A 1,153,433-nucleotide genomic window follows, 5' to 3' on the forward strand; every position below is an offset into this window, starting at 1 on the left:
CATCAGCCAGGCTATCTTGAATCCAGTGGCCAAGTAAACAAGGGACTCACGTCTGAGCATACCCTGCCACACTTAGGGCGAACAAAGCGATACAAAAGGGGATGATGGACGGAGCGTTTGAACAAATCAAACACTCACCCCCAGTCAACTGATCTGGGTTTAATCCATCACCATTCTTTAGTTCACTCAGCCACCCCAGTTCAGACAAAGCTATATGCAAATCAGTCTGACCCTGTGCCTCATGGGAACATTCCAGCCCGAACTGCCAAGCCATGTCTTCCCTGGACCGGAAACAAGCATCCTGGGACCGGTTTCGGATTCATAATCCTCATCAGCCAGGCTATCTTGAATCCAGTGGCCAAGTGAACAAGGGACTCACGTCTGAGCATACCCTGCCACACTTAGGGCGAACAAAGCGATACAAAAGGGGATGATGGACGGAGCGTTTGAACAAATCAAACACTCACCCCCAGTCAACTGATCTGGGTTTAATCCATCACCATTCTTTAGTTCACTCCGACACCCCAGTTCAGACATGGCTATATGCAAATCAGTCTGACCCTGTGCCTCATGGGAACAGTCCAGCCCGAACTGCCAAGCCATGTCTTCCCTGGACCGGAAACAAGCATCCTGGGACCGGTTTTGGATTCATAATCCTCATCAGCCAGGCTATCTTGAATCCAGTGGCCAAGTGAACAAGGGACTCACGTCTGAGCATACCCTGCCACACTTAGGGCGAACAAAGCGATACAAAAGGGGATGATGGACGGAGCGTTTGAACAAATCAAACAATCACCCCCAGTCAACTGATCTGGGTTTAATCCATCACCATTCTTTAGTTCACTCAGCCACCCCAGTTCAAACAAAGCTATATGCAAATCAGTCTGACCCTGTGCCTCATGGGAACATTCCAGCCCGAACTGCCAAGCCATGTCTTCCCTGGACCGGAAACAAGCATCCTGGGACCGGTTTCGGATTCATAATCCTCATCAGCCAGGCTATCTTGAATCCAGTGGCCAAGTGAACAAGGGACTTACGTCTGAGCATACCCTGCCACACTTAGGGCGAACAAAGCGATACAAAAGGGGATGATGGACGGAGCGTTTGAACAAATCAAACACTCACCCCCAGTCAACTGATCTGGGTTTAATCCATCACCATTCTTTAGTTCACTCCGCCACCCCAGTTCAGACATGGCTATTTGCATATCAGTCTGACCCTGTGCCTCATGGGAACAGTCCAGCCCGAACTGCCAAGCCATGTCTTCCCTGGACTGGAAACAAGCATCCTGGGACCGGTTTTGGATTCATAATCCTCATCAGCCAGGCTATCTTGAATCCAGTGGCCAAGTGAACAAGGGACTCACGTCTGAACATACCCTGCCACACTTAGGGCGAACAAAGCGATACAAAAGGGGATGATGGACGGAGCGTTTGAACAAATCAAACACTCACCCCCAGTCAACTGATCTGGGTTTAATCCATCACCATTCTTTAGTTCACTCAGCCACCCCAGTTCAGACATGGCTATATGCAAATCAGTCTGACCCTGTGCCTCATGGGAACAGTCCAGCCCGAACTGCCAAGCCATGTCTTCCCTGGACCGGAAACAAGCATCCTGGGACCGGTTTCAGATTCATAATCCTCATCAGCCAGGCTATCTTGAATCCAGTGGCCAAGTGAACAAGGGATTCACGTCTGAGCATACCCTGCCACACTTAGGGCGAACAAAGCGAAATGGTGACACTGCTTCTGACTATATGATCTGTGCAGTGTACCACGCATTCCTTGTCACATTGCCCTAGCCGCTTACAGTGGTCATAGCATGTGAGGGTTCCAAAGTCAGTAAACATTTTTCATCCACAAGAAGGGGCTGACTGACGCCTTACACTGTGGGGTGAGTCCCTATTGCCAACTTCACTGAGGCAGACATTGTGGTTCAATTAGTGGCAGGTAGACATGTGCCCTTACGTAGTTTCATCAATGTATATATGGTGTGCACCATCTTGGGATGTGAAAGGCAATGTGCACCTTCACAACAGACTTTACCCTGTAGAGTGTGAGTAGAAATGCCAAGAGATATTCTTTTTGAAATTGTAAAGGGGGACACTACTTGTGGCCTGCAAGAGACGTTTGCCTTTTCACACACATTCCTATTTCCTTCATGGATTTGGGGCTAAGTTGGGATATTGCTAGATAGGTGTATTGGAGCAATGGGGGCACAGCTGGTCCACACATACCCGGTCCTCTCACTGCCTATCTGGATCACAGTAAAACATGTGCATATGTATTATTTCCCTGGGTGTACATTTTGGTGGATTTTATGCACCTACGTTTTGACAGACTGCTATACTGGATTGGTCATGGACAACAGTCATCTGTGTGATTTAAAAATGTATTCACATGTCTGTTGACACAGTTGGAGACTGGACCAGTCCTTGGCCATGCAATCCCCACATTACATTGATGCCCAGTGGAGGGACAGACAGAGTCCTTTAGGGTTGATACGTCCAAAGGATGAGGAAGAGTTCAGTCAGCAGTCTGTTGCTGTGTCATTGGTAACCAGACAAAACATAGCAGTCCATGTCGAGGTCCAAGGTGAGTGTCACAGAGTGTATCGGGGGACAGTGGAAGGTGATATTCCGGGCCATGATGCTGAGCCCAGAACCAAATAGAAACTGGCCATTTAGGATAGATGAATGCCACCGCTGCCTTCTTTGAAAAAAGTCACAATCATCGACATCTTCGTCCTCTGATGTGTCATGTGCCTCACATGTGGGAGGTGGTAGATTGGATGCAGCTCTGTGAGGCACTGATACACGGGGGCGGAGATGTGGCTGTTGAAGCAGCAGCATTCATCTGCACCAGACCTTGCTGCAGCAATGCAGTGATGATGATCTGCAGGGCATGGAAGATTCCAGCAACATCTTGCTGGTGTGCAGCCGTGCCAGTCATTTGTTCTACCTACATCCGCTCCATGTCTTCCATTATCCTCCGAATGCGGCCCAACTCCTGGCTGCCATCTCTGGAGCCACTCTGACTGGACAGTTGTTCCTGTCTCTAAGTCATGAATCCAGTGATGTCAGCCATGGAGTGTTGGAGAGCATTCAGCGGACTGTGGGTGTCCGTGATGTTGTATAGGTGGTCCCGGATGGCAAGAACAACAGTTGATGGACAGAATGCAGAACAATGTCATACATTCACCCCAGTACAGAGATCTGGGCCTAAATCCATAGTTTTTTTGTACTCCCCACCACCCCAGGTCAGACATGGCCATATACAAATCAGCCTCATGGGAACAGTCCAGCCCGAACTGCCAAGCTATGTCTTTCCTTGACCGGAATCAAGCATCCTAGGACCGGTGTCTGGCTATCAGCCGTCTTCAGCCAGGATAGCTTGACTCCAGTGGTGTGGAGAGCATAGGACTCACGTCTGAGCATACCCATCCCACTTGGGGTGACAAAGGCAAAAACAACAGCTGATGGACAGAATGCAGAACAATGTCATACATTCACCCCAGTACAGAGATCTCAGCCTAAATCCATTGTTTTTTTGCACTCCACACCACCCCAGTTCAGACATGGCCATATACAAATCAGCCTTGACCCTGTGCCGCATGGGAACAGTCCAGCCCGAACTGCCAAGCCATGTCTTTCCTGGACCGGAATCAAGCATCCTAGTACCGGTTTCTGGCTATCAGCTGTCTTCAGCCAGGATAGCTTGACTCCAGTGGTGTGGAGAGCATGGGACTCACGTCTGAGCATACCCATCCCACTTGGGGTGACAAAGTCAAAAACAACAGTTGATGGACAGAATGCAGAACAATGTTATACATTCACCCCAGTACAGAGATCTGGGCCTAAATCCATCGTTTTTTTGCACTCGACACCACCCCAGTTCAGACATGGCCATATACAAATCAGCCTTGATCCTGTGCCTCATGGGAACAGTCCAGCCCGAACTGCAAAGCCATGTCTTTCCTGGACCGGAATCAAGCGTCCTAGGACCAGTTTCTGGCTATCAGCCACCCCCTTTTGTAGCAATTTATTCGCCATAAGTTGGCAGGGTATGCTCAGACGTGAGTCCCTTGCTCACTTTGCCACTGGATTCAAGCAAGCCGGGCTGAAGACGGCTGAAATGCCAGAAACCGGTCCTCGGAAGCTTGTTTCCGGTCCAGGGAAGGCATGGCTTGGCAGTTCAGGCTGGACTGTTCCCATGAGGCACAGGGTCAGACTGATTTGCATATGGCCATGTCTGAACTGAGGTGGCAGAGTGGGCTGAAGAACGGTGATGGATTAAACCTAGATCTGCTGACTGGGTGTGAGTGTTTGATTGGTTCAGATGCTCCGTCCATCACCACCCCCTTTTGTACCACTTTGTTCGCCATTAGTTGGCAGGGTATGCTCAGACGTGAGTCCCTTGCTCACTTTGCCACTGGATTCAAGCAAGCCGGGCTGAAGATGGCTGAAATGCCAGAAACCGGTCCTCAGAAGCTTGTTTCCGGTCCAGGGAAGGCAAGGCTTGGCAGTTCGGGCTGGACTGTTCCCATGAGGCACATGGTCAGACTGATTTGCATATGGCCATGTCTGAACTGGGGTGGCAGAGTGGGCTAAAGAACGGTGATGGATTAAACCTAGATCTGTTGACTGGGTGTGAGTGTTTGATTAGTTCAGATGATCTGTCCATCACCACACCCTTTTGTACCACTTTGTTCGCCATAAGTTGGCAGGGTATGCTCAGACGTGAGTCCCTTGCTCACTTTGCCACTGGATTCAAGCAAGCCAGGCTGAAGACGGCTGAAATGCCAGTAACCGGTCCTCGGAAGCTTGTTTCCGGTCCAGGGAAGGCATGGCTTGGCAGTTCGGGCTGAACTGTTCCCATGAGGCACAGGGTCAGACTGATTTGCATATGGCCATGTCTGAACTGGGGTGGCAGAGTGGACTAAAGAACGGTGATGGATTAAACCTAGATCTGTTGACTGGGTGTGAGTGTTTGATTGGTTCAGATGCTCCGTCCATCACCACCCCCTTTTGTACCACTTTGTTCGCCAGAAGTTGGCAGGGTATGCTCAGACGTGAGTCCCTGGCTCACTTTGCCACTGGATTCAAGCAAGCCCGGCTGAAGACGGCTGAAATGCCAGAAACCGGTCCAGGGAAGCTTGTTTCCGGTCCAGGGAAGGCATGGCTTGGCAGTTCGGGCTGGACTGTTCCCATGAGGCACAGGGTCAGACTGATTTGCATATGGCCATGTCTGAACTGGGGTGGCAGAGTGGGCTAAAGAACGGTGATGGATTAAACCTAGATCTTTTGACTGGGTGTGAGTGTTTGATTGGTTCAGATGCTCTGTCCATCACTACCCCCTTTTTGTACCACTTTGTTCGCCATAAGTTGGCAGGGTATGCTCAGACGTGAGTCCCTTGCTCACTTTGCCACTGGATTCAAGCAAGCTGGTCTGAAGACGGCTGAAATGCCAGAAACCGGTCCTCGGAAGCTTGTTTCCAGTCCAGGGAAGGCATGGCTTGGCAGTTCGGGCTGGACTGTTCCCATGAGGCACAGGGTCAGACTGATTTGCATATGGCTCTGTCTGAACTGGGGTTGCAGAGTGGGCCAAAGAACGGTGATGGATTAAACCTAGATCTGTTGACTGGGTGTGAGTGTTTGATTAGTTCAGATGATCTGTCCATCACCACACCCTTTTGTACCACTTTGTTCGCCATAAGTTGGCAGGGTATGCTCAGACGTGAGTCCCTTGCTCACTTTGCCACTGGATTCAAGCAAGCCAGGCTGAAGACGGCTGAAATGCCAGTAACCGGTCCTCGGAAGCTTGTTTCCGGTCCAGGGAAGGCATGGCTTGGCAGTTCGGGCTGAACTGTTCCCATGAGGCACAGGGTCAGACTGATTTGCATATGGCCATGTCTGAACTGGGGTGGCAGAGTGGACTAAAGAACGGTGATGGATTAAACCTAGATCTGTTGACTGGGTGTGAGTGTTTGATTGGTTCAGATGCTCCGTCCATCACCACCCCCTTTTGTACCACTTTGTTCGCCAGAAGTTGGCAGGGTATGCTCAGACGTGAGTCCCTGGCTCACTTTGCCACTGGATTTAAGCAAGCCCGGCTGAAGACGGCTGAAATGCCAGAAACCGGTCCAGGGAAGCTTGTTTCCGGTCCAGGGAAGGCATGGCTTGGCAGTTCGGGCTGGACTGTTCCCATGAGGCACAGGGTCAGACTGATTTGCATATGGCCATGTCTGAACTGGGGTGGCAGAGTGGGCTAAAGAACGGTGATGGATTAAACCTAGATCTTTTGACTGGGTGTGAGTGTTTGATTGGTTCAGATGCTCTGTCCATCACTACCCCCTTTTTGTACCACTTTGTTCGCCATAAGTTGGCAGGGTATGCTCAAACGTGAGTCCCTTGCTCACTTTGCCACTGGATTCAAGCAAGCTGGTCTGAAGACGGCTGAAATGCCAGAAACCGGTACTCGGAAGCTTGTTTCCGGTCCAGGGAAGGCATGGCTTGGCAGTTCGGGCTGGACTGTTCCCATGAGGCACAGGGTCAGACTGATTTGCATATGGCCCTGTCTGAACTGGGGTTGCAGAGTGGGCCAAAGAACGGTGATGGATTAAACCTAGATCTGTTGACTGGGTGTGAGTGTTTGATTGGTTCAGATGCTCCGTCCATCACCACCCCCTTTTGTACCACTTTGTTTGCCATAAGTTGGCAGGGTATGCTCAGACGTGAGTCCCTTGCTCACTTTGCCACTGGATTCAAGCAAGCCGGGCTGAAGACGGCTGAAATGCCAGAAACCGGTCCTCGGAAGCTTGTTTCCGGTCCAAGGAAGGCATGGCTTGGCAGTTGGGCTGGACTGTTCCCATGAGGCACAGGGTCAGACTTATTTGCATATGGCCATGTCTGAACTGGGGTGGCAGAGTGGGCTAAAGAACGGTGATGGATTAAACCTAGATCTGTTGACTGGGTGTGAGTGTTTGATTAGTTCAGATGCTCCGTCCATCACCACCCCCTTTTGTACCACAAGGTGGTCCCGGATGGAACTCAGACACCCATATGCAAAATCAAGTTTTGCCCCCAGACTGTCAAACCCCACCCGCACCTGATAAGCCATCTTCTGCTGGACCTCTAACACATGGCGTTGGAATGCCAGATGTGGGTCCGGGTGGTCCTGGGAGACAGCCGTGGTGGTAGGTGCTTGCTGCTGTGAGTTTTGTGCAAGGAGTGGGGTTTGCATGATGCAGCTGGGTTGCCCTGCTCCTGGAAGTGGTGTGCTGATGGAGTCTAGAAGCTGTTGGAGGGTGTCAGTGTTGAAGGTGGCGAATTCATCCTCTTCATCAGTGATGAGTGGGATAGGCTGCTGTTCTGGAGGTAATGTTTTTCCCAATGCAATTTAAAGCGGAGATGCAGTTTAACTGTGTGTTTCATGTATGATCATGCATTGGATGCGTTTACAAGCAGACTGCATGACCATGTACATTGTGACTGTTTGGGAGGGGCTGCCTATTTGTTGCGGTATGTTGACTTTTTATACTACATCACGGATATGAGGTTGTACTTGTACATTGTCATCTCACAGTTTGTAGCTATGACTAATGTGATTGGCCAGTTTATACACACAAGTGGCACCAGTTGTGTCCTCTGTTCAGTTGTGAAGGTGATGCCGTTTTTCCCACATTGTAGTCAATGTTGATGAGCTCCTATTTTTAGGTGTGCGCTGCATTGTGGGATACTCACCCAAGCAGCTTTGGTTTTACTGCCCCTTATCCCTTTCAGGCAGTGAGCCTTCACTTCTGTGCATTTACAAGGCTGAGATGTTGCAAGCTGGAGTAAATATGTGACTTGGTCAGAGTTGGAACACTTGTGCATTGCTTTCATGCAGATGTCTTTGTTACGTCACTGGTTGTATGTACACAAGTATGTGTCCGAGTGTGACTTGCTCCTTTAAGGATATGGTCCACGTTCAGCCACCTCAGTGATATGGCCTGCACCATGTTGAGAGGTTCGGGGTGCAGGCATGCTATTCATCATGCACTGTTACTTGCCATGTCAGTGTGGCTCACAGACCCGTACCTTTGCTGTGTACTGCACATGTGCATGTGTTTGTTGCAAGATTAGTTATGTGTGAGGAGGGCCCCCTTTGGGCCCATTGGCTACTAAGGCCTGCTTGCTGTTTCAAGGTGTACTGCCCTATGCTGTACATATGTGCATCCAGGTAGCTTTCTCTATTGTGATTTGTCTTGTGTGCATGTCGTCAATCATGATTTGTCTTGCATGCATTGCTTACTGCCCTCCAGTTGGCTTACCTGTTATGAGTGTGGTGCTGCGTGAGTTTCTATAGTTGTTGCTGGCTGGACAGACAGTGTCAACATCATTACCCTCAATGTTGACCCCACGTGTGGTGTGTAAGGGGCCCTGGATTTGTTGGATGTGGATTTCCTAATGCATAATTGTGGTGCTCAGACCTTGTCACCGCCACCCTCCCAAGAGAGGCAAATTGTAGGGTGATGTGTGTTTGTGTATGTGCCATGCAGCTGGTCACATGGATGATACATACTGTCCTGGTTACAAATGTTCAATGCATGGCTTTGCGTGTGGGTGATAACAACCGTGACTGCATATTTGTTCACTGACACAGTTGACTTAGGTTAGCGATAGTTTTTACCCATTGTTGAGAATATCCCCCCAGGTCTTTAGATATGTGAACTCTCCTTTCCTCATGAGGCACTGTGATTTTGATACCACCATTGTTGCTGGACCCTGTGCTTTGTTTGGTCTTCTTCATGCAGGGCCAGTTTCTTTTCTTCTCGGGCCCTGTTGACTTGAGCCTTCTCCCTTGTCAAGGCTGTCTCTCCTTTAGCCTTCTCCTTTGTTAAGTCTCTTTCTGCCTCAGCCTTTCTTTCATCCGCCTTTCTCTTATCATGTCTAGCTGCAGTCTGAGCTCCCTCTCTGCCCTCCTGTCCTACAGCTCCTCCTGGGACAGATTGCAGTCAGAGATGCTACTGCCTGCTCCGGATATGACAGGGAAGCCTGCTCCTGTGGGCCCTCTTTTCTCCTGTGGAACCAAAAGCAGGGGGTTGTCATCCTCCCCTTCTATTCCCTCCTCCTGCTAGTCCTTAACGTCCACCTCCTCATCCTTCTCCTGTGCTGTAGCCTGTGACTGGTGGGCCTCCCACCAGACCCTGAGGGCCTCTGGAACTCCTACTTCTTGGAACTCCTGTTTGCTGGAGGCCCTTCTCTCCAATACGATTACCTTGAGCTCAGGAGAGTGCAGCTCTCCAGGTAGTTAAGCTCAAACTACATGCTTGCAGCAGGCAGAGTCACAGGTGCACAAAGTCCGGTGGAATAGAAGTGAGCTTGGAAAAACAAAAGAGGCTAATCAAGGAGAATTTGAAAATGAGGTTGAAACTGGTGTCAAAATATTTATATGTGATTTTTAGCGATACACAAAATCACTGAATGGCACTGCACAAACAGAAGTACTGAATACCACCATTGAGCACCAATATGAGAAAACTGGCTACTGGCTAAGAGGGGTGAAACCCTACTCAAGCATCAATCACAATCCCCATCAGGGTGAACCACAAAGAGTCACTAAATTAACTTGTGCCTAACCGTCTGATAGCGTTGCACAAAAGCAGTCAGCTGTAACTTAGAGGTAATGTGTAAAGTATGTATACAGTACAGAAAAATGTAATAAAATGAAAAGACAACACAAGAAAAATCCCACACTAATTTAGAAAGAAGAGTAACATTTAATAAATTATTTGACACATAAAAATTACAGCAATCCAACTAGTAGAACTGGAGATATGCACTTTCAAAGATTTAGGTAAGTACAAAGCACCACTTGTGGTTATGTGTTCTTTTGAGATCAGATAAAAGTCACAAGTTCAGGTTGACTGCAATGGAGGCTGATTGGATATAGGGACCATGTCAGTCCTGCTGAAAAGATACCTTCTCAAAGTCTGGTGCGAGGAGTCCAGTTTGTAATGTAAAAGGAGGAGGCAGAGCATCGTTGAGTTGATGGGCATTGCTGTAGCACAAAGACCAGCCTGGGCATTGAAGATGGCATTCAATATAGAGTGAAGATCCTGTTGGGTATCGTGTATGGTTGCTACTTGAGCTTCATGTTTTGCAGTCACTGTGGGCTGTCAATGCTGTAGAGTGATGTGTAGATCTTGCATTGCAGATTATTTCTGGCAGTCGCTGTAGCGTGAGTAGTCGGGTTCACCAGAGCTTTACATTGGCTGTCAGTGTAGACAGCAAGATCGTGGCACAAAAGGGCCCTGTTCACGGTTGCGAAGAGCCCAAAACGTAAGGATTTCTTCCAGGAGGGGCTTAACGGATGCTACACCAAGGGTCAAGGTCCTCTGAGGCACCTCTTTGGGAGTTAGGAACTCACTCCAGCAGAGGCCAGCAGGGATCAGGCAGGTCCTGCTGTAGGCCCAGGCAGATCCAGTGCAGCAGGTGCAGAGAGGCTTCTGGAGCTTGTTGTGTCTATGTAGTTCAGAACAGAAGAGCAGCTAACTGGCCCTAGGATTCACTCAGGTAGCCTGGGAGGGATGAAGCAGGCCCAGTCTTCCTTCTCAGACAGCAGGACAGGCCTCAAACAACAGGACAATCCTCTGGCAGCAGGGCAGTCCTTGTACTGTAGTGTCCACAGGTACAGGAGTGTATGGAGGAGTTGGTCAGAGGGTCCAATATATATACCTGGTGCCAGCTTTGAAGTGGGTGAAACTTCTAGACTTCCCCCCTTATCTGGTTTGGGAATTTCCATTCCTCTCCTGCCCTAGCTCCAAGGGGTATGGGCTGACAATAGACTAGTGTGAAGTCCTTTGTGAATGGGCTGAGACAGTCCCTTGGAAGTGCAAGTGTGGTAGGTAATAGCTCTGCCCCTCACACCTTGACTAGATGGCTTATCCTAGCAACACCTAGTCCCCCTTGGTATCACTGTCTTGGAAGCATACACAAAGAATAAATACAAACTACACCTAATAATGTGACCCAGGATACAAGCTGCAGGCACTAAACGGTTAGGGCAAGAAAATGGCAACTTTCTAAAAGATGTTAGGAATGTAAATTCAAAAATTCAACTTTACCATTAAAGAGGGCTATACATTACAATGCATTTGAGAACAAACTTGCCATTCCTACCTCCTCCCAATCAAAGCTTATCACATATTAAATATAATAAGGTATAACAAGGTAACCCAGTGTCATCCTATGGGAGATATAGGCCTTACAATATTGAAAAATAAATGTACGTTCTTAACTACAAGGACATGTAAAACTTGAAAGTACACGTACAGTTTTTTTTAAAACACTGCACCCTGTTGTGAGGTTGAGGACTGGTGAAAGGGTTACTTTACCTTGTTGAAAGAGAAGTTTAAAACTGCAAACGGGCTACAATGGTTGGCCTGAGACATGTTTAAGAAGGCTATTTAAGTAGTGCACATGCAGTGCTGCAGGCCCACTAGTAACATTTAAATTACTGGCCCTTTGTACATGTAGTACCCCTTTACTAGGTTCTTACAAGTACTTTAAACATGCCAATCAGGCGTAAGCCAATTGTACCATACTTTAGGGAGAGTGCACAAGCTCATTAGCACTGGTTAGTAGTGGTAAAGTGCCCAGACTCCTAAAGCCAACAAAAACAAATTCCGTAAAACAAAGGGGTGAAGGCTAACGGTTTGTAGGTGATCCTGCATAGAGGGCCAGTTCCAACACCAGCCATTCCCTACCCCCAACAGGCTCACATCTTTGCACAATTAGCCTTGGGGACCTGCACTTATGTTTTTACAATTAAGTATCAGACTAATTATTTATTAGGTTCTCTGAGGAGAGACAGAGAAGGAGTTCATGGTGCGCACTTGGTGCAAATAGCTAGGGTAAGTGCCCTCCAGAGTCAATCTGAAGTGTCCTGGAGGAAACAGTATAGTGAGTATCTGGTGCTGCCAGGACTAATAGTGCTGGCGGTAGGGAAGAGAGTGGATCTGCTAATTGAAGAATAACCATGGTAATTGTTCATACTTTTATAAACTAATGCTGTATATCTGTGATATATCGTGGGTAATACGTGCATATATTTAAGCAAAAAGCAATTGTTCAGTATCTCTTTTCTTTGTACCTCAAAAGTCTGTTTTCATTTTTAATTTCAAAGAATTGAAGTCCGTGAAATACATCTTATTCTGTTTTATAGAAGATAAGTTTGAAATGCAGTTAACAATGGAACTAAATACGTTTGGCAAAAGGAAAATGGAAAATCATGATAAAACTATATATCAGCAGATTGGCCGAAAAGTTCTTAAATTTACAATAATTCTATCCATCAAATAAATAAAACAATGCACGGGGCTTTCAAGGCAATAAGAGTAGTGTTGCTTTCCAAAGGACCATGTCATATTACATTGTGCACAAAAGCCATTGTCAATAACTGTAAAAAGAAATTACTTTCTAAAGTGTGAATTTGCCACACTTTGAAACTCAGTAGATTAGAATTGTTCCACGGTATTGTGAGGTCTAAGACCACCGGCAGTGAGTCCCAAAAAACTGATTATTTACAAAGTAAACTGAAATGTATTTGTGCCATAGATCTGGGACCCGACGAACAACTGGCATCGACTCGCTGAAACACTATGCTGATCTGCTTGTAGTCTGCTGGGAGATATACGAGTCCAAATCCCCAGCTTTTCCAGGGTTACAACTGGGCGCAATGATTCATTGGGAAACTATGCTGAAATATTGCTGATCTGCAGACCAAACAAATGTTTATCTTTGCAAAGATCATTTCAAAAGTTGACTTTTTCTATATGTGGTACACAAAGCTGCAATTTCCACAGCTATAATCACAAAATCAGATACACGATCTGGAAGGATAAACTTTAATACAGCAAACTACAAATATTTTCACAACTGTTGCTTATAATGACATAACATTAAATAAATAGTGGCTCAGGGACATGCTTTCTAAGCATAACATTTTAGGGAATAGCGTAAGGCCTGGAAAATAAAACATTGAATTACAAATAGCTTCTCCACACTTTGAGCAAGGTTAAACTGTGCTTTGTTGCTTTTGTTTAAATTTGGCTTTGGTTTTTTTGGTGATAGTTTGGTACTTAATGTGGTTTGTATTGGCACAGTGCAGAGTTGCCAAGGAACCTTGGGGCATATTTACAATGCCCCTGTGTCACTTTTGCGCCAGTAGAATGTCACTTATGTGACGCTCTGGAGGCTCAGTGTGCCAGTCCATATTTACAAGGCTATGTAAAGTCACCCTGCATGGCTTTTCATGGCCTTGTAAATATGGAGTAAGACAACGCTTTACTCTTCATGGAAGGGGCGTTCCGTGGGTGTTGCTCTGGGTGTTCTCACACAACATCCATGGTTTTTGACACTGCCTCAGATTACCAACATAATTTTAAATCACAGGCAGCGTCAAAACTAACGCCTTCCCAAAGCAGGAGAAATGAGGAGACATGTTTACATTTCTACTCCTTTTTTCTCTTTCCACACGTGCTGCATTCTGCAGCACACAAATAATGAGGAAAACACCTCCTTTGATTGTTTTTGTGCAGAAAGATGTCCCTTCATGCACAAAAACAATCATGCCAAAAACATAATCACCCTTGCTTCATGGTGCCAGGGGGGAACACCCATCACAACGCATGCGTTACATCGCATGTGTTTACATCACAAGCGTTACAACGCAAGCGACCATCCGTCGCGGGCCATTACTACGCGGCCCCTTACACCGGACAGGCTTTTACAACGCATGCTTTTAAAATGTATGTGCTGTAATTGTTCGGGTCGGGGGTTGTTAGAAGAGCCCATCACAACGCATGTGTTTACATCACCAGCGTTACAACGCAAGCGACCTTCCATCGCTGGCCATTACTACGCGGCCCCTTACACCGGACAGGCTTTTACAACGCATGCTTTTAAAATGTATGTGCTGTAATTGTTCGGGTCGGGGGTTATTAGAAGAGACTGCATGTGCTGTAATTATTTCAATCTGCATAGCTCCTTTCTTTTCTGTATCAACGAAATATATAACAAGAACATTTCCTACACATGTGCATTGAAAGTGGAAATGGGTACTCGGAAACATTTTAGGGGGGGGGGGGCTGCATGTAAAGGTGTCATGAGGGCCGCAGGAAAAACTATGGAAAAATGCACAGATTTCCAAATGTGACCAAATAATGCAACCAAAAAACAAACACGTAAAGGGAAAAGACAGCAAAACACGGAGAAAGAAAAATGGAAATGCAAAAACGACAACAACATTGAAGTTGCCGTGTGAAGTTATACTTATTTTATAATTTACAGGAAACTTCCAATCTACATAGCTCCTTTCTTTTCTGTATCAACGAAATATATAGCAAGAACATCTCCTACACATGTGCATTGAAAGTGGAAATGGGTACTCGGAAACATTTTACCTGGGGGGGGGGGGCGGCTGCATGTAAAGGTGTCATGAGGGTCGCAGGCGCCCCCCCCCCTGCCATACTTTGAGGAACATCTCTTCTGACAGAACTATGGAAAAACGGAAATGCAAAAACGACAACAACATTGAACTTGCTCGTGTGAAGTTGTACTTATTTTATAATTTACAGGAAACTTCCTGCCCAGCTCTGTTAAGTGCGACACAGGTAGATTCATGGCTGACCATCTCTGCCGGGCACCGCTTGGGCAGAATCAAAGGACACTAAGCTTGAATCGTAGTTGACCAGTTTTCCATTGGATTTTAGACACACCTCCCATTCCCAGCCCCACAACTACATACTGTTCATCTGCCCAGAGGTAGCTCTGCAGATGTTGGATAATGTATAGCTACACAAGGCAGATACTTTGTTGGCAGACGAGCTCAGCTACATAGGGGTCTTGTATGCATCCGAGTAAACCTTACCTGAGACAACGAGGAGCGCAGCAGCCATGACAGCGCCCAAGACACACCTCATCTCTGCAAATGACGGGTCACAGAATGGAAGGACATGTCCTTTTTGTACGATGTACTTGTGTGAAGTCCGAGTGCGGTGCCAGTGTGTGTAAGTGTGTAACACCTGTGTTGAATGAAAGATGTGTGTAGCGTCGCGATGTGAAATCTGTCAGTCGTCGGTGTGTGGTGTCTGTGTCCTGTAGGGGTGTGAGGTCTGTGTGTGTTGTGTTGTCTGCAGGCTCGTGTGGTGGCCGCTTGCTGCCGGGGCGGGGGCAGGAGTGTGTATGCTGGACTTTGTGTGAACTCTGTGTTACAGTGCTGAGGGAAAATGTATAGCTGTATCAGACGGATGGGTTTTACGTCAGCGACATTCCTGTGCTCCGAACGGGTTGTTACTCTTTGGTGGGGAGCGGGGGGTCGTTTGGGAAAAAGCAACAAAGGTGATTGGTTTCAAATGTAATTTCAATTTACCTCTGATGACATTTCAACCGCCCCCTGTTCATTGCTTGTTTTCTTGGAGCGTGGGGTGCACAACACGAACAGTTTTATACATTTTAATTGTTAAATGCTGGAGACAGTAAAACGCGAATAGGTTCATACTCAAAATAAGCGCGTGTTTTCGGGTTAAGGGTATGGTCAGGGGGCCGTAGTGTAAGGTACTAATTATGGATTGAGGAGTTTAGGTTTAGAGGGACGGGGGTATGTGTGGAACATGCTGGGGGTAGTGTGTGTTATTTCGGGGGGAAAAATGCAACGTTAAAGCATGCGCGGTGTTTGTGTGATTGTGTTTTGTATGCATTTCAAGGGTGGAGCGAAGTAATGGGTTGTGGTGTGACAGCGTGCGTTGTGAATGTGTGTGCGATGTAAAGACGGTGATGTGAATGCTTGCGGTGAAAATGTTTGCGATGTAGCATCATATATCCAGTGCAAGGGTGCCTACATTGGCGCTCGCCGGCAGGAGATGTGCCACGCGGTGTGTATGCTGTAGACGAGCGGGTCACGTGCCATGTATTTGCAGGTCAGGACATTTGCCTTGTATATTCATTATGTACAGAATCAGGGCTCGTGTCACGGCTGTCCAGCTCTGATACGTCACGTGCGCCGTGTATAAAGGACAGGGGCTTGAGATGTGTGTAAAGTACTGTGATGGGCCCTAGGCCCACATGCTGGCAGGCACACACATGCTGACACAGGACACACTGGAGGTCTGGTGCAACTGGCCCTGAGCACGTGCGCTCGGCCTCTTTTATTGATGCTGTGTCACATGACCTGTGACATCAGTGGTGGGTGGGTGTTAAGTGTGAATACAGGCTTCAGCACTAGACTGCTAACTTATGCTGGGCATTACATCCCTTTCCAAATTGGTTAAAAATTAAACCAAACAGAAAAAGTCCAAAACCTGTGGGGGAAGAACAAACACAGAAAATAACACTGGACTTGCGTTTTCAAAAGAAGTCTCTTTGGCTGCTTGCAAACCGCAGGCAGTATCGCTCTCGTATTCTGGACTTGCAGTTCTCGGAGGCACGGTCCGCAGTTGTTCGGCGGGTTCTTTCCTTGGCTGTGCTGTCTGGCTGCTGTTCTCAGCCCTGCCTTTGCTTTGCTCCGTTGGCAATGAGAGATAACTAGATGATACAGGTGTTGACAGTTTTCTAGTTTTGTTCTTCTCTTCTGGCTTCGTTATATTCGTCCGGGCAGGCTTTCGTGTTGACTCTTGGCAGATGAATAGAGTAGGTGCACACATCCCTCTCACTAGGATGCCCCTCTCGCCGGTATTCCTCTCTCACCAGATGTCCGGGAGGACCTCTTTGCCAGGCGTCCACTGGACTGGTGTCTTCGGTCGTGGTGCTCCACCATAGCCTTCGGGCCGTGAGCAGGGCGCTCCACGAGCTTCACCGTCGTGTCCTAGTTCCACCTGAAGGTTGGGTTGTAGACTCTTCTCATCGCTCGCGAGGCTTTCATCCCCTTGGGTCTTGCAGACGTGCATCGGTAGACCTGTCTCCCGTGCGGGACTTGCTGCCACCAGAGTCCCTCGAGGCCTCCGATTCTGGTTTGTCACGGGCTGGTGCGATGTAGGTCAGGTCCTCAACCTCCAGAGGCCTGAGTAGTCTCGTCATCCAACTCTTCCGCTCAAACCACAGAGGTTGATGTCGCCAACCGTCTAGCTTGCTCTCTTCTGCGATCGCCATGTGGATGGATGGCTCGTAGGTGGTTGTCTTTGGTCTGCACTGCCGGTGCTCTTGCCAGGCTGGTCTTCCTTTGCACTCAGGTGTTCCAGTGCTTGTCACTTTGCTTCTTTCCGCAGGGGCGACCTCTTCTTGCAGTGGCAGCTTGCCATTCCGATTTCTCCTTTCTTCCTTTCTTGGGTGGCGGTGTGCCACTACGATCATTCTTCTTCTCTTCTCCTTTTCTCACGACGTACCCTGGTCCCTTTTCCTTCATCTTCTCTGGCCAGGCTTCCCCATGCAGTGCGCGCACTCTGCACGTGTCATCCTGGTCTTGTCCTAGTCCTAGGACACTGTCTTTTTGTCACTCACTTCCAGGGTTAGCGTCGCGACCTTTTCTACTGTTCCTTCATCCTTTTCTTTATGGCATCACGCCCTTCTTCTCCTTGTTCCTTCTTGCGACGTGATTTGGTCACTGTACTGCCTTGGCCTTCCCCGCCAGTCTTCTCCAGGTAGCGTGCACTCCACCTGTGTCTCTCTGTTCTGGGCATGGCTCTCAGACATTGGTCTTTTCTTCTAGTGACTGGACCGGTTGTCGCCATCTTCTCGGTTGATTCGTTTCTTTCCTTGGCGACCATCCTGGGTGTTCGGCTTTCATCTTCGGCATGAGTAGTCATGCTGTGCTATCTTTCCCTGGTCGCTATTCACCGTCCCGGTGTCCTTGGCACTTGCGCCTGATTCTTGGTTCTCCTGGCACGTTCCGGCGCAGTGCTGCGCGGTCCTGTCGTGCGGGGTGTGGAATTCTTGCATTCCTGTCGCGTTCTTGCGCGGTCTCCTGGCGTCTTCCTCACGCTTTCTGGATAATACCTGTGCGGTCTCCTGGCGTCGCAGTGCTGACCTTCGTTCCTCGCTCTCCTCTTTGAGCACTTTGGGCACTCCTGGTGCCTTCTTGCACTTGACCACGGTCACTGCTCTTTCACTTACGCAGCTCCTGGCCGTGTCGCACTTTAGATCCTCCTCTTACTCCTTGCGGCACTACTGTTGCTTTTCTTGCACTTGACCACGGTCACTGCTCTTTCACTTACGCAGCTCCTGGCCGTGTCGCACTTTAGATCCTCCTCTTACTCCTTGCGGCACTACTGTTGCTTTCTTGCACTTGACCACGGTCACTGCTCTTTCACTTACGCAGCTCCTGGCCGTGTCGCACTTTAGATCCTCCTCTTACTCCTTGCGGCACTACTGTTGCTTTCTTGCATTTGACCACGGTCACTGCTCTTTCACTTACGCAGCTCCTGGTCGTGTCGCACTCTCAATCCTCCCCTTGCTTCTTTGGTGCGGTGGGGCGTCGCTGCGCCAATTGTCCGTTGCTGCGTGGCGTTGCTGTGCCAGTCCTGTTCTTACTCCTTTAGTGCCGTGGGGCGTCGCTGCGCCAGTTCTGTCTTGCTGCGTGGCTATGTGGGCGCTACGCTGTCTGTCTCGCCTCAATTGTTGTGCTGCCCTAATGTCCTTGTCAACTTTCTCTGTCCTGCAGCTAAGTTAAAATCCAGTGGCAGGTGCCTTTTTCCCTTTTGGCCACTAGATGGCACTGCTGGGTTTGCTCATGAAAACTGTGGCCATTTCTCCTATGCACTTGGACCCTCGCTCGGTTCTGTGGTGCTCTTTTACGTTTTCCTGCTCACTCCTCCAGTGCGCTTGGTTCAGACTTTGCGGTTTCCTCTTCATTCACTCATTCACTCACTGCACTTAATCGCGGCTCTGCCTTGATATCCTTGTATGTCAATGTTTTTATAATGAAAAATCCTGCGTGGTGACCTGGCACCTGCCGTCGCTTGTTACTGCCTATCTTCTGGCTGAGGGATGTTCAAAACATGTGGAAATGCACTTTTTACTTCCTGTCACTTTTCCTGTGGTGGTGCACTGTTGCCGACTGACCACTAGATGGCAGTTCTCTCCTCGACGGGCCATGTTTTTTTTTTTTTTTTCTCACTTGGAGGGCTCGCTTCCCTCGGGCTTGCTCAGGGGCTGGAGTTATCAGCTGGTCTTTGCCTCCCGGTGAGTGCTTTCATGTGGTTTTCCTGCTTGTGAGTCTGACCCCGATGCAGGGACAGCCCGGTCTGGCTGAGTGGTGTCTTTTCAATTTCCGCCCCTCCTCCTTTTACTTATCTTCGCTCCCTGCCCGCGTCAGCCTCATTCCTTCTCCGGGCGGGGCAGCGTGTCCAGCGGGTGAGCTCCGCTCAGTCAGTCTCTCGCCCGGCAGCGCACTGCACGCTGCGGGCGCACCAGTTCCTTCACCCTGCAGCTGCAGCCTTTACACGCTGCACAGTTGGCGTCTGGAGCTCCTCTTCACCGGCCGCAGCCGGGTACAGACGTTACTGCTTCCCCTCCCCCACCGCTGCAGCCACACTTTACACGCGGCGCGGGGAGAGATTAGCGCTCCACTGCGGGTGGGCTCCGCTTACAGTTCAGTCCTTTTCCCTGTGCGCCCTTGCGATCGCGGGTGGGCTCCGCTTGACTTTCTTTCACTTTCACCCCTCCGCCCGCGGCAGCACTTCACCTCGCTCGCCGCGCTGGGCGGGGGCTGGGAACACTTCGGGCAGGCCGCGGGTAGGCTCCGCTGGTCCTGCTGTCACCCACTGTTCTTCCTTCGCCGCCGCACCTCATCCACGCGGCTGGGGACGCTACAGGCAGGCCGCGGGTGGGCTCCGCTGGCACTGCTTTCATTAATTATTATTCACCCTCGCCGCGGCCGCCTCTCCTCACACGCGGCGCGGCGGGGGACAGCATACGCAGCAGGCAGGCCGCGGGTGGGCTCCGTGAGCCTTGCTTAATCAAAGGGGGCACATTAAATGTTTATTGCCCATAGCGGGTGGGCTCCGCTTATACTGCCGGTTACGGCCAGGGCTCACCTTCGGCCGACGGGCCTGTTCAGCCACGCGGTTGAGCTCCGCGCTGGTCTCTTTCTTCGCCCCAGGCAGGGGGCACACACGCTGGGCACAGGAGGTGCGGGGTGAGCTCCCAGTCACCTCCCTCTTTTCCTCCAGGCCCGAGGCTCTTCACACGCCTCGTGGGCCTCGCGGCGGCCGGCTCACGTCTTCCTAGGGGTGTGCCTTGTTTGCTGCAGGCAGCTCCCCTTTTCTTTTTCCTTCACGATGTTCTCACAGCTGTCACGCGTGGCATCGCGTTACCGCCTCGTCGCCATTGTAAAGTACTGTGATGGGCCCTAGGCCCACATGCTGGCAGGCACACACATGCTGACACAGGACACACTGGAGGTCTGGTGCAACTGGCTCTGAGCACGTGCGCTCGGCCTCTTTTATTGATGCTGTGTCACATGACCTGTGACATCAGTGGTGGGTGGGTGTTAAGTGTGAATACAGGCTTCAGCACTAGACTGCTAACTTATGCTGGGCATTACAATGTGCACGTATGTGCAGTACAGAGCAGAACGTGTCACGTTTGTGCAGTATACCGGATAGATGTCTTGAACAAACCCGACTCCGACTCTCCCCGGCTAGCAATGGTTCATTGGCAGCGCCGTTGTTGTTTTACTAATACTACTAGTTTCGTTTCACTTGCCCAGAGTCAGCCAGCAGTTTGGGTCCCTGGGCCGTCAATCTTAGCACTACCAATGACGTGACGGCCCTGGGACAGCCCCCGCGCGCTGTGCGCAGTACGCAACTGCACCTGCTGCTAAGCCGCGCTGTGACGCGTCACGACGGTGGTGGTCACGCGCTCCCAGCGCCAGAGAGTGCGTGCGTCACTCGTCATCTCATCGTGAGAATAAAGGACGATATTATAGTAACCAACGCGCCACCGACGATCTCACAGAGAACACCTCTGTCCAGTCCGGCGGCATCTCGAGACTCGACTCTTCCCGTTTCCCGACCCTATTTGGAACGGTGAGAGAGTCTCAGCGAGCGGACAGCGGACTGACTTGCAGGTATAGACACAACATATAGATTAATTTCAATGATCATTCTGTGAATATTAGGCACTGTGTTGTGCAAAACCCCTCCTCCTCCTAAATTGTATCGTTCTGAGACAAATTCAGAAGGGTAGGAGCAGCCGCAGGTACTGGTCAATCATCTAACGACTTTTCTGGACGTATTATTAAAACACCTTCCTGAGCTCCGCCCCGTCCAGACCCCCCTCTTCCGGGGCCCCCACCTACGCTCCCTGCACAGGGCCACCATGAGCCTAGAGCCGGCCCTGCGCTCGGATGTGGTTGTGCGCCAGCAAAAGGACAGGACTGGGCCCTATCTTGTAGATGCAGTACATTTCTGTCCTTTTCTTTTGAGACAGGGCAGTACAGCTAGAAGGCTTGCGGTGCTGCCCTATGCCAAAATATTGTAAATATGCCCCCTTGTCTTATTTCCTCTCTGCCTTAGTCTAACAGGGTTTTGCGTCACTTACACCTTTATTGGTGTTGGGTGCAGATGGTAGTGCTGACAAATAGACCCTATCTTGTGCCTTCTTTGTCCTACTCTAACAGAGCAATGTGGCACATGCACCTTTCTGTTACTGAGGATTTTATGGTTGTGATTTAACTCCCTTGCTAATTAACGATTGAATGAATAGCTAGGTGTGGCAAACCTGCTGCTGCTTACACATAATGGTGCTGGGGCCTAATTATATTGATATCCTCTTCAGTGACCAATGTTGAGCTCCCTAAAGATTTGGATTTTTCTCCTTGCTTACAGCTGCAGACAGCAGTACAGTTCAGTTCATATTTGGCCATTCCAACACACAACATGCTCAGAAAACATTTCGCTGGATCCCCTCCGATACAAGGAAAACAGTCACCCACGCTCTAGTCACGAGCCGACTGGACTACGGAAACACCCTCTACGCAGGTACCACCGCTAAACTCCAGAAGAAACTACAACGAATCCAAAACGCCTCAGCCAGGATCATATTAGACATCCCACGCAACGAACACATCTCTGGTCACCTTAAAGACCTCCACTGGCTACCCGTCAATAAGAGGATTACTTTCCGACTGCTTACCCACGCACACAAATCACTCTACGACATCGGACCAGATTGCCTCAACTCTCGACTGTCCTTTTACACCCCCTCCCGACAACTTCGCTCTTCCAGCCAAGCCTTCGCCACTGTACCTCGCATCAACAAGACCACCATGGGAGGCAGATCCTTCTCATACCTGGCTGCCAAAACATGGAACTCACTCCCCGCTTACCTTCGCCTCACCCAGAATCACCTAGCGTTCAGAAAGCAGCTTAAAACGTGGATATTTGACAAATAATCCTCCTCCCCTTCCTAAGCACCTTGAAACCCTCTGGGTATGTAGTGCGCTATATAAATGTTATGACTTGACTTGACTTGACAACAAAATGTGAAATGCAGTGTCTGTTTAACCCTAATTTTAGCATATTAGCACCAATTAACAACTCATTTTTTTGCATATCTCGACCTGGGATTTAGCACTAACCTGCATAGTAGCAGCTTATACCCTGGTCTAATAATATTGGAACATAAAGGGCATCAGGCTTAAACACTCATAATGCTACCAGTTTAGTCAGTGAGGTCCAGGAAAACCTCAACCAGAGTCTCACACTGATAAAATCTTTATATTTCTTTTGTTGCAATAGGGCAAAGAGCAACCCAAAATGTATCTGCTGGACAGAAACTGTTCACATTCAGTCTGGGAAACATATACCCATTGTATTTAAAACTTTACGGCTCACACAGCGCTTAGATACCCCTGGGTGATATAGCGCTATATAAGCTCATAACATAACATAATACACACTTTGGTGGAGTAATGTCCCTACTCTCCTGCACCACAAACATGAGTACATGCTCCATATGAGGCGGTGAATACCCAAAAGTGTCCCACTCTTGTTTGGTAGAAGAAAAAACTGTGAGGTTAAAATAAGAATGTACAAGCTAGTATGAAGTTCCATCCTTTATGCTCCTTCGAGGTTCACCTAATACACTGACTATGTCAGGAATCCTGCCTTGAAAGCATTAAGTTGCTCTACGGCTGAGGGCTAAAGTTTACATGTAGGGCTTACCTATTAGGGAGATGTAATAGGATGTCAATTTATGTTCTAAACTTACCTACATAGGAGGGTAGCTGTAAAGTGGTGATTCACAGCCACTTGCTGCCTACTCTTATATTCATCAGGTCCAGCTATTCTTCCCAAGCCTCCATGTGTTGCTGCATCTCTCAAGCACAGGCTGGTGCCACACGAAGCTTCAGGGTATCTCTCTGCTGGTCGCTAAGTCCAGCTCATGATAGTACATTCATTCCTCTGGCACCGCTCATTTCTCTAGAAGGGAGCCCAACTTCATTTAGAGAACTCCTGTAAAGGTGATGTTGCTTCTTTACCTGCTATGCCTGTGCCTGGCAGAGCAACAGTGCCACAAGACTCTTCTGTGGGTAGTGTCCACTGGTTCATACTCCTGCCTTCTCAATGACCAGTTCAAATGTGGCTGTCTCGCCAATTGATCTGAAGCTAAATTGCTTACCTCAGCCTTTAATCCTGATGAAAATACAATACTAAGTTTCTTCAAGGGCCGCAAAACTTGAGAATTATTGTAAATAACCTCTTCAAACAACTGGAAATTCAGTGTCAGTCACATACTTGCTGGGAAGGATAACCCACACAGTCAATAGTCAATGCTCTCTTCATGGTGATAGGCACAGAACCTGCTCTATCCCAAATCCTATCTATACTGACATGCGCATTGAAATGATATAGATTCTTCTGTTAACACATTTACATTTTTATGAAGTACACTATTTGCTACCTCTAACTAATGCAAAAAGAAAGTGGTAAAAGACCAAATGATGTACCGAATGCTAAACAATGTCAAACACTCACTTCCAGTACAGAGATCTAGGCCTCAACAGTGAGAAAAACAACAATGGATTGAAGCCCAGATCTCTATACTGGGTGAGTGTTTTTTATCACAAAAAGGAAGAAGGATCAAAATAATTCATAAAAAGTTTCAAAGAGTGAGTGAAGGAAAAAGCATATTGCTTTTAAAACTGCCCTCACACACAGCAAGCTGTGTCGTGCTTCATCATAGGGCTGCTAACACACCTCCGTGTTTACCCAACACTGGAGGTGGAGCAATAGGGAGGGGAACTCTCTGTTCTAATTCCTTCCATTGCACCCCTGTCATGTTCTTCTGTTTGCCCCTGCCCTCCTTCGGCCCCTCCCTAAAAAAGGATTAGGAATTGGGGGATATTGTGTCATTGGGCCTCTTGGCATAGGGCCTCCTGGCATACCTTGAAATTGAGGTTTGTTCAAGGGGGGGCATCCAAAGTTGTTATTTGGAAAGTTAGGGTATGGGGTATTGAAATGGGGACGGGGACCTCCGAAGAAACCCCTGCCTCTCCCCCTTCTACGGGGCTTCCTCTCATAGTCACTGTCCACACTACTAGAGATGGTTCTATCTGATGTTATCGGGTCTCTATTAGTGCCATTCTTCATGCCCTTCATGATCTAGGGGTAAACCTTGTCCCTGGAAAATTTCTTTAAGTCCTTCTGTAGTTTATACACTTTAGATCTTAATAGATAGTCCTTATGTTCGGCTATGTCATTATTTATCTCCTCCAGTTTCTTTTTGAATATGTTTTTTCAGATTGATGTGTGTTAGTGGTTACGTTGCATATGAATATGGGCAAGGGTCACCGACATTGTCATGTGTCTGATAACAGGTGAGTAAATCGGAATTCGTAGTTCGGCTGATTTTAGAGGAATTTTTTAAAGTTACAAAACTCCACACTTAAAAAAATACCCAAGTGAAACCAGTCAATGTTAGCCTATGGAAGGAAATTCAAGTTACTGTAACTATGATTAGAATTACTTTTCAGGATCAGTGGTGGGCTGAAAGATGCCGCACTGAGGTCTCTACTGATAACAGGTGAGTAAATCGGAATTCGTAGTTCGGCTGATTTTAGAGGAATTTTTTTAAGTTCCAAAACTCCACACTTAGAAAACTTTCCAAGTGAAATCAATCAATGTTAGCCTACGGAAGGAAATTCAAGTTACTGTAACTATGATTAGAATTCCTTTTCAGGATCAGTAGTTGACTGAAAGATGCAGCACTGAGGTCTCTCCTGATAACAGGTGAGTAAATCGAAATTCGTAGTTCAGTTGATTTTAGAGGAATTTTTTAAAGTTCCAAAACTCCACACTTAGAAAAATATCCAAGTGAAACCAGTTAGCCTATGGAATGAAGTTCAAGTTACTGTAAGTATGGTTAGAATTACTTTTCAGGATCTGTAGTGCGCTCAAAGATGCAGCACTGACGTCTCTTGTTATAACAGGTGAGTAAATAGGAATTCGTAGTTCGGCTGATTTTACAGGAATATTTTTTCTCAATATTAAAGGAAGGGGGCGGGGCCTGAGGTAACATGTGTGCTAACACGCCGTGTGGCACGTTTTAGATTGGGGAATGAATTCCTCTTCAATCCTGAGGTCCCCGGTGAGCCAACTAGCCCACCAAGTACCTCCAGTATGCTCCAGGGAGCTGTGTTGCCGAGAGGTGCTCAGAGGGCACGCCCCTTTTTTACAACATTCTGCAACACAGCTCCGTAACAAAGCTCTGTGGCGCCTACTGGAGATACCTGTTGGACTAGTTGCCCCCTAGGGGACCTCTGGATTGCAGAGGAATTAATTCCCCAACTTAAAACGTGCCACAGGGCATGTTTGCACTCACATCACCTCAAGCCCTGCCCCCTACCTTCACCACTGTGCAAACGCACACTGTAGCGTGTTCTAAGTTGGGGGATTAAGTCCCCTTGCATACTGGGGGTCCATGGGAGCCAACTAGCCCACTAGGAACCTCCAGTATGCACCAGGGGGCTGTGTTGCAGAGAGCTGTAATGAGGCCACGCCTGTTTTTACACCTCTCTGCAACGCAGCCCCCTGGCACGTTTGCAGAGGGGGAAGTAATTCCCCTTGCATACTGGGGGTCCCTGGGGGCCAACTAGCCCACCAGGAACCTCCAGCATGCTCCAGGGGGCTGCGTTGCAGAGAGGTGTAATGAGGCCACGCCCCTTTTTACACCTCTCTGCAATGGAAAAAAGCTAAGACAAGCAGAGTCACACTTCATCATCAGATTAAAAACCAAGGTGCCGAGAGGAATGAACAATGACGAGGAGCTTTATGTACATCTCGAGTAATAAATGAACAGCAATACCATTGACGCATATATCTGTTGATGATACAATAGGGTACTATACCCAAAAAAATAAAAAAAAATAAAAAAAATTGGAGTGGGAGGAATAAGCTAAAGGAAAGCTCATCAAGCAGATTGTCGATCAAATTACAGAAACAATAGCACAAAAAAGAATAAACAAATGAGTACATTTGAAAAAATGCATTGATTGTGGAAAAGTGCAGCATAACATCCAGTGAATAATCACAAGGAAGATAATTATTACCAAGACTGCAGATCACATAATGAAATGGGTACTATATCCTATGAACAGTACAAATGTAAACTGTTAAGAAGAAACATGCATGCGAAAAAACCCAATGTCTGTCTGAATTGTAAATAAAATGTAAATATGTAACCAGACTACATATCCCAGAATGCCCCCTAAAGGCACATGGGATATAAAGTAAACATAGATGATTACTCACTTACCGTGAACAAAGCCGAGGTTCGGCTGAAACGCGTTGGTTTGAGTTGTTGCTGAATAAACCAAGCTGAACATAACCCAAGTCTGCGTTCCGCATCTTTGGAGTAAAATTGTTGTTTGGGTCATGATCCGACCCCTATGCAGAGCACCAGTAGGAGAGCGGAAAACAAGGTCTGAAGGGTCACATTGCATGCGCTATATATATATAAATATATATATATATAGATAGATATATATATATATATATATATATATATATATATATATATCACTCAAAAAACTATAAGTTTTAGGGGTGTTATAGTTAGCTGGACATTTCACTCATACAAAACCATTGAAATTGCTCCTATATAGTTAGTTGTACTAACTATATTTCGCGCACCCACAATCCACTGCTGATGATGTCACATATTAGATCATTCATGACATGGTCAGTGACATCACTGATGACATCTCAAATGACATCACTGATGACATCGCAGCACTCAGCATACTCCCACAATCAGTCTGTCACACCTGGTGTGACAGACTGATTGTGGGAGTTTGCTAAATAAATCAGTTATCCACGATTCCTGAGTGCTGCGATTTAATTTTTGCGATAAAAGATTACTGGATCTGTGGTGGATCTCTCGTATGCACCCGCTGCTGAGCGCTCCAGCTGTAACCACCATTGCGTCAAACAAAATATATATATATATAACGCAAATACAAAACAATATTGCAGGAAAAGAAATCATAGTGCTGACCGACTAGGACCTGTTCCTCCCATAGCCCAACGTGTAAACACGCGTAGCTAGGTGAGAAACAGGCCCCCATCGCCACACCCCTGACCTGGTGGTAGATTGCGCCATTGAAAATGAAAAAGTTCTGTTCCAGGCACATTTTGGTCATATCAACCAGCATTTTGTTGTGTGCCGTGGGGAGTGGTAAGTCCTTATTCAAATAGTGATCCAGGGCCCTGAGTCCGTCTTCATGTCTGATTGAGGTATAGAGGGATGAAACATCCAAAGTCATGAGTACCATGTTATCCTCCCAGATGAAGTTTTCAATTTTAGCAAGGAAATCAAAAGAATCCTTAACATAGGAAGGAAGATTTTTAACATGGCTTTGCAAAAAAAAGTCAATGTACTTAGACACATGTTCAAGAGAACTATCTATGGCCGAGATAATTGGACGGCCTGGTGGTACTTGAGTGTCCTTATGAATCTTTGGGAGTAAATACCAAGATGGAATGACAGGATAATCCTTTTTAAGGTATTTGAATTCCTCATGTGTGAGTAACCCCGCACTTCTCCACACTTGTAATTTTTGATGTTGAGTAATCCACGCATTCTTGACAATCTGTAAATTGCTTTTTCGATAACAGGAAATATCATTCAGTTGTAGATCCGCCTGTTGCAAATACATGTCCCTGGGCCACAGGACCACATTACCGCCTTTGTCGGCCTGTTTGAAAATGACATTGTTGTTCTTTTGAAGTTTCACAATTAGTTGTTTGTAGCATTGGTTTTGTTTGGAAATGTGAAACTTTTTCTTATTCGTGGCGGTATAGAGCTGTTTAATGTCGCGGACCACACTTTCCTGAAATGTATCAAGATTGTCATGAACCATAATTGGTAAAAAGGTGGATTTCGGCTTGAAGGGGGTGACTCGCTGTTCAAGTGGTTCCAGAGGAACATCCCTCAGATTACTCAAAGACGACTGATTTTGTAAATCCCAGATTATGTCAAAGTTTGCTTGGCTTTGGCTGCTGGAAAATGTGGGACTTAATGGAATTGCAGGTTCAGTAGTCTTTTTCGGATGTAATGCAAAGAATTTCTTCAATTTTAATTTTCTTGTGAACCTGTAAATATCCATGCGGGTGTCAGCATAGTTCATATTGCAAGGAGGGCAATAAGAAAGTCCCAAATTAAGAACCGCAGTCTCGGCCAAAGTGAGTTTGACATTCGAGAGGTTGACTACTGATTTTGTTTCTGCTTCCGCGTCTTCCGTTTGTTGCGGTTCCAGCGTCCCGTTTTGCCCTGATCGCTGTCGTTTGAACTTCCGGGCACGACATTTCCGGCGCTGCCAGCGTTTGTTGTTTACCCGCTGTTTTTTTGATGTTGTTGTGCACGAGGTTTGTGAGATCTTAGGGTTTCGCGTCGATCCTGGCACAAACAATCGACCTCTTGTGCCAGGGTGAGCTTGGTAAACCCCAAAGCTGATGCACGATTTGAATCCGGTTCCGGATCGCTTTCCACAGCTGAGCTTAAGCTGGAGAAAGAGGTGGCAGGTAGCAAAGTATCTTCATTTTGTTGACGTGATGTCATATTAGAACGTGCTTTTGCCTTCACTGCATCATACCTCTTCGTGAAGGTGAAAACTTGTCCATTAAGATAGTCAATTCGATCTCTCTCGAATTTAAAAGCTTTTCTTTTTTTTATTGTCTCTTCTTCTTTGGCTAATCTGGTCATCATGTCTGTTCTCATCTTGTTAATTGTGTCCGTGACTTCAATCTTGGAAATTTCATCCTCCAAGGCATCAATTTGAATCTGCAATTTGAGTCGGTCACTCTCAGCATATTTGACTAATATGCGCAAGTAAACGCTAGAGCAATTCAGGTTCGCATCCGCCCATTCAGCTAACATAGCCGGATCCGGATTCTCATAACCGGGGGCAATAGTGCTTCTGAGCCCCCTGGGCACTCGCCCTACTTCCAAGTAACGGGTGAGAGACCGATGCTCCCACCACTTGGATTGCTCTGCTCTCATTGCACGCTCTAATTTCTTAAATAAATCCCGTGTGGTATTTGCTCCAGTTTCCTGTGTGGTAGATGTAACATTCAAGGATCCCCCGGCCGGGGAATCCAAAAACATGGAATCAGCTGCCTGGGCTCGATTTCGCAGTCTGTCGGCGGCCATAGTTGTAAGCGCTATAGTTATGGCTATTATTAAAAAGCTCGCAAACGACCCACTGGTAATTGGAATAAATGTCCTACCAGAGGTCGCGCACACTTCTCTCTGCCGTTTCCAAGGCGTTCTCCGGGGTTCAAGCTCAGATCCAGTCTCCGTGGGAATGAAGACAACGGAACTCCGGCTGCTGTCCCACCGGAACACATCAACGGTAAGGCAGGGGCGTTGCGGCGTTCTCCTCGCCGGAGACAAAAAATGATTCCTGGAAAACCCGGAAACAGCTTCCTGCCTCGTTGCCCTTTTTGAGAAGGGGTCCTGCTTGTACCTGGAAAGCGTAGGTACCATATGTGGCGAATCTTGTCACACCAAACAACGAAGTTCGAATAACTGCAACAAAGAGCCGACCCAAGAAGTGCTGGTGAACAGTGTTTAATTCGTAGAAGCCAGCGCTGCCGCCATGACGCGTTTCGCCTCCAAGGAGGCTTGATCACATGACCGATTGCAAGCAAAAAGCAAGACTATTTAAAGTGACAGTGCGTTACATGGTGTCATAGAAATGAAGAAAATACTTCATATCGTAAATCTCTGCAAATAATATAACGGAACAGCGGATAAGAGCCCAAGTGGGCTACCATTGATTCAAGATTATGCAATATACATATTTACAACCAATAATATATATATATAAAAGAAGCAATACTGGCGCAAAAAGAAATAGATGATAATGTTATTATTAATTTATCTTCAATCACCCTTACCGAGGCAGAAAAACAACTGCTGAGCCTCGGTTTAAACATTTGCCCGGTTTCTGACTTTAACTACTCTAAAACCCGAGTGGATGTCTACTGTTACATCAGAAATCTCAAACTTAAAACATTCTTTAGTATTAAGGAAGGTTTGAATGTTAAGGAACCAACTGAAAATACTACTGTTGCTTACAAATCATTGACATTACCAGCTAAAGATACCAAAACGTTTCTTATGATGCATCAGTTAGCCACTAATGATACATCGGATGTGGACCTGGCTACAACCCAAGATGAATTAAGGGCAGCATCAATGGAACAAGTAGGGGCTAACATCAGCCCTTTCAAACCAACCCAAATCTAAGTTTATTCCTACTATGCCCAGAGACTCAATCAATATTTTCCAGGATGTAGTGGTTGAGGTCTTAAAACAATTACATCACAAAATAAAACATAAGAAAAGATATAAGAGCGGGAAAGAACTGGAATATCTTTCACTGACTAAAAGACTAGGCAAAGGCTATAAAATCATTGTCACTATTGCGGATAAGGGGGGCAACATTGAGGAGGCCACTAAGCAACTTAATGACTCATCTTGCTATTCTCGAACTAGCATGAGACAATACAATGATGCTAGAGAAATTTAAAAAAAACTGCTACACAAGTGGAAAAGAGAAGGCATGATTTCCAAACAGGAATTTGAATTTTTACATGTTGAGTGTCCAGTGTTGCCCAAATTATACCTTCTGCCAAAGGTCCACAAACAAGTTGTCCCAGTCCCCGGCCGACCCATCATCTCGGCAATTGCAGGGGTGGCGGAACATGTCACAGAATACATCGACTACTTCCTGCAGGACTTGGCAAAGGATCTGCCCACCTATATTAGAGACACCGGGGACTTTATCAGGAAAATTCAAGGTATTCCATGGAGTGATGACATGCTATTTATGACCCTCGATATCGAATCGCTCTATACGAGCATTGTACATACCTCAGGACTAAAAGCTTTAGAATTTTTCCTAGGAAAAAGACCCATTAATTGTTACAACACATAACAAAATGTTAGTAGAACTTACAACATGGTGTCTATATAACAATTTCTTTCTATTTGGCAGTGATATATATGTTCAAAAACGCGGTGTTGCGATGGGGGCCTGCTTCTCCCCCAGCTATGCGTGTTTACACGTAGGCTGGTGGAAGGAGCAGGTCTTCAGAGGCACGCTTGGGACTCTTTTTAACAGTCATGTTGCACTATGAGTGCGATATATAGATGATGTTTTTGTTTTGTGGAAGGGCGACTCTGATAGCGCCAACAGTTTTATCAGGTCTATCAATGACAATCAGATTAACCTCAATTTTACCTCTGTCATTAGCAAATGTGAGGTTGAATTCCTTGATGTCAAAGTATTCATTCATGAGGGTCACTTGGCTACCAAACTTCACAGGAAGGACACTGCTGGCAACAACATCTTACATGCCAGCAGTGCACATCCAAAACATGTGATAGATAATATTCCGTTTGGGGAGTTACTTAGACTCAAGAGAATCTGCAGCACAGATGCGGACCTCACTAACTGCACGAATGAAGCTCTGGACAGATTTAGACGTAGGGGCTACAGGGAATCCGTTTTAAAACTAGCGGTACAGAAAATGAAAGCTAGAAGTCGCGAGTCATTACTGGCCCGACTGCCATTTCCCCTCCTTATGATGAACCTGTAGTAATTGAACAGGCCCCTAGACTGATAACATCCTACAGTAAACAGTCCAGGCAAATCAGGTCCATAGTCAAACAAAGGTGGCCAATTCTCACAACAGATTTGGTTTTGGCACCCAGGCTGCCTGACGGTCCCACCATAACATACCGCAAGGGACCCTCTCTCAGGACCCATATTTTCAATGAATTTCAGAACTTGGAAAAAAGGAAGATTGGTTGAAATCCCGGTCGGGATTCAAACGCTGCTCCACTTGCAGAGCATGTAAATTTGGAATAAATACCACCCAATATTCAACACCCTTTAGTCCAACTAAGACTAATATAGTAGGCTCATTTAACTGTAAGACAGAATTTGCTGTCTATGTCCTGACATGCACCTGTGGTCTTAGATATGTTGGTAGTACCAGACTACAGGTGCATGTCAGGATTCTCCAGCATTTACGTGCCATCGTCAACAATGATGGTACGTATCCAGTGGCCAGACACTTCAAGGCCATACACAATAATAATTTACAATGCCTGTCCTACTATGTTATCGCCTCAGTTCCCAAACCCCGCAGGGGTGGTGACAGAGACACGATTCTCAGGAGGCTGGAATCACATTTTATTTTAGAGCTGGACAGTAAATTCCCTAATGGGTTGAATACTACTGATGATTTACATGTGTTCCTTTAATATCATGACAATCACCTTCTGACTATATAGGTTTAAAGGAGTGCTATGCCTCTCTATTTTGTACAATCTTTGAATCTCTTTTTTAAAAATTTGCACCTTTGTTATTTTATTTAGTTTCATTGTTGTAGGTTTTTTCTTTTGCATCCCATTTTTTATTTAGTGGGAAGCACTTCCTTTTACACTTTGATATGAGGACATAGACATAACAGTGTATACATTTGGTTTACTCCCAACATTTGATACTTTTCCCTCACCTATGCTAACTAGCTATCTTAACTCTGAATGATAAACATTACATATGACCATTACTGCATTCATGCAGATACTTTGAATCATACTGTGGTTATAGTCTAATTTGATTAATAGGAAATTAGTTATGTATATATTTATATATGTATTCCTAAGTCCATACAATTTTGCGTATTTTTCACGATAGGATTTTTACTCTGCTTTAGTATTTTTACTGAAACGTAGAGACTTTTCAGATGTGATTATTGTTTACATACTGCAATTTTGCACCTTACTCACCTTGCATTTTGCACAAGACTTTGTAGCACTTTAATGCGGAACTTTGCACATTCAAGTTCATTGCATTTTTTGCACATTCGGTCTTTATAAGTCATTTGCACTAACAACAACCAGTATGGACTAACACAGTATTTTAAACACCAACTCTTTGGTCATTGCATTTATGCTTTTACATATTTAAAATATACATTGCTTTATTTATTTCGGATGTATATATATCGCTCAGATCAATTTCAGTATGGATTTAACTGCTATTTGTTTTTATCCATTTTACATTTAGCATTAACTTGTGAAATTTTAGAAATGTTTGGAAAACATACTTTATATGTTTTATACTGAGTAGTATGTCCTCACTTTTCATTATCACGTGGTTAAAGAAAAAAATGTGTTTGAAAAAAAACTATGGAACAGCTATTATTTAAATGGTGAACATTTCATTTACTGACCATCTGTGAGCAAGGGCGGATGCCCGAAACGCGTCAGATTTTGGTAACTCGACCTTAAATAAATACCTGTGCCTAAAAGCAACGGTGGATTTGAGTGGTCTCTCTGTCGTTTCGTCGGCGTGTTGGGAGACTGCTGCTGCTGTATATATATATATATATTTAGTATACAATGTATACATGTAAAAATGTGTCGGCACACCTGTTAGGATTGGTGGCACATACAAAAGGGTGGAAATGACGTCAGCATGCCGACGATGTTCTCTTATGGCTCCGATGACGTCATACGGTGTCGCAAGCGGAGCTGTGCTATTATGACGTCAATGTAGGAGAGCTAGGAAAGAATTTCCATGGAATGCTGGTGCAGGGGATATTCACCTAAGTGTTCAGGCTAGTCCTTTGGGAGCAACTGTTTATGTTGCCACTCCAGAAATTAAAACCAGTGATCCGAGGGCAGAAGCCACGCAACCTGCACATGAGGTGGGGAGCACAGTGGTGTGCACTGGTGGGGCAGTGAAGTGACAAGTACCACTACCCACAAAAAAGGTAACAAGGGCATTGAATAACACAGGATCTTCTCTTTGTATCTGGCAGGAACAGCGAGGTTAAAATGCCCTAGTTCCAAAATGTAGAATTAGTGCTACAACGGTCTTCAAGAGGATCTGCGATGGATGCTGCTTCTGCCTCCCGTACCCTGGAGGCGGCACATGGGTCCCTTGGCACGGTCATACTGCGGTGGGACGCACCCTTGTTGACCTCTCATGGCACTGCTCCACACTTCGAGGGGAACGCTTTCCATTAGCTGTGTTTTCTGATGACGTGTTGCGCCGGCCCTAACCAACAACAGAACTCCTTTAGGTCAAAACAGATTCTTACACTCTCTCACTGGAAGTGAAACCAGGCCACGCGGACATTTGCACAGCCGGGAATGCCCTTTTCGGTAAAAAAAAACACATTCCTTCCTCCTAATTTATCAAATAAATGACTCACTGAAGAACAGGGGCCAACTTCGATCAGTAAACAGCCGTTAAAACAAATGTTTTACTTTGTGATACAATTGCAAAGCATGCATTACCACGGACGCGTTGTACATCGTGAAGTCATTATTATGCATTGTTTTAGAGCGCATGGCCATTTACCACGCATGCCTTTACAACAAATTTCATTGTAAAGTTATGTATGGTAAATGACCATGCATTCTAAAAAAATGTAGATGATCCACATTGGAAGGAAACAGAGTCTGTTCTGTTTCCTCACAATGACGTGCACCGCCCCTCAGAAACGACATGAAGCAGGAACCACGAGGAAAGAGGAACCATGAGGTGTGAAAGGTAAGGGGGATTGGGCATGGGGTGGGGGTTACTTTTCTAGGTGTAGGGTAGTGCAGTGGTGTTTGGGTAGTGTAGGGGTCGTGCTGGGGTGGTGTTTTAGGGTTTAGGGTAGTGCAGTAATGTTTGTGTAGTGTAGGGGGTCGTGCTGGGGTAGTGTTTTAGGGCTTAGGGTAGTGCAGTGCTGTTGGGCCTAGTGTAGGGGGTCGTGCTGGGGGTAGATTTAGGGATTAGGGTAGTGCAGTGGTGTTTTGCATAGTGTAGGGGTTGTGCTAGGTGTAGATTTAGGGTAGTGCAGTGGTGTTTTTGTAGTGTAGGGGGTTGTGCTGGGGGTAGTCGTTTAGGGTTTAGGGTAGTGCAGTGGTGTTTGTGTAGTGTAGGGGGTCATGCTGGGCGTAATGTTTTAGGGTAGTGCAGTGATGTTTGTGTAGTGTAGGGGGTCGTGCTGAGGGTAGTGTTTTAGGGATTAGGGTAGTGCAGTGGTGTTTTTGGGTAGTGTAGGGAGTTGTGCTAGGGGTAGTGCAGTATTGTTTGTGTAGTGTAGGGGTCATGCTGTAGGTAGTGGTTTAGGGTAGTGCAGTGGTATTTGGGTAGTGTCGGGGGTCATGCTAGGTGCAGTGTTTTAGGGTTTAGGATGGTGCAGTGGTGTTTGGGTAGTGTAGGGGGTTATGCTGGGGTGGTATTTTAGGGTGTAGGGTAGTGCAGTGGTTTTTGGGTAGTGTAAGGGGTCGTGCTGTGGTAGTGTTTTAGGGTAGTGCAGTGGTGTTTGGGTAGTGTAGGGGGTCGTGCTGGGGGTAGTCTTTTACGGTAGTGCAGTTGTGTTTGGGAAGTGTAGGGGTCGTGCTGGGGTAGTTTTCTTCTTCGTCGTGCTGGGGTAGTTTTCTTCTTCGGAAGAAAAATCGGCAACAATAGATCTCGCCAAGCGAGCAGAGCATGCGCTGAATCACTAGGCGAGACCTAAAAAGCATTGCACAAGGATGGCTGCCAACACTTCCTGGATTGAAGTGTTGGCAGCCAATTAGAGCCAAGCTTGTGCTTGTGTAGTTAGGTCCCACCCAGATATATAAAGATGTTTTCCTTTAGTATCTCAAAAACTACTGAACAGATTTACACAATTTAAAGAAAGGGCCTTTTTCTGAACTAAGGGCTAACTTTTTGCCAAATTTGGGTTATTTCCGTTCAGTAGTTCGGGCTGTAACAGTGTCTAAAGTTTCCTACAGAAGATAACATGAGAAAAAACACATTTTGGGACCCCCCTCCCACCAGTCGAATCACCTCGAAAATTCAAGACACAAGCTGACCGGAGCGGCCCACTAGTTTTAAAAATTTCATGAAGATTCGTCATCCGGCGACAAAGTTATTGGGAAAACAAAAAACGCTTTTCCTTTGGGCACTAGGTCCTAACTATAACTACATACTGGCGATCGCCACTAGGTATTATATATAATATATAGGCCAGCCCCAGCAAAATACATGTGTGTTTGGGCATAAAGGCCCCCAAGCCCTGTGGACCGCTACCCCAAGAGGCTTTAAAAAAAATGGGTGGAGGGCTCAAAGGCTCCCCTAAGCCCCAGGGAGCACAACCCCTGGGGCTTTCTGTATTGTGGGAGGGGGTCCACATGGCCTTCCTTCTAGAGCCACTGAGGGCCCTGGGGTCTGCCACCCCCAGGGCCAGGTTCTGCAGTGTCTCGGGGTGCCCACCCCGGTACACTCCTGTTTGCTATGGCAATCAAGGCTCCCGCCCTGTCACAGCAAACTTGGTTTGATTTTGAAAGAGAGAGCAGGGAAACCTGCTCTCTCTTTCAAAATGCAAACCATATTGCTTTTCCACACGGGGAGCTGCTAACATGCAGCTCCGCATGTGGAAAAGCAATGCCGGCTCGGGGAGCCGGCTGAGACCGTGGGGGCATTGGGGCTCCCCCCACAGTCCCCAACATTCTATATAGACCCCAGTGGATGGGGTCCCCGGGGAAAATAGAAAAAAGTGATAGGTGCCAATTTCTTTTTACAGTCAAATTAGGAGTTGCGCGCCTAGCGCGGCGCTCAGTGTGCCCCCCTGGTGTGCACAAGATGGGTGCGTGACTCCAGCGCATTGGGTGCATGACTCCTAACGTGTTGTGTACACGACTCCTAACGCATTGGGTGCGCGACTCCAAGCAGAAGAAAAGTAATATTTTTCAGATATACATCAAGCTTATGTATTTAGATCCTGGGTGGCTTTAAAAAGAGCTGTTGTGTTTATTGGGAGAATTTGGTACCTGTAAGTAAGTACCTATGCTGAGTCTAAAGTTGATTAGGAAGACTCTGTTATCCTCATCTGTAAAATCAACACCATCTCTCCTACAGATGCCATCCATATTGAAACGCAGATTGTTGTGGCAAATGGACCCCATCCTATAATCTTGGAGATAAGCAGAAACAGATTTATTGACATGTTTCCTAGCTTTCTCAATCTGTGGACACAATTGATTGGACCAGGTCCATTTCTGTCTTTGACATATGTTAGAAAAGGCAGTTTGGGGGCTAAGTGACATCAATTCTCCAAAGGTGTCCTTCATAAGCATTTCCAGACCTAACCCAGTCAAAGTGCCTACGTCATTGCCACCACAGGGCACAATTATGAGGTCAGGGTGTTGGAGATGCAAAAAGGATTTAATCAATGGTATCAATTGGTGCCACTTTTATCCTCTCCGTCCAATCTATTTAATGTCTACATTTGGCAAAGCTAGGTCTTTGTCAATGCCTTTGTTTTCTGCATACCTTTGGCTCTAGAAAATATAGCTGTGTCCCACCATCCACACTCTATGCATCTTGAAGGGAGGTCTAGATGCACTCAGAAGGTGTCTGTATGTGAAATGGCTGTTTGAGAACTAATATTTTTTTAAATGGTGGATAAGATGCAGTTGAAAAAAGAAATGAGTGGCTGTTTGAGAACAGTCTAGACTGAAAAGTAGGGTGCATGTTTCTGTTTTTAATAGCAAGTTTCTTATTGGTTAAGTACCAGGTCTACAAATCACTGAGTGGGTTTTTAGAAACTTGTATTGGTTTGTCAATGGTTTAAACATGGTACTCTATATTTTATAGTGAGTGATGAAAGGTTATACTAGTGTATGATGAGGTTTATTAGATTGTCACATGGATGATGTCATCAGTGATGTCATCAGTGATGTCACTGACAATGTCATGAATGATGTAATATGTGGCATCATCAGCAGTGGATTGCAGGCGCGCAAGTTATAGTTAGTTCAACCCACTATAACAGAGGAATTTCAATGGTTTTGTACGAGTGAAATGTCCAGCTAAATATAACACCCCTAAAATCTATGTTTTTTTCAAATAATTTCTAAGGTTTTTTTAAATGCTAATTCCTAACTATAACATGCCTGAAACCTATTGCTTTTTTCAGTGATATATACATATATATGATATATACATATATATATATATATATATATATTACCTACTGGCTGTCGCCAGTAGGTATATATAGTTAGGATTTTTTCTCTATGGGTTTTTTGAAAATTCTATGTCTAATAACTTTGGCGTTTGTGGACGGAATTGGCTGAAATTTTCAGGAAAATGGCACATTTTGTTTCTGAGCAGCCCTTGAAAATTTGGGGGGGGTCCGTCCAGTGGGGGCCGAGAAAAAAGGGGGGTCCCAAAACGTGTTTTTAACATTGAGTTTTCCATAGGGCAGTTGGCCTCACTTTTAGCCCGAACGGCTGAATGGATTTGCACGAAACTTGGCAAAATTGTAGGGACTGGTAGCCCGATGTGCCTTTTGTAGGTCTCAATATATGTGCTCCAGTGGATTTTGAGAAATTAACGTTTAAAAAAAGATATATATCTGTAACAGCGGACCGGGCAGCGCACTGGTTCGCGGACTTTTCGCGCAACGGAGCTTTGTGAAGCGAAGCTGATTGGTTCTCCGGCGTCTGTCAACATTCCAAACAGTCCGTAGCGGCCGCCATCTTGTCTCTCGGTAGGATCGAGAGACAAGAGGAGGTCAAAACAAAGGGGGAAATAACTATAAGGGGGCATAGTAGATCCTCGCTGACCCCCTAGCTTTGATGTGGAGGTTTTAAAAGGGCCCCGCGGGGCAAAAAAAAATAATAATAATAATAATTGAACGGCTGAATGGATTTGCACGAAACTTTGCAAAATATTAGGGACTGGTAGCCCGATGTGCCTTTGCTAGGTCTCAATATATGTGCTCCAGTGGATTTTGAGAAATTAACGTTCAAAAAAAGATATATATCTGTAACAGCGCTCCGCTTCGCGTAACGGAGGTTTGCGAAGCTGATTGGTCATTCTGTCACTGGGCTATAGTTGGGCTACATCTGGCTGATATTTGGGCTACATTTGTTTTTTTGTGTGTCTGGCGGCCATCTTTGGGCTACATTGGGCTACATTGGGCTTCATTGGGCTACATTCGGCTAATTAGCAAATAGCTCATCGCAAACTAGGAATGGTAAAGAATCGCTATTTATTCCTTAAAGTTCGCTATTTAGGAAATGCAAATAACTTTGATGATACATATGGCGGTTCATCTATAACAAGATAAGAAGCATAGGGATACATTTATGATGACTGGCGCATCACCAGGGATGTGTTAGTCATTTTGTGCCGCTGTTCCGTCACCTATGGTGTGCTGCATTTACAATGCGGCGCATCATGGGGCAAAAACAGCACAGATGCGTGATGTATCTGTGCCGTAAAGGTGGCGCATTGCTGGAGTTGTATCGCAAGTGTGATGAAGCTCCAGCAAGGGTCGGGGGTGCCCCTGTCGCAGGGTTTCTGTTCTCACACAGAACTGTGGACAGAGGATTGGAACCTCGGCGAATGCATTGCTGGAGTTGTATCGCAAGTGTGATGAAGCTCCAGCAAGGGTCGGGGGTGCCCCTGTCGCAGGGTTTCTGTTCTCACACAGAACTGTGGACAGAGGATTGGAACCTCGGCGAATTAGGGTGTCCCAAAACTCACGTTAGTAATCAAAAACTCCTTAGCAAGCTAGGTACAGTGTCACATTGGATATAACAAACTCTCAATGTTTAGACAATCCAGAATATGAACTTATAGTACCTCAGGATACGTGGAACTCATGAACAGTCGGTCGTTATAGATTTCTTAGAAACCAGAACATGGAGTTAAGAAGAACAGATGTGTATTTGAAATGTTTATTTACTAATGCCGTCTTCTCAGGCGTAGTACCTTAGATAATAAAAGTACACATATTATCAGTAGCAAAATTACCAGCATAGTTACTAGTACATAAAAAGTGAATGGTGATAGTATGTTAACATGCTGTAAATGAATAAGAGTTAGCAACACTTATAAGCAGCCGCGGGCCGTGGAGGGAGTTACGGTGAGGCAGGGAGGCGGGGAGGGGGAGAAGCAGGGTGGAGAATACAAGTACACATATTATCAGTAGCAAAATTACCAGCATAGTTACTAGTACATAAAAAGCGAATGGTGACAGTATGTTAACATGCTGTAAATGAATAAGAGTTAGCAACACTTATAAGCAGCCGCGGGCCGTGGAGGGAGTTACGGTGGGGCAGGGAGGCGGGGAGGGGGAGGGGCAAGGTAGAGAGGGCTCCACCCTGCTTCTCCCCCTCCCCGCCTCCCTGCCCCATCGTAACTCCCTCCACGGCCCGCGGCTGCTTATATCTCACCCTCCCTAATACACATATTATATTATTTGCTAAGAAGGTCTCTTTGTGTTGGTTTAGGGCGTGCCCATACTTTAGTGTCTTAGATTTGAAGGAATCACATCAGCATACACCAGCTCTCTCTTCATGTGAACCGCATCAACTGTTGTGTATGTGTGTTCGGCAAAGCAATATAAAACCCGCCTCATGCCCAGAATTGGCAGAAGTTGCACTTATGTTATGAGTATGAAGTCGTGGAGATCAGACCTCATAACAATTCTGTATCGTGTTGTTCTTGAAACTTTAGCACTCGCTGTACAGATATAGTTTAACAAGTAAAGTAGATAGTAGACCAATAACATATTATTCTCATGTAAACCACGATGAACTACTAGGTGGAAAGCTAAAGCAACAACTAAGTGTCGTGTGCAGAAGTTGCAAAAAAGGAAAAATGGCGTTTAAACCGGTAATGAGCCCATGCTAACTTAACACGGTGTAAAGATATCCAGGACCTAGATGACACCTCCTCATGATCCGGAAACGAACTGAATAAGATAATAGAAGTGCCATCTCATGAGAGCAGATTGCAAGTTTATATGTGGACGGTCCGCAAGGTAAAGCATTAAAAACTAGGAAAATTTAATGCTAAAGAAAAATAAAACAGCCAAGTACTTTATCGAGTCTTAAGCCAATAGGCAAGGTAAATAATAAAAACTTGACAAATAAGTCAATGAATTGTCAATGAAATGCTAGTACTCAGCATATCAAACATGAAAAAGGTCTATGACATAACTGTGTATGCAAAATAAGCTGCAACAGCCTCCAATAGGAAGTCACCGTCTTCATCCGAAAACAGTTCAGCCATCCAATTTAAAAGCGGAAAAGAACATACGTGCTCTCCCAGCACCGGATCCTCTATCACCATCAGAGGACAGCTCGGTGGGTTTTCAAGAAAGCTCTGTTCCAAGAAAGACTGTGCTGCCGCCAGTAAATTCCAGGGACCAAGTAGTCCATGCATCAATGCCACAGCCATAATCCTTTCGCCAGGACAAACCAACTCGTGAGTAATGATAGGAGTCATCAGCTGATTAAAGTCGACGTCAGGAGAAACCGGTCCGCAGAGACACAAATCAATGGCCCAATCGAAATCACAGGTCAGGCAGTGAAATACAGGCTGGACACAGGTGAAGTAGGAGAACCGAAAAGATAATCCATATGCCGTGCTTAATATCGCCAACGGCATTGTGCCATAATATTCTAGCATGCGATTGCGGAACAGTGTCAGCAGCTGCAGGGTCGGAGGTTGCATAGGAGGGACATCCATATTTAAAAATGTAAAAAAGCACAAGAGCGTCCGCTGGTAATGCAAGTAAAAATGCCAATCTACGAACCAGAGTGCAGAAAATACAATGAAAGGAAGCAGGGATGACTCCAAAGATTTTCTCAAATGAAGTCACGAGACCACTGGTAACAACTTTAAAAAAGTGTGCCAGGGACTTTGTGGAGGATGCGTTAAAGATAGTCGGAAACATGTTGCTGAAATTGAAAGGCAAATCTTAATTGAAAAGGGTGTGCACCTCTGTATGGGTGTTCGCTATGTGAAGTACGAAAGTTTCACGGGCCGAACTCAAGGCCACCTCTCTCTGAGACAAAAGAGCTCTTATTCTTGCCATGCCGTTGAAACGTGTCCCAAGGTTGGTATTTGTGGCCAGATTGAAAACTCCCTATGTTCATGTGTGGGAGGAAATAGAACATTTCTGCAGCAAATAACCCGTTCACTTACTGTTACGATAAAAGGAATACTTTTAATTAACTCAGAACAATCTTCATTATTGAGCATCAAATAACTACCATTTTCCAACAACTTGAACGTGGGGATGATAGCAGGAACTGGCGTGCCTTGCAACACGCAAGCCATATTTGGTCGGTGTTTGTTGCATGAACCGTGTAACTGTATGTGCCTACACATTAGTGAATGATCTGGCGTCTCAGTGCATTCCTCTCCATTCAGATAAACTTCTTGATCATCTTTGAAACACCAATTTTTTAATAACGGGGAGGTAGTTCTGAAAAGAACTTTTTTTTTTATTTTTCTGAACATTTTTTTACTGTTTTTGAATTTTTCGGAACAGTTTTATATTTTTTTGGGTTTTTCTTGGAGGGGGCAATGAAAACGATTCATTGTAAAGGGCTCAACAGGAGCAACAAAACAAAAAAAAGAAGTATTTATTATTTTGGGCGTTTCGGACAAACTTGCATATGATAGTCAATAGCTCTGTTGATCAGAGTGATGCTTTTTTCTCCGTAGGAAATGAATCCATCGCAAAATGCGCAGATGTGTTTTACATCACCAAATCTCATTTGTATATTTGGCACCATCTCCCTGCCCTCTGGTCCCGTTACTTCCGGTACAACAGATCTTCTGGCCATAATAGGGAGATTATCTAGGTCGTTCCGAAACTGTGCAGCACTGTAGTTGTTAGGATGCCACCTAGTCATATGGCGATGCATTGTGTAGTTTCCGAAACTGTATTTTTTGTCGGTCCCTCTGGACAGTCTATCTTGACATATAAGGCAAGTTACGTATCTTGCATTTACTTTTTTCTGACCTTTGGGAATTTTAAAAAATTGCCAAATGAAGTTTTCTTTCCGGTGAGACGTCCTGGGCTGCTCAGGCAAAAACTGCCTCTCTTCGTGCTCGTCCTCCTGTTCCTCTTCTTCTTCTTCTTGTTGAATTAGAACTTGAGCAGGTGGTCCACTCTTCCTTGGATGTGGTGGAGGTGGTGGGGAAGCACCAGCTGAAGCTACTAAAGAAGCCATTGCTCAGTGATCACAAAGGGTCTTTCTCTCACAATGATGAAAGTCAGAGTGAGGAAAGAAGGAGGGATTTTCATCATTTGGGAAAAACAAGAGTTCTCAACCAATCAAAAGTGTTCATTTTAGATTATATGACCTAGTCTTACATCATTAGGAAACCAAAAGTGAAATGAACCAATGAAAAGTGTTATTACCAAGTCACATGACTTGCTGTGTTTACGTTAAGCGCTTTGCAGGGCCTCCCGGTTTGCTTCCAGAAACCTGCGCTTTGCGACTCGCTTCGCGTACCAGTTCGCTAACGTAGCACGTCATATGACGTATCACGCGACAACGTGAAACGTCATGCGGACGGGAGGCGTCACGATGTTGTTTTCTAACGCGGCACTTGCGGTAAAGAAACGTTTACCGGCTCGCGGTCTATTTCGCGGCATCAAGGTCAGCTAACGGGAAGCTTCCCGATTCGCGAAGCGGGAACGAAGAAAAAAAAATATTAAAAAAAAAAATTATTCATAAACATATAAAATATCTTTTTGGATTTAAAGAAGAATACATTTTACAGCTACAGATATTAGCTGTTAAAAAACCAATGAAATTCACAGAAAAAAACATAGGTTATAGACCATATATAGTTAGGAATTAGCATTTACAAAACCTTGAAAATTCACTGAAAAAACCATAGGTTATAGACCATATATAGTTAGGAATTAGCATTTAGAAAACCTTATTTTACTCACACAAAACCATTGAAATTCCATATATAGTTAGTTGCACTAACTATATATCGCGCACCCGCAATCCACTGCTGATGATGTCACATATTACATCATTCATGACATGGTCAGTGACATCACTGATGACATCACTGATGACATCTCAAATGACATCACTGATGACATCACTGATGACGTCTCATTTGGCATCATTCTTGTGCTAATACGATAAACTTCTTCAGACTCTAATATAACCTTAGATACACTCAGTGTATACAGACACTCACACACTGCCACTCATCCATGGAGTTACTCACACACCCAGTCAGTCATGCAAAGAAACAATCTCACCTCCATTTCTTCAACTATACAGTTATACACACCTTACTTATTGAAACATATACTAACACATATTTACTCTCTTATACAATCCCTGATACAAGTTCACAATGATCGATACAACCACTCACTCAGTGGCTCTCATGCACAGTTATTTATATATGCCAACTCTCACATGTACTGTGTTTTACATATGTACTTACTATGACATGTAGCATTGAGATATCCATTCACTCATCAATACACTCATGCACACAGTCAACTGCCCATGTAGCTGTTTCCACATGCACTCTTGAACTCATACACCTAGTGAATAAACTGCTCACACATCTATGCACAGAGTCACACACCTTCCAGCCACCCCCACACAAACTCAATCTCCCATAGAAATACTTGGGCAACCAATTAATAACACATATAGCCTCTCGTATAGCTAATGATCAACACATGCAGCAGTTTACATCACAACAGACATAATGATGCACAAATTAAGACAGTTTAGTCACTAACCCGTGCATTCAGTAAGACGCATTTAATCACTCACTCATACAGTCAATCACGCACCTACTAAAACCTTCATTCAGACACTTATACATCCACTCATTCTTCAATATGTAAAACATATTTAAACTTTACAGAAACACATAATCACTGGATGTTGTCATCAGTGATGTCATCAGTGATGTCACTGACCATGTCATGAATGATGTAATATGTGACATCATCAGCAGTGGATTGCGGGTGCGCGATATATAGTTAGTGCAACTAACTATATATGGAATTTCAATGGTTTTGTGTGAGTAAAATAAGGTTTTCTAAATGCTAATTCCTAACTATATATGGTCTATAACCTATGGTTTTTTCAGTGAATATATATATATATATATATTCACTGAAAAAACCATAGGTTTCACACCAGTTATAGTTACCTGGAAATTTTACTGACATAAAACCATTGAAATTCCCACGTTATAGTTAGTTGGACTCACTATAGCTTGCGCGCCCGCAATGCACTGCTGATGATATCACATATTACATCATTCATGACATGGTTAGTGACATCACTGATGACATCACTGATGACATCTCAAATGACATCACTGATGACATCACTGGCTCCCTGCAGGCCAAAAACAGGACACCTACATATAAGCAAGACATAACATTAATTTCTCATTACATGTAACATCCTGGTCATGTGCCTAAGATCACACTGTGAGTGAAGATTGATTCACCCATCAGTGTGATCTTAGGCACATGACCAGGATGTTACATGTAATCTACCATGTCTTTAAAAAACATGTACTTTCATATTTTTAAAGACATCAACTGAGCATGTTATTCACCCAGATCCATTAAAAATCAAGCTTGACTCACAGTGTGATCTGAGGCACATGACCAGCAAGTTACATATAATCTACCATGTCTGTCTTTGCAAGCAGTATGTGTGTCTCTGCTCATATTATTTCATGGTCTCTGCAGGCCAAAAACAGGCCACCTACATATAAGCAAGACATAACATTAATTAGTCAATCGTTTTTGATACAAAGCAAAGCACATGTAATGTAAATCAGCCTTTTGTTGTATACTGGTGTTTATATCGTTTACTTATTGAAATTGCTATGTAATATCTTTGTAGTGGTCTATAATATGTTATTTTTTCTTTACCACAGATTATAATCATCTATACAAAGAAAAAACAAATATGCCGTCCAAACAAAGACGTGAAAAGCACTTTAAAAAAGAATTAAGGTCTAAGGAAAAGAAAATACAAGAGTCAACCAAAACAAAATCTTCAGAGAAAAAAAATAATGCTCCTGGTAAGCAAACTAAAAAATTTCTCAGGAACTTATTGAAATGTCAAAAAATAAAACGTGTGATTTCAAAGAACAATAAGACACCTGAAATTAAAAAGAAGAAAGTGTGTCCCTCCAAAAATGTTAGACTTGCAGAAGGAGATGATATTGTCTATAGCAATAGAAGGAGAAATCAATTCATTGAAATTCGTAGACGAATGTTTTATAACAGAATTATATCCAATTTATTAAAAAATGTAAAGAGGTATCAAAAAAAGACCGCTTTTTACAAGAAAAAAAAACATAGTTAAGATTGTGGATGAAGCATTTAAAGTGAAAATAAATTGTTTAGTTTAGTAATGAATAGAATTCGTACACTCGATAAGGTAATCAATGTGTTCAAATCAAAATGTAAGTGGAGGAGAGTAATTAATCGGACTAATTTTTGTGATGTTTTTTCTGGAGAATGGAAGCATAGTTCAAGTTGTGAGCCATTTTTTAATGAAGAAAGTTACTTTCAGGATAATGATTTGGTGCATGCAGTTGACACCAGTGGTCGAGCATATGAGGTGAAGGACGGTTGTCCGGTTGAAAAAGAAAAGATTGTGCCTAGAAATACAGAAGAGGTGTTAGCTGATTAAGCTTTAGGGAGATGTCCTAAGGCTCCAGTGTATACTTGGAATTGTAGTAGTATTTGTAGTGTGCGACAGGATTCAATTGATTTGTTTCGCAGTTTCTTACGGACCTATAGTAAGAAAAGTGTGAACAAAAAATGAACATTTTACAAGAGTTAGATCCTTGTAGAGTGAGAGAAAAAACAGGTTTGCAAGGGCATTCACTGGCTTGTCTTTCAAGAAAAGTATGTCAGAGTGTTTTTCACCATTTTAGGATGTTAGCAGTGCATCATAATAAAGTGAGGAAATTAGTGAGAAGGTTGTATTATGCAAAAAGTCCAGCACTTAAACTAAAACAGTTAAACAGTGCTCTTTTGCATGGAACTGAATTAGATGTGAAAAACATTTGTGAAGAAATTGAGTTTTGTTACTTTGGTGAAAAAGAGGACAGTGCAGAAATTGATACAGTAATAGAAGGTAATGAAGAAGAGAATGTAGAGATTTCAAGTACAGAAAAATTTGAACATGAAATTACAAAGTTTAAGGTCAATTCAAGTGAAAGGCCTAATTTTACTTGTGTGTGTTGTCGACAAACTCATTGTAAGCATCAGACTAGATTAGTTCATTTATATGTAAAAAGCAAAAAGATAAATAATAATGAGTGGAAGGATTTTGCAACTTATTTGTTGGTAGAAAATTGTTTTGATCTGGGTTCTGATCAACGTATTTGTAAGTATTGTTATAATACATTAAATGAAAACAGAATGCCTGCTAGAGCTGTTCATAATAATCTGGAGTTGGTAGACATTCCTTCTGAATTGATGGATTTAAATACATGAGTCTATTCTGATTCAATGTGTGCATCCTTTTCAGGCTATTGCTCGCATGGAGCCTAAGACAGGGAAATTGCCTCCTTCAGATTTACAGAGAGGATTAGAGGGAAGAGTTATTTATTTGCCTCTAGATTTTAAGAAAAATATTGATACAATTGGTGTCGAAAAAGTAGAAGAGGAACCTCTGGTTATTCTAGTTAATGGTGTTCCGACAAAGAGTAAGAAAATCTGGCAAGAATTAGTGGATGTTAAGAAAGTCAAAAAGGCAACGTTGTATCTGGTAAAAAATAATCAGTACTATAAAAATGTGTATGTGGGAGAAGAGGAAACAACTGTACAAGACGACACTGATTTCTCAGCTGGGCAAATTGAAAAAGTTGATATCTCTAGAAGTGAAGAAATTTATGAACATTATAGTGTTCATCCATTGCATTCCAAAGAAGTAATGGGGAATGCTATTGACTTGTTTCAAATGAAACAAGCCAAAGGAAGTCCCATTAGTGTATGGGAAGAAAGTTTGGAAGCTCGTTGTTTTCCACAGTTATTTCCAACAGGTGAAGGTGGACGTTATGACGACCGACCTGTTCAAATTCCTGCATCTGAATACCGGACTTCGAGATTATATGCAGAAGATCCAAGGTTTTGTCAATGCATTCCATATTTGTTCCATCTACTGTTTGAGAGTGACTTGTCTGGACTTTCTTATGCTGTAAACCATATACTGAAAAGTGGAACACATCTACAAAATGTTTCGGCCAGGGATTTTATGGATAAAGTGAAACTGCAAGACAGTGTTTTGGAATCTCAGCTAATTAACCTCATGGCATGTCAGCGTGGTACTAACGAGTATTGGTACCATCGTCATGGGGAATTGAAATGTATGCTAAGAAACTTAGGAACTCCTACATGGTTCCTCACTCTTAGCTGTGCTGAGTATGCTTGGAAAGACTTACTTGAATTTCTACAAGAGGCAAATAAAAACATTGAAAATATTGAATACAAGACACCTGGAGAACTGTGCTCTTTGGATCCAGTTAATGTATGCAGATATTTCAATCATAGGTTTGAAGCTATGATGTCTTTTATTACAAACAAAAAAAATCCTCCGCTTGGAGAGGTGTTGGATTTCTTTTGGAGAAAGGAGTATCAAGCAAGAGGCGCTCCTCACAAACATATGCTGCTATGGATTAAAGATGCACCAAAATTTGGAACAGATTCAGATGAGAAAGTGATGATTTTCATTGAGAAGTATTCTACATGTGCTGTTCCGAAAAGTACAGAAGAAAACAATTTAAGACATCAAGTTTTACGCTTTCAAACCCATCGTTGTGGGAAATACTGTCGTCGAAAATACAAATACAAGGACAAGTTCCACACGAAATGTCATTTTACATTTCCACGTCCAGTAACATCGAAAGGAAGAGTCAACAATTTAATGTTTTCTCTGCGACATACTGTGACAAGAAAATCACCCAAAAATACATACAACCTAAGAAGAAATGAGGAGTCCAAATTCATAAATGACTACAACCCAGTCATTTTGTCCATGTGGAATGCTAACATGGATATTCAATATGTGGCTGATAACTCTATTGCTGTGGCTCGATAGGTGACGTCTTACATCACAAAATCTGAAAAGACGGAACTGAAGGAAATGTGGGAGGAAATTTAACATGAAAAGAGTCTAAGCAAGAAATTATACAGTTACAGTCTGAAGATGTTGTCGCATCGAGAAATTGGAGCATATGAATCTTCTGATCGGTTATCATCAGCAAGTCTATATGCCAAATCTAGAACCATCATTTGGGTGAGTCTAGGTCTTGCTGCAACACGAAACCGCGTTTTGAAATCTGTACAAGAAATAGAGTATTTGGCGGAGAAAGAACCAGACAGTACAGATATTTTGAAGACAAACATGTTGGATACATAATATCCCAATAGAAGTACTCATCTTGAGAACGTTTGTCTCTTTGAAGTTCTGCAAACCTTTACTTTTAAAAAGAACGTCACAGAAGACATCAATAAAGGTGTATATGCTGTAATTGGTTGTGAAGGCTGTTTAGTGAAACAAAGAAAAGGCCATTTGATTAATCATCGAAAATTGAGTTGTGAATCTCCAGACAAAAGAGAATTTTATTACTTAGCTGCTTTTGCAACTCTTTAAGCCTTGGCGTACAGAAGAGGAACTACTTGGAGATTTTCTTACTTATGAAGATTCATTCAATGCAACCAAGGATACCATAGAATGTCCTGTTTTTTCAAATTATCTGCAAATGTTGAATGAGGAAATACAGCAAGAAGCTACAATTGCAGCGGAGATTGCTAGAGACAGTTCTCAGGATAGTCAGAGTTCTGTTTCGTTGAGTCAGGATCCACTAGGAGGACCAATTATACAAAATGAAGCTGCCACTGTCATGGATGAAGTTGAAAGAGCCATGGAACAAGCTCAGGAGGATGGAGTTAACTTAGAAGATTTAGAAAAAGAACTAAACGTTGAGCAGAGACAAATATATAACGAAGTCACAGAACACATTGAGCATGGTTTATCTCATGAGAAAAAAGAGTGCTCATGTACATCATTTATACCTGTCCGACTGTACGTGAGTGGAGAAGCAGGAACTGGAAAACATTTCCTGATTAAAGCGATTGCAACATATCTGCAGAAAACAACTGAGTAATCGCTCTCTTGTGTTGTTACTGCTCCAACTGGCTTAGCAGCACACAACATTAAAGGGATTACTTAACATCGCTTATTGATGCTGCCAGTAGAGCATGATAACAAATTACAATACCACATGCTATCTGGAGAAGCTTGTTGTGAAGTTTCAAGAGTCCTAAAGAAAATGAAACTTCTTATCATTGATGAAGTAAGCATGGTATTAAATGTAATGCTTGCTTTTGTGCATTTAAGAATGCAAGAAATTCTTAAAACATACTATGATGTGTTATTTGGAGGCAAACACATCATTGTTTTTGGAGATATACTGCAACTAACTCCAGTGGAAGGACAGCCAGTGTTTAAAATGCTTACACATGAAGATACCAGGAAGTGCTTAGAAAGCATTGGAAATGTTAACATGTGGTTAAATTTCAAATATGCAGAACTGCTTCAAAATATGCGACAGGCTAAGGATGAAGATTATAAAAATATTCTACAAGATGTAAGAATTGGAAAACTAACTGAGCATGGCAAAGAAGCTTTATATGGACGATTAATTTCAAATTTGTTTCCAAATGAAAATATTCTCCCAGAGAATATTTTTATGAAAATTCCTGAAAACAAATCTGTTATATGCTTGATGCCAACTCTGAAAGAATGTTCAATCTTCAACAACAAAATATTAAAGTTGGAAAATCAATAGATTCTGAAACTGGAAGCTATTGATAAACTAGAACATGAAGGAGCAACTATTATTTTGTCTGAAAAGTTGAAATCAAAATTGTATTCTTTACAGGAGACAATATCTAAAACTGCTGGTTTGGAAAAGACTCTATATGCATCTTTAAATTGTCGTATCATTTTACGACGTAATTTACATGTGGAAAGAGGTTTAGTAAATGGAGCAATGGGTCATGTTGTGGATTTTGTGAATTACCGAAATAGAGATGGAATTGAATTTATAAAAATTAAATTTGATGGTATTGAAGAAGTACAACAAATCAGTTGTTGTTCTGCACGATTTTTGCTTGTGAAAGATTTATATGTCCGCCAAAAACAGTTTCCTGTTTCTTTGGCATATGCAGTGACTAATTGTGAGACTGTGGGCTGGGCGGACCGGAATAACAGGCTGGGAGGCCGAATGTAATGAGCTATGTTCAAGGATTTATTCGTTTGATAGGGTACACAAAGTCTGGATCCAAAGAGTATCCGGGGAAGAAGCACCGCCGAGAAGCACCCAGCCGGGAGGGTGTGGATGTCGTGGGGATCTCCGGGCTGTGGTCCTCAGCGGGGCTGATGTCATCAGGGTACGGCCGGTTGCTGGGTCTCCTCGGAGATAAGTAAGAGAGTACAGGGGTTAGTCCCGTCCAGTAAGGACTGCTGAGTACTTCCACCGTCACCGGGAAGTGAGGGGCCAGGTCAAGAAAGTGGGGAAGGTGGGGAGGGTAGGTAGGTAGGGACAAGACCAATCCGCAAGCAGGAGGGTAGTGCGAGGGGAGGTGTCCGGGATAAGTGCGAGGGAGGTAATTACAGTGCTCGTGATAAGATTCTTAAAGGCTAAGGCGAGTGCAGGGTGCTCGTGAGGCTCTATATACAGTATGGTACAAGCAAGAACAATATTTACACTAAGGGACACGGAGAAGGATAGAGTGTACTCACGTGCCCCGCCGTAACTCTCATCCGAGTTACGGCCGCTCTCCAGCCACCTCCGGAGGTCGCCACCAATCCTCCGTCCACAGGTCTTCTTCCTCGTCCTCTTCTCCGATCTCCGCCTCCTCTCCGCTCTCCTCCTTCCTTCTGCTCTCCGTCGGGGGTTCCGCGCCGTTCGCTGTCTCCTGCCACGAGTCCGCTGGGCTGAACGAGGTTTCCCCGTTCCTGCTGTCTTTTCTGTGTTCCCGGCGGACCGCAGTGGACGTGCTTCCGGTTATGGATGGGTCGGGTTCGTCAGCAGGAGTTCCGCTTCCGGTTTCCTGATGTCCGGTTTCCGGGTCCTTGGGGGTTAGCGGATCCTGTGGGCGAAGAGAGGATGTCCGGTGACCAAGGGACGTTGTTTCTCCTGGTGTGGGGGTGTGGCCCCCCCGACTGCAATGGTCTTCCGACAAGGTAGGGACCCCCGATCTTCCACATCCCCTTTCCCTAGCTGTCATACTAGTAGGGCTGGCCGTAACTGGAAAACGGGAAAGGTAATCTGCTTTGCCCTGGTCTAGTCCCTTCCGGTGTAAGGTCCTGAATCGAAAAGGCTGTAGAGACAGGAACCACCTAAGTACCCGGTCGTTGTGGCCCCGGTTACGGGCCATCCATTCCAGCGGGGCGTGATCCGTGTACAAGAGGAACTCCCTGCCCTCCAGATAATACCGGAGACTATCCACGGCCCATTTGATCGCTAGAGCCTCCTTTTCCACGACCGCATAGTTCTGCTCTCGTGGGAAGAGCTTTCGGCTGAGATACAGTATCGGTTTTTCGACCCCTTTGTCATCTTGCTGGGACAGGACGGCCCCCAGACCCTGATCGGAGGCGTCTGTCTGCAGGACGAAAGGACGGGAGTAGTCAGGACTGATTAACACGGGTTCTGACAACAGGGACTGCTTGAGGAGGTCGAATGCTTGAAGCAGCTGGGGAGTGGGTTGCTGTAACTTCTCTTCGGTTCGGGAGGTTTTTCTCAACAGGTCGGTCAAGGGAGCGGCTATATGGGAAAAGTTGGGTATGAACCTCCTGTAATACCCCAGCAACCCGAGAAAGGCTCGCAGTTCTCTCTTGGTATGAGGGAAGGGTATGGAGTGAATAGCCTGAATCTTATTGTTTTGAGGGCGAATGACCCCTTCTCCCAACAGATAACCCAGATACTTTACGCTTTGGGCCGCCAAGGTGGTTTTGGCAGGGTTGATGGTAAAACCGTGTTTACCAAGGGAGTGTACTACGGTCTGCAAATGGTGTAGGTGTTGTTCCCAGCTGTCACTATAAATGACAATGTCGTCTAGGTATGCCCCGGCATAGCTGGCATGGGGTCGTAAGACCAGGTTCATGGCCCTTTGGAAAGTTGCCGGGGCCCCATGGAGCCCGAATGGCATCACTCTGAACTGGAATAAACCGTCAGGGGTTGAAAACGCTGTTTTCGGTCGGTCTTCGGGTTGTAACGGGATCTGCCAGTACCCTTTACACAAGTCAAGGGTGCTGATATATTTGGCCTTACCTATGCGCTCTACCATCTCGTCGACTCGAGGAAGGGGATAGGAATCAAAGGCAGAGATCTTATTCACCTCCCTGAAGTCGATGCAGAAACGAGTTGAGCCATCGGGTTTGGGTACTAGAACGATTGGGGAATTCCAACTGCTGCTGGACGGTTCGATTATACCCATCCTCAGCATCTGGGTCGTCTCTTCTTGTATGACCGCCCTTCGCGCTTCAGGGATCCGGTAGGGTCTCTGTCGCACTGTTTTCCCTGCTTCGGTGTGAATGGCGTGCTCCACTATGGTGGAGTGTCCGGGCATGGAGGAAAATACTGCTTGCACAGAGGACAGGACTTGTCTAAGGTCCTGTTTGTTCCTTTCCGGGAGGTCCGGATCAATACAGCCCTCAAAGGGGAGAGAGGGCGTGGTTGTTAGGACAGGGACGGGTCCTACCCACTGCTTCAATAGATTAACATGGTATATTTGGGTGACCCCTCGGGTGGTATCGATATCGAGTTCGTATGTGACGGGAGTCACCTGTCTTAGGATAGGGAAGGGGCCCTGCCATTGTCCCAACAGCTTATGGTCGGAGGAGGGCAGAAGCAACAATACCAGGTCTCCAGGGTTAAAGGAACGGGCCTTGGTTCCTTTGTTGTACTGTTGTTTCTGGGAGACCTAAGCGGCTACCATGTTTTGTCTCACTATTTCTCTGATTTGGGTTAAGTGGGTTCGGAGATTGTCGACGTATTCAGGGAGAGGACGGGTTCGATCAGGCTCGGCTTCCCATGCCTCGCGGGCCATGTCTAACAGAGTCCTGGGGGCTCGGCCATATAACAACTCGTATGGGGAATACCCGGTGCTGCTCTGTACCTTACACCGAATCGCGAAGAGGGCAAGAGGAAGCATCTCTTCCCACCTTTTACTCTCAAGGCCTAGCAACTTTTTGAGGGTGGTCTTTAGGGTGGCGTTATAGCGCTCTACCAACCCATCTGTCTGGGGGTGATACGCCGAGGTCCTGATCTGTTTAATACCCAGATGTGCACAGACCTGCCGCATGAGGGAGGACACAAAAGGCGTACCCTGATCTGTTAAGATCTCCCGAGGGAACCCTACCCTACTGAAGATGGAGATAAGGGCCTTGGCGATGTTTTGGGTAGTGGGCTGTTTCAAGGGGACGGCTTCCGGGAACCTGGTGGCATAATCCACCAACACCAGGGCGTATCTACACCCCGTCCTAGAGGGCAACAGGGGTCCTATCAGGTCCATCCCTACTCGGGAGAACGGCACATCAATAAGAGGAAGGGGCTGGAGCGGGACCCGGGGGGGGCCGATACCGGCTGTTTTTCTGGCAGACCGGGCACTCCCTGCAGTATTGCTTTATTTGACCATGTACGCCCGGCCAGTAGAATTTTGCAAGGATAGTTTGCCCCGTTTTTTCATCACTGAAATGCCCACCCAGCAGGTGACTGTGGGCCAGATATAGGACTTTATCCCGAAACAATCCCGGGATGACCAACTGGGTTGGGAGCTGAGGCCCCCCTTTTCTGTAGAGAAGACCGTTCTTACGAAAGAAGTAAGGACCTACATGCAGGGGATCCTCATTGTCCAGTGCGTGATCCCAGGCTTCTTGCAGCACGGGGTCCTCTTGCTGGGTAGCGCGGAACTCGCGGTCCGTTTCCCAGGGGTGAACATCAACCTGAGCAGGATAAGCCCCAGTGAAGATCCTTTTCTCTCTTTTCTTTTGCTTCTTGGTTTTTCCAGGCTTTGAAGGGGAGTCTGCTGATGGAGTACCCTGGGGAAACGGGGCCTCCGCCCACCACCTCTTTAAGGAGTCCGTAGTGTCTTTCAGGAGGCGGGGAAGACCACTGTAGTCGCTGCCTAATATGATTTGTTCCGGCAGGTTAGGAACCAAACCGACGGTTAACATTCTACCTTCCTCGGCCTGTTGTTGTACCCGTACTTGTGCCGTCGGATAACTCCGGGTGTCTCCATGGACACACTTGATAGCGACCGTTCCGGTTGGTGGTCCGACAAGATGGGGTAGTTCCTGGGGTCGGAGGACGCTATGCCTACATCCCGTGTCGGCCAATGCCATCAGCCGGTGTCCCTCAATTCTCACTGGGCAGCGGAACGGCGGAGGGCTGACTTCGTCGGTAAGACACACATAATTCCGGGCCATCCCGATGTCCATGGGCTCCTCTCTTTGGGGACACACGCGGGCTATGTGGCCATACCCTCCGCAGTGATAGCACTGAGGACCGGGTGGGTTAGGTCGAGGTATGACTGGGTAGGGCATCAGGGGAGGAGGATCAGGTCTTCTGGCCGGGGGAGGAAGTCTTTGTGGACGGGCGTGGCTGCCGTGGGGAATCCGTGGATGTGGTTCCTCTTTGACCCGTTGTAGCTCTTGTGCTCTGCTATAGGCACTGGCTATCTCCACCGCACTGTCTAGGGTTAGGCGGGCGTGTTGTCTCACCCATTTTTGGGTGGCCGGATGGAGAGACGCCAGGTATTGCTCCAGATATATTTTGGAGAGGATGTCCTCTTTAGTAGCTGTGGCAGGTTTCAGCCATCTGTTTGCCAGGTCTTGTATCCGGAACGAGAGAGCCCGGGGCGTTTCTTGGGGTCCCTCTTTGGCCTGTCGCAGACGGACCCTATACGTTTCGTCATCGATTCCCAGTCTCTCTAGAATACAGGTCTTTATGTCTTGGTATGGAGTCAGGCCCTGGACATTGGCCTGTTGAAACGCTGCCTGCAGTTCCCCAGTCAATAGAGGCCCCAGATAGTGGCCCCAGCGATCCGCAGGCCAAGCTGCTGCCTGAGCCAGGCGCTCGAAATTTGTAAAGAAATAATCTGGGTCTTCACCCGGGACATATTTCTGGAGGACGACTGACGGGAGGGAGGTAGTGGGCCTTTGTTGTCCCATGACTGTGGTCAGTTTTTCTAGGGCTTGATCCTGAGCGGTCCCTTGTCCCTTAAGGACGTCATGGAGTTGACCCCGATCGTCTTCCGCGGTTTTCAGGAAGCGTTCCATCATCTTGCCAAGCTGCTCTTGACTCTCGGCTAGGTGTTTGACAGCGGCCTCCATGCTTCCGGCGGATCCCACTTCTGACACCACCTGTGAGACTGTGGGCTGGGCGGACCGGAATAACAGGCTGGGAGGCCGAATGTAATGAGCTATGTTCAAGGATTTATTAGTTTGATAGGGTACACAAAGTCTGGATCCAAAGAGTATCCGGGGAAGAAGCACCGCCGAGAAGCACCCAGCCGGGAGGGTGTGGATGTCGTGGGGATCTCCGGGCTGTGGTCCTCAGCGGGGCTGATGTCATCAGGGTACGGCCGGTTGCTGGGTCTCCTCGGAGATAAGTAAGAGAGTACAGGGGTTAGTCCCGTCCAGTAAGGACTGCTGAGTACTTCCACCGTCACCGGGAAGTGAGGGGCCAGGTCAAGAAAGTGGGGAAGGTGGGGAGGGTAGGTAGGTAGGGACAAGACCAATCCGCAAGCAGGAGGGTAGTGCGAGGGGAGGTGTCCGGGATAAGTGCGAGGGAGGTAATTACAGTGCTCGTGATAAGATTCTTAAAGGCTAAGGCGAGTGCAGGGTGCTCGTGAGGCTCTATATACAGTATGGTACAAGCAAGAACAATATTTACACTAAGGGACACGGAGAAGGATAGAGTGTACTCACGTGCCCCGCCGTAACTCTCATCCGAGTTACGGCCGCTCTCCAGCCACCTCCGGAGGTCGCCACCAATCCTCCGTCCACAGGTCTTCTTCCTCGTCCTCTTCTCCGATCTCCGCCTCCTCTCCGCTCTCCTCCTTCCTTCTGCTCTCCGTTGGGGGTTCCGCGCCGTTCGCTGTCTCCTGCCACGAGTCCGCTGGGCTGAACGAGGTTTCCCCGTTCCTGCTGTCTTTTCTGTGTTCCCGGCGGACCGCAGTGGACGTGCTTCCGGTTCCGGATGGGTCGGGTACGTCAGCAGGAGTTCCGCTTCCGGTTTCCTGATGTCCGGTTTCCGGGTCCTTGGGGGTTAGCGGATCCTGTGGGCGAAGAGAGGATGTCCGGTGACCAAGGGACGTTGTTTCTCCTGGTGTGGGGGTGTGGCCCCCCCGACTGCAACGGTCTTCCGACAAGGTAGGGACCCCCGATCTTCCACACTAATATAACAAATATGTGTGTGAAGGGTCCAGGGGAATATTTAACGACCTGTCTGCTCGTTCCCCTACTGTCAAGATACAAAACACGTAACGGAGCAGACCAGGTCTAGGAGTGGTGTGTAACTATGCAAGTGACTGCGAAACAGTTGGATGCATGTGTGAGAAAATGTTGTTGAGGAACATAAGCTAGAACCAATCCCATCAGCCCACCCTTTTGGTGGAGTTTTACGTCATGTGGGGGTTTGCTGGTCATTCTACACCCCATCCGACCTTGTGGTGTTGGTGCGGGAATGAATGCCAGTACTCTAGCCATGGTGTTCATCGTGAAGTGGTGTTACTAAAGTGCAGTGCCAAAGTGATAGTGATACATAAAATTGACTACTTAGACTCAACAAGAATGTTCAAATAGAAGTCTATGTGTCAGGAGTTAAAAGCACGCCAAGTAGGGAAACTACCTAATGGCTCTGTGCAGAACGGTCGACATGTTTCAGCCTATTGGGGAGTTACCCCGGCTTTCTTCAGGACCATAGACATGGAACAACTACTGCAACTACAAAGTGTAATGAGTGAAAAATTAAAAAGAAGTACTAAGGAAAAGTTACATATCTGCCAGGAACTTTAACGATTAAATGTCCACTGGAGGGAGAGAAGCATGTCTTCTTCCTATCAAGAAACAAAAGATTTCTTTCAGCAACACTAAAACCCACATGCAACCGCATGTATATACAAAAAACTGCATAGATAGACACACCTGCATGAATAATTTACATTCTGCATTATAAAAGAAGCATAATAGCTTAATCACACAGAGGCATTTCCTCATAGTGATACTCACCCAGCTTTGTGTGGGTGAAGACCTCACCTCACCTGGCAACCGCTCGGGAGTATGAGGCCCCGCTCTATAGTGTAGAAAAAAGGACACAATAAGCACACAGATCTACTGTGCCCAGCCAAATAGCTCTACACATGTAACCCAACAAACGTGTGATAGCAACCCATCTGACAGACCTAGGACTAACCCACATCAAGTTTCTCATAGGACACTTAGAGAGCGCACATGTTGCAATATCTCTCACAACTCTTGAATGTCAAGGAATGTGAAATAGACATAATCCCGAATGGAATCTATGGGATTGAAGGGCGCTCTAGGCTCCTTCTTGTCATCTCCCCTAAATGAGAACTAAATAAAATAAAAACAGAAAGCCTGACAGGCGACTCACCTATCCGTCGGTACCCCCGATTCTGAACCGAGCGGAAGGGGAGAAACTCGTAATCCCGCCCTTCGCCCTTTTGTACTGGCCGGTACTAGGAACATGAGCCAACCGGGGCGTTAGTGAGCAAAATGCGGAAGTGGGCGCGGTGAAGACCACTGCTCCTTCACGCATGTGCAGTGAAACTAAAAGCCACAAGATAGTAGCATCTAGTCTCTACAGATGGAGCCCCCGCTATTTGAAAAAAGGGGGCTCACAGAAATCTGCCATATTAGATCGAGGGAACGGTATGAAGAAACCTTGCTAAAGAAAGGAAAGTCCAACTAATTGAAGGTGCGCTCGTAAACAAATCCTGTGTTGCTCGATCTAACATCCACCTTGCAATCGCACGCATGACCAAACGGGAAACACTAATCCTTTGGCGTGCGTACAAATAACATCACTTTAAACCGGGCTGTACAGTTAGTGAAAGGCTCAATGCTCTTGCATATCAACAGCGCGCTTCTCCGGACTGGACAGTTTGTAAAAGGCTCCATGCCCTTGGATAAGCGCGCTTATCCAGATTATGAAATCACCAATGTACCATAAAGTTGATGGTTTTGTACAACATTTACATGAGTGTAGGGGAAGCGTCTTATGATCTTATTATAGAAACGTGAAGTCCATCCTAACCGTTCATTAGAATATTATATGCCTCCAAACAGTGACTTTTGCTGTTGTCAGCGTGTTCCAATTTTAGTTCCATCTCAGGGCATAGCCATAGTTACACCTCCGGTTGTCCTCCGTATAAACAGTTGATATGGAGGTATTTTAGGATTAATGTCCCATGGCAAAGTGTTTCTGAAATTCGAAATGTTTTAGACATATGTTCTGGTCTAAATCAATTTTCACAGAATATTCAGCAAGATTGTCAGGAATTTCTAATGTATATGCTTGTTGTTTTGCAAGATGAAAGTGTAGATGTAGAAAATCTTTTTGGCCTTTCGTACAAATGGCAACATGACTGCGACAATTGCTCCTTTTCAAGTAGTACTACAATAGACACTGAAAGATTTATATATTTGACTTCACCAGACTGCAAATCAGTGTCATTTAATAACCTAGTTAGACAAGCAAATCAAAGCATGGTTTGTACTCAATGTAAATCAGCAATGCTATCAGCATTATTTATACAAAGATATGGACAGTATGTAATTTTAATGTTCCAACGATGTAGACCTGATGGAACTAAATTGACAACATTAATTAAAAATGTTGTGGCTTCTCAATTATCAATTTCAGGAAGAACCTTTACAACTGCAGCAATTATTTACCATGATGGTCCTTCAACAACATCAGGACATTACACAGCTTATTTAAAATGTCATAAAGGATGGAAACACTGTAATGATACTCAATTGACTTTCAAACAACGTTTGCCTTCTGACTTACAAAATTCTTACCTAGTGTTCTTACAACCGAAATTTTAGAGAAGGTCATTGGCTTATGAAGATTGCAGCACTTAATATAGCTTAGTTTGCTGTTCAAAATTACTTTCCGAGTAAGAGTAATGAAGATAATTAAAAACATGTCGTTCTCATAGAGATAGTATATGTATATCACATAGTGAGTATTATAGAAATATTTATAAAAAGTAAGCTAGAGGTGGAAATAAAACTATTGTTTCATAATGTAAAAGATGTTGGAGCTTTTCTTTCAGAAACTCGGGTAAATGAGAAATTAAGAATACTCTTGACTAATTTCCAAAGAAAAGGACTTTCCATATACTATTTGGCCTTGTGGAAAAGTAGATGGATCAAAAGTGAGTTTAGATATGTTTTTTCTAAATTTTACATTATTTAATAAAACATTGTATGGGTTTTTTAAACACAATCATTTTGATTGTGTTTTTTTGCCCGCTGTTATATGATGAGTAGTATTGAAGTCACTGTTTTAAGTGAAATTCAATATATTCTGAGAACAGCAAAAAATAAACCATATAACATGTTGTACAAATTAACTTGTATTTTCTATTCTTAAATATATATTATTCTCCCCTTCTCTTATGCTCACTCACCTATTTCCACCCTCTATCACTCCTCTTAACTCACCCTCACTGGCCTTTTTTCACTCTCCCTCACCTCCCTTCCTTTATTCCACTTTCCTCACTTATCCTCATTCTCCACTCCTTCACGCCCCTTTCCCTCTCTCCCATCCACCACTTTCCAGCTGTCAGTCACTCTACTTCACTCCCCTTCGCCTTGTTTCCTTTCTTTGTTCCCTCAATAATTCCCCTTCTCTCACTTACCTTATTACACTTCACTCACTCCTTCTCTCACTTCCGCTGTCCTCTCACATTCTCACTCCCCTTCCCTCACTCCCTCTCTCTTAGCCTCACTCTCTCAATCCTCTCACTCTCTCACTCCTCTTCCATCACGCTTACTCCCTAAAACTCACCCACACTCCCTTACTTACCTTTCTTTGCTCTCTCACTCAGTCCCTTTCTGCCACTCTTTCCTTCACTACCTCTATGTTCTTACTCCTTCACTTCCCTTGTCTCAAGCTCACTTGCTTTTATCCTCTCTTTATTTTCCCTTTTTCATCAACCTCACTGCCCTTCACTCACCTTCCCTCACCCTTGTTCCCTTACTCCAGTTCCTTCAGTTATCCTCATTCATCATCTTTAACTACCCTTCCTCTTTCTCTCCTCACACACTCACCTTTTCCTAGTCCCTTTTTTCACTTTTCTTCCCTTTCTTCCCTTCCTTTGCTCCCTCAGTCATTCTCCTTCCTTTACTCACCTTACTGTCCTTTAATCTCTCTTTCTCTCACTCCCTCTGTTCTCTCATATTCTCACTTGTCTTCCTTCACTCCCTCTCTCTTACCTTCACTCCCATTGTCTACTCACTGTCTTACAACCCTACATTCACCCTCACTCACCTTCCATGCCTCATTGTCATTACTCCACTGTTATTCACTCCTGCTTCTCTGTCACTCACTTCCCTTTCTTTACTCCCCTTTCTTCCTTTAGTTTTCCTAATGCACATTCCTTTAGTATCTTACTCACCTTCAGTTCATTTATCTCTCCTGCTCTTGTTCACTGTCACTGAATGTATCCATGCAATTATCCTTTTAGTAATTTGCTCTCTCTCTATTTCTTTTTAACTCTCTCTGACCTTCACCATTCCTTTGTTTTTCTTTCTGAGTCCTTCACTTCTACTTTATCTCTTACTAACCTTTTATGACTTTTAATCTCCTACTTTGTCTCTTGTATTGTAAAATATATATTATAAATATTCTAACTTATTTTGTTTTCTCTTTCACAGATATTAATTTTAATGAAAATATGTAATTAAGTTTACATTACTTATAAGGTAAGTTTGATGTACAAAATGTACCTTCCCTATACTCTTTTCCTTAACCTCACTACTCTTCTCTGATGCTCCCACACCTCTGTTCCCTTATTGCGCTTGCCTCACTTATTCTGATTCCCCACGTTTACTCCCCTTTTCCTCACTCCTCTCTCACACTCATCTTCTTTCAGACCTTCTCCTTTACTTTCCTTCCTCTCTCTACCCTTACTTCATTCCTTTACTCTTTTCCCTTCCCTTACTCTCCTTACTCCACTTCACTAACTCCTTCTCTTACTCCCTCTGTCCTCTTACTTCTACACTCCCCTTCCCTCATTCTCTCTCTGTTAGCCTCATTCTCTCCGTCCTCTTAGTCTCTCACTCCTCTTCTGTCACGCTCACTCCCTATAACTCAGCCATACTCCCACACTCACCTTCTTTCAGACCTTCTCCTTTACTTTCCTTCCTCTCTCTTCCCTTACTTCATTCCTTTACTCTTTTCCCTTCCCTTACTCTCCTTACTCCACCTCACTAACTCCTTTTCTTACTCCCTCTGTCCTCTTACTTCTACATTCCTCTTCCCTCATTCTCTCTCTGTTAGCCTTTTTCTCTCCGTCCCCTTAGTCTCTCACTCCTGTGCTGTCACGCTCACTCCCTATAACTCAGCTATACTCCCACACTCACCTTCTTTGAGACGTTCTCCTTTACTTTCCTTCCTGTCTCTTCCCTTCTTTCGCTCCTTCACACTTTTCCCTTCCCTTACTCTCCTTACTCCACTTCACTAACTCCTTCTCTTACTCCCTCTATCCTGTTAGTTCTACACTTTCCTTCCCTCATTCTCTCTCTGTTAGCCTCATTCTCTCCGTACCTTTAGTCTCTCACTCCTCTTCTGTCACACTCACTCCCTATAACTCAGCCATACTCCCACACTCACCTTCTTTCAGACCTTCTCCTTTACTTTCCTACCTCTCTCTTCCCTTCTTTCGCTCGTTCACTCTTTTCCCTTCCCCTACTCTCCTTACTCCACTTCACTAACTCCTTCTCTTGCTCCCTCTGTCCTCTTAGTTCTACACTCCCCTTACCTCATTCTCTCTCTGTTAGCCTTATCCTCTCCATCCCCTTAGTCTCTCGCTCCTCTTTTGTCACGCTCACACTCTATAACTCAGCCATACTCCCACACTCACCTTCTTTGAGACGTTCTCCTTTACTTTCCTTCCTGTCTCTTCCCTTATTTCGCTCTTTCACTCTTTTCCCTTCCCTTACTCTCCTTACTCCACTTCACTAACTCCTTCTCTTACTCCCTCTGTCCTCTTACTTCTATACTCCCCTTCCCTCATTCTCCCGCTGTTAGCCTCATTCTCTCCATCTCTTAGTCTCTCACTCCTCTTCTGTCACGCTCACACCCTATAACTCAGCCATACTCCCTCACTCTCCTTATTTTAAACCTTCTCCTTTACTTTCCTTCCTCTCTCTTCCCTTCTTTCGCTCCTTCACTCTTTTCCCTTCCCCTACTCTCCTTACTCCAGTTCACTAACTCCTTCTCTTACTCCCTCTGTCCTCTTAGTTCTACACTCCCCTTCCCTCATTCTCTCTCTGTTAGCCTTATTCTCTCCGTCCCCTTAGTCTCTCACTCCGCTTTTGTCACGCTCACACTCTATAACTCTGCCATACTCCCACACTCACCTTCTTTCAGACCTTCTCCTTAACCTTCCTTCTTCTCTCTTCCCTTACTTCATTCCTTTGCTCTTTTCCCTTCCCTTACTCTCCTTACTCCACTTCACTAACTCCTTCTCTTACTCCCTCTGTCCTCTTACTTCTACACTCCCCTTCCCTCATTCTCTCTCTGTTAGCCTTTTTCTCTCCGTCCCCTTAGTCTCTCACTCCGCTTTTGTCATGCTCACACTCTATACCTCTGCCATACTCCCACACTCACCTTCTTTCAGACCTTCTCCTTAACTTTCCTTCTTCTCTCTTCCCTTACTTCATTCCTTTGCTCTTTTCCCTTCCCTTACTCTCCTTACTCCACTTCACTAACTCCTTCTCTTACTCCCTCTGTCCTCTTACTTCTACACTCCCCTTCGCTCATTCTCTCTCTGTTAGCCTCATTCTCTCTGTCCCCTTAGTCTCTCACATCTCTTCTGTCACGCTCACTCCCTATAACACAGCTATACTCCCACACTCACCTTCTTTCAAACCTTTTCCTTTAATTTCCTTCCTGTCTCTTCCCTTCTTTCGCTCCTTGACACTTTTCCCTTCCCTTACTCTCCTTACTCCACTTCACTAACTCCTGCTCTTACTCCCTCTGTCCTCTTACTTCTACACTCCCCTTCCCTCATTCTCTCCCTGTTAGCCTCATTCTCTCCGTCCCTTTAGTCGCTCACTCCTCTTCTATCACGCTCACTCCCTTTAACTCAGCCATACTCCCACACTCACCGTCTTTCAAACCTTCTCCTTTACTTTCCTTCCTGTTTCTTCCCTTCTTTCGCTCCTTCACTCTTTTCCCTTCCCTTACTCTCCTTACTCCACTTCACTAACTCCTTCTCTTACTCCCTCTGTCCTCTTATTTCTACACTCCCCTTCCCTTATTCTCTCTCTGTTAGCCTCATTCTCTCCGTCCCCTTAGTCTCTCACACCTCTTCTGTCACGCTCACTCCGTATAACTCAGCCATACTCCCACACTCACCTTTTTTCAAACCTTCTCCTTAACTTTTCTTCCTGTCTCTTCCCTTCTTTCGCTCCTTCACTCTTTTCCCTTCCCCTACTCTCCTTACTCCACTTCACTAACTCCTTCTCTTACTACCTCTGTCCTCTTACTTCTACACTCCTCTTCCCACATTCTCTCTCTGTTAGCCTCATTCTCTCCATTACCTTAGTCTCTCACTCCTCTTCTATCACGCTCACTCCCTATAACTCAGCCATACTCCCACACTCACCTTTTTTCAAACCCTCTCCTTTACTTTCCTTCTTCTCTTCCCTTCTTTCGCTCCTTCACTCTTTTCCCTTCCCTTACTCTCCTTACTCCACTTCACTAACTCCTTCTCTTGCTCCCTCTGTCTTCTTACTTCTACACTCCCTTTCCCTCATTCTCTCTCTGTTAGCCTCATTCTCTCCGTCTCCTTAGTCTCTCACACCTCTTCTGTCATGCTCACTCCATATAACTCAGCCATACTCCCACACTCAGCTTCTTTCAAACCTTCTTCTTTACTTTCCTTCCTCTCTCTTCCCTTCTTTCGCTCATTCACTCTTTTCCCTTCCGTTACTCTCCTTAATCCTCTTCACTAACTCCTTCTCTTACTCCCTCTGTCCTCTTCTACACTCCCCTTCCCTTATTCTCTCTCTGTTAGCCTCATTCTCTCCGTCCCCTTAGTCTCTCACTCTTCTTCTGTCATGCTCACTCCCTATAACTCAGCCTTACTCCCACATTCACCTTCTTTCAGACCTTCTCCTTTACTTTCTTTCCTCTCTCTTCCCATTCTTCGCTCCTTCACTCTTTTCTCTACCCTTACTTTTCTTACTCCACTTCAGTAACTCCTTCTCTCAATCCCTCTGTCCTCTAACTTACTCAATCCCCTTCCCTCACTCTCTCTCTGTTACCCCTATTCTCTCCGTCCTCTTAGTCTCTCACTCCTCTTCTGTTACACTCACTCCCTTTAACTCAGCCATACTCCTTCACTTATCTTCCTTTCCTCCCTCAGTCAGTCCTCTACTCTCACTTTTTCCTTCACTTTCTCTGTCTCCTCACTCCCTTACTCCCCTTGTCTTACGCTCACTTGCCTTTATCCAGTCTCTATCACCACTCTTTCCTCAACATCACTGCTCTTGTCTTACTCTTCTGCACCCCCGTTCCTTTACTCCATTTTCTTTACTTATCTTCATTCCCCTTGTTCACTCCCCTTCTCCTCACTCACTTCCCACACTCACCTTCTTTCAGTCCCCCTACTTCACTTCCCTTCCCCTCTCGTCCCTGTCTTTGTGTCTTCACTCATTTTCCTTTCCTTTCTCACTGCACTCCACTTCACTCACTCCTTTTGAATTTGTGAATTGGAGGTAGTTCTAAAAAGAACTGATTTTTTCTTCTTTTTTTGGCTTTTTTCTGAACAAAAACAAAAACAGGGAATGCAAAACTGCTCAAAAGGAGCAAAAAAAGGGGGGAAATTAGGGCTGGCTGTATAAGTGAGGGATTAAATGTGTCTTACTGAATGCATTGGTTAGTGACTGATACAGACATTCACACAGTTTAGTTTGTTAGTTGGTGTGTAAGCGGTTGCATGGGTTGGTGAGTAGCTGAATGAGGGTCTATATGGGTTATTGATTGGTTGTCTGAGTATCTATTTGGGTGCCTGAGTGTCTGTGTGGGTGGGTGTGTTGTGACTATGTGCATAGATTTATGAGTGAGTGATTACCTGGGTGTGTGTATTCAAGAGTACATCTGTGAAGGGCTATATGGGTAGGTGAGTGTGTGTATGGGTGTGTTGATGAGTGAATGGAGTGAATGGATGCCTCAGTGGTACATGTGTGAGTAAATGAATATGTGAAAGGCAATATATGTGAGTGTTGGAGTATATAACTGACTATATGTGAGAGTGGGTAATTGTGAGAGCTGCTGTATGGATGAGTGTTTGCTTGTATTATTTATTGTATAAGAGTGTAAGTATGTGTTAGTATATGTTTAACCGCATGCGCGCTGCGGCTATTTTTGCGCTACGCAGCTTTTTTCAAAAAACCGCGTTACATGACGAGCTCAGCTCGTCATCAGCGTGCGAGCGGCGCAACTGATGACGAGCTGAGCTCGTCATCAGCGCCGAAGGGGTTAAATAAGTGAAGTGGTGTGTGTATATCTGTATAGGTGAGTGAATGGGACTGTGATTGATTATTTGCATGACTGACTAGGTGTGTGAGTAGCTCTATGGATGAGTGGTGGTGTGTGAGTGTCTATATAGATATATGAGTGCATATGATAGTGCTGTATTGATGGTTTTATGTATGACTGACTGTATAGGTGAATGAGTGGATGTGTGACCTAGGAATTAGTGAGTAGGTATGTACTAACTGGTGTGTCTATGATTTCGAAAATGGTAGTCTGTATTTTAGAGTGGGTGTATCAAAGTTATATTAGGGTATGAGGAGGTGCATCAGATTATCCTGTGGCTGATGTCATCACTGATGTCATCAGTGATATCATTTGAGATGTCATCAGTGATGTCACTGACCATTTCATGAATGATGTACTATGTGACATCATCAGCAGTGCATTGCGGGGCGCAAGTTATAGTTATCTGAACTAACTATAGCAGGCAAATTACTCTGGTTTTGTAGAAGTGAAATGTCCAACTAACTATAACGTCCCTGAAACCTGTGTTTTTTCAGTGAATTTCTAAGGTTTTTTAATTGTTAATTTCTAACTATAATATTCTTGAAACCTGTTATTTTTTTCAGTGAATTTCAAAGCTTTTTTAAATGCTAATTTTTCTAACTATGCCTACGAAGGTAGAACATGTGAAGAAAGAGGAAGAAAGGTGCAGAAAGAAGCAAGAGAAATGCAGAAAGAGGCACCAGAAGTTCAGAAAGACAAAGAAAGGTGCATAAAGAAGCAAGAGATGTGCACAAAGAACCAACAGAGGGGAGGGAAGAGGCCTTATTGAAAAGTCATCCTGTGCCCCCACATTTTTGCTGACGGGTACTGGTGGTAACGGACTCTGACTAACCAGGCCTTCAGCCAGTGCTATGCTGAAAGACACTTAGAATACAGTGAAAACACCTACACACACTAGGGTACACAATGTGTTCAGATACCCCGGTGATTAGCATGACCTCCCCTGTATGGCACTAGTACATAATAGTGCAGGGAGATTAAAACTACCTCTAACTAAGAGGTGCAGAAGGAGGCAAGAGTAGTGCAGAAAGAAGCAACACAGGTGCTGAAAGAGGCAAGAAAAGTGCAGAAAAAAGCAAGTGAAGTACAGAAAGAGACAAGTGAGCTCCAGAACGAAGCAAGAGCAGTGCAGAAAGAACCAACAAATGTGTAAAAAGAGACAAAATGGGTGCAGCAAGAGGTAGGAGAGGTACACAAATATGCAAGAGAACTACAGGAAGAGGCAGGAGGGGTACAGAAAAAAGGAAGAGAAGTACAGAAAGAGGCAAGAGAATTGCTGAAAGAAGGAACAGAGGTGTAGAAAGAAGCAAGAAAAGTACAGAAAAGGCAAGTAAGGTGCAGATGGAAGCAAGAGCAATGCAGAGAGAACCAACAGAGGTGCAGAAAGAGGGAAGAGGGATAGAGAGAGAGGCAAGAGGGCTGCAGAAAAAGGTAGGATGGGTGCACAAAGAGGCTGGAGAGGTACAGAAGGAGGCAGGAGGGGTGCATAAAGAAGCAAGACATGTGCGGAAAGAAGCATGGAAAGTGCATAATGAAGCAACAGGGGTGCAGAAAGAGGCAAGAGAAATACAGAAACAGGGAAGAGAAATGCAGGAAAAGGCAAGAAAAGTGCAGAAAGAGGCAAACGAGGTACATAAAGAGTACACAAGGGTACAGAAAGAAGCAGGAAAGGTGCAGAACGAAGCATGGAAAGTGCATAATGAAGCAACAGGGGTGCAGAAAGAGGCAAGAGAAGTGTAGAAAGGAGCAAGTGAGGTGCAGAAAGAGCCAGCAGAGGTGCAAAAAGAGTCAAGAGAGGGGCTGAAACCAGCATGAGAAGTGCACAAAGACACAAGAGAAATGCTGAAAGAAGCAACCGAGGTATGGAAAGAAGAAAGAAAAGTGTAGAAAGAGGCACGTAAGATGCAAAAACGGGCAGGAAAGGTACTGCAAGAGGGAAGATGAGTGCAGAAAGAGACAACAGAGGTGCAGAAAGAAGCGAATGAGGTGCAGATAGAGGCAACATACATGCAGAAAGAAGGAAGAGAGGTGCAGAAAAAGGCAAGAAAAGTGCAGAAAGAGGAAAAAGAGGTACATAAAGAGACAACAGGGCTGCAGAAAGAAGAAAGACAGGTGCAGAAAGAAGCATGGGAAGTGCAGAATGAAGCATCAGAGTTGCAGAAAGAGGCAAGAGAATTGTAGAAAGGAGCAAGTGAGGTGCAGAAAGAGCCAATAGAGGTGAAAAAGAGGCAAGAGAGGGGCTGAAACCAGCAAGAGAAATGCACAAAGAGGCAAGAGAATGGCTAAAAGAAGCAACAGAGGTATGAAAGAAGCAGGAAAGTGCAGAAAGAGGCAAGTGAGATGCAAAAACAGGCAGGAAAGGTACAGAAAGAGGGAAGACGAGTGCAGAAAGAGACAACAGGAGTGCAGAAAGAAGCAAATGAGGTGCAGAAAGAGGCAACAGATGTGTAGAAAGAAAGAATAGAGGTGCCAAAAAAGGCAAGAAAAGTGCAGAAAAAGGCAAAAAGGGACAGAAAGAGACAACAGGGGTACAGAAAGAAGCAAGACAGGTGACGAACGAAGCATGGAAACAGCAAAATGAAGTAATAGGGGTACAGAAAGAGGCAAGAGAAGTGTAGGAAGGAGCAAGTGAGGTACAGAAAGAGCCAACAGAGGTGCAAAAAGAGGCAAGAGAGGGGCTGAAACCTGCAAGAGAAGTGAACAAAGAGGCAAGAGAATTGCTGAAAAAAGCAGCAGTGGTGTAGAAAGAAGCTACAAAGTGCAGAAAGAGGCAAATGAGATGTAAATACAGGCAGGAAAGGTACAGAAAGAGGGAAGGCGAGTGCAGAAGGAGACAACAGGGATGCAGAAAGAAGCAAATGATGTACAGAAATAGGCAACAGACATGCAGAAAGAGGGAGGAGAGGTGCTAAAAAAAGGCAAGAAAAGTACTGAAAGAGGAAAAAGAGGTACATAAAGAGACAACAGGGGTGCATAAAGAAGCATAGAAAGTGCAGAATGAAGCAACAGGGGTGCAGAAAGAGGCAAGAGAAGTGCTGAAACAGGCAAGAGAAGTGCAGAAAGAGGCAAGAGAATTGCTGAAAAAAGCAACAGAGGTATAGAAAGAAGCAAGAAAAGTGCAGAAAGATGCAAGTAAGTTGCAAAACACAGGCAGGAAAGGTATAGAAAGAAGGAAGACGAGTGCAGAAAGAGACAACAGGGGTGCAGGAAAAAGCAAATGAGGTGCAGAAAGAAGCAAAAGACATGTAGAAAGAGGGAAGAGAGGTGCCAAAAAGTCAAGAAAGGTGCAGAAAGAGGAAAAAGAGGTACATAAAGAGACAACAGGGGTACAGAAAGAAGCAAGACAGGTGCAGAAAGAAGCATGGGAAGTGCAGAATGAAGCACCAGGGTTGCAGAAAGAGGCAAGAGAAGTGTAGAAATGAGCAAGTGAAGTGCAGAAAGAGCCAACAGAGGTGTAAAAAGAGGGAAGACGCGTGCAGAGAGAGACAACAGGGATGCAGAAAGAAGCAAATGAGGTGCAGAAATAGGCAACAGACGTGCAGAAAAAGAAAAGAGAGGTGCAGAAAAAGCAAGAAAAGCACAGACAAGAGGCAAAAGAGGTACATCAAGAGACAACGGGGGTGCAGAAAGAAGCAAGACAGGTGCAGAAAGAAGCATGGGAAGTGCAGCATGAAGCACCAGGGTTGCAGAAAGAGGCAAGAGAATTGTAGAAAGGAGCAAGTGAGGTGCAGAAAGAGCCAACAGAGGTGCAAAAAGAGGCAAGAGAGGGGCTGAAACCTGCAAGAGAAATGCACAAAGAGGCAAGAGAATTGCTGAAAGAAGCAACGGAGGTATGAAAGAAGCAAGAAAGTGCAGAAAGAGGCAAGTGAGATGCAAAAACAGGGAGGTAAGGTACAGAAAGAGGGAAGACGAATGCAGAAAGAGACAACAGGGGTGCAGGAAAAATCAAATGAGGTGCAGAAAGAGGCAACAGATGTGTAGAAAGAGAGAAAAGAGGTGCCAAAAAAGGCAAGAAATGTGCAGGAAGAGGCAAAAGAGGTACATAAAGAGAAAACGGGTACAGTATGGAAAGTGCAGAATGAAGGATCAGGGGTGCAGAAAGAGGCAAATGATGTGCAGAAATAGGCAACAGACATGCAGAAAGAGGGAGGAGAGGTGCTAAAAAGGCAAGAAAAGAACAGAAAGAGGCAAAAGAGGTACATAAAGAGACAACAGGGGTGCATAAAGAAGAAAGATAGGTGTAGAAAGAAGCATGGAAAGTGCTGAATGAAGCAACAGTGGTGCAGAACGAGGCAAGAGAAGTGCTGAAACAGGCAAGAGAAGTGCAGAAAGAGGCAAGAGAATTGCTGAAAAAAGCAACAGAGGTATAGAAAGAAGCAAGAAAAGTGCAGAAAGAGGCAAGTAAGATGCAAAAAACAGGCAGGAAAGGTATAGAAAGAGGGAAGACGAGTGCAGAAAGAGACAACAGGGGTGCAGGAAAAATCAAACGAGTTGCAGAAAGAAGCAAAAGACATGTAGAAAGAGGGAAGAGAGGTACCAAAAAATGCAAGAAACGTGCAGGAAGAGGCAAAAGAGGTACATAAAGAGAAAACGGGTACAGTATGGAAAGGAAGGATCAGGGGTGCAGAAAGAAGCAAGGGAAGTGAAGAAAGGAGCAAGTGAGGTGTAGAAAGAACCAACAGAGGTGCAAAAAGAGGCAAGAGAGGTGCTGAAACAGGCAATAAAAGTGCACAAATGGCAAGAGAATTGCTGAAAGAAGCAACCAAGGTGTAGAAAGAACCAAGAAAATTGCAGAAAGAGGCAAGTGAGATGCAAAACAGGCCAAAAAGGCATAGAAAGTGGAAAGACGAGTGCAGAAAGAGACAACAGAAGTGCAGAAATAAGAAAATCAGATACAGCAAGAGGCAACAAATGTGTAGGAAGAAGGAAGAGAGGTGCAGAAAAAGGCAAGAAAAGTACAGAAATCGGCTAAAGAGGTACATAAAAAGACAACAGGGGCGAAGCATGGAAAGTGCAGAATGTAGCAACAGGGAAACAGAAAGAAGCAAGACAGGTGCAGAAAGAAGCATAGAAAGTGCAGAATGAAGCAACAGTGGTGCAGAACGATGCAAGAGAAGTGTAGAAAGGAGCAAGTGAGGTGCAGAAAGAGCCAACAGAGGTGTAACAAGAGGGAAGATGCGTGCAGAAAGAGACAACAGGGATGCAGAAAGAAGCAAATGAGATTCAGAAATAGGCAACAGATGTTCAAAAAGGGGGAAGAGAGTTGCTGAAAAAGGTAAGAAAAGAGCAGAAAGAGACAAAAGAGGTACATAAAGAGACAACAGGGGTGCAGAAAGAAGCAAGATAGGTGTAGAAAGAAGCATGGAAGGTGCAGAATGAAGCAACAGGGGTGCAGAAAGAGGCAAGAGAAATGTCGAAACAGACAGAAGTGCACAAAGAGGCAAGAGAATTGCTGAAAGAAGCAACCGAGGTGTAGAAAGAAGCAAGAAAAGTGCATATAGAGGCAAGATGCAAAAACAGGCAGGAAAGGTACAGAAAGAAGGAAGACAAGTGCAGAAAGAGACAACAGAGGTACAGAAAGAAGCTAATGAGGTGCAGAGAGAGGCAACATATGTGCAGAAAGAGGGAAGAGAGGTGCAGAAAAAGGCAAGAAAAGTGCAGAAAGAGGCATAAGAGGCACATCAAGAGACAGCGGGGATGCAGAAAGAAGCAAGACAGGTGTAGAAAGAAGCATGGAAAGTGCAAAATGAAGCAACAGGGGTACAGATAGGGGCATGAGAAGTGTAGAAAGGAGCACGGGAGGTGCAGAAAGAACCAATAGCAGTGTAAAAAGAGGCAATAGAGGTGCTGAAACAGGCAAGAGAAGAGCACAAAGAGCCAAGAGAATTGCTGGAAAAAGGAACAGAGGTATAGAAAGAAGCAAGAAGCAAGAAAATTGCAGAAAGAGGCAAGTGAGATGCAAAAACAGGCAGGAAAGGTATAGAAAGAGGGAAGACGAGTGCAGAAAGAGACAACAGGGGTATAGAAAAAAGTAAATGAGGTGCATAAAGAGACAACAGACATGCAGAAAGAGGGAAGAGAGGTGTAGAAAAAGGCAAGAAAAGTGCAGAAAGAGGCAAAAGTGGTAGATAAGGAGAAAACAGGGGTACAAAAAGAAGCAAGACCAGTGCAGAAAAAAGCATGGAAAGTGCAGAATGAAGCAACAGGGGGGCAGAAAGAGGCATGGGAAGTGAAGAAAGGAGCAAGTGAGGTGCAAAAAGAACCAACAGAGGTGCAAAAAGAGGCAAAAGAGGTGTTGAAGCAGGCAAGAGAAGTGCACAGAGGCAAGAGAATTGCTGAAAGAAGCAACCAAGGTGTAGAAGGAACCAAGGAAAGTGCAGAAAGAGGCAAGTGAGATGCAAAATAGGGTGAAAAGGTATATGAAGAGGAAATACGAGTGCAGAAAGAGACAACAATAGTGCAGAAAGAAGAAAATCAGATGCAGAAAGTGGCAACAGATGTGTAGAAAGAGGGAAGAGAGGTGCAGAAAAAGGCAAGAAAAGTACAGAAAGAGGCAAAAGAGGTACATAAAGAGACAACAGGGGCGAAGCATGGAAAGTGCAGAATGAAGCAACACGGATGCAGAAAAAATTAAGACAGGTGCAGAAAGAAGCATAGAAAGTGCAGAATGAAGCAACAGGTGTGCAGATAGAGGCAAGAGAAGTGTAGAAAGGAGCAAGTGAGGTGCAGAAAGAGCCAATAGCGGTGTAAAAAGAGGCAATAGAGGTGCTGAAACAGGCAAGAGAAGTGCACAAAAAGGCAAGAGAATGGCTGAAAAAAGCAACAGCGGTATAGAAAGAAGCAAGAAAATTGCAGAAAGAGGTAAGTGAGTTGCAAAAACAGGCAGGAAAGGTATAGAACGAGCAAAGACGAGTGCAGAAAGAGACAACAGGGTGCAGAACAAAGCAAATGAGGTGCAGAAAGAAGCAACAGACATGTAGAAAGAGAGAATAGAGACAACAGGGGTGCTGAAAGAAGCAAGAGAGGTGCAGAACGAAGCATGGAAAGTGCAGAATGAAGCAACGGGTGCAGAAAGAGGCAAGAGAAGTGCTGAAACAGGCAAGAGAAGTGCACAAAGAGGCAAGAGAATTACTGAAAGAAGCAACAGAGGTGTAGAAAGAAGCACAAAAAGTGCAGATAGAGGCAAGTGAGATGCAAAAACAGGCAGGAAAGGTACAGAAAGAGGGAAGACGGGTGCAGGAAGAGACAACAGGGATGCAGAAAGAACCAAATGAGGTGTAGAAAGAGGCAACAGACATGTAGAAAGAGGGTAGAGAGGTGCAGAAAAAGGCAAGACAAGTGCAGAAAGAGGCAAAAGAGGTACAGAAAGAGACAAAAGGGGTACAGAAAGAAGCAAGATGGGGGCAGAAAGAAGCATGGAAAGTGCAGAATGAAGCAACAGAGGTGCAGAAAGAGGCAAGAGAAGTGCAGAAAGGAGCAAGTGAGGTGCAGAAAGAGCCAACAGAGGTGCAAAGAGATGCAAGAGAGGTGCTGAAACAGGCAAAGGAAGTGCACAAAGAAGCAAGAGAATTGCTGAAAGAAGCAACAGAGGTGTAGAAAGAATCAGGAGAAGTGCAGAAAGGCAAGTGAGATGCAAAAACAGGCAGAAAAGTTACAAAAAGAGGGAAGACTAATGCAGAAAGAGACAACAGTGGTGCAGAAAGAGGCAACAGATGTGCAGAAAGAGGGAAGAGAGGTGCAGAAAATATCAGATATTTGCAGACTGAGGTCAAGAGAAGTGCAGAAAAAGAAAGAAACGTGCAGAAAAAAGCAACAGAAATGCAGAATGAGACAAGAGAGGCACAGAGGGTAGCAAGAGTGGCTTGCACACCATTAGTACCAATTTAACACCCACGTTTAGCAATAAGTAACAGGTGACCATTCTACGTCTGAAAGGGGCTTCCCACCACGCTGTAACACTTGTCGCTTCAATTTTTGTAACGTTTCACCCTTTTCAGCTAGAAACAAGGTTTTATTTGTTCAAATCTGCAGATTAGGGTGCAGATGATGAATTATGTGGCTAATGCAGATAATGTATAATTGTGGGAAAGTCAGTGCAGCCAAACAGTCACATAATTCCTGTGGCCCTCCTCATACCACTAACTAGGTCCACAAGTGCTCCTCAGTGATCCCAACTTTTTTTGTCTCACTGAGTTCGTAGTTGAGCTTCTATGGAAATGAGGAAGACTAAACCTGAGGTTACAACTCCACGACACAGACTACCATACCACATAATTACTCTCCATAACTCATTATCCCACTCTACATGTGCCAGGAGGCGCATTTGCAGAATGGTGGAGAAAGGGGGGCATGGCCTCTGAAGACATCTTAGTAATCCCACTGTGCGGGACTTACTAGAGGTAACAAGAGGGGTAGTTGGCCCCCGAGGACATCCTTGGGGGCCAAATACCCCTCCTATCACGTCCAATAAGTCCCACACAGCAACATTGCTTAGTTCAAAGAGCAGGCCACGCCCCTTCTTCCCACCACTCTACAAACGTGCTCCGTGGTGTGCTCTTGCTTAGGGATTGATGTCCCCTTCGCTCCTGGGGGTCCTTTAGATGCCAACTAGCCTACCTCTTTCCTCCAGTAAGCCCCACACAGTGGGATTGCTGAGAGGTGGACAAAAGCCATACCCCCTTTCACCACCAGGCTGCAAACACACCCTCTGACGCGTTCTAAGTTGGGGGATTAAGTCCCCTTGAATACTGAGGGTCCCTGGAGGGCCAGCAAGCCCACGAGGTACTTCCAGTAAGCACCACACAGCTGAATTGCAGAGAGGTGGAACATCATCCTGTTAACCAAGTCAAATTTATTGTGTAGAATGGATGTTGAATCCTTGTATACAAATATTCCCCAAAGAATGGCTATGCTAGTAATTCAGGAGATACTAGACTCAAGGCCCCGCCCACATGCTGTACCGACATTATTTATTCTACGGATCCTGGAACTATGCCTTACAAGAAACTTTTTTGCCTTTGATAATCAATTCTATCAACATGTCAAGGGTACGTCAATGGGGCTGTTTTTGCCCCCAATCTGGCGATACTATTCATGGACCATCTTGAAATGAGAACCATTATCTCACCCTCAAATCCATTCTTCACAGGGGTAACACTTTGGCGCAGATATATCGACAACATATTCCTAATATGGCATGACAACACTGACATTCTTAACCAATTTCTCCATTGGCTAAACAACAATTGCGCAGGTCTCACATTCACCATCACTACTGATAAATCCGCTATTGCTTTTCTAGACCTCACTATTTACCACTGTGAAGGGACACTATTGACCAAACTATATCAAAAATCAACTGAACGCAATACATTGCTTAGTTACAGCAGTAACCACCCTAGAGCACTTAGGGACTCCCTCCCGTATTCACAATTCTTGCAAATTAGGCATGATTGTTATGCCAAGGAGGATTTTTCCGAGAGGCCCACACTTTGTCTACCAAATTGAAAGATCAAGGTTATCCAAAGAGGCTAATATGCAATGCACAAAAAAGAGTGTGGTACTGCCCTAGGAAGGTCCTACTAAGCTCCAAACCGAAAGACCACACTAATAGAATTGCTTGAGTCACGACTTTCTCCCCAATATCCAAACCTGTCCGTAAATTAATATTAAAACACTGGCCACTACTAAATGCAGGGGCTCTGAATATCGAACGACCAAAATTTGCATTCCGTCAAAGCCACAATCTAAAGGACCAGTTGGTAAGAGCAGCACTTCCCAACCCTACAGCAAACTCTACCCTTAATGCCCATTGGGGGTTGGCACTGCTGGTTGGTCATTCAAAATGTGGAACATGTAATGTCTGTCATTACACTATGGAAGGCAAATCCTTCACATTTAATAATGTCACTGTGAAATGTCGTAACTTTTCAAATTGCAATACATGTAATGTCATCTACTTGATCCAGTGCCCTTGTCAAAAAGTTTAGATTGGTCAAACTACACAAAAAATCAAGCCCAGGATTGGCCAACATCGGAGCAGAGTGAAGTGCAAAACCCCAAACGCACCACTTGTAAAGCAATTCTTGCAGGCTGGACATAATGAAGACAATATCAAATGGACAGTCCTGAACAAGGAGGAAATGAAAATGATAATCCGCATGGACAGCATTAGAAATGGATTGAATAGAATCGAGGATTGGACCTCCTTACTCCGACACATTGGATAAGAACATCAGGTTTTTGGCTTTTTAATCCCATCCTGCAATTCCTAAAAGATTTTACTCTGCTACTGAATTGGCCCTTTGGCAATACATTGACTGTTATATTGTGCTCAATGTATTTATCTGTTTTTCCGTCCCCTTGCGACGTGTACACTGCTACCCTTATGCAAACCATAGATCAATAGGTTGTTTACAGTAACCTCCCTATTTTCAATTGTTCCTCTTCCTTCAAATTATCGTTTTATCTTTTTCAAAATACCCCATTCACGCATATGCAAATTTATGTTTCTTGTCACGAATTATGACTACAGTGTTTTATGGGAATTGAGTGCATTCTGACCTAAATATGCAGCATTAACTCTCTAACTCTCACTTGACATCCTTTCTTATGTCATTATTTCATAATCTTTTCCTATCATTTCCGATACTGTATAGTTCCCTATGCTCCCTCACTTTATTCCCTCACCCAATATGGCCGCCGTTTATTGCACTTTTCTCCGGAACCAGATATATGTAGTAGCTGGCCCCGCATGCCAGTCAGATCGTTGCCACAGCCCACCTAGGAACATGTACTCGGCCATCGACGCCGGCACCCGAGGTAGCACTAATTCACCCCGTATTGACACCAAAGAGACCCGAGTGACACTCTGGTTTTTGATTGCGGCTTCATGATCTCTTTTCAGGTATTATCCACGGATATCTCAATACCGCCCTCATTCAAGATATTCTGCGGCACCATGAACTGTGGCCTTGACCAGGCGTTGTGTATACCATATGTGTGGGCTGTCTGTGAGCCAAGGTAACATGCAGTATTTTACGTAAACTCCACCACCACTTCCTTTATTACCGAGATTTAATATACACTGCTCCTCTTCCACAGGGCCCGATCGTGCCTCGATTGTTCACGCTAATTGTGGAAACCGATTTTGAAATAGATTGTAATACCTTAATTAAGGTTAGTTTCTCTTGAATGTGTCGGGATTCTTCACTCGGTTTATCAACCACAGCATGTGCTGCTGCATCCACTGAAGCACCTTCTCGCAGTCAATTCCAGTAGCCAAAATCACCACACAACGTTATTTACACCCCATCAATTTATTGATTGCCGCAAGTTTAACCTTCCCATCACTCTATTCATGGCATTCTGCATTATACTCCCTGAAAGCCTTGATTTTTTTGTAGGTCTCACTTCCTCCATGTTCACTATATGGAACTCCATTGCCTCCAACCACTCCTTTCAGTGCATAGTATGGTTCTACTTCTGAGTTTTAAACAAGCCTGATTACCTTCTTTTTTTTTTGTTGTAACTTTTTATTACATAAAACAAAGAAACACACCAACAAACAGTCAAGGCAATATGACAATAGTACATCCATTAGGTCTGTGCTCAAGGAGGACGGGAGACTCATGACAACAGGAGAGAAAATCTTCGAATACAGAGAAGGGGGTGGGGGGTCAAAGGCAAAGTCGCATATAAACAGCGCAGTGTACCACAGCTTAGAAGGAATGTAGGTCAGGGCGATTGGGAAGGGCTAGGAAGTTCTGCGAGTGGGGGCGTACAGATATCTCCCCGATATGAGTTCCACTAGTTCCAAATCTTGCCCCATTTTCTGGGTCTGCCTCTTGCTATATACACCGTCTTCTCTCTGAACATGCACCAGTCCACACTCTCTTTCCAAACCGTCACTGTTGGCGGCCTCGGGGACCCCCACAATAGTGCAATATCGCGTCCTGATTACCTTCCTACTATGTTCCTTCTGCCTTTTTTCCCCTTACTTCTTTTTACAGGCAGCACCTTAAAATTCAGGCATGTTAATCAATCCATCCTGATGATGATCCCATTATTCTTTTAAAAGGGATCAAAACGTCGTCGACCTACGGAATAGTTTCACACAGACAACCATTGTGTTATATTGGTGTGATAACTATTATGGACAGCTTGTTTTGTATTTTCATTTACTCAAAGCTTCATTTTCCTTTGTTTTTTGCCTGAAAATCTTAGGGTCTTTTTGTATGTTTGTTTTGTACTGATGTAGTAGATGCAGGATTATATCCCACTTTATTGTTGGTTGCTTGCTAAACTGTTGAAACATTCAATTGATTAAACTATTTGTCCAGCTAGACACCGTGAAGTATAGCACTTATTATGGTCTATATCTATCCTTTTTGCTCTAAATAATTTTTTAAGGACCATTGTTCATAATTTAATATTGACAACCAGGGTCCTTAACTACCTTTGTGGGTTCCCTTGTTCTCCTTAAACACTATCATGGCTTTTGGCAGGGAATATCTGGGATAACAAAATGGCAGCGGGCGTGTTTGATTTTACAATAAAATTGATGTAACCTTTAGCGGCCTTGGATGAAATAGTCAGCAGGATTCTGATCCCATCCTGGACGATGCACAATGTTATAATTGTACTCTTGTAATCGTGATCTCCATCGTTCAATGCAAAGAGGCCTTTTGGCCTTTGGATTCCCAAATACAGTTAGTAAAGCTTGATGATCAATTACCAGTATAAAAGGCTTTCTATACAGGAATACATGGAAATGTTCACAAACCCATACTATGGCTGAACTTTCTTTTTCAGGTTGTGAATAAGCAAGTTCTGTTTGGGACAAACTCCGACTTGCATATGCCACAATATGCCTTTCTGTATTCAGGTGTCCACTGTGCTGGGTAAAGATAGCACCTAACCCAACTGGGATAGCATTGACAACAAGCTCTGTATGAAGCTTTGGATTGAAATACGCCATTTCAGTAGCTTTTTTGATTTTCTTAAAACTTTTTTCACATTTACGTGATCAATTAAATGAAACGTTCTTCTTTGTCAACTTTCTGAATGGAGCAATTACAGTGGTAATGTCTCATATATATATGTAACAATAGCTGGCCATGCCAAGAAATGAATGCACCATGGGAACTGTTAGAACTGGGGGTCTCTAGTTGGCAGGGGTAGGTACCACTGTCCAAATAGGGACCCTTGCTTCTAGTCAGGGTAATGAGGAAACCCTCTGAGATAACCCCTGTTCACCCTCTAGGTAGCTTGGCACGAGCAGTCTAGGCTAACCAGAGGCAATGTGTAAAGTATTTGTACCAACACGCACAGTAACACAGTGAAAACACAACAAACTGACTCCACAACAGTTTAGAAAAATAAAGGTATTTAATCTAAACTACACAAGACCAAAACGACAAAAATCCAACATACACAGTTCAAGAATATGGTTTCAAAACAGTTCTTAAGGTTGTGTTAAAATTCTTTAGGTTGCGATAGAATAATCCACAGATGCGTGAAAAGTTCACAGTTGCGTCACGTTTACTCACAGTACCTTTTAGTTGCAACAAAGTTCCAAAAGCAGAAGCTGGTGCGTTGGAAAACAAGCGATGCGTTGCTCCTGAGACCCTGGGAAGGCGATGCGACAACCCCGCTGCAGCAGCGGGCGTGTTGCGACGAATCCGGCCTGTATGGGGAGGAATGCCACTTGTATGGATTCCTGTGCGTAGGTTCCATAGGACGTTTGTTCTCGCAAAGGCACGATGCGACGATCTCGTAGGGGCTGTGACGATCTCTGGGGCGACGATGCGCGGTCCAGCGATGATCCTCTCTCTCGCAGCTCCTCGATGCGATGGCTCTGCGACGATGCTCGCAGCGACGTGATGCGGTCCGCAAGCAAGCGTTGGGGCGATCTCACCCAGCGACGACAGGCTCTGCGACGACACTCGCATCGATGTTCGACTTTCCCGTACCGGTCTGGAGTGTCCCGCAAACGAAGGATGGGACGGCTCTGGCAGCGGCGACAGGCGCTGCGATGATCTTGGTCTTCGTATCGGCGGGAAACTTCTCGCACTGTCGGGGATGCGCTCCTCAAGCGAGCGATGCAACACTTTTCAATTGCAAAAGTCTCTCAAGCTTAGTTTCAAGCTTCCCAGCACAGGTACAATTTCCAGAGGCCCCACAACTGGATCAAGCACTCTAAGAAGGACAGAACTCTCTCAGCAGAATTCAGGGATGCTGGGGGTGAAGTCCTTTTGTTCCTGGGACTTCAGAACAGGGAGCCAGCTCTTCTCAGGCCCTTGGAGATTCTTTCAAGACAGGGGACACAGCACACTAGCAAAGTCCTTCCCCTCTCCTTGGCAGCAAAGCAACAGCAGGTCAGTCCAGCAGAGCAACAGCAGGACAGTCTTCCTTCTTCAGTTTCAGCTTTCTCCTTGGCAGAGGTTCCTTCTTGATTCCAGGATGATCTAATTTTCTGTTGTCACGGGTCCTGTACTTATACCCCTAAAAGTCTTTGTTCTCTTTGTGCATGTGGGCCCTGAGCCCGGTCTGAACCAGTTCTGGGTGTCTCCTGAGGACTTTGTTTTGCTGGCTTCTCCTTTCCTTTCAGAGTGAGAGGCAGGGTCGTCAGCCGCCCAGCAGGAGGTGGAGCCAGCATTGTGGAAGGCAGGGACAGCCCTATTCAGGCCCAGGTGCTAACTCCTCCCACCACTCAAGTTGCAAATGCAGTCATTTAGCCTAGGGCTGACTCAGCCAGCCTCCTGGGGAATCCCCAGCCCCTGTCACTCTCAAACCAGACAGTCAATCCACAAACAAGCAAAGGCACACAGAAAGGTCAAACAAGAGAACAGAAACTTTCTAAAAGTGCTGTTCTCAAACACAGGATTTAAAAACAACCTTTCCTAAAAGATGTGTTATTAAATTCTGAGTTCAGGGATACTATATACTTATGTCCTATCTTGTTCCTATGAGAAGAAATGCTGTTAACCACTGTAGCCAGTATCCCCCATGTTAATCCATGGAGCAAGATAGCCTTACAATAGTGAAAACGAAAATGGCTGTCATTGACTATCATAGCATGTTACCTTCACTAGTACATGCTCTACCTTTTACATACACTGCACCCTGCCCAGGGGGGTACCTTGGGCCTTCCATAGGGGTGACTGATGTGCACAAAAAGGGAAGGGTTAGGCCTGGTCAGTGGGGACACTGACCAGGAGGACATGGCAGTTTCTAAACTGCACACAGACACTGCAGTGTCAGGCCTGAGACATCATTTTAGGGCTACTCCTGTGGGTGGCACAATCAGTGCTGCAGGCCCACTAGTAGCATTTGTCATCACCAGCCCTGGCACACCCAGTGCACTTTACTAGGGACTTCATGGTGATACAAATATGCCAAACATGTATATCCAATCAGAATAACACTTTACATAGGGAGCACTTACACTCTGGCACTGATCAGCAGTGGCAGAGTATCCAAAGCATCTAAACCAGCAAAAACGAAATCCAGCACAGCATCAAAAATACAGGAGGTAGAGGCAAAAAGCTAGGGGAAAACCACGCCAAAAATGCCAGGTCTAACACGTGTCCCCTCCAGCTGAAAGTGGGGAGAACTACCCACCCTCTTGGGTGTTCTCTTTACTAAGGCGGAAAAACCTGGACAGGCCATCAGCGTTGGCGCGTTCTGTGCCAGGGCGGTGTTCCACCGTAAAGTCCATTCCCTGTAGGGAGATGGACCACCTCAACAATTTTGGGTTCTCACCCCTCATTTGCATTAACCATCTGAGGGGCCTGTGGTCGGTCTGAACACAGAAGTGAGTCCCAAACAGGTAGGGCCTCAACTTCTTCAGAGCCCAGACCACAGCAAATGCTTCTCTCTCAATCGCACTCCACCTCTGTTCCCTGGGGAGTAGTCTGATACTAATGAAGGCTACCGGCTGGTCTCCTCCCTCCTCAGTGATTTGTGAGAGTACTGCTCCCACACCATGCTCTGAAGCGTCTGTCTGTACTATGAATTCACTGGAAAAGTCAGGTGCCTTGAACACCGGTGCTGTGCACATGGCAGTTTTCAGGGTGTCAAAAGCAGCCTGGCAGGCTTCAGTCCAGTCCACTCTTTTGGGCAACTTCTTAGAAGTGAGTTCTGTCAAGGGGGCGAGAATGGTGCCATATCCCTTGACAAACCGTCTGTAATACCCGGTGAGTCCTAAGAAGGCTCTCACTTCTGTCTGGGTCTTGGGGGGCTCCCATGCCAGAATGGTATCAATCTTTGCCTGTAGGGGCGCCACCTGGCCGCTCCCCACCTGGTGTCCCAAATACACCACAGATCCCTGCCCTATCTGGCACTTGCTGGCCTTGATAGTGAGGCCTGCTCTTTGCAGAGCCTTCAACACTTCACAAAGGTGTTGCAAGTGTTCCTCCCACGTGGAGCTGAACACAGCAATGTTATCCAGGTATGCGGCGCTGAATTCCTCCAGCCCGGACAGTACCTGGTTAACCCGTCTCTGGAAGGTGCCAGGGGCATTCTTCAGCCCAAAGGGCATGACTCGGTACTGGAAGTGCCCCTCTGGCGTTGAAAATGCTGACCTCTCTTTGGCCCCCTCAGTTAAGGCAATCTGCCAGTACCCAGAAGTCAAATCAAATGTACTGAGGTACTGGGCAGCTCCCAACCGATCCACAAGCTCATCAGCTCTGGGGATGGGGTGTGCGTCAGTCTTCGTGACCGCATTGAGCCCACGGTAGTCCACGCAAAACCGGAGTTCTGGAGGGCCACCGGGCGTAACAGCTTTCTTGGGCACTAAGACCACTGGGCTAGCCCAGGGGCTGCTGGAGGGCTCAATCACCCCTAGCGCCAACATCTTGGAACCTTCTTCCTTGATGCAGGCCCTGACTTTGTCAGCTACCCTGTAAAATTTGTGTTTCACAGGCATACTGTCTCCAGTGTCCACATCATGGACGTACCAGTTGGTGACAGGGAGGAGAACTGAACCAACACTTGGCGACAGTCCCTCTGCTGCTCTGGGGTCAGGGTGGGCGAGAGGATCACACCATCCACTGACCCATCTTGCTCCTTAACTGCCAGGAGGTCAGGGAGAGGATCACTATCCTCTTCCATTCCTGCATGTGTAGCCATGAGCATAGTCACTTCAGACCTCTCAAAGTGTGGTTTGAGGCGGTTCACATGCAAAACTCTCAGGGGCTGCCTGGGAGTCTTCAGGCTAACCAGGTAGGTTACTTCACCTTTCCTTTCCACCACCTCATATGGCCCAGTCCACTTGTCTTGGAGCGCGCAAGGCTCCACTGGCGCCATCACCCACACTTTCTGCCCAGGTTGAAATTCGACCAGAGTTGTATTCTGGTCGTACCATCTTTTCCTTTCTTCCTGGCTGGCTTCCAGGTTCATCTGAGCGAGCTTCCTGAAGCGTTGTGTCTGGTTGTAGATGGCCAGCACATAGCTGAACACATCCTGGTGGGTTTTCCCATGGGACTTTTCCCAACCCTCCTTCACCAGTGAGAGAGGCACTCTAACAGGGTGGCCATACAGGAGTTCAAAGGGACTGAACCCTAAGGACTTCTCGGGCACCTCCCTGTAGGCAAACAACAGGCATGGTAACAAGACGTCCCACTTCCGTCTCATGGGCTCTGCTAGGCCCATAATCATACCTTTTAGGGTACGGTTGAATCTCTCAACCAACCCATTTCCTTGAGGGTGGTAAGGAGTGGTGAACTTATAAGTTACCCCACATTCCTCCCACAGAGACTTCATGTACTTAGAGATGAAGTTGGTACCCCGGTCGGAGACCACCTCTCTGGGGAACCCCACATGGGAAAAGATCCCCATCAAAGCACGGCCCACCACGGGTGCTGTGATTGTCCTGAGAGGGACTGCTTCCGGGTACCGGGTGGCATGGTCCACCAAGACCAGGATGAACCTGTTGCCTAAGGCTGTCTTGGGGTCCAGGGGCCCTACTATGTCTATGCCCACCCGCTCAAAAGGTGTGCTCACTACTGGGAAGGGTTGAAGGGGTGCCTTCAACTTCATTCCAGTCTTGCCACTGGCTTGACAGGTTTGGCAAGATCTGCAAAAAGAACCAACGTGCTTTCTCATCTGGGGCCAGTGGAAGTGGGTGACAAGCCGGTTCAGGGTCTTGTCTTTCCCCAGAGGCACGTCATGAGCCAGACCCATTAGGAAGTTTCTGAAGCGCTCGGGTACCACCAGCACACGGGCTGCACCGGGCTCAGCAAACTTAGGCTCGCTATATAGTAGGTCATCTTCCCAGTAGACAAAGTGATCTCTGGCTGCTCCACCTGCTGCCTGATCTACAGCCTGTTGCCGCAGACCATCGAGGGAAGGGCATTCCTTCTGCGCCTGGCAGAACTCCTCCCTGGAGGGACCACCTTCTTGCTGCCAATGGGTCAGCTCAGGTAGGTCTCCCAGTTCGGCCACCTGTTCCCCTGTAGGTTCCAGGGCATCCCCCTCAGGTTCTGCTCCTTCCTGGACCGTGGGAGCTGCTGGAGCGGGTTTCCCACGCCCCTTGCCTCTTCCTCTCCTGGCAGGTCTCTGGGCCACTGTTTCAGGCTCCAGTTCTGCTGAGTTACCCTTACTGGCTGCCATAGCACACGTGGTCACACAGATCCACGCAGGCAAACCCAACATCTCCAAATGAGTGCTGTGTTCTACATCCTTCCATGGAGAACTCTCCAGGTCGTTACCTAACAGACAGTCTACAGGCAAGGCATCACTGACAACTACTTCCAAAAGACCAGAGACTCCCCCCATTCAAAGGGAACACGTGCCAGCTTGCAGAGGCGCACTGAGCTGTCAGCTGCCACTACAGGGCGGAGTACATCAGGGATGATTTGCTCTTCAGACACCCACTGACACCTCACGGATGTCACGCTGGCTCCTGTGTCTCTCAGAGCCTCAACCTCCCTCCCATTGATGGTCAGCTTATGCCAATACTTCTTAGTGTTAGAGGGCAGTAAGGTTTCCTGGACCATCTCTTGGTTTCCTAGAGAGACAAGGGTCATAACTGCTAGCTCCCCCCAGTCACTAGAAACCAAATTCCCTCCGAAGCTACACTAGCTAATGCTGGGGCGGGAGCACCAGTGGGTGCTGGCTTCTTCTTGGGACATATTGGAGCAATGTGGCCCACCTCATTGCAGTGATAGCAGGTAGGGGGACCTTGGTTATCTCTTCTGTCTCTATTGTCCTGCCTGCCCTTAGAGGGCCATGGCTGTTTAGGTTTGGGGGGTTGGGATTCCTTTCCCTGGGAGCTATTTTGGGGCCCTTGTGAGAACTCCTTTTGGTTACCCTTTCCCCCCACTCTTCTGCTGGGGACCCTGCCCAACTTTGGCTGTGGTACCCACAATTCCTCTGTGTACCCTGGTACTGGTCCAGCGGTCCGCTTCCTTAGCAAGCTCAATGGGGTCTGTCAGCTTGCTGTCTAAAAGATGCTGGTGCAGCTCTGGAACACAAAGACTACTCAAGTGCTCCCAACTGTTTAAATGCAACAACCCCTTAAAATCAGTTACTTTACTGCCCTTCATCCAACCTTCCAGTGCACGCGAGTACTGATTCACACATTCCATCCAAGTCTCAGACTCTCTGTTCTTGGAGTTTCTAAACTGCAGCCTATACTGCTCTGGAGTAAGGCCATACCTGAGGCATAAGGCCTCCTTCATATTGGGGTAGGTCATGGCACCTGCCATCTCTAAGGGCTCTAGAGCACTCCTCCCAGAAGCCTCAAAATGTTTCCACAGGCCCACCCCCCAATGCTGATCAGGCACACCATTCATCTTCAATGCAATTTCATATGAAGTGAACCAGGCATAAATATCCTCACTCCTATGGTAATTCTGTACCAGGTCTTTGGGAATATATACTTTACCCCCCTATACTGGCTGTGCGCTGCCACCATTTGAACTGGAATATACCTCCTTAGCTTTAAGATCCAGTTCTCTCATGCTCAACTCATGAGCCAAAAGCAATTTCTTCTCTTCTAAGGCACAAACATTTTTGCTCTCCTCTGCCGCCTTTTCTACTTCTAATTGCTTCATTTTCATGACTTCCAAGTCATATTCTCTCACTCTCTTATTTTATTGTAACTCTTCTGGGGTGAGGCCCCTGCTGGAATGGTTGCTGCCAGCTCCTGCACCTACTCTGCCCACTGGCAGATCTGACTTGAAAAGCATTCCCTGCATCCACATCATCATTTCCCTCTTGTGCCTCCCAATGGGCCTTCAAGATTCTTGGCAGGTCATCCTTCCTGTAGCCGCTCTTTATGGGGCACTCAAACTGGTTGCAGAATTCGTGAAGCTGTGTAACTTTGTAAGAATACAGATCCTCAATGCGAAACTCTAATTCTGCTTCCTTACTAGGTGCCTTCCCATTCAAAGACATGATGTTTTAGAAGAGTTTCTCAAAAATCGAATTAAAAATCAAAAACCAGTAGTATGTGGTGGCGTAGTGGTCTGCACTACTAGTTATGTACACCAATTACTGTGGGTCTAGTACAAATACAAGTTCAATCCCACCGCTGACCACCAATGTTAGAACTCTAGTTGGCAGGGGTAGGTACCACTGTCCAAATAGGGACCCTTGCTTCAAGTCAGGGTAAGGAGGAAACCCTCTGCGATAACCCCTGCTCACCCTCTAGGTAGCTTGGCACGAGCAGTCTAGGCTAACCAGAGGCAATGTGTAAAGTATTTGTACCAACACGCACAGTAACACAGTGAAAACACAACAAACTGACTCCACAACAGTTTAGAAAAATAAAGGTATTTAATCTAAACTACACAAGACCAAAACGACAAAAATCCAACATACACAGTTCATGAATATGGTTTCAAAAGAGTTCTTAAGGTTGCGTTAAAATTCTTTAGGTTGCGATAGAATAATCCACAGATGCGTGAAAAGTTCACAGTTGCGTCACGTTTACTCATAGTACCTTTTAGTTGCAACAAAAATCCAAAAGCAGAAGCTGGTGCGGTGGAAAACAAGCGATGCGTTGCTCCTGAGACCCTGGGAAGGCGATGAGACAACCCCGCTGCAGCAGCGGACGTGTTGCGTCGAATCCGGTCTGTATGGGGAGGAATGCCACTTGTATGGATTCCGGTGCGTAGGTTCCGTAGGAAGTTTGTTCTCGCAAAGGCATGATGCAACGATCTCGTAGGGGCTGCGACGATCTCTTGGGCGACGATGCGCGGTCCAGCGATGATCCTCTCTCTCGCAGCTCCTCGATGCGATGGCTCTGCGACGATGCTCGCAGCGACGTGTTGCGGTCCGCAAGCAAGCGGTGGGGCGATCTCACCCAGCGACGACAGGCTATGCGACGACACTCGCATCGATGTTCGACTTTCCCGCACCGGTCTAGTGCGTCCCACAAACGAAGGATGCGACGGACGATCTCGGCTTTCGTAGCGGCGGGAAACTTCTCGCACTGTCGGGGATGTGCTCCGCGAGCGATGCAACACTTTTCAATTGCAAAAGTCTCTCAAGCTTAGTTTCAAGCTTCCCAGCAGAGGTACAACTTCCAGAGGCCCCACAACTGGATCAAGCACTCTAGGAAGGACAGAACTCTCTCAGCAGAGTTCAGAGAAGCTGGGGGTGAAGTCCTTTTGTTCCTGGGACTTCAGAACAGGGAGCCAGCTCTTCTCAGGCCCTTGGAGATTCATTCAAGACAGGGGACACAGTACACTAGCAAAGTCCTTCCCCTCTCCTTGGCAGCAAAGCAACAGCAGGTCAGTCCAGCAGAGCAACAGCAGGACAGTCTTCCTTCTTCAGTTTCAGCTTTCTCCTTGGCAGAGGTTCCTTCTTGATTCCAGGATGATCTAATTTTCTGTTGTCAGGGGTCCTGTACTTATACCCCTAAAAGTCTTTGTTCTTTTTGTGCATGTGGGCCCTGAGCCCGGTCTGAACCAATTCTGGGTGTCTCCTGAGTACTTTGTTTTGCTGGCTTCTCCTTTCCTTTCAGAGTGAGGGGCAGGGTCGTCAGCCGCCCAGCAGGAGAAGGAGCCAGCATTGTGGAAGGCAGGCACAGCCCTATTCAGGCCCAGGTGCTAACTCCTCCCACCACTCAAGTTGCAAATGCAGTCATTCAGCCTAGGGCTGACTCAGCCAGCCTCCTGGGGGATCCCCAGGCCCTGTCACTCTCAAACCAGACAGTCAATCCACAAACAGGCCAAGGCACACAGAAAGGTCAGACAAGAGAACAGAAACTTTCTAAAAGTGCTGTTCTCAAACACAGGATTTAAAAACAACCTTTCCTAAAAGGTGTGTCATTAAATTCTGAGTTCAGGGATACTAGATACTTATGTCCTATCTTGTTCCTATGAGAAGAAATGCTGTTAACCACTGTAGCCAGAATCCCCCATGTTAATCTATGGAGCAAGATAGCCTTACAATAGTGAAAATGAAAATGGCCACCATTCACTATCAGAGCATGTTACCTGCACTAATACTGCTCTACCTTTTACATACACTGCTCCCTGCCCAGGGGGGTACCTTGGGCCTTCCATAGGGGTGACTGATGTGCACAAAAAGGGAAGGGTTATGCCTAGTCAGTGGGGACACTGACCAGGAGGACATGGCAGTTTCTAAACTGCACACAGGCACTGCAGTGTCAGGCCTGAGACATCATTTTAGGGCTACTCCTGTGGGTGGCACAATCAGTGCTGCAGGCCCACTAGTAGCATTTGTCATCACCAGCCCTGGCACACCCAGTGCACTTTACTAGGGACTTCATGGTGATACAAATATGCCAAACATGTATATCCAATCAGAATAACACTTTACATAGGGAGCACTTACACTCTGGCACTGATCAGCAGTTGCAGAGAGTCCAACGCATCTAAACCAGCAAAAACGAAATCCAGCACAGCATCAAAAATACAGGAGGTAGAGGCAAAAAGATAGGGGAAAACCACGCCAAAGATGACAGGTCTAACAGGAACATCTTGTGGAAGATCAGCATTTGACAATCTGGTGTAATACATCCATATAGAAAAGATATGGCCAAAGAGTTTTATCTTTGTCTTGTGGAACTCACAATTATCTGCATTTAAAGTCAATCCTTCATCATCTAGTAAACAACATACTTTTATGAGAGCCTTATCGTGTTCTTTTTGTGTAGCTCTAAAAACCAATATGTCATTGCTGTAATTGAACACATGATACGGTGATTGACATCAAGAAAAAGTTCTGCAGCAGATGACGCACTAAAACATTTGTATAGAAATGTATCTACATGTGTAGAAAAGATTGGAATGTACCTGCAATTTTCTTTGAGTTTCAACTGATGATAACCTTTATTCAAATCAACGTGAGAGAAGACCATTGCACTATTTAATTGTGTTATCATGCCAGCAATGTGTGGACCTGGATGTCGATCTTCTTCAATTGCCTTGTTTGCCTGATGCATGTCAACGCATATGCATACAGACAGCTCCTTCACTGTCCTTTTTGGGCACTACCACTATTGGAGAAACCAAAGACATGGGACCAGTAGAACGTTCAATGATATCATACTTAAATAACAATTCAAGTTCCTTTTCAACAACATTGTGTATATAAAAAACAATTTGTTTATGTCGTTGAGCAACAGGACGGACGTCGTCAATAATATGCAGCTTTACCTTCATAGTCTTAAGCTTCCCTAAACCATGAAACAATGTAGGGAATTGACTTACTATTTCCTGGTGAGCATTCATGTTGTAGTTTATGGAAATCAGTCCATATCAGTAGCTGTGCTGAAACTGAGTAGGCAGGCACTTGATGCTGTACCCTGAAGCACATGAATTGGTGCTTGCACCTTTGTTTTCTTGAGTTTCATCGTCGTTAAAAATAAACCATGACTTTTCAAGGGAGTTGATGTAGCCCAAGCATTCCATTTGGTTTTTGATTGCGTAAGTTGCAGTAATAGAGACAATTCATTATATTTCTCCTTCAGGTATAATGTTTATTGAAGCACCATTGTCAATGTATTGAACAAACATTTACTTTCAGTGTAACGTTCGGACAATGTTTAAATGACTTTGGTGCTTTAGCATGCTGACTTTTCTTTGACTGACATTTTTCTTCACATGCGGCCAGTCCAACATGCACACTCTTTTCTGAAGTAAACATCGATATGACACAGCCATCTTCTTCATTTTCACTTGATACTCCTATAGATGTTTGACGCTGATTTAGATGACAATTTATTTTGTTCAGTATCGATTTGTCTTAATTGATGTCAATACTTCGCCTTGTGGGTGTGTGTCGAACGTTGCTTCTGGAATGTTCCGGCAGCCATTTTGTCTTCACTCTGTGGCACGTTTTCTTTTTCTTTCAGTTTGCAAACCGTCACAAAATGGTTCCCACAGCCTTTACATGTCTGTCCAATGGCGGGACATTTACCTTCATGTGAAAACAAAATTCTACATCTAAAACAAAACTCTTTTTTTGTGTAGACATCACCTAGTGAATTTCAGTCTTTTGCTTTGGTTTATTTTTCACACTAACAACCAATTAATTCAGGGCACATTCAGCCTCCATGTTAGCAACTTGTCTATTGGCACACTCTTCAGCTCTGGCAGCCATTAATACTTGCTCCAGACTCCAAGTGTCTCAGAGCATTCCTCGTCTGAATGAAGCTAACAGACAACCATCAATAACTCTAAGACGTATGGCTTCTTTATCATTAAAATAATTGTACTTACAGTCTTTGATAAGTCTGTCAAGTCTCTCCATGAATTCATCAATGGTTTCACCAACTTTCTGTCATTATTGACTTAAAATGTATCCTTTGTAATCCACACTGGACATTGGATTACATTTGAGATTCAAAGTTTCTTTAACCTGAAAGTACGTGATTTTTTCGTCAGTCCACAGCATCTTCCTTATAACTTCTTTTACTCCATCATCAGCAAGATTTTTGAGATATTTGATAATATTTTGATCAGTCTCCTCAAGTGCATCAATGAAATCTTCAAAATTCCCTATCCAAACAATCGATCTAGGGCCAATATTTTGCTTCTTGGTGGTATTGAACGGTGGTGGTAGTTTAAAAAATACAGCAGCACTGTAGACCAATGTAAAACTTAATGAGACAGATTGTGGATCACTGTGACCTGGCTTATGCAAGTCATCTGTGAGTCCTTGTGACGTGACGTGCTGGCCTCTGGAGCATATTTATTGATAGCTGGAAACGTAACTTTCTCCACTGCCATCTGAAAACTTTCACTATCCTGAGAGTCGCTCTTGGCTCTTTATTCTTCGGAAACCTCTGAAGTTGTTCTGAGCCCCACTCAGCAGTTTTTTGTGGCTGGCCACTTCGGATATGGATGGCTTGGTAATCACGACTTTCGGCACATCTCCTTGCACAATCTCACCAAGTACAGTAGTACGATAACTCTCTTTAATGATTTCAGTACGTTAATTTTTTCTTTTTTTCTAAACGTCAATTTGCACTCTCTGACACCTGGATTGCCTTCACCTTACATCGCTTCTGTATTGCAGCATTAACACTCTGTACAGCGTGCATGTCAGCGCGCTACCTTTATGTATGGTTTGACCAGCAGGTTCCAAGCCAACAATGTGTAGATTCTCTGCAATGTTTCCATTCTCTTCACCTGCTTCAAAGCGGCTCTTTGACTCCTCTTGCATTGAGCATCGATTTTGCACTTCGATGACGACACACTTGGATCAACGCAAAATCTCATATACAACACTGTTGATCTTTGGGTTACTTATCCCCTATGTCATTGCCAATTGTAGCACCCTCCCCACCCTGTGTACCCACCAATGACTACACCACACATGGATCTGAGTATTACATGTCTTTATTCTTCTACGTTTAACTGCGAACCCAACGTTCTAAATCAGCCATAATTGCATTCCACTATCACACTTATGTCCCAACTCTATGGAGTCATCAGAAGCCAAAAGCGTCCCGTCACTGCTACCTTACAATACACTACAGGTACTATTTGTAGTTAATTTGCTTGCTGTAGCCAGTCAGCCTACTACGTTTAGTGTTGTTTCATGAATTGTTAGGTCTCATTTGTTGTTTTGCTTTGCCAGTTTTTGTACTACTGAGTAACTCAGTTCCATGTTGAGTAAACTAATGGTACACTATGTCATTTACGTTCCTTTACTGCAGTCTTCAGGTTCTTTAACACATTCTGGCAAGTACGCTGAAGGAGAAAAGACACCCTTACACAACACATCCAAGCATAAAGTATTCATATTTGCTGAAATCTGCAGTTTTCAATGAAAGATTCATTAGAATCACAACAATCCTAGAGACCAAACTCTAAAGCAAAAATGTATAAACAGAAAGCATGCTGCCTTGAGCGCCTTAAGTGGATCCATATTTATAACCCTAATTATGCCAGACATTACATTACTCAAACAGTCATTCTAGATTCCAAAATACAAATCCTTAGTCTCTTGTCATACCTTCTTCAAGACTTCATTTGGAGCACATGTAACATTTTTACCGCCTTAACTACTGGGGCTTTTTCCACTGATGCTGAGCCCTTTTTTGGCTATTTGTGGAAGTTTGTCCTTAGGGCTTGTTGCAAAGTCATCCCTGTGCCCTGGGCACAGCCCATTTGTTTTGCTAACAGGTACTGATGGTAACTGACTTTGACTTTCTATGCCTAACCCCCCAGTGGTGAAGGGTCAGGTATTTATAAGGAGGCCCCTTGTAAAATGAGTTTTATATAACCTAGGTTTAGCAAATTTGCACATTTCACTCCCCACATTGTGGTAAAGTGCTTGCCAAAATCGACTTCTGGGCTAGGAGCCCTGTGGAGTGAGGATCTGCAATATGTGTACATATTGAGAATCCCTAAGTCTCCCTTAGGTGTTCCAGGGATGGTGGGTCCTGTAGATATAGGCAGTGTCCTTAGAAAGGATGTTTTATAGGCTCTGGTGGTGGGAAATTGCCAGGTTCAATTTCTCTATTGCAGATCCCCAGCCGCATACGTTAACATGGCAAGGGGCTAGTGATTAAGAACTAAAGAAAGGGGTTTCATAAAAATATAATTCAAGGACTCAGTAGATTGGTATTGATAAATCCAACAGCATGCTATTGTTGAATTTATTCTAAAATGTATTGGAAAAAAGCTATAAGACTTTCTTGTCTGTAAGCCAAAATTCGGCCTTCTAGCTGGATAAGCCAGGCTTCTTTGAAGAGGTGATAAAGGGCCCCTAGGGTTAGGGAGCCCTTCTTGGAGGAGAAGGTGCTGGGCATAGGAATACCAGAGCCTGGGGAAGGGGTGGTAAATAATGTTCTTCAATGGAAGGAGGTAACAGGCTGGAGAACTCCATTTCATTTACACCTCTACCCTCTGCCCCCAGCCAGATGGCAGGCTTAGAGAGGAATTGGTAAATGCAAAAGGGAGGCAAATTATATAAATGAGCCCTCCTGTAGGCTGGTTCGGTTAGCTCTTCTTCCTTTGCTGGAAAACCAGTCATATTGAATTTTGGAGAAATGGTGCTCTTAGGGAGACTATAGTGCCACACTTTGCAGGATGTGGTCATATCCTGGGGTGTTTGTCTGTACCTCATTGGACAGAAGAGCTCTCCTCCTTGCCCCAGAGAACTTGGAAAAAGTATCTGAGAGGGGCAGAGCCTCTCAGATCTGCTGCTTGAAACTTAAGGGAGAAGAAGGGTTCATGCTTGAAGTTTGATTAGCACCAACCAGGCCCTGTACTCTGAATGACTGCACATGCTGCACAATCTGGAACCACAATCCTGTGGATCAAACCTTCTTCAAAAGGACTAAAGAGTGGACTCCCTACAAGCTACAGGTTAACAGAGCTTACCTGGACCACCACTAGCTAAGACACCCCGGCCTGGAGTTCTACCAGTGGACATGTAAGGGTTTTGTCCAAGTGGCTTGTCGGATTTGCAGTCCCAAACTTTCACGGACCATCTTGGAGCTACCAGACACTTGTAGTAAGTTTTGGACAATTTGGGACCCTCAAAGGAATTTAAGGAAGATGTTCCAGAAGTATGAAGAAGTTTGGAGCAACTCTGAAAGAATGTTTCATAAGTGGACTGACTCAACCTGGCTAGTCAAGCTGGAGATCCTTAACCACAACGCTGCGGCGGCTATTCCGCCGCAGCGCTAAGGGGGCGGTGGGCCACGCGGCGGGCGCATGCTGGTGACGGAACCGCTCCGTCACCAGCCGCGGTTGAGCTGTGCTCATGACGGAGCGGTTCTGTCATGGCCCCGCCCGCATCATAGAACGCGCCGCACAGGCGCGAAATCAGCGCCGCGCAGGCACGTCGGGCGGGCCATGACGGACCCGCTCCGTCATCAGCACAGCGCCACCACGGCTGATGACGGAGCGGTTCCGTCATCAGCATGGAACCGGTTAACAGCAAGCCAGCCTGCCATCTAGGTCCGTCCCGTCAAAGTCTCAAGAGGTAAAACTTCCAGAGTTTAACCGGGAGTTGGCTGAAACCCAAGCCTGCAAATCCTCACCCAATCCAACTTGGTGAAGAGCATCGAAGACCCCGCAAGAAAAAGCGATGTGAAAGTTTCTAAGTCAGAATGTAGAAAATGGTGATCGGGAACAACACCAAGAGTCAAATCGCCCACCTTCAACTACGAGCTGGCCTGGATCTATAATTCATCCCAGTGGAAATCTCTGGAGGACGGACTTATAGGAGTTTGACTGGGAGCTCGTCGCAAGGCAAATCGGCGAATCCTCACTGAATCCAGACTGACTGAGAGCTTCGAGGGACCCCGAGAAGAAAAGCTCCATAAAAGTCAGAAGGTAAAAACTTTCACAAAGACCTACAGTGAGAGGTAGCTACGCAGGGCTCCATCACAGTCGGCTTGAAACTTTGACTTTGTTCCGGTCTAGCGCAACAAGATGTCCCAATAGGGGCTATAGGTTTCAATATGCTATGTAGTACTAAAGTGAAGAAAATTCATATCTCTGGTTACATTGGAATGTTTTCATGTAATTTTAAAGATAAAAATATTCCCTATTTTTTTTAATTGATTTTGGATTGTTATTGTCTGCTGTGTCTTAATTATTTACTGAATTAAAAAAAAAAATACTTTACTGACTTGTCTTTGAAGTTAAGCCTGTCTGCTCGCAGCCAAACTACCAATGGTTGAGCGTGGGAATAATTTTCTAAGACTTATACTGGTAGATATACATTTACCACTACTAATAACCGACTTTCCAACAGGGCTCGATAACTTTTTTTCCACATAAGATGTCCGCTCCAAATTGGGGTCCTTTTTTTCCAACATCAAGGAGATTCTAAAGGTACCCAGGGTTTGTGTGTTACCTGGTAGGGCATTGATAAAATGCCCAAAATATAGCTAAAGTTTGTTATTTTGCTAAAAGTAGGGAAAAAGTGCTCCACAAAAAATGTCTGTTTTTTTCCTAAATATGGCACCAGCAAAAGGTTTGCCGTGCTAAAGTCACCATCTTCCCAGTTTTCAGGAACATTCAGATTGGAAACAAAAAATAGAGGGACATATTTACAAGCCCCTTGCTCCATCAGTGCAGCACATTTGTTGATTCAGCACAGCTTGGTGCTCCATATTTACAATGTTGTGTAGTTCCTATATTAAATATACAGGATCTGTGCATTTAGACAACATACACTGTAGGATTGGTGTCAGACGAACTCTCATCACCCCCACCGGGTATGCTGGCCCTTTTGAACCAACTAGCTCACAATGCCACTAGAATCTCCTGTTACCAAGGAAGGAATAGTTCTTGGCAACCATCAAACATGAAAACCCTGATCCCTCAGGACCGTGGAAACAATGTACTACCTTTCGTTCAGTCACTCGCGCTTACTTAATTGGTCTCAGAGAGATACACCGAATGAAACAGGCTGGGCGTTTTCAATAATCATTTATTGAGCAGTTGTTATTCTGGTGTAAAATAGATGTGCTGCAACAACTGTTAGACAGTATACGATATAAATGATCAACAGTACTATCAAGGTAAAAGGATGGTATAGTTCTACCATCTTACTAAAATCGTAAATACATTCAAGTATATAACACACATGATAAATGATGCATACTCCTACAATGCCTCACTGTCTAGATGTACCTAAGTGTACCTAGCATGGGTGTAGGTGTTAAGCCAAGAATTCTTCTAGGATCTAGTCAACACCAACACCTTAAGTGAGACTGTGGGACCCCATCCTTGTCTCAAGCTGGACACCCCATGAGGGATGTTAGACCACTGCGAGCTGGAGCATCTGCATGCAGGAACCACAGCGTCTCTGGTCAGTGTGTCTGCCAGGAAGTCTCAATCTCCTCTAACTATCTTAGCAAGATGTGATGTATATATACCCATAGGTCTCCCTAGGGGTCCTACTTCGCTGTATTACTGTGTTGGCCTAAGGATGACATCTGGCATGAAATTTGTACATAGATTTTTTACAGGAGATGGCAGTCCTGCTGTGCTTCCAAAAACCCTGATGCATAATGTATGAGATTTCGAACTAGGGAAAACCCGTGTTCTGAATGCAGTGTAATATCTAGGTAAAAGTTCTGTCCCTGTAAACCGTGACAAGTGTAATGTAGAGAGAGAATATAGGTGAAGGGTAACAAGTTTACTGAGGCCTATATTATAGTATTTATATGGAATATAACACCCACTCTTCTTCCGAATGGAAGATATCGTTTTAAATTCTACACATACTACTAGGTGTTCTAAATATGTGTACGCAAATATATAAAACATTAGTTTGTCATCATGTTAAAAACCATTAGTTTAAAAATGTTTACCTAAAAAACAAATTACATAAAAAAGTATTAGAAATTGACAGATAGGCTACTTCTCTAATATGTCCGTAGGTATAGTCCGAATTACTAAAAGCATTTTGAAATCCATACAAGAGTGAAAGGAATGTAAATTTTGATATAGAGTTTTAATTTTCGGGTTTGTTTTTCAAAAGCCGAATTTCTTCCCAGTACACGCCGGGCCAAATGAGTCAAATGTTTGTGTCCTGGCTGGTAGACGCAACATTCTCGTTGCTTGCTTCCGCAGTTGGCGGTCCCTGTAACACCTCGCAGATTATGTCTATTGAGCACAGATGATTTTCCGTGAAGTCCACAGCCAGTGCTGGGACAGCCTGTGCACCATCCTAGGCCTAGGTGTCAGACGAGGAGCCGGTGTCTGTACCAATAGGCGCTGATGTTACCTGTGGTGGCTCTAAGACTGCCAACATCAACAAGGGAATAGCTGGGGACACTGCAAAACATGTGCCATTATCGGGTCCAGTAAAGAGTCAACGTCCGGTCATGCACATGATGGGAGTGTCAGACAGAGATCTAACACGAATTCATCTCTGCAAGGCATCGAAGGACAGGTAAGATACAGTCTTTCCAGACTGGTCTAAACAACAAGAACCAAGAAGCACTTAGTTCCCTTAGGCGAGGTGGGCCTAGAAGTTGTACCATGCGATCATGGTATTTTCTCTCCAGGATTACTGCTTCCATCTCCATCTCCAGTCAATGGACTAGGATGTCCATTGCATAGCAGAAACACAACAATCAGGATACCTGCTATTAGAAACAGGATCAGCGGCTGTCCTTCAAAAATGCTTCAAAATATGGAGTGTATAAAGTTTAGTATAACTCCGAGGACCATCTGAAAGGTGCTTAATAGTCCAGAACCTATGTTCTTAAATAGGTGGACAATGCCTGTCATATCAGACATGTTAAAGATACGATCTACCATTTCTACAAAATGGTAAGGGCTGTTTCTACATATAAGTGCCTCTATCTCTGCTGAAGGCCTTGCTACTTAGAAATCAAAAGTCTCTTGAGCTAGGTTAAGGGCACGGATTTCAGTGTAAGCATGGTTATCATTCTGCTCAAAGTATCAAACCGTATTAGTGAAATATTTAATGAAGGCCATACCGGCGCCTCCCTGACTGTATGTGTTGGGGGAAACAATACTTGCATGTAGCAAGTAACCCTGGAGTTTACAGTTATCCGATATGTGATGCCCGGAAGCATTCTACAACAACCTTGATCATTTAGCATCAAGTAACTCCCATTCGAAAGAAGTTTGAATACTGGAGTGATCACGGCATCTGGGGCACCCTCTAAATGACAGGATACATTTGCTACTGAACCATAAAAGACCCCATGAAGCATGATATCCTGGCATATAAGTGATCCGCTTAAGGTATTCTCATAGTTAGTACCTCTTAGAAACACTTCTTTTCCCCCACTCCGGCATTAAAATCTGTACGGCAATTTCCAAGATTCCTTGATGAATTCCTTACCCACTTCTTCATATCTGTCTGCCTGCATTTGTTCTAGGCAATACTGCAATTTAAAGGTTGTGACCAGGAGAGTTATGTGGCCATGGATTAATAACCATTCTGTGGATGGTGATTCTGCCACTGTGAAGGCTAGTCTGTCCAGTTTTTCAATGTGCAGCATCATATACTTCTCTCCCCTCTGTGCCATTTCTATCTGTTTATCTGTCAGATTGTATGAGGAAAACAGAGACGTGCTGTTTATAAAACGCCATGGCACATAGCGTGCGCACAAAGATTGCTGCATCCAGCTTAACGACAGAACGCAATTGTGATTGTTCGAGTTGTAATTTGGATAAATCCTGTTCTAGTACATCGATAGCAGAAGATACAAGGTTACCCAGTCAATATATCCTGCATGTTAATGTTGATGTTAACCCATTATCTACCACTGCTAGTGCTTTCTCCAGATTAATACGATCTATTTCTCTTAATCTTTCAGCGACCTCCTGTTACGAAAACTTCCAAATCTCATTGTAGACAGCATAGTAGAAATGTTTGTGACATGGTTTCCTAGAACCTAATAAATAATCCTGTAGGTCCACATCTCCTGAAAGTAAGGATAAGTGTTGTTTCACCTGTGTGAGTGTTGAGGTTTTTAGCCAATTGAGGCATAACTTCTCAACACGGTACGATGTCTCTACCCCTGAGGTGTTGTCTTTGTACATAACGTGGATCTGGCCTATTAATACTAAATCCTTTATTTATTTTTTTTATTTATTTTTTTTTTTTAAAATTTTTTTTTTTATCCTCATATTGCGGTTGAAGAGAAAGAATGACAGGTATTTGGGAGACCAGCATCCAACGAGCCAAGTGTTTAACTTGGGCTGCCCCTGATCGTCTAACGGGAGGTACAAGGGGTAGGCCTCGTTCTTGGTCTGATCCGTTCTCCACTGCATACCTCCATCTTATTCAATAATTCCATCGTTTCGATAGATCTTTGACCCATTAGATAATTGGCAGACTTCAAGTCATGCCAGGAATTATTGTCCGCTTAATCATTGGAATCATAAAGAAAAAAGAAAAAGAAAAAGAAAAAGAAACAAAGAAAAAACACAGCAAAGGGGCCTCTGGTAAAGAGAAATGAGTTATTGTCTAGATTCGATATACTTTTCCAAGATCTCCCAGTATTTCATATTTTTGTTTTGTTTCCTTTTTCTATCTAGGTTACTAATTCTTATTGCAGTGTTTAACCAGCTTTCATGTGTTGGGGGAGATGGTTTTATCCAATTAATACATATCTCTCTACGTGCTAAGAGAATCATAACAAATAATAAATTTTCTTGATGTTTATCTAGCTTTGTCTGGTTAAATTGAGTATTGCAATGTATCCCAAAAATAATTAAAATAATACTCACAGTTATTGGAGTTGCCAGCATTGCAGTTAGAGTCTTACCAATTTCTTCCCAATATGGTATAAGCGAAGGGCACCCACCGAACATATGTATATCATCCGCTTTTTCCTCTCCACATTTACTGCATGATTTTACTGTAGCTCCTCTGAATTTTGACAGCTTTTTAGGAGTCCAGTACGCTCTATGTATGGAGAAAAGGTGGTTTCTTTTTAAAGGAGCGGCCTTTACACATGACCAACATTTTTCTACTGATTTGTTCCAAAGTTGGCAAAGATCTGAAACTTCGTTTTGCAAGTCTTTCTTCCATGTCTTTTCAACAGTTGTTTGGTCTTCTTTTTCTGTTTCAATTAGTGCCCAATACCATTTTGATACTTCTTTCTTTATTGCCGTTTCGCTAATCATTTCTGATTCTAAATTCTCCGGGTCTAAATCTCCTTTTGGAATGGTGCTTGCCCAACTGCTCAATTGGTAATATTTAAACCTCAAAATTTTATGATCTGCGATTATTTGCAAATGGTCCCATGATAACAAGGAATTCCCAGATAGAAGTTGTCCCCATTTTTCAATTCCAGCTTGCCTAATTGGTTTTGATAGGGAATCTTTTAAACAGTCAGGAGTGCCTGGGGAGTCCCATATTGGAGCCAAGTTACTATAGTATGGAATCTGTGTGATTGATCTTATTTGTATTTGATTCCAGATCTTAACAGCATTGTTCAGAACCTTTAGTTTGACTTTTTTGAAAAATTTTGGATGGCCGAATTTGAAGAGGAAATGATCCTCCCCCTTTGTCAAATAAGACAAATGTGTTGGATATGCTTGATGTGCTTTCAGTAAGACTCTGATGTTTTTGAATTGAAAGGATCTGTAATATTCATGTATATCCGGACTTGCAATGCCCCCTTGTTCCTTCTTTCTCCTAAGTTTATTCCATGAGATTCTTGTGCTCTTGGATGCCCAAATAAAGCTAGCTATTTCTCCTTGTATCTTTTTTAGGGCTTCCTTTTTAAATTCTAATGGAATATTGTTAAAAAGATATGTGAATTTTGGAATGATTGACATTTTGATTATATTGGATTTACCTAGGAAGCTTAATGGTAGACCTGACCAGATTTTCAAAAGTTTTCTCGTTTCATTCATAACACGTGTAAGGTTTGTTTCTACTAGTTTTCCAAGATCTTGTGTTATGATGATTCCTAAATATTTTATTTTATCCTTCAAGAGTGGTGAAATTAATTGTGAGTTCCAGCTCATTATTTCCGTTTTATCAATATTAACCAGATATCCAGATACTTTACCAAATTTATTCAACTCTTCCTCAATTACCAGATTAGAATTATTATAGTTATCTGTGAACACCATTAAGTCATCTGCGTAGAGCGCTACTTTTCTTGTCCATTGTGAGTATCTAAAAGGTGTGATGTTAGTATTATTTCTGATAGAACATGCCAAGGGTTCAATATATAAATTAAAAAGAAGCGGAGATAGAGGACATCCCTGACGTGTACCTCTTTGAATCTCAATATTTTCCGTGAGATTGCCATTAACAGCTACGTTTGCTCTTGGGCTTGAGTATATTTCACTTACCATATGATTAAAATTAATCCCGAAATTACTTTTCTCTATGCTTTTGGTTAGAAAAGCCCAATTAACCCGGTCGAAAGCTTTAGCAGCATCATAAGTAAAGAGTGTAAGGGGCAGATTTTCCTGTACAGCTATATCAATTGTTGCTATAAGCTCATGTGTAATTTCTTGTTTCTGTCTTCCCTTAATAAAACCTTTTTGGTCCATATCAATTAATTTAGCCATAACCTTAGATACTCTTTTCGCTATTATATTCATGAAGATCTTGTAATCACAATTTAGGAGCGATATTGGTCTATAAGAAGCGCAGTTCTTCGGGTTTTTTCCCGGTTTTAATAATATGCTTATCGTAGCGTCGTTCCATGAGTCTGGGAGCCTTTCATGTTCTATATATGTTTTATTAATTGTTTCAGTTAAAGGTTCGATTAATGTTTCTTCCAATGCGATATAAAATTCATTGGGCAAAGCATCTGGGCCTGCAGCTTTTCCCTTCTTTAGATGACTTATGGCGCTCCTTACTTCTTCTACTGTTATTTCGGAATTCACCGATTCCGCTTCTTCCTCTGTCAGACACGGGAGTTGAATCTTCTCAAGATAATTTTTGATTTCTTCCTCCGTAGGATTTGTGTCTTCCTTGTATATTGAGGTGAAGAAATTAAAGAATTCCGTTCTAATTGCACCATCATCTGAGAGAGTGGATGATTGATCTTGGTTATATATACTTAATATATTGTTTCTGGATTGATCTGTTTTCATTTTCCAAGCTAGGAGTTTTCCGCATCCTTCACCATACTCATGATTCGCTAATTTACTGCTCTCCCATTTCTCTTTGACTATATTCTCAAAATAAACTGTCAGATTTTCTTTTGAGTTACGAAGTTCTTCTTCCAAATTTTCCTTTTGTATTTGTGGAACATCACATTCCAAGTGTAATTCATCTTCTTTGATTTCTGTTTCCAATTTTTTGATTTCCTGTTTTTTTTGTTTGTATTTATGAGCGCCTAGACTGAGCAATTTTCCTCTGATTACCGCTTTATAAGCATCCCATACCATTCTTTTTGCTGTGCTGTTTGCATTATCTTGGAAGTATTGTTGAGTAGTTAATATAAGTTCCTCCACGCATCGGTCGTCTCTTAAGATTGTGCGGTCAACTGTCCACCTGCTAGGCATTTGTAGTTGCGGTAATGTTATATTTAATTGAACGGCAGAATGGTCCGATAAATGAGCGGGTAAATGTTCGATACTTTTAACTTTATCTCTCAAATTTTTGTTTAATAGAAAGAAATCTATTCTTGATTTATGCCCTAATTTTTTATTGTGGAAAGTGTATGGGTAGTTTTTTATTCCTTTTGATTCCCACATGTCTTCAAGCAATAAGTCTTTTTTGTAGAACCCTAACCACTCCCTCATCTTCGGTAGGTTCCATTGTTTTGTTGGTGGGGATCTATCAGTTTTAGGATCTCCTATAAGATTAAAATCCCCTCCCATTATAATTGGAGCTGGGTACGTTAAAAGCTCAGAATAAAGTTTTTGGAGTGGCTCCGCGTCGTCCCTATTGGGTCCATAATATCCCACAATAGTCAAAGTATGATCTTCAATTCTGACTTTGGCGATTGCCCATCTGCCTTTGCTGTCCACCTTGTCCTCCTCTATTTTGGCTTTGAGAGATTTCTTTATAATAATTACTACCCCTTTTATATTGCACTCTTGCGTGGTATGTATACTTGCTCCAATCCAGTTTAGATCTTTTGCTAATTGAGACCATTCCTCATTTGTTAAGTGGGTTTCTTGTAAGATAATGATTTCACTCTCTGTTTCTTTGAGGTATTCCATAATTCTTCTTCTTCGTGATGGTGTTCTGAGCCCGTTAACGTTCCATGTTAGGATTTTTATAGATTTCTCTTTTGCCATTTTAAATTGATTTTGCATTTGAGGCATCTTTTATCTCCCTTGCCAATCTTTTCATATTCCAATTTTGAGGATTTTTTTTTTGTTTTTTTCCCTACTTTGCTCCCCACCCGTGTGTATTTACAGTTCTGCATTTTGTGATTCCTTTTCAGTTTCCCTCCCCGGAGAAGCCTCCTTTTTTCTTCCAGGTGTTATTCCACCCGGTTTTCGTGCTCCGTTTTCTCCAGGTAATTTCTTCTTTGAGTTTAAATTAGTGGTTGCTTCACCCCATATACTTTCTATTTGTCTTTTCTTTTCTACGTCTTTATGGACTTTGGTTCATTCTTATTTTTAATATATCGAATATATCGAGTGTGTCTGAGTCAGCCCTTGATTTGGTGATTTATTCATTGTTTAGTTGTCAATTTCAATTTGACCTTTTATTAATTGAATAAGGTTCTCTACCTCCTTTGGGTCCCTTAGGTTATGCATTTTGTTTCGCCACATTATTCTGAGCGAGGCAGGGAATTTTAGTTGTACGCTTGCTCCAAGTGTTTTTAGCTCCTGCATATACTGCCCCAATTCCCATTGCCGATCTTGTGTAATTTTGCAGATATCTGATCTGATGCGAAATGACCGGCTCATTTTGTTGAAACTTCCAATTTTTAAACCCTCGCTCAGTATTTTTTCTTTCAAGGTGTATGTTCTGAAGTTTACCAAGATTTTTCTCGGGGTTTTCCTCTCTTTGCTTTTCCTAAAGGGGTCTCTATGTACTCTCTGGATATCTTCCGCTAAGTTGTAGTCTGTTGTCCACGGAAGAAATTCTTCTAGTAGAGATATTACGTAGGTCTTAATGTCCGTTCCCTCTAAGTTCTCAGGGACGTTCAAAATGCGAATATTATTTCTCCTTCCTTGATTTTCCAGAGATTCAAGTTTCTCTTTGACTATTTTATCGTTGTCCTTCAAGTGTCTTATCTCTCTTTGGGTGTTGTCTACTCTCTTATTTAGTGAGCTTAACTCGCTCTCTACTGCGGCGACTCTGACCCCTAAGTCATTTATTTTTTGATCTAGGCTTTCTACTGCTTCTTGTATTTTGTTCTGATTCGTCTCAGAAATTGCGAATTTTTCTCGCATTTCCCCCATTATTTTATCCATCATTTTACCCAAACACAGTTCTAAGAGGTTTCCTGTCGCACCTCTGTCTCTGTCTCTGTTTTCTTGCTCGTCTTCGTGAGTCTCTTGGAAATCTTGGGACTCTTTGTCATTTTCGATTTCAATTTGTGGTGAGGTACTTGTACTTGATTGAGTTAAAGAGATTAGCTGTGCTGGTTGAGTTGTTAATAATGGTTGTTCCATTGAAGAGGTCATATTTGTGAAAGGATCAGGCGGAGATACCGACTGCATATTTCCTCCTATCAAAACTTCCTTACCTACAAGCTCTCCAACTTCTTTTCCCAACTTGTGGTTAGTATTCAAGGCGCCTGCTGTAATACTTGAAAACTGTACAGGCAATGTTTCTAATGTGCTTTTTATATTTGTTGTATCGGTCGTGTTATTAGCCTGATCTTGGTTACCACCTCTCACTTCTACCACTTGTTGTACTTTAAAATATGATCTCAACGATGGAGTAATCTTTATTCTCTTCTCCTTAAGTTTTTTTGATCCTCTACTTTTTATACTCTCCGTTAACTCCTCTAATCGCGAGGGGGAAAAAACAGCCTTTTTGGTGTTCTTAGGGGTCATGCACTTCTTCTTTGTTGGCAATAATAGACTCTGTTTACTTAGACTTTGATTCCTGAGACAGTATGCTGATTTTTTTCCCTCTTTCAATCCTTCTTGTCCCGAAAAAAGAGGCCCTTGAAGATTTCCTATTCCCTTCTTTGCTCTAGATCTAGTAAAATAATTGATGTTTGGAGGGGTTTCCTCTTTTTTGTTACTTTCACTGATCCCTGGTGTTGAGGTAGTGTGGTAATTGTGAATATTATCAATGTTTTTAATTTGTGGGGCTTTATTTTCTTGAATTTCTGGATCTGGTTCCGGTTCTGGTTCTTGTGTAACTGGTTCTGCTTCGCCTGCTTCACCTGTGCGACTGTATGCTCCTCTCTCTTCCACTAGAAAGGGCCAGAGACTTTCGTTGATTCTTTCACTCATCCAACAAACATATATTGATTTTCCTGTTTTTACTTTATTTTCTCCCCAGCAATACCCTTTGTTGTAGAGTATGTTGTGAAGAGTGTCAGATATAGTCCTATGGTTAACAGCATACGCGTGAAGCCGCCGGTGAAAGCAGAAGGAAAACCCTCACAGCACGATTCTTCTTCCGGGGCAAGAGTGGAAGAGGCGGCGGTGGTGGTAGCTGTGGCGAGCAGGGTCGCGCTGCATCAGTTTCAGTGTCTGTGGCGATCGGTTGCAATATAACAGAGGGGAGAAGGGCTGGTGAAAAGTTTACTGAGGCAGCTCCACGAATACTAAATCCTTTAGTTTTACCCAAGAATCTTTCTTGACAGTTATTGGTGTCTGTTGGTCAAATCTACCATTCCTTCCAATCAAGGTCTAATCTGTTGTATTGCATGATGTTATCAAGTGTAACTTCTTTTTGTGATGTTATTTTACCCTCAGTGTGTGATGTTTTAGGCAACTGAGGTGTATTCAAATCCTTACTCCTGGCCAATCCAAGACAGCACTGTGTGAGAGGTTGGCCTGGCATATGATGTCCACTGTTCTAGTGGGCACCTTGCACCAGTCCAAACAACCCTTATTCACGGTAAGTTTAAAGGCAACCTTTATAGAAAGCTATCCTAGTAGTATCTGTGGGGAGCAGCCTTCAGGCTAAGACTTAGAGGCGAGTTAAGCTAGTTGTTCTACCAATTATAATCTCCTGAGTGATCAAATGAAAGCACACCACACAAGGTATATATCAAATATATATGTATTTATTCTAAACACAACCCCTCTGTACTCTTTATGAGGTCAGAGGTAAAAGTACAATACAAGGAACATAATTAGCAGACGATAAGTTGCATAGTATACGTTATGCCCTAGGGGCCTCACAAACCATATACTAAAATAGTGGTATAAGAACCACGTGAAAGTTTGAAAGCAGGCCTAGAGCCTGTAGAACTGCTGGGGCTACCAGGAACCACCCAAGGTTAGAATGCAGGGGGCCCACAGGGGACGCGTGCAGTGTCTAATTATAGCCCCGAATCACCATTGACTTTCTATGGAGAACAAACAAGTTACAATTTTAAAGATTAAGGGCACTTAGAGGTGAACTACGATGGAACCCTTTTAGACTAGGACACTTCAAGAGTCAAGACCCACAGGAGCACCGGAGTACTCGTGTTACCTCACCCAGGGAAGCCGGGTGCATAGGTGTCTTTTGGTGTCGGGTTTTGTCATCAATTCCTATGGAGAGCTGTGAAGAAATGTTGCAAGTGACCAGAGGAAAAGTGTCCGGGTGGATCCAAGGGTGGATCGGAGCTGTGAAGAACCTGAAAGCAGAGGGGACAGAGTCTGGGTCACTAGCCAGTGACCAGGATGGCGAGGAGAAGATGCCAGCTGATGTCGTGTGTTTTCAGGTGAAAGAGGTGAAGCTTGACTCTTCAGCCTCGAGAACCAGGAGGCGTCAACGACAACCAGGAGCTGGGTTAAAGATGTCCCACAAAGGTTCTAGCTGACTGAGGTGTCAGAATCCAGACTGGACCCAACAAGCCTTGGCAACAGCAACCCACGCAAGATGACAATATTGGTTTCGGTGTAGACCAGCAAGGTCCGAGGGACTCCTTCTTTGGAGAAGAGTGGCAGCACATCTGGAGCAACCAAGAAAGCTCAAGAAACAAAGGATTGGCCGTCGTGGTGGTTCACTAGCCAACGGACTAGGAACCACGAAGGCACGTCAAGCTGCGTTGAAGAAAGGGGACTCACGGGTCACTCGTGGAGTGCTGGCCTCTGTACTTCAGTGCAAAAGGAGCTCGGGGCAGGGGCTCCAAATACCCAAATGCACAGCTTTGGGATACTTCGGGAAGTCGGTGCAGGTGCAAAAAATGCAGGATGCCCAGGAGTTCCGGTCTCTCATCTCTTGTGTCAGCTACGGGTCTCAGCTTTGCTGGGAGCTCGGGTCAGCTTCAGAGATGTCTGGAAGTCTGTGTCCTGTGTCACAGATTCTTTGGGATCCGGTGGGAGCCTCGAAAATGCAGACTGGCAAAGATTCTGTTGTTGCCTGTTTGAACAGGGTGGTCACTCCTTGACCACAAGGGAGATTTCTTCCATCTTCCAGTCGATATGAAATGTCGAAGGTCCAAGATATATGTTGCAGAGTTTCGTCCAGGGTAATATAAAGTCCTAGGGACTGGGGTTCTATACTTATAGCAAGTTAAGGAGTTGGACTAACTCTAAGGTGTCTCCTATGGGTGGACCTGGGGAGGGGGTGGTTATACCCCTTCCCCTTTGTCCAATTGTTTGCACCAGAGCTGGGGCTGAGTGCCAAAGCAACCGGTTTGAACTGGGAAATGCATGGAGCACCTTGTGGGCCCCAGGCAGTGTCTGAAAAGCATTCACTGAATGCAACCCACCCTGCCCCAATACACTAAAGCCTGTCTGGGGAGGTGCTATCACCTCCCTGGACAGGAAACCTATTGTTCAGGCCTCCCCTGCCGGAGTTTCATCCAGCAGTAGGAGGGCAGACTCATGTCGGTGGCAGCAGCATCCATTTTGTGATGCTGGGGCTCTGTCTAACTTTAACTGGGTTTACCAGTGTGTACATGTCTTCTCCCTCTAGAAGGGTGGAATGCTACCCCCAACACCAGAACTGGTGGGGGTATTATTCCAAAGTGTTTGACACCTTACATGACATGTTTTGATAAAGCCAAACCAAAGTTAGCATTAACCACAAGGATTATAATGCACTTAAGAGTATATGTTATGGCTATATCACAGAACAGCTATAAGGAGATGGTTCCGAAAGCTGCAGAGGGGCTCAGCTCATGTTAGGGCACCCTCTCACACAAAACCAAACACTCTGCCTTCAGGATTGTCAAGGCCTGCCATAGGAGTGACTTATAGGTTACTATGTGTCTATATGTAAAGGTAGATATAAGTATACTATATCTAAGTAAGGGGTGCTTACACCACCTTACCCAGGCTGCAAGTGCAGACCTGTGGTGTCAGTTGGAGGGCTAACCAGGGGTGGCACAATACATGCTTCAGCCCCTGGTAGGCCTCTGGGGTACCTATGCCCTGGATACCTAAGGTACCATATAAAGGGGCTCATAAGGGTGTCCCAGTAACCAATCTGGTATGTACCTAAAGTATATAATATCAATTTAGAGAGAGAACAGCTAGGCGGTGGGCATGATTAGCAGGGCCACAGCCGTACTAAAGTCGAAAAACCAGTGAAACACAGCAAAAAGTGGGGGTAACCATAGGAAGCTGACCCTACCCCAGACGTTGCTCCCGTGCTCTCCATGCCACTGGAATCAAGCTATTACTGGCTGAAGAGGGGTGAAACCCCGAAACCGGTCCTAGGATGCTTGTTTCAGTCCAGGGAGAACCTGGCTTGGCAGTTCGGGCTGGACTGTTCCCATGAGGCACGGGGTCAAGACTAATTTGCATATGGCCATGTCTGAACTGGGGTGGTGTGGAGAGCAAAATAACGATGGATTAAACCCAGATCTGTGACTTGGAGTGAATGTTTTGCCATTGTGCAACATTCCGTCCTTCAATTGTTGTTTTTGCACTGGGTATTGGATGGGCATCAGTCTTAGTGACTGCATTGAGACTAGAAACTTTCTGACTGGGCATACCTGCTATCCTTAGGGCCTGGCTTTGCTCCGCTCTCACCCTTTGGCCGGGCTTGGCTCCGCCGAGCCCCTTCATCGTTGCTGCACCTGTGGGCCGGGCATCGCTCCGCCTTCCATCTTGGCCGGGCTTGGCTCCGCCGAGCCCCTTCCATCGGACTTCAATTCCCAGCCGCCTCCATCATTGCGTCGCGCCAGGAGGCGCTTATAGGGCTGACCGGAACCTCGTCCCGCGGGACGCGCGCGGGCGCACGCCAGGAGAAGCCCAGGACAAGGGCGGGACCGTCTGTGGCCGTCCGGGGCTGCAGGAGGCTGGGCTGGGCTAGCCCTCTAACATCTTGTCCATGACTTTACGTTGCCCTATGACTCCGCACCAGTAAGCTGTTTTGGCGATTGTTTCACTCTATTTATTCCAATCTGTAACATTGACTATTTGGGGGTTCTTTGCCAACTTACATCAGGTTTGATTATTGTTTGTTTATAATTGATTGGGAATATAGACACAATGATGTCTATATGTGTGGAGAACTCTCTGCCCCCTATTGTAGGGGTTTCCATACTTGGACCCCTAGATAAGTACTTTGCCAGGGCAAATAAGGAAATAGATAGGGAGATTGCGCTGGCCGAGAAACGTGCCGAGCGCCGCTTCTCTATCGAACTCCTCAAAAATAAACCCCAAATTTTGCTCCAGAAGAAGGCACCAACTTTAGAGTTACAAAACAACACTTCCATAGGTACGGATACAGATCCAGAGTTATTTAATACCGAAAATATCCCTTTAATCTTTCAAGCTAGATCTCCCCCTCCATATATCACTGAAATAAATGAGGATATTACCATCAATAGGCCACCCTCTGTATAGAACTTTCTAATTGATTTAAATTCACCAACACCATTAGATATAGCCTCTCAGCCCAATTTGAAAGCTACACCTCCCGTATTTAATTCATCTGTGGAGGTGGTGACGCTAATGGAAACACAATTGTCAACAGCAGATAGCATATCTAAGGAAAAGATACAAAAGAAGAGATACAAGGGTGTACATTGTTCCCTGCCTAGAAAAAGAAGGAGAAAGGGAGGGGCTAGAAAAAGGGCCAAATCCTCAAACACATCTTTATCACCTGTGATCACAACAACCTTGACATCGAAGGAGGTAGAGAGGGACGCACTAAGAGGGCTCAAAACAAAAACAACTTTGGTGCCCGAAGCCCTGTCGATAAAAGGGATGATGGAGGATATTGAAAGCCTCCTAAAATCCTTCTATTTGCCACTTTTAGAGAGAGTCAAAAGGTTAGGGGATAATATGGATCGCATCGTAGCAGCCCTAAGCTCACAAGAAACCCCAAAGGAAACTAACTCAAGGGAAACCCTCACAGCAACTAAACATCCAATACAGAAAACATCTTTGCCACAAGTGGTTAACCCCCCTAGACCATTGGCCATGCAAGCTTCACAAAAAGAGAAGGCTAAATCAGGTCCCCTGAAAACTCCTGTCACCAGAAATCCTACCTTAACGAAGGCACCACAAGTTAACCAAGTAAATTTAAATTACAGAAATAACGTAGATTTACCACCAGAATCATCGAACTACGTTATTATTCTGACAGGAGTTCCTGTCATGTCTGTAGGAAACATAGAAACCAACATCAGCCTTAAAAATAAAGTTATCCATTGGTTGCGAAATAATAGACCCCTTCCATCATATCTGAACGGAGACATAATATCCGTAAGACGGTGTAGTTGGGTGGGTGTGCGACTTAAAAGACATCGAGGGGGATGTGGTGATAGTAAATTTCAGGGACCATAGAGTAGCCACGCATATTAGTGACTGGTTTCCAGGAAGAAAGGAGGGTAGTGTATCAACTCGCAACTTGAGTTATTTTTACCCTGAAACTCTGATGATGCTCCCGACCTATCCATCAACATTGGGCCGCCCAGATCCTTTCCAATGTTGCTACCATAAACAGTATCTCCCTACCCCAAGACAGTATAAAAACAATCACCCGCATTTTCCCCCACCTCAACGCCCAAATAGGTTTCTTTTTCCTTTTGGAAATGATCATCGCCCTACAAATCCAAATGACTACTGGAACATCCCATTACACAATTTATTTGAACCCCTCTCAGGCTTAGATACAAATGAATGACTTATTCCATCTCCTTTCCTAATACGAAGGGCACGTGAGTGCTTGAATAACTATAAAATGAGAGAGGATCTCTCTTTTTCTTCTCCTATTTCCAAGAGCATAGTATTCGAGCCTTTATTAGATACGGGGGGTTAACTGTCTACCTAAATTGGACTTGAATGTGAGTCTAAAGATTGGTACAGAGCCTTTGAATTCTACGATATCACGAGACACGATGTATTGTATATCTGATGTTGAAAAAGACAAAAATCTACCTAAACGAAAAGGCACCAGAACATCAGGTTGTCAAGTAAGTGTAGTATCCTGGAACGTGTGTGGGCTAGTGAACAAAGTACAAGAAACAGCGTGGGGAGAATTTGTTAATAACATTGATATTCTTTGTGTTCAGGAGACCTGGGTTTTAACAGAAATACATCTAGATGGATTTAGAACCTTCCATGTTCCAGCGGTACGTTCTAGCCATGGCAGGCATAAGGGGGGTTTATGTGTTTATGGTTCCAACCTTTTGAACGCGAGCATTACCCCGGGAAGAATAAGCTCACATTATTTCCAATTTGTTACCATCTCATTAAATTCTTCTGATGTTCTGGTTGTGGTTAATTTTTATAACAACATTAAGAACTCTGACTTCACGGAAGTATTAACAAATCTGACACGTGAATTAAGGGGCATAAAAAGCGTGAAAGGGAAAGACTTAATAAGGCCCTGGGTAGGCGATTTTAACTTAAGCCTATGTGAGAGTGAAACATGTGGGTTTGAGGAATATGGGGTGGGTGAGATTGCGGGCAGGAGTCATTTTCAGCATAATGAGAAAGGGGAAATATTAAATAACATCATGCCAATTTCGACCTTGGCTTCGCAAATAGGTTGTGCTCCCCTAAAATTGAGTTTGCCTCTACCTTTCTAGCAAGGGGGTCTCAGTCAGTCATCGACTATATCATCATGCCAAATAGGTTTGCCGGTCGGGTGGTTAAGTATGAGATTTCTACCATCGGACTGAGTGACCATTTGCCCCTGAGAATGTTTGTCAGTGTCCCAGGAAACAAAAGCACCTCCACCATTGAGACTTTGGTATGGTCGCAAGACCTAGTAGTTGCACGACAAAATGGTCTCGCTCTGAAATGGAGCTCGGTAGACCAATTAAAAACTTTCTAGAAAATAGGGGTTAATGCCTTGGATTCTATTTTTGCATGTTTAGAGGTGAAGTCCTCAAATGAGGAAATCCTGGAGGCTTTTAGTAATATCACTTCTACTATCCAGAGTGTTCTAACTAGGTCCCGTACCAATAAAAACAATAAAATTAAGGGCTGGTTCGATTCTCAATGTACAAAGGCGCACACAGCCCTTAAGTTAGTATTAAGGAAAAAACCTAGGGACCATGAGGAAATAGTGGCACATAGGAAGGCTTATAACCACGCTAGGCGTCAACGAAAGAAGACAATTAAAGATAAAGCATGGCAGGATTTATTGAAGGTCGCTGAGAGTAAAGATGCGAAATTATTCTGGCAGGTAGTTAACATACCCTTCCTCAATAACAAAGAAAAGGCTAGGATGGAAATAGCCATTGGTGAAAAATCCTGGATAGAATTGTTTTCCAATGTCTATAGTAGCTGCCAGGGGGAAACGCAAACACCGAGTAATTTTATCCCCATCCCACTGGAGTTTACCCTTGAGGAGGTGCAAATGGCCATAAGCTCAACACAGAATAATAAAGCCCCGGGACCAGACGGGATCCCTAGTGAACTCTACAAGATGAATATTGATCGATGGGCCCCACTTTGCACGCGGGTTTTATGTGCATGTTGTGCCAAAGGCTTTATCAAAACATGGGCAGATTCAGTGATAATTCCCATCTATAAAAAGGGTGATAGGGAAAACCCATCAAATTATAGACCCATACCTCTCCTGGACTCATTAATGAAAATTGCAGGGAGAGTGCTCCTGACTAAAATACAGACGTGGGCCGAGGAACACGATATTTTAACCCCTGTACAATATGGGTTCCAGTCAGGGATGGGTACGGTTGAGCAGGTCTTACATTTTGTACTGCTACAAGGGAAGTATACCAGGGCCAAGGATGGATACTTGTATGCTATTTTTGTTGACCTCTCCTCTGCCTTCGATTGTGTAGTGCACACAAAGCTTTGGGAAATACTAGAGGAGATGAATGCGGATTCAGCTATTGTTCTCTTTCTGAGACAATTATACGCAAGTGCAACGGCCAAAGTAAGGTATGGATTGGGGGGGTAATGTACGGAGTCCTTCCGCATACAGAAGGGGGTGAGACAAGGCTGCCTGCTGGCCCCACTACTTTTCTCATTGTATACGAATAGTTTAGAAAGGGAATTGGTAGCCAGCAACATAGACTCACCAAGGTATGGTAATAAGCAGATAGTTTCCCTCCTGTATGCGGACGACGCCGTGCTGATGGCTAGGACCAAGGTGGGAGCACAAAAGGCCCTAACTAAGGGGCCGATTAGGATGGCGGACGGACTTGCGTCCGTCCGCCACCCCTGAGTTGGAGGGACCGTCCGCATGGGCAGCGGCAGTCCCTCCATAGCAATTAGGATGTGACCGCCACCCTGGCGGTCACATCCTGTATGTTTTACATTGCGGCGGATGCTGCTTGAAGCAGCATCCGTCGCAATGCAAAAAACGAAAGGTGTGCATTTGCATGCACAAAGCGGCAGGCACCGCGCGGTGCCTGCCGCTTCGTGCACGCAAGGGCAGGGGGGTACCATAGGTACCCCCCATGTGCACCCCCCATGCAACCTTCACCCAGGGGGCCCGCAACGGGCCCCCAAAGTGACTGTCCGTATGCTTTTTCACGGCGGAAAAGCCGTCGCGGAAAAGCATGACTCACCCTGCATCCTAATATGGCTGGCGGTGTCTGATAGACACCGCCAGCCATGTTATTGCTTTTCCGCCGTGGTCGCCTTCCGACCGCGGCGGAAAAACGGCGGACGGATTGGGAGACCCACCAGCCATCCTGATTTGGCGGTGGGTCTTTCAGGCCTCCTCGGCGGATTTCCCGCATACTCCGGGCCGGCGGTGGCTTCCGCCGGCCCGGAGTATGCGGGAAATCCGCCATCCTAATGACCCCCTAAGTATGTAGATTTCATGGAGGAGAGAGGCCTTAGAGTTAATGCCAAGAAGTATTTTGTGATGTGCTGTGGTAAAGGCGTGGTAGGTGCAAACAACTTAAAGTGGCAGGTCTCCAAGTAGATCATACCAAAACATTTCCATATTTGGGAGTTGTAATTGAAAGATCGGGAGCCTGGGGCCCGGAAGTGAAAAATAGAACTTTAGCTTTTAAACGATCGATAGCAGCTGTCATAAATTTCGCAAGTAAACTGGGTAAGAAACAGCCTGGAATTATGCTCAGTATTTATGTGGCAAAATGCAGAAGCATAGCTCTTTATGGTGCAGGGATTTGGGGGTACCAGGATGTAACATCACTGCAAATTGCTGAAAACAACTTTTTTAGATATCTGCTGGCCCTTCCAAAGGGAACATCGGTTTATAATTGCCACGCAGAATTAGGCATGGACCATTTAACTGACTTGGTCAGAATCCAACCAATCCTGCTGTGGCGCAGAGTCTGGGCGACACAAGAACTCAGTCTGAACCAGGGAATAATTAGAGATGTGATGGCCCTTGAAAATGTAAGGCGCATCAAATGGCTTGAGTATGTCAGGAGGGTGCTAAACAATATACAAAGGCCAGAATGGTACAGTAACCCTAAATTAATAGGTGAAATTCCACAGAAAGTTCTACAACACCTATGCATGGAGCATTTTAATATAATAAGACTTGGAGGGGAGGTCATTAAGAAAACTGTGCTCGAGCATCAAGTGCTGCTGACCACCCATAGAATACAACCTTATTTAAACCTCGTGACTTTGGGGTTTGAAGGTTTCATTCTGACCAGATTCAGATTTAATCTATTCCATCGCCTAGTGACGTTCTCAACTAAAAATGATTGGCATAGAACCCTGGCCGCATGCCCATGTGATAACATGTCATCTCAATCCACTTTCCATCTGGTCATGTTCTGTAAATTATACAAAAAAGAACGTTGTAGATGGATTAAGCAATATTTGAGAGGTTGTGCATGGCGGCAATGTAGGCCAGCGTATCTGAATTTGCAGCAATTAGGGAACACTGCATGTATAATGTATATGACAATGTTTTTAAAAAATGTTTTAAGATTACGGAACTTACTATGAACTGCTAATTATTCGATTGACTCACTCTATGGATTTAATCATTTTTTAATCGAGATGATATTTATTGGTGTTGGATTGTATGGATCTATTTTTGTTTGTACTTGCTTTTATGATTTTTAATACTGTGAAAATCGAATAAAGCTTATTGAATTGACTGCATTGAGACCTCTGTAGTCAACACAAAACCTCATCTCTCTCTTACCACCATGGGTGTGAGGTTTTGCACTAGGACTACTGGACTAGCCCAAGGGCTATCTGAAGGTTCAATCACTCCCAATTCCAACATTTTCTGGACTTCAGTCCTGATACAGTCCCTGACATGATCAGGTTACATGTAAATCTTATTTTTAACAGGCAGGCTGTCCCCAGTCTCCACATCATGAGTGCACCAGGTAGTCTGAATTGGAGACAGTGAAAACATGTGTTTATACTGCTGTAGAACTTGTCTGCAGTCAGTCTGCTGCTGATCAGTGAGGCTGCCTGGCAAGGCTACTCCATCAACTGATCCATCATCCGGGATCTGAGAGAGCAGGTCTGGGAGATGGTCACTCTCTTCCTCCTGTCCTTCATCAGTAGCCATGAGCAAACCCATGTCTGCCCTGTCAACATATGGTTTCAGTCTGTTGACATGAAGCACCCTATGGGGGCTCCTGGGAGTTCCAAGATCTACCAAATATGTAACCTCTCCCTTTTGTTCAACAATAGTGTGGGGTCCACTCCATATGTCTTGGAGAGCTGCTGGGGCCACAGGCTCCAACACCCACACTTTCTGTCCTGGCTGGTAAACAGTCAGTACAGCCTTTTGGTCATGCCAGACTTTCTGTAATTCCTGGCTAACCTCAAGGTTTTTGGTTTCCTTTTTCATGTACTCTGCCATCCAGGAGCAGAGACCAAGTACATAGTCCACAATATCCTGTTGGGGGGTTTGAGAGGTAACTCCCATCCCTCCTTCACCAGACAAAGTAGCCCTCTCACATGATGGCCAAACAAAAGTTCAAATGGTCTGTAGTCAACCCCCCTTCTGTGGGACCTCCCTGGATGCAAACAAAAGGCAGGGTAGCAGGGTATCCCATCTCCGCCCTTAGCTTTTATGAGAGACCTTTGCTCAGACCCTTTAAGGTCTTGTTAAATCTTTCAACTAGACCATTGCACTGTGGATGATAGGGTGTGGTGAACTTGTAGTCCACTCTACACTCCTTCCACATTGCAGTTAAGTAACTTGATATAAAGTTTGCACCTCTGTCAGAAACTACCTCCTTAGGTAAACACACTCCTGAGAAAACTCCCAAGAGGGCTCTTGCCACAACAGGTGTTGTAGTGGTTCTATGGGGAATTTCTTCTGGGTACCTGGTGGCATGATCCATTATCACCAGGATAAACCTGTGCCCAGATGCAGTTTGGGGATCCATTGGTCCAACAATGTCAATCCCTACACATTCAAAGGGACCCCCCCCACAGGAAGTGGTATAAGGGGGGCCTTTGTAGTGCCACCTGATATGCCACTGACTTGGCAGGTGACACAGGAACGACAAAACTCCTTTATGTCCTCAGACATTTGGGGCCAGTGAAAGTGAGGGACAATTCTGTCCCAAGTCTTGTTCTGGCCCAGGTGTCCTGCTAGGGGAATATCATTGGCTAGTGACAAAAGGAAGCCCCTGAATGCCAAAGGTATGACCACCCTCCTGGAAGCACCTGGCTTGGGGTCTATGCTCTCTGAATTCAGGAGCCCTTCATCCCAATAGATGCTATAGGTGCCTCGAGCATTCCCAGCAGCCTCAGCAGCAGCTTGCTGTCTGATGGGTTCAGGAGAAGGGCCGTCCAACTGCGCCTGACTAAGCTCTGCCCTAGAAGGGCCCCCTGTCCCTAAGAACTCAACCTGATCAGGTTCAAGCTCCTCTGGGACAGTTCCTTCTTCAGGCTCACAATCAGCTTCCTCAGAAGGCTGATCCTCACTCTGTGTCAGGGGGGAAGGCTCTGCCTTAACCCTACTGCTCCTTTTCCTGGTAGGCAACTGGTCCATTATTTCAGAATCCAGTGCATGTTCAGTGTTACACTTTTTGACCTGTGACCTAGTCACTGCAAGGACGTGTGCTGAGATTCCTAACATTTCTGCATGTGTCCTAAACTCCACTTCGGACCAGGCTGAAATCTCTAGGTCATTGCCAAGCAAACATCCTACAGGGAGGTCTGAACTTATCACAACCTTCTTAAAGACAGTTACCCCTCCCCAGGAGAAATTAACAACTGCCATACTATGTGTGGTAGTGACATTGCTAGCATTGGTCACTTGGTACATCTCATTAAGTATCACTTGTCCAGGGTCCACAACGTCAGGCATCACCATTGTGACACTGGCACCTGTGATCCTATAGGCCTGAGCCTTTTTCTCATTGATTAAAGGAGTTTGTCTGTACTTGCCCAGATTACTGGGACTCACAGAGGGGGTCACATCCATGCCCCCATCACAGATCAAAACAGCCTGAGTTGACCCTCTGACTAGGCCAGCGTCCATCTCAGTTCCCAGGGTTAACTCTACTACACCCTTTTGTTGAGAACCACAATTTGGAGCTAACCTATGGGGAACAGCTGCCTTAGGGGCAATGGTGGCTGGAGCTGTCTCCTTCTTGGTACACTCACTAGTCCAGTGAATATTATTTTTACAAACTTTGCACCATGGTTTTCTAGGACCTTCTTTTTGGATTGGAGACCTCCACCATTAGAAGCATTTGGGGGATATTGTGAAGACTTCTGTTCTTTAGCTTTCTCCCCACCCTTTTGGTCTTGCTACTTCTGGTCACCACCTTGGTTCTGTACCTTCTGCTTCACCCTGGTTCTGACCCATTTGTCTGCCTTCTTTCCCAATTTTTGGGGAGAGGTCAGATCAGAGTCAACCAAGTGCTGATGTAACAACTGGTTCTGAATGTCATTAAGAATCTGTTCTCTCATGATTAGATTATACAATCCTGTATAGTCACACACTTTACTGCCCAGCAACCTGCCTTCCAGAGCCTTAGTAGCACAATCTACAAAGTCAGTCCAGTCCTGAGTCTGTGTCTTCTGGGTATCTCTGAACTGCAACCTCTACTTTTCAGTAGTTAGGCCAAACGCATCTGTTAGAGCACTCTTCAGGACTTTGCAATCATCAGCATCCTCTTCTCTGACAGTGAGGAGCTTATCTTTACCTTTGTCTGCAAAGGAGAGCCACAATATGGCTGCCCACTGCTCCTGGCATACCTTCTGTACTTTGCAGGCCCTTTCTAGTGCAGTGATCCATTTGTGGATGACACGAGACATTTACTAAAGCTGAATCGGGAAAGGAAGGAGGCGCTGCTAAGCCTCAGAGAAACCTTTTTAAAATTGCACTGAAATACTTTATTTGCACAATTTGTATTTTAATAGCTGAGAGCATTTTATGATCGACGACAGCGTCACAACGGAAACCGCTTGGGAAATTTGTTATTTGCACATAGCATTGGGGGCATAACATTGTTACCAGCTAAATTGTATTTTGCTCGCCTGCACACTTCCGGCTACTACCGGTTAGCGGTCTAGCTTGATTGGCGCGAGGTCCCGCCCACCACACTTCAAAAGTGAGTGCGCAGAGCGGACCCGCCGAGACATTTACTAAAGCTGAATCGGGAAAGGAAGGAGGCGCTGCTAAGCCTCAGAGAAACCTTTTTAAAATTGCACTGAAATACTTTATTTGCACAATTTGTATTTTAATATCTGAGAGCATTTTATGATCGACGACAGCGTCGCAACGGAAACCGCTTGGGAAATTTGTTATTTGCACATAGCATTGGGGGCATAACATTGTTACCAGCTAAATTGTGTTTTGCTCGCCTGCACACTTCAGGCTACTACTGGTTAGCGGTCTAGCTTGATTGGCGCGAGGTCCCGCCCACCACACTTCAAAAGTGAGTGCGCAGAGCGGACCCGCCGAGACATTTACTAAAGCTGAATCGGGAAAGGAAGGAGGCGCTGCTAAGCCTCAGAGAAACCTTTTTAAAATTGCACTGAAATACTTTATTTGCACAATTTGTATTTTAATAGCTGAGAGCATTTTATGATCGACAACAGCGTCGCAACGGAAACTGGTTGGGAAATTTGTTATTTGCACATAGCATTGGGGGCATAACATTGTTACCAGCTAAATTGTGTTTTGCTCGCCTGCACACTTCCGGCTACTACCGGTTAGCGGTCTAGCTTGATTGGCGCAAGGTCCCGCCCACCACACTTCAAAAGTGAGTGCGCAGAGCGGACCCGCCGAGACATTTACTAAAGCTGAATCGGGAAAGGAAGGAGGCGCTGCTAAGCCTCACAGAAACCTTTTTAAAATTGCACTGAAATACTTTATTTGCACAATTTGTATTTTAATAGCTGAGAGCATTTTATGATCGACGACAGCGTCGCAACGGAAACCGCTTGGGAAATTTGTTATTTGCACATAGCATTGGGGGCATAACATTGTTACCAGCTAAATTGTGTTTTGCTCGCCTGCACACTTCCGGCTACTACCGGTTAGCGGTCTAGCTTGATTGGCGCGAGGTCCCGCCCACCACACTTCAAAAGTGAGTGCGCAGAGCGGACCCGCGCAGCGGTGCGCGTGCGGCGCGTCTAAGTAGCGTCAAAGTCAAGGCCTGTCCTTGCCTGTCACCGCCTGAGAACCGACGCACGACGCCACGTTCGTCTGGCTTCCAGGTACCACAGCCAATACTTCAAAATTATAACCTATTCGAGGGATCAGCTACTAGCTCTAAACACCAGCCCCTCGAATCCTCCCCAAACAATCACACCCCTTGTTCTAACCTGCATTTATGGCAACGTGCGCTCCCTCCCAAAGCACGCCATACAAATCTGGGCAGTGCTTGATCAAGAAGCTCCTGACCTGTTTTTTATGACAGAGACATGGATTCAAGATCACTCCACCCCAGATATAGCCACAGCCTTACCTGAGGGTTATAAGATCATTAGGCTGGACAGAAAATCTAAAAGAGGCGGAGGAACCGCCATCATATTTAAAGAGCACATAAAAATCATTACCATAGAGACTCATCTGGCGCCCTGGGGTGAATTCTTACTTTTCTCCCTGCTACTCAATAACACTGAATCTTGGAAGGGTGCTTTGGTCTACAGACCTCCCACTACTAAAGTGAACTTTGCCACCCAAATGCTAGACATTCTTGCACCCCACGTCCTTGCATGTAAAAATTTCTTGCTATTAGGGGACATAAATCACCATCTAGAATGTCAAACCGATCACCATACCGTTGAGTTGATCAACAGCATACATGCATTAGACCTGAAAATACTAGAGACAGGCCCGACGCACATTGCGGGACACTGCCTCGACATCATCTGTTCCAATTCGCAACAATTATCCATTAATGACCTTACTCCTGTACTATGGACTGATCACTCACTCATAAACTTTTCTATCAAACTCAACTCACAGCATCCCAGATCCCCCAAACAATTGAATTTAACCAGATCATGGACAAAAATACAGATAGACACATTTCAGAGGCATTTCATTCCTCCCCCTGCCACCCAATCGGCGAATCAGATGGCAGTGGACTTAGACAAAGCCATTGTAAAGGCCCTTGACATAATAGCCCCTAAGCGCCCAACTAAATGCCCTACAAAAAGCAGCCCCTGGTTCACCCCGGAACTTAAGAGATTAAAAGTAGCTACTAGGGCTCTAGAAAGGCGTTGGAGAAAAACCAAAAACTTAGACGACAAAGCCAAATACAAAACCTCACACCACGAATATATGGCGAATATAGCAACAGCAAAAAAAACTATCTTGCTGATAAAATAAATCAAGCAGGGAGCTGCCAAAAAACACTATATAAAATAGTGAAAGACTTCACGAATCCCCTACCCTGCCAAGCTACTACACCTGAATCCCAGGAATGGGCAAACCAACTATCCGTATATTTTAAGGACAAAATAAATAATATATATATGACCTTTCCTAATTCGACCCCCAATACAGATGCTTCACATCCTCTGTCCCCTTCACATATGGAGAACCTGTCACTCACCACGCAGCTACTAGAATTCAATCCCTTCACTATAGACATGGTAATAAGTAATCTAGGAAAGATCAAATCAGGATCCCCAAATGACTCAGCATCATCACAAATTCTAGCCAAAATTGGACCAGCTATAGCGACTGAACTCACCACAATTTTTAACATCTCCCTTGCACAAAGTACATTCCCAAGCAGCTGGAAGGAAGCAACGATTAGGCCCATTATCAAAAAAATCAATGCTGACCACACAGTTCCTTCAAATTATCGCCCAATAGCCCTCCTCCCTCTGTTTGGTAAAATGATGGAGGCAACTATAAACTCCCAACTAATGAAACATCTAGAAGACAATAAGATACTGGACGCCACCCAATCAGGCTTTAGAGCCCACCATAGTACGGAAACAGCTCTACTCGAAATAGTAGATAATATCCGCCTTGCCATTGATTCGAAGAAATCAGCAATCCTGATTCTATTGGATCTTTCTGCAGCTTTCGACACCATCTCCCACACAGTACTAATAGAGCGGCTGGTGGGGGTTGGTGTCGGGGGCAAGGCGCTGGGCTGGCTACAAAGCTACCTGGCAGACAGGAAATCCAGAGTAAAAACTGGTCCTTTCCTGTCCGGTACTACAGATAACAACATTGGCGTCCCCCAGGGCTCAATCCTGAGCCCAACGTTATTCAACGTTTATATGTCCCCCCTAGCCAAGATACTCAGGGATCATGGCTTCCAAACTGTCTCATACGCTGACGATACACAGATCCTGGTCACCATGGGCCCCGACCCAGGCGATACTAAAATCAGATTTCGGTCCTGCATGGTGGCCATCAAAAAATGGATGACTGAGAACTTTCTAATGCTTAATGCAGAAAAGTCCGAAATAATGCTGTTCGGAAAGGCACACCAATTATGGGAACAGGACTGGTGGCCCATTGAACTTGGTCAATGCCCCCCCCCTAAAGGTACAGTCCGAAACCTAGGAATCACAATGGATGACCAAGTCACAATGCAACCACACATTAATAAAGTGGTACACACCTGTATAGGCCTAATGAGAAGCCTCAGAAAAATATTCAAATGGCTTCCTTTAACTAGCAGAAGACCACTAATCCAAGGCTTAATAACTAGCCGGCTGGATTATGGCAATGCATTGTTTGCTGATATAAATGCTTCTAACATAGCCAAACTACAGACCATTCAGAACAGCGCGGCCAGGCTCGCACTGGACCTTCCACCAAGAACCCCGTCTGCCCCCTGTTTGAATCAACTACACTGGTTACCAGTTAACAGACGCATAAAGTTCAAGGTCTGCTGCCTAGTCCACAAATCTTTAAACGGACAAGGACCAGCATATATCAGAGATAAACTGCACCGATACAGCCCAACGAGAAATCTTCGCTCCTCCAACCAGCTACTGTTAAAGACGCCTAGAGTCCGCACAGTGAGGAACGGTGATAGATGCTTTTCAAAAATTGGTCCTTCCATCTGGAATTTACTTCCCCTAGATCTGAGAGCAGAACCCAATTTGACTATCTTCCGTAAGAACCTAAAAACTCTGCTCTTCAAACCTTAGTCTACCACCTTCCATACCTACCGGTTCTGTTTTATCCATCTGTCAGTGCTATGAGACCTAATGGGTGAGCTATGCGCGATACAAAAACAAATACAAATACAAATCCCCAGTCTGATAGGGAGGGACAATCTTGTTTGGGTTTCTATCATCATAAGACCTATCCCTACCACTAGGGATATTGCTGCCACCATGGGGCTCTAGCCCCATTTTTTTCCTCTCTCTCTCAAGAGCTAGGGTCTCTTTTTCTAAGGCAATTTCTTGCCTTCTTATCCTAAGCTTGACTTCTTTCATTCTAGCTTCATGTTCCCTCTTCTCAGGAGAAGTTCTCCTTCTATGAGCAGAGGCAGAGGAACCTATAGATGTACCAGAATGGTCAGATTCCACTGAAGGTGATCTTTCCCTTCTAGGCACACCTACAGGTCTATGTGAGGGGATGGAGGGAGGCCCATTTTGGCCCACATCATCTCCTGGTAGCCCTGTGTTTCCCAGGTTGAGTCTACTGACATCATCCTGGTCTGCATCATCCTCATCATCATCAGAGGTCTGGTGAGGCACGCCACCATTATCCTCTTCTGCTGATGGATGTACCCCACTCCCATTACCTAGTCTATCTGGATCTGATGCTTTTTCTAAGTCATCTGCCACTAAGATATCTATCAGGTGTTGGGTGGTGGGACTTTGTCCTTGCTTTAATTTTCTTATGGCACACAGACCCCTTAACTCCTGGAAGGAGAATGTGTCATATTTAGATATCTGCACTTGGCTGACTTCTGGCAGAGATACTGCCCTTAAAGCCATGACTAGTGAGGTGTGGTGTGTGCACCTACCTAGACTACTTGGTTTCCTACTAAACCTCTCTAGTAGTCAGGGTGTGCTAAGCCCTTAACACCAACAACTGCTAAGTTCAGTAGAACCTATGTATTGTAAGCTTGATTCATATGTACCTACTGGTACCTTAATATGAGTTTTCAAATGATATTCTCAAGATTATTTGGTAAAACAATAAAAGCTCTAATCCCACAAGCTGCACACCAATGTGAGAAGTTGGCCTGGCATATGATATCCACTATTCTAGTGGGCACCTTGCACCAGTCAAACGACCCTTATTGATGGTAGGTTTAAAGTCAACCTTTATAGAAAGCTATCGTAGTGGTAGCTGTGGAGAGCAGCCTTCAGGCTAAGACTTAGAGGTGAGTTAAGCTAGTTGTTTTACCAATTATAATCTCTTGAATGATCAAATGAAAGCACACCACACAAGGTATATATCAAATATATATGTATTTATTCTAAACACAACCCTCTTCTCTTGGATCCAATGAAAACATGTTAAAGTCAATGAAATAGCCAGATGCCGTTCGATTCATTTTCGGTAGTTCTGCAGGTGTTGGGTAAAATGTAGTTTGCTCTTGTTGGGGCATGTTGACCTAGATATCGTGTTTGGTCAAATTGAAATTTGTCTTTCAGTTGAGTTCTCATTTTGAACTTCAGTATCAAGAGGAACGAGTTCCATTGCATTGCGGCTTAGTCCTTCATTCTGAGCAGGTGACCTGTCAAACATGATGAGTCTTTCTGTTTGAACTTCTTGTATAGTTGTGAAAGGAGGGTGTCTGTTACTTCAGAGTCCACGTGGCCTACTACTCAGTATCGGTCACATAGCGTGGTTTGATTAGGTCAATTGAGCTGAATCTTTTCTTCTTTTTACCGGCAAGTGGTAGCAGAAGTACTGTTCTTGTTCACTCAACTGCCAGAACAAGTACAGGCTTTCTGTATGATAGCCCAAATTATTTTTTGTCCGCTATTCAGACAGGTCTTGCTGTGACACTTTTCACTTCCCCAGTGGCGTTCTTCTTTATTTTGATATTGCTCAGTTGTGCCCTGGTTTCGTTCGGGTCCTGTAAAACAGCCAAGAGTTTATGGATGACAAAAGGATTTTTATCCGCCACTGTGCCTTCACAATCAAGATCTGGTACCCACATTCTCATCCCAAATAGGACCTCTTAAGGAGTGACACCCCCCCTTGAGAGCTTCTTGGCTGATTATGTAATGCCCTTTGTACTCCATACAGATGTTTTACCCAATTTCCACCGAGCCTAATACACTAGCTGTTAAAGATTGTGTTAATCCCGGTTGTTCCTTTCCACAACCAAATTTCCCTCTGGATGGTACAGAGAGGAGTACCGCAATGCTAGAACCAGACCTCCCATAGCTTCCTTGTAAGCCCTATAGCTTGGCGCAGGGCCACGGTCAGAATGAAGAGTGCCGATTGTGTTTGTCCACATAAAGACTCACAAATCTTTTATAACAGATCGAGCATCAGCGGAGCGCTGGCGCCACACCCATAGGAACTTAGAGCAGGAATCCACTGCAACCATGATATACTTGTAAGCCCCATCAGATTGTAAAGGGCCACAGTGGTTCAAATAAACACACACTAGTGGTTTGTCTGATATTAATAATGGTGTCTGCACTGGACGTGTTACGGTGGAGCCTTTCATCTGTTGACAGATGTCGCATTTTAAGACATAGGGCCAGATGTAGGTAGGGAAAATTTACCGATTCTTATTTACCGAATTTTACCGATTCGGTAAATAAGAATCGGTAAATAAGAAGGGGGAGATGTAGGAACATCCAGATGTTCCTTTTACCGAATCAGTAAAAATCGGTATTTACCGATTCGGTAAATACCGACCGGTAATGCCCATTCATTCCTATGGGCTTTGAAGCCCATAGGAATGAATGGGCATTACCGGTCGGTATTTACCGAATCGGTAAATACCGATTTTGACAAGGGTGCAGGGGGTGTCACTTTGACACCCTCTAGCACCCCCAAAAAAGGTTCGGGGGCCATGTGGCAAGCATACCTGCCCTAAGGGCAGGTCTGTCTGTCATATGGCACAGGTGTGCATGCACACATGTGCATGCACACCTGAATCGGTATTTTACCATCAAATTGAATTTGATGGTAAAATACCGAATTTGTAGGGCTTGTGGGACTCAGAAGAGTCCCACCTACATCTCAATTTTACCGATTCTGTAAAAATACCGGTCGGTAAATTTACCGACCGGTATATTTACCGATTCGGTAAAATTACCGAATTGGCCTGTTTCCTTCCCCCTACATGTCAAAAGCCAAATACCGGTCGATAACGGCCGAAATCGGCCGTTACCGACCGGTATTTGGCTACCTACATCTGGCCCATAGTCTTTAGTCTGTCTTCTTAGCCCAGGCCACCAGTAGCGTTGTTTCAATAGAGAAACTGTAGCAGAAACCCCTTTGTGTGCAGAATCTATATCCTCATGTGCTGTTAGAATTAAACCTAACCTACGATCCATATTTCGTATTACTCTATCCCCCACTCTAGGAATTTGAGCAAATGGAACATTGTTTGCATCTAACTTGTAAGAGTACTGGAGTGGAAATATTGTTGGTACTACTGAGTTATTGCATGTAGCAATTATTGTAACCATTATTTCACCTCCTAGCCGTGATTGCAGCTACGGGAAGCCGTGCGTACAGCCCCCTTCAATGTGAATGCCATCACGTTGATGACTCAGTGTGTGTATCACATGAGCCCTTGGTAGTTCTTTTTTTAACTCCACTACCTGTTCCCAAAGCGTGTAGTGCTTAATTGTGTCCTCTCTTGCATCTTTAAACCCATTCTGTCCCCAGTGATGTGAATACTCATTGTATGTCAGTACACAGTGAGAAGAATTGCACATGATTAGTGTGGGGAGTTCTCGATCCATATTTACCCGTGTCAGTATTAGTGTTTTCAGTTCTGCCAGCTGTACCATGCAGTCACCAAAAGACTGTGTTTTTGCGCAATTCGGATGAAACGTTCCATCCTGCATCCGTCCTTTAACAATAGCACACGTGGTGCGGTATTGTTGTTTACTCCCTATCACCGGTTGAGCAGAACCTTCAGTGTAAATAATGTATACATACCGATCTAGAGGCATTATTTCATTTGATAAAGGATATTCTTGTTCATATTGCAGAAATGCTTGTGTTTTTAAATTTGGGCCGAACTTGTATTCTACATCTGTTGCAGTGAGAGAATTAGCCCATTGTATACATCTTGGATATAAGGCTTTGGCGTTGGGAACACTAGCCTTTGTTGCAGCCTCTAAGGCTGGAACCAGGGTCACGACTAGTATACGTTTCCCTTGAGCCATGGCTCTTTCTCTGACTCCACTAGTCTGTACTACTCGTAGAATTATTTCTGTAGATGCGAAACGCATCTCAGTATTTGTGTACAAGTGAGATTTATATGCTATTGGTACTGTTTCACCTTCATTATATGTTAGATAGGTGTACCCTGATTGACCCGCAACTATTCTGATCACTAGGTTGCGTACGTTTACGCGTGTCTGTAAGTGTTTTGAAGCTATCATGTCAGCTTGTAAGGAATGAAGAGAATCTGTGTGTCACTGTGTCCATTGTCTAACTAAAAACTCAGGTTTTATTAAATCGTAGAAAGTGTTTTACTCTTTCTGCGTAATCCACATTGTATGTTCTGCCAAAATTAAGGAATCAAATGTACTGATTGTAAGTTTTTTAATGATTTCGGAGGTTGAAGTAGCATACACTTTTCAAAAAAGTTAGCTGTCAGGCTTTTCCCTTCACTTGAAAGCTCATATCCTAGAAAAGGAACGCTAAGGTGGACTATTTTTAATTTTTTAACGTTGAATTTATAAACCCTCAGAGGCGAATCCCAAAATGATGGTATTCACTCTGTTCAAGTGTTCCTCCAGGTCATCGTCCGTTAGATAAATATCATCCACATAGGACAATGCCTCTTCATCCATGTTTTTGAAGTAATTCAGTACTCTGGCTGAAAACAACCCCTGGCTGTTCTTATACCCCTGGGGGAGTCGACAAAATTGCGGTTAAGACCCTAGTGCTGAGAATGCTGTCAAGTAACTGCTATCAGGCACTATATTTTGGCAAAATAATCCATTTGAGATATCTATTGTTGTTTTGTATTTTTTTCGCACAATTTTATTAATTAATGCTGCACTATTTTGAACTGCAAACGTCTTAGTGTAAGTGTTCAAATGTCTGTAATCTAAAACTAAATTATATGAATTGTCTGGTTTTGATAATGGAAACAAAGGGTTATCATTTGAGAGGTGCAAGTTTCAATCACCCCTTGAGATCTCCCTGACCTGTTTTTAGTTTGTTGCTTTATAGGATACTGCCTTTGTGCAGGTGGAGTGTTTTTAGTGAAATATTGTAGTGGGTTGAATCCTCATCCCATCCAACATGGTTTTTGTATAATGCTGGAGCTTCGGCTACCTCCCACTCCTGCACATATGTATATTTATATGTTTGGGATCATGGTTGGAAAATGCTGGTAAAATTACTGTTTCTCCCCTTGGGCAATCCACGACGAATGCTAGCGGCCAATCTTGTTCAGCTAACAAAATGTCATAGCCAAACATCACGTTCTCCGAAAAGAGACCTCAAACTGTCCTATATTTGTCTCCCTCCATCTGGGGGGTTATTTCATATAATATATGTGAGACACTTACCCTAATATCAGGTGTTTCCACCCTGATATAATCATTCAAGTCTGCTGTCACCAGAACTACCATCAGGTTCTGACAAGCTATTGTTTCTTCTGCCACACTGTCTAGCATCGTCAGAGCCCAATCCCCATTCAGTAGTCAAGTCCTCAGAATTCTGGGCATGTCTGATCTTTAGACCTGCAATTTTCTTCTTTTTGAACTGTGGTTTTGGTTTGGCTTCATCTCCTTTTTTGGAAGTATAGTCTTGAGCGTTCTTCTTGTCTCTGGACTTTGTACACTCTTCTTGTCTGTCTGAACATCCTTCCCTCTCCGAGTTTTTTGATGAACCCTGAAAGGAACAAGAGGAACGTGAATCAGTATCCAGATACCAGTCAAGTTTCCTAATGTTATCCCTATTCCTAAGGTTATACCTCCTTTTGGAGCTCTCCTGTGGAGGAGATCTACCTCTGGATTGAGATCTATTTTCTTTATTATTTAGTTTTTTTGTTATTGTCCCACTTCTTTTTAGAAGAAGTAGGTGTCTGCTTGAAAGTCTCCTTCTCAGAACTACCCATTAGCTATGGTTTTAATGCTTTTCCACCCAAACTGTCCCTGCCTAACTCTGCATATGCAGTTTCTATTATTTTGGGTAGTTCCTGCTGTAAAGGACTGAACTTCCGTAGGCGGTGGCGGATGGCCACTGATGCTGCTTCCACTTTAACATTTGCCAGTAATATAGCTGATACTTGGCTATAGTTACCTAGGGGCTTATTTATGAGCCCTTGCGTCACTTTTGTGCTGCCGGTGCATCACTGTTGCGCATTTTTTACAAAGTGACACATCAAGCTAGACGTGTCACTTTGTAAACCCCTGTGCCACATTATACCTGCGCCAGGTATAATGTATGGAAGGGGCGTATTGATGCAAGAAAGGGTCATAGAAGTGACGCAGTAAAATCTAGAAGATTTCACTGTGCCATTTCTTGGATGCTAATGCATCAATATCTTATGCCTGCCTCATGGCAGGCGTAAGACTGACACAGGCACTATCAACATGGGACTTGCCCATGTGTAATGACCCATTGCTGAAGTTGCGTCACTCTTGTGACACACTCCAGCAATGCGTGATTTTGGCACCTACAGATACGTCAGGAATACTGACGTATCTGTAACTCCTTGCGACATGATGCGTCGTCCAGTAAAGATGACACATCATTGGTGTCGCAGGGAGGGCGCAGTGAAAAGTGACGCATCGCTGTTTTCATGCAGCGATGGGTCACTTTTCATAAATGAGGCCCCCAGTAACTTCATCCCTAAGTTTAGAGCATGCTATGCTCCATACACATTTTGTATTTGTCTTCATACGTCTGGTACTACTGCTAATGATGGGATACCATGAGTTCTGGTATATATGGCAGTGAAAACTGTACCCTGCAAGGTACAGTCCTCTAGTTGTGGTGTGATCCCCATGGGCAGGCAGGTTTGTTAGCATTCTGTGTTTTTCATAAGGGCTTGTTAGATCTGGGGGTCTCTAGTTGGCTATGGTTATCACCTTTGTCCAAATAGGGACCCTTACTTCTAAGTCAGGATAAGGTGATTACACTCCTTCATAACCCCTGCTCACCCCTTGGTAGCTTTGCACGAGCAGGCAGGCTTATCTCAGAGGCAGTGTGTTAAGTATTTGTGAATATACACAGTAATACAGTGATAACACTACAGATGGACACAACACAGGTTTTTATAAAAATAAGTATTCTTTATATAGACTTAAACACAAGACCACAAATGACAAAAATCTACAATACTACACTTAAGATTATTTAAAAGATGATTAAAGTCTCTTAGTTCGAGTTGTTGGTAAATGCGACAAAGTTCTCAACAAAGTACCTGGTTGAGTAACGCAAAGTGAACAAAAGGCTCGCAAAAGGGGAGATGCGTCGATTCCGTGACCTGGGGGAAAGGTTGCGTCCTTCCTCAATGCTTGCACAGAGTAGGGGACTCGTCGTGAGCCTTACCGGTGCGGAGGTGATGCGTAGATTCTCGGCCTGCGGACCAGTTGCGATGCGCAGGTTGGCGCCTTGATGCGATGCGATGATCCAGTTGCGATGCTAGTAGATGGCGTCCTTGATGCAGTGATGCGATGACGATGACGCCCTAGCAGCCTTGAGACGACTCTGTACTTTGGAGCCGCGACAGGCCCTGCAACACGCTTCTCTGGTGATGCGATGGCGACTCTCTCAATGGCATCACGCTTCTCCGGTGATGCGACAGCAGGCAGCTTCGATGAACACTCACTTCCAGGGAGATGCGGTGAAGGATCGCTTCTCCGGCGTTGCGATGATTTCAGCCGCGGCGGCGACACGCTTCATCTCGAAGTGTCGCGCTTCCGGCTCCCAGCGGCACGCAAGTGTCTGGAGTCAGAATTCCCAGCAAGGAAATTCAGGAGGGAGCTGCAGGTGAAGTCTTTTGTCCCTGAGACTTCAGCAGGAGGCAAGCACAGTTCAAGCCCTTGGAGAATATTCTGCAGATGAAAGTCCTAACAAAGTTCCTTCTCCTTTCCCTTGGCAATGAAGCAACCACTGTAGGCCAACCCAGCAAACAGCACACTGGCAGAGGGGCAGTCCAAACTCCTGAAGATTCCTTGGTTCTTCTCCTTGGCAGAAAGGTTTCTTGTTCCAGAAGTGATCTAATTTCTTGGGATCAGGGTCCCAATATTTATACCCCAAAATCCTTTGTTCTCTGAAGGCAGAGAGGCCTCTGCCTAGTTCAAACCAGTTCCTGAGCACTTTGTTTACATTACTCTCTTCTTCCATTCACTGTGCAGGGCAGAGACATCAGCCGCCCCGCAGGAGGTGGAGCCAGCACAGGGGAGGGAAGATACAGCCTGGAGCACTCTGCTGACATGATTCCTCCTCTCATTTCACAGCACAGGGCAGAGCCATCAGACAAGCCACAGGGGGTGGGGCCAGCATTGTAGAGGGAAGGCCCATCCCTATTCAGGTCCCAGGTGAAACTCCTCCCTCCCATCTAGATGCAGATCTCTCTATTCACCACTGGGCTGCACCAGCCTGTCTCATGGGATTCCCCAGCCCTGTCACGCACAAACCCAGACAAGGAATACACAACCCAACAGAGGCAGGCTCAAATGGTTAGGCAAGCAAATACCTGTTTTCTAAAAGTGGTATTTGCAAACACAGAATTTTAAAATAAACTTTACTAAAAGATGTATTTTATTATTCTGCGTTCAGGCATTCTAAATTCGAATTTCTACCGTGTTCCCTGAATCAGTTAGGATTATAAGAATGTAATAATCTAACTGCCCATTCTAACCTATTGAGAACAGGTAGCCTTCAATAGTGAAAAACGAAAATGGCTGTAATTCACTATTAGAAGCACACAGCAGAGCATGTCCTACCTTATACTTACAATGGACCCTGCCCTTGGACCTACCATAAGGGTGTCTAATATGAAGCAAAGGGAAGGTTTAGGGACTAGCAAGTGGGTGCACTTGGCCAAGTCAACACGGCAGTGCAAGACTGCACACAGGCCTTGCAATGGCAGGCCTGAGACACACTTTACAAGCTGCTTCTGTGGGTGGCACAACCAGTGCTGCAAGCCCACCAGCAGCAGTTTATTTACAAGCCCTGGGGACACATGGTGCACTGTAGTAGGGGCTGACAGATAAATCAAATAACCCAATCATGGAATCCAATTAATACATCAATTTAACATAGGGAGCACTTGCACTGTGGCACTGATTAGCAGTGGCACAATGCCCAAAGAATAAATCCAGCACAAAACATCAAAACAGAGGATGCAATCCAACAAAAATGGAAGGGAGACTCACGCCAATGATGTCAGGTCTAACAGGGCTAGTATTTGGGAATACTACTACTAGCTGCGTTATTTTCTGAGCTATCCAGAATGTCATTTGTTCACGTTTTGCAGGCATTTTACTCATCACTGTGTAACAATATTGTAGTTGTTGTATTTTGACCTTGTATTAGTTGTTACCATTGCTAGCTGGACTGTGAATGTACTCATGACTTATTGCGTCATGTTTCTGTACATTTTTATTTATTCTTTGTGAAGTTTGAGTAAGTCTGGTCCTGGTATTGTTTCAATGTCAGGATGTGGTGTGTAGGCTGCTAATATTGGCCATGTCGCTCCTTCTCTTCCGAGAGGACCGAGTCTTACTCTTCTTCGTATATGTGGTAGGGCCCCTTTAAACCAGTATGAGTGTTCCTGGTATGTAAGTGGAACCTCAATGTCCTCAAACGGACAGTATTCCGCTGGTGCATCACCTTCTGTGTAGGTGTGAAATGCTTTTGTTCTTGCATTTGCTGCTGGGAATATAACCCATGAATATAATACCTCAGTTCTGTATGATTCGTGTGCCCCAATAAATAAAGCGACTATGCCACCCGAGGTGTTAGACCATGCGCAAGCAGTTTCAGGGTGACTGCATTTCTAAAATTCTCTGCAATTGGATTTGCATTTGCACCTTCCTCATCTTCTGTGAGGTGCAGGTTTTGCACAATTCCTCCAAAGTTATCCACGTCTTCAGTCATTGTTTTTAGAGACAAAGAACTATTCCAGGAAATTAAAGATAAGGTTTTTTGCACAATTTTAGGAACTTTGTGTCCTTCATGCTTGATTAACCAACAGCCAATAAATAGGATGTTTGCCTACTCAGCTGTGGCGAAATTTAGCCCACCCACTCTAGACGTCTCTGTTTTTTTTGTGAATAGGAATTTCTGAGAATCGCTTAACTGAACTACTCAGATTCTGTAGGATTGGTGTCAGAAGAACTCTGATCACCCGCACCGGTTATGCTGGTTCCTTCGTACCAACCTGCTCACAGTGCCACTAGAATCTCCTCTTACCAAGGAGGGAATAGTTCTTGGCAACCATCGAACATGACAACCCTGATCCCTCAGGACCATGGAAACAATGTACTATCTGTTATTCAGTCTCTCATGCTTACTTTGTTTGTCTCAGAGAGATACACCAAATGAAACAGGCTTGGCCGTTTTCAATATCATTTATTGATCCAGGTGTTATTCTGGTGTAAAATAGATGTGCTGCAACACCAGTTAGACAGTATAAGATATACATGATCAACAGTCCTATGAAGGTAAAAGGATGGTATAGTTCTACCATAATACTAAAATCATAAATACATTCAAGTATATAAAACACATGATAAATGATGCGTACTCCTACGATGTCTCTCTTTCTAGAGTGTACTTACCATGGGTGCAGGTGTTTAGCCAAGAATTCCTCTAGGATCTAGTCAACCCTATTACCTTAAGTCAGACTGTGGGACCCCATCCTGGTCTTGAGCTGGACACTAACCCTGGGCGAAGTACTACACTACGCTTGCGTAGTTTGCGAAGTTTGCGCTACTTTGCACTATGCGAATTGCACGTAGCACAGTGCAAACATGCGTAGCAGTCATTTTTTGCTTGCTCGCGGTCCTCAACGTCAAGTTGGCGACCGCGAGCGAGCAAAATGACATCCTAGTGAGACTTTTTCCTCATTCGCGATCAGCAAAATCAAGCTGCTGATCGTGACCATGGAAAATAAACCTCCCAGAGAGATTCTCAACGCGGGGAAGTCAGGGTTCTCATTGCGAGTGGTCACTTATGCTCGGGACCGCTCGCAATGACAAACTACCAGTCTGCGTTGAGAAAGCTGCCACTCGAGTACAAATCTACTCGAGCAGCAGAAAACCACAGCTTGCACTGTGCAAGATGCAGGTTGCACTGATTGCACAGTGCGAACATCATTTTTCACAGTGCACTACGCAGTTCGTTAGTGCTACTACGCAAACTGTGCCCAGGGTTACTGGACACCCCGCGAGGGATGTTAGACCACTGTGAGCTGGAGAGTCTGTATGCACGAACCTCAGCATGTCTGGTCAGTGTGTCAGCCGGGAAGTCTCGATCTCCTCCAACTATCTTAGCAAGATGTGATGCATATATACCCATAGGTCTCCCCAGGGGTCCTAACTTGCTATATTACTGTGTCGGCCTAAGGATGACGTCGGGCATGAACTTTGTACAAAGATTTTATACAGGAGATGGCAGTCCTGCTGGGCTTCCAAGAACCCTCATGCATAATGTATGAGATTTCGAACTACGGAAAACCCGCATTCTGAATGCATTGTAATATCTAGGTAAAAGGTCAGTCCATGTAAACTGTTACAAGTGTAATGCAGGGAAAGAATATAGGTGAAGAGTAACAAGTTTACCAAGGCCTATATTATAGTTCCCATATTTACAACATTTCATAAATCTGAGAATGCGTCAGATTCCTACACCTCCCCACTTAAAATTCTCCTGTTTTTTTCCTCTTTCTATGTGTGCAGCATTCTGCAGCACACATAAAAAGAGAAATACACCTCACATGACTGTTATTGTGCACAAAGGTACACCTTCCTGCACAAAAACAATCTCCACTAAAATGCAGATACCCTTGCACCATGGTGCAGGGGGGCCTGCTTTTGCACATGCAGCCAATTGTATGCCAGCGCTGGAGAAAGCACTGGGATGCAACATATTGTTCTAAATATGACGCGTCCATTTGCTTTGAAAGTGATGCTTTCAGTGCCATGCTGCATCACTCTTGGTAAATAAGACCCCTACATTTTTACCACCGGTTTGACATTTTTCACTGCTTATGACCTCACATATTACATCACTCATGTCAAATGAGATGTCATCAGTGATATCACTAACCATGTTATGAGGTGATGTAATATGTGAGATCATAAGCAGTGCATTACGGGGCATACGTTATAGTTAGCTCAGATATCTAAAACTGCTGAATTTCACTGGGTTTGTATGGGTGAAATCTTAGCCTAACTATAGCATCCCTGTAGCATTTGTTTTTTTCAGTGAATGTCGGTGAATATCTATTTCCTAACTTTTACATACTTGTAACCGTTGTGTTTTTAAGTGAACTTTCAAGTTTTTTTAATTGTATTTTCTACCTATGATATCCCTGCAACCTTTTTAAGAAAATTTCTATGTTTTTTTAACTAGCACCCGTCCAAGGTGCTCAGCATTTAAAGGTGGGACCTTTGAGCAAAGAATTTACTGTGAGACTGCTAGAATTGCCATTGGCACTATTGCCCCGCCGATCAAGAAAGGTCATGAGCTATTCAAGATTAAGGGCGCCAAGCCATTTGACCGACGCCTGCCCCTGCATCATTGTTTTCCATCCAACGGCTGGCGAGTGGTTAATCTGGTACAGTATGAACTGGTCACCTCTATTGAGGGTCTAGGAGGGACTGTAAAAACAACGTGACCAGCAACATGTTGAAGGAATCCATACTGGTATCTGAGTCAGCCCATCAGGGATTATCTTGATTTCTCCTTTGGACATTATATGTGACTTATGTGATCGCAGTGACAGTGACGATGACGAGAAACATTACAGCGGTGAAATATCAGTAAAAGTACTGTGGCCCTTCTATCAGCCAGGATTCCACCAATGAGTATGGAGGATATAGAATTTAAACCAATAAGATACTAGACACCATGTAACAGCAGTTCTAACATTGATAAATGCATCACACCAAAATGGGTCTGGAAGAATTGCTTTTAATAAATCTATTAACCCCGCGAGTGCTCCGTATCTTTTTGGATGAAGCGGTTATATTTATATACATATATATATTTATATATATATATATATATATGTGTGTGTGTGTGTGTGTATATATGTATATATATTACCTACTGGTGGTCGCCAGTACGTAGTTATAGTTAGGACCTAGTTTCCATAGGAAATCCACAACATTCTATTTGGAATAACTTAGATGCCGGTCGACAAATCTTCGCGAATTTCTTAAAGAAAATGGCCTGCTCCGCTCCGTTCCTTCCCTGAAAGTTTGAGGGTGATTCATCAAGTGGGGGCCGAGATAAAGGGGGTCCCACAACGTGTTCTCCCCATGCAATTTTCCATAGGGACATTTAGCCAGGGCTACAGCCCGAACGGCTGAACAGAATTACACCAAATTTGGCAGAGAGGTAGAGTTTGGTTCGCAGATTATGCTTTTTGTAAAATGGTGTAAATCCATTCAGTATTTCCTGAGAAAATCAAAAGTAAAATCATAGTGATATCTAGAGACGCGTACGGAAATCCGTACAATTACGAGCACAAGCTGCATGTTGATTGGATGTCAACTGTCTGTCAACACTCCAAACCAGGAAGTGTTGGCAGCCATCTTGTGCCTCGTTAGAACCGAGTCACAAGAAAACAGTAAAACAAAGTTGAAAAATAAGGAAAGGGGGCAGGGTAGAAACATCTTGACCCTCTAGGTCTGCTCCGGGGGTCCCATATGGATCTTTAGGCCCAAAAATGTTTTTTTTTAAATCGCGTGGTACGCGTATGGTACGCGTTTTGGGGAAAAAAAGGCCTCTTTATTGTTAAGTAGCCCCCGGGGGGCAAATATCGGGGGCAATTTTTTTTTCATAGTGGGGGCCCAGAGGGGTCCATTTGCCCCAGGGATCGCCATCACCTGGGGCTTTAACTATATGTATGCGGGGGGGACTCATGGCCCCCTTGGAGCCCTGGGGACCGCCAGTCCCTGGGACCTCTTTTTATTTTAAAAAACTGTGTTGGGGGGTGTCAAGCCTCCCCACACACGCGCCAGGGACCGACACCTCCCCGGGGCTCTAATATAGAAAATAGGGGTGGGGACCACCCAGCCCCGGGGACTACCACCCCTCAGGGCTTTTGAATGTTGGGAGGGGGGCCAAGCAGTCCCCTTCCTGGAGCCTTTGATGGCCTTGGGGACCACCACCTTTCAGGACCGGCTTCTGCAGTGTCCCGGGGTGCCTACAGTGCCGCCTTCTGCAGTGCCCGGGGTGACGAAAAGCAATGCCGGCTCCCGAAGGATGCGGGGAGGCAGCTGGGACCGTGGGGGATTTGTGGCTCAGAAAAAAACTGTTCTTTTCAAAACAAACTTTACTGGTCAAAGAAAGAGCTATATTTCTATGATAGTATGTAAAACTTTCCTATTTTTTTTCTGCACCAGTTGTACTCTCTACGCATGCGCAGCCTCGTTTCCAAGCCCACGCTTCTTTGTTTTTCTTTAAGTTCGCCAAGCATACCTCTCCTCATTTCAGGTATTACATTTTCCGCTTTCTTCTGCCGGGTCGTGTGCCTCATCCGCTGCTATACTTATGTAATATATTAATAATCATATTCTATCTATATTTATTTGAAACGCATTGCCGAGGCGCCAAACGTTAATTATATACTGCGTCCTCCACCATTTTAGTAGTTTTCCTCCATTATTTTTATTATACCTGCTACTTTCAATTTACCCCCCGCCTATCTTCTCTGTGATCCATTCGATTTCCTGCCACAGACACCACAGTGTTTGTCGTTGGCCTCCGATCTTATCAGACTTGTTCACACGCATCCATAAAAACTAATTTGAAGCAGGTAAGGCACAACTATTACAATGCGTGACCGTCACTACAAAGCCATTACCGCGCTTATGCCTTTATGATGCGTGGTAAATGTATAGTAGTTGTAAAAGCATGCGTGGTAAAGCCATATGCGTGCTAATGACTTTGTGGTGACGGTCACGCGTGGTTTTGACTGCGTTGTAATGGCTGGTTTCCCCCAGGACACTGCAGGAATTGGATCTGGGTGTGGCGGACTCCAGGGCATCTGGCGGTGAGCCACGCAGCCTCCCTCAATACAGAAATCTCCAGGGGGTGGTCGTTTTCATGGTTTGAGGGGCATCATTGAGGCCTACACAGTTAATTTTGTAGGGGGTAGGTTTGCACGCGAAAATGTCACAAGAGGTTTGTAAATGTGGTACATATTGTTTTGTTTTACTTTGATTTCCCTTCTATGTTGTGGTCCATCCAGAGAAAATATAACTTATTGTACAGCCAGTACTTTTCAACCCTACTGTCAAACATCTTACTATAGTACTTCAAATTATAAATATTATTTTTGTTGTGGACAGTCCCCCCACCCAAAAAAAACAAGTATATCGTTTTTTTAATTAACTTTTATTAAAACAACAATAACTGTAAACGTAACTTAAAGATAATATAATAAACAACTAGAAAAATAACTTTAATAAAACAGTATTATAAACAAATTGTGATGTGGACTCCAAAAGACGTTGAGTAGGTAATCTGCAAAAAAGAAAAAAAGAGTCTAAAGTTATGTAGATGTGACTAAATAAGGTGAAGCATTACAAGTGAAGGTAACACAGCGACTTTACATGTGCAGTGTGCCTAGTACATTTCACTTCTGTTATAGTCCCGCGTTCAAGTGGTGTCTATATGGAAGTGCCTACTGCGTTACTGACACAAAAGTGGCACAACGGGATTGTAAATACGCCGATTTATTTCTAATGCATTGCAATGTAGGCATTGTATATCTAGGCCGCTGTGCTTACCTTGTATAAACACTGCGGCCACAAGATCTCACAACTTCAATTCAACTCTGCTTCTACACGTCAATGTAGACAGCAGTGTCTATAACTTTAAAAGAGAAAGAGAAATTATGTCACAGAGAGTGAGAGAGAGAAAGAGAGAGAAAACATTATTAAAACTGTCTCGCAGAGTCTGGAGTTGAGATTTTTTCTTGAAAAGTCAGACGCAGATTTACAAGCTCCTTGCACCACTTTTCCCATGTTAAAAGTGACACAAAAGTGGCGCAATAAGCTTGTAGATGTGTTTCTCAGGCTGTTGTAACCTGTTGTCACTGCTCGGAGGTATTTATACATTTCTACATAGTCAAGCTGCTGCACACTACCCACTTTCTCCTTTCACAAATAATTTGTTATTTTATCGGAAACCAAATTCTTTGCTCACCTAGTGCCATTGGCGTGATTGAAAGAGGGTGCTCTATGTGTCGAAGAAGCCTTCACTGTAACCAAGAAAGTTCACCACTTCAATTCAGATAAGGTTGTATACAGCAGACTGGGGATAGCAGTGTCCAAAACTTGAAAAAAGAAAGGGAAACGATGTGAGAGAGTAAGAAAGAGAAAGAGAGAAAAAAGGACATTAAAACGTGGGAGAGACACACACGACAGGGGGGTGCCTGAAGCCAGAGGCGCAACCACAGTAAAAAATACCGGGGGGGCTAGAATTGTTTTTCGGATGGGCTTAACTTTAAGCAAAAAGAAGAGTGGAGCTGCAGGGGCTGTAAGCGGGGGGACATCAAAGCTTCATTAACAAGCAAAATATATTTAAAAGACCTGTGAAGTACTCGGGTGTGACTGTGTGTGGGCCCAGGAAGCTATCTCATCCTAGCTGAAGCCCAGTTAGCCCAATGTGTGTTTTGCGCGCCTGCTACATACTACACATTCTCTCCTTTCACAGATAACTTGTTGTTCTTTCAGAAACAAGCTTCTTTGCTCACCTTGTGCCATTTCCGTCGTCCTTGTTACATAATCCATCCTGAAGCTCTACATCTAAAGGATATTAAAAGAAAGATGTTATGATTGGTAATTGTTACTATATTAATTTGAAGTTAGATAACATAGTGCTTTTATACACGTTCCTTCTCATATTTCTGCGAACTGTTTGTATTGGTAATATTCCGGACATTTCAGCGATTATAAAAACGTTCCTGCTATTGGGAAAAAAATGTATACATGTAAATTAATACACTATATAGGAGTGTGTTCGTCTAAAATACTAAGTCGCGTTTTTGTGTCTAGTCTGCTACAACTCTGACTCCCTCCGATGCGTACTCAAGCCTCACTGCTCACCTTTTCGTGGATAAGACACCTTCTGCATGATGTAGCCCCGATCTCCAACAAAGAAGTCTCATATATGGTGCCGAGTCTTGATATATCTATGGCTAACAACATACTCCTGCTCCCATGATCATCATCGCAGGTTTTTCACCTGCTCAGTGCTTTGGGCACCACTAACTCAGTAACCAAAGAGGCCACGCATGTAGTAGTGGGTCCATTGTTCGGTACTTTGGGAACAACTCTAAAATGGTGTACAACACGTGCGCTCCGTCTTTTTTATACATAGAGTCACGTGTGTAGTGACGAATGTGCTGGATGGGTGTGGTGTGGGTGTATACCAGCCATGAGGGAATGTGTGTGTCGATCTGACAACTGGACCTGCAACTAAGAAATCAATACAATGGAAATCTGGGCTTTGTACTGTTGTTGTGTTTTCCTGGTAGCGTAAGCACAGTAGGCTGTACTAACGTATTCAGTCTCGATTAATTTACCACCTCCCCCAGGGGCTTTTAAATGTTAGGAGAGGGGTCAATAATTGTGCTGTGCTGACTTTTCTCCTTTAGCGTGTAGTACCATATTGTTTTATAAAATGTATAACTCTTCAAACCATCTTTGCTCTTACGACGTACGGCCGATATTTCTGTAATTGCTTTTAAAAGTAATGTACGCTTATTTAAAGTTTTATAAAACTATTTTCATGATTGTCCCAGATAATGTCTTCCCTTAATATGTGCATTAAATACATAAATATATGTTTTTGAACAATTAGAATCTTTTGCGCCGTACGCGTACGGGGCGCCGTACATGACGTGACGCGGGAATTATTTATTTTTTTTTTTAAACGCGGGGTACGCGTTTTGGTTGAAAAAGAAAAAAAACACAAAGCCCGCTTTATTGTTAATTAGCCTCCGGGGGGGGCAAATCCTGTGGGCAATTTTTTTTTATAATGGGGGCCCAGAGGGTCCCCCCTGCGCGGGGATCGCTACCCCCGGGTCTTTAACTATATGTATGCGGGGGGGCTCATGGCCCCCCAGAGTTCCGGGGACCGCCTCCCCCCCCGAACCCCGGGGCCTCTTTTTATTTAAAAAAACTGTGCAAGGGCATTGTAAATGTGATATTTTGCTTTCCTTTCTGTGTTGTAGAGGATCCAGGGTAAATATAACGTTTTTTTGTACAGCCAGTACCTTTCTGCCTGTTACCATAATAACAGTTCATGGATCACTTGCGTTAGTACAGAGGTTAGAAGTTCACCACAATATGTTGCTAATTTAAATAGTTACTGTGCTGGAGATTTATATATTTTTTTTTTATAGGAACCGTTAGTCGTATAAAAAGTCAGTGGAAAAGTTTTGTATGCAATGTTCGGGGAGTATTAGGTTAACGTGCTCCAAGCGGGACTTTATGAAGCTTAATGTTCATTGGCTGTGAAGTATTAAAAGTAGAAGTTTTGGCAGTCATTCCCTGCTCGTCTGTGGAACAATATGGACATTTTATTGTGTAAAGTGTTCTGAGCACAAGTTTGCTCCTTATTGGGTGGGACCAGTTAACTGTTGTCAGTGATATTGTGATGCATTTTCCAAAGGAGTATGGGGAAAGAAAGTAGTAGAGGGCAGATTAGGAACACTATTAACTCTGTACAGTCTCCATAAGGTGGTGGAGAGGGATTATGAGGGAAATAATTTTTTTTATATGTTTCAAGGGCCATTTATATAATTGCCGTGCGGTGTATAAATCACGGCGGAAAAATAACAGTGTCTTGCGCTGTTTTTTTTATCAAGTTTGTAGGTGACACACTTCTTAGGAGTACTATTTACTTATAATGTGGTGTTTACTTTCCTGATGGGGAGGTGTGGTTTGGCAGCAAAAAAATCAGTCTAGGTTTGAAACAGTTTTTATTAATTAAATACAAATAACCTTTCTTCAGAAACTGTCGCTGTATATTTGAAAGGGGTGACAATTAAAAATGGGATTTCATAAAATATCAGCTAAGCATGGCTATATTCTTCTTTTTTGTGCTACAGTTTGTAAAAATGTTGCCCCACATTCTTGATGATGTAAGGGGCATCAGTTACTTTTAGATAAAGTAGAATAGAAGTGCTATACAAACACTCCCGCACTACATTATCTCAGATCAAAAGAACAAGTAAAAAACAGTTAAATACAAATGATTTCATATTACATAGAAATTTATGCATTATTATTTTTCAAATTTGTATTATGTACAATTCAGGAACGTGCTGTCGCAGTGCTTAGAGGTTGCAGACTGTTCTGCTAATAAATCACATACTCACTAAAGAATATATAGGATGGTACTCTTATAATATAAAGTACAGGTCCTATATATTCTTTAGGGAGAAGGTGAATAGGAACTGCAAATAAGAATAGAAATTAAAAAATAACATTCAGAAATGTAGGCTTTATTAAATATTTAAAGTAACAAAGTATGCATGATAGCTATATGTTTTTGTTCTGCTGTTTCGTAAAATATGTTTCTTGAAAAAAATATCTGATCAAGTACTTTTTAATATTTGAAAGTTATATTATCTTCTGTATTAATAGGACAATCTATTATAATATAACAATTGATACCATTGTTACAGTAAAAAGAAAAGAAAAATAAAGTTATGTATTTAACAGAACATCCATAATGAAATACTTTAGAGCAGTAATTATTTACTGAACTTCTTTTCTCCGGGAGGTGAAAAAGTTTGATCCTTGTGGTGACGGGTCATAAACTCCTCAGAGATCATGACGGTGAGAATAATATGATGTATATATTCTCACAGCACATTATCACAAGGGGAAAATAGACTGAAAACCGCAAGCCGGTATCGTTGCCTACTTATCGTTACTCTTTGTGACGACGGATCGTGAATTCCACTAAGATCACCAAGACTGTTAATGTTATAATATACATATTAACAGTATGTGATCTCTAGGGGAAAACACAAAAGCAAGTGGAAGATGGTGACGTTGATTGTAAATGTTTAGGGTTTGCATCGACGGGTTACCAACACCTCTCAAGCTAAGTACAGTGTCAATATTATAATTATAAAAGTCACTATATATAAGGTAAAAGGAGCCAGAAAAGGAAGAATGTTTGTTATAATCTATCTGTTTCTAAAAACAAGCTGCTAACGTTACAGAGAAAAAGCGAAAAACATGCAATAACATTTTTTTCTACATATAAATGTTTAAATATTGATAAATAGCTACACATTATAACTAAGTGCTATGCCTATGCCATATTGAAACAACTTACAACTCCAGAATATGTTTGTTGTTCCAAAAAGAGAATCCGATGCTAGAAAACGGAACCTGCAACATAGATTGTTGACTCAGAAATACCTCGCGAAAATGAAACTAATTGCACAGTAGGTGTGGTTTATATAGTTTTTGGTTGTTTAGTAGTCTACGGAAAGAAGCTGTGGGTGTGCCTATTTAGATGGCACGTTTTGCAGTTTACACGTGCTCACGTTTTAACTGTTTTTCTTCTGCACGTGTTCCGAAAAGTTACAAACTGTGAAGCTGTAAAGGTTTCGATTTCGATCGTAACACGTATAAGGTATTATTATCTACATACGTTGGAGATTTTAAAAAGTGTTACTCGGTAAAATGTGTTCTTTGCATTTTCATGATTAAAAACATAAAAATAGAAAATATAAAAAAAATATCGTTATCATTAGAAGAAAAAAAAGGATTAATATTTGTCATGATTATGCTTCTTAATTTAAAAAATGCTAGCATTTGTAAATCGTAAACCTACCCTCGGAAAGATGTGCTGGCGCTTCGGGCGTTGGGAAGATTAATAAATAATAAATGACTTTTTCTATGCACCTGCAAACTTGGCTTTTAAACTTTCAATTGCCCAGTCTGTATCTTTACACTTCCACCAAATATTCTGCTACTGCTATTTTAGTATTGTAGTGAGCCATACAACTGTATGTGTTTATCTATACACTGTTTTAAAAGTGAAGCAGTTATACATTCAGCTCAACACTCTCCTTGGACAACTGTAATCATCCAGTAAGTATCTAAGTAGTCATGGAGCAAAGTAGGCCTTAAGCCATGGACTGTTTTAAACTCTTATAGACTATGCTTGCAGTTTTCTATGCACCCGCAAACTTGCCTTTTATATGTTCAATTCCCCAGTCTCTATCCTTACACTTCCAGCAAACACTCTGTCACTCCTGTTATAGTTTTGTAGTGACTCATTGATCAGTGTGTACTAATCCATTCACTATATTAAAACACTAATGGGTAGATGTACAATAACTGTCATATCCCCAGGGATATGCCAGTTATTGTGCACTGTGACATCATCACTATGGATGTGCCGTATTTAGAATGTGGTGCACTATGGGGCAAAAACGGTACAGATATGTGATGTATCTGTGCCGTATAGGTGGTGCATTGTTTGAGTTATGTTGCAAGTGCAACGCATCTCCAGCAATGCTCTGGGGACCCTATGCTCAGAATGCTGTCTCAATCCTTACACCTGCTTCAAGCTAGTGCAGGGTTTTGACACAGCATGAGCCCAAAAGTGACAAAGTGAAATCATCACTCATGACATCACTGATGACATCTCAAATGACATCACTGATGACATCACTGATGACATCATCCTTGTGAAATGAGGAGTGGCAGACCTCCTCTCAGCGTAATATAACCCTTGATACACACATTCAAAAATAGAAACTAAAATTTTCAAAAAAATGGAGATACCAATACCAGTTAGAACAACCTATTCAGTCATTCCAAAATCTACATACACATCCACTCATTCACCAACAGTTCAATATAGTTACTCATACATGTACTCACTCATCATATGTACTCCTATATATCCCGTTACAAGGCGATACTCATCCATAGAGTTACTTACACACATACTCATACATGCAAATAAACTATCAAACATCCATTTACTTGCATATACAGATATACACACACCACTACACTTATTTCTACAGAAACGTACACTTACTTACTGTCTTAAACAATCAGTTATAGAAACACATACTTATTTATACAGGAACTCTTCCAATCTGTCACTGTCATATATCCTTACTTATATACATCAATACTAACATATACTAGTTTAAAACATATGTACTTACTCATAAAGACACTATTGAGGCAGTCATGCACTCAGTAACACACCCATACACACACTCATCCACCCATACAGTCCTGCACGCATGCTGTCTTCAAAACATATACAGTGAGTCAGTCATTTATCCATCTGTGCGCTAAGTAATACCCCCCATCAAACCATACAGACACTCATTCTGATACTCATAAAAACAACTAATAACCCATATAGATACTCATGTAGCTACTCACTAACCCATGCAGCCACTTATACACAAAGTGAGACACTGATACAGATATTTACATATTTAAACATTACTCTCTAATACATGTATTCACTAAGATATACTCAATAAGTCAGTTATACAATCAATTTTACAAAAAAACAGTTAGACACTTATTTACCCATTTATTCTTCCATCAACCTTTAGATATACATATATAAAAAATGTATTTTTCAGAAAGACACACATTCACTGGATGATGTCATCAGTGATGTCATTTGAGATGTCATGAGTGATGTCATGAGTGATGTGACTGACCATGTCATGAGTGATGTAATATGTGACCTCATCAGCAGTACATTGCGAGCGCTCGAGTTATAGTTAGCTGAACTAACTATAATGGGGGAATTTCAATAGTTTTGTATAAGTGAAATGCCCAGCTAACTATAACATGTGTGAAACCTATGGTTTTTTCAGTGATTTTATATATATATATTTAGATATGATGACATGTATATATTTTAATATAATAATATATTCATGTTTTTTTCGCAAACCCCTTTATTAGATATATGGTAACTGATACAGTCTGTTTTCTATACCCATGAATGTGGAGGGGAGGAGCATATTATGTTGTGGAATGGTATTTAAGCACTTTGGGGTCATGACATGTCATGTGATCAAGTGTGTGTGTATATATGTGTGTATATATATATATATTACCTACTGACGGTTGCCAGTAGGTAGTTATAGTTAGGACCTAGTTTCCATAGGAAATCCGCAACTTTCTATTGGGAATAACTTTGGCGCCGGTTAATGAATGTTCGTGAATTTCTTAAAGAAGATGGCCCGCTCTGCTCTGCTCCTTCCCTGAAACTTTTGGGGGGATTTGTCAAATGGGGGCTGAGAAAAAAGGGGGGTCCCAAAACGTGTTTTCCCCATGTTATTTTCCATAGGACGATTAGACACGGCTACAGCCTGAACTGCTGAACAGAATTAAAAGAAATTTGGCAAAATGGTAGAGACTGATTTGCAGATCACGCTTTTGCTTAAATGGTGTAAATCCCTCCAGTAGTTCCTGAGAAAATCAAAAGAAAAAAATATATATATATCTAGGAGCGCGCACCGTGCGCGCACCGTGCGCGCACCGTGCGCGTATCGGGTGTGCGCGAGCGGAATTCTGATTTGCTGTTAGATGTCTGTCAACATTCCAATCGGTCGAAACCAGGAAGTGTTGGCCACCATTTTGTATCTCCGAGGCAGAAGAGAGCCAAAAACAAAAGTAGAGAACGTGAATAGAGGGCAGGGTAGAGACTCCCTGACCCCCTTGGCCTTCTCAGGGGGTCCCTGAAGGACCCCGAAGGCCAAAATAAACATTATTTTTTTTAAATCACGGGGTGTGCGCCCACGGTGCACGCACCCGTACGCGCACGGTGCGCGTACATTGGCAAAAAAAGACAAATAAAATACAGTTAAATAACAAGTTTGAGTGTTTAGATGTTGGTTGGATCTAAAAAGAGCTGTTGTGTTCATTGAGTGTTTTTTGTACCTACAAGTAAGTACCGATGCAGAGTCTAAAGTTCAAGAGGAAGACTCTGTTCCCCTCATCTGTGAAATGTACACCGTCTCCGCTATAAATGCCTTGCATGTTGTAAGGCACGTTGTTGTGGTATATAGAACCCATACCATAGTCTCTGAGGAAAGCAGAACCAGACTTATTCACATGTTTCCTTGCTTTCTCAATCTGCAGACAATAGTGGTTTGACCAGTTCCATTTTTGCCTTTGGCATATATTAGAATATACAAAGGCAGTTTGTAGAAAAAGGGACATCAATTGCCCAAAGGTGTCCTTTAAAAGCATTTCCAGACCTAGCCCAGTCAAAGTGCTAAGGTCATTGCCACCACAGTGCACAATTATGAGGTCAGGGTGTGAGAGATGCAAAAAGGATTTTACCAATGGCATCAATTGGTGACATCTCAATCCTCTCTGGCCAATCCACATATTATCCATATTTGGTAAATCAAGGTTGAGAAAGCACTATTTGCTGTATAACTTTCACTCCAGAAAATATAGCTGTGTCCTACAATCCACAGTCTAAGCATCTTGAAGGGAGATCTGGTTGTACTCAGATGGGCTCTGGAAATGAAATGGCAGTTTGAAAAGTAGGAGTTTAGAAAAAAATGTGGATGAGATTCAGTGCACTTGAAAAAAAAGAAATGATTGGTGGTTTCTGAAAATTCAACATTGAAAACTAGGGTGCATGCTACTGTTTTTTAAAAGGAGTAATGCTAATGGTTGAGAAAAAGTCATTGAAAGGAACACGATAAGCTGGTATATTGAGAACTCAAACACCCTTATAGGTCGGTTTGCAGATGAACTTTTCACCTGTGTGTTCAGTTAGGTGTTCTATAGAGTGTTACCATGGTAACAGGCAGAGAGAGCAGTGGGGGAAGGTTGAATATTACGTGAGATTGAAAGTGTTGCAATGTAGAACCAATTAAAATGTTAGTTTGGTTTTGAATTTGTGTGGGAAGAAATTTCATTGGTTATCTACATGAATATGTGTGGAAAATGAGAGGGAAGCAATGTCATTCTATGGTTCCAGTGACTGGTGCACAATTCAGAGATTCTGCTTAATAAAATCTGGTGTGTGATTGACACTGTTTTAAATCTGCAAAAGCAATTCAAAGGTGAGTTGATAATTTGTAAGGGGATCTATGTTGTGCACTTTAAGTTAATACGAAAAATGTGTTCTAATGTGGAAGCAGGAGTTTATTTGTATGGAGTCTGATTCTGAATTTGTCTGCTTTGGGAAAACATTGTGATAGGAGCATTTGGTATGTTAATGTGTTTGAGGAGATATTTCCTTTGCAGTACAGTGCTGTTGTTAAAAATGAGTAGTGTGTACATGAAGTGGTCTAACCACTTACACACTTGTATATCAGGGATAAAATTCTCAGATAGTCTCCTTGCAGTCTAGTAAACATTACGGGTGTGCTGCACAAATGCCAAAGAAAATCTTTCAGTAGCAGATAGTAATCATTTTACTGAATGGCAAGGGATACTGTAATTTGTCTAAAATCACAGTGTGAGTCAGTATTCATTTCAGAAAATTGTGGCAGAATAATTTGCTTAGTTGATGTGTTTAAAAATATGGGAATACATGTACTCATGAAGTGAGTCAGGCTTTAGGACATGTAGTGCTAGAAAGTGCCATGCAGTATGTGTGTCAGGCCTCTTAATTCTCAAATAGTCTCCATGCTGTGTAGTAAAGATCCTGGGTGTGCTGTATAAATGCCATAGCAACTCTCTCTGTAGCATGTAGTAATCATTTCAGTGATTTGCAAGGCATATTTCTATTTGTCTAGAATCACAATGCGAGTCAGTGTGTTTTTGGGAATATTGTGACAGAATCACTTGCTTGGTCCATGTGTTTGCAGACATGGGAATACATGTACTCATGGAGTGAGTTAGGCTTTAGGACATGCAGTGCTTTATACTCCTAGCCCTTGCATGATACCATACACTGCTCAGACACATCTATATTGCTCTAAAATCAGAAATATCAATCCCACCATGACCCCCTACACTGCCTGAACACCACTGCACTCTCCTAAACCCTGAAACACCATCCCTAGCAAAACCTGCTAAACTCTTTCAACACTACTGCACTGCTCTAAACCCTGAAACACCATTCTCAGCGAATGCTCCTATAATGTTGAAACACTACTGCACTGCTCTAAACCCTGAAACACCATTCTCAGCGAATGCCACTATAATGTTGAAACACCACTGCACTGCCCTAAGACCTGAAACAGCTCTCCCTGCATGATCTCCTATACAGCCCGAACACTGCTGCTGTGCCTTAAACTCTGTTAAAACACCCCTGCTATACCCCCTACACTGGGTGAATACTACTGTAGTTTTCTAAACCCTGAAGCAGCACTCCCAGCAAGACCCACTTTCACTGTAGTAATCATTTTACTGAATTGCAAGGGATATTTCTACTTGTCTAGAATCACAATGCGAGTCAGTGTGTTTTTGGGAATATTGTGATAGAATCACTTGCTCGGTGCATGTGTTTGCAGACATGGGAATACATGTACTCATGGAGTGAGTTGGACTTTAGGACATGCAGTGCTTTATTCTCTAAGCTCTTGCATGATACAATACACTGCTCAAACACAACTGTATCGCTCTAAACTCAGAAATATCAATCCCACCATGACCCTCTACACTGCCTGAACACCACTGCACTGTCCTAAAACCTGAAACACCATCCCTAGCAAAACCTGCTAAACTCTTCCAACACTACTGCACTGCTCTAAACCCTGAACCACCATTCTCGGCAAATGCCCCTATAATGTTGAAACACCGCTGCACTACCCTAAGCCTTGAAACAGCTCTCCCTACATGATCTCCTACACTGCCCGAACACTGCTGCTGTGCCTTAAACTCTGAAAAAACACCCCCTGCTATACCCCCTACACTGGGTGGATACTACTGTAGTTTTCTAAACCCTGAAACAGCACTCCCAGCAAGACCCACTTTCACTGTAGTAATCATTTTACTGAATTGCAAGGGATACTGTCATTTGTCTAAAATCACAGTGTGAGTCAGTATTAATTTCAGAAAATTGTGGCAGAATAATTTGCTTAGTTGATGTGTTTAAAAATATGGGAATACATGTATTCATGAAGTTGGTCAGGCGTTAGGACATGTAGTGCAAGAAAGTGCTATGCAGTTTGTGTGCCAGGCCTCTTAATTCCTAAATAGTCTCCATGCTGTGTAGTAAAGATCCTGGGTGTGCTGTAGAAATGCCATAGCAACTCTCCCTGTAGCATGTAGTAATCACTTCAGTGAGTTGCAAGGCATATTTCTATTTGTCTAGAATCACAATGCGAGTCAGTGTGTTTTGGGGAATATTGTGACAGAATCACTTGCTCGGTGCATGTGTTTCGCAGACATGGGAATACATGTACTCATGGAGTGAGTTAGGCTTTAGGACATGCAGTGCTTTATACTCCTAGCCCTTTCATGATCCACACACTGCCCAAACACAACTGTATTGCTCTAAACTCAGAAATATCAATCCCACCATGACCCCCTACACTGCCTGAACACAACTGCACTGTCCTAAACCATGAAACACCCTCCCTAGCAAAACCTGCCAAACTCTTTCAACACTACTGCACTGCTCTAAACCCTGAAACACCATTCTCAGCGAATGCCCCTATAATGTTGAAACACCACTGCACTGTCCTAAGCCCTGAAACAGCTCTCCCTGCATGATCTCCTACACTGCCTGAACACTGCTGCTGTCCCTTAAACTTACTTATGGAGTGAACCAGACTTTACAATATATAGTGCTACTAATTTCTATGTAGTATGCTATAAGTGGTCTATAAATGTAAAAAGAAAATTTTAACATGTTTTTTTTCTTCACAACAGATTTTAATTATCTACAGAAAGAAAAACCATTATGCCTTCAAAGAGTGAGAAAAGAAAAACATATAAACAGGCTTACTTTTCCAAGAAAAAACAAAAAGTACAAGATTTATCTAAACAACAATGTGTGGAGAAAAAGAAGAAAGCTCCTGGTAAGACAACAAAGGATTTTATACGGAAAATAACACAAACTATAGAAAGTGTGGAGAATCTGAAAAAAAATAAAAAATTATCTGTAACTACAAAGAAAAACCAGACAAAAAAGAAAAATGATGGAAAACTATGTGGTAAAGAAATTGTGTGTAGTAAAAGACGAAAAAATCAGTTCATTGAAATTCGCAAGCAAATGTTTTGTAACAGAGTTGTTTAAATGTATTAAAAAATATAAAGAATTGAAAAAGAAAAACAGCTTTTTATAAGAAAAAGAAACATATTGAAAGTATTGTAGAGAAGGCTTTTGAATTAAAAAAGAAGTTGTTTATTTTAGTAATCAATAGAATTCGAACACTAGATAAGCCAATCAATGTTATAAAGGCCAAAAGTAAGTGGAAAAGACTAATTAATAGAACTCATTTTTGTAATGTTTTTTCTGGAGAATGGAAACATAGTTTAAGTTGTGAGCCGTTTTTTAATGAAGAGAGTTACCTTCAGAGTAATGATTTGTTGCATGCAGTTGACACCAGTGGTCGAGCTTATGAGGTTAAGAATGGTTGTCCTATTGAAAAAGAGAAAATTATCCCTAGAAATGCAAAAGACGTGTTAGCTGATGATGTTTTAGGGAGACGTTCTAAGGCTTCAGTGTACACTTGGAATTGTAGTAGTATTTGTAGTGTACAACAGGATTCAATTGATTTTTTTCGCAATTTCTTACGTAAGTATACTAAGAAAAGTGTTAAACAAAAGATTAAGATGTTGCAAGAATTAGACCCTTGCAGTGCATCATACTCAAGTGAGGAAATTAGTGAGAAGGTTGTATTATGCAAAAAGTCCAGCACTTAAGCTAAAACAGTTAAACAGTGCTCTTTTGCATGGATCTGTATTAGATGTAATCAACATTTGTGAAGAAATTGAGCTTAGTTACTTTGGTCCTGAAGAAGAAAGTGCAGGAACTGATACATTTATAGAAGGAAATGTGGAAGAAAATGTACAGAATTTTAGTACAGAAAATTTTGAGCAAGAATTTACAAGGTTTAAGGTAATTTCAGGTGAAAGGCCAAACTTTTCTTGTATTTGTTGTAGACGAATTCATTATAAAAATCAGACCAGGTTAGTTGATCTATATTTAAAAAGTGAAAAGGAGAATAATAATCCGTGGAAGGAATTTGCAACTTATTTGTTGGTAGAGAACTGTTTTGATTTGGGTTCTGATCAACGTATTTGTAAATATTGTTATAATAAATTAAAGGAAAACAAAATACCTGCTAGAGCTGTACATAATAATCTTGAGTTGGTAAATATTCCTTCTGAACTTATGGATTTAAATACTTATGAGTCTATTCTTATTCAATGTGTGCATCCATTTCAGGCTATTGTTCGTATGGAGCCTAAGACAGGGAAATTGCCTCCTTCAGATTTACAGAGAGGATTAAAGGGAATAGTTGTATATTTGCCTATAGATTTAAAGAAAAATATTGAAACAATTGGTGTAGAAAATGTGGAGAGGAACCTCTAGTTATTCTAGTTAATGGCGTTCCTACGAAGAAAATCTGGCAAGAATTAGTGGATATTAGGAAAGTGAAAAAGGCAACGTTATATTTGGTAAATAATAATCAATACTATAAAAATGTATATGTAGGAGAAGAGATAACTACTGTAGAAGAGGACAGTGATTTGTCAACTGGACAAATTGAAAAAGGGGATGTGTGAAGAACTGAAGAAATTTATGAACATTATAGTGTGCATCCACTTCACTCTAAAGAAGTGAAGGGGAATACTATAGAGTTATTCCAAATGAAAGAAGCGAAAGGAAGTCCCATTAGTGTATGGGAAGAAAGCTTGGAAGCTCGTTGTTTCCCTCAGTTATTTCCAACAGAGAAAGGTGGACGATATGATGACCGACCTGTGCAGATTCCTGCATCTGAATACCGGACATCAAGATTATATGCAGAAGATCCAAGGTTTCACCAATGTATTCCATATTTGTTTCACCTTCTGTTTGAGAATGACTTGTCTGGACTTTCTTATGCAGTGAACCATATGCTAAAAAGTGGAGTACATCTGCAAAATGTTTCGACAAAGGACTTTATGGATAAAGTCCAACAGAAAGATACTGTTTTGGAATCTCAGCTAATTAATCTCTTGGCATGTCAGCATGGTACTAATGAGTATTGGTACCATCGTCATGGGGAATTGAAATGTATGCTAAGAAACGTAGGAACTCCTACATGGTTCCTTACTTTAAGCTGTGCTGAGTATGCTTGGGAAGATTTACTTCAATTTCTTCGAGAGGCAAATGCAAACATAGAAAATATAGCATATAAGACACCTGGAGAACTGTGCTCTTTTGATCCAGTTAATGTTTGCAGGTATTTCAATCATAGATTTGAAGCTATGATGTCTTTTATCACAAACAAAAAAAATCCTTCTCTTGGAGAGGTTCTGGATTTCTTTTGGAGAAAGGAGTATCAAGCAAGAGGTGCTCCTCACATACATATGCTGCTATGGATCAAAGATGCCCCAAAATTTGGAACAGATTCAGATGATACAGTGATGATTTTTATTGAACAATATTCTACATGTGCTGTACCAAAAAGTACAGAACAAAAGAATTTAAGACATCAAGTTTTACGGTTTGAAACCCATCGTTGTGGAAAATAATGTCGTCGAAAGTACACATCTAAGGATACGTTCTACACAAAATGTCGTTTTGGATTTCCACGTCCAGTAATATCAAAAGGAAGAGTGAACAATTTTATGTCATCTTTGCGACATACTGTCACAAGAAAATCACCGAAAAATACCTACAACGTAAGAAGAAATGAAGAGTCAAAATACATAAATGACTATAACCCAGTCATTTTGTCCATGTGGAATGCGAACATGGATATTCAATATGTTGCAGACAACTCCATTGCTGTGGCTCGATATGTAATGTTTTACATTACTAAATCTGAAAAGACGGAACTAAAGGAAATGTGGGAAGGAATTTCTCATGGAAAGAGCCTAAGTAAGAAATTGTACAGCTACAGTTTGAAGATGTTGTCTCATCGAGAAATCGGAGCATATGAATGTTCAGATCGCTTATCATCTGCAAGTCTATTTTTTTTTTTTTTTTTTAAACCTTTATTAGTTGCGGTCAACAGAGATACATGACAGTTACAGCAATAACACTTCAAGAAAGCATGATAGTTATGGTACATTCATCAGAACAGCAGTACTTGTATACGGATCGGTACACTACATTTAGGCTTGCCGTTAATACATTCCCCAGTGATCTGCAGTGGGAGGAGACCCGAATCAGCACACACCTCTTACATAGTCACGGACATAATGAATATGGAGCCTTCAGTATCCTCACATACAGGCGTAGGATCAATCAAGGAGGGAAGGTGCCACTGATCCCCCCCGCCTCATGGCTATCTCATCCCTCACCAGTAAGCCAGTGACGTCACTGTGAAGAGCAGTGAGCCATAAGTGTGTCAAGGAAAGGTAGTCTCTCCCGTCCCCCCAGCAAGCGTTCAGTGTATAGGCAACAGGAGTGCAATGCGTCATAAAGGGGGTGCGCAGTGCTCAAATGCGCAAATACCATCCCTACCGATGTGCAGTCTCAGGATCCAATGTGTATGCCTACCCCCTGTCGGACTACTGTAGCTGGGCATCAGTAGGGCCATGAAGGTGTGTTCCGTACGTAGCAGCACATGACATGCAAGTGTCCCAGAGCACCCAGTGTCACTCCAGCATCAAGCCTACCTCAACTGTATAAGCAGGGGGGGCCGGGGTCCCACCCTCCATGTGATATGTAGCATGGTGAGTGTGTTACGCAACATCCACTCGCTCACGGGCCAGGTAACAGACCTTCATCCCCAGAGGAGTCACTGTGAGCCGCCTGGGACATCCAGTACACCTGCAAAGGGGACCAAAAATCCCTGGGTCTACAGCGGGCGGGTAGCAATTCCGCATAGATGCCATGTTGATCTTGGCAGTACGTGAGGTCGTCCAGCCATTCCTTAAACTTCGGCGCCCTGCCTCTCCCCCACCTGCAAGCGATTCTCCTCTTAGCCAGCAGCAGCGCGATATCAACAAACCTTCGGTCCGCCTTGGGTACATCCTTGGTATACCCCAGCAACATCACCACCGGGTCCAGAGAAAGAGGGCCAGCAATCATGACCTGGAGCGCAGCATGTACCTGCGCCCAGTATGCCTGTATCGCCCCACACTCCCAGGCCAAATGAAGGAAACCCGCGCCTTCCGCACGGCAGCGTGCGCACCTGTCATCCTCTGAGAGGTGAAAACGTAGCTTCCTGACTGGAGTGTAATAATACCTCTGTACAAACTTGTAATGAATGATTTTCAATCGACAGCTGGAGGATATGTTAGCCGTGACCGAGCAGCAATACTTCCACTGCTCGTCCGTGAGCTCGACAGTTAATTCAGAGTTCCAGTCAACCCGCGCTCTAGACAGAGCCGGTGGACGCTGCCCACGGATGGCAGCATACAGTTTGGACACCAAGTGCCTGCCGTCCGACACCAGCATCAAATGCAATGGCAGTACTGTCTCCGGCTCCTCTGGGAAGCTTGGGAGTATGTCCCGCATACCCTGTCGAAGACGAATATAATAAAACACCTCCATCGGTGTCTGGGGTCCAATCCGAAATATCTGATCTTTGGTACGGAACAACCCATCTTGGAACAAGTCACCCCATGTAGTAAGGTGAACGCGTTTGCACATGGACCGAAACCCATTCTCCAGCAATAGCGATAGCTTCGGGTGATATGCTAGGGGCATCGCTGGTGAATAAAGCATGGGCGCTCCAAGTAGTTTAGTCACTCTCCTCCAAGAGTCAATAGTACAAGTAACAGTGGTAGCAGGCGTCTCGACATCACTAGTCAGTCCCATAATCATGCCCTTGAGCGGGAGTGGATGTACTATCCAATCTTCGGCAGCAGCCTGTGGCATAAAGGGGGCGGGGCAAACCCAGTGATAGGCGTGCTGCGCCTGAGCACTGAGGTAATACACTTCCAGATCAGGCACATCGAACCCGCCCCTGTCATACGGCTGTGTCAGAACAGTCCAGCTAAGGCGCGGCTGCTTGCCACCCCAGAAGAGGCGAAGCAGCTCAGTCCGAAGCCTCTTAAAAAAATAGGTGCCCGGGTAGTAGGGAATGTTCTGGAAAAGGTATAGGAAACGCGGAAGGATGACCATTTGTATCAAGGAGGCTCTGCCTGCCATGGAAAGCGGGAGGGCCAACCAGCGGGTTACATTGTCAGTCAATCGAGAGATAGCCACTCCATAATTTAGCCGAATCGTGTCCTCTTTATTGAGCGATATCTCAATGCCTAAGTATCGCAGGTCAGAACTACACCACTCTAAGGGGTAGTCTAATGGAAATTGGGCAACTGAGGCCGTGAGGGGGAAGAACTGCGATTTCTGCCAATTAATGTGCACTCCGGATATGCCGCCAAACACTATGAATTCTCTCAAAAGCGGGTTAAGGTGTTGTTGTGGGTGTCGCACATACAATGTAACATCATCTGCGTAAAGGGAAATCCCAATCTGCCGTTGGTTACAGTTAAAGGCGCTGGCCTTATGCAATTGCCGCATTCTGCATGCCAGTGGTTCAATTGCCAAGGCAAAAAGCAGGGGCGACAGGGGGCAGCCCTGCCTGGTCCCTCTCGTAATCGGCATTTGGGCAGAGAGCACCCCATTAATGATGACCCTGGCGACTGGAGAGGTGTAGAGTAGTTTCACCCAAGCAATGAATATCCGAGGGAACCCCATTCTGCCTAAGATAGCCATGAGATAGCCCCACTCCACTGAATCGAACGCTTTTGTGGCGTCCAGAAACACAGCAGCGACCGGTAGCTCAGGCGCTATGGTGGGTATAAGGGAAAACAGGGTACGGAGGTTATGCGATGTGGCTCGACCTGGGACAAACCCTGATTGGTCCGGCAGCACCAGTGTATGCATTAGCAGGGACAGCCTGGTCGCCAACACTTTAGCAAGTATTTTTACGTCGCAATTTAACAGCGAGAGGGGTCTATAGGCGTCGGTATCAACCGGATTCTTTCCCGGTTTCAGAAGGGAGGTTATCGCTACCTCCCTCATTGAGCCCGGCAGTATCCCCACCTCGAGCGATTCTTCAAAGACCTCCTTCAGCACTGGTGCCATGGTGTCTATGTAGCACTTGTAGAATTCGGCAGGAAGGCCGTCCAGCCCCGCAGCCTTGCCATTGCTGAGGGACATGATCGCTTCCCTGATCTCATCCAGTTCGAAAGGACATCCCAGGAATGCCCTGTCGCCGTCACTCAGCCAGCATAGCGCTATGTCCTCCAGGAAGTTCCCGAACTCCACATCACCTTCCTGCTGTGTGGAATATAACCGGCTGTAGTGCTGCAGGAAGGTGTCCTGAATGCTCTTAGTATCTTGATAGGACCTACCCTCGCTATCAGTAATTTCTAATATGTGAGTGGCATGGCGCTGGTGTCTCGTGAGCGCCGCAAGTACCTTACCCGGCCGATCCCCCTCACAGTAGCGCCTAGCCGTCCAGTACTTGCCACAAAACTTCACCTCTCTGGCAGCTTCCTCCTCATAGGACGAGAGTTTGGCCCTGAACTCCTCCGCCAAGTCAGGTCGAGGATTTCTGACCATCTCAGCCTCCAGCGCTTTAAGCTCCAATTCAAGTTTAGTCAACGTGCGCACTATGTCCCTAAGTACACCACAGCTCTTAGAAATCGTGACGCCCCTGACAGTCACTTTAAAGGCTTCCCAGATTGTTTCCACCTTCTCAACTGACCCCTTATTTCTAGGGAAGAAAGCTTCTATCTCCTCACCAAGTTCACATTTAAAGACAGGGTCAAGCAGGGCAGAGGGGAAGAGCCGCCACGGCGGGTGCACTCTGGCATAACCAGGCATCTCCAATACAGCCAGTACAGGGCAGTGATCTGAATAAGTACGAGGCAGATGTTTCACTTGAGCAACACCCCCAGCCAGACCTCGCGAGATAAAGCAGTAGTCAATCCTCGCCCATGAGCGTGCATGTGTCGTGAAATGCGTGCCCTCCCTGGCCGCCGGGTGTGTGTGCCTCCAGCTATCTAATAAGCCTGCCTCTGTCAGTATACCTTGAAGAGTGTCTCGCGCTTTCGTGTTGTACTGTCCACTACCATCCGACCTATCTACCCCAGGATTCAGTGATAGGTTGAAGTCCCCACCCCAGATTATGTGTGTAGCCTCGATCCCCAACACATGACCCCACAACGTTAGGAAGAACCTGGGTGTGTCAATATTGGGTGCATAACAATTAACAAGCATGATCACATCAGTGCCCAACCTGCCCCAAAGCATCACATACCGCCCCTCAGTGTCCACCCTCGCACCCAACTTTTGGAAATGCAACGCTTTATTGACCAGAATAACAGTACCCCTCGAGTAAGTGGAATATGAGGAAAACTCCCTCACAGTTGCCCATCTACTTGCAAACTTAGGGGCACTGCGTGGGTTCAAGTGGGTTTCCTGAAGCATCGCTATCTGCACATGATGCCTATCCAAATATGCAAGTACATTTCTGCATTTCCTGGGGTCATTAAGGCCTCGAACATTCCAGGACATTATCGAAACATTACCCAAGGCGACATCACCTATGCTCATCATCGTATTCCTGAAAAAAGCCCACTGCCAGTGCTCCAGCCTCCGTACGGAACGCACCATACACAAATCTTCCTGCTGTTCTGACCATCCGCCCCATCCATCCACTAATGCTTACACACACTCTATCAATGTACTCTGCATACATGCCATGAACATCTCCCGCAAATCTGCCGCCAGGCTCAACAACGCATACCCCAACAGTCAAACACCCCCCCACCCCCCACATGCAGCACCCCAACCCCCACGCACCAAGTCCTCCCCCCTCCCACTGAAGCAACCCAAACTTGCCAGTACCGTAGTCCCCCCCCAACCCGAACCCCACATGCAAGAAACATAGAAGAACTGTGTGGGGAATCCCCTTCTGGGGGCATCAGAGGTACACACCAATACACCCCTACATTCCCCTGCCGCCCCGCACAAGTCATACGGGAAAGTCAGAGAAGGGGGGGTGGTGCCTGGTATACATTACCCCTGCGGGCCAATGCCTGTCCACCATATCAACGTCTCTCCCGGCAGCCTCCCCAAATGGAGAAGATGCCAGCCAAGGCAAGTGAGCCGTCCATGCTCCTGTCTCTGCTCACACCACCGCAAATATCACCACTATCCCGGACAGGCAAATACCAATCACAACCCTGGTGTATAGTGTACGACCAGTCCGCCATTCCACAGCCAGTCCACACAATGATGACATCGCAATGCAGTTCCTCAGCCCAGAACAGGACAACCAGGGCTAAAACATGTCATAGGATCCAAACCGAATGTTAGTACAACAACAGCAGGTCAGCCAACTAGCAACAAAGAGGCAATCTCAGTCTTCAGCTCGCTCCTCCGGGTCTCTGTCCGCATCTCCATTTTCTGCGTTTCGTCTGTCTCTCCTAGCAGCCCGGAGTTTCTTGATGTAGTCCTCCACCTGCTGCGGATTGGTGAAAAAATATTGCTTGCCCTGATGGGTCACCCTCAGTCGCGCCGGGTACAGGAGTGAGTAATCCACCTGCATGTCTCTTAACTTTTTCTTTACGTCCAAAAACTTCTTCCGCTGTTCCTGCACCAGAGGCGTAAAGTCCGGATACACTGAAAAGGGCACACCGTCGCAAGACAAGTTTTGATTCATCCGAGCTGCTAGCAGTGCCGCGTCGCGGTCGCGGTAGTTAAGCAAGCGGGCGATGATAGGCCGCGGCTGCGCCCCTGGTTTGGGCACAGGACCCAGAGATCGGTGCGCTCTCTCGACTATAAATTGACCAGACAAGGCCTCCCTGCCCACTGCAGCAACTAGGATTTTCTCTACATATTCCTCCATGCGACCAGTGTTGGTGGACTCCGGCACACCCGTAACGCGAATGTTATTGCGTCTACTCCTCGCCTCCAACTCCTCATTCTTCGCCGCTATCACCCGCAGGATATTATCCATTCTGGAGAGGCGCGCGTCGTGAGATGCCGAGGAATCCTCCGAGGCAGAAATACGCCTCTCTGCTTCCGTCAGGCGTTCTTCATGGACCTCCAGCTTCTGTACGACCCCATCCATCCTGGAGGATAGGCGGTCCACCTTGTCCACTATGGTGGCGAAGCCCTGCCTCATCTCTTCCAGCATTACTCGCATCTCAGGGGCCATGGACGTGGAGGGGAGCTCAGTGCCCGACGGTTCGTGGGCCCCGGCAGCGCCATTTGTGCCACGCAGCTGTTTCTTGGGGGGGGCAGGTTCAAAAGAGAGCTTAGGTTGTTTATTGTCGTTCTTCCCCATAGTGCTACGCCTGTAGGGGCCTGAGGCGCCCAGCGAGAGGCGATCAATGTGGCGCTCACTGCCCCTCGCCAATCCTTTGTGCATTCGCGCCTCCCTGCGCAGTGTCCGCGCCGATGGCAATGCCTTCTACGGGAGGAGCAGGTCAGCAGCGACAGAGCGTCTCCCTCTCCTTAATGTGTCCCAACTTCAGTAGTCAGAGCCAGCCTATATCACCCACGAGGGGGACTGAGGCCCCAGCTGGCCACGTCGTGTGGGTAGCGGGCAGCAATGTGCCGGAGAGGAGCGGGCAAGGTCCGCACTCGAGGAGCCCTGGGTGGCGGTGGGGAGGGGTAGGGGGAAGGAAGGTCCAGCGCGTCTCCACCGGACAGCAGCTCTCGTAATCCGACCACAGCCTGTGGCCCCCAGCGATCTTCAGATGCTCCCCTGGTCCTCAGTCCTCAGAAGCAGTGAGCCCCCAGAAGGAGCAGGGGCACCGCCGGCAAACCGCTGTAAGAGGCCGGGGTCCCAGACAAGCACCTCTCAGCTCAGGCGGCAGTTCTCGGCACCATCCGCAATCCCTGCAGGGCTCAGCACCACCACACGCAGTCGCGGCCAGGGGAGGGGGAAGACTCACCGCCACCGCCGTTCCCCGATCTCCGGTGGGTCCCGCACCTCCAGGGCAAGCCTCTCCGCTCCCGAGGCCTACCTGCCTCGTGGACAGCCCCGGCCTCGCGTGGCTCGGCGCGCAGGTTCTCGCACCGCCCCTCCTCCGCAGTATGTCCCGGTCAGAGTCCCTGGTCGGCTAAGTTCGGCGCCGAGCGTCGGATCGTCCCCAAATTTGGACTGGAGCCACAGGATAGGCAGGCTCACACTCGCTGTGATTTTCAGGCGACAACCCGCAGGCAATCAGGAGAAAAGCAGGATAGAACTGACCAGGCGGCCAGAGCCTCACTAGAGTGCGGCCATTAGCTCGTGCGCCCCCTAGCGCCCCCATCATCTGCAAGTCTATACTCCAAATCTAGAACAATCATTTGGGTGAGGTTAGGTCTTGCAAGAACACGAAACCGAGTTTTGAAATTTGTACAAGAAATTGAGTATTTAGCAGAGAGAGAACCAGACAGTACAGATATTTTGAAGACAAATATGTTGGATACATACTATCCAAATAGAAGTAATCATCTTGAGAACGTTTGTCTCTATGAAATACTGCACAGCTATACTTTTAAGAGGAATATTACAGAAAATATCAATAAAGGAGTATATGTGATTGGATCTGAAGGATGTTTAGTGAAACAAAGAAAAGGACATTTGATTAATCATCGAAAATTGAGTTGCGAAACTCCTGACAAAAGGGAATTTTACTATTTAGCTCTTTTGCAACTCTTTAAGCCATGGCGTACAGAAGTGGAACTACTTGGAGATATTCACATTTATGAAGATTCATTCAACGCAACTATAAATACTATAGAATGTCCTGTTTTTACTAATTATCTGAAAATGTTGAAGGACGAAATACAGCAAGAAGCTACAATTGCAGCAGAGATTGCTAGAGACAGTTTTCAAGACAGTCAAAGTTCTGCTTTGTTGAGTCAGGATCCACTAGGAGAACCAATTATCCAAAATGAAGCAGTAACTGCCATGGATGAGGTGGAAAGAGCAATGCAACACGCTCAAGAGGATGTAATAAACTTAGAAGAATTGGAAAAAGAACTAAATGTTGAGCAAAAACAAATATATGATCAAGTGACAGAGCAGATTGAGCATGGTTTATATCATGAGAAAAAAGAGTGCTCATGTACGTCATTTAAACCTGTCCGACTGTATGTGAGTGGAGAAGCAGGAACTGGAAAAAGTTTTCTAATTAAAGGAATTGCAATTTATCTACAGAGTCGAAACTCTCTTGTGTTGTCACTGCTCCAACTGGGTTGGCAGCACATAACATTAAAGGGATTACTTTACATCGTTTGTTGATGCTGCCAGTAGAGCATGAAAATAAATTAGAATACCACAAGCTATCTGGAGAAGCTTGTTGTGAAGTTTCTAGAGTCTTGAAAAAAATGAAACTTCTCATTATTGATGAGGTAAGCATGGTATCAAACTTAATGCTTGCCTTTGTGCATTTAAGAATGCTACAAATCCTTAAAACAGAGTATGATGTTTGGAGGCAAACATGTCATCGTTTTTGGAGATCTACTACAACTAACTCCTGTGAAAGGACAACCAGTATTTAAAACAGTTACACATGAAGACACCAGAAAGTGCCTGGGAAACATTGGAAATGCTAATATTTGGTCATATTTCGAATATAGAGAACTCGTTACAAATATGCGAGAGGCAAAGGATGCTGATTATAAAAGTATTCTTGAAGATATAAGAATTGGAAAAGTGAGTGAACATGGCAAAGAAGCTTTACAGGCACGATTACTTTCACATCTGATATAAGTGAAAATATTGTTCCAGAGAAAATATATAGGAAAATTGCAGAAAAGAAATCAGTGATATGCTTGATGCCAACTCTGCAAGAATGTTCAATTTTCAATAAAAACATGTTAAAGTTAGAAAATCAAGAAATTATAAAACTGGAAACTATTGATAGAATAGAGCATGAAGGAGCTACTATTATTTTGTCAGAAAAGTTGAAGTCAAAATTGGATTCTTTAGAGAAATCAATATCTAAAACTGCTGGTTCAGAAAATAATCTATATGCATGTATAAATTGTCGGATAATTTTACGACGTATTTTACATGTGGAAAGAGGTTTAGTAAATGGAGCAATGGGTAATGTTGTTGATTTGGTGAATTACCCAAATAGAGATGACATTGAATTTTTGAAAATCAAATTTGATGATATTGAATAAGTACAACAATTGAGTCGTTTTTCAGCTCGATTTTGCTAGTAAAAGATTTATATGTCCGCCAAAAACAGTTTCCTGTTTGTTTAACATATGCGGTGACTATTCATATATCTCAAGGTTTAAGTGTAGATAGCGCTTTGGTGAATATTGGAAGTACTGTGTTTAAAGAGGGTATGGCATATGTTGCTTTATCTCGAGTCAGAACTTTATCTGGATTATTCTTGATTGATTTTGATGAGACAAAGATTAGTGCAGATGTAAATTGTGTAAAAGAGTATAAAAGGCTAAAAGGAGAACCAATTTACCTCAATATCCTTTATTTGAAAAGCATGTGGTTGGTCGAAAAAGAACATATGAGAAAAATTGTAGCGAGGTTGCAGAGAAAAGAAAAAAACTAGTTGAACCAGTGATAGTAAGCAAAAAGAAAAAGGATAATATTGAAGAGGTTGTTGGTTTTCAGTTTGAAAACAGTTTTGGTGTCAACTGCTATGCTAATGTAGTGGTTAATGTTGGTTTCTTTCTTGAAACTTTACAACAACAAATTGTTGAAAATCGGGACAAAAGATTTTGTTGTTTGTTGAATTCTGTTTTTGAGAAATGTAGTAGTGATAAAACTAAAATAGAAAGTGTTTCTGATATTCAAAATGTTTTAGACATATGTTCTGCTTTAAATCAATTTTCAGAGAATAATCAGCAAGATTGTCAGGAATTTCTAATGTATATGCTTGTTGTATTGATAGATAAAGGTATAGATATTGAAAATCTTTTTGGCCTTTCTTATAAATGGCAACATGACTGTGACAATTGTTCATTTTCAAGTAGTACTAAAATAGACACTGAAAGATTTATATATTTGACTTTACCAGACAGCAAATCAGTGTCTTTTAATAATCTAGTTAGAGAAGCAAATCAAAACATGGTCTGTGCCCAATGTAACTCACAAATGTTATCAACATTATTTATACAAAGATATGAACAGTATGTAATTTTAATGCTGCAACGATGCAGACCTGATGGAAGAAAACTGACAACTTTAATAAAAAATGTGTGGCTTCTCAACTAGCAATATCAGGAAGAACTTTTGTAACTGTAGCAATTATTTTCCATGATGGTCCTTCAACAACATCAGGACATTACACAGCTTATTTAAAATGTACAAAAGGCTGGACACATTGTAATGATACTCAATAGATTTTTAAACAACGTTTGCCTTATGACTTACCAAATTCTTACCTAGTGTTTTTACAACCCAAATTTTAGGGAAAATAATTGGCTTGGGAAAATTACTGCGGTTAAGAAAGGGTAGTCTGGTGTTGAAAAGTACTTTGTGAGTGAGGCTGATCAAGTTAAAAAAATTCTTGTAGTTGACGTAGAGGTAGTGTAAGTGTATCAGATATTGGGTGATCTGGCTATCACAGAAGATGTTGATCATCAGTGAGGCAGAGGTGTTTTAGATTTGTTGTATTTGTTGTAGATGTTGGTGACATTTTTTATTCCCTTGTAGATGTTTCTTTTAATGGTATACAGCTCCTTGCTAAGATAAAGGATGAGCAGAGTGTCATCGGCATAGCAGATGATGTTGAGATTCTGATAGCATGCTAGTTGTTTAAGGTTCTATGTACATGAAAAATAGCATCGGGTGGAGGTATAACCATTGTTAGATGGTACAAAAGATGTTGGTGCTTTTGATTCAGAAGGTTGGGAAAAGGAAACTTAAGAGTACTATTAAGTATCTTCCAAACTAAGGATTTCACACATACTATTTGGCCATGAGGAAAAGTATATGAAACAAAAAATGACTATTTCGGGAAATGTTATTAGCGTATGTTTGTACATAACTTTATTTAGAGTGTATAAAAAAGAAGTAATAATGTTTTGTTACTTTGTGATTGTTGGAGATGTCCCATATTTACGTAAGAAATTGCTGTTGAAAAAAACATTTAAGATATGTTTTTTTCTAATTTTTTCATTATTAATGAAAATGTTGAATGTTTTTTTAAAAGACAATCGTATTGATTGTCTTTTTTTTTGCCCGCGGTTATATGATGAGTACTATTGAACTCACTGTTTTCAGTGAAATTCAATATATTCTGAGAACAGCAAAATAAGATACATAATATATTGTACAAATTATTTTGTATTGTGAAATATATATTATAACTCAATTTTTTCTTCTCTTCCATAGATACTATATTTATAAAAAATGCATTACTAACTTGTCATTACTTATAAGGCAAGTATGAAAAACAAAAAATACTTTTTCATCACACTCTTACTTCTCTTTCCCTCTTTCCCTTTCTTCACTCTCTCCCTTACTCCCCTTCCTTAACTCATCTTACTCCCCTTACCTCACTCTCCTTACTCCCCTTCATTCACCTTTACACTCCTTCTCTCACCATCAGTACCCTTCCCTCCCCCTCACTCACCTTCTCCTTCTCCCTCTTTCCCTCTGTGTCCCTCACCTCTCTTTCCTTTCTTCCTCCATCACTACCCTTGTCTTGCTCTATCCCTCACTCTCTTCTCACTCCCCCCTCACTCTCTTTCCTTCACACCATCCCTCACTCACTTTCACTCACTCCCCTTCTCTCACTCCCTCATTCCCTTTTGCTCACTCCCTTTCCCTTATTCCCTCCCTCACTCCCCATCCATCTCTAAGTCTCTTCCTCTGTCTCAGTCACTATAACTGCCTCACTCCCCCACAGTCCCACTCTCCCTCTCTTTCTCTCTCTCACTGTCTCCCTCTCTTTCCACCACTCTTCCTTTTCTTTACTCTCTCTTTCCATAAATCTTTCTCTCTCACTCACTCCTTTTTATTCTCTCTTAATATGCTTCTTTTTCCCTTGCTCCCCTTCCCTCACCCTCATATCCCTTCCCTCACTGTCACTGCCCTTCACTCAATCTCACTCCTCTTCCCCCACTTCATGTTCTCCTCTCTGTGCCTCACTTCCATTCCCTTTCTCCTGTCCCCATTCCCTCACTTCTCCTCACTCTCTTTCCCTCACTCCATCTGTCAGTCCCCTTCCCTTACTCCCCTTTCCTCACTCCCTTTTGCTTACTCCCCTTCCTTTACTCCCTCACTCCCCTTCACTCTATTTCTCTCTCCCTCTCTCCCTCTGTCTCACTCAGTCTAACCGCCTCACTCCCTCTTAGTCACTTGCTCTCCCTCTCTCCCTTTCTTTCTCTCTCACTCTCTCCCTCTCTCTCCCTCACCCTTCCTCTCTTCACCTTTCTGTTTCCTTCACTCCTACTTTATCCCTCAGTCCCTTTTCCTCTTTTCCTCTCTCCTAATCTCCTTCCTTCTCTCGCATTTCCCTTTCGTCACCCTCATACCCCTTCTCTTACTGTTACTGCCTTTCACTCACCCTCACTACTTTTCCCATACTCCCCTTCACTCACTCCTCTTCCTTCACTCCTCTTTCCTCACTCCCTTACTCCATCTCACTTACTCCCCTTCGTTCACTCCCTCCCTTACTTTTTTTCCCTCCATGTTTCTCACCCTGTCTCCCTCTGTCTCACTCACTCTAACTGCCTCACTCCCTCTCAGTCCCTTGCTCTCCCTCTCTCTCACTCTTTCCTTCTCTCTCCCTTACCCTTAATCGTCTTTCCTCTGTCTTTCTACCACTCCTCCTCTCTCCCTCACTCACTTTCCCTCTCTCTTAATTTTCTTCCTTCTCCCTCATTCCCCTTCCCTCACCCTTATACCCCTTCCCTAACTGTCACTGCCCTTCACTCACCATCACTCCCCTTCCTCCACTGCACTTCCTCCTGTCTGTATCTCACACCCCTTCCCTTTCCTGCTCCCTTTCCCTTACTCCCCCTCACTCTCCTTCCCTCACTGCATTCCTTATTCTCCTGCCCTCACTCCTCTTCCCTAACTCCCTCCATCCCCTCACTCCCCTTCTCTCTCCCTCACTCCCCATCTCTCACTTTAGCTTACCCCCCCTTTCTCATCCTAATACCCCTTCCCTCACCGTCACTCCACTTCCCTTACCTTCACTCCCCTTACCCTGCTCTACTTCCCCCTCTCTGTCTCTTACTCCCCTTCCCTGTCTCCGTCCCCCGCTCCCCTTCTCTCAATCCCCCTCCCTCACTTTCCTTTCCTTACTGCCCTTCCCTTACTCTTTCACTCCCCTTACCTCACTCCCCTACCCTTAGTCCCCTTCTTTCAGTCACTCTTTGACTCCCCTTTCCTCACTCACCATACTCCCCTTTCCTCACTCATTCCCTCAGTCCCTTCCTCCCCTTCACTCAGTCATTTCAGTCATTCATTTATACACTACACATTCATTTAAAAAAAAGTATGACACAGTATATAAGAAATATAGCTCTTCTTAGAGAAGTGAAGTTAGTTCTTAGTAGAACTGTTTTTTTTGTCTTTTTTTGTTTTAATTTTTTTGTGTGTTTTTTTAACAATTTTATATTTTTGGGGGATTTTCTGTAACACAAAAATAAACAGGTAACCAAAACTGCTCAACAGGAACAAAAATAATAAAAGAAAAAAATTAATCGCGGGAGCATCTGTGCTGCCTCTTCTTTTGCACAATCAAATCAATGCTTTGCTCTCCATAACATAAAAGTTTGTTGCAATAGTTGCATATATATATATATATATATATATATATATATATATATATACATACATATATATATATTACCTACTGGCGGTCGTCAGTAGGTAGTTATAGTTAGGATCGATTTCCATAGGGAAATCGCAACATTCTATTTGGAATAACTTTGGCGCCGGTTGAGGAATCAGCCTGAATTTTTCAGCAACTTTGCCTCGCGGCGCTCCGCTCCTTCCCTGAAAGTTTGGGGGGCATTCGTCAAGCAGGGGCCGAGATAAAAGGGGGTCCTAAAACGTGTTTTCCCCATGTTAATTTCCATAGGGCGGTCTGTAGCACTTTTAGCTCGAACGGCTGAATGGATTTTCACCAAACTTGGCAAAATTGTAGGGACTGGTAGCCCGATGTGCCTTTGCTATGTCTCAAGATATGTGCTCCAGAGGATTTTGAGTAATTTAGGTTCAAAACAATTTATATATCTAGAGCCGTGCCCCGGTACGCGTACCGGGGAGCACTCCGGGCGTGCCACGCGACTTCCGCACGGCAAGCTGATTGGTTCTCGGTAGGATTGAGACACAAGAGGTGGCAAAAATCAAAGGGGGAAATGAGCAAAAGGGGGCAGGGTACACCCCCCCTGATCCCCTAGGTTTGATGTGGGGGCCATAAAAGGGTCCCGCGGGTAAAAAAATAAAAAAAAAAAAGATCGATTTTCGCGCGGGGGGGGGGGGGGTGGGGAGCGCCCGGTACGCGCACTGGGCAGTGTACCGGGGAGCGTACCATGGAGATAAAAAATGACAGATTTAAAAAAAAAATATATAGAATTTTTTTATAAATTGGAGGTAGTTCTGAAAAGAACTTTTTTTTGTTTTTGTTGTTTTATATTTTTTTAGACTTTTTAAAACGATTTTATATTTTTTTTGGATTTTTTTCAGGGGAAAAACAAAAACAGGGATTCCAAAACTGCTCAACAGGAGCAAAAAAATTTGAAAATTTAGGGACTGGCAGGGCAGCGGTGTTCCTGTTTCTTTATGGCAATGAGTTCAACACTCTGCTCCCCATAGAAGAGCAGTTCGTCATACTGCGTGCACAGAAATTTGATGCCTGCAAACACCGGCTGTATGTTAGGGACCATTCTTCTACGGGGTGGTCCCGAAGGTGTTGCTCCACCAGTGGAGGTGCTGCCGCCATCTGGGGTAAATTCAGTGCCAGCTCCCTGACACTCTCCAACAAAAAAACAAAGGTTTTTGGGTGTCTTCTTTTGACATGCCTGATTAAATTGGCATTTCCGAAGCTATATTTTTTTAGAGGATTGCCTCTGGATAAAGTACTGCCACATATTTTGCAGGTTACTTTTGGAGCATTGACTTTTTTTTGTCCTTCAGGGATGTGATAGAATTTCCAGATGCAATTGTCCTTTTTCTTCTGGTGAGGAGGGTCCTCATCCAAAAAATCGTCGGAATCACTGCTGGATGACTCCCTTGCAGCCATTGCTGTAGATAAGGAAAGTAGGAGATGAAGACAGTACACAGAACAGCTCTTGCTCTCTCCAAGTACAAAGCAATAGTGAGAGAAATGGGTGGGTTTCACACAATTTGGAAAAAAAAAAGTTCTGAACCAATGAAAAGTGTTATTTTGAAGTCACATGGCTTGATGCGCTTACGCTACGCGCCCTGGGGCGCGTCCCGGGGCGCATAGCGTAAGCGCATCGGGGGCGCTTACGTTGCGCGATCGTATGCGATCGCGTGCTTCCAGGTGAGTTTACGCAGTGCGTCATATGACACGGCTACGCGATACGTCACGATGTTGTTTTAGTTAGCGGGAATAGCGCTAACGGGACGCTCACCGGTACGCGCCCCGGGTCGCACCGTAACATTGCGCTTACCCGTGCGTTCACCGGTACGCGCCCCGGGAGCGCTCCGGGTAAAAAATATTTTTTAAAAAATTACATATTTATAGAATATAAAATTCATTATAAAAACCTATAGAGATTTGCTATTAAAAAACCTATGAAATTCACTGAAAAAACCATAGATTTCACACCAGTTATAGTTAGGAATTAGCATTTAAAAAACCTATTAAATTCACTGAAAAAAACATAGGTTTTACACCAGTTATAGTTAGCTGGGAATTTTACTCGCATAAAACCATTGAAATTCCCACGTTATAGTTAGTTGGACTCACTAACTTGCGTGTGCAATGCACTGCTGATGACGTCACATATTACATCACTCATGACATGGTCAGTGACATCACTCATGACATCACTGATGACACCATCCAGTGAATGTGTGTCTTTCTGAAAAATAAATAATAGTGAGTAATGTTTAAATATTTAAATATATGTATTAATGTAACACTTTGTGCATAAGTGGCTGCATGGGTTGGTGTGTAGTTACATGTGTAGGTATATGGGTTATTAGATGTTTTTCTTAGTATCAGTGTAAGTGTTTGTATGGTTTGGTGGGAGTATTACTTAGCACAGATGCATGAATGACTGACTCTCTGTTTGTATGTGTTTTCAATACAGCACATGTGCAGGACTGTATGGGTGGATGAGTGTGTATATGTGTATGTTAGTGAGTGAATGACTGTCTCACTAGTGACTTTATCAGTAACTACATATGTTTTAATGAAGTATATGTGAATATTGATGTATATACGTGAGTATATGTGAGAGTGAGGGATTGTAAGAGTTCCTTTTTAAATTAGTATGTGTTTCTATAAGTGATTGTTTAAGAGAGTAAGTATGTGTAAGTTTCCTTAAAAGTAAAGTGGTAGTGTGTGTATAACTGTATATGCAAATAAATTGATGTTTAGTAGTTTATTTGCATGTGTGAGTATGTGTGACAGTATCTTTTGGATGACTGTCGGTGTGTAACAGGATGTATAGGTGTATCACTACATATGATGAGTGAGTATATGTATGACTGACTACATAGAACTGTTGGTGAATGAGTGGATGTGTATATAGATGGTGGAATTACTGAATTGGTTGTTGTAACTGGTATGGGTATCTCCATTTTTTAGAAAATTTTAGTTTCTATTTTTGAATATGTGTTTCGAGGGTTACATTACAGTGAACGGAGGTCTGTCACTCTATCACAAAGATGGTGTCATCAGTGATGTCATGAGTGATGTCACTGACCATGTCATGAGTGATGTAATACGTGACGTCATCAGCAGTGCATTGCACGAGCAAGTTATAGTGAGTCCAACTAACTATAACGTGGGAATTTCAATGGTTTTATGCGAGTAAAATTCCCAGCTAACTATAACTGGTGTAAAACCTATGCTTTTTTCAGTGAATTTAATAGGTTTTTTAAATGCTAATTCCTAACAATAACTGGTGTGAAACCTATGGTTTTTTCAGTGAATATATATATATATATATATATTACCTACTGGCGGTCGCCAGTAGGTATATATAGTTAGGATTTTTTCCCTATGGGATTTTTGAAAATTCTATGTCTAATAACCTTGGCGTTTGTGGACGGAATTGGCTGACATTTTCTGGAAAATGGAACATTTTGTTTCTGAGCAGCCCCTGGAAATTTGGGGGGGTTTCGTCAAGGGGGGGCCGAGAAAAAAGGGGGGTCCCAAAACGTGTTTTTAACATTGAGTTTTCCATAGGGCGGTTGGCCTCACTTTTAGCCCGAACGGCTGAATGGATTTGCATGAAACTTGGCAAAATTGTAGGGACTGGTAGCCCGATGTGCCTTTTCTAGGTCTCAATATATGTGCTCCAGTGGATTTTGAGAAATTAACGTTTAAAAAAAGATATATATCTGTAAGCGCGCTCCGGGCAGCGCTCCGGTCCGCGGACCTTAAGCGTACCGGAACTTCGCGTAGCTAAGCTGATTGGCTCTCCGGTGTCTGTCAACATTCTAAACAGTCCGGAGCGGCCGCCATCTTGTCTCTCGGTAGGATTGAGAGACAAGAGGAGGCCAAAACAAAGGGGGAAATAACCATAAGGGGGCATACTAGATCCTCCCTGACTCCCTAGGTTTAATGTGGAGGTTTTAAAAGGGCCCCGCGGGGCAAAAAAACCAAAAACATTTTTTTGTTTTTTTTGCGTGGGGAGCGCCCGGTCCGCGAACCGGGAAGCGTTCTGGGCAGCGTACTGCAATGAAAAATGAATGATAGACTTTTCAAATGCTGTATGTTAATTGATTGTTGGTTTTGTTGATTATTTTTTATTTTCTTTATTTTTTAAGCATTTTTTTTATTGTGATTGTGTTTCATAATTTATTAAACTTTCTAACATTTCATTGTCAGAAATTTCATAATTATCATTGAATATACATTGTAGTCTCTGAGGGTGTAAAATGTCCTCATTTTCAAGGAGGTTATCTACTGCTTGTACACATTGCAGTAGTTCTTTGTCTAAAGTTTCATCGAAAAATTCAATATCATTTTCATCATTGATTTCTTGGCTGCTCTCTTGCAGGACAATTTGAAATTCAACTTTCTGTTCGCCTTCCATTTTGCCTGAAATTTAGATTAAAAAAATATATATTAGTAGAGATAGGGCACTGTTGGGATTAATTTTGGGCAGTGTATAGTATCAGAGTGGAAGTAGGAATATAAAAAAGTGTATGTGATTTAACGTAAGTAAATTCATAATTATACAAGAGAAGCCTAACTCCATCCATAACTATAACAGAGAAGTCTATCTAAATCTATAACTACTACAGAGGGATAGTATATAACTATCAGAAAAAGTTTACCATATTAATTTATAGTGCACAATATACTTCAGTTTTAAAAATAAAAACTTACCTTTAGATAGAAGTTGAAGGAATTAGTGAAAATCCTATTGAAATGTACAGCAAGAAGTAGTAGTCAAAATGGCTGTGTTTTCTTCTCTTCCTTTATATATATTCAGGTATATAACCAATCAAATGTCAGATAAAAAAAGTAGAAAATGAAAGTAACATTTTAATTGGTTGTCAATTCCAACACTTCAGATGTGTTTTGTGAAGTAATTTACCTCACGGTATTTAGAGAGGTCTACAGGCTAAATGGCTAAATGGAATTCCAATCAAATTTGTGAAAATGGTAGGGATTGGTATGTAGTATGAGCTAGTCTATATTTGGTGAAATTGTCTCCAGTGGCTTTTCTGTGAACTACTTTCCCACCTTTTTTGATGGTGCGCTTCCCAGGGAGCGACCCGGTACGCGAACCGTTGAGCGCCCCGGTTCGCGAACCTTAAGCGTAATGGGAGTCCACCATTTTGTGTTTCGGTCGAATTAAGATACAAGATGGAGGGCAAATAATGTTCAGAATGGGTAGAAGGGGGCACGGTAGACTTATCTTGACCCCCTAGGTTTTGTGAGGGTGGCTGAGGAGGCCCATATGTGCAAAAAAAAACATTTGTTTTTAAAATTTCGCGAGGTTAGCTCCCGGTTCGCGTACCGGGTAGCGCCCCAGGGAGCGTACTTTGTTGAAAATTAGTGAAAAATGTTAGAGTAAAATAATAATTGTGAGTGATCAGATGTAGGGTAGCTCTGAGAAGAGCTTTTGGGTTTATGGTACATTTAGGTACTTATAAGTAGGTACCAATGCACATTCTTAAATTCAGAGTGAAAATTCTGTTGCCCTCATCTGAGAAGTGAACTCCATCTCATCTGTAGATATCTTGCATGTAGTAACGCAAGTTATTGTTGTACAGGGAGCCCATTCCATGGTCTCTCATGTAAGCTGAAACAGATTTGTTTACATGCTTCCTCGACTTCTCAATTTGTGGACAAAATTGGTTTGACCACCTCCATTTCTGTCTTTGGCATATATTTGAATATACCAAGGCAGTCTGAGGAAAAAGTGCCATCAATTGCTCAAAGGTGTCCTTTAAAAGCATTTCCAGACCTACACCAGTCAAAGTGCCCAAGTCATTACCTCCACAGTGCACAATTAACAGGTCAGGTTTGGGCAAATGCATAAAGGTTTTCACCAATGGTATCAATTGGTGACATTTTAATCCTCTGTGGCCAAACCACTTAATTTCCACATCTTGTAAATTGAGGTTAGGTAAATTCCTGTTTTCAGTGTACCTTTGAGCCCAGTGAATATAACTATGTCCAACAATCCAGACAGAAAACATGGTGAGAGAAGGTTCTCCTGCAGTCAGATGAAGTGTGGCAATGAAATGGCAGTTGAAAAAATGAGAGTTTAAAATGAAAAAACTGTGGAGTTTCTGTGTTCATGAAGCAGTAACAGTGATTGGTGGATTTTGATTGCTGAAAACAGAAAGTTAGGGTGCACGGATGAGTTATTTGAAAGATGTATTTTGAATGGTCAATAAAAAATCATTAAATGAAAGAATGCACTGGATATGCAGGTGCACTGAGAGTTCAGAGTTCAATTGCAACATTGTTGTGTGAACTTGCAAACACCAGAAGTCTTCCAAGAGGTGGTTGCCATGCAGAAAAGGCAGAAAGGGTAGAGGGGGGAAGGGTTTTCATTTGAAAAAAAGTGAGGGAAGAGTTTTGATTGGGTGACATGAGAGATATGTGTGAAGAATTACAGCATTTCTGTGCTTTTGATAGCTGTAGACTCTGGAGTGCATACCTTTTGCTCTGCTGAAGACAAATTGGTGTGTTTCTGAGACTGTTTTCAAACTCAAAGTATTTGCTAAGGTGAGAAAATATTTCTTTAATTTAGATAGAGAATAGTGTGCTTTAAGGAGAAAATTATGAATTATGTGGCGCAAATTGCTTGTAAATATGCTCCCACCTGTGCAAGGAAAATTTAGATTTTTAATGTTTGTGTTACATAGCCATGTTAAAAGTGATACAAACATGCTGCAAAGGCAATTAAAAACGCTTTTATGTGTCTTAAGGACATTTTAAGTAATTTTCCCATGTGCAGTGTTTTGAAATTATGATTTGAAAATCGTTTTTGGGGAAAAGGAATTGTTTTTAAATTTATGACAAGGACATAATGGTGTATGCTTCTTTATAAGGCAATTGACTGTCCCTGATGTTATTTTTCCCATTTTAATGTAAGACCTTTCTCTGTGGCGCAAATTGCTTGTAAATATGCTCCCACCTGTGCATGGCAAATTTAGATTTTAAATGTTTGTGTTACATAGCCATGTTAAAAGTGACCCAACCATGCTGGAAAGGCAATAAAAAAACACTTTCATGTGTCTTAAGGACATTTTAAGTAATTTCCCTGTGGGCAGTGTTTTCAAATTATGAATTGAAAATCGTTTTTGAGGTAAAGGAATGTTGTTAAAATTTATGTGCGCCATATGCCCCCAAATTTCTTTTTCAGGGGTGCAGCAGGGTGTTATTGAGACACCCCTACACCTTTGGAAAAATTCCTAATTTGCGATGAGCTAATTGCTAATTGCAAATTGCACCTTCTTTCATATGGGCATCCTGGCGCATGGAAATGAATGGGTAATTTGCAATTAGCAATTTGCTCATTGCAAATTTGGAATGGTAAAGAATCGCTATTTATTCCTTAAAATTCGCTATTTTGGAAATGCAAAATAGTTATATGATACATATGGCGGTTGATGTCTAACAAGATAAGAAGCTTAGGGATAGATTTATGATGACTGGCGCAATGAAGTGGACATCACTTACTTCATTGGTAGAGCTTTACATGTATTATGTCCTCTGTATTCTTCATCAAGCGTAACTTTAATCTGCAATCCTGAGTAGGCCTCACCTTAAACAAACCTCTGGATAGGCCACATCTTATCGTCATCCTGAATTAATCATTTAAAATGCTAGGGACAGATTTATGATAGGTGTATGCCTCTTTTGCGCCACTTACAAAACACTGTCCATGGGGAAATGACTTAAAATGTCCTTAAGACACATGAATGTGTTTTTTTAAAGCGTTTGCAATTTTTTTGGGTCACTTTTAACATGGCTATGTGACTCAAACAGTCAAAATCTAAATTCACCATGCACAGGTGGGAGCATATTTACAAGGAATGTGCTCCATGGGGAAAGGTCTTATAATGTAATATGGGAAAAATGACATCAGAGACACTGAAATGCCTTATAGAGAAGCATACACCATTATGTCCTTGTCATAAATTTGCAAACCATTATTTTTCCCCAAAAACGATTTTCAAATCATAATTTGAAAACACTGCACATGTGGAAATGACTTAAAATGTCCTTAATTCAAAATTTGCTATTCCTTATTTTGCGATTGCACTGAAGGATTTGCAAATTTTGCGATTCCTTAAATGCAATGTATCAAACAAAAAATATGTAAAAAATGACATTAAGGATTTGGAAACTACCACCAACTTCTAGTTGGTGGTAATTTGCGAATTCTTTTCAAAAAGCATTTTTTTCCAAAAAACAAAAGGTGCCATATGACGCCCATACATGCCATTAGGGCATGTATGTGCGCCATATGCCCCCAAATTTCTTTTTCAGGGGTGCAGCAGGGTGTTCTTGAGATACCCCTGCACCCTTGAAAAAATTCCTATTTTGTGATGAGCTAATTGCTAATCGCAAATTGCACCTTCATTCCTATGAGCCTCCTAGCCCATGGAAATGAATGGGTAATTTGCAATTAGCAAATTGCTCATTGCAAATTAGGAATGGTAAAGAATTGCTATTTATTCCTTAAAATTCGCTATTTAGGAAATGCAAAATAGTTTGATGGTACATATGGTGGTTCTTCTGTAACAAGATAAGAAGCTTAGGGATACATTTATGATGACTGGCGAAATAAAGTGCAAATCACTTACTTGATTGGTAGGCCTTTACATGTATTATCTCTTCTGTATTCTTCATCAAGCGTAACTTTAATCTGCAATCCTGAGTAGGCCTCACCTTAAACAAACCTCTGGATAGGCCACACCTTATCGTCATCCTGGATTAATCATTTAAAATGCTAGGGACAGATTTATGATAGGTGTATGCCTCTTTTGCGCCACTGTGCGTCACTTTTATGATGCAGCGGCGGTGCAAAAGATTTGCTATGAGGCGACAAAATTACAAATTGATGCTTTTAGGCAGACATGTCATGGTGTAAAAAAAACGTACCACATGAAACCGATGCAGCAGTGATTCAAAAGATGCACCATGTTGCAAGACAGGCCTCACTTGGGGCCATATGTATCAAGCTAATTAGCATTCGCAAAGATCAAAATTCTGCGATTTTCGGCCTTTGCGAATGCTAATTAGACAAATGGTATGTATCAAACAAGTTTGATGCAAAATAAGGAATAGCACAATTTGCTATTCCTTATTTTGCGATTGCACTGAAGGATTTGCAAATTTTGCGATTACTTAAATGCAATGTATCAAACAAAAAATATGTAAAAAATGACATTAAGGATTTGGAAACTATTGTGGTAAATTGGTGGTAATTTGTGAATTCTTTTCAAAAAGCTTTTTTTCAAAAAAACAAAAGGTCCCATATGACGCCAACACATGCCCTGTGTGCCATATGCCCCCAAATTTCTTTTTCAGGGGTGCAGCAGGGTTTCTTGAGACACCCCTGCACCCTTGAAAAAATTCCTAATTTGTGATGAGCAAATTGCTAATCGCAAATTGCACCTTCATTCCTATGAGGCTCCTAGCCCATGGAAATGAATGGGTAACTTGCAATTAGCAATTTGCTCATTGCAAATTAGGAATGGTAAAGAATTGCTATTTATTCCTTAAAATTCGCTATTTAGGAAATGCAAAATAGTTTGATGGTACATATGGCGGTTCATCTGTAACAAGATAAGAAGATTAGGGATAGATTTATGATGACTGGTGCATCACCAGGGATGTGTCAGTCATCCTGTGCCGCTGTTCCGCCACCCATGGTGTGCTGCATTTACAATGCGGGGCATCATGGGTCAAAAATGGCACAGATGCGTGATGTATCTGTGATGTAAAGGTAGTGATTGCTGGAGTTGTATCGCAAGTGCGATGCAGCTCAAGCAAGGCTCAGGGGTGCCCCATCTCCACAATGTTGCGTCAAGACCTATGCCTGCTTAAAGCAGGCGCAGGGTTTTGACGCAGTTTTCTCCTATCTGATTGTAAATACGGCACACCATGGGTGGCAGAGCAGCGGTGCACGTTAACTGGTGCATGCCTGGGGATGTGCCATTTAACATAAATCTGCCCCTTTACATTTAAGTATGTGCAGGACACACAGAGTCGGTGAGGCTTATCCAAGGTTAAGAAGAGATGAGTCCTGTTCACTGAAAAATTAGACATAGTCTTCACCTGATCAGCATTGCTGGACATGGCTAAATAATAGCTGCAAAATATTACTCTTGTTAAACAATTTTACTATTATAATCTCTGAGATTTGTCTCTTACTCTGCAACATCTCATTGTTGTTATCTTTCTTTAAAGATAAAGACAACATCAACATGAGTGACAATCTGCAATCAGTTGATTTTGACCTCATCATTGAACTTGTAATTGAAACATCAGTGGATGTTGATCCATTGGATGATTTAAATCCTGAGGATGAAGAAGAGCGTGATGAGGATGCAGATTTGTCCGAATTATATGATATAGGATGGGAAGCTGACCTGCTTGAGCCTCTGGAAATATAAACATTTATTTTTAAAATGTATAATTAATAAAAAGTAAAAATGTAAACCGTTTAATTTAAAAATAAAGACACCTTCAAAAACAGGTTATGTGTAGTGTCTTCAATAAAATATTAAAATATGCTCATAAAATTAGATCAGATTCACATATAAAATAGCACAGGTAACATAAATATAAATGTCATTTCTTTTCTGCTATTTCTGTATTGTAAATTTGCCAAGGACTAAAAAATCTTCTATTTAAAATGTCAAGTAGTGTGTTAAGTTTTTGATCATTGTTATTGATTTACTGTTTGGTAATAATGGTTAATAACATTTTTTATTATATTTTACCACAGATTCAACTGCAGATCATTTCAAGATTTCACCATGCCAACAATAGAAAGACAGAGAAAGGCTGCAAAACGTCAAAGACAGCAGGTGAAACAAAATAAGCAGCAGTCCTCTAACAAAAAGATTTGTCAAGTCACGAAGAAAGCACCGGGTAAGAGCACAAAATATTTCATAAGAAATATGTGTAGTAAAAAAAATATTACTACAGAAAATGTTTCAGTCCATAAAAAGATAAGCAAATCAAATGGAAAGGAAAGGCCAATCAAAAATGTTACTGCTAGAGCAAGAGATAACTCTGTGCATGATAGTAGAAGGAAACAACAGTTTAGGGACATTCGTAAACGAATGTTCCGCAACAGGATAATTGGCAATTTGTTAAAAAATATTAAGAAAGGTCAACAGAAACTGGTTTTTTATAAGAGAAAAAAAAAGTTGAGAAAGTTATTGATCAGGCATTTGAAATTAAACGTAAGTTATTTATTTTGATAATCAATAGAATTAGGAAGCTAAACAAGGCAATTTATGATTTCAAAAGAAATAGTAGATGGAAGAGAATAGTTAATCGTAGTAATTTTTGTGAAGTTTTTTCTGGAGAATGGATGCATAGTTCAAGCTGTGAGGCATTTTTTAATGAGGAGAGTTATTTCCAGGATAATGATTTGGTGCATGCAGTTGACACCAGTGGTCGTGCTTATGAAGTGAAAGATGGTTGTCCAGTTGAAAAGAAAAACTTGTGACAACAGAGGCAGAAGAGGTGTTAGGTAATGAGGTTTTAGGAAGACGTGCTAAGGGTCCTGTGTACACCTGGAAGTGTAGTAGTATTTGCAGTGTGCAACAGGATTCCATCAATTTGCTTTGTGATTTTGTACGGTCATTTAATAAGAAAAGTTTGAAGCAGAAAATGAAGTTGTTGCAAGAATTAGATCCTTGCAGAGTGAGAGAAGTGACAGGTTTGCATGGTCATTCACTGGCTTGTCTTTCCAGGAGAGTATGCCAGAGTGTTTTTCATCATTTCAGGATGCTAGCAGTGCATCATAATAAAGTGAGGAAATTAGTTAGAATGTTGTATTATGCTAAGAGTCCAGCAATTATGCTTAAACAATTATGCGCTGCTCTTTTGCATGGTTCTGAAATAGATGTGAAGAACATATGTGAAGAAATTGAGTTTTGTTACTTTGGAAGTAAAGAGGAGAATGTTGAAATTGACCCAGAAGAAGAGGGTAATGTGGAAGATAGTGTACAGGTTTCCAGTACAGATAATTTCCAGAGGTAAATTGCGACGTTTCAGGTGAAATCAAGTGAGAGGCCTAATTTCACTTGTGTGTGTTGTCGACGCACTTATTATAAGAATCAGACTAAGTTAGTGGATTTATATGCAAAAAGTGAAAGGGAAAATAATAGTGAATGGAAGGATTTTGCAACATACTTGATGGTGGAAAATTGTTTTGATTTGGGATTCGATCAACGTGTGTGTACTTATTGTTGTTGCAAATTAAATCAAAACCAGATGCCTGCTAGAGCAGTTCATAATAATCTGGAATTGGTTGAGATTCCTTCTGAATTGAAGGATTTAAATACTTATGAATCTATTTTGATTCAAAGTATCCATCCCTTTCAGGCTATTGTAAGAATGGAGCCAAAGACAGGGAAATTGCCTCCATCAGATTTACAGAGAGGATTAAAGGGAAGAGTTGTTTATTTGCCTCTAGATTTGAAGAAAAACATTAACACAATCGAAGTAGAAAAAGTGGACGAGGAACCTCTGGTTATCTTAGTTAATGGGGTTCCGACAAAGAATAAGAAAATATGGCAAGATTTAGTAGATGTTAGGAAAGTTAAAAAGGCAACATTGTATTTGAAAAAAAATAATAAATACTATAAGAATGTATATGTTGCAGAAGAGGAAGTAAGTGAGGAAGAGGATAGCGATTTGTGTGCTGGTCAAATTGAGAAAGTAGAACCCTCTACTAGTGAAGAAATATATGAACATTATAGTGTTCATCCTTTGCATTCCAAGGAAGTCATGGGGAATGCTATTGAGTTGTTTCAAATGAAACAAGCCAAAGGGAGTCCCATTAGTGTTTGGGAGGAAAGTTTGGAAGCTCGGTGTTTCCCACAGCTTTTTCCAACAGGTCAGGGAGGAAGATATGATGAGCGACCTCATCAAATTCCTGCTTCTGAATACCGGACTTTGCGATTGTATGCAGGAGATGCTAGGTTTCGACAATGCATTCCCTATTTGTTTCATCTCCTGTTTGAAAGCGATCTGTCTGGACTGTCATATGCAGTGAACCACATCTTGAAAAGTGGTATACACATGCAAAACATCTCGGCAAGTGACTTTATGGATAAAGTCAATGTCCAAGACAGTATTTTGGGTTCTCACCTGATTAATCTCATGGCGTGTCAGCGTGGTACTAATGAGTACTGGTACCGTCGTCATGGTGATTTAAAATGTATGCTGAGGAACTTAGGAACTCCCACATGGTTCCTCACTCTGAGCTGTGCCGAGTATGGCTGGGAAGACTTACTTAAATTTCTACGAGAGGCAAATGCTAACGTAGAAAACATCGAATTCAAGACACCCGGAGAACTGTGCTCTTTGGATCCAGTCAATGTATGTAGGTACTTCAATCATAGATTTGAAGCTATGATGTCTTTCATCATAAATAAGAAGAATCCACCTCTTGGAGAGGTGTTGGATTTCTTCTGGAGAAAGGAGTACCAAGCAAGAGGTGCTCCTCATATACATATGTTGCTGTGGATCAAGGATGCACCTAAATTTGGAACGGATCCAGAAGACTCAGTGATGAGTTTCATCCAACAGTATTCTACGTGTGCTGTTCCAAACGCAAAGGAGAAGAAAAGCCTAAGAGAAAAAGTTCTGCGTTTCCAAAGCCATCGATGTGGAAAGTACTGCCGTCGTAAATTCCGAAACAAGGACAAGTTCTACACCAAATGTCGTTTCGGCTTTCCACGACCGGTGATTTCTAAAGGAAGAGTAAACAGTTTGATGTCTTCACTGCGACATAATGTCATGAAGAAATCACCTAAAAACACATACAATTTGAAGAGGAACGAAGAGTCCAAGTACATCAACGACTACAACCCGGTGATTTTGTCCATGTGGAATGCTAACATGGATATACAGTTTGTGGCTGATAACTGTATGGCTGTGGCTCGGTATGTGACGTCTTACATCACCAAAAAAGAGAAGACAGAATTGAAGGATATGTGGGAGGACATTTCCCATGAAAAGAGCCTCAGCAAGAAGTTGTACAGTTTCAGTCTGAAGATGTTGTCGCATCGAGAAATTGGAGCTTACGAATGCTCTGACCGGTTGTCTTCAGCAAGTCTCTATGCCAAGTCCAGGAGTATCGTTTGGGCGAGTCTTGGTCTTGCTGCAACGCGTAATCGAGTTCTGAAACCTGTGCGGGAAATTGAGTATTTGGCGGAAAAGGAGCCAAACAGTACCGACATTTTGAAGACCAACATGTTGGATACATATTATCCAAATAGAAGCAGTCACCTCGACAATGTTTGTCTGTATGAGGTTCTTCAAAATTACATATTCAAGAGGAACATCAAAGAAGATACTGAGAAAGGAGTGTATGCTGTAATAGGAAGTGAGGGATGTCTGGTCAAGCAAAGAAAATGCCACTTGGTAAACCATCGAAAATTGAGTGGCGAATCTCCTGAAAAAAAGGAGTTTTTCTATTTAGCACTTTTGCAACTTTTCAAGCCTTGGCGTGCAGAAGAGGAACTGCTTGGAGATTTCCTCTGTTACGAAGACTCTTTCAATGCCGCCAAGGAGACCATAGAATGTCCTGCTTTTCCCAAATATGTAGAAATGTTGAATGCGGAAATTGAGCAGGAAGCAACGATTGCAGCCGAGATTGCCAGAGACAGTTCTCAGGACAGTCAGAGTTCTGCTTCATTGAGTCAGGATCCACTAGGAGGACCTGTTATCGAAAATGAAGCTGCCACTGCCATGAATGAAGTGGAAAGAGCCATGGCACATGCTCAGGAGGATGCGGTTAACTTAGAAGAGTTGGAAAGACAACTCAACGTTGAGCAGAGGAAAACATATGACGAAGTTACCATGCAAATTGATCATGGATTAAGTCATGACAAGAAAGAGTGCTCATGTAGGTCGTTGAAGCCTGTCCGACTGTACGTGAGTGGAGAAGCAGGAACTGGAAAAAGTTTCCTCATTAAAGCAATTTCATGCTATTTGCAGGAAAGGACAGAGTCATCGCTGTCTTGTGTTGTCACCGCTCCAACTGGACTGGCAGCACATAACATTAAAGGGATTACTTTACATCGTTTACTGATGCTGCCAGTGGAGCATGACAACAAATTACAATATCACAAGCTATCTGGAGATGCTTGTTTTGAAGTTTCAAGAATCTTGAGGAAAATTAAACTTCTTATCATTGACGAAGTAAGCATGGTTTCCAATGTCATGCTTGCCTTTGTGCATTTGAGAATGCAAGAAGTTCTCAAAACAGAGTATGATGTGTTATTTGGTGGCAAACACATCATTGTTTTCGGAGATCTTCTGCAGCTGACACCAGTGAAAGGGCAACCTGTGTTCAAAATGCTCACGCATGAAGATACCAGGAAGTGCCTAGGCAGCATTGGCAACGTCAATATATGGTTAAACTTCAATTATGCTGAACTGCATGAAAATATGCGTCAGGCGAAGGATGAAGTTTACAAGACTATTCTACAAGATGTTAGAATTGGAAAAGTGACCGAGCATGGGAAAGAAGCTTTACATGCACGATTACTGTCAAATTTATATCCAGAACAAGATGTTGTGCCTGAGAATATTTTTCAGGAAATTACTGAGAAGAAATCTGGAATATGTTTGATGCCAACTCTTGCAGAATGTGCCAAATTCAACAACAAAATGTTGCATTCAGAAAAGCAAGAGATTGTGAAACTGGAAGCTATTGACAGAGTAGAGCATATGGGATCAACAATTATTTTGTCTGAGAATCTGAAAACAAAATTGGATTCATTAGAGAAGAGTATATCTAAAACTGCAGGTTTTGAAAAGACTCTGAATGTGTGCTTGAACTGCCGTATAATTTTAAGAAGGAATTTACATGTTGAAAGAGATCTGGTAAATGGATCAATGGGTAATGTTGTTGATTTTGTAAAATTCAGAAATAGAGATGGAATTGAATTTTAAAAAATTAAATTTGATGGCATTGAGGAAGTACAGCTAATTGGTCGTTGCTCTGCTAGATTTTTGCTTGTAAAAGACTTATATGTTCGCCGTAAGCAGTTTCCTGTTTGCTTGGCATATGCGGTGACAATCCATAAATCGCAAGGTTTAAGTGTAGACTGTGCATTGGTGAATATTGGCAGTTCTGTGTTCAAGGAGGGTATGGCATATGTGGCATTGTCACGAGTTAGAACTTTATCGGGATTGTACTTGATTGAGTGTGATGTCACAAACATTTGTGCGGATCTAGATTGTGTTAAGGAATACAATAGGTTAAGAAGAGAGTATGCGTCACATTTGCCTCAGTATCCTTTGTTTGAGAAACGTGTGGTAGGCCGGAAACGAAGAAATGTGACCAATACGGGGAGGTTGTAGCAAAAAGACGAAAAGTCGATGAACCTAAAATTACAAGCAGAAACAAAAAGGATTCTGTTGAAGATGTTGTTGGTTTTCAATTTGAAAACAGTTCTGGTGTCAACTGCTATGCTAATGTAGTGGTTAATGTTTTGTTTTCTCTAGAAAATGTAAAAGAAGAGATTGTGGTCAATTCTGATCAAAGATTTTGCAGTTTGTTAAATTCTGTGTTAGAGAAATGTAGCACTGATAGAAGAAACATAGAAAGTGTGTCTGAAATTCGAAATCTGTTAGACAGATGTTCAGGCCAAACACAATTCTCTCAAAATATTCAGCAAGATTGTCAGGAGTTTTTAATGTATATGCTTGATGTATTGCATGCTGAAGGTGTAGATGTAGATCAGCTGTTTGGGCTTTCTTATCAATGGCAGCATGACTGCGAGAACTGTATGGTATCAAGTACTACTAGTGTAGACTCAGAAAGATTTATATATTTAACTTTGCCAGACAGTAAATCAGTCTCCTTTAATAAGCTAGTAAAAGCAGCTGATCACAACATGGAGTGTAGCCAATGTAAATCTGAAATGATGTCCACATTATTTATACGAACATATGGCCAGTATGTCATTTTAATGTTCCAACGATGTAGGCCTGATGGAACAAAATTGACAACTTTAATTAAAAATTTTGTAGCTTCGCAGTTGTCAATATCAGGAAGGACTTTTGTAACTGCAGCAATTATATATCATGACGGCCCTTCAATAACATCAGGACATTACACAGCTTATTTAAAGTCTAGAAATGGCTGGTCATTCTGCAACGATTCTGTTTTAATTTTCAAAAAAAAATTGCCGTATGACCTTAAAAACTCTTACCTGGTGTTTTTAAAACCAAAATTTTAGGGAAATAATCTCGGGATGTGCTCTGTGGAATTTCAAGAAGTTCTAATGGCTCCTACACAATTTGGCCTTGAGGATAAGTGTAGTTCAGAGACATAACTTCTAACCATAGGACTGGACGTCATGGAGAAATACGTGCACTTTGAATGAGTTCAGAAAAACTGTTTCTTTTTATAAGCTAATTGAAGCAGCCAATCAAAACATGGAGTAGAGGGAATGTAAGTCTGCAACGCTGTCTACTGTTTTACATTGCTTTGTGATTGAAAGTGATGTAGAGAATTAAATAATTGTAGTAGTCATAGAGGTAGTGTAAGTCTGCTTCATAGTAAGCAGTATCAGTGTCATAGGAAATGTAGAACATGACTGAGCAAGAAGGGGAAGATATTACTATTCCAGGACTGTGAAAATGATCTTCAACATTTTAATTCTGAAAGTTGCGGAAATGCCAAATGACGGGATTGGCTTACAAGAAATCCAAGAGTTATAAATGGCTCTGACCAGATTTGGCCTTGTGGAAACTTGTGGTAGAGAGCAAGAAGTCATTTATTGCATGTAACGTGTTTTTAAAAGCGATGGAGATTTTCTTTCAGAAAGTGGCGGGCTGAAAGTAATAACAGCACAAAAGAGTGTAAGCTGTTCATAGGACATCCTTGGACGTCATGGAAAGTAAGTTAACTTTAAGGAGTTCTGAATTTTGATTTCTTATGTTGTATGGGTTTTTTAAACACAATCATTTTGATTGTGTTTTTTTTTCCCCGCTGTTATATGATGAATACCTTCAAGTCACTGTTTTTAGTGAATTTTGATACATTCTGAGAACAGCAAAAATAAACCATTTAACATGTATAATTAATTCTGTACTGTTTGCATTTATGATGTATATGTAGAACTGTGAAGGAGGCATGGAGAAGGTGAGGCTTCTGTAAGTGTCAAAGTTGTTGCATGCAGTGCTGCACTTCTGCGTATTCTTTCATATGCTAGACTACATCTGCACAATGAGATACCTAAGCAAAGGAAACACAAGTGATGTGATTGTGAAATGAGCAAAATAAATTGCACGTATTTCAATTACATCACCTGTGTTTCCTATCATTACGAATCACATTGTGCAGATCAAGTTTAGGTCTGTCCAGGGAAACATAGGAGGTTTGGACTTTGTTGAAGAGTGCAGTGGACATGACTCACTTCATTGGTAGACCTTCACATGTATTATCTCCTCTGTCCTCTTCAACAAGTGTAAATCTCATCTGCAACCCTGAGTAGGCCTCACCTCAAACAAACCTCTGGATAGTAGACATCTTATTGGCATCCTGAAGCAATTATTTAAAATTTTAGTGTCTTGCGACACTTTTCTGAAACAACAGCAATGCAAAAGATGCACCATGTTTTAAGATAGGCCTCACTTCATCTGCATCAAGATACTGTTAGTTTAAAATGTATATCTTTAGGACTGTGTAGGGGGCCTGGAGAAGCAGAAGCTTCTGTAAGTGTCAAAGTTGTTGAAAAACTGTTTGTCCTTCAATCTTTTCCCTTGTCTTTTCTAATTTTTAAATACATGTTTTAATATTTTTCAAATGTTTGTTCTCTCTTTCACAGATTGAAAGTATAAAAACAAAAAGTGAGTAATTTAACGACAATTATAAGGTAAATATTTTGTACTCTCTTCGTTACATTTCTATCACATTTAACTACTATTAGTTCCACTGCTTCATTTCTTTAACCCTCAGTTTCCTGCCTTTGCTACTTCCCTCATTCCTTTCTCTATTACCTACTTACTCAACTCCTTCCACTCTTTTTCTCAGTCCCTCTCTTCTCATAGTTCCTCACTCTTGTTCACTCACTCCGTCTCTATTACTCTTAGTGTCTTTGACTGATCACTCTATCACTACTTGTTCATAATGCTTTCTCTGTGTAGTTGAAGCACACTAAGGGGAATATTATGAACACAGCCAATAAAATTATTGCTCTTTTTATTGGCAGAAAACTGGTGCAAAAGTGGTTTTAGCGGCAGTTTTCTGCCACAAAAGCAGCTTTAGCGACACATTTCTGCCAATAAAAGCTGCAAAACTTTTATTGCCTATGTTGATGATATGGCTCTATGTTACTTACATTTCTTTGCTGTTTCAATTAATCTTTTTCTGTTATTTTTTGTTTTCTGTTTTCTATTTTTTCTCTCTGTTATTCCTCATGTTTTAATCTTATTTTGAACATTCACTCACATTCTCCAAGAAACTCTTCTTTGTTAATGTTATACTCTCTTTTTTTTTTTTCACTTCGTTATCTATTTTGTTTTTCACAATTATACCCTCTTCTGTCTTTTCTTCGGTAAATAGATCTATTAAACAGTATCTCTTCTTTACTCCCTATAGCTGTCTTTCTTTTAACATCACTCTCTGTTTACTTTCCTTATACTTACCCTTTTTTTTTTTTTTTGGTTAGCTCCCGGTTCGCGTACCGGGAAGCTAACCCGGGAGCGAACCAAAAGAAATAGAGCTTGCCAGAGTGCTAAACATTCTAGCAATTTTTTTTGAAAGGGAAGGTAGTTCTGAAAAGAACTTTTTTTTTAATATTTTTGTTGTTTTATATTTTTTTTTTATTTTTTGAACATTTTTTGTTTTTTTTGTATTTTTTGAACGATTTTATATTTTTTTTGGTTTTTTTTGGGGGGGGGAAACAACAAAAAACAGGCGTTGAAAAGGGCTCAACAGGAGCAAAAAAAAATTACTGGGGGCGGTTAGGGCAATCATGGTGTTCATACGCCAGGTTGAGTGCATTGATGCTCATGTTGCCACAAGCTAATAATGCACGACAGTGCATACATAAGTGAATCATGTGCCCAAAATGTTCTTGAATATTTGGCACAGTTTCCCGTGCCTCTTCTGGTGTTAGAGAAATCGGTATTGTTGGTCTGGCCACAGGAGTTGGTCTTGGATTGTCCTGCATATCCCTTATTTCCGCCCGGCTGTAATTTAGTGGATGCTTCCTTGTCATGTGCCTGTGCATTGTGTGATTTCCATAGCTATATTTTTTGTCCGTCCCTCTGGACAATTGTTCTTTGCATATGCGGCAGGTGACATACCTCGCATTGACTTTTTTTTGGCCACGAGGGATCGAATAAAACTGCCAGATGAAACTGGCTTTCTTTCTGGAAACCCGGGGCACCTCTTCTAAGAACTGTGGTTCTTCTCCCTCCTAATCCATTTCTTCCTCTTCCTCCTCAGTGTTGGTCAGGACCTGGGGAGGTGGTCCTCTCTTCCCATGAGGAGGTGGTGGTGGTGGTGGGGGTCCACCAGCTGAAGCTACCAATGAAGCCATTTTCCAACAAGCAAAATAGGTCTTCCTCTCACAATGATGAAAGTCAGAGTGAGGAAAGAAGGAGGGGTTTTCATCATTTGGGAAAAACAATAATTCTCAACCAATGAAAAGTGTTATTTTTAGGTCACCTGACCTAGCCTTACATCATTATGAAACCAAAAGTGAAATGAACCAATGAAAAGTTTTATTAACAAGTCACATGACCTCTCACGCTCATGTTACGTGCTGCGGAACGCGCCCCGGTTAGCTTCCGGGTCGCTGAGCTTCGCGCCTCGGTCCGCGCCCCGGGACACTTCCGGGTGCGCTAACGCGGTACGTCACAAGACGCATTACGCGGCAACGCGATACGTCGCGCTTTCGCGACGCGCCCCGGTTAGCTTCCGGGTCGCTGAGCTTCGCGCCTCGGTCCGCGCCCCGGGGCACTTCCGGGTGCGCTAACGCAGTACGTCATAAGACGCATTACGCGGCAACGCGATACCGTCACTAAGTTGATTTTTTACCGGTTCGCGGACCGGGTCGCGGCATCAAATTGAGCTAACGGGAAGCTTCCCGATTCGCGGACCGGGAGCGAAACAAAAAAAATATTTTTAAAAAATTATTAATAAACATATAAAATATATTTTTGGATTTAAATAAGAATACATTTTACAGCTATAGATATTTGCTATTAAAAAACCATTGAAATTCACTGAAAAAACCATAGGTTATAAACCATATATAGTTAGGAATTAGCATTTACAAAACCTTGAAAATTCACTGAAAAAACCATAGGTTATAGACCATATATAGTTAGGAATTAGCATTTAAAAAACCTTATTTTACTCACACAAAACCAATGAAATTCCATATATAGTTAGTTGTACTAACTATATATCACGCACCCGCAATCCACTGCTGATCATGTCACATATTACATCATTCATGACATGGTCAGTGACATCACTGATGACATCACTGATGACATCTCAAATGACATCACTGATGACATCACTGATGACATCTCAAATGACATCACTGATGACATCACTGATGACATCTCCAATGACATCACTGATGACATCACTGATGACATCTCAAATGACATCACTGATGACATCACTGATGACATCTCATTTGACATTACTGATCACATCACTGATGACATCATTCATGTGATAATACGATGAACCTCTTCAGACTCTAATATAACCTTAGATACACTCAGTGTAAACAGACACTCACAGACTGTCACTCATCCATGGAGTTACTTACACACCTAGTCAGTCATGCAAAGAATCAATCACACCTCCATTTTCACAACTATACAGTTATACACATCTTACTTATTCAAACATATACTAAAACATATTTACTCACTTATACAATCCTGGATACAAGAGCACAATGATCCATACAGCCACTCACACATTCACTGGCTCTTATGCACAGTTATTTATATATGTCAACTCTCACATGTACTGTATTTTACATATGTACTTACTTTGACATGTAGCACTGAGATATCCATTCACTCACCAATACAGTCATGCACACAGTCAACCGCCCATACAGCTGTTTCCACATGCACTTTTGAACCCATACATCTATGCACAGAGTCATACACCTCCCAGCCACCCACACACACACTCAGTCTCCCATACAAATGCTTGGGCAACCAATCAATAACCCATATAGTTACTCATATAGCTACTGATCAACACATGCAGCAGTTTACAGAACAACAGACATAATGATGCACAAATTAAGACACTTTAGTCACTAACCCATGCACTCAGTGAGACACATTTAACCACTCACTCATACAGTCAGTCATGCACCTACTAAATTCTTCATCCAGACACTTATACATCCACTCATTCTTAAATATGTAAGACATATTTTAACTTTACAGAAAAATACAGTCACTGTATGATGTCATCAACGATGTCATCAGTGATGTCATTTGAGATGTCATCAGTGATGTCATCAGTGATGTCATTTGAGATGTCATCAGTGATGTCATCAGTGATGTCACTGACCATGTCATGAATGATGTAATATGTGACATGATCAGCAGTGGATTGCGGGTGCGTGATATATAGTTAGTACAACTAACTATATATGGAATTTCATTGGTTTTGTGTGAGTAAAATAAGGTTTTTTAAATGCTAATTCCTAACTATATATGGTCTATAACCTATGGTTTTTTCAGTGAATTTTCAAGGTTTTGTAAATGCTAATTCCTAACTATATATGGTTTATAACCTATGGTTTTTTCAGTGAATATATATATATATATATATATTCACAGAAAAAACCATAGGTTATAGACCATATATAGTTAGGAATTAGCATTTACAAAACCTTGAAAATTCACTGAAAAAACCATAGGTTATAGACCATATATAGTTAGGAAATAGCATTTAGAAAACCTTATTTTACTCACACAAAACCATTGAAATTCCATATATAGTTAGTTGCACTAACTATATATCGCGCACCTGCAATCCACTGCTGATGATGTCACATATTACATCATTCATGACATGGTCAGTGACATCACTGATGACATCACTGATGACATCTCAAATGACATCACTGATGACATCACTGATGACATCTCATTTGACATTACTGATCACATCACTGATGACATCATTCATGTGATGATACAATGAACCTCTTCAGACTCTAATATAACCTTAGATACACTCAGTGTAAACAGACACTCACAGACTGTCACTCATCCATGGAGTTACTCACACACCTAGTCAGTCTTGCAAAGAATCAATCACACCTCGATTTCCTCAACTATATAGTTATACACACCTTACTTATTGGAACATATAATAACACATATTTACTCTGTTATACAATCCCTGATACAAGTTCACAATAATCCATACAGCCACTCACACATTCACTGGCTCTTATGCACAGTTATTTATATATGTCAACTATCACATGTACTGTGTTTTACATATGTACTTACTTTGACATGTAGCACTGAGATATCCATTCACTCACCAATACACTCATGCACACAGTCAACCGCCCATACAGATGTTTCCACATGCACTTTTGAACCCATACATCTAGTGAATCAACTGCTCACACATCTATGCACAGAGTCATACACCTCCCAGACACCCACACACACACTCAGTCTCCCATACAAATACTTGGGCAACTAATCAATAACCCATATAGTTAGTCATATAGCTAATGATCAACACATGCATCAGATTACAAAACAACAGACACAATGATGCACAATTTAAAACAGTTTAGTCACTAACCCATGCACTCAGTGAGACACATTTAATCACTCACTTATACAGTCAGTCATGCACCTACTAAATCCTTCATCCAGACACTTATACATCCACTCATTCTTCAATATGTAAGACATATTTTAACTTTACAGAAGCATACAGTCACTGGATGTTGTCATCAGTGATGTCATCAGTGATGTCATTTGAGATGTCATCAGTGATGTCATCAGTGATGTCACTGACCATGTCATGAATGATGTAATATGTGACATCATCAGCAGTGGATTGCAGGTGCGCGATATATAGTTAGTGCAACTAACTATATATGGAATTTCAATGGTTTTGTGTGAGTAAAATAAGGTTTTCTAAATGCTATTTCCTAACTATATATGGTCTATAACCTATGGTTTTTTCAGTGAATTTTCAAGGTTTTGTAAATGCTAATTCCTAACTATATATGGTCTATAACCTATGGTTTTTTCTGTGAATTTCATTGGTTTTTTAACAGCTAATATCTGTAGCTGTAAAATGTATTCTTCTTTAAATCCAAAAATATATTTTATATGTTTATGAATAATTTTTTTTTAAAATATTTTTTTTTCTTCGTTCCCGCTTCGCGAATCGGGAAGCTTCCCGTTAGCTGACCTTGATGCCGCGAAATAGACCGCGAGCCGGTAAACGTTTCTTTACCGCAAGTGCCGCGTTAGAAAACAACATCGTGACGCCTCCCGTCCGCATGACGTTCCACGTTGTCGCTTGATACGTCATATGACGTGCTACGTTAGCGAACTGGTACGCGAAGCGAGTGCCAAAGCGCAGGTTTCTGGAAGCAAACCGGGAGGCCCTGCAAAGCGCTTAACGTAAACACAGCAAGTCATGTGACTTGGTAATAACACTTTTCATTGGTTCATTTCACTTTTGGTTTCCTAATGATGTAAGACTAGGTCATATAATCTAAAATGAACACTTTTGATTGGTTGAGAACTCTTGTTTTTCCCAAATGATGAAAATCCCTCCTTCTTTCCTCACTCTGACTTTCATCATTGTGAGAGAAAGACCCTTTGTGATCACTGAGCAATGGCTTCTTTAGTAGCTTCAGCTGGTGCTTCCCCACCACCTCCACCACATCCAAGGAAGAGTGGACCACCTGCTCAAGTTGTAATTCAACAAGAAGAAGAAGAAGAGGAACAGGAGGACGAGCACGAAGAGAGGCAGTTTTTGCCTGAGCAGCCCAAGACGTCTCACCGGAAAGAAAACTTCATTTGGCAATTTTTAAAATTCCCAAAGGTCAGAAAAAAGTAAATGCAAGATACGTAACTTGCCTTATATGTCAAGATAGACTGTCCAGAGGGACCGACAAAAAATACAGTTTCGGAAACTACACAATGCATCGCCATATGACTAGGTGGCATCCTAACAACTACAGTGCTGCACAGTTTCGGAACGACCTAGATAATCTCCCTATTATGGCCAGAAGATCTGTTGTACCGGAAGTAACGGGACCAGAGGGCAGGGAGATGGTGCCAAATATACAAATGAGATTTGGTGAAGTAAAACACACCTGCGTATTTTGCGATGGATTCATTTCCTACGGAGAAAGAAGCATCACTCTGATCAACAGAGCTATTGACTATCATATGCAAGTTTGTCCGAAACGCCCAAAATAATAAATACTTCTTTTTTTTGTTTTGTTGCTCCTGTTGAGCCCTTTACAATGAATCGTTTTCATTGCCCCCTCCAAGAAAAACCCAAAAAAATATAAAACTGTTCCGAAAAATTCAAAAACAGTAAAAAAATGTTCAGAAAAAAAAAAAAAAAGTTCTTTTCAGAACTACCTCCCCGTTATTAAAAAATTGGTACAATATTTGGAACTGTGCCAACCTCTATTTCTCTTAGTTCGCTTCCTAGTTCGCTCGCTGGTACGCGAACTGGAAGCGAACCAAAAACAGTAAGTATAAGGGAAGGAAACACACACTTATGTTAAAAGAAAGACAGCTATAGGGGAGTAAACTAGAGATACTATTACCCATAATCCACTACTGATGATGTCACATATTACATCATTCATGACATGCTCAGTGACATCATCAGCAGAGGATTGCGGGTTTTTTGGCAACATGCCTTATCCACGGTTTAATAACGCTGCCTTTTGCTTTATATAAGTTTTCAAATTGTATGAAATATATACCAATAGGTCTTTATGAACCTTTAGGTAGTGCTTTTGTTCATGAGGTCTGGTCGCTTCCATACACATACAGATGTTTCAAAGATGATCAAGAAGTTTATCTGAATGGAGAGGAATGCACTGAGACGCCAGATCATTCACTAATGTGTAGGCACATACAGTTACACGATTCATGCAACAAACACCGACCAAATATGGCTTGCGTGTTGCAAGGCACGCCAGTTCCTGCTATCATCCCCACGTTCAAGTTGTTGGAAAATGGTAGTTATTTGATGCTCAATAATGAAGATTGTTCTGAGTTAATTAAAAAGTATTCCTTTTATCGTAACAGTAAGTGAACGGGTTATTTGCTGCAGAAATGTTCTATTTCCTCCCACACATGAACATAGGGAGTTTTCAATCTGGCCACAAATACCAACCTTGGGACACGTTTCAACGGCATGACAAGAATAAGAGCTCTTTTGTCTCAGAGAGAGGTGGCCTTGAGTTCGGCCCGTGAAACTTTCGTACTTCACATAGCGAACACCCGTACACAGGTTTGCCTTTCAATTTCAGCAACATGTTTCCGACTATCTTTAACGCATCCTCCACAAAATCCCTGGCACACTTTTTTAAAGTTGTTACCAGTGGTCTCGTGACTTCATTTGAGAAAATCTTTGGAGTCATCCCTGCTCCCTTTCATTCCATTTTCTCCACTCTGCTTCGTGGATTGCATTTTTACTTGCATTACCAGCGGACGCTCTTGTGCTTTTTTACATTTTTAAATATGGATGTCCCTCCTATGCAACCTCCGACCCTGCAGCTGCTGACACTGTTCCGCAATCGCATGCTAGAATATTATGGCACAATGCCGTTGGCGATATTAAGCACGGCATATGGATTATCTTTTCGGTTCTCCTACTTCACCTGTGTCCAGCCTGTATTTCACTGCCTGACCTGTGATTTCGATTGGGCCATTGATTTGTGTCTCTGCGGACCGGTTTCTCCTGACGTCGACTTTAATCAGCTGATGACTCCTATCATTACTCACGAGTTGATTTGTCCTGGCGAAAGGATTATGGCTGTGGCATTGATGCATGGACTACTTGGTCCCTGGAATTTACTGGCGGCAGCACAGTCTTTCTTGGAACACAGCTTTCTTGAAAACCCACCGAGCTGTCCTCTGATGGTGATAGAGGATCCGGTGCTGGGAGAGCACGTATGTTCTTTTCCGCTTTTAAATTGGATGGCTGAACTGTTTTCGGATGAAGACGGTGACTTCCTATTGGAGGCTGTTGCAGCTTATTTTGCATACACAGTTATGTCATAGACCTTTTTCATGTTTCATATGCTGAGTACTAGCATTTCATTGACAATTCATTGACTTATTTGTCAAGTTTGTATTATTTACCTTGCCTATTGGCTTAAGACTCGATAAAGTACTTGGCTGTTTTATTTTTCTTTAGCATTGAATTTTCCTAGTTTTTAATGCTTTACCTTGCGGACCGTCCACATATAAACTTGCAATCTGCTCTCATGAGATGGCACTTCTATTATCTTATTCAGTTCGTTTCCGGATCATGAGGAGGTGTCATCTAGGTCCTGGATATCTTTACACCGTGTTAAGTTAGCATGGGCTCATTACCGGTTTAAACGCCATTTTTCCTTTTTTGCAACTTCTGCACACGACACTTAGTTGTTGCTTTAGCTTTCCACCTAGTAGTTCATCGTGGTTTACATGAGAATAATATGTTATTGGTCTACTATCTGCTTTACTTGTTAAACTATATCTGTACAGCGAGTGCTAAAGTTTCAAGAACAACACGATACAGAATTGTTATGAGGTCTGATCTCCACGACTTCATACTCATAACATAAGTGCAACTTCTGCCAATTCTGGGCATGAGGCGGGTTTTATATTGCTTTGCCGAACACACATACACAACAGTTGATGCGGTTCACATGAAGAGAGAGCTGGTGTATGCTGATGTGATTCCTTCAAATGTAAGACACTAAAGTATGGACACGCCCTAAACCAACACAAAGAGACCTTCTTAGCAAATAATATAATATGTGTATTAGGGAGGGTGAGATATAAGCAGCCGCGGGCCGTGGAGGGAGTTACGATGGGGCAGGGAGGCGGGGAGGGGGAGAAGCAGGGTGGAGCCCTCTCTACCTTGCCCCTCCCCCTCCCCGCCTCCCTGCCCCACCGTAACTCCCTCCACGGCCCGCGGCTGCTTATAAGTGTTGCTAACTCTTATTCATTTACAGCATGTTAACATACTGTCACCATTCGCTTTTTATGTACTAGTAACTATGCTGGTAATTTTGCTACTGATAATATGTGTACTTGTATTCTCCACCCTGCTTCTCCCCCTCCCCGCCTCCCTGCCTCACCGTAACTCCCTCCACGGCCCGCGGCTGCTTATAAGTGTTGCTAACTCTTATTCATTTACAGCATGTTAACATACTATCACCATTCACTTTTTATGTACTAGTAACTATGCTGGTAATTTTGCTACTGATAATATGTGTACTTTTATTATCTAAGGTACTACGCCTGAGAAGACGGCATTAGTAAATAAACATTTCAAATACACATGTGTTCTTCTTAACTCCATGTTCTGGTTTCTAAGAAATATATAACGACCGACTGTTCATGAGTTCCACGTATCCTGAGGTACTATAAGTTCATATTCTGGATTGTCTAAACATTGAGAGTTTGTTATATCCAATGTGACACTGTACCTATCTTGCTAAATAGTTTTTGATTACTAACGTGAGTTTTGGGACACCCTAATTCGCCGAGGTTCCAATCCTCTGTCCACAGTTCTGTGTGAGAACAGAAACCCTGCGACAAGGGCACCCCCGACCCTTGCTGGAGCTTCATCACACTTGCGATACAACTCCAGCAATGCGCCACCTTTACGGCACAGATACATCACGCATCTGTGCTGTTTTTGCCCCATGATGCGCCGCATTGTAAATGCAGCACACCATAGGTGAGGGAACAGCGGCACAGAATGACTAACACATCCCTGGTGATGCGCCAGTCATCATAAATCTATCCCTATGCTTCTTATCTTGTTAGAGATGAACCGCCATATGTATCATAAAAGTTATTTGCATTTCCTAAATAGCGAACTTTAAGGAATAAATAGCGATTCTTTACCATTCCTAGTTTGCGATGAGCTATTTGCTAATTAGCCGAATGTAGCCCAATGAAGCCCAATGTAGCCCAATGTAGCCCAAAGATGGCCGCCAGACACACAAAAAAACAAATGTAGCCCAAATATCAGCCAGATGTAGCCCAACTATAGCCCAGTGACAGAATGACCAATCAGCTTCGCAAACCTCCGTTACGCGAAGCGGAGCGCTGTTACAGATATATATCTTTTTTTGAACGTTAATTTCTCAAAATCCACTGGAGCACATATATTGAGACCTAGCAAAGGCACATCGGGCTACCAGTCCCTAATATTTTGCCAAGTTTCGTGCAAATCCATTCAGCCGTTCAATTATTATTTTTATTATTTTTTTTTGCCCCGCGGGGCCCTTTTAAAACCTCCACATCAAACCTAGGGGGTCAGCGAGGATCTACTATGCCCCCTTATAGTTATTTCCCCCTTTGTTTTGACCTCCTCTTGTCTCTCGATCCTACCGAGAGACAAGATGGCGGCCGCTACGGACTGTTTGGAATGTTGACAGACGCCGGAGAACCAATCAGCTTCGCTTCACAAAGCTCCGTTGCGCGAAAAGTCCGCGAACCAGAGCGCTAACCGGTCCGCTGTTACAGATATATATCTTTTTTTAAACGTTAATTTCTCAAAATCCACTGGAGCACATATATTGAGACCTACAAAAGGCACATCGGGCTACCAGTCCCTACAATTTTGCCAAGTTTCGTGCAAATCCATTCAGCCGTTCGGGCTAAAAGTGAGGCCAACCGCCCTATGGAAAACTCAATGTTAAAAACACGTTTTGGGACCCCCCTTTTTTCTCGGCCCCCACTGGACGAACCCCCCCCAAATTTTCAAGGGCTGCTCAGAAACAAAATGTGCCATTTTCCTGAAAATTTCAGCCGATTCCGTCCACAAACGCCAAAGTTATTAGACATAGAATTTTCAAAAAACCCATAGAGAAAAAATCCTAACTATATATACCTACTGGCGACCGCCAGTAGGTAATATATATATATATATATATATATATATATATATATATATATATGTATGTGTGTGTGTGTGTATGTGTGTGTGTGTATGCATATATATATATATTTTACCTACTGGCGGTCGCCAGTAGGTATATATAGTTAGGATTTTTTCTCTATGGGATTTTTGAAAATTCTATGTCTAATAACTTTGGCGTTTGTGGACGGAATTGGCTGAAATTTTCAGGAAAATGGCACATTTTGTTTCTGAACAGCCCTTGAAAATTTGGGGGGGGGTCGTCAAGGGGGGGCCGAGAAAAAAGGGGGGCCCCAAAACGTGTTTTTAACATTGAGTTTTCCATAGGGCGGTTGGCCTCACTTTTAGCCCGAACGGCTGAATGGATTTGCACGAAACTTGGCAAAATTGTAGGGACTGGTAGCCCGATGTGCCTTTTGTAGGTCTCAATATATGTGCTCCAGTGGATTTTGAGAAATTAACGTTTAAAAAAAGATATATATCTGTAACAGCGGACCGGGCAGCGCTCCAATACGCGTACTTTTCGCGCAACGGAGCTTTGTGAAGCGAAGCTGATTGGTTCTCCGGCGTCTGTAAACATTCCAAACAGTCCGTAGCGGCCGCCATCTTGTCTCTCGGTAGGATCGAGAGACAAGAGGAGGCCAAAGCGAAGGGGCAAATGACCATAAGGGGGAATAGTAGATCCTCGCTGACCCCCTACGTTTGATGTGGAGGTTTTAAAAAAAAAAAATAATAATAATAATCGAACGGCTGAATGGATTTGCACGAAACTTGGCAAAATATTAGGGACTGGTAGCCCGATGTGCCTTTGCTAGGTCTCAATATATGTGCTCCAGTGGATTTTGAGAAATTAACGTTCCAAAAAAGATATATATCTGTAACAGCGCTCCGCTTCGCGTACTTTTCGCGTTACGGAGCTTTGCGAAGCTGATTGGTTCTCCGGCGTCTGTCAACATTCCAAACAGTCCATAGCGGCCGCCATCTTGTCTCTCGGTAGGATTGAGAGACAAGAGGAGGCCAAAGCGAAGGGGGAAATGACCATAAGGGGGCATAGTAGATCCTTCCTGACCTCTTAGGTTTGATGTACCATTTTGCCAAGTTTGGTGTAATTCCGTTCAGCCATTCAGGCTGTAGACGTATGTAAATGTCCTATGGAAAATTGCATGGGGAAAACACATTTGAAAGTGTTGAAATTTAGAACCAATTAAAATGTTAGTTTGGTTTTGTATTTGTGTGTGATGAAAGTTAATTGGTTATGTATATATCTAAAATGAGAGGAAACCACAGCCAGTTTGTGATACTACTGTCTGAGGTACATTTGTGAGGAATTTTTGGTGGTGAATTTCTGGTGTTTGATTTACACAGTACTAACACTTCTCCTACTTTTAAAAAGGTGAGTTGTTAATTTGTAAGGGGAACTATGTTGTACACTTGAAGATAATTTGAAAAATGTTTTCTGTTATTTATTTGCAGTCCTTCTGTTATACTAAATACTTGATAAAGTTAGTTTTATATTATGTATTACTAAAAACGATAAATGAAAGTGATTATTTTTTTCTGCAATTTACAGCAAGCAATTTCAAAATAAAATGGCTCACAATGAAGAGACCGTGGCAATTTCTTTTGAATTGTCCACTACATTGATTGAAATTGAGAGCACCAATAATGAAATATTGTCACAAGGAGGAGATGACTTGTATGATTCCATTAGATTGATTGAAATGGACAGCACCAATAATGAAATATTGTCACAAGGAGATGACTTGAAAGATTCCACTACATTGATTGAAATTGAGAGCACCAATAATGAAATATTGTCACAAGGAGGAGATGACTTGTATGATTCCATTAGATTGATTGAAATGGACAGCACCAATAATGAAATATTGTCACAAGGAGGAGATGACTTGAATGATTCCACTACATTGATTAAAATTGAGAGCACCAATAATGAAATATTGTCACGAGGAGATGAATTGAATGATTCCACTACATTGATTGAAATTGACAGCACCAATAATGAAATATTGTCACAAGGAGGAGATGACTTGAATGATTTTTTTGATCAATCTGTTGATGGCGAATTTATCGAATGTTTGGAGACCATAGAGTTAGAAGAATCATCATTGCAGACTTTTCATGACGAAATTGCTGATGAGGACATGTTACTAGTTCTTTCAAATTTAGAAAATTCTGAAGAATAAATTTATATTTAGAAATCAAAAATTGTTTGAGACATTATTCATTTTTATTTTTAATTTATGAGGTTGTAGCGAAGTGATTGTAGTATAAAATGAGACTTATAGTATAGAGTGCAACATTTTTCTGTTACATGGTAAGTTTACTCATATTTACTTCCCTTCTGCCACTATATTATCTCCAATGTGTATTTGACATCTCTTCTTCATCTCCGGCCTCCTTTCTCTCACTGTGTGTCTCCGATGCATCTTATCGCTGCTATTTTGTGTAATTACAGAAGAGAGTAAAATAAAATAGTTCGGAACGTGAAAAGGGGGCAAAGTAGAGTACTCCTCACCCCCTAGGCCTTTTTAGGCGGTCCCAAAAGGATCAGTTTCTGCTTTCCTGAGAGATTATGGTATGAGTTACATATACCACAATAACTTGCATTACAACATGCAAGATATCTATCTCCTATTACCAACTTTTGGAGATATTCGCGCTAAGCGCGAATATCTCCAAAAAGTAACACCTGCCCTGAGCAGTTCTTAGCCATGTTATCCAATGGGAGGTGGATAACATGGCTAAGAGCATTAGCTCGGTAATGCATGAATATCGCTGAGTTTTTAGCGATATTCATGCATTGCGGCCGTTTATTATCGCATTTGCGATAAACCTTGATAATAGCAAGGTTTATCTTCGATAATTTCTGACGATGCTTAGCGGTAAAAAAATTCGTTGGTAAGCATCGTTAGCGATAAATATCGCTTAACTTTGGTAATATGCCCCAACGTCTGTTAACGTTCGATTCGAAGGAAATGAGGAAGTGTTGAAAAACATTGTCTGCGCCATCTTGCCTTTTTTGAAATGCCACACTTTTGTCGTGCACGGCAGCCATTTTAGATGCCTTGACCAGACCCACTCTCTGCACGCTGTCGATTCGTAGCATGGCTCCTCACCCTCGCAAGCATCTTCCCCAGGCACTGGTCACCCCCGCTCTCTGTCTTATGCATGGGCAATAAACCTCCCCCCATCTGCGCTGCTCTTCCCTGAGAATCACACTCTGTGCCCGTCCGACACCTCCCTTTCGCCCTATTCACTACCGCACCCTCTGACACTCCTCTTCCTCTGTGTCCGATTGTCCAGGCTATCACCTAGCCCTGCAGATGTAGTTTATGGCCCCAGCTGTAAAGAATCACCCCTCTTCAAAGGAGTTATAGTAGATCAAGGCCCACACCCGATGAGATCCGTCACACCACACGTGTTCCTACTATCTGAAAACCATCCTGTATTGTGATTGGGGAGGGGACCGAGCCTGAAGCGGAAGATTCCAGGGATGACTCTTTGTACATCAAAGTTTTTACAATTATGTGTCACATTAAAAATATATAGCACTCCAACAAAGTAGTAGGAATATAAAACTTTAATAACATATAAATATATACAACAAAACAAAAACAGTAAAAACATTTAAACAACGAAGAGACCGTGGCAATTTCTTTTGAATTATCCAATAGATTTATTGAAATTGACAGCACCAATAATGAAATATTCTTGTCAGTAGCGGTCTGTTGTGCGAATAGTTCCAAGGCAGCAGAACGCGCTGAAATCTAGATGGCACGAAAGTGATGTCTAGTAAGTTGCCGCCCAGCAAATAACGGCGTGGGGCGCCGTGGGGGTGAGTGAGTCCAGTAGGCACCACAGCTATTCTTACCGGCATTGCAGAATTACTGCTGGGGACAATGCCTGTGCTGTAGCAGGGTCACAGCAGAAACAAAAAGGATTCTGTTGAAGATGTTGTTGGTTTTAAATTTGAAAACAGTTCTGGTGTCAACTGCTATGCTAATGTAGTGGTTAATGTTTTGTTTTCTCTAGAAAATGTAAAAGAGGGGGAGGCAGTCCAAAGTTCCGTTAAAAGGGCAAAGGAAAGGATCGGTGGTTTGAACTATCAGTCAAAAAGGGGAGGGGGTGCAACAATTTTTCCTACCGGGTCACACTGTGCTTTCACCGGAACTGAGGTCTGCAGGATTCTAGTAATTCAAAGTGAGGCTGGCGCCAGCATGGGAGCGCCGACGTCCCGCGGATACAGTTTCGTCACTCCACGGGCGATCATGGCAGTCATTCCCCATCGGGGGTCGGAGACTCCCGCGGCTCCTCTAGAATCTTCAAGGTCGTGGAGGACTACGGTGGTGGAGTCAACCAGTGACCGGGCCATTTCTTTATGCTGGGCCCGCTCTTGCCAGGTCGACCGCCATTTTGAGAGTTCGGTAGCTACTGGCGATCGCGGGGTCAAATGAGCGGACGGGCTCCACCCTGCCGGGCGAGACGTTGCAGCATGGCCACAGTGGAAGAACCCTTTTCCGGGCGCCTGGAGCGCTGAGGGTGCAGCTGGGAAGCCTCCACCTGGGGAGGCGGGAGAGGCCTGTTCGCACCGTGTCTCCCTCCCAGTGCACCCCACGGCGTCTCGCTTGAGATTTGTTATGGCCGGACCAGGCGATGAGGACGAGGGGGGGGGGTCGGAGGCATGTGCAAGACATCCCCCCCCAGTGTTGTCGCAGCCATTATTCATGAAAGAAGAAGTGTCCCGTCCGTCTTCGGGACGGGCTTCCGGTAGATGTCGGCCGGACGCCCCTGGCTCTGGCCCCATGAACGGGTTTCTTGGTTTATCGGCTGCAGCCGGATCCCGTCGGCCTCGGCCCCCCGACCGTTGGTGGCCGGACCGGAAGAGCATGTGGCGGGAGTACCTGCAACTCTCAAGGGCCACCGCGGCCGGACTGGGAGAGAGAGGGGAGGGTCGAGGAGACATTCCCCCCCCCTGCAACTGTTCAGTGTTGTAAAGGCAATCCCCTGGCCGGGTCCCGCTGGCCTCGGCCTCTCCTCCGGCTACACCCTACGTTAGGATCTCCTGGCCAAGGCGTGGCAGCAGGACCTGCCTTATATGGGCTGCTCCCGGCTGGGCGTAGCCGCAACCCTGCCCCACCTTGGAAGTTTCCAGAGTGGGGGCGGATGTTCTACTGACTTGCATTTTCCCTAGTCTATCGATTTTTTTGGCGTGGCAGGCGGTGGGACAGCGAGGGGTGATTTGGTTTCTCTTACTGTTTTTCTGGTCTCTCACCACTGGCATATTTTAACGTTTTCTTGTTTCTAGGACATTAATAGGTTTTATCATTACGTTATGTTATCGTTTCTTTGTTCGTTGTTTAATAAAAGTTCATGTTCATCAGTGACCTACTGATTTTCGTTTTCCTATTCTTTTCTTTCCAGGTTGTTTCATGCTAAAGTTTCTGTTAACAGGATACAGTGATCACTTCGTTATTATTGCATATGTCCTTTTCACTAGGGGTGCTCTCTGGTCGGGCCAGATGACGTATCTCTAGTAAATGGTCCGGGTGAAACAGGTGCATCAATCAGTGGGGAGTAGATAGGCATGACAGATTACAACGGGGGAGAAAGGTCCGCATTACGTACCCTTTCACTACTTGCAAAGATTTTCCTACGTTTATTTGCAAACAGGGAATACCTCCAAAAAGAACTAATTCCCAAACAGTCAATGTTCGGACAATCAATCAATCAATGAGGAATGAAATAGGTACGACGTGTTAAAGGCTTGCGTTACCTACCCTTCACTATCTGCAAAGAGAGAGAGAATATTCCTATTCTTCCTCGTTTGCAGGCAGAGAAGATCCTTAAGAGAACCAACTTCGAACAATTCAATGCTCGATTCAAACAATCAACAAGGGGTACTGTGAACACGAATGAACGCCGCTTATGTACATACGCATTGCTATTTTCAACAGGTTGTTCCTAATGTTTCTATTTTAGCGAGGTCAAAAAGAGATCCCATTAGTGGCCTACTGATTTTGCTCGATTCCTTTTGTTTTTTTACACGATTTTTCGCTATCTGCAAAGACTAAACAGAGTATTGCGACTCTGTGCTTGTTTGTAAATAGAGAATGAACCAAAGAGAACAATCAATCAAATGGAGAGAGAAGCAGGCACGACGGATTACAAAGGGGGCGAAGGGCTGCGTTAACTACCCTTCACTATCTGCAAAGAGAGAGTACTCCTAATAGAAATGAGGGGTGGGGGGCAGCATTCAAAGCAGATCAGTGTGCATAAACACGAAAATGTTTTTACTTACCACGTACTTGACATTCGACAGCTTATGATATTTGCTATTAAAAAACCATTGAAATTCACTGAAAAAACCATAGGTTATAGACCATATATAGTTAGGAATTAGCATTTACAAAACCTTGAAAATTCACTGAAAAAACCATAGGTTATAGACCATATATAGTTAGGAATTAGCATTTACAAAACCTTGAAAATTCACTGCAAAAACCATAGGTTAGAGACCATATATAGTTAGCTGGACATTTTATTGACATAAAACCAATGAAATTCCATATATAGTTAGTTGCATTAACTATATATCGCGCACCCGCAATCCACTGCTGATGATGTCACATATTACATCATTCATGACATGGTCAGTGACATCACTGATGACATCACTGATGACATCTCAAATGACATCACTGATGACATCACTGATGACATCTCATTTGACATCAATGACCACATCACTGATGATATCATTCATGTGACAATACAATGCATCTCCTCACATTTTAATATAACCTCTGTTTCACCCAGTGTTAAAAAGAGAGAATAATTTTTGAAACCATTGACACACCAATACTAGTTACTACATACGCACTCACTGATTGCTACGTCTACACACACCTTCACTCATTCACCCATACAATCATTCATACATACAATCACTCATCTTTACAACACTATCATATGCACTCATACACCTATACAGACACTCACAGTCTGCCACTCATCCATGGAGTTACTCACACACCTAGTCAGTCCTGTAAAGAATCAATGACACTGCCATGTTCTTGTCTATACAGTTAAACATAGAGCACCTTACATTTTCAAACATATACTAACACATACTTACCTTCTTATACAATCATTGATACAAGTACAGATTGATCTGCACAGAGTCACACACCTCCCAGCTAGCCACACACACACTCAGTCTCCCATACAAATACTTGGGCAATCAATCAATAACCCATATAGTTACTCATATAGCTACTGTTCAACACATGCAGCAGTTTACAGAACAACAGACATAATGATGCACAAATTAAGACAGTTTAGTCACTAACCCATGCACTCAGTGAGACACATTTAATCACTCAGTCATACAGTCAGTCATGCACCTACTAAATCCTTCGTCCAGACACTTACACATCCACTCATTCTTCAATATGTAAGACATATTTAAACTTTACAGAAACAAAAAATCACTGGATGTTGTTATCAGTCAAGTCATCAGTGATGTCATTTGAGATGTCATCAGTGATGTCATCAGTGATGTCACTGACCATGTCATGAATGATGTAATATGTGACATCATCAGCAGTGGATTGCGGGTGCGCGATATATAGTTAGTGCAACTAACTATATATGGAATTTCATTGGTTTTATGTCAATAAAATGTCCAGCTAACTATATATGGTCTCTAACCTATGGTTTTTGCAGTGAATTTTCAAGGTTTTGTAAATGCTAATTCCTAACTATATATGGTCTATAACCTATGGTTTTTTCAGTGAATATATATATATATATATATGTATATATATATATATATATATATAACAACTTCATCCACAAAAGTACTGTCATGGTTCTGGGATGCGGCTCTAGGGGCACAATTCCCTGTTGACGGAAGACGTTTGGCAAGATGCATAGCGCCAAACCAATAGCCCGGTATTGGTGGCAATATTATAAACTTGCACGATAACTAAAGTCTGGTATCATTTACTTGCAGCCTTGTATTATTACAGATACACGTGTGTTTTGTTTTGTTTTGTTTTCATACCTTGTATTTTCACCCAAACCATGCTGAAAGATCTCTGTGGATCACGCATCATGCACGCACAGCCTTAGTAATTACATGCTGTGTCCATCTCTTCATGGTCGCATTTCCTTTGCTATCTATCGTTTAGTGCCTGCATTATTTCACTGAAATGTGCATCTAAAAAGCGCATTAGTTTAAAAACATGCACATGCATTGTTTATTCAAGATGTTCCATGCGGTCTTGTTACCGCTACCCTGAAAACGTCACTCATGTTCAGCGTGTCCTCGTTTCCTTTGGTGTGGCATTAGTATAAAAGGAAACCACACCCAAGGCAACGCACTCAGTATTCTTCGCTCCTCGGATGAATCAGCATCAGAATTTTCTATATATTACAGCTTCACATTGGTCTTCCCACTTGAAATTCACATATTTTTCAGAAAATAAATAAAGAAATCATGTTTTCCAAATACACCAAGTTTCCAAAAAGTCCAATAAGATAGAGCGGTAAGGGCCCTCAACAAAGTATCGGCATCTCGTAGTACATGCGGTCGTCTGGTCGTCTGAAAAATATGTGAATTTCAAGTGGGAAGACCAATGTGAAGCTGTAATATATAGAACATTCTGAATAAAGCCCTGAAGAAGTCCGGTCACGGACGAAACGCGTTGGGTATTGGTTTTAATCATCAGTTGTGAATAAAAGAATCTGTTTACAGAAGAAATCTGACTTTGGAATTCTTGGGAGAACAATTGGAGAGTCTATGTGACCACAAATATAAAGTCATTACATTGTACTATTTACTGTTGAAGTGTGCGGGGTCACCGTGTGTAATACAACTGAAGTTGTCCATTCAACATGTTATCATTCATATTGTTTATTCTGTATTCACAACATTCAATAGAGTTCATCTTCATTATTTTCAATCATCAAGGCTTAAAATACACTAACAGTTGAATGTGTTATAGGTTCCTGATTATATAACATCACTTCCAATGATCAATTTTCCTTTCTGTGTGTTTCACATAATTTTTACAGGATGTAGCCACCCTCTAGTAATGAATCGCAATCATACCAAAAAGGTGCAGAGCACTCGCGGGATTAAAAGATACATATATACTTCTAAACGCACATGTTACGTAGCGTAATCATGTGATCAAAGCCACTGGACGTGGCCGAAACGCGTCATGGGCAACACGATTTAATCAATAAAGAAATAACTCTGCACTGCATATCCAACAAAGTCCGTGCCCGTTTGTGTACACAGCTGCACTGAAGGTATTATTTTGAGTTCTATTAACGGAAGCCGGCTGCTTCCGCATTATAGACCCCCTCCCTGGATGTTGGCGGGCATATTACAGTCAACACTTGAACCTTTCGCTCGCAGGAGTTTTTAACATTCCAGCTCCCTGTTGGTCTGTTTACACTCTTTTTGTGCAGTGCAGTAGATGTCAACGGGTGTCAGAGGACTTGTAGGACCTCTCGGCGCACGCAGTAAGTCTGTGACATATAACACGTGAGAAGGTCATTGGGGTGAATACCGGACACTGACTGACTATCTTGTTGTCAGCAAAGATAGCGTATAGGCATTTATTGCAATGTCTGGAGACGCGCTGTGAGAGAGAGAACAAGCGATGGAGGAGCTGTTTTTTAATTTACCGACCTTTATTGACAACGGCAAGAACAAAGGATCTGGCAATCAAGCGGCCAGTACTGATTTTAAAGGTCTATCGAAGGCATTAGAAAAGATTATGAGAAGTGAGTTGACTAAATGATGGGAGAAGAAATCCCTACAGAAATATCATGAGGCTGGCAGAATCCCGAGAGTTTTGTTCATTATGTTAGCGCCAAGTTTTGAGAACCCGAACCCACTCAAGGTGAAGGAGTGGGTTGAAAGAAATTTAGATTCCTCCATGAGACTCGTGTGTCTGCACATTAAGGGGCAGATTTATGATGACTGGCGCATCCCCAGGGATGCGCCAGTCATCCTGCGCTGCTGCTCCGCCACCCATGGTGCGCCGCATTTACAATGCGGCGCACCATGGGGCAAAAACGGCACAGATGCGTGACGCATCTGTGCCGAAAAGGTGGCGCATTGCTGGAGCTGCGTCGCAAGCGCGACGCAGCTCCAGCAAGGCTCGGGGGTGCCCCATCTCCACAATGCTGCGTCAAGACCTACGCCTGCTTCAAGCAGGCGCAGGCTTTTGACGCAGCATTGTCCTGAAAGTGACTGAGTGAAATCTTATAGATTTCACTCAGCCACTTTTGCGAGGCGCACCTGCCCCGGAACGCCCACCCTGCGCCGGAACGCCTCCTGATGGCGCAGGGCTTTACAACGTGACGCATCTCCTAGATGCGTCACGTTGTAAATAGGGCGCATTGTTTGCGCCGCCGTTGCGTCAAATAAAGTGACGCACCGGCGGCGCAAGGCCTTCATAAATCTGCCCCTAAGTATTCTGAAATCGATCGAGGTGTCATTGTAATAGAAATCGAACGTATTAATAAAGAATTGGAAAACTCTGAACACCAACAACAAAAAGACCTCATTGATTAGAGCCAAAGTGAAATCAAAGAACGGCTCGTAAAAGCAAGAAGAATTGATTAAAACCAGAAAAGCATACAAATTTGCTTGGGATAGAAATTATCACGAGCCTGGACAAATCTTTGCCTTTGCTCATAAATTTGATTCCATTCGTCAGCTAAGGGGTGCAAAAAAAGGGATGGATAATCAGAATGCTAAACCAGCGATTAGTACAGTAGACACTACATTGGCTTCTGATGTGAGCACCCTACCCAGTGAAACTGATTCTGATGACGGGGAACAGCATTGAATGTTCAAAGGGAAGATCTGGGTAACCTCACTTTGGCCGAAGAGTTGAATTCTTTTATAGAAAGAAAGATACCAAAGAATGCAAACTCCTTTCAAAACAAAGAAGGAATTACAGATGGCGCTAAATGAAAGAATGAAACAAACACAAAAAGCAAGAGGCTGCAGAATTACAGGTGGAAAAAACGCTAAAATATAATGCTAAGACTGTCATTAACCTCACGGATATTCAACTTAATCAGGCTTAAACACAACTACTGGCGCTCAGACTCACCTATTGCTCAGAAAGCAATTTTAACTATTGTAAAACAAGGATGGGTGTTTTCAAGTTCATAAGAAAACTCAAATTAACAAAATAAATACTATAAGATCATACAATTTACAACTCATCAACTGGAATCTTAAAAGCTCAACACTGGATCTATTAGACTTCAAGGGGCTGATGTCCCACTACTACGAACTTTACATGAACTTTCAAAGATGAGCATGGAACCATAAATCTGCCAGTTTCCACACAAACACTCATACTTGAAGAAGGCATAAATCCTATGGCACCTTTCAAAAGTCCTGTCAAACCACCCTCTACGTTTGTAGTCATGATTCCACAGATGCAGTGGATATTTTCCACAATCGTGTAATCGAAGAAGTCAAAAAACCTCACCACTGCATGAAATCTCAACCTAAGAAATGCCAATACCCTGACAAGCAATATTCTAACCTGATGATAAAACAAAGAACTAATGCGACAGTTGTCATCAACAAGTCTGATAAGGGGGAAATGTAGTCATGTGGAGTAAGGATGAATGTAAACTGCAGGCAAATACACATCTAAATGATACTGTGTGTTATAGAAAATCCAATATGTCGCATGTCAAGAACATGACTAAGGCATTCAAGCAAGAATTGGTGGGCTGGAAAAGAAATGGTCTAATATCAAGGGATGGATTTGCATTTTTACATAATGATTTGCCAGTCATGTAGACCAAATATTAAATTCCTAAAATTCATAAGAGCGTGTCAACAGTTCCAGGCTGGCCCATCATTTCAGCCAGAAAGAGCCTCTTCGAAAACACATCTCGTTACATGGACTGCAATTTACAAGAATTTATTGTTGGCCTTCCCTCATGCATTCACAACACTAATGACTTTTTGAAAAAGCTTTCCAATCTATCTTGGTCCAATGAATACATGTTAATGACTATGGATATCACTATGCTTTATACTAGCACTGAGCATAGTGATAGTTTGAGGGCACTTGAGCACTACCTAAATAATAGATCTATGGAATTGTTTAGTCATAACAAAATGCTTCTGAAGATGATCCATTGGTGTTTGCAGAACAATTACTTTATATTTGATAATGCTATTTTTCAGCAGCTCCGGGGTGTAGCCATGGGGGTTTGCTTTTTCCCCAGTTATGCATTTTTACGTGCGGGATGGTGGGAGGAACACAATTGTGATTGGGTCAACAATGTGGTTAAATGGTGGAGCTACATATACAATGTGTTTGTCATCTGGAGGGGGTGCAAACACAAGCAGAGGAATTTGTTGCCAAAATTAATTTGAACATGTTAAATCTTGAGTTCACTGCGCATATTGACAAAGTTGCCACCAATTTCCTAGATGTGTATACTTATGTTGACCAAAGTAAAATTGAGCCTTGTCTTTTTCACAAACCTTCAGCTGGTAATTCAATTTTTCATGTGTCTAGCTTTCACCCGAGACACCTTATTAATAGTATTCCTTACGGGGAATTTCTAAGGATCCGTAGAGTATGCAGTTCTGACAGAGATCTCAGTGTGTACCAGCAGGTAGTCAAACAAAGATTCCTTCTCAGAGTGTATAACAACAGTATCTTAGAACAGGCCATAATTAAAGCTAATTGTAAGCAAAGAAAATAATTGCTTAACCCACATGACAGTGTGGCTTTTTTAAATGTAGTACTTGCCATGTTTGCAAATTTAGGATACATAATTCCTCTTATCACACAGCTTACTGCACTGAACCTAAAGAACTGAAAGGTTAATATACTTGTAGAACTGACTATGTGGTATATGTTCTTCAATGCACTTGTAGCCTGCATTATGTAGGGAGCACTAAACTTCAGGTGCATGTCAGAATATTACAACATCTGAGAGAAATCATCAATTCTGATTCTTCGTATCCACACACAACAATAATCTAACCCTGGGCGTAGTTCGCGTAGTAGTGCTACACGAAGCTACGCGAAGTGCACTTCGTACTACGCGAACTTCACGTAGCACTACGCGAGCTGCGTAGTAGCATGTTCGCACTGTGCAAGATGCGTTTTCAATGATTGCACAGTGTAGACAAGCATCCGGCACTGTGCAAGCATTGAAAACGGCATCTTGCACAGAGCTGTAGTTTTCTGCTGCTCGAATAGAATATTACTCGAGCGGCAGCCTTCTCAACGCGAACAGGTAGTTTCTCATTGAGAGCAGTCGCGAGCATGCGCAACCACTCACAATGAGAAACCTGACCTCCTCGTGTTGAGAATCTCGCCGGGATGTCATTTTGCTTGCCCGCGGTCGCGAACAAGACGTTCAGGACCGCGAACAAGCAAAAAATGACCGCTGCTCTACGCTACGCTGCACTACGCATGTTCGCACTGTGCTACGTGCAGCTCGCGTAGTGCGAAGTTGCGAAAACTTCGCAAACTCCGCGAGGGTAGCGTAGTGCTTCGCCCAGGGTTACAATAATCACAGTTGAATTCAGTATTTTGTTATAGAGGCAGTACATGCACACAGAAGAGGTGGCAATCGAGAAAAAACCTTACGTCAATTGGATTCCAAATACATTTTGGAACTCAATACTAAAACACCTATGGGTTTGAATACTAGTGATGACTTACATAATTTTCTGTGATCACTATGTTATGTTATGTTATTTGCATTTTGAAAGCGCAGCGGTTACCCAAAGGTGTCCTGGTGCTAGCTACTATCCTCTGAGCACTGAACGTTAGAGAGCCAGATTTTTTATCCATTCCTGAATGCCAGGTGGTCAGTGGTATTTCTCAGATGGAAAGGAAGGTCATTCCAGGCCTTTGTAGTACAGACTATTAAGCCTACAACCCGCCAAGATGGTGTGGTTTTCAGTCTCCAAGGGCCATTAGATAGATTTATCAATGTTTAAAAATATATAAACAAAAACACTTTTTTATAAAAATATTAAATTTTCAAAATAAAATACATATAAATGCAAATGTTGTTCTATGTGCAGTAGAATCTTTTTTGGTGTGCCCCGTATGTGAGCTTTTCTAAGCCACATGTAAAAGAAATGTAGGTCTAAAGGATTTCTATCTTAGGATAGTTTTTTATTGCTGAGGCCACTGCATTACCTTATCACCAAAGTTGAACTTGTCATCACCTATGACTCCCAAGTTTTTTACTTTCCTGGTAGGTGCAGAAAGAGTGCCCAGTGTTTCTTGCCACCAATTTGGGGTTCAGAAGTTGGCATCATTTCCAAACAGGATGACCTCAGTCTTGCCTGATTTGAGCTACAGGCAATTCTGTGACATTCACCTCCCGACTGCTTGCATACAATCATGAAACCGTTTACATTTTCCTGATTGCTGTCCTGGCAGTAGAGATATAACAATTTGTGTGTCATCTGCGTAAGAGGTAAGTAAGGTAAAAGCCAAAGGAGCTGATTATGGCGGCTAAACATGACAAATACACAATAAAACGTGTGGGGCTAAGATAGCCCTGCAGTACTCCACAAGGCAGGGAAAAAGTTCGGAGTGGAATTCGCCCAACAACACGATTTGTGATCTATAAGTTGGAAGGATTTTAGTAGCATCCATGCTACACCCTGGGCCTCGCATGACAACAAATGATCCATCAACAAATCATGATGGACTATATCAAAGGGCGCAGACAGATCCAGCATAATTAAGACGGCCTTACCTCCCCGATCCAGGGCTTCCCTAATCACTTCTGTGGATTTTATAAGGGCAGACTGTGCTGTACCTTTCTCTGAAACCATATTGAGTAGGGTCCAGAGCTAGAGTTTCACTTAGAAAGGCACTGAGTTGCAAATTCATTGTTTTCCCAAACAATTTTGCTGGTAGCGGGAGGCGGGAAATTGGACGGAAATTATTAGGATCCTTGGGGTCTAAACTGTGCTTCTTTAGCAGTGACAATATCGAAGCTAACTTCTAGGGTTAAGGGAAGTGCCCTGCTTCAAACATAGCTTTAAACAATGAGGCAAGTGAAAGTTTAACTCCACCCCGTGGCAAGTTTGATCACAGAGATTGGGCAGGGATCATAGAGGGAGCCTGATCTTGCTGAAGTAACAAGCATTTTGATGTCAATTATAGATAACGGCGCAAATTTGTCAAAGATAGGGGGGAGGCTTTAGGCTGGCTTACTTCCCTCCATTAAGGCTACAGTCCATACTGAACTTGGAGGGTTGAAAGCCGAGAAGTTGACCTCCAGCTTATTCAACAAGAACATGGCGATGTCTCGCATAGTTCCTGGCTCACCTGAATTTTAGCTGAACAGGGGGAAGCCAAGCTGGATACAGTTTTAAAAAGCTCTTTAGCAGAGTTTTTTGCTAAGTTAATTCGATTTGCAAAAAACATTTTTTTTGCATTGAATGAAAGGTGTTTACAGATCACAAGGCTCTGTTTGTATATCATTTTCTCTGCTTCCTTATATTGGTTACTCCAATTCCGCTCAAAACGTTTGTAGATAAGTTTTTGTTTGCTAAGTTCCTCTATGTACCAGAGGGCCATTGGTTGTGATCTTTTAGGAAACAGAATTTTTACTGGGGCTAGTTTTTTACAAGCTGTCTCCACCCAGTTAGTGTACCGGGTGGTGGCCTCCTCCACTTCCATAGGCAAGCAGTTGCAGTGAGCACATCTTCTAATTCTGTGCCCTTAATTTTGTTCCAGGCCCTAATTTCAATCTGACTCTTAGGGCCCCCCCAACTGTCCGGGTATCTGGAAGGGCCAACTCAAATTGTACAGCTGCATGGTCAGTCCAGACGGGAGGCAACAAACCCGTGTAGAAGAGTTTTGGGTGGTTGGAAAAGACTCCATCCATAGTATGCCTTGCCACATGGGTAGGGCCTATCATGTGATGTCTTAGTCATTGTGATGTCTTAGTTCTGTGAGTGCTTCCAGATAGTAGTTAAAAACTACCATAATAGTAAAGAAGTCGGTGCAGAGCCCCTCTTCAAGCAAATTTCCAAGTGAAGTTATAAAGGTGCTCCTAGGTCCCGGTGGTCTATATAGTAAAATGCCCTTAAAAGTGTGATGATGGGAAAAGTTGAAGCTGAAGGAGAGTGCTTCGCAGGCTGGGTTTGAGGCTGTGTTAAAGACAGCCTTAAGTGAATTAAGACAGATTACTGCTAACCCAGACCCTCCTAGCTAGTCTGTTTAGAGTGTGACATAAGAACCCAGGTGGGGTAGCTTTGACTACATCTGGGCCTGAGGCTTCGTCTGTCCATGCTTCTGTGATAAACACCAGTTTTATATCCCCTCCCTCAATAAGTGTTGCACCCTCTTTACTGTGCTTCACCAGAGATCTGGCATTAACCAATATGCACTTTAACACGATTTTCTCATGCTCCACGGTTTTTGCATTTTTGTTATTAATGGGCTTGACGGTCTGGTATAACCATCCTGCCCCATTCTGTGTTGTTCCTGTCAAGCATTGAATCAATACACTGACCTATCCTTTATTAACCCAACTCCTTAGCTGCTTTTCCCTCTATTTTAATCACTTTCTTTTTTCAACACTTAGCATGTAGCACTTTATAATAAGGCGCTTTTTGACACCTAAACACTTTACTCTGTATATCACTACAGCACTTTATTGAACATTTTAGTGCTTTGACAGCCTTGATAGTATGGATCTCTAAGTACTGTATACGTACTGCTGTATGAGGAGCTGGGCTGTGTAGAAGTGCTGTGTGGTGGCTAGCACTCCGCAGCTGGAAGAGGCTGCTTTTGTGTTCCTAAGCGCTACCGTGCCAGATTCTGCCGCCTCTCAGCCTTGTAAATATGGCAGGAGCCTACCCCACCTCTGCAGTGTCTGCGTCTGTCTGGTGAGGCCTCGAGGCACATTGTCGGTGCCTGCCTCCCACCCTACTGCCCAGGAAGCCCGGAGCGAGGAGCAGAAGCGTAGAGACATTGTCAAGAGCCTGGTGAGTGTAGGGCTCAAACAGACTGTGTTGGGGGGTGTATCGTGGCATACTGTCGGTGCCCAACCCCCGGTGCCAGCATTCCATGGTGAACTGCCACACCCGGGACTTGTACTTTGCTTCAACGGAGGCCGCCCTGCCCCTGCTGAGAACTGCTGTTGGGCCCTGTTAGCCCCTTTTAAGCCGAGGAGGACCTGGCCCAGGGGAGGTAGTGACTGAGGATCCCCCTGAACTGGTCCAGTGCCCAAAGTAAGTGCTGGTTGGCTGTCGTAGGAGACAAGGTTGACCCCTGGCTAGTGAGGGTTTTAAGCCAATAGTGGTCCCTGTTACCTTTTCATGCCTGGAGTGCAAGTCAGGCTATGAAATTTATTCGCAGGTGTTCCTGCCTCATGATGCCTGCCTAGGCTTGATATCAAAGTTGTTGCCTATGCAAATGCTATGCTAAAGTGATACTCTTGCGCCTAATGTTTATGGTATGCTGAATATCTTGCTAAAGGTTTCATGCCCCATGTTTTAGGCCTGCTCCGCCCTATGCCAGGTGTTGATGTTAGGTGCGTGAGGTTCTTTTTGCAGGAGGTGCTAACGCAAGTCTGGTTGTGTTCCTGCCTAATGTCTGATTTCACCCTTGCAGCTTGCTTCTAGGTGATGCCAAGAATGAAGGCCTGAGTTTGTCCTGCAATATTGATCCTATGTTTTATGCATTTCCTGACATCACTTCTATTTTAGCTGTACACTAATGGCCTTCCTTAACCCTTTTTCTTACTTCTCCCATTTTTCCTTGTAAATAAACCCCTTTGCATTCATTGCTCTGGCGCCAGTTGGCGCCCCCTTATGATTACTGCTATTGTTGTGTTTTACCTTTGCAGGTCAGAGATAATACAACACTTACGGCCACATGCATCATTGTAGGATTTTGAGATTCCTAAATTGCGAAAATTAAGGAATCGCAATTTAAGAATTGCAAAATCCTATGCATCAAGAAATTTTAAAGGTTTTTGGGATTTCTTAATTTTCACTATTTGCGATTCCTTAATTGCGAATCGCAATTAAGGAATGGCATTACATTGATTCCTATGGGCCTAGAGGCCCATAGGAATCAATGGAAAGGCATTAGCTTTTTGCGATTTTTATTTTGTGAATCACACTTTGTTGATGCATTGCAAGGGTGCTGAGGGGGGTCCAAAGGACCCCTCCTGCACCTGTGAAATGTTTTTTTAAGTGCAAGTTTCACACACACATGTCCATAGGACATGTGTGTGTGTAACAAGACACTTTCAAAAATGCTTTTTTGTGCTTTTTTGAAAGATTTTGCAAATTAACACGAGGGTCAACCTCGTGTTAATTTGCTCCTCCTATTTGCAAATTCGCATTTTTTTAAACATTCATGCATTGCCTTTAAGGAATCGCACAAATGCGATTCCTTAAATGCAATCGCATTTTTAGGAATTGCAAAAAATTGCGGTTTTAGAAAAAAAAATTCATGCATACCAAAAAGTGATTTTGGAATCGCAAACGGCCGAATTTTCTGATTCGCACCGTTTGCGACTCCAAAATCGTTTGATGCATGTGGCTGTTATTCTTTTTCCAACCAGAAGCAGTGTTGTGTCTCTTTTGTGCTGTGCCTGGTGTGTCGTCTGTGGGTACTGCGTGGACGCTTTACACATGTCCTCTGAAGTTTGGCCAGCCCGCTCTGCTCCATGCTACCCCCTGTAAATTGGTAACCCCATTTCTAACAGGGAGAATTATGGGATCATCCTCAGGACAGTCATGATAAACATGCCTGTGTGCAAACATTGTTATTCATGTTTGTCTAATACGAAAATTGGAAGAGTTCAATTGCTACACGATGGTAGGCTGAGCCTTCCTGGCACGGGTTGGTATCCCGAGTGCCTGACTGGTTGGCAGGTAAACCGGAGCCTGCAATGAATATTATTCAATGGTGGAAGTAGTCCCTTCGTGATAAGAACAGGACGTTTAGAGTTTGGCAGCCGTCGTCTGTCTAGATCATTGTCGGCGAACCGAGTAATATCTCGAATGGAGTTCCAATATCTGTCATTTGGTTCGCCGACAATGATCTAGACAGACAACGGCTGCCAAACTACTTCCACCATTGAATAATATTCATTGCAGGCTCTGGTTTACTTGCCATCCAGTCAGGCACTCGGGATACCAACGCGCAATTAATTGAAGGAATGCCTGCCCGCCAGTGCACGATCTTTCCCAACAGCATTTGATAAAGGGAAACCTGTAACGCGTCAGGCTTAGGGCAAGCTGTATACTGTTCCCGCTATGGTGTATGCCCGTATCCACGATTAAAGGCTGGTAACCTTCCACCGTTTCGTGTGCAACTCATTTGGGATACCACTCTGTTTGAATCTAGGAGACGGGCGCCCATCCGTCAAGTCTGCATGACGCCATGATGCTGAGGGGGCCACGCGGATGGATCTACAACTCTCAAAGTGGAGCTGTGGCATGGAATTAGAACGGCGGCTTGCTGTTTTGGCATTCTACGGGGACTACGTCCGGTGCTTAAGTTTTTTGATGCCGCCACTCGGCAACTCGTGATCCAAGCCACTGTTATCTCTAGGCTGGATTACGCGAGTTCCCTATTCGCTGGCTTAAACCAAGCAGAAATTGGTCGCTTGCAGCGGATTCAGAATGCCGCTGCGAGAGCGGTGGTAGGACTACCTAGATCATGTCCTACCTCCAGTACCCTGCGATCGCTGCATTGGCTCCCGGTGGCTCAGCGGATTCAGTTTAAGGTCCTCTGTGTCGCTTATAAAATACTCAAGGGGTCTCCAGCCATGATTCTGTTCAAACTTCTGGCTCACTACACTCCTGCACGAGCACTAAGATCTGCTGACCTAGAACTAGCTGTTGTCCCTCGCTTCAAGCGCAGCAGAGCTGGTGGACGTTCCTTTCAAGTCCACGCAGCTATGCTGTGGAACTCCCTTCCCCCGGCGATTCGCGCCCTTAGGGACCTGCTTTCATTCCGCCGAGCGGTGAAAACTTTCCTGTTCCCTTAGCCTCTCTCTACTGTGTTTTTATCTTGTTGTGTTGTGCTGCTACCTTGTCGCGGCGCCAGGACGCTCCTTCGCTGGAGCAGCTGTGCGCCTAATAAAAGTGCATAACATAACATAACATAACACTTGAACGGGGGCTCACTTTGGGCAACATTTTACTACAGGGATAAATGCGCGATAATGACTGAGGTATAATTGGGCACTACAATTCCCACAATTTTAGGGATTCGCCGATTGGAGGCGTTTACCATAAATAAATTGAAGGAATGCCTGCCCGCCATCGCATGGTGTATGCCCGTATCCACGATTAAAGGCTGGCAACCTTCCACAGTTTCATGTGCAACTCATTTGGGATACCACTTTGTTTGAATATATATATATATATATATATATTACCTACTGGCGGTCGCCAGTAGGTATATATAGTTAGTATTTTTTCCCTATGGGATTTTTGAAAATTCTATGTCTAATAACTTTGGCGTTTGTGGACGGAATTGGCTGACATTTTCTGGAAAATGGAACATTTTGTTTCTGAGCAGCCCCTGAAAATTTGGGGGGGGTTCGTCCAGGGGGGGCCGAGAAAAAAGGGGGGTCCCAAAACGTGTTTTTAACATTGAGTTTTCCATAGGGCGGTTAGCCTCACTTTTAGCCCGAACGGCTGAATGGATTTGCACGAAACTTGGCTAAATTGTAGGGACTGGTAGCCCGATGTGCCTTTTGTAGGTCTCAATATATGTGCTGCAGTGGATTTTGAGAAATTAACGTAAAAAAAAAGATATATATCTGTAAGCACGGACCAGGCAGCGCCCCGGTTCGCGGACCTTAAGCGTACCAAAACTTCGCGTAGCGAAGCTGATTGGCTCTCCGGTGTCTGTCAACATTCTAAACAGTCCGGAGCGGCCGCCATCTTGTCTCTCGGTAGGATCGAGAGACAAGAGGAGGCCAAAACAAAGGGGGAAATAACCATAAGGGGGCATAGTAGATCCTCGCTGACCCCCTAGGTTTAATGTGGAGGTTTTAAAAGGGCCCCGCGGGGCAAAAAAAAAAAATGTTTTTTTTTGTTTTTTTGCGTGGGTAGCGCCCGGTACGCGAACCGGGAAGCGTTCTGGGGAGCGTACTACAATGAAAAATGAATGATAGACTTTTCAAATGCTGTATGTTAATTGATTGTTGGATTTGTTGATTATTTTTTATTTTCTTTATCTTCTCAGGGAGCGACCCGGTACGCGAACCGTTGAGCGCCTCGGTTCGCGGACCTTAAGCGTTCCGGGAGTCCACCATTTTGTGTTTCAGTCGAATTAAGATACAAGATGGAGGGCAAATAATGTTCAGAATGGGTAGAAGGGGGCACGGTAGAGTTATCTTGACCCCCTAGGTTTTCTGAGGGTGGCTGAGGAGGCTTATATGTGCGAAAAAAAAACATTTTTTTAAAAAAAATTCGCGAGGTTAGCTCCCGGTACGCGTACCGGGTAGCGCCCCAGGGAGCGTACTTTGTTGAAAATTAGTGAAAAAAGTTAGAGTAAAATAATAATTGTGAGTGATTAGATGTAGGGTAGCTCTGAGAAGAGCTTTTGGGTTTATGGTACATTTAGGTACTTATAAGTAGGTACCAATGCACATTCTTAAATTCAGAGTGAAAACTCTGTTGCCCTCATCTGAGAAGTGAACTCCATCTCCTCTGTAGATATCTTGCATGTAGTAACGCAAGTTATTGTTGTACAGGGAGCCCATTCCATGGTCTCTCATGTAAGCTGAAACAGATTTGTTTACATGCTTCCTCGACTTCTCAATTTGTGGACAAAATTGGTTTGACCACCTCCATTTCTGTCTTTGGCATATATTTGAATATACCAAGGCAGTCTGAGGAAAAAGTGCCATTAATTGCTCAAAGGTGTCCTTTAAAAGCATTTCCAGACCTACACCAGTCAAAGTGCCCAAATCATTACCTCCACAGTGCACAATTAACAGGTCAGGTTTTGGCAAATGCATAAAGGTTTTCACCAATGGTATCAATTGGTGACATTTTAATCCTCTGTGGCCAAACCACTTAATTTCCACATCTTGTAAATTGAGGTTAGGTAAATTCCTGCTTTCAACGTACCTTTGAGCCCAGTGAATATAACTATGACCAACAATCCAGACAGAAAACATGGTGAGAGAAGGTTCTCCTGCAGTCAGATGAAGTGTGGCAATGAAATGGCAGTTGAAAAAATGAGAGTGTAAAATGAAAAAAAAACTGTGGAGTTTCTGTGTTCATGAAGCAGTAACAGTGATTGGTGGATTTTGATTGATGAAAACAGAAAGTTAGGGTGCACAGATGTGTTCTTTGAAAGATGTATTTTGAGTGGTCAATAAAAAATAATTAAATGAAAGAATGCACTGGATATGCAGGTGCACTGAGAGTTCAGAGTTCAATTGCAACATTGTTGTGTGAACTTGCAAACGCCAGAGGTATTCCAGGAGGTGGTTGCTATGGAAAATAGGCAGAAAGGGCAGAGGGGGAAGGGTTTTCATTTGAAAAAAAGTGAGGGAAGAGTTTTGATTGGGTGACATGAGAAATATGTGTGAAGAATTACAGCATTTCTGTGCTTTTGATAGCTGCAGACTCTGGAGTGCATACCTTTTGCTCTGCTGAAGACAAATTGGTGTGTTTCTGAGACTGTTTTCAAACTCAAAGTATTTGCTAAGGTGAGAAAATATTTCTTTAATTTAGATAGAGAATAGTGTGCTTTAAGGAGAAAATTATGATTTATGTGGCGCAAATTGCTTGTAAATATGCTCTCACATGTGTATGGAAAATTTTGATTTTGAATGTTTGTGTTACATAGCCATGTTAAAAGTGACCCAACCATGCTGGAAAGGCAATCAAAAAATGCTTTCATGTGTTTTAATGACATTTTAAGTCATTTTCCCATGTGCAGTGTTTAGAAATTATGATTTGAAAATCGTTTTTGGGGAAAAGGAATTGTTTTTAAATTCATGACAAGGACATAATGGTGTATGCTTCTTTATAAGGCAATTGACTGTCCCTGATGTTATTTTTCTCATTTTAGTGTAAGACCTTTCTCTGTGGCGCAAATTGCTTGAAAATATGCTTCCACATGTGCATGGAAAATTTAGATTTTGAATGTTTGTGTTACATAGCCATGTTAAAAGTGACCCAACCATGCTCGAAAGGCAATCAAAAAACGCTTTCATGTGTTTTAATGACATTTTAAGTCATTTTCTCATGTGCAGTGTTTTGAAATTATGATTTGAAAATCGTTTTTGGGGAAAAGGAATTGTTTTTAAATTCATGACAAGGACATAATGGTGTACGGTTCTTTATAAGGCAATTGACTGTCTCTGATGTTATTTTTCTCATTTTAGTGTAAGACATTTCTCTGTGGCGCAAATTGCTTGTAAATATGCTCCCACATGTGCATGGAAAATTTAGATTTTGAATGTTTGTGTTACATAGCCATGTTAAGAGTGACCCTACCATGCAGGAAAGCCAATCAAAAAACGCTTTTATGTGTCTTAAGGACAATTTAAGTAATTTTCCCATGTGTAGTGTTTTGAAGTTATGATTTGAAAATCGTTGTTGAGGTAAAGGAATGTTGTTAAAATTTATGTGCGCCATATGCCCCCAAATTTCTTTTTTAGGGGTGCAGCAGGGTGTTCTTGAGACACCCCTGCACCCTTGGAAAAATTCCTAATTTGTGATGAGCAAATTGCTAATCGCAAATTAAACCTTCATTCCTATGAGCCTCCTAGCCCATGGAAATGAATGGGTAACTTGCAATTAGCAATTTGCTCATCGCAAATTAGGAATGGTAAAGAATCGCTATTTATTCCTTAAAATTCGCTATTTAGAAAATGTAAAATATTTTGATGATACATATGGCAGTTCATCTGTAACAAGATAAGAAGCTTAGGGATAGATTTATGATGACTGGCGCATCACCAGGGATGTGACAGTCATCCTGCGCCGCTGTTCCGCCACCCATGGTGTGCTGCATTTACAATGCGGCGCAGCATGGGGCAAAAACGGCACAGATGCGTGGCGCATCTGTGCCGTAAAGGTGGCGCATTGCTGGAGTTGTATCGCAAGTGCGATGCAGCTCCAGCAAGGCTCAGGGGTGCCCCATCTCCACAATGCTGCGTCAAGACCTATGCCAGCTTCAAGCAGGCGCAGGGTTTTGACGCAGCTTTCTCCTATCTGATTGTAAATGCGGCACACCATGGGTGGCAGAGCAGTGGTGCACGTTAACTGGTGCATGCCTGGGGATGTGCCATTTAATATAAATCTGCCCCTTTACATTTAAGTATGTGCAGGGGACACAGAGTCGGTGAGGCTTATCCAAGGTTAAGAAGAGATGAGTCCTGTTCAGTGAAAAATTAGACATAGGCTTCACCTGCTCAGCATTGCTGGACATGGCTAAATAATAGCTGCTAAATGTTAATCTTGTTAAACAATTTTACTATTATAATCTCTGAGATTTGTCTCTTACTCTGCAACATCTCATTGTTGTTATCTTTCTTTAAAGATAAAGACAACCTCAACATGAGCGACAATCTGCAATCAGTTGATTTTGACCTCATCATTGAACTTGTAATTGAAACATCAGTGGATGTTGATCCTTTGGATGATTTAAATCCTGAGGATGAAGAAGAGCGTGATGAGGATGCAGATTTGTCCGAATTATATGATATAGGATGGGAAGCTGACCTGCTTGAGCCTTTGGAAATATAAACATTTATTTTTAAAATTTATAATTAATAAAAAGTAAAAAGGTAAACCGTTTAATTTAAAAATAAAGACACCTTCAAAAACAGGTTATGTGTAGTGTCTTCAATAAAATATTAAAATATGCTCATAAAATTAGATCAGATTCACATATAAAATAGCATAGGTAACATAAATATAAATGTCATTTCTTTTCTGGTATTTCTGTATTGTAAAATTGCCAATGACTAAAAAATCTTCAAATTAAAATGTCAAGTAGTGTGTTAAGTTTTTGATCACTGTTACTGATTTACTGTTTGGTAATAATGTTTAATAACATTTTTTATTATATTTTTCCACAGATTCAACTGCAGATCATTTCAAGATTTCACCATGCCTACAATACAAAGACAGATAAAGGCTGCAAAACGTCAAAGACAGCAGGTGAAAAAAAAAACGCAGCAGTCCTCTAACAAAAAGATTTCTCAAGCCACGAAGAAAGCACCGGGTAAGAGCTCTAAATATTTCATAAGAAATATTTGTATTAAAAAAAATATTACTACAGAAAATGTTTCAGTCCATAAAACGAGAAGGAAATCAAATGGAAAGAAAAGGACAATGAAAAATGTTACTGCTAGAGCAAGAGATAAATCTGTGCATGATAGTAGAAGGAAACAACAGTTTAGGGAGATTCGTAAACGAATGTTCCGCAACAGGATAATTGGCAATTTGTTAAAAAATATTAAGAAAGGTCAACAGAAACTAGTTTTTTATAAGAGAAAAAAAAAAGTTGAGAAAGTTATTGATCAGGCATTTGAAATTAAACGTAAGTTATTTATTTTGATAATCAATAGAATTAGGAAGCTAAACAAGGCAATTTTTGATTTCAAAAGAAATAGTAGATGGAAGAGAATAGTTAATCGTAGTAATTTTTGTGAAGTTTTTTCTGGAGAATGGATGCATAGTTCAAGCTGTGAGGCATTTTTTAATGAGGAGAGTTATTTCCAGGATAATGATTTGGTGCATGCAGTTGACACCAGTGGTCGTGCTTATGAAGTGAAAGATGGTTGTCCAGTTGAAAAAGAAAAACTTGTGACAACAGAGGCAGAAGAGGTGTTAGGTAATGAGGTTTTATGAAGACGTGCTAAGGGTCCTGTGTACACCTGGAAGTGTAGTAGTATTTGCAGTGTGCGACAGGATTCCATCAATTTGCTTTCTGATTTTGTACGGTCATTTAACAAAAAAAGTTTGAAGCAGAAAATGATGTTGTTGCAAGAATTAGATCCTTGCAGAGTAAGAGAAGTGACAGGTTTGCATGGTCATTCACTGGCTTGTCTTTCCAGGAGAGTATGCCAGAGTGTTTTTCATCATTTCAGGATGCTAGCAGTGCATCATAATAAAGTGAGGAAATTAGTTAGAATGTTGTATTATGCTAAGAGTCCAGCAATTATGCTGAAACAATTATGCGCTGCTCTTTTGCATGGTTCTGAAATAGATGTGAAGAATATATGTGAAGAAATTGAGTTTTGTTACTTTGGAAGTAAAGAGGAGAATGTTGAAATTGAGCAAGAAGTAGAGGGTCATGTGGAAGATAGTGTACAGGTTTCCAGTACAGATAATTTCCAGAGGGAAATTGCGACGTTTGAGGTGAAATCAAGTGAGAGGCCTAATTTCACTTGTGTGTGTTGTCGACGCACTTATTATAAGAATCAGACTAAGTTAGTGGATTTATATGCAAAAAGTGAAAGGGAAAATAATAGTGAATGGAAGGATTTTGCAACATACTTGATGGTAGAAAATTGTTTTGATTTGGGATTGGATCAACGTGTGTGTACTTATTGTTGTAACAAATTAAAACAAAACCAGATGCCTGCTAGAGCAGTTCATAATAATCTGGAATTGGTTGAGATTCCTTCTGAATTGAAGGACTTAAATACTTATGAATCTATTTTGATTCAAAGTATCCATCCCTTTCAGGCTATTGTAAGAATGGAGCCAAAGACAGGGAAATTGCCTCCATCAGATTTACAGAGAGGATTAAAGGGAAGAGTTGTTTATTTGCCTCTAGATTTCAAGAAAAACATTAACACAATTGGAGTAGAAAAAGTGGAAGAGGAACCTCTGGTTATCTTAGTTAATGGGGTTCCGACAAAGAATAAGAAAATATGGCAAGATTTAGTAGATGTTAGGAAAGTCAAAAAGGCAACATTGTATTTGAAAAAAATAATAAATACTATAAGAATGTATATGTTGCAGAAGAGGAAGTAAGTGAGGAAGAGGATAGCGATTTGTGTGCTGGTCAAATTGAGAAAGTAGAACCCTCTACTAGTGAAGAAATATATGAACATTATAGTGTTCATCCTTTGCATTCCAAGGAAGTCATGGGGAATGCTATTGAGTTGTTTCAAAGGGAGTCCCATTAGTGTTTGGGAGGAAAGTTTGGAAGCTCGGTGTTTCCCACAGCTTTTTCCAACAGGTCAGGGAGGAAGATATGATGAGCGACCTCATCAAATTCCTGCTTCTGAATACCGGACTTTGCGATTGTATGCAGGAGATGCTAGGTTTCGACAATGCATTCCTTATTTGTTTCATCTCCTGTTTGAAAGCGATCTGTCTGGACTGTCATATGCAGTGAACCACATCTTGAAAAGTGGTATACACATGCAAAACATCTCGGCAAGTGACTTTATGGATAAAGTCAATGTCCAAGATAGTATTTTGGATTCTCACCTGATTAATCTCATGGCGTGTTAGCGTGGTACTAATGAGTACTGGTACCGTCGTCATGGTGATTTAAAATGTATGCTGAGGAACTTAGGTACTCCCACATGGTTCCTCACTCTGAGCTGTGCCGAGTATGGCTGGGAAGACTTACTTGAATTTCTACGAGAGGCAAATGCTAACGTAGATAACATCGAATTCAAGACACCCGGAGAACTGTGCTCTTTGGATCCAGTCAATGTATGTAGGTACTTCAATCATAGATTTGAAGCTATGATGTCTTTCATCATGAATAAGAAGAATCCACCTCTTGGAGAGGTGTTGGATTTCTTCTGGAGAAAGGAGTACCAAGCAAGAGGTGCTCCTCATATACATATGTTGCTGTGGATCAAGGATGCACCTAAATTTGGAACGGATCCAGAAGACTCAGTGATGAGTTTCATCCAACAGTATTCTACGTGTGCTGTTCCAAACGCAAAGGAGAAGAAAAGCCTAAGAGAAAAAGTTCTGCGTTTCCAAAGCCATCGATGTGGAAAGTACTGCCGTCGTAAATTCCGAAACAAAGACAAGTTCTACACTAAATGTCGTTTCGGCTTTCCACGACCGGTGATTTCTAAAGGAAGAGTAAACAGTTTGATGTCTTCGTTGCGACACAATGTCATGAAGAAATCACCTAAAAACACTTACAATTTGAAGAGGAACGAAGAGTCCAAGTACATCGACTACAACCCGGTGATTTTGTCCATGTGGAATGCTAACATGGATATACAGTTTGTGGCTGATAACTGTATGGCTGTGGCTCGGTATGTGACGTCTTACATCACCAAAAAAGAGAAGACAGAATTGAAGGATATGTGGGAGGACATTTCCCATGAAAAGAGCCTCAGCAAGAAGTTGTACAGTTTCAGTCTGAAGATGTTGTCGCATCGAGAAATCGGAGCGTACGAATGTTCTGACCGGTTGTCTTCAGCAAGTCTCTATGCCAAGTCCAGGAGTATCGTTTGGGCGAGTCTTGGTCTTGCTGCAACGCGTAATCGAGTTCTCAAACCTGTGCGGGAAATTGAGTATTTGGCGGAAAAGGAGCCAAACAGTACCGACATTTTGAAGACAAACATGTTGGATACATATTATCCAAATCGAAGCAGTCACCTCGAGAATGTTTGTCTGTATGAGGTTCTGCAAAATTACATATTCAAGAGGAACATCAAAGAAGATACTGAGAAAGGAGTGTATGCTGTAATAGGAAGTGAGGGATGTCTGGTCAAGCAAAGAAAATGCCACTTGGTAAACCATCGAAAATTGAGTGGCGAATCTCCTGAAAAAAAGGAGTTTTTCTATTTAGCACTTTTGCAACTTTTCAAGCCTTGGCGTGCAGAAGAGGAACTGCTTGGAGATTTTCTCTGTTACGAAGACTCTTTCAATGCCGCCAAGGAGACCATAGAATGTCCTGCTTTTCCCAAATATGTAGAAATGTTGAATGCGGAAATTGAGCAGGAAGCAACAATTGCAGCCGAGATTGCCAGAGACAGTTCTCAGGACAGTCAGAGTTCTGCTTCATTGAGTCAGGATCCACTAGGAGGACCTGTTATCGAAAATGAAGCTGCCACTGCTATGAATGAAGTGGAAAGAGCCATGGCACATGCTCAAGAGGATGCGGTTAACTTAGAAGAGTTGGAAAGGCAACTCAACGTTGAGCAGAGGAAAATATATGACGAAGTTACCATGCAAATTGATCATGGATTAAGTCATGATAAGAAAGAGTGCTCATGTACGTCGTTGAAGCCTGTCCGACTGTACGTGAGTGGAGAAGCGGGAACTGGAAAGAGTTTCCTCATTAAAGCAATTTCATGCTATTTGCAGGAAAAGACAGAGTCATCGCTGTCTTGTGTTGTCACTGCTCCAACTGGACTGGCAGCACATAATATTAAAGGGATTACTTTACATCGTTTACTGATGCTGCCTGTGGAGCACGACAACAAATTAGAATATCACAAGCTATCTGGAGATGCTTGTTTTGAAGTTTCAAGAATCTTGAGGAAAATGAAACTTCTTATCATTGACGAAGTAAGCATGGTTTCCAATGTCATGCTTGCCTTTGTGCATTTGAGGATGCAAGAAGTTCTCAAAACAGAGTATGATGTGTTATTTGGTGGCAAACACATCATTGTTTTCGGAGATCTTCTGCAGCTGACACCAGTGAAAGGGCAACCTGTGTTCAAAATGCTCACGCATGAAGATACCAGGAAGTGCCTAGGCAGCATTGGCAACGTCAATATATGGTTAAACTTCAATGATGCTGAACTGCATGAAAATATGCGTCAGGCGAAGGATGAAGTTTACAAGACTATTCTACAAGATGTTAGAATTGGAAAAGTGACCGAGCATGGGAAAGAAGCTTTACATGCACGATTACTGTCAAATTTATATCCAGAACAAGATGTTGTGCCTGAGAATATTTTTCAGAAAATTACTGAGAAGAAATCTGGAATATGTTTGATGCCAACTCTTGCAGAATGTGCCAAATTTAACAACAAAATGTTGCATTTAGAAAAGCAAGAGATTGTGAAACTGGAAGGTATTGATAGAGTAGAGCATATGGGATCAACAATTATTTTGTCTGAGAATCTGAAAACAAAATTGGATTCATTAGAGAAGAGTATATCTAAAACTGCAGGTTTTGAAAAGACTCTGAATGTGTGCTTGAACTGCCGTATAATTTTAAGAAGGAATTTACATGTTGAAAGAGGTCTGGTAAATGGATCAATGGGTAATGTTGTTGATTTTGTAAAATACAGAAATAGAGATGGAATTGAATTTTTAAAAATTAAATTTGATGGCATTGAGGAAGTACAGCTAATTGCTCGTTGTTCTGCTAGATTTTTGCTTGTAAAAGACTTATATGTTCGCCGTAAGCAGTTTCCTGTTTGCTTGGCATATGCGGTGACAATCCATAAATCGCAAGGTTTAAGTGTAGACAGTGCATTGGTGAATATTGGCAGTTCTGTGTTCAAGGAGGGTATGGCATATGTGGCATTGTCACGAGTTAGAACTTTATCGGGATTGTACTTGATTGAGTGTGATGTCACAAACATTTGTGCGGATCTAGATTGTGTTAAGGAATACAATAGGTTAAGAAGAGAGTATGCGCCACATTTGCCTCAGTTTCCTTTGTTTGAGAAACGTGTGGTAGGCCGGAAACGAAGAAATGAGAACAATACTGGGGAGGTTGTAGCAAAAAGACAAAAAGTCAATGAACCTAAAATTACAAGCAGAAACAAAAAGGATTCTGTTGAAGATGTTGTTGGTTTTCAGTTTGAAAACAGTTCTGGTGTCAACTGCTATGCTAATGTAGTAATTAATGTTTTGTTTTCTCTAAAAAATGTAAAAGAAGAGATTGTGGTCAATTCTGATCAAAGATTTTGCAGTTTGTTAAATTCTGTGTTAGAGAAATGTACCACTGATAGAAGAAACATAGAAAGTGTGTCTGAAATTCGAAATCTGTTAGACAGATGTTCAGGCCAAACACAATTCTCTCAAAATATTCAGCAAGATTGTCAGGAGTTTTTAATGTATATGCTTGATGTATTACATGCTGAAGGTGTAGATGTAGATCAGCTGTTTGGGCTTTCTTATCAATGGCAGCATGACTGCGAGAACTGTATGGTATCAAGTACTACTAGTGTAGACTCAGAACGATTTATATATTTAACTTTGCCAGACAGTAAATCAGTCTCCTTTAATAAGCTAGTAAAAGCTGCTAATCACAACATGGAGTGTAGCCAATGTAAATCTGAAATGACGTCCACATTATTTATACGAACATATGGCCAGTACGTCATTTTAATGTTCCAACGGTGTAGGCCTGATGGAACAAAATTGACAACTTTAATAAAAAAATTTGTAGCTTCGCAGTTGTCAATATCAGGAAGGACTTTTGTAACTACAGCAATTATATATCATGACGGCCCTTCAATAACATCAGGACATTACACAGCTTATTTAAAGTCTAGAAATGGCTGGTCATTCTGCAATGATTCTGTTTTAATTTTCAAAAAAAAATTGCCGTATGACCTTAAAAACTCTTACCTGGTGTTTTTAAAACCAAAATTTTAGGGAGATAATTTCGGGATGTGTTCTGTGGAATTTCAAGAAGTTCTAATGGCTTCTACACTATTTGGCCTTGAGGATAAGTGTAGTTCAGAGACATAACTTCTAACCACAAGACTGGACATCATGGAGAAATAAGTGCACTTTGAATGAGTTCAGAAAAACTGTTTCTTTTTATAAGCTAATTGAAGCAGCCAATCAAAACATGGAGTAGAGGGAATGTAAGTCTGCAATGCTGTCTACTGTTTTACATTGCTTTGTGATTAAAAGTGATGTAGAGAATTAAATAATTGTAGTAGTCATAGAGGTAGTGTAAGTCTGCTTGTAGCAGTGTCATAGGAAAAGTAGAACATGACTGAGCAAGAAGGGGAAGATATTACTATTCCAGGATTGTGAAAATGATCTTCAACATTTTAATTCTGAAAGTTGCGGAAATGTGAAAAGACGGGATTGGCTAACAAGAAATCCAAGAGTTATACATGGCTCTGACAAGATTTGGCCTTGTGGAATCTTGTGGTAGAGAGCAAGAAGTCATTTATTGTATGTAACATGTTTTTAAAAACGATGGAGATTTTCTTTCAGAAAGTGGCGGGCTGAAAGTAATAACAGCACAAAAGAGTGTAAGCTGTTCATAGGACATCCTTGGACGTCATGGAAAGTAAGTTAACTTTAAGGAGTTCTGATTTTTGATTTCTGATGTTGTATGGGTTTTTTAAACACAATCATTTTGATTGTGTTTTTTTTTCCCCGCTGTTACATGATGAATACCTTCAAGTCACTGTTTTTAGTGAATTTTGATACATTCTGAGAACAGCAAAAATAAACCATTTAACATGTATAATTAATTCTGTACTGTTTGCATTTATGATGTATATGTAGAACTGTGTAGGAGGCATGGAGAAGGTGAGGCTTCTGTAAGTGTCAAAGTTGTTGCATGCAGTGCTGCACTTCTGCGTATTCTTTCATATGCTAGACTACATCTGCACAATGAGATACCTAAGCAAAGGAAACACAAGTGATGTGATTGTGAAATGAGCAAAATAAATTGCATGTATTTCAATTACATCACCTGTGTTTCCTATCATTACGAATCACATTGTGCAGATCAAGTTTAGGTCTGTCCAGGGAAACATAGGAGGTTTGGACTTTGTTGAAGATTGCAGTGGACATGACTCACTTCATTGGTAGACCTTCACATGTATTATGTCCTCTATTCTCTTCAACAACTCGAAATTTCATCTGCAACCCTGAGTAGGCCTCACCTGAAACAAAACTCTGGATAGTAGACATCTTATTGGCATCCTGAAGCAATTATTTAAAATTTTAGTGTCTTGCAACACTTTTCTGAAACAACAGCAATGCAAAATATGCACCATGTTTTAAGATAGGCCTCACTTCATCTGCATCAAGATAGTGTTAGTTTAAAATGTATATCTTTAGGACTGTGTAGCTTCTGTAAGTGTCAAAGTTGTTGAAAAACTGTTTGTCCTTCAATCTTTGCCCTTGTCTTTTGTAATTTTTTAATACATGTTTTTATATTTTTCTAATGTTTGTTCTCTCTTTCACAGATTGAAAGTATAAAAACAAAAAGTGAGTAATTTAACGACAATTATAAGGTAAATATTTTGTACTCTTTTCGTTACATTTCTATCACATTGAACTACTATTAGTTCCACTGCTTCATTTCTTTAATCCTCAGTTTCCTGCCTTTGCTACTTCCCTCATTCCTTTCTCTATTACCTACTTACTCAACTCCTTCCACTCTTTTTCTCAGTCCCTCTCTTCTCAAAAGTTCCTCACTCTGGTTCACTCACTCCATCTCTATTACTCTTAGTGTCTTTGACTGATCACTGTATCACTATTTGTTCATAATGCTTTCTCTGTGTAGTTGAAGCACACTAAGTGGCATATTATGAATACAGCCAATAAAATTATTGCTCTTTTTATTGGCTGAAAACTGGTGCAAAAGCGGCTTTAGCGGCAGTTTTCTGCCGCAAAAGCAGCTTTAGCGACACATTTCTGCCGATAAAAGCTGCAAAATTTTTATTGCCTATGTTGATAATATGCCCCTATGTTATTTACATTAGGGCTATATTGTCCAGTATAACAATCAAAATTGCTCTCCAAAGACACCAGGCAAAGCAGACGCTCCCTCAAACAGATCACCAAGCGCAATTTACCCTACTTACAGCCTAGCCTGTTCTCTGTCGAGACTTTAGCAATCTTTAGAGCACAAGATAAGATCTTTTCACATGGAAGAGTCAGACGTATTGCAATTCTACTTAAGAAACAAGCATTGGCATAGACAATAGGTCTCACCTTTGGGACCTTATACGTGTTTAGCCATGCAACAGTTGATGTTGCTGCACCAAGGATATTATGCTGCATAACTAAATACTTAGAAGGTCCCAAAGGCGAGACCTATTGGCTATGCCAATGCTTGTTTTTCTTTCACTTCGTTATCTATTTTGTTTTTCACAATTATACCCTCTTCTGTCTTTTCTTCGGTAAATAGATCTATTAAACAGTATCTCTTCTTTACTCCCTATAGCTGTCTTTCTTTTAACATCACTCTCTGTTTACTTTCCTTATACTTACACTTTTTTTTTTTTTTTTTGGTTAGCTCCCGGTCCGCGTACCGGGAAGCTAACCCGGGAGCGAACCAAAAGAAATAGAGCTTGCCAGAGTGCTAAAGATTGTATCAATTTTTTTTGAAAGGGAAGGTAGTTCTGAAAAGAACTTTTTTTTTTATATTTTTGTTTTATATTTTTTTTGTATTTTTTGAACATTTTTTGTTTTTTTTGTATTTTTTGAACGATTTTATATTTTTTTTGGTTTTTTTGGGGGGGGGAAACAACAAAAAACAGGCGTTGAAAAGGGCTCAACAGGAGCAAAAAAAAATTACTGGGGGCGGTTAGGGCAATCATGGTGTTCATATGCAAGGTTGAGTGCATTGATGCTCATGTTGCCACAAGCTAATAATGCACGACAGCGCATACATAAATGTATCATATGCCCAAAATTTGGTTGGATATTTGGCACAGTTTCCCGTGCCTCCTCTGGTGTTAAAGAAACCGATGTTGTTGGTCTCGCCACAGGAGTTGGTCTAGGATTGTCCATCATATCCCTTAATTCCGCCCGGCTGTAATTTAGGGGATGTTTCCTCGTCATGTGCCTATGCATGGTGTGATTACCATAACTGTATTTTTTGTCCGTCCCTCTGGACAATTGTTCCTTGCATATGAGGCATGTTGCGTACCTGGCATTGACCTTTTTTTGGCCAGGAGGGATGGAAAAAAACTGCCAGATGAAACTGGCTTTCTTTCTTGAAACCCGGGGCAACTCTTCCAGGAATTGTGGTTGTTCTCCCTCCTCATCCATTTCTTCATCTTCCTCCTCAGTGTTGGTAACCACCTGGGGAGGTGGTCCTCTCTTCCCATGAGGAGGTGGAGGTGGTGGTGGGGGTGCACCAGCTGCAGCAATCAATGAAGCCATTTTCACACAACCAAAATAGGTCTTCCAAGAAGCAAAATAGGTCTTCCTCTCACAATAATGAAAGTCAGAGTGAGGAAAGAAGGAGGGGTTTTCATCATTTGGAAAAAACAATACTTCTCAACCAATGAAAAGTGTTATTTTTAGGTCACCTGACCTAGCCTTCCATAATTATGAAACTAAAAGTGAAATGAACCAATGAAAAGTTTTATTAACAAGTCACATGACCTCTAACGCTCATGTTACGCGCTGCGGAACGCTCCCCGGTTAGCTTCCGGTTCGCTGCGCTTCGCGCCTCGGTCCGCGCCCCGGGACACTTCCAGGTGCGCTAACGCGATACGTCACAAGACGCATTTCGCGGCAACGCGATACGTCGCGCTTTCGCGCCGCGGATCGCTTCCGGGGAGTTGCGTTTCGCGCCTCGGTCCGCGCCCCGGGGCACTTCCGGGTGCGCTAACGCAGTACGTCATAAGACGCATTACGCGGCAACGCGATACCGTCACTATGTTGATTTCTTACCGGTTCGCGGACCGGATCGCGGAATCAAATTGAGCTAACGGGAAGCTTCCCGGTTCGCGGACCGGGAGCGAAACAAAAAAAATATTACAAAAAATTATTAATAAACATATAAAATATATTTTTGGATTTAAAGAAGAATAAATTTTACAGCTATAGATATTAGCTTTTAAAAAACCAATGAAATTCATTGAAAAAACCATAGGTTATAGACCATATATAGTTAGGAATTAGCATTTACAAAACCTTGAAAATTCACTGAAAAAACCATAGGTTATAGACCATATATAGTTAGGAATTAGCATTTAAAAAACCTTATTTTACTCACACAAAACCATAGAAATTCCATATATAGTTAGTTGTACTAACTATATATCGCGCACCCGCAATCCACTGCTGATCATGTCACATATTACATCATTCATGACATGGTCAGTGACATCACTGATGACATCACTGATGACATCTCAAATGACATCACTGATGACATCACTGATGACATCTCAAATGACATCACTGATGACATCACTGATGACATCTCATTTGACATTACTGATCACATCACTGATGACATCATTCATGTGATAATACGATGAACCTCTTCAGACTCTAATATAACCTTAGATACACTCAGTGTAAACAGACACTCACAGACTGTCACTCATCCATGGAGTTACTTACACACCTAGTCAGTCATGCAAAGAATCAATCACACCTCCATTTTCACAACTATACAGTTATACACACCTTACTTATTCAAACATATTTACTCACTTATACAATCCTGGATACAAGTGCACAATGATCCATACAGCCACTCACACATTCACTGGCTCTTATGCACAGTTATTTATATATGTCAACTCTCACATGTACTGTATTTTACATATGTACTTACTTTGACATGTAGCACTGAGATATCTATTCACTCACCAATACAGTCATGCACACAGTCAACCGCCCATACAGCTGTTTCCACATGCACTTTTGAACCCATACATCTATGCACAGAGTCATACACCTTCCAGCCACCCACATACACACTCAGTCTCCCATACAAATGCTTGGGCAACCAATCAATAACCCATATAGTTACTCATATAGCTACTGATCAACACATGCAGCAGTTTACAGAACAACAGACATAATTATGCACAAATTAAGACAGTTTAGTCACTAACCCATGCACTCAGTGAGACACATTTAACCACTCACTCATACAGTCAGTCATGCACCTACTAAATCCTTCATCCAGACACTTATACATCCACTCATTCTTAAATATGTAAGACATATTTTAACTTTACAGAAAAATACAGTCACTGGATGTTGTCATCAGTGATGTCATCAGTGATGTCATTTGAGATGTCATCAGTGATGTCATCAGTGATGTCATTTGAGATGTCATCAGTGATGTCATCAGTGATGTCACTGACCATGTCATGAATGATGTAATATGTGACATGATCAGCAGTGGATTGCGGGTGCGCGATATATAGTTAGTACAACTAACTATATATGGAATTTCAATGGTTTTGTGTGAGTAAAATAAGGTTTTTTAAATGCTAATTCCTAACTATATATGGTCTATAACCTATGGTTTTTTCAGTGAATATATATATATATATATATATATTCACTGAAAAAACCATAGGTTATAGACCATATATAGTTAGGAATTAGCATTTACAAAACCTTGAAAATTCACTGAAAAAACCATAGGTTATAGACCATATATAGTTAGGAATTAGCATTTAAAAAACCTTATTTTACTCACACAAAACCATTGAAATTCCATATATAGTTAGTTGTACTAACTATATATCGCGCACCCGCAATCCACTGCTGATCATGTCACATATTACATCATTCATGACATGGTCAGTGACATCACTGATGACATCACTGATGACATCTCAAATGACATCACTGATGACATCTCAAATGACATCACTGATGACATCACTGATGACATCACTGATGACATTAATGATGACATCACTGATGACTTCTCAAATGACATCACTGATGACATCACTGATGACATCTCATTTGACATTACTGATCACATCACTGATGACATCATTCATGTGATAATACAATGAACCTCTTCAGACTCTAATATAACCTTAGATACACTCAGTGTAAACAGACACTCACAGACTGTCACTCATCCATGGAGTTACTCACACACCTAGTCAGTCATGCAAAGAATCAATCACACCTCCATTTCCTCAACTATACAGTTATACACACCTTACTTATTCAAACATATACTAACACATATTTACTCTCTTATACAATCCCTGATACAAGTTCACAATGATTCATACAGCCACTCACACATTCACTGGCTCTTATGCACAGTTATTTATATATGTCAACTCTCACATGTACTGTGTTTTACATATGTACTTACTTTAACATGTAGCACTGAGATATCCATTCACTCACCAATGCACTCATGCACACAGTCAACCGCCCATACAGATGTTTCCACATGCACTTTTGAACCCATACACCTAGTGAATCAACTGCTCACACATCTATGCAGAGAGTCATACACCTCCCAGCCACCCATACACACTCTCAGTCTCCCATACAAATACTTGGGCAACCAATCAATAACCCATATAGTTAATCATATAGCTACTGATCAACACATGCAGCAGTTTACAGAACAACAGACATAATGATGCACAAATTAAGACAGTTTAGTCACTAACCCATGCACTCACGGGTGGAAAAGCGTCGGGACACTCCTTTCGAGTAGCCGTACGCTATACAAAAACAACGTAACATAACATAACATAACTCAGTGAGACACATTTAATCACTCACTCATACAGTCAGTCATGCACCTACTAAATCCTTTGTCCAGACACTTATACATCCACTCATTCTTCAATATGTAAGACATATTTTAACTTTACAGAAACATACAGTCACTGGATGTTGTCATCAGTGATGTCATCAGTGATGTCATTTGAGATGTCATCAGTGATGTCATCAGTGATGTCATTTGAGATGTCATCAGTGATGTCATCAGTGATGTCACTGACCATGTCATGAATGATGTAATATGTGACATGATCAGCAGTGGATTGCGGGTGCGCGATATATAGTTAGTACAACTAACTATATATGGAATTTCAATGGTTTTGTGTGAGTAAAATAAGGTTTTTTAAATGCTAATTCCTAACTATATATGGTCTATAACCTATGGTTTTTTCAGTGAATATATATATATATATATATATATATGAACCAAACGATCTTCAAATAACCACACTCCTGTCGTGGAAAAAACGAAGACACGGACCCAATGGCTGTAGTCAAGGAAATCTTTTAATCAATCCCTCGCTGGTTACGCGTTTCGAGCACCGAGTGCCCTTGGTCACACACCGCGCACCAGGTCAGCTACAAATTTATACATTTTTTTAACCAGTGATGCTCCACCCATTTTCGTGGGTCTCAAAGTATAGACATAGAAGAAACACGCGTTCACTTGACAACTACGTGCTCATCTCTATATACAATTGAAACAAAAACCTGTGTTAAATATATATATTTTTTTTAATTATTTTTTTTTTTGAAACGGTGAACGAAACGGTGTATCAAGCTAATATGGCCGCCGGCCCCGAGGCAGTGTGAACCTTTCATGGAGAACGGAGGATCTACATGTAACTCCGAAGCAAGAAGAATTCGTATCTATTGCCCCGCCCGGGATCACTAAACGGGAGTACAGGTAGCGTCGGTCGGCGCCTCTGGAGAACCGGAAGAGATCTCGGGAGTGAAGCGGCAATTTTGAAAAGAATTATTTTTGGTTCAGCCTCTGTCCCGCAAATGGTCCCGTAAAAATATTACAACCCCTGCAGGTGTGATAATTCACCGCCCTACATAAAGACTTATATATTGTGAACTTTGAACATACGGTTGTAGCAGGATGTCGGACGCTGCGGAATTGAGAGAGGAAAGGGAGGCAGCAGCGAGTCTAATGTTTAAATCAGCCACAGAAAGCCCTGCAAGTACGAGCATTGCTGTTACATCTGTCACACCGGCAAGCAATCTGAAAATACTTTACCAAAGGCTTGAAAAACTAATGGAGAGAGAAGTGAGAAAATGGTGGGAAGCCACTTCTCTCCAACGTTATGTGGAATGTAATAGGATCCCACGAGGATTACGAATCTTCACCGTCCCCTCGTATGAAAAACTGAATCCTGCTCTACTAAAGGAATGGGCAGAGTACACAGCAGAATCAGCCAAGGGAATGGTATGCATGTTAATTAAATATGCCTGGATAGACCGGGACGACTGCCTGAAAGAAATAAAAGATTTGGAGAATCTAATCAAACAAGAAAAAGATACAAAGACAAGTGAAGATCTGAGAAAAGTGATGACAAAAAGATTGAAGGAGTACGAGTTGGGAATTAGAAAAAGGAAGCAAACCAAATTTCAATGCGATGAGCAGGATTACGCGACGGGGAGAATTTTAACATTTGCCCGGAAATTCGACGCGACAAGAAAGCGACTCGCACAAGGCACAGCAGGACATGGCAATGTGGAAACCTCCGAATCAGAAGTTTCAGATGAGGAATCAACAGGAGCACGGGCAAATAAAGAACAAGAAAAGGAAATTCCTCCTTTTTTCAACGAATACCAAGTCATCAAGGAGACAAGACAAAGGCCACAACAACGGAACCACCCCCCCCACAAAACCAAAGAGGAAAATGAGGAGGGGCAAGAGGGGGAAATATAGTAGCCGCTTCACCAAGAATCACGAGGAGTGTATCGAAAAACAAGAAATGGTGAAAGGAATGGAGGAGAAGAACATCATTAACCTCTCAAATCGCATACTAACGAAAGAGTAAACCAATATTTTAAAGAAAGGACTGACCTTTTGTCCAGCAGCAGACCTCGACCTGGTAAACACCAGAATTGACTTGTTCAAATTCATTCGAAAACTTAAATTTCAAAAAATCTTTGCCCAGCAAGGCAAAAATCGAAGTACCAATGAAACGGATGTTACTGAGGATAATCTTGAAACAACGAATGAATTCCTGAACACACCCCCGAGCAGTAGTATGCTCTTACGCGGTAACATGCAGGATTTTGTCTGTGAGTCACAAATGGACAATAGGACCACTGTACAAATACGTGACCCAAGCAACATGAGAAACAAATCGAAAAAACTACCGATGGCCCCAAATGACTCAATTGATGTGTTTAATGATGCCATTCAAAAAGACTTGGAAAAACTAGCAACAGAAAAGATGGACATGAGACATTCAAACATCTCTAGAAAAGAGTGGGAGGCAATAAAATCCTTAAAGAACGACACCTCCATAGAGATAAAACCCTCCGATAAAGGAGGAAATATTGTAATTCTCTCCAAGGAAAACTACAAACAAGAAGCATTAAGGCAATTGGAAGATCCGAACTGTTACATCATCATCAACAGGCAAGAATATGTACGAAGTACAATGGATTTCCAGGAAATGCTAGAGAAATGGAGAGATGAAGGGATGCTTAATATGGACAAATTTCTATATTCACAATGTGAGGCACCTGTACTACCAACATTTTACCATCTGCCCAAAGTCCATAAGAATCCTAAAAGACCACCAGGGCGTCCGATAGTATCATCGATCGGAAGTTTGCTAGAGAACACGTCACGATTCATAGACAATTTCCTGGCACCAATAGTAATAGATCTACCCTCTTACGTGAAGGATACTCAGGACTTCCTTCGACAAATAGACAGCATTGTATGGGAACCCGACATGCTCTTAATCACTCTGGACGTTGTCAACTTATACACGTGTATTGCCCATGAAGATGGCTTACTAGCAGTGAAATGGTTCCTAGACAATAAATCTGAGAAGTTTAGGCAACATAACTCTATGCTACTTTCTATGATTAGATTTTGTTTGTATCATAACATCTTCCTTTTTTCTAATAAACTCTACAAACAGACAAGGGTCTGCTCAATGGGCTCGTGCTTCTCCCCCAGCTACGCGAATTTATTCGTGGGCTGGTGGGAGAAGCACGAGGCATGGGGTGAAACGAATGAGCAATGGACTGATCAAATTCTTTTATGGACAAGGTACATAGATGACCTCTTTGTCATATGGCGCGGAAACAGGTCCTCGGCTGAGGACTACATTGCCGCGCTGAATGACAATGAATTTAATCTAAAATTCACGAGCACTATCAGCGAGAGTACTGTATGCTATCTAGACCTGGAAATCTACATACAAAATGAAGAAATCCATACAAAACTATACAGAAAGCCCACAGCGGGGAATTCAGTGCTACACTCAACTAGTCATCATCCAAGAAGTTTGATCCAAAGCATTCCCTATGGCGAATTCTTACGCCTAAAACGCAATTGTACATCTTCAACAGAATTTACAGCAGCAAAAAGTGAGGCTATTAAGAGATTTCAGGCCAGAGGATATAGTAATCAAACATTAAAACTAGCATCAGAAAAAGTTTCTAAAAAACAGAGGAGGGACCTTCTGGTGGCTAAACCAACCTAGAAAGTGGAGGAGCCAACTAGAATGATTACTAACTATAACACACAGGCAGGCAAGTTAGTGCAAATATTTAAGAAAAACTGGCACATCCTGACCACTGATCATGTGCTCAAAACAATTCTCCCGGAAAGACCTCTAATAACATACCGGCGGAGCCAATCACTGGCGGATCACCTTGTCCACAGTCATTTCTCCCCAAAAACCCAATCGCCTAAATTGTCCAATACAAAAGGTTTTTTCCCCTGCTTACGGTGTAAAGCCTGTAAAGGTAGCAAAAAAGTATCTAACTACCCAGGCAGAACAAATGCAAATGCACCGAATAAAGAGATCAAAAAACTTTTAAACTGTAACTCTGAGTACACAATATACTGCCTAATCTGTCCCTGCGAAAAGCGATACATAGGGAGTACGATCAACCCTACAAAGCTAAGAATTTTAGAGCACATGCGTGCTATAACTAAAAATGACAGGACATATCCAGTGGCACGCCACTTTGCAGAATTACATCAAAGCAACAGGGATCTGTTGAAATTTTACTGCATTGATCAAGTCGAGCGCTCAGAGAGAGGGGGAGACAGAATAAAAGCACTACGTACTCTAGAGTCAAAATACATAATCGACCTCAAAACGATGACACCTTGGGGGCTCAACAACGATGAAGAGATGTGGGTCCATTTATAGTGTTCTTAAAGATCTGAGATCGACATGAATTAATTTACAGGGAATGTAACTTAGAAAAAACATTTAAAGACACAAACTAAGAACAGGAAGATGTAAAACTCCACAATGCAAAAGACATCCACACAACCATATAAATAGCAAAGATAGGCCCATTCAGGGCGGAAAAAAGAGTGCGATAGCCCATTCAGGGCAAAAACCGAACATTGATGGAATAATGGCACTTTGCTTATTGATGTAGGTTCAAAGTGAATAATAATCATGAAGAACTATCAGTTTGCTTTTACAAGTTTTTAAAAAGGGTTTACACTTAAGCACTTTTATTTAAGAAACGCCATAGACAAAATGATATAACAAAATGTATGTAAAGAAACATATTGTAAGATGGCCACCATATGAAATGTAAAATGTATCGTACCGTCTTCTATGTTGATGAACAACAGTGTAAAAAAAATGTCTTTAAATGGCACGAGTTTAAACACGCAAACTGACACTGACGAAGCTTCTTGTAAGCGAAACGCGTCTGTTAAGGGTGAAGGGGTTGTAATTAAAATACTGAAATCGGAGATCTGTGTGCTGGCCTGTTTTCAGCCTAAATCGGAGTGAAAGTGTTCGAATATATATATATATATAGATATATATATATATATTTGTGGTTTTTTTTGAGGGGAGGAATTATGGATACATATATAGCGGTACAAGATAAATTGCCCCTAGAAATAATGTAAGGCTAAAAAACATGTGCTCCTTGCCCATTTGGGTTTTATAACAACAATCAAGGAGGGTCTCATCCAAATCAACAGATATGTACCCCAATGAATTATACAAAAAAACCTTTTAAAATGATGTTCATAAAATCATGTTTGCCCATTCAGGGTTTGATATAAAAATGTGGAGTAAAATATGTTTAATTCCGCATAAATGAATTAATTTGTATTTAGAATGTAATATAATTGGGGATTCCATTGTTAAAATGATAAAATGGTTATAATAAGTATGGATATTTTGAATGTTGGACCTTGCATTCCATAATGTGGCTAGATATTGATGAAACATTATCCATTCAACGATGGTTGACACAAGAATACACTTTTGTGAGATTCTTTCCCCTTTGTTAATTTTAATGACCAATGTAGTTGTCGCCCTTTTTCTGTTTCGTTTAGTTTAAATGACAGAGTATAATTGAGCCACATCGACATTGAGAAAAGCGTACATGCCGAAACGCCTCTGTTCGGTGTTTTTAATGTTTTGACATAATAAAAAGTAATAAAGATATTCCTGCTGTGCGTTTCATTGCTCGCGGTCACAACAGGACCACCTTTTATATATATACACACACACACACACATCAGGGTCTGTACAGGTTTTTTGGCTGGTAATGATAATTTTAGTGTTTAGAGTTGCTATGGGTTTTGGGCTGGCAAGTGCACTTTTAGGGTTTAGGGTGGGGATGGGTTTTTGGGTAGCAAGGGTAATTTTAGACATTAAAAAAGTGGAGGTAAACAAAGACTCTCCAAAGGTATGCAAAACCTAGAAAATAATTGCGGGAACATTCTTTAGGTCTTGCATAGAAATGCAGAGAAGAGACTGGGGTTTGAGGTCTTATGATTTAATGAACATTTGTTAGTAAGTGATAGTGCATGTTCTATTTTCGTTTTTATTTTCTCAATTCAAAATGCACAACTGGGGCAAATGTGTTTCACGAATCATGGTGTATCATCTTTATCCAAGGTCCTAATGTTAACATTATCTATGCTCTATGAGCAAGATGGAATTAATTCAGTATTTAGTGCTTATCTAAAAGAATGGAGCACAACATTTCAAACTAGTAAGATGTCGGGTCACAAGAAATGTTGAGGCACAAGAGAAAGCAGACATGGTGGCACACAGAACTATAGAAAGTACACCATTTGGCATGTACAACTACATTTCCAAGAGACATTTGTATCCCAGCCACTAGTAGACCTAAACACTTAAGACATATTTCCAGGTCAATAGTGAAGAGGTATTTAGGCCTGACTAATTTTGAGCTCTCTCGCTCTTGCTATCTCTTTCTCTCTAAATCTATCTATCTCTCTCTCTCTATCTCTCTCTCTCTCGGGCGCTGTCGCTCCCTCCTTCTCCTCATCCCAAGGTTCCCTGGGTATTCAGCACCATCCTTGACCTCATTCAAGTGGGTAAGTCAACTTCTGACAGCAGAGGGAGGGGTTAGCATTGACATATAGTCATGGCCTTGATACTCAATAAAGACCCACTGGAGTGTAGGTTATATCATCAATAGTCATTTGCTTTTCTGTTTAAAAAATATATATTTATCTATAGAAGAAACTGACACAGGAAAGGGTGACTATTTCAATATCGTGCTTTTATCATCGTCAAAAGATTTACTCAATATCTTTAGTAGGTGACTACAGTTCAAGGCAGAATATTGTGGGTCATGTCTGTGACGTACTACATACGTTTGAGAATCACTCGATAGGTGAAATGTGGACAGATACACTAGTAATCTTTTTTTTTCTTTAGTTGTCTTTATAAATGGTCCGCGCTCTCTTAATTGTAATCATTGTATCATGGACCATAGCTGTAGCACAATCTATGGAAAGTCTTTCAAACTGTTTCCAGAACTGGGCAATAGACTGTTGAGCTGTCAGGAGAATGTTACAAGTTTTCTTGTTGTGGTGTCAATGGATTAATGTCAAATAAAAGCACCACAGGGTCAGATCTCACAGGGACATCCATTTCTAGTTTTTATAATTCGCAATATTGTTCCTTAGTATTGTTGGACTGTTGGACATTACCACCTCTTATTGGCCATGGAACTTCTTTAGCCACATCCTCTTCATCACAATTCAGAGGTAGCAAACACAGCATGCAGTGGTGTGAATGCTATTAATTTTGAATACAGATACAAAATCATTATAGATGGTTTTACTGACCTGGTTGCTAACAATAATAACTGAACTAGTGTATAGTGACATGTGTGGGTTTTTGCCTTAACTATCATATGGTCCAGTATCAAAAATGGGACCTCAAGGCAGCCACAGAGCGGGCCTCTTTAGTTACAGAAATGAAAAAGGTATTTGACACTATGTCACTGCATTAGTTATTCTAAGAGTTTAGGAATATAAATTTCGGGAGTGCAGGGTTAGCGTTGCAGCTATAAGGTGCTTTCAGCAGTGAGCTCCCACCAAATAGGCCCCATGAATACCACTTATATGGCTGGGGTTAAGCTGTCTCAACATACAACGCCCATGAAAGGTGTGATTCATCATTATTGGCACCCCTCATGGGTAACACCAGAGGCGCTGGAAGAAGGGTTAGGGGGCAGAGAAGGTGCTTCAGCAACACCAAAATAACCACACTGAACTTCTGAAGGTGAATGTGTATTAAATATAGCTTGTCTATTTTCTGGTCACATTTTAGAGACCAAGGTTAAATGCCAGATTAGTCTTCAGACCAATGGCTGCTTAGGGTATTATTACGAGTCTGGCAGACTCGAAAAGGCGTGACAGTGGCATTATTCCAACTGTCCTTTAATGACAAGGGCTCCTAAGGCCGTGAAATGCTTGGCAGGGCTGCTGTGGACCTGCCAAGCATATTACGAGTTTCCCCACTGCCACACTTTTCATGGCGGTGCGACCGCCATGGAAAATGTGACAGTGGGGAAACAACCCTGTGCCTCTGTCCCATGGGGTGCATGCAGGAGGACATATGTTGTGCCCCCTGAGTACATGCACCCCAGTACCTGCACATCCATGCCATGCAGGCACTGATTTTGATGTTCCTATTGAAGTGCCTATTTATTAGGCATCACTGTGGAAATGCCAAAGAACAGACCACCAGACAGGAGAAAACCACTAATCTGGCGGGGGGTTCAAACATGGGTTTGGTGGGACAGGAGCAGGGCAGTCCCCCTCTTGCACTGCCAAACTCATAAGGCTCTTATTCTCTTTACATGGAGATTGGTGTTTCTTTTTCTTTCTCTGATTTCAGGGAGAAACTTTGTAAACTAAACTGTGACAATCTTAGAAAGGAAAGCACAAGCCACACAGATGATGGACGAAATGCAGAGCAAATCAAACATTCAACTCCAGTCAATAGATCTTGGTTAAATCCATTGTTCTTTTGCTCACCATGCCACCACAGTTTAGCCCCAGCCATATGCAAATCAGTCTTGACCCTGTGCCTCATTGGAGCAGTCCAGCCCAAACTACCAAGCCAGGTCCTCCCTGGACCAGAAACAAACATCCTGGGACCGGTTTCGGGGCTTCACCCATCATCAGCCAGGCTAGCTTGTATCCAGAGGCGAGTGAATCTGGGATCCATGTCTGGGGATACCAGGCGCACTTAAGGCGAGAAAGCAAAAGACACACAAATAGAAAGGAAAGGCTGTATGATGTCAACACTTTTTAAATGCCTATTAAACAACTGTATAAATATCTCTAAATGAAAAAGCAAATGAAGCTCTTTTTTGTAATTCTGAAGTGTGATGGAAATAAAGATTTAACTTGGATCAAAAGATATCAAGACATTTTATCTGGTGATGTGCAAGTGACACATATTTGTTGAAGCCCAATTTCCACACATTATAATTTCTTTATACAATATATTTTTTTATCAGTAAAACAGTCTGTGCAAGTGTAGTGGTCATTTCAATGGAAATGTGCTGTCTGTAAATGATAATGTGTTTTCCAGCTATGGTTTAGTAAAATATATGTGGAGGTGTGCTACATACTGTACCCTTAAAACACTAGCTCAATGGCCATGACTCATTTGTAACACTTGTTCTTCGTGTGATGCTTATTTATTTTTGTTTAATCCTCATGACATCAGTGATGTAACATTGATGGCAGCCCCCCACTCTGAAAATTGTTCCATCATCACTGGTTAGCCCTGGAAGCCATTTTGTGTTCTTGCCGCTGCCTGCCTAAAGAACAATGCTTCAGTGGTGGGATCGATGAGAAGACACCGAGTCAATGGTCAGGAGACCTTTAGTGCAGCATCCCTCTCCTCTGCTTCATCTGGCATTGCAAGGGCCTGCACAAGTACAAGGACCAGGACAAAGTGAAGCAGCCACACCTATCAGAAATGCCAGACATATACAGCTGGTGCCTGTAGGTTGATGTAGCCTGAAAAGTGGCCTTCTGATTTGTGCCAGAGGAGAGTCTGAAATGCAGGTGGCTTCAAGTAGGCAGGACCCCCCAAACAGACATATATCATTTTAATATGACATTCCTTTTGTAAAAATGGCCATCTGTAGTGTCTGGTTTGTTTAGTGCACCTTAATCCTTTTGAAATCCTATTCTTACTCAGGGAAACACATAAGAGAGTTCAGGTTTGCAACGGTCATGTCAGGTATTGAAGGTAAATTCATATTTGCAGAATTTTGTGAACATTCTTAAAAACAGGCCTTTGACAGCGGTACACTCCTATATGATAAATATTGAAGGGAAAGGTATGCTCCACAAAACCAGGACTTATCATACTTAATGGCGAAAACTGTCAATGACATTTTGATGGTCTGTAGTTTTTTTTTAGCTTAAACGATTTGATTAAATGCAATTCATATTTCCCAGGGAAAATCTGTCTTACAGCATTGGCAGTAAGGGACTCATGTGAAATGTTATTTATATTCATGTACGTTGTGTAGTTTATGACATTTGTGAAATTTCATAAAACATAAATTATGCAAATTTTCCAAATGTATGCAGGAGCAAAACTTCACATGCTTATTTTTGCCATGGGGGTTTCATCCGAGCAGTAATTGCCTTGCAGGAGACGGGGCCAAGCTAAATATGTCTAGCCAGTTCCATAGTCGGTATGTTGAGTGCTATAACCTTGTGCTCAATTTTCACTCAATATGTCCGAAGCACATTTTGTGTAAGTTATTCATAATTTCCTCAAATTTCTCTACAAAAAGTATATATTTGGCGCATATCTGGTCCCGTGATTCAAAACAAGAGTGCTTGTACAATACTGTGAAAACCTGCCAAGGTACAGTAGGAGCAATGACATTTGTCTTTTATCATTTAAAAACATCAGCTCACTGTGCAACATTCTGGTAGGTAGGTATCGTGTTGTCTGGAAAAACAGCTGTCAAGTCACAGGGATGGGGCACTGGTCACAAAAAAAAAACAGGAGACTGTCTACTCCATTTTTAAAGACAGTCAGCAGCCAAGACAGACAAACACACAATACACAGCACAGCAATGGCACCAAACAGGAGCCACAGTTTTAAAAAGTAAAATACAAATATTGACAGACTAAAAACCTGTTTTCTTGCCTGACTACTGTGGCATGTTTCAGATTTATTTTTTTTAAATCGTTAAGGTTATTAAAGCTGTACTTATTAATACAAAGTGATGCCGCAAAGGACGATATGGAACCTTTTCACAAAGGTAAATATACATTGTAAATTTACTCTTGTGTAAACCTACTACTGCAGCTAGTACTAACTTTACATTTACTAATCGGTGCAAACTTACATGTCTCCACCCCCTCAAAACAGGGTATGGAGCAAGCAAGAACTGGATTTACAAGTGCAAAATTACTTCTGGTAAGTTTTCACATATAGATGGAGGCCTCAAACATCAAGGTAGAAGTCTCCCTGTGGTAAAGTATAGGGAAATATTTAATAAAATTGTTATAATTAATTAATTCAATAGCTGAGATGAAGATTAAGGATGAAGGTTTATTGTTCTTAGTTCTTAAGATGGTCTTGTAGTAGATCTGTATGCAGCCCTATCAGGAACAGCCTCCCTACTGCACAGCCCATACTCCAAATGACAATCCACATCACAGGCATCCGCACATTCCTTTACATCACCATGCACAGCAACACTCCACACATCATATTCACACTGGCAGAGCAGCAAGGGCAGAGAAACAGGAAAGCTGCATTATATCATAAACCAGATACAACACATCTTCCCCTTTACAATAACACGTATAAAATAGTGAATACAAGAAGGAAGCATAGTAAACATAAACAAACTTGCATGTGAAAAGGCTGCAATCGCATGTTTATGTTTAGGTGAGTTGTATTGCGCGCAAATACCCAGGGGTGTCTCGGCGCATGAGGACTGTAGATCCAGACAGGAAAGTGCTGGAGGAGACTTATTGATCAAAGAGCCAAGTCTTCAGTTGTTTCCTAAAGATTGTGCGGGTGGGACTGTTTTTAATGGAGAGGGGGAGAGTATTCCAGAGTCTGGCGGTGGCAACCAGAAAGCGTCTGTCTCCCCAGGAGGAAGTTTTTGTGCGCGGGACTGGTAGGTAAAGGGCAGTGGAAGAACGAAGAGTTCTGGTAGGGGCATTAATAAGAAAGGCGTTCTTGAGGAACTGAGGTCCTGAGTTGTGGATGGCCTTGTAGGCAATACAAAGCACCTTGAATTTAATGCGGCTTCTGTCACACAGCCAGTAGAGGTGCCGAATTGCCGTGGTGATGGAGTTGTTTTTAGGGATGCCAAGCAGGACCCTGGCCGCCGCATTTTGAACGGATTGTAGCTTGTTCAAGACCTTCTCTTGGGCATTGAGGAGGAGGGCGTTACAGTAATCAATCTTAGAAAAGATCAGGGTGGTAACAAGGGTTTTTCCTGCTGAAGCTGGGAGGTATGGCATTAGCTTCTTGATTTTCCTTAGGGTGTAGAAGGATGATGATACCACATTGTTTACGTGATGATGGAATAACAGTTTGTCATCAAACATTACTCCGAGGTTTCTGACCTTGGCGACAGGGTGTGGTGGGGGGCCCATTTCTTTGGGCCACCAGGTGGCAGACCAAGCAGGGGATAGGTTGCCGAAGGTCATGACCTCAGCCTTTTCTGAGTTCAGTTTTAAACAATTTTTTGTCATCCAGGAGCTTATGGCTAGCATATCCTCCTGGAATCTGGACGCGACGGCAGCCCCATCTTTGTGCACAGCTAGCACCAGCTGGGTGTCGTCGGCATAGGTGGTTAGACTCAGGCCGTGTGATTTAATTATCCTCGCCAAGTCCGAGACGTATATATTAAATAACGTAGGGCTTAGCGAGGATCCCTGAGGCACCCCACATGGAAGAGTAAAGATGGGGGAGTAGAAGGTGCCCAATTTTATGGTTTGAGTGCGATTGGAAAGGAATGAGGCAAGGAGGTCCTTTGCCAAATGGTTGATCCCTAGGGTTGTGACACGGTTGATCAGGATGGAATGATCGACCGTGTCGAAGGCTGCAGATAGGTCTAATAGTATGAGAACCGCCGTCCCCCCTTGGTCGAGAATTGCCCTGAGTTCATCCGTAGCTTTTAGCAGTGCGGTTTCGGTCCCGTGACCTTGCCCGAACCTGAATTGGGTGTCGTCTAATAGGTGGTTATGATTGATGTACTCAGACAGCTGTCTATTCATAAGATTTTCTAAGGTCTTAGCAGGGAACCGGAGACATGCATCATGAAAATATTGCATATGATGGAACACAACACAATTCATGAGATGATAAGCATACAAATACATAAGATAAATTTCAAAGAAAACATTGCAAAATGTAAGATGTAAACATTGCATTAACATACCAAAGGTGACACACATCTCCCCCCTTTGCAGAGCAATTGAAAATACCAACAAGAAGTGTAAGATGGCAACGATGCTCTAATTTGAAGGTAAAACTTGCATACTAAAGTGCTGAATATGGAACAAAACAGTCCAAAAGTAACATCCAAAAAAGGAAGGAAACATAAGTGAAAATACATATTTCCCTTCACAAGCGTATCAATTCTAACACATACACCAAGCAGACGTATACGAACAAACATGACGCTCCGAGTTACCAGCACAACACACCAGCTAGCCAGGCTAGCATGGAAATGAAAAATAAAACAGAACACCAACCATAAAAGTAAAAGGCACAACCACAAAGATGAAAAAATGTACTCCCAAAATAATACGCCACACAGGACTCTCCAACTCACACACGCAAACAACAACCACTAAACCTGACAAGAAAGCAATGGGTGAATTGCACCCATCACAACATCCCTGCGGATAGGGAAACTACTGAAAATCAATGAGTGGGTGAAATACACCCTAATGTAACAGGAAGCAGAAAAGCAAAAACAGTGGACTACACCCACACTAGTGTATCGACATGGGGCATGACAATAAATAAGTGCAGACTCCAGGCACTAGAACCTTGTGCAAAGGTGGAAAAGCACACTGTCACGAAAATCCAATAAAACAGCAGAAGAAAAAGAATACTCTACCCAAAGGTACACTAAGAAGACAATGTGAAAATAGATCACACAAGCAAGTTGTAGAGTATAGAACACCAACGTGAAAATAACAAGGGCAAACTTCACGCACAAGGACCTTGGCAGAGGTGAAAAAGCACACTGTCACTGATACATTTTAACACAAAAGCAGAATCACCGAAAAATTCCCACACAAAGGAAAATTAGCATACCAAATACTGAAAACTAAACTACAGTGAAAGAAAAAAATACATAGGTGAACAAGTCCATGCACAAGAATTTGCGCTATGGGTGGAACATCACACTATCATTGGAAGACCTATAAGTTAGCAGAAAACACAAACACGTTCTCACACACCAAAACAAAAACAAACTCATATGAAGGTAATAAAAGTTATAATTTCACACAAAAGACTCCTGCACACAAGTAGAAATACACACTGCTGCAATGAACCTTTAAAGATAGCAAGTTCACAATAATAACACACACACAGGAAACGTGCTTACCAGAAACGGACTGAACATCATGACTGAAAAATAGTAAGGAAATTATATAATTACCAACTGCGAATAAAGGAATTGAAGAATTGCACCAGTAACTACACAATACTTGAAAGCTAGCAATAACGCCTAAAAATGATAAGATCCCTTGAGAATGGTGAAAAAATTAAAAACACACTGCAGCAAAATAAAAGCTAAACAAATGCATGGCACTGAAAGCAACTGCCATTCAATAGCGTGTGACATCCAAACACCTTCATGGTACACAGTACTTTACGCAGGTGTGCCTGTCCTTGAGGAATGCAGCAATAAGCCATGACAGGTGGGAGAGTAAATTATCAGGGTTGCAATGTACAGTTAAGACTTTAGACCCAGACAGTCAAAGTAGTAGAGAACCGCGTTTCACCTGAGCAGTCCCCAGCACAACTTAACACTCGTTCCCGCTACACAAACATCCTGCCAAGCAACTCCTCGGAAAAGAAATTGCATCACTTCCCTCCATACCAGACGGTTGAGCTTGGGAGAAATCGAAGCTGGTACTAGACAGCTTGCTCCAAATTCAAGATGGCGGCACGCAGGGTTGGCGCACGCCGGAAGGCTCCAGGCGTGTTGGTGTTGAAAAGTGTCCCCGAGCAGCTAGAATTCCAGAGGTCCTGACTTGCAGCAGAAAGACATAAAGAACATCCAGCAGCACCCTCGCGTGACCGGGTGCGCGCTCTGTAAATATGAACTTCTCGCGGATCTTTAGAATGGTGCACGTTGGTAACGGTAATGGAAGCTTACTATTCAAACATCATGCCGTGCAAAAATACCAATAATCCCAAATGTGCAAACTCAAAATAGGATCCTGGCATCCAATATTGAACAGTCTTTCCTCAAAAAGGGCCTCACAAATTTGGTTTCTCACAAATCCTGAGATTTTTAAGGGAATACCTTAAATCTTAGTTGTCCATTCAAGTGCACCACTTCACAGATGGCCAATGTCCCCATCTTCAGAATGAGTATTGTTAAATCTGATGGTTATCGTCCTCATTTGTAGATACAAGTACACAACAGTGCCAATAACTTGAAATTCTGCTGCTGTAACATTGCCAGGCAAATACAATTAAAACAGCAGAGAAGAGTAATTTCACGCTGCTGCTCTCTTCAGCATACCTGAAATAAAAACTGTCCCTTGAGAAGTACTGAATGAAAACACTTGGATGTTTGCCCTGCCACTAGGCTGTCCGATGAGACTAGACACTGGTGGGACTGCAGGGTGTTAAAATCCTTTAATAAGGTTCTTGACTAAATTCTCAACTTATTTCTTCAGTTAAGTTTCCCTTATAGTAGCTTAGAGTAGATCCTCATGCCTAGTTTCTGTAAATTATTCTCCAAATTGTCACCAAAATGTTGTAATTAATTAATTCAGTAGCCGAGATGTAGATTTAGGATGAAGGTTTATTGTTCTTAGTTCTTAAGATGATCTGTATCTAGCCCCACCAGGAGTAGCTCACTGCTGCTCATCCCATATTCCAACTGACACTCCACATCACAGGCATCGTCACATTCCATTATATCACCATGCACACCAAAATGCCACACAGCACATTCACATTGGCTGAGCAGCAAAGGCAGAGAAATAGGAAAGATGCATTATACCATAAACCAGATACAACAAAAATGCTCTACTTCTTTAGGAAAAAACAATAACAAATGTTGAATGTAAAATAAAAATGTTAATCATATAAAAATAATTATTAACCTTAAACTAAAAATGTTGCACAACATTAACTTATCAAATTAAATATTTAATAAATACATGTATTAATTACATTTATATTTATTGAAAATAATTTTAAATTCCTCACTCACTTTCATTCCAATATTAATTTCATATAAATGTAATTATTCATTAGTTAATTTTATTAAAACTTATTTGCTGAGTTACATTATTTTAAAAACAAATTTAAGTATTAATTTTTCAATCAAAATAATTTTACATTCAATATAATTTTTAACACATATATATTTACAATATATGTAATTTAAAACTCAAAATGATTTATTTTATTTAACATTGTTTTCGCTGGCGTATTATTCTAAGTCCCTGCCTCCATTATTTTCTATGAGAGTGTGTTGAAGAGGAGAGAGGTTGGCCTAACGGCTAAGGCACTCGGACCTGGGGATCTGGGTTCGAGTCTCGGTAACGACGCCAAAAACTTCCTGTGATTCTGGGCAAATCACTTAATCTCCCCGTGCCTAAAAAATGAAAGTATGTCCTCATGTAACGTAACTGGTGCTATGTAAAGCGCTCTGATACCTGATTCGGTTCGGGTCTAGCTCGCGCTATATAAAACTCTGCAAAAAAAAAAAAGAGAAAGAAAGCTGGAAGTTAAGTACTGAGCGGGTAAAAAAGGGAGACAGAATCCAATAAAGGTAAATATATTTACTGAATGTGAGGAGTCAGCTGAATGCTGTTTAGCTATGATGTCCTAACAGCAGTCTAGTGCTAAAGATGTCATCTCAATGTCTTCAACATGTGGAACAACATTTTTGAGCATTTCGAAGAAAATAGAACTTAATAGAGAGGGGGCCAATAGATATATGGGATCAGTTTTCGTTTGAAGTGTTTAATGCATGAGAAATCATGCTCATGCATGGATTTTCTACTAAACATTATAGAGTCCTGCATTTTTTCTTATTTGTTTCTTTTGTCTATACCTTAAAATACATTCATTTTGATTTTTACCACCCCTTGAAAAACAATTTTTTTTTTTTTGTTAGATCTTGCATGCATCCGCAGCACAGCAGAAAAATGCAATGAATCACTTTTCCATCTGTATTGATATTCATTACCCATCGTATAATCTAGCCTATCTATGTTTGGGCATTCTTGCATTCACCTTGTGACAGTTCTAATGGTATGTTTTGTCCGGGGTTTGAAATGATCAAGTGATTATTGAATTGAAGTGTTTGCAGGCGATATATGTTATAGCTTGATGTCATTTTCTATAAGTATCAGTTTCCTTCACTATCCTACTGATGATCAACTACATTGAACCACAACAAAGAAAGAGACAGTACAGGTCCCTCTGGCATGCAATCATTGCCTACTGGAATGTACTGCTTTATTTAGGTGGGTGTGGTACCAAAATATTGAATTTCAAATATTGACGCGCAAAAATGTTGTTACAAGAATATCGGCCAACATGATATCCTGAAGCTAAGTGTATATATAGATTAGTATAGGTATGGTACTTTACAATACATATATTCTCAGGACGGATGTACGTTGTTACAACGCATGCTTTTATCACGCAAGCTGTTACAACACAAGTTTTACCACGCAAGCCATTACAACGCATTGCTTTGGGGGGTGCTGAATAGTGAATAGTTTAATTTACTATTCCAACTCCAGTCCCCATGCATAGTAGGTAAGGTGTTGGATAGTAAATTAAACTATTACTTATCCTAGAGCGCCACCCAGTGCAATGCGTTGTAATGGTTTTCGTGGTAAAGCCTGCGTTGTAAAAGCACTGTGTGGTAAAAGTTGCGTTGAAAAGGATGTTCCCCTCTCAGGACACGTAGATGTGGAGTTTAGAATAGTTAAATCTATACATACCAATATACCACATTGTGGTTTTCAATATTGTGGCCATGATATGCTAGCATGGTGATATTTTGTATTTGATTTTCTGATACAGAAGCCAATACCTTAACTTTCAGTAGAGGATGTATCACTGTCTCCTAAAAGCAGACGATTTTCTATTACCAACCAACCACTGCACTACCACTGCCAAGGTGGTCCTTGTCCAAAGAATTCTCAAATGCAGTCAGCAGCACCTCCTCTCTGGAGCAGGAATGCCTTCATTTACTGTCCAAAAAGACTGCATGCAGATATTCTCCTTTGCCACACATTTCTGAATATTCTGTTCCAGCATTCTTCACTCTATTCTTGAAGGCAAGAAATGTCAGTTTGGTTTTTATATAGGACATTTCAGAAAAAACAATGCTACTCAATGAACAGTAGGTTGTATAGCATTCACAAATCTGAACATAAGTGCCCAAACTGCCTGGGAGCAGAGTGCATGAAATTCTGCCTCTGTCGGCAACTTAAGCATTTGTACATTATTCCAATTTTGTAGAGAAAAACACATTTGAAGACCTTTGTTAGCTGCAAACAGAAAGGAAGAGTATTAAATTGTAACAGATGAGGAATTCCAGGGCCAGAACCGTGTGACCAAGAATGTTGTGATTCTAATAATGAAATTGAAATTACAGAGCCTCAGATGCCACATACCAATAAAACTAAACTGTCTTGTTAGGGGTATACTCTGTATCACATTGTATTTAACTAATTTAAAATAACGGTGAATTGAATGTGTTTAATTTAGCATAACTAGGCTGTAGACAGAGACAAGGCCACAGCCAGGTTGTATTGACATTCATTTAGAAAAAGTGCGAACTTTTATTCTACAATGAATAAGCTTTGCCACACTCATTTTTGTGTGTGGATTTTTGCATTTTAGAAGATATGTAAAATATAAGTTCTTTACAAGATGTCTACTTGTTGATTGAAAAAATGTGTTTTAATTTACCTCCTCACAAAGAAGCTGTGATGGGTATTATTTAAATGCTGCAACATTTAAGGCCTTTTGTCTAAGGTCGAATGAGAGAGAGGTATTCATTATGGTTTAATAGGTACGCCTTATCATAATTATGATGAAAGTAAGTGTTCCTAAAGGTTTTTTATTTGATGTATCACATTCATGTTTCTATGGGCTTATATGCTGGTTACTTTATTAGTAAAGTTCTATGGGCCAAATGTACGACCATTGAATTTTGCGACTTGCAAATTGTGAAAAATTTCAAAATTCAATGTACACCAGTGTCTCAGACACTGTTTGCGATTCCCAATGGGGTAGCAAATTGCATGCCTCGGGAATATTAATGAGGCCGTCGCAATTTCCGACCCTATTAGGAATGGCTCGCACTCACAGGGTTGGTGGCCTGCTGGGGTCAGCAGACCACCATGTATGTGATTGCTTTTTAAATAAAGCAGTCTACAAAAAATGCATCCTGTTTTCCTTAAAGGAAAACGGGATGCATTTAAAAAAGAAAAATGAAACGTTGCAGTTTCATTTATTAAGGGCAGGCAGTGGTCCCTGCTCTTAAAAAACATTTGTGTGCCCATTCACAAAGGGAAAGGGGTCCCCTGGGGATCCCTTCCCGTTTGCGAGTGGGGTACCAGCCTTCAGAGAAGAGTGGTAAACTGCGAGCCCTTGGCACACCCCTTCCTAATAGCGAGTCCCTAACCACATTTTGCAAGACGCTAATTGGTTAGACTCGCAAAATAGGGTTAATACATTGGCCAGACTTTTTTTGCAGTCGCAAAGGGGCCAAATACTCCTTAGAACTGCAAAACATGGCTGTACATCTGCCGCTATAATAGATACCAGATATCATCTTGTTGAGAGTGTGTTTTTCTCTGTTGGAAAGCTATAAAATATGCCCTTTTTGGGACGTGTACCTGACTTTTTGCTTACTTTCTTGAAGGCAGACTCTATGTTGATCTGTCTGCAGATTTATACTATGCAGACTCTGCTCTAGTCTGCCTAGTGATTTATACTTAGACTTTCCTTGATTTGTAACCTAAGAAGAATTCTGCCAGCCCTTTTTCTGAACTATACTTTAGCTCTGGCTATTGACTTGCTTTGGAGGTTTTCCTTATATTGTTCCATTTTTACCTCTCACAATTGTCATTACTTGATGCATGATTGATGTTGATTTGTATCTAACAAACAAATTACTTTTTGCCTTGTGTAAAGACTCTCAAACATGCATAAACCTTTTATGGTTTTGAATTTGAATAATGTCTTGTGATGGTTATCTTGTTAAGTGTATTTGATTAGTATAATTGCAAGATTATTAAATTAGCCACATCCAGTATGTAACCCTAAAATGCACTATCACTCCTTTTGTGCTTAGGCAACAAGAATGTCCATGATGTTTAAATGATTTTTAGAAAAAAAAGTAACTTAAATCAAATATAATATATTGATTACACAACGCAATCATTAGTTAGGCCCTTGTCAACCAGCTAAAACGTTTTTTATTAAGCTCAAATATGTAAGTGATATTGAAGCAGAAGTTGTATCTCAAAGTCTGTATTCATGCATTATATCCTATACAATTAAAAAAGGAGTATCGTGTGCTTGAATATACATAGAAAAACAGCAGCATTGCAGATAAAGCTGTTTGGGCTATCATAGGCCATAAGGTGCAAGTTATATAGAAATGTTCAAATACAGCATTTACTATTAACTGGTTAACTGCAATATTTTCTGGTCAATCAGTTAAACGCCCCCCTACTCCAAGAATCCTGTCACCACCCCACCAGCGCAGTTAAGAATGTCCATGCTGTAATTCATGTTCACACACATCGTCCATTTTCTGATTCTTCTTCAATAACCTCTTCTGTTGCATCAGAATGAGGAAGCATAACGAAACAGGCAGAGGATGCTGGATTGTATTCAACACTTGGGACCGTTTCAGCATCCCCAACTAGGGAGTACAGAAGAAAACAGAATAATATTTGCAAAACATTATTAGTAAAGCATTAAATAACATTTTCACACTAGCATTTCCCTGAAACAGAAGAACCTAACATCTAATCTTGGTCAATATTGCATAAGAAACAATATTAGATTGTGATTCAGGGCTCATTAGCAGTGTGAGTCATTGAGAACAACTACCTTCATATATGTACATTTTGTACGCAGTCTCAGCTGTTTGTTCTGTCGTTTTTATAGAGTGTCTTCCCAGAGGGAGTGAAGATCAATCCAAATATTAATGTTAACATGCAGTGTTCACGAGGAATCTCAAATAAACTCTGGAACATATCGCAAACAGAGTAGACTGCTCAAACGTCAATATATTGTTTAGCAGGTATGGGGAAATGCATGTACCAAACAGGGAAGTAGGACTGGGGTGATACTCATGAAATTCACACGAACAAAAGTGTGCAATAATAAATGCCTAATGCTCCATACTGAACTCAAATCTACAACTGTGAAGGATCAACCATTCCTTTGGAATCTCATATTTATATTGTAAGAGAATTAACAATACTCAATTCATTGTAATTTCTAATAGCATGATCTTTCATTATTCTTGTTGAACAGTCTCTTTATAAATATGCATTTGTTATTGTTTCATAACAAAACAAAAAAACATTCCTGCAGAATTCAAACATATTTACTACGTAAATAACGGTGTGACTTTTTTTTTTTGCTTAGTCTGTTTGGCATTACATTTATATAGTGATATATTTGGTACGAAATTAGGCAAGAGCACAAGTGGCAGGAGTGTGTGCAAACATGAGCACCTATTTGGTTATCAGTGCAGATTGTAATTGATCTGTGGCTCTATGTCACAGCAGGCTAATAGCTAGTAACAACGATGTGAGTAAACTAATCAAACGTTGGAATAAAATCGTTTGGATCTTTTATACTTTGATTTGGGGCTCTATTACAATGTCATTCGGAGTTGCCTCCGACCAACACCGTCATGGTCTCAGGACCGACTGACCTCTGGTCAGCAGTCTCAACACCACAATTACATGGTGTGGTTGCATAATCCCATTTCTCTATGTGAGCTTGTGCTTCAGCTGTAAACCGCCGTAGCACAAGCTCCCATAGAGAAATGGGAGATTGTGTTAATCCCTGCACCGCGTGGGATGCACCTAAAGGTGCCTGCTACATGGCGCAGGGATTAACTGGGGGGCACCCCGGGTGCCCCCTATCATCCCAACCAGAGGCTGCAAGGAGAAGGGGGCCCTGCTAGGGGCCCCAAACCTACATTTACAACTCACAAAGGGTCCAGTGGGTTATTGCATCACCATGCTACAAACATGGCCCATCTACTGGAATATGTTGTTGTTGTAGATGGATGTCTGATCACTACAATGGCATTCAGTATTTTGGGGGACAATTTGTATGTAGATAGGTCTTGAAAATGTAGAACTTGAGTTCGGAATGGAATTGGCCTTAGTATCAGGAATGCCCGGCCAATTCGGCGGCCATCAGTTCATGTGTCACAACAAGAAAGGGATTGGAAGGTACCCATAATACATATTGCAGGTCAATCCTATTGTGAGTGTGTCCAACACTGAGCTCCTTGACTGAAACCTCAGTGAATAAAAATAGGGGTATTTCCTTTTGACACAATCTATGGCTGATTTACCCCAAGCTTAGCTTGAAAAATATGTCTGTTTGTAAGATGTGCTGATGAGCGGTTGAAAGACCATTCCCTTGCCTATGGCATAATCCATAACGCTTATCGCATCATTGGATAAAGGCCTGGAGCTTGCGCCCCCTAGCTTGTTTTGCTAAAACTTGTTTGAGATGTGGCCTTTCACAGTCTGGACATGGGTCCCTTGGAGATGTAAAAGGAAGACTAATAAGGGTAGTCAGATTGCATTTCATTGTAGAAGACTGATGTCCAATGGGAATTCCATAGGAGACTATTCGGCACTGAATGTTTCCCAATTGCTCCCCCATCTTTGCATGTGTAACAAGAATTATAGATATTACATTTTTACTCTGGGCAGTGATTATCACATCTATGGTGAATTCTAGGTGGCACTATGCCCATTTATTATATATAGATATCAGCAAACAACATCTCTGTGGGGGGGCGTGGCTAGCAGCCGAAGATGGCGGCAGCTTAGAGGGCGAGCTCCGAGGTTGAAGCGGCCCCTTCTTAAATCCGACTATTGATCCGTTCACTGCAGCTGTCCTGCGGGAAGGTACCAAAGCCCGGGACCGGGCGGCACACCCGGCAGCAACAGAAACGAAAATCCGTTCAAGAGAAGCGGAGTTGGACGCGCTACTCGCCTGGGCCACAGGGGGAACTGAGGCCGGGAGGTGGAGTGCATCCAGGACCTGACAGGAAGTGCAGCGAGTCGGGAACTGCGGCGCCGGAAGCAACCGCTGGTGGTGCGGCTCCAGGGACGAGAGATACACGCAGACCGGAGCGGAGGTCGGAACCCGGGCGCCTGTGGCCCGGAGGCCGTCTGTCGCCCGCGGAGACTAGCTGTGACCCGGGAAACACCCAGCACCCTACATAAAGACAACCGGACCGGCCACGTCCGAGTGCGGCTCCGCCATCTTGGAACCGGCCGGAGGCAGAAGACGGCGAGTGTGCAGCCGTCCTCAGTGGGGTGCCCTGTGATACCGTGGAGACCGGTAGGGAGTCCTTGCCCGAGCCCCGAGAAGCCTGGCGGGGGGATCCTCCGAGGCGCCACTCCGACCCCTTCGCCACAACAGGTGAGAGAAGTCCCGACGGGGGCCCCATCATCCAGGGCTCGTCACCGCTCGCACTGCCTTATCTGCTGCCGCGAAAGTGCGGTGCCATCACCCCTCTATATCGCCCGACTGGGGAGTGGAATATGTCGCTGGGGTGGCCGCAGCGGAGTGTGGCGACATAGAGACATTGGCAGCGGCGGCCGGTGGGAACGCACCTACGGCGGACAGAGAGCTCCCGACTGGGGCCGCATTGATTGCCGGTGTGAGAGGGGCACGGTGAGGACGACGCCGGTGGGCGAGTTTGACCCAGGCCGTCTGCTTGAACACGACCTGCACTGACTCGTTTCCCTGGCGTGCCGCACGACGTGCCTGCCTGACCCGTATGACCCACCTACAAAGAGGCCTGCGGGGAGGGGAGAGTGACGAGGACGACTGAGGGTGCATCCACCGGTTGGGCCCGCACGTATCCATAACCCTCTGGGAAACTGCGAACCATCACCGGGCGCTCCCTACGCGCACTGCTCCTAATACCTGCTCCTTGGAGGTCTACCGCAGCGGGAACAGCCGAAATGGCGGGTAAAGGGGCAAAGGGTGGAAACACACAGTCAAGACTCGAAAAGTACGCCTTTGAAAAAACGTTACCCTCCCCGACGGACGCGAAACTACCGGCGGGCAGGACGGCCGACACAGCGGGAGGGAAGAAGGCGACGCTGGAGGACGTGATGCGGGCTCTGACGGTGGTCCAAGCGACAGTGGGGTCGATCTCAACTGAGATAACACTAATAAGAGCTGACTTCCACAAAATGTCGGAAAAAGTGAAGACGATGGAGGTGGTAACTAAGTCACTAGTGGAAGACGTCTCAGAACTGCAAGTCAGTGTGGAACGGATCTCGAAAGAAAATAGAGAACTGCGTGACAAGCTGGACGAGCAGGAAGGGCGCTCAAGGCGGAACAACATCCGCATAATAGGGGTTCCAGAATCGGAAGACACTAGAGCCATGGACCTGTATGTGGAAAACTTGATCCAACAAGAACTTAAGCCCAAGGGTCTTTCCGCATTTTTTCCGTGGAAAGAGCACACCGAGTCCCTGGGGGTCGACCGAAAACAGGAGCTTCCCCAAGACCAATCATCGCCCGACTCTTCACTTTCAGAGACAGGGATGCGATTTTACAAGCGGCAAGAAACTCACCCCCAATTAAAGTCCAAAACTCCACACTGGCGTTCTTTCCAGACTACACGGCCGAGGTTGCACGCAGGAGGAGGACCTTCTTTGAAGTTAAAAAGGAACTGAGAGCGAGAGAAATCCCATATGCAATGCTCTTCCCGGCCAAACTACGAATAGTGGCGGAGAATAAAACCTGGTTCTTTGACACCCCAGAAGCGGTTCACGACTGGCTGGAGGGCTGGAGAACAACGGGCCTGCCTCGCCGCTCCAATAGACCGAACAAACACCGACATCATGACGCACGGCCAAGCTCCCAGGTATCCGGTGAAGATGCGGGACGGCGTTCACCACGGAGCGAGGTTCCAGAACGTGAAGACAATGAGGAACAATGACTTCCTGTGATTACAATGCTAAACCAACTGTAATTCTGGCTGGGTGGGCCGCCGAGGATACTGGGCGGAGGTACTCCGTGGACTGGATGAGGGGCCGCTGACTCCGGAGAGTCCTTCACCCCAGCGAGCAAGTACTGTGTTTTGGGTTTGGGTTAGGCACTCTGCTGAGTTGGGGGGGCGGGCAGTTCCAAGTCCGTTTAGCAGGGAGGCAGGGAGGGGGGGAGTTGTGGGGTGGGGGACCACAGGTAGTTTTGGGGTTCTTGTTCGGGACCAGTTGGTCCTCAAGGTTCAATGTTTGACTCATACTCACACTATGTACCATGACATTATACATACACAATGCCACGAGACTAGCATACAGGCCCACGAAAGTGGGCATGCTGGCGCTCAGCCTGCTTTGCTCCTTTCAAAACATACTGCCACTTACATGATGTACTGGGCCAACCCCCACATCGATACTTCCCATGAGAGGCGGAAGGGAATAAATCCAGAGACATTACATGTGCCACATGACAAATCACTGCTATGGCCAGGGTAGATAGCCTCGCCCCGATAACTCCGTTGCATATCGTATCATGGAATGTAAGGGGACTGGGCAATAAGATCAAAAGAGGCCTGGTTATGCAGGGAATCAAGAGGTTGAGTCCTGCCCTGGTCCTGATACAGGAGACACACTTAGTGGGTACGGCCACACGGGCGATGGATAGACGGGGCTATCGCATGATTGCACACGCGGAGTTCACCTCGGGATCCCGCGGTACTGGCATAATGCTACGAACATCCTCCCAATACATTGTGAAGTCCACCACGACTGATGACCAGGGCCGCTTTGCGGCGGTTCATGGCCAGTGGGAGGGCAGGCCGTTGAATGTGGTGTCGGTCTACATCCCGCCGGCGCTGCACGCAGTAGCGCTGCCAGACCTTGGCAAGTTCCTCTTGAATCTCCCTGCCGGAGACTTAATCATTGGGGGAGACTTTAACACGATACTGCAGAACACTCTTGACAGATTCCCAACTCGGTCACACACGGGGGGTCCCAGTAAGTTTCATAGTTTTTTGGAAGCGCACGGGTTGACGGATATCTGGCGCCTGTTACATCCAGACCAACTGCAATACACCTATTACTCGGCCACACACAATAGCCTCTCACGGATAGATTACTTCCTCACGTTAGGGAGCGGTCTTATTACCATAGACAAAGCGCAGATACAACCGAGGGGTATATCGGACCATTCACCGATTACTTTGACTATATCTAACTCAGGGAAAATACGCAAGAGGGTCTATCCAATCTTTCCAGGGTATCTTAAGATTCCATCTATTCGTACGGCCTTAAGGAAAGCTACCCGATATTATTTTGAAGAAAATCGGTCATCGGTACAATCGCCTTCGATATTATGGGAGGCTTATAAAACAGTTTTCAGGGGACAAGCCATAGCAGCAATCACGCACCATAAGAGAGCGCAAGGAAGGGAGGCCTCAGAACTGGACCTAAATCTAGAAAGGGCCAACACTGCCCATATGGCAGATCCATCAGATGACACACTACACTCACTGCAATTGCATCAGCGGCGCCTCGACGACCACCTGAGGCGCTTAACCTTGGCAGATATTACAGCCACCAAACACAGGGTGTACGAAATCGGAGATAAGGCTAGCAGACTCCTGGCATGGCTCGATAAAAAACAGGGGGTACCAGGAACATTTTGCAAATCAAAGACTCACATGGGATAGTGCATACCAGGCCGGACGACATTGTCACTGTCTTGGCCGATTACTTTTCTGAGGTATATACCCCCACGGTACTCGTGACTGCGGATGAGGCCCGAGAGGCCCTGACCCGTATCTCCGTGCCCACACTAACGGAGGAGGCGGCAAAAGACCTTGATGCCGCTCTCACAACAGATGAAGTTCAGTTGGCCATAAAAACACTCCACTCGGGCAGGGCTTTAGGCCCAAATGGGATACCCATTGAATGGTTTAAAACGATGTCGGAGTCCCTGAGTGCCCCCCTTCTTCAAATGTTCGAGGAGAGTAGAAGGGAGGGAACATTGCCCCCAGACCAGCGGATGGCGACCATAGTGGCCATTCCGAAACCGGGTAAACCACCCAACGAATTTACGTCATATAGGCCTATCTCACTCCTAAATCCTGAAGCGAAAATTCTAGCGAAACTGTTAGAAAATAGACTCATGCCGTGCTTGACCCAGCTGATCCATCCGGACCAGTCTGGATTTATGCCGCACAGGAGCACGGCATTGAATCTTCGTAGAGTGCAGGGAATATTGGCCAGAACCCCACTGTTGCAGGAACCGGCGGCAATACTGTCCTTAGATGCCAAAATGGCATTCGATATGGTGGAATGGAACTACCTGTTCGCAGTACTCACCCGCATGGGCTTTGGACCCACCTTTATCGCATGGATCAAACTATTGTATAAAGACCCAGTGGCGCGGGTGGTGGCTAATGGACACATATCGCGTGAGATTCGTTTGGCGCGAGGGACGAGGCAGGGCTGCCCGCTCTCGCCCCTCCTTTTCGCGTTGGTCCTAGAACCGCTGGCAGTTGCTATTCGAGCGACACCACTATTGAAAGGGATTAAATGGGAGGATAGTTGGGAAGACAGGGTGTCCTTGTACGCGGACGACATGTTAATTTACCTCACTGACCTGGAAAATAGCCTTCCGAACCTCCTCACGTTGTGCAACTCACATGGGCGGCTGTCTGGTTACACTATCAATTGGTCGAAATCGACACTCTATGAGCTTAGGGGACTGCTCCCAGCCCTCCCGGAGACTTGCCCTCTGGCAATGGCGGGCGCTTCCTTTAAATATCTAGGAATACATGTCACCCGAGAGACCACAGACTTCATTACTCTTAATCTACAACCCCCTCTCGTGCGGCTGCGCAACGACGTACAACACTGGAAGGAGCTACCATTAACATTGCTCGGCAGAGCAGCATTATTTAAAATGATGGCGCTGCCTCGTTTTTATACATACTTGAAAATACTCCAATGCTCGTGCCCACCAGCTTCTTTCAGAAGGTGACGGCGCTGATATCGACTCTGTTGTGGGGGAATCGCCCAGCGCGAATAGCTCACGTAAAGCTCAACAGGAGCTGGTTCGATGGCGGGATAGCACTGCCTAACGTACAAATGTATTACTGGGCGGCCCAACTAAAGGTTATTAATCAGTGGATGCACGCCCCACAAAACGATCCGGCGTTTAAGGCGGACAGGACACAATTGGGCACCCACACCCTACTGGCACCACTGTATCACAAAGGGGTGGCAATGAAATTGATAGGGCCCACTAAACATACCGTGCAGATATGGTACAAGGCACACACAAAACTACGTTGGGAAGGGATCATTACGAAACTTACGCCACTGTGGGACTCCAAAGCACTGGGGCACCTGAGGAACACGAAGGGGTTTACTCAATGGGACAACATCGGGATTTCTACGGTGGGAGACATGTGGTCCAGAGAGGGGGTAATTTCATTTGCGTCCCTTCAGGACCAATATGAATTGGGGGACAATGAACTCTTCCGATACATTCAAATTAGGCATGCCCTCCAAGCAGTGATCCCTCAAGACTCTACACCACCAGAATCTTCACCGCTCGAAGACCGCCTGCTTACAGACTTTATGCAAGAGAAAGCGACAACATTGACTTACCGGAAGCTACTTAATAACATGTCTGACCCCTTGGGGAAACTAAAGGAGAAATGGGTGGAGGACGTCGGCGATTTCGACGACTCTGATTGGAACGCTGCTATTGCCTCCCCACGGGGGGCTGGAATATCAGCTAGATTCCGCCTGATACAATTGAAAATCCTACATAGGATATATTACACGAGAATCACTCTACATAAGTTGATGAGGGCGGACCACCCATATTGTTTGAGGGGATGCGGTGAGGAAGGTACTTTTATCCACACAATCTGGAGCTGCACCAGCATCGTAGGTTATTGGCAGCGAGTGCTCCGCACCATCGCACAAACACTTAACACCTCACTAACACTAGACTCTCGGGTGTGCCTGCTCAATGTGTGGGGACCTACTGATTTAACTTTTTACGGGAAGTTGTGGGTCACGATAGGCTTCATGACTGCCAAACGGGATATCGCACAGAAATGGGGGACGGCTGAGCTCCCCACCCTGGCACAATGGAGTAGAAATATGGACATGCTCATGCTAACGGAGAGGGCGGTATACCAATCAAGAGCTAGTCCGCGTAAATGGAATGGTGTCTGGCAACCCTGGAACACATACAGAGGGGACATTTGTGATCCTCTGCCGGAGGACGATACTGATAGTTCAGAGGGGGAGGAAGACCTTGAGTGATAATCAGAGGTTGTAAATGAGGCCATGCACACTGGGTACAGACCTTATCCGATGCCACGAGAGCGGCAGGGGAGGGAGGGTGGAAGGAGGGTATGGCTTTTGTTGACTGGTGGGAGGGATCTACTCTAGAGTAGCATCTAGAGTGCACTGAAGGATGTGAGTTTTGTGAGATACAACTGAGTCACGTTTTAAGTTGTTTATAAGTTGTACGTAAAATACAAAATGCAAGATTTCAGCACACACTCGACTACTGCATTCGTAAGGTTCACACGAAATACCTGATCATTACTTTACTGAATGCCTGAGTGGGGCAGTATATATACTGGACGATTGTACGTGCGATACCTTAGTTATGCCGGCCTCAGGGTTGTAGGCACAAATACAAGTAATTGTTGGTATTGTCAATATATGCTCTTGCGACAATAAAAAATTAAAAAAAAAAAAACAACATCTCTGTGGTTTGCAGAAAGTCCAAAATGCTGGCATTTATCTAGCAACTGAGCAAGACACACACTCTTTTGGATACAGGTAAAATTACACTGACGTTCCTTTGCCTGATTTGAAGTTCACTGTGCAACAATAAGATAATGTGTACTTCATAATTACATTGCTATGGCTCAAAAACAAAAAACAGTGTCTACATATATAGTCTTATTTTTTATAGAATGCTGCAGAATGGTTGTATGTATATGGTATGGTCTATGAGGTATCCCGACAGCTTTATTAGCCCATTCAAAAATCTTCTGTTTTAACCCTTGCTATGGCAAATGTAATTCCTTTTTAGGTTACCACTGGGGTCCGAGGGCAGCAATGTTTCTACTGTACGATTTAAACGGCCTGGGGCCACATGTAGCGGTCGCAAAAATGGAATTTGCCTGTTTGCGACAGCTACGGGCTTTTGCCATATATTAACACTATTTTACAAGTCAGTAACCTATTATGCTGTCCCCAGCAGGCCACATCCGTGCGTTTTTTGCAATTCCTAATGAGTCACAAATTGAGTCCTAACTAATAAATATCAATGAGGTAGGTCAATTGCAACTCAATTAGGGATCACTAAATGTGTCTGAGACACATTTGTACATCTCGTTTTGTGAGTTCCTAATTGTGAGTCCAAAAAAATCTCAATTTGGGACTTGCAACATGAATTGTTCCTACTATTAGCTCTTGACTCTCTCAGGATAATCAAAGCAAATATTCCAGTACGCGGATGACCTGATCAACTCAGAATGCAGTGCAACATGTTTAGATAGCAGTTAATAACTTGAATGACCAGTCTGTGCTTTAAAAAATGTAACAACTTAAATAAACATAAAAAATAGATGTACACTTACAATCAACAAAGAAATCCAGAAGATCCTGGCATAGAGCACTTTCTCATTAAGCGCTAGAAAACTATTTAACATAGAGGCATATATCAAATTGGGGAGAGGAGTTGGCCTAACGGCTAGGGCGCTCGACCTCGGACCTGGGGATCTGGGTTTGAGTCTCGGTAATGACGCCAAAACCTCCTGTGATTCTAGGCAAATCACTTAATCTCCCCGTGCCTAAAATGAAAGTGTAAATTCAAACACAACAGTGATGGACAGAATGTGGATCAATGTCACACATTCACCCCAGTCCAAAGATCTGGGCCCAAATCCATCATTTTTCCACTCCACACCACCACCACCCTGGGTTAGACAATGACGATATGCGAATCAGCGCCCTGTGCCCCATGGGAACAGTCCAGTCCGAACTACAAAAGCCATGTCCTTCCCAGAACGGAAACAAGCATCCGAGGACCGGCCCGGTTTCGAGGTAACACCTCTCATCAGCCCGGCTAGCTTGATTCCAGTGGTGTGGAGTGCCTGGGACTCACGTCTGAGCATCCCCAGTACACTTAGAGCGGTAATTGCAAACACAACAGTGATGGACAGAATGTGGATCAATGTCACACATTCACCCCAGTCCAAAGATCTGGGCCCAAATCCATCGTTTTTCCACTCCACACCACCCTGGGTTAGACAATGACGATATGCAAATCAGCGCTGACCCTGTGCCCCATGGGAACAGTCCAGTCCGAACTACAAAAGCCATGTCCTTCCCAGAACGGAAACAAGCATCCGAGGACCGGCCCGGTTTCGAGGTAACACCTCTCATCAGCCCGGCTAGCTTGATTCCAGTGGTGTGGAGTGCCTGGGACTCACGTCTGAGCATCCCCAGTACACTTAGAGCGGTAATTGCAAACACAACAGTGATGGACAGAATGTGGATCAATGTCACACATTCACCCCAGTCCAAAGATCTGGGCCCAAATCCATCGTTTTTCCACTCCACACCACCCTGGGTTAGACAATGACGATATGCAAATCAGCGCTGACCCTGTGCCCCAGGGGAACAGTCCAGTCCGAACTACAAAAGCCATGTCCTTCCCAGAACGGAAACAAGCATCCGAGGACCGGCCCGGTTTCGAGGTAACACCTCTCATCAGCCCGGCTAGCTTGATTCCAGTGGTGTGGAGTGCCTGGGACTCACGTCTGAGCATCCCCAGTACACTTAGAGCGGTAATTGCAAACACAACAGTGATGGACAGAATGTGGATCAATGTCACACATTCACCCCAGTCCAAAGATCTGGGCCCAAATCCATCGTTTTTCCACTCCACACCACCCTGGGTTAGACAATGACGATATGCAAATCAGCGCTGACCCTGTGCCCCATGGGAACAGTCCAGTCCGAACTACAAAAGCCATGTCCTTCCCAGAACGGAAACAAGCATCCGAGGACCGGCCCGGTTTCGAGGTAACACCTCTCATCAGCCCGGCTAGCTTGATTCCAGTGGTGTGGAGTGCCTGGGACTCACGTCTGAGCATCCCCAGTACACTTAGAGCGGTAATTGCAAACACAACAGTGATGGACAGAATGTGGATCAATGTCACACATTCACCCCAGTCCAAAGATCTGGGCCCAAATCCATCGTTTTTCCACTCCACACCACCCTGGGTTAGACAATGACGATATGCAAATCAGCGCTGACCCTGTGCCCCATGGGAACAGTCCAGTCCGAACTACAAAAGCCATGTCCTTCCCAGAACGGAAACAAGCATCCGAGGACCGGCCCGGTTTCGAGGTAACACCTCTCATCAGCCCGGCTAGCTTGATTCCAGTGGTGTGGAGTGCCTGGGACTCACGTCTGAGCATCCCCAGTACACTTAGAGCGGTAATTGCAAACACAACAGTGTGCGCTGGGGATGCCCAGACGTGGGTCCCAGGCACTCCACACCACTTGGAGTCAAGCTAGCCGGGCTGAAGAGAGGTGTTACCTCGAAACCGGTCCGGTCCTCGGATGCTTGATTCCGGTCTGGGAAAGATATGGCTGTTGTAGTTCGGACTGGACTGTTCCCATGGGGCAACAGGGTCAGAGCTGATTTGCATAAAGCCATTATCTGACCCAGGGTGGTGTGGAGTGCAAAAAAACGATGGATTTGGGCCCAGATCTTTTGACTGGGGGAGTGTGTGACATTGATCCACATTCAGTCCATCACTTGTTGTTTTTTTTTTTAAATGAAAGTGTGTCCTCATGTAACGTAACTGGAAAATATGCAAAAAGATCTGATACCTGATTCGGTTCGGGTCTAGTTCGCGCTATATAAAACTCTACAAAAAAAAAAAATGTTATTCCATGGGAGATGTTTCAGATCAGTTGGTGGGGAAAAAAGCATAGATACAAGAACCTTTGTTATATTTTGATTTAGACACATGTGATCCCGAAGGATGCTCCTACATAAAAGGAAGTGCCATTAAAATACTAGGGAAAGCACATAGGGTTGTGCAGAAAATGAATAAGAGCTCGCCATCTCAAAGCCATAAGAAGGACTTTTGGCCTAACAGCACTCTAGAGAACTGTGCCTAGAGACGACTTGTGTCAAAGTGTTGCTCTATGAAAATCTGCTCACATTAACTTTTGCATTTACATTGATCTTCCAGTTTGCAACGTTCTGGACATAAGTATAGGAACGATTTTAACCTTTCAAAATGAGTTGCCTCCTATTTTGAATAATAGTAGGCTTTTTAACTTTCTCTTGGGTCCTTGATTTATTTTATTTATTGGCTGTGTGATTTCTCTACAGAATATTTTAGAAGCATATACCAGAGCATGTATGATTGAAACCAAATCACCTACATCACTAAGGGCCCAATTATAATTTTGGTGGTGCAGCGTCGCGTACGCCCTGTCGCCTCACTGCCAAACCCGTGGTGAGGCTGCCCACCAGATTAGGAGTTTCCTCCTGTCTGGCTGGATTTTTTGGGGCGTTCTGATGGCGGTGTATGTAAACACGTGCACTTCAATGGGAATGGCAAAAACAGTTTCTGCACGGCATGGACTGAAAAGTCCATGTCATGCAGGTACTAGTGTGCATACACACAGGGGGGCACATGTTGTGCATGCATCCATAGCGCGCAGAGGCCCCAGGGTTTCATATCTGTCAAGCTTTACATGGAGGAGGAACCGCCATGAAAACCCTGGTGGAGAGGAAACTCCTAATATGCTTGATGGGACTGAACCACTGTACCCTGATAGTGTTGCAGCAGGTCGAGAGCAGTCCCACTGCAAAATCTCGTAATGGGGTGGTGGTGGGACTGCCACCACGGCGACACCTTGAGTCTGGCGGTCTGTCCACCACCAGACTTGTAATCAGCCTCAAGTGCAGGGAAGGAGGGAGAGTGCAGCAATACAAGAGGCAGCGGGAGGGGGCAGGAGGACAAGCAACACAAGGGTGGGGCAGGAGACGGAATGTAGACATGCACTCTTAAAGAATACATGTCAAAAAGTAAAATAAAAATTGCCTTCAGGAGCATGTGGCCAGTGAAAGGACACTGGCCACAGAGAAACCTGTACTAGGTCCATGCTCTGCATCAGGGACCAACACTGGAGGTGCCTGTAGAAAGCAAGAAGCAGCAGGTGGCTCCGACCAATTATAAGCAAGGAAACAAATGACTTGAAAGCCTATTTTTAGGCTTTGTTTTTTTATTAACAATATATTTACCTGACGCACATACCTGAAACCTAAAAACAATGCAAACTTGCAAGTTGACCATAGCACCGCATCAGAACCATCTGAGTTATTAAAAACCGACCTGTAGGATTTGACGCAAAGTCAGAAGAACTATAACGGCCTGGCTCAGTGGTGAAAGAGTATGTTAAGAGGAGCTAGGCATAAACGAGGTTCACAGTGGTATTTTGCATGTAGAACCTATGTGTGATATTTGTGAAGTAAGTTCAGTCACACATCTGCCATTATTAGCTTGGCCTGTAGTTTATTTCCTGTATGAATTGGTACTGGAGGGTGTTCCTCTTGTACACAACCTATGCTAACTTCTGCTGGGCTGCTCTTGGCACCTTGCAGCTTTTTCGAATATCAGTGCTGGTGATGACATCAACATTCAACAACACTCTGTAAATCCCAAACTGCACATTTTACTAGACTTCATACAATGCAGCACTCCATCCTTTTCAGCTGCACTCTCTTATATGAAGGATATTCAATTTAGGTCTTAGTTTATTGTTGATTAACCAATCCCAAAACAATAGCTGAGTTAGTTTTTTCACATCCAATCTTGCAATTGTCAGTCAGTGGTGATAGAGAGTTATTACCAATTTCAATCAAGCTTACTGGTCTGTGGCAGAAGTGTTTTGTGATAGCAGTTGCTTGACTAATTAGAATCATCATTCTTCTGTATCATGATTCTGGGGAGATTGTTCCACATGCACGTTTTTCAAAGCAAGTCCTAAACGTTCTGGAGCCTTATAATGTTCCAGGTGATCTACAGCTTTTCCATAGTCCGAAGTTAAACATCATTTTGGAAGTTCTTCTGTTTCAGTGACATCATATAACGTTTTAGGGTTGGCTTGACCGCTTTAGCTGTCTCCAACCTATTGTGTACAATATATATAGAGTGGTTATTGGGTCAGCACGTTTCAGCCCTTGGCTTGTTTCGTTCTGCCTCCTGCAGCCAAAGCTTTAACACTTTAACCTTAGCAGTCCCATCTCTGATCAAGACCAAGGAATGCTTCTACCTCAAGTCAAGTTAGTGGATGCAATGATGTATGATTCCACCTCCGAGGGAGCACTTTCACTGCAATGCATAGAGAGCATTGTTTTCTGAACGTGGCAGGATGCTTTAAATGCAAATTATAGTTTTAATCTCCCTGATCGACTAGACATCTGCTATTATGCATAAACTGATTCTCTCAACTCATATCGGAGTACCACTTGGAAGTCCAAAATGGCTGCCTTATTTAACCTTATGGTGGGTGTCTCTATTCAGACAGTCCTTCATACATTAATGTGCTGCTGCCCTCGTTCAAGGTCCTAGTATATTTTTTTTATAATATTGAAGCTGCGTCGCTGATCTCCCTCCTTTCACAGCATCTTTATTATTTCCTGTGGTACATGCCAGTTACAGGGGGTATCTGCAGCTCCATGAAGTCCTCAGCTCCACCACATCACTAGTTTGAATCCTTCCCCCATTCTCTGTTGCAGTTGGTTATAGCCACTTCATTGCAAATTCTCGCACTTTTAGGCAACTTCAACAAACTAGAAGAACTGACAAATGTACTATTTTCACTCCGATCCAACTTTATTTGAGCAGGGGTTACTGGGACATTAGATACTAAATGAGCCGGATCAGACTCTGTATCACTTATTTAGAGTTCAATAACCCAGGGCTCCCTGCATTTTCAACCTCTGCCAGCAGCATTTACCACCACCAGCAGCTGGTAGACCGGAGTGCCCACATTTGGTGCGACATTATGATCATGCACAGATGCAGAGGAGAGTGCAGCGCAGAGCAGAGAATCGATTGGCGAGAAGCCTGGCAGGAAGTTGAGGTTGAAGAGTCGGCACTAGCAATCCAGCACTCTGCTAGTCCCCCTGCAGAGGCCCTGTTGGACCCAAAGTTCTCATCTTGTGGCGCAGTAATCAGGAATACAGCGGCGAGCCACAAATCATGAGTTAACCGCAGGCTGTGCATCGGCATCCTGCACCCTGCTTCTTGCAGTGGGATAAAGCAGGAAAAAAGAAAAGATGCTGCGGCTGCTCTGCAGAGCCAATGGGGCCAATAGGTGAGCAGGTGCCGGCTTGAGCTGAGAGCCTCTTATCACGGCGTAAGGTGAGGTGAACAGCGCTTCCTACTCCACGGCATTCTCCAGAGCATTTTACAGTGCAGTGCCCTCCCATCCTTCCACTAACACACCAGCCTGCTGGCCTGGCCCAGGGAAGCTCGTGCACTGACAGCCCACTGCATTCCTGGCACAGGAAGCTGTGGCAGGATGAGATAATTGATCCAAGTCCATCAACTAGTCAAAAACCATCAGCATTGCGGGCATGGTGGCCTGTTGAGTATGCATCTCTCCCCCACTATTGATAGCCAGCAAATGCAGCCCCAGACTTGTCCCTGACCTGCCAGTCTACAATTTGCAAGTAGAGAGGGCTTGCATAAGAGAGAAAACAATCAGGCAACTGGGTCAAAGGAGCGAGTCCACCGCCATATGTAAGTTGACGTATGATCGGACAAAGGTGGTGCAAAAGCAGCCAGCCTTGTGGTAAGTGTGGCTTGCACCCCAATTGCCCGAGCTCCATATTTACCTGCAAGCCCCTCAAGGAGGGTGTAGCCTAATTCACCTGAATTCCCTAGCAATACCATGATATCACCCCCTAGGAGGGCAAGGTCCAAGGGGAACAAAAAACAAGGAAGGATTATGGAAGCCTGGAAAGTATGTAAAGAAGTGGTAGTTAGACATGATCATACCCTCTCAACCCTGACCAGGTGAATTTCTATCCAGGCCACACAGGGTCGCCCAGTGTACATTGTGGTGTACATCCATAGGTTGAGAGAAGGTGGTGGCAGGTTCCACACCAGGGAACACCAAACAGCACAGTATCAAGACAAGACCGTAATTCACAAATCTTAACGCATTCCAGGAGAAAGGTTCAAAAGAGGAGAATAGAGTCAAGATAAACCCAGCAACCTTTGCCTCATAAAACCTGAAAATGCCCAAATCAGAAGGAATCAACTTTGGGTAACAAAACTCGAAGAATAAAATAACCAAATCCTCCAAGGCAGGAGTCTCCTCAGGGCACATTCTCCTAACTTCACAAACAGTGACATTCTTTGTGAAAGCCAAACCAAATCACAAATTTGCATTTCCTCAAGACCCCATGAAAGTGAAAAAGTTCCTCTTGAAATGATTAGCTGCCACTTGTTGCCTGGTTTTGTTGTAGTTTTTTAATGTATTGTACATATCCACCCTGTAAATCCTTGGTAAATGGTACCCTGGGTACCTAGAGCCTGGGAGCTAAAAAGGGTCCCCTGAGAACAACCTCATGAGGACCATGCCACAGCTCTTGTAGCTTTCATTCCTGTGAGGTGAAAAACGACAGTGTGCATGGCATCCTGCCTGGGTGCCATGCCAGCAAGCACTGCCTGAAGGTATAGGTAAATCGTCACTCTAGCAAGCCTTACAGCCCTAAGGCAGAGTGCACTATATCCCAGGTGAGGGCATGCCCCTACAAAACTTAAGTAAATTCTTAAATATTGTAAGTGCCAGGGAAGCCATGAAGAGTACATGGGCTGGTGTGGTTCTGAAGATTCTGGATTCATGTAATCGTTCTGGACTCGAGAATTAAAACTTCGTCGAAACATGACGAATTTGGTATCAAAAGACCGAGAATGACGAGCACACCATGTACATATATTTTCAGCATATTCAAGTGACGATTTCACCTCGAAATCGTCACTTACGTTCTGAACCCTTGGCTTCCATTATGTGTTGCCCTTTACATAGGCCTTAATCCAGCTGAATTCAATTCCACAAGGACACATACTCCTTAATCGACTTCCCTATGACCTGTGCAAGTTGGAACCATTGCCCCAGGCGGAACTCGTTAGGTCAGTTCCCCTCCCAGTGGCCGAACAAGATAGCATCAAGGCTCAACAAGCCATAAAACCATTTCAGCGCGCACACCTGCCGTATCTTGCTCCCATCTGTCTCTACTCTTTCTGCTTCACTTACTTTATGGTGGGGAGGTGCCTGTTTTATTGGGGGTCCACCGATATCTGATGAAATGTTGGGCCTCGCCAGGTGATTTGTTGTGGGCAGCACGACGTGAAATATGTACATGTCATCATGACTCTGCTTTTTCTTTGTAACCAAGACCTGTAAATGATATATTGCAAATTCGAAGAATGTTTGCCTGAAGCTGAATATTCTGTATAAAGAGAGAAGCCTGACTTTGTAAATTCGAGCAGTCTCCTGAGAATATACTTCCCCGTGTGTTGTACTTCTAGGACACTTGTTACCTTGGTTGCAGCCAATAAATCGATCTTTGACTTCACCTAGAAGACTCTGATTTTCTGTGGTCTGGATTAGGGAAGAACCCGAGGTCTCTGGGTGTACCCTGACACCGCTGGGTTGCCGGTTCTGTGCCGGTTCCTAAAAACCCAGTACCTCAGCTGGCGCCCAACGTTTGGGGCGATTCCAGTGGTACCAGTCAGCCAGAGGTTCGTGAGGAGCTTCGTGTGAAAATTCCGGAGGACGGCCAACCACTTCATCGACCCCTGCATGTCGACGTGGTCCGAAGATCTTTGCTGCGAAGTTCCCCGCTTCCCGACGGCTACAAGGACTGCTGCCCTGGCTATCGCCCTAATTTGGACCCTTGAAGTTTGGTAGAGCAGAACACTAAGACGAGTCTTCTGGTGACGTCATCGATATCTCAGTTATGTATAAGTGGAGCGTCTCCCAGTCCTTAGTTGGTCTTAATCTTGGGTATCCTTTGGGATAATTGTTGGTACTTGCAAGCACCAAAACCGAAGGACTCGTGTATTCATGAGAAATATCGTAATCGATAATCCTTTGAAGTTTGGAACTAGACTAGAGAGCAAAGATGCCTAGTCTTAGACTTGGAAATTTGTTTTGTCTTGGTTGTAATAATAGGGACTCCCGATTGGAGGACTCATGTCCGGTTCCTCCAGTTGGAACTCCAACTTACGAGTTATATGTGAAACATGGTGTAGGCCCCATCACATACAACGAAGTGTGGATCAAATACACAAGAAAAGATGGTGTTTTAAAATGGCCCCAATATGGTAGCTTTGATCCCGAAATTTTAGATAACCTTGAAGTTAAACTGTTCAAAAAGAAAGCCCGGCCAGCAATGTTTGACTCTTTTCGCCTATGGCGTAAGGAGGCCAAACAGAAGGAAATCAAATTAGCTAAGAAAAATAAGAGAGAAGGAGGAATTTCAGTAATGCAAGCTGCTATGCAGTTTAAAGACAATAAAGAAGAGCAGATGAGTGAGCAGTTGCACAGGCAACGTAAAATGGCAATAGATAAATGTTATCCAGTTTTGCCGTCTCTTCAGCAAGAGGCAGCAAAAGAGCGTGAAAAAGATCCATTAATGTCGCATTTATTAAGTTCCCCACCCCCCTATGCACAAAATGCCACGGCACCTCCACAACCCATAGTTGCACAACCTGTGGTTGTTATGCCTCCTGCTCCTCCACAGCAACCACCAGCTACTCTTCAGCTGGCTCCTACTCCTTTGGTGCAGCCTCCTCAAGGCCCACCGATCACACCTGTTTCTACGATTTTGCCTACTGTACTCTCTACTTCTCCTAATGCTCCCTCTACGATTTTGCCTAGTGCTCCTTCTATTTCTCCTGAATGATGCCTCCTCTGCTATTGTCTCTGCTCCTGCCTTATCTCACCCCGTTTTTCCACCCGTTCTTCCTTCAGTTTCACCTTCAATTCGCCAGAAAATGGCGAGCACTGTCACTAACCTTTTCTCACCTCTTTTCAGGTCGCCTACTACGACCCCTAAAATGGAACAAAGACAGTTGCGAAGTCGACTGCCTGACTATCAAGAGAGAGACTCACTGAATCGTTTGGCACGGAAATGGGTGATGGACACTGTAAAGTATGATGTAGAGTCTGTCATGGAAGTCTTCCATCAATGGGAAGCACCGACGCAGAGATATGTTTTTGAACAGATGTGTGTTTTCCTTTGCGAGGATTTGGAAGACAATGATCTGGAATACAACCCGCAAGAGTTGTGTCGTGTACGGTTTAAGTTTGGAGAGGGCATGATTGTAGGTCCCGATGTAGAGAAAGCGGTTGAAATATTGTTATCATATCGGAGTAAGGGGAGCAGTTCTGGGTCACAATCTGAACCTAGCGCATCCAGTAGGAAAAAGGCGCGACAATACCCGATGAGAGAAGTTCCCCCACAATGGAGAGAGGGCGACACAACTGTTAACCCACCTATTTTACCACACTTTCAGCGTGTATGGGTACATGTCCCATGGAAGCGAGCTGAAGTTTTAGCACTTAAACAGACATTACCTGATCCGCGTAAAAATCCTGCAGGGTATTACAAAGAGTTGTCACAAACCGCTGGGTCATGTATAATGAATTTAGCCAATATCGATATGTTATTTGGGAATGTTGTTCCACAGCCTTTATGGGGTAACATTCGTCATACAGATCATGATCAAGAGTTAGGTGACTCATGGGCTAATATTGCCGCTGCAGATGCCCGACAAGTTGGTGGTGCTAAGCCTGAGCCTTTGATAGCAGAACTCCCTGGTAGAATAGTTGATTACATGAAAACGATAATGCCTGCAATACGTGTAAATTGGGATAAGTTGTCTGCATGCAAGCAGAAGAAAGAAGAAACAGTCTCAGATTTCTTCACCAGGTTTGAAGAGACATTTGTCGACCACAGCGGTCAAGATATGACCACAGAAGGTGGTCAGAGATTGTTTGTCGATAAATTCGTGCACAATCTGCTTCCGGAATTGTGTAAAAAGTTAAAGGATTCAGAAAGTTCTTGGGCAGTCTCATCTTCGGCGCAGATATTAGCTACTGCACAATATTACGAAAATAGAGACAAGGACGAAAAGGATAGAGTAGAAAAGAAAACTAAAGAATTAAAAACGAAGGTTTTGCTACAGCAAGCATATCCGCCACGTGGTGGTGGTAATCAAAATAATAATGGTCAGAATCACTACCAGAATAATTTTCAGCAGCGTCAACAGTATCAGAGGAACTCGCAAAGAGCCGAGTACACTCAACACCGTGTCCCTGTAGGCCCCAACCAGTGTTCGTATTGCAAGGAAGAAGGTCATTTCAAGTATAGTTGTCCTATTCTGTTACAACGTGCAAATGGTGTTTCCGGTATAAGAGGTCGTGGTGTTCAGCAAGCGCCTAGAGGTAGAGGACGTGGAAACGTCCCTCAGAATGCACGTCCCCTTCCACCACAAAATTCTATGAATAGGTTTGATCAGCAGAACAACGCATCTGACAGGACAGCTCAATACTATGTTGATGATTATTATACAGAAGATGAGTATTTGGAGGGTAATGATTGCTAGGACAGCCACAGACAAAGAGAGGGAGTTGTTTCAGTTCCAGTAGATCAGAGTGGACCTTACGTTGAGGTGATTACATCAGGTGTGTCAGAGCCTTTTCTGTTGGATACTGGTGCTACAAAGAGTTCTATTATGCACTCCAAACTCCCTGGCGCACCTTTGTCTGGCGAAATGAACGTTTCTGTAGGTTTTTCTGGCGCCCCAGTTAGAAATCCGATTTCTGACCCTTTGTCTCTTTCTGTTTGTCCTTTGGAATTCGAAGCACCCCTCATTCTGACAACAGGTTGTGGTGAAAACTTGCTAGGATTGGATTTGTTAAAGAGATTGTATGCGACTTTGTACTGTTCTCCTTCAGGAGTACAACTTACTTTAGGTAAGAAAGTGGTTTCTCCCATGTATTTGTCAAGGGACAAACTTCCAGCAGAATTGTCGTTTCTTCCAGATATTCTTTGGGCCGCTGGTCCTAATGATGTAGGCCTTTTAGAAATTCCACCATATGTTGTAACATTGAAAGCCAACGTTAAAATGCCACGAATTCCCCAATACAAAATCTCGAGTGAAGGTGAAAAAGCTTTGCTAGCGATCGTTTACGAATTGATTGAAAAGGATGTGATTGAAGAAACACGAGGCAACATTCGCAATAGTCCTGTTCTGCCTGTTTTAAAACGAACTGACCCTTCCCAGCCACCTGTGTACAGATTCGTGATTGATCTTAGAGAGGTGAATAACATAGTTGTGCCCCAATTCCCAGTTGTCCCCGACATTACCACATTATTGACTTTGATTCCAGCATCCGCCTCTTGGTTTTCGGTGATTGACCTGAAGAATGCCTTCTTCAGCATCCCGATTGCTGAGGAAAGCAGGGATATTTTTTCCTTCAGTTTAGGAGGTCGCAGCTTCCGCTTTAAACGCGCTCCTCAGGGCTACTGTGAAAGTCCATCAATATACAGTCAAGCTCTAAAAACACAGCTTGATACGATTGTTTTACCTGAAGGTGCTACTCTTGTACAGTATGTGGATGATTTGCTCATTGCTGCAGACACTGAGGAAATTTGTAAAAAGGCCACGCTGTCATTATTGCGTCATCTGTGTGATCTTCATCACAAGGTGTCACTTTCCAAACTGCAGTATTGCCGACAAGAAGTGACCTACTTAGGTCACCTCTTATCGAAGGAGGGAAGGAAACTGACCCCAGAAAGAATTCAGGCAATAGCGAAATTGAGTGTGCCAAGAACACAGAGAGAAGTGCGTGCTTTCTTGGGCATTACATCGTACTGTAGACAATGGATTCCAAATTTTTCGTTATTAGCCAAACCCTTGGTGGCATTAACGTGTAAGAATACACCCAATCCCATTCCTTGGTCTGAAGAGTGTCAGCAAAGTTTTCTCGAATTACGCACAGCATTATGTTCGGCTCCTGTGTTAGGTACCCCCAACTACAGTAAGCCTTTCACATTGTATGTCCACGAGAAAGAGGGCTGTGCATTGTCAGTGTTGACTCAGTTGTTTGGAGGTAGGCAGTGTCCATGTGCCTATTTTTCATCGACCTTGGATCTGGTAGCACAAGCATTGCCGAGTTGTTTAAGAGCCACAGCAGCAGCAGCTGTCTCTATTCGACAGTCTGCTGGTCTAGTAATGAATAATACACTAGTTGTGATGGTCCCACATGCAGTAGACACTTTGTTAAATAGAACCAAGACACAGCACTTAACTAGTGCTCGACTGTCCAGTTACGAATTGACATTACTAGCGAGTCATGTGCACATAAAAAGGTGCAGTACCTTAAACCTAGCTACGCTGTTGCCAATTGCAGAGGAATCAGATGTTTCAGAACAGCACGATTGCTTTCTCAGAACAGAGGAAGAGACGAAAGGGAGAGTAGATCTATCCGATACTCCTCTTGCTGAATGTGATGGTACACTATGGGTGGATGGTTCATGCTTCAAGCTCCCGAGTGGTGATACGACTGCAGCATATGCTGTTACGACTTTGCATACAATTGTTGAAGCTGCACGTGTGCCACATAATTCAGCTCAAGCGGCAGAATTGATTGCACTCACAAGAGCATGTGTGTTGTCTAAGGGAATGAAAGTGACTATCTACACTGATAGTCAGTATGCATTTGGAGTGGCTCACAGTTTTGGGCGATTGTGGAGAGAACGTGGGTTCCTGACTTCGCATGGAGCTAAGATTCAGCATGGTCAGTTGGTGAATGAGCTTCTTGAATCACTGACCTTGCCTTTGCAAATGGCGATTGTGAAATGTAGTGCTCACAAGAAGGTGACTGATGATGTTGGTCGTGGAAATGCATTTGCTGATGAGATCGCGAAAGAAACGGCAAAGAATGTAATGAGCCGAATGTATGTTGCAGGCCCTGCAAGATGGACTGGCGATGTTGGAATGTGTGAAGACACAATAGAGAGTGTGAAGTCCATCCAAGCTGAGGCCACAGAGGAAGAGTTGAGCATGTGGAGAGAAAGTACGGGTAGAATGGATGCAAATGGTTGCTGGATTGAATTAACAGAGCATCAGAGATGGTTGTTAGTCGATGCATATGTGCTTGCAGTGGTTGCAATGGCTCATGGAATGGCTCATATCAGCGTGAAAGGGATTTGCGAGTTGTTGGCCCCAGTATGGAAGAATTCAGGGATTCCCAAATGTGCAGAGAATGTTGTCAAGAATTGCATGGTATGTTTGAAACACAATCCTGGTAGGGGAACCCCAACTCCAGCTGGTCATTTTGCACCTCCTACGTACCCGTTCGAGGTTTTGCAGCTAGATTTCATTCACATGGAGAGGTGCAACAATTTAAAATACGTACTCGTTGTTGTTTGTGCCTTCTCAAGATGGGTAGAAGCCTATCTCCTAAAGGACAATACTGCCTTGTCCACAGCAAAAGCCCTTGTGAAAGAGTACTTCCCCAGGTTTGGAATGCCTAGAATGGTCTGGTCTGATAATGGAAGTGAATTTGTGGGTCGTGTGATGAAGAGAGTGTGTGAAGGGCTAGGTATCCGGCAGAAGTTCCACGCTGCAAATCACCCCCAATCAGCTGGATTAGTAGAATGTTACAATGGCACTTTAAAACTTAAACTGGCCAAAATCCAAGCGAGCACAGGTCTTAAATGGCCTGACGCTCTACCCTTAGCACTCCTGTCCACTAGAATGACCGTGCATTCACGAGTGAAACTTAGTCCATATGAGATAGTTTTTGGCCGGCCAGCCAACATATGGGGAGTGCCTAGACCCACTAAGTTCAGCGAGCTTGAACACCCTATTTTGCTTAATTATCTGTATGAATTGATGGCTAAATTGCGTGTTTTGCACCAACAGGTCCACAACACCCTGCCTCCGGTCTCTGAGACTCCGGGTCACGCCATTGACCCCGGTTCCTGGATTCTTGTCAGGAACTTCCAAAGAACGAAGAACGACCTGCCCAGGTGGACCGGGCCTCATCTCGTCCTTCTTTCTACAAGATCAGCCGTTCGGGTGGAGGGGAAGGCCAACTGGGTCCACCCGATCCATTGTAAGAAAATCCCTTTCCCTCTGCCCTATGACCAGTGGGTCCAGAAGGGTGTCGCTGACCCAGAACCTGATACCGTGTCACATGCCGTCCCTTTTAATGATTTGCATGTAAAAAGAACTGACTCTGAACGAGAAAATGAAAACATTTTGCACAAGGCTGTGCCGCCATCCAATCGGTTGAACACTACAGAGCCCGACCTCTTGTTCCAGGATCAGACAATACCTGGAAAACAACGATATAATTTGAGACCGAGGAAAACGAACTAATAAAACACTTTCTTTTTGCAATTTGAGACCAAGATCCATGGACTAATAAAACAGATATTTCCCTTTTTCCTCCCAAGTACTATTTTTGAAAGTGCAGCTCTCCCATCTAAGAAACTTGCTTATTTTTGTTTTTCGAACCGCCATCAGGGTTCTGCTGCTAGGGCCGCGGTTGATTAAAGTCTTTGGGGTGCAGCTGACGACGTTAGGTCGGTAGTTCTGGTTGGTCCAAGGGAGTTGCCCTAGACTGACAGAAGCATCCCTTAGCAGAGGCAACCTACCACCGCGGGCAGCACTTTAGAGAGGATGGAGTTTCCCGATGCGGAGAGACCTGCCAAACGAACGAACTTAAAGCACAAATTGTGCAACGTGATGACAAGGAAAAGCTTTATAATATTGTGTATTTCCATGCTATTCAGTGTAATGATATTTTTGATAAGTTATGTCTTATTTTCTTTTCGTGTAACATTTGCACCCACTGCATCACCCATACCTCCTCCCACTGTTTCCTCTCATTCTTTCCACCCTCTGCCTGACCACGAATCAAATAGGAGATTGGAGTTCATTAATAACTCCTTTGTTCAGTTGTTACACCAACACCAACTTGTAATGAACACAACTAACTGTTGGGTGTGCGGTCTTATGCCTCACACAACGGATAAAGGTATCCCTTATTTGGTCCTGCCATTTAGTCACAATGGTTCTGTATGGGCATATAGGACAATGTTCATATATGCACACAAAATCTACCCCCTGCGTTCTGTAACAGACAATCCTAGAAAAAGTGCTCAAGTCAAGGGTATAGTAGACATGATTAAGGAAGGTATTTCTTATGAGACTATCCCTAGAGATGAGACACTATTATACATAGGATGGAACATGACTGGATATGGAGCTACTCTGAGTGAGACACAGCAAGCTAAGAGATCGTCCCCGATTTGGATTGTACCCCATCAGGGTCATCTGTGTCTGCAAGGTAATGGCACGAATCCCAGGGCTCAGTTAGGGAAGAGTGTCTGTACTGAAACGTATGTTTTTGGATCTCAGACTTCCCCTGCGTTTTTAGCAGCTAAGGGTACTTATTTCATCTGCCACGATAGAGCCTATACATGGTTGCCCCCTGACTTTTCGGGCTCATGTTTTGTTTCCTTCCTGTTGCCTCCCACCTACACAGCAGCGGCAGACTACCACAGGACAAGGATAGTTAGAGGTGTTTTGAGTGAAGAAGACACTGCAGGTCAAGAATTTGGAGACTTTGCAAAGGGTTTTCTGCCGTTCTGGGGATCCATGGCTAACAGCAGGAACATTAGGCAATTGACAAGGGTAGTTGAGTCCACCGTGATTGAAACTACTGGTGCCCTTAGTAACTTGACTGCTGAGCTCCAGTCGGATCGACTTATGACCCTTCAGAACAGGGTCGCTTTAGATGTCATACTTGCAGACCGAGGTGGGGTATGCATATTGATCCAATCTAGTTGCTGTATCTTCATCCCTGATAAAGCTCCAACAGTGTACCAGGCCATCTCCAAACTACATAAGATTTCCGATATTCATGTGGATAAAGGAGATTGGTCGTTAATGGGATGGTTCTGGGAACTGATATCTGCCTGGGGATGGAAAATTCTGATGGTCATTGGGATGGTCTTAGCCATTCTTTTTCTGTTCTGTCTGTGCATACAGTGTGCTCCTGCAATATGTGGCCTCTGTGTTACATCATGTGTAATTAAGCCTGTATCAAGAGATGAACTGAGTACTAAAATGATGTTACAGCAACATCTCAATGACTTTAGGAATATAGATCTGGACTCAGATTAGCATGAGGATAGATTAATTGCCTATGTAAGGGCAAAAGGAGGGTTTGTGGTTCTAAAGATTCTGGATTCATGTAATCGTTCTGGACTCGAGAATTAAAACTTCGTCGAAACATGACGAATTTGGTATCAAAAGACCGAGAATGACGAGCACACCATGTACATATATTTTCAGCATATTCAAGTGACGATTTCACCTCGAAATCGTCACTTAGGTTCTGAACCCTTGGTTTCCATTTATGTGTTGCCCTTTACATAGGCCTTAATCCAGCTGAATTCAATTCCACAAGGACACATACTCCTTAATCGACTTCCCTATGACCTGTGCAAGTTGGAACCATTGCCCCAGGCCGAACTCGTTAGGTCAGTTCCCCTCCCAGTGGCCGAACAAGATAGCATCAAGGCTCAACAAGCCATAAAACCATTTCAGCGCGCACACCTGCCGTATCTTGCTCCCATCTGTCTCTACTCTTTCTGCTTCACTTACTTTATGGTGGGGAGGTGCCTGTTTTATTGGGGGTCCACCGATATCTGATGAAATGTTGGGCCTCGCCGGGTGATTTGTTGTGGGCAGCACGACGTGAAATATGTACATGTCATCATGACTCTGCTTTTTCTTTGTAACCAAGACCTGTAAATGATATATTGCAAATTCGAAGAATGTTTGCCTGAAGCTGAATATTCTGTATAAAGAGAGAAGCCTGACTTTGTAAATTCGAGCAGTCTCCTGAGAATATACTTCCCCGTGTATTGTACTTCTAGGACACTTCTTACCTTGGTTGCAGCCAATAAATCGATCTTTGACTTCACCTAGAAGACTCTGAGTTTCTGTGGTCTGGATCAGGGAAGAACCCGAGGTCTCTGGGTGTACCCTGACACCGCTGGGTTGCCGGTTCTGTGCCGGTTCTTAAAAACCCAGTACCTCACTGGAAACTCTACAACTCAAGTTCCCCAGTACCATAATAGCTACACTGAAACCAGGAGTGTTTGGTCCCAAACAACTCCATGTAATAAATCCCCACTGATGCCAGTGTGAGATTTATTACAATAATGTACTCAGAGGACACCTCAGAGGTGCCCCCTGAAAACCTACCAGCTCTGGTTTGGTCACTGACTGGCTTTAGGCAGCCTGCCAAACACAGACATGTTTTTTGACTCCTGGGTGGAGAGCCTCTGCTCTCTGGGACCGGTAACAATGCACATCCTGGGCAGAGATATCACACCTTCTTCCCCAGCATGGGCCCAGTTCTCGAAGGGGAAGCTTCAAAGGCCTGCCACCTTTGTAATGCAATGCCTAGCCTCTGCTGCTAGCAGCAGATGGAGGCCCCAAGTTTACACCACCACTTTGGGTGGGAAAATCAGAGGGGAAAATTTAGAAAGACTCAGAGATGTGCCCACCTTTGCCAACTCCACTCCTCAGGTGGGGGAGGCGAAGTTAAGCATACTTTTCAGTTTCCTCCATCTTGAAAATGAGTGGACTCCTTCGATCAGGGCTAGGACTATGCCCCCCTCCCACAGGAGGTTGGCATAATAGAGGGTGTAGTCACCCCAGGGAAGGTGCCCATTGGCCCTACCTATTACTTCCTTAAAACACCCCCTAAATCTAGTATTTAGGAGACTCCATCAGACCTTGAAACTAGATCTGCGATGACCTAAGAAGAAAGAAGACATCCCTGTAGAGAAGCCTGAAGACGACGACTGCCTTGGCCCAAGCCCTACCAGCCTGTCTCCACTTTGACGATCCTGCGACCTGTCTTGCAGTCAGGGATGTCTGAAAACCCTGGAGGACTACTGCTTTTGAAAAAGACTTGAATCTCCTATGGACAGCGGACAGGTCCCAAAGAACCTAAACTCCTATTACTCCCGGATCCCACTCTGCACCTGACGCCCATGGCCTTAGTGGCTCACCTGTCCAGTGAAATCTCCCCAGCAATCCTGACCTCAAATCCAGCATTGGCTGACCTCTCCTAGGCTCAGTGTTGGCACCTGCAGCCTGATTCCAGAGACTTCCCCTGATGGCGACCAGCTGTGGTAAGAAGACTCCGACGTCGAAATGTACCCCTGCACCTCAAGCCCCTTCCAGGCAGAATGTCCTTGGTTCCAGTAGATTTCTGATATGGTGGTGTCAGGGGTCCAGGACTTATACCCAAATGTGCCTTTTGAATTTGGGGTGACATCAAAGAGGCCTTTGAAGACCACAAGGCCCATGCCTTTCCTGCCCTGGCTCACTACAGGGGGTATGCAGCTCTTTGTGTGTGGATCGGCACATCCCTATTCAGGTCCAAGTGACAGCTCTTGCCTGCCAATCTACCTCAGAAAGGCCCATCAGCCTGCTGATGGGCCGTCAGTATGCACGTGTCAGCCTCCTTCTCCCTTTGTGTGACTGTCTAAATGGAATACACAAAGACCAGCTGCCATCCTACCCAGAGGTGTAGTCAGAGACAGGCAGATGCACTGAATGATTAAAGTAAGAAAATGCCAAGTTCTAAAAGTATCATTTTCAGACTTACAATTTAAAATCCGACTTCACCATGAGTTGTGATTTGAAATTGGGAGTCCAGAGACACCAAACTCCAAATTTCTATCTGCTCCCAATTGGAAATTGCACTTAAAAAGTGTTTAAGGCAATCCCAATGCTAACCAGGTGAGACAGGCCTTGCAGTAGTGAAAAACGAATTTAAGAGTATTTCACTACCAGGACAAGTAAAACATAAAAGATTATGTGGTACTTTTTAAAGACACTGTGCCCTGCCATGGGCAGGTCTGAGCAATGTTTAAAGGTCTATTGAGTGGGTGGCAAAATCTGTCCTGCAGGTCCACTAGTAGCATTTAATTTACTGGGCCTGTGCACATATAGTTCACTCTACCAGGGACTTATAAGTGAATTAAATATGCCAATGGTGTATAAGCTAATGTTACCATGTTTTGAGTAAAGAGCATATGCACTTTGCTTGGAGAAGATGTAGCCTTACGGCTAGAGCAATCGACCTCGAAGCTGGGGAACCGGGCTCAAGTTTCGGCAATGATGATCAACATCCTGTGATTCTGGGCAAATCACTTAATCTCCCTGTGCCTAACAAAAATGAATGTGTCCATCTATAACGAAACTGGTGCACATGTAAAGCTCTTCGATACTTGATATCTTTGGCTCTAGTTCGTGCAACATAAAACTCTTTAAAAAAAAAAACTTTCGCACTGGTTAAAAGTGGTAAAGCGCCCAGAATCCGAAAGCCAGTAAAAATGATGTCAGCAAAACAGAGGGTGAGGAGGCATAAAGTCAGGGGAAAGGATGGCAGGTCTAACAAAACTCAAACAACAGGTCAGCTCCTAGCAATTCTCAGGGAGCAGGACACTTATTTTCAACAAACCAGGGCATACAATTGGACAAAATTCCAGATTGGTGGTCAACACTCTTAACAACGTTGCAATCTTCAATAGATGCCCTTAACTTTCAGTCAGGCAAACTTGACGTCCAAATAGACTCCATGAACCTAATTGCATCACACATTTCTGGAAACAACACCAAACTGGAAACGCTGACTGAACTAATAACCAGAGGTTAGGCTATATACTCCCCTTCCCGGAGAAAGTGTTCTTGTGTTCCAGTACTAGATAAACTGTCAACTCTTCCGGAAATCCTTCTAAGTCTTCTGGAAATATGGGAACCAACTCATCCAAGTAAGCAAACCATAGGCGCCCGTTTGAGAGTCTTAAATGGGCAAGAACAAGACTGGAAAAGATGCCTCGAAACCACACAGATAAACAGCTTACAAGAAGACGGTATATATACTATCAAAAAAAAGGAACGTGAAGAAGTACAGTCTCAAACCTCCCTCTCCAATATACCTTCCCCATTGAGAGAGGCAGGGAATTCCCCTCCTAAACTCACCAAAATACAGCACAAACATGCCAGAAAGGCAAGGATTAAGGAACAGAAATCCAAGGAGGCCGAACCAAAGGGTATCTACCCAATATCTAGGCCAAAACAAAATGATAGTTAAGGGCCCCCTACAAGCAATACACCAAACTCTCTTATCGACACAATGTCAATTACAGACTTTTGACATAATAGACACTTTTCCATTGATGAAAAAAGCAATAAAAGGTCCAGAGAGTCAAAGGGATTGTTACACACTAACAGAAACCGACAATCATAGTAAAAAAGAATGGAAAAAGAAGCATTCCCCATCACCACCCTAGTGGCATTCCAACTAATAGTCTGTGAAAGCGCAGTGAGCTTGAACCACATCGTCAGACCTGACCCGGTCATCGACTCTCATGAAACTTGTGCCACACCTGAGCAGGGCCTTGGTCCAAGTAAGACTCTCTCTGCTACGGACATCGCAAGGCAGGGGCCATCCCAAACAAGAGGGCATATGAATCTCCAATTAACAGATGATGAGGAGCCACAAATCATGATTATGAGCGATAAAGGACACGATTGGAGAATCATGTTGTTGGACCAAACGGTTAAAAAGCACTTCAACCACTCCAACTAAACAGCGGCATGCAAAGCACTCATCATTTTCTGTAAAGCCTTCAAACTCATCAATAGAACACCACGAATCAACCTCCTCTAAACTCTCTTACAATATAAACGCTTGCTCACATCATGAGACTTGCAGTAACTAACTTTCACTTGAACCTGAATATACTTTTTAAGGGACAAGGGAAACCCAATATGCGATTGGTCAGCGACCTTGGCTACGTACATGATTACTAAAGACAGTGGCCCCTAGACATCTTCTGGATATACTCGATAGTAAATATAGACTAGAAAGGTTCTATATTCTTTGTCCAACCGGACAGAATTTTAATATTCAATAAATATATATAGAGAAAAACATTCATGCACAATTGAAGTGGGACACCACCTGGGTCCTACTACCATATTAAGACAAACAACAAAATAAGGGAAAACGGTTCAGGCAACAGGAAAAAGTCTGTGAACATAAAATTATAGAAGAATTAGATAGCATGGAGACACCATTGCCGGTAGAGCTATACAGTATATTAACATGCATATGGTGTACAAATCGTCGACGGCGTTTCGATCCCTATGTCAGAATAAAGGGATCATCTTCAGGACATTAGAATATTCATGCCTGTATACTTTCTGCCCAAGACAGTACAATTCGGTTCTTAGTACATTCAGTCGCAGGTTTACTACATTTGGCGCAAACCCTATGATGGGAAGGAAGAGGGAAAAATAACCAATAGGTTATCTAGGAGCTAGTGAGCCCTGTATACACGTAGAAAATAGCGTTTGTGACGTGTGAAGTGGCAAAACAAAATTAGAACTAACGGTCGCGTGGAGAGACAAGCAAAACTTAATAGAATAGAGGATCACTAAAATGAGGGAGTTTGGCCGAGCGGGTGAAGAACTAGTTTAAAAAGAATTTTCTAGTCAAGGAGGGCAAGGGTCCTTACTGGTTGGCGACTTATAAGTTCACAGGGCAGGTAGGTTAAGTGATGTAATAACCGGAGAAACTTCGAGGGGTTTTAGGAAAGGCTTAGGTACAACCATAACTATCCTAGCAACCTCCTTTATAATTGAACAAAGTAGAAGACTAAAGTAGAAGTTACATCTCGGATTTGTAGATATTGAAGCAGCTTTTGACTGTGTCAGTGGGGGGTACTTATGCTAACACCAACCCCCAAGAGATAAACACTACAAAGACAAAAGTAATGTCTATCTTTAACCAACCAGGGCAGGCACCCATTATATTCCTAAATAATACCCCCTCTTAAAAAGTTTTGCAACTTCAAATATCTGGGACTGTATTTGACCTCAATGGGTAGTTTCTCTGTCCAGAAACAATACATAGCGAAGAAAGGGCATGCCCTAATCCACGTTTTCAGCATGTTAGCGAAAAAACTGGACTGCCACTCCTTTTAGCCACTATTAGCAGTCATCTCTGCCAAGTTACTCCAACAATAATATAAGCAAGCGCCACTATGAGAGCGTTAGATGCAGTCTTACTAGATAAAGTGGAGACCAACGCCTACAGGTGAGCATTCTCCCTGCCTCAAACATCATCTCCAGCACAAATCTGGCTTGAGTTTGGACTGGCAAAGCAAGACTTGGATAAAAGATCAACTACAATAAAATGCATGTTCAAGATATATCAAACACAATCTAACCTACTAAATATCGCAGTATGGGCAACCCTACAAAATGACCCGCAGTCGGCCTACCACAAATATTTAGAAAATTCCATCAAACAATTGTATTTAACTGAATTGTGTGGCACAACATCACACGACGCATTTAAAAGAGCAATATAAACAAAGCTGTAAAATTGCAATGGAGCCTGGCAGACAAACATAAATTCAGCTCCCGATCTCACTCCTGTATGGTGATCAAAAGTTATGACGTCTAGAAATCAGGGGCGAAGCTGGGCATCCCCTTTTCAGCACGCATTAAACATAGACTAATGACCCTGCGTTTTGGAAGAATACCAGCATTGGCTAGTTGGCCACTTTAGGACTGTAGTGGACCCACGGAATGTACACTTTTTAAAGCAAAAAAGAGAACTTTATCCACCTAGTCTGAACTTGTCCAAAACTGCACAATCTCCGATCAATTTTATTTTAAAAACTTTTAATGACAGAGCCATTTTATCATGTAGAGATGTCATATAAGCGAGCCTCAAGCCAGACGACCCGTAATTAATTGCAAACGGTGAAAATCCTGACAATGGCCTCCATCTGATATATAATTAAGTAATTTTCATGCTGTAAATAAAACAGCCTGGCTGGTAAATGGACCAATACCAGTAATCAGGATGATTGCCCGGGGTAGTAATTATTTTAAGTCAATGTGTATCTGGATTTAGCATTGCAGAGTCACGCTTTTACCTTTGTTCTAATTTAACTCTCTATATAGACAGAATTGTAATAAGAAATATTGCTATACTTTTAATAAGCTGAAACAATAAAACTATGGTTTGATTCATTTACCTAAGTGCAATAAAGTGTTATTATGACTAGCCCCAGCCTCCGGGTACCTGCCTAAACAAAGTATCCTAACGAAGTGCTTGTACTATTGGAGATTTGTATCAGTTTTAAGAACAAATGAGCCTGGTGATCATTTCTGGTAAACAATGCACCTTGGTGTTAGGGAGAAAATAATATTGCAATCTCTAGAATGATGTATAGAAGGCTAGAAGTGATGTTGATGAATCCAGTTTCCCTGAATGGCCACTGAAACATTTTACGTGACGCCCAACAATGTGGACAATTGCTATAAATGTGCTCTGGACCCAGAATCTTCCTACAGATAATGTATTTTATGAACCTGCCCGACTATTGATTTCAATAGCAGTATCAAACCGTGACAACACCAGATGTGGGTCCTGGTTATGTGTTGCTCTACCATGCTAAGCATCCAAGAGAAGAGCATATTTGTGATAACAATTCAAACTGCTGTTTTTTAAACAGAAGTATGAAGAATCGCGGCATAATTAACTGAAACTTCAATGCCACATAGGCAATAGTCAGATACTGCACCTGATCAAGGTTGAAACACTATCTTATTTTATTTGAAAAGGCACGTGATTACTTCCAACAGGATGAGTTAACCAGCAATGTTTCTCACTCCTGGAAAGAAATGTTAAATCAGATGTTGTCCTTCTTGTAGCCCACGCTGCTTCCTGGACTACAAACTCAGAAATGCAACACAAAACACATCAGGTTATTCATCTATGTACGAACTGCAAGAACCCTGGCTGAGTTCACAATAGAATCTAAAGCAGCTAGTGTCAGTAAATCAGCACTAGGCTTGGCCTTTCAAGGTGCTCACACTGCAGATTTATGCTGCCCGTTGTCAGGACACCAGAAATGGGCAATGGTCTTGATTTCATTTGCTAAAGCACGCCAATGGCAGTTATGCATGCCTCTGGCTGCATTGTTTATAACATGTTAAAGCCCAACATACTAGGTTTGCCAATGCTTGTTTTGTTAAGCCTTGGTTTATGTTTTGTCAAGGTGCTAAATCTTCGTATATCTACATTTTAAATAGTATTTGTTACTTTGAATTTGAAGCCAAATCCTGGGTTTTAGAATATTTTTGTTCAACTGTCTTGGCTGGAAATATTAGTCCACAATCTTTGCAGCTTTGTTGGCTGTTCAATTTATGTGGTTGCCTTGGCCTCTGACATCAATATTGCCTTAAGGTTCTTCTCCAATGGTAAACAAATTCCACAATTAGCATTCTTCGGTCTTTTCATTTGGGACTTTATGCTTTTTGTTTGTTTGACTGCAATAAGTTTGAGTGCCTGAATGAGTGCTGAATCTTGGACATTAACTTGCTTCTCCATTACATGACCCATGATGCGGTTGCTTCGTGTTCTATTTCTTCTCCTTATCATCCTCCTGCTTGGCAACGTTTCCCAGAAAATGTGTTGTTAAAGTTCTGTTTATATTTATACAAAGTGACATATCAACAGAATCGCAAAAGACCTAATAAAGTTATGTTATGCAGCAACCAGGTTTTGGTAGCCTTTAATATCTCAACGGGTTTTGTTGGCTTTAAAGTTATAATCGGGCACACTGACCAGTGCAATGTCCACTGCTTTACAGTGCTTTAGAATTATTTGACAAGAACTCAAAGGTTTATAAAACTCGGGGACTGTGTAGTTGCCTACCTTTCATTCAAGTTATATTCTATACTTACCAGTTAAGGAACGGTATAATTTCGGCCTTTTTCCAGATTCAGAAAGTTGTGAGTAAGCACCTTCCCTCTATGAATTCAAAAACAAAACAAGATAGTTTGTAGAAACATTGAAATAAAGGGTCACATACTAAGTCTAAACAAACAGCAATTCCTAACCCTGAAATACCAATATTTCATTCTTTACAGAAATTTAAATTTGAAAACTGCAGGATGCTACTTAAATATTTAAAATTGAAATGAAAGGTTTCCAGTAATAAGAACATAGTGATAATTGTATAGGTATTAAAAAGTTTATGATATATGCTGTCTTCTAAGGAAATGAAACTGCTTCACAGCCTTAAGTCTGTGTCTAAACATAAATAGTGTTTTCAAATGAAGCTGCTCATTTCTCTCACGGGTACGATATTGTCATTCCATTAAAACCAGTAATGCCAGAAGCAACAAGATTACAGAAGAATGCACAACCTCGAATCCCTAAATACCACTTGTAAACTTCCCTAAACATTGTTAAATAAATCAGTGAGAGCATTGTTAACAGGTATGGGTTCAGGCACTTTGCAAATTTCAGATGTTCAAATGTATCCGCCCACCTCAGTCACTCAGAAGGCATTCTAGAACAAGTGAAATGGATCCATTAGTATGTGCATCAGTTACTGGTTGTATGAAAGAATGGCTGTGATGTCAATATCACCACATGCATATTAAAGGCATATACTTTTTGCCTAAACAATGTTAAAGAAACAGACCATTTTTAAAGATGCGTAATTGCAGAATATCCTCTGATGGCCTGCAATATGATTTAGCAGATGAATAAAATTGTAAGAGAAGATAATTGTTTGAAGTGTTGAATTGGAAAGAGCAAATTTTGGACAACCTCTGAATCACTGTTACCCTCCCCTCTATATTCTTCATCACATCTGCATCAAATCTTAGTCAAAGATTAAGTGGCCCACAACACATTGATTAGACATTTTGGTTGTATATTCAACATTGGGTAAGGCTACAAGCTGCAGATTACAGCCTTCAATCAATCAATCATGCCATTTGTATAGCGCACTACTCACCTGGGAGGGTCTAAAGGCGCTTGGGGGTAGGGGTATGCTACTGCTCGAACAGCCAGGTCTTGAGTTGTTTCCTGAAGGCGAGATGGTCCTGGGTCAGCCGAAGGTGGATGGGGAGGGAGTTCCAAGTCTCGGCAGCCAGGTAAGAGAAGGATCTACCTCCGGCGGTGGCTCTTCGGAAGCGTGGTACGGCTGCGAGGGCGAGGCTGGTGGACCGTAGCTGGCGGGTGGGCGTGTAGAAGGTCAGGCGGTTGTTGAGGTACTTGGGGCCCAGGTCGTGGAGAGACTTGTGTGCATGGGTGAGGAGCCGAAACGTGATCCTCTTGTCAACGGGGAGCCAGTGCAGGTTCCTCAGGTGGCTGGAGATGTGGCTGCGTCGGGGGACATCCAGGATGAGTCGGGCGGAGGCGTTCTGGATGCGCTGGAGTCTTTTCTGTAGCTTGGCTGTGGTTCCGGCGTAGAGGGCGTTTCCGTAGTCCAGTCGGCTGGTGACGAGTGCCTGGGTGACAGTCTTCCTGGTCTCGGTCAGGATCCAGCGGAAGATCTTGCGAAAGATACGCAGGGTGTTGAAGCACGATGAGGAGACGGCGTTGACTTGTCTGGTCATCGAGAGGGAGGGGTCCAGGATGAAGCCCAGGTTGCGTGCGTGGTCAGTTGGCTTGGGTGCGGTGCCCAGGGCTGGGGGCCACCAGGAGTCGTCCCAGGCGGAGGGCGAAGATCCCAGGATGAGGACTTCCGTCTTGTCCGAGTTCAGTTTCAGGCGGCTGTCCTTCATCCACTCGGCGACGTCTTTCATCCCTTCGTGTAGGCAGGTTCTGGCGGTGTCGGGGTCTCTGGTGTGGGAGAGGATCAGCTGGGTGTCGTCGGCGTAAGAGATGATGTTGAGGTTGTGCTGGCGTGCGATGGCTGCGAGAGGTTTCATGTAGATGTTGAAGAGGGTGGGGCTGAGTGAAGATCCTTGCGGGACGCCGCAGATGACTTCGGTGGCCTCGGAGCGAAACGGGGGGAGGCGGACTCTTTGTGTTCTTCCGGCGAGGAACGAGATGATCCACTCCAGTGCCTTCTCTTGGATACCGATGTTGCTGAGGCGCTGGACTAGGGTGCGGTGGCAGACCGTGTCGAACGCAGCGGAGAGGTCCAGGAGGATGAGGGCCACTGTTTCCCCCTTGTCGAGCAGGGTCCGGATGTCGTCGGTGGCTGCGATGAGGGCGGTCTCGGTGCTGTGGTTGGCTCTGAAGCCGGACTGCGAGGGGTCGAGGGATCCGTTCGTCTCGAGGAAGGCGGTCAGCTGTCTGTTGATGATCTTCTCGATGACTTTAGCAGGAAAAGGGAGGAGCGAGATGGGGCGGAAGTTTTTGAGATCGGTGGGGTCCGCTGTAGGTTTCTTCAGGAGGGCGCTGATCTCGGCGTGCTTCCAGCTCTCCGGGAAGGTGGCGGTGTTGAAGGAGGCGTTGATGATGTTCCGGAGTTGGGGTGCGATGGTGGAGTCGGCCTTGTTGAAGACGTGGTGTGGGCAGGGGTCGGTCGGTGATCCGGAGTGGATGGTGTTCATCGTGCGGGCTGTGTCTTCGGTGGTCACCGTGGTCCAGGCGCGAAGGGTGGCCTTGGATATTTAATCTTCACTATCCTTGTAGTAACAACTAATTAGATTCAGGAAGCTATCAATGGCAAGATGTAGAGTATAACTATACTAGTACAATTATAAATGAAGATGGAAAATTACTTTGACCATAAACAAGAAAGAGTGCGAGGAAACGCTAGGTTCATCATCCATGTTAAATTTTGCTTCACAAAAAAGGTACCTAGCTGTTAATTTATGGAGATAAAACTCTCCACTTTTATCTCCACAGCTAAAAAGTTTTAGTTGTTGTGGTGAGGGGGTCTCAAGGGTACAGGTCTTCACTTACCTGGGTGTGATCTTTGAGGAGAAGGGCTCATGGAAACCGCAGGTGTGCGCTAAGTCACTTGCCGTAACCCGCTCAACCTCAGCCGTGCTAAGCTTTGCAAAGCGACTAGGCTCACGTCCAATGGAGGCATTACTGAAAGTGTACAAAACAAAATGCCTTTCCATAGCCACCTATGGCGCAGCGCTGTGGGGTTACTATTCAACCGGTGATTTGCAGATTGTGGGAAATCAGTTTCTAAGATCACTACTAAGTGTTCCACAATCCACCCCAGTTTTTTCCCTACACACAGAGTTAGGCCTGGGCTTTATTACTGATCAGCTTCTCTTGGAACCATTGGTATGTTGGGCTAAAATCTGGCTGAATAATGTAATTAGGCTTAACCACATTATTCTTAGGGATTGTATGGTGTTGGAAAATGCTTTAAAGATCCCGTGGTTAGCTTATGTGAAGGGCGCCCTGGAAAGTCTTGGTAGGCCCAACCTTTTTAGCCACCCTAATACAATCTGCAAGGGGGACGTGAAATGGATTAAGGAAAATTTCCTGAGGAGGGCAGCGTTAAAGCGGGAAAGTGAGGAGTTGATTAAACCCAGAGCAAGAGCAAATTTTCTCCTCCTGACCACACCGTCGATTGAACCTTATCTAACAATTGTAAGCCGTCCATACCATCGACACCTTCTTGTTAGATTTAGGTTCAACATCATCCAGTATTCCCTGGGAGTCTTCCCTGTATGGGGGGTGCCAGATGAGTCAATACCCTGTAGCTGCGATAATTTTTCAGAGCAGTCCCTTTTACACTTTGTAATGTTTTGTGAGCATTTCAAGAAGAGTAGAAAACTATACCTGGTCCCTATTTTAAGGGAAAAAGGCTTTACTCAGGTGCGCCCAGCGTTTCTTCATCTGCAGTTACTAGGGAGTACCAAGATAATCTTCGGGGTTGCTAGCTTTCTGGTCGCAGCTATGCGCACAAAAACCAGGAAGCTATCCCCGAAGGACATGGAAGGGCGCCCTCATTACATTGCAGATCTAGCTAATATTTCTTAAATTAACTACTCTTCTTATGATTACATTGCAAATGTACTGTTTCTGTTTTAACATCTAAACTATTGACTGGATTTATATAGCACTTTGACTGATTTTTAAACAGTTTTAACCATATGAATTATACGATATGTAAAATAACTTTTTAACAACTGTTTTTATAAATTGTACTGTATTGTTGCTTTTATGATTTTAACTAATCGAATAAAGCTGGCTTTTGACTTTGAAAAAATCTCCACAGATTAACTGAATAACTGGTGATCAGGTGAATCACCTACAAGGTGGTAATTACATATACTTCACTAACCATTCAAGTGTATGTGCATAAAGTACAAAGCGCATGAGTGGGCCCGGGGAATTAGTTACCCTAGGTCCTGATGAAAAGCCAATAAGGGTACAACTAGAAACATGTTGACCTTGTAGGAAAGCAGACCCATCATTTCTCCTTTTCCCCTCCTTCCTTGTTAAACAAACCATCGAGGGGTTATATTAAATTGGTCACACCCACTAGTCAGGTATTTTTAAACTTCGCCCTACACTTAAACCCCTCCACATCGTTTTTATCATTCTACAGAAGTGGAAGGCGTATGTCCAAACATGGGTATCGTGCTCACTCCGCCACTGGACTCAAGCTAGCATGGCTGATGAAGGCTGATGCCCTGAAACCGGTCCCAGGATGCTTGTTTCTGATCAAGGGAGAACCTGGCTTGGTAGTTCGGGCAGGACTGTTCCCCTGAGGAAGACGGTCAAGACTGATTTGCATATGGCTGGTTCCAAACTGGGGTGGCGTAGTGAGAAAACAAACAATGGATTAAACCCAGATCTTTGTGACTGGGGGCGAATGTTTGCATTGTTCAGCAGTCCATCCATCATTTGTTCCTTTTGCTTTTGTCACCCTAAGTGGGAAGTGTATGCCCAGAGGGCCCGTGCTCACTACGCCACTGGACAAAATCTAGCCTGGCTGATAACGGGTGATGCCCCAAAACTGGTCCAGGATGCTTGGTTCCGGTCCAGGGAGGACCTGGCTTGGCAGTTCAGGCTGGACTGTACCCACGTGGAACAGGGTCAAGACTGATTTGCATACAGCTGGGTCAAAACTGGGGTGGCATGGTGAGAAAAATAACAATAGATTAAACCCAGATCTTTGTGACTGGGGATGAATGTTTGCATTGTTCAGCATTCCATCCATCTTTTGTTCCTTTTGCTTGTGTCGCCTTAAGTGGGAAGGGTATGCCCAGAAGTGGGTCCCATGCTCACTGCACCATTGAATTCAAGCTAGCCAGGCAGATGAGGGGTGATGCCCCAAAACAGGTACCAGGGTGCTTGTTTCTGGTCCAAGGAGGACCTGGCTTGGCAGTTCAGGCTGGACTGTTCCCATGAGGAACAGGGTCAAGACTGATTTGCATATGGCTGGGTCCAAACTGGGGTGGCATGGTGAACAAAACAACATTAAAAAAACAGAACCCAGACTTTTGTGACTGGGGGTGAATGTTTGCATTGTGCAGCATTTCATCCATAATGTGTTCCTTTTGCATGCCCAGTCGAGGCATTTGATTTACAGACCCTGAGCACGCATCTGGCTGGGTTCAAACAGGAGTGGCATGGTAAGAAAAAGAATATTAGATTAAACCCAGATCTTTGTGACTGGGGTCAATGTTTTTATTGTGCAGCAGTCCGTCCCTCATTTTTTCTTTTGCTCTTGTCACCTTAAGTGGGAAAGGTATTCCCAGATGTGGGTCCCTTGCTCACTGCACCATTGAATTCATGCTAGCCTGGCAGATAAGGGGTGATGTCCCGAAACGCGTCCCAGGGTGCTTGTTTCCGGCCAAAGAGGACTAGGCTTGGCAGTTCAGCCTAGACTGTTCCCATGAGGAACAGGGTCAAGACTGATTTGCATATGGCTGGGTCCAAACTGGGGTGGCATGGTGAACAAAACAACATTAAAAAAAACAGAACCCAGACTTTTGTGACTGGGGGGGAATGTTTGCATTGTCCAGCATTTCATCCATAATGTGTTCCTTTTGCATGCCCAGTAGAGGCATTTAATTTACTGACCCTGAGCACGCATCGCACCATGGGGACTTACAAGTAAATTAAATGTGCCACTCAAAGTGATGCCAAATGCACCATGTTCTATTGTGAGAGCAAACGCACTTTACTACTGGGTAAAAGGCAAAATGTGCATAGAGTCCAAATGCCAACAAAAACAGGTTCAGCTACTGAGGCAAAAATCTGGGTGTGAGCCTGCAAAAAGGGCCAGGTCCAACAGATTGTAAGAAATTGGGTTATTAGTTCAGGGGATGACTATCCACCTTAAGTAACACATGCAATCCTTCTCAGTGTGAACAGTGAAAGTCACTAAATGTAATCTGAGCTCAACCCCTAGAAACTATGGCACAGCGCCTATAGGCTTAACTTAGGGCACTGTGTAAAGAATTTATGCAGTACTAAAACAGTGATAAAGTTAAAAAACAAAACAACAAAAACCCCAAACCAATTTAGAAAAATAGAGAATATTTTAATTAATAAAATGACACCAAAACAACAACAACAAAAATAACGCAAACTGGAGAAATTAATGTTTACATTTTCAACTAAAAAAGTTCCCAAAAGTGAAAATCCTAAAGTGCTAGCCTCTGTCAACTGGTTGCTCAGACTGGTACCTAGGCGTGATTTCAGACTAACCGCGATGGAGCACAGGACACATACAGATATCAGGTTTGACCTGGTCTGGAGTTCTGCCTTGGGACTTAGCTGAAGATGGCTCCACTATGTCAGGTAGCCATTCTACTGTGTCCAGGAGAAGCCGTTAGTTTTTGGTACGAAAGCTCTCAGCAGGAGAAATTTGAATTTCAAGCTCAGAGAAAGTCCATCTATGGCAGGATACTTTTAGTACCTTTGCTCTGTCAAGATTTCTTTGTTCTCACTTAGTCAATCTTTTAGAGCTCTGATTCCTCCAGCAGGACAAGGCTGCAGGGTATGGCAGAAGAGGGCTCCACGAAGGCAGATATAGTCTCTGTGAGGTCCTACTACAGAGGATTTGCCATTGTGAAAATGCTCCTGTGGGGGCTAACAATGAGTCTGAGGCCATTGACCAGGCACCTTGATCAGATCAGCTTGCCAGGGTGGTACGCATTCTCCTGAGGTATTTGGACCCAAACATTTTCTAAATTCCAGGTTTTTCAAGGGAGATATGAGAAATCCAGCCACACTCAACCAAGAGTTTCAGGACCAGCTCTTGACAGTCGGGACCTACTCCAGCAGAGTCTACCAGCAGGGTCTTTGGCAAGTTCAATTGGAATTGGTCACCTAGTAAATTGCATAAAATACCTCTTGTAGCTTATTGTGTCCCTTTAGTGCCCTGCCTATTGTACGCTGATGATTTGGTGATATTAGATCAGACTGAATTTGGCCTCCAAAGAAAGTTGAATTCCTTTAGACAATACAGTGTAAGGACATTTTAAACAGTAAATCTGGAAAAGAGGAAAATTTTATGTTTTGGAAAAAAAGACAGTAAGTTTAATTTGTTTTTAGGCGACTTGAAAGTGGAATCTGTCAATGAATATCGCTACCTAGGGATGTGGTTTCATAAATCCCTACAGCGGAATACGCATCTTGAGGCCCAAAAAGTTAAAGCCCACACATCGATCGCTGGCCTGAAAATCTTTAACCCCAATTACGGTGACATGTCTCACCGACCGCTGTTAAAGGCATTCAGCGCAATGATACCCCCAGAGGTACTCTATGGTGCAGAAGTCCTTTATTTGAGCGGTAAAGGTGTCTGGGACCTGGAGGAAGGAAAGTGTCTGAAATACCTGTTGTCCTTGCCACGATCATCAATGATCCAAGCAATAAGATCTGAGCTAGGAATAACAGCGTTGAGGGTCCAATCCCAAATAGCTTTGCTTAGATTTTGGAAAAGGCTGGATAAAGAGAAAGGCCAGAAAGTATCTCAATGGTGCAGAAGTGAGATCCAATTCAGTAATCTAAGGTGGGCAAAAGCGAATAGGAAGAAAATTGAGCAGGCATGTGAGAGTATAAAGGTTGCGATTTGCTAAGAATCACTACAAGTAGAATGCACTAAAAGTGATTTGAAGTATCATGGGCAAGAAGTGTCAAGAAGAACAGATATAGAATACTTGGCCAAGAAAAAATCTGTACAGTTCATGATGGAATCCGGGTCTAATGACAATTGGTTCCCCTACATGGATATTTTACCGAACCATTGGTATAGGCAGGAGATTTTAAGATTGCGAATCGGTATAAACCCGTGGTTGGTAAACGAAGAACTAAAAACAAAAATGTTGGACCATAAAGGGTGTTGTAGGTGCAGGCTGGGTACAAAGGGTGATATGATGCATATCCTATTAGACTGCACTTTAATTCTTGAGCAGCGTAAACTATGTCTTCGCCCTATATTTTTAAAACATGATACAAGGACGCGAAAACAGGCGATCAACTTACTTACAGAAATGCCACCATTGAAATTGCAATTGCACTAGAGAATTATATTAAGGTAATACAAAGATTTTTTGTTAACTTTTGAGCAATAATTTTTAGAAATATTTGATATATAGATGAACTATAAAGTTTTATGAATGACAATGTTTGTTTTTAAGTGTATACAATTTTAAAGGATAGGTCCGCCCAAAGAAACTCTGCTGCTATCGCTACCTACTTGAAGCAATGTTTTTAACTCGTGAATTTTACATAAATGGTTTTAGTACTGTTTAAAGACTAAGGTCTAAATAAACATAATCTTGACTGACTGACTGTGTCCCTTTAGCTAGAAATAGGGGGTCTGCCTACTGACTCTTTGAGTCACTTGGTTGGACTGGGTGCAATAGCAAGTAGCTCCAGTCCTTCAGAGCTCTCCTCAGGACCAGAAAGTGTTCTGTGGAGAGTACATGGAATGCCATATTTATGCCTGGCACAAGCTAGTGAATGCGATTGATTAATGGTTCCTATCTAACAAATGGGTTAAAGTTCCCACCCGTACCCCTATTTACTTTTGTAGCAGTTCTTGTGCCCTCTTGCAAACAATACTGCAGATACCCGCTCTGACTGAATTCAATATGGTAAAACCCATCTCCCCTTGTGCAGAGTCTATGGGCTATTCAGAGGTGTGGCCAGGGTAATGAGTAACCCCTACTATGTGGTCACTTCAAGCCAATTCTGTGGGCAGCTCCCCTCCTAGTGCGATTGGTGCCTGACTTTCTGGGCTGGGAAAAAAGAAGGTGCCTGTCCAGGCATTATCTGACATTGGCCTGTGACAGGGGAGGAGCCTTTGGAATAGATAAAGTTCCTGGGCATAGCTCAAATGTCCATCCTTCCAGAGGAACAAAAACAGCTCCCCACACCCAGGGACCTGTCTCTACTCTCAGAGCAGTATTCACACTGCATCAGGGCTTGAGTACTCAGAGGGTCTCAGCTGAGGTGAATGCAAATTAGCCTCCAGAAGCTTTAGACAAGGAAAAGGTAACGTTATAAAAGTACCTTTTCCTTAATATGTATTAAAAATCTGACTTCTCCATTGAATTGGGCTTTTAATATCTATTTAAAATGCATGAACAAGGCATGCAGTACGAAACAAAGTTTGTAACAGGCCACAGATGGTCATTTGTAATACCTAAACAGTTTCATCATTTCTTGTGATTAATTCGCAGTAAGCAGCATTTCAGTAGTTAGAGTTGAACATCCAAATTTCTAAAAGAATAGACGTTTTTTATAATAAAGGTGCATTAATCTCCATCTGATTGTGACATTGAACTTTTGAAAATTAGTATACAAATTGTTTACAGCTTACAAGCTAGCGTCCGTATCTTACAAGACTAGTTTAGGAATCATCAGTATGATCTCAAATGGCAAATACAAGTACACATTCCTAATAGTTTCCAAATGAAACAACACAATCCTTCTTCTTTTGGTCAGTAGGATCTCATTTCCTGTTGCCCGGGCTCCCTAAATACTGAATTGTTGGACATTAGGGGGTATAGGGCAGTAGGCAATAGGCTACTTACCCTGGGAGACTCAGCCCTCTATATAACACTTCCTGGGGGAAGTGGGTATAACCCAGTCCCAGAGATCCAAAATTTGCCATCACCAAGATGGCCACTTATGAAAAGTTGCATCCGCTTCAGGTAGCCCAGTTCAGGCCTGAGTGTGGACGCTCATTTCTTGCCAAGCTCTCCAGGTGCCAAAGGGCTCTGGGCAAAGAGATCGGTTTCCTCTCCTATGAGAGAATCCAGATCCGCAGACCAAACACAGTGAGCCTCTTTGAAGCTCGCCGGCCCTGGAATGCTAAGCACTCCTTGCTTGAGCAGGCTTGGTTTATGGCCCCGAGAGCAAAGACCCTCACCCTTGCGGGTCAGTAACTCGTATCTGCTGGCAGACTGTGTTATTGGAGGGTAAAGAAACAGAAAGAGTTAACACCAATGCCACCCAGAAACCAAACTTCAGGCATTTGACCATTTTTATACTGATTTAGCACATCCCATGTGTACAGATGAAGAAAGAATTTCCAGGTGAAGTTGACACACCAAATTGGAGACTTTACATGTGGCAGGTTATTCATTGTGATGTAGCGCAAAATGAATTCCTTTCATCTGTAGGGGTGCATCATAGTCTCGAGTAGTTCGCACCCGCATGTATTCCTTTGTTGCATTAACCAGAGACAGTAGAACATGGACTGTAATAATGTGAACTGGGGTGTATTAGGGACATTTTATTGTAAACCTAAAGAAATCAACATTGAAACTAGATCCCTTTAGTTGAAAACATTAACATGTAGGATTTGTGTATGCTGCGGACAATTATTCACATACTTGATGTGCTATGTAACATGTTAATTTAGAAGTGCTCAGTAAAAGGTGTTTATTTTATATGTAATTTCATAATGCTTGCATGCTATTTCCTTATGTTGGCTGAATTCTGTAGGCCTGAAATGTTTTACCCTGGAAGCTCTTGCATTAGATTTAATAGTTGAATTTCATGTGCCTTTTGGTTTTGTTCTTCTTCACGTTTCTTCAGGTGGAAAAATCTTCTTCTCATCCGAGCAATCCTGGGAATCAAAGTCATATCACAAAAGCTTGGGAGCATCGCTGCCTAATGGAAAGTTACCTATGCGGAGTTGGCCTGACTGGATGGCGTGATTTGCAAAGCACCCTGGGATACTACCTGTGTTATTGATGTATCATAACTAGGGAATGTGTCCTGGACTTCTCCCTTACCTGAGAGAGAGGGAACATCTTACAACGAACTCAGTGGTTTTATGCTACTTGACCCAACTGATGTGAAGAGACTTCTTAGGAAGGCTTCACACACCGCCACCATAACTGATCCTGCCTTGGGAAATACTATGTAGTGATGTCATGTTAGTGCTAGAGTAGGGACAGCTAATGCTTTATACTCATGAAGTTCCGATGAAGGGGAATTTGGATGTCTGCTCAATAATCTTTTGTAGCCTGATTCTCAAACTAATCATCTTGTGTATGTTGCACTGCCTTAACTTCATCCATAGATTTGGCTTTGTGTTAGTTCCAATGTATTTCCACGCCCTCACATTGAGGTGCTTGTACGTCCAGTTATTTCTTAAGAGTCAGAGTAAATTGGAACTGAAATGAATGATCTGCTAACAATCCCCCCACACATAAAAAAAACATTTAAAAAAGAACCATCGACCCGAGGTTCCAGAGCAGATCTAGAACATGGAATCGGGCTCCTTCAATAGTTTGGAAGACACATAAACATAACATTTTGAAACTACTAGGGTTGGACTTCCATCAGCAGAGAGTGCAGAAGGATCTAATATTTGCAGTGTTCTGGTGGGTGAATGTGGAGCTTCTGCATGTATTAGGAGTAGGAACAGAGACATTCAGGGAGATGGTAGATAGCTGGGAAGCCCCAGGCTAACTGTGACCAGCGGAACACAATTATAGGAGGCCATTGGGCTTTGACGTAGGATTGCTTACTTATGCCTACTGCCCTTCCTGGGTGGTAGGCCATCAACCAGGACTCCAGTAAATTTCCAACTACCTTTGGCAGGGGCCCCTATGAGGTTTCACATACACCCTGGGCAACTCCATAACATGAGCATGTGTAAGTAACAGATATGTATGTTAGAATTGCCAGGCTACATTGGTTGAACCTGCCTAGCTTGGGCTAACAGTTCTCTATTAGGGAAAATATCACTCACCTACTGCACTATGTCTGTCCATGACTCTGTCTAAATATTCTCTGTCTTATCCTTCCCTGCTTGGTTTCTAGTTCATTCGTCCTCACATGTTTTTGTGCTGGATGGGATGGAATGCTCATTGAGATGCAGCATGTTCTTCCACAGCCATTGACATTTCCTTATGGAAATAGATACACATTGCTATCAACTGTATGTATTTGTTTTTAATTGATTTTGGATAAATTGACTCAAATGTCCCAAATACAATCATGAACTTATCATGAAAAATACATAATTTTATACTGAAATTCTTGATTTTTCTTTTTTCTCTTAAATGTAAGTTTGATCTGTAACTATCACACATGGACAAATTCTGCCTTATGTGCCTATCCATCACCACTGCATGGTAGTAATATTTATTACATGTTGAATATTTCCATCATCATCAGGTCAATGTTGGGTACCAACCTATAAATATTATGATAAAAATTACCACCACCTGTAGGTAGGACCATAGGTAACCCCAGATTTGCTTCTGCCTGTTTCTGCCTCTTCAGTGAAGTATAGCTTAGTTCCTACAATGCAGTAAGCATGGAATCACAAACAGACAGACATGCTAGGTTTTTTTTTTTGGTTCCTACGTGTCATTCCACTTTCTGGCTTGACCGTCTCTCCCACGGCCTCCCCCCTGCAGTCTCCTTCCACGCTCTTTGTGTTTTTAAACTTCTGCTTACAAACACTTTATGAAGTGTAATGCTCAATAAAACCGACCTGCTAACATGAAGCTATTTCCACTTGCGCCACCCTGCTCTTGTAGTGTCACTGACAGTGACCTGGCTGCCGTGGGCATCCTTGTGATCACTGGTTTTCCTTGGTGCCTGACGCCTCTCAGGGCAGTCCTGATGGACACTGGACAGACTGCTGATATTATGATGCCAGTCTGCACTCAGCACTAGTTGTTGCAGCGGGGTGTTTTTAATTTTCCAGCCAGTCCAGGCCCCCACGCACTGCTGCTGTAAATTATATGGCAGTGTCCGCCCTGACTTCGCTCGTGTTGTTGCCCTGTTCTGTGTAGGAGGCGGTAAGTGTGTCCAGTCATGGTGAGAGCAGAGCCACACAGCACAGGTAGCCACCAAACCAATAACTCTGTTTTGTGAACACTACAAGGCCAGGGCTTCACAGATGATCTTTGCCCTGCCTGCTTCCGAGTCGAGTCTGGGTAGCTCTCAGCAGCCCACTGGCCTGTCTAAGCAAGCAGTGCTTTTGTTGGCCAGATCATGATGCAATAAGCATAATGCGCCTTGCATGTTTTGCGCGAACGCATCCCCCACTAGTGAACAGTTGCGCACACAGACAGCACATTTCCCGCTGGCAAACTCAATTGTTGCGCCCTCCATGAGCAGACAAGTGATCTTCCTACACAGTGCTCACCCTACTGTGGCCATGTTGACCCCTCACAGTGCTCTCCCTACTATGGGGCAGAGTCATGCTGGCAGGAATACTGATGACACAAAACAACAATGGGAGAGGTAGGGAGATTCAAGGACACTCTCTCAGTCCCCGTTTAAATCCACATAAACAGAAAAAGAGAGGTCAAATCAAACTCAAATATGCCACAGAGACGGAGTAAGGTAAGAATCACACACCCACTTTGGGTGGAAAGGAAAGCCCTCACACATCGACCTAGTCAGTGTCATGCTTCATCATCGGGCCCCACCAAAGAGGCTGAGTGCCTCTTCGGTGTGCTACGACGCCAGAAAGACTGCGGAGCTGGTTGTGTGAGGAGGGCGTATTGTGAGGAAAAATTAAATTAAATTAAGAGTGCCAAAAAAGGGTATCGATACAAAAAGTTTAATGTGTGATCCCTAAGGCACATGTGGGAAGTATTATGTGTCTGAATTTAGATGCCAAGGTTTTAGGATTGGTTAAATTCAGAAATACTTATATCAGTCAACATGTTTCTGCCATACTAGTGGTTCAAGTTTACCAAGGCATTCATCAGGACTAAACCCCGGCGGTATGGACTCTCTAATCGTCCACCCTACCCTGGGACGTGAAAGTGAAAATATAAAAAAGGTGAAAAAGTGCTAAAAATAGAAGAGCGAATTGCTCATTCTAAAAAATGCTCCAAAATGAGGAGTATCTCAGCACCTGTGAAGTGAATTAAACAAACAAACACACACGGACATACACATAATTAATATAAGCCATTGCGTTTGATCATGGTGCTCCATAGTTTGTGGCATACATCGTGTTCCCAAAGTAAACACTAGTTTTAACACCATCCAAGTAACCCTGTAGGGATGATATCGTTAACTCTGGGAAGTGATGTGCTAGGGGTGTATTTAAAACTTAAGTAAATAAGAAATGGGGTTAAAAACACGGAATGTGTACTCCTTATGAAGGGATCAATGGACCATGGGTCTCGGGAGGGGGATTGCAGCGTGCCTGGCACATCCTGTAAAAAAGAGAGGTCTCAATGCAACCTACGTGAAAGGTTAAAGACTTAGCTTATTTTTCTAGAATGACAGCGGTCCAGGCGCCGAAATGCACTCACGCCTACAACGCTCGCAATCCGCTGTAAACCTGCAGATCGCCTCAATACCGGACCCCGACGATGTGGAGCGGGGCCGGTGACTGGGTATAAGACTGCTTGTGCTGCACGCCGCACTCTTCCGGGTGGGCGCGTCCAGACCAAACAGAGGCTTGGAACGCACCCGCCCCGTGTGGAGAGGTGCGGCCATAACTTGCAAGCGAGGCTTGGAATGAGAAGCCAATCGGGAGACTGACCGGCGTGAAAGCCGGTATCAAACTATAGAGTTAATTTTCAAGCTTAGTTCCTGCAGTATGCCTCGTTCTTAGAAAGCGGTTTCAGCGTGGAATGGTGGTTTGATATTGGAGGTGCAAAGTAATAAGCACAAAAGCAAAAAGAGTTCAGAATGGTTAACTTCTTTGCCTTGTTCATTGCTATTTCTGAGAAGTGGAGCACCTAGAATGGAAGGGCACCAATAGGGGAGAGGCACACAGGTGACCAACGGTACATAGATAGGTAATCAAGGGATCTAATCCACAGGATGGTAATGTTGGAATGACCATTCAGTGAAAAATGTGTGGATAGGTCAACCAGATTGCTGTGCATGTAGATAATTATAGAACACACAGCAATAACCTACAAAAAAGGACATAGCCATAACCTAGAAAAATAATAAATAAATAGGTTATTCCAGTGTGGGTCAGGAGGTATACAGTTCAGGATAGCACAGTGTTCCACGGGATGTCATTGTTAAGGCCGTTGGTATTTGTGCCCAAGCGATACACCCAGCGCTGTTCTTTTTCAAAAAGTCTGCTCGTTATATTAGTTGTGCCTTTGACTACCTCAATTATAGTCCACCTCATGTCGTTTGGTGTATGGTTACTATCCAGATAGTGACGGCTCAGTTTGGTCGTCACTTTTTTACACCTGACATTGCTCCGGTGCTCACAAATACGCTGTTTGACCTTGCGTGTGGTCATGCCTACGTAGCGGAGCTGACACGGACAGGTGATCAGATAGACCACATTCATTGTGTTATAGTTTGTGTGTTCTCTCTGTGTCCATATTCTTCCTGCCTCCAGTGACAGTGTTTTCGTAGCTTCTGTTAGATGACAGACGCTGCAGTCGGAGCAAGGGTAATGTCCGGTGATACTTGGCATGCCCCATGCTGCAGTAACTGTGGGCATAACGTGGGGTGGTTTTTCTTTTGGCCGGGTGTGGACCAAGGCATCTTTCAGGCTCCGTCCCTTTTTAAAGGAGAATAGGGGTTTCTCCCAATTCTCTTTGCAGGATGTTAAAATGTTCCAATGCTTATTGATAGTTTTTTTCATCAGATTGGACAGGCTGTTGTATGTGGTTACACATGTAAGAGGTATTGATTCAGGGTTCCTGATCTTTTCTTCCAAAAGCGCTTCTCTGGGTTGGTTCCTTGCTCTCTTGAATCCTTTTGTCAGGATTGGTGCCGGGTAGCCTCTATCTATGAGTTTATCTGTAAGACCAGAGGACTGTTCTTTAAAATCTGATAGAGTGCTACAGTTTCTCCTTAATCTAAGGTATTGTCCGTAAGGAAGATTCTCTTTGAGAGGGCGAGGGTGGAAGCTGCTGAACTCCAGAAGGTTATTTTTAGCTGTGGGCTTATGATGAGTTTTGGTTGTAAGTCCAGTTCCATTCACCGAGATCACCACGTCGAGGAAGATAATGTCTGTTTTACTTTTGGTGTTGGTGAACCTCAGGTTTTGATCTAGGGTGTTAATCCATACCAGAAAGGTTTCAAGGTCACTATCACTCCCTGATCAAAGGAGCAGGATGTCGTCTATGTAGCGCTTCCATAGAAGCATTGACGACGAAAAAACTGCGGCTGGTGGCAGAATGTATTTGGCCTCGAAATCTGCTACATAGAGCCCAGCTACACTTGGAGCAAAAATACTGCCCATCGATGTTCCTGAGCATTGGAGAAATAATTTGTCTTTGAAAGAGAAGAAGTTCTTTAACTATGGTAGCACACTCAATGATGAAAGCTTTGGGTGTCTGGTAATCCCATTCGATGGAATCCAGAGATTCTTCCAGGACTTTGATGGTATCGTCCTGGGGGATACTAGTGTAGAGGCTTTCTACATCAAGAGTTACTAGGGTAACCGAGTTCTCTGTGAACGTTACCTCTGATAGTAGTCGTAAGAGGCTCTTAGTATCTTTTAGGTAAGTATTAGTTGATTGTACTAGGGGTTTTAAGAAAAAGTCACAGAACTGTGACAGAGGTTCCAGTACAGATCCAATGCCTGACACAATGGGACGTCCGGGAGGTGGCAAACGGTTCTTATGCATCTTTGGCAATGTATAGAAGTATGGTATGACATTGCTGGTGTTATTTAGAAAGGCTGCTTCGTTTTTTGACAGGTGCCCTTGTTCCTCTGCTTGTTGAACAAGGGTCGTGATCTTACTGGTAAGGTCTGCAGTGGGGTCTGTTGTCAGTGGGGTGTAGTTTCTAACGTCCCCAAGCAAATCATTACAAGTTTTCTCGTAGTCTGTGGTGTCTTGAATGACAATGCCTCTGCAGTTGTTGTAGCGCTTGGTATTCAGCGGTGCTGAAATTACCAAATGTCTTAGGGTTCTGGGAGGCTTCCAGATCTTTAAATACAGCCTGCTCAAAGGCGGTGATAGCCGCAGGCACGGTGTGAGGGGGAGGGGTGAAAGTAGAATTAGGTCTAAATCCTGTGTCACCCTTCCTGGTTGCTTCTGTTGAGTCTGCTTTACCTTCAAAGAAAGCTTTTAATTTTAATTTCCTAAAGAAACCGGCAAGTTCGCAGTGTAACTTGAACTTGTCAGGTCTCGTTGTCGGAACAAAGCCTAGGCCTTTTTCGAGTATTTGAGTTTCAGTAGGAGTTAGTACCCTTGCAGATAGGTTAGTAACTAGGCTCATACCCCGCTCGTTCCTGGCTGTTGGTTGCTGCGAGTGTGATTCGCTACCGAGTCGTCCTCTTCCCAGGATACTCTGTTGTTGCCTCTCCTCTTGCCTCTGCCCCTCCGGCCGCTCTCTAAAAAAGGCTGTCTATACTGATTTTGAAAATTTGCAGGGGGCATAAAGCCCGGATTCCAACCCATGAAGGGGTATTGTGGCGGTTGAAAAGGATAGGGGGGAGGGCCCATCATCATTTGTGGTTGGTGCCATTGTTGATGCTGGCCCTGATTGCCTTGCCTTCCCCTGTTATTCCTGTTGCCACGGTTCCCTCTTCCCTTTGTTTGTTTGAATGAGCTATTACTTGACCCACTGCTGTTAGAGGAGTCATCGTCTGAATAATCAGATTTACTTGTATTGCGTTCTGGTGGAGCGAAGGTTGCTGCAGAGTAAGGATACACCTTTTCAAAGACAAATTTCTTTTGATCTTTTTGGAGTTTGGTTGCTTTTGACTGCGTCAGGTTGTCTTTGTACTCATTAAGTTCTTTATTGAGTTCATCCAACCGTTTCTTATATCCAGTAATGGTGGTCTTAAAATGGGACTCGGTCTCTCTAATTTCCACCATTAGTGCCTCAGAGAGTCTGAGTGCTGTTTTTATTATTAAGACCAACCAGTCGCGCGTGCAATGCCACGCGATCATGGCCCAGTCTTTTCTAAAAGTAGCATCGTTAAGAAAGATGCGGGGGGCATTTGTAACCAGTAAGCCTTTGGGCGCAGTATTGGATATAAGGTATTGCTTAAGGATAGTACCGTGGAGAATAGTACGAATGTGCTCTCTCTTTTTCTCAGTTAGGTTCTCCCATTCAGTGGTGTTGGCTATTGCTTGCGATATGTGAGGATCTGCAAAAAGTGCAGAGTCCAATATTAATTCCTCTATTTCGGATTCGGAATATGTCAGGCCCATGTTCGCCATGGTGAGGTGTCAATGTAAGGAGATAGGAGTACGTGGTTAAAATAGGCAATGATAAATAAGGTATTTATCCTGCTTGGGGTAAAAAGCTCTCACAGCTGTGCGCTGCTAGGATACAAAACAACAATGGGAGAGGTAGGGAGATTAAAGGACACTCTCTCAGTCCCCGGTTAAATCCACATAAACAGAAAAAGAGAGGTCAAATCTTCTATTTTTAGCACTTTTTCACCTTTTTTATATTTTCACTTTCACGTCCCAGGGTAGGGTGGACGATTAGAGAGTCCATACCGCCGGGGTTTAGTCCTGATGAATGCCTTGGTAAACTTGAACCACTAGTATGGCAGAAACATGTTGACTGATATAAGTATTTCTGAATTTAACCAATCCTAAAACCTTGGCATCTAAATTCAGACACATAATACTTCCCACATGTGCCTTAGGGATCACACATTAAACTTTTTGTATCAATACCCTTTTTTGGCACTCTTAATTTAATTTAATTTTTCCTCACAATACGCCCTCCTCACAAAACCAGCTCCGCAGTCTTTCTGGCGTCCTAGCACACTGAAGAGGCACTCGGCCTCTTTGGTGGGGCCCGATGATGAAGCATGACACTGACTAGGTCGGTGTGTGAGGGCTTTCCTTTCCACCCAAAGTGGGTGTGTGATTCTTACCTTACTCCGTCTCTGTGGCATATTTGAGTTTGATTTGACCTCTCTTTTTCTGTTTATGAGGAATACTGATGAGTCAGCTCATTCTCCAGCCTGGGCAGACATCATTGGGGCCCACCATAGACTGTGGACAATCCTACAATCGTACACTGCATTGAGCATTTGCTAAACTTGGAAAAAGCCCCTCTCTTACTGCATTGAAAAAGCTTGCAACAGTAATTCAGAAGTGACTATTCGCAAGATGGCCAGCGCTCAGGGCAGAGTGTAGAGTATAGTTCTCTGGGCACGGATAGTGATCAGTTCCCATCCCTAGCCTTGTAACTATACACCTAAGGACAGACTTTGGAAAGCAGAGCAAGTCTATGATAAGTGAGTTGTAACCTCCACTCATTGCTGCAATTATGCAATAGGATTTTGTATGATGACTCGCCTGAACCGACAGACTTTGATTCAAGTTAAACACGCCTCAGGGATCTTGTCTTCAGAGAAAGGAGTTGGGGAGTAAGTTTGGGAACTCACCCTCTGTGCCCCTCCCTGTGAGCAGGAGAGGCACTTCTAACTTCATTTACAAAGTGCCTCAAAGCCATCCCTGGGTATTTCGGTGCTACAGTGCATAGAGCAAAACACTTCACATTCCCAATGAAATAGGAGGTCCAAGATATGATGCAGTTTATGGACTATCAAAGGTAAAATACTTAAAAATATTTCAAAGTTAAGAGTGGATAGATTGAGAAGGTTTGTACCAGGCTTTAAACCTTTTATCTGAAGACAAAATTCCATTTATTACCTAAGATATGCAAGCTGTTGTACCAAAGATGGCCCATGATAGATTGTGGGTCGCAAGAGGGGGGTTCACCCATTAGCGTCACTGGGATCTGGGTAAGTAAGGCACTGAGAGAGAGGGGTCCCAGTAAACACACACAAAGTTATTAGTAAACCACAACTGGTGGTCCAAATATATAAACAAAAGAGTCAATCTGCTAACATTGTTTTAATTGCAATGAAGCTAAGCCAAAACATTTTTGGTGTAACAATTAATATTGCAGAGATAAAAACTTATTGATTTCTGTGCCCTGGGAAGGGGAAGGGGAATGTACAGTGAGTATAGGGAGGGGTAAGTGACATAGACAAAAGGGCCAGAAGGCCACACAATAATAGATAAACAGATACTCCAACTTAGATATAAATGACCATAGGTTCAATTATAACCTAAAAAACAACAGGCTTCATGGGTGTAATGAATAACACAAATATTGGAATGAAGCTGGAAACACAGGAAACTAGTCGACGTTTCGACCCCTTTATAGAAGCAGGCTTGAATTGATCCCTTGCAGTGGGGTCTTCATCAGGACAGAAGACAAGGACACAGACCAAGGATGCTCATTTTCAGAAGGCGGAGAAAGAACTACCCCTCTGTAGGTCTGGACAACTGGACCAACCTCTGGTCTCAGAATGATTGCAATACATAGATAGGTCAATAGCATCGAGGAAGAGCGTCATTAATCTACGTCATGGTGCACTTCCAGGTAGGATCACAGACGATATAAGGACAACCGCATGTTCACGGAGAAATCACAGCACATCAAAGTGTGGATGGATGCTAGAAAATCAGGTAACTGTGGGTCTCGGTGAACCGGAGAAGTCAGGAGCCGAGGTGTTCGTTAAACACACTGTCAATTCTTGTTATTCGAACCAGCATCTGATGCATAGTTTCATGTCGGAGAATAAAGCCGAAACGCTGTTTATGAAGACCTCTCTTACCATGCCTGCTGTCATAAACACACCAACTGTCTGACCTTCAAACACACCGTTTTCTGTGTAAATGTCAAAAATGTGTCCGCTTTGTACCTCCACGCATTTTGACATTTATTTATTTATTTATTTATTTATTTGTAGGTTTGTATAGCGCTTGAATCACTCCGGCAGGAGTATCTCCGCGCTTTTTGACCGGAAAATCAGCAGCAAGATGTGGAGATGAAATTAAACTTCATTTTTGAAAAGAATGGTTTTTAAAAGTTTACGGAATGTTAGGTGCTCTGTGCATTGTCTTAAAGCCAGAGGTAATTTGTTCCACAGCTTAGGACCAGTGGTAGACAAAGCTCTACCTCCGTGTCTGACCTTTTTGACATGAGGGACCACGAGGAGGAGATTGTTACTTGATCTAAGAGATCTTGTTGGAACATAAGGAACAAATTTCCGCTCTAGATAGATCGGTCCCTGTCCATCCAAGCACTTATGGATCAGGCAGCATATTTTAAACTTTGCCCTTTGTCGGATTGGAAGCCAATGTAGTTGTTTTAGGAGAGGCTTGGAAGCAGTTCTGGGAGGGGCATTCAGAACAAGGCGAGCTGCCGTGTTCTGGATGACTTGTAGCTTATCCAGCACTCCTTCATTGGCCGATAGTAACAAACCGTTACAGTAATCAATCCGACTAAGGATCAGTGCTTGAACAAGGGTTTTCCTTACTGAGTCAGGTAGAAGTGGAAAGACCTTGCGAAGGAGACCAATAGTGTGGAAGCATATCCCTGAAATATAGCCGGTATGTTGTTTTAAAGACAGGTCGTGATCAAACCGGATTCCCAAATTCTTCACAACCTGTTTCTGTTCAGGGACTGCTCCAAGTTCTGACGGCCACCATTCTGGAGTCCATAGTATTTTAGCTTCCCCAAATAACATGATCTCCGTTTTAGTGACATTACATTGGAGATAGTTGGTAGCCATCCATTTTGCCACTTCTTTCATGCCTGACGAGAAAGAGGTTCTAACCTCCGTGGAAAGAGTTTTAAAGGGGAACAGGAGCTGCGTATCATCTGCGTATGATACGGGGGTAAAACCGTATCTACGCAGTACTCCTGCCAGGGGTGCCACATAGATATTAAAAAGAGTGGGGCTCAAACATGAGCCCTGTGGCACCCCCTTAGAAATCTCTATTTCCACAGAGCGATATGCACCCATGGTGACTCTCTGGGTGCGATCAGCTAGGAAACTCTTTAGCCAGTCAAGGGCTTTGTTCTTAATGCCAGCGTTCGACAACCGTTGCGTCAAGATGGTATGAGACACGGTGTCGAACGCTGCCGATAGATCTAATAGAACCAAGATGACTGAGAAGCCCTTGTCCTGGTAGGCGTGGAGATCATCAGTAACAGATAATAAGGTGGATTCTGTACTGTATTTGGGGCGGAATCCTGATTGGGATTCATCCAAGGCCTTTACTAGTTCAATGTGTCCAGATAGGTGGCAATTAACATGCTTTTCTATAACTTTCCCCAAGAATGGTAGCAGGGAAATAGGCCTTAGATTCGTCAGGTCAGACCACGGTAAGGCGGTGTTTTTCCTTATGGGTCTGACAAGAGCTTGTTTCCATTCCTTGGGGACAGAGCCTGAGATAAGTGAGAGATTTACTAATTCAGTGATCATAGGGCATAGTTGTTCGACCAGTGTGGGCATTAATCTAGCAGGAATTACATCCTCTGGACTCCCGCTTTTAATCTGTTTTAAAAGGTTAGACGTTTCTTGAAACGAAATGGCAGGGAAAATGTCCAGTGAGTGTGCGTCAGATATACATCTTGTGAGATCAAGGGAAGGTGCTATATTAGTCAGTGAGGCCTGATTTGTCCCTATTATTGTATCATAAATTTTGTCAATTTTATTAGTAAAAAAGCAAGAAATTTCATCACATAATTGTTGAGATGACATGTCAGGGGCTTCACATGCTAGGGGTTTGGCAAATGTTTGTAATATTTGGAAAAGAACTCTAGGGGAGTTTCCAGCCTCTTGTATTTGAGATGTAATGTGTGCTTTCCGTGCACAGCGTATTTCTTTATGATAAAAAGATAATGCACTCCAGTATTTCTTCTTGTCCTCTAAAATATGAGAGGTTCTCCATCTTTTTTCTAATTTCCTAGCTCCTTGTTTAAGAGTTCTTAAATGATCGGAGAACCAAACTTCTTGTTTTTTAGCTGGCCTAGATTTAAAAAGCTTTAGTGGGGCAATTTTGTCTATAACTTTCCTAGTTTCGCCCTCGAATTTTTTGAGAGCAGTTTCAATATCATCCGAGGGTCGTAGGACAGGAGGATTAAAATTATCTCTAAAAGTAGAATGAGTGACTTTATGCCACTGTCTACGGATGCAAGGTAGGGTGCTGGGGTGAGAGAGGTTGGGTGCCTGAAAGGGGGTAATAAATTCCACAATGAAATGGTCAGTCCAGCTCACCTGAGTGGCAGGCGGGCATAGTACAGGCTGGATATTAGAGAAGATTAGATCTAAAGTATGACCTGCCTGATGGGTAGGTCCACTATTTCTCAATATCAAACCTAAAGATGATAGGTCTGTTATTAAAGAGTGTGCCTCGTTACAATCTGGTTTCTCAATGTGGACATTAAAATCTCCAACTAATGTAAACTCACTGCCATTATTAATATATGGAGCTAGCAGTTCAAGTAGGTTGTTAGTAAAATTCCTGTAAGGACCAGGTGGCCTATAAACTAAAGCGCCTCTATAGTGATCTTTCAGAGATGTCTGTATTTTAAAGACCATGATTTCAATGTCTGGGGAGCTAAGTTCCTCTAAAATCGTGACTCTCAGTTCTTCCTTATAGACAACCGCAATTCCACCACCAGTTTTCAGAGGGCGGTCTAATCTCAGTATTTTATAATTGCAAGGAATAGCAAGAGTTATAGCCGGAGTGCAGTGCGGTTTGAGCCACGTTTCTGTGATATAACACACCTCAGGTTGTTTGGAAGAGATAATCTCCCAGACCTCCGTGGTGTGTTTCGAGGGGGATCTAACATTACATAAGATGTTTTTCCTCCCCAGTGGGGGGGTATCAATGACTTGAATAGGCGTGAATACCATAAAATGGGAGCTGTATATATGATGAGTCGTTGTCAGCTTAGTGGAGAATTGAGTGTGACAACGGCGACATGAGAAGGGGCCCTCAACCTCTAGCTGATCAGTACAGGTGGCGCCTAATGGCAGTGGATTGTTTAAACTGCGCAATACCTTAGAAGAGTATGTTATATTTCCTGGAATAGGGTCGTGCGATGGAATAGCAGGATCCGCCATAGCCCCTAGCCCATTCTGGCGCGGACGGGCGCAGACGGGCAGGTCTTTGGCTTGTCTTCGGCGCGTCTGGTGGCGCACCTCTGCGCGCAACCGCTGCGCGCTTTTTCCGACGAGTGGCTAAATAGCCCCTATTACCTAAAGGCTAGAGCGCTAACCGCTCGAGTCTACAGCAGGGAGCAGGAAGTGTGTCTCTCAGGCTCGTACCTGTCCCGCCCTCCGCTCAACGGTATTGGATACCGAGTCGGACCGGGGCGGGCAGGCTGTATCACAGAGCACTGAGTGTTTTTAGAGTCTTAAAGCCCCTGGCAGGCACCGTGGAAGAGCGTATTAAGCACAATAAATGTATGTATTACAATTCGTATTCAATTATAATACAATTTAAAATAATTTCAAATAATTTCAATTTGCAAATCAATGTAAAATCAGTTCTAAAATTGTTGTCAATTTGGCTTAATCATATCCACATCACCAGCAGAATAGAGAATGCCGTGTGCAATATTTTTAACTGGCATCAAAAGCGGGGTCGGCAGACACTGCCACTGTCAGCCTTTCCATAATATTGGTAATTAGCATTGGAAAATAAATGACCATTGCTCTGAACGCTATGCTTTGAGGTTTAAGAATTGGATGGGCACATAGTGTCAACACCTCTAAGATGCAGTGACAGGCACTGTGAGAAACTCTTTACCTGCCTCCAGACGCAGCTCCAGAGCTCTGTCATGACTGTGCACACAATACTTAAACTCACCCATCCCTAAAGGTCAGTTTACAGTATGCGCTGGAAAAGTCATACTTAAAAATAAAAAAGGCGATAGAATGACCTTAAGAGCTAGAGCAATGAAAAGGTCAAACAACTTAGATGCAGATGAGGTGATATCAATATCAGAGGAAATCCCGTTTTGCTGTATTTCCTAATATATTGTGATGCCTGATAGTATCCCCTTATTTTCGTTCATATGTTTCCATTTTATGGCATGTACTCTGTATTACTTGCAAAAATTTTCAATAAAAATTTATTAAAAAATAAAAATAAAAAAAAAAGGCAGCAATACGAAGCCTGGTAAAAGTAAAGAGTTTTAGGCAATGCAAGAAAACACGGGCTGCTTTACTCACGTGTTAAAATGCGTTAATTTCTCCATGCTAAAATCAGTACACAAATGTATGCACAAATGTTTGTTACATGAGGGCCAAACCTATTGGCATTGTCAATTCTGGTTTTACACGCAGCTAAATCAGCTCCGACTTCGCTACTTCTGCCATTCAGAAATGTATTCCTCTCTTCCCTCTGCCCCCTTCATTATTTTTCCCACATCCTGCTTTATTTTAAATTTGATACGGGGCTGCTCCTTCGTTCAAAAAGGAAAATAATGTTTAGTGGCACGCTCTTTATAGTTTTTGTTTTAATTTAGCTCTCCAAGATGGATGTCTAACCATCTTAAAATGATAAATGAAAACAAAACGGAAACCATGTCATAGTGCATTTGCACGTATATATACTGAAACATGAACCCCTATGTGTCTGTCACCGCGCAGTTGCTAGACACTTTCCTCAAGTTCACAGGTGTCCCTTTCTATGTGTGTACGCTTTTTTTAATATGCATTTTTATTAAATAAAAGGTAGTCCCAGTCACCAGCTATATATTCCATCTTGCATTGTATGATCCTTTTTGCGTATTTTTATTCATCCATTTACACCCCGTTGGGTTAACATAGCCATAACTTTACTGTACAGTTGTTATAAACGCTTGTAGTATGGTATAGGGTGCACTTTTTTCTTTACATTATCACTCCACTTAAAAAAAAATGCCATTTACAATGCCAATAGCTCCACATCGAGACCTATTGTATTGCGAATGCTTGCTTATTGTGCTGGCGATACAGCTAAAGCTAAAAGTTGCTCAAAGTTCGTGTATTCTGTTTTGATAAAATAGTATGCAGCATGAACTCATGATAGTAACTGTCGATATATAACTTATAACACAAGCTTACCTGTTTGTCATTCAAGTCAGAGTTATGTCTTCTGTGGTTTACGCGAAAGCTCTGACGTCTCCGTATTAGGATTTCCTTGGCCTGTTTTACACCAGTTTCTGTTGGCAGCGTGTGCCTGTTGTATGCCGGTGTCTGATCTCCAAACATGAAAAACACAATCGTTAACAGGACTACCTACAACGTTTGAATATGCTGGCAGATGCAATGATGTATCTTACTTTGGAATTCAATTCTCTAACATAAATTACCCTCCACAGCTTTCCCCCTTCTTTCTCCCTAGGGCATGTATCAGGCTCTCAAATTACCTTGTATATATATGCACATCAATTTGTCTCAATTCGTGTTTTATATCATGTTATCTTCATTATGCATACACACCATAAGTATCTGTCTGTTTCATTGTTTGCATTCACATAGGTATCTTTTCATGTTCTTTTTATATTCAGATTCAGTGCTTATTTTATGCAAACTCTGTCATGTAAACTGCTGACACACTTCCAGTCTGTATATCACATAATAAAATAACTAAAACCACAAAATACATGTCATTGACTCACAACGTTATTCGTTGTTAAAACTCACACCAAACATTAAAAGGGCAAATTCAAACAACCATGCATTCATGCATTTCAGTAGTATTTGTAAATGTAAACTTGTCACAATGGACATCTGCTGTTTGTGAAATACTTTCAGCTCTGACGAATAAGACAACCGAGGAACAGGAAGGTGTTTCGCCCAGGACCACACAATTCGGGCAACTGAGAAGATCAGATTAGAAGACTGATCTCACGTTTTACAGATCACTGTCACCGTGTTCCTATCTTCTCAACAGCATAGATGTTAAGATGCAGGGCCGGCTTTAGGGGTGTGCGACCAATGCAGCGGCACTGGGCGCTGACCTGGATGTTGGGAAACTTACTTCAGGGGGGCGCTGTGTTTAGCAATAATTTACAATTTAAAATCACCTGCTGCAGAGTTCCTTCAGCGTCCAGCTTTCAGGCAGCAATAAAAATGTCAAGGTAACTCTTGTGATCAATGTTCCTGCTAGAGAGTGAGAGACTAGAGTTTTGTTAATGGCAGTTTTGACTCCCATAAAGTAGAGCAGATGGTTATTAGGCCTGCTGCAAAGAACGAATCTGTATTGTATGTGGATAGCTGGGTGGATTAGTATAGACAGCCTTTCCCAGTGCTTGAAAACAAATTAAATGTATGTGAGAGAGGGTATCTGGAGAGATGAGATGAACTTTTAAATGGCGGAAGTGAGGGAATCCGAGGAGGAGGTGCCCAAACAGACTGCTGCAGCAGGCACTACCAGCGCTAAAGCTGACCCAGTTAAGACGTGCATTGTTTTCCAGCGACTTTCCACTTTGGTATTCTTGAGAGACATGGCATTTTGCTGCCCATGGCAGCCATCACCCGCAGATTAAGGACTTCAGCCAGTGAGAAAAGAGAGGCGTGCGAAGACAGAGGACAGTTAGTTAAGAACACAGGGGCATTTTTCTGAGTGGCTTGCATCACGTTTGCACCATGCACAGTGGTACATGCATGACGCAAGCCTCTAAGTCAGATTTATGTAGCAAAGCAAAGCTACACTGCATGGCTTTGAATGGCTTCATAAATATGGAAGAAGGCAACATAGCACAAACGACTGCGCTGCCCTACTCTGTGCAAGGGAGGCGTTCCATGGGTGTTGCGGTGGGTGTTCCCATGCACATCCCATGGCTTTTGACTCATTCCCAGATTTAACAAACCTGGGAATGAATCAAAAAGATATGCCTCCCCACGTGAGGCGTAATGAGGAGAAATATCTTTATCTTCTGCAGCACACATAGAAAGATAAAAACACGGGGCGTGGCTTGGATGGCAAAGAGGACGGGCGCCTAGGTCCGTTACCTCTGCACCCCCGAGGGACAAAACGGCAAAAAAGACAGCAAAACTAACATCTCCCAGAGCGGGAAGCAGCCGCAAAAGCGTCGGAACCAAGGGGGAACATACTGATGGAGAAGAGCCCATCGTCAGCCTAACCTCCGGTGAGCCTTGGCCAATACTCCGACCGGAGGAAAGATGAGAGAGAGGTCCCCCAAAATGGCACCTACACAACAAGAGAAGAACGGAGTCTCGGGACACGGACACTGACGCTCAACTACGTACCTACAGAAGAGTCAACGCAGAGGCAGCCCAACTTCCATAAGGCACGAGCAAACGCACAAGTAAGTGCACAGAAGTTAACCGCGCGAATGAAGCGGTACGGGATCGCGGCAAAAAGGAAATGGGGAAACTCCCGAAACTGAAAGCGCCTACGGGGGCCGCCATCACTGTTTGGTTCTGCCTCGCTAGTAGCGAAGAAACTATCTCGGGGTCAACCCAAGCTTTGTCCACCACTGTCCACTCGGTTTGGGGCGGAGGATAGAGAGGGGTAGACCGGAGGAGAGGAACCAGAAGAGCAGGACCCCCAAGCTCCTGGTGCAACGGTGGCCAAAGTATGAAACTGAAACTGAAAGTTACCCAGTGGGAGCCGCCATCTTGCCCCGCCCTAAGACCGAGAGTACAGAAAGGAAAATCGAACCAAGCCTTACCGAACCTCACCGCTGGACCGCCACCGGCCGACTCCAGCGGTGAGATCGGTACGACGTCAGAGCCGCTTCAACGCTCAGCGCTCCTGTGACCAAGCTCCACTCTGCATAGCGTGACGAACAGCCAGCCCAAGCGGCACCATTTATGCCCGAGTCCGACCAAGGCCAATCTAACTAGGGTAAAAGGGGGGACAAGCGACGATTGGAGGCTGTTTCTGTTTCTGGATGAACGGCAGGGAAGCAAACAATAAGGGGAAATAGTACTGCAGGCTCCTCGGGCACACCCATCACCTGGCCAGAACAACACTTGTAGCAGCGGACCGAAAAACTCAGCGGGAGACGCACAACCTACATAAACCGCACCACAAGTGCCCCGCCCAGCAAGAAGGCACCATGACAACCCCCGAAACCCACCCCCCAATTGCCGGAGAAGCCTGACCAACACCACCAGGGAAGGCTGAACATCGTCCCAGACACAGCCACAAACCAACAACCAAACAGGTGCGGATACAAGACTGCGCACAAGGCTACCTCCTCACCGCACGGAGCAACAAACGAGTCCCAGAGAAAACAGAGATTGTCCAAACCCAAGGAAGTAACAGCCACACCAGGGCCCGTGTAGCTCTAGACCGAGAACACCCATGTCGCCCAGCCAGCAACAGAGGAGCGCAACAGTGGGCCCCAAACAGTCTCCGCAGACATAGTAGTCTCAACCAGCCCACCAACCTAGAAGGCGTGGTGGCGGACAACTCCAACGGGCGTCAGACACAAGTGCGGAACTGGCAGGAGCAAAGACCAGGACAAGGGCCATACGGGAACCAAGCAGGTTCAGGCTAGACTGCCAAGATAAAAAGAGGGATCAACCAGAGACAAGGGAAGACCCCCCAAGGTCGGTCTCCGTGCAACAGAAAAGCGTCAGACTGGTCAGCTACCTAACCAGAAGAGGTTTCGCAACTATGGCAGGCGCTGAGGGCAAACCATCCAGCGAGGCAAAAAAATACAGGAAGGACCTAATAGAATCACCGCAAAAACAAAAGAACGAAATAACTTTGGACATGATCTTCAAAAAAATCAATGAAGGCAACGACCTGGCCAAATCCACAAAGCAAACAATAGACAGCATGCAACTGGAGCTGGCAGCCATAAGGGCAGATCAACATAAGGCGAACAACAGGATAGACGCAGCAGAGAAGCGCATCAGCGACATAGAGGATGAAAATACCAAGTCAAACAAATCCCTGCAGTCCGTCACCAAGGCCTTTAATTTCATCAAAAAACAGCTGGCAGACCAGGACCACCACAGCAGAAGGGGTAACATAAGACTGCTGGGAGTTCCCGAGGGAGAAGAAGAGAAACCTGGGTCCTGCGCGGCCCTCATGAAGGAACTGTTACCAAAACTAACAGGTTTAAACTTTGAAAGACAGTTCGAAGTAGACAAGGCCTACAGAGTGCCGGCCGCTAAACCACCGCAGGGTCGCAGCCCAAGACCAATCATCTGCAGGCCCTTGCGCACCAAGCAGACTGAAGCGATATTTGCAGTAGCAAGGAAAAACCCGAACCTATAATGGAACGGTAATAAAATAATCATCACACAAGACCTTTCAAGGCAAACAGTGGAGACCAGAAAAGTATTCCTAGCCTTAAGGGAAAGAATGCGGAATAACAACGTCACTTTCAGCTTTGCGGGACCGGCTAGGCTTAAAATCACGGACAAATGGCGAACAATAGTTTTCGACGACCCCAACGAGCTGAGAAGGTACCTTCAAGGTCCTGCCCCAGAAGACATGGAAGCACAAAGTCCGGACACGACGAAAAGAAGAGCCTCAACTGACAACACGGAGACAGGGGGAGCCACGGGAGGACCTACTTACAACTAGCGCTCCTGCGTTTCCCAACAGGGAAACGTCTGACTCTGGAAATACACCACGCCAGGAAACAAAAGTGGGTAAAGAACACAACAGACAATGCGATACCTGACACCTACTGAACTAACCGAACTACCTCAAGTCACTACAACTACCTCAACCGAGAGACTCTGCTGCGAAGCAGCAAGAACTACTATATATCCTTTGATATCGATCTGTGTAAACCGGCACTAGGACAGGAGGGCTAGGGGGAGATACGGGGAACTCTTGTATAACGGCCACAACAGAATCGACAGGCTGTCACTTGCTGAGGAAGCCCTGTTCTTAAATCACTACATAACCTCGGGGGGAGGGGAGGGAGGGAACTTTGCTGGCGCACGCCCGAAATGCAAGTTGTTGGGGGTGGGGGGAGTGGTGGGGGGGACGGCCAGGGGGGAGGGGGGTCCCCGTGTACTCTTTTCTTTGCTTTCCATGCTTTTCTTCTTTCTTTCCCTTTCCCCTTTCCTCCCCTTTCACCATCTTCATTTCCCTTTTACGGACAGAGGCAAACCACAACTAGGCCAGTCAACACTAACAAGCACACCGGACAGGGAGACTACAAAAAAGGGCAAGATAAGACCATACGCAAGGCAGCTAGACACACACAGGACCCTCTTACGTAAGAGCGATACACAAGACAAGATATGAACAGAAGATACATAACCAGCAACTTTCCGATTTAAAAGTAGTATCTTTCAATGTTAAAGGGTTTAATCATCCGGTCAAGAGGAGGAAAGTATTAGAGTACTTAAACAAGCTAAAGTGCGATGTGTGCGTGCTCCAAGAAACTAAACTGTCAGCAGAGGACGCTCAGCGACTCAAGGCGAAATGGATAGGGGAGACCCTGTGCTCACCAGCGGTACACAAAAAAAGAGGGTGTATCACACTGATAAATAAAAGAGCCAAACTAGATGTACAGGAGAGCCACGCTGACAATGATGGAAGAATCCTAATAACGACCCTCAAACAGGGAGAGGAGACGATTGCCAACATCTACGGGCACAATAGTGAGGACAAGTCTTTCTGGGGGGACATCGAAACCAGACTAAGTAAGATCCCCCAAGAGGATCTACTGATAATAGCAGGGGACCTCAACCAGGTACTAGACCAGGCCATTGACAGACATCCACAAAGGAACGGCCACTGCGTGCAAGGGCAGAATACCCTGAAGAATTTATGCGCCAAGTTCCAACTCAGGGACCCCTGGCGACTTCAACACCCAGACACCAGGGACTACACTTTCTACTCACACCCACATAACTCATACAGCAGGATCGATTACATCCTCATCTCAGCCTCACAAACACATCTCATAGATCACACAGAAATCGCCCCAAGAACAATCTCAGACCATTCACACATCAGACTAACGCTTAGTGGGTGTCACAACGAGCACGCAAGCCGCAGATGGAGATTCAACAACAACATCCTCAAAAACCCGCCAAACGTATCAGAAATAGAAGGAACCATAAAATAATTTCTAGAGTTTAATGACACCCATGACACAGAGAGGGACACCCTTTGGGACACCATGAAGGCTACAGTCAGGGGTAAAGTACTTAGCATTAAAGCTAGAATGAACAGGGAAAGGAATAAAAAAAGAACGTGAGCTCGAATTTCAGATTAAAGACCTAGAAACAATTGGTGTGTATTTAACAAGGACCCCCTGAATACGTAGATACTAAAGTTCCTAGGTCAGGGAAAAGAGAACAATTGACAGAAAACAACCTAGGCAACTGATGAATTGAGCAAAACACAATATGAAGGAACAATAGACTAACAAATTACTAAAAAATTGGTATTTTTATTAATGGTTAAAAATCAAAACAATCAATAACATATTACAGTTTTCAATCCACATAAATTGAAATACCGACGGAAATAACAAAAATTAAAATCATGCGTAGTATATTCCCCATAAAAAATACATTACAAAATTCTACATAAACATCAAGTAAAAGAATTTTTTCAAAATAGGTGGCACAATAATTCTCTACGTGCGTTTCGGCGACCAGCGCCTTCTTCTGGAGCAGCCACGTGATTTCTACAGAAATAAAATTCATACAAGAAAATTATATAATTACAAACTAATAATATAACATAATATCACAAGTTTCAGTTTAGTAGTCACTTAGGGCCCGATGTAGGTAATTCTTATTTACCACTTCTTAAATACCGAATTTTACAGATTCGGTATTTAAGAAGTGGTAAATATGAAGGGGGGAGATGTAGGTATTTCAGAATCTGTAAATACCGAATCGTTAAGATTCGGTATTTACCGATTCTGTAAATACCGAATCGGTATTGCCCATTGATTCCTATGGGCTTTGAAGCCCATAGGAATCAATGGGAAATACCGATTCTGTAATTACAGAATCGGTAAATTCCGATTTTAGCAAGGGTGCAGGGGGTGTCACTTTGACACCCTCTAGCACCCCAAAGACGGGCATGTGAGCCATGTGGCACACTGACATGCCCTAAAGGCATGTCTGTCTGTCACATGGCTAGGTGTGCATGCACACATGTGCATGCACACCTGGATTCGGTATTTTACCACCCAATTGGATTGGGTGGTAAAATACCGAATCTGAAAGGCTGCGGCACTCAAAGATGTGCTACCTACATGTGCTTTGACAGAATCGGTATTTTTACCGAGTCTGTATTTACCGATTCGGTAATTTTACCGAATCTGTAAATACAGATTCGGTAAAATACCGATTCTGTAAAGCATGCTCCTACATTAGAAAACGCTAATACCAGTCGGAAACGGCCGAAATCGGCCGTTTCCGACTGGTATTAGGGCTCCTACATCTGGCCCTTAGTTCCTTAAAAAGACATGGTGATCACAAAAGAGTTGTTCGACTTATTTATCATTTTCATTTCCTTGCGATATCTGTCTCCTCCGTTAGAGGCAGAGGGTCAATGGGTCAGGAGGGGCTTAAACTAAAGAGTGAGATCAGTGGTAGACAAAAGACATGGAAAGGATAAAGTAGGGCAGTATATTCAACTTTAATTCTTCTTTGTTTATTGCTAGACTCAGGTTTCTGTGTACTTTAGCCAGTATGTGTGGAGAAGCGTGGCTCAGTGGTTAGAGGCGGCAGACCCGGAAGCTGAGATCAGCTGTGGACCAGGGTTCGATTCCCCGCCTCGGCGGGTCTCGGGCTCAAAAATTCCACGGACTCGACAATTCTTGCTCCAGGTGCCTACTCGACTCACGGGGTCACACTCTGCGACTCTGGGCAATAGCTTGCTTAATCTCCACTACGGCCCCTCGCGGCGGGATGCCTGGCTTTCACCTTGTGAATACCCTGCCGGGGTATCTCACAGGGGAATACCAGGACGGGTTCCCTAAGCAAGCGCCTTGAGACCCCTGGGTGATTAGTGCGCTATATAAATCGAAATACATTTACAAATACATTTACATATCTTATAAAAATTACTTCCTTTCAGTCGAGATATAGTGATAGTAATATTTGACTTCTTGGTGGAATCTGTTCTTTTATTCTAAATCATGTAGACTAGATACAGATAACTAACAGTACTTACAGGTAACGGTGAAAATACAAACACTGTAGTGTAGTGTTTATTTCTTGCTTCTGATAGGCGAATGTAATGTAAGCTTTAAGAAAATGGACAAAATACATTATTTATCTCATGTTACAGATGTTCGTTTATGAGATTTTCTAACTTTTCTCTCTAAAGTATGGAGATGAAAAATCTATTTATACATTTTTTACCTGGTTGAAAGAACTTTTATGGTTTTTATTTCCCGCAAACCAGAACCATTGAAATAGAGTGTGGTCGATTATGTAGGCTGTGGTCGATTATGTAGACTTGACTGATGCAGTCTTCAGATGTCAACTTGCCCCTTATTTTGAAGGTCTTGTATCGTAGGTTATCTGTTTAAATTTAATGGGTAAGTTTTAAATGTTATTCCTACACTTAATTGACAAGTCCTCCATAAATTAAATCGACTTGGCCAAACATGGTTTTTCATTGAAAGCTTCCCATGTTGTATCTCAAGGACTAAAAACGTTTTTTAGTGCTCCTGCTCATACTATTGGGGTGAACTTCGAACTGCTCCTCTCCTCCATAAATTTAATCGACTTGGCTAAACATGGTTTTTCATTAAAGGCTCCCCATGTTATATCTCAAGGAAAAAACGTTTTTTAGTGCTCATGCTAATGGGGTGAACTTCGAACTGTTAATTATTTTCTATACTTGAACTAAAACAGCTTCAATGTTATTATTTCTTTCTGTTTCTCGATCTTACCTAATAGCCTTTAGAAAGGGAGGCACAGCGCATATATTCTTGGACTTGCTGAATAAAGATGTAGACGCAGTGTCTTTTCTTAGTGCAAGGATACAGTTACAAAGCAGCTCCCTGTCTGTTGGTAAAAATGTATCGGATCAAATATCTGTGTTTGTTTCAATCTATTAAGAGCAGGCAAACAATTCCGATGCTCTCCAACGGTTATAGTGCAAGGGTCTACTCAAGGGTTAGGTTACCTCGATTTATGATTTCACTGTACGATATATTTACAACTTTACAATAGCTTCCTGTCTGTTGGTAGAGTGTGAGAGGGGTCAAATATGTATATTTTTCTTCCCCCTCCCTTGCATACAATTCTTTAGGTAAGGGCGGACAGAATTGTCAAAAATTCTTACCCGAGGCTAAGAAGTCTTGCTTCAAAATGCTTAGATTTGTCAGGATTCATAGATTTTTGACATGAAGTGATTAAAAGATCTCCCTGCCTGTAAGATATCAAAAACCGATATTTCATGTTTCAATAAGTTACCATCTAGCTGTAAAGTGATTAGAGGAAGCAAATAGCTTCTTTTCTATTCTCACCCGAAGATGTTCGGCAAGGCTTCGTATTTCCGGCGGCGGGATCTCAGGGATGGCGATTCAGACGCAATTTCCATTGAGTAACTGTGTGTTTGTCTAGTCGCGCTTTTATACAGTCACTACCCGGTTAAGTTGTTCACACCTGGTAGGTTTCTTTCTTATTACTAATAATAAAAGTAGGACTACCATTATTGTTTAAATGAGTAGAAAACGGACTTCAATATGGATGTTTGAAGAGGCCGTAGTTCCCTTACTAAGGTGGTTGTGAGAGAAAAAGGACTCTCATGTTGTAGTTTCATATTACTAATAATAGAAGTAGGACTACTGTTATTGTTTCGATGTTAACGAGTCAAAAACGGACTTCAATATGGGTGTTTGAAGAGGCTGTAGTCCCCTCACTGAGGTAGTTATAAGAGAGAAAGGACTCTCATGTAACTAACTTAGCAGACAAGAACACCCTCACAGACGTCACCAGGAAGAAATACGAGCTTAACAAGATTCTAAGCGAAAGGGCGGGCACGTGGATAAATAGATATAAAGCCATAAACCTATGCTCAGCAAATAAAGCAGGGAAAGCGCTAGCGGCATACCTGAAGTGCAAGCAGAGGCAACATACAATTGCTGCAATAACAGACACTAACAAGAAGCCCCAGATGTCAAATAAGGGAATCCTCAAAGTCTTTAAAGAATTCTATGAGAGCCTCTTTAGAGAGGACAAAAACCTCAAAGGGGACGGTGGAGCCAGCCTCCTAGACAAACTTAACTTGCCCAAGCTGTCAGAAACACAAAGATCGTCTATAGAACAAGACATAAGAGATTGAGAAAGCGGTTGCAGCACTCAAGGACAACAAAGCCCCTGGACCAGACGGCTACACAGCAGTATTCTACAAGCACTTTCTCCGAATAATCAAACCCACAATGGTGGAAGTCTTCACACACTGCATTAGAAAAGGTAAAATGACTAGCTCAATGGCAGAGGCCAACATAATAGTCATCCCAAAAGAGGGCAAGGACCCACAACACCCTCAAAACTACTGCCCCATCTCACTAATCAACGTAGATTACAAGATATACACAAATATCTTGGCCGCAAGACTAAATGCACTGCTCCCAAATCTTATCCACAACTCTCAGGTGGGCTTCATCAAGAATAGAATGTCCCAAGACAACACGAGACTCCTATGCCACTTAATAAACCACGCCTTCGCAAACGAGGAGCCAGCAGTAATGATTGCACTTGATGCAGAGAAAGCGTTTGACAGAGTATCTTGGCCCTTCCTTGAGTAATGCATGATAAAGTTCGGGCTAGGAGATAGATATAGAAGAATGGTGATGGCACTTTATAACGAACCCAAAGCCTGCGTGGTTGTAAATGGAGGAACCTCTGAACTGCTATCCCTAGGCAGAGGGACCAGACAAGGCTGCCCACTCTCCCCGGCACTTTTCCTACTTTGCCTAGAACCGCTCCTATCCATGATCAGAGACAATAGGGAAATAAAAGGAATCCCAATCAAGGGGAAAACCATTAAACTAGCGCATACGCAGACGACATATTAATAACAACACAGAACCCCGGCCCCTCTATAGCGGCCCTTATGTCTACCATCGAAGAGTACGCGCAAGTGTCAGGCTACAAACTCAATAGGGACAAGTTAGAATGCAACCCCCTAAATGTACACACAACTAGGGCAGTACTGGGGGTCTCAGGTTTGACGTGGCAGTAAAACTTCCTAAAGTACTTGGGCCTACACTTCGGCAGGGACCTCAAATCAACACTGGACTACAACGAAAACTCCATTCTAAACAAAGTAAAAGAGAAACTAGAGACATGGTCACGAACATTTATCAGCTGGTGGGGAAGGGTGGAATCAATTAAAATGATGATAACACCCATGGTCAACTACCTACTCAGCACGCTCCTGCTCGTAACCACAGAGGACTTCCACAAAAAGCTAGACAACCTGATCAATAAATTCCTCTGGCGAGACAAAAAACCCAGGATCAGCATGCAGAAATTAAGACTAAACAAATCACGGGGGGGGGGGCTTAACCTCACCAACTTTAAAATCTTCCAGATTGCATTGCTAGCGAAACAGGAAATATGCTGGATCTCACCTAACCAGGCGTACACACCGGTATGGCTGGAACTAGAGAGAGCAGCCCTAGGAGGTCTCGACCCCTTGGCCCTACTTACAGCCAATAAACACCCCGAAGCCAGTAATATTATATTCAAATACACCAAGAACGCCCTCCTTAAGGTTGACAAAAAGATGGAACGGAGCATTAAAAACACGAGTAGAGAATCTATTTGGCACAACGCCAAAATAAAATACAAGGACAAGGTACTAGATATCAAAGCTTGGTACGAACGGGGTATTTCTACTATCAACCAATTAGAAAACCTCCATGACCCACTCACCTTCCACACACTAAAACACTTGCACAACATACCAGATATTGAATTTTATAACTTCCTAAAAATAAAGGTGGCAATCACAAGAGCAGGTATCAACAGGGAGGTGCCATCAATCCTGCTTTTTCACGGCTAACTTAAATAAGATTGGCCACCAAACATCACACCTATACAAACTCCTCTGCCCTGCAACAACAACACTAAACGCCAAAGCACTAGAATTCTGGGAAACACAGCACCACAGACAATTCAGCGAGAAAGAAAAGGCCCGCCTCTGGTCCTCAGCATCCCAAAATAAGGTGACATCAACACTGGCTCAAACCAAGTACTGGCTCCTCCACAAAACATATTGGACCCCGGTACGACTAACAGCGGTAGGGCTCCGGGACAACGACACATGCTGGAACTGCCACAAACATAAAGGAGACCTTGCGCACCAAGGCCTAGATGAAGGTAAATGTGAATTACTGATTCATAAATACAGAATTTTACCGATTCGGTATTCATGGATCGGTAATTCAAATGTAGGTAGAAATTCGGTAACAAATACCGAATCGGTATGATTCGGTATTTACCGATTCTGTAATTACAGAATCGGTATCTGCCATTGATTCCTATGGGCCTTAAAGGCCATAGGATTCAATGGCAGATACCGATTCGGTATTTACAGAATCGGTAAATACTGAATCCTGGCAGGGGGAACGGGGTGTCACTTTGACACCCTGTAGCACCCCAATTGCAGGCTTGTGTGCCATGTGGCACACAGACATGCCCTATGTGGCACACAGACATGCCCTAAGGGCATGTCTGTGTGCCACATGGCATAGGTGTACATGCACAGATGTGCATGTACACTGGAATTCGGTATTTTACCACCCAATAGGATTGGGTGGTAAATACCGACTCCTAAAGGGCCTGTGGCACACTTTGAAGTGCCAGCTACATCTTGATTTACAGAATCGGTATATTTACCGATTCGGTATTTTACCGATTCTGGATATTTACCGAATCGGTAAATATACCGATTCCGTAAATAAAATGCCCCCTACATGCCAAATCCCAAATACCGGTCGGTAACGGGCGAAATCGGCTGTTACCGACCGGTAATTGGCGAGCTACATCTGGCCCCTTATCCTTTACTGCCCCAAAGTCAAGACTTTCTGGGGTATGTGGTAAATAAATAATTAATTACCGGTACTATTTTTGAATACAATGAATAAAACAGATAGCTCAATAAATAAGAGACAGGATTCGAGGTATCTTGAGTCTACAGGCTTTAATCAGGCATAAGGGACAGGAACAGGACAGCCTGCACGGGAATAGAATGAAAACATGAAGACAGCTGCCTTCGGGGGAATCGGAATCGGGGATTGGCATGGGAATGGGGGTAGGGTATCTTTTTGTAACAGTGCACAGTATATATATTAAAACAGTTGCATTACATTCAATACAGTAGGCGTAACAGTAGGCGTAACTCGTAGCAGTCGCGAAAGATAAGGGCAAAATGATGTAACAAGAAGGCGTGTACAGGGCGTGTACATAGACATGTGATGTAAACGTAACAGAAGTGTCATAAATGGGGCGGAAACATGGAGGGGGCTACCTGAGCAGCTGGGACCTTTAACCAAGTGGTGCGCGCAAACGGGCAATGACGTGTTACCAGGGGAACTGGGGGCTATGACTTCTGCACTAGAAGAGGAGATTAAAGTCTGTAGTGTCAGAGCGACATGTACCTAAGGCATATCTGGTATCTAATGTTTGGAGTACATATTGATAGAATCCAAAAGTTATCAGGGCAAAGGCTACTAGACATTAAGACTGGTGTATGCATAATTCTACATGTATTGCGTGTGCTAGGAGTATTCTATGAATATTAATACAGTATTTCTCTTGCATGGAGACATAAAGGCTAGACCATGACGGAAACTATTGATGCGATTCAGTAGCTTAGGAATGCAGAGAAGGAGGGCTGGACTGATAACTAGAAACATAACATACTCTTGGCAGACTGGGAGGCAGAGCCAGGCCGGGCCGGGCACTGCGAGGCAGAAAGTAAGCGAAGGGTCAGGGATGCAGGTGGGGCTGTATCGCTCCTCGGAGAGGGTTCAGGAGACAAGAGCTGAATCTGAGTCCGGGCCTTTTTGAGGCCTAAAAACGGGGACAATTCAATGAATTAACGTGCACACTGTAAAATGTGGCAACATAGGTTTACATAGGCCTAATACTCATTGCTTTCACGAGAACTGGAAACTGGCATACTAGAGCTGGACACAACTATAATTGCGTTTTTAATCGATCACAGGGGGATACATGCATATCGATCATGCACATATAGCATAATATGGGGAACACGTAGGCACATACAACATGGCAAAATTTACTTTTCCACATTCCCTCCTTGTGCCCTACGTTTCCATCAGGAAACATCAATATTCATGATACCATCTATCATTTCATATAGTATCATTTGCTCGTCTCGAATTGTCTTGGAACGGGATTTAGGACTAGGAATACAAGAGGTAGCACACATGCCGCAAATCGCAGGGCCACATTGTATACAGAGGCAGCAACTGAATATGATCATTACTGCAATACCCAGGAATGACAATACTTTCCATCCCCAGGCAGATATGATACTCCAGAGCCAACCGGACCATGTCCAGGTGCCTGGATTCTGGTGTAACTGATGGGCAATTTTATGGAGTCTGGTTATAGCTGAATAAACAGACGGCGCGTTATTAGGAATGAAAATGCAGCAACTAGATCCGATGACTCTACATGCTCCTCCTCTATCGGCCAGTATGACGTCAAGGACGAGACGATTTTGGAGCACGACAAAACGCATAGCAGATTGCTCTTCAGTTAAATTACCTAGAGCAGAAGTAGTCTCATTCACTACTGCTTCAAGGGTTCTGGTTAACCTACGTATTAACTTACTATTCTGGATAGGTCCTATAAAGAAGAAGAAACCTTTATTGAAGTCTTGATACTGTTCTAGAGTAGTTTCAGTTTGATCGACAATCGGGGACTCGATCTCCCTTTTATGTCTGACGTGTACTAGATGTGTGTTTCTGTGATAATCAGATGGGGCTAGAAATACTGGTGGCAGTAGGAAGGCAATATAACATGTTCCATCCCAATCGAGGGGCAGACGTACATATGCGGTCTGACCACAAACAAAATAAGAATGACGTGAGGCTTTGAAAATAAATTTCCCACTGTCACTATACTCGACAGTAGTAGTACAATCACTATGTCCTACATGTGCGGAACCATTCTTTCTGACACATAATTCGCCTTTGACTGGTAGTACTGAAATAGCAGGCAAATCTGGAGTAGTGTCAGACTGAACATTCAGGACCATGAAATTCGAAGAATAATTACCTAAATCATATACTTCATTTTCTAGATCTAACCCTGTTCAATGGGAAAGACCTTGCTTGTCTGGAAAACATATTCGATTCAGAAGGGACATATCATTCGAGGATGACGTTAACGTGGACCATGCTCCACACGAACCATTATGTGAAAATGGATAAGGAAAAAGTGGCAGAACTCCCTTCGGTGTCTGGAAGGGGGGGAGTCGACCACACACCCAACAATTAGTGGCATTGCTGGTCTGGTGTGAATAGTGTAACATTCGGATGAATGTGTTATTGCGCATAGCAAGACGATAGGATAGCTCATGAGGAGGCAGATCACTAAATGTGTGCTCTACTGTAGCATTAGAAAACATATGTACATGTGAAATTGGAAAACATAAATGTAAAGCATAACTTGTGCAGGTAACCATAAGACTCAAAAATAACAAGAAAAATAGAACGATAATACATCTTTTAGAGTTTTGACTAACTCTCTCACTATGTGGGTCTATCTCATACATGTCAGGAACCTGTCTAACCGTTTCACCCGAGAGGGACTTAGACAATTAAACTGGCTGACTTATTTTACTAGACCTTAGCTTATCTTTATACTCCTGCTGCGGAGTTTTCTCTAACAGGGGAGGCTTGAGTTCAGAGTCTGTTTTTAGGCAGTCTTTAGGAATAAGGCAGTCCTTAACAAAAGTCTTGTCTCGTAATCCATGGAACTTCTTTATATGGCTGAGGTGGACCCACCCCTTCCTGCCTTCAAGTTTCACGGCGGTCCTTGTTGTTAACAACACCATTCGAGGCTCTTTCCATCGGGGTTCCAGCGGACTTGAACGATCAAAATTGCGGACCAAGACATGTTCACCAGGAACAACTTCATGCGGTTTCACCTCGGTGTTGTCGGGAAATGCGGCGGCAACCTGTGAACGACAAGAGTGTAGGGCAGACATCAAGGAAGCTAGGTAATCTGTCAGCATATTACTGGAAACATCTGTAATACTGCGGGGTCTAGGTGTACCCCACATATTTGGAGGGCGGCCGAATACGACCTCATAAGGAGACAGACCTGATCTGGAATGTGCAACCATCCTCATATAGAACAGAGCAACTGGCAGGGCAACTAACCAGTCTACACCTTTTTCTCTACATACTTTAGCAATGCGGATTTTCAAAGTCTGATTATGTCTCTCTACGAGACCGGCTGCTTCAGGATGGCGCACACAATGGAACTTTCACTGGTACCCTAACAGAAGGGAAACATGTTTCATGAGCTCGGATGAGAATGGCTGGCCATTATCTGAATACACGACCCTAGGGAGTCCATAGCGGGGAAAGAACTCACGAACCAACTGCCTGGCAGTGGTCGCAGCTGTGTAATCTGGAACTGGATATGCTTCTGTCCACCTGGACAAAGCGCATACAACTACGAGGACATACTTGAAACCTCGACATCGCTCCATCTGAATATAATCCATCTGGAGGACCTCAAAAGGGTGGTCAGGAGGTTGGAATCCACCTTGTTCCACCGGAACACTTTTACCTGGATTGAACTGACAACATATCATACAGGTACGGACTTTCTGCTTGGCTGCAGCTCGTAAATGCTTGTTGAACCAAAGGTTCTGAATACTGTCTAACATAGCTTTCTCTCCTAGATGTACTGGACTATGTGCGGTATTAATAATGACTTGAACCATTGAGTCGGGGAGAAACCATGTGGCTTTTCCCTTCGTTAACCATCCCTGATCTGTCTGGACCCCTCCTTGTTCGGACCATTTCTTGATTTCATCAGAGGTAGCATGTGACTGGATATCTAGTACATCTTGTGTAGGGTCCTTAACTGTCATACAAGTAGTCTGATCTTGAGTGAGTGTCTGTGTCGTATTAACTGGAATATCTGGAGTCTGAGCTGTATGTTTGGCTGTTCGATCTGCCAGATCGTTACCTTGGGAAATGATATCAATGACTTTCGTATGTGCCTTGCACTTCATGATAGCAATAGCTGTCGGCAAATGTATTGCATCTAACAGAGCTTGAATGAGGAGGCCATGTTGAATCTTGGTTCCATGAGAAGTCATGAAACCTCTCTCCTGCCAGAGCACTCCAAAGTCGTGTACGACTCCGAATGCATAACGTGAATCTGTGTATATGTTTACTTTCTGATTCTTGGCACGTATGCAGGCTTGGGTCAGAGCAACTAGCTCTGCTGCTTGAGCAGACAGGGTGTCAATACGATGTGTTTCTATAACTTCGGTGTCAGTAGTCACTGCATACGCGGCTACTAGTTCTCCTGTACTTGTTCTCATACATGAACCATCCACATAAAGTGTCAGGTCGGGATCAGGTAATGCAATATCTGTCAGATCTTGTCTTGGCTTTGTCATAGTGTTAACAACTTCCACACAGTCATGTGTGGCAGGATTGGAAGTAACTGACGGTAACAGTGTAGCAGGATTTAAAATGTTGCAGCGTCTGATTTCTATGTGTGGCTGGAACAGTGTCAGTTCATAACCTGTTAAACGTGCAACTGTCAAGTGCTGAGTCTGTGTTCGGTTTAAAAGAACTTCCACGGAGTGTGGAACTTGTACTGTCAGGGAGTGTCCTAACACTATGGAATCACTTTGTCTGATAGCTAGAGCTGTGGCTGCAACTGACTTGAGGCACACAGGCAGAGCCTGGGCCACTGGATCTAGTGTGCTCGAAAAATAAGCACAGGGCTTGTACTGTCCTGCTTGATCTTGTGTGAGAACAGATAATGCAGTACCATCACGTTCTGTGACAAAAAGCGTAAAAGGCTTACTGTAGTTCGGTGTTGCTAGAACAGGTGCTTGGCATAAGGCTTTCTTTAACTCATTAAAAACAAGTGTATGTTCCTGGGTCCAAGGGAGGACAGTCGATACGGCTGCCTCCTGTGTCGTTAACTGTATCAGTGGCTTGGCTAGAAATGCATACTGAGGAATCCATTGTCTGCAGTAAGAAGTGAGGCCAATAAAAGCTCGTACCTCCTTCTGTGTCTTGGGCTGTGGAAGACTCGCTATTAACTGAATACGGTCAGGTGTCAACTGCCTACCCCTCTTGGACAGTAAGTGTCCCAGGTAGACCACTTGCTGGACACAGAATTGTAATTTGGAAGGGGACACCTTGTGCCCCATCTCGGCCAGAAAATACAGAACTGTAAGTGACGCACGCTCGCAGTCACGTTCAGAACGGGCTGTGATCAGTAGATCATCGACATACTGGAGCAGGGCAGTGTCAGTTGGCATGCGAATATTGTCTAGTTGTCTCTTAAGTGCTTGACTGTAAATACTAGGACTTTCTGTGAAACCTTGAGGTGCTCGTGTGAATTTATAGCTTCTTCCATTTAAACAGAAACCGAAAAGGTACTGGCTGTCTGGATGAATGGGGACACTGAAAAATGCGTTCTTGAGATCGATAACTGTAAAGAACGTGGCTTCAGAATCAATGGCTGTCAATAGGGAAGAAATGTCTGGAACTACTGGGTACTGGGATATGATACATTTATTAAGTTCTCGAAGGTCAATCACTAATCGATAAACTGGAGGTGCATTTGGATCAGTACGTTTCAGGATCGGAATGATAGGAGAATTACATACATTGGAGTCAGTTTCTACAACCACTCCTTGAACAATAAGTTCGTCAATAATTTTGGATAAGGCTGCTACAGCCTCAGGTGGCAATTTGTACTGTCTGATTCGTGGCAAAACTACACCTTGCTTTAGAGTCACACGATGGGGTGTGATATGCATACAACCTACATCAGTTGGACCTTGCGCCCATAAATGCTGTGGTACATTCAATAATCTTGGATCAAAATCACGTAATACATAATGACCTTTAAAGTCACGTAAAAACAGACGGACCCCTTCTGGGGAGCAGCATATGACTGCTCCTAGTTCTTTCAGTGTTTTAATGCCTAACAAATTTTCTGGACAAGACTTCGTAAGTAATAAATCTGTAGTTCGGGACAATGGACCAACTTCTAGAGTAACTGGTTTCGATATTTCATTAACAATAGGCTTTCCTGAAAATCCAAGGGAAACATTTCTAGAGCCTGAGAGTGGAGCCCCTGGAACCTCGTCATGACTGATGGTAGTCCTACTTGCCCCTGTATCAATCAGAAACTTTCTGTCTTTCCCCAATACTTGACTATGTACATAGGGACCCTCTTGATCTACAGGAATCTCGATGAGAGGCAAGCCTACCTCCCTCTCTAGGCTGTTTCATGAATATGGCTGATAATCTGGATACTCCGACTGTGCATACTGGTACATCTGCTGTGTAACGTGCTGTGTTGCAGCTATAGGCTGCGGTGCTGTAACTGTCTGTTGTGCGTTCTGCGGTGGCGGAGAAGTCTGTGAAACTTGTTCTTGTGTAGCCGGACGCGGTCTCTCTTTAGTCTTACCAGTAGCTATGTTATGTTTCAGAACTGCACATTCGTTTATAAAATGACCTTGTTGTTTACAGTAATTGCAGGTCCCTTTAACGGGAGCTGCAGGATGACTGGCTTGATTCGGACCCCTCTTCTGACTGTCTTGTGAAACAGATTGGGCAACTAATACTTTCATTTTCGTGTCTTTCATACGTCTTCTTTCGTGTTCTTGCTCTTCCCTGATTCTGTTCTGGTGATACTGGAGCATCTGGAGCATCTGTGACGGAGTATTAGCTTGCCAGGTACTTTCGACTTTCAGGACTCGATTTTTAACTTGTGACTTGAATTCTCGGCTAGTTTGGTAACAAAGAGATGAGGGTACGACTCACTACTTGTTTTCAGACCACTAGTAATAATAAAACATTTTTCAAATCTAGAATAAAAATCACTAGTGTCTTCATCTTGTTTCTGTTTACAAGCTGAGATTGCATCCCAATCTTCCTTTTTCGTGGCTAGTAATCTTGGCAGAACTTGTATCAATAACTCGGGCAAGTCTTTACATTTCTCCCCAAGACCGGTACCTGGTACTCGTAAACCATCTTCAGTTTCTAGAGCTGTCCAATCTATCTTTTTCTCTCCCACCTCCCATTCTTTTTCCTTGAGTTTTTCATATATGCCCGCAGGCAACAGGACCTTTAGCATTTTAATGATATCAGGATACGTGTATTCTCCCATACGGAGCATGTCCTTTAATTCACGGTGGAACCCTGCTGGATCTTTGTCGTGACAGGGAATTAACTTTTTCATCTCTAAGAGTTCCATCTTCGTGATGGGGGTGTAAACAAATACTCGTTCTAGACCACCACCCGTTGTCCTAACTGGGTGTACTTCTCGTAACGGATTCTGTCTATCTATGTAGAATGACGTCCTTACTGGGGGTGGAACGGGAACAAAATGCGGAGTCAGGAACGTACTGTATTTGTGGCGCTGTTCTAGAATGACACTAATTAAATCGGTACCTAGACCTTTCCATCTGTACTGGAGTAACTCGTTCAATACATCGTGTAGAGGACCAGGATCAGAATGCTGATCCTCATACAGTGTAATGAGGTGCTGGATCATATACATACCCACCAGTCGTTGCTCGGCTGGGGGCAGTTTCAGAAACATTTGTGCCACTATTTCGTCTGGAAAAGTGGTAGAATCAGTAGTCCACCGGACTGCTGATCGGGCTAGTTCTTGTTCATGCATTGTACTAAGCTCACTATAGCCTATTCGTGATCTCAGAATGTGATCGGTAGCTTGGAATACTTGCTCAAGAGAACCCTGTTCTGGTGCTGGAGGAGGGAAAACTTTCTTGTGATCTAGGCGTGAATGTCGGTCGGGAAGTCTAGTTCTACCTACATACGCTATTCTGGAGGGATTCTCGTCGTCTACCTCTTCCGTAGGAGAGTCGTCTTCTTTCTCGGTTACTTGTGCTGCTTCTCGTTTCTCGTGTAACTTTATTATTTCCCTACGGATTTTCTTGTACATACTCTCTATACAGTTCTGTGTCTTGTGTCTTCCCTCGGCTATATGGTCACTCCACCTAGTCAGGACTTTCATTTCCTCTGGATCTTTATCCGGATAATCTTGTTCTCTTATTAAACAATTAATTAAAAACTTTAGAAGCATGAGCTGAATCTCGACTTTTCTTTGAATCATGGCGTCGCGAACACTTTCTGGATCCACTCCTGTACGGATAAAACGATATATTCTGTCTAGATATTCTTTCATATTGGGCAGGGTGTCCAAATATTCGGTCACCCGTCTTACACGCAATGAATATATGACCATATTACCATCGCCTGAAACTGGATCATAACGACATTCGGTAAGTGCTCGCTTGATATCTGCAAATGTCTGGATTTTTGGCGAACGCTGTAACGCTCGTTCATGTAGCTCAAGTATCGTCATACGTCTGTGTTGAGGCGGGGTTCCAGGAGGACTTCCCCCCGCTGCTCCTAAACTAGAATCGTCGGTGTGTACTGTACGTGCTGGTAGAGTGACTGATGTAGCGGGTACATGTACTGTAGGCTGGACCGGGGGTGCCGTAACAGATGCTGCAACGGGTGCCCCGGTGGCTGGAGGAACAAGAATTACATTATTTACGGGAGCAGGCGGAACAGGATTTGCATATTCGGGGACTGTGTTGTCCAAATAGGACGAGAGAAAAATATCAGCTGCGGTCGGTTTGTGACGTAGCTTAATCGGAACTAATGGCGGCGGAAAATTACATGGTGCTTCCGGGGTTGCTTTTGGCAAGCCCTCGGCAAGAAGAGGATACATACCCTTAATAAGGGCATTTTTCTGTCTGTCTGACTGTTCTGCTTTAACTCGTTCACCTACTTCGATTAATTCCCTTTCTTGGGCTCTTTCTGAGGATTCTCTACTTAATTCTGTTTTTCTGATTTCTTTTTCGGTTCTTTTGTGAGATTCTTTGCGCCATAACTCGATGGCATCTTTCTGGGACTGTCTGGATTTCTTTTTCCATAATGCTTCTTCTACTCGCATGATGCACTCGGCATCCCACGTACCTGATACGGGCCATCTATATTTCTCTTCTAACTCCTTGGTGTAATCCACCCATAAGTCTAGATACAATATGGCACTTAAGCCATGCTTATGATACATAAAATGACCTGGACTGTCCCTAGGCGGGACAGGAACTGCTTCCTCGAGTAACCCTTTTCTGGTTTTAAACTGACGTAACTTGGAGAATAGAGGCATTCTAAAGGCTGGAATCTAAACACAATACAATACACGATTAACACAATAATGACTGGAAAAACAAATCACTCATACCACGACATTGAAAACACATTAAACGACATTTAGAATAACAGTTCGGACAGAATATTACCTGGTATACTGAGAACGGAACACATGAATTTCTCAAGAATGAAACTTACTAGAATTACTAGATGCACTGCTAAAACAGTACGAAACTTACCGGTCCCATAAAGAGACACGTCAGGACCCGCGTCCACCTAGGTGAACACTTCGTGTTGGATCTGTGTACCCAAACCCACGGACCAGAGACAAATTAATTGACCCTGTCTAGATACTACCCCAGCAACGGTACTCACCGGGCAGCAAGAACGGAAGGCCTCGGACTGGACTGGACTGCTACGACGACGGACTACGAACTTCGGACTTCAGTTACAGGTGGGCCTCCGGATACCTCGGACCTTGGACTCTCAGCTTGGGCTCTGGTCGGGACTCGCCGCGTTCCTCACCGCCTCGTCTGGATGCTGGACCGCAACCTCCGTCTCCTCCGTGGGCCTGAGGGATACTTGAAGCAGAAATATCTGCCGGTGCGCAGTAGAGTTCCGTCACGGCTGTAGAGGGTCAGGGGGCCTGCGTGGCTTCGCCGGCGCGTGGGGAAAGGGCAAGTCCCTGTTCGGGCGCCATTATGTGGTAAATAAATAATTAATTACCGGTACTATTTTTGAATACAATGAATAAAACAGATAGCTCAATAAATAAGAGACAGGATTCGAGGTATCTTGAGTCTACAGGCTTTAATCAGGCATAAGGGACAGGAACAGGACAGCCTGCACGGGAATAGAATGAAAACATGAAGACAGCTGCCTTCGGGGGAATCGGAATCGGGGATTGGCATGGGAATGGGGGTAGGGTATCTTTTTGTAACAGTGCACAGTATATATATTAAAACAGTTGCATTACATTCAATACAGTAGGCGTAACAGTAGGCGTAACTCGTAGCAGTCGCGAAAGATAAGGGCAAAATGATGTAACAAGAAGGCGTGTACAGGGCGTGTACATAGACATGTGATGTAAGCGTAACAGAAGTGTCATAAATGGGGCGGAAACATGGAGGGGGCTACCTGAGCAGCTGGGACCTTTAACCTAGTGGTGCGCGCAAACGGGCAATGACGTGTTACCAGAGGAACTGGGGGCTATGACTTCTGCACTAGAAGAGGAGACTAAAGTCTGTAGTGTCAGAGCGACATGTACCTAAGGCATATCTGGTATCTAATGTTTGGAGTACATATTGATAGAATCCAAAAGTTATCAGGGCAAAGGCTACTAGACATTAAGACTGGTGTATGCATAATTCTACATGTATTGCGTGTGCTAGGAGTATTCTATGAATATTAATACAGTATTTCTCTTGCATGGAGACATAAAGGCTAGACCATGACAGAAACTATTGATGCGATTCAGTAGCTTAGGAATGCAGAGAAGGAGGGCTGGACTGATAACTAGAAACATAACATACTCTTGGCAGACTGGGAGGCAGAGCCAGGCCGGGCCGGGCACTGCGAGGCAGAAAGTAAGCGAAGGGTCAGGGATGCAGGTGGGGCTGTATCGCTCCTCGGAGAGGGTTCAGGAGACAAGAGCTGAATCTGAGTCCGGGCCCTTTTGAGGCCTAAAAACGGGGACAATTCAATGAATTAACGTGCACACTGTAAAATGTGGCAACATAGGTTTACATAGGCCTAATACTCGTTGCTTTCACAAGAACTGGAAACTGGCATACTAGAGCTGGACACAACTATAATTGCGTTTTTAATCGATCACAGGGGGATACATGCATATCGATCATGCACATATAGCATAATATGGGGAACACGTAGGCACATACAACATGGCAAAATTTACTTTTCCACAGGTAAAGTAAGAGACTTCATAAACAACACATTAGGCCACTCAATTCAGCCGGACTTCATAGGGCTAGTAGCCACCTTCATGGCCCCCGGAATCGAATCCAAAAGTGATAGCGACCTACTCGACCTCCTGCTCACAACTGCAGTCAAAACTATCCTGGCAAACTGGAAGAATACTGGGAGGGCAACCTTCAAAAGTTGGCTAAATTGGATCATATTCCTAAGGGGGGCGGATAACATAACGGCGAAATTCACACCCCAATCCACCACAAAGGGCGAGATGTGGCTCCCCCTAGACAACTACTTGGGCTTGCACAAACCACCCTAGATTGGACACGCCCTCACTCCCTAGAGTACACGCAATTGTTGTATGGCAAAAACGACAGCGTCACTCTTCCTGTCCGCTTCCCCCTTCTTCTCTTCTCCCCACCTTTCTTTTGTTTTTTCTCTATATATATTCCTCTTGCGAGGGTAATACACAAGACTACCTAATTTCCCAACGTACTCTTGTAACAAGCTACGCCCAGCCAATGTAACCTTCTCCTACTCATGTCAAACGATCTGACTACTGTAACCCTCGCGGCGTATAAGACACCAGTATTGCCTTCACTGTATATGTACTGAAAAATGTACTCTAATAAAAATTTCTGAAATCCCCCCCCCCAAAAAAAAAAGATGAAACAACCTCTATGGATTGTTTTTGTGCCGGAAGGTACCCCTTCCTGCACAAAAGTAATACTGCCTTTCACATGCACCCTTGCACCCTTGGTGTCTGCGTTGGCACTAGGCTGCTGAAACGGTGCCAGTGCAGGGGGAAAGGACAGGAAAGCACTGTATTGCTTAAATATGGTACATTCCTGCCCTTTTCCAGTGATGCAGTGCTTGAACTTTTAAATGGCGGAAGTGAGGGAATCCGAGGAGGAGGTGCCCAAACAGACTGCTGTAGCAGGCACTACCAGCGCTAAAGCTGACCCAGTTAAGACGTGCATTGTTTTCCAGCGACTTTCCACTTTGGTATTCTTGAGAGACATGGCATTTTGCTGCCCATGGCAGCCATCACCTGCAGATTAAGGACTTCAGCCAGTGAGAAAAGAGAGGCGTGCGAAGACAGAGGACAGTTAGTTAAGAACACAGGGGCATTTTTCTGAGTGGCTTGCATGACGTTTGCACCATGCAAAGTGGTACATGCATGACGCAAGCCTCTAAGTCAAATTTATGTAGCAAAGCAAAGCTACACTGTATGGCTTTGAATGGCTTCATAAATATGGAAGAAGGCAACATAGCACAAACGACTGCGCTGCCCTACTCTGTGCAAGGGAGGCGTTCCATGGGTGTTGCGGTGGGTGTTCCCATGCACATCCCATGGCTTTTGACTCATTCCCAGATTTAACAAACCTGGGAATAAATCAAAGAGATATGCCTCCCCACGTGAGGCGTAATGAGGAGAAATATCTTTATCTTCTGCAGCACACATAGAAAGATAAAAACACGGGGCGTGGCTTGGATGGCAAAGAGGACGGGCGCCTAGGTCCGTTACCTCTGCACCCCCGAGGGACAAAACGGCAAAAAAGACAGCGAAACTAACATCTCCCAGAGCGGGAAGCAGCCGCAAAAGCGTCGGAACCAAGGGGGAACATACTGATGGAGAAGAGCCCATCGTCAGCCTAACCTCCGGTGAGCCTTGGCCAATACTCCGACCGGAGGAAAGATGAGAGAGAGGTCCCCCAAAATGGCACCTACACAACAAGAGAAGAACGGAGTCTCGGGACACGGACACTGACGCTCAACTACGTACCTACAGAAGAGTCAACGCAGAGGCAGCCCAACTTCCATAAGGCACGAGCAAACGCACAAGTAAGTGCACAGAAGTTAACCGCGCGAATGAAGCGGTACGGGATCGCGGCAAAAAGGAAATGGGGAAACTCCCGAAACTGAAAGCGCCTACGGGGGCCGCCATCACTGTTTGGTTCTGCCTCGCTAGTAGCGAAGAAACTATCTCGGGGTCAACCCAAGCTTTGTCCACCACTGTCCACTCGGTTTGGGGCGGAGGATAGAGAGGGGTAGACCCGAGGAGAGGAACCAGAAGAGCAGGACCCCCAAGCTCCTGGTGCAACGGTGGCCAAAGTATGAAACTGAAACTGAAAGTTACCCAGTGGGAGCCGCCATCTTGCCCCGCCCTAAGACCGAGAGTATGGAAAGGAAAATCGAACCAAGCCTTACCGAACCTCACCGCTGGCCCGCCACTAGCCGACTCCAGCGGTGAGATCGGTACGACGTCAGAGCCGCTTCAACGCTCAGCGCTCCTGTGACCAAGCTCCACTCTGCATAGCGTGACGAACAGCCAGCCCAAGCGGCACCATTTATGCCCGAGTCCGACCAAGGCCAATCTAACTAGGGTAAAAGGGGGGACAAGCAACGATTGGAGGCTGTTTCTGTTTCTGGATGAACGGCAGGGAAGCAAACAATAAGGGGAAATAGTACTGCAGGCTCCTCGGGCACACCCATCACCTGGCCAGAACAACACTTGTAGCAGCGGACCGAAAAACTCAGCGGGAGACGCACAACCTACATAAACCGCACCACAAGTGCCCCGCCCAGCAAGAAGGCACCATAACAACCCCCGAAACCCACCCCCCAATTGCCGGAGAAGCCTGACCAACACCACCAGGGAAGGCTGAACATCGTCCCAGACACAGCCACAATCCAACAACCAAACAGGTGCAGATACAAGACTGCGCACAAGGCTACCTCCTCACCGCACGGAGCAACAAACGAGTCCCCGAGAAAACAGAGATTGTCCAAACCCAAGGAAGTAACAGCCACACCAGGGCCCGTGTAGCTCTAGACCGAGAACACCCATGTCGCCCAGCCAGCAACAGAGGAGCGCAACAGTGGGCCCCAAACAGTCTCCGCAGACATAGTAGTCTCAACCAGCCCACCAACCTAGAAGGCGTGGGGGCGGACAACTCCAACGGGCGTCAGACACAAGTGCGGAACTGGCAGGAGCAAAGACCAGGACAAGGACCATACGGGAACCAAGCAGGTTCAGGCTAGACCGCCAAGATAAAAAGAGGGATCAACCAGAGACAAGGGAAGACCCCCCAAGGTCGGTCTCCGCGCAACAGAAAAGCGTCAGACTGGTCAGCTACCTAACCAGAAGAGGTTTCGCAACTATGGCAGGCGCTGAGGGCAAACCATCCAGCGAGGCAAAAAAATACAGGAAGGACCTAATAGAATCACCGCAAAAACAAAAGAACGAAATAACTTTGGACATGATCTTCAAAAAAATCAATGAAGGCAACGACCTGGCCAAATCCACAAAGCAAACAATAGACAGCATGCAACTGGAGCTGGCAGCCATAGGGGCAGATCAACATAAGGCGAACAACAGGATAGACGCAGCAGAGAAGCGCATCAGCGACATAGAGGATGAAAATACCAAGTCAAACAAATCCCTGCAGTCCGTCACCAAGGCCTTTAATTTCATCAAAAAACAGCTGGCAGACCAGGACGACCACAGCAGAAGGGGTATCATAAGACTGCTGGGAGTTCCCGAGGGAGAAAAAGAGAAACCTGGGTCCTGCGCGGCCCTCATGGAGGAACTGTTACCAAAACTAACAGGTTTAAACTTTGAAAGACAGTTCGAAGTAGACAAGGCCTACAGAGTGCCGGCCGCTAAACCACCGCAGGGTCGCAGCCCAAGACCAATCATCTGCAGGCCCTTGCGCACCAAGCAGACTGAAGCGATATTTGCAGTAGCAAGGAAAAACCCGAACCTAAAATGGAACGGTAATAAAATAATCATCACACAAGACCTTTCAAGGCAAACAGTGGAGACCAGAAAAGTATTCCTAGCCTTAAGGGAAAGAATGCGGAATAACAACGTCACTTTCAGCTTTGCGGGACCGGCTAGGCTTAAAATCATGGACAAATGGCGAACAATAGTTTTCGACGACCCCAGCGAGCTGAGAAGGTACCTTCAAGGTCCTGCCCCAGAAGACATGGAAGCACAAAGTCCGGACACGACGAAAAGAAGAGCCTCAACTGACAACACGGAGACAGGGGGAGCCACGGGAGGACCTACTTACAACTAGCGCTCCTGCGTTTCCCAACAGGGAAACGTCTGACTCTGGAAATACACCACGCCAGGAAACAAAAGTGGGTAAAGAACACAACAGACAATGCGATACCTGACACCTACTGAACTAACCGAACTACCTCAAGTCACTACAACTACCTCAACCGAGAGACTCTGCTGCGAAGCAGCAAGAACTACTATATATCCTTTGATATCGATCTGTGTAAACCGGCACTAGGCCAGGAGGACTAGGGGGAGATACGGGGAACTCTTGTATAACGGCCACAACAGAATCGACAGGCTGTCACTTGCTGAGGAAGCCCTGTTCTTAAATCACTACATAACCTCGGGGGGAGGGGAGGGAGGGAACTTTGCTGGCGCACGCCCGAAATGCAAGTTGTTGGGGGTGGGGGGAGTGGTGGGGGGGACGGCCAGGGGGGAGGGGGGTCCCCGTGTACTCTTTTCTTTGCTTTCCATGCTTTTCTTCTTTCTTTCCCTTTCCCCTTTCCTCCCCTTTCACCATCTTCATTTCCCTTTTACGGACAGAGGCAAACCATAACTAGGCCAGTCAACACTAACAAGCACACCGGACAGGGAGACTACAAAAAAGGGCAAGATAAGACCATACGCAAGGCAGCTAGACTCACACAGGACCCTCTTACGTAAGAGCGATACACAAGACAAGATATGAACAGAAGATACATAACCAGCAACTTTCCGATTTAAAAGTAGTATCTTTCAATGTTAAAGGGTTTAATCATCCGGTCAAGAGGAGGAAAGTATTAGAGTACTTAAACAAGCTAAAGTGCGATGTGTGCGTGCTCCAAGAAACTAAACTGTCAGCAGAGGACGCTCAGCGACTCAAGGCGAAATGGATAGGGGAGACCCTGTGCTCACCAGCGGTACACAAAAAAAGAGGGTTAATCACACTGATAAATAAAAGAGCCAAACTAGATGTACAGGAGAGCCACGCTGACAATGATGGAAGAATCCTAATAACGACCCTCAAACAGGGAGAGGAGACGATTGCCAACATCTACGGGCACAATAGTGAGGACAAGTCTTTCTGGGGGGACATCGAAACCAGACTAAGTAAGATCCCCCAAGAGGATCTACTGATAATAGCAGGGGACCTCAACCAGGTACTAGACCAGGCCATTGACAGACATCCACAAAGGAACGGCCACTGCGTGCAAGGGCAGAATACCCTGAAGAATTTATGCGCCAAGTTCCAACTCAGGGACCCCTGGCGACTTCAACACCCAGACACCAGGGACTACACTTTCTACTCACACCCACATAACTCATACAGCAGGATCGATTACATCCTCATCTCAGCCTCACACACACATCTCATAGATCACACAGAAATCGCCCCAAGAACAATCTCAGACCATTCACACATTAGACTAACGCTTAGTGGGTGTCACAACGAGCACGCAAGCCGCAGATGGAGATTCAACAACAACATCCTCAAAAACCCGCCAAACGTATCAGAAATAGAAGGAACCATAAAATAATTTCTAGAGTTTAATGACACCCATGACACAGAGAGGGACACCCTTTGGGACACCATGAAGGCTACAGTCAGGGGTAAAGTACTTAGCATTAAAGCTAGAATGAACAGGGAAAGGAATAAAAAAAGAACGTGAGCTCGTATTTCAGATTAAAGACCTAGAAACAATTGGTGTGTATTTAACAAGGACCCCCTGAATACGTAGATACTAAAGTTCCTAGGTCAGGGAAAAGAGAACAATTGACAGAAAACAACCTAGGCAACTGATGAATTGAGCAAAACACAATATGAAGGAACAATAGACTAACAAATTACTAAAAAATTGGTATTTTTATTAATGGTTAAAAATCAAAACAATCAATAACATATTACAGTTTTCAATCCACATAAATTGAAATACCGACGGAAATAACAAAAATTAAAATCATGCGTAGTATATTTCCCATAAAAAATACATTACAAAATTCTACATAAACATCAAGTAAAAGAATTTTTTCAAAATAGGTGGCACAATAATTTTCTACGCGCGTTTCGGCGACCAGCGCCTTCTTCTGGAGCAGCCACGTGATTTCTACAGAAATAAAATTCATACAAGAAAATTATATAATTACAAACTAATAATATAACATAATATCACAAGTCTCAGTTTAGTAGTCACTTAGTTCCTTATAAAGACATGGTGATCACAAAAGAGTTGTTCGACTTATTTATCATTTTCATTTCCTTGCGATATCTGTCTCCTCCGTTAGAGGCAGAGGGTCAATGGGTCAGGAGGGGCTTAAACTAAAGAGTGAGATCAGTGGTAGACAAAAGACATGGAAAGGATAAAGTAGGGCAGTATATTCAACTTTAATTCTTCTTTGTTTATTGCTAGACTCAGGTTTCTGTGTACTTTAGCCAGTATATCTTATAAAAATTACTTCCTTTCAGTCGAGATATAGTGATAGTAATATTTGACTTCTTGGTGGAATCTGTTCTTTTATTCTAAATCATGTAGACTAGATACAGATAACTAACAGTACTTACAGGTAACGGTGAAAATACAAACACTGTAGTGTAGTGTTTATTTCTTGCTTCTGATAGGCGAATGTAATGTAAGCTTTAAGAAAATGGACAAAATACATTATTTATCTCGTGTTACAGATGTTCGTTTATGAGATTTTCTAACTTTTCTCTCTAAAGTATGGAGATGAATAATCTATTTATACATTTTTTACCTGGTTGAAAGAACTTTTATGGTTTTTATTTCCCGCCAACCGGAACCATTGAGATAGAGTGTGGTCGATTATGTAGGCTGTGGTCGATTATGTAGACTTGACTGATGCAGTCTTCAGATGTCAACTTGCCCCTTATTTTGAAGGTCTTGTATCGTAGGTTATCTGTTTAAATTTAATGGGTAAGTTTTAAATGTTATTCCTACACTTAATTGACAAGTCCTCCATAAATTAAATCGACTTGGCCAAACATGGTTTTTCATTGAAAGCTTCCCATGTTGTATCTCAAGGACTAAAAACGTTTTTTAGTGCTCCTGCTCATACTATTGGGGTGAACTTCGAACTGCTCCTCTCCTCCATAAATTTAATCGACTTGGCTAAACATGGTTTTTCATTAAAGGCTCCCCATGTTATATCTCAAGGAAAAAACGTTTTTTAGTGCTCATGCTAATGGGGTGAACTTCGAACTGTTAATTACTTTCTATACTTGAACTAAAACAGCTTCAATGTTATTATTTCTTTCTGTTTCTCGATCTTACCTAATAGCCTTTAGAAAGGGAGGCACAGCGCATATATTCTTGGACTTGCTGAATAAAGATGTAGACGCAGTGTCTTTTCTTAGTGCAAAGATACAGTTACAAAGCAGCTCCCTGTCTGTTGGTAAAAATGTATCGGATCAGATATCTGTGTTTGTTTCAATCTATTAAGAGCAGGCAAACAATTCTGATGCTCTCCAACGGTTATAGTGCAAGGGTCTACTCAAGGGTTAGGTTACCTCGATTTATGATTTCACTGTACGATATATTTACAACTTTACAATAGCTTCCTGTCTGTTGGTAGAGTGTGAGAGGGGTCAAATATGTATATTTTTCTTCCCCCTCCCTTGCATACAATTCTTTAGGTAAGGGCGGACAGAATTGTCAAAAATTCTTACCCGAGGCTAAGAAGTCTTGCTTCAAAATGCTTAGATTTGTCAGGATTCATAGATTTTTTACATGAAGTGATTAAAAGATCTCCCTGCCTGTAAGATATCAAAAACCGATATTTCATGTTGCAATAAGTTACCATCTAGCTGTAAAGTGATTAGAGGAAGCAAATAGTTTCTTTTCTATTCTCACCCGAAGATGTTCGGCAAGGCTCCGTATTTCCGGCGGCGGGATCTCAGGGATGGCGATTCAGACGCAATTTCCGTTGAGTAATTGTGTGTTTGTCTAGTCGCGCTTTTATACAGTCACTACCCGGTTAAGTTGTTCACACCTGGTAGGTTTCTTTCTTATTACTAATAATAAAAGTAGGACTACCATTATTGTTTCAATGAGTAGAAAACGGACTTCAATATGGATGTTTGAAGAGGCCGTAGTTCCCTTACTAAGGTAGTTGTGAGAGAAAAAGGACTCTCATGTTGTAGTTTCATATTACTAATAATAGAAGTAGGACTACTGTTATTGTTTCGATGTTAACGAGTCAAAAACGGACTTCAATATGGGTGTTTGAAGAGGCCGTAGTCCCCTCACTGAGGTAGTTATAAGAGAGAAAGGACTCTCATGTAACTAACTTAGCAGACAAGAACACCCTCACAGACGTCACCAGGAAGAAATACGAGCTTAACAAGATTCTAAGCGAAAGGGCGGGCACGCGGATAAATAGATATAAAGCTATAAACCTATGCTCAGCAAATAAAGCAGGGAAAGCGCTAGCGGCATACCTGAAGTGCAAGCAGAGGCAACATACAATTGCTGCAATAACAGACACTAACAAGAAGCCCCAGATGTCAAATAAGGGAATCCTCAAAGTCTTTAAAGAATTCTATGAGAGCCTCTTTAGAGAGGACAAAAACCTCAAAGGGGACGGTGGAGCCAGCCTCCTAGACAAACTTAACTTGCCCAAGCTGTCAGAAACACAAAGATCGTCTATAGAACAAGACATAAGAGATTGAGAAAGCAGTTGCATCACTCAAGGACAACAAAGCCCCTGGACCAGACGGCTACACAGCAGTATTCTACAAGCACTTTCTCCGAATAATCAAACCCACAATGGTGGAAGTCTTCACACACTGCATTAGAAAAGGTAAAATGACTAGCTCAATGGCAGAGGCCAACATAATAGTCATCCCAAAAGAGGGCAAGGACCCACAACACCCTCAAAACTACCGCCCCATCTCACTAATCAACGTAGATTACAAGATATACACAAATATCTTGGCCGGAAGACTAAATGCACTGCTCCCAAATCTTATCCACAACTCTCAGGTGGGCTTCATCAAGAATAGAATGTCCCAAGACAACACGAGACTCCTATGCCACTTAATAAACCACGCCTTCGCAAACGAGGAGCCAGCAGTAATGATTGCACTTGATGCAGAGAAAGCGTTTGACAGAGTATCTTGGCCCTTCCTTGAGTAATGCATGATAAAGTTCGGGCTAGGAGATAGATATAGAAGAATGGTGATGGCACTTTATAACGAACCCAAAGCCTGCGTGGTTGTAAATGGAGGAACCTCTGAACTGCTATCCCTAGGCAGAGGGACCAGACAAGGCTGCCCACTCTCCCCGGCACTTTTCCTACTTTGCCTAGAACCGCTCCTATCCATGATCAGAGACAATAGGGAAATAAAAGGAATCCCAATCAAGGGGAAAACCATTAAACTAGCGCATACGCAGACGACATATTAATAACAACACAGAACCCCGGCCCCTCTATAGCGGCCCTTATGTCTACCATCGAAGAGTACGCGCAAGTGTCAGGCTACAAACTCAATAGGGACAAGTTAGAATGCAACCCCCTAAATGTACACACAACTAGGGCAGTACTCGGGGTCTCAGGTTTGACGTGGCAGTAAAACTTCCTAAAGTACTTGGGCCTACACTTCGGCAGGGACCTCAAATCAACACTGGACTACAACGAAAACTCCATTCTAAACAAAGTAAAAGAGAAACTAGAGACATGGTCACGAACATTTATCAGCTGGTGGGGAAGGGTGGAATCAATTAAAATGATGATAACACCCATGGTCAACTACCTACTCAGCACGCTCCTGCTCGTAACCACAGAGGACTTCCACAAAAAGCTAGACAACCTGATCAATAAATTCCTCTGGCGAGACAAAAAACCCAGGATCAGCATGCAGAAATTAAGACTAAACAAATCACGGGGGGGGCTTAACCTCACCAACTTTAAAATCTTCCAGATTGCATGCCTAGCGAAACAGGGAATATGCTGGATCTCACCTAACCAGGCGTACACACCGGTATGGCTGGAACTAGAGAGAGCAGCCCTAGGAGGTCTCGACTCCTTGGCCCTACTTACGGCCAATAAACACCCCGAAGCCAGTAATATTATATTCAAATACACCAAGAACGCCCTCCTTAAGGTTGACAAAAAGATGGAACGGAGCATTAAAAACACGAGTAGAGAATCTATTTGGCACAACACCAAAATAAAATACAAGGACAAGGTACTAGATATCAAAGCTTGGTACGAACGGGGTATTTCTACTATCAACCAATTAGAAAACCTCAATGACCCACTCACCTTCCACACACTAAAACACTTGCACAACCTACCAGATATTGAATTTTATAACTTCCTAAAAATAAAGGTGGCAATCACAAGAGCAGGTATCAACAGGGAGGTTCCATCAATCCTGCTTTTTCACGGCTAACTTAAATAAGATTGTCCACCAAACATCACACCTATACAAACTCCTCTGCCCTGCAACAACAACACTAAACGCCAAAGCACTAGAATTCTGGGAAACACAGCACCACAGACAATTCAGCGAGAAAGAAAAGGCCCGCCTCTGGTCCTCAGCATCCCAAAATAAGGTGACATCAACACTAGCTCAAACCAAGTACTGGCTCCTCCACAAAACATATTGGACCCCGGTACGACTAACAGCGGTAGGGCTCCGGGACAACGACACATGCTGGAACTGCCACAAACATAAAGGAGACCTTGCGCACCAAGGCCTAGATGAAGGTAAATGTGAATTACCGATTCATAAATACCGAATTTTACCGATTCGGTATTCATGGATCGGTAATTCAAATGTAGGTAGAAATTCGGTAACAAATACCGAATCGGTATTATTCGGTATTTACCGATTCTGTAATTACAGAATCGGTATCTGCCATTGATTCCTATGGGCCTTGAAGGCCATAGGATTCAATGGCAGATACCGATTCGGTATTTACAGAATCGGTAAATACCGAATCCTGGCAGGGGGAACGGGGTGTCACTTTGACACCCTGTAGCACCCCAATTGCAGGCTTGTGTGCCATGTGGCACACAGACATGCCCTATGTGGCACACAGACATGCCCTAAGGGCATGTCTGTGTGCCACATGGCATAGGTGTACATGTACAGATGTGCATGTACACTGGAATTCGGTATTTTACCACCCAATAGGATTGGGTGGTAAATACCGACTCCTAAAGGGCCTGTGGCACACTTTGAAGTGCCAGCTACATCTTGATTTACAGAATCGGTATATTTACCGATTCGGTATTTTACCGATTCTGGATATTTACCGAATCGGTAAATATACCGATTCCGTAAATAAAATGCCCCCTACATGCCAAATCCCAAATACCGGTCGGTAACGGGCAAAATCGGCTGTTACCGACCGGTAATTGGCGAGCTACATCTGGCCCCTTATCCTTTACTGCCCCAAAGTCAAGACTTTCTGGGGTAAAGTAAGAGACTTCATAAACAACACATTAGGCCACTCAATTCAGCCGGACTTCATAGGGCTAGTAGCCACCTTCATGGCCCCCGGAATCGAATCCAAAAGTGATAGCGACCTACTCGACCTCCTGCTCACAACTGCAGTCAAAACTATCCTGGCAAACTGGAAGAATACTGGGAGGGCAACCTTCAAAAGTTGGCTAAATTGGATCAAATTCCTAAGGGGGGCGGATAACATAACGGCGAAATTCACACCCCAATCCACCACAAAGGGCGAGATGTGGCTCCCCCTAGACAACTACTTGGGCTTGCACAAACCACCCTAGATTGGACACGCCCTCACTCCCTAGAGTACACGCAATTGTTGTATGGCAAAAACGACAGCGTCACTCTTCCTGTCCGCTTCCCCCTTCTTCTCTTCTCCCCACCTTTCTTTTGTTTTTTCTCTATATATATTCCTCTTGCGAGGGTAATACACAAGACTACCTAATTTCCCAACGTACTCTTGTAACAAGCTACGCCCAGCCAATGTAACCTTCTCCTACTCATGTCAAACGATCTGACTACTGTAACCCTCGCGGCGTATAAGACACCAGTATTGCCTTCACTGTATATGTACTGAAAAATGTACTCTAATAAAAATTTCTGAAATCCCCCCCCCAAAAAAAAAAAGATGAAACAACCTCTATGGATTGTTTTTGTGCCGGAAGGTACCCCTTCCTGCACAAAAGTAATACTGCCTTTCACATGCACCCTTGCACCCTTGGTGTCTGCATTGGCACTAGGCTGCTGAAACGGTGCCAGTGCAGGGGGAAAGGACAGGAAAGCACTGTATTGCTTAAATATGGTACATTCCTGCCCTTTTCCAGTGATGCAGTGCAGCAAGGTGACTTGCTGCGCTGCCCAGTGCCACTATTTTCATAAATATGCCCCATAGTCTGACAGCTTCTGAAGGGTATGCTCCCACACCTCCACAGTAGTATGAGAGGTGACTGAGCTCAGCTTCACTGGAATGCAGTTCTGTGCTCTGGCCCACACGTTATTGCTCTCAGAGAACAGTGGTTAGAAATAAGTCCACACACTTGGCAGCACCCTAGTGTGTCTGATTCAAAGAAGAATCTCCTCCACTATACAGAGTGAGCGGGAAACAAAAGGGTCATATAAGAGAGTGACATCGGTAGAATGGCCTGCCCTATACTGCTGCTTGCCCTTAGGCAAGGTTAGCTAAGCATGTATTCTATTATCTGAGAATTTAGGAGTCAAGACAGAGGTGTAGAAGCCTTCCAGGATAACAAGAAAACATACAGTTATAGGTGAGCTCCATTAAATAAGTGGGGATTAAGGTAGTGAACACCAGCCATTTTATACACAAGGGCATTAGAGAGATGGTAGGTGGAAAGATGGAATGAAACAAGAAGTAAAATATGGTATAGTATCCAGTGCTTAATTTGTGAAAGAATGAGTGCTGTTTCCCAAACCTCTGCTCAGATGCTGCTGATCAGTGCAATACAATGTTGATATGCAGAATACCAGGGCTGGTAGTCAATTGTAACTTTATTCAGTGCTTTTCAGTATCATAAAAGTGCAATACAAAAACAATTTAAAAAGCGTTAAAATGTTAAAAGAGTGACTCTTCATATGAACAATTCAGTTAAAAGTAAGGGGAGGAGTGACTGGTTAAGAGAAGAACCAATTTCATCCATTTATGTAACTCATTTAAAGTGCAACGATTAACCTGTTGTGTGCGTTAATTGTGGGAAGTCCCAGTGCAGACCATTCCTTGTTTTCAATAGCTGCTATAGGTAAGAGGGCAGAACACAGCACACATAGGGGGTATTTACTTATTGTAAAAATAAAAGTGCTGCTTTGCACTGCCTAAAATTAAGTGTTTTGAGTGTAGGTAAAATATATCTCTTCCCATACAATTTTCAATAAAATACTATGTGCAAATTGGTTATGAGTGTCGCAGTTTCGCACGGGCATAAGGCTGTGTCTGACAGGGAGTGACAGTTAATTGGGATCCCTAACATCAGCAAGAGCATATTTACCCTAAATCGGGTCAGGATAAACCTTTGTTTGTCATTACATACCAGGGTCAAATATAGTTTCACGCCCTCCTTTGGGGCTAGCCTGTTGTAAATGACTACGGACTTACTCCCTTGCCCTCCCTTCTCTTTTTCCATGACATTATTCTGGGCACGTTGTTTCAGCTTATCCTTATCAAGTGATTTACAGGTTTTAGAGTTCACAAAATGTTTCGGTAGGCCGATCCTCTCGCAATTAGATTTGACATATCTCAGCAAGGGAATTTCTAGCAAGTGGCCTAATTTCATTGCATCACTGAGAATTGAATTATTTAGCCCAGTTTCTTCTCACAACTAGATCATGTGCCAGAGCAATATAGGGGCCATCTTTAGTCCGTCAGAGACATACGGGCTTCCTAGTTCAGCGTGAGATATGTAGTTCGAGCAACTAAAGGGGAGGGAGAGAGTACGTTTAAAAAATGATTCCTGAATCCCGTGGATGCTTTGTGTGTTAACCATTCCCCAGGCCCGTACACCATATGAGGCCATGAGGTTCTGTGATTCTCGAACCAGACTCCATTTTGTTTGAGTTGTTCGTGACGCCATTTGGTGTTGCCCTCACGTAGGCCTATGGAGGTAACCAAGCGAACAAAGTTGCATGGGCTTCGTTGTTCATGTACGTATTAACTAGGCCTTTTCTGACTTGTGAGTGAACTGCAGGACGCTGACCCCGTCACCTAAAACTGACCCTTTGCAAAGCCAATTTCCCTGGCTGATCGTTGTCTGAGATTGCCAATCAATGTTCAGGATATTGTTAACTTTAGTGTTCTTGTACATATCTTATCTTATTCAGCATCTGAATTGTTTCTTTTCTTATGTCTTTTCATTACATGGGTAGTGCTTTCAATTATGGGTTTGTCCGGCTTGTGGAAATTGAATTTGGGACATTCCTAATAATTAACTTGTGGGTTGGTACAATGCAAAGTGAGCTTTTTATGATGTGATAATGTGTGGGAAAATGTATTTCATTCGTCAGTATTTGTCGCAGTGTGTGTGCATTTGTAATGAGAAAATTGTAGATAAAAAGTGATGTCTTGCTCTACGAAAGTTGAGCAGATTCCTGAGTTGTACACCGTGTTGTATTGCTGGGATTACTGTTACTAGCTGCAGCTAATAAATTTAATCTCTGACGCCACCCAGAAGTATTCCGTGTCTCTGTATACCAAGACAGGAGAACCCGAAGACTTTGGGCATGTCCCTGGTGCCGCTGGGTTCTAAAAACCCGGTTCTTCAGTTGGCGCCCAACGGTGGGGTGACTTCAGCGGGACCGGTCCAAACCCGAGAATCGTGAGGAGCCCCGTGAGGAAATTCTGGAGGAAGGCCAACCACTTCACCGAAGACCGAAAGTCTTTACTGCGAGGCCTCCCGCTTTCCGACGGCTATGAAGGACTGCTGCCCTGACTGTCGCCCTGTCTTGGACCCTCGATTGATGCTTTGTAGACCGAGACGATAGACGGTCTTCTGGTGGCGTGACAGATATTTTGTTTAAGTATGAGTGGGTCGCTCCCACGACTTTGTTTTGTTTCTTGGTTTTGATTCGGTTATTGCAATAGTCACAGCCGAGGGGCTCGTATATTTACGAGTGTATCGATAGTTGATAACCCATTGAAGTTTGAAGCTAGACTAGTGAGCTATAAGATGCCTGGTCTTAGCAAATTTGGGAAATGGTTTAGTTGTGGTTGCAACAGGGATTCCCGATTGGAGGATTCGTGTCCGATACCTCCAGTTGGAACTCCAACTTATGAGCTCTATTCAAAACACGGAGTGGGTCCTATTACTTATAATGAAGTATGGGTTTGCTATACGAAGAAAGATGGTGTTTTACGATGGCCCCAACATGGTAGTTTCAAATTAAATATTTTAGATAATTTGGAAGTTGCGTTATTTAAGAAGAAAGCCCGGCCGGCAATGTTTGACTCTTTCCGCCTCTGGCGTAAGGAAGCCAAACAGCGAGAAATTAAGCAAGCAAAGAGAGATAGGAAAGATAAGAATATGTCAGTACTACAAGCTGCTAGGCAGTTTAAAGTAGATGAAGAAGATCGAGTGAGTGAAGTCTCAGATAGACAACGTTGCATGGCCATTGATAAATGTTATCCGGCCTTGCCGCCTTCCCTTTCCAAAGTGACTGAAGACTCTGAAAAAGATCCTTTGATGTCTCATTTACTGAGATTACCACCCCCTTATGTGCAAGGTGCTACTGCACCTCCATTACCCCCAGTTGTTCCACCCTTTGTTGTTCAGCCCCCTGCTGTTGTTCAGCCACCCATTCCACAGATAGTTCTCCCTCCTACGGTGCAGCCCCCTCCAGGGTCGCCAGCTTTGCTATCAGCTTTGCCTCAAGCTCTTGTACCTCACATTCCTGTACCTCCGATCCCTGCTGCTTCTGTCCCTATGCTTTCGTCACCTCAAAACACTCTTTCTCCTGTCCTTATGGTAACTTCTTCTCCTTCTGTTCGACAAAGAATGACTGAGACTGTCTTTTGTCTCCACTCTTTGTGTCACTGAATATGACCCCTGTTTTGGAACGTAAGCAGAGTCGTAGTCAGTTTCCTGGTCCCGAAGAGCGGGCAGTGTTGGATCTTTTGGCTCGTAGATGGATTTTAAATGCTTCCAGGTATAATTTACAAGCGGTTATGGATGTTTTCTTACAGTGGGAGCCGCCTAAGCAAAGGTATGTTTTTGATGTAATGTGTACGTTTCTCCGTCAGGAATGGGAAGATAATGAGTTGGGTCCGATTCCGCAGGAAGTGCTTGATGTTCAGTCTGAATTTGCTAAAGGGACAATAGTGGAGTCTGATGTTGAGGAAGCCGTAGAGACGATACTTGTTTTTAGGTCTAGATTACCGCCTCAGACATGGTACGAACCTGATTCTTCTGTTAGGAGGAAAGTGAAGCAGTATCCTATGAGAGAGGTTCCCCCTGTATGGAGAGAGGCAGTTGTTGCTAATGTTAATCAGGATATTCAGGCTGAGCCGGCACATTTTCAGCGAGTGTGGGTACATGTTCCTTGGAAGAGAGCAGAGGTCTTGGCTCTTAAGCAGACCTTGCCTGACCCTCGTAAGAATCCTGCTGGTTATTACAAAGAGTTGTCCCAGACAGTTGATGCGTGTGTTATGAATTTAGCTGACATAGATATGTTGATGGCTAATGTAGTTCCTCAACCTTCTTGGGCGAAGATTCGTCATGAGAATCATGCGCAAGAATTAGGAGATACGTGGCCTAATATTGTTGCTGCAGATGGTCGGCAAGTAGGAGGTGCCAAACCTGAGCCCTTGGTTGCAGAATTACCTGGTAGGATTATTAATTTGATGAAAACTATGATGCCTCCTTTGCGAGTGAATTGGGACAAGTTAGCAGCATGCAAAAAAAAGAAAGACGAGAGTGTGTCTGATTTCTTCACTAGGTTTGAAGAAACGTTTATCGATCATAGTGGTCAGGACATGAGCACTGAAGGTGGTCAAAGATTGTTCGTGGACAAATTTGTCTTTAATTTGCTTCCTGAACTTTCTAATAAGTTAAAGGATTCTGAGAGTTCATGGGCTGTTTCTTCGTCAGCCCAGATATTGGCTACTGCACAATATTATGAGAATAGGGATAAAGATGAGAAGGATAAAGTAGAGAAGAAGACTAAAGAATTAAAGACAAAAGTCTTTTGCAGCAAGCTTATCAGCCTCGTTCAAATCAACCTCAGTTTCAACAACCCCCACAGTTTCAGAGATTGTTACAGAAACCTGAGTCTTTCACTCCATGATTGCCGCTAGGCCCAAATCAGTGTGCTTATTGCTGAGAAGAAGGTCACTTCAAGAGTAGTTGTCCGATTTTGTTACAGCGTGCGAATGGTGTATCTGGTCAGAGAGGTCGTGGTGGTTTCCAACAAGCTCCTAGGGGTAGGGGACGTGGTGTGTTTCCCTGGAATGAGCGTTCCTTTCCCCCTCAGAATTCTACGAATTGTTTTGATGGACAGAATGTTCCGACTGTTCAGTCTGCACAGTACTACGTTGATGATTATTATGTCGAGAGTCAGAGTGCTGGTTATAATGATAGTTAGGACAGCCATGGGCAAAGAGAGGGAGTAGTGTTAGTTCCAGTAGACCAGAGTGGACCTTATGTTGAAGTGATTACATTAGGTGTGGCAGAACCTTTTCTTTTGGATACTGGTGCAACAAAGAGTTCTATCATGCACTCTAAACTTCCTGGCGCACCTTTGTCTGGCTTGACCAACGATTCAGTAGGATTTTCTGGCGCCCCAGTTTGTAATCCGGTTTCTAATCCTTTGCCCCTTTCTATTGGTCCTTGTGAATTGGAAGCTCCTCTTATTCTAACGACTGGTTGTGGTGAGAATCTGTTGGGTCTGGACTTGCTGAAAAGACTGCATGCGACATTACATTGTTCTCCTTCGGGAGTACATCTTACGATGGGTAAGAAAGTGATTTCCCCGATGTATTTGTCTAAAGATTGTCTTCCACTGGAATTGCGTTCTCTTCCTGATACACTTTGGGCTACAGGTCCCAATGATGTTGGTCTCTTGCAGATTCCACCCTATGTTGTTACCCTTAAGTCGAATACCTGGCTACCTCGTATTCCGCAATATAAAATCTCTAGTGATGGCGAGAGAGCTCTTTTGGCGATTATCTATGATTTGGTTGAGAAGGGTGTAGTTGAAGAAACGAGAGGTAATGTGTGTAACAGTCCTGTTTTGCTTGTCCTTAAGCGTACTACTGATGCTTCTCAGCCACCTGTGTATCGGTTTGTGATCGATCTTCGAGAAGTGAATAAGATTGTGGTGCCACAGTTTCCTGTTGTCCCGGATATCACTGCTTTGTTGAAACAATCGCAATGGACCGCACACCGCTAGCCCCTCCTCCGGATCGCCCCTAGGGACTCTGGTACATGGAGTTCTTGAGTGGTTCACCCCAGTGGGTGCAAGTAGGTACTTGTTGAACTGATGATCTCTAGACCCGATACATGTCCCGGGTTTTTGGATGTCGCCCGAGACATGGCTCGGGTTTCGGGATAACTTCCCTCATCACTAAAGAAAATAGTTAGGGGTGGAAGAGAAGGCCGCCAAGCAACTGTCAATGGCCTCGATGCCCGAACCGGCACGCAGGTGCGTCGTCCAGGAGCCCGTCGACTCAAAGCTCAAGGGAGCCAATTTGTAGAAACAATCGCAATGGACCGCACACCGCTAGCCCCTCCTCCGGATCGCCCCTAGGGACTCGGGTACATGGAGTTCTTGAGTGGTTCACCCCAGTGGGTGCAAGTAGGTACTTGTTGAACTGATGATCTCTAGACCCAATACATGTCCCGAGTTTTTGGATGTCGCCCGAGACATGGCTCGGGTTTCGGGATAACTTCCCTCATCAGTAGAGAAAATAGTTAGGGGTGGAAGAGAAGGCCGCCAAGCAACCGTCAATGGCCTCGATGCCCGAACCAGCACGCAGGTACGTCGTCCAGGAGCCCGTCGACTCAAAGCTCAAGGGAGCCAATTTGTAGAAACAATCGCAATGGACCGCACACCGCTAGCCCCTCCTCCGGATCGCCCCTAGGGACTCTGGTACATGGAGTTCTTGAGTGGTTCACCCCAGTGGGTGCAAGTAGGTACTTGTTGAACTGATGATCTCTAGACCCGATACATGTCCCGGGTTTTTGGATGTCGCCCGAAACATGGGTCGGGTTACGGGATAACTTCCCTCATCAGTAGAGAAAATAGTTAGGGGTGGAAGAGAAGGCCGCCAAGCACCCGTCAATGGCCTCGATGCCCGAACCAGCACGCAGGTGCGTCGTCCAGGAGCCCGTCGACTCAAAGCTCAAGGGAGCCAATTTGTAGAAACAATCACAATGGACCACATACCGCTAGCCCCTCCTCCGGATCGCCCCTAGGGACTCTGGTACATGGAGTTCTTGAGTGGTTCACCCCAGTGGGTGCCTAATCCCTGCTGAAGAGCGGTAATAACCGTGAAACACGTGTCCAGGGATGGCAAGCACACCAGTGAACAGCCTCAAGACTCGGGTAGAAGCGCACCCGCTGATACCTACTACATCAACCATCATGCTCCGGGGTCACACGCTGATGGGACGAGCAGTGTGCGACCTCATTTGGGAATCACTGCTTCGTTGACTCTGATTCCTGCTTCAGCTGCTTGGTTTTCAGTTATCGATCTGAAGAATGCTTTCTTTAGCATTCCGATCGCTGAGGAAAGTAGAGATATTTTTGGCTTCTCTTTAGGAGGCTGCAGCTTCCGGTTTAAGAGAGCTCCTCAAGGTTATTGTGAAAACCCCTCCATCTATAGTCAGGCGTTGAAAACTCAGCTTGATACTTTTGTGTTGCCTTCTGGTGCTACTCTTATCCAGTATGTTGATGATCTGCTGGTCGCTGCTGATGGTGAAGAGATTTGTAAAGAAGCTACTCTTTCCTTGTTACGACATTTGTCTGACCTTCATCATAAAGTGTCACCTTCAAAGTTACAGTATTGCCGACAAGAAGTAACCTATTTAGGTCATCTCTTGTCGAAGGAGGGAAGACGATTGACCCCAGAACGAATACAAGCGATTGCCCAAATGACTGCACCATCCACACAGAGAGAAGTGCGTGCTTTCTTAGGTATCACTTCGTATTGTAGACCCAATTTTTCCTTGCTAGCAAAACCTCTGTTGGCATTGACTCTTAAAGATACTCCGCATCCTCTCCCCTGGTCTGACGAATGTCAGAAAAGTTTTTCTGAATTACCTGATGCATTGTCTTCTGCTCCGGTATTGGGTACCTCGGACTACAGTAGACCTTTCACACTGTATGTACACGAGAGAGAAGGTTGTGCATTGTCAGTGTTGACACAACAATTTGAAGACAAGCAACGCCCATGTGCGTATTTTTCAGCGATGTTAGATCCGGTAGCTAGAGCGTTGCCGAGTTGCCTGAGAGCTACAGCGGCAGCGGCTGTTTCTATCCGACAGTCTGCTGGTTTGGTATTGGATAATACGTTGATTGTGATGGTCCCACATGCAGTGGATACTCTACTGAATAGGACTAAGACTCAGCACCTTACTAGTGCACATCTGTCAGGATATGAGTTGACGCTTTTGGCTAGCCATGTGCACATCAAAAGGTGCAATGTGTTGAATCCAGCTACATTGTTACCGATTTCTGTAGAGACAGATGTTCAGGAACAGCATGATTGTGTTCTCCGGACAGAGGAGGAAACAAAGGCTAGAGTTGATTTACAAGATACTCCTCTTTCGAATGTTGATGGTACCCTATGGGTAGATGGTTCATTTTTTAAGCTTTCGAATGGAGAGACGACTGCAGCATATGCTGTCACAACTTTACATACAGTTGTTGAAACAGCACGTACATCACAGAACTCAGCACAAGCAGCAGAGTTAATAGCATTGACTAGAGCGTGTGTATTGTCAGAAGGAAAGCGAGTGAATGTTTATACTGATAGCCAGTATGCGTTTGGTGTGGCCCATAGTTTCGGACGTTTGTGGAGAGAGAGAGGATTTCTTACTTCTCATGGTACGAAAATTCAGCATGGACAATTGGTGAATGAACTTCTTGAATCACTGACTCTACCAAAGCAGATTGCAATTGTGAAGTGTAGTGCGCATAAAAAGGTTACAGATGATGTGGGTCGAGGTAATGCGTTTGCAGATGAAGTTGCGAAAGAAACAGCGAAGGATGTGATGAGTCGAATGTATGTTGCGGGCCCTGCTAATTGGGTTATGGCTGGTGGAATGTGTGAAGACACAATAGAAAGTGTGAAGTTGATAGAAGTTGATAGAAAGTGTGAAGTTGATTCAGGCTGAAGCTACGGAAAAAGAAGTGAGTGTGTGGAGAGAAACTACGGGTATGTTGGATTCGACAGGTTGTTGGGTTGAGTTGTCAGAGCACCAGCGATGGTTGTTGCCTGATGCGTATGTGCTCCCAGTGGGTACTATGGCTCATGGAATGGCTCACATTAGTTCAAAAGGGATATGAAAGTTGTTGGCTCCAGTATGGCAGAATGCTGGAATTCCTAAATGTGGTGAGAATTTGGTGAAGCATTGTATGATTTGCTTGATGCATAATCCTGGTAAGGCAACCCCAACTCCAGCTGGTCATTTTTCACCCCCAACGTATCCGTTTGAAGTGATACAGCTAGATTACATTCACATGGAGAGATGCAATAATTTAAAGTATGTCCTTGCGGTTGTTTGTGCCTTTTCCAGATGGATAGAGGCTTACCCCCTAAAGGATAATACTGCCTTGTCTACAGCCAAGGTTTTGCTCAAAGAGTATTTCCCTAGGTATGGTTTGCCGAGAATTGTATGGAGCGACAATGGGAGTGAATTCGTGGGCCAGATCATGAAGAAAGTGTGTGTGGGTTTGAGTATTAATCAGAAATTCCATGCTGCGAATCACCCCCAGTCAGCATGCCTGGTCGAGTGCTATAACGGCATGTTGAAGCTGAAATTGGCTAAGATACAAGCGAGCACTGGTCTTACATGGCCAGATGCCTTGCCATTGGCCCTTTTGTCAACAAGGACGACAGTACATTCTCGTGTGGGACTTAGCCCACATGAAATTGTGTTTGGTCGTCCGGCCAATGTTTGGGGTGTCCCAAGGCCTAAGAAGTATAGCGACATCGAGTACCCTATGTTGGTGGATTATTTACATGACTTGACTGCTAAATTACGTGTTCTCCACCAACAGGTCTATGACAGTTTACCGACAGCAAATGGACAATAATAATTTGAATTTTTGTTGTGAGTTACACCTTTTTCAGACAAGAGACTATTTTTCTTTTTCTTTTTCGAGTCACCATCCGGACTCAGCTGCAGGGTCGCGGTACAGCCTTAAGGGGTGAGCCGCGAATTGACGAAAGGTCCGTGGTTCTTGGTCGTTAGTACGATCTTGACGCACACTTAAGTGAAGAAGGTAATAGCCGTGAGCAGCACGTTAGAGGATGGAGTCTTTTGTGTCTGAGACAAGTGTTGAGAGAATTGATTTTTAAAATGAAAATGTGTACATTGGTCCGTAGCAAATGTTTTTTGATATTGTGTTTCTTGATGCTTTTGAATATTATATTGGCTTGTGTGGGTTGGATTGTCTATATTACACAACAGAAACTTGTACCTACGTCCCAACCTACTCTTTCTTTTCCTACTGTTCCTTCGTATGAGTTTCACACTTTGCCTGAACATGAGCAGACACGAAGATCAGAATTTGTTAACAATTGATTTATACAGTTGTTGCATCAGCATCAGCTAGTAGTAAATACCACGAATTGCTGGGTATGTGGTCTTATGCCGCATACGACAGATAAGGGAATGCCATATTTGGTTTTGCCTTTTTCGCCTAATGGGTCAGTATGGGCACTCCAAGCAATGTTTATTTATGCGAATGAAGCATGCCCTGTACGATCCGTCAAAGATAATGCGAGTAATAATGCCGTGATACAGGGAATAATAGATATGATCAGAGATATCGATACGTATAATGCTATCCCTAAGGATGAAGTACGAGCATATACTGGTTGGAACAAGACTGGATATAGCATTAGTCTGACAGAGAAGGAGAGACGAAAAAGGTCTCCGCATATTTGAATTGTACCCCACCGAGGTCACCTTTGTCTGCAAGGTAATGGTCAGAATCCGAGAGCTCAGCTTGGTAAGAGTGCGTGTGTTCACACCTATGTCTATGCATCCCAGAGTTCTCCACCGTTTGTGCCAGCTAAAGGCACATATTTTGTTTGTCACGATAGAGCCTATACATGGTTGCCACCTCATTTTTCAGGTACATGTTATGTGGCGTTCTTGCTTCCCCCTACATACACTGCTGTTTTCAATTACCATAAGACAAGATATGGTAGAGGTGTCATCAATGCGAAAGATACTGTCGCACAAGAAGCTGGAGACTTCTTCAAGGGTTTTGTGCCCTTTTGGGGTCCTATGGCCAATAGTAGGAATATTCGACAGCTTACAAGAGTGGTTGAGGCCACTATAAATGAAACTGCAGGTGCTCTTAGCAATATTACAGCTGAGCTTCAGGCGGATCGTCTTATGACACTACAAAACCATATGGTTTTAGATATTATATTAGCAGATAGAGGTGGGGTATGTAAATTGATCGGGTCTAGTTGCTGTGTTTTCATACCAGATAATGCCCCGACAGTGTACCAATCCATCATGAAGTTACATAAGTCCGCTGAGTCTATACATGTAGACGAAGGGAACTGGTCATTGACTGGATGGATTTGGGGACTGTTGTCTAAATGGGGATGGAAGATTCTGATGTTCCTTGGTATGGCTTTAGCTATCCTTTTCTTGTGTTGTTTATGCATCCAGTGTGGTCCCGCCATTTGTAGTGTTTGTGCTACGATCTGTGTGAGAAGACCTGTCCCGAGAGAAGTGAAGGATAATAAGATGATGCTACAGCAACACCTTGATGACCTGATGAGAATAGACATAGACCTGGATTCAGATTGGCATGAGTTTAGGTTATTGCCTACGTAATGGCAAAAGGAGGTCTGAGGTTCTGTGATTCTCGAACCGGACTCCATTTTGTTTGAGTTGTTTGTGACGCCATTTTGTGTTGCCCTCACGTAGGCCTATGGAGGTAACCGAACGAACAAAGTTGCATGGGCTTCGTTGTTCATGTACGTATTAACTAGGCCTTTTCTGACTTGTGAGTGAACTGCAGGACGCTGACCCCGTCACCTTAAACTGACCCTTTGCGAAGCCAAATTCCCTGGCGGATCGTTGTCTGAGATTGCCAATCAATGTTCAGGATATCGTTAACTTTAGTGTTCTTGTACATATCTTATCTTATTCAGCATCTGAATTGTTTCTTTTCTTATGTCTTTTCATTACATGGGTAGTGCTTTCAATTATGGGTTTGTCCGGCTTGTGGAAATTGAATTTGGGACATTCCTAATAATTAACTTGTGGGTTGGTACAATGCAAAGTGAGCTTTTTATGATGTGATAATGTGTGGGAAAATGTATTTCATTCATCAGTATTTGTCGCAGTGGGTGTGCATTTGTAATGAGCAAATTGTAGATAAAAAGTGATGTCTTGCTCTACGAAAGTTGAGCAGTTTCCTGAGTTGTACACCGTGTTGTATTGCTGGGATTACTGTTACTAGCTGCAGCTAATAAATTTGATCTCAGACACCACCCAGAAGTATTCCGTGTCTCTGTATACCAAGACAGGAGAACCCGAAGACTTTGGGCGTGTCCCTGGTGCCGCAGGGGACAAGAGCCTTGCCTGGCTGTGTCCCTGGTGGAGGATTTTAGGGCTGAATCTGCCCTGCTCGTGTGGAGTGAGAATAGGAAGGGGGCTAACACACAGCCCTGCCTGACCCCTCTTTTGATGTTGAAACTTACTGAGCATTCATCCTCCCTTCCAAAGCGTATGCACGCACTTGCATCCGTATACAGTTGCCTTATATAGTTGGTAATTCCTGCCTCAATCCCCATGTCCTCCATGACCTTCCACAGCCTCGAATGAGAAACGCAAACAAAAACTGCGGACAAGTCCATAAATGAGAGGTATAGCATTTCCCTTTTTGCCATGGGAATACTTTCCTATGATTATATTTAGATTCAGGCATTGATGTACTGTACTCATGCCCTTTTTGAAGCCACATTGAGATTCACAATAATGGTGTTTGCTACTGCCCATTCTTCCAGTCTGTTAAGGAGGATAAGTCCCATAACCTTTGCGATGGCATCCAACAGTGATATTGGCCGATAGTTTTGAGATATGGATTTGTCACCCTTTTTATGGATGGAATAATAATTGAAGTTTTCCATGAGTTGGGGCCAGCACTGATGGTAGCGCTATAAACATTTGGGAACAGGGGATCCCATAGTCCTTGCCGATCCCTATGCATATCTGAAGGGGTTCCATCTGGGCCTGGGGCCATTCCTCTGCTGCTCTCGTGTAAGGCTCTTGTGACCTCAGCCAGTGTCACGGGCTGGAGGGTGGTTAGTGACATAGCTCTAACATATGTCTCAGGGTTTCTGGGGTTATTGTGTGCCACATGGTCTACTCCTATCAGTGGAGGCTCTTTATATATGGCTGAAAAGTGATTGACCCAGACCTCCTCAGCAACGTGGACCTCCGTTGACGGCTCATGGGGTCCCCTGAAGTAATTATTATTTATAACCTTTCAAAAGGATTTACTGTTCTTTGGGGCGCGTGCCTGTACCAGCTCATCCCCATGCTGTTTTAGTAATGTTTTTATTTCTATAAGCAACGGTCCGTTGAAAGTGGGCACAAGCCAGCCTAATTGATTGTCGTTTATTCAGTTTCTGCTTTAGTGCCATATGTAGCTGCTTTTTTGCAAATGTGCACTCAGCGTCTCTCTCAAGCGCTTGCGTTGGTTGCATCCTATGTGTCAACGCATGTTTGATGCAACGTGAAATTGTGACAAACGACGTGATAGTGTGTACTGGCTCTACCTTGGGATCTAGACATCGAGCAATGGATGGGAGAGTGGCTGCCTGGTCAACTTTCTCCCTTTTAATGGAGACCCCATTTTTCAATGCCAAAATTAGATCACAACTCACTTTTGTTATATATTTCGTTTGCGTGGGAGGGGCCATCCTTATCTCTAACATGGTGTGATCACTATATCCTGCGAAGGTGGCATCAAATCTTTGAAATATAGGCCTAGGGATTCAGAGGTCATTAGGACGTTAGGTACTAAGCTATTACTCTCACTTAACACACTATTTTAGATCCTCAGGTGTACTTTCACAATGATACTATTGAGCTTTAGACCACATGTATCATTTTTAAAATGGGGACCACACCCTGTGTATCAGTGATGCCGCATATTGATTTGGCTACATATGGGTAGTAGTGTATGTTAAAATTACCTACCCATATAATGTTTACAGGGTTGGGATGTGAGTCAGAGACTCACTGAATACCACATTCAGGTCTCTTATAACTTGGGTTCTTGTGCTATCAAAGCAGTTATTATAGAAATTAATTAAAATGCTATCACCTCCCTCACCTGCTTCGCATAATAGTAAGTGAAATAAAGGAGATTCGTTAAAAAATTCCTGGATTCTCCATGATGTAGTATTCAGGATATAGGTTGCAAATCCTCCCTTCGCCCTTCCCCTTTCAGAGGGTTCAGCCGGGGTAAAGAAGCCTAGATATTTATCAATATGATGGTCCGACTTCGCCTATGTTTCTTGCAGGCAAAGAATATGGGTGTTTGATATCAATCTATTGGAGTCAGATATACCAATCTTGTTTTTTAGCCCTGAGACATTCCATGAAATAAGCTTCACCCATGGACTATAGGTGCATGTGCAATGTTATTTTCACCTATGATGTCCTTCGCCCATTGGCGGACAGCTCTCTTAGGGTTACTTTTCGCAAACCTCAAATGGTCCTGCTCAGGCACTGGCTCTGGGGTTCCTCTGCCCTGCAATGAGAACATTTCAGTGGGTATAACCAGGTCCAGTCTGAGTCAATCCTATACATTCAGCCCAGAGAGAGACTCAAATCTATTACCCACTCTCCAGGACTGTCTTGGGATTCTAGGGGTCTCTGACTGTAGTCTCAGGTGGGTTTCTCACTACTTTAGGATGGCTTAAAGCTGGTAGTCTTAAATCGATGCCTCTTAAATCAACTATCACACACGCTTGAGGGGGGTGGAAACCCTACTGAAGTAACAAACACCATCCATGTCAGGGTAAACCACAAAAGTCATTAAATTAACCTGTGCCTAACCTTCTGGTAGCTTAACTTAAAGGCACTTTCTAAAGTATTTACGCAGCAGACACTCAGTTTTAAAGTTAAAACACAACAAAATTCTTTACAAACACACCTGTTTAAAAGAACAGAGCACATTATATTAAATAAAATGATACCAAAACAACAGAAATGCAATCAGTAGAACCGGAGATACTCAATTTTAATTTGTTTTGTTGATATAGCACCTAAAAGCACAAAGTGCCACTCATGGTCATTTGGTCATACTAGACTGGTGGAAGTCACATGCTCAGCCGGACAATGATTGGGCATGGTCCAGATACAAGGAAGAAGTTAGACCTGCTGAAAATGTTACTGTTAGACCTGTCATCCCTATTGTGGTCTTCCCCCAACTTTTTGCCTGCTTACCTCCGTTTTTTGCTGTATCTTTGTGTTGGTATTAGATCTCAGAGCACTTTACCACTGCTGACCAGTGATAAAGTGCATGCACTTCTCCCCTAAAACATGGTGAGATTAGTATATACCTGATTAGCTTATTTCATTTATCTGTAAGTCCCTTGTAAAGTGTTATACCATATAACCAGGCCCTATAATCTAAATGCTACTAGTAGACCTGCAAAAACAGCAGTTGATGGACAGAATGCAAAACAATGTCTTACATTCACCCCAGTACAGAGATTTAGGCCTAAATCCATTGTTTTTTTTGCTCACCACACCACCCCAGTTCAGACATGGCGATATGCAAATCAGCCTTGACCCTGTGCCTCATGGGAACAGTCCAGCCCGAACTGCCAAGCCATGTCTTCCCTGGACCGGAATCAAGCATACTAGGATCGGTTTCTGGCTATCAGCTGTCTTCAGCCAGGATAGCTTGACTCCAGTGGTGTGGAGAGCACGGGACTCACGTCTGAGCATACCCGTCCCACTCGGGGTGACAAATGCAATAAAAACAGTTGATGGACAGAATGCAGAACAATGTCAGACTTTCACCGAGGGCTGGACTGGGAACAACAACCGGCCCTGGCAAAGTGCTTGGCTGCCCTCCCCTCCCAACTCGGGGGGATTGGAGGTGCTGCCGAGCTCCTTTCCGGGGCCGGTTTTCGGCCGATTTTGGTACAGGGCCGACAGAGCCAATTTTGCAGCTATGCTGCAAAAAAGACCCTTTAACAAAAACAGCCCCCAGGGGCCCAAAACCGACCCCACCTGTGGGGCGCACCGGGGGATTGCCCGGTGCCCGCTAGGGCCAGTCCGGCCCTGCATTCACCCCAGTACAGAGATCTGGGAAACCGGTCCAAGGATGCTTGTTTCCGGTCCAGGGAAGACATGGCTTGGCAGTTTGGGCTGGACTGTTTCCCATGAGGCACAGGGTCAGTCTGATGTGCATATGGCCATGTCTGAACTGGGGTGGTGGAGTGAGCTAAAGAATGGTGATGGATTAAACCCAGATCAGTTGACTGGGGGTGAGTGTTTGATTTGCTCAAACGCTCCGTCCATCATCCCCTTTGGTATCACACAAGTAGGCTTTTAAACCCATCTCATGTCTGCCATTGCAAGGTTTGAGTGTGCAGTTTACTTTTATTTGCCATTTAAGACCACTTGCATGTCCCAAACGCCTATTTTTGTTACACATAGGTCACCCCTAAGGTAGAACCTAGGTAGCTTTATGGACAGGGTGCTATGTAACTAAAAGGCAGGACAGGTACTTTTAAGTTTGACATGTCCTGGTAGTGACATACAGCTAAATTAATTTGTCAGTACTGTGAGGCCTACACCTCTTATAGGCTAGCACTGGGAATTCCTTGAAACACTTTTAAGCTGTAATTCCTGATTAGAAAGGAGTTGCTAAGTCATTTTTCCTATCTTTGTAATGGTAATGATAAATCCTCTTTAATGGTAAAGTTGGATTTGACATTACTAGTTTAGTATGCCACTTTTTGAAACTGCACATGTCTCTGCTCTAAACGTTGCTCTGTGAATGCAGCCGGTCTCCAAAACATGTCTTGGCTGAGTGACAGTTACACTTTGAACATTCCCTCTAGACAGCCACACACACAGGAAGATGAGTCTCCTCTGCATTCTGAGCACTCATCTGCATTCATCTGCAATCTTATGGATCTTCCTGGGCAGGGAGGAATGAGAGTGGCTGACACCTACACTTCAATCGGTAATGGCCTGTCTCCACACAAAGGATTAATTCCCTCCCCTCCCCCCACAGTTAGACTGGCAGACAGGCCTGGGTTGAAAGAGATCTTTGTGCACTTCAGAGAGCTCCTTTGAAGTCAGCCCTACATCAGTGGCACTTTTGGGTATAAGTGCTGGAGCTCTGATCCTACCATATCACTACACTACTGGACCTAGGAATAACTCTGCTAGAGTAATAGTTGCTATGTTGTAAAGTTTACCACTCTGCCTTGGCTGACTATTCTGAGGATATGCTTCTCTGCTTTGCTGAGCTGCCCTGCTGCCTGCTGATCTCTGCCCTGCTGAAGGCAAGGACTGGACCCACCTCACTTGAACCTGGAGTGTCTTCAAGGGCATGCTGGCTTGCCTCTTCTTTTCTAAAGTCTCAGAGACACAAAAGGCTTCCTGCAATCCTGGTGGAGCTGCTGGACTCTGCCATCTGTGAGTCATAACCTTGCCTGAGGTGCCCCCTCCAGTCCTGGGCCTCAGAAGTGGGTTCTGTAGCACCTGGCTACAAACTGTAAACTGTATTCAGAGGGTCCAAAAGGTTGCTACTGTTTTATCAAGTGTCTAAATCCAGAAGTCACTTTATCCCCAATTATACAAAAAGTTCTCAAGCTCCTACCCAGAGCCTGTTTCTAACTCAAGGTCCTCGTCAGAGCAACTGGTGCGTTGGTTGAAAAGCCATAGGCACCAAGAAGAACACATTGGGAGCTAAACAACCCCTACATGCATGTGATCTGCCATTAATTTCACTGTGGTCCACTGATCACACCACTTAGAAATTCAAAAAAGCTTCACCTTTTCCAAGACCCCCAATATTCATATATGCCCCCACTCTCTCCAAGTCTGCATACCAGATGATGTTGAGTGCTTCCACCCCAGCAGACACACAAACTACAGTTATACGTGAGATCATCCTCGCAGTACCTGCAACCAATGATGTGTTCTGCTCCACCTCATATCCCTTGTACCGTTGAATTATTTAACTTCATGTGACGGAAGGTTTACAATAACACACAATCAACTAAATAAATAAATTGTACAAATAAATAAACTAAATAGGTGAAACACACCATAGTAAACAGTTTTTTTTTTCTGAAATGTTCTCTGTGTCCATCATCACTATCAAACACTTGCAAAACTGAGCTGCTAAACTAGCTTTACAGCTAAAACTATATGCAGAAATCTTGACATCGCCCACTCGGCCAAGGTTGCTTTCACCATAGTTCTGCTACCTACCAGGCTATGCTATGATGGCTATGAATGAAAACAAAATGAAAATACATCTTTGCTGCTAATGTAATAAGCAACGGTCAAACGTGATGCATCTGGCAACACACGTTTTTACTTAATATGTTTCCACTGCCTGTCCAGTTCAAATAGAGCCTAGTAGTCAATTGATGTAAATAGACAAGATGCTTGAGAGAGGCATATCTGGGAGTTCAGCATCCAAATGAAAAGCTGCAAAAACACTACTGCTTGGATTTCATCCTCAGGGAGATATTTTCGTTTACCAGAAAGCCCAGCTCAAATGTCAAGCAAGCTCTCTCTCTGGCCTTCAATCTACTATGTGGCTTCTTTAGACATATGCTGTTGCAATCAGTGATTTGCGAGTTTCAGAGACAAATAATGCAAACTGTCTATATATTCTCCCAAACGCCATTCCACCACAGGAATGACTCTTGAAAAATGAGCTAGCATTATGGCAATAAGGTGAGCTGAGGACAGGTTTGCCTCATTAAAAAGAGAAGACATTTCCTGCCTCCAGCAAAACGATTGACCAACCAGCCTAAGAGATCAGATATGTCCACAAATAACTGGTCTGACTGAAAGCTAGACTTAAAAAGACACCTCTATGTTCAATGATTGTTACTCCGCAGAGCAGAAAAGATGAACTGCCTCACTCACACTACAGTGCATTACAAAACATTAAAGCCCTTTCTGCTGTGCAGTGTCAATTTCTCTTAACCAAGATGATGCACATAGGCCCTTGAGGTATAATGGCATGCTGTTTATTCTATTCTGGGAGAAAATTAAAGAAGGCTTTTCAGTCAAATGCATTATTAGCATTGAGATCTGATTACAAATGGCATTATTTTAAAACAAGCAAATGTTATCTATTAAAATGTGTTCTGGGATCTTGCAGATAGGAAGAGATACTCTAATATTCAGGTTTGTCAAAAAATGAGTCATGCTGAAGAAAGTGCAACTCTGCAGAAATAGAGCAGTATGAAAAGTTATTTGGAAATGAAGCACCATTGCCTACAATAAAAAAATAAACGTACACCTAAATCTGTTTTTGGCCACTTTTTCTTTTCATTCTTTTATTCACCTTGAATGATACAACTCGAAGGACGATTACGATGCGGTCGTAAAAGTTTCCGACCTTTGTGTGGAGCCTTTACGACGGTATACAACGGTTAGCACGCATTTTTTACAACGCGGTGCTGTTACCACGCTACTTTTACCGGGGGCGCTCCAGGATAGTAAATATTTTAATTTACTATCCAACTCCTTCCCTAGAGTCCACGGGGACTGGAGTTGGAATAGTAAATTAAAAAATTTTCTATCCAGCGTTGTAACGGTACGCGTTGTAAAAGTACGCGTGGTACCGTCATACATCCGTTTACGACACCATCGTACTATGACGGTCAGATTCCTTTACGACCGCCTCATTACAATGGAGGCAGTTATTCTGGCTGTCTTCCGACAGGCTCAGAGAGCCCGTCAGCCATTCGGAATGCAGGCTCTAATCCCAAGGACACCTCTTTCCCCCCTTGTGATGATTACGATGTCGGGTCTCGGCAGACTTTCTGTGCCTGCCTTTCCGACTCAGAAAGGCTGTCGGAACTTGTATTTTGGGGTCCCCAGCAGGCCCCTTTGGGTGCAAGGCCTCCGGTAAGAGGCTGAGTACCCCTTGTTGATCTCTACACCCCATGGCAGGCACCACAGCGTGCAGGAATGAACTTCACCTCCCATTATTTTACAATGGGAGCATGCATTCTGGACGGTTTACGACCAAAATGCATGCTCAGATTGTAAAATGTAGGAATGCGACCCAACAGTGTTCAGTCGCATCCTAATGGGCCGGTGGAGACCGCCGACCTGGTGTCTTTCGATCCCATGACCAATAAGATGTTGGGTTGAGGCAACTCCACCCAACCTCGTAATCAGCCCCTAAATGTAATATTCGAAATGAGAAAAACCAAAGTCGGGTATAAATCTGAAATAAATAATGGACATAAAAACAATTCAAGCTAATTTTATGAGTCTCGTATCTGAGGTGAGGTTCTTACCGTTTTTCTTATTTGATAAAGATTTCTTGATAAGATTTTCTGTATATTGTCAATCTGCTCTGGCGAGACTAGTCCTTTTGTACTTGAAATTTGGTTGTGGGTGCTGAAAAATAAAACATTTTATTGGAGCATCATAGTTTCATACAATTGCAAATGATCTATGGTACATTTTATTTGTCTGTCTTTCTATCTACCTCTCTGTCAGTCTGGCTCTCTGTTTAGCTATCATGATGACAGATAGCCTACAGAATCCCCCATCAAAGCTTAAAGTGGAAACAGGTAAACATGAATATATGATTAGAATTCCGAAAGTTGGATTTACCATTATTCCTCAAACACACTGTTAAAATAGAAAGAGGCCAGAACCCTTGCATAAACAATTAGGGGAATATTATCAAGACAGACAGGCGATAAAATTATCGCCGCTTTAGCGGCAGAAAACTGCCGCTAAAACGTCAATAATAGGCTTGATAATATGCTCTATGGTATTCCAATTGAAGCTCAGGTTAGATGTCCTTCACATCTAACATGGGCTTCAATTGGAATTTCATGGAGCATATTATCAAGTCCATTATCGTTGTTTTAGCTGCAGTTTTCTGCCGCTAAAGCGGCAATAATTTTATCGCCTGTCTTGATAATATGCCCCTTAATTCTTTAACAAGGGATCATTACCCTGCTGGATTCAAAGGAAAGTAAGACCCTAACTAACTGATAGAATCTGATTGACCAATGCGGTCACCGAGGGAACTACACACTGACTGGGGAGGCCTTAGCTAGGGAATGTGATTAAAAATGAGTGTTATTAAATTAATTCATACCTTTCCAATAAGAATAAAAAACATTTGCAAAGCCATGAGGCCTAGGAGAAAATTAGGCAATGGTTATTTGGTTTATTTTTTGTTTGCAGTATATGTATGCCACAAATAAGGAAAAAACAAAGGTATGAAGTTGCCTAATCATGGCAACTACATGGCTGCAATAAAAATGTTAAATAAAAAATAATAATTTTTATAGAACAATACTGGTGTATCCAAGCGAGCATGTGTGCTTAAAGATGTTTAGAAACCATTTCTAGTTCAAATGCACATCATAGAAAAATAAACATTTTATTGGCACAAAGAAAGGTAATGCTGGCTTTGTAGTACTTTAATAGAAAGACAGAGGGCCTGATATAGAGTTTCGCACAAGAATATGCAAAATAAGTGCTGAGTGGAATGCTTGAATTTTATATCAGCCACTGGTAATTAATCAGGCCAGTATGCAGACATAATATCGATGTTTCAATATCGATATACCATTATATCGATGTTTAAATATCTATATGGCAGAATATCAACCACCAAGAATATCGACGACCTAATTTTTGAAAATTTGAAAATATTTTTAAAATTTCCAATTGGCTGGTTAACTTTGGATTTAAAAATAAAACGATATCATCGGCTTAAAGTTTTATATTAGTCATTCCAGATACTGGTACCGTATGAGCTCTTTTCCCCCTAATTGCAATAGCCAACAGTACAATAAATAAGGCAAATAAAATTGGAGAAAGGGGGCAGCCTTGCCGAGTGCCTCTGTTTATATGGCATGTCACTACGCTTACTGAGTTAATTACGATCTGCGGCTGAGAGTGCCAATAAAGTTGTTTCAATAAAAATATAAATTAATTCGGAAAATTAAAACTCTCCAAGATCGCAAAGAGGCAGTTCCATGAGACAAGATCAAAAACCTTTTCGGCGTCTAAATAACAAATCTGTGCTTTTACCTTGTTAACGTTAAAACAAATCCAAAGCCTCCAGTAAAAAGTTTGTATTAGTGTGGAGCTGTCTCCCTGCTATGAAACCGCACCGGTCTGCTTCAATAAGTGATCCTATCATTTTATTCAATCGATTAGCAAGCAGTTTGGTAAAAATTTTGTAGTCTGTATTTAATAGGCTTATTGGCCTATATGAGTTTACATTTTCTTTATCTTTTTCTTTCTTTAAAATACTGACTACAACTGCAGTGCGAAAGGATTCTGGCGGTAACCCTCTTTGCAACAAATAATTAGCAAGTTTCAAAAACTCGGTGTTCAGAGTTCCAGAAAAAACTTTGAAAAATTCCCCTGGGATACCATCCTCCCCGGTGGCTTCACCGCTAGGTAGGGAACTTATTACCACATCTAGCTCTTCTTTTGTAAACTCAGCGATGAGCAGCTTTTTGTACTCATTTCCTATTTTTGGAATTTGTAATTCCTCTAAAAAATCATAAATTGTTTCCCTCGTAGCCTGTTCAGTGGTGTGGTAAATCCCCTTATAATGATTGAAGAACATCTCACCTATAGACGATGTGGTCTTCACATGGGTTTTGGTTACTGGATCATTTAAACAGTCAATTCTATTACGAACCCGGTTTTCTTTGGCTTGCCAAGCTAGCAGTCTCCCTGTGTACTCACTCTCTTCGTAAAGCGTCTGAAAGTATAGACTGCTAGCTGCATTCCCTAGTTCATAAAAGAATTCCCTCATTTTCTTTTTTGATTTCAAAACATTTTGTTTAGTCGCTAGGTTCCTAATTCTATAATGCTCTTGATTTGCGTGTGACAGACTTGTCTGTAGAGCAACTTTCTCCTCCCTTTTAGCCTTCTGTTTCGGTATTTCTTTGGAGGTGATTATGCATCTTAATGTAGCCTTAAAGACGTCCCATACTACATTGATTGGGGCCGAGCCTCTGTTCAAATTAAAAAAAGCCTGTATCTCCTCCTCGATTTCTGTGCACCATTGTGGTTCTGCAAGATTCAGTTTATTAAAATACCATCTTTTAGATCCCTCCTTTTCCAAATTGCCTAATTTCCAGACCATGTGAGATTAAATAAAAATCCAGCCTAGATGCTGAGTTATATTTTGCAGAGTGGCAAGAATATTCACGTTTAGATGTATTTTGAAAATGCCAGCAATCAAAAATGTCCAGATCTGTTTTGCAACTTTGCAGGGCAATAGCCACTTGCGGCTTATTTTGGCGCCGGCCTTTTTTAGTCGAATCGATTGTAGGATTCTGTAAAAAGTTAAAATCACCCCCCCATATTTTTTGATCTGGTATGCCCGTCAATGCTTGTTTTAATTGCAAAATAGGCAATCGGTTGTCTATAACTGGTGCATATATTTTGGCAAGTATAATATTTACCTGATTTATTTTCACGTAGACAAACATCCAACAATTAGGTGGTTATAAAATAAATAAGACCAAAACGGAAATTATCTTATGTAATTGCACTGTAGACACCTTATTAACTGAGTTTAGGCAGACATATAATACCCGCCCTAAGAGGTATTTAGGAATTTATATAACAGAAAAAATTGAAGATCTTTATCTACTAAATTATATGCCACTACTAAAGAGGGTGGGCTCTCAGTTAGCTCGGTGGAACCAACTCCCATTGTCAATAATGGGACGTGCTGCCCTAATCCGAATGTCTGTTCTTCCACTTTTTAACTTCCTCTTTAGGGCGGCTCCTTGTGCAATACAGGTTTCTTTTTTTAAGCAAATAGATGGTATGTTTTCTTCCTTTTTATGGGTAAATAAGATACCGAGGTTGGTAATTAGCACTTTAAATTGTTCGATCACAGAGGGAGGATTGTCTCTTCCAAATATTAGAGACTACTACTATGTGACATTTGCACATCACAGTTTTAGTTTTTTTTTTCTAGATGACCAAGAGGCAGACAATTTTTTTATGACAAAGATCTCAATAGAACTCAATATTATTGACCCAGTAAGAGTGACCAAGGGGCATATTACCAAGCATGGCGATAGGCAATTATCGCCGCCAACGGCTGCTAAGCGGCGATAATTCTATCGCTCTATTAGCAAGCTGTCACTAACAGCAGTTAGCGACAGCTTTAGGCGATAGCAAGTGGTTTGGGTCCCGCTTTGCATGTCAGCGATATTTATCGCTAATGACATGCAAAGTGGGGGTACCCAACCTGTTAGCGACTGAAAGCAGTCGCTAACGTCGCTATCGCCTATTAGCAAGGCAGGGGTAGCGATGGAAATATTCCTGCTATCGCCAAAAACTAACACCAGCTCTCACCAGTTCTTCGCCATGTTATCCAATGGGAGGTGGAATACATTACTAAGAGCATTATGTCGCTAATGCGTGAATATCGCTGTATTCTCAGCGATATTCACGCTATCGCCAGAAAATGTATCGCTTTGGAGAAAAACGTTGCTAATAGCACGTTATCTCAGCAATGCTTAGCGATAAACAATTTGTTGCCAAGCCTAGTTAGCGATAAATATCGCTAATCGTTGGTAATATGCCTCTAAGTACCCTAAAAAAGTACGATATAAGACCATACAATGGCTATTCAAACAAAGAGCCCAGCTCCTGAAATATTATGATATATTAAGAATAAATAGCTCAACTAGACTAATGAATTTACACACAGGAGAGATAGGCACTTTAGATAAAAACACACTGAGACTTTGGAAAGAAAACGGATATGATAAAATCCAGGATTTCATTGCGGGGAATAGTTGGAAAACCTGGGAAGAAATTGAAATGGGGCTTCAACATTCTAGCACAATTTTAAAATGGTCTTTTGTTAGACTTTATGTTATATTGTCCGAATTAGATATGGGTAATGTATTTTACAAAACCTATATAAGCGAAGCCCTAAACAGTCCCATACAGTGGAAGATCAGTACTTGCATAAAAATCTTTAACGAGGACAAATCACTCCCTCTGTATGAAAACATCAGGGACAGATGGAGGAAAAGAGAAAACATGGAGATTAATAGATCAACCTGGGATAAATTAAATAAATATAACAACTCTATATTCCGAGGTGCTAATTTTAAACGGATGTAATTTTTCTCAAAAAGGTTGATTTATAGAACACCTTCGTTTCTCCACAACATATATCCTCAAGTAGAGGATAAGTGCTTCCGATGTGAGGAAAAAGGCAACTGGAAACACATTATATGGGAATGCTCAAAAATACAGAATCTATGGAAGGATATTGAAAAATATCTCAGAAATACAATAGATGCCCAGATCTCATTTAACAAATCTATTGTGGTTTTCGGTTGCTCCTCTGTTCCCTCTGCCCATGATGAATCCTTATTTATAGCAGCCCTTGTAGCAAGAGCGCTTATCCTGCAACTGTGGAAAACAGACAAAGTACCGACTCTTAATGCATGGAAATTTAAAATATCAAAGATACAAGGGATGGAAAAGAAATATGCATTAAGATCAGGGGCAGTGAAAAAATATGAGAAATATTGGAATGTGTTTGACTGCTAGCTCTTTTAGCATTATTTTACATTTTTCACTTTTTTAAGATTAGATCTGGGTTTTAATCTGCTTGTCAGACCGCTTGGGGTCTCTTTTAAGGTCTTATACAAATAATATCTGGTATATTGCGCATTGCACTTTAAAGGAATCTTTTTTTTTAATGATCAGAAACTGAGTTTTTGAAATCTGCCACGTATGTACTTTGAATATTGGGAATTTCATGTGAGATTTATATGTATTGTATATCCTGTATCTGTGTCTATGAACTCTCAATAAAATAAAAAAAATGTAAAAAAAGAATATCGTAGACCAGAATATCGAAATGCAGGTAAGAAATATCTAATTAATTAATATCGATGTTAGTAATATCGTTAGTCAAAATATCGTTGTTAATAATATATACTTTTTGGTGTTTTTATATTAGTGTTAGAAATGGGATCTCTGGTTGGCTAAGGCTTGCGCCAAAGCCAGGCAGAGGCCACCACTCTAGTCAGAGAAAGGAAGTTACATGGCAAAGATAACCCCTGCTCAGCCCCTTGGTAGCTTGGCACAAGCAGTCAGGCTTATCCTGGAGGCAATGTGTAAAGCATTTGTGCACGCACACAGCAACAACATCCCAGGCACACTACAAAAGGAACTCCACACAAGGTTATATAAAAATAGCCTTTGTATTCTCATGACACATTAAAATAGTAAACACATAACATACACTGTGCCAACTGGCACTCGGCAATACTTACAAGGGATTATGTACACCTGACAGGGCCACATGGACCACTGTCAGAACCATCACAAAGTGAACTTGGTAAAAGTAAATCAGATCATAAACGTACAACCAATAACTACTGGTAATCACTGTACTCCACCTCAACCTGTAACATAAACTACATTATGTACAGTCACATCAGCCGCGGATTACATTCTGCACAACCTGACCAGCATAAACACATAATGCAATCTCCTCACTAGTCTAAACACATTAGACCCTACCTCCTAAGTATAACTCACATTAGGGGTGTACCTCACACTGTGAAACATAATCTCACTAGCATAACCACATGAAATGCAAAGTAACCTCATAATCATAAAACATATGCAGAGGTATCAAAACAGGTTGCGTAAAACATACTAAATGCATTACATTTCCTAGCACCACATCGCATGAGCACATCAATCACATTAGGGCCTTGCGCCTTATACATCTACTAGTCCCCCATGCCAACTGGCCATCTCCAAAGGGGGCTCCAATGCCCTGTGTCCAGAATGTCAGGGCGCGCTGCCTAAGCAGCGACAGTCAGGGGTGCGTCATCTGCACAAATCTAAACGTTGCAGCTGGCACTAAGTGCTGCGCAGCTGTGTCAGGGGCAAAGGAGCGCAACTCACTCCTACTCAGACATGCCCCCGAAGTCAAATATTGCGGCCTAAACGGTGCAGCTGCCCACTACTTGCTGGGCAGTTGTAAATACTCCAATGAGGCCTGGTACCACTGTGCCGCTTCTGTCCCTCTCAGGGACTCTCTCAATACTGCAGAAACATGGGCACCACTGTGCCACACCACGGGGGAAAACATGGCCCCTCTGGGCCCTCAAGGAAGTAACTGCGCCCATCGTTGAAGCCACACAGGCTCTAAAAATAAGGTTGCCAGGGGCACACGGGTACCTGAAATAATTGTACGCCACATAAACAGAATTAACTTGCCCCTAAAACATTGCAGCAGCCCGCAACTGTGGCGCCGCTGTGAAGCAATTAAAAGGAACGGGCACCACCGTGCCTGGGGACCCCCACTGGAACCCTTAAACAATTATGGCCAGGCTAGAGATACACACGGCTTTTTCAGAAGAGACTGTCCATTCGGGATAGAGCGGCCCTCTGCCATTCGGGACCGCTCGGGGAATGAGGCTGCCATGCCCGGTCCCAGCCCTCACTTACCGGGCTCCGGCACAGGGGGACTTCTCCTTGTGCCGGTACTTGGCTTCCAGCGGGGCTCCCTCCCGATCACGGGAGCCCTGCTCACCACGCTGCCTTCCTTGTCGGGTGCAATGATTCACCCGGTCCCCCATCTCGGGACTGGCACTTCAAGGGAGGAGCTAGCGAGGCTCCATGCTGCTGCCTCCTTACTCCTCTCGTATGCGGTGGGGGCAGGCACTGGCAATGTGCCTCGGGCCCCCTCCGCCGCCATCCCCATACCTGCGGGGCTCTCCCAGGCTCACGGGAGCCCCGCACTCACTTCCGGCCACACTTCGCTTCCTCTGGACTTCCTTCAGGCCTCACGAGGCCACACCTATGTCCCCATGAGGTTGCCTGACTTCCAGGTCGCATTTGCAGCGGCCGAGCAACGTTTTTAACAGCGACTTGGGCTGCGGTGGTGAAACGCGGGGTGGGCACCCACAATTTACATAAAAATAAGCGGGGTGGGCACCCGCAATCGGGACCACATAAAAAACGGCAATGAGGAGTAGGCTCCCTCCGAATCGTCAAGCAGCCCCGGGGCAGCGAAGCACCAGTGCCCCGGGGAATTCGGGCAGAGTGCTCCAGTGCGCAGAGAGAGCCCCAGGGGCACTTCAAAATCAATGACAGCACTCACAAGGTGCTGGGGCAACCCCAAAGTCCCATGGTTACAAGCATTCCAACAAAAAGGTTCCAGGGCATAGTTGGGCCCAGGGAGGCAGCCTCCTGGCAAGTCCTCCTGGGCCCCAGCAGCAGCACGCCCTGCGGGCTCGGCACCCACAAGCAGAACAGAAACATGGGGGCACAGCCCCTCTTTATACACCTAATCCTTTGTCTAAAAGGTGCAGGCAATGGGAGAACCAGCTACAACTGGTTCAGGGGAGCTCCTCATCACTTCGTGTTGCTCAGCCCCTCTCTCCCTTTCACTGGACATGCTAGGGACATCAGACGCACCACAGGGGGTAGAGCCAGCATTGTGGAAGGAAGGCACAGCCCAATTCAGGTCCCAGGTGCAGCTCCTCCCTCCCATCTGCATGCAGATCTCCCTATTCACCACTGGGCAGACGCATCATGGCTCCTGGAGCCAAGCAGACCAGCCAGCACCTGTCACTCACAAGCCAGACAGGCAATTCACATCACACTGCACACAGAAATGCAAACTTCTAAAAGTGGCACTTCTCCACTAGCCACAATCAATCTGCGCACACCATTGCCCAGCATTTATTCTCACGAGTTTGCACATACAAAACTCGCCCCTGCTCTCCTCTCACATCAGGAATTACCATGGACACACATATCCCCCATGCATTCCTAAGGGCGGGCAGGCCAGTCTCACCACACATACACAGAGAGCGCACGCACTTTACACATGACCACAGTGAAAAAGTGCGCAGAGGCCTAAAATCTCCACATCAGGTTACAGAAACAGGTTAGGAGGAGGCAAAAAGTTTCGGGGTGAACCTGCCAAAAGGGCCAAGTCCAACAGTTAGTATATGTGTTAAAAATATAGCTGATTTTTGTAATTTTTTACAAGTAATAGTAATTAATTTTATGTTAAGTAATTTTTGCGTATTTTAGTCTGTAGCGGGTTGTGAGTTTATAAGGGAATAGGGTGGGAAGTAATTTAATTATAATATATTTAATAATAATTTTTTTTAAGTTATTAGTTTTTTTTAAATATAAATATTGTATTTTACTTCTGTAGCGGGTTGGGGGTTTATAAGGGAATAGAGTGGGAAGTAAATTAATTCTTATTAATTAATTAATAATATTAATACTTTTTTGTATTCATTAATTGATATTGTTAATTGTGTTAATTAATTTGTTATTACTTAATTAATAATTGGTTATTCATAATTAATAAGTAATTGGTAAATATGTTAATTGTGTAATTATTTGAGGAGCGGTTGTGGTTTTATAGGGGAGTAGGTTGGGAAGTAATTTAATTATAATTAATAATTGTATTCATTAATATTTTTCTATTTAACTATTGATATTGTTAATTGCGTTAATTAGTTATTAATTACTTAATAATTGGATATTAATTATTAACTAATTAATTGTTAGATATGTTAATTGTGCCATTTTGTATACGTTTGTTGTGGTTGATAGGGGAGTAGTGTGGGAAGTAATTTAATTTTAATAACATTTTTATTATTTTTGTATATACAATATTTATTTAAAGTAATTTTATAGTGTTCATTGTATGAACTAATTTATTTTTAATAGTTTTTAAAGTGCTTGTTGTTATTAGTTAATTAATTAATTGTTAAATAATTATGTCAATTGTGTAATATTTTACAATATTGGTGGTGACATTCATAGGAGAATATAGTGGGAGATAAATTATTTAAAAAAAATTAATTATTTGTTCATTAATGTTAATTATTTTGAAGGAGTGGGAATACTAAATTATTACCCTCTGCTATCCAACACTTTCCCCACTGTTACACTTGGTGGAGTGGGAATATTAAATTATTCCCACCCGCTATCCAACACTTTCCCTACTGTTGCACTCGCTAGAGTGGAAATAGTAATTTTTACCCACCCGCTATCCAACACTTTCCTTACTGTTGCACTCACTGGAGTGGGAATAGTAATTTTCATATACCCGCTATCCAACACTTTCCCTAATGTTGCACTCTCTGGAATGGGAATAGTAATTTTTACCCACCCGCTATCCAACACTTTCCCTACTCTTACACTCACTGGCGTGGGAATAGTAATTTTTAGCCACCCGCTATCCAACACTTTCCTACTGTTGCACTTGTTTGAGTGGGAATAGTAATTTTTACCCACCCACTATCCAACACTTTCCCTACTGTTGCACTCAATGGAGTGGGAATAGTAAATTATTCCCCTCCACTATCCAACACCAGCCGCGGTTGGTAGGGGAGTACCTGCATGGGTGGTGACGTGGGGAGGGGAAGGGGCAGGGAGGGGGGTAGTAATGTATGGATAATGGATGTTTGCAGGTAAGTAAACATATAAATAAAACAAACAAATGTCGTTGCGTGCACTGCATTGCATTTAGGGATGCAGTGCACGCAACGAAATTGCTTTTTATATTTATTTTACAGGTTTATGTCTATATATGTATTTATAACTCTTCTTATGTTTCTAACATTTTATAATTAAATAAAATAATCATTAAATTAAATATTTAGGTTTATTTTTGTATATTACATTTATCACTTATTAATTTTTAACATTTTTAAATAAGTCTATGTTTTTTTTTTAATTGAATTTATTATTTAATCATTTTTATATTTTTTTAAGACATTTAAACAAAACGATATTTTAAAAAACAATATTTTGGTTTCAATATTTTTGTACTTACCATTGTAGAGATAGGCTGTCGATATTCTGTCCATCAACATTTTAGACTCGATATTGCTGTTGTTCGATATTCTTAACGTTGATATTCTGTCAGTGATCCAGTCGGGTCCCATCCTAATCCATTGTTATTTTCCACACCTGGAGGCCCATTAGGATGGCGGGCGGATCGCCCCCGCAGGACCGGCAGTAGCCACCACTGGCCCGGAGGGGGCGATCCGCCTGCCATCCACGCATGAATGACCCACCGCCATATTATGATGGCTGGGGGTCCGCGGCAGATGTGAGAACCGTCCGCCGCTTTTCCGCCCTTCGACGAGTCGACCAGGCGGAAAAGGGGTTTAAGATGGTGGCGATGTCTGCAAGACACCGCCATCCATATTAGTATGCAGGCGGAGATGTGCTTTTCCATTGCCACCATGGAAAGGTATGCTGTTTTTGCCTTTGGGGCCCGTAGTGGGCCCCCGGGAAGTTGAAGGGGTGGGGGGTGCACACGGGGGGTACTTATGGTACCCCCCTGCATTGGCATGGACAAAGTGGCAGGCACAGCCCGCCCGCTACAATGCTGGGAATAGGGGATGCCACACCCACGGTGGTGGTGGCATCCTAATTGTGGGACCGCCGCACACCTTGCAAACGGGCCCACATTTCATTACGGTGGCAGGCAGAGTTTGTCTGCCCGCCATCGTAATGGACCCCCATGTGTCAGAACTCCTTTCAGTAGGCCATGGGCCAAGCAGGAGGTACCTGGCCCACCTGTAGTCACTGAGGCCTTTAATTCCCGGTGTACCAGGCCCGTCCTGCTATGGATCCTGCTCAACTGGGCCAAGCACTCCTTCTGCATCTGGCTCTCAGTTAGACAGCGTCGGATGAAGAGTCAAGGCTCATTTGGGGAGATAGTACAGATACAGATCAGTTAACACGACTCATACCTCAACATGCTAGCAGCGTGAACAATAAATCAATATGAAATTAAATACTTGTTTTTATATAAATAGAAGCATTTTAAATCTAATTCTACTCATGCAAAAGTAAATGGCATTCAAAAGCAGTAACACAATCATCCTTTAAAAAGGGGCTCTAGTAGTTGTTGTAGGCCATACTCAAGAGTTCTCCCCCCTGACTCCTTTCGGAAGTTCAGTCACAAGAGTCTATGGGGTCGCAGGACCGATTGAAGTATGTTCATCGAGGACCCCAAGGCCCAGATCATGCCTTCCTTGCTTGAGCTTTATGGGACCCCTCATTTGCGCAGCTAGATTGGCAAAGTCATGTTGTGCGTAGTCACAAGTGGCAGCACCCAGCAGTTCTAGCAAATCTGGGCTGTTTCCACTCCAGTGATCCACGATAAGTTGCACTTCCCTCCTTGCTCTAATGGGAATCCAGTGATGTCTTTGATCCTCTGGCTTCTTTGGCTAGACCCAACATGGTCACAGGAGCAATTTCTCAGTCCCGGTTGACGGCCCGAACCCTTGGCCTCAGCTTCTCCGACTGCCCCATCTGGCATACAGGTCCCTAGCCATGCTACTCACAAGTCCGGTCATGCTGACGGCTAAACAGCGCCCTGCACCTAGCCACACCTGTGTCCTGCCACTTTGGGTGCTAACTCGGATCCCCCTTTGCCCTGAGCCTAACACCTGGAGCTTTGCTCCCACAACCCTGTGGCCAGCTCATGAGCAGCCACTAATTGGAGGCCCCCTATACCCCATTGGATAACATTGGGGCTCAGAACTCTGCAACCGGCGACCCTAGTGCCGCTTAGGGTGTTTTAAGAGTGCATCATTGACCCTGGGGGAACCCTGGTTCTAACCCCAGAATACCAACTCCCACAAACAAGTGCATACCTGCAGACCGTTAACTTAATTTTTCTCCGTAGGAACACATTGACTGTTTTTCCTTGAAAATTTTTCTAAGTGTAGAGTTGGTTTTGTATGAGAACATGAAAAACTGCAAATAACTAAAAACTGATTTACTTACGTTTTCTCTAAGAAATGTCCCAGTCAGATATTTTCTCTGTACTGCCTTCCTAAAGAGAAGACTTGTTACTCCAGTGAGGGCTTGGAGTAATCATCATGCATTGAGCAAACCGTTTACATCCAGTAAAGTTTTGTGGTAAAACCGCTTTTCAAGTGCAGGCTTACAGCCTCAGAGATGACGGTTAAAAAAAACATGCTGTAAAACAAAAATAAACAACAAATTGTTTCAAGCCAACAAAGGTAATGGCTGGTGCTCATGGGATGGCATACATGTAAAGGCTGGAAGGCACCTGGTTCTTGTGCAGCTGTAAGTACTCATTTTTAGAGCAGAACGTGCGCATTAAAACACATCTGTAACGCCAAGGCTGCTAGAGGGGTTCACCTTCTAGTCCTGCGCTCTACCGAGAATGAGTACTAGAGTGGCAGTGTTAGTTCCCCAATAATTCTTATGGCAAACCTCAGCCGTGAGTCATACTTGGGGTTGCCTCCCTACACTGCTGGTGCTTGCAACCTGACAGTGTTTTACAGGGTCCCTCGATGCACCCCTTAGAGATGTTTCATGCACGTGAACGAGCAGTCATATGGTTAAAGATTGTGCATGAGTCCATGTTTTCCCCTGACAAGCTGAATGATCCTCGCATACAACCACTGCACACCCACAATTGTACAGTTTAAGGCCCTCTAAGCCCTTTTTACGATCTACCATGTTAACGTGTTCTTGCCGGGGCAGAGCGATTCACTGCTCTGATGGTTTCCATAGACATGTAATGTAATGTAGTGTAAAAATTACTTATAGAGCGCAGCTAACACCTAACGGTTTCTTGGCGCTTGAGCAGCGGGGAAAGAACAGTTCACAACATATAGGCATTAGCAAAAAGCATTACGGAACAGATGGGTTTTGAGGAGGGACCTAAGGCGTACATATGAACAAGCAAGTCTGATGCTCAGAGGGAGTGAATTCCAGAAGGAAGGGGCGAGGAATGAGAATCTTGAACCTCCATGTTTCTTGCGCTTAAAGATAGGGACCTTGAGTAGCGCAAGGTGGGAAGAGCGGAGGTCACGAGCAGGAACATAAGGGTGCAGTAATGAAGAGATAAAAAAGGGACTCAGACCAGCAAGGGACCTAAAAATAATACAGCCTAGCTTGAATTTGCACCGCTCAGACACAGGGAGCCAATGGAGGGACTTTAACAAAGGGCTAACGTGGGAATACCTGGGTTGATGAGGGATGAGGCGTGCAGCCTGGTTCTGGATAAGCTGCAGCCTCTTCAGCAAGTAGGATGGAATACCTACATAAAGCGAATTGGCATAGTCAATTCTCGAGATGACTAAAGCCAGCAGGACTAAGGTGAGGGCTTCAATGGTCAGGAAGCGGGCTATCTTCCGGATTTTCCGGAGCTGAAAGAAGCAAGAGGAGACTACAGCATTAACCTGGGGCTTCATCGTGAGGTCATTGCTGATGATGACTCCCAGACTTTTTGCTGAGTCGACTGGGCTGGGGGGAGAGCCCAGGCTCACCGGCCAGAAGGTGGATTTCCATGGGTTGGCGGCACCCCCGACAAGAACCAGTTCGGTCTTGTCGGGGTTGAGCTTCAAGTGATTAGCCCCCATCCAGTCGCTAATGTGACAGAGGGTAGACTGGAAAGTGAGGATGGACTCCGCCGAGCCATCGATATTAAAAATCAATTGAAAGTCATCCGCGTAATTAAACGCGGTGACATGATTGCCACGTAGAGACCGGATAAGAGGGGTCATGTATAAATTAAAAAGGAGAGGGGATAAGGAGGAACCCTGCGGGACGCCACAAGTTAGACCTACTCTATCAGCAGTGAACTGGGAGAGCCGGACCGCCTGATGGCGGTTGGACAACAAGGAGCGGACCCAGTCCAGAGCGGTGCCCCGGATGCCAGCCTCCCTGACACGGTCGACCAAAATATTATGGTCGACTGTGTCAAAGGCGGCCGACAAATCCAGGAGCACTAGAACCTGGCTGATGTTAGAGTCCGCTCCTCTCCGCAGTTCCTCCATAACTGAAAGAATAACTGATTCAGTGGAATGGGCGGGTCTAAAACCGGCCTGTTGAGAATCAAGGTATTGAGAGTGCTCAATGAAGGAGCTCAATATGTTGGTAACATGAGACTCGAGCACTTTGCTGAGGTAGGGGAGGAGGGATTTGGGGCGGAAGTTGCTCATGATCGTCGGGTCTGCCGTGGGTTTCTTAAAGATGGGCACAACCTCGGCCACCTTGAAGGAACTAGGTACCAGACCAGAGGACAGAGACGAATTCAAGAGTCTCAAAGGGGGGAGCGGGCAGGCGGTAAAAGGCTCGAGGAGGATCAGGGGAGGGCAGCAATCAGATGGGGAACCTGAAGTAAACTTCCTCAAAAGGTTAGGAAGTCCTCCTCCGAAATGGGGGGGATCTGAGTAAGTTGCTGCGAGTTCGGAGAGGGCAGAAGGGAAGCAGGCCCAGGGAGGAGAGGGAGGCCGGCAGGAGAAATGCTCTTTTTAATGTTGACAATCTTGTCTACAAAAAACTGGTTGAGGGAATCGCAAAGCGCTTGGGAAGGGAGGGGTTTGATGGTGACCCTGTCAGGAAGTGATAGCTCCTCCACTATGGAGAAGATCTCTTTCATTTTAGTCGCTGAATTGACAATTTTTTGTGAGAAATAAGAGGGATTGGCAGCTAAAATTGCTGTTTTGTACTCTTTATGTAGGGACCTATACCGCAACTTTGTGTCCGCGGCATAGCCTCGCCGCCATTGACGCTCAGCCTGCCTAAGCTCGAACTTTAAGGCTTTAAGGTCTTCAGTAAACCACTTTTGTGCGTCATGTGCGCGCCTAAGCTTAATTCGTTTAAGCGGGGCAACGGCATTACTAGCTGTTACAAGCCAATTCGTAAGAGCTGAGGCTTGGATGTCAATAGAGTTAGTAAGGTTGACTGCCGGGGGGGAGGTTTTAAATGCACTCTGTTTTCTATGGGTGAAGCCAACCATGAGAAATGTACCTTTTTACCTCGAATGAAAGGCATCTTCTCTGAAATGGATTCTTTGGGAACTCTTGCTGCAGGAACGGCAATGGGAACCCCCCTTACCACCAGCCCTTCTCTGACAGGCTTTACTAGGGTGCAGAAATAATGCATTTCCTGCGCTCATACCATGCCCATACTCTAGTTTGGAGGCCCTTCTCAGGAAACTTTGTCAAAGGTGATGCTAGATGAAATCGTGTTTTAATGCTTTTTATTTGTCTTTCCTTCACTCTTAACTTTGCCTGGTCCTCATCTGCTGTTACTCTCAATTTGTGCATTTGTTTTTGGCTGACTTTCTCTACTCTCTGCTGTGTATGGACCATATTTATACTCTGCTACAGTACATGAGTATTTTTGTACGTTAAACATTAAGGTACAGTACTGTAACCATCTCCAGGGTTTAACATGGCTACAGCAATAACTATAAAAAAAGCATTTGCAATGTAACAGGTCTCGCATTTACGCAAGTTTTAGCTATTGGCATTCTAAATGACAATGCCTTTTATTTATGTTTTGGTTTTTGAAACATAAATAAAAAGCATTGTCATTTAAAATGCCAACAGCTTAAACATGTGTAAATGCGAGACCTGTTGCATTGCAAATGCTTGTTTTTTAATTACATTCTCGTGAGGGTTCCTGGATGAATCAGTTACTGGTTTGGCCTGGAGGCATTGACTGAGAGAGAAGTTGTGTGCCATCTGTGCTATTAAATTTAAAGAGTTATCATCCATTCTTTTGACTGCTTGACCTCCTGCCTGCCAGAACAAAACAGACACACGCATGATTGAGGATCATGGACACATACAAAAAGCTATAATGGAACAGGAAGACACACATTTGGACACTAGAGTGATAAAACACAGACACATAGGCACTTGGTCACAGAGAACAGGCACAGGGACAGACTCTAGGACAGGGAGACATTGCGTCAGGAATTTTAAAAGAGGCATACTCAGTGACGCAGAAACATGCACTGATGTTGGGAAATGGATACCGGGATTATAACGCTTGAGCAGTGAAATATGTATGAGAAAAACAAAAAAGACAGAGAGGGTAGCAAGGGACTAATAATTGGACAGACAAACACAGACTTGGACACCAGGTGAGAACAAGACATACATGGGCACTGGAACAAGTCCCAAACACTGACGCTGGGTTATCAATACCCAAACACAGATGCTGAAACTTACGTACACGAGAGCCGAGGGGCACACTCGGAGACTATGAGGCAAGAAGATGCTCAATGGGGTTGGTAAACAAAGGCAAGGGAGCAGGAAAAACTCAGGCACTTTGAAAGTGAGTCATGATCTCCCTGTGAAAAATCTGGGTTCAAACAGTAGTTGGTAAACAGGAATTATATGTTGTTGCATATCAAGCACAGAGATAAAACAGGAATTCGAGTTAAAGTTATTAGTAGCCTTGTAGAGACTGAAAAACGTGGGGCTGAGGTCAGGGCCCTCTAGGAGCACATAAGCAACTGGACAAAGATGGATCCAAAAGATGTTATATCTCTGGCTTTTTTCTATCAATAACGAAAGGCAATTCATTGCAGTGCGTCCTGGTCACCCTTGCCTGCCTGAAACAAGCAAGGATGACGAGGTGAAAGGTACTGTGCAATGCCACCAAGAAATGAGCGAAAAACCAAGAAGGACTTACACGGTTTGTCCCCCCTGAATAACTACAGTGATATTACTGGAATTACATACAGTAGCAGAATTGTTGTACACCGCCATAGGTTTCTCCCAGAAATATACCCGCCCACCATAAGTTCAAGGTCCTTATTGATTGGGTCGTTCTTGAATTGACCACAGACTTTCTCTGCAGTTTGTGTAAAAGGCACACTTACTTTAAAGACATGGTGGAGGGTGCATGAGACAGATGCCCGGATTCTGCCAGTTCGATTGCATGTTTCTTCTCCAGTTTCTGATACAGCAGCACGATGCTGGAGCTCGGCTGGCTGTGGTCATTGAGTAGAATCCTCTGCAGGTATTTGGTGTTGAAATACTCAAATCTGCAAGGAGACAAGGTGAACAGAGACTCGAAGTTATCCCTTTTAATCAAGTGTAATTGAGAGGATCTGGGATTTAGAACAAGTTGTGTAATCGTACAAGGCCTAACTCACTGAAGAGAATAAGAGGGCGCAGCCATGGTTACAACAAGTGATGCTAAGGTTGGCGCTGAAACAGGAAAAGGCTCATACCTTCCTCATAGTATTTTTACAAAGCTATTTTTTTCGACAGAGAACCACATTTTTACATAAATGTACTTAAAAGTCAGAGTTCAACAAACAATAAGTTATTCCTATGTAGGAAAGCCATTCCCAATTACGAACTGCAACGTTATGAAGAGCTGCACAGAACATTCACAATGTGGTAGAGAAGAAGGCTTTGGATAGAATATTATCTACAGCTTTTATTGCCGGAGTCAATGAGATCTACCAAATTACTTGACTTTCATAACCCCCCACAAAATGTACCATTGCGTCCTGGTAAAATGCATATTTCAATGTAATTTGGGCAAAGGGTTTTCGTTTCAGAAGCACGTTTGCTCCTAAATCTTTTTAGCATCACCTTTTCTGCACTGTAAACGTCTTGCAAATGTATAAATATGCAAAAAATTAATTTACTGCTTTGAATGGTGATATTGTTATTATTGGCATTAATGTAATTGTTGTTGCTTAATAATAATTGTATGTTTTAATTTTGGTGGAAATCAATCACCCTCTTAAGGCACTAAAACATCGTTAATCATATCTTAGATCCGCCCAGAGGACTTTTTCCAAATCCTTTTTCATCATATTGACTGGTTCCATTTCAGTTCAAAAGGAACTATTTTACATCTTAATATACAAACAGCTTCGAAGCTATAATATTGTTTTAGAAGAACCAACCCAACTTAGATGAGAAACGAAATAAAAAACGATGTTTATGAATGTGTTACATTTTACCAGAGAGGTAGAAAATATAATATAAAAGCTACTTCTTTCCTTTCTGAAGTGAAGTTGGAAACGAGAAAACCTATTTGCGTTAAGGTTGAGATGTCAAAACGTGAGCTTAATCACGCGGAGGGCAGGGTATTTCATGGCTGCTGGGCTCTGTAGGCGGACTGGAGCACTTTAGAGCAGAAGAATTGGTGTCAAAAGAAGGAGGATGAAGTGAAATCTGTGTCGGAAGGGCTATCTATTTACAAATGATTTTTAAGTTTTCTTGCTGGTGCTTTGGGTCTTTTTAGCAAGGCCACATGAAGGTCCTGGCTTCTTACTCGGCTTTTCCTGGAAATTATCTGTCCTGCCCACATCTATTTTCAAATTTGTCGAGCTCAATCTTAACTTTCACTCAGCACAGGCGCAAGCAACCCTACTGTCCACCTCAAAAAGAAATTCTTTATTTAGAACCTAAAGAAGGCAGTTTTTTTCCTTTCATAAAAAAAAATATATTTGACCCTTAGTTAGACATGGAATCCTTGCTTAGTTTCCGCCTAACTTTTTCTTTACCTCAAGACCTCCTGTTTTTGCTGCCTTTGTTTTTGCTGGCCTTAGGACTCTGCACACTTTACCACTGCTAACCGGTGCTTAAGTGCTTATGCTCTTTCCCTAAAACATGGTAACATTGGCTAACACCCTATTGGCATATTTAATTTACATATACGTCCTTAGTAAAGTGCACTACATGTACCCAGGGCCTGTAAATTAAATGCTACCAGAGAGAACCCACTTAATTAGCCTTTGAACATATCTCAGGCCTTCCATTGCAGAGCATGTGTGCATTTTTACCCTGCCATGTTGACCTGACAAAATAAACCTTTTTTCAGGCCCAAAGCTTCATTTTTAGGTCGAGCCTATAGCGGCAGCGTGCATCCGCTGCTCGCTTTGCGAGGCATGCAAAATTTAGTATGGAGTGGAAGCTCCCTGAAAGCTCTGCCCACTCTCCCCCCATCTTCTTCATTGGCGTGTGGCTTTATCGTTCCTCAATGCTGCCTTCCGATTGGTTTTAGGCTTGTTAGTCCCGCCTTATGAGGACCATGTCGTCATTTGTATCCTTCCATGGCTACGAGCCCCTTTACTTCGAGTGTTGCACAGTATGTTTTATTTAGATTGTGACACTATTTTCTTCCCGTGCCTCCCCCCGCAGTCCGGGCCTTCTTGCCCCCCCGCACTCCTTTGTTCCTGCCTTCTCGCCCGCCCACAGTCCCGTTGCAATGCTGTAGGTCTCGAGTCCTATTGCACTGAAAATGCTAGTTTTGTTATTCTTCCTGTATCAGCCTGCTCCTGTTTGCCCGGAGTTTGCCAGAGCCTCGGAGCACAGCCTGTAAACCCTGGAGGACAGCATGTGATGACACAGGGCTCCTTTGCCTAGCTCTTAAGCAGCATGGCTCTGAGTAGTGGGCGCGCTGGTTCAGTGGGGCTGAGGGCAGCACTCTGGCTTCTACTCTGGAGTGCAGTGTGCCAGCTTCGTGCCCACGGCTGCCCGGCTCTGTGTATCTGCAGTGGGATGACGGTGGACTGCCACAGACTTGGACTCAAGGCTGTGTCAAAGAACATCCCCCGGAGCACGGAGAGGCTGTGAGTATACATACCCTGGTGCAATGCGCCTTGCTACACCTGCCCAGAGAGCAGCGTAACAAACCGCGAAAAGTCATTGCATGCCCACAACACATAGCACGTGCATTCGAGCATTGTGTGTGTTCAAATTTCTAAAACACACTGTCCCTGGTTTTATAGCATTCTTTATCTGTAACTGTGTGCAATAGGCTAGTTTTCATTGTTCGTGATTGGCATGCCTGTGCACCTATGTATGAAGCTGGCTTCTTTTAGTTTTTGGATAATTTTGCTTTTTTATAATAAAGGTGCCCCACACTTGTCTCTTGGTGTCTGCCTCTCTTCTTCATTCCTGAAAATAGACGGACAGATTCTCCCAGCCTCTCCCCATTTGGCTACCATATTATGTGCGCTGCAGTGGCAGTGTGGCAGATCTTGGCACACCAGTGGCAGGGGGTGTGGTGGTGAATAAAGCATGCATGGAGGGGCAAACACAAGACTTTTTTCTCTCTTACTCCATGACATATTAAAAATACATTTGCATATGAGGGCCTGTTGGGTTCGTGGAACATATTTCAGTATAAAAGCAGAAAAGTATGCCTTTAAACTGCTTGACAACTTCCAAGCTTTTTTGCGGACTGGCCATTCTCACCGGTTGCCATGACTGCCATGTCGACCTCAGGAACCGTTATTTGCTCGGCAGTGGAGTGGCACAAAATAAGCGGGCTTTGACCCAAAATGTGTTGCGAGGCGTCTCAGATCTCAAAAAAACAAGGTATATATTGTTAGATATAGGTGCTCGCCTACTCCTCTAATTTAAACAAGTGTATGGTTCAGATTTTTAGCAGGATCTGCAGCCTCAGTGTTAATGACAATGAACACCCCCTTAAATCAGTGCTCGCTGGGATAATCCTGACCTAGCAGACCCAGCTGCCTATTGCTGTTCCACCTACAGTGCAGTGGCCGGGCCTCTGGCTGATGGAGATATACAGGTTCCACCGTTATCCGCCCCGAAGCGGCGGGGTAGTGCCCGTTTCAACTCGGGTGAGTGGTGGGCAGGTTGGTTCCGAAAGTGAAATGCATAGAAAGTAGTCAGAAGCATTTTAGGACCGATTAAGAACAGTGCCATTCTAGACACATAAACAACACAGGAAGTTATGTGTGTGTGTAAGTGTAGTCCACAACATCTAACGTAATTAACTTGTGTGACTCACGCACGAATAGACGTGTCCCAATGCTTATCAAGACCTCTTTGCTTTTTATATACATGGGTGGTTTGCACGTGTTTTCCAAATCTCAGCCTTGCGGGTTTTATTCCACAGGATCATTACATAAAGCATATTGTAGAAAAAACACACATTCAGCATACTTAAACTATTACATACTTCATTAAAAATGGTTTGCACACAGCCTCCCTTCTCGCACATATCTTGTAAATATAACTTAAACTGGTAGACTCCAAAGCATGTTCGGTTTTACTTACGCAAAATCGAGATTAGTGTGGCATGGTACGAGGAACTACTGCATGTTCTAACCAATGCCTACGCCTAGAAAAAATATATTGTCAAGTTGTTCTAATTGCATTCAATTTTACAACATGGATACCTTCATATAAATACAATGAAAATACACCACTTACCAGATTCATTTTGTATTTTTATCAATCCATAAATCACAACAAGGCACATTTTAAGGTACGAGATTACAAAACAATTATTGTATTTAGAAACTTGATTAAAATAAAGAAATAAAATAAAAAACAAAAATGTTAAAATCATTGTTATTTTTATCACCAACAACTCTAACTTTAACAAATGCAAGACCGATTGCATTGCAAATGCTTGTTAATACATATGTCACCCTTAAGGTAGGGCCTGGACAGGTCCCCGGGCAGGGTGCAGTGTATTTAAAAAGTTGGGCATGTACTTTTAAGTTTTGCATGTCCTGGTAGTGAAAAACTCTTTTGCTCCCCAAAAGCTCATGGACCTGTCTTCAGCGAGTTCCTGCCCCAAGAGGTGTCCCTCAGATCCTGGACCCTTGATGTGGTTCTTGAGCTCTCAAATTCAAGATTTTGGGCTCTTCGTGGCTGTGAATGGGCTCATTTGTGCCAGAACTGCGCAGCTTGCATGGAAAATTAGCATGAGCCACCCCAAGTTCGTCTCCTCACACAGCAAGAATCGATCGCCTGCGTGGATTGCCAACATGAATCACCAGCCCATCCATCTGCTCCTCATGTCACACTGCCCACCACCAGTCACGCTCTCCTTTTCCCGGCGATCTTCTTCCATGCGAACGGGACTCTTGGTACAAAACATGAAAAGGTAAACCTTCTGCTGGACTTATCTGGACTGTAACCAACCCACGCTCCATCAGAGTCTTACTTACTTGTGCTTACTTGCCCTTTTAGGGTATAGGCCATTAACCAGGACTCTCCAGCCATCTCTGTCCTAGGCTTTCTTTCAATCTGATGCCAGGTGTAACCCATCTCCTTGCAGTCAGCCTCGAGGCCTCGGCTCCAGGGATTTCTTGGCCTTCCTCTTTTCGTTTTCCCTTGAGGGTTCTAGGTCAGGGCTTGCTTGGTGGTGTTTGATGTGGGTTTACTGAGGGTGGGACCTATCCAGCGCCAATGTCTGTTCACAATTTATTCATGAGCAGGAAGTTGGAAAGTCTGCTGCCATAGGTCGTTCTTGCTGATGATGTTTGGCTAGCGAATTTGGAGTTGCTGACCCCATCCACTCTGTGACGAGGTGTCAGTGCTTGACATTCAACCTGGGTACTGAAGTGTCAGGTCCGAGACAATCAGTGACACTCCCCCTCATCCAAGGGGGAGGGCTTTGAGGTGTTCTGCAGGATGAAGAGGCTATTCCCACAGGAGCTGTGACATCTTCAGCCCAGCAAAGTTTAGTTCATGCCACCAGGAGCCTGCACACTTATTGCTTGTCTAGCTCCTGGATGCCTGACCTAAAAGCAGTGGGGCTGTGAGAATTGCCTTCCCTGCCCCACTCTTTGATGAGGTATCAGTGATTGACCTGAAAATAAAGATTGTCTGTCAGGCTGACCTTACTCAGCCTGACAGACACTCTTGTTTGTGATCAAAAGGTGAGGGTGTGTGGCCCCTTCACTAATTAGGACTGGCCGCTGCTGGTTTGGGTGAGTAGGACCAGGTCATCTGCAAAGTCCATTCTGAGCTGGCTACAAGGTGTCCACTAGATCCTATTTCTTCTCCTAGCTGTGGATCTATTCATTTTCCAGTCTATTGCCAGCAGGAAAAGAAAAGGAGAGAGAAAACAAACATGGAGGATTCCGGTCCTCACTTGGAAGGCTTCTGTGAGTCATCATCCATGGACTATCCTACAGGTCATTCCATCAAAGAGGCAGAGGAGTTTCCAAGTGGTCTCTCTGTCCACGTTGTCGAATGCCTTCTTATAGTCGATGAAGTTAACACCTTTCCATCCACTGCACAGTGTTGTTATCCGGTCTGTGAAGAATCTATCTATGTAGACGCCAGCTTGCTGATCTTGCAACTTAACTTTGACTTGTTCCTTCATTCTGTTCAGGTTGAGTCTGTTTAACAATTTGACTGGGGTTGATAGAAGAGTTTTCCCTCTATAGTTCATGCAGTTACTCAGGGTCACCTTTCTTGGGGATCTTGATGAGATATCCTTCCTTTCAGTCTGATGGTACCATTTCCTCTTCCTAGATCCGTCCAAACAAGGGGTAGAGTATGTCTACTGATGTTTCTATGTCTACGTTCCATGCCTATCGTCAAGTCCTGCTGCCTTCCCATTTTCCCATATGTGTAATAGCTTGATTGGTCTGCTGCATTCGATTGGCAAATCCTTGTCAGCTGGCTGTATATGTCTGGTGGAGACTGTGGTACGGGCTGGTTCAGCAGTTTTTCAAAGTGCTCCACCCATCTTTGATGTTGGTCTTCCTTACCCATGATTGCCTTCCTAGCTTTGACATTGACAGGTCTTTCTGTTTTCATGTATCTGCCAGAGTGTTTTCTTTTTATGTCGTAGAGTTCTTTCAAGTGTCCATGGCTTGCTGCTTCATGGGCTTCTGTAGCACGCCCATCGAAGAAACTTTGCTTGTCTGCTCTGAACCTTCTCTTTGCTTCCTTATTGGTTTTGGAGTATTCGCCTTTGAGCTTTTACTCTTTTTCGGCTGCTGTTGACTGCAGCTTTCTTTTTCTTTCTCTCTTGGATTTTGCAGCGTCTCAGTGGAGATCCATTCTTTATGTTGATGTTTCTTGAGACTCAGTACTTCCTGTTAAGTTGGTGTCACTGTTGCTTTGATCTTCTCCCACTGACTTTTTACTGGGTCTCTGTCATCTTCTAGCTCTTGCAGGACTTGAAACTTGTTACAGAGGATGACTGAGTATTCACTCCATTTATGTGCATCTTTGAGGAGGGTGGTGTTATATCGCTGGCATTGAATTGTCGGTTCCATCAACGTTTACTTCAGCTTTAGCCATAGTCTGGTCATGACAAGGTGATGGCTTGACACTACGTCAACTCCTCTCACCACTCTCACATCCTGCAGGGACCTCGGGAACTTCTTGGCAATGCATAAATGATTGATCTAATTGTCTGTCATCGCAGTCGGCTTGAACGTTTGACTGACCTGGTCCAGCATGATAAGAAAGCTGCCATTGACACTTCATGCTTTTAGGCTCTGCATTGCAGTTTAGTGTTTCAAAATTCATAACTCCGGTGCTACTGATTGAATTTCTGTTGTTTTTGTCTTGTTTTCTTTATTACATTTTGCTCTATTTTTCTAACCTGCTGTTTTACTGCCTGAAGTGTTACACAAGTACTTTACACATTGCCACTAGTTTATGCTGGACTGCTTTGGGCCAAACTACCAGGGTGTTCAGCACAGATTAATTTGGGGTTTGCTTGTGCCTTACCCTTACTAGGATTGTGGTTACTGTTTGACCTGGGCTCAGACTGCAGTCAACCAGTAACTCAATTCTTAACAGCTTTTAATTCTAAATAATGCCTCTGGCATTCATGCACATTACTAAGTTACCATATGCATGGTAAGAGGATAAAAAACTAAAGAACAGGTGGCCGGGGTTGTAGGACTGTGACAAAACAGTTGTGGGTCCCAATCGTGATTGGGTTGTAAAAGTCAGCTCCAATTTTAGCACCTGTAAGTCACAATAGAGTGGACTAATCATGATAAGGCCATTGGAATATGACTGATTCATATTACTGGTAGACAAGGAAGAGAAAACCTCCTTGTCCACCTTATCATCTCATTACGTGCTCAATAGCCTACCATCATGTTTCAACTGACTGCTCCTCCACAGATAATATCTAGAAAGCACCCCTCCATTTCCCCGGTGGAAGACTGATTCTTCTGTAAGGTGGGGTTGTGCGGCAACATTAGGGTGTCAGTTTGTAGTGGTGCCTAATTACTGCAAAATACACAAAAATAGCCCCCTTTTCAGTCAATTGGATTAATGGGACATTTCGGGGAAAATGTTATTTTGTCTAGAGAACCGAAAACCCTGAACACACTGTTCTTAAACCAAAGCTGCAATTGCAGCATATCACATTATTTGAGCAACCTGAGTACCTGTCTGTAAAAATAATGGTATTTGGAATCAGATCCCTGTAAAAATGTCTGCTTTACTGACTATGTCGTATTCCTATGTTTTGCAATGAGAGGTTATTTGAGCAAATTGCTCTACCACCTCGTTTCACTACTACATGTAATTCTAGAAAATGAAAGGGGATATTTAAATTTGATTGATAACTGTCCCCAGTGTCCAGACGGATCTCTATCCCAGGTACAAAGCAGGCCTACTATGCTTAGCCTTTAGATAAGTCAAGGTGGGGTGGATTGTTAGTGTCATAGCCATAAACATTGTTTTGGATTCCTTGCCCTCCTGTAGGCTTTCACATGCTGCCACCGGCAATACTTTTGGGTTCTCCATTTGCTTTTCAAATTGAGGCACAAGCATTGCACTTCTCCTGGATGCTGCCCATCGGTACCAACTATGCTTTTAGCAAGTGCAGTGGATCTACCCTTGCAAGAGTGGGTGGCCAGTCCAGTCTGGTGATGGTGCCCCACTACAATTTTCCACACGTCAGATTACCTTACACTGCTGATACCTCTTTGGTACCTCCTCTGTGTGCATGAGGGAAACTTGGGCCACTGGTGCCATGTAGTTTTTTTTGGGTTGTAAGGGAAACTTGAACTGATGTTGCCCATGCGTTTCCAGTTAGGCATGCGCAAAAGTAATTTCCACTCCATTTGCTACCACGTCTATGTGTGCATGGGCACATATGCCCTGCTGCAGCCTCATATATACATTTTCAGGAAATATAAGAGAATCTTTCCACAGCATTGCACCCTGTGCATCATTTGCATCTTGCACTAATAATTACACACTCATTTCCCCCTCCCAGGGCCCCTATTATTTCTCTCTGTGCCCCTCTTACTGTGTGTCCACTTGAACATTCCACACTCCCCCATTACTCCCTGCTCTTCATGTCCATTTTCCTGACCCCCACCCTTGATTGACAAAACTTTGTATCATGAAAAGGAGTTCACCAAGTTTTAGTAACATCCAACACTGTTTTTGTCTAGCTACCACCTCAGTTTGTCTATGGTGATGCCAATCAAACACTATGTGCTTCAGATTAGCCTGGAGCTTGACTGAATAAAGTCAACGTTATTTTTGTCATCAACAGAGGTCTGTTCCTGTTTGATCACCAATCTCTATAACAAATTAGCTTGGTAATGTTTATAAGGGATGGGGTAATTGGCTGCATCCGCAATTGATGTCTTTAATAGTGGACTCACCACTACCATTTTCAATCGTTTTGGTTAGTAAGTAAGATTGCAATTGGAGAATTTCAGTTGTGCTTAAACTGATATTTTCATCTACCCTATAACGTCACTTTAACCTTTGTTTTTTGTCAGTGAATTACTAAAGTGTTTTAAAAAAAAAGATATTATTCCCATACTTAGCTAGAATGTCATTTTAACCTTTGTTTTTATCAGAGAGCTATCTAACTATAACTAGCGCCCTCGCCATGCAGTGCTTATGACATCATCTGTTACATAATTCCCAATATCTTAGAGTTACTTTTTTCCTCCCTCACGGGATCATTTATAAAACTATCTAATCTAGAATTGTAGTCCCATGTGTAGTAGTCGATTGCCAACAAACAAATACTCTGGACCATTACCTGGTCCAGAGTAATGTGAACTATCCCTCACTTCACACTGGCGATTTCAATTAGCCCCTTAAACATCTTATTATAATTCACACTAACAAAAGAAAGGAGGAAAAGAAATGGGACATTCTTGCACTATCTGCTCCATCCCTAAAAAAACGGGGGACTGTATCGGCCCGAAAAATAGCCTCATTCAATTTCTCCCATGGACTTCTGGTCTTTAAAGGTCGATTGGAATCAGTTAGGGAACCTGCACACGCATTTAAAAGGGCATAGTTATCAATTATATACTTTTAGGTGTATGTTTACAGTCCAATGTGTTAGACATGGCTCTATTAAATAGAAATGACAGCGATTACAACACACTCTCCCTTTCTTTGAGAAACAACCCTACTTATTGACTTGTTTGCACCAACTAATACACCTGATGGAACGATAACAGCTGTAGGCAATCTATAGCATTTCAGTATTTCAAAAAAAGATAAGAGATAATCCTCAGAACTGTAGGCTGGTCAACCTGATTGATAATATTCAAAATATAGACAGCATCCTAATAAAAATGTATTTGCAGAACTGAAATAAATAAATAAAGTATTTAAGGTATCATGATTTAATTATGTAAAATCCTGGTTCTATAAACTGGCCCTAGATGAGGTCTGGGACAGTCTAAAATCCATCTCTAAGTCAACAGATCTAGTGAAATCAAGTCATTGGTTGTATGTTCATGAAAGGTGGCTTCTAGAGCCATGCTTACTTAGTCTGCCTGAGAAGTTTTTTTTATTTCAAAAGTGTGCTGGGATTCGAACAGTTTAGGGATCAGATAGAGCCTCCTGAAGCAAGATCACAATTTCTGCAATTTAGGCCTCACATTTTAACTCTTAATTGCTGTTGTTGCAACTGACATATATCGGCTTAAAGCTCAAATGTCTGTCCATCTTGTAAATCCCACCCAGAAACCACTGCACGCCTAATGTTTTTCTTTATCCTGTATACCTTAATATTACAAAGACTTGGATAACTCCATAGTTGTCTAAATTTGGCCAAAAGGTAGCATGAAGCTGTACCTAGTATTCTAAGATTACACAATCTCGTGCTGTGGTTAAGATGTACGATACACACTTGAAAATATGGTTTTATGGTGCTTTTTCATGTAATGATCTGATAGTTGATTTTATTAAATAAATAAATGGTCTTAAAATTTGTCAGTGATGGTTTTTATCTGAATATTTAAATTGTATTTTTGTATGTTTGATGGGGAGGATTCCCCAAATAAACATTATTTATACACATGAATTATGGATTTATACTAATTTGGCTATGAGTTTACAAATCACTCGCACTGCTTCGCTTACCTTAGACCTTAGGTCTGCCACACCTGTTCAGGATATTGTTCCATCACATATGTTCAATGGTAACTGTAGGAGGCGTAGCATATTCATCTTTGGCACCTATGAAAACAATTCTACACTCTGCGGCTAGAATGGCATCTAGAGCCAGAAAGTTTGAACACATATCACAAGTATTGAAAGAACTTCACTGGCTTCTACTAGAAGACATAAATAAACATAAATATACATGCATCGCATACTCGGGCATTACAATTGATACAAGGACTACCTGAAAGCCTGCCCTAAAATCTCTGGAGCCATCAAGAATTTGAGGAGTATTGATAAACGTAGTCTAGAATCCAAAATAATCGACTCCTGAAAAACTAGCACCATCAGGAACCCACTACCAATTGATCTGAGATGTTTGAAAATCTCCTACAGTTTCACAATACACTAAAGACACACTTGTTTAATATCTACCTGAGTTAATTTTATTCACTAACATTCTGCTTCTATTTTCCTACCCTGGTCCCCCTTTTTTAACACACTCCTTAAACTCTTCCTCTCTTGACACCCTTTTCTACTTCTACCCTCTCTCACACAAAAATATTATTCGTGCACATCATCTTTAAACCTAGGTCTTATTCTATCCACCTTCAACTCATTCAATTCCTCAAAGCCACCCTCCTATAATCTCTAGTTATCTTCATATCCTACGTTACTTCTGTTATAACCCATCACCTAACTCTCAGTGCTTTTTAATTTGAGATTTCCACCTCATTTCTATTTTCCTAAACCACTTTATCCTCATATTTCTCCTTTCCTTAACTTTCTTCCCCTCCTTTTCTCTTCTTTTACCCATCCTTGGCACTCCGTCTTTTCTGTTCTTTTACTCACTGTTCCTCCCTTCTCTTTACATCTGGTTGAGACTGGTTTTGAAATGTTATCATTATAACTTTACACTCAGCTCTCATTCATTGTCAGCCGCACCTGCTGCCCAACCCTCAAAGCGCCGATAGTGCCAGCTCCAGACCACTGCATGGAATGCGCGCAGGCTGCGCCCTGGTGAGGCTTGCTCAAAATGGCCCTTCTCTATGAGTGGCTCATCTTTAACATAACAGGTGGCTTGACATGGGTGGATGTTAAAGTCCCCCAGTAATGTTACATAATAGGTAGAATTTTGTCTTTCCGCATAAGATTGTAAAATGTAGAAAACACAATCATTAGTTTCACTTGCGCCAACCGACCCTCTTTTAAAATAGCTGTTTGCACAGTAGCATTTTTTTCTTAATAGAAGTAAAGCGTGTTTCTGCTGGCGAAAAGAAGTGTGATCTATAGGCTATGGAAATTGTTTGACCCTCATGGTAGAGTACATATGTTTAATACTAGGTTTGTTTTGCTATCAATAGTTTGTAAATATTTTGTCTCTAGCATGCCTGCTTGTAGCACACAAAAGATATCAGTGCGCACGTTCATCCATTGTTTTAAAGAAAAAAAATGGGAGAAATCAAGTCATGCACGGGCTTCCTTCATTCTAATAGAGTGCGGCAAGTAAGTTTTGTTATAAATTAATGTATCCCAATTGGGATTGTAACTTCTTCAGTGTTAAGCGTCTGCTGCATGATAGCACATTTCTGAAGGAATTCTGGTGTCAGAACCTTGCCCTCATTGAATAACTCATAAAAGTCCTCATCAAATAGGCATTTTTTAACTTTTCAAAGTTAATCCTAATTGTGAGATGTTAATATTGTCACTATTCACCATAGTTAGGTGTGCATCTAAATAACCATTGGTGAGAAAGATGTCATCAATGTATGGTAGCACCTCCCAGTGGGTAATTTGTGAAAAAATAAGTCCTGGGGCTTTCCTCAGGAGGCCGTTGCACCATTCCATTGCTCCTATTAGTGCCACCTATAACAAAACCAACTATTAACCATGAAACCCTATAAGTGGGGAGAGGATGTGGTGTAACAGGCAGAGCTGCCCACTTTGGAGCTGGGGAACCAAGTTCGAGTCTCGGTGTAGGCTCAACGTACTATGATTTCAGGCAAATCACTTAATCTCACTGTGCATACCAAAATTGTATTGTCCTTAACTGGAGCTCCTGAAAAGCACTCCAATACATTTGGGTTGAGTTTTCGTAAAAGCACCAGTGTTGACAATTAAGTGTCGGTGGCAAGCACCAGAAAGCACGGCTCAAATTAAGCACTGGCCCCTCCAGATCTAGTGGTCAAATCTACATTATGAATGCTGAGAATAGGTCAGGGCTTGTAAAAAATAGAAACCTTCTCAGGGGTCCCACTGATACTTGGTCCTTTTAAACCAACAAAGATGAAATTGGCACAGAAGCTGAAATATACAAGTAACATCTTTATTAACCTCAAATGAGGGAGACTACGTCACACAGAAGTCTTAGCAACTGAATGAGGCAGTCTAAGGAGTACAGAAAACAGGGGCCTTATATATGCTTAGGGTTACATAGTCAGCATAAGACCAAGGGGCAGTCCTGGCACATGTAAGCATGCAAAATGCCTAAGATGGGCATGCAAGATCTGCTTGCTCAACAAAGTGGGAGGAGAGTTACTTCTCCATACAGCAGCAAAAATAGCCTGACAGTTATACTAGAGAAGCAGGTGCATTCTACTGGCTAGGCGCTTCTGAGCATGTGCTAAGGTGGAAGATGCTAAATATAGTTTGTTTCTAGGCAGATTACAAGAGCATTCAACACTGAGGGAGGACAGAGCACATGGCGAGCATGTGGCAGCACATGGCAAACAAGATGGCTGCCAGAAATACAAAATGGCTTTCAGCTCATGCTAACAAATCACTGCAATATTTACCAGGCTGTTCTTAAACCCCATTGGCAACCATTTCAAAGAGTACTGCACTCTGTCAAAACCAAAGGCGGTTAGATATTCACCTTCAGGCGCTATGGTTTGGCTAAAAAACCCATTGAAAATGTCCAGGGTATCTTGTATTTTTTCTGTTCTAGGTTTATCATTAAATCTGTGATGTGAGCATTTTGTACTGCTTATATTCATGAGTGAGTGTTTGTTTATCAAGAATTGTAAGAGTATCTATCTGAATACTGATACTGTTCTGGATTTTTAATGTTCTCATCGTCCCTTAAATTATAACCACTCTGACTAGGCTCCTGCAATACACAAGATCCAGTTAATCTTTTCTCTCTCCCCCTCTGCTTCTTCTTACCTTCCGTTACATGCTTTTCCTTAATGGATCCCTCAATGTCACTTTTAAGTTTTAAATGCAGTTTAATGGCTTGTGTTCCTAGTGTGCCAATTCCCTCAGTGGTATAATCTTCCAAAATTATTCTAAGTAGTTCCCGGTCTTAAACCAGAACTCTGGAGTATGGCCAAGGCGATGTTTCCCTTTTTATGTTGCTTAGGATGATTGAGCACACAGGTATGATGTTATTGAGAAACTTATCTGCAAATTCCAGCGCTGATGCATCCTCATGCTCATTTTGTACTTGTTTCAATACTTCACGGAGAACTGTCAATGGAGGTCTGCTGAACGTGTTAGTGTAAATGCAAGCAAATATTCTACCTCGGGCGCTGCACTCCTCTTCAAGTGGCACCATTCCAAAGGGAAGACACATAATCAATATTCTACGATTGTCTTGGGGTGTCATGAGAGGGTAGAGTACATCTACGTGGTTGGTATTGTGAGCAATCCAAACGGCAGTATTGTTGTGCTTCGTGGGCAGCTTTCCCATGATAGTGTTTATCTTTGTAGACTAATTGCTTTTACAGGAACCGGTCCCTGTTCTACTAGGTCTGTTAGAGCTGGTCTAGAGTTCATGGTTTGCAGCACATAATTTCCTATATAAGGAGACTGTATACCTCAAGATCCCTACAACCTCAGCGATGGGTAGGTTATCAGATTGTGAAAAAGGTGTGTATTCAGCTAATACTGGCCTTGTAGCCCCTTGATTACTCAGGGGACTTATCTAACATTCCTGTATGTCTGTGGCAACTCACCAGCAAACCAATTTTGGTTTTCTTAGTAAGTCAAAGGGACTTCCAGATACGGGTATGCCCTGTAGTGTGCAGGCGGTGCTGCCAGACTGAAAGACTGAAACTGACCTGAAGCAGCTTTTATAGCCTCAAACTCCACCTGTGAGTAAAATATCTCAAAGCCATACACTACGCGTGCAGCTGTTATAAATGTAACTCCCATCCCACTGCATTGGGGACACCTCTAACCCTAATATGTTGTGTGACTGCCTCTCTGTAATTTACTCCTATCGCAAAAAGAGCTGCCATTTGAACCACATGGATTCAAATGTCACTGGAGTCAAAAGTCACATAAAATCCACAGATGTGGAATAGCCTTTTAAAAGTCAAGCATGACAAACTACAGCAATAGGTGATACTTGTTCCCTGTAGGAAGTAACTATAATTTCTACAGATGTCTCTGTAATGATGGGTTTCTTGTGTGCATATTTAAAGACTACTCAAAGGTCCAGAAAATCTGAACGCTGGCATTGGATGCCTTGATGTATAATTTGACCCATTGGCTTAGCTCTACAATGACCCTTCTACACACTGGTGCCTGACCTTAGTTCAGGGCACCAACACTTGAGCGTGTGGAAGTACAGTTTGTTGTAGTCCCACATAACCCTCTCAATACATAGTTGATGTGGTGTTTGTGCTTTCTGGATTACTAACGATCCCTTAAAAATGGGTCAGGGATGCAGTGGTAACTGAAACCAAATGTAATTCTTTAGAATATGACACACTAGTTCCCCACTAAGGGCCAGATGTACGACCAAGAAAATTGCGCATTGCAAATTGCGACTCTTGTGCAAGGCGCAATTTGCGAGGCGCAATTTTGGATGTACAATAGTATATGTCACACTGTTTGCGATTCTTAATGGGGTCGCAAATTGCGAGGCTCAATAATATTAATGAGCCTCTCACAATTTGCGAGTGGGAATGACAGCCCTCCCAGGGATGGTGGCCTGCTGGGCTCAGCAGACCACCATGTCTGGGACCCCTTCTCCTTCGCGAGTGGTTTACCACCTACTTTAAGTAGGTGGTAAACTGTGAGTATTTTGCGGCCGCAAAACACTAGAACATAGCATGTTGACTCGCTATTAGGAAGGGATGCCTCTTCCTAACAGCGAGAGTCAAGGACTCGCAAAATAGCATTTGTCCATGCTATTACCCTTTTTTGCGGCCGCGAACGTGAGGTTCTCCCATTTGCGGCCGCTAAAAAGGGTAGTACATCTGACCCTCAGAGAAAAGTCACTTTATATTTAAGTGTTTCATTTCAACAGTTGCATCATGTTGTTTAGCAGATGCAAAAGAGCAACACAGAATATTATTATAACAGTGCTGATGCATGTTACTAACAAGAATAATAATATGAACGTTTCTAACATAGTAGAAATGTCATTTGGCAACCTAACACTCTAAAGACAACTTTTATGTGCTATATTATGAGATCATTGAGAAGTTCATCACAGTGCATACCTGTTTACGTCAACAAGCTGAAATTATCAGTAGCCAGAAGAGGATGTTGCCTCCAAATAAAACAAACATCAGCTGAGCTACTCCTCTTGGACTTGACTCGGTATCAGCTTGCAGCGTAGGACTGGATGCTGCTGCAGTATAGCAATCTGGCGGTCAAAGTCAAAATATCTGGCTGTATCAAGTTCGATAATCTATGGCAAAGGACCCCTCTAACCCAATGGCCACTTCATGTGCCTCTCAAACTGCTCACCTCCAATGTGGAATTTCTGACATAACCTGTATACATTGATATATTAGTCTTAGACGCATTAGTATATGCAGATATGGTAAAAATGTGAATTCAGAATACATGGTTTATGTTGTTGTCATTACTTGACTTAAAATATAGACAACAAGGCACTTGTCCCAAACTGATGTTGCATTAAGTATCTTATTGGTGTTTTTGTCTGGAGGATTAAGCACCTTCACAGGTTCTTGGCAAAGATAAGGACAGAACACATACATGTAAAAAAAGCCTGCTTTTAATCATGCAGATAATGGAGTCCTGGTCTGCTGAAAATTAAGTTTGGCCTTAAGGTTTTTATGTCATGATGATATAAGTTGTGATGACTTGAGCTTGATCCTTGACCCAATACAGGACAGGACATTTCCTTCAATCACATTCTGCATTTTAGATTTTAACTGAGGTAGGCCACTTAGTAACTGTCAACTGTAATGATAGAATGAGTTTAAAGTTAATTGCATTATTGGCTAACGTTATATGCTATATGGAAATGTTTAAGGTACAAGATACCGCCACAAATATTATTTATTTAGGACCACCACTACCTGTATTGGTGGTGGAAATTCTAGGCTTTCTTGCTCGCCACACCAGGGTAATCCCCCTTGTAGGAAGCTGACCCTATATATACTATACCAAAAAGAGTTATAGTGTGCACAGAGTCCAGTGAGTCCCCGAAGGTATGGCAGACTTTGAAGCAGATAATACCTTACTCTCAATTTAGTGGGAGTTGGGCTGAGCAATTAGGCTTATTAGAGGGTAGTGTGAATGCATTTGGTGTTAATACTTATACAACTGAACTGTGTTGCAAATAAATAGACTTTTCAATTGCAATACTTTCAGATTATTGGCAAGAGGTTTGTGTAGCATCAAATAGTACTTTACATGTGCATAAAATACTTTTCAATGTAAAGAAAATAGTTTGTATTCAGGATCACACTTAGGGCCATAACTATGTAAAAGAAAAAGGCAGAAAGCCGATTTCCTTTATAAGGTTGTGGAACTCCAAGGTGACTTGCATCCTTATAATGTACGTCTGGGGGCACTTTATCCCATGTAATACATGGTCACACCATCACCTTTCCCACAAACCACTTAAAACCTTGGTGCGCAGTTCTAAAATACAAAGAGTGAGCATGCTTGCAGACATGTAGAATACAAATAAAATCTTTAGTGCAAAATGAAACACATCAAGAACCTGCTAGATATGTTTTGCAACCAGATATAAGAAACAATTCCTTTCAGTCAGTTTAAAAAAAACTGCTCGAACATGTAGAAACATGCTGTAAGATTCTAGCTATTGTCTAACTATCTAAAGCGTAGCAAACATAAACATGTTCTTTCTGCTTGCCGTTGTAAGCCAGAAAAATAGAGCAGAAGAAAGAAAAGCAACATTCTGTTTTTGTTTCTTTAAGCAGCTGCTTTAATTGGGCTTTGTGACCAATTTGTCCTGGAGGAGTTTGTAAACCTCACTAGGGAGCGCATCCGTGCCAGCTGCCTTGTTCTTCTAACATTTGTTTAACTGTATTCTAATCTCGCTCTCGGTATAAGGAGCATCTAGACTATCTCGCCTACCTTCCATTAGTTCTGATAGAGCTTTATCTTACAACCATTTTTGAAGAGTTTCAGAGCTAGGTGCTATCTCTTCCTTGTACAGCTCTGAGAATAAGGAGAAGAGGCGGGATTGCATGTCCTCCACTCTACTCGATGTTGCCCCACTATCATTTATTATTAATTTGTTAATGTTGTTTTAGCACAATCTACTTTTGCTTTCCATGCTAAGAGGGCACCCGCCTTCTCTCCATACACAACATTCTGCATATTCTGGGTCGCCCACTGAGCCTTCACTTTCTGGTCTAACCTACCCCTGTAATCCTGGTGGGCACAATCCAGTTCGCTAAGAACTTATATGAACATATCTGGGTTTCCCTGGATACAACAAGAGCTCTCATCCTCTAGCTTGAGAATTTTCCCTTCCATGTATCATAGCTCCTGTACCTCCATCCTATTCTTAGAACAGATCAAGCTATGTAACAGACCCCTTAAGTGGGCTTTAAAAGCATCCCATACAAAGTCCATGGAGGTTGAACCGATATTTACAGCGAAATAATCTAGGGCAACAGTTTTAAGAGCACTAATTATTTCTATATATGACAGCATTGACCTTTTTAACATCCATCTAAGCCTAAGACTATACCTCTTCCCTAGATACACAAAGAAGAAAGGGGCATGGTTTGATATGTGACTAAGTAAGATAGAAATAGAGGATACATTTTCCAAACTAGGCCTATCAACTAAAACATAATGGATTCTGGACGAGTGACCATGCTTCTTACTGAAGAAAGTATACCCCTGTTTATCGCCCATCTTTGCTCTCGAAACATCAGCAAGCCCCAGATCGTGTATTACGTTGCTCAGGGTCCGACGGATACGTGGGGCTCCTACATAATGGCGCTGATTTGATCTATCTATTAAAGGGTCAAAAAGAAAGTGGAAGTCACCACCGATAATTGTAGGCGATGGGACTTCCATTAGTTTAGACTGTAATTTGCAGATATGTGTCGGATCGTCAACGTTTAGGCCATAAAAGAAGGCAACGGTTAACTTCGAGCCTACAAAATCCAACAGGGCTACAATCCATCTCCCTGTCTAGTCGGTTTGTATTGATGTAATGGTGCACCTTGCCCCCTGTTTAATCAGAATAGCCACCCCGTTACTATGAGTTATCTGCTCAGAAGAGCAAAAATATTTTACCCAGGGATATTTAGCAAAGGTAGCCCAACACTCCGTATGGCTTAGATCTGTCTCCTGAATGAGACAGACTTGGGCGAGAGATTGTTCTAAATATTTCATGGACAATCTTTGTCTACGTGGATATCTCAACCCGTTAATATTCCACGAAATAAACTTTATTTCACTACACATTGGGGCGACTCATTCCACCCGGGACAGAAACTCTACGCAGACGGTCTAATACTAAGTGGAGATTGAGGATATTTAAAAAAAATTCCCACTGCTGCACCCCGTGCACCCCATCCCCATTCCTGCTAGGCATTAAGCTTGTTTGGCCTCTGTCCCTTAAAGCAAAAAGAAATAAAATTTACGATTCATTACCAGGTCCCTCAGAAGAGCCCTGGACACAATTGACCCCGCCTACACCCTCTTACACCCCACTCTCATTCCTTATTTTATCGATGAGGGCATCAACCTCCTCTACTGAATGCAGCACATGCATGTGATTATTCCACGTAACACGCAAAGATGCTGGGAACCTCAATTGAGCCTAAGCCCCCAGTTTGTTTGAGGTCTCCATTCTTTTACCCAGCTCCCACTGTTTTGTGGCTGTAATATGAGAGACATCTGACCTAATAGAAAAGGTAAAGGGGTTGGAAAAAGATTTAGATTTAATCAATCCTTCTTTTAGAGCCGACGTTAAAATCCTTTCTTTAACAGTGTACGTAAGAAAGTTTACTAAGATTTTCCTTGGCTTCTGTTTTTCAGGATTTCTTTTGAACGGGTCGCGGTGAACTCGCTGTATTTCATGAACCAGGTGTAGATCCGGGGAGTCCTTCAAGACTGTATCTTTTAACAAGGATATCACAAAACCTTTGACATCTGCTCCTTCCATATCTTCGGGCGCATTAATGAGTCTTAGGTTATTTTTTCTTGTATGGTTCTCCAGGCGCTCCAAGTCATCTTTTAATTCCCAATTTTGGTTGGCAAAGTTGGACATCTCCGTTGTGGAGGAGTGGAGTGCCTCCTTAATTTTGGGAATATCCGATTCTAATGCACCTGTTCTTAGAGATACCTCTTCCAGCTTGAGGGCTAGCACCTCGCTCAACGCTTGAATTGTTGCCTTGAAAAAAAGAGCAGGAGCAATAACATACTCCCTGACCTGACTGAACCAGTCCCTGAGCAGCCCTTCCGCAGAACCCGTTTTTAAGGTGATTAAAGCTACTCTTCTCCCTTCCTTAAACTATGGGCATCAGGCATTCCCTGGTGCATGCTCCCTTAGTCTTGACTCTGCCCAAATTTCCACTTATAAAAAAATCCTTCATCTTCCGAATTTTATTCAGCGGGCAAGACTACGTCTGGAGCTGGGCCTACAAAGACAATCAATCTATTGCGAGGCAGACACCTTGAAATACATTATAAGGATACTAAAATCTGCAGACAATACCTTAAAATCCCAGCTAAAAGAAACCTTTGCCAGTCCTGGAAACCCATGGAATCATCAGATTACAAAGGCCATAAAACGCTAGAGATTAAGAACACATTAATATTTTCAGACACTATTTCATACCCAGTCTGGAAAAAGGTTATTAATAAGCAGGTCAAATTAATCTCCCATCGGATGGACCTTCAGGTTTTAAAAACATCTACCGTCTTGCTCCCCCTGAACACCTCATACCTTCCCGGGAAACCGCAATCTTATCTCCTGGAAAATCTAAACGCAGTGGCTCGGAAGAACATAATGTTTATGCGCCTTCTAGGTCTGCGCTCTACGGCCTTCAATCGATGGGCTCCAACAAGCGAGGGGGGGCCTGCAGACTGTGCAACTACCAGACTGAATCATGGCTGCATCTTCTGTGCTGCTGCCCTTCCCTGGATGCTCCCAGGAGATTCCTCATAAAACCATTATATTTAAAATGGGGCATTAGGTCATGCTGGGAGGCATCGGCCTTGTGTTTTACGTCCATAGATACTCAAGTACTCGCAAGGTCTGGAAAATTTGTGAGACTCTTGGACAATCTTTTTCTACCCTCCTTGGACCCTGTGCTCCCAGCTCCTCCCCCCAAAAAACTATTTACAGACTTTTTTTGTCCCGTGGTTTAGTACCTTTTGTTTTAATCCATTTTATTTCAGGCCTAGCACAGTAATGCGATTACACTGGTAATTACAAGACTGCTTTTATATATATAGGCCCTTAAATCTGGATGATTTGTTCTTCCACTTTCGCTTTCTAATATGATAACTGTGCTAATGCTGATATTTTATAGCAATGGTTTTAAGTAACTGTGCTAATTTAATAAAACTTTCAAACTTGCTTGGTTGGTCTCTGAAACCATGAATCTTTTCCCTATATCATCCTTAAGAGCCAGTAAGATATCTATCAGAGACCCAGGCCCAGATCCAACAGAAGCTACTGGGGCATTTGAAGTTGCTAGTTCAGGGTGGGAGCCCGGTTGGGCATCTTGAGCCTCCAATGACGAAAATCTATTGGGGGTTCCAATCGAGGGATGTATGGCAAAAGGATGGTCCCCAGATACTTCAACCTCCACTGCCCCTGAGTTACTCAAGGGACCAGGTGGTGCGAGGGACTGCATGATATTCTGAGATAGAGCTGGCTGATCTGGAAACGTAGACGGAGTAGAGTTTGGTGAGGTATTGAATTGCAGACTATTAGGCGCCAAAGAACTCCCTTTATTTGGGCACCAATTTACAGGAGTGGAGAAAACCTTGTAGAAGATCTTTAAAGAAGGAGTCATTTTCACTTTGGAAGATGGGGCTTTCTTTCCTCTACCTTTCCCTCTTCCCCTGACTGCAGTAGTATACTCCGTAGTAATTCTTCCCTTGCCCTGCCTGGCAGACACTCTAACTTCAGCAATAGGGGGGGCAGGCCCAAGTCGAAACTAGAGTGTCTGTACTTAGAGAGGACTGAATGCCCTAGTGCGCATGGTATATCTACACACATTGGGGACTAAGATGCCAAATTGCTGCACCTGGGCAGCGCTATTCTCCATGCAATACAGGGAACCTTCTTGTACTCTGCCTGTCTCTGAGGGCTTCCCCTGCCGATATAAGATTTCACAACGAAAAAAAGTCATCAAGGCGTCTTGAGAGGAACGAAAATAGCTCTTACCTTCCTCCCAAGAGACAAGATCAGCTTCAGAGATATCAAGAGTGCCAAAATCGGGTCGCCCTACCTTACACGGACGTCCTACCGCGCACTCCCCTCTCCGGACACCGATCTTCAAGCTTACGTAGTCACAGGTGCTGACTCTTCCGCATGTGACCCGGTCCTGAAGGCAAGCAATGGTGCAGCGCTTCCACTCACGGGCTGCGCTCTCCCACCACAGGAGCGCTGGAGCCGGCAATCCGCCTCTTGACTTGGAAACCATTCACTGCCCTGCTCCACGCCAAAAAGGGATACACCTTCAAATTTGGGGGACTGGAGAAAATCAAGATTTTTGTTCAGCAGCTAGGTGTACTGTAAGCGAGGGTTCCCTTAATGATACTGTTGTTGTCTGTTTGTATTTTGAAGTGTAAGTGGTCCAAGAGGTTGGTGTCAAAGTCTGTGGCGGTGGTGCAGTCAATTGTGTTTTGTTGATTTTCACGCGTCGTCCACCTAGTTTGTGGGTACGGTCTTGTCGTATGATTTTGTAGGTGGGCGGGATGGCTGCAGGGATGTTCGGGTTGGATGATGGGTTAATCCAAGTTTCGGTCTGGTATGGAAGGTCGGGTGCATTACTGATTAGGAGGTCCCTAGTTTCCGTGTGAGCAGACATTAAGGAGCTTAGCGGACTGATGATTTTAGGTGGTGATGGTGTTGGGTGTCAGTTGTATGGTGGGGAGTGCTGGTTGCTTTGTGGTGGTTGTGTCAGCGGGTGGAGTGTCGCAGCAGGCAGAGGTGAAAGGTCATGCCGTGTTGTGGGAGGAAGCATGGTAGCAATGAGAAGGTTGGTGTGTGGTGTTGAGGTTGTGAAGGAAAACAGCAGAGTAGATGTGACATTTGTTGGCTCTGGGGTTGGTGGTGACAGCTGATAGTGGTCCTGCATCGGGTGGTATGGGGCAACGGTTCCTGGTTCTGGGCACAGTCCAGGCTTGGATGGACGTACATGTGCTGTGCACACACACTGCAAAATTTCACAGCAGTCTCCATTAAATAGGTTCTGGGGTAGGTGGGGCTACGAGAGAGCAGAAAACATGTTGGGAGAGAGGGAGTACGTGTACAAATGAGTTTGAAGGACTCAGAGCTGAACACTTTGCCAGAATAGATTCATAAATCAAATTGATCAACTCAGAGCTTTCAGAGTCCAATGGTATTGCAGAGAACAGCTAAGGGATAGAACATCGTTTCAGTAAACATAAACCCAGAACAGCAGAATCAGCAGTTTTAGCGAAGTGTGCTCCTTATCTCTGGATTGATGTGGAAAAAACTGGAGAAAAAAGGGGCAAGAGGCATTTATAAAGTCAAACTGTGAAAAACATACCTGTTTTTTCATGTTTTTAGAAGATACTCTTTTTTTAGAGATATGCACACGTTGTCAGCCAGCAGAATGAGGAATCACCCCCATAGAGTAAGGAAAACGATGACAAAAACAGACAATGCGGTAATGGGGTATTTTTAGCTTACTTCTAGTTGTAAAAGTTCAAGTTTTGTGAGCAGATCTCTCCAGGTGACACCTACGTGGTTGTATACTTTTTAAAATGTAATGGTATGACCCATAAATAGGACCCATACCACTAGAACAGGTACTTATACCAATATGAACAGTGTATTTTTGTCATGTACTTTTTGCCATTCATGAAAAGGAAACATTCAGTTCTACTGCTGTCTTACATAGCCACTTTAGAAACCACAAGATGCCTCCAAAGATTGATGGTAGGGAGGGACAATTAATATTGTCCAATTTAGATTAATATTGAGTGAATGCTTCTATATATTGTTGCATATGCCACACAATTAGCCTTGTGGGTCCCATTCTTTAGTACTTACTGAAAGGAGACCAGGAAAAGGAAAATTATGCAAAAGACTCTCTGATTGAAAAAAACAAACACCCCCTCATAACCGAACACACCTGTGACTCAACATTCTTTCCATGATTGTCTCTAAGGTTAAAAAATGCAGACCAATAGCTTTGGTGTAAAGGTATATTCCGCACCTGGTCTAATCACGAGAAATGATGGTTGATTTTCAGATAGTTTTACAGTACTTTTTACTTTCAAAAGCATACTATGAATCTAATGGCATGTTAATTTGATCCGAAGTATTATGGGGATCCTTTGGCTGCAGTGCTCTCTTGCATTGATAGTTGAAAATGCTTTCTTAACAAGACTGTGCACAGTTCCTCACATCTTTGAGGAAAGTTATGCATCCCACAGCCACAATAATTAAGGCCCAAATAAACTTTGGTAAACATCACCCCAATTTTATTTGCACTCTACTGGCTCTCACTACAAATATGCACATTTTAACTGATTTCTTCTTGGTAGACTTCCCAACACTGGATCCTTCCATGTTGATGTGACAAGAGATTGGGAAGTTGGTAGGAAATGGGCAGATGCATGCAGGAAGAGTGTGTGTGTGTTTGTATGTGTGTATACCTATCTGCGTGTCTGTGTTTTTCTCTGTGTGTCCAATGCTGTCCATTTCCCCGTTGTCCAGTTCACTGTTAATCAACCTGGGCTTGAACAGGTGGCAGTTTTTGGTGAGGAAAATCCAGGCCAGTAGTAGTGAAGAATCAATGCTGATGTGTGTCCGAATATTCCCAAATTCTTTAAATCACCAGCCGCTGGTAGGCTCCTCAGAGAGCTCTTGTAAAATGTGGCTTGAGGGAGGACTTGGGCAAAAGAAATGTGATTGTAGATGTAGCGAAATCCTTCTTTAGGTCTGTTTCCTCTGTTTCATTCTGGAAAACAGGTGTTTTGCTCTCTGTAGTAGTTAGTGGCCTGCCCCGTCCCATATGCTGAGTTTAAAAGGATAACCATGTTATTCTTAATTGCCAAACTTGTATCTCAAGTCAATTTACAAGGTTGCTTTGAAGTTCTGCTGAGTATTGATGTGAGAAGACAGAGGGAAAATAATTGCCCCATCGGCATCTAAAAAAAACATATGCATTGAAAGTAATTCTAACTGGACTCAGTGTGGAATTGCATTTTACCAAAGGATAAATCATGAAAACCAAATTTCAGCAATATTTTGTAGGAATGTGTTTCAGAAACCAAATTTGCAATGTATGGGAAACCTAGGCATAAAAGAACAGTGTAAATTATTATTACCTGTAAGCCTTTTACTAGTTTGTGAATAATAAATACATGTGCCCACTGCATCTCCTTAAAGGATCCATTATATGTTCAGTCATATAATGCTAATGATTCACTCGGTAGTGCCTTACAGCTTAACCAAATGATTTACAAGTTCGTTCATGATAATGATAAATTCAGGTTGCACTATCCAGTATCCATTCTACAAACAAGAAACAGTTGTTACAACCTTGATCTGATGCCTTTTCATCCTAATCTTCAGCTACAGACAGTATTTTCCTCTGCACCAGGTTAACTTAACACAATTTTGAAGTAAAATCTGTCACTCCATGTAAACAGATATTTTGTTGATATATTTTAGAACAAAGGGAATAAGAGCAGCATGTAATCTAGGAAGATGGCACAACATCCCTAAAGATTAGGGATTTAAAATGTGTCTAAATTGGATTGGCCTTTTCTGTCCCTCAGAAATGGATCTTAAGTCGGGATCTCCGGCAGACCCATGTCCAGCTCAACTGCTGGCACGGGTGGCCCTGACCATTAATCCATGTGGTTAATGAGGTTCTTAATACCACATAGTTAGCATGCCATGTACCTTCCACTTGGGAATATATATATATAAAATCTTTATTCGGCTTGTTCACAGTGGAAAAACCATAAAAGTACACGAAATAGCAAACACAGTAAAAATACACTTGTTACATATATTTCTAATAAAATTCATTTCATGGTTAAAAAAAGAAAAGTTAATCAAAAATGTGCAAAGTACCGCTTATTCTCACACTGACAAGATTTTTAAAGATTCGTTCTGTGTTTCATGATACACTTTAAGAAACTACTAATAAAATAACAGACATTTGGTGTTTCCAACATTTGCAGTCTTAAAAGGGCAGGTCTGCATTGTCGCAATCCCCAAGATTTTAGTATCGGTAAAAGCCAGATCTTTCTGTGGGCTTGGTGGTATTTACAAAGCAAGATCACGTGCAAATTCGACTGCATTGATATACCGTCACACGGACAAGGCGGGAGTATGGCCTCCCAACAGTTTTGTGACGGGAAGGTGACCATTCTAAAGAATATATTTAGCCTAAATCTTGTAATAAGCATTCTCTCGTAGGTTGGCATTTGGAGTTCTAAGTACGGATGAATGACAAAGGCTACTTGGATCATATTTGAATGGATCACTGCCGTTTTTGTCGAGTTGGAAGCTAGTCTTAACAACTCCAAATGGCATAATGCTTGTCGTTTAAGAACTTTTTTTGGAATGTCCGTTATAGATGTCGGGTCTGAATAGTACTTCTCAAGGCCTAAATCAGTAAAAAAGTTCCTAACATATAGGAGCCACTTTATTTTTACAGAATTGTCCATATTCATTGAATCTGTGATAATGGCTTGAGTCAGAGCATTTTTGTTTGATTTCCAAATGCGGCGCCACAGCATCAGAGGTTCGATTTTAATTAAATCCTCTAGATATGGTATGGCTAATTCTAGGTGCATTGCGTAGATTGAGGTGCCTTTGGGGGTGACTAGCAAGAATCTTAAGAAGGTGTTTTCCGCCCTCTGAATAGGGCTAACATCAGTATACCCCCAGACTCCTGCACCATATGTTGCTATTGCCTGGCATTTGGCGTTGTAAATCTTGAGGAGCTCTACTGGAGGCCTCTTGCCTAATTTCTGGGAGAAAGTTATTAATGCTGCAATTGATCTCCTAAATAAAAGTGCCCTTGTGCTCACTGCTTGCTTCCAACAGAGTTGGTCATCTATCATAACCCCCAAGTAGGGATAGTGTGGGGTAGGTTCAAGCTTTTGCTTATTGAGGATTATTGGATAGGTTCTTTTTCGGTGTCTGCCAACAGTCATTACGAACGTTTTTTTTACGTTCACTTTTAGATCTAAGTTGCCCATAAAGGACGTATATCTGTTCACTGCGTTCTGAAGTTCTTTGGGTGTTCGCGCTAAGATGACGGCGTCATCCGCGTAGAGCAGGGCTGGGATCAGGCGGCGGTTTATGCGTGGGAGGTCCTGGGCCCCCCTCAACATCTCCCCCTCCAAACCGTTGGTGTAGAGTGAGAAGAGGAAGGGGGCCAGGACACATCCCTGCCTGACCCCACGCCCTACGCTAAACGGGGACGTCAACTCACCATTGACGCCGAAACGTACTCTGGCTGTGGCCCCAGTGTAAAGCTCTTTGAGAAAATCTAAAAGGGGTGGATCTACTCCCAATTGAGCCAAGACCCTCCACAGCTTTCTATGCGAAACGCAGTCGAAAGCTGCGGAGAGGTCAACAAAGACCATATATATCTTGGTAGGGATGGCCTGTGTATATTTCCCCATTATTAGGGTAAGGTTAAGGACCTGCTCTAGGGTACCAAAACCTTCTCGGAAACCGAATTGGATATCCGAAATTATGCCCCGGTCCTCAGTCCACTGCTGGAGACGCTCAAGAATCACTCTCCCCACTACTTTCCCGAGAGAATCCAGCAGTGAAATGGGCCGGTAGCATTTTGCATCTTGTCGGTCCCCCTTTTTAAAAATGGGGACCATTATTGATTTTGTCCAGGATGTTAGGATTCCCTCACTTGCTGCTGCTGTACATACTCTAGTTAAAATGGGGGCTCAGAGATCTTGATTACTTTTAAAAAGGTCCACCGGGACCCCGTCGGGTCCTGGTGCCTTGCCTGTTTTGCTACTCTGCAGAGCGTCTATAAGGTCTGATATATCAAAAGGGACCAGGATAGGGTAATTTACCTTGGGGAGAGGGGATTCTGTTGGATGGGTATTCTTAAAAATTTCCTCAAAGTGGGAGACCCAGGTGGTTTCGTCGATAGCGACTTCTATTTTTGGGGTCTCTCTGTCTGTGAGGTATGGGGTTCTGACCGTGCGCCAGAAAAGCTCACTGTTTTGTGAGACTGCACCATGGTGGAGATCATCCCATAGCTTTTGCTTTAGTTGTGCAGTTCGCAGCTTTCTTTCCCTTGTGTATTGGCGCCTGAGCAGCTGGATCTGAGCCGCATCACGTGGATTATTTTTGAGAACGGATTTCAGCTTTGATAAGGCCGCTGTGCAGTTATGATTAAACCACTTGGGAATACGCAAAAATCCTTACGCTAGTAAAGAAACCTTCGGAGGACCCTAAGGCACTAGCCAACAACAGGTCCATATCTTTACTTCCGGCCTTCTCTAAGGTATTGGAAAATTATGTATACACAGTCATATTCGAGTATGTGAAAAAAACTGCTTTCTACATACTAGTGTGTCAGGTTTCAGGGCTAATTATAGCACAGAAATAGCATTGCTAGAGGTTACAGATCATGTCAATGAGAAGTTGGATCAAGGGGGCAGAGCTATTCCTGTACTGTTAGACCTGTCAGTGGCCTTTGACACAGTCCCACACACCAGGCTCCTAGAAAGGATTAAGAAGCTAAGTATTGAGGGCTATGCGTTAAAGTGGCTGACCTCTTTTCTCGAGGACCGAAGTTAGGATGTTTGGACCCCACCCTTTACAGCAACCATTCCCAAATTGAAAGTAGAGGTCCGACAGGGCTCTGTACTGAGCCCCACACTTTTAAATTTGTATATGTCCCCACTAGTATCATTGGCTGAAGCATGCAGGACTGAAATAATCTCATACACCGATGATACCCAGCTGCTTTTTACCTGTGAAAAAGGTGCAGATTTTGAGGGTGGGAAGATTAGATCATGCCTGTTAGAACTGGGTTCTCTAGTTGGCAGAGGTAGGTACCACTGTCCAAATAGGGACCCTTGCTTCCTGTCAGGGTAAGAGGATACACTCTTTAGATAACCCCTGCTCACCCCCTTGGTAGCTTGGCACGAGCAGTCAGGCTTATCAAAGGCAATGTGCAAAGTATTTGTACCAACACTCACAGTAACACAGTGAAAACACCACAAACTAACTCCACAATAGTTTACAAAAATAAAGGTATTTTAATCTAAACTACACAAGACCAAAACGACAAAAATCCAACATACACAATTCAAGAATATGGTTTCAAATGAGTTCTTTAGGTTGCGTTAACATAATCCACAGTTGCGTCACGTTTTAGCCAACAGTACCTTTAGATGCGACAAAAGTTCCAAGTGAAAGCTGTAGCGGTGAAAAGAAAGCGATGCGTCACTCCTGAGACTCTGGGGAGGTGATGCGACAACCCCGCCGGAAGTAGCGGGCTTGTTACAGTGACGCCGGTCTGTATGGTGAGGGATGCAATACCGTGCGTGGATTCCGGTGCACAGGTTTCGGTGGAAGCGGCTCGCAAAAGGCACGATGCGACAATCTTCGGGGCAGCGACAATCTCTGGTGCAGCGACGATGCGTAGCTCATCGGCGATCTACTCCTTTCGCGGCCCCTAGATGTGATGGCTCTGCGACGACTCTCGCCACGACGTGATGCGGTCCGCAAGCAAGCAGTGCGACGATCTCACCCAGTGACGACAGGCTCTTCGGCGATCCTCGCAGCGATGGTAATCTTCCCGCACTGGACTGGTGCGTCCCACAAACGAAGGATGCAACGACTCTGGCAGCGGCAACAGGCGCTGCGACAATCTCGGCCTTCGTAGTGGCGGGAATTTTCTCGCACTGACGGGGATGCGCTCTGCAAGCGAGCGATGCGTTAAAACTTGCAGAAAGTCCTTAAAATCTTGGTTTCCAGCATCCCAACACAGGTACAACTTCCAGAGGCTCCACAACTGGCCCAAGCACTCTAGGAAGGACAGAACTCCCTCAGCAGAGTTCAGGGAAGCTGGTGGTGAAGTTCTTTTGTTCCTGGGACTTCTTAACAGGGAGCCAGCTCTTCTTCAGGCCCTTGGAGATTCCTTCAAGCAAGGGTACACAGCACAAAGCAACGTCCTTCCCCTCTCCTTGGCAGCAATGCAACTGCAGGACAGTCTTCCTTCTTCAGTCTTCAAGCTTTCTCCTTAGCAGAGGTTCCTTCTTGATTCGAGGATGATCTAATTTTCTGTAGTCAGGGGTCCTGTACTTATACCCCTAAACGTCTTTGTTCCCTTTGTGCAGGAGGGCTCTGAGCCCGGTCTGAACCAGTTCTGGGTGTTCCTTTAGCACTTTGTTTTCCTGGCTTCTCCTTTCATTTCAGAGAGAGGGGCAGGGTCGTCAGCCGCCCAGCAGGAGGTGGAGCCAGCATGGTGGAAGGCAGGCCCAGCCCTATTCAGGCCCAGGTGCTATCCCCTCCCACCACTCCAAGATGCAGATGCAATCATTCAGCCTAGGGCTGACTCATCCAGCCTCCTGGGGGCTCCCCAGCCCCTGTCACGCTCAAACCAGACAGTCAATTCACAAACAGGCCAAGGCACACAGAAAGGTCAGACAAGAGAACAGCCACTTTCTAAAAGTGCTGTTCTCAAACACAGGATTTAAAAACCACCTTTCCTAAAAGATGTGTTATTAAATTCTGAGTTCAGGGATACCAGACTTGTATGCTCTACCTTGCTCCTATGGGAAGATATGTTTGTAGCCACTCAAGCCAGCATTCCCCATGATAGCCTATGGGCAAGGTAGCCTTACAATAGTGAAAAACGAAAATGGCTGTCATTCACTACCAGAGCATGTCACCTGCACTAGTACATGCTCTACTTTTCACATACACTGCAACCTGCCCAAGGGGGTACCTTGGGCCTTCCATAGGGGTGACCAATGTGCTTAGAAAGGGAAGGGTTAGGCCTGGTCAGTGGGGACACTGACCAGGTGGAAATGGCAGTTCACAGACTGCACACAGGCACTGCGGTGGCAGGCCTGAGACACCATTTTAGGGCTACTCATGTGGGTGGCACAATCAGTGCTGCAGGGCCACTAGTAGTATTTGTATCACCAGCCCTGGCACACTCAGTGCACTTTACTAAGGATTTCTTGGTGATATAATTATGCCAATCTCGGATAACCAATTACAATCATAATTTACACAGGGAGCACTTGCACTTTGACACTGATCAGCAGTGGCAAAGTGCCCAAAGCACCTAAACCAGCAAAAACAAAATCCAGGACAGCGTCAAAAATACAGGAGGCAGAGGCAAAAAGATAGGGGAAACCACGCCAAAGATGCCAGGTCTAACAATGCCTCACCAGGGTGTTCAATTGGCTGTTGAGGAACCAATTGAAATGTAATTTCCGCTCAAATCACAATCAAAGATCTTGACCTCTCTATCTGTAGCTCCCTCTCAATGAGATCGCACATCCAATCTGTAGCTGGTACCTGCTTTGGTCTTTTGCGTGTGCTGAAGAGATTCCTATCCCCTCCTATCTCTAAATACGAGGAAAGCTGTGGTTCAGGCGTTGGTCACCTCCCGACTTGATTATGCGAATGTTCTGTACCTGGTTGCTCCTGAGTATCTTCTCAACCACTTGCAGCTAGTCCAAAATGCAGCGGTGAGATTGACACTGGCGTAGGAAGGGGGGTGCGGTGGGTGCGGGCTACCCCGGATGTCATCACTGAGGGGGGTGACAAAATGGCAAAATATGTGTTTTAAACACATATTTTGCCATTTTGTCAAGCTGGGGGTGACAAGAAATTTTCCACACCAGGTACCACCTGACCTTGCTATGCCACTGGAGATTGGTGCTTATGCCTAATCCCAGGACACATATGTCCCCACACCTTAGGGCTCTACACTGGTTTCCTGTGAGAAAGAGTATAAAGTTCAAGGTGCTAGTGTTGTTTTTAAAAACCGTACAAGGCATAGGTGCAGGCTATCTCAGGAAGCGGGTGACCCATCACACACCATCCAGATCGCCTCAGTCGCAAGGATACGCTGGGTCTACTCTGGGGGAAGATCCTTTAAGGTTCTGGGAGCCCAGGTCTGGAACCTGCTCCCTTTGACTCTCAGATCTATAATCGGCCAGGCGGTTGTTAGAAAACAGCTGGAAACCTGGCTCTTCTGCAACTAAAAGGTAGCGGGAAGATAGACAGAGATCTTTTAGTGCCGGGACACTCACTTGAGTAGCCATGTGCTCAATAAATGCGTTAATTCATTCACCTGAGAACAAAATCTCTATTTCCACAGTTTTTCAAAAGAAATAGTGGAAAAATCTTAGGTTTTATATAATAGTGATTAAATAAATGTGTGTTAGTGATTTATACTTTCTCATCATTTCTATGTACAGTTTAAATGTTGTTATGAAGCTATTTACTGCTTCTTTTGAAGCTGTTTGTAGATATGTGAATAAAATATATTAGGCCCAAGCTCAGCTGCATACTCCAAAAGTACATACATATCCTTTGCTATGGCCCCTCACTAGTCATATCTTTTGTTTGCTCCTTATACAAAACATGAGGCAGTAGCTGTGAGTGAAAAGGAAAGTCACACAGAGGCAAGGATAGGGAGGGAAGATTATCCTCAGAATGGGATTTTGGAGCATTCCTCTTTCAAAATTGTGGGTCAGGGACACAAGACTGAAGCAACTAAGAAGATGATGGTAGCTGAGAGGTATCAAGATTATTTTAGACACTTGGAGCATCCGCCCGCCATGCTAATGGGGCCCTTGGTGTGCATAGCTGTGTGACCCAGGAGTTGGGTTAAGGTACAGGGAACTACTGTATGTGTAACAGTCTTCATCCAGCTCCATTTGGAACATTCCAAACTGAATTGCTTGTTTTTTTTTTTATTTTATCATTTTCCTTTTCTCAGTCTGTTGATGTTTTATAATGTGCAGTAAGATGGTAGCCTTGACCTTCAAGTTTATTTTTATTTATGTTATGGAACTCCGAGGTAGTGCACATAAAATCTCAAAAAATATACATTCAAACAAATTGAGTTCCATATTGTGCACAGATTACAATGGAACAGCCATGGCAATAGATCCCACAATCAGAATATACAACATTCTAAACAGTTTCCCAAATAGCAGCAAGCTATTGTACCAAAAAGTACATAAAGTTACTTTTGTGCCGTTCATACAAGATATGTAAAAAAATATATAATGCAACACATATACAACAACAAGATCCAGATATATAATACATAAAAAGGCAAGATTCCCTCTTAAGAGTCAATAACAGCCTCAATACAATACAGACTAAGACATCATTAATATAGCTTTAAAAAACACTTTAAAAAGTTGAAAATTCTGTTACAAATCATTTCACTCGGGGTTACATAAAGCGACTACAATACTGCTGGGGCGGAGAATAGACAACTGCAAACATATAAGCCTTAGCCAATTCCGCCAACATAATAAAAGAGCAGGGTAAAGAAATAAGACATGGTTAGGATCTTGAAGACTATTTTGGCCCAAATTAAAGAGCCACACCATGTTGCCAACAGGGGATTTAGTGGGAGCATAACATACCTCAAACATATCCAAAAGCGTCTCACTCCAGGTTCCCAAAAATATAGGCCTGTGCTTCATTTATTAAACAAGAATCAATAGCGGGATGCAAGCACCTTTTTTGTTGTCAGATCCCCAATCCAGACGAAAGACCATGTGGCTTGTTTTAGACCAACTTTTAATTGCTGTCAGAGTGAAGATCAAAGTGGGATCTAATTGAAGCAAATCTGCTACAGCTAGAACATTTCTATAAATAATGAGTTTTCTTTTGAGCCATTTACAATTTGTTTTCTTATACAAAACCTTAATGAACCATGATAACTCTTTGCTAGGCACATGGCCCGGCGCACAACCCCTGAGAGACCCTGCAAAAAAGCACTTCTGAACCCAAATTCTAACCTTAAAGCCGCAACCGAGAAAGCTGGATTAACTGATGGCAAAGCCTTCCATTATATTTAAAAAAAAAAAGAATTTGCGACATCAATCGATTCCTTAGCATATAATAAAGAGGCAAGGATATTAGTTTGATAGACCTCCAATAAAAGTGCAAAGTGTTTCTCCCAGTGGCCATATAAAGGACACCCATAAATGTAGTCTTAGAGTTGGATTTTGTCTTATTGTTTTCCATGTGGGCCTTTTCACTTAAATTCCCACACACTATCATCCCCAGGAAAATGTATGATTCCCTAAATTTCTAATATTTCATCACTCAAAGACCATACAAAATGTCCATATTTCAGCTTTTTCCTTCCATGGAAACACACAACTTTACTTTTAGATATGTTAATCTTTATGTAATAGGCTTCAGCAATATTTTGTGATGCAACCTGAAACGCTCTGGGGCAGAGTCAACGGAGTATGTAACCTTCACAAGCAATGGTAGCACCTGCTGGAGCACCTTGTGGAATCCATCTCAGAGTAACCCAGTCAGCGCTACAATGGAATGTAGATAGCCCTGGAAGTGTGAGTCTTCTGCTGCTACAACACTTATCAATACATCATAATATGTGTTTGAGTGCTTTCAATTGACATCTCTAGCTTTGAGCTCCTGCACCAAGAAGAGCCATCTGGGCTCATTGAACCGTAATCTGGAGGGTGTTGCCTACTGTCTCCAGCGACCTGAGGTAACGTGTCTGTCTGTGTGTTCTGCAGCATTTAGCAACAGTAAATCAAACATTTGATGCTGTAGAAGTAACTATATAAAACCCCAATAAAGTCTGGTTTAAAAAATGAAGCGGCAGTAAATCTCACTAAATATGTACCTAGGAGATCTCCATATCTTGGATCAACTTTATTTTTCAATTGTAATCTACTGTGGCCATACCAGAGAGGTAAGATATGTTTTGGTGCAGTCATAGTCTTGTACTGGCTGTGTAAAGCTGGGTAGACACACGGAGGAGGGCATGGGTCTAGTTAGTGCAGCTGAGGGGTAGATAAGCATAAATGAAGCACAGATGGGACAAATTACCTCTTCTGACCGTTGTAGTCCCACACTGCCCCAAATTCCACAACATACATGTGGGTAGAGAGACTGATGCCCTCATCTGAGTGTTAACCCACTGCCACTCAGTTTTACCCCATATCCGTTGATTGCATAACCTAGCCTTAACATCATCTCCTATGGAACCAAATCTAATGCACACAAGCCACCGTGTGGCACTGATGGGGAAACAGAAGATGAGGGTGCATGCATGAGTGATTGCTTGAAGGAAATTCTAGATAGGTTGTAACAATAATTGCTTGAAGGAACATATGGTATCTCCTCCATATACTACACTATCATTAACCACCTGAAACTTCCTAGCATTGCCAGCCATGCAAACATTGCCTACAGGAGAAGGCCAAAGGTACTTCATTTAAACTCGAAGTGATGTCCCAGTTCTCAGTATTTGCAGGCAAGCAATCAGCATCATAAAATATATACGGAAAGTCACAACAGGCTTCTAGTCTCCCAGTCAGGATTCTGTGTTTAGAGATGATATTCTATTAATGGGGAAATGTCATCTAGAAGGACTTTAAAATATTTGTTAAACTCATTCCTGACCATAGTATGCACTTATTGCCTTAGCATAGCTGCTGGAGCCATGTTTTCTTGATCATGCAAAGAATTCCAAAACTAAGTGTCTGTATAGGGTAAACGTCGTTTACAACGCGGTGTTTACACCGCACGACCGTTACCACGCTGCCATTACAACGCAAGTCATTACTAGGACTTGCGCTGGATGGCGCTGTTGGTTAAGGAATATTGTGATTTTCTATTCCAACACCTTCCCTACTGTTACGTGGGATGGAGTTGGAATAGAAAATTATAATAATCCTCAATCCGCGCCCTCCAACGCAAGTTGTTGTAACGACTTGCGTTGTAAAATCCGCGATGTAAAGTACTGCGATCAAAATGATCGTGTTGTACTATCATACATCCTCTGTATAGGATGTTTAGACCCTCTGTTTCACATCTTAGCTCCTAAGGAAAGTAATGAATATCAGTATGTTCAGCTGGAAAAGTTTACATTCTAATTACTATTGGAAATTTGTTTTCTTCCTTTCGTCATGATCTCTGACCCTGACACCTGTGTGATGCCTTAATTTAATATAGTCATAAACTCTTCATTAAAAGTATTTGTGAAGAGTGCTTTATGTATGTTCATAGCCTTTGCATTCTGAATTTAATTGATAGGGTTTGATGGGATGTCCGTTAAGTCAGCCCCATCTGATAATCACGGATAATGATTTTTTTTTATGTTAAGTCAATAAACTCTCTCAGAATTTGATTAGCTTGTAAACATTTTCCTCCTGGTCCTTGTGCATTGGTATCAGGAAGTGTCAATGCTTGATCGGATATGGGTAGCAGAGCAGCACCAATCTCTACATGACAACCCCTGGTGCCACACAAGGGATAGGGAGAATTCTGCGGTAGGTGTGGTGGAGTGGGTTTGACTTGGGTGGAACAGAGCCCGGTGCTCGACTCCCCATTAAATCACACCACACCAGCATGCCTTGAAATGTCTGTATTGTGAAGTCTGACTGTTTGTAGAGATTTGTACTGAACTTAAAAATGTTATCTGGTCAGGTGATGACTGCATAAACCAGTTTTAGATAGGTACTTGGGAGTTCCAGGATATCAGGAGATAGAGGTGTGTGTGTGTGTGTAATCCATTGCATAGTGCAGTAATCTCTAAAAGGGTGAGAAGGTTGGGTGACAAGGGCTGCTAAAACTCTCATTAGAGACCCTTCCAGAAAACGTTTCCTTTGACAATGAACACTTGAATAACCTTAAGAAGGGATTCACAGATCTTTAGTATAAACCCAACCAAGAACAGTGGGAGGCCTTCCTAAATTGGTACGAAAAAGCCACAAATCAAAAGTAGAAATCTCAATTGTGGGGAGTGAAAGGCAACACAAAAAACTGGGGACCTGAGTTACGTTTGTAAGATGTGTTACACCATCCCAATCGTGACAGATACCCATCCGCCTTATTACAAGTGCTTTGTTTCATATGCCATTTTTTATAAGGAAGATAAGATATGTCATATTTGTGATGGAGTAACCAGCCCGCTAAACTTTAAACCAGGCCCTGAGATACCAAATTAGTCACTTGCAGGAGAGGGTTAGTGCTTGCAACCCAAATATATGTTTTCTCAAATCATTAGTAAGAACTCAGAACAGGTAGAAGAAAAAGAGAATGATATATTAGATTCTGAGCTTTCCCAATTCAGCAAAATATGCTGGGGTGCACAACATAGCAAGCCTGGGGAAAGAGGATTGTCAGTCAGTGTCCTGGCAGAAGAGTCACAGGCAAATTCAGCATAGGTGAGCATAGTGAGCGTGGAGACTGCAACAAGTGACAGTATAACTGGGGTGAGGCTAAGAACAGTGATGGACACAATGACACCTAACTTGCCAGCACTTGCTGCCACCAATGCAATCTTGTACAGTACCCCATGACCCCAAAGCATTACATTGGAGTAGTGAGGCATGTAGTTTGACCATTATTTAAGCTAGTCTATGAATGACTGTAGGAGGAAAAGTGAGGGAGCTTGAGAGAGGGCTCTGAAACAATCAACAAATTCCTCTGGCTGGCAAGGTGGACAGTACATCCCTGATGATATTTCTGGCATCCAACTGGAGACCTTTCTACAGTTGCGAATGTACCAAGCTCCCGGGCTAGGGAGCAACAGTTGTTTATGTACCTGGTCCACAAGTGACATTGTGAAAAATAAATCCCCTTTCCCTTGCATAGGTCACAACCCTCAACCCTTCAGTTAAGAATCATAATCTGTTTTTTAATGTTATTGAAAGCTAGCTGGACTAATGTTGATAATTTGTTAGTCATTATTATGACAACTAAATGAAAAGATGGCTTGTTAGTCAAAGCCATAGCAAACATCCAGTGATACAGCTGCTTTAATTGCTAGTAGAGATGCATTGTTAAATGCAGTGTTGATGTTTGACCTCTGAAATGGATATGACTTTTAGAGGCTTTCATTCACATTTTTGCTACTGAAAAATGCTCATCTTACTCACCAAAAAAGATTACAGTCTCGTAGGTTTCTAAAAGTCATCATCTTTCTTTCTCGTAATCTCAGACACCTTTATTTAAGGAATGTGATACTGATAGGAAGACTTTGTATAGAACTCTGCAAATTTTCGTTTTTCTGAACCGTTTTCATCGGTGCATATTTTTCTAGGTTCTCTATCTGATGTTTTGGACTTACATTCTTATAATGCAAAATTGTTTGACTTATTCATTGCAACTGCTTACAAAGTAATCTTGTCTTGCTGGAAGGATAACTCTAAATTGTCTGTGCAGACTTGGTGGAATTTGTGTGTGATGAGCATAGAATTGCTATTGCTTCTTCTACGTCTGTCACCCTAAAAATTAAGTCTGATCTTACCTGGCTACCTTTCTCCACCTTCTTATCCTCTTCTCCCCCCCCTTAACCCCCTTTCCCCCCTTTCTCTTTCTCTCCTCCTATTTTTCTCGTTCCTTCTTTTTCTTTTTTCCTCTCTATAAGGTTTTCTTCAATTACATGGTTTTACTTTACCTTTTTTATTTTCCTATATCTCAAAAATTGTCCTTCATGATTACCTCCTATTGACTTTGCGTTATCTTATGTTGTGATATTATAATGTATCATTTTTCTTATGCTTAATAAAACTTTATTAAACAAAAAAAAAAAAAAAAAAAAAAAAAAAGAACTCTGCAAATGTGTTCCATGCCTTCGATTGCTAAACTAACTTCAACATGGTTTACTTGGTGACTCCCTAGTCAGCAGAATCTGTGTTTTACAGATAATTAATCAATTTCTCTCTGTTATTAAACCCTTTCAGACTTTGATAGGCATGTGCACAAATGTTCTGTACACTAATATCAATCAATCACTTGTAAAGTGCGCTACTCACCCATGAGGGTCTCAAGGCGCTGAGGGGAGAGGGAGCAGCTACTGATTGAACAGCCAGGTCTTGAGGAGTCTTCTGAAGGTCAGCAGGCCCTGGGTCTGCTGTAGGTGGGTGGGGAGGATGTTCCATGGCTTGGCAGCGAGGTGGGAGAATGATTTGCTGCCCCGATCGCTCTGCGGATGCGTGGGACGGTGGCGAGGGCGAGGTCGGCGGAGCAGAGCTGGCGATTCAGGGTGTAGAAGTCAAGTCGATCATTGAGGTATGCTGGTTCGGTGTTGTGGAGTGCCTTGTGAGCGTGGGTGAGGAGCTTGAAGGTGATCCTCTTGTTGACGGGAGCCAGTGCAGGTCCTACAGGTGAGCGGTGATGTGGCTGTGGCGGGGGATGTTGAGGATGAGGCATGCAGAGGCGTTCTGTATGCATTGTAGTCTCTTCTGGAGTTTGCCCGTGGTTCCCTCATAGAGGGCGTTGCCGTAGTTCAGCTTGCTGGTGACGAGGGCCTGGGTAAGCGTTCTTCTGGATCTGGTGGGGATCCATCTGTAGATCTTGCAAAACATGCGGAGTGTGTTAAAGCAGGAGGAAGAGACGGCGTTGACTTGTTGGGTCATTGACAGAGAGGAGCCCAGGATGAACCCTAGGTTGCGTGCGTGGTCGGAGCAGTTCCCAGCGAGGCCGGCCACCAGTAGTCATCCCAGGCAGAGGGGGTGGAGCCGAGGATGAGGACCTCTGTCTTGTCCGAGTTCAGTTTCAGGTGGCTGTTCTTCACCCACTCTGCGACGGGCTTCATCCCTTCGTGAAAGTTGGTTTTTGCAGTGGCGGGGTCTTTGGTGAGGGAGAGGATCAGTTGATTGTCATCTGCATCTGAGACTATGTTGAGGTTGTGCGATCGGACGATGTTGGCGAGTGGTGGCATGTAGACGTTGAAGAGGGTTGGGCTGAGGGATGATCCTTGGGGTACTTCGCAGGTGATCTTGGTGGCTTCGGATTGGTATGGAGGGAGGCGGACTCTCTGGGTTCTGTCAGGGAAGAAGGAGGTGATCCTGTCCAGGGCTTTGTCACGGATACCTGCGTTGTAGAGGCGTGTGCGAAGGGTGTGGTAGCAGACGGTGTCGAAGGTGGCCGACAGGTCCGGGAGGATGGAGGCCGCGGTTTTGCTATTGTCCAGCAGGGCCCTGATGTCGTCGGTGGTGGCGATGAAGGCAGTTTTGGTGAGGTGGTTGCTGCGGAATCTGGATTTGGACGGGTCTAAGGTGTTGTTTTCTTCAAGGAATTGGGTCAGTTGTCTGTTGACTATCTTCTCGATAACTTTCGCCGGGAACGGGAGCAGGGAGATGGGCTGGAAGTTCTTGAGGTCCTTTGGGTCTGCCTTGCATTTCTTGAGCAGGGCGTTGATCTCTGCGTGTTTTCGGCTTTCTGGGAAGTGGCGGTCTCAAATGAGCTGTTGGAGATCTTACGGAGTAGGGGTGCGATGATGGAGCTTGCTTTGTTGAACATGTGGTGGGGGCCGGGGTCTGATGGTAAGCCGGAGTGGATGGTGTTAATGGTCTTGATGGTGTCTTTGTTGTTTATGTTGTTCCAGGAATTCAGGCAGCCAAAGTGACTGGGGGGCGGTGGGTCTGGGGTGTCAGCGATTGTAGGAGGGGTCTGGGAGTCGAAGCTGTCATGGGTGTCTGTGATCTCGGTGGAAGAAGGTTACTAGTGAGTTGCAGAAGTCTTGTGACAGCGGGATGTCGTTGTAGCTGCAAGCTGGGGATGGTGAATTCCTTCGCGATGTTGAAGAGCTCTTTGCTGTTGTGCACGTTGTTGTTGATGATGCGTTCCTTAAAGGAGGTCCTTTTGGCCGATCGGATGAGTTGGTGGTGTCTGCGGCTGGCGTTCTTGAGGGCTGCCTAGTTGTCTGGTGTTTGCTCGTAGTGCCATTTCTTCTCTAGTCTTCTGCAGGTCTGTTTGGATGTCTGGAGATCGGCAGTGAACCAGATGGCTCTTCTGCCGGTGCATCTGTTTGAGGGTTTCTTGATCGGGACGAGAGTGTTGGCGCATTTGTTGATCCATTGCCTGAGGTTGTGGGAGACTGTGTCGGTGTTGGTGTGGTCGGCTGGTGGGGTTCGGGCGAGGGTGGTGGTTAGATGGTCTCCGGTGACCTTGTTCCAGCTGCGGTAGGGGATTCTTTGCTGGTGGTTGTGTGTGGTGGTTTTCATGAAGGAGAAGTGGATGCAGTGGAGGTCGTTCCAGTGGAGTTCGGTGGTGTGGCTGATGGAGACGTGGCTGCTGGCAGAGAAAATGGGGTCTAGCATGTGTCCGGAAGAATGGGTGGGTGTTGTGATGAGCTGTTTGAGGCCGAGGTTGGCGAGGTTGTCCAGTAGTGTGGTGGAGTTGCTGTCGCAATTGCTACACTTTATTACTGACTTTTCTTTTCTGGTTGCAATAGTTCTGAGCTGTGATGCCAGCATAGGGTGTGTATGGAAGCTATTAGATCGGTTGGTAGTTTGCTAAAGTCTTTGGTCTAATGAAGGTTTCTTCAGAAGGTGGCTGTGGGCAGGAGCCACTGAGTGCAGGAACAAGTGTGGTACAGATGAGGTAAAGTCCTTTAGTGAGGATGCAGTGTGGGCAGTGATTCGGTGGCGATCCTGAGTGAATGGAGAGCATTATCCACGCAGTTTCTATCATGATTATGGTGGGCCAGGAGGTCATTGCAGTGCCTGGGGTGTTTAACTCGTCCTGTTGTAAGGCATTGTTAGTGGATGGGTCCAGGTGAGCGAAGGTGTTGATTTTGTCGATGAAGTAGTGGGAGAGTTGGGAACAGAGGTCTTGTGCTGAGGTCATCACCATGAAGCTGGTGGGATGGTGAAGTCCTTCACATCTTTTGCATTGTGTGAGATGATTTCGATTTCTTCAGTCATTTCTAATTGTTTGGTGGAGTGGAGTTGCTGATGGTAGAATCCGTGGACTAAACTATAGGTAATTTTGCAATTTTCGTTGTGGGTGTGCCTCTATCAGCATTTGAGTTTCTTGCAGTGGAGTCGGGTGAGTATTTTGGGATTCAAGTTTCTTCAGGGATCCTGTTCCACTTGCATCAGGTGGCTTTGAGGATGCAGTTCACATTGGTGGGAGGTAAGCAGGTTGTAGCGGATGAGGACATGGTCATCCCTCCTTCCAACTGTTTTTTTATACATCATGGCCTGATGTCTGCTGATCAGCATTGTCCTCACCATAATATCCTTGAATCAGAAACTGTTCCCATGATTATAACGTGCTATATTAGTGGTGCCGATATTTCCAGTGCCACTATATTTTTTATACTATTTGCTGCAAATTGTTTACATACTCCTGTACTGACTTGGCTACATTTTCTTGCATGCTACCTCTCAACCCTGGTTCCGAATTGGCTGTCTTTTTGCATTCCCAACTTATTTGAGCAATAACCTTTGCTCAGCTTTTGATTGCTCCATGAAGAACATGACTCTTCTACTATATCAAGCTGCAGTGTTTTGTTGTTCTCTGCAGAAAATCACAGTCCCTCACAAGGTGTAACACTGCCATTATATACATATCACTATTGGTCCCAGTATCCATTCATGAATTTGTTTGCCTTTGATTTCCTTTTCAACCATCTGTGTATGAAACCCTAAGTTAGGCAGAAAAATTGATAACATAAAATTTTATCGGAGTCTTTGCAAGCAAATATTTTCTAGGAAAAGAAAAATGAAACAAATGAAAAAGCTGGACAATTGCTCTCATTTACAAAATTTAGACATTTAAGTGACAGCGCAATGGACATAAAAAGGGCCCCAGTGCCTAACATTTTCCAGATTCAGTGAGAGAATGAAAAACATTTCATAGAAAAAAAGTTCCAGGAAAGAGAGCAAAATAGTGGTGCCAATTCACAACGGTAACTTACACTTGTGACTAATTTACATGTGTACGTTTACTTTTACACTTTTGAATAAATTTACTACTTTTGAATATTTGCCATTTATAAGTGAATAGTTCCTCGAAAGTCTATATTTACAAGTCTCCACCTCCTGAAACAGGGAGTGGAGTCAAACTTATGAGTGTAAGCTAATGCAGCCAAAAAGGAGGGGTAGTAAGTCCAGCACCACACATGGGCGACTACTAATACAGCAACAACCTCCCATAGCAGATAACTGAAGTAGTCACTTAAAATAGAACCATATAGGAAATCTTAAATTAAAATCTTTTGTTTTGACTTGTAATAAATATTTGTAAATTAAATTGAATGTTAAAAATATACATATTTTGGGGGCGTGGCTAGCAGCCGATCATGGCGGCGGCTTAGCTGAGGGGCTCTAGGAGCGAGGCGATCTCCCACACCAATCCGGCACACTAATCCGTCACCGACTACACTCCGGAGGGGCGACACGGGTCCAGGACCAGGCGGTGCCCAGCGGAGACAACGTGACAACCGGCCGACACCGGGAAACGCACAATTGAAATCCGGCGAGGCGGGGCCTAGAGGAGGCGGCGAGCAGCGGACTGTCCCTCAGGAGAGCCCGGGCGGAAGTGAGCAGAAGACGGGGAGCCGGCGCCGGAAGTGGCGCGGAAATCGAAACGGAAACCAGCGCGGTGACAGACAGAGCCGTAGCAGCATCGGCTGCCTACCAGAGAGTACCAGAGTGAGCGACATCACACGGAGACCGGTAGGAAGGCTGGTGACGGCACTAAGCTTGGAACCCGGCCAGTGAGGAGAGAGTGGGACGCGATCCACGCGGCAAGTGGCACAAGGGGCATAAGAGGCCCAGGAGTACAGCAGCGTTGGGGCACCAACCCTCACCGAAGTGGTAGGGAGAGGCCAGTACAAAGGCGCAGGGGCGGACTGAGGCGGTGAGGGTCTGGCACATCACTGAGCCCACTAGAGATGGCCATAGCGCCCACATCGCGTTCGGCCACTAACTGGACCCGCCGCTACTCTCGATCCCAGGGGACACGGTGTTGGGCGGGGGAGTCCCGCAGGTGAAGAGCTTGAAGGTATTGTGACGCCTGGGAAGAGAAGTGCGGCAGGCGGGGGGCAACGAACTAAACGACCAGAGGCCACATCCGAGATAAGGCCGAGGCCACGGTACAGTAAGCTCCACCTGCAATATAGCAGCATATCGCCTCGTGGAGGGGCCCGGAAGGGTAGCGGAAGGGGTGATAGTGATTAGTGCCCTGGGCAGGCAGCTGCTGAGTACCGCAGAGACGCTGCAAGGAACATACCCACGCGCAAGCACAGGGGCCCCGAGAACGACTGGCGGGAGAGCCACCGACATATTGCTACCTCAAGGGGAGACGCGTTCCTAGAGAGCACGGCGCGTATCCCGCAGTGCCGATTCGCACCATGTCTTGCGCTGGCGAGCAACGGCCCTCACACGACCCGGAGGCTGCGATCGGAGAGGAACGAGAGCGACTCACAGGAAGATCCTAGGGACACGGCAACCACGCAACGAGGGGGTGAAGCAGCCCCAAGGAAGACTATGGCGGGCAGGGGATCCAAACATAATACAACGCAGGCCAAACTGGACAAGTTCGCCTACGATAAGACCAACCCTCCTCAGGTGGAACCTCGCAACTCCACGGATGCGGGCATTGACGCAGGTCCAAACCACGGTAGGATCTACGGCTATGGAGGTCACCCTGATCAGAGCAGACCTTCAGAAAATGAATGAGAGAGTGAAGCAAGTGGAGGTGGTCACGAAATCTCTGGTGGAAGATGTATCAGAGCTGCAGGTGGCAATGGAGAAGATGGCGGCGGAGAACAAATCCCTCAGAGAGAAGATGGATGATCAGGAAGGGCGCTCGAGGAGAAACAACGTCCGCATACTGGGTATTCCGGAATCGGAAGGTAAAGGGGCAATGGATCTCTACGTGGAAGACCTGATTAAGACCCAGCTAAACCCCAAGGGCCTCTCACACTTCTTCTCGGTGGAGAGGGCCCATAGGGACCCGGTGGAACGCCAAAACCGGGGGCATCCCCGAGACCAGTCCTAGCGAAACTTTTCAACTTCCGCGACCGGGATACTATTCTACAGGCAGCGAGAGTCTCTCCGGCCATCCAAATCCAAAATTCCACGATCGCCTTCTTTCCGGACTACACTGCCGAAGTGGCACGTAGGAGGAGAACTTTTCTGGAAGTTAAGAGGGCGCTGCGGGCTAAAGACCTGCCCTATTCGATGCTGTTCCCGGCGCGTCTTAGGGTGGTAGCAGAGGAAAAGGTCTGGTTTTTTGAAACGCCGGAAATGGCTCAGGACTGGCTGGAGGGATGGAGGCCGGCAGGAAAATCTCACCGAACACAAGCACCCGACACCACCAGGTCCATAGCCAAACGGGATCACAAATGTCCGGAAGGGGGGGAGTGAGTAGATCACCAACGCCCGAACTCCAGGGAGCAGAAGGAGGAGGGGAATCTTAATGCTCCGGTGTTTAGACACTCTGTGGTAATCTAAAGAACTCTGCTTAATGGTCACGCTTGGACACTGGCCTGGGGAGCTCGAAGGAGGGCAGGGAGTTCGCCTGCTCCGGAGGACATTCCACCCCAGCGCGCAAGTACACTGTTCAGGGGATGGGTTAAGCACTCTGCTCAGTTGGGGAGGCGGGGGGTTGAAGGCCCGTTAAGCAGGGAGGCAGGGAGGGGGGAGGTGGGGGGGTTGTTTAGAAGTTGTTGAAGTTCCACGAATAAGGCCACACTACGTAACAGGCTACAGAGACGGTTTCGACCGAGCACTGGCCGGTTGCATCCCTGCACTGAGATCCGACACACAACGTCATAGATATAAGCCAGTCAATGCAGGACCTTCACATGCAGACACCTGAGGAGGGGATGCTGAGATCACGAGTGGTGCCTCTCCGCCTCATGTCATGGAATGTGAGGGGACTAGGCGATAAGATAAAGAGAGGGCTGGTAATGAATGCAGTGATAAGGCAGGGACCGGATCTGGTACTCCTCCAGGAGACGCATCTCACAGGGGGTACAACCAAGGCTCTTGACAGAAAAGGTACAAAATGGCGGCACATTCAGAGTTTACCACAGGTTCTAGGGGCACGGGCATATTAGTCAGGAAATCAGCACATTTCATCACACTAAGCACTAAGATAGACGCGCAGGGATGCTTCGCAGCGATACAGGGGCAGTGGGAAGGGAGGCTCCTAAATGTAGTATCAGTGTATATGCCCCCGGCACTGCACTCGGTCATGTTTCCGGCACTGGGTGAATTCTTATTGGACCTACCCGAGGGTGACGTAATCCTGGGAGGGGACTTTAATGCAGCAGTAGACTCCCTAGTGGATAGGTTCCCGGACTTGGCACAGGCGGGGGGCACTTCACGTCTGCAGAGATTTTTGTCCGCAACGGGGCTAGTTGATATATGGCAATACACGCACCCTGCCGCGAGGCAATACACTTACCACTCCACGGTACACAACAGCCTATCACGGATCGATTATTTCTTAACGCTTGGAGAGGGGATACAATATGTGGACACTGTTGATATGCAACCTAGGGGCATATCAGATCACTCCCCGGTTACACTTACATTATCTACACAAGAGAAATCACGTAGGAGAATCTACCCAATACACGCGTCCTATCTTAAGGTTCCTAAGGTAAGAAAGGCACTCAAGATGTCAACGTCACACTACTTTGCGGAGAACACCGACTCTGTACAGTCCCCCGCTATTTGTGGGAGGCATATAAGGCGGTTCTGAGAGGGCAGGCCGTAACTTCCATAACGGGTCATAAAAAAGAAAGACAGCGTGAGCTGTCCGAGTTGGAACTGGCCCTTCATGCAGCACATAGGACGCATGAAACGAGCCCGACGCCCGTACCATCTCAAGCCCTGCTCTTAAAGCAGCAGCAGTATAGGGAACATGTAAAGCAATGGACAATGACTCAGATAACGGAGACGGCCCACAGAATATATGACGTAGGGGATAAGGCAGGGAAGCTGCTGGCCTGGCTGGCGAGGAGAGGGGGTGGTGCCAGAGGAATACAGCGCATTTGTGACAAGCAGGGCCAGGTGCACACGAGCCCCGAGGAGATAGTGGAGACCCTAGCTGAGTATTTTGAGGGAGTATATATGCCAGGAACGGTGGTGTCAGCAGAGATGGCGCGCACAGCGCTGGAACACATCCCACACCAGACACTTACGCCGGAAGCGTCGACGGAGCTAGAGGCGGACATCACAGAGGAGGAAATACGACAGGCGATACATGCCATCAAGCCGGGAAAGGCATCAGGGCCAAATGGTATCCCGATAGAATGGTATCAGACCGCGTCGGAGAGCCTCAGTGGACCGCTGTTGGCTATGTACATCGATAGCTTGGATAGGGCCGAACTTCCGTTGGATCAACGGACGGCGACCATCGTCGCCATCCCCAAACCCGGGAAACAGTCGGAAGAGTGCACATCGTATCGCCTTATCTCTATTCTCAATGCTGAGGTTAAAATCTTGGCTAAACTCCTTGCCACCCGGCTGATGGCTCATCTTCCGCAGCTCATACACCCCGATCAGTCAGGCTTCATGCCAAACAGAAACACTGCCCTCAACCTGCGCTGGGTGCACAGTGTGCTTGCTCGAGCAGACATGCTATCGGACACTGCAGTTGTACTGGCGCTGGACGCAAAGATGGCGTTGGACATGGTGGAGTGGCAGTATTTGTTCGAGGTCCTGGTACAAATGGGAATTGGCCCTAAATTTGTGGCCTGGGTCAGGCTATTATACACAGAGCCTGTGGCTCAGGTAGTGGCAAATGGCCATATTTCTCGAACATTCCAGCTAAGGCGGGGAACACGTCAGGGTTGTCCCCTGTCGCCACTGCTCTTTGCGATCACAATCGAACCGTTGGCGAATCGGATACGTTCCACCTCACTGCTGAAGGGGATTACCTGGTCGGAGGGATGGGAAGACCGCCTGTCTCTGTACGCAGACGATATGCTGGTATATTTGACGGAACCGGAACGGAGTATTCCGGCGCTGCTGTCGTTATGCGACGAGCAAGGGAAGGTATCGGGGTACACTTTGAACTGGAGTAAGTCGGAACTATACGTGTTGCAAGGCTCGACTCCCACACTGGGCGACGCATGTTCTCTGAAAGTGGCGGGGACCTCGTTTAAATACTTAGGCGTCCATGTGATGAAGGATCCGGCTGAGTTCTTCCAGAAGAACCTCACACCGCCGTTGGAGCGCTTGAAGCAGGACGTTAATTTCTGGGCGGCGCTACCGCTGACATTGCTAGGCAGAGCAGCATTATACAAGATGATGTCCTTGCCCCGCTTCTTGTATAGTTTAGAGAATACTCCATACCCAGTAGACGTGCGATACTTTAGGAGGGTGTCGGCGTCAATAGCCGGCCTCCTGTGGAACAACCGCCCGGCAAGAATTGCCCAGGCCAAACTGCATAGGGGGTGGTACGATGGTGGGATTGCATTGCCAAACCTCCAACTCTATTACTGGGCCGCCCAATTGAAGCCCATCAATCAGTGGCTGCATGTCCCCCAGGATGACCCAGCGTACAGGGCAGACAGAGACCAGCTGGGTACTGCTACCTTACTGGCTCCTCTCTACGACCAACGAAAAATGCGCCCACTCACGGGGCCCACCAAGCTTACGGTAGCATTGTGGCATACATCACAAGCAAAACTGGGATGGAAAGGGAAAATTACAAAACTTACTCCGCTGTGGGACACGCGGGCGCTGGGCAACCTGTGGCGTAGTAAGGGGTTCGCACTGTGGGACACCATTGGTCTGTCTACAGTGGGGGATCTGTGGGAAAAAGACACGGTGATCCCATTTGACCAATTGCGGCAGAGATTTGAGCTGGGGCCCACAGAACTGTTTAGATGCACACAGGTACGGCACGCTCTGCTATCGGTCATTCCAAGTGGCACGAAAGTCCCGGAGGCATCACCCCTCGAGGACTGCCTTCTTACGGATTTTATGCAGGAAAGGGCGACGTCACTTACATATCGCAAACTGCTCAATAACCTTACGGATCCAACAATAAAGCTGAGGGACAAGTGGGTGGAATATCTAGGCGACTTAGATGAGTCCGAATGGAATGAGGCATTGGCGTCACCTAAGGAGGCTGGCGTTCCGGCAAAGTTTCGACTTATACAGCTCAAGATCTTACATAGGGTATACTACACGAGGACGATGCTCCATAGGATACAAAGGGCACAAACTCCGTATTGTCTTCGCGGATGTGGGGAGGAAGGGACATTGTTCCATACTATTTGGGAGTGCCCTAACATTCAGGAGTTCTGGAGACAAATCATGCGTACTATGTCTCAAACACTGGGGATATCCCTGATTGCCGAACCACGGAAGTGCCTGCTCAACATATGGGGGCCCAATGACCTTACACGACACGGACAACAGTGGTCCATGATAGGTATGATGATGGCTAAACGCGGCATAGCGCAGAACGGCATAGCGCAGAAATGGGGAGCGGCAGACACCCCTACACTGACACAATGGTGCTCCAACATGGATGGGGTTATGATCATAGAGCGGACGGTATATACCAGTAGAGCGTGCCCACGTAAATGGAACAAGATCTGGACCCCGTGGAACGTGTACAGGGGGGACATGTGCGAACCGCTGGAGGAAGAAGGCATATTGACATCAGATGAAGAGGGCGGGGACAACTAGGGAGGAAGATGGGGGAGGGGAGGAAGGAAACCCTAGGGAACACATAGTTTGATGACGGGGAAGGGAAGAGAAGGGGTGGAGGACTGGGAGGTATTTGCTGATTGTCCTGCAGAACCACCCTACTGAGGGCGGCGAACGTTAATGAACACCATGAGTGGTCTTAGATTTACACACATAAAAGGGACGCCTGGTGATTGAAATCGAACTGGGGGTGTTTTACTCATTTCAAGTAGATTGAATGACCAAAAGTGGCAACTTCATGTTAATGTTGTTTATTGTTATATAAAAAAATTTAGACCTGTCAATATCCGCACGCTGAGCACGAACTGCATGCACATGTACATGTCAACGTAGCTGCACCGCCGGGGTGGCGGCATACAGGCAGTGTAAGCAAATGCATAAGATACAATGGCAACCGGCCCCAGAGGTTGTAGGCCAGATGCTGTGTGCTGTTTGCAAATGGTCAATAAAGGTCTTTTAAAAAAATATATATATATATACATATTTTGCAAATATTATTTAAAGATAAAATATTTGATTAAAATGTTTTATTTTTCATTTTATGTTTTTTAAAACTACATTTCAATTGGTTCTATACATAACTATTTGCAAATATTATTGTGTAATAAATACAAACATTTTATTTCACAACTTTTTGTACAAAATCTTTACAAAGAACTATTTATTTAATTTTAAAAATGTAAATGAATTAAATATGTCATTCTAAATGAATTCAATTGTGCTGTAACAATTTGTATTAATTCTAATGAATATATAACATGAAAAAGATGATAGTTTGTATTCTAATTATTACATGCGATCTGTAGAGTTGTTTGAAAGTAATTTAATTACATTTTAACAAACAAAAATATTACATTCATTTTTTAATTTAAAAAGTTATTCAAATATTTAACATTTAATAAAATATGAGTTATCTTTAGATCGTTTTTTAACTTTAAATACATGTTTTAGACATTTGTATTTCATGTAACATTATTTGCTATGGGGTAGTATTTTAAGTCCTTATCTTAATTGTTTTCTATGGGAGAATGTTGCAGTACCAGTGCTTGGACATGCATGATTGGGACTCATTTTTGGCTCTGATATTTTTAGAAGTACACTTTGTGAATAGTAATATGCTGCTTACTCTTTTCAAGCAGGTATACAAGGACACCCTAAGCCCCTATCTAACCTCCTTAACCCTTTCTTACTCCTCCCTAAAACTCACCTATTTTGCATTTAGTACACCCCATCTTTCAAGCACACCCCTGGTCTCCTCAACCATTCTATTCGAAACGATAGGAGAGGCAGAATGGAGATCTACACTTGTAAGTTTGTGAATAAAATAGTTTTGTACTTTAGCGTTGTTATAGTAGTACCACTAAATGTGCTACAAACGAACTTTGCAAACAGGCGCAGTTATATTTAAAATTAATATTTTCCCAAATCTCAGTATTAGTGTATACGCAGGAAGAATAAATGTGCACTTACTTCTGGTCATTAGGATGTTTAAAATCTAAAGTAAATATTTTTGTTAACAATATTTTCACAGTTCTTGGCCTATTAGTACATTTTTAGTACAGATGCAAAACATTTTTCTGAACTTTCTATAAAAAGTAAACTAAAATATGTATTGCATTCCCTTGCTCACTCACCCTACCTTTGTCCTTCACTGATACTCTGCTCTGCGCATGCAGGAATGACACAGGAGAAAATAAAAACAAGTTGTAGTCTACAAGCAATTAACTCACATTTAATTTCTAACCTCAAATCTCAACTACAGTTGTAGTCACCAAACCAAGAATCATCTGAAAATTTGGGCCATTCAAATGTGTGCAGTTTCGGTCACCCAGAATGACATAAAGCATTCATTTCACCTACATAGATTATCTGTTGGCGGATTCTTACTTGTCTTTCCATGAGTATTGCCCCCAGTGTCCACAGACATCTTCAATGCCAGCCAGCAAATGGTCTAATACCTACAAGTGAAACCAGAAAGTTGTAAAGCACTGGGAATCGGTTTCACACCTAACAGTAATAAGTCTCATAGTAACAATGTCACAGATCTGAAAACTACCATTCAGGCATGCACCTCCTCTGTGTGTTTTGTCATGGATACAACCAAGGGCCATACCACCCCTCTGAATTCACTCGGTCATTGCTGCATCCAGTCTGCTATTTATACATACACAACCAGTGAATAAAAGTGACAATTACTTTACATTAACATTTTTACATGTTCTGCTCAGCATTCGGTCTACCAGAAATTTAGATTTTTCACTCAGTATGAAGTGGGACAACAGTCACTCTTTCTTCACAACTTGAGCAAGCATTACAACACCAATAGGTCTGGCTTTGTAATTTGAGTACCTTCTCAGTCAATGATGGGTTTAGGCATTCATTTAGATATAATGCTTGCACTCTGTCACTCATCTTAGCTCTCATGTGTCAATTCATCCACCTACTGACTCATTCTTGCATTCATCCACTTACACAAAAACAATGAGCTCACACACAATCTCAACACAAAACGCAAGGTACATTAAAAGAATAAAAGTAGTAAAAGAACACATGCTGCCACCTAAACAGGCAGGCATATCCTTGCAATAACAAAACTGAACATAGCAGCGGGTGGACGTCTTGCAATGGTATTGTATGTGGGTTTTTTTCGGTTTGAAAATCCTGCATGGCTGTCACATTTAAAATTAATGTGATGGCCATTGTGGATGGTAAAACAGCGATACTGTGGGCAATATTATTCCATAATAGCCTCACAGGTGTAAAATGGCATCTGAAAATGAAATGGCTAATACCAAGATATGATTTGTAAGTATTTATTTAATTACCAATAGATCCCTATGCACTTGCACAATAGAGTTATCTAACACAACAATTTCCTACACCAAGGATTCTACTATCTTGCTATTTTGATTAAAACCCTGCCATTAAATGATTGAATTCGGGTGAAAACGTCTATATATAACATTGTTGGCCGGACATTTAGGGGCATATTAATAAGAATGGTGCTTCAGGGGAGCGCAGCAAGTTACCTTGCTGTGCTAACTTGCATCACAGGGTAAGGTCAGGAATGCACCGTCTTTACTCTTTACCCATTACGTGCATTCCTGTCCTTTCCCCCTGCGCTGGTGTCATTTCAGTAGCCTAGGGCCAATACTGGCTCCCTTGCATCATGGTGCAAGGGGGCCTGTGTTACAGCCAGGATCATTTTTGTGCAGGAAGGGGTACCTTACACAGCATTAACAATCCATAGAGACATAGTATGTGTACTGTATATATGAAGAGAAGGCGGGAGCCTTCGAAACGCGTCAGGAATTCCACGGCGAAATGGGATTGAATCACTTTCTCTTGAGCTCCTCAGCTATTCAAGCACGCTGTGGCAAGAAAGGCGAGTTCAAGTTTCTCCCCGCGAGTGTGACCGTGTCCTTACACGTGAGCGCACATATGTGGATGGAACCATCACCATCCTTTTACCGCACCCGCCAGAAGAGTGCAGCAGCGCTATGATGGTAACGAGCGAGCAGAGCCCCTGCATACACGCTGAGCACCGCCAAGCGGCCTCAAGGTAGGAGCTGACTAGGGCAAGCATCCAGCTTGCTAGTTTGACGGGCATACATCCGTCTGCTACTCCGACTCGTGAGGTCGCTTGGTTGGCGAGGGGAGACCACTCGTCCGCCTCGATCCACACATGGGGCGCCAAGACTAAACAGGACTACCAGTCCCAGTAGGCACTGGGACATTTGGACTGCCCATCAGGGGCGTGCCATGATCAGTATCAGGGCAGGTACCTGCATTCCCATCATCAGTTCGCCAAATCCTCTGAAGAGAAGGCGGGAGCCTTCGAAACGCGTCAGGAATTCCACGGCGAAATGGGATTGAATCACTTTCTCTTGAGCTCCTCAGCTATTCAAGCACGCTGTGGCAAGAAAGGCGAGTTCAAGTTTCTCCCCGCGAGTGTGACCATGTCCTTACACGTGAGCGCACATATATATATATATATATATATATATATGTTTCCCAATGTGTTTGAAGCTATTTCGGGAGGCACACGACAGTCCTCCTCCCCTCCGGGCTTCACGTGCAGTGCGCCTCCCCACCTGGCATTTCTGTAGCCCAACGCGTTTCTGGGAATTTCACCCGTCGTCAGGGGCTTTGCAACCAAGAAGCACTCGTATTTACACCATATTTACGGATGAACCAATTAATACAGGTCCCTTGGTGGGCGTGTGTAGTCCAGCTTTATACCAAGATTCTTGGGACTTGTAGTCCATTTTAGTGCAATATCCAATTAAGTTGAGTGTCTTTAGGAATTGAATGCATCCTTAAACTGCCTATAGTAGGCTGTGGGTGGTTTGGCACACTGAAAATCATCACGGGAGTCCTGTGCTCACGTTTCCAACTTGTTTGGAAATGCTGCCTCGGCCGCAGTAAAGCTGCTGATCACTGCGGTAGATGGTGCTCTCCCACGACCGGGCGGCCGTCAGTAATATGTTTCCCAATGTGCCTGAAGCTATTTCGGGAGGCACACGATATATAAGCAAAACAATACCCTTTCAGCCTTAGAGTGCCGCAAAAATTATGCACAAATAGAAGCAGAGAACTCTGAGTAGTTCCCAGGTTTAGGTGGAGAGCAGCTCCAGTAGAGAGCACCCTACACCAGTGACATATGCTTGTCTTAAATTTCTGTTTTCCTAGCAAAGTTTTCATGCTAGAATTAGCACAGGGCCATCCATGCTGATATACAAAGGTACACAGTATTTTGCCATTCCTATAGCAAAGTCTTTAAGCACAGGGTTAGCATTGTGCCATCCACGCCGAACTATAAACTGACAAAAGCCTTTTACCACTGCAAGCACAGTATTACAGCTTTATATTGGTAAAAGACTTATCAAGCTGCCCTTGAATGAATAAAAGCAACCCCTGACACGTGCTTTGCTACCATTATAGCTCTTTAGAGAGGTTTCGCTTTGACCAGACACAATGAAGTACCCATTATGAGTCAAAACTATACTCTTTCAGGCTTAGAGTTCTGCTTAAATTACGCAAAAAAGAAGCAGAGAACTCTGGGTGATGTCCAAGTTTAGGTGGAAAGCAGCTCCTGTTTAGAGCACCTGACAGCATCAGCAACACTCTGAATCTGCTCATCTCAAATGTTTGTTTTTCTAGCAAAGTGTATAAACTAGGATTAGCATTGTGCGGTCCACACTGAGCTAGCAAGGGACAAAGTATTTTGCTAGAAAAACAGACATTTGAGGTGGGCTACATGGAAATAGAATGAGGGAATATTGGAAAGTGTAACTTACATGTTACATGTTATTGGGACTTGATCATAACCAAACATAGCGTAATATATGAGCATATTGGCGACTGTCAATGATGGGTTAACTGAGCATATGAGTGTGTTATACTCTCCTTGTCTACGCGAAACTGTCAGACTTCTGAGGACATAGTAAAACTTGCCACAATGAACAAAATAGGCATAGTAGACTTAATTTAACTGTTGATAAAGTATTAACTGTGCTGACTAGAATTTGCTCAAGATGTACTTACTAAGCAAATTATGAATGATGCGGTATTCCGACAAATAGAAACAGTCAATGATTTTTAGGCATGATGCATACTGTCCATGACATTCTAGCTGACTATGATAGAACGGTTCCTGATGTGTTGTATGGCGTTTTAGGATCCAAGCGAATTTTCCCGATTCACGCCCTTATATAGGTACAATTCACATTGCCCTAATATAGGCATAGAAATCATTCCCTTATTTAGACATAGCCCATGCAGTCCAAATACAGGCATGGCTACTTCCACCTGTAGTGTTTTATCTAGGAAACCTGAATCGATATTCCTATTTTATGCCCTTGTCCGGTTATAATCAATAATGTCCATACAACGGCATAATAATCATATCCATAATTCAGTCGTAGCACATGCTGTCACATTAAGCAAGGCTACTTCTCCGGCCCCCTAGTAAAGCACACCGAGTTCTCTAAACAAAACCAAGCCTCCAGCAACCTGGGAAATCCCCCTTGCTATTGTTTTGATTTCGTCCCAGAACTCCTGTAAAGCATTGTAAGAACGGCCAGTTCTTAGTGACATCTTTACTGACGTCTTATGTCCAACCTTACGTCAAACCCAGGCACCTTTCAGGTATAAATATACCAACGTTGCCTTAAGCAAACACATGGTGGTAATTCTGAAGCAGAGCAGCTATCTACTTCCGAAAGCCCAGCTGATGCGAGAGCCCACGGACGCTGCCCCTCCTCCTTGACGCGCTGAGAAAGACGCTGTCTTTTTTCCGGCCGAGAAATCCAGCTCCGGCGTTTCCAGCCTACCCTTGCGGGTTGCTGGGATATCGAGTCCTGAGAGAGAGATACCAGACCTCCTGCTTTCTATTACCCAGGTACGGAACTGACTAAACCCTTACAGAGAATTCTTGAGTCAGATTCTTGGCAAAACAAACTTAACTTAAACTGCTACTTACTTACTCCTTCCCACGTATTAGGCTTAGGTCAGGCACACCGGGGTAGGTGTATTTAGAAGCACCAGTTGAGTACGATTAGTCAATTTATATATGTATGTATATATTTTATCTATTTTAAAGTATCAAATGGCTAAGAAACCATATCAATGCTTTTACAGTATTATTTTATACTCCTCCTTTTACTGTTCGCACTTTACTTTACCATGAGTATTACAATCGTGGCAATTCATTTCTCTTGTATGAGGAAGAAGACTGCTCAATAAATAACACCTTTTATTGAAAACGCCCGTCTCTCTTTTCTCTGCATTCTGGTGAAACTAAGTACGCACATTTGACTGAGTGAAATAGCTGTCTTTTGTTTTCACACAACTCTAGAGATATACTCTTATTCAGGGAGAGCAAAGTTGTCATGTTTTATGGTTGTCAGAAGCTAATCCCTTCTTGTATATCCAGGGAGGTTAAACTCCTCCTCGTTTATTCGAGAAAGTTTCTAGTGACCTCTGAGCTAGCTGGCAAACCTCAACTCTAATATAGTCAGTAGAGACCTAGATAACCTCAGTCCTACGTCTACACTGCTGAATATATTATTCCAATGCACAGAGCCTATTGGGAATATAGGAACTACACTACATGGCACCCAACGTTTGGTAAGGTGATAAATCTAACGCAAGACGTTAGAGTAACTCAGTCGTGCTTTTTCACACAGTCCCTTTTTCCCGTAAATACTCCAAAAGACGTCTGGAGTGGGTAAAAGGTTAAAAATCCACCGGAACTTAGTAGGAAGAGATTTCTATGTATAGTTTTTGGTTTAGTCAATGTTGAAGGATACAGTGTTCCAAAAATATTGTGCACCTAATCTTTGTTTTCTTGAAACTTGATCTGCAACAAAAACCTTTCTGTCAGTAAAAATGTCAGAAAGTGAAGAAGAAAGGGAGGCAGCTAGAATAGCAGCTCGACTCCTAGAGGATGACACTAGTCTCCTGCAGACCGACCCGAATGCAATACTCATTCCGATCAACATAAGAAAAACTATAACTCTTAAACTTATAGAGAATGGACTAACATCGAGAGGTGGTATAGTCGTACTCGTAATTGAGGCACATGAATATCGGCAGACAGAGGTATTCTATTCATGGATAAACTTTCCTGCAGCAAATGCTGTCACACATGAGTTCCACTATTGCAAAATAGAGGAACCTCCGAAAGAATACACTCCTTTCGAGGAGGTGGAAATCCCATTAAAATACCAAGAGCACCTGCTCTGGTTTAAAGGCGCCCTAAAACATAATAATCACATCACCAGGCTCGGTCCACTAGGTAGACCAGGAGCAACGTGTCCGGTTCTAGCCAGCTACACACCACATCCAGACATTGAAAAAATGTCAACACCAGAACTTTTAGCACAGCTAGAACAACTGATTAAAATACATAGACAATTAGTCCAATATGTAATGCGGACTTCAACAGTCCAACCAGCTATTAACATTCCACAGCTGACCCCTCATCAGGGTAACACAAACAAAATTACACCACAGAACATACAATCATGTCTGGGTAAAGTACCCGCAAAACGGGAACAAATTCCATTCTGGTTAGCACAAAAAATCACTCAAATAGAGGCAGTATTTCCGGATACTACCCCTACTGAGAAACACAGAATTCTGACTATCTGCCTTCCAATGGGGATCGCACCACATGTAGAGGACTGTGACACTTGGGGCACAGTCTTTGCCTCCATTTACACAAAAACACATAATGTTCCGTCCATGGTGGTAATACCCGATGTGCTAAGACAGATTCAAAATGAATACGGTCCAGAACCTGCCTTAACTCTGCGTATGAAAATACTAAAAGACTTCAAGCAGGTCTCGGCTATATTATTAGCCAACATAAAAGGGGAAGCAGCATCTGTGGCAATCCGCCAGAAATTGAAAGAGACAGATATAGCAGAACAACCATTTGAACTTGCCAGAATCATAGAAAAATCCTATGAAGAACTAGGAAGAGATAGTTTGGGTGGGAAACCAGTAAAACCCAATCTAACTGAAAATCCTGAAAAAATATTCATTAAAAATAATCTAAACACTCCAAAAAAGGGCTGGGATGGAAATAAACAATCCACTCCCAAAGAAAAAAGATTCCAGTCCAGAGGAAGGTCTCCTCGGCGGAGAGAAACATCTCCCGACCAAGAACACAAGTCTCCCCAGAGGGAGCCCTCTGAGAAAAGATACAACCTTAGAAATAGGGATAATCTAAAGAAACCTGATAGATATCAAGATATTGATACACGTCCCTCTCGATCTTTTCAGACTTCCTCGCAGAAATTGGAAAGAAGAGGACGATCAGAACAAAGGGAAGAGCACGTCAAGTCCAAAGACAAAGAACCTGCTCATCAAAGTAAAAAATTACAATTTCCAAGAAAGAAGGTAGCCAGCATTAAAATAGTCAAACATGCCGAGGATACTGAGGACACAGCTGAAAAACGGAGAGTGGGCCCAGACAGCGCTAGACAGCGCAGCAGAAGTGACCATAGATCGCAAGATCCTGATGAATCATCTGGAGACAGTGGACACGAATGAATGCATTCAAGTGGAAACTGCAGACAGCAGAGTTAGCAAACCTTATAAAATATACGAGATAACATTACGTATAGAGGGAGATAAGACTAGGAAAATAAGGGGTCTATTTTGGGATAGCCTTTCCAAAGGCTATGACATCCTTTTAGCTGAAAAAGACTGGCCACCAGAGTTTGTCAGGGAGTGCCCTCATGGCGAAGAAATGATTATGCCTGCCTTCTCAAATCACAATCCAATTCATAAAAAATATACACTTGCAAGAAAGTGGGCAGTAGCCCAAGCTCCTGCATTATATAAAAATCATGTAGGATGGGATGAGGACTCTCCTCCTCACAAAATCCAATTAAAAAATCAACCAACTGCACAAAGGCAGTACCCAATTAAGCAAGAAGCTAAAAAACAGGTCAGGGAGATCTTAGATCAACTTGAATACCAGGGGGTGATTGAAACATGCACCTCACAAATGAACAATCCTTTGTTTCCTCTCTCTAAGCCAGACGATTCATATCGTCTAGTTTTGGACTATAGACACCTTAACTCATGTTGCAAGACATTTGCAGTACAAAACTCACACAGTGCAGCACTAATGAATAACATCGTGCGCAAAAAATACAAAACAACATTAGACATCTCTAATGGATTCTTTTGTCAAAACATAGCACCTGAAAGCAGGTATTTGACTGCTTTCTCAATAATGGGCTCGCAGAAAGATTTCTGTCGACTCCCACAGGGGTTCAAGAATAGCCCAGGATTATTCTCAGCAAGAGTAGCAGAGTTACTACAAATGTATGATGATGAGGCATTATCTTATGTCGTAGTAAACACCATAATACTTGGGTTTGCTGCAGAGGGTTACAAATTCAACTTTAAAAAGTCCCGAATTGCCCATCTAACTGTCCTGTTTTTAGGATATGAATTATCAAGTGAAGGCTAAAGCCTAGCAGACAACTTCTTAGAAAAGTGTGCTGTACTCCAAGCACCAAAAACGCTGAGGAACTTACAATCAATACTAGGTTTCCTGAATTTCAGAAGAACTTACATTCTAAATTATGCAGAGAGGGTTAAACCTCTCTATGAATTAATAAAACCTGATTTTAAACCAATCAATTGGACTCAAAAACACACAGAAATTTTGAGATCATTGCAAACAGACATGTTAGCAAAAACAAAATTGCAAACTCGCGATAATACACGCAACCTTGTAATCCGAGTCATCCCAGGAAGATGCGGATTAACATACCTGACCTCTAATGAGGGAGAAAAGGTACCAATAGCATACAAATCACACTTGTACTCACAAGCTGAAAAAACATTCAGTCTTGCGAAAAATGTTGTAAATGCGGTTCAAACAGCTGTAGCAAAAGAAAGAGCCCAAGCCGAAGGCAAAAGGATTACTGTTTTAACAGCAGAATCAGCCTTCGAGTCATTAACAAGCCCATGTAATTTAACTACCGTGGCACTAGATCCAAAATGGATACAATGGGAAAATTCTCTTGCTACAGAAAAAGTGAAATACTATTTTGACCTGGAAATGAAAAAATTGAAATATCTAACATTTATTTATTTATTTAAAGCCATTTGTAAAGCGCCTGGTTACTCAAGAACAGAGTGTCCCCGTGCTGAAAACTGCATAGACGCTAGAGAAGAGAGAGCTGGGGAACCATCTGAGGGGCGAACGGTTTAAGTGCGTGGAAATAAGAGAGTTTTCAGTTTTCCCCGAAACCTAGTTTCAGAGGGCTCCATACGGATCTCGAGTGGGAGTTCGTTCCAGCTCTTAGAAGCCAGATAACCAAACAAACAACCACCCATCCTGGCTCTGGTGACTTTAGGGATTTTAAACAGCATAGCCCCAGAGGATCTAAGATTTCTGGAGGGGCGGTGTATTGTAAGAAGGCTTTTTAAATAATCAGGCCCTGTGCCATGAGCGATGCGATGGGCAAAGCATAATGCTTTAAATTTGATTCGCTCCTTGATGGGGAGCCAGTGAAGTTTGGACAGGGCAGATTTCCCTGAGGATCTGCGAGGAAGCTTGAGCACAAGTCGTGCAGCGGCATTCTGGACACACTGGAGCTGATGGAGCCCCTTTTTGCTCAATCCCAGTAACAAGGCGTTCCCATAGTCCAGATGGGGGGTTACTAGGGCATGGACAAGGACATATGAAAAAGAATATCCTCTGCCTAACGACATTCTGCCCATACAACTTTACGCCTGCATAATATACACAAACAGTTATGCAGAACCCTCAGTTTGGGGAAAACAAGCTTATAACGCTACGTGCGAGGTTGTCAAATGCCGGTGGCGCGGAGGTAAATTGAGACCACTGGTAACAATGTCACAATCGTAAAAAACAATTCAGGTCAACAGACTGAATTAATTGCCTTAAATATGGCACTCGACATTGACGATCGCAAATTCCCGACACTAATAGTGTGCGATTCGCATTCCTGCGTCAAATCATACAATGAAGACTTGCAGAAATGGGTTGAAAACGGTTACAAAGATGACACAGGTGCCACAATTAAGCAAAAATCGCTTTGGGAACAAGTAGTTCTTGTAAAGAAAGAACTACAAAAGACTCACGTGATACATACACTGAGTCATCAGCGTGATGGCGTTCACGCTGCAGGGAATTCATTGGCTGAAACAGCCACAGCGGAAGCAACTAAACCGGCTTCCGTAGCCACAAAAAAGCGTTCAGAAAAATACGTTGACGGGGAAACCATGCTGGCGGTAAAAACTTCTTCAAAAGGCGACTGTGCAGCATTACCCGTGAACTATCCACTCAATTATACATACATAATAGATGCAAACTTCGTTCCTTTTGCTCGAATCCCTGGAGTGGGGGATAGAGTGATTCCAAACACGAACAGGAGAGTCTTGCTAATAGCAGACGCACACATGGGTGAAGGTCTAAGGCACCGAAAGATCAAGAAATCTCTGACAGAATTACAATCAGAATACTGGTGGCCGGGGATGAGCCTGCAACATTACAAATTTGTAATGAGCTGTCAAAACTGCAACAGAGATCGCAGTGGCGTACCGGCCGAAGTAGTGCCAGAACACCTAGTAGAAAGCATAAGGCGATCTATTCGCATGATTAAACAGGAAAGATGCGTCCCTATGTATATTATTTAAGACTAGACTCACTTAAAATGTGGACACCAGCGCTCGGCTGACGCCAGAACTGTTATAAAAGATTTGCGAGTCTATATCGGCACATACGCAATTGGAATGCTACATTCTGATCATGGCCCTTCTTTTAGCTCTCGAGCTTATAAGGAGGCCATGACCAGCATTGGCATTGCATTGCGGTATTCTTGTCCCTTCCATCCTGAGGGAAACGGAATTGTGGAAAGAAAAAACCGAGACATAAAGCAATCTATAACGGCAAGGGTATTAGGTACAGGTACTGGGTGGGTCCAACATTTAACAAGTGTCCAACGTAGTCTTAACAATCTGCCAAGAAATTCTCTAAAAGGTTTCAGTCCGTATGAACTATTGTTCGGGACTAGAATGCATATTCAGGACCTCGATAGTCAGACTTCAGTGGTAGAAGAAAAATGCTTTGATATCAAAGATCGTTTGGCTATTTTACAGGACTTAAATGAAACAAGAAAAGACCTGAGCAACGTAAAGCTAAAACACCAGCCAACAGCCACTGAAGAGAAACTACCTGTCCCAGCAATGCCTGTCTGGATTACAAAGATTGGGGATCTGGTCAGAGAGAAGATCGCGGTGAAGAAGGAATATGGGCCTTCTTACAGAAAAGCAGTACCTGTCTTAGCTGTCAACGGAACAAGATCAGTTGTACTACCGCCCCTTGCTGGTAAAAAGGAGAACAGTGTTGTATCCATCGACCTGGTAAAACCACAATCATGTGGCCGATAATAAGTAGTAGGCCCAGTGGACGCCCAAGAAATAGCAGAAGACCAAATCTTGCTACAATCCAAGAGGTTCAAACTGAGAGACTAATCACATTTGATAAACCTGCAGTGATTAAAAAAGGACTGTGCAATAATGCCATGGAACTTGTGCTTCTTGAAGCCCAAATTGAAACAGTTCATCATGAAACACCTGTCTACAACGATGTAGCCACAGACTATGCTAATGAAACAAAGAAAATTCCAAAAGCAAATAAAAATCCGGAAGCGATTCCAACAATTGACAGAACTGCATCTGGCTACTTCATCAATTTCGATGACTTTTCTGAGGATCCAAGCGAGCCTGAAGAACAGCCAACAACTGAATCTTTTAAAAACAAAGTAACAGAACTCTTTCATCAACTCAAAGAAACCTATCTGATTTCTCCATGGATTGAATTTTGGATTGTGTCAGGTGTACTTTTCCTCCTGCTTTGGCTCATCATGGTTCTTTGGTTAGGAAAATTCATTGAGGGAAAATACAGTACAATGGACACAGCAAGTCAGAACATCAACTTGGTCCTAAAACCACACAAGTCATCGCACATCGAGAAAAGCGAACTATCATCTCTGAATGTTACAGCCAATCCAATACCCGGTGGGGTAGCTTGGGACAAAACAGATTACGATATTTATGGCCCGGTCGAGCTCCTGAAGTATCCACACCAGTTTAAGATTTCATTGAGTGACTTTGTAAAACCGAGCACATTCCCTGATGATTGGGACTTTGAAAGTATTAATGATATGATGTCAGATTTAGTAATGTCAGCAAAATTTACAGAACATGATTACTTGCATGGTTCATCTAATTATGATGAATTGTACTGCTACAACCACTTTGCGCATCACTATTTGCATAAATCTGCTCAACCTAGAAATGTTTTAAAATATAATCAATGGGAACATTGTGCAACTCCACCAATGGGTAGTTCAAAAACATTTTATGAGAAATTCCCATACTTCTCAGGGTTTAACACAAGTGAAGCAGAAGTCTTTTATTTAAGCATGGGCGTAAAATCCGTTTCGCTCGCGGAATTTGCGGATTTTCGGCATATTCGCAATCCGCGAACTCTCGCGAATTTGCCGAAAATTCGTAAATTCGCACGCAGCGGATTTTTTTTGCTTGGTGATACAATTTTGCGGCGCGCGGCGTTCACTTACCGTCATTCAGCGTTTGCAGAGTTGTTTTTCTCCATATTTTGCGTGTGCTGCGCCATTTTGGATCTTGCTGCGGGATCCCGCGGGAGTTTGGCGACCGCGATTACGTCATCGCGGCTTGCCACCTTGCACAACACGCATCGCGAGAGTTCGCAATTGCGAACACGTAGATGCGGCGGGCAGCAACAATCTCGCACTCGCGAAATTGCAAAATTTGCAATTCTGCACAAGAAATCCACCAGCAAGCAGCATAAACCTTCTGGAAATGATGATTTATATCAGAATAACTCCTCAGGTTGACATTTGCCTGCACTTTTTTTTGCATGGAGTCCATTTTGGGGGGGGGGAAGGAAGTGCCCACAGTCTCCAACTTCCTGTTCCTGTCCAGCAGGCTCCTCCCAGTGCTTTCTTCATGTGCTGGTCACTTTCATTTGGATCTTGACCTGGAAGGATTACTTTTTGTGGATGCTGCTGGATATTTGGATTTGAGGCCTTTTTGACTTTCTTTGGATCACTTTTGGATTAGAAATCAACTTTCACAAGTAAGTTTGTTTGGGGCATTACAGTTGCTGCAACTACAAATTTGGAACTTTTTCAGAACATTAAATAAAATATATTGTGGGTAGCCACAGTATCCAGTAGGACCAGGGTTAGTTATGGGTGCATGATACAACTGTTTTGTTGAATTTAAACATCATTGAGGGCATGGATGGCCTGGGATTGTGCTGAATTTTGTGGGGTTTTTTCGATTTTTTTGGGCTGCTGTTGGGGCCTTTTGCTCAGGGGTAGTGAGTGGTGCATGGACTGAGTCTGCCTGTGGGGTCTCTTTAATGTAAACATCCTGGATGGCATTGGATTGTGGTGATTTTTGGTTGTTTTTCGTTTTTTTGGGGTGTACTGTTGATGGGAACTAAGGGGCCATTTTGAAGACAGGCAGTGTCTGAGGCCTGCACCCATTTTGCCTAGCTTTCATCCATTATGCCCAGGGGTAGTGAGTGGTGCATGGGCCTAGTCTTTCTGTGGGGTGTCTTCTTGAATTTAAACATCATTGAGGGCATGGATGGCCTGGGATTGTGCTGAATTTTGTGGGGGGTTTTCGGCCTTTTGCCCAGGGGTAGTGAGTGGTGCATGGACTGAGTCTGCCTGTGGGGTCTCTTTAATGTAAACATCCTGGATGGCATTGGATTGTGGTGATTTTCATGTGTTTTTCTGTTTTTCGTTTTTTTGGGGTGTACTGTTGATGTGGACTGGCCATGTGGGTGGTGGTGGCCATCTTGAGTGCTGGTACAGGCAGGCCCTGCACATGTGCTTGGGGTGCAAGGGGCCATTTTGAAGACAGGCAGTGACTGAGGCCTGCACCCATGTTGCCTAGCTTTCATCCATTATGCCCAGGGGTAGTGAGTGGTGCATGGGCCTAGTCTTTCTGTGGGGTGTCTTCTTGAATTTAAACATCATTGAGGGCATGGTTGGCCTGGGATTGTGCTGAATTTTGTGGGGTTTTTTCGATTTTTTTGGGCTGCTGTTGGGGCCTTTTGCCCAGGGGTAGTGAGTGGTGCATGGACTGAGTCTGCCTGTGGGGTCTCTTTAATGTAAACATCCTGGATGGCATTGGATTGTGGTGATTTTCGTGTGTTTTTCTGTTTTTCGTTTTTTTGGGGTGTACTGTTGATGTGGACTGGCCATGTGGGTGGTGGTGGCCAACTTGAGTGCTGGTACAGGCAGGCCCTGCACATGTGCTTGGGGTGCAAGGGGCCATTTTGAAGACAGGCAGTGTCTGAGGCCTGCACCCATGTTGCCTAGCTTTCATCCATTATGCCCAGGGGTAGTGAGTGGTGCATGGGCCTAGTCTTTCTGTGGGGTGTCTTCTTGAATTTAAACATCATTGAGGGCATGGATGGCCTGGGATTGTGCTGAATTTTGTGGGGTTTTTTCGATTTTTTTGGGCTGCTGTTGGGGCCTTTTGCCCAGGGGTAGTGAGTGGTGCATGGACTGAGTCTGCCTGTGGGGTCTCTTTAATGTAAACATCCTGGATGGCATTGGATTGTGGTGATTTTGGGGTTTTTTTCCGTTTTTTTGGGGTGTACTGTTGATGTGGACTGGCCATGTGGGTGGTGGTGGCCATCTTGAGTGCTGGTACAGGCAGGCCCTGCACACGTGCTTGGGGTGCAAGGGGCCATTTTGAAGACAGGCAGTGTCTGAGGCCTGCACCCATTTTGCCTAGCTTTCATCCATTATGCCCAGGGGTAGTGAGTGGTGCATGGGCCTAGTCTTTCTGTGGGGTGTCTTCTTGAATTTAAACATCATTGAGGGCATGGATGGCCTGGGATTGTGCTGATTTTTGTGTGTTTTTTTACTTTTTGGGGTGTATAACTGATGTTCCTCTGTCTTCCATCGCTTTTAGGTGCACAAGAGAACCACCAGTGCCAGGAAGAAGTCCTGCTGCGGTGTGTGCAGCACAACGTCACGTGTGGCCACAGACAACTCTGCAACTTGTGCAACTGCGGCCTGCTGTTCTGAGTGACAAAAAAGTTGCCCATAGCTCCTCTAGCAAGAAAGTTGCCAGTAAGGAGCAGAAGAAGCAAGTGGCGCCATTTACCAAGGAGACTGGTGAGACGACCGCCACATTTTTTGAGATAAAAAAAAGTACGCCTGCAGCAGCAGAGGGGTCTGATGGGGACCAAGCTGGGAGAAGCACCTCGGCTCCATTGGGCTCAGTGCCACCACCACCACGCCAACTTAGGTCCAAACCCTTGAGTGCTGCAGAGGCAGCCAGTATAGTTGTTCAATCACCATCGACCAGTGATGTTGGCTCATCGCAAGAAAGTAGCAGCATCCCTCAATCAACACAGGTTGTTGTAACTCATCTGACGAGTGTTGAACAACCACAGCCGCAACAACAACCACATGTGCAAGTACAAGCCCAAGTACATGTGGAAGGAGAGGCGGTGCAAGGAGAGGAGCAAGCAGAGGTGCATGGAGCGGCACAAGTTCCCACAATAGTTGTTCCTCCCGAAGTAGGGGCACATCAGGAAATCGACATTCAAGCCGAGGTATCACATGAGGAAGCCACTCCTCCTGATGATTCATTGTCTTCCAGATCCCCAGCAAGGAAAATATCAAGGATGGTGTCTACTTCTTCTTCAAGCCCCCTTCCTTCTGATGATATGGATCAAACTTGGGACCCACCACGGCCGTCTGAGAGTGAGAAACACCATGATCTGACAAAGGTAGCTAAGCGTAAAAGGAAGGTCCCCGAAAGTCTCAGAGTCATGGAGTGTGATGATGACGCTGAACAAGAAGGGGCGTATACTGCTCCTGCTGATGAAGACTCTCACGACGACGACGCAGTCATCATAGGCGTTACTCCAGCCTCAGCGGACATGCAGCACACAGACATTTTCACCCTAGCACGAAATGCTGCTGAGCGTGATGATGATAATGGCGACGTGGGAATGGGACCACCAGGAATGCAGTTAACTAGTACACCATCACCGCCACCTACAGCTTCCATATTTTCTCGCCGGAAGGGACCTCCATCCACCTCAACCTCCATGTCCTCAATTAGTGGTGCTGTAAGTGCACAACGTACTAAATTTCGGCAACACACATCCTTCAGTTCATCTGGCATTAGCAGCATTCCCAGTATCGCCTCCTCCGCACCCCACAGACATTTGAAGTCCGCAGTTTGGGACTTCTTTAGTGTTAGCCCAACAAGGGAAAACATAGCCATTTGTACCATTTGTACGGTTCGAGTTAGTCGTGGTAAGCTTGGTACCAACTATGGTACCGGAGGCCAGAGAGGCCATCTTGAGAGACAGCACACTGTCAAATGGCTGGCGCACCTAAGGGAGATCAAGGATGCCCGAATTGCAAGTCAACAAATAGTATCCGTTGATGTTTCATCTGCTGATGACGAGGAGGAAGAAGAAGCGTCAGACATTTCTTTACTTACACCTAGTACCCCTGTCAACAGCAGATCTATGAGCCACACTAAGAGTGTGGGAGAAAGTGAGACACCAACGCGAAAAAGTTCATCACAGAGCGTAACTGGGTCGCAGAAGTCATCATCATCCTGTAAATTGGTCCAGCCCACCATTAGAAGCATGTTGGTTTCAGAAGCGCCATATGAACGCAACCACCCAATGGCGCGTCTGTATAACAGTAAGCTGGCTAAAATGCTAGTGCTGGACCTTCTCCCTTTTTCTTTTGTGGAAGGGGTGGGTTTTCTTGAAATGGTGTCAACGCTCTGCCCTAAATGGAAGGTTCCTAGCCGGTTCTATTTTGCCAGAGTTGCGATTCCAGCACTACATGAAGATGTGCTCGAGGTGATTGGGGCAGCTTTGCAGAAGAGTGCTGTTCACACTATACATCTGACAACAGACATGTGGAGCAGTTGTGCAGCCACTGATTACATGTGCATCACTGCACACTGGGTCTCTTTTTCAGGGGTTAAAGGCAAGATAAACGCAGGTGTTGATGAGGACAAAGTTTATAAAGCTGCTCGGAAACATGCAACAATAGCCATGTTTGCCATGGAGAAAAGTCATACAGCAGAAAACATTTTGCATGAGTTTAACACAAAGGTCTTTCAATGGCTGTCCCCAAGAAAACGCATGATTGGTTATGTTTCCACGGATAATGGCGCCAATGTAGTTAAGACCATGGATATGGGCAACTATTTCAGAGTGCCGTGTCTGGCGCACTGAATTAACCTGGTTGTTGAAAAATTCTTGAGTGAAGAAAGTCCAGTCTCCGAGTTACTGACCACCTGCCGAAGAATGAGCACACATTTCAACCATTCTTTTAAGGCCCGGAAGCAGCTGAGGTGCCTGCAATATGAACGTAAATTGCCAGTGAAAGCACTCCTCCAGGAGGTGGCAACACGTTGGAACTCAACCTTCTACATGCTTGAGCGTCTGTATGAGCAGTATGCGGTAGTCGATCAGTATTTCTTTAAACTGGGTACACCTATGAAGGACATGAGGATACAGGTGGAGCAATGGCACCTAGTTAAAAGCCTGACAGGCATGCTTTGTCCTTTTGAGGTCTTCACGCGTGCAGTCAGCAGGGAGGACTGTAATTTGGGAAAAGCTATCCCATTGTTGAGCATGCTAGAGCACCGACTGAAGGCGGTGTGTTCTAAGTTTGAAAAAGATGGAAAGGAAGAAGCATTAGAGTTGGCGGAGAAGTTATTACACTGCCTACTTGGCGATGATCGTCTTGAAATGATCAAGACAGAACAGCATTACATTTGTGCTACTATTCTGGATCCACGGTACAAAAAGGCAGTGGCAGGCAGAGTATTCTTTCCTTTTGATGACGCAGATGTTACAAAGTACAAACATTGGCTAGCTGTGTCAGCCACTCGGTTTGAAAGAGAACGGCAGGAAATTGAAGGAAAAGGCAGTACATCAGCATCAGCAGGCCGTCCGCAGTCAAAAGAATCCCCTTCTGCATTTGTGGCTGTGGCAGAAGTGAGTGATTTGCCCTCTCAGCCGCTAACGACACCAGCAACCGTATCATCTGCTCCAGACACAACAGTAATATCGGGTGATGAAGAGGATTGGCTAACTGAGCTTGGGTTTGCTTCTGAAATGGTCCCAGAAAAAAGTAAGCAAAGTGGAGGAACCCGGGAGAACCTTGAGTTGATGGTGCAGGCCTATCTGAATGACTCAACAGAGGTCCATCTTTCTCATGACCCATTGGCGTATTGGCATGGGAAAACAGTTGCTTGGCCATAGATCACCAACCTGGCTATAAATTACTTGTCTTGCCCACTTGCAAGCATGTCTTCTGAACGTGTTTTCAGTGCTGCTGGTGGCATTGTAACTTCCAAAAGGACCCGCCTCTCGCCCAAAAATGTGGAGAGGTTAACAATGATCAAGATGAATCAGCACCTCATACCAACAGATTACAAAATACGAGAATGCACGCCGGAAGAAGACGAAGAGGACACCAACTTAGATGAGGGAAGTTCTTCTCTGTTAAGTGACCTACTCCCGTATGAATTTGCAGAGTTTGAGGACAAGCTCTTCTTCCCTGACACCGAGCCTTGAAAATAAATGAGTCAATGAATCACTAACTTTCTTTTTCGTCCTTATTCACTTTTATTCCTGTGTGTCTCTCTCTTTGTTTTGCAAAATCTATATAACAAAAACTTTAATCACCTAATCACAAAAAACAAGCCCATCAGCAGAACTGTCTTCACTTATTTGCTTATTGATTTGAAGGTGCCGCAGTCTGCATTCCTCAGGTTCACAAGTTCACAAGAACATGCTCCTCTATCCTCCTCCTCCAGACTCCTATTTCCCTCAAAGCAGATGGCTGGATTACGCCCAATGAAGAAAGACTCCGCACTTGTGGGGGTGTTCTACTTCTTTGCGGGTGAGTAGACGGCTCTGGGGCCATTGCTGGGAAGGTCTAGTACCGGATAAAAGTGGTTTGGAGAAAATCGGAGCAAAAAAAGTGTTTGCCTTTTTGCTCACTATCATGTTTTCGGTGGCCTGTTTGGGGGGGTTCCTGGTGTTTGTGGGTGGGTTTTGGGGTCTGGGAGCAACGCTGGCACAGTCTAATTTTGATTGCATTTGTTTTCCAGGACATCCATGGTGGAAAAGTAGAGTTATGACCTGGCTGCACAGCGCGTTTGGACAGAATTGAAAGAAGGCCGAAAAATATTCTAAGTATGAGATTTTCCATTTTTGCTTTTTGCCTGTTTGGGGGTGTTGTGCTTTTTTGCTGGTGGGTTGGCGGGTCTTGGGGCATTGCTGGGAAGGTGTAATACCGGATAAAAGTGTTTTGTAGAAAATCCATGAGGAAAAGCGTTTTTGCATTTTCTGACATTTCGCTCACTACAGCGTTTTTGGGGGCCTGTTTGGGGGGCTTCCTGGTGTTTGTGGGTGGGTTTCGGGGTCTGGGAGCACTGCTGGGTATGGATAGTTTTGATAGCAAGAGGTTTGAAGAAAATCCATGGAGGCAGAGGGGAGTTAGGGCCTAGCTGCAGAGCACGCGCGGAGTAATTTTGGAAATTTCCCTAAAAGTGACAAAGTCCCCATTTTTTTACTTTTGCTTTTTGGCTGTTTGGGGGTCTTCTACTTGTTTTCACCTGGGTAGACGGCTCTGTGGCCATTGCTGGGAAGCTCTAATACCGGATAAAACTGATTTGGACAAAATCCATGAGGAAAAAGTTTTAGCTTTTTCTGACATTTCGCTTAATGTAGCGTTTTCGGGGGCCGGTTTGGGGGGCTTCCTGGTGTTTTTGGGTGGGTTTCGGGGTCTGGGAGCACTGCTGGGTATGGATAGTTTTGATAGCAAGAGGTTTGAAGAAAATCCATGGAGGCAGAGGGGAGTTAGGGCCTAGCTGCAGAGCGCGCGCGGAGTGATTTTGGAAATTTCCCCAAAAGTGACAGTCCCCATTTTTGTAGTTTTGCTTTTTGGCTGTTTGGGGGTCTTCTACTTGTTTTCGCCTGGGTTGACGGCTCTGGGGCCATTGCTGGGAAGCTCTAATACCGGATAAAACTGGTTTGGACAAAATCCATGAGGAAAAAGTTTTTGCTTTTTCTGACATTTCGCTCAATGTAGCGTTTTCGGGGGCCTGTTTGGGGGGGCTTCCTGGTGTTTGGGGGTGGGTTTCGGGGTCTGGGAGCACTGCTGGGTATGGATAGTTTTGATAGCAAGAGGTTTGAAGGAAATCCATGGAGGCAGAGGGGAGTTAGGGCCTAGCTGCAGAGCGCGCGCTGAGTGATTTTGGAAATTTCCCTAAAAGTGACAAAGTCCCCATTTTTGTACTTTTGCTTTTTGGCTGTTTGGGGGTCTTCTACTAGTTTTCGCCTGGGTTGACGGCTCTGGGGCCATTGCTGGGAAGCTCTAATACCGGATAAAAGTGGTTTGGACCAAATCGGAGGCGAAATATTTACTTGTGTTTTTGCTGACTTGCTTGTCTTTGAGGTGCTTTTTGGGGGGTTCCGGGTGTTTGTGGGTGGGTTTTGGGGTCTGGGAGCACTGCTGGAACAGTCTAGTTTTGATTGCATTTGCTTTTCAGGAAATCCATAGTGGAAAACGGGAGTTATGACCTAGCTGCACAGCGTATTTGGACAAAAGGCAGAAAAATATTGTAAGTAATATGAGATTTTCCATTTTTGCTTTTTGGCTGTTTAGGGGTGTTGTGCTTTTTTGCGGGTGGGTTGGCGGGTCTTGGGGTATTGCTGGGAAGGTCTAATACCGGATAAAACTGGTTTGGAGAAAATCCATGCGGAAAAGCCTTTTGGCACTTTTTGTAACTTAGGGTTCGTTAGGGTTAGCCCTAGCAGCAGGATTGCATGTGTTTCGGGGTGTTCTAGATTTTTGCAACTGAGTTCTGGGGTCTTAGAGCACTCGTGGGAATGTGTAATTTTGGTTGCAAGTGATTTGAAGAAAATCCATGGTAGGAAAGGGGGGATTTGGCATAGTTAAAGAAAGCGTTTGCCACTATTCTTAACTTAGGGCTTGTTAGGGTTAGCAGTATTTGTATTGCATGTGTTTGGGTGGGGGGCTGTTTGTGGGGGGGTTTGCGAGTCTTGGAGCGATGCTGGGTATGGATACTTTTGCTTGCTTGCAAGTGCTTTGAATACAATCCACGGTGGGTAAGGGGGGATTTGGGCCTACTTTTACTTTCAAAGTACGTTTTGTCACCAGTTTTCTACTAGGCCTCGATTTTTTGAGATCTGATTGGGGGTCTTCTACATTTTTGCGACTGGCTTTAGTAAGGGTCTGGGTGGGAGCACTGCTGGGAAGGTCTAATTTTGTTTTAAAACACAGTTTGCAGTACACCTAGCTTGAGGGGAAAGATCCGCTAAAATAATTTGCCCATACTTATTTATCCTTCAAAAGGAGACTCAGACAGAGTACGCACTTTAAAAAATATTGTACTGTCTATTAGGAAACTCAAAGTGTGACTTTTTGCACTACACAGCTTACATACCTTATATTTATATGTCAGTGGTGTTCTAATATCACTTCCTGTTTTTCCATCAATAATTACAGGCCGGGTTTCAGTCTGTGCAATGGGAAAAAAAGTATGAAGTCAGGCTTCACATTAGCGAGCCGCAATTCAGCATCCGCCAGGCAGGCAGTGGACAGGGTGTCTTCTGGTCACCAACATTGATGGACGGAGCGTCAGCTGGAATGGAGGAGTCCCGCTAATAAGAGGAATGTTTGATGCATGCAACTTACCAAATTCAACAGGACAACTACAACAACATACAGATACAGTATCCGTTCTTTTTTAATTATCTTTAAAGTAATGTTATTGCTGTGAACTTCTATGAGTGTGACTCTGCATTTCTTGGATCTCCATTCTCTGCTTCTAAATTCATCCCTACAGCCATTCTATATGTTTTACTTCTGCTATTTTTTAAAACTAATTTAATGTAAGAAGTGTTTCTCTGAGTGCAGAGATAGGCAAGTGAAAACGCTGCAGCCCTGTACTGTCGCATTCTGTCATTCACGGTTGTCGAAAATAGTACTTACTTTTCAGTAACCATGCATGCAGTCGTGCATGCACTTCCTTTATGTCACTTAAAAGATTTATGGTTAGCTTTGTACCCAAAAATTTCTTTATTTCAATTATTGTTTGTCCATGCTGTGCTTTTTTTTCTTCTCTCAACAAAACTTACCCCCCCAAAAAAAAAACATTCCCATCCTTTTTCCAAACCCTAACCCTCTTCCCCCGGGCTGTGTGGTTTTGATTGATGTGTGACTAAATGACAGCAATAATTCCACACACTTGCTGGGGAGGATACGGTCATAGCAACAGGCTGGTGAAGGAATCCGAGGATATATATTCTATTCTTACTCAGCTTGACACTCAGTCACTATTGGCAAATGAAAGCAGATTTTCATGTGCCCCATCAACTTGATAGGTCATCAAGATTAGAACATCCTCCTCCTACACGTGGCAAATTATTACGCTGCTGTGTCCTTCACCTTCGGTACTATTTCTTGTAGTAGTAGCCAATGTCAAATAAATTCAACGCAAGTACTAGTTATACTTTCAATACTTTACCATTTGTTAGGCTACATTGTGGCACTGTTCGAGTGTACTGTCACCTGCTATATTCTCTATCGTACCGTTCTAATGCTACGGTAAGGACAAGCAAGGTCTCATTTTCTTTTTTTTCAGATACTGCAACTGCCACTGTGTACCACCACTAGTACCAACGCAAGGATGACATTTCATCCGCCCAGGATTGCCAACCTTAATCGCCATTTGCCGTGCAGCCAGCCCTGTGCCTAGCCCTATTTCAAAACACAAATTACAGGTAAGATAAGAGTTTGGGGGGAGGAAGTATACTGGAGTATTAGGAGAGACGAGAGACTGACGCTCGTACTAGTAAAGTCCTAGGACTATTGAATTCACTTACTCTGTGAGAGGCACTTAGTTTTGAAAACATTTGGGCAATTAATTACACAACTTGAATCAAGATGCCACTTCAGTTTCACGAAAACAAAGTTATTGTTAAACCCCCACCCACCAGCCTCAAAAGCAGTAAAAAAAACATGTATGCTAAGATAAAGTTTAAAGTATATTTATATCCCTGACAAAAATAATCTCCCACAAGACCCAACCCACCCCCACTCCCTAACCCCAACGAATGTCCTTGAAAAGTCCAAAAAAGTGAAAAAACCCAACTCCCAATTCCCACCCCCCAGAAGTCTTTAAAAAAGGGGCTAGGGACAGTCTCTCCTCCTACTGCTGGCTACTGCTGTTGACTTTCCGGGCCAGGTCGGAATGCTCCTTGAGGAGGGTCTCAAGCAGGGTTTTCGTGTTGAGCAGCTCCTGCTTGAGGTAGGAAACCCTCAGGGAAAGGCGGTGCATACGTTTTTTGCAACTGCTGTGGGGGGCAGCTGATTTCTTTGCTGCTCGGCGGTGGCGGGTGGCTGCGGCAGCGGTACCCCGGCTCCGTACCGCTGGAGACCTTCTGCGCTGACTGGGTGACCCAGGGAGCGTGGAGGAGGATGCAGCTGTGCCGGTAGATGTTGTTGTAGACTGCGTGTCCCCCTCCTCCTGGGCCACCAGCCGCCGATATTCAGCGACAGTGGCCTCAAGCCTCCGTTGCCGGGCCCGTGAAGCCAGCTCCTTCCGGGTTGGTTTGGAAGGAGCATCTATATGAAGAAAGAAAGTCATAGTCTGTAACCAATGCTCTTTAAGATTAACACAAAATGATTCAGCAGAAAGTTGTGTCACAGTAGAAGTAGCAACTTGCAAGCGCAGTACATAACTATTGTGTCCAGTATCTATCTAACCTCCCACTTCTTCATCCTTGCTCTAACATTAGTGGGAGTTTAAGGAATCAATTCTACGAGCACTATGGACTCACTCCATGAGAGTCGACTATGACAGTACACCAGTCTTATTCTTCTTCTTCTCTCAACAAAACAGACGCCCGCCATGATGAGTGAGACAGACTTGCGTTACTGTACCAGTCCACTACATGCAGGTGGTGATGCTCTTGCTTTTCTATTACGGGTGGCACTGAGAATACTCTGTTACAAGGGCTACTGCTTAATTAATTTAACTTTCACCCTACAGTGCCAATGAATAGATACTAGAAAAGGAAAATGAAGAAGATAAATAATCTGATTATCTATCACTGCACATGGTATGTATTTCCTTACACATGGGATGACTTTAGGTGCTTTGCTTTTTATTGAGTGAACAGTGATACATCCACACAAGAATGACCGAGTTCTACTAAACTTATTAACAGAGGTAGTGAGTGGCCATCGTAATAGCCGGATATATGCTGTGCTTGCAATACAAACTACTGCTGCTATTCATGGTAGTATTCGGACAAAATTACAACTTCTTTTCCTTGCCTTTCCTACACTGGGACGGACGTGCGGGTGCGGTGTTACATGCTCTTCAAAGTAACACTTAGTTCATCCAGTGACCGTGTACTCTGTCGAGATACACATATGCTATCTAAGAGTCAGATAGTACCATGTTTCAGGCATCCATCCATTCAAACTATATGTCAATCATTCTTCATGTCTCTCATCTGGACAAACCTTACGTTTTCTCACGGGGAGCACACTATGCAGTCTGAAATCTCAATAAGTAAGGAATATAAGAGCTTACCACTGCCCGCCACTACCGTGGCAACCCGCACAGCATTTGGTCCGGCACTTGCACCGCCTCCTCCCCAGAACTTTCCTCCTCCACCTCCGCGCTGGGCCCAGCACCAGATGTTCCACCTACAAAGTACATTTAAGAATGTTAGATGTCATAGACATACACCAATCACTAGTATTTTGTCTAGGAATGAAGAAATGTGAATACAGAAAACAATCTAATAATTTGTGACTGTCTACTCTAAACTAAAAATATTCCTTTTTCCAGGGAAGGGTGTTGTCTTGCTGCACTTTTTGGCACAACTGATGAATGCTTGCTTTTTAACACGCACCAGTTGTCTCATAACAGACAGAAGCTTCACTTCTAAGAACAAATCATCATCACTAGGACGGAGGGACCAACGATTCAGCACCAAAAAGAAAATTAAAGTTCAAACCAGGTGAGGGCTCGGCTCGCCCACAATAAATGTATGAAATAAATCACTATAAGCACTTTTCCATTTTTAATCAACCGTTTATGTTTTATGACAAGCTTGATTTTAATAAATATTTTTACTTTTAATAAAGCTTTAAAACTTAAATAGACTCTGTGGTTTTTGGTCATGAGTGAATGAGCAAAAGGTTTTGCAATTTGCAATGCATGAGCCCGTGCCTCTGACACTTCTGGACTCTGACTCCGTACTCTTGTCCTGCGTTGGATAATCATCATTGGGGATCAATCATCGATGAATTCGGGAGCTAAATGACTCTGCCACACTATCTAGTCAGTAAGGAGATTGGGGGTTCTTCAAAGTCTGATATCACTGAGGTATGTGGAAAGTCTACCTGCGCCTATTATAATTGATAAACAATGCACTATTTAGTGTCCATAGTTCTTTTTGTACAGATTTGTCCCTGCAACAGTAGTAGTATGGATTGTCCTCCTATCCAAACCAAAAGTAAAGTAGTATCTTATTCTTTCTTGGTGGTCATTCACCTTTTTATTGTTGGTAATTGTCAAAGCATAAACATTTAGAAGACTTGAAAAGACATTATGGACAATCCCAGAGGACTGCACTCAGTGCATAGAGCTATTGAGACTAGAATGGGAGTTTCGTTTTACACCTTTTGCCAAATGTTCAATCTTAGTTAGCTACACAGACAGACTAATAAGAATAATCTAGTAATACCACAGGGAGTCATAGTCGAGGCAGGATAAGATTTTAGATTCAGTCTACAAGAAGATCAAAGACGATTTAGAAAAAATCGAATGAGGAACGCTAGGAAAAAATAGGTACTCTATATTAAAATTAAAACTTACCGGGGCCAGCAAAGGAGCCCTCGCCTGACCGATCCTGGCCTTGTTCAGCAGCAGCAGCAGCCTCCTCCAATGCCATCTTGCCCCCGGGGGGAGCTGATGTACAACATGAAAGAAAGAAAGACCAGAAAACATGGATGATATTTGTCAACCAAATCAAACATTTGAAAAGAACAATAACAAAATATTTTGGCAAAATAGCAAATGGACAAGTATTCCACGGGAAATATTGACCTATCTCATGTGGTCTACTACGATATTAGTATTGCTTGATTTGCGGACCGTCGACTTGGAAAGTTATGTAACTCACTACACAAACTACTAAAAAGGTTCGCCTAGGACTGGCAGGCAGCAGTCCGCAGCACGCGAAGTGACAGACAAAGTCCATCGTGATTGCAGATCAGCGACAACACTAAAAAGTTTACTACTACATTAACCAGTCATTAAAATACTCAAACTTACTATCAATCCACCACCACTATTTCTTCTTATTGCCAGGTGTACAAAGGAAGGACTGGACTTGAGTCTGTAGGGGCTGATTTAGAAGCCCCTTGCGGCTCTTTTGCTCCATTGTTGCGTGACTTTTGTGACGCAGCGGCAGAACAAAAGAGGCGCCATGGTGCGGCGTATATTAACAACGTGACGCATATGGGAGATGCATCACGTTGTAAAGCCCTGCGCCATCAGGGGGCATTCCGGCGCAAGGGAGGGCGTTCCTGCGCAGGAACGCACCCTAAAAGTGGCTGAGGGAAATCTACAAGATTTCAATCAGTCACTTTGAGGACAATGATGCGTGACTCAAACCCTGCGCCTGCTTGAAGCAGACGTACGGCTTGACGCAGCATTGGGGAGATAGGGCACCCCAGAACATTGCTGGAGCTGCGCCATCATTGCGACGCAGCTCCAGCAATGCGCCGCCTTTACGGCACAGATGCGTAACGCTTCGGTGATGTTTTGGGCCCATTGTAAATACGGCGCACCATGGGTGGTGGTGGCGTGGCGCACAATTACTGGCGCATCCCTGCTACTTTGCAGGGATGCGCCGGTAATGGAAAATCTGACCCTAAGTGTCTAGCATTACGCAGTTCTTTAAACTACACTCATACATAATTTCACAGGCCAATGAAATGAACACAAAATCGAAAACAAATAAGCATAGTAGCAACGCTACTGAGAAGGAGAGCAGTGCACCTGAAATGCACAGAAGATTTTGAAATATAATTTACCTACAATGTAAGCAGCAGCATTAATGCTCTTGGTAAAAAACAAACATTTGCAATATAATAACACACAGAGCAGGAGAAAACAGAGTAGTAAAGAAATAGCTACTACTACTCACCAAGCCCGGGGATCTGAAGGCCGAGCAGGTCCAGCAGATCGCGTTCCCGGTCCAGGAGATCCGTCCAACGGTGGGTGGCCTGGTTGTAGGTGCGCCGGACCCGAGAGTGTTGGTACATGGCCCGGCACACCTTCTCCCACCGCTTCTGGCGCTCCCGGATCCCGTACCCGCTAGCGATCCTGCCGCCTGCCATGATGGTCCTGGGGAGGCGGCGCTGAACATAAAAAACTAGTGCGGCCACCTCCTCCGCGCTGAAGATCTCCCGGGCTGTGACATTCTCCCCCCTCAAACGCCCGCACGGGAGCCGGGCACGGGGTGCAGGACCCTTCCCCTTCTCAGGATGCTTCCCGGCTCCCTTTACCATGGTCTGGGCAGAAAGGAAGCTAAATAATAAAGAAGAAATAGAATAGGGAAGAAGAAAAGAAAAGAGTTTAAAAAAGTAGTTTGAAATTAACCAAAAGTAGCAGAAAACACAAAAATATAGAGCTAGAAAAATAGAGGGATAGATAATAAGTAAAATAGATTAAAAAAAACTTCAAACAAGCAAAGGATGGCAGAGATTCAAAGAGGATACAGAAAGCATGCCCAGAACCATAGCAATGAATGAGAAACAAGATGGCCGCGCCCGTTCACGACCGCGTGGGTAAGTTCGCGCGAGATTTTCCTCCTGATCACACGCGAAATTGTACTAGCGAGCCGCACACTTTGCGAGATTACACATAGCGCCCGGAAACGGAAATACGTCACGCAAACAAGATGGCCGCGCCCATGTACGACCGCTAGGGTAACTTCGCAAACGTTGTGCTACAAGCGGCTTGCGAACACGCAAAAAATCACGCGAAAAACACGCCGCAAAAAAAACTAATCGTGTATTCGCACGAATTCGCGGCTTCCGAAATCGATCTCGCACGAATTTGCGAATCGCGCGAAATTGCAGAAAAACTATTTTTGCAAAACTGAAAGCACTCAGCAGGTGCAAAAGTTCAATCTTAGCATTAGTAACCATTCACTCTAGTGCTTCCTGAGGGGCCCCTCCAGAGTTCAGTTGCCTATTTGCAACTATTCTATGACCCTGCTCTGACCCTCACAGCAGGCTCATAGAATAGCTACAAGTAGGCCACAAAGGTCCTGTGAAAAAAAATTGCACTGCAACAGAAAGCAAATTACAGATAAGGAAGCAGGTGCCAGCCAGACTGGAAGTTTAAATTCAGTGACACATTAATCAACCCCAAATTAATTCATGTCAGTTGAAGCAGGGCAGGTGTGCTTGCTTTTTTTCACCCCCATAATCTACAGTGATAAACCACCCAGAGGGTGGCAGTGATGTACCAGAGGGTGGCATGGGTGTACCAGAGGGTGGCAGTGGTGAAACAGAAGGTGCTGTGAACCTGTGATGATGAACCAGACGTAGAAACAACATAGTCGCGGCCGTTGCGAGCCGACAAGTAAGTTCGCAATTGCGAACTGGTACACAACCCTCGCGAACTGGCAGAAATCCTTGCGAACACAAAAAAAAAAAAATTCGCGTGAGTTTGCGGATTTTGCGGATTGCGAATCCGTAAATACGCAAATTCGCGGATTGCCAATTCGCAAAATCTGCCCATGCTTACTTTTATTTCAAAATGTTAAATAAGACAGGAATGAAAACAATGCTGACAAACACTAAATTAATCTATTCAGAAGCATTTTATGAAAAAATTACTACATTTGGTTTTGATTTTTGGAAAAACAACATTGAAACAAAAACAATCTGGGGTACCAAAGATTGTCAGGTCCAAGGTATAGAATCTTTATTTAGAGCCTGCATGATCCCAGAAAAAATTATATTCTTGAATGATACCATTCAACAGACAACCTGTCTTGGCCTAGCCAAAATTAAAGACTTGAACAAACCGTCTATTCCAAAGCCAACACCTGACAATAATAGCACTACAGATGTTGAAATAGACGTATCCCATATTTTTAACCAAAACAGAACACATCCTGATTGGAAGAAATGGTTGATCTGGCCCACAGACACAAATAACTGTCAAGATAGATTCCTGAACAAAATACAGGGGTTCAAATTGACCAGGCCAGACCCTAGATACTCCCAGAGACAACATCCAGGGATAGTTACAACATACAGTGTAGGAAAACTCTGCCTCGAATGGCTACACACATCCACACTGGCAGAAATTAAGCAACACTTGACTTTACTTAAAGATGGTGCTGACTTGCGTGATTTCATAATGGGACCACGCAAACAGCGTCAAAAACGTTTCATAGTGGCCAGCATATACGCAGCTTACAACGAAGCTTGGAAAATAATGCAAATTGAAGCAACAGAAAAAATACGGGAAATTGACCGTATTAATTCGGAAAAATCACTTTCTGTTGTGGACAATGGGTTAATGACTCTGTCTTCCAGAATATATTCATTGGACAGCATTGTATCATCTGCTATAGATATAATAGAACAGGACTTGCTAATGTTACAACATGGTCAGTCACAATTACGTTCTATTGTACAGCTAGGCTGGACGTTACAAAATCTGCGTTCAGGCTACGTGCCTTGGCGTTTAATCAAAACAACGTCATTATTCTCTATCTTTAACCTTACTGATACACAAATCAGCTTGGCACAGAAAGGAGCGGAATATACAATTCTGAGCATTGAAAAACTTGAGAGATCACCATTGACAATGTCAGAACGACCTGTCATTGAATGGATAATACAGGGAATAATAACTATTCCGATAACAACTTTCAAATTTAAATTCTGTCAAGAATATATACCAGCAGGCCAGTATGAAAGGTTGGGTAAAGGGTACATTACGTCATCATGGAAATTACCTTACACACACACATGTTATGGTGAAAAGGAACAGAATATATTTCTCAGTGGTGATAACTGTAAAAGATCACTAAGTGGTATACTTCTGTGTCAAGGTATTAACCTGCATGGGGCCTGTGAGGACACTTCAAATAACCTTTCATGTCACCAGCATGGCACACCTGCAACTCGAATAGAGCCATTCTTTAGACGGCTTTCTAACGGGAGCTATATTCTAATAGTGGACCACAGATGTTGTGGCATGGTGCCAGTAAAAGCTTATCTAGTTAGCGTTAGTTCCATGGTCACTTGCTGTATGCAAGTATTGTTTCCAAACAGCACTCCAGACAGGGAGGAAAACATTTGGCCATTTTTGAATATCTCTTCTATTCGAATTGATACTTTAAGCACAATAAAGTCTTTCCTGTTGCAGACAACTGTGCCCTTGACGTCATCAAAAGAAACGTATTATCTGCAAGTCGCAAGGACAACGGCAGAGATACATAGCCTTTTATCAGCAAATTGCCCCCTACATTTCGCAGAAATGTTAAGCCAAATCCTAAATATGTCTGATACTGGAGGTATCCCACACGTATTTAAGACAATTTTTTGGGGACTGTTAACACCCTTCACAACAGTTCTGGGCATTTTTCCTAATTTTGTCCATTCTGTCTTTGGTGGCCTACCACTCCTGTTGGGACTCGTAGCAGCATTTTATTTTTGATTCTGCTGCTTCGTTATGGCAAGCCAAAATGCAGACAAGACTGCAGCAACAATGGAAGAAACGATCCTAGCTATACGCTATCGGGACCGCATAACTAAAGTCCTTGGATTAGCCCGGCTAAGAGATCTGAATATGACCTGGTTTCTTTCCTTCAGACCCATCTGGCAAAATTGTATCCTACCTGTGCTTCGATGTATGCTATGCGGAAAAGAATGCGTGTTGGACGTCTGTCTTACACTACAATCAGAAGTACCATTGGATACAGATACCTTGCTAAGTCCTGTAACGGCTCATGCATCGTGTTGTCTCCAGCGGTTACCCATCCTGATGACGGCATTCGTTGAGACTTCACCACTGCGATTAAAGGGTAGTGAAGTACGAGATGAGAGCAACATCACCCAGGTACGACCTTCTGTGGGCACTGCTGATCCTGTCATCGATGATAGCAATCATGCTCACGACTGCACAGTTGCGGCATTTTCCAACTTGGTCGAACTTTCACCTGAAGCGGTAAACCACCTTTTTGAAAGTCTGTCTGAAATTATGTTTTCCCCCGAACAAAAAGAATAACTTTAAAGCAAACTAGTACACAGCGTTTCCTGAACTCTGAATTCGGCCTTCGGCTTTGATAAACAAAAGCTACTGAACATATTTGGAACTATATTTTTTCTCTCTCCCCTGAAAGCGAAATTAGTTTTTTTTCCCAGTTCCAAAATATTTACCTTTGGTTTTTTTGGCACATGTACTCTGCTTGAAGTAGACCTATTCTTAGAGAACAGAGCTTCTATTTTAGGACCTCTAAAGACAATATATCACGTCTAGCACATTTACAGCAACTGTATTTATATGTGATGGAATGGTCTCGCACCTTTTTTTCTGTATTAAGAGCCATTTCATGTGTAAATTTCGCAAATCATTCATGCTGATATATATATGCATACCTTTTTAATGAATGATTACAATGCTTGAAAAGCGTACAGTACCTATAATCATTTTCATGTATTTCGCATACACCATTTCAAATGCAAAAATGTATTTTGGGGTGGGTTGGTATACACATGCACCTTTTATGTTTACTATTGCTTAAGTTTTAGTAATGATGGACATTAATTTGTGGAGTGGGTGGAGTGTTTTATCTAGGAAACCTGAATCGATATTCCTATTTTATGCCCTTGTCCGGTTATAATCAATAATGTCCATACAACGGCATAATAATCATATCCATAATTCAGTTGTAGCACATGCTGTCACATTAAGCAAGGCTACTTCTCCGGCCCCCTAGTAAAGCACACCGAGTTCTCTAAACAAAACCAAGCCTCCAGCAACCTGGGAAATCCCCCTTGCTACTTTTTTGATTTAGTCCCAGAACTCCTGTAAAGCACTGTAAGAACGGCCAGTTCTTAGTGACATCTTTACTGATGTTTTATGACCAACCTTACGTCAAACCCAGGCACCTTTCAGGTATAAATATACCAACGTTGCCTTAAGCAAACACACGGTGATAATTCTGGAGCAGAGCAGCTATTTACTTCCGAAAGCCCAGCTGATGCGAGAGCCCACGGACGCTGACCCTCCTCCTTGACGCGCTGAGAAAGACGCTGTCTTTTCTCCTGCCGAGAAATCCAGCTCCGGCGTTTCCAGCCTACCCTTGCGGGTTTCTGGGATATCGAGTCCTGAGAGAGAGATACCAGACCTCCTGCTTTCTATTACCTAGGTACGGAACTGACTAAACCCTTACAGAGAATTCTTGAGTCAGATTCTTGGCAAAACAAACTTAACTTAAACTGCTACTTACTTACTCCTTCCCACGTATTAGGCTTAGGTCAGGTACACCGGGGTAGGCGTATTTAGAAGCACCAGTTGAGTACGATTAGTCAATGTATATATGTATGTATATATTTTATCTATTTTAAAGTATCATATGGCGAAGAAACCATATCAATGCTTTTACAGTATTATTTTATACTCCTCCTTTTACTGTACGCACTTTACTTTACCATGAGTATTACAATTGTGGCAATTCATTTCTCTTGTATGAGGAAGAAGACTGCTCAATAAATAACACCTTTTATTGAAAACGCCCGTCTCTCTTTTCTCTGCATTCTGGTGAAACTAAGTACGCACATTTGACTGAGTGAAATAGCTGTATTTTGTTTTCACACGACTCTAGAGATATACTCTTATTCAGGGAGAGCAAAGTTGTCATGTTTTATGGTTGTCAGAAGCTAATCCCTTCTTGTCTATCCAGGGAGGTTAAACTCCTCCTCGTTTATTCGAGAAAGTTTCTAGTTACCTCTGAGCTAGCTGGCAAACCTTAAGTCTAATATAGTCAGTAGAGACCTAGATAACCTCAGTCCTACGTCTACACTGCTGAATATATTATTCCAATGCGCAGAGCCTATTGGGAATATAGGAACTACACTACACACCCGTACCAAAACGTCACAACGATTTCTTGGAAAATCGGCTTAAGCAGTCAGGGACCTCCCCTTGCTTGAATATTGATTAGTCCAAGAACTCATGTACTTTACAAAGAACTACTATTCCCTTGGGGGTACTTCCATAATATCGAAAAAAAAATATAGAATGGACATAATATCGAAGTAAAAATATAGAATGGACAAAATATTGAATGGACACAATATAGTATTTAAAAATATCGAATTGAAGGTAAGTAATATCGATTGTCAAAATATAGAAGTCACAATAACAAAGTATATAATATAGGCATTAAAATATACAGAATTTTTAATATCGATTTTTTTAAGTGTTTTGTATGTTAGTATATGTGTGAAAAGTGTATATTATTTTTGTAATGTGTGTTTAATTTATTTCAAGTAATGAATTTTATGTTATTTAATTGTTGCGTAATTTAATTCTGTAGCGGGTTGTGGGTTTATAGGGGAATAGGGTGGGAAGTAATTTAATTATATTAAATTAAATATTAATTCTAAGAAATGATTAATTATTTTTAATTTAATTTTGCTTTTTATTTAGGTAGCAAGTAGTGAGTTTAAAGGGGAATAGCGTGGGAAGTAATTTAATTGTAATTAGTTAAATATTTTTATGTATTTATTGGTAGTCATTTTGAATTTATTTATTTATTTATTGTTTGATTGGTAATTAATTGTTATTAATTGAATAATTAATAATTATATTAATTGAAATAATTTATTCTCCGTAGCGGGTTGTGGGTTTATAGGGGAATAGGGTGGAAGTAATTTAATTGTAACTAAGTAAATATTTTTTTTTAATTTATTTGTATTGATTTGTAATTTATTGTTAATTAATTTTTAATTGTTAATTTATTTTTATTAATTGGTCATTAATTTGTATTAATTGATTTATTGATAATTGTATTAAGGTATTTTCCATAGCGGATTGTGGGTTTATAGGGGAATAGGGTGGGAAGTAATTTAATTGTAGTAAATTATTATATTAAAAATATTTTTTGTGTATTGATAATTAATTACCTGTTAAATAATTATTAATTGGTATTAATTTTTATTAATATTTCGTTTTTAATATTCAATAGGTAATTACTTTTTAATAACTAACATGTATATGTATTTCTAATTGATTAATGATGACATAATATTAAATTGGTAATTCATTTTAATACACTATTTATTGGTATTGATATTTATTTTATTTTTATTAATATATTAAATTGTTACTTTCCCTACTGTTAGATTCACTGCAGTGGGAATAGTAATTTCTACCCCTATGCTATCCAATGCTTTCCCTACTGTTGCACTCATTGTAGTGGGAATAGTCATTTTTACCCCTACGCTATCCAACGCTTTACCTACTGTTGCACTCTCTGGAGTGAGAATAGTAATTTTTACCTCCCCCCTATCCAACGCTTTCCCTACTGTTGTACTCATTCTAGTGGGAATAGTCATTTTTACCCCTACGCTATCCAACGCTTTACCAACTGTTGCACTCTCTGGAGTGGGAATAGTAATTTTGTACCCTCCCGCTATCCAACGCTTTCCCTACTGTTGCACTCACTGGAGTGGGAATAGTAATTTTTACCCCTACACTATCCAACGCTTTCCCTACTGTTGCACTCTCTGGATTGGGAATAGTATTTTCTACCCCTACGCTATGCAACGCTTTCCCTACTGTTGCACTCTCTGGAGTGGGAATAGTAATGTGTACCACTACACTATCCAACGCTTTCCCTACTGTTGCACTCTCTGGAGTGGGAATAGTAATTTTTAGCCCTACGCTATCCAACACTTTCCCTACTGTTGCACTCTCTAGAGTGGGAATAGTAATTTTTACCCCTATGCTATCCAACACTTTCCCTACTGTTGCCCTCTCTGGAGTGGAAAAGTAATTTTTACCTCCACGCTATCAAACAATTTCTCTACTGTTGCACTCTCTGGAGTGGGAATAGTAATTTTTACCCCCACGCTATCCAACCCTTTCCCTACTGTTGCTCTCTCTGGAGTGGGAATAGTAATTTTTACCCCTATGCTATCCAACACTTTCCCTACTGTTGCACTCTCTGGAGTGGGAATAGTAATTTTGTACCCTCCCGCTATCCAACGCTTTCCCTACTGTTGCACTCACTGGAGTGGGAATAGTAATTTTTACCCTCCCGCTATCCAACGCTTTCCTTACTGTTGCACTCACTGGAGTGGGAATAGTAATTATCACCCCTACGCTATCCAATGCTTTCCCTACTGTTGCACTCACTGGAGAGGTAATAGTAAATTTTACCCTCCCGCTATCCTACGGTAAAAATATTGTATATTTTGTATTAATATTATGTTAATATATATTTATATATATATATATATATATATATATATGTATATATATATATATATATATATATATATATATATATATATATATATATATATATCCAAAACCACACGCTCACCTCCAAAGAAAGTAAGCAGGACACAGCTCCGAGTGCCAACAAAGGATTTATTCAAGCAGAACACAGCTTTGTCCTCGCAGTCCGTGAAACGCTATGGCAGACGCGTTTCTAGCCGGAAATGGCCGTCATCAGTGCCGGCTTCACAGGCTTGGCTGGTAAGTCCTGGACATAGAGACTGCCCCCTAAGTAGCAGTCTCTCGGCTCCTCCTCCTAAATGCAGGTACTTGGGTGGATGCTTGTGATTCAAAAGAGTGAAGCATGGTGGGAACTGGAGTCCATCGTGGTGCCGCATACAGTGATGGGGTGAACCAAACACCTCCGTGATGTCCCAAATTCATGGTGCAGGACTGTGTGCCTCCATACTGCTCCCAGGTTTGTTTCTCCGCTCGAACCTCCGTTGGCACTCTTATCAGGCAGTATGATACTGCCTACTCTCTCCCCTTGCGTGAAATAACTGCCTGGTGGCAATGACTTTTGCTTGGGGGGGCGCTGCGTTGTGCACTCCTCGTGCTATACCACAGTTTTTGCCTTTTAGACGCGGAGCACCAGATCGAGACGGTGTGTCCTTGGTACCGGTATCGGCAACCCGGTACTATACATTCAAAACCACACGCTCACCTCCAAAGAAAGTAAGCAGGACACAGCTCCGAGTGCCAACAAAGGATTTATTCAAGCAGAACACAGCTTTGTCCTCGCAGTCCGTGAAACGCTATGGCAGACGCGTTTCTAGCCGGAAATGGCCGTCATCAGTGCCGGCTTCACAGGCTTGGCCGGTAAGTCCTGGACATAGAGACTGCCCCCTAAGTAGCAGTCTCTCGGCTACTCCTCCTAAATGCAGGTACTTGGGTGGATGCTTGTGATTCAAAAGAGTGATGCATGGTGGGACTGGAGTCAGTCGTGGTGCCGCATACAGTGATGGGGTGAACCAAACACCTCCGTGGTGTCCCAAATTCATGGCGCAGGACTGTGTGCCTCCATACTGCTCCCAGGTTTGTTTCTCCGCTCGAACCTCCATTGGCACTCTTATCAGGCAGTATGATACTGCCTACTCTCTCCCCTTGCGTGAAATAACTGCCTGGTGGCAATGACTTTTTAAAAAAGCACTCCTTGTTCCGTTAATGACTGGCGGAACCCAACAGGTCTGGACCTCCAAAAGCCCCTCTCAATGCAGCGAATATCAAGCAAAGAAAAGTCACTCCTCAAGTGAGTTGCAGGATGACGATTTATTCAATTTAAGACGACGCGCTTCACTCCACTAGGGAGCTTGTTCACCAACATACCAACATAGTCCCTCCGCTGAAAAGACCAGAGGACACAGCGGGGAATACCAGGCAGACATTTATTCACTGTAACAGGCATAATGCATTTCGGTGTAAGTGCCTTCCTCAGATGCCTAATTACCATAGGTTGCACTCGCCCCCTTCTTTAAATGTTCTAAGGTGCTCCAATTGGTTGGAGTGTAGCAGGCTTCGCTATTGATGGTTTGCAGCTGTGGTCCGATGTTCACAAGACTCCAAATCCCAGCATGCACTTTACCAGTGAGTGTTGATTACGGAGCTGAATAAAGCTTCAATGAGCGCTGCTGTACCCGGTAGAGAAAGGAGAATGCTAATATGAGCCGAGTGGGTCCTGTAGTAGAAGTGTTCATGGCTGCCTCGGGTCCCCAACGCCTCAACCCCAAGCACGAATTCCAAGCAGGGCCATGACTTAGAGATACAGTGATCTGACATCCTCGTGTAGTCAAGGACTGCTTGCAGCAGCAGCCACTTGTTCGGAGTGTTCCTGAGGTGGGCCAGCAATATCCAATCCCTTGGTAAGCTTTGCCACGATGCCATTATTTTTGCAGGCCACTTGTGAGGCAGGTCCTCTGTACACGCGCTACGGTCCAGCTCGTGAAAATATGCCAACATAGTCCCTCCGCAGAAAAGACCAGAGGACACAGCGGGGAATACCAGGCAGACATTTATTCACTGTAACAGGCATAATGCATTTCGGCGTAAGTGCCTTCCTCAGATGCCTAATTACCATAGGTTGCACTCGCCCCCTTCTTTAAATGTTCTAAGGTGCTCCAATTGGCTGGAGTGTAGCAGGCTCCGCTATTGATGGTTTGCAGCTGTGGTCCGATGTTCACAAGACTCCAAATCCCAGCATGCACTTTTTCAGTGAGTGTTGATTACGGAGCTGAATAAAGCTTCAATGAGCGCTGCTGTACCCGGTAGAGAAGGGAGAAGGCTATATATATATATGTATTAAAAAATAAAATTGTATGTTTATTTTTTTTTAAATTACATTCATTATTTATTAATTTTAAGGTAATTTAAGTATTTTTAAGTTTGTTTTAGTCAATTAGATTTCTTATTTCATTAGTTTTAAATTACTTTTAAGACATTTAATACAATTCGATATTTTGACTGACTATATTTTTTACAGCTATATTTTTGATTCGATATTTTTGTACTTACCTGTTTGCAGATAGGAATTCGATATTTTTGCATTCTTTATTTTGTCAACTATATATTGATAGTTCGATATGTTGGCATTCTATATTCTGTCAGTGATCCAAACTGGCTTAATAGCACCTTATTACCCATGTACTCCAAAGAAAGGGGCACCTGACAGGTTTGCCCACTTTCTCCATTATTATTTTCCCTTGTGTTGGAACCTTTCGCTGAACTCATCCAGGTGGTTTCAAGACTCAGGTTGAGGGTAGCGGGTGACAGCGTTCAGTATCTGGGGATGACGGTAGCCCTCACCCAACAAACATATTGGACTTTTAACATCACCCAGATACTGACTAGAGCACAATCCGATATGCAGGAATGGGCCAAGCTACTACTCTCCATGACAGGACGGGGGTGCTATTCAAAATGATATCCCTTACTCATTTCCTTTATGTTCTGCAGCACTACTCCTACCCATTCCCTCTTACTTTTTTCACTGAATTGCAGGCACAGCTCACCAGTTTTCTTTGGGCCGGGATAATGCACAGGGTATACTTTGACAAATATTGTTTCTCTCCATTTGAGGCGGGACTAGGTTGGGCAGATGTTAAGCTGTACTATTCGGCCTCCCACTTATAATATTAATGAATGGAATCAGGCAGACAGAGGTGACCCCATGCATTAACTCGAGTTGAATCCTTAGTTACCAACAGACCTGACCCCCTTATGAGCCTAAGGGCTAGGTTGGAAACAGATGTGGGCATCCTTGACAGCACCGAGTGGTCTGTGGCAAAAATGGCACCTAGGCTTTTAGGAATGTCCATGTTCTTTAGCCTCATACAATTCAAGTACTTACACCAGATTTACTATTTCCCAGCCGGACCATGGCATATAGGACGTGACGTGGGATCTGAGTGCCTTCGGTGAAGCCTGTCTCCAGCCTTGTTCTATTATGTAATTTGGGATTGCCCCGAAGTGCATATTTATTGAGGAGGGGTCAAAAGAATAGTTTGAGGCATGTTGTAGGGAGAACAGTAACCCTCGAATTGACCCCAAAATTACACTGTTGGGATTTGTGGGTGCATTGGGGAGGGGGTCCTGTGCTTCACACTCCTTTATCACCATGGCATACTTAGTAGCAAAAAGAGGTGTAGCCTGGCATTGGAGGTAGCAGAGCCCCCCTTACATGAATGGACTAGGGTTATGGACTAGTGTGCAGACATGGAAAGACGAGTGCACATCGCTCGTGGTGTGCTCAAGAAACACGAAAAGATATGGGCCCCCTTGATTCAGTATGATGGGAAATTATGTTAACTTCGATTATTGTGAAAGATGAGGGTCGACCGTCCGTAAGCCTGGTCCCTGGTGTGGATAGGATAATGTAATCATTCATGTGATTGCAATAACTGCACGGACTAACTAGTACATGAATAACCTAGTGAGTTTATTTTTTTCACATAAACAAAAAGAAACACATAAACAAAAGAAACATACACAGGCTGCACAAAATGGTGGTCGTTAGCTTACCCACCACATGGCCAGTGAAGTAGGTATGGAAAAAAGACAAACTGGCCACCATACGCACACAAACACACTCACTCTCTTTCTCTCAGTCACTCTCAATGGCTCCTTAAAATAGTGGGTGCCACATGGCCAGCAAAGAACGAGGCTAAGAAAACAAAGATAAAATGGCCACAACTCACACATATGCTACACAAAATGGCCATTGCAGAATAACAAAAAATGGTGGCATATGACAAACATACACATACTAGCTACACACAATAGCCATCAAAGGAGGAGACATGGAGAACAAAGAAAATGGTAAAGATTCCAAGGCTGTGGATACAGCTGAGATTGAAGAAAAAAGATATGATGCTTTCCCTCCAAAATGACCAAGAGCTGAACAAGAAGCATGAGGAAACTTCGGGACAAGAAGAGAAATTTGCTACTGCATAATCATTATCCTCCCATTCTCCATTGCACTTTCTTCCTATTAAAAAGCAAACATTTGTTTCATGCTCAAAAAATTTAAATTCAGCTCAAAAATGCCTTTTTGAGTTGATTTTCTATTCACTTGCTTTAAAAGAAATGCTGCTCACATTTGGAATTGTTTCGCCCTCCAAACAATTACCCAAACAGTTTGCTCAGGTAAAAACGAAACCTGAATTGTTTGTGGACTGTCTGCATCAAATACCTGCTGTTCGCATTGTGAAAATGCAGCTCGCGTTCATGCTGATCACAAAGTTTCCATGCTTCTTCTTTAAGAATTTTCCCTCAAACAGGATTTGAGGTACATGTTGTGGGATAGTGGTATAATCACAATAATTACTTGTGAAATGTCATTCGAAAATGATTTGTGTAATTAAAATATCCTCCAAGCCAAAACCCTAACTTGTGGGCTACAAGGTCCAATAAGTAGGATTTAATATCTACAAGCACATTTATTTTCTGTCAAAAAGGGTTATTTCTGATAGGCTCACCTGCAGGTTTAACAACTGTAGATGTTAGGCTACACAGGTGGGCATTAAGCTAGGTTTTCTTTGTCATTCTATTGGGTGACGTACAGCAGTATACAGGTGCCTTTTAACTATTCCCTGCCATTGGCGTATTTCTTGCACCATATAGTTTGGCCTTACTGAGAAGTTAAATGTACCAATTAGGAGTTAGCCAATTCCACTGTCATTTAGAGGTCACAGTACAAACACTGGGACTTGGACAGCAGTGTTTCAGTGTGCAGAGGTAAAAAATCAGCAATATCAGTCAGCAGAAAATGAGGGTTAGCACATAAAAAGAAGCACTTTCTTACATATGTGGTAGTTTTTACATTAATTTTGTATATGACAAGCAGCTGAGATTATATTTGCTCAAGGCCTTCATCATTCTGAGACATACAATGTCTCATAATCCCTTCTATTAATTTCAAGGTTTAGCACAGTGTTATACATCAGTCCTTTAATGGTCTGTAAATGTCCTGATGAATTTATATTCATCTTAGCTGTGACGTTTAAGGAGAAATGACACGAATTTTCACATATGCATAACTAAGACACTCTCTCTCATCCACAAATATAAAATATATTGATCCTTTGAAACAGAATGATTAATCAACTAACAGATCAACAATGCTATTAAAAAGAGTAATTTATTTATCAGATTTTACACCTTGTTTTTGTGCTGCATTTACAGAGTGCCGCCAAATAGAGCATGTCCTCCTAAGAAAAACAATGGTTATTGCATACAGATGTTCTCTGCACAAATGTATGTCACAGTGGTGCATGCACCACTTTCAATGTAATTGTTCATGTCCTTCCTGGTCAAAGTGCATGCTATGGTAATGTGCACAACAAACGTTTGTAGTTTCAAAAGTTTAGTGTTCATCCACAACAGCATGGAAGTCCATTCTTCTGAGGATCCCAAAAAGTAATGCAGGTGATTGAATCTCATAGTCTGCACTTAAAAATGGATAATGTGTATTTGGCCAAATAAAGCTAGAATATTCGGGGCACTTTATTGATGAGAATGGTATTGTACTAGGCCTAGGCTGATCAAATCTGTTAAAGAGCCTCCTGCTCTTGGCAACAAGGATCAGGATTTCTTTTTCCTGTTCATTCTTCCTAACTTTACATCAGAGGTGGATCTCTCACAAGATTCAGTAATAAAAGGATTGAATTTGTGCTGGGTAAGTAACAAGAGTTACTTTTTTTAGAAAAATGAAGTCTGATTTATTGAATGCAATCTTACTGAAAAACGTTTTGCTCCTGGTATACCATTAACTGTCACTATAGAGGTCAGTGATCATGGTCTTGGTGCTCTTTTAATACAAAAACCAGATGGAGTATACAAACTGCAGCATTTGCATCATGTGATTTCAAAGAACCCTCCCAGCAGACCCAGAAGCAAGAAGGCATCCTGGTTCACCGACGACCTCAAGGACTCCAAGAAGACCTGCCGCACCCTCGAGAAAGCCTGGCTCCTCGACCGGACCACCGACAACATGACCGCCCTCAAACACGCTACCCGCAAGCACCACCAGCTCATCCGCACCACCAAGAAGAAATCCCTGAAGGAACGACTGGACAACAACGCCCACGACAGCAAAGAGCTCTTCACTATCGTCAAGGAGTTCTCCAAACCCAGCACCGGCACCAACGACATCACTCCGTCACAAGACCTCTGCGACTCCCTCGCCTCGTTCTTCCACCGCAAGATCCCCGACATCCACAACAGCTTTGGCGCCCCACCCACGCACCCAACCGTCGAACCAACGCCCCCCACCACCACCCTTCGCACCTGGACCACGCTGACCACCGAAGACACAGCCCGCACGATGAACACCATCCACTCCGGATCACCGACCGACCCCTGCCCACACCACGTCTTCAACAAGGCCGACTCCACCATCGCACCCCAACTCCGGAACATCATCAACGCCTCCTTCAACACCGCCACCTTCCCGGAGAGCTGGAAGCACGCCGAGATCAGCGCCCACCTGAAGAAACCTACAGCAGACCCCACCGATCTCAAAAACTTCCGCCCCATCTCGCTCCTCCCCTTTCCTGCTAAAGTCATCGAGAAGATCGTCAACAGACAGCTGACCGCCTTCCTCGAGACGAACGGATCCCTCGACCCCTCGCTGTCCAGGCTTCAGAGCCAACCACAGCACCGAGACCGCCCTCATCGCAGCCACCGACGACATCCGGACCCTGCTCGACAAGGGGGAAACAGTGGCCCTCATCCTCCTGGACCTCTCCGCTGCGTTCGACACGGTCTGCCACCGCACCCTAGTCCAGCGCCTCAGCAACATCGGTATCCAAGAGAAGGCACTGGAGTGGATCATCTCGTTCCTCGCCGGAAGAACACAAAGAGTCCGCCTCCCCCCGTTTCGCTCCAAGGCCACCGAAGTCATCTGCGGCGTCCCGCAAGGATCTTCACTCAGCCCCACCCTCTTCAACATCTACATGAAACCTCTCGCAGCCATCGCACGCCAGCACAACCTCAACATCATCTCTTACGCCGACGACACCCAGCTGATCCTCTCCCTCACCAGAGACCCCGACACCGCCAGAACCTGCCTACACAAAGGGATGAAAGACGTCGCCAAGTGGATGAAGGACAGCCGCCTGAAACTGAACTCGGACAAGACGGAAGTCCTCATCCTGGGATCTTCGCCCTCCGCCTGGGACGACTCCTGGTGGCCCCCAGCCCTGGGCACCGCACCCAAGCCAACCGACCACGCACGCAACCTGGGCTTCATCCTGGACCCCTTCCTCTCGATGACCAGACAAGTCAACGCCGTCTCCTCATCGTGCTTCAACACCCTGCGTATGCTTCGCAAGATCTTCCGCTGGATCCCGACCGAGACCAGGAAGACTGTCACCCAGGCACTCGTCACCAGCCGACTGGACTACAGAAACGCCCTCTACGCCGGAACCACAGCCAAGCTACAGAAAAGACTCCAGCGCATCCAGAACGCCTCCGCCCGACTCATCCTGGATGTCCCCCGACGCAGCCACATCTCCAGCCACCTGAGGAACCTGCACTGGCTCCCCGTCGACAAGAGGATCACGTTCCGGCTCCTCACCCACGCACACAAGTCTCTCCACGACCTGGGCCCCAAGTACCTCAACGACCGCCTGACCTTCTACACGCCCACCCGCCAGCTACGGTCCACCAGCCTCGCCCTCGCAGCCGTACCACGCATCCGAAGAGCCACCGCCGGAGGAAGATCCTTCTCTTACCTGGCTGCCAAGACTTGGAACTCCCTCCCCATCCACCTTCGGCTGACCCAGGACCATCTCGCCTTCAGGAAACAACTCAAGACCTGGCTGTTCGAGCAGTAGCATACCCCTCCCCCCAAGCGCCTTGAGACCCTCCCGGGTGAGTAGTGCGCTATACAAATGGCATGATTGATTGATTGATTGGATGTGGAAAAACAATATTCTGTGGTTGAGAGATAGATGCTTGGGTCGTTCAGAAGTTTAGGAAATATTTGTCAGGTACTTGTATTACTCTCAAACATTTACTGGGTATTTTAAGAAAATCTGGTATGTGCTCCAGCAGAATGATGGCTTTGTTGTCAAGGTTGAATAAACAAACTGTTATTTTCTTTTGTGGTAGAGCACATCCTAGGCAGATTCAAAAGGAAGGTTAATTTCTTCTTACTGTTGCATGTGTCAGATGGGAATAAGTAGGAGGAAGATTCAGAGAACCTTGAAAGTTTCTCCACAAGTCACGTGTTACAGAATAACAATGGCATGAGGCTATGAGTGCAGAATTAAGTATTAGACCGTTTTGGGGTTCGTCACTGAGAAATGGTCATAACAAAGGTATTTGGAAGGTGAGTTACAGTGGAAATATAGTTTCAGAGTTGTCCATTGATAATGGGATACGTTTAGAGAAGATACATGTGTTCCTCCCTTTCTCTTGAAAAATAAGCAGGCAAATTTTGCTCATATCGGCCATTTAGGTATTACACCAACAAGAAATGTTTAAGACGGACATATTGGTGGCCGAAGATGGACACTGATATGGAGCCCAAAGTTCAAGGGTGTGGGACATGTATGGCTGATAAACATCTGGTCATAAAAATGCTGCCCATGCTATTTATGGGCGTATTGGAACGCGTCTGGAACAAATGACCTTAGATTCCTTGAGGTCTTTTCTTGGGGAGAGGCTTGGCTAAAGCTAATTTGCCTAGTTCATTCATTATAGCTTGTAGTACAACTTCTTAGGCATTAGAATACTAATGTGGTTGTTGATTTTATTCTTTAAGGGTGTTCTTTGCATGTGATAATCTCCTGAGTATCTTCCTTACTGACAGTGGGGTACAGTTCACACCAGTGGAAATTAAGGAGTTTCTGAAAGTCTTCTAATCATCATTGGAAAAGCTGGCTGTATCATCTCCAGGGAATGGGGTGAAAGAGCTGATATATTAATTGACAGTGTCATTAGATTGGCTTTGGTGGAAATACGTTGTATGTATGATTTTCTGGTCATATCAAGCCACATCATACAGAGCTCCCTTTGAAATGTAGAGGGGCAGAAGGTTAGTACACTGATTGAGTCCCAGTGGCTTATATTTCATTCAAAGAAAGTGGTGTATAAATAATTCATAAATAAACATATGCACACCAGTATGAAAATACTAATGTAGTTGTTGATTTTATTTTTTAAGGGTGTTATTTGCATGTCATAATCTACTGAGTATCTTCATTACTGAAAGTGGGGCACAGTTCACATCAGCGGAAATGAAGGAGTTTCTCAAAGTCTGCTAATCATAATTGGAGAACCTGGCTGTATCATCGCTAGGCAATGGGATGAAAGAGCTGATATATTAATTGACAGTGTCATTAGATTGGCTTTGGTGGAAAGACTTCCAGTGGAACACGTTGTATGTATGATTTTCTGGTCATATCAAGCCACTTCATACAGAGCTCCCTTTGAAATGTAGCGGGGCAGAAGAATAGTACACTGATTGAGCCCCAGTGGCTTATATTTCATTCAAATAAAGTGGTGTATAAATAATTCATAAATAAACATATGCACACCAGTATGAAAATACTAATGTAGTTGTTGATTTTATTTTTTAAGGGTGTTATTTGCATGTCATAATCTACTGAGTATCTTCATTACTGAAAGTGGGGCACAGTTCACATCAGCGGAAATGAAGGAGTTTCTCAAAGTCTGCTAATCATAATTGGAGAACCTGGCTGTATCATCGCTAGGCAATGGGATGAAAGAGCTGATATATTAATTGACAGTGTCATTAGATTGGCTTTGGTGGAAAGACTTCCAGTGGAACACGTTGTATGTATGATTTTCTGGTCATATCAAGCCACTTCATACAGAGCTCCCTTTGAAATGTAGCGGGGCAGAAGAATAGTACACTGATTGAGCCCCAGTGGCTTATATTTCATTCAAATAAAGTGGTGTATAAATAATTCATAAATAAGCAGATGCACACCAGTATGAGAAACAATATGAGTTTTTACATTATGTACTAAACAAAAAGAGACTGACAGTGTCAGGATTAAGTCCAGAGGTGGTGGTTGAGAAGGTGTCAAGAGTGGCTGTGTTTGTGTCTGGCGGCAAGTGCTTAGAAAAGAGTGTGGAGGTGGAGGATTTGTTGCCCAAAAGGTGGAAGAAAGAATAATCGTGGGGCGTTGTTTCTGCTTTTGCAAACTGAGGAAAATGATATTTTGCCTGACCAAATATGACCAAATATGTCCACTACATATACCCTATGTTACATGTCATGTGCATGTCACCCATGCATATTTCCCGTAGTGGCCTGAATCACTAGGCCTCTGCAAACATGTCCTGCAAGTCAAGTCATCAAGTCTCCCAAACGTTAAGCTAAAATGAAGGCCCATGTATTTGCATTTTGCATTGTGCTCTTTTAAATAAATATCCTACTGGTTGAGCCTGAAACCACTTTCTGAATTAATGTTTACATGACTCCTGACACACTGAAGCTGCAGTTACGTCCCTCCGACCTCGCAAGAGGCCTGCCAAGACAGTATTATTTATGAATAACAGTTATCTGTCTGCTGTACGGAGTCACATATCTGCCCGGTGAGGAAAAGTAAACAGAACCCGTCCGAGGGAGATAGGCCTAGCCATTCTGTCTCCATTTAAGTAAATCACAGTGCTTGCACCCATAGAAAGCTCATGCAATGAACGAATAAATATGCCCTTTCTGTCTTTTAGTGACGAACAACCTTTGCTTCTTTTGCTTGCTGACTCTAGATATCAGTTGTACTAGATGTGCTGGTCGCCTTGACATAAGAGATCTCTCTGCTAGGTTGAAAGTCAGCCTCCACCCAGTTACACGTCAATTGCACGTCATGCTCAAAGTTGCACAATTAGGGCATAGTTCGAGCTGGGCATGCAAACTCCTCCTCTGTGTACCACCCACCTATGACACCTACCTATCACCTGCATATGACTCATCAAAGTACACACCCTCATGCACACCCACATGTTCTTATCTCATTTTCTGTCTTGCGCCTGCTCCTATGTACAAGGAGTGAAAAGTATATAATATAATGTTTTGTTATTAAATGTTAGAAGACTCTTCCTGAACCTCTGTGGTGATGGAACATATTCTCCCTTTGACTCGAGTTATTGGAATAAAGCCCATTTTAACTCAGATACCACGGACTCTGCTTCTCACTTGATGCATGCTAATTGTTAATGCCTAGAAATTCAGCCAGGGTAATATTTTATTTACCACATAAATTGGCGCCCGAATAGGGACATATCCCTTTCCCCACTCGCCGGAGTTGTGGGTCTAGTCTTTGCCCCCTTCTACAGCCGTGACGGACTTCAAAGCGCACCAGCAGGTCTTCCTGCCACTCCCTCAGGCCCACGGAGGAGGACGGACTGCAACCAGGCATCCATGTGAGGCGGTGAGGAAAGCGGATCGTCTCAACCAGAGGCCCAGCCCGTGAGAGAGCAAGGTCCGAGGTCTCCAGAGGTCCACCTGTTCCAAGGCGCAAGCGTAGTCAAGTCAAGTTTCCGAGGCCTTCAAGTTTCAAGTTCTGCTTTCCCGGTGAGTACCACTATGGGGATTGCATCTAGTTTCAAGACGGGCTCATTTTAAATGAGAACGGTAAAGACGTGTCCACGGTTAAGTTAAACGTGGGCCCGGTAAAGACGTGTCTCAATTTTTTGGGACCGGTATGGTTGTACTGTATTTTCAGTGCACAAACTGTTTTTCAAGTACATGTTTAACTCTCTATATCAGTTTAGGTTGTATCTGTATCTGTTTCAGTGTTTAAATTGTTTAGTGTGAATGATTGTTGATTGTTTCAGTCTATTTTTGTGTATTGTGTTTCCATTGTATTGGTTTCTGTTTTCAAGATTACGTCAGATAGGGACCAGAAAGGGTATACTAGAATAGACAGTTAAAATACGGCCTAGAGACACACCTGGTCATTTTATGTATAATAAGCATGGGCTAAACGCCATTTGGAAAAAGAAGTCAAGACCCTCTCAGAAAGACGCCATTGAGTTATGGCGCAAAGAGTCACATAGGAGAACAAAGAATGAATTCAATAAAGCAGAGAGAACTAAACAAGCCAAGAAATGCCGTTGTTAACTGGTATTTATCCCGTTCTGTCAGAAAAACTAGCTAAAGTGACCGCCTCAGAAAGACCCAGTAGGTAGAGAACGCCACCACCTGTACCCTTTAGAGTATGTAGAATTAAAGCCAACAACATCTGAAGAGTTCATTTCCTTGTATCTAGACAAGTCCCTTCTGGACTGCGAAAGTGCCTTGTGAGTAACTAGTTGGTTTATTTGTGAATTGCGCTTTGTGCTTAAGACTTGTGAATAGTTTGTTACATCCATGTGTGTAACGCCTTGTGAATGGCTTGTAGTTGCTTGTGAATAGCGACTTGAGATTAAGACTTGTGAGTAGTTTGTTGAATTTTCTTAAGTATAGCTCCTTGTAAATATGCCTTGTGAATAGCGTGTCATTTTTGTGACTTGTTGAGTTTCTTGTAAATATGGCTTGTAAATAGCGCCATGTAGTTATGGCTTGTGCAGAGCATGTTATCATCAGGTCCCTAGCCAATACGTTAGGCAGGAGAGAGCTGGATCTCTTTCAAGTGCTTAGAGAAAATGTTTTGAAGATGTGCGTATGTGTTCTGTGATACCGTGGAGAGATGAGTTCATGACTTTCCCATGTACTGCAGTCATTGGGGAATGATTGTGCTTCGGCTGCCAAAGAGTTAATATCTTTTATTGAGAAGGCAGTATTTGTTTTAACAAGGTGTTGAGGGATTCTGGCGGTTTTTTTTTGGGTGTTTGCGGGGGGCGTGTTTTTGAGCGGAAATTCGTACCCGTTCCAGTGGAGGGATTTGGTTGCTTTTTGGTGAGGATTTAGGGAATAGCTTGGACTACTGTGATGCAAAGTTTGAAAGGGATCTGAGCTGTGGAAGTGGTGGAAAAAGCATGTTTTGCACGGAGAGTGCTTAGATGTTTTCAGGGCTGGAAAGAAAATATAAATCAGACCCATCTTAGAATGTGCTTTAATTAGTGTAATAGAACAGTGTGTTTTTTAAATAGGAATGTTTCTACAGAATATTTTTCCCAATGCAAGCTGCCCTTTAGAATAGCGTGTGAATGTTATCCACTTAATTAGGAAAAAGTGGCTATTTGTAAATTATTGAACGTGGCCCTTTTTGATAGCTATAATACACTACCATCTTAGTGTATTGCTAAGAGTCCCCTACATTAGTTTGATTTGCATTCATTTAATTTCAAGGCTCACCTATGTACTTTGACAGACTGCTTCAATTAATATGTGCAGAGAACAGTCCCCACTAAAATTAGAAAACATGGCCTTTTGAAAAAGTATGAATCTGGCCCTTTTAATAGGTAGAATAGAAAAGCTGACACACTTGCTTATGAAAATATTGGTTATGCAATGCAGAATTAAGAAGTTCGACATGTTATTTTCAACAACAAAAAAAAGTAAAATATGGTGTGTTTCCATGCCATGATTGTTTTGTTCTGTTTATTGTTTCCCTTGCAGCTAGTAGCAGTACAGAATTATTTTAAAATGCTAGCATGTCACTTAGTTGACAAACCAGACAATTAAGACAAAAGTTGCTGAGATCTGTACAGAAAAAGGCGTGGATTGGATGGTGGCCTTGCCGGTCGCCCTCTTTTAAATGCATACGGTAGCTCATTCCAGAACAGGCCTATCTCCTTATGAACTATATATGTGGGGTACGCCTATGCCTAAAAATGATAAACTAACTGATGTTGACAGTAACATGCTGACAGATTACCTGGCATCCTTGATGTCTGCACTACTCTCTTTTCATTCACAGGTTGCTGCTGCCTTCCCTGACACCTGACACCCAGGTCAAGGAACATGCCATAGCACCAGAGGATTCTATACTTGTGTCCGGATTTTTGATCGTTCAAGTCCCCTTGAGCCACGTTGGAAGACGCCGAAGTTGGTGGAAGGACGTAAAGGCCGAACTAACCTTCATCACTACAAAAGACACTTTGAAACTTTAAACAAAAAGAACACTGACCTTTGCTAGACAATACCCCTCAGCAAGAGTATAGGTCTAGAGTAAGATCTAGTAAGTCAGACGTAGTTTAATTGTTTAAGCCCACCCGGTGGTGAATCGGTTAGACTAAGTTTTCTGACATGTATAAGATCACAAACAAGAATAGTAAAAACGAGAATAGTAGGAAGAGAGATAAGAAGGAAGAATACTGCAAGAGATTACGCAGTAGATGTATAGTTACCTTAATCGTTCTTTTTATTCTGTGCATTGTTATAATTGGTGTCAGTTTATTGCTACATGTTTTCTTTCCCATTTCCTCACATATACACTCTTCCAGTAACAGCACCGCAGAGCACACATTTAGTGACCTGCCTCCCCATGAACTGTCATATCGACTTGCACTACGTAACAATACATTTATTCGAATGTTACACCATTCTCATCAGACCAGCAATGCGACCGATTGCTGGGTATGTGGCCAACTGCCTCCTTATCAAGAAACGAAGGGAGTCTTGCCCTTCTACCCTTTACCGTTCTCACACAATGGTTCGTGTGGAGCATGGTTTGCTCTAATGACCTCAATAGATAGAAAGTACATAGCTTATCCAGGTGGCTGGATATATGGAAACCTGAATAAAGTAATGAATGAAGCATGCTTTCCAGACAAAGACGGATTCCCCCAAAGAAAGGGATCCGATTTAGAGAATGAAGAGTACGAACAGGGAAATGCATCTGTTAATTTTATAATGTTAAATGTTCAGCCCAAGCAAAATACAGGTCCACCGTTTATTTCAGTCCTGCCAGCAAAAGGTGATTTATGTGTTAGTAAGAAAGGCTCAGTACATATGGGACACAGCAAGTGTAACACTGTAGTAGAGTTTGATGATAACGGACTATCTTCTTTCAAAACATCACGCCATACCTATTTCATTTGTGGTCAGACAGCCTATGTACATCTGCCCTTAGACTGGGGTGGGACTTGTTATATAGCATTCTTATTGCCACCCGTTTTTCTAGCCCCATCAAATTATCATAGAGATTCACGACTAGAACATGTTAGACAAAAGAGAGAGACAGATTCTGCAGGTATCGATCAGACTGAAACAGCATGGGAGCAATATACAGATTTCAACAGAGGATTCTTTTTCTTCATAGGTCCCATCCAAAACAGTAAACTGATACGCAGGTTAACAAGGACTCTTGAAACAGTTGTAAATGTAACTGCATCTGCCCTGGCGAACTTAACCCAGGAACAGTCTGCTATTAGACTTGTCGTTCTTCAAAACCGCCTCGTTCTAGACATCATCTTGGCGGATAGGGGCGGAGCCTGTAGAGTCATCCGATCTAGTTGTTGCGTTTTCATCCCAGATAATGCACCATCTGTGTACGAAGCAATAACAAGACTCCACAAGATTGCTAATGCCATACATCAAGATCCAGGCACATGGACTTGGTCCAGTTGGTTCTGGGGTGTAATATCTGCATGGGGATGGAAAGTTATGTCCTTCCTAGGAATGGCCCTACTTATGGTATTTGGTTGCTGTCTCTGTCTGCAGTGCGGCCCGGCGATTTGCAGCCTGTGTGCTACTGCCTGTATTCCCCATCCACGCAAACAAAGAGTTAAAGATGAACAAATGATTCTGTATGATGAACTATACGGTCTCATGAATATAGATGTATCCTAAAGGGTTATGTAGGGAACAAGGAGGGAATGAGGAAAATGATATTTTGCCTGACCAAATATGACCAAATATGTCCACTACATATACCCTATGTTACATGTCATGTGCATGTCACCCATGCATATTTCCCGTAATGGCCTGAATCACTAGGCCTCTGCAAACATGTCCTGCAAGTCAAGTCATCAAGTCTCCCAAACGTTAAGCTAAAATGAAGGCCCATGTATTTGCATTTTGCATTGTGCTCTTTTAAATAAATATCGTACTGGTTGAGCCTGAAACCACTTTCTGAATTAATGTTTACATGACTCCTGACACACTGAAGCTGCAGTTACGTCCCTCCGACCTCGCAAGAGGCCTGCCAAGACAGTATTATTTATGAATAACAGTTATCTGTCTGCTGTACGGAGTCACATATCTGCCCGGTGAGGAAAAGTAAACAGAACCCGTCCGAGGGAGATAGGCCTAGCCATTCTGTCTCCATTTACGTAAATCACAGTGCTTGCACCCATAGAAAGCTCATGCAATGAACGAATAAATATGCCCTTTCTGTCTTTTAGTGACGAACAACCTTTGCTTCTTTTGCTTGCTGACTCTAGATATCAGTTGTACTAGATGTGCTGGTCGCCTTGACATAAGAGATCTCTCTGCTAGGTTGAAAGTCAGCCTCCACCCAGTTACACGTCAATTGCACGTCATGCTCAAAGTTGCACAATTAGGGCACAGTTCGAGCTGGGCATGCAAACTCCTCCTCTGTGTACCACCCACCTATGACACCTACCTATCACCTACCTATGACTCATCAAAGTACACACCCTCATGCACACCCACATGTTCTTATCTCATTTTCTGTCTTGCGCCTGCTCCTATGTACAAGGAGTGAAAAGTATATAATATAATGTTTTGTTATTAAATGTTAGAAGACTCTTCCTGAACCTCTGTGGTGATGGAACATATTCTCCCTTTGACTCGAGTTATTGGAATAAAGCCCATTTTAACTCAGATACCACGGACTCTGCTTCTCACTTGATGCATGCTAATTGTTAATGCCTAGAAATTCAGCCAGGGTAATATTTTATTTACCACAAAACATTCACACAATTAGGTGAACCATAAAGCTTCCCAGTACAAATAACAATGTTTAACAGTGTGGTAAGGGGATGAGCGTTAAGAAGAATTCCTTCTGGATGAGGGTTTTTGCATGAAATGGTATTGCAACTATTTTTTAACACATTCCATAATATTATATCAGGTCTTTTCAGCTTAGTAGGTTTCTTGTTTTGTGTCACTTTCCCTTCAATTTCTTTTGTTACTGTAATGACTTTTTTTTTCATTTTGGGAAAAGATATAAAGATGTGTTATGGCTTGCGTCGTTCCTTACCTGGGTGCACATGCGTCTCGAGCAAGTCTTCCTCTATCATCATAATGGAAATGTCTGTTCTTTGCTAAACCAAAGAGGATGATGGATGGAGTGTTGAACATTGCAAGCACTCACCCCCAGTCAACTGATCTAGGTTTAATCCATCATCATTCTTTAGCTCACTCCGCCACCCCAGTACAGGCATGGCCATATGAAAATCAGTCTGACCCTGTGCCTCATGGGAACAGTCCAGCCCGAAATGCCAAGCCATGTCTTCCCTTGACCAGAAACAAGCATCCTGGGACCGGTTTCTGGCTAATCAGCCATCATCAGCAAGGCAAGCTTGAATCCAGTGGCAAAGTAAGCAAGGGACCCACGTCTGGGCATACCCTGCCAACTTAAGGAAAACAAAGCAATACCAAAGGGGATGATGGACGGAGTGTTGAACAATGCAAGCACTGATCCCCAGTTAACTGGTCTGGGTTTAATCCATCATCACTCTTTAGCTCAATCTGCCACCAAAGTTCAGACATGGCCATATGCAAATCAGTCTGACCCTGTGCCTCATGGGAACAACCCAGCCTGAACTTCCAAGCCATGTCTTCCCTGGACCGGAAACAAGCATCCTGGGACCGGTTTCTGGGGTAATCAGCCATCATCATCCAGGATAGCTTGAATCCAGTGGCAAAGTGAGCAAGGGACCCACGTCTGGGCATACCCTGCCAACTTAGGGCGAACAAAGCAAATAGATGCTGGACGGAGTGTTTAACATTGCAAGCACTCAACCCCAGTCAACTGATCTGGGCTTAATACATCATCATTCTTTACCTCACTCCGCCACCCCAGTTCAGACATGGCTGTTTGCAAATCAGTCTGACCTTGTCCCTCATGGGAACAGTCCAGCCATGTCTTCCCTGGACCGGAAACAAGCGTCCTGGGACCGGTTTCTCGCTAATCAGCCATCATTAGCCAGGCAGCTTGAATACAGTGGCAAAGTGTTCCTCACCCTAACAAACATTCTGGTTGCTGCTTACACCCCAGTCAACCAACAACCCAATTTCTCCCAATGACTATGCTCCCGGTTCTCCCAGGTCATTTTCCTCGCCCCCATGATCACTATATTCTGACCACTGGCTCCCTGTTGAGCCATTACATCTCTGGAAAAAGACTTGTCACAATCATAGTAAATTAGCATGTACTTGGGGTGAGATGTAGTGTTGTCCTTTTGCATTTCTCAACATGGTGGAGTTGATACTTTAATTGCGTGTGCCTTGGGACATGCAGACAGAAGACAGGGAGGTGGGAAGAGGCAGTTATCACACAGATATGCAAGAGGCAAGCCACACCTCTGTAAAACTGCCCATTGGTGCTTACAAGTGAAAGCTGCAATGTGCTGTTTCGACATTGCAGCGACGTGCTAACTAGCGATGTATGCTGCTGTTGATACTGGAAGAGCGTCATCATGGACTAGTCATTACACAATACAACTAGTTAGAGGATTCTAATCTAGAGACTAGAGAGCAAATATAGACTATCTATATAGTGACTAAAGAAATGTTTAATGTGTGTAATATTTTATATCGTTTTTAAATATCCTGTTCGGTTCCGTATAAAACTGTTAAAAGAAGAAGCTTTCCTTCCCACTTCTCCCAATGTTCTCAGATATCATAAAGAAATGTAATGTTTTCAGGAAATTACTTTATCATCTGCAGCAACCTCCATTTCAGGGAATTCCCTGCTTTGAAATTCCTAGACCCACTGATCAAAAGGCCAATCATGTGTCTCATTTTGGAAAGTAATTCCCTATTGCTTCAGTGTTTCTCCTCTTTTCTACAGTGCTGCATTACTTCAACTGCATGAAGGCAATCCTGAGAAATGTTCTTTGCTGGCTGTTAATCTGTAATCTAGGGGTGTTGCACAATGCTGCAACCCGCTCCCGTTGAGAGTGAGCATGCTCGCTGGGACAAGGCTGAAATGTTGTGAGTAACCTGGAGCCTCACCACCTATTACAGGGGGCTCCAAGGAGACAGGATGACAGTTCTGCAGAGTGATTGTCTGCATGGAGGATATGGAAGCATGTGTGAGTGCTGGCTGTGGTGCATAATTTTGCAGTACTCACTTGCATGAAGCAAAGGCTAAATGTGGGTGAGTCATGGGGCAGGGATGGCTACAGTGAACTTTAGAACAGAGGCTGCATGCATGGGTCAGCAAGTTGATGTGTCTGAAACCAAGGGGATGGAGGGAAGCACTATTTACTTTATTGAGGTTCTCTTACTGCAGGTCGGACATGCGCTTCTTCAGCTGTACCCGCTTGTGTGTCTTTTAGGAAGCACCGCCACCCCCGTAACATGAGCGGCTGCTTTCAATCCCTTTAACATGGCATTATCTTGTGTCTGTTTCAAACCCCCCGCAAGTAAAATGGATTTAGAAATGATTAGCGAATTAAGTCATTTGAATTCTAGGTAGCACATAATCCTTTGCTAATGGGCTGAAGCTGCCAACTGCACATCTGTGTTACATGTCATCTGTACTAAAGCCCCCTGAGGGGTTGTTTTCAAAATCCTGTTTTATTAACACCAACACCACCACCACGATTGCCACCATCAAGACCACCACCACCAATACCACCACCTCTACCAATACCACCACCACCACCATTACCACCACCACCGCCAATACCACCACCAATACCACCACCACCAACACCACCTCCATCAACTCCACCAATACAACCATCAATACCACTACCACAAACACCACTAATACCACCACCACCATCAATACCATCACCACCAATATCACCACCACCAATACAACCATCACCAATACCACCACCAATACCTCCACCAACATCAATACCACCACCTCCACCTCCACCACCACCGATACCAACACCAGCAACACCACCACCAATACCAACACCACCAATACAAACACCAATACCACCACCAATACCACCCCCACGAATACCAACACCACTAATACCAACCATCAATACCACCACCAATGCCAATACCCCTCAAATACCACCAATACCACCAGCACCAATACCACCAACAAATTCCCCACCACCATTAATACCACCTCCACCAACACCGCCTACAATACCACCACCACCAATACCACCAACACCAATACCACCACCCCCACCAATGCCACTAATACCCATACCCCCGCCACCAATAGCACTACCACCAACACCACCACCACCAATCCCACCACTAATACCACCACCACCAATACCACCACCAATCCCCCCACCACCAATATCACCACCACCAATCCCACCACCAATCCCACCACCACCAATACAACCACCACCAATACCACCAACACCAATACCACCACCACCACCAATACCATCACAACTACCACCAATGATACCATCACCAATACCGCCACCACCAATACCATCACTACCAATAGCACCACCACCACCACCAATACCACCACCACTAATACCACCACCACCAACACCACCACCACCAATACCAACACTACCAAAACAACCACTAACACCACCACCACTGATACCAAATAGCGGCACCAATAACATCACCAGCACAAATACCACCACCACAAATACCACCACCATCAATACCACCACCACCAATTCAATACCACCACCAGCAATACCACCACCACCAATACCAATACCACCACCACCAATACCACCATCAATACTACCACCACCAATACTAATACCACCACCACCAATACCACCATCACCTCCAATAGCACCACCATCACCCTCCTACAAACTCACAAATAGAGGGGCACAAGGAACACCAGGCAGTTGGGTAGACGCAAGGGGAAGGAAACTCATCTAAAGACACAAGTGGTGCAACAGGAGATAAACATGGAGACATACAATGAACAAAGCATGGGAATGCCTGGGCAAGTCTGCTAAAAACAGTGCAACTCCTGGTAGAGGCCCTGCAATATCAATCTGATAAAATGGATACACAACTAACCTTATTGACCACTCTGGCCGCCTTTGTGGTTGCAATTGATGGTAAGCTAGGCACGTTAAACACTTTTTTGCAAAATATACAGGATCATGCTCAAGCTAATATCCAAAACTGTGGCTGTAGCTTGATTGTTGATAAATTAGCTTCCCTCCCGCTAATGCTGAGCGATTTATGCTCACAAAGTAAAAATGCCTCAAAAAGTGTACATACTCAGCCTCAAAATGATCAACCTTTAAATGGTAACCAAGAAGTTACGGAAACTCAATTGACTTCAACCAATAAGGAAGAGTACCCCTCCAATAAGATATAACCCCCCCAAAAAATAGAAGAAACAAGAGTAGTAAAAAAACAATAACATTAAGCCAAGTGTCTGATCCACAAGTAGAAGACAAAGGGGAAAACAAAATGAATCCAAGACAAAGACGCACACAAAAATGGAAAAGTCGGATTCAAAAATTAAGTATTAACAAGAACGGATTCTTGTGCCTCTTTGGAACAACACCATTGCAAAAATAAATAAATCAACAAAATATAGCCATACTAGGAGGAGGAACAAACAAAAAGAACATAGGAACTATGCTAGGACTAAGTCAAAGTTCCCCAAGCGTAATGCAAGAAGCAAATACAACTGAGTTAGCTGGGGAGGCAATCAAAAAGAAATACTACTACTACCTGAAAGAATAAAAATGATGCACCAACAGGAACCACAACAAGAATCCAACCACCTGATGTAAGATAGGATCTTTCGCTTTTTAGTAATCCTTCAACATCATCTATAAATTATCATGCATCCAAGGGCAACCAGGAAAACATTGGAAATTTGGAAAAACAAATGTATAGAAAACAGGGAATCAAAAAATACAAGGATTAGCCAAATTTATCATAAAAGCATGATGGATATACAAACAACCTCCTTTATAAATATAGAGGATCACTGGGGTCAGGAAATTCAGGCGTTCCCAAAATAAAACCGAAGTAGCCTAGGACCACACCGGCAAGGAAGTATAGGACAACTGCCAGGATTAGTACAAAATGCAAAGCTGAAAAGTGTAGAAGGGAACCTGCCAGTATCAGGACTAATAGGTAACAAGGCCATCTTTCCATCTCCAAGAAAACAGAAAGCTGGACCTCAAGGGACAAGTGGGAAGGAAACAAGTGTCTTGTGGTTTACACCAGAATATAGATCCAAAGGGAGGCATGACATCATGAATCGAGGTAACATATTGTGTCCGCTGTCCCACATAGCATCCTTGACAGAGGTGAAGATGTCGGACTTAGATTCAATAGAATTTATCAAATGCAAGGACTCCGTGGAAGGAGAAAAAACAAAACCAACATGAATATCATCAACAATTGCACAAAAATACTTTTAGAAAGCAATACTTTTAAGAACTGGGGGATAAACATTACTCCATACACCAAGCCAGGATACCATGATTTGCTAAACCCAGAAAATACAAGGGCAGACGAGGCAACTACAAACAGTCTAGTAACAACAGTGCTGAAAGGAGCTGTGGGGTACTGTCAATTGAATAGGGAACCTCCACCAGCAGAAACCAGAAACCGCCATGATCCTAAATCTTTACAGAACTGGGAAACTGATCTGAGATGGATTTCAAGAACAATACATAACAAAAAAGTTTGACAACATCCCTGTCCGTCCAGAAGGATCAGTACAAAAGGGTTTCTAAGAATATGCTCATGGAATGTAAATGGACAAGAAAACAGACTAACAGACTTAGATTTTGTCACCTACATAAGGGGTTTTGACATCATGGCATTACAAGAGACTTGGAAATGTACTCTCCTCATCTGCAGGGATTTCTGCGTTTCTTTACCAGTGCACTTAAAGGGGCAAAATATGGTCACAGGCATACTCACAACCCGGGACATTGGGCCAACACAGCCAGCCACCTTGGCAGTAAACCTACTCATCCCATAATCACTATCAAATGAAAGGGATAACAACATTATGATAATCAATGCTTACATTCAACCGAAATGGAAAACCGAGGCAGCAAAGGAACTGTGCAACTTTTTGGAAGCATGTATAGAGAAAAAGCCCACAATTGACCTTTTTCTTAATGGGGACCTAAATCTCAATCTAATGGGTTCCTCCTCGGGTGAAGAAGTGCTACTTCAAAATACAATCTGGAACATCCCACTGCAAGGGAAACCACAAATAGACAAACAAACTAAGGCCGGAGAGTTGGTTCTGGAGGAACTGGAACATCTTTACCAAAGAGCAATAAATGGAAGATCCGCTGGGGACAATCCTTTCTCAACAACACATAGCTCAATAAGAACAAATACAATACTGGACTACACATTCATCTTCCTAGACTTATTTCATCAAATGTTGTTGTTCCAGCTGAGTGACAAAGGTGATAGTGACCACCGGCCTCAACAATTTGAGCTTAGAAAACTCATTCCTTTGTTTGCACATTCTTTAGCTCCTCAAGGATCAGAATTTACCATCAATCTTAAAAGAATTAAGTTCATGCAAGCCACAGATAGTAGGATGTTGGAAATCGCAAAACAGCACTTTGAATCGAGGGTCGGATCAGGTGAAGTTGGGAAATGGGAGAATTTTACTACAACTATGGCAGTATATGCAACCAGGATTAAACCTTCAATTCAACAGAGATTTAGCAGCATGAAGCCTATGTCACAAACTGCCAAAAATGAAATCAAGCTCCCAAAAAATTCCCTTTATAGTTCACTGTGACAACTTTGCTGCAAGCCAAATGATAAAATACAACTACAATGAAAGCAAAAGGCTCTGTTGAGAAAACAAAAAAGGGACGCAAATAGATCTGCGGAGGTTGATCTTTTGGCAAAATTATATGCCGACATTAAACAGGGTAACGGTACCAGATTCTGGAGAACTATAAACAGATTAATCTGCCCTGCCCACGAGGGGATCTCTTCTAACTTTTCAGAAGAAGTATGGGTAAATTATCTCAGGTCCCATTTTCATCAAGATACTGAACTCATGGCTTGGGGGTCAAGAAACTCAAAATGTATCAGAAGGCGTAACAACCAACAATGACTGAGCTGCAAGTACCCATGTAGTACTTGGGAAACTAGAGTGACCCACCAAGGAGCAACATTAGTACCATGAAACGGTAAATAGGAAAGGGAAGGAGAGAAGGGGCTCCAGGCCCAAATGGAATACCACCAGCACTTTAAAAACAAGAGGCACATTTTTGGGCAGAAGCGCTGGACCCACTCTTCATAGAAATATGGGGGTTGAACACTCTGACGTGCTCCTGCGAGGATCAATTATCTCACCAATTTACAAGTCAGGCGAAAAGTCAATACCACAAAACTATTGGCTATTGGCCCTCATGGACAATGAGGCAAAATTATTTGCTGGAATGTTACTAGAGGAGTTCCAGGCATGGGCTAATGTTAAAGCCAAAGTCCCATTAAATCAAACTGGATTCTCAAAATCAGTTGGGACAACCACAAATATACTAACTATGGCAATGCTTATGGACAAGGCTGAATCTGCAAAGATGCTTCTTCACCTATGTTTAATAGAACATAAGGCAGCCTTTAACCATGTAAATCGCAACAATCTATCGTCCAAATTGCACAGCTGGGAGTTGCCACAGCCCATATTAAACCTGTTGATAAATCTGCATTAGGATACATGGAAGCAGATAAAGGTAGGAGATGGGTCACTCCTGTCAAGATGTATCCCAAGGGAAAAAGGGCGTAAACAAGGATGTGTTTTTAGCACCCACACTATTTAATTTATATTTAGTTGACCTCGTACCACTCCTAAATAATTGTGCTTCCCATGCCCCAAAACTAGGAGGCTTAACACTGCCATGTCTCCTATATGCGGAAAACATAGTACTGATTAGCCAAACACAAGGAGGCTTACCACTTCTTTTAACCCGTTGACCGCTGAGCAAATTCCACCACGGTGTGGGCATTCTAAATCAGTGGGCGGGGTTCCTATGCACACGCCCACCATCCACCGTACCGAAGAGGTTAAATGTCACTAAGGAATTTTCTAAAGCAAATGGTTTAACGATAAATTTGGAAAAAATAAGAACCATGACAGTCAGCAAACAATGGAAAAAATCAGCAGCTTGTTTCTGGGGAAAGACTCGAATTGAGGACACCCTTGAATATGAATATCTTGGCGTGAAGTTAGACAAAGGCGGCCAATTTTTGGCACAGAAAATCAGCATCAGGCATAAAGGTCTTTGTTGTATTCTGAATTGGTGCTCTCCCTTTAAGTCTGTCATTCTTTTTAGAACTCTATTGTAGGGGTGTTCCATGTCCTAGCTTGTAAGGGCAGTTGCCTGCTAGCTTGGAAAGGGACACCAGCTTATCTCTGTTCAAGCTAATAAATATTCTTTATTTATATCTTTATTGATTGTGGACATTCAAGCTTCCCCTACAACAGATGGCGATGAACCTCTAGCAGGAGTACAGAGATTAAAGAAGAGTTTTGCTGGTGTGGAGAACCACGCGTGGAAAATTTGAAGAGTTAAGTCTAGAACCTAGTCAAAAGCAAGTTTACTCTTTCTAAAGAAAAGGAATCTTACGGAGTGTTTATCCGTGAAGAAGAAATATCAATTTGATATTGGTGCAAGGATCGATAAAGATCAAAGAAGTACTTATAACTCGAACGTGAAGGAAAGTACTTCAAAGTCGCTTTGCAGTTTGTACGCTGAAAGGAAACATCGATAAGGACTTTAGTGAAGCACCGTTAAAGACTTTTGTGAGTTTTAACTTTTTTACTTCAAAAAAGATGTTAGATGTATCTCAAGTGTTCTAAAGACTGTAAGCGACATTTGAATATTTATAAGTAAACTCACCAAGTAACGTTGAAGCGCGAGCAGGAGATTCTGTGTTGAAGTGCGAGCAGAAGATTCTGCGTTAACTTCTGTGGCCGCTTGTGACGCTTCTGGTGGCAAGATAGTCGAAGGACAAGGAATACATCAAGGAAAGCTTACGCGGTGTACGTAGTGACGTACCAGCGTGTGCCGGCCATCTTGTATGCTTTCATAGTGTTACCTAGCAATGTAATTTTCTTCGTGATTAAGACGAAGGGCACATCTCGTTTGCTAATTAAAAGGAAAACGCATCAGATTAACAACAAACGGAATCGGAATAACAACGAATAGCAAATTATTGGTAAAGTTTGCAACTTTATTTTTTTTTAATTAAACAAGAGTCTAACGGTTAAATATTTTTGACTAAACAAAGTTCTTTAAGAAAAGTGGAAGGGTGGATTTGAAAGTAGCGACGCTAAATTACTGTTTTTGTTTATTTACGAACATTGACTAACAGAAGTATTTAGAAGAAAAGAGAGAGAGTAAATTTTAAATATGGAAAATCATATTGTGGTGTTACCACCACCTTTTTTACAAGATAGTGGTGATCCTCCAATTGAATGGGAGGAATGGATTGAGATTTTTGAAAATTATATAGAAGCAGTAGACGGGAAGGACTTTAGTGCCATAAGGAAAAGAGCTTTGTTATTAAGCACTTTAGGGAAGGAAGGACAGCACGCATTTAAATTTTTACCTCAAGGTACTAATCCAGATGGAAGGGTTATTTCTAATGTTTACACGGAAGCTAAGGAACGTCTAAAGAAGCAATATTCGAAGGAGGTGAATATTGTGATGGCAAGACACAAATTTTATACTCAACCGCAGAAGCAGAAGAAGACAGTTGACCAATTCGTCACACGGTTAAGAGAGTTGTCCCTAAAGTGCAATTTTGGAAACATCAGAGACGAGATGATACGGGACCAGCTCATAGTACAGTGCAAGAATAAGAAGATGCAGGAGAAACTGTGGGCTGCGAAGAATCCGTCACTACAAGATGCAGTAGAGATTGCAAAAGTTGTGGAAGAGTCGAGTGCTTGTATGAAAGAAATGGAACGTAAGGAGGAATTGAAAGAGTCTGTTTCGTGTGTGGAGCATGTTGAGGGGGTTGCAGCGGTTGGTAGTAAAAATGGGTATGAGAAGACTGAGAGAAGTGTAGGAAAAACGTCCAATTTCAATTCATATGGATCAGATCAGTATAGAAATAGGGACAAAATGTGCACAAGATGCGGGCGTACTTATCATACCGCAGATTACCGGAAATCTTTTGCTTTAGATAAAGAGTGCAGGAAGTGTGGTAGGAGAGGTCATTTCAGTAAGATGTGCAGATTTAGTAGTAAAGGGAAAGTAGCTGTGATTCAGGAGGAAAGGGTGTGTGCTAGTGTGGGTACTGGAGTTGAAGGTGCAAAGAAAATCTTGTGTGTGTCTGCTGAAGAATCTGATAAGGAGTCGGGTAGAAAGGTTAGACCAAAAGCATTTTTTTTTCCTTGATGGTGTAGAGACTGTGTTGATGGTAGATTCAGGGTCATTCTGGACAATCATACCTGAGTGTTTGTTTAAAGAGAATTGGCCGAATGTTGAATTGGAAGCTAAGGATATTAATCCAAGTGGGTATCAAGGGGAGAAGATTGACATGATTGGTTATATGGTTTCGGATATAGTATTTAAGAGCAGATCTGTTAAAGGGAAAGTGTATGTGGCACAGTCAGAACCACCAATTTTAGGTTGGGTCATCAGCACAACATACACATCATAATTAATACAAGAGGAAAAGATCAAGTCATGGTTGTGGAAGAAGTGACAACAGAATCCATAGTTGATGGAATGGCTGAATTGTTTAAGGAGGAGATTGGGGAGTTAAAGGGGTATGTGCATAAGATAATGCTCAAGCCTGATGCAATCCCTGCACAGCATAAGGTCAGGAAGGTTCCCATAATAGCCAGAGCAGAAGTTAAGAAATTGTTGAGCGAGATGTTAGAGCAAGGAGTGATCGAGCAGATTGAGACGTCAAGCTGGATTTCGCCAGTTGTGATTACGACGAAATCGGACGGCAAGTACAGATTTGGTGTTGACTTGCGCAGTTTGAATAGGAATATAATTGTAGACAACTTTCCCCTTCTTAATATTAATGAATTGGTCTTGCTATTGAAAGGGGGAAGGATTTTCACGAAATTAGATTTATGCAGTGGGTATCATCAAATCAAACTTCACGATGAATCAAAACCATTGACGGCATTTATTACAAGTGAGGGAGTGTTTCAATTTACTCGTATGCCGTTCGGGTTCGCTTCGGCTGCTGAGGTCTTTCAACGCATGATGGGGTCAGTTCTAGGTGGGATAAGGAATGTTGTCTACTTTCAGGATGATGTACTGTTGTTTGGGAAAGACAAAGAAGAACATGATTTGATTCTTAAGGAAGTGTTAGAGAAAATGGAGTATGCTGGTTTGACTTTGAAGAAGGAGAAATGTAAGTTTGCAGTGGAAGAAGTAGAGTATTTGGGTTACACCTTGTCGGCTGAGGGAGTCAAGGCTAAGCGTGATTTGTTGGAGTCTATACGTAAAGCACCATCACCAGTTGACAGAGACCAGTTGAGATCTTTTCTTGGTCTATCGAATATTACGCAAAATGTGTGCGTAATTTTGCAGACAAAACAGAAAAGATAAGACTGTTACTCAGGAAAGGTTGCAGGTTTAGGTGGGGTGAAGAGGAAGATAGTGTGTTTTTAGGAATAAAGGAGGAGATTTGTGGAGCAGGGATTTTAACACCCTTTGATACAGCTTTAGATTCTGTTTTGACTGTGGATGCGAGTGCGGTAAGTTTGGGTGCAGTACTTGCACAAGTGCATGTCACTGGTACCAAGACGGTGGCTTTCGCATCTAGATCCCTCACTAGTTCTGAGAGGAATTATTCCATTATTGAGAGGGAGGCACTCGCTGCAGCTTGGGGTTGTGAGTACTTTAGAATGTATCTATGGGGGAAGCATTTCAGGTTGGAGACTGATCACAAACCCCTGGTTAAGATATTGTCACCGGGTGGTGCAGGGAAAGGATCGGCGAAGTTGGCAAGATTAGCAGCGAGGCTACAGGAGTTTCTATATAGGGTTGATTATATCCCGGGCTGGAAGAATAATCAAGCTGATGGGTTGTCTAGACTTCCGTTGCCTTAGGATGAGGTGAATCGATCTGGAGTGGAGTCATTTTTGTATGAGGGCTCGGTTGCTGCTGTTGAAGATGTAGTAGAATTTTGCTCGGGAGCAATTAGTAGAGAACAGTGGAATGAGAGTATGGCAAAAGATGAGGTATTACATAAAGTTAAAGATTTGATAGTTAAGGGTGCAAGGCGTGAAAGCACTCTGGAAGTCGCAGTTAGACCGTTTGGGAAGGTTTTGGATGAGTTATCGGTTTTGGATAAAGATGGGAATATTGTGATGAAACGTGAGAAATTCATTCCACCTAATGATTTAAGATTTTTGTTATTCAAATTGGCACACGAAGGCCATTTAGGTCAAGGTTGAGAAAATATTTTTGGTGGCCAGCTATGGATACGAATGTTTCTGATTGGGTCAAGAGATATGTGGATTGTTTAGAATCTGAAAAAAGGCTGAAGGTTGGCAGTCAAGCTTCTCATGGGTCTATTGTTGATCCAAAATCCCCTTGGCACTCTGTGTGCATGGATTTTATTGGGCCGTTTAATGGTCTGAGTAGTGAGTTGAAGATTGCATTGTTGTCAGTGGATGTAACTTCTAAATGGCTGATTGTGAAGTTTTGCAGAGAGATAACAACAAGGTCTACCATTATTTTGTTGAAAGAGATATTCAGAGAGGAGGGTTATCCGATTAAATTGATAACCGATAATGGGACTCAGTTAACCTCAGATGAGATGGTGAGGTTTTTGAGTGATTGTGGGATTGTACACATCAGAACATCTTTACACAACCCACAGGGGAACGGAATGGTTGAGAGAGCAAACAGTATGGTGAAGGGGGCGATTCAGATGGCTATTAGCAGTGGTGGTGTGGTCAGGAATATGGTGGATGATTTAATGTGGGCGTATCGCACCACTGAAAGTCATGTGACTGGGAAAATTCCATTTAATGTGATGTGATACCTGCCTGGATGAAGGAGTGCATTAGCTTGGCGAGCATGGAGGAGAGTACAAAGTCTAGCGATGTTGTAGCCCAAGAGGGAAGGAACACTATAAAAGTGAATGATTTAGTAAAAGCGAAACCTGGAAGAATTACGGGTGGCTTGTCAAAATTTAAGGGACCTTTTAGAGTAAAGTCAGTTCACAATAGGTTTGTAACTTTGGACAATGGTGAACATTGGAATCTCAGAAGGGTAGCATTGTACAAAAAGCATGTGGTTGGAGATTGGTGGGGTTCAAGTTTGAGGGGAATGGATGTAGCTGATGGAAGCACAAGTAATGGAAATGAGTTTGTTTTCTCAAACAGAAGGAGCAGAAGACCACCTTCTTATCTTCAAGATTATTATTGTGGTGATGTTTAATTGTTTTTATTTGTTTCAATTGTTCCTTTTTATTTTGTTGTTTTGTACATTTTACTTTACTTTACGGAATGAAGGGAAGAGGATATGTTGTATTCTGAATTGGTGCTCTCCCTTTAAGTCTGTCATTCTTTTTAGAACTCTATTGTAGGGGTGTTCTATGTCCTAGCTTGTAAGGGCAGTTGCCTGCTAGCTTGGAAAGGGACACCAGCTTATCTCTGCACAAGCTAATAAATATTCTTTATTTATATCTTTATTGATTGTGGACATGCAAGCTTCCCCTACAACAGTCTTACCCTGGCAATTTCTCTAAAAGCATAAAACATCAAATTAAACGGTCCATCGATTCAGCCTTTGGTATAGGTGGCTCTTGCTAAGAAACTGCCAACAATTACCTAAGGCAGCGAGGCGCCGAAAGGAAGAGATGCTAAAATACTTGACACTACAGTAACAGCTTCTTTCAGGGTCATTTTTGGCCTGCCCAAATAAACCTCGCCTGCGCAAATCAGGCTAGAGTTTGGCATACAGAAACAATCTCTTGCAAGACAACGGGCATACGTTATCACCTTGGACAAAGTGCAGAAACCCGCTGAAGGAACTCTAAACGAACATCTATGGAAGGAGCTACAACAACAAACCACTTTGCCCACGGTGAAATATCTTAAAAGCAGCTTGCATAATATGGGCCTGAATCAGCTTTGGGAAACACCTACAACTACTACCACATTTAAGAAACTGGTTTGGAAGACAGTCAAACATCTCTCATGAGTGGAGGACAAGGCATCTCTTCGAAATGGGCTGATGGATGGATGACTCTGAATACCTATACAGAGCCAGCTGCTCAAAATTATTTTGAAATGGGCTATGCTAAAACTACAAAAATCAGATTCTTGAATTACAGTTTTGGTCTGCTACCCTGTATACAGCATTTCCCCCCCCTGGCAAAAGGAGAAAGCGGGCTCCATTTGCCCGCTAATGTGGCTCAGCGCCAGAAAATCTGCTGCACCTACTTGGTTCATGTAAAGAACTTTTACAAGAACAGAAACGACTGTTAAAATGCCAATTTAATCAACGCGGGATACGCACTAAGAGACGAGAGGTGTTGGCATGTTTTACACCTAATGACCCACATCTGAACTGTTGTTTAGTAATGTTCCTGAGGCTATGTGAAAAGAAAATGCAAGCACAGCAGTTATTAAACATTTTAATTGTCTGGAACAAATGCAAGTCCAACGAGGAGGCTTGAAGAGGAAGCCTCCATAAACCTCTTTTCTCGGCACTAATGCACTCTATCCAAGTCTAAAGCACCTCTAACTAATCATGGGCATAATTAGTGAAGTCAAGCATGGACTGAAATTAGGTATCGTTGCTTCTAATGAGCCACAACTGAACTGTTGTCTAGCAAAGTTCCAGAGGTTCTGTGAAAAGAATATGCCAGCAGAACAGCTACTAATGACTTCAGCCTTTATAAACAGGTGCAAGTTTAATACAAAGGCTTGAAGAGAATGCTCCCTTCTTGGCACTAATGCACTTTATTCAAGTCTAAAGCACGTGTTTGCACTTTTTACAGAATTCTGGCGCAGTTAGTGAAGGGAAGCACGGACTGGAATTAAGTAGCTTAACCTATAAATGATATGGGGAAAATCAAAAAATAATTAGGCTAGGAAAAGTGTTTCTTTACTTGGCTGATTACAACACAGACTCAAAAAATTATATATATAAGATATATGAACTGTGAAATTTTTATATGTATATTTGGTTTTTAATGAAGCTATTTTGAATTGCAACGGTTTTAATTAACTATGCAAATAAATTAAACTTGAAACTTGAATACCACCACCAATACCAATACCACAGCCAATACCACCACCAATACCACCACCACCAATACCACCACTAATACCACCATCAATACCACCACCACCAATAACTTCACCGATACCACCACCACCAATATCACCACCACCAATGCCACCACCACCAATACCCGCACTACCACCAAAACCACCACCATCAATACCACCACCAACAGCACCACCACCAAACCAATACCACCAAAACAAATTCCAATACCACCACCAATACCAATACCACCACCACCAATATCCCAACCACCAATACCACCCCCACCACTAATACCACCACCACCACTAGCACCAATACCACCACCACCAATACAACAAATACCACCACCAATACCATCAACACCAATACCACCACCAATACCACCAACACCAGTACCCATACCAATTTCACCACCAATACCAATACCTCAACAAATACCACCACCACCATCAATACCACCACTACCACCACCAATACCACCACTACCACCTCCACCACCACCACTAACATAAGCAATACCACCATTAATACCACCACCACCAATACAACCACAACCACCAATTCTACCACCAAAACCACCATCATCAATATCACCACCAATGCCACCACCATAAATACCACCACCAATACCACCACCACCACCAATACCAACACCACTACCAATACCACCAATCCAATACCACCAAAACAAATTCCAATATCACCACCAATACCACCAATACCACAAACACCAATACCACCACCACCACCAATACCACCACTAATACCACCATCAATACCTCCACCAATACCACCACCACTAATATCACCACCATCAATACCACCACCACCAATACTGCCACCACCAATACCATCACCACCAGCAATACCACCACCAATAGCACTACCACCAAATACCACTACCACCAATACCACCACCACCAATACCACAATACCACTACCACCAATACCACCGCCTATACTACCAATACCACCATCAATACCACCTCTAAAACATCATCACCAATACCAGTACCACCAGCACCAATATAAATACCACCACCACCATTACCACCACCAATAACCCACCACCAATATCACCACCAATACTACCAATACCACCACCCATACCAATACCACCTCCAATACCACCACCACCATATACCAGTACCACCACTACCAATACCAATACCACCACCAATATCACCACCACCAATAACAATACTGTTACCACCAATACCAACACCACCAATACCAGTACCACCACAAATATCAATACAACCACCACCAACACCAATACTACACCCAATACCGCCACCACCAATACCACCACCTCCAATACTAATACCACCACCAATACCACAGCCTCCACTAATACCACCACCACCAATACCACCAATTCCACCATCACCACCAATACCCCCACCACCAATATCATCACCAATACCACCACTAATACCACCACCGATACCACCACTATTACCTACACCAATACCACTCCCAACATCACCTACCAGGAAGTAGCCTGCTCCATGCTTCATTTGGATCACAGAGCTGGATAGGGGAGGAGGCAGAGCACTGAGCTCCAAGAGACACACCCTGCAGTCCCAATACAGGATACACATTGATATCAGAATGTCCAAGGAAGCTGCAGGACCCAGTGAAACAGCCAGGAAGCTCAAAATCAAGTTCTCTGAGAAAGAACTGGAGTACTTGATAGAGGGAGTCAGCAGGGAGCATCACCAGCAGTTTGCGAAGCTGTCCCGGAAGGTGCCCGAGGCTACCAAAAGGCGCATCTGGCTGCGCATCAAGGCCCAGGTCAACGCCGTTGGAGTCACGCACCGGTCAATCGATGACCACAAAAAGAGGTGGTATGACCTCAGAGGCCGTGCCAAGGAGCGCATTGCGGGGAGACTGGGGTAGAGACTGGCCACGGGAGGAGGAGACTCCACAGTCCCTGCGAACACACCAATGGACAACTTAGTGGAGGACATCATCAACCCTGCAGCTTGCGTGGGGATCACTCAACTGGACACCTCCCGTGCCACACAGCAATCACAAGGTAAGAGCCATGCAACTGCGACTCTGCCCCCTAAAAATGCCCATGCCCCCAGAGCAAGCCATATTTGTAACCCCAGTAATGCAGTCCCTGCCCCTCCCAAACACCCAATTGCAGTGTGGGGCCTGTAGTGTGACAATGTGCCCTGATAGCCACACACAGTCAGAATAGTCAAATGAAACATACCCCTAAAGCCAGTCAGGGAATGCTAGCCTGCATGTATGTTGCTACATCCCAGGTGCCTGAATCATATCATTAATCATGCACTCATTCACATCACAGCTGCTGCAGATGCTGAGACGTCTGATAGCGAGACACTCCTGATGAGATGGAGCGAGAGAGCCAACCAGCACCAGCACCTGGACAGCACATGCACCAGCACCTGCACCAGCACCTGGACCAGCACCTTCCCAAACACAAAGGGCCACCCCTGCAGCCATAGGAGGAGCACAACCTCACCAGTCGTCACGCATGGCAGTGGAGCAGATCCCACCACCACCCAGGAGGCAGACACGACACACAGCCACTGTGCGGTCCCAGGCAAGCATCAGGTTGAGGCAGCAGCGCTCTGTGGCCACCCCAGCAGACATGAAGCAACAGGCACATAACCTAGGTCTTGGTATTGAGGCTCGGATGCTTGCTGTGCACCGCAAGCAGGCACAGCACATGGCAGCAATGCAGCTGCAGCTCTACAAAACTGCACGCAACATTAATCAACTCGCTAAGAGTGTGCAGGAGTTAACCGCAGCTGTCAAGGAGAGCAACCAACTGATGGTGGCGCAGCAGGACATCACACGGAGACGCCACCGCCAGCTGCTGACACGCCTATCTGCTTACAACCGCTCAAACCACCTTATTGGGAATGCCACTTCCCAGCTGTCGCGCAGGTCACTGGCCATGCAGATACAGATGGTACAATGCTGCCAAGATGTTGCAAGGGCCCTGGAGCAGGTCACCACTGCTGTGGAGAACCAACAGGCGTCCGGCTATGGCCATGCAAGGGGAAGGGATGATGCCAGTGAGGGTACATCTAGCCTCAGCAGCCTGTCTGTGCCGGTGCAACCTGAAAGGCGCCGCAGTTGTCGGCCCAACGCTGCATCACGGCAGGACACTCCCAACGTGGAGGTTGAGAGGAGACAGGGTGCGTCCGGTAGGAGGCGCCAGTGACTGTACATTTCTGGCAGTGCCATGGTGAGGTAACCACGCACCACGGATATTATTTCCAACGGCCGCGGGACGCCAGCAGCTATCTTTTGCAGTGCCCGGGGGTTTATATATGCAGCACCCGGTTATTTCTATTGAATCCTGTCGAGTGAATTTTAACCATGAAGGGGAAACAGTAATTACCCATTGCAACGTTGTGGCATTGCTGTATGCAGCCTTCGACAATTTTATCGAAACCGATTGAGTGCTACTTAAGCGGGAAAGTGATGCAGATATTTGAAATATATTGATACCCGTTTTTACGAGGAACTAGTCCCTCTAGCGTCGAGCAAACTTGGTTGCCAGCTAAGGTTAAAACAAATACGTCCATATAAAATTGAACGTGAGAAAAAGAAGGCGTTGGTTTTAGTTTGAATAGTATAGTGCATCGATCGCCCTTATGTTAGTACTAGACAGAATTTGTGCTCCTGAAGAAGGCGTCCCTTGTAACGCCGAAACGCGCGTCGGATAACATTGATTGTCACTACTTTGCTTTTTTAACATTATGTGATTGTATTGCATTGATATTGTATAATTTGTCTCCTTTATTTATTTTTTGTCCTAATTTATGCCATATAAGTGTTTATGATGTTTGGTTTTAATATGAATACTTATTAAATGAAATAGAATTTTTTTATATATTTTATTGACTTTGTGGTTCCTTCATGTATTTACCTTCCCTTGTGTCTTGCCAAGATTATGCCATTATATGCACACGAGGTAACCACGCACACCTGCTCAGGATACAAGAGCCTGTATGACTCAATACAGTAGCACAAATGTTTGCAGATTTAAAGCACAACGAGAGCTTGTTAACTAAACAAAAGATTTATTTTGAACACAAATCTTCCTCATGTCTTTCATTCACGTGGCATGCATGAGTGCAGTGTTGTGTAAGGGGTATGGGTGCACTAGAAATAGTTCAGTGTGATGTTGGCGCGGCGCCTGTGTCCTTCAGCAGGATTCTCCCCGTGTGCATGATGCACATGTGCAGGTGGCAGGTTGTCCCCCTCTGACTCACTACCAGACACCTCCACAGGTATCCTCCGCTTGGTGGCAATATTGTGGAGTATTGCACACACGGCCACGATGCAGCAGAAGACCTCAGGCTGGTATTTGAGGGCCCGGCCAGTCTTGTGGAGGATGCGGAATCGACTCTTTAACATGCCAAATGTCCGCTCTATCACATTTCTTGTGTGTATATGCACAGCATTGTACCGGCGTTCCTGTGGTGTAGCAGGGTTGAGGTATGGGGTGAGGAGGTTTTCACGGAGGTCGTAGGCGCTGTCACCTGAAGGTAGGAGCAGAGTGTCAGTGCCTGTTATGCGCAGCAACATGGTCTTAATATATTGTATGTGGCCATGTGTACTTACCTAGGAGATGTCCCTCGCCAAAATCACCCCTGGCCAAGCGGGTGTGTATGCCGCTGTGCTGGAAGATGAATTAATCATGCGTGCTCCACGGGTATTGGGCCACAATGTCTGTGATGATGGTCTTCGCATTGCAGACCATCTGGATGTTGAGGGAGTGGTATGACTTGCGGTTCCGGTACATGTATTCGGTCTCTGCGGGTGGACAGATGTGAATGTGGGTGCAGTCGATGCAGCCAATTACATGGGGGAAATGGGCAGTGTGATTAAAGTCCAGTTTTGATGCATTAAGTCCTGTTGGGTTGTTGGGAAGGTGATATAGTGGTGTATCCGGCTCAGCATGGCATCCAGGAAAGTCTGTAGGCAGCGTGACATTGTGCTCTGTGATATACCCCCTGCAACTGCGACTATCCCCTGGAAGCTGCCTGAGGCCAGGAGGTGCAGGCAGCACAGGACCTGGACAGTGGTGGGCACGGCATTGGTCCTCCGTTTTGGGTGCTGCATTAGGGAGTCAAGGTCAAGGTTCTTTATCATAGCCCCATTGAGCATGTATTTGGAGTAGATCTCCTCTTCAGTCTGGCCCAGGAGTGTAATCCGCAGCCGGAAGATGCGCTCCTGGATCCTGCGTCGGTTCTGGGCTGCAGTCTGGAGCCTCAGCTGCCTTGCCACGATGTAGAGACCTGGCATTGTGACTTTCCTCATGCTCCTACTGAGTCTCCTTAAGTGTGTTTGATTTACCCAACACCTGTTTCTTGTGTGCCTTTTTTTTTTTCACCAATTGGACTTCATGTTTACCACCTGGTTCTGAATCTCCTTAAATTGCGACTTGTTTTTAGCGATTTAGGATATTTTTCGAATTTGCGATTTATGATGAATGGGAATAGCGATTTATTTGCGAATTCGCAATTTAATTGCGAATTCGCTATTGATTTCGCAAAAAAATGTGGGTAATCGCTGTTAAGGAATCGCAATGGGGGTTACCAAATTGTTTTGCGATTCTTTGTTTTGCGAATTCGCTATTTGCTGCTTTTGTACTTGATGCATTGCGGGAGCGGACATTGCAATCGCTGTTTCGCAGCGATTGCGATCGCAATTTCGCTTGATGCATCTATGCCTAAGTGTCTATGTAATTTACCACACTTACACATCTTCTTCAATGTACTATTCATCACTACTTTGAAGACATCGCAGGCCTGTCTCTTCCTCTGATATTTACATTCCAACAAGTGGTCGAGAAGGCCCTTTATTGCAATGCAATAGGTCTCGCATTTGTGAGAGTTTAAGCTATAAATATTGAAAACTACAATGCCTTTTATTTATGTTTTGAAACCCAAAACATAAATACAAGGCATTGTCCTTTACAATGCCAATAGCTCTATTGCATTGCAAATCCTTGTGCTACCAGTTATCACTCGCAATAAAACAGAAGAGCACAGAGGGACGATCCACTCCTACCCCAATGCAGGGCCACGCGATATAGAGGCAGCTACAGACTAACTACAACATAAAATCTCACTTACCCGAATGTGAATCTGCTCACTCACAGTGGGGGGATTTTTACTTCTCCTCTTAACATCTAGTAATTCAACGAGAGGACGGATTGTCATTCCCTGTAGGACAATGAAAAAGAGAAGTTATAATTTTAAATGTGAAAAGGGTTTTCCTAATGAAACACAATCAAAACGCTCGTGTTGTTTAATCTTACACACTCTGGTCACACCCACTGTTTTGCAAATAAAAATGAGAGAATGCATTTTCCTTCTCAGGTTAAGAAATAACCTGCGACAGCTTTGTTGCAAATACCGAAGCAGATATTTTTCGGAATATGGGCTATCGATGAACAGCACCAAGAGATATTCTACAATAGGAGAATGCAGTCACAATTGAAAGGAAACATTTTAAGCGTTGGGAAATGGTGATCATAAACAAGGGAAGAGTCAATTGACAAAAGGTAATATGGGAGTGCTGGTGTTCTATAACAGATAATGTTCATTTATATTATGTGGATTGGGTATCAAGTGACGCACATTCAGGCATTTTTCTCACAGGAGTAAATTCAAAAGATTTTGGAGGACGGTATACGATTCAAGAATTGCACAGCAGCAATACACAGTGTACGTGTTATATGATCACTGCTTGAGCTCCTATTGGTGAAAAGGAGCCGGAGCAAACAGACATAGAAGAAGGAGCAGAAAAGTAGGTGCTGTATTCCTGCAAACTAACTATTTAAAATGAACACTTCAGCAAAATCTTTAAGATCGGTGATCACTCACCTCCCAGGCTGGATAAAGAAATGGCATTCCCCTACTAGCTGTGTCTTGCAAGCAAAGCCAAATGTTTGTTGCTCGAACGGGGTGGGGGGTGGGGTGAAGAGATGATGGAGGGAGACAGAAATAAAAGGATAGAGAGCAAAGTAATGTGCTTAAGGCACATTCCAAATCCTATTGCACTAGATTCATCCTTCCTATGATTACAAACTCTATTGCACTTGTTAATAAGAGGAGCTAGCGATCCACATCTTGCACAGCATTTGTGATATTACTTCAATCCCAAATGGTATTAAGTCAGTTTCAGTTTCAAGATTTTTATTCAGCTATTAAAAATAAAACAGTCATAAAAGTACATGCAATAAAATACATTTAAGAAAGATAGCACATAGTTTACAGTACCAGTTATTAAAAGCAATTCATTTGTAGATTATAGCAAAATACTTTTTCTTGCATTAATCGATTTCAGGATGAACTGAGCAACATTATAACATATTAACGGATTCTCTGATGTCACCAAACACCCCATAGCAGTTTTGTGGGACTTAATAGTATGGGCAACAAACAGAGGCTTAAGATAAAAACATCTAAAATTATGATACAAAGTTACAGAATAATAGAAAGTGCAAGGTGCTTTGTTTACTCATATTGTCACACGGACAGTGCTTTAAATGGGAAAAAATAAGTGCAGGTACTCATTTAAATAAGTTAGAGGTGTGTCAAATGGGCGGGGCTAAGGGCAAGATATAATGATACATAATGACAGTTTCAGCACATATCAAAACGCATGAGAAATGCGTTTATGTAAACCAATCAGGTTAACACATTACACAAAATGAAAGCCAAACAGGATGATATGTTAACATTTCCTTGTTTTGTCATATTTGCCGCTTCTTAATGCCATATGTTATTTGTTGTTGTTTGGCACCATACTATATATTCTCAAGCAGGCACACACACTGAGAGCAAAACAAGCTGAGATGAACACAAAAGCATTCCACCCATTCCCTTTAGAATATCTCCTGAGAGTTCCTGATTCTGATTACACGGTCACCTGGGCGGTCTTTCGTTCCCCTACCAATCCTCCTTACTCAACAGGTAAGAAGAATGTTGTGGGTTTTTGATGTTTGATAGCCCTTGAACTTTCCCACCCATATTTAGACACTCGTTCTTCAGATTCCCATGAGACCCGATCTGTCCATCTCTCAATGGTGGAACTCCTGCCATCAGCACATGTGGGCAGGCTGCTGATGGTGAATGAATTATCAGAAGGTTTTTAGTTTCTTTTTTGTGGTGCCTCCCTCCCCGTTTTCTTGGACTCCTATGGTGGCTGAGATTCTCTGTGATGAGATTAGATTCATACTTGGCAGAACTTTAGTCTCCCGACCATTAATTTTCATTGGCAAATTGTAATATGGACCGAGGTTTTTCATGCTGGCCCCTTCTGTCCATCCTGCATGGATGTCCAATCAGCTATGGGCCCCTGGGACGTGGCTGCTGAATTTGTAGGAATCAAAGCCTTGATAGGGCACTGATTGGAGCTATTTTGATCAAATCTTCTTCAGTTTGGCAGTTATAGGGGACAACAATTAGTGATGAAAAAAACCGGCTTTAACGAAGGTGTTGTATTGTAATTGTATTGTAATTGCATTTATATAGCGCTTACTACCCCTGACGAGGCGTCAAAGTGCTTTTTTGGCGGGTAGCACGCTACTCCGGGACCCATAGAGGATTAGTGTTGAATTAGTATAGTGAAAGATGCAAGTACATTTTAAGTGGTGGATAGGTTAGTCAGTTATTTGGATTTGGAATGATAGCAGAAGGATAGACGAGGAAAAAAGGTTTGTCTTTATATAGCGCGTGTTACCCCTGATGGGTGTTGAAGCGCTTCTCTGGCGAGTAGCACGCCACTCCGGAACCCATAAATGATTAGTGTTGAAAATTAGTATAGTAAAATATGAAGTAATTTGAGTAGTGAATAGGTTATTCAGTTATTTGGGTGGAGAAGCGTAGGCGGTGGGATAGAAGAGGGAAAGAGGTTTGTATTTATATAGTGCTTGCTACCCCTGAAGGGGTTTTGTAGCGCAAGTAGCATGCTACTTTGGAACCCATAAGTAGTAGTGTTGAATTAGTATGGTGAAACATGAAAGTAATTTTAGTGGGGGATATGTTAGTTATGTTTGCTCTACGTTAACCAGCAAAAATGCAATAGTACAGGTTATCACATAACTAGAGCTGATGGACAAAAACATATGCAGCCATTCAACCTGCAGGAAAGCATGTCAGTGTAGAAGGGTATTCTACAGCACCAGCTTCCGCTACCCACTAGAGGTGACAGATACATAGCTTTATACAAACTCCTCTTGTTCCGCAGACTGCAACACTAAACTCTATGATAAGGAGCATCTAAGCTCTCTAATTACCAATTCACAATGTTTGGTGGAGGGGGGGCAAGGTGAGTTTTTTGCTTTGTAATTTAATGTTTTGGAAATTATAACATGGAAGTAGGCATATTAAGCATGTGTGAAAGCACTGCAAGTTTGCTCAACACTTTTGCCAAAGCATGAGAGTGCAAAAGGTACATGCCAATTCGGACTGAAATACCATGGTGACCTGCTAGACTTAAGGCTTGTCTGAAACAGCAGGTTTATATTTTACTGTCCTGAGTAAGGTGCTAAAGCTTCTGGTATCTGCCGGGAAAGTATCACCTCTACTCATCACACGCTGAGCAGTGTACTTCCAGGGACAGGTACAAATACACTGCATAGCTAGCAGGTCGCTAGTTTATCTTTACAGATTTATATTAAAGTTTATAGGAATGAACTAATATAAACTTGCCTAAATCAGATTTGCCAGGTTATTAGTCTGACCAAGAATAAAATGAATCAGAAAGCCACATTTCGAAAATAAACTAAATGAAACCGGCAGCAGCTTTCAAACACGGCTGTACCTTTAATCTGAAACATCTTTTTCGGGGTGAAAGGATATAAAACTGATCAAGCATTTGCCATTGAGTATCCATTGTTCCGCAGATATTACTGGTAAGGTGGGTGCTTGATCTGTGTGCTTCGATACAGAAAATGTTTCATGTGAGGCGTGTGCTCTGCTTAGGAACAGTTTATGACTTTTAATAGAGATGAAGATAGAGAATTGTCGGCAAACGGTTTTTGATGAGGAGAGACACAGTGGAGGGTAATTGTTACCCCGGCATTCCTGAGCAGATGGGCCAAGTCATTCTAATCAAATCTCTTCCTTTAGCCACTGCTTAATCATTTACCAAGTCACCTTTTCATCCAACACTTTTCTACCCCTCCGCTCAAAATACACCCCAGCAGGATGCAACTCCCTTCTCTTATTGTGTTTAGATGCAGTCTTGAGTGGCGTACGGTGTATTGAAGTATCCAGTATGACATGGTCCCTCCATCCTCTCCCACCCCCCCCCTATTATGGCTCCTATTTATTGTTTCCCATTGCAGTGCACTAATGCTACCCTAGGCAACCATTTGTACTATATATGCAACAAACACGGAAAGAGGTATTCCCTTTGTCACCCTCCCATACAGTATCCCTGCCCTTCGCGACCATTCTGTACCCCATTAAGCGGTTTGAAATTACCAGCGGTCAGCCAAAATACTAAGCAAGCAACAAACCTAATGTTTTAAAATAAAGCTATGAGCAAATTTATATTACAAAGCAATTCAAAATCACGAGTAAAACCGTAACATAGCAAAGCAAAATTAGAAGATAGAAAAATATCTGAGATAGAAATCACCTTAGTACGGCCAGTGCATTTCCCTAAATGGGACAAGTTTACAGACTAGAAGCCCCAGCCCATTTCACACACTTGATAAAGGAAGGGCGCCCCCCCCCCACCCGCCTTAACACTTGAAGTATAATAGCCATTGTGCTATCACAGTATGACGCAAGGCGAGCCCTCTCAGACCCCTGCAGTCAGGGGCCATTCAAGTGAGAGCTGCTGTAATCGCCAGCAGTGATTGTGCAAAAGGCCACTGAAGGGCTCAGTCGGAAGCAGAGCAGCATCTGCCCCGAGCTGGAGGAGATAAGTAACCTGAGCCTGCTCTGCTCTCAATCAGGGTACCGGTACTCTCCTTGACCTAAAAAAAAGTGCCGGTACTGAGGGCCAGAAATTTCGGAAGTGCCAGTACTCAGTACCGGTGAGTACCGGCCCATTTAAAGCACTGCACACGGACATGGTACTAAATCTGGGAGGCGTGATTTCTTTTTAGGGAATGCGACAAAATAATGTGCATTACCACATCTCAATCTCAGTAACACAAAATGGTGTTGTACATACGTGTGACAGATAACTGTTGTCTCCCTCCTTTAACATAAAAGATCCACGGTTGGTTTATTTAGCTCCAATTATGCTCTGAGATCCCACCTTTGTTACAGGAAGGAATCTTTGATCTCTTTCTTAGTGAGGGACAGTATTGTTATAGGGTCTGACCATACAGATATATTAAACAAGTTCTCTAATGTGGCATTAATGTAGGATAGCCACAGAATGTTTAAAACATCATCCAAGTTTAAACTATATAAAATAATTATCCTGGTAAAAGCAGTCTCTTCCTGTCTAGAATTGATGCCCATAACAACAATGGCCCTGCCATCCGGATATCCACTAAAAATTGGAGCCCAACCTTTAATGTACAATAGAATTTGATACAGATGAGGGTAAAACAACAGGCATTTTAAAAAACAGTTTTCTTCTGTTTGCATGGCTATACTATTGGTGTAATCCCAAAGGACACCCCATAAAGGATGGTGCTTACTCCTTTAGCTTTATAAATAGTTACCATTTCCTTGATTGGATGGTTTCCTAGTTTAGCGGCAAATCTAAAAATTCCTTGGTTGGCCATACTGATTTTTGCTCTCGTATTTACAATGTGTTGGATCCATGTACCATTTCCAGAAAGTAAAATACCCAGGTAGCAAAAGGAGTTCACTGTATGTATTGGGGTACTGTCAATGAAAAAGGTTTTACAAGATTTCTGTTTGGCCCCGCAAACCATGGTGAATGTTTTTGGTTTGTTAATTACCATTCTACTGTGTTTCATAAATTCTCAGAAACCATCCATTAATCTTTGAAGACCTAACAGGGTCCATGCCAATAGTACTGCATCATCTGCATATAACAATACGGGTATCAGCCGACTGGAGCATCAGCTTGACATTTTGGGAAGTGGTTATCAACCTCGTTAATAAAGAGGGAGAATAGGATTGGTGCCAACATGCATCCTTGTTGTATACCCCGCCCTACTCAAAATGTAGATGAGCATTCACCCTGGGGACCAAAGCAAACTTGACTAGTGAAGTTCTCATATAGGCAGGAGAGGAAACGAACAATAGCCCTAGGGGCTCCCATGGAAGTCAGACGTTGCCAGAGTAAATGAAGGTCAACTAAATTAAATGCACTACTCAAGTTGGCTAAGCATAAATACATAGTACCTGTCTTTGCCATGGTATACTTTCCGATGAGTAGCTCCAGATTTATCCATTGTTCAATTGTCCCCAAAAGTTTTCTACACCCATACTGCACAGGGGTTAGGATAGAGTGCTCTTAGGCCCATTCCTCCAGCCTCCTCAGAAGTACCCTACTTTTAAAGCAGTATCTAGGAGTGAAATGGGGCGATAGTTTTTAGGTTCAGTTTTGTCCCTTTTCTTATATATTGGGCAATGATGGATTTGCCCCATGTCTGTGGTGTTGTGTCAGTTACAGCTGAGTTAAACACTCTAGTTAAAATAGGTCCCCATACTTTAGGTGCAGATTTAAAAACATCAACTGGGACACCGTCAGGGGCTCGTGCGAGTCCCCCAGAACTTTCCTGGATGGCCTGGAGAACTTCTGGGAGCGCGAGGGGGGGACAGGGAGCTGACCCTTCGTCAAAATGAACCGGGTTGGATATTCCGGTTACGTTGTACCAAGATGGGACATAATACTGATGAGAAGTTATATTACTGTATGTAACCCATTGCCTTGCCCTTGTAGTTGAGTTGTATTCCTTGACTTGACAAATGTAAGAGAACAATACCAACAGTGGAGATTGTAAAATCTGTGTTGGCATTCCAAGAGTTTATTATTGTTAGTGCCATTTCTTGGAAGTTCTGAAGATTTACGGATATTGTCATATTTACACTGGATGCTAGCCTATTTATATGGACTAGCTAATCTTAAGGTGCAGTGTCTGAAATAAGGTGTTTGACTTTAACTTTTCTTGTAGCAATACAATATTTTTTGTCACTGTTGATAAATTATGTTGTTGACTCAAATGAACATGATATGTGGAGGGGTTAACTAATGAATATTATAACATACCAGACTATTATGAAACAAAAAGTGTTTATCGCCCATTGAGGAGAATCAAACCCTTGTTTGTGGCAACAAATGTATCCTTCCTCTTATATCTGAGCTACAAGGCACTACTGGAAGTCTACGTTTTTCTCGTTAGATATGGGGGCGTGGTTCCAACAAGTTTTAACCAACAATTCCTTATGGCCTAAGACAGCTGATTTTTGAATACACAATATTTTGTGAAGGTACCGCTCATAATGCGATTGCATTTTGCACTGGTGGATACCAATTAGTGCTTGACCCTATTGACTTGCATGTATAAAACATTTTGCAAAATACCGCTTATGACGCGGTTGCATCCAGGCATTTTTGTTATTTTAAAGTATATCTTTTTTTTTTTAGCAGATGTGGGTCTGAATCTGTGTACTGGTGTATTGGGCCCTGCCAGCTGAGCCACGTTCGACTATGTCAACACTTACCAATGTCAGGGGATTTGTTACTTTGCCAATCGAAAACCTAGCATCCTTTCCTCCTCAATTGGATTGAGTCATCCATTTTTCCTTGATCGTAAAAATAATTGTAAAAAATGGAGAGGGGTCGTTTAAGGTATCTCGAGGTTGTTTTACTATTTGGGTCAAGCTATTTTTACTTCTTTTACCTTGGACCAAAAACAAGGTGAAATTGGGTGAGGGGAATGTAGAACCCCTTGCTATGGGAGGCGCGATAACGAACACCCGGTATCTTGAGCCACGCTAAACCACCGAGATTAATCTTAACTGGGAAGGTGACATGATTAATGGTGCATATACTCACGGGCGCCTGTTACACACCGAGATCAAATTCAAATCTGGGCATTAAATGTGATTGGTAGTTGAACTATTGGCGAAAGAGTAACAGGTGGCTTTGTTAACTAACGCCGTTGCTATTGATAAGATTAGGCGGGTATAAAAATGAGGAGTTAAGTTGGGCGCTTTCTCGGGAGCAAACCATATTACCTTCCTACTACGCGGCGTGAAAACGGAATTCATAGGTAAGCATATTCCTGACCCATTTAATACTATGTAATTTACTGTTACAGAGTGGGAAGCCCAAACCTTTGGGGTACTAACCGTCCCCTCTCTGCAAAGTGTTATTGTTAGTTCTGATTGGGCTTGACTAAAGGTCAATTTTTTTTACTATTTGCGTTCTCTCTTTGAATGCCTTGAGAGACGGACCTGTTTCATGTTGTCTTCTGGTACTCTAGGTTCTTGGCACATGGGCTGGGTACTAGGTTGGAGGGCCTAAACGGGAGTTGCTTCGGACATAAGGCTGCACTTCAGATGGCTAGTGCAATTTAAGCAGTGCTCCGCATGGGTTTATTTAACATCTTAAATGTCCCAGGATTTTTTGCCAATGAATTGGCACAGGTTGCGGGTCTTTGTATGATCAGATAGTTTGTAGTATACACATGTGAAATAGAGGCTGAATGCCTAACGTTATATAATTCTCCTACAGGCACATCAGCCTTTTACATATTTTTCGAGCGGGATACCAGTGTTTCGAATTTTCAGTTAGAGCTGGCCATGGATTTGATGCAGCTTGTCTAATTAGGTAAGCGGGGGACTTTTATATATATTCTTTCTCTGACTTCTTGTGCAGGTGAGAAATATCGAGAATGCAGAGGGAGGTGTGCCAATCATCAGCATAGGTTCAGGGTGGGTGATAAGATTCGCAACAGACTTGACAACATCTGTGGGCATTTGCCATTATTATTTCCCAAGGGCATTAAAGTAGTGCATCTTAGCAAGGATGTGCTTGACATTTTGGGTACCATTGTGTGGGCACCAGAGGAATAGAATATAGTACAGCATGTCAAAGGTTGGAGAATAGGATTATTAGTTCATATTCTAGATATGCGTTACTTCACAGGCAGGCTCATACCAAATCAGCCTTTACCTGTGGCTATCTGTAAACAAAGGAGGCGGCCCGCGGGGATTGACTACTCAAGCACCCTAAGAGTCGAATTTTGGAAAAATCTATTTAACTTGGTAGGTGTAGTGTACTTTGCTATGAACAATGGGTCTGTCTCTCTACTCAAGAAGGCAATATGAGATAAAACCAATCAGGACTAGTTTGAGTATTAGGGATGAGGTTGCGAGGAATGTTTTTCAATAATGCTTTGATGCTGACTCTTTTGAAATATTCTGCTGTTGACTTAATAGTTCGCTACTAAGAGGGCACTATGAGATGAATAAAAAATGGATTAACTTGGGTTAAGATACTTTGGTATGGTTTACAAAAATATTTTTGTTGCTGACTGCTTATTATAAAGGTTTCTAGGTATACGAAATCATTTCATCAATTTTTGTATGGAGTAAAAATGGATTTTCTAACTAGGGAAAAATAATGTATCTGTTGTAAATGTGCTTTAAAAAGGAATATTGGTTACAAATTTTCACAAGTGGTAATTGGGGATATTTATTCTTTTCTGTGAGGTTTCATGTGTTGCAATGAGAGCTTTTATCGTTCACTGGGAGAAAGGGTATGCTCTCATGTCTTTTTAGGCTATATAAAAAATAGGTTGTATTTAATGGATGCTCTCCTGTCTTTTTAGGTTATGTAATAACAAGGTTGTATATAATGAATGTTGTGTATAAAATTTACATGTGATTATAGTGTATTACATATGTTTTTAAATATTGTCTTACAGCCCTGATGAAGTTCTTCGCAAAGAACGAAAAGCATTGGCTGCGTGGTGTATAATTATAAATATTGCAATGAAGAATAAAGAAATCTGACTTTTCACAACAGTGGATGGACATTTGGATATTTACATCCTTTTGGGACTTTCCATATTAAGTTGTGCAATCTAAAGTTGTTAAAGTGTATTTGGGTCGTTGGAACCGCCCCAGAGAAACTGCGGGGGTCGTGGAGTTGCACACATTGGGAGCATAAGGCTCTATTTTCAGTTCAAAATATTGAGGACATTTTACAAAGAGTGAGGTGCACCACAAAACCGGAGGAGTTTTTGTATAGGTTGGCCGTTCTCTTGTTGTTTTGAAGTTCTTCACAAGTAATGTTCATGGTGTGGGGCCTTCCTCCATAGGACTCCAGGTCAGGTCCCCCCGTGTCACCCCATTATTACTAAAAATCCCAGTGAAATGTGTCACCCATTTTTCTGCCAGAATGAAGGAGCAAAACTTTCGGATTTCATCATTCTTTAGGAATGGTGCATTTACTGTATTCCCAGAAGAATTTGTTATTCCTAGTTTCTGCTGAAATAATCAAGTTTTCCCATGCTTCTTCCTGTAATTTCTTTTTTCGGGCAGCTAAGGCTAATTTATACTCTTGTCATAGGAATTTAATAGCAAGTATGTCTCGCAGTGTTTTAGACAGTGCATACTTTAACACCTGTAGTGCTTTGGTGCAAGTACCATCAAACCATCCCTTTTTATTGCTGGCTTGTATTTCAATCTACCTGGCTAAAAGTGGTTTAATAAACGTTGTAATACAGTGGAAGTTTATAAATATTGTATTTGGGGGATATCTCTTCCTGAAGACAGTAAGCTATTTCTCGCTGGTTGTACATTATTATTTGCTGCAATATCATGCATGGGTCGACCGACACCTGTCCATATTATTCTAATACCATTTGTCCTGGAAGGATAAATATGGGTAACTAAATCATATACTTCACTCCTTGAGCCCCAAAAGAAAAAAGATAGGTTGAGCAAATTATGATTACTGAAGATGGGGGAACAACGCTAAGGTTGCCACACCTGGATATATCCGGAGCAGACACTAGTATATGATCAATGATAAAAAAACATATTTTTCCCTGTAAAAGATGGAAGTAAATCCCCTTTGAGGCCACCACTCCCCCTAAGTAGATGACTCAAAACCTTGGTACAACGATACACTCAACGAAGACAGGCGTTCGCTAAGAACATCGGAACGGGTTTGGAGATCTATACCATCCGCCAACCACCTCAAGATACTCAGGACAAAAAGAAACGCATATTCCCGAAAGATCAAACGCACCAAAGCCGACTTTTTCAGCCTTCAACTTGACCAGGCAAGAAATCGGCCCAAAAACTCTTTGAACTGATCAAAACTCAAACCAAGGAGGCATCTCATCGTCCTCAAGATCTAGAAGGCCGGCAGGCAAGTTGTGAATAATTCTCCACCTTCTTCACCTTGAAGACTGACTCCAAAAGGATCTATCCTTATACGCAAGACCCAATACACAAATTACTCCTGCTCCCCAAACCGCCCCATGCCAACCTCTATTAAAGGCCAACCCAAAAAAACATGCTGACTGGTCATCATTTACCTCCTACTCCGAAGAGGCCATAGGCAAAATACTCAGGGCACTGAAGCCAGCTAACCACCTTTCTGACCCACTTCCGGCAAGCGCAACTAAAGTTTTCACGCCACTGCTTCTACCCCTCTGGTCTAAGATCATTAACAGTTCACTTCAAAAAGGATGTATTCTAGATACTCTCAAAGTTTTCACCCATTCTAAAGAAGCCCACTGCAGATCCTACTGACCTTACCAACTATCGACCTATCTCCAATATCCCTACCTTAGCCAAGCTCCTGGAAAAATGCGTGCACCTACAGCTTACGAAACATATTGAGCACTTTAATCTTCTCAACAAACACCAATCAGGCTTCCGTGCAGGCCATAGCACAGAATCTGCCATGACACACATCATTGACGACGCGCTGCAAATACTCGACCAAAATAGATCCTGTCTTCTCATCCTACTGGACCTCTCCTCGGCCTTTGATACGGTTAAACATGAGAACTTGTTAGACCTCCTAAAACGCAGAATGGGTCTGTCTGGGTCAGTCCTTGCTTGGTTCACCTCATTTCTCCAAAATCGGACACAACAATTCATAGTCAATAACACCCTGTCCAAACCCGTCCCAGTATCTTTAGGTGTCCCGTAAGGATCCGCACTATCCCCAACACTGTTTAAACTCTTCCTAGAACCTCTCACTGAAATGCTACAAGCCTCTAACGTGCAATATCACATGTACGCAGATGATACACTCCCTAGAGGACGTCAAACTACTTAATACAGCGCTTAAGAACACCCAAACTTGGTTGGCAGAGAACCATCTCAAACTGAAGGCCTGAAGACCGAATTCCTTTTAATAGCTCCTCCGGCCCAAATCCCCAAAATGCAAGGTTGGATCAAACAACTCACAGCGTTTAACGTCCAACCCACCATCGTAGACTCAGCGAAATCACTAGGAATCACTCTAGACAGTAAACTCAACATGCAAAAACATATCAGCAATGCTACTAAAGGAGCCAATTTCCAGATAAACACATTGAGGAAACTGAAACCCTTCCTACCTCACAATGACTTCAAACAGGCAGTACAAGCTCTGGTTATACCCAGAGTCGAATACGGATGTGTTTCTTTCTGTGGCCTTCCCAAAACATCAACTGCACCACTCAGAGCATAAATCAACACAGCAGCAAGACTCATAACTGGATCTAAACGTACCTCCCACATCTCCCTCGGACCTTCAATCCTTGTACTGGCTACCCCTGGAGGCGAGAATCCAGCTGAAAATTGCCTGCATGACACACAGAGCCTTGCATCACAAGTCACCCAGCTATCTGACACAGAAATTGATGATCTCAGGTGGGTCCAGATCCTCAAGAAGTGCGGCAAAACTACTTCTGAAACCACAAAAATTCCATAAGAAAAAAACTTATAACAGATCCTTCTCTGGGATGGCACCCATAATTTGGAACGCCCTACCCCCCAGAAACCAGACTCAACCCTTCCACTACCTTGTTTAAAAAGGAAGTTAAAGCCATCCTCATGGCCAAGTTCACATGATTATAATCTACTGAAACCCGATGTCGAAACACTCATGCGCCCCCACCCCAAGACACTTTCGTTTTTGATGCTACACCTATTTATGCGGTTTATACTATATGCCTTGTACACATGTCTTGATTTGCTCTTATTTTCGATATTAGTAACATTTACTGTTTGTACAGCGCTCTGATATCCGCGAGGATCTTGTTCGCGCTTTATAAAACTTTCTAAATAAATAAATAAAATCCAGTTTAGGGCTTCTCTATACTCATTATGGCAGAAATTATCCTCTCAATCACCATCTATATAAGCGAGTCTGCATACCTGGTTATTGGGTATATCACATGCCTGAATAGTTAAGTCTTCTGCCCATAACTGAACATAGTCGGTGCTAATTGGAGCTAAAAATATTTCAAGGGCACGGTCAAGGGGTGTAACCACGTTGGCACATTGAATCAAAGACATTATTATAAAAATTTACTAGTATCAGGTTTTACCCGCCCTTTTTGCTTAGCCATAATATCTGTGCGTTGGGTCCCACCGATGTAGCCTTTTTGACCCTAACAGAAATGTTGTTAGAAATAAGTATCTGTAAACCCCCTTTTGCTCGTCTTTCTTGTGACCCGATGGCTGCTAAAAAATATGAGGAATATCCATCTATGTGTACAGGGTTTATACACCAGGTTTCCTGTAGACATATGATGTCATAACTAGATATAGTGTTAACCTAGTCAACATTCCCAACCCTATTTATTAGCCCATTCACATTCCGGGTTGCAAACTCAAACCCTTCCCTAGGGGGTTTCATCTTCCGCTCAATATCTATTATACTTGTGGGTGTATTATTGACTCTAAGAAGGTCTTTGTCAGGTACCTCACATGCCTCCACTTCTTCAGTTACCATAGTTTCAACTAACCAACCCATAGAGGGTGCCTCTCTTGTGTATGGGCAGTCCCTTGGGCATAGCTTGCTTAGCCGACTAGCTGTATGAGACATTTTGGGGGGCCCTCTCTGACAACTCTTTGGATCTTCGTCATGAACTTGATCAAAATTAAGTCAGTCTTTATCGTTTAGACTACTCAGCATCTCTTATCTATTGGGTACAGCAAAATCCCAAACATATTGTGGTAGTAAACTTGTGGTATCCCTCTGTCTCTGGGGGTTTGATAAGCCCTTTTAACATTGCTCCAATTCCCTCAAATGACGGTAAAAGAATCCTAAAAGGAGTATGCCCATTGCCTGTCTATTTATTATTGATACACCTGTCATTTTATGGATACTGCTAGCAGTTCTCTGGCCACCAAAGTTAATTATTACACAATCACCAAACAAATCTTTTTCCAATGGTCCAATCCACCCCATTCTTCTTGTAAACATCATTTCCTGCACTCTACTTGGGGCGAATAAGTGTCTAGAATTTAACCATTGAACCAACATGTTTTTCAAACATTCTGTCATTTCCATGACTCCTGTCTTCAGTGGGGAGACATTAACTAATACTGCCACATATGGGCAGCTAGAAGGTGGCAAATTAAGCGTGACTAGTTCTTGTACGGACACATTGGTGTTGTGGGTTTCTTTATTTATAATTGTTTGGTTTTTGTGGGAGGCATAATTCCTGGTAGGTTTACTTAAAGGCTCCTGTATATTCCTATTCGTCAGCCCCTCTTGTCTCGAGTTTTTTAGAGTTTCAACATGAGGGGGATATACAGCCTGTGTTACTACTTGTACCAGTAGTTGTTATTGGGGCCCCCTGGTCCAATTGCATTTGGCTCAGATCAACAATCTTTTTCAGACCCTCCTCCACCTTGGCCAATCTTTCTCTAAGTGGGGTTAATAAACTGCTGATAATAGTTGTTAGTTTATCCCAAAAAAGGGTGAATATGTGATTCTCTATATTGTTCAAGCCAATTCCTTGTTCCCTCTCCCCCACCCCCCAACAGGATCATTTCCTCTGGGTTTCTTAATCCACAATTATATCATCTTGTGTCTTCTTTTTATGTTTGGCTGCAGGCTTATAGGCAGTGTTGGAAGCTTGTAAAATTGATCATCCTGAGACATCGGGAGTGGGGCCCTGATCTAGTACAGTTAATGTCAATGTTTGGCCCAGAACTTCACTCGAGCATCCTGCACTCTGAATATCATAGATGCTGCCTGTACTTGTTGTCCCCTCTGTGAATATTCTCCAGTTTGCCCTGTTTTGGTAAGGGACATACGCTGTTCTGCCAAATCAATTTCCTTGTTTAGGGCCCCAACGGCGCATGCTAAAAAGATGTCTATGGTAGTCCGTTTGGCTATTTGCTCAGTCAATGGCTTTGCACCCCCTGCCTACCGTTTACCCATATTGCTTATAAAACTGGTTTGGTTTTTTTAAATTGTCAGACACACAGAGGAAGAACAAAATGAACTTACTCCTCTCTCCGCTCCCTTCGTAGTGCCTCTCAGTGGTTCTCAGATGGTAAATACAGAGACTGGTGTTCTACTGACCATTCTGCCCCGCAAAGTAAAACCAGGGACTTGGCCCAGTCCAGCCTCATTCGGCCACGGACAGGCGCAGACGGGTCTGCCCTTGGCCCAGGCACGCTCGCGCATGTCCCGCGCTGCAGGAGTCTGCGCTGCTTTTTAAAGCACCTCCTGGCACTGATGTTTGGCGTGGGTGGCGGCATGCCATTAGGAACTGTTGGCCTCAAAGTCCTGACCCTGATGATGTGGCAGAGTAGAGCGGCAATGAAAACGGCTCCCCAGTCATTTACCATATTATCGGGTGAGCTAATGGCACCTTAACCTCGGCACACACACTTGAGACGGAATCCATATCTTTAATTAGGGGGGGCTTGCTTCTTTTTGCTGCGGCCGGACCCACACCTGTCACATGACTTATGATGACTTGGGGCAGGGTCACAGCAGCACAGTGCTAGGTCACACACACCACCATGCAACCTCGGGCTGGTCCTGGTCTCCACCAAAGTGAGTGTGTACCATGCGACTCACTCAGAGTTAGTAAGTGATTCAGAAGTCACGGTCTATAGCCTGGTCATTGGTCTTGGTCTTGGGACTTGTTGCCACTTGTCATGTTGGTGGTGGTGATAATCCCGTCAGACTCCTCAACTGTAGTGACTTGGTGACGCCGGCCGGAAGTCCCCGCTCTGAGAAGGCCATTGCCAGTGATAGGGAAGGAATCTACATTGTTGAGAAATAAAGTTCAATACTAATGTGTGTTTTTATGTTACACCTATGTATGTTAAGAATCATTCAAGTGACAGATATAATTACAATTCACTGAAGATAGTTATCCACATGAGCGTATTCCATCTTTCAGATCTAGGAAGTCATAGAGTTTTCACTAACAATAGAGAGTGGTTCTGAGAAGGTGGTTCTGACCATCTGCCGCCCAGATTTTCACTTTTTGATCACCTTATTTTTAACCTTTTACTGTGGGAGAGCCTCATAACCTGGGGCTCACCCCCTGTAAACTCATGGCAAAATGGACCGTGCATGTTTACCCTCGTGTCCACCTTGTGAGACAAGGCTGTTGCGACACAACAAGGGTAAGGGGTACTAGGCTGGTAACATGTGGACATGTCTGCACATATGTGAAAGCTGCACATGGGAGACTCATGTCATGCGCAGCCCACGGGCTGTGCACAGGTACCCTAGCACAGAAGGGAATATGCAGAGTTGGGTGGTGACCTGGAATAGGCTTTATAATGAAGAGGTACACATGTAGGGAAGTCAGTGTGCATTACTGTCTTAGATGTAGTAACACTCTATTATAATCCTATGGGAAAGGCTGCTTTAAGGTGTAGCTTATGTTCCCCGGGGTTCACAAATTTCAGAGTTGCTCCAATGTACACTGTAACCTGTGTGAAAAGAGCAAGTCTGTAAAGTTCAAAAGCATATCTGTACAGCTTATGGGTCATCCAGAATGTCATATGACCTTTGACTCAGCTGACAATCAGAGCACAGGCCGTATGTGACCCTGCCAGGTTGGATTAATTACTTTTCTCCCCATGAGCAGGAACAAAGGCTTCACCCTTCAAAGCAAGCATTTGACGGTGCTTAGGTGGGAGGGACTGGGAGTAACTGCTCTGCATCAATCAGCCAGCTGTCATTCTCTGCTAGGCCCTGGACCTCTTTATCAGGAAGGGGGCTCATTTTTAAAATTGCTGGAGGAAGGCACTGGCCGTGATGTCAGTGAGCGGGGGATCTTAAACTCTCAGAGCCCATGTGGCAAATGACTCCTGGGTAATATTGAAGCATCCCAAAAGACTGTGCAGAAAGTTTGAGACTGGGTTAGAGATGTGATGTAGCACCTCAGGATATGCCAGGGGTGCATTCCTATTGGCATCTCTTGCCTTCTTTAAAAGGCCTTACGCAGGGGGGGAGTGCTCTCTCTTGGATGTGCTTTTCCTGAAGAACACTAGGACTGGAGCCTGAGGCCATGGACAGTAGGAAGGAGGAACCCTCTGAATGCTCCCAGGACTCAGGAATATGTCTCTGATTTACCCCAGGACCATTGCGGAAAAGACTGGGAGAACACTCAGGAAGGAGAGAGGCCCAGAAGAAAAGCAAAGTGAAAGGTTGGTGCAGGGAGCCTGTAAAACCAGCTCCTTGCAAGGTTTGTCATCCTCTGAGGCAAGGAGACCTGCATAACTTGCAACAGGTGGCTATGGCTCACCACCAGGAGCAAAACTAGCCAAGGATCGCCTATATTACCCAAACAGGGCCCGAGATACGCTGTTTAAAGTTTTGGGTGATCTATGACCTTTACTATAAACCGAGCAAGTGGAGCTCCGCTGCTGGATGATCATTGTCCTCTGAGGTGGGGGCCAGGCCCTGGAGGCAGCCCCCGTGGAGAAATGTGAAGAGGGAGCACCATCACACCCCTTGTAATATAGAGCAACTGGCCCAGGACCCCATCCTTTGGCCCAGGAAGAGAAATAAAGCTGAAGTGCACTATCGCCCCCCACCAATATGTACTGGGTCCCATGAACCCAGCCTAGGGCCCGACAAAAAAGTGGAAGCCGGGCGTGCCATTGCACCCCCGCAAAGCTGTACAGGGGTCCAGGACCCTATCCCTGTGCCCCAGCGAAGAAGATGAAGGAGGTGGAGCACCACCGTGCTCTCCCCTGTGGCCTGATCACCAGCCGCAAAGCCTGGGTCTGCCTTCAGGGATGGACAGAACAGAAATAAAGGGCCGACTCCTGCTGCAGTACGCAAGTGTGCAGGCCATGTGAGGGAGCCGGTGCAAACAGCTGGGGTGGGCCAGGGTAAGTAAACCTTGGCATGGCCCCATTAATACCTTGCAAGTGTGTCATTAGCATTTAGATACTAACCAATTTACATTTTTTGATGATGATTTATAGTAAGCACAAATATGATCTTCCTTGTCCGAGAAATATAATGTGGTATACCACATTGCAAGACTACTTTCTTTAAGGAAAGTATCCCAATTTGTGAGAATACCAAACAAAAGAGTGTTCTTTTTTCCCATCATTACTGAGAGTAACCTAAGTCACATGTTCTGGGTTGTCTAATCATTGGTTCCTTTGCTATAGGACGAAGAGCGAATGTGACACTGATGCTAGTCAGTTAGGGGTTCTAGGTATTGAAGTGAGTTTCACCACAATTCACTAAGGTCCTGGGTCTCTGTGCACAGTTCTGTGTATGAGCAGAATCCTGCAACAGTTCAGTTGAAAATAAAGACACCAAAATATGAAGCCTTCATAAAGATTGAAATTAGGTATTGTAAAGAACAAGGATGTTCAATGTTGGAAACTCAATTAGATTAACACCTGCTTCAGTGTCATTGTTCTGACACCATCAAACTCTCACTGTTATTTGGTTCCAAAATGGTGGAATACTTTGCCCTTGACAGTTCATCAGGCTCAGTTAGAAGATCTTTTTAGGGAGAAAATCAAACCCTGTTTCTTTAGCTCAGGATTCATGGGGGTTTAATAGTTGCATTAAGGCTTGCGGATCCCTGTACCTAGTGTTTGGACACCTCGCATGAGGTAGGTACAGGTTTTAGAAATTGCATCACTATTATTATTTTACTGTAAAGGCATTCCTACTCATACAAATGTCTCTAGTACATTAAATTAGAAGCACAAATTATCTGAAGGTCTGCATGAAGTCAGGCCTGTGCGAAAGACAAAACGACATGGTCACATTCTTCTGGTGGTTGATAGAGGAAGCCTTAGCTGCTGCAGCTACATTAGGATAATTATCAACAAATGTATAGGAAATGGTACCGAAAACACTAGCCATCAGGTGACATGGGTGAGGAGATGTTGGAAAGCTAAAAGAGTAAAAAGTGAAACACGAAGGACTGTAATGGTCTATTAGTGATTACCACATGGAAGTTAAAATAAATAACAAAGGAAAGAGAGTCATAATTATCCTCTATGTTAAAGGTGGCATAGAAATATGCCCATTGAAGCAAGAACAGCAACACATCCCAACAAGACAAATTGTCTAAGGGTAACCGGATACCCGGACTGATGAACATTTGTGTTCGTGGTCAGGACCTCAAGATGTAACACAACTGTCCAAAAACTTTTGATCAATCTGTAATTTTATCCCTTTGGTGATGGGGTTTGTGAGGAAATCACTATGAGTGATAACATTCCAAAACTCCTCAACCTGCTTAACGCCATGATGGTGATATACGGGACAGAGCAAGGCAGTCCATAAGACTAACAGGATGAAGAACCTGGCTCCTTTTGTCTTGTGTGCAAAGCTACTAATGGGCTATTGTGTCTTGGACATATTGACATCTTGGTGAAGTTTGCCTTCTAGAGTTTATAAAAGGTTATATAAAATGAATGCCATTTTTCATCAATGCCTAGAGAAATTCATCACTTTCTAGTCCAGAAGCAGTTTTTCATTTCAGAAAACGACTTCCTTAGAGGATGCACCATAAGAATAGATGGCAGATTCTACGAATATATGTATCCATTGAAATGGACCATTGTCACATTGACAGGTGCAGACAACCAATGTCTTAATGAGGAGCCACCCAATAGTGGCTTGGCAAATATGGATGGGGCTTACTGGAATCTGATGCTGTTGAAAGATTTGTTGAAGTTAAATGTAGCAATGGCAAGAAACACGAGAGCTTTAATCTTCATTAACAGTCTGATTGAACAGTGTACTCACTCACATAGCCTTTCATTGGTGATGGGTTTGGGATGCCTGTAGTACAAGCAAAACAGGCAGGATTGTGCTTCGGTCATTTGTTTATTAGACATATGCTTACCAAATATACTGAAGGATATAGTGATGCCAATGGTAATTTTATGTTGGAATAGAAATTACATCATCTGAGAAACATTTGGGTGCTAAGAACATCATCAGGATTTTGGATGGGGAAATTATATGTTAGTCAGGCACAGTTGCTGGGTTCGATATCTACGAACGGTGCGAGCCTGAAAACATTTAAGTTTGCTGCAAAGGAAAGGTTCGTTAAGTCTTCCTATAGAAGGGGCCATTATGTGGGAAAAGCAGACATTTGGATTCAGAAAGTTGAAGGGCTGTTAGAAATGCAGTCTGTCCTTCTGACATAGGCAGCCCCTGGCATTCCCCATCCCCATATAATTATCCTCTGAATATCAACAACTGTTGGCGAAAGCACAGATTGTGGACGTAGCAAATAGTGGAAGAGTTGCATCAAAATTACACCATCGTTTCAGGTTAACTCCTCAGATAACCATGCTGGAGGAATTTCCCACAAAAGATGAAAAATATTTTTTAAAGATCTCCTGCAAAAATATTTCACCCCCAGATTAAAAAATATATATTTTTGCAAAGTTGTCCTAGGGACAGCATTTTGAATTAATGAACATGCATATTATTCATGGACACTCTGAGGCCAACATAACGGACACATGCAATAATGGTATAAAAGTCATGATCTATATCTGTTTGAACATATGATTTTTCTAGGCTTATACTGTATTACCTAAGACATATATGCTTAGACTCATTTTGCAATACTCCTAGTCTACTACTGAGCTTCAGGAGTGAGCTAGACACATTACAAGAATAAATTAAACCTAAATAAAGCAATATATTTGTGATTCATGCCCAGTGACAGTAGTGGTGGTGGGTGATTCACAGTGAGTACAAGTATGAGTAGGGGTAACTTATTCTTGTGGCACTCCTGGCTAAATCTTGAATTAATTCCAGACATAAATTAGGAGTACTCCTAAATTCCAAGTGAAAAACAGGACTAATCCTGCCTTGCTCCTGTGGTTTAGCAGCAAGTAGGGAGAACTGCAAGTGTAAAGTATAGTGTGTGTCCTGCTGGCTTTCCAGCTCGGCGGAGGTGATGGTCTGCACTCTCCTGGCAGAGGATTGCCCACTGTATCCAGAGATCCCTGTGAGGTTTGATGCACTCGTAAGGCAAAAATTTTGTTTTCTAGAAACAAACTCCCAAATCAGGTGTTGATTTCTTGAAAACAAAACAGCGATGGCCCTGATGCACAGGGAGCTTTCTCCTTGAGAGTGATTGCCATTGTGCATTTTCTCTACTTAGAAATGCCATGCCTTGCCTGTCCCAGGTAAGGACAACCAGTGACAGTCCCTCTGCCCTATCTACCACACAGCAGCCATCACTGAGACCTGATGGCCCTTTTGAGGACGGGTTGTCAGGTCAAAAGTTCTTGCCAGCTCAAGAATTGGAGGTGTAAACACCATAGATTTGGTGTGGCAGGCCACCTGCAAATTTACAGCATAGCTTCTGCACCCATAAACCCCAAATGCACCCCGCCCCCCAAGTCATAGCACATTGTTGTGACTGGCAGCATGTCTTTGGAGAATCAGATTAAACTCCTTTATGTTATTGGCTGTTTGAGAAAGGCAGACAATGTAAGAATGTGGCCAATATTGGACTGTAGTCAAATTGGACATTCTTAATACAATAAACGTTTCATCACAGCACACTCATATGCCATGCATCATGGTAATATTTTGCGCAGTTTATTAGATGTAAGGCACTACAGATTTGCACTAAGAGCCACAAATGTTTTGAGACATGCCAAATACAATTAAAGTTTCATCACAGCACACTCAAATGCCGTGCATCATGATTTCATTTTTACAGTAGTCAGTTTAATAGCTGTAAGGCTCTTCAGCCGCATATGTTTGGTAACCTCCTCGTTAAAATTATCGCCGTTTTAGCGGCAGGAAACTGTCGCTAAGACGGCGATAATGGGCTTGCTAATATGCGTTATAGGATTCCAATAGAAGCCCGGGTTAGATGTGCAGAACATCTAACCTGGGCTTCTATTGGAATTATATAACGCATATTAGCAAGCCCATTATCGCCGTCTTACCGGCAGTGTTGCGTGTCGTGTGTGAAGCTCTATAGTATACGTAGCGCCATTCCTGGTCTGTCAACGACCTCTCTAGCTCTGCCTCCCAGCGTTTCAGTCCCACCGCGTGACCTTTCGTGAGTGAGGGTGTGAGCATCTGGTAGAGTTCTGAGATGAGGCATTTATCCAAGTCTTTTGTCACTAGCCAGCGTTCAAAAACCGCAATTCGTCTGCCAACTAATGATGCATGGTCAGGGTGAGTAAGCCAGTGCCGGAGTTGGAAATATTGGAAGAGGTGAGGTGAAATAATGCCGTTCCCCTGTGATAGATCCGAGAGGGGAAGAAAACCCTGTAGATCGAAGAGGTGCCCAGCTGACCTGCAGCTGGTGCCGCGCCATTGTGAGAAAGCGTATGGAGCAGTACCTGGCGGGAATTCCGGTTTATCGAAAAGGGGAGTGAGCGGGGAGGGGAAGGTCGTAAGGCCTTCCTGATGGCGACTGTATTCCAGACGTGCAGGATAGTGAGGGTAATAGGCGATTTCTAGAGGTACCGTGGCCTGTCGCATCGGCGGAGGAATGGAATCTTCCAGAGGGATGTCTGAGCCGTTTTCAGACTCGGGCCTATACCACTCAACGAGGTAGCGGATCTGTGTTGCTTGAAAGTATTGTTGAAGATTGGGGATCCCGAGACCCCCCTCATCCATGCCCCTATGGGCTAGTTGTCTGTGCAGGCGCGGGCGCTTCCCCCCCCAGATGTAGTGCTGAAAGGCCCTCTGCAGGGTGGCAATGGCGCCCGTCGGGGGTAGCACCAGAATAGTTTGGAAAACATATAAGATCTTGGGCAGAGCCGACATCTTCACCGCTGCCACGCGACCCAGTAGGGAAAGAGGATGTTTGGACCACCGTGCGAGATCTGAGCGGATTTGGGATAGTTCAGGGCTACCGTCGAATCCGTAGAGGAGGTGAGGATGATACCCAGGTACGGAATCTGCGATCTCGTCTGCAGGCCCCCTTCGTATATCGGTGTGTCCCCAGAGGAACGGGCATTGTCACCCAATGGCAGTATGAGCGACTTTCCCCTGTTTATCTTAAAGCCGGACACCACGCCAAAGGACTCCACCTCTCCCACAAATGCGGGCATCGAGCGGTCTGGGTGATCAAGGGCGGTTATAATGTCGTCAGCATAGAGGCCAATCGTGTGAGGCTCTCCGCCGAAAGTGACGCCTTGTATGTCTGGATTATCACGGACCTTCTGCGCTAATGGCACCACATACAGAGCAAACAAAAGGGGTGAAAGAGGGCACCCCTGTCTCATGCCATGCTGAATCTCGAAGGGACTCAAGCGCAAGGCACCCAGGGGGACCCGCGCCTGAGGGCGGTGGTAACAGCTCGCAATCCAAGATTGAAAGCGATCTCCTATACCAAAATTAGCCAAGACCCTCTGCAGGAAAGACCGGTTGACACGGTCAAACGCTTTCTCGGCGTCAATGGCCAGCAGAGCCGAGTCCGACTTCTGGAAATGGGTCTTGTCCACCAAGTGGAGGATCCGTTTGGTGTTATCGCTACATTGGCGACTCGGGACAAAGCCCGACTGGTCGGGTTCGAGAACCCCAGGCAAGTGCGGCCCGAGGCGCGCAGCCAACACGCCTGTAAAAAGCTTCAGGTCAAAATTGAGGGGAGAGATAGGGTGAAATGCCGAGCAATGTGTGGGGTCCTTGCCGGGTTTAGGTAGTACCACTATTTCGGCCTCCAGCATGTCTGGAGGGATAGAGCCCGGGCCACCGAAGGAATTGAAGAGCCGAGTAAGAATTGGAGCCAATAACGGGCTGAAAGCTTTATAAAAACCGGCTGAGTAACCGTCCGGGCCCTTGAGGGGCCGAAGACTGGATATAGCTGCTACCACCTCATCTAATCGGATTGGGGCCTCCAGGGCCTCCGAGCTCGCAGAAGAAAGTGCCGTGGTCACCACCTTCTCCAAATATGTGTCAATGTCCGCGCTCAGGACAGCGTCAGCATGGTACAGAGAGGCGTAGAAGTCTCGGAATGCCTTCGCAATCTGTGTCTCCTCGTTGAGCTTATTGCCCTTTCCGTCCTTCAGGCCCTGAATTTTTGAGCGCTGGGTTTTCGCTTTCGGCGTGCTAGCGAGTAGGCGGCCCGTTTTGTCCCCCCCCCCACATAGTAAGTGTGGCGAAGGCGGCAAACTCTGCCCTATCTATGTCCAAGCTGGCCAGTTGGGCTCTAGCTGCTTTTAATTGTTTCCAGACTCGCGGCACCCCGGTGCAGCTATGAACCCTTTCGAGTTCGGAAACTTAGGCTTTTAAATCGGCACCTTTCGTTATACGAGCCTTGGTGTCTGCTGCTACTATCGCAATGAGCACTCCGCGGGCCACCGACTTCAGGGCGCCCCACAAGGCTGATGCCGAGATCTCGGGCGTATCATTAATGGTCAGATAGTCAGTGATACATTTGTGGAGCTGCTTAGTGACCTCCGGACGTTGCAAGAGTGTTTCGCGTAACCGCCATTTCCCGAGAGGACGCCTAGTCTTGGGGATCTGGAGTGTAAGTTCGACTGCATCATGGTCGGACAGGGTTGCTGGCACAATGCAAACATCTGCCAGCCGGGCGAGCAAGTCAGAGGATCCAAGAAAATGATCTAGTCTGGCATAAGTGCGGTGCACATGTGAGTAAAACGTGAATTGTGACGTCCCTGGATGTTTGGCCCTCCATAAGTCCACCAACCCCCGATCGTGTAACCAGGACTTGCCTGCCGTGGAAAGGGTGCCTGTGTCGCCATACCTGTGCCCCGACCTGTTCGCATTAGTGTACATCACCAGGTTGAGGTCCCCCCTAAAATTAAAAGAGGGTCGGGGGATCTGAGTGTCTCCGAGATGGCAGTTTTCTGAAAGGGCTCCTGGCCTGTGTTCGGGTTATACAGGGAGCCTATTGTCAGCTGTTGGCCCCCTATCAGGAAGCTTTGTGTCAGGAGTCTACCCTTGATCTCGCCCACCTTATCACCAATCCGACCCTGGAAGCGTCCAGACACCAAGGTAGCCACACCCGCTTTTTTCTCTGATAGTGAGGAGAAGAATTGGTGGGGGGAGGTGCGGGACCACATCCTGTGCCAATCCTTCGCAAGTAAGTGGGTTTCTTGGAGTAAACAAATCTCGGCCCGAGTTTTCCAAATAAGAGAGCACTGCCCTCCGCTTAACGGGGTTATTCAGGCCTTTCACATTAAGGGTCAGTATTTTCAAGACAGAATCTGTCATCTTAAAGGGAAGGGATGAAAGGTGCTATGTGAGAGTGATAGCTCTGTGACGCAATTGTTATATGTAGAGCAAGCGAGTTCGCACACTGAACCCCCCTGGCACACTGGTTCCCTCCCTGGATCCCTCCCCCAACCCCACCCCTCTCCTGCCCCAGACCCAACCCCAACTGTGGCACCCACCACCCCCCCTTCCATTCCCCTCTCTTGAACTCCAACCCTGCCAGCCCCCCACCCTCTAGCCCCAACCTGCAACCCACCAACTTCCCATCCCCCTTCCCGAACCCCAACTAGGAATCCCACAGTACAAACCATTGTCCCAGGTTTATCAGAATGGTGTCCAAACCTGTGGAGTCTCAACGTGGAGGAGTATGTGGCAGTGGGAGCCCCGCTGGCCCCCCCGCCCATCCCCCCCAGCCCTGCAAATTCAATGCAGTGAAGGCAAACCCCCTGTGGCCAGCGTCTCAGTGCGGGCTCGATGTGTCCCTGACCACCTCTTGAATGGCCGCTGCCTGTTCCTGGGCCATGGTCATCGGGTCGGGTTTAAGGTCCGCCTTGGGAGGGCGACGTTGTCGCACCCGCTGCCATCAGCCCCGCGGGTGCTGCGTAGATCCCTCTTGCGACCGCCGCAGCGAGTTCTCTCCTGGTGGCTCATCCTCCGCAAAGTTTGATGCCCAGCAGGGTGCAGGTGTCTTGGAGCGAACGCATTTGGTGTAGGGCCCCTTTCCATTTAAAGACTAATCGAAATGGGTGACCCCAGGAGTAGGGCACCTCGTTGTCCCGCAAAAATGTTGTGGCTATCTTGAAAGCCTTCCTCTTCTGAAGGGTGATGGCTGAAAGGTCCTGGCCCTGGAAGTAGAGAGGTTGCTTCTGGCGTGCCTCCTTCAGAATCTGCTCCTTTACGGGGAAGTCAGGGAGAAATGCCAGGATGTCCGGCAGAGGAGCAGGTGCACGCCGTGCCAGGCGACCCTGTGTGCACGGTCAATGCGAATGTCGAAGTCAGCAGGTTTGCTGAGAATCTCCCTGAATAGTTCCTGCAGATAGCAAGTGATGCTGTTCCCTTCGGCTTTCAATGGCACTCCCCGGACGCGTATGTTATTCCTCCGGGAGCGATTTTCGAGATCCTCCGTATGTGCCTGGAGGTCCACCCGTTGCCCCCGGAGGCGGAGAACCTCTTGCTGTAAAAGTTGTACTTCCTCGCTGCGGGCCTCTTCCGCTTCCTCCACCGCAGCCACCCTCTCTCCCAAGCCATCCACATCTCCGCGCAGTTCACGTTGCTCCCCGGCCAGCTCTTGTTTCAAGGCCTGAAAATCGTCCCGCAAAGTGTTGAATAGCGACTCTAGGAAGGCCTTAGTTATACTGCCCCCTTCGCTCTCCTGCCCTGGGGTGCTGGTTGGTGTCGCTGGCGAGGGGGTTGTCTGGGTCTTCTCCCCCTTTGTGGCGCCTTTGAATAACATGTCGGTGATAGTGCGGCCACGTCTGCGCCATGTATTAGCCACGTTACCTCCGTCTCTGGACCCTGAAGGGCAGGCCAGGTCAGTGTCTTCAATCTAGTGGGGCGTGATGAAGGGGCACCCCCCAGGGTGTCGGTCAGCTCGGCGTTGACCAGGCCAGTCCAGCAGGGTGTGCGCCTCCCGAAGGGATCCCCACCCTATGGGGTAGCCTCTCCTCTAGGCCTCGGTAGACCCCCAACTGCCCAGCTGTCCTGATGCGTGGCAAGTAGCCGGGCACCTCCACCTCCACTGTGCCCCTCCTCACCTGTTGGTCGTGATATCAGCCCATGGGGCGTGAGGCCTGCCGGTCAGTCAGTATCTCCTCTCGTCAGGCGCCGACTCTCAGCCCCCCCGCAGATCGCCAGCGGTCAGGCCTTCCCAGGTTCGAAGCCCAGGCCTCAATTTTCGCGACAGTCCCCGTGCGTGCCCCAGCTCCCTGGCTTCAGGCTCCCAGGTGTCGGGGAGCAGCGGGCGTCAACACCCACACGCCTGAGTGGGTGCCTGCCGTGGGATCTGCTATGACGAGTCTCCACCGGATATATGACGGTACCACGCGTACTTTTACAACGCGTACCGTTACAACGCTACTTTTACCACGCAAGTCGTTACAACGACTTGCGTGGAGGGGCGCTGGTTAGTAAATTTTTTTATTTACTATTCCAACTCCAGTCCCCGTGGACTCTAGGGAAAGGAGTTGGATAGTAAATTAATCTATTTACTATCCTGGAGCGCCCACCAGCGCAAGCCGTGGTAACGACTTGCGTGGTAAAAGTAGCGTGGTAACGGTACCGCGTTGTAAAAAATGCGTGGTTACCGTTGTATACCGTCTCCACCGGGTTAAAATGCTGCTTCTCGGCCCCACCGCTCTGCGCAGACCAGGCCCGAAGCCGGGGCCTCGAGTTTCGTGACGGCCCGCCGGGCCGTTCCGGGACGCCGCCGCCGGGCCGTTCCGGGACGCCGCCTCCTGTCTCGGTGTTACGCCAGTCACGTTGGGTCCCGACTGCCTGCAACGAGTCCCGGTCACGGCGCTCGCAGCACACAGCAGGTATCCCGCAGATTGCCGTCCTCACCAAAGCCAGCCCAGCCGCCGTCAGCGCGCAGCCACCATTACGCTCCCTCTCCCAGGCGGGGCTCTCGCGGTGCGCCGATCGCAGCTCCAGCAGGCGCTCCAGCAGTCACAGGCGACTTAGAGGGACAGCGCCTGAAAGCACCGCTCAGTGGGTCGCGGAGCTCACATTATAACGGGGTTGCAGGCTTTGAGAAGGGCAGTATGGGGTTCAGGGCCGGGGAGCCTTGCGAAGCACGTCTGTACAGGCCGCCATCTTGGCCACGCCCCCAAACTGCAATAATTTGATGAGGTTCTTGCTAATATGCCCCATTATTTTTTTGCACTGACCTTGAGGAGACTTTTAAAGCTGATACATGGGTATGCATTCCCATGGGTGATAGGGCTACATCGGCCAGAGCCTATTGCCATCAGCAAGTCCATGTCACAGTACCAGCATTCCTCTTCATCTCATTCACATTGTACCTGAAGTACTGAGTGGATTATTTACAAGTCGTTTGCGCCACCTGTGCATCACTTTTATTGATGCTCCAGCAGCACAATGGGCTTCCCCATATTCCCCATATTTACACAGTCATGTAAACTCATCCTATGTGACTTTTCATGACCTTGTAAATATGTTTCCCTTTCAGGCATAACTTTGCGTGAAAGGAGCTTCCCATGGGTGTTGCTGTGGGTGTTTCCACGTAACATCCATGGAACTTGATGAATTCCCAGATACACAACATTTTGTAAACCTGAGAATGCATCAGAATCCTATGCCTCCCAATCTTCAGCACGCATAGAAAGAGGAAAATGCCTATAATTATTGTTTTCATGCAGAAAGGCATCCCTTCCTGCACAAAGCAATCATCCCCTCAGTGCAGGCACCCTTGCAAAATGAGTGTCTGCTCTGACGCATGACTGCTGATTGTGCACTGGCGCAGGGGAGAAGGATAGGAATGAGCCATATCTTGTAGATACAGTGCATTCCTGCCCTTCTATTTTGGCACACTGCAGTGCAGCAGGAAGGCTTGCTGCGCTGCCATGCATCAAAATATTGTAAATAAGGCCCTAAATTCTGAAAATTGTTAGTGGCAAGTTATGATTATGAAGACCGTGAGGACCACAAGAGGAGGTTCAACATTTTTTTAAATGATTGTGGATAGATAGGAAACAAATTCAATAAGCTAAAAGGAACCCATTTCACAAAGGACCTGATTTACAATAAGATTTCTGTGAGTAGGTGTGATTTACTCCTGGCTTACTGCTGAAATTCATGATGCAGGAGTCCTAAAAGAGAAACTACAAAAACGTTGTGAATAGGTGCAATGGGCAGGTACGTGTTTGGGCTCGATGCACAAAGATTTTGATATGATTTACTTTTGTAGTACTCCTGAGAACCAGGAGTAACTGGGCCTAATATTGTGTCAGACCCCCTTTCAGAGGGATACTGGGCCCAACCATGGAGGCTGAGTTATTTCACTCCTGATGTTCTGAGGTCATGTAACACCCCTTTAGCATTTGACTCTCAGTGGTAGCGTGGATGGGACATTACAAAGCTTATTGTTGGGGAGGGAGTTGCAAGGTTTACAAGGGCACAAGACTCCTGTCAGATATTTCCCTTGATGAAAACATTAGTATTTATATATGAACACAAAGTGAAATGCAGCACACCACAAATAATATACACAATGTTATTATGGCCAGCCCTTTAGCATTTTCCAGGTAAGATCCTGATTCCGATTTCCCTGTCTATGGACTGTGGTTATTCTACATTTGCATGAGGCATCATTCAGGCTAGCCCCCACTAGTGAGTACATGTCTTAGAAGCTGCACTAAGGGTTTTTAAAAGTCAGAGTATCTCAAAGCCATAGTACTCAGTCGGAGCAAGTTATCCCAAAGGACTATCAGCCCATAATTCAGTCTTGCCTGCTCTAATTGCAGTTGTGTTATGTAAGATCAAGGTGTGTGTCAGAGCAGAAGTCTGGATACTGTGGGTGAGGTGGCAGGCATCAACGGCACTTCTCCAGTCATGCTCTTAGTTTTCCTGGGTCCAGCGGCAGATCTCAGGTGCTTCTGTGTTTAGGCTTTTGAGTTAATGCTCTGCTTTCAAGGGTGACAACCCACTACACTTTACCGTTGCACGCTGCTCCTAGGCAAAGGCCGTCTTTCTTCACAGTACCCACATCTGGCATACCGGGGTCGCAAAGAGTGGCATTCAGTGTGATGGCCCCTCTGGGTCACAACACTGCACATCATGGCATCCCAATTCAGTCATGGTGCGGCACCAGGGAGAAGGCACATACTCTTGCCTGTGGCCCCACCTGGTATTATTGGCTCACCAACAGTGGCACACAAGGCCTCTTCAGTCACAGTGCTGCACCAGGGAAACGCCCCTAACTCATCACCATGGCCCCCATCTGGCATACGGGGGTCATGAACATTGGCACATGGGCAGTTAGCCCAATCAATATGGTGGTCCTGACATGGATTGGAATCTCACGCTCACGTAGGCAGGCGGATGCTGGTGCTCCAGGCTCCAATGCATGTGGGTGTGATACTCCAGGGTGATTTTCCCTCACCCATCAGGGAGACTAGCAAGACCTTTGTCCTCAGTCCTGGTGGTCACTACAGGCAGAAATTATACTAACCTTGATGTTGATTTGATGTACTGCTACAGTATGACAATTGTGGGAGCCTCACGCTCATGGATGTCATTAGGCATGACCTCGCAGCTGAAATACCCTGGGCTTTCCCTTAAGACCCCTTGCATTGTTCTTGCAACCCCTGGCATCTGTAATGGATAAGATGCATCAAGAAAAGAGAAATCTATTTTGCAGGGTGCACATCATCTTTTAAAAGAAGAGCAGACTGTGTCTTAGATCACTGAGATTATAAACAGGTACAAAGCAACTGTTACAGTTTGTCTAGTGATGGAGCAACCCACCTTCCATGCTTTACCACAGGGTAGACATATGGGACGGCACAGGACACAATGGGGCTTATTGAAAAGCCCCTTGCACCACCAGTGCGTCACTTTTAATATGGGAAAAAGTGACATACCGGTGGCACAGGAGGCTTGTAAATAAGACCTAATGTATCAAATTGACTGAAATCATATAGAAACGAAACAGCTTCATGGAACAGGCAAGGCAGAAATGGGGAGTCTTTGTAGGTAAACATTTCAAAATGTTGATAAAATCCTTTCTGGTCTGTGCTTTTATTTAACGCATAACTGTATTATGAGTGTGTGTTTGACACAGAGAGAGAGAGAGAGAGTGTATGTGTGTATGTGTGAGAAAGAGCGAGCATGTGAGCAAATACTTGAAGGAAAATAACAATTCAATGGCATATTGTATGTAATCCTCGGCAAACATATGGCACAGGCATTCTCTATGTAATTATTGGCATAAAGAGGTACACCTATTTTATACGGGTCCACACATTGACATACAGGGGGCAACCATTGCACATTTTGAAAAAAATGACACACCTCATGCCGCAAGGCTACATTAGCTTGGCACACCATTGGCTTTCTGAGCCAATCTGTGTGAAATTGAACCCCATTTGTTTTTCAACATTTTCTCAGGGGAGAATCCCCAGAGCCCTCCTAGCATGAGTCTATGAGTATGATTGAAGTCTGCACTGCTACAGCCAAAACTGTTCCTGATCTTTGTGCCTTTTAGCCATAGTTGTTCCTTTCCATGTGGTTCTGTGGCTGGTATTGAGGGCAGTAATTGGATGCTGAGGGTTGTAATTGGGCAGCATAGGATGGCCATATGACAAATGATGGCTGCTCTTGGGTATGTGATAGCTTTATCCCTGATATGATTGCATCCCTGTTGAATTATGTATACTAACTAAAACAGATGTGTGCTTCCTCCATCACTTGTTAGCTATTTTTTTAACTCTAGTTTTAATTTTGCTCTTATTTTGTTTTACTTTAGTTATGTCACTACCTATAATATCAACAGGAACAAAAGGACATGACTTCCTGTAATGTTACATGATGATATGTGATGTCACTTCCTACGATGTTGTCACAGGTGAAAGGGCACGTGATGTCACTTCTACTACCCCTGGCATTTTGGCAAATCGGCATCCATGCTCCATGCTCAAGCTCACCTTTTTATTATCTGTTTCAGACACAGATGTTTTTTAGGGACATAGCCTTTGAAAGGTGTGTTGTGAGGGTTGCCCACTTTGAAGGGCCCATTCCTTTATCCTGTTCTTTGTTCAGGAAGCACTTTTTCACAGCTGGAGCAACTCTAAATGTGATAGTCCCACAACCCAGGCCTTGGGAATGACTAGAGGAACATCTAATTTTCAAATTTCAGCATCACTGATATATGCCTATCAAAAGTTATAAGGGTCCCAAGCCTTACTCTTTATGATTTCCTCATCAGACCCATCTCCTTCCTCAGATGTGCCCAGGGCCCCATGACCAGTGACCTTTTCAGAATCAAAGAACCCATTTCAAGTCCACAATTGCTCCTGGCTCTCCCTTCCTCTAGTGAGTCTGTCTGGAATGAATCCTTCACCTCCATATGACTTTCCAAGGCCCTGAACTTCCAATATGGAACACATAGGCCTTCATGTAGTGTACCACACACATACATTACAGAACACACATGCGATCATGAGCATGCTGCATAGCGCTACTTTCTAACATAAGGTAGGCCAAAGACAAGTTAGGTACACAGCACCAGAGCTTTACATGATTGAGGCTTCAGTCCAGTGACGCACATTAAAAAGGTATGTTCCCTCTAATGATCACAATTACAAACACAGCATGCTGCCATCAATGGGCTTGTGCTACCTAACTCTTGGTAAGGTGTCATATGGTTCCTACTAATCAAGTAAAAAAGTGTTTTTGGAAAACATATGTTTTAAAATATGGGGACTTATTCCACCATATTATCAGAATATGTTGGCCTAATTCCTGTCCAGTTCACATTGAGCCATATAGACCCTTAAATCTGACAGGTTACCAGATGGTGTCTGCAACCTTAGAACATGACTACTTTAACTCCCCCAAGGAAATCATAGAAACAGATCTACCCTTTTGTGGTTACCATAGGCATGCCGAAAACGAGACACACAAAATACAAAAATTGACATTTCAAACATTTATTGCAGCTATTGGATTCGTTTGCAAAATACATTAACCACAATTATCAGTAGAAGGAAACAAAGCATTCTTACCAGCATTACAAGAATTGTAAAGAAGATGAATAATTCAAATATTATAACGTTGCAATGATTATATGAATATATATCATTACGATAACCCTATCCAACACTGACTCAATTCTAGAGAGCGGGATAAGAAGTGCCTTCTGCCAGATCTATTAGAGCAGCTTAACTTCCCATTTGCCTGAATGTGTGATGTATCAGGAAGTCAGTCTGGTGTAGAACAGGCCGCCATGCATTTCAGGATAATGATGGTAGTCCGCATGGCTGGCAATCAGTCAAAGGTAAACTGGTCAAATTGAACTGTGTCTGAGGTCCTGGCCTAAGTCATTGTTTGTATTTCTGATTCAGAGGTGCCTCCAAACAGACAACAACATACAAGCGCAGCTTACTCAGTGTACTTTATCCTTGAACATAATGTACAGTTTCATGATAAAATGCTTACGAAGAAATGTGCTTTGCAAGCAGACATTATCGTGTATGTGCAAAGTATGTTAAAAGTCACCATCTGAAAAGGTGTCAAGTTTAAACGTGAACTTATAAAATGGACGTTTTTGAGCATTGGACTCTGTTGAAACTCACAGCAGAGGGCATTAGCCTCTTACCACTACCAAGGTAACTCTAGGTGAGCACTTCCCAGTCTAATAAGTCTGCAATCCATGAGACAGGCCTACGTCCTGGTGCACATGCATGAACCGTATTCACCCATGACAAAAAAATGGATACCAAGAGACCAGATATTACTGCTTCTGGGGCACTAAGGGAAGGGGTGCATGTCTATCGCCATGCTGGGGTCTTTTGCAGCCAAACTAGGCATTACTACGTCTGGCTTACTCCTAAAATTCATAAATTGGCCAAACGTACAGTAAGAGAAAGTCACACCTACTCATACAGTCTTATTTGTGATTTGGGTCCAATGTGTACAAGTGTTTCTGTAGTGGTACTTGACATACATAGAGGTAATTTGCAAATCTGCAGGCATAGATGTACACCCACACCTCTCCTAAGTCTTATATGCAGAGTTCTCCGTCAACAAGGCTTAGGACTCTGTACATGTAGTTAGATATTTTCGGTGCAAATGTGGTAGCAGCTGGAAAAATCAGGCATAACTATGACAAATTATGAGGCAGCACAAAAAAAAGGAGAAGCACAGACAGGGACTTGTAAATATAAAACACACACCTAAAAAAGGGTAGCTCAGTGCAGTACAACAAAGCTAAATTCACTACTACTATATCTCACCCAGGCTCAAATCCCCTTGATTAAGCTTTGGAGTAAGCCCCATGCCAATCATGGCCACTCATAGGTCCTGCAAAGAATCATGTAGAAATCAATGTAGGCAGAGAATACCACTACCAACACAAAGCACAGCACTTAAAAATAATTAAAATTAATATAAGAAAAAAATAGTTGTATAATCTTTTGATAGTGTGTAAACCCATCGTCATCAATCACAAGGGAGGGCTTTGAATATTCAGTTTGGATTTACCTCCTGAATGCCTTCAACCATGAGAGCAGTTTTGAGTACACATTTACTTCTGTAATGCCATTCACATCTAGAGAGAGGTTTCAGTATCCCATCACCTGAGCGAGGCGCTGGAGCAGCTGTGTTTCCCTGTCTCTCACTCTCTCTCCTCCCATGCTTTCTGTTGTAATCCAAATAAGCAGACAGGGAACTTGATAGGAAATTTATTGTAGAGAGACAGCTTAAACAACCACCTTCAGCAGAGGACAAGTTATAACGGTTACACTGAGCACATAAAGAATGTTACAGCAAGAATGTACCATAACAATTCCAATAGAGAATGCTACACACCTTCCCCGTTTTAAAAAAAACAAAAGAAACAAAAAGACAAAAATAAAAAGAGGAAAAAAAACAACAACAAAAACTCAACAAAAGTAATTATGCAACTTTACAGGAATCTGCTTAACACGAGAACTTTTCCTTAAAACTAAATCAGTAACATCAGTATTTTGTGAAACAGTATTGTCAACGTTTCCATCATTAACAACTCTGGAGGAAACATTTTGAGCGGGATTATCCACAACAGGAGTATAACAATCCAAATTTTGATTCTCACATCCAAAGGTATCTAGCATGGGAGAGTAAGGCACATCATCTTTCATGACAGAATTCTTTAACCTGTTAGCAGAATGACCCACAATGGAATCATTATTATTAGAAGGTGAGGCTGAATGTTGGTCCCCTTCCAAATTTAAACATTTACATAAAGAAACTATTCTAAAATTCCATACCTTACCCCCCTCAACACGAACTGCTTTAGAAAAAATTTCTGTTATCTTACATGGATCAGACCACTTGTTCCATTTATTCCCAACAGACCTGCCAAACTTAACTCGCACAAAATCTCCAACCCTGATCTTTCTATAACGGTTGTTTAAGGATAAATAGCTGCTTTTCATCTTTTCCTGGTATTTCAAAACCCTGTCCTTTACCTTGTCACAGTCAAAAGAAGCTTCACAAGGGAGCTTAACTTTCATCCACCAAGGAAGAAGTTTTGAACCAGGTTTCCTACCTCTAAGCATCTCAAATGGAGATAAACCCGTAACAGAATTGGGCGAGGTTCGATAAGACAACAAAGTGGCACGCAAAGTTCTCCTCCAATCCAAATTACTTTTAATGGCCAACTGGATGGATTCCTTAATTACCCTATTAAAGCGTTCCGTTTGACCATTAGCCTGGGGATTGTAATTTGACACTCTTTTGTGCACAATACCACACCTTTCAAGAAAGGACACGAATTCTTTACTGACAAACTGCGGACCATTGTCAGACACAATTTCAGCCGGAATCCCCTCCCTGCAAAAAACTTCATCTAGAAATTGAATCACCTGAGTAGAACCAATCTTGTCAACAATCTTCAGTTCTGGCCATTTCGAAAAGTAATCAATAAGTACTAATGCAAACACATCCTTGTGAGGACAAATCAAGAGGTCCAATGATATCAATGCCTAACTTTTTCCAGGGACATGTGACAAACTCAATAGGAGAAATATCCACGGACAAAGGTTTGACAGTTTTGTCGCTTTTAGCACAAGGAGAACATGAACTGACCCATTTATCAACCATTTTATCAATTCCAGGCCACCAGTAGAATTCACAAATACGTCTCTTGGTACTAGACATTCCCATATGGCCTTCATGAGCCATAGAAATAATTTTTTCTCTCAAAGCAAGTGGAGGAATAATTTTGACACAACAAATTTAAAAACCCTGATCAAACATAAGTACATCCTTCACTTTATAAAAGGATAGAATGTCACTAGACAAATATCTTTCTTGGGGCCAACCGTGTTGTAAATAATCTACAACACAAGATAAACTGGTGTCATTACCCATTGCTTCTCTCCAATTAATCTCAGATATGCCATTAGACAGACCTGTAACATTACAACCATTAACATCATCAATGTTAAAAACGACATCTGAATCACTTCTTAAATTGTCAACACTAATGGAATTGACTAAAGGTAACCTGGACATGCAGTCAGCATGTACATTCAACCGACCGGGAACATACTCAACTATGCACTGGAATTCCTGCAATTTTGCAGCCAAGCGAGCTAAACGCGCAGTTAGAGTCCTACCACCACCAGCCGCCAACATGTTAATTAAAGGCTTGTGGTCAGTCCTTAGCCAAAACCTTGTTCCCCAAATAAATTGTCTGAAATGTTCAGAAGCCCAGGTGCACGCCAATAATTCTTTCTCAATAGTAGAGTAATTATATTCAGCACCCCGCAAAGTCCTGGAAGCATACGAAACTACATATTCTTCACCTTTGTCCTTCTGCATTAACACCGAACCCAAACCTACATTGCTTGCATCCACACATACTATGCATTCTTTACCCAGGTCGAATGGTCTTAAAAAAGGAGCATTAATGACTTCTTGTTTCAATAAATCAAAACCAGATAGTTGATCATTGTTCCATACAAATTTTACATCTTTTTTTAACAAAGCTCTTAGAGGATGTACTTTTGAGGCATAATCCTGAACAAATTTACTATAAAATTCAGTGAGACCCAAAAATGACACCAATTGTTCCTTACTCGATGGTGCTGATGCTTTTGATATGCTTTGGATATGATTAAGTTTGGGTTTAATACCCAGAGAGGAAATCTCATGGCCAAGATATTCGACTTTGCTTTGTCTAAATTTACATTTGGACAATTTTAATGTCAAGCCCTTTTCCTGAACACATTTTAAAACTTTTTCAAGGTTCTCATCATGGTCCTCATAGTTTTTCCCATAAATCAGGATATCGTCCTGAAAGGCAATTGCACCCTCACAACCCTCTAACACAGTTTTCATGAGCCTTTGAAAAACAGATGCTGCACTGGCTAAACCGAAAGGCATTCGGCAATATTGGAACATACCTTCCGGTGTAATGAACGTTGTTAAAAATGTTGATTCTTCATGTAAAACTACTTGATGATAGGCACTAGCTAGATCTAGTGTTGAAAATACGGATGCACCTGAGAGAGTAGAAATAAGCTCATGAATATGAGGTAAGGGATGCCTGTCAATCCAGACCTCCTTGTTTAAACTCCGAAGATCGACACATAGACTAAGTTTGCTGTTGCTCTTAAGGGATAAAACTACTGGCGAAACCCATGGAGATGATTCAACAGGTTCAATGATTTTCTTGGCAACAAGATCGGACAAAATCCCTTTCAATTTGTCACGATAGGCCAAAGGTAAGTTTCTGACTTTATGTCGAATGGGAATAGCTGATTCTTTAAGAATAATGCGGTGTTTAAAATTAACAAAAACTCCCAAATTATCAGTGAAAATGGATGAGAATTTGTTCTTCAATTGAACAATAAAATCATTTTTAGGTGGAACCACATATACTGGTGGAGAAGCATTAGGGTCAAGTTTAATACCTAAATTGTGTTGATGAGGCCAACATAATATAGACGCTCCTTTGGTAGCAATGTACACTTTCCCATTAGTTGTCCTGTCTTTAAACTTAATATCAGCCCACATGTACCCCTCCAGGTCAATTTTTTTTCCTGAATACCCACCAGGATGTACATCTGGTGGTAACAATTTCGTTGAGCCCCAATATCTGTTGAAAACATTTTTGCCTATAATAGTATACCAAGCACAGGAATCAATGAGCATAGGTATTTCTTCCCCATTGATAATAATAATATCAGTAGGAAAACCCTTGCATTTAGAATCTCCAACACACAATAAAGTGTTGATTTCAGAAGGTTGCTTGAGATCTTCACATTCTTCATATGACAATAAATTTATTTTTTGTGATGACTTACACATTTTTTAAAATGACCTGGTCTCTTACACTTTATATATATTTTGTTCCAAGCTGGACAACCTCTGTAGCTTCCTACATGATCGTTGGCTCCACATCTGTAACATATAATTTGGGATTTTTTTACAAAGATTTTATTTTCCTTCTCAAAAGTCTCTTTTTTAGGAGGAAAAGAAGTTTTCTTATAAATAGGAATTTTTTTTACTAAGGAAACCTCAGGAATTACTACTTTACTTTTGACTTCCTGACCTCTAATTTCACTTACAAACAATTCAGATTGTTCAATACCTTTAGCAATGTTTAACACAGCACTGAGAGAAGACTCCGTACCCATCCAAAAACGTTCTTGAATTTTTTTTAACTTTTTGTGCGCATCATAATCTGATCCCTCAAGGCTTGTTCAAAATTTATAGTTTCAAAAGAACAAGAACCGGCCAAGGTGCGCAATGCAGCTACATAGTTTTCGATAGACTCATCTTCTTTTTGTACTCTAGAATAACATTTAAATCTTTCCATGACAGTATTGATCTTTCTTCCAAATCTAATACTTAATTGCTTTATAACAATTTCAAAAATGTTCAAGTCTCCAGCACCTACATTTTCAATAGGAGGTAAGTTTTCTAATTCTTTAAGTACTGCACCTCCTAAACAGTTCTTTAATAAAGCTAATTTCCTTTTTGGAGAACATCCATCTTCTTCTATGACATCTACATTAGCTAGAAAAGTTGGATACCAAAGATCCCATTCCATTTTAGGATCACCAGCTATGGGTAGAAAATGTGCAGGTGAAACAATATTATTTGACTTTTTTTTTTTAAAGGTGAAAATGAATTATAATCTACAACAACATTTTTAGGATTAAAATTTACATTTAACATGGAGAAGGAAATAACATTATAATTTCATAAAATAATAAAAGTAGTCACCGTAGTCTGTGATGTAGAAAAGAAGATGTAGATAATATCCAATGTCAGTAGTCAGAGATTTTAAAAGTATACTAATGTTCAGAAATAGGAGTATTAAGTAAATAGTATTCCAGAACTTCGTTATCGCAATTTCCAAAGAAAACGAAGAAAACAAAGTTAAAACAAATATTGCCGATGTCCGATCGTAGCAGGTACCATAGAAACGATCATCTGTGAAAAATTAAAATAGCGGCTGGAACGCATACGTCGAAACGTAGGTAAAGACGTAGTGCGTGTAATGACGCTGTTGGGTAGCGTTGTGAGGAGACGCGTGTGATGACACTGTTGATTAGCGTTGAACTCGAGAACACGAAGAAAGAAAACAGTGCGTGTTCCAAGACTTCGGTAAGTTTTAAATGATGTGATTCAGGGCAGATGAGCAGAAATTGAAAATAAATAAAGATATGTCGAAAAACTGAGTCCAAACACAGCTTCACACATAACAGCAAAAGCGTCTTCGTTAAGGCTTTAAAATCTCTTGTACGCAAAAGGAAAATAAGGCGAAAATGAATATTTAACTCTCGCTGGTGCAATCAAAGCACATAAAGTAAAACAAACTGCCGCTGGTGCAATCTACACATAAAGGAATGAAAGAGATAATACCTTTTATTTTCTTTAGCTGTAAAGGTGAACGCTGTCTCCCAACTTCTTTCACAAAGTTTTGAAAAAAAAAATCTTTTGAAGAAATACGTGGGTTCTTTCTCAGATCTTCTTGATCCCAGATCCCGATCGTCGCAACATTTATGTTGTAATCCAAATAAGCAGACAGGGAACTTGATAGGAAATTTATTGTAGAGACAGCTTAAACAACCACCTTCAGCAGAGGACAAGTTATAACGGTTACATTGAGCACATAAAGAATGTTACAGCAAGAATGTACCATAACAATTCCAATAGAGAATGCTACACATTCCTCAGTGTTTGAGTCAATTGATCCTTGACAACGCAGTGCTCGGGCATCTAGCCAAAATCTTGAGTGGACTATCTACATTTTTCTCGAGGCGTATCGGGGAATATCGGCAAGCCTACCACTTGCATCCCACCAAGTTGCCTGAGGCTAGCCTGGGTGGTACCTATTGCAATTCTTCAGGGAGTATCAGCAGGTATGGCTTGTCACCACTAGCATCCCATGTAGTCACTTGAGGCTAGTACCATTGATATCTATAGTAATTCCTCGCCATCCTTCCCATATGTTTTCTGGCTTTCTTCCCGTCTCGAAACGTTTTTTTTAGAGCCCATGGTATTAAGAACTTAGTCAATATACAAACTCGAAACAGAAAACCCAATAGAGGGCAACCACCCAGCAACCCACTGAACATTTTTCATATTGATCAGTCCTGTGAGATTCCACAGGGATAATTAGTGGAACCCCCAAACCCTCTTTCGTCATGAATAGACACACTCAGCAACACTAGGAAATCGGGAATGTAATTTAAATATATATTTATATCAAAAGCCTGTCCTCATGCATACAATATGAATTGTAGCTTTTATAAAGATAAACACGATATTCCAACAAGATGATGGTACATTTTTTATATCAATATTCCTAACCACTATTTTCTCAGCACCACAAAGAGCCCACTTTGAGTGTCATGGATCACATCTGTCTACCTTTTTGAACAATAAACCCAATATTCAGCAAAAAAACAGTAGCTGCATCTGCAAGTTAACAGATAAGTAAAGTGAAGGCAGGATGTGCGTTCCCTTTGTAGCCTTCAGCATGGGAAGTTAATTTTGACTCCGTATGACCCTCAATCTGAAATCCTTGGTGCAAAGTTCCTCTCTATCTCATAACATTATATTCTAGTTTATATATTCTATCTGAATATCGTTGAACCTTTTCAAAATAAACAAAAACTAGTAAATCCCTTCTAACCTTTCACTTACGTTCTGTGAAACCTTGCTTATAGCTTGAAACAATAAGAAGCTGGAATATCAGTTTTCATGAAGCTTTGTTCACTTTTTAAAACAGTTACCAGAAAGACAATTCCAAAATAGTACAAAAGAAAACATGAACCTATTTTCAAGCTTCATATTTAAAGAATGTGTCTGAATAAATAGTATATATTAATTAAAAGTGGAATACCTAAAAGAGAAAATATATGATGATTATAGCACGTCCTTTGACGCCATCACCTGCTGATGACGTCAGGCCACATATTAGCTGGAAATAGACAAATTACCAGTACAGTGGCAGATGCCTGGCTCTCCTGTTGGCTGTCATCATAGGTGACTGTGTTCTGGATAAGGAAAGACACCCTAGCAGAAAGTTTCACTTGCCATTCGGGTCATGCCCTTGGGGGTTGACCCAACTCTTTGACACTGTGATCACTGCTTGTAGGGGCACTTAGACATAGAAAGAAGTGAGTTTCATTAGGAATTTCCAAGGCGACTCCAGTAACCCAGATGCTGCGGATATGTAAGGTGAACGTGAATTGAATGTGAGTTATGATTCCTTAGCTGTCTTGGAATCTCCCACCACACCTGCATCAGTATTGGGAACTCTCGCAAGGTGCACATCTCCATAGGCTCTGCACATATTGCTAGTCCTGTCTCCCGACTTTGGATCACTTGTTACTTCCCTGAACCAGACAAAGGGTTACCCTCGCTATTGTCTAAGATCTTACCCTGCTCCATCTCAGCACTACCGAGACTATGAGGTGTGAACTAGACTTATTGGTTTTATTTTATTATGATTATTTGTGAATTGAACTGTTAATCTAAACGTTGGTAGAATGGTGGTGTTGTACGTGCGAAGGCACAGATAGTTTGGGCACTACCATGACTGTTCTCCTGAGTTTGAAGGTCTGATTGGTTTTGCCCAGGTCACGTTGAAGAGGTTGTAAAATTAAGTTAAAACACTATTGCCGAAACTTAGCAGGTAATGCAGTCACCCGGCAGCACTTCTTTGTCTGGTCATTGCCATCTCCCTGCTGCACTGTCAATTTATCAGTTTTCACTTGTAAAATATTTTTCTGCATCAGCAGGTCTTTAAGTGGGCCAGGTCCTGCCAGTGTTGAGTACCGGCAGTTTTTAAAAGAGGGCATCAAACTGAGTCGCTATCGGGCTCTGTTTTCATGCCCTGGCACAGGCAGTCCTGTATTTCCACAAATGATAGCCTTGTAGTTAGCATGCCCACTAGTGTGTAAACAGGAGATGCGCGCATGTTCACTTCTAACAAATGGAGAGAGCTCAAAGATGAAACTGATAAGAAGTCTGAGTTCTCTATACTGTTTTTTAAGCAAGGCGAGCCTGACGTGAGTTTCTCTGCTTCAGCCCTACAGGCTGTTCAGTGTAATGAACCCCGTAGCGGCTTGCCTGGCCTTTTGGGGAAATTTGCTGCTCTGATCCTTAAATAAATAAAAAGACAAATGATGAAAGTAAGTAACACATACCTCTCTACATCAGACCTCAGGATGAAAGGAGAGGCTCGGGATGGAGCAAATAAATGGCCAGCCACCTACAAAGGCATGAGAGGGGCCTGGCAAATGCAGTCAAAGGATGGGGGGGAAGGTGAGCCCCCCATCACAGACGTTTTAAGGCTTGATCAAAATGGGCAATTGCTTATGGTCCCCACTTTCCAAGGGCCCCCCTTGTGTTCCTCTCTCTCTATGCCAAGTGGCAACTTAAGGATTTTGTGGATCCTGGAAAGTGTAAGCCTTGTTTTTGGAAGTTTATTTGGCATCACACGGGCTTCAATTAGTAGAAAATGGTCAGTAAAATATGAGTGGGGGCCCTAAAACATGTCTTTTCCAGGGCCCCAAAACTCCTTAAGACACTTCTACCTCCATGAAGATGTGAGAGGGAACAAGAAAGTGAGACAGAGTAACAGAGATAGTAGGGGAGTAGCAAAAACAGTAATATCACCAAAAGAACAGGAGAGACTGAACAGAACCGACCGGATAGCAACAAGGAAGTAAATAACAACCAGATGGGCTAAAAAAAACATAGGGAGGGAGCGTAACAGTGAGGGAACTAGAAAGTACTGAAATACAGTAACAAAGAGGAGGGACCACAAGAACATATAGAAAGTGTGGGGGTGGCTAGAAGAGACAGCGAGGGAGTAATATAGATAGTAACAAGCATTTGCAATGCAATTGGTCTCATCTTTGGGACCTTATATGTATTTAACTATGCAGCACATTAGCCTGGGTGCTGAAACATCTACTGTTCTTTAACATGGAGGAAAAGTAAGCACCAAACTGCGTGACAGGCCACGTATGGGGACACATGGGGAGAAATATGGCCTTTCAGCGGGAAATGGTATAGTCCAAAGTTCTGTTTTTAATGTAAAATCAGGGCCTTCGGTGGTCATATCACTGAAAATACGAGATTTGAATAAAATAATAATTACTACGGCTGCTCGTAGTAGACCATTTCTTTGGACTGGAATCTAGAGAATGCTAAAGTGATTCTGGTATTTTACTTACCTCTGCTGGTCGTTTTCTATCAATAAAGTTAAATAGAGGCAGATGCCAGAAAAAAAATAAAGGGGCATATCAACAACAGACGGCGATAAATTTCGCAAAGCGCGCTTAGCGCTATTATATTTATCGCTTTCTATAGCTGGAATATATCGCCCGGTTAGCGCGTTATCAACAACGCGTTACTCCAGGGCGATAATATTCCAGCGATATCCAGGGAAATGGGCCAACATCACTAAAAAACCAGCGATGATGCACTCAAAACGGGGATAGCCTTGGTGATACGACCCTGTGGTGGTTTCACCATAACCCACCTCCTATGTTAGGTATGTCTTAGACAGGAATTTAACAGACGTTAAATTCCTGCGTTAAGGCATAGTTAACAGGATGATTATTATCGTTATGGCTCTTTGCTGATATCGCGAAGCTGCCTTAGCGATAATTTCCTATGTAGTATTCCCAGCCATGCCTACTTTGCATCTTATTAGTGAAGTTTATCGCTGAGATGCCAGGCATTGGGAATTCGGCAGCTAGCATGCGCTAATGCATGTTAGCACCACCTTGTTGATAGGGCGTTAAAATTATCGCCAATTTGTAGTGTAGTTCCTATATTCCCAATAGGCTCTGCGCATTGGAATAATATAATCAGCAGTGTAGACGTAGGACTGAGGTCGACTAGGTCTCTACTGACTATATTAGACTTAATTAGTTTTGCCAGCTAGCTCCGAGGTCACTAGAAACTTTCTCGAATGTTCAGGAAAGAGTTAACTCTCCTGATTTAGACAAGAAGGGATTAGTTTCTGACAACCGCATAAACATGACAACTTTGCTCCCTCAGAATAAAGAGTGTATCTCTAGAGTCGTGTGAAAACAATAGACAGTTATTTCACTCAGTCAATCGGGCATACTTAGTTTCACCAGAGTGCAGAGAAATAGAGAGACGGGCGTTTTCAATAAAAGGTGTGATTTATTGAGCAGTCTTCTTTCTCATGCAAGAGAAGTGAGTTGCCACAATTGCAATACTTATCATGAAGTAAAGTGCGTACAGTAAAAGGAGTATTATGAAATAATACTGTAAAAGCATTGATATGGTTTCTTAGCCATATGATACTTTAAAACGGATAAAATATATACATACATAAAAACATTGACTAACGTACTCAACTAGTGCTTCTAAGATACGCTTACCCCGGTGTACCTGGCCTAAGCCTAATACGTGGGAAGGAGTAAGTAAGTTGCAGTTTAAGTTAAGTTGGTTTTTTGCCAAGAATCTGAATCAAAAATTCTCTTAAGGTTTTAATCAGCTCCATACCTTGGTAATAGATTGTAGGAGGTCTTGTATCTCTCTCTCAGGACTCGATCTCCCAGCAACCCGCAAGTGTGACTGGAAACACCGGAGCTGGATTTTCTCGGCTGGAGAAAAAGACAGCGTCTTTCTCAGTGCGTCAAAAGGGGAGGGGCGGCGTCCTTCGGCTCTTCACATCAGCTGGGCTTCCGGGCAAGTAGATAGCCGCTCTGCTCCAAACCACCGTGTGCTTGCTTAAGGCAACGTTGGTATATTTATACCTGAAAGGTGCCGGGTTTGACGTAAGGTTGGACATAAGACGTCACTAAGAACTAACAGTTCTTTCTGGACTCTAGGAGTTCTTGTGCAAATCAAAACAAGAGCAGGGGATTTCCCGGGCTGCTGGAGGCTTGGTTTGTTTAAAGAACGCATTGTACTTTCTAGGAGTCTAGGGGAGTAGCCTTGCCGTATTTGGACTGCATGGGCTAATACTAAATATGGATATGATTCTTATGCCTTTATAAGGATAATATTTATTATAACCATATAAGGGCATAAATCGGGAATATCGAATTAGGGTCCTAGATAGAAACACAACACCCACTCCACGTACTAATGCCCATCAATACTAAAACTAAGCAATATTTAACATATAACGATGCATGTGTGTTTTCCAACCCACCCCAAACTACATAATTCGCATTTGAAATGGTATATGGGAAATACACGGAAATGAGTATTGGTACTGTACGCTTTTTCAAGCAGTGTCATCATTCAGTTAAATGCATATATATCTCAGCTGAATGAATTGCGAAAATTACACATGAAATGGCTCTAAATACAGAAAAGAAGGTTGAGACCATTTCATCACATATTTATACAAATGCTGTACATGTGCTAGAGGCTGAGGTAAAATATTGTCTCTAGAGTTCCTAAAATAGAAGCTCTGTTCTCTAAGAATAGTTCTACTTTAAGCAGAGTACCATGTGCCAGAAAAAAGATTAAATATTTTGGAAGTGAAAAAAAAAAAGAATTTCACTTTCAGGGGAAAAAATAGTTCCAAATGTTTTCAGTAGCTGTGTTTATCCAAAACTGAAGGCCGAATTCAGGGAACACTGTGTGCTCGTTGTTTTTTTAAGTTATTCTCGTTGTTCAGGGGAGAACATCATATCAGACAGACTTGCAAAAAATTGGTCTACAACATCAGGTGAAAGTTCGACCAAGTTCGAAAATTCCGAAATTGTGCATATGTGAGAATGATTGCTATCATCGATGTCAGGATCAGCAATGCTCACAGAAGGTTGTACCAGTGTGGTGCTGCTTTCATCTCGTACTCCACCGCCACCTACTCGTAGTGGTGAAGTCTCAACGAATGCCGTCATCAGAATAGGTAGCCGCTGGGGACAACACGATGCATCAGTCGTTACAGGACCTAGCAAAGTATCGATATCCATTGGTACTGCTGATGGTAGTGTAAGACAGACGTCCAACACGCATTCTTCTCCGCATAGCATACATCGAAGCACAGGTAAGATGCAATCTTGCCAGATTGGTCTGAATGAAAGAAACCAAGCGGTACTTAGATCTCTTAGCCGGGCAAATCTGAGGACTTTAGTGATGCGGTCCCGGTAGCGTATAGCTAGGATCGTTTCTCCCATTGTTGCTGGAGTCTTGTCTGTGGCTTGGCTTGCCATATCGGAGCAGAAGGATCAAAAATAAAATTCCTGCTAAGAGTACCAAAAGAAGAGGCAGACCGCCAAATAACGAATGGACAAAATTCGAAAAAATGCCCAGAACTGTTTCAAAGGGTACTAACAGTCCCGAAAGAACGGTCTTAAATACATGTGCGATGCCACTGGTATCAGACATGTTTAAGATTTGACTTAACATTTCTATGAAATGGACGGGGCAATTTGTTGATAATAGGGAATGTATCTCTGCCGCTGTCCTTGCAACTTTCAGATCATACGTCTCTTTGGACGAGGTTAAAGGCACTGTTGTCTGTAAAAGAATGGATTTCATTCTGCTTAAAGTATCAATTCGAATAGGAGAGATATTCAAAGAAGGCCATAACGCAGCCTCCATGTCTGGATTGCTGTGTGGATACAATACTTGCATACAGCAAATGACCCTGGAAGTGATGGTTACGAGATAGGGTTTTCCTGGCACCATGCCACAACAGCTGTGGTCACTTATTAGAACATAACTGCCGTTGGAAAGCTATCTGAAAAATGGCTCTATCTGTTTTGCAGGAGTGCCATGCAGGTGACATGAAAGGTTGTTTGAAGACCCTTCGCAGGCTCCATGCAAGTTAATACCTTGACACAGGAGTGCACCGCTTAGTGATTTTTTTACAATTGTTACCACTAAGGAATAACTCTTTTTTTCCTTCACTATAACATGTGTGTGTGTAGGGTAAATCCCAGGTTGATTTGATGTATCCTTAACCCAACCTTTCATAGTGGCCTGCTGGTATATACTCTTGGCAATATTTAAACTGGAAAGTTGTTATCGGAATTGTAATTGTTCCGTGTATTATCCATTCAATGACAGGTCTCTCCGACATTGTCAATGGTAATCTCTCAAGTTTTTCAATGCTCAGAATCGTATAGTCTGCTCCTTTTTGTGCCAAACTGATTTGTTTATCAGTAAGGTTAAAGATAGAGAATAATGACGTTGTATTGATTTAAACGCCATGGCATGTAGCCTGAACGCAGGTTTTGCAACGTCCAGCCAAGTTGTACAGTAGAACGCAATTGGAACTGACCATGTTGTAACATTAGTAAGTCCTGCTCTATTATATCAATAGAAGATGGTACAATGCTGTCCAGTGAATATATTCTGGAGGACAGAGTCATTAACCCATGGTCCACTACAGAAAGTGATTTTTCCAAATTTATACGATCAATTTCTCTTATTTTTTCAGCTGTTTCAATTTGTTACTTTCCAAGCTTCGTTGTATGCAGCGTATATACCGGCCGATATGAAACGTTTTTGACACTGTTTGCAAGGTCCCAGTAAGAAATCTCGCAAGTCAGCACCGTCTTTAAGTAAAGTCAAGTGTTGCTTAATTTCAGCCAGTGTGGATTTTTGTAGCCATTCGAGGCATAGTTTTCCTACACTGTATGTTGTAACTATCCCTGGATGTTGTCTCTGGGAGTATCTTGGGTCTGGCCTGTTTATTTTTAACCCCTGTGTTTTGTTCAGGAATCTATCTTGACGGTTATTAGTGTCTGTGGGCCAGATCAACAATTTTTTCCAATCAGGATGTGTTCTGTTTTGGTATAAAATATGGGATAAGTCTATCTCCACATCTGTAGTGCTATTACTATCAGGTATGGGCTTTGGAATAGACTGCTTATTTAAGTCTTTTATCTTAGCTAGGCCAAGACAAGTAGTTTGTTGAATTGTGTCATTCAGAAATATTATTTGTTCTGGAATCATGCAGGCCCTAAATAATGCTTCTAAAGCTTGTACCTGCCATTCTTTTGAACCCCAGATGGTTTTTGTTTCAATATTGTTTTTCCAAAATTCAAAACCAAATATAGACATTTTGTCATAAAATTTTTCAGAATAAATCAATTTAGTATTTGTCAACATTGTTTTCATTCCTGTCTTATTTAACATGTTGAAATAAAACGTTTCTGGATCACTGTTGTTAAACCCTGAGAAGTATTGGAATTTCTCATGAAATGTTTTCGAGCTGCCTTTTGGCAGAGTTGGACAATGTTCCCATTGGTTATAAGTAAAAACATTTCTAGGCTGAGCAGTTTTATAAAAATAGTGATCACCAAAATGATTATAACAATATAACTCTTCATAATTTGATGAACCCTGCAAATAATCATGTTCTGTGAATTTAGCTGACATTACTAAATCTGACATCATATTATTAATGTTTTCAAAGCCCCAATCATCAGAGAAAGTACTTGGTGTCACAAAGTCACTTAAGGAAACCTTAAACTGGTGTGGATATTTCAAGAGCTCAATCGGGCCATAGATTTCATAATCCGTTTTGTCCCATGCTACCCCACCGGGTATTGGATTGGCTGTGATGTTCACTGATCACAATTCTCTTTTCTCGATGTGAGAAGATGTGTGAGGCTTTAGGACCAAGTTGATGTTCTGACTTGATGTGTCCATTGTACTATATTTTCCATCAATAAATCTACCCAAACATAAAACCATTATGAGCCAAAGCAGGAGGAAAAGTACACCTAACACAATCCAAAATTCAATCCATGGTGAAATCAGAATAGTTTTCTTTTAGTTGGTGAAAAAGATCAGTTACTTTGTCTTTGAAAGTTTTTGTTGCTGGCGTTTCTTCATGTTCGCTTGGATCTTCAGAAAAGTCATCGAAATTGATGAAGTAGCCAGATGCAGTTCTGTCAATTGTTGGAATTGCTTCCGGATTTTCATTTGCTTTTTGATCTTTCTTTGTTTCATTAGCATAGTCTGAGGCTACATCGTTGTAGACAGGTGTTTCTTGACAAACTGTTGCAATTTGGGTTTCAAGAGGCCCAAGTTCCATGGCTTTGTCGCATAGTCCTTTTTTATTTACTGCAGGTTTATCAAAAGTGATTAGTCTCTGTTTGAACCTCTTGGATTGTAGCAAAATTTGGTCTTCTGCTATTTCTTGGGAGTCCACTAGGCCTACTACTTATTATTGGCCACATGATTGTGGTTTTACCAGGTCGATGGATACAACTTGGTTCTCCGTTTTTACCAGCAAGGGGCGGTAGTACTACTGATCTTGTTCCGCTGACAGCTATGACAGGTACTGCTTTTCTGTAAGAAGGCCCAAATTCCTTCTTTACCGCGATCTTTTCTCTGACCAGATCCCCAATCTTTGGAATCCAGACAGGTCTTGCTGGGACAGGTGGTTTTTCTTCAGTGGCTGTTGGCTTTAACTTTATATTACTCAGACTTCTTCTTGTTTCATTTAAGTCCTGTAAAACAGCCAAACGGTCTTTGATATCAAAGGCTTTTTCTTCTACCACTGAAGTGTGACAATCTAGATCCTGAATGTGCATTCTAGTACCGAACAATAGTTCGTAGGGAGTGAGACCTTTTAGAGAATTTCTTGGCAGATTGTTAAGACTACGTTGGACACTTGTTAAATGTATGACCCACCCATCACCCGAACCTAATACCCTCACCGTTATAGATTGCTTTATGTCCCGGTTTTTTCTTTCCACTGCCGCATTTCCCTCAGGATGGAATGGAGAAGAGTACCACAATGCAATTCCCATGCTGGCCATGGCCTCCTTGTAAGCCCGAGAGCTAAACGCAGGACCCTGGTCAGAATGTAGCATGCCAATTGCGTATGCGCCGATAAAGACTCGCAAATCTTTGTATAACAGTTCTGGCGTCAGCCCAGCGCTGGTGTCTACATTTTTAAGTGAATCTAGTCTTAATTTTTATGGGAACGCATTTCTCCTGCTGCATTTTTGCGTATAGATAGCCTGATGCTTTCTAATAACGGTGTCCTGGCAGTGGTCTGGTCCGGTCCACGACTGCGATCTCTGTTGCAGTCTGGACAATCCTTTGCAAATTTGTAATGTTGCAGGCTCATCCCCGGCCACCAGTATTCTGATTGTAATTCTTTCAGAGATTTCACGATCTCTTGGTGCCTTAGACCCTCTCCCATGTGTGCGTCTGCTATCAATAAGACTCTCCGGTTCATGTTTGGAATTACTCTGTCCCCCACTCCAGGGATTTGAGCAAAAGGAACGGAGTTTGCATCAATTATGTATGTATTACTGAGTGGATAGTCGAGAGGTAATGCTGCATAGTCGCCTTTTAATGAGGCTTTTACCGCCAGCATGGTTTCTCCGTCTATGTGTTTTTTAGAATGCTTTTTTGTGGCTACGGAAGCCGGTTGAACCGCTGCTTCCGCTGTGGCTCTGTCAGCCAATGAATTCCCTGCAACGTGAACGCCATCACGTTGATGACTCAGTGTATGTATCACGTGAGTCTTTCGTAGTTCTTTCTGTAAAAGAACTACTTGTTCCCAAAGCTTTTTATGCTTTATTGTGGCACCTGTGTCATCTTTGTAATTGTTTTGAACCCAGTTCTGCAAGTCATTATTGTAAGAGCTGACTCAGAGATGCGAATCGCACACTATTAGTGTCGGGAATTCACGATCGGCATTTTCAAGCGCCATCTTTAAAGATCTTATTTCAGCTCGCTGAGCTGAACAGTTTCTCAGTGATTCAGTTTTGGTAACTATGGGTCTGAATTTACCAAAGCGCCAGCGACCTTTAACAATCGCGCGTGCTGCGTTGTAGGATTTTTTTTATCCACATCGTAGTGTTGTGCAAATCTGTCCATGTAGATTACACATGTGTACTGTTCGAGAGGCAGAATTTTGATTGGCAGAGGATCTTCTTGTTCATATTCTAGATTTTCATTTTCGGGTCAAAATAGTATTTCACGTCTTCTGCAGCGAGAGAATTTTCCCATTGTATCCATTTTGGATCTAATGCCACAGCATTCAAATTGCGTGGGCTTGTTAATGCCTCAAGGGCTGATTCTGCTGTTAAAACAGTTATCCTTCTGCCTTGGGCTTGGGTCTTTCTTTTGCTACAGCAGTTTGAACCGCTATTAGAATTTTTTCAGTAGAACTGAATTTCATTTCAGCTTGTGTGTACAAGTGTTATTTGTAAGCTATCGGTACAGTTTCTCCCTCATTAGAGGTCAGGTACGTGAATCCGCATTTTCCTGGGATGACTCGGATTACAAGGTTGCGTTCGTTTTCGCGAGTTTGTCATTTTGTTTTAGCTAACATGTCTGTTTGCAATGATCTTAAAATTTCTGTGTGTTTCTGAGTCCAATTGATTGGTTTGAAATCAGGTTTTATTAATTCATAGAGAGGTTTAACCCTCTCTGCATAGTTTAGAATGTATGTTCTTCCAAAATTCAGGAAACCTAGTATTGATTGTAAGTTCTTCAGCGTTTTTGGTGTTTGGAGTACAGCGCACTTCTCTAAGAAGTTGTCTGCTAGGCTTTTGCCTTCACTTGATAATTCATATCCTAAAAACAGGACAGTTAGATGACCAATTCGTGACTTTTTAAAGTTGAATTTGTACCCTTCAGCTGCGAACCCAAGTATTATGGTGTTCATTCTTTTCAAGTGTGTCTCCAGGTCATCATCTGTGAGATAGATGTCATCGACATAAGATAATGCCTTATCATCATATATTTGTAGTAACTCTGTTACCCTTGCTGAGAATAATCCTGGGCTATTCTTGAATCCCTGTGGGAGTCGACAGGAGTGTTTTGGTGACCCCATTATTGAGAAAGCGGTCAAATACCTGCTTTCAGGTGCAATGTTTTGACAAAAGAATCCATTAGAGATGTCTAATGTTGTTTTATATTTTTTGCGCACGATGTTATTCATTAGTGCTGCACTGTGTGAGTTTTGTACTGCAAATGTTTTGCAACAGGGGTTTAGGTGTCTGTAGTCCAAAACTAGACGATATGAATCGTCTGGCATGGAGACAGGAAACAAAGAATTGTTCATTTGTGAGGTGCATGTTTCAATCACCCCCTGGTATTCAAGTTGATCTAAGATCTCCCTGACTTGCTTTTTAGCTTCTTGTTTAACTGGGTACTGCCTTTGTGCAGTGGGTTGATTTTTTTTTAACTGGATTTTGTGAGGAGGAGAATCGTCATCCCATCCTACATGATTTTTATATAATGCAGGGGCTTGGGCCACTGCCCATTTTCTTGCAAATGTATATTTTTTATGAATTGTATTTGATTTGAGAAGGCAGGCATAATCATTTCTTCGCCATGAGGGCACTCCCTGAAAAACTCTGGTGGCCAGTCTTTCTCAGCTAACAGGATGTCATAGCCCTTAGAAAGGTTATCCCAAAAGAGACCCCTTACTTTCCTGGTCTTGTCCCCCTCTATACGTAATGTTATTTCGTATAATTTATGGGGTTTGCTAACTCTGGTGTCTGCAGTTTCCACCTGAATGTATTCATTCGTGTCCACTGTCTCCAGAAGATTCATCAGGATCTTGCGAGCTATTGTCACTTCTGCTGCGCTGTCTAGCATTGTCTGGGCCCACTCTCCGTTTTTCAGTTGTGTCCTCAGTATCCTCGGCATGTTTTATTTTAATACTGGCTACCTTCTTCTTTGGATATTGTCATTTTTTACTTTGATGAGCAGGTTCCTTGTCATTGGACTTGACGTGCTCTTCTTTGTGTTCTGACCTTCCTTTTTTTCCCGATTTGTGTGAGGAAGTCTGAAAAGATCGAGAGGGACGTGTATCAATATCTTGATATCTATCAGGTTTTCTCAATTTATCCCTATCTCTAAGGTTGTATCTTTTCTCAGAGGGCTCCCTCTGGGGAGACTTGCTTCCTCGGTCTGGAGATCTATCTCTCCGTTGAGGAGACCTTCCTCTGGACTGGAATTGTTTGTCTCTGGGAGTGGATTCTTTATTTCCATCCCAACTCTTTTTTGGAGTATTTAGATTATTTTTAATAACTGTTTTTTCAGGTTTTTCAGTTAGTTGGGGTTTTACTGGTTTCCCACCCAAACTATCTCTACCTAGTTCTTCATAGGATTTTTCTATGATTCTGGAAAGTTCAAATGGTTGTTCCGCTATATCTGTTTCTTTCAATTTCTGCAGATATGTTATGTCGTCCGTTGCCAATTGAACTAATTCTCTATATGCCTTTGTTAATTTTTTTATTTTAACTAAAAGTTCTTCGCTTGACATTTTTTCTATGTCGGATTCTGGTGTGTAGCTGGCTAGAACCGGCCACATGGCTCCTGGTCTACCTAGTGGACCTAGCCTGGTGATGTGATTTTTATGTTTTAGGGCGCCTTTAAACCAGAGCAGGTGCTCTTGGTAAGTTAGTGGGATTTCAACGTCCTCGAAAGGAGTGTATTCATCCGGAGGTTCCTCTATTTTGTAATAGTGGAATTTGTGTGTTACAGCGTTTGCTGCTGGAAAGTTTATCCATGAATAGAATACCTCTGTCTGCCGATATTCATGGGCCTCTACCACGAATATGACTGTACCACCTCTTGGTGATACTCCATTTTCTATACGTTTTTTAGTTATAGTTCTTCTTACATTTACCGGGATGATTATAGCATCCGGGTCATTCTGTTGGAGAGTTGTGTCATGCGCTAAGAGCTGAGCCGCTATTCTAGCTCTCTCTGTTTCATCGTCACTTTCCACCATTTCTACTGACAGAAAGTTATTTTTTGTTGCAGATCAAGTTTCAAGGAAACAAAGATTAGGTGCACAATATTTTTGGAACACTGTATCCTTCAACGTTGACTAAACCAAAAACGAATACATAGGAATCTCTTCCTACTAAGTTCCAGCGGATTTTAACTTTTACCCACTCCAGACGTCTTTTGGAGTTTTTACGGGAAAAGGGGTCTGTGTGAAAAAGCACGACTGAGTTACTCTAATGTCTTGCGTTACATTATCGCATTACCAAACGTTTGGCGCCATGTAGTGTAGTCCCTATATTCCCAATAGGCTCTGCGCATTGGAATAATATAATCAGCAGTGTAGACGTAGGACTGATGTCGACTAGGTCTCTACTGACTATATTAGACTTAATTAGTTTTGCCAGCTAGCTCAGAGGTCACTAGAAACTTTCTCGAATGTTCAGGAAAGAGTTAACTCTCCTGATTTAGACAAGAAGGGATTAGTTTCTAACAACCGCAAAAACATGACAACTTTGCTCCCTCAGAATAAAGAGTGTATCTCTAGAGTCGTGTGAAAACAATAGAAAGTTATTTCACTCACTCAATCATGCATACTTGGTTTCACCAGAGTGCAGAGAAATAGAGAGACGGGCGTTTTCAATAAAAGGTGTGATTTATTGAGCAGTCTTCTCTTGCATGAGAAAGAAGTGAGTTGCCACAATTGCAATACTTATCATGAAGTAAAGTGCGTACAGTAAAAGGAGTATTATGAAATAATACTGTAAAAGCATTGATATGGTTTCTTAGCCATATGATACTTTAAAACGCATAAAATATATACATACATACATAAAAACATTGACTAACGTACTCAACTGGTGCTTCTAAGATACGCCTACCCCGGTGTACCTGACCTAAGCCTAATACGTGGGAAGGAGTAAGTAAGTTGCAGTTTAAGTTAAGTTGGTTTTTTGCCAAGAATGTGAATCAAGAATTCTCTTAAGGTTTTAATCAGCTTCGTACCTTGGTAATAGAATGTAGGAGGTCTTGTATCTCTCTCTCAGGATTCGATCTCCCAGCAACCCGCAAGGGTGACTGGAAACACCGGAGCTGGATTTTCTCGGCTGGAGAAAAAGACAGCGTCTTTCTCAGTGCGTCAAAAGGGGAGGGGCGGCGTCCTTCGGCTCTTCGCATCAGCTGGGCTTCCGGGCAAGTAGATAGCCGCTCTGCTCCAAACCACTGTGTGCTTGCTTAAGGCAACGTTGGTATATTTATACCTGAAAGGTGCCGGGTTTGACGTAAGGTTGGACATAAGACGTCACTAAGAACTAACAGTTCTTTCTGGACTCTAGGAGTTCTTGTGCAAATCAAAACAAGAGCAGGGAGAGGCTTGGTTTGTTTAAAGAACGCGTTGTACTTTCTAGGAGTCATGGGGAGTCTAGGGGAGTAGCCTTGCCGTAGTTGGCCTGCATGGGCTATTACTAAATATGGAAATGATTCTTATGCCTTTATAAGGATATTATTTATTATAACCATACAAGGGCATAAATTGGGAATATCGAATTAGGGTCCTAGATAGAAACACAACAGATTTAGCAGCAAAAAGTGCAGCCAAAGCGACGATAATACCCTTGATAATATGCCCCAAAGTCTCTCAGCAGAAAACAATTCTGGTATTTTACTGAACTCTGTTGGTCGTTTTCAATTAAGACAGTTAAATAGAACAGTTGAACAGAAAAAAAGTCCCTAAGCGGAAGCAGACAAGTCCCAGGGCTGATCTCCAGAGCCCACCAAGTACATACACAAATAAGTATATAGTAAGTATATAGTAAAGTATATACAAGAGGTCTCGAATGCTCGACCTAAAAAGCAGCATTCAGATGGAGTAATGGCGGTAGATAAGGCTGCCAGCGAGGGATGGGACTGGCAGACAGGCACGACATTCCGAGTGAAAGAGTACTGAGAAAAGACAGGCGGCCATTGCATGTATCACAAGTAAGTACCTACTCTCAGTAACGTTTTTTGCTATTTTATTATCCTTTTCTGAGTAAGAACTCATGATTTCCTTAAGCAGGTAATGCTAGTTCCCACGATTTAACGAACTCCCCTAACTGGGGTGGCCACACCCCTTTTACCAGGTTTGCCACGCACCTTTTAGAGACCCCCGCCCCAGTTTTTTCATCCCACTTAAAGCACTGTGCAAGAGTAATTTCAACTTACTTGCACGTTTACACTTCGATATGCAAATAGTGTTGTGAATCTTTTGTCGGCTCTTCCTAAGAAGGTGAGAAACAAACCTACGTTTACGACTTTGACAAAATAGTCAAATGTGCCGGAAATAAAAGCACAGTGAGCAAAAAAAGATGGAATAAATCACTTGCTGAGATTAACTTCAGCATTTCCATCAATTTAGCAAATTGCTAAATCTTAACATGTATTTTTAAATAATTCTTGATAATCTGAAATGCCACATCCCGCAGAAACCAGATCATAGATGTTTTAGAGCTCGATATTCACTAAATAGTACCACCATTTAGCCTTGCAAGAATCGATGCCGAATTATTGTCACACAGCCCGCTTTATTTAAAATAATATCAGCCATTATGTTAGAAACTACGTCTTCACAGAGCGTTGTTTGAATGCATTCCTCGACCTTGACAATTCCTTTGTTGGATTTCAGCTGGATCGAGCTGCAGCATCACAACAGCCTTTGACAAAAACTTCAGAATGCCAGCCGTTCTGAATGGTCATGCTAGCCAAGTAACTGGGTCTTTTCACACCCTAACCCATATTTGCATCTTAAAACTGGCAACCCTGTCCCGAACACCGCTCCCGCAGCTCACGCTATTCAGTCTGCCTAAAATGGGCTGAATACTGTGATTTGCCTTACAACCGAGAGGTGTCAAATCAGACTAAAGTACCTGGCAGTGTGACAAATAGTTTCAGAAAAACAAGCCCAATTGGCAAAACCCTCATGTTTGAGAATGAGATTTGTGCTGGTAAAGCGCTTGTAACAAGACTTTTTAATTTACTGTGGTTAAAATAATCATACCAAGCAGGACACGTAATCTTCCCACCAAGAAAAAAGTAAAATTTCTATTTCAATTTAGTGTCTGTGAATAAAAAAGGAAAACAGAAACGTTATCAAGCTTGATAAGTTTTAAAATCTTTTTATACCACTAGATGGTAGTATAGTTCCAGAAAATTCCTCGATAGTACGTGCCATGCTCGAATGATATATTAGAAAATACATAGAAATTGTGCTCATTTAGGTGATTAACAGATTAACACATGATGCACGATAATTCCTCCTAGAAACCCGTAAATTGAAGTTTTCTGAGCAGTGCAGATCGCGCTAGGAACCACAACAATTCCTAGAAACTGTTCTATCATACACAGATGAGCCACTACATGTATTCCTCTAATTTACACTATAATCATATTAACATAAATGACACAAAAAGGAATCTGCAGTCAGTGTTGGATTCTACATTGTGTTTTTAATGAGGAAGAAGGACATTGAATAATCAGAGAGTTCTAACCAAAAGAGGTCTTACAGAAATCGAAATTGTAAGAAAATTGATTATTATTTGGTGTGGGCGGTGGCCTACCTAAAGAAATAATAACACTAACCTATCAGGCATACCCTAAAGTCACTAAATTGGCCTGAGCTCACGTCCCTTGTAGCTTTGGCAAAGGGCAGATAGGTTTAATTTAGGGCAATGTGTAAACTGTTGATGAAATACTAAACAGTCATAAAGTCAAAACACCAAACCATAAACATCCTTAATCATGTTAGAAAAATAGAGAGCATTTTAATAAAAGGAATGACACACAACAGCCAAAATCCAATGAGGGCGAAACTAACATATGCATTGTTATAAATTTGAACGAAAATATCGCCAAAGCCGCTAAGAGCCAATGATGATCTATAGAAGCAGTTGCTAAACGGGACCAAAGCATGATTTTAGGTTTATCACAATAGAACACTGGTCAGATACACCAAGTGGGTTTGTCCTGGTCAAAGAGTTTACGACTTAAGAGCAGAGTTACTAAGGACTTGGGCTGTCCTTGCTTATAGCAAGTTGTAGCAAGGCAATGCAAGGATGTAAATGGGATTTACAAAGGTAGGTAAGCAGCTATTTTCCTCGCCTTGTGTAACCTTCCAAACAAATGTGGTGCAACGCAGCATCATGCACTGCAGTGCATTACATTTCATTTTGATAAGGTGTTTCATAGGTGGAGCATGGGCGTTCCAGTGCATTGACCCATGGAATTGGTTGCAATCCCATATTTACTAAAAGTAGTAAACCTGGGATTACGCCAAAATAGTGCATTCTACCACAGAGAGGCATAACGAGGAGAATGAAGTTAAGCCTACATACAAACAGGACTAGCTTTAGGTGACTTGGTGGGATGCTAGTGGTGACATGCTGTGCCTGTTAATCAGTAGCGGTCGGCAGTGGGTGTTTCTGTAGGGTGGTGATGTGGGCAGGGGGTGCGGCAGGGTGGGGGGTAGTAATGTATGGATTACGGAGTTTTACAGGTAAGTAAACATTTAAATAAATAAAACAAATTTCGTTGCGCGCACTGCATCACCAAATGTGAGCTACTGCTGTTGATACTTCCTGAAGAATTACAATATATATCACCCAGCCTAGTATCAGGTGCCTTGTGCTGTGCCTGCCAATACTCCCAAAGAAAAATGTAAGTAGTCCACCTCAAGAATTTGGCTAAATGCATGAGCAAGGCAGTGTCGAGCACCAAGTGACTCTGAGGGCAGAATGAGGAAGTGAGTGAGGGAGAGGGAAACACAGATGTTCCAGATTCTGCTCAGGTGATAGTATACTGAGATCTCTCTCTCTGTGAATGGTTTTATAGGAGTAAATGTGTACTCAAAACCTCTCAAGAGATGAATTCTGCATCACACAAAAAAAGAGTAAATTGCCTCTTGGGGTTGTTTTGGTGCCAGAAGAGATTCCTTCCTACACAGAAATAATCCTGCCTGTAACTCAGGCACACTTGCCTACTTTGGCTCTAGGTAGCACATAGTACACCAACTCTAGGCAGACTCCCCAGGATATAGCCGCATGGATTAGCAAATTTAGCAGCACAAATATGGAAATTTAGCGGAACAAATATGGAAATTTAGCGGCATTTTTGCAGCACTTTACATTTGCAAACAGCAATGGTCCTTGAGGTCATTCTAACTGCAAAACAATTGTTGGTCACTCAAATCCTGCGGTAGATTTAAAATGTTTGGAAGCTGTGCGCCCTGGTGTAATAATGCATCTCTTCTTTCGACATCCACAGACGTCCAGGTTTACTCATGGGCATATTTGGCATAATCATATGCCACTGCTTTGTGCAGTTCCTGGCACGTAGATTCTAAAAGGCTTGATGGCACAGGAGTTGTGCTGACAAGCCATAATCTGCAAATGAGGCCACTTCACTTTCGCGGGCACTGATTACAGCTATCTGATTGTAAAACTAGGCAATTCCGATTCCATCTGTAACTTACAGATGGAATCGGAATTGCCTAGTTTTACAGTCAGATTGTAGATTTCAACAGTTACAAAGAAATGGGGTCAATAACAAACTTGTTGCCAGTGAATATCTATATTACACACCTGAATACAATTATTTCAATTTTATTTTCATTTCTTGGCAAGTATCGAAGTAAACAAGGCCAGAACAATCCACCTAAAAAGAAGTTAAGTAAAGGGCCAAATCCCATTTGGCGGGTTTTTAAATACTTCTTCAGTGGGCAGAATGAGTATAGAAAGTCTCAACATAGGCGTGCAGTAAAGTAAGTATATTTTGCAGCCTTTGCAGCATATTCATTTGAGTTTAGCACAATAAAGGTCAGTTGAAAAGAATACTTACATTTTGAAAACACACCCTAATTACCTAAAATATTTCATTTCATGCAAAATGCTCACATTCGTCCTCAGTATCAGAGCTGAGTAGGACAATTGTTAATAATGCATGAAAAAATTAAAAAAAATGTTTTGAAATTAAGCTTTTGCGATGACATCGGTTTGCTAAATTTATTACCAAAAACCTTATGATAGTCTGGCTGTAGCCTTTACTGTCAGAGTCATTGCTTGTAAAATTCTGTAGAATTCATTCTTGTACGATGCTTAGATGTGCAGTAGTAATAGTGTACTGCTTTACACATATGAATGTGTTACCTTCATTATGTGGGGTATCTTAAACTGTCATCAATCCCCTTGTAGTTGTTAGATTCCTATTCCACCCCAGACGTCGCTTTTGACACATGAATTGATATTTGATATAGTAGCTGACATTTACTTTCCATGCCTAGCGCTGTTAGTCCTAGGTAGGAAACTTTTCCATGGTACATAAAAGAGAAAACATCGGAATTTTCAGAAGTTTATAGAGGATCCACAAGGAGTGGGACAACAGTTAGAGACAGACTGCAAGGCAAGAGCATAAACAATGATGAGCTTTGACAATGGGGACGTTTTCTGAGCCTTACTTATGAAAAAATCGTGGCTTTTTTTACAAAAGTGCCGATTTAGCGGCAAACCGCGAAATCCTGGAGGGTCTGTCTAGGAGAGCGCAGAAGTATGCCATATCACAGTTGATATGGCACATTTCCACTATCTTCATTTCACGCTACTCAGCAAGTTGCTTTGCTGCTTTATGTCATGTGAAATATTAGTAAATTTGCTCTAAGTCTTTTTTGGAGCTCAAAATCTTCCAGCAGGGCAAGACTGAAGCTGTAACCGACAAAGTTGCATCAAAATCGAACACCTTTGCCGTGAGTTCCTGGTGATGGCTACAGAGGTCATTGAAGTCCAAAAATGTCAAACTCCCAGCTTTTCAGGGTTTCTGGAGCAGCTTCTTTGAGTCGCTTCTAAGGCTCTTGGGGCCTCAGAGACAGCACTTAGTGGCCATGACTAACTGAAGCAGATTCCATCAGCAAGGTCAAGTTCAGCTCCAATTAGTACCTGACAACTGGTCTTGTCAGGAGAAAGGCCTCTTTCAGCTTGTGTCCCTGGTAGTCACACTGAAGGCCAGCCAACTGACCCATGGAGTGCACTTCTTTGTCCTGCATACAAGAGGAATTCAAGATGGCACAGACCTTCTACCCTTGAGAGAGCTTGTGGGTGTGTTTAGGGAAGTCAGCAATCTCCTCCCCCGTGTACACTCAAATTGGGTCTGGGGGTGGCTTACCTCTCACTGGTTCACAGCCTGTCTGGATGATGTGGGCCTTGGGCACAAAGACTTTCCCTTCTTCCGGTCTCTCCTTACACTAAGCTATCAATGGACAGGCTTCACCTCTGTCCGGTTCAAGTTGATGAAGTTCCTGGGTCTAACACAACTGTCCTTCCTGGGCTGAAAAGGATCAAATGCCCCATGCCTACTTCATTCTATCACCAAGCCTAAGCCACCATTCTTCTACTGGAGTAGTTTTCACACCTCATTATGGTAAAGCACTTGCTGGTTAGCTGCTGGCAGGCTAATGTAAATAAGCCTCCATGAGCTACAGGCAGGGAAAAGGTAACTTTCTAAAAGTTACTTTCCTAAATATTTATTAGCAATCCAATTGTTTCCTGTCAATAGTTGCAAATTAAGTTGATAGTATGTACATAAACGTTTTCTTGGAATCAGCTACAGCTCTGCCAGTGGAAATAGTTTTGGGGGTCTGGTCTCTGGAGCCACATGGAAGGTTTAATTTCACACAAGTTCCACTTGCATATATCATGCACCGTCCCTTGTGGGTGCCAAATGTTCTTAGGAGAGACTCATTAATATTTAAAAACAGGATTGCTAACCTGTGAAAAATGGTTATTTCAACAGGTTTGACAGCTAGTTGTATGCTGTTGACTCCGGGAACACATGGTAGGGCTCAGGCCATGTTTTACTGGCCAATCCTGTGGATGGTACAGTAGGTGCTACAGTACAGAGGTAGCATTTAAAGTCCAGGCCCTGAGTGTATTTTCTACACCATATACCAGGGACCTATATGGCAATCGGGAATACGCCACTATATCCAGGTTAAAGGGGGAGCACAGATACTTTACTTCTGTGTAGCTGGGATAAAGTGCTCAGAGTTCTAATACCAGCAAAAATAGGTTCTTGGAAAAGTAAAAATAAATTTGGGGTCACCATGCAGAAAAGGCAGACTTGCTACAGGAATCAATACTTTGAATTCACTGAAGAACTGTAGATATGTAATTGTAATTTGCCCATCTGTGTTTGTGGGAGGGATTGGGGTGTATGTGATTTGGGGCTCTGGAGCGACTTTTCCATGAACCCACAGTCCTCTCTTTACTAGCTCAAGGATTAACAGGTACAGTCCAGCACTTGGTGCAGTGTCTCTTGCCAGGTTCAGGGAACAGAAGGACCTCGCTCTCTCTCTGCAGTTTTATAGTCCACCCTAGCGGTATGGCTAATTGACGCCTAAAAAAATGGTTTGGCAAACTGGTCTCACCTCTCTTTCCCTGAGACCAACCCATCTATCTCAACGAAAGAGTAGCACTATTGGTGTGTGTACATCATTTGCTCTTCAAAGGTGGCTTCCCCCTTGAAGCACAAATTTTGGGCTCACGCCCTCTGTGGCTTCCTGCCAGGGAGAGGTGACATCTCTTCCAACAGTAGGCCTCTATTCTTCTTACTCATGGTATTTGTTCACATTTTCCCCAGGAGGGTAGAAAGCTGGCCTGTGGCCAGCTTCTACAAGTGTTCACAGAAAACTCAGGCAACAGAGTGACAACGTTCTAAATGTTGCATTTCTTTAAAAATACATTAAATTCGACATGGGCATCAATTTGGGTTTAATGTAAATTGTTTTAATACTTTGAAGTATCAACTTTAGTAGTCCCTTTCAGAAGTTAGCAAAGCTGAGTTGTCAATGTGTAACCCTATGCTCACCAAAGGGGCTACTAACATTTTTGCTGTAAAAATGAGAATTCCGGGTTTATACTGTTAGGACATATAAAATTGTGTGCCCTACTTTTTAATGTACAGCACCCTGCCTTAGAACCCAATAGGCTGCTGTAGGGGTGATATATATATATATATATATATATATATATATCAGGTACGTGGTGCTCCCGGAGCTTAACCAACACAGCAATTTCAGCCGATCAGCAAAACAGGAACAGCAAGACCCAAGGATGGTGCAAATGTTCTTTATTGAATATTAACCCAGCACCAGTCCGCCATATATATATATATATATCAATCAACATCCTGTTTCTCCTCAACAAACAGGACTCAACACGCTTGGATTTGAGTTCAGAGGTTTAATGCGGCAACTGAGGTTTCAGAGACGTTATAGTTAAGAATAAGTATTTAAAAAACCTTAGAAATTCACTGAAAAAAACTGACGTTTCAGGGACATTATAGTTAGGCTGACATTTCACTTGTACAAAACCAGAGAAATGTGGCTGTTATAGTTAGCTGAGCTAACTATAACTCATGCCCCCGCAATACACTGCTGATGACGTCACATAATACATCACTCATTACAAGGTCAGTGACATCACTGATGACATCTCAAATGAAATCATCCAGTGACTGAGTGTTTCTAAAAAGTTTTATAATTATAATTATATATATATATATATATATATATATATATATATATATTCACTGAAAAAACCATAGGTTTCAGGCCTTATATAGTTAGGAATTAGCATTGAAAAAACCTTGCAAATTCACTGAAAAAACCATAGGTTTCAGGCCTTATATAGTTAGGAATTAGCATTTAAAAAACCTTTGAAATTCACTCAAAAAAGTATAAGTTTTAGGGGTGTTTTAGTTAGCTGGACATTTCACTCATACAAAACCATTGAAATTGCTCCTATATAGTTAGTTGTACTAACTATATTTCGCGCACCCGCAATCCACTGCTGATGATTTCACACATTACATCATTCATGACATGGTCAGTGACATCACTGATGACATCTCAAATGACATCACTGACCTTCGTGCACTGCGGCCGGGCTTGGCTCCGCCATATTTACAGCTGCGCCGGCCGGACCACATCCCCCAGCATCCTTAGGGGGCCAGCGACGACGCCGTAACCAGCGTGCCAGGCGGCGCATAAAGCACCGGCAGGGGCCGAGTCCCCTATCTTTCATTTGTCTACGCTTGCTGCCTGAATTGAGGTTCCCGACCTTCCTGCACTGCGGCTGGGCTTGGCTCCGCCATATTTACAGCAGCAACCGACCGGCCGGGCTTGGCTCCGCCGGCCGGACCACATCCCCCAGCATCCTTAGGGGGCCAGCGACGACGCCGTAACCAGTGCGCCAGGCGGCGCATAAAGCACCGGCAGGGGCCGATTCCCCTATCTTTCATTTGTCTACGCTTGCTGCCTGAATTGAGGTTCCCGACCTTCCTGCACTGCGGCCGGGCTTGGCTCCGCCATATTTACAGCAGCAACCGACCGGCCGGGCTTGGCTCCGCCGGCCGGACCACATCCTCCAGCATCCTTAGGGGGCCAGCGACGACGCCGTAACCAGCGCGCCAGGCGGCGCATAAAGCACCGGCAGGTCCCTCGTCCCGCGAGGACGCGCACGGGATGCGCCGGACTAAGCCCGGACAAAGGGCGGGCCCTCTGTGGCTGAAGTAGGCTGGGCTGGGCCTACTTATTTACATTATTATTTATTTTTTGAAAATATTTTGTGTTTAGTACTACATGGTATAATATGTCAGCATAGACATTATCCTTCTGTCCAGGAACTCTTCGTGACTCACCTCCAATTATTAAAATTTTTATTGTAATTGTTATTAATCATATTCATCGGGGCTACGTTCCCCCTTTTTCTACACTCACAAGGATGACTGCTAAAAAGTTACGATCAGGGAGATTATTGGGGGAAAGGTCCTGTATGAAGACAAGATCCAACCCCCTTAGAAATAAGGCTTCCAATAATTTGTTATTAAAGGGACAATGTCAGCTGTTGCAACTGTGGGAAAAACCCCAGGATAAGGATTTGTTAAACGCCGCAAACAAAGCTTCTGATATAGCTTCCCCATCTGGCATAGCCCCTGCGGTGGTTAAGAAGGTCCCTTTTCTGGTGAATGAAGAATATTCGGGCTCCTTGATTACTGAGGAGCCTTGTCCAGTGTCTTCTGAATTAACTGGTGTCATTAAACTCTCTGTTCCCAGTTCTGAAGGCGGCCAACAAAAAAATGTAGCTTCAAACCATAAAGTGTTGTATTCTAATGTTCAAATAGGAGATTCACCGCCAAAGGTGGAAGTGAGGGGGGACTCTCATTTGTCGAGTATTGACCTGGAGCTATGCGGTCGATACCTAGCTGATGTTACTTTGAAATCATCAGAAGCGATTAAGTCTCCTATTGGTGCTACTCCATCTGGTCTTTTGCTTTATAGTAGTACCCCCTCCATAAAATCGCAAGATATTTCCTCACAGTATAACATATCGAAGAGCCCATTGCTTAATATCTCTGGCATTGGTCCCATAGGTCCCCCAGGCTCTGATAAATTGGAAAAACCTATTTCTGAATCTATGATTGCATTGGAAAATTTGTTGGCATCCATTTTACTGTTACTGGGTAAATTTGTGGGTAGCTCTGATTGTATTTTGGAGTCGGTTACTCAGATATTAAATGTCTTACTGTTAAAGCTTCCGGAAAAGGGTCGTGATTTAGATCCTAAGGCTGGATTGCATGGGTCTGAGTTGAGCAGTGACCACTTAGCCGGAAATGTTAATCCAGTCCAAAATAAACATGTGGTTATTTCTAAAAATGAGCCCTCTCTAGTACCCACATCTTCTGCATTTAACTGTGTAAGAAACTGTCCTTGAAATTGAAGAAGAAAATGTTGATGTTACCGCTCCAAAACTTGAAAAAGAGCTATTCCCAATTTTTGTGCCTGAAAGTAAGGTGATAAGGGGTGCAGAAAAAGTAAAATCTGGAAATCACAGAAAAAATAAAGTAAATAAGAGAAAAACAATCCGAAGATATAGGAAAAAAAAGCAGAGACAAATAATTTTTGAGGATTCCCATGTTCCTGATATAATTGAACCTAGTACTCAAGAGCACGTGAATGGGTCCTTGAGTCAGGAAGTTGCCATTCATTCCTCTGACAATTTGAATCCCTCTGCAACAGACATTAAAACTTCTCCTAATTGCACTATTCTTCCTGCGGGAGACCCCTCCTTAAATGTAGCAGGTTTGACGATCCCTCCCCCCGCAGCAGAGTTGATGGAGTTAGGTCCTATTGTATCTGCGGTTCTTAATCCATTTGCCCCCGCTTTTCATGCTACAGGTGACGACGCTATATGGCCTCACCATTTGCCCACAAAAGTATCAGAAGTTTTTGTTGATACATTGACTTTGCATTTTCTATCGTTATTTGATTTTGATCAGCCTTTAAATAGAGCATGGTTACTCAAATGTTTCAAAAGCATAGAGAGTTTAAAGTTAATCCAAACAAATAATATTGACTTAGTTTTCTTATCCGGAACAGCTGCCTCGCCTTATGCTAGGGTAAAGTTCTATTCTAAATTCATAGTAAATCTTATATTGCAACAGGCTGAGAACTTCCAGTGTAGGGGAATTGATGTTTTACCTGTTTTTTCTTCTCGAAGAGATAGTCTCCCTTATAACAGACTCCCCCAGCAGGGCAATGGTAAAGATGGTCCCACTACCTCTTATGACGATTTAAAAATATGGGTATCGAAAAACACTCGTCTGGTGACACATGTAATGCCCCCCCCCCCGTTAATTCAGAATAGTCTTCCAATAGAAGAAAATCAGCGGTGGAATTGGCTGCCCGGTGCTTTGTCTAGTAAAGCCACAGACAACCCTAAACTTTTTCAACATCTTTAGCAGTAATTTGAAAGTTATCTCTTGGAATGCCGCCGGGATAAACAGTAGCCCTGAGAAATTACAGTACTTGTTCTCTCTGAACGCTAGTGTGATTTGCATCCAAGAGACCTGGTGCGCTAGTACATTGTGTGCAGGGAGAGATTATTTTGTTCTAGAGGCTGTGGCTGCTTCGTCGAAGAAAGGGCGTGCAAAAGGGGGAATTGCATGCCTTCTGTCCAATAGATTGAAGTGGAACTTCACTCTTTATGTTGATCCAAGCAACCTATTTCAGGCAGTGTCCCTCTGTAGCTTAACCAGTAGGGGAAACTTTAGTTCCCTGCTAATAATAAATGCCTACATCCCCCCGATGAATGTTTTAATAATCTATTGAAGCAAATGTTTTCATATATTAAACAGATTAAAGATGTAGAATTTCCCCCATATGTTTTGCTAGTAGGTGACTTTAATTGCAAAGTTTCCAATTCCAGCTTAGAGCTATTTAGAAACAAATTTAAAGAAGAAGCCCTTCTTATTCCCCAATTCCTCTTCCCTAACAAAATGAAAACTAATAAGAGAGGGAAGCTGTTGTTAGAAGAACTTTCAGCGGCGGAGGGATTAATAGTGAATGGTAGGCTTCCCTCCGATGTCCCTGCTAAATATACTCATAGATCCTCCCAAAGTGAGTCAATTTTGGACTATGTAATCACTGACTATTGTACTTTCTCCCTAGTGAAGGATCTGGTGGTCTCGTCGACACTATTTAGTGACCACAATGTGATTACTATAAGCCTCTCATTTCACCCTCCTAAATCCGATTCATGGTCCTTTAGCAGTGACATAGTTAACTTCCATAAGGACTCTGGTAGATGTTTCTGGAATTTTAAAGCCAAGAAAGGCCTGGAGGGTATACTTGGTAAAACAATACTAGAACTGAATGTTTGGGAGGGTTCCGAAATAATTCATTTTGAGAATTTTATGAAGGAGGTCATCTGTTGCCAAAAGGTCTAGCTTCTCTGTAAAAAAGATCTATGTTCCCAGACCAATTTTCCTTCTAAATAAGGAAATAAATAAATTAGTGCGGGAGCAATTTTTGTGCAGAACTATCGAAACAAATAAGAAAATATACTTGCTAAAAAGAAGGAGAAACAGAATTAGGAAGAAACTTAGAAAAGAAAAAGAAGACTCACTCTGGATAAGATTTCGGGAGGCCGCTGTTTATGGCAAAGTAAGACAATTTTGGTCTCTCATTGGCGAGGGTTGTGGAGCAAGAGTCAGCTCTCTCCCCATTCCCATTGCTGAATTATCATGGGTCATCTACATTTCCAACCTGTATGCTGGGAATATCGCAATGGTAGATTGTAAGGAGATTAGTAAAGAAGATGAGTTACCTATTGATTCCCCTTCGGAGAAAACCATTGAATTGGCCATTAGGGATATGCGCTCCTCTGGAGCAATGGGGCCTGATGAACTTCCCATTTCAGTATTGAAGCAGGATCCTATTTCATGGAGTAAGATTCTTTTTCCTTTATTTAGATCTTGCTTCTTTAGCAAAATTGTACCCTCTTCTTGGAAGGGGAGCATATTGGTCCCTCTATTCAAAAAGGGCGATAGGGATAATCCAATGAATTATCGCCAGATAGCCCTCCTTGATACCATTGGAAAAGTCTTTGCCAAATGTCTCCTCTCTTTAATAACGGATTGGGTTGATGTGAATCAGATATTACCCCTTGAACAAATTGGCTTCCGTAAGGGACATGGTACATTGGATAACCTTACAGCCCTTCAGGTTATTACGGACAAATATATAAGAGTTCAGGGGGAGGAGTGTATGCGGCTTTTATTGATTTCTCCACAGCATTCGACAAAGTTGACCGTCCCTTGCTGTGGAGAAAATTGTTTGATTTGGGCATGCCCCCTCTCCTACTAGATCTGGTGCGACCCCTACATACGGACACCTGGTGCCGAGTTTTACAGGGAGGAGAAAGGGGTTTATCGCGGGTTATCCCCTCCATTAATGGATTAAAACAAGGCTGTCTTCTTGCCCCTTTACTCTTCTCCCTGTACATTGCTGATCTTCCTGCTACCCTTTCATCTTGTGTTGGCATAGCCCCGGTAGTGGGGGGATCTTCCATTTCCTGCTTGCTATATGCAGACGACATTCTTATCCTGGATCTAACTCCCAAGGGATTGGCCAATCGTCTGCAGGCTTTACATCTTTTTGCAGAGTCTCACTATATGAGGATAAATGCCTCAAAAAGTAAAATCATGTGCATTACAGGGAAGAAAAAATCTAAATCTGAGAATTTTGGTTGAGCAGTAGGCGGTCAGAAACTGGAGGTGGTTAAGACATATACCTTTTTAGGAAAAATAATTTCCGCTAACTTGAGTGAGAAGCCTCATATTGATAATAATTCTCGTAAAGCCAGATCCCAAGGCAAAAGTCTGAGTGCCCTCTACTCCGCCACAGGGAGAAGACATTTTGCTTGTTTACTGGAGGTTTTTAGGGCAAAAATTCCTCCAACTCTCCTGTATGGAATGGAACTGGTTGATATAAAGCATTGGGGCTTTCTGCAGATGGTAGAAGGAAAATTATTAAGGTCTATTACATCCCTTAACCCGGCCTGTACTGTGGCCGCCTGCAGGATGGAATTCGGTCTCCGTAGCAGTTGGGCGCAGGGCCTATCAGCTTTAGTTCGATGGGTTGTTAGCCTTGCTAGAGGAGAAACGGGGTCTTTGAGATTCCTTCTTAAGGGGGAATTGTTGAGTAATTTAAAAGAGTACTCCCAAATTGTTAAGAACTTTAGAAAGGCTGTGGCACTTCTTGAATTAGAAGAGAGTACTCTCTTTACTATCTCTCCTAACCAGTTAAAATCCCTTTTGAAACAGGCGTCATGGGATTTATGTTTCACATTGGATACAAAGTCTATGCAAGTAAAGAGGGGAGGTGATCTCCTTGTCAACTCATATTCTATGAAGCTTACCCAACCCTATGTCGCCTGGAATTTACCTCATGGTATTCGGAGATTCTGGTTCCTTTTAAGGCAGGACTTGTTACCCCTGAACATTCTTTTGGCAAAATGGTATGGGTCTTCTCCCACATGTAATTTTTGTAATATATCTGTTCAGGATCGTTCCCATATATTGTTTACATGCCATGCATTGCGTCAGCTTCTGTTGAAGTGGTTAAAACCAATATGTCTGCAATTGGGTATCCTTAATGTGAATTCTTTTCTACAGGCCTTATATACTCCTCCAAATGAAATGTTTTGCTTCAATATTTTTAACTTTTTAAAATGTTTTTTAGCTATTTATTGATGAAATATGGAGGTCTGTGACGCTGATTTTCTTGTATAGTGGAAAATGTTGTAGTTGTCATTTTATTTAGAGAAATGTGTATTTGTATTTGTTGTATTTTGTCTTATGTGGCCCTCTTTCGAGAGCCAAAATATAATAAATAAAAATTGAATTGATGCCAACACTTCCTGGTTAGAAGTGTTGACAGCCAATGAGCATGCAGCTTTCTCGGGAAGGCATGCTGATTGGCTGCCACTGTCTGTCAACACTCCAAACCAGGAAGTGTTGGCAGCCATCTTGTGCCTCGGTAGAACCAAGGCACAAGAAAGCAGTGAAAGAAAGGTGGAAAACTCGCAAAGGGGGCAGGGTAGAAGCACCCTGACCCCTAGGCCTGCTCAGGGGGTCCCAGGGGGTACGCGTACCGTGCGCGTGCGTACAGTACGCGTACCCCGCCGATTTGTTTTAAAAAAATGTTTTTTTTATTGCCTTGGGGTCCTTGTGGGACCCCCCTGAGCAGGCCTAGGGGGTCAGGGTGCTTCTACCCTGCCCCCTTTTTGAGTTATACACGTTTGTTTTTCTGCTTTCCTGTGCCTCAGTCTACCGATGCACAAGATGGCTGCCCACAATTTCTGTTTTGGAGTGTTGGCAGACAGTGGCAGCCAATCAGCTTGCAGCTCGTGCACGGAGAGGTACGCGCACGTACGCACACGTACGCGTACGTACGAGTACGGTACGCGTACGGGTGCGCGTACGGGTACGCGTACGGTGCGCGCATATAGATATATACATTTTTTAAAGTTAATTTTCGTAAAAACCACTGGAGCAACTTTCACCAAATATAGAAATGGCACTTCTACGTACCAGTCCCTACAATTTTGCAAAGTTTGCTGTAATTCCATTCAGCGGTTCGGGCTGTTGCCGTGTCTGAACGCCCCATGGAAAATAGCATGGGGAAAACACGTTTTGGGACCCCCCTTTTTTCTCGGCCCCCGCATAACGAATCCCCCCGAAACTTCCAGGGAAGGAGCGGAGCAGAGCTGGCCTAAATTTTGGAAAATTACACGCAAATTCCTCAACCGGCGCCAAAGTTATTCCCAATATAATGTTGCAGATTTCAATGGAAACTAGGTCCTAACTATATATACCTACTGGCTATCGCCAGTAGGTAATATATATATATATATATATATATATACGCCAAGGTGTATTGAAGAATGAGTGGGTGTATGAGTGTCTGAATGGATGAGTTAGTGGGTGTGTGACTGACTGTATAAGTGAGTGATTGAACGTGTCTGAGTGAATGCATGCGTGAATGGCTAATCTGTGTGAATGTCTGTATCAGTCTGTCAGTTGGTGAGTCAGTGTACATATGGCTGTGTTCATAAGTGAGTGGATATCTCAGTGATATGTGTGTGAGTAACTACTTATGTGAAAGGCAGTACATGTAAGTGCTGGAGTATATAAGGGACTATATGTGAGAGTGAGGATTGTAAGAGAAACTGTATGGATAAGTGTGTGCTTGTGTCAGTGTTTGTATAAGAGAGTAAGTATGTGGTGTTATCTGTCTGAATAAATGAGTGGGTGTGTAAATAACTGTATAGGTGCGTAAATGGCAGTGTGATTCAGTCTTTGGGTGACTGACTAGCTGTGTGAGTATCTCTGTGGGTAAGGGGCGGTATGATAGTCTCTATTTTAGAGTGGGTGTATGAAAGGTTATATTAGAGTGTGATGAGGTTCATCAGATATTAAGTGCATGATCACATCAGTGATGTCATTTGAGATGTCATCAGTGATGTCACTGAACATGTCATGAGTGATGTAGTATGTGACATCATCAGCAGTGCATTGCCGGGGCATGAGTTATAGTTAGCTAACTATAACAGCCAAATTTCTCTGGTTTTGAATAGGTGAACTGTCAGCCTAACTATAACGTCCCTGAAACCTCTGTTTTTTCTGTGAATTTTTAATGTTTTTTTAAATACTAATTCCTAACTATAACATCCCTGAAACCTGTGGTTTTTTCAGTGAATTTCTAAGGTTTTTAAATGCCAATTCCTAACTATAATGTCCATGAAATATATGGGTTTATGTATGATTTTCTACTGTTTCTCAAAAAAATATTAAAATATGATTATTATTTTTTTCTTTTTCGTCTATCATTTTTAAAATATTTTAAAAAGTTTAAAAATATTTATAAGCAGTTTAAAAAAAACAAATAACATAGCAGACCTAACATTAAAATTTGTATTTCTTTGAATTAACATTGTTTTCTTGTTTGCAAATTTGTACAGGCGATATTATATTACAGAATTTTTTAATAATTTTTTTAATTGTTACGTTATTTTTTGACTATTTGTTGATAAATTAAACTTTGTGTAATCAATTTTAATAGTATAAAAGTTGAGGGGGTGTTATTGGGGGGAGTGCTGGAGAGCATTTTACCCCCTGCCCTCTAGCTGCACCACTAAAATAAAAGGGTTGACTACCATATGCAAACTTACACAATGGAAGTGGGATCCGTTTAAAAAAAATATATCACTCCAAACCACATATTTAGAATGAATTAATATTTTTTTTTGACTCAGTCCTTTATGACTAAGTGCCTAAAATTATTTTAAAAGAAGTTATTCTTTGGTTGTAAATATTTTAAACAGAATTTTGTGAATGCAATCGTATCATCTACAAGTTGCAAATCTACGTGTTGCGTCCACGAAACCATTACATAAATGTAATAATACATACTTACACTGAAACAATATATGTTTTTTTACAAAGAGGTTTATTAATCAATAGTAAAAATTAGAATGAGTGTTTTTCTGCAATATTTTCAAGATCTATAAAGCACATTTGTATGTACACAGCCCCATCACGCGGCAGATGCGTTGGGGTCGCAATTTCTTTTGTCATGTATTTCCAGGGTTTTGTAGGAGATACCGCTGTGACGCAGTTTTTAAAAGTTTCAAATATGCATGTTTCAAGTTTAAATATCTGTTTTACATAGCACTTTGCATTGAAATACTTTGAAACACAATATCCTAATACTAATTTACAGCTTTATATTATGTTTAGTACATTTCACGAGTACGCTACACATATGCGGTCAGTATGCAACCCATACACGACTGCATGTGACATATAAAAAATCTTCTCATTGGTTAAAGAGCTTTTCATCCTCTTGGTGGGAGAAACCAACACCTGTCCCAATAATTTCTTGGTGAGTGTGCCTGCCATAAAGTCTAGCTTTTCCTAGGCTATCTGAATTTGATATATTTTTTGGTGATCTTCATATTTCAAAATATAAAATGGCATCAGCGTTTCCTGAAGAGCAGGACAAGAAGATGGGAGAGGTGTAAAAGCCTGTGAACTAAACAAAACTAGAGTATCGTGTGTACTTTTTTCACTGTCCCGGAGGAAAAGAAGAAGGATGAATGCTCATAAGGTAACATGCACAATCTGCCAGAAAGTCCTCTCCAGAGTGTCACAGAAGAAGTTCTCATGTGGTACTTCCTGAATGAAGAAACGCCTTCAGAGCATCCACCCTATTCTTCTTGCATTAGAGATAGAGCACCAAAGAAGAGAAGAAGCAGCCGGTGATGATGGAACACAGCCATCAACATCTGCAGGGGTTGTTTTGACCACTCCACCACCTCTTATTGTTCCAGAGATGGCAGATGCTGCCATCCACTATAGGAAATACTTGACAAGTCTTTGCTGCCCACTGATGCTATCAAGACTTGAGGAGAGGATGTAGCCTTGCGGGTAGAGCAGTGGACCTCTAAGCTGTGGAACCGGGTTCAGGATTTGGCAACCATTCTCAACATCCTGTGATTCTGGGCAAATCACTTAATCTACCCGTGCCTAAGAAAAACAATGAATGTGCCCATCTGTAACGAAACTGGTGCTCATTTGAAGCCGCTGATACCTGATGGAAGAACTATTTCAACAATGCACAAACATTCTTAAACAAACTACTACAAAGAAATTATCTGAAGAAACTACTTAAGAGATCTCTCAAGCGGGCCTGGTAGACCCCCAGGGAAACGTTAATGTCACCAAAGAAACACGAGAAAGCTACACCATTGGTCTGCGTTACCACGTTCTTAGGTATTACCAGCAAGGTAAAAAACTAAGTAGGAAAAATAGGAATACCAGTAAAGGCCTTGAGGAATTCAAAGTAATCCAGTCTTTGCGCTAAAAAGGAACGCAAATTTCAAAGACCAACTGGTACGTGCCAACACAAAATTGACAAGACCTAAAGCATCGATAAAGACTATGGGGTCGATTAGGATTGCGGTGAATCCGCATCCTCCGGGCCGGCGGAAGCAACCGCCTGCCTGGAGGATGCGGATTCACCGCTGTGGCACAAGAAAAGACCCCCCGCCACATTAGGATGGCTGGGGGGTCATCGACGGATGGGAAGACCATCCGCCGCTTTTCCGCCGCGGTCGCCTTCCGACCATGGCGGAAAAGCTCTAATATGGTGGCGGTGTCTATCAGACACCGACAGCCATATTAGGATGAGTGTTCAAACCTGTTTTCCCGCGGCAGTTTTTCCGCCGTGGAAAAGCATGTGGTCCTTTGCATCTGGGGGCCAGCAGGGGCCTCCAGAGTGAAGGGGGGGTTGGGGGTGCACATGGGGGGTACCTATGGTACCCCCCTGTAGTTGCATGCACAAAGCAGCAGGCACCGAGCGGTGCCTGCCGCTTTGTGCATGTAACTGCAAAACATGCATTTTTAACCTTCCGGAGGGTGCTGCTTCAAGCAGCACCCGCCGCAAGGTTAAAGATACGGGATGTGACCACCAGGGTGGCAGTCACATCCTAATTGCACCGGAGGGACCGCCGATGCCCCAGCGGACGGTCCCTCCACCTCGGGGGTGGCGGACGGACGCAGGTCCGTCCGCCATCCTAATACTTCAATTCCCAGCAAGGGAATTCAGGGGGGAGCAGGGGGTGAAGTCTTGTATCCCTGAGACTTCAAGCAGGAGGCAAGAACAGTGCAAGGCCTTGGAGATTCTTCTTCAAGATGATGGAAGCACACTCAGTCCTTTTTCTCCTTTCTTTAGCAATGAAGCAACCACTGCAGGCCAACTGCCAAACACACAGCACAGGGGCAGTCTTCTCCTTCAGCTTCTCCGGTTCTTCTCCTCAGCAAAGGGTTGTCTTGATTCCCAGAAGTGATTTAAAGTTCTGGGGTCTGGGTCCCCCTTTTTATATACCAGCATCCGTTGTCTCTGAAGGCAGAGAGTGTCTGTACCTAGTCCAAACCAGTTCTGTGCAGTCCTGGAGCACTTTGTTTACAGGACTCCTTCTTTCCATGGTGAGGGTGGGCCAGGGTCATCAGACACACCACAGGCGGTGGATCCAGCATTGTGGAAGGCAGGCCGAGCCCTATTTAGACCCAGGTGCCACTCCTCCCACCACTCCTCATGCCGATAGGTCTATTCAGCCTTGTGCTAACTCACCCTGTCTCTTAGTGCCACTGCAGCCCTTTTCACTCACAAACCAGACAAGGAATACACAACCTAGCAGAGGCAGGCTTGGCTTGGCTGGTTCGGCAAGAAAATACCTACATTCTAAAAGTGGTATTTTCAAACACAGAATGTTAACACCAACTTCACTTAAAGATGTATTTTATGATTCTGAGTTCAGGCATACTAAACTTGAACTTCTACCTAGTTCCCTCAGTCAGTTAGGATATAAGCGGTTATAATCAAACTGCCCATTCTGGCCTATGGGAACAGGTAGCCTTGCAATAGTGAAAAACAAAAATGGTTGAAATTCGCTATCAGGACATACCACAGACATTAGGGCATGTCTTACCTTTGATATACAATGCACCCTGCCCTTGGGCCTACCTTAGGGGTGACTAATATATAGATAAGGGAAGGCTTAGGGACTGGCAAGTGGGTACACTTGCCAAGTCGACATGGCAGCCCCAGGCTGCACAGAGGCTCTGCAATGGCAGACCTCAGCCATCGGTTAAACGCTGCACCAGTGGGTGGCACAATCCGAGCTGCAAGCTCACCAGCAGCATTTGATTTACAACCCCTTAGCACACACAGTGCACTGTACAAGGGTCTGACAAGTAAACCAAATAAGCCAATCATGGAGTCACTAATTCATTACATCAATTTGACATAGGTGGCACTTGCACTTTGGCATTGAATAGCAGTGGCACAATGGCCAAAGCATCTAGACCAGCAAAACATACAGCAAAAACACAGGAGGCAACAGAACAAAAATTGAAGGGAGACCCACGCCAATTGTGCCAGGTCTAACACCCGAAAATATCAGTAACTTCTCCAAGAGGACAACTATTTTTATTACAGATAAATCATATTTTGAAACCTATGGTTACAATACCTGTACACATTTATAGGATTCAAGTACTCCAGGTATCTTCATTTCAATATTTTTTATATTTGAATTTGCTTCTCGTAGAAACTCAAGTAAATCTTCCCACGCATATTCCGCATGGCTAGGTGTTACAAACCATGTTGGTGTACCTGAGTTTCTCAACATACATTTAAGTACACTGTGACGACAAAACTAATATTCATTGGTACCATGTTGACATGCCATCAAATTAATTAACTGTGATTCTAAATTTTCATATTTTTTCATGAATTATTTTGCAGAAACATGTTGAAGATGAACTTCTGTGTTTAAGATGTGATTCACTGCATATGAAAGAGCAGACAAATCACTTTCAAACAAAAGATTAAATATATATGGAATGCACTTCCAAAATCTTGAATCTTCAAAGTACAATCTTTTGAGCGGTATTCTGAAGCTGGAATCCATACAGGTCGCTCATCAAATCATCCACCTTCTCCAGTGGGGAACAGCTGTGGAAAACAACACGTTTCTAAGCTTTTTTCCCATACGCTCATTGGAGTTCCCTTTTCTTTTTTCATTTGATATAATTCAATGCTGTTTCCCATCACTTATTCTGAATGTCGAGGATGTATTGTGTAATGTTCATAAATCTCTTCACTCCTGGACTTCTCTACTTTTTCTATTTGCCCACTTGAACTTTCAGATTTTTCTTCTAAACATATTGCCTGTTCATCAACATTTACAGTTTTATAATAAATATTGTTCTCTACAAGATATAATGTAGCTTTTTTAAGTTTATGAACATCTACAAACTCTTGCCATATTTTTCGACTGTTCGTTGGGACGCCATTTACTAGAATAACTACTAGCTCATTTTCATCTCTGTATCCACCAACAGTTTCAATATTTTTCTTAAAATCTAAAGGTAAGTACATAACTCTTCCTTTCAGACCTCTTTGTAAATATGTTGGTGGCGGCTTACCTGTTTTAGGCTCCATACAAGTTATGGCTTTAAATGGGTGAACAGATTGAATAGGAATGGACTCATATGCATTCAAATCTGCCAGTTCCTGAGGAATAGCTACCATCTCTAAGTTGTTATGAACTGCACTAGCTGGCATTTTGTTTACTTCTAGTTTGTAGTAACAATATTTACAAATACTTTGATCCGTACCCAACCAAAATTGGCCTTCCACCAACAAATGAGCACCAAACTGCTGCCACTTATCATTGTTTTCCTTTTCCTTTTTTAAATATAAATCAACATTCCTAGTTTGACTTCTATAATGAGTAAGTCGACAACAAATACAAACATAGTTTGGTTTTTCAGAGGACACTGTCTAAAACTTTGTAATTTCTTCTACAAACTCATTAAATACTAATCTCTAACCTGTGTTCTTCAACATCTACACTTATCAAGCTCTCACTTTCTACACACTCCTGTTGTGAACCCAAAAAAAATAAACTGTATATCATCACAAATTTTTTGTACATCTGATAAAGAACCATGTAAAAGAGTTGGGTTCATTTCACTTAAACATAATGCAGGAGTTTTTACATAGTACACTTTCCTTGCCAACTTCCGCATTCCTGACTGGTGTACTGCTAACATTCTTATGTGATGAAAAGTACTTTTACACACTTTTATTGAAAGACAAGCCAGAGACTATCTGTGCAATTTAGTATATTTTCTTACTTTACATGGATCAAGTCCTTATAACATCCTAATCTTCTGTTTAACACTTTTTTTGCATGATCTTGTAAAACATTTCACAATATGTCAATAGATTCCTGTCGAACACTGCAAATACTGCTACAATCCCACTTATATACAGGAGCTTGTGTACGCTTCCTTTGCACTTCTTCAGCTATTACTTCTTCCACACTACTAATAACTGTTTTTTCTTTTCAAATGGGACAACCATCTTTCATCTCATAACATCGACACTAGTATCAACTTAATACACTAAGACATTCTGTTGAAAGTAGCTTTCTTCATTAAAGAAAGGCTTATTAGTAGAAATGTGCTTCCATTCACCAGTTAAATATTTACAAAAGTAACTTCTATTAACAAGTCTTTTTCTTTTGCTTTTGTCTTTCATAAATGTCATTCTTTTATCCAATGTTCTCATTTTCTTCAATATTAAAATTAATAATTTTCGTTTCAAATCAAAAGCAATATCTACTACACTTTCAATCTGTTGCTTCTTCTTATATACTTCTGATCCTCTTTTATACCTTTTACAATATTTGAATACATTTTGGATTACTCTACTTCAAAAGATTCATACAAGTATCCGTTTACATTTTTTTTCTCTTCTAACGTGCTGTTTTTTTAAAAAGGAATGTTTTTTCACCTTTAGAAATGTTGTTCTCCATCTGCTTTGTTGTAAAACTCTTCCTTTTCCTTTTATTGCTATTTTCTATCTTTAATTTCTCTGCAGCTCTTTAAAGAAAGTGTTTAGTGCTCCTACCAGAACAAACGTTATCCTTAATAACATTTTCATCTTTTTGTTAGTCTTTTTACTTTTCTTTAGGTAAATCTTTTTTTTTTGTCTTCTCTTTTCATGTTTTCTTGCCATCTTAAATTTGTGATCCAAGCAAAATAATTTCCTAAAAAACCTGGAACATTTTCAATAGTGTGTTACACGAGTTAACTATTTTAAACTAATTACATATGAATACTGATATCAATTAGTAAGCAATTAATTACAATTACATTGCTATTCTCTTTATTACCAATAAAAAAACAAAAGTGTAGAAACAAGCAAGAGAACTGCAGAAATAGGAAAAATCAAACTCAGACAGAAAGAAAGGGACAGGAAGAAAAAAAAGTTTAGAAACACCTAAAAGAAATACTCAAAGAAAAACACAGCTACTAAGAAATGTGAGAAATTCAGAAAGACACAAAAGAACTGCACAAAGAGACAATAGCAGTGAACAAAGAAAGAACAGAGGTGCACAAACATCCAACAGAAGTGCACAAAGATGCAAGAAAGATGCATAAAGAGGCAACACAACTGAAAAACAGGGAACACAGGTACAGAAATAGGCAAATGGGGTGCAAAAAGAAGCAAGACAGGTGCAAAATCAGACTCACAAAGATGCTCAAAGATGCAACAAAGGTGCTGAAAGACAGAAAACGGGTGCAGAAGCACACAAAATTTGTGCAAAAAGAGGCAAGATGACAAAAGAAGCAACAGAGATGCAGATAGAGGCAAGACAAGTGCTGAAAGAAGCAACTGACTTGTTTAAAGTGGCAAGACAAGTGAATAAACAATCAAGAGATCTTCAGAAAGAAAAGTGAGGTGCAGAAAGACGGAACAGAAGTGGAAAAACATGGTGGAGAGCTGTAGAATGAGACAAAAGATCTGCATACAAAAAGAAACAGAAAGGGTGCAGAAACAAAGAAGAAAAATACAAAAACAAGCAGCAGAGCTCCAGAAACACACACAAAGGATGCAGAAAGAAACAACAAAAGTGCAGAAACAAGGAACTGACATGCAGAAACAGTCCAGACAAGTGCACAAACAAGCAAGAGAACTCCAGAAATTCAAAACACCAATATTTGCAATGTTACTATTGTAAATCTCACCATGCTACTCCATGCATGCATGTGGATTTGCCTTTTGCTAGTGCCATCATACATCTATTTCTATATTTTTTTTATGTATGATGCCACTAGCAAAAGCCACAGACACATGTATGCATGCGTTCAGGAATATGGAGAGACTTACAACAGTAATATGTGAAGGATTGCTGCTTTATATTTGGCTATGCCAAACACTCTAAGTAGTCACTGAATAGTGAAGCTACAAGACAAAACTGAGGCTTAAAACATGCTGGCAGAGGGATTAGTGATTAGGCTAGGATTAGTGATTAGGCTAGTTTCTGTGGAAAGGACCCTTGAAGTACGTCATAGAACTGTTGGTGCGTTATTGAAATGAAAATTGCAGTCTCTCTAGTTGAAAAGAGTGCACGGTCTTGCGACTGAGTTATATCTCTACTTGTACACTTATTTTCACACATGTTATGCATCTAAAGATGATCCATCTATAAAACACATGTCTACATGTATTTGTATCCTTCTTTCATGTAGAATGTCCCTACAATTCAACGAAGTAGACTAATCCCTAATCCCTCTGCCTGCATGTGTAAACCTCACTTTTGTCTAGCACCTTTACTATTCTGCAACTACTAAGAGTGTTGGGCCTAGCCAAACATAAAGCATGAACCCTTTGCATGTCATAATATTCCTGAGAACATGCATACATGTGTCTGTGGCTTTTGTTAGTGACATCATACATAAAAGAAGCATACAAATCCATGTATACCTCTGTTTTATAGGTCTAGGATCTTCACTTGCATAAATTGTATGAAAATACATGGCTAGTGCCTCAGTAAATAATGACTAAAAGAGTAATGTCTGGCTGCTTAGAAGACTGCATGGGTAGTGCCTGAGTGAATGGATTAATGCAACTGTATTGCCTGCATCATTGGATGAGTGCATGCATAGTGCTCCACAGAATAGATGAGTGCCAGAGTACTGTCTGATTCATGCACAATTTTGTAGGTAATGTCTTATTAATGTAATGTGTGCATAGGTGGTGCGTCCTTGATTGCATTAGTGCATGAGTACTGCCTCTGTGATTGTATGAGTGCAGCTGTAGTGCCTGCGTGATTCGATGAGTATATGAGTGATGCCTGAATGGAACGATGCATGCTAGAGTAATGGCTGCATCATTGGATGAGTGCATACATACTGCCTGAGTGAATGGGTGAGTGCATCAGTAGTACCTGAGTGAATGCTTGAGTCCAGGAGTAGTGGCTAGGTGAATGCATGACTTTGTAGGTAATGCCTCAGTAATTGGATGTCTGTATAGATACTGCCGCTTTCATTGCATGACTGCATGGGCAGTTCATAAGTAACTGGATGACTACATTGCTACTGCCTGAGTGAATGGCTGAGTGCAAGAGTAGTACCTGACTGATTGCATGAGTCCATAGGTACTGCCTATGTTATAGCATGAGTGCAGGGTTAGTACCTGTGCGATTGCATGAATGCATAAATTGTGCCTGAGTAACTTCATAACTGCAAGGATCTCGTCTGAATGCTTAGATCAGTGCATAGGTAGTGCCTGAGTAAAATGATGCCTGTCACATTAATGGCTGGGTCATTTGATGTGTGCCATATTAGTGCCTGAGGGAATAGATAACTGCATACATAGTACCTGAGTGAAGAATGGAGTGCAAAACTAGTGCCTTTCTGATTCCATAAGCACATGCATAATGCCTTTGTGATAGTATGAGTGCAAAGGTACTGCCTGAGTGGTTGTATGAGTAAATAGGAAGTACCTGAGTGAAACTATGAGTGCAAGGCTAATGTTTTCATCATTGGATGACTGCATGGGTAGTACCTGAGTGAATGGTTTAGTGCAACTGTAGTGCCTGTATCATTCAATGACAGCTTCAGTATTGCTTGACAGAATAGATGAGTGAATAGGTCGTGGCTTAGTGAATGGTTGAATACAAGACTACTGCCTGGGGGATCGCATGTTTGCATATATTTGCATAGGTAATATCTGATGGATTGAATGTGTGTATTGGTAGAGTCTCCTTCAGTGCATGAGTGTATTGGTAGGGCCTTGATGATTGCATGAGTACAGGGATAGTGCTTGGGTGATTGGAAGACTCATACAAAGTAGATGTATACCTGTGTTTTATTGATGTTGGATCTTCAAACGCATAACATGTGTGCAAATATATGTAGAAGTTTAGACATACATCAGCAAGGTCGGATTGGTAAGACAGAAACTCGGGCAATGTACAATGGGCCGGTATGTAAGTTTAAACTGTGTGCCGCTTTTCTTTGTAGCATGGAAGTCGATTAGACTTTATCTATGCTGTTCAGATGCTGCCAGCAGCCCACTGAGGGCCTATGGGGTATTTTTGTATACAAATCGGCATCTGTTACCTTCCTTTTACAAATGTGGAGGAGGGAGCATTTGGGTCATTCCCAGTCTCTCGATCTGCAGGCCCTGTTATGAATGCAGATTGAGCAGGGGCAGGAAGCCTGACAATTATCTTCACTTATATTCAGTTGTGGTTCACCAGTGTGAATAAATCCGTGCACAAAGTGTGCAGGCAAGATTTCCCTTTCTTTTTTTTCTCCCTGAGGTTAATAAAGCATGTCCCTTTTAAAGCCCCCCCCCCCCCCAGTATTTTGCGACAATGTGCAATCTGCAAACGTGGGCCTGCCTTTTATGTTCCCCGGGCCGATTTTGGATCCCAATTTAACCCTGTACCTCAGTCACTAGACCATGCAGTACTTCCAACATGACAGACTACAATCCTCATTTCATGAAGACACCTAAATGTATACGGCGTACTACAACTATACATTTCCAGAGACTCATGCCAAGTACCGTAATCACTAATCCCTCTGCCAGCATGTCTTTAACCGCACTTTTGTCTAGCAGCTTTACTACTCAGTAAATACTAAGAGTGTTGGGCCTACCCAAATATAAAGCAGCAACCCTTCGCATGTCACAGTTGCAAGTCTCACCATATTACTAAAAGCAAGCATGTATCTGTGCCTGTTGCTAGTGGCATCATACATAAAAGAAACATAAAAATAGATGTATACCTGTGTTTTATAGGTGCCGGATCTTCTGATGCATATCAGGTGTGAAACTACATGTAGAAGTTTAGATATACCTCTGCAAACTCAATTTGTTAAGACGGACACTCGGGCAATGTACAATATGCCAGTATGTAAGTTGCAACTGTGTGCCGCTCTTTTGTGTAGCACGGAAGCCTATTGGGACTTTATCTGTGCTGTTCAGATACCTCCAGATGTCCAGTGAGGGTCTAAGTGGTATTTTTAGACACAGATGGGCCTCTGTTACCTTCCTTTTACAAACGTGGGGGGAGGAAGCGTTGGGTGGGGGAGGAGGTGGGGAGTCGAGGGAGGTGTCATTCCCAGTCTCTTGATCTACCGGCCCTGTAATGTAGGCAGATTGAGCAGGAACAGGGAGTCTGAGAATTACCTTCACATTTATTCACGTGTACTTCACCAGTGTGAACAAATCCATGCGCAAAGTGTGCAGGCAACATTTCCATTTCTTTTCAATCTCCCTCAAGTTAATAAAACATTTCCCTTTTAAATCCCCCCCAGTATTTTCCGACAAGAAACAATCTACAAATATGAACCATTTGTTTTACATTGGCCAGGCTGATTTTGGATTCTAATTCAACCCTGTACCTCAGTCATAAGACCATACAGACATTTCAACATCCCAAACTGCACTCCTAATTTCACGGAGTCACCTAAATATATATGGCATATTTCAACCATGCCTTTCTAGAGCCTCCTACCAATAACCATAATCACTAATCCTTCTGCCAGCATGTCTTTAACCCCGTTTTGTCTAGCAGTTTCACTTTTCAGCAACTACTAAGAGTGTTGGGCCTAACCAAATATAAACAAGCAACCCTTCACATGTCCCAGTTGCAAGTCTTACCATATTACTAAAAGTATGCATGTATCTGTGCCTTTTGCTAGTGGCATCATACATAAAACAAAGATACAAATCGATGTATACCTGTGTTTTATAGGTATTGGATCTTCCGATGCATAACACCTGTTAACCTACATGTAGAAGTATAGACATACCTTTGCAAACTCAATTTGTTAAGACGGACACTGGGGCAATGTACAATGTGCCAGTATTTAAGTTGCAACTGTGTGCCGCTTTTTTGTGTAGCATGGAAGCTGATTGGGACTTTATATTTGCTGTTCAGGTACCACCCACAGCCCATTGAGGGTCTAAGTGGTATTTTACGACACAGATGGGCTTCTGTTACCTTCCTTTTACAAACGTGGGGGGAGGAAGCGTTGGGTGGGGGAGGAGGGGCGGGAGTCAAGGGAGGTGTCATTCCCAGTCTCTCGATCTGCCGGCCCTGTAATGTACGCAGATTGAGCAGGAGCGAGGAGCCTGAGAATTACTTTCACTTTTATTCAGGTGTACTTCACCAGTGCAAACAAATCCATGCCCAAAGTGTGCAGGCAATATTTCCATTTCTTTTTTGTCTCCCTGAAGGTAATAAAACATAGCTCTTTTAAAGCCCCCTTAGTATTTTGTGACAAGGTGCAATCTTCAAATGTGGGCCATTTCCTTTACATTGCCCGGGCCGATTTTGGATCCCAATTTAACGCTGTACCTAAGTCAGAAGACCATGCAGTCCTTTCAACATGACAGACTACACTCCTCATTGCATGAAGACACATAAATATGTACAGCATACTTCAAGCGGACCTTTCCACAGAGTCATACAAAGTAGCCTAATCACTAATACCTCTGCATGCATGTCTTAAACCTCACTTTTCTCTTGCAGCTTGACTATTCAGCAACTACTCAGAATCTTTGTACATTTTGTAACATATTTTAAACAGCACACTTTTGTAATAATTTGTAATCTTTTAAAACAAATTATTTTCAAACTTTAAAATATTACTACAAAGACTGAACTACTACTACGCAATACATAACACACCTTACAAATTTGTAGCTCGCCTCTATAATAGTATTATAGAATACATGAAAAATGTTCTTTCTCACACAATATATGTAACGCAGCACTCTCCCCGAGGTGAAACCAGTAATGGCAAACTTTCCTTCTCTTTTTGCACAGAAATAAATGTAAGTAACAAATCAAATTTGTTCCTTCATTATTTAAAATTGTAAAACACATCTTTATTGGTTACTCATATTAACCCTCTCTAACTCTCTTCTAAAAGTGCCCAAACTCGTACTGTAATGTTGTGGAGTAGTGACTCCAACACGCTGCCGCATATCCATGGAGCCAGAACTCTTACGAGAGTTCAAAAAACCTTTTTCCAATAATGCTATTGCTAATTTTGAACAACATACTTCTTCTAAACATACCATTTATTTACAAAAACTGACTTTAATAGCTTATCACTTGTATTTAAATCTACATTTCATATTGTAATATAACAGTTGTTTCAACCCTTCCCCCGTTTTCCTTAAAGCCAGTTTCCATAGCAACAGTTTCTTCAACATTCAACGGCAGTGGCAGGTCACAAGTTCACCATATATTTCAGTTCAGAACAGTAACTTCCAAATGCAAATAGCAGGTGTGGTTGACTTCTGCAACATGTTATCTTTTTTTTTTTTTTTTTTTTAATCCTCATTTCACCATTGGCAAACACAAATGAACACTAAGAGCCCTAGTTGTGTCCTGGGCGCCTCGGGCTGAAGTTGTTGCTTATGCCTTAGGCCGACCCGGCCTGCCCATTTTGTCCAGGGCATGGTGTAATCATAGGACCCCGAGGCTTTAGACCAACCTCATTTCTTTTCCCCACTCTAACAAGGGATCCCACACCATACTATTTACATTTTGTGTAATGCCAGCTTCAAGACGTGCCATTCTCAATACAGCTCTAAGCCAATTCTCGTACAGGGGGGGACTCGGGTCTTTCCAGATCTTACAAATCTCTCTGTGGGCAACAAGAACAAGGTTAAAAAATAAAGCCACCTGTGTTTCCCCAAATCTACAAACAAAATCTGTGTCTAACCCAAAAAAATTCTAACTGTGTTCAACTTAATTTTAACCTTATAAATGCCCTCCAAAGCTCTCTCTACATTGGCCCAGAAAAGATCTAAACTGGGACATTCATAAAACATATGGATGTCGTCGACCTCCAGTAAACCACATCTAGGGCAACAGCATGGTGAAGAGGCAAACTTAGATATCTTTTTGGGGGTGTAATATAACCTGTTTAAGACAAAAAAATGTTTTTTCTTAAGAGAAGCAGTCCTAACAAATCTGTAAAGATAGTGGAGAGATGTTTCGTATAGTGTGCTTGAAGCAGCCTCTAAGGGAGATGAATTCCAAACAGTATGCAATGGTGGTATATGCCCTTCCTCAACCTCAAGCATACTTCTATACCAATAACCCACTTCTTTTTTCTTATACCCAGGTGTTAAAAGGGCGGATTCAATGTCCCAATTGCCACAGATGTTAGGCTTCTCTACAGAAAACCAAGAACAAAGTTGTATATATTTGAATCTGGAGAAAGAATCTCCAATCTTTAGCCTCAGCACCTCCCAAGGAAGAACCCCTTCCGATGTTACCAGGTCAGACCACACTGTTATGCCAGCCCTTTTGATAGGAATGGAGAGACTGTCTTTAAGGCATATTGGTAAACCCGGGGAATCCCAAATTGGAGCTAGGTCGGAGTAATATTTTATGCCCCATCTTGCCTTAACTCTGGTCGAAACCAAAAAGGCCATTTTCAAAACCTTTAGACTTACCTTTTTATAGAACTTTGGTGCCCCACACTTGTACAAGAAACCGGGCCCTCCCCCTTCCTGACGAGCCATAATCCCCAAGATCTTTCCCCAGTTGGATTCATCATGGTTAGAGAGGAGACTACGGATGGTCTTTAGTTGGAAAGCTAGGGCGTACCCCAGGACATCTGGAAGAGCTAAACCTCCCTTTAACAGTCTTCTTTTCAGTTTCTTCCACGATAACCTAGAGTTCTTATTAGCCCAGATAAAACTTCCAATTTTTCCTTGAATTCTACCGAGCATTCTTTCAGGGAAAGCCAGGGGAATCATATTAAAAAGGTATGTAATCTTGGGCAGTATCACCATTTTAACCAAGTTGACTCGGCCGTATATCGTTAAGGGGAGGTTCTGCCATCTCAGAAATAGCTGATCAATGTCCTTGGCCACCCTCTTTATGTTTATCTGGGGTATATTGGTTATGTCATGAGTTATTAGTATACCTAGATATCTGAACTGACTACTTTAAACTCCATACCAATTGTTAGCCCCCCAACACATTATTTCAGTTTTTAAGGAATTAGTGAGGTACCCTGAGTATTGGCCAAAATCAGACATAATCTCATCTACTCTTGGGAGAACCTCTGCAGGATTGTTTGTATAGATCATCAGATCGTCTGCGTACAGCGCGAGCTTACAGCTGTACTCATCCACTTTGAACGGAGTTATCCGCTCATCCAACCTCAACGCTTGCGCCAGGGGCTCAATGTAGAGGTTGAACAAGAGGGGAGAAATAGGACACCCCTGCCTTGTTCCCCTACTGATGTTAAAACGAGATGTCAACAGACCATTCAACAATATATTAGCAGAGGCACCTTGATAGCAGCCTCTCAATACATGGGGAAAGATTGTCCCGAACCCCATGACATTCAGGACTTCCCATAGGTAGCCCCAGTTGACATGGTCGAAGGCCTTCGTGGCAACATATGCAGCCACAGCCAGGGGCTCCGACCGTGCCACAGCCAGATCTATGCTGCCGATCAGCTGGGAAGTCAGTTCATGGATGTGCCTACCAGACATAAAACCCTTGTTGGTCAGAATTAATGAGTAGGGGAGCCAGTTTGGCCAATCTCCCTGCCAAAATGCTAGTAAAGATCTTATAGTCCGCATTTAACAGGGAGATTGGCCAAAAAGAGTCTGCCTTAAGAGGGCCCTTCCCTGGTTTAGGTATAAGAACAATTGTGGACTCCTTCCAAGAAGGTGGTACCCTACCCTGCAAACTATACACGTAATTAAAAAGTTGACAAAGTCTTGGGAGTAAAACGTGCTGGAGAACTTTATATACATCGCCAGGGAGGGCGTCTGGACCGGCTGCTTTGTTATTTTTAATCTTTTTTATATGAAGACTTCTTCGATCGTAAATGGTCCATTCAACATCTCACGCCCTTCATCTGTCAATTTAGGTAGGGCCTTATTTTCTAACCACCGCAGTGAGTTATTAGCACTTGGGGACTGTTCTTCCTTATATAATTCAGAGAACATGGCAAGAAGGCGTTCCTCCATGTCTTCTTGTTTGGAAGAGATGGTACCCTGGTCATCGATAATTAATTTATTGATATTATTTCTCACCCAGTCTGCCCTGATCTTGCTGGCCAGGGTCGCCCCTGCTTTTTCTCCATACTCAAATTTTCCATGGAGTATGTAGCCCACATGTTATCTTATCCTATCTATTGTAAGTTTCAAAAAATGTTTATTAACCAATAAGAAACATTTTTTTCACTAAAGTAACATGCATCCTATTTTTCAGTGCACAATGTTGCTCAGCCAATCAGTTATTGGTTTTCTCAAAAAAAAAATTGTTCTCCACCTTTTTACATATATCTCATTCTACCAACGGACTATATAAGCTACAGACATCTTTTGATTCCTTCCAGACATCCCAATAAAATGCTTACAGTATGTATTTTTGGGCACAGCTATGTTTTCTGGTGCAAAAAGTATGCTGAACGCAGAGGTATTGATAAAGACCTAGGTTTTCAAAATGTGGATATTAAATGGATTGCACAGAGGATAAAAATGGCATCAATTGATGCCTTTGGTTAAAACCTTTTTGGATCTCCAACCCCCTGACCTCATGATAGTGCACTGTGGTGGCAATGACCTAGGCACATAGACCAGGGTTGGGCTGTAAATGCTAATGAAGGATACCTTTGCATAATTGATGTTGCTTTTGCCTCAAACTGTCTTTGTGTATACTAGTATATGCCAAAGACAGAAATGTGCTTTTGCATTAGTCCCAAAAGCAAAGTCAAGTTAGAAGTTTAAATCTGCTTATGACCTCACATATTAAATCACTCATGACATATTAAACACAAGCCGTTCCCGCAGGATGCGGGAGTGACTGATTACCGCCCCCTGTCCATGCTAAACTTAGACTTTAAAATCCTGAGTAAAGCGTTGGCCCATAGACTCTTTCCACATGTGCAGGGATTAATATAAATGGACCAGAATGGGTTCATACCCATGTGCAGTACTTCACATAAGCGTAGGACATTATACCACGTCATGTATCACCCAGCAATACAGAGTGATTGCAAAGCAATGCTGATGTCAGTGGACTTGGAGAAAGCCTTCAACACAGTGAGTTGGGACTTTCTGTTTGCTGTAATGAAACTGATGGGTCTGGGAGAAGAATGGATTCAATGGGTCAGACTATTGTACAGGGGCCCAACGGCAAGAGTTAGAATGGGAAGCACACTGTCACCACTATATGGAGTGTAAAGAGGCACCAGAGAGGGATGCCCTCTTTCTTCGCTGTTCTTTGCCCTAGCAATTGAGGCCCTAGCTACCCAGTTTTGGCAAGTGGGAAAGGGATGGGGCCTGGAAGTGGAAGGACAGGAACACATCATATCATTGTATGCCGACGACATACTGCTTTATTTCAGAGATGGACTGATGGACATCCCCCAAGCCATGACACAGCTAAAACAGTACGAATCTGCTTTCGGCCTTCAGGTGAATACATCCAAAACACACATATTCCCATTATGCAGTGGACTGGAGGGACCGATTTGACGGCCACCTGACTTGAACTGGCCCCTGGAATCCTTCAAATACCTCGGAATACAGGTATTCCATGCGATAGAAGACTTGAAGGACAGTAATCTGGGAGGAGCCTCAGGTTCCCTCAATGTGTAACTTTTTGGAGGGTGATGAATCGGCCCATCATAGCCCGGGTAGCGATATCCAAGATGGTAATGTTACCAAGGCTCCTTTACTATTTTGCCAACATGCCAATATACAGAGCAGCCTAATGGTTCAAGCAATTAGACATTCTGCTACGGGATCTAATATGGAATGGGGCCGGCACAGAGTGTCTTTGGCTATACTTAGATGCCCAACGGACAAGGGGTGTCTTGGAGTTCCAAACTTCAAGTTATGTTTTTTAGCATCCCAGCTTAAGTGGCTAACGCAGTGGCTAGACGGAGGTAAACAAGACGAATTACAGCAGTCAGGAAAGACAATGCAAATTGACCTCCTATAGGCCAAATTGCTAAATACAGCAATCGTGATCCCCAAGCCAGAAATCCTATTGGCCATGGGCCTACAATGCTGGCTGGCGTAGGTGTGTATTCAAAACCAAGGGGGCAGCTCTATATCCGCTTAGCAAGACTATCACATGGAGAACCTACAGCATATTTTACCCACAGATAACTAACAGGCTGGACAGAAGCGGGACTAGTCACAGGAGGTGACTGTTACCAGTAGGGAACGCTAATACCTATGTAGGATCTCATGGATTCTTAACAGCTACCTCCTGGAATAGTTCTCAGATATACAGCATTAGTACGAGCATTCCAAGAGCTACGGGCGGCGTGGGGATAGAACCTGTGACGCATAATACCTTGCAGCTACTGGTGACCATGGGGGTCACAAAACACTAAGTGACATGGTTTTATAGATCCCTTGCAGACATGACAAGAGGCCCACTAACGGCACTAAAAATTAGATGGAAAAAGGCTTTCAAACGGGACCTAACAGACTCGGAATGGCAAAGAATGTTAGCCTCGCCAAAGAAAATCTCTAAAAATACCAAATATACCCAATATAACTATGTACGCATAACCTGTGTGACACCACATAGATTGCAGAGTACATACAGAGGGTATCCCCGAGCCTGCCCTAGATGCGGACACATTGACGAGGGGTCCGTACACATGGTATGGGACTGCCTGCAGTTACAGTCATTCTAGTCAGAAATACTGGGGGCATTAGACCTTACACTGGGGAGAACCCCACCTTTGACTTTGGAGGCGCATATTCCGGGGTTATACCCGAGACCGAACTGCCAAAAAGTTGGAACTAGATTCTTAGTCTTGACGTTAGGATTGGCTAAGAGGAGAATTGCTATGGAATGGAAGTCAATGACGGGGCCAACAGTCAAGGCATGGAAAACAGAAGTGACACAATGGGCTAAAGCAGAAGAGCGTGCACTGAGAGAAGAAGCAAGGGGGGCTAGGCTCTGCCCGATAGCAGAATTATGGACAGAAATATTAGCAATGTGGGAACACCCAGAGCAGTAAGGCAATGATGAGCCACAAACAGACACTGACACCAAACAAAACGAAGAGAATGGGCCAAACCTCAATATGGTAGAAGAACTGTGAAACAAATGTAAACACTAATCCGCCATTGTAACACTAGACCATACAATAATGAGATATTCCCAGGAACACTATATACATCTTCGCCAGACATATTACCTTGGACAGGGATCACACAGACTGCCACACACAAGGCCATGCTAGATACTGCAAATGCCCCCATTCCCTCCACATACAGAGAATACAGCAATCAATTGGAGCTCACTCCTTCTATCCCACTGCCCCCGGGGGGGGGGGGTTTCTTTCTTTTCGTCTCTCTATGCGCCTCCTTACATTACCCCTCCCTCCTCTCTCCAACCCCCTCTGTTGTTAAGTAGAATTCGAGTTAAAGGTGTATGCGATTGGACAAATTATATCCTGACACGAATGCTAAATGTTACTCCCTCATTATACACGTTTAACGTACCCCTGGAGCATATAGGACACAACAAGGTGCATACTTAAATATCAGAATTTGTCAACATGGAATTTTACAAGACACAAGAAGTAAATATGATATTGAATGTAGCCATGCATCAGCTGAGAGACAGCCAAATGTGCTATAATTTATACTGTGATGAGTAAAGTGACATATAGAATGCTTGTTGATGATAACTAATGATTTAACACTATTTATGACTGACGCATGAAAAACACCAATAAAAAGATATTTAAAAAAACACAAAAGCCGTTCCCGTTCTGGTTGTTCATATTGCTTCAGTGCTAAACGTTTGCTGTGAATGGCATATTATACATGATGTGACTCAATAGAATAATTTTGAAATGCAGCTTAGGAAGTGAAACTCAAAATTACTTGAGTTTTAACCAATGTAACAGAGATTTCACCTAGCCTTGTGAGATAAAGACACTGCTCAATCAATCAATCAAACAGTATTTTTAAACCACCACTCATCACCCTGGGGGTATACAGGCACTGAGGTCTCGCGGGCCTTATTTGAATAGTCAGGTCATGAGTCCCCTTCCTGAAAGTGAGGGTGAGGTTCGGAGGTTGGAGGGGAAGAACGTTCCAGGATTTGACTGCCCAGGTTTAATCCACAGCTCAGGAAGGCCCATTGCGTATTGTACACAATGGGCCTTCCTGAGCTGTGGATTAAACCTGGGCAATCCCGTTTCCCCTCAAAACAAGATTTTAAAGATTTATTTTGGGCCTCGAAAAAATCTATCCTGGTTACCCACTCTTCAGACACGAATCTAACGGGGCTTTTCTTAACACATAAGTTGACACCTTTCCTCGAGCCCTATTGGGACTTGATATGTAAAACCCTGGATCGTAAACTGTATCACCAGTTTCGTGTAGGTACATTACCCACTAATTCTTTCACTACTAAGTGGGCAAGAATGTAAGTAACAAATGTTTTTGATGTCCCGATTATGTAGAAAGTATTGGCCATATGTTTTTTGCTTGCCCAGCATACCGTGCCCCTCGACTCAAATGGCTGAAACCTTTATGCATAAGTTTGGATTGTGGGGGATATCTTGATGCCCTACAGAAACTTCGTAATATCAGATCCGAGCTTTCTGTGATTTGTGTGGCAAAATTTTGGGGTTGGGTGTGGCTGATCCGTACCAAGAAATTGATCACTTATTTAAATTAACTGCTATGATATGAATTGTATGTAGTATGCTCGCAACTTTTTTAGATACCTTGGTACACGTTTGCACCAGTTTTATATTTTTTATGTATTGTATGTTGTCTTTTATGAATTTTACTTCGAAATAAAGACATAATGAATTGAAAATTGACTGCAAGGTAGGAGAAGGAACTACTTCTGCTGCTGCTTCTGCAGATGTGGGGGATGTGGGTGAGGGTGAGGGAGATGGAGCAAAGTTGTTTGGCGGGTCGATGGAAGGTCATGCGGTGGTTGAGATATGTAGGTCCCTGGTTGTGGATGGCTTTGAAGACGTGGGTGAGCATCTTACACTGGCATCTCTTCTGGACGGGGAGCAAGTGGAGTCTTCTGAAGTGGTGGTTGATGCTGGTCTATTTGGAAAGGTTGAGGGTGAGTCTGGCTCCGAGGTTCTGTATGGTCTGGAGGTGCTTAAGGAGTTGGGTAGAGGTTCTAGCATACAATGTATTTTCATAGTCCAGTCAGCTGGTGACAAGGGCTTCAGTGACTGTTTTCCTGGTGTTGATGGGGATCCATCTGAAGATCTTACAAAGCATTTGGATGGTGTGGAAGCAGAAGGAGGACACTAAGTTGACCTGGTGCTTCATTGAGAGTTTGCTGTCCAGAATGATGCTGAGGTTGTGGGCGTGGTTGGTCTCGGTAGGTGTGGGTCTGGGTTCGGTGGGCCACCAGATGTCGTCCCATGGTGAGGTTTTCCTCTCAAATATGAGCCCCTCTGTCTTGTCCGTGTTCAGATTCACAACCAGTCTACCTCGTTTGTCATGGCATTCCGGAAGTGTGTTCTGGTGGTGGTTGGTTCTTCCGTGAGCGAGAGGATGAGCTGGGTGTCATCTGCCATGGAGATAATGTTGGGTCTGTGAGTATGTACAATGTCAGCCAGCAAGGTCATGTAGACGTTGAACAAGGTGAGGCTGATGGAGGAGTCTTGGGGATGCTGTAAATGATGCTATTGGGCCCAGAGATGTAGGGGGGTAGGCGGATTTTCAAAGTGCATCTGGTGAGGAGATAACAATCCATTTGAGGGCGTCTCACTTGGATGCCAATAAGGTGGAGTCTTCCGATGAGGGTGTGGTGGGAGATGGTCTCCAAATCTGTTGATAGGTTGAGGAGGATCAGGGCTGCTGTTTCTCCTCATTCGAGGAGGGTTCTGATGTCATCGGTTGCGGCGATAAAGACGCTCTTGGTACTGTGGTTGGTACGGAAGTCGGGTTGGGAGGGATCAAGAAGTTTGTTTCCTCCCAGGTGTTCAGTGAGCTGGCAGTTTATTGATTTCACAAGAACCTTGGTGGGGAAAAAAGAGTAGCAAGATGGGGTGATAGTTCTTTAGGTCACTGGGGGTGACAGAGGGCTTCTTCAGGAGGGGCTTGACCTCTGAGTGTTTCCATGCATCGGGGACCGTGGCCATGGTGATGGCTGCATTGAGGATGATGGGGGGGGGGTGTAGCTGATTTCTTTGTGTCCCAGGTTGAAGATGTGGTGGTGGAGGGGTCTTTGGGTGCCCTGGGGTGAATGGAGGTCATAATGGCTGAGGTTTTCAGTTGTGTGAGTGGCTTCCATACGGTGAGTAGGTGGTGGGAGGGAAGCTTTGGTGTCAGAAGGTGGTCGATGTTGGGTTGAGAGTCGAAGTTGTAGTAGATATTGGCTATCTTGTTTTGGAAGTAGTCAACCAGGGTGCTGCAGAGAGCTTGGACTGGGCGGTTTATGTTCTCGGGGGCTGAGGGGAAGAAGAACTCTCTGATGATGCTGAAGAGTTCTTGGTTTGGTTAGCGCTTGCTTCAATTGGAGTTGTTAGGGCATCTTTCTTGGATTCTTTGAAGCGTTGGTGGTATTTGCTGAGGGATACTCTGAAGGTGGCGAGGTCTGTGGGATTCCTGATAGATCTCCATTGTCTTTCCAATTGCGTGCATTCTCGTTTGGAGATCTGGAGTTCAGGGGTGAACCAGCTTGTGTGTTTGCTGAATCTGCTGGTGTTGGCTGGTTTCATTGGGACGACTGTTTTGGTGCAGTTGGAGATCCAGTTGGAGAAGCTCCTTGGCTTCCAAATCCTAGTTGCTGGTGGTTTCGGCCCTGGTGGTGTTGAGGGCAGTTATCCACTGGGATTCTCGGATTTTGTTCCATCTGCAGCAGGGGGGCCGGGCTTGGTGGTGAGTCCGGGTGCCTGCGATGGTGAAATGGACTAGGCTGTGGTCAGTCCACGTTAGCTCAGTGACATGGCTGAACTTTACTTTGTTGGTGGGTGTATAGATTGGATCCAGTGTGCATCCCGCCCTGTGTGTAGGGTCGGTGACCAGCTGCATGAGTCCGATGTTTCTCATGCTCTACAGGAGGTTAGTATAGTTGTAAGTTTTGGATCGTCAAAATGGAAACCGAGGTAACAGAAGGAGATGTAGTGCTTGGTTTGGTTGATAGAGGGGCGATTAATTTGGAGAGGGTGTTGCGGAAGCCAGGGCAGGACCCCGATGGTCCGATGGCAGGCAGTGGTCCCAGAGACCACTGCCTGCCCTTAAAAAAATGAAACTGAAAAGTTTAATTTTTCTTTTTTAAATGCATCCCATTTTCCTTTAAGGAAATTGGACTGCATTTAAAAAAACTGCTTTATTGAAAAAGCAGTCCCAGACATCGTGGTCTGCTGAGCCCTGCAGGCCACCATACCTGGGAGAGCCTGTCATTCCCAATGGGCTCGCAAATTGCGAGAGGCTCATTAATATTCATGAGCCTCGCAATTTGCGACCCCATTGGGAATCGCAAACAGTGTTAAACACACTGTTGTACATGAAAAATAGCGCCTCGCAAATTGCGAGTCGCAAATGACTCGCAATTTGAGATGCGCTATTTTGTGGGTTGTACATCCAGAAAAGTTCTAAAAAACTCACACTGGATGGGGTTATTGTTCTTAGGCGAAATGTAACACAGATTTAGAGCTACTGTGGCTGCACAAAAGTCCCAAAAGTACATAGAATTGTATTGGAATTGCATTTGTTTAGCACTTACTACCCTTGACTAGGCATTGAATCAATTTATACTAGGGAGCATGCTGCCCCGGAACAAAAATGTTAGTGTTTGTTTCCAGCGGTTATTGTAGGTTATTGTGATTAATCTTGTGCTCTTAAGGAAACTATTCCATGCATTTACTCCAGTTTCTATGTGTTAAATTACATTAATAGAACTTAGGTGTGTTTTTTAGAGTGGGGAGTTGTGAATTCATACAAATGGTTAGCCTAATTGTTAGAAATGTGGGTCTCTAGTTGGTAGAGGTAGGTACTTTTGTCCAAGTAGGGACCCTTGCTTCCAATCAGGATTGGGGGGATACACTTTAGATAACCCCTGCTCACCCCCAGGATAGCTTGGCATGAGCAGACAGGCTTATCCCAAAGGCGATGTGCAAAGTATTTGTAATCAAAACACACAGTAATACAATGATAACACCACAAATGGACACCACACCAGTTTAGAAAATAAAGTATCTTTATCTAAACTCAGTAAGACCAAATTGACAAAAACCCAACATACAGGTAATAAGATATGACTTTGAAAACAGTTATTGCAGAAATAAAGCTTGTAGAAAACAAATAGCTCCACCTGGGGCTAGGGCGATGCTGTGACAGCAATAAATCCAAAGTACAGTGACGACCGTGAGGTGCAAGGCATCGGGCACGGAGTCACACGGACCTTCAAACAAACAGTACCTTGGAAACAAAGTCTATGACGATGCACAGCATCATGGAGGTGAGGCGTCAATGATGAGGTTGAGACCGGTTCCTGGCTGCCACGGGGAAGGCGAGGCATCGTGTCTGCGAGGAGGTGACATGTTGAATCCAGGACAGGGGACGTTAGTTGCGTCGGCTGTGAGGCATCGGTTCTGTTGACGGTGCAAAGTCGGCGAGTTCATGGAGTCACCCTTGGTGCTTATGGGTGCCGTGATAACAGGATGCAGGTGCTGGTGATGACGAAGTCGGTGCGAGTGCTGGCGTCAGAAATGCCGATAACTGCAGGCGTCCAAGGGTGTTGGAGCTGCAGTGCAGGCCGGGCGGTGCGTTGTGCACTTCACAAGCGGTGCCCCTGGCCACGGTACAGGTCACGGCAGCACAGAAGCATTGCTGACGGCGTTGGAGACAGGTTTTCTTACTTCTCTTACATTTCTTCCAGCTCCTAACAGCAGGAACAACCTCCAGAGGCACAAAACTGGAATAGGCACCTCCTGGCAGGTCCGAACTCTCAGCAAAAGAGATCAGGGGACCTGGGGTGAAGTTTTTGTGACCCTGAGACTTTGGAACAGGAGGAAAACACACAGTCTTGTGCTCTTAAGGAAACTACTCCATGCATTTACTCCAGTTTCTATGTGTTAAATTACATTAATAGAACTTAGGTGTGTTTTTTAGAGTTGTGTATTCTTGCAAATGGTTAGCCTAATTGTTAGAAATTGGGGTCCCCGTTCCACATGGGAACAGTCCATCCCGAACTGCCAAGCCAGGACCTCCCTAGACAGTTTTGGCTGGACTGTTCCCATAGGTAGCAGGGTCAAGACTGACATGCATATGGCTGAATTCAAACTGGAATGGCATGAGGATTAAAAAAACTATGAATTTAGGCCCAGATCTCTGTACCGGGTTGAATGGATGACATTGTTCTGCACTCTGCATCAATTGTTATTTTTGCACTGTTCACCCCGAGTGGGATGGGCATATCCAAACGTGGGTACTGTGCTCTTCATTCTACTGGATTCACGCTAGCCTGGCTGATGAGGAGTGAAAACCCGAAACTGGTCCTAGGATACTTGTTTCTAGTCCAGGGAATTCCTGGCCTGGCAGTTCGGGCTTGACTGTTTCCACAGGGAGCAGGGCCAAGATTGATTCGCATCTGGCTGGGTTCAAACTGGAATGGCATGGGGAGTAATAAAACTATGGATTTAGGCCCAGATCTCTGTACTGGGGTGAATGTAGGACACTGTTCTGCATTCTGTCCATCAATTGTTCTTTTTACTTTCTGAAAGTGGCATTTTCAAACACATAATTTAAAAACTATCTCTACTAAAAAGATGCGTCATTAAATTCTGAGTTCAGGGAGCCGTTACTTTATTTCTCCATCTTGTCCCAATGGAAAGTTATACTTGTAAGATGTTACAAAGTACATCCCATTCTATCCTATGGGGCAGATAGCCTTTCAATAGTGAAAAACGAAATTGGCAGTATTTCACTATCAGGACATGTCACACACACACCAGTATATGTCCTACCTTTCACATACACTGCACCCTGCTCATGGGGGTACCTTGGGCCTACCACGGGGTGCCTTACATGTAAGAAAAGGGAAGGTTAGGGCACTTGCCAGGTTGACATGGCAGTTTAAAATTGCGCACATACACTGCAATGGCAGGTCTGAGATACCTTTTCAGAGCTATTCATGTGGGTGGCACAATCAGTGCTGCAGGCCCCTAAATCAAATATGCCAATCAGGGAGAACCAATTGTAACAACAATTTAAATAGAGATCATATGCATTTTAGCACTGATTAGCAGTGGTGATGTGCCCAGAGTCCTATTGCCAACAACACGTTAGGAAAAAATATGAGGAAGAAGCAAAATGTTTGGGGATAACCCTGAGAAAAGGATCAAGTCCAACAGTAATTAATAGATGAGGAGAGTAGGGATTTTTATGTTGCAGGGATATGATTTGTAAAGGAGAAGTCGTGATCTTTGAAATGAGATGTGGGCAATTTGCACAAATACAATAAAAGGGATTATGGCAAACATGCATGTGATTTAGAGCAGGCTGTGCTCAGAGAGAAGAGGTATGAAGAGGATTGAAATTAAGTACAGGGTGATGTGAAAGAAGAAGAGATGCAACAATTGGATTGAAAGCTGTAAGTCAATTTTAATTTCAGGGAAATACAAAGAATACCTTTTTGAGATTGTATGTATTCTGAGTAAGCAGAACTGTTGAAAGAACCATTATTTGCACGTGAGATGGAGCTATATTAGGTAATTCTGATAAGCAGTAGAATCAGGCGCACAGTCTATCTCCTAAAGGCTACCACTAACCACCACTTCAGCAAGAACAGCTGATTAGCTTCAGGGTTGGAATTGTAAAGTAATGACTGAACCCATATGCAGGGAAATATTGCGAGCGTTAGGCTGCACTAGAAAGCAGCAGTAATCTCATGTTGGAAACCTCCAAATCGTAGATTTCCTCTTACCATTTGCAAGATTCTTAACTTTCTGTGAGGTCACAGAAATACCCACAACCACACAGAAATATTCTACATACACCTGCTCCTAATGACGTGGATTATCCACCTTTATATGGATTCATTTAAGATACAACTTGGCATTTTTTTTTTTTAGACAAATCTAAATTATTTTCCCTGTGGGAATGAAAAACAAACTTCCCAATATTTTCCAAAATGCTGGGGGAGGAGGGGAGGGAGGAAGAAAAGTTGCCAGACCTTCATAATCAATTTCAAAGCCAAGCTAGACACACACACACATCTTCCAGTATTTTTTGGCACTAAGGGGCACATTATGATGTCGGGTGGATTGCCTCCGCCAGGATGGCGGTGGCAACGGCCGGCCTGGCGGAGGCAATCCGCCCGACACCAATGCCTGGATCCCCCCCACCATATTAGGATGGCGGGGGGTACAGCGGCGGACGGAAAGACCGTCCGCCGCTTTACCGACCGCGGCGGTAAATGGAATAATATGGTGGCGGTGTCCAATGGACACCGCCAGCCATATTACGATGGCTAAATTTAGGCCGCCACGGAAAGGCAGGCGGTGATTGCTGCGGGGGCCCCCTGTGGGGCCCCCAGGTGATCCCAGTGTTGGGGGTGCACATGGGGGGTACCTATGGTACCCCCCACATTTGCATATGCAAAGCGGCAGGCACCGCGCGGTGCCTGCCGCTTTGCATATGCAAATGCGTGCTGAAATGTTTATCATTGTGGAGGGCGGTGCTGAGTGCACCGCCCGCCACAATGATAAACATGTAGGATGTGCCCGCCACTGTGGCGGGCAGATCCTAATTCCCCCTACGGAACCCCCGCCCTTATGGCGAGCGGTCCCGTTCTCCGTTAGGGTGGCGGGCGGACAAAGTCCACCCGCCATCCTAATGTGCCCCTAAGTTTGGATTCTCAAATTGGATGTGAAAAAGAAAATAAGGTTTGTGAATATCCCTAAATATACGACTTTGAATTTTAGTCTGCACTTCGTTCCTAAAGGTCATTTTCTTGCCATTCCACGGGTAACCATGCCCCTACCCTTAAACTTAGTGCCTGCCATCCTGAACGATTTTCCACTCTGCGTTCGCAAATGTACATTTCCACACATTTTGATCAGGTGTTTGTGTTGTCCGCACAACTACGTTTAATGAAATGCACAAAAAGTATGTAGCCGAGCCCTTTATTTAGCTGTCCAACATCACATTGCTGATTCTGTGTCAGGCGCCTTTTTGCCTATCATGAAAAATAATCATTTTTCACGCACCAACGCCCTGGGTGCACACTGCCAGGCCCTTAGATAAGCACGGGCGAGGTCGGAATGATTCATAATACACGTGGTTTCGACTTGAAAGGAATTTTTTTCATACAGATAGCAGAGTAGTTTACACTCCCGATCCTTCCAAGAACACAAACTAACCTTAACCATACATTTTTATACATGTTCTTCACCTTTGTCAAGGACACTCCGAATTACTATCTGGGTTTTCATTAATATATACTATACAGTGGTAAATCCTTCTTTAAACTTATATATGCATCTCTACTGTTATAATATAGTGCAATTAAGAGGTTTTGCCGATAAAATTAAATAATGAGTTTGTAAACTATGACTATTATAACCTCATATTTCGTACATTCATTGATAAGGGTACGTTGTGAAAGGTCATAGAAATTTTTTAATTTCTTATTTTTCTTATGATGTTAAAATCTATTTTATTTTACACCAGTTACTTACTGGAATTGTCCTCGGTAAAATGTTGGAATATGAGCATTGCAACAAATGAGTCCATATCATTAAGACGATTCGGCAGGATGGAATTTATATTTCTTTATCTGATTTTTTTCCCGTATTAAAACTTTAGTCTCTTTATTGGCATTTCTCGCATATGATATTTGAATCGCATATAAATGTGTAATGAAGTTGTCATGATATCAATTCATTCTCTATGTTCTCAAGTATCCTTTATTTGAGGTTGTGCTTTTATTTCTTTGCATTTTGTTCCTCGCCACGTTATTAGCTGTGAAAATAGGGCGAACATCATGTTAATATATATCTCCTATATTGAGCATTTCTCATATTTTACTGTTTTATGTCATTGTGCATTTATCTGATCTGAATTTTAGGTCGAGTATTCGAGACCACTTGTATATACTTTAGTTTATACTTATATATTAGTATATACTTATATGTGTATGTACTTTGTGGGCTCTGGAGATCAGCCCTAGGACTTGTCTGCTTCCGCTTAGGGACTTTTTTTCTGTTCAACTGCCTCTATTTAACTGTCTTAATAGAAAAGGACCAGTAGAGGCCAGTAAAATACCAGAATTGCTTTCTGCTTAGGGACTTTCTTTTTTTATTTTTCTGGCAACTGCCTCTATTTAACTTTCTTGATAAAAATACGACCAGCAGAGGACAGTTAAATACCAGAATCACTTTAGCATTCTCTAGTTTCTAGTCCATCGAAATTGTCTTTGACGAGCACCCGTAGACAGTAATATCTTTTTCAAATTTTGTATTTTCAGTGATATGACCACCGAAAGCCCTGATTTTACATTAAAAACAGAGCTTTGGACAATACCATTTCCCGCTGAAAGGCAATATTTCTCCCCATGTGTTCCCATATCTAGTGTGGCATGCAGTTTGGTGCTTACTTTTCCTCCATGTTAAAGAAAAGTAGATGTATCAGCACCCAGGCTAATGTGCTGCATAGCTAAATACATATACGGTCCCAAAGGTGAGACAGACTGCATTGCAAATGCTTGTTTTCCTATGTTTTTCATTTGGTGTTTGCTCCAATGATGGCTAGTGCACAGTGCTTCACGATTTTTTATCCTTTCTTAATGCTGGCCAAAGACACCGTGCCAGAAGTCACTAATCACTTATTTTCCTGGACACCAAGTAGTGTGCCTCCATGCAGGAAACATTGCTTTGAGTCAGTGGGGGGGAAACTTTCCAGTCATTTTAGATCTGAAGTAAAAGGCATCTTTATCTGCCTTTCTCTATAGCCTGAAAACAGTACATAATAATAAAAAAAAAACACAACTTGCAGGGGGCTTTGGATCAGATCCCCTTTTGTCATTGTTTAGTTGGAGTGTCATTTACCTGTTGGGTCACACTGCACAACTTAGATAGAATTAGGCAATGGTTATCTCCTCAGCTAGTGTCATTCACATATTAGATCAGCCCACCAGGCAGCCATTCGGTGATTTCTGGGTCACACATTGAAACTGATGGTATTTGTTTGTTTACTGCCGGAGTCCATCTTTGGAAGGGCCGGCACCCACAGGGGCAAAAGAATGGTTCTCCATGCACAGCCATTGCACACCACACATCACTACAGGGATTGTTGTGCACAACATAGGCATAGGAAGTTGAAAGAATACACTGCATAGTTAATTGAACCTCCATTGGCAGCATGTATGACACGTGGAGCCAGAGTGGCATTTGAGGTGAAGTCTGGCACCTAGCACCATCAGAGCTGGACTTTCACCTCAGCAGGATGGGTTCCGTTCTATTGACATGAAGATGCATAGAGAGGGGATTTTAGGGGGGTTCTAGCCTGTGTAGGTGCTAGAAGGAAAGAGGCAGTCAACATGTTGTGTCATGCTATCCCCATCACCTATCCATACCCCTTGCAAACACCTCCCCTTCGGTGCTGCTGCAGCAGGCATTCAACAGTTCCTCAATGGCTCAGTAAAGGCAAGCTGACTTATTGCAAACCTAGGTGTGCATCCACTGCATAAAATGTTGAAGGATCATTTACCTGGACGAATACCGTGAAGAGAATCACAACGGTTGTTGCTGCAATAAAAAGCTTCTTTCTTGAAAAATCAGGGAGCAAGAAGACGAGGGAGAAACAGATGGCGCCCCTCAAACCTCCATACGCTATTATGAACTGGTCCTTGCGGGTCACTGCGTTGACATGTAATTTATTGATGATAAAGGTCAATACAAGTACTCCTAAAATATGAAAGTAGACAAAACGTAGTCAGTATCCTAATTTTTCTGTGTTACAAATTTGTAAGCAGTCAGTCGCAGTTTATAAAGATAACCTTTTATCGCCATTTTCTTAAAACGACATTTAGAGAATCAGGAACTCTCTCTTATGGCCCTCTAGATACAACATTCAAAGAACTCCCCTGTCCCATATTCCTAGACATTTCTAAATTGCAGGTGCATAAAGGATTCTTTGGGCGCAGGGGGTTTGACGTTGGAGTAATGTTTTCTCCAAAACTCTCACTAGATGGTTGTGAAGATGTGCATGCCCCATTAACCATTAGGCTTGTTTTTTCAACTCACAGGAAGCTCACATATTTAATAAATGTATGTAGATTTTAATTGGAGATTGTGATAAAATGATATTGTTGTTCTATTATTTTAAATTACGATGAAGGCAAATTGATATAATCATTAATAATAAATTATGTTATAGCATTGTACTTAAACAAATAATGTGTGTAGATTTTAATTGGAGCTTATGATAATGATATTGTTGTTTTATTGTTTTTATTTATGGTGAATGCAGATTGATATTATCATTAATATATGATTGTTTACTTGAAAATATTTGTCTAACCAAATTTGTTTGTATTCAAAATGATCCTTTGTGTCTTTTATGGGTTTATGTAACCAAATAAGGAAAAGTAAATGCTGCTACATTATGAAAAGGGATATAGACTTAACAACAACTGTAATAGGGACTAGATTAAACTCTCGATCAGGAGCCTATTATAAGAAACTGTTCAGAAGAACAATAGTGGAACAATAATACAGGCTCAGTTTTAGCATAGGAATGCAAATGCAGATGCAAGCCATTCATATAGATGTTAATAAAAGCATCAAAACACTGGCACCCTCATCACCATATAATTGGGCACTGAAAAGAGGAAAGAAGCCTGGCCCCCACATCCACTTAAGGAACTGATGCCATCAAAGAAAAGCAGGCCACGAGGCAAAAACAGAATGGCAGGCTGTGCAACAAACAGAAATCCAGAAGATCCAAAAACAGCAAAAACAGGCATTGTGTGTGACAGATATAGAGAGTGAGGCTTCCAACCAAGGCCAACAAGGAAACCTCAGACTAAGAGTTTAGTCAAGTTAGAGCTGGGAAATTCATTTTTCCTGACACTCTGCACCCCTTACCTCCAGTTTTTCAGATGTTGCAGATGGAATTACTACTTCCAATAAAGATCATGGATAGAAGAAATATCACTATGAGTAAATCCTCCCAGTCTACAAATGCTGTAATTTACTTTTAAAAACGCAGTAGTCACAAATTGCCTTGAAAATAAATTCTTCAAGGCAGTCAATTATTGCAGGTTTTGGTTGCATACAACTCTTCTCAGAATAGGAATGCTAGGATGGGTTTCGTAAGGAAAGGTATTACCCTAAGAAAATCTATTAAACTCAACCACTCAAAGTTTTGTTTTTTCTCTCAAGTTCAAAAGAATATTCTGGCTATCAGTAATTGTTATGAATATGCAATTCAGAAGATATTTTTGGGTGCACAAGAAACGATTTGTCGGAACACTAGAAAAATTGCATTACTCTTGTCATCCTCGTAGCCTTCTGTTTTTTGATTCACCTATTTCTGTACATCTCCCACCAGAACAAAATGGGTAAGGACAATTAGTAGCAAGAAGAGTGATCAGTGATTCAGGCACAACGGTAGTGGAGGAGTGAGCTGGGCTATATTTAAATTTAACACCTGTAATTAAACAAAACCAGAACTTTAAGTATTAGCTGGTGAAAAGATTTGACTCTTTTACATCAGATGTAGGCCACTGTACTAAGTAACAAAATAACAGCCTGAAACAATAGCAAGTGCAGGATATACACTGCCATCATATTATCAAGTTAAGTATAGGTAAATCTAGATTTATCATTCTGAAATATATGCATATTCACTGAAAAAAACAAAGGTTACAGGAACATTATAGTTAGGCCCAGGTTTCACATGCACAAAACCAGAGAAACTCAGCTGTTATAGCTAACTATAACATGCACCTCTGCAATGCACTGCTTAGGAGCTCACATATTACGTCACTCATGGCATGATCAATGCATCACTGATGACATTTCAAGTGACATCACTGATGACATCACTGATGACATCATCCAGTGAATGTGCGTGTTTTAAAAAATGTTTACAAGTGTTAAATATACATACCAAGGTGTATTGGTGAAACAGTGGGTGTATGAGTCCCTGAATGGATGATTCAGTGGGTGCGTGAGTAACTGTATAAGTGAATTATTAAGTGTCTCAGTTAATGTACGGGTGAGTGACATGTTATCTGACTGTCTGTGTCTGTCTGTCAGTTGGTGTCTAAATGGTTGTGTAGTTGTGTGAGTGGGTATATGAGCTTCTGTATGGGTGAGTGATTGGTTGTCTGAGTACATGTATGAGTGACTCAATGTCTGTGTGGATGGGTGAGGGCTGTGTAAATACCTGTATGGATAAGTGAGTGGGTGAGTCAGTGGCTCCATGAGTTACTGAATGTGTGTGTAAGTTGCTGTATGGGTGAGTGAATGTGTGTATGGTTGTATCAGTGAGTGAATGGATGTGCCACTGGTATATGGGCGAGTAACTGCATATGTGAAAGGCAGTATAGGTGAATGTTGGAGTATATGAGTGACTGTATGTGTGACTGAGTGATTGCGAGAGTGGCCATATGGGTGAGTGTATAGGTGAGTGAGTATGTGTTAGTATCAGTATGAATAAATGAGTGGGTGTGTGTATAAATGTATAGGTGAGTAAATGTCTGTGTGATTGACTCTATAGGTGAGTGAGTAGGTGTGTGAGTAGCTCTATGAGTGACTGTGTGTGAGTTGCTGTATGGGTGTATAAATGGATACATCCAAGGCTGTATTAGAGAGTGAAAGTGCGTATTAGTGGCTGTATGGGTAAGTGAGTGGATATGTCTTTGACTCTATGCATGAGTGAGTAGGTGTGCGAGTATCTCTATGAGTGACTTTGTGTGAATGGCTGTATGGGTGTATGAGTGGATATATCAGTGGCTGTATTAGTGAGTGAGTTGGTGTACGTGTGGCTGTATAGGTAACTGAGTGGATGTGTGTGTAGACCTATGGAACAGTGAGTGGGTGTGTAAGTACTGGTATGGGTATGTCAATGGATTTGATAATGCTAGTGTAGAAGTTGGAGTAGCTACATGAAAGGTTATATGGGGGTGTAAGTTGGTGCGTCACAGATTCTGTGGGTGATTTAATCTATGATGTCATCAGTGGTGTCACTGACCATGTCATGAGTGATGTAGTATGTGAGGTCCTAAGCAATATATTGTGGAGGCGCGAGTGATAGTTAGCTCAGCTAACTATAACTGCTGAATTTCTCTTGTTTTGTGCACGTGAAATCTGAGCCTAACTTTAACGTCCCTGTAACCTTTATTGTTTTCCATGAATTTCTAAGGTATTTTACATTTTATTTCCTAACTACAACAGCCCTGTAACCTTTGGTTTTTTCAGTGAATTTCTAATGTTTTTTAAATGCTAATTCCTAACTATAACATACCTGTAACCTTCCTCATGATTGAGCAATGTGGTGGCAATGACCTAGGCCCGAAATACCCTGTTGCCTTCATCTGTAAAGTGCACTCCATCATTTCTATAAATTCCATGCATGTCAAATGGCAGATTGTTGTTATAGATGCAGCCCATGCAATGGTCTCTTAGGTATGCAGAAACAGTTGTATTAACATGTTTCCTGGATTTGTCAATCTGTGGTCAGAATTGATCGGACTACTTTCATTTCTGTCTTTGGCATATGTTAGAGAACACTAAGACAGTGTGAGGGAAAAGCATCATCAATTCAGCAAAGGTATCCTTCAGTGGGATTTCCGGTGCTACTCCAATTAAACCTAGTTTATTGCCACCATTGTGCACAATCATGAGGAAGGTTAAAGGGACATTATAGTTAAAAACGTAGCATTGAAAAGACCTTAGGAATTCACTAAATAAACAAAGGTTACAGGGCCATTTAAGTTAGGAAATAGAATTTAGAAACCTTAGATAACATATGCAGTTACTTACCCATTGACCATGACAAATCCATTCACTCCCCGACACAGCCATACACACAGCCACTCACCCATACAGCTACTTACACACACACTCACTATCCATAGAGCCACTGACTCACCCACACACTCATCCATGCTGGCAGTTACACACCCCTTACCCACCCACATAGACATTGAGACACCCCTACACGTACAGGTGGTAACACACTAGAAGTAGAATTCCTATGTCTGATGAATATTTTAATAAGATAGCTCATTGGTGTTAGACCCTACATCCTTCGTTTGGTATTCCCTAAAACAGTTGGCCTCTACTTGTCCTGTTTTACTGATTTTGGGATTTTTTTGCTTTAAGACTAGGAAACAGCTAACCAGTGTTAAAATGCTTGTTATCTCTCCTTCAAACATGGTAAAATTGTCCGACACCTTATTGGAACATTTAATTTATTGTACGTCCCTAGTAAACGATAGTATATGTACACAAGACCTGTAAATTAAATGCTGCTAGTGGGCCTGCAACCCTCATTGTGCCAACCACTAAAAATACCCTTTTAAAACATATATTTTGCTTCTGCATCCAGTAGTGTAGTTAAAACAGCAATTTCAACCACATAAAATAATTATTTTGCCAGGCCTAAACCTACCTTCTTGTTATTTATGAGTCACCTCTAAGGTAGGTCCGAAGCCTTACAGGACAAGGTACATCATATTTAAAAAGTAGGACATGGGTGCTTGAGTTTTACATGCCCTGTCAGTGAAAAACTCCAAAAGTCGTTTTTCACTGATGTAAGGCTGTTCTCAACCATTGACCAATAAGGAATTATTACATTTAATAAGTGCTAACTTTGGATTGAGAGCAGATTCAGATATGCTACTTACACACACATAAATTGTAATTAAAAATGCTCTTTAATGCTAAAGTCGGGCTTTGTTAGTATTCTGAAAGTGCTACTTTTAGAAAGTTGGAATTTTCTTGTCCCAACCATTTGTGCCTTCCGCCAATGCCCTGGGTCACATGACTGCAAATGGCCCTTCTGTTAGGGTTTCTGTATTGCTTCCAGACAGTTAACAAAGGGGGGGTTAGGTGTGGGCAAGATGGGCCATCCTGGAAAGATGACTGGGGAGGGGCGGTGCCCAGACCCATTTACAGTTCAAAGGGCTTTACCTCCTGTGCACACAAAGGAACCTTACACCAGACCTGCCTTGCCTTTTATCACCCAAGACAGCTTGAAGCCTTGACAGGGAAGGAGAAGAACTTTCCAGAACCAGTTGTGGGGTTAGGACAGGGAGTCCTCCCACACAACATGCTGATGCCAGGTATAAATATTGGACCTCTAGAGCAATTCACTAGAACACTCCAGAACACATGGAAGTTACCAAAGAAAGACTGCCATACAGCCAGATAACTGTCCTGCTGCTTGCGAGACTGCCTTGTTGTCTGAGAAGGAAGACTGGACCTGCTTGCCTTTTTCCCAGGCTAACAAGAGTTATTCCAATGATCAGTGGCTGACCTCCTATGTGAACTGCAGGGACCCAACAAGCTTTAGAGGTCTCCCTGCAACTGCCATGCTGAAACGGGACCAGCAATAGGATCTACCTTGACCAGTAATTGGACCTGCCTAAGTCCTGCTGACCTCTGCTGGAGTGAGTCCTTGATCCACAAGAGGTGCCTCTTCAGTTCCTGGACCTGGCTGGCATCAAAGTATAACTTCTCCCAAAGAACAGGTGAAAATCCTGATGTTTGGGATTCTCACAATTGCAAACGTGACCATTCTTGCCAAGACTCTGCTTCCCACGCTGACAGGCAATGCGAAGCTCCAAGGAGAGCTGGTCTTCATGTCAACAGAAACCACCAGCAACCATCGGTAAAGCCGGACCCACACTTTACGCTATAGCAATGACAGCCTCCGACAAGCACCAAAGCAAAGCTACAGCAAAGATGGTCCACAAAGCTTGACCGGCTCTTAGCGCAACAGTGATGACCATCTGTGGAGCCTGACTTGCTCTTCCCGCAACAGGGGTGACTATCCGTGACGCTGAGTCTCCTCTTCACCGCCTCCTCCAGTACAAACTGAACTCTTCACATCGTACTTTGACAATAACTCTTCCGGAAGATTAGCCACGTTCCATTACAGTCAGCCTGAACTTGTAACTCCCCCACTCTAGGGTAACCATATCACCACCTGGGTTGCTTTTAGACGCTATCTCCACTTAAAACTTTAAAATTAAATATCTCTGGTTCAACTAGTTCGATGTTTGTCATTCTGGTACCCATTGCCTCTAAGTTAAGCCTTACTGTATTTGTGCCACGCTGCCAAATAGTTAAACACAGGTTAACTTAGTGACTTTTGCAATTCACTGTGACAAGGATTGCAGTTTTTGCCTGAGTGGGGCTTCCACCTTGCCAATCAAAAACCCAATTTCTTACAATTGGCATGCGAGTATGCAGTAAATATGTGTATATAACTTGCAAGGCAGACATTTTGTTGTTGCAGGAGGTGTATAAGCCTTATATTATTAATACTGTAGTTAATAATACATATTATTTGTGCAGGATAGAACAATTTAATGTCAATAACATCTTATGCCAAGAAGTGGCTAGAAGTGGACCATTTTGAGGAATTTGCAAATCCAGCCTCTCACTAACTGACTCACTGACTGACTTACTCACTTTGCTAGGGTAATAAATCTTACCTTTCATAAAAAAGCTACTTATAAGTATTCCCATATTACCTAAGGCTCTCCAGACAAGGCAGAAGATAAGGGTGAAGACGATGTAAGGCCAGTTCCACTCGTGGTTGTCTTCGATTGTTGAGACCCCAAGAAAGATGAAAATAAGCGTCTCACTCACGCTACTCCACATTTTCATGAAGTATTTTATCGTAGTGTGGGATTTCTGAGAAATATTAGCTTCCACATATCGTTTCATGCTCATGGCACAGGCAATAATTCTGGGAAAAGAAAATCAAACATTAGGATTGTAAAATAATTTACTACTTTATCAAGCAATTTTATTTTTATTGTTTGAGTAAAATGTTAGTTCAAGCACTAGTTATAATGCACACTGATGTTAACAAACACTGACTAATGCCACTAGGCCTTGGATCACACAGCAGGGTATGCACATACACAAACACACCTATATTGATAAAGTTCATCAAACATACAGGCAGTCACACATATAAGCCAACAAGCATAATAGCATATTTGCATACAGACCACCATAAGTGTACATAAGCATGCTCAGAGGTGCACTGGGTGTGAAGCTTCAGGGAAACACAGAATGATAGACCTTCGGGGAAAGGGCAATCTTCCTCACAGAACCAGTGGTTGATATGCATGAAGTGTGGTACTGTGTGTTGTGCATAAGGGTAACCCTGTGTGTTTTACAGTTCCGGGGCATTATGAGTGAAAAGGGAGGTGTGAATGCACTGCTGTGAGGGCCTTGCTCCTAACAATTCTTCTCCTTGAGCCCCTTGCACAGTGTGATCCCTAGACCTGAATTTTAGGAGTGAGCAAACAAGTGGCCACAGATAAAACCAGAGGGCCACCTATAGCAAGCAACCATGAAGATTGTGCACATGTGAGATCGCCACTGGGTAGTTATAGTTAGTAGCACATTTCCATGGGAAATAGATTTTTTGGTTTGCTTATAACTTTGCCATTGGTTGATGAATCTTCATGACCCTTTAAAAAGTTAATCCACCTCATCTTCTTCCTGAAATGTTTTTTATTTGATCTACCAAACGGGATGGAGAAAAACGAGGGGTCCAAAACACATTTCTCCCACACAATTTTTCAATGCAAAATTGAACAGTTATACCACAAAAACTGCAGAATCTTATTTGACAGAAAGGTAGATCTTAGTATAGAAAGCATGTTTTTTGTGCATTGCTGTAAATCTATTCGGTAGTTTTAGAGAAAATAAGGTTAAAAATATATGTATAGATTGAGACATGGAGGGTCATACAGATTAAAAGATAGGATCGGCTTCCCCAACAAAACAAAGATGTGGCAGCAGCCATTTTAGGACTCAAGTAGTATAAGGTATCTCTACACTGCACCTTCCACCGCAGTCCTGGATGGACTCCAGGGGCAATTCCTTTTTTTTGGCATGACCACAGATTCACTGAGACTCTGCAGTCCCAGGTGGAAAAAAACAACAGAAAGCTCCTTCCCTTTTTATTTTTAATCCCCATCATTTATTCCAGTGCTGGGGGTATTTTTTTTTATTTCTTTAGGGTGCAGCAGCATGTGACCCCCCCCTCCCTGATCCATGAGGATGCCCTGGGACCCCACCTCCCGCATCACATACAATCAAGGAGGGCTCATGGCCCCCCTCCCTGTGCCCTTTTGAGGCCTTGCACACCCCATCCCTGGGCTAATGTACTTTTTTGGAGGGAGGGGGGCATGCAGACCCCCTCCCCAAGTCATAACGTGGCATAACCCTATCCTTTCGGGCCTCCTCAAAAAGAAGCATTGGTCCATGGGATGGGGTCGTCATGGCCCGTCAGAAATCTTGGGGAGAATGATGCAGATCCCCTCCACATTTTAAAAACAAATGTTCAGCCCCCAGGGAAGATGTCTCTGGGGCCCTTTGTGGCTTGGGAGTGAGGGTGGCATGCTCCCCTCCCCAAAAAATATACCTTGGTCCTGGGGCATGGGGTCCCTCGAATGTTTCATTGCCCAGTGTGAGGGGCACACTCACCATTAAAAAAAGGGATTCCCCCTACAGATAGAAAATAAAAATAAAAAGCAGTGAATGTGAAGTGTGCGGAAAGCCACTCAATTCACATTCACAGCTCCAGCCGGCAAATACCACACAATGGCTTGCAAAGGCATTTTTTTAATATTATGGGGCAGATTTACAAGCCCCTTGCACCACTTTTGCATCACTTTTAACATGGGAAAAGTGACGCAAATGTGACGCAAGGGGCTTGTAAATCTGCCCCTCTGTTTTTATGCTGATGGTGCCCATAGAAGGGGCAGGGGCACCACCAAGTCTTTCTAAATGTTGGAGGGATGCAGAGAACACAGCAGCCCTCTAACAACATTTAAAACAAATTGCAGTAAGTCTCTGGAGTCATTAAATTCGGGACTCCAGGAGAACCTAGCATATTTTTTAAAGCACTCTGAGCTGGAGCAGTATGCTCTTCAGATAGAGAGCAGGAACCCCTTGTGTTTGGTCCTATGGCTGCATTTTGTGGTCTCACAAAAGGGTAAAAACACTCAAAGACATGTATTTTCTTTAAAATGGTATACTGAAAATACTGTGTGAGTATCATTACCCTTAAACATTGCAGTGTGAATGTAGAAAATATACATTTGGTTATAGTTAGCTGTAAATGTTTTAAAACGACAATAGGCCTGTTTTATATATGTTGATGCGCTGACCCCTTAATAAAGCCAAGAGGCTCACTTTGTATATGTTCTTGCCCTTTGACAATGTCAGTAGGTCTGCCAAACTTAAAATGACACCCTTTATATTGAACCATTACATACTCAGAGGTACGAGGTAGCGGGCACCACCAGGCCCTACACTCCACAAGCCATTCGCGGTTGGGTGGTGGACGCCACAGTTTAGGCCCTATGCTCAACCCATCTTGCTTTACATTAAAATAATATTGACGTTTACTGAAAAAACAATGATTCAAGGGATGTTATAGTTAGGTGAAAATTTCTGTTAAAATATAATGATTTAAGCTAACAAAACCACAGAAATTCACCAGTTACAGTTATGTCTAGTAACTATAACTGGAGCCGAAAGTAACTTTACCTGTGACTTAGGCATGCACCACTCATGACATCTCATACTGCATCACTCAAGACAAATTCTGTGAAATCACTGGAACATCTGAAGTGGCATCATTGACATCAACGTGACCTATGATTCTGCAATAAAAAGACTTCCCTTTAACTGTGGTACTATTTTTAGCTCTAGCTAAGTGTTCCTTATTGTCACACATGTAACAAGATCACCGCTTATCCTTCTCTCCTTGTACTGGTTACCCCTGCCATAAGTACCTTGTTTCTGACTCGTGCCACCCTTTTTATGATGCAACAGTGGAGCCCCTTCATTAATTTTACGAACAGGACCCGCATATTTGCTCGAGGTGTTGACACATTTTTTGGGCGCATCTTTTAAACAATTCTGCTTTCTTCATGATGGCTATAACATCCTATAATGAGGCATCACCACTCACCCACAACCTTTCTTTTGTGTTTGGATCATTAGTGTGCATAAGGACTTAGTCATTTCTTAGTTTGTCTTGAAGCACACGAAATTTACATGAAACAGCTAATGTTTTAAGGGTAGATACATACACTTCTACCAGTTCTGATTTGCCCTGTCTGGAAAAATTGTACCTGTCTATAGCAGCACACACATTCGGTTGATAATACAGTTCAAGATCTTCTAAGCATGTCTAAAAACATCATTACCTCTCCCTCTGCTCTTGGTTTATCTACATTTGGTTGTATACTCACAACTCTTCAAGTCCTTAACTATGTAAGAGGATTTTCTTCTTGTGTATGGAAGAGAAGTCCTCAATACTTTAATCTTCAATGGCTAACAAATAGTTAACAAAATATTCTTTACAATCTGGCCAATTTATCTGAGGTTCACCAGGAAATGGAAGGGATGGAAAGCGAGGTGGAAGACGGAATGTTTGGGCACACAAGCACACATTCTGCAATATTACTACAACAGCAATCGCTCTGGAAAAATCTAGTCCCATAGCACACATAAAATACCCACAAAAGAATTAAATAGTGTCAAGGCATATGCTACAAAATAAAAAATAACAATGAATGGTGTGCACATCACTGTTCCAATGTCCACCAATGAGCAAGAACAAATAGCTATATGGTATTATGCTCAACAGTATTATGAGGTGGGTTATGGCATGCACATCACCGAATAAAAATGAAGAATCATGGTATGCATATCACCGTTCCATAGTACACAAAGAATTTCTACCGATGAGTATGTATAATTATTTTACTGCAGGATGAACATGCTTCCCAGGTGGGCATATCACCAAAGACTTCTTACATAAGGAATGTCAGCCGATGAATAAGTATGATTATATTACCATAAGATGCAACACTCTTCCCAGGTGTGCATATCACCGAAGGCTTCTTGGCAAGCACTTTACGTCTTCTCTCCCCAATAGTTTCTTAACTGCCTTTCTCACCATCGGATAGCTCTTCCCCCAAAATTCTAGACATGCACCGGAGTTCCACATGGGCTACAGAATTCCATCACCACACTGGTGACTTGTTTGCATTTAGCTGAATGAGAACCTTTGCATTGTGGAGCTACGACTCTCAGACTGCCTTTATCTGCATTAGTCCTCAGACCCTTTCCAGAACCCCTCACCACAGAGAGGCTCACCACAATATCTCGGGCTAACCGTTTTGTATTCCAGGGAATTGGTCTTGTTCTCTTGACACTTCCCATTGCGACGATATGACCTTCGGTCTGCAATGCACACCTTCTCATCAGATGGCAGCGCTTGACCCCGGCCCACTTTAAACCCATTCCTCGGCTAGCAGGTGTGTGACTATAGGCCATATGTATCAAGCAGAATTGCATTGCGATCGCAATTTTGCCAAATGGTATGTATGAGGCAATTTTGCGTGCAAAATAAGGAATCGCAAATTTTGCGATTCCTTAAATGCAATGTAAGAAGCACCAAAAAAGTGCCATTTGGCCTTAAGGAATCGCAAATTACCACCAACTTCAAGTTGGTGGTAATTTGCGATTTCTTTGAAAAATGCCCTTTTTTGCATTTTTCAAAGTGCTATGTGAAGCACATACATGCCCTTAGGGCATGTATATGTGCCACATGTGCACCCATGCTTATTTCAGGGGTGCAACAGGGTGTCCTTTTGACACCCCTGCACCCTTGAAATTGCATTCTCAATTTGCGATTCGCTAATTGCTAATCGCAAATTGAGAATGTCTTCCCATTCATTCCTTTGCTATAGAAACATGGGTTGACCCAAAAAGTCACTGGGACCTGGGCAGATAAATGGTACAGACAAAGTGGTCCCAGATAGACAGTTAATTAGTTCAAAGTTAGAAACATATATAAAAGGCATTTATAACAACATTGTTTTTAATCACAACGTGTCGCATACAAAATCTTTTATAAAAGTCAATCCACAGTCAAACGCATATAATGCCCCAGGGGGGTAGGATCGAGGAAGGGCAGTGGTTGGATAGTGAAGGTATGGGAGTAACAAAAATTGGTCATTAATACCCAAATGCAACCGAAATGATAGAAAGTTGACACAATAGAGAACAAATCAATATTCACTTAGGTAATCATGCCTCAGCACAAAATCACAAATGATAATTCAAAAGAGAGGCTGAACACAGAAGAGGATGTCGACGTTTCGACCCAGGTAGGTGCAGGCGTGCTTTAAACCTTGCTAGAGGGTCTTCATAAGGATGGGGAATGTGAAGAACGGGGCAATCAATCTGCATAAAAAATTAATGAATGTTATTGTGGGTCACAAAGGATCCCAAAAACAATTATTTAAAATCATTTTAGGACGAGAGGGAATCCCAAAGATGTTAAGTGAGGGATACAATGCAAGCCACTCAATTAGTGAGAGGTTTTAATGAAAAGACATCGTTGGATAAAAAGGCACAGGTCATGAAGATGCGATTAAATATGGTAACATCACATAGGACCTAGAGTGGTTGATGTCACAAGTGAGGTTACGAAATCTCTAAACAGAAACACCAAATAATTATAAAGTCAGGGATGTTATTAAAGAGATTTAATCAAGATGTGGCCCATCCTGAGAGCATATGCAACAGCTGAGCTAATTTTAGACAGCCCATCAGACGATGGACAGTTTACCTTGGATGGGTACAATGAAGCAACAGCCGAGGCTTCTCAGTAATGCAGTATAGATGCAGCGTCTAAAATACGACTCAGTATTGGTTATATTACATGATAGATTGTAACATCACGGGCTAGAGAGGCCATTCATACCTGATACACTCGGGCCGGTTCGTTATCTAAAACGTCATGGAATGGCAGGAATAACTGATGATATCATGTCTGAATTGATTAAACAAACAATAGACCGATATTTAGGTACTCATTAAAAATTATTTTAAATTGAAATTTCATGGACATCATTGGGAGGTATTCAGGGGTCACAGTTGTGACCTCTACCTTGCTCTCTGCTACTCCCGGCACTTTCTATGCGGCCCCCGGTCTCAGAGGAGGCAGAGATGTTGTCCCCTCTAAGGCCGGGGTCACAAAGAAGTACCAGGAGTAGCAGGAAGTAAACTAGACATCTCAGCTGTGATCCCTCACTACCTCACCTACAAATGATGCCCATGGAAAATATAAAAACACACAAGATTATGGACGGAATGTTGCACAGTGGCAACACAATCACCCCCAGTCACAGATCTGGGGTTAATCCATCGTTATTTTTCTCACCAAGCCACCCCAGTTCAGACATGGCCATATGCAAATCAGTCTTGATCCTGTGCCTCATGGGAACAGTCCAGAGCGAACTGCCAAGCCATGTCTTCCCAGGACCGGAAACAAGCATCCTAGGAAAGGTTTTTGGCTATCAGCCGTCTTCAGCCAGGATAGCTTGACTCCAGTGGCGTAGTGAGCAAGGGACCCACGTCTGGGCATACCCTTCCCACATAGGGTGAACAGCAAAACACACAAGATGATGGACGGAATGTTTCACTATGGCAACACATTCACCCCCAGCCACAGATCTGGGTTTAATCCATCGTAATTTTGCTCACCAAGCCACCCCAGTTCAGACATGGCCATATGCAAATCAGTCTTGATCCTGTGCCTCATGGGAACAGTCCAGCCTGAACTGCCAAGCCATGTCTTCCCTGGACTGGAATCAAGCATGTTAGGATGAGTTTCTGGCTATCAGCCATCTTCAGCCAGGATAGCTTGACTCCAGTGGCGTAGTGAGCAAGGGAACCACGTCTGGGCATACACTTCCCACATAGGGTGAACAGCAAAACACACAAGATGATTTAACGGAATGTTGCACAATGGCAACACATTCACCCCCAGTCACAGATCTGGGTTTAATCCATCGTTATTTTGCTCACCAAGCCACCCCAGTTCAGATTTGGCCATATGTTAATCAGTCTTGATCCTGTGATTCATGGGAACAGTGCAGCCCGAACCGCCAAGCCATGTCTTCCCTGGAACGGAATCAAGCATCCTAGGACCGGTTTGTGGCTATCAGCCGTCTTCAGCCAGGATAGCTTGACTCCAGTTGCGTAGTGAGCAAGGGACCCATGTCTGGGTATACTCTTCCCACATAGAGTGAACAGCAAAACACACAAGATGATGGACGGAATGTTGCACAATGGCAACACATTCACCCCCAGTCACAGGTCTGGGTTTAATCCATCGTTACTTTGCTCAACAAGCCACCCCAGTTCAGACATGGCCATATACAAATCAGTCTTGATCATGTGCCTCATGGGATCAGTCCAGCCCGAACTGCCAAGCCATGTCTTCCCTGGACCAGAATCAAGCCTCCTAGGACCGGTTTCTGGCTATCAGCCGTCTTCAGCAAGGATAGCTTGACTCCAGTGGGGTAGTGAGCAAGGGACCCACATCTGGGCATACCCTTCCCCCATAGGGTGAACAGAAAAACACACAAGATGATGGACGGAATGTTGCACAATGGCAACACATTCACCCCCAGTCACAGATCTGGGTTTAATCCATCGTTATTTTGCTCACCAAGCCATCCCAGTTCAGACATGGCCATATACAAATCAGTCTTGATCCTGTGCCTCATGGGAACAGTCCAGCCCGAACTGCCAAGCCATGTCTTCCCTGGACCGGAATCAAGCATCCTAGGACCGGTTTCTGGCTATCATCCGTCTTCAGCCAGGATAGCTTGACTCCATTGGCGTAGTGAGCAAGGGAACTACGTCTCGGCATACCCTTCCCCCATAGGGTGAACAGCACAACACACAAGATGATGGACGGAATGTTATACAATGGCAACACATTCACCCCCAGTCACACATCTGGGTTTAGTCCATCATTATTTTGCTCACCAAGCCACCCCAGTTCAGACATTCCCATATGTAAATCAGTATTGAACCTGTGCCTCATGGGAACAGTCCAGCCCGAACTGCCAAGCCATGTCTTCCCTGGACCAGAATCAAGCATCCTAGAACCGGTTTCTGCCTATTAGCCGTCTTCAGCCAGGTTAGCTTGGCGCCAGTGGCGTAGTGAGCAAGGGACCCACGTCTGGGCATACCCTTCCCACATAGTGTGAACAGCAAAACACACAAGATGATGGACGGAATGTTGCACAATGGCAACACATTCACCCCTAGTCACAGATCTGGGTTTAATCCATCGTTATTTTGCTCACCAAGCCACCCCACTTCAGATATGGCCATATGCAAATTAGTCTTGATCCTGTGCCTCATGGGAACAGTCCAGCCTGAACTGCCAAGCCATGTCTTCCCTGGGCCGGAATTAAGCATCCTAGGACCGGTTTCTAGCTATCAACCGTCTTCAGCCAGGATAGCTTGACTTCAGTGGCGTAGTGAGCAAGGGACCCACGTCTGGGCATACCCTTCCCACATAGGGTGAACAGCAAAACATACAAGATGATGGATGGAATGTTGCACGATGGCAACACATTCACCCCCAGTCACAGATCTGGGTTTAATCCATCGTTATTTTCCTCACCAAGCCACCCCAGTTCAGACATGGCCATATGCAAATCAGTCTTGATCCTGTGCCTCATGGGAAAAGTCCAGCCCGAACTACCAAGCCATGTATTCCCTGGACCAGAATCAAGCATCCTAGGACCGGTTTCTGGCTATTCCGTCTTCAGCCAGGATAACTTGACTCCAGAGGCGTAGTGTGCAAGGGACCCACGTCTGGGCATACCCTTCCCACATAGGGTGAACAGCAAAACACACAAGATGATGGACAGAATGTTGCACAATGGCAACACGTTTACCCCCTGTCACAGATCTGGGTTTAATCCATCGTTATTTTGACTCCAAGCCACCCCAGTTCAGACATGGCCATAAGCAAATCAGTCTTGATCCTGTGCCTCATGGCAACAGTCCAGACCGAACTGCCAAGCCATGTCTTCCCTGGACTGGAATCAAGCATCCTAGGACCGGTTTGTGGCTATCAGCTGTCTTCAGCCAGGATTGCTTGACTCCAGTGGCGTAGTGAGCAAGGGACCCTTGTCTGGGCATACCCTTCGCACATAAGGTGAACAGCAAAACACACAAGATGATGGATGGAATGTTGCATAATGGCAGCACATTCACCCCCAGTCACGGATATGGGTTTAATCCATCGTTATTTTGCTCACCAAGCCACCCCAGTTCAGACATGGCCATATGCAAATCAGTCTTCATCCTGTGCCTCATGGGAACAGTCCAGCCCGAACTGCCAAGCCATGTCTTCCCTGGACCGGAATCAAGCATCCTAGGACCGGTTTCTGGCTATCAGCCGTCATCAGCCAGGATAGCTTGACTCCAGTGGCGTAGTGAGCAAGGGACCCACATCTGGGCATACCCTTCCCCCATAGGGTGAACAGCACAACACACAAGATGATGGACGGAATGTTATACAATGGCAACACATTCACCCCCATTCACAGATCTGGGTTTAGTCCATCATTATTTTGCTCACCAAGCCACCCCAGTTCAGACATTCCCATATGTAAATCAGTCTTGAACCTGTGCCTCATGGGAACAGTCCAGCCCGAACTGCCAAGCCATGTCTTCCCTGGACCAGAATCAAGCATCCTAGGACCGGTTTCTGGCTATCAGCCGTCTTCAGCCAGGATAGCTTGGCGCCAGTGGCGTAGTGAGCAAGGGACCCACGTCTGGGCATACCCTTCCCACATAGTGTGAACAGCAAAACACACAAGATGATGGACGGAATGTTGCACAATGGCAACACATTCACCCCTAGTCACAGATCTGGGTTTAATCCATCGTTATTTTGCTCACCAAGCCACCCCACTTCAGATATGGCCCTATGCAAATTAGTCTTGATCCTGTGCCTCATGGGAACAGTCCAGCCTGAACTGCCAAGCCATGTCTTCCCTGGACCGGAATTAAGCATCCTAGGACCGGTTTCTAGCTATCAGCCGTCTTCAGCCAGGATTAAGCATGGGCGTAAAATCCGCTCCGCTCGCGGATTTTTCGGATTTTCGGCAAATCCGCAATCCGCGAACGCTCGCGAATTTGTCGAAAATCCGTGAATCCGCTCGCGGCGGATTTTTTGCTTGGTTGCGGCGCGCGGCGTGGTGCACGGCGTTCACTTTCCGTCATTTTAGCGTTTGCCGAGTTGTTTTTCTTTGCGAGTGACGCGCCATTTTAGATCTTGCTGCGTGTTCCCGCGGGAGTTTGTCGCCCGCGAATACGTACTCGCGGCTTGCCACCTTGCACAGCACACCTCGCGAGAGTTCGCAATTGCGAACATGTAGTTGCGGCGGAAAGGAACAATCTCGCACTTGCGAAATAGAGATTTTGCAATTTCGCACAAGAAAATCACCAGCAAACAGGATAAACCTTCAGAAAATTATGATTTTTATCAGAATCACTCCTCAGGTTGACATTTGCATGGCCTTTTTTTTTGCAAGGAGTCCATTTTGGGGGGGGGGGGGAGGAAGGAAGTGCCCCACAGTCTCCAACTTCCTGTTCCTGTCCAGCAGGCTCCTCCCAGTGCTTTGTCCATCTCCTGGTCACTTTCATTTGGATCTGGAGCTGGAAGGATTACTTTTTGTGGGTGCTGCTGGATATTTGGATTTGAGGCCTTTTTGACTGTCTTTGGATCACTTTTGGATTAGAAATCAACTTTCACAAGTAAGTTTGTTTGGGGCATTACAGTTGCTGCAAGTACAATTTTGGAACTTTTTCAGAAAATTAAATAAATTATATTGTGGGTAGCCACAGTATCCAGTAGGACCAGGGTTGGTTATGGGTGCATGATACAACTGTTTTGTTGAATTTAAACACCATTGAGGCCATGGATGGGCTGGGATTGTGCAGATTTTATTGTTTTTTGTCGTTTTTTTGGGCCTGCTGGTGTGGCCCTTTGCCCAGGGGTGGTGAGTGTTGCATGGGCCTAGTCTTTCTGTGGGGTGTCTTCTTGAATTTAAACATAATTGAGGCCATGGATGGGCTGGGATTGTGCTTATTTTATTGTTTTTTGTCGTTTTTGGGGGGCTGCTGGTGTGGCCTTTTGCTTGCCCAGGGGTGGTGGTGGTGCATGGACTGAGTGTGCCTGTGGTGTTGTCTCACTCTCTTTGATGTAAACATCATGGATGGCATTGGATTGTGGTGATTTCTGGCTGTTTTTCTGTTTTTTGGGGGTGTACTGTTGATGTGGTCTGGCCATGTGGGTGGTGGTGGTGGCCATCTTGAGTGCTGGCTGGTACAGGCAACATGTGCTTGGGGTGTAAGGGGGCCATTTTGAGGAGAGGCAGTGTCTGAGGCCTGCACTTATTTTGCCTACTTTTCATCCCTTATGCCCAGGGGTAGTGAGTGTTGCATGGGCCTAGTGTTTCTGTGGGGTGTCTTCTTGAATTTAAACATAATTGAGGCCATGGATGGGCTGGGATTGTGCTTATTTTATTGTTTTTTGTCGTTTTTGGGGGGCTGCTGGTGTGGCCTTTTGCTTGCCCAGGGGTGGTGGTGGTGCATGGACTGAGTGTGCCTGTGGTGTTGTCTCACTCTCTTTGATGTAAACATCATGGATGGCATTGGATTGTGGTGATTTCTGGCTGTTTTTCTGTTTTTTGGGGGTGTACTGTTGATGTGGTCTGGCCATGTGGGTGGTGGTGGTGGCCATCTTGAGTGCTGGCTGGTACAGGCAGCAACATGTGCTTGGGGTGTAAGGGGGCCATTTTGAGGAGAGGCAGTGTCTGAGGCCTGCACTTATTTTGCCTACTTTTCATCCCTTATGCCCAGGGGTAGTGAGTGTTGCATGGGCCTAGTGTTTCTGAGGGGTGTCTTCTTGAATTTAAACACCATTGAGGCCATGGATGGGCTGGGATTGTGCAGATTTTATTGTTTTTTGTCGTTTTTTTGGGCCTGCTGGTGTGGCCCTTTGCCCAGGGGTGGTGAGTGTTGCATGGGCCTAGTCTTTCTGTGGGGTGTCTTCTTGAATTTAAACACCATTGAGGCCATGGATGGGCTGGGATTGTGCAGATTTTATTGTTTTTTGTCGTTTTTTTGGGCCTGCTGGTGTGGCCCTTTGCCCAGGGGTGGTGAGTGTTGCATGGGCCTAGTCTTTCTGTGGGGTGTCTTCTTGAATTTAAACATAATTGAGGCCATGGATGGGCTGGGATTGTGCTTATTTTATTGTTTTTTGTCGTTTTTGGGGGGCTGCTGGTGTGGCCTTTTGCTTGCCCAGGGGTGGTGGTGGTGCATGGACTGAGTGTGCCTGTGGTGTTGTCTCACTCTCTTTGATGTAAACATCATGGATGGCATTGGATTGTGGTGATTTCTGGCTGTTTTTCTGTTTTTTGGGGGTGTACTGTTGATGTGGTCTGGCCATGTGGGTGGTGGTGGTGGCCATCTTGAGTGCTGGCTGGTACAGGCAGCAACATGTGCTTGGGGTGTAAGGGGGCCATTTTGAGGAGAGGCAGTGTCTGAGGCCTGCACTTATTTTGCCTACTTTTCATCCCTTATGCCCAGGGGTAGTGAGTGTTGCATGGGCCTAGTGTTTCTGAGGGGTGTCTTCTTGAATTTAAACACCATTGAGGCCATGGATGGGCTGGGATTGTGCAGATTTTATTGTTTTTTGTCGTTTTTTTGGGCCTGCTGGTGTGGCCCTTTGCCCAGGGGTGGTGAGTGTTGCATGGGCCTAGTCTTTCTGTGGGGTGTCTTCTTGAATTTAAACACCATTGAGGCCATGGATGGGCTGGGATTGTGCAGATTTTATTGTTTTTTGTCGTTTTTTTGGGCCTGCTGGTGTGGCCCTTTGCCCAGGGGTGGTGAGTGTTGCATGGGCCTAGTCTTTCTGTGGGGTGTCTTCTTGAATTTAAACATAATTGAGGCCATGGATGGGCTGGGATTGTGCTTATTTTATTGTTTTTTGTCGTTTTTGGGGGGCTGCTGGTGTGGCCTTTTGCTTGCCCAGGGGTGGTGGTGGTGCATGGACTGAGTGTGCCTGTGGTGTTGTCTCACTCTCTTTGATGTAAACATCATGGATGGCATTGGATTGTGGTGATTTCTGGCTGTTTTTCTGTTTTTTGGGGGTGTACTGTTGATGTGGACTGGCCATGTGGGTGGTGGTGGTGGCCATCTTGAGTGCTGGCTGGTACAGGCAACATGTGCTTGGGGTGTAAGGGGGCCATTTTGAGGAGAGGCAGTGTCTGAGGCCTGCACTTATTTTGCCTACTTTTCATCCCTTATGCCCAGGGGTAGTGAGTGTTGCATGGGCCTAGTGTTTCTGAGGGGTGTCTTCTTGAATTTAAACACCATTGAGGTCATGGATGGACTGGGAATGTGCAGATTTTATTGGTTTTTGTCGTTTTTTTGGGCCTGCTGGTGTGGCCCTTTGCCCAGGGGTGGTGAGTGTTGCATGGGCCTAGTCTTTCTGTGGGGTGTCTTCTTGAATTTAAACACCATTGAGGCCATGGATGGGCTGGGATTGTGCAGATTTTATTGTTTTTTGTCGTTTTTTTGGGCCTGCTGGTGTGGCCCTTTGCCCAGGGGTGGTGAGTGTTGCATGGGCCTAGTCTTTCTGTGGGGTGTCTTCTTGAATTTAAACATAATTGAGGCCATGGATGGGCTGGGATTGTGCTTATTTTATTGTTTTTTGTCGTTTTTGGGGGGCTGCTGGTGTGGCCTTTTGCTTGCCCAGGGGTGGTGGTGGTGCATGGACTGAGTGTGCCTGTGGTGTTGTCTCACTCTCTTTGATGTAAACATCATGGATGGCATTGGATTGTGGTGATTTCTGGCTGTTTTTCTGTTTTTTGGGGGTGTACTGTTGATGTGGACTGGCCATGTGGGTGGTGGTGGTGGCCATCTTGAGTGCTGGCTGGTACAGGCAGCAACATGTGCTTGGGGTGTAAGGGGGCCATTTTGAGGAGAGGCAGTGTCTGAGGCCTGCACTTATTTTGCCTACTTTTCATCCCTTATGCCCAGGGGTAGTGAGTGTTGCATACTTGCATGTCCCTAGTCTTTCTGTGGGGTGTCTTCAATGTAAACATCATGGATGGCATGGGATTGTGCTCATTTTTCTGTGTTTTGTCGATTTTTTGGGGTGTATAACTGAACTGATGTTCCTCTGTCTTCCATTGCTTTTAGGTGCACAAGAAGACTCAATAGAACCACCAGTGCCAGGAAGAAGTCCTGCAGCGGTGTGTGCAGCATAACGTCACGCGACGTCATGTCTGGACACAGAACCCTCTGCAACTCGTGCAACTGCTGCCTGCTGACCTGCTCTGAAGAAGATGGCCCCAAAAAAAGTAACCCGTAGCTCCTCTAGCAAGAAAGGTGCCAGTAAGGAGCAGAAGAAGCAAGTTACCAAGGACACTGGTGTGCCGCCCGCCCCTTTTTTTGTGAGTAAAAAAAAAAGTATGCCTGCAGCAGCTGCAGCGGGATCTGCTGGGGACCAAGCTGGCAGCAGCACCCCCGCTCCATTGGGCTCAGTGCCACCACCACCACCACGCCAACTTAAGTCCAAGCCCTTGAGTGCTGCAGAGGCAGCCAGTATACTTCTTCAATCACCATCGACCAGTGATGTTGGCTCATCGCAAGAAAGCAGCAGCAATGTCCCTCAATCAACACAGGTTGTTGTAGCTCATCTGACGAGTGTTGAACAACCACAGCCGCAACAACAATCACATGTGCAAGTACAAGCCCAAGTACATGTGGAAGGAGAGGCAGCGCAAGGAGATGCGCATGCAGAGGTGCATGGAGGGTCACAACAAGTGCCCACAATAGTTGTTCCTCCCGAAGTAGGGGCACATCAGGAAATCGACAATCAAGGCGAGGTATCATTTGAGGAAGCCACTCCTCCTGATGATCCTTCATTGTCTTCCACAACCCTAGCAAGGAAGAGATCAAGGGTGGTGTCTACATCCTCTTCAAGCACACCTCCTTCTGATGATACGGATCAAACTTGGGAACCAGCACCACAGCCGTCTGAGAGTGAGGCACACCATGATCCAACAAAGGTACTTAAGCGTAAAAGGAAGCTCGTCCAAAGTCTCAGACTTATGGAGTGTGATGAGGCTCAACAAGAAGTGGCGGATACTGCTGCTGATGAAGACTCTGCCAACGACGACCCAGTCATCATAAAGGTCACTGCAGCCCCAGCGGGCATGCAGCAAACAGACATTTTGACCCTAGCCCGAAGAGCTGCTGAGCGTGATGATGATGATGATGTTGTCGATGAGGAGGCAGTGGAAACACCACAATCATTGGAGTTAAGTAGTACACCAACTCGTCCCGCTTCCATATTTCTTTCTGGCAAGAAGAGACCTCCGTCAACCTCGACCTTAATTAGTGGCGGTGAAAGTGCAAAACGTACAAAAGTTGGGCAATCCAGATCCTCCACTTCATCTGGCATTAGCTTCATGACCACCACCACCAGTATCGCCGCCTCCTCCATGTCCCACAGACACTTCAAGTCCCCCGTTTGGGACTTCTTTACTGTTTGTCCAAAAAATCCAAAGTTTGCCATTTGTACCATTTGTAAGCAAGCAGTTAGTCGTGGTAAGCCAGGTACCAACTATGGTACCGGAGGCCAGAGAGGTCATCTTAGGAGACAGCACACTGTCAAATGGTTTGCGCACCTAGATGCGATCAAGAAAGGCCAAATTCAAGGAAACGTTGATGTTTCATCTGATGATGACGAGCAGGAAGAAGACGTGTCAAACACTTCCCTTACACCCAGTACCCCTGTCAGCAGCACACCCAATGTGAGGCACACTAAGAGTGTTGGAGCGAGTGAGACACCAACGCACAAAAGTTCACCAGCGAGCAAAATTGGGTCAACGAAGTCATTATCAGCCCGTAAATGCTTGGTCCAGGGCAACATTAGAACAATGCTTACTTCAGACGTGCCATATGAACGCAACCACCCACTGACGCGTCTGTATAACACTAAGCTGGCTAAAATGCTAGCTGTGGACCTTCTACCTTTTTCTTTTGTAGAAGCGGTAGGTTTTCTTGAATTAGTTGCAACGCTCTGCCCTAAATGGAAGGTTCCGAGCCGGTTCTATTTTGCCAGAGTTGCGGTTCCAGCACTACATGAAGATGTGCTGCAGGCGATTGGGGCAGCTTTGCAGAAGAGTGCTGTTCACACAATACATCTGACAACAGACATGTGGACCAGTGGCCCAGGCGATGATTACATGTGCATCACTGCACACTGGGTCTCTTTTTCAGGTGTTATAGCAAAGCTAAACGCAGGTGTTGACCCGGACCAAGTTTTCAAAGCTGCTCGGAAACATGCAACACTAGCCATGTTTGCCTTGGAGAAAAGTCACACAGCAGAAAACCTTTTGGAAGAGTTTGACAAAAAGGTGTTGTCAATGCTATCCCCCCTAAAACGCAAGATTGGTTATGTTTCCACGGATAATGGCGCCAATGTAGTTAAGGCCATGTCACAGGGTCACCATGTTAGAGTGCCGTGTTTGGCGCACTGTATCAACCTGGTAGTTCAAAAATTCTTGAGTGATAAAGAGAGTCCAGCGTTCGAGGTAATGGCCACCTGCCGCAAAATGTGCAACCATTTCAGCCATTCTTTTAAGGCCCGGAAGCATCTGCGGAGACTGCTACTTCAACGTGGAATGCCAGTGAAAGCACTCATCCAGGAGGTGGCAACACGTTGGAACTCAACCTTCTACATGCTTGAGCGTCTGCATGAGCAGTATACGGTACTCGATCACTATTTCTTGACAGAGGCTACATCTCAGAAGGAGGACCTGCGGATGAGTAAGGCGCAATGGGCCATAGTTAAAAGCCTGACAGACATGCTTCGTCCTTTTGAGTTCTTCACGCGTGCAGTCAGCCAGGAGGACTGTAATTTGGGAAAAGCTATCCCATTGTTGTGCATACTGGAGCACCAACTGATGGCGGTTTCTTCTGAGTTTGAAAAAGATGAAAAAAAAAAAAACCATTTCATTTTGTCTGAGAAATTATTACATCGCCTACGTGGTGATGAACGTCTTAAAAACATCAACTCAGATCAGCATTACATTTGTGCTACTATTCTGGATCCACGCTACAAAAAGGCGCTGGCAGACAACGCATTCTTTCCTTTCGCTGATGCAGATGTTCAAAAGTACAAACATTGGTTAGCCTGGTCAGCCAAGAGGTTTGAAAAAGAACGGCAGGTTATTGAAGGAGAAGCCAGTACATCAGCATCTGCATCAGCAGGCCATCCGCAGTCACAAGAATCCACTTCTGCACCTGTGGCTGGGGCACAAGTGACCTCTCAGCCGTTAAAGACACCGGCAACTGGATCATCTGCACCACACACAATGACAACACTAACAGTGGCTGGGGAGGAGGATTGGCTAAGTTTGATGGGGTATGGTTCTCTAAAAAATGTCACAGGCACAGCAAAAAGTAAGCAAAGTGGAGGAACAGTTGATGACCTTGAGTCGATGGTGCAGGACTATCTGAATGACTCAACAGTGGTCTTTCTTAATGAGGAGCCATTGCAGTATTGGCATGGCAAAAAACAATTGTGGCCACAGCTCTACAACCTGGCTATAAACTATTTGTCTTGCCCACTCGCAAGTGTGTCTTCTGAACGTTTTTTCAGTGCTGCTGGTGGCATTGTAACTGCCAAACGGAGCCGCCTATCGCCCAAAAATGTGGAGCGGCTGACAATGATCAAGATGAATCAGCACCTCATACCACCAGATTACAAAGTGCGAGAAAGCACGCCACATGAAGACGATGAGGACAGCAACGTAGATGAGGGGATTTTTTCTCTGTTCGGTGCCACTGACCTCATCCAGCCTGAATTCGCAGAGTATGATGACGAAATCTTGTTCTTATTCCCTGACACCGAGCCCTGAAAATGAGACAATCAATCAAGAACTTTCTTTTTCGTCCTTATTCACTTTTATTCCTGTGTGCTTTGTGTCTCTCTTTCTTTGTTTTGCACAGTTAATTTAATTCAAACTTTAATCACCTAATCCCAAAAAGAAGACCATCATCAGAACTGTCTTCACTTGTTTGCTTATTGATTTGAAGGTGCCGCAGTCTACATTCCTCAGGTTCACAAGTTCTGAAGAACATGCTCCTCTATCCTCCTCCTCCAGACTGCGATTTCCCTCCAAGCAGAGTGCTGGATTACGCACAATGAAGAAAGACTCAGCACTTGTGGGGGTGTTGTACTTCTTTGCGGGTGAGTTGACGGTTTTGGGCCCATTGCTGTGAAGCTCTAATAATGGACAAAAGTGTTTTGGACCAAATATGAGGTGAAAATTTCTTGCCGTTTTTGCTGACTTGCTTGCCTTTGAGGTGCTCTTTGGCGGGGTTCCGGGGGTTTGTGTGTAATTTTTGGTGTCTGTCGAAGCACTGCTGCGACAGTCTAATCTTGATTGCATTTGCTTTTCAGGAAATCCGTGGTGGAAAACAGGAGTTATGATGATTGATGATGACCTAGCTGCACAGCGCGTTACTTTGGACCGAAGGCCGAGAGATATTGTAAGTATGAGATTTAGCTTTTTCGCTGTTTGGGGGTGTTGTCGGGTGTTTTTTTGCGGGTGGGTTGGCGCCGGCGGGTCTTGCCTGGGGCATTCCTGGGAAGGTCTAATACCGGATACAAGTGTTTTGGACAAAATCCATAAGGAACAGCCTTTTTTTTGCCATTTCTTCAGACATCTTGCTCAATGTAGCGTTTTGGGGGGCTTCCTGCTGTTCGTGGGTGGGTTGCGGCCGGGGTCTCTGTCGAAGCACTGCTGCGACAGTCTAATCTTGATTGCATTTGCTTTTCAGGAAATCCGTGGTGGAAAACAGGAGTTATGATGATTGATGATGATGACGACCTAGCTGCACAGCGCCGCGTTTGGACCGAAGGCCGAGAGACATTGTAAGTATGAGATTTAGCTTTTTCGCTGTTTGGTGGTGTTGTGTCGCGTGTTTTTTTGCGGGTGGGTTGGCGCCGGCGGGTCTTGCCTGGGGCTTTCCTGGGAAGGTCTAATACCGGATACAAGTGTTTTGGACAAAATCCATAAGGAACAGCCTTTTTTTTGCCATTTCTTCAGACATCTTGCTCAATGTAGCGTTTTGGGGGGCTTCCTGCTGTTCGTGGGTGGGTTGCGGCCGGGGTCTCTGTCGAAGCACTGCTGCGACAGTCTAATCTTGATTGCATTTGCTTTTCAGGAAATCCGTGGTGGAAAACAGGAGTTATGATGATTGATGATGACCTAGCTGCACAGCGCGTTACTTTGGACCGAAGGCCGAGAGATATTGTAAGTATGAGATTTAGCTTTTTCGCTGTTTGGGGGTGTTGTCGGGTGTTTTTTTGCGGGTGGGTTGGCGCCGGCGGGTCTTGCCTGGGGCATTCCTGGGAAGGTCTAATACCGGATACAAGTGTTTTGGACAAAATCCATAAGGAACAGCCTTTTTTTTGCCATTTCTTCAGACATCTTGCTCAATGTAGCATTTTGGGGGGCTTCCTGCTGTTCGTGGGTGGGTTGCGGCCGGGGTCTCTGTCGAAGCACTGCTGCGACAGTCTAATCTTGATTGCATTTGCTTTTCAGGAAATCCGTGGTGGAAAACAGGAGTTATGATGATTGATGATGATGACGACCTAGCTGCACAGCGCCGCGTTTGGACCGAAGGCCGAGAGACATTGTAAGTATGAGATTTAGCTTTTTCGCTGTTTGGTGGTGTTGTGTCGCGTGTTTTTTTGCGGGTGGGTTGGCGCCGGCGGGTCTTGCCTGGGGCTTTCCTGGGAAGGTCTAATACCGGATACAAGTGTTTTGGACAAAATCCATAAGGAACAGCCTTTTTTTTGCCATTTCTTCAGACATCTTGCTCAATGTAGCGTTTTGGGGGGCTTCCTGCTGTTCGTGGGTGGGTTGCGGCCGGGGTCTCTGTCGAAGCACTGCTGCGACAGTCTAATCTTGATTGCATTTGCTTTTCAGGAAATCCGTGGTGGAAAACAGGAGTTATGATGATTGATGATGATGATGACGACCTAGCTGCACAGCGCCGCGTTTGGACCGAAGGCCGAGAGACATTGTAAGTATGAGATTTAGCTTTTTCGCTGTTTGGTGGTGTTGTGTCGGGTGTTTTTTTGCGGGTGGGTTGGCGGGTCTTGCCTGGGGCATTCCTGGGAAGGTCTAATACCGGCTAGAAGTTAGTTGGACAAAATCCATAAGGAAACACCAGTTTTGGCACTTTGTAAGTTAGGGTTCGTTAGGGTTAGCCCTAGCAGCAGGATTGCATGTGTTTAGGGGGGTTCTATTGCAACGCGGTTCTGTTGTTGTAGAGCACTGTTGGAGCGATGCTGGCTATGGATACTTTTGCTTGCAGGCAAGTGGTTTGAATACAATCCACGGTCTGTATTTGGGTCTACTGTTACTTTCAAAGTACGTTTTGTAACCATTTTTCTGCTAGGCATCATCAAAGTGTGACTTTTTGAACCACACAGCGTACATACCTTTTATTTATTTATCAGTGGTATTGTAATAGCACTTCCTGTTTTCCGTTCAATAATTACAGGCCGGGTTTCAGTCAACATCCGCCAGGCAGGCAGTGGACAGGGTGTCTCTTCTGTCAGTGGTCACCACCACATTGATGGACGAAGCGTCAGCTGGAATGGAGGAGTGCCGCCAATAAGAGGAATTGTTTGCTGCATGCAACTTACTTACCAATTTCAACAGGACAACTCCAACAACATACGCAATACAGATACAGTATCCATTGTTGTCTTTTATTCTATGAGTGTGACTGCATGTGCTTACCTTTACTTTGTAACCAAAGATTGTCTGTAAACTCTGTATCTTCAATTATTGTTTGTCCATGCTCTGCTTTTTTTTTCTTCTCTCAACAAAACCTACCCAAAAAGAAACCCCCATTCCCATCCATTTTACAAACCCTAACCCTCTTCCCCCGGGCTGTGTTGTTTTGCTTGATGTCTGACTAAAATGACATCAATAATTCCACACACTTGCTGGGGAGGATAAGGTGATAGCAGCAACAGGCTGGTGAAGGAATACGAGGATATCTTCTAGACTTACTCAGCTTCAGTACTATATCTTCTAGTAGTAGTAGCCAATGTCAAATAAATTCAACGCAAGTACTAGTTATACTTGCAATACTTTACCATTTGTTAGGCTACATTATGGCACTGTTCTAGTGTACTGTCACCTGCTATTTTCTCGATCGTACCGTAACCGTTGTAATGCTACAGTAAGGAGTACAAACAAGGTTTCGTTTTCTTTTTTTCCATAGGCATGCAACTGCCACTGTGTCACACCACTAGTAACACCGCAATGAGGAAATGTCACCCGCCCAGGAATGACAACGTTAATCCCCATTTCACCTGGAGCCAGCCCTGGGCCTAGCCCTAATTTCTAACACAAATTACAGGTAAGATAAGCGTTTGGTGGGAGGTAGTATAATGGAGTATTATTTCGGAGTAGACAAGAGTTTGACGGTTGTACTACTAAAGTCCTACGACTGTTCAGGAAAACAAAGTTACTGTTACACCCCCGCCCCCCACCCACCAGACTGAAAAGCAGTAAAAAACAGGTATGGTCAGATAAAGTAGTTGAAAAATATATTTATTTATCCCTAACAAAATAATCTCCCTCACCCACCCTAACCCCAACGATTGTCTCTGAAACGTCCCAAAACGATCCCAACTCCCAAATCCCACCCCCCAAAAGTCTATAAAAAAAGGGCAAGGGACACTCCACTACTGGAGGGTGCTGGTGCTGGTGCATGATGCGGCATGGGCATCATACTCCTTGCGGAGGGTGGCAAGCTCGGAGCGGAGGCCCTTAACCAAGGTCTTATACCTCAGGACCTCCTGCTCCAGGTTGGACATGCGGACTCGTAGGCGGTGTTGGCGTTCCTTGCAGCTCCTGTGGGGGGCAGCTGGTGTTTCGGGTGCTTGGCGGTGGCGGTCGGCTTTCTTAGCCCGGCTCGGTCCCGCTGGTTTAGTCACGGAGGAGGATGCAGTCGAAGATGTTGCCCCGCTCGACTGCGTGTCCTCCTCCTCCTCCAGGGCCACCAGCCGCCGATACTCGGCGACTGTGGCCTCCAGCCTCCGTTGCCGGGCCAATCTAGCCTGCTCCCTCCTTGTTGTTGATTTGGAAGAAGGAGCAACTATATGAAGAAAGAAAGACATAGTCTGTAACCAATGCTCCTTATTAATAACACAAAGTGATTGAGCCGAAAGTTGGGTCACAGAGTACAAGTAGCAAATTGAAAGCACAGTACATAACTATTGAGGACAGTATCTATGTAACCCTCCCACTTCTGCATCCTTGCTCTAACAGTAGTGGTAGTTTAATGAACTAATTCTACGACCACTATGGACTTCCATTACAGTCGACTATGACAGTACACCAGTCTTATTCTTCTTCTTCTCTCTTGTTTAGGGAAATGGGTACGTTATCTTATGCAAGCCGGCAGAATGACATGGACACAGCACAGTGAAGTTGCACCCGAGAAAAAAAGTTGCACACCATGATGATGGAGACAGACTTGCGTTACTGTACCGGTCCAGTACATGCAGGTGGTGAAGCTATTACTTTTCTATTACGGGTGGCACTGAGAATACTCTGTTACAAGGGCTACTGCTTAATTAATTTACCTTTCACCCTACAGTGCAAATGAGTACTAGAAAAGGAAACTGAAGAAGCTAACTAATTTGATTATCTATCACTTCACATGGGACGTATTTAATGACAGATGAGATGACTTTAGGTGCTTTGCTTAATATTGAGTGAACACAGTGATACACCCACACATGAATGACGTACTACAAGTAAACTAAAGTTATTAAGAGAGGTACGGAGTGTCCACCGTAATAACCAGATATATGCTGTGAATGCAAACGCAATACAAAGTACTGCTACTATTCATGGAAGTATTGGACACATTTACAATTTCTTTTCCTTGCCTTCCCTGCACTGGGACGGACGTGCGGGTGCGGTGGTACATGCTCTTCAAGGTAACACTTACTTCACCTGGCGACCATCTACTCTCTCTAGATACACATTTGCTATGTAAGAGTCAGAGAATACCATGCTCCAGGCATCCATTCATTCAAAGTATACGCACACATACAGTTTCTGTTTCACCCACCCAGGCTGCTGTCCTTCCACCCATCCTTGCTTCATCATTGACCCAGCCATGCACCAAACCATATTCTTTCCTTCCCAGCCACCTCTGGGTCCAAGCAAACACATATCGTTCTTCTTTGCCAGCCATCATACAAGTTCGCGTCCCACTTACTTACACCCTTCTTTCGCTTTTCGTTCATCCCATCCATCACGTTCGTCTAAGAACTTATTGGGATTCTTCTCACCAAAAACTTCACAGCTAAGTCGAAGTACATTTCGAGGAGGCTACTACCTGGTTGATTTGTAATTGTAATACACCCGTGCAGAAAGCACACTATGCAGTCTTCAATCTCAATAAGTAAGGAATATATAGCTTACCTGTTTCCGCCACCACCGTTTGATCCCCCACAGGAACGGCCACCAGCTCTTCTACCGCCGCATCCTCCCCAGAGGCCTCCGAGTCCAAGTCCAACACATCAGCCACCTCCGCGCTGGCCCCGTCACCAGATGTTACACCTACAAAGTACATTTAAGAAAGTTAGAATACACCACTCACTACTATATAATATTTGGTCTAGGAGAAATGTTAAAAAAACAGAATACAATGTAATAATTTGTGACTGTCTACTCCATAGTAAAAATGTCCCATTTTCCAGGGAAGGCTGTTGTCTTGCTGCACTTTTATGCACAACTGATGAATGCTTGCTTTTGATTTTTAACACGCACCACTTTTTCTCCTAACAGACAGAAGCTTGACTCCTGAGTCCTAAGAACACGACCAGGATCAAGTTCAAAGTAGGTGAGAGTTCGGCTCGACCACAAGAAATGTGTCCAATTAATCGTCAGCACTAACCACTTTTCCGTTTACAGTTAAATAGTTTTATGACAAAGTAGATTTCAATAAATGTGTTTACTTTTAATAAAGCTTTTACACTTAAATAGACTCTGTGGTTTTTGTTCCTCTAGACTAGAGTGGATGAGCTAAAGGTTTTGGAATTTTTGCAAGCATGAGTGCCTCTGACACTTCTTGACTGTGCTGTGACTCCGTACTACTCTCTTGTTCTGCGTACGATAATCTAGAGATCATTGGGGATCTATAATCGGTGACTTCGGGAGCTGAATGACTCTGCCACACTATCTAGTCAGTAAGGAGACAGTGCATAGAGGTATTGCTGAATATAATGGGAGTCCAATGGAATTGCCAAATGTCCAATCTTAGTTAGCTACACAGACAGACTAATAAAAATAGTCTAGTAATACCACAGGGAGTCATCATATTCGAGGCAGGATAAGAATTTATATTCAGTCTACAAGAAGATCAAAGACGATTTAGAAAAAATCGAATGAGGAACGCTAGGAAAAAATAGGTACTGTTTAGTAAAATGTAAACTTACTGGGGCCAGCAAAGGAGCCCTCGCCTGCCCGATCCTGGCCTGCATCCTCAGCACCCTCCTCCTGTGTCCTCTTGCCCTTGGGGGGAGCTGATGTACAACATGAAAGAAAGAAAAACCATAAAACATGGATGAGATTTTTCAACCAAATCAAACATTTCAAAAGAACAATAACAACATATTTTGGAAAAATAGCAAATAGATAGACAACTATTCCACGGGATCTATCTCATGTGGTATACTACGTTATTCGTATTGCCTGATTTGCGGAACGTTGACTTAGAAAGTTCCTATGTAACTCAATAAACAGACTACTAAAGAGGTTTGCCTAGGCCTGGCACTGCAGGCAGTAGTGCACAACACGTGACAGACAAAGTCCATCCTGCTTGCAGATCAGTGAATACTCAAACTATCAATCCACCCGCCACCACCGCCACTATTTCTTCTGATAGCCATGTGACTGTCTAAAGGAAGGACACTGGACTTCAGTCTGTTGGGGCTGATTTATAAGTCCCTTGCGGAAGTTGCGGCTGATTTTCCTCCATTGTTGCGTGCCTTTTCTGACGCAGCGGCAGAACAAAAGACTCGCCATGGTGTTGGTGCGGCGTATATATTAAAAAAAAAAACACATATGGGCATATGGGCGATGCATCACGTTGTAAAGCCCTGCGCCATCAGGGGGCGTTCCGGCGCAAGGGAGGGCGTACCTGCGCAGGAACGAATCCTAAAAGTGGCTGAGGGAAATCTACAAGATGTCAATCAGTCATTTTTATGACAATGATGCATGACTCAAACCCTGCGCGCTTGAAGCCGACGTACGGCTTGATGCAGCATTGGGGAGATAGGGTACCCCAGAGCATTGCTGGAGCTGCGCCATCGTTGGCACGCAACTCCAGCAATGCGCTGCCTTTACGGCACAGATGCGTAAGGCTTCTGTGACGTTTTGGGCCAATGGGTGGTGGTGGCATGGCACACAATTACTGCCGCATCCCTGCTACTTTGCAGGGATGCGCCGGTAATTGAAAATATGACCCTTACTGTCTAGCATTACGCAGTTCTTTTCTTTACAGTACACTGATACATAATTTCTCAGGCCAATGAAATGCTTCTGAACACAACATACAAAACAAAGAAGCATAGTAGCAAGCAAGGCTACTGAGAAGGAGAGCAGTGCACCTGAAAATGAAATGCATAGAAGATTTTGAAATATAATTTACCTCAATGTAATCGGCAGCATTATTGCTCTTGGTAAAGAACAAAGATTTGCAAATAACAGAGCAGGATAAAACAGAGTAGTAAATGTACTACTACTACTACTCACCAAGCCCGGGGACCTCTACGCCGAGCGCGTCCAGCAAGTCCCGCTCCCGGTCCATGACATCGGTCCAGCGGTGGGTGGCCTGGTTATATGTGCGCCGGACCCCAGAGATCTTGTACATGGCCCGGCACACCTTCTCCCACCGCTGGCGGCGCTCCCGGATGCCATAGCCGGTCGCGATCTTGCCGCCTCCCAGGATCGTCTTGGGGAGGCGGCGCTGGACATGGAAGATCAGTGCCGCCACTTCCTCCGCGCTAAAGATCTCCCTCGGGACCACTTGCTCCCCCCTTAAACGCCCGCACGGGAGCCGGGCACGGGGTGCGGGACCCTTCCCCTTCTCAGGGTGCTTCCCGGCTCCCTTTACCATGGTCTGGGCAGAAATAAACTTAAATGATAAAGAAGAAATAGAATAGTGAAGAAGAAAATAAAAGAGTTTAAAAAAGTAGTTTAAAAGTAACTAAAAGCTGCAGAAAACACAAAAATATAGAGCTAGAAAAATAGAGGGTTAGATAATAAGTAAAATTAGATCAAAAAAACTTCAAACAAGCAAAGGATGGCAGAGATTGAGAGAGGATAGAGAAAGCATGCCCAGAACCATAGCAATGAATGAGAAACAAGATGGCCGCGCCCGTTCACGACCGCGTGGGTAAGTTCGCGCGAGATTTTCCTTGCGAGTACGCGCGAACTTGTACTCGCGAGCAGCACACTTTGCGAGATTACACATAGCGGGCGGAAACGGAATTACGTCACGCCAACAAGATGGCCGCGCCCGTGTACGACCGATAGGGTAACTTGGCAAACGAATAGCTAGAAGCGCCTCGCGAACACGCGCAAGATCACGCGAACATACACGTCGCAACAAAAACAATTTTGTATTCGCACGTATTCGCGGCTTCCGAAATCGATCTCGCACGGATTCGCGCCCCAAATAACGCGCGAAATTGCAAAAAAAACGATTTTAGCTAAAATGAAAGCAATGAGCAGGTGCAAAAGTTCAAACTTAACATTAGTAACATTCAAGGTAGTGCTTCCTGATGGGCCCCTCCAGAGTTTGCAACAATTCTATGACCCTGCTATGACCCAAACAGCAGGCTCATAGAATAGCACCATAAAGGTCCTGTAAAAAAAAAATTTCACTGCAACAAAAAGCAAATTACAGATAAGGAAGGAAGCAGGTGCCAGCCAGACTGGAACTTTCAAAATTACTGACACATTAATGAAACACAAATTAATTGATGGCAGTTGAAGAAGGGCAGGTGTGCTAGCTTTTTTCAACCACCATAATCTACAGTAATAAATAAACCTAATAGGTGCCTGTGAGGATGTACTAGAGGGTGGCATGGGTGTCCCAGAGGGTGGCAGTGGTGAAACAGAGGGTGCTGTGAACCTGTGATGATAAACCAGACGTAGAAACAACATAGTCGCGGCCGTTGCAAGCCGAAAAGTAAGTTCGCAATTGCGAACTTGTCCCAAAATCGGCGCGAACACGCGCCAACACAAAAAACGGAAAAATCCGCAAGTCCGCTAGAGTTCGCGGATCTTCGCGGATTGCGAATCCGTAAATACGCAAGTTCGCGGATTGCCAATCCGCAAAATCCGCCCATGCTTAGCCAGGATAGCTTGACTTCAGTGGCGTAGTGAGCAAGGGACCCACGTCTGGGCATACCCTTCCCACATAGGGTGAACAGAAAAACATACAAGATGATGGACGGAATGTTGCACAATGGCAACACATTCACCCCCAGTCACAGATCTGGGTTTAATCCATCGTTATTTTCCTCACCAAGCCACCCCAGTTCAGACATGGTCATATGCAAATCAGTCTTGATCCTGTGCCTCATGGGAAAAGTCCAGCCCGAACTACCCAGCCATGTATTCCCTGGACCAGAATCAAGCATCCTAGGACCGGTTTCTGGCTATTCCGTCTTCAGCCAGGATAGCTTGACTCCAGTGGCGTAGTGAGCAAGGGACCCATGTCTGGGCATACCCTTCCCACATAGGGTGAACAGCAAAACACACAAGATGATGGACGGAATGTTGCACAATGGCAACACGTTTACCCCCTGTCACAGATCTGGGTTTAATCCATCGTTATTTTGACTCCAAGCCACCCCTGTTCAGACATGGCCATATGCAAATCAGTCTTGATCCTGTGCCTCATGGGAACAGTCCAGACCGAACTGCCAAGCCATGTCTTCCCTGGACCAGAATCAAGCATCCTAGGACCGGTTTGTGGCTATCAGCTGTCTTCAGCCAGGATTGCTTGACTACAGTGGCGTAGTGAGCAAGGGACCCATGTCTGGGCATACCCTTCGCACATAAGGTGAACAGCAAAACACACAAGATGATGGATGGAATGTTGCATAATGGCAGCACATTCACCCCCAGTCACGGATATGGGTTTAATCCATCGTTATTTTGCTCACCAAGCCACCCCAGTTCAGACATGGCCATATGCAAATCAGTCTTCATCCTGTGCCTCATGGGAACAGTCCAGCCCGAACTGCCAAGCCATGTCTTCCCTGGACCGGAATCAAGCATCCTAGGACCGGTTTCTGGCTATCAGCCGTCATCAGCCAGGATAGCTTGACTCCAGTGGCGTAGTGAGCAAGGGACCCACGTCTGGGCATACCCTTCCCACATAGGGTGAACAGCAAAACACACAAGATGATGGACGGAATGTTGCACAATGGCAACACATTCACCCCCAGTCACAGATCTGGGTTTAATCCATCGTTATTTTGCTCACCAAGCCACCCCAGTTCAGACATGGCCATATGCAAAACAGTCTTGATCCTGTGCCTCATGGGAACAGTCCAGCCCGAACTGCCAAGCCATGTCTTCCCTGGACCGGAATCAAGCATCCTAGGACCGGTTTCTGGCTATCAGCCGTCTTCAGCCAGTATAGCTTGTCTCCAGTGGCGTAGACCCATGTCTGGGCATACCCTTCCCACATAGGGTGAACAGCAAAACACACAAGATGATGGACAGAATGTTGCACAATGGCAACACATTCACCCCCAGTTACAGATCTGGGGTTAATCCATCGTTATTTTGCTCACCAAGCCACCCCAGTTCAGACATGGCCATATGCAAATCAGTCTTGATCCTGTGCCTCATGGGAACAGTCCAGCCCGAACTGCCAAGCCATGTCTTCCCTGGACCGGAATCAAGCACCCTAGGACCGGTTTCTGGCTATCAGCCGTCTTCAGCCAGGATAGCTTGACTCCAGTGGCGTAGTGAGCAAGGAACCCGCGTCAGGGCATACCCTTCCCACATAGGGTGAACAGCAAAACACACAAGATGATGGACGGAATGTTGCACAATGGCAACCCATTCACCCCCAGTCACAGATCTGGGTTTAATCCATCGTTATTTTGCTCAGCAAGCCACCCCAGTTCAGACATGGCATATGCAAATCAGTCTTGATCCAGTGCCTCATGGGAACAGTCCAGCCCGAACTGCCAAGCTATGTCTTCCCTGGACCGGAATCAAGCATCCTAGGACCGGTTTCTGGCTATCAGCCGTCTTCAGCCAGGATAGCTTGACTCCAGTGGCGTAGTGAGCAAGGTACCCACGTCTGGGCATACCCTTCCCGCATAGGGTGAACAGCAAAACACACAAGATGATGGACAGAATGTTGCACAATGGCAACACATTCACCCCTAGTCACAGATCTGGGTTTAATCCATCGTTATTTTGCTCACCAAGCCACCTCAGTTCAGACATGGCCATATGCAAATCAGTCTTGATCCTGTGCCGGTGCATGGAAAAAATATATATCAGATAATGAGCAAGAAATGTATGCCGGGACAACCTCTCTTAAAATGCAGTACAAACATGCATACCATTTAGAGAAATGGAGCTGTATACCGTTGCCCATTCTTTCTAGAATGAATGAATTTATCCATCCACCCTTCGAGTCGTTCTCAAACTCACACATACATACGTACACTCCCATCCATTGAAGTGATACTTACACCTACAAACAATAGCCAGGTCTATAGGTTTTGTCAAAGCTAGATTATCTTTCACTTCATTATTGCAATATCTGCATTATTTGTGGTGGTAATGTACTTTACCTGTAATGTTAGATTCATGGTTAGATTCATCAATGTAGTCAATCAAGTATAATCCAAAAATGTAAAATCCATTCATGTAACCAATGAATACGCAGCCCAATAAAGCAGAGGTTGGTAGTTAACACGCTGATTGGTTGTTTAGGAGAAATGTAGTTTAAATTAGGCACGTTCTAATTGCAGGAGTAGTGAGTTGTGGCTGTGGTGCAACTCAAGGCCAAGGAGACAGGAAAAGTAACTGTTTCATCGTATGCTGCGAACAACCATAATGTCGGGCCTCTCAGACTTAATGGTACTCACTCAGAAGAACAAAATGGTGATGGGTTACATGCTTGAATTATTTCTAGCCATTGATAATTACTGAGTGCCATATTCCAGTGTATCGTAATATTTGCCCACTATGCCACTCCAGACGGATACCAACAATATGGAAATCAGTCATCTTCTTACCCAATAAGAACATCCCATCCCAAACTGCAGGGCCAGAACCCTTGTAGATGGTGAACACAAGCAGCCTCAGACCGGTTTCAGACTATTGGGGCTCATAAGTGAGGTGCAGCTTGAGTCAATGGAACAATGAGCAGGTCACAACCATCAACCTTCATGTGTCCCACTTAGGAAACAGAAAAGTGATGAAAGGAATGCTTGAAATAATCTGAGCCTCTGGTAAGTGCTAGCCCATCCGCCAGTCTAGCAGTTTTGGGGAGCATCTGAATATCTTTCTCATGTATTGACGTAGATCCTGTTCCAGTAGTTCACCTGTGAATCATCAGAGCCTTAAAATGCTCAAAGCGGTGTATTAGCTGAAGTAGCAAAATAATCCATCAGACCATTACCAGCTGGTGATTAATATTTTGAAAGACGTGATCTGGAGTTGAAAGGGTAGTTTTGCATCAAAACAAATCTCAAGAATTTTGACCCCTTACTTGGAGGTTTGAGTGGAGCCTATCTCTTTTAGCCAATTCACTTGTAGTCTGCCTCCTACTGTGTCTCTAGTTATGTAACTTTAGTCTTTGGCGCATTCAGCCAAAGATGCCGCTCTGTCCTTAAATGGTGTATATCTTTCAAGCACATGGAGGTGATTTTTGCACTGTTCTGTGTTTTTCTCCAAGTGAATATGAAGTTGGATATCATAAATGTACATTTGGAAATGTATTTGATACCTCATAAAGATATTCCAAAAGATGGGAGGGATAATGTAGATCCCTGTGGAATGCTGCAAAAAATTGATGCTGTTGATCAAAGTTAAAACAAATATATATATCTTCATTGATACCTGGAGCAGAAATATAGGATACATTCTCTGTGGCATGTTATGTAGGCTCTTTGGCCTACGTATAATATGTTCCTATGAAATTGATGGTGCACTATATCACTTTTTGTCCTTGATGATGGATGTATTTACTGTTGTTTAGCTACATCAATTGTTTTTTATATATTGTATTTTTATGCTGATTGTTTTTAATGTGAAATTTTTTGTGATATATTTTTTGATATAATTACGTCTAATGTAAACCAATCTAATAAACTCTATTAGGTAGAAACGTTTTTTCAATAATAGTACTCCGAGCACTATTTTTCTGGAAACTTAATAGACTAACCCTCTGTGAAATTGAATGAAAGTAGTGTATGAGTGAAGTTTGGATGTTTGTAAAATTGGTATGCTACAAGAAAATCCCAAAGGGAATTATTTCTAGACTTTAACGTCTTGTATGGTGTCCTATCCCTTTGGTGTATTGGACCCCTCTCTTGATATTTGAGATGTTATGAAACTGTACATCAAAAGAAGGTCATTAAACGAAAGACAAAGGGGAAGGAAGGAGGGACAAAAAAAACAGACCCAGCAGTGCACAAAATGTATACTTACTGTGCTGCGCACCTTATAATAGCAAGACTTAGCATATTATTGCTTCTCTCCATCTCTTCCTCTGCTATAACATACTGTTTTAACTGATGTAATTTTTTACAACAAAAAAACTTTTATTTAAAACTAAACTATTCCTCTCCCTACCCACACCACCCCCCCATTCATGTCCATGTGTGCAACCTTCTCTTTTCTATCTATCTTAGTACATCATTCCTCCTGTTACCATCATGCATTGTCTTCTCTTAAGTAGGGGACACCCTATTGTCTTGCGGTCTCTCAGTCTCTCAGTTATTGGCTGTGAGCCGGTGGGTGTTATATCCATCTGCATGTGTCTTAGCATGGCCCTCCATGCTTGTAAGTCATCTTTCACTTTTTCATCACGTCTGATCCGCTGCATTCAGAGCATCTCGGCCATGGTCCATTCATTTACATCACTTTCCCACCCTGTTACCTTTGGTGGGTCATGACAGCCACGAGATAGCTACCCGTCATTTTGCCAACACCAATCCCAAAAGCACGAATTTTCTACTAAGATTCTTATTTTTAGTCGGGGAAGCAGGATCAACAGGACCGTACGTATCTCCTGAGGTAGCACCCACCCTGTAGCCTCCTATAGTATAGTCCGAACGTTGGTCTGTCATATAGATATGCTTTGCCTTCACACTGTGTTAAGTTAGCATGAGCTTATTAGAAGTTTAAATGCCATTTTACCTTTCTGCTGCTTCTGCACACAGCACATATTGTTATTAGAGCTTTGAGCCTAGTAGAATATTTTGCTTCACACGAGAATAATATGTTTTGCTATTGTATCAGCTTTGCTTGGTAAGCTATGTCTGAACAGTGAGTGCCGAGGCCTTCAAGGTTATTTCAACACAGTGGTTGTTGTGAGGTCTGATCTACGCACGTTCTAGACATAACACATATGCAGCTGCGGCCAACTCTGGCTTTATGCACGTTTAAGAATGCACTGTGCAGAGCATGCACACACACTTGATGAATATTCGCATGCAGAGAGCTGGTGGAAGATGATGTGATCCCTTTCCACTAGGATCAGAGGTATGGGGCCGCCCTTCTAAAACCCAATGAGACATTCTTTAGATATAATATAATATACTAGCAAGGGAGGGTAAGACTTAGGTGCCATTTAGCCTTTTTCCCTTTAGCATTTTAACATGCTTTCTCCCTTTGTATTTTATGGACTAGTAACTATGCTGATAACCTTGTTTCTTATAATATGTGTGCTTGTATTAGCTAAGATACTGCGCCTGAGAACACGGCATTAGAAATAAACATTTCAAACTTGCACGTGTCTTCATTTACTCCTCGTTCTGGATTGATATGATGGTATAACAGTAGAGTGTTCTTGTGTTCCACGTTACCTGAGGTGTTCTAAGTCCATGTTCTGGGTTGTCTAAATCATTGGGGGTATGGAAGAACCAATGAGACACTGATTGCTAGTCTGGTAAGGGATTTTGGGTACTAAGGTGAGTTTTGGCACACCCTAATTCACTGAGGTTCCAAGTCTCAATGCACAGTTCTGTGTGGGAGCAGGATCCCTGCGATAGGTCAAATAAGGACCCAAGGTCCGGCAAGCCCATGACATATGTATAAAAACCACTTCTGCTGCCCTACATCTAGGGCACTGCCCCAAACGGTCTTGATATATCCTGTTTAATCTTTTGGGTGTAAGATATAATTGGTGAACAAAATTATATTGTATCAGGTTAAACCGAATATTTGAGCTCACCTGCTTTACCCCCTCATGAATTTTGATCCAGTCCTTAGGTTTTATGGGATTGCTTCCACTATTGCTGCCTACCTTTCCTGTACAGGGACTGTCGGAACCATTTTGTCTTCTCAGATTGCCCGATACATTTGCAATATGAATCTCCGTCCTTGGGCCATGTATATCAAAACCTGCAGCACATTAGCCACTGGAAGCTCCTCCGGAACGAGGGCCATAACTCCCTAGCCACCTGAGCTATATTCTCGTATTGCATAAGGTGTCTACTGCCTGTTCTAGTGTAATATATTGTTTATTGTAATGTAGGTCCCCCATCATTAGCCATCTCCCTCCCGCCATCTGCGCACCGATATAGAAGATGAAATGTTGGGGAATGGCTTCACTACCCATAGGGGCATGTCTGGGGCATACAGCGCTCTGCATACAACCCTCTTAACTGTCAGTTCCCATATTTCTGCGACGTCTGGTGTTATGTAAGGGCGAGTCTGGGGTACACTCTTCTCCATCATCAATAATTCAGCAGGCTCTTCTTCCAATTTTTGGCTTTGTCTGCCAGTGCACAGCATATTGCAGCTGCGATGCCATATAATAGAACTCTAGGCATAGAACCTCCAGCCCTCTGGCCTGCCATGTTCTCTTCAGTGTGGCCATACTCACCCTCTTATCTTTGGCTCCCCATATTAGCTCTACCAGTATGCTGTCTAGGGTTATAAAAACATTTCAGGGTATTCTATGAAGGGAGTGCTGTATAGCATAGAAGAAGCACAGCAGAATAATAATTTTTATTACAGCTATCCTTCCCATAAGTGGTAGAGGAAGTCCCTGCCAAAAGCGCAGTGAGCCCCGTATTCCCTCAATTACTTTCCCTATATTAAGCGCCAGATATTTCTCCTCTGTCTTAGCTAGTTTAATCCCTAGGTATCTGGGTTCAGTCGCCGCCCACAGGAGTCCCACCACTGGGAGTGCTCCGTTCGAGTGCTAAGCCAGCATTTCCATCGGAATCAATTTTGATTTTCCTGGATTTATCTGTAGTCCAGAGACCCTCCCAAACCTTCAGAGAACATCTGAAAGTATCGGAATCACTACCTCAGGCTGTCGAAGGTATACAAGAGTGTCGTCCGCATACATGGACACCATGTGGTTAGTCGCTTCCAGTGGAATCCTAAATGCAGCCAACACCCTCCCCAAAGCCGCTGCCAACAGCTTCATTGCTGTTGCAAAAAGGAGTGGCGATAAAGGGCAACCTTGTCTGGTACCACGTTGCAAAATAGAGGCCCCTCGAGACCAGCCTTCCTACATGCATTCTAGCATAAGGGGCAGAGTAGAGCAACTGTATCCATTTAAGAAATTGTATCCCCATCCCCATTATTCGCTGAGCCTTCCACATGTATGTTCACCCCACTGAATCAAATGCCTGTTCTATATCTAGTAATGCCAGGGCATAATCTTCCTGATCTAGAGATGGGGAGTGGCACACATGGGCGAGCCTTAGTAGATTATGGGCAGTGCTATGCTTAGGGATGAAGCCTGCTTGATCAGAATGAATTAAGTGGTGCATATATGGTGTAGTCTGGCCACCAGGAAATCACTCAGGAATTTTATGTCTATATTCAGGAGGGAGATTGGTCTGTATGCGCATGGCAGCTGGGGGTCCCTTTCTGCCATGGGTATCATGACTACTAGTGCCTCCCTAATTGAAGTTGGCAATGTTTGTTTCTGAAATGCTTCTTTGTACACCTCCAGGAGATAATCTACCAATATGGGCGCAAATGTTTTATAGAATTCGGACGGTAAGCCATCACTTCCGGGACTTTTAGATTGCTTTAGAGTTTGTATGGCTCCCAGTACTTCTTCTTTGGTTATCTCTTCTTCCAACAACTGACTAGCCTCTCTTTACAGATGGGGTAAATCCAGGGCAGTCATGAACTCAATCATAATTTTTCGGGGCCGGTGGGGGGTGTCCCAAGTACACCCCGGCCAGGTGGTCTACCAAAATGTGGATAGCTATATACTATATTCCAATCCTTGGACTGCATCTGCACTATGGGGGAACCCAACATTTGAGTTTTAGTCAACTTGGTGATCAGAGCCCCAGATCTGTCCCCATCAGCATGCAGGCGCTGTCGGTGTGCAGTAAAATGAAAATTTCGTAGCCTGTATTATTCCGTCAGCAGCTGTTCTCGTACCAGCCGCCACTTGTTCAGATGCTGGGGGGACATCGGGAGTGACGCCTCTATCTCAGCTACTTTCCCTTCCTGTACCTTAATGTCCCTTTCGAGCTGCTGGCGGACACCGTAGTTGTGCTAATGCAGATTCCTCATATCACCCCCTTCATAGGCTCCCACTCCATTGCACTCAAGGACGCTAAACCCCAGTTAGTTTCAAAATACCTAGAGAGTTCCTCTTCTATCTTGGCAACAAAGGGCGGATCCTTGAGTGCTTTGTTCTGGAGCCTCCATGTCGGGATCACATCCCTCGGTCTCCCGGTGTCTAAGGATAACAGCATGGGGGAATAATCCGAGACATATCTTGTAAGATATGTTATTCCTCCCACCCTAGAAACCAAGTCCTCAGTTAAAAAAATTGATCTAGCCTGCTAAATGTATCTGTCGCAGGGGTATGATAAGATAACACTCTACTATTTGGGTGTCTAATCCTCCATATATCCACCAGTCCCAGCCCCCTCATAACGTCCCCCAGGGCTCCAGTCATACCTGGCTTAGTGTTTGACTGGGGGGGCTCCCGGTCCCGTATCCCATCCAGCAGACAGTTGACATCTTACAGCATGATTACACCACCCCCCAGGTAAGGGGTCACTGCAGCCATCACCTCAGGGAAAAAACCTGGGGTATCTAAATTAGGAGCATATAAATTAATAAAGCAAATCTCTTGACCATCAAGTCTGCCATACACAATCACATAGCGCCCTTCAAAGTCATTCACATGGTGTACGTGCTGGAAGAATAAGAACCCCCCAGGCAAATCCCGAGTATGAAGTGGCGTAAAGCTGTCCTCTCCATCTACGTCTTATGCAGGGTATTGTGTCACCCCAAATATGTGTTTCCTGAAGACCTGCTATAGAGAATTTATATCCTCTTACACCCTCTTCTGTTTTTCAAGCATTGCCATATCCCATATATATTTCAGGTAAGCAGTTTCTTCACAGTGGGAGCATGGCCATGTGTGATTCATTTTGTCTTCGGCTTCCCATCTATCCCTCTCATATGGCGATTAGTCGCAGATCACTAAGTTACCCTCCAGACATGGATCCCTTGAAACCTCCCATAACCAACAAATAACAAACATAACTGGTTGTTCACCCCAACTCCCCCCACCCTCTGGGCTGTGAAATGGGTCAGTCCCTCCCAACTTCCATTTGTAAAGCGCACTACATACCCGCCAGGGTCTCAAGGCACTGAAGGGGGCGCTACTGATCGAACAGCCAGGTCTTGAGTATTCTCCTGAAGGTCAGCAGGTCTTGGTTCTGTCGTAGGCTCAGTGGGAGGGTGTTCCATGTCTTGGCGGCGAGGTGGGAGAAGGATCTCCCACTGGTGATTGTTCTTCGGATGCGCGGGACGGTGGCGAGTGAGAGGTCGGCAGAGCGTAGCTGGCGGTTGGGGATGTAGAAGGAGAGCATTGCAAGTGACTAGGCACTCGACAGGGTGCAAGGGCAAAACCTCTAGTCCCTGATCTCTGCTGAGGGGCGGGGTCCTTCCCACAGGGTATACATATATTACTGTCCCCCACAAAAAGTAAATGACTATACATATCTTTAGAAAGGGCCCCTCTATTTTCCACTTATCTGATTGTGTTGATCGTTGAACCTGTACCTTCTCAATATAACATGAGTTTAAGAAACATTTGTTTCAGCCACAATGTCCGATTATGTCATATCTGAGTCTGATAGTCCCTCCCGTTGAATCCGTTCCTTTCCCTGAGTTAGTCTGCGAGTTCTGACGGTCGCCATTCCCCCCTAGTGTGTCCATCTACTCAGAGGCTTCTGCCGCCAAAAAGAAGAACAGAGCTTTGCCTTGATGTTCAATCCAAAGTTTGGCTGGGAAAAGCAGACTGTATTTAATTCCAGCTTCTCTCATCCATTTCCTAACCATCAGGAAGGTGCACCTCTGGTCCTGCATCCCCGGTGTATAGTCCAGATAAATTTCAAACGGACAGCCCTCAAATTGCCTGACGCCCTTTGTGCAAGTAGCCTGTAGTATTTCCTTTTCACGGTAGTTAAAGAACCGAGCTATGATGGTCCTCGGCAGAGACCATGGTCTCGGCGGGAGGACCAATGCCCTGTGGGCCCTTTTGATGTTGAAAAATTTGGAGGTTCTCCCTGGTGCAAGTACCTTATTTATTTTTATTTATTTTATGAGTTTGATATAGCGCTGGCTAGACCCGGAGGTATCAGAGCGCTTTACAAGATTATCAGCACAAAGCAAGTTACAGAGAGTAACCATACAGTACACAATGTTAAACATTAAAAACACAAGATAACTCGAGAATGACAAAAAATACATATGATAAAGCAACGTAACACAGTGGCACAACAATATTAGCACAGGATAAGAGAAGACAAAAACAACCTTAGACACAGAGAGGGAAAAGGGGGAGAACAATAAGGAGAGAGGAAAGCAGATTAGGGCAGGAAAGTGAGAGCGAGAGGAAGGGAGGTGGGACCAGAGGATACAACAACAATCGAAATCGTGGAGCAGATCAATGGAAAAGAGAGACGATCGAAGGGTCGCCCAGATGGAGACCAGCGGGAGGAGGAAAGAACAAAGATCACTTAGATGGCCGATCCAGGACATGTGTGTCAATAGAAGATAGTTCCAAAATGGTGGGGTATATTTGAGTACAAGTCCACAAGCCAAGGCGGCCAAGTCCAAAAAGAGCTGAGCTCACCCAGTGGAACTAGATGGGGCAAGGAGCCAGAGAGACAGAAGAGGGAGGTGTGTAGACGATTGCCGAAGCACAGCCATGCCGTCCACATGCATAAGTTCTGGGCAGCGGGGGCAGCAGTGTCCGATCCATTTTCCGCAGGTCAAGGGCAGACTGTTTTAGGCGCAAGGGCAGCAGTTCTTTGAGAGGGAGGCAGCAAAGTTGAAACCGGAGGGGGCACCTCTCCGACTCGGACGGCAGATGACAGGCTGAGAGAGCCCAGAAACACGGTGACGTAGTTCTTACCTCTACTAAACCCCCAAATGGTCCCTTTAGTATTGCTGGAAGTGAAGATGGCAGGCTGGTAGTGGGGAAAGCAGAAGCAGTCGAACCCGGAGGCAGGGGGAGGGTCAGGAGGGGAGAACATCAGTCCGGCTCCTTTGCGGTCATCAAGAGAAATCCATGAGGCATCTGCAACGCTGTGATAAGTTCTGCCAAACGCTGGTCACTAGGGAATTCCACAGATAAGGCGGGGGGAGGAAGAGAAGCAGCGGAGATGAGAGGGGAGCTGTGCCTGATGCAGGCCGGGTAGGTGTCGGCCGCGGCAAGATACCAAAGCCAGACTCCCCTATAGCTGTCTGGGTGGCTCCACCGGACATCGGCCATGCTTGCTCGGTCTCCACCGGGAGAAAGCCTCTATTGCGTTTCTATCACGAATCTCGGGCTCAGAAGCATAAGATTGGAACATCGAGGAACGCAGACAAAACAAGACCTTAGGTGAGTCGGTGGTTCCCCAGAGTACGGTGGAAATCCGGGGGTTTAAGCCATAAGGCGATGCCTGGCCGGGAGCTCCTGGCCGGAGCTCCTCGGCAGTCGGCCATCTTGTGAATGGGACCTTCATGATCCAGTCCTCCAAAAATAACTCCACCGAGGGTTCCTTCGCCTGCTCCGGTAATCCCACAAGGCGTAGGTTATTTCTTCTCGAGCGCCCCTCTTGATCCTCGGCCCGGTCGTCATGTTTTATGGTTTTCCTCTGTAGCTCCATGACCGTTTCTCGAAGTGATTACATCTTCGTCTGGAGTGTTTCCACATGTTCTTCCGTCGTGGTGACTCTGTCGGAGACCTTGTGCAGGTCATACTGAAGAAGATTGACATTGATCGCCACTGCATCAATCCTTGTCACCACGTCATCCCTGGTGATCTGGTTAGCAGCTAGTATATCAACTAATGAGGGGTCTCATAGGTCCTCTGCTGGGGCCCCCGCGGCGGAGCACCCCTGTAGGTCCTGTTGGTCGGTTCCCTGAGATAGGGGATGTGCATAATTTAGAATTTTGTCGGCTTGGGCCTGGTTAGCCTTATCCTTAACCATATTTGCTTCTTCCTCCTTGGTGACCTTAGGATACTTATTGCGTGATCAGCACCCTGAGTCCTTATCTCCCCCACCTTAGTGATGATCCTCGTTCGCACATCGCCTCCGGGGGCCCCAATGCCTTGATGTGATTATATTCCGCAGACCGGGATGCTCCCCCTTTGAACAAATAGTACAGTCCAGATGGGGCAGGTGAATCCAGCCCCCTGTGGCATTGAGCCGCCCTGCTCCTCACCACAGGTGCTCAGTTGTTCACAGAATGCTAACCAACAGGGCGAGAGGCAGGCCGGCCACAAAAAGCCCCCGGTTCAGGTGGAAACTCACCCCCTCTCAAAGCCCAGAGTTCAGCTGGCCGCTCAGGCCCAGTCCTCACAGAAGCAACACTTAATAGGGTTGAGTATTCCCAACAAGGATGTGGGCTCCCGCTTTCCCGTCAGTCTCAAGGTAAGCCGGTCAGGCCCTCACTTCTCGCAATGGCCTCAAACCCCGGGCAGGCCTCCTACTACACTCGGCATGCCCCTGGGCTCTGGCAAGCCGGCAGCAGGTCTTAAATTTTTTTCCCGCCCGCATTTTTTAATATCGGCCACTCGCGATGGGGTCCCCTCCCCAGCCACCAACTCACCCTCTTTTTCCCAGGCTGGCCCGACACAACAAACGTCGGAGTCCGACTCAGCCCGTCTCCCTCAGGGCTCCACAAGGCCGCAGGTGTCCAGCCTCCGCTCTGGCTCACCGCCATCTCAAAATCCTCATTCCGCCCACCGGGTATCTGCACAGTTGTTCCGGGGTTCACACAACACAGGTGGAGTCTCGTACCGCCGGCACCTCACCTATGGCTCCAACCACGTGGGCGCCCCAGCAGCCAAGATGGCGGGCTCGTTCTTGTTGCGCCGTATTCCGCCATCTTCTTCACCTTGCCACTGGTTCAGCACTGAATTTCCCATGCCAGGTAATACCTCCTAGCCAGGCCAGTGTGTATGGGGTGGGTGCAGAGCCGCACCACGGGATTTTACAGGATCTTCCCTTGTTCCAGTGGGAGCACCACACAGGCACGTCCTATGCGGCCATCTTGCTGGCCACACCCCACGCTGTTGATCAAAGTTATGAATAATTCCTAACATATTGTCTTAGTATGGTGAGCAATGACGAGCACAATTAAGAGTCATGCTACTAACTGACCCCAGCCTGAGTGTCCGTAGTTGTCCCACCTCATTCCGAGTCAGAAACTCTTATTTTTCTGACAGAGAAGGCTCAGTTTGCTCCACCATCTGAAAGTATTTGCTGATTGGCCCCTTATGCAGGCCCATCCGGTTTTATATTTGGATGATGGGTGGTTAGAACCACATGAAAAGGAGATGACTTCAAATGTTCTAGATTATCAAATGCTAATCTGGTTTCCTAGAACTTTACAATTTTGTTTGGAAATGCAATGGGCATCTTCATGTTCTGGTTCTATTGTCTCCGAGAAGGTTTTTAAGAGCTCCTTTGTTTGATTTGAGGTTTGATTGATTGGGTCCAGAAGTGGAAAAAATGTTCTTCTCTGGATTGCCTCTTGACATTCTCTGATATGAGCTTGCAAAGCTCGTTTTTGGAAGTTCCCTGGGTTTTTCTCGAACATTATTCCAGTATTCAACGTCATCTGTTCATGTTGGTTTGATTTATAGCAAAATATCTGTTGGCTTTATCAGAGTGTTTACTTTCTACCCACAATTGGACCATGTCAAGGAGAACTTCCAAGTCAATTTCAGTAAGGTCAGAAGGACATGGAGTGAATAATATTTTTGTAGAATTTGATAGGGCATAATCCTTGCATTATCTGCACAGAGTTAAACTGTCAGGGCCGGTAGCTTACATTTTTGTTCGACATTTCTTAGACGTATCAGGGAGTGATCATAATGTATAGGTAATATATCTATGATGTAGATGTGTATGACCCAGGTGAATACTAAGCACAAAGAATACCCTGAGATGTGGGAGATAGCAGAGATCAGTTGGAAGAAGCCTAAGACCCTTAAGTTTTCAGATTTTCCTGCAGCCGTTCCATCACTAGGCATGTCAACCCATGCTTGAAACAAGATTTTCTATGGCAGGATGTGGTGCATAGAACTCATTAAATGTGTTAAGTGCTACATTAATTGCAACAAGTTTCACTAGAAATGTTCATAGTGTAGGATCAGGAGTAAATGGTTTTGGATAGGGCCTCAGATGCTAATGGTAGTGTTGTTGCTTCTGTGGCTCAATTGCAGCACAAAGAGCTGAAAGAATTCATAACAGAGCTATAGCTTCATGGATATGGCGATAGTGCTGTGGCCTCAGGGGTTTATTCATTGTACTGCGGCATTAGTCTAGAACGTATTGCAGGATAATAGTGCTGCAATCAAGTAGTTGATGTTAATGTTGAGACATCAGGGTGTCTATAGTAGTGTTGTGGCAATAGAGGTTTGCTGATGATGCTGTTCCATCTGGGACCTGAAGTAGTGTGGTTCCTCAGAGGTGCAACAGTAGTCGTGCTTACCAAACCAGACACACATGAACATATGCAGACATGCCAGATACATACGTATATAACAGACATAGATATAGGCACACATAACAATATACTTAACACACACCAGATACACATGTATAATATAAACACCCTAACCAGAAATACCTCATATGCGCAGTCAGCAGATGTGCACAAGCCCAACCGATTTTTAGACGCCCAGCAAACACTTATGAACTGAGCACCGCACATTAGACCCCCATACCATCAGAACAGGTACACAGACAAACCATCGCTAAATAAACACACACAGAAAATGCACACAAAACATACATTTTCAATAGACACACATGCATGCAATAGGCACACACATGCAAAAGGCTTGAATATATCTGACACACACCAGATCACCAAATGAACTACAGAGGACACACACAACCATAATAAACGCCCTTACACATACACACACTAATAAGGCTCATACAAAATGCATGTACACGAACACATACTTGTCAGACACCAAACACTCCCACAGCCATAAAAGATAAAAGCATGCTCACACATAAAAACACCCAGAGCAGAAACACCTTTCAGGACCTCAGACTAACGAGCAAAGTATCAGAGCAGTGCATCGGCGGCTTATCCATCATTGGATCACACAATAAAATGGAAGATCAATGCATGAGTGAACAGCATTGGATACTCGCACCATTGCAGTAATGGATAGACAGCTGTCTAATGTTACAGCCCCTTCCTATCACTGATTTATTACCAAGAGGACCACACTTCGCATAGCACCTTTAGTCAGTAATTTGCTGTGTTAGCACTTTGCGAGTGGGCACTTTGAGCATTTGCTCACTTATCTAAATGCCTTTTCAAGGGTCAATCTCGGTCACTTTTGCTAGTCCGGGTTAGGCTCTGACTAGCTACTCGCTTCAGGCTCCATATCAACGAGAGACTAATATAAGTACGTCGTTCTCGTGCTTTCAAAAAGTGGCATGCTTGTTCATGCAGTTCATTGGTCCCTCTGTAGCATTCCAGTAAGAACTGCTTGTGAAAGCTCTGGGGGCTCAGTTTTGTTGGAAAGCTATCCTTTGCCTTGGAAAGTGTATCATCATTAAGGTCTTTTGTAAGGGAGGGCTTTTTATAAGAAGAAACTCTGGCTAAATAGCCACTGATATTGATGTTTATTAGGTGAAGGCCTCGTTCTTGGTTTTTAGTGGTCCCATCATCAATGTTACGACTGATTACTTCTGACATATGCCAACTGATATTGAACTGAACCTGAAAAGTGTAACGATTCATGTCAATATATTTATTGAGTTATTTAAATATGTATTTGCTTATTTTATAGAGTACTGCTCTTTCCTAAATCGATGTTGCTGTACTTTACAATTAACATGAAACATTGAGACCTCAGTCTCTTAAACCAAATAAATGCAATATAGCAAGAGAAGAACAACAAAGAGGATCAAAGAATTTTAAAGAACATGTTGTAAGGTAATAAATAAGGAAGGGGAAAGGGGCGATTCAAAAGAGCAGCCAATAGGGTACTGTTTTTTTCTGGCACTTGTACGGAAAGAGCCAAGGAAAATAAATGAAGCAAAGCAAAAAGGAATTATGGAGCTAAATTATAACAAAATATTATATTATTCCTTTTTTTGGGTGAGAACAGTGTATTCTTGGCATCTCATGCTCTTGGAGAGGAAGGGAAAAGATTGAACCAAAAAAAGAATCGGGGGCATAGAATGTAATCTTGTTAATTCCAGATGAAGAATTACTTTGCTTCAGATGGGTGTAGCACCAGCGAATATCTTTATTAAATGAATGATGAGTTTTTTCTATAGCCATCGGCTATTCAAAAGAGTGTCCTGTGCTGTTTAGGCGACTAAAAGCAGAACGGAGGAAAGTACCACTGGTCTCCTGTCATCACTGAAGTCTGAATAGGAGAGTTTTCAGCTCTTTCCTAAATGTTACTTCATCTGAAAGGAACCTCACATGTTCAGGCAGCTGATTCCACATACCAGCCACTTTAACAGTTATAGAAGAGCCTTCCCTCTACGGCTTTTTAAAAATGGGGGGGGGGGGGCACAATTAATCTGGCTTTACTGGAACACAGGCGTCTTCCTGGGCTGTATTTCTTAATTGTTCCGTTAAGCTACATAAGCCCTTTATTGTGGCGGGCTTGGTGCATCAGGGGCAGTGCTTTGTACATTATACATTTTCGAACTGGCAGCCAATAAAGTCTCTCCCAAAGTAATGATACTTTACTTTAGGCGGGAAGCCATGCTCTACATAACTTGTAACCCCTGGATCAGATACTCCAGGAGCCCCAAATATAACACATTGGCATTGTCCAGCATTGAAAGAATGAGAGGCTGGACCACTGTGACTTGGGCATCATGCGGAAGCAGGCGAAGAAACTTCTTTAACATGTGAAAGCTCCAGAAGCACGTTTTCACTACTGCTGAAACCTTTGCCTCAAACTAAAGTTGGGCATCAACCATGATGCTCAAACTCCTGGCCACCGCCATTGGAGGGGACAGCAGGGGAGCCATGTTGGGCTAAGCTCCTACCCAGAAGATTCTGGACAAATAACAACATTTCCATTGTGTCAGGATTGCATTGCAATTTATTCCCCTTGGCAAATCGAGCAGCACTACCATGCCGCGAGCAAATGTAGCCTTTACCTTTATGGAATCCCCATCATGCATGATCAGAAGTTAAGTATCATCCACGTATGAGATGACCTTGATGTTAAATGATTTAACCAAATATGCTAGAGGAGACATATAAATGTTGAAGAGTATGGTACTTAGAGAGGAGCCTTGCGGCACTCCTCACTTCAACGATTTTGCTCCTTAGGTATACGGCTTCATCGAAACAACCTGCTCATCTCTCTCCAGGAAGAAGCCCAGCCAACTTAGGGAAGAACATGTCACACCCAGATATTCTAACCGGTACAGCAAGATGTCAAGGTTTACCATATCAAATGCGGCTGACAGGTCCACAGCACCAGAACCATATTACGGTCAGAGTCCCGGCTGGTTTTAATGGATTCAAACACTTCTAATAATGTTGTTTTGGTGGTGTGGTGGGCTTGAATCCCTAATTGGGAAGAGTGGAGCAAGTTGTTCTAGGTCAGAAATGTGGTAAGTTGTTGGTTTACCTATCTTTCTAGGACTTTGGAGGCTACTGGGAGCATAGAAACTGGTCTAAAAGTAGCCAGGGATTGAGGGTTGGCATTGGTATTTTTAAGCAGAGGAATTTCATTAGCTCTTTTCTATTCCTCTATTAGGACACCTGAATGGAGGTACATGGCAAATAACTTCTGATATAATAGAGCAATAATATTTGAGCTGGACCTCAGGCTATGAGGAGAAATAGGATCCTTTGGAAACCCGGACTTACAGTTCGCAAAGTATGTCTAATGGAATCGACTAAATCTCTTATTTCAGGTCCTCCGGAAACATTATTCACCCCATTTGATTAGACTGAATTTTGAGGATTTTATCCTCAAATAAGTCACTGAGCTGAGCACATAGAGATTGGCTAGGTTCCAACAGGGGGATGTAACTTTAGAGTCTGTAAAATTGGCAACAATTTCAAAAATCTCCTTGCCGTCATTGTGAGCCTCCTTAATGCATTGTTCGTAAAAATTGGTGCAGGACCTCTTAAGATTTTTATGGTAATCCTTCAGGGCCATTTTGTAGCGAGCTTTAACTGATTCTAGGTAGCAACGCCGCTAGACTCTTTCTAGTTTCTTTCACGCAGCTCTTACCTTAGCTAGTACCTGCGAGCACCAGCATGCTGAGGGGGTAGTAGTAACCTTTTACAAACTGTAATAGGAGCTACAAAATGAGCCACCCTCCTAAGCCAATAATTACTGAAATAGTCCCCCTCCACAGCAGAATCTGGGATCACTGGTTTAGAATCCAGCAAGGTGCTCCATAAGTCAGCCATAGGAATTATTCCAGCATCTATTCTGATTTGGCGGAAGGAGGGTCGGAGTTAAACTCCATTGGTTGTTGAGTGCAGTGTGGAGTGAAATTCTATTGGTTGTTGATGATTGAGAGCTTTAAAGCTTGAACTTGAAGTTCTCAAGTACTGAATTTCTGTGGTAGCAGTTTTTGGGACAAGTCTGACCACTGTGTGGATGAGGAGCGAGGACATGTCTATTGCTTCAAGGTACCTTTGGCCTGCAAAATATACTTTTGACACATTGTTTCATGAAATCCATTGCTGAATGTGCACCTCAATTGTGTAACAATAAGTACATTATGTTATTAAACAGGTTCATCCTGTACCCCAAGGCACTGCAAAGCTGTCATTGTTGCTCAGGATGGCCATCATGCCACAGCAAGATGCCTAAGACAAATGGTATGGTTTTCAGCCATGAATGAAACAGTGGAGAAGATACCATACTCATGCCAAATTTATCAGTATCTGGGAAAAGATAATACCCCAGAACATTTTTGAAGTCTGATGTACCATATAATGTATGGGGAGAGGTTGTCATTGAATTCTTTGGAGTTAGCTCATATGGCTAATATCTATCGGTTTTAATGCTTGAATTTATTTGATTTCAGAGAACAGAGCAATTCCCAGCACCTCAGTTGATAAAGTAATTTGCATTTCTCATATCTTGGAATACCTACTGCCATTAAGGTCAACACTGTTTCCCCATTCGAGGGAAGGAAAACAAAGAGTTCTGAGATTGTGCAAGGAACATTGGCTCCCACCACCAAATAACCACACCAATCTGCCCAAAAAACATTGGCATTAAAAGGTCACAGGGCTATTTTGACCAAAACAATGCTAGTAACAGAGATCACCATGTCACCAATCTCCAGCTTACAGTAACATACTTTAAAGGACTCCAGTGACCCCCCTTAGAATCAAAAGAAAGTCACTTGAGAAATGCTGCATACTTCTGTGTGCTAAATATGAGCTTTTATTGTACAATGGGGACACAGACAATGAAGATGGGCATGAGGAAGCCCCTCATGGATGACTGTTAGACATGGTTTCCCCCTAACTTTTTGCCTTCAGACCTCCTGATTTTTGCTGACCTCATTTCTGTTGGCATTAGGACTGCGTACTTTACCCCTGCTAGACGGTGCTAATGTGCTCTCTCCTCAAACCATGTTGAATAGGCTTATACCCAATTGACCAATCTAATTTATTAGAGTCCTAGTAAAGTGACACTACCTGGGCCCGGGGCCTGCAAATTAACTGCTACTAGTGGGCCTGCAGCACAGGTCTTAAGGTGGTTGAAGAACATTCTCTGGTTACTCCTGTTCTCAGCCGAGGGAACAGTAATTCAGGCCCTGATCTTGCCCAAATTGGACTATTGTAACATGTTGTATCTTGGGGACTCCATGGCTTCAATCAAATGTCTGCATGTGGTACAGAACACTGCTGCTAGTTTGCTTCTTTGTCTTCTGAAATTTTCTTCTAAATCCAATCTTCTAAGAGACTTCCAAAAGCTTCTGGTTGAAATAAGAATCCAGTTTAAAGCATTGTGCTATGTGCACAAAGCTTTGACCACTGCAGGTCCACAGTTCTTAAGATCACTGTTTGGTATGTGATATTTGTAAAGCGCGACATATACCCGAGTGCAGCTTGGTGCTGGAGTCTACAAGAATTCTGCAGTAGAAGAACAAAAGTCAGAATCTAAAGAAGGTGTGAAAATAACCAAGTTTTGAGATGTTTTCCGAAAATCATCATATTCATCTGGCTTCTGAGGTGCCAGGGAAGGTGGTTCCATAGCTGACAGGTGGAGTAGATGAAGCTTCAACCGCCCCCTAAGACTCCTTACGATTCTTGGGTACCATCACTTTTCTAAAAGATGAAGATCGAAGATATCTCTTCGGGATATACCAAGAGAATTTTGTCTGTAACTATTCTGGACCTATATTATGGAGAGCTTTGTGCACTGTACACAGTGCTTTAATAGCTACTCTTTTGCACACTACCATCCCAATCGCTTCCTCCAGTCACACTACTGTAATCTTAGTACAGTTGCCAGAATCAGGAGAACTTGTCAGGGTGGCAGTTCTTTATCCTACCCAGGTCCTAAGCTATGGAATGCACTTTCTGCCTCAATGAGAACATACCATTCCTTTAGTGCATTTAGTAAATTTTAAAGATGTAGCTTTTCTAACTCAAGCACTGATACGCTGCCTCCGGATGGCTTGCTTTATATGTTCTAGGTCTGGGATGCCGGATTGGGTAGCTATGCGCTCTATAAAACCATAATAATTATAATACTAATCGTGTCACTTACTCTAGTAGCACTTTAAACATGTCTCAGGCCTGCCAATGCAGCCTGTGTATGTACAGTTTTAAAATGCCATTTGGATCTGGCAAAATAAATCCGTAGCAAATATGTTAAAATGGACTCAAAGTATAAACATAAAGTAATCATACAATCAACAAACGTTGTAATGTAAACAAGGTTTTGTTGTGCAACGATGGTGTAAGCTCTGCCCCATGCTTGCATATAATATTTGCAAATAGCTGGGCATCAATGGTCCACCAGACACAAAGTGAACACCTTTACTGCCCTCGGTCTTCCATTGTAAATACAATTCAACAACTTTTAACAGATCTTCTAAATGAAATGAATGCTCTACGGTAATTTTCAATTACTTTACTGAAGACAGATGATGTCAGTGTTCATAGTTAAAAAAAAATATTGCTTCACATTTGTGAAATTAGTCTGACAATACGAAAATCTTCTTATTTAAACATTCAAAACCAAATGCATTTTCACTCATAAGGGGTAACTGTAAAATAGAAATAAGAAACAAGAAGATCCAATTAGGAGACTTCGTAGGGAAATCGGAAAAAGGTGTGATTGCCACACTGCATCACATGCAACACACAGATGACGTTAACACTTCTTCATGCTTTACAGGATTACTCATGAGCGGCATCCATGATGAAAACATTGGTGATGAATTTCCATACATCTGATACCCACAGGGAGATGACGAATCATCAGATCTTGTTGTGTCATGCAACCTCAAACCATGATCACAGTGTTTCATCAGTAATACATAGGAAACAGACAGCCACAGAAACATGAAGTGCAACACAATATGGCAAGCAAGCTGTATAGCAACCCTAGGAGAAAAGATGGTTCAACCAGCCTTACGCTATAGAAAGTTCTTTATACTTGGCGATTTGAACACGAACTTCGATAACAAAGAGAATATGGAAACCCAATCCCTATGTATGGACCTTATGGCAATGAACCTTATTAAAAAAACAAAAAAAACAAAGGTGGTGATGGACGGAGCGTTGACAATACAAACACTCACCCCCAGTCAACTGATCTGGGTTTAATCCATCACCGTTCTTTAGCTCACTCCGCCACCCCAGTTCAGACATGGCCATATGCAAATCAGTCTGACCCTGTGCCTCATGGGAACAGTCCAGCCCGAACTGCCAAGCCATGTCTTCCCTGGACCGGAATCAAGCTTCCCAGGACCGGTTTCTGGCATTACAGCCATCTTCAGCCGGGCTTGCTTGACTCCAGTGGCAAAGTGAGCAAGGGACTCACGTCTGAGCATACCCTGCCAACTTAGGGCGAACAAAGAAAAACCAAAGGTGGTGATGGACGGAGCGTTGACAATACAAACACTCACCCCCAGTCAACTGATCTGGGTTTAATCCATCACCGTTCTTTAGCTCACTCCGCCACCCCATTTCAGACATGGCCATATGCAAATCAGTCTGACCCTGTGCCTCATGGGAACAGTCCAGCCCGAACTGCCAAGCCATGTCTTCCCTGGACCGGAATCAAGCTTCCCAGGACCGGTTTCTGGCATTACAGCCGTCTTCAGCCGGGCTTGCTTGACTCCAGTGGCAAAGTGAGCAAGGGACTCACGTCTGAGCATACCCTGCCAACTTAGGGCGAACAAAGAAAAACCAAAGGTGGTGATGGACGGAGCGTTGACAATACAAACACTCACCCCCAGTCAACTGATCTGGGTTTAATCCATCACCGTTCTTTAGCTCACTCCGCCACCCCAGTTCAGACATGGCCATATGCAAATCAGTCTGACCCTGTGCCTCATGGGAACAGTCCAGCCCGAACTGCCAAGCCATGTCTTCCCTGGACCGGAATCAAGCTTCCCAGGACCGGTTTCTGGCATTACAGCCGTCTTCAGCCGGGCTTGCTTGACTCCAGTGGCAAAGTGAGCAAGGGACTCACGTCTGAGCATACCCTGCCAACTTAGGGCGAACAAAGAAAAACCAAAGGTGGTGATGGACGGAGCGTTGACAATACAAACACTCACCCCCAGTCAACTGATCTGGGTTTAATCCATCACCGTTCTTTAGCTCACTCCGCCACCCCAGTTCAGACATGGCCATATGCAAATCAGTCTGACCCTGTGCCACATGGGAACAGTCCAGCCCGAACTGCCAAGCCATGTCTTCCCTGGACCGGAATCAAGCTTCCCAGGACCGGTTTCTGGCATTACAGCCGTCTTCAGCCGGGCTTGCTTGACTCCAGTGGCAAAGTGAGCAAGGGACTCACGTCTGAGCATACCCTGCCAACTTAGGGCGAACAAAGAAAAACCAAAGGTGGTGATGGACGGAGCGTTGACAATACAAACACTCACCCCCAGTCAACTGATCTGGGTTTAATCCATCACTGTTCTTTAGCTCACTCCGCCACCCCAGTTCAGACATGGCCATATGCAAATCAGTCTGACCCTGTGCCTCATGGGAACAGTCCAGCCCGAACTGCCAAGCCATGTCTTCCCTGGACCGGAATCAAGCTTCCCAGGACCGGTTTCTGGCATTACAGCCGTCTTCAGCCGGGCTTGCTTGACTCCAGTGGCAAAGTGAGCAAGGGACTCACGTCTGAGCATACCCTGCCAACTTAGGGCGAACAAAGAAAAACCAAAGGTGGTGATGGACGGAGCGTTGACAATACAAACACCCCCAGTCAACTGATCTGGGTTTAATCCATCACCGTTCTTTAGCTCACTCCGCCACCCAAGTTCAGACATGGCCATATGCAAATCAGTCTGACCCTGTGCCTCATGGGAACAGTCCAGCCCGAACTGCCAAGCCATGTCTTCCCTGGACCGGAATCAAGCTTCCCAGGACCGGTTTCTGGCATTACAGCCATCTTCAGCCGGGCTTGCTTGACTCCAGTGGCAAAGTGAGCAAGGGACTCACGTCTGAGCATACCCTGCCAACTTAGGGCGAACAAAGAAAAACCAAAGGTGGTGATGGACGGAGCGTTGACAATACAAACACTCACCCCAGTCAACTGATCTGGGTTTAATCCATCACCGTTCTTTAGCTCACTCCGCCACCCCAGTTCAGACATGGCCATATGCAAATCAGTCTGACCCTGTGCCTCATGGGAACAGTCCAGCCCGAACTGCCAAGCCATGTCTTCCCTGGACCGGAATCAAGCTTCCCAGGACCGGTTTCTGGCATTACAGCCGTCTTCAGCCGGGCTTGCTTGACTCCAGTGGCAAAGTGAGCAAGGGACTCACGTCTGAGCATACCTTGCCAACTTAGGGCGAACAAAGAAAAACCAAAGGTGGTGATGGACGGAGCGTTGACAATACAAACACTCACCCCCAGTCAACTGATCTGGGTTTAATCCATCACCGTTCTTTAGCTCACTCCGCCACCCCAGTTCAGACATGGCCATATGCAAATAAGTCTGACCCTGTGCCTCATGGGAACAGTCCAGCCCGAACTGCCAAGCCATGTCTTCCCTGGACCGGAATCAAGCTTCCCAGGACCGGTTTCTGGCATTACAGCCGTCTTCAGCCGGGCTTGCTTGACTCCAGTGGCAAAGTGAGCAAGGGACTCACGTCTGAGCATACCCTGCCAACTTAGGGCGAACAAAGAAAAACCAAAGGTGGTGATGGACGGAGCGTTGACAATACAAACACTCACCCCCAGTCAACTGATCTGGGTTTAATCCATCACCGTTCTTTAGCTCACTCCGCCACCCCAGTTCAGACATGGCCATATGCAAATCAGTCTGACCCTGTGCCTCATGGGAACAGTCCAGCCCGAACTGCCAAGCCATGTCTTCCCTGGACCGGAATCAAGCTTCCCAGGACCGGTTTCTGTCATTACAGCCGTCTTCAGCCGGGCTTGCTTGACTCCAGTGGCAAAGTGAGCAAGGGACTCACGTCTGAGCATACCCTGCCAACTTAGGGCGAACAAAGAAAAACCAAAGGTGGTGATGGACGGAGCGTTGACAATACAAACACTCACCCCCAGTCAACTGATCTGGGTTTAATCCATCACTGTTCTTTAGCTCACTCCACCACCCCAGTTCAGACATGGCCATATGCAAATCAGTCTGACCCTGTGCCTCATGGGAACAGTCCAGCCCGAACTGCCAAGCCATGTCTTCCCTGGACCGGAATCAAGCTTCCCAGGACCGGTTTCTGGCATTACAGCCGTCTTCAGCCGGGCTTGCTTGACTCCAGTGGCAAAGTGAGCAAGGGACTCACGTCTGAGCATACCCTGCCAACTTAGGGCGAACAAAGAAAAACCAAAGGTGGTGATGGACGGAGCGTTGTCAATACAAACACTCACCCCCAGTCAACTGATCTGGGTTTAATCCATCACCGTTCTTTAGCTCACTCTGCCACACAAGTTCAGACATGGCCATATGCAAATCAGTCTGACCCTGTGCCTCATGGGAACAGTCCAGCCCGAACTGCCAAGCCATGTCTTCCCTGGACCGGAATCAAGCTTCTCAGGACCGGTTTCTGGCATTACAGCCGTCTTCAGCCGGGCTTGCTTGACTCCAGTGGCAAAGTGAGCAAGGGACTCACGTCTGAGCATACCCTGCCAACTTAGGGCGAACAAAGAAAAACCAAAGGTGGTGATGGACGGAGCGTTGACAATACAAACACTCACCCCCAGTCAACTGATCTGGGTTTAATCCATCACAGTTCTTTAGCTGACTCCGCCACCCCAGTTCAGACATGGCCATATGCAAATCAGTCTGACCCTGTGCCTCATGGGAACAGTCCAGCCCAAACTGCCAAGCCATGTCTTCCCTGGACCGGAATCAAGCTTCCCAGGACCGGTTTCTGGCATTACAGCCGTCTTCAGCCGTTTTCAACAGGTGAAAACAGCAACTCACCAAAATGGCCATATTCTTGATCCCATATTTACTAACCAAGAGGAAATAGAAGTGGAAACATCATGGCCTATCCATTGGACAGGTCACTATCTGATCCCATTCTCAATATCTATACCCAGCTCAAGGATAGAGGGACCTAGTCTGAAAACTACACACAGAAAATGGGTTTGTTTTAATACTAGTTCCTTTTCACAGGCTCTGGAAAAAAATAAACCAATATTAGGAACAGATATAAACACTGCCAATGTTCATTTGAGGAATGGATAACAGGTGCCGTTGATGAGATAGCGCCATGGAGCACTAAGAGTACCAAGAGACAGAAGGCTTCAGCACCATGGTACAATGAAACTCTTGCTAGAACAAAGAAAGAGTGTAAGAAGTTAGAGCAGAATTGGCGCAAACATTTTTGCGCCAAGGACTGCTATAAAAAAGAACAAAAAAAGTATCATACATTAATTAAGGAAACCAGGTGCGAGTTCTACACGGAAAAAATAGAAAGAGCGAGGAGCTCCTCCAAAGAAATGTTTTCCATATTAAAGTCACCTAATTCCTTTGAAAATCACAAGGATGAAAAAACACCCTCAGTAGAAAACTGCAATAAAATTGCTGAATACTTTGAAGGGAAGGTTGCTAAAATATATAGCGTTTTCCCAGCAGAAGCACGTCAAGGGAGCAACTTAGAACCTAGGAAGGAGAAGAGATTTTTAGGAGAAAGGCTCAATGAATTTAAAATGTTAGAACTTAACGAACTTAAAACAATCGCCAAAGGAATTAAATCTGGTTCCCCACGAGATCCTGCGTGACCAGAACAACTATTGATGGAAGCAGATCTGATCATGCCTTACATCTCTGAGCTAATTACAACCTCCTTCCAGAAGGAAAAAGTATCTACTAGATGGAAACAAGCGATAGTCCGTCCGTTGAAAATAAAAAACATCCATAGACCGAGCAGTTTTAGAAAACTTGCGCCGATTCTCATTGTTACCATTTGTCCCGAAGAGTGAGGAGAAACTAGAAAATAAACAACTAACCAACCATATACAGAAAAATTACCTATTACACACCTCCCAATCTGGCTTTAGAGCAGCCCACGCCATAGAATCAGCTCTGTTACTGGCTACGGACACAATGAGACACTGGGCGGATGCGGGGCAGACAGCTGCAATGATCCTGTTGAACTTAAGTGCGCTTTCAATACTGTCTCCCATGGGTTGCTCTTGCACAGACTAGAGGAATGTGGTGTAGAAGGTATTGCATTACGTTGGATGACATCCTTCCTATTGTCATGTAGTTTCCAAGTACTACAGCAATCGCAAGTATCTAAGAGTATCTTATTGCCCCAGGGAGTCCCACAGGGATCAATTTTGAGTCCCACGCTATTCAACCTATATGTGGGACCACTGGCAGAACTAGTGGAAAAACATCAGGTTACCATCGTATCGTACGCTGAAGATACTCAGCTGATTGTAACACTCTCGGGAAATAACAAACAGACAGCGCTCAATTTTACTAGCTGCTTAGAGGACGGAGCAAAACGGATGTCCAATCACTGCCTGAAGTTGAATGGGAATAAAACAGAGGTAATGGTAGTGGGTAAAACACTGAATATATGGTCCTCTACATGGTGGCCAGAAACATTGGGCCCAATACCTACTCCCAAAACAGAAGTAAAACATGTGGGAATCTGTTTCGACACTAAATTATCTTTCAATGCCCAAATATGGAAGGTAGTGGGTAAGTGCTTTGGCACCTTAAAAACCTTGAGAACAATTCTGGACGTATTACCACCCAATACAGGGAAAACCATAGTGCACGCACTGGTGACTTCCCAATTAGATTATGTGAACGTACTATATCTGGGAGCGCCAAAGAAGGGGCTAGCCAAATTACAGGTGGTGCAAAATGCGGCAGCCCGGTTGGTATTGCAAAAAAAGCCCTGGAGGACTTAAATTGGCTGTCGGTGGAAAAAAGAGTCCAATTCAAGTCAATGTCTTATTGCCATAAAATTCTTGCTAAAAAGGTCTGCGACACCTGCACTCTTTAATATTATATTATATTCCTGGCCCTAGTTTGCGATCGGAAGGAAGGGCATTAGTAAAGGTCCCAAGAATACAGACCACAAGAATGGGGGCACAGTCCTTCAGATATCTTGCGGCTAATTCTTAGAACAAGCTCCCGGAAACCCTAAGAATGGAACCGTGTGAAACTACATTTAGGAAAAAACTAAAAACATGGCTATTCTCCTCTGCATCCTAAGTTAACGAAGGCAGCAGTAATGCTTCCGTATGCAATTCTGGGACATTTTATATGACTAGCGAGTCTACTTAGCGCGGGGACACGCTGGTGGCGTAACCAGGTGCTTTAGAAATGTATAAATAAATAAAGTGCCCTTGAAGCGCCCAAAACATCTGTAAAAAGTGATATCCAAGTGAACAAGTGTAACACGCATAATGCGGCATGATGAGAAACCCTTTGCCAGGCCCAACTTTCCTTTTTAAAGTATATAGGTCCCCCCTAAGGTAGGAAGGACCTGGACAACCCTAAGGGCAATGTGCAGTATCTTTAACAAATTGGATATGTGCTTTTACATTTTACATATCCTGGTCATGAAAAACTCCTGAACTTGATTTGCTCTACTGCAAGGCCTACCTCTCCCATATAATAACATTTGAATTACTTTATTACCTTTATAAGTCATTTCCAAATGGGAATATGTTACTCCTTCATGTTTGAGGTTTCTGAAATCCTAATTTAAAATCCTAACATAGTGAAGTCTGATTTAAATCCCAATTCTGAAAATAACACTTTCAGAAAGTTGCCATTTTCTTATCTAAGCCTCTTGGTCACATGATTGGGTGTTGGTTACAGTTGGGCTTTGTGTAGTCCTCCCAGACAGCCACACACAATGGGGAGCTTAGGTGTGACTGGATGGGCTATCGCTGGTAGGATGGGAGGGAGAAGCATGGTCCAACCCCACTTACACCTGAAAAGGCTGTGTCCTGTCTTCACACAAAGGGCTGCATACCCCCTATTGTTAGTGCACTTCAAAGACATTCCTCTACTAGCTACTCCCCACTTCAAAGGCATAACTGGATATAAATGCTAGACCTCAAAAACCACTTCTTCAGTACATTCTGGACCTGTGGATATTCTGCCAGGAAGAAGGACTGTTGTGCTGTTACAAGAACTGCCGAACTGCCACTCTGCTCTGAAAACTCTGTTGTGTTGACGTACCTTCTGCTGCTCTCTTGCCTGGGTGAGAAGGACTGGACCTGCATCTCTTGACCCCAGAACCCAGAGAGACTTCAAGTGCTAATTGGCTGGACTTCTGATCTGAAGCCTCCAGGAGATAACAGGCTTCCAACAACAATGTATCTGCACCTGGACTCTGCCTTCTGTGAGTCTACCCTTCCAAACAGTGCCACTCCATTGCTAGAGCCTGGGAAGCGTGTTTAATGTACTTTACCAACCTTTGTGGTTCCAGCAGAACCCATACATCTCTGCTGTACAGCTCAACCTCAAGCAGAACCAGCGCATCTCTGCTGTTGTGTGGAATGGACCCATTGCCAAGACTTATATCGCATTTCCCGGACTGTGCACTACATCCTCAATGCAGGACTTTGCATTGCAAGTCCTGTCTACAGGATCCTTGAAAACGAAGCAGGCCTCGCATCACAGCCACACGTTTGGCTGCACAACGCATATTCAACAAGGATCCTTGCAACGTTCCGTAAACCAGAATTAAAAGTACTTTGTTCAGTTGGCCTAACTGTGTCCCTGTAGTCATGCCACACTCCATTGTGGTTGGCCTGAACTTGTGATTTTGTCCTGGTCCGGCACGACCAGACATCCACTGTTGGTGCTTTGTGCTTTTTGGTGCTATTTTAACTAAAATCTTTAGATTTGAATATCTCTGGTACAACTAATTGAATTTTTGTGATTTTGAGCTACTTTTATTTAGGACATTTTACTCTATGTTTCTAACTTGGTGTGCAATCCTTTTTGTGTAGTGTTTTAACTTTTTTACTGTTTGAAGTGTTGCACATTGCCTCTAAGTTACGCCTGACTGCTCTGTGCCAAGCTACCAGAGGGTTGAGCACATGTTAACTTAGGGTTGGCTTGTTCCTCACCCTGACAAAGATTCTGGTTCCTGCTTGACCAGGGATTACACACCAGTCAACCAACAACCCAATTTCTCACAATAGACTATGCTCCCAGTTCTGCAAGTTCAGTTTCCTCGTCTCCATGTTCACTATATTCTGACCACTGGCTCCCTGTTGAGTCATCACATCTCTGGAAAAAGACTTCTCACAAGAATGGGCTAAGCACAGTAAATTAGCATATACTTGGGGTGTGATGTAGTGTTGTCCTTTTGCATTTGTCAACACGGTGGGTTGATACTTTAATTGTGTGTGCCTTGGGACATGCAGACAGAAAGCAGGGGGGTGGGAAGAGGCAATTATCACACAGATATGCAAGAGTCAAGCCACATCTCTGTAAGACTGCCCATTGGTGCTTACAAGTGAAAGCTGCAATGGGCTTTTTCGACATTGCAGCGAGGTGCTAACTAGCAACGTATGATGTTGTTGATACTGGAAGAGCGTCATTAATGGACTGGTCATTACACAATATAACTGGTTAGAGGATCCTAATCTAGAGACTAGGGGGCAAATATAGACGACTATATATATATATATATATATATATATATATATATATATATATATATATATATATACATATAGTGACTAAAGAAATGTTTAATGTGTGCAATATTATGTATAGTTTTTAAATATCTTGTTTGGTTTCGTGTAAATCGGTTAAAAGAAGAAGCTTTCCTTACCACTTCTCCCAATGTTCTCAAATATCATAACGAAATTCAATGTTTTCAGTAAAATCCTTTGTCATCTGCAGCAACATCCATTTCATGGAATTCCCTGCTTTGAAATTCCTAGACTCATCTATCAAAAGGCCAATCACTTTGTCTCTTTTTGGAAAGTAATTCCCTATTGCTTCAGTGTTTTTCCTCTTATCTACAGTGCTGCATTTTTTCGACTGCATGAAGGCAATCCTGAGAAGTGTTCTTTTCCGTTCTGTTCTGGCTGTTCTGTAATCTCGGGGTGTTCAGCAATGCTGCGACCCACTCCCGTTGAGAGTGAGCATGCTCGCTGGGACTAGGCTGAAATGTTGTGAGTACCCTGGATCCTCACCAGCTATTATTGGGGCTCCAAGGAGACAAGATGACAGTTCTGCGGAATGGTTGGCTGCATGGATGCAGGATTTGGAAGCATGTGAGAGTGCTGGCTGTGGTACATAATTTTGCAGTACTCACTTACATGAAGCAAAGGCTAAATGTTGGAGGAAAGGTGGGTGAGCCATGAGGCAGGGATGGCTACAGTGCATTTTAGGACAGAGGCTGCATGCATGGGTCAGCTCGTTAAGGTGTCTGGAACCATGGGAATGGAGGCCGTATTCAGGATAAAAAGTCATGGGATTTTAATGAGTGCCTATTGAGCAAGGTAGGGCTGATGAATGCTAAAAAGATGGATATGGTCTTTAGGATCAATTCCACAAACACTCCTTGTTTTAGATTCTGGAAGATGGAACTCAGTAAGTAGTCAGATGTTAAACAGTGTGAGTCACCATCAGTTATGGTACCATGCTAAGCTTACCACATCCTTTGTGAGAGAACTGTCTTTTTGTCTCCCAAAAAGGGACATTCCAACAATAATCATGCGCATGCTGTTCCCAGTATTATTGTCACATTCTCGTGTGTTTGCTGGCTAAATCAACCACCTTGCATTTCTCAATAAGGCGCCAGAGCTCCACTACCAGCTAGAAACTCTTATAATTCTGAAACATATTATGGTTTGGTATTTCGAAATGCACCTCTATTTAAAGTACCAACACTGCTGAACTGTGAGGGCTCTTGAGTTTTCAGTGAATTGCATAAACAGTGCCTGTGAATTGTTGTTCCCTTGTTTATGGTTTGCTGTATCGTGGCAAAACAAATAAGCTACAACTGCTCTATCAAAACTTCAATTTTTGCCCAATCACTGCATTCAAACGTACAGAATTCATCTCAATTATCCTAATATCGTGTAAAATCCTTGTAATCTAAATGGATTATTTTTTTAGAAAAAAAATGAATTATCATAGAAAAAGAGCCTGGTGATGTAACGATCAACAAATGACCATTAGTAATGTTATTGTCGAAATTCTATTTTTACGACAGAAAATGATTCTGTAATAGATGCAAAATGATGTAAAAAATGGAAAGATCATTAAGATTTAAGTACTTGCTCTTGGCTGATGTTGCGGGCTGTGTTCTCCACTTTGATGTAATACTTATGGACGCAGAGTTCCAATTACTATTTGTCCACTTAGCCCGTCCATTAGTGCTGGGATATTGCATTGTGAATTATTGACTTTGTCCGCCCAGGGGAAATGCAGAACTACGATGGACACACTTTTTCGCACGCGGTGTATATCAGAAAATGAGTTCCTGCATCAGTTCAAGGCAGCCATCCTGGAAACAGCAACGGTCTTCTCTTTTTACATGGTTTCTTAGCATTTTTAGGGTAACTGGCAACCTTTAAAAATAAGGGGGCACTTCCATTCACATTATTATACATTTACCAATTGTTTAAAATTAAAACAGATTTCTTTATTTTCAGCTGTGTATTTTATCACAGTAACATGCTCGACTATATTTTGAAGCAGATATATTACTCATTCAGCAGTGCGTGGTAGGAGGGCCGAAACCCTGCGGCTTACCTATAATGATGACATTTTAAATATTTTCAGTAACTTCAAACTGGAACTGAAATGACTACAGGGCACCGAGGAGATTGTGAATTATGTATTTACAATGTTACTTATAATCAGAAAATAGCCAATGAGATGAGAAGGCATTACACTTCTTTTAATTTTCAACATATTTTTGGGGTGATTGAGGGATGTAAAAAGGTGGAGACACATTTTTGGGGGTGAGTCTTTGTCCTTTTCTGCGTTTGGGTGGCAGGAATCTGGGCACAAAAGTAAATGCAGGCCTTCAGGAAGTGTGAGCACATATTTCGTGGGGCATGTGTCATCTTCAAGTATGAGGTGACCTCAGGTAGGGACAGAAAAACTAGATTTAAGGTCTGTCTAAATGAACTACCCTTTGTGTATTGTAGATGGGAGCGCAGAACCGTTTCTTGTTAAAACAAAGCAATTTTTTTTATTTTCAAGCACCTTGAGGAGATTGTGGGACAGTATTGTGATGAGCAGATCTTATTATCTTTCAATTTAGAGGGGTATCATTTGCTGGTGGTAAGTGACAAAAGTCAGGGAGTAGGGGAAAGTTGTAAAAGTTGGCCCTCTGATACAGTATTAACTAGTATAATTATTTTTTGCTATTGATTTTGGCTTTTGTGTTACATTTACTGATTTCTTGGATGATATTCGATGTTCATTAAAAGTTAAGGTGACTAAGTCAATTGAATTCTCATGCACCTCTAGGGACAAGGCCGCGTAGTTGACCAAAGTGGAACCTGGGGTCTCTTAGGTGTTGGTCATGAAGATGAGGCAGAGGTATTTTTCCGTTGTTTCTGAGTATCATGATAAGAGGCAGGACTGTTTCTCTGATGAAATACTCTTATAAGTTAATTTTGATACACTCCTCAATGTCTACATTATACGCGTCTTGAATCCATGCTTATTTACTCTTGCCTTCATGTAGAACAAGACAAATTTCCTTTGGAAGAAAATGTTTTCAATTAGAAATCATTTAAAAATGGGCTTGGCTTCAGAGCCAAAGAAGATGGCCTCTCTTACGCGGAGCTCCATAACAACGTGGGGGGTCAGATCTCCTCCGGGCGTGTTCACCGCCTATTTGGACCCCCTAGACTCTGGAAAACCTGTATGAAGCCCAGCGCTACAAGTTGACTTGCTTTTTAAAGCCCAGGGAATGGCTGATATCATTGTTCTATGGCAAAAGCGCGCTCTACATACAATTGTTCTAATTCTATGGACAGCAATTCAGTGGAAGACTATAATCCTTTCAGTGTCTTACATGAAAGCATGGAAGATATAGATACTAGTCTTCCTCACACAGGTAATGTGATGCCTACTATGCCTCGTAACATTTCTAAGCAGTCATCTAAGATTCCCTCTGCCTCAGCTGCTGTTTCATCTAAACGAGTCAAGAAACATCCACCTTCACCTTCTAATTCTTCCACGTTATTCTTTATGCAAGTACTTCTTGAGGAAATACGTGCTCTCAAGCCTTACATGGAGGAAACTAATATCCGTCTCCAAGGTCTTGAAGATAAATGGTCCCATATAGAGCAAAAAATTATACACCTGGAACAACGTGTTGACTCTGTTCAATCTGTTACCAGTCAAATTCCTCCTTTGCATTTGGAGATTTCACACCTTAAACAACAAGTGGAACATTTTACAAACCTCAATAGGTGTAAAAATGTATGCATTTATGGTCTTGTAGAGGGACTTGAAGGTTCAGATCCTCTTTCCTTTTTTCAATCCTTTCTCCCGAATCTTCTGGGTCTTCCTGAATCTCCAAAAATGAACATCCAAAGAGCTCATCGCTTGGGGCCAATCCCAAAATCGGCATCTTCCACCACTAAATCAAGAGGCGTTATTCTATACGTTTTAGAATATACAGATTTGCTTAACGTCCTTCATGCTGCCAGAAGTAAAGAGGAAATCTCCTGGCAAAGTGCCAACCACTTCTTTGCTCAAGACTATGCCAAAGCGACTACAGACCAACGGAAAACGTTTTTGGACATGAGAACAGCACTCCGTAGTTTGAATGCTAGATATGGGTTGTTCCATCCTTGTCTTATGTAAGTGACTTTTAACAACAAAACCACTGCCTATGAAGATCCTGCTCATCTACAACATTTCTTGGACACTTGTAAATAAGAAAGCATGGATATTCCCCGTTCAACGTTGTTTTGAATTACTTTTTGTTGTTCTGTTAGGATTCTGTATTCTATTTATCTTGATATTTTTTTTTTTAAATAATTTTTTATTGAGCAGAGCACAGGTAAGGTACAATACAAACAATGGAATTTTAAACACAGAAAATGAGATACAAAATACGGAAAAAAAGGCTTCTTCTTATTAAAAACAGAGACAAGGGGAAGCTCTTCAGCTGAATTTAGTCTGTTAGCAGTCAAGTTATAGAGTATAAATACATTATCAATTTACAAGCAATGTGCAAAATACGCAAGTTCAATCCTAAAGTGCAAATGCAATTACAGTACACTTCAAATGAAGACAAAAAGTGCCAGTGCATTCGAATTTTCAAATAGTGCAAAACACGCCAAAGAAAGTGCATTTAAAAGCTTATCAATTGAACCTGTCAAAAAACTTAAGACTGCTAGCGTATATTTTAACTTAATAACAACATTAATCTGAGATATTTAGCTTATTTAGTGTAACCCCCTCGTAACCTCAAGAGTCTCCAGGTATTTCCAGTTATTTTCAAATCTCCTGACTGCACCCACCCTCATAGCAAAAGCTTTTTCAAAACTCCTTGACCTCCTCATTTTATTAAGCCATTTCAGATGTGATGAAACTTCCTTGGTTTTCCAATTTTGGAGAATTAGGGAGCGAGCAATGACACAAGAAATAAATACAAATGTTTCCTCAGTATTTTTAAGAAACCCTCTGTCCTTACTAATCCCAAATAGGGCCAACTCTGGTGTGGGAAGAAGTTTTTTACCACCCAGAGCCACCTCTAAATCTGCGAAAATGGCTTCCCAAAAAGATGTAAGCTGGGGACAAGTGAAAACAATGTGAAGCCAACCACCCTGGCTCTCAGCTTGGCATCTGAAGCACTTATTCACCACCTCAGGGAACCTTTTCCCAAGTGCCTCCGGAGTCCAATACGCCAACCAGTGGGACAAGAAAGCCATTCTCTTAAAATTGGCAGCAAGCAACGATTTATAGCCCAACACACTTAAAGTTTCCCAGTCTTTATGTGTAAAATTACATTGTGTTAGGGTGTCTATTTTGACTAGATGACAATCTATCATAGCGGCTTGCCCCTTGTAGTGAAGCTTCTTGTACCAGCTCCCTATCCCGCTGATTTTAGACTAGTACAAAAGTGTTGCCATCTCATTAGTTGAATCTAGTAAGTCACCTATATCTTTCCTTAGAAAATGAACAATTTGTAAATATTCAAGAAACATGGGTCTGTCAGAATTACATACTCTAGCCAATACTTCTTGCCATGTGATAATGCTAGTATGGATGATAAAATGCCTTAACTCCCGAAATCCCAAATTCTCCCAATTTATTATATGGCTGTTTCTGATTTGCAGGCCTAAACAAGTACATTCTCGTAAGCTCAAAAACTTAGAGGCAGAGGAGCCAAGGTTTTTCTTAAAAAAGGACTGCACTCTGAATAAGTAGTCTTTCAGAGTCTTATATCGTGTCCTTTTTGGGAGCTTTGCAGTTTTTAAAAATACCTGGACTTGAGATTCAGCCTCCTGTAGCATTTTTTCTAAGAAGAAGCAATCATGAATGCTTTTGCACCTATCAGGCCTGCCATTATAGCAATAAAGACCGCATCATAATACGTTTTAACATGTAGCAGAGCCAGTCCCCCCTGTTCAGTAGGAAGTTGCATTACGGACAGCTACCCCCTTGGTGCTTTCCCACCCCAAACAAATCTTCTAAACAAAGTTTCCATGTCTCTGAAAAAAATACAATTAAAATTAATGGGAACATTACAAAACAAGAATATTAGTAGGGGAAGGATCGACATCTTTATCAAGGATACCCTGCCAATCAGAGTGAGGGGAAGTAAAAGCCATTGAGCAAACAGATTCTTAATTTTATCAATCATTCTCCCATAATTGAGAGAATACAACTGATTATATTCGCAGGTCACATAAATGCCTAGGTTATCGGGTCTCGGCTGGCAGCCTGAGCACGTAGGCAAGATGGAAAGAGGCTGAGTTTAGTATTTAGGGCGAGAACTTCAGTTTTCTTTGGATTTATTTTGTAACCTCCTATTTGTTCATATGCCTTAAATTCCCTCAAAATACAATCTAAATTCTCTTTTTTCGGCCTTAAATAGAGGATAATATCATCTGCGAAAAGCTTGAGATTCGCCATCCCATGGATAGGGGGAGAAATAGAAGGATTGTTTCTAATTTTGATCACCAAGGGTTCAATAAAAAAAGTAAAAAGCAGGGGAGATAATGGGCAGTCCTGCCTGGTCCCGCGATTGATTTTGATGGAGCCGGCGTTGTTTGAGTTTATTATAACCTTCGCTGAAGCATCCTGATAGATATTTTGAAGCATCTTAATCACATGTTCTGGAAACCCAAACTGCCCAGGGAATAAAACAAGGTTGACCAGTTTACTAGGTCGAATGCTTTTTCCGCATCGACGATTAAGATGCAGGCAGGGGTTGAATTAATGTTGAAAAAATCCAGAGCCTGAATTAAAAATTCAGTATTTGAGGCCATTGAGTGGCCAGCTATAAATCCAGATTGGTCGAGATGTATAACTTCTTGTGCAGCATATACAAAGCGACAAGCCCAGATTTTCATTAAGATCTTATAATCTGAATTTAAAAGGCTAATAGGCCGATAGGAATTAATATCTTTTGGATTCTTATCTTTTTTAACAAATGATACTAGAGTTGCTTCCTTAAAGGATGCAGGTACCAATCCACCTTGTTTAATATGGTTAAATACATTCTTAAGAGGTGTCGATAATTCCTTTATAAAGGTTTTAAAAAACTCGATTGGAAATCCGTCCTGCCTGCAGGCTTTTGCCCCTGCTGTAACTTTTATAGAGTCTACTAGTTCCCCTATACTAATTTCAATCCCAAGTTCAAAAGCCCGATTGGCCGAGATCTTCGGAATTTCTATGTTAGAGAAATACTCCACTATTTGATCCTCCCTCACCGGATATTCGGTGGTATAAATACGACCAAAATGCTCTAAAAAAGCCTTTAGAATCAGATCCTTATTCACTAATTCTTGGCCACTCGTGGGATCCTTAATTTTAGCTATCGAGGCGGACTCCTGTCTCTTCCTCGTGGAATTAGCCAGGAGCTTGCCACCAACTGGCTATCCTCATACACCCTCTGCTGGAAGGTTCTAGAACTATTAATTTCTTCCAGGATAAAAAAGTCTCTTAGCTCTGCCTTTGCTTGTACCAATTGCTTTGGATGTAGACGGAGCTGAAGGGCGTATTCTTTATCTACAGTTTTTTGGAGCACAGATATTTTTAATTTACTCTTTTTAGCCAAGGCCGATGTGAAAGATATTATCTGACCAAGAGCCGCGGCCTTAAACCCCTCCCAAACGGCAAATGGTTAGGCTGTATCGTTATTGATTTTAAAATATTCCGCAATCCATGCCCCGAACCCAGTTACCCACTCCTGGTTCTGAAGCAGAGTACAATCCAGCTGCCATCTGGATTGGTCTCTGCTTCCTGCGCCAATTCTAACTTCCAATTCTACCTTCCCATGATCGGAAAAGGGATTACACCCAATAGATGAATCTAGGGTCTGGATGGATCTAGATATAAAAAAAAAAGTCAATCCTGGACGCCGTCCTGAAGCGATGAGAGTAGCAAGTAAAGGACTTCCCATCTGGATTCAACAGGCGCCATGGGTCAAGTTGGTATTCTGACATTAAGGCGCCTAAAACTTTTTTGGTGTTAGGTTTTAATTGTTTCTTGTTTTTATTGGAGGTATCCTTTTTTAGATCTTGTATAAAGTTAAAATCTCCTCCCATAATAATCTCCCCAGGAGCCCCTCTCAGAAAATCAAGGATTTCTAAGATACTGGAGACTTCATCAGATACCTGCCCATAATAATTGATAAAATTCATCACCTGTCCATGTAATCTGGCAACAACCCATAACCATCTCCCTTTAGGATCCCTTTGAATTTGTATAGCTTCCCAAGGAAGTCTTCTGGAGAAGTAAATGGCAACACCTCTCTGGGCGACCCCTGCTGCTGATGCAAAAACAGCGTGGGAAAAGTATCTTGGAATAAATAGATTTGGAGCATTTGATTTTAAGTAGGTCTCTTGGAGAAATAACACATGGGGATTTTGGGAAACTGCCCATTTTATAGGAGCGCCATATTTCTGTTTATTTAAGACACCATTGGCGTTCACTGATAGAATACCACATTTATTCATTTCCAGAACAAATTTTTCCCCAATTTTACATTCTCGTATCCGAATAAGTATAACCCCTGCCTGCACATTCTGCTCTTTTTAACTGCTTTCCCCCAACCCCTCATGCCCCCCAACCCCAGATGGATCCCCACCCCCCCTGAAATGTGGAGCCTTCCGTCCCCCCCACACTAGCCACATTTCACCCCTTCCTCCTGACCTGGATGTCTTCTTGTTACACCCTGCGTGACCCTGAAAAGCCCCACGACCCCCTCCAACAAATATGAACTACATCCTATTTTCTATTATTCCAATAGAAGGGTGTATCAAATACATAATACGTATATAATCAAACTTCATAACACCCTCCTAAACAAAGCTATATACTTGTTCAAGCATTCGACCCTGAAGAGATCTCCTTGAGGAGCGATTGAGCCTCCTCTATGTCAGAAAACATATAAAACTTTCCCTTCACCGGGACCTTTAATTTGATTGATGAGCAATTGAAGCCTGCGCTCCCTGAGATTTAAAAAGATGAAGTATTTTGACAAATTCTTTCCTCCGTCGTGCTGCCGTGGCAGTCATGTCCGAGAAAATTCAGCATTTAATTGTCTCAGTTGCTGAAAATTGTCTCTGTTGGAGCGCCTTTGATAGTCCGCTAAATTCATCAAGATAGTTCTAGGAAAAGGCGAGTTTGCGAATCTCTTTGCCGGAACCCGATGGGCTCGCATGATTGTTAAGTCCCCCTTGAACTCCGGTAATACTTTTTGGTGGATAAAGGAGTTGACCCATGAGAGCATATCTGACCCTTCAAGGCCCTCAGGGACCCCCATTATCCTTAGGTTTGATCTACGAGAGTAGTTTTCTAACTCCTCGAGTTTATTCTCACGTTTGCTTTCCAACATACTCTTTTTACTGGCTGTCTCTTTAGCTTCTGCTCTGGCTTGATTTATATGGTCCTTCAGAGCCGAGATCCTTTCCTCCACCTCATGTAGTCTATTAGGAAGTCCTGACATTGACTCTTCAAATTTTTCTAGTCGGGAATGTAGGGCGGCTATTTCGACTTGCTGATTTACTTTTATCTCACGGATCTCATTGAGAATTAAGTTTAACATCTCGCGAATATCGAGCTGGTAGTTAATTTCCTTATCCAAGCTATCACCTTTCCCCTTAGCCTGGACTTCTGGAGTTATAGATGTAACAGACGTAGATGCCCTCTCTTGCTCTGATATGACTAAAGGAGATTCTGTGGCTATACACCGGCTTCCCTCCTCATCTGAGCCCAGGGAGCTTGGAGCTGGAGCTGCCATTAAAGCCCCATCAGAGTTATCTGATGGGCATAATTGAAGAGTTTTTGACTTTAGCTGTTTTGACTGTGTTACCCTCTAGGGCGATTTTGGCGGAGAATTTATCTTATCGTGCACTACCCCAGGTGGGGGGGGGGCAAAAATAGAGAAAGGGCTGATGCTCCAGAGTCTTTTTCCAGCTGGACCGTGGATAGTTGAGGAGCATAAGGAACCTTTTTAACAAACAAAGGAAACAATAGATTCTGCCCGTTTTGAGCTGGTTTGGGCAGAGCTGTTAACGGAGAATCTGTATCTGCCTCTATTGTTACCACGTCTTCCTCCACATTTTTTGAAGAGATTGTAGTATTTTCAATTTCCTCTACACAGACACCAATCTTTGCAGTTTCTCTAGCCCTTTTGTTAGATGGAGAGGTTAAGGAGACGTGAAGTTCATCTTCTGAACTTTCTTGCGTTTCTATCGTTGTATCTTGCCCCAGAGCTGGTGAAGCCTTATCTCTTTCTTTAGCTGCCAGCCGTGCTGCTTTTCTAGCCAAGGCTAAGCGAGTTTTTGTGCTAAGACGTGTCGCTGTTTCAGCCTTGGTAGTTTTATTAGGCTCCTCACTGTCCTTTAATTGCTTCCCCATTATCCTGACCGCAGGTTCAAAACTGGCTCAAAACTGGCATAAAATTGCTTTGGCAGTCTATAAAGGCAAGATTTAGCAATAAGGGTGATAAAAGGGACACAAAAAAGACAAAATGAGAGGGGAAAAAAAAAACACCCAATGCCCCCTTTATATCACCCCTCCTTGCCTCACCATGCTTCTTTAGCAAAAGTCCAGCCCGTGTTTTCTCACTTGCCAGGATCCTTTAGGAGTTTTTCCAGTCGAGAATTAATCACTGCTCCTTATTGCTCTAGATCCATTCTCTCGCCGTCCCTCTATCTCACCACCGCAAGGCAAGGCAGGAGCCGCTGGAGCACTCAGTCAGCCGGACATCAAAGCGTGCAGGCTGCCAGATTCTCGCAATTCCTCCAGGGCACTAACTCGCGCTTCCCAGATGTCGAGGGGAAGAAATGTCAAACTCAGCGCCGCTTTTCCTGCCGTTTCTCGCGATTCAGAAATGCCAGCACGCCGCATCTTTCGCCATTCCTGCCTCTCCTACGACTGCTGAGGAGGGGGCGGGGTCTGAGGTCACAGGGCTAGCCGGAGGCGTGGAACTCCAGAGCCATGACATTGTGTGGTCTTTTATTTAATTGTTACTCATTATAATTCCTGTAACAATCTTTCTTTTCTTCTGTCAGGAGTGGTTCATCCTGGTCCTCGGACTGTGATCCCATTTTCTTGCCTGGATGATGTCTCCCTTTCGCATTTTTCGTCTTGGAGTTTTCCCGCTTGACTGTGCTGTTTTCCTTATGTGGTTCCATCATCCCCATCTTTCCGTATATTTTTGAGGGAAGGTTCTTTTATTATTCTTTCATTCCTTTTTGCTTTGTATTTTTTTAATTCATGTTTCTTCTATTACTTTTTCTACTTCTTTTCCTCTCCCTTCCTACGGTCCTTTCTTATTCCTTTTGCTTGTCTCTCCTCTTTCTCTTCAGCATATCTCACTTTTTGACTCCCTATAACTTTTCTTCCTACTTTATAACGGTCTTTTTCTATATTTATCATTTATCTACAGAATTCCTTCTAGTTGATAATCTGATATATGATGTGTCATTATATTCACATACTTGTAATTGTTTATATCAAAGTTTACTATTTATTCTATATACTGAAATGCTGTTAAAAATTATATCTTGGAATGTTTAAGGGTTTGGTTTCTCCTATCAAACGTCAATGAGTTTTATCTCATATTGCTAGTTTAAAGGGGGATATTGTTTTATTACAAGAGATTCATGTGACAGATATTAAGATAACCAAATTATACCGCCAATGGGTAGGTCATGTTTTTGCATCCCCAGGTTCATGGAAACGAAATGGTGTAGCTATTCTTTGCCATAAACGTTTAGATATTCAATTTATATGACAAGATAATGAGTCTGAAGGTAGATGTGTGTCAGTGTCTTTACTGATTTACAAAATACCTCTAACCATTTTTAATGTATACACACCACTCACCATGTTAAACTTTTCTGGTCTCAAATTCTCTCTACTTTAATGACTTATACTGATGATTAATTAATCTTTGGTGGTGATTGTAACATGGTTGTGGATCATTTCATAGATAGACGTTCCAATTCGAAATTTTCTCCGTCCTTCACACACAGCCAATTTGCTTCTACTATAACTCAACAATCTCTGGTGGATTCTTGGAGACTATGTCACCCTACTCTTCAAGAATGCACTTATTTCTCACCAGTACACTCCTCTGAATCCCGGATAGTCTATGGGGCATATTAGTAAGAACCTCATTAAAATTATCGCAGTTTTAGCGGCAGGAAACTGCCCCTAAAACTGCAATAATGGGCTTGCTAATATGCAATATAGAATTCCAATAGAAGTCCAGGTTAGATGTCTTGTACATCTAATCTGACTTGGGTGAATCTTTTCCTATTCGAATATGGAACAAAATCTGGAATAAAATAAAGAAGTCTTCTCGAGCAGCAACTACTACCCAAACTTTATTTTTCATATACAATAGACTTCTGGTTACTCCGGCTAAATTACACAATATAGATCCTCCCATCCCATCTACCTGTTGGTCTTGCCCTGCCACATCAGCGAATCTTATGCTGTTTGATTGCCATCTATGCACAATTTCTGGATCAGAGTGGGGCAACAAATTAATACTATTTTCCATACTCATGTCTTTTTCTCTTTCCCATATTTTTCTAGGCAGCATCTCAGAGGTGTGGGCCTCTCATGATACTAATATCGGCATTATTGATTTACTCATAGCTGTAGCATTTCAACAAATTACCAAGTCATAGAAAAATACTTTGAATGTTTCATTTCAAGCATGGTGGTATGGAATTCGTTACAATCATAGACTGGATAGGGCTTATGGTTGCCCAAACACAATTGCCATTAAACGAGACCTGCTGTGGTTACCTATCACTAATTTACTACATTTGTCAGCTCATACCTTACCCTTGCATAATCCTTGCAATGAAGAAATATCTAAACCTCCTTGATTTAATAGTTTATTTAATATTTTTCTAACCTATTTTATCTTATGTTCAAAGACTACCTTATTACAATAGGAAGTATTGTTACTTAATTGTTATGTTTCATTTACCCAATATAGAGTTTGCTATCCCCATTTCCTCCTTACTATCCCCGTTTCTTTTCCTTCTTTCATTATTTTCTTTTCCTATTTATATATAAATTAACTGCATTATGCTATACGTATGTAATGTATCTTTACATATTGTACTGTTTTATCATTTTCATCAAATAAAATCTCTTTAACAACTTAAAAAAGAAATCATTTAAAAAGATGGAGTTGACATTATACTTCCAGACTCAAAGAAGTCAGGTAGTGAAGTATAAGGGGGCATCAACCTGTATGAATATTTTGAGAAAAATGAACTGTGGCATCCTACATAGTGCACCCTGTACTAGAAGACAATGCAATATACTGAAAAAGCAGGTTGTAGCTCACAAAGCACTACTCCTGTATTGAGTCGTTACATCCTCTTCTGGTTGTGTATGTGGAAATAATCAGTCTCCAAAGAATGCAATAGGTTAGCTTTTTTGCTGAAACCTAAGAATGTTTTAACTACTGATTCTTGCAAAATGACTTTTAACTCATCTACCCATGTCTCCCAGGATGTGTCAGAATACATGGAAATGGAAGGCATGGTGTCATATGTGACATGGTTGCTCTCAGATGTTTCCAGCTGTTACAAAAATATATGTAAAAACTCCAAAGGGGCCTATTCACGAAAAAGGCATTTTCAGAGCACATAAAGCAGCCCTCCTGTTGGGCTTGGCCCATTCTGCAGGGCCAAGTCCAAACTTGTTGCATTCACCTTCCTATTTTCTAAACCTGTTTTTGTTGGCTTTTAGGACTCTGACAATTTTCCACTTTAACCAGTGCTAAAGCGCTTGTGCTCTTTCCTTTAAACATGATAACATTGGTTTATACCCAATTGGCATCTTTAAATTACTTGTAAGTCCTTAATAAGGTGGTTCTACATGTACCCAGGGCCTGTAAATTAAATGCTACTAGTGGAGCTACATCACTTATTGTGCCCTGTTTAAGTAGTCCCTTAAGCATGTCTCAGGCCTGTCATTGCAGCCTGTGGGTACAGTTTTAAACTGGCATTCCAACCTGGCAAAATAAAACTTTTGCCCGACCTAAACATGTTTTTTAATACATATAAGTCAACGTTACCCTTAGGGCAGGGTGCAGTGTATGTTTGGACATGCACTTTTAAGTTGATAATGTGCTGGTAGTGACAAAGTCTTAAATTTGTTTTTCACTAATGTAAGGTCTGCCTCTCACATAACATTACATTGGCTTAACATATTACATTTAATAAGTAATAACTTTCAATTGGGAGCAAATAGGAATGTTGAATTCGGTGTCCAAAGAACTGTAATAGAAAACCTGCTTTAATGATGAAATTGGATTTTGAGCAACAACTCTGAAAGTTGGTACTTTCTTACCCTACTCATTTGGCGCCTGCACCCTGTATCCTGGGTCACCTGACTAGGTGTAGCTGGCAGTTGGTCTTTGTGTATTGCTCCCAGACAGTGAGACAAAGGGGGAATAGGTGTTGGTATGATAGCATCTCTAACTTTATAATGAAGCAGGACTGTCACCAATCACACTTGCACATGACAAAGCCTCTGCCACAGCACATTCACATAGGGTTCACACTAGTTTTTGTGTCCATAGACATCTGGCTGCCGGCCTTTGTGGGTGGAAACCTCTAAAAACGTCTCCTACTTCAAAACTGGCACCAGAAACAATATTTGATCCTCAGACCCAACCTTTTAGTACATTTCTGGACCTGTGGAAGACTAAGAAGAAAGACTGCTCTGCTGCTCTGTTGCTTGCCCTGCTTGCTGAGAACAAAACTGAACCTATTCCCTTCATCCCAGGCTGGGTGACTACAAGGGTCAGTTGACTTACCTCCTGTTCTACGCTAGAGGGACAAAGCAATCACCAGAGGCCTCCCTGCAACTTCCCAACTGTTCCGCTGCACTGGAACTCTAACTGGTCCTGCAACCTGAACTGCCTGAGCCCTGTTAGCCTCAGGTGAGGTGAGTCCCTGATCCCCAAGTGGGTCCTCCCCAAGTCCTGGGCCCTTGACTGGCATGAGAGAGTGTTCCTCCTGGCCTAGCTGAACATTCCACCAAATCCAACTCAAAGCCCCGCAAACCTCTCTGCACAGCTGCCAGCCTAACCAGAATCGACGGCAAGTAACACAAAGCCCGCAAAGCCTTGCTGCAAAGCTCATCGGAACCAATGCAGAATGAGGCAAAGCTGTGTAAAACAACACCACACATATGCCGCACCAAGGACACAAGGTAAAGTTCTCAGTGGGCCAAACTTGGTCCTGTCCTCAACCTGCAGTCGGCCTTAACTTGTGACTTTTTTCCTGGTCCAGCGCGACCAGATTCACTCCATTGGCGCTTTGTGCCTTTTGATGCAACTTTTATCGAAATCTTTAAAATTGCATATCTTCAGTTCATCCAATTGGAATTTTGTTTTATTGGGCTGATACAATTAGTTAAATTTACCTCTATGTTGTTTAATTGGTTTGGGATGTTTCTTGTGTCGTGTTTCCACGTTATTACTGTTTGGGTGTTGCATAAATACTTTACACATTGCCTCAAAGTTAAGCCAGGCTGCTTTTGTGCCAAGCTATCAGAGGGTTGAGTACAGGTTAATTTGGGGTTTGCTTGTGTTTCACCCTGACAAGAATTGTGGTTACTGCTTCATTAGGGTTTACCCCCTTTCAAATAGTAACCCAATTTCCTACACCTTCTTTTGCGCTCTTTTATGTACACATGTCTTTGTCAATTAGCCCCATAACATTTCAAATGGCAACATTCGAGGAGTATTTGTGTGCAACTAGAAAGGACTGTGTCCTCTTTGGACTTTTACTAACAGTTGGGTGTCTTAGGGACCATTTACAAAGCCATGTATCCATATCTAAAACAGTACTCCTTTAGGAATACTACACATACTGATAAATGCATTTCTATATCGTTCCCTATAAGTACAACATCAAATTCCCAAGGCAAAGCTCAACTCAGAGACAGAATATCAGTACTTGCTGACAATCCTGTGGTGGAGGCAATCATTGCTATTATGAAGAGTTACAAGAAAAGGTTACAAGAAAAAGTCTTACAACAGCTTCGTCTGTCTCTTGCTGAAGACCTACATGCACCACACAGAGTAGATTTTGGGTCTGTCCCTTTCTCATGATTGGTTGTCTATTTTCTTTGCCCTGTATTTGATGGCTTTCCTGCATAGGCTTATGTTTGACCTGTCCCAGGAGCATTTCTTTCTTACAGTTTTCAGATTGGTTGACTTATATACTTCCACTGCTGACGTTGCTTGCTTTCAAAGAACTACGTTTACCTTTCTTTTTCAGCACTGAGTGGGAGTGCATATGTTTTCTTTCTTTCTCCCCTGCGTGCTTTCTTTTAAATATTAATAAACTGTAAGGTCTATCTACACTGTGCTTGCCTGACCATGTTACATATTGCATCCTTTTATGAAGCCTCCGTGATTTTACAAAGCGAAATGATGTTTTTCATGTAACCTGCAAAACTTTTTTCCGTTGATATGTGACCTTTCAAGCGTTCTTGTCGCTTAAAGCACACCAAGCCGAGTGCTGCAAAAAGTGGACGTCTGAAACTACTCAAAATGTTTTCGGGAAAGTAGAAACAGCACCTTTCGCCAGTGTCCAATTCAAGGACATACAGAATGGTTTATGAACAGCAGCTGTGAGTCGCTTCAGGTGTCAGAGGACTAGAAAGCACGGATGCGCTCCATCACCAGCACGAAAATTTCCCCTGGACTTCTTGGATGTCATCAAAGTGTCCCCTAAATGCAATATATTAGGGTGCTTGTTTGATGGCATATTGTGTGCAATTGCTCCCTAGAGGAAAATAAGACGTGGTTTTGTGCAGACAATACTTTGGCACTGTTCTGTTCTTTCTCAAGGACTGCTTTTAAAATGTGTCATCGTCTCTTTTGCTGCTTCTTTTCTTTTCTTTAATGGATCACAAATAGATATGGCTTGAAACTGCTTCACGTTTTACATAATATGCACATTTGTTAAACATGCTCTTATTTTCAGTTCCATAATAAACACAGTAGGGTTTCTGACCTGTTGAATAGGCGTTAAAAATAAAGGGCTCGATTCACAAAAGTAATCTGAGACAAAATCCTAACTTTACTACTTTCGGTATTCACAAAAGGCATTTAGTAGTAGTAAAGTTAGGAATCCTAACTTTACTACCACTAAATGCCTTTTGTGAATACCAAAAGTCGTAAAGTTAGGATTTTGTCTCAGATTACTTTTGTGAATCGGACTCAAAGTTCTTTAGCCCACCTAAGTTAACCCTGCTAGTCGTTTTCCACAATGCGAAGGTGTCTCCTTTTTCTTATTTCTGAAGAATAGATAAGTGTATTTGTCACATCAACAGATTTTATTGCTTACTTTAAAGACTTGGGGCCTTATTTATGAGAAGCGATGCATTACTGCGTGAAAACAGAGATGTGTCACTTCTCAGTGTGCCCTCCTTGCGACATGATGGATGCGTCATATTTACTGTATGATGCATCATGTTGGAAGGAGTTTTATTTATTTATTGCCATTTATAAAGCGCGACAAAAACCCGCAGGCGTCTTGGCGCTATATAGTTACAGATACATCGGTATTTCAGACGTATCTGTGGGCGGAAAAGTGACGCATTGATCGGGTGTGTCTGAAAACAGATGCAACTCCAGCAATGTGTCCTTTCACATGGGGCAGGCCCCATGTGAAAGTGCCTGAGTCAGTCTTTTGCCTGCTGTGAGGCAGGTGTAAGATATTGCCGCAATGGCGACCTAGAAGTGGTGCACTGAAATCTCATAGATTTCAATGCGCCACTTCTCCAAGGCTTTTTGCGGTGGAATGCCCACCCTGCATACATTATAGCTGATGCAGGAATAATGTGGCGTAGGGGTTTACAAAGTGACGCATCTGCCTAGATGCATCACTTTGTAAATAGGGCACTACATGGTGCATTTTTTACGCCACCGGTGCGTCACAAAAGGTGACGCACAGGCGGCGTAAAAGTGACACAAGGCCTCATAAATAAGGCCCTTGGTCTGCTGGTAAGTGTATGTGCTGTTCAGCATTAAAGAAAACTACGTGTTTTAATGTCAAAATGTAAGTTAGCCATATAGGTGAGCAGTTACCTGAATTATGTCTTCAATTTCTGAATTCTACAATAATTGTTACCTGTGGAGTAATTTCATTCGAACAGGTGGCATGCTTGTTAGTTTAGAGGCATTTATTTTTTCTATTTCTTTCAGTACTCCATGGGCGTGTGTAAGAAGGTGGGCTGATGGTTGACCGGGGTGTAACTCTTGGTCAAGGAACAACCTCAATTCTTGTCAGGGTAAGGCACAACCAAATCCCAAATTAACCAGTATACACTCCCTTGTTAACTTGGCACAGAGCAATCAGGCTTAACTTAGAGGCAATGTGTAAAGTATTTGTGCAACACTTCAAACAGTAAGTAAGTGAGAAGACACCATAAAGGGAGCTCACAACACATTAAGTAAATTAGTGTAAGATTTAATGCATAAAACAAGACCAAACTGACAAATATCCAATTGGTAGAACTGGGGGTATTGAACTTTAAGGTTTGTAGTGAAAATAGCGCAAAAAAAGACAAAGTGCCAACTGGTTGGGTCAGATCGGGACAAAGTTCAGGCCGACCAAGATGCATTGTGTGCCGGCTACAGGAACTCAGTCAGACCTTCTGAATACAACTTTAAATAGTAGTTGCGGAGCGTTGCGTGGATCCGTGTCAAAGATGCACCAATCAGCTGAAGCAATGCGTCGGGCCGGAGATGCGTCGGAATGGTGTGAGGTCCTATCGCACCATCGTCCAAATTCCAATCAACGGGGCTTGTGATGCGAAGTCTGGCATTGGGGATACGGCACACAGCTGCTGATGTGTTGGTTCCGAGGAGCTGCGAGGCTGTGGATCGGAATCCACCATTGACGAGGTTGCCATCAACAAAAGAGGTGAGGGACTGGGATGTGGATGCACCACTCCGCCGGGGTGATGCGTCGGTTCCGAGGACTGCGGTGAGCGACACAGATCTTTGCAACAGGTCCAAACCACACAGCAGCAAATATTTGTCAGTTCTGCTCGGGATGTGCTGCTCAGCCAAGGAGATGCAGCGGATCTGCTTGGGGATGCATCACTCAGCAGAGATGCATCGGAAATCGCAGGCAAGCACCGCAGGCCCACTTCCAAAAGTCCATGATTGGGATGGCACCATTTATCAGGGTGGACTCACAGAGGGCAGGTTCAGGTGAAACTTGGTTGGAAGCATGGTATGTCTCTGAAGCTTCAGATCAGGAGTCCTTGAAGTTACTCTTGGTTCAAGAGATGCAGGTCTAGTCCTACTCACCCAGGCAAGAGGGTAGCAGTCAGCAGGTCAGCACAGAAAAGCAGGAGTCCAGTAGAGTGCAGTCCAGCAGAGTGGCAGTCTTTCAGCAGCACAGCAGTCCTTCCCGGCAGATAATCTACAGGTTCAGAAGTGTATTGAAGTGGTGGTGTCTGATGTCCTTCTTGTCCAGACAGTAGTGCCTTTGAAGTGGAGAAAAGCACCTAGAGGCATGCCTTTGAAGTGCACAGATGTTCTGCTTTCCCTGCCCTAGTTCCAGACTAACTACAGGGAGAATGCAGCCCTTTATGTGTAGAGGAGAAACAGGTGTCCAGGTGTAAGTGAGGCTAGGCCCAGCTCCTCCCACCCATCCTGCCAGTGATCGCCCATTTAGTCACACCTAAACTCCCATTGTGTATGTGTGATTGTCTAGGAGGAATACACAAAGCCTAACTTCCAACTACACCGAGTCATATGACCAGAGACAGGCTGCAGGCACCAAATGGCTAATGCAAGAACATACCAATTGTCTAAAAGTGGATTTTTCACAAGTATAATTGAAAATCCAACTTTACCATAAGTTAGGATTTTAAATTAGGATTCCAGAAACACCTTTGGAAATTACAAATATAAAATGTAATAAGTTGCTAGGCTTATAACTCCCTATGGGAGATATAGGCCTTGCATTAGTGAAAAAAGAATTTAAGAGTTTTTCACTACCAGGACGCATAAAACTTAAAAGTACATGTCCTGCTTTTTTAAATACATTGCACCCTGCCCTCTGGGCCGTACCTTCCTACCCATTGTGATTTGTGCCCTGTTCTGCATGTACATCTGCAACATGGTTCTGTTCTCAATAAAGAATAACACAATAAAAAGGAAGGTTTGGGTGGGCAATAGGTTTATTTTGCATGGTTCAAATGTCAGTTTAAACTGCACACACAGACTCTGCAATGGCAGGGCTGAGGCATGTTTAAAGGGGTTTTTAACTGGGTGGGACACCGGTAGCGTTTAATTTACTGTCTCTGTGCACTTATAGTACCATTTTACTAGAAACTTATATGTACATTTAATATGCCAATTGGGTATGAGCCAATATTGCTATGTTTGGAGGAGAGGCACATGCACTTTAGCACTGGTTAGCGCTTAGAGTCCTAAGGCCACTAAAAACGAGGTCAGAATAAATAGAAGAGGAAGGCCAAAAGTTGGGGGTAAGACCATGCTAAGGCTGACAAGTCTAGCATGTGTTCCCCAAACTGAAAGTGGGGAGAACTAACCAAACCCTTGAAAAGTTTCCATCACTACGGTGGAAGAACCTGGATATCAGCATGGGCGTGGTCTGATCCAGAATGGTGTTGTTGTGTAGTTCCTATCTAAAATATACAGGATCTGTGCATTTAGACAACATATACTGTAGGATTGGTGTCAGACGAACTCTGATCACGCCCACCGGGTAAGTTAGCCTTTCCTTATCAGCTAGCTCACAGTGCCACTGTACTCTCCTCTTATCAAGGAGAGAATAGTTTCTGGCAACCTCAGAACATGGCAACCCTGATCCCTCAGGACCGTGGAAACAATGTACTACCTTTGTCAGTTACTCATGCTTACTTAGTTTGTCTCAGAGAGGTACACCAAATAAAAAAATCTGGGCGTTTTCAATAATCATTTATTGAACATTTATTGAACAGATTGTTCCAGGCTTCAGACACTGTTGACTCCCTTCCCAGGCAGATATGGACCATGCGGACATCCAGACCCATTCATGCAATCCCAACACCTCCAAGGATGACCATAGCTCTACCTCTGTCCAGATAGTGTGCTGCAGCTTGTAGTCCAACTGCAGGCATGGCAGGGCTCACAACTACTTTTAGAGAACCAAAGACCTTCCCCGCTACTTTCAAAGGGAACCAGAGACACTGGTAGATGGCTCTCACATTTGTAAGAGACTATGACATGGTGGAATGTGTTAGAAAGGAGGTGCTCTGAGGACACCAGCTGATACCAGTAGTCATGCTGGCTCCTGTGTCTCCGCCAATTGCCCATTGATGGTGACCGCTGCTCGAACTTAGAAGTATTGGCAGGCATATGGACTTATGGCACTATCTCCTTAGCCCCCAGGGAAACTAGGCTCACCTCTGTCTGCTCCCCAAAACAAACTGGGACAACCACCTCCTCCTGTGCGCTACACCCATCAACCCAGGTGTCTGCCCACTGGTGGGGGGCTGTGCCCTCTTGGGACATTTGTAGTCGCCCTTGGAGTACCCATGCTTGCAGCACTCTCTACATTGGGGTACAAACATTCCAGTCTCTTGTCAAAGAAGCCTTTCTTATTAGGCTCAAACTGTGAGTGGTTGCCACGATTCCCTTGGGGATTATTTTGGGGCCCTTTAGAGAACTTATTTTTACATTTTTCTCCCCCCCCTCTTTCTTCTAGTGAGACCCCTGACCACCTTTGGGGGAGTCTCCCCAGATACCTTTTTGGACACTCTGGTGCTAGCCCAGATGTCTTCCTCCTCAGTAAGCTTACTGGGGTGAGTCAGCTTGCTGTCACCTAGGTGCTGGTATAGTTCTGGAAAACAAATACTGAGCATGTGCTCTCTCATAATCAGATTGTACAGCCTATTGTAATCATTACCATTACTGCCCCATACCCAACTGTTCAGTGCCTTGCTAGAGTAATCCAAAAAATGTACCCAGGACTGGGTGGGGAGATTCTGACTGTCGCTGAACCTGTGGTGATATTTTTCAGGGGTCAGTCCAAACTTAGCAATCAAGATGGCTTTCTTAGGATTGTACCTGCTTTAATCCCCAACCTCCAAACTAAGAAGTGTGCCCCACCTAACTGTAGGCATGTGTTTTTTCACAAACCACCCCACCCCCACATGCTCTTGAGAGATGTTGTGCACCCTCAGGGCTACCTCAAAGGCATAAAAACATTTGTCAATGTCATCTCCTACCACATAACTCGGCACCAGATCCTTGGGGTCGCAGACCTTTTTGTCTCCTTCAGACAGTTCAGGTATGCTGCCTCCATCACTGCTGGACTCTGCCTTCCTGACCTTGATGTCCAGCTCCTTAAGACTCAGTTTGTGAGTCAGTAACAACTTTTTCTCCTTCAACACCATTTCAGCCTTCTTCTACTCCATGGCCTGTTTCCTTTCCACTATCTTTAACTGGGCCATCTGCAGCCTGAATTCCCTCCATCCTCTCTGCCAGTTCCTCTGGGGAAAGGCTGTGGGAAGAGACACACCTACCTGCCTTGACAGAGGGCTCCATTCCAGGGGGCAAGTCAACCCCTTCCAGTGCACGTACTAGTCAGGAACATCCTCTACAGGCCCCTCAATCACATTATCCTCTCCTGTGGTTTCAACCAGTGTTCTGTGGGTTTTTGCCCAGCCCCGCAGAGCCATTTACAACTCCATGTTGCTGGGGATGCTCTTGGCAGAAAATCCACTTTTCTTGCAGATGGGCAACATTTAGAAATACATGTTGGCCACATCAAACGCCATTCTTGCAGGTGTGGTCTTAAGCACAACAGTCAGAGAAAGGATTTAGAAAAAGGAAACAAACTGTAGAATTAAAAAAAAAACATTATTTATGTGGGGTGGCAGTGTAATGGAAAATTATTATATGGCACTGCACAAACACAAGTCTAATCCTCACATCAGAACACCAGTGTAAGAAATTGGGCTGTTGGTTGACTGGTTTTCCAAGTGAAGCAGCAACCACAATCCTTGTCAGGGTAAGGCACAACCAAACCTTAAATTAACCTGTGCTCAGCCCATTGATAGCTTGGCACAGAGCAATCAGGTTTAACTTAGAGGCAATGTGTAAAGTATGTGTGCAGCACTGCAAACAGTACAACAGTGACAACACACCACAAAAGGATTCCCACAGTAAGATTTAATAAGTAAAAAAAGACCAAAACAACAAAAATCCAATTGGTAGAACTAGAGATATTGAATTTTAAAGTAAAGTTTGTAGTAAAAATAGCGCCAAAAAGCACAAAACGCCAATTGGGGATATCTGGTTGTGCAGGACTGGGAAAACATCACAAGCTCAGGTCAACTGCGATGGAGCGTGGGCCAACTACAGGGACACAGTTAGGTCCGCTGAGCAGAGTACCTTAAATTCCGGGTGCTGAGCATTACATGAATATGTGTCGAAGATGCGGTGCGCAGCTGAAGCAATGCGTCATGTCGAGATTCGGCAAAGCTGTGGTACAAGGTACTATTGCATCATTACCGAGGATCCATTGATGGGGTTTGCAATACAAAGTCCAGCGTCAGGAATGTTGCGCGCAGTTGGCGATGTGTCGGTTCCGAAGTGCTGCGAGGCTGCGAAGTGGTGTCCATTGTCGTAGCTGCCGTCAACGACAGAGGAGAGTACCTGGGCTGTGGATGCACCGCTGGGGCGATGAAACAGTTCTGAGGACTGCGGTGGGCGATGCAGTCTTTGCGTTTGGTCCAATACACATAGCTGCTCGGGAATGCACCACTCAACTGAGATGTATCGCTCAGCAAAGAAGATGTATCGGTTCTGCTCGGGGATGTTTCGATCAGAAAAGAAGGTGAATCAGTTTAACTGGCAAGCACCTTAGGCCCACTTTCAAGGGTCCAGGACTGGGGTGGTACCACTTGGCAGGGTAGACTCACAAAGGGCAGAGTCCAGGTGCAGGTGAAAGGTGGTTGGAATCCTCTTATGACCATGAAGCGTCCGATCAGGGGGCCAGCTAACTAGCCCTTGGAGTAACTCTGGGCTCTGGTTTTCAGAGATGGAGGCCCAGACCTTCTCACCCAAGGAAAAGAGCAGCAGGTCAGTAAAGCAAAGCAGGAGTCCAGCAGAGTACAGCACAACCATGTTTCATTTGGAGGTGTAAGAGAAGGGCACATCTCCAATTCATCACGTGGCTTGGACCTTAAGCCTTGGTCTCATACATTGCATTTCTGTCCAGGATCTGGATCCTATATTTTGCAACTTCATCCATTGAAAGGGGCTTATCCATAGTCTGGATTCAAAGAAATGTAGGATGATATTAATCTATTGATCCTGATCTATGAATCCAGATGCTCAAGCATGTTGTTGGCCAAAGGCAGTTTATATTCAACCCCTTGTCATCTCCGAAATGTTTTCTGTGCGCCAGAACTAAAGCAGCACTTGAACAATGGGGATGTTAGGATTGTCTTGTAGCATAGTAAAAAAATATCTGAATCTGCCTTACGTCAGATTTTAAGCCTGTGTCACCTATTAGTTAAAGACATGAATGGCCCTGACTTGCCCGTGTTCCGTAGCATATATGTTTTGATTTTTTGGTTCTGTGAAAGCTTGTTGCAAAGCATTTATGCACTTGCTTCTGCCAAGTTGCATTCTACAGTTCGGGGTGATAATAGGTAAGCTGATAAAACACTTTCAGGTTACTTTTTAGCTTTTAAAGAGTTTTTTCACATCAGGTTCAAGCAGTGTGCAAAAAAGTAACATTTGCAATCTGCTAGTACACGTACATTAGTACTGTTATTGTTTGGCATATAATCCACAGTCAAAACCCTTGGGATAAGTAATTGAAATAGCTTGCATTGAATTCCATTCCAGTTCAGTGGCAGTTTCTTAATAGGGGCGCAGGGGCATTCAACCCCACCTGCTGCAAACCACTACGTCCCAGGCTCCTTTTGACAATTAAATTATCCCTGTATGCCCGTACTTCCTTTAAATTGTATTTCCTAATGGGGCAGGGCTATGGAGCTCTCAGTGGGTGGGACGAGCAGCTCAGACTGAAACTAGGCTGAGCATGTCAGATAGACCGATATTTTTACTTTGGCAAACTTGACATGCGCAGTTCAGACTTCCACATTGAAGGTTATCATGGAGCTGCGTCAGCAAAGACACAGCCCCATCGGTCTTCAGTGGAGCGTTGTGCATGCATGCTTATCCAGTCATAGCACTGTTGTTATGCTGCTTAGTATTATATGCAGGACAAGAGTAGTGCTTGGATTGGTTACGGAGCTCAGGCTTATTTTTTCCAGCCAGGATTGGAAACACATTGCGAGCGGGAGCATTAACATGAGGACTCGGAGTGCTGCTTGCAGTAGAAGAAGATCGTCAAGGTAAGCATCTTTTATTATATTCATGTATGTATATTTAATTGTGTTATTGTAATGCCCCACTATTTTTTAAGTCCGCATCCACCACTGTCAACTCATCTATGGTGAACATAGCAATATTAGCATATTGACCGGACGTTTCCATGGTGCTTGATCTGGTGTCAAGTTCCTTGAACCGCTTCCATTGGTAATACAAATGTATACTGCATCCCTCTCACCGCTCTTCAACTCCATTTTCAGATGAATGAGACTGCTGAAATGCAATAATCTATGACATTCATCTATGAAGCTGAAGGACAGTGACTGTAGAGACTTATCTGAGGTTTTTTTCTGAATTTTTTCCAATTAGTTTGCACAATGTGGATAGTTGAATATGGAAGGACAAGTGCCAAGAACCTGATTATCTTCTTATTACAAACAAGCCTTGGCAAGACCAATAGTTCTTGCCTCTAAAAGGCAGAGGAGGAAACACCAAATGAGCGGGGGAGCACGCTTAGTGCAATGGCAGGGATTTGAGGGGAAAGCAACACACATGGAAGAAGGTAAGAAAACACATGCACTTTGTTAGACCTGTCAGTCTTTGGGTGGGATTCCCCTTGCCCAACTTTTTGCCTTCTTCATCCGTTTTTTCTGACCTTGTTTTTCTGGCCATAGGAGTCTGGGCACGTTACCATGGCTAACCAGTTCTAGTATTGGCTCATACCCAATTGGCATATTTAATTTGCGTATAAGTTCCTAGTAAAGTGCCCAGAGTCTGTAAACTAAATGCTCCCTGTGGCATATGGAGCACTGAAGGTGCCACCCATTTAAGTAGCCCTTTAAACGTGTCTCAGGCCTGCCACTGCAAAGTGTAGTTTAAACTTCCATTTGGCCTGCAAATTTTTTTTTTTCGCCAGGCCCAAACCTTCCTTTATAATACATATGTCATCTCTAGGGTAGGCCCTGGACAGCCCAGAGGGAAGGGTGCAATGTATTTAAAAGGCAGGACATGATCTTTAATACTTTAAGTGTTCTCATAGTGAAAAACACTTATATTCATTTTTCATTACTGCAAGGCCTCAGTCTGCCATAGGAAAACATTGGCATTACATTATTACATTTTCTAAGTGTAATTTCCAAATGGGAAGATAAAAATTATTCACATTTGGTGTTTCAGGAATCCTAATGTAAAATCCTAGTTTAGGGTGAGGTCCCAATTTAAATTACACTTCTGAAAATGCCACTTTGAGAAAGCTTACATTTTTTTTCCTTAGCAATTTGGAGCCTGCAGCCTGTCTCTGGGTATCTGACTGGGTATAATTGCCAGCTGCACTTACTGTATTCCTCCTAGACATCCACACACAATGTCAGCTTAGGGATGAATGCGTAAGCCATCACTGGCATGATGAGAGGGATGAGCTGGGCCGAGACACACTTACACCTGAATAGGCTGTGTCTTGTCTCCACACAAAGGGGTGCATACCCCTGTAGTTAGTCTGAAGTCAGGGCTCGAAAAGCAGGGCCTCTATGCCCTTCAAAGGAATGCCCCTAGAAGTTACTCCCCACTTCAAAGGCACAACTATGTATAAAAGAAGAACTTCAGACACAACCACTGGACCTGTGGATACTCTGCCAGGAAGCAGGACTGCTGTGCTGCTGATTTTTTGGGTTTCTCCCTTTTTCTTCTTTTAGTTGTGGGTGCCTGGTCCCACACGGGCCCCAGCCACCAGGGGCAGTTTCAACAATTCCAGTTTGATGCATTCTGCACTCCCTCCCTGTGCCAGCTCCCTTCTCTTCTGTGCCATTCACAGACCCCATGGACTCCTGGCCATCTGGGGGTACAGTGTCGTCCAAGTGTTCCCCCAAACTAGTCCCATGGGGTTGGGAGTGAATCAGCTTCCCTGCTCCTGGAGAGACCCACTGGATCTCGGGTCAACTGGAGGCAGAGTCCTTTGTCCATTACAGAATTGGGGGCTTGTCCTTCCAGTTGTCCATGCTGCTGCTGCCGTCGCAATCCTAGTGTTCAAATACAACCACAAAAAGCTCTCTCTCTGTCTCTCCATTGCGCAAGAGTTCTTAAATAGGGTTGGAAGGTTCTAGAAGCCAGACACCACTGGTCAATTCTAGGGTGCCATATCACCTCTCAACACATGTCCCAACCCTCCTGCACCGCATGCTAGGACAGTTCAAGATGATGCCTTGCAGAAATCACTGGTCACATCTCCTCTAGGGACCTCCTCCTCACTCATAACTGACATCACTACCAGGGCATTTCTCATCAAAACTTCAAAGAAGAGCCCTGTCTTGTGTTAGCTCCAGTTGTCTGTGATGATTCTTTCTTTGTTCAGTGGCCCTGGGCTGTCCAAGCCCTGGTATAGTATGACAGCTAATACCATGTGCAAACTATCTTCCCCACCTCATCAGCCTCAAGAGCTGAAGGAAGTACTGCTATTTACTCCTTTTGTGTTGGGAGACATTTGTTCCCTTTACTAGAGAGCAGAGTAATTATCTTGGCCAAACAGAGTGACAAAAGGCCTGGACTCTGATCCTGAGCTGAGTCAGGGAAATATGAACATTCTGGATGACCCATAATGTGTACATAACGCTGCTCGTACTGGCATAATCAATCTTGGCACACATGCTGTACACCTGTTTCACCCAAGGTAAATTTATAATTCTGCACAGTCCCCTCTGTGCCAGGCTACCTGTGCACAGTTACTGGGCTGCGCATAACGGTAGTCTCACATGTGAAGCTTTTACATTTGTGTAAATGTGTGTGCACACACGTTTGTGTGTAACCAGCAAAGTGCCCCTTACCCTTGTTGTCTTATCTTAAAAGGCAGATACTGGCAGTAAACAAATGCAGTCAGTTTACCATGTAATAACCATAGCCAAGAAACAAGTAGTGAGACTCACCCACAGTAAAAAAAGTCTAAAACTGGGTGGTCAAACGAAACAACAAAAATCCAGGTATACTAAATTGGAGGAAACCATTTCACAACAATCACTAAACCCTACTCCTCGCTGTGCTCTTCAAATTACACATTGTTGCACCCTAAGATGTACCAACTGACAGATTTGATGAGTGAGGCCACCATCGATTGCTCCTTGTGGGGAGGGGGCTCCAGCAAATATGCCAATTCTTTAGACATTTGCATTAATCCTGGTTGAGCAAGCTGGGCAGTTGGGATGCATTGAGATCCCTGAGAGTGCGTATATGTCAATTATTGCATTAATGGGGAAGGATAAAGCACAAGGGCCAGCACACCAGAGTACAATTCACAAAACCAGCACTGGCCCAACCATAGTGACAGCTGAAGATGCTGAAGGAAGGTTGCATTGCAATAACCAAGTCTTGTGGAGACTTGGAGGGGGTAGAAGGCGCATGACTTGAATAGTTCCTTACAGCATAGTTCAAGAAATGGGTGCCTGAATCAGACCAATCCACCTGCTTCACACGGGAGAGAGCCCAAGGAGCTGTAGCCAGAGACTCCTTCCTGAGGCTCCTTCTTACCCAATGAGCATCGTACTCTTGAATTATGCAGATAGGCATGTTATACTTAGAAGGGCACATCAGTCCCCGGAAGTCTGCTATGAGTCCAACAAAATCCTCATCTTCTCGGACTAAACAGCAAAGTGTCAAGAATTTCACCTGGATTTCTGCAGGAGTGAGCGGATGATGCAAAGTTATCCCAACTTCCAAAAAAGACAAGAGAGCACAACACATAGTCAAAGCAACTCCTATCCAACTGGGGAGAGGGGAATGTGTAGAGAAACACACGCTTCTTTTGTTGTTGACAATTTCTCAAAGTGCGTTCTGTTACTCACACATTGTGAGGGAAAATCTTCCCGTAGGTCAATTCCTTCGGCCTAGAAGGAACTGCTCCTCTAAAGAACTATTCAACAAACATGCAACTAAACTTTCTGTTCAATTGCAGGAACGCCAATACCCCAAACACCTTGTTAAAAAAGCATGGAAACGTGCCTCAAATAACAACCGTGAGGCACTTGTGGAAGGCCTAAACCACCATTAGACAGGCTTACATTTGTAAGTACATTTAGTACACTGTCTAACAAAATACAAAGCACCATACGTAAGCATTGGGGAATTTTGAACATCACCGACACAGACATTCCATTTCCCCTATTCTCATTCAAAAGAGCACCTAGTTTGCGTGACACACTGGTCCATACGAGACCTAGAATACAACATGCAGACAGGCCTACGACACTATGGGATCTTCCACCTGTCCAGGGCCACTATCCTTGTGGTTCATGCAGCGTTTGCCCTCAGACATACAAAACTGACAAAGTTGACTTGGGAACAGGTAGGACGTGGCTCCTCAGAAAGCATCCAAATTGCAATACTAAGAAAGTCATTTATATGATTACTTGTCCCTGTTCCTTAAGATATATTGGATACACCACCCGCAAAATAAAATTGAGGATAGGTGAACATAAAAGCACCATCCGGTGCCATAAACAATCAACGAGAATGACTAATCAGTTTCTGACCTCTAAACATACAGCAGAGGATATGAGGTGGGTTATTTTAGAACATCCTTTTATTCCCCCTCACATCAGTGATGTGTCCAGGTTTTTGTTCGTTAAAGAACAAAAATGGATTTTTCATCTTAAAAGTGACAGCAAGGGCTTAAACGATGATATACCTTGGACATCACTGTAAACAATTTATCAAGATGTCTATACATATATATCTGTTTGAACACACTGGCTCAAACATATCTGAATGACAAGTGACGCAGGTATGGCATTATAATACTGTGTCTATGTATTACTATATCGCTATACTATATATTGCCATTATACAGATACTCTGTCATTATTCATGCATTGCGTGTTTAAATCTTAAATATCCTATCTTTGCAATTGACTTGCTGTGTTGGGTGCCACTCCGGTAGTAGTGTCTAACAGTATCATTTAATAGTGGAGTACCGGCTTCTATCGAGTGGTAACAAAATCTATTTCCCACTGGTAGTTTCATTTACGAGGGCGCAGCAACGATACTGCATCTCGTTGCATTACGCGGCCATTCAATTTCTGTTCCTTTTGCACATGCGCGGTAAAATGCCCACTGGTCCGTCGCGCATACGCAGAAAGACAGGGTATCTGCGCATGCGCTACTTTGACTAGCGCTAATGTTATTGATTGATCACAATACGCGTTAGTAGCGGACACCCGGACTAATTACTTATACGCCGGTGGAATTAATCATCCACTTAATCAATCGCCACATAGTTTAAAAAGACGCGCGAAACGGAACCTCGTCACCTTCACTCCCACTCGGACGCTGGTGTGAGGCACCGACGGACAGGTAGGCTTCTGCAGACTGTCTGTGATGCAGAGTTCGTCATTGAGCTAGCAAGGACCTCTCCTTTTTCCTTTTTACTTGTATTTTCAACATGTGAGCCTAATAGAGAATGATATATAGCTCTGTGTAGTCAATCATATATCCAGACTTTTGTCTGGTTTTTAACTTTTGAGTCTGTTTGGGTTTCTGATCAAACGCTGCCTTTACATGCTTAGTTGCAGCCATTCTTGTTTGTTGAGGGTTAGTCTCTTTTGTGTAAAACAACTGGCATATGTTAATATATTATGGAAATGAGGGAGTAAAGTATCTATACACCTCAGAAAGGTTTTTGAGGTTGTTTTTTCTTCATATTTCCATTTCCACTTTAACAGAGCGGGGCCTCATTTTTCCCGAGCGGGTGCCGGGCGAGGTGAGGTTAATTCCCACATAATGCTAGGTAAGTACTACATTGTGACAATGTCTTGTTCAACTGTATCATAGTAACCAGGAGGACCATGAGCCTTCTGTTTAGCGTGGAGATTATTCTTCGCTATGTTTGTGTTGTCTTATTGGTCTTTTTATCATTGAGGGATTATTGTACACCAGTCTATTATATGTTTTGTGCACTGTCTTTTTCTCTTGCAGGAAAGGACAAATAATCTAATATCCACCAGTAAACATTTGGGATCCAAGTTCCTGGTAGGAGTAATTTAATGTGTTCTTGCACAATATGAGCATAATTATTCTCACATTTTTCTAAAAAACTTTTTCTGCAGTTGCTATTACTACCTGGTCCTGAAGAAAGCTTGACAGTTTGTTCCATATTGCTGAAACATGTTGACCCCACTGCACTGCGCCATTGTATAGTTATAATTTCAAACTATCAGGCGTTTATTTGAATTTTGACACTAGAACAATACTTATTAAACACATTTTTTGCCCTAGTAGCCAATTTTACTCTTTATCTTTTTCACTCAATTTTCACCAGCACTTCACACCATCAGCACCATTTGAAATACACTGTGGTTTGAAATGTATTTCGGTAATCCATCTCTGCATCATCATTAGATGCGTTGGGCGAGACTTGGATCCACCATTCGTATCCCACGTGATGATATTCCGCCATAAGGGTCGGCTGATAGGAATTTTTCAACTCAGTGTCATTTCTTGTTGTGGCTATATGGTCCCTCTAGGTTTCTAGTCTCAATAAGGCACACACCAGTTCTTTTGCCCAGACATCTCTTGTTGTTTTTCTACTCACACATTGTCTCCAGGTTCAATACCTAGAACATAAATGAAGGAAATTACAAAAGATCCTTAATACATGTTTAAACATTCCTTTAGATATGACCTCTGCCTCTCAGAAATATCAACCTGACTGTTCCCCTCTCCTGTCTATGGAGAGTTGTAGGTAATGAAAAATTGCAGAACTTCTAAGAGCAGGAGTGGAGACTTCTAGAAATGATCAGGCACACTTGTGAAATATAAATGATATCAATTAGGTGTCACCAAGCACTTGCCCCTGAAATGGCTTAGAGAACTGACTCCTAAAATGTAAATAGCGGGTCATATAGGCACAAACATAAATAACAAGTGTGGAGGAAGCATAATGAAAAAAGAATGTTAAGAAAGATAAGAAGTAAAAACATTACATCATGCTTGAGCAATTATCACAACATAACTTTGTAACCCAGCTTATAGAATGCTAGAGTCCTAATAATTACCCTCGTAAGCATAAAAATATAATGTCCTTTCTTTTACATTGCAGACATAGCTCACATAATGTAAATTGCTTTTTATAGTGCAGTTATCCCCCAAAATAGAAGGCTCCAAGTAACAAAGCAGCCTTTCAAATAGAATACAGAAAACAAGATCAGTATTGAATGCTCTGGGGTACAGTGCATTACCTAACAGTTGTGGTGTCCACTGCCTTTTTTGTGTTGCTTTGTAATTGCAAGTTTAACATGTATCACACTCCTGAATATGACCCCCCCTCAGAGCATAAGCCACCAAGGATGCTGAACAGATGCCACCAAAGACGCCATTGATACAGAGGAAAGACGCAACGCCAAGGTAAGTCCGGTTCCACCACAACACCCATTGCTTTTTGACGCTGCCCCCGACTTGGCAGGAAGGTGTCTCTTTCTGCACATAAACAATCATAAAAAAATTACATTTTGCAACTTCTAACATAGAGGTTACAAATCACTATTATTGATTGTTCCTGAACAATCATTTCCTTCAACGCTGGCACCCTTGCACCTGCGTTGGTGGTAGGCATCTAATTTAGTGCCAGCGCTAGGGAAAACGCAGGGGTGTGCCACATTCTTGTAAATACTGCGCATCGCTGCATTTTGAAACTGTCAGAGTACGGTGTAAGCAATTTTGGGTTAAGCCCGCACTCCACAGTTTCCTTGAAAATATGCCCCAAAGGGTCAAATTAGACAGCATTTCGTTTGAGTGGAATACCCTGTTAGCTGTTCTGCAGGTTGTTGTTTCCTGTTCCTTGGGATCAAATCATATTATTATCATATCGTTGGGATACATTATTTCTTTCTGATGAATATGTTTGAATGTTTTGACAAAATACCAATAAATAGATCTTTTGGAAAAAAAAGTGAAATAACCTATTTGGAAATATTTTCCAGAAGTTGATCTCTTGGCAAAGAAAAGTGGATAAATGCCAATATCAATAGGATTAACAAAGAAAATGCCATCTCAAAGCAGGCTTGAAACATTATCTAATGCAAATGTGTAGTATGCTAGTCCAGATGTTCAGGTAATGAAGTAGCTGAGGCGGACGTAGCTGAGACAAATAGTAAGTTTATTAAGTCCATAAGTGAGATAACAGGAAGCAGAGATCTGGAACAAGCATCCTCAGCAGGAGCAGCCTACTAGCTGCTCAGCCCATCTCCTAACTGACAACACTCACACCAGGCACCCAAGCATTCCATCCATGTCAATCACACTAACATTCTACCCGGAACACAAACACTGGCTGAACAGCTAGATACAGAGGAGCAAGGGAACATATGTACAAACCTGAGAATATTACAAAATGCATCCTCTGAAATAACTGCTAAAAGAAGCGAGGCTCAGTGGTATTGGGCGAGTGCACCGCAGCTTTCAGTCTATGGCCGATGCCCCCAGAGGCATTCAAGTAAAGCAGTTCTCTGTCTTATGCAGGCAGACAACATGTGACAACAGCCAAAAACCTGGCAGGGTACACTGCGTGCATACAAGCATATTTTCCAACATCATGTTACCACATTATTTTCTAAGTAGATTAGTACAGCGGGGCTCTATTGTCCCGAAAACATGATAACTACATAAAAATTGCTCTAATGTTGAGCATGTATGAAATGTCAGAGAGCTAAGGATTTTGCCAGCCAAACCCAAAAAGGAAAAAAGGACATATTTGTATGGAAATGATGAAGTGGGGATCTGTGCACAATTTGGCAGCGCTGTGCTCCGGCAATTCTAAAACACTGGGATGCGCCGTATTTACAACAAACGGCACACCCTGTGTTTTCCCTAGCTCTGGTGCTAAAATGATCTGCCTCGCATCAACGCATGCACCCTTGCAGTATACTGTAAAGGTGGATTGTTTATGTGCAGAACGGTGTCTCTTCCTGCACACAAATAGCCATTAATGGCATTTTGCTCTTTGTATGTGTGCTGCAGAATGCAACGCACATAGAAGAAGCAAAAACCAGAAGAAATAAAAATATTTCTCCTCATTGCGCCATTCTAAATCCTGCTATTGCATGGTGTTATTTTTTGGCGCTGTCTCAGATTTACACATCCTTGTAAATCTGGGGCAGCATGAAAATGCAATGGGTGTTCCGGTGGAATGCCTACAGCAACACCCATTGCAAGCCCCTTTCATGCAAACTAATACGTGTAAAGGGGCAGTATTTACAAGACAATGTTTAGTCACTCAAAGTGGCTTACCGGCGCTTTGTAAATATGGAGAAGGGCATAGTGCCACTAGAATGTCATGCAAAGTGATGTTCTGGTGGCGCTATCTCCTCAGTATGTAGATTGCAATACTAAGACTTTATTTAACAGAGTAGAGAGGAAGCTTAAAATGTGTAACACTGAGAAAAGGGTAGCACTTTTAAAATGCTTTAATGTTATTTTTGTGTGAGTGAGTATTTTTTCCACCTGCCTCAAAGGAATCTCTTTATTCAGGAAAATTACTGACCAAAAATAAACCTTTATAATCTTAGACACAAAAGCAGTGGTCAATAAGCAATGTATCTCTATAAAGTACAGCACAGAATGGGCACAGTGCTCTCGACTGAGCCGCTCGTCCAAATGTGAGCTCTATTATCAGCAATGCCCGGGCGTATGCAGATAGTTGAGTAACCAGACACAGTTTTGTCACTTCATGTTACTGATGCGACATGACAGTCTGTTAGTGCTGTCAAGGCAGCACAGTTGTGGGTTAGAGCTTCAAAATATGTTAAAGCTAAACCTAATGCCCTTTTTTAGGTCGCGCATCAGCCGCATGCGCTGTCTGCAAGACCTGCTGTATTCACTCTACAGAGAGTAATCCCACCTGCTGCTTGCCATTGGTTCATTCCTCCATCTCTCTTTATTTCCTGGCTCCTTATTGGCTGGTGCTACTGATACATCTCTTTCGTTTTTAGGCCAGGAGCACCGGCCAACTACAGTTTCCTTACACTGCAGGTCTTTATGTATTTCTTTGGGGACTACTTGTTTATTACCATGACGCCCGCTTAACTTGCAGCCACGCACATGTTTTTTGTACACAGGCACCATGCTTTGTTTCAGCATGGCACCCGCTTTCAGGTTTGAACAACAGCAGCCATGTTGGATTTATAAACATGACATGCTTCCGAGCAGGTGCTGCCCGCGGTGCACGAAGAAAAGACAGACTACTTCAGCTGAACTTTATTTTATTTTCTTCTACACTGTGCAGCGCGGCGTGCTGTATTGTGACTGCGCCTCGTTCAACACTGTGTGACTCGCCCACCACTATTTTTAATTACTGTAAACATATTTTAACTATCAGCAAATGTAACCCTTAAGGTAACATCATGTTTTCCTAGTTTTTCTTGCACATGCTGCTATTTACATAAGTTGTTGTACTTTTCAATAACTGTACATCAACATCCAATGTTACTTACTCCTGATCATGTTTGAGCCACTATCGCAGTAATTTACTTTCAGTCCCAGGCATATACTGCTATGAAGCGTACTGACAGGGGCCATGTTGGAGGTAGGCAAAAGAGGGAAAACGGAACTTCACTTGTTCCCCATTTGGACTGTCCATGAACTGCCACTATGGAACTGCGAAAGCGGTCTAGATTGTGGAATCTAGTTGCACAAGACATGGGTGAAGGACGGAAAAGGATCTTGTATTTCTTGTTTCCTCAGATAAGAATTAATAAAATAGACTATATGTATGTATATATTTTGGTCTCTATGGCCATCTGAGTTCACGCAAATATGAACATCCCTAGGACCAAGGGGAGGGCTCCAGAAGCACAGGAAGAGGAGGTGGCAATTGTTATTTTGCTCTGCTGCATGAACTACTACTGCCTCCATTGATTCCCAGGGCTCAAGGATTGCACAAGCATTGAATGTAATTGTATGTATGTGAAAGCTTAAGACATTATTTGATCTGATCAGGCAATGTGGTGGCAACATTTTGAAAAACTATGTGGGTCCACCGTAAGGGAGGACAGGGACAATAGGAAGTGCAGCACAGCCATCAAGACACTGAGCAGAAACGTATATATACATAGAAGGTGGATTCGCAAAAGCCCTGCATGTATAAATACTATAATATATGACCTCATGCAGCCATCTTATTTGGAAAACAATTAGGGGCTACAATTGTTGGTTATACTGATGAATAAAGACGGCTAACTGTTTGAAATCAGCGCAACATCATAATATTGCCCATCAGTCCAATTGTATAATTTTGCTGTCTTCTATGTTTATATATGTTTCTACTTAGTATCCCGATGGCTGTGCTGTGTCATTTGGCTGTCCAGCCAGCAAGCAGGGAGAGGAGCTGAAGCTGCGCCCGTGTTATAGAAACCCCTGGCCACAGCACACAATAGCAACATGTCCTGGTGGTGGGTTGCTGCTCAGAGGTAGGTGTCCTGTGTGAATCCTTCTGATTTCCATGCTACCACAGTAGGGCATGTGGAAATCCCCTCCTGTCGCTAGAGTTTGGAAATCCGCACCGTCTCCCAACTAAGGGGCCGATTATGATGGCGGACGGACCTGAGTCCGTCCGCCACCATAGAGTAGGAGGGACCGTCCGCAGGGGCAGCGTCGGTCCCTCCGTGCAAATTACGATGTGACCGCCAGGGTGGCGGTCACATCCTGTATTAATAACATTGCAGCGGGTGCTGCTTCAAGCAGCACTCACCGCAATGTTAAAAATGCATGTATTACATTTACATGCACAAAGCGGCAGGCACCGCTTTGTGCCTACCGCTTTGTGCATGTAAATGTTGGGGGGTACTCTAGGTACCCCCCATGTGCACCGCCCGACACCCTGGGGGCCCGCAACGGGCCCCCAAAAGCCAAAGTCCACATGCTTTTCCACAGCGGAAAAGCCGCCGCGGAAAAGCATGTCTCCGTGCAAATCCTAATTTGGCTGACGGTGTCTTGCAGACACCGTCACCAAATTGCCCTCCCCACCCCGCGGATCAGCGGCGGACGGACCTGCTGTCCGCTGCTGGTCCAACCGCAATCCCACCACCATCCTAATCTGGCGGAGGGTGTTCTATGTGGCTGCGGCGGTGAATCCGCATACTCCGGGCCGGCGGTGGCTTCCGCCGGCCCGGAGTATGCGGATTCACCGCAATCATAATGAGGCCCTAAAGGTGTGTGTGGAAGTTAAAATAATTGTGCAAACCGCTGAAATACATTTAAGACATGCTGAGGTAACGTTAACGCTTGAGCTCATTATGTTGTAGCATTTGTCTTTTTTTACATTTATAGTTTATCAAATATTTGACCGTTGATACTTAAATGTAATACAGAAATACAGTTTAATGTACAATATACACCAGTGTTCATCACATCAGTATACAAATTCCTAATGTGGCCTAACGGTCAGAGTTTTCATTTTGGAACAGAGAATCAACATCCTGTGATTCGGAGTGAATCAATCAATGTCCCCATTCCCCCCAAAAAACCCTGACCTTGTGTACTGTAATCTACTGGTCATGTAAAGCGTTTGAATGCCCCACCTCCACCCTTGCCCTGCAGCAGCTGATAAGCCTCCCACAACACCGCTCCGCAGCACTTGAAATGGCGGGGTCACTGGTGGACAGAGGAAGCCGCCTGGTGATGGTAGGTGTCCTTCATGTTTGTTCCTGTATTCCTCTCACTGAATGTCGGGTTAATTCAAATAAGCCATCAAACATCTATAGATGGTGCATTTTGTCACTGAATGATTACCAAGTATGGGAAAATTACATTCTTCACACCTTTCCAGAGCTGTCATTACTTTCAAGTGCTTGACCTGTCTTGCTTCCTCATTTTCCTTAGTACATGTCGTTAGTTATGTTTTTTTTATGGCTAGTACTGTGGTTTTATGTTGACTCTATGTTTTAACGTTTCCAGTAGATTGCCTGAGAAGCAGACTTCATGGGCTTAACTCTTATCATGCAGCGAATGTCTAGCATATAACAACTGCATGTCATGGGGGTTATTACTCGCTGCTGCAGTTAAATAACACTTTGGATGCCAGACTGAAGACGTCTGCTAGGTTGGTCACGCCGCTTATAGTCAGCAGTAAAGGTCAGGTTATTACATTGGCTACCTTTACCGCATCACCTTTAGCCTGCTCCCATTGCCACCGTGATCAGCATTCCTGTCCTGCCCTTCCCTCACCGGGGACATTTGCGAGTCAGGGTTGGTTGCCTGTCTGTATCTGTATTGGCATATTAAAATGTTACAGGTAGGACCTCCTATCCTTAGAGATTTACCTTATTACCTATATTACAGTTTCAGTAGATTGGTGCTACACTATTTACACCCACTAGTTCTAAATCCAGAACTGGCAGTGCAACCTGCAGTTAACAGTTTAAAAGTGAACTTGTGCGCTTGACATTGTGGAGAAGATATTCCAGATGGCAACTTTCTTCTGACTTTAAAAAACGGCGTCGTATCATATGAATTGTTGTGTATTCAGCTTTTAAGTGAATTTCAGTGGTTTGAATGTGTTGATAGCCTTCTGTGCTGTTATGCCTTCGATTCATGGTAACGCTAATAAGTATAGTTTTTGTATTACTGATAGTTGACTTGCCATTACGTTCATCTGGCTCTTGTGGCATGTAGGTGCCGCAGGGCTTTTGCAGCATGTGCTTAGTTCGGCGATCTGTTTCGCATGGCTGTATGCACTTAATTTGATGATGATGATGAGTGCCAGTACTTCCCTCTCACTTTGTAATCAGGAGTGTCATGTATAATGTCTTGAGAGATGATCTCCTAAATATTACTCTACCAAGCTTTGGGTACCTTAATGTTACTAAATTTGATGTCCATTAAATTACCATGTCTAAAACTATCATTTTTGTTTTCTGCGGTGCACGTGCTGCAAATGCGAATTATCCTTTACAACGCCAATAGCCCTAACTCTCACAAATGCAAGACCTATTGCATGGCAAATGCTTATTAAAAATGGTGCCACTGATACGGATTTTCATTACTAAAAATGTAATCCCGCGGGAAATTTACTTGGTTGCCTTTAACGTTAGCTAACAATGTGCCACATACGGTAAGAACCCTTATTTAGCGAGGTTGGCAAGCTCAGCCAGACAGGGCGTTCAGGTCCATTGTTTAAAGGGCAATGCCAGTCAAACCAGACAGGAACTGACGTATCTGACACTTCAGCAGTGGCTGTAGGAGAATGCTTCATGTCTGCATATACTTTGAGTGCACCTGATAGAGTCTTCCCAAAAATAACAGCACGGGCTATCTATTCAAACAACCCAAGCTGAACTGCTGGCCGCCTCATCTAGTCTCATCTGGAGCGTTCCAGCCAAGTGAAAGGCATTTCTATTCTTATCAACTTGCATTCAATGATCTTTCAACAAACATATGAGTCAGATTCCATCTGTTTCATGGAGCGATCCGCAGCTCCCTTCCATTGTGCTCCTAATCTTTTGGGCGCCTGAATTCACGCGGAATAACATCTGCGTTTATTTATGCGTAATTGTGCAGTCTGTTTTGTGTGATTTCTCTTTTAATTTGACTTTTCAAGGGTTTTACAAATGTAAGGTGTTCACCACAGCATTCTACTCTCTTCAGGTTGAAGACTAGCGCCCACTTCCTATATAATGCGTGTTCACTCATTGTTAGTGGTGAAATAAAAAAACATAAATGTATGATACACAATTTAGAAAATACTTACGCGACAATGCCAGAGAGGTGGAACATCTCTGCAGTGAGGTAGGACAGGTAACTGTACAGGAACACGAACAGGGGTTCAATGACCCGGATGTTCTTGGTAAAGCGGGTGGTCAAGGCAGCAACGAGTCCAAACACAAGGCCGACAAATATACCACCCAGGCCGACCACGAAAAACTTCCCTACTCCAGCCAATATGTCCACAATTAGAATTTCAGGCATTTTACTGAAGTTTTCAAAGATCTTGTACAGCACCTGGTGGAAAGAGAAACGAGAAAGAGCATTTGGTGTGCAGCTGATTTCTGCCTCTTGGCTTAAAGCCAAGCACAATAGCAACAAGCACTAGCAAAATTCATGGGCCTGGCTTTAATGTGCCAACACACGTGAACACTGCCATTCACAAACGCTGTTTAGATATGTTTCATGCCTAAATGTTGTTTATCATAACAAAATTAGCCCTATTGGCTTTGTCAACAATGGAAAAAGTAGCAGGAAGGATTACTTTATGTATGGAATGCATATATGCTACATTTCTACTTTTGGTAAATCTTATAGAGAAACACATGGCCTGGTTGCCCACTGTTACGATTGCGTATCACTGTCCACAGACTGAATATTATTAAAAAAAAGAACAACCATATTAACTCGTAACGATTTGATAAAATAATACATCTGCATAATGTCTAGATTGGTAATTGTAAGGAATTGCCTCCTTTTGCCTGATCACCCCCAAAGTTTTGGACTAATGCTGCAGGTTTTTTGACTCAGAGTGCACTGCGGCCTGCTACCCAGACCTAAGTGCCAATGTTCTGCCCCCTTACAACATGTATGTTGAATTGGTTGTACCCAATCAGCATTAGCTGACTTACTTATAAGTCCCTAGCACATGGTACCAAGCATACAGAGGGCATATAAGTTAGAACACCCAACCAGGGCTGCAGCATGCATTGTGCCACTCACCCTACATGTGAAAAAGTACAAAATGGCTCCCAGGCTGCCACTGCAGCCTGGAAGAGCAGTTTTAAACTGCTAGTTCGACTTCACCATTTAAACCAATGACAAAACCCCACTTCCATTTTCAATATATATGTCTCCCCTAAGGAAGGCCTAACGAGCCCTAAGGCAGGTAACAGCATATTATTAAGTGGGATATGTACTTTAATATGTCCGATCAGTAAAACTCCAAATTGTCATTTTCATGTGGAAAAGCTAGTAGCCACATTGGCTAGTACAGAGTGGTACTTCAAGGTATCAAATTAATTGTGGCATTAAAACCGACTTGATGTCCAAGTCAAATTTAATGTCACTTTAAAGAAAAGACAGTTTTTATTAAGTTGCCATTCTGTTACCCAGTTTTTCCGGTGGCCTTTTGCAGCTGCTAGCCACCAGACAGTTGTGTTATCTGCCCTCCCAGGGAGAGGTGTGAGCAACTTCCAGACTTAGGAAGAATAGAGGCCTGCCACAGAGTGTTACCTCCCCTTTGCATGAAGCCACACTGGGTGTTGGCCTAAAAGGCGAGCTTCAAAAGAGAAGCCACCTTAGTGGGCATATGACAATCACACTTGAGAAGGGCTGCCCCTTTGTTCAGGAAGATGGGTTGACAGCAGGAAAAGGGTGGGGAAACCAGCAGCCAAACCGTTCTTTCTTGGCCAAGTAGCCTCCAGATAGGCACTCCTCTGGGGGGGCATACCAAGCTCCTCACAAACTAGGAAGGGTTCAGTCATCTTGAGAGTGGGCAGAATAGTGCACTATGGTATTGTTAGATTTCACACATAGCCCAAAGTCACAAGGCAGAAAGGATCCTGGTAGCCCATTGACTACTGACCTCATCATCACCCTAGGGCACCTTCTTGGCAAAAATATGGCACCCCTGGCACCCTGAACCTTGGATCGCATCTGGACTGGAGAAAGAACTGATTAAAGACTGCTAGAGCCAGCAAGAGAGGCTTCACAAACTGCTGGAGACTGCACCTGCTGCTCCTTGGGTTAGTGAGGCCTGTGGTGCCTGGTTCTTGGAAAAGTTCCTCCAGAGTCCCAGATGAAAAGGTGAAATTAAGGGTCAGTTGGCTGACCCCCTGTTCCAGCACCAGGGTCGTAAAAGTTAAAGTTGCCCATCCTGGCTAGTCAGTAGCCAATTGCAAGGAATCACAGCTGATTGCCGATGTGCAGACAAGAAGACCTCCCTTCAGGACTCAAAAGTTTCTCCCTAGTTTGCCAGATCCAGGAAAGACACCAGAGTGAGGACTGGTCACCAAAGAAGGACACTAGCCCTCAACAAAAGAAGCCAGCGAACCTGCTGTGACTGGAGACCAGTAGCCCAGAGCATCTTTCAGCATCCTCTAGCCTCAGCACAGGGCACCACTCCATTGAAGTGCATTGAGGTTTTGATGTAAATTGTGGGACTGGACTTAAGACTGCCTTGGTGACTAAGTAACTGTCCAAATATTCCTTACTGGCCTCCATGACCTTCTCCCTGTCATAATTGGTCTCCCGGTCCAGGCAGGAGTAGCCAAACACAATTCTTTCAAACTTTCCTAATGTTCAAACTTTACAGTTACCAATACTTGTTCACGCTTGAGATTAAAAAGCTGAGATTTAAGTTTTTTTGAAAATCTATATCTCTGGAACTCTTTGGTGCGTTTTGCTCATCATAGTGTTACACCAGAATCTGTTAGATTCTAAGTTATCTAGCCCTAAAGAGCTGTGAAAGATAGCTGATGAATGGGTAAGCACTAGGGGGCCCACAAAGTCCAAAGTTCACAAAAAAAGGGGACAGGCCCCCCTTCAGGGGAAAGATAGGGTCAAGCCTAAAGAGGCAGAGCCCAGAGCCATATCCCATTCACCTGGGAAAGAACTTTCACTCTACAAAATTTGTGCTGTGCTATGACTGTAAGTAGCCAGGGCAGGAGGTGGGATATTCTCCTGCTATGCCTCCTGTTTGCATACAGGGAGGTTCCTCAAAAAGGAATATGTTACAGTCGTTTTGAACTGCTCTTTGGACACCCTGTAGTAGGTCCCTTGAGTTTGGTGAGAGAAGGTTGAGAGTCCTCTCAATGAACCCATACAAGATAAAGTGGATGGGGTGAGGCAACTCATAGTTTCCAGGCACCAGAGCTGAGGCTCCACTGGTGAGATTATCCTGTACCTCCCTTGTGCCTTGTGGCTCCCACTAGCTGGAGAGTGGTTGCCCAAGATGCAGACTGGGGCGGCAGCTCCTAGTGGCTGGTTTGTGGCATGATGGTGGCAGAGGCAGGGATCGATCCAGTGGAAAACAGCAACAGTAATGGTGGCTGCCAAGGCAGCCTGAGCAGACAGCCGAGTCGGTGCGAGAGGTGGCGGTGGTTTCAGGGGCGGAGAAGACCTTTCTGGGCCCCACAAATGACTGAGAGGGGCATTGCCTCCTGGTGGATGTTGGAACTGTTATAGACCAGAGGGCAGTAGGCGCAGCAGGCTGGAGGCCATAGACATTGGCTGCTCATGCTCAGGCCTGAGAACACACATTGCAGCTCTAGGTGGAAACAGACTGCAAAACAGGAAGAAACCCAGCCCGCCGGGACTGGCTGCTGACCTGATGCCCATGTGGAGTGTGCCATAGGCTTGTGAGGAGTGAGAGGAGGGCTTCTGTAGAGTGAAGCTTCACCATCACACATAGAATTGGATACAGACAGGGCAGGAGCAGAGGTGTAGGAGCAGGCCCTATTGGGGGTGGAAGGCCAATAATCCCTGCTGTAATTGAGGCTGGAAGCCGCCTCCAACTTGGATTGAGGGATGCAAGCCTCTGTGGGGAGCATCACCTATCCCCCCACAAGAGGGGTGAGTAGCAGTGCAAGGGGGTACTGTGCAAATGCGAGGAGATATTGACGCAGCTAAGCAAGGGGGTGAGAGCAAGGGAGGCTCCCCCTGGACACCTTCTGCCTGAAGAAGTGACCACAGGAGGACCTCCCCCATATGAGCCCCCTCGATTGGACATTGAGGCGGTAGGACTACTGGTGCCGTCTTCCACATCCCTGGGCCACACACCAGCAGGGATATGAAGGGAAGGAGGGAGTGGGGTCGAGCTAGAGACTTGTAGCCATCCATGGCATCGAGATGGTCTGCAATAAGCTCTGCAGCCAAGGGAGGATTGGAGGGTGGTCCAGTCAAATGGCCAGTGCATGAAGGGGGCCATGCCAGACTTGAAGGCTTACATGACCTAGATACTAGCGCCAATCCAAGACACCAAGACATCATATAGATAAAGATAGAAGTGCTAGTTGTCGATGTCTGCCTGCTGTGTGCAGTCCATAAGAAACTGTTGGATAGTGATCTAATCTAGTTCCTTGCTGCGCCTCTCTCTCCTCCTGTCCCTCAGCGCCAAGAAACCGTTTGGTGAATGTGCGCTCTACCGGCCGCTGCAGAATCCAAGTTTGCACAACTGAGGCCGACAGCCATGGACCCTAAGCCTATGCTGCATAACCTGCAGATGGTGGTGGACTCTCTCGCAGCAAGACTAGAGGAGACAGAAGGTTGATCCCAATGCAACAACATCCGCCTAGTGGGGGTGCCTGAAAAAGAGGATGGCCCCTGCATTGAGTTGTGGTTGACATTGACTGTGCTGGAAGGGAAGGTCTCTAACCTCTACACCGTGGAATGAGCACACAGGAACCTGGGATGGCCCGCTGCACCAGGGGCGCACCCCAGACCTACAACCGCAAGTATGCTGAACTTTAGAGATATACACATTATTTGACAGCATGCATGCTCTCATGGGCCCTGGCAAATTGGAGGGAGCCCAGTTAGTATTTACCCAGGTTATACCATCACAGTGCAACGTCAGAGTGAAACGCTTCTGACAGTGAAGAAACATCTCGCCACCTCAGCATCAAATAAGCCTTGCTCTTTCCAGTGCATCTTCTCATCACAAAAAACTCAGAGGCCCACTTCTTCGTAACGGCATCCGATGTGTGGGATTAGTTGGAGGGTAGGGGCCATCCAAAACCTGAGTCATGGGACAATGACCGATCCAGTCAATGGCACACACAGCAATTGAATATATGATGTTACAATGCAAACAATTACAACCCATGCCTTTACAAACCGGTTTTTATATCTCAACTAACATTACAACACATGCCATTCCAACGCATACCATTACAACGCATAATACTTTTGGGGCAACAGTGGGGTAAATGTTGGATAGTATAGTGGTAAAATGTACTATTCCCACTCCAGTCAGTGCAATAGTAGGGTAAGTGTTGGATAGAGTAGGGGTAAACATGACTATCACCCTGTACCTCAAAACCCATAACCATTCTGAAACAAAAAAATCCCCATTACTTACCTTATAATGCGTTGTAATGGCATGCGTTGTAATGGTATGCGTTGTAAAGGCATGTGTTGTAGTGACACGCGTGGTAATAGCATGCGTTGTAATGGCATGCAATGTAAAGGCAGTTGTGTTGTAACAGCTGCGTTGTAAAGCTAGTGCGATGTAATGACTGCGTTGTAATGGTTGTTTCCCACAAAGATCCCAGAACAGACTGCACTGGTGTCCTAAAGCGACTGCCTCCCAGGTTGAGGCACAGACATAAAGGGACAAGGTGGTGGCGGAACTGCAGCGAGGTGAATCACTGAGCTCGCAAAATCATTGGGAGGCAGTAAACAGAGACTCTGGGAAATTGGATGAGTGCAAATCCGCCTCTGGGGTGGACTCAGAAGGAGTTGTTCCCCCAGGGTCACCCTATCACCACGTATGTGTTTGTATGAAGAAAAGGAAGGAGGTTGCAACAAGTGGGTTCGGCACAGTCGCTGAGAAGGTGATGCAGCCCTCACTGTTATGCCAACTGGCTGTCCTATAATATGCCAACATGTACTAGCCCTTGTGAGACTGTACTTTGGAACTGTAAATTTAGTTGGTATTGCACGATGTAAGTTGGGGAAGGCGACAGGCACCTCCGGCATTGAGGAGGCAGGTAGATTTTAGCTCCCAATATGAGCTGATATAGAGGGAGGATAGAGTGGGGATGGGGGCATGACTGCGACAGAATGGACTGATCATTAAACAGGGAAGGGGCCCAAGAAAATCCTCAATTGTACTCAAGAATGCATCTCAAACACTAAAGGAGGTCCTGGAATGTAAATGGCTTCAGGAATAAATTGAAAAGGGGGTGTTGCTCAAATACTTTGCCCGCCCTTCCCCAGAACTTATACTTCTCCAGGAAACACATTTGTCAGGCAACAACTGTGGGTCCTTGGGGAGGGGTCGCTATAAAACCATGGTTCATATGGGCTATTCAGCAGGATCTTTAGGGATGGGAATACTTGCCCGTAGAACCCTTCCCTTCCTGGTGGTGAAAACATGGGTGGACCCCTTGGCTTGTTGGGCAGCTGTGGAAGGCAGGTGGAACAGAGAATGGTTGATAGTGGCATCCTGGTACCTTCCAATAGGCCTTCAGGGGGAAGGCCTGTGAAAGATGGGGGAGAGGCTGAAAGGGATCACTGAAACGTTGCTGTTGGTGGGAGAGGACCTTTACTTGACCCTTCAGGGGATATAAATAGAATACTTCACACAGGACAGCCACACTGGGAAGATGTAAGTCTCAATAAAAGAACAAGGCCTCAACCTCCACGGCTGGGCCCAGTAGCCCCTCCGTGCCCCATGTCCCTCTGAAAAAGGCTCTGATATATGTATAATATATATAATATTTTTTACTCCAGAAAAAAAGAAAATACGTCCCTTTACCGCTATCCGCCCTGATCCCTGAAACCCCTTATATCTGTTTACCTCTCCCTGAACAGTAAAAACCCTTACTCCCTTTACCTTTACCTTTACCCTCCCCTGAACCATAAACACCCCTTACCTCTTTACCTCTCTCTGTCCATGAACCCTAAAATCCTCTTTCCCTTCAGCGTCTATCTGCCCTTGAACCATAAAAATACCTTACCTCCTTTTCCTCTAGACGTCCTTAAACCCGAAAAAAATTCTTACCTCCTTTTACCTCTACCGGCCCCTGAACCATAAAGAAATCTTACCCCCTTTAGCTCTACCAACACCTGTACCCTAAAAACCCTTACCCCTTACTTCTACTAGCCCTAGAACCCTAAAAAAAAATTACATCACTTTATTACCACACACAGCTGAACTCTTTAAAAAAACGCCCCTCCCTTTACCTGCACCCTCCCCTTAACTCTAAAAGAAATATCAACTAACCCTGAAATATCCTTTTTTTTTTTAAATGGCATTAAAAATATGTACAAAAAATATATATACTTACCTGCATGGTAATGTTTCATGTCCTAAAGGTGGTAGTAAAATCTGTATGGAAAACGTTACATAGCTATTTTTAATTCCCTATAGAAATGCAACTCAAGTGTGATGAATTGGATGTTTATTTTCGAGATTTTGTGATTTATTTTTAATGCTATTGACGTAAGTCTTTTGCATAAAAACAGGTTAAGCCAAAAGTTGCTAAGGTCAAAGGACGTTATTCCACAGCCAAAAGGGTAAATATCATGTCCTGACACCTGCTGCTGCTTGCCTGGGCTACCTATGCTATCATGTCACTGTCATAATTGTTTCATGTTGTCCAGTGTTTGAGTGAGAATGTCTGCCAGCGGCTATATCATGATCTCTCTTTTAGTATTGCCCAGAGTTAGAACTGGCATGTAGTGGCTGAGGCGAGGCCCTAGCCAGGCAAAACCTACCACTCCCATCAGGGGTGGGTGATTACACTCACTGTATAGCTTGCGCTCATCCTTGGGTAGCTTGGCACTGAGTAGTCAGACTTATCACAGAGGCAATGTGTGAAGTATTGTCACAGTACTCTTATACCATACATGCACTGTGTCAACAAAAGAGACTTCACACGTCATGTATGTAGATAAAGTTTGTATTCAACACACACATTAGCTATCACAACATGAACATCATGTTTTTCTGGGCTTAAATCACATTTGGAAATATCACTATCAGAACGAGGCCCAACCATGTTAAAATGACATCAGTAACATGCACACTTGGGAAAGATCATATTTTATCCCCCCCTGCACCATTATGAGGTGTGAAACATTATCAGAATGAGGCCCACCCAGAAAATTAATATAATACATACTACACACTTACAGGGTGCACCCCAGATCACAATGACATCAGAAATGTGTACACACAGATAATAACAACACTTTTAAACAGCACTGTAGGCCAAGGTCGCACTGGTAAAAACCAATGTCAAACATAGTATTCTTTTGGCAGGGAGTCAACGTGTAAAGCAATACCACCATGCGGCGTAATTAATAACAGGCAGTCACTCCCACACACTCACTCAGCACTGATACACGGTGCCACAGATATCAGGCAGGTCCATATGGAGCACACTCGCACACGTACACAGCACTGCAATGTGGTGCCACTGATATCCAGCAGGTCAGTTGATAATGCCCATGCAGACCTCGTGGCCCAAGCCCTCCTCCACGATTCAGCTAACCCCACAGCCTGGAGATAAGAAAAACCTCCCCCGATACTAGGGCGATCTCGGCCAGAGTCACACTTAGTCAGGGTCCCATGGAAGAAGGTGGAGGTAGGTAGCAGGGCTAATTAGGCAGCAGTCAACAAATGGGGGCTTGGCCACTACTTGGGTAGTTCATCCATGGTATGTGGAGCAGAAGTTGGCTGAGGGCAACAGTTGTTCAATCAGGAGTTCCACACTGTACCTTCCGGCACCATGCCAGTTCTGCGAAGCACAGGGGAGTCACAGAGTCTCTTGACCTGCTACCAATCGCTCACTGAAGCGTTCCTTAGTCCAGTCAATTACTCTCTCCACTCAAGCCTGATCTGTATAATACTACCTGGCAACATGAAGTTATCGGGCAGGGTGAGGAGTAGGCACAAAAGGAATAAGTGGGGGATGAAGCAGGGAAACATCTTGGAAGAAGAAGACTCTCTGTTAGACACATGTCGATCAAAGTAGCACCCAGGCAATCCATGCACCACAGAACACAAATCTGCTCATCCACACCTCCATGGAAACGAGGAACAACATCTGGTGCACATTGATACGAGTCGCATCAGACTGTTCTGGTCACACACAATGAAGGGTCGCACACTCAGTGTCTCCCTGGAAATAAGGCACATTGTCTGGTGAGCATTGATCTGGGTCACACCAGACAATGCTAGTCACACACAATGAAGAGTTGCAAATTCTGTACCTCCCTGGAAATGAGGCCCAACGTCTAGTGCATGCTGATAAGGGTCACACCAGACAATTCCGGTAACACACACAGGCACAAGTTCAGCAGTGCCACACAAGGTAGAATGAGTCACTACTATGGGTACGCCCTCACCTACGAAGGTCGCAACCAGCGAATAGGACACCGCATGCAATGACCATGCAGTCAGTGTGTCACAAGAGAGAGATGCACCATGATCGACGAAGCGTGCCACGTGGGGTCCTGCAACTGGTGAATTATCTCACCACCACCAAGATGCTTATAAGTGTTGAGGCCCCATGACGCAGGGGCCACACTCCTTGGATGTGGGCAATATGTTTGGGGCTCCGCACAAGGCAATCTAGTCTCCAGGCACAATACTTACTTTCACGCTCATGCCGTGCTACCAGTTTGCGATGTGGGTACTTAAGAGGGCACCGCTCCTCAGGTGTCACAAGTAGATGGTGTGGTTCCCTCGCGGGAGGTCTTTGATGTCCCTCTGACCTCCACAAGAGAACAGGGGCCAAGTCAACAACCACTTTGGGAGCACACTTCAGAGTGCCACATAGCAGCAGGTAGTCAGCCCACTATTCAGGAACGGTGCATGGTCCCTTCCACTGTTAGTAATCCCCCTTATGCACAACAGATTCCTCTGGCATTGTGCACCACACTGTTCCATGATCTCCGGTCCCACAACCCTGCAAGTGTATTTCTATCCTGCTGAAGTATGGCACCAGTAGTTATACTTTAGTGTGTCTTTGGGGGTGGTTCAGAAGGTTGCCATTTGAACTACAGACATCTGCCCTACATTTTAGTCCTGTCTGCCATGGGGCCATGGAATGCTGATCTTAATCTTTAGTGGGGCTATGATCAGGCTTCCCAGAGGCCAAGTTTCAAAACATCTCCCTCCAATCTATCCAACCAGACCCTATGAGGGCAGAGGTCCGTCGTTCCAGTTGCATGCCCAATGTTTATAGCTGTCTCTGGGGAATGCACATATGTGCTCCACCAGCCTCCAGTGTGGGCTGGAGTCAAACTATACAAGGACACAAAGAGTTTTAGAGTATAGAAATGGGCGCTTTCTAGAAGTGGCATTTCTAAGCTATTAATGACAAATCCCTCTTTACCGCAGGAGAGGGCCTGTCATTATGAATTTAATGATAGGAAACATTATGAGGCTGCTCCACTGTAAGCCACTATTGCAGCTTGAAGTAATTTCAACCATTCTCCTATGTTATCTTATTGGAAGAGAAAACCTCTTAGATAGTACTTCCTGGCAGGCTACACTGCCGTTCACCTACCATTTGCTTCACCCCTTAAGACTTACCCCAGGGGTGCCCTAGTAGTAGTGAAAGGTCTCCTCAGAGTTGGCCAGTGGTTTAGAAAGGCTAGCCTGAGCATAAATGCAATTACGCACACACAAGACTGCAATGGCAGGCTTGACACATTTTAAAAACCTCATAGGTGTGAATGCATACCCAGAGGGCTGCAATGGCAGGCTTTAGGCGTGTTTAAAAACATTAGGTAAGCCCCACTTTCTAACGTGTGTAGGAAGGGCATGCACACTTTCCCGCTGCATTTACATTAAGACAATGCCCAGGACCCTAAGGCCACTAAAAGAGAATTTGCAAAACCCATCAGAAAAAAAGCAAAAGGTTTAGTGAAACACTACTTCAAGCATGTCAGGTCTAACACCCAGGCTCAGAATGTGGCAATACGTCTTTTCATGGAGTGGTGAGAAAAATAAAATAACCCCCACTTTGAACTGTATGCACTGAGGCCCCAATTCACAAGTCATGGCAGGATCTCTGCAAATGTGGCAGGATCGCTACACTGTGTCCCATTGCTGGAATCCTTCCCACTTAAGAGTTCTGACATCCTGCCATGACTGAGGAGTCTCTGCCATGACTGCAGAGGCTCTTAGTGAATCGTGGCCCAAATGAGGTAATTGTGATCCTGATCCTTTCTATTAAGGTCACCTAGAATTTTTCCTCAAAGCAAAGTTTCCTTCTCTCCTTGTTTTGTTACTTCCTTCGCTTATTTATATTCATTTTTTACATCCCATTCCTTCTTCCTTTTGTGCCCTCATTCCATTTTCTTTACACATGCTTTTCTTTGCAATTTTAAGCATTTCTCTGTCTCTAAACATCTTTGTTTACTTTACCAACTTGTAAGCCCCTACCCTAAAGCACTGCCATGGTATCTTCATTCGTGCTGGGTTGTTTTTTAGTTTCTTCTCAATCTTGTGCCTTATTAGTCACAGGTCAAAGTTGAAAAAGGCATTAAGAACACTTTAATCTGCCAAGTTGCAGCCCAGATGAACCTGGTTTAGAGGGTGCAATCAAACACTTTTGTCTGCAGCGCATCCATTAACACTGAAAATCTCAGCATTAGGGCATGAGCTGCAGACTACAAAATTCTGAAGCAGAAAGCCATAATTGCCTGTCTGAGCACAAAGAAAAATGTCTCACACCACACACACAACTATCTCTATGATTTCAACTACAAAGTGGAGGACAGTGACCAACAAGAAACTGTGAAGGGTTGCTAATACGGAATTGAAAACAGAGCCCCAAGATAAATCCTCACAAGAAGTAGTAAGGAGGACTCAAACAACCTTAACTTTCACTAGAAATGTCAAAGGGAATATAGTCCATCAATAATGTATAGAGTATACCCTCAGATGGAAGCCTGCTTCAACATAACAAGGTAGCTCCCTCAAGCTGTACAAGACTGAAGGAAACACAGACAGACGAAAAAGAGGTAGTTCAAGTTTCAAAGGACATCAGGACAGATCCTCAGGAACAAACCCAAGATGGTTCCTAAACCTGTAAGAATGGACTCCCTGTGAAGGAAATGACCCGATTAGCATCACCCGGGTCAATTACGACCACCACTTAGCCTTCCAAACAAGTGAAGAGTCGGTCAGGCAGGCAGTAGAGAATACAAACAATCATTTATTAGAAAAATACACTGCGGTGGAGCCCAATCTGACCAGCATCCAGGGATGTCTGTCGAGGGGACTGTCTCCCCAACACTTGGTAATGCATAATCATTCTTCCGACAACCCCCAATCAAACCCCCAGTGGAAAATTACTAGCTTGAGCCATTCATGAACAAAGAAGGCACAGTAGGATGGGCTGTGAGATGGGTACACACTATCACTATCTCAAAGTTGCCTTGCTAGGTCTCGGCTCCTCCTAATGTGGGAGCAGGGCTACAGAGAAGGATATGCATGCAGGGGCAGAATGGCCTATTCATTTGTAAGTCAGAATATAACCTTGGGCACAAAAGAAAAAAATAGCTGAACAGTCTTCTGCTGAGGCAAGCAATACAGATAATTGGAGTTCAATCCAGTCACAATGTAACATGGCCAACAAACTGCAAAATGGAGCTGCAAATGCTAACTTAAGCTTGTTTGACAAGGAAATCTCAGTGGGGTATAGTGAGCGTGGCGACTGTTACTAACATAGCCTTATATGTGCTAACCTAACATAACGCAAATGAAAGTACATAAATTGCTGAATTCCAACACCTGGTGCAGTCAAAACCTAAAATGCCTATGGTGAAAGACCCACTCATAAAAAATGTGATACTCGAACAGCAGTATTTTATCATTACTAATGTTCCAAAACCATCTCATCACATCCCATCAATGTTCTGCAGAATAAGTTGATGACCTGGATTAATTCTAAAGTAGGCCCATGTTGGACTTGACCCTTTTTGCAGGGTCATCCAGAACATTTTGCCTTCCTCCTAAATTGTTTCTGACCTGTTTTTGTGGGTTTTATGACTCTGGGCACTTTACCACTGCTGATCAGTGCTAACGTGCATATACTCTCTGTCGAAATTGTGGTTATGGATTCGTCATTCCATGATTGGAATATTTGATTTACTAGTCAGACCCTAGTACAGTGCCCTGTGTGTGCCCAGGGCAAATAAATAAATGCTGCTAGGGGGCTGCAGCACTGATTGTGCCACCCACAGAAGCATCCTGTAAAATGTAACTCTGGACTGCCATTGCAGAGCCTGTGTGCAGTCTGGGACTGCCATGTTGACTTAGCAAGTGCACACACTTGCCAGTCCCTAAACCTTGCATGTTCTACTGTAGTGTGTTTATCTAAGGACCTGTATCGATACTCCAATTTCTGACCCTTGTCCGGTTATAAATCACTAATATCCATACAACGGCACAGAAACCCGTTTCATAAATTATTCATAGCGCATGCTGTCACATTAAGCAAGCACTATTCCTCCAGCCCCCTAGAAAGCACACAGAGTTCTCTAAACAAACCAAGCCTCCAGCAAACCTGGGAAATCCCCGCTGCTATTGTTTGGATTTTGTTCGAGAACTCCTGTAAAGAATGTAAGAACGACCAGTTCTTAATGACATCCTAATTGACGTCTTATGTCCATCCTTACGTCAAACCCGGCACCTCTCAGGTATAAATATACCGACGCTGCCCTAAGTAAAGACACGGTGGTGATGAGCTTGGAGCAGCGACTACTTGCCGGAGAGCCCAGCTGATGCGAGAGCCCACGGACGCTGCCCCTCCCCTTTTGACGCGCTGAGGAAGACGGTGCCTTTCCTCTTGCCGAGGAATCCAGCCTCCAGCGTTTCCAGCTTGCCCTCGCGGGTAACTGGGATACCGAGTCCTGAGAAAGAGATACCAGCCCTCCTGCCTTCTAAATCCCAGGTACTGAACTGACTAACCCCTTACAGAGAATTCTTGAGTCAGACTCTTGGCAAAACAAACTTAACTTAAACTTCTACTTACTTACTCCCTCCCATGTATTAGGCTTAGGTCAGGTACACCGGGGTAGGCGTAGTTAAAAGCACCAGTTGAGTACGATTAGTCAATGTATATATGTATGTATATCTTTTATCCATTTTAAAGTAACATATGGCTAAGAAACCATATCAATGCTTTTACAGTATTATTTTATACTCCTGCTTTTACTGTATGCACTTTACTTAACTATAAGTATTGCAATTGTAGCGATTCATTTCTCTTGTATGAGAACAGAGACTGATCAATAAATAACACCTTTTATTGAACACGCCCGTCTCTTCTTTTCTCTACAATCTGGTGAAACTAAGTATGCACGTATTGACTGAGTAAAATAGCTGTCTTTTGTTTTCACACGACTCTAGAGATATACTCTTGATCAGGGAGAGCAAAGTTGTCATGTTCTATGGTTGTCAGAAACTAAATCCCTTCTTGTCTATCCAGGGAGGCTAAACTCCTCCTCGCCTATTCGAGAAAGTTTCTAGTGAACTCTGAGCTAGCTGGCACACAAAACTTAAGTCTAATATCGTCAGTAGAAGACCTAGTTAACCTCTGTCCTACGTTTATACTATTGAAGATATTATTCCAATGCGCCGAGCCTATTGGGATAATAGGAACTACACTACATGGCGCCCAACGTTTGGTAAGGCGATAAATCTAACGCAAGGCATTAGAGTAACTCAGTTGTGCTTTTTCACACAGACCCTTTCTCCCATAAATACTCCAAAGACGTCTGGAGTGGGTCAAAGGTTAAAAATCCGCCAAACTTAGTAGAGGAGACTCCTATGTATGGTTTTTGGTTTATTCAACGTTGAAGGATACAGTGTTCCAAAATATTGTGCACCTAATCTCTGTTTCCTTGAAAACCTGATCTGCAACAAAAACAAAAAAAACCTTCTTGTCAGTAAAATGTCAGACAATGAAGAAGAAAGGGAGGCAGCTAGAATAGCAGCTCAACTCCTAAAGGATGACACAAGTCTCCTACAACAAGACCCGGACGCAATACTCATCCCGGTCAACATAAGAAAAACTATAACTTTAAAACTTATAGAAAATTGACTAACACCAAGAGGTGGTACAGTCATATTCATAATTGAGGCACACGAATATCGGCAGACAGAGGTATTCTATTCATGGATAAACTTTCCAGCAGCAAACGCTGTCACAAAAGAGTTCCACTATTATAAAATAGAGGAACCTCCGGATGAGTACACTCCTTTCGAGGAGGTGGAAATACCACTAAAATACCAAGTGCACCTGCTCTGGTTTAAAGGCGCCCTAAAACATAATGATCACATCACCAGGCTCGGTCCACTAGGTAGACCAGGAGCAACGTGGCCGGTTCTAGCCGGATACACACCACATCCAGACATTGGAAACATGTCAATACCAGAACTTTTAGCACAGCTAAAACAACTGATTAAAATACACAGACAATTAGTCCAATATGTAATGCGGACTTCAACAGTCCAACCAGCTATTAAAATTCCACAGCTGACCCCTCATCAGGGGAACACAAATAAAATCACACCACAGAACATACAGTCCTGTCTAGGCAAAGTACTCATTAAACGGGAACAAATTCCATTCTGGTTAGCACAAAAAATCACTCAAATAGAGGCAGTATTTCCGGATACTACCCCTGTTGAGAAACACAGAATTCTGACTATCTGTCTTCCAATGGGGATCGCACCACATGTGGTAGACTGTGACACTTGGGGCACAGTCTTTGCTTCCATTTACACAAAAAAACATGGTGTTCCGTCCATGGCGGTAATACCAGATGTGCTAAAACAGATTCAAAATGAATACGGTCCAGAGCCTGCTTTAACTCTGGGTATGAAATTACTGAAAGCCTTCAAGCAGGTCTCAGCTTTATTGTTATCCAACATAAAAGGAGAAGCAGCATCTGTGGCGATCCGCCAGAAGTTGAAAGAAACAGATATAGCAGAACAACCATTTGAACTTGCCAGAATCATAGAAAAATCCTATGAAGAACTAGGAAGAGATAGTTTGGGTGGGAAACCGGTGAAACCCCAACTAACTGAAAATCCTGAAAAGGTATTTATTAAAAATAATGTGAACACTCCAAAAAAGAGCTGGGATGGAAATAAACAATCCACTCCCAAAGAAAAAAGATTCCAGTCCAGAGGAAGGTCTCCTCGGCGGAGAGAAAGATCTCCGGACCTAGGACACAAGTCTTCCCAGAGGGAGCCCTCTGAGAAAAAATACAACCTTAGAAATAGGGATAATTTGAAGAAACCTGATAGATATCAAGATATTGATACACGTCCCTCTCGATCTTTTCAGACTTCCTCGCAGAAATCGGAAAGAAGAGGACGGTCAGAATAAAGGGAAGAGCACTTCAAGTCCAAAAACAAGGAACCTGCTCATCAAAGTAAAAAATTACAATTTCCAAAAAAGAAGGTAGCCAGTATTAAAGTAATCAAACATGCCGAGGATCCTGAGAACACAGCTGAAAAACGGAGAGTGGGCTCAGACAATGCTAGACAGCGCAGCAGAAGTGAGCATAGCTCGCAAGATGCTGATGAATCATCTGGAGACAGTGGACACGAATGAATACATTCATTCGGAAACTGCAGATACCAGGGTTAGCAAACCTCATAAAATATACGAAATAACTTTACGTATAGAGGGAGATAAGACTAGGAAAATAAGGGGTCTATTTTGGGATAATCTCTCCAAAGGCTATGACATCCTTTTAGCTGAAAAAGACTGGCCACCGGAGTTTGTCAGGGAGTGCCCTCATGGCGAAGAAATGATTATGCCTGCCTTCTCAAATCACATTCCAATTCATAAAAAATATACACTTGCAAGAAAGTGGGCAGTAGCCCAAGCTCCTGCATTATATAAAAACCATGTGGGATGGGATGAGGACTCTTTTCCTCACAAAATCCAGTTAAAATCTCAACCAACTGCACAGAGGCAGTACCCAATTAAGCAAGAAGCTAAAAAACAGGTCAGGGAGATCTTAGATCATCTTGAATACCAGGGGGTGATTGAAACTTGCACCCCACAAATGAACAATCCTTTGTTTCCTGTCTCCAAGCCAGATGATTCATATTGTCTAGTTTTGGACTACAGACACCTTAACTCATGTTGTAAAACATTTGCAGTACAAAACTCACACAGTGCAGCACTAATGAATAGCATAGTGCGCAAAAAATACAAAACAACATTAGGCATCTCTAATGGATTCTTTTGTCAAAATATAGCACCTGAAAGCAGATATTTGACCGCTTTCTCAATAAATGGCTCGCAGAAAAATTTCTGTTGTTTGCCACAGCGGTTCAAGAACAGCCCAGGATTATTCTCAGCTAGAGTAACAGAGTTACTACAAATGTATGATGATGAGGCATTATCTTATGTCGATGACATCTATCTAACAGATGATGACTTGGATACTCACTTGAAAAGAGTGAACACCATAATACTTGGGTTCGCAGCAGAGGGTTAGAAATTCAACTTCAAGAAGTCAAGAGTTGCCCATCTGACTGTCCTGTTTTTAGGATATGAATTATCAAGTGAAGGCAAAAGCCTGGCTGACAATTTCTTAGAGAAATGCGCTGTAATCCAAGCACCAAGAACGCTGAAAAACTTACAATCAATTCTAGGTTTCCTGAATTTCGGAAGAACTTACATTCTAAATTATGCAGAGAGAGTTAAACCTCTCTATGACCTAATAAAACCAGATTTTAAAGGAATCAATTGGACTCAAAAACACACAGAGATTTTGAGATCATTGCAAACAGACATGTTAGCTAAAACAAAATTGCAAACACACGATAACACACGCAACCTTGTAATCCGGGTCATCCCAGGAAGATGCAGATTCACATACCTGACCTCTAATGAGGGAGAAACGGTACCAATAGCATACAAATCACATTTGTACACAGAAGTTGAAAAAACATTCAGCATTAAGGAAAACATTGTTCATGCGGTTCAAACAGCTGTAGCAAGAGAAATATACCAAGCTGACGGCAGACAGATTACAGTCAGAACAGCAGAATCAGCTTTTGAGGCATTAACAAGCCCATGTAATTTACCTACTGTGGCACTAAATCCAAAATGGATACAATGGGAAAATGCTCCTGCTACAGACAAAGTGAAATACTATTTTGACCCGGAAATGAAAAAAATAAAAAATCTAGAATACGAAAGAGAATACCCTCTGCCAATCGACATTCTGCCCATACGACAATCCGCCTGTGTAATATATACAGACGGACATGCTCAACCCTCGGTTTGGGGAAAACTAGCCTATAACGCCACATGCGAGATTGTAAAAAACGTGTGGCGCGGAGGTAAATTGAGACCTCTGGTAACAAAATCAAACTCGGTAGAAAATAATTCAGAACAACAAACTGAAATAATAGCGTTAAAAATGGCGCTAGATAATGCCGATCGCGAATTCCCAACACTAATAGTGTGCGATTCGTATTACTGCGTCAAATCATACAATAACGATTTACAGAAATGGATTCAAAACGGTTACAAAGATGACACAGGTGCCACAATCAAGCAAAAATCGCTTTGGGAACAAATAGTTATTTTACAGAAAGAACTACCAAAGGCTCACGTGATACACTCACTGAGTCATCAGCGTGATGGCGTTCACGTTGCAGGGAATTCATTGGCTGAGACAGCCACAGCGGAAGCAACTAAATCGGCTCCCGTAGCTACAAAAAAGCGTTCAGGAAAATACGTTGACGGGGAAACAATGCTGGCGGTGAAAACGTCATCAAAAGGCGACTGCTCAGCGCTACCCATGAACTATCCACTCAATTATACATACATAATCGACGCAAACTCCGTTCCTTTTGCTCAAATCCCTGGAGTGGGGGATAGAGTAATTCCAAACACGAACAGGAGACTCTTGTTAATAGCAGACGCACATATGGGTGAGGGTCTTAGACACCTCAAGCTTAAAGATTCTCTAGAAGAATTACAATCAATATACTGGTGGCCAGGAATGAGCCTGCAACATCACAGTTTTGCAAAAAACTGCCCAGACTGCAACAGATATCGCAGTGGCGACCGAGACGGTGTATTGCCATGGCGTTTCGAACAAAATTGGAATTAAGTAATAAAATATAAACATACCCAGTATAAATAAATGCGTCATAATAACAGATGGAGACTAGCTTCACTTAAAATGTAGACCCAGCTCTCGGCTGACGCCAGAACTGTTATAAAAAGATTCGCGAGTCTAAAACGGCATATACGCAATGGGCATGCTACATTCTGAACAGTGTCCTGCTTCTAAGCTCGTGCTTGGGGTGAGGCAATTGCCAGCATGGGCATTGCATTGCGGGACTCTTATCATTTCCTTCCTGAGGGAAACGGGATGGTGGAAAGAAAAAACCGAGGCATAGAGCACTCTATAACGGCAAAGGTATTAGGTTCGGGAGCTGGGTGGGTCAAACATTTAATAAGTGTCCAACGTAGTCTTAATAATCTGCCAAAAAATTCTCTGAGAGGTCTCAGTCCGTACGAACTATTGTTTGGGACCAGAATGTTAATCCAGGACCTCGATAGTCACACTTCAGTGGTTAAAGAAAAATGCTTTGATATCAAAGATCGTTTGGCTATTTTACAGGACTTAAATGAAACAAGAAAAGACCTGAGCAACATAAAGTTAAAACAACAGCCAACAACCACTGAAGAGGAACCACCTGTCCCAGCAAGGCCTGTCTGGATTCCAAAAATCGGGGATCTGGTCAGAAAGAAAATAACGGTGAAGAAGGAATTTGGGCCTTCTTACAGAAAGGCAGTACCTGTCTTAGCTATCAACGGAACAAGATCAGTTGTACTACCGCCCCTTGCTGGTAAAAAGGAGAACCGAGTTGTATCCATCGACCTGGTTAAACCACAATCATGTGGCCGATAATAAGTAGTAGGCCAAGTGGACTCCCAAGAAATAGCAGAACACCAAAGTTTGCTACAAATACAGAGGTTCAAACTGAGAGACTAATCACATTTGATAAACCTACAGTGAATCATCAAGGACTATGCAACAAAGCCATGGAACTTAAACCTCTTGAAACCCAAATCCAAATCTTACATCAAGAAACACCAGTCTACAATGATGTAACCACAGACTATGCTAATTAAACAAAGCAAATTCCAAAAACAAAAAGGAATCCAGAAGCAATTGAAACAATTGACAGAACAGCATCAGGTTACTTCATCAACTTCGATGATTTTTCCGAGGATCCGAGCGAACCTGAGGAACAGTCGACAGCATTAAAGACTTTTAAAGACAAAGCAAAGGAACTCTTTCATCAACTAAAAGAAACCTATCTGATTTCTCCATGGATTGAATTCTGGGTGGCACTAGGTGTATTTGTCCTCATACTTTGGCTTATCATGGTACTATACTGGGGACATTTTATTGAGGGAAAATATGTTACAATGGACACAGCAAGTCAGAAAATCAACTTGGTCCTAAAACCACACAAGTCTTCACACATCGAGAAAAGAGAACTTTCTTCAGTAAACTTCACAGCCAATCCTGTACCCGGTGGGGTAGCATGGGACAAAACTGATTACGAAATCTATGGCCCTGTCGAGCTCCTGAAGTATCCTCATCAATTCAAGATTTCATTAAGTGACTTTGTAAAATCAAGCACATTCGCTGATGATTGGGACTTTGAAAGTATTAATGATATGATGTCATATCTAGTGATGTCAGTTAAATTTACAGAACATGATTATTTACAGGGTTCATCTAATTATGACCAGATGTACTGTTACAACCACTATGGTAACCATTATCTGCATAAATCTGCTCAACCTAGAAATGTTTTTAATTATAACCAATGGGAACATTGTGCAACTCCACCAAAAGGCAGTTCGAAAACATTTTTTGAAAAATTTCCATATTTTTCAGGGTTTAACACGAGTGATGCAGAAACGTTTTATTTCAAATTGTTAAATAAGACAGGAATGAAAACCATGCTTACAAATACAGAATTAATCTATTCAGAGACATTTTTTGACAAAATGAATACATTCGGTTTTGATTTCTGGAACAATAACATTGAAACGAAGACAATCTGGGGTACAAGAGATTGGCAGGTCAAAGGTATAGAATCATTGTTTAGAGCCTGCATGATCCCAGAACAAATTATATTCTTGAATGACACAATTCAACAGACAACCTGTCTTGGCCTAGCCAAAATTAAAGACTTAAACAAACCGTCTATTCCAAAACCAGCACCTGACAGTAATAACACTACAGATGTTGAGATAGACGTATCCCATATTTTAAACCAAAACAGAACACATCCTGATTGAAAAAAATGGTTGATCTGGCCCACAGACACAAATAACTGTCAAGATAGATTCCTGAGCAAAATACAGGGGTTCACATTAACCAGGCCAGACCCTAGATACTCCCAGCGACAACATCCAGGGATTGTAACCACATACAGTGTAGGTAAACTGTGCCTCGAATGGCTACGAACATCCACACTGTCAGAAATTAAGCAACACTTGACTTTACTTAAAGAAGGTGCTGACTTGCGTGATTTCATTATGGGACCACGCAAACAGCGTCAAAAACGTTTCATAGCGGCCTCTATATATGCAGCTTACAACAAAGCTTGGAAAGTAACTCAAATTGAAACGGCAGAGAAAATACGGGAAATTGACCGTGTTAATTTGGAAAAAACACTTTCTGTTGTGGACAATGGGTTAATGACTCTGTCTTCCAGAATATATTCACTGGATAGTATTGTATCATCTGCAATCGATATAATAGAGCAAGACTTACTGATGTTACAACACGGTCAGTCCCAATTGCGTTCTATTGTACAGCTTGGCTGGACGTTACAAAATCTGCGTTCAGGCTACGTGCCTTGGCGTTTAATCAACACGTCATTATTCAGTATCTTTAACCTTACTGATACACAAATCAGCTTGGCACAAAAGGGTGCAGAGTATACAATTCTGAGCATTGAAAAACTTGAGAGATTACCATTGACAATGTCAGAACGACCTGTCATTGAATGGATAATACATGGAATCATACCTATTCCGATAACGACTTTCCAATTTCGATACTGCCAGAAATATATACAGGCAGACCAGTATGAAAGGTTGGGTAAAGGATACATTAAGTCAACATGGAACTTACCTTATACACACACATGTTATAGTAATACAGGACAGAGTGTATTTCTTAGTGGTAATAATTGTGAAAAATCACTAAGTGGTATACTTCTATGTCAGGGTATAAGTTTACATGGGGCCTGTGAAGGGACTTCAAATAACCTTTCATGTCACCAGCTCGGCACACCTGCAACAAAAATAGAACCATTCTTTAGAAGACTTTCTAACGGGAGTTACATTCTAATTGTGGATCACAGATGTTGTGGCTTACTGCCAGGAAAACCTTATCTAGTAAGCGTGAGCTCCATGGTCACTTGCTGTGAGCGAGTATTGTTCCTGAATGACACTCCAGACAGGGAGGGAAAAATTTGGCCCAGTTTGAAAATCTCTTCTATTCGAATTGATACTTTAAGCAGAATGAAGACTGTGCTCCTACAGACGCCAGTTCACTTGACGTCATCAAAAGAAACGTATGATCTCCAAGTTGCAAGGACAACGGGAGAGATACATGCATTGTTATCAACAAATTGCCCCCTACACTTCGCAGAAATGCTAAGCGAAATCTTAAATATTTCTGATACAAATGGTATCGCGAGTGTATTTAAGACCGTTTTTTCGGGACTGTTAACTCCATTCAAGGCAGTCCTGGGAATATTTCCCGATTTCGTCCATTCTGTCTTTGACGGACTTCCACTCCTGTTGGGACTCGTAGCAGGCATCCTATTTTTGCTACTCCTGCTTCGTTATGGCAAATCATGTCACAGACAAGACTCCAGCAACAATGGAAGAAACAATCCTAGCTATACGCTATCGGGACTGCATAACTAAAGTCCTTGGATTAGCCCGGCTAAGAGATCTGAATATGACCTGGTTTCTTTCGTTCAGACCCGTATGGCAGAATTGTGTCTTACCTGTATTGAGATGCATGCTGTGCGGCGAAGAATGCGTGTTGGACACATGTCTTACACTACAATCAGAAGTACCATTGGATGCAGATACTTTGTTGGGTCCAGTAAAGGCTCATGCATTGTGCTGTCCCCAGAAGCTACCTATCCTGATGACGGCATTCGTGGAGACTTCACCACTACGATTGAAGGGTGATGAGGTACAGGATGAAAGCAGCATCAACCAGGTACGGCCTTCTGTAAGCAATGCTGATCAAAACAGCACTGAAAGCGAACATGCGCACGATTGCATGGTAGCGACATTTTCCAACTTGGTCGAACTTTCACCTGAGGCAGTAAACTGTTTTTTTGAAAGTCTGTCTGAAATGATGTTTTCACCAGAACAGAGAGAGTGACTTTAAACAACCGTGCACACAGCGTTCCCTGAACTCTGAATTTGGCCTTCGGCTTTAAAAACAATACTACTGAGAATTTTTTTTCCTTCTTCCCCTGAAAACGAAAACTTTTTTCGAAATCCAAAATATTTACTTTTTTGGCACTTATCTTCTGCTTAAAGTAGAACTATTCTTAGAGAACAGAGCTTCTATTTTTAGGAACTCTAGAGACAATACATTACCTCAGCCTCTAGCGTATTTACAAGTAACTATGTTTATTTGTGATGGAGTGGTCTCGTACTTTTTCTTCTGTATTTAAGAGCCATTTCATGTGTTATTTTTGCAAATCATTCATGCTGAGATAAATTGTGCATCCTGTTTTTGAATGATTACACTGCTTGAATGCATACAGTACCTATACTCATTTTCGTGTATTTCGAATATGCCTATTTTCAAATGCAAAAAATTTATTGTGGGGTGGTTCGGTATACACATGCACTATTAGTTATGTTTACTATTGATTAGGTTAGTAAATATGGACATGAATTCGTGGAGTGGGTGTAGTGTGTTTATCTAAGGACCTGTATCGATACTCCAATTTCTGACCCTTGTCCGGTTATAAATCACTAATATCCATACAACGGCACAGAAACCCGTTTCATAAATTAGTCATAGCGCATGCTGTCACATTAAGCAAGCACTATTCCTCCAGCCCCCTAGAAAGCACACAGAGTTCTCTAAACAAACCAAGCCTCCAGCAAACCTGGGAAATCCCAGCTGCTATTGTTTTGATTTCGTTCGAGAACTCCTGTAAAGAATGTAAGAACAACCAGTTCTTAATGACATCCTAATTGACGTCTTATGTCCATCCTTACGTCAAACCCGGCATCTCTCAGGTATAAATATACCGACGCTGCCATAAGTAAAGACACAGTGGTGATGAGCTTGGAGCAGCGACTACTTGCCGGAGAGCCCAGCTGATGCGAGAGCCCACGGACGCTGCCCCTCCCCTTTTGACGCGCTGAGGAAGACGGTGCCTTTCCTCTTGCCAAGGAATCCAGCCTCCAGCGTTTCCAGCTTGCCCTCGCGGGTAACTGGGATACCGAGTCCTGAGAAAGAGATACCAGCCCTCCTGCCTTCTAAATCCCAGGTACTGAACTGACTAACCCCTTACAGAGAATTCTTGAGTCAGACTCTTGGCAAAACAAACTTAACTTAAACTTCTACTTACTTACTCCCTCCCATGTATTAGGCTTAGGTCAGGTACACCGGGGTAGGCATAGTTAGAAGCACCAGTTGAGTACGATTAGTCAATGTATATATGTATGTATATCTTTTATCCATTTTAAAGTAACATATGGCTAAGAAACCATATCAATGCTTTTACAGTATTATTTTATACTCCTGCTTTTACTGTATGCACTTTACTTAACTATAAGTATTGCAAATGTAGCGATTCATTTCTCTTGTATGAGAACAGAGACTGATCAATAAATAACACTTTTTATTGAACACGCCCGTCTCTTCTTTTCTCTACAATCTGGTGAAACTAAACACGTATTGACTGAGTAAAATAGCTGTCTTTTGTTTTCACACGACTCTAGAGATATACTCTTGATCAGGGAGAGCAAAGTTGTCATGTTCTATGGTTGTCAGAAACTAAATCCCTTCTTGTCTATCCAGGGAGGTTAAACTCCTCCTCACCTATTCGAGAAAGTTTCTAGCGAACTCTGAGCGAGCTGGCACACAAAACTTAAGTCTAATATCGTCAGTAGAAGACCTAGTTAACCTCTGTCCTACGTCTATATTATTGAATATATTATTCTAATGCGCAGAGCCTATTGGGATAATAGGAACTACACTACACTACATATTAGTCACCCCTAAGGTATGCCCAAGATATCTCTCTGGGCAGGGTGCATTGTATGTGAAAGGTAGCACATCCCCTGATGAGTGTGGCATGTCCTGATAGTGCATTACTGACCATTTCGTTTCTCACTATTGGAAGGCTACCTGTTCCCATAGGACAGAATGGGGAGTTCGTTTATAATATCTAATAAACATAACTGACCCAAGGAACAAGCTGGCAAAATAAAGTTTAGTATGCCTGAACTCAGAATGTTAAAGTGCATCTTTTAGTGAGGGTGATTTTTTCATTCCGTGTTTGAAAATACCACTTTTAGAAGGTATTTTCATGCCTAACTATCCAGTGTGCCTCTGCTAGGTTTGTGTATTGCATGTCTGGCTTTTGGATGACAGGGGCTGGAGAGGGGCTGGGCATCCAGAAGTCCGATGAGTCAGGAATGGGCTGAAAGGACCTGGGGGAGGAGATTTCCTTTTCACCTGAATGGACCTGGTCTGCCTTTAACAAAGCTGTCTCCACCTCCTGCCAGGAAGCTGCACCAGTGAGGACAGAAATGATTTTGGCTAGGTACAGATACTCTCTGTCTTCAGAGAACAAAGGATTTTGGTGTATAAAAAGAGGGGCCTAGACCCCAGACTTTTAGTTCACTTCTGGGAATCAAGAGAAACCTTTGCCATGGAGAAGAGCCTGAGGAGGAATACTGCCCCTGTGCTGTTTGCTGTCTGGGGTTGGCCTACAGTGGCTGCTTGCTGCTAAGGAAAGGAGAAAAGGACTTTGCTGTTTGCTTTGTCATCTTGAGGAAGATCTCCAAAGGCTTTTAACTGGGTTTGCCTCCTGTTCTGAAGTCTCAGGGCCACAAAGACCTTGTCTCTTCTGCCTCTCTGCATCGGGACCTGCTGTTCTAGCTCCTACAGAAGGATATTTTAACACCAACGCCAGCGAGCAATGCTGTAACCTGCACCGAAGCCGTCAGCACCACTCATTAAGGGCACAGCATACAGCTCCGACTTGCACCATAGGCCCGACACCTGCTGACGCCGTGCTGCATTGAGTCCGAAGCCGTCATCGAGGCCGCTGCCTGCACCAGAGCCGAGGACACTGCCCGTGACGTCCACGATGCACCGTCCAGATTCGCACCGCAGCCCCAACTTCATCGACGCTGGTGCTTCATCAATGGAGAGCCGATCCTCGATGTGGGTGACTCCCTAATCCATTGACATTGCACCGTCGTAAGGACCCGACGCCTCGCCACCTTCGTGACGTCACCTCCCCGACACAGTAAGGAACAGACGACTCTCATCCCCTGCGCCACAGAAACGAACAGAGGCTTCACCTCCCCTGAGGTCGTAAGGAACCAGCGCTGCTCGGCTCCAACGAAGCATGACCTCCCCAACGCCATGCACTGTCTTTGCTTTCATCAATTCCAAGGTAATGTTCTTTGTGGGTCTGCTTGTCTCTGGACCCCGACGCAGTGCACCTCTCCGGTCGGTGCGGTTCTGTGAGATTTTCATCTGTCACGACGTTGTAATAACTCCAGGTGGAGTTATCTGTTGCTACAAGCTTTATTTGAGTGAATAACCTATTTTCAAGGATATTTTTGATACTCTATTGTAGATTTTTGTCGTTTGGTCTTGTTTTGGTTTAGAGAAAAATTACTTATTTTTCTAAACTGGTATGGTGTCTATTGTAGTGCTTTCACTGTATTACTGTATGTGTTTGCAAATGCTTTACACACTGCCTCTGAGATAAGCCTGTCTGCTCGTGCCAAGCTGCCAAGGGGGTGAGCATGGGTTATTTTAGGAGTCGATCCCCCTTACCCTGACTAGAAGCAAGGGCCCCTATTTGGACAAAGGTACCTACCTCTGCCAAATAGAGACCCCCATTTCTAACAGACCAGGATTAGTTTGACCATGAAATACATAAGAGGTAGCCAGGGAAAGGATAGACAGTTGGTGAATTATAAGCTCCCTGGACTGTATTATTGTGGGCTGTTTGGAGAGTAGCCTCCCTAAACGTTTGAAGCTAAACAATGCCATAGCAACACAGCTGTCTGTTCAGAATGTTATTCTAGCTACTTTGTGATCTTATCATAGACGCATCATGCAATCATATGCCCACAAACTGATCCCGGTTGAAAGTATATCTGTATTCTTATCCTGAAAGCTCATCAAAGTCTGTTAAAAGGTCATACAGTAAGAAAGAGGACATTAAAAAAACTCTATACTGCAATTCACGCCCCCAGCAAGATTTCATTTCATAGACCCCAGGTGACCAGGCTACCTATCTAATCTAAGGGAGGAACTAATCTGAATGAACTACTATAAGAACCAATACTTGTACTCAAGCAATGGAAGAATTGACTGGAAGACATTCACTCAAGAGGCATATTGGTGCTAGAAAAACAAGTAGCTGATAATGGGCTGTGGAGCAGTAACTGAATAAAAGAAATGGCAAGATTTAAAAGCTTTCTTGACCCTCAGAATGTGAAGAGATGGCTTTCAAACCCAGAAGTAGTGCATTCCATAGCTCAGGAATAATAACCAAGGACAATCTACTCCCAATCTAGATTTTTTTAAACCTAGGGACAGTGAAATTGGGAGAAATAATGGAACATAATCTTTTCACTAGATTGCACACAGCAGAGCAGGACTCTAGAGGGGGGCCTTCGTGGTCCATTATAAACTCAATGAATAAGACATAAGGGCTCAAAAGTGAAAATTCATAACAGCTGTGGAAATGTGATCAGTTTTTCTTTGTCCACACGCAACATAAACAGCAAAAGTCAAAATGTTGCTGCAATGGGCCAGATCAGGGTGACCCAGATAGGGGAGATTGCAATAATCTAATCTTGATGATACACAAAGCAATGTCTTGGATGAGTAACTGCTGGGGCAGGAACAAAAGTACCTTTTTCAATATTTAAAAAAAGATAGATGAGACTACAGCCTTGTATTGTGGTACAATAAATAGTTGAGAATCAAGGTAAACCTCAAGAGGTTTCAGTGATATTTAATGTATCTGTGTAAAGCCCAAAGCTGCGGGAGAGTGTTATCCCATCTATTTAGGTATCTGCCTGACATTAACAGCCTTATTACGAGTTTGGCGGTCCAATAACTGCCATGCCTGAGGTCACGGTCTCACCGCAGCGAGCTCAGACGTCCAAACACCGTATTACAAGATGGACCGATTGCTATTACAAAGACCACGGCTGACCCGCCTATACCGCCAGCACACCATAGACACCCGTGGTCATGGTCCAGGAAAAGCAGCTGCCATAAGGTGGTACAGAGGAGTTTCACTGCCATCCATATTATGAGTTTGCTTTCCAAAGAGACCACCAGCTTCAAGTTTGACGAAACACTGGATTTGGGGTGCATACTCACCGCTTTTCTTTAACATCTGTTAGAGTTCGACGTGGATCCCTTTCTTCAGGTTCCCTCTTCACAGCAGCATCTTCACCCCAAGGATTATGACCCTGTTTGCGGCGCTATACATGTGAGTCCTTTTGTACCATATACCCATTGCCTGGACTGCCCACATAAGGGCCAGGCTTCAAAAATTAGTAGGTGGTATTTTTCTACCTGTATCATGCATATGTGTGCATTCAACATATCTGCAGTCAAAATGCTTACACAGGCATCAATACATATGGAAAACTAATTACCACCACCACAAGATCGTAGCCACACCACGGACACTGTGGTAAACATGTAATACGGCGGTCAGAAGGCCGCAAGTGCTGTGGTCTTCTGACAGCCGCTCAGTTCTGGCGGTCAGATGACTAAACTCGTAATCAGGCTAAAAAGCTCTGCGTTATTAGCATTTATTTGCTGTAAGTTTAACATCAGCTATTGTTAAACAGCTAGGAGACAATTAGGTAACTCCCTGACTGAGCCAGGTGGTTGCGGGTCTAGCTGACAGATGATCTGAGTCTCACCTAAATATGATAGAGCTGATCTGCCATAGGTTTTAATAAACATATTCAAAGGACAAATGTACAAGTTGAAAAGAATGGGCAAGAGAGAAGAGCCCTAGGGAATACCGCAGCAGACCCCTTGCGCTTAGAAGTAACAAGGTGGAAAAACTACCAGTTTTCTAATCTGTAATCCAACCCTTACCCTGTACAGATCATCAAATCTCATTGTGATAAACAACATTTGCAGTTTCCACGTGAGACTTGCAAAGAGCTAGACTGAACATCATGGATCTCTGCCAAAGAGTTTTCACGTCCCTGGGAAGACATCCAGGTTTTGCTTCACATAATGCTGTACCACATTAAAACTTTATCACAGAGAATAACAAATATTACATCCTTCATTTCCTGGAGGAGTAATCACTTGATTCTTCATGGGCATTGGACATTCTCTGTAATTTGCAGTACTACTAAGAAATGTCTTTTAACCAAATCATGCTCACTCCCACGATAAGAAAAATACTGCTGTGCCCAAATTTTGCCAAAGAATCTTATCTATCCAAATTCATGAAGAATGTTTCTCAGGGAAAGTTTGACGGAAGATTGTCTTGACAAATAATAAAATATTATCTCAATGGAATTGTCTGTACTGTACTGCTTAAAAAACCTAATTAGTGCATGCTGTGTATTTTTATTTCCGTTATATTTTCTGCTTTTCTTTTCACACTAGCATCCTATTTGTATTACAAGGCCAAATGTAAATAAAACTAGATTTGATAACTCATGGTAAATGTTAAACATTTCCTTAGTTAGTAGTGCATGGATTCATTTTACATTGAACACCTTCTTGGCTCATTTGATGGCTTTACTGTGACCATTCCTGTCTCCTGCTTTGAGTTTTATTTTCTGCAGCCTGACATATTTCCATTCTTGTTCCAGGTTGGAGTTAGAACATTACAACTCCACTTGGTCTCGGTTGAACCATTTAATGAGTGATTTGATAACCATTGGGCTAGCAGAGTTTGACAATCCTGTGCTAACAAACAAGTTGCAAATGTCCATCGAAGTTCTTATGTAGCAGCCATGATGACAACATTTCAAGTTGTTGCATAGAAATGACTGTTCAATAGGGATGTGCGGATGCATTGTGTAGTTTTAAGAGTAATTTAGCCTGAGTCTGTACGGTTTAATATTAAGGAAAGCATTACTATTGTTTGTGGGAGGCTGAGACATCTATGTGCAATGTTTATTTATTTTTGCAAATGGAGAAGAAATTCCTTGCTGCTACAAAATTGAGACCTGTCAGGATGGTGTTTGGACAACACACTGAACAAAAAAATATCATGAAACAAAAATATAATTTGTCAAGAATATTGAGATGTCCAAAATATTGTGGACAGAAATATCAGAAGAATATTGTATTAAGTGCTTTCCAAAATATTGTTGTATATAATATCGTTTTTATGTTTATTTTTTATGTTGTTCGTAGTATTTTATTTGTGTTGTATGTTAATTTGTATATTCATTTTTCATTTCCAATGTATTTATTATAAAATGAAAATGGTATATTTTTTAAAGAATTGTATTTAGTCATTTTTTAATACCTTATAATTACATTTTAGGAGAAGGATTTTAGGTTTATAGAGTAAACATTATAGGGAGATCTTTAAAATATATTTGTATTCAACTTTTTAAAAACATTTTACTTATTAGTGATATGATATTTTATTAATGCAATTATAAATGTTATATTTACTTCTTTTTATTTAATAGGAAAAAAGTTGTAGAAATTTGTAGGAACAATGTTTATTATACAAATGATGTTTTACTATTTTCTAAATATTTTTTATAAAGTTTGTATTGTTATTTTTTACAGCATTTCTTATACTTTTTGTGAAAAACAAAACATTTTATATATTTTGTTAACATAGTTTCACATATTGGTATTTTTCAACCTTTTCACAAAAATATTAGTTTTTTCTCAATTATATACATTTTTATTACAGGTTTTATATATATTTTCAAGTATATTATGAATAATACTAAATTGTAATATTTATTGTTTGATAGTACTATTTACATTATACTTTAAATAATTATTTATATTTTCATAGTACATTTATTGAAATTTTTGACATATTTTATAACACTTTAGGGGTAGGGACGTGGGTAGATCTAGTTAATGTTAGTCATAGTGTTAGTTTTGACTCTGACGGTTATTTAGTCGTTTTTTGTTTTCTCTTGTTTAGTAGTGCTATGTGTTAGGCCTACTTAAAGTTTTGTACTAGTCTCATGTTATTTTAGATACAGTCATGTTATTTGTTGTGTTTATTTCAGTTTTAATGTAATGTTTATGTTTCATTTGAAAATAGTGTTTTGTGCGGGTGTGTATTGTATCTCTTGTACAGGTTTATTGATAAGACATCTTTCCACGGACATGTGCTTTCTGTGTTTGTTACTTTGGTTTCTAGTAAACCAATATTATAATTTTTTGTTTCCTTTGATTTTTTGGGTTTCCTTATGACTTTGGATTACTTGGATGGATTTACCTTTGGCTTTTTCATTTTTGGATGTGTTGCAGTTCTTGCCTTTATATTGACATTTTGGTGGATTCTAGTTTGACAACATGGACCAAGATCTACAGATACAGAGCTATAAGTCTAGTTTAGTTATTTATATATGGTGGTAATTGCTATATTTTATCATCTATATGCATTTGTTGTAATTATAATGTATTGTTTTATCTTTCTGCCTGTTGAATTTACTTAGTTCAATGTTGGTTTTATTTCTAATGTTGTGCTTTTTGGTTGATATGGTTGATATGGTGATTTTTAATTAATTATTAAAAATAATATTTTTATTTTTCAGTCTTTTTTACTGTGTTATGCATGTGCTGTTTTGACTCATATATAAATATAATTGTTTAATATTGAGTTCAAATTGTTAAGTTATGGTGGTGTTCACCTTTGTTAAGGTTTGTTGGTTAGTGTGTAGGTAGCTGGGTGTTTCCTATTAGGGATTTTGCTATTGACTCTAAGTAGTGCACTTCTTTGTTGTATAAAGATTCTAACTTTACATTGTGACATGCCAAACAATCTACTGGTTTGTTCACTTATTTTAGATTTAATTTGATTTACTGATTTCTCAATTCTTAGTTGTTGGTAACTTTGTTCTTTTGGTAGGCCATCTAAGAATTTGTATAGAATAGGTTGGGTTCTTCTTAGTGTGGCTTGGAAGTTATTGTTTCATTCTTCTGCTGCGTCATTGGTTTTGGCTTCTTGAGATATGGTGCTGTCATAGACTTTCCACAATGGTATTTGGAATTTGGGTTGCTGTCTGTGTCCATAGCGGTGTAGTCTGCCAAACCAAGTATCTTCAAAGAAGTCCATTAGGGTACTCAGTTTGTGTTTGTTTTGTTGATGAAATGGACATTTATATGTAAGTTGTAGTGGTTGGTTACATCTGTTCCAGGGACATACACTAATGCAATTAGTTATTTTATTTCAAATGCAAAGAGGATGTTGGTTGCAACACTTAGTGCAGATTGTTGGAGATGTTTCCAAATTATTTGATTAAAATGTTAATAACAGCCTGAATGACTGTGTGTGGGCATAGTTTAAGAATTGTTTGTTTCATGACTTGTTCAAAGTTGATTATTATTTTTTGTTGGGAGTAGTTCTTGATTTTATTTTCAATGCTATTGAGTATTCCATAGTAAGTGCTACATTGTTTATTATGTAGCAAGCCACATGTGAGGGTTTTATTTGTGTTTTGATCTTCACCATCTATGGTGTATATCTGAGGGAATGGTCTATAGCACAATTTGAATGTCCCTTCCATTGTCCATGTTTGACATTAGTTAGCTTAGAATTAATAAATTATCTGCTATAGCAAATATAAAAACATGTTCGTCATTATTAAGACTGTCATGTAGGAGGAAGGGTTCATCATTATGTGTGGTGGTTAAGTGTTCAGGAATATGGATGTCTTGGTATTTTCTAAACCATCAGGAGAATCACTGGTGGCTTTCTAAACTTTAGTGCTATTAATTGTTTTGCAGTCAATATTGCTGACAGCTGTCCTGTGATGGGTTCGGGTACTTTAGGGAGTATATCTTTTAGAATTGTAGTAGTTATTCACTCTTTTAAATCTTGAACTACATGCTATACTTCCATTTCAATGGCATTTGGGAGTTAGTTGTGTTCTCTCATGTTAATAACATCATAATTTTTCATAGTAGCCACCCATATCAAGCATTAGAATAGTATGTTGTACATTTCCAATTCACATTCTCTGTGCTTGTACTTTCTTGGCTGTTAGTGTAGCCCATGCGCAAGAGTATTTTTGCCTTTTTATGATGTGATTTATCTTGTTTTTCTGTCCAAAAACTTAATAATATAGTTAAATAAATTGTAATAATGTTACTTTTGCTTTGCTACTGTATATAACATTTTACAATCATTTTATATTTTATACTTGCAGATGTGTTCATGATTATAATTGTCATTCTTCTTTTCCACTTATCCATTGAAGCTGTTCCAATGTAGATCAGGTGGTTTGTTTTCAGTTAGGGGAAAAAAGTTGTATTAGTTATATTTTAAACAATTGTTTTTGAGTAGTTTGTAGGGTTTGAAAGCTTTTGTTTTTATTTTTTATGTTTAAGGTTTTGCTGATGTTTAGAAGTGCTTTGACTTTATTTGCTTATTATGTGCCTTTCTCCAGGTCTTTGATTGTGGAATTTTATTGGTGGTTCTGTAGGTTGTGGATTGTCTTGCAGTTGTTCGGTACTATCTAAAGTTTGGTAGATACATAAGAAGAAAGAGCTTGTTTAATAATTTGTACCTTAACGAATTTAAAATAAGTGACTTTCAATCATGTTAATTTAAATGTTTTACTTATTTAGGTACGGTAGTTGTATATTTTGATTTTCTTCGAATTTTCTTTTTTGATTTTCGGTTGCTAATCTGGCAGAGTGTCTTTGTCATGAAGCTTTAGTGTTTTTGGTGTGGTTATTTGTATTTCTGTTTAATATTTAATATGCATTTCTGTTTTGTGTGTTATTTTGGATATATTTTCTATGTTTAATTTTATTTATTAATGATACGTCTTATATTATATTTATTGTAGTATGTATTTTTGTTTGATAATTATTTCATGTATTGTAATATATTTTAATTTTATTTTATGTATTTAAAGTTTATGGTAATTTTCTAATATTTAAATAATGCAGTTAGATGATTTAATATTTCACGTTGAGTTTAATTGTATTTATTTGCTAAAGTAAAATAGAGGTTTTGCATTATTTTGTAAAATCTTTGCTTTATTTTCTGTGATAATACTGTAGTCTAGATTGTGCATTTCGATAGTTTTTACATTTTATATAGTTATTCAATGATAACAATATTTTTCTTTTCGATATTTGGGGCCTCATATTTAATAATAATAGATACTCCAATATTTTCATCTTCAATATTTGTGTTTGTGTTAATTAAGTATAGGATGGCAATATTTTTGTAAACAATTGTTTTTCTGGGATATTTGTGAATTAATACTGTTTTAATCAATATTATGTCATTTATCCATCTGGATGCCTATTCTCTATGTTATGTTATGTTACTTTAATTTATATTGTGCACAAATCACCCCATTAAGTGGATCTCAGTGCAAAGCATGTGAGAGTACAGGTATGATGATAAAAATAGAAATCCATATTATATGAGGCAGTAACACATTCGATTTGAGGTTATTCTTCAGCTAGAGTATTGTGGCACATGATTTTCTTGGTTAAGGTGTTCATTTTGAAGTTGGCTGGTTTGTTGAAATAAAAAATGTGTGATACTTCTAGAGCACCTAAAAGATGTTTCCTTTGATGCAAATATTTAAGCATACAAAAAAGTGATGAACAGAATGCTTGAATTAATCTCATCAACTGGTAATTACTCGGACCTCATCCCAGTCCATTGTTATTTTGCACACCATGCCACCTCAGTTTGGATCCAGCCATATGCAAATAAGTCTTGACCATGCTCCAATGGTAATAGTCCATCCCAACCTACAAAGGCAAGTCCTCCCCAAACCGAAACAGAAGCAACCAACAACCGGTTACGCCGCTAATATGGCTCATCAGCTGGGTATAACATGGTTCCAGAGTATACATGGGGACAATGTCAATCAGATTCAGCTTATACATTCCCTAGGTACCAGATTTGCTAAATTACCCAACTGCGCATGATTATTGGATGGGGGCTATAATATGGTAGTTGATATTCAAAAGGACAGATCTGCATTGCCTCTGCAAAATCCCACTTGCAGGGCAAGCTCTTGGCAGGTTAAATCTTGGCTCACACAATGGCAGTTGACTAAGATATGGAGGGAAAAGCGTCCAACTCGAGATGAATATTCACATTACTCAGCCATGCACATGGTATACACATCGTTAGATATATTTTTAGGTAAACATAGGGCGAAACTTGAGATAACAGGAATGCAGTATTTTGGAGGACACAATCAGATCAACATCCATTATGGATGAGGGTGGAGATTGGTGTCCCACAACCCCTTTGCCCACTTGGAGATTGCAGGTAGATGCACTCTTGTACACCCTTCAGACAAACAGGAGGGGGAAATATTCCACACCAATTCAGGGAAAACGAGGGACGGGCAGTGATAACACCTCTGAATGGCAGCTTTTAAAGTTGTATTGCAGGGCATATGCCTCAAACTATTTATGAAACTCGATAGATCTTAACCCATCAGTTAAAAGAACAGGAACAGTAGATGTGTGGACCGGAGATGATAAGTGTCATTGACCCAGTGGTTCACAGACAAATCAAGGCCAGAGATGAACAATATCATGATCTGATGCTACAAATCAAGCGTCTCAATTATAAAGAATATGGACTTCATTTATGAGGTTTTGATGCAGGGCAGCACCACAAGGAATCTGGCTGCACTGCCGTTCATCAAAAAAAGGGCAGGAATGCACTGTATCTATATGATATGGTGCACTCCTGCCCTTTTCCCCTGCGCAGGCGCATAACGGACTGCCATGCGCCAATGCAGGCACTCTTGTGCAATGGTGCGAGTGTCTGCGTTGCCTGGCTGATTTATTTGGTGCAGGAATGGTCACCTTCCTATGCAAATTAAATCAATTCAGACAATTTCCTCTTTCTATGTGTGCTGCAGAATGCAGCAAACAAAGAAAAAGGAAAAAATACGGAAAAAGGAAATATTTCCCTCATTGCGCCTCCCTGACACCACCCCTGGTTTCGCACTAGATTCTGACACATTCCCAGGTTTACTCATAAATCTGGGAATGCTTCAGATTCACCCACAGCAACACCCATGGAACACCCCTTTCACACTGTTTTCTGCGTGAAGGGGGCACACATTTACAGGGCCATGAAAACCCACATAAAGTGGCGTTAAATGGCCTTGTAAATATGCCTGGACTCATTGCCCCTCCAGAAAGTTAAAAAAGTGACTTTTCCGCCAGCGCAAAAGTGCAGCAAGGGAGCTCATAAATTCAAACAGTCAATCAGAGCATTTGTGAGGGTCTCAAGGCGCTGGGGGTGAGGGGTGCGGCTACTGCTCGTACAGCCAGGTCTTGAGTAGCTTCCTGAAGGTTAGTAGGAGGATGAGGAGGGTATTCTAGTTCTTGGCGGCAGGGTGGGAGAACGATCTGCCGCCGGTGGTAATTCTTCAGATGCGGGGGACTGTGGCGAGGGTGAGGTCGGTGGGGCAAAGCTGGCGCTTCCGGGTGTAGAAGGTGAGTCGTCTGTTGAGGTATGCCAGTCCGGTGTTGTGGAGTGCTCTGTGTGCGTGGGTGAGGAGCTGGAAGGTGATCCTCTTGTTGACAGGAAGCCAGTGCAGGTCTCTCAGGTGTGGGGTGATGTGGCTGCGGCAAGGGATGTCGAGGATCAAGCGAGCAGAGGTGTTCTGTATGCGTTGTAGTCGTCTCAGGAGTTTGGCCGATGTTCCTGCGTAGAGGGCGTTTCCGTAATCTAACCTGCTGCTGACGAGGGCCTTGGTGAATGTTCTTCTTGTTTCTGTGGGGATCCACCTGTAGATCTTGCAGAGCATGCGGAGGGTGTTGAAGCAGGAGGACGAGATGGCGTTGACTTGCTTGGTCATGGAGAATGTTGGGTCAAGGATGAACCCTAGGTTGCGTGCATGGTCGGTGAATGTAGGTGCTGCTCCCAGTGCGGTCAGCCACCAGGAGTTTTCCCAGGCTGAGGGGGTGGAGCCAGGGTGAGGACTTCCATTTGGTCCAAGTTCAGCTTCAGATGGCTGTTCTTCATCCACTCGGCGACGGCCTTCATTCCTTCGTGGAGGTTGGTTTTGGCGATGAGGGGGTCTTTGGTGAGGGAGCAGATCAGCTGGGTGTCGTCGGTGTCGGAGATGATGTTGAGGTCGTGCAGTCGGGCGCCGTGAGCGAGCGGTGCCATGTAGATGTTGAACAATGTCAGGCTGAAAGATGACCCTTGGGGTACGTCGCAGATGATCTCAGAGGCTTCGGATAGGAAAGGGGGAGGCGACGCTCTGGGTTCTGCCGGAGAGGAAGGAGGTGGTCCATTCCAGAACCTAGTCTCGGATCCCTGCGTTGTGGAGGCGTGCAGGTAGGGTGCGGTGGCAGACAGTGTCGAAGGTGGCAGACATGTACAGGAGGATGAGGGCAGCGTTTTCGCCGTTGTCCAGCAGGATCCTGATGTCATCGTTGGGGGTGATGAGGGCAGTTTTGGTGCTGTGGTTGCTGCGGAATCCTGACTGGGATTGGTCCAGGATGCTGTTCTCCTCGAGGTAGGGGGTTTAGATGTCTGTTGATGGTCTTCTCGATGACCTTCACCAGGAACGGGAGCAGGGAGATGGGTCAGAAGTTCTTGAGGTCCTTTGGGTCAGCCTTAGATTTTTTGAGTAAGGCATTGATCTCGGTGTGCTTTCAGCTCTCCAGGAAGGTCGAGGTCTCAAAAGAGATGTTGATGGCCTTGCAGAGATGGGGTGCGATTGTGGCGCTGGCTTTATTGAAAATGTGGTGGGGGCATGGGTCTGACGGAGAGCTGGAGTGGATGGTGTTGATGATTTTGATGGTGTTGTCGTCGTTGATGTTGGTCCAGGTGGGCAGGGGATCGGTGTGGATGGTGGCTGTGAGGTCGGGGGACTTGGTGGCTGTCGGGGTGGTCGGTTGTTGAAGCTGTCGTGGATGTCTGCGATCTTGCGCTGGAAGAAGGAGGCAAGGGAGTCGTACAGGTATTGCGAAGGTGGGATGTCGTTGGTGTTGGAGCTGGGGTTGGAGACTTCCTTCACGATGTTGAAGAGCTCTTTTTTGTTGTGTGCGTTGTTGTCTAGACAGTCTTTGAAGGAGGTCCTTTTGGCACATGTGATGAGGTCTGCCCTATGTTGCTAATTCAACATGGCCAGGTAGAGTGAGGAGGACACCTACTGGCATGGCTAGTTTGTGCTGAAAAGGAGCAAAACCCAATTTATGCCAAATATATGGCAGTCAAACAGCTTTTCTAATGGGCACTGAGCTTTTTACTAATTATTTCTATCCAACACCTAATGTTGGCAAGTCTTTAAAATAAATCGTTTCCTCCCATAGGGCTGTGTCTCTCTCATCTCATTCTATTAGCTGCTTGATGCATCTTTACACATTTTATTCAGGGTTTTCACAGGAACGCCTGAGGGATTATTTTACAACTGGAAATAATCACACTGTTAGCTACTTTCAATTCTTTATTTCACATATGCAGGATTTACAGAAAGCAATCCTTTATTGCAACTATTTCACAGTATTCTCAGTGCCAATGGATCGGGCTTCGATGTGCTAACCAGCATTTGGCAATGCAACTCATGCGAAAACAGTTGAGCATACATGTATGTATGTACATGCATTAGCATATTGAAGCTTCAGCTATTGGTGTTGCTGATGCTTGCGTTTTGAAATGTGGCCTTTAATTAATGCCTCATATACTCTTTATATATGACTGTAATTTTACAGTTTGTTGAACAGCCGTTCAATTTGCCATGTAATTATCAGGAAAAATCTGCAATATTAGCAAATATTGTTTGTGTGACATGGTGCTCTTCCAAATTGCTTCATACTTTTGCTGAATAAACACACATTGTCACCAACTCCCTCCTCTTCCGGTTGTGGGAGTGTAACATACAACTCCAGTCCTGAAGCAATGAAATAACTTAGCTTGTTTGAAACAGTCTGAGAACATTTTAAGTCCTAATGTTCGTAAATAAACTTTAAACCCATCTGTCCTTGAGGTCAGAATACCCAGAGAAGTGGTGTCATCTCTAACATTGTTGTTTCCAGACTCTTCCACCAGCTACTAAAACATATGTCAAAACACAAAAGGGCCAGTCTGTTAATAAGGCATTTCAAGAATGTGAAACAGTCGTCCTTTAGTACTCTTTTGCATGACTTTGTGAATTGGCCACAAAATATATAAACAAGGATTATAAGTATTATTCAGGAAATATACAGGTCCTCTGTGGGAGTTGGGTGGCTGGAGTACAAGATGGGTGAGGGAACACCGGGGGCCTCCATTATGAGCCATGCGTACTTCAAGAACTTTGCCTGGAGCGGTGAGGCTAGTGTTGATATTTTCTTATTTTGATGGCATATGAGATGTATAATCCACCACTGTGCTTAGAAATGGTGGTTTTCACAATGAGAACTTCCACTGTGACACTGTTATTATGGTTTATGTTTGTACTCCTAGTTAGGTGCTTTGTTTAATTCTAAAAAAAACTAATTTAAAAAGATTCCCAAGCAACATATCTTTCATTCTGGTTCTCCCATTCCAATGCGACCTGCCAAAATCCGGTATATATTGATGGCAATAACAACTATTTTTATCATCCATATAGGGACATCTTTTTAATCTTGCTATTGTTAGACCTGGCATCTTTGGCGTGGTTTCCCCTATCTTTTTGCCTCTACCTCCTGTATTTTTGATGCTGTGCTGGATTTCGTTTTTGCTGGTTTAGATGCTTTGGACACTCTGCCACTGCTGATCAGTGCCAGAGTGTAAGTGCTCCCTGTGTAAATTATTATTCTGATTGAATATACATGTATGGCATATTTGTATCACTATGAAGTCCCTAGTAAAGTGCACTGGGTGTGCCAGGGCTGGTGATGACAAATGCTACTGGTGGGCCTGCAGCACTGATTGTGCCACCCACAGGAGTAGCTCTAAAATGGTGTCTCAGGCCTGCCACTGCAGTGCCTATGGGCAGTTAGAACTGCCATGTCCTCCTGGTCAGTGTCCCCACTGACCAGGCCTAACCCTTCCCTTTTTGTGCACATCAGTCACCCCTATGGAAGGCCCAAGGTACCCCCCTGGGCAGGGTGCAGTGTGTGTAAAAGGTAGAGCATGTACTAGTGCAGGTGACATGCTCTGGTAGTGAATGGCAGCCATTTTCGTTTTTCACTACTGTAAGGCTATCTTGCTCCATAGGTTAACATGGGGTATGCTGGCTACAGTGGTTAACAGCATTTCTTCCCATAGGAACAAAATAGGACATAAGTATCTAGTATCCCTGAACTCAGAATTTAATAACACATCTTTTAGGAAAGGTTGTTTTTAAATCCTGTGTTTGAGAACAGCACTTTTAGAAAGTTGCTGTTCTCTTGTCTGACCCTTCTGTGTGCCTGGGCCTGTTTGTGTATTGACTGTCTGGTTTGAGAGTGACAGGGGCTGGGGGATTCCACAGGAGGCTGGATGAGTCAGCACTAGGCTGAATGACTGCAATTACAACTGGAGTGGTGGGAGGAGTTAGCACCTGGGCTGAATAGGGCTGTGCCTGCCTTCCACAATGCTGGCTCCACCCCCCTGCTGGGTGGCTGAGGACCCTGCCCCTCACTCTGAAAGGAAAGATGCAGCCAGCAAAACAAAGTGCTCAGGATCCACCCAGAACTGGTTTAGACCGGGCTCAGGGCCCACATGCACCAAGAGAACATTGACTTTAGGGGTATAAGTACAGGACCCCTGACAACAGAAAATTAGATCATCCTGGAAATCAAGAAGGAACCTCTGCCAAGGAGAAAGCTGAAACTGAAGAAGGAAGATTGTCCTGCTGTTGCTCTGCTGGACTGACCTGCTGTTGCTTTGCTGCCAAGGAGAGGGGAAGGACTTTGCTGTGTGCTGTGTCCCCTGTCTTGAAGGAATCTCCAAGGGCCTGAGAAGAGCTGGCTCCCTGTTTTGAAGTCCCAGGAACAAAAGGACTTCACCCCCCAGCTTCCTTGAACTCTGCTGAGAGAGTTCTGTCCTTCCTAGAGTGCTTGATCCAGTTGTGGGGCCTCTGGAAGTTGTACCTGAGCTGGGAAGCTTGAAACTAAGCTTGAATGACTTTTGAACTTGAAAAGTGTCGCATCGCTTGCTTGCGGAGCGCATCCCCGACAGTACGAGAAGTTTCCCGCCGCTACGGAGGTCGAGATCGTCGCAGCGCCTGACGCCGCTGCCAGAGACGTCGCATCCTTCGTTTGCGGGATGCACCAGACCGGTGCGGGAGAATCTAACATCGCTGCGAGTATCGTCGCAGAGCCTGTTGTCGCTGGGTGAGAACGCCGCACCGCTTGCTTGCGGACCGCATCACGTCGCTGCGAGCATCGTCGCAGAATCAACGCATCGAGGAGCTGCCAGAGAGAGGATCCCCGCTGGACCGCGCATCATCGCCCCGGAGATCGTCGCAGCCCCTACGAGATCGTCGCATCGTGCCTTTGCGAGAACAGACTTCCTACGGAACCTACGCACCGGAATCCATACAAGTGGCCTTCCTCCCCCTACATACCAGATTCGTCGCAACACGCCCGCTGCTGCAGCGGGGCTGTCGCATCGCCTCCCCAGGGTCTCAGGAGCAACGCATCGCTTGTTTTCCACTGCACCAGCTTCTGCTTTTGGAACTTTGTTGCAACTAAAAGGTACTGTGAGTAAACGTGACGCAACTGTGAACTTTTCACGCATCAGTAGAGAATTCTATCGCAACGTAGAGAATTCTATCGCAACCTAAGAATTTTAACGCAACCTTAAGAACTCTTTTTGAAACCATATTCTTGAACTGTGTATGTTGGATTTTTGTCGTTTTGGTCTTGTGTAGTTTATATTAAAAATACCTTTATTTTTCTAAACTGTTGTGGAGTCAGTTTGTGGTGTTTTTACTGTGTTACTGTGAGTGTTGGTACAAATACTTTACGCATTGCCTCTGGTTAGCCTAGACTGCTCGTGCCAAGCTACCTAGAGGGTGTGCAGGGGTTATCTCAGAGGGTTATCTCCTTGCCCTGACTAGAAGCAAGGGTCCCTATTTGGACAGTGGTACCTACCTCTGCCAACTAGAGACCCCCAGATCTAACAGTTATTCACACATACCCTATTGTATAGCATACAAATGCCTTTATAATCTTTTTTAAACTAAACATTCAGTTAGTGGGAGACGTTGGCCTGGATGTGCTGTCCACTAGTTAAAATGGGCACCCTGTACCATTCAAACAACCCTTATTGATGTAATAGGTCAAAGACAACCTTATAAAGCTATCCAATTGATAGCTGTGGAGAGCAGACTTTAGGCTTAATCTTGAAGGATTGTTAAGCAGCTTGTTTTACCAGAACGCAACCTTATTGTATCGGTTAAATGAAAGGAAAAACACACAGTAGTTATAAAAACATGTATTTATTGTTATAGCACACTCTAAATACGTTATAGTATCTGCTACATGCAAATAAACGTAAAGCACACAATATTGTAGCACAGAAACAATCATAAGTAGCACTAATACACAGTGGGCTCCAGGGGCAGACAAAACCACATACTAAAATAGTGGTTTAAGAACCACAACTCGAGTCAAGACAGTGCCTAGAGGATGTAGAATCACTGGTACCCCAAGGAACCACCCGAGGTGAGTAAGTAGGGACCCCACGGAGGACGTGTTCAGTGTGGGAACACAACCGCGTGCACCATACAATTCTATTGCAGTTTTAACGTTTAAGGATCCTTCTGAGTGGACTTCGAAGAAACCCTGTGGAAGTTAGGAGGTTGGAGAGCCACCCCACCTGTGGATACCGTAGTGCCAGAGTTACCTATCCCAGGGAAGCCGGGTGCATAGGTTTGGCGTGGCGTCGGAAACCGCTGGCGATCTCTATGGAGGACTTTGAAGAAGCGCCACTGCTAGGAAGAAGAAAAGCGTCTGTTGGAATCCAAAGGTGAATCCTTGATGAATGAGTATCTGAAAGCAGAGGGGACAGAGTCTGGGTCACTCAGGAGTGACCAGGGGCACATTAGACGAACACCCACCAATGTCAGGTGCTTCAGGTGCGAAGAGGGGGTTCTTCACTCCACAGCCACAGGGACCAGGAGCTGTTGAGGATGACCATGAGCCAGATACGAGCTTTCCCACAAAGGATGTTGAGTGCTGAGGGGTAGGTGACTGGCGGGAGCACCAACACGCTGTGGCAGAGGCAACCTATCCAGGAAGGGTACTGTTGGGACCAGCAAGGTCCAGGAGACTCACCAAATGCAAGAGTGTCAGGGCAAGCCTGTTGCAACCAGGGGAGCCCAAGAAAAGCAGTGTTGACCCTCAAGAGGACCCACAGGCAGGAGGCACAGGAGCCGCAAGGGTGACCTCAAGCAGTTTCACAAAGTAGCATCCCACGGAGCACTTGATGCGAGGAGGTCGGAGTTCTTTGTAGGAAATTGTGCCAGATGTTAGGGCTATTTGGAGCCCAGTGTACTTGTTTTGGGAATGCCAACATGCATATGCACTTGCAAAAGTATGCAGTGCACAGGGGTACGGGTGTTGCAGCCCCCACGAGGGATTCTGACCTCAGACTTGGTGAGAGAGCAGCTCAGACCTGGAGGGACTTGGAAATCCATCTCCTGTGTTGCTGGAGCCGTTGCAGTCCGTAGGAGCTCGGGAGCAGCAGAACAGTCAATCGTGATGTGGTGCCTGCGGTTGCAGGGGAGTGACTCCTTTACTCCAAGGGAGATACCTTCAGTTGTTCTTGATGCTCCACAAGTCATGCATGTAGCCTGCAAGGTGCACAGGCACAGACGAAGCTTCAGACTGAGAGGGAGATGAAGTTGCGTCCAATCGAAGTCCAGAGTGTCCAGACGGTCGAAGTTCAGTGGTTTCTGGTTCAGAAACTTGTGCACATCGACTCTAGGGTCCAAAGCCAGGTAAGCCCTTTTGTACCCATGGGAGAGGGTTGGACAGATTCAGGGGACCCTCCCAGGGGAGGGTCTGGACAGAGGGGAGGTTACTCCCATGTCCTTCGTCCAGTTTTGTGCCAGAGCAGGAGCCAACGGTTCAACTGGTTTTAACTGGACTATGCACAGAGGCACCAAATGTGCCCCTCATGCAGACTTTCTGTCACTGGCAAGCGCACCTACCCAGGCCTAATACATGCTTCAGTGCATGGGAGGCCTCTGGGGTACCTATGCCCTGGGTACATGGATACCATATACTAGGGACTGACAAGGGTACCCCAGTACCCGATCAGGAGTGTACCTTAGTACATAGCATAACCGTTTAGGGAGAAAGCCGATAGAATGGGGTCCTGATTAGCAGGATCCCAGTCAGACTAGTCAAAAACAGTATCACATGAAGCAAAAAGTGGGTGTAACCATAAGAATAGATACTACTTTCCTACAGTTAGCATGCCCTCTAAGAACAATATCGCTGCATCTATTCGTTTTGAGAGAAATGGTTCAATTGTTATACTTTTGAGGCAAATATTTAATTTAAATAGATTGAGAGATTTGATATGGAACAAGGTGAGATGTGGTTCTGTATGTATGTGAGTTTTTAATTGGGGGTGGAATGAGAAGAATTTTCCATTCATTTTACTGTGGACAACAATGAAATATTGAATTATTGACAAACCTTCTTTCAGCACACGTTGTTGAAGTTCGAAATCCTTACCTGTATGGTTAAGTACAATTATAGGAAAATTGGGCATAATTATACAAAATGCAAATCCATCATTCAGCACTATATTTTAAGATGATGCAGGTAAAAATTGGGGGATAAGAAAATAACAAAAAACACAAGTGGTGGGAGTAGCTCCTGCTCGGTTGTGGTCATTAGCATTATTCCCTAATGCTAGTGGTAAAAAAAATTCATGAATAGTACATAATTATGTGACTTAGTATAATGACATTATTTTGGGAATTTCAATTAACAAGCATAACACAAAAGTATGTAAATTACACTAGCGTAATTAAAATTTCGCCCGGGCCTACTTACCATACTTTCATAAACTGATTTGAAATTTATAAAATATGAGGCTGCCTTACTGAGTAGTTTTCTAGTCTTAAAACTGTCTTTTCCAGGTAAAAGGGACTGATTTAAACTGGGTTTTAGCCTGGGTTAAGACAGTCTTTGCTGGCTAAGCACATTGGTAAGAGTATTGGGGTTGGATTAAAAAAAAAAATTGTCCTTACTGATTTAAAGCCGATTTGAATTAGGCCCTAAAAACTGATGTAGTAGGGGAAATATGGAAATATTCCTAATAATAGCTGCCTATAACAATTTCTGTCAGACCTTTTGGTATTTTCTAGCAATGAAAATAAAAGTTGCTTTCCCTTGACCCGAGAAGCAACAAAAGTCTTAGGCCCTCCTGTTGAGATTTGTTTTTGCTATTTATGATATTCGCTTTCTCATCGTTCTTCAGTAACTTTGAAAATGATGAAAATCCAACGTGTGAAATCTTAAAAACGATCCATTAATTGCACGGTTTCTTCTAAAACGTCTGTCATTACATATGTTGTGAGTGATTAAATGACAATACTTACAACAGTGACTGCATCGTTAAGGAGCGACTCTCCAAAGACCAAAATGTGAAGCTTTTCGTTTACATGAATTTCTTCGAAAACAGACAGCACTGCCACAGGGTCCACGGCTGCAATCAAACTCCCGAACCAGAGATTGTGGAGAAGGGATATTTCCTGCAAGCCAAACGCCTCCACCTGGCATATCCCATACAGAGAGACACCAATTCCAAACACGTTCCACATGGTTCCGATCACTGCATACCAAAGTATAGTCCCCAAGTTTTCAAAAAATGGCCGACTGGGCATGAAATAGCCTGCATCTAAAACTATAGGTGGAAGTAAGTAGATGAAAAAGATATCACTGTTCATGACAGGTGGAGACTTGACTTTCACTCCATTTATGATTCCGCCCATGACGAGTCCAACAATTATCAATACGCAGCTTTCAGGTACAACAGAGGGTAGTTTATTGGAGAGGTGGAACCCTGGGTAGAAGTGGGGCAAAAAAGAAACAGCGTACTAGATTAGAAGGAAATATTCTACTTTCATTTCAGGATATATATATTTTTGAATGTACTCATTACTAAACAGTCAGAAATCAAACCTACCAGTGGAATGCACACTTACTGGTATAGTAAATATAAAATCCAATATCAAGTGTTTTGTGAATAGTTTCTTAAAATCCATGTACTTAAACATCCTCAAATTTTAATAGACATTGTGAATCTAAGTGTTAGGCCTGCAGTGGACAGAAGACTTGTTTCAGAAAACCCACGTGGCTGACTAAGTTAATAAATGACATCATTGTCACACTGAAAGTCTTGACCGAGAATGTTTAACATAAATTAAGTTCTAGGTTCTAAGCCTGGCTCTGCCTCATGGCTGTAAATGTCTCCTTTTTTAACATGAATCTCCATGTGCCTAAAATGGTAAAGGACGCGTAATGCAATTTCTGAAACGAATACACCTAGATGCTCAATTGATGTACAATGTTCAGTTGCTGTCCAGCTGAGTTTAAGCTATATGCCAAAGCACATCTTTTTGACACACAATAGACCAAGAATGAGTTATGATACAACACACAAAGATGGAGGGAAGCAAATAGTGACATCAATAAATGGTGTGTTTAAGAGTTCTTTAGTGGTAATTCTAAAATATAAGACAAACCCCATAACCATCACTATGGTTATGGAAAATGGACAGATATTTTCCCAGCCACAGATTTACTGATACTGGTGGATTGGTTACTCTGGAGTGGGTGGAATCCAGTCTACAATGAGTTGGACCGTCAGGGTCCTCTAAGAAATTGGGAATTACCAGGGTAATCGGTAATAATGGGTCTGATTTTTCAATACTATATTACCACCAGGAGATGGGTGTTCGGAGTAGCAGCCAGAGCTGCCAACTTTAAATCGTGAATCCAGGTTCAAGTCTCAGTGTCTCCTCAACAGCCTGTGCTTCTGGGCAAGTTCCTTAATCTCCTTGGGCCTCATTTATGAGAAATGACGCATCGCTGCGTGAAAGCAGCGATGCGTCACTTCTCAGTGCGCACTCCTTGCGACATGATTGATGCGTCATATTTACAGTATGACGCATCATGTCGCAAGGAGTTACAGATACGTCAGTATTTCTGACTTATCTGTAAGCGCAAAAGTCACGCATTGCTGGGGTGTGTCACAAAAGTGACGCAACTCCAGCAATGTGTTCTTTCACATGGGGAAAGCCCATGTGAAAGGGCTTGCGTCAGTCTTACACCTGCTGTGAGGCAGGCGCAAGATTTTGACGCAAAAGCGTCCTAAAAGTGACGCAGTGAAATCTCATAGATTTCACTGCGTCACTATTACGAGGCTTTTTGCGTGGGAACGCCCCCTCTGCATACATTATACCTGACGCAGGTATAATGTAGCGCAGGGGTTTACAAAGTGACGCATCTGCTTAGATGCGTCACTTTGTAAATAGTGCGCAACAGGAGGCATGTTTTACGCCGCCGATGCGTCACAAAAAGTGACGCATTGGAAGCGCAAAACTGACGCAAGGCCTCATAAATGAGGCCCCTTGTTCCTAAAGACAGCAGCGTGGATACCCTCATGGGAGATTAGCTGCGCTCTACAAATTCCGGTATTCATTTATTTTTTTCTCTTGACATTTACATGGAACGTTTCAGCCGTTTTCAGCAGCAATACTAGGTGTTCCAGAGGTTCTCATCATTTTAGTGATGTCATTTCTGTTACCAGTCCAATTGGAATTAGGAGGCCACTCATAATGATGGCTAGTGAATGGTATCTATAGAAAGGACTAGGTACCTGATGTAGTATTATATTGTTCGCAAAAAGTGGTTGCAAATTGCGCACTAACCTTTTTTGACTGGAATGATATTTTCTAAAATGACCCAAGTCCTAGTTGGTCATTTCACAAAATATAGAATCACAGAGAGAAGCAGAACAACCTGCATGATTATTATTCATTATCTAAGTCACAGCTTGGAATCCCCTCTGATTCGGGATGTTTGCTGTACAAAGTCTTCTGCAGTGTTTGATTTAATAAACTATATGTTGTTCATGCATATTAAAAATAAAGCCCCCAAAAGGTGCACATGACAACTGATTTCCCGCTTCGTACACTATTGGCATTGTTATCAGGGTGTAGGGAAGAGTGAATGTTTCTCAATTCATGTTTGAAAACAATCACTTAAACAAAAATACTTCTCCATGCACAAACAATCTGATGTACTAAGGTGAAATGGTTCTGCATGTTAATGAATTATTAATAGATGTAATCATACATTTACTGCAAAATGTTTTTTATAAATGATGGTGTTCCTAAAGTTAAGTGGTTTAGGACTCCCTAGTTATTTCCTTTCTTTAATTTCAATTAACCATAAATAAATGCTTGTAGGTTTATTTAACATATTTATTATGTTAGTGCTGAGTCACGTAAACTTTAGCCCAGTGCTGCTGTAAATGTCATGAGGGCTCTACTTTGAGTATCACTGTACTAGAGTGTACTGTTGTAATATTATTAACAGATCTTTCCACGGAGAACACATCTGAGGTTATTAGTTCACATCTTTTGATTTAACTGAAATGATCCGGAAGCCAAAAATAAAACTTGATTGTAAGTAATTGGAGTATTAGTTGAGGGGAATGAGAACCCACCTCAAATAATAAATCCAATCTTTGTCAGAGGGAACTACAAAAGTCACTAAATAAACATGTGCTCAACTCTCTGGTAGCTTGGCACAGAGCAGTCAGGGTTAAGTTAGAGACAATGTGTAAAACATTTTTGCAGGACTAAATCAGAAAACAGTTCAAATGCAAAACAGTGCAAATCCCACAACAAATTTGACAAATTGTAATTTAAGGACAAAACTCTAATAAGCAGAACAGGAGTTATGAATGTTTAAATAATTAAAAATAGTACAAAGAAGCACAAAGTGCCAATAGTTTTAAATGGTCGTGGTTGAACAGGACCCAGACATAATTTGACACTGACTGCGCGGGACCGCAGGTCAGATACACCAATCAGATTTGTCCTGGTCTAATGTTTTACTGGAGTATACTTCTCAACCCCCCAAGACCTCAGGGGAGGCACTTTAAAAATCACTGAGTGGCAAGTAAAGACCACGGGAACATGATTCAGTCCGGATTCAGTTGCCACTGGTCAGCTGGGCAATTGCAGGAAAAGACATGTTGCAGCTCGCTGTGTCCCTGTAGCTTGAACAGGAGCCTCATGACTCTTGGAAACCACTTCTTTGTCCTCGCTACAAGGGGGAGAACAGGCCCAGAATTCAGGGCTAATCTCAGGTCACAGACAGCAGGGTAATCCTTCATCCGCTTTTCTCAGGGCTTGAGAGTGTTCTGAAGTGGAAGCCTGGAGGTGCCACATTTATGCCTTGCATGAGCTACTGGGTGGGAATTACCCCTGTGAACACCTGAACCAATAAGGTAATGATCAACCCTACTCACTTTGGGCATTTGCAACATGGTGGAAATGTTGGGCCACACTAAACTTGGGCTCTGAGGGCTATGGGTGTGTGTGAGGAGTGCACTATGGTAATCCTAGTGTCCTCCTACATCTATCACCAAAATCCAGTTTAAGACGGGACTTGTAATCCAAGAAACCCCTACCCATCAGTCTTGTAGAACAAAATCTGGCCTTTCTGCAAGCTGACTGTAAATATATAAGAGATGTTTTGGTATCCTGTCCTCACCCATTTGAAGTGTACCCCATGTGTTATATGTCAACCTCTAGCAGACCTGATACTGTAATTTAAAAAAGTGCTGCACTGTGATTGGAGCCTGACAAGCTATCTGGACAAAGGAGGCTTCTTTTAGGTGTAATAAAGGCCCAAGCCATCCTGTCAAGGTTAGGCCAACACCTGTCTACACCTAAGCCCTTTGCCCACAGTCCAAGAATAGTGCACATACACCTCATGGAGTCATTGGGGTCAGGTGACACTAACAGTAAAGCTTTTCATGTTGAGACAACAAACTGACAGTATTCTAAAAGTGTAATTTCCAAAATAGTTTTTAAATCCAACTTTATCTTTAGGTTGGGTTTTAAATTACTATTAAATTAAATCTTTCAAATTATTCTCTGGTTGCTTCCAAATCAGAGGTAGTTTCTCAGTTAGGGATCTATGGCTGCCCCATTTTTAAAACAAATATGAAATAGATCAATTCAAGTCATAAGCTTTTATTCGATTTGAAAAATACAAATCATAGAAGCAAAACAGCTAAAAACAATTCATTGCATATGTAATGACAATTCTAAAAATGACTAAAAATATATTCAAGAATAGCACATACCGAAGCCTATTGACATACGCTGGACAACAGTATATATTAAAAATGTGAAACATGGCTAAAAGACTTATAAAAGAAGGTCATATAGGTACAGACAGGAATAAATATATTTATCGCACAAGTGCTTTTCCTGGCAGCTGTACATTAAAACTAAGGATCTAATATGGCTCGGGCAGGCACGGGAAAAATAGTTAAATAAGTAAATGTAAAAAGGACCAGACATTTATATACAATGGGCATAATACAACATAAACAAGGACATTAGTGTACAGACAGGAATATATAAAATTATAGTAGCACTATGCTCTTCCTGGCAGCTGTACATTTCAAGATAAAAGTAGCAACAAAAAAACAAATATCCACATTCTCTAGAGAAGATAATAGTACTAGAGCACTCTTTGTAGATCTGATATTATGTTTTAAAAGGATGGGTTTAAGGTACTTTACCCTTAAAAAGTGATAAAATTTACAAAAAAGTAGAAAATGACAGCAGCTCTGACGTGAAGTGTTGTCGCACGGACAAGGCGTTTCTGATCTAATTTTCTGGTTTGGAAAAGCAACAAGGTGGTGTACAATACCCAATCTAACTCGGGTTAACACGAATTGATGGGAAGGACGGGACACAGTCGCAAGATAGGTTTGAAGTCCCGGAGGTAAGTTCAGTTCCTTATAGAACCTCACCGTGGCTAACTTTCCGTACACCTTATCTCGCTCATTCTTTTTAAAATTGATAAATGTTCGTTTGATTTCCTTTTTAGGGATTGCTACTGCCAGATCAGGGTCTAAAAGAACATCAATTTCAAATAAGGTTTTATACCAGAAATAAATGTATTTCAACCACTGAATTCGTGATGAGTAATCCAGACCTATACAATCAAGAATAATTTCTTGAGTGAATCGTGTCTCAGGCTTAGCCCAAATAGAACGCCACAATAAGAGTGGCCGAACGGCTGCTAAGTCAGAGATGTACACGATCCCTACCTCATCATGGATTAGTTGTACACAAGCAGAAGGGGGGGCACATAACAGTCTCTTTAAAAACTTGTTTTCATCTTTTTGGAGCGAAGGGCCTTCGGTATGACCCCACACGCCCGCCCCGTACAATGCTGAGGAAACACAGCGGATGTTATATATATTGATCATATCTGGGATACTTCTTGAACCGAGCTTGGATGCAAAACGGAATATACTATTGGTAGTCCGCAGCATCTTCAATCTGATGTTGTCAAACTCGGAAGACCATGACCCGTCATAATTGTATGTGATTCGCAAATAACAAAAAGATTTAACATGTGTCATTTTATTGCTATCCAAATAAAAGTTATGCTTAGGTTTATTTACAGCCTGCCCGCACGACATTACATAAGTCTTGGATTTGTTCACCCGGAGCCTCCTGTTTTGGATAAACAGCAGGAAACTGTCAATTAATCGCTGTAACCCAAGCTGGGTGCGGGATAGGAGAACAGCGTCATCCGCATATAATAAGATTGGGACAGGTTTACCTCCTATCAGGGTAGCATCTGCTGGAATATCGGCCAATTTGCGATCAATACAATTAATAAAAAGGGAAAATAAAAGGGGTGCCAATATGCATCCTTGGCGAATTCCCCTTGAGACTTTGAGAAACGGAGTACATTCGCCCAGGGTACCGTAGCGGACCTTACAGGAAAGTTTCTCGTAAAGCCTGGCCAAAAAATGAACAATTTCCTTCGGTGCCCCTGACTCTAACAAAACCTCCCAAAGAATGGCGTGATCAACTAAATCAAACGCACTGCTCAGGTCAGCAAAACATAAGAAAAGGTTGCCCTTTTTAACTACGGTATATTTATTCAAAATAAGGTCCAAATGTACACATTGCTCCAGAGTGCCCATGCCTTTCCTGAAGCCATATTGCACCTTTGTTAAAATATTCGAATCTGTTGCCCAGGTTTCAAGCCTTTTGAGCAGAATTCTGCTCATGACCTTTACCGAGGCGTCCAGCAAAGAAATAGGACGGTAATTAGAAGCCTCAGATTTGCTGCCTTTTTTAAATAAAGGAACGATAACTGGTTGGCCCCAGGAAGGGGGATGTTACCTTCTGCTGCGCAATTAAAGGTCCTTACCAGAATAGGAGCCCACAGGTTTGGTTCTGCTTTTAATAAATCGATGGGGACCCCATCCGGGCCCGGGGCTTTCCCCCCCTTGCTGTTAGAGAGTCCTTCAAGGCCCTCCTCCAAGGTTATTCCCAGGGGAAGAGGTGTCCAAGAAGAGGCCTCAGTAACTGATACAACTAAGGGAGTCCCATCTGGATTAAAAATACTAGTAAAATGAATGATCCATTCATTACATGCAACATGAGAGGTTAATACTGGGATACCATCTGTGTTTAGGAAAGGACTGTTGATTGTTTCCCAGTAAAGTTTACAATTTTTGGTCTCAGCTGCTTCCTTTAATTTATCCCAGGCTTCACTTTGTAAAACCTTTTTCCTATTAAGAATTGCCATTTTATAGGTAAACCTTGATTGCTTTATTCCGTTGTTGTCACGGGGTTTGGCACGTAATGCCTTCTTCAGATGCTGTAAGGCGATTGTACACGGTTTGTCAAACCATCCACACTTTATAGCTCTATTGGAGGGGGATGACTTGGTAAAAATACCTTCAATAGTGGTATTAATTTTTATAAATTGTGACAATAGGAGATCAGGGTTAATAACATTTTTTAAACAATAACTGATTTCCGATTTACAACTAATTATAACCTCCCTCTGTTTGGCCATGGAATTTATTCCAGACCATCTAATCCTCATACCATTAGGTCTAATGGGGACTAAATCAGTAGAACAGGTTTCACCAGTCACTGGAGTAGCACCTCGGCCCGGGAGGGTAATGCAGATACTGTTGTGGTCACTTAAACTTTCCTCTCTGATACTCAAGTTTATAAAGTCTCCTGTACTGGAGAACAAAATATGGTCTATAAAAGACCCAGCATCCCTCCCAGTAAAGGTGGGACAAGTAACACTCAAACTGTTTTTATTACAGCTTAGCAGATGTAAATCAAATTTAATTAGCAGTTTGTTTAAGGTTGAGCCATAGTGGCAATGTGGGAAGTGAAGAGAATCCTCACTCTCTCCCACACTCCCCCAGTGATTAACCATCTCCATTCCAAAACCGCATGGATTGCCTTTAGATAAATGGCATGGCTGGAGATTGAAATCCCCAGCCCATAGAACATCTGCCTTTCTGTTGGAGAGATCAATTATTTAGAGATACCATCATATCTCTAAACACATCAATGCATTTAAGTCTGAACTGCCTGTCCCAGGCTGAATGCGCCGCCACGCTTTGAAGCAGAAGACGGAAGTCCTTCATTGCAGTTGTGGTCTATGGTAGTATCCACTATAGACGAGTGACACTATCAGCGTCACAGCTTTAAGCATCTGACACTTCATCCCAGCATGATTCCAGCTGGTCATTAGTCACAGGCATAGATCCCATGCTTTCCCATTCTTCAAACAAAGGAGTGGAAGGAGTGGATGAAAGCCTGTGTGATTTGGTGCTTTACCCTCGGTAATGGTAATTGTTAGACTGTTAATCTTGTGGCCCCTTTAGAAGTGGAGCTGATGTATTTGTTCCACCACGAAATTGTTCCAAAAGACAAGTAGGGTTCTTGTTCCCTTGCAAAGTTAATCCTGATATCCAAGTCAAGGACAAAGCAAGAAATATGTACTTATAGTCCTGTCTTCTTGTCCTTATCAATAATACCCAAAACATGGATTCAGTTACGAATATTGAATGTTAAAAAAGTTATGGTAATGCATGTCATCGATTTAGTTCCTCTCTTATTTCAAGTTTTACTTAATCCTGCATTCCCTACAGACCAGATGAATGACTTTTTTAGCAGTTGCAAATGGGGAATCAGACTGTTTGCGATTGCTAAATAGGTCTGTGCACTGTACAAACCCTAGTTTGCGAGTCAGTAATATCTTACTGACTTGGAGCATAGGGTTTGCGATGCGTTATTAGGAAGGGGTGTGCCAATGGCGTCCCTTCCTAATAGTGTGCCACACTTCTAAGTACAATTATTTTGCGACCACAATTGCAGTTGCAAAACACTTGCAGTTTACCACCTACTTCAAGTAAGTGGCAAGCAACTTGCAAACAGGAAGGGGTCCCCAGGGGACACTTCCCCTTTGTGACTGGCAGCAAAAATAGTTTTTTAGGAGCAGGCAGTGGTCCAACAGACCACTGCCTACTCTTAAAAAATGAAAAAGAAACGCTTCATTTTTTTTTTTTAATGCATCCTGATTTCCTTCAAGGAAGACTGGCTGCATTTAAAAAAAAGACTGCTTTATTTAAAAAACAGTCAGAGACATGGTGGTCTGCTGATCCCAACAGGCCATCATCCTTGTGAGTGCTGACCATTCCCAATGGGGTCGCAAGTTGAAACCTGCCTAATGAACATTAATGAAGCAGGTCGTTTGTGACCCCATTGGGAATCACAAACAGTGTATGAGACACTGTTATACATTCTATTTTGCGAGGGCAGAAATTTCAAGTCGCAAAACGTCGCAATTTGCGACTCGCAGAATGGAATGGTCGTACATCTGGCCTCAAGTGAGTTAGCTATTTCATTATGTTCTGTTTCTGTATTTTTTGTTGTGCATCTTATTTTTGCATAGTGCATACTTTGACTTGTGCCAGGTGTTTATGAGGGGCTTTGATTGAGAGCGCTGTTGCTGACTGAGTCTGAAGGCAAAGCAAAGTGTCTTTAAGTGGGATGGCGTCGCTGCAGAGCTCACAGAACAATGTTCATGCATTCCAGTTTCATTTGAAATTCTGTGTAAATGTGTGTGAAATGGATAAATAGATGTCAAAATATTTTCAAGGCAAAAGGAAATAAAGTGCTTAAATGCGAGTGAGTGAAATGTATGTTTGGAGTTGGGAAATGAGGGATATGCGAGGAAGGGCATTCAGAGGAGAGTAAAAAGTGGGTGCCGAAGAGGAAAGAGAGGAGGTTGAAAATGTACAGATGGATGAGATGTGCAGTGAAAATGTGCATGCAAATCTAACATAAAGTACGCATAACTGCAGGCCAATACTCCTTCCACAGGCCTCAATAATATTTAATTCACCGTCTCACAATTTCAGAATTGAAACATTCCAATGTTAATTATTCATGATAAATCATTGTTGTTTTTCATTATCTTAAACTACTAATAACAATTGATAGTCAATCATACTTAGGTGTATGTCAGTTTTTGTGTTATATATCTGGATCAATAACGTCTCGGAGAAAAACCAAAATACTTGTCGGGTGGCATACTATGGAATTCACAGAAATTTATTTCACATGTTCCCTTTTACAGAGACCCCACTTTTTTCATCCCACTTAAAGACATGTCTGCACATATTTCCATGTGACTGGTTGCAGCCAGCAGCTGTGGGTGCTTCCTGAATCCTAATTAGAGCATTTCTTCCAAGGTTGATGCCACATGCAGTGCAAGGCACTTGTCAAGCATAAACTTTAAAGGCCCGAAGTTGTTGCACTGTACAATTTACACATTAAAGTAACTGTAGAACATATTAATTCAGTATGATATGAGGCAATTTCGAATGTGTTTAGTGTTTCAAGACTATACGTTCCCACTGATTTATAAACCTTGCTTTCTCACTAAAGTAATTTGTTTTCAAATGCACCATTTGTCAATCTTTTTTCAATTTTTTCTCTGGAGAAGGACCCACCCAGGACCCTACATTTGTCCATTAAGCTTGCTTGCTTCGCACACTACATAAAAATCATATCAAACATTTACTGCACACCACTTTCAAATGTAACCAGCCACCATTGTTCCAAACTTAATATATCCCTTATTAAATGTAATAGGGTAAAACAGTGTTATTCTATGGAAGGCAGATCTTGCCACAGTGAAAAATAACTTTGGAGATGTTTTACTGCCAGACCATGTAAAAATATATGTATGCATGTCTTACTTTTGAAATACAATGCACTCTACCCTATGGGATTTTATGTCCTACCTTTGTGGTGAACTATAAATAGTAAATAAAAGAAGGTAAACGCCTGGCAAAAAGTTTATTTTGCCTTGTTGAAATTGCAGATTTAAACTGAACACTTACGCTGCAATGGCAGGCCTGAGACATCTAGGAACCTATAAGTAAATTAAAGATGCCAATCATGGTTATTACAATTTTGCATTGTTTTAAATGGAGAGTACAAGCACTTTAACTTCAGTTAAATTGGTAAATTGGTAGAGTGGTGACACTGTAGAGCGGGAGCATTTTAAACTTTGAGTATTTAATACAGAAAATGATAATGAAATGATGATATGTTCAGGCTTTTAAAGCTAAAATTATAGCACAATTTCCTACCAAGGAGGTGGCATGACAACTACATACTGACTACATTTCATGGTGATGAAAGCAAAAGTGAACAATCTAAAGCACCTTAATCATCGGTCTCCAAGTGATATGTCAGCCGCTATACTAGTGGTACTACTCAATGGAGCAACCTCCACAGTTAGGCACCTTGGACAGCTGCAATAGAAGCAATAGGAGCTACAACGGGACATGGCCCTTGGGAGGCAGAGGAGACAGGTATCCAGTAGACACTATAGATAAGGTATGGTTAGACACATATCATAGAATGTAGGGAGTACAAACATGCCAGTCAAATTCCACTAATGTGTGGAGGGTCATTCAGAATGAGTATTCAGATATAATATATCTACATGAGACACATCTATTGGCTAATGCCACGAGGCTCATGTTTTTACCCCCCAAGCAGTGCTTTGCCTCCACCAAAAAAAAAAGCAAGAGGGATGATGATAACATCTCACACAAATCTAGTGCTAGAGGTTAAAAAGGTGTATACAGATTCCTCATCAGGGTGTTTCATACATTTTACGAGAGCACTCAGTGATGGGACATAACCATGGTTACTTTCTTGTCCCGAACACTAAAACGGAGGGTTGCAGTCTTCAAACATTGAATAAGGTGTTGGTTCCCGCGAAGTGAGAGATAATAAAGGTGGGGGATTTTTATTTAGTCCCACACACTAATAAGGACAAACATCAATTAGATTACCATAGGGGGGGTATGCCCCAAGTCCTATTGGACATGCTAAACTCCACCAGGCTATATGATTGATGGAGGAAGAGGCACCAAATTAAGGAGGAGTTCATTTTCTTCTCCCACTGTTACATGACCGTCTCAGGATTACAGCAGACATGGGGGACGTTCATCATACTGAAGCAAACATCAAACATGGACAAAGGCCTCATAACTACATAAGACCATGCCCATGTCATTTAGGATTTTGAGTGGGGGAAGAAACGATCACAGAGGTTCTTTGGAGATCTCACCCAAATATCCTGAAAGACAGACTGTAAAGGTCAGAGCTCAGAGAGTAAACTGAGGAATATTTTGTGGTTCATCAAGACATGGAAGAATCATTGTCTAGGATGTCTTTATGACATTAATTAGAGGAAGGCCATTTATATTAGAGCCCATCAACAACAGGCATGGTCTTTGATGAAGGATACGCTAGAAGTAGAGCTGAAGGAGAAAGAGGGGCAATATAAAGATAGGAAATCAATCTAACTTCTCAAGGAAATGACAAAACTCAGGGGGTAATTAAACCTACTAATACCACTAATGGAAAGATCTGAAAAGTCACTATTGAAATTACAATTTCTCATAAGGCCAATAAGGCAGACAAGCTACCGGTGATTAGATTGCGTCACTTGACGGATGCAATACACATCCCTAATGTCAGACATCTAACATAGATAGGACAAAAAAAGAGGGAAACATACTGTAGTTTCTATAAGTGTCTCTGACCCAACACCCAGCAATTGTAGAAATCAACAATTTCCTCCAACCCATCCTGTTGCCTGGCCTACCTTTGCAAACCACATTAGAACTTGAGAAAGAAATCTCAAACTGGAGAATGTGGAGAGAGTGATCAAAAATCCACCCTCCCACAAGTCTGCAAAGCCAGATGGCCAAAGCAATATTTTCAATAAATCCTTCCCTCAGGAAAGGTAACAGACTCCATGAAACAGGCAGTACTCTTCCTGATACATAACCAGGGTTAAGCTTAGGAGCAAAACACAGCATATAGGCTGATCTCAAACTTCAACTCGGAACAAAAGACGTATACAAATATTCTAGCAAATAGACTGGAGGTGTGTCCCCATATTTAATTGCCCCAGCCCAATCAGGGTTTATTAAAAATCGGCAAACACTCAATAACATTCGTAGAGTACCATGTAGAAAAATATTTTGATTGAGCAGCATGTCCCTTTTTAACCCTGGTGCTACAGAAAATGTGAATTGGCCGCCATGTGCAAAAATCTATAGGGCTAGTTACAAAGCCTTGGTGCAAAAATCCAGATAAATGGAGAAAGAATGCCCATCTTCCCACTTTGTCAGGGTAGGAGACAGGGGTGCTCGTTGTCACACATTCCCTGTTTACCCTATCTGTGAAGCCACTGGCCCACATGATTAGTCAATAAGAGGCAGTACGGGGTAAGTTGTTTGGGGGATTACAATCTGAAATTCATCTATTTGCGGGTGATGTTTTACTTACCCTAACAAACACGGTTAACTCTATCCCGGCAGCACTACCTCTACTTCAGCTTTAGGAATGTGTCTCCGGCTTTAAAATCAACCTCTCCAAGTCTGAGGCCATGGGCATTAAACTGGGGCAAGCCATACAGAGAGAAATAATAATGGGCCAAGAAGTCAATTAGGTGTCTGTGAATTCAGCTTACATCCACACTGGTGGACCTATAACGGGCAAATTGCCCTCCTTTATCTAGCAAAAAAAAGTTGGGGACGACTCTTTGATTCCTGGATGGGCATATTGTGTCTTTAAAGATAAATATTCTTCTACGTCTATTATATCTTTTCCAAGCCCTCCCAGTGGCCATCCCAGTGCACGAGATTCAAATGTTACTCAGGTTCAATTGGCATGTTCTAAATTTATATGGCAAGCCCCAAGTCTACAGGAAGATCTGTGCACCAGGGAGACAGGCGGCATGGATAGAGTTACCTGTTTTTAAAACCTAACACGTAGTGGGGCAGCCGCTGATAGGATTTGAATGGTCACTGAGGGAAACAACAAAGCATTGACTGGTAATGGAAAGAAATCTGTTGTGTGGGTCTTTTGGGGGAATCCTGTGGCTTTCCCGGACATGCTAGGTCTAAAGTGGCATAAGTGTCTGATACAAATCGACTTCACTGTGGGACGTGTAGATTCCCTTCCTGGAATGACACAACTAACATAATTTGCATCCTCATTTACCCAATTGTTATCCCAGACCCGACACCAGCTTTGGGCAAGTCCAACTTTTAAGCGTGGAGGTTGGGGGACGGCACCACGCTACGGGATTTGTTTCAAATAAGGACAGTTAAAACATTTACTCAGTGTAAAACAGATTAAAAATTAATAGAAAATAACAGACTTAGTTACTGTCAGCTACGATACAGGACAATAACCCTACAATGCACCAGAACAATATAGAATCAGCAATGAGGGAACCTCCCATTTGAAAAATTATTTCACACATATGTCGACCAAGGGTCGAATCTCAGCCACCCTCTACACCACATTCAATTCGAAACACAAACCCCCAAAATGCAATATATGCACTAGTGGGAATTAATTTCTAGATAAAGCCATAACACAAGTGTAATGGTCGAGATTATGAAGGGATATCCCAAAACAGTCCACTGTGTTCTAGGAAGAGAGACCTTTTACAAATGAATGTGTGATGGGTATATGACTCCCCGTAATCTGAAGCACATATAGACCAACAGTGACAAGAAATGCTGGAGAGGATATCAAAAAGCGGGAACTACGATGCATGTGTGGTGGACCGGGCGGTGTTGACTGTATTCTGGAAGGAAGTACTCAGTCATATAGAAAAGAAAGTAGACTTACCAATTCCATTAGACCCAGCTGTAACCATCCTTGGTCTTCGCCCCAGAAACTGAAAAGGGCTTAAGATAGCTGATTGGATGTTAATAGCACATATGCTCCTGGTGGCAAAGCACTAAATTGCTGCATCATGCTGTTGTTAATATGCTCGGACACTTGTAGGATGAGAGTATGGGTAAATGGCTAGTGTTGGTGGATGAGTGGAGGGATGGAGGTAAACAAAAGTCATTTGATTAAGTCATTTGGTTAAGTTGCTGCATCATGGTGTTGTTAATATGCTCGGACACTTGTAGGATCAGAGTATGGGTAAATGGCTAGTGATGGTGTATGAGTAGAGGGATGGGGTAAACAAATGTCATTTGATTAAGTTCTTTTGTTTCCTTCATTTGAGGAATTGATGTCATGTATTGGTATTGCTATACTGTAATGACAATAAAAAATAATAGAAATGTTTATACATAACCTCATACAATTCACTTTTTAAGTGCTGCTGTACTAAACTACTCAACCCACACCACCGTCTTCGAGGTGAGGGGTTATTGCTCATTCACCCCCACCCATGTCTGCCTAGAGACTCCTGCGGTATAGAAGGCCAGTCTTCTTTTTCATACCAAGTGCCAAGTGTCTGTCAGTGTCAGCACTAACACTCTCCCTTTTACCAGTGTTTGGTTATCCCTTTCCTCTGAAGCCTGACAGCCAACACTCTCACGGTAAAATTTGAAGCTACTGAAAAGTGAACTGGAAAAGAGTGGTGCAATGTGAAGGTAGAGTTCCTCTGATGTGACGTGTAAATATTTATGCCCCATGCTACCTAAAGCACATTAGAAATGATGTACATCAGAGAGATGGAGAACTTTAGGCTATCTTGCAGTGACACTCAGAGGTAAAGGGCGTTATTAAGATATTTGTAACTATACAGTAAACATGATTATTCTATTCAACCATTAAAAAATCTATTCTGAAACGTTCACATGTTCATGAAAAGTTATTGGTAAGATTCCTTTTATTTGAATAGTACGACAGCAACCCCTCTTGCTGTGGAACCTTATGTTAAGGGTGTCATGTTGAGCAGAGGTTATCAAAAGGACATATATTTCAGCACCTGCTTGAGAGATCTATCCTGTGGTAACGAGAACAGCACGGTTGAAAACCCCGTTGAACATCATTGAGAATGTGTAGTAAGTCTTTAAACAGCAATATTTGATTTCTGCACAAACATCCACAAAAGAGCCCTGGACATACTAAGAAGAGAACAACTACAACAAAAAATGAAGTTTAAACCTGATGCAGAGAATCCGAAAGGGCCCAATTAAAAAGAACAATTTCCCCTCTCACTTACCAAAAAGGTGCAATAGTAAATTCCATAGCAAGATCCAAAAAAGCCAGAGTGAAATTCAAAAGGCTCTATTTAACACCAATATTTAAAAATGGAACATCAATGGCCATCTTGTTTTATACTTCTAACCAATGTTACACGTTTACTTGCGCAAAAACTAGATTTATTAAAAGCAGTTTCGTCACGCAGGCCTTGCTGCTAGTTTCTCACCTGTTTGTGCGCCCACCGAGTTATGCTTAATATTAATTTATTGTATCTGGTATGTGAACAACAAATGGGCATTTTGTCAGCATTCCAGCTGATGCCAGGGTGAAAAATAGATTTTATCCAACACCTTCTAATCTGATAATCACACTTTAGGATTATTTTATAACAAAGACTGGCGATTTATATACTCTTACTATATTATTATAGAAAGCCTTCCAACTTTCAGCAACACATTCTAGACATACAGCATTAGGCAGGTCACTTTTTATAAATGGTTTTATAAAACATTTAATGTACTAATGGAACTGTCATTTTGATTTCCCCTGACCCTTCTCCAGGGCCGAGTCGCTCCCCCTCGCCACCTCGATCCCGCCTCCCAGCTGACCCTCCCACCCTCCACGCCTCAAAAGCCGGCCAATGTCAGACGAAGGAGGTGACCTCGGACCCTTCTCCAGGGCTGAGTCGCTCCCCTGCCGAACAGCACCACCAGTGCGCGTTCGCTACCGCAGCTGCCGCCCCTGAACACAGGTTCGATTCCCCTGTGCCCTGTTATCTCATTGTTGTACTGCCTGCACTTCGTTTTTGTATTTTGCCCCGTTCTTGCCTGTCTGTTTATTTTTGCATTTCTGCGACCGTTTTCCCTCCGTTGCAGCTCCCTGCTACGCCCCCCTCCCCCTTGTCTCCCCTGACTGCCAGGTTTTCCCACCGCTGTCCCCCGAGGCCACGCCCCCTTACCGCGTCGTTCCCGCCTCCCAGCTGACCCTCCACGCCTCATATGGCAACCACTGCCCGGACGCGCAGTGGTCACGCGCAGCGGGCCCGCCGATTGCACGCCGAAGGCGCGCCAAAGGTAAGCCCGTCTGCGCCTGTCCGTGCCTGGACTACACCCTGCGCCGGAACCCCTGTACCCCGCGTACTCCACAACGCCAGACCCCGATCGGACGCCAACACCCTCCACGCTTTCAACACCGGCCTAAACCACCGCTGCTTCCAGGCTTCCCCGAAACACATCCACGGTCCCTTCTCCTGCCACACCTGCAACTTCACTTGCGACAGATCCACCAAGCCTTCAAGGACGGGACCCAACCACCTTAGAAGCATGCTCCTCAACACCCGCTCTGCACGCAAACACGATGTCGAGCTCTGGGACCTGCTCGACACCTCCGCCCCTGATGTGGCCTTCCTGACCGAGACCTGGAGGAATGACTCCACGGCACCGGACATCGCCATAGCCATCCCAGATGGCTACAAGATCTCCCGCATAGACCGCACCAACGGAATCGGAGGAGGAATAGCCATCGTCCACAAGTCCACCCTCCAAGTCTACACCCTCGCAGACGACTCCCTCAACTCCGCTGAACTCCTACACTTCCAGATCCACACCGACCCCAACACCACACTCAGAGGAACTCTCGTCTACAGACCCCCCGGACTCTGGGCCCTGTTCGGCGACTCCATCGCTGACCGCGCCAGCATCCACGCACTCGCCTCCGCAGACTACATCCTCCTCGGGGACCTGAACTTCCACCTCGAGAACAACAACGATGCCAACTACGACACCCTGATCAACAATCTCGCCAACCTCGGCCTCCGACAATTCGTCTCCGAACCCACCCATGTCGCTGGCCACACGCTCACCTCGTCTTTTCCACGAAGACCCACGTCGCCTTCAACATCACCACCAAACTCCACTGGACCGACCACCGCTGCATCCACTTCACCTTCAAGAATCCAACCCCGCACGACCGCACCCTACAACTCCCCCATCGCTGCTGGGGCAAAATCACCGAGGACCAACTGACCTCCACCCTCGCCCAGAACCCACCCCCCGACCCCACCGACCCAGACACCGCTGCCCGCAACCTCAGACATTGGATCGAAGACTGCGCCAACACTCTTGCCCCGCTCAAGAAACCTTCCATCAACCACCCCAGCAAGAAAGCTGCCTGGTTCACCGAGGAACTTCAGACCTCCAAACGCACATGCCGGAAGCCGGAGAAGAAATGGACCCACGACCAGACAGCCATGCAGCACACAAGGACGCCACTCGCAGACATCACCAGCTCATCAGAACAGCCAAGAGGTCCTCCTTCAAAACCCGCCTGGATAGGTGAAGGTGAGATGGGTGAGGTGAAGGAGCCTAAAGACTGTCGCCGCCAACCTGTGACCCTCATCCTTCCGGACACTGCAGCTCCTGTCCACTGCTCGCCGCACCCGCTTTGCGGGTGCCGCTTCGCGGGCTGCAGAGAGGGGCCAGGCACCAGGGTAAGCACCTGAGCCAGGAGGCGGCAAGGAGGAGGGCGCAACATCACTCGGACTCCAAATACCAGGAGCCCCTGCATCCGCCCAGGTGCGCACGGCCGCGCCTCCTGGGAGACACGCCCCCCGCCCAACCAAGCTCCAAAAGGCGGCTGTTTCACACACCCTGTGGGACGCCCAAACTCTGGCGCTGTGGGTGAGGTGAAGGAGCCTAAAGACTGTCGCCGCCAACCTGTGAACCTCATCCTTCCGGACACTGCAGCTCCTGTCCACTGCTCGCCGCACCCGCTTCGCGGGTGCCGCTTCGCGGGTGCCGCACCCGCTTCGCGGGCTGCAGAGAGGGGCCAGGCACCAGGGTAAGCACCGGAGCCAGGAGGCGGCAAGGAGGAGGGCGCAACATCACTCAGACTCCAAATACCAGGAGCCCCTGCATCCGCCCAGGTGCGCACGGCCGCGCCTCCTGGGAGACACGCCCCCCGCCCAACCAATCTCCAAAAGGCGGCTGTTTCTAACACCCTGTGGGACGCCCAAACTCTGGCGCTGTGGGTGAGGTGAAGGAGCCTAAAGACTGTCGCCGCCAACCTGTGACCCTCATCCTTCCGGACACTGCAGCTCCTGTCCACTGCTCGCCGCACCCGCTTCGCGGGTGCCGCTTCGCGGGCTGCAGAGAGGGGCCAGGCACCAGGGTAAGCACCGGAGCCAGGAGGCGGCAAGGAGGAGGGCGCAACATCACTCGGACTCCAAATACCAGGAGCCCCTGCATCCGCCCAGGTGCGCACGGCCGCGCCTCCTGGGAGACACGCCCCCCACCCAACCAAGCTCCAAAAGGCGGCTGTTTCTAACACCCTGTGGGACGCCCAAACTCTGGCGCTGTGGGTGAGGTGAAGGAGCCTAAAGACTGTCGCCGCCAACCTGTGACCCTCATCCTTCCGGACACTGCAGCTCCTGTCCACTGCTCGCCGCACCCGCTTCGCGGGTGCCGCTTCGCGGGCTGCAGAGAGGGGCCAGGCACCAGGGTAAGCACCGGAGCCAGGAGGCGGCAAGGAGGAGGGCGCAACATCACTCGGACTCCAAATACCAGGAGCCCCTGCATCCGCCCAGGTGCGCACGGCCGCGCCTCCTGGGAGACACGCCCCCCACCCAACCAAGCTCCAAAAGGCGGCTGTTTCTAACACCCTGTGGGACGCCCAAACTCTGGCGCTGTGGGTGAGGTGAAGGAGCCTAAAGACTGTCGCCGCCAACCTGTGACCCTCATCCTTCCGGACACTGCAGCTCCTGTCCACTGCTCGCCGCACCCGCTTCGCGGGTGCCGCTTCGCGGGCTGCAGAGAGGGGCCAGGCACCAGGGTAAGCACCGGAGCCAGGAGGCGGCAAGGAGGAGGGCGCAACATCACTCGGACTCCAAATACCAGGAGCCCCTGCATCCGCCCAGGTGCGCACGGCTGCGCCTCCTGGGAGACACGCCCCCCGCCCAACCAAGCTCCAAAAGGCGGCTGTTTCTAACACCCTGTTGGACGCCCAAACTCTGGCGCTGTGGGTGAGGTGAAGGAGCCTAAAGACTGTCGTCGCCAACCCTCATCCTTCCGGACACTGCAGCTCCTGTCCACTGCTCGCCGCACCCGCTTCGCGGGTGCCGCTTTGCGGGTGCCGCTTCGCGGGCTGCAGAGAGGGGCCAGGCACCAGGGTAAGCACCGGAGCCAGGAGGCGGCAAGGAGGAGGGCGCAACATCACTCGGACTCCAAATACCAGGAGCCCCTGCATCCGCCCAGGTGCGCACGGCCGCGCCTCCTGGGAGACACGCCCCCCGCCCAAAAATACCTACCTTAACGGCCAACGTGACGCACAGCGGGACGCGTGCGGGACGCCGAGCGAAGCCCGAGCAAAGGGCGGGCAGTCTGTGGCAGTCAGGGGCTGACAGAGGCTGGGCTGGGCCTCCCCCTTTACACCTATTGCCACTGGCCCAAGACCTCGGAGTTAATCTGTGGGTCCCGAAGCCAGCATGTCAACCCGCTCTGGTAAGGCCTTGAGGGGCGGCGGAGAAAGTGCCTCAGGGGGTCCAACGATGATTGGCACTATGGACAAATTCATTACCAGGGTGGCGGCCGTCATTGAAAAGGAGATTGCAATGACGGAACGCCGCCTTTCACTAGACTTCCTCCCTTCCAAACGCTCTTCCCTGGGATTTGTGGCACATGCTTTGTCCCCAACTTCCTCCATCCCCACCGCACCTCCGCTTGGGGTCCTTTCTGGGGAGCCACATATTGTAGCACTAGAGACTGGAATAGACAGGATAAAAAGTTTGATATCTGTTTCTCCTCCCACTAGTCCTTGCACTGTGGTAGCAGAGTCCCGCCCCGCTCATCCCATAGTCAGCTCTCCCGGCATCACGTCTCAATCCGGCTCCAACGTTCCTACACCCGACCTAAAACTACTGTCACAGATTCGACCTATCCGGGTGCATAGGAAAAGGAAAAGGGCGACCCGCATTCGGAAGGGCTGTTATTCCACGCTTTATAAGCATCCTAGGTCTCAGCCCCAAAGGGGTCCTACACACCCAGACTCCGGAGGGCCCGAATCACCTGGGAACCCCAATTCCCCACAGATTGTAGCCGACACCCTGCAACTTCCCCCCTTGGTCCCAGCAATACTTGTTTCAGCAAACGAGGGCTCCTCACTCAAGCCCTTCGAGAAATTGGTAAAGTCTCTTCTGGTACCACTCGTTGACCAAGTTAAAAGTCTGGGGGACAGGCTTGACAGATTTGAACAGGTTACCAGGGACAATTTTTTTTCCCTGAAAGCCTTGTTTAAACTACAGCCAAAGCCTAGCGAGGATAAGACAGACAGGAATGTTGGAAAAGGGGCTTTAGCGAGCCAACCACTGGGAGATCAGTCGACACTGCCAGCTAAGCCACCAGCCATTGGGAATGCTTCTATTCCAGCTTCCCAGGCCGGCGCGAGGCAGGCAAGGCCGAGTGTTTTCACTCATGCTGCTCAAGTGCATGCTACTCCCTCCCCAGCAGTGATAATTCCCGTGCTCAATCCCGCTCATAAGAATCAACAGAAGGGAGGGACTGCCTCAAACTCTCAATCCCTGGCTGCTCCACACGTCAAAACCAGTGGAGTAGCCACAATTTCTAAGGCTAAACCCACCACCCCTCCGCCTAAAAATCCCTCTCCAGTGACCATCCCGCAGAAACCAACACGCAAGTGCCCCCCGGTCAACCTCCCCCCCGAGTGCCACCCGTATGTTGCTGTCCTTATTAAAGTTCCCCCCATAAAAGATACTCAGCAGGAAACTCACCAGGCGCTAAAGAACAAGGTCATCCACTGGTTGAAAACCAATAGACCCCTTCCATTGGGCGTGGATGGCCTGATTCTTGGCGTACGTAGGGTGGGCTGGATCGGACACGGGAAAAAACCTTTTGAAGGTGACTGTGTGGTGGTTAATTTCCAAGACTCAAGAGTTGCCCATTCAATATGCCATCAAGGGCGATCCGTGGCCGGCACGGGTGTTGTTGCGGTTGATTTAACATTCTTCTACCCGCGGACGACCCCGATTATCCCTTTCATCCATCCCGGGCCCCTCCCCCATAATAACAACGCCCATGGCCAATTTTTCCAAGGAAATACTGTAGCGCAGGCGTACACAGTCCCACCACCACCGAATTGGGGCTTCTGGGGTTGTTGACTTCGTGGCGCTGCCAAGGAGCCCTTGGTGACTTGGAGTCCCGGTGTCGTGTCCCCCCATTCTGCTAAAATCTATAGCCCTCTGACCACACTAGAAGATCAGGTCATTGTCGAGACTTCAGGGGTACCAGGGGAGGCGAGGGTGCCACTTGACCCTTCAGTTGGTTTACCAGCTGTGGGTGCCGTGGACTTACTTGCTCCTGTCGAGACCTGTAGCATTGCGGCTGTGGCGGACCCACTCATTAGGGTTCTCAGCTGGAACGTAGCAGGCCTTGAGAGAAAGTTGGCACTGCCCGACTGGAACTCGCTTGTGGAGCAATACTCTATATGCTTGTTCCAGGAAACTTGGAGCAAGGAGCCCCTACACAAGGCAGGTTACTCTACCCATTATTTACCAGCTGTCCACTCAGCAACTGGAAGGGGGCGCCCCTCTGGCGGCCTCCTCTTCTGGGTGGCTTCTGAACTTAACTGTAGGGTGGTGGAGCGGGATACTAAATGCCCGGACCTTCTCAACATTTCCCTGAAAAACCCTCAGGGTCGAGTCATTCTAAACATCTTCAATATTTATGCCCGAGGTACGAAGGGGGGTAGAGAATCCCCAGTCATAGCTTGCCTGGAAGCCCTGCTTCGTTCGTCCCCACATAAGCATTGCACTCTGGTGGCAGGCGATTTTAATTGCACCTTCGAGCCCCTGGGCCCCGAAATCTCTCAAGACCAAGAGGAACACGACAATAGGTGGGGGATACCGTCCTTAGAACTTAGTTCAATTAAAAAGTGGACAGAGGTGGCCCTCCAGATTAACTCCATAACTATGGAGTTTGGTCTGAGGGCTGCTAATGGTAGGACTGGTTCCGACAAAGCAGGAGCCCATACTTACAACAGGCCTGGACATTCGTCAAGAATTGATTATTTTCTTCTTGACGTAAATTTGTGGAGCATGGTTAATGATATGGTGATCTTACCTTCCGTGGAGAGTGATCACAATCTCCTCTCGCTCACATTGTCCCATAGGTGGCTAGCTGGCACTGAGAGTAGAACCGCCTGCAATCCCACCACGGATTTGACAACAGTCTCCAACTGTGGTCGACGATTAAAGTGGGCAAAGCTGTTACTCTCGGAGGAGAAGACCACTGCCATAAGGCAGCTTCTCACCACAGCTTTAGATAACCTTGACTCTTGCGAGGTTGGGTTGTTGGATGTGACTACCAGGTTCTGCACCCTAACTCAGGCTATCAGCGACCTTTTCATTGTCCCAGCTAGTACCAACAGGAGGAAACCCCGTATAAGGGTTAGACAGGGCTGGTTTAACCAGAAGTGTAGGGAGGCGAAGTCGCTCCTTATCGAAGCAGTTAAATCTAAAATACCCATTAGGACCAGGGTGGCCAGAAGGCACTATTCCCTTTGCCAAAAAAATGCCAAGAAGGAGTGGGAGGACAACTACTGGCAGGACCTTTTGACAGCCAGCCAAGGGAAAGATGCTAAAGGCTTTTGGGACTTGGTGGGAAACAGGAATCGTCCCGAGGATACACTGAGGACCTGTAGCATTAATGCCCAGACATGGTTTACCCACTTTCAAACACTCTATTCTGCCACAGAAGGCCAGCTTAATGATCCCTTCATTCCTCCGCCATACACCCTAGATAGTGACCTGGACCTGTTTTCTGTACAGGATGTCACAAAGCAGATTAAAACTCTGGTGCCATTAAAAGCAGCTGGCCCGGATGGCCTCCCAGGAGATATTCTCCGAGCCTACTCACAAGAATGGGGGGTACTGATCTCGGCCCTTCTTAACGCAATCATCAAGGGAGGTCCTGTCCCAGACTCCTGGAAAGGGGCCGTGGTAGTCCCAATCTTTAAAAAGGGTTGCCGGGACTTACCTGGGAACTATAGGCCCATAAGCCTAATAGATTCGAGTCAGAAATTGGCGGGGAAAGCTATTTTGGGGAGGATCTTACAATGGGTGGATGACAACCACATTCTGTCTGACATGCAAGCCGGGTTTCGCTCAGGAACTGGAACTATAGAACAAGTGTTCAGGCTCATGGTATTGTACTGGAAGGTGGTGGAGCTAGGCAAAGGCAGTCTTTACCTGGACCCCACCATTTCAAAAACCCCCCAAGGACTCCAGAAACTCCTGAATCGCTTCGAGCACTTTTGCACCATTAGAGGACTCGTCATTAATGTGGACAAGACCAAGTATTTAGTCATGCACCCCCCTCGCAAACTTGGCCGTCCCCCTGTTCTGAATTCAACCCCCCTTGAAAGAGTGGCAGAATTTGACTACCTGGGAATCCGTTTAAGTGATGCGATGAGCTGGTCCGCCCACATCAATAAAATGACAATCGGCCATAAAAGGGTGGGGGGGGCCCTTCTCAAGGAGTACAGCAACTCAACCAAACAATGTGTTGCTCCATTAATAGACATCTATAAAGCCCGAGCTGTTTCCGCGTCACTTTACGGAGCTGAATTGTGGGGCCAAGGTAAATTGGATCCTCTGAGCAAGGCCGAGAACAAATTCATTAAAGATCTCCTTGCTATCCCGATGAGCAGCCCGACAGTCCCGGTTTTAATGGATGTATGCTGCAAAGCAATTGGGGATCAGGCACGCCTTCGCCCTCTCTTGCTTTGGGCTCGCCTGTGGAGGGTTCCGGAGTTAAAATCCTATGCTGACGGGTTAGCAGAGGTGATATGCTCTGTTGGCTGGCAGAAGATTAAATGGCTCAGGGACATTCATCAACTTCTAGGGGATCTAGGTTTGGAATCCTGTTGGCTCAGCCACTCCGCCCCCCCAAAGGATTCTCTAAAAAAACTATATTGGGAATGGGTCTCCACGAAGCGCAGCAGCAACCAGCAGCACTGCAATGCCACCGCAGCTTTTTTGTTAATAAAAGATGTTGTTGCCTTTGAGCCCTACATGGATTTAATCACCATCGCCATGGACCGGTCTTTGTACATTAAATTCCGATTAGGAACTCTACCCCTTGCCGACCTTTGCTCCAGGTGGAATAAGTCCCAGTCAGCATCACGTCATTGTGCCCTATGCTCTGATAAACCAGAGACTGTGCCACATTTTCTATTCGAATGTCCGGACTATGGGCGCCCTAGATCACGATGGCTCAAACCAATTTGCAGAGAGCTGGGCACTCGCCAGCATACGGTCGCCCTCCGGATTTTATTAACTAATACAGCCCCCCCCCATTGTTTGTGCTGTTTCCAAGTTTTTAAAATGGGCTTGGTTGATTCGACTAAAAAGACTGTGTATATCAATCTAATTTTGTCTTAGATAATTTATTCTAATCAATTGTGCTTTTATCCCTTTTATTCTTAATGTACAGTCACATTTTCGACATGCTGTTTTCTTTTTCTTTTTTTGTAATGCTTTTATGATATATGCATATCGAAATAAAGCAATCAACCAACCAAGGATAACAACGCTTACAACAGCAAAGAGCTTTTTAACATAGTGAAGGAACTCTCCAACCCCATCGCCAACACCAACGACATCCCGCCCTCGCAAGATCTGTGCGACGCACTGGCCACCTTCTTCCATCGCAAGATCGCCGACATCCATGACAGTTTCAACACCCCGTCCGCCCCAACCACGACAGACCCCACCCCGAACACCACCTGCACCAACCAGCTGACCTCCTGGTTCCACACCAACAACAACGAGACACGCAAAGTCATGAACTTCATCCACTCAGGATCTCCGTCAGACCCCTGCCCTCACCATGTCTTCAACAAAGCAGACGCAACCATCGCACCCCAGCTAAGGAAGATCATCAACACCTCCTTCAACACAGCGACGTTCCCGGAAAGCTGGAAGCACGCCGAAATTAACGCCCTCCTCAAGAAGCCAAAGGCGGACCCCAAGGACCTTAAGAACTTCCGGCCCATCTCACTGCTCCCCTTCCCGGCGAAGGTCATTGAGAAAATCGTCAACATACAGCTGACCCGCCACCTCGAGGACAACAACATCCTGGACCCATCCCAATCGAGATTCAGACAAAACCACAGCACCGAGACAGCCCTCATCGCCGCCACAGACCACAGCAGGCGCCTGCTAGACAACGGCGAAACTTCAACCCTCATCCTCCTGGGCCTGTCAGCCGCATTCGACATGGTCTGCCACCGCACACTAAGAACACGCCTCCAAGAAGCCGGAATCCAAAAGAAAGCCCTGGACTGGACCATGTCCTTCATCTCCGGAAGAACCCAGAGAGTCCGCCTCCCAACCTTCCGATCTGAAGCCACAGACCTCATCTGCGGCATAACCCAGGGCTCATCCCTCAGCCCGACCCTGTTCAATGTCTACATGGCCGTCTCGCACAAGTGGCCCGCCAGCACGACCTGAACATCATCTCCTACGCCGATGACACCCAGATCATCCTCTCCCTCACCAAGGACCCTCACACCGCCAAAACCAACCTCCACAAGGGAATGAAGGCTGTTGCCGAGTGGATGAGAAGCAGCCGCCTGAAAATGAACTCGGACAAGACAGAAGTCCTCATCCTTGGCCCAACCCCCTCTGCCTGGGACGACACCTGGTGGCCGACCACACTAGGAACAGCGCCGACACCCTCAGACCACGCACGCAACCTAGGATTTATCTTTGATTCCTCCCTCTCCATGTCGAAGCAGGTCAACGACATCTCCACCTCCTGCTACAACACCCTCCCCATGCTTCGCAGGATCTACTAGTGGATCCCGACCGAAACCAGAAGAACTGTGACCCAAGCCCTCGTCAGCAGCAGGCTGGACTACGGCAACGCACTCTATGCAGGAATCCCTGCCAAACACCTACGGCGACTGCAACGCATCCAAAACGCCTCCGCCCGCCTGATCTTCAACATCCCTCGTGGCAGACACATCACCACCCACCTGAGAGACCTGCACTGGCTACCCGTCAACAAGAGGATCCCCTTCAAGCTCCTCACCCACGCACACAAAGCACTCCACAACACCGGACCAGCCTACCTGAACTACAGACTCAACTTCTACACCCCCGCCCGCCAGCTCCGCTCAATCAACCTCGCCCTCACCGCCGTCCCGCGCATCCAACGAACAACCTCTGGCAGCATATCCTTCTCCTTCCTCGCCGCTAAGACTTGGAACACCCTCCCCACCCACCTGCGGCAGACCCAGGACCTGCTCACCTTCAGGAGGCTCCTCAAGACCTGGCTCTTCGAGCAGTAGCAGCACCCCCCCTTTTCCCAGCGCCTTGAGACCCTCACGGGTAAATAGTGCACTCTATAAATTCACTGATTGATTGATTGATTGATTTCCTAGGTTAGCTACAATATTATCTTTAGGAGGGCTTATATTATAGTAAAAGTGTAAGGGTTTTTCCCTACCTACAAAGGGCAGTCCTGCTAAATACCACACATCAGCATCTGACTAACGCATTTCAGTGTGGTACTCCGCATCACCTCAGTGAAATGCATTTTCATGCAAATGCATAGCGCCTCAGCTGTCATAAGGCAAGTCGTTTATTAGTGCTGTCTAGATAAAACTGTGGTGTCAGTGACAGCCAGCAGGATGTGCTGCTGGCAGGCTGCTTAAAGGAAGGAAATTGTGACTCCCGCCTACAGCACAGATCAGATTGACGTAAAAAGGGACTTTAAGCTGAGCCAGAACAGGCATCTTATTCGAGCCTTTAGTGGCTTTCTCACCTTTAATTACAATACTTCTTTATAACCTCTATCGGCATGGTTGAATTAGCATACTCAAGAGGAGTAATGGGGAGGGAATGGGCTGGTACAGAATCTATCTAGGTTATTAATGTAGCACGTGGGAAACCTAACTACACGGGTGCCTCCTAATGCTCTGTTGGTATCCCTGAGAAAGTGAGATGTGCCAGCGATGCGCTGACATGGGTGTGTGTTTCTATCGATTAAGGTCTAATCATAGCTGCCAAGGTTTCAGATTGCTTATGTGTGACATTTTCATAGTTTCAGAGTCTCAGTGAGTGACATTCAACAACAATGAGTGACACTTTCTCACAAGCAAAATCAAACAATGAGGCTGAGGGAAACATTTAAATATAAAAAAATCCACCATTTGAGCAACGAGAATCTCTAAGAAGATCCTAAAACTACTGCAAAGCACCAGAAATGGAAAGGCACTGTGGGACGCGATTGTACCAAACAGAATGTTCCAGCATGGATGACAATTTTTCATTCTGCAGGATGCAGAAACACAGCTAAGGACTTTCTTTGCTGCCACGATGAAACAGCTGGAGCAACTTCTTTTGAGCGATTCTTCAAGTGCTTTAGATGCATGATCTTAACTTCAACATTGGAGACACGACACCAGTAATTACGGCAGGCACGTAGTCCCGGTCTATTCCAGCAGCACTTTGACTCAGCACAGTCTGATCAGCAGCATGCACGTGATTGCAGGCTTGTCCTTTGAGGACCTAGTCTTACTTTGCCACTGAACAAAGAGTGACAGAAAAGCAGTGCTGGCTCTAGGGCAGCGCAACTGGTGCAACTGCAACAGGTGCTGCATGGAAGGGGAGCTGATTTTGCAAGTTTATTTTGGGCCTAAAGCACTTGCTGCCACTCTATTTGACTCCAGCAATCTCCAGGCAAAAATAAAAATGTCAAGATGACTCCGGTGATTAATGTTCTTCCCGGAGAGACATCGGAATTTTGTCTAATTGACATTTTGACTGATCATAACATAGAGGGTTATTATGCCTGCTGCAATGAACGTGTACCATGCAGATCTCAAAGTGCATATAATGTAAATCGGTCAAGGAGTTACTGCTTTTTTAAGAAACATCCTTTTGTTACTTGCAATTTATAAATTAACCTCTTCGATACGTCGGACGGCCCCATCCGAAGTCACAGTGGGTGTGTGAGGATGACGGCCGGAGTCCGTCCAAACCGTGCACGCATCTTTTATTTCAGAACTGTAGTGGAATGTCTTTCGCGGCGAAGAGGTTAAAATTCCAATATAGAACAGTGCATGATTAACTGTCATCAAAGAACTGCATGCACACTACAACATATAGATTAGAGCGTTGCTTAATGTTGCAAAAAGAGTTCATTTCTTACTATTAAAGAGAACCCCCAACTATGTTGTTCCATTTTCAATTCTGAGTTTTTGCTTCTCCAGACCAAGCACTCTTAGCCTACCAGTATGGATGACATCACTCTTACTTTGGAAACTCAAGTTCCCAGGAGTCCGACAGAAATCCAGCAGTACCTTCTGACGCACATACGGACTGCATGGAGTTTCAAAGTCCTCAGAAGCTTTTCAGCAGGTACCGAGAATGGAGGTGAGAACTTTGAAGAATGGTAGAATTATGGGCCTTGGGGTTGAGGGCTAATGATTATTGTAGCTGCGGCAAAATGTAGCTCTACCTTCTGTCTGTCACTTTTCATCATACATGTGTAAATTAGTATATTGGAAATGTTACATAATCCAGAGGACAACAAAGTGTATGGGAGCTGGAGTTTTAAATGCTACTAATAATTTATTGGTAGCCATACCTAATGCCACCTTAAATGCAAAGAGCTCACATGAAGAGATCTCATACACAATTAGGGATGAAGAAAGAAAATATGAATATTTTGGTGATAAATCATGGACAATATTAGAAAATGGCTATACAATTGCCACATGGAACATAGCTGGCCTATTAAGTAAAAAGGATTCACTAGGATGGATAGATTTCATTAATGAACATGAAATAATCTGTATGCAAGAAACCTGGTGCACCAATCATGTTTACAAAGAAGGATTTACCTCATATGGCTTACCGGTAGTACCTTCCCCTGAAGGTAGAGCGAAAGAGGGGCTTTTAATTCTCACGTCAAATAAACTCCCGGCTGTTGTTAAAAGATTGATCACAATAGGAGAACACTAGCAGATTCTGTGGTTGTACTGTAAAGGTGGCAGGGATATGATCTTGGTCAATTATCATAATAATGTGTTTGATTCAACTAGCAGTAATGTTGTACTTGAGCTAGATAAAGGGCTTGATTACCTGATAGATGCAACTAATACCAACTTTGCAATTATTTGGGTTGGGATTTTAAGTTGCAAATATGCCCATTGTCTATGACCAAAGCTTGTGGGTATAAGAGTGACGAAGGTGACGATTGTACACATTCCCCACACAATAATTATGGAGGAGCATTAAACACAATGATGGCGAAGTTTGACCTTGATCTGGTACAATGTGTCCATGACATTAATGGCGGTTTGATACCAACCTATATATGTAGGAATGCAACATCTGTGATTGGCCATGTGTTAAATTCTACGAGTATTATTTATTTGTGTTCTACACCAAGGATCGCACAGTTATCACTTAGCAACCATAATTGTATCATAATGTCAATATTGGTATGGGGCAACGGAACTGTATTCCAACAAGATGCTATTTTTAATATCGCCTCGATTAGACCAAATGGTACATGAATCAAATGGGAGGGGGTAGACCCGATAAAAGTATTACATGATATTGATGTAAAATGTGGGACAGAGATTTCTTACTGCCTCAAGGAGGATGTTAATCCCACCATGACGTTAACTAACTTCTGTAAAATTAATAGCATTATTGATGGGATATTGACTGTTCCCCCCAGGAAAAAAACTCTACAATGTAGGGGATGGTTCGATCAGACCTGTACTCAGGCTTCTAAACAACTAAAACAGGCCCTTAATAATAAACCCAGAAACACCGAACTAATTAAAAACGTAAGATTCAATTATAAATCAGCACTTAAAGTAAGGAAAAGAGAGTTACAGGAGCAGGTGTGGGACACATTATCATTGGCAGCAGACACAGCTAACAATAAGCTATTCCAGGAAATTCTGAATTCATCATTTTTAAAAAGTGACTCATTCCCAGAATCATGTTAGCTGTAAAGCATGGGTCTTACATTTTTCTAGTATTTTTAACCCACCTGTTCATGAAGTACTTAGATCCCAAGTCAAATACAGTGCAAGTGGCCAGTTATACCCCTAAATATTACACTTGATGAGGATAAGCCGGTAGTGAATGGAAGTAGGGGAGGGAAAGCCCCGGGACCCAACGGGGTCCCAGTAGACGTTTACAAAACAGTTGCAGATCTACTGGGACCTGTTCTTATCAATGTTTTTAACTCAGCAGTGACAAAGGGTACACCACCTACATGGGGCCAATTGATAATTATACCAATTTTTAAAAAAGGGAACAAATCAGAGGCAAAAGATTATGTTCCCATTTCACTTTTAGACTCATTAGTAAAAGTGATGAGCAAAGTATTATTGGCAAGATTGGAAGAGTGGGTCCCCGAAAATGAGATTTTATCACCAGCACAATATGGTTTTAGAAAAGGGCTAGCAACGATAGAGCAATTTATTAACTCAGAGCTTTTAATAGGTAAATATATGCGTGCAAAAAGGGTCGCTTATACTTATGCTGTGCAGACCTCAGTAGTGCTTTTGATCTTGATGATCTAGCTGTCCTGTGGCCAATGTTGCTCAACCTTGGAGCTCGTGAACCCATTATCTTTTTTCTTGCTAGTTAATATGAGAGAGCAACATGCAAAGTCTGGTATGGGCACCGTGGTAAGTGCACCCCAAATTTTGAGGTTAAACGAGGCATCCGCCAAGGGTGCGTTTTAGCACCACTGCTTTTTACGTTACTTATAAACGAGGTTGACAAAACCCTTCAGTCAGTTCAAGTGGATGCACCCCAAATTGCAGGTAGCCCTATACCAGTTCTGCTTTATGCAGACAACCCTGTGCTTTTGTCTAGAAGTCCTGTTGGCTTAATGGACAAGTTTAGAACTTTTATTATTAGTAGGAAGCTGTTAATTAACAAAACAATAACCTTTACTATGGTATGTGGTCCTCAACCTAAGAAACATAAAAACTTTTTTATTGATAGCACTAGAGTGGAAACCGTTAATAATTTCTGCTACTTGGGAATAACTTTTTCAAGCAAGGGTAACTGGTCGTATGAATTAACCAATGTCTGTTCAAAGATGCTAAAGAGTGCACATGGGGTCTTCCAATGTGCATCAAAATTGGGAGATCGTCGCATAAAGGACATGGTAGATATTTATAAGGCTAGCTATGCTTCTATTGCTTTGTATGGGGAAGGGGTGTGGGGGCATAATTGTAGTTAGATATTACAACAACAAGAAAATTCCTTCCTAAAACACCTTTTGTGCTTGCCTTTCTCCGCATCCACAGAGATAACGCACCAAGAAGTGGGACTAAGATATATATCAGACTTGATTGCCATGCAACCACTAATGCTTTGGAGAGCTATCTGGGGCAAGGTTGAGACAAAATTCACCCAAACAATTATTACGGATTGTCTACAATTGGACAATAGTTCTCGTGTTCCTTGGCTAAAATATATCACTGATCGACATGAATTATTTAAGATTAAGACCTATGAAAATCCGGAACATGTGATAGCCTTACCGAAACAGGAAATAAAGGATACTTTCTTGGCCCACAAAAACAAGATCCGTTTGAGAATAGTAGGGAAGCAAACTACATGTATATTTTACAAAGCAATTGTAGACAGAAGTGGTTTTCAAGACTATTTGTCTATATTCACTAAGCCGTCACACCATTTTTTATTAATAAGACTGAGATTACGAATATTACATCATCTAAATGCTTTCCCTGAAATGAAAACGCGGCCTACATCCCCATGCCCTTGTGATGAGCATTCCAAACAGAGCACTATGCACTTTTTGCTCTTCTGTGACTTTTATTTGTATCTTACGTTTTTATTTAAAGTCATTGTTTAAAAAATATATTGTGAGAACAACCCATGCAGCTATGAATTTACTTGTTACATTAAATGAACCAGGGTTATGCTTTTATGTTGCATCATACATCCAAAAATCTATTTATGTGAGAAAGATTGTATATGCACACTGGGTAGGTACGGTTGAGGAACATTATCAAGTGAAAAGGCATTTTTGACTTGGCTCTAACTCTGGTCACCAGAAAGATCTGCTTTACCTCGCAGTTAGGGTGAGCGGGGTTGTCAGAAAAGTTGCTTTTCATTTTATCTCCCATTGAACATTTGGCTCACAACTACAACAAAAACTACTAAACTGATTTACAAAATGAATAAAGAACTTCACTAAGTAAACACACTTTTCTTGTTTTGTGGTAAATCGTTCCAGTGGTTTTTGAAAAATTAGATTTAGCTAGTGGTGGATTAGATTTGAAAGGGTTATCACCTTTGTGTATATTATCAGTTACATTTGTGAATTTGCTAGGAAGCTTGCAAATGAATGAACATAAGAGTAACAATAAAAAAACAGACTTCAAAATAACACAGACATCCTGTTGTATAAGAAAACTGACACTATTTTACCAAATTACGAATTTCATGAAAATCACAAACATTGAAACTTGCAATTTTCATGAAATTTGCCAATTTTGTTTTAGGAATAGGTCAAAAATAATTCAGGCTGGGGTTGGGTGAAAGCCCTCGCCAGGTGCATAGGAGAATGGTTGCAACCTGCACTGCTGCCCAGACCGGATGAAAACAGCCAAAGCCCACGCACAGAACAAAAATGTGCACATGGAAGGGCAAAGAAGTATATCATTTAAAAAACACTATTTCACTGAAAAAACTGAGCTAAATGGTAACTATTGTTCAAAAGGCATAAAACCTGAAAACCAGTGCAATTCGCCAGTGATGGCATACAAAGCATAACACAAACTTTAACTCATGCCCCACATTGATTTCTTGTTGCTAAACAACCTTTTTTTCACATGACCTATAGGCAAAGGGTGGTATTGAAGATGATGGGTGGAGGAGGTGTACAGTTATGGTGTGTACTTTGCATAGCATAACATAATTGGTGTATTTCAGAGGTTGTCCGGATTTACTTTAGATTTTATTACACAAAATGCAGTTTATAAAAAAGCACATATTTTACAGAGAATCAAGCAATAAGAAAAAGGTTTTACAGTCCTCGTGAGGGCACCCACTGCCCTGGTTTGATCAGTTCCTGTTGTGGGAACTAGACCCAGCTACACGAGTGGGATAGCGTTTTTATCAATATAAGTGAGGGAACACTGGGTGGATCCCTGATGATTCCAGAAAATTAGGTGACAGACAGGCAAGAGTAATGTATGATCTTAGGCAAAGTGTGAGGGTTGCAGAGCATTATGGGTAAGAAAATGTTGTCGGTTCCCCATGAGGGACACCACCCTGGACTCCCCTGGGTGTCTAGTTTTCAGAAATGAATGGGTTTGGTAGATTTCCTTTCACGGCTATCGATCCGGCCACCAATACAGTGGCTACCCCATTGCCCATTTCTACACCTTGTGTATTGGGACATTTTGTGTGATGGGCAGTAGGCCCAGTCACACAACCAGTGTAGATTCTCTACAGGGAAGACTTTGGAAGCACTGGGTTGCCATAAAATTCAGAATCCCTGCAGATTCCAGAAGCTTACATCCAAGAAAAGCTGGGAAAATGTGTGATTTTAGGCAAGGTGTGGATTTGCAGGGCATTGTGGGAAAAGAAATGTTGCGAACTTTATGTGAACCACACATGGGATACCACTCTGGTTTCTCCTCTATGTGTTACGGAAATGTCTGGGTTTTATATGTTTCGCCAGGTGATGGCCGACCAGAGCTCAAAATATGCAGCCATTCAGCATGGCAAGTCAGACGATATTAGGATTTAGCCTCACTCTGCTGGCCCATATGTAAAAACGACGCCTACAAGTATTGAAATGTCCTCCCTTTTACCATGGAAATGAAGTAGCTTTATTCTTCAGGGTAGCTGACAGACTGTTAAGGCTTTAAGGGTGGGGACTGATGTCAGGATTGGCCAGATCCCATTATTTTGTCAAGAACAGTCCTGGTTCCCAGTGGGTATTCTGACCCCCTGCACTCCCCAACGATGCATGACAAACCACTGCTTGGCCCCTAGGGGGTGCAGAAAGGCTGGTTTATCCCACTTGAGGTGATGGTGATGGAACAAGGACTAGTAGAAAAGAGACTTGCTCAGAAGCAATCCTCTCATTTAACTTCCTAACATGTAATTAATTACGTATTGTGGAAAACTAATGTGCACCACATAAAAACAAGGGTTAGAAAAGCTTGCATATGTGTTTCCTAACGCTAACAAACTCGAACAAAATAATGAAGCCGCTTTAACAGGGAAATCTTTATTGGGCATGCGTCAACTGCATCTACGTAATATGACGAGCTGTCGCATGGAGGGAAAATCTAGCGCATGAGCAAAGGGCACTAATATGGAGTCTTGAAGACTCGCATGCATGGCACCTGCTTGGCTGAAATGAAATCGAGCTATTTAACTAATGCTAAATCGGGGAAAGTATTAATGAGAAAAGGGGGTTAGAGTAGAGATGGGTGGTATACAGTGAAACCATTTATTCTTGAAAGGAACATCTGTCTTTCTGACTTTATCATTAGTGCGCATTTGGGGCTCTTGTGAATGTCCGGAGTGAGTCTAGTCACATGGTTTCACGCGCATGACAAATTCAAATCAGCCCGGAAGGATGTTGTGTGGTTCAAGAAGAGTGCAAGGCCACAGCCTGCCTGAAGCATGAGAACTGGCAGTACAAGACGTAGATGAATAAGCCCACATATTGAAGTGAAATAATTGTAACAAATGTAATGTGAATGCGGGTGGGAAAATAAAATTTGAATACAAATTAAGGGGATGGATTTGTTAACAAAGGACTATCTGAAAAGAGTGATATGTAAGCATGGTGTGATGCTCTTTCCCCTCTTGCCTGACCAATCAGAGTTAGTATTTTACAATATTGAAACATTGATGGGTGGTACATGAGGAACGAAAAGGTATAATTGAGGTAATTTTAAGTTAGTTAGTTAGTCGTCGATGCTGAGATGCAGTGAGCCGTGGGTGTTGCGGGAGTAGCGAGAGATGCTGAGGACGAATCAAATGCAGAGCTTAATATCCTAAGTTATTAGGCTTAGAAAGAAGATCGCAGAAGAATCTTGAGGAGGAAGAAAGTGTCAGAGAGGGGTGCCATGTGACCGTCGGTGTTAGAGAGGTCATCTATCATGTCCTGAATCCTGTCCTGAAATCTTTGTCTCCTGAACTATCCCGGGGGACCCCTACCAATCCTTTGGCCAGGGGGTTGGTCTTCACACCATCATAGATAACTATAAATTTCGTGAATTTGTAGTTGTTCTTTTCTCTCTGTCCTCTCCCTTGTGAACAATAGTCATTGCAAGCAAATCTTCTCTCCTATGAGTGTACTTTGAAGTGGTTCACATGCAATTAATTTAGAGAAAGACTTAAAAACGTAGTCTGTGATTATTTACTTAAGGTATAAAAGTTAGAATTAAGTTAATTTTTCACCATCAACTAGTTTAACTAATGGTCCGTTGACCAGAGGAAAGAATGTTTTGATCAGTGAAAGGTTGATTAATAGTATGAAATATTCAATCTTGAAGAATGGGAAATAATAGATATTGACTCCAGCAGTTTACTCAATTGTGTGTATTTATGGGCCCGGGTGATTATATGGTTTTGGAGTATCTGTTGTTGGTACACCCCTGGATCAGTTTTCTGGTAGCAGCGCTATGGTTATTATTGACTAGTTTGGTGATGAGTATTAACCCCTTGGGTGCTCATGACGGCTCCACGCCGTCATGAGTCACGGTAGGCATGTGCTCATGACGGCCTGGAGCCGTCATGCCGCTGCAGCTCTGCCCATGCGGCACTAATTCCCCACCTCTGCGGGCGAATTAATGAGCGGGCGGAGTCATGACTGCACAACGCCGTCATGAGCACACGCTGCCCTTGACTCATGACGGCGTGGAGCCATCATGAGCACTGAAGCGCCACGCCCACCCCCTAGCCCCCCTCGCCACGGCGGAATTCGCTGCACAGGGAAGGGGTTAATTAATGATTATTGATTTATGTTTAACAAAAAGAGTTAGTGTCCTATTTTTATGTTGACCAGAAAATCCCGGGGAAGGAATAGCGGGTGGTGATAGAAGCCACACTGCAGTGAGGTTACTCGTCTGCTGCAATAGTACTGAGAAGCTACACAGGGCTGGTAGTGTTAAAGTAGGGACTATTTCGTATAAAAGTAGAATGTGAGTGATAGCGAAAGGTTAGCTGGTGAAACTTTGGTCTTATTTCACCTAGTAAGGGTAACACTGAAGGAGTAACCGGTTCTCTCGAGTTTGAATGAAGGGTAAACAGAGGTTTTTACTCGTAGTAAGAGAAGGAGCAATTCTGAGATTCCAGAATAAATCGAAGATCTATCTTTTGTTTTAGTGGAATAGGCAGAGTAGCGAATGTTTTTATGTTGTTAATAACGGATTTTATTTTTTAAAAAGTAAAGAAATACGTTTGCGTATTACCTTGTGAAGGGAAGGTCAGTAGCAGGAGTTGTACTGATGTCACAGGGAGCCGCGCTGGGATTGATTGATACAGCGGGCGTGAGGCAGAAGCTGATTGTAAAGGAAGGGTCAGTTGTAAGGAGTAAAACAGACATCACAAAAAGCTCCTCTAGCATTGGTCAGACCAGAGTTTTGGTTGGTTGTTAGATAGAAGCTGCATTAGTATTGGCTAAATAAACAGTAAGAGTCTGATTTCAATTGGGCATAATGTAGATTTTTTTTAGAATTGGTTGAAAAGAAAAGTGTATGTCAGATTCTGATTTGACTGCGGGTGAGGATCACACTGACAGGAGACTTCAAGAGTTTGTGGAGTATTCTTTTAAATATTGTCTATCCAAAATGTATGGAGGGAAAAGAGAGATGTTGCTACTAAAGAGAATTAAGGATTTCTTTAAGAAGGATAAACCTTTGTTGACTAGAGAGGGAATTCTTGTGTGTGGTTGGAGAATTGGATAGAATATACCAAAAGTAATGGAGTTTTAGCTTTCCCAGGAAATGGAAAATGTAATGGAGGAATTCTTCAGAATTTGAGAATAAGAATGAATGAGTTGGAACCAAGACCTAGGTTAACTCAGTATGAGGCTTTAGAAGAGTGGGAGACTGAGTCATTTGAATGAGAGAGAAACAGGAGTGGGAGATAAAAATAGGGAAGAATTAATACAGAAAATACCCCAATTGAGTTCAAGCCTTGAAGCATTGACTGTACGAGTGACTATAGGTCCTGGTTTTCCATTATATGGAGATAAAATAGATTGCCCAAAACACCAAGCTGTAACAACTCCTTTGAATAATCCTAGAAAGGAGGTAGTAATATCTGATGATCAAGTCAGTGAGTGTGATTCAGTCATTTCAACTAATGGACACCTAGTGGTTCGAACGAAAGAAAGTCTCAGGAACTAGAAGCCCAGCAACAGTAACTCCAGAAGATTTGGGAAGATGGGCACAGGGAATATAAAAGCAAAGCACACCCCCAAAGATTTTAGATATTTACAAATTGAAAGTAGAATTGGAAGAGATGAAAGCTGGAATTGTGGGAATAGAAAGATTGAATCATTATAATGAAGAAGAATTGTTGTTTATATGTAGGAGTATAACTAGGAATGCAAAATTGTTTCATGAGAAATTAACAGAGCTTTCCTCAGAGATGGGAATAGATATAGGGAGATCAAAAGTATTACAGTAACCATATTGAGTGGAATTTGCTGATAAGGATTTGGATAATATGAATGTATCTGGTAAGAAACTACAAGTTAAGGAGTCAATAAATATTCAGCAAAAATGGGGAGACATTGACAAGTGGAGAACTAGGTGGATAAGAAAGAAGGAGGAAGCCCAGGCGAAGGAAGCGTTGTCTGCATTCTTGTTAAAAGAATCAGAAAAGGCAGAAACATTGTATCCCATGAGAGAGGTACCTGGTGGTGGATATGTTCATGTTCCATGGAGCTGACAGAATATTTTGTTATTCACAAAGATTTTCCTAGATTAAGAGAGAAACCAGTTGAATGGTACAAACAAGTTGAAAGATTTGTGAAAGTGTCAAATGTTTTGCTAAATGATTTGGATGGTTTGGTTTGTTTGTGGTACCTACTGATTTGTGTACGGAATGTAAGATTACCATTGATTGGCAGAGTGAGGAGTATCCAAGGGACAAGAAAACAGGAGAACCCTCAGATGAGGTGATGAAGAAATGTCACCAAGTAATTACTTTTCTGAAAGGGAAAATCCCTCCCAAAGAGAAAGATTGGGTAAAGATAGATAGGACAACTCAAGAGCCAGATGAGTCTGTACATGCGTATTATGAGCGACTGCTACAGGTGTTTAAGCAATATAGTGGATTTTAGAACATTGGAGATAAGGATATGGGGCATTTCGTGTATCTATTTGTATATGGTCTGAAACCGGAGATTAGTTAGATAATTCAGCAGCACATGTTGTGCTGGCAGAGAAAGACGATAGATGATATTTTGAAATATGCAAAATATTGTGGAGAAGATATATTGAGGCAAGGCATAGTAAGGTAAAAGAGAAGATGATGTGGGCACAAGTAAAATTAGAAGAACAGCAGGGAATTAAGTTGGATGGTCAAACAGATAGTCAGATGAAAGAACAGACTCCGAGTGATCAGGCGGCAAATGGTGGTAAATTAAGAGGATGAATGAACAGAGAGGATGCAAAAAAGAAGTTTCCTTGTCATGCGTGCGGAAAGCTTGGACATTGGCAGAATGAGTGTAAGAGTATGCAGAATAATAATGGGCCAAATCAAAATTTAAATCCACAGTTGCAGAGTGAAGTGCTTATGAATCAGCCGCAGCAGGTAGTTAATCCACAGTGTCAGGTGCCAAATTTTGTGAACCAGTCAAAGTACAGTGCGGACACCGGATTTTAAGGAGGATGTGGTAAGAACAATTCTGTGGTTTCACAATTTCTTTTGCAGAATAATGATGATGCAAATAGTTACTTACAATGATGGTGCCTGAGGGGAAGGAAGAGGAGTGCGTACTTGGCATTCCGAACAAAATAGCAACCAGTCATTGTAATTCACCTATAATGGGGCATAAAAAGCCTAGTGGAAAATACAGGATAGTGCAGGATCTAAGAAAAATCAATAAAATTGTAGTGCCTTTTTGTCCCGTAGTGCCAAATCCAGCAGTGATTCTTTATCAGATTCCCTGGAATGCAGGCTGGTTTGCAGTAGTTGATTTATGACAAGCCTTTTTCTCTATTCCTTTGCATCCAGAAAGCCAGTATCTTTTTGCATTTAAATTCGAAGACCGTATCTTGGCATGGTATGGTGCCGAGTTCCTCAAGGGTATACAGAGAGTGCCTCAATTTTCAATCAAATTCCTAAAAAGTGTCTGGAAAAATTAGTCATGCTCAGAAATTTAGTCCTGGTAAAATATATTGATGGCCTACTAGTGGCACCAAAATCATGAGAAGACTGTGTTACTTATTCTATTGCATTGCTGAGTCATTTAGCTGATGGAGGATGCAAGGTGTCACCAGAAAAATTGCAATTTTGTCGACAAGAAGTTAGATATTTAGGCCACAAGATTGAAAGAGGAGTGGGAAAAGTGACCTCAGAAAGAATTAAGATAATCAAGCAAATGCAGTTACCACAGACACAAAAAGAGATAAGAATGTTTCTCGGAGTGGTTGGATACTGTCGGCAGTGGATTGTAGGGTTTTCCCTGCTGGCAAAGCCATTAATTCAGATGACACAAAAAAGAGCGAAGGACCCAATTGTCTGGAACGATGAATGCGTGGAAGCATTTGTGAGATTGCGAAATTGTCTGTGTGAGGCCCCTGCCTTAGGCATGCCCGACTAAACGAAAGAGTTTGTATTCGTCTGTTGCGAGAGCGAGAGTTGTGCACTTTCAGTCTTGACACAAAGGCATGGATTAGGCCGACGTCCTGTGGTATATTTTTCTGCTACTCTGGATCCTGTGGCTTCAGCTTTACCTGGCTGCTTAACCACATCGCTGCGGCGGCTATTCCCCCGCAGCGCTAAGGGGGTGGGGGGCGCGCGGCTGGCCCATGCTGGTGACGGAACCGCTCCGTCACCAGCCACGGTTGAGCTTTGCTCATGACGGAGCGGTCCGTCATGGCCCCGCCCACTTAATAGAACGCGCCGCGCACGCGCGAAAACAGCACCGCGCTGGCGTGTCGGGCGGGCCATGACGGAACCGCTCCGTCATCAGCACAGCGCCACCGGAAAGAGTTAAAAGCAGTAGCTGCTACTAGTATGAGTCTAGAGCAGAGTGAGTCAGTTGTGATGGGACATCCAGTTAAAGTTTATGTCTCACATTCAGTCGAGATTCTTTTAACCAGAACTCGAACACAGCACCTTACCCCATGTCAGATGACTAAGTAGGAAAGAGTGATTCTTAGAGCAGAAAATGTTACAGTGATTAGGTGTACAATGGTGAATCCTGCCACACTATTATCAGATCCAAGTTGTGAAGAAGTGAAAGATGAGGCCAATCATGATTGCTTGGATGTGTCTGAGATGTGTACCAAACCCCGTTCTGATATAAAAGAGGAGCCCCTGAAAGAGCCAGATCATGAACTATTTGTAGATGGCTCATGCCTGAGAATGGAGGGAGGAGGACTCAGTGCAGCGTACGCTGTATGTAAGGTATCTGGGGTTGTTGAAGCATCCCGTTTAGTCAAGTCTGAACCAGTTGCCGAATTGCTGTCCTTAACAAAGGCATGCAAAATTGGGAAAAATTGGAAAATAGCCATATTTACTTACAGTCAATATGGTTTCGGGGTTGTGCATGACTTTGGTCAGTTATGGATGCAGAGGGGATTTCTGACTTCTTCTGGATCCCCAATCAGAAATGGTAAAAATGTGAAAGAATTTTTGGAAGCAATACAATTGCCAAAAGAATTAGTAGTGGTCAAGTGTGCTGCTCACCAGTCAGGAAATGCCTATGTTGGCGGCAGGTATCAGATACGCTGACGAGATTGCTCAATATTGTGCGAGAAATAACATGGCACTAAACAGAAAAATTTAAACAAGTGAAATCAGTTGCCAACTTATGTTTTTCTCAGCCTTAGAAACATGGGAAGAGGTGAGACAGTTGCAGGATAAGTTGAGGTAAGCAAAAAGGAAATTTGGATAAAATCAGGTTATGAAAGAAGAACAGAGGGTGATGTATGGGTGTACACTGATGGCAGACCAGTCATGCCAGATTGTTTACTCTCTCAAATGGCAAGAATGTATCATGGAGACACACATGTTGGTAGGGACACAATGATCAGACTATTCAGACAGAATTGGTACAATCCAAAGTTTAGGGTAGTTGCAGAGAGCCTTTGCCAAAGATGCTTAAGTTGTCAGCAGCACAATCCAGGCAGGAAAACAGTCGTCAGTTGGGGAAAGATTGGAAAGGCAGATGGAAAATTCATGAGATTACAGCTTGACTTCAAAGAGTTGCCTCCAAGCAAAGGAATGAAGTATGTTCTTGTCATACTGTGCTTGTTTTCACGAGGGGTAGAAGCATATCCCATGAGAAGAAATGACAGCCTTATAGTTGCTAAATTACTGTTGAAAGAGCTTATCCCTCATTTTGATTTTCTAGTCACTTTGGAATCAGATAGAGGACCTCATTTTATTAATCTGTGAATCATTCAAAATTGAGCAAAAACTGCACTGTGCATACCGCCCAAAGGCTTCTGGAGTGGTGGGGCAATTAAATGGTACAATCAAATTAAGGTTAAGTAAGGTGTGTGCATCCACATCACTGAAATGGCCAGATGCATTGCCTCTTGTGTTGATGGGTCTCAGAAGTATTCCTGACAGGAAAACAGGATTAAGTCCCCATGAGATCCTCATGGGAAGGGCAATGAGACAGGCATTTATTCCTGGTCACAAATGAATGAGTATAACTGATGATCTGGTATTGGATTATTGCAAAGAATTGGCTGACCCAGTGCATTCTGTCTCTCAACAGGTTGGAGAAGATGCAGTTGCCAAGCAGCCAGCACAAGCGCATGATTTGAATCCTGGAGACTGGGTGGTAGTGAAGAAACACACCAGAAAGTTGTGCTTAGCACCCAGGTGGGATGAACCACGTCAAGTCATACTGGTCACTACTACAGCAGTGAAGTGTGCAGGTTTACTCAATTGGATTCATGCAAGTCACACCAAAAGGGTTTCAGGCCCCACTGAAAATGGACAACAACTAAATGAACCAGTTGAAATAGCTGAAGGTTGTGAAGTTGAAGAATCTAGAGTGATATATTCTAAACCAATAGACGAGGAACAATCAAACACAAGTCAGGGGGGGCTGGATACCAGTGGTTGATATACCAGAAGTTGTTATTCAAACAAGAAGCAGACAAAGATTAGAGAGACAGGAACGTAGTGAGGATCAGATAGGTATAGAAGAACATGCTCAGGAAAAGGTGAACAAGGTTACTCGAAACCATGAGCAGTACCAGACAGGAATAGAAGAACGTGTTCAGGCAGCAGAAGAGCCAATTGTAGTAATACCTGAACAGGATCAGTTAGGAGAAGAAGAACAGGTTCATGCAGAAGAAGATCAATTTGAAATAGGACCTGAACAGGATCAGATAGAGGAAGAAGAGCAAGTTCAGGTGAATGAAACAACAAATCTAAGTCCTGAACAGGAACAGGTAGACAGTGACTCAGAAGAAGTCAGATTGTGCCTAGACATAACGAAAATAAAAGAGCTCTAGAGAGAAACAAAGAGGGTGAGAAAAGGTGATAATTGGCCAGGTGGAGTCAAAAGATTAAGATACTAGCTGAGGAAAATAGGTGAAAGACCTGAGCAAGTGTATGAGGTTCCTAGTCAAACTCAGTCTAAACAGTCGATTGTGAAAAACATGCGAAGAAGTCCAAGACTGAGAAGTTTTAACAATAAATTCAAGGGTCCTGAGTGGACATACGTAATATTGAAAGAATTTGAAAATTTACATTTGAGTGATGAGACAGAAGAAGAAGTAACTGCTGCACAGATTGATGAAGGCCTACTTAAAAAACAAAGATTTTGAATTTGCAAGTAAAGAAAAGAAAAGAAGAGGGATCTGTTTAGATAAAAATGGCAAAAAACAAGGTAACTGAATGACCAAATCGAAGTTGCGCTCAAAAGTGCTGTAGAACTTGTATATGTAGCATTCTACTAGTGATTATGGTATGGCTATTTCTAACAGTAGCAGTTCCTTATTTGATGATAACAAATAGAAAGAATGATACAGGTATTAATGAGAAAACAGCTACCATAAAAGGAGATAGAGTAGAATTAAATGCAGCAGATGAGATAGATGTACATCACTCAGTATCAGACAATGACACATCTTTAAATGTTTAAATGTTTCCACAAAGTTGTTATTCCAATACGTAGATAAAATGGAGATTAGTGATTTGTTATGTATGTATGAAATTACCAGCTTCAGTATCAGAAGGTGTCACATATCATAACTTACCTTTAACATATGGTATTTCATATAGTATACTAACAAGTTTGATTTATAGAACAGGGAGACTTCAGTATTATTATTCAAACTTAGATGTAGTATTTTCAGAACCTCCTATTCGAAAGAATATGAATCCGGTACTCAGTAGCCAAGATGCACAGTTTATGGGAGAATTTTTCCTAACAATGAAATCAATAGATTTAGTTAAGGCACACAAGAATAATCTAATGTGCATATTACGTGAAGAAGAGAAGATGTATTTAAATTTAGTTGAGAAAAGGAGACAGGATTTCCAAAAGAAAGCTGCTGAACAGAAAACCCATGTACCTCCATTGGCTGGGAAAGAAGGAATTTATGCAACTGGCAAGGCTCATGCCGCAATGTCCCTGGACATTGAGAAGAAAGGGAAAACCTGCCTCCATAGGTTAAAGACAGATTATAATAACGTATTTATTAGTTCCAGTGAACGTGAACAAAACTTACACATTGTGGGAGGTTGGGGACTAAAAGGGGGAACTGATCCAGTATTTCCTGGGGTTTACTACATGTGTTGGAACAATGCTTACTATAAGCTGCCTGCACAGTGGTACGGAAGTTGCTACTTTGGGATAGTATTCCCCAAAATATACCATGTAAAAAGAATCACTGGAAGCAATGAAAACACTAATGTACTAACACAAAGAAAAAGAGCTAGTTTTTCAGAAATAGTAGGTGGCATATTCAGTGCATTGATACCTTCAGGGGGAGTCATTCTAAATTCACACAGAATTTGTCAGTTGTCAATAGTAGTTGATCGTCTTTCTACTGATACTGCTGGGGGTTTCTTGATGATTAATACAGAAATGGTTGCGATTAGATCTACGGTTTTACAAAATTGACTTGCACTTGATATATTATTGGCAAAAGAAGGCAGAGTCTGTAAAATGCTGAAAGTGCAACATTGTTGCACTTACATACCAGATAAAGTAAGGAAATCAGAGGGTATATTAAGAATATTACAAAACCTCATAAAGATTTGAAACTACTGGAGGTTGACAGTGTATTGGAAAGACTAACAAAGAGTATTTCTTCAATAAATACTTGGTTTTCTGATTTAGGGAAAAGTATTTTAGGTCAAATCATTCTTCCGTTAGCTGGTATAACAATAATAGTTTTAACACTAATGATATGGTGTAAATGTAGCAGAAACAAAGGAAAGAAAAGGAAGTTTGAGGAAATTCTGTTGTATAAAAAGAAGAAAGATGAAATTAAGAACGAAAAGGGAGGAAAAGAAACTGAGATATGCTAAATAGTTGGCATCTGATTGGGATGGGTAATTTTGTGATGGCTCAAAATGCCATCAGAGAGGGGAATTAATGGAGCAAGGACTCGTAGAAAAGAGACTTGCTCTGAAGCAATCCTCTCATTTAACTTCCTAACATGTAATTAATTTTGTATTGTGTAAAACTAATGCGCACCACATAAAAACAAGGGTTAGATAAGCTTGCATATGTGTTTACTAACGGTAACAAACTTATTTACGAAATATTAAAGCCGCTTTAACAGGGAAATCTTTACTGCGCATGAGTCAACTGCATCCACGTAATATAACGAGCTGTCGCTTGGAGGGAAATTCTAGCGCATGAGCAAATGGCACTAATATGGAGTCTTGAAGACTTGCATGCATTGTACCTGCTTAGCTGAAACGAGCTATTTAACTTATGCTAATGCGGGGAAAGTATTAATGAATAAAGGTGGTTAGAGTAGAGATGGGTGGTATACAGTGAAACCATTTATTTTTTTAAGTAACATCTGTCTCTCTGACTTTATCATTAGTGTGCATTTGGGCCTCATGTGAATGTCAGGAGTGAGCCTGGTCACATGGTTTTCCGCGCATGACAAATGCAAACCAGCTCAGAAGGATGACGCGTGGTTCAAGACGAGTGCAAGGCCATAGCCGGCCTGAAGCATGAAAACTGGCAGTACAAGACCTACATGAAGAAGAACACATCTTAAAGTTAAACAATTGTAACAAATGCAATGTGACTGCGGGTGGGAAAAAAAATATGAATAAAAATTAAGGGGATAGGTTTGTTAACAAAGGACTATCTGAAAAGAGTGATATGTAAGCATGGTGTGATGATCTTGCCCCCTTGCCTGACCAATCAGAGTTAGTATTTTGCGATATTGAAACATTAATGGGTGGTACACGAGGAACTAAAAGGTATGATTGAGGTAGTTTTTAATTAGTTAGTTAGACATCGATGCTGAGATGCTGTGAGTCGTGAATGCTGTCGGAGTAGCGAGAGATACTGATGAAGAATCGAATGCAGAGCTTAATATCCTACATTATTATGCTTAGAAAGAAGATCGCGGAAGAATCTCGAGGAGGAAAAGAGTGTCAGAGAGGGGTGCAACGTGACCCTGATTGTCGGTGTTAGAGAGGTCATCTATCCTGTCATGTCCTGAATCCTGTCCTGAAGTCTTTGTCTCCTGAACTATCCCGGGGGACCCCTACCAGCCCTTTGGCAGGGGTTGGTTTTCACACCATCCTAGGTAACTATAAATTTCGTGAATTCGTAAATGTTCTTATCTCTCAGTCTTTTCTCTCTGTCCTCTCCCTTCTGAGCATTAGTCACTGAAAGTCTGGAGTATGTGTTGATGATTTGATTAATTAAATCTTCTCTCCTATGAGTGCTGGTGACTGTACTGTACTTGGAAGTGGTTCACATGCAATTAATTTAGATAAAGACTTAAAAACGTATTCAAATCTGTAATTATTTACTTAAGATATAAAAGTTAGAATTAAGTTAATTTTTCCCCATCAACAAATGGTCCATCGACCAGAGGTAAGAACTTTTTGATCAGTGAAAGGTTGATTAATAGTAGAAAATAATAGAGTTTAACTCCAGCAGTTTACTCAATTGTGTGTGTTTATGGGCACAGGTGCGTATATGGTATTTGAGTATCAGTTGTTGGTACGCCGCTGGATCAATGGTATGGCCTAATATTGCAGGGGTAAACACCAACTCCTTTTTTGTCGTGGGGGAATGGTCTGCTTTTCCTCTGGTGTCTTTTGGATTTTTATCCAGCCTGTGGGCAGATTGTGAGAAATCATTTCCAATCCAGATTGTTTTATCCATCCTGGGGTGTCTAGTGGGCTTTCTACTCCATGGGGGCAGATTATTGTAAAGACATCTTGCTGTCTCCCGGGGGCACAATTATGGCATTTTATGGTCTGCCGGAGGGGAGGACCACTAGCCAATTGCCAGGGAGGCTGCTTCCCAGCAGCAGCCTGGTCTGAAAATCAAAAAAGGAAATCAATCTGGTGCATTCACCATAGGAATTCCCTGCAGTTGGTGCATGAACAGGATGGTCTTGTCTTTAGCACAATTGGGGCTGCGCTGAGGACAAAACCATTTCATTCTTAGCACTGAACTGGTTAAGAACACTACAGCAAAGAGTAACAACAGTACACATCTACTTCCAGAACCCAGTTGCCTTTACTATCACTAATTCCCTGTATGTTTGCCTTTAATCTTATATAGCACTCTGCTGCTTTATGGCTAGATTTGCATTATGAAAATGTTACATAATTACAGCACCTGAGGAGATCAGCAACAGAAGGATACCAGCAGGTATCAAGCACAGTTAAGCACACATTTTGGAAATGACACTTGAAGGAGTCTATAACACAATCAATCAATGATTTGTAGAGTGCTGCTTATCACCCATATGGCATCCAGGCACTAGGGGGCTGCTGCTGGGAGTTGTCAGTTAAACATCCAGGTGTTTAGGGCATCTCTGAACTTCTGTAGGGTGGCTGCAGTCTGTAGGTGGAGTGGGTGGCCATTCCAGGACTTGGCACCATCTAGGAGAAAGTGGGGATACCCCTTTTGCTTTTGTGGAAGAGGGGTGTGTGCACGAGGGAGAGTGAGAGGGAGGCGGAGCGTACTTGTCTTCCACGTTGGTGGAAGTTCAGTCTGTGGTTGAAGTAGGCTGGCCCTTTGTTGTGCAGGGCCTTGTAGACCTGGGTCAGTAATTTGAACTGGCAACTTTTCTGGACAGAGAGCCAGTGGAGCGCTCTGAGGTGGGGGTGATGTAGGGTCTTCTCGCAAGGTCAAGGATGAGCCCGGCTACAACTTTTTGGATGGTTTGCAGTCTGCTCAGTAGTTGTGAGGTGATGTCCATGTAGAGGGAGTTTCCATAGTCTAGGCGGTTGGTGATGAGGGCTTGGGTGACGGTGCATCTGGTGTTGATGGCGAGCTATTTTAGTATTTTCCAGAGTATGCTGAGGGTGAGGAGCAGGCTTAGGAGACAGGATTTATCTGCTTCTTCATGTTGAGCTTGTTGCAGAGTATGATGCCGAGGTTTCTGGTGTGGTCTGTGGGATTGGGGGGGGAGGGCCCCAGTTTCGCTGGCCACAGGGAGTTGTTGCATGGGGAGTTGTTGCTCCCATAGATGAGTGCCTATTTTTTGTCAGTGTTGAGCTTGAGGCCTTTATTTTGCATCCAGCTGGCTACGCTGGTCATGCACCTGTGGAAATTGGTTTTGATGTTAGTGGGGTTTGAGGATAGGGAGAGGATGAGCTGAGTGTTGCCAGCTGATGATATGATGGTCATTCAATAGGATTTGACCAGCATGGCAAGGGGGGCAATGTATGTGTTGAACAGGGTTGGACTCAGTGAGGACCAATCGGGAACCCCGCAGATGATGTTCTTTGGGCCTGAGGTGTAAGACGGGAGGTGGACGCTCTGAGTTCTTCCGGTGAGGAGGGAAACGATGCATTTAAGGGCATTTCTTTGGATCCCTATCTGATGGAGTCAGTTTAGAAGGGTGTAGTGTGACATGGTGTTGAAGACTGAGGAGGGACTGAGAAGGATCAGGGCTGCAGTCTCTCCCTGGTCTAGCAGAGTTCGGATGTCTTCTGTGGCTGCAATTAGGGTGGTTCTGTGCTGTGATTAGTGCAGAATCCCAATTGGGATGGCTCCAGGAAGTTGTTGATCTCTAGGTGTTTGGAGAGATGGCTGTTTATTGCTTTCTCCAGGACTTTAGCAGGGAACGGAGCAGGGAGATGTTGGGTCTGTGTTGAGTTAGAAATTGAGGTGTTCCCTAATGGGGTGATGTCATTGGCGGCTGCTGTGCAGTGGAGGGATTTTTTGTGGATGATTATTATACCACCTCTGTGTTTGTTGACTCGGTCTCGGTGTGTGATATTGTAGCCCATAGGAGTGGCAGTGGTGATGTCCTGTGCAGAAGCTGGGTTGAGAAAGGTTTCAGTGAGGAAGATTATGTCGGGAGCAAGGGACGTGATGGTTTTCCAGATTTCTGTGTCTTGTTTGTGGAGTGGTTAGGCATTGATCAGGGGACATTGGATTTATCTTTAGTCGTTGGGTATGGCCTGGGATCGAAAGGTGGGTGGGTCGATGTTGCAGGAGAATTTGCAATGCCAACAGGAGAAGGATCCTGCCATTGATTGAGGGAAAGTGAGGCTGCAGAGGTCACTGCAAGGTCCTTGGATCAGGGAAGTCAACATGGCTCTGGAGTATCTCTGGGTGGTAGATATTCAGGGAAACTGGCGCTGGGCGCGGTCCATCTGCAGATGGGCACATGCGGGCTTGCCTTTCGTGTGCCTTCGGAGCACCAGTGGTGCGGCCACCCTGTGGCATCCATTAGGTAGGCTCGTGGGAGGGAGCTGGGCACTGGGTAGGGTTAGGACAATGCTGTAAGCAGGAGGGCTAAAATTGTTATGTTGAGGTAGGAATCAGAAAACACAATTAGGAAAAGATGCAATGTTACAAAACAGGGGAAAAAGAGTCCCAGTTGGTGGGAGAAAAGGTCACGATTAGGTGGGAGAAAAGATGGTTAAGGAGGCAAAAAGAAGGCAAAAGTTTTATTAGGTAGGAGGAAAATAAGTTTTATGGAGGCAAAAGGTTACATTTAGGTGGGAAATAAGACTGTTTATAGAAGTAAACAGGAGGCAAAAGTTTAGTTGGAAAAAAAGACGGCTTATGGGGGCATAAAGGAGGCAAAAGGTTAAGTTTAGGTCGGGAAAAAGGCTGTTTATGGAGGTAAAAGGAGCCAGAAAGTTAATGTATAAGTGGAAAAAAAGACTGTTTATGGAGGCAAAAAGTTACGTTTGGCTAGTAAAAAAAACTGGTTATGGAGGTAAAAAGGAGGCAAAAGGTTAAGTTTTGGTGGTAAAAAATACTGTTTATGGAGGCAAAAAGGTTAAAGTTAGGCTGGAAGGAAAACAAGACTATAGGGAGAGGCTGAGAGCAACGGCAAAGTGTCTGGCTGACAGCGGTTACAGGCTTGAGCAGGAGCCCAGCCTGCAGCAGTGGGGACCTGCTCCCTCACGAAGGAACCAAGATATGGATTTTGAAGTTCGTTTGTCAACTAGTTATTATCTGAGGCAGATGGGCGGAGAGAACATTTGAATCAATGTGTTAGCAAGTATTTGAGATATCAGACATTGGTGCAGGAGGAAGATTGGAGTATGCTGTGGTTATCAGAATTAACATATAACAACACTTACCTTTTTTCTTTAGGAGTGTCACCCTTTGTTTGAATTTATGGTTATCAGCCTATAACTTTATCATTGGATATAAACTCCAAGAACTTCATAACCCAGCACAGGAGTCAGCACCTAAATATACAATGGGTGAAAAAGTTTGGTTCCCCCTGAAGGGTCAAAATATTGAATATCGACCCCTAGAATATCGTGGTACAAGAATATCGGGGAGAGAATATCGATGGACAAAATATTGAAAGGAAAGTGCATATGCCTAACTTCACATCACATACCTTGACAATGTATATACCACATAGGTACATATATGTGGAGATAGGTATGGAAAATCTAGACTTACTTCCAATATATTTTTGGGGATATTTTGTCCCATCGATATTCTGGGGTCGATATTCAGGGTGTACACTCCACTAAGAATTTGCAATTTAAAATATGCTTGTAAGTTGCAACTTAAGCTTGTGATTCCATTTACCCTTGAACGTGTGGTGAATCCTGTCATTGTCCGTTTGAAGTTGTGCCACTCTATGAAGATTCACTCTGTGTTTCATGACTTCCAGGTTAAACCATGTTCTGCAAACATATGTACTGGTACAAAACCTGCATCAATTCCAGTTAATGTTTAAAAAGAGTATGAAGTACACTTCAGTAAAGGAAAATGGATTTTGGATGCACAATTTATTGGGAGACAGTTGCAGTTTTACATGGATTGGAAGGAGTTTGTCCATATAAATGAAGATGGGGCAGCCTCTAATCTTCAGGACCTTCACCTATCAAGGGAATTTTATAGGCTTCACTATAGTAAACTGAGAGTCCAGTCATGAATACATCAGCTCTTTGAAAAAACACTGTCATAATGTCCTTAGGGACGCGCTTAACCTTACATTTTACTCCAAGGCCCTGTGCATGCATGTCTTCAAGAGCAGAAGAGCATCGCAGGGTGCGCAGGGTGAGGGTGCTGCTTGGACAGAGGCATTGAGGTCAGAAGCATGATAATGTCCTTGAGGGAAATTACAGCAGGCAGTTTTCAAATTTATGTCAAGTGAGGGAAATGTATTAATTCTCTGAGCCTTTTCGTCCTTGGGAATACAGTTTTAAAACACAACTAACAGGGCCAGCTTATAGAATCTTTCTCTTCTCTCTTTCAGGAAAACCACATCTCTTCCCACCTCCTGCTCAGTGGGTATCCCTAAAAAAAAAAAAAGGTAAGAAATTAAAAAAACTTTAATTGAGGAATTAAATAAATAAATAATAAAATAAAAAAGTAAGTCTTTCTCTACTATTTCCTCGTATATTTCTGTTATTTCATTAGTCTCTTGTTTCTTAATTGTCAATCAATCTGTCTATTCTTCATTGCTAAGGTCATAAAGACTTCTTAATCTCATTGCTATATTTTTTCTAAAGTTTTCCGTAAAAAGAACCCACTCTGTCACCTGTATTAATATAATATGTTCTTCCATAGGTGTAAAATAATGCCAGCTTCTTGCTTTGCCCTGCATTCCCTATTTCAGTACTTTCCCCTCACCTTCCTGAATCATTTTCAAATTAGTATGTATCTACACAGGTACCTGAGTTAGCCGCAACCCTCCTGGGTTGTGGCAGGGTGGAAATGGACTAACTAGTTGGGGTCCACCGGTTTTTGTTCCACTCCTTATCTAGGTTCTCTCCATCGCTTGTCTGCCCTTCTGGGTTGCCTCACACATTTCTGGGTCTGTGGTTTGAGACCTCTTCCTCTTTATTTTTGGGTCGTTGGATAAGAAGCCCTTCCTCCAGTTTGGTTTCCTCAAACTCCTTCCCAGTGTCTTCTTGCTGAAGAGCCTCCATTTGTCCTTCCTCTCTGTTCATGACTGTTGAGTCTTTCTTTCCTTTCTCCCCTCTATTGTCTTATGTCCTTCGACTACAGTCTTCTGAACTTGTTGCTCCTTTTCTCTTTCCAGTGACCCTAGGGCTACTGAGGAGGATTGCACTGTGAGGCTCTGGATTCAGGTAAGACTTCCCTACCACAGTCCCATGAGCCTATAGGACTCTCACAAGTCTTGCCAAAGGTGGTGACCATTCTTAGAAGCATAGAATATAGACTCCTCGCAATCAGTAGCGTCCTTGCTAAGCAATGGTGAAGCATAGAAGCAGCAACTGAGACTTCTTGTTGGAATTGTGCCATTTGTTCTTCTGTGAAGTCAAGGAAAGAGATCTTCGAAACAGAGAAGTATATTGGAAAAGTACAGACTTGCACTTGTTATTACAAGAAGTCGTCTATCCAGAACTCTATTGCATGTGTTAATTCATGAAGAGTTACCCGTGTGGGTTATGATCTATTTTTTGTAAAGTCTAGTAGAAGTATATTGCCACTTAAATATCTGATGAGTAGAATAGAAACAAAACATGCTGCACTAACCAACACTCGTCTTGTTACATTTATTCTGTAATTTCTTTCTACATAAACCCTGTACAAAAAGTAGCTCTCTTTAACAAACAATCAACAGTAAACCTGAGTTTGAATAACAGTTACTATATCAACCTGAATTGTATTTAGCTCATAAGAAAAACTAAGTGTCAATTTATAATAGAGTGGAAATAACTGAAATAATGATTGACAAACAAATGTATTAAAAGTTATAAATAATTATCATTTTTATGATAAGATATTTTGACTACCCCAATTTGGATTATGTTCTAGTGAACTATTATATGCTTAATTTACAATCTGACTGGAATTGTTTTACCATACAGACACAATGACCTAACTTATTTAACAATAACTACAATGGATGACTCACTTCTATTTTATCTGAAGCACATCCTATCTTATATACGAACAGTTCAAGAAGTCGATTAATTTATTGCGCAATTATTTTACATGAGGACACAGATTAATTGTTTCTATTACCTGTTTAGGCTTTATGTAATATTGATACAGAGTATTGGATGTTCCATGAAACACTGTTAGGAGCTGGCAAACATTACTTTGAGAGACGAGGTTGACTTTCTCTGCTTGGTAGAATTCTGACTAATATCTAACGACCTCTTTATAAAAAGCCTGGAGTTTGGATGGGGAGATAACAGGACCCAAACAGATTCCAGCCAATAACATCTCTCAACTCAGTTCATCTTGAGATGTTGGACCCTTAATGGGGAATAACATCCAGACCCACTATTAGTGGGTCGAAATCCCCTTGTAGATGCCTATTCTCGGCCCACTTTGAAAAAATCATAAATGGGAGAGGGTGTGATACCAGAATATCGTGGACAAAAAAATTGTGTCCTAAATATTGTTTACAAAATTACTTCACCAGTAGTGTCAAAAATAGAAAGCCAACAACTAATAGGAGGACATTTTTGTGAATGATATTTAATACACAATATTTATGTCAGGCAATAAGTCAATGGTATTCTAAAATACAACCGTCAGTAGGGGACCAATGCAGAACATTGGACAGGGGCTGGGAGTGAGGGAGAAAAGAGCATTAGGGTTAGGTAGGCTCCTCTTTTTCTGGGATCGGCTCTGCCTATGATGTTGGAGAGTGCAGGGCAGTGTCCAGGCTTTGCCAGCACTCAAAGCTTCTGCTCCATGGTGCTAGCTATTTTACTTGGTGCTTATTTGCACTTGGAAAAATTGCACCGAATGTTCCTGCACCCAGTAATCCTATTGCGGACTGCAGTGAGAAGTGATTCATTCTGAAATAGTCCCCTCTGGCTATCATATCCTATGTCAGAATATAAATTGACTTTTCTGTTCAGCTACTTAGTAGGATACATGGACCTTAACCTTGATTCACATAAGTCTGGAACACAAACATGAGGAACACAAGAACTGCCTCTTCCTCCTCCACTAAGCAGTCACATAATCCTACCTCACTAACTGACCATTGCAACACCATGCTATCTATCCTCCGGGAAAGCATGGAGCTTTCCTCTGAGCTACCCTCTGAGAAGGCTTTGCGGACCCTCACAGGTCCGGGGACCTCTGAGGGTCCGTAAAGCCTACTCAGAGGGTCTGCGACTGCTTAGAAATTCATATAACATTAACAGATTAATCAAATTTATTTAAATAAAGAAGCAACGTTCTGTAAATGTGAATGAATTTGAAATTGGAAGTTAAAAATTAAGTTGGTATTTTCTGATTGAGTAGTTCAAGTGCATCGACCAGAATATAGTATCCATGATGGCTGGCCTCAATTAAATATAGAAACACTCCAACCTTCCTATTAAAATTATAATTTAGATTTTTTTTGTTTGTGAATTAAAATTGATTCATGACTTATGCATTTGTTTGATGAATGCTCGTTTCTGTATTTTTTGTGTATTGTTTTATGGTTCAAATAATCGAAAATGCTTGGGCATTCCAGTAATGACTTATTGGGGCCAGGGGTTCAAAAAATGAGTTAGTGGGGGTACCCACGTTCCAGTAATGAGTCAGTGGTGGTCCTCAGAAGTCAAAAGTTTAAGATCTGGCCTAGAAAAAAACTGGACTGAAAAGAAATGAAAAGAAAAAAGTGCAGCAAACGCAGGAGACAATCCATGAACTCCCAAGAACATAACTGGAAAAAACTGTTCTGTAACAAAAGAGGGTAGAAAACACTACAAATCATACTTAAAAGAAACTAAATCTAATTTCAGATAGAATCAAATGAAGTCAGTCAAAATACGCCTGAAGAAACTTTTTGAAGTAATTAAGGCAAAAGTCCACTTCAATCACAACCTGGTTTCAATTGAAAGTTTTTCTGAAGAAATGCCTGATATATATCAGGGCTAACATGTGGGTTTTAATCTGCTACTGGATGAGCCTTCCAGTGTATTTGGCTATACTTTAAATGCCAACCTGACCTATAACCCTCATACTCAATAATCCAGTCAGACAATGACTTAATCCTTCTGGTATAGTACCCCACATCGACTACAGGTAAAATGAAGACCATCTTCCAATGCAAGAAAAGTGTACATCAGATTGAACCTATGGATGCTTGATTGAGACTGCTGATGCAAATCCAAACCAAATATGCAGTAATATTTCCATCTTCTATATTGAAATGTGTAATTTTTGTATTATAAAATTCTGAACCTCATCCCATTTTGGTTCAAAGCCATTGCGCTCCATTGTTTACCCTGGACCTAAAAAGAGACCTGAGCATTATAAACTATAGCCGAGTCTAAATGGTGAGAAAGACCACAAGATAAACATTTATGAAGAATCACTAAAAGACAAAAAAGATAATATTTTTAAAGCAACATTAAATGGGCAGAACATTATTCTATATCCATTTTCAGGTGGTCGCCTCTGCCATTGACCTAAAAATGTCTTTTCGCAGAACACTTTCTCTAATAGACAATATAGGATAATTGAAATATATTTCACATAGAAATTCATATAACAATCACCAGGCAATGGTCACAACTAATACATTTGAGAGCTAAGATAAATAAACAACCACGACAGAAGAATCTATTCTAATACAAAGATCCACTACCCCTATTGAGTCCCCGACCCCCACAAGAGTCATTTAACTCTTGACCTATGTTCATTTGACTGCATTTATTACATGCCTAAGTAACAAAAGGCCGGATGTAGGAACACATTTTCCCATAGACAGAGAATGGGTAAAACTGTTTGATACATCTGTCCCCAAGATCCAAAGAATCGAGGTTAGATACTGCAAAAGCCTAACTTCTGAAAGTGCTCTGAGCACAGTTTTCAACATTCATTTTACAATGTGGTCATCCCAACCATTCACAAGGGCCTTCGCTGTATGGCTATAATGAAAGGGCAGATCATTCCACTGCTATAAAAGGTCAATATTGACACCATGATACAATTTCCATCCAACTATTACCAGAGTTATAGTAAGGTGCTTGCCATTCAATTGCAGGACTTTGAGGTGGTTCTCATGGCATGTAGATAAAGGAGAAGGCAGCCTATTTATAATGTTGGACTTATCAGCAGCATTCAGCAGGGTAGACGAAAACATCCTGTAAACCCCTTGTGTGCTAGTGACGAGCATGAGGGACGGTTGAGCTGAGCTGAGTTGCAAAGGCCTTCTACACTGATGTCACGATGGGGATGGTGAGGCCTTGAAAAGTTAATGGTTAACTAAACATCGAGAGAGAATGTATAATAGGATGCAAAGGGGAGTCCTCTGCGTACAAGAAAACTAAGAGCAAAGTCAGAGATGGTAGGTAGAAAAGGGGAATGGAAAAACAAGGAAGTGAGAGTAAGAGGAGGTTTAGGAGGGTGGTATATGGTGAGGAACCCTCCTAAAGAAAGAGAGAGAATGGTTCATGATGGGCAAGAAAATACAGAATATAAGCAAGATCTTGGAAAAACATAAATTCTGTTTAGCAATTTACACTGAGATGGACAATCACCTGGTCAGTTTTGCTTACTTGGTGAATGCCATTCAACATGAAATATTTGTGGAAACCAGTTCGACAAAAATGGTTCATTAGAACCAGTTCCACCAAGTTTTTGTTTTCGTTGATTATGCAAATATTTGACTGAGGAAATATTTTCTGGTTCCGATCCTTTTTTTACCCCTTCAGTCACAACACTTCTGCATGTGTCCCACAACTGTCCTCACTGTTGCCCATTCTATTTAAGTAACACCTGGCTCTTTTGACATCTTATCTGATCAAACTATTTTTTTGCAAGTATACGCGGATGATGCACAACTATATATCAAATACAATAAATATGTATCTGCAATCATAGCATAGCAGTACGTATTAGATAAAAGTCGAAAGTGGGTGATGCTATATAATCTGCAATAAAATAGCTCCAAAACGGAGTTCACTATATCTAGTAGAAAAGGATGATCAATACCCTATCAACTCCCCTCCTGAATACTTCCGGCAGAACTCTCCATTATTATCTGAGGTCAAAAATCTAAAGAAATGACTTTGATGAAATTGCCAGTCTCAATGACTAGTTTGAAGCAGTAGTGAGTTGTCTCGCTCCATTTCTTTCTACTGATTATTAGTCATTGACGGTTAGGACCCCACAAACTCCTACATGAATTATTGTAACAAGCTGTAATAAGTTGGGTTGCATTCATCACAAAAAATCTTCAAGAAGGAAAAGAATACACCAATTCATTCAATTATGAGTTTACATAAAAAGGATCACATTAGTGAAGCCAGAAAGTTGGATCAGAGGCTCCTAGTCCACAATAGTATATGCCTCACATTAGGTTGCATATTATTTAAATGCCTAAATAAGTTTGCACTGAATACTTGACAAAAGTTATTAAGGCTCGCATTCTTACTAAGAACGTTAGGAGCCTACCCTGTGAATTAATTTTGGTGCACTTAAACTTGCTACATTATATGGAGGCTGACCTTTTTCTCCTCATGGTCCTCAATTCTGAAATCCCTTTCCCTTGACATCTGTATGTCCATATCAGTGGTAATCTTCAAAGAACCACTGAAGATAAACATATTTTAATGGATTGCAAGACCTGGGTGAGAAATCCTCTCAAGAGCAGTGTGAACATTAGGTGTAATAAGTGATTCAGTCTGTCAGCTATGCTCATGTAAACTTTTAATATGAACAAGCAAAGAAAAAGGTGGCAGGTCTTAATTTAATATTGTAACGCATAAAAATACAGGCATTCCAAAATACTGTTGGCATGCATAGCATGTACAAATGAAGTTTTCATATTATAGTGTGCCCTAATGGCTTTGCCAATATGGGGACACAACGTAGCAACACGCATTTGCAATGCAATCGGTCTCGCCTTTGGGACCTTATGTGTATTTAGCTATGCAGCACATTAGCCTGGGTGCTGAAACATCTATTGTTGTTTAACATGGAGGGCGAAATTAGCACGAAACTGTGTGATACGCCTGGCATGGAAACAAATGGAGAGAAATATAGCCTTGGTATAGTCCAAAGTTCTGTTTTTAATATATAATCAGGGCCTTCGGTGTTTTTTTCACAGAAAATACAAGATTTGAAAACATTTTTTATTGTCTACGGGTACCCATGGAAGACAATTTCTATGGACTGGAATCTAGAGCATGCTAAAGTGATTCTGGTATTTTACTGACCTCAGCTGGTCATTTTCTATCAAGAAAGTTAAATAGAGACCGTTGCCAGAATATTTAAAAAAGAAAGTCCCTAAGCAGAAAGCAACTCTGGTATTTTACTGACCTCTGTCGTTCATTTTCTATTAAAATAGTTAAATAGAGGCAGGTGAACAGAAAAAAAAGTCCCTAAGCGGAAGCAGACAAGTACTAAGGCTGATCTCCAGAGCCCAAAGTACATACACATTACCTACTGGCGGTCGCCAGTAGGTATATATAGTTAGGATTTTTTCTCTATGGGTTTTTTGAAAATTCTATGTCTAATAACTTTGGCGTTTGTGGACGGAATTGGCTGAAATTTTCAGGAAAATGGCACATTTTGTTTCTGAGCAGCCCTTGAAAATTTGGGGGGGGTTCGTCCAGTGGGGGCCGAGAAAAAAGGGGGGTCCCAAAACGTGTTTTTAACATTGAGTTTTCCATAGGGCGGTTGGCCTCACTTTTAGCCCGAACGGCTGAATGGATTTGCACGAAACTTGGCAAAATTGTAGGGACTGGTAGCCCGATGTGCCTTTTGTAGGTCTCAATATATGTGCTCCAGTGGATTTTGAGAAATTAACGTTTAAAAAAAGATATATATCTGTAACAGCGGACCGGTTAGCGCTCTGGTTCGCGGACTTTTCGCGCAACGGAGCTTTGTGAAGCGAAGCTGATTGGTTCTCCGGCGTCTGTCAACATTCCAAACAGTCCGTAGCGGCCGCCATCTTGTCTCTCGGTAGGATCGAGAGACAAGAGGAGGTCAAAACAAAGGGGGAAATAACTATAAGGGGGCATAGTAGATCCTCGCTGACCCCCTAGGTTTGATGTGGAGGTTTTAAAAGGGCCCCGCGGGGCAAAAAAAAATAATAATAATAATAATTGAACGGCTGAATGGATTTGCACGAAACTTGGCAAAATATTAGGGACTGGTAGCCCGATGTGCCTTTGCTAGGTCTCAATATATGTGCTCCAGTGGATTTTGAGAAATTAACGTTCAAAAAAAGATATATATCTGTAACAGCGCTCCGCTTCGCGTAACGGAGGTTTGCGAAGCTGATTGGTCATTCTGTCACTGGGCTATAGTTGGGCTACATCTGGCTGATATTTGGGCTACATTTGTTTTTTTGTGTGTCTGGCGGCCATCTTTGGGCTACATTGGGCTACATTGGGCTTCATTGGGCTACATTCGGCTAATTAGCAAATAGCTCATCGCAAACTAGGAATGGTAAAGAATCGCTATTTATTCCTTAAAGTTCGCTATTTAGGAAATGCAAAAAACTTTGATGATACATATGGCGGTTCATCTCTAACAAGATAAGAAGCATAGGGATACATTTATGATGACTGGCGCATCACCAGGGATGTGTTAGTCATTTTGTGCCGCTGTTCCGTCACCTATGGTGTGCTGCATTTACAATGCGGCGCATCATGGGGCAAAAACAGCACAGATGCGTGATGTATCTGTGCCGTAAAGGTGGCGCATTGCTGGAGTTGTATCGCAAGTGTGATGAAGCTCCAGCAAGGGTCGGGGGTGCCCCTGTCGCAGGGTTTCTGTTCTCACACAGAACTGTGGACAGAGGATTGGAACCTCGGCGAATTAGGGTGTCCCAAAACTCACGTTAGTAATCAAAAACTCCTTAGCAAGCTAGGTACAGTGTCACATTGGATATAACAAACTCTCAATGTTTAGACAATCCAGAATATGAACTTATAGTACCTCAGGATACGTGGAACTCATGAACAGTCGGTCGTTATAGATTTCTTAGAAACCAGAACATGGAGTTAAGAAGAACAGATGTGTATTTGAAATGTTTATTTACTAATGCCGTCTTCTCAGGCGTAGTACCTTAGATAATAAAAGTACACATATTATCAGTAGCAAAATTACCAGCATAGTTACTAGTACATAAAAAGTGAATGGTGATAGTATGTTAACATGCTGTAAATGAATAAGAGTTAGCAACACTTATAAGCAGCCGCGGGCCGTGGAGGGAGTTACGGTGAGGCAGGGAGGCGGGGAGGGGGAGAAGCAGGGTGGAGAATACAAGTACACATATTATCAGTAGCAAAATTACCAGCATAGTTACTAGTACATAAAAAGCGAATGGTGACAGTATGTTAACATGCTGTAAATGAATAAGAGTTAGCAACACTTATAAGCAGCCGCGGGCCGTGGAGGGAGTTACGGTGGGGCAGGGAGGCGGGGAGGGGGAGGGGCAAGGTAGAGAGGGCTCCACCCTGCTTCTCCCCCTCCCCGCCTCCCTGCCCCATCGTAACTCCCTCCACGGCCCGCGGCTGCTTATATCTCACCCTCCCTAATACACATATTATATTATTTGCTAAGAAGGTCTCTTTGTGTTGGTTTAGGGCGTGCCCATACTTTAGTGTCTTAGATTTGAAGGAATCACATCAGCATACACCAGCTCTCTCTTCATGTGAACCGCATCAACTGTTGTGTATGTGTGTTCGGCAAAGCAATATAAAACCCGCCTCATGCCCAGAATTGGCAGAAGTTGCACTTATGTTATGAGTATGAAGTCGTGGAGATCAGACCTCATAACAATTCTGTATCGTGTTGTTCTTGAAACTTTAGCACTCGCTGTACAGATATAGTTTAACAAGTAAAGCAGATAGTAGACCAATAACATATTATTCTCATGTAAACCACGATGAACTACTAGGTGGAAAGCTAAAGCAACAACTAAGTGTCGTGTGCAGAAGTTGCAAAAAAGGAAAAATGGCGTTTAAACCGGTAATGAGCCCATGTAACTTAACACGGTGTAAAGATATCCAGGACCTAGATGACACCTCCTCATGATCCGGAAACGAACTGAATAAGATAATAGAAGTGCCATCTCATGAGAGCAGATTGCAAGTTTATATGTGGACGGTCCGCAAGGTAAAGCATTAAAAACTAGGAAAATTTAATGCTAAAGAAAAATAAAACAGCCAAGTACTTTATCGAGTCTTAAGCCAATAGGCAAGGTAAATAATAAAAACTTGACAAATAAGTCAATTAATTGTCAATGAAATGCTAGTACTCAGCATATCAAACATGAAAAAGGTCTATGACATAACTGTGTATGCAAAATAAGCTGCAACAGCCTCCAATAGGAAGTCACCGTCTTCATCCGAAAACAGTTCAGCCATCCAATTTAAAAGCGGAAAAGAACATACGTGCTCTCCCAGCACCGGATCCTCTATCACCATCAGAGGACAGCTCGGTGGGTTTTCAAGAAAGCTCTGTTCCAAGAAAGACTGTGCTGCCGCCAGTAAATTCCAGGGACCAAGTAGTCCATGCATCAATGCCACAGCCATAATCCTTTCGCCAGGACAAACCAACTCGTGAGTAATGATAGGAGTCATCAGCTGATTAAAGTCGACGTCAGGAGAAACCGGTCCGCAGAGACACAAATCAATGGCCCAATCGAAATCACAGGTCAGGCAGTGAAATACAGGCTGGACACAGGTGAAGTAGGAGAACCGAAAAGATAATCCATATGCCGTGCTTAATATCGCCAACGGCATTGTGCCATAATATTCTAGCATGCGATTGCGGAACAGTGTCAGCAGCTGCAGGGTCGGAGGTTGCATAGGAGGGACATCCATATTTAAAAATGTAAAAAAGCACAAGAGCGTCCGCTGGTAATGCAAGTAAAAATGCCAATCTACGAACCAGAGTGCAGAAAATACAATGAAAGGAAGCAGGGATGACTCCAAAGATTTTCTCAAATGAAGTCACGAGACCACTGGTAACAACTTTAAAAAAGTGTGCCAGGGACTTTGTGGAGGATGCGTTAAAGATAGTCGGAAACATGTTGCTGAAATTGAAAGGCAAATCTTAATTGAAAAGGGTGTGCACCTCTGTATGGGTGTTCGCTATGTGAAGTACGAAAGTTTCACGGGCCGAACTCAAGGCCACCTCTCTCTGAGACAAAAGAGCTCTTATTCTTGCCATGCCGTTGAAACGTGTCCCAAGGTTGGTATTTGTGGCCAGATTGAAAACTCCCTATGTTCATGTGTGGGAGGAAATAGAACATTTCTGCAGCAAATAACCCGTTCACTTACTGTTACGATAAAAGGAATACTTTTAATTAACTCAGAACAATCTTCATTATTGAGCATCAAATAACTACCATTTTCCAACAACTTGAACGTGGGGATGATAGCAGGAACTGGCGTGCCTTGCAACACGCAAGCCATATTTGGTCGGTGTTTGTTGCATGAACCGTGTAACTGTATGTGCCTACACATTAGTGAATGATCTGGCGTCTCAGTGCATTCCTCTCCATTCAGATAAACTTCTTGATCATCTTTGAAACATCTGTATGTGTATGGAAGCGACCAGACCTCATGAAGAAAAGCACTACCTAAAGGTTCATAACGACCTATTGGTATATATTTCATACAATTTGAAAACTTATATAAAGCAAAAGGCAGCGTTATTAAACCGTGGATAAGGCATGTTGCCAAAAAACCCGCAATCCTCTGCTGATGATGTCACTGAGCATGTCATGAATTATGTAATATGTGACATCATCAGCAGTGGATTACGGGTAATGGTATCTCTAGTTTACTCCCTTATAGCTGTGTTTCTTTTAACATAAGTGTCTGTTTCCTTCCCTTATACTTACTGTTTTTGGTTCGCTTCCGGTTCGCGTACCAGCGAGCGAACTAGGAAGCGAACTAAGAGAAATAGAGGTTGGCACAATTCCAAATATTGTACCAATTTTTTAATAACGGGGAGGTAGTTCTGAAAAGAACTTTTTTTTTTATTTTTCTGAACATTTTTTTACTGTTTTTGAATTTTTCGGAACAGTTTTATATTTTTTTGGGTTTTTCTTGGAGGGGGCAATGAAAACGATTCATTGTAAAGGGCTCAACAGGAGCAACAAAACAAAAAAAAGAAGTATTTATTATTTTGGGCGTTTCGGACAAACTTGCATATGATAGTCAATAGCTCTGTTGATCAGAGTGATGCTTTTTTCTCCGTAGGAAATGAATCCATCACAAAATACGCAGGTGTGTTTTACATCACCAAATCTCATTTGTATATTTGGCACCATCTCCCTGCCCTCTGGTCCCGTTACTTCCGGTACAACAGATCTTCTGGCCATAATAGGGAGATTATCTAGGTCGTTCCGAAACTGTGCAGCACTGTAGTTGTTAGGATGCCACCTAGTCATATGGCGATGCATTGTGTAGTTTCCGAAACTGTATTTTTTGTCGGTCCCTCTGGACAGTCTATCTTGACATATAAGGCAAGTTACGTATCTTGCATTTACTTTTTTCTGACCTTTGGGAATTTTAAAAAATTGCCAAATGAAGTTTTCTTTCCGGTGAGACGTCCTGGGCTGCTCAGGCAAAAACTGCCTCTCTTCGTGCTCGTCCTCCTGTTCCTCTTCTTCTTCTTCTTGTTGAATTAGAACTTGAGCAGGTGGTCCACTCTTCCTTGGATGTGGTGGAGGTGGTGGGGAAGCACCAGCTGAAGCTACTAAAGAAGCCATTGCTCAGTGATCACAAAGGGTCTTTCTCTCACAATGATGAAAGTCAGAGTGAGGAAAGAAGGAGGGATTTTCATCATTTGGGAAAAACAAGAGTTCTCAACCAATCAAAAGTGTTCATTTTAGATTATATGACCTAGTCTTACATCATTAGGAAACCAAAAGTGAAATGAACCAATGAAAAGTGTTATTACCAAGTCACATGACTTGCTGTGTTTACGTTAAGCGCTTTGCAGGGCCTCCCGGTTTGCTTCCAGAAACCTGCGCTTTGCGACTCGCTTCGCGTACCAGTTCGCTAACGTAGCACGTCATATGACGTATCACGCGACAACGTGAAACGTCATGCGGACGGGAGGCGTCACGATGTTGTTTTCTAACGCGGCACTTGCGGTAAAGAAACGTTTACCGGCTCGCGGTCTATTTCGCGGCATCAAGGTCAGCTAACGGGAAGCTTCCCGATTCGCGAAGCGGGAACGAAGAAAAAAAAATATTTAAAAAAAAAATTATTCATAAACATATAAAATATATTTTTGGATTTAAAGAAGAATACATTTTACAGCTACAGATATTAGCTGTTAAAAAACCAATGAAATTCACAGAAAAAACCATAGGTTATAGACCATATATAGTTAGGAATTAGCATTTACAAAACCTTGAAAATTCACTCAAAAAACCATAGGTTATAGACCATATATAGTTAGGAATTAGCATTTAGAAAACCTTATTTTACTCACACAAAACCATTGAAATTCCATATATAGTTAGTTGCACTAACTATATATCGTGCACCCGCAATCCACTGCTGATGATGTCACATATTACATCATTCATGACATGGTCAGTGACATCACTGATGACATCACTGATGACATCTCAAATGACATCACTGATGACATCACTGATGACATCTCATTTGACATCAATGACCACATCACTGATGATATCATTCATGTGACAATACAATGCATCTCCTCACATTTTAATATAACCTCTGTTTCACCCAGTGTTAAAAAGAGAGTATAATTTTTGAAACCATTGACACACCAATACTAGTTACTACATACGCACTCACTGATTGCTACGTCTACACACACCTTCACTCATTCACCCATACAATCATTCATACATACAATCACTCATCTTTACAACACTATCATATGCACTCATACACCTATACAGACACTCACAGTCTGCCACTCATCCATGGAGTTACTCACACACCTAGTCAGTCCTGTAAAGAATCAATGACACTACCATTTTCTTGTCTATACAGTTAAACATAGAGCACCTTACATTTTCAAACATATACTAACACATACTTACCTTCTTATACAATCATTGATACAAGTACAGATTGATCTGCACAGAGTCACACACTTCCCAGCTCGCCACACACACACTCAGTCTCCCATACAAATACTTGGGCAATCAATCAATAACCCATATAGTTACTCATATAGCTACTGATCAACACATGCAGCAGTTTACAGAACAACAGACATAATGATGCACAAATTAAGACAGTTTAGTCACTAACCCATGCAGTCAGTGAGACACATTTAATCACTCACTCATACAGTCAGTCATGCACCTACTAAATCCTTCGTCCAGACACTTACACATCCACTCATTCTTCAATATGTAAGACATATTTAAACTTTATAGAAACAAAAAATCACTGGATGTTGTTATCAGTGATGTCATCAGTGATGTCATTTGAGATGTCATCATTGATGTCATCAGTGATGTCACTGACCATGTCATGAATGATGTAATATGTGACATCATCAGCAGTGGATTGCGGGTGCACGATATATAGTTAGTGCAACTAACTATATATGGAATTTCAATGGTTTTGTGTGAGTAAAATAAGGTTTTCTAAATGCTAATTCCTAACTATGGGGCCGATTAGGATGGCGGTTTTTCCGCATCCTCCGGGCCGGCGGAAGTGTCCGCCGGCCTGGAGGATGCGGAAAAACCGCAGCGGAGACTCCAAAGACCCACCGCCAAATTAGGATGGCTGGTGGGTCTGATAATCTGTCCGCCGCTTTTCCGCCGCGGTCGGAAGGCGACCGCGGCGGAAAAGCACTAACATGTCTGGTGGTGTCTATCAGACACCGCCAGGCATATTAGGATGTCTGAAAATATATGCTTTTCCGCGGCGGCTTTACCGCCGTGGAAAAGCATACGGACCTTCACTTCGGGGGCCCGTTGCGGGCCCCCTGGGTGAAGGTGGGGTGGGGGGTGCACATGGGGGGTACCTATGGTACCCCCCTGCATTTGCGTGCACAATGCAGCAGGCACCGCGCGGTGCCTGCCGCTTTGTGCACGCAAATGCTGTGCATGGATTTTTTACATTGCGGCGGGTGCAGCTTGAAGCTGCACCCGCCGCAATGTTAGAGATAGAGGATGTGACCGCCACCCTGGCGGTCACATCCTAATTTGATCGGAGGGAACGCCGCAGCCCATGCGGACGTTCCCTCCTCCTCAGGGGTTGCGGACGGACTCAAGTCCGTCCGCGATCCTAATCGACCCCTATATATGGTCTATAACCTATGGTTTTTTCAGTGAATATAAATATATACTAAAATATATACAAGAGGTATTAAATGCTTGACCTAAAAAAGGGTCTGTATTCTGCATAGAAATGAATAGGAGAGATAAAGAAACACCTGTCAGGAATCGTGTGATGATTAAGTGCTCTTTTCAGATAAAAAGTAGTTCCTCATGCATTCCAATGGAAGCACTTCCTGAAAGGCGAAATGGTACCATAAGTAGCCAAAAGCATGACGTAAGAGACTAATACTCCTGTGGGTGAAGCCAAACCCACTCTAAGGGCCTGATTGTGAGTGGCTTGACTAATTCAGACTTATGCATAAATACTTGTTTATGCATGGGTCGGAATTAAGAGTTTGAAGGTACTGAACCTTTATTAAATTTCAGCAGGTTAAACCTGCTGCAATTTAACAGGAGGGAAAAGCATACAGTATTTACCATATCATGAAGATTTTGAAGTGTTAAACACCGAAATCCACATGTTAGTCTCCACAAACTCGTAATAGGTGTTATTTATCACATCTGATAAATAATGTACCCCATGGTATTGTTAGCTATCATGTATGTTAAATTCTACCTAAACACGTAATCAGGCCATAAGTATATTAAGTTGGTAACTGTTGGAAATTACCATCTTTTGTGCAGTATTCCACCAGATTTCTGCCTTCAATACCCTATTTTTGTTAAACCCATTTTTATTGGCATTAGCACTGCACACTTTACTCCTGCTTACCAGTGGCCTATAAATAAAATACTAAGAGTGGCGTGCAGCACTCACAGTGCTACCCTCTGAAGTAGCACTGTAAAACAAGTCTCAGGCCTCCCACTGCTGCCTGGAGTGCAGTTTTAAACTGCCATTATTACCTGACAAAATAAATCTTTTGCCTATAGTAAAACGTCATTTTTTATAATTATGTCACCTTTAAGGCAGGCCATAAAGTCTCATGGGACGGGGTGCATGGTATTTAAAGAGTAGGATATGTGTACCTAAAGTTTGCATGCCCTGGAAGTGAAAAAAAAACAAAGTCGTTTTTCACTGCAGCAGAGCTATCTCCCCCATGGACTAACACCAGATTACCTTTTTACATTTAATAAGTTTTATAAAATAGACAGGGGGTAGTGGTGGCACAGACAGTCACACATCAGAAGAACAAAGAACAGTAAAGGTGGGCAGTGTGTTGGCAATACTTATGACCTTTGAACTTGGATCTTAGTACTCTGGTAATTTTCTAATATCGCATTTCCCTTCACTTATAGTTTCCTTGCTATATCCACTGTGATCGGGTACCCACTCAGAATGGCCGCCATGCACTCGATACAAGCGCAGGAGTCCCTCTTTTACTACTTTTCACGCATCCTGTTGTCACCTTTATTTTCTTTAAACACATACGTCTAAATAACTGAACAAATAATGGATATAGATCTCTCTGGCAGCTTTATACTTATATCCCTTCTTACTAGTATGCTTAAGTTCCTCATAGTAACTACTGGGCCTGGGGATCCACTCAAAAATGACCGCCATGCATCCAACAAGGACTTACTAGTCTCTTTTCTATTTCTGAAATGTATGCCTGTTTGCCACTATAAAATGGCCACCATGCATCTAACATGGACTTACTAGTCTCTTTTCTGTTTCTAAAATTGATGCCTGTTTGCCATTGTTTACTTCAGAATAACTGAGAGAATAATTGATATAGATTTCTGTGGCAGTTTTACACTAATATCCCTCCTTAGTGTTAATTTTAAGCTCATCATAGTAACTATAGGCATGGGGACCCTCTTTAAAATGGCCACCATGCACCCAACATGGACTCACTAGTCTCTTCTCTATTGTTAAGATCAATGCCTGTCTGTCATGTTTTATTTCCTGAGTCGGATGACCCTCCACACCTGCCGCTTACCTTTAAATATGAAGGCTTCACTTGCACCCGGTTCCTTACTTGGACCAGTCTACCACAAGACAGCAGATTCATCTGATTAGTTATGGGTAAGTGTTTGTGCTGCCATTAGGGGAAACACTTTCCCCTGAAATGTTTTATGTAACTTTAGCTCAAACAGCCCGACTTTGGGGAAGTTTTTGTAACTATAATCAGGTATTTCATCTTTATTTACTGGGGAATACTTCAGCCCAGAGTTGACAAACAATATACTTTTAAGTAAGTTTTATTTATTTCAGACCTTTTTACCTTCTTCTTTTCTACCTCTTAAATGGGCTGGCTGCCCTCTGGAACTCAGCGTAACATAGTATGATCAACCTTATCTTACTTGGCAAACTCTTCTAATGTTCACTATAGATACTTGGGCACTTCATATTTTGGTACAAACTCTCAAACTGTATTAAACACATACTAATTGTACCTTATTTGGTAAATTCTCTTAAATGTCACTACAGATACTTGGGCATTTACATTTTGGTACTGTCATTTGTTATACTGCAGTAAATATATAATGAAACAACATATGTATACAATCTAAAATTTCTGCATCGAACTTACGAAATTTCCTTTTATCTAGAAGGACGAATCACTGCCCTTCAGTTGCACATTGCATGTACCTCTACATTTTTAATCAGGCAACCTACAGGCATATAACGTATTTTGAAGTAAGTGACACATTAGCACTAATGCCTTTTTGAACACCAAGCGCAAACTTCGATATATCATTTTGCACATATGTCTTCTATTTTGATTACCAGGACAACCTTGCACAGATTCGGAATGGAGGACTACCTATTGGAGAATCGACTCATGAATTGTGACGAGTTCATGCCCATATCCTACACTCTCTCTGACTAGCACTTTAATGCGTTAGTGACTTTTCACAGTTATTTAAATCGGACCACACTAAATAGAAGAATGCCTGCAGCTTCTTCTCTTCTTCATTTACTCACCGTTTTATTTTACTTATGTGTTTGCAATCTCAGTTGCGAATTCTAGACCACATGAGCTGCTGAAATAGTTTCTCCCTGTGGCTCTTCCATGACGTTTGAAAGACATCAACAGATTTAAAATAGCATGTATAAGGTGCTTATTTATACCTTATTTTCTCTTAACTAGTCATTAAGGACATACCAGCTACATATAACTATTTACCTTTATGTCTTAGGACTTATTTCGTGGCTACTCATTTTCGATGTAAAGACAACACAGCATTGGTGGATTCTCTATGAACATTTGAGGATCGCCCCCCCTTATGTAGCTAAGGTTAGAGCCCTCCTTAGCATATAATATTGGGCTTGGGCTCCAGCATGTTCTATTCCCAAAAATGTGTTGTACAATGGATAGTACTCACTTTTGGGTGTTGCTTGCTCCGCATGTTGCCGTCTGAGGATATCTACCTTTCCTTACCAGATTTTACTACGATTTACTGTACAGAAAGCTTTTAGAGCTCTTGTGGTCACAGGTGAGAGTCGAAGAGACGTGCACCGCCATTAAACTCGAGAAGCATTAGGAGATACATGTGTGCAAGACCCTGTGCTCTAGTGTGACAGCTTGCATGCCTCTATTTCACCGTGCTATTCTGTTCTTCCCGGAAAACAAGAACTGGACCTTGAAAAAATAACTGTATAAACATTAAATGTTTAAAAAATATATATTTCTTGTATGAATATGTATTGACTAAATGTCACACTGATTATCGAATTCGAGAGAACCCAGTACAAATCCATATATTGTCATATCCTGTGATTTGAGCGACCAATAGAATACATAGATCTTGTGTTTCAATTCTAAAAAATTAATGTTGTAGTAATATTGTTGAGTGCCAGGGTACATCTGTCTGTCTACATTTAATAAGTGATAACTTCAGTTTGAGAATGTCTAGAAAAATTCTTCTCCCACTCATCTGAATATGAAATCCTATTTAGTGGTACAGTCATATTTTAAATGACTTTTTTGAAAATATCCCTTTTAGAAAGTTGCCATTTTTCTGTCCAACCCTAATGTTCCTTTCTGCTAGTGTCCAGGCTCACAAGACTGTTAATGGCTCTCCTGTGGCATGATGTGCATTCCTTCCAGACAGGGGAAAAATGGCCTTAGGTGTGGGGAAGAGTTTTTCATTCTTGAGCATGATGGCCTGGATTGTGTTCCTAGACCTTCCTGAGCTTCAAAGGGTAGCCTGAGGGCTGTACCCGGTCCCTTCCTGACTTTAAAAGGTGCGTGCCTTATCACTGGCAAAAGCAGCCCACACCTGGGCCTGCCTATGTTTTGTTTCCTTAGACAGACTAGTTAGAGACCCAGGGAAAGAACTGATGAGAACCAGTTTTAGGACTAGTTAAAGGGGGGTCCCACACACACAGGCTGGCACTGCTATGGCTACTCCAGAACCCCTCATAAGAACAGTCCTGAACCTGAGAAGATTCAGGAGAAGGACTGCCCTGCTGTCTGAAGAAGGAAGACTGTACCTACTTACCTTTAACCGAGGACCCCAGAAGTATCTCTAAGGGTTAGTTGGCAGAGCTCCTGTTTGAACTACAGGGACACAACAAGCTTCCAGAGGCCCTTCTTGCTTTCTAGCTGGCCCGTACCATCTGTACCTGACCTAGTTCCCTCTGCAGGTCACTGTGGAAGTGACACTTGACCACCCAAGTGCTGTCTTCAAGATCCAGAAACCTTGGCTGGAGGCACACTGCAGTTACCTATGTGAAGGTGTCTCCAGATCCAAGAAAAAGCAATGCAGGGAACTGCAAAGGCTTTACCGGAACAGACACCAAGCAACTCGAAGCTGCAGAAGGCTGCACCAGATCCCGCACAGAATGACACCGAGCCCCCTAGAGTCATGCAGCCCTGCCCTAAGAGTTTATCAGATATGACATCAAGTGACGCATTCAATGTCGAGCGACGCAGCGCTTCGCAAAGCAACACTGCACAGACCTCACACAGCAGTCAGAAAGTAAAACCTGCAGTGGATCGAACCTGGCCCTGTAAGCAGTCTGCACTCCATTGCATTCGGCATGAACTTTTGACCCGCAGTTGGCGCTTCGTGACTTCCAGTGCTATTTTTGCCTAAAGCTTTGAAAACTCATTACTTCAGTTCTCCTGATTGGATTTTTGTCATTTTGGTGTCATTTTCTTTATTAAAATATCCTCTATTTCTCTAAATTGGTTCAGGATTCTTCTTGTGTTTTAAGTTTATTACTGTTTGAGTACTGCATTGATACTTTACACATTGCTTCTAGGTTAAGCCTGACTGCTTTTGTGCCAATCTATTAGATGCTAAAGCACAGGTGTTTTATAGTAACCTTTGTGGTTCACCTTGACGAGGACTGTGATTATAACTTCAAGTGGGTTCTCACCCCCCTCAAGTAATACTCCAATTTCTTACAGTAAGAATATGTTTTGCAGAAAGCTGAGCTGTGAAGCTAGGTCCACAAAGGCCTGGATAAAGACCTGTAGTCACCCATTACTTTGCCTGATGTATCCTAAATCCCATCAGTAGCTGCCTCTACCCTGAGAAACTCTCTAAACTATGAGGAGCTCTTCCCAAAGGTAATATTTAGAAATATAGGGCCTCTTTCACAAAGGGCCACCGCATTAGTGGGTGAGGCCTCGGAGTCGTGGTGGAACCTCTGTAGTGCAGTTACATGATGCAGGGGGCTCGCCACAGGTGCGAGGCTACTGCCAAAAGTGTGAGGCTTTTGCCATGAGTGCGAGGCCTCTGCCATGAGTTCAAGGCTACTGCACCGAGTGCGAGGCCTCTGCCACCAGTGAGAGGCCTTTGTCATGAGTGCGAGGCCCTGCCACGAGTGTGAGGCCTTTGCCATGAATGCGAGGCCGGTGCCAGGAGTGTGAGGCCCTGCCATGAGTGAGAGTCCTCTGCCATGAGTGCAAGGCTACTGCAACGAGTGCGAGGCCTCTGCCACGAGTGTGAGGCCTTTGCCATGAGTGTGAGGCCTCTGCCATGAGTGCGAGGCTACTGCAACGAGTGCAAGGCCTCAGCCATGAGCGCGAGGCCTCTGCCACAAGTGTGAGACCGCTGCCACGAGTGTGAGGCCTTTGCCATGAGTGTGAGGCCTCTGCCATGAGCGCGAGGCCTCTGCCACAAGTGTGAGACCGCTGCCACGAGTGTGAGGCCTTTGCCATGAGTGTGGAGGCCCTTTCTGAATAGGCCTCTATGATGTGCATTTGAATGACGGCAGGCTGCAATTCCCTATTAAACAATTTAGAAAAACAATCATAGGTATTCATCTATGTGGATTTTCTATCCACCAATACTCATTGATTAGTTAGTATGACATATCAAAATGTTAAACGGGCGAAAAACACATTTTAGTAATATAATAACAAGATTATCAGTTTGATAGTTTCATGCTATGTTTAAGCCTAAGAATATTCATTTGCCTTCTTTGTGTTCTCTCAGCGCTTTCACACAGGACAGCTGCACTCTAAAAAATCAATAACTTGTTTCATTGCCCAGAAGTTTCCTAATGTTCCGTTTCACGAACTGGCTGTTTAATAATGCATTAAATTGCTATTTGGTAGAAATATATTCTCTGCAATGGTATCACAATAAAAATATGTTGATGCTTCTTAGCTATGTTAAAAAATCGACATTAAATAACAGTTAATTTTATTTTTGTAAATCAGTTCAAGCCCAAATGAAGCCCCCTCAGAGCACTGAAATGGAAGAATGTCCAAACTGAATTTGTCGCATATCGGACATTGCAGTTTTCTGTGTGCACAAATGATGCAGTAGGAACAGACTATAATAATATTATTCATGCATGTAATTGGATTGTTACAGAACATTAGTTCATCAAAGTATTCTAGCGCTTTGTGTAATAAGGTTAGGGAGCGCCGGGTAAGTTTGCATCCCTTCCGTTATTCCAAACATCACGCAGGACTAGTAAAACTATCCCTTCTCCGCTCAATGTTGGTCTGCTGTCAATTAACGATTTACTGTACAGAAGGCTTTTAGAGCTCTTGAGGTCACAGATGAGAGTCGAAGAGACGTGCACCGCCGTTTAAACTCGAGAAGCATTAGGAGATACATGTTCAGGGCTTAGAATGGAAGTGTGAGGGCAACGCAAAATACTTTGTGTCAGCTGTAAAACTTGAAGACGATTTGCACACAGTAAAAGTCTAATTCTAACCACAAAGATGCACACTACCAGGATGCTGCATGTTGCCTGGCTCTGGGCAGGTAGATGTCTATCAGGGAGATTCATACCCAAAACATTGAAACGAGCCTCGTTACATAATTTGATCAAAACCTGCCTATGGGTCCAGAGCCCGTCCAGGGCGTCACAGGGCAGGAAGGGCCTGCTGGGCCTAGACCATGGTGGTTGGGGCTTTTTGCATCTGGTATCCTGCTGTCTGTCCTTCTAAGCTCTGAAAAGTGGGCCACATGCACCCCTGAAGCACATGGCTGTCTGTGGTAGCCAGGGCGTGTAGTTCAAAGACTTCTCAGGCAAGTAGTGAGGCTGCAGCGAATCAGAACTTAAACAGGCAAACAACAGACAACATAATGCACTGCCCAGCCCTGTTCTTATCTTCGTAAAAGAGAAGCACTTTAATGGCACAGCAAAACAAGAAACAACACACTGTAAGGAGAGTACAGGGTTCTAATATACACAACTACAGGGCTCTAGCTAATTTCTACAATACCTACTACAGTGTTCCCACGCAATTGTTACAGTTCCCACCCCACTGCAGCCTTCCGGCACAATTTCTACAGTTCCCACACATACAAAATGTTCTAGCAGCAAAGGAAAGATTAATGGCAGGAATCAGGCACAGGTGCAGGTTCACCAATAGTGGTCTGTGAGTACCTACTGATTGTGGCAAACTGTACATCAGTTCGGTTTGTATCTTAAAAAGTAGTTCACCTGGCCCTTTAAAATACAGATCCATTGTTAGACCTGGCATTTCTTGGTGGGGTTACCCCTGAATTTTTGCCTCTACCTCCTCTATTTTTGATGCTGTGATAGATTTCGTTTTACTGGCTTAGATGCTTTGGGCACTTTTCCACTGCTGATCAGTGTCAAAGTGCAAGTGCTCCCTGCATAAAGTGTTACGGTAATTGGTTGTCCATAATTGGTATGTTTGTCTCACTAATAAAGGCCCTAGTAAAGTGCACTCTGTGTGCCAGGGCTATTAATGCAAATGCTACTAGTAGGCCTGCAGCACTAATTGTGCCACCCACACAAGTAGCCCTAAAAAGAGATCTCAGGCCTGCCACTGCAGTGTCTGCGCGCAGTTTGTTAACTGCCTTGTTGTCCTGACAAGTGAACCCACTTGCCTGACCTTACCTTCCATTTTTATGCACATCAGACACCCCTATAGTAGGCCCAAGGTACTCCCCTGGGCAGGGTGCAGTGTATGTGAAAGGTAGGACATGTACTGAGGTGTGTACAATTTCCTGACAGTGAAATACTGTCAAATTCGTTTTTTCACTGTTGCAAGGCTATCTTACCCTTAGGACAGAATGGGGAATGCTGTGTCACATGTTTCCAGCATATCTTCCCATAGGCATAAGATGGAGAGATGGAGTTTAGTGTGCCTGAACTCAGAATTTAATAACACATCTTTTTGTGAAGATGGTTTTTAAATTGTGTGCTAAGAAACCACGTTTTAGAAGTGACTGGTTTCTTGTCATAAACCATCCTGTGTGCCTCTGCTTGTTTGCGTATTGACCATCTGGGTTTGGATGTGACAGGGTCTGGGAAGTGTCCTGACACCAGAGAGGCTAGGTAATTTAGCAACAGGCTGGCCTGTATTTGATGAGGGGGGAGGAGTAGCAACCTGGATGTGAAGAGGCTGTGTTGCTGCCACAAAAGGAAGGCTGCACCTCCTGCTAAGCGTCTGGGGCCCTGACCCTCACTATCAAAGGCAGAGGGTGTGCACTGGCAGGAAGACAAACAGGTCTGGTTTGGACTGTGCTCAGAGCCCCCTGAACACAAAAACTTCAAAGGCATTTAGGGGTATAAATGTGAGAGCTGAAACCCCTGAATGCAATACTGAAATCTGGACTGAAAAGGGATTAAAACTACTTTGTGATCAAGAGGAACCTCTGCCAAAGAAGAACAGCTGAAGAGACTGAAGAGAAGGACTGCCCTTGCTGTATATTCTGTGGCTGGCCTGCAGTTTGTGATTTGACTAAGGAGAGGACAAGGGACTTTGCTGTGTGGTGTGTCCCCCTGGTTGAAAGGACTTTGCTGTGTGCTGTCCCCTGAAGTAACTTGTCTCCAAGGGCCAGAGGAGAGCTGGTCCCCTCTTATGGAAACTCAGGAACATAAAAGTTTCCAACGGTGTCTCAGTGACGTTTGGTGCGTGGTGCTTTTGCACGCCTGAGACTGCAGTGTGGGCCATGGTACTGTTTACAAGGTGCCCGGTGATCGCATTGCTCCTGCAGCAGGCAGGAAACATCATACACGCTGCTGCAATGCTGTTCGTGTCCCGAGCCGTCATTGCAACTGAACAGCAAAACACACAAGATGATGGACGGAATGTTGCACAATGGCAAAACATTCACCCCAGTCACAGATCTGGGTTTAATCCATCGTTATTTTGCTCACCAAGCCACCCCAGTTCAGACATGGCCATATGCAAATCAGTCTTGGATCTGTGCCTCATGGGAACAGTCCAGACCGAACTGCCAAGTTATGTCTTCCCTGGACCGGAATCAAGCATCCTAGGGCCGGTTTCAGGCTATCAGCCATCTTCAGCCAGGATAGCTTGACTCCGGTGGCTTAGTGAGCACGGGACCCACGTCTGGGCATACCCTTCCCACATTGGGTGAACAGCAAAACACACAAGATGATGGACGGAATGTTGCACAATGGCAAAACATTCACCCAGTCACAGATCTGGGTTTAATCCATCTTTATTTTGCTCACCAAGCCACCCCAGTTCAGACATGGCCATATGCAAATCGGTCTTGACCCTGTGCCTCATGGGAACAGTCCAGCCCGTACTGCCAAGCCGTGTCTTCCCTAGACCGGAATCAAGCATCCTAGGATCGGTTTCTGGCTATCAGCCGTCTTCAGCCACGATAGCTTGACTCCAGTGGCTTAGTGAGCATGGGACCCACGTCTGGGCATACCCTTCCCACATAGAGTGAACAGCAAAACACACAAGATGATCAACGGAATGTTGCAAAATGGCAAAACATGCACCGCCAGTCACAGATCTGGGTTTAATCCATCGTTATTTTGCTCTCCAAGCCACCCCAGTTCAGACATGGCCATATGCAAATCAGTCTTGACCCTGTGCCTCATGGGAACAGTCCAGCCCGAACTGCCAAGCCACGTCTTCCCTGGACCGGAATCAAGCATCCTAGGACCGGTTTCTGGCTATCAGCCGTCTTCAGCAAGGATAGCTTGACTCCAGTGGATTAGAGAGCACGGGACCCACGTCTGGGCATACCGTTCCCACATAGGGTGTACAGCAAAACACACAAGCTGTTCGCCCAGGTAAGGGTTTGACTCCAGTTGGGAGCCACAAGCGTGTGTGGCCTGGGCAGGCGTGCAGGAGGAGTAAAGGAGTGCTCCGTTCTCTCTACCGCTGCACCACGTTAGACGCACTGAGTCCCTGAGTGGCCCGTACCTGCCCAGCAGTACCGGGGATGCCTCTTTAAGCTTATGACTTGACTTGACTCTGTTGTTGAGCCCTAGTGGGGGCCCAAGTTGACCGCGTAGTTTGGCGTAGATCATTTTTCCTTGCATTACGAACTGCCTGCGTCTTGCATTATGAAGTCCATTATTCTTGCATTACGACTGCCTGATTCTTGCATTACGAATTGCCTTATTCCTGCATTACGAATCACATTATTCTTGCAATACGAGCTGCATTATTCTTGCATTAGGTACTGCCTGATTCTTGCATTACGAACTGCCTTATTCTTGCATTACGAACCGCATTATTCTTGCATTCCGACCTGCATTATTCCTGCGTTACAAACTGTATTAGTACGTGCATTAAGGACTGTCTTATTACTATATTACGAACTGCATAGCATTGCATCAGGACTGCATTAGATCATCGTGAACTGCTCATTAATACCGCAAGAACCTATAAGTGATTGCTGACCTAATAACCGGCAAAGTGAAATATTACAAATACGCATATGTAGGATTGTTATTGTTTGGTCTCATCGTATTCCTTTTGATAAAGATACCGCTATTTTTATAAAACCAGTGTGGTGTCAATTTGTGATGTTATCACTGTGTTACTGGGAGTATGGTTGCAAATACTTTACACATTGCCCTTGAGATAGCCTGGCAGGTTGTGCCAAACTACCGAGGGTGAGCAGGGGTTATCTAAGAGGGTGTCCCTCCTTTCCATGACTAGAAGCAAGGGTCCTATTTGGACTAAGGTACCTACCTCAGCCAAATAGAGACCCCCAGTTCTAACGTCCATCTTTTGAGATGAAAGCAAGTCTCAGTCTTTCATTGCAGATGAAACCTGTCTGTGGGATGTGGTCTGGCACAGGGGTTGGTGGTGTGCCCTTCATGGTTGCAAGGCCATCACCTCGGCCACCTGTCATGGAATTTAGGACAGAGGACCAGCCTTTTGACTCGCCTTGCTGGGAATTAACAGCACTGCAGGCCTCAGCAGCTGCCACTTATGTTCAGCCGTTGCAGCCTCCAGGTCAGTCGGGCCTTTGCTAAGGTGTTTTCGGGCTGGCAGGACTCATAGGACATCAGGGCAGTGGCAGAGCAGGTCAATCTGTTCGTGTTGCCCTGATGCTGAACAACATTCTATAGCTTATGTGGATGTCATTTCTCCATGCATTTTACCATTGTGGCCCACCCAGAAGAGCCGTGTGACCTCTCACAGCTTGGGTTGGCACTGGTCACACTCCTGCTAACTAGGTCTTACCTCTGGTTCTTCCACACTCTGGGAACATGACTAGGCTTCTCCTTTTGGACAGCCTCTGCTGAAGGGCTAGGCACATCCCTTCCATCTCTGAGCAGGCAGTCTTCTAGGTGCTAGGCAAACCAACAGCTCTCCAGCACGTTGTGCAGACTTCATGTGATGTTATCACAACTTAGGAAGACTGACTGTCTTGCAGACACCAGCCCTGGATCCCAGCAACTATTTAAGTATTTTGCTGAGCCCTTCCTTCCTTGGTAAAGAAGAGCTTGGAACTGAAACATAGTGGGATGGTTTGGGTCTCACCTTATTATTGACAGGGGATGTTGATCCACTATCTGAAGAACAGGAACCAGTTTTGTGTGGGTCCTTTTAAAATGCCATTTCTAGCTGCCGTGCAAACACAGCCTTCCTCTCACAGCAGGGATTATGATGATGTATCCAAATCTGAGCACAAGAAAATGTTAAGAGTTTGCCACTGTATGTCATCAGCCTTCCTGTAGTAGCACTCAAGTAAAGACAAAGGGCAGGCTCTTCATAGAAACTTCTTAACTCCCAGCAACAAAAGGGAGTACACAGTTGAGTGGGAACATTAAGAGCCTTGGTGGCCCTAATTGTGAGCCAAGCAGCTGTTAGTTTATCATGGTTTACAGGGCTACACGGGACTTGAATTCCACTGGGAATTTCTTCTGTGGGTTGGAGCCACTGATGGCCGGTTGTGAAAGACCAGGGATGCTTCTGGTGTCTCTGTCAATTTCCCCAGCTCCCGTGGACATCTGCAGCAGGCATCAGGATGCTTCAAGAGAGAGTGAAATAGCGAGAGGTAAAGAGAAAGTGATCAGAGAGAGTGGATGGATAGAAGGAGAGAGACTGTACGATGAGACAAAGGGAGTGGGGCTGGTTTGAGCATTTTTGCCATGGCTGCTTATGGTTCCCCAGTCTAGCTCTGGCTCTTTATGTTAATATCATTATTTACTTCTCAAGAACGCAAAGTATAAGAATATAATACTTTGAGCACTAGATAAAATAACTAAAATAATCCTCACAGAAGTTCCAAGGGACATATAGAGTTTGGTGGAGTAGGCTGTGATAGAGGAGTTTAGGGCCTTTTTGCCAACTTGTGCATGTTCCCCAGCATCTGGCTCTCATATATAGCATTGCAGATGTTTTTGGCACATGATTCAGTACTGGCATTTTGTGCAGCAAAGTGCATTGCAGCATTCACCCATAGTTTTCTGTGTTTACCGCACAGGCTTTCATTACAGCCCCAGTGTGAATAGGGGTCAAATAGAGGTTGAGGCATGAGGTGCAGCCAACCAGCAGCATAGCTAACCAGCTGATGACAGAAGAGGTTATCTCAGTGGCTTGGTGGCATAGCAAGTAGGATAGCCACCTGGGAGTGATGCCCTCACTGCTTATGGTAAAAGATGGAGGAAGCGAGTTCTGTCCGTGCATTTGATTACAGGTCCTCTCCTTCCCTTGAGGCCATGTGGTGGTGAAACATCACAGATTTTTCAGGCTTGGTCAGATCAATCTTGGCAAATGTGGCGCTGATGTGATTGCCAGCATGTTGTTAGTGTTCATTCCCAATAGTACGAGCAGTGCTATCAAACTACCTCATGCAATAGTTTATATCTTTGCACTGTAGAGATTTTTTCAGAATTTCACCCCATTAGCACGATCAGCATTCCTTAGTAGGCTTTAGGCATCAATGCCCCTTGCGCAGCTGGCCCGATACACTTTGAAGAGTGGAATGTTAGAAACAGGAATGACAGCAAAGGTATTTGTGGGAAGAGTAGCCTGATAATGGGAATTCTCCAACACTTCCCCTTTCATAGTTCTTTCTACAGCACCTGAAGATGATCTCCTCTGAGGCAGGACTGGCCCCTTTACGCTTCTACCTAACTTCTCACAATCTCAGCCCCGCCCTTCATGATCTCACAAGACTGGCTGCTGTTATGCTAGTCGTACCATTGTGCCCGTCCACTCCTCATAACACATCCCAAGTACCCCCAAACAGGACAAGCAAAGTCAATCCAGATCACAAGACACCCCTTCAAGAGTCTCCCCATTGAAATAAGAGATAGCGAAACACTGGCAATCGCTAAAGACGTCAACGGAGTGTTGAGCTGTTAAAAAATCATCTTTCCTGATGTGCCTGTTGGTGCTGTAGAAAGGTTCAGAGGCTGAGGAGCAGAGCAAGCCGTGAAATGGTGAGGACTAATTCCTATTCTAACCTTGCTTGGATTCTGGGACTACGATTTCCCAAACATACCCAGGGGGATATTCTCAAGAGCGTGTGATAATTACCGCAAATTTAGCTTATCGCAGCTCTTCATATTGCAGTCCATCGCAGGAAAATAACGGAGAGGTACGGTGCGATAGGCCCACTGCAATGCGTCAAATGTCCGCAATAAAGTCAACGTGACGCCGTGAAAATGCAAAACACGAATGCAAAAAACAGATGCGATATAGCCAATTGTGATACAAAAAGTAGCAAAAACCAGCGACAGGCATGCAAATCCCACTCGTCATGCAGGAAAATGCACTATAAAAGCAACAAAAAGAACAAACCAAAAACAATCCAAAGTGCATAGCAACATGGATGCACCCGAACCGAGTGCAGAGGTCAACGCGAACCCCACAAGCCCCACAGACCACCAGCAAGGAACAAGGGGATCGGGGAAGGGCAAAGACAAGAGGGAGTAGAAGACGAGGTGCAGTCCGCAGGAAAACCAGATCAGCGTCACGGAGGTGACAGAATACTACCATCAACTAACCCACAATAAGACTAACGTGAATGCAGTTGGAGTGTCGAGGAGGTCAATGGAGGAGGCAATAAGTTGCTGGCATGATGTGAAAATCTAAACCAAACACAAACCATCTGCCAACAAGAAGGCAGCAACGGTGACAGGAGGTGGGGGTCCTGCGCCACAGGAGGAGCTGGAGGACACGGAGGCCAAAGTCATCAGTGTGAAGACTGTGCAAAGAGTTGGGAGTCCGGACACAACTCGAGAGGACCTGACACAAAATCAACAGGGTGAGTAACGACCAGGGCCTGGGGGGACGGGGGGAGAGGGGCACAATGGCACACATGCACAACGATGTGTAGCACACTGCATACCCACAGTGACCCTGGATCATGTCCCTGATCCCTGTGGCACACTGCAGCACACACACATAGCAATAACAGCACATCCACATTGACGACAATGTGGTACAATGTGCAACCCCGACACTGCAGAACAGAGAACACAACTGGCTCCACACATGCGCAGAAACAGGCCAACTACATCTAACAGTGCAGGAAACTATGAGATGGAAATGTACGCGTACAACCTCACATCCGTCATGTAGTCCAAATGTCCACCATCCCGCATCAAAATCCTGCACCTCCCAAACAGTCACAATGTACATTGTCATACAGTCTGCATGTAAACAAGAACAATGTGCCAACATTCATGTCAACACATTGTCAACATGCATCTCCCCTTCACTTTGCATAAGGACAAACAACACCTCCAGCAGAGCAGAGCAGACAACTCATCAGTGATGCTGGAGAGGACCACCACACCTTCAACAGCAACGCCCTACAACAGCTCATGGACATCTCAGGCAACCCACCACCAGGACCAGGGCAGCCAAACGGCATAGAGGAGAACCCAGCCCCTGCACAGACAACACAGCAGGAAGCACCCACCAGCACGGCTGGCCCACAACACTTTACCCAGCCACACATGGCATTCCAATGCCAGGTGTCAGAATGCCAAAAGGGGGTGGCTGAATAGGTGCGGGTGCGGGTGCGGTCCAAACCCATGGAAGACGAACTAGATCACATACGTGGGAGTCTAATTCCCTTCAGGGACCAACTACACCCCACAAAGGGGACCCACACTGCAACAGAGACAAATGCATATGCACAATTCCAGTACAGAACCACACCCAGACGCAATTAACATTCACACACCCACGCTGGACCTGCGTACGATGGCCCAGTCCACTCCTCTTACGTATTGAGTGGGTGACGACAAAGCTACATGTACAAGGTCTAACCCGCTGCCTGCGGTGACATGTTTGCATCCGCTGTACACAGCACAATGTAAAGTTGTAGGGGTCGGGCCCTCATGCATGCATTATGACCACACAGACACACGCAGATAGTTTGTGGACCTGGCTACAGGCACGTGTGCCCGGCCCTTTTATTGGCAGGGTCACATGTACAGTGACACCTGTGCTGGATGTGTGTGGGGTGAGTGTAAGCCAGCCCTCACGGAGTGGTTGGTGATGGCAACAACTTGAACAGTGAACACCATTAAAACGGAACCTGAAAACACCAGCATAACAGAGACAACTGCAGAGCATCATGGAGGTAGCCGGAGCAAGTACAGAGGGCACCCAATATGCACACAGAAGTGTCCGTGAGTTTCAGTGCACTGAGTTTGGGGCACTAGAGCTGAGTGCGTTTATGAGAGGAAATTGTCCAGGATTGTGTCCCTTCGGGATATACCTGATGCAGCTGCAGTGGGGTGTGTTACACCTGCATCATCTTCCTCATCATCATCCCAGGTCTCCCACACTGTCTGAGGTGACATTGCTGCGTAACCTCTCCACAGCACAAAACTCAATCAGTAACAGTCCATGGGTTACGGTGTACTGAGTCAGTGGCACCTGGAGTGCTGGGCAGGGTATCAGGCAGATGATGGCATCCAAGACAGGTGTGAGCAACTCTGTTAGTCTTTCAGTATGACTGTTTTGACTCTGGCAGTTGGCGGTTGGAGGTGGACCTGGCAGTGGTGGCGTGCGCCTCCTGTAGTGATGCGACATCCGTGCAGTCTGGACTCGATTTGATGTGTGAGCCCCGGTGGGCTGCAGTTGAGGTCGGAGGCAGCAGACAGTGCAGGGCCACATACACATGGCATTGATGACCCCAAGGCCATCGTCACAGAGGCCATCCAATATTCTATCAGACAGGGTCCATGACTTCAGCTGCACAGAGTTAGTGGCCCCGGATGCACTGCGAGCGGCACAGGCACACCGCCATGGGATGGTGTCTGGTGGTGCACTGAGGTAGGGCCACGCGGACTGAGAGGGTCCTCATTGATATCCAAGAAGAATGTGGTGGAAGGTTGCGGGGGACAGAAGAAGATGTCCTGCAGGGCATGATGTAGAGGGCAGAAGCCATTCGGAAGCAGCAAATTGAGGAGTGGAATGCTACAGCCTCGTTATTGCCAGCACATCGGTATCAGCTACATGAGGATGAATGCAACCCCGAGTCCATAGACTCAGACGCCAACAAAGTTCAACCAGAGAGTGTCCATGAATGTCGGGGAACAGACTTAGCTGCAGCGGGGCTGAGAGGGGATGCAGTCTGCTATGATGCCGGTACAATGATATGAAGTCATTGCTAAATCAAGACTCAGTCCCAAATGAGTGACCTATTCGAGCGCAGTGTGGGCTGAGGGCAGTAGTCGCGTCGGCCCACAGACACGTGTGATTGGAATACTAAACACAGACTTGGTGGCACCACATCGAAGGGAGTATAGTGATATAAACTCTGCCATGAATAATGTTCTCTGCCATAGTGTAATCAGGACTCAGTTCCAAATGTGTTACCTACTAGTTCGCTGTGTATGCGGTGGAGTACGTCAACGAGAAAGGAGTACTGCAGGCCTGTGTAACGGAGGCCGTGATGGTCTGAGGAGGCTGGCAGGGCTTGGAGCTTGCACCGGCATGTGGTGGGCTCTCTTCGACACAAGCCGGTGTCGACAAGTGAGCATTGAGGCCTGGGTGGGCAAGACTGGTTTGTGGACCAGCAGCCCGGGGTTCAGCAGGCGCAAAGGATCGCAGGCAACACCGCTCACGGCGACAGCCTCGTGGCAGGGTGAGAGGCGCCACCCTGGCAGACACGTTGGGCATTCCGGAAGAGGACCACTCCCAGAGTTACATGCCTTTTATTCACACCCCAAAGCTACCCTGACATACGCCGCGCATCCACTCCACTCACACTTACGGGGGGCAAGTGACAAGCTACATTTCCGCGAGCTGCCCCACTGGCTGGGGTGACATGGTTGCATCCACTGTCCACTACACTCCAAACACGAGCGATGTATGTCGACATGGATATATGTGTGGTCTGCATACTGTAGTCTGGCCATCACATCCACGCCACACTTGACATTGTGTACATTCTCATTCATTGGTCACTTGCCTCCTTCGCGCATGCCTGGGTCTTCACCTCTTCCCACAATCTGCTATTGTGTGGCTGAGGTGCCATGCCAGTGATGGCATATGCACATGGCTGGCCAAGGTTCCCACAGTAAGTTGTGCTGTCATGTCTGGTGGGTGGGCTTGTTGTTTGGCAAGTTGTATGTGAGTTTGTAACGTGTGCATTCCCAGAGTTGTGAGTTGCATGTTTGTGGAGTTGAGGTGTGTGGTGTGTTCATTTGGTACCTGTCAACAAGCAGTGGTTTTCCGTAGGTGCCATCCTTGATGATGGACTGTCAGAAGATGTGGGAATCATGCACACTGCCTGAGTGGTTGGCATCGACGTTGGTGGAGATTCCCTGGTGGTCCACTATTGCCAACTAAGCAAATTGGAACATCCCTGGAAGAAAATCTGACATGCTTTCACACAGTCACTTCAAATAATCTCCTCAGTAGCCTCACCATACAGCTAACTCACACCAGTGTACTGAATGTGCTGATCCAGATTCCAAGTACACTCTCAGACTGAAATGTAATGCTTACACTGTTTTATTATTGTAAATTGTCTCTTTTTCCTCAGTTAATTAAAATCTCGGAAATATCCCGAAAATGTGTACACAGTCAATATATACAAAAACATTTTTCACAAATTGTACATTCCAATACCTTAAAACCAAACAATACAATACAAAGCAAACAATAAAAAATGTACTAGAACCCCGTTTTAAAAAACAGTCATTATAGTCTGTTTAGACATCTATTTGATTCAGTTGCCATTCAATTTGGAACTTTTAGTAAAAAGAACTCTTTTTTATCTAAATGTCCCTAGGTTTTTTTGGATTCTTTACAATGCGAAGGCGTTCAAGCGTTTCGGTGGTTAAAAGACAATGTAAACAGAACCACCTTCCTCGATATGGGGTCACTTTTCTCCTCATTATACAGTTCATATCTATACAAGAGAGAGAAAACAATCAGCTACAGTATAGGCGATACACAAATACATTTAACAAAGAACATTCCATCTTTTAATCAGTGGCCTTATTCTCCTATTGATAACATCCAATCTATCTAAAGTTCAAAATTGATCATGTATGGCAACTGGATCAAATAGATGCCCACACCACATCTTCAACAAAGCCAGTACCTCCATAGCACCCCATCTCCGGAAAGTCATCAACACCTCCTTTGAGACAGCAACCTTCCTGGAAAGCTGGAAGCACTCCAAGATCAACGCCTTACTCAAGAAACCCAAGGCGGATCCCAAGGACCTCAAGAACATCCGGCGCATCTCCCTGCTCCCGTTCCCAGGCAAAGGTCATCGAGAAGACCGTCAACAAACAACTGACAGGCTACATCGAGGAGAACAACGTCCTGGACCCTTCCCAGTCCGGGTTCCGCAGCAACCACAGCACCAAGACTGCCCTCATCGCCGCCACCGATGACATCAAGTCCCTGGTGGACAACGGAGAAACGGCGGCCCTTATCCTCCTGGACCTGCCAGCCGCCTTCAACACGGTCTGCTACCACACTCTACGAACACGCCTCCACAATGCCAGGAGAAGGCCCTGGACTGGACCACCTCATTCCTCTCTGGCAGAACACAGAGCGTCTACCTGCCCCCCATCCGCTCCGAAGCCACCAAGTTCATCTGCGGCGTACCCCAGGGCTCATCCCTCAGCCCAACTCTTTTTAACATCTACATGGCACCGCTTGCCGACGTCGCCCGCCTGCACGACCTCAACATCATCTCCTATGCCGATGACACCCAGCTGATCCTCTCCCTCACCAAGGACCCCCACACCTCCAAAACCAACCTTCACGAAGGAATAAAGGCCGTCGCTGAATGGATGAGGAACAGCCGACTGAAGCTGAACTCTGACAAGATGGAGCTCCTCATCCTTGGATCCACCCCTTCAGCCTGGGATGATTCCTGGTGGCTGACTGCACTGGGAACTGCTCCAACACCCATCGACCATGCACTCAACCTAGGGGTCATCCTCGACTCCACCCTCTCTATGACTAAACAAGTCAATGCCGTATCTTCCTCCTGCTTCAACACCCTCCACATGCTCCACAGGATCTACAAGTGGATCCCCACTGAAACCAGAAGAACAGTCACCCAGGCCCTTGTCAGAAGCAGGTTGGACTACGGAAACGCCCTCTACACAGGAGCTTCGGCCAAACTCCTGCGACGGCTCCAACGCATCCAGAATGCCTCAGCACGCCTGATCCTCGACATCCCTCGCCTCAGCCACATCACACCCCACCTGAGAGACCTGCACTGGCTCCCTGTCAAGAAGAGGATAACCTTCAAGCTCCTCACCCACGCACACAAGGCACTCCACGACCAACGTACCTCAACAGACGACTCAACTTCTACACCCCCACCTGCCAGCTCCGCTCCGCCGACCTCGCCCTGATCCAGCGGGCTATAGAAAATATATCATAAACTACGCTACCCAATTTCATAACCTATAAACAAAATTCTAAACTATACATGGACCCATTTATGAACCTGATATATTTTTGGGCCTACTGAATCAGGTGGTCAAATAAATCTATATACACATTATTTACAAACTATAAACATTTTATACATTTGCAGAAAGAATATTGTCATTAGAATAAAAACCCAATCATTTAAATGACCACTATAGGCGACGTGATCTAGCTAAAGGTAACCTATACTTCTAAATAACCAAGACCAGCTTGTTTGTCAAAAGTAAGATTTTATTTTCTAGATTATGGTATATAAGTTGTAAGTTTTATAAATGAATTTTATTAGCAATAAAGCAAGCATGATGGTAAGAAATATGAGAAAAATACAATTTAAGCAATGGAATCAATTTTAAAGAAATTATATAAAGTTTAGCATTTCTAAAACCTATTTCCCTAACTGAGCTAAATAGACAGAAATTAAAGTAAAGTTCTTTGAGGATTCTTACGTGCTCCACGCAAAGTCCAGCAGCACATCACCCTCATCGGAAAGTCAGAAAGCAGCAGCCAGCCCAACCCTAAGGGCATGACTTTTTATACCTTTCTACGCTAACTAAACTAGCAAAGGAAAATTTTCAGAAATACTCGACGTCCCATTGGCTGAGAGTGACAAGTGACATGTCACCCGATTCTTAAAAAGTTCCACAAAATCATGTCTTACAAAGACCATTGTCTCTTCCACGTGAAGCCAGAGGCTTCCTGCGATTGCAACTTTGTTTTAAGTCATCCTCGCAGCTTCCATAGTCTTACAGTGCAACTTCCGCGGATGCCAAGTTAAGGACTGACAAAAAGTTCACTTTCGACCTTGGCCATGTCCGACAGAATGATGTCAGCTCATCAGTTTTTGCTTTGTGAATGCAGCTTCAATAAACGTTTTAATTCAGAATGGGCGTCTCGTGACTTTCTGCAGAAATATGAATTAGCTCTTTTTGTGCGGCTCAAATAGTTAGGCCTCAAAAGCAGGCAACTTATGATTTCTAGTATAAAACAAACACAAGAAAAGTATTAATGTAAGAAATAAAGTATATTCTGTATCCACCCCATGGTTTACTAAATAATTAACCCACCCGATTAATCAAAATGTTACCTAGCCATTGCAAACAAATAAAGCAGCGTTTATATTTACCAGTCTCCGTTTTTCAATGAGACCCATATGCACCTAGAATAGTAGAAATGACATCACACAGACGAGAAAAAGCAAAACAAGCACATGCTTATTTTAAATATGCAGCAGTTAGTAATGACAAAAACGAAAACAATAAATTATTTTATTATTTTGCACGAACAAAAAGATGCAACATTTATGCACGTTTATGAGCACACATGTTAGTCCCCCCACGTGTAAAGTTTAATCTAGGTTGTATTAGCACGACATATCACAAATCATTAATAATTTTATTCATGTTATGGAAATGTGACTTTGCGAGTTTAAACAAAATTTTGTTTTCTATCTCGCTCCATCAACTCCCTCATCTGGTGATTAACAAATCACCACACCAGCATTCAAAATTTTTATAAACTAAATTTATATGAAATCGATTCAAATTCATTGTATTAGTAAACCTAAAAGTCTGTTTCAGCATAATCCTTGCAATTAACATGACGCTCTCTATGTAACTCCTGCAACTCAATCTCCCTTTCCTCTTCTTTTCTGAGTTTATAAATTCTCTTCTTTTCTCTTAAATGCTTCTTTCTTTTATGCAACAAACAACCTACTTTAGTCAAAATAAAAATGAATATAATTATAATCAAAGGTGCCAGAATCTTGCCAAGAATTGAACTTCCGATATTATGAAACCAGTTTTTAATTGCTTGAAACCTATTTGAAAGTTTCCCAGTAAAATCTTCTTCTTCTAAAGGAATTATTTCAGAATGCATTTGTGTAATATTCTTAATATACATTTCAATATTTTTACTCTCATCCGGTATATATGTACAGCAATGTTGGACATGTAAAATGCCACAGACTCCTCCCTCTTTTGCAAGGAGTATGTCTAAAGCAAGACGGTCTTGAATTACCATGGATCTAATTGCAATAACTTCAACATTCACTAATTGAAATCCATCAGCAGTGTCAGTTGATAATCTATCAACTATAGTGGACAATTTTCTGATTCTCCCTGCATTTAGGGTTATACCAACAAAAGGTATTACAGCTTGAAAAATATCTCCCAGAACTTCAGTAAAAGTTTCTCTTTTAGCTCTATTTACATAATTATGAATTTTAAATAATCCTTCTGAATCTCTGTCAACATGAAACACTTTAGGAAAAACAATTCCCACATAACAAGTTCCATACCAATGGTCTGGAAGGTTGTAGTAGGCTTTGTCACCACAAACAAAATAAATTCCAGGAAAGATAGGATCTTTTCCACCTTTAAATCCCCAACCTCCCAAAATCTGATAAGTATCTTCACAGTTGCTTGCACCTACAAAATAATTATCGAAAAGTGTGTTATCTCTTCTAATGCAAAGCTTTCCACTAACAGGTTTGTCTATGTGAATTGCAATATTTTCAAGCATTTTACCATTTAGTTTCTCATCCTCTTTTTGCCAGAATGATGACTTAGTCTGCTTGACTAATTCATTTCTCTTATAAATTGCTCTTCTCTCCTCAACCATATTCAGAAATTTCTTCCCTTCAGCACTTAATTTACATGTTAGATTATTCTTGTAAGCATACTCATATGTGAGTTCGTTAGTAACAAGGAAATATTCTCTCAATTGTTTAGCTTTCTTATGCTTATTTAAAGCATTATCAATCTTGACATTAGCAAAAATCTCATCATAATTTGAATAGTAATATTCTAAACGACCAGTTTGATAAAATAAACTAGTTAATACACTACATGTAACAGCATAAGTGAGAGGAAGCATATTATATGTTACTCCCTCAGAAACAGAAGCGGGTAACTTAACGCATACATAACAATCCTTTGCATCCATTACCTTTACATATTCACTCAAAAGCTTTGTGAAAGTATTGCTTGAAAAATCACCTATTGATTTATCTTGATGAATGTTAGGCTGATGATCGATTACTTTTGCAGATGCACTATGTTTAGTTTGGCTAACTAGAGCTTTGCTTGTTATGTTAACTTTGTGTAATTCTCTATTCATTTCTAAAGGTATAATCACAGCTAGTACCAACCAGAGCAGAACTAAAATAAGCAGACACACCAGAGTCATCTTACAGCATCTTTTAAAAACAGAGCATTTTGAAGTGCTCTCCTTAATGTAAGGCATTTTTAGGTTAGTTTTAGCCTCAAAAATAAAATTAAAAATAAAAATAAATTTTAAAATTTATATACACCCCCCTTTTAAAATATTTTTCTTTTATAACCCTAAACAAGATTTCTTCGACCTTATGTCATACATAAGTTTTTCTTCTACTAGACAGTTTTTCTTCGACCTTGTGTCAACTAACAGGATTTCTTCAGCCTTATGCCAATTTAATAATTTTGTACTTCAATCATTGTCACTAATTTCTTGGATTTCATTTTCTTCTTCACTACTATCATATATGTCTATAACAGGTGGAATTACTAAGTAAGTCCACTCAGGAGACTTGTATTTCTGGTTTGGTCTAATTATTCTCTTCCCTTTTCTTGATATCACTTCTATTTTCCTTCCAACTCCAACCTCTTTTCCAGGACTCTTTTGACTACTGATTTCTTCAACTTGTTCTATTGGCTTTTTAATCAATCTGACTCTCAATCTTCCACCAGGCCAGTAGTCTGCTTTTCTCACGTACTTTTTCTTTGGTTCAGAATTATTCGATTCAGATTTCCAAGTCCTTTTCTTTCTGCTTTCACTTCCACCTTCCACGTCACTTTCCTCAGTTTCGTAGTCTGAAATTTCAATTGACTCAGGAACTTCTCTATTCGGCAATTTTACTCCTTCAGGAACTTCACTTTGTCTTCCATCACTGGTACTCGGTAATTCGTTCTCCTCCTCTTCCTCAATTACCTCTAGCTTCCCAGATTTCGGATTTTTGTTCCTTACTTCAGAGCTTGTTCTCTGCCTTTCGATACTCTCCTGGTCTGAAACTTCTTTTGGTTCAGCTTCTCTGTCTTCAATATAGACAACCGAATCCTCAGTTATCTTTCCTTTTAACAGATTCTCTTCACCTTCGGAATCTATTTCAATTATTTCTAAGTCTTTTCTTGTCAGATTTCCATTCACTGGCACAGTTTCCAGATGTCGACTTTCTTGTCGATCTTCAGAATCTGGAATTACTTCACATTCTGTTCTGTCTTCTGCTTCAGAATCAGAGTCATCTGTGGTATCACTTTCAACATCAGAATTCTCAGGAGTTGGTATTGGAATAGTATGACTTGGATGAATCCAACGCTTCAATCCCCTGCACTTTACAGCATTAGTAGTGATCAAGATTACCTGCCTAGGTTTCTGCCATCTAGGAGATAGACAATTCCTCCTCCGATGTACTTTCGTTCTGACCCAGTCTCCAGGTCTCAGATCATGTGTCAAAACTTTGTCATTTGATTGTGCTTCAGTTCCCACCTGATTAGACACAGAAGTTACCATATCAGATAACCTTTTACAGTAATCCAAAATTGCACTGTCATTTATGCTCAACAGTTTACCTACAGGTACAAAAGCTTGCCTCATAACTCTTCCCATCAAAATTTCATGAGGACTCAAACCTGTCTTTTTATCTGGTGTACTTCTTATTGACATCAAAACAAGTGGAAGAGCATCAGTCCACTTCACTCCTGTCTCTAGACACATTTTTCCAATTCTGTTTTTGATAGTTCCATTTATTTGTTCAACTACACCTGATGCCTCTGGTCTGTATGCACAGTGTATTTTCTGCTCAATACTCATAGCTTCGCAAATTAATTTCAACAGTTTGTTATCAAAATGACTTCCTCCATCACTCTCAATAGTGACTGGAAAACCGTACCTTGGGATGATTTCTCTGAGCATTAGTTTTGCTACTGTAATTGAATCACAATGTCTTGTAGGAAAAGCCTCTACCCACCTTGAGAACAAGCATACAATTACAAGTACATATTTCAAACAGTTGTGTAAGGGCATTTCAATGAAATCTATTTGTAACCTGGTAAAGGGACCACCCTCTCGACCAATTATTCCTGTCCCCACCACTGATTTTCTGTTTGGATTCATTTGTTGGCATGACAAACACCTTTGACAAAAAGATTCTGCAATGGTTCTAAATTTGGTATTGAACCATGTTTCTTTAAACAGTCTGACCATGGAATCTCTTCCTAAATGTGCAGGACCATGATATAATCTGGCCATGTCAGAAATCATGCAATTTGGTAAAACTACTCTCCCATCTTTGTAAACCCACACTCCATCTTCATCACGTTGTCTACAATCTGATCTTAACCACTGGTCTTTTTCTTCATCATCTGCTTCGTTTTGTAAATCTCTAATCTCATTCCATGTTTCTACAATAGTTGTTAGCATTAATGAATTTGAATCAGTTTCTGTACTTCTATTCCGATTGTAAGAATAATTTTTCCTTGCGCAGTACTTTGCTGTTTCATCTGCGAAGGCATTTCCTTTGGAAATATAATCAGTTCCTCTAGTGTGCGCTGCACACTTGACTATGGCAATTTCTTTTGGCAATTGTATTGCTTCAATTAATCTTCTAATGAAAACTGCATTTTTAATTGGTGACCCTGTTGATGTCATGTATCCTCTCTGTGACCAGAGTTGTCCATAATCATGCACAACTCCGTACCCATACTGACTATCAGTAATGATGGTAACTCTTATATCCTTTGATACTTCACATGCACGAATTAAAGCAATCAATTCAGCTACTTGAGCTGAACGAACTCCTTCAAGACATGATGCCTCTTTAATGTTTTCGACTGTACAAACTGAGTATGAAGCTTTCAAGACACCACCTTCGGATCTTAAGCATGAGCCATCTACAAAGTAGACAAAATCCGATTCAGGCAAAGGTCTGTCTTTGATGTCTTTTCTTGGTTTTGTGCAGAATTCCATGACATCTAAACATTCATGTTCTGTCTCAATGTCATTAACGATTTCTGAATCAGGCAGTAATGTAGAAGGATTCAGATTCAAACATCTTGAAATCGAAACATTATCTGCTCCCAGTATGATTTTCTCATACTTTGTCAATCTGCTACTTGTTAAATGTTGAGTCTTACCTCTTGTCAGTAATATTTCAACTGAATGAGGCACAAAAACTTTCACAGGAAATCCCATAATGATTCCTTCACTTTGTTCAAGACTGATACTTGTAGCTGCAACTGCTTTTAAACAACCTGGTAATGCTTTTGCAATTGGATCAAGAACTGCAGAGAAATATGCAATAGGTTTCTTTAGGTTTCCATGTCTCTGAATTAACACAGATAATGCACATCCTTCTCTCTCACTGCAATACAGTTCAAAATCTTTCTCATAATTTGGCATACCCAAAGCAGGAGCTTGGCATAAGCTCTTTTTCAGGTTCTCAAAAGATTCCATCTCAACATCATTGAGAATAATTGGATCTTTTACATCTGATTTGGTCAGTCTTTGTAGTGGTTTCGCAATTACTGAAAATCCACTTATCCATTGTCGACAGTAACCTACCATTCCCAGGAACATTCTGACCTGTCTTTGTGTTCTTGGCGGTAACATTGCTTGAATCATTTTTATTCTCTCTATTGTTACTTGTCTTTTTCCTTTTGCAATTCTGTGACCAAGATATTTCACTTCCTGTTTGCAAAACTGTAATTTTGCTGGGGACACTTTATGTCCTTCTTCTGCAAGGCGATTTAACAGAATTATTGTGTCTGTTACACAATTTTCTCTTGTCTTTGCAGCTATTAACAAATCATCAATATACTGCACCAACGTAGACCTACCTGGTAAGTCTAAATCTTCTAATGATCTTTTTAACAGTTCGTTAAAGATTGAAGGACTTTCTGTATAGCCCTGAGGGATTCTTGTCCATCCAAGGGTCTTACCTTGGAATCTGAAAGCAAAGATTTCATAACTGTCTGGGTGTAGAGGAACAGTAAAGAATGCATTGCAAAGGTCAATGACTGTGTACCATTCAGCATCATATGGAATCTGAAATAGAATTACTGCTGGATTTGGAACCACAGGACAACATGGAATAACAATTTGATTAACCTTTCTCAGATCTTGTACGATCCTAAATGTTCCGTTAGCCTTTTTAACTCCCATAATTGGTGAATTACAAGAGCTACTCTTCATTTCTTCCAATACACCTTGCTTGATTAATTTTTCAATTACAGGTGTAATACCTTCAATTGTCTCTGTTTTCATTTTATACTGTGGAGTGTTTGGAAATTCTATTCCCTGCTTCAATGCAATTTTAACAGGATCTACGTTTTTCATCAGACCCATCTCATTCCCAGTAAAATCCCATATTTCAGATTTCACTGTTTCTTTTAGCTCTTCAGGTAAATCCTTTTCTTCAAATGCAGGAAACAATTTTGTTTCTTCTGCTTCCATCATCATCATTGTCATTCTGTACAAACCATCTTCCTCCATTGTTTGTAACTCAACTCCTTCAGGAGAACAATATATTCTGCAATTCATTTTACATAGAATGTCTCTACCTAATAGATTTACTGGACTACTATTACAAACCACAAATCTGTGTTTGTCTCTGTAATTTCCAATTTCAACTGGTACTGGATCAGTTAAATCTGTTTTAATTTGCTGATTACTTACTCCGACAACTTGGATGGTATCCCCAGAGAGAGGTAGGTTTACAATTTCCACTGATCTAACAGTAGAACGAGTAGCACCAGTGTCCACTAGAAAAGTGATGTCTACATCATTAACTTTCCCGTTTACATAAGGACCAGACTGGTCAACCTCAAGAGTGGCTCCAACAACACACTCTTCCTCCTCTCTCGGGCACCGTCAGCAATAATCATCAGAATCACTGTCTTGGCTTTCTGTCAATAAAAATTGTTGTGAAGCATTTTGCATTTGAACCCTTTGCTGCTTTTGCTGTTTTTGTGGTTTTATTACCTGTTCACATCCCTGAAATCCCACGTTTGGATTATATTTTTGAACTCCCCCACAATTCGGAAAAGGTGGTTGTGGCAACTGGTCCTGTCGATTATTCACCTGTTGTTGTTGCTGTTGTTGTAATTGTCGCTGAATATTAAATTCATTTAACCCCTGTTGCATCTGTAGCTGTTGCTGCACGTTAACACCATTCTGCATCTGTGGATTCAATAAGGGATTCTTTAAGTTTCTAGGAGGATGAGGACACTCGTCCCTCCAATGTCCAATTTCGCCACAATTAAAACAAGGTAATCTTTGTTTCAGCTCTTCTATCTTTGGGCTAAATTTCTTTTGGAAATTATTACCTTTAAACTTTCCTTGTATCTGGTTCGTATTTCCAGTTTGAACAAAATTAGTGTTCTTATTTCCCATGCTGGCAATCTGTTGCTCAGCCACCTTTACCTGTGCCCACATGGCTTTCTCCTTCAGCTTCTTCTGTTTTACTTCTAATTCATCGCTACAATATTTTGCTTTTCTCAGAATATCATCAATAGATAGTGCTTGCCATCCAACAATACTAGTTCTGATCATTTCTCCAATTTCAGGCTTTAGTCCATAAACAAATCTATAGATAAAATGACTCATGTCTTTCTCATCTAATTTTTCATAACCACTGTATTGTTTAAAGATCAACAGTAGTCTTTCATAAAAAGAATGAACTGATTCTTTTGTTTCCTGCTCTGTTCTTTCTATTTTAACCCAATCAACTTCTTTGGGTGGAATTTTGTTTTTCATCCAAACAATTACTTTCTCGTAAAAATCCATTACAAGTGGATTTGGAGCACCTGTTTCTTTAATTCGCTCAGGTTCTGTTTTTGGCCAACTAATAGATATTTTACATTCTGTCCAAAGATCAGATGGAACAACAATGTCAAAAAATCCATCCAAATCAATCCACAGAACTTTTGACACTTTTATAAATCTATCGACTTGCCTGTACCACTCAACAGGTTTCTCTCTTAATTTTGGAAAGTCATTTGTGAATAACAGAATGTCCTGTCTCGACCATGGGACATGAACATATCCTCCACCTGCAACTTCTCTCATTGGAAATTGTTTTGACATTCTTTCTAATCTTTCATCTTCCTTCCTTTTAGTCCATTTCACTCTCCATTTGTTCAGTTCTCCTAGCTTTTTGATATAGACAATTAAATCTTTAATGTGAACTATTCTTCCCATTGAGTTCAAACTCTCAATGTCGCTTTCTGAGAAATCTAATCTGTAATGTTTTGCAAAATTCTTTTGTTTACTCACATCGATTTCAAGTTCGGCAGCTAGATCCTCTAATTGATCATATTTATTTTTCGTTTTCCATTGAATACTTTTGCAAATGAATAATAATTCATCATCCCGATAGTAATTTAAACTATCTGGGCCAATTGTTCCAATTATTAATTCTTCAATATTTGCTTTTAATTTGGCCACATCAAGCTTTGGTGTAGTTACCCTGACTTCAGGACTTCCTACATCTGACATAGCACCCATTGGTGTTTTTGGAGATAAATCCTCATTAAAGGTTAAATCAGGCATTCTCGATCTAGAAGTGTTTAATTCAGTCAAGTCTGAATAAAATTTTTCAGCAGGCTTTTGAATTTCTGTATTTAAAGGAATAGTTAATCCAGTTTTGTTTGTGTTTCTTTGATCAAATACAGGTTGAACAGGACCTATTGTTACTGGAACTGTGACAGCTTCCATGCCTTTTGTCATTCTTTTGATTAATTCTTCTTTAGACCTTAAGTATTCATTATAATCATCATCCTCAACATTTCTTGTCTCTCTTGTATAATCTTTTGGAGGTTCCCTTGCTCTTGGAGTCATTGAAAAATGTCTACCCTCATTTCGAGCATTCTCAAATTCTGGTCTTCTAGGAGTTTCAGTGATTTCACAATTATTTGGATAAAGTTTAGGAGCTTCATTAATTGGAGGAGCACTCGGTGAAGTTTCAGTAGAAACCACCGGAGTAGACCATGATCTAGAAGGTCTCAAAGGCTGATTAGGCTGTTTATTTTTTGCAGTTGTATATATTTCTTCCATAATTGCATCCTCAGATTCACTTTCCATAGATTTTCCTGTAGGAGAACCCATTACCATTTCATGAATTAAATACAATCCTTCACTCATGTTTCCCTGTCTCCACATTCGTAATCTATCTTCATGAGTTTCTCTTTTCCATGATGGATTTTTAGAAGGTCTTTTAATTCCACTAGCTTCTCTTTGTAACTGATACATCTCATCTTCCCACTCAACTAAAGCTTCAAATTGAGTTGGTCTCGGTTTTGGAACAAGAGCATTCATTTTTTCTCGTAAGTTTCTTAAAACTCTTACATTAAATGAACCATCATCAGGCCAAGTCAAAACACCATCGTTTTTAGTATAGCGTTTCCAACTGTCGAACCATAAGACAGTATGATATCCGTATTCACCTTCCATGTACGCTGCAGGTGTTTTATACTTATGAAGTAGTTTACCACCTCGCGTTTCGATTTTCTTGTCAGGTGAAAATAAATTCTTAAATTTCTGAAATAATGTTGTCTTTTTCTCAACATGTTTAAAATGATAACTCATTTTTAAAAGTTAAATTTAATTCACAAAATCGTTCGTAAAATATTTCCGGGATGTTCCGCAAAACAACCAATCCGTGCGCGAAACACACCAACAAGCCAACGGCAGTTGAGCTGCGTCACTTTTCAGCTCGACCAATAATTTTGGAGATTTTCCTAAGGACCAATCAGCTCACAGGCCGACAGAGACTCAGGAGCCAATCAGAATACAGCTTGTGACGTAGGTCACCCAATCCCAGCGCGGCTCTGTGACGTACACAGCAGCTGCGGTTTCTCGCTTCTCACTCCTGGCGCTTACCCCTCCTTCACAAAATCTTTTCACAGCGCCATTTTAAGAACACTTTTCAGTGTAAATTAATTCTTAACAATGACTTATAAAGACAACATCTGTTCGTTTCACTAATTAGGATAGTTTACATACATTCAAGTATCCACACTTCGGAATAGACGGCGCTATTCACACTAAGGATAATATTCAATTGTCAGTAGAGTAACCTTACCCCACCCTTCTAACACGTATAATTATGAACTCGCTTTGCTCTGAACCCACCGCGAAGTGAAAGTTCTAAGAGTTCCACTTGAACATAAAATACAATTCAAACTCGCACTTTTACACGGAAAATTCCCTAAATTCAAACACACACGAAATCCGTACAGGACTCTCACCTGTTTATAGAAATCATGCACCGTTAGCAAAATAACGACGTTATCCGTACAGGGCTCTCACCTGTTTATAGATATGAAACATGTACCCGTACAGGACTCTAACCTGTTTATAGATAATCATGCACCGACGCTAATTTTACCCTTCACTCAAGCTCGGATATAACTAATACTCTCATCACAGTGAGTTTTATGGAAGGCACTTTGTCCCTATTCTCATGCTGCTTTGATTTCTTAGAAAATCCTCACTATACAAGAATCAGACCTAGCCCTAAAACTGTGCTGCTCGGCGACAACACTATGGTACACGGCGATACCTCTTGTGATACTCGGCGATATCACTACAAACGAACAGATGGCTTGCGTGACTAATTTCTCGCCACACAATCTATACCGGTATAGCTTACAGATAGGCACGAAAAACAAACTTAACAAGTGTTAAAACATCAATCCTATTTGCATACCATGACGCAATCCTTAGCAACCAACATGTTACCTTGGTTACCGCTTAGCAACCATCAATTTCTGCTACCAGATAATTGATCCAGCGGGCTATAGAAAATATATCATAAACTACGCTACCCAATTTCATAACCTATAAACAAAATTCTAAACTATACATGGACCCATTTATGAACCTGATATATTTTTGGGCCTACTGAATCAGGTGGTCAAATAAATCTATATACACATTATTTACAAACTATAAACATTTTATACATTTGCAGAAAGAATATTGTCATTAGAATAAAAACCCAATCATTTAAATGACCACTATAGGCGACGTGATCTAGCTAAAGGTAACCTATACTTCTAAATAACCAAGACCAGCTTGTTTGTCAAAAGTAAGATTTTATTTTCTAGATTATGGTATATAAGTTGTAAGTTTTATAAATGAATTTTATTAGCAATAAAGCAAGCATGATGGTAAGAAATATGAGAAAAATACAATTTAAGCAATGGAATCAATTTTAAAGAAATTATATAAAGTTTAGCATTTCTAAAACCTATTTCCCTAACTGAGCTAAATAGACAGAAATTAAAGTAAAGTTCTTTGAGGATTCTTACGTGCTCCACGCAAAGTCCAGCAGCACATCACCCTCATCGGAAAGTCAGAAAGCAGCAGCCAGCCCAACCCTAAGGGCATGACTTTTTATACCTTTCTACGCTAACTAAACTAGCAAAGGAAAATTTTCAGAAATACTCGACGTCCCATTGGCTGAGAGTGACAAGTGACATGTCACCCGATTCTTAAAAAGTTCCACAAAATCATGTCTTACAAAGACCATTGTCTCTTCCACGTGAAGCCAGAGGCTTCCTGCGATTGCAACTTTGTTTTAAGTCATCCTCGCAGCTTCCATAGTCTTACAGTGCAACTTCCGCGGATGCCAAGTTAAGGACTGACAAAAAGTTCACTTTCGACCTTGGCCATGTCCGACAGAATGATGTCAGCTCATCAGTTTTTGCTTTGTGAATGCAGCTTCAATAAACGTTTTAATTCAGAATGGGCGTCTCGTGACTTTCTGCAGAAATATGAATTAGCTCTTTTTGTGCGGCTCAAATAGTTAGGCCTCAAAAGCAGGCAACTTATGATTTCTAGTATAAAACAAACACAAGAAAAGTATTAATGTAAGAAATAAAGTATATTCTGTATCCACCCCATGGTTTACTAAATAATTAACCCACCCGATTAATCAAAATGTTACCTAGCCATTGCAAACAAATAAAGCAGCGTTTATATTTACCAGTCTCCGTTTTTCAATGAGACCCATATGCACCTAGAATAGTAGAAATGACATCACACAGACGAGAAAAAGCAAAACAAGCACATGCTTATTTTAAATATGCAGCAGTTAGTAATGACAAAAACGAAAACAATAAATTATTTTATTATTTTGCACGAACAAAAAGATGCAACATTTATGCACGTTTATGAGCACACATGTTAGTCCCCCCACGTGTAAAGTTTAATCTAGGTTGTATTAGCACGACATATCACAAATCATTAATAATTTTATTCATGTTATGGAAATGTGACTTTGCGAGTTTAAACAAAATTTTGTTTTCTATCTCGCTCCATCAGCCCTCACCACAGTCCCCTGCTTCAGAAGAGCAACCTACGGCGGCAGATCTCTCACCTCTCCACCAAGACCTGGAACACCCTCTCTATCCACCTACGGCAGACCCAAGACCTGCTGACCTTCAGAAAACTCCTCAAGACCTGGCTTTTCGAGCAGTAGCAGCATTCCCCACCCCACCGCCTTGAGACCCTCACGGGTGAGCAGTGCGCTTTACAAATGATATGATTGATTGATTGATTGACTTAACACCAGGTCAGAGCAGGTGTTAATTTCCTGCTGCTAACGCACCTTGTTGCCTGTTTTGGGATCTTATCGCCGATCTGGCTGGTCGTTGAGAATGTTGTGGAATGGTGTTGTAGTGGCTTTTTGCACGGGAACGCCTACTCTGCATCTCATTAGCGATAATTGTGGGGGGTCATCTATGGCAAAGTTTTTTACGGCTGCTCTCGCAGGTAAACTGGTGATATTGGCAGTTTTCACCAGCTTGTGAATGGACGATACATTTTTCACCACTTTGGCTGCAATAACATGCCGTTAACTTGTGATAAATCCTTGAGACTATGTCCCCCAGTTGCTTCTATGGAGTAAATTAACTTCCATACACCTTCTGCCTCCAGCTCTTCTATTTCCCACCCTTCTTCCCAATGCCCCTGTGATCTCAGATTGTTGGATTCAATCTATGGTTGCTTTGAGGCCAGCTGTCTCACTATCTGGTGACTGTGGTATGACTAAACTGGCGGGGCTGGGGCAGGACATCTAAGTGATGGTTTCCCTCGCCAAAGGCTGTGGGATTGTCCATAGCTTGTCAAATGATGGCTTCCTCCTCCCGCCTTTTCTTGCTGCCCTCCACTGAGAAGGACATTGGCTTTGACTCGGCCAGTGACTTTGAGGCGCGGCCTGTGACTACTCTTTGTTGATCAAGGAGCAGAATTGAGGTGTCATCGAAGGCGGAGAGAAAACGTCATCTTCTGAGTGATCACCATTGGACTGTCTCTCAGCCACCTTTCCTTTTTATCCCCTGACACTGTCCTTCTAGATATCACAAATGTAAGGTGCGCATACTTACTCCCATTGAACCCCCCCCCCCCCTTTGTAAGGTTCTTATGGACAAGAACGAAGTCCTCTGTTTCAAACTGAGTGAGAAATTCACCAAATGCATTCAAAGCCAATGAGCATTTCAGTAGCATTTTAAAGCAATACTCATTTGTGTTTGCTATTTCTAAACACTTTAGATAGCAGGTGTTACTATACTCCATTTAATGACGCACTGTATGTATCGACATTAGTATAATAAGTTAGCTTTGACAGGATTTTAACTCATGCATGTAGATAACTGCAGATGCCAGTAGTGAGCGTTTAAATCCCACAGCCATTGGCAAAGCTGACAGGGCAGTGGGAGGTATGTGGGAGCCACGGGGTACTTTGACAAGGTGTTAGTCACATACAATTGTAACCTCCTCTGATGGTAGGATTTTATTGAGATGTGCTGAGGCTGCATGACGTGAAAAGAGCAACGTCATATTAAATATATTTATGCGGTAACAAATAATGAGGTAGAATGTAAAACTCGCTACTAGGAAGCGAGTCTTTATTCACTGTACTTATTAAGGTATAAAATGAACATTATCAATTCCACGTATTCGTCCACTTTGCACAACTCCACAATAGTCAACCTTTTGTACAGCGCTGAGATGCTCGACGGAGCCCAGATTATGGTCAACAAAACCATAAAACGAAATATTTAAACAGACAATAGCAATGGCTGTTTCCAGCACCTGATCGCATATCGCATGCCGATAATTTATATTTTAGCATTTAAACATAATCCATCACCCTTGAAGTGTACGAAATAACATTTTGTCTTCATTAATGTTTGATAACCATAGGTGAATTTTTCGAACTAAATATATATATTTTCTTTGCAACTCTTTATTAATTTCTAACATCCATTAAATATAGTAAGAATGAAGACTATTCGTTCAATTCTTTAAAGTTAAATTAGTGATTAATATGCAAGCGTTAATGTTTATTGTAGCTGCTAGTGCTCACACGCAGAGTTACTTCCTTAGTGGACTCTTATGTAGCATCAGTGAGACACACGACACGATGCACTGCACTGTGCCCCCTTTGGACACTAGTCTCCCGAGGAAGCAAGCCCCCAGGAGACCAGCTGCATACTCGTGGACACACGTGTGATTGAGCACCTGTCTACAGCTCGTATATGTCTGCAGTAACCCGAGACCACTCATGTTTGCAGACATTTCAGCTGATGTAGTCCGAAAGAAATTTAAGTCACATCATGAACGGGGCTGTTTATTGCCAACAATTAATATCAACCTGTGCGTGACTTGTTTACAAAGGGCGAGGGATAACTCATGGATTTGACATCTTTCAAGCAGACTTTATATTTGTTAAGCGAAAGGAGCAGCAGCTAGCCATTGATCAAATGCCCGTCAAACAAATGCATCATACTGCAAACTCACTCACTCGGCTGGATGATGCGCATTTCGTTTCAAATAGTAAGCGTTCTCTTACCTATTTTGGCCAAGGAGGCCAGCATGATCCAGAGGGTGATCTCAAAGGGGTCCCGCACATGGTGATAATCGAGGGAAAACACTTTCAGCCGAGATGACACATTTTGAATGGGCAGATCCTCCGAAGAATTAAGAACCTCCAAAGTCTCCTCTGGATTCGAAACTGTGTCACTGTGCCTGATGGCATCATTGAGTTGGTGGAGGTCGGCTGTTGCAGGTGCAGTTATCTGGATCAGAAATAAAAGCAGGCCGTGTGTGAGGGCAGATGCCAGGGAGCACCTTCTCTCCATTGTTTTCGGGCTGATCGCGGTAGGTTTTCTCAGGCTGGCTGGTATGTGACAGCAGGCTGCTCCCGGCTTCAGGCAGAGATAAGACACTGGTGTCTCTCACTGCTATGAAGCCTAAAGGCATCCACCGAGCTGCAGAGCCGCCTGGAGGGAGGATGTGAGATCACAGGCGGAGGGGAGGAGGGGGAGGCAAGAGGAGACACAGCACTGTGTAGGCATCGCGACCTACCCAGAAAACTAACCTAAGTACGAATTAATTTAGCACCAATCCAAATTTACATCACACTAAATGCTTGTTTGTTTACGGAAAATAAAATGTAAAAGCTGTTAGAATGTTTTATTTATTTGAAAATGTATTTGCTTTTCACGAACCCAATAGTAGAACTCCACGGACCAATGAACAAAGCCATTTGAATCCATAAACATACTACTGTGCAGCTGTACATCACAGTGCAATTGCAAATCACACAGGAGTAAACCCCCCCCCCACACGCATGTATGGAGTGGGAAAATCAGGGCGTCAACTGCATTTTGAGTTTGTTGACACCCACCAACTCAGAGGTTTGTGGGCATTCACCAACTCTTCTCTCACCCTTTCCCACTGTGAAATTGGACATTTGCTTCAGCAAAGAGCTGGAGTAAATCCTCTTGAAAGGGAACAGAAAAGTTTTAGGTAAGTGTAGCACCTGAAAGCACAATGGGGATTTGGGGGGGCAGCCGACCACCGGGAGGCTTGCCCCCCCCCCCCCGGAAAGTTTGGGGCAGTGGGGGGGGTGGGGGGGTTGGGGGTCTGGGGAGCACTGCGGGCTTTACGTGTTTGGGCTGGTTGGGCTGGGTGGGCTGGTTGGGCTCCTTTTGGTCTAGTTTTGGGCTGGTCCGCTATATAACCGGACATTTTGTGTCACTGCCCACCATTTGTGGTGCAGTGACCCAGCAGCCGGGTGCATTAAGGCTCGAGTTTTTGTACGGGTGGGCCTGAGGTGTGTCGCGGCGGGCGTGTGAGGCTAGTGCCAGTGCTCGGTTATTGGCGGTAGTGGAGCGAAGTGCGGCGGTTTTCGTGAGGGGATGACGGCGCTGAAGGACCTCAGGGTGACCGAGGCGTTGCGGCTTCTGGGAGAGGCGTGCCGCATGGACCTGGTGCGGCCCGATCTCCAGGTAAGGCCGCCGCAGCGCGCTGCCAACGGCGCCGCCGCAGCAGTACTGGCCTGTGAGCCGCCGCGGTCTCGACCGTGGTCGGCTTCAAGTAGCGGGAGGGGGGGCAGAGGAGCGAGGGGCGGGGGGAAGCGAGCTAAGGATGCGCTGCGGAAGAAGGCCTGAGGAGGGGCTGGGGGGAACAGGCGAGGGGGTGCAAAGAAGGACAGCCCAAGATGAGGATCCAGGGGTGGGAGGGCATGGGGGGGTGGGTGCAGGCCCTGTGGGTCAGGAGATGGCGGTGGAGGGGGGTGCGGTTGGTGGGGGCATGGTACTGGGGGCAGGGGGTGGTGCTGGGGCTGCTGGTGGGGGGGTGGGGTGCTGGGGGAGAAGTAGTGGGCCCCCGGGAGGAGCAGCGGGGGGTCCCAGGCGGGGGGAGGGAGGACGCTGGGGGGGCGGGGTCCCGCTGTTAATTGAGAAGTCTGAACCGGAGGAGGTGGGGATGGGGGGTGGGGGGGAAGGGGGGACACCGAGCAGGACTGGGGGTCATCTTCATCAGAGGAGGGGGGGCGTAGTGGGACCGAGCAGGTCTCCATCGCCGGGGCGGGCGCAGAGGGGGAGTGGTGGGGGGGTGGCGTGCCAGGGGGGAGTGGCAGAGAAGGGTGGGGAGACGGGGGAGTGGCGGGGGGGAGCTGGGGTGGGCAACGGGGGGGTGCGGGGCCTGGTTGGAGGGTTGGGGGGTGCGGGGGCCGGTGGGCTGGGACTGGGAGGGGGATGGGGTCTTGTGGGCGGGGGGATCCCGGCGCGGAGAGGTGGTCACTCGGCAGGATGGGGGCGGGGGGCGCCGCGGGGATGGGGGAGTGGTGGTGCATGGGGAGGGGGGCACGTGGGGGGAGGGCGGGTTTTTTCACCCCGGCATGCTGGACTCCACCTTTGTTCCTTGGCAGGAGCTGTTAGCGAGGCGCTCGGGTGAGCAGCATGCGGCTCCGCACCACCGAGAGGATGGGCCGACTCTGCCTAGTACGAGCGGTCGAGCTCCAGCGAGAGACCTGGCAGGTGACCGCAACGGACGGAGGCGGGAGATGTCTCCGCCGGCACCCCCCGAAGGGTCGCTACGGCCGCCGGGGGCAGGGGGATGCTTGTGGATGCGCATACTTCTTCTTTTATTTATTTATTTATTGAATTTATATTGCGCTCAGCTACCCGTAATGGGTTTCCCGGCGCCAGGGACAGACTAGAGAAGAGAAACAGGTAATTGCTGAGGAAGGGAAGGAGCAAGAACAGTGACCATACTAAAACAGAAAAGTTTTCAACTTCTTGCGGAAAGCAAAAAGATTGGTCTCTGTTTTTAGCGTTAACGGAAGAGCATTCCACATCTTCGGCCCCAAATGGGCGAATGAGCGACCTCCCATTTTTGCCAATCGGATTCTAGGAATTACAAGGTTGGCTTTATTTGATGACCTGAGAGGACGACTGGGCTGATATGGCTGAACAAGATTGTGCAGGTAAGTGGGGGCAGAACCCTGACGGATCTTAAACAGAAGACACAAGGTTTTAAAAGCTACACGGTCAGGGATTTTTAACCAGTGAAGGTCACACAGGGCTTGCGTTGCAGACATTCTTCGTGGAATTTTGCACAAAAGGCGGGCAGCTGAGTTCTGTACAACCTGGAGTATATTAATTGTGGCTTTATCGGCTCCTAGATAGAGCATATTGCCGTAGTCGATACGGGACATTACAAGGGCCTGAACAACAGTTCTTCGAGTAGACTCAGGCAACATCCATAGGATCTTCTGCAACCAGCGTAAGGTATTAAAGCAGATTGCAGCAACCTTAGTTGCCTGTTGTCGCATCGAGAGTTTCTCGTCGATTAGAAAACCGAGGTTACGAACAACTGGCACGGGGGTAGGCAGTGGACCCATATCACTGGGCCAGTGCCTAGGGCCCCACAGATCTTTATGTTTGCCAAGTATAATAACCTCAGTCTTATCACCGTTGAGCTTTAGCAGATTGACTTGCATCCAGGCCGCAACACGAGAAAGGCCGATTTTAAGGGCAGAGGTGTCCTGAACCCTGCTGCCAGACAAGGAAAACACAATCTGCGTGTCGTCTGCATATGAGTATATGGACAGACCGGCGTCCTCTACGATAGTAGCGAGGGGTCTGATGTAAATATTGAACAACAGAGGGCTCAAAATAGACCCCTGAGGGACGCTGTAAGCAGATGAACAGATCGCCGATTCAGCTTTGTTTGAAAATACCTGAAATGTGCGCTCATTAAGAAATGAGGTCACCCAGGCAAGCGCAGATCCAGCAACACCAAGGGAGTGAAGGGACTCCAATAGAATGGAATGCGACACGGTATCGAAAGCCGCGCTTAAATCCAGAAGGATAAGCGCAAAGGTCTCACCACTATCAATACCGTGTCGGAGTCGCTCAGTCACCCCTAGGAGTGCGGATTAGGTGGAATAATTGGCGCGAAAGCCTGATTGGGATGAATGAAGATATCCCGTATTTTCAACAAACTCGTTTAGCTGGATGTTGACATGGCGTTCCAGTATTTTGGAGCAAGCTGGCAGCAAGGATATAGGCCTGAAGTTGGCCAGGTTAGTAATGTCTGCACCAGATTTTTTTAGTAGGGGAACGACCATGGCATGTTTCCAATCCTGTTCAACACGGGATTCACTGAGGGAGATGTTGAGTAACCTCATTAGGAATCTACGTGGTTCAAGGTCAAGTTGTTTCAATATCTTCATAGGGACAGGGTCCCGAGGAGAGCCTGACCTAATGCTTTTTAAGCATGACAGGAAGGACACATCGTCAAATAATTTCCAGTTGTACAGAAACTCAGTGGGAGGGACAGAGGCATTACAGCAAAAGCCAGGTAAGGAAGGGTCAGTAGAAGGTGGAAGGGAGGCTAGGGATTGATGGATGCCCTGAACCTTTGATATAAAAAAGTCCGCAATGGCATTGCAATGTATACCATCTAAAGCCGGCAACGCGGGGACAGTGTCAGCACCTGTAAGTTTCTTGACAGTAGCAAAAAGAGTCCGAGGACAGTTCTGCACTGAAGTGATTGTAGAGGTGATGTAAAGAGCTTTGGCACGTTTACAGTTGGTGTGATAAGCTTTTAGCTCATCCTTGTAAATCACTTTAGAGGGAATGGAATAGAACCTTCTCCACTTCCTCTCCAAGGCTTTACATTTAACACGTTGGATTTTTAACTCATCCGAGTACCAAGGTGCTGGGGGACGCAAGGATCGAAATTTACTGCCAGAACGAGGGGCATGAACAGATACTGCATCTGTTAGCCACCTAGAAATGGGGGCATTCAAATTTTGCTCAGTGTTAATGAGAGAAGGAATTGTCTCAGTCAGATGCAGATTAAAAGCAGCTAAATCAATCCTGTCCCATCGATAGGAAGGTTTTGTTTCCTCTACATAATCACTAGCTATATGGAGACCGGGCGGTAGCACAAAGTGTACAGCATAATGATCGGACCAAACAAGCGGGCGTGCCAAGTGAGTACAGTCAAATGAAAGAGTGGAAATAACTGGGTCCAAAAGATGACCGGCCAGATGAGTAGCTCCAGTATTACAAAGTTTGAGGTTAAAAACCTCAAGATCAAAAAGAAAAGATTTAGTAAGGGAATTGTTGACATCATCTAGATGAATATTTAAATCACCAAGAATGGTGAAATTCTTTGATTTCAAAAGTATTGCTGATAGACAATCAACAAGTAAGGGAATCCAAGAAGCAGCATTCCCCGGTGGCCGATAAATTAACAGGCCAGAAAGCGTCAGTCGGGGATTAATCGTAAGTTGAAACAATGCAGCTTCACTACCTGGAAGATGTAGTGCTTCCAGTTTACATTGGTAGGTGGATTTAAAAATAATAGCAATTCCACCCCCTTTACCTGAGGGTCTATCCTGATGTAGCATAACATAATTGGAGGGAATAGCTGCGGCGATGTCTGGACCCGAACTGGCATGTATCCAGGTCTCGGTCAGGAATAGGACATCAGGAGATTCCTCGGTTATGAAATCGTGGATGTCTAATTTATTCTTGGGGAGCGATCTACAGTTTAAGCTCCAAAAATGGAGCAGAGAGGGAGGAGAAATACCACCCTTCGTAGGCTTCCTTTTCCCCCTACAATGCTTAATGTACTGTTGAGTTTTAGAGAGCTGCATTTTGCCGGTAGTGAAACCACAGCCGGAACATGAAAAGTAATGACACGGCAGAATACAAGGGGCACAAAAAGTAGGGGCAGAGGGTCGCAGTGAGTGGAGTATCGCGGATGAATAACATACGCGACCATCCCGAGTTAACATACCTGAAGTCACGTTAGTAAAGGGCAGCCCGTCCTCAGCGCGGACGGGCGCAGACGGGCAGGACTCAGGCACGACTCCGGCTAAGCGAGGGCGTCCCATCTGCGCGTCCCGCTGCGCGGTAGAGGAGAGCATTTTTGGTGCGAGTGTGGCAGATGGGCAAGAGGGGGGAGTGGATTTGGTTGACTTGATGCGGGTGTGTAGGGAGAAGGGGGAGTTGAGCCAGCTGGAAACCCTAGGGGGTGGCCAGGGGTGCGTGGATGGTGGAGATGGGGAATCTGAGGAGGAGGGGGAGATCCGGGAGGAGGGGGGGTGAGTAATTTTATTGGCAGTGTGTTACAGGTGCCGGCACGGCAGGACGTGCCCAGAGTGACGGCCCCCTCAGCTCCACTGGTTAGGCGGAGGGATCCGGCGAGGACGCCGACCTTGACACCAGGTAAGGTGGGAAATGGAGCGGGGAGTGGCAAGTGGCGCTGCATGCAGGTTTCGGTGGGGACAGGTTCAGGGGGGGAGACGGGTGGCGGCTAGTGAGAGGTAGGTACGTGCAGGAAGCAGGAGTAGGTACGGACGGCGCGGCGGTTGGTGGCGATGGGTCAGGCGTGTGTGGCAGGTCGGCGGCGGTCGGCGCAAAAGGCGCGATGGGAGGGGGGAAGGAGAGTTGTGTTGTGCCGGTGCGTAAGTTGCCGTACATGGGGCTGACTAAGCCGCTGGGGGCGCACCTTTCGCTAGCGACGAAGGAGAAGATATGGAAAGGGGAGTACATCAACATCCTGAAGCTACTGCACAGGGAATTGACGTCAAAGGAGGGGTCTAAGGAGGAGGAGCAGGAATTGGCTAGACGTCCGAAGGTGCCCCTGACGCTGGACAACTGGTCGGCGGCTTTCCTCATATACGCAAGTGTGTATTGTGAGAAGTTTCCGGATCGGTCCGTCGCGCTTTTCAAATACATGGATGTGGTGCGGAGAGCACAGGTGACCTACGGCGGGTTCGCGTGGTCACACTATGACGAGGAGTTCCGGGCGCGCATGGCAGCCGACCCGGAGGCGCAATGGGGGGAGCTGGGCTCGGACTTATACCAGCAGACGATGGGCGGGGCCAAGTTCGGCCGCACCATCTATACTGCCAGCCGTTTGCCGCTGGTGCCGACCCCCTTTGCGGCCCGCCCCACCTGCGTCTAGCGGCCAGGCCACGGTCGGGCTTGCTGGGACTTCAATAAAGGAACGTGCAGGCGGACGGTATGACGTTTACGGCACGAGTGCTCAAAATGCGGGCGGTGTCACCCAGTGGTGCGTTGCTGGGGGGTCAGGGGCCCCCCGGGACAGCAGCCTGCCCAAGGAAGTGCACAATCTGGGGGGGCAAGGTGGCAGGCGGGGGGGGAGGCAGCTTTGGGGAAAGGCTTGTATGCCGGTTAAGCTAGAGCAGATGGAGCCCTCATTGGCGGCATATCCGCGGGCGGAGGAAGCTGCGGTGCTGCGGCACGGTTTTCGGGAGGGTTTTCAGTTGGGCTATGAGGGCCCCCGGATTGCTCGCTGGGCGGACAATCTGAAGTCGGTGAATGTGCACAAGGGCATCGTGCGGGAGAAGCTCTTCAAGGAGGTCAGGTAGGGCAGGATGGTGGGCCCCTTCTCGGAGCCTCCGCTGCCGGGCTTGATCATCTCCTCCATCGGGGTGGTGCCCAAGAAGGAGGCGAGGCAATTCCGGCTGATACAACACCTGTCTTGGCCGGAGGGGGAGTCGGTGAACGACTACATTTCGGCGGACTTGTCGTCGGTAACCTACTCGTCGGTTGATGTGGCGCGGAGGTTCGTTTCAGCGGCGGGGAGGGGCGCACTGATGGCAAAATGTGATGTCAAATCGGCTTTCCGATTACTCCCGGTCCACCCGGCAGATCACCAGTTGCTGGGGATTCAGTTTGATGGTCTCATTTTCGTGGACAAGGCGCTGCCTATGGGGTGCTCCATCTCGTGCGCGTTGTTTGAGCGCTTCAGTTCCTTCCTGCAGTGGGTTTTTTCCGGTCGCACAGGCTCGGAGTCAGTGACGCACTACTTGGGTGACTTTTTCCTGGTGGGGCGGACCGGTGAGGCGGACTGCCAGCGACAGCTGAACGGTTTGGGGGATTTTGGTATTCCCCTGGCACCAGAGAAGACGCACGGTCCCAGTACGGTGTTGTTCTTTCTCGGTATTGAGCTCGACTCGGTCGCCATGGAAGCACGCCTACCGGAGGATAAGAGGTCGGCTATGTTGGCCTTAGTGGATGAATGCTGGCGAAGAGGAAAGTGACGGTGCGGGAGGTGCAGGTGCTGTTGGGGCATCTGAATTTTGCTTGTCGAGTGGTACAGGCGGGCCGAACGCTCTGCCGGCGGTTGGGTTTGGGTTGTCCGGTTTGACCTTGCCTCATCACCATGTGCGCCTGTCGGTGGGGATGAAGGAGGATCTGTGCATTGTGGTTCTGAAAATTCTGGACTTAAGAATAAAACTTCATCGTAACATGACGAATTTAGTATCAAAAGACCGAAAATGACGAGTACACTATGTACAAGCATTTTCGTCATATTCCAGTGACGATTTCACCTCGAAATCGTCATTTTCGTTCTGAACCCTTGGCTTCCATTTTGTGTACGGCAGCCATTTTGTGGGTTGACCTGACATAGGCTTATAATAAAGCTAAATTCGATTCCAAAGGACACGTACACCTTAATTGACTTTTCTCTGACCTGGGCAGGTTGAAACCATTGCCCCAGGCCGAACCTGTTTGGTCAGTTCCTCTCCCAGTGGCCGAACAAGATAGCATCAAGGCACAACAGGCCATAAACCCATTACATCGCACACACACCCTACCGAATCTTGCTCACACCTGTCCCTGCTCTTTTCTCTCTCACTTGCTTTATGATGGGGAGGTGCCCATTTTTATTGGGGGTCCACCGATATCTGATGAAATGTTGGGCCTTGCCGGGTGATTTGTTGTGGGCTGGACGAACTGAAATGTGGGCTGTCATCATGACTCTGCTTTTTCTTTGTAGCGAAAATATTTGAATGGTATACTAAAATTCGAAGAATGTTTGCCTAAAGCACAATATTTGTATAAAAAGAGAAGCCTGACTTTGTAAGTTTGAGCAGTCTCCTGAGAATATACATCCTGTGTGTTGTACTTCTAGGACGCTTGTTTCTTGGTTGCAGCCAATAAAATCGATCCTTGACTTCACCTAGAAGACTCTGAGTTTCTGTGGTCTGAATCAGGAAAGTACCCGAGGTCTTTGGGTGTACCCTGGCACCGCTGGGTTACCGGTTCGGTACCGGTTCTGAAAAACCCAGTACCTCAGTTGGCGCCCAACATGGGGGGATACTAGCGGTTCCGGTCCAGCCAGAGGTTCGTGAGGAGCTTCGTGTGAAAATTCTGGAGGAAGGCCATCCACTTCATCGACCCCTGCATGTCGACGTGGTCCGAAAGTCTTTGCTGCGAGGTTCCCCGCTTCCCGACGGCTACAAAGGACTGCTGCCCTGGCTATCGCCCTGATTTGGACCCTTGAAGTTTGGTAGAGCGAAACGATAAGACGAGTCTTCTGGTGACGTCATCGATATCTCAGTTAAGTATAAGTGGAGCGTCTCCCAGTCCAGTTGGTCTTAGTTTGGGTATTCCCTTTGAGATCATTTTTGGAACTTGCAAGTTCCAAAACCAAAGGACTCGTGTATTCACGAGAAATATCGTAATCGATAATCCTTTGAAGTTTGAAGCTAGACTAGAGAGCGAAGATGCCTGTCTTAGCAGACTTGGAAATTTGTTTTGTCTTGGTTGTAATATTAGGGATTCCCGATTGGAGGACTCGTGTCCGGTTCCTCCGATTGGAACTCCAACTTATGAACTGTATGTGAAACATGGAGTAGGCCCCATCACATACAATGAAGTGTGGATCAAATACACCAGAAAAGATGGTGTTTAAAAATGGCCCCAATATGGTAGCTTTGATACAGAAATCTTAGATAACCTCGAAGTTAAACTTTTTAAGAAGAAAGCCCGGCCGGCAATGTTTGACTCTTTCCGCCTATGGCGTAAGGAAGCCAAACAGAAGGAAATTAAATTAGCGAAGAAAAATAAGAGAGAAGGGGGAATTTCGATAATGCAAGCTGCTATGCAGTTTAAAGACAGTGAAGAAGAACAGATGAGCGAGCAGTTGCACAGGCAACGTAAAATGGTAATAGATAAATGCTACCCAGTTTTGCCGCCTCCTGAGCAAGATGCAGCAAAAGAGCTTGAAAAAGACCCGTTAATGGCGCATTTATTAAGTTCGCCACCCCCCCTACGCGCAAAATGCCACGGCACCTCCGCAACCTTTAGTTGTGAAACCTGTGCCTCCTGTTCCTCCACAGCACCCACCAGCTGTTCTTCAGCTGGCTCCTGCTCCTTCGGTGCAGCCTCCTCAAGGCCCACCGATCACATCTGCTTCACCTGTGCTTTCCACGAATTTGCCTAGTGCACTTTCTGTTTCTCCTAATGATCCCTCTGCTATTTCCTCTGCCCCTGCCTTATCTCACCCTGTTTTTCCCCCCGTTCTTCCGTCAGTTTCTCCTTCCGTTCGACAGAGAATGGCCAACACTGTTACTAATCTTTTCTCACCTTTCTTCGGGTCGCCTAATACGACCCCTAACACAGAACGAAGACAGTTGCGGAGTCAACTGCCTGACTATCGAGAGAGAGATTTACTGAATCGTTTGGCGCATAAATGGGTTATTGACGCTGTAAGGTATGATGTAGAGTCTGTCATGGAAGTCTTCCGTCAATGGGAAGCACCGAAGCAGAGATATGTTTTTGAACAAATGTGTGTTTTTCTCTGTGAGGATTTGGAAGACAATGATCTGGAATACAACCCGCCCAAGTTGTGTCGTGTACGGTTCGAGTTCGCAGAGGGCATGATCGTAGGTCCCGATGTCGAGAGAGCGGTTGAGACATTGTTGTCATATCAGAGTAAGGGGGGCACTTCTCAATCACTATTTGAGCATGACGCATCCGGTAGGAAAAAGGCGCGACAGTACCCCATGAGGGAAGTCCCTCCAGTGTGGAAGGAAGAAGAAGCAGCTGGTCCTGATAATGTTCCACCACTTGTGCCAGCACATTTTCAGCGTGTGTGGGTACATGTTCCTTGGAAGCGAGCTGAAGTTTTGGCCCTTAAACAGACATTGCCTGATCCCCGTAAAAATCCTGCAGGGTATTACAAAGAGTTAAATACAAAATAAGGAACCAGAAGTGGACGATGTTTAACGGGGTCCAAAGTATGCGTCCAGACAACTTGTAAACAAATTAATACTGAGTTCCCCAGAACTAAAGAAAGGGAGGAGGTGTAAAGAGATGGAGATGGGACAGAGGCAGGGAACACAGTGTTCCCTTGTTGGAACTAGGGGACCTCACACACCCAGGAACCTAGGTGTCATGCTTCATCATTGGTCTCCTGCTCCTCGTCAGACTGGCGCTGCAATGTCTGCTGGGCGCCGTAGGCGCTCTTTGTTGGAGATCTTCTGTTCCAGCCAATTTTTGCGTGCGTGTGAGGGGTCTGGTATAAGTGTAGTCGTGAGGGATAGGTGAGGTTTAAAAGAAGGTGAGTCAGTCCACAATGAACTTTATTTGGGGTGGCTGACTCCCTTATTAAAAGGGGTGGGAGGGGAGAAAGGGACTGCTTAGATTTACAGCGAACTTACTCAACCCTCTAGGAAGGTCGACATGTTTCATGCCAGTATGGCAATTCTTCAGGACCTCAAGTGTTGGGTACTACACAGTGAAATTATAAATAATGATTTAGAAAGATTTTTAATACAACCTCATTGGGTCAATCAGGGAGCAAGCCAGCAGGTCTTGCTCTAGAGGGGAACCTAGAAGAAACAGGTAGAGGGAATGCAGTTTAGCATTTTAGGTTACATATTCCTTCAAATAGCTAGGTTCCAAACAAATACTCCATACACCATATAGCATAGATTTACAGGGTGACGTCTCAATTACACAATAGTGGGCACACTCGTTTGTAATGGGACCACTCATTAGGTTAAGGCAGTGCAATGAGAGGCTGGCACTGTAAAGACAATACAGATACGTAAAAGTAAAAAACGAAAACTATAGAGAGAAGAGGTTTAACATAGCATAAGTAGATGACTGGATCAATGCTTACCCTAAGAACAACCCTAGTTGGCCCCGCAGTCTGTTCCCGTGGGGCAGTTCGAGAGGTGGAACACCTATAAGAAAGGAACACATACAGGCACCCAACAGGGTTTGTTCATCTCAGGCAGGGTAGCATAAAAAGGCCAAGTAGGAGTAGGGACCACCAGCCTAATACGGGGACAGTAAGTGAATGGATGGAAGACCCAAAGAGAACAAATTCAGTCCTCCTCTCAGGCCCATGAGTCAGCCCTCGACGCAGGTGAGCTCCGCGCTGAAAACGCAACAGGGCCGTGAGGATCGCTGGCCCCGCACGGGTGTCAGGAGACGGACAGGCCAAGGAGGTCAGCACCCGTCCGCGTGCCGGTAACAGAACTAGGGGCGCCAGGCAAAACCCCCCCCCCGGCCCTGAAACGGGAAGACAGCTGTGAGGCATCCAGCGTACAAAGGAACGCCCACCAGAGCCGAGCCGAGGGATCTGGCCAAGCTCTCACTCCGGTAAACCCAACCATCAAGTTACAATGTCCACTATTGGAGTGGGCACATCTTCGCATCTACGCTTACCTGGTACGACGAACAGCCTGGGCGGAAACCTACCCACACCACGAGGCGCTCCTGCCGGTAGCGCGGAACAGCTGGTGTGGCTTTTCATGATCCATCCTTAGTATTAACCCCTTTCCAAGATGGCCGCCACGTTTGGGGCGCCAGTCCACTACCCAGACGCATTACGCGCTTCCACTCTGACGCTCTGATGCGACGGGGTTGACGTGGGCCATGCCCACTGACGGGGCGCCACTCTGCGGATTCGCGGATCACATCATATAGACATGGTGGCCCCGCCGGGACCACACCAGCTGTTCCGCGCTACCGGCAGGAGCGCCTCGTGGTGTGGGTAGGTTTCCGCCCAGGCTGTTCGTCGTATCAGGTAAGCGCGGATTGCTCATTTTTGTTTTTCGAACCGCCATCCGGGTTCCGCTGCTAGGGCCGCGATTGCCCAAAGTCTTTGGGGTGCAGCTGACGACGTTAGGTCGGCAGTTCTGGTTGGTCCAAGGGAGTTGCCCTAGACTGACAGAAGCATTCCTTAGCAGAAACAACCTCCCATCGCAGGCAGCACTTTAGAGAGGATGGAGTTTCTCGAGATGGAGAGACCTGCCAAGGAAATTAACTTTAAACACAAGATTTGTAAAATAATGACAAAGAAAAGCTTTTTGATATTGTGCATTTTCATGTTATTCAGTGTGATGATATTTTTAATAAGTTATGTGTTATTCTCTTTTCGAGTAACATTTGCACCCACTACATCGCCTATACCTCCTCCTTCTACTGTTTCCCCACACTCTTTTCAACCCCTTCCTGAACACGAATCAGCTAGGAGATTAGAGTTTATTAGTAACTCCTTTGTTCAGCTCTTGCACCAACACCAAGTTGTAATGAACACAACTAACTGTTGGGTGTGTGGTCTTATGCCTCACACAACGGATAAAGGTATCCCTTATCTGGTCCTGCCTTTCAGCCACAATGGTTCTGTGTGGGCATACAGAACAATGTTCATATATGCACATGAAATCTACCCCCTACGTTCTGTAACAGACAATCCTAAGAATAGTGCTCTAGTTAAGGGTATAGTAGACATGATTAAGGAAGGTATTTCTTATGAGACTATCCCGAGAGATGAGACACTAGTATACATAGGATGGAACGTAACCGGATATGGAGTGAGAAACAGCAAGCTAAGAGATCTTCCCCAATTTGGATTGTACCCCATCAGGGTCATCTGTGTCTGCAAGGTAATGGCACGAATTCCAGAGCTCAGTTAGGGAAGAGTATCTGCACTAAAACGTATGTTTTTGCAGCCCAGACTTCCCCTTCGTTTTTAGCAGTTAAGGGTACCTATTTCATCTGCCATGATAGAGCCTATACATGGTTGCCCCCTGACATTTCGGGCACATGTTTTGTTTCATTCCTGTTGCCCCCCACCTACACAGCAGCGGCAGATTACCACAAGACAAGGATCGTTAGAGGTGCCTTGAGTCAAGAAGAGACTGCAGGACAAGAATTTGGGGACTTCGTAAAGGGTTTTCTGCCGTTCTGGGGACCGATGGCTAACAGCAGGAACATAAGGCAATTGACAAGGGTGGTTGAATCCACCGTGATTGAAACTGCTGGTGCCCTTAGTAACTTGACTGCTGAGCTCCAGTCGGATCGACTTATGACCCTTCAGAACAGGGTCGCATTGGATGTCATACTTGCAGACCGAGGTGGGGTATGTAGATTGATCCAATCGAGTTGCTGTGTTTTTATTCCAGATAACGCTCCAACAGCGACCCAGGCCATCTCTAAACTGCATAAGATTTCCGAATCTATTCATGTGGATAAAGGAGATTGGTCTTTAATGGGATGGTTCTGGGAACTGACATCCGCCTGGGGATGGAAAATTCTGATGGTCATTGGGATGGTCCTAGCCATTCTTTTCCTGTTCTGTCTGTGCGTGCAGTGTGCTCCTGCAATATGTGGCCTCTGTGCTGCATCATGTGTAAGGAAACCTGTATCAAGAGACGAGCTAAGTACTAGAATGATGTTACAGCAACATCTCAATGACTTTAGGAATATAGACCTGGACTCAGATTAGCATGAGATTAGGTTAAATTGCCTATGTAAGGGCAAAAGGAGGGTTTGTGGTTCTGAAAATTCTGGACTTAAGAATAAAACTTCGTCGTAACATGACAAATTTAGTATCAAAAGACCAAAAATGACGAGTACACTATGTACAAGCATTTTCGTCATATTCCAGTGACGATTTCACCTCGAAATCGTCATTTTCGTTCTGAACCCTTGGCTTCCATTTTGTGTACGGCAGCCATTTTGTGGGTTGCCCTGACATAGGCTTATAATACAGCTAAATTCGATTCCAAAGGACACGTACACCTTAATTGACTTTTCTCTGACCTGGGCAGGCTGAAACCATTGCCCCAGGCCGAACCTGTTTGGTCAGTTCCTCTCCCAGTGGCCGAACAAGATAGCATCAAGGCACAACAGGCCATAAACCCATTACATCGCACACACACCCTACCGAATCTTGCTCACACCTGTCCCTGCTCTTTTCTCTCTCACTTGCTTTATGATGGGGAGGTGCCCATTTTTATTGGGGGTCCACCGATATCTGATGAAATGTTGGGCCTTGCCGGGTGATTTGTTGTGGGCTGGACGAACTGAAATGTGGGCTGTCATCATGACTCTGCTTTTTCTTTGTAGCGAAAATATTTGAATGGTATACTAAAATTCGAAGAATGTTTGCCTAAAGCACAATATTTTGTATAAAAAGAGAAGCCTGACTTTGTAAGTTTGAGCAGTCTCCTGAGAATATACATCCCGTGTGTTGTACTTCTAGGACGCTTGTTTCTTGGTTGCAGCCAATAAAATCGATCCTTAACTTCACCTAGAAGACTCTGAGTTTCTGTGGTCTGAATCAGGAAAGTACCCGAGGTCTCTGGGTGTACCCTGGCACCGCTGGGTTACCGGTTCGGTACCGGTTCTGAAAAACCCAGTACCTCAGTATGTGGTGAGCGTTCCTGGGACGGTTCGGCACCGGCGGAGGACTGGGAGTGGGACGTCACCCTGTACTCTGATGCGGCGGGCGGTGGTGGTTTCGGTGAGTACTGGGATGGAAAATGGTGCGCGGAGCAGTGGCCGGCGCAGTGTCAAGCGGGGGGTGGAGCATTGCCTTTTTGGAATTGTTTCCATTGGTGGTGGCGGTCTCGGTATGGGTGGCGGAGCTGGCGCATAAGCGAGTGTTGTTTCAGGTGGACAACATGTCCGTCGTGCAGGTTGTGAACAGGCAGTCGGCGCGGGACCCGCAGGTGCTGAAGTTGATGAGGGTGTTTGTGCTGCGTTGCTTGGAGAATGACATCCTGTATCATGCGCGCCACGTCCCCGGGGTGGACAATGACATTGCGGATACTTTGTCTCGTTCACAGTGGCAGAGATTCCATGGACTAGCCACGGCAGCGGAAGAAGTCAAGACGCTGGTCCCGAGGGAACTGTGGTCGGTGGGCGAGGCCGGGTCTTTCAGCTGGTGAAGGCGTCGGTAGCAGTCTCTACTTGGAAGGCGTATGAGCAAGCCTGGAAGGAATTCCTTCTGTCTGGCGCGGTAAGGCTCATGTTGGCGCTTATGGCCAAGGGTTTTTCGCGGGTGACGATTGCGGGCAAGCTGTCGGCGGTGGCGAAAATTGGGAAGCTGTGGTGGGGGTACCCCCGGTCGGCGGGGGAACTGGGGACCCATTTGCTGGAGGGGTGGGAGAGGGAGAGGGGTGCAAAAGTGCGGTTGCGGCGACCCATCACGGTGGTTTTACTGGAGGGGGTCATTGGTGCGTTGCCAGCGGTGTGTAAAGATGGGGGCGAGACGGTATTGTTTTCCACCCTGATGTCCTGGCTGTTTTTTGGAGCATTCCGAGTGTCGGAGTCGGTGGGCGTGAGAGGGGGGCGGGGGGTGTTGTGGGAGGATGTGGAATTGCGAGCGCGGGAGGTGGCGGTGCGCTTGCGTCGCTCTAAGATGGACCAACGGGGGTGGGGACTTGGGTGGTGTTGGGCCCAGGCAGTCAGGAGGGGGTGTGTCCTGCGGCATGGGGGAGGAGGCTGGTGGCGAGCCGGTGTGTAGGGGAGGAGGTGGCGGCTGCGGCAGAGTGACGGCGGTTCAGGCATTGTGGGTTCTGCGGCATGCCCTGTGGTACATGGGTGAGGACCCACTGGCTTTCGGGACGCATTCCTTTCGGATCGGGGTGGCGACGGAGGCGGCACGGAGGGGGTGGGGAGATACAGAGGCTGGGGAGATGGAAGTCGGACTGCTACCGGACGTATGTGAGGATGCGGGAGGCGGATGGGGGGTTTTGAATTGATTTTCGCCTTCTGATATGTGTGTCTTTGCAGGTGCTATGGTGGGGCCGGAGGTGGCAGTTTTGAATGTGTACATTGTGGGACACTCATTTGTCAAACGGGCAGAACAGGCGGAGTGGGACAGACATCGGAAACTCAATTCGGGACTGGATGAAAGATTGTATCGTTTTCATTGGAGGGGAAAGGGGGGTAGGCGTTGGCATGAGTTAATGCCGTTGTTGAATACAGTGGTCAGGGGGGGGGGGGTGCCCGTATGTGGTGGTGATACATTTGGGCGAAAATTACCTGGTGCAGTGTAAGGGGCTAGCATTAGTCAAGCAAATGAAGAGGGACCTGAAGGAAATCAAAAAGCAATGGGCGCGCTGCTACGTGATTTGGTCCAAGTTTATCCCCATGCGGGTGTGGAGGGGAGCCCAGGGGCTATTGATAGGGCTAGGAGGAAGATTAACAGGGAGATGAGGGATTTCTGTGCCAAGGAAGGGGTAGGTAGGATGGAGCACCCGGAGTTGAGTTACGGGGCATTCTATTTTTTCAGGGAGGATTGGGTTCACCTATCTAGGTATGGCATGGAATTGTACATAGTGCAGTTGAAGGAGACGTTGGATGGAGCGTTGGGGGTGCTCAGGTACCCTAAGGGGCAGGAGTCCTATGGCGGGGTCGAAAGTCGTTAAACGGCTTTCGAGTGGCGCTTTCCTATTAAGAAAAGGGGGTATTTGCAGGAGGCCTGGGGCTGTATCGGTAGGTGGTGGTTGAGGTCATTGAGGTCACTGAGGTCATTGCAGTTTTGTGTGTAGGGGGTAGGTTGCAAAGTGGATGTTTTTATTTTGGTTGCAATGTTGGGGATCCATTTAGGGGTGGGGGTGGGGGCTGTCAGGCAGTTGTTATTAGTGAGCATTAGTTTTGTTCGGCACAGGCCAGGCGGGTGTTTTTCAGGGTGCACCTGATTCCAATAAAGCAGCCTTTATCACACTATTCTGTTGTCTGGGTCAGTGCTTCCCCCCACCTACTGGTGTGCCCCAATGGGAATTTGGGGGGGCAGCCGACCAGCGGGAGGCTTGCCCCCCGGGGAAGCTTGGGGCAGTGGGGGGGGGGTGTCTGGGGAGCACTCCGGGCTTTACGTTTTGGGCTGGTTGGGCTGGGTGGGCTGGTTGGGCTCCTTTTGGGCTAGTTTTGGGCTGGTCTGCTATATAACCGGACATTTTGTGTCACTGCCCACCGTTTTTGGTGCAGTGACACAGCAGCCGGGTGCATTAAGGCTCCAGTTTTTGTCCCTCCCACCCTCCCTGGGTTTTTTTTGGGGGGGGGGTTTGCATGGGGTTTTGTTGGGATTGGTCTGATGGGGGGTTTTGTTGGCTGATGGTGCACTGGGACGGTAAGGTGTCAGGAGTTGTGGTGTCACTGGAACAGGTGCTGGTACTTAGTGGCGCTTTCCTAATAAGAAAGGGGGGTATTTGCAGGAGGCCTGGGGCTGTTTCGGTAGGTGGGGGTTGAGATCATTGAGGTCACTGAGGTCATTGCAGTTTGGTGTGTAGGGGGTAGGTTGCAGAGTGGATGTTTGTATTTTGGTTGCAATGTTGGGGATCCATTTAGGGGTGGGGGGCTGTCAGGCAGTTGTTATTAGTGAGCATTAGTTTTGTTCGGCACAGGCCAGGTGGGTGTTTTTCAGGGTGCACCTGATGCCAATAAAGCGGCCTTTATCAAACTATTCTGTTGTCTGGGTCAGTGCTCCCTCCCCCCACCTACTGGTGTGCCCCAAAGCACTACTTGCGGTCAAATGGTCATGCTAGACCGGGGGAATGTCACAATTTAAGGTCGCAATACTAGAGGATAGAGGCGCACTCCCAAAGTTATTCACCTGAACATATTATAGAACACGGGAGATAGAAGATTAAAACATCAGTGATAGATCAACTTGACTTTAAGCAATACACATGATTATTAATTACGTCATCAACTAACAAAATGGCAAGCAATACAAAATTACATCTAGTTCTTTGCCTTGGTGAGAATTTCATTTTCATATATATAAATAATTTAATGTAGGAGAGAGTCTGTCTCCCAAATAGTCTTATGTTCAAGCATTAGTGAAATGGTATATAAAAGCACATGTATACATTGTTTTTGATATATACGTCTTTGATGAGAATACGTGGATAATGCATGAGAATTTCACCCGGCAAACTAGCAAGTCACACAGATTATGTATAGACAACAATTGATAAGTATGTATGCGTCTATAAAGTCAAAATTGCTTGTGTTTTTTTAATACGTACACATTTCAACAAGATAACAGGACAAGAGACAAAGCAAGGACCAACACGTAAATAAGGATTTACCATGTCATAATATTGTTCTCATTTGTAATGTTAGTACACAGACAGGGGCTGTATGTACCATAACAAGTACGGATAAAATTTCATGCATTTTTCTTTTATATATATCTCTTTACTTCCTTATGTTTTACTTGCATATTTATGATGACATCATGTGTTACGATATTGATAGGGGCTATACGCATTAAGATAATTAAGGACATAATATCATGTGTATATACTTTCTCTATGTTTAACTTGTAAACTCACAACAATATACAGGATTGCCTTTACATACAACACTAAAACACATAGCTGGGATTCGTATGACGTTTAGGTTACACAGTAAGACACATATTCCTTTTGCGCATGTAAACTACAAGCCCCAGAATTCCCACACGAGGTATTCCGATGGTTGCCTTCTTCGCTCGGTACCGGCACTTATTTATAGCCGTATGGTATCCTTCCGCGTTTCATTGCTGCCCGAATCCAAGACGGAGTAACATACAGTGTTGAGCAATTCTTGCACACGTGAAAATCAGAATCTCTGGTAAGAAGAGAGATTTATTTGTATATTTAGTCCTCAACTTACATACATCCTCGCATACGGACATAGATCTAATTGTGACACATTTGTCTCAATCTTATTTGCAGCAAGAAGTCCTGTAGCTTCAATATTATCTGGTTTGAGTCCATTTACATTCTCTCGGCGACTTTCCTATCAGGTATGTGACTATGTCTAATATGGATGACATTGGTTTACTCCATAAGTTCCAGTTCAAAAGTCTTACAAATATCAAGTACGCACGATAGTAATGAAACGAAGGTTAACGTTTACACATAACGTATCGCCAAGGAAAGTTGCACAATAATATAAATCTCAATATTTAGATACTATTTGATTAACACTGTAAGATGCTCCTCTTATGATCCAGCAATTGGATAACTTTTATATTCTAAATCTTCATTCAATAACATATATGTCGTAAGCTAAGTTGAGTTCATTCGCTGATCTTCCCCAGGAACACCACGCGCGATATACTTGGGCTTTTGGAGTTTATGTACATTTTGAAAGAACCAGAAAGCCAGCGTTGTTCTCCCGAGGTACATTTATTGATTAGCACATGAGTGCATGTTCACTCAGGCAGCTATATATTCTGTAACACCTTGATATTTACAGTTATTTATTAACTGCACACGAGCGTATGTTAATTTATTTTCAGATAAGCTAGGATACCGTTTGAATACACTATTGTGTACTATTTCCCAGATTAATCACATACGCACAGTGTGCACATACAGGTGAATGAAATGAAATTAAATGAAATTTGATTTATAAAGCGCATGGCTGCCCAAAAGCGTCCCAGCGCTAACAGAATAGAACAAAGAACAAACTGAAGAGGGTACCGTTACTTAGGGGTCCTTGGGAAAAAGAAATGTTTTAATGGACTTTCGAAACTTAAGATAGCAGGGTTCGATACGGATCCAGCTAGGGAGAGAATTCCAGTTTTTTACCGCATTTACCAAAAAACGGCGACCCCCTGTGCGTACCTTCCTAACTCTGGGAACCTTGACTAGGTTTCCGAAGTCTGACCGGAGAGCCCGAGAAGCTTTGTAGGGGCAAATCGAGCTCCTGAGAACCGGGGGTCCTTTACCCTGGAGAGCCTTATGGGTGATACATAGCGATTTGAAGATGATTCTTTCGCGTATTGGCAGCCAGTGAAGGGCTCTCAAGACCGGTCTGACTGAAGATCTTCTTGAGGCTCCCGTAAGCATCCTGGCTGCTGCGTTCTGCACCCGTGAAAGATATTGATTGTAGCTTCAGGGGCTGCTAAAAACAGGGCGTTACTATAATCCAGTCTGGATAATATTAACCCATGAATCAGTAATTGCCAGCTCTGGGGAGGCAGGAGTGGAAGAACTTTCTGCACAGCTCGAAGCAGGCCGAAACAAATGCTCGCGACTTTCTGTGCTTGCGTCCTAAAGGTTAGGTCGGGCTCAAACCACACCCCTAAGCTTTTCGGTGCGGGCAACTCACCCAAACAGGAGGGCCAGGTGGCTTTGGGGAGAGATGTGAAGTGATGTGAAGTGATGGCCCAGGAGCATGATCTCCGTTTTTGCTCCATTTAGTTTGAGCCGCGAACTAGTCATCCAGGAGAATATTCCGGCAAGGCAGGCAGAGAGATTGTCCAGACATCCCTCTTGTTGGGTTAGCGAGACGACTAGTTGGGTGTCGTCCGCATAGGTGACTGTTTTGATCCCAAAGGGGGCCACCACCTCCTCCAGTGGGGCCATGTAAACGTTAAACAAAGTAGGGCTCAAAGAGGAGCCCTGAGGGACTCCACACTGGAGGGGGGTAGATTTAGACAGTGCACCGCCTTCACAGATCCGAAAAGATCGAATATTTAAGAAGGATGTAAGCCATTTCAGGGCCATTCCTGTTATGCCCAATCTGGTGAGACGGTGAGTTAGTATTTCATGGTCCACCGTATCAAATGCTGCACTTAGATCCAGGAGGATCACAACAGCGGATCCTCCTGAATCTAAGATGCACCTTGCCTCCTCCGCCACCACTATCAGGGCTGTATCAGTGCCCTGCCCTGGGCGAAAACCCGTTTGAGAGTTACTCAGCAGCTTATTGTTCTCAAGGAACCCAGAAAGCTGCTGGTTAACCATTTTTTCGGCAATTTTGCCAAGGCCAGGTAACAGCGAGATCGGGCAGAAATTGGCCAGGTCCGCTGGATCAAGCCCTGGTTTTTTTAAAAGGGTTTTGACCCTGGCCTGTTTCCAACTAGGTGGCACAACCCCGTAGGTCAATGAGGCATTTAGAAGCTCTGTTGCTAATGGGGCAATAGTGTCTGCGATCCGCTTGAGGATATACATGGGTGCAGGATCAGACAGAGAGGCACTTTTCAAGGAAGATAGAGCCTTACAGAAGTCATCCCTGGTAATACAAGTAAAGGAGTCCATCAAGGGGCCAGAGGTCAACACCAGGTGAGTTTCACCATAAGGAGTAGAGACATTCTGTGGTAGACTATCAAGGATTATTTGTATCTTAGAATCAAAGAAATCCGCTAGCTGATTACATCTTACTTCTGTGCATTCCTGGGTGCTTACTGGAGAAGGAACCTTAAGTAGTTGTTTAACTATTTTAAAAGTTTATCTCGAGGAATTGGATGACAAATTAATTTTGTTTTCAAAAAAAGCCACCTGAGCTTTTTTCAGAGAGGTTTTATAGAGTCTCATGGCAGATCGATAGGCCGCTTTGCTATTAACAGCCCAGTTTTTCCTCCATCTGCATTCCAGTTTTTTGCAGCTTTTTCTGAGGTCTCTCAGCTCTGGAGTGCACCACGGGGATTTAAAAGTACTACTTTTCTTTGTGACTATTTTAAGAGGAAGTACCGCATCCAGGGAGTTGTTCAGCCAATTACGAAAGCTTATATCTGCCACCAATGGATCTGATTCTGCTGAAGGGGCGGTTTGTTCAAGTGTGAGAGTCAACCTTTCCAGGGATAGCTTGGGCCAAGCCCTCTCTAAAGTGCGGGGTATTGCTGCACGTTGCGCATCTGTGCAGGTTTTCCAGGAGAATGGTACTAGGAAATGATCGGACCATGAAACGGGAAGTGGGGGGCTAGTATTAAGCTGCCTACTATTTGAGAATATAGGGTTTAGAAGGTGACCTTTAACGTGAGTTGCCTCTTTATTTATGAGCTTCAGTTCGAAAGATTTAAGATCAGAGCAGAGATCTGAGGCAACTTTATCATTCGGGTCATCAAAATGTAGATTCAAATCTCCTGGAATCAAAAAATTAGATGATAAAGCAGCTGCAGCTAGGATAGTGTCCAGTGAGGATCCTGTAAACTGTCTTATGCTGCCCGGCGGGCGGTAAATAAGAAGTTCTGAGAGAGAATTATTAGGCGTTATTTGAATACTGAAGTGGACGCTTTCTGAGTCAGATATATCACAGTCTTCGATTCTGCAGGTAAGTTTGTCTTTGTAGACTATAGCAAGTCCACCTCCTTTCCCTTGTTGTATATGTTGACATTGAATAAGAAATCCATCCGGAAGGGCAGTAGCGATGTCGAACTCAGAATTTGGGGATAGCCACGTCTCAGTTAAAAACAATACGTTGAGATTACCTTCTTGAATCATAAGGTTGATCTCTAGGGCGTGCTTCGGTAGGGACCTGCATTGCAGGAGTGCCATACCGAGATCCCTATGAACCTGCTTACCAATTTCCCTCGGTAAGATAGGATTAGGACAAAGCTTGCACCGCCTGTACTGTTTATCAAAACTCTCAAACTGGCTACAAAGTAAGCCTCCCTTGTCTTGTAGCTTAATAAGATCTTCCCTAGAATATACTAACCGCTGTTGGCCACGGGCATAATAACTGGCCCTAGGCCCGGTCTGGCCCGGACGGGCCCAGATGGGCTTGCCTCTGGCTGCGCGGACGGGAGATGACATTCATTTTATAGCGCCCGGGCCGCCACTCGCCCGACCACTAGTGCGCTAACCCAGCCTTTCGCCCAAAGATGGCGGCCAAAGTCGTCGCCCCCGGGGAAGCTGCCTGCAACCGAGCTGAGCCCTAAATCGGCCCTCGGTTTGCCCTTGGTTTCTTACATGAACACAGTAAGACAGGCGGTGTAGCTCTTTACTTGCATGTACTAATGGGCAGATAAGGTTTCGTATTCTCATCACTAAAAGTCACCTCCGACTGTGTCTCTAATCTGTATTACAAGTGGCATACTATTTGTTATCCTAAATGATTTGCACTCATCTTTATAGGACATCGCCCCTGATGAAGGGACTAATTCCCGAAATGCATTGGGCATCGGCCTCAAAATATGATCTGCATGAAGTAAAGATTCTTCTGGAATCGTTTTTTTTGTGAATAGGTTCATTGAGAGAATAATGTGATATGCTATGAAATGAAATAGCGTCAATCAGAACATATTTACGAACATTGAAAATGTAGTAATGTATGTTGATTTATGAAGTAATATGAATGAAATATGGAATTATGTTACACAAACATGACTGATGAAAAGTTTGAATAAATGTAAACAATATGTTAAAACTTTAAAACTACATAAATATTGTGGAAATAATTTTCTTTCCAAGGGAACTGTGCGCATTACTTGCAGATCTCTCTGCATCTTCTAGCCTCTAACAATTTAAGGTCAACCACAATGGATCCCGGGCCGGATCCAGGGGCTATGCTAGTCCTGCTGAGCCATTGATACCGTCTTCCACCACACACTTATCGATCAACTACACCAGATAGGAATCACAAAAGATGCGCTAAGATAGATGACATTCATTCCCAAAAGAGTCACCCAGGAAGTCAGCCTCCCCCTTCACCTCTCAAACCAAGCACAACAACTGCAGCGTACCACAAGGATTATCCCTCAGTCCAACCCTCTTTAAAATCTACATCACACCATTCGCAGATATCATCAGATCGCATGACATCAACATCATCTCCTACACTGACGATACCCAGCTTGTCCTCTCGCTCTCAGCAGACCCCACCTCAACGAAGACCAACTTCAACAACTGTATGAAATACGTCGCCGCCTGGATGAAGGACAACTTCTTGAAGCTCAACATGGACAAAACTGAAGTTTTGATCTTTGGCAGACACACCGCTCTCTGGAATGACCTCTGGTGGCTGGCAGAGCTCGGACCCACGCTGAAAGACCATGTCCACAACCTCGTCATCCATCCTGGACAATCAACTCTCCATGAAGCATCAGTTAAACACCATTTCCTCAGCCTGTTTCCACACACTCTGAATGCTCTGCAAAGTCTTCAGGTGGCTCCCGATAAGCACCTGGAAAATGAAGATGCAGGCCCTCTTCACCTAGCTGTCTAGAATATGGCAAACCACTCTAAGCAGGCACCTGCACAAAACTATTGTAAAGACCAGACGATCCAGAACACAGCTGCAAGATTGATCCTCAACTGTCCAAGAGGACACACATCACCTAGCTCCTGACGGACCTCCACTGGCTCCCAGTCCAGAAGAGATGCCAGTTCAAGCTTCTGAAAAAAGGCCAACAAAGCCCTCCATGACCAAAAACCCGCATACATGACCCATTGCTTGCATTTCCACTGACCAGGTATCTCCAATCCGCACACCTCACCCTCACACAGATACAAAGTATCTGCTGCTGCCGCCGCTCCGTGGTCAATCCTTCTTCCACCTTGCCACCAAAGCCTGGAACTCCCTCCCCCTTTACCTCTGCACCGCACCATCGCTGACCCTCTTCAGCAAGGCACAATACCTGGCTGTTCGACTGATACATGCAGCACAGTACCTGGACACCATCTATGGTGATAAGCCGCACTATACAAGTATCTGATTGATTGATTGATTGAAAAAGTTACCTTCGCAAAGTCTGGCACAAAGAGTCCAGTTCACGTGGAGAAGCCCACAATGAGGGACAGTGTTGTGGATGGTAGTTGTTGTAGCACAAAGAGCAGGCCTAGCTTCACGGATGGTCGTCGCTGTGGTTCGAAGTTTGATCATGTACAGTCGTTGCTGGAGTATTGTGTTGGCAGTCACCGCAGGCTGTGTTTTTTTTAAAATAATTATTTTTATTAATGACAATACTAATATAATACAACAGAATCCCACATGGTTATACAGAGCATGACAACCCTAGCAGTACAACCTTGATTCCCACCCCATTCTATCCTTTCCCTTTGAGCTAATGGTTCTATGATATCTCACTTATTCTGTGACAGGAGTCAATTAGAGGGTCGCCTACCGAGGTTCACAGATATGTCCTCTGTACTCATCCCATTTGCCCCATATTTGTGACCATTTCCTTGGGCACCCCCTCAATTCATACACTGTTTATTCCATCAACATACACCAGTCCAGGTCTTTCTTCCATTCTGTAATTGTTGGTGTCTCCCGCGCTACCCATAACCTTGCGATGGTATGTTTAGCTACTAACATCCCCAGCTCCACCCAGGACCTTTCCTTACTACCGAAGTCCGTGCGTTCCCAAATATTTAAAGACATAATCTTATTGTGTGTTTTATTTGGGTTGCCAGGACCTCTCCCATACATCGGGTCATTCAGCCAATAGCGATGTATGTGCACACATTCCCAGATGATATGTATGAATGTGCCCTCCCTGCCACATACTCTGCCACAAATAGAGTCTTGTCTATATTCCATTTTTACAAGAGTTGGGCCTGATAAATATACCATATGCAGAACTTTGAGTTGCACGAGCTTTAGTCTGGAAGAGATCGCCGCCTCCCAGGGGAAGCTAAGGCTTCCTGCCAGCACTCCTTTTCCATATCTCCCTCGTCAGTTACCCAGTGTTCGCCCAGCCACGGGAGAGGATCCGTCATGTTGTTAACACCTTCGCTACTAGGCCTTTCCCCCCGCCCTGTGCTAAGCCTTTTTTGGCTATTTGGGGTAGTGCGTGCTTAGGCACCTGTAACTTTTTGACCATACAAGGTATCCACGCAACTTTTGTGTCCTTTTCTTCCAACATTATGGGGATTCTTAAGGTACCCAGGGTTTGTGGATTCCCTTGGAGGGGTCCCAGGAAATTAGCCAAAATACAGCAACATTTTGGGGTTTTTCGGAAAAATGGGAAAAACAGGCTACAAATGAAAGCGTCTGGGTTTTTCCCTCCAAACAATATCAAAAAAGGGTTTGTGGGGATGACATCACCATTTTCCCAGCTTTTAGGGAATGACAGACTTTTGTCAGAAAACCAACATTTTTACACAGTTTTGGCATTTTTCTGGGACATAGCCTATTTTTGCTATTTTTTGTGCTTTCAACCTCCTTCCAGTTAATGGTAAAAATGAGTGTGAAAGCAATAACGGATACTGGAAAGCTATACATTTTAGAAACGTAGAAAACATTCTGAATTCAGCAAGGGGTCTTTTGTGTAGATCAATCAAGGTTTCTTTATAGAAACTAACAGTTAAGTATTGAAAAAATAGAAAATTAGTTGAAAAAAAAACCAGCCTTTGTGTCAACGTTTTCTCCTGTAACTTCTTGTAATTATGACAGCTCTTTGAAAGCAATATACAGTTACATCCGCTGGACCTTTCTGGTTGTGGGGATATATAGGACTTGTAGGTTCACCAAGAACCAGATGAACCCAGAGTCAAAAACTGAGTAGCAATTTGCAATGGCTTTTTATTATGTACCGGGTATATAGCAATTATTGTGTGAAAATGTGTACATGGAAAAATCGGTATGAAAGACACCTATGTATTTCTGAAATGGGAACAAATTATAGAGTTTAGAAACACTACATGTTTGCACATTTTCAACATTGGGAATACTCATACTAGCATGAGAATTATTGGTCATTTTTCAAAATGATTTCTTTTTTACACAATGTCTTTCATTTGGAAGGCAGAAATGCATAAAAAATCAATAGCTAGTAACAGTTGCTTTACAAATCTGAATTACCCTAAGTCTCCCGATAAAATGGTACCTCACTTGTGTGGGTAGGCATAGTGTCCATGACCGGAAAGGGCTCAAAACCCAACGTAAACACACCACATTCAGGGCCGGACCGGGAACCACAACCAGCCCTGGCAAAGTGCTCGGACGACCCCCCCCCTCTCCACTCGGGTGGGGTTTGAGGTGCCGCCAAGCTCTTTGCCGGGGCCGGTTTTTGGCCAATTTTGGTACAGGACTGATTTTTATGCTGCAAAAATGGCCCTGTAACAAAAAACGGCCCCCAGGGGCCCAAAACCGCCCCTTACCCGTGCGGCGCACTGGGGGATTGCCCGGTGCCCGCTGTGGCCAGTCCAGTGCTGACCACATTTGCACAATGAAAATGTACCCTTTTTTAGTGTGTAGCTGTAGTTTTTTAACCCTAGCTCTTCCGGCACCTAGGCAAACCTATACATTTTTGAAAACTAGACACCAAGGGGAATTCAGGATGGGGTGATTTGACTGCCTCCCACCAGGTTCTGTTACCCAGAATCCCATGCAAACCTTAATAATTGTCAAAAAAGCCACATTTTCCCCACATTTCTGTGGTGGAAAATTCTGGAATCTGCGTGGATCCACAAATTTCTACCCACCCCACATACTCCAAAGTCTTACGAGAAAAATGGTACCTCACTTGTGTGGGTCAGCCTAGTGCCCATGACAGGAAACGGCGCAAAAAGCAATGTGGTCACACCTCAATTTCGCAGTGAAAAATTACCATTTGTTTTTGCAAATTGCCTAGCTGTAGTTTTTGAACCCTAGCTCTGCCGGCACCTAGGGACATCTAGAAAACCTATAAATGTTTGAAAACTAAACTCCCAGGGGAATCCAGGATGGGGTGACTTGACTGCCTCCCTCCTGGCTCTGTTACCCAGAATCCCTTTCAAACCTAAAAAATTGTTTTAAAAAAAACACAATTTCACTACATTTCTGTTGCGGAAAGTTCTTGAATCTGTGTAGATCCACAAATTTCCACCCACCCCGTGTTCCCAAAATGGTATCTCACTTCCGTGGGTCGGCCTAGTGCCCGCGAAAGGAAATTCGCGCAAAATGCAACGTGGTCACACCTCAGTTTCGCAGTGAAAAATGACCCTTTTTTGGCAAAGTGCCTAGCTGTAGTTTTTGAACCCTAGCTCTGCCAGCACCTAGGGAAACCTAGCAAACCTATACAGTTTTTAAAACAAGACACCCAGGGAAATCCAGGAAGGGGTGACTTCACCGCCTCCCACCAGATTCTGTTACCCAGAATCCCATGCAAACCTAAACAATTGTCAAAAATGCCACATTTTTCCCATATTTCTGTGGTGGAAAATTCTGGAATCTGCGTGCATCCACATATTTCTACCTACCCCACGTACTCCAAAGTCTTGCGAGAAAAACGGTACCTCACTTGTGTGGGTTAGCCTAGTGCCCGCGACAGGAAACGGCGCAAAACGCAACATGGTCAGACCTCAATTTCGCAGTGAAAAATTACCCCTTTTTTGCAAAGTGCCTAGCTGTAGTTTTTTAACCCGAGCTCTGCCGGCACCTAGGGAAACCTAGAAAACCTATACATTTTTGAAAACTAAACACCCAGGGGAATCCAGGATGGGGTGAGTTCACTGTCTCCCACCAGGTTCTGTTACCCAGAATCCCTTGCAAACCTAAAAAAATTGTTTAAAAAACCCACAATTTTACTACATTTCTGTGGTGGAAAGTTCTGGAATCTGTGTGGATCCACAAATTTCCACCCACCCTGTGTCCCCCAAAGTCTTCAGAGAAAAATGGTATCTCACTTCTGTGGGTCGGCCTAGTGCCCGCGAAAGGAAATTTGCGCAAAACGCAACGTGGTCACACCTCAAGTTCGCAGTGAACAATGATTCTTTTTTGGCAAAGTGCCTAGCTGGAGTTGTTGAACCCTAGCTCTGCCGGCACCTAGGAAACCCAGAAAACCTATAAATTTTTCAAAATTAGACACCCAGGGGAATACATTATGGGGTGACTTGACTGCCTCCCACCAGGTTCTGTTACCCAGAATCCCTTGCAAACCTAAACAATTGTAAAAAAAAAACACATTTTCCCCACATTTCTGTGGTGGAAAGTTCTGGAATCTGAGTGGATCCACAAATTTCCACCCACCCCGCGTTCCCCAAAGTCTTCTGAGAAAAATGATACCTCATCTGTGTGGGTCGGCCTAGTGCCTGCGACAGGGAATGGCGCAAAACGCAACATGGTCACACCTCAATTTCGCAGTGAAAAATGACCCTTTTTTGGCAAAGTGTCTAGCTGTAGTTTTTGAACCCTAACTCTGCTGGCACCTAGGGCACCCAGCAAACCTATACATTTTTCAAAACTAGACACCCAGGGGAATATAGTATGGGGTGACTTGACTGGCTCCCACCAGGTTCTGTTTCCATAGAATCCTTTGCAAACCTACAAAATGGTAAAAACAAACACATTTTCTCCACATTTCTGTGGTGGAAAGTACTTGAATCTGTGTGGATCCACAATTTTCCACTCACCACGAGTTCCCCAAAGTCTTACGAGAAAAATGGTACCTCACCTGTGTGGGTCGGCCTAGTGCCTGCGACAGGGAATGGCGCAAAACGCAACATGGTCACACCTCAATTTCACAGTGAAAAATGACCCTTTTTTGGCAAAGTGCCTAGCTGTAGTTTTTGAACACTAACTCTGCTGGCACCTAGGGCACCCAGCAAACCTATACATTTTTCAAAACTAGACACCCAGGGGAATACAGTATGGGGTGACTTGACTGCCTCCCACCAGGTTCTGTTACCTAGAAACCTTTGCAAACCTAAAAAATGGTAAAAAGAAACACATTTTCTCCACATTTCTGTGGTGGAAAGTTCTTGAATCTGTGTGGATCCACAATTTTCCACTCACCACGAGTTCCCCAAAGTCTTACGAGAAAAATGGTACCTCACCTGTGTGGGTCAGCCTAGTGCCTACGACAGGGAACGGCGCAAAACGCAACATGGTCACACCTCAATTTCACAGTGAAAAATGACCCTTTTTTGGCAAAGTGCCTAGCTGTAGTTTTTGAACCCTAGCTCTGCCGGCACCTAGGGAAACCTAGTAAACCTATACATTTTTCAAAACTAGACACCCAGGAAAATCCAGGATGGGGTGACTTGACTGCCTACCACCAGGTTCTGTTACCCAGAATCCCTTGCAAACCTAAAAATTGACCCAAAATTTTCCCCACATTTCTGTGGTGGAAAGTTCTGGAATCACGTTTTGGGCCCTTGCCTGTCACGGGTACTTAGGCCTCCCACACAAGTGAGGCACCAATTGTATCAGAAGACCTGGGGGTACGCTGGGTGGTAGGAAATTTGAGTGAGCCCGGTGATGCCACACTTTTCCACACAAAAATGTGTAAAAAACAGTCTTTTCAGCTAAAAGTGGGGTTTGCAAGGGATTCTGGGTAAGGAAACGTTGGGGGATCCATGCAAGCCATACCTCGTTGGAAGCCCCTGGGTGTCTAGTTTTCAGAAATGTGTAGGCTTGGTAGGTGTCTCTAGATGGCCGCCGAGCACGGGGCCAAACACCCAGGTGACCGCCCCCTTGCAAAACCAGGTAATTTTGATGTCGCCTCACTACGTTTTGGGCCCTTGCCTGTCGCAGGTACTTAGGCCTCCCACACAAGTGAGACACCATTTTTATAGAGAGAACTGGGGGTACGCTGGGTGGTAGGAAATGTTTTTGAGCCCGGTGATGCCACACTTTCCCAGGCAGAAATGTGTGAATAAAATTATTTTTTCAGCTTAAATTGAGGTTTGCAAGGGATTCTGGGGAGGAAACGTTCGGGGATCCATGCAAACCATACCTCCTTTGAAGCCCCCGCATGTCTAGTTTTCAGAAATGTGTGGGCTTGGTAAGTTGCCCTAGATGGCCGCCGAGCACGAGGCCAAAAACCCAGGTGACCCCCCTTGAAAAAGCAGGTGGTTTTGAGATAGGCAATTTTGATGTCGCCTCACTACGTTTTAGGCCCTTTCCTGTCACGGGTACTTAGGCCTCCCACACAAGTGAGGCACTATTTGTATTGGGAGACCTGGGGGTACGCTGGGTGGTAGGAAATTTGAGTGAGCTCGGTGATGCCACACTTTCCCACACAAAAATGTGTCAAAAAACTGAGTTTTTTCAGCTAAAATTGAGCTTTACAAGGGATTCTGGTTAAGGAAACATTGGGGGAATCCACGCAAGCCATACCTCCCTGGAAGCCCCCAGGTGTCTAGTTTTCAGAAGTGTATGGGTTTGGTAGGTTTCCCCAGATGGCAGCCGAGCACGGGACCAAAAACCCAGGTGACATCCCTTGCAAAATAAAATCATTTTGACATAATTATGTGTTTATTTCTGCAGCGTGAGATTTTTGGCACAATATTGCAAGGAAAATATGACAGACGTTTTTAGGATTGCAGGACATTGGGGATAAAATAACTTGTTGGAATTCACAAGAGAGACATCACCATGTACTCCCATGGGTTAACAATAATATCTACAGTTGGTAGGTTATTCTAAGATGGAATGTACACCTTGGCTGAGAGAATCAAAAGACAAAGATTCCAGCAAAGCCATCTATCCCTCAAACACACACACATACTGGTTGGATTTGGCATGAGGGCGAGTGATGATTCAGTACATAAAATTTGATTAACAAGAGATTTCACACAAATGAAATGCACTGTCAATAATTAAAAGCACAAAAAAAAACAACCAGTGACTCTCAGCTCGTGAGCTGTAAAGCCACGACAAGGCACCAACTGTTTTACAGGCCATTCAAGCACCTCTAATACGTGATACAAACAAGACCATTCACAACACTAGGCACTAAACCAACACATTACAACATTCACAAAAAGGGACAAGGTACACACTGTTTCAGAAAGACAAAAAAGACAAATATTACTGCACAGCCATCTAATCCTCAAGCACACACACATACTGGATGGATTTGGCACGAGGGTGAGTGATGGTTCAGTATATACAATTGTATTAGCAAGTGTTTTCACAAAAATTAAATGCACTGTTAATAATTGAAAGGACGAGAAACTGAACCATTGACTAACAGCTTGTGAGTTGTAAAGCCTCTTTACAGGCCATTCATACACCTTTCATACGTGTGACACATACAAAACATTCACACCGCCAGCCGCGGGCCCATCACATTACAACACTCACACCAGCAGACAGCGCCAGTCAAGGGCCCATCACTTTCACATGCCCACATTCCTGACACAGCAACTACACACACTGATGGATTGCGTGGAGTGGCGGTCAGCTAGCAGTGTGTGTAGTGACCAGCAGCGAGTCACTACTCACATACCGTCAGCCGAGCGCTAGTCCATGCACACCACCAGCCAAGTGCCAGTCCATGCACACCACCAGCCAAGCACCAGTCCACGCACACCGCCAGCCAAGCACCAGTCCACGCACACTTCCAGCCAAGCACCAGTCCACGCACACCGCCAGCCAAGTGCCAATCCACGCACACCGCCAGGCAAGAGCCAGTCAATGCACACCGCCAGCCAAGCGCCAGTCCACGCACACCGACAACCAAGCACCAGCCCACGCACACCGCCAGTCAAGCGCCAGTCCATGCACACCACCAGCCAAGTGCCAGTCCACGCACAACACCAGCCAAGCGCCTATCCACGAACACCGCCAGCCAAGCACCAGTCAACACACACCGCCAGCCAAGCGCCAATCCACACACACCGCCAGCCAAGCGCCAGTCCATGCACACCGCAAGCCAAGCGCCAGTCCACGCACACCGACAACCAAGCACCAGCCCACGCACACCGCCAGTCAAGCGCCAGTCCATGCACACCACCAGCCAAGTGCCAGTCCATGCACAATACCAGCCAAGCACCTATCTACGAACACCGCCAGCCAAGCACCAGTCAACACACACCGCCAGCCAAGCGCCAATCCACACACACCGCCAGCCAAGCACCAGTCCATGCACACCGCAAGCCAAGTGCCAGTCCACGCACACCGCCAGCCAAGCACCAGCCTACACACACCGCCATCACATTTAGGATTTTTTATACAAAAAAAACACAAACAAATTGAAAAGAGATACAAATCTACAAACACAATTTGAAACTAAATACATTGCACTAATGCCAACCTTGAAACAGAATACACATATTTAAAGAATACAGAGCAGGCAGTTCACTTTACCACTCATGGATACTCCCAAAAATGTTCTTGCGTGTGGTACGCTCTATAACAAGCAGGCACACACAGCCCAGGGTTAGAAGGACACCCGGGGCAGAAAAGACAAGTCTCCTTCCGCAAACTTCTTTGCCAACAGACTCTACATCGCTAGTGGGAAAGTCTTTTGAAGATGTGGGAGGAATGTAATCAGGAAAGTGGTGATCTTTCAATCGAGCCACATCCTCCACCACTCCAAATCTAGAAATACTTACCTGTTCCACAACAACAAGGCTAGCTATCACAGAGTGCTGAAACTGAAGAAATGTCATCTTTGACGCAGGAGAACACTCCTTGAACACAATAAAAGCATTGAAAGTTGCTAAGTTGAAAAAATGGATGGCCAACTTGTTTTACCAAACATAAGACTTCCAAATAGCAGTGTAAGATTCCAACCTCTGCTTATTGTAGTCTACAATGCACACAGGTTTGTGCACTTCAGCAACCTGACCCCAAACAGGCACAGGTGAAGTACTCTCATCATGGATGGTAGTCAGCATGTACACATCCCTCCTGTCCACAAATTTCACAGCTAGTAGGTCATCACTATGCAAGGAACTGCACTGACCCCTCTGAAGTTTTTTGCAAACAAGCTCTTTGCGGTTAGAGCGGTTTGTACCACATGCAAAAGTGTCCACTTTACACAATTCCTTAAATAATTGCACAGCAGTGTAGAAGTTATCAAGGTATAAATGGTGGCCTCAGTTAAACAGTCTTCTAGCAAGATCCCACACAATTTTCTCTGAAACTCCAAAAGTGGACGGACTACCTGGGGGGTCAATATTGGAATCTCTACCAGTGTACACACGAAAAGTAAAAACATTTCCTGTCCTACTCTCAGACAACATATACAGCTTAATTCCACAGTGTGCCCTCTTGCTAGGGATGTACTGCCTAAAAACCAAACGACCCTTGAACAAAACCAAAGACTCATCAATAGATATTTTTTTCCCTGGAATATAGATCTCTGAAAATCGATCTACAAAGTGATCAAGAACAAGCAGAATCTTAAAAAGACGGTCACAGTCAGGGTGAATACGTGGCAACGCCAAAGAATTATCAACAAAATGCAGCATGTGTAGCAAAAGTAAATACTGATCACGAGTTATAACTGCAGGAAATATAGCTGTTGCCATCAAGGGGCTGGTAGACCAATATGAAGCCAGGTTCGGCTTCCTTAGCAAACCCATCAATAAAGTCAAACCCAAAAACTTCTTAATCTCCAGATTTGTGGGAGTCCACCCGGTAGCTCCAGAGTGGGGCCTAAGTTTGTCACTGTTGTCCTTCACAAACTGTTCAGCATACAAATTAGTCTGCTCAACAATCTCACCCAAAATACATCATCCATAAATAACTGAAAAAACTGTATAGGCAAAAAATATTCACAATCCACTCTACAACCTGCATCACCGCTAAAGACAGGCAACACCGGCTGCACCATGTTTTGATCAACCCAGAGACCAGCACTTCCAGTAGGAAGCCTAGCAGCCTCAGGCTGCAATCCAGATGCCTCTTGCACCATTGGTACAGCAGTATCCTCCTCTAAAACAGGCACTTCATCTGCACTGATAGAACCTTCATCATCCAATGATTCCATGTGGAGAGAAAACTAACTGCCAGAATCTACCCCTCCCTCCTCTCCCTCAGACGCACTGTCAGTCTCATAATCCAGCTCAGAGGAAGATTCAAGAAGTATACTATCCACCTGCTGAGCAATTATTCTACGGATAGCCATAATGATTACTAATTAAGGTAACTTGTCAAACAAGTCAACAACAACAAACACTTTGTAAAATAAGTAATAAACAAAATGCACTTTTATCAAAAATACCTATACACTCCAAAACTATACCACTCACTTGCCAGAAGCAGCTAAACTCGCCACCACGTACTCTGCACAAACACAGTATGCATCAACAATATCCCACTACAAAGAAAGAGAAAAGAAAATTGCACATAAGACAATGCAAAACACATCACTAAGACATTCAAAACTGCAGAACAACCACTACCGAAACCGCAAACAGGAATCAAAAGCTTTACACTAAATTTAAAAGGAGAAAAAAACATTACAATCACATATGCAAATAATGCACCAGTCCACCTGCCAAGCTAAGGGGTAGGTGGGCCTAAGAGTATAAATTAATTATCCAACCCCGTAAAAGGCGAGCAACCCTTGCCCTTGAGGCCACCCCCCAAAACAAAAATGTTAAAAACTCTGGTGTCTAGTGGCTTCTGCCCCCCTTGGGGGCAGATGGGCCTAAAAATATACTGCTACCCTGCCACCCAAAGAGGGCAGAAATGGTCACAATCATCCTCCCATAAAGGGGAACACTGCCACCCAAAGAGGGCAGAAATGGTCACAATCATCCTCCCATAAAGGGGAGCAACCCATGTCCCAACATAAAAATAAACCATAGTGGCCTTGTGGCCCTACAAAAAAAAAACATCAGCCAAACTGCCTCTAAGGGTGATACCAAAGAGGATGATGGACAGAGCGCTTGAGCAAATCTAACACTCACCCCCGTCAACTGATCTTTGTTTAATCCATCATCATTCTTTAGCTCACTCCACCACCCCAGTTCAGACATGGCCATATGCAAATCAGTCTGACCCTGTGCGCTTTGATTGCCCTAAGTTGGCAGGGTATGCCCAGACGTGGGTCTCTTGCTCACTTTGCCACTGGACTCAAGCTAGCCTAGCTGATGACGGCTGATTAGCCAGAAACCGGTCCCAGGATGTTTTTTTACAGGCCAGAGAAGACATGGCTTGGCAGTTCGGGCTGGACTTTTCCCATGACGCACAAGGTCAAAGTAATTTGCATATGGCCATGTCTGAACTGGGGTAGTGGGGTGAGCTAAAGCATGATGATAGATTAAACCCAGATCAGTTGACTGGGGGTGACTGTACATTTATTCCATTAGCCCAGTGGGTCAATTGTATTTAAAAAAAGATTAAATCTGCCACCCCTCCCAGGGGGTAGACAAAGCCAAAATGTATGCCCCCAAAAGGGGAGTGACCTTTGCCTAAGGGGCCACTCCCCACTACATTTATTCTATTAGCCCAATGGGCCGAATACATTTTTAAAAATTTAAATCTGCCCCCCCAAGGGGGGAAAACAAAGGGGGAGCGACCCTTGCCTAAGGGGCCGCTCCCCCAAACAAAAACTAGCATCATGGGCATACTACAATGGCTCCCAAAGCGGAGTGACCCTTGCCCAAGAGGCCACTACCCAGTACATTTATTACATTGGCAGACAAAGCCAAAATGTATGCCCCAAAAAGGGGAGTGACCCTTGCCCAAGGGGCCACTCCCCACTTCATTTATTCAATTGGCCCAGTGGGCCGAATACATCTTTTTAAATTTAAATCTGCCCCCAGGGGGGCAAACAAAGCAAAAATGTAGGCCCCCAAAAGGGGAGCGACCCTTACCTAAGGGGTCGCTCCCCAAAACAAAAACAAACATCGTGGGCTTCCTAAAATGGCCCCCAAATGTGAGTGACCCTTGCCCAAGGGGCCACTCCCCAGCACATTGGCCCAGTGGGCCGATTTCTATGTTAAAAATAAAATTATGCCCCCCGGGGGGCAGACAAAGCGATTTATAATGCCCCCAAAAGGGGGATCGACCCTTGCCCAAGAGGCCGCTCCCCCAACCAACAAACTAGCCAAACAAAAAAAAATCCCTGGCGCTATTGGGCATTCCTGCTGCACGATCGGACGATCGTGCAGCAGGAAGGCACAAAAGAGGCATAGAGGGAAAGGAAAACCATTTCCTTTCCCCCGATGCCTCTTTCCTTTAAATCACCCCCTCCCAAGCTCCAACACTTACCTCTTTATTCACCGATGCGCAGGAAGCGAATGGGTTCCTGCGCTTCAGTAAATAAAGGGAAACCTCCAATGATGTCAGCGTGCCTCACACACTGATGTCCTTGATGGCGAGGAGGGGGTCGGGGGGAAGCAGGGGACGGTCTTCCCCTGCCTACCCTGTAACAAATTCAAAGATCAACTGCCCACGGGGGGAGCGCCAACCCTTCCCCTGTGGGTGGGTGTCATGACGAGCTCAGCTCGACATGAGCACACGGCGACTGTGTGCCATGACGAGCTCAGCTTGTCATGAGCATACAAGGGGTTAATTAACTTCTGATAGGTCAGTGATATGGCTTTTTGGGGCATTTGTCCGTCTAGGATTCTATCTTCCAGTGGGGTGGATTCTTCGAGGGATTCCCCTTTTGGAATGACTGATCATAAAGCAGGTACCTGAAGTATTCTTTGTCCACCAGTTCGAATTCCGTCTGTAGCTATGCAAAGGTGACCACATCTCCCTTTTTCCATAAGTCTCCCACCCTTGATATCCCAATCATGTCCCATTTATCAAAGCCCCTGGTATTTCTCAAAGTGTTGAATCTGTTCAAGTCTCACAACGGGGTCATCTGTTTGGTTTTCCCTGTTCCCCCCAGGCTTATATTTGCGGTATGCCATATACGGACCGCATTATCGGTGGGACCTGTCAAACGTAGCTTAGCTGGGTTTAAGTATAGTACTTTCGTATAATCACTGCTTGGGAGCAGCTATCGGTCCATGTTATACCCGGGGTCATCACAGGGTCTGTACATGCCTTGGTTTATACCTGCTAGATGCGCTCCCCAATATTACCTGCGCACGTCTGGTAGCCTATACCACCTTTGTACCGGCCCCTTATCAACTTCTCTGTGGCAATGCAGGGCGGTTTCAAATCCCTTTGAAGTTCTCTCTGCTCTTCTTCAATGGCCCTAAAATAGTCGGTTCGAATCGGGTGCAGTGCTTTTTGCAAAAAATGTAAAAAGCGCAGCAGAGACATCAGCCGTAGGCTGTTGTTGGTGTAGCATGTAGTGCAGATCTCTCATTGCCTATCATTGCTGGCAGGCCCTGAAGCACAAAGAGTTGGGTTCACCAGAGCTTTATTTTGGCAGTCATCATGTGTGGCAGAGTCTCAGCGTGAACAGGTCCGTTGACGGTAGGAGAGACCCCAAAACTTCAGGATTTCTCCTTTCTTCACAAAGCCAAACAAGGATCCGGTTCAAATGAACATTTTCACTTGAACCAGACGTCACAACCACACTTAAGGAGCTATCATACTCCCCTTGAAGAAGTCCCAGGGGGACAAAACTCGTCGGCTATCTATTGCATGCTGTGTTTTTAAGAACAACTAATGAACAAAGAATAAATAATCAAGAATTATTTTTCGAAAGAAGAACGACTAACACAATGTTTATTTGAGAAGATATCATTTTGTTTATCTTATCAGTGGACTATGGACTATAATCTCCATCACTTGATTATTTAAGTGTGACGTTGAGTGCTGAACCACAAAATATGCAATAAAGTTGGCCTGTGTTTTCATTTCACAATGATTTTTTTTTTTACATTCTTATCAAGAGATGAAAAGGCTCAGCACTATTCTTTTACAAGAATGAGTTATGCTACATAAACAAAATGCAAACATAAGACAATTGTGCTACATTAACCAAGATGAAACATAAAAGAGCAATCGCAGTTGCATTGACATGACAACACATTGATATAACAAAATCATTAAAGTGTTTCAACAACACACCAAAAACACCAGATTAAGTGGTCTATTAAAAGCACACAAAGGAAGTAAATTCCTTTTAACCGGTCCAAAACATTTTTTGAGACTGAAGGGGGTAGTTTGTGGGTACTCTGAGGAAACCATACCATTGTAAAACTATTATCTGGGTCCAAAGATCCAAAGGTCATCAAATATGGGTGGGTTATGATCCATAAAATTCTTTTTAGAAAGCCATTTGGGGCTTGGAGTAAAACTCCATGAGTTCCGCTCACCCCTACTTATAAGTAAATTAAATGTGTCAATTGGGTGTAAGCCAACTGTACCATGTTTTAGGGAGCGATCACAAGCAGTTTAATGCTGGTTGGCAGTCAGAAAGTGCACAGAGTCCAAAAGCCAACAAAAACAAATTAAGCAAAACAAAAGGGGTGAAGGGAAAAAGTTTCGGATGATCCTGCAAAGAGGGCCAGGTCTCACAACCCTCCTGTGGTGAGATTTGTATTGTTCCCAGGCAGTGGCCAAAGAGTCCTGGGAGTGGGTAGGGGGACTCCTCTCTTGACAGGATAGCCTAGGGGCACTGCCTAGCTGCTTCTTGAGGTTCAAAAAATGCCTACCTTGTCAATGTCACATTGGCCTGCCCCCACCCTTCCTTTTCTCTATAGTGAGAAAGGCACCAAACACAGTCGGGGTAGAGGAACTAACCAGAAATATTTTAAGGGGTGGGCACATTCTTGCACTCCATACACAGTCTGGGCATGAGCATGGACTCCACAGACCTCTCCTTAGACACTTGTGGACCTGTAAATACTCAGCAGAAGTACTACCATGCTGGCTGAAACCTGAAGGAAGACTGGACCTGCTTGCCATCATCCCAAAACCACAGAAGCGATTTTACAGGTCAGATAGCAGACCTCCTGATGGAGCTACAGGGATGCAACAAGCTTCCACTGACCTTCCCCTTCAAAATGTCCAGCTAACCAGACCCAAATGAACCTGCCCCCAACCCTGCAGCTGGTCTCCGTTGCAGTGAGTCCTAACACCAAATTGATGCTCCCCAGGTCCTGGACCCTTGTCCAGTGTTAGAGTGTACTCTTGCTGTCCAAACTTCAAAAGCTAGGAATTAGAAACGTTTTGCCAACTTTCTACTTGGAGAAGTGACAGAGATTACATAGCCCTTGAAGCCATAGCCAACAATGTTCAATCAATCAATCAATCATGCCATTTGTATAGCGCACTACTCACCCGGGAGGGTCTCAAGGCGCTTGGGGGGAGGGGTATGCTACTGCTCGAACAGCCAGGTCTTGAATGTTGAATCACTGATCTGCTTTACTGAAGGAGATCTGACTTCCTCAGAAGTATAAAAGTCTAAATGTAAAAGGGCTTCATCTGGACTGATGATGTGTAGCAACCAATTATGTAACAGTCTTCCTGGGCACAGACTTAATACTTTGCCTGCTCAAAGCTATCCAGCTTTTATCGATGACCACATTGCGACCACGGTCTTCAGAAAACCATTGTCGTCGGGGCCCACTTCGGATCCAGCTTGCAGGTTACCTCACCGAATCTGCAACAACCTTTTTTTCTCCATAAACTTTTGTAAGTCCAAATGTAAACTTTCATGGTTCATCTATCCTGCTGATGGTCTATTGGGATCAGCTTTAACTTTTGATTTTGGCGCAGTCTAGCACTGCTAGATAAACAGGGTTGGCACTTTGTGCTTTTTGACCCTATGTGTAACTCCAGGCTTAAAAATTAATAGCTATGGTTCTACTTATTGCATTTTTACAACAATAATGTGGTAAAGAGCTAATTTCTGAGCAGTTTAAGAAATTTGTGTTGACTGGATGGAGAGGATTTAAAAGGAAAGGCTGTTCCAAACAGACCGTGCCAACTGTTTCTACATTGTCTATTATGCTAATCAAAAAAGTGCAAACTGGGCAGTACCATGGAGGTATGTCAACAAAACATTTTGGTTTTTTATAGCCAGGTAGTCCTGTTATGAATGCAAAGTTTCCTTCCTGCAGCAGGGATTGGGATCTAGAGCGTCCTGAGCAAAGGGAGGACATGTCACATTGGTGGCCTCCAGAATGTGTAGAACTGATTCATGTTTGATCACTTGAAGGTGCTATAGAAGTAGTTTGAAACCCAATAATAAAGATTAATTCTGTACTTCTGACACAAATCAATAAAAGTATTAACTGAAAATATACATCCATAGATAGTAAGGCAAGAAATGCTCTTTTTCAGATGCCACAGTTGGTTGAAGCCACTGATAATAATTTGGAAGGTGGGGGCATGACAAACAACAGAGCACAGCTTAAACACTATATTAGTTGGCATGGAACATAATTCAAGCTCTGTACAGCAGAAAGTGAGATTCAGAGGATCTTGATGACACCAGCATTCAGGCTCTCAGTTTTATTTGAGTTAAGTTTAACCCACCTGCTCTCAATTAAGTCCATGACCTCCATAATAGACTGCTGAAATGAACGTGGGTTTCATACATGATCATATCTAAGCAGAGAGGGAGTCTGGATATTGCTTACACTAGGCCCGGGCAGAGTGTGTGGTTATAGTTGAAGTAGTCCTGCCCTGAGTCCTTCTGTCATCCTCCGGACTCTGAATAAGGAATCTGTCCAACTCAGTTCTTACTTCTGACTCAAATGACAGAGATCGACCTGTAGTGCACATCTGTCGATGAACAAGAAGAAAAACATCAGAGTAATTTTTTTGTAGTTTGTGTTTGTTAACTAAATGGACTGCTCTGTTCTTTGAGGAGTGTGAACCAGAAAACAAAGGAGTGGACCCGACAATCAAATCTTGCTAAGTGTCAAAGGGGAACGGCCAAATCACCTTCAGGAAAATGATCACCCATCAGGCCGCAAACATTGCAAATCATCACAATCAAGCTTGCAAACGATAGTTGAACACCCTCCCTCACTGCCACCAAATAAGTGATCATGCACAATCGCTCACATATCACTCATTTGTGTAATAGTTACCTATTCCAATCCAAGCATGGTGGAACACAATTAAAGATCCTCTGATGCACACAACACACATTGGAAAGTCTTGTAAATAAAATATCCTGAGAAAGTACTGCTAAGAGATTATAAAAGGATAGGCACAGGATGGAGGCAGGCATTGCCTCTCCAGGGTCCTTGAAGAGAAAGGTGGGGGGCATCTTCACTGCACACTGCACACTGGTCCAACTCCAATCCAGCCAATACATGTACCTTAAATGGTGTGTTATAAGTCAGTCAGACAAATACAAACAAAATATATAATGTTCCCCTAGCTATATCCATATTATTTTATTGGGCAAACAGTTTGGCGATAGAAAGTCCAATGGTGGCCCAGGCCTACTCAGCCAGGGAAGTTGAGTTTATCCTCAAACTCAGGTGGTCCACCCAGAAGTTAGTCCTCTAACACACTAATATGATCTGAGTCTGACCAAGCACCTTCATCCTCCTCTTATCGTATTTCAGGTATGGTGTAATTCAGTGGTATAAAGTGTTAGTTCATTTTGATATTAGGTCAATCTCTCCACATTTTGAGTCAAGAGACTGGTCCTTCCACTGTGACAACTGGGTCAGCTACACTGAACACATGCTCAGCAGACACCCTCGCTACCGGACAAGCCAGATACTTCATTGCCAACCTGCTGAGTACTGACAATTGGTGACTCTTCCCATACCAATACACCTCTGTTGGATCACCCACATAGTCCTGGATCATCCTCTGAATGGTCATTGGAACTTGCTCACCCTCTTTTGCCTTCACATCTGCACGGGACTTAAGACCTGCCACTTGAACCAAACCATTGCAGAGGTAAGGACTGATGCTCCTAGGGTTGTTGCGTTGCCGGTGTTCTTGTTGCTGGTTTTGGTTGCTGTGAGCTAACAGCACTGCCCTCTTTGGAAGTTGAAGGCTGCACCCCAGAACCTCTGGTTATGAGCGGGCCTCAAATTTCCATTTCTTCTAGGTCGCTGACTTGCTCAGAAATTCACATCTTGTATTGTGTTCAAATTCAAAATCTTTATTCAGTTTCCATAATTGTTAAAAACCATAAAAGTTCATAAAATCATTGCAAACATATTTCACACTTTGATTCATTATTGATTACAATTGATTACTAATTCATCAGTTAAGATAGAGCCTCACTATCATTATTTAGGCCAGATTGGGACTGTGATGTACACAAAATTTCAAAAAACATGCTATTGTTTTTGCGTGTATTTCATTGTCTAGAAACTGTATTGCTATAAAAGCTGGGTGACAACCACGAATGCCCATCAATCTCAATAAAGGGACAATCCAGCATTTACGAGGTTCAGTATAAAATTTACAAAAAACAATATATGGATTGACGATTGGAAAGAAACGTCATCACATGGACACAGAGATAAATTCGTGGACCAATCATTTTGCTCTGGGAAAGAAACCAACCTATGAAAAATGTTAAATCTAAAACGGGTCAGTAAGAACTTTTCATGCGAGTTCAAGCTATATGTTAAATACAGTTGTAATGCAGAGACAGTTTGAATAGACAACTAATGCTGCACTGAACTTTTTCCTATTTCTTTTCAGAGACGGCGCTCGCCTAGATGTGCTAGTGAAGTCTTTTTTAATTCTTTTCCAGGCAGCTCGGATATGAGTGAAGGATTACTAAAAAATCTCTCAAGGACCAAATCTCTCAAGAAATTTTTTACATATACTAGCCATTCAATTTTGTCCATGTTATCAAGAGACATACAGTCATGGACTAAAGGTCGAGTTAGATCCCACTGGTCTTGAGACCAGATTCTGTGCCATAGCATGATGGGATGAATTCGTATGATGTCTGTTATATAATCCAGCGTTAGCTCTAAGTGACACCCATAGGTAAAAGTGCTCATGGGGACTGCAAGAAGATATCTCAGGAAAGCATTCTCAGTTTTCTGTAAGTTTTCCACTTTAGCGTACCCCCACACACCTGAACCATAGACTGCAACACTCATACATTTGGCCTTGTAAATCTTCAACATTTCTAACGGGGTTCTCTTGCCTATTTTCTGTGCAAATGCCACTAGGGCAGTAGTAGCCCTCAGAAATAATACATTCCTAGAGTTAATGGCCTGTGTCCATTTAGATTTATTGTCTTTCAAAATTCCTAGATAAGGATAGGATGTAGTGCTTCCTAGTGCAATATTATTTACGTGTATATCCTTTGTTTTCCTTGGTCTAGGCCCTGCATGCATGGTATAAGTTTTCTTTATGTTTACCTTAAGGTTTAAACTATTCATAAGACTACTGTATTTATTTAAGGTGTGCTGTAACTGGATAGGAGTTCTGGCTAGAATAACCGCATCGTCGGCGTATAGTAGCGCTGGAATTGGCCGACTGCGGATTGTTAGGAGATCTTTCGAACCTTCTAGCATGGCTACTTCTAGTCCATTAGTGTAAAGTGTGAATAGGAAGGGGGCCATAACACATCCCTGTCTGACCCCCCTCTCTATCCGTAAGGATTCAGTAAGTTCTCCCTCTGTCCCATATCTAACTTTGGCAGTTGCTCCCGAGTATAGCTCGCGCAAAAAGTTAACCAATAAAGGGTCCACTCCCATTTCTAGAATAATTGACCACAGCTTTGTATGACTAACACAGTCAAAAGCTGCGGTCAAATCCACATATACCATGTGGAGATACCCCCGTTTTGCTTGCACATATTTTCCCATAAGGAGTGTAAGATTCAGTGCCTGGTCAACTGTACCCAACCCTTCACGAAACCCGTATTGAAGGTCTGAAATTATTTTGTGGTCAACAGACCAGTCGTGTAATAGCTCTAACAATATGCTGTTGTAAACGTATCTAGGACCCTAATTAAATATTCCTGATTCATGCCCTTATGTGGTTATAACAAATAATATCCTTATAAAGGCATAAGAATCATACCCATATTTAGTCATAGCCAATGCAGTCCAAATACGGCAAGGCTTCTCCAATAGACTCCTAGAAAGCACCACGCGTTCTTTAAACAAAGCAAGCCTCCAGCAGCCCGGGAAATCCCCCTGCTTTTGTTTTGATTTGAACAAGAACTCCTGGAGTCCAGAAAGAACTGTAAGTTCTTAGTGACGTCTTATGTCCAACCTTACGTCAAACTCGGCACCTTCCAGGTATAAATATACCAACGTTGCCTTAAGCAAACACACAGTGGTTTGGAGCAGAGCGGCTATCTACTTGCCTGAAGCCCAGCTGATGCGAGAGCCGAAGGAAGCCGACCCTCCCATTGACGCACTGAGAGAGACGCTATCTTTTCTCCTGCGAGAAATCCAGATCCAGTGTTTCCAGTCACCCTTGCGGGTTTCTGGGAAATCGAGTCCTGAGAAAGAGATACAAGACCTCCTTCATTCTATAACCAAGGTACGGAGCTGATTAGATCCTTAGAGAATTCTTGATGCAGATTCTTGGCAAACTATCTTAACTTACTTACTCCTTCCCACTTATTAGGCTTAGGTCAGGTACACCGGGGTAGGCGTATTTTAGAAACACCAGTTGAGTACGTTTAGTCAATGATTTTAGCTACAACGCCCTGCTCTCCTGTGGCCATATTCACCGGGTCGAGTGAGTCCCCTGGGACGCGGTCTCCAACATGGCGGGCAGAGGGGACCGAGAGACAGGGAAGACCAAAACGCCCCTTCGCGGGGGCCCGGTCCAGTCTAATGTCATGGACCGGTACACCCATTCGAAGGGGTCCCCTGGAGCTGCCTTGCCTGGCCCGAGTGCAGTTGGCCACACCGTGGAAGAGTCGACGGAGCCTTCCTTGCAGGACATCATGGGCGCCATTTCTGGCATGAAGGAAACATTAGGCCAACAGTATGAAGCTTTGGCCCATAAAATTGACACCGTGGCCATTGACGTGAACTTGATTCGGGCCGACCTATCTAAAACCAACGAGAAGGTGAAGTCATTGGATCTCAAGTCATCCAGCCTCACGGCCGACGTCTCGGAGATACAGACGGAGATTGGCAACCTCCGAAGGGTGAACGATTTCATGACCCGGCGCTTGGAGGACTTTGAAAACAGAGCACGTCGTTGTAACGTGCGTGTGGTTGGCGTTCCGGAAAATCCGGACCCGCATTCTGTTGATCTCCTGGTCGAGGACCTGATACAGAACTACCTCTCTCCGTCTGGGTTGAGTAAATTCTTCGCAGTGGAACGTGCCCATCGTGTTCCGGGAGGCCAGGGCAAGCCTGGCGCCCCGCCGAGGCCTATTGTTGCGAAACTCTTTCACTATAGGGACCGGGACGCTATCCTGCAGGCATCGCGAGTGAAGGCCCGGTGGCCTTTGAGAATGCCACGGTGAACTTCTACCCGGACTTTTCTCAATTGGTGCAGAAACAGCGTATGGGCTTCCGTGGAGTCAAGAAGCGTCTCCGGGACTTGGGACTGCGCTACGCTATGCTTTTTCCAACCAGGCTGCGAGTTGAATACAATGGCCGGACCCTTTTCTTTGATCGGCCTGATTCCGTGAATGACTGGCTGGACTCTCTGCCGGACCGACCTCCTGGGACTGAGCCCGCCGAACACCTGGGTGGTGCCGAGGGTGGTGTAGAGAGCTGAACTTGTGGTCTATGCCTCGGTCACCGTGCCACGAAACTTCTTCTGTGATTCTATGCCTAAGTGCCTCTATTTTCTGTGTGCTCTCCTCTTTCTTTATTTTGTTCGGGGTGGCGGGTGGGACAGGGCCTTTCCTCCTCCGGGGTCTTTTTGTAGAATGGGGGTTACTGGGCGACAGGCACACTGCATGTTGGGGTGGCTTTTTAGCTTCTTGCAGGGGTGCAGGGTGGGGGGTGTTTTCTTGGTCGTTCAGGGGTGGGTTGATGGGAAGTTTGATGTTTGTGTTTTGTTTTTCCAAGGCGATTCTATTTTGCTAATGGTATTTTCGATGTCATGCTCATTGGGGGAGGGGTCCGGCATCACTGTGTGGGATGGGGGGTAGCGGGTTGAGGTTTATTTCGTGGAATGTCAATGTTCTGGGGGATCGTATAAAGCGGGGTGTGGTGTTGCAATGTCTACGACGTTTGTCTCCTGATATTGTCTTTCTGCAGGAGACTCATCTAGTGGGCAATACTTGTCGCGCAATGAACAGGTGGGGCTATCGCCTCGTCGCACATTCGGGGTTTACCACGGGTTCCAGGGGGGTGGGCATCCTTGTCCGGGCTTCCCTCCCCCTGGCGATTGATGATGTGATCCTTGATGATCGGGGGCGTTACGCCGTCCTCGTGGGGCGCTATGAGGGTCGGACCCTTTCCCTGTTTGCCGTTTATGTGCCCCCGGTCTACAGAACTCTACCTTTTCCGATTTGGGCCGAGTGTTGTTGAGCCTCCCAGATAGTACTCTTTTCATGGCGGGTGACTTTAACTCTGTGTTCTCCGGTCTACATGATTGTCACCCCCCTAGGGACACTCCTTCGGTCCAACAATGGCTGGGTGGGTTTCTGGATACTTTTGGGTTGGTGGACTGTTGGAGACTCATGCTCCCTACTCAGCTTCAATACACTTTCCATTCCGGGGCCCATGGGAGTCTGTCTAGACTGGATTATTTCCTGATGCCTGCGGCGCAGTCGTCGGCTGTTCGGGAGATTAGACACCTCCCCCGGGGCATCTCTGACCATTCTCCGCTTTGGCTTTGCTTTGAGATGGGGGTGGAGGCGGCGGGCCGGGTGGCTCCTATCAATCCATGGTATCTAACCTCCCCCGAGACCCGTGGTCTCTTGATTAAGTCGTTGGACAATTATTTTCTAGACAACGAGGGGTCCGTCTCCTCTGCGGTGTCCCTATGGGAGGCCTTTAAGACAGTGATCCGCGGGCAGGCCCTTTCCCTTATTGCTGAATCCAAAAAGGCGAGGAATCGGGAGGTGGTGGAACTCGAGAGGGAGATTGTTGGGATAGAGGCTGACTTGGAATTGACTGTTACTCCTGATAAACTTCACGCCCTGGGTCTGAAACAATTTGCTTATAGGTCTCTGGTTACGGACGCGGCTAAAATGATGTTTCGGGAACAACAGGGTCGTTTGTATGATGTGGGGGACAAAGCGGGTAAATTGCTGGCGTGGTTGGACAAGAAGGAGAGGGCGAATCGTGTGGTACCGGTGATTCAGACTTTGAATGGTGTGAGAGTGACTGACCCGGTTGAAATAGTGGAATGTTTTGCAGACTATTTTCGTGTGGTTTATTCCCCTGTGTCTGAACGGGATGTGGATGACTCTCGTCTCTTGTTGCGTGATATAGCTCTGCCCTGTGTCTCCGATTTGGACCGAGTCTCTTTGGAGTCTCCTTTCTCCACGGACGAGATAGCGACTGCCATTCGATCACTCCGTTCGGGCAAGGCTTTGGGCCCGAATGGATTGCCAATTGAGTTGTACAAGCTACGTCCTGATAGGGTGGCGCCCTATCTTCGTACCATGTTTTTGGAGTCCCGGGAACGGGGTATTCTCCCATACGATCAGCGGCTGGCTACGATCGTTGTTATTCCTAAAGAAGGTAAACCCCGGGACCTTTGTTCGTCTTACAGGCCCATTTCCCTGTTGAATGTTGAGCCCAAGGTTCTGGCTAAGCTCCTGGCTACCCGCCTCCTGACGGTTATTAGCGGCTTGATTCATCCGGACCAGTCCGGTTTTATCCCGCATCGTAACACGGCTCTTAATCTGCGTCGTCTCCATGGAGTCATTGCGAGGGCGGGGCTTCTGACGGAGCCGGACATTTTGGCTTCGCTTGATGCCTCGATGGCCTTTGATACGATAGAGTGGCCCTATCTTTGGGCAGCTCTTGAGAAATTTGGTTTCGGCCCTGGATTTATTGGTTGGGTGAAGTTACTATACGCCGAACCCCTGGCGCAGGTTGTGGTCAACGGTCGAGTTTCTGTTCCCTTTTGCCTTGGTAGGGGGACCAGACAGGGGTGCCCCTTGTCTCCGCTACTTTTTGCTCTTGCCTTGGAGCCATTAGCTGCGTGGCTTCGATGGGAACCTTCACTCAAAGGGATCCGTTGGTCACCAGATTTTGAAGACCGCGTCTCGCTTTACGCGGATGACATTCTTCTTTACCTTACTTCCCTGCGCAAATCTTTAAATGTTCTATTTGACGTTCTTACTTCGTTTGGCGCTAACTCTGGTCTGGTTATTAATTGGGCTAAGTCCTGTGTATATGTTCTTTCGGGTGTTCTGCCCCCGTTGCCGGATAGATTCCCTATCCAGGTTGTCCAGTCTGGCTTCAAATATCTGGGGATCTTTATTACACTGGACTCCTCACTCCGGTTTGAACGTAATCTCCTCCCCCCGCTTCTTAGACTGCGACTGGATGTGGCTCGCTGGCGTAAGTTGCCCTTGTCCCCTCTGGGCAGGGCTGCCCTTTTCAAAATGATGTCTTTGCCACGATTCCTATACGCACTTCAGAATTCCTATGATGACGTTCCCGCTACCTATTTCCGAGAGATTGAGAGTCTCCAAAGGCAGCTGATTTGGGACGGGCGTCCACGTATCGCCCTTGCGAAACTTACCATCCCTTGGTTTGACGGGGGCATTGCGCTCCCTGATATCAAGAGATATTACTGGGCCGCCCAGCTGTCGGCCATTAACCATGCAATGTATTCCCCGGGTCGGGATCCGGCCTTTGAGATGGACAGACTCCAGCTGCCGGGAGGGGATTTTAATAGAGCGCTTTATTCCAAGTCGGCTGGGCGCCATCTTATGGGCCCGTCCAAGATTGCAGTCAGTGTGTGGCGAGCCGCGAATGTGAGTCTGGGATGGGAGAATCGTCTGACACTGGCAACGCCGCTTTATGCTTCCGAGCGTTTGGGATGTCTCTGGTCTTCTAAGGGCTTTAACCGCTGGGATATGATTGGAATATGTAGAGTGGGTGATGTCTGTGTGAATGGTAGAATGAAGTCCTTTGAGGCCCTTCGGGCCGAATATGACTTGAGTGATAGGGAATTTTTTCGTTATCTGCAGGTCCGACATGCCCTGGCCTCTGTTTTGACTCCTGATGTGGCCCTCCCCGAGTCCTCTCCCCTCGAGGATCGCATTCTGGATGGCCACCTTCCCGATAGCACTATCTCCCTGATTTACAAGAAGCTGATCAATAATCGCACTGACTTACTTGTCCGACTTAGGGAGGTTTGGGTCGGCGACGGGCTGGAATTAGATGACGAAGATTGGCAATCGGCACTCTCTTCTCCGAAAGAGGTCGCCATCCCTGCCCGTCTCCGTTTGGTTCAGCTTAAGATCCTCCACCGGGTGTATGTTACTGGTCCGCGTCTGGTTGTGATGGGTTTTTCCCCGGATGGTCTATGCAAACGTGGATGTGGAATGAGTGCGAAGTTTCTACATATTATTTGGGAGTGCCCGGGGGTGGCGGCCTACTGGACTGAAGTACTTGCGGTGATGGCAGTTGTGACTGGGATTGCCTTACGGCCTGAGGCCCGACGATGCCTGTTGAATGTGTGGGAACCCACCGACTATTCTGTGGCCCAGACCAGATGGGCGACCTTGGGATACATGGTTGCAAAGCGAGACATTGCGCAACTCTGGGGCGCATCTAGACCTCCCGACGTCTCGGTGTGGGAGGACAACATGGACTGGTCCATGTTCCGCGAGAAGACCGTCTATATAGCTAGGGGCAGACCCAGGGCGTGGACGAAGATTTGGGGTCAGTGGAACGAATATCGTGGGAATATTTGTACTCCTCCCTTGGTTGACACACCGGATGTTACCCTATCTCCCTAGGCTGGTGTTCCCGAGATTTCTTATGCTGTTTTATGATTTGCCTTTCCTCCCCGCTGTTCCCCCCCCCGCCTTGCCGAGTCCTATCGATTGTGATTCCGTCTTCCTGATTAGTGAGTTTCCCCTCCTCCTTCTGGGCTGACTTTGATTAGTATGCATTCGCCTTTTTGTGGTTTGTTGTTTTTTGTAGTTATATAACAGAAAATTGTTGTGTCCTGTTCTAAACTTCGAGTAACATTTGGTATCTGATTTGTACCTGACCACGGAAGTGATCGTATGATCTTACATTGTGCCTTGATTTTAGCGGCCAGCCCGTGTGGTTGTAGGCCCATCCTTGTAACCTTTATTTGATTGCTCAATAAAAGTTAAAAAAAAAAAAAAAATATCCTGAAAAAACCTTTATTAAAAATAATCTCAATACTTCAAAAAAGAAGTGGGAGGGTAACAAACAAACCACTCCCAGGGAAAAACAGTTTCAGTCCAGAGGAAGGTCTCCTCAACGGAGAGATAGATCTCCAGAACGAGGAGGCAAGTATCCCCACAGGGAGCACTCTGAAAAAAGATACAACCTTAGAGATAGGGATACATTGAGAAAACTCGACAGATATCAAGATAATGATACACGTCCCTCTTGATCTTTTCAGACTTCCTCACAGAAATCGGAAAGAAGAGGACGGTCAGAACACAAAGAAGAGCACGTCAAGTCCAAAGATAAGGAACCTGCTCATCAAAGTAAAAAATTACAATTTCCAAAAAAGAAGGTAGCCAGTATTAAAATAAAACATGCCGAGGATTTTGAGTACACAATTGAAAAACGGAGAGTGGGCCCAGACAATGCTAGACAGCGCATCAGAAGTGACCATAGCTCGCAAGATCCTGATGAATCTTCTGGAGACAGTGGACACGAATGAATACATTCAAGTGGAAACTGCAGACACCAGAGTTAGCCTACCCCATAAATTATATGAAATAAACATTACGTATAGAGGGGGACAAAACTAGGAAAATAAAGGGTCTCTTTTGGGTTAACCTTTCGAAAGGCTATGATATCCTTCTAGCAGAAAAAGACTGGCCACCAGAGTTTGTCAGGGAGTGCCCACATGGCGAAGAAATGATTATGCCTGCCTTCTCAAATCAAATTCCAATTCATAAAAAATACACATTTGCAAGAAAATGGGCAGTTGCCCAAGCCCCTGCATTATATAAAAATCATGTAGGATGGGATGAGGATTCTCCTCACCATAAAATTCAGTTAAAACATCAACCTACTGCACAAAGGCAGTATCCGGTTAAGCAAGAAGCTAAAAAACAAGTCAGGGAGATCTTAGATCAACTTGAATATCAGGGGGTGATTGAAACATGCACCTCACAAATGAACAATCCTTTGTTTCCTGTCTCCAAGCCAGATGATTCATATCGTCTAGTTTTGGACTACAGACACCTAAACTCATGCTGCAAAACATTTGCAGTACAAAACTCACACAGTGCAGCACTAATGAATAACATTGTACGCAAAAAATATAAAACAACATTAGATATCTCAAATGGCTTCTTTTGTCAAAACATTGCACCAGAAAGCAGGTATTTGACGCTTTATCCTGTATGGGGGCACAAAAACAATTCTGTCGACTCCCACCGGGATTCAAGAATAGCCCAGGATTATTCTCAGCCAGGGTAAGAGAGTTACTACAAATGTATGATGATGAGGCATTATCATATGTCGATGACATCTATCTTACTGACGACGACGTGGAGACTCGCTTGAAAAGAGTGAACACCATCATACTTGGGTTCGCATCTGAGGGGTATAAATTCAACTTTAAAAAGTCACGAATTGCCCATCTAACTGTCCTGTTTCTAGGATATGAATTATCAAGGGAAGGCAAAAGCCTAGCAGACAATTTCTTAGAGAAATGTGCAGTACTCCAAGCTCCAAAAACGCTGAAGAACTTACAATCATTTCTAGGTTTCCTGAATTTCGGAAGAACATACATTCTAAATTATGCAGAGAGGGTTAAACCTCTCTAGGAATTAATAAAATCTGATTTCAAACCAATTAATTGGACTCAGAAACACACAGAAATTTTACGAATATTACAAACAGACATGTTAACTAAAACAAAACTGCAAACACGCGCAAATGAACGCAACCTTGTAATCCGAGTCATCCCAGGAAGATGCGGATTTCGTACTTGATCTCTAATGAGGGAGAAACGGTACCAATAGCTTATAAATCACACTTGTACACACAAGCTGAAATGAAATTCAGTTATACTGAAAAAATTCTGACTGCGGTTCAAACTGCTGTAGCAAAAGAAACAGCCCAAGCTCAAGGCAAAAGCATATCTGTTTTAACAGCAGTATCAGCCCTTGAGACAGTAACGAGGCCACGCATTACAAATGCAGTGGCATTAGATCCAAAATGGATACAATGGGTTAATTCTCTTGCTGCATCAGACGTAGTATACGAATTCGATCCTAACTTAAAAACACAGGAATTTCTCCAATATGAATATGAATGTCCTCTGCTGACCGAAATCCTGCCTCTCGAACATTACGGCTGTATAATATATACAGACGGTTCAGCACAACCTGCAGTTGGGGGTAAACAAGCATACAGTGCTGCGTGCGCGATTGTTAAAGGTCGTTGGCACGAAGGAAAATTCAGACCACTGGTCACTGAAACTCAATCTCTAGGAGATTGTACAGCTCAGCGAGCTGAACTACAGGCTTTTAAGATGGCGCTTGAAAATACCGATCACGAATTCCCCACACTAATAGTGTGCGATTCATATTATTGCGTCCAGTCTTATAACGAATACTTGCAGAACTGGGTTCAAAACGGTTTCAAAGTTGCAAAAGGTGGCACAATCAAGCATAAAATGCTTTGGGAACAAGTAGTTCTTTTACAGAAAGAACTACAAAAGACTCACGTGATACATACACTGAGTCATCAACGTGATGGCGTTCATGTTGCAGGGAATTCATTGGCTGATGAGGCTGCGAAAGCAGCTCTGCAAATGGCTTCCGTAGCTGCCATCACCCGGTCAAAAACAAAAAATAGACAGCGAAATACTGCAGGCTGTCAGTGCTTCAGTAAAAGACAGTGGTAAGACACTCCCGAAAGGCTTTCCAGTAAAATACTCATACAAAACTGATGTGAATAATGTTCCTTTTGCTCAAATCCCTGGAGTGGGGGATAGAGTAATTCCAAACATGGAACACAGGTTAGGACTATTTCTAGCGGCACACGAAGGGCTCGCTTCTGCACACGCTGGTGTTTCCGCCACAGTATCATTATTAAAACCGAGATATTGGTGTCCGCGCATGAGAAAACAAACAAGGAACTATGTTCTAGAATGTGAAATATGCGAAAGAATGAAAGTATCAACAGTGAAACGACCAGCACAGATGCCCCTTCTAATCTCAGATAAACCATTAGCATGTATTTACCTGGACCACTGTGGTCCCTTACAAAGGGATAGCAACTATAAATATATCATGGTTGCAGTGGATTCCTGCACGAGATTCATTTGGATGTGGCCCCAGCGCTCGGCTGACGCCAGAACTGTTATAAAAGATTTGCTAGTCTTTTTCGGCACATACGCAATTGCCATGCTACATTCTGACCAGGGTCCTGCGTTTAGCTCTCGAGCTTACAAGGAGGCCATGACCAGCATGGGCATTGCATTGCAGTACTCTAGTAGGGAAATGCGGTAGTGGAGAGAAAAAAACGTGACACAAAGCAATCTATAACGGCAAGGGTATTAGGTTCGGGTGATGGGTGGGTCAAATATCTAACAAGTGTCCAACGTAGTCTTAATAATCTGCCAAGAAATTCTCTAAGAGGTATCACTCCATACGAACGTTTGTTCGGTACTAGAATGATAATCCAGGATTTAGATTGTCAGACTTCAGTGGTGAAAGAAAAATCCTTTGATATCAAAGATCGTTTGGCTGTTTTACAGGACTTAAATGAAACAAGAAGAAGTCTAAGTAACACAAAGCTAAAGCCAACAGCCACTGAAGAAAAACCACCTGTCCCAGCAAGACCTGTCTGGATTCCAAAGATTGGGGATCTGATCAGAGAAAAGATCGTGGTGAAGAATGAATTTGGGCCTTCTTACAGAAAAGCAGTACCTGTCTTAGCTGTCAGCGGAACAAGATCAGTAGTACTACTGCCCCTTGCTGATAAAAAGGAGAACAGAGTTGTATCAATCGACCTGGTAAAACCACAATCATGTGGCCAATAATAAGTAGTAGCCCCAGTGGACTCCCAAAAAGTAGCTGAAGACCAAACCTCGCTACAATCCAAGAGGTTCAAACTGAGAGACTAATCACGTTTGATAAACCTGCAGTGAATAAAAAAGGACTATGCAACAAAGCCATGGAACTTGTGCCTCTTGAAACCCAAATTGCAACAGTTCGTCAAGAAACACCAGTCTACAATGATGTAGCCTCTGAACATACATATCTAAAGATAAATGAAAATCCGGAAGCAATTCCAACAACTGACAGAACTGCATCTGGCTACTTCATCAATTTCGATGACTTTTTGGATGATCCAAGTGACCTTGAAGAAACACCAGCAACAAAAACTTTGAAAGAAAAATTGACTGAACTATTTCATCAGCTCAAAGAAACATATCTGATTTCACCATGGATTGAATTATGGATTGTGTTAGGTGTACTTTTCCTTCTACTTTGGCTCACCATGATTTTATGTTTGGATAGATTTATTGATGGAAAATATAGTACAATGGACACAGCAAGCCAGAACATCAACTTGGCCCTAAAACCTCACAGTTCTTCACACATTGAAAAAAGAGAACTGCCATCAGTGAATATCACAGCCAATCCTATACCTGGGGGTGTAGCATGGGACAAAACAGATTACGAAATCTATGGCCCGGTTGAACTCATGAAATATCCACATCAGTTCAAGGTTTCCTTAAGTGACTTTATGACACCAAGTACTTTCTCTGATGATTGGGACTTTGAAAATATTAATAATATGATGTCAGATTTAGAAATGTCAGCAAAATTCACAGAACATGACTATTTGCAGGGTTCATCTAACTATGAAGAAATGTACTGTTATGATCAATATGGTCATCACTATTTGCATAAATCTGCTAATCCTAGAAATGTTTTTACTTATAATCAATGGGAACATTGTCCAAAACCGCCAAAAGGCAGCTCGAAAACATTTTATGAGAAATTCCCATACTTCTCAGGGTTTAACAACACAGATCCAGAAACGTTTTATTTTAAAATGTTAAATAAGACAGGAATGAAAAACATGTTGACAAATACTAAATTGATTTATTCTGAACAATTTTATGAAAAAATGTCTACATTTGGTTTTGAATTTTGGAAAAACAACATTGAGACAAAAACGATCTGGGGTACAAAAGATTGGCCGGTACAAGGTCTAGAATCATTATTTAGAGCCTGCATGATCCCAGAACAGATAATATTCCTGAATGACACCATTCAACAAACAACCTGTCTTGGCTTAGCCAAGATAAAAGACTTAAACAAACTGTCTATTCCAAAACCAATGCCTGATAGTAATAGCACTACAGATGTTGAGATAGACGTATCCCATATTTTACACCAAAAGAGAACAAATCTTGATTGAAAAAAATGGTTGATCTGGCCCACAGACACTAATAACTGTCATGAACGATTCCTGAATAAAAGACAGGGGTTCAAACAGACCAGGCCTGACCCAAGATATTCCCAGAGACAACATAAAGGGATAGTTACAAGATACAGTGTAGGGAAACTATGCCTCGAATGGCTACAGAATCCCACACTGCAGGAAATTAAGCAACACTTAACTTTACTTAAAGAAGGTGCTGACTTGCGAGATTTCATATTGGGACCTCGCAAACAGCGTCAAAAACGTTTCATATACGCCGGTATATACGCAGCTTACAACGAGGCTTGGAAAGTAATGCAAATTGAAACTGCTGAAAAAATACGAGAAATTGATCGTAATAATTTGGAAAAATCACTGTCTGTAGTGGACAATGGGTTAACGACTCTGTCCTCCAGAATTTATTCACTGGACAGAATTGTATCATCTGCTATTGATATAATAGAGCAGGACTTGCTAATGCTACAACATGGCCAGTCCCAATTACGTTCTATTGTACAGCAAGGCTGGACGTTACAGAATCTGCGTTCAGGTCACGTGCCATGGCGTCTAATCAACAAAACGTCATTATTTTCTATCTTTAACCTTACTGATAAACAAATCAGTTTGGCACAAAAAGGAGCAGATTATACGATTCTGAGCATTGGAAAACTTGAGAGATTACCATTGACAATGTCAGAGAGACCTGTCATTGAATGGATAATACATGGTACAATTACAATTCCGATAACAACTTTTCAGTTTCAATATTGCCAAAAGTATATACCAGCAGGCCTGTATTGATACATCAAGTCAACCTGGAAATTACCTTATACACATAAATGTTATAGTGAAGGGAAAAAAGAGGTATTTCTTAGTGGTAATAACTGTAAAAATGCACTAAGCGGTACACTCCTGTGTCAAGGTTATTAACTTGCATGGAGCCTGCGAAGGTTCATCAAATAACCTTTCATGTCACCTGCATGGCACTCCTGCAACACAGATAGAGCCTTTTTTCAGACAGCTTTCCAACGGCAGCTACATTGTAATAAATGACCGCAGCTGTTGTGGCATGGTGCCAGGATTAGCCTATCTCGTGAGCGTTACTTCCAGGGTCATTTGCTGTATGCAAGTATTGTATCCAAACAGCCAACCAGACAAGGAGGCAGCAATATGGCCTTCTCTGAATATCTCTTTTATTCGAATTGATACTTAAAGCAGAATTAAGTCTATTCTTTTACAGACAACAGTGCCTTTAACCTCGTCCAAAGAGACGTATGATCTGCAAGTTGCAAGGACAGCGGCAGAGATACATATCCTATTATCGACAAATTGCCCCGTGCATTTCGTAGAAATGCTAAGTCAAATTTTAAACATGTCTGATACCAGTGGCATCGCACATGTATTTAAGACCATTTTTTCGGGACTGTTAGCACCCTTTGAAACAGTTCTGGGCATCTTCCTGAATTTTGTGCATTCTGTATTTGGCGGACTGCCTCTTCTTTTGGGACTCGTAGCAGGAATTTTATTTTTGTTCCTTCTGCTCCGATATGGCAAGTCAAGCCCCAGACAAAACTCAGGCTACAATGGAGGAAACGATTGTGGCTATACGATACCGAGAACGGATCACTAAAGTCCTCGGCTTTGCCAGGCTAAGAGATCTGAGTACTACCTGGTTTCTTTCATTCAGGTTGTCTGGCAAGATTGCATCTTACCTGTGCTTCGATGTCTGCTATGCGGAGAAGAATGCGTGTTGGACGTGTGTCTTACACTACCATCAGCAGTACCTATGGATATCGATACTTTGCTTGGTTCGGTAACGGCTCATGCAACGTGTTGTCCCCAGCGGCTACCTATTCTGATGACGGCATTCTTTGAGACTTCACCATTACGATTAGGTGGCGGTGAAGTACGAGATGAAAGCAGCACCACACAGGTACAACCTTCTGTGAGCATTGCTGATCCAGAAATCGATGACAGCAATGATTTTCAAATATGCACAATTTCAGCTTTTTCGAACTTGGTCGAACTTTCACCTACTGTTGTAGACCAATTCTTCGCAAGCCTGTCTGATTTGATGTTCTCTCCTAACAACGAGAATAACTTTTAAAAACAACAAGCACACAGCGTTCCCTGAACTCTGAATTCGGCCTTCAGTTTTTATAAACAAGATTACTGAAAACTATTGGAACTATTTTTTCCCTTGAAAGCGAAATAATTTTTCCATTACCAAAATATTTACCTTTTTTCTGGCACACGGTACTCTGCTTAAAGTAGAACTATTCTTAGAGAACAGAACTTCTATTTTGAAACTCTAGAGACAATAGTTTGATTCAGCCTCTAGCACATGTACAGTATTGTATAAATATGTGATGAAATGGTCTTGACCTTCTGTTCTGTATTAAGAGCCATTTCATAAATGTAATTTTCGCAATTCATTCAGCAAATATTTACATATGCATTATCTGAATGATACCACTGCTTGAAAACCGTACAGTACAAATACTCATTTTCGTGTATATACCATATACCATTTCAAATGCAATTTATGTATTTTGGGGTGGGTTGGAAAACACATGCATCGTTATATGTTTAGTATTGCTTAGTATTTTGTATTGATTGACATAATACGTGGAGTGGGTGTTGTAAACGTATCTAGGATCCTAATTAAATATTCCCGATTCATGCCCTTATTTGGTTATAACAAATAATATCCTTATAAAGGCATAAGAATCATACCCATATTTAGTCATAGCCAATGCAGTCCAAATACGGCAAGGCTACTCCCATAGACTCCTAGAAAGCACAACGGGTTCTTTAAACAACAAGCCTCCAGCAGCCCGGGAAATCCCCCTGCTTTTGTTTTGATTTGAATAAGAACTCCTGGAGTCCAGAAAGAACTGTAAGTTCTTAGTGACGTCTTATGTCCAACCTTACGTCAAACCCAGCACCTTCCAGGTATAAATATACCAACGTTGCCTTAAGCAAAAACACGGTGGTTTGGAGCAGAGCGGCTATCTACTTGCCCGAAGCCCAGCTGATGCGAGAGCCGAAGGAAGCCGACCCTCCCACTGACGCACTGAGAGAGACGCTGGCTTTTCTCCTGCCGAGAAATCCAGCTCCAGTGTTTCCAGTCACCCTTGCGGGTTTCTGGGAAATCGAGTCCTGAGAAAGAGATACAAGACCTCCTTTATTCTATAACCAAGGTACGGAGCTGATTAGATCCTTAGAGAATTCTTGATGCAGATTCTTGGCAAACTATCTTAACTTACTTACTCCTTCCCACGTATTTGGCTTAGGTCAGGTACACCGGGGTAGGCGTATTTTAGAAACACCAGTTGAGTACGTTTAGTCAATGATTTTATGTATGTATATATTTATCCATTTTAAGTATCATATGGCTCAGAAACCATATAAATGCTTTTATAGTATTATTTCATAATACTCCTTTTACTGTACGCACTTTACTTTATAACAAGTATTGCAATTGTGGCAATTCACTTCTCTTGCACGAGAAAGAGGACTGCTCAATAAATAACAACTTTTATTGAAAACGCCCGTCTCTCTATTTCTCTGCACTCTGGTGAAACTAAGCATGCATGATTGACTGAGTGAAATAGCTGTCTATTGTTTTCACACGAATCTGGAGATATACTCCTTATTCTGGAGGGAACAAAGTTGTCATGTTAATGCGGTTGTCAGAAGCTAATCCCTTCTTGTCTATTCAGGAAAGTTAACTCCTTCCTGTTTACTCGAGAAAGTTTCTAGTGACCTCTGAGCTAGCTGGCATTCATAATTAAGTCTAACATATTCAATAGATACCTAGTCGAACTCAGTCCTACGTCTAAACTATCGTTTATGTTATTCCAATGCGTAGAGCCTATTGGGAACATAGGAACTACACTACAATGCGACCCACTATCTTACCGAATGAATCTAAAAGCAAAATTGGACGATACCATACCGGACTTTGCCTATTGCCTTTTTTAAAAATTGGGACTAAAATTGAGGTGGACCAGGTTTCAATTAGTCCCATATTTTTTGCTGCTTCAAGGACTATTGTGAGAACAGGAAACCACAAGTCAAGGTTATGCTTAAAAACATCCACAGGGACCCCGTCGGGGCCCGGTGCTTTTCCAGATTTTGAGGGTTTTATAGCATTTATTATCTCTGTGTGGGTGAAAGTTAACTGAAAGGGGTAAATCGCATCTCTAGAGAATATTTCCCTCGTGGGACAATCAGGATTCTCTATGTTCCCTTCCAGGTCCTTACTAAATATCTTTGAGAAGTGGTTAACCCATGTTTGGGCATCTATGGCAACATTCAACTTTGGAATAATATTTTGTTGTACTAGAAAAGGAGCTTTAACTACTTTCCAAAAAATGGAACTATCTTTCGTTATACAGCTATTGTGTAGCTGAGTCCATAAATCATTCTTTCGCTCATTTTTCTGCTTTTTTAAGGCCGTTTCGAAAACTTTTCTTAAGTTGATAATCTCTTTTTTTTCCTATTACGATTACTTAGTGCAATTTTCAATGTAGAACACGCTTTAGTGCATTCGTGATTAAACCACCCCTTCTGAGAATTTTTATTCTTTGAACATTTACAATATAACTCTTCTTCAATAATTTTAGTGATATTTTCATAACTGGTCAGAATTAGTTCAGGTGAAGATTTAGAGTCTAAACAGATTTCTAGTGAATGTAAAGCGCGTTTGACTATTTTAGTAGTCATTAATTCTTGATCAATTTTACCCCACTTAAGGGTGTAACCAATTAGCCTGTCTAATTTCAAATTCTCTTGGTCCAACATATTTAGATAGGCATGCTACACTATTTTATGTGGGGTATTTATGGTTATACTAATTGGGGAATGATCACTTATTGCATTATCAACTGTTTCAAACTTTTGTAATGTTGGTACTAAGCTATCCGAGACTAGTATAAAATCAATTATACTTTCTAACCCCCTCCCATGAAAGGTAGGAAAGAAGTTTACTGGTGGGGTTACCAGCTCATTTACAAACCCCAATTCCAATCCAAATATAATTTCATTCATGCGTTTTCCCGATTTAGTGTGTGCGAAGTGCGTTAAGTTTGTTCCCTCATCGTCCTGAACTCCGCATATTTTAGTGGAGTTTTTTTTTACAAAGGAATAAATTCAAATCACCTCCCCAAATCAATTCGAATGAATTATTTATGTGGTTTGTACGTAGTTCCTGTAATAAAAAGGAAACCTTATTAAGAAGTTCAATTAAATCATGTGAATTCAAATTATTATAAAAATTTACTAAAAAGTAGGAAGTTGATTTACTCATTTTTAACTTTAAAATTTGATAATTATTTTCCAGGCTCCAGATATCTAGTTCTTCTAGAACCAGGGTGTTGGACACGTATGTCGTTAAGCCCCCCTAGCTTCTCACGGAAGGTGATGGAAACGCTTGTAAAAAGTAGGTCTTAAAGCCCTCCAAGTGAATTGGAGTGCTGAGCCAAGTCTCTTGGAGTCATATAATATTATGTGCCCTCACCTCGGTCAGCCACTTATCATTTGTGCTCTTTGAGAAATGACCTGCTATATTCCAAAAAACTATATTAAGTTTCTGGGGTTTCAGGCATTTAGGTTTGTAATTAGTTGTAATAAGTCGCGAAGGTAGTTCGGAATTAGCTAGATGGATTAATCGAGCACCCCTTAACGGATTTAGATTTAACTGGGGGACCTCCAGATCTACTATTAATATAGAGTCTATACTACCTACATGGTGTCCAACAACTTCGGTTAGCTGTGATTGACAATAGTTTGCAGTCTCTCCGTTCTATTTTCCAGATTGTTCTGCCTTTTACTACTGTCTAATTCATTCTCCAGTCATTCAATATCATCAAGTCCCAAGAGAATATTAAATCTGTTATAATTAGGTATGTGATTTGTTACCCATTGGTCTTTATAAGGATTTCTCCAATTATAGTGAGGGTGACTGGTTCTTTTCGGAGGATAAAAGAATCCTAATGATAGTATGTTTATCCCTATAGGGTCCACTGTTATATTAGCCCCCACTCTCAATATGTCATTTACCAATGCTGGTGAGCTGAACGTGAGGACTATACAGTCTCCTGTTAGAATCTTTTCTCGCAACCTCCCAGCGTACACGCCCTACCATCTTAAAGTTCTGAAATAGGTCTCTATGAAATCCTACCCTACTACTGAGCCAGTTTAATGACCTGTTCTTGAGTTATATCAGTGTTTCCTCAGAGGGTGATTCATAGTTGGGAACATTGCCTAGGACGATGACATAAGGGGTAGCCTGTGGGGGCAGATCTAAATGTGTACCCGGTTGCAATATATCATCCTTTAAGGCCATCGGAATACTATATCGTTTGGGGTCAGACATAATATGTGGGGAGTGGGGCGTTCACGGATCTAATTGGGCAGTAGATGTCTTTTTACTAATAGTACTACTTTTCACTATTTCTGAGGTAGATTGGATCTTTTTTCCTGCTAAAATTGTATTTACTGAACTGGTCTGTGGGATAATCTCTGAATGAGGAGGTATGGCTTTAGTAGTTCCTTTTCTAAGAAGAGGATCATTAATTTCTGGGCATGATGACAAATTATTGGACTTCTCAATATTATTTGTATTTGGGCCCAATGTTTTATGTACAATGTTCAAAGTACTTTCTATGTTTTCCATTCTTGATGTTAGCTGGTCCAGCCTCAGTCTTATATACATATCTAATCACTCTACTAGGGATGTCAAAAGTTGGATATCAGACCTGCACTCGCCATGATGTCTTATCCTCTGCTTCTGCTTAGCCGGGGTTTTTGGCGATCTGCCCGTTTTTTTCTTTGGATGGCAAATTTTGTTTGTTTTTTCAGTTTTGGAGGGGAATGTACTGTAATTGGGATAACTTCTTTTTGGGGATCAATTGTTCTACTATCACTTGGTTTCTTCTGCTTTTTTTGGGGAGGTTGTGTGGGGGAGTCATTGATGATCAGTTGTAGATCATCTGAGTCAAGTTGAATAAAGCCATTTATTGGGAGTGGGTTTTTCCCCCCTGAGGTCGACAAGTGAGTTACCTCAGTTGTAGATGACTCTAGGCTATGTCTAGATGACGCCCCACCGATAGCCTCCTCTACAGATGAAATCTGTTTATCTAAGGCGCCTACAGTCCCTGTTAGATAGTCTAGTATTTTTGCTGGGTATTTATAGTTCTCTTAGTGCCCTTTGGACTAGGGAATTTCCTTTTACCCATATCAGTATTCAATAGGCGCACCTATATAATAAGAACACTCACGATATACTGTGTTTGTGAGTCAAAAAACCAGGGGAGTGGGCCCAGCCCAGTCTCCTCCGGGCTGTGACAGGTGAGGACGGGTCCGCCCTTGGCCCGGGCTTCGCCCGGGCGAGCCCGCGCACGTCCCGCGCCTCGGTGGTCTGCGGCTGATTTTGTAGGGCCGGGGGCAGGGGGCGTGTCTCTGGCTTCTTGCAAGACCGCGCTGCCCGGTGAGATGGAAAGTCCTGGGCAGCGCGCGGTCCACGGGGCAGCTCGAACAAGAAACAAAGACCCCACCCGCAATCCCCAACACGATCCCAAAGCCAGGTCAGTCAAAATTCTTCCAGGCTTCAAGGGGCAACAAAGACACCTCCTGTAGTGTTCAGTTCCAAATCTCTATGTGTGTCCCGCGCCACGGTGGTCTGCGGCTGATTTTGTAGGGCCGGGGGCAGGGGGTGTGTCTCTCGCCTCTCGCGAGACCCGCTGCCCGGTGAGATGGAAAGTCCTGGGCAGCGCGCGGTCCACGGGGCAGCTGGAATGAGACACAAAGACCCCACCCGCAATCCCCAACACGATCCCAAAGCCAGGTCAGTCAAAATTCTTCCAGGCTTCAAGGGACAACAAAGACACCTCCTGTAGTGTTCAGTTCCAAATCTCTATGCGCGTCCCGCGCCGCGGTGGTCTGAGGCTGATTTTGTAGGGCAGGGGGCGTGTCTCTGGCCTCTCAAGAGACCATGAAGCCCGGTCAGATGGAAAGTCCTGGGCAGCGCGCAGTCCACGGGGCAGCTGGAACGAGACACAAAGATTTCACCCGCAATCCCCAACACGATCCCAAAGGCAGGTCAGTCGAAATTCCTCCAGGCTTCAAGGGGCAACAAAGACACCTCCTGTAGTGTTCAGTTTTAAATTTCTATGCGCGTCCCGCGCCGCGGTGGTCTGCGGCTGATTTTGTAGGGCGGGGGGCGTGTCTCTGGCCTCTCGCGAGACCGCGCTGCCCGGTGAGATGGAAAGTCCTGGGCAGCGCGCGGTCCACGGGGCAGCTGGAACGAGACACAAAGATTTCACCCGCAATCCCCAACACGATCCCAAAGCCAGGTCAGTCAAAATTCCTCCAGGCTTCATGGGGCGACAAAGACACCTCCTGTAGTGTTCAGTTCCAAATCTCTATGCGCATCCCCGTCTTGTATTGTGAAACATCCCCTTCGGAAAAAGCAATGAAAGTGGCAAGTAATTGTGTGTACTGTGGAACAAGAACTTTGGCACAAATGCAATGTGTGGTTGACACAATGTCTCTTTGCAACCTAGTATTATAAGCCAAGCGAAAGATTACATTTTCCATCACCTTTTGCGCATCTTTGTTTTTTACCTAACCCGCGTACATTTCAGGCACATGCTTGAGCTGTTCCTGTAGCATATGCAGTAACGGAATAGCTTGGCCCATCGTACTGTCCTCCTTGCTGACTTCTCGTGTGAAAACCTCAAATGGACACAGCATCTTTGTCAGGCATTTGACTAGGCCACATGTGTCCACCTCAGTTATCATGCCTTTGTCAGATGTATCCCCTCTTTGCATGACATAATCATTGATCAGTCTGAACTGCTCTAACAGATGCTGCAACATGCAAAAGGTTGAGTTTGAACGTGTTGGTACACCCTGTATGAAGAAGGATTTAACTGTCATACTATTATTTATTTTATTTATTTCTAGAGTTTTATATAGTGCTGGCTAGACCCGGAGGTATCAGAGCGCTTTACATGAGGACAAGTGAGTTACAAGTTACATGAGGTCAAGTGAGATACAAGTTACAAAACTTACAGGGTTACACAGTACAACGACATAAAAAAGACATTGTTACGCGGTCGCAGGGAGGAAGAGGAAGGGAGACACAGCAGAGAGACATGGAGAACAGTGCCCAATGTCAGGCTGGGTAGGTGACAGCTGCGGGGTGAACCAAAGCTGATCTTCTCTATAGCTGTCTATGCAGCTCCACCGGGCAACAGCCATATTGCTTGGTCTCGGGTGAAGGTAGGGGTAGAAAAGGGGTGCATCATCAAGTCCAATAAGAAGAGAGAGGTGCTGTTGGCTCCAATGGATTTGGTGAAGGGCGCTTGTTGCTCCGGAGGCAACAGGCATCATGGGGACAATCGCAACAGCAACATGGAGGAACCAGGGAAACGGACCTGATGCGCCCAAAGGCAAAGCTAAATCGGGGAGGCAGCAGAGAGGTCTGGGCATAGGGACAGTCAGAGATGCAAAATGGCAAACCAGGGCAACGGACTCCATGCGCCCTAGGCAAAGCTGTATGGGGGAGGCAGCAGATAGTTCTGAGAGTAGGTAAGGTTGAATGATCCTCAGCTGCTTCAGGGCTTTTAAAGAATGGCTGAAATGAATGCAGATTCTTCTGCAGGTGGATAGTAAGTTGCTGACTTGGTACAATGATGTTGATGCAGTGCGCCAAACACAGGGCCCTAAAATATTCACCATCTGCCATGGCCTTAGCTATGTTAATGCCATTGTCTGTGGCAACAAATTCAATGTTAAGCCCTCTGGGTCACAGCCATTCAAAGACCATGCTTTTAAAGTCTTCCAAGATGTTTGCAGCTGTATTGGATTTCTCCAAGGCGAACATGGCTACTGTTGTATGCTTTCCAGCACCTTTACAAATGTAATCAGCGTCCAAACCTGAAGATATAATTTCTCTATCCCCCACAGAAAAGATGCAGGGTGCAATGATACACATATAATCAGTGGCTTGGCAATTGGTCCACATGTCTGTCTTCAGGTGGATAGTGTGAACAGCACTCTGCTGCAAAGCTTGTCAACATATTACAGCACATTGTGATGGAGCACTGCAAAAGTAACTCTGGCAAAACAGGTCTGGCTGGGAACGTCCCATTTCAGGCATAAGGCCATCACAAATTCTAGAAAACCCATTCTTTCCACAAAAGAAAAAGGCAGGAGGCCAACGCTAATATTTTAGACAGCTTCCGGTTGTAAAAACGTGCAGTTGGTGGCTGCATTTGTACTGCCCCTCCTTGCTAAACATGGAAGTAATTGTAGCATGGATTTTTTTTCTTTTCTGGTGCCACTGACACATGTGACTTCTGGAGAGAAGATGGTGGTAGATTCAATGTGTGTCTCAGGGCAGTCACTGTATGCTGTTGCTGTGGTGTCTCCATCTGATGCCAAGTCTTGTGCCATTTTGACATTACTGATGTTGGCGATACTAGTGCACTGCTGGGGACAGGGTTGTTTTGCATAAAGATGTCACCCTCTTCTTCCTCGTCACCTTCACCTTCTGCCATGATTGGAGCAGATTCCCTGCCCTCATGACCTTCACCAACTCCACCGGCAGTAATTTGTTTATGGTGCGCCTCCCAGGGGGATTGAGTGATATTTTTTTCATATGGGTCATTTGGCCTCCAGTACCATAGAGTGCACCAGGCTTACTTCGTTGAACACTTGCATGGCAAATGGAGCATATGGCAATGTTAGCCTCCTGCTTGCTAATAGTAAAGAAGACCCAAACAGGGGAGGTCATCATTTTTGTTGAGCCACTGGTGCCACTGCCAATGCCCAAAGAAGTGGAGGTAGGAGGGCATATTGATGATTGCCTCTCTGCTGTGCGTACTTCTAATCAGCTGTATGCAGGTCACAGGGGACTTGCAAATATGGAAGCTGACGGTGGTGGTGGTATCAGTGCCACATTCCTCAGATCAGGTGAGGAAGGGCAATGTAGGTCTCCTCTGGGGCTGAGATAGCATCCATGATGATGGCTGACTTGTCAACCTCCTCTTCTTCATTCATATCTCTAAGGCTTCCAAGAACTTTCCTTTTACCTTGCTTCTCCTCGCGTGTCTCAGACTGAGGTGGGTTACAATCCAAATCCAGATCATCTGAAGGGGGACTTGGAGAAGATGGGGGAGTACCCTTCCTTTTTCTTGCTGGAGGTCTGGAAGCCAATGGATCTTCTGAAAGAGGGGGCTCTGCTTGTTCAGGAAGAAGCTCAATCTCTTGTTCTGCTCCTACTTCGGGAAAATCTCCTATTGCTGGCTACACTGTTGTTGTCCACTTACCTGAGTTTCCGGCAAGGATTGGGTACTATCAGGCAGATTCATCAACCAAAATTGCGATCGCAATAGCTACGAATTAGCAATTGCGATCGCAATTCAATGCACCGCAATTCATGAAATTAAAACAGACCAATTTGCGAAATCGCAAAAATTATTTTGCAAATTTGCAATAAAAATCGCAGAATCTAGGTGGAACCCCCTTAGCGATTCGGAATTAGCGAGACTCCAACGATTCTGCGAATACTATTGCGAAATCGCAAGATAATCGCTAATCCAATTCATGAAAAATCGCATTTTGCGAAAAACGTCAAAATCGCTATTTGCGAGGCGCAATTTAAGGAGAACCCAAACCAGGTGGTAACCATGAAGTTAAAAAACAAACAAAAAAAAACTAGCCACAGGTGTGTGCCTGACCAAACACACTTAAGGAGACACAGTAGGAACATGAGGACATACACAATGCCAGGACTCTACATGGTGGTCAAGCGGCGAAGGCTCCAGGCTGCAGCAAGGAACAGACGCAGGATCCAGGAGTGAATTTTCCGCCAGTGGGTCACACTGCTGGCCCAAACTGAGGAGGAAATCTACTCGAAGTACCGGCTGAATGGTGCAATGATTACAAAGCTCATCCGGGACCTTGACCCCCTGATGCAGCACCCAACAAGGAGGACCAATGCCGTGCCCACCCATGTCCAGGTCTTGTGCAGCCTGCATCTCCTGGCTTCCGGAAGCTTCCAGGGGATAGTTTCTGTTGCAGGGGGGATCTCCCAGAGCACCAAGTCCCGCTGCCTGAGGAGATTCCTGGATGCCATGTTGAGCCGCCTACACCATTACATTAAATTCCCAAGCACCCAACAGGACTTGAATCAAACCATCTAGAACTTTACAACGTAGCACAATTCCCACATGTAATTGGATGCATAGACTGTACCCACATCCACATCTGCCACCCGCAGGGACAGAATACATGTACACGAACCGCAAGTCCTACTACTCCCTGAACATCCAGATGGTGTGCAACGCAAAGACAATCATCACTGACATAGTAGCACAATACCCGGGGAGCTCGCATGACTCCTTCATATTCCGGCTCTGCGGCTTGCACAAACGACTGGCCAGGGGAGACTATGGCGAAGGACACCTTCTAGGTAAGTACACGTGCCTACAAACAGTACATCGAGACCATGTAGCTGCGCATGACAGGCACTCACACTCTGCTCCTTTCATTCAGGTGACAGCGCCTATGGCCTCCGTGAGTACCTCCTCACCTCATACCTCAACCCTGCCACACCACAGCAACGGCGTCACAATGCTGCTCACATTCGCACTCAGAATTGCATTGAGCGGACATATGGACTTTTAAAGAGCAGATTCCGCATCCTACACAAGACTGGTGGGGACCTCAAATACCAGCCTGAGGTCTGCTGCGGCATTGTGGCCGTATGTGCAATACTCAACAACATTGCTACCAAGCGGAGGATACCTGTGGACATCTCTGGTAGTGAGTCGGAAGGGGACAACCGCCAACCTGCAAACGTGCATCATGCACGCGGGTAGAATCCTGCTGAAGGACACAGGCGCTGCAACCACATCACAATGAACTGTTTCTAGTGCACCCATTCCCCTCACACAACACTGCACTCATGCATGACAAATGTAATATTGACATGAGTCGGATTTACGTGAGACCATAAAATCTTATTGTTAAATCACAATAATGTGGCCATTGTTGTCCATGATTGCACATGAGAACAGTATTGCGTCATACGTCCTCATGCAGGGTTAGAGGGGTTGCTCCTAGAATCTGCATGGCCCTGCAGGTGAAGTGAAAAGTGTCACTGGCGCCTCCGTCCCGACGCACCCAGTCGCCTCTCCGAGTCCTCAGTAACAGTGTTGGCCCGTGATGCTGCAGTGGGCCTGCTGCTGCGGCGCCGTTCAGTCACCAGCGGCAAGGACATGCTGCTGTGGCTTGAAGTGCCCTCTCTGACATCATCAGCCACCCCTGGTTCACCATGGCCAGTCGGCTGCAGACTATGCACTGCTGCTGTCACCTGTTCCAGTGCCCTGGCAACGTCCTGGCAACACTGGACCATCTGCACCTGCATTGCAAGGGACCGGCGGGAAAGTTGCGAGGTGGCATTGCCAATGATGTGATTTGACCTGGTGTAGGCTGACAGGCGGGTCAGCAGCTGGCGGTGGCGGCGGCGGGTGATATCCTGCTGGGATACCAGGATCTGGCTGTTCTCACGAACTGCTGCGGTCATGCCCTGCATGCATTCCGTGAGCTGTCCAACATTTTGGGCGGTCTTATGCAGCTGCAGGTGTATGGCTGCCAGTTGACGCGCCTGCTTTTGATGTACCGCGAGCATGCGGCGTTCAATGGCCAGCCCAGGGTCGCGTACATGGACAGCCCTGCCCGTGTGTTGGGCTATCTGTGAATTTTGCTTACACTACAACTACCACAATGCAATAGGGCATTTCAGGTGTGCATGGCCTGCATTACTGGGGTTGTCAAATAGCTAGCTCAGGAGTCATGGACATTGTTAGGGGACAGGGTCGCAGTCGCATGGCACTTACCTTGGGATTGTTGGGTGGGTCGGGACGAGTCAAGCTGGGTGACCCCCACGCAGGCTTCAGGAGTCAGGGTGTCCTCCACAAGGTCTTCCAGTGGAGTGTTGGGTGTGGCAGGGGGCTCTCCTCCACCGGTGGCAAGTCGTTCCCCAGCCTCTCCGCGATTCGCTCTTTTTTAAATCGTCAATTGACCGCTGGGTCACCCCGACAGAATTGACCTTGGTGCGGATGCGCAGCCAGATGCGGCGCTTGTCAGCCTCAGGGTCCCTCCGGGAGTCCTTGCCAAAAAGGCGAGCATGGTCCTTACAAACTCCCTCAATGAGGGACTCAAGTTCTTGCTCGGAGAACTTTATCTTTCTCTGCCTCCCTGGGGCACTGCTCCCTGCTGCTTCCTGGGACATTTTGAAGTTGGTTAATGTCCTGCAGTGGTGCTGCAAGTTGACTGTAGTGAGCTCTTCACAGTACTGCTTCCACTCTCAGGCTCAGTGATCTGAATGAGGGAGGGAACAGCCTACTTCCTGGTTGTGATGTCATCAATCGGCTCGAAATGCGACTTCCCCTTTTTGTGATCTCGCAGTTAGCGAGATCGCAAATTGCGATTTCGGTATTTGCGAGATCGCAATTTGAACATGGAAAAAGGCCGAACCTGCAAATTTTATGCGATTGTGGCAAAATCGCAATCGGCAATTGCGGCCGATCGCGATTCGCTTTTTTTTATCGCATTTCTTCATGAATGCCATTCTGCGAATTCTAAATTGTGATTCGGTAATTATCGCAATTTGGAATTCGCAGAATGAAGCCTTGATGAATCTGGGGGTAAGTAAAGAGACAAATCCAAGTCAATGTCATTGCTCGTCTGCTTTGCGGTTTATGAAGTAGCTCCAAATATGCCACACATGGGCTTAGGCAGGGTAGTTGATGCAGGGGTGTTGCTCCCAGCTTGCTACCAGGAGACCAGTGTGGCAGGCACATGATGTTGCCAAAAAAAGGTTGGGCTGACACACCATTGGTCGGCAGCACTTCTACTTACTGGGCACTTTTTTGGCAGCACCTTTCTTCAGGGCCATCTTGAAGATGTCAGTTGACAGTGACACTTAGCTGCACAAGATGAAGAGATTGGAGGACTGATGTCACATGTTGGTGTGTGGTCATGCATCACGTGTACAGGCCTTCTGTCTGTCTGGCAGTACTGTGGGCGAGGTCTCTTCTCTTGTGCACCTAAAAGCAAACAAGCAAGACAAATATTAGTGAAACATGGCATTGTTGCAGTTTGAATTAGTACAGACAAGGACAATCTAATTTTGTGTGGTTATTTAAGTTATACATAAATAATTAACAATACAGCGTATCCATTCCAAAGTCACACCAGCATAGCATATTTCATTAAGAATCAGTAAGGATCATTTACAACAACATGGATGTAACTGTTTGCTTAATGTGCATCAAGTGAAAAATAATTTTAAAAGACATGATTTTTTTTGTATTGACTTATTGGGAAAAATATTGCCAAAAGCTCACTGCAGCCAGCTGTCAACATTGCAATGTCATTTGTTCTAAACGCACCTGATGAAAGTAGTTATATCAGAAAGATGACACCATTGATGACAATGGTGAATTCCAGATCCTCCAACACAGTAACAAGTAATAGTGTAGTGTTAGACTCAAGCAATTTTTAAAGGATTGAAAGGAGTGAAATAGACCTAATAGGCAACCAGTGTAGCTTCCACATAGGTTTAGCAACCCAATGGTGTTTAGGGATTTTGCATTTTGAAAGGTCTTTAGCCTATTTAGCACATGCTTGTGGGCGGTTAAGAAAAGACTGTTACAATAGTCCATTCGGAAAAGAGCAAGATAAGTCACTAGCGTCTTCTGAAGTTGGGGGGAATGAAAGGAAGTACCTTCTTAATAAGCTTTAAGAGGTAAAAGGCCTTGGAGGCACCTGCATTACCTTGATCAGCGAGGGATAGCTGGTTGTTGATTAAAGGTACCAAGGTGGCAAGCTTTGCTGACAGAGGATGGAAGTGAGCCCATTTCCTGAGGCCACCAGGTGGGCGTCTAGCAGGATTAGTCAGACCCAAAGAGTAGGACCTTTGTCTTACCCGAGTTCAATTGGAGGTAATAATCTGCCATCCTGTGGTTGATGGCCTGCATACATTTGCAGAAATTGCATCCTGTTTCTAATGAATTGTTGACCTGGGAAAGCATGCTTTGTATATCGTTGGTGAAGGAGGTAAGGCAAAGTCAAACTACTTGATCAGTTCTGCAAGAGGGGTAACATACATGTTAAACAGTGTAGGGCTGAATGATGACCCCTGTGGAACTCCACAAGGAAGGGAGGAGTGATATACAGATTTCTCCAATTGGACCGTTCGTTCATGGACATGAAAAAATGAGCTAAGAAGTTTCCAAGCCCTGCCAGTAACACTGATATTCTTTAGAATGCCCAGTAATCTGTCATGGTTTATGATGTCAAAGGCCTCTGACAGGGCCAGAGTGTCAAGGCGGCTATGCCGCATTGATCAAGAGTTCTTCTTATTTCCTCCTTTTGCCTTAATTAGAGCTGTCTCCATGCTATGTCTGGAGCGGAAGCTAAACTGAGTTTCATCCAGATTATTATTGTCGGGGTAAATTAAACTAGCTGAGAGCTAATTTCCTTCTCGATAAGTTTGGCAGGCAAGGGGATGTGCGATATAGGTCAGTAACTATTTGGCTCTGCTTGATCAAGAGATTGTTTTTTTAGGAGAGGAAGAACTGCTTAGCAGGAAAAATAGCAGAGGGAAACATGTGGTGGAAGATCCTTGTTCAGAGTGGATGCAAATTTCTCTGTGGTGGAGGTAGCTAGCTTTGGTGGACAGGGTCCTCCGGAGATCTTGATTTTGCAGATTTGATCAGTTTGATGATTATTTCAGTTGAAGGAGGAGAAAAGAATTGGAGACTGAGTTGGAGGTAGTGCTAAGGATGAAAGCAGACTACTGGGATTAGAAAGGGTGCTATAAATATTGGATACTTTTTGAAGGAAGACATTGGCTAAGGAATCCCAGAAATATTGATTGGCACTCATGGAGGATCCGGTTGACTCTGTTGTGAGCTTGGTCACTGTTAAAAAGAGTTCCCTCGAAGAGGTAGGGGCTGCTTCAATTTTTGGGGAGAAGTATACTTTTTTTACAGTAAAGATTATGGCCTTATAGGTACTCAGACAGGTCTTGTACTTAATTCTTTCCTCTGTATTGCGGTGGAGACGCCACTTCTTTTCTTGCCTTCAACGACTTTGCTTTAAGGTGGTTCTCAGTTCCCAGAACTATGGGGCTGTGGTCTTGTTTCTCTTGAGTTTGTTCACCTTGAAGGGAGCTAGCCTGCAAGCAGCTGAATCAACCCAATTGGTATTCTGGGTTACTATGTTATCTAACATACAAATATATGTTTTGGTCACATGTAGCCATATATTTCAATACTATCAGCATTATTCAGAGTGATTTGGATTGCTGGTCTTGTAAAGATGGAAACAGAGTCAATATCTGGACAATGTTAGTAAGAAGTTTGAGACCAACGATGTGTTACCTTACCTTAAGAACAAAGTATTTCCCATCAGTTTGAAGAATGAGAAGGATGTATCTCAAGTTTACAGGTGATACTTGGAAAAGCTGATGGAAGTAAGGGAGAAGTCCAGCATGCTTTGCATTCCAGCTTTTCCAGACATTCTTAGATAGGATTGTCTTGAATACACCCACTGGAAGCATATGGTGTACGGGCATGCTAGCCCCAGCCTTAAAGGCCACTATAGGAGTGAAAGGGTAGAGGGATAAGTGAGTGTGATGTACTGCCCAGACACTGCCAGGGCCACTATCATCAGACATAAGGTATCCCTGTGAGTTGGGAAGGGCCATATGGAAGAATAAACCAAAATGTGGTGTCCCAAATTCTTTTTATTTAATTTGAGCTTGTTCTTCAGGTAAAAAAGTCTACCGAGATATGGGCAAGAAACTCGTTTGAGTAAAAATGGTTTCCTAGTGAAATGTTTTCTTTAAAAATTAGTATCTTGCATGCAAAAAGTATACAGAATACTGTCGTGCAAAATTTCAAGCAATTTTGGGAAATATCCGTAGGCGAAATTCAAGAATTACACACATTTTACAGCATAATTAAAATTTGTGCCAGGACAAATTATGCTCAGGAAGGAAAAAAAAGGCATGTGAAACTGATGAACTGCCAAGGATTTTTCTTACAAGTATTCCATACCAGTGATTCGTAACATTTTGACTTCTGTGGTCCTCTACTTAATAATTACTAGAATACAGGGACCCACACTGAATCATTAATGGAATCCCAGACCCCCATTGAATCATTAATGGTGACCTAAGTGTTTGTTTTGGAAATATTGTGCAATTTTACCCCTTACTAGTAACCATAATGGGTCTGAAATGTGTGGAGTCGCAATTTTTGAATAATGTTTTTTAGATGTATGTATATTGTTTGTAAAGTATTGTAAGTTGTATAAGCATCTATGCATGTGGGGAATCAATCTGTTTTAAGTAAGATGTTATTACATTTGTTTAGAAGTTAATTGTTTTCATATGAGTGTTTTGTGTGTGATTATGGTTCTTCTTTGGCATAAATTGTGCATATGTCATTTTTGTCTAAATATGTTGTGGGTTTATTTGTTCCTATATATGTATTCATAGATGTTGTTTGTATTTATTGTATTACAGTCTGAAGAAGTCCATGTATGTGGACCAAATGCGTTGGCTGTCTTCCTTGTATCACTTGAAGTTAATTTTTTAAAGCAAGAAAATAAAAGTGACGACATGGAAAATCTTAGAAAGTGAATGGAACATATTTACATATGAAAACACCAATAAAGGTGCATCCCTATCTGTTTCAGTATGCAAAGTGAGAGGAGTTTGTACACACCAATCCCCATGTTAAAAAATAAGCAGCGATTTGTCAGAAGACAGCCTGACGTTTTGCCTTTGTTTTTGAAGCGCTGCAAATGTGACAATATAAATAAAGAATATAGAGGAATCTTTATTTATTGCTTGGACTTTCCTTCTCCCCCAAAAATCGGTTCGCAACCCACCAGAGTTTTGGAATCACTGTTAAAGGGTACTTGTAAAAACCAGAGTTTAACAGTTGTTGGTGTCTTAATGTTTATGCTACTTGTGCCACCATCGAATCCCAGTTGATGTCAATGGACTTGACTTGTAAAGCATATGGAAGGGCATTTTTACCACTCTTCTAAACCATGTATTGCTTGTCACATGCCAAGCAGTGTTTCCGAGTGATGCACTTTGGATATAATTCATTCGCTATAAATGAATACAAAGCAGTTGTGATGATTGAGTGTCAAGGTGCTTAAACCAGTGCAATTCCATGCTGTAAAACTGCTTAAATACTAACAAGCAAATTCGTGCTACTCAAAGGAGAAAAGGAGCACACTGAGTCACATTCCAGTGCTCACCTTGCTCAGATGCCTTATCGTAAATGTGGTGCATGGTAACACTTACTGCAGTAGAAGTCTTTTGGGCCCTATTTATGACCTGATTTGCATCACTCCTGCACCACGCAATGTGGTGAAAGAGCGATACAAACCTTAAGTCAGATTATTGAAGAGTTGCTAGGCCACCTTTCTTGGCTATGAGTGTCTCCTAAAATCTGGAGTAATGCAGCGCAGTATAAATAGCTGTTTGGCTTACTGAGCTCTGGGAAGGGGTTCCATGGACGTTGCACGGGTGTTCCCACCCACCTCTCTTGGTTTTTGCCGCAATCCCAGATTTACTGAAACTGGTCAACCTAGGAAAGCTTAGCGGTATAGGATTGTGCACCGCTTTTTTTTAATGATCCAACGTTTTGTTTGTTTTCCGTGCAACCAGGGTATCGTTCCCCACCTGGAACGTGCTGAATACTCCACGTAGCAGCAGTACTAAAATAGTATAGCTGTCACCCTGAGCACAAGTTTTTGCTGATTCTTCAGCTCCCAAATTTTTTTTTCAAAATAAGTGTTCTAAGAGAATTTGAGTTCATTCATGAGTGTCTTTATTGGCAATTTTCCATTATTGGGCCTTAGTTTTCACCATGATTGGTGCAGCCAGTGCTGTGTATCTTAAGACATATGTTTCAGGATTGTTCTCCTTCTATGTAGAGAGTAGCAAGTTGTTTTAGAGGTGTTGGAAATGGTGTTTAAAGTCTTTTCAGCGGCGTGGCCAAGATGGTGACCTGATAGGACTTGTTGCTCGTCCTCTCCTGCTGGCCGCCTGACTTAGCACCGGCATTCTGCCTTGTAACACAACCTGAGACCGAGCGAAGCAGCCTCCCTGACGTCCCGGAGGGCAGCAGTCCCCCTGGAGGCCAGAAACGCCGACAAACCCCCGCTCGATCGCTGCCGACAGCGAGGTGGCGGAGGGCGGCCTGGCCCCAGCATGCTGAAGTGTGCTCTGGGCCTCGGAGCCGGGCCTGCCGCGCTGTGTCTGCCGCGCTGGTTGGGGGGCGGTGAATTGGACCCCTGGCACCCGCTGCCGATCCTGCCGTCTGGCCTGTCTGGAGGATCTCCCTCCTGTTAGCCTGGCCAGATTGGTGCGGCTGGACTGCCATCTTGCACGGGCCATGAGGCGGGCCGTTGACGAGGAGCCCGGGTGGCGGCGCTGCAGGCCTCAACTACATTATGGATGCCCAGATCGCGGCAGGCCTGTGCTCCTGCAGCAGAAAAAAGTCGCAGTGCATATCTGCACTGGGGATTGAGAGGAGCTGAGGGGAGGAAGCAACAGAGAGGCCTTGTGGAACGCTGTTGGCCCTTCCTGGCCGAGTGGTCGGACGGGTGCGGCGGACCCGCCATTTTGAGTGAGGCGGCGGGGCCGGCTGCGGCAGCGGTGCTCTGTCGTGCAGCCGGGGAACATCCGCAGTGCATATTGGCACTGGGAGTTGGGAGGAGTGGTGAGCCCGACACTACAGAGGGGCCCGCGGCCTCGAGCCCCGCCCGGAGCTACACTGGTGTTTACTCCGGGGGACACGTTGCCATAGTTGGGAACGCGGCGGATGGTGTAGCAGCACCTCTGAGACTGGCGAGTCCTGGGGGGGCCATCTATGGGGACTGTGAGCGTGGTTCGTGGAGCGCTCTTCGCCAGCTTCGGCCCCCCGGCAAGCTGAAGTCCGTGAAGTCCGTGGGGGCAGCGGCCCAGGTTCCACAGGGGCCTGCAAACCCTGGCCCCTCAGGAGCTACGCTCCTCTCCCCAAGGAACACGCAGTAGCAAGGAGTCTCAACGCAACAGGGCCTGACAGTCGGCGGGGCCTGGTGCGGGGCCGGGGTCTCTGCCGCTAAAGTGAGACACAGGAGTGACTGGGAGCTTGAAGTTGCTGCACATAACTGTACGGCGGTCATTGGCCTGAGGGGACCCTACCAATGCTGGCGCCGGACTTCTAGTCACTTGTTACAGACTCTCTCACAAATAGCATGTCCATCTCCCGTGGCCGGTGGGATAAAACCCTCAAGGAACTCTTCGCAAAGTCCCAGGGGGGCCAGAAAATCGGGCACATTTCAGTGAACTTGGAGATGGCCACACCCCTGGGGGCTGAGGGAGGGGAAGTGAATACCAAGGCCTTCCTTGAATCACTGTTAGTGGCCCTGCGGGAAGATCTGCAAATGCTCAAACAAGACCACACAGCAGAAATCAAAGAGATACGCCAAGATGTGGACAGCATTGGCGAAAGGGTCATGGAATTTGAGGAAAAGGACAACAGACGTGAGATGGAGATGTCTACGCTACAACAAAAGTTATCCGCATTCACGACCAGCAGGAGGACCTTCAGTCCCACCTTAAGGACTTAGAAAACCGCTTCCGGTGCCATAATATACGGATCCTGGCGGTTAAGGCTGATGAGGAAGCGGGCGACATATTCAAATACGCCAGAGAGCTCTCAATCAAGTTCTGGAAAACCCGCTTAAAACCTACGTAGGACTAGACAGGGCACACAGAGTGGGGCCCTGTGCCGTGGTGGGGCCCCTCCATCCGACATCTTAGTTTGTGTACAAGACTTTTGGACCAAGGAAGAAATCCTGCAGAAAGCGCGGCAGAAGGATCCACTGTCATTCTGGGGACAGAATCCGGTCCTGTATCAGGAACTTGCCACGCTAACACTTCACAAACAAAGGATCTTTCGTCCGGTCACCTCCTGCCTTCGACAACGCAACATCGCATACAGCTGGGGCCACCCATGATCTTCCGCATGGATGGCAAGTTGTTTCAGCTCCGCTCCTAACGGAGGCCTATCGTCTTCTGGGAATTGACCCCCCCGGCTGATGAGAGCAGTGACGAATGCCCTACACTCGGAGCAGACGACTCTAAGCCCAGATGGCAGCAACAGGGCAGACGAAGCCAGCCCAAACGGCTGAACCCGACTGAAATCTCCAAAAGCCAGAAAGAAGCGATAGAGACATAGCCGACTGAGTTAGCTAAGATACAGTCTGGGTGATTCAGTCATCATGTTCTTGTGTTTATGGTTGGGTCTGTATCGGCAAGGTGAGCCTAGCAGGAGCGGGCGGGGACGGTACTGGCCACAATATTTTCCCCATGGACAACTTTCTCTGAACATCGGAAGATGATGGACTACGATACTTCTTCTGCTGGTTTATTGGTTCAACTTTGTTTCTTCGCTTACCCGCGGATGGCAGACTACATCCTGGTTATACCTGTTAGTTTGGTCTTTTGTTTTTTTCTACGGAGTAGGGTTCCTTGTCCAACTTGTTATTTTGGCAACTCAAGTTTGCATTAATAGCTATTCTCGATACCATGACTCGTTCCCAGAGAGCGCACGCTCCGGCACCGGCCGGTGCACATGGCCCTCATCACCCACTTCCGCCTGAATGACTCCCACCAGACTTACAATCCTGACACTGAATATGCGAGGTCTTAACAACCCCGTCAAGGGTAGGGCTGTCTTATCCTGTCTTGAAAGGTCCAAGGTAGATATATGCCACCTACTGCCCAAAGATTGTCATCGGATTAAGTCCCGCAGATTTCCAACCTAATTGTTCTCCTGCAGTCATACCAAGACATACGGTTTAGCTATATTGGTCACCCAGCTGTACCGGGGTATGGTCCTTCAGAAAGAGGCCGAGACCAGGGGAAGGTTACTTACATACCGATTCATCATGGGAGGCCTCACGTTCACAGTGGGTTCTGTATATTCCCCTAACGAAGGACAAGACAAGTTTTTGCACACAGCACTCACTGAGGCAACGGCAACAACCAAAAGGCAGATCCTCTTGGGGGGAGATCTGAATCTTGTTTTTGACACTGAGGCAGATAGATTTCGTCACCGCACTGGGCAATCGGGGGCACTGTCAAAGGGGGAGATCACACGCTTACGAGATATAGGCCGCATTGAACTGTGGCATAGTTTTCATCCCAGCTCCAGGGAATACTCTTATTACTCTAACACGCATAAGACCTACTCCAGGCTGGCCTACCTGCTGACCATGACTCCACTACGCGCGGTAGCGAAAACAGCACACATAGGGGCATACTCTTTGTCAGATCACGCCCCTGTGCTGGCTACCTTTGCTCTTCCCCCATGCAGCAGCCCACTCAACATTGGCGCCTCCGCAACACACTACTACACTGTGCAATGGTGGTTGAACAACTACAACGCACAATAAAAGACTATCTCTCACATATTGACAACAAAGACACGTCCCTAGCCACACAATGGACAGAGCTCAAAGCGGTTGTTCGCGGGGAACTAATACAATAGCCATCTCGTCCGCCAAAAATGTGGAACGGGAGAGCAAGAGGGAAGAACTCACCCAAAAAACGAAGGAGCTCGAACAGATGCACCATCGGACCGGGGCGCCCCGAGTGTGGCGGCAGCTGAAGGCAGTGCGGCAACAGTTGGCAGCCCTCGATCAGGACAGAGATGAGTATGCAGCCGTCAGGTTGCGTCATGCTTACTACACCGGAGGTGACAAATATGGGCAGCTCTTGGCCCACAACCTGTGTGAGACCTGACAGAGACAGGGGGTCTGGGAGATTCAAGACGGGGTGGTGGTTACGTCTCCGAGGACAAGGCGATAGTAGAGGCGTTTCGAGATTTTTATGCCCGCTTATACACTAGTGAGCCTTTATCTTCTGCTGATGACCTTGGTTATCTGTCTACCACTGACATGACCACTCTGACTGAGGCACAGACAGCTTCCCTTGATAGGGACATCCAAATTAAGGAGATCATTACAGCAATATCCGCCTTAAACTTGCCAAAGCCCCCAGCCCAGATGGCTTTTCGTCCATATTTTACAAAACTTTTTGCGCTCTGGTGGCTCTCATACTCACCAGACTCTTCTACATGTTTGCAGAACCTGGAGCCATCCCAGAAGAAATACTGGAGTTCTCTATAGTGGTCCTCCCAAAACCAGGCAAAGACAAGACGACATGCGGAGCTTATCACCCCATATCTCTCCTTAATGTGGATCTCAAGCTATACACTGGTATCTTGGCCGCCCGCCTTACGCCCCATTTGCCAGGTCTTATAGACCCAGATGAAGCAGGCTTTATTCCCCACCGACAAACATGTGACAATACCAAATGGGCACTACACCTCATAGAGAAAGCCTCTAAGTTGCCAGTTGCTATCGACGCCGAAAAGGCCTTCGATAGGGTTCATTGGCCATATCTCGACCATGTTCTGGAGCGAGTGGGGTTGGGAGAGAAGTTCCAAACGCACATATTCAATTGCTAAAGGTCTACCAGGGCTACGGTGCGGGTGAACGGCCATACATCGTCCCGGTTTCCAATAGAAAGGGGCACGAGACAGGGGCGCCCATTATTGTCGCCCCTGCTTTTTCCATTTTATATAGAACCCCTGGCCTCCCATTTTCGCCACAACCCTGATATCACGGAGTTCAAATTTGGTGGAGACACCCATGTGATTAGCTTATATGCAGATGACGTCTTGATCTCGTTGTCGAACCCGGCCTTAGCTCTCCTAGCCTGCCTCGCAGAGTTGGAGACATTTGCCCAAATTTCATGATTTAAGGTGAACATGGAAAAATCGGTGGTGTTAGCTCTCTCCTTATCTTCTCCCACCCGAGCACATCTCCAGGCACATTTCCCTATACAGTGGGCGTCCGGCTCGGTTCCATATCTCGGAATCCAACTGGCTCCCTCTTTGCCTGCAACAGTAACCATTAATTGCACGTGATTACGGGCAGATTTGGGTCGGGAATTACGCCAATGGAAGCACTACCCACTGTCCTGGCTGAGTCGAATAGCAGCAGTCAACATGACCCTGCTTCCCAGATTCTCTACTTATTTCAAACCTTGCCTCTCCGACCCCCACAGGGGTGGATTCAACAAACTCAATCTGACCTGGTGCAATTCATTCGGAACAGTCGTAAGCTGCGGATGAAACAGGCCCTGACAGTGCTACCACCTGAGGAGGGAGGCCTAGGAGTCGCGGCGCAACTACGTCACTTAGTGGAGTGGAGCTGGCTGGAATCAGAAAAGCACTGGCTGTTCCAAGACCTGGCAGTAGCTGCTCGGCCCTTACAGGGGATCACCTTCCTCAAGAAGGCGCATAGACCTCCCAACCTATATGCGACCTCCATCACTCAGACCACCCTAGAAATGTGGCACCGTACTAACACCAAACATAACCTGACCCTTTCCCTCGCCGCTTACTCCTCTCTTTGACAACCCAAACTTTCAACCGGGACTCGATGGAAATGCCTTCACATGCTGGAGGCCCAGAGGGTGCTGCTCCCTTGGCCATTTGTTTGATCTCGATGGGATTATCCCATTTCATCAACTCCAGTCGGACTACGGGTTACCCGAGACCGAAAGGCTACATACCTCCAACTCCGGCATTGGGCCTTACACAATCAGATTCGGCCCTCGGCTAGCAGACCCCTCTCTACCTATGAGAAATAGCTAGTTACCCGTACTTCGGACAAAAAGTTAGTCTCAGACCTCTATAAGATGCTATTAAATAGGAACACACATATGCACAACGCAGGTAGGGAGCGATGGGAAAGGGAACTAGGAGAACACTAACCCACAAAGAATGGGCGGGGGTGTACTAAAGAGCTTGTCATTCAGTATACCCCAGATTCCCTACCGGACATTTTAGCTGCTTTACCAGCTGATTATTATATCATATCAGCAATCCGTCCCTTAGGGAAGGTTGGGGGAGGAGTGGCCATCATCATTAATAAAAAATATAAACTCAGGCAATTACCATCTCTATCTCTGCCCAATTCAGACAATATAGTGGCCAAACTAGATACCATCAATGGAACACTGGTAGTGGTTCTCTTGTACCGTCCGCCACAAACAATGACCACATTTTCTGCCATCCTAGCAGAGCAGCTGGCCCTCTTAGTTACGAACCACTCCAAATTACTCCTGATTGGAGATTTAAACTATTGGTTCGATAACCTATTATTAGATCCGCAAGCAGCAGAGATGAAAGATCTTCTAAATGATATTACCTTGACCCAACATATTAACACCTCGACCCATCAGAAGGGCCACAGCCTCGACCAAATTTGGACTTTAAATTTATCAATTCACTCCATTGATATCAAACCTTGCAGTTGGTCTGATCATTATACTATAGGGTTCTCATTCTTTATAGATAAAATCACTCAATTTAGGCTACAGGCCAGCAGGACCACTAGGAAATGGAATTCAGTGGACATGCCAGCATTTTTAAACTCACTAATTATTTCCCTCCCCTCACTGAGCACTGACGTAGAGGTAGCGGACTCTAGGCTCAGAGAATGGATAGATATAGCCACTAATGATCATGCTCCTCTGATCAGCTTTGGCAGTTCAAGAAACGTGGATGCCTATAGGTGGTTTACACCTGACCTAAAAAAACTAAAGCTGGAAGTCCGTCAGCAAGAAAGAGCATGGCGATTAAAATATTGCCCACAAGCTAGGGCAGCCTACTGTCTAGCTAGGAAAGGGTACCAAAAACTCCTTCTTAAACACAAGACTGAATATTTCTCGACTAAAATACTAACATCTACCAACAAGTTGAAGGAAATTTTCAGAATTGTGAACGACTTATGCAATGACGATAGAACCTCCCTTCCTGTAGTCCCTACACAAGCACTCTGCGACTCTTTAAATAATTTTTTCAGTGAAAAGATACTCACTATTAAACAAGATATAATCAAACTTCCTGTGTGCACCATCTTGGATGATTGTTTTTATAATCCATTAACACTTCATTCCTTCCCTCTCATGGACTTAGAAACCTTTTCAGTTCTATTAAACAGAGTAAAGTCAGGATCCCCTGAGGACATGTGCCCTCCGCACATTATGAGGGAGATCGGACATGCTATTCCTAATGGCATGTTACCATTGCTTAACGAATCCCTCCTGTCTGGAATGGTCCCTCGCAGCTTTAAACAGGCCCTACTGATCCCTCTGACAAAAAAACCCGGCAAAGACCCCCTTGACCTCACAAACTATCGGCCAATTTCTCTCCTGCCCTACCTCTCAAAGATCTTGGAGGCTCATGTCACCAATTGCCTATCGAAATTTATAGAGGATTCTGAATATTTGCAACCTAATCAGGCAGGCTTTCGGCCCTGCCACTCTACAGAGGCAGTGATACTGGCCGTCCAGAACACTCTGAGGTCCAATGCCGATAATAACCTCCATCAGGCTTTAGTGCTTCTTGACCTGTCTGCAGCATTCGACACGGTTGACTACTCCATTCTGGTCAACCGTGTCGAACAGGCCGGCCTAAGAGATTCCGCCTTGGCCTGGCTGCATTCTTTTATATCGGAACGCACTCAGTCTGTTCGACTAGGGTCATTTACAGCTTCTAAAATCAATTCCTTCTGCGGGGTCCCCCAGGGCTCCTCTTTGTCTCCTTTATTATTTAATTTGTACATGAGGCCTTTATTGTTTTCACTGAGAAATTACAAAGTAACTACATATAATTATGCAGACGACTTACAGTTAATCTTTACATTAAATTCGCCCGATGCTGTTGAGGATTTTCAGGCAACTATGACCCACATTCAGAGGTGGATGTCCTCAAACCATCTTAAACTGAACCCAGGAAAGACCGAGCTGATCTTGCCTGGGAAAAGCGAGATTAGTTGGGGCCCTCACTTTTGGCCTTTAGACATGGGCCTCCCTCCCAAAAAGTCGCACTCGGTAAAGAGTCTGGGAGTGACCATCAATGAGGATCTTTCCCTATAATCACAGACCGGAACAGTGGTCTCCTCAGGTTTTTTCCAATTAAGGAAAATAAAAAAAATTGCACACCTCCTTACTCATTCAGCTTTGATCCAAGTAGTCACTGCCCTAGTTCTCTCCCATATTGACTTTTCCAACAGCCTATACCTGTGTTTGCCTGCAGGTCAACTTAGAAGATTGCAATATCTCCAGAATCAAGCTGCCAGGCTGATCTGTAAGGTACCCAAATGGGAATCTATCAAAACAGGACTTGAGAAACTACACTGGCTACCTGTGGCCCAGAGAGCGGCTTTTAAAGCAGGGTGTATTATTTTCAAGGCCTTACAAGGCAAGGGCCCACTGTTTATAAGGCAGTTGATAGGGAGATACATCCCCTCGCGTAGTTTGCGATCAGCCCATAAAGATTTACTGGAGGTACCCCGGTTTAGGAGAAAGCGACAGGGAGGCAGTTGTTTCCACTTCTTGGCAGCCTCCTTGTGGAATTCTTTGCCTCTGACTCTTAGACAGAGTAGGGACCTCCTTACTTTCCGACGGGCCTACAAAACCCTGCTTTTCACACAGGCATATCTTGAGTAGTGATTGTTATTGGTATTTTCCTTGTTGTGTTATTAATCTCTTTCCCAGCGCCAAGAAGCCCATGGGCGTATGTGCGCTTTATAAATTTTAATTAACATACCATAACATAACGTATATCATTCGGGCCTGACCGAGACTTTCACTAAACTGGCTACTTATTGGTACTACACCCCGAACGTTTGTACTCTATGGATCCCTCCCAAGAGGCAGACTGCTTTTTGGGGGTTGCGGAGAGCGGGGCACTCTTGTACACTTGTTATGGTAATGCACACATCTTCAATCTTACTGGGACCAGATCCTTGCGGAAGTGGACACACATTTTGACACGCAGATCTCACGCTTCCCTGCATATGTCCTTCTGGGCCTTCCAAATCCGCTGACGCACCCACTAAAATCTCGCAGAGGCCGGCTGATTGCCATAGCGCTGGGATCAGCGGTTCAAAACATTCTGACGCACTGGCGCACCCCCCAGATTCCCACCTTTACAGGCTGTCTATATCGATTATGGCACGTGTTGGTTATGGAGAAGCTCTCTTTGACCATGATGGGGAAGGGATCCACCTTTAACGAATTATTTCAGCGATACTTGTCACTCCTTTCCTCCGAATTACTGGAGGTCACCTGCCCTAGGTATCTCTGCCTTTTGCGACTCTCTGATCATTGGCCAACGGAACCATGACATCTGGACTTGCAACATCACATATGAGCTATGTATTCTTCCTCCTATATTTTCTTCTTTTCTCTCGGTGGACAAGGGACGGGGTGGCGTTTGGAGGGGTGGTTAGTGTAAGTTTCCTTTATCAGTTTTGCCATATCTCTTTAACTGCAGTGGGCACCGCCCTAATTCAGCAAAAATGTGATATAGCATGCTTTGACGGTGTCAACAGCTATAGTGCTGCCCTTACACTGCAGATTATGTTTGTCCAAATTCTTAATAATAGATTTAAACCATAAAGTCTTTTCAGGTCTCTGTGTCTATCACTGAGTGCAGATGCAACAACCAGAGCTCACCAGCTCAAGGGAGCCTTGTCAAACAATGGCTGTGTCTCTTCAGACACGTGTTTCAAGATTGTTGCCCATCTTCAGTCCAGAGTAACAAGTTGTTTTAAGAGTTGTGAGAGGCACCATTCAATGTAAAGCTTCCACAGCTCTATTTTGGTGAGTCCTCTGTACTGCCTTTGCTGCTCACCTGGAAACTGCACGACTTTAACGAGTCTCTGGGATTTGCAGGCCTAGTGAAAGCATTGCAGCCTCCACTTGTGCACAACAATTTCTGCACTACAATATGCCACATCTTTTGAGTGCCACCATAGTGTAGTATCTGTAACTAATGATAAGCTATGTTTTGACTTCACCAGTTTATAAGATATTAGAAATCACTCTTCTTATTTATAAGCGCAACTGCATTTGTGATCCCTTACTAACCGAAATGGGCATTGCTTGTATTGATATACAATCCAGTTTCATTATCAATCACAGGAAACTGAAAATCACTCCCTCCCCCACAACCCCAATTCTATACGCCCCCATGCAATTGTGTTTCTCATTTTTGCACTCTGGGAGTCATTTTGGGTTAATTGACCATGTAGCTTGTTAAAAGTGAAGCACCACCTTAATTCTCCATTATCACCATGCTCATACAGGACAGAAACAGCGCTTGAGGTATGTTGCTCCTTAACCGCTACTCAGCAGTTGCTGAGCTATCACAGCCCACGCCCCTCCTGTGCACAGTGAAGGCGCAGTCAGTACTGGGCTAAGGACTCCAATCGTTTCTCAGACACCATCACTTTTTATTGCATTTAATAAACAGATGGTGTGAGGGACAGTAAAGGTGAAGAACCCACAATAAGCCCTGAAGAGCTACCCTAGTTGGTTTTACAAGGGCAGATTAATCCATGTACTTTAGAAAACCCACTGGTAGATCACGCAGTCATGGTGGAATACGCATTAATGGGGCAGATCATTCATAAATAGTTCAGACCAAGGGGTCCACCTTAGCTCTAAGAGCGCAGGATCTATGCCAGAGTATCAAGATGTCTACATGAAAGAGATTTGCATGCAATGAATCAAAAGTAAATTTATTTTCGTAATCAGTGGCAAATCTGAACTGAATCCTCTCCTCCAGAATCCTCCCCACCTGGACCTATGTTGGATGACCGGGTGTTTACCACCCAATGATGGAACAAATTAAATTAAGAGGCTTCATGTTTGCAGTTGTCATTTTTTTGCTTGGAATTTAATAATATCGAGGGCCTTTCCTCAATACTATGCTGCACCTAAATCATTTAATGCAAATAACTTTGGGCCTCATTTACAAGAAAGTGCTGCAGCGCGGCACCGCAAGCCCTTTGTCTGCGCCACAGTGCGGCACTTTCAAAGCACAGGGATACAACATATTTACAATAATAAGTTGCATCCCTTTGCTCTCCCCTACACTGGTGCACAATTGGCTGCCATGCTCTGGCGCAGGAACCCTTGCACCATGGTGCAAGGATGCATGCCTACGTCATGGGGATGATTGTTTATGTGCAGGAAGGTGTCCCTTCCTGCACATAAACAATCACCAGACGTTGCTTGTCGGCAAGGATTGCACGTCACAAAACATGCACAGGCACACAACTATTAGGCCGCCTCTCAAGGCACTTACTTGGTATTTGCCAACAATATAAGGTACCCTGGGATCATAGTGGATACAGATGTTACGTTCATTTCTCAGATTACAAAATGGGTTATGAGTTGTTGGTTCTAATTTCACATTCTCAGATGCTAATTTAAATATTTAAAATCCCTCAATGTGCCACAGCCAAGAGGAGACTATATAACTCCTGACTGGACGATGCAACGAATGTCTATACTGGCTACCCAACGTGCTGTGGGAAAAAACTGCGGAGCACAATCTGCAGCTGCACAGTTCGTATTAAACCAGCCGTGCAAAGCATCCTTCACCTGGGCCCTGCAGAGGCTCCAGGTGAAGATGTGCATGGTACATTATGTTCTTATGCCCAAAGCACTCCCTCCACAGAACACGTTCCAAAACTCCGTTCTAGTCCATCCTTTGCAGGCCTCATAATATGTCTTGCCTAGATATCATAGGAAAAAGAAAACTTGCTAGGGAGGCCTTTCGGTTTTTTTATTCTTGGGGGCGAGATTTGGAATGTAATCCCCTTTTTGCTTCAATCTAATGCTGAACAACTTACCTTTCAAGAACCATTCAGAACCTTTCTTATTTTCAGTTGCTTCCATCAGTTCATCTAAAAGCTCTCTCACTTTGCATGATATCTTATTGTTTGCATACGGAATTAGCTGATGACAAGCTCGATAAGTGATGTATAACATAACTCTAGAACACCCTTCTATGCTATGGGAATACTTGGCAATGGTCAGGGCAATATTTTGGGACTCCGACTGTAAAAACAATGAAAGCATGAACATACATCAGCGAAAAGTGGTATAACGTCATCTGTAGCATAAAATAAATTGGAATTTTTTTTAAAGGAAGCTAGCATCCCTGATGTACTACAGAAATATCAATACTGGTGGGCATGAAAAGCTTTTACACCTTGGCAAGCGACTTGCTATTTTTATGGCCACCTAGACAGTATGTAGCATCACTGAAATAGGAATCAAATTAAACCCTACGGATCAATTATCCTGAAAGCTATACTGACAACAACACACAGCAGCCATTTCCAAGATGAGTAGGCATGTGAATATGTGCTCTCTGACCATGCTTGGTGCAGGAAGTGTCGGCAAGAAGCGAGAGCAGGAGAGCTGTTCTAAATGGCGGCTCTTTAAAAGTGTGCTCTAAAACTTCATACATGGGATTTATAAAGCGACAGATGAAGGAAGGTAGGGCTTTGTTGGATGTCATATATGCAAGAGAAGAGACAAACCAGTGCCTTTACAAACACTAAATGCTAGGTCTCAACTGACATTTTCCACTGGGCAACTTGGCTCACAGACTCATCTGCATGAGGCTAAAGGGCTCAATCACAACGAGTGGCACCAGTTTTTGCAAAATTACCCCAAACCGAATTGGACGTAAAAATACAGGCTGGTTTATCAAGAGGGTACACCTAATTTATGGGTCCTCTACTAACACAACATCAACATTATATTAACTAACACGATCACTAACTAATATCGCATAGATGTTTTGCAATTTTAACTGCTCCATCTGCAATGATATTCTTTCACATTTGAAAAAGGAAATGATGTAAGCACAAAAAACAACTGCTGATGATGATGAGGATGATGAGGACTACTGCAAGTGAACTATAATTCCAATTATTGACCTTCTAAACATAACAGAACGTAAATATGTGTGAAATCGTTTTGTTTTAATTAAATTTACACATATTAAAAGCGGAAAAATAAACAAGAGCACAGCGACGGCATATAAAATCTGTCAGGTAGTCTGGTACTGTTGTAAAGTGCTCCTAAATCCAAGGGGCATATTACCAAGGCGGCGATAATTTAATCGCACTATTAGCAAGCTGTTGCTAACATCAGTTAGCGACAGGTTTTAGGTGATAGCGAGCGGTTTGGGGCCCGCTTTGCATATCAGCGATGTTTATCGCTAATGACATGCAAAGTGGGCGTACCCAACCAGTTAGCGACTGAAAGCAGTCGCTAACGTCGCTATCGCCTATTAGCATGGCAGACGTAGCGATACAAAAAAAGTGCGCTAAGCGCGAATATCGCTGAAAACTAACGCCTGCTCAGACCAGTTCTGATTTTGAAACATATTTTAGAGTGCCATCCCCTGAAAAAAGAGATTAGGTTTCATGCACTTGATAGTGTCTCTGTTAATACTCGGGGTGGAGATAGGACAACATATCTCAGACAACTAGAGGCACGTTGGATTTGCAGATTGAGAGCGGTGGACCATGGCTTAAATATCAATAACGAGTTTCACCACTTTCTGTAGGATGATTTATCTTCAGGACTCATAATATTGAAAGATGGTTTATGATTACTCAGTATTGTGATCATTGGCTTAAAAGTTGGTTTATGTGACACATTTTTGGCAAGTTTACTGTTACCTGCCAATAAATGAATAGACACTTGCTGGTAGCATCAATGCAAAAATAATGGGCCTTTCAAAGTTTTTTTTTTTTTTTTTATCATCTGCCACTGTCAAAACTTGTGACTCATAGGTTTGTCCGATATACGATCTATATTGATCATTGCCTGTTCTTCACTATTTTAAAATATCGGTACTTGTGATTCCGTCTTAAATTATGTACCACAGTCTTGAGGAGTTTGTTCGTTACGAGACACTCGTCTCTCTGGCCACTCTAAAATGGCGGTCCGTATTGATCATGGTATACTTCTTAATATTCTATAATGGTGGTACTTAAGATTCCGTATTAAACATTGCACCACAGGCTTGATGAGTTCGTTCGTCACAAAACACTCATCTTTTTGACCACTCTAAGATGGCGGTCTGTGTTGATCATTGCATACTCTTTACTAGCCTGCAATAGCGGCACCAGTGACTCTGCCTAAAAAAACTTAACTGCGGCTTTACTAGTTCGATTATCTCAAGACCCTCATCTTTTCTGACCGTTCCAAGATGGCGGTCTTTGTCTGTAGATCACACACGTCATCAAAAGTCGACCCAAATTAGGTTAATTATCAATTTACTTAGTTAATTAGCTGTTAACATCTGACCAGCAAGGTATATAAACACATGGTTCAAGATGCTTTTCTTGAACCAGATGACCACACGCCTTACTACATGCCGATACTCTTCGCGGTGAGTACTCGTTAGATAGAGCCATGTCCTAGTTCAAGGAGCCCTATGTACTTGGTAAACTTTACAGTAGCATAGACGACACTTGGTTTCTACGCGTGTATCTATTTGACTAGGCTAAGATGGCCGCCGAATTTGTTTTAGAAAGAGGCATATCGTTGTTAGGGGTTTTGAAAGCTGTGAGCGTTAGAAATAGATCATACCCCCGTAGAATGTCTACTTGATTACCTCCAGAGTTATTAGTTTGTGATTAAGACGCAATCCACATAATGTACGTTGTTGATTAAAAATTGGAGTGAACGCGCAATTGCGTGTCTTGTGGGTTAGATCTGTATCTTTGGAGCAGAAACATATTCCTACGAATTGTGAAAACTGAGGATGTTTCAACTCTCAGAATTGTTGTGCATAGACATGCCATGACTGATTTGAAATGTTTTGCTGATATTCTTTTGTAGAGAGCACTCGTTAGAAATAGATCTATGTCTTATGATTAAGGAGCCTTGTATACTTGTTTACCTTTATATTAGCTTAGATAACGTGTGTTTTACACATATATGTTTCTTTACTAGGCCAAGATGGCCGCCAATGCTCTACAAAGAGGCACATCGTGGTTACGGGATCTCGCACTATGTGAGCTTTGAATACAGACCTTACCCTAATAGGATGCTGATTCGATTACCCCCAGAATCAGTAGTGTTTTCTATTAAACGCTATTTACACAATGCGTTTTTTTATTATAAGTCAGACTGAACACGCAATATATATGCTGTGTTTTGCGAGTTAGATCTGTATCTTTGGAGTATAAAGGTGTGCTACTCAATGGTGAAAACGGGGGATGTTTCAACACCCTTATTGTTGTGTATAGACATGATATGAATAATTGCTCACACGTCGAGTTAGCTGTCATTTGGGTGGATATGCCTGACAACATCATATAGGCTTAAAATATCGCTTGCAGATTAAGTGCATTGATCCCCATATGCTAAATATATATCCAGCAAGTGGTTTTCTTTCTCCATTCCCCTTTTTTAGGCCTTTACTCTCCAAGATCCTTTAAAATTGGAGCCATCAATATCATGGAACCATGACTATTTTCGTTCTATTAAGTAAGTAATGGAAACAGATGGGCCAGTTATATAAATTCCGTAACGTGAAATATCTCAATTGTTCGCATAGAAATGTCAATCAAATAAATAAAGGGCCTTCAACAATCCAAAGGTTTTTGATTAGACCTAGAGAGGAGAAGTGAATTCCTTCAATTGCGATCTTAATCTCATGTTTTTTCATTTAACCATTTGATATACACTTGGTACTAATGAACAATATACATTGTATGATATAGGTGGGTGTTAAATGGTCACGGATGGTGAAAGCATTAATCTTTGGCTTTGAACCAAACTGCAAGATATATTGATTTTAAGTGTTATAAATTGGAATGTCGAACATATACTGTTTTATTTTCAGATCACCTGATTTTTCATGTGTGAAGAATAACAAGAAGTTATATCTTAAAAAAAGAAGAAACTTGACAAGGAACCTGCTTAGCATGCAATACACATAATTACACTCGAGTTAACAAGATAATTCTTTATCAAAAAAGATGTAAATATGTTCGGGAAGCAAAACTGCTAGATACTTGCTGTATATTTTGCATAACTGCCTTAATGATTGTCACATCAGTTTCTCAGTTTGTTCTCCTTTGAATAGGCGTGTAATGCTTATCTTTGATTTGTATGAATTGTGTTAGGATTCTAATCTGTTTTTTCTTCTGTATGTATACAGATGCGTTGATATGTGCAAAGAATGTTTGTAAATAGTTTATATATATTTATATATATATATATTTTATGTTTTGTATTTTTTTATATAGCCCTGAAGAAGTCCGGTCACGGACGAAACGCGTTGGCTATTGACTCAATCATCATCTAAGAATAAAGAACTCTTTTTTGAAGAACTTGACTCTGAAATTCTTGAGAGAACGTTCAGGAGGATTATTGAAATCTATGGTTAACACTGTTGTAAATGTACAAACATTGTAATAATATTTGAAGGGTGCGGGGTCACTCTTGTGCAATCAGACCAGTTCTTAACCTGTATATCCAATGGGAGGTGGATATTCAGGTTAAGACCCTATTGGCGATGATGCGTGAATATCGCTGGTTTTCCAGGGATCTTCACGCATTTCGCCGCTATCGCCGGATATTTTATCACATTGGAGATAAACGTTGCTAATAGCACGTTATCTCTGCAATAAAATCCGGCAATGCTTGGCGATAAAAAAATGTCGCTAAGCTTCTTTAGTGATAAATATCGCTAGTTGTTGATAATATGCCCCCAAGTTCGCACTTTATGAAACTGCAAAAACACGGTTACAAATGAGTGATGTTTCCAATAAGTGCTAACCGTCCATATTCTAACATAAGGGGTGTACAATAGCAAGGACTCAAAACGACTTCATTTTCAGGAAAGTGGGTGCCTTTGAGAACAAACAAGGCCTTGCTGTCTTTTTTTAAGTTCACGTTTTTTTATTAAGATGTTCATAAAAGATTAGCTTTGCTTGCTATTGTAATAACTCTAACATTAAGACATATTTAAACTTAAAAAACTACAATAGAGTCCAATCTCTGTGGATTGAGGCTAGTAAGTATATCACCAAGAAAGCTAGCTTTTGGTAATTAAGTATAGCTTAGCAATATCCTTTGTGTATGGTATGTCTTGCAAGCAGTGGTAACCTGCATAAAGATACAGTGGAAATCATATCTGCAAATTATTACCTGTATATTTAATTTTCCCACCATCACCCTAGGCAGCTAAATATGGCATAGTACTCGGCATGTGTATTCACTTATCAGCTGAGAACAGTCAGAACGAAGAACCCTCCCTGAATTGAAGCTGTTCTGCAAATCAACATTATTGAATTGTGTTTCTGAAAATACATAAAAGCAAGTAGCCTTACGGATAAAGAGAAACAATTTACATTTGTGATTAGAACAAAAACAAAACTGCTGACCCCGTCTTTCGCCTAAACTTGCTAGAGCCTCAGTTGTCGCTTAGGTGTAGGTTTAGGGTTTGATAGCGTGTTGTTGTTGCTTGTTCCTCAATTGGACATTATTGCATCCCCTATAATTTAGACATCTAACTCTTGAAAATTTTAAATTAAGTATTCTTGTAGCTTTTCCTGGTTGTAGTATTTTTTTATTCTGTCTTCTGTCTATCACAGTTCATTAGCATGCCAGTTTTCAATAGTACTTGATAACATCATGGCTCATGGCAGAGTGGCACTACTTCCTGCAATGTCTTCTGAGGACAAACTGTGTTATACTTTTTCTGTCCTTAACTTGATGATATAATGGCAATGATGCTGCTGTCCTAGCTGAAAGAAATGAAGAATAACTGTACATAATACACATAGATTTCTAAACTCCCGGTTTGTTCCATATATTGATCCGTGCCTGGGCATCTCTTTACTCTGAACAATATTATAAAAAGCTTTGGCATAGCTTCAGACTTGGCGTACATGTAAAAGTGTGTGAAAGTGCCTCTTCAGTCACTGGCGAGGTTAGGCTCTGAATCACCCATCATCCATACACCCTATCATGTTTCCTTACGCTCATGCATCCTTTCATCTACTCATTGACACATTCTGACAAATACATACTGACATGTCCAAATAAAACAAAAAACACAAACTCCACAAACATATGCATGATAAATTAAAAGAATAAAAGTAGCAAAAAAGATACACTACTTTATCTGATATGAAGTGAACATATGCTTGCAATAACAATTATGTAAAAAACTAAGTATAGCTATAAGCGGAAATCTTGGAGTGATATTTTGCATTTTGTGCACATAGTGCAATAACAATCCACTCTTAAAGGTTTTTTGGTTTTAACATATGCATTTTAAATCAAATGTAGCAGCCCTATTGTCTATTACCTTTGTCATAACCTTTCAAAATAAACAGGAATTGCTTGTGCCATCTGATATATCGTTTCCAAATGAAGCAATCAGTCCTATTGCCCTTATCATTGACTTGTTAATAAACCAACCTGAGCTTATTGTATTGAGTTTAAGCTTTCCTACAAGACAATATTCAGACATACTGGCACAAAATTGCAGATATGTACAAAATTATAGTTGACAAAACAATATACAACATCCATAGGAGAGCCTACAAGGGTTTATCATTGGGTAAATTGTCTAATCACAGGGTTCAGCAAAGAAATTATCAAATACCAAACCCTTGGGATTCCATTTAACAATATTTTCTGATTCCATAACAGACTTTAAGACAATGTCATAACAATCCTCCCTTAAATGCCTATTGATTTTCACACATGGTTTTTCCAATAAATAAGTCAGGTACGGCCTTTGTGGAAAGTTTTCATAATAAACAAGTCGGACCTATGGCATCAGACACAACTTTTCCCAATAAAATATTAAAGCCTATAGCCTTTACCATTGATTTGTCACCATAACCAATCAATGCCTACTTCATGAGGGCCAGGATCTCCCACAAGGAAACCACCAAGAACATAATAACAAAATGAGAAATATTTATAAAATTACATTTGAAAAAAAATCAATGTACATCTTTAATAAGGAATATCACTATGCAAATCTTCAACCCTTAGGGTTTGTCAATGGAGAGACCACATACCAAAACTCGTGCTTACTATAGTAATCTTTGAGATTCCATGTAAGGAAATTCTATTATAGAGGCTTCATCAAGACACATTAATATTCCACTCTTCAAGTCCTATTCCCTTTGCCATATGGGTTGCACAATAACTGAGTCAGACCTACTGCCTTTGTTCTAGCATTTCAAGATAAAATTAGTCTTAATCATTGGCTTGAAACGACAACCCACTCAGGGCCAGTGTCCTGAAAATAAGCTTTCAATAAAGGACACAGTGCAATAAAATCTAAAGGTGTGTGCTCAATCAAAACATGCAGAGAGGAAGATCACTTCTTCTCAATCAAACCCTGTAGCCTAAGCTTTTCTTTCGCCATTGCCTATTAAAACTATTCTTTGGTGATCACATGAGATATAGCAACAGCTATACTGTTATGCCAGACCTAAAAAGGGGACATACGCTTTCAGGTAAACAGACAATCAGAAGGGGAGTGCTGAATACAAAGTGTTCTGCAACAGAGGTTTACGGAGCAGCAAGCCTATGAGTCCCTCTGCAGTCAGCTTTTAGGTGAGGGCCAGGGGCAATTTGAGCCCTATGGCACCCATCCCCAAGTTTGAAATGGGGATGTTGAATAGTGTGTCATTACATGTACTCAGAAGAGCTGCTGAGTCCAGTCCCTATATGTGTCACACCGGGATAATGCCTTATTTGCTCTGATGAGTTCTAGTAATAATAATAATAATAATAATAATAATAATAATAATAATAATAATACTGAAGTTTATATAGCGCAAACAGCTACAACAAGACAGAGGTGTCCCAGCGCTCTAGTAGCAAGTAACGCATTTAGGGTAATATCGGGAGCTGGGGCCAGACCTAATTATTGCTAAAAACCCATGTCTTTAGTGCTTTCCTAAAACAGGTCTCTGTGGTTGCATGGCGGAGGTACCCAGGCAAGGTATTCCACATTTTAGCTGTTCTAGCGGAGAATGCCCTACCTCCCAAACAGGCTTTCGCAAAGCGTGGAACACAGAGCAGATTCTGACAGTTTGACCGCAGAGAACGATTCTGCCTATAGCAGCAGAGTCTTAGTTTAAGATAGCTGGGACAATTTCCCTTAAGTGCACGATAGGCCAGAGTCAGGGCCTTAAATTCTATTCTTTTTGCTTTATTACTGATATAGAACGTAGTAGTGAAGCTCGTATTGACCATACCACTGCTAAAATTATATTGCATAGTTTAGGCTCCAGGGGGCATATGTATCAATATCCCGTTTTGTGAAACTCAAATTGCGAGATTTTTTGCAGTTTTATATTCGCAAAAGGGATGTATTTAAAAAATCGCTAATGTTTAGCGATTTCTTAAACATCACAAAAAATTCTCCGAAACTTGATTTGCGATTCCATAATTGCAAAATTTGCAAATTAAGAAATCGCAAAATCGTGAATCTGCAATACAGGTGCAGCTTGATGACATCACAACTAGGAAGTGGAAGTGATTTGCAGCACCTATTTGCCTGAGCAGAAAGAACCCCAATGGAGTCCCAGAGGCCACATGAGGGCACGGAGGGTGAAAAGAGGAAGAGAAAGCATAAATTCTCTGACAAAGAGCAGGAGGTGCTGATAGAGGAGAAGGTCTGCAGCCATGAGCTCCTCTTTGGGAAAAAGGCATTGAAAGTCCCAGAAGCAAGGAAAAGAAAAATTTGGTTGGAAATACAAGAGAAAGTCAATGCTGTGGGTGTGACTCATCGCACTGCTGAAGAACTGCGCTAGAGGTGGTACGATATGCGGCAAAGGTCTAGGAAGAGGGTGGCAGCCAGACTTAAGGAGTCAAACAAGACCGGAGGAGGAACATCCACAGCAGCAGAGCCAACACCCCATGAAGAGCTTGTGGAGTCCACCCTACTGCCTGAGAGTGTACGTGGTATGGCTGACATCAACAGCTCCGACCCTGAATCCAGCAGCGAAGGTAAGATGCATGGCAAACACATCTGCACACATCCCCATCCCATGCACACTGTCTAGAATGCGCAAAATAGAAACAACACATGTCACTCCAGTCCACTTCTTACAGCACACACAGCAATGCATCATGGGAGTTGTAGTTGGATGTAGGATAGTGTGTCCATGACACATAGGAAATCATTTGCAAAATGTGGGTTAGTGATAAGGGAATAAGACAGTGTCAGAAGTTAGACAACACAAAACCTTGAAACTTTATTGAGTGCAAAATGCAGACAATGACAGAAACTCATGTGTCCCCCCTTTACCTCCACAGCACAATCTAGGGCACTTGATGACAGTGCAGAGGGAGATGATTTACAAATTCATTTGGACCAGTCTGATGATGGGAACTCCAGTGAAGAGTCACAGCACACAACCATCATGCGCAGGAAGCTCACACATGTGCCCCCACTGCCTCAATTAGAGGATGACTTAGACGCCACAGGGAATGCGAGTGAGGACAGAGAGGCAAGGCAGGGCGTGTCACACATCCGTAGACAGGAAACACCACAAATCAGTGTGGCAACAATGGAAACACCGAGGTCTAGGCCCAGGAGCAGCACTGCCACCGATGAGGAGCATACAGTATTTGCAGGTCTGGAAAACAACATGCTTCAACTACTGCACCTGCAACAGAAATCATTGCGCGTCATTAGCTCCATTAATAGACAGCTGAGCACCCTCAACAGGAATCAGCGCTACATGGGGGAAGGCATCATGGCCATGGCAGGTGCTATACGTGACCTCTGTGACACACTGAAATAAAACCAAGACACCAGGGACAGGGCTGCCTAACGTGCCCACGCACGGCTTCACAACTACACAAAGGTGGTGAACCGCCTCTGCACCACAACCAGCAACTTCACCCGTCGCAGCATTACAATGCAGGTGCAAATTTCACTCTGCTGTCAGGACATTGGAAGAGGGCTGGAACAGGTCACCAGTGCAGTGGAGCAAATGCAAACCACCAACTCAGGTGGCTGCACACTCATGGTCTCTGGGGAGAGTGAAGAGACCTCAAGTAGGAGTAGCAACACACCTACATTGCCTGAAGCAAGATGTTGCAGTGGCAGACAGGGTGCAGTACCTAGGCACCCAACGGAGGGCACTCAGGCTGGGGACCGACCAGCACCAATCCGTCACCGGAGGAGGTGACCTGCACATTGATACATTTGTGGCAATGAGTGATTCAACCCAACAATACAGATTGTACACTTTCTAGGATAGTACCTGCACTGTGTGCATAACATGTGCTGGGTACAGCAACAGTTAATATTTGTGAAGTGTGAATAAACACATCACAGATTTCAAACATCATTTTCGCTCATTATCATATTTTCTTACCTAGAAGTAGTTGTGTGTAATCCCAGTCCCTCTCTGACGTCTGGCAGCTGCCCCAACTCCTGCTGCTGCCCTGCCAGGGGGAGGTGGGCAATTGTCATCCAATATGTCTGTGTCGGTCACATCAATTGTGGTGCCTTTCCTCATAGCCATGTTATGGAGCATTGCGCAGCTTGCCACGATTTTACAGCATGTCTCAGGGCTGTATTGCAGTGCTCCTCCACTTTTATGCAGGCACCTGAACCAGCTCTTTAGGATTCCAAACGTACGCTCTAAGACGCAGCGCATAGATCTGTGTGCCCTGTTGTATCTCCTCTCTCTTACATTGGCTGGATCCATGTACGGGGTCAGGATGAAGTCCCGCACTGCATAGGCACTGTCACCTGCAGGGATAGAAACAATAGGTAAGTCAATGTCCCCCCCCAGGAGATGTAGTGGATGTGTGCCATTCATTGACCTAGCAGGTATCCCTCTCCAAACTCTCCAGCACTCAGACGTCTGTGTATCCCACTATGTCTAAAGATGAAAGAGTCGTGTGTACACCCAGGGTATTTTGGTACAATGTCATTGATGATATACTTAGAATTGCACACAATCTGTACATTCAGGCAATTGTAGCATTTACGGTTACTGTAGACATATTCAGTTGCTGCTGGGGGTGTGATGGCCACATGGGTCCCATCAATGCAGCCAATGACGTAGAGAAAACGTGCAATCTGGTAAAAGTCAAGTTTGGTTTGCTGTAATACCTGATGGGTGCTGGGGAAGTATATATGATGTGATAGCCTCTGTAGCATTGCATCTAGAAAGCCATGGAAAAAGCGCGTCAGGGCACTCTGTGACACCTCGCCAACCTCTGCTATGACACCTTGAAAACCCCCTGAGGCCAGGAGGTGCAGTGAGCACAGGACCTGCACATGTGTGGGAATTGTTTGGGTCCTGTGTGTTGGGTGTTCCAAAAAGGGTTTTAGCTCCTCAATCATGTCCAAGATGGTCTGTGGGTGCAGCCTGTACTTGTCATGGATGTCCTCTTCAGTCTGCTGGAACAGAGTGATGCGCAGCCTGAAGATACGTTCCTGTCTCATTCTCCTCTGTGCAAGAACCCGAATACGCAGCCTCCTGGCTATCACATATAGTGCTGCCATTGTGGAAGTTTCAGTTGCATTGTGGGCTGCTTTAAGAACCTTGTACCTGGTCACCACCTGCATGCACTTGGTGGTAATTGGGATTTCTTAATTTGCGAATTTGGCAAACTCACAATTTGCAAATGTTTGTTACATTTCCTTGCGATTTCTTAAATTGCGATTTCCTTTTTGCGACTTTCGCTAACTGAGAAAATCGCTAATTAGGAAATCACAAGGATATTTGCAGATTTTATTTTTTCGCAACGCAAGAAATCGCTATTTTTGCTATTTCTTACTTTGCGATGCGATTGTGCCTCATACATCTGAAATTGCACATTTTTAATCGCAAACGCTGTTTTTTGCGATTCACAGCGTTTGCGCGTAAAAAATCAGTTAATACATATGCCCCCATATCTTTTCCAAGCCATGTGTATCTGAATCACTATATATCTTCAGCCAAGTAAAATCCAATAAGACATTTAATTCGTAATGTTTGATTGGAAAATGTAATCATAACCCAATTTGAAGCCTACATTTAACGGGGTCTGGGGACAATACTTGATGAATTTAGATTCCAGTTACCCTGTACACATGCAGTTGTTCCCAGATGTAATAAATATCCGACCTAGACTCAACTCTAGGTCATTCCAATATTAGACACTTGCTTACTTAAATTGCCCATTGAGTACACATTTGGGACCAGCTAATACTTAAAAAAACTTTCACACTAAACACATGATGGAAAGGAAGGGCTGCTACGCCCTAGCTGTAACACGCTTGTGGCTCAATAAGTTTAGTAGCGTTCTCCTTTCAAAGCGCAGTCTAGTATTGTCTGAGCTGCCTGCACCCTAGATCGATTCTGCTGTGACCAGCCAAGACTCGGAGTTTTACTCTTTGCTCAGGACTGCCTCTTCCTCTGTGGCGATTCAGTGAATTTAAGCTTCTTTAAACCAAAGACTCTGCAATGGTTACACGCCCTTTGCAGCTCAATACTTTGAAATCGGGCTTTTGACTTCTAGTCAGAGCTTTCATGACCCAGCTTTTGCCTCAAAGCAAGTGCACTGTGAACTCAAAACTACTTGAATGTCTTGCTGATATAGAAGAAAAACCAACCACGGCTGTAAACGGTATATTGAAACAAGGTTGAACACCTTTCAATCTTCTAAATCCCACGTCTCTCTTCACACCATAAGATCATAGCATACACTATTGCATAAGCAATAGTCAGTTGGCAGTGCTAGCACATTGTGATGTTGCAAATGAAATCACAGCATGATTCAGTGCATAGCTCTCTGCAAAACGACACAGTTCATAAGCCGTTCATGGATGCCCTATTCCTTAAAAGAAGTATCACAGCATTGGCCAGCATAGGAGCGAGCAACCATGGGCCGGCAACTGCCAACTCCAAATTCCTGGTTCCAGGTAGCCACCAGCATACTGCAGAAATATCTCTGCTGCATCGGAATAATAATCTACGCTTGCAACCACATCAGCAAGTGGGAAGAGCAGGAAACCACTGCATCCGTAGGACATAATTAGGAGAATTAGTCCAACATTGCAGATAAGGTAAAATCCGGCCAACATGCTGCATTGGGTGGTTGAACAAAGGGAAGGTATTGTTGGTTTCTTTCGTGTGAATTGTAAGATGTAGTGGTTTTCATTGTCTGTGTTTGGGCAATTTTGGAGTTTTTAGGGCTAGATGTAAGAAATCTTTTTGATTTTGCAAATGGCCCGACTTACAGAATCAGCCTGTTCGTGCGAGCAAAAATGCCTTTTCTGATACACAAAGCCCAAATTGCGATTGGGTAACCTGTGACCGATTTACAGTTTGGGATTGTGAATGGGAATCGTGGCGGGATGTTTCCAGTGCAGATTCTCATTGGGGAGGTCCCGCATGAGTGTGGGCCCCAAGTCATGGATGCGGGGCCTACACCATGAGTGCAAAGGCCGTTTGTGAATCGGACACATCCCTACTGTAAATGTTGAATCTAAAATGTGGTTCCCTCCGCATGCCTATCCTTCGCCTCACCATATCCGAGCTCTGACCTGAGAGGCACTGTGGGCACTACACATAAGGTGGCAATAAAATTACAATTAAAAGAAGCAGAAAAATAATATGTATTTCATTTCATTGGTTTTGTATAGCTGCACTATATAAGTGAATCACTTTGAGCCCTTGCAAGAAATGCTTATGGACAGAGGTGGGCCAATAACATTTAAAATAGGTGTTTTTTGTCTGAGGACAAGGAGGTTGTTAAAGTTGCATTTGTGCTAAGTGAGATTGTTAGACTTGCAATGATCAGCCACTGACAAACCCTGGTCTTCTATGACCCTGGGGACCCTCCTTATAATAGGTGGCTGCCTTGGTGCTCACCCAGGACACCCATTGTATAATCAGTGGGGACTGTGAGGGGATCCAGGGCCACCATCCCCTCGAAAATAGATAAGGCCTTGGGGAATGGGGTCTCCAGGGCCCACTGAGGCTGGTGGATGGGGAGCCACACAGCGCCTCTCCCCTTTAAAAGAAATACGCCCCTGGGGGATGGGGTCCCCAGGGCCATATGAGGTTCAGGAAGGGGGACCCTCAGCCCCACCTCCCCCCCCAAAAAAATACGGTCCTGGGGTTGGGATCCTTACAGCTTAATAACCTCTGTGGGGGGGGACCATATCGCCCCCTTCCATTTAAAGTACATAGGGTCCTGGTGGATGTTGTTCCCATGGCCTAATGAAGCTCGGGAAGGGGAGCCATGCAGCCCCCATTCCCTTTCAATTTAAATGTCCCTGGAAGAACGGGACCCCCTGGGGCTAATAAGGTTCGAGGAGGGGGACATCATGTGGCCTCCTCCCCTTTTATATTATATTTGGGCCCAGGGGAAAGGGTGTCCTTGCCCCAAAAGCAATCTTACGCTGCTTGGAAAAGGCTCAACCTCCCCACCATGGACAGGTAAAGGCTGTGAGAGGTGTGGGGTAGGCTGGCTGCAGGGGGTTGACTGCAGTAGGTCGGCTGTGGCCAAACCCTGCGACGCAAGGCTGAAGGCCCGCACACCGTGAAGTTGGCCACAGGGTCTGACAGCAGGCCAGGCTATGCGGCAAACCCCCAATGTTCATGGCCAAAGGCCATATGCAGGGCGGGGTTGGCTGCTTGTGGAATATTGACTGCAGGTCCTGGCCCCAGACCAGCACCTGCAGCCAACCCTGATGTGCATGGCCCTGCATGTAGGGGGGTCTACTGCAGGGCCTGGCCACAGACCATAGCCTGCAGGTAACCCCCGATGTGCAGTCAAAGGCAGTGAATGGCAGGGGTTGGATTTATGCATGATGATAAAATATTATTTTACATTAAAAAAAATACCCTAGAAATTCTCTAAAAAAACACACTGGTTAAAAATCCTTTATAGTTAGGTGAAATGTTCAGTAACAATGTAACATTAGATACTCTAAAAACCACATAAATTCACCGTTTTGAGTTACAGTTATCTCAAGTAACTATAACTCGTGCCGTAAGGTAACTATAACTCACTCCCTCACCATGCACGGCTAATTACTCCACATATTACGTCACTCATGACATCTTCTATGCCATCATTGATAATATCACTGCAATATTTGCAATGAAGATATTGATAAGAAAATTGTGCATGGGGAGGGTGCGAGTTATAGTAATCTTAAGGTGCGACTTATAGTTACTTGAGGTAATTATAACTATAACTGGTCAAATTCTATGTGTTTAAAAAGTTATGTTGTTACTGAACATTTCCTCTAACTACAATGTTACTTTAACCATACATATATGTACTGAAATAAATATATATATATATATATATAAATAAAATGTAACACAATCATGAAAAATATATACATTTAGAAAAAGTCTTGAAAAATTGCACAATGCACTTTAAAATCTTTTGAATTTGCTATCTTTAAATTATATAACACAGTTTACAATTATTAGCACTTTATAAAGAATGGAGTGAGTCAACTTTTTCAGATAGCACAAGGCAATTTAAATCTGGCTTATACATTTACATTGTGCAATAATGACTGGCTATGTACTATGCACTTTACGAATGCTTTTCAATAAATAAAATTTGTCTTAAAAAGTGGCACAATGCACTTTTAAATCTTCAAGATCAGCTATCTTTATTCTACATAATATAGTATACAATCACTAGCACTTTATAGAGATTAGAGTCAACTTTTGAAGATACCACAAGGCACTTCAAACCTACCTTAAACCTTTGCATTGTACAACAATTACTTTTCTTCCTGGGCAATATACATTATACGAGTGATATCAAACTAGCACTTTAATAGAATGTCATTCACTTTGTCCTGCACTTTGAAGTTACTGCATAGTTTCATTTGAATGAGAAAAACTGTAAGCTGGAGCTTTGTGTATAAACTATATGTTGGCACCTTAGAAAAACATTACACACTTTATGCTTTCCATATAGTTTTAATGAAACTCAGATTACATGTTTAAATTTAGCAAATAGAATTCTTCCACTCAATTGGATTTGTGAAGGTTTGCAAATGATGAAGCATCAGATGGCCATTGACACTTTCTCCGATCTGATTATCAAGGATTTGATAAAATTTAGAGGGAAGAGGCAATTAACCAAGCAACGAGATAACCTCACAAAGGCACAAAGATCAGCTGTGAAGAGTTTATCCGATGACACTTCCTTCATTTGCAAACCTTCGGATAAAGGAGGCAACGTGGTTTTACTTTCCAGAGAACACTATGTTGGAGAGTCTATGCGGCCATTGGGAGATCATACCTGCTGTGAGCTAACCACACGATCCAGGTATAATGAAAGCATTGACGAATGGTATGCATTACTGAAAAAATGGCACGATAAGCAAATGCTTGACTTTGACGAATATCTGTTCTTGAAGACAACCAATCCTATCCTACCTACCTTTTATTACCTGCCAAAGGTACATAAAAGCAAGATCCAACCACCGGGATGACCCATCATTTCCTCCATGGGTAGTCTTACTGAAAATCTTTCTAGATACTTGGACCAATTTTTATTTGAAGCAGTTCTGGGACTAAAATCATATATCCGAGATACTACTGACTTCATTGAACGTATTGAAACATTGGACTGGCAATCCACTTCCTGTTTGATTACACTCGACATCACAAGTCTTTACACAAGTATAGACCATAACCAAGGCCTGAGGGCAATGGGATACTTCCTGGGTAAACGACAGTTGAAATATGCTATGCACAATAGAATGTTATTGGAATTGATTGAGTACTGTCTTTTTAATAACCTTTTTTTGTTGCAGGGAGATCTCTTCCGACAGGTCTCAGGTACGGCGATGGGCTCCTGCTTTGCCCCAAGTTACGCAAATGTATTCGTGGGCTGGTGGAAGGAGCAGGTAGCCTGGGCCCCTGAGAATGATGAGTGGTCTAACAAAATTGTGTCGTGGTATCGGTATATCGACGACTTATTTGTGGTGTGGAATGGTTCTGTGAAAGAGGCTGAAGAATATATAAAGTTGTTGAACATGAATGATATCAATCTAAAGTTCACAGGCCAGGTCAGCTTGGTGGCAGCAAGCTACCTGGGCCTTCAGGTAGAAATATGTGAAGGCAAGATCAAAACAGCTCTATACAGAAAACCAACGTCGGGGAACAGTACGCTCCACGCGTCAAGCAGTCATCCTAAAAACCTGATTAATAACATCCCCTAAGGGGAATTTCTCAGGTTAAAACATAACTGTTCGACAAAGGGTGACTTTGAGAATGCAGTCAGTAAGAGTTCCAATAGATTTTTGAAAAGAGGATATAGTGCAGTACTCCTCAAAAATACACTTGATAAGGTAAAATGTATAACAAGGGCGAGCCTTTTTAAAAAATCCAACCCTAAGAAAGATGATGGGAGATTTCGAATGATAACCTCCTACTCCCAAGATGCCAAGTGGTTGAGGGGAATGATGAAAAGACATTGGCACGTACTAAAGACCGATGTGTAGATGTGGGGCATTTTCCATCAGCGGACGGCTGACACCAGACCAGACCTGGGACCACTCACCTGCTCGTTGCCTCGCCGCCTCTGGGGTGCTCACGCTGCAGTTCTCTCCCGCCGCAGCGGTCCAGTGAAGCCTGTGGACGCCGCGGGGAGACTACAGCTCCCAGAGTGCTCGGCGATCACTTCCGCCCACTTCCGCCTGACAGCGCGCCCGGAGGCGCTTCAAAAGGCGTAGGCTTCGTCCGCGTCGTGGGACGCGCGCGGGCGTGCGCCGGGCTAAGCCCGGGCAAAGGGCGGGCCCTCTGAGGCCCTCAGAGGTCAGCAGTGGTCGGGCGGGCCACCCATCTAACCTCTACTGGAAGGTGAGACTCATCGTCCATCATGGGGGAATGTAACAACACCTCCACTAGTACAAATAATATAGATACTAAGATTACCGAAGCCCCTGCATCACTACAACTCTCCTTTGAGAGTCTCCTGGAAAATGCGTTTAATGAGATCGCTGAGACCGAAAGGAGATTTTCCTTGGCTTCTCAAAGTAATGGCCAACCGACCATTGTTATAAGTCCTAATCACACTATACCCCTATTGCCAGAGGTAATTATAGTAAAATCTAGCTCTGCGGCGAGCTCATCTGTTGTATCGCAAGAAGGAAACACCCTTGTTATAGCTAATGATGTTGCTAGCGAATCTGCACCTTCAACCGTAAATATTAAGACTGCAGGAGCAAAACGTAAAAGGGGCCCAGCAAAGACTGTTTTAAACAAGAGGAAGCAGCCTCCTAGGAGTGTTAATCAGCCTACCCCACAGAGTATGTGGTCTAGGGGGAAAAAGCGTCAAACAGAAGCCCCAACAGTTTGTTTGGACATAGGGGAACACTGTGATACCGGGATAATAAATGATGGCACTAATTCAATCTGCACACAGACGGATTTTCCTATTGAAAATGTTCATCAATTTAAACCACAGGGAAACCTTATAGAGACTGTTGCAGATACAATTTTTAAACAACTTGAAGGTCAAATGATGAAACAATTTAATATTATTTTTAAAAGGTTTGACAGACTGGAGACTCTTGTGAAAAATGATGAAGCGAAGAGGAAAGGGATGGTTTGTCTAGATCAAATCAGAGGCGACCGTTTGTTAAAAGATTTAGAGTCTATTACTAGTACTCTATCCAACGGAGAGCCCAATAAAAATTGTAATTTAGCTAAAATTCAAGGGGTCACAGGGGTACCAATTGCTAATATTCCCTCTCTGACACCAGCAGAAGCTAACACAAAGCAAAATGACTCTCCACAAATTGTACAAATCTCGCCTCCCATTCCTCCACCACCTCCCGGTCTGATTAAAATCACAAACATTACCAAAAAGAGCATCCCCCCCACCGGTACAGCTAAGCAGAAAGTACCTACCAAACCTGGCCAGCACAGGGCTCAACCTGAGGATAATAGACCAATAAAACATCAAGGTCCAGCTTTACATCTTCCTCCTGAGTCGTGCCCTTATGTTTTGGTCTTGGCCGGTATACCACCACTTAGGGAGGGCCAAAGCGAATCTTGGGTACAGCTACACAACAAATGTATTGACTGGTTAACTAAGCACAAGGGGGTTGGCTACGACATAACGAATGAAATTCTCTCTGCTCGCCGGGTGACCTGGGTCGGTCCCCTGTTTAAAAACATCAATAGGGATTGTATCACAATCAATTTTAGGAACCCGGGCGTAGTAAAATACTTACTAAACAGGAAGAATACTCTGAATGGTCCATCTACCGTGGTGACCCCCTTACCTCTGAATTACTTTTACAGACCCCCAACAGATTGTTGCAATCACCACCAACATTCCCATTACATAATAGATTCTCAGCATTATCAGACCAGGGCACTTTAGATTGACTGCCTGCAACTTTGGAAGATTCTGCTGCAGTGTTGCCCATTGCTGATGATTTTTTAAAGACTTTAGATTCTGGGATGGTCTTGTCATTGCCCCACCATCCTTTGCCATTAAACCCTCAATGTGATCAAGTGTCTAATCTAACAACTATCGCCACTTATGATGTTTGTCCATATGTTTATGAGAATTTGTCCATTGTAAGTTGGAACATTGCAGGGCTAAGGGCACAATTAGAAAACAAAGCTTGGAAGGACTGGGTAAATTGTTATGATGTTTTAATGTTCCAGGAAACTTGGAGCACAACTAATCTGTTATTAGAAGGGTACAGCTGTCACAATAGTATTGTGCCATCCCCACTTTTAGGCCGTCCAAGTGGGGGTTTATCAATTTGGATAAAAATAACAGCAGAGGTAAAAATAGAAGTAATACAAACTAATAACCCAAGTTTTATGGCACTGGTATATGTAAGAGAGGTAAAATTATGTCTGATAAACTTTTATAATAATGATTTTTTATCCCACCCGAACCGAAATTTTTTAGACCTGTTTAATTTTTTCGATGATATAATAGAGGGGCATAAATACGGGAAGTTTGATGGGATTTGTTTAGGAGGGGATTTTAATGCTCACATCCATTTAAAGAATCCCCCATGCAGGAGAGGCGTGGAATTATCCGATCTCCTTGCAACTAGAGAACTTATAAACTCTATGGAATTTGCTGGTAACGATACAAGCACTAAACCAGTCCCCACTTACATCGGTCATGGGAGTGCAACAACTATTGATTATAGATTTCTTTCATCTTCCCTTGCCGATGTTTTATCAAATGCAGAGGTAGTGTGCAATGTATATAGTGACCACTACCCAATTGTGATTCATCTGAAATTGCCAAGGGGGAAAATATCACATAGGGAAATCGGCGCAGCAAACTTGGAGGCGACAACGGATGGATTAAGGGTTGTCTGGAGGGGAGTGGATAACAGAGGTGTTTTAGGCACCGTAATTAGGAAACATCCTGTACTGATCTCGGACTGTCTAGACATCGATAATTGCGGGGGCAATTTGATTCAATCTTTTGGGGAACTCTGTTTCGCAATCAAAAGCGAAATTTCCAAGCCAATATCTAGGAAAGCTGAGGGAGCCCCAAAATGGTTTGATGCCTCTTGCTCAGAGGCAAACCGGGATCTAAGGGTTGCTCTCATGGCCGAACCACGGGATATTTCCCAGGTAAGGCTTCTGAGAGCAAGATATAAATCCACGCTGCGCACTAGATCAAATGAACTAGTTAAAGGTCATTGGGAATCTTTAGTACTTTCATCCGCCCTAAAAGATACCCCGGGTTTCTGGAAGGAGGTAAAGATGTTAAGATCACTTGGTTTGAATATAACACCGATCAATTGTAATATCCTGGGACCTGCGTGGGTGGAGCATTTTTCAACGATTTATACTGTATCTGATCACCCTGTAGTAAACCTTCCTTCCCCAACTCCCTTAAACATCACATTGCTTGAGGTAGAGGATGCTATTACCGAATCCGCCAGTAATAAAGCACCCGGCCCTGATGGTCTTTCCATCGACCAATTAAAATGTGAAATTAATTTCTGGGCTCCATTATTATGCAATGTTTTTAACAATTTAACAAATGAATCCATCCCTGAAACTTGGTCAAATAGCACTATCGTCCCCATCTTTAAAAAAGGTAATAGACTTGACCCTGGGTGTTACCGCCCAATATCATTGATTGATAACACCTTGAAAGTATTGGGCAGGGTAATTTTTAAAAGAATTAGAACTTGGGCGGAGGAAAGTTCTATTCTACACCCAAGCCAGCTAGGGTTTCGTAGTAAGGTGGGCACGGTAGAACAGTGCCTAAATTTAAACTTGATAATGGCTAAATATACAATTGCCAAAAAATCCCCCATATATTTTGGTTTTATGGACCTGAGTTCTGCTTTTGATTTTGTAAATCGCTCCCGTTTATGGACTGCCCTTCTTACTTATGGTTTAGACGAAAATTTGGTGCATTTCCTATCTTATCTTCACAGCAACCTAAGAGCCCGTGTGCGCATTAACTGTTATGGTGAAGTTTCAGATGATATTTTAATCGACAGGGGGGTCAGACAGGGTTGCGTTCTGGCCCCGCTGCTTTTTATTTTATATATTAATGAATTGAGCAGCTCATTAGGAATCCTAACTAAAGATGTACCTTATATTAAGGGCATGCCGTTACCCACCCTTCTTTATGCTGACGATGCGGTCCTAATGGGCCGCACTCCAAAGGCCCTGCGTACTTTAATCTCAGGGTTCGTTAGTTTTATGGCTGATCTGGGTTTAAGTACAAATTTCAAAAAATCCCTTATTATGTCCTGTGGCCCAAAAAAGCATAAAATCACAAGGGTAACCTCAGGGGAGAATGTTTTACATAGCACATGTACTTTTCCATATTTGGGGCTGGTGTTTTCTAACAGCGGTTCATGGCAACCGCATGTTTCTCATGCCAGAAACAAATTTGGTAAAGCCATTAACTCCATAATTTCCTTACGTCAACCCAACCATGCGGATGTGATAACACCATTAATTAAGATTTACCAAACACAATGCATCCCTACCGGCACTTATGGTGCCGAGGTATGGGGATATACAAATTGTCTCCATATCCAGACGGAAGAAAATAGATTCTGTCGGAAATTGTTGGGAGGAGTCATCTGTGCTTCAAATTACATATGTCATAGTGAATTAAACATCCCCTATATTGAGGACTTTGTTAGATCTAGGCCTGCCCTTTTTTGGTTAAAGCTATGGACGAACCCGGCAGCCATATTGACCCAAGACATAATATTAGACTGCTTAAAATGTGATAGGGCACATTATATACCATGGTTAAAAGCAGTAAAAGAAAGCTTAATAGATGTTGGGTATGGCTATCTGTTTACATCTCCTAACCTTATTGATCATTCTCATAAGAAGTGTATTCAAGGGGCTTTGTACAAACTGTACAGAGAAAAACGGGAAAGTATACACTTCCCTAAATGTACAGTTGCTAAATATTTGGGCCATTCAGAGCTCATTTCTAGTTACACTGCCCCACCCCGGAAATACCTACGTTTAAATCTTGGTAGGTGGAATAGAAGTTTACTATTCCGTTTCTGGGACGGCAGTATAGTAAATTTGTTAAATTTTCCACTGGGTTATAATAAAGATCTGGAAACATTAGGTTGTCCTTGTAACCCGTGTATGAAACAAAGCCTCATGCATTTCATGTTTTTCTGTGATTTTTATAAATTGTTTACTATGCACTTTTTAATGCCTTATTGCAGGAAACTTGATCTGGTTGACTTTAAGATTGCTATGAGGAATCTGTTAATGTTAGGTACTGATGAAATTATATTTAGAGTGAGCTGTTTTTTAAAGGCTGCTGTTCGCTCACGAGCTACTTTGAGCATTGATTGATAGGAATTTACAATCTGCATATTGCACCTTATATCATCTTCGTTTGTTATATGTTTTAAGCTGTGTATATATATATTTATATGTATCTGTGCGGATAACTCCCGTTATTTTTAAGAATTTTTTTAGAATTGTATATATTGCCTCGTTTCTTTTTAAAAAAAATGTTTTTGCACTTTTTGCACATCAGACATATCATCATATTTGCCAGTTGTTTCATTTCTTGTATTATACTGCATGTCATAACATTTGTTGTGTACTTTTATGGATTGATTTTTTCCGAATAAAGATCTTTGACTGACTGACAGATGTGCCACCTGCCCCCCTGATTACCTTTAGAAAAGCACGGTCCCTTCGTGAAAAGTTGGTACATAGTCATCTGGACCCTGTAGTTAAAAAATTAGGATCATTACAGGAAGCCAAGGGCTTCTTCCCTTGTGGAAGATGCAAGGCTTGCGCCTTTAGCAAAAGAACCTTGTCTTACCAAGTGATGGGTTGCAAAGATGGAAGGAGAATCAACAAATGTATGTCCTGCCACACGCCATTTGCAGTGTACTGCCTTAAATATCCCTGTGGGTTAAAGTACATAGGGAGTACTATCAACCCCGTAAAACTGAGAATCCTGAAACACATGCGCGCAATTTCAAACAAGGATTTCTCTTACCCTGTAGCGCGCCATTTCTCCATTTAACACAAAAGTGACAGAAATCTATTACAATATTTTTGTTTAGATTTTGTACCTGAGAACGTGAGGGGAGGTGACAGGTTACAGAAACTGCGTAGGCTTGAATCTCGTTATACTGTAGATTTGCAAACAAAGATCCCGGGAGGCATAAACAGTGGGGAAGAACTGGCAGTCCACCTAGGCAGTTGAAGGGAGTGAGTGAGTGGCAGTTTTGAATGATACTGATTGAACATCTGTTGGGTACATTGATTTCCATGGTCTAACTGTAATGACCATATTTTGTTGGGAATTTGATTCGAAGTATGAACTCATTTTATATTGATGAATTCCTTATAAGTTTATCCCTAAATTTGGTGTGTCCATTGGTTTTTCCAATGGGGATCACTAAGTTAATTATATGTTTTGTAAACTCAGAAAGATCCAGAGATTTGTTGTAAGCAGTCACATCAGAACCTAAATGAAATTGTTTTCATACCAAGGAGGAAATAGAGGCAAACAATAATAGTTGCCATTGCCGATCCACGGCAAGATCGGTCACATATAACGAGTTGAACTGTGTTCACGTTATCTGCGAGCTGGTAATGGTATCAACCATGTAAAAAGCAATATTAGCAATTGCGGCTTTGTAATATTATCTTTGTAAGATGGCGCTTCTGATTTCAGAGCCATCAGTAGTCCTTCCTTTGTATTTGGTAACGATGTGCCTGCCCTCAAAATGGCGCCGCGCAGCATGTTAGACTGTAACACCAAAGAAGGAAGCTTTTCCGAAACGTGTCTGTCTGATTAATAAAACCACTGCTTGCTGCACACTTCCGTGAGTGCTGCCTTCGTTCCCGAGGACTGGGGAGGATTTGAGCTTTGATATATATGCGGAACACCGACGCATGGCAGCACCCGTTCGATGAGTGACTCGCTACTCGGTGTAAATGAGCAAGAAAACAAATATATATATGTATATTCACTGAAAAAACCATAGGTTTCTGATATGTTATAGCATTTAAAAAAACCTTTGAAATTCACTGAAAAAACCATAGGTTTTAGGGGTGTTATAGTTAGTTGGACATTTCATTCATACAAAACCATTGAAATTCCACCATTATAGTTAGTTGTACTAACTATAACTCGCACTCTCGCAATCCACTGCTGATGATGTCACATATTAGATCATTCATGACATGGTCAGTGACATCACTGATGACATCTCAAATGACATTACTGATGACATCACTGATGGCATCATCCAGTAAATGTGGTTTGGTTCGATATTTAAATAAGTATTATATATATATATATATAGCAATCTGCCTTGAAGACTGAAAGCATGTATAAGTGTCTGAATGGAGGATTTAGTAGTAATGTGATTAACTGTGTAAGTGACGAATTTAAAGTGTCTCACTAAATATATGGGATAGTGATTAAACTTTGTGAATACCTGTATCACTCTATCTCTTGTTGTGTAAACTACTACATACGTTGGTTACTAGCTATATGAAAGTCTATAATCGTTATTAATTAGATAAGTGAGTATTTGTATGGGATAGTGAATGAATGTGTGTGTGGTTGGGAGGGAGGTGTGTGACTGTCCAAAGATGTGTAAATAGTTGATTTAGTAGATATATAAGGTTAAAACTGTATGTGGAAACAGTTGTTTGGGTGAGTGAATCTCTTTATGGGTGTGGTGATGAGTAAATATATTTCTCAATGATAAATGTCCAAGAAACTAGAAATATAAAACGCAGTGTATGTGACAGTTGTTGTATATAAATAACTATACATAAGGCTCAGTGATTGTATGAGTGACGTATGGATAACTGCATACTTGGAATAGTGATTTTATAACATACTAAGTATGAGTTACTATCTATGTCAATAAATAAAGTGGTGTTTGTGTAAGTGTGTAGCTTAGTAAATATAAGTATGATCAACTGTTTGCATAAGTGAGTAGAATGACTGCATAAGTAAATAGGATGTGTGCTGGTGTGTAATATTGATGTAGGTGTATAAGTATATTTAATAGTGTTCTATTGATCTTTGTTAGCATATATGAGTGAATCTATGGGTAAGTGTTTAGATGTGTGTGTAGATGTAGGAATCACTGAGTGGGTTTTTAGAAACTTGTATTGGTGTGTCAATGGTTTCAAATATGGTACTCCATATTTTTTAATGAGTGTTGAAAGGTTATACTAGTGTATGATAAGATGTAACAGATTGTCACGTGGATGATGTCAACAGTTATGTCATCAGTGATGTCGTTTGAGATGTCATCAGTGATGTCATCAGTGATGTCACTGACCTTGTCATGAATTATGTAATATGTGACATCCTCAGCAGTGGATTGAGAGCGTGCGAGTTATAGTTAGTACAACTAACTATAACAGGGGAAATTCATTGGTTTAGTACAAGTGAAATGTCCAACTAACTATAACCCCCCTAAAACCTATGGTTTTTTTCAGTGAATTTCTAAGGTTTTTTACATGCTAATTCCTAACTATAACATGTCTGAAACCTATGTTTTTTTCAGTGAATTTGAAAGGTTTTTTAAATGCTAATTCCTAATTATAACATGTCTGAAACCTATGGTTTTTTCATTGAATTTCAAAGGTTTTGTAAATGACAATTTTTAGATGTATTAATTTTTTTATTTTTTTTTTGATCCTGATTTACTCCATTTTTTAAACTATTTATTTTTAGATATTTTATTTTTTAAATTACATTATAATTACATTATACATTACATTACAAAATATACTTTCTCAGAATGAATTACTTTAGTTTAAATACTTTGCAAATAGGCAATAGACTTTTAAGTACAGTAGTTACAGTTGTTGTAATGTGCAACACAATTTCAGATGCAATGCAACATTGAGCTCAATGTGAATTTTTAGTTAAATGCAATTAGTTACTTTTTGGATTACTTTTCTAACCACAAGACTAGATCCTAGATTCAGTCTTGGGATATCTCCTGTAAACAGTTGAGTAAAAACGTGTAGGTTACAGTAGTGATTTTTAAGGAATATTATTGTATTTTAAAAGTTGACACAGAAACTTTTTCACATAGAACCACCAATGTTATCCTATGGGAGGAAATTCACTTATCAGGTAAGCAGTGTTAACGTTACTTTTTCTTACTCAGTGGTGGATCCTGGATCCAGCACATGCGCATCTCCTGTAAAGAGTCGAAAGAATCCGTTTAAGTAATAGAGGCAATTTTTAAGGAATATTTTTAGTTTGTGAAAATAGACACAGAAACTTTTCTGGTGAAAACCACACAATGGATTCCTGTAGAAGGAAATACAAGTTAGTGGTAAGTACGGTAGAATTACTTTTCAAGATTACTACTGGGCTCAAAGAAGCATCACTGAGGTCACTCCTAATAACAGGTGACTAAATCGAATTTCTAGTTAGGATGATTTTAGAGGAATATTTGTACGTTTCAAAAATCATCACTCAGAAACTTTTCTTCTGAAAACCACACAATGGATTCCTATAGAAGGAAATACAAGTTACTGGTAAGTTCGCTTAGAATAACTTTTCAGGGTCAGTGCTGGGCTAAAAGATGCAGCACTGGCTTCTCTCCTTATAACAGGGGAGTAAATCGGAATTCGTAGTTCGGCTGATTTTAGAGGAATATTTGTACGTTTCAAAAATCATCACTCAGAAACTTTTCTTCTGAAAACTACACAATGGATTCCTATGGAAGGAAATACAAGTTACTGGTAAGTATGCTTAGAATTACTTTTCAGGGTCAGTGCTAGGCTAAAAGATGCAGCACTTAGTTCTCTCCTGATAACAGGAGAGTAAATCGGAATTCGTAGTTCGGCTGATTTTAGATGAATTTTTTTAAGTTCCAAAACTCCACACTTAGAAAAATTTCCAAGTGAAACCAGTCAATGTTAGCCTATGGAAGGAAATTCAAGTTACTGTAACTACAATTAGAATTACTTTTCAGTATCAGGAATGGGCTGAAAGATGCAGCACTAAGGTCTCTCCTGATAACAGGTGAGTAAATCAGGATTCGTAGTTCGGCTGATTTTGATGAATTTTTAAAAGTTCCAAAACTCCATACTTAGACATTTTTTCAAGTGAAACCAGTCAATGTTAACCTATGGAAGGAAATTCAAGTTACTGTAAGTATGGTTACAATTACTTTTCAGGATCAGTAGTGGGCTGAAAGATGCAGCACTGACGACTTTCGTGATAACAGGTGAGTAAATCGGAATTCGTACTTCGGGTGATTTTATAGGAATATTTCGCTAAATAGTGAAGGAAGGGGGCGGGGCCTGAGGAGACATGTGTGCAAACACGCCCTGTGGCGCATTTTAGGTTGGGGAATATATTCCTCTTCAATCCTGAGGTCATCTATGAGCCAACTAGCCCATCAGGTACCTCCAGTTTGCGCCAGGGAGCTGCGTTGCAGAGAGGTGTACAGAGGGCACGTCCCCTTTTTACAACACTCTGCAACGCAGCTCCGTTGCACTTACTAAAGGTACCCGTTGGACTAGTTGGCCCCTAGGGGACCTCTGGATCGAAGAGGAATATATTCCCCAAGCTAAAATGTGCCACAGGGCTTGTTTGCACACATGTCACCTCAAGCCCCTTCCCCTACCTTCATCACTGAGCAAACATGCCCCGTAACGCGTTCTAAGTTGGGGGATTAAGTCCCCTTGCATACTGGGGCTGCCTGGGGGCCAACTAGCCCACCAGGAACCTCCAGTATGTGCCAGGGGGCTGCATTGCAGAGAGGTGTAATGAGGTCAGGCAACTTTTTACACCTCTCTGCAACGCAGCCCCCTGGCACATTTGCAGAGGGGGAAGTTATTCCCCTCGCATACTGGGGGTCCCTGGGGGCCAACTAGCCTACCAGGAACCTCCAGTGGGCACCAGGTGGCTGCGTTGCAGAGAGGTGTAAAGAGGCCACGCCCCTTTTTACACCTCTCTGCAACGCAGCCCCCTGGCGCTTTTTCAGAGGGGAACTAATTCCCCCTGCATACTGGGGGTCCCTGGGGGCCAACTAGCCCACCAGGACCCTCCAGTGTGTGCCAGGGGGCTGCTTTGCAGAGAGGTGTAAAGAGGCCACACACCCTTTTTACACCTCTCTGCAAGGCAGCCCCCTGGCGCATACTGGAGGTTCCTGACCCCCTAGGCCTGCTCAGGGGGTCCCACAAGGACCCCCAAGGTCCCCCCACATTTTATTTATTTTTTTAAATCCCAGGATATGCGTATGGTACGCGTACCCTGCTGATCCCAAAAAAAACATTAAGGCACCACTCTGCAAACGCACCCCCTGGCGCATTTGCAGAGGGGGAAATAATTTCCCTTGAATACTGGGGGTCCCTGGGGGCCAAGTAGTCCACCAGGAACCTAGAGTATGCGCCAGGGGGCTGCCTTGCAGAGACGTGTAAAGAGGCCATGCCCCTTTTTACACCTCTGTGCAACGTAGCCCACTGGCGCATACTGGAGGTTCCTGGTGGGCTATTTGGCCCCCGGGGACCCCCAGTATTCAAGGAGAATTAGTTCCCCCTGTGCAAAGGCACCAGGGGGCGCGTTTGCAGAGTGGTGTAATCCTCCCCTCATGCCCCGCCCCCTCCATGCACCACTCTGCAAACGTGCCCCCTGGGGCATTTGCAGAGGGGGAAGTATTTCCCCTTGAATACTGGGGTCCCTGGGGCCCAAGTAGCCCACCAGGTACCTCCAGTAAGCGCCATGGAGCTGCGTTGCAGAGTGTTGTGAAAAGGGGCATGGCCTCTTTACACGTCTCTGCAAGGCAGCCCCCTGGCACATATTGGAGGTTACTGACCCCTTAGGCCTGCTCAGGAGGTCCCACAAGGAACACCAAGGCCAAAAAAAATGTTTTTTTTTAAAAAATCCCAGGATAAGCATAGGGTAAGCGTACCCTGCCGATCCCCCCAAAAAAACATTAAGACACCACTCTGCAAACGTGCCCGCCCCCTGGCGCGTTTGCAGCGGGGGAAATAATTCCCTTTGAATACTGGGGGTCCCTGGGGTCAAAGTAGCCCACCAGGAACCTCTAGTATGCGCCTGGGGGCTGCCTTGCAGAGACATGTAGAGAAGCCACGCCCCTTTTTACACCTCTCTGCAACGCAGCCCCCTGGTGCATACTGGAGGTTCCTGGTGGGCTAGTTGGCCCAAGGGACCCCCAGTATTCGAGGGGAATTATTTCCCCATCTGCAACCGTGCCAGGGGGCTGCCTTGCAAAGAAATGTAAAGAGGCCCGCCCCTTTTTACACCTCTCTGCAACGCAGCCACCTGGCGCGTTTGCAGAGGGGGAACTAATTCCCCTTGCATACTAAAGGTCCCTGGGGGCCAACAAGCCCATCAGGAACCTCCGGTGTGCGCCAGGGGGCTGCGATGCAGAGAGGTGTAAAGAGGCCATGCCCCTTGTTACACCTCTCTGCAACGCAGCCCCCTGGCACTTTTTCAGAGGGGGAACTAATTTCCCTTGCATACTGGGGGTCCCTGGGGGCCAACTAGCCCATCAGGAACCTCCAGTGTGTGCCAGGGGGCTGCGTTGCAGAGAGGTGTAAAGAGGCCACGCCCCTTTTTATACTTCTCTGCAACGCAGCCCCCTGGTGCTTTTTCAGAGGGGGAACTAATTCCCCTCGCATACTGGGGGTCCCTGGGGGCCACCTAGCCCACCAGCAACCTCCAGTATGCGCCAGGGGACTCCATTGCAGAGAGGTGTAAAAAGGGGCATGGCCTCTTTACACGTCTCTGCAAGGGAGCCCCCTGGCCCATACTGGAGGCTCCTGGTGGGCTAGTTGGCCCACAGGGACCCCAGTATGCGAGGGGAATTACTTCCCCCTCTGCAAACGCGCCAGGGGATGCGTTTGTAGAGAGGTGCAGGGAGGGGGCGTGGCCTCCTCCTGATCCCATAGTTTAAAAAAAAAACTTTTAAGAAAGGGGGCTGTGAAGACCCCCTTCTTTTTCTTTCTTTTTGGCCCTGGGGACCCCATCCCCCAGGGCCTGCCCCCAATTTTTTTATTTTTATTTTTTTAAATCGGAAGGGGTCCTCGTGGCCCCCCTCCCGTGGCCTATTTCGGCCCCGGGGACCCCATCCCCGGGGCATGGCCAACATTATTTTTTGTGGAGGGGGGCTGCCCCCCTCCTACACCCCCCTTAAGGCCCCGGGGACCCCATCCCCCAGGGTCTGCCTTTTTTTTGTGAGGGGGCCACGTGGCCCCTCTCCCGGGCCACCTCTGGCCCTGGGGACCCCATCCCCCGGGGCCTGGCCTTCCTCGTTGGGAGCCGTGGGGGGTCCCCAAGCCCCCCACGCTCCCTGCCGGCTCCCCGCATCCTGCGGGAGCAGGCATTGCTTTTCTGTATGGGGAGCAGCTAACATGCTGCTCCCCGTACAGAAAAGCAATCGGCTTAGATTTCTCTCTCTTTCAGAAATTAAAGCAGTTTGCTGTGGTAGGGTGGGAGCCGCGAAGCTCCCGCCCTACCACAGCAAGCAGCAGGGTCCTGGGGTGGGCACCCCGGGACACTGCAGGAGCCGGCCCTGGGGGGTGGCGGTCCCCAGGGCCATCAAGGGCTCCAGGAGGGGGGCTGCACGGTCCCCCTCCCAACATGTCCAAAACCCCGGGGGGTGGTGGTCCCCAGGGCTGGGGGGTCCATCACGGACCCCCCTATTTGCATATTCGTGCCCAGGGGAGGTGGCGGTCCCTGGGGCATGTGGGGGGGCTTGAGCCCCCCACACAGGTTTTATTATTTAAAATGAAGCCCCGGGGGGTGGTGGTCCTCGGAGCTGCGGGGGCCGTGAGCCACCCTCATACTTAAAAATAAAGCCCCGGGGGGTGGTGGTCCCCGGGCTCGGGGGGCCTTAGAGGCCCCCATCACAAATATTAAAGCCCTGGGGTGTGACCCTGGGGTGTGGCGGTCCCCGGGGCTGCGGGGGGGCCGTGAGCTCCCCGCTTACTTAGAAAACAAGCCCTGGGGGTTGTCGTATTTTGGCAGCTCCTGAGTTAGCGTTTAGCACAGCTACACGATCTTTTCTCTTAACTTGACTAAAAAATACGGGGGCCATTTTGAATCCTTTGGCTTCCATTTTGTATGAACACGCTGTCTCGTGGTCAGCATGCCCTTTTGTCCTTTTTCGATACCCATGGTCATTTACCTTGCCCAGCAACAGGCTATTTTTAGTACTGGTCAAGCACACATGCGCATTATACATCAACTGGTCATTCTTTAAGAATGTTATCCCAAACTGACCAGTACTACTGGACTCCTCCCACATGCTGGCTGTGTTCCAAAAATGACCTTATATGTACCTAAAATGTGTAAACTTGTAAACGCCTACCTTTTTATTGCTATTAAACTGTATAAAAGAGGTCGCGCACCAATGTTCGGTGTGCTACTTCTTGCATTGCCGAAGGGTGCTGTAGGAATGTACCACCACCCCATGGGGTCTTAATAAACCTGTCTTTTGCATTTTCCAGTGTCCGTGCCAACTTCTATACTAAGGTGTTCGAGAGTTTAGCAGAGTATGTAGGCCTGATTGAACCCAACACCACAATTGGCGACCACGAAGGTACTCATCGGTGACTCGGATGCCCGAAGGAGAGGTCGTGACGAAGGATTGGAAACTCGCCATGGAAGCGATCGCTGCCTTTGAGTGACCCGAGTCTTGGCACCCATGGTGTTTCTTCCTTCCTTCTGACCCGACCTTCCAGGTGGCGCCGGTCCTCGACTGAGATTCTGATCTTGGATTGTCGTGTAGTGCCGTTTGGCTGATTCGACTAAAGAACTTGGCAGTTGGACCTTGGACGTTTGAAGGTACTTGGTAAGCTTATGATTGGTAAGGTAGTCTACTGACACTTACTGTGGCTTTTTGAATTTGAATTTGAATTTGTTTGAGTTAGCTAACGTTTGGACCTATGAATTTGATGCATATGTGGAGTGCACCTCACATAGGCAGGCATGTAGGGATATTTCTCTGATTTTGCTTTTTGTTTGAGCGGCACACCGTGTATAAAGCATATTAAGTGCCATTTTATGTAGTATCACGTTTTCGTGATATTTTTGACATGCCTGTTCTCAGCACACTCCGAGGGATGTGCTGCCTTGGAAATGGTACCAGTTATCGATTAAATAAATCACAGCCGGCTCCCCCAGAGGGGACTCCAAATCGAGAGATGTATGTTAAATTTGGTATTCCGCCAATAATGTACAGTTCATTGTGGCATAAGTATACCAAAGCCGATCGTGAATTGCAATGGCCACTACATGGGTCATTTGATTTACGAAAGGTGCAATATGTGGAGCAGTGTTTGTTTCAGCGTAGGTCTAGGCAGGATATGTTTGATTGTGTGCGTAGGTGGGAGAAAGAGGTACGTGAACGATTGAAGCGTGAGGAAGCCTTGGCGGAGAAGGTGGAGCGAAGGGCTGCGCGTGACAAAGCTTTACAGCTACAGGAGAAGGAGTTACAGGAACAGAAAGAGAGGGAGACTCGAGAACGTAATTTGCAGATTAATGGGCAATTCCCTATCCGACGTCCTCTTTATCCGGTCCTTACTAATGAAATAGATGATTTTTCGTTGTTAGATCGTTGTCCGCCTCCGTATGTTGCACCTACGGCTCCGAACGAGGAATCGGATGAGGAAGAGCAGAATACACAGCGTACTAGGTTATCTTCGGATCGAACTGCGGAATTACGTTCGCTTGCACGAAAACTAAATGTTAATACTATAACTGTTTCTGAGATTAGTAAGCATATGGAACAGTGGTCTGATAAGGACGGATTGTATTTCTTAGATCATTTTGGAGATGAGGTTGTTGACCGATTTAGAAAGTATTCTTCTGAGTTAGAACCTAAGGATATCTCGAAGGGTCGTGATAACTTTCGTAAGGGTCTCCTTATTCTTTCAGATGCGGATGAGTTTTTCAAGCGTTTGGTTCAGCTACGGAATGGGGCGTCGCGGCTACGGGAGTTGGAAAAGACATCGGGTTCCCCTACGTCTGGATCGACGGAAATATCCAAAGAATGCTCTATCTTTGGAACAGATAAGAACGCCGCGATTAATGTTAGACCTATGCGGGAAGCTGCGCCTTTGTATGTCCCTCATAAAGGGGATGGCACAGATGACGATAAAACGTCTAAAGACGCGAAGGGTTATTTTATATATAATTAGGTTTATACGCCTTGGAATAGAGCAGATGTTATGGCGCTTAAGAATGCTCTGTCTGATCCCCGTAAAAATCCAGCGGCTTTCTATGAAAGTGTTGAAAGTGCAATTTCTTTGTGTATTATGACACTAGTTGATATTGATCTGTTTTTTGGGCTGATATTGCCCCCTGATATGTGGAGAGCGATTCGTAAGTTTGATGACCAAACGGTTCTTGGGGCAAGTTGGAAGGACATAGCTCAAGCTGATTTAGACAGGGAACCAGCATGTAAGCCTTGTCAATTAATATTGGAACTCCCAGGGGCTATACTAAACAAATTAAAAACGCTTGTTCCCGCTAAGAAAATTGATTGGACCATGTTGGCCTCTTGTAAACAGAAGATAGATGAATCGGTCTCTGATTTCTTTTCTCGTTTTGAGGAAGCGTTCCATGATTACAGTGGCCAATCATTAACAGAAGATACAGGCAGGCATTTATTTGTTGATAAGTATGTGGCTAATCTCCTACCGGAGATTGCAAAACGATTAAAGGCGAGTGAAAGTTCATGGACCACGGCAACCCCTGCTTCTTTATTGACTATGGCTCAATACTATGAACGACAGGAATTGGAGGCAAAAGAAAGTAGTGATAAGAAAGTGAAGGATTTGAAGACGAAGGTAATGTTGGCTCAGGTCCAGGCTACGAGGGGGAATGATAGGGGTAGACGAGGATCGTATAATAATGCGCCTCCTCCCCGTTCCGACATCTCTGAGGATCAGTGTGCATACTGCAAACAGTTTGGACACTGGGTTTCAGATTGTCCGGTGCTGAGAGAACAGCGTAGTCAGCGTGGTCGAGGAAGTGGAAGGTCTAGGAATAATTATGGGGGATCGAGAGGTGGAGCGAATGACCGTGGAAGGAGTGAAGCGAGGGGTCGTGGACAGGCAGATTATAACACGTTCGATCGACGAAATTAATATCAGATAACTGAGGGTGACTCGTCTGAGTCACGTGACGAGCGTCATGCATAGGATTGCGTAGGATGGGGTGTGGAATCGGTTGAAGTACCAGTTGATCAAAGGGGTCCATATATAGAAGCACATGTCTTGGGTTCTACTGATCAGTTTCTGGTAGATACAGGAGCTACTCGTAGCGCTTTGTCCAAACACTTGGTTCTAAGGGCTCCCCTGTCTGGCGAGGTAATTACAGCTATAGGGTTCGATGGAACACCTACTTCTAGCCCATTGTCTCAACCTGTTACATTTTATGTTGATAAATTTGCTGCCCCATGTCCATTTTTGCTGTCCCCAAACACACCAGACAACATTATGGGGCTCGATATGTTAAAAAATGTTCAAGCTACTATTCGTTGTGCTCCGGAAGGAGTACGGGTTGTGTTAAATGAAAATTATCCAGAAATTGAGCGAGTGTGTCTTCTCCAAGAATCTGAAGCATTAGCCTCCCTGCCAAAGACGTTGTGGGCCACTTCTGATACTGACGTAGGGCAGATGATTATTCCTCCAGTGCACATTACCGTAAAGGAGGGAGTATCTCTGCCACGTGTCCCACAATACAAAATATCTAGAGAGGGGGAAATTGCATTGATCCACATTGTGAATGATTTGATTACGGCAGGGGTGGTTGAGGAAGTTCCCTATAATGTTTGTAACAGCCCAATTCTTCCGATTCTTAAGAGAGATACAGATACTAAGGTTTATCGTTTTATTATCGATTTGAGGGAAATTAACAAGATAGTAGTGCCTCAGTACCCGGTGGTGTCTGACATCACCACGTTGCTTACGTTGGTTCCACCGACGGCAACTACTTTTACAGTCATCGACTTAAAAAATGCATTTTTCTCGATTCCTGTACATCCTGACAGTCGATATCTTTTTGGTTTTACATTAAATAACAAATCGTATAGATTCTGTCGAGTTCCTCAAGGTTATACAGAAAGTCCTAGCATTTATAGTCAGGCTTTAAAAAGACAGCTTGATTCTTTTGAATTACAGGCTGGGGTGGCTCTTATTCAGTACGTGGATGAGATTTTACTCGCAGCAGACACACAGGAACAATGTGAGGAGAGTACTTTTTCTTTGCTTTCCTTCCTTGCTAAAAACAATCATAAGGTTTCGAAGAAAAAGTTACAATACTGTAGACCTAAGGTGACCTACCTCGGTCATCTTTTGTCTAAGGAGGGCCGTGCATTAACACCAGATCGAATTCAAGCAGTTTTAGACACACCAGTCCCCCGTACTCAGAAAGATGTTCGTGCCTTCATAGGTCTGACGTCTTTTTGTAGGCAATGGATATTGGGATTTTCTCACATTGTTAAACCATTGCTAGCATTGTTGTCCAAAGATACACCGATTCCCATTGAATGGACAGATGAATGTCAGAATGCTTTTGAGCAATTGAGGCAAGCTCTTTGTTCTGCACCAGTGTTAGGTACACCAGATTACATGAAGATTTTTACATTGTACGTACATGAGAAGGATGGGTGCGCATTATCAGTCTTAGTGCAGATGCACGGAGACAAACAGAGACCCTGTGCATACTTCTCGGCGGTACTCGACCCTGTGGCTCGAGGATTGCCTGGATGTTTTCGAGCAGTTGCAGCGACAGCAGTAGCTATACGGCAAAGTGAGGGGATAGTTTTGTCACACAAATTGTTGGTGTTAGTCCCCCATGCGGTAGATGCTTTGTTGAATCAAACGAAAACACAGCATCTAACTAGTGCACGCCTAACAGGATATGAGCTGACGTTGTTGGCGCCACATATCACACTAAGACGATGTGCTACACTGAACCCCGCTACTTTATTGCCCTATCCTGTTGCTGAGACCCAGAAGGAAGAACAACATGACTGTGTTTTTCTGACTGAGGAACAGACAAAGGGTCGTATCAATTTACAGGATACACCATTTCCAGATGTAGATGGGGAACTGTGGGTTGATGGATCATGTGTGAAATTACCAGATGGAACAACTTCTGCAGCCTATGCGATCACGACACTTAAAACAGTGGTAGAAACAGCACGAATACCCCAGAAATCGGCCCAAGCAGCAGAATTGATAGCCTTAACGAAAGCATGTGAGTTAAGTGCTGGACTATGTGTGAACATCTACACGGATAGTCGCTACGCTTTTGGAGTAGTGCATGATTTTGGCCTACTCTGGAAAGAACGAGGGTTCTTGACTTCACATGGAGTGCATATCATGCATGGAGAATTGGTACGTGATCTCCTGAATGCACTATTATGTTCAAAGAAGGTAGCGATAGTGAAATGCAGTGCACACAAAAAGGTGACAGATAAAATAGGACAAGGAAATGCTTTTGCAGATCGCATTGCGAAAGAGACTGCTATGCTACAAAATAACTCTCCCATGTACGTGGTGAAATCACAAGCTGAGCGATGGCACGATGCTAGAGAAGAAATATTAGATATACAGAGATCAGCATCTGAAGCAGAACTTGTGAGATGGGCCACTAAAGGAGTGCTGGATGATGAGGGTTGTTGGCGTAGTAAAGATATGGAAAGATGGAAATTACCTACGGCCTATTTACAAACAATGGTTCAAATGACACATGGGCTGGCACATGTTGGAGCTCTTGCAATTACTAAATTGCTTACACGGGTTTGGGAAAATCATGAGATTGCTAGTACGGCCAAGAGAGTGGTTCAGACCTGTCTGATATGCTTACAGCACAATCCTGGACAAGGGACTTATACTCCCAAAGGAGGGTTTGTTCCACCTACTGCACCATTCGAAGTACTGCAAATGGATTACATCCAGCTGGAGCGCTGTAAGAACCTCAAGTATGTCTTAGTGGTGGTGTGTGCCTTCAGCAAATGGATTGAGGCTTACCCCACGAAAGATAATACAGCATTGACAACAGCTAAGGTGTTACTCAAAGAGTACTTCCCGCGCTATGGTGTTTGTAAGTTTATGTGGAATGATAATGGTCCTCATTTCATTGGGAAAGTAGTGGAGTACGTCCTGAAAGGATTGGGAATCAAGCAAAGATTCCATGCTGTCTTTCACCCACAATCAGCAGGTTTGGTAGAAAGGTATAATGCAACTCTGAAGCTGAAGCTAGCAAAGATCGTGGCATCCACATCTTTGAAATGGCCGGACGCTTTGCCTTTGGCATTGCTGTCTATTCGATCAGTGCCACATTCCCGATCTGGCCTCACACCCTATGAAGTGGTGTTTGGAAGGCCAATGAATATTTGGGGAGTTCCTAAGCCTCGCTTGATACATGATGTGCCTTGTATAATGATGAACGATTATTTGGCACGATTAACAAATGATTTACTTTCTATTCATCAACAGGTTCGAGAAGCGCTTCCCGATAACTCCACTGGAGAGGCTCACGATCTCCGTCCGGGTGACCATGTCATGATTAAGGTATTTGAGAGAACCAGCAGCCTGGAACCGAGGTGGCGTGGCCCAGAACAAGTGCTGCTGGCAACACGGACGGCTGTGCGCGTCACGAACAAGAAGCGGTGGATACATTCGACGCACTGCCGACGTGTCTCTCCGGACCTGGTGAGCCCTGTGGTGTTATCTGACTACAGAGATATTCTGGATGCAGAAAAGAGCCCAGTTGTTAACGAACTAGAGGGAGCCTTCTTGGACCACACTGTTTCTGATGGAGTGAAGTACAATCTACGTCCTAGGAAATAATTTTTCTAGCATTTTTGAAACTGGTTAGTTACCGTTCTGAGGTTTGTGAAACGGAAGCCGGGAATATCAAGGGGGGGGATCAGTTCTGTCCAGTGTAGCGACACCCGTCTTGAATCTCGGAGAAAAAACCAACGGCAGCCTCAGTCCAGAACTACCTTTTTATTTTTTAGTTTTGCTTCTGAAGAATTTTGTTTCGTGAACTATGGCACCTCCTCCGACAAGAAAGGGGAGAATATTTGGTGCTGTACTGTTTGCTTTGACTATAGTGGTAATAGCAGTAATAGCTTGGACTATAGAACAATTGTTTCCTGCACGAGAACATTTACTGCCTACCACTCCAAGCCCATCTGAGCATTTCCATTTTTCTTTGCCTTATCATGAAGAGAGACATAGACAGACTTATTTGAATAACAGTTTAATTCAGATTTTGCATCACACTCATAACATGACCAACATGTCAAATTGTTGGGTATGTGGAATGTTGCCTGGACATCAGAAGAGGGGAGGAACTCCACTTATTCCTCTCCCGTTTTCTCATAATGGTTCCTGCAATGCTTGGTACACTCTTCTTTTCACTTTACGATGGCCAACGAAAGGTGGACTACTTTTTCGGTTAAATAAAATATGCTTCAATGACAAAGATGGCTATCCACAAGCTGAAGGAACTAAATTTGAATGGGAAGAATACCGTCAGGACAATGTATCTATACCTCGTATTTTTACAAATCAAAGGTTCATAAATGTGTCGAACTCTCATGTGATAACTGTTATTGATACGAAAGCAGATCTTTGTATTCGAAATAAAGGTACAATCCCTGTAGGCCGAAGCGAATGTAATATCACGCTTACATTTGATACACCAAATGGAATTGCATTTGTAGCATCACGTAATACATATTTCATTTGCCGAAATAAGGGATATCACCGTCTTCCAATTGGATGGTTAGGAGCTTGTTATATATCTTTTGTGTTACCGCCTGTGTTTATTGCTCCACCTATGTATCACAACGATTACGTATTGTACCATGATTTTGTACTAAATAGGGTTAAAAGAACATTAGATATCGATGGAGTAGACCAGACCGATACCTCTTTACAGCAATATGTAGATTTCAATTTAGGATTATTTTCATTTGTAGGAGCTGCATTAAACAGTAGAAAGATAAGACGACTTACACGTGTTGTGGAAGCAGTTGCTAATGAAACTGCCTCTGCTTTGGGAAACGTAACTGAAGAATTGCAGATTACTAGAATTGTAACGCTCCAGAATAGGATGGTTCTAGACGTGATACTAGCTGATCGTGGAGGTGCATGCCGCATTATCGGTAGTAGTTGCTGTGTGTACGTGCCAGATAATTTACCTTCCATGTATGATGCTATTACTAAGCTGCATAAAATAGCTGCTGCGATTCACTCAGAGAATGGAACATGGACCTTTTCTAGTTGGTTCTGGACTCTACTTAGTACATGGGGTTGGAAGCTATTAACTATTCTATGTATTATTATCGGAGTACTGTTTTCCCTGTGTCTATGTATTCAATGTGGTCCTACATTATGCTCTGTATGTATCACAGCTTGTATTCCGTCCAAACGAGCTATTATTAAGCAAGAGAAACTAATTAATGATGAAATGATGAAGATAATGGCCATCAATATCGATGATGAAAACCCTGATTACTTTCGTTATGAGGTAGCTTTTGCTAAACGCTAAAAGGGCCGTCTGTCGTATTTTGGCAGCTCCTGAGTTAGCGTTTAGCACAGCTACACGATCTTTTCTCTTAACTTGACTAAAAAATACGGGGGCCATTTTGAATCCTTTGGCTTCCATTTTGTATGAACACGCTGTCTCGTGGTCAGCATGCCCTTTTGTCCTTTTTCGATACCCATGGTCGTTTACCTTGCCCAGCAACAGGCTATTTTTAGTACTGGTCAAGCACACATGCGCATTATACATCAACTGGTCATTCTTTAAGAATGTTATCCCAAACTGACCAGTACTACTGGACTCCTCCCACATGCTGGCTGTGTTCCAAAAATGACCTTATATGTACCTAAAATGTGTAAACTTGTAAACGCCTACCTTTTTATTGCTATTAAACTGTATAAAAGAGGTCGCGCACCAATGTTCGGTGTGCTACTTCTTGCATTGCCGAAGGGTGCTGTAGGAATGTACCACCACCCCATGGGGTCTTAATAAACCTGTCTTTTGCATTTTCCAGTGTCCGTGCCAACTTCTATACTAAGGTGTTCGAGAGTTTAGCAGAGTATGTAGGCCTGATTGAACCCAACACCACAGGGTAGCGGACCCACACTGCTCTCCTATGGTGTTGCTGTTGTTTGCAGAGGTGGAACTAATTCTACTTGCATACTGGGGGTGCCTGGGGGCCAACTGGCCCACCAGGAGCCTCCAGTATGGGCCTGGGGGCTCCCTTGCAGAGAGGTGTAATGAGGCCACGCCCCTTTTTACATCTCTCTGCAACGCAGCCCTCTGGCGCATACTGGAGGTTGCTGGTGGGCTAGTTGGCCCCCTGGGACCCCCAGTATGCAAGGGGAATTTGTTCCCTCTCTGAAAAAGCACTAGGGGGCTGCGTTGCAGAGAGGTGTAAAAGGGGGTGTTGCCTCATTACACCTCTCTGCAACGCAGCCCCCTGGCGCATACTGGAGGTTGCTGGTGGGCTAGTTGCCCCCCAGGGACCCCAGTATGCAAGGGGAATTAGTTCCCCCTCTGAAAAAGTGCCAGGGGGCTGCGTTGCAGAGAGGTGTAAAAAGGGGCGTGGCCTCTTTACACCTCTCTGCAACGCAGCCCCCTGGCGCACACTGGAGGTTCCTGGTGGGCTAGTTGGCCCCCAGGGAACCCCAGTATGCGAGGGGAATTACTTTCCCCTCTGCAAAAGCTCCAGGGGCTGGGTGGCAGAGACGTGTAAAAAGGGGTGTGGCCTCATTACACCTCTCTGCAAGGCAGCCCCTGGAACATTTTGGAGGTTCATTTCACTCATACAAAACCAATAAAATTCCTCCGTTGTAGTTAGTTCAGCTAACTATAACTCGCGCGCCCGCAATGCACTGCTGATGACGTCACATATTACATCACTCATGACATGGTCAGTGACATCACTCATGACATCACTGATGACATCTCAAATTACATCACTGATGACATCACTGATGGCATCATCCTTGTGAAAGAGTGGCACCCCTCTCAGTGTAATATAACCTTTGACACACACCTTCAAAAATAGACACTAACATTTTCAAAAAAATGGAAATACCAATACCAGTTAGAACAACTTATTCAGTAATTCCAAAATTTACATACACATCCACTCATTCACCAACAGTTCTATATAGTCACTCATACATGTACTCACTCATCATATGTACTCATACACCTATACATCCTGTTACACACCGATACTCATCCATACAGTTACTCACACACATACTCATACATGCAAATAAACTATCAAACATCCATTTACTTGCATATACAGCTATACACTCACCACTACACTTACTTTTACAGAAAAGTACACATACTTATTCTCGTAAACAACCACTTATAGAAATACATACATATTTATACAGGAACTCTTCCAATCCCTCACACTCTCACATATAATCACTTATATACATCAATACTCACATATAGTAGATTAAAACATATGTAGTTACTCATAAAGATACAATTGAGACAGTCATTCACTCACTAACACACCCATACACACACTCATCCACCCATACAGTCCTGCACACATGGTGTCTTCAAAACACATACAAACAGTGAGTCACTCATTCATGTATTTATGCGCTAAGTGATATCCCTCACCAAACCATACAGACACTCATACTGATACTCCAAAAACAAACTAATAACCCATATACACACTCATGTAGCTACTCACCAACCCATGCAGCCACTTATAGACAAAGTGAGACAGTGATACAGATATTTACATATTTAAACATTACTCGTTAATACATGTATTCAATAAGATACACTTAATAAGTCAGTTATGCAATCATTTTTACAAAAAAACATCCATTCAGACACTTATTTATCCATTTATTCGTCCATCGACCTTTAGATGTACATATATAAAAAATATTTATTTTTCAGAAAGACACACATTCACTGGATGATGCCATCAGTGATGTCATCAGTGATGTGATTTGAGATGTCATCAGTGATGTCATGAGTGATGTCACTGACCATGTCTTTTTTTTAATGTTTTTATTATCATTGCAAGAGAAAGACACAAAAAAAATCATTCATTATAAACATTGTATAAGACGTCTCACTGTAAGTTATTAATACCGAGGTATCCATTATGACATATTTTCATGGAAGAATAAAACATATATCCTAGATACATATTATAATAGTCTTAACACCATTTAAAAAATAAAAAAAAAGGGGGGAAGATGAATTGAAAAAGTCAAGAATTCAAATGAACATTCCCCAAATTTTCTCCCGTTTTCTCAATGAGCGTGGCCCCCTTATCTTTGCTAATTCCAGTTCCATTGTGTAAATTTCATTGACTAGAGTCCACCACTCCTTAACATGCGGAGGTTTCGGAGAAATCTAAGCCCTAGCTATTATCAATCTTGCACAAGCAAATAAAATAGTATTCAAATCTTTATGTGGGCTATTTACATCCTGTAAGTCTAATAAAATCAAATGTACTGAAAAAGGTGGGAAAATAATTTGCTTCTTAATAAGAACGCCTTCTATCCCTTTCCAGAACTCAAACAAAGCGGGACAAGAGAAAAGCATATGCTCCAGATCGGCAGCTACCAGATCGCAATTAGGACATTTAGTACGATCATTAAATACATTCTTTGGTGACCAACTGGAAATTCTTTGAGGAGTGTAATATAATTGACAAACGGTTCTGTATAATTGAAGTCTTAAACTAGAAGACTGAACCACCTGATTGATTTGACAGAGAGAAGCGGATATCTGGTTTGATGTTATATTTAAACCCATTCTAGTGGTCCATTTAGCCGCTAATTTACAACAGTCATCCACTTTCATCTGAATTAAATGTCTATAGCCTTCACTAATAAGTGATTTGTTCCGATCAGAGTAGAGACAATTTAAAATGTCAGAATGACAAACTTCATTAATTTTCATTTTCCGGATTAAAAAGTCCCGGATTTGCATATATTTAAAATACATACCGTCATTCAATTTGTAAAGAGATTTAAGAGATGTGAAATCAAGTAATCCATCAGAACCATAAAGATCACCTAGAGTATTAACACCACAGCTGGACCATAATATCCCTGCACCATCCGAAAAGATTCCAGGAAGTCCTGGATTGCCCCACAGTTGTTGTTCTGCATGAAAAAAGAGATCTTACCATAAATCATAATCAGATTCCAAATTCTTATGGTTTCCCTAGCAGTCTTGAACTTAACCCGCTTGAAGTAGTTTGGATCGTGAACTCTAGCAAGAAATTGGTTACAATCAGGACCTAACAAGAACTGATAAAAAAATAGCGAGTTTTCAATTTTAAGCAAACTTCGGAGACGACCAAAAAAAGTTGCAAAAAAGTATAATTTAAAATCAGGGAAGGTTAAACCTCACTGACCATGTCATGAGTGATGTAATATGTGATGTCATCAGCAGTGCATTGCGGGCGCGCGAGTTATAGTTAGCTAAACTAACTATAACGGGGGAATTTCAATGGTTTTGTATGAGTGAAATGTCCAGCTAACTATAACATGTGTGAAACCTATGGTTTTTTTCAGTGAATATATATATATATATATATATATATATATATATATATATATATATATATATATATATATATATATATATATATATATATATATATATATATATATTATCTATTGGTGGTCCCCAGTAGGTTGTAGTTATAGTCATGACCTAGTTTCCATAGGAGAAGCATTTTTTGCTTTGCGAATAACTTTGATGCCCTACGAATCTTCACAAAATTTTGAAAACTAATATCTTACTAATATTTAAGTGATTGTAGCCTTAGCTCTGGGTTTTCCGGTGTCTGCTTCATGTGGAATTCTGTAGAATTCTGAAAGGGAAACAATACAGTTATCTCCTGGAATTTTTCCTTGAGTTTCTCTTTTAGAAATTGTTCTCCTTACTGAGAACTTCTGGTTCATAAGTGAGTCTAACAATGGTTCATGAAAAAACAACCACTGAGTATTTCGCCGAAATTGTTATTAAGTTTTTTATTCAAAGTTCAAAAGTCAATTGCTTGTAACAAGTCTTTAAATAACTAATTGTTCAATTCATAACCTTTGAGTCTTTATAGATGGAGCCTATAGCGGCAGCGCACATGCGCTGCTCGCTTTGCGAGGCATGCAGTATTGAGTAGGGCGTGGAAGCTCTTCCAACTCTCCCCCCATCTTTTTCATTGGCTTAGGTCCTAAGTGATGCCTTCCGATTGGTTTTAGGCTTGTTAGTCCCTCCTCGTGACAGCCATGTCATCATTTGTATCCTTCCATGGCTACTGGCCCCTTTACTTGGAATACTGTTTTCTTCCTGTGCCTCCCCCCCCCTGCAGTCCGTGAATTCTCGGCCCCCAGGTCTACACTTTGAATGAGACATGCCCAGGAGGAGGGGATGGGGATAAAGTGCGGTCCTGGTGCAGCCGTGCATGCACTTGAGCAGAGGCCATGTTAGTGTCAGTCAAATGTGGCATAATCCATGTTTGAGGTTTGAAAATGTTGCTAAAATAAGGAAGGTATTTCCTGATCCCTACATGGAAGCCATAATCTTCGTGTTTCAAGATGGCAATGAGGCGTGCACGGGATGACATCTCCTGTTGCTTCACCACTCAGCCATAGTCTGAGAGGTAGGACGGAGCATACATCAGCTAGCCCCGGTGCCCCGGCCCCTCCGGTAAGAGTCACCTGCCCGGTTACACAGATTACCATAAGGTGCCTACGTGCTCCCAGTGATGTGCGGCTCTGCTTCCCACCCCCCGCCCCTCTAGCGGTTCGGTAGCCCAGTCCCCCCTTCCAGCCGCGTGAGGCGGGGTGCCTGGGCGGATGAGGAGTCATGAATAGGAAGAGTGCTTCTTCGAAGCGCAGCCCTGCACCGGGGACAGCACCCGTGAGGATTGTGGTTGTCTTGGTAATTCACTAGGAAAAACAATGGGAGGGCAAGGGTATTGAGGGGGCGCGTCCTGAACCCCTGAGCGTATGAAACTTAAACAATGTGGACGAGCCCACAATGTGTATGTGAATACTTGTTGTCACTGTTTGTGGCATGAATTGATACCCATTGGGTGTTTATAAGACCCCTCACACACCAACCTGGTTGGTGTCATGCTTCATCATCGGGGTCCCAACCGGGAGGCCGAATGCCCCCTGGTTGTGCTACGAAGCCTGGTTACAGCAGAGCGGGTGTTGGTGCGTTAGTGTGATGTGAAGATCTTCAGTTAAAAAATAGCTCTGAGAATCCTTGCCTCAACTTTATTAATGGCGGCTCAGGATATATGTTAAAATCTGTGTGATGCAACTAGTAAGGATAATTACCTATCAGTTGGCTATGTGTGAGGTCTACATATTTCAGCCCCTGTGTGTAGTTAAATGGGGCTTTCTTCAGGACCGAAAACGTGATTGGTGAGTGGCGAAAATAATTAGAGCCACGTGATAGAACCAGTGTGGTACCTACACACTCGCTTAGGTGTGTGGTAAAAAAATGTGTAAAACGAGTGTCGGCGTACTTACTGACACTTCAAGTAGGCAAAAGAATTCCTGTAGGAAGCAAGAAGACAAGACACAACATATAACATTTAAAACTGGTCGCAACATAAAATGCAATCTTAGTGGTTGTGTGGTGGTCCTCAAGCCGGGCCACTACAGTTACTGTTGCTGGTGTACTCATGCAAATTGCGGCATGCATCGATACTGTGAGGCATGCTGCTGTTTAAGCGTACACATGGGGCCCCGTGAGTCAAGCTGCTGTCCTGTGTAAATGGCAGAGGTGTGGCTGCCTAAAGGATATTAAACTGAGATCTTGTACAAACGTGCTGCCCACTAAACCACAGGGGGGAATACCCCATGGTCACTGGCATGCCATGATAGGGCTTTGCATGCGATGAGTAAAACTATGTATTTAGGCATCGCCGCTAGGGGAGATGCCCAGCTTATAGCGGTAGTGGTGGCCAGAATCGCCTGCTTTTGTGCTTTAATGGCCGACGCATTGTAACCAACCAAATAAAATTGCAAAACAAACTATATATAAAGGTAAAAGCAAGAAGAAGTGCACCAATATTTACAATGCCATGGGTAATTGTTCGAGAATCGGGGCTCGGGGGGAGAGGCTCAACTGCGTCCGATCTGGAAAAGGAAAGTGACAGGGCTGCGTTCAGCCTGTAGCGGGCTGTAGGCTTACCGGAATGCAGGATAATCGAGCATGGTTCAAGGCTTTACTTGAAAGTCAGGAGTCCTCTGCCTATTCACCTATGTCTGGTCCCCGCGGTCCCGGCTGGTGACTGTGGGGCCGAAATGCTCGGGAATAAGTACCGCGAGTCAGAACGTAGCTGTGCTACCGGGTTTGGGTGACTTAGCAGACCCGGGAGGTTGCGCATGCACGGTTGCCTCCAGGGTCGGGATGAGTGTGCCGGCCATTTTGGAATGGGCAGAAAGAAATGTGTTATAAGCATGAAATATGTAACGCGTTAGTGCGTAAAGGAACTAATGGGGACAGCTAATTATAAACAGTTATGTGTATTTAGATAGCAGGCTGCCAATGCATGATTAAAACACGTGTAGCCTGAATAGACAGTGCCAAGGTTAGATGTAAGTATCAGTTTTTTGCCACACACCTGACGGTGACTAAGTCTCGCTGGTGTGCCACTGGATCTAGGACAACCGGCTGCAGGTGTAAAAGAGGCACCATTTTTTTAGGAGGTCCTGATATGGTGCGTGTATGATTGTGTGGGCATCCACAATGGCTTGGAGTGGCCCAGAATGTGTAGGCTATCCTGTCTAGTCAGTTCCTACTGAGGCAGGTGTAGATGTGGCGCAGTTTTTTAAGAGGGTCCTGATATGGTGCCGGTATCTGTATGTGTTTATTACAAAAAACAGTGGACCTTAGTAGTTTGGGTGATCAGGGTAAGAATAGACACACACTGGAATAGTATTTGTGTCCTTTGTCCAGCCGTACATGAATTTATTTGGCGATGCACACAATCAGAAAGTAATATCAAGGGGGCACAGCCCGTGACCCACAGTGAACAAGACAAAACAACAGGTATAGGCAAGAATGAGCAAATCCACTGTTTTTTGTAATAAGCTAAACACCCAAGGTCCCTAGTGTACTACTTTCGAGTTCCCTTGTTTCCTATAACTGTATCTGTATGTGTGTCTCGTTGTGTGGTTGTAATTCATATGAGCATACACAATGGCTTGCAGTGGCCCAGCATGCGTGGGCTATCCTGTTTAGTCAATTCCTACTAAGGCTATTCCAAGGGATATTGTCGTTGAGGCCCACCTTGTGACTGGAGGGACGGTAAATCCATCTCTGTTCTTTTTGTAGTAACTGTTGTTGGATGTTGGGCATATTTGGGTCTAGTGCTTCAATGATGGCCCATCTCAAGTCATTGGTAGTGTGTCCCATTTCGAGGAAGTGGTTGGTCATTTTGATTGTGTTCTTTGTGAGAAGTTAGCCTGGCATATGTTGTCCACTATTCTAGTGGTCACCTTGCACCAATCTAAACGACCCTTATGATGGTGGTTGTAAAGTCAACCTTATAGACCAGCTATCCTAGTGGTAGCATGGACAAGCAGTCTTAGGCTAAAACTTCAGAGAGCATGTGAAGCCAGTTGTTTTACCATATATAATCCCTTGAATACCAAATGAAAGGACACCACACAAGGTATATATCAAATATATATGTATTTATTACTAACTCAACCCCTCTGCACTCTTTATGAGGTCAGAGTTCGAGATACGTTACAAGTTACTGATTAAGCATACTATAAGTTGCACAAATACAATAATAAGTGGTATAAGAGCCACTTCAGGAAAAGTGAATAGGCCTAGGGAATCACTGGGGCTACACTACAGGACCAAGGGTTTGGAAGTAGGAGACCGACGGGAGACGCGTGCAGTGTGGGAACACAGACGCAAGCTACCATTGATTTACAATGGAGAAAGGAGAAGTCACAAAGTTACTGATTAAGGACACTTCCGGGTGGATTACGGTGAAACCCCTTTAAACTAGGACACTTGGATAGTCAATACCCACGGGAGCACTGGAGTACTCGAGTTACCTCACCCAGGTTCATAGGTGCCTTTTCGTATCGGGTTTCGCCTATGCTTTCAATGGAGACCTGCAAAAGAAGTGCTGCAGGCGAGCGAAGGGAGAGTGTCCGGGTGGATCCAAGGGTGGATCAAGGAGCTGAAGAACCTGAAAGCAGAGGGGACAGAGTCTGGGTCACTAGCCAGTGACCAGGAAGGAACCAGGATGGAACCAGGTGATATCGCGATGCAAACAGGAGAAGAGGTGAAGCTTGTCTCTGCAGCCACGAGGACCAGGAGGTGTCGATGACAACCAGGTGCTGAAGTTGACCTGTCCCACGAAGGATCTAGCTGCCTGCGGTGTCGGTATCCGAATTGGACCCAACAAGCCTTGGTAACCGCAATCCACGCAGGCAATGAAGATTCGCTTCAGGTCAGACCAGCAAGGTGTGAGGCACTTCTCTTTTGGAAGGAAGCTGGAGAAAGCCCAGAGCAACCAGGCAAGCATTAGAAATTCAAAGGATCATCTTCAGGGGGCTCACTAGCCAACGGGCTAGCAACCGGGAAGACGCGTCGAGCTGAAATGCAGGAGCGGGCCCCACGCAGCACTAATGGAGTGTGGAGGGCTGAGCTCTGGTACAGATGTTGTTCGGGTCGGGGCTTTTCGAGCCCCAATGCACAACAGTGAGTTACCCCAGGAGTCGATGCAGTTAGCAATTTAAAGGATGTCCAGGGAGTCTAGTACCACATCTCTTGTGTCCGCCACAGGTCTCAGCTTTGCTGTGGATGTGGGTCGGAGTCCAAGAAGTCTGGAAGTCCAGTCCTGAGTAGCTGAGTTGTTGGGTTCCATTGGGAGCATCAACAAAGCAAACCGGCAAGTTACTGGTGGTGCCTGTTTGAACAGGGTGGTCACTCCTTGACCACAAGGGAGATCTTCTTCAGTCTTCTAGTCAGCTTAGAATGTCGAAGTCCAAGATTTCTGTTTTGTAGTTCCTTTCCAGGGTAATCTGATGTCTCTAGACACAGCTCCTAACTTTATACCAAACTTAGGGGCTGGATTACCTGCTAGGTCCCTCCTATGGGTGGACCCTGAGACGGGGGTGGTTACACCCCTTTCTCTTTGTCCAGTTTCGCACCAGAACTGGGGCTGGAGTGCCCCAGCAACTGCTTTGAACTGGGCTATGCATGGAGCACCTTGTGTCACTAAAAGCCTGTCTGGGGAGGTGCTAGCACCTCCCAAGGCAGGAAACCTATTCTCCAGGCCTCCCCTGCCGGAGTTTCGTCCAGCAGCAGGAGGTCAGACTCGTGTCTGTGGCAGCAGCATCCATTTTGTGATGCTGAGGCTCTGTTTAACTTTAACCGGGTAAAGCAGTAACTACATGTCTTCTCCCTCTAGAAGGGTGGGATGCTACCCCCGCCACCAGAACTGGCGGGCGGGGGGGTAGTATTCCAAAGTGTCAAAGAATACTACCCCCCCTTACACGACATGTTTTGATAAAGCCAAACCAAAGTTAGCATTAACCGCGAGGATTATAATGCACTTAAGAGTATATGGTATGGCTATGTCATAGAACAGCTATAAGGACATGATTCCGAAAGGTGCAGAGGGGCTCAGCTCATGCTAGGGCACCCTCTCACATAAAACCAAGCACTCGGCCTCCAAGATTATTAAGGCCTGCCATAGGAGTGACTTATAGGTACATATGTGTCTATATATAAGGCTATATATAGGTATACTATATCTAAGCAAAGGGTGATTACACCACCTTGCCCAGGCTGAGTGTTCAGCCTGTGGTGTCAGTTTGAATGACCAGCCAGGGGTGGCATAATACATGCTGCAGCACCTGGTAGGCCTTGGATGCACCTCTGCCCTGGGTACCTATGGTACACTATACAGGAGCTCACAAAGGTGACCCAATACCCAATCAGGTATGTACCTAAAGTACATGGAGTCCATTTTACAGGGAGAGCAGATAGCCTGGGGCCCTGAATAGCAGGATCCCAGGCCAACTAAGTCAAAAACCATCTAAACACTAGGCAAAAAGGTGGGGTAACCATATAGTCAGATATCCACCTTCCTACATTCTTGCAGCAACGTATGGTGCTGCGGTGCTCGCATATTCAGGTCTTTACTTTATTATTCATCATCCCAATGTAGGTGAAGTTGCAGTGACACATAATCCGGTAAATCACATGAGTGGTGTTGCAATTAGTATGGTTGCGCAACTCCCACGTCTTTCCAGATTCAAGATGTAGTATCTTGGTGGTTGTGGTCAGGTGGCATACGCTGCAATTGCCATATGCAAAGTGGCCAGTTACTTTGGGGAGGCCCCATGCGTTCAAGATAGTGTTTTCTTGTGTTCGGGCTGGTGTCGGTCTGGTAGAGACAATGGCGTCCTTGATTGACTTTGCTTTTTTGTGAGATAGGAGTGGTGAGTCCCACTTTAGGTTGCCTGTCCCGAGGATTTTCCAATGTTTCTTTATTATGCTTGACACTTGGTTGGAGACAGTGTTAAAAGTGGTGACACATGTCAGAGGCATGGGTGTAGATTCACATGGATGAGTTTCAAGGAGACCTTCACAGTTTTGGTTCCTTGCACGTTTCTTTGCTTTATTTGTGATATGTTGTGGATTTCCGTTGTCTCTCAGTTTGGTTGTAAGGTCATTGGCCTGTCTCTTAAAATCAGTTAAGTTGCTGCAGTTCCTCCTTAATCGTAGGTACTGTCCATATGGGAGGTTCTCCCGCAACGGCCTGGGATGGAAACTGGAGAAGTGTAATAGAGAGTTGCGTGCTGTGGGTTTGAAATGCGTCTTGCTTTTCAGGTGGCCTTCCTCCACCTCAATGTCAAGGTCTAAAAACGTGGTTTTTAGGGGGTCAAAGCTGCATGTGAAACTTAGGTTGCTTTCACAGGTGTTGAGACATTGGCAAAAGGCGATCAGCATTTCGCTATTGCCTTCCCAGATCAATAGGATATCATATATATAGAGTTTATAGAAGTTGATCTCTGGGATTTTGGGTGTGTCATTGGTAAAGATATGCTGTGTTTCAAAATGATGTATGTAAAGGCCTGCTATGCTAGGAGCGAACACGCTCCCCATTGAAGTACCGTACTTTTGGAGGTACAGTTGGCCCTCAAACTTGAAGAAGTTGTCTTTTAGTGCGAGTTTTGCGCGGTCCCAGATTAATTTAGTGGAGGCGCTTTATGGCCAGTCTGTGGTTTCAAGAGCCATTTCCAGGACTCTCAGGGTCTTATCTTGCGGGAGGCTCGTGTACAGGCTCTCTACGTCGAGGCTTACAAGTAAGGATGTCTCTGAGTTATATGCCAGGCCTTCGAGAAGTCTGAGGAGGTCTTTAGTGTCTTGTAGGTAGGTATTGGTGGTTTTCACCATGGGCTGGAGAAAGAAATCGCAATAGCCCGAAAGAGGCTCAAGCAGTGAGCAGATGCCCGATACGATTGGCCGACCCGGAGGAGGAATCCTGTTCTTGTGGATTTTGGGTACCACGTAGAAGTATGGGATCTTCCCTTCTGATGTAGTGAGAAATTTGACTTCTCCAGGAGTTATAAGTCCTGTGGTTTCCTCTTCTTCTACCAGATGGTGGATGCGAGTTTTCAAATAGTCGCTCGGGTCTTGATGGAGTATTTCGTAGTTTTTGGTGTCACTGAGAAGTCTTAGCCACTCCTGCTGGTAGTCTTCTTTGTTCATGATTAATGTTCCTCCGCCCTTGTCAGCTGTTTTTTTGACAATGGCGTCATTGGATCTCAGGGATTGTATGGATGCACTTTCCGCTGTGGTGGTGTTCTGGAAGGGGTGGTTTTCTTTGAGTTCTTCTATATCTTTGAATACCGCTTGTTCATATACTGATATCTCAGGTGGGATAGTGGAGGGTGGCGGCATGAATGTAGTTTTTACTCTGAATGATGTATCTCCCTCGGAGATGGCAGTTGGACATTCTCGAAGTATGCTTTTAGTCTTAGTTTCCGGAAGAAGGATGCCAGCTCGCAATGCAGCTGAAATGTATCTAGTTTTGCCGTGGGCACGAAACCAAGCCCCTTCTCTAGGACTTCTTGTTCCGTTGGTGTCAGTGAATAGGACGAGAGGTTAGTGACCAGGCTCACCTCGTGCTGGGGCCTGATTGCTGGTCCTTGGATTTGCTCCTCGTTTGTGCTCTCTCGTACTGGTCGTCTCGCCAGTGTACTTGGTTGCCTCGGCGTCTTCTCCCTCTGCCTCGTGGGCCTCCCCCTAGGCACCCCACGTGAGGCGGGGTTCCTGGGCGATGAGGAGTCGTGAATAGGAAGAGCGCTTCTGCGAAACGCGCCCCTTCACCGGGGACAGCACCAGCAAGGATTGTGGTTGCCTTGGTAATTCTTCAGCTGGAGCATGGCAGACGACGACGTGCTCTTTGAGGATGTGTATGAGCAATGCGAGGTCATCGGCAAGTAAGTTGTGTGCTCCTGTCCCCGTTGAAGACCCACACTGAGGGAATGGGGTCCACTTCACACATCAGACCCCCTCCCAAGCTTAAGGCTCCCACCCGCTTCCCCTGGGCAATAAACAACACATTAACTGGGCACTATCTGTGAGAGGTGACTGCTTGCAGGGTCTATTGCCTGACACTGAATGAGTCTGTGCACCATAGGTATGAATGAATGAGGGAGGCTTATGTGTTTGGGGCGCACTAATAAGTCAGTGATCAAACTGGTTGATACTGCTGCACTCGGGGACAGTATCGGGTGGCGGCTATAGTCAGATGCCCCGATAGGAGTGCAATTGATTTGGAGTGGTGCGTATAGGGGGGCTGGACATGAATTCATTGGTGTCAGTGCTTTTGGGTGTACAAGGGCTGTGTTTCTCACTATTATTACATCTAGTAAGTTTGTGATTAATAAATGTGACTTTGGTCATGCGCTTTTTGTTGGTCTGTCCTGTGTTTCGGTGTAGGAATGTAAGGTTTGTAATTTTTTGTAATTTAGTGATGGAGTATGCATGCAGTCTTCACTGATTCTGGGTACCAATGATGTGAGATGCAATAAATACTGTGCACGGACGAGACAGCTTGTGTGTTTGTACGTTGATAAATGATAGTACATGGGGGTTGGGCGGGGTGGGCTGTGAATGGGTACGGAAAGACACCAATTTGATGCGCTCCTGCTTAGCATGGTGTACGTAGGGGTGATGCCCATCGGAATGAATAGACCGTGACATGGTGCTTCTGTTAAAGGTATAAGAAGAGGCAGTGTCAAGGGCATGGAAACATAAAGGCGTTGTGTGCTTGTGTGTTTAGTTATCTGAATGCACTGTGCCCCTGGGTGTGAGCTGATAAGGGGGCGGTGGGTCTGTTGTGACAGTGCTTCATGGAATAAGGTTGAAGGAGAGCATTTGTGCGCCTATGTTTATGATGCTCTTCTATGTATATGCATCTGGGCGTCTTTGTTGTCCCGGAGGTGATGCTCTTGCTCTACTAAGTTGCAGACTCGGATTCCCAGCTTCTTGCAGTTTTTCTGTACCATTGAGTGGATTTTATGCTCAGATCCTGAGTGCTCTCCCAGGTGCGCATGGCCCGCTGGACTGACATCTTACACCTGACAGGTCCCTTCCTGTCGGCTATCTATGGCAGAGTCGCAGGGATCTCACGTTGCTGTGTCAGACGCAACAATGATCCCCAGTATTTGGACCCTTTTAATTTTATTAACACCGCCACATCTAATATGTGAACCGCTGTTAAAGAATAGTAGATGTTTCAGCACCCAGGCTAATGTGCTGCATAGCTTTATACCTATAAGGTCCCAAAAGGTGAGACCGATTGCATTGCAAGTACTTGTTTCCTTAGGAGTCCCTGGACTCGAGTGTGCGAGCCCCTTCAAACAGTGGGGCAGATTTATAAATTTTTCCCTCAGTGCAACACAGCAAGCCACCTTGTTGAGCTGTGTGAAAGGGAAAGGGTAGGAATCTGCTGTATTTTACATTATACAGTGCATTCCTGTCCTTACCTAGCGCCGGTGCACTTTTGGTTGCCTAGTGCCAATGCAGGCACCCTTGCGTCATGGGGCAAGAGCATCTGTGTTGTAGTCATGAATGCTTTTGTGCAGGAAGGGACACCTTACTGCACAAGAACAATCCTGAGAAGCATTTTCCTCTTTCTATAGGTGCTGCAGACTGCACCACACTTAGAAAGAGGAAACTACTGAGAGAAATAAAGATATTTCTCGTTATGCCTCGCCTTGGGAGGCATAGCATTTTGATGCATTCGCAGGTCTATCAATAATGGCAAATCTGGGAATGCCCTAGAATTCATGGGTGGATGCGTGGGAACACCCATGCTCAACCCATGGAGCAACTCCCTGGGCAAAGTAATGCAAGGCAGTGATTTGCACATATTTCCACGTTTGGGCAAAGTAAAGAGTCACAAAAGGCACCTGGTGACACTGTGGAGAATTAGGTCATAGCCCATCGAAGGAAAAAGAAGGTGTGTGTGAGGCTGCAGTGTGAGCCACAAGCAGGTGTACCCAGCATAAAGAGAAGAGATAGTGGGAGGCAGCTGAGTGGCCAATATAGTACAGAGAATAGTTATGAGTCGGGTGGAGGCAACAGCAACAAAGGAGGCACTCACAGATGGAGGAGCTGGAAGCTGCAATTAGCAATACGAAAATATCATATGAAATAGCATTGAAATGAGATCAATCAATCAGGAGTTTGTTAAAGCGCGACTACTCACCCGTAAGGGTCTCAAGGCGCTAGGGGTGGGGGGGTTGGGGGGGTGCAGGTTCCATTCCATCAAGGAGGGGGTCTGTCGAAGAGCCAGGTTTTGAGGTTTCTTGCGAAGATGGGGAGCGATGTTGTCTGTCTGAGGTGGAGCGGAAGGGCGTTCCATGCTTTGGCCGCGAGGAAGGAGAAGGAGCGGCCTCCCGATCTGGTCTTTCTGGTGCGGGGGACCACAGCGTAGGAAAGCTGGGCTGATCGTAGGGTCCTTTGGGGTGCGTGGAATTTGAGTCGGCTGTTCAGGTATGCTGGTCCGGTGCCGTGGAGGGCCTTGTGTGCGTGGGTGAGCATCTTAAAGGTGATTCTCGCCTCGACGGGGAGCCAGTGGAGTGTGCGCAGGTGCTGGGAGATGTGGCAGTGTTTTGGCAGGTTGAGGACCAGTCTTGCGGCGGCATTCTGGATGTTCTGTAGGTTGCGGATGAGGTTTTTGTTTATTCCGGCGTAGAGTGCGTTGCCGTAGTCGAGTCTGCTGGTGACCAGGGCGTGAGTGACTGTCTTTCGGTGTTCGAGGGGGATCCATTTGAAGGTCTTACGAAGGAGGCGGAGGGTGTGGAAGCAGGAAGATGAGACAGAGTTGATCTGGCGGTCCATTTTGAGCTCGGAGTCCAGGATAATTCCCAGGTTGCGTGCGTGGTCTGTGGGGGTTGGCGGGTTTCCGAGGGCGGTGGGCCACCAGGTGTCACTCCAGGCGTCGGGGTTTGGGCCCATGATGAGTACTTCTGTTTTGTTGGTGTTTAGTTGTAGGCAGCTGTTTTTCATCCATTTGGCGACGGCTTCCATGCCTTCTCGAAAGTTGCGTCTGGCGGTGTTGGGCTCGTTGGATAGGGAGAGGATGAGCTGGGTGTCGTCTGCATATGACACGATGTTGAGTCCGTAGGTTCTGACGATGGGGGCAAGTGGAGCCATGTAGACGTTGAAGAGCGTCGGGCTGAGGGAGGAGCCCTGGGGGACTCCGCAGGTGATAGGTGTGGGGTCCGAGAGGAAAGGGGGGAGTCTGACCCGCTGCGTCCTGCTGGAGAGGAAGGAGCAGATCCAGTCGAGGGCCTTGTCCTGGATTCCTGCATCGTAGAGTCTGCGTATTAGGGTGCGGTGGGAGACTGTGTCGAACGCCGCTGATAGGTCGAGGAGGATGAGGGCTACTGTTTCTCCTTTGTCCAGTAAGGTGCGGATGTCGTCTGTTGCGGCGAGGAGGGCGGTTTCCGTACTGTGTTTTTTTCTGAAGCCGGATTGGGAGGAGTCGAGGATGTTGTGTTCTTCAATGAATGTGGCGAGTTGGCTGTTGATGGCTTTCTCGATGACTTTCGCTGGGAACGGGAGCAGGGAGATGGGTCTGTAGTTTTTGAGGTCGGTGGGGTCCGCTGAGGGTTTCTTTAGGAGGGGGTTGACCTCGGCGTGTTTCCAGTCGTCGGGGAATGAGGCGGTCGCCAGGGAGCGGTTGATGGTTTGGCGGAGCATGGGTGCGATGGTGTTGGCGGCTCTGTTGAAGATGTGGTGGGGGCAGGGGTCCGTGGGGGCCCCTGAGTGGATTGACTTCATTGTCTTCAGTGTGTCTTCGGTGGTGAGGGCTGTCCAGTCATCAATCGCTGGTTTCCGGGTGTCGGGGGTGGTTGGTGAGGGTTCAGTGTGTTGGTTGTCTTCGTCGAAGTTGTCGTAGATGCTCTTGATTTTGTGGTGGAAAAAGATGCTGAGTTTGTCGCAGAGGTCTTGTGAGGGAGGGATGTCGGTAGACTCGCTGGTGGGTTGGGCGAACTCCTTGATGATGCTGAAGAGTTCCTTGCTGTTGTGTGCGTGGGTGGAGATTCTGTCTTCAATCGCTTTTTTCCTCGTTTCTCTGATGAGTTGATGGTGGGCGTTGGTGGCGGCTCTGAAGTTGTTGTGGGCTTCTGTGGATTTGGTGTTTCTCCAGACCTTTTCGAGGCGGCGGCATGTGCGCCTGGACTCTCGAAGTTCGGTGGTAAACCATCTGGCTTTCTTGGCACGGGTATTGTTGTTTTTCTTGAGGGGGGCTATGGTGTTGGTGCTGTCCGAGATCCATCTATGCAGGGTTCGGGCTGCGGTGTTGGGGTCGTCGTTTTCCGCGATGGTTGGGGTGGAGTTGTTGAGTGAGGAGGTGAGCTGGTCATCGGTGATTTTGGTCCAGTTTCTTCGTGGAAGCAGGTGCTGGTGTCTGTGGATGGTGGGTGTTCTGAAGGTGAAGTGGACGCAACGATGGTCGGTCCATGGGAGTTCAGTGGTGTGGCTGAAGGTGATGGAGTTTCCTGTAGTGAAGAGGGGGTCGAGGGTGTGTCCTGCTGAGTGCGTGGGCTCGGTCACGATCTGGCGGAGTCCAATGTTGTGGAGGTTGTCCAGGAGGGATGTGGTGTTGGGGTCCAGTTGATTGTCGAGGTGGAAGTTGAGGTCTCCCAGCAGGGTGTAGTTGGTGGATGCGATGGCCTGCGGGGAGATAATGTCCGTAATGGAGTTGGCGAAGGGTCCGCGGGGTACAGGGGGTCGGTAGATGAGGGTTCCTCGGAGGGCGGCGGTGGGGCTGGCCAGTATCTTGAAGTGAAGGTGTTCCATCAGTTCTGTGGACTCGTCAGGGAGTGTGCTCAGGCGGAGGCTGGATTTGTGGACGATGGCGATTCCTCCTCCTGGGTGGATGGGGCGGTCCTTCCTGGAGATCTTGTATCCTTGGGGGATGGCGATGGCAATGTCCGGTCCTGAGGTGGTGTTGGTCCAGGTTTCGGTGAAGAATGCTACGTCTGGGGTTGTGCTGTCGAGGAGGTCCCAGATGTCTGTGGCGTGTTTGTGGAGGGATCGGACGTTGAGGAGGATGCATTGTAGGGTCTTCGGTTCGGTTGTGTTCTTGTGGGCGGGTTGTGCTGGATCCGTGTTCTTGGCGGTGCTGCAGGTGTGCCGGCAGCGGTGACAGCTGAAGGGTCCATGGGTGTCGGCTGGTGATGCTAGCTTGCAGTTGTTGTTGCAGCCTGGGTTGAGTGCGTGGAGTGCTGCTGGGTCGTAAGCGTTGGCGGGGCGGAGGTCCAGGGTTCCTGGTGCTGGTCGCGGACGGGTCGCAGACGGGCGCAGACGTGCTTGCCTTTGACGCGCCTTCGGTGCAACAGTGGCGCGCCCGCAGCCGCCATTAAGTAGGGGTCGGGGAGGGCTGGACAGCTGGGAGGCGGGAGCGGGGAGGGGAGCTGGATTGGGCCGGTCGTGCTGGGGGGGGAGGGGCCGTGGGGGGAGGGGCCGCAGGGGCAGCAGCGGCGGGGAAAGGTAAAGGGAGGAAAGAAGGGATAAAGAAAAAAGGGAAAATAAGCAGAAATAAGGCACAAAAGAGCAGAGATGCAGAAAAGAGCAGAAAGGAGAAAGATAGAAAGGGTAAAAAAACGAGTGAAAACGGGTGAAGGAGCAGAGGGAGAGAAAGGGAAAATGGGCAAAAATAAGGCACAAAAGAGCAGAGGTCCAGGAAGGTGAAAGATAGAAAGGGGAAAAAACGAGTGAAAACGAGTGAAGGAGCAGAGGGAGAGAAAGGGAAATGGGCAGAAATAAGGCGCAAAAGAGCAGAGGTGCAGAAAGGTGAAAGATAGAAAGGGGAGAAAAAGGAGTGAAGGAGCAGAAAGAAAGAAAGGAGACAGAGGTCCACTGGACCACCAGGGATGAGGCGCAGGGAAACCTGCGGGTGGAGGAGGGCCTCGATCACCAACACTCAAGAGTGCAGGGGCAGGGGCACCTCACTTAATGGTGGAGCTGCGAGGGTGGGAGAGCAATTTCACTGACAATGAGTCAGTGGTCTTGCTCGCCTGTCCCCGCAGTGGCCGCCATTAAGTAGGGGTCGGGGAGGGCTGGACAGCTGGGAGGCGGGAGCGGGGAGGGGAGCTGGATTGGGCCGGTCGTGCTGGGGGGGGGAGGGGCCGCGGGGGCAGCAGCGGCGGGGAAAGGTAAAGGGAGGAAAGAAGGGATAAAGAAAAAAGGGAAAATAAGCAGAAATAAGGCACAAAAGAGCAGAGATGCAGAAAAGAGCAGAAAGGAGAAAGATAGAAAGGGTAAAAAAACGAGTGAAAATGGGTGAAGGAGCAGAGGGAGAGAAAGGGAAAATGGGCAAAAAATAAGGCACAAAAGAGCAGAGGTGCAGGAAGGTTAAAGATAGAAAGGGAAAAAAAACGAGTGAAAACGAGTGAAGGAGCAGAGGGAGGGAAAGGGAAATGGGCAGAAATAAGGCGCAAAAGAGCAGTGGTGCAGAAATGTGAAAGATAGAAAGGGGAGAAAAAGGAGTGAAGGAGCAGAAAGAAAGAAAGGAGACAGAGGTCCACTGGACCACCAGGGATGAGGCGCAGGGAAACCTGCGGGTGGAGGAGGGCCTCGATCACCAACACTCAAGAGTGCAGGGGCAGGGGCACCTCACTTAATGGTGGAGCTGCGAGGGTGGGAGAGCAATTTCACTGACAATGAGTCAGTGGTCTTGCTCCTCGGGGCTCCTCGTTGCATGAGAGATGGTTTTGGATGCTGTGAACTCGCATTTAAGGGCCCATACTGCCGGAGGACAAACTATGGCTCCAGCTTATGTCAACAAGGGGTCACAAACAATAATACTACGTAAGGTGCTATGAAAAGTGATCACTAGTTTTATAGGAGCACAAATCAGTGTAGCAACCTCAACAGCTATATTTCTTGATGAGCTGCAATAGCAGCTATTGGAGCTACAATGGGGCATGCAAGAAGCGAGGTATCCAGTAGACACTGTAGATTAAGATATGGTTAGACACATATCATGAGATTTTAGGAATCTTAACATGCCTGTCAAATGACACTAGATGTGAGGGGCCATTCAGAAGAGTCTCTGGATATAGTGTATCTACAGGAGACACATCTACTGGCTAATGATACAATGCTTATGTCTTTACCCCATGTAGTGCTTTGCCTCCACACACATAAAAAGCAAGAGGTATGATGATAGCAATTCACACAAATGTAGGTCTAGAGGTGAAAAAAGTATGTACAGATTCTTCATAAGGATCTTTCATAATAATTACAAGAGCACTTAGTTGATGGGACATAACCACAAATACTGGCTGTGCCCCAAACACTAACCAGGAGAGATACATTTTTCAATCATTGAATAAGGTTTCTAAAACAGCGAAGGGAGAAATAATGTGGTTGGGAGATTGTAATTCAGTCCCACACACTAATAAGGATAAGCATCTATTAGACTATCATATAAGAGGGGGGATGTGCCAAGTGCTATTGGACAGGCTAACTTCCACTGCTCTATATGATCCATGGAAGGAGAGACACCAGATGAAAGAGGAGTTCATCTTCTTCTCCCACTTTCACAGGACATTCTCAACTTAGACCATGCCGAAGCAAACAGCAAAAATCGACACAGGCCTCATAACTATATCAGACCATGCACAGGTGATTTAAGATTTTGATTGGGGGAGAACTTATCACAAAAGTGCCCTTGGAGATCTCACCCAAATATTCTGAAAGACAAATTCCTGTTCCCAAAATAGTAGGACCAGGCTTTGCTAGGGTATGTGCGAGTGGGCAGTATCGGCAGCTGATTAGCTTCAACGCAGCAGTCCATAGCGCGGGGACACACTAGTACAGTGTAACCAGGCGCTTTACAAGCTTAAATAATAATAATAATAATAATTCTATAGGAAAGAGCTCTACTACTATTTTGTGATTCATCAAGACATGTAATAATCCTTGCCAGTTATCTAAGATGCCTGTAAGGCACTCATAAGAGGAAGGCCATTGCCACCTGAGCCCACTAGGTATGATATTTGATGAAGGATAAGCTAGAAGTAGGAGAAGGAGGGGCAATAAAAGATAGGAAATCAATCTAACTCCCAAAGGAAATGCAGAAAATAAGGGGTAAGTCTTTTTTGAAATTAAAATTAAAATGTCTATGAAAAGGCCAATAAAGCAGACATGGTCCTGGTGGTTAGATTGTGTCACTTGATGGATTTGATGCTCATCCCTAGTCTCTGACACCTGACAGAGACAGAACAGGAAAAAAGGGAAGCATTCTTTAGTTTCTACAAATGTCTCTACCAGAGCCAACACCAAGCAATTTTACAGATCAACAATTTCCTCTGGCCCATCCGGTTGCTTGGCCCACCTAGGCAAATCATTCTGAAAATGGAGAAAGAAATCTGATAGAAAAAGGTGGGGAGAGTGATTAAATATCTACCCTCCCACAAGGGCCCAGAGTCAGATGGCCTAACCAATATTTCCTATAAATCCTTTGCTCCTGACTTGATCCCTCATTTAACTAAACTTTTACATTCTTTTCAGACCTCATGAAAGGTAACAGACTCCATGAAAAAAGCAGTCCTCACCCTAATAAATAAACAGGGTAAAGCTTAGGAGCAATATACAGCATATAGGCAGATCTCACTCTTTAATTTAGAACAAAAGACTTATACAAAAGTGTTGGCAAATAGACTGGAGGGGTGTCTTCCATATTTAATAGACCCAGACCAATCAAAGTTTTTCAAAAATCGATAAACACTCAATAACATTCGTAAGGTACTATATTTGCTCGAGAAGGCAAATTGAAGAAATATTCAATTATTGATCTTAGCAATTATGCAGAAAAAGATTTTGATTGAGCAGAATGTCCCTTGTTAACCCTGATGCTACAAAAATGTGAATTGGCCCCCAATTGCTGAAATCTAAAGGGCTAGTTACCAAGTTCTGGGGCCAATATCCAGATAAACTGAGGAAGAATGCCCATCTGCCCGCTTAGTCAGGGTACAAAGCAGGGATGTCCGTTGTCGCTTTCCCTGCGCACTCTGTCTGTGAAGCCATTGGCCGACATGATTAGTTAATTATAGGCAGTACAGGGTATGTTGATTGGGGAATTACAACATAAAATTAATCTATTTGCAGATGATGTCTTACTTACCCTAACACATACAGTTAACATGGAAGAATATTCATCTTTGGGAATTCAGTTTTTCCCTTCAATGGGGGGACAATACCAGGCAAATTACCCTCTTTTAACTATCAAAATAAAGTTGGGACCCACTCCTTGTTTACTGATGGGCATACGGTTTCTTTAAAGATGACTATTCTTCCATGTCTATTATATCTTTCCCAAGCCCTCCCCATAGCCATCCCAGTGCATGGGATTGAAAAGTTACCCAGTTTCAATTGGCATGCTCTAAATTTAAATGAGAAACACCAAGTCAACAGGAAGATCTGTGCATCAGGGAGGCGGGAGGCATGGAAGTACTTGGCTTTAAAGCATAACACGCAGTGGAGCAGCTGCTGATAGCAATCAAATGGTCACTAATGGAAACAGAAAAGCATTGGCTGGTAATGGAAATTATTCTGTTTGGTTGGTCTTTTCGAGGAATCCTGTGGCTTTCCTAGACTTGCTAGGCTTAAATTGGCATATGTGTCTGATACGATTTGACATCTGAGGAAAGTGTAGGATTCCCTTTCTAGAACGACACAACTGACACAATTTCATCCCCATTTACCCCAATGTTAAATAACACAGACTGCACACCGGTTTTGGGCAAGTCTCACTTTTAACAGTGGAGGATGGGGGACTGCACCATGCTACTGCATTTATTTCAAACAAGGACAATTAAAATATTTACTCAATGTAGTTACTGCCAGCTAAGACACTGGACAGTGCACCAGAGCAATAGAGAAGCAACTATGAGGGACCTTACCCCTTTGAAATATTATTTCTCGCACATTTGTTGACCAATGGCCTAATCTCAGCCCTCTAAACCACATTGAATTACACACACAAACTCCCAAAAGGTAATATTCCATTCTACAACACCCAACACAACTCTACACTACTCCACGCTACTTTGCCCACTCTACTACATGACATACTATTACTATGCTCTACTGTACTACACACTCCACTCTATGTCATGCCACTCTACACCACTATACATCACTCCTCTCTATGACAGGCTAATTAACTCCACTCCAACACACTTCACAATACGCGACTGCATTCTATGCCATCCCACTCTAAAACACTATACTCCACTCTACATTGTGCGCCACTCTACTCCACTCTACGATACACCACTCCATTGTACAAAATGCCATTTCACTGTGCCACATATAACTCCATTCTACGATACTCAACTGCAGTCCTTGCCACTCCACTCTACGACATGCCACTCCACTCTACGGCACACTATTCAACTGTACACCACTTCATTCTACACCTCTCTAGTGTACTCCACTCTACACTACTCCACTCTACCCAACTTCACTCTACACCATGGGTACTCACTAACTTTCTCTCGGGGCCAAACTTACAGTGTGGTTTGTGGCCAAGGGCCGCACCGATGGGGCGGGATCAGTGGGGGTGGGCAAGAGCAAAAAAAAACCTGTGACCATGAGGTAGAACACAGGCCCCTGCAGCAGACACATTAGTCCACTGAGCCACCAGACCCGGCATACACACATCTATATATCTATCTCTCTATATATATCTCTCTATCTATCTATCTATCTCTCTATCTATCTCTCTCTATCTATATATCTCTTTCGTTCTATCTCTATCTCTCTCTATCTCCCTCTCTCTATTTATCTATCTATCTCTCTCTCTATCTCTCTATAATCATCTCTCTCAATCTATCTATCTATCTCTATCTCACTCTCTATCTCTATCTCTATTGATCTAGCTCTATCTCTATCTCTCACTCTCTATCTATCTCTCTATCTAGCTAACCCTCTCTCTATCTCTCTCTATCTATCTATCTCTCTCTCTATCTCTAGCTCTCTCTATTTCTCTCTATCTCCCTGTCTGTCTTTGTCTCCATCTGTCTCTGTCTCTATCTTTGTCTCTATCTGAATATGTATGTCTCTGTCTCTCTCTGTCTCTGTCGCTATCACTCTCTCTTTCTCTATCTGTCTGTCTCTATCTGTATCTGTCTCTGTCTGTATCTATCTGTTGTCTCTATCTGTCTCTATCTCTCTGTCTCTAGCTGTCTCTTCCTCTGTCTGTCTCTGTCTGTCTATCTGTGTCTGTCTGTGTCTGTCTGTCTCTCTGTCTCTATCTCTGTCTGTCTCTATCTGTCTGTGTCTCTATCTCTCTGTCTCTGTCTCTATCTGGCTCTGCCTTTGTCTGTCTCTGTCTGTCTGTCTCTCTATGTCTCTGTCTGTCTCTATCTCTGTCTGTGTCTATCTCTATATGCCTCTACCTGTTTCTGTCTATATCTGTCCCGGTCCCTACCTGTCTCTATATGTCTCTGTCTTTCTCTGTCTCTATCTGTCTCTGCCTCAATCTGTCTCTGTCCAAACAGGAAGCTTCCCAGAAGGCCCTTTAAAAGTCAGCTGTGAAAGCGCTTACAGCTGACTCTTAAAGGGCCTTTTGGGAAGCTTTCCGACAGTGCCGTGACGTCACAGAGGCCAGCAGTAAACACAGAAGATGGCAGCAGGAGCATACATAGTGAATACCTATTTAATACGTATTCACTATGTATGCTCCTAAGGACATCTTCTGTGTTTACTGCCGGCCTCACTTGAAATATAGAAACGGCAAGGCAAGGTCCGTGGGCCACCAATGAAGGCTTGCCAGGCCAATGGCAGCCAGCAGACCGTACTATGAGTACCACGGCTCTACACAATACTCTATGCCATGATATTATACACCATGATACTTTACAGCATGAAACCCTACACTCCTCCGCTCTATGGCCCACCACTCTACTACACTCTACTCCACTGGTGGTTAGGTCAGCCTTTCCATAGGAAATACGTTTTGTGTTGCTAGTAACTCTGGCACCGTTTGATGACTTATCTTTAAAAGTGCTCTATTCTTCTAGTTTGACAACCAATCAGGGAAGTGAAGCACTTTATTCACCCTAGAGGGTCTCAAGGTGCTGGGTGGGAGGGGAGAGGGGGTGCAGCTCAAGGACAGTCTAAGAGCCAGTTCTTAAGGATCTTCCTGAAGGTGTGAAGAGTATGCTGGTGTCGTGGATTCTGGCGGTGAGAGTGAGGTGGGAGATGGTGTTGAAGGCTGCAGAGATGTCAAGCAGGATCAGGGTCGTAGTGTGGCCTTGGTGGAGGAGGGTGCGAATGTCATCTGTAGTGGTGAGTAGGGCGGTCTCAGTGCTGTGGTTGCTGCGGAATCTGGATTGGGAGGGGTCGAGGATACAGTTTTCTTTGATGACGTTTGTTAGTTGGACGATGACGATCTATCTTCTCCGTGACTTTGGCCATGACGGGGAGGATAGAGATGGGTTGGTAGTTGTTGAGGTCCGTTGGATCTACTGAGGGCTTCTTGAGGAGGGACTTGACTTTTGTGCATTTCCAGTCGTCGAGGAATGTGCCTGCTTCGAAGGTGGTGTTGATGGTGTGTTGTAGCTCAGGTGCTATGGCAGCGGCAGCTCTGTGGATGATTTGCAGAGTGCAGGGGTCCATGGGGGCTCCTGAGTGAATTCCTTTCATGGTTGATGTGGTGTCTTCGGAGGTGACTGGGGTTCAGGAGGAGATGGTAGGCTGGCTGTCGTTTCTAGGGCAGAGGAAGGGGTTCAGTATACAGAGTCTGTTCTTTGAAGATGTCATAGAGGGATCTTAACTTCAAGTGGAAGTAGAAGCCGAGTATGCTGCAGAGTTCCTGGGAGGGTGTGACATCCATGGATAGGCTGGAGGTCTTGGTGTATACCTGAATGATGCTGAAGAGTTCCTTGGAGTTGCTGGCATTGGCGTGGGTTTTGCTTCGGATGAGGGTACTTTTGGTGGATCTGATGAGTTGGTGGTATTGCGTTATGGCGTTCTTGTGGGTTGTACGGTCTTCTGAGTTTTTGCTGTTTGTCCAAAGCTACTCAAGACATCCGCAGATGCATCTGGATTCTTGGAAGTCACCGGTGAACCAGGTTCCTTACTGTGGTGCTGTCTTTCGGGGGTCGAGCTTGTCTGTGCAGTTGGTGATCCATCGGTGAAGTTCTTTGGCTGCGGAGTTGGTTCTGTCGAGGTGGGTGGGGGATTGTGGATGAGGGTGGAGTTGAGTTGCTCCTGTGTGACCTTGCTTCAGTTTCTTTGTGGAGGGCGTGGTGTAGGTTTGGGGGGTGGGTTTGTCAAAAGAGAAGTGTATGCAGTGGTGGTCTGTCCAGGGGGGTTGTGTGGTGTGGCTGAAGTGGATGTTGCTACCTCCTGTGAAGATGGGGTCATGGGTGTGTCCTGCTTTGTGGGTGGGGGTGGTGATGAGCTGTTTCAGTCCGAGGTTTGAGAGGTGCATGAAAAGTTTCAAACTAATCCGCCGAGTGGGGGCTGAGAAAAAATGGTGCCCCAAAACAGAAAATCCACATGCATTTTACAAACATTTCTTTAGGCAGGGCTACAATAAAAACTGCTAAACGGAATTACACCATATTTGACAGGAATCTAGATCTTAGTCTGTAGTTTGAGCTTTTTGTGATTTGGTGTAAATCCGCCTAGTTGTTTTTTAGAAATTAACAGTAGCAGGCCGTGGAGGGAGTTCCGTAGGACGGTGAGGCGGGGCGAGGGAGGGGGAGGGTGGGGCATAGTAAACACTGGAATATGAATGAACGGAGGTAAAATATTCCGGTGTTTACTACCCCCCCCACACAGTCCCTCCCCCGCCCTGCCACACCGCCACACGAAACTCCCTCCATGGGCCGCTACTAGAAATTAATGGTAAAACGTAATTGTATATCTGGAAGTTTGTGTCTGCAAGAGGCTTGAGAATCTCGTGCGGGAGCGCCGATTTAAAAAAAAGTGTTCTGATTGTCCCAACTACGGGAGCCAGACTCTGCGGGAGTGAGCACTCTGATTGGCTACCAACGACATGAGAAGAATGTTGCTGGCAGCCAATACAGGACTCGGAGACTTAGGGCCAGATTTACAAAGAAAGTGACACAGTGCGTGCCGCAAACCATTTTGCTGCGCCGCACTGAGTCTCTTTCAAAGCACAAAGATGTGACATATTTACAACAATATGTTGCATCTTTGTGCTTCCCCTGTGCTGGTGCACAAACTGCTGCCAAGCACCAGCACAGGCACCCTTGCACCATGGTGCAAGGATGCCTGTGTTGTGTGGAGATTGATTATGTGCAGGAAGGGCTCCCTTGGCATTTTCCAACTCCTATGTGTGCAGCATTAGCACACATAGAACTTGTGAAATGTCATTTATTTAAAGGATTGTTTATGTGCAGGAAGGGACAACTTCCTGTGCCTAAACAATAATTAGAGGTTATATCCTCATTCTATGTGTGCTGCAGAATGCAGCACGCAAAGCAATAGGAAGAAAACTAGGAGAAATTAATACATTTCTCCTGGTAGCGCCTCTCTATGCCTCCCCTGTAGCATTCAGACTAATTTCCAGATTTAGGATTTCTTTTAAATTTGAAATGTGTCAGGTTCCATCGGTGTTGTGTGGGAACACCCACTGCAACACCCATGGAGTGCTCCTTTCACGCAAAGTGCTGCATGTAAAGGGGCCGTATTTACAAGGAGAGGAAAAGCCACACAGGAAAAATGGGGCAGAAAAATGCACAAGAAGTGAAGCACTGGCAGTGCAAGGGGCTTGTAAATCTGCCCCTTAGTCCCCTGTCCTGAGGTAAATGTAAAAAAAGTAATTTAAGGGGGCATGGTAGGGATATTCATACCAATAACCATGTTATTATTATAATGCACCTACTCCAGTTTTTTTTTCTCCTCAGAGATACCTCAGTGCACCTTTTAGGGAGGTTTCGCATCTATCCGATCCAGTACCATTTTTCCACATGCCTAGTGGTTTTTCTAGTACAATTCGTTGTATGTACTGGATGTCAGTACCTTTAAAATCTTTGTTCAGTTGGCCTACACTTTTCTTTAGCACACTTTAGTGTTTTCCTCTCTATCTGTGACGGACGCAATACGCTGCCCTATAGCTTTTAAGTTTCCTCTTTTATTAGCCCCTGGTAGCTGCACTTGGCCTGCTTTTGGATATAGTCTTTTTTCCTCACCAGGTACCTCATTTCTTTCCTTTTGTTACATTTTGAGTTATCACTAACACTACTTCTCATTACTTTTGATTGATATGGGCTTACTTTAGCCCTTCATTGTCAATTTCATGGGTCCTATTTCATGACTGGCCTCTTTTGAGTTGCTTCAGGCAGAACGCCTTGTTGTTATCTCGTGTAAGAATATCTAGATAAGTTCCATTTTCATTGTGCTTTAATTTCTTTTTACGTTCAGTTAATGGATTTTTCCAATTTCGGTTTTTCCGGGAGTAATTTGCTTACAAGCTCAATTCATAAGTTTTTTTAATCATCCCTCCTTGGTATACTCACAGATGACACATGTAGACATTTTGCACAGCAATTTTCTTTGGATTTTTGATCAGTGTTTCATAAATCATTTCCTTTTCAGATGACCACAGTACCGTGCCCGCAGGTACCTTTGATATGGCTTTTTCCCATTTAACACCTTTTTTATTGTACATTAATTCTTAATTTATTTTGATGATTTTCTTTACATGGCAATCCATTTTTGTGTGTGTTCCTTTAATGTTTTTGTCCTGATGATGGCCTGTTGAATTATGAAAGGTCGAAATGCCGTCGCCATTATACCAGCTGAAAAAGATATGGATTATTGTACACCTATATAAGCAATGGAGTCATTATGAATTATTTATCTTTCCATGCACATCAAACAATTGTTATTTCTTTTTGCCACTTTTTTCCTTCTTGTTTTAGCAATCTGCATTGCCTGCACAATTCTGAGCACTTTATGCACATTATACGCTTTGGGCACCTTTTCACTTTATGTGTTTTTTATGATGCAGCTAAATACAATTGTTCTTAAATATATTTGATTATCTTTTTGACAATTCTTGGCAATATCATCCTTTTTGACCCATTTGTTTAATATACAATACATCATTATAGTATTGTAGCGAATATATTATTGGATGCATGAATGTACCTATAGGACATTGTCGTTGATATCAGTTATACCCTGGCCCTGTTCTAGGTTTATGGATGACTTTTGTTGTATGTACTTTTAACAGTTTATGACATACTGCACTTTGAGGATGCAATTACCACAGCTGGAGGCCCCAGACTTGGAATAAAGAGCCCATAACTCTTTGGGTACTGAGGTGGTGGGGAAACTATTTAGCAACACTCGGGTGCCTAAAGCTGAGATCAGTGGCAAAGAGTGCACATGGGATGGACCCAGGTGCATGATCAGGCCAAGAGCCGGCTCGTCTTTGCCCATCATCACCCAGAGGAGTCCCGGCCAGGTGATCCCTCATTGATGTTGAAGATTTTACATAAACACCCACACAAGGGACTGTCCTTCCCTACACTAAGTCATTGATTATAAGGGGTGGTTGACCATTGCCTACCGTGCTTGTTTCCATCTTACTGGCTTTGTGTTATAAGAAGTACTCATGGAAAAGCGAAAAATGGGGGTTGCCAAACCTAACATGACAAATGCTGTGTCTAGTCACACAATCCTAGAGGGGTACTTTGCATGGGCTTTTGGGGTAATTAATAAAGAAATTCAGTTAATAGAGTGGTGCTTATCTTTTACAGCTGATTGTTTGTATCCAGCCATGTCACTGGCCAGTTGCCCTAGCCCTCTTGGGACAAACCAGTCGTGTGGGCCTTAGATGAGCGGGTTTTGTGATACTAACTCTGGTCTGGTTCCTGACCCCACCCCTTGTAAGTCCTCACCCCATCAGGTTTGACTCCAGCGGCTAAAAGGAATAAAAGAGGTCCTCATTTAAGGAGTTGTAATTCACTTGTTGATTCAGCATGTTCTCAGTCTGCTCCTGGAGATGTCATGGCAGAGTTTAAGAATGATATTGTTATGCAGGTTAATGACCAATTTAAAAGCATCTTGGACACTTCTCTTTGCCCACTAATTGCCCATTTAGAGTTAACTGAATACAAACTGCATGTTATAGGAGCAGGTGGAGTAACTGTAGAACCATTATTACACACACAGATAGTATTTCTAATTCGACACAGACACCTCCAGCAGAGGATGAGATGCAGGAGAAATAGAAGAGAAATCTTACTGGGTTCAATTTCCACGCTAAATACAATCAGTGTGTGCCCGTGTCAACAGAGGGCGGGAATGCCCGACTTCATCCGACTTACATGATGATGTCATCATGTCAGGTTGACAGTGCCCTCGTATGTCACTTACCTCAGGCTGCCTGACCCTATGTTAAAGTCTTGGCAGATGTACCTAGGCTGTCTGAAAATACCGATGTAACCACAGAACCGCTTAGTAATGAAGTTGCTCATTGTTTGCAGAGAAATATTAAGAATCGGGTACGGATGTTCAATTAGAATTTGTATGTATGTAAGGTGAGGGGGGATTCCCCCCAGTGTATAGCAATTTAAAGGCAACTGTGTTATTGTAAACTTTAGAAAAACACATTTAGTTGGTGAATTGCTACACTCATTCCAACCCAGTTTGGCCTGTCTAGGAAGTAATTACGTTTTACCCACTGGGTACCTTTATAGGGTCCTGAGCGATATGAGGGAGATACCTTTTGAACTTATGAGAGGAAGAAAGGTAGTATTCTTTTTATGTCCTTTTTGGAAGATGGATATGATGCGTCAGAGTTGTGACATTTGTGGTGGTTGTGAGAAAGATAAGCTGTTGAGTGACAAACACAGTATTTTACGATGTCAGAGAAAAGCTGGGTTCAAGGACAGTGTCAGTCAGGGCCGGACTGGCCATAGCAGGCACCGGGCGTTTCCACGGTAGGCTGCAAGGGTGGGGGACAGTTTTGGGCCCCTGGGGGGCCGTTTTTGTTACAAGGAGTCGGCAATATCGGCCCCCTGTAACAAAAATCGCCAGAAACCGGCCCTCGCAAACTGCTCGGCTGCACTCCCCCTCACCCCGGCGGGAGGGGAGGGGGCAGCTGAATAGTTTGCCAGGGCCGGTTTCTGTTCCCAGTCCGGCCCTGGTGTCAGTCAGTCAATAAAACTTTATTTGGTCTTTAACGACCATAAAAGTATACAAATAGGCAACATATCATTCAATAAAATAAGGAGGTCGGAATAGTAGAATACTCAATATACATTTTTAATCTTATAATCCTCACGTCTTTAAAAATTATTTCAAAATGTTATAAAACAAACAATTTCATTTTTAAAGCTCGGTAGACATTCGAATATTTCTCAGCGCATTACTTTTGTCCTTTCATAGCTCATTCTCCTTGTTACTTAAAAAATCTAGTCACCATCAACACTCATTACATTTAAGGAACTCTTTAAATTTTTTATATATTTCCCCATGGCACAAGCTATATCTAAATTAATCATTTCCACTAAAAGGTGTACAACTTGTGTCCTGTTTTTAATATCGTATTTTTTTCTAAATCGGACATAAAAACTCTCTTTATATTTCTAAAACCTTCTGACAATCCAATAATAGATGTAAAATATCACAAGTAGTTCCTAAAGTGCAGGTGCAATTTCCTTTGTTGTGTATCATAGAGCTTTTTACCCCTTTGTTCGCATAGCAAGGGTTTACCCCAATTCATAATGTTAACACTTCTCGTCTTAGCAGGCAACTAGGTAGCCTATCAATATAGGGATAGTGTAGTTCCCTTTGCCACGCTGAGGCCATATGGAAAACTGAGCTTTTCCACAAGAGGTAATCTTGGTCCTGAGCTCGAGAAATTTAATTTCCCAGGATCCTAAGTTCACTCTTATCTATCTTTAGTTGGAGGGACTGGGGACATAACTTAAGCTTTAACATACAACACGTTTTATTGATAGTGGCTCTAATCCCTTTTGCCCAAGTCAGCTCACTATTTGCAATTTTGTTCTTACACCATTGTGAGATTTTTTGATCCTCACCTGATCCTAAGCGCTGCCAGAAGCATAATAAAGCCATGCAAGCTGTTATACCCCATGAGGTGATTCCCAATTCTAGTCTCTCTGCCTGTACCATAGACGATCTAGGCAGAGGGAATAGATTTTTCAGAAGGTTTCCCTCCCCTTTGTTCCACCCTTTTTTTCCCACTCAAATAAAGTACCTTTGCCCCGTACAATAATTGGGGAGGGACCACTGCTAGGTAAGCCTTTAGGACTGGTCTATTTGACATTTTACCATACACAGTATTTCATCTTTTTAATCCCTTCACTAAAGCTGATGCCCTCATTTTTAGTGCCTCAAGTTGGGTGTACCATTGCAGGCTACTCTCAAACCACATCCCCAGGTATCTGTATTCTGTTACTTTTTCCAACTTCTCAGTGCCCAGATACCAGGAGAACCTTGTTTTTCTTCTGCCAAAACATAAGACATGGTCTTCTCCATGTTAACAACAAGTTTTTTGACTTGGTAGTATTCTTTAAACATGTTTAATTTTCTTTTTAGACCAATCTCCGTCTGGTCCATAATCACCAGATCACCCGCGTAAAGTAAGCATGAGATATGTTTTCCACCTAGTTTCAGGCTCACAACTCTAAAGTTACCTAAGTTTAGGGGCAGGTCTGCTATAAACAGGGAAAAAAGCAGGGGGGCAAGTATGCACCCCTGCCTCAGCCCATTACCAATCTGGATTTTCCAAGATAATCTTCTCTCTGCATCCAAGATTATCTGGGCCCAGTTTTCTGTATGCAGGGCTCGGATTCAGACCAATATGTTATACCCTAACAAGGTCAACCACAACTACTCCCTGTTCACAAGATCGAATGCTGCGCGGAAGTCCACGAAGCAGCAGAACAAACTGCCCCTCTGCTTGATCGACTTCCGCGCAATGGACCTGAGAGCAAAGCAGTGATCAACCGTTGAGTGCCCTTCTTTAAACCCTCCCTGTTCTGGGGGTACTATCTGTTTTTCATCCATCCAGTCCTTAAGTAATCCGAGAATTACTTTGGGGGATACTTTTTCACCTATGTCAAGAAGGTTTATTAATCTGTAATTTGCTTGGGCATTTACGTCACCTTTTTGTGGATAGGTCTTACGATTGCCCCTTTCCAACTTTCTGACACAAACCCTGTATTAAGGATTCCCTGGAACATATTCGCAAAGAACTCTGACCACCAATCCGGCTTCGCTTTAATAATAACTGCCGGCAAGTTACGTTTAGCCTAGATATTATCTTCCTGATGTGGCTGGGGGAAAAGTGATCTTTTATTTCTTCCCTCACACCTGGCCATGCAATTGTATTTATATTATCTATACTTGCCCACTTCCCATAGATTTCCCCCAGATAGTCCAACCATTTATCCTCGGAAATTGAGCACTGCAGAGACCCTTACATTTTACCTGTGCTTTCCTGTACTAGTTTCCAGAAGCCTTTCACATTTTTATCTTCAATTACCTCTAATAAATTTGCTCAATATCTGTCCTTATAAATTCTTTTTTTATTCCTAATAATTGCTTTATATTTTGACCTTAATTTCTGGATGTTAGATAACAGTTCATCGTTGTGCCTACCTCTAAAACTTCTTTCCTTTTGCCTAATACTAGCTTTTACTTTACGGCATTCCTCATCAAACCATGGACTGTTATTAATGTGGGATCTTTTCTTACTTGCTGTCCCGAATTTACCACCTATGATTTTTATCTTAAGGCATTCTACTAATTGCCTTATTGTATATCATCCTCAAATGGTGATTTTTCTAATGTGAGAGTCAATTGTACTTCACTTAGTTTTTTAATATGCTCTTCCGAGATACGGGTTGTGAGTCACTTAGGGTAATCTATATGTAGTTGAAGAGCTGTCTCTCTCTGAATAACCCTTTTTGCGTATAGTTTCGTCAACAATGGATAATGATCGCTACCTTCCACTCTTGCTACTTCAAAGTGCTTGATTAATTCAAAGCTCCAGGCATGTTTAAACATGTACTCTATCAGACACAATTGCTGTCCTATTGTAAATGTGCACCTAGCAGGCCGGTCAGCTTCCATTCTACCATTTACACATATCAGGCCAATAGAACTCAACAATTGTCCAAGAGCAACATCTTGGGATGAAATGTCACCACTGGGGAACTTAGCGGTCTCTATATTTTAGGCTCTTAACAAATCTCTGCACCATGAATCTATTCTTAGGGGGTTTAATCTGTGGTTAAAATCGCCCAACATCAAAAACACATCCTTCGGGTAGGTATCACATGTGGCCTCCATATCCTTTTTTAGATTTTCCAGGTCCACCTTATAATCATTTTCCTTTCCCTTCTGGATATATATGTTAACAATACATATACCTTCATAGCATGGGTCATTATTCAGTGTCAGCACTCTACTACCTAGTGCCCACTTACATTTTAATTTGAGGGGTTCTATTTTCCTGGCAATTTTTGTGGATACCAACGTCAATTGTCCACTTGAGGGTCTACCAAAATAGTTCTTCCTTGCTGCTTTCAGCTGGTGGGCAAACCCTTCAGTGACTAGGGTTTCGTCGCACAGCCAAGTCTCCTGCAAACACACAATGTCATTACTCTTAAGAATGTTATTAAAACTTTCTTGGAGCACTTTTCTTTTATAACCATTAATATTCCAAGATAGTAAGGACAGCCTGTGCGACGACCCAAGCTCCTAGTCAATTTCACTTAGTCACCCATCTTCTTCATATTCCATGTATGCTAAGTCTCTATAACTATTCACGACCAACATGTCTCCATCATCACTCCCTAGTTCCTTAGGGGCTATTGTAATTTCTAGTTCTTCCTTCTTACCCCAACCAGAGTTAATCATTCTTATTTGCCGTACTCCCAACCCAACATGGTTCCTGAGAAAAGGTTTCCCCTGCTTATGAATCGGTATTTCCTCCCTTTTTATTATTCTAATGCCTTCCTTTAACATCTCAAATTCTGCATTTTCCATTGCTGCTTTTACTAATGCTGAGTGAAGGAGAACTTTAGTTACTTCTCTCCCTTTGTTGTTTGCTATAAACCCTACTTCTTTATGTCTTCTGAGCTAACATAATGTAGGCTTGCACATTTTGAAATTGAAAAGAGGAATTGAGAGCGATTTAGGGGGTTTTGTTTTTAGCTTGTTTCCCGCCTTTTCCCTGCCCTGTAGGCTCCAAAAAGAGCCACAGGTCCTGGTTTCGTTCTAGCTGTATTCATGGTGGGCCTCCATCATTTACATCCTCCCTTCTTCGGCTAAATTTGTCTTCAATGCCTCTCTTCTTAAGGCCCCAACTAATATTGAGGTTACTAGGTCCTGCACCTAGAAGCTTACCCAACCCTCTTGCCTCGATTCCCAATTTTTCTTCCCCCAAGATATCTTTTGTGCTCTTTAGTGTTCCTTTACCTTTTATGCGCCTATTTTGCTATTCAAGGCTACAGGCGGTTATTCCTTTTTCTAAAAAACATATCTTTTTAGAATCAGGGATCCCTTTCCAACCAGTTGACCTTAGTGCTGTTGTTACGCCTTTCCCACTAACCTGTTGACTTAGGGTTTGGCCTTTACAAGGGCATTTTCTCCCCTTACTTGGCGGTGGGATATTTTGCCTATTATTCCTCCTTTCCCCACATCCTTTTATGATTATTGGGCATCGTGATATGTATACCGTTGGTTCATCCCTCTGTGGATGGATAACCCTCCCCACCAACCTTCATTTCCTGATGGTCTCCTACTGGCCTAACTAAAGAGGGCATTAAACCTTTAATTTGTGTCAGTTCCCCAATCATATTTTTAAACTGTGCACTTTGTGTTTTTAAGATTTCATTGTTTAAAACTGAAACCTGTAATAGACCATGCAAGGTTTTCTGAAGAATCAACATAACCTTTAGCATAGAAGCATTAGAGGTTCCCGTGACCTCCAGGCTATGCAATGATGGGCACGTTAGATCAGTTCCAATAACATAGGAATTTTCCAGTCTTTCTTCCTCTTTGGGATGATCTTTCATATGATTAGTATCCTTTTTACACTGGGATTTACTTGATGAGGGTTCCTCTTCCTCCTCTACCTCTACCTCACTGTCTTGATCAAACAAAGACCAACAAAACCTTAGGGAAGAGGATAAACGTGGTTTAATAGTGATCTCAGAGATATTAAAGTTTATTTGATTTGGGGAATGCAAACTTAGGGCTACTGGGTCCTCGAAAGTTGGAGGAATCTCTACAACACTCAACTCCTTTTCGGACGTCTCCTTCCCTTTGAAGTGTTTCCCCAAAAGGTCCTTGATCAACGTTGAGACTGATGATCCTCCTTTTGCACCCACTGTCTTCACTGTCTGTGGGGTTGAGTTAATTGATTAGGTGTTTCTCTTCACTGGTTTTTCCCCTCTCTCATTCCTTTCTGCATTTCTGTCATATCCTCCGCCCCTGGACTTTTTATTTTCTGATTTTTTTAGAGTTCCCTGGGACTTTCCGGGATTTAAGTTTCCCGAAAGCCATCACTTTTCATTTCCTCCTATCACGGAATCCACATTCCTAAATTCCCTTTCTACAAGTGCAGAGCAACACCAAAATGTTCTTTTTTGCCAAATTTCCTTATACACCTTAGGTACTCTTTGATGCCAGCTTCACAACCCGTATTGAGGTCTATAACTAATTTATACTTCCTCTTATAAAAACTTTACCTAAACTCTATAACTCAAAATACTTAATTCCACTTACCTCTGTTCTATGGTTGTACGCTCTCATCATCGCCACTTCTCTACCTCCGCTTCTCTGCCGCACATCCACCGCTGAAAATTCCCTGCTGGACTTGCTATACCAGTCCTGAGTCAATGGTTCCCTGGATAACCAAGTGGGAAAACGCTGACTGAGACCCAGCTAAAACTTACTAGCAGGTCCGTTAGTTAGATACTCTCCAATCAGTTTGTCCCCAATTTACTGCCTGGAGCTTTATATAGAACTAGTGCTTTGTATATGGGCTTCCAGGAAAGTGGGAAATCCTCGGCTCACGGCTCGTGTGTCCCGCGTCCTCTGCTTCCCAGATCCCTTAAAAAGTTTTAAAACACTTTTTGAGCCCTCGCGGCTCGCGGCTCTCACGTCCTCTGTGTCACAGATCCCTTGAGAAGTTTTAAAATAATTTTTTGAGTCCCCCGCGTCCTCCGCTTCGCCGCCCGTGCTCGTGCACGTCCATTGTGCTCGTCCTATGCGATGCGTGTTGTGCGTAGTCCGTCAGTGTTGATCGTGGCGGAAGTGGGAGATGCTGTGTGGGGGGCGTCTTTCCGACCAAGAACTGTGGACAGTGTTATCAAGAAGTCTAGAATTAAAGTAGGAGATATGATTTGTATCAAAGATCCGGTGTTGAGGAGAAAAGATTTTTCGAGGTTTCGAGATCCTATATGGGTCACTGAGAGGAGAGGTAATGCTGGGCATATGTCAAATGGGCAATGGTGGAATTTGTCCATAATTGCGAATGTGGAAAAAAACAACATGGAAAAAATGACATGGAAAAAGCCAGAGATTGGGACCAATTCATATCAGAAAACAAGCACAGAAGCGTGTTAAGAGATTCTGATAATGCATTGTTGAGATGGAGCAGCAGGACTGTCAGATTTTCAAAAAGACATACAGAATAGCCTATTTTCTTAGGTCAACTTATTTGGTATGTTTCACTGTTGTGTTTGGTTTCTTTTGGTCAACTTTAGGTTTATTACACATTCTAAAAAATAAAGGAAAACTGATATGTGGCATGTTAAGAAAGTATTTCTTCTATGTTAAGCTTTCCTTTAGGTAAGCATTATGTGTTATACTATTAGCTCCCTATATGTTCCTCTGTGGAATGTTCCTTCTATTTGTTTGAATAGTACCCAACGTTGAATTCTCTGGGTCCTTTGTACCAGTAGTGTCTTTACTTCTTTCTTCCAGAATAAAGAAACATAAAATCTACATGTCGGAGGGATTTTTAAATCACTCAACAGGCTATTCAATCCAGCAGCTATAGAGGCTGTAATCCAATAACAATTACTATGGCAGTACCTAGAGCAGTGGTGAAACACAGGTCCCCATAGCCCCTGGGATGCAGGGGGCCCCCAAGCTCCAGGGGGCCCCCTCAGCACTGTACTCTGGCCGAGAGCTCATGATTGAGTCCAGAGAGGCCCCTCCAGTTACCTTGCAGGGGGCTCCCTTAAGTTTCATTACACCAGTGCCCTAGAGGGAGGCAAGTAGGAACAATGGTGAGTAATAGGAAACTTACTACCAAAAATAACAAGCAAAGGCACGTTTGGAGAAGTATAGACCTGGCAGTGACCCAGCATAAACTTTGAGTATCATTTGTCTCTGATTGACAGGTGTCTTACCTATGACATTGTCTCCTTGAACTTAGTAATGGATTTTGTGAAACTGAGTCAAATGCTCAGGGATTTCTTGCTGAAGCTAGTTTAGGTCACAGACAATCAACAGCATTGGTTTGATAGCGAGTATAGAAAAGCCTCATCAAAATATATAAAGCATTCTGAGCCAACCAAAGGGGTAGGGCTGCCATTCCTAGCTGCAGGAAATAAAATGTGATGCAGTGCGCGCTACGAAATTCGTTTTATTTATTTAATTGTTTACTTACCTCCGATCATCCATATTCCGGTGTTTACTACCCCCACCCTGCCCCTCCCCGGCCCTGCCTTTCCGCCCCACGGAACTCCTGTAACGGGCCACTACTGCCCTCATCCCTCCCTACTGGACTGTTCACTGGTGAACAGCTGCCCCTCCAGTTTTCTTGTAGATTCAAGCTTTACCCTGGAGAGCCCCCCATTTACTGCAAGGATAGAGATAAACGGATCATCACACAGTCCAGCAAAGTCCACCGTGTTTTTTCATCAATGGCAGCCCCTTCTTTATGTTTTTATTTTTAGTAGTTTGTTAGTGAATATTTAATAATTAGTATATGTTTTATTGGTATATTTCCGGTTCCCCTTTTCCTTTTCCTCGGCGAAGTCCCTCTGCTAGGGTATTGAAGTGATAACATTCCGATCTCAACTACATCTACTGACGATGTATGTACTGTGTCCCATCACAATGTCTAGAATATCTTTTATTACTGTACAATACCAGAGTTTTTCCTTGGGAGTGAGCAACAATGGTCCGGAAATGTGGACAGGCAATCATAACATGAAAAAATAAATGTTAAAAATAAAAAAATTAAAAATGTACATTAAAAAATTAATTAAATTAAAACAAAAGTTACTTTTTATTTAAAAAACAACAAAAAACGTGATGTAGTCAACTGTTTGCTAATGTGATATGTGTACACAATGACAATACCTGATTACACTCCAGTGCCGTATAGTGCTGACTAGGGGTGCGCGTAGTTCACGAAGTAGCGCTACGCGTAGCTACGCGTAGCTACGCGAAGTGCACTTTGCACTACGCGAGCTACGCGTAGCACTACGCGAACTGTGTAGTAGCATGTTCGCACTGTGTAAGATGTCGTTTTCAATGATTGTAAACACATAGAGGGGTGGGGAGAAATAAACCCAATACAGACGAAGACAAAGGCTGAGAAAAATGTAAATTTTTTTGAAAAACTGCCCTCCCTCACACACAAATGTGTGTAACATGCTTCATCATCGGGTCTGCTTACAAAACACCCCCGCGTAGCCACGCATGGGGTGGAGCATAGGGAGGGGGGAACACAAAACACAAGACGAACAAAGATCAACACAAATGTGACAGTCAGTGATCACAACAATTAGTATTACCCTTAAGGACTGGGTAAGTGATAGACAAAAAGTGCAGTTAAGTAGTGCTCATTAAAACTGGCTCATGGATACCTGTTAGCCATTTACTCATAGGTTCCACGGTCAGGATTAAAAAGAGTGAAGGATGAAAAGTGTTTAGGCAGGAGATCAAGATCCTAAAACACTCCTCCTTAGACTGCGGTGGTCAACATCTTTTGACTGTATTAAGGTGCCCTCTTTTGAATGGGTCATGTCGGTCTTCTTCAGGACAGTCTATCTGTCCCAGTCACTGATAGCCTCTTACCTCAGTTTGGTATTTTTAGAGGGAACCCACGTGGAGGGTACTTCCACAAACGTGGATTGTCATCACTTCGAAATAAAAATAAAATACAAATAAAAGCCATTCATACGATAACATGCCGTACAATATCGTATATTGGCAACCTTATCCCACAGCAAGCATTCATATACATTGATGGTTCTTAAACCCCTGGCTCCCTTTAGTACCCACAGGCAAGATTTTTATTCAAAGTGGCATTGCATGAACCTAGTAGTTTATGTATCAATGCCCCCCAGTCAACTTATGACTGTTTTTATTAAAAACCAGACATGTGTCACAACAATGTAGATATATAGTGGGAAAAGGCAAGGAGATATGTTGCCATATCCCACATATTTGATAAATACTTCCTTTGCGCATATTACATCTCCATCATGATTGCACAGTGCGTACAAGCATCCGTCACTGTGCAATCATTGAAAACAGCATTTTGCTCAGAGCGAGCTATTCTTTTCTGCCGCTCGAGTAGATTTTTACTCAAGCTGCAGCTTTTTCAACGCGTACTAGTAGTTTCTCATCGCGAGCGGTCGCGAGCATTCGAGACCACCCACAATGAGAAACCTGACCTCCCCGCGTTGAGAATCTCGCCGGGAGGTTTATTTTCCATGCTCATGATCGGCAACTTGATGTTGCTGATCGCGAACAAGAACAAAGTCTCGCGAGGATGTTATTTTGCTTGCTCGCTGTCGCCAACTTGACGTTGAGGACCACGAGCAAGCAAAAAATGACGCTACGTTACGCATGTTTGCACTGTGCTACGTGCAGTTTGCATAATGCGAAGTTGCGCAAACTTCGCAAACTACGCGAGCGTAGCGTAGTGCTTTGCCCAGGGTTAATGCTGACTTGTATAGTGATTTATTGGAGTTGTATTACGCGGATTGATGTGTTACTTTTGTAAATTCTGTCTTGTCATACAAAGTGAAAGTAAAAGCGAAAGAAAGAAATTCGAGATAAAACCAATAAAGAAATTTTTTTAACAAAAATCAGAAATAAGTTACTTCATGGTGATAATCCTGATAACATGGGTCATTTTAGCCATATTTAGCACATGTTCTGGAGTGAACATGGTCTTCTATTGGAATTCTCAAGGGTATATTATCAAGCCCATTATCGCAGCTTTAGCGGCAGTTTCCTGATGCTAAATCAGCGATAATTTTAACGCCGTTCTTGATAATATGCCCCAAAGTTAGCAAGAAGATGATTAGGGCTTGTACTGACCTGTGCGTGCACCTCTGTGGGTGGCAACAGAGTCTGTTCATCAATCTGGAAAGCCACAGTGGTGGGCAAACACTGCATTTTGTAGCATACGCAAATCTTCTATCCTACCGACAGCTCGGTAAGTTTTGCCTTTTCCTTGCACACAGCTCTCTGTATCAATGCATGGATGGAAAAGACTAGAGTTTTAGGTATCTTTAGCATTTCTGTAACTGTGCACGCTTATTTTGAACAGCTCATACAGAAGTGTAGGGGAGAGGATGTAGCCTTACAGCTAGAGCGGTCGACGCTGAAGCTGGGGAACCAGGTTCGCGTCTCGGCAACCACGCTCAACATCCTGGGATTCTGGGCAAATCACTTTATCTCCCTGTGCCTAACATAAATGAATGTGTCTTTGTGTAATAAAACTGGTGCTATGTAAGCGCTCTGATACCCGATATCTTCGGTTCTAGTTCGCGCTAAATTAAACTCGGAAAGAAAAAAAAATGTATAGGGAGGAAAGTGGGATGAATAACCCACTAGGGCAGAGGTCTTCAAACTGTGGGGCGCGCCCCCCTGGGGAACAGTGGCAGTGTTCCCAGGGGGGTGCGAATGCCTCAGTAAAAAGTTGTAAATGAAAATAGCCTGGAAGCACGAATTTGTTGATTTACTGCGTTTCCAAGCTGTCTTCATTTCTAAACAGCAGCTGAAGTGCAAGGCAGGGTCAAAGACAAGATTAAAAAGAATAACATTTCTTAAACTATTTTGTTCTGTTTTTAGGTCTCGTAAAAGGGCAGCGCATGCGCTGCCTCTACGCAGGCATCATGCAATCTGTATAGTAGGTGAAACTCCGCCCATTGACGGTAGTTTCTCCTGCCGCTTGCCATTTGTTAATTCTAGCATTTATATTGTTAGCAGGCTTATGGCTTACGATCCGATGGGGCACTTTCGTTTTGCATCCATTTCGTAGGAAGCAGCTCCGACCAACTACAGTTTTGTTCCGCTGCTCTGCATAAAGTATTCGTGTAGGGACTACTTCCTTGTTTATTGTCCACCCGTTCTCAAGTGCTGGTGTGCCCGAGGGGTGGGCAACGTATGCTGCTTGTTTATTTATAACCAGGGGGCACGTCTTATATTTCACCGCTTCCAAAGCTGAGAAGAAGCAGCATGCGATGCAAGGGGCCATCGTGTACGTAAAGCATTTTTTTTTCCAGAAAGCACACTTTTTCTCACTTAATATATCAGCATGCACCCGCGTCTCCGACATCGCTCTTCATGGTACTTTATTTTCCCCCAGTTTGTTGAAGCACTGTGCCTCCCTCACAGCGCACACCGCCCCTGCAGCAGTAGTCCACTTCGCTCCTTCGGCACCCGTTTCTCTGACACTGTGCTTCATGTTTTGGACAAAAGGGTGCTAGTAATGCTTGTTCACCCTGCTGACAAATTTATGAAGCGCTCTCTGCATGCAAATATAATTATTGAAGGTGCCAAGGTGACATACGGGTTCAAACTGCTCCGAACGCTGCTCTCGGAGTGATTTTTTTTAATTCCTTAATTGAAGAGGGAGAAATCCCGAGGCTTATCTGCTCTGATCAATGAAGTCGAAGGTGAAATGGGAGTGGTGCCGTCGCCGTCACATATGAATTTAACACTACTCACGAGGAAGTGACTTTTGTTTAGCAATTCTAAATTAGCTTAATGAAGCGAGCGTTAATTTCCCCCTACTGTCTTCTTTCTTCATTTTCTTTTAAAAATGCAACTAGCAGTGGAAACGGATCCAGGGGCTAGTCTGAAATATCATCCCCCTCCCCCTCCCCCTCCGTTTTACTTCACAAATGCTTTCCCGGGATTATTTCAAAGGGCGGAAATGAGGTTTGACGCGTCTTGTCTTTATATAAAAAAAAACAAAAAAATGGAAACCGAACAATGTCACAAGGCATTGCTTGAGAGAAGTGGCAAGTAATATTAATTATTGACGAGACGGACGAGTCGGTTGAACAGAATATCGCCCCTTGTAGTGCACTGCTGCGGTGGTTTGTGTGCTTGTATTTTCGTAATTGTTGGTGTTTGCCAAGGTAAATATCACAGACACAACAACCTCTGGCGCGAGCTCAGTGAGAGGAGAAACACCGATGCATACATTGACGGAGCACGGTTGCACTCGCTGTATGCACTAGTGCAAATTATCTAAGATGCTGCAAAACATTCACAGGCGAGGAAATAATTGGATTGCATGCAAAACATACATGCCATGGAAGATGCCAGGCTCTGCACGAACTGCCAAATTTGGCCCTTTAGCCACAAGGAACGGTCAAATATGGAAATGCACATTTTCCTCAGAAAGGAACATGTATCTGTTCATTTTTTTACTAATGTGTTTGGGAGAAAGAGATGGTGTAAAGCGCAGACAGAAGACAGTGCGAATTTCTCACAGTTCCTGGCACTCGGTCACCCAGGGGTTCGTAACACACGCTCATACAATCCTTGGCCTCTCTGCAGAGTGCACAGAGCAAAGGTCAGGTATGACAATTGTAATTGTGGTTATATTGAGAAGTGTGAGAAGGACACATACAGCTGTAGAAGTAGGGACAGAGCAAAAGTTAAAGCAAGTCAGTCAAGTAATCTTTATTTCGGTCGGAAGACCATAAAAGATGCATAGCAGCCGTTCATGGCAAATTAAAACTTGAACAAAGAACAACGATTATAAAAATATAAATACATTAAAAAAGTACAGCATAAATACTTGGTAAATTCATAAGTAAATTCCACAAGCTGCAAACAGTTATTACAAAAAAGATCTTCTCCTGCGCCACATAGCATCAATAAAACGGGAGACTGAAAATACAACGGGAGTGGAAGTATTACTTTTCAAAATCCTGAGAGCCTCTTGGTGGGATCTGAACCCCAAGTTTTTACAAAGTTGGATGAGCCAACGATGCCATATGTTTTTGTAACTAGGGCAAAAAAAGAAAACTTGGGACTTAGACTCCTCTTTGGCTCCACACGCAGGGCAGTTAATTTAATTTAATTTAATTTAATTTAAAAACACTTGTAAAGCGCAGCGTACACCTTGCGGTTTCTTGGCGCTGGGGGTTCATCAACTGAGGGAGAAAGACCAGGGAGAGGGTGAGGTAAGTTTAGACGGGGAAAGCCTGGCAGAAGAGGAAAGTTTTCAGGTCTCTACGGAAGGAGAGGTACTGAGTTGCAGAACGGAGATTGTCTGGAAGTGAGTTCCAGAAAATAGGGGCCAAAGTTGAGAAATTGGACCCACCCCACTTTTTGCGTGAGAAGCGGGGGATCTGGAGAAGGGACTTGGAGGAAGACCGGAGATCTCTTGCAGGGACATAAGGTTTAATAAGTGAAGTGATGAACGCAGGGGCAGTGCCCTGACGGGCCTGAAAGACCATGCATCCGATCTTGAAAAGGGAGCGTTGTTTCACGGGGAGCCAATGGAGCTCTCTCAGTAGGGGGGTGGAGTGGTGATAGCGTGGAAGGCCGTATACCAGCCGGGCTGCCTGGTTCTGGATGGTTTGGAGTCTACGCAGGCTGTAAGCTGGAATGCCATGATAGAGGGCGTTGGCGTAGTCCAAACGCGAAATTACCAGGGCGGCTATAATCATCTTTAGTGCCTGGGGAGAGAAAAAGCGGGAAACAGAGCGGATAGTTCGGAGAGTGAGGAAACAGGAGGAGACCACGGAGCTGATTTGTGAGTGAAGAGTGAGCTGATTATTCATTTTGACACCCAGTGTTTTGACCGAGGTGGAAGGGGATGGTGCCGGGCCAAGAGAGGGGGGCCAGAAAAGAGAGTTCCAGGGGCTGGATGAACCACCAGTGAGAACCAGCTCGGTTTTATCCGGGTTCAGTTTAAGATGGTTGTGGTTCATCCAGTCCCTGATGAATGTCATAGTTGACTGGAAGTTAGAAACCGAAAGAGAAGAAGGGGACAGATCAAAGATGAGCTGGAGGTCATCCGCATAGTTGTAGACGGTGACCTCCAGCTGCTGGAGTGCAAAGATAAGAGGAAAGATGTAGAGATTAAAGAGTAAGGGAGAAAGAGAAGAGCCCTGGGGAACACCGCAGGTGATAGGGAGAGGGGTGGAGGTGAAATCGCCTAGTCGGACCGCCTGGGTGCGGTCCCTCAGAAAGGAGGAGAGCCAGACCAGAGCTGATCCCCCGATGCCGGCCGCCTTGACACGGGCAAGTTAATTAATTTAGAAGTAGACCATATATGGGAGAAGATCCTAAGAGGAAGAGTACCATATCTGAAATGCAGGTAAAATTTCCTCGCTGAGATAGGTGAAATCTCGTCAAGAAAAGGCTCAATTAAATAATCATCTTTGAAACTAAGGAACTTGACAGTGAGTGGACCCAAGGAAGAGCTGACAAGGGTAGCCAAGATCCTTGACCGACGGTCATGGTTGACTAACTCTGCACAAGACAGTTGCGCACATACCACAGCTGGGTTAGACCATAGTCCAGGTATGTCCAGTCTCTTACTTTCCCTTTTTAAAAAGGCAAACCATGGCAGTTTCTCAGAACCAGGGTGACCCAAAACCTCTTCTAATGCTCGTCTAAAACATAATAGTTCGGGGTTACCCATAGTCTGCGCCAATAAATTATAGGGTGTGCGACTACCTCTTGAATAGGTGTTATGCCGAGATGCAATCGCATAGGGATCAAGGGGGTACTGGATGGAAGTACCAGGAGTGATCTTAGGAATTGGTTTTCAGCTTTGCTAATCCACCGAGCAATGGCCCCAGAGTTCAGCCCCATATAAAATTGCTCCCAGAGCTTGGGCTTTATAAATTTCCATGATGGGGGCCGCTGACTTAAAGGTGGATTCTCGATGGATTTTCAAAATGCCACCCGTGGTCTGAACTAATCTAAGTTTGGCTTTGCATGTTGGGGTGCCCAGTCCATTTTATCCATGAGGGTAATACCAAGATATTCAAAGACTGTTACCCTACCCTGTCTTTGGTGGGTTACAGATCATAAACTTGTTTTTTTGGACATTAATTTCTAACCCCCTAAGATGGCAGAAGTTAACAAAACTATCCAGGGCCCGTTGTATACCCATAGATGATTTGGACAATAAGAGGGTGTCATCCGCGAACATCAATGCCACCACCTGTTTGTTGTTCAATTTGGGGGCATCGATATTTTTGACCCCCTTAAGGTGGGAGATCAGGGTATTGACGAAGAGACAAAAAAGGGTGGGCGCCAACACACACCCTTGTCTGACTCCCCTGTTGACTGGAATTTTGGGTGTCAGACTACCCCATTTACCACTCCTAATTTGTGCAAAGTTGTGAAAATGGAGTCTCTTGATGATATTGAGAAGGTAAGCCAGAACCCCCAAGTCTTCCAAAACAGCCCAAAGGATTTTGTGTGGTACTAGATCAAAGGCCGTTATGAGGTCGACAAAAATTAAGTAGAGGCTGCCACCCTCTACTCTCACGGTGTTCCAGTAAAGAAGCTGGGGTCTTAATAACTGGTCAACCGTGGAGGTCTTTTCCCTAAAACCGGCCTGAAAAGGGCTGAGAATCTGGTGTTTCTCCATACAAAACTGAAGCCGATCCAAAATGATACGACAAAAGATTTTTTGACTAACGTCGATCAGTCTGATTGGACAGTAATTTTTAATTTGAATTTAAAAAGGGTTTCTAGCACGATGTTGACCAGGAGGGCGCATCCAGTTATACGTGATGAGAACTGGGGAAATTTCAGTGGGGAGCTTTAAGTTGAAGGATGGGGCAGTGAATATCGTGTTTAAAAGCTTTTAGCACAATATATATTTTCTGTTATCATTCTATGGGGGATAAGGGCATTAGAGTAAAAGGTTTTGTCGCATTTTTGTTGGGGGATAAGGGTAGCATGGGTAAATGTTTCATTGTAAAACCAATTCGTATATGAACTGTTAGTTGAAACATATATATTGAAATATACTTTTAAACATCACAGATACCCCCGAAGAAGGTCGTGAGGACCGAAATGCATTGGGTAAATGACACGTCCGGTAAATCATGAAGTTTCTGCACTTGCTTGTGAATAGGCCTGGATGGGCAATCTCAGAGCAGTAATACGCATGAAACATAGAAACTTTTTGCCTTTGACGTGATGGTTAAAAAACCGTGGAAATTTGGAATAAACTGGAAGAATTTGGCAAAACTATGGAGTATTGGTGAATATTGTTCAATTGTGGGCATATTGCTGTGCAACTCCTTCGTGACACGCAAACAGCGTGCCACAATATAGACTACCCCATTTACCAATCCTAATTTGTGCAAAGTTGTTAAAATGGAATCTCTTGATGATATTGAGAAGGTAAGCCGGAACCCCAAAGTCTTCCAAAACAGCCCAAAGGATTTTGCGTGGTACTAGATCAAAGGCCGTTATGAGGTCGACAAAAATTAAGTAGAGGCTGCCACCCTCTACTCTCACGGTCTTCCAGTAAAGAAGCTGGAGTCTTAATAACTGGTCAACCGTGGAGGTCTTTTCCCTAAAACCGGCCTGAAAAGGGCTGAGAATCAGATGTTCCTCCATCCAAAACTGAAGCCGATCCAAAATGATACGACAAAAGATTTTTTGACTAACGTCGATCAGACTGATCGGACGGTAATTGACCGGGAGAAGTGGAGAAACTTTTTTAAGCACTGGAATAATCTCAGCACCCACCCAAGTATTGGGTAAGGTGGCACCCTGCATTATAGCATTATATAAGATGTACAGATAAGGGGCCCAAACCGCAATTTGATCTTTAAAAAGGTCTCCAGGAATTTTGTCGAGACCAGGCCCCTTACCCAATGGGAGCCTAGTTATGGCTGTTTCGAGCTCCTTCAGTGTTATTTTGGATTCTAAGGGTTGGCTATTATAGGGGGCTAAGGGAGGAAGGACAAGATTGTTATTTGGGGTTAGGACATAAGACGGTACCTGAATAGAAACATCCATTATGGTACCTTCTTAAGTAGGAGAAGCATACAGCTTCTGGTAATGTTCGACCCATCTCTCTGGTGCGATGTTACAAACATCAACCTTTTGACCCACCTTAGTACCAGAGCGAACAATGGTCCAAAATTCCCTCATGTCCCTGGACCCAAGGGCATTTTTTATAGCGGTCCATTTAGAATCTTCCCAGGTCTGTTTAGCATCTAACTGTACTTTATTATACTTATGCCTCTTGGTTTGTATCAATAATCTACTCTTGGCTCCAATAGCAGCCAGAAGTGCCACCTTGGCTGCCTTGCAATTAGTGTCGAACCAAGAATTTCCCCGCCTATGTTTCCCTGGATTACGGGCAGGTGGATTAAGTAATTGCATAAGACTCGTTAATAGTTCTGAATGGATGTTAAGGATTTGGTTGGGAAGTGCTTCCTGCCCCTGTTCTAAGTGACCACTTAGATCATCAAGTGCCCGAAGGACACTTTGGTACTCTCCCAAACTCATGAGTTTGGGAGAATTTTTAACAGATGGCCATTTAAGCCTTCTTCTGTTGTTGGCTATTAATGGAGGTACCCAGGTGGTTACTCCATCGCCCTGGGTTATGCCCAATTCAGGGAGATTTAAATCAAGTACCAGGGCATTGAGGTCACTATCGTGACGAGGAAGGACAACAAAATCAATGATCTTGGGCCAGGTGCAAGCCTCGACCAGAATATAGTTGATAAGGGAGGATTTGGCTAGCCGATTGAAAGTATGATTACCCTCTAAGTCAGATTTAGTACGACCATTACAAGCTCTCAAAGAGTGGCCCAGTGCGATGGAATTTGTTAGACCTGGCATCATTGGCATGAGTCTCTCCTCCATTCTTTCTGTTTGCCTCCTCTGTTTACGATGTTTTTGCTGGTAAATGCTTTGGGCACTGTGCCACTGCTGATCAGTGCCACAGTGCGAGTGCTCCCTATGTGAAATTGCTGTATTGATTGAATTCCATGTTTGGCTTATTTGGTTTACTGTCAGTCCCTAGTAGAGTGCACCAGGAGTGCCAGGGCTTGTAAATACAAATGCTGCTAGTGGGCCTGCAACACGTGTTGTGCCACCCACAAGAGCGGCCTAGTAAAAGTATGTCTGAAGGTCTACCATTGCTAGACCACGTGCAGTCTGGTACTGGCACGCAGACTGCGCAAGTACACCTACTTGCCAGTCCCTAAACCTTCCCTTAACTTCATGTTAGTCACCCCTATGGTAGGCCCACGGGCAGGGTGCATTGTAAGCATAAGGTAGGACAAGCCTGACAAGGTTGGCATGTCCTAATAGTGAATTACAGCCATATTCGTTTTTCACTATTGTAAGGTAACCTGCTCTCCATCAGTTAGAATGGGCTGCCAGGATTATTAATGCTATAATCCTAGCGGGCTCGGGGAGCATGGTGCAATGTCGAGTTTGGTATCCCTGAACTCAGGGTTTAATAACGCATCCGTTTGGGTGGATGGTTTTTGGACTCTGTGTTTGAAAATAGCACTTTTAGAAAGTAGGTATTTTCTTGTCTAACTGTCTACCGGTCTCTGCTGGTTCTGGTGTGCGTGTGACAGGAGCTGGGTGGCTCCAGAGGTCTGAATGAGTCAGTGTAGGATGAGTGGGGCATTTGCATTGAGAGTAGGGGAAGAGTAGCCCCTGATAGCCTGCTCCCGCCTGACTTCGGTCGACGCCGCTGCAGATCGCCCCGACTCTGAGGCCCGATCGACGCCGAAGACGCGACGCCGGAGATCTCGACGCCGCTGATCATCGAGTGCTACACTTTTCCAAGGTACTGTGTTGTTGGGGTCTGTGCGACTCCGGGCTCGACGTAGCGCTCCTCGCGGTCGCCGCCGAACCTTTGGATTAACTTTGCCTCGACGTCGTGTGACTCCCGTGTGGGTTACATTGTTGCCAAGAACTGTGTTTTAGAGAAGAAGAGTTGCTTTTGATACTAAAGACTTTGTGCTAAGAAGAAACCGTGCTTGAACTATTATTTTTCCTTCCAAGAGTATTTATTAAGATTGTGGTATATTTTTGTCATTATTTGGTCTTGTGCTAAGCCTTATATAAACATTCTTATTTTTATAATACTACTGTGTTGTGTCCATTTGTAGTGTATTCACTGTATTACTGTATGTGGTCATCAATGCTTAACGCACTGCCTCTGAGATAAGCCTGTCTGCTTTGCCAAGCTACCAAGGGGGTGAGCAGGGGTTATCTAAGTGTGTGATCCCCTTGCCCTGACTAGAAAAGGTGTGTCCCTATTTGTCAGAAGTGTATACCTCTGCCAACTAGAGACAGCAGCTTCTAACAGAATTCATTTGGAGTGCTAAAAGGGTTCAGGCCCTGTTCGGGGAAATTAGTAGATCAGGGATGGACCATAGAGAGTCCTCGGTGCTAGAGATAGATTCTAGCAAGCCTGGGAGTGGCTCATATTGACAATTGAAATCTCCCGCAACTGTCAAAGTACTCTCACCCTTAACCTTTGTGATGAAATTATCGAATATATCCAAAGTAGGAGATTCTTTACCCGCCCTAGTAGGACGAGAATAAACATTAATACGGGTTAGACTAATCTTTGGAGTAAAGGAGAGTCTAATGCATTGAAGATCTAATGAAGGGGGATTTAAGTGTGTCACCGTACACTCCAAATGGGAGCCTACAAAAATAGTCATGCCCCCAAAGGGTCTTCCTCTCGCACCCGACGAAGCCACAGTGTGTACTGACAAAAATCCTACCCTGTGCATGTTTTCCCTAGCCCACGTCTTTTGGAAGAGACAGATGTCAAACTTGTCTATAAAGCCTCCCCAGTCAGGGCTATGGATTTTTTAGAGAGTCCTGCAACATTCCAGGATAAAATAGAAATGTTATCACTAGAACATTTCGCCCCACCATTGTGTCCAGGTTCAATCCTAGTCACTGGGGCTTGCCCAGCAAAAGTACAATCACTTGTTACGGTATCAACATTGCTGGCATCCACCTCCCTGCACCCTTAATGGATAGTCTGGTTGAAAATGACCTACAGATAACGCTGGCTCTAGATGGTCTAGGGTTACTAAAAGATCCCCACCTGGAGTGGAGGCAGCTGGATCTCATTTTCCAGGGGACAGGTCCTTGATAAATGTAGCCACACATGACCTGGGTTGAGAGACAGAATTGTCGAGGATAACCTGCCCACTTAGTCAGTCAACTTCCTCCAGGGGAGCAAAACGATTTGAAACAGGAAAACCAAAAGAAAATGGGTTGCGGTAGCAGAAGGTAGGGGTATTAAGGGAATTATTGGCCCGTAAGTTAATATGATTTATGGGCAGAAAGAAGCCTTCCCTCCCTGGCCAAGGATAAAAAAAAGTCTAAGGTAAGGGCTCTGATGGACAGGGATTGGTTGGAAGGGAGTGAGGCATGAGACATTATTCTTTGGTTAGTTCCTGGATGCCTAAAGTTGATAATTACACAATCTCCACTAATGGACTTTTGGGTAGGGGCCCATCCATGCAACCCTCCTAACTATCAGAATCTCACCAGCCTTGTCATAAGAGAAGTGCGTGTTCCTCACTAGCCAGTACAAGATCTTATTTCGTAATTCTAGTTGGGATTCTTTGTGATCTTCCTTTAATTCCAGAATTCCCACCAGGACGATCACATATGGAACAGCCTCAGGCGGAAGATTAATAATGGAAAGGGAGGATTGTTGAGTCAAACCACTACCACCCCTTACATTGCCTTTGACATTGGGCAACACAATTAAATCCCCATCTATTGTATTTGGCTCAGATTGATTTTTAGATCCACTAGATGACTTAGGCGGTTTAGAGATATCCCCCTGGGAACCTTGTGCTGAAACTAATTGAGAGGGGCCTTGGCCAGGGAAAGGGTTTACAGTGCCCTTTGAATTACTGGATTTAAAGTGCTTGGGCAGCTCTTTGTTGGAAGCTTTAGGTGAATGTGAACACCGGGTCGTGATTGCATCCTGAGGTATAAAAGATCCCACATTGTGTGTGTTATCATCAACGTAAATAATTGCTTCCTTATTGGGATGTATTGGTGGTGTCATTGAGGGGGGTGTATAATTCGGAAGATGCTGAAGAATTGGATGAATCTCTTCCCTAATCAACATTCTGCATTGGGCCAAAAAGTCGACCATTAGAGCCTGGGCCCAGGGAGGGTAGGTATAGGCCTGCTGGGACTCATTATCATTAGACTCGACAGCGCCACTTTTAGTTGACTTCTTGGTTACCACCACCCCCCTAGGTTTTCTACTTCTAATGCCCCTAATATTGGCCAAGATCCTTTTCCTAGGGTTACGGACAGCCAGTGGGGGTGAGTCCTCTGGCTTAAAATCTGAACCCAATGAAAACATAGGATCATCAATAACTGTAACCAGATTGTGGGGGTCAATAGATTCAGGTAAACTTAATGCAACATCTAAAGATGGTGATACTGGTAAAAAGCAGTCAGGTGTAACAGATAGAAGTCTTTCTGTCAATTCAATTTCAGATGTTACCACACCTATCGCTTTTTGGAGCATTAAGTCCATAGCTGTGGGAAGTACTGTTAGAGGAGGGGTGACTATGGGTAATGATAGCTTCTTAGCACAGGCACGTTTCCCTTGGGCCCGAGAAGGGGGAATTGGTGGAGCCATCATAAAGCACAACAATAACCCAGAAGAGAGCGGAACAACAAGCGTTTTGGGGAGGGTCGCAGTACCTTAAGTTCAATAGAGCATAGAAAGTCCCAAAGAATCCAAAATTAAGAGGGGTTGTCCAGCCCGGCCTCTTCCGGCCTCTGACGGCCTAGGACGGTCTCGCCCTTCTCCCGGGCTTCTCCCGGCGCCACCCGCACGCATCCCGCGATGCAAGAGCTCTATCTTACTTTTAAACGCCAACAGGCGCAATGTAGGCGTAGGCGGCGTCCAGCCGCAAGGACTCCTGGAGGATGTAGCCTCCCCCTGAGATGGAAACAGGCAGCGGCAGCGGGAAAGACCAACGATGAGTGCCCCCACACCTCAGCACTGGATCAAAAGAATGTCTTTGGGGTGGCCAGCAGCAGCAAGCTCACTCGGATTGTTCACCCCCTTCGTGACACAGAGCACCACCGCCAATTTCAAACCAATCTCAAACAGAGGCTTATTTCAAGTCAAATAAATGTACTTCGCCAATCTCCCAGCTCTCATCTCCTGATTAAGTTTTATAAAGCTACCGATTTACCAGCATGGTACCCCCGTCGTACTGACTAGTAATATGTTCTTTAAGCTGCCACTTATTTTGTATTCCGTTAAACAGTTAAGCAGTCAACTCCGCACTGGAACAGCAGGCCAGCAGACTTAAACAAGCAGGTCGGCGGATTAAAAACCAGCGTGCTCCCAAACCGCCATTCCAACCACCATACTCCGCAAGCAAACCGAGCAGGTGTGGTAGCGGGGATTCCAGTACCTCCGGTGTAGCTTACACGCAAATACATCAATTTTTTCCCCCAGTCGGGTTTCACGGGAAATGCCTGGTTACTCACCGGTAATATCCATTACTCCGAGTACTGGTCTCCCCGTCCCATTCCTTACAAGTGAGCAGCTAGTCTGCTCCCCAGAAACCTGAAACCTAGCAGAGCTTTTCAGTACTTCCCCAATATGGCACCACCAATCGGTGAGGATAAAGGGGGAAGTGCATCATAGAACATCCTGAGAATACCAAAGAAAACCCAGAAAGGAAAGGAAAACAATCACCAAAAACAAAAACAAGGGAGGGAGGGAAGGGCTCAGGAATGGGACGGGGAGACCAGGACTCGGAGTAATGGATATTACCGGTGAGTAACCGGGCATTACCTCCTCGTCCTGTCTGCCCGTCCCATTCCTTACAAGTGAGCCCTTACCCAAGCACACGGTGATTGTAAGAAAAAAACAGACCAAAATGTGCGAGGAAAACAGGTCCATTGTAAACCACAGAAAACAGTACACATCACAAACCATGTACCGCAGACAGGACATGAGCCCCAAAGGCGGCAGAGGCCGCCATCCCCAACCGAAGTCGAAAATGGGAAACAAAAGAATGGGGAGAAGTCCAAGAGGCAGTAATACAAATGACCCTCAAAGAGGCCCACTTGAACATGGCCCAGGAGGACGAAACACCCCCGGCCAACCCACCCTGAAAAGAAGAAGGGAGAGGACATCGGGCCGAAACGTAAGCAGAAACCTCAGCACCCCTGACCCAACGAGACAAGGTGGATAAAGAAGGCCGAAGCCCCAGCCCTGACAGGCCATAGGCAACAAACAAGGATTCAACCGTACGGAAACCAGCTGCAGGCCCCAAGTAGAAGCGGAGAGCCCTCAGCACATCTAACGAACGGAGAAACACCTCCGCAGGAGAGGCAGGACCCTGAAAAAACACCCAGAGAACAATAGCCCCCCGACAGCGAAAAGAAGACACCACCGTAGGAAGAAAGAACTGACTCGGACGGAGAATGACCATGGCAGCGCAAAAGCGCAAGAAGGGGGGAGAAGCCATCAGCGCCCCAAACTCACCAACCCTCCGCCCAGAATCAATGGCCACTAGGAAAATAACCTTAGCAGAAAGGAATTCTAGGGCCACGGAGTCCAAAGGCCCGAAAGGAGGACCCGTCAAAGCCCGCAGAACCAAGGGAAGAACCCAAGGAGGCACAGGAGAACGAGAGACAGGACGCCAAAGCAAGAAACTCCTCAGAAGGCGAGCTACTAACGGGGAGACAGAGGAAACAGAGGAACCCCGAAAAGCAAGAACGGCAGCCCATAGCGCCCGCAGGGAAGAAACCGCAAGCCCCAAGACGAAACCATCCCACAAGAAGTCCAACACCCTCACTGGCACACAGAAGGCAGAAGAGAGACCCCTCCCAAGACACCAGGAGGAGAAACTCTACCAGTGACGGGCATACGACTTCAAGGCGGAAGGACGCCGGGAAAGCCGGAGACATCGGGCAACCTCCACCGAGCAACCCAGACCCAGCAAACTCAACCTCTCAAGTGCCCAAACCCCCAGCCGGAGGTGTCGCAGGGAGGCAAGCCCGAGAAGAGGAGCCCGCAGGGGGGAAGGAGACAGGGGAAACCCCCAACGAGGGCAAACAGAAAAGGTCAGCAGAAAGGGGAACCAAGACTGCCGAGACCACTCCGGAACCACCAGGAGAACCACCGCCCGAGCCAACCGAAACATCCGGAGGACCCGCGGAATAAAGAAAAGGGAGGGAAGGCAAACAGCAGACCCCCCGACCAAGGAATCAAGCAGCATTGGCGGCCCACGCCATTGGAGAGGGAACGATGCTGCAAAACAGAGGAAGAAGGGCGGAATCCTCCGAGGCAAACAGATCCAGCCAAGGAAGGCGGAACCTGAGGACAATCAGACCGAACAGATCCGGGGACAGACAGAGGTACACTGAGGAGGGGAACACCCTGCACAAAGAATCCGCAGGCCCAGTCTCCTCCCCCGGAAGACAGACCGCTGTCAGAGACAAGAGAGTTGACTCGGCCCAAAGGCCGATCCACCGGGACAGGAGAAACAGAGCACGACACATGCCCCCCCCCCCGGTGACTCACATAGGAACGAACCACCAGAATGTCAGCCGGCATAGAGACCGCCCGACCCCGAAGGAGAGGAGCGAACCAAAGAAGAGCCAACCAAAGCGCCCTCAACCCCTTCCAGTCCGAGGACCAGAGGGATACAAAACTGGACCACCTACCCCGAGCCTTGGAGGCACCCAGAACGGCACCACACCCCAAAGCACTGGCATCCGCGGACAACACGACCACAGACAGAGGAGGAAGGAGATTGAACCCCCGGGACAGAGACAGAGGGGACAACCACCACTGGAAATCCACCCGAATCCTCGGAGTGACAGGGACGAGAGTCTCGTAGTCCAAGGAGGCAGGATCCCAGTGCGACAGGACATGATGTAACAGGGGGAACAGACGCAGCCAGGCCCAAGGAAGGAGATGCAAAGCGGACGCCACCTCCCCCCGACTCCGCAACCAGAGCCTGCCAGACACCCGGGACTGGGACAGAAGCCAGGAAAGGTGACGAAACAATGTCAACCGGCGCACCTGGGAGAGGAACACCATGCCCAGGTCCATGCGGAAGAGAGCCCCCAGGAATTACAGGGACTGGGAGGGCACCAGGGAGGACATCCGGCGGGCGATGAAGAACCCAAAAAGACCCAGGAGAAGACACACCTGGCCCACATCTGACAGAGCCGGAGAAAAAAAAGGAGAGACAATCAACCAGTCAACCAGACAGGGAAACACCTGCAGCCCCCAGGAATGAAGAACACCCACCAGAGGGGCCAAGAGCACGGCGAAAACCCAGGGGGCCAAGGAAAGGCCGAACAGGAGCACCCGGAACAGTCAGGGAAGGTCCCCCACAGCAAACCGGAGAAAAGCGCTGGTCCGCCGGAAGGACAGGAACGCGCAGACACGCATCCATCAGAACCAGAGACGCCAGGAAGCCTCTCAGAAGCACCAGAGGCAGGATGGACAGCAAAGCCACCAACAGGAACGCACGTCCAGGAAAGAAAGATTGAACCCCTAGAGACCCAAAACAGGGCACAGAACTAGAAGCATCCATCACGGAGACCAGGAAGAGGAACGAACAACAACCCTCGCCCCATACCAGAAAAGGAACCACCACGACAGCCGTCTAGTACAACAGAAGGCACACACCTCCAAGCGAGGCCACCTCCGTAGAGGATGACGGGGGCTGGGGTGGGGGGGTCATCCAGAAGAGCGGGGGGAAGAACCCGAACCGAGAACCCATGGGCACAGGCCGCAAGGACCAGGCATCCGGAACCGGCAACCACTGGGGCAGGCAAAAAACACAGTCGCACCCCCAGCCGGGGTCCGACCACCCAGGAACCCAGAAAAGGGCCACCGAAACAGGACCGACGTCCGAGAGGACGCAGCCAACCAAGAACGCATCCATACACGACATCAGTAAAAGAAGAGCCGGGGCTTGGAACCAGTACCAGGGACTGGACCACGTAGACGGAAAAGGACGCAGCCCGACCTCAAAGAGGAAGTGCAGGAATGCCCAACCACCCCCTCCACTCGCTGACAGCGGCAGAGGGAGGGCATCATGGAGAAAATTAAACAAAACGAAAGCGTACCACCAGGAGATACAGTCACAGCATGGGCAGGCTTTGAATTCCGGCCCGGAAGGGCGGACACCACCAAAGATACAAGACGTACCTCAGAGCAAAAGCTCCACGGACCAAGAGTGGAAAAAAATCCACAGCAACCGGCACACCCAGGCAGACCCCCAACCAGGGATCAACCAGGCAACCAGAAACACCAGGAGTGAAACACACGACAACATGCGTTGCAATAAAGTGCACGGTCACCCATAGGTCACCCGGAGCATAAAAAACAGATGTAGCATCGCCACCAAACCCAAAGGCAGCACCATAGAGACCTCAGAGGGATGAAAGGCTGAGAGGACCCGCCGGGACACGAACCCAAGACCATGAGGTCGAGAACACAGGCCACAGCAGAGGATGCATCAGGCCATCGAGCTACCAGCCCTAGCATCCCCACAAAGCAAGAGGCACCAACCACCAGGCCACCGTGACGAAACCAAACAAAAACAGGCCACATCAGGGAGGCACGGCTAAAGCCCAGCGACCATGACGAATACAGGTCGATGCAGGGGATGCAGCAGACCATGCGCACAGCGCTCCGCAAGTGCCACACAAACACCCCTTACGGACCCCACCACAGAAGCAGAAGGGGCAGGCCAAACAAGAGGGCCACCAGGCACCATGGCCGGAGAGCACTCGCCCCACCAATTAGGAGGAGCAGGGCAGCCAAAGAAGGAGCCATCGAGGCACCCGACTACTTAAGCCAGGCGATAAGGGGGCGGACGCACAAAAAAGCGACCGGCCTCCCAACAAAAACCAAGGTGAGGCAACAATCCCAAAGGACGCTTCGCGCCGCAGGGAAAGAACAGAGGGCCCCCGCCCGCTAAAGTAGGGCAAGATGGGACCCCCACAAGAGGAGCGGCTGCCAAAGCAAGCCGTGCACCAGAGGGCGAGGGGCAGGGAAAAGAACAGGCCCAAACGGCCGCTAAACAGGCCGTGAGAAGGCACAAAATATAAAAGCACATTTCCCAGCACCAACCCCAAACACAAGAAAAAAAGCGCCCGCTACAGCAGGCTGCCAAAAGAAACAAATGAAAAAACAGAAGGGACATTACCCGACCCGCAGCTCCGCTAGGCATGAAGGTAACTGACGAAGTCAGAAAAAAATGAACAGGATGTTCTATGATGCACTTCCCCCTTTATCCTCACCGGATTGGTGGCGCCATATTGGGGGAAGTACTGAAAAGCTCTGCTAGGTTTTAGGTTTCTGGGGAGCAGACTAGCTGCTCACTTGTAAGGAATAGGAGGGGAGACAGGACGAGGAGGTAACGGCACTTGCAGAAACGCCGAAAACGAAAAGCGGGAAGAAAGTGAAGAGCTGGCTGCGCCACCCGACCTCAGAGGTTCAGCACACCTGACTGATATCCTGTTGTACGTTGTAAGCAAATACTGTGCTTAGAAGTGAGTGGGCACCTTGTGTGTGAGGGGAAGGAAAGGGGATGCGAGGAAGTAGGTGCAGGGGTGAGTGAAAAGCTGCCTCTGAAGATGAACGAGGTGAGGTGCGAAATATACGTTATTTCAGAAGAGATAGTAGGAGAAATTGAGCTAAATGTCTAACAAAGAGACTGCAGGACAGAATGCTGTGAAGACAACGAAAGTGATCGAGGCTCCCAAGACCTTGGCCATACTAAGGTCTAATTCACAGTCTGCTAGAATATTAATTTGTGTGTGCGCGCGCGTGTGTACACACACGTTTACTTTAGCAGATTATGAATTAAATCTTAGTATGGCCATGGTCTTTGGAGCATCAATCATGTGGGTGAGTGTGTGTGTCACACCCACGCACGCTCTTTGTGGTCCCATGTTATAACCGGTTTCTAGCATGACCACAGAGCCATGGATTTCTAAAGTGGGGAGGCGATTGGTGGTGGTGTTTGAACTCAAAAGAAGGGATGATCACACACTCACCACAGTGACCTTTTAGAAGTGGGAGCATAAAAGGCACCACTCACCAGTGCCCTTAATAATACCTGCATCCAATTCTTTTTTATCCATCCCTTCCTTCATCATCCACATGCTCGTTCTCCATTCATTTATATGTTTGTCAACTAATTCCTTCTTCACCTATTTATGCATCCACCTCCTCACTCATCCATCCATCAAACACTTTATTTATCTACCTACCCACTGATCCACCAAACTCCTATTCGCTCATTCACCTACGTATATTCATCCAGTCACCTAACAATACATCATTCTCCCCTCCTCCATACTAATCCATTCACATGCTGAATCATCCACTATTGACTGCCTCCCTGACTCATGCAACACTATTCACTCATCCACCAACCATATTTACTTTTACTGAACCACCTGTTTACCTAGACATACAACTTCCTATTCACCTACCCATCCACAGTTCACCTAGGTATACACCCATGCAACATCCCATCACATTCATCCGCCCATTGAACTTCTGTCATCCATTCATGCACTCTTTCACCTTCAATACATCCATTCACGCACTCCTATAACTATTCACACACTTGCCCTGCATCCACCTATTCATCAACCTACAAATTCATGCACACTCCTACTAAAACAGGTGTCCGCTTATTTATCCATCTATCACCCACCTCTCAATTGTTCAACTGCCCACTCAACCATCCACCCACCCATTACCCCTTAATCAGTCAACTAAAGGTTTCACCATCCTTTTCTCTCATTTACCCACTTATCCATTTGGGACCCCATCTATCAATCCTTTGGCCTACCCGGCTGCTCATGCCCCCCTGACGCATTACCCACTCATGCTCACGCCCATGTAACTTCTTATCCAGCCACTCTCATATTCACTCCAACCACCCCGTCAACGCATGTCTTTTTCTTCAATGATTCATGCTGGAGTTTAGGAGGAGTTTGTGAAAATGCATGGCTGGTGACCCCTTTCAATTTTGTGATCTGAAAAGCTAGTGCTGGTTACCCATCCTTCATAATTCTCTTTTTTAATATATGCAATTACGGTTGGTATGTTTTGAGAGATAATCATGTTTCAAACACGGACCTTTGTGGCTAGATTTATTTTGCAAACAGTTGGATTCCAGGATAGTATTTGGTGCAAGGTAAACCCAGGGAAACTGCTAAAACATGATTCTGCAGCTGTGGCTTTTTTCATTAGTACGAATTTACCTCAGTAGCGAGGTAGTTCATCATATGCTGCATAGTTACACGTTTTTTAGGTTGAGCCTGGGCAGCGCATGCGCTGGTCTGCGAGGCATGCTGTATTCAGTTAGGGACTTGAAGCTCCACCCACTTTCCACCCATATTTTCCATTGGCTTTTGTCATTGTTCCACAGTAAACTATGGCTGTTCATAGGTCTATAGACTTAGTGGTCACACCTTAGTACCGACTTGTCTCATTTTGTAACCTCCCATGGTGTCACCCCCTGTTATGTGTGTTGTTACTCGGTAGAATTTAATTACAGCCTCCGAGTACTATTTTCTCAAATAGCTATGTCCTTCCTGCTCTTGCAAGCAGGACTCGCACTCTCCTAACGTTTTTAACGCATGAATGCATTTGAAATGCAATAGGTCGCACATTTGTGAGAGTTTAATCTGTTGGCATTGTAAATGTACCCTCTCGTGGGATGGCAAGACTACACTAAAGAGTTTGTGCTCTTTTGTCACAAGAGAGATGAGTGCAGTGTGTCTCTACTAACACAAGCCCATGGGAAGAGTAAGTACCCCATTGCTTTCTTTTCAGCGACTCTTAATCCAGTGGCAGCAGCACTGCCCTGTTTTCTCAAAGCATTTGAAGCGGTAAGCCTCAGTATTCAGCAAACTAAGAAGATAGGGATGGGTTAGCCCTTAACTGTAATGGTACTCCATTTCTTGAGATCCGAATAACTTGTACCAGAACTCAACATCTGACAAATAGCCACTTACTCTGCTATGAGAGAATCATTTTTGCAGTGAAAATTGTTTCCATTTAGATATGGAACACACTAATCCTTCCTTCTCTGTTGCCAACTCTAGAGGGGGAGGATAAGGGTGAATTCGACCACAATTGGGCTAGCATTTCTGAGTTGTGCATAAAACCAAGACCTGACATACTGGATATACTTCTTCCTGAGTCTGAACATACCCTTTTTGTTCACGGGACTTGTCTGCTTGTCTTGATGCAGCGTTTTAAGAGCCACTTAAGCAGTAGGTACACTGAGTCGAGTTGTAGATGCATCCTTTTTGTTCCATGTAACGTCTGCACAAGTGGCTGAACTGATTGCCCTTACCAGTGCCTGCTTTACTTCAGAAGGCTTGCGACTCACTATTTACACTGAGAGTCAGTATGGATTTGGATTTGTGCATGATTTCAGCCATTTATGGTTGCAACAAGTATTTCTAACCTCAGTTATTTATCCTATGTTTTGGGTTCTGTTTTCTGATTCTTGATTCTGTGTTTTGTTTTGTTGCCCCTGCTTCTCGGAGTTGTGCCTGTGCCCTTCATTCTGGTCCTCTGTCCCTTTTGCTGCCACTGCTGCACTCTGGCCCTTCCCCCCTGCCACTCCCACCTCCGCTTCCCTCCCACCTCCCTTATTTAATGGCGGCCGCAGCGAGGGTGACTGAGCAGGACCTCTGACCTCCTGGCCAGGGTCCCTGCTCTCTACCCCTGTGGCTCCGCTGGTATGCCTCTGCCCCTTACAGCTGGCCAGTAGGTGTTCGAGGACCTTTTTCTGCGATCGCGTGTTGTGCCCTTGCCCCTGCATTGTTGTGCTATTTATCGTGAGTTTTACTGTGCCTTTTATCCTGAGTTTTGTATTCTGTTTTTTGCTTTGTGATTCTGTGTTTTGTTTTGTTGCCCCTTCTTCTCGGGCTTGTGGCTGTGCCCTTTGTTCTGGTCCTGTGACCTTTCCCCTGTACTGTTGTGCTATTCTAAGTTTTGGATTCTGTTTTCTGTTCGGTGATTCTGTGTTTTGTTTCGTTGCCCCTTCTTCTCGAGGTTATGTCTGTGCCCTTTGTTCTGGTCCTCCCTCCCTTTTCCTGCTACTGCTGCCCCTGTGGTCCCTTTTCCTGCTGCTCCTGCCTCACAGCTCCACTTCCCTCATCCCTATTTAATGGCAGCCGCAGTGAGGGTGATTGACTGCCAACAGCTGAGTAAGGTCCAGGGATCCCAAGTCCCAGATAGTATTGCCCAATATCAATGTGGATCAGTGTGAAAGGGTTCACTTGAGGCACTGAACCTTTCCAGCCTCAAAAATAAAACAGTGGGGGATAATTTTGAGTGTAGACCCCTTATTATTTGTTAAAAAGCATGAGGAAAACTCAAATCCATGTTGAAGGAGAGATTTTTATTTTTAGTGTTGTTTTTGATCCTTGTTTTAGAAAACCCTTTGTGAAGTTCAATACATTGATAGCATCCTTGTTTGTCAGGAAACTTTAACAGCGTTTCACGAAAGCGTCACAAGCCGACATGTGTTTCGCCCATCACAGTCATTTGGACCTGGGCTTTCTCAAGGCTCATAATTTATGAACAGACATATAAGCCTTTATTGGTCATCAATAAAGCTCAAGCTGGTTTTGATAGGCATCAAAAAGTAACAGTATTCATTTTCACTTTTTCATTTATGAAATCACAATTTTTCTCAAATGGTTTATGATTATATGTTCCGGTCGTCTTCACGCAGTGAGGGTGACTGAGCAGGACCTCTGACCTCCTGGCCAGGGTCCATGTTCTTTATCCCCATGACTCTTCTGTTGTGTCGCTGCCCCCTACAACTCGCTGGTAGGGGTTTGAGACCCACTGTTTGCTATTGCGTGTTGTGGGTTCTGTTTTCTGTTTTGTGATTCTGTGTTTTGTTTCATTGCTCCTTCTTCCCTGGGTTGTGCCTGAGCCCTTCGTTTTGGTCCTCTGTCCTTTTTCCCGCTGCTGCTGCCACCGCAGCCCCTCCCCCGTTCCCCTGCTGCACCCGTCTCCCAGCTCCGCCCCCCTCCCCTATTTAATGGCAGCTGCTACGCAGCTGCACTGCTGGAGCACCAAAGGCAAGCACGTCTGAGCCTGTCCGCAACCGCGATCAGTGCCAAAAACCCTTAGCTCTCCAAGCATCCACCGATGCGAACCGGCTGCCCTCTTTGCACTCAACCCCGGAAGGTACAACAACTGCCAGCTGTCGATGCCAAACATCACCCATGGCCAGTTCTCCTGCCGATACTGCCCAAAGTCCTTCACCCTCCACAGCACTCCCACGACCGCCGCACCCACACCGGATGCTTCCACTCCCAAAACCCTGAAGGGCATCCTCCTCAAGGTATGCTCCCTACATAGATATGCCATAGAGATCTGGGACCTCCACGACACCCTTTTGCCAGATGTCGCCTTCTTCGCAGAAACCTGGACAAACGCCACCTCCGCCTCCGCCCCTGATGTCGCCACCACCATTCCAGATGGATATAAGATCCAGGAGGAGGACTCGCCATTGCACACAAGAGCTCCCTTTGACTCGCCACCTCCAGCACAAGCGACTCCCTCTCCAACACCGAACGCATCCACTTTCAGATCTAGACCAGCCCCAGAACCAGACTTCACAGCACCCTCGCTTACAGACCCCCCAGGATCTTGCGCTTCTTTCACCACCACCATTTCCAACCTCGTCGCACAACACACCATCGCCTCCATGGACTACATAATTATCGGGGACCTGAACTTCCATCTTGACAACCGCAGCGACCCCCGACCCCACCTCCCTCCTGGAAAACCTCGCCAACCTCGGATTGAAGTTGCTCATCACCACCCCCACCCCCACCCACAAGACTGGACACATCCTCCACCCCATCTTCGCAGGAGAGACCAACATCCGCTTCAGCCACACCTCACAGCCCTTCTGGACAGACCACCACTGCGTACACTTCTCCTTCAACACGACCACTGCACACAAACCCGCCCCGCTCCCACCATGAAAGAACTGGAGCAAGGTCACAGAGGAGCACCTCAACTCCATCCTCATCCATGACTTCCCCTACGCCATGACCGATCCCAACTCTGCAGCCAAGGAACTACACTGTTGGATCACCGGATGCCCAGACAAGCTTGCACCCCTCCGCCACCCCGACAGACAATGACCCCTGAAGGCCGCCTGGTTCACCGCCAACCTCCAGGAAGTCAGACACTCCTGAAGATGTCTCGAAAAACGTTGGAGAAACAACAAAACCACTGAAGACCAAAACACCTACAAGAACGCCACAACAGAATACTACCAACGCATAAAGCCACCAAAAGGACGTTCATCCAAAACAAAATCCTCACCAATGCCAGCAACTCAAAGGATCTCTTCAACATCATCCAGCAGTTCACCAAACCCCCCAGTGAAGCCAGGGATGTCACACCGTCCCAGGACCTCTGCAACAGACTCGGCTCCAACTTCCATCTAAAAATCAAGGCCCTCTATGACAACTTCAGCGAACAGACTCCAGAAAACACCCTCCCCTCCGGCAGTGACAGCCATCCCACCATCACCACCTGGCCACCGGTCACCACCAAAGACACAACCATGAAGAGCACCCAATCAGGAGCCCCCACGGACCTCTGCCTGCCACACATCAACCACAGGGCCGCCATCGCCATAGCCCCCGAACTACGCCACACCATCAACGACTCCTTCGAATCCGGCATTTTCCCTGACAACTGGAAATGGGCAGAGGTTAACCCCCTCCTCAAGAAACCCTTGGCTGACCCTACAGACCAGAAAAACTACCCGCCTATCTCTCTCCTTCCCTTTGCAGCCAAATTCACTGAGAAATTAGTTAACGCCCAGCTGACTACCTTCATTGAAAAGAACGCCATCCGCGACTCCTCCCAGTCGGATTCCGTAGTAACCTCAGCACCGACATCACCCTTCTTGCCACCACTGACGAGATCCATGTGCTACTTGACAAGGGCTACATCGCAGCCCTCATCCTGCTAGACCTCTCTGCAGCCTTCAACACTGTCTCCCACTGCACTCTTGTGGCCAGACTCCATGACGCCGGCATAAGGGGAAAAGACCTCGACTGGATCTGCTCCTTCCTCGCCAGCAGAACCCAAAATCTCAGACTCCCACCCTTCCTCTCTGAACCCACAGAGATCTACTGTGGAGCATACCAAAGGTTCATTACTCAGCACTACGCTCTTCAACATCTAGATGGCCCCCCTCGCCACCATCGGTAGACAGCATGGGTTCAGCATAGTATCCTACGCCGACGACACACAGCTCATCCTTTCCCTCATTAAGAACCCCAAAAACACCACACTCAGCTTCCAGGAAGGAATGAAAGACGTCACAGCCTGGATGAGCAACAGCTACCTAAAGCTCAACTCGGAGAAAAGAGAGGTCCTCGTCCTTGGACTCTCCCTCCTGCTTGGGACAACACCTGGGGGCCCTCTGACCTCGGAAACCCACCAACCCCGACTGACCACGCCTGGAACTTTGGAATCATTCTAGACTCCTCCCTCACCATGACTCGCCAGATCAACGCCGTTGCCTCCACCTGCTTCAACTCCCTCAGCATCCTCCGCAAGACTTTCAAGTGGATCGTCCCGAAGCCAAAAAGACCACCACACACGCTCTCATTACCAGCAGACTGGACTACGGCAACGCCCTCTATGCTGAAATCAACAAATTCCTGCTACACAGACTCCAGACCATCCAGAACGCCGCAGCCGGACTTGTTCTCTGCAACCCACGACATGATCACATGACCCAGCATCTGAGAGACCTCCACTGGCTCCCCGTCAAAAAGAGATTAACCTTCAAGCTACTCACCCACACCGACAAATCCCTTCACAACATCAGACCCAAATACCTCAATGAAAGACTCTCTTTCCACGTACCCAAAAGAAACCTCCACTCTGCCGACCTAGCCCTACCTGAGACCCAGCACATCCACAGAACCAGAGCAGGTGTAAGAGCCTGCTCCTACGTCGCAGTCAAGGCCTGGAACGAGCTTCCAGTCAATATCAGATGCTACCCTACCCTGCACATCTTCAGGAAGAGCCTCAAGACCTGGCTGTTGGGCTGACCCAGAGCTGCACACCACCCCCAGCGCCTTCAGACCCTCACGGGTGAGTTGCGTGCATTAAAAGCCCTTGATTGATTGATTGATTCAGCACCCCTATCCAGGATGGGCTGTGTGTTTCGAATTTGGTAGATGCTTTATGATGTCAAGGGAAATGGCTGTGGTGAAGTCTGGTGCACATGAGGACAGCAGTGCTTTTTGTCACCAGAGGCAACTGTTACTCAGACATAATTGCCCAATATTGAGCTCTTGAGTCCAGAACCTTCGATTTACATGAACCATGCAATTGCAATGAGTTGAGGGAATTGCAAAACACCGCCCCAGAATTATTATTATTATTATTATTATTATTTAGGAGTTTTATATAGAGCTTACACGACCCAAAGGGTATCGGAGCGCTTTACAACAGCATCTATAGAAACATAAACAGTAAAGTACAATGATACATCTAGATACTGGAAGTTACATAGTTCGAGGTTATTGACCAGAGGCATAGAGATGACGCTTGAGGAGAAATTCTATTAGATGTCTCTTGAAATTCGTGAAGGAGGGGTTGGTCCTGATATGAATAGGGAGAGAGTTCCAGATTTTTGGGGCATTCCCTGAGAAAGAGCGGGAGAGGGCTTTTTGTTCATGTCTTTTGGGGGATTAGGAGGAGCGAGTTTGAGCTTCTTAAGTTTCTCGATTGTCCTGCTTTAGTGAGTTTGGCTGCGAGGTAATTCGGTTTGCCTGTGTGTGGGGCTTTATGGGTGAGACAGGCTGTTTTGAAACAGCAGCGTGCTTTGATAGATAGCCAATTTAGGTTCTGCAATGCAGGGGTAATGTGGTCGTGTTTCTTGGAACCTATGAAAATTCTTGCTGCTGCGTTGAGGGTGGTTCAGTTTTTTCTTGGTTGAGTTTGAGGTGGTTGAGGGTTAACAATGTTCTACTTTTGAAAGTGTGGAGTTGTCATGGGGATTAGCCTTGCATTTACACTGTGTTAAATTGGCATGAGCTTATTAGAAGTTTAAACGCCATTTTTCCTTTCTGCTGCCTTTGCACACGGCACACATTATTATAAATGTTTAGAGTTAGCAGAGTGTTTTGCTTCACACGACAATAATATGTTTTTCTATATTAGCAGCCTTGCTTGGTAAGCTTTGTCTGAACAATGAGTGCCGAGGCCGTCAAGGTTATTTCAACACAGTGGTTGTTGTTCGGACTGATCAGCGCATGTTCTAGACATAACATATATGCAGCTGTGGCCACCTCTGATTTTGGCGCGTTTAATAATGCACTGCGTAGGCATGATCACACACACTTGGAGAACATTCGCATGCAGAGAGCTGGTGCATACACTGATGTGATCCATTTCTGTTAGGACCAGAGGTATGGGGCTGTCCTTGTAATCCCAAGAGACCTTCTGTAGATATAAAATAACCTACTAGCAAGGCAGGGTGAGATATAGGTGTATTCTAACCTGTTTTCCATTTAGCATTGTAACATGCTTTCTCCCTTTGTATTTTATGGAATAGTAACTATGCTGATATTCTTGTTGCTTATAATATGTCTGCTTGTATTAACTAAGATACAGCGCCTGAGAAGACGGCTATAGAAATAAATATTTCAAACTTGCACGTGTCTCCATATACACCCTGTTTTGGACTGGTATGAGAGTATAACGAAAGAGTGTTCATGTGTTCCACATTGCCTGAGGTAATCTAAGTTACATGTTCTGGGTTTTCTAATCATTGGTGGTATGGAAGAACCAATGAGACACTGATTGCTAGTCTGGTAGGGGATATTGGCTACTAAGGTGAGTTTTGGTACACCCTAATTCACTGAGGTTCCAAGTCTCTATGCACAGTTCTGTGTAGGAGCAGAATCCCTGCTACATGGCGCCCAATGATGGTGGTCTTATTACATGACACTTGAGTAGTGCTTCAATCCGTCCTTAACCCCTTCACTATTGTTTCCGGATAACCTACCTATAGTTACATAGGTCTTTTCAAGCTTGAATCTTTCAAAACGGTTTCCTTTTGAATTACTACCCAGTTGTGCTACTTCGTTTTACATTGTACTCTGTTCTTCTCTTTGTCGCTATGGCTAACGTGGGCATACCGCAGCATAATCGCATTGCAGTTCGCAATCATTTGCAGGCTTATAACGTTGGTTTGGAGGGCATGGCAGTTATTTTGGTGGTGAGTGCTGAGGTTGCTTACCCGTTTTAGATTTTCTACTCATGGGTGACCTTTCCTCCGGGCGGTGGTGGCACGTCTCCTTCATTACAGAGACAGGGATCTACTCCTCCATAAGGCCTAGACATCTGGCCCCTATACTGTGGATAATAGCAAAGTCACGCTATTTCCGGATTACACGCTTGATGTGCAGCGGGCCAGGGCCTTCTTTTTGGCGGTCAAGCAGACGCAGCGCACAAAGGCTTGCAATACTGTTTGATGTTCCCAGCTCAGCTGCGGATTGCCCTGGATGGCAAAACACACTTTTGCACCAGTCCTGAGGAAGCCTGGACATGGCTGGAGGAATATAAAGCTGGCAGGGGCGAAGTTGAACTACCATCGCGGCGACCGACACTGGAACAGCGACTTTGTCGGTTCCGCCACACCCAGAAACGGAGCTCGGTGCCTGGGGGCCCTTCACTGTCCCAGACAGAGGCAGAGCGATTGGCAGCATTGCAGGCAGTGGCGGTCATTGCTGGGGCGGAGGCATCCTCTCCGGGGCCGACAACGGGATCTGAACAGGAGGCTGATGAAACTGATACTGAGCTGTCGGAATCCGGCAGCCAGATTCTTCCAAAGGTGACACCTGGTACAGCGGATGGCATGTTGGATGCTCCATGATGTCGAGGAGGACTCTGGGACTTCTACTATGGTCGCTGTTGGTTTGTACTTCCTGATATTCTGGGTGGCGGGCGGCTGAGATCCGGGATGCCTGGGACGCTGGAGGGCTGGGGGGGAGCGCCTGACGGACAGTAGAACTATAAACTATTGGTGGGAGAGCACTGCTGCCTTCTTCACTGGGGGCTTGTATATTGCTGAGGGGTAGGTGCTGGAGATGTTGGGCTGACTGTTGTTGTTTACTAGGCTCTAACCCACCCCGCCGAATGGTACACAGTTCGTACGCCTTGACGTCTTGTGAGGGTGTTTGTTGGGAACAGTTTGGATGGGAATCACTATGTTAGTGCCTGTTCTGGGGAGGGAGGGACGTGCTTTGGGTGGTTTTGGGGTAGTTGGGGGTGTGGGGAAGATCAGTTTGGGGGTAGTATTCACCGGCGTGTCTTGGAGGGTGCAGCGCTTTATTGTGCTTTGTCATGTTGACTATGGGGCCATTACCTGATGTAAAATGTGTGACTTGGAATGTGCGGGGGTTACATTCTATGCAACGAGCGGGGTGCTGATTTGGATCAAGGCCGGGGTTCCTTTCCAGATGACTGACACGGTAGTAGATCCTGAGGGTCGTCATGTGGTGGTTATGGGACGCCTTCATGGGCGAGATGTGACCCTCTGCAGCGTTTACGCCCCTAACGTAGGGCAGGTGACTTTTTTTACACGCATGTCTGAAACACTGGCTGTCTATTTCACGAATCCTGTAATGATGGGGGGAGATTTTAACTCCATAACTGATGTAGTCATGGATAGATCTCACTCTCCGTTACCTGATGCCCCAATCCATAAACTATCAAGGTTCAGATCACAATGGCAGGATAGCTGGGGATTCATAGAAGTATGGCGGTCACAGCACCCCGGTGAGCGCGATTACTCCTACTACTCGGCCTTGCACGAGTTGCATGTGAGACTTGACAAAGTTTTGTGTAGCACTGCCCTGGCTGCAATGGTGGTTAATAGCGAATACCTGTCGCGCGCCATCTCTGATCATAACCCACTATTGGTGGGTTTCTGCTGGGTCCTGGAGCGCCCGGCTGTACCATCCTGGCGGTTGCGCCCAGAGATGTTGGAGGACCCAGTTTTCTGGGCTGAGCTGGAAACGGGTATAGAGCGTTATTTTGTTGATAATGTAGGTACAGCTACGACAACTGCCCTGAAATGGGATGTCTTTAAAGTGATGACCCGGGGCTTGTGTATTACTAAATGGGTAGGGGTACGAAAGACACTGTTGCAGGAAATAGATTCCGCAGAAAAGACGCTTGGGGAGGTGGAGCGTAGACACCCAACTGACCCTGATGTGCGGGACCTGGTGTTACGATCAAAGGAGGCTGTGGAGGTGGTTGTGGAGCGTTTGAGGAGCTTTGATCATAGGGCTTATCTGGCTCGGGCCCATGCTGAGAGAGATAAGGTGGTTACTCTACTGGCATGGTTGGCTAACCCACTCCTTCGGAGTGCTCATGTTCTAGCTCTGACCTCCCGGCGGGAAAAACGGAATACACTCAACATCAGATCAATGCCCTTTTTTGCAATTATTATACTGATCTGTATGATAGCCAATTGCAGGCCGGTGAGGCTGACATTCAAGCTTTTTTGGACGAATTGGAGCTTCCTGTCCTAGATGCCGAGAGGGCTGATCCCCTTGGCCAGGACATTACATTATCTGAGATTAGAAGCGCTATCAAGCACATGGCGCGGAACAAAACTCCAGGACTCGATGGCCTGCCCATAGAGTTTTATGCAACCTAGGTGGATGCTCTTGCCCCTAGATTATTATTGGTTTCTAAAGAGGCCAAGGAGCTAGGGACACTACCGACTTCGGCTAGAGAAGCTGTCATCATCCCATTACTTAAACCGGGAAAGGACCCCACTTACCCCTCTGCATATCGCCCCTTATCTATGCTCACCACTGACTATAAGATTCTGAGTCGTATATTAGCCACTCGACTCCTCCCGCATATGGTGCATTTGGTTCATCCGGATCAGGCCGGCTTCACTCCTACTTGCAACACCGCAGGCAGCATACGCCGATTGGTGCGCGTATTGGGTGGGGACCATGTTGGGGATCCAATGGCAGCAATCCTTTCCGTGGATATTGCGAAAGTGTTTGATAGTTTAGAATGGCCCTATTTATTTTCTGTTATGAGAGCCTTCGGGCTGGGGGAGGGCTATGTACGTTGGACTGAATTATTATACTCCTCGGCGTGCGCCAGAGTGAAGGTAGGAATGATCATTTCCTCCCCCCACCCGGTGAGGCGTGGCACGCGGCAGGGGTGTCCGCTATCCCTGCTGCTGTTTGCTCTGGCCATAGAGCCATTGGCTATCAGAGCTAGACTGGGGAGGGATTTTCAAGGTTTAAAACTTCGAAGTCGTATGCACTTTATCTCGCTGTATGCGGATGACCTTTTGTTGTTCCTAAAAGACGCAGGAGACGGTTTGGAGGGAGCTCAGGCACTGCTCCGTGAATTCGGGGAGGTCCCTGGACTCCGAGTCAATTGGACGAAGACTTGTTTTTTCCCAGTCGACCGGACGTGCACTCCGCCTGTGACCGCGCGAGACATCACATGGGAACCCCACTGCCTCCCTTATTTGGGGACACATATTTATCATACCCAGGAAGACCTATTAGACGGTAACATTGGCCGGGCAATGCGAAACCTCAAAGCTAGCATGCAGTTCTGGGGAACCTTGCCTTTATCGGAGGCAGGGCGTGTGGCGCTCTTAAAGATGGTGGCACTCCCCATGCACCTTTAATATTTCCGAACGCTGCCCGTGTGGATACCTGCTTCCTTATTTCGGCAGCTCCGGTCTATGGTAGGTGGTTTTATTTGGGGAAACGGGAGACGGAGAGTAGCACTTGACACATTGATACGCCCAAGGGCGGAAGGAGGTCTGGTGGTCCCTGACTTCAAGCTATATTACCTAGCCGCAATTCAGGGGCTTACCTAGGCAGTGGTGCTGGAACTAAGGGGCCCAGAAAGAGACTATGAGTCGGATGTACCTAGACATGTGCTGGCGTTTATCATTCTCCAGCAGAAATTGCATATGTAATCGCTGTCCATTGAGGATCGCACTTTGAGGCTTTGCTGGAAACTTTACCACAATAGTGTCAGGATGCAGTGCCCTTACGCCCCGGAAATACCTTTAGGTATGTGTACTGCCCTACCGCATGGCGGGGACTGGGGAGCCCTCGCAGAATGGGAATCTCTTGGACTACAAGTAGTGGGTGTGACCTGTACGATAATGGAACCTTGTTACCCTATGGGGAGTTGCAGGAGAGATTTGGGCTCCCACGAGGGCACTATTTAATTCATACTGCCTTGATGGCCGCCATACAAAAACATTGGGGAGGGGTGCTGTTGCAACCGCCAGAGAGCTCAGCATGCCACTATGTAGCAATGGCGGCGGGCACCTATAAAGCTGTTACCTGCTTATATAAACGTATTCTTGGGGAGGGCTCGCTACCGCTGCAGAAATTACACGACCAATGGGCAACAGATATTGATAGAGACATACTGGACCTGGCCTGGTCACAGATAGTCCAAAGGGCGTGGAAGTGCACTAGAAATGCCAGATTTCAATTGATTCAATTTTTCATACTGCACAGGGCTTACCTCACCCCTGCAAAGATCAACCAATATTTTCATTTGGACACAGCGCAGTGCCCCCGCTGTAGACTTGTGGAGGCGGGCCTTTTACACATGTTATGGGTCTGTCCACAATTGGAGACATATTGGGTTGACGTACTGGCGTTATTATGTAATATTACGGACAGGCAGGTTACACTGGACAGGGGTACATGTCTATTACATTGGTTCCCCCATACTAGCAAGACTAAAATAAGGAGCAAATTCATCGATTTGGGACTGGTATTGGCTAAAAGGGTAATCACACTCCACTGGAAAGATGCGGGAGGGCCAACTTCTGCTAGGTGGAAAGCTGCGCTACTTACATGGACGGGGAGTGAGAGTGTAATTCGGCTGCATCAGGCCCAGAGGTCCTGTAATGAGAAGGCACTGGGTGCAGCCTTGGCGTGGGAGGCCCTAGTTATTGAATTGAAGGCGGTAGATAAGGACTCTGGATCAGAACTGAGTGAGCATTCGGGAGGTGGGACTTAGCGGATGATTGCACCACTATGGGAGATAGAATGGATGTATACCCCCCTTTCCTAATGTAGACATGTTTAATTTCCTTTTGTCATTATATAGGGATATATGGATAGTACCCTGTACTGTTATGTTGCCCTAATTGACTGCAGAGATAAGTTCGCTGTGATAAGTGACACGCCGGTGAGAGAGGGTGAACTGTGGGAGGGACCAGGAGGGTAGAGAAGTTGATTTCAGGCTATAAAGCTCTACAGCACGTGTATACCTATGTTGCAGACGGATTCCTTGCTAGTATTCTAGGGGTGTCGAGGCTATGTAGGTGCTGATTAATGGTCGAATTATATTTATCCTGGCCTTTACATTGTCTGTATTGCTATATGCCGTATGCTTTTATAATTCTTTGCGATGACACTGAGAAGCCTGTCCGACTGTAATTAACTACTGGGTTTGTTGTTTGTGGTTAAAAATCAATAAACAGATTTCCCCAAAAAATACAAATGGTTGACGTTTCCTCCTGCGGATGCGGCAACGCAGGTTTTTTCACACTTACACTCACACAGCCGTGCCCATGGAATATGTTCCTTATAGGACACAGGAGATTCCGATTTCTGCCTGGCAGCACCGTTTTTGGTTTGATGGCGCCCTTCCCCACAGTGTAACGGCGATTAGATTGGGTCCTTTGTCCATTCCAGGCGCTTCTTGGCCGGTTTTGGCTGGATTCACCCCGCATCCTCGTGCGGGGCTAGTCCCCGTTGCTGAATTACGGACCCTGTATGACTCTGCTATCAGTGTTATTCGGGCCCTAGTTCAATATATTACCCGCAATTTCCAGGGCGGGGCCCCTGGTGTTGCGGCCGTTCCAGCTGGACCGAGCGGAATGAAGCTTAGTCCCGTGATGGTCAATGCGGTAATGGGCAAGCGTCCCCAGGATAAGGATGATATGCCTTTTTGGCTTGCCAAGTAGTTTGATCAGCTGGAGGCAGTATTTCCTAACTCGACTCCCGTAGAAAAACACAGGATTCTTACAATTAGTTTACCCAAGGACTTGGTACCAGAAGCCGGTGACTGCGAGTCTTGGGGAAATTTTTTTGCGGCAGTGTACACGAGGTGCTTCGGCACTCCGTCAATGGCTGTCCTTCCGACGGTCATTAAACGTGTTCAAGATGAACACGGACCTGAGGCTGCAGTTGAATTGGGAGTGAGACTCGTTGGCACATTTGACGTGGTTTCCGATCTTGTCCTTTCTAATATAAAGGGAGATGCTGTGAACTTTCAAGTGGCTAATGCCTTACACGATGTCCCCGATGCCGACAAACCCTGACAGTTACTGAGAATAATTACGGCGGCTTATAAAACCATTGGCCGCAATAGTTTAGGTGTCAAGCCCTTTTCTGCTAAAGATAAAAAACAAACTCAGGGTGCGAAGTCTGAAACAGACGTTCAACCCACAGCTCCAAAGAAAAATTGGAACAGAAATAAAAGACAGGGGAAACAGCAACAGAAACAGGAGTCCCGTCCCCCATCCACAGATGGTGAGAACACAGCTTCGGAATCAGGCATGGGCGCTGACGTTGTTGGACAGCGCGGCGGAGATTACCATAGTGCGAGAGCTCTGCGTCCACAATTGAAGGTGACAGCGACTGACCAATATGTTGTTGTATAGACAGCTGATACCAGAGTAGCTCCCCCTGATAGGTTTAATGAAATTGTCCTTTTAATTGAAGGTGACACACAACGTACCATAAAAGGGGTATTTTGGGAAAATCTTACAACTACCTATGACATTTTGTTAGCGGATGCTGACTTGCCCCCACCTTTTTTTCTCGCTGCTCCGAGAGGGGAGGAGGTAATCCTCCGCGGTTTCGCGTACACAGTGGCTAAGGAGCATGCGCGGAATTTTGCAGAAGAGTGGGCTAAGGCCCTGGCGCCGGCTCTGTACCGTACGCACTGTGGTTGGGATAAATGTTCCCCGCACCACGAGATTCCCTTACAGTCTATGCCACAGCCTCAACCTCAATATCCCATCCGGCGTGAAGCTAAGGCTTCCGTTGCGGAAATCCTTGGACAATTAGAATATCAAGGAGTGATTGAAATTTGTGTGTCACTGATGAATAACCCACTTTTTACTGTGACCAAGCCTGACGGTTCATACCGTTTGGTATTGTATTACCGGCATTTAAACTCGTATTGCCGTACCTGTGCAGTACCCACGGCTCTGCTTTAGTGGATGGTCTTGTGTGCAAAAGATTTAAAACCACACTTGACATATCCAACATTTTTTTTCCCCACAATTTATCTGGTCTAACTTCCCAATGGACCAGTTTTACCAGTGACGGCAAACAACGCCAATTTAAACGCCTGGCTATGGGTTATAAGGATAGTCTGGGTGTGTTTGCTGCCTGAATCGTCTCTCTCTTGGAGAGAATTGACCCAGATGTGTGTTCGTATGTGGATGACATTTATCTCACAGACGATGAAATTTGGGCGCATCTGTGTCGCGTTGACTGCATAATTTGTAACTTTGCGGACTTTGGTTCCAAATTCAACTTTGCAAAGTCTCACATTGCAGAGTACACAGTGTTGTTCCTGGGCTACGAGCTCAACAATGAAGGTCGAGGATTAGCTCCTCACTTCTTGGAGAAATGCGCACAGATGCGCGCTCCTACTACACAGAAAATATTACAGTCCTTGCTTGATTTTTTGAATTTCGGGCGTACTTACATTTCCAAATAGGCCCAGCGTATCAAGCCTTTGTATGCTTTGATACAACCTACTTTCACCAAATAATGATGTCTGCCTGAACATTCAGCCATTTTGCAACCTTTGTAGGCTGATCTTCTAGAATCTAAATTCTTACTGACTCGTGATAACCACACCAACCTGGTGATAAGAATCATCCCTGGGGCGGTGGGTTTCACTTACCTTACTTTTAACGAAGGTGACACAGTACCTATCGCTTACAAGTCACACTTGTACACTTCTGCTGAAATGCGGTTTTCCACTGTGGAAAAAGTTTTGACAGCAGTGCAAATGGAACTGCCAAAAATTAAGGAAGTCATAGGTGCCACCACAATGGCCTTTGATAAACTTGCCCAGCAGAACCAGGAGATGAGGGATAATATCGAGAGGTTAGAGAACCACTCGAGAAAAAACTATCTAAAAATTGAATATCCCGGAGGATATTGAGGGTAAGGACATTAAGGCATTTATAGTGGCGCTTCTAAAAGCAACAGTACTGAAGGAATCCCCTGAAACGGACTTGGATCTATCAGCTGACATTCAGAGGTTCCATCGGGATCCATACAGAAGGAAACCAGGCAAAGAACGCCCACTTAAGGTTTTAGTGAACTTTTTAACCTATGCCACTAAAGAAAAGATTCTATCAGTAGCCCTCAAAACAGGCCAAATAAAATCATCTTCCTTTTCCAGTCCGTTCACCTATATGATTCGCTCAGATTTCTCATCGATAACCGCTACTAAACAATGGGAGCTGGGCAAAAGGGCAGCAATACTCAATTCACTAGGGGCCAGCGTTGTCAAAGGGGCACATGCCCAGGAAGAAAGAAAGGGTTCTCCAGGGGAGGAAGGGTAGTTCGAGGGGCTGTTGGGGGTGGGAGGGGGAGGGGAGGGGGTTGGGAGGGGTGAAAAAACAAAAACTAAGTTCTCATCACCCACGTCACATTCACCACATCACACCATGGCAGAGATTCCTAATAAATATTTGGGGTTTTGGTCGTAGAGTAAGGGGAGGATTCAATGACTAGCAATAAGGTTTCCTATATCTCTTGGAATGTCAACGGGCTTCGGTGTCTGAGAAGAAGAAGGCTAGTCTTAAAGTATATAGAACAATCCCAGGCTAAAATTGTTCTACTCCAAGAAACATATCTAAGCCTCAGTGAGGGTAAAGAGCTTTTTGGTAAATTAAGATGGGTGGAAGCTTTTTGTTGTTCTGGGCAGTCGGCTGTAAGCAAAGGTGTAGCAATCCTGATAAAGACTGGGATAGGAGGTTCCATCAGATCAACATTAATGGACCATACAGGAAGATGGGTCATTGCCCAGTTAGGTTTCAGCGGAAAAACGCAGACTATCATCTCTTATTATGGGCCGAATATAGACGACCCTTCCCACCTCCTTAAGATACAGTCCAATCTGGCGGATGTTAGATCCCCCATTATTATGGGGGGGACTTTAACGTCCTGCTTGATCCTAGGCAGGATCGCTCCAATCAACGCCAATATGCGACTACACCACGATCTAGGCGTACCGTAGTTAATATGATGAATGAGCTTGGGCTCAGTGATGCTTGGAAGGTCAAGGGAGGGCCAGCCTCAGGATTCACCTACTTCAGTAAGAAGCACGGTCATGCATCAAGATTGGACTACATCTTAGTAGATAGGCAATGTCTGGAGATCTTGGAGGATATAAGAACCCTACCTACTATTATATCTGACCATGCACCTATTATGTTTTCAGTGTTGCTCAATAGAGATATAAGTATGGCATTACCAAGATGGACTTTAAAAAGGTCTGCATTGCGTAATCAGGACATAGTAGCATCCGTTAGAACATCTATAGATAATTATTTCTTAGATAATACTGGCTCCACTCTCCCTGAGTATGTATGGGGTGCCTGGAAAGCGGATATAAGAGGCCATCTACACAGCCTAATTTTCTCAGAAAATAGGGAGGAGAAAAGTAAATTTAAAACTTTAGAGAACAAAATATCCTCGCTAGAGAGTGCTAGATTAGACACCCAGCAACCAAATTTAACAAGGCTACAAGACGAGCTGGAACTCCTTAGATTAGAATACAGAGGATTATTAGATCAAAAAGTGAAGGCCCAATGGGATACCCATGCTATGGAAAACTATGAGTATGGCGAGAGAGCTGGAGCAGTTTTGGCTAGTAAGACCAGAGCGGATCGGGTACGGAACAACATAGACAGGTTAATGCTTGATGAACAGGGGAATATATCCTGTAAACAGAAAGACATGGAGGATCACTTGCATGTTAAGTTCTCCAAACTCTACGAGGAAGAAATATCCTCTACGCATGAGAACTCCCTACGTTGGTTGGAGAGTAAGGCCCTGCCTAGCCTGACAGATGAAGGTAGAACTACTCTTAATAGCCCCATCACAGAGGAGGAGGTCAGGAACCACATTAAGAAATTGAAAAATAATAAAGCAGCAGGGCCTGATGCCCTCCCAGGTGAAATATATAAAATCTTCCAGGAGAGTTTGATCCCAAGGTTATGCGAGCTATTTAATTATGTTTATAACACAAACGGCAGGATACCAGCATCCTGGAGAAAGTCCATTATCGTACTTATTTTAAAGCCAGGGAAGGACCCTCTCAATGCAGACTCATATAGACCCATCTCCCTGCTAAATGCTGATTATAAAATCTTTACCAGTATTTTGGCAGGGAGATTGGCTAAACTGGTTCCACAACTTATCAGCTCGGACCAGAAAGGTTTCGTGCCCGGAAGATATATCCATGAGCTGAATCTGCAACTGATTGGAAGTATAGATCTAGCGGTGACACGGTCGGAGCCCTTGGCGGTAGCCGCATATGATGCGGTGAAGGCCTTTGACCGTGTCAACTGGGGCTTCCTATGGAATGTATTAACGGTAATGGGCTTTGGTGAAACCTTTATACAAACTATGAGAGGGTGTTATGAGGGTGCATCGGCGGAAATCTTATTGAATGGCTTTTTAACATCAAGCTTTAAAATAGGGCGGGGCACCAGGCAGGGGTGCCCCATTTCGCCACTTCTTTTTGACATCTATATTGTGCCACTGGCACAGGCATTGAGAATTGACGAGTCAATCACACCTTTTAAACATAAGAATTACAGCTGTAAACTAGCACTATATGCCGATGACCTCTTGATTTTTACCAGCAACCCCGTGGAAGAATTCCCTAGGGTGGAGACAATAATGGCTGATTTTGGGCTCCATTCAGGTCATCAAATAAACAACTCAAAAACAGAAATCATGTGTTGGGGGATCGATAATTGGGAAGGACCTTGCAGTAGCCATTTCAGATATCTGGGAATTACTATCACACCAGATATCAATAACATAGCTTAAATCAACATAAAGAAATTAAGTAAGGACATCGATCAGCTATTTTCCAGATGGCAGAACCTCCCCCTTACAATATATGGCAGAGTCAATTTGGTCAAAATGATAATTCTGCCTAAACTGACCTATTTGTTTAATTCAATACCCCTCACTTTCCCAGACAAAATCTTGACGAATATTCAGGGAAAGATTGGCAGTTTTATCTGGGCAAAAAAAACTCCAGGCTATCCTGGAAAAAGCTAAAAAGAAGACTATTAAAAGGTGGGCTGGCACTTCCAGATATAAATTGGTATGCCTTATCTTTTCAACTGAAAAACAATAGATGCCTCCTGTCACGCCCCGATGATTCAAACTGGGGGAGGATTTTGAACATAATGGTAGGCCTAGAGGGAGGTGAGTCCGGGTTCCTATATAAATTTGGAACAGTAAAATTCTTCAAAAAAGTCTTAAAATCGGCTCTTACAGTCTGGAAAAAAGTTAAAGGAAGATGGGGAATTAAGTACTACTCTGAGTGTGCCCCAATTTGGGATTCACCTGGTTTACCATCATGCCTTAGGGATAGCTTGTCCCTTCCCATCAGGAGAGCAGGAATAAACATCTGGTCAGACTTAATAACATCAGAGGGGATCCTTCCATGGGAGGTACTGAAAGCCAGGATAGGGGACTCCCTTTCCAGATTTAAATACATCCAACTAAGTTCGTGGTTTATGGCCGAGAAAGAGAATATTGGAGGCAATTGGGAAATTGAACGTGCTCTTCTATTTCCAGGGCCTAGGAAGAAGGAAGTTGGGCTCTGGTATAGGAAAATGCTGGAAGCAGAGGAAGCACAGTCCCCCCCATTACATCGGGTGTGGTATTCTACCAGGCTGGAGGCAGACTCAGTTACCCTGTATGACATCTATCTTAAAGTACTTTATAAATATGTGAGGACTGTATGTCTTAAAAAAAATCATTTTTACACAATAAACAGGTTTTATTATACACCGAAAAAACTAGCGAAGTTTGTAAACCCACCTCCTCTTTGCCCAAGATGTGGGCTCATAGAAGCAGATGACATCCACATATTCTATGACTGTCTGGTAGTTGGGTCATTCTGGGGTAAAGTGGGGTAAAGTGGAGGGGGCCATCGAAAGCATCTTTAAAACAAAGTTATGTTTGAACTTAGCTAGAATTATATTTGGCCTGGATGCAGATCTTGTAGCTGAATTAAGGGGGACACAAGTTGCTTTATTCTTTTGTTTTATTCTGATTGCTCGAAGAGAGATTTGTAAGGTTTGGAAGGATGCCAACCCCCCACTATACAAAAAATGGCTCCAAGCCTCAATTAGAATGGCGCGTTTAGAATCACTTTTAACCCACAATGTAAATAGCACGGTGTGGAAACCTTTTATGGATTGGGGAATAGCAATGAGATGAAACACTCAAGGTCCAATGATTACACCATGCCTTGGTATAAAAAGGCAGGCCAGGTTGGCCCCAGACAAAAGCAAGAACTCTGGCCTGGGGCGCCTAGGAAAAGAATGGGCCTTAGGAGATAATTTGCACTCGTTAGTGGTGAGATGAGGACTAAGAAAAAAAAAAAAATGTTTTTTAAAAAAAACAGTGCAAATGGCGATTCTCAAGGAACGTGCACTGTCACAGGGAAAACGCATGTTGGTTGTTACCCCGTATCCTGCACTAGAGGCAATGACGAAAGCCAGTGTACCAAATTCTAAAGCTTTGCACCCCCGGTGGATACAATGGGCTGCATCATTTATTTTTATTTATTTTATTTTAATTTCTTATATCGCGCTGGACTCAATCCCGTAAGGGTATCTCCGCGCTTTGCCAGCCAGAACATTAACAGAGTCAATGAGATATATTAATAGGACTGAGATGCTTCCTGGAAGAGGAGAGTTTTTAATGCCTTTCTAAAGGACAGATGGTTGGTGGTCATTCTCACATCTGTTGGAAGTTTATTCCATAAAGCAGGGCCAACTGAGGAGAACGCTCGGTCTCCCTGTCTGGATTTTTTTGTTGCAGGGGGTTTTCGGAGAGCTTGGTTACTTGAGCGGAGTGACCGGCTGGGTTGATACAGCTCAAGTGATTGAGAGAGGTATTTAGGACTATCCCCATAGAAGCATTTGTGGACCGTACAGCATATCTTGAAACTGATGCGCTGCCGTATAGGGAGCCAATGCAGCTCATCCAACAAGGGCTTAGAGGGAGTCCTTGCCGGTGCACTCATGACCAGTCTAGCCGCAGTATTCTGGACTACCTGCAAACGGCCTACTGCATCTGCATTTGCTAACGTCAGCAGGCCGTTGCAGTAGTCCAGGCGGCTAGTAACCAGGGCCTGTACGAGTGTCTTCCTATAGGTGTCAGGAAGATACGGGAAGACTCGTCTTAGAAGGCCAATGGTGTGGAAGCACAATCCTGCAATGTGATTGGTGTGTTCCCTAAGGGTCAATTTTTGATAAATTTTTACCCCTAGATTTTTAACGTGTGGCTTTGATGTTGGAACTGGACCCAGATCCAGCGGCCACCAATCTGGAGACCAAAGAAGATTTGCTTTGCCGAAGAGCATTACCTCTGTTTTTGCAACGTTACATTGAAGGCAGTTTGCAGCCATCCAATGTGACACTGCCCTCATACCCTCAGCAAAGTTTTCCTTGACTTTAGGACCAAGGGAGCTGAAAGGGTAGAGGAGCTGGGTGTCATCAGCGTAGGAAACCGGTGTGAACCCATACTTCCGCACAATCTCAGCAAGGGGGGCCACATATACATTAAACAATGTAGGGCTAAGGCATGAGCCCTGTGGCACCCCCTTCGTGAGCACCTTCGAGGCGGAACGGTAGGGGCCCAGGCTAATAGTTTGCGACCTCCCGGAAAGGAAGCTCTCCAACCAGGATAATGCTATTGACGTCTCCAGATGTCACGTTTATTTTTGATGCCTCCTTACAGTCACAAGAGTTTTTGCAGTATGAGTTTGTTCATCTTGCTCATTGACTTTGCGACCTTTGGAGGATTTCCATTGTATCATTTACACTGATGGTTCAGCGCAAGTTGCGCATGGGTCTAAGCACGCATACGTCTCAGCTTGCACCATTGTGGTAGGTACCATGGTGAATGATGAATTCAAGTCCAATGTAGTGCATACGCAGACATTAGGGGACTGTACCGCACAATTGGCAGAGGTCCGTGCTCTGATGCTTGCATTGGAGTACGCTGATCCTAGTGTGACGACTCGTATTGTGAGTGATTCTTACTACTGTGTCCAGTCTTACAATGAAAACCCGTTCTTTTGGGTTCAGAATGATTTTCGTGATTCCAAACGTAGCACGATAAAACATAAAATGATCTGGGTTCGAGTGGCTGAGCTTAAAGAGCAGTTGCCACTCGCGTATGTAATTCATACTCTCGGTCATCAGCGCGTGGGAGTTCACGCTGTTCGGAATAGTTTGACCGATGAGGCCGCAAAATCAGCAGTATCGACATATTTGGTTGCAGCAGTTACACATTCCAAAAGTAAGATTGATGATGACATCTTGGCGGCTGTAGCCACGACTGAGAAGAGAAGTAAATATCCTAAAGTGTTCCCTTCAAAGTATTCATATCACTTAAGTCCTGATAAAGGGGCATATGGCACACGTTTCCATTTTGCGATTCTCAAATAGCGATTTTTAAGGAATCGCTATTTGAGAATTGCAAAATGGAATGTAGGTAATAAATCACAATTTTTTTTGCGTATCTCTAAAATTCTTAAATTGCGATTAGCATATTGCGAATCGCAATTAAGGAATGAGTGTCCCATTCATTCCTATGGGCCAAGAGGCTCAAAGGAATGAATGGGGATACATTCTCAAATTGCGATTTTCTATGAGAAAATCGCAATTTGAGAATCGCAATTCCAAGGGTGTCCATAGGACACCTGTTGCACCCCTGAAATGTGCCTGTAAGTACATGTGGTGCACATACATGCCCTAAGGGCATGTCTGTGTGCCACATGGCACTTTGAATTTAAAAAATTGCGATTCCTTAAATGCTTGAGGAAAATAGGGAATCGCAATGTTTGCGATTCCTTATTTTGCTATGTGGCCTATACATACCAAAACGCCCTTTGCGATTTGCAAACGCCAAAACTGCGAATTCCGGCGTTTGCGAATCACAAACGGCTTCCTACATATGCCCTAAAGTTCCTTATGTGAAAATACCGGACGTTGGTGAAAGATTGATTCCCAACGCGGACCGCAGGTCCACACTGATTACAGCTGCCCACGAAGGTGTTGCGTCTGCGGGCGTTTCGGCTACTGCATCTCAGTTGCAACAATGTTTCTGGTGGCGGGGACTGTACAAACAGACGTGTGATTATGTCCTTCAATGTGACATTTGTCAGCAGATTAAGCCTTCAACTGATGCGCGTCCGCCCCAGACACAGTTGTACATTTCTAATAGACTACTTTGTTGTGTTTACTTAGATTACTGCGGTCTTTTTTCCTCTGATACTGTGTATAAGTACATCTTAGTTGCAGTTGATTCTTGCACGCGCTTTGTGTGGGTGTGGCCACACCGCAGCGCTGATTCGCGAACTGTCATAAGAGACTTGCGTATCTTTGTAGGGATTTTTGCCTGTGGCACCTTCCATTTGGATCAGGGTCCTGCCTTCGCCTCTAAGGCGTATAAGGATGCCATGACTTTGTTGGGGGCCCAAGTCAAGTTTTCGTCTCCACACAGACTTTAGGGTAATAGTGTTGTGGAACGAATGAACCGAGATTTAAAGCAGTCTTTGACAGCTAGGGTTATAGGCACTGGCAGGAACTGGCTGGCCCATCTCAATAGCGTGCAACGTGCACTTAATAATCTCCCTAGAAGGTCTCTGGGTGGGCGGACCTCATACGAAAAGCTCTTTGGTATCAGAATGTCGTCCCGGCCCTTGACGGTCTAGACCAGGCGGCGGTTGCTGCCTTCTTTGACGTAGACGAACATTGTAATGTTTTACAGGATCTACAATAGATGAGAGACAGTCTTGCAAAGGAACACTTGCCCTCCACAGCTGATGCTGCGTTGCAAATTCCGGTAGTTGGCTGGCTACCCCAAGTTGGAGAACTGGTTCGAGAGAAGATCGAAAACAAGAAAGAATTTGGTCCCTCATATCGAGCTCCAGTTCCAGTGCTTGGCGTGAAGGGCACAAGAACAGTCATTTTACCACCACTTCCAGGTCGTAAAGAACAAAGGTACATCTCCATTGACAATGTCAAACTACACAGAGTGGCCGATTCTTCTTAGTATGACTCCGGCAGTCTCAGGTCCATCGATTTTGAGAAATTCTGTTTTGGCCCCGGCTCCTAACCCCAGGCCTGACGTTGCCCTCGAGATGCCTGCCGTTTCCAGTCCTTTATTGAGTTCACCACCTGATGCTCACCTCGATGAGACTGAATATACTTACCCCACTGACTTATCAATGCCCGATTTGCAAACTTGTTTGGCTACTGAATCCAGATTTTCATTTGACACTGACTCTCACACATTGAAGACCCCTTCAAAGGTTTCTGTTTTTGCAACATGGCTTAAAAAACATTTTTTGATTCCTCCTTGGACCTACATTTGGTTGGTGCTTTTTTCGATTTACCTGTTCATGTCAATTGGATTTGTGATGTCTTTTTTCCGCCTTGTCAATGGACACTATGTTGAAGAGAGAACATGCATTCGGCATATTAATGGAACATTGGCTCCCCATTCCTCACAACACAGATTGAAGAGGGACCTGGCTTTTGTTAACATCACTGCTTGGCCCGTCTTAGATTGGATTGTGTGGGATGCTATTAGATTTCAAATCCATGGGCCCACAGAGGTTATAAATGTCCCAAATGACCTAAGGATTTCTATTGGGGATGTGATTAAACAAAATATACGTTCTGATGATTGGGATGTTCAGGCCGTAGAAGCTTTGTTTTCTGATTTGAAATATTATGATGCCTTGGAGGCGCTAGGGAGTGCACAGCGGAATGGTTGGTTGACACCGCAGCTCCGCCGGACAGCCGTTAACAGGAAGGGTTTTCACCAACCAAATGCCCTCAGAATGACCACCGAAACATAGCGACTCGAATGGGAAGGTGTCGCAAGACCAACGCGACACTTTTCCGCCAACAGGATTGCTGATATCACGGGATTGCGACAAGTTTACTTTACCGTCGCCGGCAAACATCCAAGATGGCGACGCCGTAACGGACGACTCCTGAGTTGCAGAACAGACGGTGGGTGCACTGACCAATCCGTTATATGCTGCCCTGCTCGTCCCGCATCCACCGCGATGACCCCAACACCACGTACCTCGTCGCGGCAGAGTTATAAAGCAGGACAGTGTGGAGCAAGGTACCGCTAATAATCAAGGTATGCTCTCACAAAATGGCGGCACCTGCATTATCGGAACTGCGAGAACCGCCGATATTCACCGAAACTGACCCCAGGTGTGTATTGCGGCGTGTGGAGCACCATTTCTAAGCGCCCTAGTCACTAAGCCTGACGCAGAGTAATTACTGCTGGACTATGCGAGTCCTGATGGCACTGAACCTGCAACATAGCACACAGCACAGGTGCAAATAGCGCGAACACAACAAGTAGTGCCCAATGGTGTACACTAAGCGTGCAGTGAGCCACTAAGCGGCAGTGCTTCTGAGTACTTGCACCCTGACCACCTTGTACCAGATCGGTACCTCTCGACTGCGTAAGGTGCACTCTGCTGATATTTAGCTTCAGCATACAATACCCACTGCAAGACTAACCAGCAGGGTGTTCCAAAAGCAGGATACCATTCGGAGGGACGGGACTGATTCGCGCTGTGTGGGCACTCAAAACCTACCCCTCTTCTGCAAAACACAACAGGTGCGGAGCTTCCTCATTGCACGACCAGGCATTTGGAGGCGATTAGCTGCCATAATACCACCATATAGACGACGACAAAAACTCACACAACAAGGGTCACGTCCACAGTCACTGGCGCAGCGTCAACACCTTCAGCAGAAATGGTACGTCCAGACAGGCACCAACCGAAGATAAATTTCGAAAACAAAAAGGCGCCAAAAAGCACTGAAGAAATGGCGAGCACCGCACCTGGTGCTGAACAGACACCGACCAACAATATGGAGAAGATACTACTAGCTATTCAATCGAACTTACAGGACATCAATGGCAAGCTAGACAACCTAACATGCCGCGTGGATAACATGGCCTCTAAGTTGGAGAAACATGGCGAGCGGTTGGATACGGTCGAAACACGCATATCTGCAGTTGAGGACGAATCCCATTCTACCACGACCAAATGTGCCGGCATGGAGCGCATATTGGATGTCATCAAAGCGAAAGCAGAGAAGTTGGAAGCGCGTTCAAGGCGCAATAACGTACGCATCGCAGGCTTGCCAGAAACGACGAACACTGGTCGTATGGAATTGTACGTGGAACAATTATGTAAAGAAATATTCGGAACTGAAGCACTATCGCCTATATTCATTGTGGAAAGAGCCCATCGATCACTTGCGCCCCGTCCACCGACAGGGGCCCCGCCACGACCCATTGTCGCCAGAATATTGAATTATCGAGATCGTGACACTCTCCTGAGGCTAGCCCGTGAAAAAGGTGAAATCACTCATCAAGGGAACCGCCTTGAATTCTACCCGGACCGCACAGTGGCTGTCCAACAAGCGCGGAGAGAATTCTCGACGGTGAAGGCGAAGCTTCGCGACCTGCACATAGCTTATTCCATGCTGTACCCCGCCAGACTGCGTGTGATGTGGGAGGGAAAGGCGGTCATACTGTCTAACCCGAAAGCTGCGCCGGAGTTTGTTAAAAAAGTGGCGAAGCACAACAGAGGAACGCAACGCAGTGAACAGCAACAAGACTCTGAATGAACGCGAGCTGCTGACCTGGCAGGTTGGATGCCCACAAGGCGGTAAGGTTTTCTTATCTTTATTGCTTGGACAAGGTGCTGAGGAATAATAACCTCCTACTTCTGCACCATTTTGACTGTCTGCGCCCTATGCTACTGTCAGAGGAACGTTCTCACCTAAACACAACGTCCTTACCTTTCTCTTTCTGAACCCGTATTTGCATGCCAGTGGTTGACATGGGCACATTATGGCACGGCTGAGACTCTCTTCCGAATTTTATGAGTGAACTTGACATGCTCGGGCCGCATGGCCACAGTCTGTGCCCTATGTACTGATGACCGCAGTGTGGCCCAAACGTTAACTATATAAGCAAGACTGATACTATAGCTGATGGGATGGCACATGTCCACCATGTTCCAAGGTCATAACATATCATGGCGCCCATAGTTGCGATGTATAGGCTCTTAACTTGCTGTCCATGGTTGCTTCTATAACTCTATCATCTCTGTCTGTCTATATGGCTTACACTGTCTATCACACTATTACTGCCATTTAGTTTGTTGTGCACATGATTCAAAGGTGGTTAACTATGAATGTTATGAGTATATATGATAATATGGTTATCCCTACAATGTACGATCAATGTTGCTGCTCTTTAGAGCTGTCCACATCCATTCAGTTGGATGGCCTGTTGTGCCCCTAGTGGACCTCCACAAGGGTGATCCCCAACCAAGTTATGTTATTGGGAACTGTTCTGATGGGTGTCAGGTTACAGCAAGATCCCCATAGAGTTCAGGTTATCGAGGGAGTTTGTTGGGAAATATGGCTTTGGCATAGTTGGGTTGCTGAAGTGGGTGGGTTAGGGACAAGTTGGGATTCTGTTCAACAATCACTGCCAGAGCATTTAAGATGCATTGCTAATTCCCAATCTGTGAATCCAGTGCAGAATATTTATGCATGCAGGATGTCCATACCAGGTGCTGTGTCAATTGACCCTTTGGTACAACCATTACATTTATATTACCTACAGTCCCAAAGATATGGCTGGCACTAGAAATTTAAACCTATTGTCTTGGAATGTTCGAGGCATCACTAATCCGAAAAAAACCAGACAGATTTTTGCGGGATTTGACAGACATCACATAGACATCGCTCTACTACAAGAAACCCATATAGCCCTGACGATGTACAGGAGGATTGGTGCGAAATGGGCCTAATCCTGTTATTCCTCCACATACTCTTCTTATTCCAGGGGGGTTATGACGTTAGTTAGAAAAGGTATTAACTACAAAATTAATAGATCCATCCTAGATCCTAATGGCAGATATGTAATCATCTCTGGTGTGCTGAGAGGCCAACGCCTGACGTTAGTGAATGTATATGGCCCAAAAATAGATACCCCTGACTTTTTTCAAGAGATTTGGAATCATATGCTGGAATTTACTGGGACAAACATTATATGGGGGGGGGGGGGATTTTACCGTGGCATTGAGTGATTCACTAGACCGTTCTGGATCCTCCGTTGAACCACACAAACGGGCAAGAGGGAAAATATATGACTTAATGGATAGTGTTCCCCTCAAGGACATCTGGAGAGCTAGAAATCCTGCAGAAACTGTTGCCACTCATGTTAATGTGACACACAGTAGTTGGTCCAGGATAGACTACTGGTTGGGATCTGATAATATACTTTTATGGACGAAAGCACTGACGACACTACCAAGAACTATTTCTGACCATAATCCGATCACATTGCAATTACAGATACCACATTACATGCCACCACCGTTCAGCTGGAGATTTCATGCTAAGGCACTTTTAGACCCACTATATGCAGACACCATCGCCACCGCCATCAAGGAATACTTCCAGTTGAATGTAGCCTCAGTGGATGACCCAGCTATATACTATGGGAGGCGTTTAAAGTGACCTTGCGTGGGGCTTGTATCAGCACCACAGTTGGGATACTGAAGGATATCAGAAACCAGATAATGAACTGCGAAGCCAAACTGAGAGCCCTTGAGAAGGACTATGAGCGGACACAGAACACCTCTATCGTGGGTGACATTAGACAGATACACACAGAGTATCAGACATATGCCACTGATGAATTGAAATATATCACTAAGCGTCCTCCAGCTAGGCAGTTTGGGGAGAGTGGTAGGCCGGGTAGGGTACTTGCGTTGAAAATCTGTGAGGGAAAGAAACCTCAAACAATCACACAAATACGGGATGCTGGGGACACACTATGGACACAACAGGAGGACATACTCCGCTGTTTTGTTGACAACTATAGCGCATTGTATAAATCTAAACACACACCGCCCCCCGAAGAAACATTCGAATATTTGCGTGATGTTGCCATTGCTTGGCTCTCAGATCAACAACGTGAATATTTAGCGATGCCCATAACTGTAGAGGAAGTAACTGATATCATTAAGTCCCTTCCCAATGGCAAAGCACCTGGCCCGGATGGGTATACATGTGAATTCTACAAGGCATACGCAGACATGTTAGCCCCCCACCTAGTCGACATGTATGGCAACTCCTTAGATCAGGGCACATTTCCCCCATCGCTGCGTGAAGCCATTCTGATAACACTCTTAAAGCCTAATAAAGACTCTGATGTCTGTGAGTCCTATCGGCCTCTATCCTTACTCAATGTCGACTCCAAAATATTGCCAAACTGCTAGCGGTCAGACTACAACCTCTGATGACTAACCTCATCCTGCCGGACCAGGCAGGGTTTATACCCACGAGGTCAACGTCCCACAACACCAGGACGATGTTCGCGGTCTCACATTACTTAACACCCAACACTAAGGCGGTGACGGTCATGCTCGACGCAGCCAAGGCATTCGATTCGATTGAATGGTCCTATCTGCTCACGATGCTCAAATGTATGGGTTTTCCATCTGATTTCATATCATGGGTTACTCTCCTCTACACCAATCCAGTGGCAAGGGTGCGTGTAAATGGCTACATTTCTGACCCCTTCCACATTGAGCGTAGCACCAGACAAGGGTGCCCACTGTCCCCTTATTATTTGCCCTTGCGCTGGAACCACTTGTATGCATCATTAGGCAGACACACAATCATTCAGCGCTTCATTTCCCCGGTAGGCCATTGCACATCTCCATGTACACAGATGATATGCTTCTATATATCAGAGACCCTGACCAGAACATGAATCCTCTACTCAGCGAATACATTAAATTCGGCAGACACTCAGGCTTGCAGATCAATTGGGATAAATCTTCCATAATCCCACTCACCGACACCACGACGCGCCACGATACAGATTTCCCACTGGATTGGCAAACCGACACTATCAGATATTTGGGAGTGTGGTACAGTAGAAACCCCGAGGAGATTATCCGAACCAATTATAGTAAGGTATTAGATAAAATGGCAGAGAAAATTGATAGGTGGATACAATTACCACTGTCGCTGGCAGATCGCATTGCCATAGTAAAAATGAATATCCTGCCCAAACTACTGTATCTCTTCAACAATATACCGATCACACCTCCAAAGGCAGTGTTCAACAACATAACCTCGTTGGTTCTGAAACTCATTTGGGCGGGCAAACAAGCGCGCATAGATCTACGCACACTGACTTTACCGTATGAAAAAGGCGGCTTCTGTGTTCCAGACTTCTATCTGTACTATCTCTGTGCACAGGCGCAATATGCAACATATTGGTACCACCAGGTCCCGTATTTGACGCATACAGCGGTCGAGGAGGGGGACGCCTCTCCAATACCACTAACAGCTATAATTACGTATAAACGTCCGCCACTACATGCGACAGATATTAACACAGTCGATACAACTACTGCCGCTTGGAGATCACTGGCCAAGCTGACACACAAATCGCCACTTTATGCACCGGCACTGCACCTGCACCATCACCCCCAGATCTCCGTCACTGCTGAACAGGTTGGGGTGGATCTCCTGAAGCAGGCAGGTATAGACACATTTGGAGATCTGTACTGCAATGGCACCTTCAGACACATAGACGATTTGTCCTACATAAGCAATCAAACCACGCTGTTCCGTTTCACTTACTATAGGTTGCAAAGGGCCATTCGAGATCTTTACCCGAATTACCCAACGGAACCCCCCTGCTTAGATGCACTACAGTGCATCATTACATCCCCCAACACGTCACATTTAGTCTCACGTTTGTACAAAAAAGCCCAGAGCGAGATTCTATTCACTTCCACAAAAGCGTGGACATGTTGGAATGAAGCATTACCAGACCCACTATCTGAGAAAGAATGGTACACGACCTGTGCTCTAATTAGACTTCTCACTCCCAATGGGAATTTGCGCATCCTTCATTTAAAATATCTACATCAAACTTACCACACCCCATCGCGCCTTCATAGATTTGGGTTACGAGAGGATGGTTATGTGCGAAAATACGGGAATACTGGGGGAAAGTTACTACGATACTTCAGAAAATGATGGGGGTGGAAGTCGAATGCTCTATAAAGGTGTGCATACTGGGTCTTCTGCCCACAATCAAAGCAGGGAAGCGTAAGTTTTGTGTTATTTCATTACTACTGGCCAAAAGGCAAGTGTCGCTGTGTTGGGGAGGTACAAGGGTGCCAAGCCCGAGACAATGGCTACAGGAGTTGGCATACTGCAAAACCCAGCTGCAGACCTACGAGGAAGAACTGCCGGCCAGATCTCGGCCAAAAGACTATTGGATTTATTTAACGGCCTATTTGCAAGACAATGATGTTACTGACACTCTGTGAATTCAAATACGCCAAGCATTGCACTGTAGGGGCACGGTACCTGACACGGATACTATGTTATACTGCTTGTATCTGAACTGTACTGACCATAACGATTTTCCTTCTGGTTTTTTCTACTATGTCATACAAGATGGGATGAAGAATGCAGAAATGTACTGGTGTTTGTTGTATTTTCCATTCTCAAATGGTTATATTTTATTTGTTTCTGAATCTCAATAAAAAGAATATAAAAAAATATATATTATGATGCCTTTGATGCTGAAGATTTGTATCTAGATTCCGCAAATTATGGTGATTTGTTTTGTTACCAACACTTTGGCAATCACTATCTGCATAAGGCAAATACCAGGAGAAATACTGTTAATTATACACAATGGGAACATTGTCCCGCTCCTGTACAAGGCAGTTCCACTTCTCTTTTAAAGAGGTTCACTTATTTTACTGATTTTAATCAGTCAAATCCCAATGCATTTTTTTTTAAATGACTGAAAAGTCCACTTTCAAGGTTAGATTTACCCACACAAAATTATTGTATTCAAAGTCCTTTTTAGACCAATGGCTGGTGGGGGCTACGAGCTATGGAAAGATACTATTGATCTTAAATATGTTTGGGGTTCTAAAAGTTGGCAAGTGCAAGGCACTGAGGCTTTGCTTCGTGCATGCCTCATCCGGAACCATATATTGTTTTTGAATTCTACAATTTCACAAACAACTTGCTTTGGATTGGCTAATACAAAAAAATTAAGTGCTCCGTCTTTTCCTGAATTAGAAGAATATTCCGGTTGGAATAATAATACCAAGTTTTCCATCAGAGAATTACAGACTCTGTTACTGAATTCTACGTTCAACATATCCTAAGGGTTGGTTGCTGTGGTACAAAAGTGCTGATTCTTGCCAGCATCGTTTTCTGGGTTTAGCTCCAGGCTACACACAGGTCAGGGTGGATCCCCGTTTTGAAAGTGGCCATTCTGTGACTACCTATTCTGTAGGCAAATTATGTCAGAGTTGGCTCAAACATTCCACTTTGGCGTCAGTTAAGCTGCATTTATCTAAATTGACTGACGATGTTGATCTGAATGATTTTGTCAAGGGCCCAGCCTCCGGCAGATCTAAAAGATGGATATATACTATTTACAACGAAGTTTGGAAACTGTCCCAAATTGAGGCGGCTTCCCGCATTAGAGCTATAGATCAAGAAAATTTAGAAAAAGTGCTAGCAGTTGTAGATAACAGCATTAACACGCTTTCTTCCCGCATTTACACGTTAGATAACATTGTTTCATCTGTTGTTGATATTGTGCAAAAAGATGTGTCTGTTTTGTACCATGGTCAAAATCAATTGTGTTCTATTATGCAGTTTGCATGGACCTTGCAGACCTTGAAATCAGGAGAAGTGCAATGGCACTACATGAATACTTCGTCATTATTTGCCCCGTGTAATTTGACTGAAAAGCAACGTTTTAAGTCAATGAATGACGCAACTTTTTCTATGTTACACATTGAAAAGTTAGAACCGTTACCATTTTCGGTTGCTGAGACAAATTCTGCGACGAGGCCTGTATGAAGTGGAGAAGTGTGGCTCACTGGTTAGAGGATGCAGACCCTGAAGCAGAGGTCAGACCCGGGACCAGGGTTCAATTCCCGACGCGGCAGGGTCTTGAGCCCAAATATCCACGGACTCGATAATTCTCGTTTCGGTGCCTACTCGAATCACGGGTTCACACTCTGCAGCTCTGGGCATCAGCTTGCTTAATCTCCACTACGGCCCCCCCCGCGGCGGGATGCCTGGCTTTCACCTTGGGGATGCCCAGTACGGGTATCTCACAGGGAAAAAGCCAGGATGGGTTCCCAAGGCAAGCGCCGAGATGCCTACGGGTAATCGAGCACTATATAAGAACGCATAACAATAATAATAATGCAATAGGCAGATATGAACCTCTGGGCACCGCTTATCTTCATGAGGCTTGGTCACTACCATTTACCTACAGGTGCCTTAGGGAGGGCAAAGAGGTTTACTTAAATGGTGAGGATTGCACTACAACACCAGATCACTCATTAATGTGTAGGAATATCCAATTACATGGCTTTTGTTACCAGAACGAGCTGAATTTAGCCTGTATTTTAAAGGGTACACCAGCACCTGCTATCATACCCACATTCACATTACTGGCAAACTGGAGTTATTTACTTTTAAATAATGAAGATTGTTGTGGGATGGTAGCCGGAATTCCTTACATGGTTACAGTTAGTGAGCGTGCAGTCTGTTGTAAAAATGTAATGTTCCCTCCTCCGCATGGGAAGCTTGATGTTTCCATCTGGCCTACGATTCCGACCTTGAAAGCAGAGTTCAACAAGATGAGTCATATAAGAGCTCTATTGTCTCAAAAAGAAGTCGCCCTCACATCTTCTTGTGAAACATTTGTCCTTCACGTGGCACACACCCGCACAGAGGTGCATGCTTTATTAAATACGATTTGCCCTTACATTTCGGTGAGTTAATTCACACTATCTTTAATGCATCCTCCACCACGGGGTTGGCTCACTTTTTTAAAGTTGTTAGCAGTGGCCTTGTGACTTCTTTTCAAACTATATTTGGTGTGTTCCCAGCATTTTTTAATTCTATTTTTTCCAGCCTGTTTGGTGGATTTCCCTTAATGCTCACTCTGGTTGCAGGGGTACTTCTGTTGTTTTGTTTATTTCAAAATGGATGCACGTCCTGTGTTGCGAGAAGATCTGTCACGACTGTTGCTGCTCCACAACCGAATGCTTGAATATTATGGAGCGCTGCCTCTTGCTACATTGAGTGCGGCTTATGAATTATCGTTTAGATTTTCCTTCTTTACATGCATCCAGCCTGTCTTTCATTGCCTGAGTTGCGATTACAACTGGGCCCTGGATGTGTGTCTCTGCAATACGGTGTCTCCCAATGCGGATTATGATCAACTGATGAGCCCCTTAGTTGCTCATGAATTGTTTTGTTCTCGCGGATGGATTATGGCCTTTACAGCGATGCATGGAGTCCTGGAACGTTGGAATGTTTTCGTAGCGGCGCAAGATTTCTTGGCACGCAGCTTCATTGAAGACACACCGAGTTGCCCTCTGATGGTGCTAGAGGCTCCGGTAATTCAGGGACCTGTATGTTCCTTCCCATTGCTGAATTGGATGGCTGAAATGTTTTCAGATGAGAACAGTGACTTCCTATTAGAGGCTGTCGCTACATATTTTGCATATACATTTTTGGATTGAGATGTGTCATCGCTTCTCACTCTCTTCCATGACCGAGGTCACAAGTTGGACATCGGATATTTTTTTATTTTGTCATCTTCATTTTTTTCTACCCAGGCCTATTGACCTCCCTATGCCCGTGGCTAGAATTGCTTGATTTGAAGTGCATTCAATTTATGAAGTTTTGTTCCTGTTTTTTTCACTGTGGCAATTTGAACTTGGTTCTGACTGTTGTTCTTGAACTCTGCTTTCCAAATTTGTCCCTTTCTTATCCGTGCTCAGATCAAGGGAGGGTGTCATGGGGGTGAGCCTTGCATTTACACTGTTAAGTTGGTATGAGCTTACTAGAAGTTTAAACGTAATTTTTCCTTTCTGCTGCCTTTGCACACGGCACACATTATTATAAATGTTTAGAGTTTGCAGAGTGTTTTGCTTCAGACGAGAATAATATGTTTTTCTATATTAGCAGCCTTGCTTGGTAAGCTTTGTCTGAACAGTGAGTGCTGAGGCCTTCGAGGTTATTTCAACACAGTGGTTGTTGTTCGGACTGATCAGCGCACGTTCTAGACATAACATATATGCAGCTGTGGCCACCTCTGATTTTGGCGCGTTTAATAATGCACTGCGTAGGCATGCGTAGGCATGATCATATACACTTGGAGAACATTTGCATGCAGAGAGCTAGTGCAGAAACTGATGTGATACATTTCTGTTAGGACTAGAGGTATGGGGACGCCCTTGTAATCCCAAGAGACCTTCTGTAGATATAAAATAACCTACTAGAAAGGGAGGGTGAGATATAGGTGTATTCTAAGCTGTTTTCCATTTAGCATTGTAACATGCTTTCTCCCTTTGTATTTTATGGAATAGTAACTATGCTGATAATCTTGTTGCCTATAATATGTCTGCTTGTATTAGCTAAAATACTGCGCCTGAGAACACGGCATTAGAAATAAATATTTCAAACTTGCACGTGTCTTCATTTACTCCCTGTTTTGGACTGGTATGAGAGTATAACGAAAGAGTGTTCGTATGTTCCACATTGCCTGAGGTAATCTAAGTTCCATGTTCTGGGTTGTCTAATCATTGGTGGTATGGAAGAACCAATGAGACACTCATTGCTAGTCTGGTAGGGGATATTGGCTACTAAGATGAGTTTTGTTACACCCTAATTCACCGAGGTTCCATTTCTCTATGCACAGTTCTGTGTAGGAGCAGAATCCCTGCTACAGAGTTGAGTCGGAGGATGTCTTTAAGGGAGGATATTTCGAGGTACAACTGGGTGTCGTCAGCATAGAGAAGATAGGTGATATTTGCTTGTTTTAGAATGGCAGTGAGGGGTTCCATGTAAATGTTGAAGAGTGTGGGGAGAGGACTGAGCCTTTAGGGACACCTCGATTTGTGGGTGAGGTGTCGGACATCGAGTTTTTGATTTTTATGAATTGGGATCAGCTATGCAGAAATTAGGCGAACCATTTTAAGACATTGCCATCTGCTCCGATACGCTTTTGTAGGGCTTTTAAAAGTAGCTTGTGATCCACTGTGTCAAAAGAAGCTGATAGGTCAAAGAGGACAAGTAGGCAGCATCTGTTAGAGTCAAGGGAGTTGTGAATGTCATCGGTTATACTCAGTATAGAGGTGTCTGTGCTGTATTCCTTCCTGAAACCAGATTGGTGTGAGTTAAGTAGGTTGTTTGATTCCAGGTGTTGGTTCAGTTGGGAGAGAACACATTTATCCAGGAGTTTAGCTAGGAAAGGAAGGTTGGTGATGGGCCTAAAGCTTTTGAGATTGTTCGCGTCAGCCTCCATTTGTTTTAGAAGGGGGTGACTTGGCCTTGTTTAAGGCCGTCGGGCATCAATCCGTTGTTTAGGGACCTGTTGATGATCTTTGTCCACAGTGGGGCGTAAATGGGAAATGATGGGATATGTGAGGGATGCCAGCAAAATATGGGTATCCAGCGAGAGAAAACTAGTCCTTCCTGATTCCCGCCTGACCGCAATGGTGTAAAACATGCATGGTCATCACATGTGGGCATAGAAAGAATGGTGTCTACCTTTCAAGTATATTGATATGATCCTCATTTCAGATAAATTGCAGTCATTTTTTGTCAGCGCTATGTTACCTTCCAAAAACAGAATGTGGTTAAAAGGGTTGCTGTGACTATGAGCTACATTGGAAAGTGTGATGGTCCCTTCAATCATCTCCAAATCGACTTTGTGGCAATGCCCCAATGTATCCAATTGAGATATATCCCCATCATCGAGTGTCTATTCTCACGATGGGCTGAGGCATATCCCAACTGGAGATGTGACAGCCTAACAGTTGCCAAACTATTGCTGCAGGAGTTGTTACCACAATTTGGGATGTTAGTTCATCTTGAATCAAACCAAGGAACTCACTTCAAGAGCAAAGTGGTGCAGTTGCTGTGTACAGCCTTGGGGATTGACCAGAGATTCCACTGTAGCTACATGCATGAGGCATTAGGTGCTGTAGAGAGACTAAACGGGACAATCAAAGCTAAACTGGCTGAAGCCTGTGCCATCATGTTGCTCAAATGGCCGGACACCCTTCCTTTGGTAATACTCAGTATTCAAAGTATCTCTTGTAAGAGAACCAGATTTTCTCCTCATGGCAAGGTAGGAAGAGGAAGAAGCAGAGCCAACATCTACTAATTCCTCAAGTCGTCATAGGTTTGTGGCATCCGAGGCTTCAGAGGAAGACCAGGCTGAGAGTTCACAGTCTCCATTTACGAGCATCACTCAAAGCAAGAGGATGATGAAAGTGCTGTTGTCTCACCAACCAATGGGATATCTGCTACCAGATTGAGAATTCGCATCCACAAGTATAGTGGAAATTCATAGAAGGCTAAAACTAATCTGCTGCAGCCAACCTTGCAAGGAATAGATTTGGGGTGGGGCACCGTAGTTGCACCTCAGAGAGTGAGCCAAAGATCTCAAGCACTTCCAAGAGTCAAGGTCCAGCTGAAGACGGTTGGCCAAAAGCTACAACCACCCGAAAAAGACGGTTGATACCTAAGAAGAGATGAGAGATGATTAGGGAAGACAGTGAGTTGGAAGAACAAGAACAAGCTGATCAGATTGGCATTGAGGATGAAAGCCTGTACCTGTTCACTACCAAGTGACCCAAAAAGGATAGAAAGATCAATCAGAAGTTTTCAGGTCCAAATTGGACATACCTTGCCAAAATCAAGTTTGACACTGATGACTGTCTGATTAACATTGATGAGCCTCCCTGAGACATTGAGATGCCACAACAGGCGCCTATTCACATTGACTATTGACAAACATTGAAGGGGCTGTCACAGAGTTAGGATAATGGTCAGAAGATGATATCTCCTTTAGCCCTCTAGTTGACACAGAATAAAAAAAACAGTAGCTTTCGAGATAGGGTAGAGATGATAGGATAATACCTAGAGGACTAAACTTTGTATTTGAGATTTTCTTAATCTGATTCAAGTTAACATGGCGCAGATAAGCTGCATCATTTTGCTTAAAAACCTGACAGTTGCCATTTATATTTCCATGTTTGGATGGCTGTCGGATACCTATGTGTTGGGGAGGGGATATCCCTTATATTTTAGTCAAGTCTTGTCTTAAAAATGTAGTTAGAACTTTCTGACCTAAGAGTAAGGTGTCAAATAATCCACAGCATGAGAGCGTGAGAATGTGTATAGTTACAATGTATATCATCAAATGTTGGCTGAACATGCAAACGTTTTGGGAGTGGATAATTGCTTTGTTTGCTCTTATCTTCCAGCTTTTGTAGCCGAGGGTGCAGCATACTTTCACTTACCTTTGTCTTACCCCTTCTCCTGTTCCGTTTTCCTAAATCTTTTTTATCAACAGGATTTTAATAAACTTTTTTATTCTGACTTTGATGATCCATTAGAAAATGTGCCGATTGTCAGTGGTGAAAATCTTTGGGCTACTAAACATATTTCTCGCTCCTACAAAAGGTTTAAATCAAGGGATCATGATGAGTATATGATGACATTCTTTACCCTGTGACTAATGTATTACTAACTACAGCATGCATGATGTAACCTTCAAAATTAACCAAGATGAGAGGGTATTTGAAGACAAATTAAATAAGAGGAGAAGGCTTGGAGAAGAAAGAGGAGAAGATCAGTGCAGAACACATCACTGGGAAAGGTGAATAACTCTAATGGAGCCACCCACTAGATTAAACATTGATGTCACTAAGAAAGGATCTTTATGCATCATAAGGCAGGCAGACGGAAACAAGACAGCTGAGAAACTAAGAGAGCCCGAATGTGAGCACAGCTATTTAGTTAGGGGAAAAAACATTTCATCCCTTGATGCAAGCATAAAGGGGATCTACTATGTGCCTGGTTAGTATGCTTATTCCCAGCTACCACACAACTGGACAGGTAGTTATTATGCAGCATTAGTTTTCCCCACTTTTTATCATACTAACACATTAGATTTTCCTCTTGAGAAATACATAAGAAGGGGTAAACACAGCTTTGGAGTGCTCAGACCATCTATAGGAGTGGCATTAAACAATGTTAATTTTAGAAAGGTATCCACTCTACTTGCTCGGCTTGCTTTTAAAACCACAGGTGCTTTAATGGTGATAAATAAAGAATTGCTTGCAATGAGAGCTATGAATCTGCAAAATCACCTTCCATTATATTTCCTCCTCACAAAGGAAGGTATAGTTTGCATGGTCATTCACGGTCAGGAATTTTGCGCCTATATAAGGTACATAGAGAAGACACTTGACAGCTATTTTACTAACATTACAAACATAACGCATGAATTAACTAAGTTGGAAAAGTCAGGTGCCTGGGAAGGCTTAGGATCTATATGCGGATCCATTGGAAAGCGATTCCGTAAGGTAGGGGAACGGCTTGATAGTGTAGGTAGAGGAATTCTGAAATTGCTTTTCACCTCTCTTTTGCTTATATTAATTGGCATAGCATGTGTGCTTGTTTCCTTGAGGTTTTGCAAAGGATTTTCATCACAATATGGTATGGATTGGGTGTATAAGAAGCTGTCAGCAACAAGAGGAAGAAAAAGAAAGAGGCTTAATGGAAAGGTTGAATGTATGAACTTTACAACACCCTGAAGGACTGGGAACAACCCAAAAAGAAGAACCCAAAGTTAATGAATGATGTTCTGTAATAAGGAATTGAAAAGATGATTTAGAAATCATCAGAGAGAGGGTTGTAATAGTTTTCTTTTTTTCTGCATATTCAACACGTCATAAATTGAGTATCCACTGACCTAGATATTGTTTATACTGTCCTCCATCTTGCACCGACATCACAAAATATCACATGTTGACTACTGCTGTTCTTCTTCTTCTAAATAAAGAATTGCAAGACTCACACAAATGAAACAAAGAATGATCCCAGAGACGTTCCCTCACTGTACCTACCCAATGACATTTCAACTGTCCCAGGCTATTGTTATACAGTTTGTCAGTTTGGATGCTAAAATAAACTGTGAGAATGCCCGCAAACTCAAAGTATTACTACCATGAGAAAAACTTTGAATGTATTCTGTAGTAAAATATTTCCTTTTGCTCATTCCATATTGGTGCATATCATGACAACTGGGTATTTATTTAGAATGTATCACTGTTTTTCTTAGAAGTCCTTTAAAAGGATGTGAAGATTTCTATGTACAGGTAACCTTATCCCGACCCTTAGAAGTCAAATCTATGCCAGATTTTACTTAGATCTGTAAGGAGTTCTTTATGCTTATGCGTTGCTATTAAAAATCACTAATGTCATGTTCTATGTGCCTTACCTATCCACCATTTTGTGGAATTTTAAGAAAGTATTTTACTATCTTTATATTTACTGTAGTTAAGCTTTATGTGATGCTATTGGTCACTCATGTGTTCCATTGTGGAAAGTGTTTTGTATTGTTTCAAAAATTATTCTGAACTTTGCACTCCCTGGGCCCGTTGTATAGGCAGCCTCCCAGCACCTATCTTTATCGATACATCTTCATAAAAACCATACTTTGGATTGTTTCTTGCTTCACACTACAGATTTGGTGATGGTCTGCACTTAGGTAAGGTTGGATGTTTCCACATTTCACACGAGATTCTCATGAGGTTCTGTTTTTAAGAAAAAGAAGAGAGGTATTTTATAATCTAATTGTTCATGCTGCGTACTTTGTCTTGCCTTGACTCCACCCTTCATTTTGCTCGGCTAAGCTCCTGGCAGCGCATGGAGATTCAATTTGTTTCTCCTTTGCTTGTGTGAGCCAGAATCTCTTTTGCTGGGAACCTCGCAAACAAGGTTCTGTGGTGACGGCTACACATGTGTGCTTACCATATTTGCATGCCGCACGAGTCAACAAACTTTTGGCATTTCATTTGCCCCAAGTGCAAGAGCTTTTTGTGTGTGCATGCCCCATGATTAAACGAAATGTTGACATTTACATTGTCCTGCGTGAGCGTGCTGCTTCTTACTCTGTTTTCACTGCATTGGAGGTCAGCACATAAAGGATTCTGTAGCTGACCTTACCTGCTGTGGCGCTTTCATCTTAATTCTCACTGCTCCAAACACCGTTTGCTTCACCTTCTGCTTCACTTCCGGATTTCTGAAAAGCAGTGGTTTGACTTTCTATTGATTGGCACACTTTAATTTGGTCTGTATCGCCATCTGCTGGTCCCAGTGATTAGCACTCTGTCTTTTCCCAAACAAAATAGTTATTTATTCAGCTGAATGCAATATCTGTCTCTTTGCAAATAATTTTAAAACATTTTAACACTTCTTTTGTGCACATTTTACCATGCAATCTGTTATATCGCCCAGCCCTTTTCTGCAAGATCCTAGAGAACCGCCCCCTTAAGATAGAAGTTGTGGTATAGATTGTTCAAAGCCTACTTAGGTGCCATTGATGGTCTGAAGCTCAAGTCTGATCGCAAACACAATTTGCCATATTACTATTTAGGTGTTGAAGACCAAAATATTTTTGACCACTTCCCTGAATTTGTAAGTGATGATGACTATGATGAATTTGAAGTGGCAGTAAAGCAATTAGAAACTCATTTTGAAGGGAAGGTGAACTTGGTGGTGCATCATCAAATTTCTCGCTCACGTACAAGCTCCTAATGAATCTATGGATTCTTATTTTACAGCTTTAAATGAACTTGTAGCATACTGTGAATTTGAAGGTTTCACTTCTCAGTTAATATGTGATCAAATTGTGGCCGGATGTTACTCCAAGAAAATTCAACAAAGGCTTCTAGCTTGTAAGAATCCTTCACTCAACGAAACACTGGACATCGCCAAAAGTATAGAAACTTCTCTGGCAGTCTCTGAACAATTAGATGGTGCTGACACACAAACATCTATTGGAAAAGTTAATACTCTTTAGCAAAATGTCTCTCATAACAAACAAGCTACAGTGCAAAGTTTATCAGTCTTTTCTAACAAGGGGAGGGGGGTGTTCTCGGGTTCCAAGCAAACAAATATGTTTCAGATGTGGATCTTCGTCACATTTATCAAATTTTAAGAATTGTGCTACTATTGCAGAGGACCGTTGGAAATGCAAGAATATTGGCCACTTTGGTTAAGTGTGTAGGGAAGTAGACGCATTGGTGTAAGGAGAGTACAGGAATAAACAATGTTAGATGTTCAGACCATAGATGAAAGAGTTGGTGAGTTGGTGTTGTCTGTAGGTTGCATAGAAGTTTATAGTGTTCATAGTGACAAAAATATAAGGATTCTCATATCCCTTTACTCATTGATGGGATTCATATCCCATTACTATTGGATTCTGATGCTAAAAGCACAATTATCTCTTGTGAAATATACAATGAACACTACTGCTTACACTGGCAGTAGGATACACTTGGATGGTTACTTCTGGGCAAATATCAGTTTTGAAACCAAAACTATTGAAGGGAAAGTTTATGTGGCTCACAAAGGCATCAATGTATTGGGCTGGTTGCATCAGGATGATTGAATTCATATGATTAGAACTATCCATAAGCAGCCGGTCACTATTGTCAATGCTGTTGCTGATCAGAATTCTTGGGAAGGATCTTTTGGGAATGTTTTTGCTGACAAAGTGGGAAGATTAATACGTTATTCCCACCATCCAAGTTAAAGAAAATAGTATTCCTATAAAGTATAAGCTATACAATGTGCCATACAGTGTCAGAAATGAGTTATCCTTAATTCGTAAGAAAATGCAGGATGATGGAATCATTGAGTGAGCAGATGCCAGTTTATGGCTTTCTCCGGTGGTTCTTGCAAAAAAGAAATTTGGAGAATTACGCCTTTGCATTGATCTTAGATTACTCAGTGATTCAATTTGGGTGGAGAATTTTCCTCTTCCACGGATTGAAGATTTGATTAACACTGTAGGACATGCAACAAGGTATTCAAAACTGGACCTCAGGGCGACATATCATCAGGTTGTTTCTAGAAAGGAGGGGGGGTCCAAAAGAGACTCCAAGGCTATATGAGTTTTCACTTATTTTATATAGGAGGGACACACTCAAAAAACTCTGGACCTCTTGAGTTTTGAACAGATAAAGTCTTTAAAAGGGTGGCGAGTGTGTTGTACAATAATTCTTCTTTTCATCAGGCTGAGTCCTTACTCATATAGATTGAGTCAATAAGTCAATTTTTTTAATAGAAAGCAGAGCTTTATTGATTCAAGTAAAAACATGAACAGCCGACACGTGTTTCGCCCCCTTTGGCGATTCGCGGCAGGGTTTTTTCAAGGCTGTCAGAGATCAAAATTGCATGTATATGTTTAATAGAAAATACCAAAGACTGGCCTTTGACCCCAAAGAAGAGTGAATAGTGTGTTAGGAAGAGAGGAGGAAAGTGGTTAGGGTGAAGCGAGAGAGACTCAAGTTTCTTAATTCGATGCTTTCATGCGTAGTGTTATTATTGAGGGGAGGGTGCAAGTTTTTTAAAGAGGTGCTCCTTAAAGATTTTGCAGTGATACATCCATTTTGCAGTTCCTAATTTATAACCACTGTGGGGAAGAGCAGTGTAGACAAACTTTAGAGGTGAGAGGCAAGGGAAAAGGTTAATACCAAACAAACAAAAAAAAAAGGGTGCACATGTTCAGTTTTAATATTTAGTTGTGAAAGGATTATCTATAGAAACATGCAGGCACGGTGAGTATAACTATTAGAAGTTAGTGTACAAGAAATCAAATCAATTCAAACAAGGCAAGAACACAAGATTTCAAGTGATCAAATTAACACGACAAGAGAGCATAAAGTAGTCATGAATACTCATAATTGGTGCTGCATACCTATTTACATCTGAGTCTGCCCATTGCAGTTCTTCCTCATTATTTCGCTCGTTTTTCAAAAAGCATCCGATTTTTCAACAATATATATCTGTTAATACAACATTTTCATTTAAGTAAAACATTTGTCTAATATCTTCATGGATTTTTTTCAAAAGCTTTTTTAATTAACAGAGAAAATTGCACCTTATGTGGTACGGACAGTTACTGGGCTGGCTATTACCTTATCTCTGCAAGACTAGTTTCAAAATACATATAATGTCTACACTGTAACGTTTTTAGATCCATTCGAGTTTTAGAGCAGTGCACAAAAATACTTGTAATTTGATCACTATAAGCACGTTTTAGGTGTTTTATTAGCTTTGCGTTATAAAACTACGTTTCTTTGCGAGGCATAGCCTATGTATTATTTATTTTTATGCTTAACAGTGTTGCACTTCAGTAAAATACGGTCACTGTTTTTTTTTAAAAACATTGATGCAGGACAAATTACTAATGGGGAATGGTATTGGTGACCTGGTGTATTTGGTCAAACATTGAGTCAGAAAAGAAACTGTGGCGCCAGTGAAGTTATTTGCAAACAGCGTTTTAAAGAAAAGAGTCAACTATGGGGAAGGGGCCCGGTATGTAGTGAACGTAACGGTCACTCGGGCATGGGAAATGTATTATCTTGATCATCAGGCCATGGTCGATGTGCTATTGGCTAAGTTTACCAAATATCGCTGACTAGCTGTAAAGATTAACGACGAACAAGCCTGTCCATTTAGCCGGTTGGCGCACTTACTTGTGAGGGAAAATCCCTAAGTTCCAAAGTCAGGAGCCTGCAGGTCGTTCCTTCCGCTTTCGCGTGTGCGTGTTTGCATGGCTGCAGGCTGCTTCCTTTAAACCGGAAGGGCATAGAGTGAACCGGAAGTCAAAGCCATTGCGGTTTGACAAAAGAGTATGATTATCTTTATTACTGATAGTTATAACGGAACGTGCAAAATATACGTTCATGTTTAAACAAACTCAGTAATTTCTCCTACGCATTAAAGTTATTTTTCATTTATTTCCACTTATTAATCGTAAATCTTCCTACAGGTAGACCCGAAAGATTTGGGCAATGTTACGGATTTAGTGGAGATAGACAAGGGACTTCAGCTGAAGCATGATATCATGTTTCTAACCTCCGCCATTGCAGAGTGGTATTATTTAAGCTAGTTCAAAGTTACGGTTTGAAAAGGACGACAAAGGTATCTATGAGGTAGTACCATTTTTCGAAAGTGGCAATAGAGGCTGCCGACAGTTGCTTCGATGTTATTATAGTTTTAGGGGTAGTAAGCAGTGTTACAGCAGATATAGGGAAGCACTGTTATGGAGGGGCATGGAGTCCCTATATTCGTGTTTACATATAGGAACGCCAGAATCAGTGTGTCTAGAGAGCTATGAAGTGGGAGGTCACATAACATCCAATCTAGTTTTTGGGACGGTTAAGAAGGCCCTATATTCGTGGTGGCGACCAATTCACAGGCATAAAATTCCTCATATCAGAGTTCAGTTCATAGACACACTTTACTCAAGCCAATGGTGCCATTCGTATTCCAGGTTTAAACCCTTTTCCACTGTCTCCATTCCAATGATCAACGAGCTCTCTTCTCTTCGTAGGAGGCGGTCCAAATCGCCACCACGTTTAGGAGTTTTTAGTCTTTTTATACCTACAAAAGAGAATGTTAAGTGATGTCCATGGTATTTCAAAAAATGTTCCACTAAGGGTTGTCTAGTGTCTGTTCTGTGAATGTTCCGATAATGTTCTTGAATGCGAACTTTGAGGGGTCTCCTTGAGCTCACAATGTAATGCTGGCCACACGGACATGTAATTAGGTATATTACATTGGTACTTTCACAGTTAATGAAGTCTTTGATTTTGTATCTGTGTCCATTTATGTAAACTTCTTTGGTCTTGGATTTGCCGAGTTTACAGATTGAACAATTTGTGCAGGTGTAAAAGCCTGTAGTTTGTGGTGGGAAAACCTTGGTTTTGTTCTTTGTTTCAAAGAAAGAAGGACAAAGAATGTCACGTAGGTTCCTGCTTCTGGAGAAGCCTAGTTGTGGTTTGTCTTGTATTGATTTTGACAAAGTAGGGTTATCTCTCAGGAGATGCCAATGTCTGTTCAGAATTTTTCGGATGACGTATTGTCCACTGTGATATTCAGTATTGAAGCGAATAATTGATTTTTTCTCTGTGATGATATTGTCGTGGAGTAGAAATTGTCTGTTGGTGTTTGAGAATTTCTTCTGAGCTTTGGTTAACGAATGTTCCTTGTAGCCTCTTTGTTTGAGTCGCTGTGTCATTTCCTCAGAGTAGCTTTGGTATTCTTCAATTTAGCTGCAGTTTAGACGAGCCCGTCTATATTCTCCTCCCGGGATGTTTGTGATTGTATGTGATGGATGACTACTTGAGGCATGAAGAATTGAGTTTGCAGATGTTGATTTCCTGTGTATTTTAGTATGTAATTGCTGATTCGAGACATAGATGGTTTGATCCAAAAAATCTATTTCTGTTCTTGATATGTTGTATGTGATTTCAATACCCCATTTGTTTGGTACATATCATCAGGTTGTGTTAGATGAGCAGTTCCACCATCTTACTGCCTTCGTCACCCCTGACTGTGTGTTTCAATTCTGCTGCATGCCGTTTGGGCTGGCCTCAGCAATATCTGTTTTTCAGAAAGTAATGCCAAGAATATTTAACAACATTTTGAATGTAGTCATCTTCCAAGATGACATTATGATTTATGCTGACACTAGGATGGTGCATAAGTGTGTGGAGAAAGTCTTGTCTGTGCTGGAAAACAATGGTATGACAATCAGATAGGACAAATGCGTATTTGGTGTCAATGAAATTGAATACCTAGGGCATGCGTTGACATCTGAAGGAGTAAAACCCAAACCCAGTATTGCTGAGGGCATTGTGAATGCAAACGATCAAAACCACCCACCTGACCTTTATTTTTTTCTTTTAGGGCTAAATCAGCTCCAATGGGTTTTTAACATTCAATCTGAGACATGATGTATACAACAATTGCTACTTTATCGAAACTGTTTGATTTATTTTTTAACAATATTTATTTAATTGTTCGTATCAAAAAAGTTAAAAGCCATACATTATTTTCATAATTTCTTCAATTTTTCCTTTCTTTTTACCTTTAGGTTATGCATTTCATGGGTAGGCAAATTTCATTTTTGCACAAAAAATACGTTTTTCTCTGTTCAATTCCTGTAAATCCACCACACACTCATACTAACCTCTCACAACAATACCCATACTTACTTGTACCATCAACACTATCAAATCCACCCAAGAATACAAACACATGATGGTCATAAAAGGGACAAAGATGTTTAAGTCTCTGTGAACTTGTTGTGGGCTGGGTGCATAGTGAAACAGATCAACAAAAGTTTCGTTGGTTTTAGCCAAGTTATGACCACCTTCTTCTGGACCATCAAGGTTTACAAATTTTAGGCGAGTGGTTGGGCTATATAATCTACATCAAAGAGAATATCATTAAGGAACCACTGCTCGATGGATCACTAGAGCTGAGGTAACGTCAGTATTGTATTAGGCCTCTCTTCTAGGCGAAATGCATAAGTCTCCATTTTGCACTGATGTCAGTAAAATACCACTGCATCGTTTTAATCCAAATGAGTATTGCTCACACGGTTGTCCTATATGTCCTCCCCACTTAATATGGGGTATCATCAAAACCTGCAGGGGGCGCAGCTCCTCTCTACCTCCCGGTACCGCTGCTCTCTGTCCATTACTCCCGAATGCCGGTCCTGCGCCTGCTTCCTTCCCGCCCTGCCCCACCCAAAGAGACGTTCTGCCCACTCCGCATTGTGAATGCACCACATCCGCAGATAGAGAACAGCTTAGATCATTTTTAGGGCTGTGTGAGTTTTATTCCAAATGTACACCAAATGATGCTGAAATTACTACATGCTTCAAGAATCTACTTTAAGAACTTTCAGGTTTTGTTTGGTCCAGTGCATGTCAACACAGTTTCGAGTGTATCCAGCACAGATTCTTTTCAGCGCATGCTTTGCAACTTTACTTGGAAGGTTGTGACATTTTTGTAAGTGTAGATGCCAGTGCATATGGCATGGACGCTGTCTTGTCTCAGTTGTGCAATGGTGTTGAAGTCACTGTAGGATTTGTGTCTAGGAGGTTGAGAGATGTGGAGACAAGATATTCCGTAATAGAAAAAGAAATGCTAGGCTGTGTTTGGGGTGTTTAAAAATGTAAACATTATCGTTGGGGATGAGCATTTGACGTTAGAATGAATCACAAACCATTAGTTGACATTTTCTCAGGTATGAAGCTAAGAAAGTCTACAGCCATATTAGCCAGACTAGCTACAAAATTGTTAGAATTTTATTTCAAAAACAAATATATATTGCAGGTGGTGAGAATGTTAGGGCAGATTTTTTTATCTCGTTTGCCAGTGGAAAATGATTGTATGGAAGTTACACATGACGAAATTCAAAAGTGCATAATTGCTAAGGTTGAAGATCAAGTAATTTGTGCTGACATGGTGAAGTGGGGTAGGAGAATATAAGAGGATGTGGAACTAAGCAAAGCGGTCTCATTTGAAATGAGTTGGGCTTACCGGTCTACACCTCATTTGTGAAGGGGGAGGTACCTTTTGAACTTATGAGAGGGAGAAAGGTGTTATCCTCATTATGTCCTTTTTGGAAGGCGGACATAATGTGTCAGAGTTTTGACATTTTGAGTGGGTGTGAAAAAGCTAAGCTTTTGAGTGACACTAGCAGTATGCTGCGATGTAAGAGTGAAGAGATGTGTAAGGACAATGGTTTCAAGAAGTCTAAGATCAGCATTGGGGACTTGGTATGCATTAAAGATTCTGTGTTGCAAAGAAAAGGCCTTTCAAAATGTCAGGATCCTGTTGGGTTATTGAGTTGAGAGGCAATGTTGTGTTTGTGTCAAATGGGCAATGGTGGAACCTGTCTGGAATTGAAAAAGTAGAAAGAAATGATGTTAAAAAATGATGACATTGAGAAAAATGACAAATAAGAATTCAGAAATGGTATTTCTGAAAACAACCATGGAGAAGTGTGTAGAGATTCTGAGAGTTTAATGTTGAGAAAGAGTGGTAGAACTATTAGACTGCCCAAAAGATATACAGACGCGGGGAATATAGAAATCGAGCCGCCATCTTGGGGGAAGTTCCGTGTTGCAGGCCCAGTTGTTTGGCCCCTCCCGCCCTCACCAGTACAAAAGACGCACTAGGACTCACGCATGCAGACAGGGACAGGGATGTGTGGCATTTTAAGAAAGTGTTTTTATCTATCTTTATCTTTACTGTAGTAAGCCTTTATGTGATACTACTGGTCACTCATGTGGTCCATTGTGGAATGTGTTTTGTATTGTTTTAAAAAGTATTCTGAACGTTGCACTCCCTGGGCCCTATGTACCAGCAGCGTCTCATCGCTTATCTTCTACAATAAATCTTCATACAAACTACATTCTGGATTGTTTCCTGTTTCACATTCATATAAAGTTTTAAAACTACAACCCTTGTCTGTCATCCTTACAAGAATGTTTATCACCTGCTTTGGAGCTTAATCAATTAGACAGAAGTGACGGCTCCAGTCAGAGAACGCTAAAGTCAGTATTGGGACTACTCTGCTCCTGATCCTAGCTGTGAATGTCCCTCATGAGTTGAATGTTAAGGTTGTTTCCGTGCTGACAACAGTTAGGTTTCAGCCAACCTTACGGTAACACCTAAACCACATATAGAACACCCAATTATCAATAACTTACTCACACTGTTGTGGTAAATAAATAATTAATTACCGGTACTATTTTTGAATACATTAATAAAACAGATAGCTCAATAAATAAGAGGCAAGATCCGATGTATCTGAGTCGAACGGGCTTTATTCAGGCATAAGGGAAGGGACAGGATCGGAACAGCCTGAAATAGAATGGCACGAGTGGCAGCTGCAACGTTTCATCAACAGTACATGATATATATAGTAAAACATCACAATTACATTACATACAGTAGGCGTAACTAGTGACAAGCGTAAGATAAGAACACATGGGCGTGAAAAGAAGGCGTGCACAGGGCGTGCACGTAGACATGTGATGAAAACGTCACAGAAGTGTCATAAAGTGGGTGGATACATAGAGGGGGCTACCTGAGCAGCTGGAACCTTTAACCTAGTGGTGCGCGCAAACGGGCTATGACGTGTGACTGGGAGAACTGGGGGCTATGACTTCTGCACTAGAAGAGGAGACGAAAGTCTGCGATGTCAGGACGACATGTACCTATAGCATATCTGGTATCTTGTGTTTAGAAGTACATGTTGATAGAATCTAAAAGTTATCAGGGCAAAGACTACTTGACACTAAGGCTGGTGCATGCATATATTCTACGTGTATTGCGTGTGCTATGAATCTTCTATGAATATTAATACAGTAATTCTCTTGCATGGAGACAGAAAGACTAGACTATAGCTGAAGCTGTTTATGTGGTTCAGTAGCTTAGGAATGTGAAGACGGAGAGCTGAACTGATAACTAGAGGCATAACATATTCTTGGCAGACAGGCAGGCAGAGCCAGGCCGGGCACCGCGCTGCGCGGCAGGAAGTAAGTGAAGGGTCAGGGATGCAGGTGGGGGCTGCATCGCTCCTCGGAGTGGGTTCAGGAGACTGGAGCTTGAATCTGGTGTCCGGGCCCTTTTGAGGCCTAGAAACGGGGACAATTCAATAAATTAACGTGCATAATGTAAAACGTGGGCAACATAGGCCTAATACTCGTTGCTTTCATGAGAACTGGAAACTGGCATACTAACGTTGGACACAACTATAATTGCGTCTTTAATCGATCATAGGGGGATACATGCATATCGATCATGTACATATAACATAGGATGGGGAACACGTAGGCACACATGACAAGGCAAAATTCAATTTTCCTCATTCCCTCCTTGTGCCCTACGTTTCCATCAGGAAACATCAATATTCATGATACCATCTATCTGTTCATATAGCATCATTTGCTCGTCTCGAATTGTCTTGGAACGGGACTTAGGACTAGGAATACAAGAGGTAGCACACAAGCCGCAAATCGCAGGGCCACATTGTAAACATAGGCAGCAACTGAATATGATCATTACTGCTATACCCAGGAATGACAATACTTTCCATCCCCAGGCAGATACTATACTCCAGAGCCAACCGGACCATGTCCAGGTGCCTGGATTCTGGTGTAACTGATGGGCTATTTTATGAAGTCTGGTTATAGCTGAATAAACAGACGGTGCGTTATTAGGAATAAAAATGCAGCAACTAGATCCGATGACTCTACAAGCTCCTCCCCTATCGGCCAGTATGACGTCAAGGACGAGACGATTTTGGAGCACGACAAATCTCATAGCAGATTGCTCTTCAGTTAAGTTACCTAGAGCGGAAGTAGTCTCATTCACTACTGCTTCAAGGGTTCTGGTTAGCCTACGTATTAACTTACTATTCTGGACAGGACCTATGAAGAAAAAGAAACCTTTATTGAAGTCTTGATACTGTTCTAAGGCAGTTCCAGTTTGATCGACAATTGGGGACTCAGTCTCCCTTCTATGTCTAACGTGTACTAGATGTGTGTTTCTGTGATAATCGGATGGGGCTAGAAAAACGGGTGGCAGTAGGAAGGCAATGTAACATGTTCCATCCCAATCGAGGGGCAGACGTACATATGCGGTCTGGCCACATACAAAATATGAATGACGTGAGGCTTTGAAAATAGATTTCCCACTGTCACTATACTCGACCACAGTAGTACAATCACTATGACCTACATGTGCGGAACCATTCTTTCTGACACATAATTCACCTTTCACGGGTAGAACTGAAATAGCAGGCAAATCTGGAGTAGTCTCGGACTGAACATTCAAAACCATGAAATTCGAGGAATAATTACCTAGATCATATACTTCATTTTCTAGATCTAACCCTGTTCTATGGGAAGGACCTTCCTTGTCTGGAAAACATGTCTGATTCAGAAGAAACATATCATTTGAGGATGACGTTAACGTGGACCATGCTCCACACAAACCATTATGTGAAAACGGATAGGGAAAGAGCGGCAGAACTCCCTTCGGTGTCTGGAAAGGGGGGAGTCGACCACACACCCAACAATTAGTGGCATTGCTGGTCTGGTGTGAATAGTGTAACATACGGATAAAAGTATTGTTGCGCATGGCAAGACGATAGGATAACTCGTGAGGAGGCAGGTCACTAAAAGTGTGCTCTACTGTAGCATTAGAAAACATATGTACATGTGAATTAATAGGAAAACATAAATGTAAGGCATAACTTATGCAGGTAACCATAAGACTCAGAAATAACAAAAGCAATAAAGTAATAATACATCGACTTCGAAGATTCTTACAGTATCGTATTCTCTTAGAGTTTTGACTAACTCTCTCACTGTGTGGGTCTATCTCATACATGTCAGGAACCTGTCTAACCGTTTCACCCGAGAGGGACTTAGACAATTAAACTGGCTGACTTACTAGACCTCAGTTTTTCTTTATACTCCTGCTGCGGAGTTTTCTCTAACAGGGGAAGTTTAGAGTCAGTATCTGGGCAGTCCTTGAGAACGGGGCAGTCCTTGAAAACAGTCTTTGGTTTGAGTCCATGGAATCTCTTTACATGACTGGAGTGCAACCACCCCTTCCTGCCTTCCAGCTTCACGGCAGTCCTGGTGGTTAGTAGTACATGTTGGGGCTCCTTCCAGTGGGGCTCCAGCGGACTTGAACGATCAAAATTCCTCACGAGGACTAGGTCGCCTGGTATGACCTCGTGCGGTTTCACTTCGGTGTTGTCTGGAAAAGCAGCGGCAACCTGTGAACGACAAGATTGTAGTGCAGACATCAAGGAGGCCAAGTAATCTGTCAGCATATTACTGTCAACATCTGTAATTGTACGTGGTCTAGGTGTACCCCACATATTTGGGGGACGACCGAACACTACCTCGAAAGGGGACAGACCTGAACGGGAGTGAGCGACCATTCTCATATAGAAAAGGGCGACTGGCAGTGCTACTATCCAATCTACGCCTTTCTCTGCGCATACTTTGGCAATGCGGATTTTCAGAGTCTGATTATGTCTCTCTACGAGACCGGCTGCTTCAGGGTGTCGTACACAGTGTAACTTCCACTGGTACCCTAACAGAAGAGATACTTGTTTCATGAGCTCGGATGAGAATGGCTGGCCGTTATCTGAATACACGACCCTAGGCAATCCATAGCGGGGGAAAAACTCACGAACCAACTGCCTGGCAGTGGTCGCAGCTGTGTAATCTGGGACTGGATATGCTTCTGTCCACCTGGACAAAGCGCATACAACTACGAGGACATACTTGAAACCTCGACATCGCTCCATCTGAATATAATCCATCTGGAGGACTTCAAAAGGGTGGTCAGGAGGATGGAATCCACCTTGTTCCACCGGGCCACCTTTACCTGGATTGAACTGACAACAAATCATACAGGTACGCACTTTCTGTTTGGCTGCTGCTCGTAAATGCTTGTTAAACCAAAGGTTCTGAATACTGTCTAACATGGCTTTTTCTCCTAAATGTGCTGGACTATGTGCGGTGTTAATAATGACTTGAACCATAGAGTCGGGGAGAAACCATGTGGTTTTTCCCTTCGTCAACCATCCTTGATCTGTCTGGACCCCTCCTTGTTCGGACCATTTCTTGATTTCCTCTGGGGTAGCATGTGACTGTATATCTAGTACGTCTTGTGTAGGGTCCTTAACTGTCATACAAGTAGTCTGATCTGGAATGTCTGTCTGTGTCGTGTTAACTGGAATATCTGGAGTCTGAGCTGTGAGCTTGGCTGTTCGATCTGCCAGGTCGTTACCCTGGGAAATGATGTCAGTGACTTTAGTATGTGCCTTGCACTTCATGATAGCGATAGCTGTCGGTAAATGTATTGCTTCTAACAGAGCTTGAATGAGGGGGCCATGCTGAATCTTGGTTCCATGAGAAGTCATAAAACCTCTTTCTTGCCAGAGCCCTCCAAAGTCGTGTACGACTCCGAATGCATAACGTGAATCTGTGTATATGTTTACTTTCAGGTTCTTGGCTCGTATGCAGGCTTGGGTCAGAGCGACAAGCTCTGCTGCTTGAGCAGACAGGGTGTCAATACGATGTGTTTCTATAACTTCGGTTTCAGTAGTCACTGCATACGCGGCTACTAGTTCTCCTGTACTTGTTCTCATACATGAACCATCCACATAAAGTGTCAGGTCGGGATCAGGTAATGCAATGTCTGTCAAGTCTTGTCTTGGCTTTGTCATGGTGTTAACAACTTCCACACAGTCATGTGTGGCAGGATTTGGGGTAACTGACGGTAACAGTGTAGCTGGATTTAAAATGTTGCAGCGTCTGATTTCTATATGTGGCTGAAACAGTGTCAGTTCATAACCTGTTAAACGTGCAATTGTCAAGTGCTGAGTCTGTGTTCGGTTTAAAAGAACTTCCACGGAGTGTGGAACTTGTACTGTCAGGGAATGTCCTAACACTATGGAATCACTTTGTCTGATAGCTAGAGCTGTGGCTGCGACTGACTTGAGGCACGCAGGCAGCGCCTGGGCCACTGGATCTAATGTGCTAGAGAAATAAGCACAGGGCTTGTATTGTCCTGCTTGATCTTGTGTGAGAACAGATAATGCAGTACCATCATGTTCAGTGACAAAAAGTGTAAAAGGCTTACTGTAGTTTGGTGTTGCTAGAACAGGTGCTTGGCATAAAGCTTTCTTTAACTCATTGAAAACAAGTGTGTGTTCTTGGGTCCAAGGGAGGACAGTCGATACGGCTGCCTCCTGTGTCATTAACTGTATCAGTGGCTTGGCTAGAAATGCGTACTGAGGAATCCATTGTCTACAGTAAGAAGTGAGGCCGATAAAAGCTCGTACCTCCTTCTGAGTCTTGGGCTGTGGAAGATGTGCTATTAACTGGATACGGTCAGGTGTCAACTGCCTACCCCTCTTGGACAGTAAGTGTCCTAGGTAGACCACTTGCTGGACACAGAATTGCAATTTGGAAGGGGACACCTTGTGCCCCATCTCGGCCAGAAAATACAAGACTGTAAGTGACGCACGTTCGCAGTCACGTTCAGAACGGGCTGTGATCAATAGATCATCGACATACTGGAGCAGGGCAGTGTCAGTTGGCATGTGAATATTGTCTAGTTGTCTTTTAAGTGCTTGACTATAAATACTAGGGCTTTCTGTGAAACCTTGAGGAGCTCGTGTGAATTTATAGCTCCTTCCATTTAAACAGAATCCGAAAAGGAACTGGCTGTCTGGATGAATGGGGACACTAAAGAATGCGTTCTTGAGATCAATAACAGTGAAGAACGTAGCTTCGGAATCAATGGCAGTCAATAGGGAAGAAATATCTGGAACCACAGGGTACTGGGGTATGATACATTTATTAAGTTCTCGAAGGTCAATCACTAATCGATAAACTGGAGGTGCATTTGGATCAGTACGTTTCAGAATCGGAATGATAGGAGAATTACATACATTGGAGTCAGTTTCTACAACTACTCCTTGAGCAATAAGCTCGTCAATAATTTTGGATAAGGCTGCTACAGCCTCAGGGGGCAATTTGTACTGTCGGATTCGTGGTAATACAACACCTTTCTTCAGAGTAACACGATGGGGTGTGATGTGCATACAACCTACATCAGTCGGACCTTGCGCCCATAAATGCCGTGGTACATTCAATAATCTTGGATCAAAATCACGTAATACATAATGACCTTTAAAATCTCGCAGAAACAGTCGCACCCCTTCTGGGGAGCAGCATATAACTGCTCCTAATTCTTTCAGAGTCTTTATACCAAGTAAGTTCTCTGGACAGGATTTCGTTAGTAACAAGTCTGTAGTTCGGGACAATGGACCAACTTCTAGAGTAACTGGTTTCGATATTTCATTAACAATAGGCTTTCCTGAAAATCCAAGGGAAACATTTCTAGAGCCTGAGAGTGGAGCCCCTGGAACCTCGTCATGACTGATGGTAGTCCTACTTGCCCCTGTATCAATCAGAAACTTTCTGTCTTTCCCTAATACTTGACTATGTACATAGGGACCCTCTTGATCTACAGGAATCTCGATGAGAGGCAAGCCAAACTCCCTCTCTAGGCTGTTTCATGAATACTGCTGGTAATCTGGATACTCTGACTGTGCATACTGGTACATCTGCTGTGTAACGTGCTGTGTGGCAGCTATAGGCTGCGGTACTGTAACTGTCTGTTGTGCGTTCTGCGGTGTCTGGGCATTCTGCGGAACCTGTTCTTGTCTAGGCGGACGTGGTCTCTCTTTCGTTTTACCAGAAGCTATGTTGTGTTTCAGAACTGCACATTCGTTTATATAATGACCTGGCTGTTTACAGTAATTGCAGGTCCCTTTAACGGGAGCTGCAGGGTGACTAGCTTGATTCGTACCCCTCTTCTGACTGTCTTGTGGAACAGACTGTGCAACTAGTACTTTCATTTTCGTGTCTTTCATACGTCTCCTTTCATGTTCCTGCTCCTCCCTAATTCTGTTCTGGTGATACTGGAGCATCTGGAGCATTTGTGACGGAGTATTAGCTTGCCAGGTACTTTCGACTTTCAGTACTCGATTTTTAACTTGTGGACTTGAATTCTCGACTAGTTTGGTAACAAAAAGATGTGGATACGATTCACTACTTGTTTTCAGACCACTATTAATAATGAAACATTTCTCAAATCTAGAATAGAAATCACTGGTGTCTTCGTCTTGTTTCTGTTTACAGGCTGAGATGGCATCCCAATCTTCCTTTTTCGTGGCTAGCAATCTTGGCAAAACTTGTATCAGTAACTCGGGCAATGCTTTACCTTTATCCCCAAGACCGGTACCTGGAACTCGTGTGTTATCTTCAGTCTCTAATGCGGTCCAATCTATCTTTTTCTCTCCCACCTCCCATTCTTTTTCTTTAAGTTTTTCATATATGCCCGCAGGCAACAGGACCTTTAACATTTTAATGATATCAGGATACGTGTATTCTCCCATACGGAGCATATCCTTTAATTCACGGTGGAACCCTGCTGGATCTTTATCGTGACAGGGTATTAACTTTTTCATTTCCAGAAGTTCTATTTTCGTGATAGGGGTGTAAACAAATACTCGTTCTAGACCACCCCCCTCTCCCTTAACTGGATGTACTTCTCGTAACGGATTCTGTCTGTCTATGTAGAATGATTTTCTTACTGGAGGTGGGACAGGAACAAAATGTGGATTCAGGAACGTTCTGTATTTGTGGCGCTGTTCTAGTATGACACTAATTAAATCGGTACCTAGACCTTTCCATCTGTATTGGAGTAACTCGTTCAGTACATCATGTAAAGGACCTGGATCAGAATGCTGACCCTCATACAATGTAATGAGGTGTTGGATCATATACATACCCACCAGACGCTGCTCGGCTGGGGGCAGTTTCAGAAACGTTTGGGCCACTATTTCGTCTGGAAACGTGATAGAATCACTAGTCCATCGGACTGCTGATCGGGCTAGTTCTTGTTCATGCATTGTACTAAGCTCACTATAACCTATTCGTGATTTCAGAATTTTTATCGGTAGCCTGGAATACTTGTTCAAGAGAACACTGTTCTGGTACTGGAGGAGGAAAAACTTTCTTGTAATCTAGACATGAATGTCGGTCGGAAAGTCTAGTTCTACCTACATACGCTATTCTGGAGGGATTCTCGCTGTCTACCTCTTCACTGGAAGAGTCATTCTCTTTCTCGGTTGCTCTTTTTGCTTCCTCCTTCTGGTGTATACTTATAATTTCCTTACGAATTTTCTTGTACATACTTTCTATACTACCTAGCGTCTTGTGTTTTCCCTCGGCTATGTTGTCACTCCACTTAGTCAGACCTTTCATCTCGTCTTTGTCTTTATCAGGATAATCTTGTTCTCTTATTAAACAGTTAATCAAGAACTGTAAAATCATATGTTGAATCTCGGCTTTTCTGTGTGCCATAGCTTCGTGAATACTTCCTGGATTCTCTCCTGTATGGACAAAACGATATATTCTGTCTAGATGATCCTTCATGTCGGGCAGGGTGACCAAAAAGTTGGCAACCCGTCTTAAACGTACTGAATATAATACCATGTGATCTTCGCCTGGGACTGGATCATATATACAGTCGGTAAGAAGTCTCCTGAGGTCTGCGTATGTAGCCACCTTTGGCGTACGCTGTAACGCTGCGTCTCGCGGCGTCAGTCGTCTTACTTGAGGCGGGGTGATAGGAGCACCTCCCCCCGCTGCTCCTGAACTAGAATCGTCAATTAATACTGTACGTGCTGGTAAAGTGACTGGCAAAACGGGTACATTTACTGTGGGCTGGTCCGGGGGCACTGGCACATTAACTTGACCCCCGGGACCAGTGGCTGGAGGAACAGGAATTACATTATTTACAGGATGCGGAGGGTGAGCAGGCGGAATATGATTTGCATATTCTGGGACTGTATCGTCCAAGTAGGACGAAAGAAAAATTTCAGCTGCGGTCGGTTTGTGACGTAGCTTAATCGGGACCAATGGTGGCGGTAAATTACAGGGTGCTTCCGGGGTTGCCTTCGGCAAGCCCTCGGCAAGAAGAGGATACATACCTTTAATAAGGGCATTTCTCTGTCTGTCTGACTGTTCTGCTCTAACTCGTTCACCTTCTTCAATTAATTCCCTTTCTTGGGCTTTTTCTGAGGATTCCCTACTTAATTCTGCTTTTCTGAATTCTTTTTCGGTTCTTCTATGAGATTCTTTGCGCCATAACTCGATGGCATCTTTCTGGGACTGTCTGGCTTTCTCTTTCCATAATGCTTCTTCTACTCGCATGATGCACTCGGCATCCCATGTACCTGATACAGGCCATCTATATTTCTCTTCAAGATGTTTGGTGTAATCCACCCATAAGTCTAGATATAATATGGCATTTAAACCATGCTTGTGATACATAAAATGTCCAGGACTGTCCCTAGGAGGGACAGGAACTGGTTCTTCGAGTAACCCCTTTCTGGTTCTGATCTGACGTAATTTCGAGAACAGAGTCATGGCTGAATTATACTTGCGAACACAATACACAATAATCACAGTAATGAAATGGCAAACTCATACCACGACATAGAAATACATTAATAACAGTTCGAACAGAATTCTACCTGATACACTGAAAACATAACACTTGAATTTCTCGAGAACGGACTTACTAGAATTACTGGATGCACTGCTAAAACAGTACAGAACATACCGGTCTCATAAAGAGACACGTCATACCGTATCCACCTAGGTGAATACTTCGGACTGGATCTGTGTACCCAAACCCATCGGACCAGGAACAAACTAATGATCCTGTCTAGATACTTCCCCCGCAACGGTACTCACCGGGAAGCAGAAACTGAAGGCCTCGGACTGGACTGGACTGCTACGACGTCTGACTACGAACTTCGGACTTCAGGAACAGGTGGGCCTCCGGATACCTCGGACCTTGCTCTCTCGGCTTGGGCTCTGGTCGGGACGAACCGCATTCCACACCGCCTCGTCTGGATGCCGGACCGCAGTTTCCGTCTCCTCCGTGGGCCTGAGGGAGACTTGAAGCAGAAATATCTGCACGTGCACGGTAGAGTTCCGTCACGGCTGTAGAAGGGTCAGGGGGCCTGCGTTACATCGCCGGCACGTGGGGAAGGGGCTCGTCCCTATTCGGGCGCCATTTATGTGGTAAATAAATAATTAATTACCGGTACTATTTTTGAATACATTAATAAAACAGATAGCTCAATAAATAAGAGGCAAGATCCGATGTATCTGAGTCGAACGGGCTTTATTCAGGCATAAGGGAAGGGACAGGATCGGAACAGCCTGAAATAGAATGGCACGAGTGGCAGCTGCAACGTTTCATCAACAGTACATGATATATATAGTAAAACATCACAATTACATTACATACAGTAGGCGTAACTAGTGACAAGCGTAAGATAAGAACACATGGGCGTGAAAAGAAGGCGTGCACAGGGCGTGCACGTAGACATGTGATGAAAACGTCACAGAAGTGTCATAAAGTGGGTGGATACATAGAGGGGGCTACCTGAGCAGCTGGAACCTTTAACCTAGTGGTGCGCGCAAACGGGCTATGACGTGTGACTGGGAGAACTGGGGGCTATGACTTCTGCACTAGAAGAGGAGACGAAAGTCTGCGATGTCAGGACGACATGTACCTATAGCATATCTGGTATCTTGTGTTTAGAAGTACATGTTGATAGAATCTAAAAGTTATCAGGGCAAAGGCTACTTGACACTAAGGCTGGTGCATGCATATATTCTACGTGTATTGCGTGTGCTATGAATCTTCTATGAATATTAATACAGTAATTCTCTTGCATGGAGACAGAAAGACTAGACTATAGCTGAAGCTGTTTATGTGGTTCAGTAGCTTAGGAATGTGAAGACGGAGAGCTGAACTGATAACTAGAGGCATAACATATTCTTGGCAGACAGGCAGGCAGAGCCAGGCCGGGCACCGCGCTGCGCGGCAGGAAGTAAGTGAAGGGTCAGGGATGCAGGTGGGGGCTGCATCGCTCCTCGGAGTGGGTTCAGGAGACTGGAGCTTGAATCTGGTGTCCGGGCCCTTTTGAGGCCTAGAAACGGGGACAATTCAATAAATTAACGTGCATAATGTAAAACGTGGGCAACATAGGCCTAATACTCGTTGCTTTCATGAGAACTGGAAACTGGCATACTAACGTTGGACACAACTATAATTGCGTCTTTAATCGATCATAGGGGGATACATGCATATCGATCATGTACATATAACATAGGATGGGGAACACGTAGGCACACATGACAAGGCAAAATTCAATTTTCCTCACTGTGTGTAACTTATTGCAGCACACAAGCAGATTCCATTCTGGGACAGAATCCTCCAAACCTTATGAGAACGAAGCAAATAGAATGGTGCTAAAAGCAATACCAATACCAATAGCCGAATATGTACCCTGTAATTCTGCAGACCATAACATAGCATCATTGAGTTGGCTGCCTGCAGGTAGCTGCTCATACAAACTAAAGGACCCAAAATTGGTGTGCGTGAATACGAAATGTGTGACAATCTTTCACATCAAACTGAATCCACTTCATTTCTTCTTCTTCGTCATCCCATTTATAAAAGTGTACAATTTCGTACTGCAGTAGGAATCAGTACTGCAGCAGGGTGAGGGTAGGAGAATTATGACTATATTTGATCCGTACAGGTTCTCAAATATTATGGGATGCTGTTGCCCAAAACATGTGGAGGGTAAGGATCGTAATGGAAATGCCTTTTGCTAGATCCCTATTTACCGTCCTCTAAAGTTAAGGATGAAGTAATTCCAGAGTTTGAAAGCAGAAGAGCACTATCATTAGATTGTATGTGTTAATGTAATTCTTAATTTTGTTTTAAAAATGTATGGGTACACTCAGATTGTTTATTATGAGTATGGTTTTCTTGTGAATGTGATGCAATTTTTTAAAATCGCATTTTTCGTACGATAGTGCTAGGATTTGTAACATTTTGAGGAACGTATAATATTGTTTAAGGGTAACATAGATATTTTAAGTGAAGAAATTTCTGCTATTATTTAAAAATGTATAATGATATACTGATTTTAAATGTTCTTAGGGAGAGTGTGGGCCATTTTATGCTTGTTTAAGATGTATTATTATAAACGTACCATCCTGTATCTAATACTACTCCATAATAGTGGATTGTATCTTATGTATACTTTTTATTTAAATTTTTTTTTGATAACTCTAGCTGCTAGCATAAGGCACTTTAATTTCTGCTGCTATTCGATGGAGTGTATCCCATGCATTGTACTGTTTCAAATGTAACGGCATAATGGTGGATGGCATTTTATGTACACTTTTTTAAGTTAAAAGTTTACCTGATAATTCTAAGCTGCTAGCACAAGGCACTTTAATTTTTTTTGATGTGTTGTATATCATGTACCCTTACCAATCTAAAAAGTTTACCTCCAATTTTTGCTGCTAGCATAAGACACTTTAATTTCTGCTGCTAATTGGTGTGCTGTATTTCATGTACCCTTATCAATTTAAAAAGTTTACTTGCAATTTTTTTCTGCTAGCCCAATGCACGGAACCGCTCCGTCATCAGCCGTGGTGGCGCTGTGCTGATGACGTAACGGTTCGTCATGGCCCGCCCGACGCGCCTGTGCGGCGCGTTCTATTAAGCAGGCGGGGCCATGAAGGAACCGCTCCATCATGAGCACAGCTCACCGCGGCTGGTGACGGAGCGGTTCCGTCACCAGCATGGGCGTGCCGCGCGGCCCCCCCACCCCCTTAGCGCTGCGGCGGAATAGCCGCTGCAGGGATGAGGTTAACTTTTGCTGCTAATTGTTTATTGGTAAACTGTTTATTTGCAGTTGAACAAATCGTGTTAGGGCTTAGCTGTGGATCTCATCTTGGATATAAAAATCGACTGTATCTGTATATTTTTTATCAGATTTTGTTTTGGATATGTTCTTTGCTGTTTGTAATGATTTTAAGTAATCAACAAATAAACTTTTACTTTACTTTACTTTACTGTTAAAGGGTCGCGTTAGTTATGGCTTTTCTTAAATATGGGCTGAATTGCAGAATAATTGTCTGTGAAAATGTAGCCGGTGCTCAGATGCCATTGCAGGTGCAGGAAATCCGCCAGGGGACAGGATTTTTTTAGGGCATTGCCAAACAAGGACCTGCAAGGCGTGGCATTCCTCTTTGTTGGAGAGTGGGGAGATATCGCTCCCCTTTGCAAAATAGCCTCCAAAAGCAGAAAATGTCTGAGAGTGATATCTGGGAGTTTGGTTGTTTAGAGCTGGCTTGTGAGTCATGCAGTTCTCATGGAGCGGTGTGTCCCAGTGCGGAGCCATTGGACGGAACCATTTGAGGAAGGCAAGAGCAGGGGTGTTATATAATCCTGGGGCCTCATTTATGAGGCCTTGCGTCAGTTTTGCGCTTCCGATGCGTCACTTTTTGTGACGCATCGGCATCGTAAAACATGCCTCCTGTTGCGCACTATTTACAAAGTGACGCATCTAAGCAGATGCGTCACTTTGTAAACCCCTGCGCTACATTATACCTGTGTCAGGTATAATGTATGCAGGGGGGGCGTTCTCCCGCAAAAAGCCTCGTAGAAGTGATGCAGTGAAATGTATGAGATTTCACTGCGTCACTTCTAGGACGCCGTTGCGTCAAAATCTTGCGCCTGCCTCAGGCCCTTTCACACGGGGCTTGCCCCATGTGAAAGGACGCATTGCTGGAGTTCCGTCACTTTTGTGACACACTCCAGCAATGCGTCACTTTTGCGCTTACAGATACGTTAGAAATACTGACGTATCTGTAACTCCTTGCGACATGATGCGTCATACATTAAATATGACGCATCAGGTATGTCACAAGGAGGGCGCACTGAGAAGTGACGCATCGCTGCTTTCACGCAGCGATGCGTCATTTCTCATAAATGAGGCCCCTGTTTTTTAGTGTTGGTGAGAATCCTGGCGGGAGCTTATAGGACAGCTCTTAAGGCCAGTCTGTTTTTGTCAGGAGGTCGGTGAGGAAAGCTGAATCAAAGGAATGGCCACAACTGCTACATTCAGATCCTGAGGGCAGGGAATGTGTTCTAAATTCTCAAGTTCATAAAAGTGGAATTGAAAGAACTGGCCATAGCTTAGGCGCGTCCCATGAGGTTGAAAATTTCAACATAAAGCAAAATAAGAGATTTTGCAGCTATGGGGTGGTAATGTCAGTTCTCTTTAGGTTTTCAGTCTGAATATGTGTGTTGCTCGGTTAGATATCAAGGTAATGAAACGAAATTCAGTATTTAATTGCATTTTAGTTTTTTTTTTGATCCATCCATTTATATATGAAATGTTGGGAAGACAGAGTAGCCTGAGTCCAATTAGAGATACAATTGGGTGCCTCTGTGTGTTTTAATTTTCACTTTCACGTCCCCAGGTTAGGGTGGGTGATTAGAGAGCCCATACCGCCGGGGTTTAGTCCTGACGAATGCCTTGGTAATAAACAACCACCCTTATGGCTGAAACATGTTGACTAAGTAAACTAATTTGAGTATATTCTGTATTTAACCAACCATAATCCTTGGCAACTAAATCCAGACACTTAATACTCTTTGTGCCTTAGGGATCACTCATTAAATTTTGTTTTGGATACCCCTTTTTAAGGCACTTTTAAATTAATTCACTGTAATCTAGAGCACGCCCTCCCCACACAACCAGCTCCGCAGTCTTTCTGGCGTCGCAGCACACCAAAGAGGCACTCGGCCTCTTTGGTGGGGCCCGATGATGAAGCATGACACTGACTAGGTCGGTGTGTGAGGGCTTTCTTCATCACCCAAATTGGGTGTGCTAACTTTATTTCTGACTCCGTTTCGTGTGGTCTTTAAAAATCCCTGAAAGTTTGATCAGAGATTGATCTGACCTCTCTCTTTTTGTTTATGTACGATTGGTTGGGGACTGAGAGAGTGTCTCCTTTCCCTTGCTCTCCCTTTGTTGTTGAGTATCAGAGCAGCGCACAGCTGTGAGAGTTTTGTTTTACTACTGGCAAGGATAATCCCCCTCTTAGCCGGGTTTTAATTGTTACTCCTTTATCCTCACTGTGAACACCACCATGGCGAACATGGGCCTGACTTATTCCGAATCAGAAATAGAGGAACTAATGTCAGACACGACAATCTTTGCAGACCCACAGATTTCACAAGCAATAGCTAATACCACCGAGTGGGAAAATCTCACAGAGAAAAAGAGAGAGCATATCCGCACTATTCTCCATGGAACCATTCTAAAACAATACCTTATGTCAAACTCAGCACCTAAGGGGTTGCTAGTCACAAATGCCCCTCGCATCTTCTTGAATGATGCCACCTTCCGTAAAGACTGGGCCATGATCGCTTGGCACTGTACACGCGACTGGCTAGTCTTAATAATTAAAACAGCGCTCAGACTCTCTGAAGCGCTTATGGTCGAAATAAGGGAAACCGAAACAAACTTCAGAACTACTATTACTGGTTTCAAGAAACGACTGGATGAACTAAATAAAGAACTCAATGAGTACAGAGATAACTTGATGCAGTCAAAAGCAACCAAACTGCAAAAGGACCAGAAGAAGTTTGAGTTCGAAAAGGTATATCCCTATTCGGCTCCCACTTTTACCCCACCTACCAGGAATACCAACAAATCCGACCACTCTGATGATGATTCATCAAACAGCAGTGGATCGAGCAATAGCTCATTTAAACAAGCGAAGGGTAGAGGTAATCGTGGGAATAGGAATCCTAGAGGCCGACAAGGAAATCAAGGGCAGCACCAGCAATGGCAACCACCACAAATGATGATGGGCCATAATCCGTATGCCTTTCCACAGCCTCAATTTCCTTTTATGGGCTGGAATCCAGGTTTTATGCCCCCACCAAACTTCCAGAACCAATACAGGCAGCCTTTTTTAGAGAGCGGCAGGAGAGGCAGAGGGAAGAGAAGAGGCAACAACCGAGTAACCTGGGAGGAGGAAGATCCTGTAGCGAACCATACTCGCAGCAATCAACAACCAGGAACGAGCGGGATGTGAGCCTAGTGACCAACCTCTCTACTAAAGAACTCACATTTACTGAAATCCAGGTGCTCGAGAAAGGCTTGGGATTTGTTCCCAAAGCTAGGCCGGACAAGTTCAAGCTCCACTGTGAACTTGCCGGTTTTTTCAGGAAGCTTAAACTGAAAGCCTTCTTTGAGGGGAAGGATGACCCTAACGAGGCCATAAGGAACGGTGACACTGGGCTAAGACCAAGCTCGACTTTCACCCCCCCCCCACACACTACACCTGCAGCAATTACTACCTTTGAGCAGGCTGTATTCAAAGACCTTGAGTCCTGTGAAAACCCCACAGTCTATGGCAACTTTAGCACTGCTGAATACCAAGCTCTGCAGCAACTACAAAATGACAGCACGATTACCATCAAGCCGGCCGACAAGGGCGGGGGTATCGTCATTCAAGACACTGTCGACTACGAGAGAACGTGCAATCAACTACTTGGGGACACCCGGAACTATACCCCACTTACAGTAAACCCCACTGCAGCCCTTACCAGGAGAATCACGACCCTGGTCCAACAAGCTGAGGAAGAGGGACACGTGTCCAGAAACGAGGCTGCCTTCCTAAGGAACACCAACAGTGTTATTCCGTATTTCTATACACTCCCAAAAATGCACAAAAACAGACTGCCTCCACCAGGCCGTCCAATAGTTTCAGGGATCGGATCTCTCCTCGAGCCCCTATCCCAATTTTGTGACTATTTCCTGAAACCTTTGGTACAGTCAACCCCAGCCTACCTGAGAGATACTAAGAGCCTCCTACGCCTACTATCGGATGTAACTTTTCCAGATAACTCAGTCACTCTTGTCACTCTGGACGTTGAAAGTCTGTATACTAGTATCCCCCAGGATGACACGATTAGAGTCCTGGCAGAATCCTTAGATTCCATCGAATGGGATCACCAAACACCCAAAGCCTTCATCATCGAGTGTGCCACGATTGCCCTGAAAGAAAACTTTTTTTCTTTCAAAGACAGGTTGTACCTCCAGTGCTCGGGCACCTCTATGGGCAGTGTTTTTGCTCCAAGCGTGGCGGGGCTGTATGTAGCTGACTTTGAGGCAAAAAATATCCTACCGTCCACCGCACCTTTCTCGTCATCTATGCTCCTGTGGAAGCGCTACATAGATGACGTTTTATTACTTTGGACTGGGAGTGACACCGATCTTGAACACTTCTTGGTCTGGATTAATACCCTAGACCGCAATCTGCGGTTCACCAATACCAAGAGTAGATCGGAGATAGTCTTCCTTGATGTGGTAATCTCTGTGCACGGAACAGGCCTGAAAACAAAAACCCATCACAAGCCAACTGCGAAAAACAACCTCCTGCAGTTTAGCAGCTTCCACCCCCGCCCGCTGAAGGAGAATCTCCCTTACGGGCAGTATCTCAGGTTGAGACGCAACTGCACCTCCCTTTCAGACTTCAAAGAACAGTCCCAAAGTCTGACTGGGAAACTGAAAGATAGAGGCTATCCTACACCTATCCTGACCAAAGGCTTCAAGAGAGCTAGAAATCAACCGAGAGAGGCTTTGCTAGAAGACAAGGTCACCAAACCTGATTCAATACCACTTACGTGTGTCACCACGTACAGCAGTCTTTCAAACTTTATGAAAAAATCAATCAACAAACACTGGACAATACTGACCTCTCACAGAGAGAATTGGGAGAAACCCCTTTTCTCTTTCAAGAAAGGACGTAGCCTAAGAGACTCCCTGGTGCACACTCGTCCAAGAACTACACCCATTGAATCTACTCCGACAGTCACTGGTGCCTGGGGGATGCCCAGAGTCGTAGGGCACTACCCGTGCTCCAACTGCAGCGTTTGTCACTTAACCGAAGCCACAAAAACTCTGTCACTTGAAGCTGGAAAAGTATGGACTCAAAGGGATCACACGAATTGTAACACCATGAACGTTGTGTACCTGATTACTTGTCCCTGCCAGCAACGCTATGTCGGCATGACTACGCGTAAGATTAAACAACGGATCTGCGAGCACCGGAGTAATGTCAGATGCAAGAAACTGACCACGAAACTAAGCCGCCACTTCCTTGACAAAAACCACACCCCAAACGATATGAGGTGGACAGTAATTGAGGTGGTCAGTGGCCCAACCAACATCACTAATAGACTATTCGAAAAAGAGCAACGTTGGGTGTATCGTCTGGGCACCAATGTTAATGGGCTTAACGATGACATCCCATGGAGCTCAGTACTATCCTAAGGGTACAGCCCACACCATCACTCATATATTGGTTTGCCAACCTGAATACAATCTGTGTGGACCTTAACATTAACTCTGCTCTCCGTAACTCTTAAGTATGTATTATTGCTCCCGGATTCTGGGTCTGCCACTACAACATGTACCAAGCCTGCATGACATGAGTAGCGTTGCTGCACTGCCACTTATTGACTAATATAGCGATTAACCCCTTACTCGACCTAGTTCATTGCTGTGTCATTGTCTATATCAGCACTAGGCACCCTACTATCAGCGCTCCTTGCCCTGTATAGTTGGCTTATTGATCTATGTAGCGATTTTACTCTACCTCTGATCCATTTTGAATCGGGGTTTATTTCAAAGCCAGCGCCCCCATTTCCATACATTTGGCACTAGCCCAGCGCCCCTGTTTCCAAGCATGTGGCACTAGCGTGGCGTTTTACTTTTCAATTCTACTCACTAAGCACCGCTGTATCAGGTGGTCCATTGAGAGAGCTGGACGGCAACCAAGCCTCGCTCTCACTCCGGACCGCACCTTCTAGGGTGGGCGGGTGCGTTCCAAGCCTCGCTTTGCGGCGGAACACGCCCACCCGGAAACAGCGCGCAGAGGCGACTGTTTCCCTTAAGATCCGCATTGCCGGCCCCGTTTTCCCATCTTCGGGGTCCGGTATCGAGGCCACAACTAGGTTTCCGGCGGATCGAGAGCACTGAGGGCGTAAGTAGACGCTTTCGAGGTTGCTCGTCTTCTTCTACAATTTAAGCTAAGTGTCTACAGTTGCACAGGTTACTGCAATGGTTCTTCCTTTTCTCCTAGGATGTGCCAGGTTCGCTCCGATCCCCTCCCGTGACCCATGGTGCTAATAGCGCCCCTTTTGAAAGTGAGATTTCTATCTAGAGATACCAGCTTGAGGGGCACAGACCTTTGAGGTCCATTGATCCCTTCAGAAGGAGTTCACGCATTTGTTTTTAAAACCCCCCCATTTTAGTTTGTTTCTTGTAAATAGTACACCCTTAGCACTGCACTTCCCAGAGTTATGCGCTATCTTCCTCTAGGGGCTATCTGGAAGGTGCTGTAAATGCATTGGTTACTTTGGGAAAACCACTTTTAAGCCACATATCATGGAGCACGATGACAATTCAGAAGGGCATATAATAATTATGTTGTTGTTTGTCTTCTGTTTGTTTGTCCCTTCTTCTTTACAGGTGCTGTTACACTCCAAAATTTAAGGAGTTTTTTGGAATGAGTAACTTACTCTTCCCCCTTTTTTAAGCACTTTTTTCACTTTTTTAATTTTCACTTTCACGTCCCCAGGTTAGGGTGGGTGATTAGAGAGCCCATACCGCCGGGGTTTAGTCCTGACGAATGCCTTGGTAATAAACAACCACCCTTATGGCTGAAACATGTTGACTAAGTAAACTAATTTGAGTATATTCTGTATTTAACCAACCATAATCCTTGGCAACTAAATCCAGACACTTAATACTCTTTGTGCCTTAGGGATCACTCATTAAATTTTGTTTTGGATACCCCTTTTTAAGGCACTTTTAAATTAATTCACTGTAATCTAGAGCACGCCCTCCCCACACAACCAGCTCCGCAGTCTTTCTGGCGTCGCAGCACACCAAAGAGGCACTCGGCCTCTTTGGTGGGGCCCGATGATGAAGCATGACACTGACTAGGTCGGTGTGTGAGGGCTTTCTTCATCACCCAAATTGGGTGTGCTAACTTTATTTCTGACTCCGTTTCGTGTGGTCTTTAAAAATCCCTGAAAGTTTGATCAGAGATTGATCTGACCTCTCTCTTTTTGTTTATGTATGAAAGGATGGAGCAGACATGACTAAATAGCAGAATGACAATTTATCTAACTGTAAACACTGTTGTAAAAAAACTTGGCCTGCAACTAAATGCTTAAAGGAGTGTGTGATAATATTAAAATGTGGCTACTATTATTGCTTTATTGAGTTCGAAAATATATACAGCCAGTGATAATCAATAAACAGGGGGCCTCATTTACAAAAAAATTATGCATCGTGGCACCGCAAGTCATTTTGCTGCGCTGAGCTGCTTCATTTTAAAAGCACAAGGATGCGTCCTAGTAACAACAATGCGACGCATCCTCGTGCTTTTCCCAACAATGGCGCAAAACTGGGTGACATTTCCCAGTGCAGGCACCCTCCTGTCAAGTTGCAAGAGTTCCTGCATTGTAGGGATGAATGCTTTTGTGCAGAAAGGGACACTTGCTGTAAAAAAACAACCAGTAATGGCATTTTCCTCTTTCTATACTTGGTGCAGAATGCTAGGCCACTTAAAGGTCACTTTACATGGCTTTGTAAATATGGGCAGGTACACTGTTCTGCCAGTGCATTCGAAAAAGTAACGTATCGGGGGCCATGGCCTTGTAAATGAGGCTCTGGACCTTTAATTGGTTTCACATTCATAGCCACAAGCACATTTTACCAAACACAATTTGCACTCATGGTAGGCTGTGTCTACTTTATCAGGGCCACAGTATAACCATGCACCAAGATTGGATAGCAATGGATGGCTTTAACCCCTTCTGTTCTGGTTTTCCAATTTAATGAGCATTTACCAGCGCAATATGTGACATCAATTTTCATGGAGAATGTTATTCTAAAGATGACCTTGAAAGAAAGTGTAGTTCGCCTCTTAACCAAAGAAATTTGACACTCTCAACCAAGCACATAATCATAAAGCGTCCACTCTTGTTCAGATGGTAAACATGACATTTCTGACCCTTTATCTTGTCAGTGTATATTTTCCATGCACCAGACCTTTCTTTATTTTGTGCACGCTGATGTCCGTCTTTTTAGGTTGAGCATATACTTAAGTATATACTTAATATATACTTATATGTGTATGTACTTTGTGGGCTCTGGAGATCGGCCCTAGTACTTGTCTGCTTCCACTTAGGGACTTTTTTTTTCTGTTCAACTGCCTCTATTTAACTGTCTTGATAGAAAACGACCAGCAGAGGTCAGTAAAATATCAGAATTGCTTTCTGCTGAGGGATTTTCTTTTTAAAATGTTTCTGGCAACTGCCTCTTTTTAACTTTCTTGATAGAAAACGACCAGCAGGGGTGAGTCAAATACCAGACTCACTTTAGCATTCTCTTGATTCCAGTCCATAGAAATTGTCTTCCACAAGCACCCGTAGACAATAGTATTTTTCTCAAATCTTATATTTTCAGTGATATGACAACCGAAGGCCCTGATTTTATATTAAAAACTGAAATTTGTACTATACCATTTCCCGGTGAAAGGCAATATTTCTCTTCATGTGTTCCCATACCTGGCGTGTCACGCAATTTGGTGCTTACTTTCCATCCATGTTAAAAACAGTAGATGTTACAGCACTGAGGCTAATGTGCTGCCTAGCTAAATACATATAAGATCCCAAAGGCGAGACCACTTGCATCGCAAATGCTTGTTTCATTGTCTTAGCATTTATTAACTAGATCAATTTTTTGGTGCTGCACTTTTATAAACCACACCGGCACTTACATAATGTAAAACTCATGGGGCTCAGTTGTATTAGGTAGTTGTAAATCTGCACCTGTCTGTGACTTTCAAGCGTGCTGATTAACGAATTTCGTAAATTCACAATGGTTTCCAGAATGAATGCCTGGAAATCTTGACAGTGGCTTTGTACTCTTACTAGATATACGGGAAAACTGCTGACAAGGTGAAACTATTTTGCTTTCTTTTTTAAATATAAAAGCATTTTGCACACGGATAAATACCTGACTATAAACGCTTACCATTTTTGGGATATTCCACTGTGCTTCCCAATCTGGAAAGAGATTTTCTGAGCCCTTGACAGGGGAAGGTCACCTACCATTTTTATGGATGGAAAATGGTTGGTGAGTACCCATAAACGTGTAAGTTCATGCACCAACCTCCAGGCGTGTGGTTCTTAACCTTCTGACTTTCCTAAATCATTACTATAATCTGGGGACCCACACCGTGTCATTATTGGAATCTAGGGACCTCTAGGATCAGAAATGTTTATGATTTAAACCTCCAAAAAGATACAAAAATATTGTAACAGACATACACCAAGCAAATGTTGAAACATTGAAATATTTTGTTTAATTCACAATCAAATATAGAAAAAGTTATTTAAATGTTAATTTTGTGTCCTTATTTGTATATACTGTATTAATATTAAGTTTAAAACTTTTAATATTATTACATTTTTTGTAACAGGCGCGGGCCCCTGAGTAGGCTTTGCAGACCTTCATGGGTCCTCAGACAATAGGTTAAAAACACCTGATCCCGGGTATTGCCTCCTTGGAGCATCCACCTACACCTAAAAGAGTAAATGCATTTATCAGCCCAAAGCAAACGTTTCTGAATTTGAAAATTGTTTTACTGCTCATATGAAAAGCTATTTAAATCCATTGTGTTTATCAATTAACAGTTAGGGCATATATAGTACTACAAAGATACTTACATAGTTGGAAAAGCAACCTGGATTCAGAATAGGATATATGTATGACATGATGTTAATTTCTAAAAGCCTAAACCATCGAACAGAATGCATTTTCTAAGGGGCAGCATAGGACCACATGATTTGTCCTGAACGTCTGTTTAACATACTTTAAAACTCTGCCACAACGCTCTAACATCTATCAAATAGGTACAATCTATGGTATTCCACTTTAAGGGTGCATTTAAAACGGACAAAAGCACAGAAGGTGTGCATGTGGGATTTTACAGATAGGACATGGGAGATGATCCATGAATTATTTGGGATTCCTAAACATGTGGATTCACACTGGAAAACATATTTATTCACAGGTACATGTGAATAAATCTGCTCTTAGGGATGGTGGCGTACACATTAAAACTAAGATGGCATTCCATAGGCTTTGCGTGGTTGTTCCCACACAACCCCCTTGGATTTTAACTCATTCCCCGGTTCACCAGAATTTGTAAAATTGCTCCAAAAAGATATGCCTTTATCGGGTGAGGCGTAACAAGGGGAAATATCTTTATGTCTCCTAGCGACTTTCTTTTTCTCTGTCTGCTGCATTCTGCAGCATATATATATATATATATATATATATATATTTATTTATTTATTTAAAGAGTTTTATATAGCGCTGGCTAGACCCGTGGGTATCAGAGCGCTTTACATTAGGAAACACATTATTACACAGTTAAAACAAGCATTTACAATGTAATGGTCTTGGCATTATTAAAGGGAGAGCTATTGGCATTGCTCATGACTTTTTTTTTAATCATAAATAAATGGCATTGTCATTTACAATGCCAATAGCGTAATCGCTAGCAAATGCAGGACCTATTGCATTTACACCCACACAGAGCCACACACACAAAGCCACCCACACACAGATTCAGATTCAGATTCAGATAAGCTTTATTCGATTTTAGTTTAAAAATCATAAAAGCATCAACAATACATAAATAAAAACCGTAAACATTTCATAGGCACAATAAAAGATCATTACAGGATTATTAAAACAAGATTAAATAAATATAACGAATCAGCTAATCAATATGTAAGGGTTTCGTTATCAATGAAACAACTATAAAACAATATACTTATCAGTTACATCCTACCCTGTCAGTTTAGCTCAAACTTATGAGTGGCCTCTTAATAGTGGAGTCTTAAAAATACAATTTTTTGGACAAAAGTTCAAAAACCATTAAAGGCTAAAAAGTTGGTTCTATGTAATATGTGGGGAGCTCGGGTAGAAATCGTACAGATCCCAAATGCGTATGGTGCCATGTCTTTCTTTGGGGGGGCAAAATCGTAAAAAGGGGACAACATTCCTGTTTTTGAATTTGATTAGTACCAGGTCCCCAGCGATGTCTTTGGGCAGCGTGCCTAACCATCCCACCCTCCTGACACTCAAGATACCACCATCTAACTCAGGAGGCAAAGGTCTATTGTTTTGTAGCCAGAAAATGGCCTTATTTAGCAGGTCCTGCTGGGATTCGCGTGTTCCCTGGGTGAGGGCAGGGACCCCAGAGAGGACAGACACATATGGGGCGGCTTCAGGGGGCAGGTTGATACGTAGCTTTCTTACCAGAGCGGGTCTAGCCACTGTATGAGTTTTTAAGGCAGGTTTTAGGATTACTTTGGGGCCTGTTGGAGTAGGTGTACAGGGAGGCTGTATTTGAGTGACACCGTTCTTACAAGTACCAGACTTATACTTTTCGGGGGCGATGGGAGGGTTAGGGCAGACGGAGGTGGCCATTGTATTAGTTGAAGATATAAATAGAGCGCGCTGATCACTAGCGCTGCTCTACTGATAGAGATACTCCTGAGGCGAAAAGCCGGGAGCCTGGACACTGAATTTAATCGTTTTTAATCATTGTATCTTGTGATTTTAATACTGTTCTTTGCACATTGCACTGACCCTGGCACCCACCCCAGCTTCGCCGAGCAGCTGATACAATTGCTGTCTTTGGCAAAAACGCTCGTTTTTTCTGCTGCCATTACCACGCTCGAGGGAGCCTAGAGACACGCCCATCTCTGCTGGCCACGGCCCCCCTCCGACGCCCGAGCTTCCACTATAAAACATGAGTCTTTGCCGGAAGCGCAGCGGACGAGCGCAGCGGGCGCGTCGATGGCGCGCCGAAGGCGCGCTTAAGGCAAGCTCGTCTGCGCTCGTCCGCGACGAAGACGTGACCAGCGCCGTCAACTCTACTCAAATTTGCTCGCAGCCTCCACGGTATACCCGGGAAGCCCTGATTAACCTGCGAGAATTCGCTTACGAAGGTAAGCTCATGGGAGGGTTAGGGCAGACGGATGTGGCCATTGTATTAGTTGAAGATATAAATAGAGCGCGCTGATCACTAGCGCTGCTCTACTGATAGAGATACTCCTGAGGCGAAAAGCCGGGAGCCTGGACACTGAATTTAATCGTTTTTAATCATTGTATCTTGTGATTTTAATACTGTTCTTTGCACATTGCACTGACCCTGGCACCCACCCCAGCTTCGCCGAGCAGCTGATACAATTGCTGTCTTTGGCAAAAACGCTCGTTTTTTCTGCCGCCATTACCACGCTCGAGGGAGCCTAGAGACACGCCCATCTCTGCTGGCCACGCCCCCCCTCCGACGCCCGAGCTTCCACTATAAAACATGAGTCTTTGCCGGAAGCGCAGCGGACGAGCGCAGCGGGCGCGTCGATGGCTTAAGGCAAGCTCGTCTGCGCTCGTCCGCGACGAAGACGCGACCAGCGCCGTCAACTCTGCTCAAATTTGCTCGCAGCCTCCACGGTATACCCGGGAAGCCCTGATTAACCTGCGAGAATTCGCTCACGAAGGTAAGCTCATCTTTGACGACACCGCCTTTCCACTGCTTGACTTCACACATAAGGGTCTGCTCCTGGGAGGCCTTCTGAACGTCAGATCACTACCAAAGCATGCTAACGAAATCCATCTCCTCATAGAATCCCACCACTTGGATGTCCTCTTCCTAACCGAAACGTGGACTCACGCTGATTGCGATATTGAATTAGCATGGGCTTGCCCCCAAGACTTTAAAATTTTGCACCTTCCCAGACCCAAAGGCCGTGGCGGCGGAGTAGGCATTATCTACAGAGCCTCCTGGCACATTAACACCATAGATATGGACTCAGTGGCCGGGACTGAGCTCCTCGGCCTTTCCATAAACTGCCACTCAGGAGGTATTTTCACGGCAATTATTTGCTACCGACCTCCAGGGTCTTTCACCTCCCAACAACAGCAAGCGCTACTTACCACCTTCACAAACATGGCTACCTCCCACAATAAACTAATCATTTTAGGGGACTTCAACCTCTGGCCAAACGGTAGTCTAGACACTGGTCTAGAAAACCTCCTGCTTTCTTGCGAAAGTGTGGGACTCTACCAACTGGTTAAGCAACCCACCCACTTAGCAGGCAATCGACTCGACCTCATCTTTTCCAGTCCTGGTTTAATACATTTGAACGACATTATGCCCATGAGCTGGACAGATCATGCTCTTATTAAATTCTATATTACCAGCACAAAAACTAGAAAGCTGAATAAAACTGCTCCACCAGATTTTATGTACAGAGACTGGAAAGCTCTGGAAAAATTGAGTTCCACTACCACCGTCTTCAACGTGGAAGATAGCTTCTCCTCAACCAACTCGGTTGAAGACAACTACAGAGCCTTTAGTATGAGGATAGTATCCACCATGGACTCTATTGCCCCACTAAAAAGATGTAAACCTAAAGGCAGAGCACCAGCCCCATGGTATAATGACTCCCTGAAAACCCTCAAATTAGCCTGTAAACAGGCTGAGAGGAAGTGGAGACAAGGCTACTGCGACACAAACAAAATTATCTGGAAAAATAAGCTCCTAGAATACAAATCTGCCATCACGGAGAGCAAATCCACCTACTATGGCTCCACTATAGTTAACGCAGCAAATAGCTCCAAAAGCATCTTCCAGATCCTTGACAAACTTATCCACCCCGACTGTGCTAAGAAAACCATTCCCCCCTCACAGACCCTCTGCGATAATCTCGCACAGTTCTTTACGGACAAAATTGAGACCATCGTTCACAATCTGGCAATTCCCCCATCGCAAGATAATCCAAACCTCCCCGGAGTCGACACTACCAACCTCGACCCGCCGAGCCCAGGACACCTACCCAGGGAAGGTCTACAGGCTCTCCCCCCTATCCCCGAAGCAGATTTTGAGAGACTGGCACACGGAATCACTTCTGGGTCTCCCCTCGACCCACTGCCCCCTAAAACCTGGAAAGCGTGCGGAACCGAACTATTCCACATCCTCCGTAGGATCTGTAACCAATCTCTGTGCTGTGGATTTGTCCCCACCCCCTGGAAGCAAGCACTCATCACCCCGCTGCTGAAAAAACCCTCCTTGAACCCCGAGTGTCTATCCAACTTTCGACCTATATCGCTTCTACCCTTTCCAGCGAAAGTGGTGGAACGCTGGGTTAGCTCCTGTCTATCGACACATCTTGAGCAGAGTCACATTCTGGACGACTTCCAATTCGGATTTCGACCAGCCCATGGCACCGAAACGGCTGTGCTTACAGCCATGGAAGAACTTCGTATGCGTGCAGACAGGGGCCACGCAGTGGCCTTGATCTTATTGGACCTGTCGCCGCATTCGATACGGTTAACCATGTGACTCTGCTAAAGAGGCTCAGAGAGGCAGGGGTCGACGGCACCGCCCTGCTCTGGTTCCATTCATACCTGAGAGATAGGAAACAGGCTCTGTCCCTCCCCCCCTTTCAATCCGCTTTTTCCCTAGTACCTCACGGTGTACCCCAGGGCTCGTCCATTAGCCCGATCCTTTTTAACGTTTATCTAAAACCACTGGTCACCTTAATTAAATCCCACAGACTGAAAACTGTAAACTACGCGGATGACACCCAGCTCATCCTCTCATGGGAGGGGGAAGATTCAATCCCCATGGAATCATTCCATGACTGCTTAAGAGACACAGCCGGCTGGCTGCACTTGAATTCCCTGCAATTCAATTCCTCCAAGACCGAGATCCTGTTCTGTTCTGGGAGCCGGATTCCTTGCCTATTTCCTGCGGAATTCTGGCCCCCGGAAAACCCAGAAAAACCACAGCCGGTTACCAGTGTCCGCAATCTGGGTGTTATGCTAAACAACAACCTCAGCATGGAAACGCAGGTAACCAAAATAGTTTCTACCTGCTCGGCCCTTCTGCGTTCGTTACGCAAAATCATGCCACTACTCCCCGCCCAGGCCCGAGCACTGATAGTCAGGTGCACTATCCTTAGTCGCCTTGACTATTGTAATGCTCTTCTGCTCGAGTCCCCAGCTGTTCTACTGGACAGACTCCAAAGAGTCCAGTCGGCTGCAGCCAAACTGGCCCTTGGTTGGACTAGGAGATCCTCGGCCACAGCAGCCTTAGCCGAGCTACACTGGCTCCCTTTGAAGCAACGAATAGCTTTTAAAGCACTCTGCCTGGTCTTTAAGGCACTACACGGAACGGGCCCCAGATCTTTACAAAAAATGTTTTCCTGGTATACCCCCACCAGAGCTCTACGATCCACCACAGCCCGCCTTGTGACGGTACCCAGATTTAACAAGGTAAGGACCGGGGGAAGATCCTTCAGAGTGGCCGCCGCCAAGCTCTGGAACAGTTTGCCGGTCGACATTCGCCAAATTCCACAGCTCCTGCCATTCAGGAAGCGAATCAAAACTTGGCTCTTCCCCTAATCATGTCACGTCCAACCCCTAAACAGCCTTCCATCTCTTCCACTTCAGGTGACAGTTGCGCTCTACAAGTGTTTTAAATAATTAAATAAATAAATAAGGAGGATACTTTCTGATTACTGTCTCAATGTTAATCAGCCTTTCCCCTAAATCGTTGATTTTTATGACCAAGGGAGAGATGACAGCTAACAACAGTTGCTCAATTTGAGCCAATAAAGTCAATTGGGGAGACAAGAGAGGGTCCTCTAATTTGTCCGCGGCCGGGTCCTCCATAAATGCTGTTGGGTTAGCGGGAGATAATATTGCGCTGGTGCACAGATTTTGTGTACTTGCATAGTTCCCATTGTCAATTTCGCTGTCGTGCTTCCCTCTAATGTTGAAACCCAGGGGCGCAGCATTTACTTGGTTGTAGTCTTTATTTACGGGAGGAGCAAGGACCCGTGGGGAGCCATTAGAAATTACACGAAATGTGCCCACAGTAGGGGAGGTTATAGCATCAGGGACGTACTTTGTGCCACAAAGGGCATTGAGCTCTTCCCAAATGGACATAGTGTTTATGATAGTAATGAATACGCCAGAACAGTCAATAAAATTGAAGCTGCACAATACCTCCTCCTGTGATGAGATCAAGTGGGGTGGCCCGTCCCGTCCTCCTCATGCCTCTGAGGGCCTCAGAGGGCCCGCCCTTTGCCCGGGCTTAGCCCCGGGCGCCGACCCGCGTGCGATCCTGCGATGCGGGGGCTCGCGCTGACCTTAAGCGTACCTCCGGGGGCGGGACAGGATGCACGCCTTCCTAGGCGCAAGCGGTGCTGGGGGATGTAGTCCCCGGTCTGCCGCCTCGCCGCGGTGGTTGAGAAGCGGCAGGCAGCAGGGAAGTAGGGAGCCTGGTGAGTGTTGCAGCAATGCAGCGCTGGGGCTGCGGTGGTCGAGGAGCCCAAATGAAGACCTCCCAGGTCAGTGTCAGCCCAAGTCCCACCCACACACACATACAGGCAAATGAGAAAGACAGATGGAAAATGCATGCACGGTTATGGAGCGCTTAAACAGGGAGAAAAAAGTACCTTAAAAAATGTCAGCAGTGGAAGGACACAAGTACTTTGGACATGCTGCAGGGGAGGGACAGACAGAAGAAGAGGAGGTAAAGGCTACAGAAGCTTGAATAATAAATAAGCGCGCCCTCTCACACATCTAGTGCCATGTGCACACCCTCTCGCATGGCGACAAGGGGTGCAGCCCTCACAACATTTTGCACGCCCTCTCACACATCTAGTGCCATGTGCACACCCTCTCGCATGGCGACAAGGGATGCAACCCTCACAACACTTTGCATGCCCTCTCACACATCTAGTGCCATGTGCACACCCTCTCGCATGGCGACAAGGGATGCAACCCTCACAACACTTTGCATGCCCTCTCACACATCTAGTGCAATGTGCACACCCTCTCGCATGGCGACAAGGGATGCAACCCTCACAGCACTTTTCATGCCCTCTCACACATCTAGTGCCATGTGCACGCCCTCACATAGCAGACAACGGATGCAACCCTTACAACACTTTGCATGCCCTCTCACACATCCAGTGCCCCGTGCACGCCCTCTCGCATAGCGACAAGGGATGCAGCCCTCACAACACTTTACACGAACCTCTCACAAATCCAGCGCCCCGAGCACGCCCTCTCACATAGCGACAAGGGATGCAGCCCTCACAACACTTTACACGACCCTCTCACAAATCCAGTTCCCCGTGCACACCCTCTCACATAGCGACAAGGGGTGCAACCCTCACAACACTTTGCACGCCCTCTCACACATCTAGTGCCATGTGCACACCCTCTCGCATAGCAGGCAAGGGATGCAACCCTCACAACACTTTGCACACCCTACTCACACTATCTGGTGTCATGTGCGGACCCTCACATACACACACCAAACAAGGGACAAAGCCACAAGAACTCACGCCATCCAGTACTTTGTGCATAGCCTGCTCACGCACGGCGTCCCACACACATATGCACCTACCAGACTTCCCCTAAAGTAAACAGGAAACGTGCCTACCCTGAACGGAGAACATATGACACCTCCCTGCAACGCGGCAGCATATTACACAAGGAGGGCAATGCACTAGCGTTGCATTGAATGTTTCTCTTAAAAGAATAGTTTATTTCCTAAACCCGGAACAACGTTAGCCAGCGCTTGAAATAGAAATGTAAGGGTGCAGGCACTCACAATTCCCAGATTACTTATTTGCTTCTGAGCTATCATATTTTTGATAAGATAGAGAATTGGGCGTCCGAATCCAATTAAACTTATTTCCTGCAGTGATAAATCTTTGACCAACGGTAAGGGTTATGCCAGGTATGCACTGGGAAATTTTCACAAATAATTCCAAGTTTAATGTAATGATTCAGGCGCTCTTCTTCCAATGGTCTACCGTCAAGGCCTCACGGTTCCGTCAATATGAAGATAAATGGAGGGAGCGTCAAGTTCTCTGTCCTGCATGCACAGTTACAGTTCTCCTCGCCCATTAGAGAGATCACACCGCCTTCTAGGGACCTTCTTCCTCACACAGTAGAGATGGCACACTGCCCAGCAACAACTTTCTGCTCACCCACAGAGATGCCTTTACTGCCCTGCAGCAATGTTCTCCTCATCCACAGAGATGCCATACTGTCCTGCAGCAACTTTCTGCTCACCCACAGAGATGCCATACTGCCCTGCAGCAACGTTCTCCTCACCCACAGAGATGCCATACTGCCCTGCAGCAACGTTCTCCTCATCCACAGAGATGCCATACAGTCCTGCAGCAACTTTCTGCTCACCCACAGATATGTCCTGTCCTGCTGCAACTTTATGCTCACCCATCGAGATGTCATACTGTCCTGCAGCAACTTTCTGCTCACCCACAGAGATGTCCAGTCCTACTGCAACTTTCTGCTCACCCACAGAGATTCCATACTGCCCTGCAGCAACTTTCTGCTCACCCACATAGATGCCATACTGTCCTACAGCAACTTTCTGCTCACCCACAGAGATACCATACTGCCCTGTAGCAACTTTATGCTCACCCATCGAGATGGCATACTGTTTTTCAGAAATGTATGGTCACCCGGAAAGTGCTCATTGTACCTTGCATACTCACTCATAGAGACACCCCATCGGCCTGTAGGCATCTTCACACTAATCCATAGAGACGTTTGTCTGCCCTTGCGACTCCTCCCTTCTCCCTTATTGATATCCGGCTGCCCTGAGAGTCACATTTCTGTTTACCAACAGAGATGCAGCTCTCCCCTGCAGGCAGCTTCGCCCTCGCCCATTAGAGAGGTCACATTCCCCCCGTTCAGATTCCTAATTGCCCGTCTGGGAGACGCACTTACCAGCATGTCTGCCCGCGATGCACTCACGAGAACACGGGCGCCTGTAAACAAACAAACACATGGCGACGAGAAAACCATGTGACTCCACTTAAATCTTGTACTCCCCCAAGTTAGCCTTACTTTTGTAAAATGATTTATAGTTATAAAAGCGTGTATGTCAGAAGCTCTTGGGACCTGTTGGACGTGGCCCTTGTTCCAGCCCCCAGCCCTCACCCCCCAGGGCTCTACTATTCGGAAAGCCTCTCTCCCTTTTCTGTGGGACCGCTCCTGAAATCCGGCGGGCTGGGAAAGGGATGCGGGAACACGTCTTGGGTCTGTCTTTTCGTGAGCCTGTCCTACTCCAGCCACCGCCCCCTCCCGGTGTGACCCCACAAGCGCCGGGTGTTGATGCTCGCTGGTCACACACTGTGTGATCTTGTCTGTGAGCAATGGGGATAACTGCAGCCTCAGCAGGGGCCTTTGTGCCTGTCAAGAGAGGTTTCTGTGGGGTCTCTGCAGCAAGGCATCCGCTGAGACAGACGGGAGGGGAGGGGGCGGGGCTACGGGTGATAAACGAAGCATCCTTTGGGACAGACCTCAGTCAAAACATCACTCTGCGCTTAAAATCACATTAGCAGCACAGCTCACTCGCCCACTTCTCACAGGCTCAGTAACACTCATCAAAACACACACACCGTGGGCACTTAAAGGGGCTACTTCACAAAGGCTAAAGGAAACTCTTCCCGAAGTGTATGCTGCACGCATGTGCCCATTCGTATATATTCCATCTAGATACGTAAGTAAAACCCGTAGCAAACGCTCACGCATGAAGTATGTAATTTGCAAAAGGTTCATTTTGACCCCAATCCTGCCGAAAACCTCGTGCACTCGCCCTAGTACACGAACGATGACGTTCCCTCATTGGTTTCTCAAAGAGACACTCTTCTCCGTTTCAAATGTAGGAACATCGGGCATTTTTAAAATGAAAAAAAAAGAAAGGTTTTTTTTTGTCACATATGCCGAGGTTAAACACCTCATGACGTAGACCGCGGCCCTGGAGTTTGGAGGCGGCCACAGCGCCTCTCAGAGGATCCCCGGCCGGCAGCGGGGGGGGGGGCTTGAGATCGACTCGCGGCGGCAATCCGGGGTAGGCTCCCGGTGAATTACATAAATAAAAAATGTAAAAAAACGGCAGACAGAGCACACTGCAGTCTTCTGGCAGGCGGCGGCGGGGATGCAAGGGCCAGCCATCACGATCCAAAATTAAAACAAAATGTAATGCGCAAACGTGATACTTTTAGCGGTAATGCCAAACAAGACGATCCTCCCCAGACGAGAAAAAAAAATGGCGGCCGCAAAGCCCGAAGTATTTCGGATTCGGGGGCGTGGTTTTGCTGTTCTGAGTGACGGATGACGTCACTGTCTAAAGAACAGCAAAAATGACACCCCCAAATTCGAAAAAGACGGGGCTAATTCGGAGTGACGGCTCTCTCCTCCAATGGCTGGCCTCCGTTTAGGAAGCCAGCCAATGGAGGAGAGACTGGTCAGGGAGGCGGGCTCTACAGCCCTACTAAGAAGCATTAATTCTCCTCCCGGAGACTGCGCAAGCGCAGCCTTCTCGGTCCTCGACCTAAACAATTGCAGTTTACATTGGTTAAACGAAAATACAATTAGGGAGTGTGGAGGAAGGATAAAATTGGGCAGATAGGGGGAGGGGAAGGAGGGAGATAACGGCAGGAGAGACGAAGGAAGGTCAGCCCAATATCCGGCTGGGTAGGTGACGGCCGAGGAGGGAATCCACAGCCCATCTCCCCTATAGCTATCAGGGTAGCTACACCGGTCATAGGTCAGGTAGCAAGGTCTCCGCGGTCGAGGGAAAGTTCACAGGGTAAATGTCCTTAAGGGTGTGCAGGTTCCAGGTCGGAGGGGGGTCAGAGGGAAGAGGGAAGGGTGTAGGGGGAAGGAGGGAGATGATGGCAGGAGAGACGAAGGAAGGTCTGCCCTATGTCCGGCTGGGTAGGTGACGGCTGAGGAGGGAATCCACAGCCCATCTCCTCTATAGCTATCGGGGTAGCTCCACCGGTCATCGGTCAGGAAGCAAGGTCTCCGCGGTCGAGGGAAAGTTTACAGGGTAAATGTCCTGAAGGGAGTGCAGGTTCCAGGTCGGAAAGAGGGAAGGGTGTAGGGCGAAGGAGGGAGATGATGGCTGTACAGACCAAGGAAAGTCTGCCCAATGTCAGGCTGGGTAGGTGACGGCTGAGGAGGGAATTTACAGCCCATCTCCCCTATAGCTATCGGGGTGGCTCCACCGGGCATCGGTCAGGTAGCAAGGTCTCAGCAGTCTAGGGACAGATTACAGGGTAAATGTCATGAATGGTGCGCAGGATCCATGTTGGATTAGGGCTAAGATCAAGGTCTGGTCGATGACCAAATGTTTGATAGTCCAGGAGCATAAGTACATCATGGTGAGGTCAACAGTGGCGGCCATCTAGTGGTCAGGCAAAGTTCTTCTTGCAATAATTCTCAGACTGATCGGGTTCATCCCAGTAGGTCTGAACCCCATGAATACTGTTACACTCTATTATTGCAGCCATTAAGTTGAGGAAACAGACACAGGGCATCCCATTGTGGTGTAACTTAGCGCCCTGGTGACAATCGGCGGCAGGCGCCATTTTGAGGTCAGGCACGTTTCCGTAGGGACACTCTAGGAATAAAAATTGCTGGTTAAGACCAGAGGGTTTTGGTAGAAAATAATCAGGACCCTCCCCCCCCCCGCCACACCAACGAGTCTCTCGGTGCTTCTGGTGATAAACCAAGAAAAGCCCCCAGCGCACCGTCCTCCGTCGCACGGTGGAAGCCAGCAATGGCAGACGTGGTCAACAAGGGAATGGTGTGGCGTAAGGAGCAT

The 1,153,433-nt window shown here is 43.9% G+C and overlaps 1 protein-coding gene across 1 annotated transcript; it reads right to left on the reverse strand.

The window, feature by feature from the left end:
- Positions 1–257,980: 257,980 nt before the first annotated feature.
- LOC144827705 (sodium/hydrogen exchanger 2-like) lies at positions 257,981–879,882 on the reverse strand. Its single transcript, XM_078685917.1, has 12 exons — positions 879,508–879,882; positions 775,930–776,393; positions 729,969–730,219; positions 631,311–631,528; positions 624,308–624,504; positions 520,917–521,006; positions 446,665–446,735; positions 394,443–394,607; positions 377,047–377,149; positions 320,105–320,236; positions 293,805–293,871; positions 257,981–258,463 (listed from the first exon to the last, which is right to left on the reverse strand). The coding sequence occupies exons 1-12, from the start codon at positions 879,794–879,796 to the stop codon at positions 258,333–258,335; spliced, it is 2,178 nt and encodes a 725-aa protein (XP_078542043.1). The 5' UTR covers positions 879,797–879,882; the 3' UTR covers positions 257,981–258,332.
- Positions 879,883–1,153,433: the final 273,551 nt, after the last annotated feature.

Source organism: Lissotriton helveticus, chromosome 4_1 (genome assembly GCF_964261635.1).
Source record: "Lissotriton helveticus chromosome 4_1, aLisHel1.1, whole genome shotgun sequence".
In the NCBI taxonomy this organism is placed as follows: Eukaryota; Metazoa; Chordata; class Amphibia; order Caudata; family Salamandridae; genus Lissotriton; species Lissotriton helveticus.

Bases quoted from the DNA above. Each gene is read 5' to 3' on its own strand.
- LOC144827705 (XM_078685917.1), bottom strand. From the start codon at position 879,796: ATGGAGAGAAGGTGCTCCCTGGCATCTGCCCTCACACACGGCCTGCTT. The intron at 776,394-879,507 runs GTAAGAGAACGC...ACTTCTACCCAG, and splicing joins GGCCTCCTTGGCCAAAATAG to GGTTCCACCTCTCCAATAAA. The intron at 293,872-320,104 runs GTAAGCTTGTGT...TTGAATTCATAG, and splicing joins CTGACTTGAATGACAAACAG to AGGGAAGGTGCTTACTCACA.